Raw genomic sequence first — 1,153,433 nt, 5'->3', positions numbered from 1 at the left:
GTTTAACTACTTAGTTAATTTTGTTGAAGCTATAGATACCTAGATAGGTGCACTTTATTGGCACACCTTGTGTAGTCCAAAATACAGCTTAAAGAAAACAACTGATTATAAATAGAGACTAGAGACAGAAAACAAACCGTCTTATCGCTCTTAAATTATTTTAAGCTACATGGAAAGAACATGTGTAAATTTTTCAAAAATGAGATTTTAATCTCAAAATGTAGAGCTCTCAATGAACTATTTGTTACAGCTTCTGTTACCTCTGTAATTAATAAATATAACTCCTTTTTTCTAATTTTAAAAACACCCAAAACACACAAATTATATAGTTAATTATGTGCATCGTTCCTTTCAAACCGCGATAACTCAAAATGTAGTCAGAGTGACAGTAACACAAAAGTCAGAAATTGTAGTCAAAGCCCGACAGTCGCACTTCACTCACGAAACGCCCTAGATACAAAACGGCCAGAGGCCGTGACGTCATCGCCCATCTTGTAGTATGGACAAAACAAGAAAATTGCGTTTTTGTCGGTGAAATATTGCGTTTATGTATATAGTTGCTATACAATATTTTTTTGGATGAAATGTAAGGAATCGAATGGTACCCTTATTTTTATCGTTTTAGGAAGTTAAAAAAAAACTTAAATTTTGAAACTTTCAGGTCCTGTAATTTTGTAATTTTTCAATATTTTATTTTAATATCCACATTATTGTGATAAATTGCTCGTTTGCTATCTATTTTATACTAGATTTTGTTATAAAATTCAACATGTGTCATCATCCCTATTGGGTCCGACAGAAAATATAAGCAATATCTCGAGACGAGTGCCGATGCAATTCTGCAGGAGCGAATCAGAAACGTGATCTATATCATAATACTCCCGGGATTAGTTTGTTGCGGTTGGTTTTCTTGGTAATGCAATTGTGTTTGGTATTGCTTTGTAGAAAATATGAGGTAGGTATACAGACAACCATAGGGACTTTCATATTCATTTATTTAATGGACATTGCATTACAGCAAGCAGAAAAAAATACAAACATTTAGGTAGGATGACACTCAGTGTAACGTACCATAGAAAATTGGAATACCTATCAGCGGCGGCGTGACAAAATGTTCACTAGGTAAGCCGAAGTTTATTTGGCTTGCTGTTTCTTTGGCATTTCTAGAATAAAGGCTCAGATGTCTCTAAATATGCAAGCTGATGGGAATCGAGTTCTATGGACGCTCCGCCACTGATACCTATAACATTTTAGAAATGCTCAGAAATTCATAAAAATGTACTTTAGACCGTTACATTACATTGTAGTTAAACCTTTTTTAATCAAACAGATTTAGACAGATTTAACACCGAGTAAGCTCGCTCGATAAAAGTAAGGTTAGTTTTAAACGCTTTTCCAGAGTGTACCGTCAAACGAGTATAAACCGTAAACCATTGGCAAGTAACTCGTAAATCCCACACTCACTCGATTAAATCGAACTGCCAATAAATTGTAACCGTCGAACAAACATTATTTAACCATTTTACGATGCTCCCGACACTAATAGACCATAAATTTTAAGTGTTTTCTGAAAGCTGAAGTTTTTAAACCATAATTAGAGCTCCGTACAAAACTTTGTCCACGGACCTCTTATGGGATCACTTCGGTCTTGCAAACTTTTAAATGCGTTTGTATTATTTTATAGATTCGACTTATCTTAATGATGGAAGTTTTTGTACTCTATTTCAAGGAAGTCGTAAATTGAGCAATAAAATCAATTTTTGACTGAAAAAGTCAGTACTCGCAGATTTTAAAAATGTACCTAATATTTCTGTTTTAATAGACAAAAAAATTCAAGCGGATTAATAATTTTCACATTTTTGGTGGATTGTGTCCTTATTTATACTTATGTACGAAACCCGATCACCATTGTTACTATACGGACTATCATGTAAAATTGAAATATTTAATAATAAACAAGAACACAAACTCCAAAAATAAATGGTTTTTTTTTCCAAATTTGGTGCAATAATTATCGCATGTGGTTTTCGATACAATTAATTTAATCGATCGATTCATCGCCGCGAGTGGAGATTTAACAAAAATGTCTTTAAAAAAATGGGACAATCTTACACAAAATAGACCTAATTCCACAGTAAGCTCATCAAGACTTGTGTTGTGGGTACTAGACGATAATATGTGTCATAGAATATAAAATAAAGACTTACTTTAGTTTTATTTTAGAATAGTTTGTATTTAGTTTAATTGTAATTGTTAGTTGTTTTTATTTATTGTTTTTTTACATAGAAAACATCCATAACTCAGGAACAAATATACGTAATGAATACAAATAAATGCCCGCCAGGAATCGAACCCGGGACTTCCCGCTTCGTAATAAGCAGGTTCAATACCGACTAGAGTAGGAGGCCGTTAATACAATGTAACGCCACCGCTGTAGTGTTCACTTCTACCTATTTCTTTTAAAACGCAAGTAAATTCCACCACAAAATAAAGTAAAACTTTACAAGCTTTCAAGGAAAGTCCAAAGTGACAAGCTAAGCGCGTTGTAGCAATAAAAGGAATGTAGTTATAGTACAAAGTTGACGGTAATGGGGTGGGTGCCGAGTGCGAGCGAATACATCACGTAGCGTATTACAGAGTTATTAAAGGCGCGAGGCACAGGCGGGAGCGATTTGACTGGACTTAGTAATCTAAAAGTATAGTTTGTAGCTTTCTAGTAGACCCCGAAGGCTTATCCTATTGTCTATTGTTCAGTAAAACCGCACGTGCTACTTACCTGCAGAAAAGGGTCCTAATTATTCTATTTGGCACCTGAGCGCGGGCTAGTCCAACGCTCAAAAAACCAGTGTAGGTGCGCTCTCCGATAACGCGCCTTTGTTACGCATCTCGATGACACATTTTAGACTGGTTCTGTAGCGTTCGACTCGCCGGCACTCAGTAACCGAAGTACCGATTTTTTATGCAGGTGGTTGTGGCACGTGGCACGAGCGGTTTTTCTTAACAATAGACAATAGGATTAGCCTTCGGGGTCTATTAGAAAGCTACAAACTATAACTCAATTTTGACGTAAGCGTTACAGATAACAATCCTTTACCATCGTACTTTCACGGAAACGCATGAACGTGTTATGCTCATTCAGTCATCAGTTTCGCGGAACAAAAAGTACTCTAGTTGACTGAACTAGCATGACAAATATTACGAACTCTTCCGAGAAAATACGATGGCAAATGATTATTAACTACCTACATCTGTAACGCCAAAATTGCGATAAACATATTTACCTTGATCCTTTCTAACCTTGTTTATTATTTTCTAAGTGAAATCGGCGTATTATGACGAGTGAGGGTACAATCCTTTTGTATAGACTGTTTATCAATAATCGCTTCCCGCTTGCTCCTTAGCCCAACACCGCCATTATTATCGCTAGCAACGGATGTAGTTCCTCGTATAGGGCCATTAAACCGGCGCTTTAGCGTTTTCAATCCCGATAGGGCGAAGTTTAATATAGCGGGCTTATAACTGTTGACACGAGGGATTAGGAATACGGTCGGAAAATATACGGAACACGGAAAATACGTGTTTAATGCACGGACGTCTTATGGGAAAAATTGGAAAAGGGTGAATCGGGTACTGAAAATATGTTTTTTAACACTCAGTCATAAACTGTGCGAAGTGTTTTGGTAGTTCATTCATCATAGAAAAAAACAGAGGTATTACATAACTATAGATTGGTCGTTGGTTAATAATACTTCCATATTTATTTAATTACCTAGGAATTAATCTGTTTTTATTATTGATTATTTTTACACTCGTTGTAAACCAGAAGCTTGTCTCTTTCTCTTTCAGTGAGCTCGTTAGCACATGCACATTTCTCACTTGCCTAGGTGCGACTAAAGACCAACTGTACAATTTGTACAATTTCTACGCGTCAATTCTATTGCTACTTGATTTTTCAATCTTCTTATTTGTGTCTAATTTGGAACTGACCAATCACGGTCGAGTAAACTTTGCGCTTCCATCAAAACCATAACCATTAATCATAAAAACTCAAATATGAATCTTATCTCACGAACATAAGTCTCAAAATACATAATCAACAGCATACACGAATCACGATATTAACGTGATTTGGCGTAGCTTCAACCTGAAAAGTTTAATTTAACTTAGTTTGAATCTTGATGTTCCGTAACAGGGTTGAATTTTGTTAAATTTTGTAACTTAATTAGATTTTGTTTTCCAGTAGCTGTAGCTACCTACTCGTAAGTTTGTGGTTTATTTTGTGTCTTATCAGGGATAAGATATCATTCTGCTAAAAATTAGAAGGTAGAAATGCCTTTAATGGTTGTTGGTAAATCTATAGCTCAAATTTGAGTCTTGCTGTTCAGTTATACGGTCGCTTTTCGCAAAGCATCTTAAGCTGTTTTATTGCGTAGTGATAGCGTCAGATTTCGCTAAACGTTTGTATGGAAGATAATCTCTTTCTGGTCGCTATAGTACTATCCGCTGAATTTGATTCTTCTCCCTTAGTATTAAGGTCTTTTTTCGCTAGATTTGGTAGATAGGCTCTTTCTTATCGGTTTGGCTTTCTATACTGTTCGAATTTGAGTCTTCTCTCTTAGAGATAAGGTCGGTTTCCACTATATAAACATTGTGTGGTGGTTAGGTTAGTTATGTTTGTATGCACGTATTGCACGTGACGATCGATCGATAGAGCATCTGCGCAGTGAGCACTGCAGGTCGGTGCACTCGTTACGCAACGATGCACAGTTCTATAATGACTTATGTCAAAAACTGGGGAGTTATGATTTATGATCCCATAGTTCGTTTCATTATATTTTAAGAGTTCAGGGGGTTGATGACAGTCCGTTTTACATTTTGTAATATGAATTTTTAGTACTTAATTAAGATTTTTACAACCTATTTTATATACCTACGTTAGTTTGTAAGATATTTACTTATCAATGGATCTACCTAGTTGACTAAAAAATAAATGCTATTGCTATAATTTAATTTAATTTTTACCATTTCGAACGCGATTGCTTTCAGTTCCCCAATACGCACTTTATACAGTCGCCATCATATATATCGGAGCGGCCGAGTTGCTGAATAATATCTGAACACGCCTCTATTGTCAAGGCAATAGAGCGCATGTTCAGACATTTGTGAGCACCTCGGCCGTTTCGATATATCTGATGGCATAGCCAATAAAGATCAGTCAGACAGATGACCTACTGATCAATATCTAAGTCTAGACTTTATGAATACACTTATCGTAAAAGCTTAAAATCTCGTCAATCGTTTGCTTTTTAGTGTTCATAAAATGTGCACCACATTCCCTTCTATGTTATCTAATCTCCAGACTCCAGTCCAGTATTAGAAACAGTAAACGAGCTATAACCGCACTGAAGTTCGCAATCTGCGGGCATCTTTCTCTGTCACTCTAATTACGCCCAAATTGGAGTGACAGAGAAAGATGCCCGCAATTTGCGAATTTCGGTGTTCGCGGTAAGCCCTCTGATAGTGATTACCTCCGATTACCAAGGTATTCAGGCCAATTCAAACGTGCTTCTGACTTCAAACCGATATTTGAATATATAGTTCACGGAAGTTTTTTTTTATTATTATTATAAAGAGCTTACTCATGGCCACAGACTAGCCGAGGCGAAGACGTGGCCTACGATCTACGATGGAGCGAGCCTGCCCAGAAGGTGCCTGTTCACCCTTGATTTGAAGGTTGCCGGGTTATATGAGCTCGGAAATATAGACGCCGGCAGGGAATGGAATTCCTTGCCGGCAGTGAAGTGTTTCATAATGAAGTTATTATAGTTCCTTACCTCCTATTGTCGAGATACGCGTCATACTCGTCAGGCATTTTGTCGTCGTGCATATCGTAGAGGTCGCGACGGGTCCAAGTGGTAATTCACTAAAGTGTTTCATAATTAAGTCATTATAGTTAACTAAGGTGTTTCATAATGAAGTTATTATAGTTCCTTACCTCCTATTGTCGAGATACGCGTCATACTCGTCAGGCATTTTGTCGTCGTGCATATCGTAGAGGTCGCGACGGGTCCAAGTGGTAATTCACTAAAGTGTTTCATAATTAAGTCATTATAGTTCACTAAAGTGTTTCATAATGAAGTTATTATAGTTCCTTACCTCCTATTGTCGAGATACGCGTCATACTCGTCCGGCATTTTGTCGTCATGCATATCGTAGAGATCGCTGTACAGCGCCGACTCGAGGCGCGACGGGTCCAAGTGGTAGTTGGGGTTCTCGTACGAGAGCAGACCATTCTCTGTGGACAATGGAGACTAGTTACTGTATGTGTTATTTCTCTGTGAATTAATATATTGGGTAGCTGCATCAAATAGTAGTTAGGTACCTACATAAAATTTGTATGAATATAAAGTTTAACAATTCTCTATGGGGTGATAGATGCGGTTGTCATATTTAACGTTGATCAGTTCGTTGACTACGAGTGGTACAGTCACCAGCAGAAGTACCTAAACAAAATTACCTTGACGCGCTCTTATTCTCTTAACAATAAAGTTGCGTCAAGATCATTTTGAACACCTCGTCCGCTTAGTAACTAATGCTGCTGACTGTATTCGCCATGTCAAGTGTTGTTTTTTTGCGTGTTAGTGTCAAAGAGCCAAGGTAGCTATTTATCTAAATGAATATATCAAAATAAGGAATTCAGTGCAAAGCTGAAAATACTGCGATATCTTTATCTAAATAAAAGTTACTAACCGTGGTATTCGGAAAACAAGATCAGTTCTAGAGAAGAGAACGATATGTACCTACTAATAGATACCAACTAGTTTAGATTTCAACTAGATATCTTTTGCAGCTCAATTCGGGCAACCAATATCACTTTTACGTTAAATTATCATTATAAGATCGTTTCAAAATCGTTTTAAGATCGTTTCAAAATCGTTTTAAGATCGTTTCAAAATCGTTTTGACATCTAAAAATACATAACGAGAGATCTAATAGATGTCTATTTCAAAATCAGAATCGGGCCCTGAATCACGAAACGTAGAAGAAACATACGTATAAGAAAGACCACCATAACAATGATATTTGGTCGATTTCAAATGGGATTCTAATTATTTTGTACAGTAGGTACCTATATTAAAACCAAAACAAGAATTTTCTTCCAAAACTGCGTAACCTAATGTACCTAACATTTCGATAGCTCCAATATTCTGCACCAAACTATGTTTCCTATAATATCCCTGGCCCAAAACATCTCCAAAATTCATTATCGACCATTTCCCCATAACCCCGCCATTACCCGCGCGTGTGGACACGGCTTTATGTCCGCCCTAATTGGGGATTAGGGCGCGTCCACACGGCCGGGAATAATAGTAAACAATACTGTTAAAGCAATTTTGCGGGGAAATCTCGGTTTATTGCTAATCTCGGTTTTCAAGGAAAGAAGGAAAATGTGTGTTTGCTAAGGTGCCTAATTGAATTTAGATATGTAGGTATATTGCAAAAATAATTTTCACCTTAGCAGCTCGAACAAGGGTACTTTGCTACTTAAAAACAGTGAGCAAAATCGCATTTTGCTCACTGAGTGAGACAAAATGAGCAAAATGCGATTTTGCTGACTGTTTTTTAAGTAGCAAAGTACCCTTGTTCGATCTGCTGAGGTGAAAATTTAATTGTTGGCATATCTTAAGAAAACATGAGTGAATAGAGGTAAGTGATGAAGAAGGAATACATTTTTCGGGTTCTCTAATATGTTCTCACTGCTGAGGTGAAAAGTTTTGTGAACTACACGATATCAAAGTGATTTACTTCTCGTGCGCTTTTGAGTCCCTTACTACGCTCAAGATTCTAAATTAGTATAGAATCTTTCGCTTGCACGGGACTCAAAATAAGCACTCGAAGAAATATCAAACTTTGATCTCTTGTTGTACAAAAAACTATTGAGGGTCGAAACGGCAGGCTAAGCGAGTCGATATTGTTTTTCAACAGTGCTTTAAAAAGATGAGTCGAGAATTGTATAACTTTTATTTAACTCACAACTACATTTTAACAATTGTATACCTATTGAATTTGTTTACTAAAGATCTACAGCCCGATTCGAACTTTAAGATACGTCAATTACTTAATAGATCTAATAGAAACGATATGGATTAGATGTGTCAGTGTGAAAAGTGACGTTTTTGTTTGAAGAAACATCACCTTTGACACTGACATATCTAATCCATAGGTATCACAAACAAACAAACAAAATTCTTTTTTCTACTTGTCGACTGCAATACTTGATTAAGACTTCGTATACCAAAGTGAAACTGAAATCGCATACTTTTGTCACTATGGGACCCCAACTATAATATTCATTTCGATAGGTACAGTTTAGTCAACTATAATGAAATTGACCAATCGAAAGCGCGGAGCAAGTACCAGGGCCTCATGAGTTACGAGAAGGTGTCGTTGACCAACCGGCCGGGGGTATCGCGGCTGCTCGCGCATCTTAGCTGTATACTTTTGTTTTTTTTACCTACATATATGATTCTTCTACTAGTTTTAAGTATTTTTTTTGTTGACTCGTAGAAAAAGTATTGTATACAATAGTGATATAATCAAGCTTTTCAATCTCGTACGTTACTTAGGCAACTCAGCAAGCTTCGTTGCCTAAACACGGTACTCGACTGAAAATCTCTCCATTATATCACGATTGAATAAAATACTATATTTCATTCTAAAGCTTTCCCTTCCTAACTGTGAGTTAAGTAGGTACGTATTCAAATACTAGTGCCTGCCCTATGTCGGTCTTTCCAACCAAATACTGGTCTTTTCTAATGCTACCTGAAACTTGTTATTGTGACAAAATTTAATTTAATTCGTTATTGTTTTTGTTTGTTTTGTATAACTTGCGATGTTCACTGATTTACTTTTATTTAAGTATGTATTCTCATGAAGTGAAATGTATAATTTCTTTTGAGAAATAAAGTTCTTTAAACACAACACGAGTATATTATATGCCCGTCTTTTCCACATTGATCTTAATCGTCCACCGAATGTAAACCTGTTATGAGCCAGTTGTACATAGCCCTTGTAGCTTAACGAGTAATGGCACGCCCATAACACTCCCGGTAACGCCTGTTAACATTTATGGGGGGTAGTTGTGGGTCATACGTAGGCGAAAGGTTTAGATTCGAAAAACTGAAATGTTAAGCCCATGTTTGAGATATAGAAAATGCCTTAAGTTAAGACTTTAGGTTCGCCATTTTTAATCTTTTTGTGTTAAATTGTGCCATAAAGTTATAATAAATAAGATAGAATATAATGTTTAAAAGAAAAGGTTGTCTTCAGAGTCGGATGGTTGAGAGTTGGTTGGAGTTGGTTTTGGTTGATTTGAGATGGTTGATAGAACTGGTATGCAGGATTTGAAAGAAAGAAAGAGAAAGAAAGATCACATCAGACAACACAATCGATCGCCATTCATTTATTTTCCTATTGTACCTATTATTTTAAGACATAGGTATTTTTTCTTTCAATGGGTCGCATATAAATTCAGACTTACCTACAATTAGTTTCTTGTTTTGTGACTCGCATTGTATATAAACCTTCGCTACTTTTGCTAAAACTTTAATCATCATTTATCTGGTTTTTCCCCTTGAACTATCTAAAAGTTAATGACAACATCAAAATGCGCAACGCATCGCAAACTCATGTCAAATCCATAACCGAAACTGATTCGAAACAAACTTTTGCTTTAAGTCACCAACATTATCACCGTTTCTTTGACTAACCAGCTTTAGATTGATCTCTGATTACTAAAATTTTTATACATCTCAAGTTTCAATGTATACTGGTTTTTCAAAAGCAGGTAAAGAAATAGCCCGGAGTGCCTTAAAAAGTTGCTTAATTCTGCCCCCGCCGTGACACGAATACGCAGGTACGGTGTTCAATAATTTAAGAGGTTCTTCAATATTCTAAGGGGCCTGAACTCTGAAAATCGACTTTTGATACGGTATTTTTTAAGGTCCAACCGACTGCGCCATTTATGGCCACTTGCGCCGTCCCACTAACCCGAGGTTAACCGGTTAAACCTGGAGTTACCATGGTTACAAGTACAATCTGACACTGGTTTAACGGTTTAACGGGTTAACCTCGGGTTAGCGAAATGGGGGTTAACCTTTTAGGACTCAATCGTTTAGGTACATTTTAAAACATATATGTAGGTACTTACCAATTATAATGTATACAACTAAGTATACACCAATGTTACTGGGCACCGAAGGGAAAATACATGTATAAAATGAATTGGAAATTGGACATATTCGCCTCGACTCTTCGCATCGAAGATTATAATGGTAATAAATTTACAAAAATAAATTTATTTCAATAAAGGTATGAGTAAAATGTGTGTCCCCCACACACATTTTACCACTTTGGAAGTGTCTTTCGCGCAAACTAGTTTAGAAAAAAAGCGGCCAAGTGCGAGTCGGACTCGCCCGTATTTCCGATTTAGGCTTCCGTAGGGCCGAGGGTTCCGTATTTAGGCGATTTATGACGTATAAAAAAAACTACTTACTAGATCTCGTTCAAACCAATTTTCGGTGGAAGTTTACATGGTAATGTACATCATATATTTTTTTTAGTTTTATCATTCTCTTATTTTAGAAGTTACAGGGGGGGGGGACACACATTTTACCACTTTGGAAGTGTATCTCGCGCAAACTATTCAGTTTAGAAAAAAATGATATTAGAAACCTCAATATCATTTTTGAAGACCTATCCATAGATACCCCACACGTATGGGTTTGATGAAAAATTTTTTTTTGAGTTTCAGTTCGAAGTATGGGGAACCCCAAAAATGTATTGTTTTTTTTCTATTTTTGTGTGAAAATCTTAATGCGGTTCACAGAATACATCTACTTACCAAGTTTCAACAGTATAGTTCTTATAGTTTCGGAGAAAAGTGGCTGTGACATACGGACGGACAGACAGACGGACAGACGGACAGACGGACAGACAGACAGACAGACAGACAGACAGACAGACATGACGAATCTATAAGGGTTCCGTTTTTTGCCATTTGGCTACGGAACCCTAAAAATGATATTACACTCTAAAAAATGAAGACCAACTAAGAGCAGTTTTCTCTTAGTTGACGTTAAGTTAATTATAACAATAACGATCTTATATAAATCAAAGAAACCTGATTACTTAAAACAATAAGTGTATCTGTGATTGAACTAATAAAGTAGGTATGTTATTAATCCTAACAATTGTATACTTTGCATCTATCATTAACTTGTTGGCATAATTATGTAACGTAGGTTGATTCAATCCTTAACAAATTAATTAAAACAGATAAATATGTTAATAGTTATGAACATTTTAATAGTTTATGTGATTATTTTCTCTTTGTTGATTTACATAAGACTTGGTATTTTAATCAACTAAACATATAATATTTAGAACAACGAAGATAAAACATTCAATCCCATTATGATCAAGTTATTGTATTAATTACGAAACTAATATTCCATTCTATTAAGAATTATTTGTTAAATCGATTTTCTTCATAATTAAATTAAATAATCAGTTAATCCGTTCAATCAAGAGATAAGTAGCGGGGCGCCGGTGCACCCGCGGTCCTCCCCGCCCGCGCCCCTGCGGCGCCTGTGACCGTGCGAGTGGGGAGTCAGTCTCAGCCTCGACGTTCAACATTCAACTACTTAGTCATTCAAGTACGCGTCAACGAAATAAATTCTACTTGTGCCTTTATTTCACGGCAAGCCTGGAACAGTGAACGTGTTACCTTTGCTTTGTGTACCTAATGTATAATAGTGTATGTGCAACATGGAGCAAGTGATAATCGCGGCGACGGGAATAAAAGGCGCGGGGACGGGCCGGGATGGTTATGTGGGAATCCCTGTTGTGGACTAATGAGACCCCAGGTCTACCCAGTAAAACCCCTGTTGGCCGCCTCAAGGATTTAAGGCGAGGCACGGGAAACGATCGGGACCATGCTTCCGAAACCCCGCCAGCGGCTGTCCGAACTGCGGACTCGACTTCGGAGGAACTGTTTCCCTTTACTTCTCTAAGAGTGCGCCATTTTTTGCGCATTGGCCATCCCAGGGACCCTCGTGTAGGCGACAGACGTCCCCGAGCCTGCCGCCAACGGGTACCCATAAGGGGGAAATCGACGGTTGTACGCCAAACGGTCATTATATTTGTAGCCCGTTTTAAATGGAAATTATAATATATATGTAAGGTATGTAAAAGAAAGTTCGATTTTTAAATGTAAAACGTTTAGTTTTCTAAATGTTTAGATGAATAAATAACATCTTATTATATATATTTTTTGTTTTATTCATTTACCCCCTTTTCATAAAACTTTACTTTGTTAAATTTGAATCTCAATTGTTTAATCAGTTCAACTATGAAGCTTGTTGTTTGTTGTTGTGTTTTATTGTACTAGTACAATTGATGAAGAATGGTATATTGTACTAGACAAGCTTCATAGTTGAACTTTTTTTTTTTTTTAATTTATTGAATAATACAAGTTACATGCATGTTAATATTACAGGACCCATCGTGGGCAAAACCTTGAGGAGGTTTGTGTGCCGATGGGGAGTTCAAGAAAAAGAAATCATGATACATATCTATCTTATAATAACTAAAATTATTATTATATGTAACTAAGGTCGTTAGATTGCAACAAGTGCATTTTAATAACTTTTTTTATATTTTTCCCGTTTACATATTTTGCTCTAGCATCTTCTGGTAAATCATTTAATATTTTAGGCAATATATATGTATACAGCCTAGTGCCATATATGTTATTATATTTGGGTAAACAATATTTGTTTTGGTTCTGTAGGCTTCTTAGTTTTGTACATCTTTTATATTCTTTTAGTTTAGTGACATGGTGATATTCTTCAGTTAGTATGGCTAGTTTACATTTATTTTGAACTGGGAGTACATTACAGTATTTGAAAAGTTGTGCGTAGTCTGTTTCGTGCTTCTTTTTTATATGCTTAGGTACAAGTGTCTTTAATAGTCTTATCTGTAAGTTATATATTTTTTCTATATATGTTTTAAAGGTTCTACCATATGTGCTCAGAGCGTAACCGATCACAGAGTCAGCGAGGGCTAAATACAACATACGTAAGGTTTTGTACGGTAATTTGTACCTTAGTGTTGACATTTTACTTAGAATTGCTCTTAATTTATCGCACACATAATTAATATGAGGCCCCCAGTTGAATCTGTGGTCGATTATGAGCCCAAGATACATGTGTTCTGTGACTACTTCGATTTTATCACAGTTACACGTTGTGATATTAGGTTGGTGCAGGCAGCTATGTTGGTGTGCAACCACAGTAATGTCATGAGTAGTTTTATTCTGAGCCGAACGAATATGCATTATTTTCGTCTTTTGCGCGTTAATTACTAAACCGACGTCATGCGCCCATTTGCAAAGGGTGTTGAAGTTAGATTGCATTGTACGCTCGGCGGCCACTATGTCACGGTCGGCTGTGATAATGCATGTGTCGTCCGCGAACTGATAGACCGAGCCCTCGGTTATTATGTTGCACATATCATTAACATACAGCAAGTACTCAGTTGGGCCGATTATGGATCCCTGCGCTGTGCCTTTTTCGGTTTTTATTTCGTCACTGTATGTGTTGTTTATCTTTACGCGTGTATGTCTATTTGTGTGATAGTTTTTCAGCAAGTTAACTAAAGGGCCCTGTATACCGCTCTGCTCTAGTTTGTAATACAACGTTTGATAATCTAACATTTCAAAAGCTTTGCTGAAATCAATGAAAACAACGAGCACATGCCTTTTTTCATGCATGTGCTCGTTGATTTCATTGTTAAAGTCACAAAGTAGCTGAGAGGTACTTCGGTTTTTTTGGAAACCGTATTGTTTACTGTTTATTATATTGTTTTCAGTCAAAAAGTTACTGATTTCGTTACCGAGGTATCTCTCAACTATCTTATCGATACACGACAATATAGTTATTGGTCTATAGTTGTTATAGTCTTTATGCACTCCTTTTTTGTAAATAGGGCGTATTATACCCGTTTTGAGTTCGTCGGGGTATACAGATGTCGCAAGGCAGGTGTTAATTAAGTGAGTAAGAACTGGTGTAATGTTAATACAATTTTTTTTAATGTCTATGACTCGAATTTGATCATACCCCGGGCTTTTTCTATCATTTAGGGCTTTGATTATTTTCGAAATATTGGCACATGTCGCTTTTTTAATCCTCATTGCCACCTCTGCGGCCCCGGCAAACCCAGTATGGTCGAGAATTTGTGATTTACATTGAACTGATATTTTATTTACATTATTATGAAATTCTCGGGCAAAATTACTAGAAATCTCTCTTTCATTCATTTTAAAATGGTTCATAATTACATCATCAATAGAACAATTTATTTTTCCGCACAGTTCATTAATTATGCGCCATATTTTTCTTGAGTTTTTGAAATTTTTAGTAATTTCTTGTTTAATGTACCTATTTTTAATAAAGTTAATGTATTTATTTGTTTTGTTACGATACTTATTATATAAAATTCTGTTTTCAATGTTTTCCGGCGATTTTTTCCAAATTTTGTACATTTTATCTCTTTGTTTACACATTATTAACATTTTTTTATTTACCCATTTACATTTTGTTTTTATATTTTTACACCTTATAGTCTTTTTACATTCATCGTATGCAGTTTGTATTTTTTCCTTAACGAAGTTAAATATTCTATTCGGGCAATTGTAGGCAAGTGCTTCATCCCATTCAACCTGCTGCAGCGCAATATCGACCTTATCGTTATCTAACACGGTGACTAATCGCGCCGCGGGCGCACGGGCGCTTGCGCCGGCTATCGCTAGCGCACAGCCAGTTATGTAATGATCTGCAATAGATATGTTAATGACCCCGGTATGTACTGAGTGGCAATTGATCGGCCTCAAAAAAATATGATCTATACAGGATCTCGATATAATGTTTCCTTTACTTTCCTCTCGGGTGAATTGACTTATGCCACTCTCTAGTCCTAATTCAGAAAGCCTATTTAAATACGTAGTGTTAATATTATTTTGTTTTTTCAAGTCAATATTCATATCACCAATAATAATCACTTTGTTTTTGTCGGAGATGTGTTTTATAGTTGAACATAACTCGTTTACAAAGTGCGATTTGCATTTATCGGGCGGTCGGTACACCGCACAGATACTGATTTTTTCTTTGTTATTTATGTCTATGCGCCCGCTTAGCGATTCAAAGTGTAAGGACGCATGGGGGATCAGGGTAAATGGGATGGTTTTGCGTACGTATAACATAACTCCACCGCCTTTCCGGTTTTTTCTAAGATTAGTATGCATGTTATAATCCGGTAAATTAAATAATGATTTACATGAATCGGGTATGTTAACTTCCGTGAGTACAATTAAGTCTATTGTGCGATTACTATGTGTAACTATGTATTCTAAATGCGAGAAGTTTAACAAGATCGATCTTATGTTTACATGCAGTGTAATAAGATATCGACATCCTGTTGGAATAGCACTTATATAATCGTTCCAACTGCTGAAAGTACCTTCGTTGATGTTGAGTGAGCTACACATTTAACTATTTATCTTTAGGTAGGCATTTAGATGTCTTTATAGGTGTGTAAGAGTCAATCCGTTTTGGAAGCCCAATATTCAATATCACTCACCGATCTTATAGGATGTGTTTTACCTTGCTCGTCCTTCTTGATAAGTATGCATCCTTTTTTACACCATACAAACTTATACATATTGGTTTCCTTTAGCTCCGACTTGGCTTTCCAGAGTAGATAGGCGGTCGTGGGTGATAAGGCCTCACGCATAAAGATCCTGTAATCTTCCGGTCTCCCGAGGTCGCGCCCTGTGAGGGTGGTGGTTTTGGATTCGTCCAGCCATTTATCCCGCCGTCCTTCGCGAAGTGTGACCACTACTGTGTCTAAATTCCTTTTTTGTCCCTCTGGTGCCTTATTGGCTTTTCTGTATGTTTGTATGATGTCGTCGGGGTCCTGGTTTATTTTTTCAGCGATTTTTTTCACGATCTCCTTCAGGTTTTCACCTTCCGTTTTTTGTATGCCGCATATTTCCAGGTGATTTCCCATTTGGTTTTGTTCCATAGTGTGGACCTTTTGCTCTAGTAGTTCCACTTTGTTTTTCATGTTAGTGAGTTTGTTTTTCAGGTCTATGTTTTCGTTTTCTACCCTCTTTGTTTTTTCCTTAAATGAATCTAGGGATTCTTGATAGTCATCTATCTTATCAGAGTAGAACTGTAGCTGACTCTTTAGTTCTTGCTCGAGCACCAGTCCTAGTTGACGGGTTAATTCGTCTTTCCAAATTTCCTTAATTTGTTGACGTATTTCTTTGACGAGCTGGTCTTTATTGTGACGCTCCGGTACTGGTGTCGTGACGTCGCTGGTGTTGTCGTCCTCAGCTGGGTCTGGTAGTATTATTGAGATTCGTTTGTTTTTGCTAGTCCCCGTGCATTTCCGGCATTTCCATGCTGCGTCAGTTGATACTAGCGCAGCCAGTTGCTCATTAGTTATAGATACACATCTACCGTGCCACCATTTATTGCACGTACTACACTGTAATCCAGAATCCTTCTTGGACACTATTTTTCCGCATTCGAAACACTTCGCCATTACGAAAAATACACTGTTTACGCTTATTTTTAATTGTTATCACTACTAGCAATTAACCGGTTTCGCGGCCAGGTGCAAGGCAGAATGCGCACGACCTACCGCGTCCTGTTGCGCAAGCGAACTGAACTGACTGAACTGATTAAACAATTGAGATTCAAATTTAACAATTTCTTAGTTCTGGCTAATAAGATGCATAAGTCGATGCAATCATGTTCTTAGTTGAACTTATTAGGGTCAAATAGTTGATACAGTAATTCTTCATGTTAACATTGATTTACATCTTAGTTGAAATGATTAAACTATTGAGATTCAAATTTAACAATATCTTAGTTCAGGCTAATAAGGTGCATTAGTCGAGGTAATCATGTTCTTAGTTGAACTTATTTGGGTCAAATAGTTAATACAGTAATTCTTCATGTTAATATTGACCTACATGTTAGTTAAACTGACTTGTTTGTATTAGTTGGTACAGTAACTTATCATGATAATAATTATCAAGCCCTTAGTTGATCTTGCTAGGATCAATTAGTTAGCATAATTATTTTTCGTGTAAATATTGAACAAGATCTTAATTGGTTCAGTTACATAGATATAGTAATAGCAATCAGAATTACCTTATTTGATATGTCTAAGTTCTTGTTAGGCTCGTATGGAATCAAGATGCTTGTTTACGACTATCAAGATATTGATAGGGCCAACCAAATTTTTTTTAGAGTGTAGAAACCTTAATATCATTTTCCCAAACGTATGGGTTTGATGAAAAAAATTTTTTGAGTTTCAGTTCTAATTATGGGGACCCCCCAAAATTAATTGTTTTTTTTTTTCTATTTTTGTGTGAAAATCTTAATGCGGTTCACATAATACATCTACTTACCAAGTTTCAACAGTATAGTTCTTATAGTTTCGGAAAAAATTGGCTGTGACATACGGACAGACAGACAGACAGACATGACGAATCCATAAGGGTTCCGTTTTTTGCCATTTAGCTACGGAACCCTAAAAATGCAGAAACTATACCTAATAGCAAACCCAGTCTGACACCGCAATTATTTTTATTTCCTTTATTTAATGGGCTTCGTCTAGTGCCAACGTCTCTCTGTATATACGATCAGTATCTCTCTCTCTGTATTAGTAGCGTATGAAACGACGCGATATTTCTAATCAGAGACATCTCTTTTTGTAAAGTTATTATTAGAGAATAGATGTTTTCAATGAGTAGTCTGATCCGCTAGTTTTGATGTTCATTATTACTACTTAAATGACTACCTATGAATTCACAATCTTATCCTCCACCTACGCCTATTTTTACCAGCTTATACATTAAGTTTGCTGAATAAATATACAATTTTCAAAATAGCCATAGTTCTCACCAAACAAACAACGCATATAACTAAGCCGGAAGTTTACACGAACCCGTTGGAAACTATTTCTAGCCGGCATTCATAGTGCATGAAAATTTTATCGCGCCCGGATTTTATCGACCACCACACAGGCTAACTTTATTTTTATACACACACGTTGTTGTACGTGCTAGGTACAATAACGTATTTAATTACTAGTGAAATCTGTTTCTTTTTTCGAACTGTCAAAACGATTTGCTACTACTTTTGCTATCTATTTGCTTGTAAACGATTTGCTTTCTATGGAATTTATATGAAACACTAGCATGTGACGTCACGATCAAATTACCTATCCTTTTTAGTTTTATACGGGTTTTAAAATCAAATACCCTATTAAGCACTACAACTGTACAACCTACCAAATGAAAACTATCAGACATTTACAGAAGGAATACTTACAATATACAAATAATGACAACTTCTTTATTACAATTAAAAACAAAGATTGACCAAATATAAGTTCCGTATAAAACGGTTCTGGAAGTTTTTGGGTCGTTCTCGCATTTCGTGCAAATCGGTGTTTTCGGAAATTTACCAAAAATGTGGTGGCGTTTTCAAATATCTGTTAATGCAAGGTTGTAACATAGGGCCTAAAGTATATGTCTCTCCAATTAACAATTCTAAAAAGGTATGTATTTTCTTTATATGTACAATTAACACCCAATTTTTTCATTCATCTCTACATGTAACGCGTGAAGATATAACTTTGACCTACATTTTAACCTTAAGATACTACAAATAGAAAATTCGTTGTTTGTTCAATAAATGACTTATTTAGTTATGTTTTAAATCGTATAATATTAGAAGCTAGAAATAAATAATAAAAACTATACAGCCTTATAAGTGTATGGTTCAAGTAATTTCTTCATTACCGACGCGAGAAATAGATTAGCTATATTTTGCTATATAGCGAGGGTATATGGCGCCTACCGTCGATGCAACACATTGTTCGTCAGTCAGTTGGCCGCGTGATCTCGTAGCGGACGCCCGTGTGCCGCTGTTAGCGAAAATATATACGATCTCTCGGGTCGGGAAGGAGTGTGGTTCTCGTTAGTCTTCATCGCCATCGCATGATTTATACAGTAAGTAGCAAGTGTACATTATTATAATTATACGTAATGAAGTGTTTTAGTGTCGCCTTTCAGATGGTTTATTCTACAAAATTAAGGTCCGATGCCAACTGATGTAGGCGACAAAAACTTCCAAAACTTCATTCATATCGGTTTCATTCACTTCTTTTCCTTCCAATTTTACTGGGGAAGGTAATGAATGACTTAAGAAGGTAATGATAATATATTCGAGGCAATGCATTTAATGGAAAGAGGCTTAGTTATTATAAATATTACGTTGTTATAACATTTAAAACTGTATATGATAATAGGGGAGCCCAACCGGGGAGCCTTTGTAGTCTAAGATGGTCGAGCTTCACCGATATGTCTGACGGATGAAACTTACATATTATGAAAGAAAATATGTTCCTGAACATAAATAAATAGGGTTGCTTAAAGAAATATGGTCAAGACTATTTTTAATTATTTTTTGAAAAAAAAAATTTTTTTCTTCAAATTTCACCGATCTGTCTGACAAACGAAATAAGTTCCAATGGAAAGTATACAACTTGTACAATATAAATCAACTAGTTTGCCTATCTTTTTCCGGTCACTATTATGTGGTTATAGGGTTTCTTGCGAAAATCCGGTCACAAATAAGGGTTGCCAGGCTTTTAAATAAAATAAGAAGGGAAGACTATTAGCGATAACTCATAAACGGCTTAACTTATCAAGTTTGCTTTAATTTTGTTTGAATGAGTTTATTAAGCACTATTTTTATGATTTTTTTCATATTTTTTGGATCGATTTTTCAAAAGTTAGAAGGAATAACCGTTTTTTATTCTTTCTAAATTATTATTTCCGAAATGATTCACTTTATCAAAAAATGTTGTTTGCAAACTCCTATTTATTTTTAAAGACCTATCCAACGACACCCCACACTATAGGGTTAAAACGATAAAAAAAAATTACATAGGTACAAAACGCGAATGATTTAAATATATTTGTCTATGCAAATTTTTGAAAATTTGAAAACTATGTTTTATGTGATATGGTGCGCAGATGATCAAACCGACTTAACAAACACTTGGGGTTAACAATCTCGACTTATAATGATGATAAGTAAATGGTAAATGTACCATCTAGCTTGAACATTATAAGTTGAGATTGTCAACTCCAAGTGTATGTCAAGTCGGTTTGATCATCTCCGCAGTGCTTAAGACACATGTTTTTAATATTGTTGATTTTAATTGGTGTTAATTTTCTTGAAATACAGTTTTTTTATGTTCGATTTCATAAGTTTGTTTCATTACCGTCCACTGATAAAATTACCATCTCGGCCGAATTCATTACCAGCGCGTAGTTCATTACCAGTAGCCTTATTAAATGAAAAGTAATAACGTTACAAAGGTGCCTTTAGCAGAAAAATGTTAATAAATGAATCCACAAATTGACGAAACTCAAAAGTTTACCATTTAAAAGAAAAATTACAAATCGAGAGAATCTCACCGATTTGCACGAAATGAGAGAATGACCCTTTTCTTTATTTTTTCGAGTCCATATCATCCAGTCGTCCAGTGATCAATGAGTTAATATTGGGCACTGGTAGGGCTTCGGTGCCGTCCCCGGAGGCCCCGCAAGCGCGAACGGCCGCGTTATTAATTTATTTGGGCTTACCCAAGGGCTTGCTCAAAGTTAAAATGTATGGGTGATATATTTGATGGGTTAAAGGACTTTGGTAAGTGATATAATAAATGTATCAAATATAAATTGAGGAAATTGAAAGATTTGAAAAAAAAAAAACATTAAGGTCTTGTATTATTAGGGTTCCGTACCCAAAGGGTAAAAACGGGACCCTATTACTAAGACTCCGCTGTCCGTCCGTCCGTCCGTCCGTCTGTCACCAGGCTGTATCTCACGAACCGTGATAGCTAGACAGTTGAAATTTTCACAGATGATGTATTTCTGTTGCCGCTATAACAACAAATACAGAATAAAATAAAGATTTAAGTGGGGCTCCCATACAACAAACGTGATTTTTGACCGAAGTTAAGCAACGTCGGGCGGGGTCAGTACTTGGATGGGTGACCGTTTTTTTGCTTGTTTTGCTCTATTTTTTGTTGATGGTGCGGAACCCTCCGTGCGCGAGTCCGACTCGCACTTGGCCGGTTTTTTATTATTCCCATATATTTTTAAAGAACCAAGAATCACTTGACTCCACCTGATATCGGATCGGACAATGTGAAAACGCTCTTAGTCGTAGTCTTGTACCCTAGTGTAGGTAAATTTCATTCGACAGCGACGTACGCGTTTGCGTTAAGTGTCATTGTATGGTATTTTGAGTTTCCATAACGTCCCGCTTGGCGCGCTATTCAACATCCCATACAAAAATAGACATAACGCAAACGCGAACGTTAAATTAACTTCTTATTGAAAAAAAATAAAATAAAAAAAAAGCTTTATTAAAAACGCGAACGCTCGACTCGCTATCGAATGCAACTTACACAACACTACACTACACTACACTACACTACACTACACTATACTGGTTCTGTTGCACCTCAGGCCGCGTCATCGAACGTAACACTACAAAGTATAAAACAAAGTCGCTTCCCGCTGTCTGTCTGTAAGTATGTATGCTTAGATCTTTTTGAATAGATAGAGTGATTCAAGAGGAAGGTTTATGTATTTGTTCCCCGTGCCGGGGCGGGTCGCTAGTCATCTATATAAAGAGATATAATAGATGAGACGTTTGTTCGACCTACGATCTTGAAAATATAATAAACAAAACAAAAGCTCCATTCACTACTATAAGTGTTACAAGGCGAAGGCATATAATTGCCAGTGAGACACAGTACTTAGTTATAGATAGTAGATATATCATTTGTTTTTCATTCATTCATTCATATCATTTGTATTGCTTCGAGACAGAGACACAGAGACAAGACATCCTCCAGAATGAGCATAGTAGCGCTACCCCCTCTGCCACAAATATACGGTAGTTTTACTCCATTTTCGAGTCAAAGTGCCTTTGTGTGACGTCCGTGTCTTTGAACGGACCAGTCACGGCACGGGACTCGCTCACCTCGTCCCCCGCACCCCAGTATTTTTGGCAGCATCGGTTTCATGAAATAATTGCTCTAAACTCCGTCTAGAGGATTCCTAGTCTATGCAGAGACATGACGTTGGGACAGACGGACCAAATTCGGATGTGTGTGAGAATTGTAATAGAGGTTAGGTTAGGATAGGTCCATTAGATTTTACGTCATAATACTTATACAGTAGATATAAATATAATCCCTGCTTAGTCTTAAGGTTGACTGATAGAGAGTTTTCTGGCAATAATCTCGCCTCTTTTATGACGTTATTATCTTCATCTACCTGGCGTTGTTCCGGCATTATGTCACAGCTTATTTGGCCAGCCTGGGGTCCGCTCGGCAACCTAATCCCAAGAATTGCCACAGGCACTATTCTTTACGAAAGCTGCCATTCTTCCAATGGTTCGGTTTTCTCACTACGTTGATGTATTTTATAACATCAACATAATATAAAATGGGTCAGTCAACTATTTGTTTTTGTTAATATTCTGTCCCATCAGCGAGGATCTTAAATTGAGTCCAAAAAATTTTTTTTTTCATAAACGTTTTAATTTTTTACATATAATTACATTAATTACATATATCAAAAGTACATACAAAAAGCATTTTTTTGATTCATATGGTCAAGCTTAATACCCTCAGGAAAGGTAAATAAAATGAGTAGAAAAACACGGTTGTGACAAAGTGTCCCTCAGCCGTGACATTTCGGAATTTTGGTGGCCAACTCGGCTATTTTGATTTATATAGTTATTTTAACATAGCCTAAGTCACTCCTATGACTACGACAAACCTAATGACAGCTCAGACATTGAAATCCGTCAAACTAGAAAGGCTGTGAGTAGGGTTTGCACGACGGATCCCAAATGTATGGGAAGATTCGCGGATCCGGATCCAGATCCGGATAATTGCATACATTTCGGATCCGGATTGCAAACCCTAGCTGTAAGCGTGACAAAGAATTCGATACACATCATACATACATACAAGCAAAAACATTTTTTTTGCTTTGTCAGTCGGGCAATAATAGCAAATGATCTGAAGCTAACAAAAATGCATTTCTGAAAAGTGCATGTGCCTCTAAATTAATCAAATGAATTAAGAATGACACGACCACGTGTCTATATGTCACGAACGTGGACTCAAAAGTCCGTGGCGGTGACAGAGGCCAGAGGTTTTTGAGGCCACGGTCGTGATAATTTGGAACGTGTTCGATATTACATAAACATTTCCTTTGATTTTGCAAATGTTAAATAATTAGCTTAATCTGCAATGTATGAGGTATGTTACAAACAATAACGTGAAACTGCAACTTACTTTTAAAACTCTAAGACGGCGGTGACGCGTTAAGGTTGACCGTTTTTTAAAATGAACACAAATAAATAATTTTCGACAAAACTTCTCCCTTCAGCCATTTGTAAACCTGACAACCACACAGTATAGCTGTTCTAAAAAAACTTTAATAAGGCTACCAGTAGTAAAGATAATTTTCTACCGAGTACCGCATGTTTATATTACCACGCGCGGTGGTGACGCGAAAACTAATCACAAAATGTATGTTGTTTAAAATTATATAAAATCGTTATAAATCCATACAGTTTTTAAACAGTGTTGTAGAACAAGGATTATTGTTTTATATTTGATATAAATTATTGCAAAAACACTTCATATTTTTTCTAAAAAAAATCAAATATCACAAAATCTGGGGAAGTCACACTACACGGTCCGTGACATTTCGCACTTTTTAGGGTTCCGTAGCCAAATGGCAAAAAACGGAACCCTTATAGATTCGTCATGTCTGTCTGTCTGTCCGTCTGTCCGTCTGTCCGTCTGTCCGTCTGTCTGTCCGTCCGTATGTCACAGCCACTTTTCTCCGAAACTATAAGAACTATACTGTTGAAACTTGGTAAGTAGATGTATTCTGTGAACCGCATTAAGATTTTCACACAAAAATAGAAAAAAAACAATAAATTTTTGGGGTTCCCCGTACTTCGAACTGAAACTCAAAAATTTTTTTTTCATCAAACCCATACGTGTGGGGTATCTATAGATAGGTCTTCAAAAATGATATTGAGGTTTCTAATATCATTTTTTTCTAAACTGAATAGTTTGCGCAAGAGACACGTCCAAAGTGGTAAAATGTGTGTCCCCCCCCCTGTAACTTCTAAAATAAGAGAATGATAAAACTAAAAAAAATATATGATGTACATTACCATGTAAACTTCCACCAAAAATTGGTTTGAACGAGATCTAGTAAGTAGTTTTTTTTTTATACGTCATAAATCGCCTAAATACGGAACCCTTCATGGGCGAGTCCGACTCGCACTTGGCCGCTTTTTTTTTATGTTTCTAATACTCTTAGGACAATACATTTAGGTTGACCTAAAACTAGAGGTAAATTGCTAAGTATATTGATATAGAGTTTACTTATTTTCAAAAAAATACATGCTTTTCTTACGTGTTACACAAAAACTGCATAAGAATAAAAATGACCCAGCAATGTGTGACAAGAAAAAGTTGATTAACCCAAATATCGTTTAAATAGCAATTATATTATAACACATATATTACAAATGTTTATAAACAAACGTTTTAAAAGTCAGGGTTACACAACATAATCCATTACTATAACGCGAATGTCAAGTTCAAAGCGGACTTTTTATACAATTAGTAGCTGCGGGGTGCATTCCATGTGCACTCTGCTTACCTTGTGCATTCCAGTGGAAATTGCACCTATTGGTTACACGAACACATGTTTATGTTATAGTGCTCGAAAATACTATGTTAATTGAAAATGTAGGTACTAATACTGTGTATATACACTCAATTATTTAGTTTTTAAGTTTATTATTAGTTTTAATTATTATGTTCTTAAATGTTTGTTTGAATCTATTTGGGTTAATATAATCACTACATAGTATAAAACAAAGTCGCTTCCCGCTGTCTGTCTGTCCCTATGTATGCTTCGGTTTAAAGAATTTTTATTGTCTAAGAAATTACAGAAATTTCACTTATAAGACAATTTATAAATAGATAACTTACAGTATTTACAAGTTACGCAATAAGCAAGCACTTATGACAGTGCTTAACAATGAACAGATGCATTTGGATTTAAACTGATAATTTCAACCAGGGATGTTGCGAACATCCGCATCCGCATCCGCAACCGCGGAACTTCCGCATTATTTTCAACATCCGCATCCGCATCCGCATCCGCATAAAATCGATGCGGAGCTTATGCGGATGCGGATGTCGAACGTCGTAGGTACAGGAACGTCTTAGCGGCGGCGACAAGAGTGCTCACTCCATACATCAGTTAGACTATTAATTTCAGTGTCTACATCTAGCATCGAGTAGCGGAACTATCAGTACTGCTACTTGACAATACATGTAGCACCGACCGGAAAGTCTTACTTATCTCAACAGCATAAGACTTTCCGGTCGGTGCTACATCTATTATCAAGTAGCAGTACTGAGAGTTCCGCTACTCGATGCTAGATGCTAATAGTCTTTTTGGTACTAAAACTGATGTATGGAGTGAGAAATCTATGTATTTTTCTCTCTGATAGTAGTCTGTTCGGAAAGAGAAGAGTCGTGGAATGTATTGGGCCCCATACATTCCGCGACTCTTCTCTTTCCGCACAGACTCCTCTCTATTCACTCTATTCTATTCTATTCTATTCTGTTTATATAACGCACCTATATTCTTGTTCAAATACTAAACGTTTCGTTTTTTTTAAATAAATAAAAAAACTAAAAATTTAATATTTGACGTTTTCTAAGTACCTAATCTTGACATCCGCATCCGCATCCGCATCCGCGGATGTGAGCCTTTAAAAATCCGCATCCGCATCCGCATCCGCGGATGTCAAAAAATCGGCATCCGCAACATCCCTGATTTCAACACAAGAATAAGACTAAGAATCGAACCTAATGGTCTTAACATAAGGTTTAGATTTTATTTGGTTAGTAATAGGAACATGCGAGGGTATCTTTTTTGTTCGACTCATAACTACCAGACTTGTTTATAGAGCCAGTTAAACGAGACATTTAAGCTGTAGTTAATTATCGGTTATCGAAATGACTTTTTTATTTTGATTTTTATAATATTATTATTTTAAATATACTTAAGTTAATAAAGCTATTTTATCCTATATATTTATTTTTATCTTTTTTATTTTATTTTATTTATTAATATTATTTTATGAACATTCGTTTATTTTACACTTTTGATAAAACCAGTGTACCTCTGTGTATTAATTGGACTGAAGTAAGCATTTTAAGCCTTTTTTTTTCACATACATAGTAATTTTGTATTACGTTGTATTTCTAGGTAGGTATATTTTTTTTTATTTTTTTTAAGTATGTTAATTAGATTTTATTTTGATAGGTGTTTATAATTTCGTTTCATTTATTTCAATATTTTTGTTTAACAGACGTTAGTTTAGATGGTACTTTTTATGTTGTGATATTGTTTATAACATGTAATTTTAATTTGTTTTTAAAAGTTTAAAATGGTTTGATATCTTTCAGAGTTTTGGGTAGATTATTATATAATTTTGCACCATCATGCATCAAATTCAGGGTTCCGTATCTGGTTCTAGGGAAACGTAGTGCTAAGTGGTCCGCGTTTCTGAGTTTCATTCTTTGGTATTTACTTTTGGTGTTAAAGGTAATTTCCGAATGTATAGTACCATCCAGTATTTTACGTATCAAGAGACATGTTTTATATACGTGTATTTGTTTTAAGTTCATGAGACCTGTTTTTTGATATAGTGTTTTTGTAGGTGTTAATGCTTAGATCTTTAAAACTACGCAACGGATTTTGATGCGGTTTCTTTTAATAGATAGAGTGATTCAAGAGGGAGGTTTATGTATAATTTTTTAACCCGTGCGAAGCCGGGGCGGGTCGCTAATATAATATATTATGCATAACTTATATTAAATTTGTTAATTAAGTTCTAAGCCTTAGATAATATGGAAGAGCGGTGTCTTCTGTTACAAGTATTTTATACTTACTAGAAGACTCCAACCTTTACAACTGTACCCTCTTTGTTAACAAATAAACATTTTTCATTTTTTTTTTTCATTTTTTCATAACGAACGAAGCTTGCAAATTAGACCGTATTATTTCTAAGGCTCTTAAAATCAAATCAGTGTGTTGGGTATTTTTGTTTTAATTTCTGCTTATTACTATTTCATTATTTTATTTATTTTTATTATTTTTTCTCTACATTCCATCAGAAAATTTAATGGGAACACGAACTATATTTTCGGTCGCAAAAAAGGTTTGGAACTCCTGACTTAGATGTATAATCCTATTCCTACTAATAATAATGCACATGAAGGAAATATTTAAGTTTATAGTTTTTTTTATAAAACCTTTTTTTATTTCCACATAATACGCCAAGACACTGGCGTACCAGCGAGACGAAATATCGATTGAAGCGACCTTCAGACGATCGCGCCGACGTGGCTGCCCGGCTAATTATTACAAATAGGACCCTATTGCCACAGAGATAAAGAGCACAGTCTAATAGACATGTGTTGTTGACTTGTACGGTCAAGGAATTTAATTTCAGTACCACTTAAGGTACGAACGTTCTTAGGCTGCGTTTCCACCGGAGATGTGCGACGACGTGTAGGGGGTGTTTGTTAAGATAACCAATAGAAGTGTCGCTGACAGGTAAATGAGGGGTAAATGAAGGGATTCTATTGGTTCTCAACAAATACATCCCTCGTTACGCATCCTCGCACATCTCTGGTGGAAACGCAACCTTAAGGCAGATATTCTGCTGTCGTGCTATTCTGCGTTCCTTTGTGCAAAAGATTGGGTTTGTAATCGATCTTAGTCTCGAGAATGGGAAAGAAACTTGAAACCTTTCTTATCTACATAACATTAATTATTTACCTGTGTAAATCTTTTATACATTCTTATACCTAAAACCGCTCCGTTATTTACCTACATATTGACGTAACGTACCTACGCCTCAGGCAGTGAAAAGGGGGTAAGGGGGAAGTATCATATTATACGTAAAAGTTTGTTACACATCGAAATATTTACTTTTAACGACCAAAAACATTGTTAAAATACTGTGTGCAACATTGTGTCTAACTATAATATACTTAAGTAGGTTTTTTTTAATAGACGACATATTCTGGTACCATTGATTTTTCTCATACTCCGTTTAATTAAACAACATAATTATTAGCAAACAAATTTATTTTGCTATTGATATTTGATGATGATTTTTTATCTGTACCTATTGAAATTTGTATGTATAATAAATAGTTGACGATCATAAAATTTAATCATATAAATTAGCTTAAAAGAATATAATATAATTTAATATTATGAAATAAATAAATCTTAATCTAAAACATACACAAATGTCTAATTCACACAGTATTTTGACACTTACAACCTTATGGCACTCTGGTCAACACAACACAATTTTACCTTATATTAAGTACCTAAGTACCTTATGCGGTAAAAGGGTACCTTAATGAAATTGGGAGCAAGGTTAGTAGTATTAAGATTACTGACACGCACTACCCCTTTTAGTAAAGTGGGTTAAATGGAATATATACCAAATAAAGTGGCAAATTTGTGAGGATTTTGTAAAAAGGCGTTAACTAGATTAGATTTTTCTTCAACCAGACACATCACTTATGAAACTGACAGATCATATATATCAAGTCAAGTTGATCTATAACAAATCTAGATCAAATTCATAACCTGTTCTTCCTTACACAAAAAAAAAATAAAGAGATTATTATATTTGTCACATACTAATAATACGTTAATTCCAGAACCAATACATACTACCTATTTATAATATGGAAGCAAGTAAAAAAGCACACTCGTTTGCTACCCCAAAAAGCGCCATGCAGTTTTATTATATAGAGTCTGACTCTATGCGGAAAGAGAAGAGTCCTGGAATGTAAGGGACCCCATACATTCTACGAGTCTTCTCCTTCCGAACAGATTCTACACAATTGAATACTTATATAAGCATTTTTAAATACGTAGAACTATTTCAAATGTAAACACACTTATTTATGTTACTAACCGAAAATGCACATACTTATGTCAACAAAATCATATGTGTTAGTTAAGCTTTCTGTTTGCCCTACACTCGTCAATGTTGTCGATGATTATATGACTTAACGAGTGCGGTAACAACATGACTTGATGATTTTCAACTCGTGCGCATCGCGCAGTTAAGATCATCAACAGTATATTAGCTTAAGTTCGTCAATTGCGGGTATTTTTCTCTGTCACTCTAATTACGTCTTAATAAGAGTAAAAGAGAAAGATCCCCGCAATTTGCAAATTTCGGTTTCCGCGGTACCCCCCCTGGTGCTAGAAAGGATCAAGACTTATATGCTCTCTTGAAAATATCTCTAGATGTTTGTCTTTGATATTATTATTTTTTTAGTCAGACCAACCTAACTCTGCATGGCATTTACAATTATGGTAATGTTATTATTAATGTCAAATCTCTATGAAAATATGGCGTTTATAATGATACTCTCTCCCTTTGTTCTGTTCAAGTCAGTGCACAGATAGCTTAGACGGACTCTAAATATTGTGCTTGGAAAGAAATTAATAAGAGATGTTTTTCTTATGTTTAAATTTTCCTTGTCATAGTATATGCTTTTATTTACGTCAAAACTTCGTACCCATGTAAACAATTTGTGATCTATTTTAAAATGTAGACGAGAGCCGTATATAATGCGCTTTGGAGTGTGAAAGGTCAGTCTACGATCCGATCAAAATAAACAACGAACTTACGAGTACTACGTTCTATATAGCAACAAATAAGTAAAATATGTAATCTACTTGCTTTTTTAAGTAGCGAAATAATTACTTTAGCTATAGTACTTAAAGTTCACTTTATCCCTTTTTATCATTAAATACCTACACGTCGACAATTCAATCACGCAATGAGTTAACGTACTGGATATATCCTTGTCATTGTTGTATAACTCAGTAAAAGGCATGATGATTGGGCGCATTCAATAATCAAGTTTTAAGTTTGTTTTGACGAGTGAACCTGATTTGATTTCAGAATGACTTGTCCAGTTTTATGATGCGTATTATGTCATGACAGGCAGATATAAGCATTTATGTAGGTATGTTTTTCAGGTATGCACGATATAGGTAGGTTCCCATTTTAAACACAAGTGAAGTTACAAGTGTATTGCCATCTTCATTGGGTAAATAAGCAGTGTTAATTATTATGGATCTGGTCTTCAACTAAGAGGTACTTCTCCCGTTCGTCTGTTCTAGATTATAACAACATGACAATCACTGTAAAATACTCGTACTGTAGAATATAGCATAGAGATACATAAACTAACTTAATCTTTCTAGTATAGCCCATTGGTTGACTGGTAGAGAATGCCTTGAGGCATTAAGTCAGCCATTTGTAACTTCAGGTATTGTGCAATAAAGATTAAAATAAATAAATTAAATAAATGAACATACATTACTGGCTCTTGGCTTAAACCAGAGAGGTAGTATACCTACACAGAATAGAAAAAGAAAGAATATACTCACTGTCTCTCTTATGCAGCCCCATGTTGTATGCGATGCGCGGGAGCACTAGTGCGCGCACGCACACATAGTAAAGATCCACAAACACACACACTTCACATCACTAGCTATTACTATTTTAGACAATAGCTGAAGATTGTTTCTACTTATATTGTGATTTATCTGTATGGTAGAGAAAAATTAGGTCTTAGTGTCAAAAAGTAGAACTGAATTCGAACTGCAATGGGGTGTTTTATCAACCCTTAGCTAAATATGGGATAATCGAAAAAAATTGATACATGAAGACAATCCTGAAATCACGAAAAAAATATAGCTACCTAGGTCATACTGAGCAAGAAAAATACGTTGAAAAAATTTTCAGTATGATCCTACATATCTTGCAAAATATGTCTAAGGGTTGAAAATACACCCTGAATAATAGTTGCAGCTCTCATACAGTCCTACTTTTTTTATGGAGGACGAATAGTAGGTTAATAACTACATACTTATTCGTATTTTGGCAACTCGTGGCTTCAAGCTTATCTTAGTCGTTTATCGCGTGATAAATACGACGTGATTCGTAATAAAACATTAACCTTTGTCTAAATCTACGTGACAAATGATGACAGATTATAAGATAGCAACATAATGTCTCAATGGAATAATTTTGAATGAAATATAAAGAACGATACAACGGAAACACACGTAAATGTGTAAACTTTTAACGACGCATATCATAATTATCATAATTTCCTATGTCCTAATAATGGTTAACCTTTTCCACGCCGTCTCAAACCCAAAAGCTGTCACTCAGACGCCACATCATTGAAGTGTCAAAACTGAAGTTGAACTTTATTTATATGCACGTAGGACCGTAGGTCGATGTTGCTCTGTGGTCTGTGATCGATTCGGTCTTTGGCGTTGAACCTACGGTGCGGATATATCGGTCATTGGCGTCCAAAAGGTTAAGGAGCCACTGGTGCTTTGCGACGCGTTGTTTCGTCTCAAGCGTCGTCGCAGCGTAAACGCTGCGTCGTTTTACATTCATTTTTATGACATGCCACATTAAATGCGTTGCATCCACGCGACGCAATAGGGCCTGGCCCTTGGGGCCACTCCACACTAACGTCTCCCGAGCGTCGGCGTCTAGTCAACTCTATGGCTGCTGCTCGACGCAACGATGACGCAACTGCGCAGCGACGCCATTTTCCATAGCGACTAGACGCCGACGCTGAAAAGACGCTAGTGTAGGGTGGCTCTTACTGTGTCCGGTCCCATATTGAAGGGGGATTCAAATCTTCTCGGGCCAGAGGTGTAGGGTTGGAGCCGGTTAGCTTTATTTGACGTTTATAAGCGCATTGTAATATGCCTACTTGAATAAACTATCTTTTATCTTATCTTATCTTTGCATTAAAATATTTAAAATATTAAGCTTCTGTACCCCTAGTGTAAATTATATTCGATATTAGCGTGACGTCACGTACGCGTGTCATTTTGTATGGGATTTAGAGTTTCTAAAAGTCCCGCTTGGCACGCTGTTCAAAATTCCATAAGTACATAAATAGACATAACGCAAACGCGAACGCTCGTCACATTATGGAATGAAAAATACACAAGTACGGCTACCATCAGTTTGTCACTGACATAAACGCCGTCGAGAACGTAATTTACTTTCTATACATCTCGCTCGTACTCGCATATTAGTGCAAACGAGATGTATAGAAAGTAAATTACGTTCTCGATAGCGTAAATGTCAGTTTTGACACTGTCAGTGACTCATGGTACGGGCTCTACTCAGACAATAAGTAAATACAGAAAAGTAAACGTGCCATAATCACGTAGGTATAGTAAAAGTAAAATGTCCAGATAAATTGCAATGCAGCACATGCAAGCATATTTTCACTTTTACCACATCACTATGCAACTTACGTGGCCGCCAGTCCGACCCGTTTTAGGAATACTAAGTGCCATCATATTACCTAGTGCATAATCTAGGTGTTGGAAAACGTGTACTATTAGGTACTTCAACTTGGTAAAACATGTACATGCCCTGGGACCCGTTTCTCAAAAGCTTGTAACTTGTAATACAATTGTGGTAGTCCCTTTCTTACAAAACCTGTCAAAAAGTGACATCCGCTTGTAATACAAGTTACAAGCTTTTGAGAAACGGGCCCCTGAACGTCATTCATTTATTAGCAAATGTGTGTATACTTATGTGTATTATTTTGGATAACCTAAGTAAGGTTAATTCGTTCGCGTCTTTCCGAGTCGTTAACTTTGTTATTTCGTCCACAGAAGGAACCTTTTTCTAAAATGTGTTTGACCCATTAAGATGTTTCACCTAGTAAGAAAGAAAGTACATAACCTAACCTTATATAAGTAATGTTGTAGTATTTTTCTTGTCAAGCCATGCACGCAAAGCCGCAGGGCGACATACTACTCCTGGGAACGGTTTTGAATACCATCATTACGAATGAAAGTTAGGTTTTTACATTAGGGCATTAGTCACTTTCAGGGTACCGTAGGAAATAGTTTAGGTTTTACATTTAGGAGTATTTAACACATACCTATGACAATTATGTATAAAATTGCGGATGATGTGTAAGTCTCTGTAAGCAAAATGTAACTTATAAGATTACAAGATACTGTACTTTACAGCGAGCAGAGCTGCAAAATTGCATTTCATTCAAAAAGTGTCCATGCACTTTTACTGTTGGGTGTATACATTGACGTATAATATCTAAGGACGGGCTAATGGGGCACTAAACATCGTACTAGTTCAGCGGTGCTACCCACGAATTCCAGCCAATCGTGCAGTCTAACGCGAATAGTTGCGATCAATAGCGCGCGTAATGCGAACTCGTCAACCAATCGCGTTGTAGCGATTTCACACCGCTGTACTGGCCCCTGTCATGCCTCATTATTATTGCCCGTAAAACCAGTCCCTAGATATCTATGTCAATGGGTGTATATATGTACGTATATAATGTGAAGGGTACACGGAAAGAACATGTCTCGTCACTCTGACAACATTTTGAGTTAGGTATCGCGATTTGAAAGGAACGATGTAATAATTAAACCGTATTATTTTTGTGTAAGTATCTAGGTGTTTTTAAAGTGAGGAGTTATATTTATGATTACAGAGGTAACAGAAGCTGTAACTAATAGTTCACTGAGAGCTCTATATTTTGAGATTAAAATCTCATTAAAAAAAACTAGACAATCTTTCCGAGTACCCGCCATGTATTGTTCGGTTGCCGGTGCTGGAATTTATTTATTTAAAATTACAGAACCCTACACTTAAGATTACGCTCATACAAAGTTTTTGCCATATTAACACAAAGATGAGCCGATAGCTACGCTCGATGCTTAAAAGCGAAAGGCTCGTTGAGAATAATTATTTTTTAACTCGCGGTAGCATTTTTATGCGATTATAATCGTTTTATCACAACCCGAACCGGTAGTTGTATTCTGTAATGACAGTTTAATTTTTAATTGACTTTATTAAAGTAAACTCGAAAGTAAGTACTTACATATGTTTATTGTCTCGCAAATGGAAACGATTGGGAAATAATTTTATGAACTAAATAAAGGTAGTTTTGAATTCTGTGTTTTAAATATTGGCTTTATTGTCTTCCAAAAACAATATCAATTTAATTGCACACAATTACGTTTATACTCTGTTTATAAAACAAATGACAATTAGTGTTTGGTATTTTTTTGTTTTCTGAAAATAGTGATGTGCTACGCTACAACTATTTTATTTTAATTAGAGCATGTCGCGAACGCACTAAGCGTAAAATATATGTATCAAATTGCAATTAATTACATAGTTGTATTAAGTTTTAGTTTAAAGATTTCTAAAACTTTTTTTTATTATGTTTTATACTGAGGAGTCTTCATTGATGTACTTTGTAGGTAATATATTTTACGGTTAAGAGTATGTAATGTACTTCAAACAATAACAAAATCGACCTTAAACGCTTTACACGCTAGGCTTCGCTTCTCATAAAGGCGTTCTCATTAACTAAATCTTTCAAAACAATCAAACATCGGTATTCGCATTTGCATATATCCGTTTCGCAACGCCAATAATTAGTTCACAGTCCACTGAGCGCGGTAATGGAGGGCCTTGCGCGGCTATTGTTGGCCGCAATGTGGACAAATGTTTGCAACGGGCAGGTATTGCACGTAATTTTTAGTCAGCGACGACGTTTTTACATTAAAACTGGAAGTTTTCAATCTAAATTTTTTACTAGGTATATCTATAACGACGACACGGGGGTCGGAACTGGATGAGTCGGTCTAAGGATCTTCAGGGTGGAAGAAGAGGGGACCAAAAGGCCACCATGATGTGATGATATCTATAACAATCCACCTCAATCCACATTGGGCCAGGAAGACTATACCCAAACTCTGTTTACAATGAGTAGCTGGCTGTCTATTGCTGGCCGCTGGCTGTCCACGCCCACCGGACTGCTCGACAATGGGAAAAAATTACCGATATAGGCCAGAACAAACATTTATTAGAAGGCATTAAGATCACATAGATAGTTAGATATTTTTTGAAAATATTTATTTACATTAATAAATGTTACATAACAAGGTAACAGGTTGGGACTCCCTATTATACCTGTATTAGGAAGCCCCGCTCCTCCGTAGCAACAAGTTGTAGATTTAAGAAATATTTAACTAGCATACAGAAAGAAAACTTAAGCTAATAGTATAATTTATTATAACTTTGTGTGTGTGTGTGTGTGTGTGTGTGTGTGCGTGTGTGTGTGTGTGTCTAGGTATATGACTGTGTGTGAGATCGTGTGAGTGCAAGTGAATATGTTGAACTTTTCGGAACTTCTTATACAATAGGTACTGTAAAGCATAATATCGTATTTTAAAAACTGGTAAGTACTTAAGAATTTAAGTTACTTAATTAAATAATACCAACTTAGTATATCAGAGCCTCTGTCTCGTCAGATAGGATACATATTTAGGTAAAGGTTCAAAATTTAAAATGTTATATTCGTTTAAATAAAACATTTAAGTGATTTGAAAAGTATTTTATTTTCCTAATCATTATTTAGATCAAAATATTGAACGATAAAGTAATTTACACAAAGATGCGTTTGCGTCACGGTTTGGTATTTAGTTCAATTGGTTCAAACATTTGCTGCCAACTACCGAACAAGATCTCTTAACCTGTAATTTTGTGTTTCCGATCATCTATTATATAAGAAGTGTATATTTTATGATGATAAAACCGACAAGATTATCCTTCCGGTTCCGTGGAATACATTATAGTTTAAAATAGTAAATTTGAGTAATTTGGCCGTTCCGGGTATACAATAATTGGTTAATGGATGCAGTTGTGTGTTTTTTTTAAACACCCAATATACTCTAACCCTCTATGGATACTTATATACCAATTCAAACGTACACTGATATCAGAATGACATCTAACTGATGCCATTCAGTTATCATGCATTTAGCTCTTACTTGCTCCTATAATTACATGTATTGGCGTGGGTGAGACGCACGATAACTAAAGAAACATGATTCAAATATCATTCTGATGTCAGTGTACGTCCAAGTTCAAGTTAGCCTGTAAGTCATTTATATGTTTTTAATATACGATTTTTTTTGCTCTTTTTTCTGAAACTTACTATCCTTGCCATTGCCACAAATGAAATCTACTAGGCATATATTTTCCAGAAAAAATACGTCGTATCTTACAAAAAAAATAACAATAGTTTTAGGTCACAGTCTGCGGTTAATATCGGTTTAGCTCAACACTATTTTAAGAATTCAGAAATTGACATTGAACACACCACACTAAACTAATTTTAGTCACTGGGATTTATAAGCAGATAAATAAATAAATAAATATTAGGGGACAACGCATCAACTTAGCCCCAAACTAAGCACATCAGCTATGTACACAGGCGACGATATACATACTTATATACATAGAAAACACCCATGACTCAGGAACAAATATTTGTGTTCAACACACAAATAAACGCCCTTACCGGGATTCGAACCCATCAGGACCATCGGCTTCACATGCAGGGTCACTTCACTACCCACTAGGCCAGACCGGTCGTCAAAGATAGAAAAATAAATATCAAAGTAATGCTTATGTACTTCCGGAAATATGCATAATATTGTATGATTGTATTATATTATGATTTCTAGAAATAGTTTTATTACGCGTACAAACAACACGTAATTTGTCGACAACTACCTACACATTTACAAACATACATTTACGCCCATAAAAAGTGAAAACGACATATTGACCGTGTAATAACATAGTGTGTTGCATTCTCCATGTTGCCTAAAGACAGAAATCTTTATGTACATTGCACATCAGATATATCGGACCGGCCGAAGTGCTCAAAAATATCTGAACACGCACTCTAGCGCCTTGAAAGTAGACGCGTGTTCAGAAATTTTTGAACACCTTGGCCTCTAATGGCGACTGTATACTTAAACAAGTGTCAATTTTCTATGCACGCAATTATTACTACTAATACTTAATTGCTAAAATCATTAAGCCATATACTTATTCGAGCACCTATATTTTATCTTATGAGTATAAAACTACAATATCTGGGTGACCGAGCTTCGCTCGGAAAACATATAAAAACTCGAAAATGCGCGTTTTCCCAGAGATAAGACCTAGCTAGATCGATTTTTCGCCCCCAAAAACCCCCATATAGTAAATTTTATCGAAATCGTTAGAGCCGTTTCCGAGATCCCCGAAATATATATGTATATATATATATATATATATATATATACATATATATATATAAATAAATAAATATAAAAATAAACAAGAATTGCTCGTTTAAAGGTATTAGATATTGCCTAAGACTTACGTAGTGACTATTTGTATGTTTTATGATCATTTTTTTATGTTTTAGTTATAGTGTTAATTGCTCAAATTATCGGTATAAGTTTTAGAGCATGACTTGTTAGAGCTAAATATAAGTGCTATGAAGAATCTAAAAAAAAAGGAAATAGATAACCAGCTAATAAAATTTAACAAATATCAATGGCCTTACAAGTTACTACATCTCATGTGATAATCCAATTAAACATTGACTTCTCAACATACGTTAATCATTATAATTAAAAGCAAGGTGATATTCACATCATCCTTGGCATTATGTTAAAAACAAGTTATCCATCTAACGTTGATGTCATCATCAAAGATGCATTTGAAAACCATCTGTAGATTTAGCTCATTAAAAAAACTCGTTGCGTTCATTTGACATTATGAGTTTTTAAATCGCATCTCTATGATGTATTGATTAGTGATGTAATCAAGGTAATGATTATCGGTTTTTTGACATTAAAAACAGAAACAAGTATTTTTTATCTGTTTAATAGTTTTACACACAAAACTTCTACTCGAGCTATTTTCTTTGTATAACAATTTTGGCTCGATTGTATGGAAGCAGCTTTTAAATGAAAATGGAAGGGTAAAAAATACGAGTGTTTATGTCTGTATGTGACTTGGCATGTAGGTTTGAATGTATATAGGTACATGCTTATGTGTCTATGTTTAAGTACATACTTTTATAGCAAAGACACATTATAAGTAGGTACTTTCATTTTTTGTAAGTTGGGTTTATCTTTAGCAATAAGAAAGATTTTATTTATTTTATCGATCTTGTCTTGTTGCTCGGCTTAGGTATCCATCAAAAGTACGTGACTGTTTGTACTTTATGTATAATTAACCCAAATATGCCCAAAATATTAAGACTAAATATTAGGCTAATATTAAAAACAAGGCAAAGGAAACGAAGATCAAATATTATGCCACGCTGAACCAACCGAGTCCAATCGAACCCACAGAGCGTATATAAAAGGAGGATCGTTTTATAGTCTGTGCCGAGGGTCATTGACCTCCTAATAACAACAGCCAGCCTATTATGGATAGCTTTATCCATCTTTATCCACGTGATAAAATAACTGTCACTGTTTAACACCGTGGGAAAGAAAGTGACGGACACCGTTTTATCACGCTGTCACGTAGACAAGAACGACCATCATATCCGTACAGGAATATTTAGGGCTGCATTAACCTATTTTAGTTATCTATATATATTACGTTTTTACTTTATATGAAGTTCTCATATAAGATAGAACTTAATGTACGGAACATCTTTTGATATGTACAAATTTATTATCAAGTTATAATCGTTACATGTAAATTTCTTCGAACACAATGTACCTAATATTATTATAGAAATAAATTAATTAATTAATCGCTTTTCGGTGAAGGAAAATACCTATCGTGCGGAAACCGGACTAACCTCAATAAGGCCATTTCCCGTCTGGGTTGGAAAGTCAAATGGCAATTGCTTCAGTAAAACTAGTGCCTGTGCCAATTATTAAGATTAGGTTGCCGAGCGGGACAGGGTCCCAAAGTGAGCTGTCTCGAAATTTCACGCTAACGCTAGGAAGATGAAGATGATGATGATATTACACATTGGTGTGAGTGGCAATAAGTTTCTAGTAATTTTGGCGAATAAGCGTGGCATGTTTGGGAATAGTGAATTGTGTTGTGTGAAGACAATTAAATTTTTTCATTCTTACTATGATAGTGTGTTTAGATAGTTTACATATTTTTTATAAAAAAAAATACTTACTTTGGAATTAAACGTATGGTATGTTGTGTATAATTTCACGATTTTAATTTTAGTGATATTTCATTTTAGATTTATATCAGCCATATACAAAAATGCATATTTAGGGTTGGGACGTTAATGTGATAAGACTTATCGATAATTTATGTTGACATACAAAATGTAACATGTATAATATTTCACTAGTTATTACGTGTTAAAATGTATGTCGTATATAAATTGTTATTACTGTATAATTTAACAATGTGCCTACATTAATTAACACTGTGTGAACGCACTCATTAACAGTCATTGTTGATATTTAATGTCCTATACAAATGACAAGTAATTGTACCTAAAGTTGGCTGTTTTGTAATGAAACTAGATCTGTTACAATACTTAATTCTAGACTTTTGTAAATTATACTTAAAAATGGGGTCAGAATTATTTCAAAAAAGCATTCAAAATCTAAATTTAAATCTTGCTTTATTCGTTCTCGTTCCTAATAAATGTATGCAAATACCACTGACTATAATAGTCAGCAAGTGAATCAGTATAGTTTCACGGAATCACGGATGATAAAAGAAATTACGGGTTTACGCCAGTAACATTTTAAATCGCATTACTGCCCATCCTTTATACATAAAATTCACCAACGTTCAGTTAAGAGTGTTGCTGGTATTCTAAGCTACTTATTTTACAGTAACAACGCCATAAACCACTAACAAATTCATTATTACGTCGTCAGTAATGTTTAGCCTAAAAAAGGGGAAATGATGGATCACCGAGGAAATAGAGTGGCCGAAACAGAAATGGGGCTGTTCATGATTGATCGCAATGCTGCGAGTAGTGATGTGCCGCGGGAATGTTTTTGGGTATGTTCCCGTGTGCCCAGAAACATTTACTCAAATTGTTACCGTCTTACAAAGTGTAGAAAGGTAACGGGAATTAAACTTGGGCCACTTTTTCACCTAACTTGTGGTTCCATGATGAATAACTTGAAATTTTCTCAAACCTAAGCCTTTGTTTTTAAAATTATGTATATATAACTATTTAATTACTTGTGAACATTAGGTTGATCATTTCGTACAAACAATTATGTTTTGTTTAATAAATGCTAGTGTTGTATTTGTCACATAATCAAAATTCTCAAATTTTCTTGAATGAGAAATATTTTGGGCACGTTTTCTATAGTATTCCTGCTAAGTCAATGTCCCAAATGGCACAAATCTAGCCAGAAGCACAACACTATTGACCCCGATGCCGGTGCGATGCCCTCCGCCATTGTGGATCAGCACGGAGCCTAATGGCAACAATCGTAAATGATGAGCGAACATTAATGTTGGGACAGTTGTTCAATTGGCTAGTTTGACAGATGGCGCAGTTATCCTAGAAAAAAATTGTAAAGTTAACAGGCGGCCTAGCCAAGATGACAATCGTACATCGACGAACGCCAAATGTAAAGCAAAAATGTATCGGGATGACATGAATAATGAAAAATCACGTGATAAATTTCATCTATAATTTAAGCTTCGATTGGTTATCTATCAACTATGCCCAATGCCCAAGTGGGCAAGATAGCACTTGATTCCTTACACAAATGTGACAAATGGGACCTTAACACTAAACTGGTGTGTTTGCCTGTCTGTGTATCTCATCAAGCGTGATAGGTGTACAATGTAGGTACTAATTCCTCAAGCCTGCTGCAAAGCGGCTTATTCGGCGCCGGCTTGCTTAATCCACCAGCTTAACCCTAATACAATTCATTGAAGACCTATAATGGAACCCTACGTATAGTAAGTTTCGGTCTTTTTTTGGTGGCATATTTTCTGTCTCCCTGACAGCAGGCAAAGGCTGTCTTCCGCCACTCGTGACGGTTTGGTTCTTAAAAGCTAATTTAATCTGTTTATATTGCCTATATGCCCTTTCTAATAACATTTTACGACTTGTCATTTGAAAACGTTGTTCCAAAAACCTCACATTCTGATTCGATATGAATCAAAATTGACTTCCAGGGATGAGGAACAATTACACTAAACAAAGCCAATTAAAAAAAACGTCACGATATTCGCAAGCGATTTGCAATACATTGCGGCATTTGATCGATCGATTGATTTCGTTGGTCCCACTTAGCCAGCTACTATCTAAAATCGCATGCTGTTTGTTGCAAAGTCTGCAGAACCTTTAAAGATGACGAAAATTTGATAGGTTTTACCGGTTTTTACCAAGTGCAATCAATAATCGATTATAGCAAAAACTAAATGCTGAAAATACCTTCGTGGCAAGCAACTGTTTATTATTATCAATTATCAGTTCCACGCAAAGCTTTTAGAGGAAATACCTGGAATACTAATTAACCTCTAGCCGCCCAGAGACCTATAAAATGGCCTCCTGTTCCATTCTAATTTGAACTTTGTGTTGACAAAATAAAATTTCATTTTGCTTGGCAAGGTTTGACGTATGAGCGGCTAGAGGTTAAAATCGTTTTTTGCGAAAAATTGGCTAACGTAGGTGCATGAGATGGGTGAGACAGGCAGGAATGGAATTGCTCTCGCGTTATTTGTACAACTAAATGATCACAATGATTTGGGTTGAGATAGGGACATAGGGTCAGGGGGAAAGGACGACAACTATTCGAAAATGCTTCAGATGCAGCTATATTGTTGTTTATTTGGTCATTTTATTTTAATCTACCTACTCGTGTCGTTATAATACCTACTTAATAGAAATTAGATACCTACTCAAGCTAGTTCCTTGTCGTATGTGTCAAAATTACCATTTTACACAGTAAGTTCAATAAGGCTTGTTTTGTGGGTACTTGACGTCAATTTGTATTAAGTATAGTTTTATATACCTATTTAAAATACTTATATACTATACCTACACTAACGACTACGAGGTAAATCGAACTAAGTTACACTTAATAGGTTTCACTTCAACGATATGTTTTGGTCTAAGCCAATTAGTTTTCATAGCATTTTTTATAAAATCAAATCCAAAAGCTATTATCAGTTTAATTATGTTAGGCACAATAAACCTATTATTCTAACCTATATTTTTAAAGACTTCGTATGACAAAGTACATAAACCTAAGTAGATGTATATAAATAATTATAAGTAGGAGAGAAGGATTTATGTGAGACAATGATTTATAATGATTACCGAATGATAATAAATAAAAGCGAAAAAATCATATTAAAGTTATTTGAAATACGTTTTCAACGATTTATCGCAGTAAGTATTATATCGAATAATTTCAGCAAGCAGCCAATGAGCGCCAAGAATACGAATAGTTGCGTGTTTCAATTATTTTCAAGGCATCACTAATTTAAAGCACGCTCTAGAACTAATCAGAATTAACTTCAACGAATTAACATTTCACAGTCCATCATTATAACCCGAAACAAATTTATATATAAAATAACAACCGATCAAAAACCGATAATATCGATCACCGCACAACACTACGTCAAAATTCAAATTCGGAACACCATAGACAATGAGTCACTTTGTTTTTTTTTCTAAGCAGCGTGCGGCCGCTAGCGAGTTCGCCGTTCGACTGAGGGGCGCCCGCCCTAGTCTGTTTTCAGCCAGTGACGTCTGGTGGCCATTTATTAGTTTTCGGTGCGTTATTAGCTTCAGACACTGTTTAATAGGAATTCAATTGGAAAAGCTGGCAATTTCGAATTGGAAACACGTTAATAGTTGTAATTAAGTAGAATTTGAATACGATTAAACTTGGAGGATATAACCAAACGGAGACGCCTTGTCCGTAATTTTCTGTTCCTACAAAACAGTCTGCCGATTTTTGCGGGGGAGGGGCACGTCAAATGTATACGTAACGTAAAAATAGCCATGTCAGATAAACGTCAGTCCATACATTGTGTATGACCATTGGCCTATTTTCGACAGAGACGCCTGTTAATGGCTACCCCGTTTGGTTATATTCTCTAAGCGATTAAACGAGCTACAATAATATGGAATGGTACATTGGTAGGAAACTTTTACGTAGGTATAAATTATAAAGAGGAGGCAAACAGTGTGGTACCTAAATAAAGATGAGAAATATATAAACATTCATTTTTAGCAAATTACCCCATCCGCCTATGTGAATTTGACTGTTTGATACAATGATTTATAACTCAAGATAGGTTATAGGCGTTCCAAAATTGAAGCGCTTAACTTGTGACAAATTGGACAAGTTGCCTTTAGACGCGGCTGAACAAGCGAGAAATGTGCACGTGCTAACGAGCTCCCGCACACCGAAAGAGAAAGAGACGGCCTTATGTTTAACAACGAGTGTGACAAAGATGGATGGAATGAGAAAATTAAACAAAAATAACAGATTTCTTCGTAGGCACATAAATAAATATGGAAGTATTTTTTGTGCTCCTCAAGTATGAGTATAACCTATCTATGGTTATATAATATCATTGGTTTGATAACAGTAACTGCGTCGAAATATCGGGAGCTCGAAAACAATACAAAAGGTAATCAAGGTCGATATAAGTCTAGTGACTGTTTGATATTTTAAACTTTAGCGCTGGATGTAAAAACGGTGGTTTTACAATACCTACCTATTTTACTTAATATGTACAATGTAGATTAGTCATGTAAGCCTGACCTGTAATTTATATTATTAATAAAATATGAGTATGAGTATGAGTAATATTCCTTTGTCTATACGGATTCTTATGCTTAACAAACGAGATAATCAATAAACACAAAGGCACCTTTGTATTAAAACACAGACAAACTGTAACATGAAAGATAAAATGACTTCACCATGTAAAGTTTTAAAATCCAAGGGCGAGTCTGCATAATTTGACATCGCGACGTATCCGCATTCATTGGCTTGTCAAACGATGAACATAGGTATGTGACTCATCTATAAAGGTGAGTGCACACATTACACAATGTGTGCACAAAGTGTTTATATAGTTTGTCAAAGGACGTCTCATTTCAAACATAGACAGAGTCAATCATACTATCCTTGTCTTACACTAGCACCGAAAAGAAAAGGATGATTATAGGTTGTCTGGAAGAGATCGCTCTTTAGCGATAAGACCGCCTGTTGTCTGCCTCTACATTTAATCGATTGTTCTTTTCTTTTGTATTATTTACTGAGGTGTCCCAAATAAAGAGTATTATATCTACCTATCTATAGTTTTCCTGGTTCTTACTGACTGACAAATTGGTATGACCAACTATAGTAGGTATTTTGTCGATTGACGACCATAACTAAACCACATACCAATTCTCGCATATTCACTACGGAGTGTATCGGAGCAATGGGTATTAGTAGTTGACCGAGCGTTAGCGAAAGTCTCCGTTCTCTTTTGCAGGTCGCATTTCTTAACCGATACTTGTGAAAATCTGTGAGCGGGTTCGGTAGCTAGATTAGTACTATTATTTATTCTGTGGCTAGATGTAATTTTTCTGTGGATTACGGTAGGTAACGTATTGCAATTGTGTAGGTAATCGATTTTTTTTATGTCAATTAATAAATAATTTAATTGTACAACGGCTAGATAATACGTAAGATTATTACAAAAATAGCATAATTTTAAAGAGGTAACGAAATCCCAGTGGCTCTTTTGTTATTTCAAAATTATTTTGAACCTGTATTTACTGTACCTACTAGAATTTAACAAGTATACAAAGGAATTTAAGCTAGAACTCCCATTTATTCTTGAGAACACAATTAAACACTCGTAATAAAGAAGAAAGGCAAATAAATAATTAAAAAGCAAGTGTTTACCATTGACTAGGTATACCTAAATTTATTTGTTATGAATAGGTATGTTATAAGAGTATTTCCCATTTTTCCTACGCATTTTCGACTGAACAAATGGTATTACAGAAAATTACACCCATGAGATATGATTGCTGTGAATAATATAAGACTAATTTTGTATGATATTTGATTATGATTACATTTCTTGATAATTCGGTATAGAAACATGTCTTACTAAACACATAAATTTAATTTAATGACAGGAATTCTGTCGGTAATTCCAAGCAGTAAATATTATACCTACCTATACCAAAACTTTTTCCAAAAAATGTTTTTAGGTGTATTTTATTTATAGACTTATATTTGCACAACTTTCAACTTTCAACTTTCTTTCTATTTCAGTTTATAATGACAAATATTTGGTTAAGATAAGTAAGTAGGTATGTATTTGTTTTGATTATTTTTGTAAGTAAAAAAATCAGAAAACTGGGACCGACAACGAAGAAAAGCTTATAAAAAAACATTTCAACGACATAATTATAGTCATCCACATTTTTTTAACGTCGGTAACGTATTTGACTATTCTCTGTTTAGTCCCTCGTGTATGCAACTATGCATCAACCTTTACAACCATCGACCATTCAAACTTTTAAAAACTCTAATAACTTTTTAAAAACCAAGGCATTCTATATACAGCCAGTTTATGTTCGTAAACTTTTAGGCAAGGTCTAGGCGAAGGTTCAGAGCTTTTGTTAACATTCAGCCGAGTTTCACATAAATTTAGCCGAGTTTCACATAAATTTAATTGAATCCGAATTTGAGAACGATTTACTTTGTAATTTGAATGGATTTGAATTTCGTACTACATTCCGCGATTCATCATCTTCCTCGCGTTGTCCCGGCATTTTGCCACGGCTCATGGGAGCCTGGGGTCCGCTTGGCAACTAATCCCAGTAATTGGCGTGGGCACTAGTTTTTACGAAAGCGACTACCATCTGACCTTCCAACCCAGAGGGTAAACTAGGCCCGTATTGGGATTAGTCCGGTTTCCTCACGATGTTTTCCTTTACCGAAAAGTGACTGGTAAATATCAAATGGTATTTCGTACTGTAGTGCGGAATGAATTCCGCGATTAATGAATGTTATCCCGAAAGTAGGTAGGTAATGTACTAAATTATTATTTTTTAATTTCTCCAAGTCACATGACATTATATTTATTTACTAGCTTAAATCTAAAATAGGCTCTTGAGGCATTGTAGGTACCAAGAATGCTGGCGACATTTCCTCGCTGTATCGCAATGCTGATATGTACTAAAATTATATACTGAAATTGTATTACCTACTGGTAAAAACTTATTATCAAAAAATTTAGGTATAGTACCTACTTGAATCAACTTTGAAATCTAAAGAAACACAGTTACTTATATTTGCCTAAGCGACATAAGTACCTACACCAGAACAATGAGAATCGCGACTGTGTATTGAGACTAACAATCTTTATTATTTACATGTCACTGGTGAAAGTATGCGAACTTTTCATATGTTTAAATATTGTACCTATATTATTTATTTAGAAATTTAATTCAGGCAACAAGGCCCATATTACAAATACCTTACAGACTAACATACATATGTATTTTATAAAATTAAAACTAAACACTAGTTATTAATAGTTACGTTACGTACGTACGTAACTTACGTACTTACGAGATGTTCTCACCAACTATGCAAACAATAACCAGTGACATTCTGTAAAAGTCAATGTTGTGTTTGAAGCTATTTTAGGCCTACGACACGACTACGTCACGATTGATTAAATACATTCTGTTATAAAACAATTTAAATTAATTTTATGAAAAATTTAGTTAAGTAGTACCATGTAGGTATATCTTTTATGCACCTATATCTTTTATGCAAAGATCAAATTGTAGTCAATAATAAACATCTATGACATTTTAAAAAAATATTATAATAATGTGTCTTATTTTCAAGTAGAAACATTAATATATAAATACATTGATTTCGGTTTATAATTTATACACATACAAAGGAAAATGATAATATACAAAGGATACAAAGGATAATTTATACACATAACCAAGGCCTCCAGTGCCCAGTTGGTCACGTTTTCCTTTAGCGTTTCCGACACGTTTTCTTATATTATAACATAAAGTCGTGTGGTGTAAATAACATCGCGGAATAAATTGCAGTCAGAATGGGCGCGACATTTCGTCTAACGGCAGATGACGGACGATTACCATGTCAGAGTACGCAAAAGGGCCCAATTCACAGGTTTTTATGCTAAATTTCCGATCGTTAATACCCATAAAAGCACAATATTTATAATTGAATATAAAGTGTCGTGACGTGAGTCATAATAATTGACATTTAAATTTATTTTACAGTAAGTATACCTACAGTGTATGGGATAAGGGCAAGAGTATGATGAAGTATACAGTCCGTAAATTAAATACGGCATACGTTTAAACAGTCGTTAGCATAGGACTTAAGAAGTGTATTAAGATAACTTTTGCTTACAAATCCAATAAAAAAATATATATCATACCTACAAAATAATTCAGCCCGCAATGTAAAGCAACACACAAGTTACGAGATACGAACTTTTTATATTACCTAACTGTCAACGCTTGTTGACACGAGTGAATTGGGGTGACTTCAAAAACAGGGTAATTTTGAAATGAACAAATTTAATAGGTATCTTTTAAACTAGAAGCAATTGCAACGTCTAATAATAGATAATACCTGGGAGACATATAAAAACTCAAAAATTAGCGTTTTCCCATAGATAAAAGACCTAGCTAGATCTATTTTTCGCCCCCGAAAACCCCCATATATCAAATTTCATTGAAATCGTTAGAGCCGCTTCCGAGATCACCGAAATATACCTATATATAAATAAATAAATAAATAAACAAGTATTGCTCGTTTAAAGGTATAAGATAAGATGGAAACGATATGGATCGGATATGTCAGTGCCAAACATGTGTCAAAAGTGACGTTTTTGATTGAATAAACGCCAATTTAAGTCTGTAAGTCAGGTTTAGTAGATAGAGTCTGTGCGGAAAGAGAAGAATCGTGAAATGTATGGGGCCCAATATATTCCATGAATCTTCTGTTTCCGAACATACTCGAATAGTGATTTACAAAATTACCTCGTTTGCAAAGTAACCCCAATTCACATTATATGATCAGTGTAGTTTTGTTAATCAAACATTAAAACAGTGCAATCCAATGCAAGCAAGTGCAAGTGCAGTGATGCCAATTAAAATGCATGGACACTGATGCAATGTATTGAGTAACCGCGCCGCTCTACTGGGCAACGAGTGCCGCCAGTGTAAAGGTATGGCCATACTGGCCGCGTAGCCAACTTGCCAATCGCTTAGGTACTTACGCTCCGTAGCGAGCGAAACCACAGAATTAAGTCATACAGAACGGACACGCACCGCCCCGCCCCGACTCGGATTACCTCGCCCCGCGACTGGCCGCGACATGAATCACATGAATGTGTGCGTAAGTCGCTCTACTGAGAGCATGCCAGAAGTCCGTCAGATACACAATGACGCGTGTACAGACGTGCCGCGCACACATAATATGTGTGCGCGGACTTCCTGGCATGCTCTCAGTAGAGCGATTATAAACGCAAATCATTTTTGATGTATGGCGTGTCCGCCCTGTGGCGAAACGCAACTGTCACTGTCGCACTAATATGGAAGAGTGATGGAGAGACACAAAGCTATTCGATGGCGAAGCGATATCGATTGTCACCTTGGCTAGGCCGCCTGATTCGGTAAGTAAGTAAATAAATGTCATGGACCTAATACGAGTGTATTATTGAGTGAATAAGCGAGAAGCAGTACGGCTACCACCACTTTGAGACTGACATATCGTGTGCGTAACTTACTTTCTATAGTTGGGCAAACCAATTTGTCAGTCAGTAAGAACCAGGAAAACTATACTCATCCTTTTCTTTTGGGTGCTGGTACTAGTGTAAGACAAAGATAGTATGATTCTCTCTGTCTATGTTTGAAATGAGACAGCCCTTTGACAAACTATATGCATCTCGCTCGTACTCGCATATTACTGCGAGCGAGATGTACCTATAGAAATTATATAGGGGAAACTGGGGAGGGTTGATCACCCCTTTTGTTTTTAGCATACATTTTCTTAACTATTTGTAGTATTGAAAAACTTTATAGACCATACGATTCAGAATTTATCTCTTCATTAATAGTTTGAATTAGAACAGATTTGTGCAATAAATTAGACCATTATTTAATGAAAACCCATACTGTTGACTTTTACCATGTGTCCCCTATGTAAGGGAGACTTGTTTACCCCTGGTCGGGAGCCTTGATCCTAGGGGGATCAAGTGACCCTGGTTCTTGGGACACATGGTAAACAGATTTTTACCATGTCTCCCCATACCAGATTCTCATTGATTATATAACTCGGATAGCTATTAGCAATGCATCTATAATTTGTAAAATACACAGCAAACATATATATATTGCATCTTCCATGCTTTGAAGTTGTATTTCCGGTAATCAGATGTCTAAGCCGAAGGGATCAAGTCTTCCAGATTTGGGGACACTTGATAAAAAGATTTTAAGCGGCAATGTCATATTTCGAGGGTAGTATCTACATTAATTTATTCACTTTATCTACAGAAAATTAATATATGAAGATATCAAACACATATTAATCCATAATCTTATACTTTTAAAAAAGAATGTAATCGTATTATCCATAAAACAACATAAAATAGGGAATCAATTTTTGAACCAAAAAAAAAGTTAAAAAAAAAACCAAAATCTAAGTTATTAACATAAAATTTCTTGTAACAAGCTAAATTTTTTAATGTTATTATGAAGGTATTTTTAGCGTCAGATACCTACAGCAATTTTAAATTTTTTACCCATCTCTGGTCGTTATTGTTTACTATAATAAGTAAATAAGTTTAGAAATTTACTGCTCACGTTTCGAGGACGGTGTTTGAGCTGCATAATCCTAAAATACTTTCTATGGACCGTCAGTTCTATAGTACATAAGGTCGGAAAGCCATTGAAATAGCATTTCATCCATAAAAACAAATATCGCCGGTTGAAAACCAAATATCGTTATAAGTGTTGATTGTCAACCGAGTAACATCCCCTGTGTGTAAAACGTTTAACTTGATAAACAAGATCAAGTGCGGGTAGTTCGTAAAATGTTGATGTCAACTTTAGTTAGTCTTTTCAAAGGCCACGGGGATAATTCCGATTTCGGAGTTCGGAGTCGGTTGTATAATTAAAAACTGAATTATACGCCATTAAATCCCGTTTTCATAAACAATAATGAGTCAAAAACCTTGAAAGTTTAAATCAGTGTTTCTCTGGTCGTACTTTTGCGGCATGATTTACTAAAGAAAATAAAATATTTATGATAGCTCTATGAATCATTTTGTAAGTAAATTTATTACAATGTATACTTGATCGCTTTGGGGGTGACATGATCCCGGAATCATATCTCCCCTGAAGAAAAAGACAAAGTCTCCCCATACATAGTAAGATTATAAAACGTGCCGTACTCGAAACGTGTGTTCGGGTATATCAATGTAATCCAAGTTAATCATCACTTCAATAAACAACAAATAAAATAAGCACACTCACTAACATCATTTCCATCTCATATTATAAAATAAATCCAGTTAAAGCTTACCGAAAATTGAATATAGTACGCAGAAAATCTTTCACCGTCCGCCATTTTTGAACCACTGACTTTTCCGATACAGTGCCATGACAGAACGTGAAGTTAGGAACGAATGAATAAGTGTTACCAGTGCAAAAAAATGTATCTCGTTTGGTTTGATTAAAAATGAAGTTTACCAAGTGTCCCCTAGGGATCGACCCTCCCCACCCTCACCTATTTATATTCAATATCTGGGAGACCGAACTTTGCTCTGAAAACATATAAAAAACTCAAAGATGGCGCGTTTTCCCAGATATAAGACCTAGTTAGAATATCTAGATCGATTTTTACCCCCGAAAACCCCCATACAGCAAACTTCATCGAAATCGTTAGAGCCGTTTCCACGAGATCCCCGAAATATATATAAAAGAATTGGTCGTTTAAGGGTATTAAGTAGAGATGCAACGGATAGTTATTTGGCCGGATACCGGATACCGGATATCCGGCCTGGACACTGGCCTAATATCCGGTATCCGACCGCCGGATATTCGGCCGGCGGAACTATACCTATATTTTGAGTTTTGCAGGTGCGCGTCGTCCTGTTTCGTAGTGAACGTTCGCGCGGACACATTTCTAGGGTCGTAACGAGTTTTACCATGTCATTACGTATCACAATTTGCCTTTGATGGATTTCCAATATTAAAGACAAATAACTCGTTTTTTTAATGATCATCAAACTTAATTAAAATTGTTTTATTAAAGAAAATATTAAGTTAATATTGTTTTAAAAAATAAACTGATTCGATTATGACCGTGACTGTTTTTTAGATTCCATTTTTTACCCCAAAATGTGTTAATTTTACTATCCGGTATCCGGCCAGATAGTAGGTCACTATCCGGTATCCGGCCGGATACTAAAATAACGGACGGATAGGCCGGATACCGGATAGTAACCGGATATCCGGTGCATCTCTAGTATTAAGATTATTTATAACTGTTATGACACACCAAAGAACACTATACAATGCCCATATGGCCGCGCCTTAACCGCCACGGTACACTGGCGAGCATTGTCCAACGCTTCCGCTCGCGTGTGGACGCCCGTTAACATTACAGCACGCTGATATAGGGCAGACAGGATTTATGATACTCATACAGGTAAGCCTTGGTAGCCTAGTGGTATGAGCGTGCGAGGGGTCCCTTTGTTTCCCCAAAAGTTTCAAGTCATAATGTATTGTTTGTCATATTATCATTAGTCATAAAACTGAAACCGTTAACTTTCAGGATTTTCGTAAGGTTATCCTATAAATAGGTTAGGTTTGTTTTATGGCAATCCTGAAAAGTGACGCGTTTCTGAACCAAATGAATTATGACTAACGAAAATGCGGGCAAACAATACATTATATTATGATTTATGACTTACTTAAAACTTTTTGGGAAACAATAGATATCCGTTCCCTTGCACGTGTCTAACCACATAGTCATTGACTAAAGCATGCCCAATATGAAATTAGCTTATAAAGTGACTAAATTCCATAATTTCGAACCTACGGGCATGGTAAACTGTTACACGTAACTTTCGCAACCTCACTTAAAACACATCACTTATATTTAAGTTTCAACTTTAACGACTACTAAATAGAGTTGATATTCTAATAGCCATATTAATTAAGATTCGACTATTAAACAGTAAGCGCCTACAGAAATGTCAAGTATTTGACTGATGAGAAATCAATACCTACGTTAGCGTTAATTTGGGTGGTTATTTATTCAGAACGTAATAAGACAGAGCCATTAAATACAGCGATCAATACCTATATAATATATAGGTATTGATCGCTGTATTTAATATATATTGACGAGCTACATTATAAATAAATAAATAAATAAATAAATATTATAGGACATTTTTTACACTAATTGACTAAGCCCCACAGTAAGCTCAAGAAGGCTTGTGTTGTAGGTACTCAGACAACGATAGATATAATATACAAATACTTAAATACATAGAAAACAACCATGACTCAGGAACAAATATCTGTGCTCATCACACAAATAAATGCCCTTACTGGGATTCGAACCCAGGACCGCGGCTTCACAGGCAGGGTCACTACCCACTAGGCCAGACCGGTCGTCAAAATCAGATCATCAGATTGTTGTATGTTTCATCAGATTGGTGATTAGCCTCGTGCCGCCCAATGTACATTAGGATGTACACTCAGTTTTGATGAAATGTCAACCTTAATAATAACAAAGTAGGTCGCATTTCATTTGTCTCGTAAAATTTTCGAAAAAATGAAATTCATCTCAATTGAAACTACATCAAGATTCAAACTTCCTTGGCTATAATTTTGTATGGTGAGCGGCACGATGGTAAAAAGAATCAATCTTGATAAAATCGCGATTTAGTAAGTGTAACTGTAAATAAATAAATTAGTACCCTACATTACGATTCAAGTGCGAAAAGTAGGAAATTCGTAACGAGTGGCGATAAATTAAAACACGACCGAAGGGAATATTTTAAATCGACACCAGTTCGAATCGTTATATAACCGTTTCTGAGATCCCCGAAATATATATATAAATAAATAAATAAATATATATACAAGAATTGCTCGTTTAAAGGTATAAGTTAAGGAAATTACTCACTCTTTACGACGACCTTGTTTTTCAGAATATACCCCCAGATTCCGGTAAAAACTATGAAACGACACATTTCAAGGTCATTCAATACCATACAAAAGAATACATACAACCATAAGGTCGAATCATCAACCCTGTAGTGAATTTCCACTGCAGTTCCTTGTCAACTTTGAACTCTAAACTATGCAAATGAAACTCTAAAATTAAGAATACAGAGTTGCTTTTTGCTTGTACGTATTGCGGCGCTTAAGCTGTTTTATAAGTAAAGTTACAACAGTTGAGAAAACGCCAGTAGGTATGCAAGAAAACCGCAAAGTGAAAGCTGCCTTATCGGAAGTGAATAGGGTTTTCTTTAGCTTGTCTGTATGGAGCTTGTTTTGATCTTCTGTTTTCAGGGTTGCCAGTTGGGAAACCCAGGAAGTGAGTCATGCTGAAACGGGCCTGAATTTCAGGCTTTCAGGCTTCGTGATTCAGTTACATACGAACTGAATAATAAACAATTATGTACTACCTAATTGAAATAACTTAAAGTGTATTTTTTTATTCGGTAGACTGAAATGACAGTTAATAGTATGAAATGACATTTCATGTTCATACTATTAACTGTCATTTCAGTCTACCGAATTAAAAAATAGAGTTTACATGTAACGGATCAGATTGTAATCAAATCACATTATTTTACAGTAATGAGTGAAATAATACGCAATTGTACACAGAATGAATACAGCTTTTTTTTTACTTTTTCTGACTTTTTATATTAAAAAACATTATGACATGATATAAGTACAGTACATAAACTTATGTCATTTTTAGCTTTAGAAAAAAGGTAAACAATCTTAACGTATCTTTTTATTGAAAAACGCTTTTGAAAAATAAGTCACGGCAAATATGTAACAATTATGAACCATATACGATTATATACATTCCTTTGCTTTCATAAGTAATATAGTTACTGATTATTAAAAAGCGTTTTTCAATTAAAAGACACGTCAAGTTCGCGTAGTCTTTTTCTAATGCTAAAAAGCGGCCAAGTGCGAGTCGGACTCGCCCATGAAGGGTTCCGTATTTAGGCGATTTATGACGTATTAAAAAAAAACTACTTACTAGATCTCGTTCAAACCAATTTTCGGTGGAAGTTTACACGGTAATGTACATCATATATTTTTTTTAGTTTTATCATTCTGTTATTTTAGAAGTTAGAGGGGGGGGGGGGGGGGCACACATTTTACCACTTTGGAAGTGTCTCTCGCGCAAACTATTCAGTTTAGAAAAAAATGATATTAGAAACCTCAATATCATTTTTGAAGACCTATCCATAGATACCCCACACGTATAGGTTTGATGAAAAAAAATTTTTTGAGTTTCAGTTCTAAGTATAGGGAACCCCAAAAATTTATTGTTTTTTTTTTTCTATTTTTGTGTGAAAATCTTAATGCGGTTCACAGAATACATCTACTTACCAAGTTTCAACAGTATAGTTCTTATAGTTTCGGAGAAAAGTGACTGTGACATACACGGACAGACGGACAGACAGACAGACAAACAGACATGACGAATCTATAAGGGTTCCGTTTTCTGCCATTTGGCTACGGAACCCTAAAAACGAACTAAGTATACCTACATATTAGTGACAAAACCTGTCAGAATCTGTATTTTGTCGTTTATTATTTATATAGGTACTTGAATACGACACCGGAACCGTTTTGTTAAGTTTTTTCTTCAATTTATAAAAGTACTAGCGACCCGCCCCGGCTTCGCACGGGTTAACAAATTATACATAAACCTTCCTCTTGAATCACTCTATTAAAAAAAAACCGCATCAAAATCCGTTGTGTAGTTTTCAAGATCTAAGCATACAGACAGACAGACAGCGGGATGCGACTTTGTTTTATACTATGTAGTGATATAGTGATTTTACCATAGAACTAATAACATTAAAATAATTGTTACGCCTGAAGATATTCCAGTTAAATTTGGACCACAGTTGGGAACTTTTGGATAGTTGGCTTTAAGGATGACTCACGTTAGACCGGGCCGGAGCTTCTGGAGCTTCGTTTTCTATCGAAAGCATCACGTGATCACCTGTCATCTGTCATAGAAAAGTAAGCGCCGGAAGCTCCGGCCCGGACACGGCCCGGTCTAACGTGAGTCATCCTTTACGGTACGTAGATCTAATCGTAGGAATTGTTCAAGTAAAGAAATGTGTTGGCCTAAATCGTGAGCTTACGCAACCGCACGATGCGGATCTGATACGCTGCATTGCGGTGGAAAGCAGAGTCGTGAACTCGTGGCCTATCCCAGAGCTGCAACCGTGTTTTTTTGGTGTACCTACCATCGACCTTATGCCTTTTGTACCTAATAAAAGGTCCACCGATGGACAGTTAATAAAGAAGGCATGTTAATTTGAAGTGTAAAGCTGGCCACTCGCCCACGGCGACTTTTAAGAGCATCGCTACTGCATCGCTACAAAAAGTCGCCGTGGGCGAGGGGCCTTAATTTCACATATCTCATGCACACCAGGGATGTTGCGAATATCCGCATCCGCATCCGCAACCGCGGAACTTCCGCATTATTTTTAACATCCGCATCCGCACCCGCATAAAATCGATGCGGATTTAATGCGGATGCGGATATGGAACAGGTCGGTACAGGAACGTCTTAGCATCGGCGTAAGTGCTAGACTGCTAGGTAATTTAGTCATTAACCAAAAAAACCTATTAGAAATGAGCAGTCAAGCGTGAGTGGGACTTAATGTACGGAACCCTTGGAACGCGAGTCTGACTCGCACTTGGCCGGTTTTTTGAAATAAAAATTACTAAAATGTAATATTTGACGTTTTTTATGGTACTATCTTGACATCCGCATCCGCATCCGCATCCGCGGATGTTAGCCTTTAAAAATCGGCATCCGCAACATCCCTGATGCACACTATAGGCATAGGTAGATTTTGTTATGTCTGACCATCCTCTGGCGGTCTAGCATGAGTTGCGTTCTCGCGCGCGACTCCTTACATCTTGCGCGACTTCAAGTATGGAGTCGCGTGCGAGAACGCAACTCATGCTAGACCGCCTGAAGTGCTCTGAAGGGACTCAGGAGGATCAATAGGTAAAAAATTGGTAATTTGGTAGCAACTTTTACAATGAATCTGAAATTGCGAACAAAAACCATCAGTTCCATAGAATACATCAGCATTGATGACAATGATGACTATACATTTCAATGTATGAGAAAAAAAAAAGAATTATGATTATGATTATGAACGTGTGAGATACGTAGTATAAAAACAAAGATCACACTTACATTTTCACGAAATAGTCCACTTTTGCTAAGCTAATACGTATATCGAAATAATAAGTTAGAACTGCTGTTTAATTACACAACTACCCTCCATGTGTATTTCTTGGGGTGCATTACATTTTTTATAATTACTTTTTATATATTATAGTTTGATATAACGTTATTTCGAATAACGTAATGAATGGCATACTACCGTAATACCTAATTAACGGTACACATAATGTTATTATTGGTATAATGGTCATAAGGTATATTTACACTTCGTCTAATATACATTGCCATAATTATTACATACTCTAAAGCATATTATTTGTTATAACAAGTGATATCGTATAATTATTTGTATGGCATAATAGTTGCATGACATAAATGGGTTAGGTTAGGTTGGAACTACGACTCCACAAAAACAAATAAGTACCTAGCAAAAGGAGGGTTAGGTTAGGTTAGAACTTTGACCCTCCGTAAAATGAAATACCTAGCAAAAAAGTGGTTTAGGTTAGGTTTGAACTGCGGCCCCCGCAGAATCGAAATCCATGAAAAAATTGGTTAGGTTAGGTTAGAACTGCGACCCCCCTAGAATAAAATATGTAGCAAAAGTAATATGTAAATTTTTATGTTATTATTAAATGATATATGACAAAAAAATTATACAATATATGTATTTATACTTGATAAAATTGTATAAAGTATTACGTTATACAAAAATATAATATAACAAATGTCATTATAGCACATGTGTATATGTTATTTAAAAATTATATTACAATAGGCATTATTAGGGCTTGCAATTCGAATATTCGACAAATTCGAATATTCGACCTGTTTTGAAATTCGAATATTCGGCCGCTCAGGTTTCGAATATTCGAATATTTTTTATTACTATAAAAAAATCTATGTCATCCGCTGTAGTTACAGTTTCTGTGTGTTTTACGGGTATTTACAGTGAATGAGGAACGGTAGGTACCCAAATACGAAGGATATAATATTTTTACTGTATTCCTCTCGATAGACTTCGTGAATACAGTCAAACCTAACTCAATTTAAAAGAAAACGAAATCAAAAAGTATGTTATTTTTACGGTGCGTAAGTTTTAAGTTAAAGGGTCATTCTGTTTATTCAGTACAAGCGTACGTTAAGCGAATTTTTGAAGTCTAAACCTTGCCATTTATCGCAATTCTCAAAATTAATCATACCAAACCTGCCCAACTTGGTAATCTAACCATGCACCTTTAGCTGACGAATAATCCACCCAGTACTCAACTAACTTTTTCCCTTAAATATTCCAATATTATATAATTAGCCGACCATTAAGAATAATAACTTGCCAAAACAAATAAAGTCAATAAAGATTCAAAATACAATGAAATTAAAGGCCTTTTTACAGGCCTCTGAGTGATTACAAGTTAATTTAAATCGGAAAATAATTACCTACTAAAAAAAATATCTTACATACCTAGGTGTTTGGATGGTTAAAGTTATATTATTTCACGCAACGACGCATTTATAATAAGTTTTATCTAGAAATATTAAATACGTTTAATTTTGGCGTTTCACTTGTTTTTATAAATGTGGGCATCTTATAAATAGTAGGATGATAAAATCTAGTCAATTAAGTGGATTTCTGCCAAATATCGTTAGTTTTAGCAATATGTGAAAAAAGCTTTTGAATAAAACGATAATAAACCGATGTCTCGTTTCTTTTCTTATTTTTTATAATATTCGAATAATTATTCGAATATTCGAATACGTCGTCAGAAAAAGTCGAATATTCGAATATCTGAAAGTTTCGAATATTTGCAAGCCCTATGCATTATATCAATGACAGTTTAGATAAAATTACAATATAACAAAGGAAATGTATAATAAAAATTACATTATAACATATAATAATATATCAAATGGCGTTATAATACATGTATGATAGTTTTTTTATAATTATATTAAGCATTACACACCCATATTTCTTGACCATAACTGTCAGAACATTAGTAACGTAAATAAAGTATTTTATAATAATAAGCCATGATATTAAATTTGTATTAATTTGCGATTAATTATTCTATAATAAATTAAATTAAAATGTAGCAAATACATTTGTTAAATTGAATTATTATGATAACCGGATGTGCAGGAAACATCTTACTTGTTATTCCCACCAAGAAGTGGTGGAAGGGGTGAAGTCTAATCAAATATAAGCGGGTGTCTGACAGTTGTGGCTCACTTCTCAGTTGGAGAGCTAACGACGACAAACGAAGCTAAGTATCCATTTTTATTGTGATTTTATGACTTGTATGTTTTCTTTGTGTTATAGTCTGATGGTATGTACGTTACAACCTTTAATGTGAATATAACGTATATTCCAACTGATTACGGTGCAATTCATCAAGTAGCTTATCGCTAGATCTTTATTACTGTTTTAAATTATGTCAAGTGTGCCAGTACTAACTATAAGCCACCAATATCTATTATGCAGCGTACCTACTTGACTAATTTAGCAATACAGTATTAAGTTTTTTGTGAATTATGTGGTAATAAAGCCGATTAATTGTTCAGTAAATCTACAATATACTTTTACTTACAATCTGCTTATATAAATATATTACTTAAATAATGTTTACCATTTTTATATTCTAAACCTTATAGTTGTCCCTATAATAAATACATTACTTTGACCAATAACTAACTGATCTTAATTAAATACTGCATTACATCTTTATTTCCTATTTTATTAATGATTTTACTGGTGGCAAATCTGACAAACGCCTCATTATTCTTTCGGGTTGGGGTCACGGTCAGCTCTCAGAGCTATAGTCAGTCAGACTTAACAAACTCGCACTCGAATCTTAACTGGTGTGAGACATACTAACATTAAACTAATTTTACGGTTTAAACTCACGAGATTTTAGTCACTCGCGCAACATGTGTCTGAGAGCCTAGGTTCTTAAAATCATACTGTCAAGAGGCAGTTTCCATGGAGATCGTTTCTTTCTCTCTAAGGGTGGCTGCACCGCCTGCACCAAACCAGGGATGTTGCGGATGCCGATTTTTTGACATCCGCGGACGCGGATGCGGATGCGGATTTCTAAAGGCTCACATCCGCGGATGCGGATGTCAAGATAGATACATAAAAAACGTCAAAGATTACATTTTAGTAATTTTCATTTCAAAAAACCGGCCAAGTGCGAGTCGGTCTCGCGTTCCAAGGGTTCCGTACATTAAGTCCCACTCACGCTTGACTGCTCATGTCTAATAGGTTTTTTTGGCTAATGACTAAATTACCTAGCAGTCTAGCACTTACGCCGATGCTAAAACGTTCCTGTAAGTACCGACCTGTTCCACATCCGCATCCGCATTAAACTCCGCATCGATTTTATGCGGATGCGGATGCAGATGCCGATGTTGAAAATAATGCGTAAGTTCCGCGGTTGCGGATGCGGATGCGGATATTCGCAACATCCCTGCACCAAACCGCCTTTCACAGTTTTCTTGGCGTCGATCAGTCCGACACTATGGTTGGTGCAACTGGCCATGTGTTATTAAAACAACGACCCGCCCCGGCTTCGCACGGGTTACACAAAACCTTAACAAATTATACACCTAAATCTTCAAGAATCACTCTATTGATAGGTAAAAACCGCATGAAAATCAGTTCAGTAGTTTTCGAGTTTACTGCGAACATACAAACACTCAAAACAGTCAGACGTGGCGGGGGACTTTGTTTTATAAAGATAGTGATAATGAGAACAACCAAGCTTGCAAAGTACGACAGCATGCAGCAGGTAGATAAAACTATCGCAGGTTGATCAGGGTCGGATCATAAGTACGCTTCCCAGGTAGCATTTATACGTCATTATGACGTCCGTTTACGGTACTGCTCGACGTAAGAGACGTCATTTCTTGACGTCGGGGGGTCCCAGCAGATGACGTCAATTTGTCACAGCCTCAAGACGTCAGTTTACAGACGTAATACTGACGTCATATACTGACTTCATAGGGACGTTACTGGGCCGTACATATTAGGGCAGCCACTGACGTTGGAGTGACGTCATATACTGAATTCATAGGGACGTTACTGGGCCGTACGTATTAGGGCAGCCAAGAAATCCTAGGACCGAATAGCCAACTATCCGGTTCGAAGGACCATGTACGAGGTTCAAAAATAACACTGTATAAAACTACCACTTCATTTACTATTTACACTACTGTACACTGCACAACACTCACTAATGCTTTTGAATTGACGACCTATTGTTCCTCGAACCTTATATATAAGCCCGGAAAAATCTTAACACCGCGTTGTAGAACAGACGCGTTGGGAACAAAGCGCCATCTCTTGACTTATTTGGTAATACATTTTCTATAACAACAAAATTTTACATTTGCTAAATTGTGAATTTTAATGCAAAATATTACAAACATGTTATTCCAAATAATTTTACAAATATTTTAGAGTTAATTGCCAACAAAAATAACCATAATCTATAAATGAATTATGTGAAAGGTACGTCCTGATAGTGACTCCAAATAGACGTCACTGAAACGTCATGTTTGTGACCAAAAATGTACATCCTGACAGTGACCCCAAATAGACGTCAGTGAAACGTCAACTTTAGACTAAAATGGTACGTCCTGATAGTGACCCCAAATAGACGTCAGTGAAACGTCGTATTTGTGACCAAAAAGGTACGTCCTGATAGTGACCCCAAATACACGTAAGTGAAACGTCAACTTTGTGACTAAAATAGTACGCCCTGATAGTGACCCCAAATAGACGTCAGTGATACGTCGTATTTGTGAACAAAAAGGTACGTCCTGATAGTGACCCCAAATAGACGTCACTGAAACGTCTTGTTTGTGACCAAAAAGGTACGTCCTGATAGTGACCCCTAATAGACGTCAGTGAAACGTCAACTTTGTGACTAAAATAGTACGTCCTGATAGTGACCCTAAATAGACGTCATTAAAACGTCAATTTTGTGACAAAAAGGTACGTCCTGATAGTGACCCCAAATGGACGTCAGTAAAACGTCTATTCTCGACGAATAAATGACCGACCTTATTATGACCTATAAATGACGTCGCCTGTGCGTCGCTGACGTCAATTTGCTACCTGGGTTAACGAAGGGCAGATGGTATCTTAGGCCGGTGAAGAAATTTAATAAGGCCCGGGGGCGCTATTTCGGAACGCGCTTTGACGTAACTATAACTACGGGGATTAGAGTTGTGTTTGTGTTGTTTGTGGTTCGGCCTGGCCGCGTAGCCAACATGCCAATCGCTAACGCTCCGTAGCGAACGAAACGCAACTGTCTCTCTCACACTAATATGGAAGAGTGATAGAGAGACACAAAGCGTTTCGTTGTCGATTGTCAGCATGGCTAGGCCAGCTGGGGGCTAAGATGACAATCGTACTTCGACAAGCGCCAAACGAAAAGAAAATATTTATGTATCAGGATGACATGACAGGTGCTACGAAAAAAAAGTCACCGTAACTATGTCCATACATTATTTATTATTTAAGTTTGGTTTGGCGACCCCCTGTTCTGCGATTAGTCTACCAACTGGTACTCAGAATTTAATGAGCAACTAGTATACTCAGAAATTAATAGGAGGAAAGGTACCAGGCGGCCATAAATGAGTAAGCAATAAATCGTCTATATGCAGGCGCCGCGATGTCTGCCGATAGGGCTGTCGCGTGACCTGGGTTTGGGCAGGGTTGTCGGGCGATTCTCGAAACAACTGTTTACTTGAATGAAGTAGGACTGAATTGGGCGGTTTTTATTTTTTTCCCGTTTGTTTTTTTTTTTGGCTGATTTTGATAAATTTGTAGGGTTGTAGAGCTCCTTCATTCTGGTCGAAATAAATACCTCCGAAATCTCAAAATGGGACAAAAAAATCATTTTCCCTTGAGTCACGATAAAAAGTATGATACGTTTTCGTAACTCAAAGTCCGCCGGACGATATTCACGATATCGGCCTGTCAGTTGTTCGGAACTGTCAACTTTTTGTTCTAACTGACAGGCCGATATCGTCCGTCGGACTGGTAATCAGTGGGCCCCTTAAGATTTTATTTATGACATACGACATACGGTGTAATTGCACTTACATTGGTACAGAATAGAAAACTCTATCTATCCACCAAATTTTATCAAAATCTGACAAAGAAAAACAATCAACATTAAAATAAAAATAAGGCCATAAAGGATAACGCATGCTGAGAATGACCCTATCGATTTTTGTGGTAACAGGGGTGTGATTAGGGTAAATATGTTATTGGGGTTAGCTTCTGTTAACTTTAATTTGGATAATGGGATTAGTTCTAAAAATAGATAGTATACCTAGTTCTCTCAATCTATCTCTATCTCCAAAGGAACTAGTAATAAGGATAGTATAGCAAACTATCTATAAAAAGGTCTCCCATTCCATTCAATTTTAAATTTTAATTTTGACAAATCGAAATTTCACGTGTCTGCAAGTTTTGACGTGTTATAGGAGAAGGGTTTCCTTACTCTAAAAATTGTACACTTTTTTCCTAGTAGAGTAAGTAGGTAGTAGTATTTTTTAAGGAAAAATCTAATACAATTAAAAACTCAGTCACGGTATGATCGTAAACAATTTGTACCTAATCATGATTAACGGTCCGATTCGAACTTTAAGATACGTGAATTAATAGATTTAGAAACGATATGGGATATGGATTATATATGTCTGTGTCAAAAGTGACGTTTCTTCAAACAAAAACGTCCCTTTTGACACTGACACATCTAATCCATATCGTTTCTAGATCTAATAATTGACGAATCTTAAGCTTCGAATCGGGCAGTCTGTTGCGAACGCAACTTTTATATTTGTATACAATCTCAATACCTATATTCCTAATGCAGTAGCTAAACGAGGCCGTCGGGCTCGGCTAGTATTTGGAAGCTTTTTCTTAAGCACCAATAGGAGCGCTCCACATACTTTGTATCGCGGCCAATTAGAGGCACCTAAATTTAAACCACCTTTTGTACTATTGAAATTATGCAAATCACTCTCTCATCAGCCTTCATACAACATCCACACCACTTCTACATTTAACCGTTTTGGCAAGAACGCCTTGTAACCACTACATTGGAGAATTATATCAGTTCACTAAGAATTGAAGCTTTTTATTTGAGTCGTCGAGCTCCTGACCTGCACGGCGGCTACACAGTCCATAATCGTTCTTTGAACTTAATCAAATCATAGAGAAATATAGTAAGACAAGAGTGCTCACCCCATACATCAGTTAGACTATTAATTTCAGTGTCTACATCTAGCATCGAGTAGCGGAACTATCAGTACTGCTACTTGACAATAGATGTAGCACCGACCGGAAAGTCTTATCTCAACAGCATAAGACTTTCCGGTCGGTGCTTCATCTATTGTCAAGTAGCAGTACTGATAGTTCCACTACTCGATGCTAGATGCTAATAGTCTTTTTGGTACCTACTAAAACTGATGTATGGAGTGAGCAATCTATGTATTTTTTTCTCTATGACCAAACTCAACTCAGACGGTTTTTAAGACTGATGAATAACAGCTGTTGCACGAAAAACAATAAATTCAACCACTTTAACATGTATTCAAAACGCAACTTTACTTCCTAAACATAAAGCCTCAATTTCACTAACAATAACTGCAAGTCTAAAAAATTGGTACTTGTCGTAAGGTCTTTTTAGGGTTCCGTAGCCAAATGGCAAAAAACGGAACCCTTATAGATTCGTCATGTCTGTCTGTCTGTCCGTCTGTCCGTCTGTCCGTCTGTCTGTCCGTCCGTATGTCACAGCCACTTTTCTCCGAAACTATAAGAACTATACTGTTGAAACTTGGTAAGTAGATGTATTCTGTGAACCGCATTAAGATTTTCACACAAAAATAGAAAAAAAACAATAAATTTTTGGGGTTCCCCATACTTCGAACTGAAACTCAAAAATTTTTTTTTCATCAAACCCATACGTGTGGGGTATCTATGGATAGGTCTTCAAAAATGATATTGAGGTTTCTAATATCATTTTTTTCTAAACTGAATAGTTTGCGCGAGAGACACTTCCAAAGTGGTAAAATGTGTGTCCCCCCCCCTGTAACTTCTAAAATAAGAGACTGATAAAACTAAAAAAAATATATGATGTACATTACCATGTAAACTTCCACCGAAAATTGGTTTGAACGAGATCTAGTAAGTAGTTTTTTTTTATGCGTCATAAATCGCCTACATACGGAACCCTTCATGGGCGAGTCCGACTCGCACTTGGCCGCTTTTTTTTTCTGTGTTATTCCGAACTGCACTCTAAACCAAGGACCTTAAGTTGATTATCGAAGTATGAGACAAACTGTTAGGACCTTTTGACAGTTAGTAGATATTTAAATTTCAGTAACGGGTGCGTTGGCATGAGATGTTCAGATAACTATGTTGACAAGTGACCCTCGCGCATAGATCTCAAAAACTAGTTGGAGCAAAAGCCTCGACCTTATCTGGACTTATGTATGACTAACGACCCGCCTCGGCTTCGCACGGGTTAACAAATTATACACCTAAACCTTCCTCAAGAATCACTCTATTGATAGGTGAAAACCGCATGAAAATCCGTTCAGTAGTATTTGAGTTTATCGCGAACATACAAACAGACAGACGCGGCGGGGGACTTTGTTTTATAAGAGTCGTGGAATGTATTGGATCCCATACATTCTACGACTCTTCTCTTTCCCCACAGACTCTATAATATATGAGGAATAACTTTTAATAAATAGTCGTTGATGCTTAATAAATTTAATAATGCGAGATCTAGGTTAAGGTAATCTATATGCTCTCAACTTGCGAATTCGTCAAGTCGGGGAAGTTTGGGAATGAGGGTTCGTTATGGTAATGTCCGTCTGTTCAATCTTGGATAACTGTCAGTATATACTTAAACTTTGAAGAAAACATTTTGAAACATTGCTTGTTTTAGGTAACTAAGTTATAGTATAAAATCCTAGAGCAGACTGAAACAGACAAAATAGTAACTCTACTTCAATATCTTGACGCTAGACTTTACTAAGGCTAGAGTCACTTTCCAAACGGATCGTCTGGTCCGACTGTAAACTGTAAAGTAACTCTACTCCCATAGCTCGGCATAACACTGACCTATCAAGCTAGAGTAACTCTCCAGGCGTAACCCTTGAACGCTCTGTATACTAACTCCACTCCTATACTTTGAGTTCTAACGCATCTATGAAGCTAGAGTAGCTTTCCTGTCGCGACACGTGAACGGACTGGATAGTAGCTCCACTCCCTTACAACAGTTTTCCACTCACCTATGAAGCTAGAGTCATCATCATGTCGCGCCGCATGCATCGCGAGCGCGGTGAAGGAACGCGCAGCGGGGAACGCCTCCGCTAGACGTAGCGATACGGGCGCCGCGGTCCAGATAGCGCCGCACAGCATCTAGCGAGGCATGGGGATCACGCCGGAACTGGAAGAGACAAATAAAGACGATATTTTTTGTGATTTAATTACAAATGTACCCCCCCTCCCCCTATTGTCCCCTATTGTTTCGACATTATCTTTATTTTTGTTTTAACAGTTTCAAAAGTAAAGATAGGCTCACATAATTTCGTTTGGTGTGCCTGGGTGGAATGGCAACTAAACTAAACTGCAACTGAACTAAATGGCAATAAATGCATGCCCTTACCGGGATTCGAACCCGGGACCATGGGCGTCATAGTCAGTTACTACCCACTAGAATAGACCGGTCGTCAAAAATATTTTCCATAATATTGTATGGAAAAGCGGTCCTCCACTTAAAAACCAGACGAGTTTATTGTTACATACTCGTAGCTACTAAAGTAAAAGACATACCTACATACTACCTACTATCATTAGATGGTTAAATGGAGTACTTACTGTCTAGACGCTTATCTCCTAAAGCTAAGTCTAGATCTTATTTTGTGACAGCCTGATTCAAAGTTTAACCGATTCGGTGCGGACGGCACGACAGGCGTGTCATCACTGTTTTTAATGTGTGGCGTATGACACGATAGGCGTGCCATCATATTCTTTGGGGTAAGGCACACCTGTCGTGTCAAGAATTAATTTTATTGTTCACCGCCACAGCCAAGTCTTCGAAAATGGAACACTCAACGAAACGGTTAAAGGGGCCCACTGATTAACAGTCGGCCGGACGATATCGGCCTGTCAGTTAGAACAAAAAGTTGACAGTTCCGAACAACTGACAGGCCGATACCGTCCGGCGGACTGGTAATCAGTGGGCCCCTTAAGAGTGTGCAACTTGCAAGATCTAAACCAGTAGAAGGTACATCATCATCTAAACCATAGGTAGCACTAGGTACAGAAAAGTGAGAAAAGTTTAATGTTGTTACTAAATGATTAAAACTTACCATCAAACAAACTAGTCCCATATCAAAATATTCCTAATTAAGTATCTAAACACCAACACGAATATCCCAATGACCAGCCACACAGCGCCGACCCGATTTATCCAGAGCCCAGAGTCCGCCACGTCCATTACGGCAAATGGGTGGGTATTAATAGTGGAAATTGTCATTTATCATGGCCTGAAGGGGTACAGTGGAAGTATGGACAGTGTATTGAGTCAACACAAACGTTTAAAAAACCGGCCAAGAGCGAGTCGGACTCGCGCACGGAGGGTTCCGGTACTGCCCCGCCCGACGTTGCTTAATTTCGGTCAAAAATCACGTTTGTTGTATGGGAGCCCCACTTAAATTCTGTTATATTCTGTTTTTAGTATTTGTTGTTATAGCGGCAACAGAAATACATCATCTGTGAAAATTTCAACTGTCTAGCTATCACGGTTCGTGAGATACAGCCTGGTGACAGACGGACGGACGGACGGACAGCGGAGTCTTAGTAATAGGGTCCCATTTTTACCCTTTGGGTACGGAACCCTAAAAAGCCGACATTCATATGAATTATTAATGACATTAACATAAAACATATGAATAAATAGATGCCGTTTTAACTACAGGGTGGCCCAAAAATACGTTGATAACGTTTTTACTAGTGTGCTGATTAGTTACGTAAGTATTTCATAAAACAATAAAATTAGAAAAACTTTGTCAACGTATTTTTGGGCCATCCTGTAGAATGGTACTTGTTAGTTATCAATAAAGGAGCTATGGCTATAATGATGAAAATATAAAACAATCCTATCCACGCCATAGGTATATACTTAATGGGTATTTGTGTATTATAATTTATATTAAAGGCAACACGCTCATATAAGTAAGTCAAACAGAAAACTGTTCTGTTTTTGGGGTCATTCTCTCGCCCAGCCATTATTTATATCAAAATCGTCTTCTAAAGGGCGGGAAATAGACAATATGCAGAGGTATACATATACTTATATACCTCTGAATGTCTGCAGAAAAGTTGTTAGAACCTACTTAGGTTCTAACAACTTTTCTATGTAATATTGGGAGAAAAGGAGTTATTAATTAGGAATTAGATTAGATAAATACTCCTGTTAGGTAGAGTACCAAATATAAGAGTTGTTGCCTCGGACAGCTTTTCTAACAGAGAGTTTTGGGAATACTAAGCAATATAATTAATCTCTATCATACATCAGAGGTAAACCAAAACAAAACGGAGAGACAGACAGACGGACAGAGTCACACCATAAGGGTTCCTCTGGTACCTTTTTAGTACGGAACTCTAATAAAACAGCTAAGCGTTAATTTAAAGTCAATATACTGCATAATTTAAGTTTATTACCAGCTGAGTAGGGTCGCAAGGCTACCGTTAATTGTTTACAGTAAGTACATGTGCTGCGGCTACAGATGACAGGTTTAGTCATAACTTTAGGGCTTAGAAATTGAAGTTCGCATGGAGAACACTTTGTGGCTTTGTAGGGTGCTTTCGTAATAATAACAATACCGAGTGGGCCCAAAAAATATTAGTGTCACCCCACACTAGCAACTCCCGAGCGTCGGCCTCTAGTCAACTCTATGGCTTTTCAAAATTGTCAGTAAGTAAGTCAAAGTCATCCTGAATCGAAACAAATTTCAGATATCTCTTAAGTCAAACTTATCACAGCATCAGTCGAATGTCTTACGATCGATCGTGAAGGTCGTATCAAAACTGATTCAAACCCGTAAAAAATTGGTAAAGCTGAATTGGCCTCTTGTGCTGTGACAACCCTCAAATCGAAACTATTTTTCTCAACTACCCAACTCAGCCTGCAATCCATAAGCGTGCGACATGAAAACGGTTTATCTGATATTTGCAGATAAGGTGTATTCGGGTATTTCCGAATGAACGAATAGTGGCGGATAATTCCGAAAGCTGACTCTTACTACAACGGAATATGAGTGATTTACAATGATTTTCGGAATTATCCGATTTCCGGAATTACCCGAATAAACCTTAAAGCAAATAATATGAGCTGCAATCCATTCCGACTGAGGTCTGCAAACACAGACGAAATAAATCACACTGATATTGGGGTATTCAGTCAGTGGTGAAACATTTAGAGAAAGCCATGAAATTATGTAACGAGACTTAGTTTTAAATTTGTAATATGTTTGAGTGGAAAATGTATGTAAAATCTGCATAAAACTGTAAAGTGTCATTCTATGGAACTTGCTAACTATGTAAACAAACCGCCATATTAAAATTGTCTCTACTAGTGACTTTTGTTTACATAGTTAGCAAGTTCCATAGAAGGACACTTTAGAGGTAAGCACATCCAGTTACTTGGAGTCTGAATCTGGAACTCTTTACCTCTGGACATTAAAAAAAACGCGCCAAATTTCTTGTTTAAAAAAACCCTACAGAACATTATTTATCTCTCCCATAAATAGCACCTACTATTCTTTACTCTGCGGCTGAAATGTTCCTGTTATATTAAGCCATATTCGGGAATAATCGGGATTGTTTGACGTATGTATTTATATTTTTTTTGTTGTATTTTCACGCATTCTTATGTTTATTTACTGTATATTCAAGTAAGCTTCATAAAGCTTTTGCAACACCTACTCAAATCACCTGATTGACGAAATTCTCTGATTCCGTTACCCTTGGGTTTTGAGCATTGCTGTTTTGTGACTTGGAAAACGGACAGTCTCAATATTTCACAAAAAACATTGCCATACCCATACTGTAAACTGTCGGGCGGTGTAGTAAACATACATGATATTGGGTTTGATATTAACATGCATGACACGCGACTGTTAATCATGCACGATAGATTTATTGGTAATTTGGTACATTTCGATGACAGTTTGATAGTTATTTAATGGAATGAGGAGTTAAAAATCAAAATGGCAATTGTATAACAAATCCATTTAAACCGAATTTCAATTATTAAATTGTACAAGGACTAATCGCGTATCTAAGTATCGTATCTGCACACCTTTTAGAACAACAATGACCCTCTTTCAGAGCATGAGAAATGAAAACTATGTTTCTCTTACCCGCTAACCTTAAATATTCAAACAGACCCTAGAACTGAACTAAACCCGTCGACCGCAGAACTACCGACCGCGCATCCGTCTCGCTGACAGATGGCCGCGCTTTAATGGAACTTCCGAACACCCTGTATATTGATGGCTTTCATATTGTTTTAAATAGGTACCATTCGCAATTGTTGAATGAATTGTACCGTTAGGCACAAAGTAATTTTAATAGTCTTTAACATAATTATAACGTAATAAAAATACATCACAAAACAGCCGAAATTATTATCATTCTATACAGGCTGGCCCAAAAATACGTTGGCAAAGTTTTTTCCTGTGCAAATTGTTGATAATTTAATTAAAGATAATAAGTTTTGTTTCTGTTAAATGGTTGTAGTTCTAATTTTTCATTATATTTTGTAACAGACGAGACTTGTAAGTAAATAAGTAAGAAATATATTCCTAAACATTAATGGCAAACAATTATACCTACATGCTGCCTGACACCAGTATATATACATATATATATATACCTACTGCCACTCCTCGTCGTACTTTTAAGGTTCTTCCACGGCCGGCCAAAGTTAAAACGGCCGTTATTGTTTTGAGTTCATAGATTGACGAATCCACAACACACCACAACATACTTTGATACAAGATACAGTACGTAGCGGCCCCCTTTATTAAAATATCTTTCGTTAAATTTAAATTATCACGATTATTTAGCAGTGGCGCTAGTGTGCACGTTGATGGGCTCTTAAAAATGGCCACGAAAATGACAAACCGCTCCCACCTGTATGTACCCCGTCGATAAATTCTAATACAGCCCAATGATTATTGATGGGGCCATTATGTAAATGCTGAATCTCCGCTCTTTTAAATTTATGACCGAATTCGGCCATTTTGAAGTTCTTCTTAATGGGGGGATTTTGTAAGTCAATTAATAAATAGGACTTTTGTAAGGAAGTGTGGTAAATCATGTTTATGTGTGGAGAAACTTTGTTTAAGTTAGATACCACGAGCATTTAAACCATAAGACTCACGCTAGACCGGCTGCCGTATTCGAACTTCAAGATATTCACAAGAGAAGACACGTACTAGATCCATTCTAGATACGTTATAGTTTAGATTTCAATTTTTGACTTTTGCAGCGCAATTCGGGCAACCAATGTCACTTTTACGTTAGATATCTATTAGATGTGAATTGGATCTCTAAGCCATATCTTGTGGAAATCGTTCAAGAGTATCTCCAGAATCGCGGAAATGTCAAATTTGACAGGTTAGATCTTAACCATATCGTTATCGTATCTTGGTGATGTCTAAAAGATATCTAACAGATGTCTATTTCAAAATCCGAATCTTACGGTCGGAGAGGTCAGAGGTCGGAGCTTACGGCGCTTCATTTTCTATGGAAAGCACCACGTGATCACCGATCAGTCGTCATAAAAAATGACGTGTTGGATGCCTCGGCCTGGGCTCGGGCCGGTCTAGTGAGTCATCCTTACCCTTTGGCAACCGAAAAATTGAAATTTGCTAACTTAATAATGAATTCTAGTGACTTGAATGTTAAAGCGCTCTTTGAAATTGTTTATTATGAAAAGACTGACATTATTGAATAAATAAAAAAGCGGCCAAGTGCGAGTCGGACTCGCCCATGAAGGGTTCCGTATTTAGGCGATTTATGACGTATAAAAAAAAACTACTTACTAGATCTTGTTCAAACCAATTTTCGGTGGAAGTTTACATGGTAATGTACATCATATATTTTTTTTTAGTTTTATCATTGTCTTATTTTAGAAGTTACAGGGGGGGGACACACATTTTACCACTTTGGAAGTGTCTCTCGCGCAAACTATTCAGTTTAGAAAAAAATGATATTAGGAACCTCAATATCATTTTTGAAGACCTATCCATAGATACCCCACACGTATGGGTTTGATGAAAAAAAAATTTTTGAGTTTCAGTTCGAAGTATGGGGAACCCCAAAAATTTATTGTTTTTTTTCTATTTTTGTGTAAAGATCTTAATGCGGTTCACAGAATACATCTACTTACCAAGTTTCAACAGTATAGTTCTTATAGTTTCGGAGAAAAGTGGCTGTGACATACGGACGGACAGACAGACGGACAGACGGACAGACAGACAGACAGACAGACATGACGAATCTATAAGGGTTCCGTTTTTTGCCATTTGGCTACGGAACCCTAAAAACGTATCCAGTAGGGCTAAGATGGTCGGCGCTTTATCATTTGTCACCATGCCTGTCACGTTCTAATAAGTATGTAAGTGCGAAAGTGACGCATGACATGACAGGTGATAAAAATGTGGCCATGATATCGCTGCAGGCTATCAATCGTCAAATCAGATCAATACAACAATAGCGAACTTTTTTACATTCCACGACATGCCGAATTATAGTACAATCGATTGGCCAAGCTTCAGCCGAAAACGTATGCAAAAACCGAAGTAATTATCAAAGGAAAATATACTTTATGTGTATAATTATAAGGTGTGTAATTTGGTTTTATGTACCTTGAAAGCATGTGGTCAAGTGGAAAAAGGTCAATTCTTGTGACCCCAAGTTTTGTTGTGAAAAACATGAAGTTTCACAAAGAAAGTGAGATTTATTTTTAGGTACTAACGAAAGCTGAAGACGTGGGTTCAAATCCCGTCTCGGTTACTCAGACTTTTTTAAGGTTCCGTACCCAAAGGGTAAAAACGGGACCCTATTACTAAGACTCATCTGTCCATCTGTCCGTCTGGCTGTCACCAGGCTGTATCTCATGAACCGTGATAGCTGGACAGTTGAAATTTTCACAGATGATCTATTTCTGTTGCCGCTATAACAACAAATACTTAAAAGTTCGAAACCCTCGGTGGGCGAGTCCGACTCGCACTTGTCCGGTGTTTTTTTTGCTTTTTGAGCTTTTTCAATCTATCTTGTTGTTATAGCGGCAACAGAAATACCTACATCATCTGTGAAAATTTCAACTGTCTAGCTATCACGGTTCATAAGATACAGCCTGGTGGCACTGGCAGACAGACGGACAGTGGAGTCTTAATAGTAATAGTATCCCGTTATTACCCTTTGGGACGGAACCCTGAAAAAACATTTCAACTCAAAAATAACCTCTTTTATGACACAATCTCCCTGTATCACCTGTATGCTACTATAGGTCTTCCCTGTCTTTGTCTTCTCCGTGACTCTTAAGTCTTAACCAAGTTTATTTTTATCTAGATACCTAGATTTCTAAAATCCAAGCCACCGTGACCTGGATACACACAATAGGACCAACTACGTCACAATGACGTCATAATTTGTGACGGCACGATTTTTAAGCTTTATGTGGTGTGACACACGCTAATAAACGATTAAGTTTCGTAGAAAAGGTAATTTATGTACAAAAATATCAACAACGGAAGTAACTACTTGGGAAATGTTTTTATATATTATTTTTTTGCCTTGGCGTCAGGTGAATGTGCGCAGTTACATTTTCATACTCATGATTTTGAACTGATTTGGAGTATTAATAGTAGATTGTTAACCAAGGGATGAAAAGCACTCATTAGTCATTTTTGCCAAGGTAGTTTGGCGCTCGAACGCAGTGAGAGGTATTTAATATAATGTACTATATCAGTACCAGCTTGATATATAGTAGACCGAAGAGAATCGGATCACAGGGTGAATCGGGTCAGACCACACAGACTAAAAAAATGTTGATACCTACTGAAAATATTGCTTATGACTGCCGTCTCAGGCTAACAGAAGACATGTACAGCGCTATTTTAGTGCACTCATATCAATGGAATATTTCTATATCAACGGATTTTTCAAGGTGACCAGATACAACCTGTGATCCGACTCGCCTCGTTCTACCCTACTTACCATCCAATCCAAATATTACAGAAATAGACCAATAAGAAAAACTACAGAATAGGTGCTCTGATTATTCCATTCCAATGTAAGTATATATATGTCGTAAGTTTTTCATGTTGTAAGCGGCACAACTTTGCTGGAAGAATGCCAAAGACGTCACTAGTCTAGAACTAGGGTATAATAGTACCTAACTATTCTAATAGACCTAATACGTGTCGGTCAATATGTCGTTGTAATGCGTAGCTAGTTTTAAAGAGTTTCAACATGATTGTATAGATTTATTTTAAGTGACATACTTAATTGGAAGCAGAGATGGGCAAAACTCATTCGAATGACGAATAACGAATGAAAATAACAAAATTTATCGCGAATGACGTATAAAAATGTCGGATGATTATTCTTATTTGAATAAATTATTCGTCGAATAATTCATCCGCGAATAATTTATTCGTCGAATGAATTGCCACGAATAATTTATTTATTGGAATACCTTATAAACTTTTCACGGTTTCGAAAAATTTGGCAACTGTGATGTGCGATACAACTACCTGCAAGTCCTATAACTACCTAAATAGTTACTGTAAATGTAAATACGAATAAATCATCCGCGAATAAATCATTCGCGAATAAATCATCCGCGAATAAAAAAATCGTGAATTATTGTTTATTCGAATGATTATTCCGATAAAAGTTTATTCGAATGATGCCCATCTCTGATTGGAAGCAATGTACCCAACGTTAGACCGATTCTGGTTTGTTTTTATTATGCAATTGGTGATATCACACCTTCGAATACAAAATAAGATAAATTATATGGACCAACTTTCACAATATTAGGTAGCTAATTATATAGTACACCGTACTGAATTGCATGAAGCACGTTAGGACCATGGACCTAGAATATATAACTCTATGGTTAGGACACTAAAGTTGGATTGGACCCCGCTAACTCCGTGTCGCATTACTACGAGTATGAAAATATGACGTTTATAATAACACCCCCTTAATTTGTTCAAATTATGTTTCTAAGAGCTTACCTCGCCTTAAGTTAGCTTAGTTAGAAGGACTCCTTTAGATTTTGTTAAAAATAACAAGTTAAGTATTAACTAAGTTACGTAGTTTTATAGGTATTATTGGACTTTTTAAACAAAAACAAATTTTTATTTAAATCTATAAAATAAGTACTTTTAAATCAACGATTTAACGACTGTCATACCTATATTATTATTTTTCGTAGCAGACTTTACACGGCTCGTAACATTGATTCATAAAATAAAATAACCATATTGGGATCCTGGTACCTACCTAACATTACTTCTCCTTTACTTCCCCTCCATAAACAATACCCTCGTATGTGTAATAGCATATGAAATCGGCTTTCCTTGAGAAATAACTTAATTTGATAAGTACGTTGACATCCCGAGCCAATTACGAAATGACTAAAGTTTACTAGCAAACGTCGTAATTACGCACTACGTATTTTATTTATCCTACTTATCTACATTCTGGGGCAAAAATAGGGGGCACTTTTCAATAGAATTTCTTAGATTTAAGCTGTATTATCGAAATATAAATGGAAGAAGGTAGCGTGAGATTCAAGCTTAAAATACGTAGCAGTCTGCAGTAATTTCATACGTGAAATAATCTTAGAAAGTCGTCAAAAGATTGTGTTAATTTTTTAGTGTACCGCACAAACTTTGTTTTACATACAATATCAATGAATTTGTCTTATAGGTAAGTACTTAAGTAAAAATCGATGGCTATCCACAGTAAATGGGTTAAAGACACACATTATATCTTATTCTTGTTTTTAGTTAACTCTTACCTCACTCCTTAAGCGTCACGAAAAAAATATTACGTAAGATCGCACAGTGTTCTAATAGTTAATAACAGTCAAATGTTCACTTCACTTAGTCTTTTCATTAGTTTATTAATGTCTTTTAGCCGTCCACTGATACAACAGTGGATAAAACAGGAAATAAATGAAAATAAAATGGAGACGACTCACGTATTGGGGTTAGTATCTGGGGGTGGCGCGCATGCGTGGGACAACCCTTGTTTGGAACCCTTAATTGTGGGGGAATGTTACAATACATATTAATTCTTATCTTACACTTATTTTCACTTGTGTATATAACCTAAAATATGCACATAATCCCTAATTTTAAAAATAAAAATTAAGTTAAAAGGTGTGAAATTAGAAATGAAACCATAGATTTTTTCACATGGCAATATTATAACGTAATTTATGTAAATAGTTAATCTGAATCTACATCGCAATATGCCTCGTGTGCTTTCGTTACTGGCTAAGAGGAATATAGATGCAAAAATATCTACACTGACTGACGAAAATATCGTGACACGGACTCTGTTGTGTTGTAAAACCAATTTCGAGATATTTTTGAGGGAGTTGGGATGTATTCGAAACAGTAGACGGTAGTTTCTTGTGCATAGTATTTAGGTCCTGCCATCTTGTGGACTACATCGGAAGCATAAACTTCACATTTACACCTCGCGTCAAAAATCTGACGGCTCCTATTTTTTAAAATTCAATAATACTCATAACCAAGTAGCCTTAGAGCATTTAATAACCGGTCGCCTTTAAGAGCTCACCCTCTGCCGAAATCCTTGCACAATTGCTCATACTTTTGTATGGACTGACGTTTATCTGACATGGCTATTTGTACGTAACGTACATTTGACGTGCCCCTCCCCCGCAAAAATCGGCAGATTGTTTTGTACTTACAGAAAATTACAGATAAGGCGTCTCCAGTTAATACTAAATGCTCTAAGCCCAAACCATGCATGTTGCATGTTCCGCAAAGAACTCTTATTTATTTGAAATATGACACTTTAGCTGTGACTATAAATTTACTTCGAAACGGCGAACAACTAATCGTAGATATAGTTCGTTTTTTTTAGCATTAGAAAAAAGATAAACAATCTTGACGTGTCTTTTTATTAGGTACAACAATTATGAATCATATACGATTATTTACATTCTTTTGCTTTCATTAGTAATAGTTACTGATTTTTATTAAAAAGCGATTTTCAATTAAAATTAAAAGACACGTAAGATCGCGTAGGTAGTCTTTGTCTAATGCTAAAAAAACTATAGACAAGTTTCGTGTTGGAGGGTAGTTGGATGGTGGTTAGCAAAAATGTGTCAACCCCCATTCATTTTGCAATAAAATGTCAACTTTAAGCGTCCATTTTTTGAGTTGACATCTTATTGCAAAATGAATGTGGGTTGACACATTTTTGCTAAACACCATCCAGTTGGTAAGGAGATGAATTAAAACAATAAAAGAAACTATAGGAATAAAATTTGTATTTCACAGTTCTGAAATGTTTAATACACAATAGTATTTTTTAATAAAATAGAACTATTAGCTATTTCATTGCAATAACACTCAAAAATACATTGTCATAACAACGTTGGATAAATTTCTAGTACGAATAACATTAATTTGCCGATGTCATCTAAGCTATATTGTAATCTCTATGTTAATTTAATAATATGTAATGCGGTCATGACGTCCGTCCGCTGTGGACTCTGGAAAGAAAAACATTGATTAGTTATTTAAATCAAAAAAACAATAACCTCAACACAGATGGCGCCACTGAGGCCTATGTTTTAATAAAAGAACGGTTCAGAAATGTTCGGTGGACAGTGAAAAAAAAAAAAACAATTTAAAGCACCTCAAATACTAAATACCCCGATGGCAACAGTGGTAACAAAGACAAACCAATAATAAACTATTTTTTTTATTATAACACGACTAAGATTATTAAAACGGGCTAATTCCAAGACTTGCGTCAATTATTAAAGAGTTTCCGAGGCCATCTTCCGGGTCCATCATCAGATCATCTCTATGCCATAATAGTAACACATTGTCAAGTGTTTACAGTGATTTAAGTTATTATAAAAAATATATGCACACGAACTTTATTGCAAGGTACGTAAAAGCCTGTAGCTACTTCTGCTATTGTAACAATACTTCTCCTATTCATGATTTCAAATCAGTCAGAAACTACAAATTAGCTTAAATTTATGTATAAAGTTAAAATTACAGTTAGACACCGACAGTTGAATTTAACCTTTTTTTTAAATAAAACATCTATATTTACCCCCTTTTTCATAAACATCTGCTAAGTTAATCAGTTGTTGATCGTCGTTTCTCCCTCGATTCATAACGACAGATAGGGACAAACGACAATCATCAACTGATTAAGTCAGCAGCCGTTATGAATAACGCCATTTGGCTTTATCACACGAAAAACGATAAGCTCTGGCATAGAGAAAAAAATACATAGAGTGCTCACTCCATACATCAGTTCAGACTATTAATATCAGTGTCTACATCTAGCATCGAGTAGCGGAACTATCAGTACTGCTACTTGACAATAGATGTAGCACCGAGCGGAAAGTCTTATCTCAACAGCATAAGACTTTCCGGTCGGTGCTACATCTATTGTCAAGTAGCAGTACTGATAGTTCCGCTACTCGATGCTAATAGTCTTTTTGGTACTAAAACTGATGTATGGAGTGAGCACTCTATGTATTTTTTTCTCTATGGCTCTGGTTAATTTACCTTTCAACTAGCACCATTTATTTGGTCATCCCCTGCTTGGCGCGGCGCTCCCACTCGGCGCGCATCTGCAGGATCCCCTTGAACTGCGGCGACGCGTCCGCCTCCCCACCTCCCCCTCCCACTTCCTTCTCTTTCTCACCTTCTCCCTCCTTTTCTATCACAGCACTCTCTCGCTTTTCCTTCTCGACTGATAAATGCCTCTTATCATCATCTTTCCTTTGCCACGGGCGTTTAGTCAAAGTATCCGCTTTATACGCCATGGCTTCTGATTTCGTTATGTTTTTGATGTCTTCCCTATCGTTGGAGGGATCCGGGAATGTTCTATTTCTTAATCTCTTTTCTGGTGTCGAGTCGGATACTTCTTTTTTATATTTGTTTGCTTCGCTTTTGTATACAGGAGCGCTTTCTCTTTTAGCATTCGATACGCTGTTAATGCTGACGCTTCTTTGATAATGTGGGACACCAAACTGGCTGACGCGAGCGGCGATATCTACCATCCTGTTCTCTTCATTGGTTTTCGATGATGTGTCATCGTTTTCTTTATCGCTGTCTCTAGATTTGATGGACGCGTTGAACTCGTTTTTGTGGAGCTTGGATCTGTGCGCATTGTCGTGACCTTCCGCTATTTCTTGGGCAAGAGTTTCGGCTTCGCAATCCTTTAGTTTTAGAGAGCGTCTAGCGAATACTTTCATAAGTTCAGGTTCGTCGTCGTTTCTGCGTTCGCTAGTGCGGAGTTCTTTGGACAAGATGACGGGTTTTTTTCTGTATACGACGGTTTCTTCATTTCTGTCTGGTGTTCTGATGTCGTTGCTGTCTGTGCTTTGAATGGAGCTTTTACTTCCAAAGCTGGAATGTGATTTCCGATCCATAGATATGTTGTCGTAAATTTTCTCCGTACTACCGTCAGTGCTTAATGAATTAGTCCTTGGTTTCTCCGGTCCGTCTTGCATCTCGACGCTCGTTGATTTGCGTTTGAAAAATGCTTTCGGAGTTGAAGGACTTTGCGGTGTAAGAGGCGGTTGGGAAGTAGCCTTTTTAACGACTGTTGGAGAACTCTTTAATTCTGTTTGAGTATTTTCGCTCACGCTCTCGACTTTGCTGACGACTGAATTCCTTTGACTCTTGCTTTCGATTACTTCGAATGATTCAATCTCTTTTTCGACTTGTGGACTATCAATTTTCTTTGGCGTTATATTAGCCGTCAGCACTACATTAGTTGTAGGTTTTACGTCAACTCTGTTTAGTTGTATGTTGAGAAATTCTGGCACTCCAGGTTTAGTGGTACCTGATTGTTGAAGTTTTTCGTCACTTTTCTTCATTTTTGGAGCATCCGTTTTGATCTGGATTGGAGTATTTTCTTTGTTAATCATAGTTACAGATATATAGTTCTCCGCCTCCTGCTTTTCTTTCTGAATCATATTATTACTGATTCTTCCCCCTTGACTCAAAGCGCTTTCTACTGAAATAGTTTTCCTTCTATCCTCTACCTGCTTTTCAGGGCTACTCTTAACACTATCTAAAGAGCTAGATTTGAGTATCGGTGCCAAAATTGGCTTTGGCGAACTTATAATATCATCGATTTTAGCCTCTATCTGAGAAATGTCACTGTCTCTCTTATGGCTGTCCATGCCTATTTGGATGCTGCTCGAGAAGAGCTTCTTGTCATCGTGCATGTCAGTTTTGAGGCTGTCCATATAACTACTGTCCGTGCTGGGTAAACTGTCATAGTTAGCCTCGGCGGTTCCATGGATTATGCTATAGTTCCTAGCGGATACTCTTTTAGTATAATCGTGTCGCTCGCTCACGTTTCTCCTGTAGTTAACCTCCCAACTTTCGAGCAAGGGCTCGGATATACCGACGATAGCCGGTAGACTCGGCATCTGGCTCTCCTGAGAGCTGATCGACGGAGATTCCGAAGCGTAACGGAAGCTGTGCGACTTGCCAATGCTGCTTCTGGTCTCCACGTACTCGTCGCCGAGCGATCGAAGTCCTGAGTTCACGTAGGCCTCTTCAGTCTTAGAGGCGCGGTGAGCTTTCTCGCGTTTCTCGTGCTTATCGCGGAGCTCGCAGACATGGTCGGAAGATCGGTGTATGTGCTTCACGTTTTCGGAACTCTGATGCAGGATGTTCTTAGGAGGCGACACTGATGCCGACATAACTACACTGTGATTAAAATAAGGGATGTTTTTAGGCATGCTTCCGCTGTGGAACATGTAGTCGCTGTGAACGCTCTTCATGCGATGCGCTCTGATCGGGGGTTCTTCGTCCGAGATCTCTAGAGTGGGCGACAAGTTCTCCTCCTGAGCTATGTTAGAGAGCTCGTTATTAATAAATGCTTTTGTCGAGAACGGGTCGACGAGTCTCTGAACGGAGGCGGGTCGCTTAGACTTATCGTGGTTCAAACTGAATGATTCCCTCTTGTCTTCGACGGTTTCTTTGGAGGACGTTCGTTTCGAACGCTCCATTTTCTCATTAAAGTCGTCGCGGCGACTCAGACGAGCTTTCATTTCTTGGTTCAACATTTTGTCGGTTTCTTCAGCGATTTTGAGATCAGTTATATTGTATTCGACGCCCGGTACTTTGACCGCGCTGTAGACGTCTTTGTAGACTCCCTCTTGGACGTACGCCCCTTTATTGTCCATTCTTTTATGCATTTGATTGGCGAAAACCTTCTGTCCGGCAGATTTGTGGGTTCTCTCAGCGGGCACCGGTTTGTGCCCTTGTCCGTGATCAACATAAACAAATCCGCTCCTTTCCGTATCCATAGTTTTATATTGCGCCGTGGACTTTTCAGTTTTAGATTTCTTAGTCTCTCCTTCGCCATCTGTCTGATCTTTCTTCGATTTTTTACCACTCTTTCTTAAAAGTAGCCGACTGAAGAATGACTCCTCCTTCTTTGACGACCTGATCACTTCGTTCTCAATCTTCTTTTCCGATTTAGACTTCTTTTCATGGCAAGATTCTTCGGCATACTTATTATCAGACCTGTATTTTGTAACCCGTTCCTGAGAGTAGCTGATCTGGGTTTCGCTGGTGGTTACATGGTCGTCTCTGAGGTTTTGTCCTTGTGAGCTGGACTTTGATCTTTTGATCGAGGATCTGGGGGTATTTTGTTCGGCAATGGAAAGTTTTGCGGGGGAGTGTCCTATCATCTGGCTTAAGGCCAGGCCAGGGGGCAGAGAGGAGGACTTAAGGCGCGTGTCGGCCGGAGTCTCGAGCACTCGCGTGAGCTCGCGGTTCAACTGCTGATGCTGTGCGTTCACGATCATGTGATGTTTCGTAGTGGTCGATGAAGAGAATGATTCTGGAAATAAAGTACAAAACATTTAGATGTTGTTGCATTTGTTTTAGTAGTTGACGGTTACAAAGATAGTCGCCTGCTTGTTCGGAAATCGTCGTAATCAGCCAATTGTCTCTTTCCAAACATCGATATGCATATTTAATCGCTGAGTAACGGATACTGTAACTTGTGTATAATACTTGTCTAGTTCTAGTTGAATACCTAGTTCTAATTCTTTACGTGATGAGATAACACTCGTACCCAGAATTAGTAGAAAGACTACCTATACCTTTGTGAAAAGATTATGGCTCTAAATTATTTTCCTGAAATGACTACTTATATCATATCACATCAATGGTCTGTATTCAGGTGATTTTATATTTTAGATAACCTGTTGAACACGTACCAGTAACAACTTCTGAGGTTTTATGGGTGACTTCAGGAGTAGTGCTTCGTATCATTTCTTCGTTCAGTTCGGGCGTTATTGGCAAGGCTGATGCGGCTATCTGAAAACAGTTATTATAACAACATTATACACCAAACGAAACACAAAAATTACAGTAATAAGCTTGTTGAATATGGCTAAGAGAGAGGGGCGTCCAATAGGGGCGTGATGTACTGATGTACCTAGGTACATCCCAGTAAAAGATTTCGGTGTATCTACTTATGGCAGTTAGTTGGAAATATTTTCGGGGGCATTTTTTATAACACCTAAAGGCTCAGGCCAGGAACGGGTGACTTGATACCCCGTCTGATGTTAGAAAGCACCTGAAGGTACCTGATTGTGACTTAGGTATATTTATATGTGTACCATAGATAGAAAAATGTCTAACGCCGAAAGCAATTTTCTTTATCTGTGCCATTCTGTGCCTTGAGTACTAAGGGTTTTAAACTTTTCATGAATTTTGTAAGATACCTAGGTATCGCGTCCGCGAAACTCAGACGTACGCGGCATCCCAGGGGTTAAACAAAAATCAACCTACATCCAGTACTAATATGGTTCACTATGGCTATGAACTTGTGGTGGTAATTAGTGAGTTTTGCTTGTCACCTGACGATTTATGCTTACAGGATTAGTTTTCTTCCGCCTGGGCGCGCCGTGTGTCCGCCGCGGCCGCACCGCCATCTTGTGTTTGGCGGCCGAGTGAGACAGCGGCGCGACGCCCAACGCCGGCTCCGACAAGTCTGGAAACGGCGATAGGTGGCGTTAGTTGTCGTGTCTATGTCAGTAGGTAGCAAAAACACAGGCAGCTGAAGTCGTAAGTTCTTTCATAAGGAGCGAGAATGAGCTGTATGAACACAGAAGTCCAGTTTTAAAAACGTGAATTGTCAATGTGAAGTCGTAAATTAAGGGGCTCCCCCACGCCAATGACCTTCGATCTGAATCCCTTAGTTTTCTAATGTTTTTGTAGCTTACCATATTAACAGCAACGGCTTTAAGCAATATACTTAAGCAATATCTCATATTTACTTTACTTCAATGTTCGAGATATTTGGCATCAAAGTTGAACAATTTTAGGCCACAAAACTGGTTTTCTGGTCATAACTTTTGTGTTAATAGTTATGGGCTTTTCGAGACGTCAAAGACGAACCCAAATATGTAGATTTCGTAAATATGTAAGATCCTTTGTAGCAATCTAGTTACAAAAAAGGGTTTTTTTTAGAAAATGTTTAAAAAAATCATAAAAAAATAAGTATTCATTTCTTTCAAAATCCGGTCAACAAAAATGGAGATAAAAGATTGAAGAACCGATAGCCATTTGTCTTATAATTCTATCTGTAGTGCAAAAGTAGGAGACACGATTCAAAACTTGTCAAAAATCGATGAATACCTCGGGTAGCCCCTTAAAGATTTAGGTGCAGATCCGAAAGAGCAACTTACTGTAGTCCGAGTGGTCACTCCTGTTGGAGTGGTCGTGGTGGTAGGAGCTGGAGTCCTCGTCCATCTCGGAGGACCGCACGCTGAGGAGGGAGCCGTCGCTGCAGGATGACTGCGATATGCCCGCACGGTGCCGCTGGAAACACCAACTTACTGTAGTCCGAGTGGTCACTCCTGTTGGAGTGGTCGTGGTGGTAGGAGCTGGAGTCCTCGTCCATCTCGGAGCACACGCTGAGGAGGCAGCCGTCGCTGCAGGACGACTGCGATATGCCCGCATGGTGCCGCTGGAAACACCAACTTACTGTAGTCCGAGTGGTCACTCCTGTTGGAGTGGTCGTGGTGGTAGGAGCTGGAGTCCTCGTCCATTTCGGAGGAGCCCACCCTGAGGAGAGAGCCGTCGCTGCAGGATGACTGCGATATGCCCGCACGGTGCCGCTGGAAACACCAACTTACTGTAGTCCGAGTGGTCACTCCTGTTGGAGTGGTCGTGGTGGTAGGAGCTGGAGTCCTCGTCCATCTCGGAGCACACGCTGAGGAGGCAGCCGTCGCTGCAGGACGACTGCGATATGCCCGCATGGTGCCGCTGGAAAACCAACTCACTGTAGTCCGAGTGGTCACTCCTGTTGGAGTGGTCGTGGTGGTAGGAGCTGGAGTCCTCGTCCATCTCGGAGGAGCCCACGCTGAGGAGGGAGCCGTCGCTGCAGGACGACTGCGATATGCCCGCATGGTGCCGCTGGAAACACCAACTTACTGTAGTCCGAGTGGTCACTCCTGTTGGAGTGGTCGTGGTGGTAGGAGCTGGAGTCCTCGTCCATTTCGGAGGAGCCCACCCTGAGGAGGGAGCCGTCGCTGCAGGACGACTGCGATATGCCCGCATGGTGCCGCTGGAAAACCAACTCACTGTAGTCCGAGTGGTCACTCCTGTTGGAGTGGTCGTGGTGGTAGGAGCTGGAGTCCTCGTCCATTTCGGAGGAGCCCACCCTGAGGAGGGAGCCGTCGCTGCAGGACGACTGCGATATGCCCGCATGGTGCCGCTGGAAAACCAACTCACTGTAGTCCGAGTGGTCACTCCTGTTGGAGTGGTCGTGGTGGTAGGAGCTGGAGTCCTCGTCCATCTCGGAGCACACGCTGAGGAGGCAGCCGTCGCTGCAGGACGACTGCGATATGCCCGCATGGTGCCTCTGGAAAACCAACTCACTGTAGTCCGAGTGGTCACTCCTGTTGGAGTGGTCGTGGTGGTAGGAGCTGGAGTCCTCGTCCATCTCGGAGCACACGCTGAGGAGGCAGCCGTCGCTGCAGGACGACTGCGATATGCCCGCATGGTGCCGCTGGAAAACCAACTCACTGTAGTCCGAGTGGTCACTCCTGTTGGAGTGGTCGTGGTGGTAGGAGCTGGAGTCCTCGTCCATCTCGGAGCACACGCTGAGGAGGCAGCCGTCGCTGCAGGACGACTGCGATATGCCCGCATGGTGCCGCTGGAAAACCAACTCACTGTAGTCCGAGTGGTCACTCCTGTTGGAGTGGTCGTGGTGGTAGGAGCTGGAGTCCTCGTCCATCTCGGAGGAGCCCACGCTGAGGAGGGAGCCGTCGCTGCAGGACGACTGCGATATGCCCGCATGGTGCCGCTGGAAACACCAACTTACTGTAGTCCGAGTGGTCACTCCTGTTGGAGTGGTCGTGGTGGTAGGAGCTGGAGTCCTCGTCCATCTCGGAGCACACGCTGAGGAGGCAGCCGTCGCTGCAGGACGACTGCGATATGCCCGCATGGTGCCGCTGGAAAACCAACTCACTGTAGTCCGAGTGGTCACTCCTGTTGGAGTGGTCGTGGTGGTAGGAGCTGGAGTCCTCGTCCATCTCGGAGCACACGCTGAGGAGGCAGCCGTCGCTGCAGGACGACTGCGATATGCCCGCATGGTGCCGCTGGAAAACCAACTCACTGTAGTCCGAGTGGTCACTCCTGTTGGAGTGGTCGTGGTGGTAGGACCTGGAGTCCTCGTCCATCTCGGAGCACACGCTGAGGAGGCAGCCGTCGCTGCAGGACGACTGCGATATGCCCGCATGGTGCCGCTGGAAAACCAACTCACTGTAGTCCGAGTGGTCACTCCTGTTGGAGTGATCGTGGTGGTAGGAGCTGGAGTCCTCGTCCATCTCGGAGGAGCCCACGCTGAGGAGAGAGCCGTCGCTGCAGGATGACTGCGATATGCCCGCATGGTGCCGCTGGAAATAAACAAAAATATATTTAATTACTTATTCTTAAGAGCCCATCAACGTGCACACTAGCGGGCACGGCCAGGTCTAGCGTGAGTCATCCTTTATCCGAACATTTTCTACGCAAATTTCATTTCCATTGAAGACAATACATTGCACAATGTCAGTAAGTACCGGATGTGCGAATAACTATACGTTTCGTGTGTCAGTCGGCCGGAACGTTTGCATCATTATGAGCATAAGATTGAATGCGTAAAGTATTAGGCTATAGTTTAATTTTACCCAGATAACCATAAAACTAAAAAAATCTTACCCCTGATTTTTTTATGATATTTCGATATAGTATCACTACATTGTACAGTATAATGTAGTGACTGATATTCGATATAGTACAGTAATAGTCCCTACAAAAAACAAAACAATTAGTTTTTGGCAAAAATTTAATTTTTGGTACAAGTTTTTATCGCTGACTGTACTTTTCTTACGACAGACAATTAATACTCATCGAGACAATTCTAAAAACCCCTAACACAATTAGGTTGCGTTGTTTCATCACAGAGTTCCTATGGCCACCTCCTGTCTCCATCATCAGATCAGTTCGACAGTACCATATATTATTGTATTGTCATCAGAACTACATACAGCTGCCAATTTTCATGACGCTACGATCCTTGGAAGATGGTTAAATTAGTTACCTTAGATTCCATTACATAGTTACATACAGGTCGACCTAATAAAAGCTTGTTAAAAATAAAGCGGTTTTATAACACCTGGTCAGGCTAAATGGGTGAATAATACCTACATTGAAATACTGGTACGGCAACTTAAAGATGTGAATAATACTGGCATTACTGCATATCTTATTGAGAAAATAGGGGCCGTGATTGCCAATACCTACCTAGAGTTAGACCAAGATAAGTCTGCAACGATTTTGATAGCACACGCAGTGCAAGTGTTATTTATACGTACTAATTGCATATCAGTTTGACGTTTAAAATGCGGCACTATTTACGTGTGCTATCAAGATCGTTGCAGACTAATCTTGGTCTAACTCTATTATACAAGTTTTTAAGGTGGCAATGGCACATCAACACTTTGTTGCTTGCACAATCGGTGCGGAATTAACTTGGACAGACTTTATCTGTACAGTGTGCGAATGCGAATGTAGATATATTAAATCAACTAAAAATATGTATTTTATCATCATCATTATCAAATATTTCAACAAACGTGATTTCTTCCTAACCAATAACCACAATCATTTACTTCCTGCCACCAAATTAACCTGTCAGCCAAACTAGAATATTGGTTCCTCGTACACACTATTAGCTGCGTATACCTAATTACCTAAGCTTTATTGCATAGATATAAGACCTACAATTGGTCAATTAGTGCTGTTAGTATTTCCCACAAATGGATGTTCAATAAGGATGTAAATCTGCTCATTTCGGTCTATGATTGGAAAGTTAATGGACCATTATTGATTCGATTATAAATCCATTTAGTTTGTACGATTCTGATGGTGGGATCAGAGACTTGTAAATATCATCTTCCTCATCTTCCTCGCGTTGTCCCGGCATTTTGCCACGGCTCATGGGAGCCTGGGGTCCGCTTGGCAACTAATCCCAGTAATTGGCGTGGGCACTAGTTTTTACGAAAGCGACTGCCATCTGACCTTCCAACCCAGAGGGTAAACTAGGCCCGTATTGGGATTAGTCCGGTTTCCTCACGATGTTTTCCTTCACCGAAAAGCGACTGGTAAATATCAAATGATATTTCGTACATAAGTTCCGAAAAACTCATTGGTACGAGCCGGGGTTCGAACCCGCGACCTCCGGATTGCAAGTCGCACGCTCTTACCGCTAGGCCACCAGCGCTTTTTAGGCAGAGACTTGTAAATATATAGACTGTTAATAATTTACTACGCAGCTGGCCAACTTTATTGTCAGTGTCACGATAGACAACGTCCTCAAGGTTTATTTTGACGACCGGTCTGGCCTAGTGGGTATAGTGGCCTTGCCTATGAAGCCGATGGTCCCGGGTTCGAATCCCGGTAAGGGCATTTATTTGTGTGATGACACAGATCTTTGTTCCTGAGTCATGGTTTCATGCATTTAAGTACTAGCTGTTGCCCGCGACTTCGTACGCGTGAATTTGTATATTGGTAGTTATATATTCTACATTAGCTTAGAACATTATGCAGCAAAAGATCGCAGTAGGACGGTTAATCATTTGTTAATTATTAATATTATACAACGCATGAGACTTGTCTTCCACAACCTACGAAGTTTCAAGCCCCTAACTGAGTAAAATTGTTCTCGATATAATTCCTCTCAACCTCTCTCAAGTTTCAAGTTTGTAGCTTTAAATAAAATTTGAACCCTTTACAAACTTTAAACCCCCTTTCGACCCTTTAAGTCTTAAGAGATGAATTTTAAAAACGCTGAATTTACTTTTCTCGTATTTTAATAATATGCCATTTTACAAAGATTCAAGCCCCGCACTCACAAAAATGTTTGATCTCCATACAAACTTTTTACCCTTTTTCACCACCTTGAGGGATGAATTTTCAAAAACGCTGAATTAAGTTTTCTTCTCTTTTAATAATATACCTTTTTACGAAGTCTCGAGTTTCTAGCTTAAAATAAAATTTGAACCCCATACAAACTTTCAACCCCTTTTTAACCCTTTTAAGGATGAATTTTTAAAAACGCTGAAATTCCTTTTCTTCTATTCTAATAATATGCCTTTGTACAAAAATTCTAGCCCCGCACTCACAAAAATGTTTGATCTCCATACAAACTTTCAACCCCCTTTTCACCACCTTGAGATATGAATTTTCAAAAACGCTGAAATTAGTGTTTTACCGTTTTAAAATAATACTTTTTGACGAAGTGTCAAGTTCCTAGCTTAAAATAAAATTTGAACCCCATACAAACTTTCAACCCCTTTTTTACCCTGTTAGAGGATGAATTTTACATAACGCTATAATTACTTTTCCTGTCTTCTAATAATATCCCCAAATCCAAAGATTCCAGTCCCGCGCTCGAAAAAAATGTTTGATATCCATACAAACTTTCAACCCCTTTTTCACCACCTTAGAGGAAGAATTTTCAAAAATACTGAAATCAATTTTCTTGTATTTGAATTTAATATCTTATTACAAAGTTTCAAGTTCCTAGCTTAAAATTAAATTGGAGCCCTATACGAACTTTCTACCCCTTTTTAACCCTGTAGGGGATGAATTTTACAAAACGCTGAAATTACTTTTCCTGTCTTCTAATAATATCCCCAAATACAAAGATTTTAGTCCCGCGCTCGAAAAAAATGTTTGATATCCATACAAACTTTCAACCTCTTTTTCACCACCTTAGGGGATGAATATTCAAAAACGCTGAAATTAGTTTTCTTGTATTTTAATTTAATACCTTTTTGCAAAGTTTCAAGTTCCTAGATTAAAATAAAATTTGCACCCCAAGACGAACTTTTTAACCCTTTTCCCCTTTTTAACCCCCTTAGGGGTAGAATTTCTAAAAACTTTGCAATTACTTTTTTTTGTAATCGGCTATTATGCCTTTCTAAGAAGTTTAAAAGCATCTGTAATGGATTCAAACTTTCAACCCCTTTTAAAACCTGTTAGGGGATGAATTTTCAAAAACGCTGAAATTACTTTTCCTGTCTTATAATAATAGGTGTGTACACGGGGAGTACAAAGTTTCAAGTCCCACACTCGCAAAAATATTTGATCTCCATACAAACTTTCAACCCCTTTTTCACCACCTTGGGGGATGAATTTTCAAAAACGCTGAAATTAGTTTTCTTGTTTTTTAATATAATACATTTTTACAAAGTTTCAAATTCCTAGCTTAAAATAAAACTTGTACCCCATACAACCTTTCATCCCCTTTTTAACCCCCTTAGGGGTTGAATTTTTCAAAATCGCTTCTTATCTCTTGTACACTTTATAAATTCAACCTAGTGTGCAAATTTCAACTTTCTATCTTTTGTAGTTTCGGCTCTGCGTTGATGAATCAGTCAGTCAGTCAGTCAGGACACTTGCATTTATATATATAGATTATATATTACCTATATGTATATATCGTTGTCTGAGTAGGTACCCAACACAAGCTTTCTTGAGCTTACCGTGGGGATTAGTCAATATGATTTGTGTAAAAATGTCCTATAATACTTATTTATATTTATTATTATTTATTTAGGGTCGCCGTCATCGAAAGCGATGAGGAGGACTATGACGTGTATGTCTGTCTGTTTGTACCTACACTCACCTTTATTCTGGCACTGATGTACCTCCTGCGCGGCGGCCTTTTGACGGCCTCCTCAGTAATATTCGTCACGTATAACATCATTCTGACTAACTTCTGTCAATCTCATCACAACATTGTTTATTTATTGCTATCACAGTTTTATTGCACTTTATTTTTGTAAATGTCTATTAAATACCTAGGTAATTATTTATCACTATTCCTTAGACTTAAGGTTCGGTACATCTGCACACAAAAAAAAACGTCCTTATTAGAAGTAAAGCCAAGTTGGTACATATATTTAATTTTTACATTAATTGCATATAAAAAATACGCAAGTAAGTATAACGGGTAAGCATTGACTAGCACGTTATTATTTTCGCAGATGAGAAAAGCAATATTTAAATATGTACAAATTAACGCCTGATTCTATCAATTATCAACTAAGTATTCGATGCTGGTTTCAAAAACATAGTTACTTATAGGTGAACCAGGATCTATTGAGGGTGCGCCATGTTGCGGAATTTCACTGGAACTATTTTCTTCATACTACACTGAAGAATAACAGCGCCCTCTTGACAATTATCATATATTACTGGTCAGGCTATATTTTAAATTAAGTACCTACATTTATGTTCGTATTGTGAACTGGCGACCGCTATTTATTTAAATGAATATAAAAGACACATCTCAATATTATCAAAGACTTATCGTTGTAGATAAAAATGCATTATTCGCTCGATAACGGACTGTTTAACGTCAATGCCAATGTCGCTGATAAGAGAAGAGATTATAGCGATAACTTTCGCGAGATAAATTCGGTACACGGCGGGAAGAAGTTGATAACTCGAGATATTTTATTGAAGAAATTTTAACTTAAAATTAAATTGCATAAGGTTCAAATTTCTTCCATTTTCTCCCGCGAGATATCAACTTCTTCCCGCCGTGTACAGAATTATACAGGTGTAATAAAGTCTCATCCGAACTTCTAATTTTTCAGCAGAAGGTTAAGAGGTGTTTTTTCGTCACGAAAGGCTTGTATTTTTGTCACAAACGGATCTTTGAACCTTTTTCCTTTATCAGAATCAATAGGTACTGGCATAGCTAGGAATCCTCTAGACGGAGTTTAGAGCAATTATTTCATGAAACCGATGCTGCCAAAAATACTGGGGTGCGGGGGACGAGGTGAGCGAGTCCCGTGCCGTGATTGGTCCGTTCAAAGACACGGACGTCACACAAAGGCACTTTGATTCGAAAATGAAGTAAAACCATAGAAGGTAGCATCCTATAGAAGTGGTCTACGCGTGTCTCCGTGAGGGACAAAACATACGCAATGCGACGCTATGATTGGTCGAATTTATTTGTTGCCCACCATAATCCATACTAATTTATGGTGGGGAATAAAAAAAAAGTGAGACTGTGATAAGGACAAACAACAATAGCGCTTTCGCTGCTACTCCTACTGAAAGATACATAAGACTATCCCGTTCTGTCAGTTATCCCCACCACTCATGCCCAATCCAGTTTAATCATTGATATAGTATAAAGAACTGGATACCCAATCAGCCGCCAAAAATGGCCCCACAAAAGTGATGTCAAAACAGATCATGCATTACTTTTTCGTTTAGTCTTGTTTGAAACGCTCAAATGTGAAGTTGTCAACAATTACGAAATGTGTCGTTAAAATATGTAAAAATAACAATGATAAAACAAGGAAAAAGGATGGAATGTATTTCTTTCGGTTAGTTCTTTGGATAGCATTACATAATTTATGTAATCTGGTGGTAATTTTATGGTTTTGAATAAATTAATTTGTTAGTACCAAAGAAGGGATGTTAAGGAACAAAAATCTAATGAGTCGATGTGAGGTCAATATTTTTTTATATTTTTATATGGAATTCATAAGAAATAATATTATGTTTAAATTCAAGATTTCCAAGAAAACCTATGCGACGTGCAAAGTGGACTGCTATTTAATTATAGCAAGAGATAGGGGTGATGCAGTTTTAAACAAGGCAAAACGGCACTTGTGTGTTCGGCCCATTTCCCTGTTTCCGACATATACACCACCAATAAGGGCTTATATCGACTAACTGTAAATGCTAAACATGTCGGAACACAGTGACAACCACAGGATTTTTTTTATAAAGTATAGGTAGACTTTATAAAAAAAATCCAATCAGTATCTAAATGTCCCCGTGCACCTGCGCTATGAGTAAATGTAGATCTTAAATACACAGTTATTTAATAAGTAGAATTTATTTCAAGGAAATTAGTATTTAAAGACGTATACTTACGAATTAAAAATTTAATTTGTTTGAATTTGAACCACGAATAAATTTTATTTGAGCTCCCGATTAAATTAAATTTGTTTTATTTATTACTTCAATTGGTTTTCCTGTACAGTAATACATATTAAAGTGTACCAAAGTGACTCCATTCGTTCATTATTCTCGTTTGACGTTGTTTGACGTAAATACGTTACGTTTAGTGCCATCGGACTAAATTTTTTAACAGTGTTGGTACTTATGTTTGCAAATTTGACACTTAATGCTTACGACATTAAGCTCTTTTCTGTACGAAACATTTATCTCGACTCAAAATTTACGTAAGCGTTTTTATCATCATTGCAAATGGTGCGAAACGTCATTTGGGATCCACATTTCTTGACGTTTTTGTTCTGCTTTGTGTGTCTATTTCTTTTATATTAAGTCAGTGAGTTTAATACTAGATTCATGAGCAAAACTACCGTATATTTGTGGCAGAGTGGGTAGGGCTCTAGGGCTACTGTCTGTGGGTACTGGGTACTGTTTAGTACCATCGCCCACACTGTTAACTGACTGTTCGTAAACCTTATCATAATAGGCACAAGGAATAAAAATCAAATGTAAAAAAAAATTGCGTGTTATCTAGATTGATTTTTTTCTCTCACACCTTTTTTGGCGATCGGATTCATAAAAGGACGGAGTGCCTACATCAACCTCCAACCTACACCTTTTTGTGAACACTCCTACTACTTAGGACGTATATTTAATTATACGTTTAGTTAGTCGTAGGCACTGACTTAATATAAAAGAAATAGACACACAAAGCAGAACAAAAACGTCAAGAAATGTGGATCCCAAATGACGTTTCGCACCATTTGCAATGATGATAAAAACGCTTACGTAAATTTTGAGTCGAGATAAATGTTTCGTACAGAAAAGAGCTTAATGTCGTAAGCATTAAGTGTCAAATTTGCAAACATAAGTACCAACACTGTTAAAAAATTTAGTCCGATGGCACTAAACGTAACGTATTTACGTCAAACAACGTCAAACGAGAATAATGAACGAATGGAGTCACTTTGGTACACTTTAATATGTATTACTGTACAGGAAAACCAATTGAAGTAATAAATAAAACAAATTTAATTTAATCGGGAGCTCAAATAAAATTTATTCGTGGTTCAAATTCAAACAAATTAAATTTTTAATTCGTAAGTATACGTCTTTAAATACTAATTTCCTTGAAATAAATTCTACTTATTAAATAACTGTGTATTTAAGATCTACATTTACTCATAGCGCAGGTGCACGGGGACATTTAGATACTGATTGGATTTTTTTTATAAAGTCTACCTATACTTTATAAAAAAAATCCTGTGGTTGTCACTGTGTTCCGACATGTTTAGCATTTACAGTTAGTCGATATAAGCCCTTATTGGTGGTGTATATGTCGGAAACAGGGAAATGGGCCGAACACACAAGTGCCGTTTTGCCTTGTTTAAAACTGCATCACCCCTATCTCTTGCTATAATTAAATAGCAGTCCACTTTGCACGTCGCATAGGTTTTCTTGGAAATCTTGAATTTAAACATAATATTATTTCTTATGAATTCCATATAAAAATATAAAAAAATATTGACCTCACATCGACTCATTAGATTTTTGTTCCTTAACATCCCTTCTTTGGTACTAACAAATTAATTTATTCAAAACCATAAAATTACCACCAGATTACATAAATTATGTAATGCTATCCAAAGAACTAACCGAAAGAAATACATTCCATCCTTTTTCCTTGTTTTATCATTGTTATTTTTACATATTTTAACGACACATTTCGTAATTGTTGACAACTTCACATTTGAGCGTTTCAAACAAGACTAAACGAAAAAGTAATGCATGATCTGTTTTGACATCACTTTTGTGGGGCCATTTTTGGCGGCTGATTGGGTATCCAGTTCTTTATACTATATCAATGGTCGTAGGTATAAACAATTTTTAAACACTCAGCAAAATCACTGAGTTCTACATTAAATGGCGTCAATCTAATTTCTACGGAACTGCAATTTAAATTTTTCGTCGCAATTACACCGATTAACAATCGTAAACATATTTGTAACAAACTAAGTGCTACCGACAGCGACATGTCGCCTTGAACGCCATACGCCCATTATTTATAAACGATAATGTATTTTGCATAAAACTGTTCTTTTTATATGGTTGTTTGAACATTATAGCATTGCAGTAATATGCATTTTGCAATGCGTTTGGGACTGACACCTCAACGATGAATGCGAATGAAAATGATAGTTGAATAATGAATAAATAATTTTGTGTGATCAACAATACAGTTGATTACACAAAATTATCAGTTGTCAATTGCCTAGGTATACGAAAGCGAAACGGATATAGACTTCCATTCAGCAATGGAAAAGAGTCAATTTGTGCAGGATTTTCTTACAAAGTTGACCGATTTTTTTGCGCTTGAGTACGTTATGCTCGTAGTAAGAAATATTTATTCAATTGATTGGAAGTAGTTGATAATTTTACTAAAATGACAGTTGAGGGTGAAAAAGATTTTTCGCAAAGATCTAAATTGTCAAAAGTGATTAAGCCTGCTCATAATAACCTAATATTATAATCAATGTACAGTCGCCATCAGCAGATATATCGGAGCGGCCAAGATTCAATATCTGAACACGCACTCTAACGCCCTGACAATAGAGGTGTGTTCAGATATTTGTGAGCGCCTTGAACGCTCCGATATATCTGATGGCGACTGTGCCATAAATATTGTACTGAGTATCATTAATTTTGTCCTACAGGTGCGGTGAATCCCAAGTGAGAGACATTGCAAAATGAAATACACATGACGCAACAGGGTGTGAACTGAAATGTATGAATGTTAATACAATTACATTGTGCTTCTTAATTACGTTCACGTAGAGTAATTGGTAAGGTCAAGGTGGGGTCAAGGACTGTTGTTAGTGTGTGAAATTTCAAAATTAATGAATTGACCAGTTTGTTAAAATTAAAAATTTTTCACCTCAGCAGCTCGAACAAGCTGTTGAGTGAAAGGAGTTTGCTACTTAAAAACAGTGAGCAAAATCGCATTCACTGTTTTTAAGTAGCAAAGTACCCTTGTTCGAGCTGCTGAGGTGAAAACTTAATTGTTGGTATATCTTAAGAAAACATGAGTGAATAGAGGTAAGTGATGAAGAAGGAATACATTTTTCGGGTTCTCTAATATGTTCTCACTGCTGAGGTGAAAAGTTTTGTGAACTACACGAGATCAAAGCAAATAACTATTGTTTATGTTTGAAATTCTTGAAAGTTAAAACGGGTCACTAATTTGATTTGTATTTCTCCTTTTTCGACTTACTTGTCTATTTGTCGGTGTACTATACAGTGATATTTTCAAAATAGGATTATGATGTTTGTTTTCAATAGGTACCTAACAAAAATGATTATTTCAATTCTGATTAGTCAAAAATGATATTTCAAATCATATTAAGATTACTGCGGGACTAGGTTTAATATAAGATTCTTATGATGTACCTACAAGCGCTGGTGGCCTAGCGGTAAGAGCGTGCGACTTGCAATCCGGAGGTCGCGGGTTCGAACCCCGGCTCGTACCAATGAGTTTTTCGGAACTTATGTATGATATATCATTTGATATTTACCAGTCGCTTTTCGGTGAAGGAAAACATCGTGAGGAAACCGGACTAATCCCAATACGGGCCTAGTTTACCCTCTGGGTTGGAAGGTCAGATGGCAGTCGCTTTCGTAAAAACTAGTGCCCACGCCAATTACTGGGATTAGTTGCCAAGCGGACCCCAGGCTCCCATGAGCCGTGGCAAAATGCCGGGACAACGCGAGGAAGAAGAAGATATACCTATTTTTGCGGTTAATAAAAAAAATCGAATATTCATTGCCTTTTAATTACATTATCTATTAGTAAAGTAGCAAATTTTCTCAAAATACTAATAGGACCTATTAAATAAAAATAATTATTAAACATATTGAAATGTAGATTTTTGTGTGTGGTTCTCCATAAACATCTCATTATAAATACAAAATAGGTTCCTACTTGATAACTGCAACAGAAATCCGAAACACCACATTAAAAATTCTTTTATAAGCGTTAATGTAAGGCCTGAGTGGACGCTCGAGTTGGGCGTGCAGCGGGGCGGGGCGTGCGGCGTGCATGCTAAACAAATGCAAACGCATAGGAGCGACCTTATTAGTGCACGCTGCTCAAATCACTTGTGAGCCCGACGCCACGCTGCACGCCCCGCCGAACGCTCCGCTTCGAGCGTCCACTCAGGCCTTACACTTAAACACCATTTCCCTATAAACTGTATCACCAAGCTATATGTTTTATCAATTCTCCAAAGCAGGAAGAAGGGGCCTGTCAATCTGTATCACAATATATTTCAAAACCTCGTATAAGCTTAGAAAATACTAACAACATACGCCCTTTTGATTTTAAGCGGTTATGTTGCAACGTACCGGTCCCATAATGGCATGCAATTTATTGATTTGGGAAAGGAACGTGGGATTTTGAGTTTAATGTAGTTGGTGGAGGGTTGAAAATTGAGCAGCTAAAGTAAAGAGCCCGTATGAGGAATATTTTTGCGGTGAGAACGCAAATTTTTAGATTTTTATTCTTTTATTGAATAAATGCATTCGGTCGACCGTACCCATACTTTATGGATAAAGTATAACTTTATCTCAAAAATGTGTATACACATTTTCAAAGGATTAATGTGAAGATATGAATGATCTTGACTGTACAATAATACTATAAAATGCTCTTGGGATTTTGGGATTCTGATGACAGTGCGAAAGTTTAAAATAAAGTCTCTTGGTAAGTACCTAATTCTGATGATGAACACCACTAAAACAACAAGGACTTTAGTCGTCATAAACCGTCGTAACAGACAGACAAACACAGTTTTCTTCGCATTTTTAATGTTATATGTAGAAGGGATAGTAGGATTTTCGCGAGAAAATAACATTTATTTAAACACGTGAAGGAAGTGTGAATGCACTGAATACGTAACTCATAGTGATAGATGACTGATAACAACTCTTTCATCTGAAATGTTATCACTTATCAGCTATCACTATGTCAAGTCATTTTCAGCTTATTTTTACCTGAAATAAATTTTTTACCAAGCCGACCAAGTTATAGAAGAGTCCGTAAAAACTAACAGAAAATGGATATTACATACTTAGGGCAGTAAAGTAAGAAATATCGACAAACATGTCATCTGAGCCTTTCTTATGTACTGGCCTAGCGACGGAGCCAGAAAGCGGCAACTTCTTTAAGCGCAGCGGGCCGAAAATTGACGCTTTCCGACCGGAGAACAGAAAAATATATTAAATTGGTTCGTCATTGATTGTCTCACTTCCGGATTAAAACAGTGAAAGGTCTAAAGGTCCATGCTGGACTGCAAATCATAACCACAGATAACTTTCTTCTGACCTGCTCTATTACCTATTCCGTAATGCCCTGTAATTTGAGTAATTTGACCACTAGAGGTACAGTCAGCATCTGATAGCGACTTGACAGTAAAAGTAGCCAAATATATCAACACTTTGCTAACGAAGGATCAATAGGGTATTTGACTAGTGGTCAAATCAGTTTCTTTTTTCGAACTGTCAAAACGATTTTGCTAATATGGAATTTATATGAAACACTAGCATGTGACGTCACAATCAAATTACCTAGTATAGTTTGATACGGGTTTTAAAATAGAAATTGTGTGTAGAAATAACTGCTGTCTACGATTCTCCATTGATCTTCTGATGCTTTATTTCATGCATGGTGTATAATAATTTATTTTTTCTACTCCAGCACTTAAATGTGTCAATTAAATGACTGACAGTGATATCTAAAGCAATGTCATTTGAACGCTTTGTCTATAGGCTCATAAGATGACTGCTAGCAGTCATCTTATGAGTATAATACAACTGCTTTATTTTTTTTAAAGATACAAGTTCCGATCATCTTGATTGAAAGAAGTATGTTTTCATTTACAATAATAACTCTTTTTTTTTTAAATAATAACTCTTTTTTTTTTAAATAATAACTCTTTTTTTTTAATAATAACTCTTTTTTTTTAATAATAACTCTTTTTTTTTTTTTTTTTTGCTGCAGCTGTCATAGAAAAAGTAATGTATGCAACAGCTCATAATTGGTTCTTAAAATTCTCGGGTCTTTTTTTACAAAACTCGACTACGTCTCGTTTTGTAACTTCGACCCTTGAATTTTAAGAACCCTTATTATATCACTGTTGCATAAACTACTATTAAATACAGTCAAATACCCTATAGGGTTATCCCTATAACACAGGAATTATTTCCTGTGTTTAAAATAGATTATTTCACAATTCAGTACACCACGCACGAAATAAAACACCAGAAAAACATTAGAAAAACCTACGAGGGGTATTCAAAATATTCTCGGTATGAGAATGAAAACAAACAAGTACGAAAAGTTTGATATTTTTATTTTTCAATATACTCCCCCCCTATGTTCATACACTTAAAAGATCGATCAATTATTTTTTTTAATCCCTCGTAAAAATATTTTTTATCTTTCGTGTAAAAATGCTCCTCCACTGCCGCCTTCAATGCTTCATCGTCAGAAAATTTATTTCCACGCAGATCCTTTTTAAGATTGGGGAGCAAAAAGAAGTCGCTGGGGGCTAAGTCCGGACTATACGGTGGGTGAGTAACAGTTTTAAACCCACGTTCAACAATAGCTGCCTTGGCAATATGAGCAGTATGGACGGGGGCGTTGTCATGCAGAAGCAGAATACCTTTGGTTAACTTTCCTCGCCTCTTTTCTTTAATTACATCCTTTAATTGACGTAGAATGTTAGCGTAGTACTGTCCTGTGATATTTACACCTTTTTCTTTATAATCGATTAGTAATACTCCTTCACAATCCCAAAATATCGTGGCCATGACCTTGCCAGCTGAAGGGATGACCTTCAACTTCTTGGGATGAGCTGAACCCTTAATGTGCCACTGCATGGACTCTTGTTTACTCTCTGGGTCATAATGATGAACCCAGGTTTCATCTCCAGTAACTATTCTTTGCAGCACCTCATCAGGATTTTCACCGCACAGGTCAATAAAATCGGAACAACAAGCTACACGCATGTCTTTTTGAAGCCGAGTCAGCATTCGCGGAACCCATCTTGCACTTACTTTTGACATATTAAGATGGTCATGTATAATATCATGTACGGTACCAATAGAGAGATTGGTTACTTGTGCTATAGATTTTACCTTCACTCGACCATCTTCCAATATAAGTTTTTCCACTTTATCAATATTTTCTTGTGAAGTAGCTACTACAGGCCGGCCAGGTCTAGGGTCATCTTCAATACTCTCCCTTCCGCGTTTAAACTCGCTTGACCACTTTTGAATGGTAGATAAAGAAGGAGCAGACTCACGGTAAACACAATCCATTTCCTCTTTTATGGTTTTTTGATTTTTACCCTGTTTTGTCAAGAATTTTATCACGCATCGATGTTCTAATTTAGTTAACATTGTCAATTCGCACAGGATGTTCATGTTTGTTCAGCAATTGCAGAAAAACAAAAGACTATCTCGGTTCGAATTATACTTTTTTTTAATGTCAATGAATAAACCTTAGCGGCCAGTAACGAAAGAAATTTTAGAAGAGGTCGTAAGATATCAATACCGAGAATATTTTGAACGCCCCTCGTATTTCTTTTTACTAAATCCTACAGAACTATAAAGAGTAGGTTACTTGACTGTGACGTCATTGTTCTGTATTTCATAGAGATTCCATAGTGGCTAATCGTTTTGACAGTTCGAAAAAAGAAACTGATTTGACTAAGCAATTAAGCAGTCCATTAAAGTATCATTCTATGGAACTTGCTAAGTATATGTAAACAAACCGCCATATTGAAACTGTCAAAAAATATGAATTTACTAGTGACTTTTGTTTACATAGTTAGCAAGTTACATAGAATGACACGTACTTTACCCTATTCTAAGATATGGCTACGACATATATAAGGTAACAAAGAACTCACTAACACCTACGTAATGACGTTTCCATTAATGAAAGGAGAGCCCTTGAGTAATACACATAATCACTTGAATTGAGCTCAAGAGCAATGATTTATAACTCAAGATAGGTTATAGGTGTTCAAAAATTGAAGCGCTTAACTTGTGACAAATTGGACAAGTTGCCTTTAGACGCGGCTGGACAAGCGATAAATGTGCACGTGTTACGAGCTCCCGCACACTGAAAGAGAAAGAGACGACCTTATTTTTAACAACGAGTGTGAAAAAGATGGATGGAATGAGAAAATTAATCAAAAATAACAGATTTCTTCGTAGGCACAGAAATAAATATGGAAGTATTTTTTTGTGCTCCTCAAGTAGTGTTGAGTCGCTCACTCGTGAGGCACCTCATTTGTACCACTCATTTTGTTAATTTGTCGCAGTACTTCGTACCGCAAAAATGTCTTACTTCACTCCTCTATTCATTTTACTTGATTCTAAAATTATCTTTCTCCTAAAAGTTCTATTCTTAACCTCCAGAATTGCACTCCAATTAAATGTTACTATTTATTTATTTATAAAGGAAGTTATGAATACATAAATATGTATATACATGAAATATTTTTGTCGCCGTTGGAATTAATGGAATAGTCGACGCTGAAAATATGCTAGTACCTCACCTCATTTGAAGTAAGACATTGTAACACCTCATTTTAGAAAATGAGGTACTCATACAAACTCATTTTAAATTGATGTCCTACCCATCACTATCCTCAAGTATGAGTATAACCTATCTATGGTTATATAATATCATTGCTCAAGAGGCATTAATACGAGAGTGACGCACACGCATATTGCGGCGGCTTCAGTCATGTTCGTATATATTATTATGATAACGGATCAATAACGTGTGATTAATATGTTCGCGTGTGAAGTGGGCTTATTCGTATAGCATGTATGGTGCTTTAACGTCGGCTGTCATAAAATGTTATTATTATTTATACATTTAATTTCTTAGATTAGGTTCTTTATAATATGAATATAAAAGTAAAATGTTATTATATTATTAACTAGCGACAGGCCCCGGCTTCGCACGGGTTAACAAATTATACATAAACCTTCCTCTTGAATCACTATCTATTTAAAAAAAACGCATCAAAATCCGTTGCTTAGGTTTAAATATCTAAGCATACATAGGGACAGACAGATAGCGGGAAGCGACTTTGTTTTATAGTATGTAGTGAAGTAGGGATTTTCTGTTCATGTTTAAATGGTCGGTATTGCTAAGTAGTTAACAATTACCTAATGGATATTATATTGATTTGTGCTGGTCATTTAAGCTTCAAGGTTTCGCATTAGTAATGCTACTTTCTAGAGTTTCTAGACAATGCAAGTTTTGTTTTTAATTGACTAAAATGATACGTGTCAAGACCCATTTCGACACAGACAAACCAATGCACAATACATAGTTATGAGTATTATATACAGTAAGCTGTAGAGATAACTGACTGCCCTGCATAGAAATTTGTTTGCAGGGGGGTCAGTTATCACTGCAGTTTACTGTACCTACGTCTTTTCGACTTTCAAAAGCGCAATAATTAGAATTGGTAATTTTTTATTCCGGTGTTTTGACCATTTTGTGGAATAAGTATAAATCAAAAATCTTTTAATTTTTTTTTAATTTACCACGTATTTTTAGTTTCCAGGTACAAGTTTCTAAAAAACCAATATAACAATATTTATGTTTCGTTATAAATAATTATCTACCTAGCTAATTATTTTTAATGATAATTATAATAATTCTAGTTTAGAAATCTATACATACATTGGTTAGGTTTATCGTTAAAGTTATCTTTACAGCAAACTGTTAAACAATTGAACCGTGGAAAGTATAGAAAGCGTGCGCGGGAGTCGAAACGATCTTCATTTTCCAGTGACCTTTCGCTTGTACTAACTAGTATGTGGTTAACGGCCAACTTGAAATGGCCAGGTCACGAAGATTTTCATTCCTACATAATAAAATATTGTATTAGGAAAGGTTTTTTTTTAATATCGGCGGGGTTTTATCTAATTAATAAAATCTATACCTAGTTAATAAAATCTTGAGTATTAAAGATTGTAATGCTGTTATTGTTTGAAATAAACAAATTTAATTTTTAAATATATTTTTTATAAATAAGTCAATGTGGCTAATTTCCGTCCACGAGCGTATATTTCTTTTATTTTCAATAGTAGGAAAAAAACATCTGCTTTTTATTGCTGAAGCTGAACCTAAAAGCTATCGCTGCTTAGTAGATGAAATTATCAATATTGTTCGTTGTTCGAGAAAAACGCTAATAGACGGAATATTCAATATAAATTGCCGGAAAAGATCCCGGAACTGACAACTCAGAATACCGATGCCGTCAGAATACGGACGTAGACGCGGTGCGCGGAATAGACCCTATGACGGAATTAGCCTCATTGAGCCTCAAAAGCTGTCAAAAAGTGACAACCGCTTGTATTACAAGTTTACAAGTTATATACAAGCTTTTGAGAAACGGGCCCCAGTGCCCTGTTTCTCAAAAACTTGTAACTTGTAATACAAGTTGAAGTCCCGTTTTGACAGCTTTTGTTAGTAAGGGACTTCCACTTGTATTACAAGTTACAAGCTTTTGATAAACGGGCGTTTCGAGTTTGATTCTCGGCGCAATCGGAAATGATTATAGGTACAACTAAAAAAATGTATGCTCATAATTTGTTAGCTACAGAAAATTACACTAGTAGATCTTATCGTATGCAACTCGTAGATTCAAATCAATCCATCTCGTAATGCAAATTGATCTATAAAAAACTACATTGTTTGCTTAATGCAAAAGAAACGGTAACCGAGGCGTAAATATAAATCAAAAGATTACCAATAGTTCTGTAATCTACAAGCATTAGGCAGATATGCAATCGTCTGAAAAACGCCTAATTCCACAGTACTGGGCAGCGAAGCGAAGTTTTTTAGGTAAGCTGCACTTAGGAAATGCGTGTAAACCTTTTAGTGCTCAGTTTTTTGAGGATTGTATAAATTTTCTAGAAAAACATAACACATTTATAGTGTTACTTTTTAGGGCTTTGTAAGGATAGTTATATGTAAGTATGTTTTTAATTAACAGGATATCAGGAGTGGAGTGTAAAACTGTGCCCACCAAAACACATGTGATTTTTTCTAATTTTGAACATCTATACCTCAAACCTGTTTAGTGACCTCAAACGTATTTTTTGGTCTAATATTAATTAATAATAATTTTACTTTCTTGAATATCTAAACAAAACGTAGCAGGTTTAAAAGGAACTCATACTTTGTGATATATCTTTTTGTACAATTCACACATTTATTCGGTAACCTTATTTTCACGAGATATATAAGTTCTACAAATAAGAATACAGCTATTCTTCTTATGTAGATACATTTACCTAACAAAGGCAGACTTTTGCAATTTAGCGATAGGTAACGTTCATCAAAGTCTGCGTTTCGGCTGCCATTTTTAACTTGCGCAGCACCGGACGAGCTTCCGACTAGTGTTGTACCATTATCACTTACCGGTTTCGCAACTATCTGTGTCAATCGGTTTTTAAATTGTCACTTATCGCGTAGGCGCGATAAATGCACGCGTAGTCGTAGATTAAATTGTCACAGTGCCGTTAACCTTCGGTTAAATCGGCTCTTAATGAGGTATGACAGCTTTAACGAACGGTTTCTAAAGATTTGGGTGCAGTTTTTGTTGTAAAAAGAAATACGAGTAACCCTGAGTTAAAACCTTATCTAATAGATTCAGGGTGAAGACATCAAACAGGTATTTTAACCTTGTAATCACTTTCCAACGGAGATTACCATTATAATGAAAAGCTGATAGAGTGATTTCTCGATAATTACGGAGCCAGTCAATCAAATCAAATATTTTTACGGCACCAAATTCATTCATTATAAGTACATATTTTGTGGTTAGCAAAAGCCGGTATCGCTAGCATCAGGATTAAATAAGTAAAACTATCGATTTCGCGCAGTAACATGATTTTATGGATCGTAAAAAGTATAATTAAGTATAACTGAAGTTCAACGTACTGCAAAATAAAATATACAATATTATTTTAGCGGATAACACGACCTAGATGGAGTAGGTACAATAATTAGATATACGCGTGTGCGATCACGTGAACGATTTAAACTTGTAAACGTTTCGTGGCATTGTTGGTTGTGCAACACACGATTTTTTTAGCACGATTCTATCAATATACGTACAATAGGCATTAAGGTAATTATTCTCGTTTCGAAATATATAAGTGTTTATGGTGTAGGCCTTGCTGAATCCGGTAGCCCATTGATTTAGCAGCTCAAGGATGCTACTTTGAAACAAAGAAATCCACCGGCAGCGGAATTTGGTAGTACCTGGGACCTACTAGAGTCCATCCAAGCTATCTTTGCACCGACTTGAACACAAAAAAAAATGGGAGTGTCAGAGTTAGCTTAGTCCCTGGTGCTTGGTAAGTGGACTCTACTGGAAACTCTTTTGGATGTATTTATTATTATTCAAATTATATATTTTTTTTGAGAAATTCGAAAAAGAGAGATAATTTTTTTTTTTAAGATCGTATGTATATTTATTTATTATGATTACAAGTACATTAAAAAAAAAATTAAATAAACTAACTTATCTATAAAATAAAACTAAATTAGAACTAAAAACTAATACTAAATTACAAAAAACCTATAAAAGACCCAATCATAAAAGAAATGCCCCTTCCAACAGTTCGGCCTGCGGCATGGACCCCATTACACTGGCGGCGTTACCTCTCTGTACCGCTAGCGCGATACGCTGAGAGAGGTACGCGCCAGCCCTACGGTCCCCTGTGGAATCGACCAGCCGCGCCGACAAAGCCTTCATAATATTGTAAACATCATATGCGTACACTAAATATTTCTGTTTTTTTGGTATGGATAGTCCAGTATGAACATCTTTCGTTTATTTGTTGTGCGTTGTGCAGTAACCATGGGTTCATGGGAGACTAAGGTCAAACTCTTTTGGGTGGATGACCTGGATGTATATAGGCCGGGCCTTGAATAAGTTTTTCAGCGGTAGTAAGAAACATCACATCAATAAATAAGAAAAAGCTTAAAAAATAAAAAAATACAACTGTTTACACGACAACGGTTTCACTCACTTGAATTTTTAGTCGCTATTGGCGACATGTTTCGGGCCCTTCGGGGGTCCTTCTTCAAATTCAAGTGAGTGAAACTGTTGTCGTCTAAACAGTTTAAAATATGTCTTACGAAAGTTTAATATCGAAAAAATACAACTGTTAAAGAGTTCAATGTTTTTCAAAATATTTCTAGGAATTAATCTGAAACTAGTTTCTTAGGCATAGATACTTAAGATAAACTATAAATTACAAACGAGAAATAAAAGGGGTATGATGACATTGATGACGCAGACATACAAATACGGAAACAAATTATGTACATATACGATAGTTTATAAACGTTGGTGACTAGAAAAAAGTAAAAGGGCCGTGCAATGACGCACATATTAAACTTATTAAGTGTCCCGCACGTTTCCGCGTGTGCTCACACGATGAATGTTTATATGTACCGGCGTAAGGAGATTACAATATAAACCAATTTGACACTAGTGAGGCTTCGGCGGTGGACCTAATCAAATGCGGTTGACGGACTCGCTGACACGAAAGCAAAATAAAGGCTGTAGTGCGTTGAGATTATTTACCGGTTTTTTATCGATATGTAGTTTTTATTTTGAGAGCTGTTTGAATGACAATTTTTTATTTGTTTTACAAATTGAACCGAATTTTAGTAAATCCCTACTAATATTATAAGTACTATATTATTTTTAGGTACCTACCCTGTCTGTCTGTTATCACCTCTTTAAGCTAGGCCGATTAAGATGAAATTCGGTGCGGAGATAGTTTGTGACCCCGGGAAAGGAATGTATTAAAAAAATAGGATGGTTTTATCAATCATCATCATCAGCATCATCCAAGTCGCGATCAGAAGCTAGTACCAATTTATATATGTTTGAAGTGCATTATAAGATTTTATATAGTCTGTTTGGATAATAGTGAAGTACATTATAGTGTTCTGATGTCATCTGTCGGGTACGGAAGCCTAAAAACAAAATTACTTTCACATATCCCTAATCAGTCGTGTTATCCAATCCTATAGGGGTGTTCTACTTTCTACGGTAAAGGATTCATTGTTAGTTTCTACCATGCCCATATAAGACCACATTAACATAACGGGTGTATCCTATGAGAATTTTTAAGGCAAGTTGGTAGGATAAATATTCAAGTGCCGTTTAAATTCGAGAATGTATATAGATCCATAGATTAGGCTCTACCTCTATTTCTGCCATCGTCTAATATGTGACTAATATAAAATTTAAAACAAAAGGCTGTTTTGAGGAAGCAAATCAAATTCATTTGTATTAAGAACCTAAGAAAATTATGACTCTAAAGCCACCATATTTACTTTAGGTACATCTGTAGGGATAGGAAATAAAATAAACTTTGAAAGTACATAGATAACCAATTAGAAAACAAACTGTTAGTTCCTCACACAATCGACAAAACGAAGACATGTCAGGTCAAAAGAACAGTAAATCAATAGTAAAAGCAGTGATGTAAACAATTGTCTCTGGAATTATTCAATTATCGATGTTTTCTATAAATCGGTGCGGGTCTCACGTTTTTGCGATTTTCCAACCGCTAGAATTACGGTAACTGTTTAGAAAAGTCGTGATATCTTCGTTTAGCGGTAACATGAGGGAAGAAAGTGAGAAGGCAGTTTTATTTATATTTTTTCTGATATTTGAAACTTGTGAGTTCATGTGTCGTAGCTCAGAATAATTAAATAGCTGATTTGTTACATAATATCACTCTATGATGGTATACAACAAATTATAGTTTTATTTCACAATGAACCTTTGTAAAATCTTATCTAAATACACTCTATCATTTTCGCCCTTTGCCAGGTGTGAAAAACAGACAATATTATATTAACCATGATAACCATTGAGGTAACGCATTATTATGCAAATTAACGAATGAACTGACATAGGTATCTAATATTTAATCACAGCTAAAGAATGACGTCCAATCATAATCAAATTAACGCACTAATGTAAAACACATTAATTACAAAACTTAAAAACCTCAATAATTACTATCGTCAGTTCACAGCCAATTAAATGCTTAAACACTGACGTTATCAAACACTATCCACAAATCAACACGAGGAAACATTAGCAATAACTTTCTTTGTCACTTTTTTCGTAGTTCTATGAAGTGTGAATTTCGCACACGCATGTTGAAACGGCTCTGTGTGTTCGAAATTTAAAAAGGGTGTGAGGTCTAAACTTGACGTCTTAGTGTGAAATTTCAAAATTATGTAAACGTTAAGTAATTTTTTTTTGGGAAACAGCCATGTTATTATGTTATTATGTATATATTTTTTGTGTTCAGAAAGTACCATGTACCTTAGAAGATTTCTTTTTCAGATTACCTATTCTATACGATCCAATAATTATATAGCATCAATTTTAAAACTTTATTCTAAAAAATAACGGAAAACTAAAAACCGTAAAAATATTTACGAAATGGTCCGTCACATCACTAGCACAACACTAAAGTCCTTAATTTTTTAATAAACTCACGAAAATGTCTAAGCGAAAATCGCGTTCCAATTTCAAATATTTCTACCGTTTGAAAGCGCGCGGTGTTTTTTTTTCTAACGCGCGAGCGGAGCTAAAGCCGAGCGAAGACTGGCTGGCATGAACGGCAGTGTATGGAAGCCTTAATAGGGAATGACGTAGGCGATATAGGGTACGTATCTGCTTATATGGTGATACTGTAGATAAATATTTTTATTGCTTATCGGATAATAAGATTGCATGTATATGCAATATGTATTGCATGTAAGATTCGATCTTGGATTTATATGTTTTCCGAGCAAAGCTCGGTCTCCCAGATATTATTGTACTGAACTGACTTAGTATCATACATAATTGGATATATTCTAAAGTATTAAGAACAACGACAAATGAGTCACCAAGCTACACAATCAATACAAACACAGGATATACTATAACTAAACGTATGCCTCTGTCGTAGAAGCCATACATTTGATAAAATATGTATGGCGTTAATATTTAATGCGGCTCTGACAGTGGACAGGGTCGTTCGTGTCACGACTTAGGTCATATGTCATTAGGTATATTACGAGAAATAGACCTTTTAGGTTCTAGATAAGTGCTGGAACCTAACGCGCACGCTGTACGCGTAAGAACCTAATATGGATATATATTAAGTTTTTTTTTCGAATTTCAAAATCTATTTAATAATTAATTATGTTATATCTAGGAAATACAGAAGTCAAATATCCACAACGCAGGCTTCGTCAGGTGGCCGCATATTCATATCGGCAACATGCTTCATCCAAAACAAACCAATGATGATATCCGCAACAGGCTTCGTCATTTTTAAATTATAATGCAAAGTTAAACTAAAATTTAGCATGAGAACGCAACAGCCGATTTCATTTGCAACCACGTTAAAATTAATATTATCAATAAAAACGAGTAGTATTGGCAAATGGTTTGTCCTTCTTTATGCATTTTTTTATAGCCATAAGAAACATTAAAATTTCAGCACCGAAGACCCTCTTTTATTTCACGACTTTCCGTGTTTTGTGTGTACAATTCAAAACGAGTGGTGTATATATGTAATGTAAGTCATAGTTTATTTATAGGCTTGGACATAAGTTTAATATAAACCTGATATGTGTGGCAGATACACGGTACCGTTGAACAACGGTCGGCTGGTTGCAAATTTGCAATGCCAAAGTGCGGTTGCATCGAATACCAAGCGCAACATTCACTGGAAGCGACCCTCATTATATGAGCGCAGTTTATAAAATTGTACAATATTCTTCAATCATCTGAGGGGCTACCGCAAAAATCGAATTTCGCACATTGCGGGCAGTTTTCTCTGTCACTCTAATTACGCCTTCATTGGAGTAAAAGAGAAAGATCCCCGCAATTTGCGAAATTCGGTTTTCGCGGTAGCCCCTCTGGTTCTGGATATGAGGGTCGTTTCTATTTTACTATTTACTAGCGACCCACCCGGCTTCGCACGGGAAGTTCAACCAATTTACGTAAAACCTTAAAAAAACACACCTAAACCATGCTCAAGAATCACTCTGTTTATAGGTGAAAACCGCATGAAATTCCGTTCAGTCGTTTTTGAGTTTATCGCAAACATACAGAGTTACAGACAGACACACGCGGCGCGGGGGACTTTGTTTTATAAGGTGTAATAAAGTGGGATGTGGGATAGACCAGTGAAATGATCGTTTTTAAGACCTCCGGCTTCTAAATTACAACCAAAAAAATTAATCTTGTCATATTTTTGTATCGGATTGAAGGTATATTATGCCACGGACATAAAAATAAATAAAAATCTAGCCAAATGGGAAAAAATAACATATTTTGTCAATGATATGATACCTATGCTCAAAATAGCGCTTGACCCTGAGTAGAAAGAACTCAAAAAAGTTTAGATCTGTCTGTACCTAAAGGCTTTAAATAATATTTTTAAAGCTATCTGATTCAAATAGGTATCTTAGTAATTTTATTAGTTAAAATTACAAATAAAAATAAAAATTGTAAATTTAAAAAAGACTTCGCCTCAAGTCGTCCCTGGTGCGAAGGTGCCCATGATGTTCGCAGCATTGCCACGCTGGATCACCACGGACATCCTTTGTACGAGGAACGACTCGGAGGCCTATGATTCATATTATATTTCGTGGCACTTCCGTCCACCTAAAGCCGCGGTGCATGCAACGCGTGGATGCAACGGTGAAAGTGCAGCGAGGTCGTCGTTACAATATGTATTGTCTTCTCATGTCTTCTCCCATGTTTATATTGTTTATACACGGTTGATAACTTATAGTACCTAATGTACAGTCAGCAGCAGTATTGGATAACAAGGCGATATATAATTTTCTACAACACTAATCGCAATGTCATAACATTGCCCCACTTTGTCATAGCAAATGGCATACAGAATTACCTTGGTCCGACTCTAGAATTCTTGTACAGTCACCAGTAATAATATGTTACTCTTCGAAGGCCGCAAAAATATGTGACACGCTCTGATGGCTCTACAAATATCGTCACAGATTATTTTTCCGGCCTTCGTTGTGTAACATATTATTGCAGGTGACTGTACCTACAAAGTTTTAATTTAAGCGATGTCAACAGTACTGAAAATAAATCCATACAATGTTTGTTAATATTTTCCTTCCTCAAGACATCATATTAATTTTACAGTAACTTATTTAATTTAAAATTTATTTAACTACTAGGTACAGTCGCTCATTGGAGCGGCCGAGGTGCTCAAAAATGTCTGAGCACTCTAATGCCTTGACAATAGAGGCGTGTTCAGATATTTGTGATTTCCTTGGCCGCTCCGATATATCTGATGGCGACTGTAGGTACTTTTACCTATGTAAATCGGAACGAAGCATAATTATCATAGTAGACATGTCAACATATTCTACACATGTATAAGTATTTAAACATAACACTTGAGGTGTTAATTGATAAATGCATTAATATTGAATACTTGACATGAATTATTTACCTAATTATACGTATTATGTATAATGACTGAAGTGATTTATGTGGAACAGCAAACAGCGATTAACTAAGTATTTATTACGAGAATATTTTTGTTGTTGATATTAAAATAAGACTGCATAATATAGATACAATTTTTAATACTAGGCAATCTGTACTGTTTTATCACAAACTATTTGGGTCAACCACGTTTTAGAAACAGGTCCCTTCTGCGTATAAAACAACAAAAGAACGACTCGGTTACAAATTTATCGCGTTTTTCTTACAATAAAAATAAGTAAAAATGGCGGACCTAATGTCTCTAGGAATTCTCTGCCAGACAATCATAAGGCAAAAAAGAAATCATTTTGCGACTTAGAAGTAATTTTATTTATCATTTTCATATCAGGCAAACATACTATCATATCATAAGTACCTATATAATTGAAGTCTTCTAATCAGTATGCACTCGAAAATACATTTAATAACGGATTATGATATGGTAAGTATCACGTCCTTTATTATCGCATTATCTATGCAAATTACTATTTTATAATTTTTCTCAAAAATGGACGGCAAAGTCGACGTTGCCGGTTAAAAAATAGGTCGCGAAGTGCGTAGTTTATGGTCATTCAAAAAATTAAAAAGTTAAAAACATTGCAGTCTCGATTTCGGGACTGCAATGTCGCATACAAATTCCATTATTTAACGAGTTCCAAACTTTTTAAAACTTCAAATGGCCATATCAAATGAAGGCATAGGTCCCTTAAACAGCCAAACAGATGATCAGCACTTATTATTATAAAGCCTATAACAGACTATCGCACCGCACCGCGTCCTTGGAGCGTCGCACCCATAAGTGAGAGCGAGAAACAGATATTTCTTTCTCGCTCTCACTTATGGGTGCGACGCTCCAAGGTCGCGGTGCGGTGCGATAGTCTGTTACAGGCTTAATGTTGGTACCGCGACTATTTAGGTGTCTCAAACAGGTTGGCGTATTTTCAGCAGAAAAATACACTTCTTTTTTTTTTTAAAGGCGGCAAGCTACTTTTTTTAATGGTTGTATTTTTTCTGTGAAAATTAATGGAAAATTAGAACGTTGCTTCTGTAAGTTCTGTAAAATATTTCTATTTCTTGCACCATTTTTGAGAAAAGCACTATATATGACTCGGCTGGAAGGCTACTTGCTGGCTTCGGATTCAATTAAACGGACTCCCAAGGTCGTCCGTTTAAAACGAATCCTCAGCCTGCAAGTAGCTACTTCCGAACCTCGACAATAATGTACTATTAATAATGTTAATGCGTAATTTGGTCGTAATCATAACAGACTGTTGTTTGATAATAAATAGTATTATAGGTATTTAGATAGAAACATTAATATGGATAAGATAAGGTTCAATAGGGTAGTTGACTAAACAAGTCAAATCAGCTCCTTTTTCCAATTTGTCAAAACGATAAGTAACTATATGGTGTTTATATAAAACGCCCACACATTAGCCTACGCCCATAGTTATTTTCGACACATAGATATTGTGTCGAAAATAGCTACGGTTTACGTTGCATGCATGCTGTGAAATATTTTTTTTTATAAGTATATACTACAGTCAACAACCCTATTCCCATGGTACTTGTAGCGCCATCTACGGGTAGCTAGTGGAAACGACAAATGTAGATAGATAGGTTCGCGCGGTTTGCAAGTAATTCGAAAGTTCTGCGTTAGATGTCGCTAGCCGTGCCTTCACTGGCAAAGAGAATTTTCATCACTCTATTCTCTTTGTTCACTGGTTTGCTCTTAACTTTACATTTTTTGACTACAGACAACAATAATTATGAACCAGGCTGACCGGTTGCATAAAATAGTTTGTTAGCGTCATGTGAAAAGTTAGATAGTAAGTTACTTACCTATACGTTACCGCCGCTGAAAGTTTCGAGTCTTATCAGCTACAAATTAAAGTCTATTTTACCTTGTCAGCCTTGTCGGTGGGCGGGGAGGCGGGCGGGCTGCGCGGGAGCCCTAGGTCTTCGTCGTCGTCGCTGCCGTCGCCGCGCCCGCGCCGCCGCACTGCTGCCACTAGCTCCGCCTGGCGAGAAAAAAGAGAACTAAGTTAGTAGATCTATGTGTCATAAACTTTATGGGCCGACACTAGCGTCAAAGAGAATAGATTTTATAGAGATTTACTGTCATACTGGTTAAAAATTCAAGCGACTAAAAATTCAAGTGAGTGAAACCGTTATCGTCTAAACAGTTTTAAATACGTCTCACGAAAGTTTAATATCGATTATTTACTGTCATGGTAATTTATGTAGCCACAGTAAATTTACCACCATCTTTTGACAGAAGATTAAAACTGTTAGTGCCCCATTTGACTTTGATCCTTATTCTTTCACTGATATATAGTCCGTCAACCAAATCTTGTCAGTAGCAATGTAAAGCAAACTGAAGTAGGGCAACACTCAAAGAGCAGTATTGCGCTAAGAAAAGCAGCAATGTACATCGAACCAACAGTTTTTTTTTCCGCTGAGCGCGCCCTGCGTACGTCAATTCAAATTGTCACTCGCGGTTTATTGAAAAAAATTAAAACATGGACGGACAATTTAAAAGCGATGTTAAAACAATGTTAATCAAAATGATGAACAAATTTGAAGATATCAAAAACAACTCTCTATCGTAGTGCTTATATTCTATTTGTTCCCTATCTATGTCTTCTAAGTTTACTAAAATAAAATCATATCAAAATGCAGATAATTAGATAGTGCATATATTTGTTATTTATAATATAATATGCCACTTGATAATGTAAATTAGTGTACTGTTCTGGATGAATATGACATACCTGTGTATTTTTTTTGATTGGTATATATTGTACAATATACATATTAAAAATAAAACAACTGATATTTGGGTGTTTATTTAATTTAAAGGTAAATAAGATAAGGGTCACTTTTCGACTTGGTTGCGTTGTACACGTACATAAACCGCCATAGGTAAGTATTGTCTGAAGAGATACTACCTACTACGAACGCCTTATATTGGGCAAGATTGAATCCTGCAACAAACATGTATGGATTAGGTAGATATTGCGAAAGAACGGCGATATAATCAAGGCTCTTAATACTGTTTAAAAGGTTTACCTTTGTAAATAGTCACAACCGATTGCTGAAAATATTAGACATGTGGGCCTATGGACGGTTTCCAGGACACAATTTATGGTCTTGTTGGATAGATTTAGGCATACGTTTTAATTTTATTTATGCCTTTTAACCCTAAAACAAAAAAACTGAACACAATCTTAAAAGTTCGAAAGAGTTCTTCCAGTACTTGTTTGTTTGTTTCAGTAATGTTTACCATCAACGAGCATGATTGTACATTGTAGGCCCCTTAGCTTTGCTTATTCTTATTGAATGTATTGGTATTTAATGGTGACAGCAGAAATATCTCTTGAAACAGAAACGATTCAGAATGAAAACCAAATGAAAACAAATAAGGTGACGGCTGTCATTCACGATCCACATTCCACAGATAAAACACAGATGACACGCGTTTTGGAATTATTTGAACACAGTGTTGCTAACCCGCGATTTTTCAAATTTGCCGCCTTTTACTACTGACAAGATTTGGTTGACGGACTTTATGTGTTAATTTGTAAATATTGAAATTAACGCCATCTAGCCGAGCATATGCCAAAGGTATGGTGCAATATTTTCGAACGATGGCGCCAAGAGTTCCTCAGTATAATCCCAAAACCTCCCTGGCAACGGGAATATGCACTTATTTTTGGCCACCGTGTATATAGTTTCCAAGAAAATGGACATGCTTCAGTAATACAATAATAAACAAACGAAATAAGTAATTAGTGCAAGCGGAAACTGATAAACATATCAACATTATCAACAACTCGTAATATTTATTATACTTAAATAATAAAAGTCATATTAACAGTCAATAAATCATTACATACGACATTTTTACTCTGAGCCGTTTATTTCCTTTCAGCAATAAAGTATAAAATGATAAAAAGCTTAAATTTGTAGCCATTTCTTGGTAAATATGACGTTTGTTAACTGAACTAAGTGTTTCCTTTGAACGATATCAATTTATGAGTGAATCACACAATACAGAGTAAATTCTTTTTAATAGGTACAGAATGATTTTGAGAGTTTGGGGGTTAATATGTAGGTCATACTGAACAACTTTTACTATAGAGCCAACCCGAAATCACGAATAAAAAATCTGCCGTCTGATACATTCCGGTGAATCAGAGTCAATATTTTGTATAGAACAGCTGATCTTTTTCGCTATTTCGGGGTTGGCCCTATAGTAAAAGTGTTCAGTATAACCTACACATTCAGCCCTTAGAATTTTGTCAGAGATAACAAAATCCCCCTGTATAAGATTAGGTGTAGTACAATATACAAAGAAAAAAAACCTTAAGATTAAGTGCACTATTTAATTAGTGTAGTATTCGAGTTACTCATAAAGTACCTAAGCTAAATGAAAAAATATGCTTCTATTTAATTGTATGTAAAGACCTATTGGAGTTCCAGGAATTGTATATTTAGATGGAGTCATGACGAAGTGCATAATAAGGAAAATATATAAAATAACGGTTGTACAGTCAGGCACATTTCCTCGTATTGCTCTGTCTACTGGATGTAATCCCAGCTTGATTCAATGTATTGTATAAACTTATATAGGCATGTTCACTATATTACTTGTATTATTTTCATAATCAAATTATAGGAAACGCTGTAAGTAATAACATTTGGATACCTTAAAAATCTAACTTTACGGTCTGAATCAAATAATCAGCACTTTTGCATTTTCCTTTGGGCAAAATATGTATACCTTTGACGTCGACTAAACCTACTACAATCGCAAGATTTCACTTACGTTTAAGTTAGTAATATTTCCAAGTTTTATGACAAATCATAATTTAGTTACATTTTTAATAATATTATGTTTAGACAAAACATAATACGTATATGATTAAAAACGTCTGAATGTTTCGTCCATGTAGGCATAAATAATAAACATAAAAAAACAAACCCATAGTTTGTGGATCTTCCCTTCCCTCACCCAACTGAACCGTTGTTTCCATGTTCGACTCATCACTCACTTGTCACCTCACTTATTATCTTAACATCATCACAAAACACAGTCTTAAACACTCCTAATAGCCACTGAAAAAAGTTAGGTATAAAACGGACTGGCCGAATAGAACAAAAAGACTGGCTGAAAAGAATGTATTCGAACCGGCACTTAAAAATATAAAACTGGCAGGAAAGAAATTCGAATTTCGAACGCGTCTCACTGACTAACACTCGGTAACTGGCACTTAAAATATATGTAGAACTGGCCGAAAGGAAAATGATTTCAAAATTTGAAATTATTCCTTTTTAACACGTCTGACTGACTGAACGAACTACCAAGCACTGACTGACTATCCATGACTGTTGACTCACAGGAAACTGTAAGGAATTATTACAATGTACCTAATTGCGTATTTAAACAATGTCCAGGTAGATGCCACAATAACGTTAATGAGGCACCCAAAATACCAAGATTAGGGATTAGGGATCTTATCTGTTGGAATTTTGTTACTTTCGACGCCCATTTTGATAAATGATCTGTATGAAATTAGCCTAGAAAAGCCCGTTTAATGCCACGTTATTTTGTCTTATCTATTATCGTTAACAGCTCTGTCACGTTTTGACAAGTATGCAAGTGCGAAAGAGACGCATATCTTATTCAGGGTGATAAACGATAAAAACGCAACTAAGTACATAGGTACTGCGTACCCACTGATTATCCATTCAGCAACAAAGGATTCAATTAAAAGTGAGTCCCGGTATGACACATATAATTACGCATTGTTACCATGCTAAGGGCAGACACATCGAAACTTAACACATTCATTGCCACCCAGCCAAACAAGACATCCGCGCCAGTGGGCTTAGCACGGTAGCAGTTATCACGCAATATGGTATAAAATATGTGAATAAAACGTTAGTTACCGACGATTATATCATGCATACTATGGTAGCAGACGATATATGGAGTTATCCACATTTGACAGCGGTAGATGACAGAAGACAATTTGCATAACATGGGGGTTGGATAATTTGACATATTATCCCATTTTGACAGTTCAACTTAGTTAATTTTATCTAAGTGCTTCTTAGGTGACGATAAGCCTTGTCGTGAAAGCAAAACTAGTGAATAAACCTATTACAAATACAAATTACAGGTAAATATCCGTTTTTCTATGATTATATTGAGAGTTATTAGTTACAATGTTCCGCTTTATATAATATAGTCAATATTTTATTTGCAGGGAAGTCAAATTTTATTATTCCTACTCGCGGCTGCTGTTGAAGAAACAAAGCGTCGAAAAATCTCGTGCATAGCTTTAAGAAACGCTTGCAACCCGTTTGATATGCCAGACGAAGAGTTTCGGCATATTTACAGAGTGTAAGGAGTGTGCAGTGCATTTATGTGCCGAACTTAACGCAGAGTCTCAAAACGGTGATGGATTACCAAAACACCTTAAAGGTAAAGCTTAATAAAATTGTAGTGTTTCTTTAAAGTTAATATGTATTCCATGTAAGACAGGCGTCTCAATGACAATGCTACTAAACTCTTAAATACTATCTCATATTATAATTGTAAAAATTAGTATGTTAAGATATTCTGTTGCACAATCTTATACTTACTAACAGAGGTTACTTATTTAAGCCACTTTTTACCTCAACATTCATATCCTAACCTAAAGGGGAAAGTCTACTTACCTAGGTACAAATATTACATCTATGTTCTTATTTGTTTTAGGTTTTAACAGTATTAGCTGTAATACTGGTAGCTGATGGCAACTACCAACGCGGGACTAGTCAAGATGATGGCTTGTCCATTGGCCAGACTACTGTAAGTCAATACCTTTCTCGAGCAACTTGCACACAGAAGGTAAGTTCTCTTGAGCACTGAATTAAGTACTTACTAGACATAAAAAACTGTGACGTTCCACTAGGCGTGTCTTAGTAACTTTTTTGAATAAGTATGAGTGTGGCTGTATTGTGCAATGAGATAGGTAACTATTGTTTGATAGTTATGTTAAGTAGTTACTGGGTCTAGGATACATACTGTTATTCTTCATATTCAATTATTCATTATGTGAAAAAAACTGACAATCACAATATAAATTCCTGAAAATCTACCATTTGTAATTTTAAGTGAAATTGTATATTGTGAGATAAATAAATCATATCATATCATATCATAATCTGGGAATGCATTTAAGGTTTAACTAAGGTATCCAGTTCTAGTTCTAATGTGCTGCATTGTTGACAAACATACTTAGTCATATTTTTATTCAAAAAAAATAATACAGGCCTATTGCTTGATGACTAGCGGAATGCGCAGCAAGCAGCAACCTCGAGTCTAGGACAAAACTTAACTTTCATATTTTTGGTGTGCATCAGTAAGCGTTCATATTGCTCTTCACGAGACTCTAATGGATAATACATATATATAAAAACTAGCGGATAATATATATAAAAACCAATGGATATTATTCCCCGAAATGGTCGTTCCCGTCGATTAGTTACTAGTAGCTATATTTTGGGTGCAAATAGCCTGCACTCATGTGAAAATATTTCATTCATAGCTGCCACATGAACCTGCTGTTACTTATTTCCTTATTTTTCTTCCAGAAAACTTCTCGTGGATACAGGGGGAAATTAAGGAAGGCGCTCCCCGAGGACTTCCTAAGCATCATGCACAAAACCGGCTGTTGTTAAGAGCCCATCAACCTGCACACTAGCGCCACTGCTAAGTAATCGTGATTATTTCAATTTAACGAAATATATTTAAAAAAGGGGGCCGCTACGCATTGTATCTTGTATTAAAGTACCTTTTCTCAAAAATGGACGGCAAAGTCGACGTTGCCGGTTAAAAAATAGGTCGCGAAGTGAGTAGTTTATGGTCATTCAAAAAATTAAAAAGTTAAAAACATTGCAGTCTCGATTTCAGGACTGCAATGTCGCATACAAATTCCATTATTTAACGAGTTCCAAACTTTTTAAAATTTTAAATGGCCATATCAAATGAAGGCATAGGTCCCTTAAACAGCCAAACAGATGATCAGCACTTATTATTATAAAGCCTATAACAGACTATCGCACCGCACCGCGACCTTGGAGCGTCGTACCCATAAGTGAGAGCGAGAAAGAGAAATCTGTTTCACCCATAAGTGAGAGCGAGAAAGAGATATCTGTTTCACCCATAAGTGAGAGGGAGAAAGAGATATCTGTTTCTCGCTCTCACTTATGGGTGCGACGCTCCAAGGTCGCGGTGCGGTGCGATAGTCTGTTACAGGCTTAATGTTGGTACCGCGACTATTTAGGTGTCTCAAATAGGTTGGCGTATTTTCAGCAGAAAAATACACTTCTTTTTTTTTTAAAGGCGGCAAGCAAATTTTTTTAATGGTTGTATTTTTCTGTGAAAATTAGAACGTTGCTTCTGTAAGTTCTGTAAAATATTTCTATTTCTTGCACCATTTTTGAGAAAAGCACTATATTTGACTCGGCTGGAAGGCTACTTGCTGGCTTCGGATTCAATTAAACGGACTCCCAAGGTCGTCCGTTTAAAACGAATCCTCAGCCAGCAAGTAGCTACTTCCGAACCTCGACAATAATGTACTATTTGAATACTCGTACATCAAACTAGTTTCTATGTTGCTGGATTCGTCAATCTATGCGTCCAAGTTAAAACGGCCGTTTTTGTTTTGAGTTTATAGATTGACGAATTCAGCAACATAGAAACTAGTTTGATATATTCACAAGGTACTTTAATACAAGATACAGTACGTAGCGGCCCCCCTTTTTTAAATATCTTTCGTTAAATTGAAATAATCATGATTATTTAGCAGTGGCGCTAGTGTGCACGTTGATGGGCTCTTGAGAATGTGCGCGTGCGAGCCAGCTTAATAAATACTTATTTCGCCTATAACCAACTATGTTTTACTATCACACAAATACCTACCTAATCTATTTACCTATTTTTCTATGGTCAATCTTCATACAAAACAGCATTCCCCGCATGTAGGTGTCGCTTATTCTTATTTTTCATTTTAGCGTACAAAATCTGTCACTGTTACTACTTATAGCTTCTAAACGTATTTAATCCGACTTTCATATATATACACTATAGTATAATTAAAGCATTTTAAGCACGTTCTTATTTAAAGACGCATCTAGTTAGTCTGTGGCGGTCAAAAGGTTAAATAAGAATATTCCTAAATGCTCTATTATGCTATAAGTCTACCTACTTTAGTAACTATAACTACGGTCAGACAGAGTTTAATACTCTAATAATTAATGTTAAATTTTAAAAAACTATGTTAAATCCATTAACAACAATGTCAATATTCTCGCGGCGTTGGCACTGTTGTCAGTCTTCTATGTTTACTAGGTAAGTTAAGAGCCCGTCAACGTGCACACTAGCGCCACTGCTAAATAATCGTGATAATTTAAATTTAACGAAAGATTTTTTTAAAGGGGGCCGCTACGTATTGTATCTACATAGTATTAAAGTAACTTTTGAATACATCAAACTAGTTTTATGTTGCTGGATTCGCCGATCTATGAACATAAAACAAAAACGGCCGTTTTAACTTTGGACGCATAGATTGAAGAATCCAGCAACATAAAAACTAGTTTGATGTATTCAAGAGGTACTTAAATGTGACGGAATCTATGAAAAGGGACCTTATTGTCGATGGCGCTTACGTCATTATTAAAGATGCTCCGATATAAATATAATGCCGCGCGATGTAAGCGCCATCGACAATAAGGTCCCTTTTCATAGATAATGCCCCAAATACAAAATACAGTACGTAGCGGCCCCCTTTTTTAAATACCTGACGTTAATTTGAAATAATCACGATTATTTAGCAGTGGCGCTAGTGTGCACGTTGATGGGCTCTTAACAATATCGGCTCTGTGCTACTGGAGAGAATATTATAAATGGGTAAATAACACAACTATTGCCAAAAAGATAAACCAAGTTTATTTTCACATTAAATTATGGTATACAAACAAATCATTAATTGTCGTCCCCGGTGCGAAAGTGCCCATGATGCTAGCAACTTTTCAACGCTGGATTACTATGGGCAGCTTTTGCACCAGGAACGGCTCGGAGCGAGGGCCGTAATGTATAGGTATACATAGTAATGACCTGAAAAGGGAAAAAGTGTTTTGGTCTCAGACACACTCAGAGTACTCAGACAACGATATAACCGGAGAGTTAGCCACGGAAATAGGTACTTATGCAATTTATAGAGCAACGTAATCCCTCTAGTTAGTGTGCCATACTATCATTATTAATTAATCCGGTCGCCTGACAGCAGTTCAGCGGTGGGTGTGAGAGTGGTTGGGCAACAACGGAGTTGTAAAATCAATTGAAGGTGTGCAATTTATAGAGCTCTGTGTTTGGTGTGATATTATAGCTAATTATGTATTTAATTCAAATATAACAATGCCAGGCGTTTTTGCTTTACGTATATAATCCACTCGTACTTTTCGCAATCGTACTTTTTGTACTCTGTCACAGAATAAATAATAGTACTACTCTGTTCGATTACGCCTAGGTATGTGTTAAGAAAAAGTAGAAGACATATACAACTATGCGTGAAGCAATTGTGAGTCAGGTGGAATTTGCTCATGGTCTTCCTGCAGGCGCTCAAGTGGTTTGTGTACTTTCATCACCTGACACTACTATTCCCCCAAATAAAACGCCTGGCATTGTTATATTTGAATTAAATATATAATTAGCTATGATATCATTTTACAACCCCTTTGTTGCCCATCCACTCACACACCCACCGCTGAACTGCTGCCATGCTGGATTAATTAATAATGATAGTATGGCCCACTAACTAGAGGGATTTCGTTGCTCTATAAATTGCATAAGTACCTATTTCCGTGGCTAGCTCTTAGACTAATATATATAATATACAAATACTTAAATACATAGAAAACATCCATGACTCGGGAACAAATATCTGTGCTCATCACACAAATTAATGCCCTTACCGGGATTCGAACCAGGACCGCGGCTTCACAGGCAGGGTGACTACCCATTAGACCAGACCGGTCGTCAAAACATATATATGTACTTACATAAGAGAATTTGGGACGTTAGCCGCGTACCCTGCCTCGTTTCCAGCCTTGGCCACCGGTGGACTTGATCACTTTATCTTTAGTGTATGACATATATTTCAATTTATAAGAACTGAAACAAACTACTAATGATGTCGCGGGGTAAACTATAAAAATACTAACGCGTTGGCCACATTGCGCGACTGGCTCCGGCTAAGGCAGGGAAGGCTAGATGGGAACGAAAGGTCCGATCGCTGTGTCTCGCTACAACCTATGGTTGTCGCCTTAGCCGAAGCCAGTCGAGCAATGTCATGGCCAAGCCGTAAGGCTAAAGGCTTCGTCACACAGGCGCGTTTTCCGGGCGGGGCGTTAGCGGGGCGCGCCGCTTTTACATATAAAACGCTCACGCCCCGCCCGGGAAACGCGCCTGTGTGACGGAAACTTAAGCGTATGCTGAGACGCAGGCGACGTAGGTCACGCAGCGCAGCACAGAGCGATTTTTGTAAAGTATAGAACGTCCTTTAGGTACGCACACTCCAGAGTAAGGACGTTCCATACTTTACAAAATCTGCTCTGTGCTGCGCTGCATGAACTGCGTCGCCTGCGTCTCATAATACGCTTAGCCTAGTGGCATTATTCATAAAAGTGTTACTGCCCTGAATTAGCTATGAATCGTTTGTCTTTATCTGTCATTTTGACTTAGATAAAGATAAGATAAAAGATAGTTTATTCAAGTAGGCATAATTACAATGCGCTTATGAACGTCAAATAAAGCTAGGTAGACCGGCTCCCTTATGTATTTGAAAGAAAGGGATAAAAAATTATTTAACTAAATCAGGTCCGTAAAGTTTTATGAATAAGGTGGTAAGTACATATCTTGTCAAATAAAAATGATATTTTTGATAAAAGTTTTTATTGCCGACTATAAAGGCCCCTGTACACAATGGGCCATCGCCGGCCAAACCAAGGGACGCAGCCATGCGGTAGAATGAGATAGCAATATCACTTGCTCCCTCTAACGCATAAATGCGTCCCCCAGAATGGCGCATTGTGTACTGGGGCCTTAACAGGCAATTAATACCTACTCATAAAAACAATTTCTAAGAAACCCAAACACAAATTAGGTTGCTTTATATATATCAAAGAGTTTCTTTGACCACATCCTGCGTCCATCATCAGATATTCGGTGGTACCATAATATTGCGTTATCAGTTATCACCCAACTTAAATAATGTATATTAAGTTTTAGCTCAATCGAATAAAGAGACGTGGGGTCTAATTTATCTTGTAATATGTACTTACTTGATACATACATTGCAACTTAAAGGTTTGTTAGAAAAAACCTTTTAAATACCATTGTAATAGTTTCACCTACATATGCTTAACAAATAAACACTTTTACTATTGACTTCGAAATGCATGGACGTGCCTGCTGAGAAGTGTGTTCCAGGCAGAAAGTCAGAACTTTTTTTTGGCGCACTCTCTCGTTCTATAGCTAAATATTATGACTATCCCTTTTCTAAATAAGTCATTAAATAATTGAGGCTGCAGATTTTAGTTAATTTCTATCGTGTCCTCGATAACTTGAGTGTCCTCCAATATGTTATGACTGAAACAGAAACAAATAGATTAGATGAGGTCATGATTTTATAGTGGCGCAGGCTAGTACAGAGGTTCATTTGCAAATTATAAGAAATTAATGTCATTTTTAGAAAGCTGTCGTTTTTAAGTCAGGGGGATTTTATAGTTTCATTGGTCCGATTTCGTTTCGACTGAGAATAAATTAAATTTTGTTCCAGTAACTATTAATCCGTTATTTAAAGCATTTTTGTTATTATTATTTTATTAAAGAGTACCTATTATGTATTAAAGTGTAGTCTATGCCACCTGCGGCATAAAAACATACCAATGAACATCTTATTCAACAATATTTGTCTCAGTAGTTAAGCTTTTATGCTAGGGTAATACACGACACAAACATACCCACACACATACATACATACCTACATACATAGGCTGCTAAAATCATAATTCTTCCCATTGTCACGTATACAATCAAACCACTTAGGGTATTGCAAATGAAAACATTTAAAATAAGAGTACCTACTTAAATCTTTCAATTAAACTGCTGGCAATACACACTAGGCTATGCCTGCGCAGTTTAGCATGTACACTGTACAGTTCAACTGCACAGGTAAAGCCGGTTTGGAAACTGCAGTCGAATGCCTTTTTACCTGTGCAGTTAGACTGTACATAAAAATTAAATATTAATAATATTTTATCCTTATGTCTTAGATTCATGGCACAAAGTGTGGTGGTGTTTTTCTTTTGTCAATACACTTGAATTCTTACATACAAAACCAGCTTCTACAATATTCAGACAGGGTAAAAAAACAATTTTGAAAGTGAGGTCTACGGGTTCCAAAGTTTTTAATTGTTGTTACAATCATTATGACCTTTTTCTGCAGTGTGAAAAAAATGTCAATTGGTAGTTTAGTAGTGTATCTTTCAATGTTGTTAACTCTAGTTTACCAAAAACAAGTATAACAAACTAGAACTTTCTAGTTAGGTAATTAATCTACAGTTGGATCAACTTTTACAACATCCATTGTTGCCATGACAACTTCATGCAATTATAGTAGTCATAGAACAGTTTTTAACAAACTTTTGTCACTTAGTAGAACATAGTCATAGTAGAAGATCAGTGTCAATAGTTTTAAATGGCACAATAAACTCTTCATGATTTTAGTTTAAGAAAGGTGTACTTACATCTCCAATCCTTGATTCTTCTGGATCCATTTTAGACAAGCCAGTTCTCCCGGTAATTGGTTGAGTTACCGCTCACTGCTAGCGGAGCCTGGGTTGCTGCCACATTGATTTTTCTAACTTTGCAGCTCAATTAACGACAAGTCTGACAATAAAAATAGAATTTATAGATAATTGACACATTTAACAGCTAAATTGTATTCAGTGATGACTTGATGACCCTACCTGCAACGGTAGTTAGAAACTGGATTTGGGCTAATATCAACAAGATAAACAACAAACATTAACACATTAACTGCCAGCGACTCACTAGGGGAGTTCACTGTTCGTAGGCGCTTTTTGCTACATACGGTTTTTCCCGTGTTATCGGCTACACTCGTAGCGCGTAGCTCGCGCTGGCACTGAATGTTTTAAGTAATGCTAAGTTATGGATGTTTCTTGTGTCCATACTACAAACTTTGCTTAGTTTGAGATGAGGTTGATCTGTATTAATTATTAGCATAGTACTTACCGACTTCCATGCCTGCTGCCACTGATGCCACTGATCTGTACGGATCGTGCTCTCATAGAACTTGTATGCAGCACTGCACTTATCTCTGGCTTCCGAGAGGCTCATGGTCCTCCCTGTACTCCCTGTAGGCGAACAGGGGATGCTGAGTTATATATTTTGCTAGCATTTTCTTCTGGGTCAAAGAATCGACTGAAAAACATATTCATGACAAAATCAGTTATGATCAAACGAATTATAACTTTTTCTGTAAATAAATTATTGGTTTTTAGAGAAACTTACATTATGCGTGGCATTTTCTTTAGATTTCACAGCAAATCAGTATTTTTCTTCAACTTGGTTTGTATTCTGATATTTTCACTGATCACGCGCGTACGCGATGCTTGTCAATGTCAAATTATTGTCAATTGACTCAATTGTCAAACACGATTATCCGTGCATGTTATAATGTAGGTCAATTTGTATAAAGCTGTCACTCATTTAAACACTTTTCAATTTGGAAGTGTAGTAATAAAATTGACTATTCATGTTCAAACTATGTCCGACACACGTCCGACATATGAATAAGGGCAGCCATTGAATAGATTTTTCATAAGCTCTACGCATAGACAGTCGTGGTCACTATCGTATGATAGTCGATAACTTTATTCAATATCGACGTGGTAGGCTTATCGTAGCTCGGGGCCATGCTCAGCGATATGACAAATTTACCAATAACGTTAGAAGACAACGTATCATACCACGTGCAATATGATACGCCCGTGCTAAGCCCGCAGGCCACAAAAAATTCTTCATATAAAGCTGTAGTACCACGATCCCGACTATCGGGTCGTCCGACTCGTCCGGCCTGGGAACAAAATCATAAAATACCCGATAGTCGGCTTTTCGGCACTGAATGTGTTAAAGTCGCGTGTAAGCAGTAGGTATACCTATCCAAACTTCTGACTGACTATATACTATATTTAGTTTAAAATTCTGACGCTTGCGAGTTTTACTGAAAAACGTAGTCAATTCCAATAGGGAGCATCTGCAACCTTACGTAGGCTGTACTAGACTAGGTAGGCTAACCGCTAGAAGATGAAGCATTGATGTCAACTTTAGCCAGTCTTCTCCGAGACCACGGGGACAATGCCGTCCTCGAAACGTCGGATGTAAATCTTAGAATAGAATAATAGAATAATAATATTTATTTAAAAGAAAAAACCTTATTAACTATACATAATGTCCTGTGACCCCACACTAGGCTATGCCTGTCAATTGGTAACCGGAATCGTAAATAGTTAGAGAAATTAAGCAATTCAAAGAAAGAAAAAAAGGAAAAAAAAAGCGGCCAAGTGCGAGTCGGACTCGCCCATGAAGGGTTCCGTATTTAGGCGATTTATGACGTATAAAAAAAAACTACTTATTAGATCTCGTTCAAACCAATTTTCGGTGGAAGTTTACATGGTAATGTACATCATATATTTTTTTTAGTTTTATCATTCTCTTATTTTAGAAGTTACAGGGGGGGGGGACACACATTTTACAACTTTGGAAGTGTCTCTCGCGCAAACTATTCAGTTTAAAAAAAAATGATATTAGAAACCTCAATATCATTTTTGAAGACCTATCCATAGATACCCCACACGTATGGGTTTGATGAAAAAAAAAATTTTGAGTTTCAGTTCGAAGTATGGGGAACCCCAAAAATGTATTGTTTTTTTTCTATTTTTGTGTGAAAATCTTAATGCGGTTCACAGAATACATCTACTTACCAAGTTTCAACAGTATAGTTCTTATAGTTTCGGAGAAAAGTGGCTGTGACATACGGACGGACAGACAGACGGACAGACGGACAGACAGACAGACAGACATGACGAATCTATAAGGGTTCCGTTTTTTGTCATTTGGCTACGGAACCCTAAAAATGTCTGTGTGTGTGCGTGTGTCTGTGTCTTAACAACAAACACGGTGTTATCGGTACCTATATACAAATTAACTGTATAATTCCCGGTAAATTCAGTTGTTTGTGTGGGTTAATTATAAACGGTGACCGAGTGCAGGATAATAAAACCACGTAAAATTAATCAGTACCCTGGTAATGAACCGACCAGTGGATTCATTTTTTTTGTTTTACCAATGTCAAAGTACCTTATTATCGACCTATCCATTGTTTTGAATCACTATAGTAAATTAAAAAATGTTGCTATGATAATTTTTTGAAATACGAGCGAAAGAAATTGCGAATCTAATAGTAAATATTGACCACTCGTTTTCAATTCTATTAGTAGAATTTAAATGCCTATTAGTGGAGACATTATTGAATGATATAGGTACCTACATGAAATCGAGCGGTAGAAATTCAAAAATCGGCCCTCAGATGCCCGTTGCTCAAAAGCTTGTAACTTGTAATACAAGCGGATGTCACTTTTTGACAGCTTTTGTTAGAAAGGGACTTCCACTTGTATTACAAGTTACAAGCTTTTGAGAAACGGGCCCCTGATCGTGTTGTCAATAACAAAATGGAGCATCCATTATTTGAAAAGGAAGGGAGAACGACCTCTATCTAATTTGCAATAAAGTATGTCTGATTTCAAAACTTGGGCGATCAATCGGCACATCAACAGGATACACAATTACATACGCACGTATTGGAATTCAAATCAGTTGAATACTTCGTTTTTTAAATATTCGGAGGAAGCTTATGATTGGAGCAAGAACTGCGAATTACTAGATAAGTACCTACTTTGTTTACCGTATATAGTTTGCCAAAGGACTGTCTCATTACTCTCATTCCAAACATAGACAGAGAGAATCATACTATCTTTGTCTTACACTAGTACTAGGACTCAAAAGAAAAGGATGAGTATAGATTTCCTGATTCTTACTGACTGACAAATTGGTTTGTCCAACTATAGGATGTTAGGGGAAAAAGCGAAGAATTTTAACAATGCATTCCCTGGGTCCCAGGCAATGATTTCGTTTAGCCAATAGCCACTTAATATGTAAGAAATTGTATTATAAGCTGAGATTAAATTAAATTATGGAAGTCGAAGGGCTTGCGCCACCTAGCGGTCATATCTGTCGTCATAGACGCGTTTTGTTAGAGTGAATTTTCTGTACCTAGTACTATTATTTATGTAACGGTGCGTGTAACGAAACGTTACACTACCACCTTTTCGGTAGTGTAACGGTGCGTGTAACGAAACGTTACACTACCACCTTTTCTATTGTTACTGGGTAATCCAAATTCTAAATTCCCTTTTTAAATTCAAATCCTTCTTCAAATTCCCTTCGATGATTTTTATTTTCAGTTCGATCCAAAACTTCGAAAATTTAAAAAGGGAATTTAGAATTTGGATTAGCCAGTAACAATAGAAAAGGTGGTAGTGTAACGTTTCGTTACACGCACCGTTACAATTTATTCTGCGACGGGACAGTATTTATATAAACGGAGAAGTCGTATTATTATAAATTTCATAGCGTATTAGTCCGCTGTAATGCTGTGTAAATTTTATGAATTAATAAAATAAAATAAAATAAATAAATAAAAAGTCAGTGTGCGTATGGCCTTAGCAATATAAAGGAAAAATTTCCTAATCAATTCATCTTAAAGTAGAATTCCTAGGCATTTCTTTCAACACCTAATTTACTAGAATCCAATGAAGCGTTCAGTCCATGCCAGGTAATCAAGAATTCTAGACTTGCACTAAAACATGCAATTTTTTGCGCCGCAGTCGAATAAAAAGAGATGTCTAGTATAATCTTTCATCGCATTTGAACAATGTTGCAATTTGTAATGGAATAGTTAGCCCGATCAATGAAGACTGCATAAATAACGTTATACTTTTTTTATTAACTTACCTTACTTACTGGAACTAAATAAGGATAATTAAATGTGAAAACAAAAATTCCATCGCAATCGGCTACTCTGAAGGAAGTTATAAAGTCTAACGGCGTTATTCATAAACGTCTCCTAAGCTAAGTCAATCAGCTGATGATCGTTGTTTGTCCCTCTCTATGGCATAACGACAGATAGGATCATCAACTGATTAAGGTAGTAGCCGTTTATTAATAACGCCATAAGGGTCTCCTCACTCTCCTAGCTCTCTAGGGTGTTTGGTACTTTATTCATATTAAATTGATTGCTAAATTATTTTTAAGCTCTTAGGGATTTATTAATGCATCACATTTATTTTTCTGTATTTTTGACTTAATAAATTATATTTATAAATAATATCTAAAATTAAATGATATCATTTAGATTTCACACGTACTTGGGTATACGTATGCAAGTGAGACGCATGGGCGAATGAGACATTTGAGAATGACACCCTTAACACATCATTTTGATGTAAAATGTAGGTTTAAATGGGCTCATTTATTGTTCTCTTTGATCGGGCTATGTCGCACATGATTACCTTCCCACTATGGTTAGTAACTATTTATTAATCTGTGCTATGGTTCCGGAGCTCCGCTGCACAGTTTTGAACAAGGGCAATAATAATTAATACACCATCCAGTTTCAGTTAAGAACACTTTTTTATAACTATTATAAGGCACATGTAGCATGTAGGTATGTAAAAGTTGTAAGATGTTAATTAGAAGTAAGACACATAAGTTATAATTATATTTAAGACACATATAAGACACATAAGTACATAATTATGGTGCTACTTTCCCGAACTAGTGCGGGAAGGAGCACTTTCCGTGTGTATGTCGGAAGTTTAAAGTGCCATATGTACTGAAAAACGTTGTACGATACACGTGCGAATAGGTAATTCGCAACTCGTGTCGATTTAAAACACTCCCTTCGGGCGTGCTTTAATTTATCGTCACTCGTTTCGAATTTCCTCTATTCCGCACTTGTATCGTAAATAACTATTTTCCACTTATTAAAACTTATATAATTTAATATCCGTATAAAGTTTGGTTGTCAATCTAAGTACGCGAAAAAAAAACAAATCCTAGTTATGATTATGTGCTAAAAGCGGTTCACGGGCGCTTTTCCGTCTGGGCGGTGGGCGTACGATATGGCAGTTTAGTTCGAGACCGGTTCTTTGGCACATTTGCATCGGGTCAGACTTTATTAAAATCCTAATGTCGCTCGTTATTAAATAACCTAACGGCTAGCTCTATCGGAATAGTGGAAAAAACTAAGTACAAAATAGCAAAAAAAAATATCTCTTTCTACATCACACTACTCAGGATTTGTAGAATATTTTTGGAGGTATTAATTAGCTGAAATTTAATATAACCTCCTGAGACCTAGTTATTCAATGAAAGTTCAAAATAGATTGTCGAATACTTATGTACAAAAAAAATACCTACGCAAGGTCTTAGGAGGATAAGAATGCAAGTAGGTACTTAGTTCATAAGTGTTTTTAGGGTTCCGTAGCCAAGTGGCAAAAAACGGAACCCTTATAGATTCGTCATGTCTGTCTGTCTGTCTGTCTGTCTGTCCGTCTGTCTGTCCGTCCGTCACAGCCACTTTTCTCCGAAACTATAAGAACTATACTGTTGAAACTTGGTAAGTAGATGTATTCTGTGAACCGCATTAAGATATTCACACAAAAATAGAAAAAAAACAATAAATTTTTGGGGTTCAAAACCCAAACTCAAACTGAAACTCAAAAATTTTTTTTTCATCAAACCCATACGTGTGGGGTATCTATGGATAGGTCTTCAAAAATGATATTGAGGTTTCTAATATCATTTTTTTCTAAACTGAATAGTTTGCGCGAGAGACACTTCCAAAGTGGTAAAATGTGTGTCCCCCCCCTGTAACTTCTAAAATAAGAGAATGATAAAACTAAAAAAAAATATATGATGTACATTACCATGTAAACTTCCACCGAAAATTGGTTTGAACGAGATCTAGTAAGTAGTTTTTTTTTATACGTCATAAATCGCCTAAATACGGAACCCTTCATGGGCGAGTCCGACTCGCACTTGGCCGCTTTTTTATAGTTTGTTTTCCTCTTGTTCATATTTTCTGGAGATACGATAAAATAATAAAAGAGGTACAATTTTTAAGACCTTCGGGCGATTATTTTCCAAAAAAAACTGAATTAATAGAAACAATCATATAATAAAGCAGACAATAATCATAAAACAATGAACCCTTAAATGCATGATTTTATGTATTGTTTCCTAATAAATTGAAATAGATGGGTAATGTTGTATAGATTGTGGGAAAAATAAAGAAAAATACCGGCCAAGTGCAAGTCGGACTCGCGCACGGAGGGTTCAGCACCATCAACAAAAAATAGAGCAAAAAAATCGTGTTTGTTGTATGGGGAGCCCCCCTAAAATATTTATTTTATTTTATTTTTAGTATTTGTTGTTATAGCGGCAACAAGATACATCATTTGTGAAAATTTCAACTGTCTAGCTAATTCATGAGATACAGCCTGGTGACAGACGGACGGACGGACAGCGAAGTCTTAGTAATAGGGTCCCGTTTTTTACCCTTTGGGTACGGAACCCTAAAAATCATAGTAATTAAAAAATAATATATGCATTGAGCCACGGCCCATCAAAATATACGAATATGATGTAGATCTACCTACATCATACTACTACTGCTACTGCTGTGGCGCAACGACCCGAAGTGGATCTTGGCCTCCGACACCAAAGACCGCCATCACGCTACTCTGTCCAAAGCCGTTTCTGTCCAGTCGACATCATAATATTCATAATGCATTTAAGGGTTAATTCGTTTTCAATTCATATTATTCCATATTCCAATCCCATTTCCAAAACCGTTATCTATGCTTGAAGCCTGGATTACTAATGGATGACGGCTGGCCTATATCCCTAGGCTTAGGCTCAATAAGCCTAGACTCAAGCCTAGTCTTCTTCATTGACGACCTGTTAAATGGGCTTAATAGCTTAATAGTTTCGAAATTGTTTTCGTCCATTATTATAATCATACGATTTTAGTCTATACGAGCGATATGTTTCGGAAAGCGACTTAATCCACGCAGTCATTTATATGTAAACTCACTTGTGTCCATTTTTTTAGGGACAGAATACAAGAAAAAGAAAATAATTGTGACAGCCACTGAAAGCCATATTTAAAATTACTTTTTTTCATTTACTCTGATTTATGCTCATCTGATCGGTTTATTCTGAATAAAATATGTGCAAAAGAATCACTATATACTATAAAACAAAGTCGCTTCCCGCTGTCTATCCCTATGTAGGTATGCTTAATAGATCTTTAAAAATACGCAACGGATTTTGATGCGGTGTTTTTTAATAGATAGAGCGATTCAAGAGGAAGGCTTACCTATGTATAATTTGTTAACCAGTGCGAAGCCGGGGCGGGTCGCTAGTAAAAAATAAAGTAAAGATTCATGGCCTTGGCCAGAGATGTGATAGCTCGTTTATTTCGAGAGAAGCTGGTCTGTTTTAAAAACTAATTACCAAGTATATTTTAGTAGCAATCAACCACGCCAAATTCCAAATAGTAGCCGCCAATGACGCCATCTTGCCACAGACAATCACAATTTTAAACCACAGACTATCAATCAATTTTTTTTTTTACACACGCACGCACTGCCAGAGCTAAGATGCCACTATTTTAATTGCCAAATTTTTTACATACAGTGGTTTTGGAAAGTATGGGCAAAGACCGAAACGGAGAATCACTGCAATGTTAGATTTACTTTCTACGCGTTGATGGCCGTTTTAAGTAATAAAAGGTACGTAATTTTACTAATTGGATTAAATTGAGACCAGTGAAGAATACAGACTGGTATACAATGATACTGTTTTCTTCGTTGTTAACTCCGACTCATATCTCTACCCATAATTTGCATGTCGTTTTTACTTGCGCTTATGTAATAATGTATTCATCTCCGCTTATGTAGTAATTATCTGTTTGCTAAAGTAAGAATGCTATGCACGAAGAATTTTGTACATTGACCTGTTCGTATTTCTATCGCACGCGCGTAATTATATTGCTGTCCCGCCCATGATGCCGGCGGGCAATGCCACAGTGCGAGCGGGACAGCTATATAATAATGCGCGTGCGATTAATCTGTCAGCTCCCACGGCTCATATATGAGCCAGAACGCTTATGGTGACGTCATATCGTGGGATTTGACAGGTTAAGATAGGAACAGGCCGGTCAATGTACAAGCTCGATAAGGCTTGTGTTGTGGGTACTAGACGACGATATATATATATATATATATATATATATATGTAATATAAATATAGGTACATATAAGTACTTAAATACATAGAAAACATCCATAACTAAGGAACAAATATTTGTGATGAACACACAAATAAATGCCCTTACCGGGATTCGAACCCGGGACCTCCAGCTTCGTAGGCACTACCGACTAGGCTACGGAGGCCGTTGTCAGAAAAGGTACGTTCTGGTCAATGGTCTATCTTACTACATTATAAGGTCTTTACTGTTTAACTGTCTCTGGTTTAACGAACCTTTTGAAACATTCACAGTCCATGAGCACATTGCTCTAACATATTATTAAGAGACGCGTTCAAGTATGTCCGAATTGTAATAAATCTGGAAACTGTTATTAAATAAACCGGTCTAGCCACCGCCGGTTGTCACGCTGATGTGAATTCGCACGGTGCTCTGGTGTGTGAGCGAGACAACGCTTTACATATATAGCGTCCCGCTCGCACACCGGAGCGGCATACAAATCCGCATCCAATGTGAAGTCTACTTTCAAATCTTTCAATTAGGGCCCTTAATGTGAAATTAGAATATTATTTAAAGGTTAATAATATACAATGTTACTATGCAGGATTGTGATATAATAACATTAAGAAATCTTAATTTAGGTTAATTCAAAAATGTTGACCAAACGATATCAGCGCTATTTATGAATTAAAAACTTATATAAGGGTCTCCCCACACCTACCGACGCGCAATTGGAAAAAGTTGATAGAAAATAAGCTTTATGTCTACGCAATAAGAGCGAAAAAGACGTCGTTACGTCGTAAGATAAAGATAGCTTATTTTTCAAGTAGGCATATTACAATTATCCCTCCTCAGTTGAAGGAGGGTATCCCGAATCCCAATATGGGACCGCCATGAAACACGGCGGGACTTTACAAACCATTACATCTTATAATGCAGATAAAGATAAAAGATAGTTTAATCAAGTAGGCATATTACAATGCGCTTATGAACGTTAAATAAAGCTACACCGGCTCCAACCCTACACCTCTGCCTCGAGATTTAAATCCCCCCGCAATTGGAGGAGGGTATCCCGATATGGGACCGACAAAAACAAGCGTCGACAGAACCGATTACTCTTAACTAAATTAAGTTACTCAAATACCAGTATTTTTTAAAAGCTCAGACATATTTCCTCTTACTTGTATCAAAATGTCTCATAACATAAATCTGCATTCATTTCCCGTCTGCCCACATCGAATAAGCTTCAATGTCAAACAGTCATTATTGATCAGAGCCGGCAAATGAGTCACAACTCAATCGAACAGAAATAAACTCAATTTGAACGCAGCATAAACTGAGTTTAAACAGTTGCCATATATATCGGAGCGAAAAAGGTGCTCTAAAATATATAATCAAAGTGTTTAGAGAGCATGTTTATTGTTTAGTTTAATATTTTTGGAAAATCTGTCCAGGGAGCCTAGCCAAGATGACAAAACGTACATCGACGAAGCGAAAAGAAATAAGTTTTTGGCAAAAATTGAATTTTTGGTACACGCTTTTATCACTTGCTGTACTTTTCTTACGACAGACAACTAATACTCATCGAGACAATTCTAAAAACCCCTAACACAATTAGGTTGCGTTGTTTCATCACAGAGTTCCTATGGCCACCTCCTGTCACCATCATCAGATCAGCTCGATGGTACCATAATATTGCATTGTCACCCGACTTACATGTGTATGCAAAATTTCAGCTCAATCGGAAACCGGGAAGTGGATCAAATTTAACTTGCAAGATTCCATTACATGTTAGTTACATACAGGTCGACCTAATAAAAGCGTGTTAAAAAAATATCGAGATGACAGATTTCGAGTGGCGTTTTCTTTCATCTTGGCTAGGTCCCCAGATGTTTTTTTATAACGGTTATTGGATACTTGTACATTTGACACTTCAAAATAATAAAGAAAAACAGTTGGTTTCATTATAATAGTAGTTTATGCAACAGTGATATAATAAGGGTCTTTTTTTACAAAACTCGACTACGTCTCGTTTTGTAACTTCGACCCTTGAATTTTAAGAACCAATTATGAGCTGTTGCATACATTACTTTTTCTATGACAGCTGCAGCAAAAAAAAAAAAAAAAAAAAAGTTATTATTAAAAAAAAAGAGTTATTATTAAAAAAAAAGAGTTATTATTTTAAAAAAATTGAGTTATTATTTAAAAAAAAAAAAAGAGTTATTATTGTAAATGAAAACATACCTCTTTCAATCAAGATGATCGGAACTTGTATCTTTAAAAAAAATAAAGCAGTTGTATTATACTCATAAGATGACTGCTAGCAGTCATCTTATGAGCCTATAGACAAAGCATTCAAATGACATTGCTTTAGATATCACTGTCAGTCATTTAATTGACACATTTAAGTGCTGGAGTAGAAAAATGTTTTTAAGACATCATAAATATTAGATAGGGGCATAGTATGCCATTTAACATTTTCATCATGGTTATACATGTTTTGCCGCCTAGCAGATTGATTCTAGGTCCTATCTTCAGACCTAAATTCAACATTGAGCTTTTTAAAAAACTACTGGGTTCTCCTCATCTGACATAATATTGTTTGTCAGAAATACATTTCGCATAACATGTATCGCAGAAACACTTTTAGTCGAATGATAATTTTGCATAACTATTACTTGGCATTACTATTTACTACGCATACAATACATTTTGCAGCATATCATTAAGCAGAAGATTACTGTTGCCGACTTTCATTTAGCATAATTTTATGTACCATAACCATCCTGCAGCATACTCTTATTATGGCATAATGATTTTTTCTGCTAGCAGAAAAGTGGGTTAAGTTAAGTAAGAACTGCGACCCCAACAAAATTGGACGTGTGCCAGAAAAGAAGGTTAGGTTATGTTAGAATTGCGACCTCCTGCAAAAACGAATGGCTGTCAGAAAAATAGGTTAGGTTCCTACAAAACGAATGGCTGTCAGAAAAATAAGTTAGGTTAGGTTAGAGCTGCGACCTCTTACAAAAACGAACGGCTGTCAGAAAAATGGTTAGGTTAGAGCTGCGACCATAACCATCCTGCAGCATACCCTTATTATGGCATAATGATTTTTTTCTGCTAGCAGAAAAGTGGGTTAAGTTAAGTAAGAACTGCGACCCCAAACAAATTGGACGTGTGCCAGAAAAGAAGGTTCGGTTATGTTAGAATTGCGACCTCCTACAAAAACGAATGGCTGTCAGAAAAATAGGTTAGATTAGGTTAGAGCTGCGACCTCTTACAAAAACAAACGGCTGTCAGAAAAATTGGTTAGGTTAGAGCTGCGACCTCCTACAAAAACGAATGGCTACCAGAAAAGTAAGATCAACTGCCATAAAAACTGATTATGTTAGAGCAGCACTGCAGCACATTGGTAAGTCAATTAAAACCATTTATAACATCACCTTTTATTAAACTTGATAGCTTTATGCCACCAAAATAGTATGCAATATGTATGCAATACATTTATCTGCGCAATCAATATTCGTTTAAAATACTATTATGATCATCAACAGTATGCCAAAATATGGTTCTGGATTATAAAACTCTACGAAGTGAATGTATGCTTTATGATACTATGCGAAAGGTAATTCTGCCAAACGACATTTCTGCCAAGTAACATTATGCAATACAAATTTATGTCAAAAAACTTTCTGCAACACATTAGTAACTCCAATCCAATCCTACACTTTCATGCTCGAAGCTTTAGCTTAGTAATCGTAGTAGGTATCTCCAGCTAACTCATATTCTTTTCAGCCAGTTCTGTCCAGCCAATCTTCAACAGAAAAAAAAACACAAACACCAATATCACTGGCCACAACACTGATTCCAATTTCAAATTTCACAGCGACCACTATGCGCGCGCGATGGTTCGTGACTCATCCCATCTCGAAAAAAAAACACGTCTTGCGTGTGCGCGAATATATTTGAACTGACTGGCGCAGAGAGCGTGAAGCAACGGTGTATAATACCATCCACACGAAACGGTATTAAACTGTATGTAACCAAAAGGTTGATATGTCATTTTTCTTCTAAACGCTTGCGAAATGTAGCGGCAAAACCAAGTAGTAAGTAATAAAATTATATAAAAGCTTAGGGACTTATTGCGTTTTGTAGTTGTGAAGATTTAAGAATGTTTGTAAGGTTGCCGAATTTAAGTTAAGGATGTTTTTTCGAGGTCAGTAACTTTGTGTGAGCTTAAAGGAACCGGAAATTGGGATTATGTCGTTTAAGGACTCTTGATCTGTTTTCTGGTCATCTCTTGATGTGAAGGAATCTTTTTTACATGTAGAAAGTTTAGATGTTTTTGATTTCTAAATGATCGCAGAACTTGCAGACCCATAAGGCAAAAAATAAAGACAGAACAGTTTAATGGTGATTTTAAGAGCAAACTTTGCAATTATTTTCTACGAGCCAATTTCGTAATTTCATGTATCGAGTACTTACAACCACGGCCTTTGAAATATAATGAATATTAACAAAAATTTTTTTAGCTTTACTGTAGTTTTTCTTAACAAACTGCTTAAGTAACATCAATTTCAAGGACATTGGGTGTTGACAACCCCTTAAGATTAGTCTTTATAATATTACGTAATTAAATACACGTAATTTTACAACGATACATGTGCCCATATGTTTTGAAGCCACATGTGATATTCCCTGAAAGGTTAGGATATCTCGTAACTCACATCTGGCGCTGAGTGAATGCCCTAGGTTATCTACAGATTAATACATTTAGATAGTTTAAGATATGAAGCGAATTATAGATACGATTTAACTCGCGTATTTTTAGTCACTCGTGTGTTTCAGAGAGCCTAGGTCTCCATTTGTATGAGTTAAGGATGACTCACGCTAGACCGGCCGGCCGGGGAAGCTCCGGTCCAGACACGGCCCGGTCTAACGTGAGTCATCCTTTAACCCTTTAACCGCCAGTCTGATATATAAGACATTACATATCCAGCTCATTTCGCCACAGTCTGATAAATAAGACAAAGATCTGATTTGGTTTTTACAGCATATTTATAACTCCCGTAACTATGCCAACCTTACTCTGCGTGGTACAATTACTGTCAGTGGCGACACGAGCACGCTCTATCAAAAATTGCTGGCGGTTAAAAGGTTAATTTGCTTGGCCAAACTTCGGAATTTATACGTCAAAAGTGCATAAATAAGCCATTTAATACCCTTATACAGGGTGGCCAAATAAGAGGTATACACTTTATTTTTGAAATTTTATTCTATAAAACATAATAAATATGAAGTATTCCTTGTTAAATATAATATGTAGTGTCAGCAATTACACATGGAAAATAATGTCAGACAAATGTCCACCTCTAGCAGCATGGCAGATGCGAACCCTTTTCATCGCGTTATTCATCACTTTTTCACACATTTCTGGCGTTATCTCAGCGACAGTGTTTCGAATATTTTGTTTTAATTGCTGAAGGTTCGTTGGCCTATTAGCATAGACACTTCCCTTTAGATAGCCCCACAGAAAAAAGTCAGGAGCTGTTAAATCAGGCGATCTTGGGGGCCAGTCAATGTCACCGTTTCTCGAAATTAATCAACCGGGAAACGTTATATTTAATGTTTCTATTGTTTTTAATGATTAAAACACGTTGTTCCGTCGTAAAACGCTCCATAATAAATTTGCCGTATCTACACAAACTAATTTTCATGCAATAACTGTCATATTTACCGCCAAAATAAAATGGCGGCAAAAAAAAGTTGTATACCTCTAAGTTGGCCACCCTGTACCTACTGTCCATTAAAAAGACACTGACCCGTCCCTTTGAACAAAGAAATTAGCATATTAGTGGACTAATTGAACGCCATATTGGATGCAAATGCCTGCATCTGCATTACGCGGGGTTTGAGCTTAAAGCTTTAATGCACTGTTGAAAGTGCAGTGTGAAGTGCTTAATTAAATCCTTAGTTTAGTAGGCAACTACTATAAAAAACCGGCCAAGTGTGAGTCGGACTCGCGCACGAAAAGTTTCGCACCATTACGCAAAATACTGCAAAAATATCGCGTTTGTTGTTTGGGATTAAATATCTATTTTATTTTGTTTTTAGTATTTATTGATATAGCGGAAACAGAAATACATCGTATGTGAACATTTCAACTGTCTAGGTTTATAGTATCACGGTTTATGAGTTACAGCGTGGTGACAGACAGACAGACGGCCGGACAGATGCTCAGCGGTGTCTTAGTAATAGGGTCCCGTTTTTCTCTTTGGGTACGGAACCCTAAAATAATTGATTCTTTAAGAGGTATAAAGTGTAAGAAATCTCCCGAGGCGCCATTTTAATGTATAACTGAACAAACACATATAATACATACCTAGAAAACATCCATAACTCAGGAACAAAATATTCGTGATAAACACAAATAGGCTTTACCAGGATTCGAACCCGGGACCTCTAACTTGGTAGGCAGGGTTACTATTACCGACTAGGCTAGGAGACTGCTACGCCAAATATTTGTATAGAACGGCAAGCAATCTAAAATGTATTATTATCTCATCGCCAATATCATGTTCATATTACGTAACTTACATAACGATTTTCGGCACTCAATGACCGTACACATTCGGACATGTTTACTTTGTGTCCAATAGACCCTCGTGTGTACATAATGTTTCCATCGACATGTTTGCTTTCCCTAGTCAATTTTAATATCTTGTGTGAAAAGGGTAAGTAGGTAGGTATATTATGAACAATATTAACTAATTTTACATTGATAGGTACCAAGTATAAGATATATTATACAGTCAGCATCAAATAGATAGTGACGGCCAAAGTGGCCAAATAATATCGTACCTTTGTTACCGTAGAAATAAGGACGTGTACCGAATGTACCGATATATTTGGGCATTTTAGCCGTCACTAAATATATATTTGATGCTGTATTATTTGTATTTATTGAATTGTACCTATATCAAAATGATAATTATCCGAAAATAACTCTGTCTGTGTGTTACCGCTTTGCGCTTAAACCGCAGAACCAATTTTAATGAAATTTGTTATGAAGATAGTTTGAATTTCAGGAAAGAACAAAGGTTAGTTTTCAAAATTCGGAAATCACCTCAAAGGGGCACCCCCCTTTGTCATTTTCACCAAAATGGGGATGGAATTGACAAATGAAGTGAGTGAATCCTCTCCCATCTCATTTATAATATTACTAGTAATTCTGTAGGTACTTGGGCATAATTTTGTTTATTATGTACTTATGTCGAAACCATTTAGAAACACGAACCTTCGATTACCGCGATAGTAAGAGGGATGACTCATGAAATAAAACAACATTATTATACGCGATATATCACTCTATTTCTAGCTTAAAAGCTAGCTGACAGAAACAAAAACAACAGAAGCAAAATCTGCAGATAAAGTTTGTCAAAGGACTATCTCATTTCAAACATAGACAGAAAGAATCATACTATCTTTGTCTTACACTAGTACTAGCACCAAAAGAAAAGGATGAGTGTAGTTTTCCTGGTTCTTACTGACTGACAAATTGGTTTGATCAACTATAGTATAAAAGTTTGACAAATTATCGAATTAAAACGAAAAGTAATTGTTTCGTCTCGAAAACATTAAATGCAAACGTTTTTGTTTTAATTATCCATCCGCCGTGCTAACTTACTGAGGGGCTACCGCGAAAACCGAATTTCGCAAATTGCGGGGATCTTTCTCTTTTACTCCAATGAAGGCGTAATTAGAGTGACAGAGAAAAATGCCCGCAATTTGCGAAATTCGGTTTTCGCGGTAGCCCCTCTGAACGTCCACAAATAGAATGAATTCAATTAGAGCCGACGATTCGCAGCTCAACTAAGTGCGATGCACTGTAAACATTGACACTTTGCTGTCCATCGGCGGACTTTATGACAACGGAATAAGGTTTATAAACGTTCAATTGACAGTGTCCACGATGGTACATACGAACTGTATTTGTGTGTGGAGGGTATTTTCTATCCAAGGAAGTAAGGGTGCGGGACAGTATTTACGCAGTCTGTAGTTTTAGTGATAGTCAAGACCTAATCTTAATCTGTGCAGCCCTCACCTCCTGTGGCCTATTTTATAAAGCTACAAGTTACAATTTACAAGCGGAAGTTTCTTTCTAACCCTATGCGTTAGAACGAGACTTTCGCTTTAAATTGTAACTTGTAGCTTTATAAAATAGGCCACTGTAGTCTAGATTAGATTTGGTTCTTTACTTTATGATGGTATTCAAACTCAACATAGGAATTCAACTTTCTCAAACTTGTCATAAGCTTGCTTATTATATAGTACCTACTAGCGACCCGTTCCGGCTTCGCACGGGTTAACAAATTATTATACATAAACCTTCCTCTTCAATTACTCTATCTATTAAAAAACCGCATCAAAATCCGTTGCGTGGTTTTAAAGATATAAGCATACAAAGGGACAGACAGACAGCGGGAAGCGACTTTGTTCTATACTATGTAGTGATTATGTAGTGAAAGATATTGCTTTTAATAAATTAAATATTCTTCTCATAAAATATTGACAGTCACGCGTAGACTTCTATTTGTGTAAATGACTATTGGAATTTAAATGAAATGTAATGTTTACTTACGCAGCATTTTGCATTCTCAAGAGTTAATCGAGTATGAAAGTGAAATTTTAAGCTGACTTTAAAATATTTGAAGCACGAATTTCTCAATAGGGGGTATTACTGCGATGTTTTGCCGCCAGAGTGCAGTACTAGCGACGTAAGTATACCATAGAGTAACTTGTACATTTATACATACTGTACATTAAACTGTTTTTTGACAAGTTTTCACAGACAATTGTGATGATTTTTAATTACGAGTAGGTTATTTTAAGAAACTTAAAGCTAGCTGTCACTTATGTTGCATGGTGTAGACCAGTTTTAAGTATTTACTGTAAAACAAATCGTTGTCTATGGTTTATCGTGTAGCATCGTGTAAAGTAGTTCTTATACTTTTAAATATCAGATTTGATGATGGCAACACAGCGACTGCCGTGATTGGTCGGTTGCAAAACCGGCCAATCACGTGCAAGCACGGCTGACCAACCGGTGAGAAAGTTTATCGGTTATCGGCCGGGCCCCAGCCGCTGGGGGGCATAGATGGTAGTATTTCTATAGATGTGGCCTACCGCGTGCCCCCGTAAGGGATAGACATAGATGACGTCACAAACCCGGGGATACCATATAAGTAGTTAAAAATTACCCCAATATTTGATAATATTGGGGTAATTTTAATCATGTTCGCGAGTTGTTCGCCTACGTAAGACGCAGCGATAAATAAAATATCAATGGGCCAATTTTCTTTTTTTTTTATTTATTTAGAAAACAAACAGCCTTTTACAAATAAGTCTTACAAAAATGACTAAAAATAGGCCTAAAGATTCATACGTTACTAAGTTGACTATTACAATGAAAAGTAAATAGGTTACTTAATTATAAATTACCCGTAGGTATAGTTGTGAGTACAACACGCAAATAAAGTAAGAAAACAATGCAAAATATTTACTTGAAACAATTTTTCAATTACTCGTAAACAAAATATGCCGAACTTTGTTCTTGAAAACGGACAAACTATGAACAAAAATGTCTATATCATTAAGCGATTCATTATACATATTACAAGTACGCATAAAGAAAGAATTTTTAGCATACTGTGTGCCACAGGAAGAAATAGAAAAGGTAGGTTTTCGTAATATGCTTTGAGCATATTCGGCAGTTTTGCGTCGGTGCCCAGTTTCTCCTTCCGGTTGCTAAAATCCATTTAGCACGTGTGCCTGCATCTTGTGGAAATCTGGAGGTAATAAACGAAATATTCATTTTGTAATCTGTCACTCTTATTGCAAAATTAAGAATTAGTGCCTGCAGCATATCAATTAGATTCTCTGAGTCGTGGCAAAACCCCCTATAACGTTAGAAAGAATCCGTAATGCTTAAATAAATATAATTTACATTCTAATTTAAACACAGTTCAATTTTATTGTTCGTATATGTCCAGTTCTGCAGCAAAATTATTTATAAAAATGTTATTAAAATACAAAATACCCGAATTTTGGGGTAATTGTATGCATCACGGGCTGGTATCCCTCGAATAAGCTTTTTACCCGAGTTATTATTTACTGGAAATGCGTTTTCTACTCAGATTTTAATTGATATAGATTGTAGGATGCTGTTACTAAGCATGATAATGTGACCGAAGTATAAAATACTGTATTTACCTGTGAAATGTTACGTTGTCCTGTTTTTGCCGGCAGTCACTTGTACAGCGCAAAACTGAGCAATTCACCATATTTGTTGAATTGTTAAGTACCTACTACATGCACACGAAACACTGATTTCAATATTTTTCCTGATTATCTTTGCACTGTTCATATGTTTCACACCAATTTGACGTTTACGCATTGTTTGTATCCCACCATAAACTACGGTGGGGAATAAAAAAATATGAGACTGTGACAAAGACAAACAATAATAGCGCTTTCTCTGCTACTTCTAGTGAAAGATACATAAGACTATCCCGTTCTGTCAGTTATCCCCACCACTCATGCCATGCCCTCGCTGGGGGGGCATTCTGGGTAGAGAATTGAAGGAGAGGAGTTGTTGAGTACGTGGTGTATAAGAATAATTGTGAAAGTTTGTCCATCTACATTTGGATTGTTAATGATTGCAATAAAAAGGATTGAGTACTGCTAAACCGAGTTTGGATTCATTAAACAATCAAATATGACATTGATACATCAAGGCGGTTTGTTTACAAAGGGCCTACCGGGAAACGCGAAATCGAAACTCAGCTATCTGCCTCATTATCGCTCGAATATGCAAGAGTGATAGAGAGGTTAGATAATAAAATTTCGACTCTCTCGTTGGCGGTAGACCCTTAGATTGTGACTTATTGTAGGAGTGGCGCCACCTACGCAGAGATTCGCGTAATATTCCCTATTCATAGGGATCTTTTTTTTTGAAGAAAGTTGGACCGTTTTGGGACCCCTCATTTGGTTTAAAAGGTATAAAAGTATTAAGTTTCAAAGTTGATCCTACTCTACTGTCATCAGGGCAGGATCCGATAATGGGATCCTGGCCAGACGTCTTTATAAAGTCACGCTTAAGAAAGAAAGAAAAAAGAAAATACATTTATACGTCACAATTTAGCACATATAATAATTCTTAATTAATTCTACGTTCGGTCTCCATATAACCAGTGAACATTTGAAAATGAATCATTAGTCATATGGGGACCGACAGGTATCTATTAGCTAACCTTAATCTTCGTGTAAATCAAGTGACTTTTGACCTTAAGTTTTACGACCCGCCTTGACCTTACTTACAGTTTATCGCCCGTAAAGGGATCTTCAATAATGAAAGCTAAATCGAGCGAATAATCGACACCTGGGATATTATTTGTCCGATCGGTGACATGATTCATGTACTCAATAAAAGGTAGCCTATTTACTAGGTATGTAAATTTATATTTGAATAAACACACCCTTAAAACCCCCTTCAGACGGTTCAAGAACTTGCATGCGATTTTCATTACATTGCGGTATTTGATCGATCGACGAAATTCATTATACATATGTACTTTATAGTTAGAAATGATCTTTCTTTGGCCTAAGAACTAGCCGTCTTGTTATACCCCCATCCTGGGTTTCTTTCTACACCATTTTGGGAGGGTGTGAGGGATCTCTTTCGATTTCCTGCAGCGGAGACTGGTTCGGGTCGCGTTTTGGGGTCGGTTGTGCGTCTGGTGTGTGCCAGCTTTATCGCTACCAGCCGTTATTCAACCCCATGACCCCTAGCCTGGTGATACCGTTGAAGTGGGGCCAGGTTTCGGGGGCGCAGTGAAGGCGACTGACAGCTTTAGGCTGGCGTGTGCGTCGTCCCTATATTGGTGGCATCCGAGTGTGTATTGTTATATTGTTAATAGTTTACAGTACCTAAAAGTACTTACCCGATGAGACGTGTGGGAGGTAGTCCCACATAATAGCAGTTTGTGTATGCGTGTGTGTGTGTGTTTGTCAGTGTTGGCCGAAAGTTAATGCAAATTGAAAATGCTGGCCAATAACCATTATAAATTGAATCGTAAACTATAATCGTCCGATATGGTTTAAGGTTCAATTTATAATGGTTAATGGCCAACATTTTCAATTCGCATTAACTTTCGGCCAACACTGGTGTTTGTACACTTACCCGATGAGAAGTGGGGAGCTGGGGGAGGTAGTCCCACATAATAGCAGTTCGTGTATGCGAGTGTGTGTGTGTGTTTGTACACTTACCCGATGAGAAGTGGGGAGGTGTGGGAGGTAGTCCCACATAATAGCATTTCGTGTATGTGTGTGTTTGTACACTTACCCGATGAGAAGTGGGGAGGTGGGGGGTAGGGCGTTCGTCGCTGGATTCGTCGCTGCGCTCGCCGGTGAAGACGGAGTCGTGCGACACCGACAAGCCACTGCCGTAGGCTCCCTCTCTGAAATAAGTTGAGAAACACATCAGTAACGGTTCTAAACTAAGAAATACTCGTACTGTCAACACATCAGTAGCGTTTCTAAACTAAGAAATACTCGTACTGTCAACACATCAGTAGCGTTTGTAAACTAAGAAATAGGTACTCGTACTGTCAACACATCAGTAGCGTTTCTAAACTAAGAAATACTCGTACTGTCAACACATCAGTAGCGTATCTAAACTAAGAAATACTCGTACTGTCAACACATCAGTAGCGTTTCTCAACTAAGAAATACTCGTACTGTCTTCAAGAAATAGGGGTCAAGAGCCTGCTGGTAGGTAGGTAGGGTCTAAAGCCCTGGCTTTACATAGGAACCTATCAGGGGACCTAGCCAAGATGACAATATGCGCAGTAGTGAACGAATCGCTAATGTCTCTCTATCACTCTTTCATATTAGTGCGATAGAAAGTGAGACAGAGAGAGAGACAGGTCAAGCTAGGGAAGGGTTGGAATTTCCTTTGGTTTCAGATTTCCGGTGCTAAACACTTTCCACACCACTGGGTTTTACTGTATGATTCATAGAACTAGTTTAGTCGATTAGAATTAGATTAGTTGCTCGAATTGAGGTGCAAAAGATATCTAGTTGAAATCTAAACTACCAGGTATATAGTACATCTACATATCGTATATCTATATCTTCTCTAGAACGGATCTTGTTTTCCGAATACCGCGGTAGAACATGAAATGAATGGCACTAGGGAATAAGAATGTACTAAGCTGCAAGTTCGATCGATTACTAATTAGGCAACATCAACAAGTTGTGTTATGGGGATTGCTCAGTTAATGCAGACAGGCGCTTGAGTTTCCAAACTTACTTGACAAGAAAATAATTCTTAAGTTAATAATGATGAAACTTGGTTTAGGTTTTATTATTTGCGATCCAATTTTGTATAATTGCCCCAAGACGTACCTACATTTTTGACATATTGGATTCCAAATTGTATTCGATACCCACACCCCTGAAAACCTCGAAAACGAGTAGAGTCTGAGCGGAAAGAGTGCTGAAATGTATATCCAATACATTCTACGACTTTTCTCTTTCCGCACAGACCATGACGAGTTTCAAGAAAAAAGTACATGTCGGCCATCTAGGATTCCAAATTAATCATCCTTTTCAAGAACCGCACCCCCAAAAACCTCAAAACCGAGTACCATGGCAATTTTCACCAGAAAGTACCTACATTTCCGCCATCTTGGAATTAATTATCTTCACTACAACAGCTTATAAAACAAACTCCCCACCGCGTCGGTCGGTATGTATGTATGTATGTTCGCGATTAATTCAAAAACTACTGAACGGATTTTCACACGGTTTTCACCTATCAAAGAGTGATTCTTAGATAAAAGATAAAGATAAAAATAGCTTTATTCAAGTAGGATCCGTTGGATCGCTTTTGCATCGTCAATGTTTGAGGAAGGTTTTAGGTGTATAAACTGTTAAGGTTTAGTGTAACCCTTGCGAAGCCGGGGCGGGTCGCTAGTTTTCAATAAACAACCTCAAACGAGTACTTTCATGACATTGATTGGCAAAGTGGAATTCTTTTTATCACCCGCCATCTACGATGTCCGCCATTTTGTCTACGAGATGAATCTTCATTTTCGAGAGAGAGAGATGGAGTGAGAGAGAGAGGGAGTGTGTGTGTGTGAGAGAGAGAGAGGAATGGAAAATTGAACTCACTTTCTCCTAGCTTGCCGCTCGGCTGCGAGCAGTTCGCCAGTAGAGCTGCTGCGAGGGTCGGGAGAGGCGTTCCTTGTCGCACTCCCTCGCCTCTTGAACATGCGACGCAGTCCCCGCAGGAACCTGCCCGTGCGGCCTTCGCCTGGAATTTGAAAAAGGAATATTTTAGGAAAAATAACGTTAATCTTAAGGGCCACCCCACATCTGGCGTCTTTCGAGCGTCGGCGTCGGTCAGCGCTATGGAAAATCACGTCGCTGCGCAGTTGCGTCGACGTTGCGTCGACGTTGCGTCGAGCAGGGCCATAGAGTTGTAGACGCCGACGAGACGCCGACGCTCGAAAGACGCTAGATGTGGGGTGGCGCTAAGTCGCGTCTAGAAGTAAGTCTGATGGTTTAAAAATCTTAAATTACGTAAATTATTTGTATTCATATCTTGAGCTGGTGGCCTAGCGGTAAGAGCGTGCGACTTACAATCCGGAGGTCACGGGTTCAAACCTCGGCTCGTACCAATGAGTTTTTTGGAACTTGACTAATCCCAATAAGGCCCAGTTTACCCTCTGGCTTGAAAGGTCAGATGGCAGTCGCTTTCGTAAAAACTAGTGCCTATGCCAATTCTTGGGATTAGTTGCCAAGCGGACCCAGGCTCCCATGAGCCGTGGTAAAAATGCCGGGACAACGCGAGGAAGAAGAGGAGAGAGGAGCACGTGCACGTCTACGCACCTGGTGTGCACACGCCTATAAGGCCTGTACACACTGGCTTGCGCGTGCGTGACGTGCACGTGTGCGTGCGCTAAGATCTTGGAGCCACACACGCACACGTCACGCAAGCGGTGTGCCGTCTCTGATAAGGATCTGTATACTACAACGCCGCACGCGCACGTATACGTCACGCACACGCAGTCGGTGTGCACAGGCCTTTAAGCGTGCTAGGATGGTAAATTTTACTGAATAATCTGAGCTATTCCGCTTTTAGTCGTATCGTATGCGGCATATTTCGAACTATTCTTCAGAGTTGTTACTAACTGTCAATCTGAATCTAATGCGAGGGGAAAAGTTTGCGCAATGCTGAATTTTGAGCGCAGCAATGCATTCTATTGTAGAATCTTGGGCATAACGATGGATTCTAGCTTGGAATCTTGAGCTTAACGATATTTTCTAGCGTGGAATATTGAGCGTAGCGATGGATTCTAGCGTGGAACCTTGAGCGTAGCGATGTATTCTAGCGTGGAACCTTGAGCGTAGCGAGGGATCCAAGTGCAATAAAAGACACGTCTTACCATGATTGTGTGTGTCGGTGTGCGGTCGGTAAGGAGGCTCCAGCGAGCCCTCGCGCACGCACGACATCAGCCCCGCGCCGCCGCCCGACATCCGCCTCCCAGCCTGCAGACAAACAAACAAACTAACATGAACACACTGTGACATATCACAAAGTATTCCGTCGTCATATGCCTCCTAGGGGTCTCTATTGTTTCCCAAATAGTTTTAAGTCATAATGTATTGTTTGCCCGATAATTTATTTGGTTCAGAAACGCGTCACTTTTCAGGATTGCCATAAAACAAACCTAACCTAACCCATCTATAGGATAACCTTACGAAAATCCTGAAAAGTTAACGGTTTCAGTTTTATGACTAATGATAATATGACAAACAATACATTATGACTTAAAACTTATGGGAAATGAAGGGACCCCGCCTCCTAGCCAGTCCTAGCCTGCAGACAAACCGACGTATACGTCGCCATGTATTCCGTCGTAAAGTCCTTGCCTACGAGCAAACTCGAAACTGGCTCACTGCTCTAGTAACTGAGTAGTTTCTTTCTAGATAAGATAAGATAAAAGATAGTTTATTCAAGTAGGCATAATTACAATGCGCTTATGAACGTCAAATAAAGTCATCTATTATGGACATGTACTATGTTTTTAGACCGCCTGGCGACATCGGCCGTAAGAATACTAAACTGTCATCTTGGTTACTGCCCCAAGAGTCCCATTCTGGCGAATTCGATTTTTTGGTTTTTTCTTTTATTTTGTAAATGCTCTATCTACAGCAATACGACATTATTTATTTTGAATAGATATTTATTATTATTATTATTTTTACATTCGACTTTGAACACGCGGCTGGCTAGCGGCACGTCTCGGCATTTCGATGTTTTTAAGCTGAACTGTCAGAAGATAGTTTGATACTCAATAACTTAAGTAAATTTGTTCTAATTTAAATGAAATTGGGTAAACGTATAGTCGAGGGCATTATATTTTAGTCATTAAATTATGAGCAGGCCCGATCAAGAGGTTATTGAGCTAGAAGAGCTTAGAAGGCCAAAAAGCTGTTTGTGAGAGGTCTTGCTATTCTGGTCATTTTTTTGCAAGAAACATGGTCGAGTTTAGTATCAAATGAAAGTGCTCGACTTACACTTTTATAATATCGTTTTTAAATTTACCATTTTGAAATAATTAGCAAGATAAAAATAAATTAGAATAAACATAACATATGTATTTGACATTTGACAGGAAATATTTCGGCTTAGCACAGATACAGTTTATTTTAATCTCTATGGTGGTGACTTAAATCCAGGGGAGGGACAGCCGTATACGAAGCCCTTTATTCGAAAAAATAGCGCCATCTATATTACTTAACGCTAAACTTGTAAATGGCGCTTCAAAATTTATGCAAAAAAGCAAATCTTGTCAGTAGAAAAAGGCGCGAAACTCAAATTTTCTATGCGACCATATCCCTTCGCGTCTACATTTTTTCTACTGACAAGATCTGCTTGGCCAACTATATTATACATACTACTCTTTGCTTAAATCAATCAGTTAAGGGCTCCACAGACCTTGCAATAAATCCACGCGATCTTTGATCCATTGCCGCCTATAGAGCGACATAAAATAGTTGAAATTAAATAAAATGGAACTCAAAAATGTCCATAGTAAATTGTTGCCATGTATAAGCATTTTACGTCAAAAATGTGACAGTTACGTAGAAAGTGGCGTCCTCATTTATTTTCTATTATTTTATGTCGCACTATACGAGTATGGTAACGGCACCAGTCATGGGACATTTAAGAGCAAATTTGGAGTATTTGTGATATTTCCCTGATACATGTAAAAGTTCTACCGCTTAGCTTGTTAAAAGATGAATATCCTATCCTTCTTTCATGTTTCAGGCGTGTTGTATCAAAGATACTGCAATTATTTTCCACATAATTAATAAATTAAAAGTATGTTTTTTTTCTCCAGTCATGGACACCAAAGCTCCAGTAATGGAACCCCGGTAATGGACGTGGATCCAGTAATGGGCCCCCTATAATGGACATACCCTATCAGTATAAGATATTGGAATAGGGAATAAGTTTTTGGCAAAAAACTAGTTATTAGTAATTTTTGGTATAAGCTTTTATGTAAGAATGTATTTTTCTTTCGACAGCCAACTAATAATACTTATCGAGACAATTCTAACAAACCCAAACACAATTAGGTTGCGTTTATCACAGAGTTCCTATGGCCACCTCCTGTCTCCACCATGAGATCAATTCCATGTTATCATAATATTGCATTGTCATCCGATTTGCATACGTATCCAAAATTTTAACTCAATCGGAAATCCGAAAGTGGCTCAAATGCCATTTCCAAGATTTGAGCCACACTAACTAACATACAAACTAACAGGGCAAGTTAAATAAAATTTTGTACCTAAAAACGATATTAAATTATCCGAAGTCCGAGGAGACCTCCTGACATAGTTCGTAACTACATTATACTTCTGTATTGTTTAAACATGAAATTACGCCATGGCAAGCATCATTATGTAAATTGTCCCATCATAGGAGGTATACAGTTTTACAGCTCCTATAATGGGATTGGGCAAAATACCACTATTTTTTATACATCTCTAGAGTCACAACATAGTGTGTTGTATACCTTATCTCATGGTAAATGCAATTAACAAAACACATTCTAGTTTACACCAAGTAATAATTAATTACAATTTAATATATGGACTCACCTCTCTTAGCGAAGTTGTTAAGAATTCTTACTGGTTATTTTTTCCAGTGACACGACAACTTTTGGGTTGGCGCCAATTTCTTAAAAAGTAACCGAAATTAATAAAAAGTCAAACTTAAACAGCTCTATGACTTTTATTTATGGTAAAATATTGCCAGTGTTTATAAACTACTTTTACATACTTATTTTAGAGGATTTGTGGTTTTATGTCCCATTACCGGTTCCACGTCCATTATAGGGTCCATTACCATACCTAAGTAGGTGCAACAAAGTCAATCGCTATATAATTTTTGGTTAACCGCGAGTTCTCAGTTCGGGGCGAACTACTAGTAATATATAAAAAAAGCGGCCAAGTGCGAGTCGGACTCGCCCATGAAGGGTTCCGTATTTAGGCGATTTATGACGTATAAAAAAAACTACTTACTAGATCTCGTTCAAACCAATTTTCGGTGGAAGTTTACATGGTAGTGTACATCATATATTTTTTTTAGTTTTATCATTCTCTTATTTTAGAAGTTACAGGGGGGGGGGGGACACACATTTTACCACTTTGGAAGTGTCTCTCGCGCAAACTATTCAGTTTAGAAAAAAATGATATTAGAAACCTCAATATCATTTTTGAAGACCTATCCATAGATACCCCACACGTATGGGTTTAATGAAAAAAAAATTTTTGAGTTTCAGTTCGAAGTATGGGGAACCCCAAAAATTTATTGTTTTTTTCTATTTTTGTGTGAAAATCTTAATGCGGTTCACAGAATACATCTACTTACCAAGTTTCAACAGTATAGTTCTTATAGTTTCGGAGAAAAGTGGCTGTGACATACGGACGGACAGACAGACGGACAGACGGACAGACAGACAGACAGACAGACATGACGAATCTATAAGGGTTCCGTTTTTTGCCATTTGGCTACGGAACCCTAAAAAGGAGCGAAAGGGTTTGCTATTCGGAAGTGTAACTTCGAGAATCCATTGTAAAATAACTGCTGAATTATTGAAAAGTCCTACAACAAGAAATCATAGATAAGCAAAATGGCGGGCTGAAGGCCGGGCCCGACGTGAGCTTATCATAGTATTTAGGAGTTTTTAAAGTCTCACAGATTATATTTACCTTCTTAAACTTATTACAAATTGTTGATAATGACGATACGGATGGAATGAAATAGAATGTACTTAATAACTTCAAAGTTTACAATTTGTCGTCGTACGAATCCTCAGAGGCGGTTGCCAAATCTGATTCAAAATGAAAATGATGTATTTTACAAATATGAGTTAATGACTCAGATAAAGAACATTCCGACAAAGCCTTTGTTCACAGGCTGAGCTGGAGGTGTTTTAAAGTAAACATTGGAAGCAAGAAAAACGTGAAAGGAACCTTGGCATTTAGCTTATGATATGGCTGGGACTCGGTGCGGGCAGATTTAGGTCATTACCGGAACCTGGCCCGTGATAGAAATGCAATTGTAGTCTTTTTTGAAGTGAAAACTTCTTTAGCGGCGCTGTGCATCACTACAGGTCACGTGACCGACAGATTCGACACATTGAAAATTCGTAAGACGTTACGGACATGTGACTTGATCGAAAAACTGTTACAATGTCATTGAGTATTCACATCTCCCGTGTGGGAGTGCCTCCCGGAGTGCAACCCGTTATTTTTTATGATTCCATACATGAACAGTGTTTTACAGACTTCTAGATATGTTAAAATGAACTGCCTTCTGGTTTTGGCCCTGTTCGGGTCATACACATTTCACATTATGCTTAACTCGTTCGTGTCTCTACTGTCTTTACTGTAGATATCGCAAAGTTAAGGGAATCTAAAGCAAAAGTAGGTTATTATTTGATCGTGACGTCACATGCTAGCGTTTCATATAAATTCCATAGTAGCATAATCGTTTTGACAGTTCTATTAAGAAACTGATTTGACTAGTAGTGAAATACCCTATTCAAGTGCTTACTTAAACTTACTAGAGTAATTAATATGAGATGACCGTCATGGAAGTTGCACCGATGTGACCGATCCCTTATTGGAGCCAGGAAAACGAAAATTGGAGGAAGCCTTGGCATTTGGCATATGAATTGGCGGGACGCCGCGGGCTGCATTTGGGTCATTGCCGGGCCGATCCCTGTCGCTGCACTTGACAACCATGCCAAACTTAAACATTTTTCTGCAAGTTACGGAAGACCACAGAACAAGTAGAATGGCGATACGAGCAGGGTACGTGTCGCCGCGGGGTTTTGAGCAAACGCTCGCATGCTACTCGCCCGCGCTGACCGAAAATGAAGTAAACATGCCTTTTTGCGCCACAATAACGTTCAGATTAAGAAGCCAGACGTCAAATCTGTTTAAAGGAGGCGTATCCATTCACCACACACACAAGGCGCTAGCTAGTTTTTACTACCGTTGCGCGTGTGTTAGTAAATGTGGAGAGGAACGAGCGGCGACACCGGTTCCGATATTAAGTGTGCGCGATAGCCTTTCTAACCTCTTTAATATGTTCTGTGCGGAAGACCAAAACAATCGTTTTTTTTTCTCAGGATGAGTGATGATAATTGACAAAGAAAGAAGGTGTCCAAAAAATGTTGATGTTGGATCATAGAGGCGATGAGAGGCGATTACGAGCAGTTGGATAGGATAGGGTATTTGACTGTATTTAGTAGTCAAGTACCCTAATATAATAAGAAACGTTGGATGATGTTAAAAAACCGGAATAGTAAATTGTTGTTCTTATATGCCTAACATTGAATTCGTCTAATCTAACTCTGCACAGAATTTACAAAATTAATGTGCAGAAGCGCCACTATATCCTCCTTGAGACCCAGAGTCATATTATACCTTTACTTTTAAATATTTGTTAGTTCAAAATTCTATTTCGTTTTATCCTTTTAAACGCAACTTGGAACTTAATAAGAGGATGAACGTCATATTTGCACAGAAATTTGACGTTTATGGTGATATTTTCACACTTTGGCGCTGCAAAATCTGTGCAGGGTTAGGTTAGTCAGGTGTTGGTCTGAATCTAGTAAATCCTCCTTGAGACCCAGTCATATTATATCTTTACTTTTAAATATTTGTTAGTTCAAAATTCTATTTCGTTTTATCCTTTTAAACGCAACTTGGAACTTAAGAGGATGAACGTCATATTTGCACAGAAATTTGACATTTATGGTGATATTTTCACACTTTGGCGCTGCAAAATCTGTGCAGGGTTAGGTTAAGCAGGTGTTGGTCTGAATCTAGTAATCCTATACCTTTAAACGAGCAATCTTGTATATATATTTATATATCTCGAGGATCTCGGAAACGGCTCTAACGTTTTCGATGAAATGCTATATGGGGGTTTTCGGGGGCGAAGAATCGATCTAGCTAGATCTTATCTCTGGGAAAACGCGCATTTTTGAGTTTTTATATGTTTTCTGACCAAAACGACTTCAGATATTACCTATTAAACGCGTTTATGACGTCATAGCCACAAAGTCCGGGACCTCGGCACGACATTGCATTTAGGTCATTGTCAGGCCAACCCTCGACCGTGCAATTCACTTCATTAATGACTTTTAAGGTCACATTTGGATGGCGACTGCAACAGAGTTACTGTTGCCATCGTGTTGATGTGACGCAAAAGAGTGACGGTGAAAACATTAATTATTGATACAGCAACGTAATTTAATTTATCTAGGAGAGCGTTTTCTAAAAAAAGATTGAATACTGAACCTAATTCTGACAGATCCTGATCTTTTTGGGTTCTTCCAAGTATCACTAGCATATTCAATCCTGATGTTAAAAAAGAATGTTCCAAAAATTTGTATGCAACATTTTAGTTTCCAATGGAACGGTCGGTAAGTGCTTAAAACTTAAAATACTGAAATGTTTAAACGTACTTAATAGTTAAGTGACTCTCAGTTGGCAACCGAACCCGAACTCATACGGTAACTAAATCAATGTTTTAAGATATCTCAACTTACCAAGGTCTTTTAGCCTTCGAAACTTGATACCTAACCGTTACGGTAAGCCTAAATGTATCTCCGTGTTTTTTCTCAGGCGCGGAGGGGTTTAGATGGGGGGGCTAAGGGGGGGTAAAGGGCGTCGTCCTTGCCAACTCCGCTGTCATTGACTTCCTTATTAGGTAACAGAGTTGTTGTATATTTGGGGAGTTTCACTGTATGTCACGAAAAACAGCTGAGGCTACGTTTTACTGGACACATAAGTAACACTTTTTAAAGCAGTTTTGAGGCTTGAACGCCAAATAACTATTGGCTATTTGGCGTTCAAGCCTAAAACAGGTTTTTAAAGTTTTTAGGAAGAGCCAGTTTTGATTATAGACATTTCTGAGATCAATTGAAGTGAGAAAAAAATGTATTTTCCATGCTAAAACACATGAACAGTTTATTCTTTTAAATTACGAGTAAAACTTAAAAACATTCTTCATTAATAACAAAATTAGTGTAACCTAAAATAAAACTACCTAAAAAACTAAAATTTAGTGTATTTAATTTTTAAAACTACTGGTTAAAACGAATGGTAATATACTCGTAGCTTTAAGTTTATTTTCGTGAAATAATAAATATACCTCATCACTATTAATACTAACATACACCATAGGAAGATGAAAACAGAGTAGTATTTGACGCACCAATATTATCTTGTTTTTTCGCCAAAATTTTTATTATCTACTACGCCGAGGTCTTTACGTTAAATGTAAGTGCATACAACAGGGAAATTGGTAAAATTTTCCCTTGCCAGGAGCAGGGAATTTCCCATGCAAGGTCAGGGTACTGTTTACCCGCTGAAGGCCAAGGTCATTCCTCTAATCGATACGGATGCTGTATCCAGAGCGAACGGGACAGCTATAGTTTTCACCTAATAAAATGTATCCCGAGCGAATGGGCCAGCTATATTTTCCTGTAAATCTACGTTATGCTTTGGGAAATAAGATCCATTTTCGTAGGAACCTATAGCCGAAGGATTTCAGCTATAATTTTCGTAGTAAAATGTATCTTATGCTTCCGAAAATACTGTCCATTTTCCGGAGGAGCCTATAGAAAAAGGAGCTTTTTACATCCTTTAGTGATGCAGATGATTAGATATTCAGAGACAAATGATGTAACCGCCATGTTGAAGGGATGGCGTTTACGCTATTTGAGCGTAGATGTATTTTTACGCTACAGGGCTTATGTATGTTGGAAAATTAGTAGCCTTGTTTTATTTGGTAGTACCACCGCTTTTTGACACCCGCAACACCAGAAGGGCTGTTGCCGGATTTACGATGGGACTACGCTCTTTTCTTGAAGGTTTCAAGGTCGCATCATTATGGAAATACCTTGGGCGCTTATATTGCAGGGTATTATATCGAAATATTCAAATTATAGAAATCATAGAAATAAATTTATTTATTTATTCATAGAAGTTAAAGTTAAGACTTTTCGTGGATAATAAAAAACTATATTGGAACATTTGAAACTTTAAGGGGGCCCACAGTTACCAGTTCGCCAGACGATATCACGATATCAGCCTGTCAATGTCAGTTAAACGCAAAAGGTGACAGAGAATCATACTATCTTTGTCTTACACTAGTACTAGCACCCAAAAGAAAAGGATGAGTATAGTTTTTTTGTTCTGATTTATTGACAATTTGGTTTGACCAACTATTACATATACTTAGTTATTATTACTACTATTAATTCTACTAGGTACTACTACTTCTACTAGATCCACCTACATTCTTCCTTTTTAAAGCACAAGGGGACCGGGAAGTGGATAGCGTAAAAAACAAAAGCTAATTGTCTCAGTGTAAATTCGAGTCCTCGGGGAAATCAGTGACATTACCTTGGTACACGGAATTAAGTAGATTACAGTGAAACCTTGGTAAATCGAACCTCGACAAAACGAAATTTTCGTTAACAAGAAATAAAATGCTCTTAACTTCCCTTTAAAGCCCAAAACCTCCATCTCCAAATATTTAATATCATTAAGACGAAGTGAAACCAAATATTCTCTTCACGGAGATCCAGTACAATTTTAACCTCTGTAATATTAAAATAAATTTGACCACTACTACTAAAAAAATTGCATATTAGTTTTATTATCTGTATATCTCGAAACTATTTACAAATAACCTGCTATAACATGAAATATTTCGTGTCAACCAGTTTTCGTCTTGTATGTACATAGAAGCTATCGACCCTCAAGTCGAAAACTCGTTAACAAGATTTTTTTTGCGTTTCCCTCGATAGCACGAAAAAGTTTTACGAACTTTTTCGTGCTATCGAGGTTCCACTGTATTTAATTGAAAACGTGAAGGTTTGTAAAATCAAGGTATGAAATATCGACACGGACGAAGTGCCAAAAACATGTACACACTATCTCAATGTATAGGCAACAAGGTTGTGAATACATATTTTTGGCACTTTATCCGTGTCCATATTTATTACCTTGATTTTTCAAACCTTCACGTTAGCTTCACGTGCCTTCTCACTCAAACAATTTTTTTTTTAATTTGTTTAGGCAAATGATTGAATTAAATTGAATTAACTTGGCCTAAATTTTGCATGATCTAAACCAGTTCCGACTTCCCGATGTCAGATAAAGCAAGAATTTATAGTTTGTCAAAGGACTGTCTCATTTCAAACATAGAGAGAATCATACTATCTTTGTCTTACTTAGTACCAGCACCCAAAAGAAAAGGATGGGTATAGTTTTTTTTGTTCTTATTTACTGACAAATTTGGTTTGACCAACTACAGTATATAGTATAACTATAGTATATCGTGGTTGGCAGTCCTCAACTGTGTATTGTGTATAATGTGTATTAAATTTCTCGGACAACTAAACTGTGGAATGAACTTTCGCCCGCAGTATGTTCGGGTCGATAAGACTTTTTAGACCGTCAAAAAAAGAGCGTACTCCCATTTATAGGCCTACTACGCACTTGCAACCTTTCTGGTGTTGTGGGTGTCCATGGGCAACGGTAATTGCTTACCGTCAGGCGATTTGTGTGCTCGTTTGCCTCCTCATAAAAAAATTCTAAAGGGTTCAAATTATTATCGTCTTAATGTGTATCTAGCTGAGGAATGTCTAAAGGAAATTAAAGTTTGCGATAAGAATATTAATTAAACAAGATCTTCGTAATGGAATGTTTGTCTTTCGTAAAGGTTACGTATTTTGCTAAAGAGCACTTTCCTCGTTTAATAATTCATTGAGCTAAGTACGTAACGGCCTTCATAAATTAAATACGTAGCCTTTTTCTTTCAAAGATATTAATATTTGATGTGGGTGCTTTAGAAGCACTAAAGTCTATTTTTTTATTCGGTAGACTGAAATGACAGTTAATAGTATGAACATGAAATGTCATTTCATACTATTAACTGTCATTTCAGTCTACCGAATAAAAAAATAGACTTTAGGCTCCTAAATACAAAGTACCTACCTTTTTAAGGCCTAGAAATTCTTTTTTCACCTCAGCAGCTCGAACAAGGGTACTTTGATTCTTAAAAACAGTGAGCAAAATGCGATTTTGCTCACTGAGTGAGACAAAATGACATTCAAGTGACCTTTATAGTCAAATGTCATTTCAACATGCGGGGTCTAATAAAACTTCGAAATACTTGGGTTCTATTATCTCTGTCCCTTTCACACTGTTAGCAAAAAGAAACAGACAAAAAAAAGATAAAACGACATTCAACAGTATATTCACGGTTTATAATAGACCCCCGAAAAACTTCAGACCGCATCGTTCCAAACCACGTACGAGTATGAATTCTTAATAATTAATAAATAAAAATAAAGTTTAAGATTTGATAAAAACTGATAAAATACTATATTTTAGGTATTTTATTGTACAATTAAAATAACGAACTCAAAAAATACACAGATCATCACGCAAAATTAATTATTTTACTTTTAAGAATTTCTACCATAGTTGACAAATAGTACGTATCCGCAATTCGGACCGTATCTTACAAAGATTTTTTTTACAAAAAAAGTTTGAAGTGTCAGTTAATGTTTGTTATTTCTATATTATTTTAATGGAATTTATTATTACGTTTTGTTTTTGTGTTCCATTGCGGTAATTAAACTTAATTGTTTGTATATCTTAAGAAAACATGAGTGCAGGTAAGAAGGATTACATTTTTCAAGTTGTCTAATAGGTATGTTCTCACTGCGCTGAGGTGAAAAATGTTGTGTACTACACGAGATCAAAGTTATTTACATCTCGTGCGCTTTTGAGTCCCTTACTACGCTCAAGATTCTAAATTAGATTATAGAATCTTTCGCTTGCACGGGACTCAAAATAAGCACTCGAAGAAATATCAAACTTTGATCACTTGTTGTACAAATAACTATATTCATACTGAACAACTTTTACTACAGGGCCACCCCGAAAACACAAATAACACAATACATGAAAGTACAAATGGCGAACATAATGCTTTAAGGCATTCTCTACCAGTCAACCAACAAAGATATCTCTATCTTAAATAACTAAGCTACCAGAAACCCGAACAACATCTTTCAATTACGCGTCTCAGGTGTGTCCCGCGATGCCTTAATGCACAAGCCTTGAATTTATGGGCCCCTGGTATAATGTCGCGTTGGAAAAACTTATACTTAACTCGTAATTGGCTATTAAGTCGTTTAGGGAAGTGTAGAATAAGTTACTAGAGTCAGACCAAGACAAGTCTGGAACGATTCTGATTTTTTTGGAAAATACAACATAATTTTCAAACGCTCATCATCTAAAAACTGCTGTCATATTATTCTCCTTAATCAGGTCTCGGGGACCATTTCGCCGGGAAATAAATTAAACAAGCTGAAATGAGCACAAGTGCCATAATGATGTATACACAGGTGTCCAAACGGCATTGCTAGGACGCGCGACGACCTCGCTATCTGGGGCGGACTTATTGTTTATACTGTGCTAGACAATGTATGAGGATATTGGCACAGCTGGTTATGACCTATGACGTGCGGTGGAATTTTAGCTTCAAGAAAATAATGTTTCAATGAAACGTTTAGATGCTTAGTTTCATAGTTATTGGTAAAAAAATATATCGAATTTAATACAATTTTTTGTATCAAATAGCTCTACTATTTAGTTTCCCTAATTACACTTAGTAATTAGGTACCCTTACTAATTAGGTAACCTTGGCTGCAAAAGCAATTACTTGAAATCCACAACATTTTTCGACCCGCAATCGCACAAAGCATTCAGTAGAAGAAAGAAGGAATACAAATTCTTGGTATTGGTAACTGTTTTAGACTTGCGAAGGAATTCTCTCTCTTCAATTTTTACTGTTGCCTGCTTCGTCCGAAATACCGCACAAAGCATTATAAAGTAAGTAAATAGATACCTATTATTTACTACCCAACAAGTAGATTAAAAATTATAAGTAGAACTAACTCATCAGACGGTCTTATCGCTAAGGAGCGATCTCTTACAGATAAACTACATATTGACAAAATATAGTCAGCATCTAAATTAGCAACATAAACGACCTGAAACTGGTTGCTGTCTGGTTAAATATACTTGGTCAAGCAGATCTTGTCAGTAGAAAAAGGCGGCAAATTTGAAAAATGTAGGCGAGAAGGGATATCGTCCCATAGAAAATTTGAATTTCGCGCCATTTTTTACTGACAATGAGTTGCTTGACCAGCTATAGTTCTTCTGAGGGGCTACCGCGAAAACCGAAATTCGCAAATTGCGGGGATCTTTCTCTATAACTCTAATGAAGGCATAATTAGAGAGACTTTCGATTTTCGCGGTTATAGCCCTGACTGTACAAAAAGGTGTCGGTATGTTCAGGGTACTTACCCGCTAGTTCAGGGGTTTGTTTCGCCCCCAGTTGCCATGGTGACGGCCTCGGCGCGACCTGCAAATAAAAAGTACCGTTAATTATCTGAAGCCGAAAAACAGCCCAAACATACAATCGATATACTAAACAACTATTTGACCATCGAGAAGAATTCGTGGACCTTATATCTTTGCAAACATGTTCAAGAGTTAACATACGTACATTATATGTACGTTCTAACACATTTGGCTATTGATATATGGTTTTTGAAAATTCGTATAGGGGTAGGTGAAAAATGGGTGAAACCGTGGGAAAGACGCAAATGCCGTTTCCCCTAAAATAAAATAAAGAAAGGGAAAACAGGGAAAAGGAGTGACAATATGATCCTTAAGCATAAGTTAAAAAAACTATCATCACTACATAGTATAAAACAAAGTCGCTTCCCGCTGTCTGTCTGTCCGTATGTATGCTTAGATCTTTAAAACTACGCAACGGATTTTGATGCGGTTTTTTAAATAGAGTAATTCGAGAGGAAGGTTTATATGTATAATTTGTTAACCCGTGCGAAGCTGGGGCGGGTCGCTAGTAATATATGAACCCAAAAACAGCTGCCTGACGCCTGCGATCAGTAAGAACAGTAGCTAGGTATAGCAAACTAAATGTTTCGTTGCTCTCATTATTATGAACCATTTTTCGAGGCTAGCTCTATGTCTAAGATATATTTTAAACCAAATTGATGTTGAAAATAGTTACAATTAAAAAAATAACCCTTTTTAAGTAAAACCCTCTAAAGGTAGGGGGAGCGATTATCGACCCTGCAGCGGCCGAAGGAATTAAGAAAACAAAATACTTAAATTTTCCGTGTATTTTCATGAATAGGTAGTTTCCTGCCTGCTGTATAACCATTTAATATTCCTACAGTAAAGTAAACACACAGGTCTACTTTGTAAGTTAAATGTCTTGCTAATAAAACGGTTAAAATGTTTCGGGTTCCTTTCTTCGTAAGCACCGTGAATATTATTAAAGCAAAATCAATGCAAAATACATAATGAAAGTGTTTTTAATGAAATAAATAAATTAACAGGTAAATGTACATTAATAAAGAAATAAACTAACTTAACTAAATAAAACTAAATTAAGCTAATAAAACACATGTTAAAATTAAACTACTTCGAAATCTTGATATAATTGATCACAAAACAAAAACAACCTCAGCAATAGATAGATAGATAGCGTTTATTGGTAAAAAGTAATATTTTACATGTCAACAGTTATACAGTTCATCAGTATTTACATATTGCGGTAAATTTAATTTCATTGTAATAATTTAAGTAAGTACTTTAATCAAGGAAAGTCACATACTAGTATACATTCAAGCAAATTAAATTATTAAAATAATATATATGCCATATTTATAGTTTAATTAAGTATCTATTTGTCAGATTACAATTTAGTTTACAGATGTTGGTTGTTCCCTGTGAGGAATTCATCGATAGTGTAGTAAGCTTCTTCTTGGAGCAGCATTTTTAAATTACGTGCAAATATTTGGTCGCTGGTGGAATCAACTATTGCCTTAGGTAGCGAATTATATAATTTGCAATTATGCAATTGTTAATAGAAATTGTCTTTACATTCTAAATCAATTATACGACGAATGCTTGCAATTATAACAGCAAATAGCGTATTCCAATTAGTAAAACCAACTTAAACCGAATATAATTTTGCGAAATAATTTGAATTCTGTGAAATTCTTCAAAACAAAAGCAATGAAATTCAGACTTGGAAATCATTTGTATAAGATTTGGAATATATTTGACTTGTGATCTTAAGGGTCCTCCAAGAGGGACACGATTTTAAAGAGGTTTGGTGGTATATTAATGTAATATTATGGATTTTGAGAGATAATACTAATAGCCCGCGCTAGATACGACACCAGCGCTAGGCCACTCTTTATAGCACTCGGGATCCTAACACTCGGTATTAATTTTCCAAATAGCAGTATTTGCTAGGGAAAACATATCGCGCACGTGGTCGAATGCTGATAGCGACCCTGCGGCACCCCTTCTAGAGCGGAGTCGGCACTCGTTGGTGGTTTTAGAGTCCACTGGTTAGTCCGTCATACCCCCTGGTTCCCCCGGACCAGGTGGCATGCGTAAACGCATTGCCACAACGTTAAAAAAAAGGGAAAACATATCGCAATACGGCAGGCTGGATCTACCTGGGTCACCCGAAACGCGCACTTGTTAAAAACAATTTCCAATAAAATAAAATAAACCGGAAAGACTATGCATGTTGCTGGTCCGGTAGTATATACAACAAGCTGCCAGTCTCTATCACAGAAGCGGCAACGCTTAGTTCCTTCAAAACAAGACTAAAAAAATGGCTAGTCAGCCAAAGTTTTTATACTTTTAAAGAGTTTTTAGATTATAAAGAATTGGTGTAAATAATATAGGTATTTAAGATGTATAGAATAAGTTATAAAATTGTGACCTGTAATACCTAACGAATAAATTATGTTTATGTGTATGTCTATGTCTAATAGGGTACATCGTCCACGAGCCAGATAAGACAAATATAGTTAAGATCGTATTTATCAAAAAGTCTGTTGAAATGAAAGTCGTTGAATTAACAAATTTACCTATAGTTAACATTAACACAATTTGTAAGGTGTAAGCTCAGGAGCTTTTTAACTATCAGTATATAAGATAGCATTTTAGTTTAGTTTTGTATGGAGCATTTACAGTTTATCAATCACAGTGACCCTATTTTAATTCTCTTGAGTGTATCACTTGTTTAGGCTGAAATTTGTTAAGAAATAGGCGCAAAGGAATGCAGATTCCGAGTGAGCCTTTGATTCTCGCTGGAGCGCTCGCGGGGAAACTAGGGCAGTTACGACAAAGACCCAGCCACGTGTCTTTAGTATAGATACTTAAGAAATGTCCATCTGCAATTAAAGTCACAAAAAATAATTATTTTGTATAGGTAGTTTGTCAAAGGAATGTCTCATTTCAAACATACAGAAGTACCACCACAACTTCATAGCCACAGTGAAGCATAATAATATTAGTACGAAAAGAAGGTTGATTTTTGTTTAAATATTTTTTAGTAATAGGATATGATAGAGACAAGGCATATATTCCTTTAAAAAATCACATAAAAATAATTTAGTTTTTACCTTTTTGAAAAAAAAATGGGTCCGATTTCAACGACGTATAAATATACGTATATGTCACAGAAAAGTGCATCAAAAAGGTTAATGAAAGCGTAATCTGTTCAATGCAAAATATGATTAACGCTCATCAGTACGATTGCTATAGCCATTTACTTTTTTTTACCAGCGAAGAGATAGTAATGTTTTTCCAGTGTCATTAGGATATCTATATGTCATGTATGTAGGTAGTTTTCAGTTGCGAATATACCGTGTTATGGAAGCCGTGTTTCATTACCAGCGTCCTTATATTTTCCCAAATATTTTACTGGCGACGACGATTTCCAAAATCCGTGCGTGCTGTGTATAGTAGTAATTAATAATAAACAACAAAAGTGAAAAATACGATGTCGGTCGGCAAAATAAGTGAATTTAAAGTCCATACGGACGATTGGAGGTTATACATTGAGCGGCTCGAACAATACTTTTTAGTTAACAAAATTGTGGACACTTTAAAGGTTCCCACACTAATTACAGTTATGGGAGCCGAAAGTTATGAGCTGTTAGTGAGTTTGTGTACTCCAACGAAACCGAGTGAAAAAACATTTGCGGACTTAACCACCATTATGGAAAAACATTTACAACCGAAACCTAGTGCATTAGCCGAGCGGTATAAATTCCGTCATAGAAAGCAGGCTAACAACGAAAGTATAGCGGAGTATGTAGCTATTTTGAAAAGGATGTCGAAGACATGTGAGTTTAAAACTGCAGATTCGTTGGAAGAGAGCCTTAGGGATCAGCTGGTATGCGGGTTAAGTAGTGAAATGATACGGCAGCGGTTATTCGCTGAGGAAAAGTTAGATTTTGCCAAGGCGTACAGCTTGGCAGTCAGTTTAGCGGCGGCCGAAAAGGATGCGGCCGTGGTCGAGGGATCGTGCAAAAAGCAGGGTGAGGTCAAGGTGGCCGATTGCCAAGCTATGGCGGGAGTATGGCAGCGTAACGCTAGCGCTGCGACAGGCGATAGGGCGCAGGCTAGCAGCGGGCAATCAGGAGTAAACAGGCAGTTTGGACAGCGCGGGCATTTCTCGGCGCGCGGGCATCAAGCGAGCGGGCAGCGCACAGGCGCGGGCGCGAGGCAACCTACAGCGGCAGGACAGCGCGGGCAGCGGCAGTGCTCAGTTTGTGGGGGCTCCCACCCTGAAGCGCCGGCGCAGTGCAAATTCGCGCGATACGTGTGCCGAGTGTGTAATCGCGAGGGGCACCTGCGACGTGTTTGCCCTAACGTGACGGACCACCATAGGGTGGAAGCGATGACAGACATGGACACTGACGACAGCGACGAGGTAATTGTAGTTAGCATGAACATAGAGAAAAAAATACATAGAGTGCTCACTCCATACATCAGTTCAGACTATTAATTTCAGTGTCTACATCTAGCATCGAGTAGCGGAACTATCAGTACTGCTACTTGACAATAGATGTAGCACCGAGCGGAAAGTCTTATCTCAACAGCATAAGACTTTCCGGTCGGTGCTACATCTATTGTCAAGTAGCAGTACTGATAGTTCCGCTACTCGATGCTAGATGCTAATAGTCTTTTTGGTACTAAAACTGATGTATGGAGTGAGCACTCTATGTATTTTTTTCTCTATGGCATGAATCACTTATCTGTATCGGACTGTAAACCAATAATGATCCCAATAAATGTGCACAATAAATCTATTAGTATGGAATTAGATACGGGCTGTGCAGTAAGTTGTATAAGTTCTAAATTATACCAGCGTGAGTTTGTTGATTTAGAGTTAAATAAAAGTAATGTTGTACTAAGATATTACACTGGTGAACTCGTTAAACCGCTAGGAGTAATCAAACCATTAGTTAAATACCGAGATCGAGAGGCATATTTAAATTTATATGTTATCAAAGACGGTATAACGCTTCTGTTAGGGAGACAATGGATAGCAGCCTTAAATATTCTTAACTTACCAGTATACGACGAGTCCATGTTAGGGTATGTCGATAGCGAGGATGAAGGCTTTAATATAACGGAATTTAGTTCCAGATTCTCTAAGGTGTTTGAAGACGGTTTGGGCCGGTTCACGGGCGGCCAAGTGAGCATACACCTGCGGCCCGTGTTCCTGCGCGCGCGACCGCTGGCGTACGCGCTGCGCGAGCCGGTGGAGCGCGCGCTGGAGCAGCTGGTGCGCGACGGCGTGCTCACCCCCGTCGACCGCTCCGACTGGGCCACCCCCATCGTACCCGTGGTGAAGAAAGATGGTAATATTAGAATATGCGCCGACTATAAGTTGACTATAAATAAAGTTCTTGAAGTTGACCGTTATCCATTGCCTAGGGTAGAAGATCTGTTAGTGCGTCTCGACGGCGGAGATCGGTTTAGTAAAATTGACTTATCCCAGGCGTATGCTCAGTTTGAGCTAGACGAGTCCAAGAAATGCACAGTAATAAATACTCATAAGGGTCTTTTCATGTATAACCGACTCGTGTACGGGTTGTCGTCGAGCCCGGGTATTTTTCAACGCCGGTTAGAACAGCTGTTTGCGGACTTGCCTCACGTAGGGGTTTTCCTGGACGATATTATTATCACGGGTACGGATACAAAGAGCCATATCGAGAATTTGCATAAAGTCTTTGATAGATTACAATCTTTTGGTTTGCGGGTAAAAAAGGAAAAGTGCGCGTTCTTTCAAAAATCGGTTAATTACTTAGGCCATGTGATTAGTAAAGACGGCGTACAGACGTGTCCGGACAAGATTACGGCAATAGCAAATACTCCGGCTCCTACAAGCGTAACCGAGTTAAGGGCGTTCATAGGGCTCATTATGTATTATTCAAAATTTGTGGCAAACGTAAGCACAATATTAGCACCTTTATATATGTTACTGAGGGCAGGTGTAAAATTCGAGTGGAATGATGAGTGTCAGGTTGCTTTTGTGATGATTTTTAATTACGAGTAGGTTATTTTAAGAAACATACAGCTAGCTGTCACTTATGTTGCATGGTGTAGACCAGTTTTAAGTATTTACTGTAAAACAAATCGTTGTCTATGGTTTATCATGTAGCATCGTGTAAAGTAGTTCTTATACTTTTAAATATCAGATTTGATGATGACAACACAGCGACTGCCGTGATTGGTCGGTTGCAAAACCGGCCAATCAGGTGCAAGCACGGCTGACCAACCGGTGAGAAAGTTTATCGGTTGTGCGGCCGGGCCCCAGCCGCTGGGGGGGCATTCTGGGTAGAGAATTGAAGGAGAGGAGTTGTTGAGTACGTGGTGTATAAGAATAATTGTGAAAGCTTGTCCATCTACATTTGGATTGTTAATGATTGGAATAAAAAGGATTGAGTACTGCTAAACCGAGTTTGGATTCATTATAACTCAGAAGTTGGACTATCTACGCGCCAATAAGGTACATTACTGAAAAGTTTCATTCAAAATATTTCGTTAAACTGTGAAATGTGATTTTATTGTTCTGTTATTCTTATGATTTACCGGATTGCTACAACCTTTCATATTTATTAATGGTTCTTTGATTTCACCTTAATTACAGGATCGGGTCAATTCGATCCGGTTCAAGTATGAGTAAATACAACGTTAAACCAATTGCCGCAGGCTGTGACAATCCATTAACATCAAAATTGATCAACGAAGGCATAATGTAAACTGAACCCTATATTCATTTAAGTCAAATTTAGTCAGTCTTAGCAATAAAGTAGCCGAACTGGCTTGTGTCAGGCGTGGCTCACTCCGCGATTTCGTCGCGTCGCAACAAGTAGCTACAAGTACATCTGTCCCACATCAGTTTTGGTGACTAGCTATGACCGCGCGTGGCGCCTGCGCCACCTAGCGGTCATATCTGTCCTAATCGTAACAGATGCGTGATAAAAGTAAAAGTAATAAAAATGAGATAAAATAAAACTAAACAAGATTGCATTGCATTTAATTGTATTAAATTATTAAAATAATTATATATTATATGATACCACAGAATAAATAATGGTCCTACTGTGCGGAAAGGACACTTCCTACATGACCGAAGTTTGGCAGCGATTCATTCAGGGATGAATCGTGCTATCCCTTTCTAATGTATGTCACTATCCCTTTCGGCTATTTATGGTTGTCAAAATTCAAGTCATTATCTTATCTGTGGTCGTGCATGCAAAAGGGCGTCAAGTGGTGCCAACCGTAATAATTCCTCGGAGTAATGCTGAGCCGAACGACTTTGTCGAAGTGAGGAGTGTCTGTCTCCTCACCTCACTGATGATACTTAATTTCATTAATAACTTTGGTTGGAGAGTTCTGTCTTAACTTAATTAAACTTAACTAAATTTTACTAAAACTTTACGAAACTAAACTAAAATAACTAAATAACTAAAATCACTAAATTACTAAAATTACTATAATTACTAAAATTACTAAAATTACTAAAATTACTAAAATTACTAAAATTACTAAAATTACTAAAATTACTAAAATTACTAAAATCACCAAAAATCACTAAATAACTAAAATCACTAAATAACTAAAATCACTAGAATTACTAAAATTACTAAAATTACTAAAATTACTAAAATTAATAAAATTACTAAAATTACTAAAATTACTAAAATCACTAAAATCACTAAAATCACTAAATAACTATAATTACTAAAATAAAATAAAGTAACTAAAACTCAACTCGAACTGAACTTAAACTAAATAACTAAATGTTTTTTAGTTCTAATTTTATTCGAAACCTTGATTTAACATTCAAACGATACTTACCTATATAGGGGATTAGCTAAATCGATTCAAATTGTTGCGAAATATTCATTTATAATACAAATAACTTATTGATTGATTGATTCCATAGTTATTACAGGCCATGTGTGTCTGAAGGGAGCTATGTATGTTCCTTTATTATTACAGGCCATGTGTGTCTGAAGGGAGCTATGTATGTTCCTTAATTATTACAGGCCATGTGTGTCTGAAGGGAGCTATGTATGTTCCTTAATTATTACAGGCCATGTGTGTCTGAAGGGAGCTATGTATGTTCCTTAATTATTACAGGCCATGTGTGTCGGGAGCTATGTGTGTTCCATAATTATTACAGGCCATGTGCGTCTGAAGGGAGCTATGTATGTTCCTTAGTTATTACAAGCCATGTATGCCTGCTGGAGCTATGTATGCTCCAAACCTTTATTAATTATTACAGGCCATGTGTGTCTCATCACATCCGTTATCAATTAATTCAATTATGCTATTCGCAATATTATTAACTCCATTTTTCCTTTTCCGAGATAATGGATAATGACGGCGATGACGCGAGGCAAAAGGGACGGAGTCGTAAGCGGAAGGGAGGTTACGGCCGGCCGCCGCTGTCCGCCGCTAAACGGGTTCGCAAAACCGCACATGATGTCGCTGCAACCGCGTGGGTAATTGAAGAGGTCGAACCAAGTAAGATCACAACAGGAGCGCAGGACTTGGCACCGTTCGAGCTGGAGACATCGCTGCCAGGACCGACGACGTCGCAGCCTGAACAGATGACGACACAACTTGTAGGCGAGCCACCGATTGCGGGCTTGACTGTTGACGAGGTACTTAAACTTGTGTCTACCCTTCGCGGAAGTGATAAAGTGAAATTGCATCATCTGAATAATAATCATATGAACAACGTAATACCAGAGTTCGACCCGTCTAGCAAAGCACAAAGTACGGAGAGTTGGCTAAGGAAGGTTAATGAGTGTTCTAGTATATATGAGTGGGATCAGAAGCAGACCATACATTTTGCTCTCCAAAAATTTGCTGGCCTTGCAAAAAAGTGGTTTGAGGCATTGCCTTCGGTTAATTATAGCTGGGATGAGTGGCAAGTGAAACTTCGAAAGGCATTCCCCAATGAGCAAAATTATGGTCGGCTTCTGGAGGAAATGCTTGCACGCACCACTCGATATAACGAGAATTTGCGTGAATATTTCTATGATAAACTTACTCTGTTAAATCGCTGCGAGATTAAAGGCCAAAAAGCAGTAGACTGTGTGATACATGGAATCGTAGACAAATCCGTTAGGAATGGCGCGCAAGCGTTGAACTGTAAAGAACCGGAGGACCTCCTGAACTTTCTTAATTCTCAGAGAGCCACTGAAATGCCATCATATGTCAGGAAACGCAATGATAATTTTCAGCCTAGTCGTGCTTCTAATCATACGTCCAAATCCAGTGAGGTAGGAGTAACCTGTTTTAACTGTCGAGCGAAGGGACATACCTATTATAAGTGCCCAAATCCTTTAGTTAAATGTCAAAAATGTTTTAGGGTGGGACACGATTCCGCAGCATGCAAACTCAATCCCTTAACCCCACCACAGTCGAACGACAATAAAACTATTAGCGGGGAACGAAAAACTTTGACGATATCCACCTCCAACAATCCTAATGACAAATTCTATAGGAAGGTTTTAGTCAACGATAGAACCTTCGTGTCCTACGTCGATTTTGGTAGTGAGAGCACTCTTATGCGCGAAACAGAGGCCCAAACGTTAAATTTGTCGAAATGTTTTAGTGAACTCCCTGCAATTATAGGCTTTGGTGAAGGCTCGGTGATTCCACTATACAAGAGTTTTATTACGTTAAAACTTGATGAAGTCGAAGCTAGGGTTGAAGTACTTGTAGTCCCAGATGGATTCCTACGCGCCCCTCTTCTCGTTGGCCAAGATTTTACTGAGTTGCCCGGCGTGGCTGTATTGAAAGACTGTCGCAAGCTTTTATTTTACAAAAGCCCGTCTACGACGGACTTACCCCGACAAGATAATAGCATTAAGCTTGTGAGTGTAGGCTCCAATGAGATCGAGGTAGTAGGACTGGTTGAAGTATGTACTAACGACGGTGCTTACTCTGGTGATGTTTACATGGAAGGGTATACTTGTACAGAACCGGGCAGAGAGTATCACTTGCATCAGGGAGTTTACCACATCGAACAAGGGAAGGGTCACCTGGTCATAACGAATTGTCGACCCGACAAATTGGTAATTTCTAACGATACCTTATTAGCTCGAGCTGCGCCTTTTGTAGAAAAATCGTTTTGTAGGGTCAATCGAATAATCAAAGACGTGACTACTATGGAGCCCTTAGAACGCGCAGAAATTAAAGTCGGAAAAGGTGTTAGCGATGAAAATGTAGATAGACTTTATAACATGCTCCAATCGTACCGCGACTGCTTCGCTATGAACCTCAGTGAAATAGGGCTCGCAAAAGACGTTGAGATGACCATTGACTTGAACGATGATAGGCCTGTAGTGTATCGACCCTATCGACTGTCTTTTTCTGAAAGGGAGCAAGTGCGTGGTATAATAGATGAGCTGCTACAAAATGATATTATTCAGGAATCCGAATCTGAGTTTGCAAGCCCCATTTTGATGGTAAAGAAAAAGACCGGAGAACAGCGCTTGTGCATAGACTTCAGGGCATTAAATAATAAGACTAGAAAGGACTGTTTTCCCCTCCCTCTTATAGAGGACCAGTTGAACAATCTTAGCGGTAATCGTTTCTTTACCTCGTTAGATCTCGCCTCAGGTTATTATCAGGTTCCTATGGCACAGGAAAGTCGTCGCTACACAGGATTTGTGACCCCAGACGGTCATTTCGAGTTCAAACGGATGCCGTTTGGCCTCGCTAATGCGCCCGCGGTTTTTCAGAGGCTCATAAATAAGATGCTTGGCTCAAAACGTTTTGATACAGCATTAGCGTATTTAGATGACATTCTTGTGCCATCGGAAGATTTTGAACAGGGATTCCAAAGACTAGAGGAGGTTCTGAAACTTTTGCGAGAATATGGATTGACTCTAAAACTGTCGAAATGTACATTTTTTGATGACGTCATAAAATATTTGGGGTATGAGATTTCCTCCAATGGAATACGTCCAGACGAGCATAAAATTATGGCCGTTAAGGAGTTCCCAGTTCCAAAATCTGTCCATGAAGTCCGTCAATTTTTAGGGCTAGCAGGATACTTCAGAAAATTTGTTAAGGGTTTCGGTGAGATAGCGCGACCTCTTACCAATCTATTAAAAAAGGATGTTCCTTTTCAGTGGTCTGAGATAGAATCGAGGGCATTTACATTGTTGCAAGATAAACTAGTTGAGCGTCCGATTTTAGCCCTCTACAACCCTAATTTAGACACCGAACTCCATACAGATGCCAGTTCCTTGGGCGTAGGTGGTATATTATTACAATGGCAGGAGAACCCTCGAGTACTGAAGCCAGTCGCGTACTTCAGTAGACAAACTACGCCCGAGGAACGACACCTGCATTCTTACGAGTTAGAGACCTTAGCCATAGTATGCTCCTTAAAAAAGTTTAGGGTTTATCTTTTAGGGACCAACTTCAAAGTAGTGACCGACTGTCATGCAATTAGGACTACACTAACCAAACGCGATCTCGTACCACGCATTGCCCGTTGGTGGCTTCAGATAAGCGAGTTTACATTTGATATTGAATACAGACCCGGTGCTCAAATGGCACACGTTGACGCATTAAGCCGCAATACTAACTTAACGGACCTTAACGACAACTCGACAATGACAGTTTATCAAATTAACACTGACCAGCATTGGCTTTTAACTCTACAAATGACAGACCCCGATATCGCAAGGATAGTTAAGATTTTAAAACCTGGCAATGACGAGGAGTCGAAGGACATAAAGAAAAACTTTGTCGTGAAGGAGCACAAAGTTTACAGACGGGTAGAAGACAAATTATGTCTTGTAGTTCCTCGTGCCGCCCGGTTTCAGATCTGTCGGGCAAATCATGATGACATCGGACACTTAGGTGAAACAAAAACGATTGAGAGAGTTCAGGCACAGTACTGGTTCCCCAAATTGCGCAAATTTGTAAAAAAGTATGTACGTTCATGTATACAGTGCGCATATAATAAGGATAGTGCTAAGAATCAGAAAGCTGGCCATTTATACCCCATTCAGAAGGTGGACGTCCCCTTCCATACAGTTCACATCGACCATCTGGGGCCGTTTAGTAAAAGTAAAAGGGGGAACGCTTACATTCTGACTGTGGTTGATGGTTATACCAAATATGTATTTGTAAAACCCGTGAAGAATACAAAAACTAAAAGTACGATAAAGGTTCTCGAAAGCATATTTTATGATTTTAGATTGCCTTCCCGAATCATATCTGACCGAGGGACCTCATTCACTTCAAGGACATTTAAAGAGTTTTGTGATCTACATGGGATAAAACACGTATTGAACGCAGTCGCGTGCCCTAGGTCAAACGGTCAGGCGGAACGCTTCAACCAGACCATTTTAAATTCGTTAAAAAAACACAATTCTGGTAAGGATGAGCGTGACTGGGACACGTGGCTGGGTAAAATACAGTGGGGTATAAATAACACTGTTAGTGCGTCTACTCAAAAAACGGCATCGGAGGCTCTATTTGGCTGCAAGCTCCCAGATGGTTTGGCTAATAAACTCGGTATCGGTTTTGACGAGTCAGTAGAAAACATACAATCAATCAGAAATAGTGTCAGCGCTAATATAGAGGCCGCTCAACAAAAACAAAAGTTGCGTCATGACAGTGGTCGAGCACCCGCTGCCGTTTACAAAGAGGGAGATCTAGTTAAGATCACACGTACCAATTATTATAATAAAGGTAATAGTAGTAAGCTATTGTCTAAATTTATTGGACCTTACAAAGTGACAAAAGCTCTTGGTAATGATAGGTACAAGATAAGTAATGTTCCAGGATTCAACAAAAAAAGTAAGTCGTTTGAAACTGTTGTTGCCGCAGATCGAGTCAGACCGTGGATAAACACTATATCCTCCAGTACCACGGCAGAAAAATCAAGTGATTCTTCGATGGAGTCGTCCGATTACGACAGTGACGATAATGTCCCTTTGGCTAAACTGCAACAACAGTGTCAATCGGCCACTGTAAATGAAAAGTAATTATTGACCGAATGTGATGATTATTGTTAAGTGTAATTTTAATTCATAGTAAAGTGGTAAATTGCGATAAATATGTAACAAGTTTTCGGCTTTCTTTGCTAGTAATAAGCTCCATGCACCGGGAGTTGCACTCGAACGGATGGCCGAATGTGATGATTTTTAATTACGAGTAGGTTATTTTAAGAAACATACAGCTAGCTGTCACTTATGTTGCATGGTGTAGACCAGTTTTAAGTATTTACTGTAAAACAAATCGTTGTCTATGGTTTATCATGTAGCATCGTGTAAAGTAGTTCTTATACTTTTAAATATCAGATTTGATGATGACAACACAGCGACTGCCGTGATTGGTCGGTTGCAAAACCGGCCAATCAGGTGCAAGCACGGCTGACCAACCGGTGAGAAAGTTTATCGGTTGTGCGGCCGGGCCCCAGCCGCTGGGGGGGCATTCTGGGTAGAGAATTGAAGGAGAGGAGTTGTTGAGTACGTGGTGTATAAGAATAATTGTGAAAGCTTGTCCATCTACATTTGGATTGTTAATGATTGGAATAAAAAGGATTGAGTACTGCTAAACCGAGTTTGGATTCATTATACTTTCGACAGGGTTAAGACTGCATTATGTTCTAGTAAAGTGTTAGTGCATTACTCGGTAACGCTACCGCTAGTTCTAACTTCAGACGCGAGCAGCGTCGGCGTCGCCGCTGTGATATCGCACCTCACGGCGGAGGGCGAGCGGCCCATTGCTTATGCGTCGCGGACGCTCACCGCGGCAGAGCGCGCGTACGCACAGATCGATCGAGAAGCGCTGGGAATTGTTTTTGGTATTAGGAAATTTCACCAATACCTGTATGGGAGAAAATTCATTTTAAGAACGGATCACAAACCGTTGACTCATATATTTGGTAATAAGGTGGGGATACCAGTTATGGCGGCATCACGAATACAGCGCTGGACCGTTCTCCTGTCCGGATACGACTATGAAATCGAGTACGTCGCGTCGGCTAAAAACTGCGCGGATGCCTTGTCTCGTTTGCCTCAGACCGGCAAAAATAACAAGGCAAGTTCGGAGGTCACTTATGTTAATTTTGTTGAAGATTTTTTACCAGTGACCAACGTAGACGTTAAAAATGCTACAAAAAAAGATATTTTGTTGACTAGAATAATGTCATATGTACAATCGGGTTGGCCGGCAGGGCAATTGGAAGAAAATCTAAAACCGTTTTATGTTAGGCGCAACGAAATGTATATCGATAGGGGTTGCCTAATGTGGGGATATAGGATGATAATACCATGTGATTTAAGACAAGTAATATTACAGCAACTGCATACGAGTCACATGGGCATAGTCAAAACGAAGGCACTAGCTCGCAGCTATGTGTGGTGGCCGGGCATTGACGCCGACGTGGAGGCGCTGTGCCGGCGCTGTGACACGTGCGCGGCGGAGGCGCCGGCGCCCGCACGCGCGCAGACGTCTCCCTGGCCATACCCACCGCGGGCGTGGAGTAGACTACATTGTGATTTTTTGGGACCATTTCAAAGCAAGATTTTTTTTGTCTTACTTGACGCGGGCTCTAAATGGATCGAAATGTTTGAAATGTCACGAACAAACGCGTCATCGGTCATTAAGGTGCTTAGAGAGACGTTCGCGCGTTTCGGCTTACCGGCAGAAATAGTTTCCGATCAAGGGCCACCTTTTACGAGTATAGAATTCGGTGATTTTTTGAAACGTAACGGAATACGACAGTACTTCTCACCTATTCATCATCAATCGTCTAATGGTGCAGCGGAAGCCGCCGTGAAACTTTGTAAACGCGCCCTAAAGAAGGCTTATCGAGACAAGGTAGACGTAGAAGCCGCCTTACAAACTTATTTAATGGCCTATAGGAATAGTACCCAAAGCACGACCGGGGAAAGCCCTGCGATGCTTTTGATGAAACACTCTCTTAGGACACGTTTAGATTTGTTGCGCGGCGATGGTATTGTGGAACAACGGGTTCATGATGCGCAGGAGCGGCAGGTGCGGGCGGCAGGGGGCGCCACGCGCGCTGTTGCTCCAGGCGACCCCGTCTGGTCGCGTAGCTATACTGGCCAAGATAGGTGGGTAAAGGGCACAGTAGTCGATAAAACGGGCTCTAATAGGTACGTAGTGGATAACGGTCAGGGAAGTTTCATACACCGACATATTGACCAGATAAGACGTCGGACGAGATATTCTAATATTACTTGGCCAGATACAAATGAAGGCTGAGATCAATCGGATCAAATGTACGAGGCGGCGGTCGCAGCGGTCGGCGGCACCGAGGACGTAAGTCCAGTGGTAGGTGAGGCGTCGGATGATGTTTCGCGCGAGGTCGGATCGGAGGAAGTGGCCGGATTGCTGGCGAGTTCACCTGAGCAAATTGCAGTTAATCCCACGCCGGCTATTTCACAACATCCAACGCCGCCACCCCCAGTTCCACAGCCAATGGTACTTAGGCCCCTTCCTCATCGCAATAGGGGAATACGTCACTTAGAGATAGATTAAGAAAAATAATTTACTAGTTGTAATGGCAGTCCACAGGTCGGGTATATAAAGTCTTACATTCACATTTAACTTACCAACACTTAGATGCAGACAGACAAGATGAGGCCGACCTTGCATAAATTGTAACTGTAAATATTATAATAAGACATCATACCTAGTACTGTATGCTGCCAAGTTGTTTACTGTAGTTTAGTTATAGGTGTAGTTTATATATGTTTACTAGGAGTTTAAATCTTGTACTCTAATATAAGTCTCAAAAAAATATTATAATATCTGTATAAACATTCAAATTCGGCCGTTTAAAAGTTCTTATAATTAGCTACCTAATTGTTATATATTATAGTGAATTTAGTGATGTTAGCTATTACTGTGGCATGTAGTACTGTATCCTAGTTCTAGTTCATCGTTGATATTAAGTGGGGAGGTGTCATGTATGTAGGTAGTTTTCAGTTGCGAATATACCGTGTTATGGAAGCCGTGTTTCATTACCAGCGTCCTTATATTTTCCCAAATATTTTTTCTGGAAAAACATTACTACATAACGGGTTACAAAAGTAGGAGGTATACCCATTTTTTTTACTTCTACATATTTCAGTTTTTTGGTAAATATTAAGCTACATGCATACTAAGTTTCATGCTTTTCAAACCGGACTTTAGTAGATATAAGTGTCAATTTGTAACCACATCTATTAAGCTTTATTAGGTAACTCAAATGGCTTTATTAGGTACATTTATACCTAAACGACGACATTTAACGTCAAGGAAAAGCCTTAATATCACCCATTTTGCTATTCGCCTCGCCCTTTGCAAAGGACATCCTATTGAAATATGGGATTTTAGCCTTTTAGGGACCTGCGACAGGGATGTTGCGAATATCCGCATCCGCATCCGCAACCGCGGAACTTCCGCATTATTTTCAACATCCGCATCTGCATCCGCATCCGCATAAAATCGATGCGGATTTAAGAGCCAACAGGAGCTAAGATTTAAATATTTTAGGTAAATATACCCGTCTCGCTAACGGAAGCGGCTCCTAAAACTAGTGCGATAAGGACAAGGCGAAAAATCCTGCGTAAAAATCTCAAAAATCGAGGTTTTGTACTCGACTGTTTCCTCCTCCAAAACTTAACCAATCGTAACCAAATTTGGAAATCTAAATGATTATGACATTATCTGTGTCGGACCGTTTTGCTTTTTTGACTAATTGATATCAGTTTTGAATATCACGCCTCTCATTGCGGCATAGTCAATTAGGCCATTTTGGCCATTTTTGAAGGGCTCTAGCGCCTTAAAAAACAAAAATATCAAAAAAAGCAAAACGGTCCAACACAGATATTGACAATATTAATCTGTGTTGAAAAAATCATTGCTCTAGCTTCAAAACCCACGGAGGAAACAGTCGAGTACGTTTGTATGGAGAAATGACCACTCCTGTTGGCTCTTAATGCGGATGCGGATGTGGAACACGTCGGTACAGGAACGTCTTAGCATCGGCGTAAGTGCTAAACTGCTAGGTAATTTCGTCATTAGCCAAAAAACCTATTAGAAATTTGCAGTCAAGCGTGAGTGGGACTTAATGTACGAAACCCTTGGAACGCGAGTCCGACTCGCACTTGGCCGGTTTTTTGAAATAAAAATTACTAAAATGTAATATTTGACGTTTTTTATGTACCTATCTTGACATCCGCATCCGCATCCGCGGATGTGAGCCTTTAAGAATCCGCATCCGCGGATGTCAAAAAATCGGCATCCGCAACATCCCTGACCTGCGACCTTATTAGAAAGGTTGCAAATCATTTACTAGGATAACTATCGTATAATGTAAAACCAGTGTAAAACAGTTCCGTTACTGAGATATGCGTTCACTGACTGAGATATGGATGAACAGACAACGTCAATCGTAAACTACTGAAGCTAGGAGATTGATTTTTGAAACACATTAAAATAATATGTAGTACACCGTGAAACGAGGGGGAGAGCGATATACTGGAAACGAGGGCGTTAATGGCTGGAGTGAATTAAAGACTCGAGTTTGCAATATTATTACCCCCGGAGTTACAATGTTATGTACTTTTAAACGGATTTTATTGCGTATAATGAATTTAAAATACATTTTGACGATTCGAACTCATTTCTGCCATCGTTAAAACCAGGATTATTTGATTAACCCGCTGTGAAACTCTTCAAGCGGTAATTATTTAGACTTTCGGGTTCCCTTTTTGCTGAAACATAGATATTGTCAAACGCATAAATAATGACTATAAAACGTAATTTATTCGCATGATATTCAGATTCAGCTTTTTACTTTAAAATGTTTTTTGTGCTGAATATAAACGAGTTTGGTGCAGATAAATGTTTTTTCTGACGAAAATAAATTGAAGAACTTTGTTAGGATTTACCCATTTCAAGATGCCTACGTCAGATAAGATAATATTAATTCCCATAGCTTACAATAACATTGAACAGTGAATTAAGACCTATTATTTAAAGCAAGAGTTACGACCGCCATTGCGGCATTTGATCACAGCATTTGACATTTAGAATGAAACGTCATCTGGACTGATACCTACTAAAGTCTATTTTTTTATTCGGTAGACTAAATTGACATTTCATGTGTTGCTAATTTTTTACGTCTTATAATAAATAGTGATGTGCTACAACCGGTACTAACCGAAAATAAACTATTGGGAGGTACTTATATTTGTTGATGAAGTATCTGTAACACAATGAATGGATAATCCGTGACGAGCTAAAAGGGGACACTAGGAGAGGTATTAAAATATGAAATAGCGTAGGTAAAAATGCCATAATTTAGAGGTATTTAGAAATGTTGTATCCAGGTCTATAGACAATATTTCTAATATTTTAAAGCGACTTTACTGTAAGATTAACAATCACATAGAAGCTACATATCATATAGCTCATAATGCACCAAGTTACTCATCTTATTTCTCTACAATATACTAAGTTTTATTTAAATAAGAACCTTACTTTGTACTTTTCGTGACCTGTTTTATAAAGGAACCATTTAGATTAAATTTTTTGCTTATTTTGATTCTAAAACTAATTTAATATTTATCGGTTATTCACAAACCGAAATCAAAGATCATCACTGTTTGTTTTAAGCTGGCCACATTATTTCTACGTTTGACATTTGTCTTTGTCATTTTAGTCTACGGAAAGAATAAATAGACTTTAGAAATGAGCTAGGTCAAATCGGACTCCTTTGTTTTTCAGAGGTGTTCGAAGTTTGAATGTCATTATCAAATCGGTATTGATGGTAATATGCAATATTAACATTGTCACACACAAGTAATTTGTTCTAACAAAACAGATTGTTTTTATCACAGAACATATTAAAGAGGTTAGAATAGAACGGCTATCGCGCGCAGTTAGTATCAGAACCGGTGTCGCCGCTCGTTCCTCTCCACATTTACTAACACCCGCGCAACGGTAGTAAAAACTTGTGTGCCTGGTGAATGGATACGCCTCCTTTAGACAGATTTGATGTCTGGCTTCTTAATCTGAACGTTATTGTGGCGCAAAAGGCATGTTTACGTTTTTCGGTCAGCGCGGGCGAGTATTAACATGCGAGCGTTTGCTCATAACCGGCGGCGACACGTACCCTGCTCGCATCGCCATTCTAACTTGTTCTGTGGTTTTTATGCTGACGGCCGTCATTTGTGGTTTTTGAACGCATCATAAAGGGTTTATGATAAATAAATAAATATTATGATAAGGTAGGTATACAAAGTATATAATAATGTAACTATTTCATTTTAAATTAAATATGCCTACTGATTTTACCAAGGATTCACATTAGAAAATGTAACAAGTATTAATTAATTAAACTCAGGCACAGATGCAGCAAAAGGCTTTTAAACGTAATGCAAAACAGTGTTGTCTTTTTACCTGACTACGGCGAAAGCGGGTTATTCCAATTAGCGCATTCGTTATTTTCTAATCGGCTTAGAAAGTAAAAAGAATTGACGTTTTTTGTAAAAGAACGGTGTAAAAAACGCTTGTTAAAACTTAAAATTTCTTTACTTTATTTTTTGGTGAATTCAAAAACATTGATATTTAATTGAAATGCCTAGCCAAGATGACAATCTTAGCTATTCAGCATAAAACAACTCTCAGGTATCAATTTTTGATTTCATTTTATGTGACGGTCATTGCACGGTCACAATGTCTCCAAAGTTTTCCACTAATTATCAACATTAATCTAAAGATCTTTAATTACTATCTTCCACAATTAGTTTAGTAAGCCACTAACGTGTGAGCGAGACAGCGCTATGCATGTCCCGCTCGCACACCGAAAGAGTTAGGCCTCTAGGTCAGCGGTCGGCAACCTTTTAGCAGCCAGGGGCCACATAGTAGTTAACGAAGTTGACGCGGGCCGCACGTTGTTAATATTTATGACTTTATCAGACATTGTCGTTTGTCAATATTACGTACAAAATAGCCAGGGAGGCTCGCGGGCCCAAATGACAGGTTCACGGGCCACATGCGGCCCGCGGGCCGCGGGTTGCCGACCGCTGCTCTAGGTCATAAACCAGGTCTGAACTGACACTACAATGAAGCAATTATACAACGATGTATGGATCGCAACATTGTCTGAGAAACTCGCAGATGTATATCTAAATAGAAGTCACATGTACCTATCGCGATTTGTTTTATTATCGTCACAAAAGTGATGGGGAAAATACGTCAATGTCAATATTATTATGATTCGTATACTTAAACCTTTTTATCATCCTTCATACACATGTTTGCCTGTTGCCTACCGTAGTTTAATTCATATTTATATGTTGTTAATGTTTGTATTTTGTTTTGTTTAGAAAAAATCATTATTACTAAATGTACCTATATTGTATAGGTTCCCTTACATTCCATTACTAGGAGAGTAGACACAGACATATTCGTATATAATTTGAATAAAATACTAAATAGAATAAAAATCTGACGATTACATTAATTAGGTATATAAGCTATTATATAAATATCCCAGGATTTTAATGACGATGTAATACGTCAAGTATTTTGCGCCCCGGTGCGCATGAAACAAATATACATACTTTAGAAAAACTTTATTCTCCTTTTTATACAAGCTGGAATAACAATAAGACTTAATTACAACAGTAAATGAACGGCATGCGCTCTGCTTTATATTAATTAACACGCAAGCAAGTTATCACGTTACGAATGTGTGGTTACCAAAAACATTCATAAGTGTCTCTTAGGGATTTCTAAAATTGCTGATTTCAACTGCCGTCGAAACCAAAATTTGAAAAATGGTCTTTATGAAAAGTTTTCCGACCCATGGGTCCGGGCCGTTTCCCCTTTAATCTGGGGAGTTATCCTATAAGTTAAGATGTCTTTCGGATGTAAGGCATTAATTCGCTATTCGTTCTTGTATTATGTCATAAATAATAAATACCTACATAATATATGTCTACGGCAATATTGCATTGCAGTACAGCAAGGTTCCACGATACACTTTTTGCCGGAGCCAATGAACTTTACGCCACAATAGCGACGCGGCCGTATTGATCCTTACATCATTGTTTCAAGGTCGAGATTCGCGTGATTAGAGCGATTATGTAAAGTTGTAATAACCGAGTTCAAGGTTTGTTTGATCTTGCGTTTCCTTGGTTTTTGCTCGTATTTGATGGGTTAATATTACTCGATAAAAATCTTAGGTATGATTTTAGAAAACCTAGTCGAGTTCATTCGAAGTGTGAAGTATTAAATTATTTCATTTTATCTTTCTGAATCACCTGAATAAAATTTTAAAATAAATAAATGAATGTAGCTTCAGTTGCCATCCGAACATCATCGATCCTTTACGATGGATATACTTATGTAATGTTGCTAACACAAAAGTTCATTGAACGAATTCTATTTCCGACCTAAACCTTGATCAGTCACTACAAATTCGCAATTACGCCAAAATTAAATTAAACTGATCTCGAAGTTTCTGAATTAGGTTCAATGCTGAGCTGGAAACTTTGACTAGAACTTTGGAAATCTACAAATATATTGGGTAGTCTATTTATAGATGTCTGTGCTATCAAGATTTACTCGGCACTCAAAAATCAAAAATACTTAAGTATTTTGCTTCTAGTGTTTTTACGACTACCCTGATGGTAAGGGGACTTAGGGGACACTGACTTATTTTACATCTACCTCGTTTCACTTATCTTATAAAATATTATTCGATAAAATTGTCATGTTACTATGTAACTAATGCAATGTTGTCCTTTACTGTTGACTGCACTCTCATTTCTGCATTGAAATGAAACAAGCGTCGATATCGCGAGCGAGCCATTTCCTCTCAGAAATAGCTGCGTCAGAAGTTTTGAGTAAATGCTATTGGTTACGCGAGTATGGGTGAGAATTTTACCGACTACACGACAAAGGAGGTTGATGTTTTTGTTCACTAAGGAGTCTTTGAAGATTTGAGGAGTTCCCTCAATTCCTCATGGATCCTATCATTAGAACTGGATTTGAAAAAAATGGGACCAATTCGGAACTTTGAATAGAAAAATATACCTTTGAACAGAAAAGGTTTTTTTAAATCTATTCTCACATGATGGAGTACTGAGGTAACAAACGTACAAAAAGGTCAATTTATAACCTCCTTCTTTTTTTGAAGTGGGATAAAAAGTTGAGTAATAGTAAATTTTGTGTTATATCTACCTACATATTATACACATATTTTAATTTTTAACAAGCAGAAACGTCTGCAAGCGATGCTGTTAAGCTTAGAATAAATTTTAAAATTGAAAAATTACTGTCTTGGGTGAGACATGAACTCACGACTTCTGGATCACACAAGACAGTAATTATTCCACTTTTAAAATTCATATTATACGCGTCAACAAATTTTAAAATAATGTTTGCATTAGCCAGGGTTTTAGCGCTGAGCGAGGCATCAACACGCTCAAACGATTGGAATGCCGTTCCAGCATTCCCTGCTCAAATGGGAATTCCAATGCTGGGGCTGATTCACTCTTTAGATTGCAATGTTTGATTTTGCATGTTTTTTGAAAAACGTAGTTCAGAGCACGTTGAGACTGAATCATGAATTGAGCACGTTGAAATTTAAAAATCTTAAGTTTTCAATACAGTTCCGAACAACTGACAGGCTGATATCGTCCGGCTGACTGATAATCAGGGGCCCCTTAAAAAGCGATACAATTTTTCAAAAATTGCTGGCTGAACCGACTGCACAAGTGCAGTGACAAGCACTAGGATGAAGGAGGTTCTTAGTTTGACACGTATGTTTGTATTTTTATGTATGTTTGTCCGCAATTACATATTAGTTTCAAACACTAACCTAAATAAAATAGATTTCTACCTTCACCCTGCACTAGCGCCATGTTCTTGCTGTTGCTCATTTCTGTTTTTTTATGATTTATTATTTTTGATAATTAAACGTTTTAATTTGATTAAAATAAGTATAAACAGTAATTCTGCTAAATTTGCTTTCGTTAACCTTATTAAGTCTGAAGGTCGCGGAACAATGTGAAATTCATTGTTTTTGTAATTTACAAAAACAATGCAGTAATCGTATAGTTGGGTAACGGCGACGCTTGATGCAACTTTTTGTAAGAAAACAATTAATTCTTCGTCTTGGTTGACATTACAGATTTCAAATGATTTATTGACAGGTACTTAAATGTACATCTCATTTACATGTCAAACAAAAATACAAAATATTCAGAATAAAAATTAAATGATAAGTTAATAACACATTACATGTGGTTGCATACATATTCTTATATTATTTTTTATTTACGGGGTGTTAGCATCAATGATCATTTTGCAGAAACTCGTTTACATTGTAGCACGCAAGGTCAATAAGGAATGCCTTTAGTTTTTTTTGTAAGTTATTATTATACTTACATAATTTTGTTTTATTATTATTTTGCTTTATTTAAGAAAATAACAAACACCTTAAACTATCTAAAATTAAAACTAAAATTAAAACCGTAACTACTCTAAATTAAAATAAATCTAAAAAAGGCCCCCGCGGCATTGTGCCAAAGATGCTGGCAGCATTCCCTCGCTGAATGGCAATTATTGGCAAGTATAATACTGATGCGCTGCGAGAGAAAGCTGCCAGCTCTCTGGTCACCGGAGGTATCGACCAGCTTTTTGCACAGTTCTTTGAAAAGAATTTGTGCGTTTGGACCCCACGGCCCCAGTGTCTCGACACCGAATAATGCCACAAAATGGTATTGGGGGCCGCGACTCTTACATAATTATATATATATTATTAGTTTTTTTAATGGTGGAGGCAAACGAGCAGACAAATCGCCTGATGGGCAGCAATTGACGTCGGTCATGGACACCAGCAATGGCTACAATCAAGACGGGTTGTAAGAGCCTATGCCTGCCTTTAAAGATGGGACGCTCTTATCTTGAAGGGTTGAAGGTCGTATCGAGAATACTACCTACATTTGTAATACGAGTATTATCGACACAACATGTTGTATCATAATAAATATTTCTTATTACATAAAGACCTCATCAGGTATCTATATGAAATAAAAAATATAGCATAGGTACAGCTTCTTGAAAAATTCTTTTCTGCGACCGTGTGCATTCTTTCTAGTCTGGAATGTCAATATTTCTGCGGAACTGCATTATGGTAATTAGCACTCTTAGCTCGCTCGCAGTCTCGTGACTAACGAGGTAAAGAATTGCTTTACAGGAGCGACACAATAAATAAAGTAATAATAATTAATGATGCAAAAGAAAAAGACAGCTAGAACACGTTTGTGTCTATTAAGCGCAGAAGTCAGATATACAAGCGTTCGATTTAGATTTTTCATCTAATTTTTTACGCAGCGCTGTTTGCGGTGTGAACTAGTCAACCCTTAAACTATTTGACATTCCTTCCTATTCATTCGATTTCAAACCATAATTATTATTGTAGAGATGCGTTTTTGTTTTAAGTATGATGGCAAGTACATACTTACCTACATGTTGTCGCTAAGGTCAATGTGGCTAATTCCGTCATATCTGTTCCGTCGTTTTGAGAATCGGGCCCCTGGTGTTTTTCCTTCGTAGGTGCGGTGAAAAATTATACGTTTAACTCAGAAGCAAAGTTTGTTTAAGAAGTTGTGCCTTTTAACGCTCATGATTCCACTTTTTCAATATTAGTACGAGGGGTTAAAAAACTTTGCCTCTTTTTATAACCGGCGGCGGAGGCTTTACCCATAACCCATAAGGTCAATGTGGCTAATTCCGTCATACGGGCTTTTCCGTCCATTAGCGTTTTTCTCGAAGGAACAAAATTGATAAATTCATCGGCAAAGCAGCGATTAGTTTCAGCAATCAAAAGCCAATGGGTTTTTTTTTCTACGATTGAAAATCAAAAAAATATATGCCCGTGGACGGAATAGTCCCTATGACGGAACTAACCAATGATGATGATGAATTAATGAAATAATTCACACCTAAAATCATTAAATTACATATAGATACGATCTGCAAACCGTCTCGATGTAGGAAATGGAATCGGTCCCCATTCGATTTCCTCGCCACGTGACTGATGGTCCAGATTGATATGTCACATCAAAGCTGAACTGAAAAGTCATATTTTCAGTAAAATTTCAAATGAATACCAACCCTATCCTGACAGGCGTAGGGTTGGTATTTAAACAGTGTGAAAATGCACGTTAAGTCATTTAGTTTGAAAAATGACGGTATAGTAATATTCGGTGGTGATTGGAGCGACACTGTTTGAGTGTGGTATTTTGATGGAATCGAAGCATGTTGTAACAAATTGGTCAGAGGTTTTGTATAAAATGTTGAGTCGAAACGATGTGCAAGTTGTTGTATATACAGTCAGCAGCAGAAGTTGCTAAGCGGGCGAGGTGTTTAAAATTATCTTGACGCGACTTTATTGTTAAGAGAATAAGAGCGTGTCAAGGCAATTTTTAACACCACGCCCGCTTAGCAACTTCTGCTGATGATTGTACTTAGGTACGTAGTTGTAGTAGGTAACTTACGTAGAATATTAATTTTATACAAATGCAACTAAACAAAGTTATATTGTGAAGTGTAGATTATGTAGGTATTTTTACAATAAATCCGACTGATACATCCTATTAGCTATAGGTAAAATATAAAAGAAAAATGTTCATTTCTGAAGCATTTCGTGAATTCACATGACTGTAAATTATTTAAAGTCGTGTGAAGTAAGGTTCATGTAAAATTTTCGCTACTTCTATTATCAGTAGAGCAGCCTACTGCGAAAACCGAAATTCGCAAATTGCGGGGATCTTTCTCTTTTACTCTCATTAAGACGTAATTAAAGTGACAGAGAAAAATGCCCGCAATAGACGAACTTCGATTTTCGCGGTTATAGCACAGATTGTGTTCGAAAAATGACGTTAACTTGTAAGACACGTTTAAAGTTTGCTGTGAAGTTATCATTTATTTCAGGCTTTTAACCCATAAAACACAGAGACAATACAAAATTATGGTAATTTACAGTAACTTAAATAAGTGAAAAAACAATGGAAAAATTACAAGCTGTAGTCAATTTCGACTGATTAAAATTAATGCCGCGAGAGCTAAACCTGCCCTAGTAGCACGGTCGCATTTTTATCGTTTGTCACCATGCCTGTCACGTTCTAACAAGTATGTAAGTGACGGGCATAGTGATAGTCGATAATAAGTTTTTGGCAAAAATTTCATTTTTGTTACACGCTTTTATCGCTGACTGTACTTTTCTTACGACAGACAACTAATACTCATCGAGACAATTCTAAAAACCCCTAACACAATTAGGTTGCGTTGTTTCATCACAGAGTTCCTATGGCCACCTCCTGTCTCCATCATCAGATTAGCTCGATGGTACCATAATATTGCATTGTCACCCGACCTACATGTGTATGCAAAATTTCAGCTCAATCGGAAACCGGGAAGTGGATCAAAATTAACTTGCAAGATTCCATTACAATTTAGTTACATACAGGTCGAGTTCCTATGGCCACCTCCTGTCTCCATTATCAGATCAGCTCGATGGTACCATAATATTGCATTGTCACCCGACTTACATGTGTATGCAAAATTTCAGCTCAATCGGAAACCGGGAAGTGGATCAAATTTAACTTGCAAGATTCCATTACAATTTAGTTACATACAGGTCGACCTAATAAAAGCGTGTTAAAAATGGAACCGTGCTGAGCCCGTTGGCAGGTTTAGTCGACTATATTGCAATGTATTGCACTATCTACAGCCCAAATATAATTCCTATAACATATTGTTGTTTACACAACGATCAAACTGTCGTCGTAAGGGGTTGTTTATACAACTAGCACTATAATAATACCTAGAATACGTGGCTATAACCAGCACGTGGGGAAGCGCGACCGCAAACTATTTATGGTAGGCGGTGGAATGTGATCGCTGCACACACTCGCTACATGTATGCTTATATTATATGTGTTATTCGTATCGTAAGTAAAATTAAATCCCGGAATGGAGTTACCGTGAGGCGCGAGTAGGGTCCAACCTGAAATAAGTCGAATATATCTGAAAGTCTAACCAATATGCTACCATTGGTTATAATCTCCGCTCCGCTGAATTACAACAATTGGTTGATTCTAAGAGTTAAATAAACAGAAATTTCCTAATAAAGCGATTATGCATTTTAAATATTACGAGAAAACGCGCGCCACTCGACTGAGCTCGTCTCGTTGGCAGAGTAATGGGGTCTGTCTAACAACAAGATTAAACAAACCATAGGATATACCTTATATCTTTGTAATAAGGCCGGTTACGAAAAATCAGTTAACTGTGTGGATGGCAGTAGACGCAGACGTGATGGCATGTGCGCCTTTTTTCGGCGCCACTTTACTATAGGTCCATCGTAGGATCGTAGGCCACGTCTTTGCCTCGGCTATATAGTCTGTGGCCATGAGTAAGCCCATTTATAATTTAAAAAAAAGGTATAGGTACTTACATTCTGATCATTTTAACACCTTGACCTACAACATGCGGCGTAATTTTTTATTATTTATTTTACTTAAAAAAACCGGCCAAGTGCGAGTCGGACTCGCGTTCCAAGGGTTCCGTACATTAAGTTCCACTCACGCTTTGCAGTCGCACATTTCTAATAGGTTTTCCTGTCATCTACTTATAGGTTCAGACAGACAGACAAACAGACACACGAGTGATCACATAAGGATTCCGTTTTTTCCTTTTGAGGTACGGAACCCTAAAAATACAAGAACATTTTGTTAGATCCCAAACAAACATGATCGCTCTTAAGCTATACAATTTCGAGGGTACAGAGGGCTTACCGCGAACCACGTTCGATGTGTTGTCTTTCTGTCACACTTACGTACGAATTTACAAGTGCGACAGAGAGGCAACACGTTGAACGTGGTTCGCGGTAGCCCCTCTGAATAGCCTCCCTAATCGTATTTGGGAATGTTCGCGCCGTGTACCGTGAATATTGCGATGAAGCCTCGCTAAGCATCTTATCTGCTATTCCTATCGTGTCTTAAACGAACCAGTATAAAGCTCACGTTAGACCGGGCCGGGCCCGGGCCGAGGCGTCCGACATGTCATTTTCTATGACGGCTGATCGGTGATCATTATGGTGCTTTCCGCAGAACATATTAAAGAGGTTAGAATGGCTATCGCGCGCAGTTAGTATCGGAACCGGTGTCGCCGCTCGTTCCTCTCCACATTTACTAACACTCGCGCAATGGTAGTAAAAACTTGTGTGCGTGGTAAATGGATACGCCTCCTTTAGACAGATTTGATGTCTGGCTTCTTAATGTGAAGGTTATTGTGGCGCAAAAGGCATGTTTACTTCGTTTTTCAGTCAGCGCGGGCGAGTAGCATGCGAGCGTTTGCTCAAAACCGGCGGCGACACGTACCCTGCTCGCATCGCCATTCTAACTTGTTCTGTGGTGCTTTCCATAGAAAACGAAGCGCTGTAAGCTCCAGTCCGGCCCCGACCCGGTCTAGCGTGAGTCAACCTTAAAGGTGACGTTCGGCGGATGACGTTGATATTGCCGCTGTCTGTCAATTTCCTTGATAACTTGGGTTATGTTCACCGTCGTATTGCTGCCGTGATTATAACATTCAATTCATTAGGAAATTGGCAGACAAAGCGCCCGTGTCAAGACCACAGCATGTCGCAACAGCAATGCAGGCTGCAGCTGCAGTTGTCATCTGGACGTCACCTTGATATAGAGCACGTACCATGAGTCACTGACAGTGCAGTCAAAACTGACATATACGCTATCGAGAACGTAATTTACTTTCTATACATCTCGTTCGAACTAATATGCGAGTACGAGCGAGATGTATAGAAAGTAAATTACGTTCTCGATTGCGTATATGTCAGTTTTGACACTGTCAGTGACTCATGGTACGGGCTCTAGTTCACTGGATAACTTTCACGACGAAAAGTACACTCCACCCACGAATTTTGATTTTTTCTTTTGATTACCACCGATTGACGGAATTTTATTCTGTGATCGTTTGGCACAATCTTTGGCATCAGTACATTTAATTTTAATCGGTACGAGTTTCTTGTACTTACATATATGTAATTAGGACTGAAAAATCATAAGAATCCTGTTCTCTTCTCATCTTACGTTGTATTGGTTAACACGAGGCGAGTATTTAGTAAATGGTGGTAATAATAGCTCTTATCTTAGGCCTTTATTAATGGAAACATAGCCACTATTCAGGCCAAGTCCCCAGAGATCTTTCCATTTGTACCATGGAAATGAGAAATTTTAGGCAGTTAAGTTCATATCTTAAGTAAGTACCTATTCAAAATTTAATTTCTAATAGAAATAACAAATCTTTGTTCGTTGTTATAATATGTACTATCTTTTATAGTAAAACCTAAAGAGTTTTCGTCAATTTAGACATGTTATAATGCACTTCAATTGCCAGAAAACTGTTATTGGTGTACAATTTCTGAATCTTCAAGTTCTGGATAGGTATATTTATCATTTAAAAGTCAATTCTACCAGCAAAGTGCAAACATAAGAAAACAACACCAAAGCATTTGATAACTTTGCCTCATATGTGAATAAAATGCAACTTTGCTATCAGTTTTTGAACAATCAAGAGAGCCTTTACCAGTTGGTGTGGTAAAAAATCGTAAACCCATTGGTCTGCACCAGGCGTGGCTCACTCCGCGATTTCGTCGCTTTGCTACAGGTAGCTAAAAGTACATCCGTTCCACACCAATTTTGGTAGCTAGCCATAAGCCGCGCGTGGCGCTGTCGCCACCTAGCGGCATTGTGCTAATCGTAACAGACGCGTTTTGTTAGAGAGTGAGTCTTCTGTACCTGGTACTATTATTTATTCTGTGTCGGCATCCAGCGAGTCATTGAGCCGGCCTTGACAAATGCCGACCGACGGAGCGTGGAGGAAAGCGGTGTCCGCGTTCGACAGTCACGTTTTTTTGGAGTTTCCACTTGAGATGCGATCAGGCGACGAGGCTTGCAGCTAGAGATGAGTAAAAAACCGGCCAAGTGCGAGTCGGACTCGCGCACGGAGGGTTCCGCACCATCAACAAAAAATAGAGCAAAACAAGCAAAAAAACGGTCACCCATCCAAGTACTGACCCCGCGCGACGTTGCTTAATTTCGGTCAAAAATCACTTCACTTGTATGGGAGCCCCACTTAAGTCTTTATTTTATTCTGTTTTTAGTATTTGTTGTTATAGCGGCAACAGAAATACATCATCTGTGAAAATTTCAACTGTCTAGCTATCACGGTTCGTGAGATACAGCCTGGTGACAGACGGACGGACGGACGGACGGACGGACAGCAGAGTCTTAGTAATAGGGTCCCGTTTTTACCCTTTGGGTACGGAACCCTAAAAATGATTATCGTCTTCATTATAGATACGCATAGTATTAAGAACTAAACCGGACTTAACCGCGTATTTGTTTTAGACTTAGTTATTTATAAATAAGCTACCTTCAGGTAGGTACTTACCTAAAGGCCTGTTCGTGGTCCCGGGGAAATACTCGTACAGTTATTTACAGGCATTTATAGTTTGTCAAAAGACTATCTCATTTCAAACATAGAGAGAAAATCATACTATCTTTGTCTTACACTAGTACTAGCACCCAAAAGAAAAGGATGAGTAAGTATAGTTTACGTGGTTCTTACTGACTGACAAATTGGTTTGACCAACTATAAGTCCTCGTAATCCTATCAGAAATGATTAGGTTACAACGGAGATTATGCAAAGATGGTGAATTCCATCATGGTGGTGGCGTGTGATCAAAACGTGCTAGAGACAAAGGTTTCTATATACATTAAACTGCCACCCACTCATAGTGTACACAAATGTAGATAAAAGCAACTTTAATTGATCATCTACAGATGTTTGAAAACCTTCACATACATTTTATGTACATCTACACAGCGTAGGCTTATGGGGGCGAAGGTCAACGAAAATACAAACACATTGCACATATATCATAGCTCTTTGGAACAGTTGCCGTCAGATATATCGGAGCGGCCGAGGTGCTCACAAATATCTGAACTCGCCTCTATTATCAAGGCGCTAGTGTGTGTTCAGATATTTTGAGCACCTCGGCCACTCCGATATGATGGCAACTGAACAAGCTCATAATCTAAAGTAAAACCCTTTTGTAGGATTATACACTCAGTAAGTGAGCCAGAAGGTTCAACATTTTAAGTTGACTGTTTAATTTACTGCAGTTTATAAATAAACACGTGTTATCACGTATAGCGTTATTTGATTATAAACAAGACGCCTTGTGTTCTTATGAATCATTGATAAGTGAGATGAGTCACATATATGGAGCAGGAATTCTACGAGTATGAGTGATGTATGACTTAATGTATGCGTCCAAATTTAGAACACAACAGTTATGTGAAAAATGGACGTGTTTGTTCTGAACTCTTCAAATAATCTGCCACGACCTAGCTGTTCCTTAACCTTTTGGACGCCAATGACCGATATATCCACACCGTAGGTTCAACGCCAAATACCGATTAATAGGTTACAGACCACAGAGCAACATAGACCTACGTGCATATATGCATAAAGTTCAATTTTAGTTTTGACACTTCGATGACGTGGCGTCAGCGTGACAGCTTTTGTGTTTGACACGGTGTCGATTAGGTTAAGAACATCATAGAAGGAAAAATAGAGAGAAAGAGAAGAAGAGGAAGACCGAGGAAAAATTATATCAAGCAAATAGAAAAGGTTCAGGTCGTGTCATACCAGAAGGTTAAAGAGTTGGCAGAGGACAGGACGAGTTGGAGATTGCTCCACCGACAAGAGCACAGCTCTTAAAAAAGAAGAGAAGACCACTAGTAGGTCAGGCTACGAGTACTCAAAAAAGTTATAGAGTGAAATGCTTGAAACACAATTTGTAACTTCGTAACTAGTCAGGATCAGGAGGTGAACGTATCAAATTCAAAAGGAGGGAGGTTTTAGGGTCCCATTTTTCGGTTTTTCCATTATTAATTAGTCGAATACCTAAGGCTAAGCCTAAACAAACGTGCTGAATCGCCTGAATCACTATTTCCAAGTAGTTTAATTATGTACACGGGTATACGAAGTGCGGTGTTGAGAATGTTAATTAATAAATTAATAAATAATGCTATTACGAACTCCTGCTGATTTTATTCGGTAGTTCTGAAAATTCCGTGTTAAAAGCCATTCCAGGAAACCATTCGTGCTTGTGGAGCACTGATTTTTAATCTGTAGATGGCGACCCCACGGGGGTTCACTTTAATAAATAAAAGAATAAACAAGCAGGTTGGGTCACGATAATTTTTTTTGGGTTTTCCTATTTCGTCTCAATTAAAGACAGGAAAGCAAAACGGTGTTGGGTTTTACTTTCGTTATATATTTTACATAACACAACAACTACACATTAAAAAAGTTGGATCTGGCCATTGGCGCCAACACTGACCATTGGCGCCTGACAGTGACAATTCAACATACTTTGCTGAGCGAACAAAATGACGCTATGTACAGTCGCCATCACATATATCGGAGCGGCTGAGGGCTCACAAATATCTGAACACGCCTTTATTGTCAGGGCGTTAGAGTGCGTGTTTAGATATTGTGAACACTTTGGCCGCTCTGTTGTATCTGATGGCAACTGTACCGTCGTTATTTACCGATACTGAAATGTACAGAATTTTTCATCGCATAAAGAACAAAGGATAAACCCGTTACCCATGTCTCATTCTAACCAACCAGTTAAAACGAGATGGACTGATGTTACGTAGACATAAACACGTTCGTCACTTGTTACTTTGTCAACAACAACACGGCAACACAAAACATGTTGACAAATGCGTCGTAACTACTATTACATGTATGACCATAACTCATTCACTACACTTTTAAAACTACAGGCAATTCCATTCTACACCTTATTAATGGGTACTTAGATTCAATTTAGTTTGCATTAGCCTTATGATCTGTACTGTTTAATACATGTTGCTACGTTACCAAACATTTATATATATACAAAATATACCTACTGATGTGTCGGAAAGTTTACAAAATAACGATTTTTTTTGAGACTGCATGTTTTTGTATTGGCTACGACATCGACACACTTCTAAAAACCACAAACACAATTAGGTTGCGTTGTTTCATCACACAGTTCCTATGGCCAACTCCTGTCTCCATCATCAGATCAGCTCAATAATACCATAATATTGCATTGTCACCCGGCTTACATATGTATGCAAATTTTCAGCTTTATCGGCAACCGGAAAGTGGGTCAAATTTAACTTGCAAGATATGATTACAGTTACAGATAGACAGACAGAGAACGGGCAGGTAAAATGTAATGACGGATTATTGACAAATATTGGTAATACCTACATATTATGTACTTACATATAAATCCGAAAAGTTACTTAAATAGTTCTCATATTTAACCGATTCGTGAAATTCCGCTCAAACATTAATAACGTTAAAATAACTTTACGGTAGAATCCCTCGCCTAAATTATAACTTCCAACTATCAGAAAACAATGTCTACATTGTTATCATAACTGACATGAGAAGGTCAAAGCAAGCTAATTACGATTATTATCAAAATTATTAAGTGATTTTTTTTTAAGTGAAAAAATCTTTAGCGGCGCTGGGCACTTTTTGAGGTGGGGAAAAAATTATAAACTCGAGACAGCGTAAGGCGATCACGTGACCGTAAGGGGCGTAAGGCGATCACGTGACCGTAAGCCCCGTAAGGTGGCCACTCATAATTTAAATGGCATTTAAATGAAAAACTCAATGTTATTTGACATTTATGTTGCGGACCCCTTTTCAAGACTCTTTACCTATGTTCAAATAATTTGTCGTTGTCATGGCAGTATGTAAATAAACATGTCAATGAAAAAAGTGTGATCTTATTTGAGAATGATTATAATATATAATAATTAAAAAGAATACCTCCGCTAAACGTATGTATCGTGTTACCGGGCGTCGGTAACATAGTGAGGTGAGTTTTCACTTCTATCGGCACTCCCGGAGTGCAACCGTTGTTGCTTGTTTTAATTTAAGTACCTAGAGTTACTGTCATGGTAAATTATGTAGCCACAGTACATTTACTGTCATCTTTCGACAGAAGATTAAAACTGTTATAGTTCGTTTTTTTAGCATTAGAAAGAACTTGAAAGAAGGTAAGCGATTTTGACATGTCTTTTAATTGAAAAACACTTTTTATAAATCAATAACTATTACTTATGAAAGCAGAAGACTATAAAAGATCGTATGTATTAGATTCATAATTGTTACATATTTACCGTAACTTATTTTTAAAATGTGTTTTTCAATTAAAAGACACATCTTATTTCTAATGCTAAAAAAACGAAGTATAGAACGCCATTTGACTTTGATCCTTATTCTTTCATTGATAGGTGTAAATTTGTTAAATGTCATAAATTAGCTTTATAATAAATTACCGCCTGCTCTGAGAGGGGCAGGCTCATTCAATGAGTTTAAAGCTAAATTATCGCAGTACATTTTAAACCACTACCCACCTTAAAAAAATAGTTGCGTGTACCTCTCGAGCGACTTTGTATGCTACCGTAGATATAATTACTTTTACTTTATAACTCTGTTCTCGTGTAAGTGACTTTGTATGTCTTTTATGAGAATAAATATATCTTTAAACTTAAACCTAATTAACGCCATCTACTCGACAGTAGGCCAAAGGTAAGGCGCCATCGCTCGAAAAGATTGCACCATACCTTTGGCCTAGTCTTCATTTTGGCTAGGGCCCGTGTAGGAAGTTCCTTTTCCACAGAGGGCAACTTTTTAGGTATCCTGTACCAAATGTCAACACAGTTAACTCACCATTCGTAAACCTTATGCCAACGAGATAAAGTCCACCAATGGTGAGTAATGTTTAAATAATTGTTAACAGAGCGAATTAAAATGAAAAACAAAGTGATCGGCCAAACGACGTACAAGGCTATCTAGTAACGAAGACGCTTGTACCGCGTAATTGTATACGATGTGTGGTGCAAGTGTAAAGAGACATGCCAGCAGATATATGGACATTGTAAATTAATATTCAAAAATGTGCTCTAGATCAGTGTTGGCCGAACGTTAATTGCAATTGACCATTATCCAGTACAAATTGAACCGTAAACCGTAATGGACGGTTAACGTTTCGGCCAAAACTCCTCTAAAGTGTCATTCTATGGAACTTGCTGACTATGTAAACAAAAGTTACTAGTAAATTCATATTTTTTGACAGTTTCAATATGGCGGTTTGTTTACATAGTTAGCAAGTTCTATAGAATGACACTTTAGATACGATACCGTTGACGCAAAACTAAAATGGAAAGAACACATTAACAACTTGTGCGAAAGGCTTAGTAGTGCTATATTTGCGATGCGCAAACTAAAACCAATTATTTCAAAAAACATGCTGCTTCAAATATACTACTCGTACTTTCAATCACTCATGGCGTACGGTATTATTTTATACGGAAATTGCACAGAATCAGATAGGGTGTTCATATCAATCATATGGATCGGATATGTCAGTGTCAAAAGCGACGTTTTACGAAGAAATATCACTTTTGACAGTGACATGTGCGATCCATATCGTATCTAGACTATCTAGAGCTATTTTTGACTTATATTAGAGTTCCAATCAGGACTATAACCGCGAAAATCGAAGTTTGGTTTTAGTAAATTGCGAATTTTGGTTTTCGCGGTAACCGCTCACCTCAGGCCATAATTTTCCGCTTGCCACGCCGCCAGTCGTATGCGTTCTGGCCGACTTGCGGGCGATGATCAATCCGCTATCGCTTCAACTGCTGAATTGCGCCACATGTTGCGACACCGCCCATATACGGCTGTGCCTCGTTCGGGTATTTCGTTACACCCACGACTGCGAGTCACTTTGTTTGTCTTTGGGAACATATTGCAACATGCTGAAATTGATTTTGCTGAATTGGGCATAGATTAAGTAAGTATATTTATATCCATAGAGACTTGCATTTGCACATTTTATGGACTTCAGCGTTAGAGAGACACTAAGCGATTCGATGGCAAAGCGCAAGCGATTGTCACCTTGGCTAGGCCGCCTGGCCCTACAAGTCATAAAACAAGTTCATCATAAACTTTGTCCAGTATTTTATAACGTCTACTTCCATTGGGAAAGTTTTAGACTTACTTGAGTTATTTTGTACGCTGGTCTAGATTCATAACTTGTTTGTAGACAGAGATTAAGAAATATTAGATGCCGCAAGTTTTAACTAGGTCGCTCCCTTTTGGCATCCTTTTATTTTCATTTCCGTTAAAAACTCTCGGGTTTTCAAGCCGCGGTCATTTATAAGGCGTGCGGTGCGTGGGGATATAAATCCGAGACGTAGAGGCCGTTTGGAGAACTTTGATGGCATGTAGATCGCCTCGCCTGTTGGAACCCATTCACGGGTTAGTAACATATCTGTGAATATTACAAAATATGAACATCAGCCAGCCAAAATGTATGTGAGTGTAAATTTTTTCGCGATTTCGAGGTTAGTCTCATAGTAAAAGTTGCTCAGTAGGCCTAAACATTCACCCCATAAATTATTGCAGGTGATATACATCCTGTATAAATACGTGCCGTAGGTATTCTGCGACTGTTTACATTTATAAATTAAAACAACTTATCTGTCGTTAAAAGTAAATACTTATTGTATATTGTATGCAACATTACACAACTAGGTTCTAAAAGTGTTTAGTTTCTAGACTAGAACAAAAATGAAATGAATGAGTAGGTACTTAACATTAAACATCAAAGACTTTGCGTCATCTATTTTCTCAAAGTCTGCGTCAATGCTGCAGCAATTCATCTCCTGTCATAGAACGACAAGTTAGGAAACTAGGTCTAAAGTAATACTCATGGATAAATAATATTCTTATATCTTTTAAAGTCTATTTTTTAATTCGGTAGACTAAAATGACATTTCTTAGTATGAAATGACATTTTATGTTCATACTATGAACTGTCATTTCAGTCTACCGAATAAAAAAATAGATTTTAGTGTAAGGCCTGCGTGGACGCTCGAGTTGGGCGTGCAGCGGGGCGGGGCGTGCGGCGTGCATGTTAAACAAATGCAAGCGTATAGGAGCGGCCTTAGTGCACGCTGCTCAAATTACTTGTGAGCCCGACGCCACGCTGCACGACCCGTCGGACGCTCCGCTTCGAGCGTCCACTCAGGCCTTACACTTACACCTGTTGTTTTGCATGTTTTTTCTAGGTAGACTTGTTTATGTGCAATAAGGAGAAATAGGGCCACCCCACATCTAGCGTCTTTCGAGCGTCGGCGTCTCGTCGGCGTCTACAACTCTATGGCCCTGCTCGACGCAACGTCGACGCGACGTCGACGCAACTGCGCAGCGACGTCATTTTCCATAGCGCTGACCGACGCCGACGCTCGAAAGACGCCAGATGTGGGGTGGCCCTAAAGTGTCATTCTATGGAACTTGCTATGCTAACTATGTTAACAAACCGCCATATTGAAATTATCTCTAAATGATGAATTTACTAGTGACTTTTGTTTACATAGTTAGCAAGTCCCATAGAATGACAGTTTAAAACAATACATTTCACATCAGCTATTTGGAAAAGGGTTTTTCTTCCCTGCTAGGAAGGACCAAAGTGACACTTTTCTGTTCTAAGACACTTATGACACAATATCAATATACTGTCTACGAGTCAGCCTAAAAAATAGAGCAAACTATGTACGTAAGGCTAACCTAACCTACCTTAGAAATCTATTAAAAAGTAAGTAGGTACCTCAAAAACGAAGTGCATCCAAATTTCGATAAAGACGCGTTTATATCTTTTGTTCTATTCTATACCTACAGTACGTATGACTATTAAAGTTCAATGAGTAGGTATATAATTTAATTATATTAATATGTAATTTTTTGTGCATTCACTTTTCAGATGACGGAAGCATACATTTAGGTAAAGTGTCACTCTATGGAATTTGCTAACTACATATTTAAACAAAAGTCACTAGTAAATTGACATTTAGAGACAATTTTAATATGGCGGTTTGTTTACATAGTTAGCAAGTTCCATAGAATGACACTTCACTATTAAGCTATGCAAAGACTCGAAGTAAAAACAGGTTAATATTTTAACTGTGGCTGCTGGCTGAGCGCCAACAAAAATGGTTATAGAATAGTTTTGCAACTGCACTAAAAGCGAAACAACGTGTTAAAAGGTTTTGTTTTCGGGGCAGCTGCAGCTTTCTGTGTCCGCGGGATTAGATGGCATTCGGAATTGAGGCGATAGAATGTGAAATTTAAAATAGGAAACATTTAGGGGGTAATTCTGCCTCCAGAGAGCAGCACTAGTACCCACCGTAAACCATAGAGTAACTCATATACACTATGCCTTAAACTGTTTTTTTGACAAGTTTTCACAGACAAAAATATGACATTGATACATCAAGGCGGTTTGTTTACAAAGGGCCTACCGGGAAACGCGAAAATCGAAACTCCGCTATCTGCCTCTTTATCGATCGAATATGCAAGAGAGTTCTGTGATTAGATAAGAGTTCTGTCACTTAGACAACATTTTGACAATACCTAATAAAACCCGTATTTCAAGCAAATACCACAAACGTAACAGAAATAAGTTAATTAGTCCTAAACCCCCCTGAATCATTAACACCCCTCACTCGCCCGGGTAACCGGATTGCGGTAATCCGGTTAGTTTGATATACATAATGAGATTAGTATGTTACTTCTGATTCGGATGGCTCATTAAAATGTGCAATACTGTTAATCGTATTTGGTCTATTCCCAAGATTAAAAAAAAATCATTTATTTCAGACCTTGAGTCCATACACTTACAACTAACTAACTACAAACTAAATTTAACTTAAAAACAAAGTTTTGTACGGAACACTAATAATATGAGCTAGACTATAAATAGTGTTTGACAGGAGCCAGGCACATACACCGGTAATAACTACATACACTCATGTGTATGTAGCCACCACCGAGTGTACCCCGGCCCAGTGCGCAAGAAGCTGACTGTCCATCCTGTCCGCTATAACAGTCAGGAGACTGTTGCGACTGTCCCGCAGATAATCTTGCTAAGTTTACTCTAAGTATACTTTGTTTTGGATTTCGTCCAACAAGACTCAGAATTGAGTATTTATATTTTATAAAAAAACTTCAAGGGTCCGTTCACACGTCTAGACCTAAAATAATTTCGAGTCGTATAGACTGAGGAGATTTTATTAAACAATCCGTTTTACATTTTGTATTTATTTTTAGGAAAAACTAGAAAAAGAGGCAGCAATTGTCATTTAGGAGTGCTGATAGTACTACAATAACACAATTAATTATTGACCCCCGGTAAACCTTATCTTCATGACAATAAGGCTTAAAAATGGTTATTTTGCGTCGACGAGGCGCCCGCGCCCTGCCGTCCATTTCCTTTGACCACTTGTCGACCTTATTCACTTGCAATAAGGGTTAGAAATGGTCAGCTATTTGTGTGATGCGCCTGCGCCCGTTTCCTGCGGCCTTCGCTCGATTGTTCAAGATCGATGCCAATCAGACCGCGAACGGTGATTAGGAAATATACTGACATACATACATTACGTACGCTTCCTATATGTTCAATCAGTATCAGTAACTGTCTGTGTCTGAGCAAAGTACGTATATTATACGAGAGATTTTGCCCTATCCTCCTAAGGCCCAGCCATACACGTAAAAAATCCAAAATTTGCCACTGCAATTTAAACCTATACTGTAAGAAATAGAGTGCATTTTGCTTTGTATAAAAATTAAACGAAACAAAACAAATGCAACTCTGTTCCAATTGGATATGATTTAAATTTCATCAAACTGAATAAGTACTATAGGAAGGACCTTGGGCCTTACAAGGCTATGACGGTCTTCCCAACCGAATCCATACTAATATAATATTATAAATGCGAAAATGTGTCTGCCTGCTTGTCGCTTAAACCGCTGAACCGATTTTGTTGAAATTTGGTATGGAGATAGTTTGAGTCCCGTGGAAGGACATAGGGTAGATTTTATCACAAAAATCACCCTTTAAAGGGGTGAAAAGGGGACTGGAAGTTTGTATGGGGAATCGTTAAAAAGCAGATTGAGTAAAAATTTATAAGCTACCCAAATTACTAACTCCACGCAGACGAAGTCGCGGGCAAAAGCTAGTAAACTATAACTACTTACGGAGACGCAGCTACCAAGGTGATATGAAAAAACGCCTTACCTGCAACAGGAAAAACGAGTTGTATATTCAATTGCTTCTACAATAAATTCTTATACATAAAAAAACTAAGTACTTAAGTAACATTTGCAATGGTCGTATAACTTATTGATAAACAATCTTTTGTGTAGGCAATTCTTTAATAAATCAAGGACTGACATAATATAACGTGATTTATATTTAACACTTTAAACTCTCGCGTTTTGTACACATAATTAATGTTATTAACGGGGGTGGGGGTAGATTTAATCGCCTTAATCGGGGGTAGAATTTATATTTGTCTTGATTTCAATGTAAGCTAATCAAAATCATTTGTTGTCAGGCAACAAAGGCCCATACACCTAGATAGAATACCTGACAAACTAAAACTAAAAATCTTTTTGACGCCAGGATTTTTGACTTTTCTGGTGTAGGATCAGCGGTATGATGATCGCTTTTTATCAAAAGATTGCTCAATAAACAGGGACGAGTGGAAATCGAAGGGCTTTTGCCCAGGACATTCTATGCTGTTACTAAATATGTGACGTTATCTATGAAAAGGGACCTTATTTTCGATGACGCTTACGGCATTAGTAACGGTTCTCCGATATAAATATAATGCCGCGCGACGCTGTGCGGCGTAAGCGCCATCGACAATAAGGTCCCTTTTCATAGATAATGCCCCATATGTTTACGACTAGTGTCTTAACTGGCTTGAACTACTTACAGACACGTTTCACATTATCACTGCACCAGTACGGTTACCATCAGTTTGTCACTGACATAAACGCCGTCGAGAACGTAATTTACTTTCTATACATCCCGTTTGCACGAATATGCGAGTGCGAGCGAGATGTATAGAAAGTAAATTACGTTCTCGACGGCGTTTATGTCAGTGACAAACTGATGGTAACCGTACTGCACTCTAATGACGACATTTCGGCGCGTGTTAATTTGAGGACGCGAATTTAAGCACCGGCTTGCGAAGTGTTGCGAGATGATGTATTTATTTGTAGATACGTTAACAGCAACAGACTGAACGTCATAATCCCACCAGGTAATGCGGCGTCGAACGTCACTAATTTTATCAAGAAAATTGACAGATTCAGTGGCGTTAACAACGTTTACCGATGTTAACGCTGCATCAGTCAATTTGAATGTTTTTTTGTCCGTTATGTACTTACCTATGTAACATACTGGTAAGTGGTATGCAAATAAATATCTCTATCTCTAACGTTCTAATCGTGACAGCAATGCGGCAACGATAGCAACGCAATTTATTAAGGATCGTAATTACTTTCTCGAGCGATTTTCAACTTAAATCACTTGAGTATTACCAAACCTGCTTTAAGATAATTTTAATACTCAGGTCCTACGAGACGGAAAGGCACAAATAATTTTCCTTCAGTGTATAAAATTAAATTTACTTGGTCCTAATTTGAGCACGTAAATTTATTCCAAAACATTTCCCCGCCAAGAATTCAACAAGAATTAATAATCCTACCCAAACATACAAGCAAAATTAAGTTCAAATCGAGTACTTATACTTACTAAATTCTTGTGCAAAAACAACGACGAATCTACTAAACACAGATTCAAAGTTGCTAAGAAATATACTCAGTACTTTACAAAGAGCTTATAAACCGTCGGGAATTAAAAACACATACGAAAATACACCATATCTGAATGCAATAAGATTCAGGTTTAAGATACCGGCTGATTTAAGAGGCCTTTTGGAATTACTCTAAAAGTGTTGCCCAAAGTTTTAACAAGGAGTTGAAGTGTCTCTAAGGGAAACTGGAAGTATTGTGTAGTTTTGGACGTTTTGCGTTGTAGTGTCACGTACTTGACCGAGTCACATTATTTTGAAAGCGAAACTAAGATAGTTTGCGTCATAGCGACATGTTTAGAAACAGAAAAAAAAATCAAGGCGTATAAATACTTCAATAGATAGGTAAGGAAAAAAAAATAAAAAATATGTGTCTTGCACTGTGAGGGATTGCAATCCCCCATCAGTGTCGTTTTATTTTACAATTTTGCTGTACCTACTAATCCCGTAGTTTGTAAGCTCTACTAAAAAAATTGTGTCCATGTGGTACTATAGAAATAAAATATTCATTAATTCATTCATTACGAACTTCCTTTAAAAAAAACCTTAAAGCGGCTATTGTAGGCACGAAGCCTGAAAACTCACTAAAATTACTAACCTAATTAGTCGGCCTTGGAACTAAAAGACGGTTAAGCCGAAACGGCTAGTTCCCACAGTTTGAATTGTTCGGTCATCGGAACAAAGGAGTAGGTATTACAAATGCCGTGAATTTTCACAATATACGCGGTAGGTATACGCAATATACTTATGTATACTACCATTTTGTTGGTTAATGATAGAAGTCGGTACTGTAATATTCAATACGTAAATAACCTTTTAACTAAAAAAAAATAACTGACTTTAACCACCGTTGAATGGTCTTCCTCGGCTGACGTGAGTAGCACGGCTGCTCTATACTTACTTCAATAGTTGTCCCTTTCCTGGAGAAAATTCATGATAAATAATGGATATCGAAAAGTACATAATTTTTTAGGCAGTTATCTAGCTTTCGCCATGATACTAACTTAATTACAGCTGGAAAGACATGCAATAGCACTCAACTTTTTTTATTTATTTGATAAAAAACAAAAATAGAAAAGCGTGACAGAGTGGTCAGAAACAAGACAATGAAAAGAATTTGGACGCGTTCTGCATAATTTGTAATTTTCCACTGATCCATTAAATCATGTTATTCATTTTTAAATTCCTTCGGAATCACGTAAAGCAATAACCGTATAATGTTTACAAACAAACTGTTACGTAAACAGTAAACTCGACTAAGTTTATGTTTACAAAACTCGTTACATAAAATTGCTATTGCGTTTACGTCGATAACTACTACTTGAACAATAGTGACAATGAGAGGACATTGTATAACAATAAGCCATTGATAAGATTGGACATTTCATCGGTTTTCGTCAGTGGGTGGTCGTTGTAGTAAAACGATAGGTAATCGTTAAAGTATATCTCCAAGGAACGGATGTAGACATAACTTAGTGTAAGGCCCACAGATATACTACTGAGGTAAGGCCTGAGTGGACGCTCGAAGCGAAGCGTTCAGCGGGGCGTGCAGCGTGGCGTCGGGCTCCCAAGTGATTTGAGCAGCGTGCAGCCGTGCACTAAGGCCGCTACTATACGTTTGCATTTGTTTAACATGCACGCCGCACGCCGCACGCCCCGCCCCGCTGCACGCCTAAGTGTAAGGCCTGAGTAGACGCTCGAAGCGGAGCGTTCGGCGGGGCGTGCAGCGTGGTGTCGAGCTCCCAAGTGATTTAAGCAGCGTGCACTAAGGCCGCTCCTATACGCTTGCATTTGTTTAACATGCACGCCGCACGCCACGCCCCGCTGCACGCCCAACTCGAGCGTCCACTCAGGCCTTACACTTAAAGAGTCAATTGTGACTGGAGTATAATGAATTAATGAACGAAAATCTTTATTTACAGGCAAGTGTTGGCCCATAGATGAATACCTTAAAACTAGCATAGGTATATACATATTGCTATAAAATATATATTAAAACTAACAACACGCAATTATGGCTGCGATGCAGACAATTAATGTAATCCTTAAAGTTTAGTGGCAGGATGAAGAATTAACTTAAACGAATAATGTAGCGACCAAAAAATCAAGTACCTATATGTAAGTAACTATTTATCATAAATTCGGCGCTGTACAAAAACAAACTAAATTCGAATATAACTTAAGTACATACATGAGGTAAGTAGGTAAGTAGTAGAATACATACTTAAAAGCACTGTCGGTGTGATTTTCAAGCTGCTGGTAAGCTTTGCTGTATATGAAATTAAAAACAGTTTATTCGTGAAAATGTTAACCCCATCTTTAAGCGCAAAGCGCATCATATTTAAGCCTCTACATTCCCTTTAAAACACGTTCAAATTCATAAAGTCTTAAGCGACAAACATTCTCTAAGGATATAAGCCTTTTTTGCTATAAAACACTTTGTTTCTCCATTCCTAGTCTTCATTCAGTAACAAGCAGAAAATGTGGAAAACACATACGTAATGCCAACTCTTAACCTCGTTCTGAGGGCCTTTTTGTTTCTCTGTCACGCTAATTACATCTCAATTGGAGAAAAAGAGAAAGATGCCCGCAATTTGCGAACTTCGGTGTTCGCGGCAGGTACTTAACTTAATAACCCCTGCCAAAGGAAACTCGCCTTTATCCTGTTATAGATAAGACAGGCTATTCAGAACTGTAATGTCAAGATCCCAGTTCCGAGCGATAATGAGTATGAGGAAGAAAATAGCGGGCACTGTGTCAAGTAGGGTTGCCAGATCGAAAGGCGCTATTATCGGGAATTCATATCCATTTTTCGGGATTTTAAGCAGCAAAAAAAGCAAAAAAAAAGCATTCCAATTAAAGTAATTGTATCAAAAACAACGATATTTTACATTATTGGCAATACGTCAGGCCAGCTGCTCTACCCATAGACGTTTTTATATAAAAATAGTATAAATTATTTGAGATCTTGAACAAACAAAAAAAATGTCTTCTCATTATCTACCTATATTATCATTTATCATACTTATACTTATTAGGTATCAATAATCAAAAAAAGGAACTAATTTATTTCTTAGCTTGCGCTTGCCACATGTATTTTATGTTACTTTTTACCGATTTTACAATTTTTTCGCCTTTTTCACTATTTAACGTGAAGCTGTTTTTCGGGACAATTTTCACTTTGTCGGGAATCGGGAACACATGCTAAAAATCGGAAGAATCCCGCCAAATCCCGACCATCTGGCAATCCCGACCATCTGGCAACCCTACGGATCTCAAATATTCTTAATTATTCCTGCAATTTAGCTCATTCACCTCATTTGGACCTGGACACTTTTGTTCACTCACACAAAAGAGCCATTTTAGAGTTCCGTACCCAAAGAGTACAACGGGACCCTATTACTAAGACTTCGCTGTCCGTCTGTCTGTCTGTCTGTCTGTCCGATTGTCACCAGGCTGTATCTCATGAACCGTGACAGCAGTTGAAATTTTCACAGACGATGCCGCTATAACAACAAGTACCTACTAAAAACATCAGAATAAAATAAATATTAAAGTGGGGCTACCATACAACAAACGTGATTTTTATTGTATTTTTTTGCGTAATAGTACGGAACCCTTCGTGCGCGAGTCCGACTCGCACTTAGCCGGTTTTTAATAGCACAATTACCTTCCATAAAAAATCTCTTAAATGGGTCAAACACATTTTACAAAAAGGTCACTGCTACAAAAGTTACAAAAGTTAGTTAAAGTACTCTGGTACACTCACCTGCAATAATATGTTACTCTTCGAAGGCCGCAAAAATATATGACAAGCTCTTATGGCTCTACAAATAAGATAGTGTCTGATATTTTTGCGGCGTTTGCGTTGTCTAACATACTATTGCAGGTGACTGTACATACCTATATATATCCCGTTTTACTAATATTTGAGTGTCTCGAGTACAGAATCAATGTATCAGGTCTGTAAGGGTGCAGCGTAAAAAGTAGCATTTGATACCTTATTTTTGCGACGTCTACATGACGTCTACAGGAAAGACGCGAACGAGTTAAGTAAACTATAAAATGTGTATGACCCGAATACTCAACCTACTTTTGAGACGAAAAAATATAAAATAATCAAGTTTCAATCGAATCGATGGAATCAATGAAATTCTCTTAAAATAGTTTCCAAATAAAACAATGAAAGAACGGAGAATAAATTCATCAAACTTTTGCCGGGGATCGGAATATCTAGATAGAAATCTTTCTCATTAATACTTGATGGAAAGTTAGAGTTGAGTCGTTCAGATGTCAGATTAATGATTAAATCAGTTTTAATCAATGTGATTTAACCAGGGTTTATTGATTTATGTCCTATTCAAAGCAAAATTACGCAATCTAAGAGCGGTTTCGCACTACGTCCGATCCGAATCCGATCCGAACCCGTGAAAATATGGGTCTAGAAAACTCGGACCGAATTCGGATATTCGCTTACGCACTAGTCCTATCCGAACCCGTGAAAATATGGGTCTAACTCGGACCGAATTCGGATATTCGCTTACGCACTATTCCTATCCGAACCCGTGAAAATATGTCTAACTCGGACCGAATTCGTGTATTGGCTTATGCACTAGTCCTATCCGAATACCCCGCCCGCCCCGCTGCATCTCTGCTCGTACGCAGCTCGGCTTTAACTCGGACACAGTGCGCGAGCGTAAGGCTACTTCGGTCCGTCAAACATCTTCTCCGGAATGGAGATTCTAGAATGACGGAAAGAAATTGGACGACGGAGATCGGATGTAGTGCGTATCTTACCATAGAAATAGTTCTACGGCTACAACGGACCATATTTTCACGGGTTCGGATCTGATTCGGATCGGACGTAGTGCGAAACCGCCCTAAAGGAGGCCTCACGCTAGACCGGGCCGGGGCCGGGCCGGAGCTTCCAGCGTTTCGTTTTCTATGAAAAGCACCACGTGATCACCGATCAGCCGTCATAGAACATGAAGTGTCGGAAGCTGCGGCCGGCCCCGGCCCGGTATAGCGTGAGTCCGTTAAGCTGGTTAGAATCTTGCAAATGTTCCAGCAATGTTTTGTCCAACAACCAGCATTCCACAAATACCTCAATCGTTCTGCAATTCGTAACAAACCGCAAAAGGATGTGATTCAACTGCAAGCGCCGACCTTCGGTTATGTCACGGTTGTTACGAATTAGAACGATTTGTGTGTCTGGCATTGCTTGTATTGTACAACTTGTACAATGTACACAACGAACTATAATAACTATAGAATACTGACTAGAACTCATAAATGACCCCACAGAAATAGGGTATTTGACTGTATTTAAAACAATTTATTTTTCACCTCAGCAGCTCGAACAAGGGTACTTTGCTACTTAAAAACAGTGACCAAAATCAAAATGCGATTTTGCTTACTGTTTTTAATAAAGGACCGACAGATTTATAGATAAACGTAGACAGTAGTTATTTTTAGACACAATTTCTATTTTAAAACTTTAAAACCCGTATTTTTTTTTATTCGTATGGCATTTACAGAGTCGCTAGTTATCAATTACAATACAATATCTAAAACCCGTATAATAGTAGTTTATGCAACAGTGATATAATAAGGGTTCTTAAAATTCAAGGGTCGAAGTTACAAAACGAGACGTAGTCGAGTTTTGTAAAAAAAGACCCGAGAATTTTAAGAACCAATTATGAGCTGTTGCATACATTACTTTTTCTATGACAGCTGCAGCAAATAAAAAAGAGTTATTATTAAAAAAAAGAGTTATTATTTAAAAAAAATTGAGTTATTATTTAAAAAAAAAAGAGTTATTATTGTAAATGAAAACATACCTCTTTCAATCAAGATGATCGGAACTTGTATCTTTAAAAAAAATAAAGCAGTTGTATTATACTCATAAGATGACTGCTAGCAGTCATCTTATGAGCCTATAGACAAATCATTCAAATGACATTGCTTTAGATATCACTGTCAGTCATTTAATTGACACATTTAAGTGCTGGAGTAGAAAAAACTATAAAGAGTAGGCAATTTGATTGTGACGTCACATGCTAGTCTTTTATATAAATTCCATGCTAGCGAAATCGTTTTGACATTTCGAAAAAAGAAACTGATATGACTAGTAGTCAAATACCCTATTGTATTATATTATAACATAGGTAAGGTTTGATGTTTTGCACTGTTCTTTTGATAACTGGTGTAAATGTGTAATAAACTTTTTCATCTCAATAGGGACCGTGCGCCTTAGAGGGTCTGCCATCTTGTGGCCTGAATCGGAAACATATGATGTGCACCATCTACCATTCTCGTCGGTATGTTTCCTTGTGCATAGTAGGTTCTGCCATCTTGTGGGCTACATCGGAAGCATAAACGACACATTTACGCCTCGCGCCAAAAATTTGACGGCTCCTGTGCTGCCCCCTATAGTTCATGCACGGGGCCTATTCCTATCGTAGGCTTTCACGTCCACGTATGTCTTAGAAAAAAATTTCTCGACTTGGAATCTATTTGTAAAATATTCAACTTTGAACTAGAAATTTTCTTTACAATCCGGTCACACACTGAAAAACAAGCAAACGTCCGTAGCGACCATGTAACAGTAGGAAGGTAGGAACTGGCACTAAATTACCTATTTAGGAACGGAAAGCACCTAACCTAGTCAACTTCCTCCGATATGAGAAGTTAGCAATTATAACACTTCGCATTAAAAAAACCGGCCAAGTGCAAGTCGGACTCGCGCTTGGAGGGTTCCGCACCATCAGCAAAAAATAGAGCAAAACAAGCAAAAAAACGGTCACCCATCGAAGTACTGACCCCGCCCGACGTTGCTTAACTTCGGTCAAAAATCACGTTTGTTGTATGGGAGCCCCACTTAAATCTTTAGTTTATTCTGTTGTTTAGTATTTGTTGTTATGGCGGCAACAGAAATACATCATCTGTGAAAATTTCAACTGTCTAGCTATCACGGTTCGTGAGATACAGCCTGGTGACAGACGGACGGACGGACGGATGGACAGACAGCGGAGTCTTAGTAATAGGGTCCCGTTTTCACCCTTTGGGTACGGAACCCTAAAAAGAATCGCGTGCTGATGCGTTTAATGCTATTCTTAATGCATTTAGAAGCTATAGCTCACACATACCAGTATAATATCGTACACATAGTTGGTCAAACCAATTTGTCAGTCAGTAAGAACCAGGAAAACTATACCCATCCTTTTCTTTTGGGTGCTAGTACTAGTGTAAGACAAAGATAGCATTTACTTAGAGCGCACTTACATTACCTATAGTTTGTCAAAGGACTCTCATTGTAAACATAAACAGAGAGAATCCTGTTTATGTTTAAAATGAGAGTCCTTTGACAAACTATAGGTAATGTAAGTGCGCTCTAAGTACCGTAAAATGGGGCGAGTAGGGTCAAAACTGAAATTCAAACCTCGATAACATTTTATTTTTACATATGAAAACTGAATGGTGTATATAATAAGTGTTCCGGACGTTTGTATTTTAGTTTTTATTTTATTTTGGGTAGTTCCATTTCATAACTTTGACGGTAAAGAGGAAAACCCACCTCACCCCGTAGTGCCTCGTATTTGGGGTGAGAGGGGTTTTCATACAAAGGTGATTTTGGAAGATTGTTGGATCGATTTTTTTATTATGCGTATTACTATAGCTCCATTTTAAATTGGAATACATTATTTTTGTAGCAGTTGCCTTAAAATCCCTTCTCACCCCCCTCTCAAACCTTCTCTCCCCATTCATAAGCCACCTCTCCCCGCGAAACCTACTCATCCCGTTTTACGGTAACTAACAAACGAGCAGATATATGTCACCCTCTTACGAGTGAAGTTGTTGAAAAACGCCATATTATCTTATAGGGAAAAGGAGATACATTACATATCTTAGGGGATAGAATAGCTCAGTATATCCCAAACTATGGGTCGCGACCCATCGGTGGGTCTCGAGCGTAATTTGAGTGTACATAATATGTTAACAGCCGATACAAATTATATTTCATGCTCATATTTAAGACGGCCAAGAAGAGGTGGGTCCCGAATATGGCACTTTGCTAGGTGGGTTGGAGTCCAGGCAACTTTGGGAACCACTGGAATAGTTCATTCGACATCCTTCACATACCTAGTTCACTAGTTGGTATAACTATGGATTTTGAGGTCACTTATTAAGATTTAGGCTACTCAATGGCGACCCAACGCGAAGTAGCGTGCTTGAACTGTCATGTAGGAAGCATCTCATGAGCATCTACATATCGGAGTTAAGTGCCATCTGGTATTGGGCCGCATACATTCCACGACTCTTCTCTTTCCGCACAGACTCTACTTGACTTTGAAGTCAAGTATACGTTTTCAATAGTGTCCGACCGAAGATTCGGTTTCGGTTTCGGCCAGTTTCGGTCATAAAATCATGTTTCGGCCGTAGTTTCGGTTTCGGCCATAAAACGGCCAAACCTTTCGGCCGGGCCGATATTATGAAACTAAACTATGTGGCAAATACCAAAAGTTGGGGAGCAAGTAGGACAACAATATTTATGTATAAAGAAATTAATTGGTTTATTAGAGAACACTATTCCCCGAATGGGGGCGCCACTGGACGGTCGACGCAGTCTTAATATGTGTATAAAAGTGGTTTAATAAGATTTTTTCAACTATTTTAATAAATCTGCAAAAGTTTCGGTTTCGGTTTCGGCCGAGACTAGAGCCAAAGCCGAAACTTCGGTTTCGGTTTCGGCAAAAAAACATGTTTCGGTCAGACACTAGTTTTCAATTTAGGCCGCAAGATGGCATTCTCCAATGCTCAATCGAGTCGCCTACGCTCGGTAAGAAAATAGAATAAATACACAACGCGTTTCGTTACGCTCAATGCACAGCCGAGTTCAAGGCGATCCAAGTGATACCAAACGCAACGAGACAGAGATAGAACGAACTGAGGAGGGAAAGAGACGCGTGATAACCTCGTGAAAGTTTGTAATTAGCGTGTTGACTTTAGTTGTCAATATATAAACAGTTGCACGGCGTTATTTGGTTTAGATTAGCTATTATACGATATTTAGTAAATATTGGAGTATGTTGTTTACGAATATGTTTAGGTAGGTATTATTGGAACATTTTAGGGTAGTAGGTACTCCCTCAGGCGGGTGTTGTGCCTGGGGACCGAAGTCCACTGATGGCTCCTCTACACGATGGGCCAACGCCGGCCACTCCTTGGGACGCAGCCATGCGGTAGAAATTTAGAGATGGGTCGTGGGTATTTACCCAATTTACCCACCCAGGTAAATACCCGGTAAATACCCATCTACCCGGTATTTACCCGTATCTACCCAAATGGACGGGTAGATTCATTTCTTATTGCACATGTCGAGTTGTGTTAAAGTGGAGATATAAACCGAGTTAGCGGTTGTAATTAATGTGTGTCATTTAAAATGAAAAGGTTTAGTGAAACCTGCAGTTGTAACTAAGGATTTTTTAGTACACTTTAGATAAATATTAAAAAAAAGACCGTCAAAAGAGTATTTTTTTTAGATGTTAGTAAATTATCATACTTATACGTTGATAATACACATTCGAACTTCAGTCGGCGGGGGGTGTGGTTGGGGGGAGGGGGGTGAAAGTGGACTTTTTCATATATCTTGGAATCTGTCATTAATATGGAAAATTGTTGTATGTACAAACTAAAGTACACAGAATTTCCTACAAAAAAGGTTATATACATTTTTGTCCTAAAACTAACTGTATTTGACTTATGAGCTTCCCAAGTTGTGACACTGCACAATTTTTTTTCTTATCATTCATAAGTAGTCTATATTTTCATCTTTCTAATGTATATTAAAAGCGTTATAAAACATTTCCGGGAGCCAGGGAATGATTTTACACGATATTCATAATTTGACTTATATGTTAAAATCGAACTTCACCTCATAGCAACCTTTTCGTAATTAGTTTGAACATACATTTTATGTAACATTATAAAAAATTACTTAAATTAATCTTATTTATACTCACATACCATTAAACACATCAAATTTAGAAGAAAAACAAAAATACCCGCGTATTTACCCGCGGGTAGGTAAATATCGGGTAAATACCCGCTCTCGGGTATTTACCCGGGTAGTTACCCATCTCTAGGTAGAATGAGATAGCAATATCACTTGCTCCCTGTAACGCATAAATATGCGTCCCTTGGATTGGCCGGCGCTGGCCCATCGTGTAGAGGAGCCATGAGAGTTGTTCAGAAGTAGTATTTATAGAAACTGACTTTCGGAACTCCGTAAGCACGATGTAGAACGTGGTAACGCCATCTGACTATAGTTCGTTTTTTAGCATTAGAAATAAGGTAAACAATCATGACGTTTCTTTTTATTGAAAAACACGTTTTAAAAATAAATAATGGCAAATATGTAACAATTATGAATCTAATATTACGATCATTTATATTCTTCTGCTTTCATAAGTAATAGTTACTAATTTTTAAAAAGCGTTTTTCAATTAAAAGACATTTCAAGATCGCTTACCTTATTTCTAATGCTAAAAAAACGAACTAAATCTTCGACTGATTATATAAATACTATTTTATTGTCGTTGTGACATCGGTAATCGCGTGACGACCCCTGACATGCGCCAGCGCAGATACCGTTAAATCCGCACGGTTCGTTCACGGTTCACTAAGCTTGTTGTCAAGCGGTGTCATAATATAGGGCTCCTCTACACGATGGGCCAGCGCCGGCCACTCCAAGGGACGCATTTATGCGCTAGAGGGAGCAAGTGATATTGCTATCTCATTCTACCGCATGGCTGCGTCCCTTGGAGTGGCCGGCGCTGGCCCATCGTGTAGAGGAGCCATGACGGCCGGGGGCCAAGCCATAGAGAAATATAGTAATAGAGTGCTCAATCCATACATCAGTTTTGGTAACAAAAATACTATTATTGACCGAAGCGTAGCGAAGGTCTACGTTTTGACTCGGGCATTTTGCTTTTGTATGTCCGGATGTTCTCTTCTACAGGTCACAATTCTCAACTGATTCTTGTGAAATTTTGTGACCAGATTCTATGAGTAAATAAAACTTTTTTGTCGATCCCGTTTTTGGAAATTTTCAAAAATGGAGGAGTTGTGATACCTCGCGCTTAAACAAATAGTCGTATCGATATCATAAGAGTATTTTCTTTTTGAGACATATTTACATAGTAAATGGCAAAAAATGCAGAAAAATTGTATTGCTGGTTTAGGCGGTATTTAGATATTTAGTTTGTACTCGAGAATGAGTAGCCGAATTTCGTCAGCTTAGCTAAGAACTATCATGGCGCGTTTTGTAAACAATCGCTTTTTTGTTTGCACACAAAAAGTCTGGGTTCGATCCCCAGTAAGACATAACTTTTTGTATTTTTTTTTTCACTTAAACTTCGTATTTTTTTTTTATAAATTAAAATCTTTGTATTGTTGATTGATCAAACCGCTGTGTGGCGCTGTCATCGTGCACGGTCCCAATAGGCTATGCTCGCGAGGTCTACAGCTCACAGAGCCACTAGTTTACGTAGCATCGAATAGCGGAATTATCAGTATCAGCTACTTGACAAAAGATGTTGCACCGACCCAAAAGTCAACAATTTTTAGCTAATAATATAACCGGATTAGGCGGAACTCTATTTTCAACTGCTTCTGCTTTAATATTAGTTGTAATCTATTGTCATGTTGACTAGTCCCCTAAAGTTGGACAATAAGCTGACACTAGAGATCTTGGTTTGTTGATGCATTGTGTCTTATGGCTCCTCTACACGATGGGCCAGCGCCGGCCACTCCAAGGGACGCACGCAGCCATGCGGTAGAATGAGATAGCAATATCACTTGCTCCCTCTAACGCATAAATGCGTCCCTTGGAGTGGCCGGCGATGGGCCATCGTGTAGAGGAGCCATTAGGCCGTGGTGATTTGATTAGTCCAAGCCATTATTTGTATTTAGTCCAATAAAAATTATGTTGACTATAAGAAAGGGTTGCTATATGCTATCAAACACTAGAACAACAAACGTAAAGATAAATGAAACACTATTTAAAATATTAAAATACAATGATTGAACTACTTAGTACAGGCAAGCGTAAAAATATGGGTGCATATAACATACTCAAATATAATATGACACCATAATTCTTAATTCGCTAACATAAGAGGACATATTTTTGAGTATGATGTGTGCCCCTATATTTTTACCCCTGAATGTACCACAAACATTTTATTTTACCGTATCTATATGAACCATACGTAATAAAGTTTTAAATCCTCTAAAAAGCTAGAGGGACCATAATTTCAGCAGCTTAAAGGATAAACAGGGACTAAAGTCACATTTGCATAAACCGAATATTCAAACAATATGCCGGGGTTCTTAATAAAAACTCCCGAGTTTGGGAAATATCCTACTCAAAAGCCTTGTCATCCGAACTGAATTCATGATAAAAGAACTTTGGAAAAAGTCCACAGAGATGTCCAAGTTTTGTTTTTCTTTTAATCAAGTACATCTTAAGATTCGGCGGAGGGTGAAATGAGTTCTTTAGGAATGGATAAAATATTGTTTGATATTTTATAAAACGGGATCAAGGGTGGTTGAATTTTTATATAGGTCGTTTTGGATACAGTTGCATCATGGACATTACTTTCTTTGAAGGCTTTCCTACAATCATAAAAGGGTTTCCAACATACGCATCGAGTGGAAAATTGGATTCCTATTCGTACTTACGTATATGATATGATAGCTGGAAGATATCCCTATAGATAATTTCGCACTCATTCTGTATAAAGTGACCCACTGATTAACAGTCTGCCGGACGATATCAGCCTGTCAGTTGTTCGGAACTGTCAAATTTTTGTTCTAACTGACAGGCCGATACCGACCGGCGGACTGTTAATCAGTGGGCCCCTTAAGTATGTATATCGTCGCCTAGTACCCAAGTACCCATAGTACAAGCTTTGTTTAGTTTGGGGCTAGGTCGACATGTGTCCCCAACGATTGTTTTTACGAATTGTATTTTTTTGTCATGAACAAAAAAAACAGTACTACGTAAAGTTTATAGTATATACAGTCAAACAAAAAATAACTTAAATATATCTAAAATACCTCCACGACCTGTACCGGGTGCAAAACTGGCTTTTGTCATCATTAACTTATCGTAATAAGTAGACTCCTAATACCTAAACTTACCAATAATGTGACAATAGTCTTCAAGTTTCAGAATATCAGTTTCATTTGTCAGTTCTATTATCTTCTTCATCGTATCATCATTCATCACTATCATCTTCGGATAAACCCTAATGAACTCTTAGTCATCCTAGTGCTAAAGAAGTGGGCGGTGGGCCTAATTAGGCCCTGTGGGGTCAGCGCACCCGATTACTACGTGTGTAATGTTTTGTATAGTTACAATAGTAGGTTGTGCTGTGAGAATACAAAATGGTCCATTTTATTGACACTATTGACAGCAGTTCTTTAAAATGACTACAAATGAACAATTCACATTTTGCAATAAAGTCGCCACCATTTTATCGAAAATCGCATCTTTTCTAACCCAAACAATAGCGGTAGCTACTGTAACCTTGAACTTGCCCTTTAAGTATAAATGAATCATATTTGTATCGGCTTAATAAGTAGCATAACAAACAGCTGCGTATGAATACATTATTAAACACGTGACAACCATTGTCTATAATTGGCGGTTAGGCGTGATCCGCATTAGAATATGCTACGTGAATCGTACTTAGTAGAATGTAATAAATAATATTATTATGGTACTCGTATGATATACATATTTAGTTCAAGGTTTAAGTTGAGCGATTGGCATTTGCAAGTACAAATTAACATTAAATTTCTAATTTTCGATAAATTCATTGAAATTGTATATAACTGTCAAACTGAAACCAATCTTCTCTATCAGTTTTACAATTACCTATTCTTCAAGTTAGCGTTTCCATTAATTATTATAATAAAAATATTTATATCACCCGCACTACAATAACACTCTTATATTAATCCGTAAAAGTAGTTAAACTGCAGTATGATTATAAGATAATTGGATATAACATCTTATATGATCAAGAAAGTCCAGTTCGGTAGTTCGGTTCCCAATTCATGGTCACCGCACTCAGTCAGTTAGAGGTGTCAAATTAATCCTTCAGCGTTTGTGATATGATTTTACGACCACCCATGGTCTAATAAAACATGGTCTTCTCTTCCCAGAGTGTCACTTGCCTACGTCACAATAACATTGCCACTTTATTTCAACATAACATGTTACATGGGTACATTATATCTATGGTTAATAAGTTAATTTATTTCTTTATAATTTAATAATTTTCATTTATATGTATTTTATCTTAAATTTTACAATAACACGTCATTTTTAATTATTCGTTAGCAATATCTTCCGATTCACAAAAGAAATTTCAGACGTTCGGGTAATTCTGTTTACACTACTGGCAACACAGGATAGCGCTGTCACATTTGACAATCCGCCATTTTGTCCCTGACCGACCGTCCTTGTCGAACGCGTGTTAATTGTTATTTCCTTCTCGCTCAGTGTCAGCAGTCGCAGTGTTTTCCAAACTTTTCACGTCGTAAGCTTCGTAATTAATGTTTTGTTACGAAAATGGTTGGCTGCTCTATTCGGAACTGTAAGAGTAGGAGTGAAAAGTGCAGTATAGATTTGTTTTATTTTACTATGTTTCTACATGAATAACTTAAAATTAATGCCGTTAAAATAATTTTCACTGTTGGTTAAAATTCTCCCACATTTTAAAGTTTGAGAACCTGTAAACAGCATGATGACGTAGGCAAGTGCCAGTTAGGTCATTCGCGAATCTCGGAATAGAGTACCAGGCGGAGTATATTATTATACCATGCGACCACCCTTTCATCTTACACCAGCTGTTTAAATAGACTGCCCTTAGCCACTTCACTAGTGACGTCTCTTTGACGAAAATATATCCAAGTAGTTTTATCAAGTTTTTCCAACTTTTTTGACAGCACTAGCCATAAGAGACTTATGGCGTTAATCAGCTGATTATCGTCGTTTGTCCCTCTCGATGGCATAACTACAGATAGGGACAAATGACGATCATCAACTGATTAAGTTAGCAGCCGTTTATGAATAACGCTATTAGTCTTTAAGTCCTATGCACACTAATATACGGGTATTATGAGTTGGATTAGTTTTAGCGAACTGTAATAGAAGCTCATAAGTCTACAAAACAATCTGCCATGAAGCAGTGTTCACATGTCACATGGCGTCTTACGACGGAAGCGGTGCGGTTACAAAATATTATGGATATTGGACGTTTGTTATGGTATTATATTCGGTTAATAAGTTTACTCTGATACACACAGTAGAGTCTTAAAGCAGACTCAAAAGACTCGAGTCTTACTTAACCAACACACATGTAACATTTGTGCCTCCATTGTGTCATAATCTGAACAGAGATCCGTACTGAGCCGGTATTACCAGCGGCCGGGGCCCGAAATAGACAGTCTTTGAGATGCAATGAGTTTACACTGATAACACGGAGTTAGGCGATTGTAGATTTAGTTGCAAGTAGAATAGGCGTATAAGATTCATCAGTGACAGATCCTACCTACGGAAATTTTATGATAGTTTCTTAGATGATTTTTCGGCTCAAACCCTAATTTGTTAAACAAAAGGCATTGTTTTTTTTATGCACCGTGGTAGCGAATTTGACATGAGATAGATCTGACATAAAGAGCTATGGGATATATTTTTGAGTATGATGTGTGCACCCATATTTTTACACAGTACGTACACTGTACATAAAATATAGTGCACCCTTTGAAATCAGGTCACACTTCGTTTATTTTGCCTTTAAAGCATTTTGTTTCGACGTTGCGCTCAGCGATGAAAGCGACCAATTTATTTTAAACCAATCAAAACAGAGTGAATATTCTCCATAATATTTATAAAAGGAGTTTCACAAAACGCGTGGATTGAAAAGAATTTTCATGAAACGAAATACCAAACACAGCCCTTTGATTTTATAGTAAGTATAAAATAATTGGTATCTGTTTACCTACTTGTATAATATTCTATAAAATATTATTCTCCGACATGTTACCTAAGTTGTTTTAGTTTATTTTATTATGTTTTTGTCTCTGGTTGCTCTGAAAACCAGCGCCATGGCATGTATCTTAGTCATCGGCATAATCTGAGTGGCATCCAATATGGTGATAGAATGTACTTATTAGAATAAGATGTATGAAGTATTAAGGTTAAGTTTTATTTTTAAACTATTTTTATTTCAATCGTAACAGATACTTACGTTAATATTGATTCAAGCGAGTCACTCACGAAAATTTTATATCGCTACAAATAATAATATGAACTATAAATTTCCCATGAGACTTTTAAAGCACGAAAATATTTCAACCCGAGTCACTCACGTAATTTTAACACTATTAACATCACGTGAGTGACCCGATTTAAAATAACTCTTATGTGAAAGTAATCGGTAATTTTCTATCAGATGACACCCCGTAGATAATAACAGTCTTTATGTAATAATTGGAGACGATGATTTCAGAACAAGAGCACCGATCAATATTGTCAGTTTGTCGGGCAAGAACATGACAGATGATGTAAACCCTCGAACTAATGATGAATAATGATTTTGACCTCATCATTACGGCAGTTTGCCCTTTACTGATTGCAAGTGATTTTGCAAAATCATTAACCTTTTTTTGACATGCTTTTAACAAGTTTATAATTCTGAATCATATAGTAATTAAGCTGCGAAGTGTGTTAATTCATTACAATAATCAATAATCAAAATATTTTCTCAAGGATCTCTACAACGACCAGCCGTGTGCTGCCTTCTTTAACTTTCCAAAATCGTATGTAAAAGGCATATATTATGTAAATAAGTTGTTTCCTCTTAAAATAAAGACACACTAGGTACGTCATAAGTTTTAATAAATTGTTCATGACATAATGAAAATTCAGAGATGAAAGTTTGGTGAATATTAATAGTGACTTAGTTTCCAACCGAGTCGAGGCAGGCAAGCCTAAACATATTACGGGCATAATGGACATTTCACAGCATAAACGTCGTGCTGAATTTTAAGCTGACAGAATTTTAAAAGACAAGAAAATGATGTTAAGTGCCTGTGAGAGAAAACACCTGCAGCGCTTATAAAGGACGAATAAAAGGCAAAACGTTTTAGAAGCTTTAGAAACAATTAGTAGCGTGTTTCTGTAATCCAGTTGTGGCAGTTGTTGATGTTGTTTGAATTAATTTAAGCTCGGTGTTGTGCGACAGAGTAAGGCAAAACGTTGGAATGTTTGACATCGTAAACAAAAACAATCGTGGACATAAAGTCTTTGTTCAGTAAAAGATATTACGTAAAACGAGAAAATAAATTCCTAGTATTTATTAGTACGATGATACTATTAAAAACGAACTTCCGTGAGATACAGACATAATAAATGTGTAAAACACTCATGTATTTTACGTGCAAGATTGCACGATATTTTTCCGGACCGCCGCAGTCTTTCCGCTGAAGAGCCTCGTTATAGAGCAAAAAATGTCGAGCAATCTTCGATTTAAATTACGTGAGTGACCCGTTTTTATATGTAATAATCAGGGATGTTGCGGATGCCGATTTTTTGACATGTCAAGATAGGTACATAAAAAACGTCAAATATTACATTTTAGTAATTTTTATTTCAAAAAACCGGCCAAGTGCGAGTCGGACTCGCGTTCCTAGGGTTCCGAACATTAAGTCCCACTCACGTTTGACTGCTATTTCTAATAGGTTTTTTTTGGCTAATGACTAAATTACCTAGCAGTCTAGCACTTACGCCCATGCTAAGACGTTCCTGTACCGACCTGTTCCACATCCGCATCCGCATTAAATCCGCATCGATTTTATGCGGATGCGGATGCAGATGCGGATGTTGAAAATAATGCGGAAGTTCCGCGGTTGCGGATGCGGAGGCGGATATTCGCAACATCCCTGATAATAACCCACTCGATGTTTAAAAAAAAATCTTTCCAACAATAATTGACTACTTTCAGCGCCACCCTTCTCATTTCAAGATCTAGGTGAGTCTAGCTCAGAACTAGTTGTAAACCAGCTCAAGTACTAGATCCAATTGAGGTACAAATTAAGAGACGATACGCTCCGTATTCAGCTCGGGTCGGTGATGAATCGACGAATCCTTCGCTGATTGATATTTCGTACAAAGCTCTGATTGTGGTACAAGATATGAGCTTAGCGCTTTTGAATACTCGATGACCCACACGCCTATTCGAACGTGCACTGACATCAGAATTATGGTAATTAATTTAATTACAGAAACGGGTATACCGCGATATAATTTCGTTTTTACCTTAAATTAAAGACGGAAGGTGGTCTTTCCGTGACCATAGCTGGTGCAACTCAGCTGAAACGTCGGAATTTAAGGTAAACGCAATGAAATTATATCACGGTAGACCCGTTTGTGTAATTAAATATGTGAACAAAACGCGAGAGTTTAGATGGTAATTTAGTTATCGTGCATCTCGCTCGCGCCAATACATGAACGGACAAGTACGAGCGAAATTTACGATATCTGAATGACATCATTTAGATGTATGTCGAGAGATAAATATACCCAAGGTACTTACTGATTTAATAATAGTAGTTCTGTATATGTAGAATATTTAAATTAAATTTTGGGACAAAACCGTTTTTGACAGACCAAACGGCTCAACACATCACAATTATTTTATGTGTATAAGCTGGCTTATTTAGTTCTCTTTATTACAATGTTACATTTAGTATACATTACAAGAATTTAATAAATATCGTTCTCATCTAAACCTTGGATCAAACCTGGCTTAACCCAGCTTACACCACCTTGCTGCTCGACGTTCAACCAACCACCCAAACAAATACGGTGCCATTTTCCTTACAAAGAACCCAAAATCAGGGTCAGTAGGAAACTATCTCAGTGTTTATTGCGATTTATACCTCGATCGTGATCTATTTAATAATTACGCGTTTTCGCAAACTCTATGAATAGGGTAGCGGTTGTAAGGAGAAAGTAGGCCGTGTTGATGGTAAATACATATATGAAGACTCGAGGGATCATACATAGTGTTACTTTAATGCTTTCGGGAGGTGAATATGTATGTCAAGTAGGGTAACAATACTAGCAATAAGTAAGCAGGTAGGCAGGTCTCATCGAATATACAACCAACACAACAAAATATTTCAAAGCCGCGGGTCACTCACGTGATGTTAGTAGTGACTAACATTGCGTGAACAACCAATCTTAAAAAAGCGCAAATAAAATTGGATTTCTCTTGTAGTTCGGAAAGTGAAAATGGTAATACCTAAAGTATAAATGGAAAGCCATTTGGTTTATATATATTTTTGTGATTTCAGGGTACAGCTAACTTCACGCTCAACTGGTTCATACCTAAAACAAAGATATTTCCACACATTTTGCATAAAAGCTTTAAGGACTTCTGCAAATATTTTAGCTGCTAGTTCACATTTTACCAGAAGCTGGTGTTAAATAGATATAAGCTTACCTCGAGGCTTAGGCTAACATCTGCAAACCTTTGTTTCCAGCGTTGAACCCGGCGCTAATGCTCTTAGTCGGCAAAATTAATTATCGGCCGACAAAAACCGTAAGCTGCGATATTGCGGACTCGGAGAGTGCGAGATACTTAATCCGGTTAAAGGTAATGCTGAGATATTTACCAGTACACTTTATTTACTGGCAGTTTAGGTATTTAGTAGTAGTAGTAAACTCTTTATAGTACAAAAAGACATTAAAAAATAACATAAAATTAGTAAGAAGTACAAAGGCGAACTTATCCCTTTGAGGGATATCTTCCAGTTAACCTTGGTGTCCAGTATTTAATGTTAGAGGTGAAGTTAGACATAGACATCCTTTATTGGTAATGATAAATTACAGGTCACAACTTACATATTATTCAATTATTATACATAAGACATTATTTACACACAACTTATTTGTTCATTACGGTCACATCACAACTCATTATTTAATTGTTATAATTTAATAATTATTCACACAAATATAAAATATATTTTCATAATTATTCATACACACTATTGAACGTTATTTCTTTATGTTCAATAAATTCACTCCGTTTCTTAATAGTCATAAGACCCTCAAAATGCAGCACCGGTGTAAACTCCATTTGGCCTGTTTGCTCTTCGGAGTTCTGAAGTATAAAACCCCTGCATATCTTTTTAACAAGTTATCTTGTATTAGGCTCCGCGACCGCCGTAAATGTGGGATTCATTTGTTGACGCCACGCCCCGCTTCGGCAGCTTTCCGGGGCAGCTATAGCTATACTGCCTCAAAATGTTGGAATAACGTGCCGCCGCCAATGAGGAACCTGCAAAGTATTTATAGTTTTAAAACGAAGCTTAAACAGTATATGCTTAGCCACCAACTTAGCCAGGAAACCTGCTTACACGATACAAGCTGCCTGTAGTTTCTGCTTGTACTTACCACTTAGATTACGTTCCCTCTGCATTGCCATGGCACATTACTTTAGAAATCGCCATCACTTGTCTGTTTGTACGTAGTTAAATCTGTGAGATCGATAAAATATTGATGTTGCTCATGAAATCGACCTGTCTTCTTCATTTAGTTTTTAGTTTAGTCTGCATAGTTGCCGCATGGCGCTAGCTGTCAGGCGCAATGTACGGCCAAGACGGGTTCGACCCAACATTGTACATAGTAAAGTGTCATTCAATAGAACTTGCGCACTATGTAAACAAAAGTTACTAGTAATTTGACATTCAGTGTCAATTTTAGTATGGCGGTTTGTTTACATAGTTAGCAAGTTCTATTGAATGACACTTTATGTAATTTATTGTAATGTATTTTTATCTTTTTGCTGTCTTTGTCTTTTGTATATTATATATTAATTTTGTTTTGTATTCATGTTACCTGTCGTGATTGTTTCACCGGATGGTCTCATCGGAAGATCAGTGCTGGAAGTCGCCAGCAACATGCTGAGATGAGACCATTTCGTGGCACTTTATCCTTTTATTCTCTGTTATATCTCTTGTCATCTCTTGTTATATCTCTGTTATATCTGTTACATCTGTTTCTATTTTGTGTTTGTGCTCATGAATAAAATTATTTCTATTCTATTATATTCTAAATTCTTTATAACTGTAGAAACATTTTTCAATATGCCATTATTTTAATTTATATTCAAAACTTGGATCGCTTACAGCCTCTGTTATAGATTTTGGCAACTTATTATAGACTACAGGTGCTGTAGTATGGATAGAGTTTGCTGTCTTTTTGAGTGTATGAGGGATGGTCTTTATTTTGTGCGCGTTTCGAGTTACTTACCTAATTAAGGTGCAGTGGGTTCAGCCAGCACTTTTATAATGTCTTGGCGCTTTTTTAGACCATAATACATTAATTTCATTAACATGGCATTTCTTTAGTAACTTCATCAATTCGTAATCTGATTAAATAACTTTTGCTCGATAGAAAAAATCACGAACAAAACGCAAGTTTTGCACAAAAGCCAATTATGGAAATTCGATGGCGGCACGACTACTTGGACGCATCCTACCCCAAATGGTGTGAAAATGCAGATATGACAGGGTCGAGTGGAGGCCTTTGCTCAGCAGTGGGACACCAAATGGGCTAATACATTCAAACAATACCTATCACAAAAACATATACAGCTTCTGCGTAAGGTGCGCCGAATTCACTATTCACTTAACTAAATCGCAGTAAAAACAGCGTGTGTCATACAAGGAGAAGAAACAACCAATTATGTCCCATTTAACTCCTATCGTCTCTCAATCTAAAGGCTAAACTACCAAACAACTTTATACATAAAAGGTCATATAAGCATATGTGGCCGATAGCACAAAAGCCGTTTTAGATAATAAAGACTAGATTAACAAGAAGTGGGTTAATTTGTGTTTATTGGGACGACAAATCGGACCAATTTGTCACATCATTGAACACCGCTCGTTGGGTCTATTTGAGTCGTAATACTGTCATTATTTAAACTGTGTCTTTGTTATATATGTTAAGTCATTGTTAAGTAAAATCGTCTTGTTTTTCCTTTTTTTTTTAATTTTTTATAGAGGCTTCCGTACACTCTTGGTGACGATGCCAGCCTCATAGGGGAGTTCACGTGTTAACTAAAGCCGGGTTCACATTTGTCTGTCGTGTTGTGTTGTGATGCATCAGAACGGTATCGGTTTCATACATTTAATATGGTTGCGTTCACATTTCTCTGATGCCGTGTGTTGTAACGGCTTGTGTTGTGTCGCATCACAAGCGATCCCGGTCCGCGTCAGGACGGGTGAGGTGCGGGGGGCGGTGCAGCGACACGACACAGCGCATCAGACTAGTGTGCACGCGCCAGTGTTGTGTTGTGACGCGTCAGAGCCGCATCAAGTATGGACGAAGAGTGTGAACTCTCCGAGAGCCAAGACGGAACTGATAAAAAATGCGTCATAACACGTCATATAGATGTGAACAGTATGCCATCACGACAGAGAGCATCACAACACAACACGACAGACAAATGTGAACCCGGCTTAACCCTCAGACATAAGTTCAAGATATTTTTAATCTCAGCAACTTCTGATAGCGGTTGAGAAAGTGCTATTCAAGGATAATGCACTGTCCAAAATATTTTCTAAAATGTTTTTTCGCTCGACTTGACCTCTAGCACAGAATAAGTAATAGTATTATCATACAGAACGGACACGCACCGCCCCGCCCCGACTCGGATTACCTCGCCCCGCGACTGGCCGCGACATGAATGTGTGCGTAAGTCGCTCTACTGAGAGCATGACAGAAGTCCGTCAGATACACAATGACGCGACGTACAGACGTGCCGCGCACACATATAAACGAAAATCATTTTTGATGTATGGCGTGTCCGCCCTGTGCCTCTAGCTCTAACTTAGTGCATTCTATATCATTGAACACCTGGGTCTATTTGGGTCGTAATACTGTCATTATTTAAACTTATAAACAATGACACATTGTTATATATGGGCGTTTTTTTTTGTTGTCCCCTACACTTTTTTTTTCAAATTTGGGATTTTTTATGTTATTTCTACTCAGAATCACGAGCTCTTTCTATCCTAATAGGAGAAAAAAAGTGTCCAAAATTTCCATACATTTTCGATCTTTCCATTCCGCGACCGCCATACAAAGTCTATGAAAAATGGTGACGTAATGGAAATAAAAACCTTAGGACACTTTTTTTCTCCTATTAGGATAGAAAGAGCTCGTGATTCTGAGTAGAAATAACATAAAAAATCCCAAATTATAAAAAAAAGTGTAGGGGACAACAAAAAGAAACGTCCATATGTTAAGTAAAATCGTCTTATAATAACTTAATAGGATTAGGCTCATGTACATTATGTAAACCTAAACCTAATGATTGATCGTCCCTGTATTCAATCCAATATTGGTTTAACCAGAATTTTTACGTACAGAAAAACATCTTAAGGAAATAGACACATATTTTTTTGTTAAGAGGGCTAATTATCTTCGTGAGTAAGAAAGGAAAACAAAAATATTGAAGACTGTTTTGCCTGGCGGGCCCTGGGCCCGTTTCTCAAAAGCTTGTAACTTGTAATACAAGTGGAAGTCCCTAAATCTAACAAAAGCTGTCAAAAAGTGACATCCGCTTGTATTACAAGTTACAAGCTTTTGACAAACGGGCCCCTGATCTTTTTTAGGATGCAATGCGAAAACGTTTTAATTTGTTCTAATATCAAATCAAGTTTAATTTAAACGAGTCACTCACATTTTAACTTGAGCATTGTTTAAAATAATCGCCATTATTTTTCTACTTTATAACGTGAGTGACCCGTGATGTATTGAAAATATTAAAATAAAGATAACAATTTTAAAGTATAACTGCATTATATCTGCAACTATCCTTACGCACTGACATCAATTCAAAGGTAGACTTACTAATGTCCCTAACTTCTAAACTCAAGCCAAAGATTAAATGACGTAACTTCAAGAACAATTGATGAAACTTTAGATACTTACACTTGAGAAGTAATTTTAAGTTTGCCCAACTAAGGTATTAATGTTTTCTACCTTGAAATGAAACGATATTAAACGAGAAAGGATGTTCCTAATTGGTTTAGTTTGTTAACTCTAGATATTTAATAAATAAAATAATATTTTGCAAGATCGGAACTTCTTAATGGTCACAGACAAGACATCCTCTAGACTGAGCATTTAGTAACGCTACCCCCTCTGCCACTTATACGGTAGTTTTACTCCATCTTGGAGTCAATCCCGTGCCGTAATTGGTCCGTGTCTTTGAACGGACCAATCACGGCACGGGATTCGCTCACCTCGTCCCCCCGCACCCCCGTATTTTTGGCAGCATCGGTTTCATGAAATAATTGCTTTAAACTCCGTCTAGCGGATTCCTAGTCTATGTTAATGGTTCTTCACCGATCAATAAATGAATAAAGAATCAATGATCTTTTATACAAGATACGTCATACACGTTCCAAAATTGAAGCACTCACCTTGTGACAAATTGGACACTTTGTCTCAGTCTGCCTGACGCAAGCGAGAGGTGTACAACTGTACACTGGCTAATACGTTTCCACAAATAACTTGAAGTATGCACCAAAATGCCGACCTGCATTATGTTAAAATGTTCTAATTATCCGCAAAAGCGCAAATAAAATTACGGCGTCACATAATACTCGTAATTAAAAACTAAAATAATCCGTTTTTCTTCGGTTTATGAAATAAACCGTACGCCATTTTCGGCCGTCTGAAAGAAAGAGACAAGATTATGTTCTTGTCATCAAGAGCGACAAGGACGCATCAACTGCACGTACATAGATTACCATATCAGACATGTCACGGTAAATTGCATTCAGAGTATGGTGCTTGTCGTACAAATAAGATAAATACATAATAGATTTCAACTTAAATATTAAGGTTTTTTACTTGAACAATTTTTTTCTTGTAATTAGTACAACAATTGGGAAATTAGAAATTATTATTGGCATATTATTGCCCGGGTCGCGTCAAATAAGAAAATAGTCTCAATGTGTACAATAATTATTCTATAGGTATTATATTCAGAAAAACAAACTCTTAACTTCGGTAGCGAGTAGGTACATTAAGTACTACATATAACCACAGAATAAGTAATAGTATTATCATACAGAACGGACACGCACCGCCCCGCCCCGATTCGGATTACCTCGCCCGCGACAGGCCGCGACATGAATGTGTGCGTAAGTCGCTCTACTGAGAACATGTCAGGATTCCGTCAGAAACTCAATGACGCGTGTACAGACGTGCCGCGCACACATATAAACGCAAATCATTTTTGATGTATGGCGTGTCCGCCCTGTGATATAAGTGCACTAAAATGATTTGCACCTTCTGTCAAAAATCTTATTCTATGATTTATTTTTCTTAATAAGTTTTACATTTCGCGCCGATTATTGAAGGAGCGTAACCAACCTCTTTCTTTTCGAATTCAACGCGCAAGTGACAAACACTAGTCGTCTTTTTAGGGTTCCGTACCCAAAGGGTAAAAACGGGACCCTATTACTAAGACTCCGCTGTCCGTCCGTCCGTCCGTCCGTCTGTCACCAGGCTGTATCTCACCAACCGTGATAGCTAGACAGTTGAAATTTTCACAGATGATGTATTTCTGTTGCCGCTATAACAACAAATACTAAAAACAGAATAAAATAAAGATTTAAGTGGGGCTCCCATAAACAACAAACGTGATTTTTGACCGAAGTTAAGCAACGTCGGGCGTTGTCAGTACTTGGATGGGTGATTATTATTTTTTGTTGATGGTGCGGAACCCTCCATGCGCGAGTTCGACTCGCACTTGGCCGGTTTTTTTTACTTAGGTAGTCTTTTAATTGTGCCGTCTCTTTTACGCGTTTTGCGTATGAAGTTGTAAACAAATTGTGAGTAATGCTGCAACGTCACGTTGGAAGCATTTTTACGCTTTTTATATTAGGGTATGGCTTATCTTGTATAAAAGATCATTGTAAAGAATGGCACACATTTTATACAATTTACTCCTCCGATCTGAAATCTGATATCGGATCGGTAAATATTAAACATGGAAAAAATTGAGTCAAACCAAATTGTCAGAAAATAAGAACAAAAACTGTTGTTTTGGGTGCTTAGTAAGACAAAGATAGTATGATTCTGATAGATATTCAAAACTGTCAATTTCTCCTCCACAGGACAGGCATTGCCTAGTGTGGAAGTCAGTAAAAACTGTACCCATGTAAATATTCATTTGAAATAAACAATTTTCATTTTCATTCTCTCTGTCTATGTTTGAAATGAGACAGTCCTTTGACAATCTATATTATTTTTTAGTCCGTCAGAAATTTTCCTTTCCTGAAGTCGGTAAAAGAAGTATTAATCTTCATGGATGTACTAACAGCAGGAATGTTGACCAATAAATATTATAAAATGTCAGTAAACAGCATGGATATTAAATATACTTAAACGGGTCACTCACGTAGGTACAACTCGGTTTACTCGTGAAGATTTCTTGACATGCTGTCACGAAAGTTTCGTCATTAAAACAGTATGGACGTTGTTGGGATGATACTTGATTATTGCCTACGTAACAACAACAATATTTAACTGACCAAAGGTGTGCCTTACCTCTTTGTGATAAGGTTTAAAAATGGTCAACGTCGTCTCCGATAGTACATTATTGAGAGAGAGAGAGTTTACTGTGGGAATAGGGGGCGTGAATAAGAGGGCTTAAGATTCTACTGTCAAGATACTAGATAGTATACAATATACTATATAATTATGACTTTATTGGAAGGTAAAAAGATGTATAATGTAGTAAACTCGTTTACTTTCCCTCTGAAATTTTAAAATTAAAGGCTATAATTTATTTCCCGAATATTGAAAAATTGGTAAAAAAAATTCATTATTATGTAATAGGCCAAAACTAGACTGGGACTGGTTTTAGTCGATTATTTTTAAAACTAGAAACCACGCACCAGCAAACCAGTATCCTTAACTTTCAGAGAACAGGGTGTGTAGCCAACATGCCAATCGTTAACGCTCCGTAGCGAACGAAGGAAGAGCGATAGAGAGATACTACGCTACGCTATGCAGCGTTAACGATTGGCACGTTGGCTAAGTACCCTGAAGATCCAACTTTTGTTATTCTGCGATAAGCGAGCTATACAACATTCAAATTAGAGAATAACTAGGTCAAACCAGTTCATCTGTGTTTGAGTATTGCGTGTTAAATCCTCTGAACCTTTGTTGTATAGGTGGTTGCTGCTGGTTGCTATGTGAATAATTACCTGAAACAACAAAAGTATGATATTTAGTTACACATTATTCAAGAAACTTATTCGTTACTTATATAATAATGGAATGATCTCCCTCTTACCTTAAGGCAAGCACAGAGCAAATTTTCTTTTAAAATCAAGTTACGTAAACACCTCACTAACTCGCTTAAAAATAAATGATCCGCATGTTACTTGTATACTTGGGTACATAATATAATATAATATATTTATTTATATATGTATTTAAATTGTATAAATGTAATTTTATATTGATGTTATTGTTATATGTGTAAGTGTATAATTAGAATATTGTTTAGAATACTTACCTTGATTTGTGTTTCATATTTCTTCTCTTAGTCTACAATCCTGCACTAAGTGTAAGTTTTCTGTTTGACCCATTGGTTGACTGGTAGAGAATGCCTTAAGGCATTAAGTCCGCCATTTGTACAATTTTTATCGTGCAATAAAGTTTAAATAAATAAATAAATAAATATTAAACACATTATAACCAGTCACTCACGTCGTCTGAGCTATTTGTGACATGATGACATCCCACGGTCAAAGGTACCTTATGGCGGGTATGGAGTTATGCATATCCCAGTAATCTACAATAAATAAGCTATCGATAACACAAAATATCAACCTTCTAAGTTGTGTATAGCCTGACCAGTAATATATGATAATTGTCAAGAGGGCGCTGTTATTCTCATGTATAGGGTGACAATTCAGTGTAGTATGAAAAAATTTGTTCCAGTGAAATTCCGCAACATGGCGCACCCTCAATAGATCCTGGTTCACCTATAGTTACAGCGATATAATTTTTTTTAAATAATGTTTAAAATGAGCAACTTTACGATATAGACGTTTTAAGTTTAGCCACCTAAAAAACTATGTTCCTGAAGTAAGTTACATAGTTGACTACAAATAATAATACCTTAGACTCCTGAGATTAAAAAAATGTTGCAACTTGCTTTGTACTACAAATAGAAACCTTTGATATCGACTGATTTATGTGTATACTCTGACCAATCTCTTAAAAATAAAGTTTTGTTTCATTTTCACGATTTATTGCAATGAGCCCTCAAGTTTTAAATTTATCTATTAGAAAACGATACTAAGAGAAACTTTAAGCAAAAAAAATACCGATTTAGAGGTGAAAATGTAATTTCTGACATATTCATGTAAAATCACAAAATTGAATATTTTTTACTTTGAATGTGACCCACAATATTTTTTTCTGAGCACATATGAAAGAAATTCTGTCATTTAAATTAAATAAGTCCTAAAACCGCAACTAAATACTATATTTAACCTCTTATGCCACTTTAAACTTACATAACAATAACGGTATTTGCTCCATACATTTAAGAAAAGGTACCTTATGGAAATAAATTTAATAATACATCACTACAAAACATAAATTACATTGAAGTTTATCTTTAATGAATTGAAAATATTAATTTACATTAAACTGCCACCAATTTAATTAGTTCCTCGTCATAATAATCTTAAGAATACCAATAATTTGTATGTAAAGAAAAGGTACCTTTTGGTTAAGTTACATGATAAGGCATTGATGATGATGGAACACTTAGGATAAACTAATAATATTTTCGGGTTAAGATGGTATAAATCGTCTATTTCTTATCAATAATATATTTTGGTTGCCATTGTAGACAAGCGGCTTTGAGGTTCGATGACCTCAGATATTACCTATAGGAAGGAATGCGTCGGGTATTGGCATTTTTCAGCAAACCAATGGCAGATTTATTGCATACGACTGAACCAAATGAAGATTATTCTAGAGATGCCACGAATATTCGGCAGCTATTCGGTATTCGGCCACTTTGCCGAATATTCGGTATTCGGCCGAATGTTTCGTACTATTCGGCCGAATACCGAATATATGTTGCACCTACCTAATAAGTAGAATTACACAATAAAAATAACCAAAAACTAAGTTACATTTAATATTTAAAATGTATTCTTGGAAAGTTGTTAAATACGAAGACGTTTTTTTGAGCATTAGTTGATTACAAAATATTTTATTTTATAATGGGTCTGATTTGATTGACTCTAACAATATTCATTAATTCTGTTCAACAAACAATAAGTATATCTTATCAAACGTTATGCTTTGTTGCCGAAAAGTTTTCATAATATATAATTGTAGCTCAAAATGTTCGCATGTCATGCCGAATATTCGGTATTCGGCCGAGAGAGGGGCCGAATATTCGGTATTCGGCCAAAACCACTATTCGGGGCATCTCTAGATTATTCTAGTTAAGAAAGACTTGACGAGAGTAACTTTGGTATAATAGCAGGCTACTCGGATTTGTAATGTCGGTCGATGTCCGTTTATAATATTGGCTAGACCCCCCGACCAGAACTGAAATTATCAAATTAGTTTTTCTGAATGTAATTACAGTTCTCTACCAAACTTCTTTTCTCGTATTGACTAGTTCTTTTTGGGAATTTTCAACCACTTTTCCATAAGGTACCTTTTCTACTAAACTTTGAAACGACATTACTAGGCTTATAAGTTACTTATAACAAAAATAGAAACAGGCAAACAAACGTTAAGCATTAAGGTTTCAGATCACACAATAAAAAAAAATTGAGCATTTTTTCACCTTTTTACAAAACATTGAATATCTCCGAAACTAGAAACGCCCATAAGGTACCTTTTGCCGTGGGACGTCACATTTGACTTTAAACGTGAGTGACCCGTTTTAATGTCTGAAGTTTTGTAAGTATATTTCCATTTTTATCAATGTCATGAAAATCTACGACATTTATGTCGACAAACTAGTGTGTTTATGAACTTATAGTGTGCTTACAAACTTCGGTCGGAAGTTTCGATTTCGGCATAAAAATCTTGATTCTGCCAAAAGTTCGCTTCGGTCAAAAAACTGCCGAACCTTTCGGCCGCGTAACGCATATTGCGTCTGTTTTATTGCATATAATTTTAATAAACATGCTGAGACAACTTGTGTAAACAAGTATCTGATTCTGATGCATAATCGACCAGCAGTCGGAATAAATCAAATACTTGATTAGTGATTAACCTAATTACTAAGCAAACATCTACAACAAACAATATCTACCTACATGATGTCTACAAACATTATATTCACGTTATATTAAGCTGTAAGTAATTCAATATCCTACGCCAATTGATGTGCAAGGCTAATCAATTGGTTAGATATACCTATATTTGTACGTACCTAACTGCTGCTGACTGTACTAATATATGTACAGTCAACTGCACAGAGGTGATCCCCCTGCATAGATTGATTGTATGCAGGCGGTCACCTCTCTCTGCGTCTGACTGTACATAGAATAGATGCACATTAACAGATGCATGTCAACAAGATGACCTTATCTGTCACCTGTCATGTCCCCACGTCTGCCGTACGTGACTACCTCTGCCTTCATAATTCATAATGAGCATGAGCACGTACCATTAAACATCGTTATGTGACTATAAGTAGTTGCAGGTTTGGATCGAGAGTTGTAGTAGGTGGCGATCACAATAGATCAGCGATGGTCGCAGTGATTGGCTTTGGAGCCTTATATAGCCCCTAACAAGAAGAAGAAGAAGAAGACTATAAGTATATAATCGTGAATCTTATTTACATAGACATAAGGTGTACTAGCCGTCAAATGTGTTGTAAATACACATACACAGACATAAGTGTCGTCCATCGTCTAAACATAAAACTAAGTTATTTTATTTGCAAGGCAAGATCAACCAAAGTTCAGTTGTGTGTCGCTCTTACAAGACAATTCGAGTTTTAGTTATTTCTATATGTTTCCGATATTATACTGAGATCAGTACGGCTACCATCAGTTTGGCACTGACATTAACGCCATCGAGAACGTAATTTACTTTCTATACATCTCGCTCGTACTCGCATATTAGTGCGAACGAAATGCATAGAAAGTAAATTACGTTCTCGGTGGCGTTTATGTCAGTTTTGACACTGTCAGTGACTCATGGTACGGGCTCAGTATGAGGTCAATGTCAAAAGCATAGAAGGTAGCATCCTATAGAAGTGGTCTACGCGTGCCTCCGTGAGGGACAAAACATATAAATTCGACCAATCATCCTCCATACTAATTTATGGTGGGGAATAAAGAAAAATGTGAGACTGTGACAAGGACAAACAGTAATAGCGCTTTCGCTGCTACTCCTACTGAAAGATACATAAGACTATCCCGTTCTGTCAGTTATCCCCACCACTCATGCCCAACCCAGTTTAATACTAGATTCATGGTCAAAAGTGATATTATTTCAACCAAAAACGTCACTTTTGAGTTTTGACACTGACAAATCAATATCATATCGGAAAATCTTTATTATGGTGTCATCATAAGGGCATGAATACCAGAATCCCGGAACACCGGAATATCGGACTGATTTTTACGATATTTCAATACCGGAATTGAAGAAGTAAATATCGGATTTCCGGTATAATCATTTTTTAGTTTAATTTTATAAAGAAATTATGATAACGACGACAACTGTACAAAAAATATAGTCATCTTCAACACCGCTATAAATTCCGAAATTCTAGTATTGTGCGGGCCAATATCGGATTTGAAGAATGGTCCGACATTGCATACCGTAATTCCGTAAATCATATGAACTTAGAAAAAGTCGACAGATAATTCGTATATAATATGTACCTACTACAAACACATAACTATTGGCCAGTGTGGCTACCACCAGTTTGGCACTAACTAAAGTGATTTACTTTCTATGCACCTCGCTCGTACTCACATATTAGTGCAAGCGAGATATGTATAGAAAGTTACTTAGGCACACATTCAGTTTCAGTCAGTGACTCACGGTACGGGTACAGTTCGATGCGTTGCTGATGCTGTTTAGTACTTGCTTACTAAATCTATATATATAAATGCAAGTGTCCTGACTGACTGACTGACTGACTGACTGACTGACTGACTGATTCATCAACGCAGAGCCGAAACTACAAAAACTAGAAAGTTGAAATTTGCACACTAGGTTGAATTTATAAAGTGTACAAGAGATAAGAAGCGATTTTGAAAAATTCAACCCCTAAGGGGGTTAAAAAGGGGATGAAAGGTTGTATGGGGTGCAAGTTTTATTTTGAGCTAGGAATTTGAAACTTTGTAAAAATGTACTATATTAAAAAACAAGAAAACTAATTTCTGCGTTTTCGATAATTCATCCCCCAAGGTGGTGAAAAAGGGGTTGAAAGTTTGTATGGAGATCAAATATTTTTGTGAGTGTTGGACTTTAAACTTTGTATATGGGGATACTATTATAAGACGGGAAAAGTAATTTCAGCGTTTTTGAAAATTCATCCCCTAACAGGGTTAAAAAGGGGTTGAAAGTTTGAATCCATTACAAATGCTTTGAAACTTCTTAGAAAGACATAATAGCCGATGACAAAAAAAAGGAATTGCGACGTTTTAGGTAATTCAACCCGTAAGGGGGTAAAAAAGGGGATGAATCTTTGTCCTGGGGTGCAAATTTTATTTTAAGCTAGGACCTTGAAACTTCGTAAAAAGGTATTAAATTAAAATGTAAGAAAACTATTTTCTGCGATTTTGAAAATTCATCCCCCAAGGTGGTGAAAAAGGGGTTGAATGTTTGTATGGAGATCAAATATTTTTGTGAGTGTTAGGCTTGAAACTTTGTATATGGGGATATTATTATAAGACGGGAAAAGTAATTTCAGCGTTTTTGAAAATTCATCCCCTAACAGGGTTAAAAGGGGTTGAAAGTTTGAATCCATTACAAATGCTTTGAAACTTCTTAGAAAGACATAATAGCCGATGACAAAAAACAGGAATTGCGACGTTTTAGGTAATTCAACCCCTAAGGGGATAAAAAAGGGGATGAAAGTTTGTCCTGGGGTGCAAATTTTATTTTAAGCTAGAACCTTGAATCTTCGTAAAAAGGTATTAAATTAAAAAACAAGAAAACTAATTTCAGCGTTTTTAAAACTTCATCCCCCGAGGTGGTAAAAAAGGGGTTGAAAGTTTGTACGGAGATCAAATATTTTTGAGAGTGCGGGACTTGAATCTTTGTATTTAGGGATATTATTAGAAGACAGGAAAAGTTATTTCAGCGTTTTGTAAAATTCATCCCCTAACAGGGTTAAAAGGGGGTTGAAAGTTTGTATGGAGTTCAAATTTTATTTTAAGTTAGGAACTTGAAACTTCGTAAAAATATATATTATTCAAATACAAGAAAACTAATTTCAGCGTTTTTGAATTATCATCCCCTAAGGTGGTGAAAAAGGGGTTAGAAATTTGTATGGATATCAAACATTTTTTCGAACGCGCGACTTGAATCTTTCTATTTGGGGATATTATTAGAAGACAGGAAAAGTTATTTTAGCGTTTTGTAAAATTCATCCCCCAAGGTGGTGAAAAAGGGGTTGAAAGTTTGTATGGAGATCAAATATTTTTGTAAGTGTTGGACTTGAAACTTTGTATATGGGGATATTATTATAATAAGGGAAAAGTAATTTCAGCGTTTTTGAAAATTCATCCCCTAACAGGGTTAAAAAGGGGTTGAAAGTTTGAATCCATTACAAATGCTTTGAAACTTCTTAGAAAGACAATAGCCGATGACAAAAAACAGGAATTGCGACGTTTTAGGTAATTCAACCCCTAAGGGGGTAAAACAGGGGATGAAAGTTTGTCCTGGGGTGCAAATTTTATTTTAAGCTAGGACCTTGAAACTTCGTAAAAAGGTATTAAATTAAAAAACAAGAAAACTAATTTCAGCGTTTTTAAAACTTCATCCCCCGAGGTGGTAAAAAAGGGGTTGAAAGTTTGTACGGAGATCTAATATTTTTGAGAGTGCGGGACTTGAATCTTTGTATTTAGTGATATTATTAGAAGACAGGAAAAGTTATTTCAGCGTTTTGTAAAATTCATCCCCTAACAGGGTTAAAAGGGGGTTGAAAATTTGTATGGAGTTCAAATTTTATTTTAAGTTAGGAACTTGAAACTTCGTAAAAATATATGTTATTAAAATACAAGAAAACTAATTTCAGCGTTTTTGAATTATCATCCCCTAGGATGGTGAAAAAGGGGTTGGAAGTTTGTATGGATATCAAACATTTTTTCGAACGCGCGACTTGAATCTTTCTATTTGGGGATATTATTAGAAGACAGGAAAAGTTATTTTAGCGTTTTGTAAAATTCATCCCCTAACAGGGTTAAAAAGGGGGTTGAAAGTTTGTATAGGGTTCAAATTTTATTTAAAGCTACAAACTTGAAACTTCGTAAAAATGTATTTTATCAAAAGAGAAGAAAACTAATTTCAGAGATTTTGATAATTCATCCCCCTAGGTGGTGAAAAAGGGGTTGAAAATTTTTATGGAGTCCAAACATTTTTTTGAGTGCGGGACTTGAATGGTTGTACAAAGGCATATTATTAGAATACAAGAAAAATAATTTCAGCTTTTAAAAAAATCATCCCCTAAAATGGTTAAAAAGGGGTTGAAAGTTTGTATAGGGTTCAAATTTTATTTAAAGCTAGGAACTTCAAACTTCGTAAATAGGTAGTTAGGTAGTAGGTTTTATTAAATAGAGGACATGAAAATCTTCTAAGGGGGTTTAGAGGGATTATATCGAGGACAATTTTATTCAGTTAGGGGCTTGAAACTTCGTAGGTTGTGAAAGACAAAGTCTCATGCGTTGCATAATATTAATAATTAACAAATGATTAACCGTCCTACCGCAATCTCTTGCTGCATAATGTTCTAAGCTAATGTAGAATATATAACCACCAATATACAAATCCACGCGTACGAAGTCGCGGGCAACAGCTAGTATGTACATATTATGACGACGGCGACGTTCAAATGTTTGTTCCATGTCTGACTGTCTGTGGTTTGTTTACATTTTGCGTTTGTTAGCAAAGTTTGTATGTTAATATTAACTTCTATAAACATATTTGTATATAAATTCTAAAGGCTATTTCAATTTCAACCCTCAATTGTAAACAATAAGGTCTAATTTTTAACGGACGTATGATATTAGATGAATTGGTTTAGTTTACATTTCAGAGATTGAGTCACGAAGGCGTGTTACCGAGTTACGGATAACAATAGCAAACAATTGTAACTGACCATTTGGTCTTAGGTGGGTCTTATGTCGTTGGAATAAGGTTTAAGATTGGTCAGTTTACTAGGGATGGTATTATGAAGGTACTAGTAGTGTACGGACTACCATTGTAGTGTTACAATAATAGTAGTTGGGCTTTATCCTCTAGGGTAGGGTGTTACAATGTTTGTGTTTTAGTTGTATCGATAACATTATAATATAAAATACATAGTAGTACATATGTGGCTAATTCCGTCATAGGGACTATTTCGTCCACGAGCGTATATTTCTTTGATTTTAAATCGTAGGAAAAAAAACCATTTGCTATTGATTGCTGAAACTAAAAGCAATCGCTGCTTTGTCGATGAATTTATCAATTTTGTCCCTTGTTCGAGAAAAACGCTAATGGACGGAGTAGTCCCTATGACGGAATTAGCCACATTGACCTTATATTGACCAAGAAAAATTAAACTTCATGTTGTATCAGGCGGCCAAAGAGGCAAAGAAAAAACATAAGCACTAGGAAATTACTTCACCGATAAGATTCCAGCTCTTAAGTAGGTACCTAGAGTTTTATCACAATCATTTATTTGACCTCAACCGCGCTTCCTCAATAATATTCTATTAAAATGTCAATTTAAGGTCAAGTAGCGTCATTCATTATTATTTCACATTGAAACCAACTTTTCAATATTACCTAACCAATCTGGGTCATCGCATATTTTTATAATCTGTTACATCTTCAGTGCAAATCGAATCTATAAAGATACCAAGCGTCTTTGAAATATGAAGATATTATCTTTTTAATTGCCCCAATGTATTATAAAATGTCGTCCACTTTATCATCAGTGTCAAACGATAACCGTCTTTATAACTAGGTAATAAGAGCACTATGCTCAGTAGATCACAATTCGCAATGTCATTATGAACGATGCATCATAGTGGCGTAATAGAGGAAGTTGTGTGAACGATCTCTCGTTAGATGCGCGCGAGTCGATCTAGAGGCCAATTCGAACTACATTTCGATATCAAGATGATGTTATCTTGTTAAAATGAGGTAGAAAGTTTTCAAACGTATTTAGGTGTAAGCAGGTGCCTTACACAAGGTATATAAGCACATTTAAAATTCTTAAGTTTAAAATTAGCATGCAGAAATTTCTCAAAACATGTGCAACAATAGAGTGACGTAACCAGCCTTGGGTGCATCAGACCGGATCGTTGCATCTTGTCTGATGCATCTCGGTGAAGAAACCATTTCAAAAACACTGTTTTAGTATCTAGAATTATAGCCTCCTGCTGAGTCCTCTTAGTTCCTTTTTGTGCGTTTTCTAAAATTAAAAACCTGATTCTCACAGATCCTGGTGTTTTTGGGTTCTTTCAACTCAGAATCACTAGCATATTCAATCCTGACGATAAAAAATGTCCCTAAAATTTGTATGCAAATTGTACATTCCACTACGGCACGTACATACAAGTGAAAAATTTACTCATACTAAACATGACGTAATAGAATGGACATTTTGGGACATCTTTTTTTAATGGTAGGATGGAGAATGTTGTCGATTCTGAGTAGAATGAGCCCAAGAATGACCAGATTCGAAAGAATCAGGTTTTCAATATTTATTAAAAAAAACTCCCTTTTACTGTTTGTATCCGTAGGCTAATCTTTACTTTATGGACCGTCGATTTGGAGGAAATGTTGGGTATGGGGGGGTAGAGGGTACAAAGGCCTATCCCCCAGTCCAACCCCCATGGCGCGGAACCCCATGGTTATGGAGATATCCATGGTTAAAGTTTGTATGGAATTACTATGAAATAAAGGAGTAATGTCATAGCAGATGTCGAAAGGTGCCGTTTTGTGTTAATTTATATTACCTTTTATACCACACCACCATCCTCAAGGTCACCAAAATCTCAAGGTCACGAAATTTATGGTCACCAAAATCTCAAGGTCACCAAATTTTTTATCCCCAGAATCTCAAGGTCACCAGAATCTCAAGGTCGCCAAAATCTTTGGTCACCAGAATCTCAAGGTCACTAAAAACCGAATCAGAGCACCCCACTATCCACGTGGGCTTGTCTGTCCTACCCCTAGAGAGCAATTCCAAAAACGGAGGCGCGGAGGGAGGGCAGCCCTCGCCCGCCGTGACGGAGCGCGGGAACGAGCGAGGCGAGCGGCTGAGGCTGGTCGCCGAAGGCGACCAGTAAGCCGAAGCTGCGGAGCCGAGTGCAGTGAGCGTGCTTTGTCACGCGAGGGCGGAAGGGCTGCTCTTCCGCAGCGCCGGAGCTACCCCCAGATCCAACAGCTTCACCTGCGCCCCCCCTCACCCCTCACCCCCTCCCCCTTCAAATTTTGCTGTAATCCCTTATTTCATAGTAATTCCATACAAACTTTGACCATGGATATCTCCATAACCATGGGGTTCCGCGCCATGGGGGTTGGACTGGGGGGTAGCCCTCTCCCCCCCCCTCCCCCCTCCCCCCTCCCCACCCCAAAAATCGACGGTCCATAAAGTAAAGATTAACCGAAGCGGCTCCTAAAACTAGTGCGATAAGGACAAGGCGAAAAATCCTGCGTGAAAATCTCAAAAATCGAGGTTTCGTACTCGACTGTTTCCTCCTCCAAAACTTAACCAATCGTAACCAATTTTGGAAATCTAAATGATTATGAAATTATCTGTGTCGGACCGTTTTGCTTTTTTGGCTAATTGATATCAGTTTTGAATACCACGTCTCTCATTGCGGCATAGTCAATTAGGCCATTTTGGCCATTTTTGAAGGGCTCTAGCGCCTTAAAAAACAAAAGTATCAAAAAAAGCAAAACGGTCCGACACAGATATTGACAATACAAATCTGTGTTGAAAAAAATCATTGCTCTAGCTTCAAAACCCACGGAGGAAACAGTCTAGTACGTTTGTATGAAGAAATGACCACTCCTGTTGGCTCTTAACTAGGCAACCTATTTGCATTGTGCCAATGTGAATATCATCTATCATTTATTTCTTATCACAAATAAATAACAGATGAGGGTATTATTTCTTATAACGTATCTCGTACTAAAACGTGTTAAACGAACATTCAATTCTGCAACGTTCAAAACACATTATAACTTAGACAGCTCATTTTCTGTCGTGCATTATACCTCGAAACCAATTCCCTTGTTTACAGAAATGTCACTAGTATAAACAGTCTGTTCAGGCGGTCTAGGACAACTTGCGTTCTCGCGCGCGAGTCCATACTTGAAGTCGCGCCAGATGTATGGAGTCGCGCGCGTGTCGAATGTCCAGTCAGCAGCAGAAGTTGCTAAGCGGGCGAGGTGTTCAAAATGATCTTGACGCGACTTTATTGTTAAGAGAAAAAGAGCGTGTCAAGGTAATTATGAACACCTCGCCAGCTTAGCAACTTCTGCTGCTGAGCCTGCTGACTGTATGAACAATGTCAATTTCATAACCGAAAGAGAACAATCGCTATCGGTATTGGGATCAAACAGTAAGTAACGTCCGATGACCGGCGTAACTCGCTGAGAGTCGCTTGCGCAACCCGCTTTGTATCCAGAGCCCGTACCATGAGTCACTGACAGTGTCAAAAGTAGTCAAAACTGACATTTACGCTATCGAGAACGTAATTTACTTTCTATACATCTCGTTTGTACTACTATGCGGGTACGAGCGAGATGTATAGAGAGTAAATTACGTTCTCGACCATGGTCCATGTTCTCGACGGCGTTTATGTCAGTGACAAACTGATGGTAGCCGTACAGTACAGTCTCACACTTCGATCAACACGGAAGGGATGCGGCATTCGCACTATTTCCCCTCTGCCTAGGTACAAGATCAACTGATCTAGCGCGGGTAATAAAACTAAAGTCTATTTTTTTATTCGGTAGACTGAAATGACAGTTAATAGTATGAAATGACATTTCATGTTCATACTATTAACTGTCATTTCAGTCTACGGAATAAAAAAATAGACTTTAGTTGCGCTCGGATCTTTAACTAGACCGAGTCCAGACGCGCGAGTGAACACAGCAGCAGAAAAAATGCCTAATTGCTCGGTTTTTTGTTGTAAAAAGAGGTCGGGGACATCAAATTTACAAAAAGAAGTTGTTACATTTCACATGTAATATTTTTTTTACATGTCATACGTTTAATAACATTTAAACACAATTATTATATTTTAGTCGCATGTAATTGCTGGATTTATCGATTTTGCTCGCCCAGTACAAATTGCGGATCGGTCGAGCGACAAATCCGACTTCTCATCTCTCAGAAAACAATAAAATTCTTTGACGAAAATGTGTTAGTGTGCGTGTTGTGACACTTATGATTCGTCCGTACACAAAAACAGATCGAGGTGTGCAAGATTTGTCTGTGTAGGGTGTCATTTTCTATGTATTTGTGTCGTCATTACACATTGGATTTTGTACGTAAGTGTGTGAGAAGTGCGACTGTGTGCACGTTCCCCCCCCGCGAAAAATGGCAGAATGATTTGAATGTCAAGATATCGCTTGGGCCTATCCCTTCCGACCTGTCGGAAGCCCGTGTTGATCGAAGGTCTCACACAACATATTTTATTGAAATAATCATTTATTTACAAACAAGATATATACACTGGTATTACTAAAAGAAATGAAAAACTAGCTTAAATCTAAAATAGGCCCTTGAGGCATTGTACCAAGGATGCTGGCGACATTTCCTCGCTGTATCGCAATGCTGATACGTTGTGCGTGATAGCCGCCAGCTCTTCGGTCTCCTAATATTTTATTTAAGTATAATAAGTATTGTAATATCATCATTGGCCTTAGCGTCTATTGCTGACGATTTATGGTGTAAAACCGGAGAAATATATACACCGCCTGGGACGAAATTAAGGCAACGCAGGGATGCCCAGCACCTGAATTACCCTCTCGGCTTCACTGTCTTATCCCACAGGAAAGCCGAGCCAATACGTGTGGAGACAGGTCAGCTGCAGGAATCTGCCGCTTATTTCAGGTTGGACCCTACTCGCGCCTTACGGAAACTCCATCCCGGGTTTTATTTTGGAGTATCCTTCTCCTAGATGGATTGCAAACCAATGTTAAGAGGACGACCATCTCCCCTGTAACGAAATACTTTCTTGCTTCGTTTGTGGACGTAGTCGCCTCGTACGACACCCTTATCCTATGTGAGGGTTGGCGCTATTCTAAAGCCGGCCACCACACGGCAAATTGAAATATCACTACACCTTATAAAACAAAGTACCCTGCCGCGTCTGTCTGTTTATGTGTTAATGTTCGCGATAAACTCAAAAACTACTAGACGGATTTTCATGCGGCTTTCACTTATAGATAGAGTGATTCTTGAGGAACGTTTGTGTATAATTTGTTAACCCATGCGAAGCCGGGGCGGGTTGCTAGTTGTATGAAAAGGGTACTGACCGAATTTTTAGTCATCTTTTGAGAACGTAATTTTCTGCTCTATATAGTACAACCGAGGTTTAATCCACTATTTTAGACCCCAAAGCCGGGGCGGGTCACTAGTAATAACAATAATTCAGCCTATATTCGTCCCACTGCTGGGCACAGGCCTCCTCTCATGCGCGAGAGGGCTTGAGCTATAGTCCCCACGCTAGCCCAATGCGGCTTGGGGACTTCACATAAACCTTTGAATTTTTTCGCAGATGTCGCAGATGTATGATCACGATGTTTTCCTTCACCGAAAAGCTAATTTGATGAGGCATCAACAGATTTGTGTATACTTTCAAGTGACTTAAAAAAAGTAGGAGGTTCTTACAAAACCTAAACATACATACATATACACGATTATTGCAAATCGGTCCATTTCGATAGCGATCAGTACATTCTGGTGTTACGTCCTATGCTCTGTTCCGCCGTTTCTTTTTATTATTCGATTATGTTAAGCGTGATGCTTTTATAATCAGAGATGTGAAAAATACTTTATAAAAAGTATTTAAATACAAAATGCAAATACTTCCTTGATATACTATTTCAAATGCAAAATACAAAATAGTTTTTGAATTTATATTTAAAATACAAAATACGAAATAGGTATTTTCAAAATACTTTTTTTAAATACAAATACTTTGCGATAAAAGGTACTCTGAATAGTGAGTCTGAATTAAAAAGTATTACTCGGAATTTCCGAGTTGAAAAGACTCTCTTTATTCTTTGAAAACAGTGTGTCAATCAGTCCTCTATCTAAAGTGCAAATTTCTAGTTGTTTGCTCATATTAACCAGAAGGATGGATGATGGATGATGGTTTTTAACGGCCAATTTTTAAAAGCATTAATTTAGATATGTAATGTTTTACTGCTAGTATAGGTAATACGTCTCGTTAGTGTAATGAAAACGTCACGTTTGTGTTTCACCAGGGCAGAAAAGTTTGTTCTCCTCTCGTGCCTTGAAACCCTCGCAACACTCAAGATTCTTCTTTTTTCGCACTCGCTACTCTTGTGGTCATGTGCGACGTTACTAAACATATTCAACAGTTCCATGTTAAAAGAATGAGAGTTTTGCCAGGATTGTAACATCAGAAGAGATTGTAACTCCTACCTAAATTAGCTACTATAAAGTATTTTGTATTTTGAAAATAGAAAATAAGTCCCAAAAACTATTTCAAATAAAATACAAAATAGTTTTCTTCAAAAGGTATTAAAATACAAAATACAAAATAGGTATTTTGCATTTTGTATTTGCATTTTAAATACAAGTATTTCAAATAAGTCACATCTCTGTTTATAATGAAATACAAGGCCCAAGGTGACACCTTGCTCAATTAAAAATATTTCATGAAATGATCAAATTTATGTCCTGGCCACGACATAGGTAGGGATACAATTTTGTAATTTATTAGTTATTATCGCTTGTAAAAATATACATGTATAAGTGCCCCTGTGGCCTATTTGCTGAATAAATGTTTGATGTTGATGTTGACAATACACAAACCTATAGTAATTAATATAAGTAATCTTACAAATGAATATAATGTTAATAAAAAAGTGAACAAGATTTTCGTATGATTCTATTATCGAGCTTATTACTTGGGTCTTAGAAAAAACCCACTAACCTTTCATAAAGAGGTTATCAGTTATCACAAAGTATGTTCTGTACGTACATTTGTTAGCCTTAAAGAAAACAAAAGAATTGTAAGCTGATTACACAAAATTGAACCTTTTGTTACAAAAAATAAGGCCCATTATGAATCACAAGTAGTTTCCATAAATCTCAATTTAAACAAATCGCTGACGCTGAGTGCATGTCGCAACTGTACACAGATAACACAGATATATGCATTTTAGGAGCATAAAGACGCATCTAATATACGATTTGAACTCACATACGTCGTTATTAAACTAAAAGTTAGATTTAATGAACGACAATACACAATTCACTTCACATTCGGACCAGAGAAAAGTATACAATAAAGACTGGCAAACTACAGGTCAAGTACACTCGGACAAACTGAGATGTGTGTTATGCAAAATTATAAAAGGATGTCCAAGGATATGTCCAAGGATGTTCGGTTGATGATACCTAAGATTAAGGCCCGTCCAGACGAGATTCACGAGATGATCAAATTGACAATTTGATCAGAAAATAATTGATGTCAATCTCATCTAGCGGTACATGTACCGGAAAGCAAATAACGTTATTTTGTTTGATTTTAGACTGGAATCAAGATATAACCGATAAACTAAAAATATCAGCTATAATACTTAAATTATTTCCCATTCGCCATACTTCCGGTCCGTAAAATGACTGGAGTATTTGTCTTCTACCTATGCGAAAACTGACACTGTCATGCCAACTGTCAAAAAGTTACGCAATTTAGTATAAGGTAACTTACATTGCAATATACTGTTATTACTATTTTGCATATTCATTCTATCTACTCGAGAATCACGAGTTTCATGAATATTAACCATATAATTACAATATAACTGTACAAATCTGATACTCATACTTGTAATCTGGTGTAAAAATTAACACTTTCGTCTTGCATCTCTTTCTAACACGTGTACATGTCCCCTCTCACTTCGCTCTAATTATTTACTAAAAACCAAGTTGTGTTTGCGGTCGCGTAAGCTGATATTTTACGGACGAGTACTGAATTTACTTGGTAGTTTCGTAGAGGCGATTGTTGTAGCTGTAATTGTAAGTCTGTAGTTTTCGATTGTGCGTATCGGAAGGCTTATTCTAACAGTAGATTATGTTGAGGCGAGATATTTTGTGATTAAGTTATAATTCTGATCGTTTCCAAGCCACATTCATCAAATTTGGAAAACGGAAAAATATCCAATTCGGGTAAGACTCGAACTTGCGACATCTTGAGCGGTGTTTTTTCCATTATTTCTGCGGTTTTCATCGATTTTTGACAAGTTTTGAATCGTATCTTCTACTTTTGCACCACAGATAGAATTATAAGACAAACAGCTATCGGTTCTTCAATCTTATCTCCATTTTTGTCGACCGGGTTTTGAAAGAAATGAATACTTATTTTTTTAAGATTTGTTTAAACATTGTCTAAAAAAAAACACTTTTTTCGTATCTAGTTTGTTGTGAAAGATCTTAGATATAGGTACAAAATCTACATGTTTGGGTTCGTTTTTGACGTAACGAAAAACGTGTCGAGGATTTTAACTTTAAACTAAAATTGTTCAACTTTGATGCCAAATATCTCGAAGGCTACCATAAACTATGAAGTAAATATGGGATACTATATTGCTTAAAGCCGTTGCTGTTAAGAGGCCTACTGATTAACAGTCCGCCGGACGGTATCAGCCTGTCAGTTAAAACAAAAATTGGACAGTTCCGAACAACTGACAGGCCGATACCGTCCGGTGGACTTTTAATCAGTGGGCCCCTTTAATATGATAAGCTACAAAAAACATTAGAAAATTAAAGGGTTCGGATCGAAGGTCATTGGCGTGGGAGAGCCCCTTAATTAAATAACTTAGTTTGCCTCAACAGGCAGATGCAGCCCATACAAGTAATATATCAAGCACACCGCGTGCCAAGGTCATAGACTCTGTAATAGGAGAGGAGCATAAAACGTGTCTGGCCTGTTATTGCTATAGCTCGAACCGCAAACCAGACTTACACCAGATATAGACCGTATCTCATTGGATTAAAGCTTAAGAATGGTCAGCAAATTGTGCCCACCCAAGATGGTATATGTGGCCAAGATTCGTAACAACAAAGCGCCTGCGAACGTACCTATACTGGGGGCCGATTTTTGAATTTCGATCGCACGATTTCGTCACTCGAAAAAGGTGAAATGTAAATTTTTGAAATACGAGTGATAGAAATTTGGAATTAAGTGGTATTGACCACTCGTTTTCAATTCTATTAGTATAATTTATATGCCTAGTACTGGAGATATTACTGAACGAAAAACACGGAATCAAAAATCGGCCCGGGCTGTAAGTGTTGTAACCGCGAAAATTGAAGTTCGTAAATTGGAGCAACTATCTCTGTCACTTTAATTACGCCTTAATTGTAGTAAAAGAGAATAATGCCCGTTTGCGAACTTTGGTGTTCGCGGAAGGCCCTCTGGGCCGATACCGCGATCATACAAAATTGGGCGTCTCTCTAATCTCTACATAGAGATTAGAGAGACGCCAGGATCCGGCGTCAAGAACTCTCTACTAGTTTAACGCTCTGCCGCCGAGAGTCGCAGAGTGGAAAGATTCCGGCGAAAATTACTCGCCATTATACATGCATCATTGCCTGCTAATTTGTACAGTCAACGCCGGTAATTATCTATTCGATGTGCGTCAAAGACATATGGCGTGTCGAAATATTTTTAGTCTGGCCAAAGGTTTGAATTTTGCAAAAAAATTGCGGAAAATGAATCACCATGATATGAACCATTATAAACAGATCAAATGAAGAAGTAAGGGTGTAAATTGGACAGGTGGAACACCACCCTAACTAAATAAGTGCTTCATGTTGTAAAAGATTTAATAGCATAAAGGGGCCCACTGATTACCAGTCCGCCGGACGATATCAGCCTGTCAGTTGTTCGGAACTGTCACCTTTTAAGTTTAGCTGACAGGCTGATTAGATATCGTCCGGCGAACTGGTAATCTGTGGGCCCCTTAAGTAAAATGGATAAAATAGTTTTGGGGACGCGATGACTAGACTCTAGTCTACTCTAGTCACTAGAGTCGATTTACAAAATATTTACACTCCAAGTGCCCGTGAAATATTCATCACCAAACATGATATGACAACAGTACAGTACTTTATTGAGTTATCAAGAGCGTTAGGGTATTCCATTTGTCCAATTTCTTGGTCGAATGTGCATTGCGTCTCACTCTCTCATTAAGCAAGGTGTGAGATGCAAATAAATACACAGTGGACCAAGATATTGGGCGGATGGAATAACAGTACACCCTTATGAATCTATGCAATTGGATATTTTGTTCAGATTTTATGTGTCCGATGGAAAAGTATAATCCTCAAACATGATGAGACAACTGATTTAAACTTTTTACACATTATTAAATTGTACACCTCCCTTGTACCTTGTTGTCCTCGAAACGTCGGAGGTAAATCTTAAAACTTACATAGGTACGCGATTAAGTCCCGTTGTACAATTTAATAATGATGAGACAAGACAAGCAAGAATACTTTATCCACGGCCTTTCGAATCGATGTTGCTGTCGAATTCAGAATTTGTCTTTTCGATTGAAAGAGAAATAATGCGTTACAATCAATTATGCGAGAGGAAACTGTACAAAATGGGCGCTTTCCGAAACGTGAAAAGGCGTGGTAAATGGTTATAGGGCTTTCTAAGTGCGGTTTTCTAAACTTTAGTAAGCCTAGAGTGACCCTGCCTGTGAAGCCGCGGTCCTGGGTTCGAAACCCGGTAAGGTAAGGTCATTTATTTGTGTGATGAGCACAGATAGTTGTTCCTGAGTCATGGGTGTTTACTATGTATTTGTTGTATATTTATATCGTTGTCTGAGTACCCACAACACAAGCCTTCTTGAGCTTACTGTGGGACTTAGTCAATCTAATATATATATTTTTTTATTGCAATCACATGTATATACAGTGTTATTACTTTAAGCAGTTTAAACCACTACAGTTTACATTACTCAACTATCCTAAGCTTTATTTTGTTTACTCTAACCAAAATGTATTAGGTAATATTATTTACATTTTATACAACAAGCAACAAATTTCACCACCATAAAATTCACCTTTCATCGCCCATTTTAAAACTCTTTACCGTCAAAAGATGTTAAAATAAAAAACGTTCTATTTTCCAACGATGTTTACGGCGGTTGAACGGACACTTTATAGTTTCGAAATAAAAGCAAAATCTGTGCAGCGGCTATTAATAATCGAGATTTAGACCTATTTTTAGTCAGGAATTTAGTTATAAAGGTTATTGTCCTCTTGGTTAATAAAATTTTACTATGACATAATATGTACTGTAATATTTATATATTTCTAGTATCAGTCTAGAATGACATTTTTTTGAGTATGGGATCAATGGCGGTCGTAACTTGTGATTCTTAAACACATCATACCATACCATGCTTACATATTAATGTAGATAAAGCAATGTGTGTATGTAGTGAAAAGGACTGAGGTCGTACTGATTTTCGTAATCAAGCTATAGACACCAGCGGGCGCAGCATGGTTCCATTTTTATCCCTTGTCACTATGCCCGTCACATTCGCACTCACATACTTGTCAGAACGTGACAGGCATGGTGACAAGCTATAAAATACGACCGTGCTACCGCCGCAAGTTTCATTCATTAATTTGATGATCACCGCACGCATGCATGCATGAATTTTAGTCGCATAGCATGGCTCGGTGGCTAATAACTGGATAAGTGCATATTCGTCATGCGTAAGTGCCAGCATGCCTTCACGACATGCACAGCGTTATTAGAGGAACTCGATGGAAACTCACAAATATCTCACAATGATGAAAACATCGTAATAATCTGGTAAAAATGACTTTTTTTGTCTTGTTTCTTCTGACCACCCAGTTAGACGGTTATTTAATTTAATATTGCCACACTGTGCCTCAAAAAATTGGCAAATATCTGACGTCATACAAGGAGTAGGGGTCAAAAAACCTTTAAATTATTCGTGTGATAATGGACGACCCCTCTTTGGAGACAGGAAATAAAATAAGACATCAACATTTTGAGATTTTCACCAAGTCAGTCCAAGTCTGAAGCTTTACAATAACTATAAGTACTTAGGTCATTATTATTCAAAAGCAACTGCCATCTGAAATCTGACCTCAAGTCGAAAATGTCTGAAAGCCCATAGTTTTCGACGCTTTAATGACGTTTGAACAGACAGCAGAAGAAAATTAACACTTTATTGTTAAGGGAGTAAGATCGTGCGCAGATCATTTTGAACACCTCGCCCGCTCAGCTATTTCTATTTGAAGTGCCAGTTTATTAATACGCATACCATCACGACAGCGTATCTGTTACAGTTTGTTGCGTTACTATCGAAACTCGAAGAATGTCTCAACGTGCAAGTTATTGATATCATTGCCATGTGAATATGATACCTACATTGGATATATGCGTGTTCTCGAAACAATTATTTGTTGCGTGACAACGAACACACTGTCAGTTGAAAAACTCAATTGGAGATTTGTTACCTGTCTTGGTATTCTGTCGGAAAAAGGAATCGTTTGACCTTTTAATTCTAAATAAATCGTGGCGCTTTTAAACTCTTGTGCTTCACCAACATGACAATTCTAGATCGGTAAATAACGACAGTATATAATTATGTATAGCGTCAATATTTACTGGTTGGACCAGCAACGGATTAACGGGCCGGAGCTTCCGGCGCTTGGTTTTCTATGGAAAGCACCACGTGGAAGTCCCTTTCTAACAAAAGCTGTCAAAAAGTGACATCCGCTTGTATTACAAATTACAAGCTTTTGAAAAACGGGCCCCCGCGCCCGTAGTCATAGAAAATGACATGTCGGTCGCCTCGGCGTAGCGTGAGTCATCCTTTACAGTGAATTGTCAATGTCAGACGACAATAGTCAGCATGGTGAAGCACTGGTCTGGTACCAAAGAGTAAAGTAAGTAGGTATATTGTACGCACTGATCAGTGGAAGAGCAATCAAGTTCCTAGAAATAACTACAGTTTCCATTATTGTGGAATCACATTTTAAATTTAGATAGGTACTTACTATAAAACCTAATCAACAGCTAATATATTTGTCATCAAGTTTCCAATCGAGTTCAAGTAGTACCGTCAGCCAGTCACGGTCGAATGACTCATCCGCTGCTCTGGCGGTGATAGTTGTCTAAAACTGTATCTCCTGCTACTATTGCGTCTGTTTTGGACAATCTAGCACTGGTTTTAGATTATTATAATAAGTTGGTACCTATTACGGCTGTGTATAAATTACGCTTTCTTAGGAGCATCAATCAATCATCAGTACTACTTACCCTAACTTTATTTTACGGTTTATTCAGTTAATTTTACGGTTTGACTCACGTATTTTATAAACTGAAATAGATGTCATATATTAAAGAAAAAATGACGAAGCCCTCCAGTGGTGAAGGCCGGACACTACTACTAGACTAAAGTCTATTTTTTTATTCGGTAGACTAAAATGACATTTCATAGTATGAAATGACACATGATGTTCATACTATGAAATGTCATTTTAGTCTACCGAATAAAAAAAAGACTATCCGTAACCGGCGTAACCGCAAACCAAACTGACGACCGGGGTTGTAAAACTTCTTATTCATACTTGCCTAATAGTAGCAGGAGTGAAAGAGATGGTAATAGGATCTCGGTCATGGTGCAAGCTGTGCACTTACCTGAAACACAAAAAAGACCATTGTAATCACTACATAGTTTACAAAATCATTACCCTCCTTTTGCTTTGCCGTAGTCGGGTAAAAACCAAAGTCGCTTCCCGCTGTCTGTCCCTATATGTATGCTTAGATCTTTAAAACTACGCAACGGATTTTGATGCGGTTTTTTTTTTTATAGATAGAGTGATTCAAGAGGAAGGTTTATGTATAATTTGTTAACCCGTGCGAAGCCGGGCGGGTCGCTAGTGTACTATATTTTAGGAACATAACAATAGAGACCGTATTCTATAAAATAAATACCCAAGCGATGGAGTGTCCAAAATTCGATATCGTCACATCTAAATCAGAAATACAATTATTTTTGATCCAAATATCTGTCTGTCTGTCAATGCGTCATTATCGACGTACCCTTATCTAATTGAATAGGGGAACTTTCGACCCTAACTTTGTCTGCATTGTCCATACTAAAAATTATGTTTCTTATATTTATATTATCCATAGAAACGAAACGCTATAAAAATAGAACCAAGTTGGGGGACACGCTATCTCAAATCGTAAAAACTAGTTCGGTTCGGATTTGGTCGCATTTTTGATATTTGGCAGGCAATCTTGTACATAGGTATTAGATTATGGGAAAACTAGTCAAAGCTGGTAACAGGCTTCACGAGGTAGGAATACGAGAAAGAAAGGCCTTTGTACCTCAAATCAATTGGCCTTTGCGTCTATTGCAGACGATTTATGGTGCAAATCGTGCAAATCGGAGAGACAATGACCTCTCCAGACTTAACACCGCCTGGGACGGAATTAAGGAAACGCAGAGATGCCCAGCACCTGCATTACCCTCTGGCTTCACTGTCTTTGCCTTTGTACCTAAATAAATAAATAGGGCACAAAATGTGTGCCGTACCTTTTTGTCATACCGAACTTATCGCATATTAATTAGTTATTTTATTTCCTACCAGACTAATACCGGAACCAATTACCTTTACCTTATTAGGGAAGACTTATATACTAATCTAACGTAAAATATGAACCCATACAAAACCCGGCCAAATCCCAAGACCGCAAAATACTATTAGGTATCTCAATATCCGTTTCTTTTATTCTGACAACAGGATTCTCCCACGGATATAAGAAAAGAATACATGCAATTTCACCACAATTCCGGATAAAGCTCAAGATAGTGTAAAGCCTTATGAAAAACCAGAATAATCTGGTCTCGTGTTACTTAAGAATTATACGTACGTAAAGAAAGATCTCTTTAAGCTGGTTGTCAAATACTCTCGTAGGCTTATAATTTTCAGGATACGACACGTCATCCAAGGCGGATCCTGGTCTCGGTACGAAAATGACATAAGTCAAATAAACATCTAATCAAGTTAAGCTCTTTTATGATAATAAGATGATAGTCTCGCGCTCGCGTGGGAAAAGGGCGTAAGTCGAAGGGAAATGGTGTTAAGTTGAGGTTTTTTTTATGTATAAGGGTTAGTAATCTTATTACAGGCGAGCTGTGAGTCAGAGCATGTTATTTTCCTGGAGTATTGGGATGTTTTCCCGATGTGACTCACTCGCATGTTTTGTTTTGGCTATAAGGTTCGGAAGTTAGTCAAAGTTACCTATGAGTAGAATGCATGGTCTTTTATAGATCGAAGATACATAAGAGGAGGTCCGTAGGTAATCTTCTGGCTAGGTAGTCAAGATGACATTAATTTGCAGAAAATGAAACGTAACGATCATTCCCATTTATTATTTACGTTACGTACGTTTATCTTAGCGAGTATGTGAGTGTCAAACTCGTGGTAAGGCTACAGTTATGTTAAGTTGCTCTTACTTTAGTAAGTACCTACATTAGTTTAGTTTAGTGCCACGCAAACATTAGGACGACCACCTTATCGCCCTTAATGTCGTTACGTGGTTCCGTAACGTAACAGCAAGTAATTCTGATCCTAGGTCCTAGGTAATCTTTATTCCGTTGAAATAGGGTCTATAATGGGTAACGCTGACGGCACCCATGGGCAAAACGTCCTTGACCCACATTTGAGAACCCTCTTTTGGGACTTCTCATCTTCGTTCTATTTGTAAAGGAAAAAAGGATATCGGATGTGCCTGGTAAAGTAGCCATTAGATATAACATCGTAGTGGTCAATGTGTTCATAAATATCTGAACAAAATCTCTAATGTATAATGAAGACGATACAGTAAACCTCTAACTGCCCACCTTACAGTCAGCAGCAGAAGTTGCTAAGCGGACGAGGTGTTCAAAATTACCTTGACACGCTCTTAGTCGCGTCAAGATCATTTTGAACACCTGGCCTGCGTAGCAACTTCTGCTGCTGACTGTACGAGATAAATTGGCAGTCAAATTTGAATGGAGAAAACAGAATTGCATTTTATTAGGTAATTTAAAAGTCGAACGAAACAAAACAAAAGCGACTCGGAGAGCCTTACAACTTACAAGACTACCGCGAACCACGTTCGACGTGTTGCCTTCGGGTAAGGCCTGAGTGGACGCTTGGAGCGGAGCGTTCGGCGGGGCGTGCAGCGGGGCGTTGGGCTCACAAGTAATTTGAGCAGCGTGCACTAAGGCCGCTCCTATACGCTTGCATTTGTTTAACATGCACGCCCCACGCCCCGCCCCGCTGCACGCCCAACTCGAGCGTCCACTCAGGCCATACACTTACGTACGAATTTATAAGTGAATTTACATTTAGAAAAATAAAATAAGACGATAAAACACAGCCTCTCTGACATCAATGTAACGTTCTAAGCTTAAATAAACCGGGAAATGAAATCATCCAATAAAACCTAACAGCGCTAAAAATACCCTTTACTCAGCTATTACAGCACCGAACTCCTCATATTTTTATGTCCCTTTGCGATAAAAAGCTCCCGACTTCAATCACATTTCAAAACTCTTACCACCATTGTATTCCAACCACAAATATAAACCTTAAGCAGTATACATAAAGTGATTTTTCACAAAGCAAAACTGTAAGTAACGAGCTTTAGAAAGTTATATTTAAGAGCGACCGTTAGGGAATTGAAGCATCGGTATAATTGAGAGAACATGATAAAATATTGGAAAAAGGACTATTCAATGGACAGATAATGTTATTGGGTCTTGAAGTTATTTGGGTTACAGACATGTTAAGGTATTTTCATCACACCAACTGCTGTATAGCAAAGCAAGTAAGCAAGCAAGCTGCTGCAGCTGCTGATAGCAAAGTTGCATTTTATTCACATGTGAGGCAAAGTAATCAAATGCAAATCTTGAGTTGTTTTAAAATTAAAATTTGAAGTGATTCCTGGGTGATTCGCTCGCTCGTTTTTTCTTATCCTTTAGGTAAGGATGCCTGGCTGTAATCAAGTCTTGTTAAACTCTCAGAGAGTTGGTTTCTCGTCTCTGGCCTCATAAACGAACGCTCGCCGTTAATACAGCAGTGAGAATTAGAGATGCCCCGAATAGTGGTTTTGGCCGAATACCGAATATTCGGCCCCTCTCTCGGTCGAATACCGAATATACGGCGACCGAATATTCGGCATGACATGCGATCATTTTTAGTTACAATTATTATGAAAACTGATCGCTAACAAAGCTCACCGTTAGATGACGTTAGCTAAGATATATTTTTGTTGAACAGCAATAATGAATAGAGTCAAACAAAACAGACTCATGATAAAAATATAATGTTTTTTAATCAACAAATGCTCAAAAAAGGGTCTTCGTATTTAACAACTTTCCAAGAACACATTCTAAATATACCTACATAGTTTTTGGTTATTTTTATTGTGCAATTTTTCTTTTTAAGTAGGTGCAACAGATATTCGGTATTCGGCCGAATAGTAGGCAACATTCGGCCGAATACCGAATATTCGGCAAAGTGGCCGCATAGGCCGAATACCGAATAGTTGCCGAATATTCGTGGCATCTCTTGTGTGAATAACGAAAGCCCAGTCGTCATCAGTCGTATTAAAAAAAGATCCGCTGAAATAAGGACACGCCAAAGTTCAGGGTTCGCGGGACGAGTCCCCAATTTATTTTGGATCTGAATAAAATTGACGTTTTCCGCTAAAGGCAAGGGTAATATAACGTAAATAACTGGACACTGCCTCTGGTATTTTAAATTTGGGTACCGTAAAACTTATTAGTAGGAAAGTAGGGGATTATTAAGTATGGATGGATTACCAATGTTCTTTTTGGTTTAGTTCGAGTTTTTTCTCCCATTTTACAATATTCAAAGAAAAGTCTCACCTGAACGAACCTCACTACATAGTATAAAACAAAGTCGCTTCCCGCTGTCTGTCTGTCCCTATGTATGCTTAGATCTTTCAAAATACGCAACGGATATTGATGCGGTTTTTTTTAATAGAGAGGGTGATTCAAGAGGAAGGTTTATGTATAATTTGTTCATCCGTGTGAAGCCGGGGCGGGTCGCGAGTGTATAAAAGTAAATATTCGAGTTAATGTATTAAATAGGAGCATAACCTCGTTTGTATGGCGGCGGCTAAGTTCATATGACTTCAATTCTTAGAACAGCTCCCTTTACCACCCATCTGAACCCATTTTATGACCCTTGTAACCCAATAATCAACATCAATGACATAGTTGTTACGTAATCTGACTATACATGGATAGACCACACCAAACGACGTCATCAGGACTTTTGGGATACGTTCACTGCAAATTAGAACCTAATAGTTGGGGGTAAAGTCGAAATTTCAGTGTTAATGTGTTTATACAAATAATAAAATTGTTGGCTATAAAGTCAGATACAGATCTTAAGACCACCAAGTGTTCAAAATGGCATGGCAGCGTAATGAGAAGTCAGTGACGCATAAGGAAATTCTCTGATATTTATAAAATTCAATGGAATCCAAGAATTGTTTGCAATTGCAATTAAATACAAAGTACCTACCAATTAATAATTGTGCAATCCGCACGTGCTTTCAATCTTTACGTGATATATTAACCCTAAATAAAACTGCCTTTATTCTCGCAAACTACTACTCATACGAATATGTACTTTCTTTCGTACTACTAAGGTTGTATTTAATGTAACGTCCTCAACCGCTAAATGTATTCAAGAACAATGAATTTATTTAAACAGTGCATGTGTTATTGTAACTGCTTACCGATTGAAGGCGAATCCAACGCTATATATAACCAGTATAAGTGCCCTGTTCGACAACTCAATAGTTGGTACGAGTGGAGGTCTTAATTACGCTGGTTGTATTGCAGTCTACTCGCTCGCTCTTGATGATCGATTGGAATACGCTACCAGATGTGAAGCATCGACAGTGTTTTGTTCAAGTATTCGATTCGAACATCAAACACGTGCGGTTAATACAAGCAATAATAAACTGTAAGTCAATAAGTTAAAGCGTTTATAGGCTGCAGAAAATATGGTCAAACCTAACCAATGTATTTGGAGATCGGGTCATGCAATAAAATACCCTTTGTTAAAGGAACAAGGATTTCAACATGTGTATAGATATGTGGTAGGGTGTATTGTGAGTTAGGGCACGCGTAGGATAAAAAAAACGGAGACCTAACTACCTATTAGGTATAAGTACTAAGTACTAACGGAAATAGGGTGCTGGAAATAGTGCAGGAAACGAGTGGTTTAAACAAACGCTATAGTAGCTTCTATAAACTTCCCTATTGTAGGTAATTATAAGAGGAAATGATTAAACGCTTAAGGAGAAATATCTGGGAAACCGAGCTTTGCTCGGAAAACATATAAAATCTCAAAAATTTTGGGGGCACGGCAGTGCCCCCGCCAAGACGAGCAAAGCGAAGCGCAAGGGCACTACCTACCTTTTTCTCGAAGCGCTTCGTCGTTTTTTTGAACCCTCATAACTTGGGTTTGGATTATACCAGATAAACAAAATTCTCGGGATATGATGTCAATAGTGGACTTATTAAACATAAAAAATTTCAATTGCATAGCTCTTATCATATCATATCTATAAAACCCCAATTTCGTCACTGACTCACTCACTGTTGATCATCAAAACCTCTAGGGTACTTCCTGAAGTCCTAGGAAGCTGAAATTTGGTATGTAAGATAGTATTAGTACACAAACAACAAAATAATTCAAAAACTTGAAATTTTTTTCCCCTAAGGGGGGGAAAAGGGGGGTGGAATTTTGTATGGGAAATCAATAACCGCTGAACCGATTTAGTTGAAATTTGGTATGTAGATAGTTTTTGTAATGGGGAATGGCATTGAATAGTTATCAACCCCAAAATCACCCCGTAAGGGTGAAAAGGGGGTGGAAAAGGGCGTTAGGGGAAAAGGAGGGTTGAAGTTTGTATGGGGAATCAGTAAAAAGCAGATTGTATAAAAGATGCCCCGAGGTACGTATTTCAGGATTTTTAATAGTACCTTAAATCACACGCGCAACCCTTTAAATTAGGGGATGGAAGCAACTTACAAAAAGAAGTGAAATCCCACCAAAAACATTTTCATGTAAAATGTTGCCAAGACGAAACCATAAGGCTCGCACTGACAAAAAGTTATCAGATCTCTTGTAGAGCCAAGCTTCTAACTCTACAAGCCCTAACTTCACAAACTCTACACCTTAGTCAAAATATGTGTCTTAGCTTGGCCGTTTCGTTACTCCAAGAACTATTGTTTTATAAAAAATAATGAATAGTGAATACATTTTTCACCTTACGTCCATGTGACAGTAGCGAAACGGTCAAGCCACATATTTTGACTAAGGTGTAGAGTTTGTGAAGTTAGGGCTTGTAGAGTTAGAAGCTTGGCTCTACAAGAGATCTGATAACTTTTTGTCAGTGCGAGCCTTATGGTTTCGTCTTGGCAACATTTTACATGAAAATGTTTTTGGTGGGTGCGTTTTTCCAGAGATAAATAAGACCTAGCTAGATCGATTTATCGCCCCCGAAAACCCCCATATACCAATTTCATCGAAATCGTTAGAGCCGTTTCCGAGATCCCGAAATATATATATATATATATATAAATAAATAAATAAATATGCAAGAATTGCTCGTTTAAAGGTATTAGATAATGAGAACTGAGTACATATTTATTTATCAAGGCGTGCGGTGCGAAACTTGCGAGTTGTGTTGTTTCGAAAGAATTCGACAGAAGTATACTTCTGTTCTGTTTAAAATTTTGTTAAATCCCTCGGCTATATTATTCGCTTTTTTATGCTAAAATTATACTGTTATAGTATGCAGGGTAACTACATGTACCTATACAATTGAAAATAAATGAAAATTAGACGTGTTGTGATTTTTTTTCAGAGGTTTTGCTCAGTTTGCCCTCGCAAATATAGTCTAGTTTACGTATGATTTTTTTATGGCATTTGCCCTAGATAAAACGTGTAAAAATTTAATATAAAACTACAATTTTGCGTTACCCCCTCTTAAAGGGTTAATGCCCTAGGCCCACGAGGTAACGGTGTGAAGAAAGCGTTGCGTTACATGTAAATACATGCGTAGACGCACAATTATCGCGACGCACGCGCATGTAGTGCGTTACTTATGAGTCGGTGTGTAATTTGAAAACGATGATCGAATTTCGAAAAGGTTGTGAACCCCTATTGTTTGGGGTCGACAACTCGACACTATCGACAGTCGATCACTAGAAATAGGGGGTAGTATCGACTATCCCTTAAGGCTTCGTCACACAGGCGCGTTTTCCGGGCGGGGCGTGAGCGGGGCGCGCCGCTTTTACATATAAAACGCTGACGCCGCGCTCAAGCCCCGCCCGGAAAACGCGCCTGTGTGACGAAGCCTTTAGATTGTGACGGATTGTGGAAGTGGCGCCCCCTACGCAGAGTTTTGCCCCTGCCCTGCCCTACTGCCCGCATATCTATTTAGGTTTCTAAATATATGAATTTGGAATTCATTACGAACAATTGACCATACAGCAACAACTAACGCATTACGTAAAAATGTGTAAATTAAAATTCAACAGACAATACCACAGTATGTGCAATTTCTCTGATTACATAAAGGTTTTCACTACGGACATCCTTGAAAAGGTGACTACGGACATTTTTGTTAATGAAATTATCAACTTCGGGCCAATTTGTGTCTAATTGGATTGTGTGTGTGCCGATTTTTACAATTATACCGCAAGACGTAAAAGTAGATTCATTTTGTAATGATTTCTTGTTAATTTTGATGGAAACGGTTTAACTTTGTTTATAAAGACTCATATTCCAGTGGACTATAACCGCGAAAATCGAAGTTCGCAAATCGCGGGCATTTTCTGTTACTCTTATTACGCCTTCATTGGCGTAAAAGAGAAAGATCGCGCAATTTGCGAATTTCGGTATACTTACAACGTTTTACCTCCCATTAGGAAGTACCGGACCCTATGGTCTGTGACTTTTTCGCTCATAACTAATACCTGAAACTCAATTAAACAAAAAACAAAGAAATTTCATAATAACCCAAGGCATTTACAATTACCGGATACCGACACAAAACAATGAAAGAAGACTCCAATAACGCCTCATATGTCACATATCTTCGTGCACAATTAACCACTCACATGATTCCAGCAACTAGAGTTTCAAGATTGCGCACCTCTAAAATGATCGTCGCAACTCGAGTTGCAAAAGGAGTGTATGCGGTTTTTTATTTATTATCTGTGAAGGGCTGCACAGATACGGTATAAACAATTTTTAAAACACATACTACCAACGCGACAATATTTAAAAAATGTTTCAACCATATAGACACAACCACAGTATTTCTTATCTATTTTACTTTGCAAGTTGTTCAGGAAGTGCGATGTGTAAAAAGTTGCTGCGTGTTTTAAAATGCCTCAAGTATTCAAATTTAGATATTTCTATTAGTAATGTATATTAAACTACTCCGCGTTTATTGGTCTATTAGTTTAAAACTATATTTTAGACCTACTTAATATTGATGACCAAATAATATCACTTCAAAACAATAGTTCTGTAGATTCTTGACGTGTTTCTTATTTGAATGCCCTACATTTCTAAGATTACTAAATATATCTTGAGCAACCAATAGACATTAAATAGTTCGATTATTAAGTTACATTAATAAACCATAGAATGTATTAAATCACTGTGTATTACACAGGATTAGCGATCAAAACATGTGACGGTAAATTGTAAGTACAAACCCGGCAACTGTGGTTGCTTAAAGCATTTCTGCATATCGTAAGGCATGTGGTGTACTAGACGCGTTGCATACGCGTTTTGGGATTTTTTTTACTACTTACTTATAATTTGTATTTACTAATATTTCTTTGCTATTTACATTGAATAAACTAAATAATTATACGATTAAATAAATAATTAATTAGGTATTACAATTTTAAAGTTCCTATTTCTGTTGAACATCTGCACCGCGCGCTGTTGTGTCTCCACCCTAAATGGGTAGCCATCTTTATTTTTGAGATGGAAGAAGTCAGTTTACCGGCTTATTTACGTTTGTAATCAGTATAATTTTATGTGTTAATAGTTATTATTGGTTTATTGTGCTTAATATGTTGTGAAGTGTGTGTTATGGTGGATGTATTAAACGTGTTAGTGTAGTTATAAGTTAGTTCGGTTGTTGGTGATCGGCAATTATAAAAACACCAAAATTTAGTAGGTACGTAGATACTCTTTTGTTATTTTAAGTTATATAGCTACTATCATCGTTATAATTGCATAAGTTATGCATTTTATTTCAAGATTATTAGTGTCTTAAACTGTTTTTTACTATATTTTAGTACTTCAGTGTCTAAATTAGCCACAAAAAAATCATGAACATAATATATAGTTTCACAGCAGATTGAGCAATTCGAAAGTTTCTTATCGGAATTTGAATTAGTTTTACTCGGCAATTTCATAGGTGAGCTATCAAGATGTTTAGTACCAATTAAAAGCTTATTAAGTCTTCTTTAAATTGAATACAAAAAAAAAGATACGTTATCGATTTAGATTTTTAATTAAAAATAGTTTTCTACTATAACGCGGACATTATTTCATTGGGTCACCTTTGTGAATTTTTAATAATTATTTTTTTTATAACAGCACAATGCTATAGTAGTAAAATAAATTCTTTGTTTCTTTATCATTAAAAAACCAAAAGAATCGTTGCAAATGCTTTAGCAGAAGTAAAGTTATCGATTTTTGAAAATATCATGACACTGTGCCGTCTTATCTGCGAAATGGCAGAGCAGTTCAGCCAGCCTATTATGGATAGCTTTATCCATCTTTATCCACGTGATAAAATAACTGTCACTGTTTAACACCGTGGGAAAGAAAGTGACGGACACCGTTTTATCACGCTGTCACGTAGACAAGAACGACCATCATATCCGTACAGGGCACCTTTTGTTAAAATCGGAATCATGTGAGTGGTTATCTGACTATTCTTAGACCTTAATACAAAGACATAAAGCACATCTATGAACAACTAAGAGTGTTGCTGTCGTGCTATCATCCACAATGTTAACTGACTTATTGTGAACCTTAATATAAAGACATAAGGTATACCTATGTTCAGTGAAATTGCTAAGGTTTGATAGACATTCCACCGCTGTGACGTCTGTCATTGTGCGTCTTTATGGAACACCTGTTGGAGTTTTCCGATTGCGTGAAATTGTTCTGATAGTGTAGTTACACCTGAATTTTACAGTTATAGCTCTATCGTTTAACTGAGGTGGTTGACTAGTTGTAGAGACGTTATTATAGTCATCAGCTGACAGACGAAAGGCGAATGAACTGGGTGAAGGCTTATTAAGTATGTCAAGAAAGCAAAACTTTAACATAATTATAAAGAATTTTATACAATATAAGAATTTTAGTTCTTTCAAAACTCAGCTAACTACCTTCTACTAGAAAATCACTGAAAATCTTCTTTACCAACAATCGGAGATGAAATAAGTGGTAGACCTTTGGTAGACCTAAAGCTACCATATGCTCAAAACGTTTGAGTGTGTGAGTTGAAAGAAAGCACTGTATCCCTAGGTGATCCCTAGTGACCTAGTGTAAATTGCATTCGATAGCGCGACGTGACGTACTTACGCATTTGCGTTAAGTGTCATTTTGTGTGCGATTTTAATTTTTATGGGAAAACGTCCCGCTTAGCGCGCTGTTCAAAATCTGATACAAAAATAGTATAACGCAAACGAGAACGCTTATCAAACTATCGAATGAAATGTACACTAGGGGTTCTGCGGCTTTAGCATGGTAGGATTTTTATCACTTGTCACTATGCCTGTCACTTTCGCAGTTACATACTTGTTAAAACGTGACAGGGTTGGTGACAGGCGATAAAAATGCGACCATCTGTTTGATTCTAGATGCAGCGAACAAAAACTGTTTTCCTAATCTTCAAGTTCCTAAAATAAATACCCACCCTTTAAAATAACAGACACTCCATAAATTATACTGTAGAACCGTCACACAAGTCTCAAAGTTTTTTTTAATAGCGGAGAAACCAAGCAATCGATCAGACAAGTGACTATCGGATTACTAAACCCCCAACACCCCGCATCCTGTTTTAAACATGTCAATGCCCTGAACTAGCGTTGTTGAAAAACAAAAAACGGTGGTTTAAAAACATCAATTTTGCTAACGGATGTGTGTATGTTGTAGCTATACTTGTTGATGAAATTAAACGCCTTGAAACTTGAGGGAAAGAATACTTTTACTAAAACACATGCGCTAACGGAAGATAGCAAAATAATGTATTTCAAGTACCTGCTTACTGATTTGCTGTCGGAAAGTTTTCAAAATGGCGAAATTTCCATATGAAAAATTGGGAAACAACTCAATTTTTTGTATAGGAATCGAAATTTCCTATTCCCAAAATGAAAAATTACTTTGTTTTCTGTAGGAATTTCCGTTAACTTTTCCAATACCGATTTTGAAAACTTTCACATACTTATGTCATTTCAAGTTCCTGTACCTGTGCTGTAGCTGTACATTTGTGTCGCTAGGCATAGTTATTATTGAATTATTCTAGCTAGACCAAGCCCACTCTGCCCACGCGGCTCACAAAAGTACATATCGATGTGAGCGATAATGTACCTATGTGCCTCATTACTAATTAGTACCTACAGTCGGGCAACGCTTAATTTTCATGCTAAGTATAGAGTTTATAGGGATATGTATGCGTTCTTACTGCCAAGTTTGTGCATAGATAGCATCAGAGTCAGAGTTTACCTAAGAAAAGGAAAAAACAATCCTATGGGACCACATTGGTCTTGTCTCGATGGACTTGAGGTGATATCTATATAAGTTTAAATTAATAAAAAAACTAGGTAGGTTTAGAAAAGGTTTTAATATTAAATAAACCCAATACTAAATCAGGATTGAACATCAAGCTTAAACTAAACTTAAAAATAGCAAGTGTAGTGAAGGAAGTGCTTCTGAATTTTGTAGAAGAGCTAAATCCTGCTGCCGTGACAGACGGAGCCAGACTTAGACAGGTTCGGAAATAGAACAAGGATGGCGAGACCGGGTTATTTGTAAGGAGTTTCTAGATACATAAAATTAAATATAATAGATTACGTACCTATAGGTATGAAATAAAATGTGATCAAGACTTGTGCCCTGGGCAGGAATCGAACCAGCCTAGGCCATCCGGAGTTATTGCGGTACTCCTCGAAATTTCTCAAGTATACATAATATACCTACGTCTTGTAAAACAAATATTCAGAGATGTTAATGATTGACCAAATCAAACTTAGTCAGGAAATCACGATTCGTCTTTTAATAAAATGCAAAGTCAAAAGCTTTTTAGAGTGATTTTCCTACTGGACCTTTACTTCAAAACAACTCGAAAATGCTGAAAGCTTAGTAAAGTGTACCCAAATAATTAACTTGTATTATGTCCAAAGAAAGGACACCTTTTCTGGAACGTTACCTAATAACCGAATTTTCTTGATTTAATAATTATGTAAAAGAAAGTTCCAAATGCAAATACACAAACGGTTCCCCAGAGATGTACAAAGCTTTTGAAACCCCGAAAATAACACTGTTTCAGAAAGAAACATACAATGGTCTGAATAATAAAAACGAAATGTGCCACATCCCTCGGTGTGTACATCACTTAGCAAGTTCGTCGTCCCTTGGGGAAACCATCTCGAGCACATATAGGAACAAGCATTTTGCTCACGATACCTACACTGAGCGACTAGCGAGCGCTTTTAAACTTTTTTTCTAAATAAAATATGGACCTGGATACAAGTCCTTTTAAGCTTTAGCGAAGGTAGAAAGAGGGCAATAGAGAGTACTCTCTCCAGGCGAGTGTTATGCCTGGGGACCGAAGTCCACTGAGAGATAGTCAGAAGGAGTATATATAGTAATTGACATTTGAAACTCCGTAAGTGCGATGTAGGTTTCTACCTCACTAACGCCATCTGTTAGAATCATGTGGCAAGTCGTCGACAGTGACAGCTGGAGGAGACGCCACATCAGCCCCCCTTTGAGCGGAGCGGTCAGCGACGACGTATGAAACGTGGAGCGAAACTGTGTACTCGAGCCAGTGTGGCGAGCGAAGATGCTCAGAGTCACAGGCGAGCGGAGCTGCTCAGAGCCAGTGTGACGAGCGAAGCTGAGGTACCAGGCATGCATATTTACAAGATATTCTACAGGATATATACATATGTACAGGACTGTACAGAGGCATGCTAGGTGGCATACTCAAGGAGAGGAAACGGTTTTTGCTGCGAGGCGGCGTCTTCAGGATCTTGAGGTCTTCATGTCTGTCCAATGTCGGAAGGTCACCAGTTTAGGGGAGAAAGAGAGAGGGCAATAGAGAGTAGGTACTCTCTCCAGGCGAGTGTTATGCCTGGGGACCGAAGTCCACTGAGAGTTAGTCAGAAGGAGTATATAGGTATAGTAATTGACATTTGAAACTCCGTAAGTGCGATGTAGGTTTCTACCTCACTAACGCCATCTGTTAGAATCATGTGGCAAGTCGTCGACAGTGATAGCTGGAGGAGGAAGAGGTGTGTTCAAAAGTTGTCAATGATCAAACATTTCGTCTCTTACAGTTCAAGGTCTAACAAAAAACTGTTTGTTCAGGAAGGTGTTTTTCTATTTCGTTCTTAAATAGAACCATAGAGAAAAAAAAATACATAGATTGCTCACTCCATACATCAGTTTTAGTACCAAAAAGACTATTAGCATCTAGCATCGAGTAGCGGAACTATCAGTACTGCTACTTGACAATAGATGTAGCATCGACCGGAAAGTCTTATGCTGTTGAGATAAGACTTTCCGGTCGGTGCTACATCTATTGTCAAGTAGCAGTACTGATAGTTTCGCTACTCGATGCTAGATGTAGACACTGAAATTAATAGTCTAACTGATGTATGGAGTGAGCTCTCTTGTCTTATTATATTTCTCTATGATAGAACGCACGTTTTTGACTCCAAGTGCGGCGAAGACATCAATCATTCGTTCTAAAACTAGTTTTAAAGTAATGGTTGTCAATGGGTAGGCTATTTCGATAACTGGCTTTTAAAGGCACTTCCAATAATTAGAAAAGTAACTGAGGAAGTCAATAAACCGCTATTAAAAAACAATTAAGCGTTCATTATAACTAAATTAACATAACTTGTGTTAGTGACGCTTTCATGACTGTTATGGTTGTAACAAAATGTTAAACTAAGCTATGAATAGAAATGGTACATTTCTTCTCCATTGTGTTCCGTAGATAACCGTCATAAAACGTTTTGGGGCTATTATCTATGGTCTCGCAATTTGTCATCTATGGACGGGGGGTTTCCCTAAATACATAAATAATTTTTTTAATAGGGCTTAAATCATCTTCTTGTCAGCCACATCCGTTTCTGCTAAGGGTATTTCCCGAAAAACCTTTACCTTTTTCAATTATCTAAGGAATGTTTACGTTTTAATGTCTAACTGTGATAAAGCATTTCCTCAAACGTGCTAATGACTTTTGACGCCTATCTTGGTCATCATTCAGCTTTTTCGGCTGACATAATGCGAAGTCGAGCAGACGTTATGCGTACAAAAACAAACCATTTATTAGTCAATGTCAGTTCAGAAACCTGACATATTTTTTCAGTTTGACCGCCGGCAGTGGGCAAACCGGCTTGGCAGGGAGTCAACAGGTAGGGTACGGGGCACTGACCCACAGTCGCCGGTGCATGGCATGAATGGCACCATAGTTTCAAACGTTCAGCTGTTACCATCGTTAACGATACGGTTTTTGAACGAAAACATTTCGAAAATAGAGCACTAGTTCATTTACGTTCCACATTTAAAATGTAACGACGCGGAATGCTGCGAATGGAAAGTGCATTCGCAGCACGAAATGTTAAATTTGCGAACGCACACGTTAACGTGGCGATTCTGAATTGAGTTGTAAGACTTGTATCATCATACGCGTGTTGCTTATTAAACAGCTATCTACTAAAGAAACGATGCACAGAATGTCAGCACTTCATACGTGTTTGCTTATTTACATGTTGATACCAGAGCCAAACAACGGTATCTCTGTAGGTATTGGAACGTAACAATAAAAACATCCGATAAAAGTTAACTGTAAATTTAAAGCAAAACAACCAAAACGCCACTCACCTCGCAAAATGCAGCGAGCGGTTGCTCTGCGTCCTTATGCACCTAACAAAGGTCTACTTTCACCTCCGAGAATAAACTTTACCATATACGGCCCTCTTGCGATGAACGCGACTTTAACGCGCTTTTTGTATCGAACGAAACAGTAACGTTCAATTGAAACGGTAAAATGTGATCGCAAAAAAAAGTTAACTTCACTCACACAACACTTCAGACTTTTCACTGTATTCACTGCACTGTTTTTGACGTTTGGGACGAGTTTTGTGTCATAAAGGGCCAGGGCAACCGATACTAAAAGTTGTAAAACTTTTTCGGTTGCGAATTTCGTGTTTCGAACGTAGCCGAACGTCCGTTGTGGGGCGAAGTCGCCGCGCGAGTGGTTGGTCGAGGCGAGAGCGGCGGCCGGCGCGGCGCGAGCGTGCGCAAGAGACAGAATGGCACGGAGCATGCGGGGAAGACAGAGACGAACGATCGGGACCGTTTACAAAATGCCCTTCTCTCCCCCCGTGCGAAATTTAAGGGGAAGTTTAAACTTTTGCCCTATTGTAGGTGTCTAAAAAGCTCGTGGTGTTTTTAAACACTGTACGGCCTTGGGAATGTATTTTCCATAACAGTTTTGAGGTCACTGGTTTGTAAAATAAATAAAGTAAGGTATGGTGGCCCAAATTTTAATGGGGACATTTATATTGGTAAAACTGGTAACATTTAGTCAACTGTTCATATATTTAAACAATGCAAGATTTGTAGCAATAAGCAAGGTCGTAATAAAATACATAAAATATGAAATATAAGAATATAAAATACTTACTGGAATTACAAAAATGTACCTATCACTTATGTTTAACTTCATATCTAATGAATTATAATTAACTTCATATCATATGTATTGAAAGAATTCAAAAGAAGCTCGTCAAACATTTAAAGTATAAAAACCTTCGGTCAGCTCAATCGCTTAACCTGGATAAACTAGTGTCGCTCGAAAGCCGGCGCACATTAAAAGATCAAGTATTTTTGTATAAAGTATTAAGAAATTTAATAGACTCCCCTTATTTGTTAAGTAGACTTTGCTTTAAAACTCCCCGCTTGAACACACGACGTCGTGATAAATTATTCCATATTCCTTTTACTAAAAAGAAATACAAATCAAACTCCTTTCTGATAAGAGCTTGTAGATTCAACAATGATATTTTTTCAAAAATTGATATATTTAATGACTCCTTGACTAAATTTAAACATCAAGTACTTTTGGTTTTAAATGAACAAACGAATTAAAGACACTGTAACTTTACACTTTAATTGCGTATTTAATGTATAAAAATAGTTATATCTCATTAATTTAAGCCCTTGTCCTAATTTGACTGTTGTTGTTAATTTTTAAAATCTAGCTATCCCGAATTTTGTTTTTCTTGAATGAGCTAGTAAGTGGTGGCAACTGTATTGGTTTATGAATTATGTATAGACATTAGTTAGAAGAAACATGTACCGTTTGTGCCCAAATAAACATTAAAACAAAACATTAAAATGTGCAGATCTTTTGATTTGTTAACTAAAGGCTTCGACACACAGGCGCGTTTTCCGGGCGCGGCGTGAGCGGGGCGCGCCGCTTTTACATACAAAACGCTCACGTCCCGCCCGGAAAACGCGCCTGTGTGCCGAAGCCTTAAGGTAAGTAGGTACCTATCTACAGCCTCGTGCCGCCCACCATACAAAATTATTGCTAGAGAAATTTGAATCTAGTTGTATTTTAAATTGGGTTCATTTCTTCGAAATTTAGAGACAATAGAAATGCTACTTTGTTTATGTGAACCATATGTGAACATTGAAATTCCATTGAAACGGAATGTACATTGGGCGGCATGAGGATAGTAAACAAATATTTATAAAACCTGGAAAGTCATTCTTGCTAATAAGCTTGACCAATAACATAGATGAAAGGAATAAATTCATATTAAATTTAAATACCTAGGACCACCCTAGAACCTAGGCGCATTACTTACGCGAGGTGCTGAAAAATATCTGAGCACGCTGTCTAAGTGTAAGGCCTGAGTGGACGCTCGAAGCGGAGCGTTCGGCGGGGCGTGCAGCGTGGCGTTGCGTCGGGCTCACGCGTGATGTGAGCAGCGTGCACTAAGGCCGCTCCTATACGCTTACATTTGTTTAACATGCACGCCGCACGCCCCGGCACGCCCAACTCGAGCGTCCACTCAGGCCTTACACTAAAGCCTTGACAATTGAGCGTGTTCAGATATTTATGAGCACCTTGCCCGCTCCGAAATATTTGATGGCGACTGTACAACACTTAGAAACATTCAAGTCAACGCAAAAATTGTAAAAGCTCAGAATACATGTTTGATTTTATACAAATATTCGTATGTATCTTCTTTCGTCAACATGATAAAAAAATCTTACAAACTTATATGCAAAGTTTTTTCACTAGATAAATCAAGTTAAAAGAATTCTCACAATGAAAATGAAAAAATTAATGAACAAATGGGTTTTTATCATTTTATGGTTTTAGCAATTACTCAGTAATCATAAGCATACCCTGATAACAAAGTGGCATGCAAAATCCATTTCAAATCACTTTTTTATGGATTTGAAAATCTGCCCTCCTAAGGTAAAAGGCCGTATTTTCAAAGAACACTATATGAAAATATGGCCTTTTACCTTAGGAGGGCAGAAATGGTGAAAATCTCTTATATATATTTTTGCTTAACGCTTTGGACGCCACGACTGTCGTGTGCGGCGTGTCATTGTGAACCTTGTCAGAATGCACGAAGGTTGATATTGGGCGCGCATCAATTGATGTCTTTGGCGGTCAAAAGGTTAAAGATCAATACTCAAAAATGCATAATTTTTTGACTATATACCCTAATATGCCTATCAGTTTCTTTATTTTTGTATTCTTCAAGAATTGACATTGATTTTGAACTTAACACATTGAATGCCAGGAACCTGCTTGGCTTCAGTCACTTTCCTCTACAAAGCAGGAAAAGGGACGGCTATGAGCATAGCGCTACGAAAACGGTGGCAGTGAATGTGTTAAGAATAAGTTATGTTCAGTGTTGGCCGAAACATCAATGCAATTGAAACTTTTGGCCATTAACCATTGTAAATTGAACCTTAAACCGTAACGGACGATTACAGTTTACGGTTCAATTTATAATGGTTAATGGCCAACATTTTCAATTGCATTAACGTTTCGGTCAACACTGGTTATGTTACATCTGACTTTTACATTAAATAGACAAAAATAATCTCTTATATACAAATTTCAGTTCGTACATAAACTTACATCTAAGAATTTTTTGCTATCATTGCTGCTTCACTATCCCTAAAGGAACATTCAGGTCCGTCTGCATTAGCAACGGATTTAATTGAACTGGTCTTTTTTCCAATGTCGGAGCATGATTTAACACAGATGGCGCTGCTTTCTTAATAAATACATTTTGTACTTTCAATACTACAGCATTAAAGCATCCTACAATAATGTAAATACCACCTATGACAGAGAACAGTCTTAATATAAACTGAAGGAAGTTTTCTCTTTCTTGGTATACATTAATTTTCAATGCCGCCATATCATATTTAAAGAAAATTCCCGGGACTCCGTGGGAGCCCTGTGAATGGCTGATCGGTCTTTCCAACTCTTTGACTGAATACTGATAAGTCTTGATTGATTCAAATGCTGTATCTACATCTGTCGGTACAACTTCAATAAAGTACTGAAACAACATGTTCTCGTCATTAGTAATTTTCTCGTCACCTTCCAGCGGGTATATTATTCCATTTGCAGGACTGCCAAAGCTGAGTCTGTGTATTCTGTGACTGAAGTTCTGCGGTGTGTCGTCAAACAGCATGTTCAAGTGAATATGGCCGCGGGGCAAGTGTAAACTTTTACCGGCAGTTATGTGAAAATTGCCAGCTACTTTGTTCAAAGTAAGTATACCGTGCAGTCTACATGCGTCTGGCCTTCTATTTGGCTTCGTTTTCCTAGCTGGTACAGTAGCTCGAACAGATCCATGGCCCTTTTTCCACAATAACTGCCATATAGAATGGTACTCTTCTCTTAAATATGAATTTAAGTATTTAACTGCTTCAAATGCATCTTGTTGCTCCTGTGTAAGCTCGAACCAAGTGTCTTCTTCAGTCAATTCACCGAAACCGAACACGCTTTGCGACGTGGAGTCCAAAATATCAGCGCCAATGTTTGAACACGGCATTGCGACCGTTATATCAATGTTTATCCTCAATTTCTCGTCCATTTCAGTGTCGGGTGAGAATTGAAAAACTAAATTACTATCCAAATAGTACGTGACTTCACTGTAAATTAACCACAGTATAATAAAAAAAGTGATAACAGAAAACGTTCCGCCGACCGGAGTGCTGTCGACGTACTCCTCCGGAACTTTGGGAAATGCATCGAATTCCTTCACTTTGTCTATAACATTCTTCTTTCCTCTATACCTGAGCATCTTTTTGTTATATCAACTCTAGTTAGGACTGCCTTAATTAAGAAGAATTTATTTTATTAATATTTTCCGGTTTAGATTGAAAGTAACACTCCAACAAGCTACACTTTCTACAAGTTTGACACTTCAGGGAAGTGACATTTCTCTTTACGGAGTTCGCTTGTTTCACTTTGTAAACATGTAAACTTGATGTAAACTGAATTTTTAAATTAATTTACCATTTCTAAAGAATAATACCACATTGTATATAAATCAACAAATATAAATTTTCATATTTCTTTGCTAATATTTAATTCATTACTGCGACGAACTTACGTTAATCAATTGTGAAAAAAATCGAAGCCGAATAAATTCTTACAAAAGCAGCATTCGTAAACATACTAAATATTTCCGAACGAAATCATTGTATTTTTCTGCTTAATAACTTTAATATGAGTCATACCATTATTTAACTTTAGGTATTGTATAATGTAGTAATATTATTGATGACTACGTAATGTACACAATACTGTTGAAAATATTCATCTGATTAATGACTATCATTGCAGTAATGACTTTCAAATTATTATTTTGTTTGAAAAGAAAAATACTTCTAATTAACATTTGACGTTTTATGTCATGATTGTCGGTGCCGTCATTGTGAGCGATTGAACACCGCTACGAAATAGAAGTTTCCTATCTATTTTTAACCACAAAAGTTAGTTGCACAAATATTTATGCAGTCGGACGAAGAGGATTCTCTGCTGCATTCATGCTTCGACTCTCTGAAGAACGCAGTCATGGGTTGTTGTTACAGTTTATGCCACAAAGAGACTGACCCCCAGGTAATGATTGTATGGGTGTTAAATCAGTTAGACGTGCGTAGAATGTTGTGAAAACGTGAAAAATTTCTGTGTTAATAAACATTTTTTTAAAGTAAAAATATCCGTTTGGCATTTTTTGCAGTGTTTGCGCGATTGGCACAAGTATTAACTGTGTCAGTTTTTATCGTTAATTAATAGTTGAGTGACTTATTATCGGCGTAGTTCATTGGATTATGCTGAACGTGGAAGCGGATGGACATACTGTCATTGTTTTGCACCGCAGTAGCATGCTTTTGCATGTTTTCTTTGTGTTTTACTGCTGACAAACAATTTAAAATAATAATTTTTCTTTGTCACAATGAGTTGTGATAGTTGGCTGTCCAAATGGATCTACTGCGTTTCGTTTCCGGAAGTAAAGACCTTTTTAATTTTGCTTTTTAATATGGAATAGTGTATTTTTAATGCCAGCTGTTTCTAAAAATCTTGTTTGTGGCCAGTTTATAAAACTAAATGGATGGAAGAAAGAAAGTGTTCATTGTGAAACCTTATATCAGTGCAATAAAGCATCAAATGCAGTAAATATGTCATCAATGATGTACAAACTGCAATTATGCATGAGGAGGTTTTTCCATGAACTGTGCACAATAGAGGCATTGATGTGTGTGTGGATACCTAAACATGTGTTATAGATAGTAAATGTGCTGTGCAGTAATTGGATCTTAATGTTTGTTAATTCAATACTTATTTTCATATTGGCATAGTTCCTGGCCTGCTTGACAATCAATATTTTTTCACTTATTTGTATTCCACTGTCTTCTAGAAAAACCTTTGGAAGGTTTGATGGGTGCAATTTAGTTTGATATTTGAAAAGTGCAAGGACAAGTGAAACTTATTACAAGTAAATGTTGAGAAAATGATTGGATTATTAATCATATTGTTAGAATAACTAGTCAATGTCTGATTGCAGATATTTACAGTTGTGTTAAAAATAAAGAGGTTTGACAATAGGTAATAAAGGATATAAATAAAACTCTTATAGTCTGTGCGGAAAGAGAAGAGTCGTGGAACATATGGGTCTCTTTCCGCACAGACTATATATTGTTCATTTCAAGGATAAGTCGCATTTTGTTATTATGAATATTACGATTTAGAAATTTCTTGCTATCAATGTTGATAACACTTGATATTGATATCTACTTTTTTTCTCCCCAATTCGGCCTCTAGCTGATAAGACAGAATAAAAACAAGAAATTAATCCACCCCTATGCACCTTTGTTTATGAGGTTAGCTCAACAAGACCGGGACAAGTAGCATACTAGAAGAGAGGCCTATCCTCAGCAGTGGGCGATATTGGCGATAAAGCGCTGATAGGATGATGATGGTCTGATAAGAGGAAACCTCAAACAAGATGAGAGGATGAACTCAAACTCACAGCGGGCCCGAACTGGAGAAGTGTGGCCCACGACATACCCCATTGGAAAGAGCTGGAGAAGGCCTTTGCCAAGCGGCACACCGAGTTAAGAGACATACTCTAACTCAGAATAAAAGGGCTTAATAGATAGATATATAGATGATTCAACTTTACATTAATAATTTTCAGGAAAACACAGTGAACGAACGGACACACCTGCTCGAAGTGAGTGAACAGACGCAGGAGAGCCCCGCGCCGGCGCCGGCCGCGCCGCCGCGCAAGCCCGACGAGCAGAGCGCGCTCAACAGGATACTACACGAGACTGCCACGTGAGTAAAGCCCAGGGTTCCAAATTATCCAGATAATTATCCATCCATACCTGGGATATGTTTTTTTTTTTTTTTTTTTTCCGATGTGGCGCGCGCACAGCTCTTGTGAGCAAGGACCCCGCTAAGGATACGGGCGAGCCTTGCTCATATGCATATCTGTCGCCAGTTTTCCCTTAGTCGCCTTATACGACACCCACGGGACGAGATGGGGTGGTGCTATTCCCTGGGATATGTTGTCACCCTACCTGACACTGTTTCAATAGTCTGTAATAAATAGACTTTAAGGCCAATGATGATGATGATGAGGATACCTGGGATAATTATCCGATACTTATCGGATAATTATCCCAGGTATGGATGGTGCTATATTTATTTTCTTTGAATTCTTTGATGATCGGGGCGTTTTTTTTATATTATAGGTTATTATCAAATTGATAATTATCAGGCATAAAAATCACGAGAAATATCAAGATAACTATCACTGATAATTATCCTTTCGAACCCTGGTAAAGCCTAACTTGCTATAGCCTCTAGCTGTACTAAGGCCTATAAAAAGGTATCCGGTTCCATTCTAATTTGAATCTTAATTTTGACAAATCAAAATTGCATTTATCTTGGCAAGTTTTGATGTCTGTGCGGCTCGAGGATTGCCTAGATAGTTAGATTGTCGAAATGTTGACAGACTCTTAGTGCAATTACCAACGCAATGATGGAAAGTTCAAAAACCATGGTTTCACCGAAATAAAGAATTTGGGTGAATCAACTTTTCCTTGTCACTCGTTGCCATGGTTACGTTCTCCTGGGTCACTCTTTAGGCAACCTGATTTTTAGGCATTTAAATTCACCGAACACGCTTTTTTGTGACACTTATAAACCCTTTCCATTGAGGGTCGTCTACCAAGCGTGTCAGAAGAAGGTAGTGTACAATGTCTTCTAACAAACTATGCTACTATTGTCTCTTGGCTGACCGGACAGAATAACAACAAGAAATAGTTGATCCACCCATTTACACACACATGATTCATAGGTATACAGATATATTTTGCGCACATAGGCACGAAATTATTAAGTTCGTATTTTAACTGTTAATTGAAATCATAGTCTAAAATAACGCAATGTAAAAAAACATCGCTTAACAGTTTCCGTATTTAACAATTTTTATATATGTAGTTATTAATAAACATAATGGCAATGTGCTGGTCGGAGATAAGATTATTTCGTATAGGAGCAGTTGTATTGGACGAAATTGCACCTAAACTCGTAGAGATAGGGTCTAAAATGAAACATTATTTGTTATGAAACTTTAGGCATATAGTAATTTACTAGTAGTTTGGAGTGTGTATGTTTATACTAGATAATAATGTTTTTGTTTAATAATAATTCGTTTTTAAATAGATGCTTGTTGTTTGATAGCTCAAAGGCTTTTAGACTTGACATAAACAGTTAGTTGTTTTAAAAACTTTAACCTGACGCTTTTTTTGGATCGTAACTCTTCGTTTAGAAGTTGATTAAAAATGTAGCTTAATAAAAACGAAACAAAACACAGGAGATAATAGGTTTTTAGTACCTACCTACCTATGACAATACATTTCGCCACAGAAGGCTTGTTACTTGGCTTGGGCTTGTTGTTGTGTGTTTGTTGTTTTGTTGAATGTATTATTACTTATAATATAAAGTGCGTGAAAGTGCGTCCAGATTTCTGCGAGTTTTTCATGACTTTCGTTACTTAGGTGCACAAAAAAATGATTTTAAATTTAATTGTTAAACAATATTGTTTAAGTTTGTATTTATTTAAGTGTCTACCCTCCTAAGTCCCCGCGTACAAATTTTTGTACATATTTCAAAAAATATTTTGAACTCTCATTGAGTAACTAAGAGTTCCAAATTCAAAAACAAAACAAATGCTTCTGGGTCTTAGGAGGCTATCTAGAGGTTGTCTGGAATAGATAGCTCTGTAGCGATAAGACCGCCTGTTGTTTAACTACTTCTTTTTTGTATTATTTATATTGTTTTCTGTAATGAGGTATGCAATAAAGAGTATTTGTATTGTATATTTATGTACCATATTTGTTGATTCCAGTAACGTAATAGACGTGGGCGCGCTCGGGCCGTACGCGCTTGAACCCGGCGCGTACTCGGAGCGCGTGCGCGCGTACACGGCGCGCGTGGCCGCCGCGCCCGCCGCGCCGCCGCCGCCGCCGCGCCTGCTCAAAGACGTGCCCTTAGCGGAGCGGAATGTGTTGCTGTCGAAACCGCCCCTTAGCAACGACGATAAAGACCTAGTAAGTGATACATACTTCACTACGTAGTATAACAAAGTCGCTTCCCGCTGTCTGTCCCTATGTATGCTTAGATCTTTAAAACTACGCAACGGATTTTGATGCAGTTTTTTTAATAGATAGAGTGATTCAAGAGGAAGGTTTATGTATAATTAGTTAACCCGTGTGAAGCCGGGGCGGGTCGCTAGTATATTATAATTATTACTGATCTAGAAAGTAATAACGCACACGTTGAGTCCGCGCCCGCCGAGCCGCCGCCCCGACTGCTGGAAGACGTGCCCTTAGCTGAATGTTTTATTATCTAAACCACCGTTCAACAAGTTGACTTTAAACTAAAAATAAGTTTTTGGCAAAAATTTCATTTTTGGTACAAGCTTTTATTGCTGACTGTACTTTTCTTACGACAGACAACTAATACTCATCGACACAATTCTAAAAACCCCTAACACAATTAGATTGCGTTGTTTCATCTCAGAGTTCCTATGGCCACCTCCTGTCTCCATCATCAGATCAGCTCTATGTCATAATAATATTGCATTGTCATCCGATTTTTACATGCATGCAAAATTTCAGCTCAATCGGAAACCGGGAAGTGGATCAAATTTAACTTGCAAGATTTGATTACAGACCGACAGACAGACAACGGGACAGGTGAAACTAAACAAAAGCTTGTAAATGTGTGGCTTTCCATTAGAAAAGAGTCCTTTTGGGCTGTAGCCGCGCGCATCAGTTGTCGCGCGATGTTTTTTACACTCGCGTTCATGTCTGCCTCTACCACAGATAGCGAACGCCGTGAAGAAGGCTGCGGCAGCGATATCGGAACTGCGAGTGGAACACCATGAGGACCTGGTCGTACCTTTTAGGGTCCCATAGCAACAGCGCCCACAGTCCAGGAGGTCCTTCTGAACCAACACATAACTGATTATCGGGGACCTTATCGGCGTTTCATAAACGTCTCTCACATCTAAGAGGGTGGATCAACTATTTCTTGTTTTATTCTACCGGTCAGCCAAGAGACAATAGTAGCTTAGTATGTTAGAAGACGTACACCACCTTCTTCTGACACGCTTAGTAGACGAAAGGGTTTATAAGTATCACAAAAAAGCGTGTTTGGTGAATTTAAATGCCTTAAAATCGGGTTTTAAAGAGTGACCCAGGAGAACGTAACCATGGCAACGTGTGACAAGAAAAAGTTGATTCACCCAATAAACTAATGATAATCGTTAGTCCTTATTCGCCATTTTGACATGAGACGGAAGTTAATAGAAAGAGACGAAGTTTAACAGAGGTATGCTAAGTTTTATGAATGTCTGCAATCTTTACCAATTGTCAAAACGGTGAAGTTTTCACAGTATAAACTTACTTTAACTATATTTTCTTGCTAGACCATAACTGTCATAAGAACGTTCATACAGTTTTATATTCTTCTATATACGACAGAAATATTTTAATTCCCTGACTAATAAAATTCCACCCTGTATTTGTTTATTTGTAACTAATCTAAATACTTAAATGCACAAAACATTGCAATTATTCTGCGCTTAATAAAATACCACCCTGTATTTAAAATAAAATGCCTTAGGGCGGTTTCAGACTAGCGTTTTATACGTGCGTACAGTCGCCATCAGATATATCGGAGCGGCCAAGGCGCTCAAAAATATCTGAACTCGCCTCTATTGCTAAGGCATTCGATTGCGTGTTCAGATATTTTTGACTCACTGAGTGCCAAAACTGTTCATTATGTTATTTATGTTGATACTCGTAACTGTCATAAGTTTCATTATTATTAAGACTTGCCTTAAATGTCGCTAGCTAAGTGTAACTTTAGGTACGTCATTAGTATACAGGGTGACTCAAAAATAGGGATAACAAAGTCACTATTTTTTTTGTTTGAAAACGAAATTTAAAACTGAATGAATCTTGTTGCTCCTATTTTTGAGATAATTTGCGTTGTTGTTAAATGACAGCCATACTAGAAATGTATAAATGAACAGCTGGCCTTATTTAATTTATAACCTTACAGCTCTCACATAAGCTTTTTAACTTTTAACGTTAACTCAGTCGCATTTAGAGTTTAGACACCAGGGGGCGTAGATTAAAATTGCCAACCGTCAACGCTATTCGAAAAATACCGGTAATAAAAAATTAGCGGTAAATATATACAAAAAATACCGGTTTCTGATACATTTTTAACTTTTCGATTGGTGTAATGTAAAGCCTGGCCAGTAATATATGATCATTGTCAAGAGGGCGCTGTTATTTTCATGTATAATGTGACAGTGTGTGTTCAGTATAGTATGAAAATATTAGTTCCAGTGAAATTCCGCAACATGGCGCGTGATCATATATTCCTGGCCAGGCTTTAAACACTAACGATTGGCATCTTTACGCTCTGATCATTATTACTATTATTTTCAGTGAGTCAAATGAATATAATATTTTGCTTCACTGAAATACAGGCTGGCCCAAAAACACGTTGACAAAGATTTTTACTGCGGGATATTGTTGATAATTTTCACAAACGTTTTTGTATATCAAAGCTGAAGGAGAATATTTTGAAGATAGTACTTTTTGTTTTATTTAATGATTGTAATTTAAATTTTTAATAAAATAAACTAAAAGATGTGTAAGTAGGAAAATTTTTCTTAGTCTTTTGTCGACGTATTTTTGGGCCACTCTGTATAAAACAGGAATCATCTGATTTTAATGTAGATACTTTCGTGCAAGTTAAGTATCTTTTTTTTGACAAAATTCAATTTACCATTTTCTCAGTCAAAATATATATAATATACGTGACTGAATCGGCTTAGGACCAAAAAAAATTCTTTGTAGAAAAATCGGTGCAGGCAGCCCTGTTCCATAGACACATCACTTGAAACAGCTCATGCAAAAATGCGTCTTATGCTTAAGACATAAAGTCCATATTTAATTAATATAATTCTTTAAATTGACCTTATTTAAGCTTAGGGTTGGCACTTCAAATAAAATTGTAATAGTTGTATACTTTGGAATGGGGGTTTTCTTTGCACTGATTTCTAGATAACGTAGCAATAGAATTATTTAATATTTAATTCAGTATTTTATGCCCTCATATTTGATGTTTTGTCTCGATACAGAGTGAGTTTACATTATGGAACAATTCAATGCTGAAACACTTCTAGAGATATACCTATACAAGATCTTAATAATGTGTTCTCGAGGAGGCAAAAATATCTAAACCTAAAGCCAGGGATAGGACTAGTTTTTTAAAGTAAAAAAACATTAAGGTCGGCGGTCTGGATCCGGACCGCGGTCCGCCATTTGTTGACCCCAGGCCTAGTCTATCGTCTATCCCTGGCTTAAGAATAAAGTCGCGTTTACATATTTTTGCCACAAATGCTCTCATATATATTTCTATCTTGTCATATATAACGCACAGGACAACGTTAACATTTAAAATTGAAAGATCGCATTAAAACACGTATAATTTTTATTGATATAATTTTAATTGTTCATTTGCAAATTCTATTAATGTTGATATTATCAAATTGAATAACTGGTAATATAGGATCTTTTGATACTCAAAAGAAAAAAAAAACGGAAAACAATACGGAAAAAAATTACGGCCAAAAATTTATTTCAATATTAATCTATTTTTTGTTCGTACCTTATCGAAACATAGTTTTTGACTATCAAAATAATCCTAAGCGCCACTTGCACCATTCCACTAACCTGGAGTTACCATGGTTACCAGTACACTTTGACACTGAGTAACGGTTTAACCGCTTAACCTCGGGTTAATGGCCCTTGTGCAAGGGCCCTTGCCATTTTTATAATTAATATGGATATTAAATTTGTTGTAAAAAGGATATGCGATGACTGATCGAGACTATGTAGCTTAAATTGTAAATAGATAGCGTATATAGATGCTTACGTATATATAATGTATTGTTATCGTGACATAACACCTGAAAGACACTACCCCTGGAGTTGCAGGCATCCATAGGCTACGGTGACCGCTTACTATGTGGGATCGTAGGCTTGTTTGACACCAACGTGGTATAAAAAATAAAATACGGCAAAAACCTCATTTTTATAGTTGTATGCAAAGAGTAAGTTGTATGAATGACCATTAACTTGAAATTGTATATTATTTCGTTTCCAATACAAAAAATTGCAAAATATCGGAAATTTTAATACTTTCCAACGGCACACAAGTAGTATTTGTGCTATGCCTATGCTTAATTTACAGTTTATTGTGAACAAAATTTCCTTTTTCCATAGTGGAAATTTCAAAAAAAAAATTGCTAAAATTAACAAAAAATTAGTATACCTACTTCGTAAGTTTACATTTGCAGGTACAGTCGCCATCAGATATATCGGAACGACCAAGGCGCTCACAAATATCTGAGCACGCCGCCACTGCACTGTCAAGGCGCTAGTGTGGGTGTTTAGATATTTTTACATGACGCGGTCATATTAGTGTCTTTCAGAAAAAGTAGCTTAATTTATTTAATGTTTTAACATCGATGCCATTTTTCTACACTTGTATTTTGTATGTGTAAAAAAATATTGTAATCATTTTTCACTTAATGTTTTGAAAAACTATTGATAATCGAGTGGGGTAATGATACAAACTTAATTATACCCCGTTTCTGGGGTAAAATAAAAGATGGTATCTGTTTTAGCCACCTTAATTTTGTGTTTTAAATATTATTGGTAGTAATAATGTTTTAAACAATTATTAATTTTAAATCGATCACCGTAAAGAATTAATTTAGAAATCGATCACCGTAAAGAACTATTATGTGAAATAATATTTACGTTTGAGTTGTATTTGAGGCCATAAATACTGAAATTGATCTATAGTTGGTCAAACCAATTTGTCAGTCAGTAAGAACCAGGAAAACTATACTCATCCTTTTCTTTTGGGTGCTAGTACTAGTGTAAGACAAAGATAGTATGATTCTCTCCGTCTATGTTTGAAATGAGACAGTCCTTTGACAAACTATAACTAAAGTCTATTTTTTTATTCGGTAGACTGAAGTGACAGTTAATAGTATGAAATGACATTTCATGTTCATTAACTGTCATTTCAGTCTACCGAATAAATAAATAGACTTTAAATAAAGGTAAAACATATCAACTCACAGGTAGATTTTCCCTTATGTTGACAAGGGAACGAAAATACATAAATTTGGTTTTACTTTGGTCATTTCACAATTTTTGCGCTAATCGCTTCTCAATAATGTTTTAAAAATAAATAATGAATGAATTAATTCCCGTTGACGGAAGGCTGTGCTAAGTTTGTGGTTTTCTTGACGGTTACAGCGAAAATCGAAATTCGAAAATACATTATATTTGGGTCTCTATCGCTCTTGCTTAGTTCGAGTGAGATAGACGAGACACAGATAAACAATTTTCGAATTTCGAAGTTCGCGGCCGCCCTTCTCTCATAGAACGTCAGTTATTTTGTTATGCACACGATTAATGTATAAAATAAATACCTATATTATTTCTATTACTTTTGTTTTTTCTGAAAAAATATTACTAGTCTGTGCGGAAAGAGAAGAGTCGTATAATGTATTGGACGCCATACATTTCACGACTCTTTTCTTTCCGCACAGACTGTAAATGCTTCATAGTTAGTGATGGGCCGTCGATAAGTTTCCAAATTTTTTCCTATGTTAACCTTTTGGACGCCAATGACCTATATATCCGCACCGTAGGTTCAACGCCAAAGACCGATTAATCAGTCACAGACCACAGAGCAACATCGACCTACGTGCTTATGCATAAAGTTCAATTTCAGTTTTGACATTTCGGTGACATGGCGTCAGCGTGACAGCTTTTGTATTTGACACGGCGTCGAAAAGGTTAATCACATGGATTAACATAAGTCTCAAGTGGGATTGGGCGGGACATATTTGTTGGATGCACCCGGACAGATGGGCTAAAATAGCGACCGACTAGGCACCACAGATCACCCGAGGCAGAGGCAGACCAATAATGAGATGGCGAAACGACCTGCACTCATTCTGTGGCGACTGGCGGGAGCATGCACAAAGCCGTGACGAGTGGCGAAGACAGGGGAGGCCTTTGCCCAGCAGTGGGACATAATATAGCTATTAAAAAAAAAAACAACGGGTTGCACTCCGCGAGTGCCGGCAGAAGTGAAAACTCAATGACTAGTGCAAACTGTCTGCAGCACTATGTATAATTGAGGTTAACGCCATCTAGCGTTATTTCGTCGCATTACTTGAAACCCCTAAGCACATCACTGTTAGTACTCTAGTTATATTACTACCAGTTAGAGGGAAACTCACTAGATGGCATTTAAATCAATAAAGAAAAACTCAATGACATTGTAACAGTTTTTCGATCAGGTCACGTGTCCATCACAAAAAGTGCACAGCGCCGCTAAAGAAGTTCTCACTTCAAAAAAACACATGGATATAAACTCAAGAATATTCGGTAACAAAACATTTATTAAAGTAGGTAGGTAAATGTGGCAATAATTTCTCTAGAGGTGATAGTAGGTGTAGTAATGCGGTGTACGCCACAGGCCGTATTTGGGTTCCTTCCTCGGCTTGCCGAACGGATTTTTCTCCAGTATCACTTTTCCGAGAAGGCCGTGGCACGCTTGGTATGTCGACTCGGGTGTGCGTATGCGCAAGATTCGACGGAGCTCCTCTGCGGAATTCAAAGGTTTACGGCCTTAATGAACGTCTGCTAAGTTTATCAGCTGATGATCATCGTTTGTCCCTCTCTATGGCATAACGACAGATAGGGACAAACGACGATCATCAACTGATTAAGTTAGTAGCCGTCACTGACAATCCATCAACCTCTAGACTGAGCTTAGGCCAATTCTTTCATGAAACCGATGCTGCCAAAAATACGGGGGTGCGGGGGGACGAGGTGAGCGAATCCCGTGCCGTGATTGGTCCGTTCAAAGACACGGACCAATCACGGCACGGGATTGACTCGAAGATGGAGTAACGCTACCCTATGTGTGGCAGAGGGGGTAGCGCGACTATGCTATGTCTAGAGGTTGGATTGTCTGTGTAGCCGTTTATGAATGACGCCATTAGTACCTGGGTCAATATTCTTTTCGTTGTCTTGTTTTTTGTCCCCAAAAAATGTTTACGGAGTGGGCTTTTTGTATGAGATGAAATTAAGTTAAAATGTAATATACAGTTTAATAGCACTCGTCTTTTTTTATATAAAATACAGAAATACAAGCGTGACAGAGTGCTCCGAAACAAGACAACGAAAATAATTTTGACTCACCTGTTCAGTATTTAAACTGAAAAAACACAGAGTAAAAATCTTATTATTAACTAAGCTAAAAATTAAAATGATAACGAGGGATATTTGCGTCCATCATCTGCATAAAAATGAATACCTACTGGGTGGGTCCTTGTATTTATCGGGTGCTGGATGTCGAAAGGACCGTATGAGAGTGGTGTCAGGATGTGGACATACGAGTACATATGTCATCGGGTAGCTGTAGGGTCTACACTACAATGCAAACCCTAATTAAGTTGCAGTCATTGGTGGATCAAACTAGACTCACTTTGTAAGGAATCCTCAAACTTCGGTTTCAAGGACAGTGTGCTGGGCGGGTCCTTGTATTTATCGGGTGCGGGTTGTCGGTAGGACCCGGTATGTGTGGTGTCAGGTATGTGGACATCGTCGGGTAGCCGTAAGGTCTGGAGTGCGCGTGCGCGGCGCGCCAGGTTTACGGACATGAACGGGAGGTCTGGGAAGTCAGATTAGGTTTGTGATGAGGATATTTAACACATTCAGTGCCGAAAACCCGACTATCGGGTATTTTATGATTTCGTTCCCAGGCCGGACGACCCGGTATGTAAATTCAATGTTGACGTGTAAAAGTGCCCTTGTGGCCTATTTGCTGAATAAATGTTGAAGTTGAAGTTGATAGTCGGGATCGTGGTAGGTAAGTACTATATATACCTACAGCTTTATATGACGAAATTTTTGTGGTCTGGAGCCAAAGTCTTGTTTGGCTGGGTGGCAATGAATGTGTTAAACAATGACGGGATTGCTAAAATTAAGTAGGTACCCTTGGAAAAAAATCTGGAAACTTATCACATTTTCTCATTATTTTCCATTTCCTAAATGAAAAGTTTTTCTTTGTTTTCTGTGAAGTTTTGCTGAAATTTCCGAGAATTTTTCCTTCTTTTTGGAATCTTTTCGCAACTTGCACATCTTGTACAACGCAAATAGTCTTTAAGACTATAAGATGTAAAACATCATCATTTGCTGTTTATCAATCGCTTTTCGGAAAGGAAAACATCGTGAGGAAACCGCGACGGACTGTGTGGAAGCACAGTTTCTCTTCAGTTGTATGAAAAATATTATCACTTCACTACATAGTATAAAACAAAGTCGCTTCCCTATGTATGCTTAGTCTGTCTGTCCCTATGTATGCTTAGATCTTTAAAACTACGCAACGGATTTTGATGCGGTTTTTTTAATAGATGGAGTGATTCAAGAGGAATGTTTATGTATAATTTGTTAACCCGTGCGAAGCCGGGGCGGGTCGCTAGTTATAAATATGACAAAGGTACCTCGTGAGCAGTATTTTGTGAGGTACTCTGTTCGTTTCAGGTCCTGGATCTCGTGGTCGATGGGCACCGGGTCGATGTCCTTGGACATGTACATGTCTACTAGCTTCGGCTCATCCTCTTTCAACTGTACAAATATATAGTCTGTCAAGCGGGATATGTCAGCGGTTGCCCCTCAGACCAGTCCCAACGTAAAACGTTTAAATGTAGGCTGAATAATTCAAACTATACCCGTTTGACGGCATCCTTGTAGTACTCGTAGTTGATGGGGCACAGGATATCAGGGCTTTTCCTGGGCTCGTCCCGGGCCTTCAGCGAGTGTCGCTCGAGGCCTACAATAAGGCAGTTGTCTTCTACCGCTGGTGGACAAGGGGTCTTTCTGGTATGGGGGATTGAAGTTTAATGCGAAGGAATAAAGTGGAGTCCAGACGAGACAATTTTTCGCCAATCTGATGAAATTGTCCGATCGAATCAGGCCGTGCGGACGCAAACGCCAATTTGATTCCCCGTTCAAATCAGCAGGTGCGGACACAAAAATGCCAATTTACGAATTTAGTATCTATGGAATGCAAATTAGTGATTAAATTGTGTACCTACGTGTGGACGCTAGATGAGATTAGCATTAGCGTCAATTATTTTCCTGATCAAATCGGTCGATTTGCCCAGCTCGTCTGGATACGGCTTTAATTGTAAACATTTAAAATTATAAGGTACTTGAAGAAACAAAGTAGACTTTGTATTAGACTTTACAAATTTCTACCAAACTAGTCTGGCGACCTACGAGCTGGCGCATTTTTTGCCCAAAAACTCAGCCTCACTGTGCAGAGGGGGAACGCGGTGAGTGTCCTGGGAACTGCCTCAGGCTAATTTAGGGTTAGATTTATGATTTATTTATTTATTTTGTTATTTAATCTGTGTTTTAATAAAATTTATAGTAAGTACCTAGACTTTATGACACTATTGGGGAGGCACAATAGGTACATGAAAATTTGGACACTGAAAACTTACGGTTGGTCTTTCTTGGGGTAGTCGACCATGTACACGGACTTGAATTCTATCTCACCATCGAAAACAGACATTTTTATATAATTGAACTAAAAATATTGAAATAAAATAATTTAAAAAGTTTCTTGATTGACACGACGTCCTTCAAATTGATTAAGTACATGTTAAGTAGGTAAGTACTTACCTAAAAGTTTTTTTTTAATTTTTACTCTCCAGATAGGTAGGTACCTACCATGTACCTGCCTACATAAAGTCTAAACTCTATTCTCGCTGCCTACATATGTTATATCCAGGAAAAAAGGTAACATGGATTTGTAAGTTCTGAATGAATCTCCAATATAAATTACACAGTATAAAATAAAAAGCCAAAATTATTTCAGCTTTGATTATGCTTCACATACCTATGTACCCAAAACAGCACAAGAAAGTATATAATTTAATCTTTTTTTTAGTTAGATTTTTTAATTAATACTAAAGACATGAAAAAATCAAAAACTAGACAGCAATGACTGTCAGCAGGTGACACAAAGTAATCAGTAATGACGTGTACATAGTGAAATTTGTAATAAAATGTATAAAAATTTAGCAATAATCTGGAACAAAATACACAACTGGTCGAACGAGAATCAGAAAGCTTGAGCCATGGACCACTATCTGACGACGTATAGGAAGGATTATTTATGGCCAAACTTGCCAAGAGCCGGGCCGGGTGGGGGTCATGGGGGTCATGGCGGTGGAGGGGGGTAAGTAACTAAGTATTTGGCGAAGGTATTGACGTATATCTCAGGTCAGGACGGGCCTTACGGGCGCTAAAAATGGTACTAGTTCAACGGTGTCACTCACGAATTCGAGTCAATCCTGCAATTCGTGCAGTCTAACGCAACTAGTTCAAACTCCAAGGTCGCTTCTGCTGCGCAATGGAAAACAGCCGTTTTTTTTCAGATTTTTGAATTTTATCCATATATAGGTACATAAACCATGGATACATAAACTACTACTAAGGTCGCAGTAGTCGGAATTGTAGCTGCCAACCCTAGAAAAGAGCTTTACACTCAAACTAGATGTTCTGTTGTTGAGGCGCGAAATAAATATGACTTAAACTTACACTGGGTTCAATTTTAGGGTTGCCAAGATGTCAGATCAAGAGCTGGCCTTCTTCCGAGCATGCATGCAGCACAGTAGACCACCTGACTGCCGATGCCCGCAATACAGCGGCGGAGAGATGCCGGAACTACCGCCTGGCAAGGAAGGAGGGTGGAGTCGCAATGAGGTAGCACTTTAACACATTCATTGCCACCCAGCCAAACAAGACATCCGCGCCAGGCCACAAAAATTTCGTCATATAAAGCTGTAGCACGATCCCGACTATCGGCTCGTCCGGCCTGGGAACGAAATCATAAAATACCCGATAGTGGGGTTTTCGGCGCTGAATGTGTTAATTAACAATTAGTTTTTGTCCAAAATTGAATTTTCTCATACACATTTTCTCCTGTCAAATTTCAACTCGTTCATACCTCAGCCATCAAATGTAGGTAAGTTAAGCATTTCAGAGAAATAAGTAGTTATAGTCTGGGTGAAACTAAGATCACCACAAACGTATCAAACTGCCCTGCCTCGAACATTTTTCTACAACACAATAACTTCTAATATTTTGACTAATAGCCACCAATAAAAAAATATTTATTTTTTCATCGCTGCCACCATGTAGTAAATCAAACACCGAGCTCAGATGACAACTGGATTATTAAAATAATAACGGGTAGATATATTCGTTATTGAACTACCTACAACAGAACCAAATAATTTCATAGTAACTTAGTTCCAGACACATCAAGTAAATACTTAAACTTGTTTGTTTCTAGATAATGGGCCCCTTGCTGGACCCGAAGCTATACCCGGTGAAGGTGGGGGCCGCTCCAGAAACACCTACTTCCCGCTACGACCAGCCAAACGCCTTTTTAGACAAGGTGATTTTTACAAATAGATTTTAAATTTTATATTAAAGGAAAAAATTGAAAAAGTTACGCTTCCGGCTGGACTTGAAGCCGCAACCTCCGCAATCCGTGCGTTGCTCTTAACCAATTGAGCTATCGAAGCCTACCAGGACCTCGCAAATCTTTCCATTCCTTCCCAATGATTTATAACTCAAGATAGGTTATAGGCGTTCCAAAATTGAAGCGCTTAACTTGTGACAAATTGGACAAGTTGCCTTTAGACGCGGCTGGACAAGCGAGAAATGTGCACGTGCTAACGACTCTAACGAGCTCCCGCACACCGAAAGAGAAAGAGACGACCTTCTGTTTAACAACGAGTGTGACAAAGATGGATGGAATGAGAAAATTAATCAAAAATAACAGATTTTTTCGTAGGCACATAAATAAATATGGAAGTATTTTTTGTGCTCCTCAAGTATGAGTATAACCTATCTATGGTTTATATAATATCATTGTTCCTTCCCTTATACATACACGCCTTTGGGGTGGCGTAAAATTTGGAGTATCGCTCGCAGACGTAGCAGATACGTCTGCGAGCGATACTCCAATTTTTTTAAGAAATTGATTTAGTTTTTAAATGTTTATCATAGTGTGTCATTAAAAGGGTCCAGAGGATGGACAGATTCAATCAAGGGTGGTTCGCTTACCTGATATAATCTGTATCAGTCAGTGTATTGTCAAAGATCCAGACGGCATGGAAAGTAATTAATTGCATATGGTTACGCTCCACAGACTTATACTTTTATAACTAACAAGGGGCTTAATCGCGTAAGACTTACGTTTATTTATGGCTCAGCGTCTCGAACGTGACGTTACGTTCGTGGTCACAGGCAGACTGGCGAGGAATTCTATCAACATCTTCTTGCTGCGCGGGTTTTGCGAACTACCCGCGCTTGATTTGATTATTCACTTGTACGCTAGGGTTGTCACTTTGCCTATAACACTCACGACATCCGACACACACATGATATCCACAGACTTGATAGCAGTAAAAAATAAAGAACTATGATTCTCAGGAAATATAAATACATATGATATGTACTAAGAAACTCTGGTTTAGTTAAGTAACTTGCTGAATCTATCGCATCGCATTATTGTAAACTTTTTTTGCAGCTACAATCCAAATACCCGATGCTGTACAGCATTCTGCAGAACGAGGCGTCTCCGGAGCTGAAACAGAGAATAGACCGCGACCGAAACAAGACGACATATCAGGTCGACTTCTGCGAATCCGGTATGTGTTCTCTCTTTGAAGTACAGTCGCCATCAGATATATCGGAGCAGCCAAGGTGCTCACAAATATTTGAACATGCCTCTAGTGTCAAGGCGGTAGAGTACGTGTTGAGATATTTTTGAGCACTCCGTTATATGTGATGGCGACTGTGTAGGTTGGAATTTTACCAATCCGTGGATTTTTACTTCTTAAATGAAGTATTAAGATCTATTAATAGTATTAATTTATATGTTCTCATCATCATCATAATTGCTCGGCCTACATTAAGTAGGTAGGTACCTTGTACTCTTAACAAACCATTCAGCCTAAAATTGCCAATAAGGCTATAATAACATAATAATTTTGTTATCATCTCTTTCTTCTCTCTTAAATGCTGTTAAAATTTGTACCTATATCTTTCTATCTTTGCGTTTATTGTCAAAATTAGTTCTATTTTAACTTACGAGTATTTTGCATTGTCATTGTGGCCAAATTCACATCTAGGTTTGTTTCTCTTATAAGGGGTCGTCCAGAAATCATGTGATCATATCTGACCTATTTTTGACCACCTTATACTACTATATATTGTAATCTTTTAGTTATGATGACACTTAGAGACATTTACATCTCTAAATAATTTTAGATTATAAAGTGTCATTCAATAGAACTTGCTAACTATGTAAACAAAAGTTACTAGTAATTTGACATTCAGTGTCAATTTTAGTATGGCGGTTTGTTTACATAGTTAGCAAGTTCTATTGAATGACACTTTAGTTTTGTATCTTTGTGTTCTTTTTTTCAATACTATTGTTATAGCGTTTTTTTTTTGTAATTCGACATTTAGAGACTTTATACATCTCTATGTAATACTTTAGTTTGATTTTATATTTGCGGCTTAGAAAGTTGTATTTTATAATTGTAGATGTGTTTTTTTTGCTGTAGGTATGTAAATTCCATGTTGACGTGTAAAAGTGCCCTTGTGGCCTATTTGCTGAATAAATGTTGATGTTTGATGTTTGATGTTTGATGTATTAAACTAACCTCATGATTTAAGGAACTTATTAATTCTTCCCAACTTGCAGGTCCAGGTGCCCAATTCGAAGGTCTCCAACGAGCGGCAGATGAAAGTGGCACCGGCCCTTGCGCGCAACCAATGAGGTTGCCTGGAGACCCTTGCCGGGTCGCACCCAAGCAGCGGATGGCGACATCCAGAACTATATCTAAACAGGGAGGCGGTGGAGGCAGCGATCCTCGCGCGAAATGCGGTAAGTGTTGGTCTTCAGATAATACAGCTGCTGCGGCCTTTTCACGCACCCTGGAATTGATGCTAGGTTTGAAAGTGGAAGTAGAAAACAACTACACTGGGCTTTGCGTGGAGCCAATGAAACCTGGACACCCGTGCCACGTCGCATCTTGCGGGTGACCACTGCCAAGACCATTTCCAAACAGGAGGGTGGTGGAGTCAGCGATCCTCGCGCGAAATGCGGTAAGTGTTGGTCTTCAGATGAAACAGCTGCTGAGGCCTTTTCACACACCATGGAATGGATGCTGGATGAGTGGAAGTAGAAAACAACTACGGGGCTTTGCGTGGAGCCAGTGAGGTTGCCAGGAGACCCGTGTCGCACCTTGCGGGTGACCAGACCCCGTAGATAACATGCCAATCGCTAACGCTACGTAGCGAACGAAACGCAACGTCACAGTCACACTAATATGGAAGAGTGATAGTGACACAAAGCGATTCGATTGTGAAGCGCAAGCGATTGTCACCTTGGCCGCCAGGTGACCACTGCCAAGACCATTTTCAAACAGGGCAGTAGTGGAGCCAGGTGCGAAATACGGTAAGTCTATTCAGCAGATGATTGAGGCCTTCCCCCGACCCTGGACAGGGTGCTAGATTTCAGGGCCTAACGTACTCGTATAAAAGAAAAGAGGGGGTATTTCCGCAGAGAATGAGACTGCACGGAGACCCGTACCGTGTTGCACCTAAGAAGCGAATGACCGTCTGAAGGTCTGATGTGGAGTACAGCTATTTTTTAACTTAAAGAATGTTTTTTTTCTGTGTCTCTAATAACGTACCTACTTTGGTTAAATAGGTTGGTTTTGGTTAAATAGCTAGCGCGGATTTTATATGAGAATTTTGACAGTTCATTGCAAATATCTCGCCTGCTCTTATGAATTAATTTTCGATAATATTAACATGTCAAATATCAATATTAATAAAAATAACTTCCACAGAGACAACATCGGCCGTTCCGCCGCTGGGCAAGACGGAATACCAAGACGGAGTCTCGAAGCTCGGAGCCATCATTATGAGAGACAAGATACATAGGAGATAATAGTAATTAAACAGGCAATTAAAAAAAATCTGGAATAAAGTATCGTCATTGCTAACTCTTGTTCTTTATTGCCGGCTATATCGTTCCTTAAGATAATTTTTCTAATTTTTCCATGATGAGAATTTCGGAATTTGAGGAAAGTGTCAACATATCAACGTCAGGATTTAACTCTAGCCTTTATTATTTAGTACATGAATCTAGCATTTTAACTGGATCAGGCATGAGGGGGGGGAAATGACCGAACGGGACAGTCTTATGTATCTTTCATTAAGAGTTGCTACTCGCGCATTATTGTTTGTCTTTTTCACTGTCTCACTTTTTAGGGTTCCGTAGCCAAATGGCAAAAAACGGAACCCTTATAGATTCGTCATGTCTGTCTGTCTGTCCGTCTGTCCGTCTGTCCGTCCGTATGTCACAGCCACTTTTCTCCGAAACTATAAGAACTATACTGTTGAAACTCGGTAAGTAGATGTATTCTGTGAACCGCATTAAGATTTTCACACAAAAATAGAAAAAAAACAATACATTTTTGGGGTTCCCCATACTTCGAACTGAAACTCAAAAATTTTTTTTTCATCAAACCCATACGTGTGGGGTATCTATGGATAGGTCTTCAAAAATGATATTGAGGTTTCTAATATCATTTTTTTCTAAACTGAATAGTTTGCGCGAGAGACACTTCCAAAGTGGTAAAATGTGTGTCCCCCCCCCTGTAACTTCTAAAATAAGAGAATGATAAAACTAAAAAAAATATATGATGTACATTACCATGTAAACTTCCACCGAAAATTGGTTTGAACGAGATCTAGTAAGTAGTTTTTTTTTATACGTCATAAATCGCCTAAATACGGAACCCTTCATGGGCGAGTCCGACTCGCACTTGGCCGCTTTTTTTTTTATTTCCCTCCATAAATTAGTATGGATTATGGTGGGCAACAAATAAATTCGACCAATCATAGTGTCGCATTGCCTATGTTTTGTCCCTCATGAACGCATGCGTATACCACATCTATTAGGATTCTACCATCTACGATTTCGATTATTTAGAATAACTATAGCCTTAAGGGGCCCACTGATTAACAGTCCGCCGGACGGTATCGGCCTGTCAGTTAGAACAAAAAGTTGACAGTTCCGAACAACTGACAGGCCCCTTTACGCACTTCAAATCAAATGAAACGAGGTTATGATAAATAGACGTTTATGTATAAAAACACGTATAGAATATGTCATGTAGTCGGCGACCGGGGCGACCGAGCGCTCGAAATTAACTCCCCTCTCTTATAGAGCGTGCCTTCCTTCTTTTCCTGCTTAACTTCTACCCTCCTCTCTTCTCTTCTGTCCTCTGGCCTTCTTTTGCTTTCTTTAGTGTCACTCGGCTCGTGTGAGGACGAGTTTCTGGTTCGGGTGACGGCGTGCTGAGTGGTGGTCTCATCGTGTTGGCGGAGGATGACCGCTCGAGCGTCGGATGTGTTGCGTTCTCTGTAAGCAAATATATATTGTATCATCATCATCATTTTAGCCTTCGGTCGCCCACTGCTGAGCATAGGACTTTCTTCGTGTACGCCACTTGTATAACTAAGCATATATTGTAGGTATACAGACTTTAGACTTCCTCTTTTTCATACAAAATAAATATTGCCTTCAATGTACGCTGACATCCGTGTGTTTGACGTTGCTTGTCACGCTTTAAACATAACAAAATTTGCAATACATTGCGTCTTAGAATAAACTTTAAAGTGTAATAAAAATTAAAACACGAGTTATTTTCAAAAGTTGCTGAACAAATGTTGGTCAGTTTGAGGAGTACAGCCTACAGTTTAATTTATTGTTCCTGTTACAGGAAGCACGCTGTATATTGTAACTAAGTGCAAATCCATTTTTAAGTTGTACTCGCTTTCGGGCTTCAGGGTTTCTCAAGAAATAGGTATGTTGGTTCATATTTGACAGTAAACAGGCTTCGAAACACGTTTAAAGTGTGGATAAGGCCACATTTGCCGCAGGGCATCTAAACTTTTTGATCCGAAATCAAATGGAGGTTAAAATTTGGTATTTAAGGCTGTTGGTAGGTACTGTCGCAGAACGGGTCTTTTTCTCTACTACGGCTTCCAAATACCAGAACTCTCGGAATACCGGTATTAATACCAAAACTCTATTCACCAATCCCGGCATCCAGGGATCGGCCGAATTTGACCATTTAAATGGATATACTTAGGGTTTATACCGTACATTTCGCATGTTTAAAAAAATACTGGGATCTCGGTATTGCATTTAAAAATACCGGTATTGAAAAATCAAAAAAAGACGGGATCCCGGCATTTCGGGATCCCGGTATTGGAAGAGTTTCTACCGCTTCCGTGTAGCTGGATCAAAAAGGAGTTTAGAAATCTCCATTTCATGGGATGAGGCCTAGGTGTACTTCCGTTTCGCCCAAATACATTTCGCCAAATTTCACTTCCCAACAAACTTATCGCAATAGTTTCATTTCCCAAAGGAACCTTTAGCAAAGTTACACTTCGCATATAACTTATTTGGTCAAATTATCATTTGGCATGATTTTACTTTGTCAAATGTTATTAGGACAAAAACTTATTTAGCAAACGTTTTTTATTGGCTAATATTATATTCCAAAAAGATGTTTGCTCAAATTGTCACTTCGCAAATTTGGCAAATAGGCATGCCTCTATTTAAATTTGAACCTAAATTCGTTCTGTTAGAATTTTGAATTTATATAATATTTCTACTCAGAATCAGCTTAGTATAATAATAGCTTTCGCCATTCTTACTGAGAAAAAATGTCTACAAGTTTTTGGTGCATTTGTATGAAATTTTGGGGACACTTTTTTTTCTCATATTAGGGTCGAAAGAGCTCGTGATTCTGACTGGAAATAATACAGAAAATCACAGTTCTGTGTAATGCAGATTGGGGGTAATCTTCATAAATTAAGTTATAGTAGGTACCTACAATGCAGTACCAAAAAATTATTTAATGTTTTTAAAATTTTTAATCATCAAAATGTCAAAATCATAATATAATTTATTTACATCAATTGTCGTATTAGTTCGGCAAACGTGAAACAACCCACACATAAATACGTTTTTCTACTCCAGCACTTAAATGTGTCAATTAAATGACTGACAGTGATATCTAAAGCAATGTCATTTGAATGCTTTGTCTATAGGCTCATAAGATGACTGCTAGCAGTCATCTTATGAGTATAATACAACTGCTTTATTTTTTTTAAAGATACAAGTTCCGATCATCTTGATTGAAAGAGGTATGTTTTCATTTACAATAATAACTCTTTTTTTTTTTTAAATAATAACTCTTTTTTTTTAAATAATAACTCAATTTTTTGTAATAATAACTCTTTTTTTTTAATAATAACTCTTTTTTTTTAATAATAACTTTTTTTTTAATAATAACTTTTTTTTTTTTTTTTTTTTTTTTTTTGCTGCAGCTGTCATAGAAAAAGTAATGTATGCAACAGCTCATAATTGGTTCTTAAAATTCTCGGGTCTTTTTTTACAAAACTCGACTACGTCTCGTTTTGTAACTTCGACCCTTGAATTTTAAGAACCCTTATTATATCACTGTTGCATAAACTACTATTTAAAATTGGAACTTTACGGTTACCATCAGTACCCCGAACCGTGAGTCACTGACAGTGTCAACACTGACATATAAGTACCTACATCTCGCTCGCACTAATATGTCAGTAAGAGCCATAGAATTAAGTAAGTTACGAAGACGTTATTTTATTTTATTTTATTTAAACTTTATTGCACAAAATATATACAACAATGTACAAATGGCGGACTTAATGCCAAATGGCATTCTCTACCAGTCAACCATAGGGCCAAACAGAGATACCTGTAGTATGTGTACTATGCCTCACCCACACACGTACGTAGTGGTAGTATATAATAACATGTACGCGTTAGTTTAACAGAATATATTCGTATTTAGACACCACCAGTTGTATCATTGACGCCACACCTTACATGGCGACCCTGCCAGTGCGGCCTCGCGCTGCACTGGCAGCGCGCTGCTCTTGCCAGTCAAGGACGTGGAGAAATCAAATTTTTAAGCTGAAGGACTATGTTAAACAAAATTGTGTTGGACATTTGTGATTAAAAATGAGCAAAGTGAAAATGGGATAAGTGAATATATTAAAATCGTGCATAATTGGACATTAATTGCCAGGACTAGATACATATTATTTAAAACGAACTTTACAAGGTTATTGTGAAACATTGGTGGATGACTTTATTGCGGATTAGTATCATAAAAACGTAAAAGTGGACAGTTTTAATACCTCAGCGGAAAGACTCCAATAAAAAGTAAAGTGCTGATGGGAGCAAAGCTAGTAATGATGGTTTGCAGCAGGGAGTTGTTGGTGTCCTTGGTCGAGTGTGGCGTCTGGAGGTCCAGGGACTACAAGGAAAGAGTAGGTTGGTGTGTGGAAATACGATAAAGTGATAAGTGTAGTTTAGTGCTGTGCCGTGCAAAAAGGGACATTTAGTTATTTTAATTGTTTATTTTTTATGTTAGCTCCATAGTTCAATTTTTGTTTCACCTCAGCAGCTCGAACAAGGGTACTTTGCTACTTAAAAACAGTGAGCAAAATCGCATTTTGCTCACTGAGTGAGACAAAATGACATTCAAGTGACCTTAATATTCAAATGTCATTTCAACATGCGGGGTCTAATACAAGTTCGAAATACTTGGATTTTATTATCTCTGTCCCTTTCACGTCGTTAGCAAAAAGAAAGAGACAAAAAAATTTCAAACGACATTCAACGGTATATTGACGGTTTATAATAGACCCCCGAAAAACGTCAGAACGCATCGTTCCAAAACACATACAAGTATGAATTCTTAATATGTTATTAATGAAAATAAAGTTTCAGATTTGATAAAAACACTATATTTTACGTAATTTATTGTGCGATTAAAATAATGAACTCAAAAAATACACAGTATATCACGTAAAATAAATAATTATACTTTTAAGAATCTCTACAATAGTTTACATATAGTAAGTATCCGTAATTCGGACCGTATCTTACAATGTTTTTTTTTTTTACAAAAAAAAAGTTGCTGATTCAAATGTCAATCAATTGATGGTCGTTGTTTTCATATATTACCTATTTTTCTAAAATTTACTACGTTTGTTTGTTTGTTTTTGTGTTTGATTATGGTAATTATACTTAATTGTAAGTATATCTTAAGAAACATGACTAAATAGGTAAGTGATGAAGAAGGATTACATGTTTTCGGGTTGTCTAAATGTTCTCACTGCTGAGGTGAAAAGTTTTATGAACTACACGAGATCAAAGTTATTTACATCTCGTGCGCTTTTGAGTCCCTTACTACGCTCAAGATTCTAAATTAGATTCACTCGCTACGCTCGTGAATCTACTATAGAATCTTTCGCTTGCACGGGACTCAAAATAAGCACTCGAAGAAATATCAAACTTTGATCTCTTGTTGTACAAATAACTATTAATAATAGATACCTACATTTTAACGTTTTTGTTGGACTTTATATTAAAGGTCCGTATGTTAGTTTTTTAATGTGACTATTGAATAAAATCCTATTTTAGTAAGTATAACTGTGCCGCTTGATGACAAAACCATAATATATGGGTGGTCTAAAATACATACATGTGATAGTTTCGTTTTATTATATTTCATATATCTTATACTTAGTAAAATGACATGCTTTTATTCCTTATAACTTACAAATATGGCACATAACATAACGGCGGCGCGTGCACTCCTTAAAGGGATCGGTATGCGGCGTCTGTTATTTCATCTCTAATTTCATAGTTCGTACACTGATTTAGATTACTTAAACATTATTGTAATGATATTAAATTGAAAGAATAAGTAGGAAGTAAAAATAAAAATATTTCAAATCTCAGATCTTAAAATATAAAAGTATGTCAGTACCGACTTTTAACCATAAGTACTTTATTTTTAATTAGAATTCGAATTGTGTTTTTTTTTTATGATAGCGAGTTACAATTGTATCGGACAAGACTTTTTTTTAAATTCACGGATCTGACATATTTAACAAACAAGATAATGACAAAGTATTAAAATTATGGATATTATGACTTTTAAAGTAAATAGTGGTATTGCAAAGAAGATCTGTGGTATTGTAGATATGGGCTTGTTAAAGAAAAGATTTAACGTTGGTTTTTAAAAGAGCGCAAGTTTCGTATAAATGTTAGTAAATGAATGTTTGTGGTAAATTTAAGAAAGGTAAGGAATGTGAAATAATGGTTAGCATGGTTGTCGATTGTATTATTAGTAAAATGGAATTTGTATGTTATTGGAAAAGTGATAAAATATTGATGTATGGGAAAACTTAAACACGTAAGTTTTTCAAAGAACGATTAGCCTGATCAACTAAGAGTTGCTGAAATTCTTATATGTTAAAGTTTTCATGGTGTTTGAGTTATTATGTGGTTGCATTTTGAGTGATGGTTTATTTTGAGTGGGAAATGAAAGAAAGTCATTGAAAAAAAAATAATTATGTACCTATCGCATCTTCGGTGGCCCGAGAGGCGGCCTTGAGCGATTAGGTTAGCAAGGGTACGCCAGGATACAAGGCAGGCACGGAATCCTTGGAGGTCTGACCATGATTCGGTCGAGTATCAATCGTGGAGACTCCTTGGACACACGGAATGATATTATGTATGGATGTGTTAAAAGAACTGCCTGTATGAATAAATAAATAGTATGTGTGCGCGCTTAAAAATAAATATCCTTGTATCCTGAGCAAATAAATAAATAATTATAGTAAGGTCGGCCGACCACGTAAGTAAAAGCGTTGCGTACCCCTTTGATTTCAGTGAAGCATAAAATATGCCACTAAAAATGAATAAATTAAATAAAATAAAACAAAGAAAATATATTTAAATGAATGACGTCATAATAAAATAACTTGCAAGGAACTGATAATGTACAATAAAAAATTAGAAATGATATTATAAGGTACCAATGACGAGTAACAAACCTATGTTTGTAACTAAGTAAGACTTAAAAGGACGAGGAAACGAATTGTATTGACGAATACACTACTAAATTTGGAAATAGTTCTTGTAATTTTTGAATTTAGTTCAATAAATATGTCTAGTGTAGTTTTTAAGTGCTTATCTTTTTTTTGTGTTTTCATTTTTATTAGACTTAACATACATATTAGTAGTTTTTTTTTAATAAATTTTGTTTATCATTAATTTTAATATATATTTTATAAATAAGTAAATGAAGTTATTTTTGTGTATTTAAGTAGGTATATTTCATAGAGTAAGTTATATAACGGTAATTAAAATAAAGTGGTTCGATTCGTCATCAAGGCATTCATAAATATTTTCTTATATTATAAATTTTTATGCCATAATTTTGATATCAATTGTACGTTTTGATTGTAAGTTAAATTGTTTTGATTTAATAAGCACATGAATTTCAACTGTGTCTAATTTTCTTTTAAATTTGAATTTATCTACTGCTTTGATTGTTTTCATGTACAATCCTTTTTTTTTGTAATCAATGTTTTACTACAATGTATTCAATGCTTACGTAAAAAAAAATAGATTAAGTTTTATATTTTAATCATTTTTTTTCTTCAAGGGGGGAGGTGTAGTATGTGTACTATGCCTCACCCACACACGTACGTAGTGGTAGTATATAATAACATGTACGCGTTAGTTTAACAGAATATATTCGTATTTAGACACCACCAGTTGTATCATTGACGCCACACCTTACATACCTTCAATTGGTGCAGAGAGAGAAAATATATTGAGTGAGTTAAAAAAAAGCAAACTATACTTATAAATTACATAAATAAATAAAATATATATAAACTACCACATATTTATAAAATACATACTATAAATATAATAATGATGGATATTATTCGAACTCTTGCTTTAGCAAATGCTTACGTAACATCCGCTTGAAAGAAAACTTACTAGTAGCTTGTCTAATATTTAGAGGGAGTGAATTCCAAAGACGGCTAGCCTGGACGGCGAAAGAATGAGTCATGAAACCAGTACGGTGAGAAGGTATGGCCAGTTTGAGAATGCGGGAGGTACGCAGCTCACATCCCTCACATCACACGTTAGCGTATATGTCAGTTTTGACACAGTCAGTAACTCGTGGTATATTATATAGTATGGCTCTTCTGAGGTGAACTTTTCGCTTCGAACCTTAATCTTTCAAACAAAGGCCATTGTCTCTATTATCGCAAAACCGCTTGCTCCCGACTTAGCACGTGCCAGTACAACATTCATATTGAAAAACAACCGGTATCGTCATAGTATTAAGGTTCAAATTTAATCTCACTGATATTCTAGATATTACGTTTTGGTAGTGTAGGACGATAGACCGCCCCGAAGCGATACGGCACTCATATTATTTTGATACTTAGTGTGAAAATGAAACGTGGTTATTTATTATATTGTTTTATTTAAATTATTCGCTTGCGGTGGTAAATGTAATAATTTACAAAGGTGCAGCTGCAAGCATTGTTATTTTTTCTTATCTTTAAAATAACGATACTGTGAAATTACCTACTGATTACGCTTGACGTTTACGTTTGGAACTGCGTAAACTCGATCGCTGTCAACCTCGCTCGCACTGATATGTGTTATCGATCGATTTGATCATCCCGTCTGGATACCGCTTTACCAGTTACACTACACTGAATGGGATTGGCAAGTGTCAATGGTTTGCATAGATGGCACCATCATAGCTTGCCGGGGCTTGCCCCTTCTCTAGTTGAGTTCTATGAGATTTGGCTTAAAGGGCTGGCATCTAGGGCATAAAATTCTATATAAAAAACAAGAATTTGACACAATTCTAGGGATTGACAGAGCAATTTATGCTGGCGCCATCTGCTAAATACTTTGACCGGCCAATCCCATTGATTACCGAATCTTAATTACTTAATTTTTATTTTAGGTCCTTATATAATTCTAAAATATTATTGCAGATATGTTCATGGTTCAACAAATTACATCCGTTTGCGTAAAACATAATGAAAATGATAAAAAACCAAGGTCGGGATAAAGTATTTCAAATGAAAGCAAAAATAAAAATACTGCAGGCCCTCTATTATTGGTATGTAAATTGTATGCCATGTAATATTTTGGGACATGTAAGTTATGCTTAATGATACATTTGACTAAATAATACTTGGTAAAATGAAACTTGACTAAGTAATTATTTGCTAAACAATAACTTGCCAAAATAGACTATTGCTAACTGAAAAATTGCGATAAGTTGTTTTGCCAAACATTTTTTTGGGAAATGATAATTTGGGAAACATAGTTTGGGATGTGATACTTTGGGAAACGTTTTTGGCCCATTCATTAGTAAACCTGAGGCCTAGTCTTACACAATGGAGTATGATAACAACAATAAAGAATGTGCGACGTTGATAATTTCGAGGTCGGCAATGCTAGATAATAAGGCTGTTCTTCCATAAATAATTAATTAAATATTTACAATACTTACATAGATATACATTTTATAATAATAACATTGAAATAATACTTCCTTATCATAAATATTATAGTATGCATTTTTACACACTAACACACACACACACACACACACAGTGTAACTCTCTGTACAATTTGTACCTACCAATATACAGATTAAGAAACTAGTATAAGTAACGAAACTGGGTCCTGTAACACAGGGTTTCCTAGATCAGGACACAGGGACGTGATTTACTGTATGTCTAAATTTATACAATAAACTTTTTTTTTTTTTTTTTTTTTCATAAGATATGAGTACCAACCTTCCTAGCGACATAAGCCGGTCGATATCCGCTGGCCTCCTCAATTCTCCCGTGGACGTCAATGTGACGCGCAGCGCGTACGGCGGCGGCGACGCTGGTGGCGATGACGCGCTTGACGCTGAAGCTGGGGACGAGCCTACCGCTGAATCACGCTTGGCTGTAAACGAAAACATCTGTAAGCGCCACGTGCACCATTTCACTAACCCGGGATTAACCGGTTAAATCAGGAGTTACCATGGTTACTAGTACATTTTGACATTAGGTTAACGGTTTAACTGCTTAACCCTGAGTTAGAGGGGTGGTGCAAGTGGGCCTTAGATTGTTTTTCTTTTTATCTTATGGAGAAAATTGATATGAAAATGATTGATTTAGGCAATGAAAGGAATGGGATTGTACGTAATTGGTAGCCAAGAGATCGTATAAATGACGTTACCAATCTAAGTAAGGGCTTATTTAGACGGCGCGCGAACTCGTATACGATTTTAGTTACATTGCGGACCATTGAGGTTACATCAATTCAGCCGACCGATCAAATGATGCAATGTAATGAAACTTGCATGCGAGTTCTCGCACCGCCTAAATGAGCCGTAAACCTACTATTTACAAGGGTAAAAGACACGTAAAAGACAGGTACAGAAGGCAAGAGTAAAAGAGAAGGGCTGACTGGACGTCGCGAAGGGTGACTTGTATGCTAATGGTTTCACAAAAGAGGATACAGAAAACCGTATGAATAGAAGTAGAGTAGGAAAAGTCGGAAAGCGTTCTGGGCTCCACAGCAGGAGAACCTGTGCGGAAAGAGAAGAGTCGTGAAATGTAAGGGAGGCCATACATTCCACGACTCTTCTCTTTCCGCACATACTCTAGCTGAGGATGTGACGAAAAAGGGAGAAAAGAGACTTTTCTCAAACATGCAATGAAATGTCGTCGCTCCGGGCGTTATATCAGGCTTCGAAGTATCACGTTTAGGGCGGAGCAACTCCAGAGAACTGTAAAGGAATTTCATACGAAATTGAAGGCCTAGGCCGGGAAGTATTTTTTTTTTTTTAATTCTAATGTAAACATGGGGTCTGTGTCCATGAACAGACTAAACAGCCGAATTATATTTTTTGTTTTATATTTTTGGTGAATGAATGGTTATCGGACCAAAATATCCGTGTTAACGCCTGTTATACACGAACGTACTGATATTAAGAATACGAATCTGTATGATTCAATGTGTTGATGAATAAATTTAAAATTTTGTCTACACGTAAGTCACCAGAGACCATAGACAATATTTAAAATCCTCTGCATTTATTTTATTTATAGAAATTGAGATTCTTATTATCAGATTGTGTATAATGGCCCTAATAAGGTCTATTCGAACACTACACACGCGAAATACGGACGACTTCCGTAAAAAAAAAAACAATTATAGCGGGATTGGAAGAAAAATTAAAAAACTTTTGTTGTGAAGTTGGATTTTTATTATAAAGATTATAAATTTGTTTTTTTGAGTGGTGTATTTTTTTATTTCATTGCATGTTTGAGAAAAGCACTATACATGCCTAGCCGTGAAAAGGTCTTGCCGGCTTCGTATCACTATCCGGCCTCCCTACGGTCGGCCGGCTATACCTACTCACCCGGCAAGCCCTTCTTTCCCGGCGTCTGCAGTAATGTACTATACCTGAAGATTCAGAGCCGGAGGTGGAGCGGCGCCGGGGCGGGGCCGCGGGGCGCGGGGAGTGGTGCGAGGTTCCTCCCCCTCCCCCTCCCCCTGCCCCCGCGGGCGCGGGGAACGCGGCCGGGATGTGCAGGGACGCGGTGATCACGTAGTTGTCGTCGTCCGACCCGCCCAGCGTCTGGAAACAAATGACTGCGGGCTCAGCACGGATCCATTTTTTATCCACTATCACTAAGCCCGTCACTTTCGCACTTACATACTTGTTAGAACGTGACAGGCATGGTGGTAAATGATAAAAATGCGACCGTGCTACTAGAGCTGGTGTACCTAATCGACTTGTCAAAGGAAACACTTTTTTTTTTTTTTTTTTATTGGTATTCAGGACAACAGCCGTAAATATAACTAAGACATATTAATGCTTACATAAAAATAAGGCCAATAACAGTCATCCATTGACTTTATCCTACTTTATCGCGACCAAGTTATCGCAAGAGTACGAGTAGATATTTTAAAGAGAGCGATGAAAGTGAATATAGTGCATTATTATACAGGCTGAAATATTTGTTTGATCTGTACAAGAATGACGAATGAAATAGAGTGACGGCCAAATATATCTTTTTTTTATACCACATCGGTGGCAAACAAGCATACGGGCCGCCTGATGGTAAGCAGTCACCGTAGCCTATGGACGCCTGCAACTCCAGAGGTGTTACATGCGCGTTGCCGACCTTTTTAAAAACCTGTACACTACTTTTTTGAAGAACCCCATACTGTAGACCCTCGGGAAAACCTCGGAAGGGAGCTCATTTCACAGCCGGAGCGTCCGCGGGAGGAAATTCCTCTTAAACCGCACATCAGTCTATAGTCTATGGCAGGGATCGGATACCGGTATTTTTTGTATGGGAACGGAAACGGTATTTTTTCGTTCTTTGCTAATTACTTCATTTCTAATTGGGCAATCTAATATTACGAAGTCGTAACCTAAAAACACAACTGAGTCCTACATTTTGAGTATAAAATAATTCGAAAAATATGGTTATTTCTAAGTTTTTGCAAAAAACCGGTTCCGATCCCTGGTCTATGGTAACATAGGTGTGCTACGATGTAATTGGCCGTTTTGGCCGTAGCTATCATTTGATGCTGACTGTACGTACATCTGTAACTGCACCTACCTCGGTATAGTCACTAGCGGAGTCATTAGAATCCGGCGCGGACTCGCTCCGCGCGGTGGAAGGGGGACACACGACGCCGCTGCTGCCGCACTCTTCCGCACTGCTTCTGACCCTGGACAAATGGAAAAAAATGTTAGTATAGTTTGTAGCTTTCTAGTAGACCCCGAAGGCTTATCCTATTGTCTATTGTTCAGTAAAACCGCACGTGCTACTTACCTGCAAAAAAGGGTCCTAATGATTCTATTTGGCACCTGAGCGCGGGCTAGTCCAACGCTCAAAAAACCAGTGTAGGTGCGCTCTCCGATAACGCGCCCTTGTTACGCATCTCGATGACACATTTTAGACTGGTTCTGTAGCGTCCGACTCGCCGGCACTCAGTAACCGAAGTACCGATTTTTTATGCAGGTGGTTGTGGCACGTGGCACGAGCGGTTTTTCTTAACAATAGACAATAGGATTAGCCTTCGGGGTCTATTAGAAAGCTACAAACTATAATAATAATACAGTTAAATGAACGAACTTGACAGAACACAGTTGTCGGCCACTTGTCGATATTAGGGCGTTTTTTTTTTGGTGTCCCAAACACTTTTTTTTCAAATTTGGGATTTTTTATGTTATTTCTACTCAGAATCACGAGCTCTTTCTATCCTAATAGGGGAAAAAAAGGGTCCCAAAATTTCCATACATTTTTCGATCTTTCCATTACGCGACCACCATACAAAGTCTATGAAAAACGAAAAATGGTGACGGAATGGTTCTGATTCTGAGTAGAAATAACATAAAAAATCCCAAATTTGAAAAAAAAGTGTTTGGGACAACAAAAAAAAACGCCCATTATTGCTCAGTGAACATAAAAATTTAAGAAGATTTAAATTTCACCTCAGACCTCAAAATTATCTCATTTACCTCAGATTTACCTAGACACAGTTTTCTCCTTGAAAAAAGAAAAACAAAAACCGCCTTTAACTTGCTAGAACACGGTTGACGATCGCTTGTCGATATTATTGTTCGGTATAATGCACATTACACACCTCAAAATTGTAGTAGGTAGACTGAATAGAAAATTGTAGTAGGTTAGGTGAATTATTTCTTAAGGATTTATTTCACTGAACATTCTTCCTTAACAGACTGTTGAAATTGTAGCATCGTCGGAAGATACACCAAATCGGAAATCAAAGGGAGAGGATAGACCTGCCCAGAATTGGGACACTCAGATAGGGTAGAAAAAAAAATCGTACCTTGTCATAATAGTCATAGCAGACGAGATGGAGCCCGAGGAAGTATCCGACGCATTTTCACGCGTCCTTCGACTGCGCGAATACGTCTTCTCACTGCGGAATAATATTATTTAAATTTTCTCTTGAAAATAGTGTAGGTGCGCTCGAAAGTTATGTTAGGATCGTTTTGAGGACCACACCTGCTTAGCTACTTCTGGTGTAGACTTTACGTGAACTGATATCACAGACAATCCAATCTCTAGACATAGCATAGTCGCGCTACCCCCTCTGCCACACATACGGTAGCGTTACTCCATCTTCGAGTCAATCCCGTGCCGTGATTGGTCCGTGTCTTTGAACGGACCAATCACGGCACGGGATTCGCTCACCTCGTCCCACCGCACCCCCGTATTTTTGGCAGCATCGGTTTCATGAAAGAATTGGCCTGGTTGGATTGTCAGTGACTGATATACATGGTCCCAGGCTACTGTGCTTATTGTGCTATTGGCCTGGGTATTGGCTCTACGCTCTACGGGCGATCTGGTTCTCCCCGTTTTCTCTCTTCTGTCCAGCGTCACCCATCTCATCCGTGGCATTCTTAATATCTATACTTAGTGCACAACTAAGGGACAGTTGCACCAACCACATTTGACAGACTGATCAACGTCAGTCGGCACGCCCCAGCGCTTTACTATGAAACTTTTACCATACATAAAAATTTAGCGAACTCTTTAACGATACGAACAGTTTGGTGCAACCGACCCTAAGTCATCGTTTGACAATAATGCCATAAATGAGGGTAGTTTCTCGCCCCCCCTGCCGCCACCGGCGCCTGCGCCGAGTCATCGGGCGCGGAGAGCTACGGCCCGCAGTCTGCGCCGGTCCGTCACCGTAAACGCAAGCTCCTGATGACACTTCTCGGTACGAGGTGAAACATGTCGAGCGTTTTTCGACTTAAAATACGTGAGTGACCCGTTTTTAATATATTTAATATGTCTTTGTTTCACGGAAGTTTTGTTATTAAAACGACCCTAAGTTTCTGAAAGAGGTCATTACCTGGGCGTTCCAACATTAGGCCCGCCGGTAGCAGCGGCGCCATGCAGGAACTGTTCCCTCGACCACACGCGCCGCGCCGCGCTGTCCGCTAGCGACTCCTTGGCTTCCGCCGCGCATCTATTACACAAACGTTCAACAATACAATTGGGAAGGTGCGAAGTCGGTGGAGGGGAAGTGGCGCTGATCGTCACAAACACAGGTAATCTTATGGAATGTCTGACATTAGTACTAGCGGCAGCCGCTTGAACTATTTTTACTCCATAAGATTTAACGTTTCTACCGCCGACAAAATGAGGGCAGCACCAGTCGTGCACATAGCGAATAGGTATCAAAAGTATTGCAAAAGTTCAACTGTCTTGAAACACGAAGTAATTACCGGTATGGATCTATGGTTACGATAGTGATTGACGGGATTGGTTGAGATTATCAGCTCTTTCATTTCTCAGCGGTGGACAAGTTTTTCTTGTACAGTGAGCCGCTAAATTCTAGGAGCATTAGTCGCAAGGGTCGTCCAAAGCAGATCTATTTAAAATACCTCAGTCCTTACAATAGTTTTTAGACTCATTGTTCTTTTATATAACACTTTAAACTCTCGCGTTTTGTACACATATTTAATTACACAAACGGGTCTAACGCGATATAACCAGCGGATATATCTTCGGTTGTGTGTCGTGCCGTGGACAATAAACATTAAACTTTGACGGGTAGCTGCAATTTCTTTGTCTACCCCGAACATTTTTATTAACTAATTTCGGGTAGTTTAGTGGTGTTTTATTAATATCTCCGTTGACATTTGTTGAGACGTCAGTCTTTCCGTGACCACAGCTGGTGCAACTCAGCTGAAACGTCGGAATTAAAGGTAAAAACAATGAAATTATATCGCGTTAGACCCGTTTGTGTAATTAAATATCATTGTTCTTTTGCTTTTGGCTTTCAATATTCTAATCATAAAATATGCTCATGGTTTTACTGAATGTGTCATGCACGCAAGTCAAATTTTGGGAATCTATTAATACTCCTTCATGCCTCTGAAGCAGGGATGTTGCGGATGCAGATTTTTTGACATCCGCGGATGCGGATGCGGATGCGGATTTTTAAAGGCTCACATCCGCGGAAGCGGATGCGGATGCGGATGTCAAGATTAGGTACTTAGAAAACGTCAAATATTACATTTTTAGTATTTTTTTATTTAAAAAAACCAAACGTTTAGTATTTGAGCAAGAATATAGGTGCGTTATATTTAATAAACAGTAACTTCGCCGACTTTTCTGGATCTAGACGATTTCGTTATAGGTAATGACGAAATTACCTAGCACTTACGCCGCCGCTAAAACGTTCCTGTACCGACTTGTTCGACATCCGCATCCGCATAAGCTCCGCATCGATTTTATGCGGATGCGGATGCGGATGCGGATGTTGAAAATAATGCGGATGTTCCGCCGTTGCGGATGCGGATGCGGATGTTCGCAACATCCCTGCTCTGAAGACCTCTAAAGGAATCCCCACTCAGCACTTACTCTGATCTCCGCAGCAGCAGAGAGTCCAAATGCGCTGGAGCCATATGCGCCAGATGGATGTAGGCTTCGTGTAACAACTCGGCCGGCAACGTCCACAACTCGCCTTGTCGCTCGATCAGTTGCCGGACCACGTTGATCACATCTACCCGCTCCGACAGCTGTTCCGCACTGGAATTGATAGAAAATACATTATGATCAGGCGGCCTAGCCAAGATGACGATCGCTATCGCTTCGCCATCGAATCACTTTGTGTCTCTCTATCACTCTTCCATATTAGTGTGGCAGTGATAGTTGCGTTTCGTTCGCTACGGAGCGTTAGCGATTGGCATGTTGTCTACGGGGCCTGTATCTTCATAACTATATAACTATATAAACTGCACATACAGGATTTATGTAAGTAGCTGATGATTATGATACGTACATTTTCAGTCGCTTCAAGTGAACTAGACAAGATAGAGGTTGATTGCAGTTTCCTTGAAATTTCAGGTCCATTGCGAGACCTCTCAGAACTTTACACATATTGGGATATACCTAACATTTAGGAGGGATTTAAATCTTCTCGGGTCAGAGGTGTAGGGTTAGAGCTGGAGTTGCTCTATTTGACGTTCATAAGCGCATTGTAATATGTCTACTTGGAAAATAAACTATCTTTATCTATCTTCTCTTGAAGAAACTTCGCTTCTATAATACACCTCCTACGTCTAGGAATAGACATTTGTTTGTTTTATAACCATCGTGTTTCTCGGCTTATCGAGGTTTAACAATATGAGTTTTAGTCTTGGAAAGTAACGTTCCTTGCACAAAGTAATAACTTACCTAGCGGCCTCATTGGGCTTATTATTATGCAGTATATTCGGCGCGAAGATAGTGGCCAGGTTCGCGGCATCCATCTTGTTGCCAGGCTGTCTGTCGTCCTCGGAGTGCGTAGCCAGTTGCGACAGGAAAGACAGTAATGCGTTTAAAGTGTCCCTATGCGCTGCAGGCAGCAGCTGGACTATTAGCTTCAGGGCTTCCCATTGGAGCCGACGGTTGCGGATTTCTGGAAATTTAAATTATGATTTCAATGCGGGACTTAAAAACATGCAAAATAGGAACTAAACTTGAAACTACCAGGCAATTGGCATTTCTGTTTTGTGTATAAAGGTACACAAAAAGTAGTATTCTATAATAAATAACGCATTTTAAAATCGTAGCAAAAATTAAGAAGGAGGTAAGATGATCGGACCAATAAACTTTATTAAAGCAGAAAAGTTAAGAACTATATTGCAGCTATCAAAAATCACCGTGTAGGTACAAGCTGTTGCTGAGAATTTACCCGCTGGATTGAACAATTGAACTTCATAAGACAATTAAAGTTAAATTCTTCATAGGATTTAAGAGCTACTGAGCAGGAAAAATGGACTTACTTTGAGTACACAAGAAGCCAGAGTACAGGTCCCTGCAGAGCAGTGGATCCGGCAGGTCCCGGAGGAATTCCTTTAGTAAAGTTGCGACGTCGGGATACACCGCCACGTCTCTCTTCATCCCACTTACAGCTCTGAACACTTCCTCTCTCGTTCACTCGCTGGATTTACTTTGAGTACACAAGAAGGCAGAGTACAGGTCCCTGCAGAGCAGCGGATCCGGCAGATCCCGGAGGAACTCCTTTAGTAAAGTTGCGACGTCGTGCGGACACACCGCCGCGTCTAACGTCGCTTCTTCACTCGCTGGACTTACTTTGAGTGCACAAGAAGGCAGAGTACAGGTCCCTGCAGAGCAGTGGATCCGGCAGGTCCCGGAGGAACTCCTTTAGTAAAGTTGCGACGTCGTGCGGACACACCGCCGCGTCTAACGCCGCTTCTTCACTCGCTGGACTTACTTTGAGTGCACAAGAAGCTAGAGTACAGGTCCCTGCAGAGCAGCGGATCCGGCAGATCCCGGAGGAACTCCTTTAGTAAAGTTGCGACGTCGTGCGGACACACCGCCGCGTCTAACGCCGCTTCTTCACTCGCTGGACTTACTTTGAGTGCACAAGAAGCTAGAGTACAGGTCCCTGCAGAGCAGCGGATCCGGCAGATCCCGGAGGAACTCCTTTAGTAAAGTTGCGACGTCGTGCGGACACACCGCCGCGTCTAACGCCGCTTCTTCACTCGCTGGACTTACTTTGAGTGCACAAGAAGGCAGAGTACAGGTCCCTGCAGAGCAGTGGATCCGGCAGGTCCCGGAGGAACTCCTTTAGTAAAGTTGCGACGTCGTGCGGACACACCGCCGCGTCTAACGCCGCTTCCTGCCCTCTCTCCCACTCTTCACGGAGCTGGAACAATACCAACAAACACTTGAACACTGGAACGTGTATTGGCAGGCGTGGCTCATTCCACGATTTCGTCGTGACGCTACAAGCACCTATAAGTACATGCGGCTCACACCAATTTTGGTGTCTAGCCATAGTAGTTGCCGCGCACCGCTTTGGAACGGACGCCTGCTCGCGCCTGCTCCACCTAGCGGTCATATCTGTCGTAATAGATGCGCTTTATTAGAGAGTGAATCTTCTGTACCTAGTACTATTATTTACTCCGTGGTATTGGGAAAGTCACTTTCATCACTTAAGATCGTCTGTCAAATTACATTATACTTCTGCCCGTGACTTCGCCTTTGGGATGATGATGATAGATAATCCGTTCTCGAACTTCTAAGTTCCTTTCGCGTTCATAATATTATAGGGATTCATGGAAAAACTGCAAACATAGAACTGAAAAAAGTGTAGTACTCGTACATTTACATTCCTGGCGCCAAATGGGAATTGCTACAATTTTTGCAAGGCTAGGTATTCGGGTCATAATACTCGAAGATACCTACTCTTGACGATTTGTTTCTTTTATAATTTTAATTGTGTAGAAGTCGGAAATTTCCTCTAGCATTGTGTTGTTTATTATCTAAAACAATTACACGAATCAAATCGTAAAAACTTTACTATCTTTTGCTGGAATCCTACCAGCATAAAAAAAGTTGCTGGCGAAATTTCGTAAACACACTTTCATTGCAGAAAGCATCAGAATGAATTTTAAGATCCGATGTAATCCATTCTTGGCGATCAGAGTGGTCTGAAGGCTGATTTTATTTTAACAATTTGATATGGTTGTCGTCATATTTCGATACGACCGTGGATCGTGTTTATTAGGTATTTCACGCGCGTAACACAGTGAGAGCGAAATGCGTTTTACTAGTAAAATCAGATCATAACTAGTGTTTAGTCACATTAGTCGTGTCCTTTATTGTGTCTTTTTAAGCGCAACTCAAAAGGAACCTCTGAATAAAGACGCTGTCAAACATTTTATAGGAGTGATCTAAAAAATAAACGTGATTCTGTAATTTGTGTACCTCAAAGACATATTTTAATTTTTGCGTAAGTAAATAAATTAGTTCTCTGAAAAGGGCTCCACGCTCTATAAAAATAAGGAAAAAAGGGATGTTGAAAATAACTGAACATAAATAATTTCGACTAAATTATATGAGTCGGAAACCCGAGTCAAACACTGGACTCGAAAGACTAGCCATATATAGCCAATACTAAACAAAACCTTATCAAAAAGTTGAAGCAAAATCGGCCCCGGACTATTCGCAGCACGTTGCCAGGTCAGAAGCGTCTGAATCTATATCGATCGATACGGGGCCCATTCGATACTTCGGTCGGGAATAAAATCGACGGATTTAGACGTTTCTCGTATACTCTGGATGACCTAATTTTGGAGTTTAAAACGGAATCTGAAGAACAGTTTATGGGATTTGCTATGGAAATATTAAATAAATTGGTAAAACAGTTTTAGACCTGCTTGTTTTTCATAAATTGCATAAGCAGCACGTACTTTAAGAAAGATTCAAAATAAAGTTCAAAGGCATATCGAATATTTTTCCGATTAGAGATTTATTTCGACAGTTCGCGTTCAAAGGCACTTGCGACAGTTTAATTGTTCTATGTCTACATATCTCTTATTGTTAACCTATATCAGAGAATGGTAGAAATTTTTCACGCGTAGTTTGATGTCAACCCCTTTGATGCAGATCATACAAAATACATAAATATTTGGCCTTGTACATAAATATTGGCCTTACCTGTCGAACCCTCTTCTTGGAGGCCGACACTCGGAAGAGACCAATGGTCCTAAGGCCGTGCCGCCGCAGATGCGCCAGGCAGGCCGACACGAGGCCGGGGATCTTCGGCCCCCCGCATCCTGCCTCTTCAAGACCCGACCAACCCCATTCGCCGGAGTCGCAGGATTCACTCTGGAATTAAAAAATATTCTGGTAAGTTTTTTTTAAACCAAGAGTGGTAAAGTTATTGGGTTTGATTGAATGCATTATTTACTTGTAATGCAATGCTTTCTCACTTTTTTTAACCTTTGATGGCTGTTCAATGAAATATTAGAAAATTATGACGCCTGAAAACTCTTTTTGCTTAATAACCAACTCTAGTTATAACATTTGAACTTAAATATTTTTATTCATTTTGAATAATTTTACGGTTTGGACTAACTTGTTTTTAGTCACTCGCGCGACATTTGCTTGAGAAAGGAGACCTAGGCTCTCCGAAACATGTCGCGCGAGTGACGTACTGTCTCACAACACAGTTTAAATTAGATTTTTGTTAAATGTGAAGGTAAATCCGTTTCCTAGCCTAGACTATCATATACCATATACGTGTATATACTCTAATATATACGGATTATATTTAGTGTTTTATGTAAGTAGTGCATATGATAAATTGTTCATCGTCTGCCTTTATGATGATGTCACACATTTTAAAGTCTACCCGTTGAAACCCGAGGTTCGACGGTCAAATACTACATCTTAAAAGACTAGGTATCTATGTTTACTGGTTGAGACGAGATTTACTTAACTAATAAATTCTCTCATAAAGAAAATGAGCTATAATTGTATGATTCAGACAGACGAACAAAACCCCGTCCCAGACTAGCGTAAAATGTAAAATCTGCGAAGATATTAATAAACCAACAGATGTCAGAGAGAAACACTTCATCTGATTTGTAGGTAAACAACTGAAAAAATCGTTTATGGCCTATAAATCTTTTTGGCTGGATATATTTTTGAGATATGATCTATAAAATCGACTCATGATTCAAGGTTAGCTTTCCAGGATCTCACAGAAGTCAAGAGTGTAGTAAAATAGCCACTTTTGAACTATTTATTCATATTGATAAATATTTTTTTGAAACCTTTTTGGTGAGCTTTGTAATTACTAATATAATAACTACCTAATTGATAAGTTAACAAATGAAAATCACAAAATCAAACCAGAGCTAGATAGCTAACAAAACTGTGCCCTTTTCTAGTGGTCTAATAATTTGTAAGTACCTACTCATAATCATAAATAAACAATAAACACTTTATTATTACAAAACTAGTTAATAGATAAGATACAATTAACTATCATTAGGAAAAAAGTACTTTTTTTCATCTGGCAAACGCCAGTGTCCTAGTGGACCATTATTTCAATCAAAAGGCAAACGGACCATCGTCCAAAGACACGAAACACAAAGTTCACGGACGAACTCAGGAATGGGCGTTTCAAACATCTTGTACAGTTATTTTCGTCCGAATAGATATCGGGATAGGCGTAACGTGTGAGACGCGTCATACGATAATTTTATCGCGGCCTTAATGAAAGCGATGGAAGGCCGGCCAGGTAACCGGACACGCGTGACGTCAGTGCGACGTCATTGGATAGGTGTTCGGGATCCTTGGTATTTGAGACGTCATCCTTAACATCTTGTTTGTTTTTGTCATAAACTTTAATTTATGGATCTTGATCAAATTTTAGTCAAATTTTGCATTTTTTTTTTTTGAGAATGATTTTTCTGCTCTATTGCACAACTGATTTTTACCCATTATTGACCTACACACATATGATAGGTTTATTGTAAGGTATTATTGTTTATTACTATTTGAATAAGGGGTTATACACACGATGGATACGATTCTACGTGGATGGATCCTACGTGGTGGGTGGTGATGGGACTTGTCAGAAGAAGCATATATACTTAACCCGTTAGGGGCGTGATACTCTATCAATACCAGAATCAATGCATGGTGAATTTTGCCGAGTGGATTGCTTTTTAAAAAGTGGAGTGGTAGATATTGGCAATAACCAATGGAATGGTACTACCCATTCTTCTCTAGATTCAGGTGAATGGGATTGATTGATAACATCCTTTTTTTGGCACAAAACATTATATGTAACCTATTCATATTCAACCGAGTCAAAACCTGAGGACATTTTGCTTGATTTCTCAAGGACTGTTAAATCTAGTCAGCAAAGCACACCTTGATTCATATTATACCCATCCTCTTCCAACCCACGTGATATATCACGCCCAAGAGCAAGAGCGAAGCATTGACGTCGACTGTTACCTCGAACACTCTAGTCTCTATGTCATAATCGCATTGGCTTTATCGCTTGTTTTTTGGGAGCACGTGAATTTGATCACGTATGCTTCTATAAACATTTTGATTGTGGACCACCTGCGAGACTGCCATGTTTTATGGTATGTTCGCGAATTCTGATTGAAGCAGAGCCGTATTTTTAGCCTTCTGTGAAAAGAAATGCTCCAGAGACGTAAGGTACAACCCAAAACCCAACTAGAGTCCAAAATCTTCCAACTATGGTTCAACTAAAATATTTTGATTTAGGTGAGACTATTATTTGAATTACTTAGTACTTAGTACTATTAGTTCTGAGGTAAGTAACATAGTTTTCATAAATGGCGGACACCCAGAAAAATTCTAAAAATAAAATTTGTCTTGGTACTCAAAATATTAAGTGTTGAATTTGTGGGCCACAGTTGTAGAGGACTGTAGTTGGGTTGTTTTACGCTAACAAAAACATTAACCATTAGACCACTTCCGTCATGTCAATAGAACTCAGTAATGCGAATAGATACATCTCATCTTCTCAGTTAAAGACAGCATTGGACAGCATGTTTAAGCATAGCACATGATTAAGATCACCTGTAGGACTAAGATGGTCGGTGTTTTATCATCTGTCATCATGCCTGTCACATTCTAAGTATGTAAGTGCGAAAGTGACGCATGACATGACGTAAAAATGCGACCATGATACCGCCGCCGAGCTGATGATCCAAATGATGACATAGACATACATTTGCTAAAAACTATCGTGTATTATATTCGGAGTAATCCCAGTACGTATATTTTATTTTATATTTTTACTAACGACCCGCCTTCGCACGGATGGTTCAACGAATTTACACAAAACCTTTACAAATTATACACCAAAACCTTCCTCAAGGATCACTCTATTAATAGGTGAAAACCGTACAGTAGTTTTTGTGTTTATCGCGAACATACAGACAGACAGACGCGGAGGGGACTTCGCTTTATAATATGTATTGATATTGGTATTGATTTATAAAGATAAAGTTTACGCAAGTCTTTTTTAAATAGGTATTGCCTTAACACAAGTTAATTTTTTTTATGGGTTTCCAGGGAAGACCGGCGTTAAGGTATTCATAAGATACCTTGACACCAAGCTGAGTGGAAACCTTTTCAGCGGCGTTTTAAATCGTTTTTGTGACATGTTTTTGTAAAACTTTCTTGTATAAGCGTCCTGAATAAATCTTATTATCACTACATAAGTAGTATAAAACAAAGTCGCTTGCACTGGGGGTAGCGCGGGGAGGCCTCTTTCAGTAGTTTTTATATTCCTTGTTTTATTTTACATATATTTAGGATTGTTAGTTTTAATTTAGTATTATTCATAGTTGTATTTAGTTCATAAGTTATTTATTTGTCTTTTTACTGTATTTTTATGTTTGGATAAATAAAGTTTATATTATAAAGTTCTTTAAGTCGCTTCCCGCTGTCTGTCTGTCTGTATGTATGCTTAGATCTTTAAAAATACGCAACGGATTTTGATGCGGTTTTTTTTAGTAGATAAAGTGATTCAAGAGGAAGGTTTATGTATAATTTGTTAACCCGTGCGAAGTCGGGGCGGGTCGCTAGTATTCTATAAATGCCGAGTACACCGATTAAACCAGCACAAATGAGCCAGGTCATTGATCCGTTTAATTCACAAACCGCATGACATAACCAGGATCGACCCAGACGAGTCGGTAGACGTGACGCAATGTCGATGGACATGACAGCTTCCAGGTCTAGACTGTGTATTGATAGTTTAACGACTCCGGAGCTGATTCTGTGGTAACCATTTTGAAAACATGAAAATTAAAAATATTTATTGGTTTTCGTACAAGTGTTACGAGTGATAGGTTGGGATCTTCTTTTAAGCAACCGATGTGCTTGTGACAGAAAACCCCGCTCTTCCAAAAATTCAAGGGTTTAAACCAATATGTTTGTGTATATGAATCAAATACTTAACACATAGAACTAAAACTAAATACTTCTTTTATACTAAAAAGTAGTACTAGCAGAATCTTCTTCTTCAACCTAGCGTTTTCCCGGCCTAGCGCCAGGGTCCGCTTTCCTGCTTAGTCTTCTCTACTTTGCCCGGTCTTCGGCATCCTCATGTGTGAGATTGTTCTCTTGCATGACCGCTGTCACGACGTCCAGCCAGCGCTTCTTAGGCCTACCGCGGCCGCGTGATCTAGGGCCTTGGACAGTGAGATTCAGGCATCTATTTCCGACGTAGTCTACCGGTCTGCGGCGTATATGGCCATACCATCGGAGGCGACTTTCCTGCAGCTTATCCGCTACGTCACGGATTCCGAGGCTGCCACGGATGTGTTCGTTACAATAATTACAATTTTAACTAATACTTACTTCACTAAGAAATCCTAATTTTATATGGTTTTTCATAAGAAATTTACTATACTTTATAACGAAAGAATCTTGTTTGATAGAACGAGAGGTTTGAATATTATGAATACGTTTTGTTCCCGAACGTGTTTTGTTTTGTGCGTGTTGACGTACTAATTTTGGCTTCTCATCTGAATAGAGCAAATTTCGTTCGGTGATTTTCTCCGATAAAATACATATATGTTCATAAGTTCATATACATATGTGCCATTCTCAACCAAAAGGTTACTTATTGTCGGTTGTCAACAAGGCGCTATTTCCATATAGCTTCAATTTGAAATCAACCTTATCGACAACCGACAATGTGGTACCTTTTGGTTGAAAACGTAAGTATATATTCATTGTCATATCCTTTACGCCCAAAAATGTACTTTTATATCATTTTGATACGTAACGCATTTCCTCAGCACCAATCAGAGTGAGCCGCTAACGCTGATTGGTGTTCATGGTCAAGGGGTGTTCATGGGGGCCGATTCGGATTAAACAATTTGACATGATTATCTTGTTTTGATCAAGATAATCATGTCAAATTGTTTAATCCGAATCGGCCCCCAGCTGTTGATTCACTCGTTTAATGTTCTGGTATGACTGAAGTTTAGTTGATTGCTTTTGGAATTGTGTATTTAATGTGTTTCAGTGGCAAGGTGACGTATCTTAAACGCAGATGAATCGTTTCGTTCATCACTTCAATTTAACTGGATATTAACAACGCACGTCTAGAATTTAAAGATTGATCTCGTGAAAATATCAAAGCAACTGAAAGAGTTTATGCTTAACATATTTAGGGAACGAATTAAATTATTGTATTATATATTTCGGTCAAAGACGCGTCGAAAACCTCTACAATTATTACATTACATTAACAATTGTATATTAACATATACAACATAGGGTGGCCCAAAAATACGTAGGCAAATTTTTAGGAATAATTTTCTTACTTACACATATTTTACAAAAAGGTATTAAAATGAAAACTACAATAATTTGACTGAGACAAAACGTACTTATAATCTTTCAAATTATTTTACTTTGGCTTTGATACACAAACGCAAACCTTTGTTAAAATCAATAGTATGCACTTAAAAAAACTTCAAACTATTTTTGGGCCACCTTGTAATGAGTAGGTAAGCGTACCGAAATGTCTGCGTTAAGTAGAACTAACCCGAAAGTATCCGCTTTGCACTCTAGGACAGAAATGCTGCAGTTACCGCTTAGGTCTCTATTACAGCCGCTTAGTGCCGGCCAATAAATAATAATGGTGCAGTAAAATGTACGAGCCAACAAAGCAATGGATACACCGATCAATGGAGAAGTGGATGTGTAATTAAATACTAATTAAGTAATTACCTTCCCCGTTTAGAAAAAAATAAAACATAATACATTCTTTTTTAAAACAACAAAAACTTAACTAACACGTGTCACGTCATCATCATCATAACTTAAGAGCTTTGCTCTTGTCGGTGGAGTAATCGCCAATCATTTCGTTTTTGTGCCAGTCTTTTGATTTTCTCATACGACGAATTATTTTTTATTTGCCTGAGATAAGTCATTATAGGTTTCCCTTCTTCTTTTGTCTTTTCAATCCTGCCTTCCAAGATGTTTAGGTGTGTATTAGGTGTGTAATGTGACTATTTAAAATTATTTATAACGTCACTGAAATGACCTCCACTTGTTTAACCCTGTTGATAAAGTAACTAGTCTAGTTTTAGTAATACATATTTATAACTGTAATCTGAAATATTTATTAATATACTTAATCCTACTTATTTCTTCTATGAACATGAAGATTTCATGTTAGATTAGAGTCAGTTTTAAAGTCACGCCAATCCCAGACAAACTCCACGAAAGCCAACTCCGATGGTACGGACATGTAATGCGTCGAGAAAAAGATCACTCGGTAAAAATTGCTCTTGAAATTGACATGGCAAACAACTATCAGGACGCCCAAAAGCCACCTGGTGGAGAAACCTGGAGATACAGTCGCTAGAAATACCAGCAACCTACTATGACAGAGCCAAATGGCGGAAGCATATTCAGAGGGCCGACCCCAAATGAAATGGGAAGAGGCACGGAGAAAGAAGAAGAAGACTTATTTAAGTAATGTAATTTTAGCTATTGATCGCAAGTAGAATATTTAATACTTATTATTTGTTGGTGGATAAATTGAGAAATATAATAGTTTAGACAACACCTTCTAAATAACAACTGATGACCTCATTGACTAGACTATGGCCTTTCGGCATCAGGACATTTTCCACAAATTGTCACATAGAAATATTAGAAATAGCAAACTGCATTTTCACGTGAATACCAGAAATATTCTTGCGCTAGAACATTCTTTGCGTGCGTAGGTGGGTAATAAATGTACTAGACAAATAAACTTTAGTAAATCGTTAATACTAATGGAACAACTGTCGCTGACAAAAAGCATTTGCCCTTCATGCTTGGTTGAATGAAATCTCGGATTATGTTAATCTATTTTTGTTTCTTGCCTTTAATTAATCTTCCAATGATATAGGACTTCAACTTTTGAAAACTCTATACATCTCTAAGGTAAAACTATTTACTTATTATTTTAAGGGTTATTAATATTTGTTACTTATTATGAAATTAAAATTCTTTTACTTATTTATTCAAATTCAAATTCAAAATATACTTTATTCATCAACAAGCACTTATGAACTTTAATGTATTACATACATAGGTCTTAATCTAATTATCAGAGCAATTTATTGATGTTAATATAATAACATTGGATTATTATATAGATCAAATCTAATAATTTCACAAAAAGATCGTCAAACATTTATTTTAGTTCTGACTTTTAGAGACAAATCTCAATTTTTTATAATTTTTTTAGTATTTGCCTGTATGTTCGTTATTTTTTACCCAGAAGGGTCGAATTAGGGTCGGTTGCACCAACCCGCCCGTCACCGTTAAAGCGTTCGCTAAATTTTATTGTAATGGAATTTTCATAGTTCTCTGCCGAGTGATGTTGATCAGTCTGTCAAATGTAGTTGGTGCAACTGACCCTTAATGCACAAGGGAGCGTGGGTGACGCGACAGCATCTGCTTACTGGCGTAAAGTATCAATATCATGAAGGATTTTTTCTGCACCAAAAAGCATGCCTAGCTTTTTCATTTATGCCCAAACGCCTTTAAGAATATTGAGAATATTCTTAAAGACCATCCAACCATCTTAAAGCGATTATCATTTATCACCGTGACACGACAAGCCCTTGCTGACGTCACACGCGCGTCACCCGATATTTGTCATTGGTTATTGCCCAATAGGAACGCAAATAACCGGCGCGTGCGACTGCGTGGCGGATTAACGGTTCATCCACACTGATGCAAGGATATTTATTTATTGATGATGATATCGCCATCTTCGGTGTGTTCAAGTACACTTAAGTCGATTATGAGATTCATGAGCTAATCTTATGTGGGTGTGACCAGAACTGACCGAATGTTATCACTCGTCTAGCTTATGGATGACCAGAGTGCCCTGTTTATCAAAAGCTTGTAACTTGTAATACAAGCGGATGTCACTTTTTGACAGCTTTTGTTAGAAAGGGACTTTCGCTTGTATTACAAGTTACAAGCTTTGGAAAAACGGGCACCGGTTGCCTACTTCTTAACACCGCCACCTGAAATTTACCACAATTGATTTCGATAACGAACAAATAACGGGAGATGTTGCCTGGCATAGACACAAACGTTAAATTAATGCTGTGGTTTAACTTATCTACTATGGATATCTAAGAAAGCGGGGGCCTAGCCAAGATGACAATCGGTAAACGTTACCCTTTTTTTGCAAATAAATTATTGTTTGTTTGTTTGTTTGTTTAAAAACGCCAAACGAAACAGGCGGCCTAGCCAAGGTGACGATCGCTATCGCTTCGCCATCGAATCGCTTTGTGTCTCTCTATTACTCTTCCATATTAGTGTGACAGTGACAGTTGCATTTCGTTCGCTTCGGAGCGTTAGCGATTGGCATGTTGGCTACGGGGCCAGTTGTATATGGAAACAGTCACGTGACTTTTCTTACCATCTGTCGCCCCCATATATTTTTCTTTTCGGTCGTCGTTTGTCGACGTAGTTACGCCGAATTATGTTTTGATAAGTACTGCGGGCGCAGCATGGTTCCATTTGTATCGCCTGTCACTATGCTCATCACTTTCGCACTTACATACTTGTTACAACGTGACAGGCATGGTGACAAGCGATAAAAATGCGACCGTGCGACTGGTAACTTTTAAACCAAAATATCATAGAACCTGAATAAGATCCATTTCCTGTTTTATTATAGGTACATTAAAAAATTGTTGTGAAATTAAACATATCCGAAAATAAATCGTGATAAGTCTCATCACGACTATAGATTGTAGCTTACACATGGGAATGCAGACAGAACGCCCATAAAAATGTCTGATAACATCACAAGACATCCACAAATAGAAAAAAATGCTATCAATAGACGACTTTGACGAATTAAAATGATATCAATCGGTATATGCATCTATTTTCTGATCTTACCTCGTCTAGCTGCGACACCATTTTACCAAGACCCGTGCTGTATTATAGTAAAACCCGTGCTAGTTTAAATTTATTTACGATTAGGAGGTGCAGGAGGTCTTGTAAAGCTGGTCGTGTATATGTGACTGCGGTTTGGCATTAGCTTGTGGCAAAAATAGTCAGTGCGTTTGCAGCCAAGACACGTAACTATGACGCGAGGGCACCTGGACCTGTCTTGCATTGCATTGCACATACCGAGTGATTTTGCTAATTCGGCTTTATAAATTAAATTAAAATAATGGGACAATCTTGCACAAATCGATCTAATCATCAGCAGCATGCAGCTGCAGTAAGTTCAAGACGTCTGCAACTCCAGCAGGCTTAGCACAGGAGTGGCGGTGGCGCGATAGTATCTCGCCCGCGAGATACGAGGCGACTACCCGTCTCACTGTATTAAGAGCCCTCTCTTAGACTACACATCCCTATGTGTAGTCTATCTCGGGGACGAGATACCTACTGTCACATCCCTAGCACAGGATGCTAAGCTTTCAGGGGTGTGACTTGCGCAATAGCGACCCTGTAAAAACCTGTATACTCCTTTTTTGAAGAACCCTACACTGTATAACCCCGAGAAAACCTTGCCAGGGAACTTATTTAACAGTCGGAGACCCTGGGAAGGATATCTAATATCTTTAAACGAGCAATTCTTGCATATTTATTTATTTATATATTTATTTGTTTATATGTATATATATTTTGGGGATCTCGGGAACGGCTCTAACGATATCGATGAAATTTGCTAGATGGGGGGTTTTGGGGGCGAAAAATCGATCTAGCTAGGTTTAATCTCTGGGAAAACGCGCATTTTCTAGTTTTTATATGTTTTCCGAGCAAAGCTCGGTCTCCCAGATATTTGCTCTTAAACCGCACAGTGAGCGACCATCTAGGTACTAATCTAGGTGAGTAATATATTCTTGCGCTTACATCGTCCCCCTTTTCCAGGGCTCCTAAGGAAGCCAGCGACGCCCGGGAGCCCCCGTGCTGCTGCCGCCGCAGCGCCCGCTCCGCTTCCACGCACTGCGCTAACGACACGCCGAACACGCTGCCCGTTGACGACTCTGTGGAAGACGTTATCATTAATTATCTAATACTGCTGCACAGAAAAAATATCAAATCCTTGAAACAAGAACCTGATATGTCTAACACTCACTCTCAACTATTTTGATCCGAGGTACCTACATTGAACTAATATACTTAATCTCACTAACGGTTCAAGAATTGAAAGCCACGTGACAAGAATTTTATTACTTGGGTCAAGACAAGATATCCGCATATTTTGCCATAGAAGACTCACGCTGGACCGGACTGGGCCGGAGCTTCCGGCGCTTCGTTTTGTATGGAAAGCACACGTGATCACCGGCGATCAGCGGTCATAGAAAATGACATCGGGCGGACGTCTCGGCACGAGCTCGGTCTAGTGTGAGTCATGCTTAGGACTACGACATTTTAAATTAGTCGGAAGCTTTTAGACTATTAGACCAGGATCTCTAGAAGAGTGTCGTATGCATAATTGTTAGACCGCAGTTTGACTTTTGATCCTTGTAGTAGGGCTCCTAGGCTACAAGAAACCTGATGTTGCCGGGCTGACCGTCAAAAACAGCTCCATCAAACTATTATATATATCACGATATATGTTGTAGCAGCTTATTTGAACACGAATAAGTTATTAAAAATAAATTAAAACCATTAGAATCTCGAAGATTATGAACATTTTATATGGGATTTTTAAGGAGGTGGTGGGGGGAACGGCACCACTTTTCAGCCCGGCAACATCAGGTTTCTTGTAGCCTAGGAGCCCTACTACAAGGATCAAAAGTCAAACTGCGGTCTAACAATTATGCATACGACACTCTTCTAGAGATCCTGGTCTATATAGTAGAGAGTGTACAACGGGGTTTAATCGCGTATCTGTTTCAGATTTACCTCCGATGTTTCGAGGACGGCGTTGTCCCTGTGGTCTCGGAGAAGACTGGCTAAAGTTGACATCAACATCTTCTAACCGCGCGAGTTTTTCGAAATACCAGCACTTGGTCTCGTTTATCAGCTTGAACGTTTTGCGCACTAGAGAAAGCTAATCGTGAAAGTTTAAATCAGTATTTTGTATAGTAGAGTGGTTTTACTACACTAAAGTGCTTTTATTACAATAAAATGATTTGATAGGTTCAGCTTCATTGTCCACTTGCTGCAAATCGCCGACCTTCAAAACTATGAGTTATTCCCTGGATGAGTTCCAAGCTTCGCGAATTAGCCAGAGACACTAAATTTCGCGACACGATACTAAACGATTGCTATTTTACGATTAACGTTGGCCGCGCCAGACAATAATTCCTGTTTTTTGTGGTTATAAGTTAGCATTGTTTATCTATGGATTGTTAATATTTTTGGAGAGAAGTTCATAAACAAAAAATTTATGATTAACATCTTATCTTTGTATGATAAGGGTGCTGAGTGCTGACCGAATTCTTAGTCATATTTTGAGAACATAATAAGACTAATAAGAGAATGATAATTAGACACAATTAAATGAGTTTTCTTATGTCGCTACATCTATTCTATTTTATTCTATTCTAAAAACATCCAACCATAAGTCAGGAACAAATATTACAGGATTTGAACCCATCCGGGCCCAGATATTGTCATCGCTCAGGGTTGTTATTACGGTGGGCAGAGTTATATTATCATCTATACTGTGACGTTGTGACCCAATTGTGACCATTCTCAAAATTAATATCTGATCTGAGGCTTTGTCTTCTTACCATCGTTTTTTTATACGTTTTATTCTCTAAAAAATCACTAGCAACAAAGTGGACCGGCATTGGCCATCAATCGCGTAATATTAGCAACAGGCGATTTTGTACGGGCGGCGGTATTTTGTAAATATCGCGAGTGAGAGGCGAGACAGCAGGTAAACAGGTTATTCATAAATTATTTCTGCCTACTTTACCAAGGGCAGACCAGTATAATTACAACCTTCGATTGCATGTAGTTAAGAACTTAAAATACAAATATACTTTTTGCTCACGTCAATACAGAAAACAATACAAGTAATACAGGCATCCTAGCTTGCGTCCACTCCAGGTCCTTAAGTATCTCTACCTCACAACCAATATATACAATACTTCGCGAATGGTCCAGAGAGTGGAAGGAGCATATGCCAGAAATACATGGACTCGTGCAACTATGACGTCATAGAACGTGGGACCTTGGTTGCTGACTGTTGTATGTTGGTTGGCTGGCTTTGAATCTGGTTACCTGAAACCTAGGCCTGCAACCAGTAGCCTGAAACATAATTTTAGGACAAAATATATCTTCGCTTTGAATCTAGGACATATTATAAAAGTGAAAGTAACTCTGTCGGTTTGTCTGTTATCTTCTTCACGCTTAAACTGTTAAACTGATTTAGATGAAATTTAGTACAAAGTTAGTTTGAAACCGAATGGACATAGGACAGTTTATGTCAATCATCATCATTATTTCACACAGACGAAGACGGTAGAAGCTAGTATACTCAATAGGTATAAGAGCAAAGTACAGAGCTAATAGTTTTGCAAGAAAATAATCCTCTTATACCAGAACTAGCGTCTTTTTGCAAAAGAAAGAAAACATTTATACTACTTTTAGTGTTTGCTATGGATCGTATATCTTAGCTGCTTCTAATGATTAGTTTTCATTGGAGTCGATTGTTTACGATCGCGAGAAATCGTTGGTAGGGGATTTCATCAACTGAGAGAGTCTGTTCGGAAAGAGATGAGTCGTGGAATGTATTGGGCCCCATACATTTCACGACTCTTCTCTTTCCGCACAGATTCTAAAGGTGCGACCACACCGCTGCTTAAAAAACGGTGACGGAACGGAATCGCACTGACGCATCGTTTTTTTTTGCGTGCCACCCACACCGCTACTCAAAATACGCTGACGGTGCGGAATCGCAGTGACGTGCCGTAAACTTTACAACTTTACTAGGGAGACATGTGTCAAAATCGTGACATTCGGCGATTCCGTGTTTTAAGCAGCGGTGAGGAAAGCACGGAATAAAAACGATGCGTCACTGCGATTCCGTACCGTCTCCGTTTTTAAGCAGCGGTGTGATTCATAGATTAATAAGATAGAATATCTGAAGTCCTCCTAGCTCTCACTAGATGTCGCTATCACAAGCACTCGCACCCGGCACCCGGATAAAGATAGTCCGCTAAAGGCCGTCTATTCCTACCCAGCTATTCCCGGCTGGCCACAAATAGACTATAGATTATAAAGGTGTTTGTGGCTTTGTGTGTCTGTTCAATTGTCACCCGGGGCGATACAACTCTTATTATATTATAGCGATGCCGAAAATCTGTATTCGCGGACGGTGAGTCAACGTGAATCGCGAGCGGTAAAATATTTGGGTTTTTGAGAAAAATATGTTGTAGTTTAGTAAATGATGGGTACGGGTAAGATCCTTTGAATTATATTTGTTTACTAAATACCGGCCTATGAATATTGAACTGACACTATTATTCGTGAGCGGAACAATGTTTTACTAAAACGTTTTTCTACTCCAGCACTTAAATGTGTCAATTAAATGACTGACAGTGATATCTAAAGCAATGTCATTTGAATGCTTTGTCTATAGGCTCATAAGATGACTGCTAGCAGTCATCTTATGAGTATAATACAACTGCTTTATTTTTTTTAAAGATACAAGTTCCGATCATCTTGATTGAAAGAGGTATGTTTTCATTTACAATAATAACTCTTTTTTTTTTTTTAATAATAACTCTTTTTTTTTTTTAATAATAACTCAATTTTTTTTAAATAATAACTCTTTTTTTTTAATAATAACTCTTTTTTTTTAATAATAACTCTTTTTTTTTAATAATCTCTTTTTTTTTATAATTTTTTTTTTTTTTTTTTTTTTTTTTTTTTTTTTTTTTTTTTGCTGCAGCTGTCATAGAAAAAGTAATGTATGCAACAGCTCATAATTGGTTCTTAAAATTCTCGGGTCTTTTTTTACAAAACTCGACTACGTCTCGTTTTGTAACTTCGACCCTTGAATTTTAAGAACCCTTATTATATCACTGTTGCATAAACTACTATTATAGTTTCAACAGATGTCATTTGTACAATGAATAGATGATTTTATGGTCTCAATTAATCCATTTTTTATAAGAATCAATCCAAAACAAACAATGTTTAATACAGGACTGCACTGTTTATGAGTGAAAGTAGTTCATTTCAACAGTTCGTTCGACGACGTACTAAATGATGTTAACATATGACGTCACTTAAAAAGAAATAGGCCATAACCATAGAGAAAAAAATACATAGAGTGCTCACTCCATACATCAGTTTTAGTACTAAAAAGCACATAGATGTAGCACCGACCGGAAAGTCTTATGCTGTTGAGATAAGACTTTCCGGTCGGTCCTACATCTATTGTCAAGTAGCAGTACTGATAGTTCCGCTACTCGATGCTAGATGTAGACACTGAAATTAATGTCTGAACTGATGTATGGAGTGAGCACTCTTGTCTTACTATATTTCTCTATGGCCATAATACAAAGAATATCGGTCTCCCAAAAATAAACAAATGAATAAGGTTAAATGATGTCATTAATTTAGGTCCCGGCGTGATCTATTGTTTGAATTAATCTTGACGTTTTTTTATATACTCTTAAGCCTCCTATCCACCGTCGTATCCACACTTCAATGTAGCACGTAAAGTTTTCAAAAATGTACACTTACAGAGTTACAATTTATTTTTTTCTTCGATGGATTTATGATCAAGAATCCATTTAAGCGATTTAAGCTGTTTACAAGTTTAAATCATGTGTCATTGACATTGCGTTTGAAAACAAGAATATAAAACGTGTAAGGTCACCGTACAGTGCACTTTCTGTGTTCACGATACGCTGTACGAAAGCATATTAAAACCAAGGCATAAACAAGATGTATCAATAGTGAATTGAACAAGTTCCGTGGGCGCTTTTATGCGTTCATAATCTGTAGTGGCGTTTATTTAATCAAAATACTCTTTCATCTAATAGTTACAGTAAGTGTTGCGAATGTGTGACGAATATTAAAAGAAGAAAACATGTCATATTGTGAAAATGAGTGTAAAACAACCTATAAAACTATAGGTAAGTACTTAAGTGTTTCTGTTGTAAATTGGGTGAAACTTGTATCAATTTTTCACAGGCATCCTCAAAAGATATGTCTGTGATTCACCTAATTGCCGCGATTCTACACAGAATTTGACAAAACAATGTGTGGAATGGAAGTGTCATTATTAACGTCAATTTTTCGTAAATAATTGTCATTTATTTTGACATTTTTACACTTTGTCATTGCAAAGTCTGTGCAGCGGCGGTAGCACGGTCGCATTTTTATCGCCTGTCGCCATGCCTGCCACGTTCTAACAAGTATGTAAGTGCGAAAGTGACAGGCATAGTGACAGGCGATAAAAATGGAACCATGCTGCGCCCGGTGAGTTCGTTTTGGAACAAGATCTAGTGTAGAGACCGTTTTTAACTAGGGATAGAGTTGACTCTATCGCTACTTTGACGGTGTCTATACTATTACAAAATCACAACAACATTTGTAGCAATGTGTATTCATAACTTGCATTTCATTAATTTTAGTGATTGTATACTATTGTTTTTGTTTGTCATTCATCGTTACTTCTGTTTTGTTTTATTCGTTTCCTCAAAGGTTAACTGGAAGAGATCCCATTCAGGGGTAAGTTCGCCTTTTTTGTATTTAATTTACTCTGTAACTATGTTTCTCGTGTTTTTAGTTTCCATGTGCAATAAAGTATATACATACATACATACCATCCTGAAATATTTAAGGATTCCGTTCGGATATCCGCTCCGGACCGAGGCATCCTTCGTTTTCTATGACGGGTGATCGGTGATCTCGTGCTTCGTATAGAAAACCGAGTTGTCGGACGCGTCGGCCCGGACCCGGACCATTCTATCGTTAGTCATCCAGAATAAATAATAGTACTTGGTACAGAAGATTCACTCACTAACAAAACGCGTTTATTACAACAGATATGACCGCTTGGTGGCGAAAACGGCGAGCAGGCGTCCGTTCCAAGGCTTGACACCAAAATTGGGGTTTGTTCCTGGTTCGTCGTATTCCTGTTTCGTCGTATTCCTGTTTCGTCGGATTCCTGATTCGTCGTATTCTTGTTTCGTGGGAATTATATAAATATAATTAAATATGTCGTGCAGTAAACCAGTATGTACTACCTAAATATGAAGATTTAATGTAATCACCAGTGATCGTACTTTTTCTAGCATTTTTAGCAGATTACGACGAATCAGGAATCCGACGAAACAGGAATACGACGAAACAGGAATACGACGAACCAGGAACAAACCAAAATTGGTGTGGGCCGCATGTACTTGTAGCAACGCGACTCACGCGACGAAATCGCGGAGTGAGCCACGCCTGTCCTTACTGTGTTTGTAATGTAAACTTCTGTTATGTACATATTTTATTTCCTCTTTCGACCATCAAATCTTCAACAACCTTCAACGTAACGGTCCGATAATTACTGTAAATACGCGTGACCCACATATTTGAGGAAAATACTTTCTCCGTGATTTGGCGCCGTTTCAAACCATACACTTTTAAACTAAAATACAAAAACAGGGAGCAAGGTCTTGCGAATATGTTGCCATAAGGAAAATTGGTAAAACTTGGAATTGGTTGCCGAGCGGAGTCTGGGCTGATTTAAGATGGGAGATAAGGAGAAAATGAGCTAAAATAGGAACAAACTAGTTTTTTTGCCGTACTTATAACAATTAACTTAGGCCCATGTAAGAAATAACGTTATAATTTTTTATATGACAGGAAAGAGAGTTCTTATGTGGTTGTTCCAATAAGTTTTGTTTGATAATATAATTTTGCTGAAAAATATGCGACCTTACAATCAAAAAATTACTTTCTATCACTTCGTTTAGGTATGAGATAAGCATCGACAGTTGAGTTTATCGATATAGGAACTTCCTACCTGTTTTTAAATTTTGCACCCTATAATCCAATGCCTGGTCCGTGCAAACAAATTCGGGAAACCCATTTTAGTATATATCCCATTTTTGGGGTCCCGAGAAAACAAACCAACCCAACAAAATTACGGTATACAATTAATACAATACACTATGAACCTAGTTCTGCGGGCGTATTATGGCTCTATCCACGTGATATAACTGTCACTTTTTAACACCGCGGGATAGAAAGTGACGAACACCGTTTTATCACGCTGTCGCGTGTCTACGCGACCATCATATCCGTACTGAATAAAGTATGGGGGCCCGATTCGGATTATGTAATAGACATCTATTAGATATCTTTTAGACATCGCCAAGATACGATAACGATATGTTTAAGATCTAACCTGTCAAATTTGACATTTCCGCGATTCTGGAGATACTCTTGAACGATTTCCACAAGATATTACTTAGAGATCTAATTCACATCTAATAGATATCTAACACGATCTATCGTAAAAGTGACATTGGTTGCCCGAATTGCGCTGCAAAAGAGAACTAGTTGAAATCTAAACTATAACGTATCTAGAATGGATCTAGTACGTGTCGTCTCTGTGAATATCTTGAAATTCGAATACGGCAGTGATGGGTCTCTAACGAAAAACATCGAACGAGGCAAGTGTTATCTTTACATCTAACCGATTATCGCGGCCGTCATACTTGCAGATGTTTACTCTAACCCAGGTGTTAAAAATGAACACCTGGACGCACGCCATCCCAAAATCAACCATACCTATAAGAAGTAGGGTTCAATTTCCGTTGCTAACCTTAAGAACGAGCTGACTTTTTAACACAACCAAAAAGTCTTATGTCACTATGGAAGTGTTGTCGGAATATGACCTTTATTGTTACTAAAACAGGTGGTGAGTGTAATGTTTTCCTTTATAACTATAAATATTGCTCGCCCGATCGCCTATTTCGAGCAATTAAACAATGTTGCTCAAGGTTCCACTAAAAATAATGTTTTTGGGTTATCCAAACACAGGAATTGGCCACATAAATCGTTGGAAGGACAAGGGCGAGTGGTCTCGCCACTTTGTAGAGATTTTGCGAGGAAGTGGTTAAACAAGGTCGTGTGAGAGACCCATTAATGTATTTGATGAGACACCAAAGCTTGCAAAGCACCCAAAATCTTGATTGAAAAGACTATCCTTTTAGAAAAACAAAAACAAATATACTTAAGGGGTTAATTTCACACAAAGTGTTGTATCTAGTCCCATCCTATTAGATCTACAATTTGCTATCAAATTATCAAAAGTGCGACCAAAAGAGCAATGATATTAGAGGCCATGCACTATGAAGCTTAAAAATGGTCACGTTTTTTAGGGTTCCGTACCTATTACTAAGTCTCTGTCTGTCTGTCCGCCTGTCTGTCTGTCTGTCACCAGGCTGTATCTCATGAACCGTGATAGCTACTAGTTGAAATTTTCACAGATGATGTATTTTTGTTGCCGCTATAACAACAAATACCAAAAAGAGGAATAGTTATTTTCGATACAAGTGCGAAAAAGAGGAAATTCTAAACGAGTGGCGATAAATGAAAACACGACCGAAGGGAGTGTTTTAAATCGACACGAGTTGCGAATTACCTATTCGCACGTGTATCGAACAACGTTTTACAGTACATATGGCACTTTAAAGTTTCGACATACGCACGAAAAGTGCTATTTTACGCACTAGTGCGGAAAAGTAGCCCCATATGTACTGTAAAATAATTATTTAAGTGGGGCTCCCATACAAAAAACGTGATTTTTATGCCGTTTTTTGCGTAATGGTAGGTACGGAACCCGGAGATTAGCCGGTTTTTTCTATATTATATACTCAACATAATTTGAAAGATACTTAAGTTACCGTGGAATGGGGTTACTTTGAATCCTGGGTTTACTTTGATAAAAACTTTACTTCGTGTTCAAACTCGAATATTACGCTTTCTGAACGCACCCTGTGGATTGTTTTTTTATACGGTTGGCAAGATTGAACGTCACTGTCAGTTAGTGATTTGTGTCCGTGGGATTAAGCATGTCGACTGATCGGAAAAAAATTAAAAATTAAATATGCAAGTATCAGTTGTGTGTACTTTTAATAGACTGTATAACTTCTAATGTAGGTACTTGACCTTGAAAATTGACCTAAACTCTTTTTTTTTTTTCCTTCTTTAGACCTCAGAAATTCGTGGGTAAAATCTTTCGCATTCCTCGTGAACACCATGTATAGTATTTTTTAGATTATTTAGATATTGAAGGTTTTTTAACTGATTTTTGTATTATTATTTTAGAATAATGCCTGAGCATATAGGAACTACTCTGAAAAAGTTTTAAACCGGGCTGTGACAGAAGTGGTCGAAGGCAGGCCGTCGATACGCCAAGCATCCGTACATCATCGTATTGTTATTACATATTGTTAATAAATTTTGATAGGTTTTTATTGTTCAATTATGCTTATTACCTGTTGATTTTTTCTAAGATATCCTTTTTTCTTTTTGTCAAAGTAACCCCAAAGGCAATAAAATCCTTATAAATCCTAAACCTGCGAACGGATTTTTTTGTAATGTTTTGAAGTTTTAGTCCCTATAGGGGTTACTATCGAATTCCGTCGAAAAAAGGGGGGTATCAAAGTAACCCCAAATTAAGTTTAAAGTTGATCACCACTTTAGAATTTTTTTTCAAAGGACACATTAGTATTTAAAAAAACATTATTGGTGAAATCGATAGAGGAGCAAAAACCGTTACTGTCATTTTTTAATTTATTTTTAGATTCCGTATTCGGGGAGATAAATAAATATTAATTTTGAAATTGATCAAAGTAACCACCCCATTCCACGGTATTAATTTACTGGAACTTGAATTTGGACCATAGTTGCAAGTTGTGGGCTAAAGTTACCTGACTTTACGGTACTAATTTGACCGGCTAAAAACCCGCAAAAAACTAAAATAAAACCCAGTTGGTTATCTTTTTCATCTCTAATATGAATAGTAAAGTGTAGGCGCTCGCATATAAATAGTCCGCGGACCGCCCGCCGCCGATTGTTACCGCATAAACAGCATTTGTGACGTTATCTATGAAAAGGGACCTTATTGTCAATGGCGCTTACGCCATTATTAACGATGCTCCGATATAAATATAATGCCGCGCGACGCTGTGCGGCGTAAGCGCCATCGACAATAAGGTCCCTTTTCATAGATAATGCCCCATTTTTGATGCGGATCTCATGGTTCTTAGGGGTCTGGTTAAAAATTCTCTCACCATCTTCCTTGCGTTGTCTCGGCATTTTGCCACGGCTCATGGGAGCCTGGGGTCCGCTTGGCCACTAATCCCATGAATTGGCGTAGGCACTAGTTTTTACGAAAGCGACTGCCATCTGACCTTCCAACCCAGAGGGTAACCTAGGCCTAATTGGGATTAGTCCGGTTTCCTCACGATGTTTTCCTTCACCGAAAAGAGACTGGTAAATAACGAATGATATTTCGTACATATACGTTCCGTAAATCTCATTGGTACGAGCCGGGGTTTGAACCCGCGACCTCCGGATTGAAACTCGCATGCTCTTACCGCTAGGCCACAGGCGCTTAATTAAATATTCTCTATCCCTAGTAATATTATAAAATATTTCCCTTTAGTTAGAGATTTACACTGTTTGAATGCATTACTCGGTTCAGCTCCAGTGTGACATGTTTGCAAAAGTAGATGCGGTAGTGTGTGCAGTTATGAATGTCTGAGGTCTAGCTAGATGTTACTTACAGCGGGCCAAGCACGGTCGCATTTTTATCCTGTCACGTTCTAACAAGTATGTAAATGCGAAAGTGACAAGCATAGGGACAGGCGATAAATTCGATTTGGATTAGTTATGGATTAGCTTTGTGAGTGTCAGGGATGTTTCTGGTTGAAGAATTTACGATGGTCCGATGTATTGTATGGAATATAGAAAAGCGCCATCTATATCTAAAATGCTATTTTACTCTCCTCCCCCACTATAAAGTAAACCAGCCGTAGCCAACCAGACCTGGCACGAATCCGAAAAAACTTAATTATGTACGCGAAAAAAATGTTAACGGACACAGAGTTATGCCACGTCTTTGATCTTAATTTTATGATGCTGGATGACAAAAAACAGCACGCATCGTAAATTAATTAACAAGATGATATGAGAGAAGTTTAATCTTATGTGGGTTGATAATGGGCAACAGCAACATATTTATTTACTCACTAGTCTTTACCCGCGACTTCGTTAGTTCTCAAGGAATCGAAAAACTGCTCTCTCCCTTTCTCTCCTGTAAGTATTAACCCTCGGCATACCAGCATGTATCATGGTCGTATTTTTATCACCTGTCATGCCATGCGTCACTTTCACACTTACATATTTCTTAGAACGTGACAAGCATGGTGACAAATGATTAAGAGCCGACCATCTTAGCCTTGCGCGAGGTATTTCAGACCGCAGACTCTATTTTGATGAAAGATTGAAAAATAATTATTATTTTATTATCATAAACACTTTTTTATTCATGTATGTTCAAAATAATTATTACATATTACTAAGATTTTTTATTTATAAGATTATTTTAAGTTTTATAATACATGTAAGTAGTTTAGTTTATTTAATTTTATTGTATATCATCGTCAAAGTTTATACTCGTATAAGTATTTGTCATTTTGAGTCATAAATGTACTGAAAGTCTCGTCTATATTACATTGCTGACTGCATAAGATTGACCCAGATAAGCCTAAAAGTAAAAAAATCGTCATGAAAACTGTAAAAAAATCTTATCCCTGGTTTTAGGGTTCCGTACCTAAAGGGCAAAAACGGGACCCTATAACTAAGACTCCGCTGTCCGTCCGTCCGTCCGTCCGTCCGTCTGTCACCAGGCTGTATCTCACGAACCGTGATAGCTAGACAGTTGAAATTTTCACAGATGATGTATTTCTGTTGCCGCTATAACAAAAAATACTAAAAACAGAATAAAATAAAGATTTAAGTGGGGCTCCCATACAACAAACGTGATTTTTGACCGAAGTTAAGCAACGTCGGGCGGGGTCAGTACTTGGATGGGTGACCGTTTTTTTGCTTGTTTTGCTCTATTTTTTGTTGATGGTGCGGAACCCTCCGTGCGCGAGTCCGACTCGCACTTGGCCGGTTTTTTTATGATTTTTTGTCTTAGCCACTACAAACCAAAAAAATCGGTGTTATAAGAGTTATAAGGAGAATGTGGGTCAACATAATCATATTACTACAGTCAAACCTAAAATTGACACCTGGATAAATGCAAAACCTCAATAATTGCAACCAAAGGTCCGGTCCCGGTACCTTGAGACCAAAAGGCCTCTATAATTGAAATTTTAGAACCTCTATAATTGCAATTTAGATTTAATTGCTTTTCGGAATTTTGCCTCTGTAATTGATCACATTGCAACTAAGACCTCTATAATTGACACTGTGCTAAAAAAAATCCATTACTTTAGCTCTTCTCATTACCTCTATTATTGAAACAAGTCTTACTTATTGCCTCTGTAATTGAAAAAATGTAGACTTGTAGAGAGCAGAAACAATATTTTAATAGCAATGATAATTTTATTTTAAATCTTCATCCGGAAGTTAATTTATTTATTGGCTATCTATCACAGAGGTAGAGGTAGGTGAAATAGTTTTGATTAAATCAAAAACATAGTATGCTTTTTACATTCCAATTAAACTTTCTTCTACAATTCAAGGGATTTTTTTTTAAACCCAAATGACTATAATAAAATAAAGTAATGATTAATATAGTGTAAAAGTGCAAGTTACAAAATATATGGACCAGAAACCCAGAATGTAAGCTTGTAAATCTTCTTTCAATTGTTATTTGCACCATAAAAGCAATTTGTCAGAACGCAACCTCTATTAATGAAAACCTCTATAATTGACACAATTATTTTTTGAACCTCGTTAATTGGCACGACCTGCTTAATTGAAAAACCTGATTAATTGACAAAAAATTGCCGGTCCCTTGAGATTGCAATTATCCAGGTTTCACTGTACATAGTATAAAACAAAGTCGTTTCCCGCTGTCTGTCTGTCCCTATGTATGCAAAGATCTTTAAAACTAGGTACGCAACGGATTATAATGCTGATTTTTTTAATAGATAGAGTGATTCAAAAGGAAGGTTTATGTATAATTTGTTTACCCGTACGAAGCCGGGGCGGGTCGCTAGTCATATTATAAAACTGGAACCGACCGACCGAAGGTTACATTTAATTATGTAGTTACATAGAAACTAGTGATGTTATTTAAAATATACAAATAGCTAAGCACATAAAAGGCTAGGAGTATTTCTGCACAATGAGCCATGGATTGGCAGAGCCGCGTCGATGGGCGCGATAAGAGGGAAGGCGCTCCAAGAGAGTGGGTTCCGATGTCAGTCGTAATTTTAGACATGTAATCTAGTTGGTAATTACTGTATGCTCATTACGGGTAAGTGTGGCTGCGGAATAAAGGCGAAAACACACTTGTCCCACGTACGCAACGTATGCAATGCATTATGACATCTGAATCCTGAAATGTATGTATGTATAAACTCTTTATTGTATGCTTAGAACCATACTTGTCATGCGTTGCGTTGCGTACCTACGTGGGATAAGTGTGTTTTCGCCTTATAGTTGGTAATTACTGTATGCTCATTACGGGTAAGTGTGGCTGCGGAAAAAAGGCGAAAACATACTTATCCCACGTACACAACGTATGCAATGCATTATGACATCTGAACCCTGAAATTTGTATGCTTAGAAACATACCTACTTGTCATACGCAACGCAGCGCATGACAAGTATGGTTCTAAGCATACAACTTTCAGGGTTCAGATTGTCATAATTGCATACGTTGCGTACGTGGGATAAGTGTGTTTTCGGCTTAACTGAGGCTGGCCTTCACATTGGGGCCTGTTTACATATTGATTTATTTTTTATTTATTTGTTTATTTATATGAGCTTAGAGTGTCCCACTGCTGGGCAAAGGCATCCACGTATCCCGGTCTTGACCCGTCTCCCACCAGTTCCTGTCAAAGGCGTCGAGGTCATCCCGCCAATATACATATTGATTAGACTTTAAATATTGCGAGTTCTTAACATTTGTCACAAAACTCAAGTAGCAAATGTACGAACTCGTAATAAACAGTAAACTATGTGTAAATAGGAGCCAATGTGAAAGTCAGCCACACTTACGTGTATAGGTATTACACTTACCCGTATTGAACTAACTGTAACCAAGTAATATAAACAAATTACAGTTCTATTTTTAGCATAACAATACAAGATCACAAAAAAGTGTAAGTGTAAGATGTATCTCAGACAAAATACGGCATGAAACCGTGCTAAAATGTAAAAAAAGTTCAATAAATACAGCTCAACCCTGCTCGTGGAATTTAAAATGCATGTTCTCCATCACTCTTCGCTTTTTTAAATATCATTTATATTTCATAAAACGCTTCAAAGCGAACGAGAGTAGGTACTTTAAAAATCAGACACGGCCGATCGATAGTCTCGTTTGATACTTAATTTGTTTAATGTGTTGATAATTTTCTACTAGCACGTAAACATTTTGATCTCGAGTTTTGGCTCGCTGCAGGAATTTCGCCCCCGCATGCGGAGATGCGATGATATGCGCCATCTTGAAATTAAGTTTTTTTTTCGGCGCCCAGGTGGCGTGGAGTCTAGTCGTTTGGCCAACGACAAGTCAAGCATTTTTTTATAAACTTTTATTTAACTTGCAATGTTTGTTCGTTTGTATGTTTGTTGGAGTCAAATTAGACCCACTTCCAATTATCCAATTGAGCTGAAACTTCATAGGTACGTGTGTAAGTCGGGTGACAATACAATATTATGGTACCATCAAGCTGATCAGATGATGGAGACAGCAGGTGGCCATGGGAAGTCTGTGATAAAACAAAAAAATTGTTTCGACGAGTATGAGTTCCCTGTTGAAAGAAAATTATAGTCAGCGATCAGTGATAAAAGCTTGTATCAAATAGTATTTTATGCAACCGTTGTTTAAGAGAGGTCAAAAAAGGCAAGTGGCGTGAGTAACAATTTGAGGCGAAGCCGAAAATTGTTAATAAAGACGCCACGAGTATTTTTTGACTCAGTTAAACAACGTTGCATACAATACTTTTTCTACGACCAAGCACATACTTTTAAATAAAATTGTAAATTTAACAAATATTTTTAATTCAAGAAGTAGCAAAAATGGAGGGTACGGGCGGGAAAAGAATGAATGAACGAATGAATGAAATTAAAAAAAACATGTCTATGGTTCACTTATTTGTCAGAGATGACATTTAAAATAAGGTTGGCAACACTGTATTTCATTCAATATTTTTTAAGTGGTCATTACACGAAGTATTGTAAAATCGCCAAAAAGATACTGCGTGTATGCACACATTCTTTTTTGGGGCATAGACTAAAGACTTGTCTTGACAACTATAAGGTAGGGTTTTAAAGGTGTGTGCACGACCCTTTAAATGACAAATAAAAGTACGGGAGTAGAAAAAATGTTTTTTTTTGTCAAAAAACTTTTTTAAACTAAATTTAATTTCAGATTGTGACTTTATTTCTATGAATTGATTATCCCGTTCTATATTTCTCGGAACCAGATAAATTAACTTATAACCGAGTCTTTTACAGTTTTAATTTATTGCAAAAGAAACACAGCGATACACCCAAACGTCAGGAGGTAGAAAAGCTAAACAAACATCATAAATATCGGTTGCTTTTTTAAAACTACAATAAATCGTCGTCGTTGTAAATTTAATTTCCACGTGGGAATCAATTTTGAATGATACGTTTAAACCGCAATAAAAGTAAACCTGAGACAGATAATTTAGTTTTCGTGGTTGTCGGCGAGATGGATACATCAAAGAGATTTATCGTTTCGGTCTGGCCGGGTAGTTTTATTACTAAACTAGCGCGTATTTCATCGCTAAGGAAAATCCAATCGTTGCCGTTTATAGACAACTAGCGACACGCCCCGGCTTCGCACGGGTTAACACTCCTCCTCTTGAATCACTCTATCTATTTAAAAAAAGCGGCCAAGTGCGAGTCGGACTCGCCCATGAAGGGTTCCGTATTTAGGCGATTTATGACGTATTAAAAAAAACTACTTGCTAGATCTCGTTCAAACCAATTTTAGGTGGAAGTTTACATGGTAATGTACATCATATATTTTTTTAGTTTTATCATTCTCTTATTTTAGAAGTTAGGGGGGGGGGGGGACACACATTTTACCACTTTGGAAGTGTCTCTCGCGCAAACTATTCAGTTTAGAAAAAAATGATATTAGAAACCTCAATATCATTTTTGAAGACCTATCCATAGATACCCCACACGTATGGGTTTGATGAAAAAAAAAATTTTGAGTTTCAGTTCGAAGTATGGGGAACCCCAAAAATTTATTGTTTTTTTTCTATTTTTGTGTGAAAATCTTAATGCGGTTCACAGAATACATCTACTTACCAAGTTTCAACAGTATAGTTCTTAGAGTTTCGGAGAAAAGTGGCTGTGACATACGGACGGACAGACAGACGGACAGACAGACAGACATGACGAATCTATAAGGGTTCCGTTTTTTGCCATTTGGCTACGGAACCCTAAAAACCGCATTAAAATCCGTTGCGTAGTTTTAAACATCTAAGCATACATAGGGACAGACAGCGGGAAGCGACTTTGTTTTATACTATGTAGATATTGCTCTCAATTTATCATGAGCGGTAGGGACGTATGTAACCCTAGCTACTGCTGATGTGTATAACACGTAAACAAGACCTCGAGGACCTTAATGTCCGTATCAATGGGGTTGGCGGAGCCTGCGTAATTATTTTTACCTGCCAATCTTACGAATAGTGATAATGTTTTTTTTTTTTGGAATTTTAGGATGCAAGCGCTGCCATTTAACCCAAATTCTATAGAACAAATCTGTTAACACTAATCTGTTAAAGTGTGGACTGAACGAAGATGTAGTGACAAAAATTGAGAAAGGTATGTTTGTATGTATGTCTCGGTTTGGCTGTATGTATTGAGAAAGAATGAATGAAAGAAGGTTGACAAAGAGAGTGTATAAGGGAGAAGTAGAAGAGGGAATTGGAAGGGGCAGACCTCGGCGGACTTTCTCTGATCAGATCGGGGAAATCCTGAAGAAAGGCCAGGTCAAGAGCACCCTAAACTGGCGAGCGTGTATGAGGAATATTATGAAAGTAACGGAAGCGAAAGAGCCTAGGTATGTCAGGATCGTAGCAAATGGAAATACGTGGTCTCTGCCTACCCCTTGGGGAAATAGGCGTGACAATGTATGTGGGTAAGTATATATGTAAATCTGTTAACGAGTGGTCACTAAAAGTTTTGAATGGCTAAAATAGAATTCTACGAGTATACGTAATATGTCAAACATCTTGCACGGCATTACAATATTTGACGTCGTCAAGCTGCGCGCAGTACAGTGGAGTCTCCCACGGCACAATAGGTATAGTCGGCCAAAAATGTGGTCTACCACCCTACGGTTGAGTTCGTCTGAACGTCATGAGCTCATGAGACAACAAGGTCGATTTAATATTATGTCAGTGACAATTGTCAACCTTAGCGATCGTTAGATCTTAGATCTCGCAGAAACTTTTGTTAAAACTGGTAGACCACTTTCTTGGCCCACTGTACACGTGGGGTCATTTTTGACCTCTAGTCAGATTTCTATATTTATTCTAGTTCGTTGCCTGGGCTACTATAGGTATTTATATTCTAATGTCTAGTTTATCGATGCAGAATACAGACTAGTCAAAATCAATAACAGATGTTTTACTATGCCGTCTGTAGTAGGAATGCGTGACTAACTGCAATACGAGCGGCTGCCAGCGCCCGCGCACTACTGATTGCACTTGTACTAATATTACCTGTTTACTGCCCACTTACTGACATAATACTACTAAATGTCTAAAGACGAATGTGTTCAACACAGCGGCTTCTAAGCTAAATACCATGATCGAAAACTAAGGTACATTCATGTCACCATAAAATTGTAAACACTCGTTAGTTTATAATCTCGCTAGTTATAAACTGACGGTAGGGAGATGATAAACTAAACTAACCTAACCTACGTTAGATTGTAAACTAACGGGTTCACAATTTTACGGTGTCATACATACTGTACGAGCACCCGAAGGCCACGAAGGGATGCGGGGTGCGGGACGCAGCCCACACGATAGAAGAGCGCGGCGATCGGCCGCTCCCACCAGTCGGCGAGTCACCTCTGAAGCACGCGCACGTCGCTTAGAGTCAATTTTTATAATTTTCGTAATTTAACTTTGATATTGTGAACTTAGTAATAAATCTGTAAAAGTATTGCTGGAGTTCTTATTGTCCGCCTGGACACATACCCCATCATGGACGACATGCCTGTACTTTTTTCGCGTGACAGTTTTTCTCACTTTTTCTTTCATAATTATGTCAGTGTCATCAATGATCATATCCTGTTTATTACAATCAGAATACGCCTCCTGGTATTCTAATGTGATAGTTATGTGGTGGGACAGCGTGACTCAATGAATCCACGGCTACGAATCACCAACATAGGTGCTACAGCCAGCTACGAATCACCAACATAGGTGCTACAGCCAGCTACGAATCACCAACATAGGTGCTACAGCCAGGTACGAATCACCAACATAGGTGCTACGGCCAGCTACGAATCACCAACATAGGTGCTACGGCGTAGAGGCCTCTGTGACGAAGCAAGCTACGAGCTACGGCATGTCTCTACAACACAGAGTGAGACTGCCTTTCCACCGAGGCGGAGATGAGGGGAAACGTGTGGGAATCAACTAATAGCATTAGTTGTAATCCAGCGGAGCGTAGAAGAGATTCATCTCTCCTCATCTCCTCCTCAATGTACTTAAAGGAAGTTTATTTTCAAAAGAAAATAAAAATCATATACCAAATTTGTTATAGGTGTGAAATAGTGGATTGTTTGTGTATAACACATAGTCTTCAATATATCAGCCAGAAATTCCCTTCACATTTCAACTACTTTTATTGGCATTTGAGGCAGATCCGATTCGATTTGGGGCCCGATTGGGATTTTGAACTAGATATCTATTTGTTTGAAAAAACGTCACTTTTGACACTTGTTTGACACTGACATATCTCGGTGATGTCTAATAGATATCTATTATTTGACGTATCTTAGAGTTCGAATATGGCTGTAAGTAGTTCTAGCGTGAATCATCCTTAACCTTTTCGACGCCGTGTCAAACACAAAAGCTGTCTCTCAGACGCCACGTCACCAAAGTGTCAAATCTGAAATTGAACTTTATGCATATGCACCTAGGTCTATGTTGGTCTGTGGTCTATGACCGATTAATACGTCTTTGGCGTTGGACCTGCGGTGCATATACAGGGTGCTTCCTGTAACAGGAGCAATAAATTAAACTGTAGGCTGTACTCCTCAAACTGACCAACATTTGTTCAGCAACTTTTGGAAATAACTCACGTTTTGATTTTTATTACACTTTAAAGTTTATTCTAAGACGCAATGTATTGCAAATTTTGTTATGTTTAAAGCGTGACAAGCAACGTCAAACACACTGATGTCTGCGTACATTAAAGGCAATATTTATTTTGTATGAAAAAGAGGAAGCCTAAAGAATTCATAATTTTTAAAAGTTGCTGAACCAATGTTGGTCAGTTTGAGGAGCACAGCCTTTAGTTTAATTTATTGCTCCTGTTACAGGAAGCACCCTGTATATCGGTCATTGGCGTCCAAAAGGTTAAATAATGAATGGACTGACCTTTGTCCTTGTCGGCGTTCTTTTGGTCGAAGAAGCCGGTGGTGAGCGCCTTCCGCTTCAGGAGGTACGCCCTCCGCTTGGGCTTGGTCGTCGTGGCCACTGCATTCTCTGCACAAACAAAAAAAAGTCATAAGTCCAAAATAAAGAATATAGTTTGTCAAAGGACTGTCTCATTTCAAACATAGACCGAGAGAATCATACTATATTTGTCTTATACTCGTACTAGCAACCAAAAGAAAAGGATGAGTATAGTTTTCCTGGTTCTTACTGACTGACTAATTGGTTTGACCAACTATAACAATAACTTTTACAGTCAAGTAAACTTATATTGGTCACCAAATAGTCAATAGCCATATATTTTTTTAATATCGACAATATTGTGATAAATTGCTCATTTGCTATCTATTTTTTTACTAGATTTTGTAATGAAAATCAACATGTGTCATCATCCCTATTATACAGACATTGGGGAGGTGCAGAGCAGGGTGCTTACGCTACTGTGGCGTATCGTAGGCATGTTAAATTAAATCATTTAAAAATGCAATTGTACTTTCCTTACAATAAATCGTTTTATTTATTTTTTTTAGCTTTTTTTTTAATTCAAGTTTGAAATCAGAAATCTGCCGCTAGACACCCTAGTAAAAGTTTATCAATCAAAACATGCCCGTAGTTATGATAAGACCACAACGACATCAGTTTTGAGTGATACAAATTACAACGAACTGAAATAACAGCTTTGATTTTTTGAGTGTTTGTACAGTCAGCAATACTATTAGCTTAGCACCTTTATATACAAACTTCTATGCAGGGGGGGTACCTTTTCTCTGCAGCTCACTGTATTTCTAAATCTAAACTATAACTAACTGCCTATTTTTATACTCATTAACTGATATATGTGGCAGGTCTAAAAAATATTTTCAAGTTCGTTCCACCGGCGGGGCCGCAGATTCCCCCAACCGGGTGTCGCGCGTCAAAAACAAATCATTTTATTTATACCCGGTGAAAAAATGCGAATGTTTCCACAAATAAGCGTGTAATCCGAAGAGGCAATGCGACACTTGTTTTGATAGAGAATTGCGTTAGTCGCACGCGCTCGCAGACGGGGACAGAGGTCGGCAAACTGTGGTTCGCCAGCTTATTAATCGTACATCGACAAATGCCAAACGAAAAAAAATCGAATGACAGATGCTATGAAAGATCACGTGACTTTTTTATATATTATTAGGCCACATTCGCATGAGCGCTTTTCCAACGCGCGTTATAAAAGCGTTTGAATGACACAAATGGATACATGTGTATTTATTCACACGATGGCGTTGGCGCTTTTTACCAAGCGGTGTTGTATTTTCAACTTTAAGCGTTGGCCGTTAAATCGAATTTAGTGTGCGGACGGATTCAAGCGCTATTATAACGCGTGTTAAATAAGTTTGTTGTAATAAGTTTTTGACAAAAATTGAATTTTTGGTACAAGCTGACTGTAGTTTTCTTACGACAGACAACAAATACTCATCGAGACAATTCTAAAACCCCCTAACACAATTAGGTTGCGTTGTTTCATCACAGAGTTCCTATAAATAAAAAATAAAATAAAATAAAATTTGTTTATTTCAGACCATGAGATCCATATTTTTGTTAGTTAACCAGAGAAACTTACATCCTATGTTAGTAATACTTACATAAAAACACTTATAACTATACACATATACTAATATTTACTACCTTAATATTACTGCGTGCAGAGAGGAACACGGGGCAAAATGGGTTATTTAGCCCTGCCTATCACCACCTCTACCCAGTATTTCGTGAGGCGGCAGTCCAGACGTTCGGACAACGTCCTCAGGAGGCTGTTGCCACTGGTACGCACGCGCTTCAGCAGAGACGCTATTCTTTTACGCCTAATTGCGTAAAAGTCATCCACTCGCGCCTCTGCAAACATGCCCGAGGCACTACAGTGCTTTGGCAGTTTCAACAGCATCCTCAGGACGTTGTTGTACTGAACTCTCAGCGAGTTATACGCCCTCTGTGTAAATGTTGCCCACAGACTGCACGTGTGTAAAAATTTTGACAATATGCACTAAAGAGCGTTAACTTTACTTGTGTATTACAATTACCTATGGCCACCTCCTTTCTCCATCATCAGATCAGCTCGATGGTACCATAATATTGCATTGTCACCCGACTTACATGTGTATGCAAAATTTCAGCTCAATCGGAAATCGGGAAGTGGATCAAATTTAACTTGCAAGATTCCATTACATAGTTACATACAGGTCGACCTAATAAAAGCGTGTTAAAATCGCTCGTGCGAATGGGGCCTACCGGGTCCAGAGTCTATCTTCTTTAATCTCTTAATTTAATTGGATTACACCGTCAAACGTAAACACCTAGTTATTTTAAAAGCACATTACGAATGCCCACACAACAAGAGTCATGCTGTGACACATCGCTATCACAATAACGATACTACGAGTGCGATTCTCACTGTTATATACTTAAACTGAAGTCGAAGTCATAAATGAAAGAAAAAGTGACCAAGGCTGGGATTGAACCAGAGTCCTCTGCGCGGCAGTCTTAACCACTCAGCCACCCGAGTCACGGAAGTTATCGATCCAATAATCTCAAGGTATATGCAATCTATTAAAGGCTCAAGGTTTCGTCACACAGGCGCGTTTTCCGGGCGGGGCGTGAGCAGGGCGCGCCGCTTTTACATATAAAACGTTCACGCTCCGCCCGGAAAACGCGCCTGTGTGACGGAACCTTTACGACGCCCTGTGATAAGTTTGGCTTTACATAGTTGTTGCCATTACTTCCGTTTCATTACATTCTGTTCGTTTCGACCTGAGCGCCTACCGTGAACCACGTTCGACGTGTTGCCTCTCTGTCGCACTTGTAAATTCGTACGTAAGTGTGACAGGGAGGTAACACGTCGAACGTGGTTCGCGGTAGACCCTCTGCGCCTGAGCACCAACAGTAGCGTCACGTAGCGCGCGCAGGTAATAGCCGTGGCGAGCGGCGCCGCCACGCTACACCACGCTATACCTATACCACGCCGCCGATTATCAAATTAAATATACCTACCAAGAGCCTACCCCGAAAAACGAACACTGAAATCTTGCGGTTCCAAGTGGCAAGGGACATGCACAAAGCCACAGGGCGGACACGCCATACATCGAAAATCATTGGCGTTTATATCTGTGAATGGCACGTCTATACACGCATCATTGTGTGAGTAAGTCGCTTAGGGCTGAATCTCGTGCGGCGCGCGGGGAAAGCTAAGCCGAAGCCAAGGCCGGCCGAAGTGACACGACGAGCCGCCCGCTGCATTGGATAATTCAACCGAAATATGTTAACTAATGTTTAAGTTTAGTTACGCTCTGATTGATTTGTTACGCCATTATTATATTTTATATTTACTTACATTATTGTTGATACCTATTGATTTTGTATAACATACATACCTCCGGGAAAAATTCAATAGGTATGTATTAATAACAGAGATTGAATAACAAAATAAATCAAAAATCTAACCCTAAATTAACCCTAAGTTGGATCTCCATAATATAAATAAATAAATCAAAAGAACGCGAATATTCCGAGCATAAATTATTTTTTGTGAAAAGAGTGCAAACTAAAAATAAAACATTTACAAGTAATATCTGTGTAGGTATTTACATTAAAATGTTAACTTAACAATGTTCCTAAATTCAACGAACAAAAAATCGGTAGGCGTGTATGTATGTGACGTTCGATATTATTACCTATTATTATACAAAAGTTTAGCCTTATACACATTTCGTGTATTTTAAATTGATAAACTTGATCTTGATTACTTATTTCTAAAATAACACACACACACACACAGGGTACACTCGGTACTCGTACATAGCGCAATAGACCGGCATTTTGAACGTTCCGTCCGTCATCGCGTCGCTAACCGAACTGAGCGCGCGGCTAAAACTCGGCTAACTGCTGTCGAGAGGCTAGGTAATCCGAGTCGGGGCGGGGCGGTGCGTGTCCGTTCTGTATGATAATACTATTCTTATTCTGTGACAAAGCCTTGGGCGGAGGTATTATTTAATGCATAGTTACGAGTAGGAAGAGTTACAGTAGAAAATCAAATCTAACACCATATAACCCAGATGTAACCAAGTGGGTACAATGGGCGCTAATGGGTTAAGTTCTTCGCCCTGGCCACGAATTGCACGACTGGCTTCAGCTAAGGCGACAACCATAGGTGGGAAAGAAAGGTCCGTTCGCTGTGTCTCACTCCAACCTATGGTTGTTGCCTTAGCCGAAGCTAGTCGCGCTATGTCGTGGCCAGCGCGTATGAGGTAAACGAGCTGACGAATCGCCTGATGGTAAGCGATTACCATCGCTCATGGACACCCGCAACACTAGAGAGGTTATACGTGCGTTGCCGGCCTTTGAGATGGGAGTACCTATTTTCCTTAAGGTTTGAAGCAGGGATGTTGCGAACATCCGCATCCGCATCCGCAACCGCGGAACTTCCGCATTATTTTCAACATCCGCATCTGCATCCGCATCCGCATAAAATCGATGCGGAGCTTATGCGGATGCGGATGTCGAACAAGTCGGTACAGGAACGTCTTAGCGGCGGCGTAAGTGCTAGGTAATTTCGTCATTACCTATATCGAAATCGTCTAGATCCAGAAAAGTCGGCCAAGTTACTGTTTACTAAATATAACGCACCTATATTCTTGCTCAAATACTAAACGTTTCGTTTTTTTTTTAATAAAAAAATACTAAAAATGTAGTATTTGACGTTTTCTAAGTACCTAATCTTGACATCCGCATCCGCATCCGCATCCGCGGATGTGAGCCTTTAAATATCCGCATCCGCATCCGCATCCGCGGATGTCAAAAAATCTGCATCCGCAACATCCCTGGTTTGAAGGCCGTATCGGACCGGAAATACCGCAGGCGACAGTTCATTCCACAGTTTAGATGTGCGGGACAGTACGGCTACAATCAGTTTGTCACTGACATAAACGCCGTCGAGAACGTAATTTACTTTGTATACTTACATCTCGCTCGTACTCGTATATTAGTGCAAACGAGATGTATAGAAAGTAAATTACGTTCTCGATAGCGTAAATGTCAGTTTTGACACTGTCAGTGACTCATGGTGCGGGCTCAGGTTTGCAGGTTGAAGACTGCCTACCATCTAAGTCGCCCCAGTGGTTTCCCCATCAGAAACGGGTAAACTAAATACTACAATAGATAGATAACTAGATATACTTATTTAATACAGACACTCGGCACGATTCGGGAAATGAATTAGACATTCACTAGATATGAAATAGTAACGATATGTGACGTTCCACGGAAAAAGGTACCCTATGGCGGTTGGCGCTTACGCTATTATTAACGCCGCTCCAATATTATTGCGGCCATAAGGTACCTTTTGCCGTGGAACGTCACATATCGTTACTATTTCATATCTAGTGAATGTCTAATTCATTTCCCGAATCGCGCCGAGAGTCCCTGTGCCAAGTGTACCTAAGCGTGGGAGAAAGCAGATTAAAGACGGCGATCTGTCATTAGGAATACCGGCGGCGCATGATTCACGTCGATATGCGCGAGATATGACGGATGGTATAGTTGCGTGACAAGTATTTATAGACACCATTTATTTATATTATAAACTTTTTCACGATGTCTCTCTTAATACACAGTTGTAAAAAAAGAAGTTTTTTATAAATTTAATATGGCGCTGTCCGACCCTGCGGCCGGCACAATTTTGATATGGGTAAAAACTGGTTCAATGGTGGATGAATTGATCAATAAATCGTTGATTTTTTTAAATACGCATTGTATTTCACTTTTCAAGTTTTCACATATAGTGTCTAAATTTCCAAATTTTATATAAAGAATGGCAACTTGCGTGTGCAGCCATTTTTGGTAGAGAGAAAAAGCATAGATAATACATATATTTTTGACATTAACCTAAGCCAAGCTGTTTGAGGTATCAAAACAAACTATTTCGACAATGAATGGCAAATTACTTATAAATCTTATAATAATACATATAACGAGCTGTTTAAACAGGCGCTTATGTCATGGAAAGGTTGCGTGTTCAGATGACGTCTAGGTGACCAATGTGGGAATGTCTATGGGCCCGTTTCTCAAAAGCTTGTAACTTGTAATACGGTCAGCAGCAGAAGTTGCTAAGCGGGCGAGGTGTTCAAAATAACCTTGACATGCTCTTATTCTCTTAACAATAAAGTCGCGCCAAGATCATTTTGAACACCTCGTCCGCTTAGCAACTTTTGCCGCTGACTGTACAAGCGGATGTCACTGATGTCAGTTTTTGACAGCTTTTGTTACAAAGACCGTGTATTGCTACACTCACGACAGATAACTAAAGAGCGAGCCATGTGTTGGACGTTCCGTAATAGGCGCGCGGAATGCTGACAGTGCTAAGCTGTCCCAATAGACAGCTACATATCTTTTCTTTCGGGATAGTTACAACCGTAACATGCTTATCTGAATGAAAATAGGTAAGCATACCTAATATGAAATAAAGAATGTTAAAAATGCATCAAAACAGGTCTCCTTGGCTTTACTCACGGAATCGGATTCGTTTGACGCCACCGTAACTCTGTGTAGGTACCTACGATGTACCATCACCCGCACTGTTTATTGACATATCCTAGACCTTACTGCAACGACATAAGACCCACCTCTGCTCGGTCAAGAGTGTTTGTACGTAGGCATACACACCAGCATTGTTTACAACGGACGTGTCACATTTTTGACAAGTTGGCAGCACTGGCAGAGATATCGGCCGTTAGTAAGTACCGTTGACTAACGTAGATTGTGAGGTGAAGAATCTGGAGTTATTGAAGCGATTATTTACACATACCTACCTAAATAAGTACATGTAGTTGCACTGGAAAACTACATGCAACTGTCCCTTTTCGTTTTGACTTAAACCTATTTTATTTAATCATGTAACCGCAATTTCATACTTATTTAATTAGAGTGCCAATATACAGTGACCGCGAGTCATTTAATACATACTAGCGACGCGCCCCGGATTTGTACGGATTAAAAAATTCCTCCCAAAAAGCCTTCCTCAAGAATCACTCTATCGATAGGTGAAAACCGCATGAAAATCCATTCAGTACCTAGTTTTTGAGTTTATTGCGAACATACAAACACACAAACAGACACGCGGCGGGGGACTTTGTTTTATAAGGTGTAGTGATTCCTAGTGTTCCATCTACTAGTAGATCACTGCGATGAACGATCTGTGGAGGAGGATCTGTGGTGTGACAGATAACGCTTAGAATCGCGCATACTAAACATTCTTGCTAAATATAACCAGCTAAAGACTAAAGGAAACAACTACGCGCATGTTTTGTTCTAATTTAAACTTAATTACAATCGGGTGAAGGACCAAATTCCAGTGCGGGTTCGGTGTTGATGTGTTTTCATTTTGTTACTTTGCATACTGGTGACACACTGTAATGTGAAAGTTTGTAATGTCACGTTCGGATACACGTTTTTTTAATGCACCATATTTTCATATGTAACACTCATTATACAGGACATATGCGTTCACTGACAGGACATTATATATTAATATTGAACAAATTGACAGTTTCACAGTAAGCTCAAGGAGGCTTTTATTTTACCTAACTATATGTATGTATTTTTGCCAATGCTTACTTAGCAGACTCTGACGCTAGGCCGGGAAAACGCTAGGTTAAAGAAAAAGAAGTTTATTTTCAATGATAATAATGGGATTTTATGAAAACCGTGTATTTGTTTTGTTTAGCACGCAGATGTATTCTCAACCCTTCATCCAGTTTCCTTTATATTCAGTTATATAAGCGGTTTTTATGTTTAATGTACCTACATAGCGGCATATGCACCTTCCTGCTCCACCATGACATATTCCTCAAAATATACAACTTTTAAAATGACGGGATGATTTCTCAGTCCTCTGATTTAGACAGTTGGGGGCCGATTCTGTTGTTTTGTTTTGTTCTGCTATTTGGATATATTTAACGCTTATGTATTATATCAAATTGTGTAACATATAAATATGTATTATGAGACAATCTTACACAGATTGCCCACAGTAGGCTCAATAAGACTACTTTCCACCCGAGATGTGCAAGATGCGTAGCGAGGGACTTGTTTGTTAAAAACCAATATTTAGCTACGGTCTAGGTACGGTACGGATGTCATCTTGGTTAGGCCTCCCGTAGCCTGTATCACGACTGCCTTAGCAGTGTCAACCTGACATAGGTATTCGATAACGTCTGCGTTAATTGGGTACTTTCCTCTACTTAAAATAAATTATTTCACACTGTGCACGAAATAAAACACCAGATAATTATTAGAAAAACATAGATAGCAGTTATTTTAAATACAATTTCCATTTAATCAATCGGATTGAAATATAAAAAGTAGGTGAGTTGACCGTGACCTCACTATAATACATGTTTTCATATAAATTCCATATTAGAAAATCGTTTTGACAGTTCTAAAAGAAGCTGATTTGACTAGTAGGAAAGTAGACAATTACGTTCATACGTATGTACGTATGAACGTAACGTATGCGAGTACGAGCGAGATGCATAGAATGTAAGTTACGCACACGCTTTCGGAGTCGTTTCATATGGCATTTCGCTCGCAATTATTGGTGCGACTTAAGGTCATATCAAAATATCAAAACCATATCACATTATCAAATCAGAACCAGCCTCCTGATTACATGTTGTTATTAATAGAGAGTTCAGACCAGTTACTAAAGAATTAGCTTTATTTTAAGACTAGCCTTAGCATCGCCTACGCCTGGATTTTTGATATGCTCTAAACGAGTTTTTTGTTTAACGTCAAAAATTGTTATGCACGTCGTTCATAGCAATCAAGAAGTATAATATTTAAAACCTTCGCGTTTTGAACACATATTAACTCACATTTATAGACGGGTCTAACGCGAAATTTATTCAATTACCTTTATATACCTTTCTTACATCTGGCACAAATCACTGGATTGAGTTGCATAGACCAAAAGTTGTCTCCACTGAACGCCATTATTATCCTCGAGTTGTGCGAGAAGCAATTGAAATCAAGAAACACCCCAGGAATTTTAATAGGGAGGATGGATTCAACTTATCGCCAACTTGGGAACCAGTGATACAGAAGTTAAAGCCAAAGGATCTATCTTCGGACGTGTGCGTGGATATTGTGAGTGTTGCGTGTCGGACTATTGACAATAATTAACATTATGAGTAGTGGGTGGTTTGAAAATGTGATGTCTACCCCAAACTTTTTCATACACTTTTCGTCGGGTAGTTGCACAAATCTCTGTTTTGACATTTTGCTGGGACATCAGTTGGCCGCGACCATGACCAGTGAAACCTGTGTCGAAACGTCGGTATATAAAGGTAATTGAATAAATTTCGCGTTAGACCCGTCTATAAATGTGAGTTAATATGTAATCAAGAAGTAGAAAGAAAAACGGTTAAGCAGCAATGTGTCGATCTGCGATTGTAACAAGTCAAATGTGACCCTGAATATGTGTGACCATTGAATTAGAAGTCCGTAACACATTTATTAGACATGACATAAGTAGGTATCATTGTTTTTACATATTTTAACACCCTCGACATTACAAAAATCAAACGTGTCTATATTTGTATCCCTACGTTAATTAGGCAAGTTTCAATTAAAAGTACCTCACAAATATAGGTACCTAATATAAATACCTATACAATTGAATGAAATTTCCTTATCCAAAGATTAAGTAATAAAAACCTTCTAGCAGTTAAGAAATAAGTAATCAGTTTTGTGTTCTCTATTAAAGAGTGCGCAAAAAGCTACAATGTTTTCCGAGAATTAAATCACAGCATTTCTTATAAATGTGTCATGCGTAAACAACGAATTGATTGCGCATTTAATTATAATCAATCAATCAACACTAAACGTGCAAAGTCGACTGAATACTCGTCAACATTCGTAACATAACTTAAAACTTAATACTTGAATAAAAGTCCGAATATTTAAACACAAGTTACCTACAAATAAACTAATCAAAAAGACCTCCGGGAGCTGTACCGGGTGCAAAGGTGCCCATCACACTGGCCGCGTTGCCACGTTGGATAGCGATGGCCAACCTTTGCAACAATTGTCATCTTGACTAGGCCGCCATATGGATATGATGCTCGTATTTGTCGAGGTGATAGCGTGATAAAGACAATGTCAATGACGTGGTGTTAAAAAGCGACTCTTATTCGCCTACCAGTAAGCATAGAAGTACCTATAAATTCAGTTACCTATTTTTTTAACTCTTACCAAGTCTTGGCGATTTAAGGGAATTCCCCATACTCCCACACACGTATTTATAGTTCAGTTATGACACACTCGACACACACTTCGAATTGTTTATAATTAATTGCCACAAAGGCACAGCACCGTACAAAATACTATAATCAATTAAGACACCTACGTGCAGATTCTATCAAAAATAATAAATAACCTGACTATATGAAAAAGCGTTTATACACAAAGATACCTCTTGTAAAGGTCGACTTTTTAATTTGGAAACATAAGAATTGTATATGTCATGTGACTTCTACTATAGACTATCGATGCCAAGTATTTGGATACAGGGTGCTTGTATTAAAGTAGCATAAATCAATCTTATGTAACTGTCCACATACACATGTAGACATCTTAATTCCCAATTTAGAAGTAGAAATGCAATTTAGGGCGTTAGCAGCGTAAGGGCCGATACAGACGGACTGTAACCCAACTGCAATTTGTATGGGAACTGCGCGCCAACTGCAAGCCAACTGCAACCGGCCCTAAGCCGAAAACGCCGGTTCGTTTTCAGCCTAATTTTCTCTAGCATGTACATGACATAATTTAGTTTATAATTTATACATAGTGCTGTGACTACTTAGAAATACAAATCAAAATATTGAATAGGTACAATTATTTTTATTTATTCCCTACTAGCGACCCGCCCCGACTTCGCATGGGTTAACAAATTATACATAAACCTTCCCCTGAATCACTCTATCTATTAAAAAACCGCATTAATATCCGTTGCGTAGTTTTAAAGCTTTAAGCATACATACAGACATACTTACAGATAGACAGCGGGAAGCGACATTATTTACTATGTAGTGAAGTTGAATCAACAGCAATTAGTAATGACAATGCTACTGTATCAACTGCTGTTGAATACCTACACAGTTAAGTCAATGTCCATTCTCGATCGTAAAAAGATAAATGCAGCATCGTAACTATCTTCTATTTTGGGACACCGTGACGTCACAAGCCACGTCACAATCTGCAACTGTAAATAACCTCAATTTTTTTAAAACAATGTATGTTGTATTTACGACGTCTGCAGCCAATTGTCTAATGATAAAAGCAAAAAAAGATGATCAAAATATATTCTAGAGTGCTCTCGTGACGTCACGCGCCGCGTCATCATTGCGTAACATTTATTTGGTAGCCATCTTGGAAAGCTTGTCGTCGTGTCAGCGTATTTATAGAGCATTGTGGACTGGGTCACCTGTGGGATCTGCACGACCTTTTGGTATAGCTAGTGATGAAGCGGTGGTTGCCGAGTAGATTTGACGTCTGACTTTTAATGCGGAGGTAGCGGGTTCAAATCCTGCCTTCTACCTATGAGTTTTTCGGAACTTATGTACGGAAAATCATTTGACATTTACTACTAGCTTTTCAGTGAAGAAAAATGTCGTGACTAAACCTGCATAGTTACGCAAAATTCAATTCAGAGGTGTTTGTGAAATCCCCAACTCGTATTGGGCCAGCGTAGAGTTATAGCCCAAGCCCTCTCGCCCATAAGAGGAGGCCTGTGCTCAGCTGTGGGACGTATTATAGTGCTATACGTTCAGATGTGTCTGGCAGATAAATGTGTCAATATACGGCAGAACTTAAACATGTGTTTGCTGGAGGTCTGTCTGTGACATCAGACAGCTACCTATGTGTTAAAGTGGTGAAGATTAAACACCCAAGTTTTAGTTGTAAAGGCGGTGTTGTACTTTCTAACATTTTAATTTTGGAGAAGGGATATAGTTTAATCAGTTACCGTCTTAAATCGTAATTGTATATATACATTTTGTAGAATAGGTTAGGTTAAGTGTTGTGCGGAATAAAGTTACAAATGATTTTGCCATTCGTTTTGCCAACTATGCTTTGAAATTCTTTATATTTTATCGATCTCTTTGATATCTGTGCTACGTTTGGTAGAAAGCGGCAAAAATATTCACGAAAGAATTACGAGTTGTTTTTGTTTTCATAAATAAGGATGTCATTATGAATGTTTGTGATGATGTAAATGTTTTGGTTGTGTGTAAGTAATTTCCCGGTTATTGCAACAACATACTTCAGCCGCGCCAACGGACTCGGGTTGCGGCGAAGAGGTCGCGCGAAAATAAACTGAGACTCAGCAGGCCGGCGTGTGGTTGATATTGCACTTTACACAGTGTACAGACTGGGAATCGAACGGTGGGTGTCGAGCGGCGGTTAAGGTATCTATAGAAGTACTTCCAGCTATTTGTAGCTATCATTGAATTTTAGAAGCCATATTTGACCCAGTTGCTGATGTCAGCGTCAATAGTAACGTAGGAAAGTATTTGTCACCCACGGATACTTTCCCAAATTGTATATCTCGAAAGTTCGCGTGGTGTCTAATATATTCAGCTGTTGTAACCTCGCTAGAGAGGTTAGATAACAAAATTTCGACTCTACCGTTTGCGGTACACCCTTAGATTGTGACGGATTGTGGAAGTGGCGCCCCCTACGCGTAATATTCCCTATTAAAAAGAAACTCTTACCTTCAGGTATCTTGATATTGGTGCCAATATTGAGCTGCTGAAGCCTCGCTAGGGCTGCCTGCTGCAGTGCCCGCCGCTCGACCTCGCTGAGCGTGAGCAGCGAGGTGTCAGCGAGCCGCACCGAGCGCCCGGCGCCGTCGGCCCACGAACAGCTGCCCTGCACATAACGCGCTACGTCATCACACCATCATCGGGTCCAATCCAAGGAAGATTTAAATGTAAGTTAAGAGCCAACAGGAGTGGTCATTTCTCCATACAAACGTACTCGACTGTTTCCTCCGTGGGTTTTGAAGCTAGAGCAATGATTTTTTCAACACAGATTAATATTGTCAATATCTGTGTCGGACCGTTTTGCTTTTTTTGATATTTTTGTTTTTTAAGGCGCTAGAGCCTTTCAAAAATGGCCAAAATGGCCTAATTGATTATGCCGCAATGAGAGGCGCGCTATTCAAAACTTATATCAATTAGCCAAAAAAGCAAAACGGTCCGACACAGATAATGTCATAATCATTTAGATTTCCAAATTTGGTTACGATTGGTTCAGTTTTGGAGGAGGAAACAGTCGAGTACGAAACCTCGATTTTTGAGATTTTTACGCAGGATTTTTCGCCTTGTCCTTATCGCACTAGTTTTAGGAGCCGCTTCCGTTAGCGAGACGGGTATATTTACCTAAAATATTTAAATCTTAGCTCCGGTTGGCTCTTAAGTGCAAGGCCTGAGTGGACGCTCGAAGCGGAGCGTTCGGCGGGGCGTGCAGCGTGGCGTCGGGAGTAATTTGAGCAGCGTGCACTAAGGCCGTTACTATACGCTTGCATTTGTTTAAGAGCGCTCCAACAAGAAAAGTCAAAATAATGCAAAATTAATGATATTCCTCGATGACATTCAGTACTTTAGGGTCATTATTAGAAACAATGAGTACTTGTTACGGTAAAACTGTCTTCTTATCTTTAGGAATTACTTTTTAAATATTGGAAAAAGGGCTTATTAAATTAGTAATGATTTTTTTTCTGATGGTTGTTTCCGAAAAACCACGTGAAGCACTAAATTGTGAGCTCGTATTTGTAAATGTTGAGAAGTTTACTCTGGTAAAGCTGGCTATTTTGTTTTACTAATACCCTGTACATTAGGAATTACTTTTGACATTTTTCCTAAATACCTTTGAGAAAGAGAAAATCGAAGAAAAACAAACTCAATTTTCTCTCCGAAACAAGTGTCAATTCCTACGAAATTCTACTTAATATCGAAGTCATTTTCATACTCAAGCAATCTACAGCGTTTGCTTATACTGATGGTATACATTAGTGTTTATGAAATTCTACTATAATTTTTTGGCAATTTTTTGAAAACGACTCTAATATTACCGATGACGCGCGGTCGTGAGCTCAGTGCCGCGGCAGAGCTTGTAGAGGTAGGACGTGTGTCGGTCGGCTCCGCACGTTTTCAACGGCGACGACGAGGTTTTTTATCATTGTGTGCGGCAGGCGCCGTGTAAAATGCTATACTGTGTGCGTGACAGTGCGTGTATACGGCGACTGAGAAACTTTGATCCTAGTACTGTGTATTTGGTTTTATAGTATAGTATGTAACTACCGGACAGCATTAAAGATATTTGAAATGATCTGATATTTTATAGGTACTAAATTAAAAAATGGCTGAATACAAATGCTTTTGATGACATGTCAGAATCAGAATATATAGGTCTGATGATGGAGCTGGGAGGTGGTCACCGGTACCAATCAACCATGCAACTAAACCACTTCGTGTTTCGGCTCGTTTGATTCGTCTCAACAAGATCTTTGACACAAGATAGGACTCAGGGTCTGATGATGGAGCTGGAAGGTGGTCACCGGTACCAGTCAACCACGCAACTAAACCACTTCGTGTTTGGGCTCGTTTGATTCCTCTCAACGAGATCTTTGACACAAGATAGAACTCAGGGTCTGATGATGAAGCTGGAAGGTGGTCAACGGTACCAGTCAACCATGCAACTAAACCACTTCGTGTTTCGGCTCGTTTGATTCGTCTCAACAAGATCTTTGACACAAGATAGTACTGAGGGTCCGATGATGGAGCTGGAAGGTTGGCACCGGTAACAGTCAACCACGCAACTCAACCACTTCGTCTTTGGGCTCGTTTTATTCCTCTCAACGAGATCTTTGACACAAGATAGAACTCAGGGTCTTACGATGAAGCTGGAACGTGGTCAACGGTACCAGTCAACCATGCACCTAAACCACTTCGTGTTTGGGCTCGTTTGATTCCTCTCAACGAGATCTTTGACACAAGATAGTACTGAGGGTCTGATGATGGAGCTGGAAGGTGGTCACTGGTACCAGTCAATCATGCAACTAAACCACTTCATGTTTGAGCTCGTTTGATTTGTCTCAACAAGATCTTTGACACAACATAGTACTCACAGGGTCTGATGTGCAGCTGGAAGGTTGTCATCCCAGACACGAAGTGGTTTAGTTGCATGGTTGACTGGTACCGGTGACCACCATTCAGCTCCATCATCAGACCCTGAGTATCACCTAGTGTCCAAGATCTTGTTGAGACGAATCAAACGAGCATAAACACGAAGTGGTTTAGTTGCATGGTTGACTGGTACCGGTGACCACCTTCCAGCTCCATCATCAGACCCTGAGTATCACCTAGTGTCAAAGATCTTGTTGAGACGAATCAAACGAGCTCAAACACGAAGTGGTTTAGTTGCATGGTTGACTGGTACCGGTGACCACCTTCCAGCTTCATCATCAGACCCTGAGTCCTATCTTGTGTCAAAGATCTTGTTGAAATGAATAAAACGAGCCCAAACACGAAGTGGTTTAGTTTCATAGTTTACTGGTACCGGTGACCACCTTCCAGCTCCATCATCAGACCCTGAATATCACCTAGTGTCCAAGATCTTGTTGAAACGAATCAAACGAGCTCAAACACGAAGTGGTTTAGTTGCATGGTTGACTGGTACCGGTGACCACCTTCCAGCTCCATCATCAGACCCTGAGTCATATCTTGTGTCAAAAATCTTGTTGAAATGAATCAAACGAGCCCAAACACGAAGTGGTTTAGTTGCATGGTTGAATGGTACCGGTGACCACCTTCCAGCTCCATCATCAGACCCTGAGTATCACCTAGTGCCAAAGATCTTGTTGAGACGAATCAAACGAGCTCAAACACGAAGTGGTTTAATTGCATAGTTGACTGGTACCAGTGGCCACCTTCCAGCTCCATTATCAGACCCTGAGTGTCACCTAGTGCCAAAGATCTTGTTGAGACGAATCAAACGAGCCTAATCATGTTACTACATGGTTGATCCGTGACCACCTTCATCATCATCATCATCAGGCTTCATCATCAGATGCTTAGTATCAGCTCGTTTCTAAACTTAAGATACAAATTAAAGGTTTTATTATATAGCTAAAATAGTTTCACTATACAACCTATAGGTACCATATGCAATGACGAAAAATGAAAATAAGCGAGTACCTAAGTAAGTACGTATAATTTCTTTCTAGTAATAATGACCTACATAAGTATGTATATTTGCACTGGATTTAGTATTTTCGTACCAAATAACATTTTTAGGACTTTGATATTAAAGTACAGTTAGTGTTGTTATGATTGATTTCAATATGCTTCACGATCGGATCAAGAATGTTTAATCCATCATTGTAGTGCGACCGAGGGAAAATGCGGTGGAAGGGTTCGGCGACCTGAGATCGCGGGGCCTGCCGCAGCGCGTAAAATACCTAAACTCGCTCATCCCCGAAATGTAATAGCACTCTTAACATGCACGCCGCACGCCCCGCCCCGCTGCACGCCCAACTCGAGCGTCCACTCAGGCCTTACACTAGCTAATTGGACAACCGGTCTCGCACGGTTGTCCAATGAAGGATGACTCACGCTAGACCGGGCCCTCCGGCCCTTTGTTTTCTATGGAAAGCACCACCGATCAGCCGTCATAGAATATGTATGCCAATAGGCACGACATAGTGACACTGAAACATTTATTTAACATCTTGTAACTTACCTATGTTGAACAAATAAAATCTTTGAATTTTTGAATCTTTGAATCTTTGAATCTTTGAATCTTAGAATCTTTGAACCTTTAAATCTTTGACATGTCGGACCCCTTTGTCCGGGCCCGGCCCGGCCTGGCGTGAGTCATTCTTTAGCCTTTCCATACTATACGAACGTATTTAGTACACATTTTCCTGTCTGGATATTAAAATTTATAGAAAATATTTTTACACAATTCGATGTAGATAATTAACTACAGCTAATTTAACTTTGTTAGATGTTTTTAAAATGATAAGAATTAGGAGCGAAAAACAAATCCTATAAAAAAAACAACGGGTTGTACTCAGGGAGTGCCGGCAGAAGTGAAAACTCAATGACTAGTGCAGAATGCACTACGTATAATTGAGGTTAACGCCATCTAGCGTTAGCGTTAATTACTTGAAACCCCTAAGCACATCACTGTTAGTACTCGAGTTATATTAATACCAGCGAAAATCATGTAATGTCATTGAGTTTTTCTTTATTGATTTAAATGCCATCTAAATGAGTGGCCATCTAAATCTTACGGTCACGTGATCGTCGTACGCTGTCTCGAGTTTGCCATTTTTCCCCACCTCAAAAAGTGCACAGCGCCGCTAAAGAAGTTTTCACTTCAAAAATGTACTGCTCTCTTATACTTAAGTATTAAAGTAATTAAGTAATTAGTCAAGAATAGCATTTTAAGATTATATTAAGTTATAGGTTATTTCTATTTTTAGCGCTGAACCCTGTATGAAAGAGCGATTACCTCCTAACACAAGTTTTTAACTTAAAATGAGGATTCAGCACCTATATCTGTAAACGTGTGTTAAAAATAAATAATTTTGAATTGAATTAAGTACAATTTTTAAGTATTAAGTAGGTATTAATACTTAAAAATTTAAAAAAAATCACAGGTTACACAAAACTTTAACAAACTATACATCAGTGTGTTAATTTAATTCGATAGCGTGAAGAGCATTTGCGTTTGCATTATGTCTATTTTGTATGGGATTTTGAACAGCGCGCCAAGTGGGATGTTTTGTAAACTCAAAATTCCATAAAAAGGACACTTAACGCAAATGCGTACGTCACGTCACGCTATCGAATAAAATTTACGCGAATTTATTGCGAAATCGCAAGCCATGCTTTATAATCAAAATATCAAGAGATTTCACTAAAAAAATGCAATATTTCTCCAACCAATTAACTAATCTCTCATCACTACATTAACGAAGCCATGAAACGAGCTAACCCACATAACTGTACCACAAACAAACTGTGCCATTTCTCACCTCGTAACGTTTAAATTGATATTAAAGCTAGTGCCCTATCTGTCTGTCACTCGACGATAAAACGTCCGTTAGAGACACGGTTATAGTATTAGCCAGTATTTCGACTTATAATATGATTAAATAAATAAAGAAATACATTCTTACACAGATTGACTAAGTCCCGCAGTAAGCTCAAGAAGGCTTGTGTTGTGGGTACTCAGACAACGATATATATGTATAATATACCAAAACATAAATACATATAAAGGACCCAAGACTCCGGAACAAATATCTGTGCTCATCACACAAATAAATGCCCTTACTGGGATTTGAACCCAGGACCGCGGCTTCACAGGCATGATTTAAGGATGACTCACGTTAGACCAGGCCGGGGCATCTGGCGCATTTAATAAAATATTCAATTATACTTAATTTACTTTAATTATAATTCATTCAATTTATTTATACTGTGTACTCATGCTTCAGTGGTTCAGATTAATGTTGGTGTCTTACGTATTTTATTACTTTTATTATTCAGTCTTCAATAAAATACAAGATCAGCCGTCGCAGAAGGCTAATACATATTTATCATGAATATATAACGATATATTCATGATAAATATGTATTAGCCTACTGCAACGGCCAAGCTTGCATTTTCAGTACTATTTACAGGAGACAACGGACAAGGACAAGAGACAACAACAAACACGGTTGAGTTCTGGTTTCCTAGGATAGCGGTGCTGTCATATAGCTGCCGACTCCATACAAAATACTACTCTATCCATAATATTTAGCAGGGATGTTGCGGATGCCGATTTTTTGACATCCGCGGATGCGGATGCGGATTTTTAAAGGCTCACATCCGCGGATGCGGATGCGGATGCGGATGTCAAGATAGGTACATAAAAAACGTCCAATATTACATTTTAGTAATTTTTATTTCAAAAAACCGGCCAAATGCGAGTCGGACTCGCGTTCCAGGGGTTCCGTACATTAAGTCCCACTCACGCTTGACTGCTCATTTCTAATAGGTTTTTTTGGCTAATGACTAAATTACCTAGCAGTCTAGCACTTAAGCCGATGCTAAGACGTTCCTGTACCGACCTGTTCCACATCCGCATCCGCATTAAACTCCGCATCGATTTTATGCGGTTGCGGATGCGGATGCGGATATTCGCAACATCCCTGATATTTAGCCGTAGAGGAGGTAGGGGACCATTGGGCAGTCGGGAGGCTCGGGCACCCCCTTGTAAATCGTCTTTATTTACTTTGTATGGTCGCTATTGTTTTTCTATGGAGACGGCCGCTATATGATGGCACCACTATCCTAGAAAAACAGAGCTTTATCAGGAAAAACGCATCTGATTTAGAACGCTACGTCCGTTTCCATAATTTCCAGGCTCAGATAAAATACTGGTTGCTTTCCCAAGTTGGATCACGTTAAATATATGCAAAGACATGTAACCCCGTATAAGATGAATAAAGTCTAAGGAAAAAACGTGCCTCGGAAATCAAGAAAAAGTCATTCTCGGATAGATGGCACACACACCTTTGGCCTATGCTCGGCTAGATGGCGTTGACGACACCGTTTGATTAAATATTGTCGCACTTTGTCAAAGAAAATTCAATGAAATGTATTAATACGCGTACCAAAGTCCCTGGTAATAAACCTTGCCTGCACAGTTTAACTTTGCACCGCATATTTGCGATTGCTATTTATAAAGGGCTATTCCTGTCTTCATTAGGGCACGCGTAGGCGCCAGGTAATTCTGTAAGATACTGTGCCCGATTCTGTATTCACGTTTTGATATTTTCATTATCTTGATACGGCCTTCAGTTGTGTCGTTCCACAGATAAAAAAGTTCTTGAACCAGGGAATATTCTGTTTCAAGATCTTTTAGAATTTTTATCTACGGAGACTCTAAAATGTCTTCGTCCAAGAAATAAAAAGTCTTGTATATTTATTATGGGTTTTGGGCCAAGAACCACTTTCCTTGTTACCAAAATATTGAAAAAAAATGGGCAAATCTGATTAAATATGTATAACTTGACCCAAGTCATAAAATTCTTGTAACAAAATTTTAAATTATGTATTTAACATTCTTGAACACAGCGTGGACGCTAAAGCTCGGATCACAATTCAAGATCGTACCAAAATCAAATTATTAAAACTGAATCAGCCCCTGTTTGCGTCTGGGTTGAGACATATGTGAATGTTCACCGACAGTTTATCACACCTGTCCAACGTACGTACGTCAGATGATTAACTACACCTACAACTTTAAACCTTTTAAATTTTCTGCCGTCCACCGCTTAAATGAGGTGGTTGGTAAGGGTGGTATTCCACCAGTCCAATGAGTATTTTGTCTCACATTTTGCTTACGAGAGAGTGAGATGCAATGACATTTGACAAAGATATTGGACAGATGGAATACGGGTGGTATTATGCTTTTATTATGGTGGTATTAAGTTATTATTATTATGCTGGGCTACGGGTTGGTTGAAGGCATGCGCTTGTCTGAATGAAGCTAGTTTTTACCTATGTTAAGCGAAAATGTAATATATAAACGGAGTTGCAGCTCACAAAACAGATTTTAAAGACGAATAAGCTTAGCATTTTCCCAATTGCAGACTAAGGGTCGGTTATACCTACCAAACTGTTTGTTTTCGTTAAAGAGTTCGCAAATTTTTATTGTATGGAGAGTTTCATAGTAAAACGCAGCGGCGCGCCGGGTAACGTTCATCAGTATGTCACGTACGGATGGTGCAACTGGTACTAAGAGAGGAAGGCGCTGGTTGTCCATCAAACCTAAGGAAAAGCTAGACCTTGTCTCTAAGTCTCAAGAACTTAACCGCCGCCTTACAACCGAAGTTACGATCATATTTTAAAAATATGCTGAAGATTTGCCGCCGTTTGAAATCTTCAAAGTTTATTCGAAATAATTATTCAAGAAAACAATATTTTCGCCACTAACAAATACCACATCGGTTCTTCCACAACTGGAAACACCAATTCTGACACGTAGGCCATAAAAATTACAGCAAGCAAATAGTTATACGTTTAACATATTGAAGTAACAAGCTAAATCGCCGGCGGATGATCATCGCGCGCATATTTCATGTTTCTGGCCCGACGTTTGCGTTATAAATTTAAACTATAAGTTTGCGTAAATATTTTGCTGGCCGCCGCTGAGTGTTATGATTTTGTTTGTAAGTGTGTGGAATTTAGTGTTCAATGACTCCTGATTGGCGGAAGATCATTATAGATTGGTTTAAATATAAAACATTTTGCCATTATTTATGTGGTACTTTAGGTGTATTTTCTAAAGCGCTTTTGATTAACTATATACTACTAGCGACCCGCTCCGGCTTTGCACGGGTTATCAAATTATACACCTAAACCTTCCTCAAGAATCACTCTATTGATAGGTGAAAACCGCATGAAAATCTGTCCAGTAGTTTTTGAGTTTATCGCGAACACATAAACAAACACACCAAAGACGCGGCGGGGGACTTTGTTTTATAAGGTGTAGTGATGTACAGTCATCTGCAATAATATGTTACTCTGAGAAGGCCGCAATATGACACCCTCTTATGGCTCTATAAACAAGATCTTGTCAGATAGTTGCGGCCTTCGTTGTGTAACATATTATTGCAGGTGACTGTACTAATAGAGATTTAAAGTCTAAGCAAAGAATATCCTAATTTGACAGGCGAACTAGATGGAGCTGTACTGTACCATCTTTTGTGGTCACCAAACTGTCAAGCGTCAACTTTTAGCTACCCACAAAATGCACAGAGCCGTACAGCGCCATCTAGGTACATCACCTGTCATGAAGCACGCACTTTACACGTGGTATGACTTACAAAAGCTAGTATTTTATTATTGGTCTAAGAAGTCGATTCTAACTTAACAATTTGTTACACTTTTGAACAGCGAGGGTATTCGACAAGCGACGTTTGACGTATCGTGTTGAACTCCCGTTGAATCAGAACAATTCTGTGTCGAAATTTGACATTAGCAAATCCACAGTTAGGTGGCAACCAAACCAAACCATTACAAACCTTAAAGTAGTAATATTAAAGTTGATTTTTGGTGAATTATTCGTTGTACCAAATGATATTATCCGCAGTTGATGAACATGCGATTCAATCAACTGTTGAATTGAAGTGGACGCGAAATCTGACAGTTGTACATCTCGAATAGGGGCCCTAGTTTTGATATGACCTTGACGATTATCTTGTTGATTGGCGCGTATCTCACGTATGTCATTTCGCATGCACCAATCAGCGAGAGAAATCTTCAAGGTCGTATCGAAATGAGATCAAAACTGTAACGAATTGTTAAATCCGAATCGGGCTTCTAGTAAGTTCTTTTCAGAAATGCCGCGTATTATTGTTTTTTTATCTACAAAAGTAACGTTTAATACCTAAGTCAAATACTTTTGTACGAAAATATGTCTGGAATATACATATTTTCCGTAAATGTATGTGCTGTATTAGCAGAGCGATAACTATACATTATCATTTCGCACGTTGCATAGTTGTAATATTTTTATGTAGGTTAATTTATCAATATTTCAAATAATATAGCATGATAAAAAGTTAAAGGCACTTAGAGAGGAAAGAAAAAATTAAATTAAATGATTAGAGTCTGTGCGGAAAAAGAACAATCGTGAAATGTATGGTGTCCAATACATTCTACGACTTTTCTCTTTCCGCACAGACTACTAGAAATTTAATAATGCTTCAATAAATAAAGTTGAAAGCGCTGGTGGCCTAGCGGTAAGAGCGTGCGACTTGCAATCCGGAGGTCGGGGGTTGAAACCCCGGCTCGTACCAATGAGTTTTTCGGAACTTATGTACGAAATACATTTGATATTTACCAGTCGCTTTTCGGTGAAAATATCGTGAGAAAACCGGACTAACCCCAATAAGGCCTAGTTTACCCTCTTGGTTGGAAGGTTAGATGGCAGTAGCTTTCGCAAAGACAAGTGCCTACGCGAAATCTTGGGATTAGTTGCCAAGCGGACCCCATCCAAAATGAAATAAAGGATTTCCAATTTTTTATGTAGTTTGAAGTATTATCACAAAACAATTATTATCTAGCCAGTTTTGTAAATACTTTTAAAGTGAAGTTTATTTATATGTTTTTTAAATATTTTATAGCCAAAAATATAAGGCTACTTTCCGGCTATTTTACTTAAATTTGCCCTACTAAAAATTATAAAGGCTACAGGTAAGATAAACACTTGTTATCTCTTGCCCCGACCAAAATAAACTATGCTTCCCTTACCTCTCCACTTAACCTTATAGGTATGTAATCCTTAGGGCCACTTGTACCATCCCACTAACCCCGGTTAACAGGTTAAACCTGGAGTTACCATGGACAAGAATTTAAAGCAAGTTTCTATTTGGAAAGATTCGTGTAGAAGTTTTCAAAAAAGTATTATAAATGAGATTATATTAAAGTCTATTTTTTTATTCCGTAGACTGAAATGACATTTCATTTCATTTCATCATGTGTCATACTATGAAATGTCATTTCAGTCTACCGAATAAAAAAATAGACTTTAGGTACCTGCCTACACTGTTAACTGTACTTTGGACCTTGTGCCTTTCGTGATAAGGTCCACCGATGATGCTTTTAGAAGTGTTGCTGTTTGATCACATACTATTAGACAGGCAGAAGGAATATGTAATAAAGCCAGTATATACATGTTTTCGTTGATTGATAAATTTAAATTTCTGAGATTTTTCCTATAGATATTTGGCGACTTCGAAAACTTCTCCTTGGTACAGTCGACGCTAAAGTTGTTTCCATTTATCACCTTATTACAAAGGCGTAAGGTGCAAAAGTGTAAAAATCCTTGAAGTCGACTGTACAATGCTAAACCCCAAACAATTTCGGACAGCTTTTTGCAATACAGCAAAATCAAAGAATTTCGATAAAGGACTCTTAACTACTTAATATTTATCAATAGCAGTAAAAGTAACTATTAGTCAGCAGCTATAAAAACTTAGTATGCTGCACAATAACACATTACTAGGTATATAAAGACCTGTCAATGGCAAATAGGCCACTTACCAAAGAGTAAAGAAACTATAATCACTTACACTTTGAAAGAGGAACGAAGAAACCTGCTTTCAAGTTGGCATCATGCATCCTGTAAGTTTCTGCTTCGTGATCATTCTAATCTTGAATTATGCTAGTTGTCAGAATAATAATGTTATTAGAAAACATATAACCCTACCTTTTGACCATTTTGATCCAAATGAAAAGAGAACATTTAATTTTACCTATTTCGCTTCGCGCAATAACGACGATTCGCAACCAAATGCACCAATTTATATAGAAATAGGGGGTTATCTCCCTGACGATACGGAAAAACGTCTTGGTGACGGTTCTTTATTGATATCACAATTGGCAAACGAGACAAATGGATCCGCTTTCCTTATCCTTCAAAGATACGATTCTTATAACTTCATTTATGACATTTTGCCAAGAGACAAAGATTACTTTAAGTTTTTAACCACTGAGCAAACATTGGCTGATTTTGCAAATGTAGTAAAGAGTATCAAGTCTCAATCAGGTTACGAATCATCGAAGGTGGTGGTTGTTGGGGTCGAGGACGCCGGGAGACTGGCGGCCTGGATGCGCATGCTGTACCCTGAGCTCGTAGACGCCGCCGTGGCTAGTGACGCCCCGCTTTTGGCTAAAAAAGAATTCGCAGAATATTTTGACGAAATCCACCACGCATATGAAAAATATGGCACCCATGATTGTCTCACCAAACTTGAAAATGATTACCATTCAATTGATGAGTTATTTAAAACTCGCAAGGGCGTTGACGAGTTGATAAATCGATTCCACCTTTGCGACAACAATGATAAATTTAAAAAGGACATTGATAGAACATGGTTTTGGCAAACAGTTTTATATGATGGTTCTTGTGATGGCCTCACATTTTTTGGAACTCCAGGCCAAATAAAATCCTTCTGCGAAAATATACCAAACGAAATAATTCTAGAGCGTTATTGTTGGGATTGTAATGTAGATCATGTGAAAATTACAAAGCGCTGGGGTTATACAGATTTGTATCTACAATGTTCTGAATATGGTCAGTTCCGTTCCTTGGAGAAAGAACCTTTCGTTCATCAACCTTTGAAGTACAGTCTTGACCTATGTAAAAAGTTTTACGATATCGATGAAAAAAGAATTGACGAAGGAATAGCGAAGACTAATCAGAAGTTTGGTGGAATTACTCCTAACGTAACCAACGTGGTATTCACTTATGGAGAGTTGGATCCTTATCGGCTCTTGGGGGTTCAAAGAAATTTATCAGACACCGTTGTGTCTTTCTTTGTAGAGGGCGCGGGTTCTTATAATATACTTCACCTCAGGGGTAATGAATGGGGTGAGCAAACAAAGCAAGTGAACGAAACAAGGAAAGCAGTCAGTTCACTTATTAAGAAATGGATCGCTCCGTAAAGTGAAACATTTCATGAAGTTTTAACTTACTTCTGTACATCTCTTACAACAAGAGCAACTGTGTGTAAAAAAAATAAAAAAATCTAAAAAAATGTGTTTTAATTATATACTCTCCTCTACATAACTATTCCAAATTTCAAATCGATGCTTATGTAGTTCTCTATATATTTAGCAAAGTGACAGACAGGCAGATGGACAGAGTCGCACAGGGTTCCTTTTGTACCTTTTTGGTACGGAACCATAAAAATGTATACCACCTGTACGCACCCTGCGTAAGAGTTATTTTCGATACAAGTGCGAAAAAGAGGAAATTCGAAACGAGTGGCGATAAATTGTTGTTTACACGTCATAATTTCATAGAAATTATAAATAATACTTGCATTGCGTGCAGACTTATCTTGGTCTAGCTCTAGTGGCTCTTGTGTCAGCTGTAGACACTCGAACTCAATCAAATTATCTTTGTTCTCAATAAATCTATGACTCTGCACTTAAAAAAAAACAGGCCAAGTGCGGATCGGACACGCGCACAAAGGGTTCCGTACCATTACGCAAAAAAACGGCAAAAAAATCACGATATGGCCCCACTTAAATATTTATTTTATTTTGTTTTTATTATTAGTTGTTATAGCGGCAACAGAAATACATCATCTGTGAAAATTTCAACTGTCTAAGTAGCTGTCACGGTTCATGAGTTACAGCCTGGTGACAGACAGACGGACGGACGGACAGACGGAAAGTGGAGTCTTAGTAATAGGCTCCTCTTTTTACCCTTTGGGAACGGAACCCTAAAAATACCAAATATTGAATCATGAAATTATATCGCATCGCGGTAGACCCGTTTGTGTATTAAATATGTGTACAAAATGCGAGAGGTTAAAATGTTGTATGACCCTTTGTTCGTTAACCATACAAATATAAGTCTTTTTTAGGGTTCCGTACCCAAAGGGTAAAAACGGGACCCTATTGCTAAAAGACTCCACTGCTCGTCTTTCTGTCTGTCACCAGGGTATCTCATGAACCGTGATAGACAGTTGAAATGTTCACACATGATGTACTATTTCCGTTGTCGCTATAACAACAAATACTGAACACAGAATAAAATTAATATTTAAGTGGGGCCCCCAAACGACAAACGTGATTTTCTTGCCGTTTTTCGCTCGATATTCCGGAAAGGTATGGAACCCTTCGTACGCGAGTCCGTCTCGCACTTGGCCGGGTTTTATAATCAAACGAGAGCATAGTAACATCGCTCTGTGAAGCGTCTGGATATATTTTTAAGTGTTCGCCCATAACATGTAGAAAGATTTAAAATATTATACGCTGGATTCTGGCGAGCATTGTTCAAATGTAAACAGAGAATTTCACAGACTGGAGATTGATGAAAATGAATAGGTAGTTTGTGTACGGAGAAAAATTCTGGGAAAACTGTCGAATGTCTTAAGATTTATTTTAGGTTTTATTATGTACCTACACGAGATAGATTTATGTAACGGTTTTATAATAACGCTATTTATAAACGACTATGTCAGACCATGCATAGCAGCCGTAAGGGCGGTTTCGCACTACGTCCGATCCGAATCAGATCCGAACCCGTGTAAGCGAATATCCGAATTCGGTCCGAGTTTTCTAGACCCATATTTTCACGGGTTCGGATCGGATTCGGATCGGACGTAGTGCGAAACCGCTCTAAGTGTCAAGGTCATATAGTTGGTCAAACCAATTTCTCATTAAATAGGAACAAACCAAACTATACTCATCCTTTTCTTTTGGGTGCTAGTACTAGTGTAAGACAAAGATAGTATGATTGTCTCTGTCTATTATTGAAATGAGACAGTCCTTTGACAAACTATAGTTTATGGCACTGCTTTACAAATCAGATTAAGGTAAATACAACTTAATTACAGCGTTAGGTACAATTATACTTAAGGCTTTCCATCAGAGAAGGTTCCTTACGTTTTATGTTCACATGGAGCATGTGGGGTGTTACGCACAAAGAGCACCCTTTTCTGATGGAAAAGTCCTTATGTATGTGAAGCATAAGGACCCTTCTCTTATGGAAAGCCACATATGTATGCTGAGCCATAGTGAAATATAGTAAAACAAGAGTGACTCCATACATCAGTTAGACTATTAATTTCAGTGTCTACATCTAGCATCGAGTAGCGGAACTATAACTATCAGTACTGCTACTTGATAATAGATGTAGCACCGACCGGAAAGTTTTATGCTGTTGAGAACTTTCCGGTCGGTGCTACATCTATTGTCAAGTAGCAGTACTGATAGTTCCGCTACTCGATGCTAGATGCTAATAGTCTTTTTGGTACTAAAACTGATGTATGGAGTGAGCAATCTATGTATTTTTTTCTCTATGGCTGAGCTAATAGTTTTGCCATTTTGCTAATACTGTTACTATCTGCCTATAATACAACCATGCACAAACACACGATATTACAAATAATATACAAAGTTAGAGGTTACCACGATCTTTAAAATGTCAAGTGCAATTCAGATGTTCAATCAACATAGGTACAGTCAGCAGCAATAGTTGCTAAGCGGGCGAGGTGTTCAAATTGATCTTGACGCGACTTTATTGTTAAGAGAATATAAAGAGCGCGTCAAGGTAATTTTGAACACCTCGCCCGCTTAGCAACTTCTGCTGCTGACTGTACCTAGCTTCAATGGGGTTGGCAACTGTCAAAGGTTTTTGTAGGTTGCACCAAGATAAGTTTTACCTGTCTCTAGTTCTGTTCTAAGGGATTTGGCTTAGAGCGCTAGCATCCAGGCAATATTAATAAAAAAAGAATTTGACATGATTTGTAGGATTACCAGGTAAAACATATTCTGCCGCCATCTGTACCTGACCAGCCAAATATAACCCCATTCTCAAATATCAAGAGCAATTTAAATGCTCCTTTGACGATAGTGGCTTTGTTCAATTGACGATTGTGATAACACAATACTTACATATATCGAAGCGGCTAAGGTGTTCACAAGAATCCGAACAAAGCCTAGTACGTATACGTATTATCAAGACGTCAAAGTGCATGTTCAGATAATTTTGAGCATCTTAGCCGCTCCATTATGTATGATGGCGACTGTACAAGCAAGCTTCACACAGAATATGATGCGACTGACCTGAGGCGTCCACGCCGCGACGGCGACGCGGCTCGAGGACCGGCTCCGCGTCCGCCACAGCCGCTTGCTCACGCTCTGCACCACGCTGCTGCTCGAGCGCGACTTCTGCATGCCACCTGCGGGACCGGCCACTGTAGGCGCGCTGCGGCCTAGCAGCGTCGACAAGAAACCGTGAGTCGGCGTCGGCGGGGACGTCGGCGTCGACGCGACAGACGCGAATTGCAAATCACGGTACGTTAATATCCAAGCATCCTCCGTTTGACAACCTTTGTGAGGACCGTCATCGTCTACCTCTCCCGGGGACTTAGGTTTAATGTTGCGCAGGTTTTTATCGTAGTTTATACGCTTGAAGCGATCTGCTTTGTCAGAGTCTACGCTCTTTTTCCGAGCCATTTTCAAGTAACGTTTAAGCTTGTCGCTAACCGATTGAGAAACGTCGTCGTGGTCGACGCTGGAGCGACGCCGGGTCTGCTTCCTCTCAGGCGGAGGGCTTGTCGGACTTGTCGGCGTTGTCGCCGCTTCCTGTCGGTCTCTGAAATCACGCTCCAATGCCACCAAAACCTCCTCGGGGATCGGGTACGTCTGCGTACCGCAATCCACCATCTTATCCTCCAATGATTCGCTAAACACTTCGATGAGCGGCGGCGGCGACATAGGCGGAGAACGCACATCGTAATCGCTATCGTAACCCACTTTTCCCAAACGCGACGGAATCTCAGTCCTACCAGTCCCACGCAAAGCACCACGCGCACCATACCCACTCCCGCCGGGCCCGTAGCCGCCGCCACCGTTCCTACCGCCTCTATAAGGCTTAGTTTTACGAAGATCATGATACAGTCTTTTTAACAGATTCCTGTCGGTCAACAGGTCTTGCACTATATGGTCCCTGTTCGGCGACCTGCAGTAGTACCTGCTGAGGTTCTCTAGCAGCGAGCGCTGAGAGGGATCCCCGTCGGAGTCAGCGGGGACGTTCTCCGACTGCCGCTTTAGATATCTCCTCAAAGTCTTAACTAACTCCTCTGAATCCGAGAGCCGCGACGGGCCCTTGTCTTCTTCTAGTTTCAGGTACTTGCGAAGCAAATCAACTAAAGAACTCTCGTCCTCCTCGTCCAGCTTCCTGGGGTCGATCGTCGGAACGACCGGCACGGCCGAAGTCGATGGAGAAGGGGAGGCGAAGAAGTCCCTTCGCAATTTCGCGATATCGAATCGTCCGCCGGAGGTGTGAGGGATGAATAGCTCGGTTGGGCGTGCCGGTGTAGGTAAATCGTCGGATGGAGACCGGCAGCGGACCGAGCCGCCTCGCGGGCGTTTCTTTCGCCGCGGCTTGGGCACCGCTCCTGGATACGAGCTTTTCCTCCATAGGAGAAACCTGGGTTCTTTCGCACACACCTCTTGGAAGTACGCCTCGATTCTCGGCACGTCTTCCGGGCGGTTCTGAGCTCCGTCCGGGACGAGTCTCCGGCCAGCATCGCTCATGTACTTCCATGTTTTCCGGGTTAGCAGCCACCGCTCGCGCGGCTTCTCGCGGCGGCGCACCTTCATGGGGTCGGGCGCGTCGGCGCGCCGGCAGCGGCGCTCCATGCTCAGCGCGCGCGCATGGCGGGACACCTGCGCGAAACTGAACACTAGTGTACTGCGCCGAAATAGCCGGACGGTAATAGAGCGGCCGTGAACTGGATACGCGCGCACGCAGCGTGCGGCTCGGCGCGGACTGCGCCCGCCGTAAACAAACCGCCCGCCCACGCCCCCCGCCCTGGCTTCCTTGACCTATGCGACAGTCCGCCCTAGCGCATGATGGTCAGGGCGACGCCGGTACAGCCTTATCAGACCTATAGATCTATGCGCATACGTGCGAAGTCCTTGGGTAAGGTTTATTACAAATCCGAGGCTATTGACTTTGTCAGTTCGTTTCTTTCTAATTACTGGACTGTTTGTAGGGATTTTGTAATTGGTTCTGATAAATAATAAGTGTATCAGTTATAATCAGAGGTTCTGGGTGGTTCTGTGTCATTGATCGATTATAGAATGAGTCTATAAAATAGTTGCGGATGGCGAGAAAGGATATACAAAGCATATACAATTCGTATAGTGCAGTAAAAAAATTTTTTAGATACATAGATTCCTAGGTAATTTCTTTTAGTAACCATTCGGAAACTAAAAATTGGAAACATCTTAACCTTTAAGGGACATCCGAATAACTATTGGATTTTTTATTTATAGTTTGTAACCAATGCAAATAACGCTCGGGTCAACTACTTAATTTTTAGGGTTCCGTAGCCAAATGGCAAAAAACGGAACCCTTATAGATTCGTCATGTCTGTCTGTCTGTCCGTCTGTCCGTCTGTCCGTCTGTCCGTCTGTCTGTCCGTCCGTATGTCACAGCCACTTTTCTCCGAAACTATAAGAACTATACTGTTGAAACTTGGTAAGTAGATGTATTCTGTGAACCGCATTAAGATTTTCACACAAAAATAGAAAAAAAACAATAAATTTTTGGGGTTCCCCATACTTCGAACTGAAACTCAAAAATTTTTTTTTCATCAAACCCATACGTGTGGGGTATCTATGGATAGGTCTTCAAAAATGATATTGAGGTTTCTAATATCATTTTTTTCTAAACTGAATAGTTTGCGCGAGAGACACTTCCAAAGTGGTAAAATGTGTGTCCCCCCCCCGTAACTTCTAAAATAAGAGAATGATAAAACTAAAAAAAATATATGATGTACATTACCATGTAAACTTCCACCGAAAATTGGTTTGAACGAGATATAGTAAGTAGTTTTTTTTTATACGTCATAAATCGTCTAAATACGGAACCCTTCATGGGCGAGTCCGACTCGCACTTGGCCGCTTTTTTTATAAGTCATTTAATTACACAAATTGACTAAACCCCACAGTATAAGCTCGAGAACGCTTGTGTTGTGAATACTCAGACTACAATTTATGTACACAAAAAACAGCCGGTCATCAAAGAAATAAATGCCCTTACCGGGGTTTGAACCCAGAACAATCAACTTCATAGGCAGGGTCACTACCGACTAGACCAGACCGGGCGATAAAATCAACCATTCATTTACTACCTAATAAGTAGAAAGAGCACGAGCACTCAAAATAAGTACCCAAGTACCGACAGTGGTTTACGGCGTCCCGTGACTCCGTGGCACACTCGCATGACGTACAGCCTCGCCCATAACTCGTCCGTCAGTTGGCCTCTCACCAAGCGTGAACTGCTTTATGGTCCCGAGGAATTCGGTGTGCTATATTGATATTAGGTTATTGCCCGATATAGCGGACATAGCTGGAAGTATGTGATGTATGTTGTTGGCAGATATTTTCTATTTCAGGTTATTATTGTAGACAACGAACTAGAATAACTATAGAAGACTGACTAGAGCTTAAAAATGACCCCACGGGAATAGGGTATTTGACTACTAGTCAAATCAGTTTCATTTTTCGAACTGTCGAAACGATTTTGCTACTATGGAATTTATATGAAACACTAGCATGTGACGTCACAACTCTTTATAGTGTTAAAATACGGGTTTTATAATAGAAATTGTGTCTAAAAATAACTGCTGTCTACGTTTCTCTAATAATCTTCTGGTGCTTTATTTCATGCATGGTGTAAAATAATTTATTTTAAATACAGTCAGATACCCTATTGCGCCGTAAAACCGCTGAGCCGATTAAGATTAAATTTGGTGTGGAGATAGTTTGAGGTCTGATCGTTTTTATTTTACGCAGCAGCATCATTACTGCTCCGACGGGCAGAAGCTATTAGTCAATATCAATACGTATTATAAAACAAAGTCCCCTGCCGCGTCTGTCTGTCTCTATGTTCGCGATAAACTCAATAACTACTGTACGGATTTTCATGCGGTTTTCACCTGTTAATAGAGTGATTCTTGAGGAAGGTTTTAAGTGTATAATTTACAAACGTTTTGTGTTAATTCGTTGAAGTACCCGTGCGAAGCCGGGGCGGGACGCTAGTACTAATTAATTAACGGTTCGTAGTTAGCCAATCAGATAAATAGTACCTAGATCAGATCAGTGAAATTTAATGCATTTTTACATAAGTTACCAAAACAAAATAAGTACTTAAACTTATTGCATCAGCAATTATAAGCAGTGTTGGAAATAGGAGCACGTACCGAATGCACACGCACACAATTACCGCATTTACTAATTTAAACTCCGAAAATATTACTCGACTTTCAACTACTCTAGACCTAACAGCAAACTTACGTTCAAAGTTGCAATTCATTGAAAATCAGGGTTGGCAAAAGTAGATACTTTTTACTAGTAGATACTTTCTACGGTACCTAGATAGAGTCTGTGCGGAAAGAGAAGAGTCGTGGAATGTATGGGGCCCGATACATTCCACGACACTTCTCATTCCGAACAGACTCTACCGTAGGTAATCGTAACTTGCGGCCCAAATTCCCTCAAATAAAATATTAACATTAAAATAAAAAAAAATATTAACACACAGATAATTAAATATCCATTGAATTCACAAGGTTTAATTATAACTCAATTGTTAATTAAACAGAAAGCTTCCGGTACGAGTTTTAGTCGCTTATCCGATCTCGATACCGTTTTTTTATAAGCATTCGACTAGCGTTTGTCGTTAAACGATTGTCATCTTGGCTACGGCCTCGGTTCTACGAACAGACGGTGTTGCGTGTTGGTAATACAATATATTGTGTGAAGCAAGCCCGCTACGGGCTACGTCGTAGTAACTCGTAGCATACGATAGCTAATTACAGATGTACTTAGTGCATAATTAATGAGTATTTTCCTTCGTATTTTCACGGAAACGTACGAACGTGTCTTGGGGCTCGATTCGGATTTTGTAATAGACATCTATTAGATATCTTTTAGACATCGCCAAGATACGATAACGATATGTTTAAGATCTAACCTGTCAAATTTGACATTTCCGCGATTCTGGAGATACTCTTGAACGATTTCCACAAGATATGGCTTAGAGATCCAATTCACATCTAATAGATATCTAACTCTATCTAACGTAAAAGTGACATTTGTTGCCCGAATTGCGCTGCAAAAGAGAACTAGTTGAAATCTAAACTATAACGTATCTAGAATGGATCTAGTACTCGTCTCTTGTGAATATCTTGAAGTTCGAATACGGCAGGTAGTGCATAATTAATCAGTATTTTCCTCCGTATTTTCACGGAAACGTACGAACGTGTCTTGCTATTTCAGTCAGTCTCGGTACAAGAAGTACTGAGGTTGACTGAAGTAGCATGACAAATACGAAGGTTTCCGAGAAAATACGATGGATAATAATTATGCACTACATCTGTAGTTACTACCTATTTAAATAGAGCCGAATCCAATTAAAAAAGCAAGTTTTTTGTAAACATTTGTTTTTACATTTTCTACGCTAGATGGCACTGTTTTAAATAATTAATCGCGCTACAAAGATTTACTTAATAATTTTCTAAAGTTGCGTTGCCTAGTTATCACTACATAGTATAAAACAAAGTCGCTTCCCGCTGTATGTATGCTTAGATCTTTAAAACTACGCAACGGATTTGGATGCGGTTTTTTTAATAGATAGAGTGACTCAAGAGGAAGGTTTATGTATAATTTGTCAACCCGTGCGAAGCCGGGGCGGGTCGCTAGTTAAAGATAAAAACATCGTAATTAACGCACGGCATGCGGCAACTATTTAATTACCAGCAGGCCTTGCCAGCCACTTAATCATACATTTGGCAAAAACACGGCGCTATCAGAGAGGATTAGGAAAATGCCGGGAGATATTAATGATGGAGACACGACGGCATATTCTGATTATTTCAAGGCAATATTGGTACCTTCACCGCAAGGCATAGCAAAATTTTCAGGGCGGCTTACTGAATTTGTGCATCACCAGTATAGGGCCCTGACGGATGCTCATAGCATGCATGGCACGGCTGAGGAGTTACCGGCTTACGACTATACTTAGTCGCTATCGATAAGCTGCCTTTAACATAAGATAATGTATATAAAACCAGCTGTCAATATGTGGCAAAACTTTTGTGGCAGACCGTCTATAGACGGTTTTTTTTTGTATTGGGCTTTACAAGATCACTCATATCAAGCAGTTTCGAAAATAGCGCGATGTCCGTGAAATTGTTAAAGAAGCGAGATACCTACTCAATACTAAAGACAATAATTTAAACTATTGGTTCAGTATAGTATCAAAAAATTTGTTCCGGTGAAATTCCGCAACATGGCGCGTGATCTCTTATATGCTCATGCGCAGAGTCGCGAGATCGGAAGACCCGTGACACGAGATCTCGAGTCTTTTGATTAAAGTGGGGGCAAACGCAAAATTGTAGTCTTTTTATTGAATTTTTACCCATTTTTATTTTATTTTATTATTGTCATGAAAAAATTCACGCGGAATCTAGACTATATCTGTAAGGGCAGACTCAAACCCAAACTTTATAAGGTATACAGCTGAGGGATCTGACGAGCAAAATTTTAAACAGAGCATGACAGAGCTATGTTTTGAGATAATATACGGCCATATCTTCCGTCGCAAGTCTCGCGCAACGTGCCTATACTATCTCTAAGAGCACTTATATACTGGTTTTACTAAGCCCATGACGTCCGGAAGCTATCGGAATGTAAACTAAAAACGCTCCGATTCAAAAATAAACGTCTGCCATAAGGGCCATAACATAAACAACTCCACTTTTACTTCCCAAGCTCGTAACTCTCTATTACCTTGCATTACATTATTAACTTTATTTCTAACAACGTAGAGTTGTTTTTCGATACGCAGTTTACTATTAAATAGGAGTTTCAATGGCATATTCATAAATTAGATTCGTTGAAGCAAACCCCATCTAGCGTTCGTTGGTAAATGAGGAAAAGTTAGAACATTTTAGGTTCATCTTTTGAATATTAACTTAATTTTAAATACCATAAAGTAGCTTTTACAATAACTCGTTGAATTCGTTTTTAGAAGCTACTGCCATCTAGCGCTCGCTTGTTGAATGAGGGAAACTCACTGAAAGCTTGCCAAAGGTTTGTTTGTTTTGATGCGCTCGGAAGTCGGTATACTTTAAGAGTGTTTTCCAAGTTCAAGCGTTTTCCGGTAGGTGGCGGTAGAAATGCGATTTGAAAAATAGTCACTTCAGAAGATTCAAGTTTTTGTATGATAATATTATATTCGAGAGTGTAGGTCCTAAACGACGGCGTTGCGTGAACAAGAGATTTCCTTTGGCAGGATTGGTCCTTAGGACCCTAGGATGGATTTAAAAAGTGGAGCCACCGAGATTTTTGATGTAAAATTTTAGGGGGGGGAGGGGGCTCTCAAATTTATCTTGTTATCTATATTAATTAAGCTAGTATAGTTCGTTTTTTTAGCATTATAAAGAAGGTAAACAATCTTGGCGTGTCCTTTTATTAAAAATATATTTATTACTTTTTCTACTCCAGCACTTAAATGTGTCAATTAAATGACTGACAGTGATATCTAAAGCAATGTCATTTGAATGATTTGTCTATAGGCTCATAAGATGACTGCTAGCAGTCATCTTATGAGTATAATACAACTGCTTTATTTTTTTTAAAGATACAAGTTCCGATCATCTTGATTGAAAGAGGTATGTTTTCATTTACAATAATAACTCTTTTTTTTTTAATTATAACTCAATTTTTTTTAAATAATAACTCTTTTTTTTTAATAATAACTTTTTTTTTTTTTTTTTTGCTGCAGCTGTCATAGAAAAAGTAATGTATGCAACAGCTCATAATTGGTTCTTAAAATTCTCTTAAACTTCGACCCTTGAATTTTAAGAACCCTTATTATATCACTGTTGCATAAACTACTATATGAGAGCAAAAGAATGTAAAAGATCGTTTATGATTTATAATTCTAACATATTTGCTGTGACTTATTTTTCAATGGTGATTTTTAATAAAAAGACATGTCAAGATCGCTTACCTTCTTTCTAATGCTAAAGAAAACGAACTATAGGCCAAGTTTGGTATCTTCTTCATATAAATCGGGGATGCCGAATTCATTTATGGTATCATAATTATACCATTCCGTAGTAAGAACTCATAAAATATGAAAAAAAAAAATATTTTTTTAAATTCCTCTTCACGCTTAAACCGCGGAACAAATTTAGTTGAAATTTGGTGTGGTGATGGTTTGAGTCCCAGGGAAGAACATAGGATACTTTTAATCTCAAAAATAATCCCTTAAGGGTGCGAAAAGGGAGGTGAAAATTTGTATGGGGATACAATAACCGCTGAACCGATTTAGATAAAATTTGGTATAGAGATAATTTGAGTCCCGGGAAAGAACATAGGATAGTTTTTATCCCAAAAAAAATCCCTTGAAAAATGAAAAGTTAAGGTGTAGGATTGTATGGGGAATCAATAAATGCTGAAATGAAATGAAATCTATGTCTACATCTTTTATTTAGTTGAAAATGCTACTAAACTTGACTTAGAACCTAAACTTAAAGAATTATTAACCTCAGAAACACAAAAGAAAAACTTATCGTACAAAAGGCGGACTTAGTGCCAAAAGCATTCTCTACCAACCTACCTATCAAGGTTTCTCTGTATTGATTATTAGTTATGTTAGGTATGTTATTTGACCCGGCTAGCCAAGCCATAAACGCTGTTGGCAGTGCCGCGCGGATTGTTCCCCAAAACCGGCGCACGCGCAACCGCATTGTTGATCGATGATTTGTGCAGGTATTGTATGCAATTAATGTTACTTATGTAGTTGACCTAGTTTTATACAGCGACGGAATAAATATACCTAGACAAAGTAATAAGTGCATTTTTTTTCGGAAACATTTTCGAAAAACTGTTTATGAGGCAAAAAAATTTCCGACACATGATTAAATGTTACCCCTTCTCCATAACATATCATCATCATCATGGTCATCGTCATGGTCATTGTGGACAAATGACCTTTATTCGAGATAGGTACAATCCAATTGTCCACTTGTAATCAAATTACGGAATTATATTCAGCATCCACTTATGCCAATTGCAGGTCGCATAACATGTCATAATCACAGGATATTGACGTCCAAATATCGTTGACTTTTGTCGTACCAGGCCCCGTAGACAACATGCCAATCGCTAACGCTTCGTAGCGAACGAAACGCAACTGTCACTGTCACACTAATATGAAAGAGTGATAGAGAGACACAAAGCGATTCGATGGCGAAGCGAAAGCGAATGTCACCTTGGCTAGGCCGCCTGGGTGACGTACATGTGTCAGTGTTCAAAACAATCGTACCAAATGTGTACCCAATTTCCTGTTGCTTTGGTGAATTCATTGATTTTGCAGGTGATTTACAGAAGAAATGGGGCATGGGTAAGCTTGACGACCACAGAATAAATAATAGTACTGGGTACAGAAGATTCACTCTCTAACAAAGCGCGTCTATTATGATAGATAATATATGACCGCTAGGTGGCGCGAGCAGCATCCGTTCCGTAGCGGTACGCGGCAACTACTATGGCTAGACACCAAAATTGGTGTGGGCCGCATGTACTTGTAGCGACGCGACGAAATCGCGGAGTAAGCCACGCCTGACAAGACTTATAGGGCCCAATTCGGATTTTGAAAGAGACATCTATTATATATCTTTTAGACATCTTGAATATCTTGAAGTTCGAATACGGCAGCTGGTTTACAGTTATGTCAGTTATAGGGAACTAATAGTTTCTACCCTCGGCTTAGTCATTTCCACCCCCATTAAACTATCCCATATGTCTTTTGGGACTCTGACTACCCCTAATATATTTTCTCTCTCTGCACCAATTGAAGGTAAGGCCCTATGGTTAACTGGTAGAGAATGCCATTTGGCATTAAGTCCGCCATTTGGACATTGTTGTATATATTTTGTGCAATAAAGTTTAAATAAATAAATAAAGGTGAAGAGGTAACAAACAGAGAAACAGACAGATTTACTATCGCATTTATAATACATAATTATAATATTAGTACTTATTGATAGATTTCCTCCATCCTCTTTGACTGTTTCAGTGTATGTGTAAAGAATTATACTTAAGTGAGAGTGAAATATGTACGTCTCAATTTATTGCGATATTTGAATCTTTCCTTGAAAATCAAATTTTCTCGTTTTACATTGTTCCTCTATATGGCTGATATTCCTCTTCCCCATGTGAGCTCCGGTGAGATTTGGTTTTACCCCCTTTTCTGGAACGCCGCCTTTTAGAGTTACATTAGCAGACATAGGTACCTAATTACCTATGTATGTAGTCATTTTTACAGCTAAGACGCTGTACCCCTTTCAACTGTTTTACCACATATCATGGCAAAATAACCGTTTTCTGCTTCTTCGGTAGCTACAAAGTGGACTTCAACATCCTCATCATAATTAATTATAATCGCACGACATCAAACGGGATAAACTTCCTCATTAACTATTTAAAAATAGTGTTGTCAGCCATATATCAGAATTCGCACGTCGAATTACCTATGTATGTAGTCATTTTTACAGCTAAGACGCTGTACCCCTTTCAACTGTTTTACCACATATCATGGCAAAATAACCGTTTTCTGCTTCTTCGGTAGCTACAAAGTGGACTTCAACATCCTCATCATAATTAATTATAATCGCACGACATCAAACGGGATAAACTTCCTCATTAACTATTTAAAAATAGTGTTGTCAGCCATATATCAGAATTCGCACGTCGCGGTTCAACGACATCAGTTAAATCCGGTCTTTGAGAACACCAGGGCCAATAAATATCGCCTGTCCCGCGGTTCCCACCGGATCTAATTTCGCGGCTATATGTTAGGTGTCACTGACAAAGTGGGAAAGAAATTCAGTTTCAATTCTTGGCCAATATTCTGTATGAACGTCTCGAAAGTTTTGTTAGAACAGTCGCCATCAGATATATCGAAGCGTGCTCATAAATATATGGAAAATAGAGGCATGTTCAGATATTTGTGAGCACCTTGGCCGCTCCAATATATCTGATGGCGACTGAACAGCGGAAGACTCTCGTTAGTTCGTTACTAAGTTATATTTTCCCGGCAATTTTCAATCCAAAATACGTGTGTACATATTATACATATAACCCAATATAACCTGTTTTTTTTTTTGTAGAACTATATAATGTTTCTCCCTTATTCATAAATTTTACTACTGTATCATAAAACTAAATAATAATATAAACCAGACAGGCTCAAAATCGGGACGAACCAACCGTATGTTTATTGCATACAGCGTCCGTTACAATTTACGTAAAAATAAAAACTAGTTCAAGTGTCGACGTCTGGCCGTATGACCTGACCGTATTAGCGGTTCCTTCGTAACTTCACAGTCACGATTTAACACATTCACTGCCAGCGCGAGCTACGCGCTACAATCGTAGCTGATAATACGGGAAAACGTTTATGTAGCCTCGTAAGGCCCCATGTGCATTACAATGTACATTCTGTTTCAACTTAATTCGAACCTTTCAAAAACTAAACAAAGTAGCATTTATTTTGTAACATTGTTTTTTAAAACAAACAAAAGAAGGTTTAAATTAAAAATAGGGAATTATTGTATGGTGGGTCTTTCGAGGGTAGTGAAAAGACCCTACCGAACAGAGAACCAGAAACCAGCCTAACAGGTCGTAGACATGTATGTGTGTGTGTGTGTGTGAATGTATAAAAAAACTAAGCCATTGGAATACTCCAAAGATGCAGGAGACACTTATGAATGTCTGAAATAAAATTCATTCAAAAAGTGGCCAAGCTATTTTACGGCTGGATGTACTTGAGCTTTCTAACTCAATAATACCTATATTCTATGATTGTAAACCGATATCATATTATTGTAGATTTAACCCACAGGTATATCCTGTTTAATTATGGGGACATGATCATGGATATCTAACAGATGGCGTTAGTAGAGCTACTTCCATACAAAGAGTGCAACCGTCTATGAAACACCATACAATGCGTACATCGCGCTTACGGAGTTCCCAATGTCAGTTGCAATATACACAACTCCAAATCAACTCTCATTGGACATCAGTCCCCAAGCGCGACACTCGCGTGGAGAGAGTACTTTCTATTGATCCTCTCTACATTCCACACCAATCAGATGATCCATCCGGCTTCTCTCTCTCTGATTGAAAGGCAACATATGTATCAGCTAGCCGCCTTAGATTCCATAGAGTCCATAGACAAACGCGCTAGGAAGCTTATTATTGGAGATGCTGGATTGGTAAAGGCTAAACTGCAGAGCCTTGAACACCGTAGAATAGGTAGCCTGTTTATCGGTTTTCTACAGGATACATTTCGGGGAGTGTGCGATGGGATTACATAATCTAATCCCCCATCACCGGTCTGCCACCGTGGGACTAGACGCGGACTTGCGTTTTAGCCTTAAGGCGTTACTCTGCCACTGATTCGTACTAAACGCTATGCATCCAGCTTTATCATGCGAACGGCTAAGGAGTGGAATTCACCTTCTGCAAATATATATAGTGGATTGCTATAGCTAAGATCTTTTTAAATCGAGAGTGAATAGACATCTTTTAGGTAAGCATGTTCCATCCTAGAACTGCATCGGCACTTACCATCAGGTGAGATTGTGGTCAAATGCAAATAAAAATAAATGTTCAACCTTTCCAATACCATGCATCATACATTAAAGTATAAATGGTACTATAGTACTTACATATATTCATGAAAAACAAGAACGTACCCTTCTCGATATTACAAATATTATCTTCAAATCAAAGAGTCTTCCCATTCATCATTTTTCAGCGTCGATTTTATCAGTTTCTCAACATCAAAAGACTTAAAATAGCTGTTTATGGCACTCCGCATTGATGCTCGATGCCATGGATCAAGCTTGTATAATAGGTATCACTGGTTTTTAATGCTCAAACGTTACTTGCTTGCTCATATTCATTTCTTCAAATATTTTTCCATTTAAATTATTCCAAGGTCGAGTGTCAACAGGAATTTGACACATTAAAATTGATGTCTGTCAAAATTGGAGCACGCTAGTCACTCACGCGCAGAAAATTGCGCGCAAATACCTCGATCACGAAGATAACTGTCATAACTTTTCACCATTTAGCATTTGCCCCGAATTTGACGTTTGTTTGTTTTCCTCGTCGCCACTGTCGCGTCGACGCCGTTCGATTTTTGAATTTCAAAATGGCCGATATTCTAAATTCGAATGATCCGTTGCCGACGCTCTAGGCCGCATGCTCGACATTGAACTTACCAAAATAAAAATAAATAGCGTTTTACTGACGTTCTGAAATAGCACTGATTACTGGGGCAGACACATTTCCTATATAATTTGTGTTTTTGATGACGGTGGGTCACAAATCATGATGGATATGCGTTAGACATCCAAAACAAATTATGAAACACAATTTCTGTCTTCATAATAAAGAGAAACATTGAAGTTTTCAAAGGTGACGAGTTAATATTAGTGTTTACAATTGGGAGTATCTTTTCGAAAGGACCTTGATCGTGACGTTTATATTAATTTTCTTTTGAATCAAAGGATTTTTCAAGGTTTATATTTTTATGAAGACATTTACTGGTCTGTAAGATTACGTTGTTACTCAAAAACTGTATAAGCTACAGATACAGATATTACAGGGAAATGTATACCTATTCTATTGCTCTATAGTTAGAGTAGAGTCGGAGCACTCGGATCATGACGTGTATGGCATTTGAAATGGAAAAGTCTACTGAATTACTACGTCTATTGAAATACCACGTATATAATGACACAACCTCACTTTGTTCTATTCAAATCTGAGCAAAGCTAGCTTAGACGCACTTTAGGACATGCATTTCCCTGTATTACTATGGAAGTTTTTATCGTGACACCTGTTATTAAATTTTAAAGCAGCAAAAAATAAAATAAAGAGAAATATAGCTGGTCAACCAAATCTTGTCAGTAAAAAAAGGCGCGAAATTCTAATTTTCTATGGGACGATATCCCTTCGCGCCTACATTTTTCAAATTTGCCGCCTTTTTCTACTGTCAAGAACTGGTTGACCAAGTATATAAATATTGTTTACTTTCTGATTGTATTAAAATAACAGATGTAGAAAAAACTCTGAAATTGGAAATAAGTTTAGAAACGAATAATACTTACATGAATTACTATTATAATTGACACTATTTTCCACTTGTATTCCCATGTTGACTACCTCATCACTGACATGTCACTGATCGGGATTAGAACCTGCGTCCCGTCACTTCCACTATATTTACATATTTCACACACTATACGTTCACTGTCACTATCACTGTTTAAATTCATATTCCAGTAACATACTATTCCATATTTGAAATTGGAACTCAAAAACACTGGCCGGTTTGTCACTTCACGCTTTCCGTTCCATTTGTGAATTGTTTTTTTTTTTTCTTTTTAAATGCCAAAGGCGGTAACGCGACCGCTATAAACAGCCAGCGTGTCGGAGAACTCTTGCGCACTGGATCGGGGCGCTAACCGCGCGCGCCGCTGTCATGGCCGCTACTGAAAAAAAAAAGTTACAGTAAGGACATACATATGTACATATTTGTGGTTCTAGCTTAAAGTTGGAGAGATGTTTTAACGTGTTTGACTCGAGTACCGTTGTGATTTCGAGTCAAGTCGAAAGTATATACAGGGTGGTCCAAACCTTGACGTCCAAATATTTACCAACCCAAACCCGAAATCGCGAAAAAAAAATTTACGGGGTTGGTCCCATAGTAAAATTTGCTCAGTATAATCCCAAAACCTCCCTGGCAACGGGAATGCAGTTATTTTTTAGCCACCCTGTATGGGAACCCCGGAATTTCATAACAAAAGTTAAAAGTTTAAAAAATCATAACTCGAAAACTACGAAAAATCGGGTATAAAACATGGGGTATATTCTGATAGCCCACGACGTGAGGAATCTAAAAAAATTTTTGGACGTCAAGGTTTGGACCACCCTGTATAAATCAGTATAATTTAATTCTTGCAGAAACTTCATATCAATTTCGCGTTACATATACCTACATGTATATATGATTTGTTTAACTGTACGCAGCTTCTTCCAATCATGTCACGCAACAACTAAATATCAAATCGGTATGTGTTAATGTCTTCATACAGTATTATGGTCCTTAAATGTAACAGGACTGATTGTGATTGTGTGTGAAAAATGTGAATTAAATAGGAATGGAAATTGTATGAAATAAAAAAATAGCACGTGAAAAATAAGTTTTAATTTTCATACAAATTGTATGGGAAAAGTTTTTCTCGATTTGTCGCTTTTCTAGCGGGTTTTTTTTTGGTTCCATACAAGCTTTTGATCCTCAATAGGAATGGGATCGATTGGCATAAAAAAAAAGTTTGTCAACCTTTTCCTCACACCCTGTATGTTTTATTCAAAATCTGTAACAGGCAATCTCCATCAATTTGAATATGAGGGAAGGTCTTCTAAGACCAATTTCGCGTAGCTGTACGGAATCTGATAGCTGCCCTCACTGACCCAAAAAGAAAATCCACCCTGTATATACATACCTACATAGAAAACATCCATAACTCAGGAACAAAATATCTGTGATGAACACACCAAAGCCTTGAAGGCCTTTACCAAGATTTGAACCCGGGCCCTCCTTCGTAGGAAGTCACTACCGGCTAGGCCATTAAATAGCCCAATTTTATGCATTTAATCGCACGCTGGCCTACCGCACGCTAGCCTACACGATTTCTGAATGCCAGAGAATGTTGGCACGAATGTCCCAAGACCAAAATAATGTTTTACACCCGCGCGATATCGAGTATTCCTGTTTTAGCATTTGTATACAAGCAGACTACACGATATTCGCATAAGGTCGGAGATTTTCTCTAAAAGCCCGGTAAAATACTACTTACAGTCAGTCTAAAGGCGATTAAGACTAGGGATGTTGCGAACATCCGCATCCGCATCCGCAACCGCGGAACTTCCGCATTATTTTCAACATCCGCATCTGCATCTGCATCCGCATAAAATCGATGCGGAGCTTATGCGGATGCGGATGTCGAACAAGTCAGTACAGGAACGTCTTAGCGGCGACGTAAGTGCTAGGTAATTTCGTCATTACCTATAACGAAATCGTCTAGAATCTAGGGGTTGGTCTCGGACTGTCTAGAACACAAAATGACTAGTGTAATATTTTGCCTATATCCCTTTTAGTCTACATCGCAAACTGTCTAGAACACCTGTTCCTGTGAGCCTTTAAATATCCGCATCCGCGGATGTCAAAAAATCTGCATCCGCAACATCCCTGATTAAGACGATGATGTCGTTTTCGCTCTTATTGCGTCTACGCAACGTCTACGTAGTAGTGGAAGCCGTAACGCATAAAAAAAACAACGGGTTGCACTCAGGGAGTGCCGGCAGAAGTGAAAACTCAATGACTACTGCAAAATGCACTATGTATAATTGAGGTTAACGCCATCTAGCGTTAGCATTAATTACTTGAAACCCCTAAGCACATCACTGTTAGTACTCGAGTTATATTAATACCAGTTAGAGCGAAACTCACTAGATGGCATTTAAATCAATAAAGAAAAACTCAATTACATTTAGGGTTGCCAGATGGTCGGGATTTGGCGGGATTCCCCCGATTTTTAGCATGTGTTCCCGATTCCCGACCAAGTGAAAATTGTCCCCAAAAACAGCTTCACGTTATAAAACAATAATTTCAAGTTCCGAACTGTCGTCGAGCGAGCGAGCGACCCGCGTCGAGCCGTAATGGGCAGAGCAGCTGATGTAGTGTCAATAATGTAAAATATCGTTGTTTTTAATACAATTACTTTAATTTGAATGGTTTTTTTTTCCCGACTTAAGTCCCAAAATCCCGTTTTTTTTTATTGTTTCCCGATAATAGCGCCTTTCCATCTGGCAACCCTAATTACATTACATGTAACAGTTTTTTATGTAATGTCATTGAGTTTTTCTTTATTGATTTAAATGCCATCTAAATGAGTGGCCATCTAAATCTTACGGTGACGCTGACGTGATCGTCTTACGCTGTCTCGAGTTTAACATTTTTTTCCCACCTCAAAAAGTGCACAGCGCCGCTAAAGAAGTTTTCACTTCAAAAACCGCAAATCGATGTACAGTTTAGCCATTTGGCACACGCATAAATACTAGAGGTCAAAACAATTTTTTTGACCCGCAGTTACTAAAAATCTCTTAAGAGGGGAGTGCTCGTCATTCCTGCTCAACAACAAGTAACAAATCGATTAAACAGAGGGCCTACCGCGAACCACGTTCGACGTGTTGCCTCTCTATCGCACTTGTAAATTCGTACGTAAGTGTGACAGGGAGGTAACACGTCGAACGTGGCGTGGTTCGCGGTAGGCCCTCTGTTTAATCGATTTGTTACTTGTTGTTGAGCAGGAATGACAGTCGATTATTTTAAATGATAGCATAGAGTTGCAACTGAGTGATTAAAGTTGGCAATGGATTCGCACTCTTTAAATTGCATTGTCAATTACTTAGGGGTATAATCAATTAGTTATAGTCAGATATCTGACAATAAGTAGGTATCAAAAGTTACAGGAACCTAGCAGCCGTCATACAATCAAAGGCTCTCATTTTTAAAACGACATTCAAGTTTTACATAGAAAACTTCTTTGTTGTTTGTTGCCGGTCCCATATTGGTATACCCTCCTCCAATTGAGGGGGGATTTAAATCTTCTCGAGGCAGAGGTGTAGGGTTGGAGCACAGACAAGACATCCTCTAGACTGTGAGCATAGTAGCGCTACCCCCTCTGCCACAAATATACGGTAGTTTTACTCCATTCTCGAGTCAAAGTGTCTTTGTGTGACGTCCGTGTCTTTGAACGGACCAATCACGGCACGGGACTCGCTCACCTCGTCCCCCGCAAACCAGTATTTTTGGCAGCATCGGTTTCATGAAATAATTGCTCTAAACTCGGTCTAGAGGATTCCTAGTCTATGGGTTGGAGCCGGTGTAGCTTTATTTGACCTTCATAAGCGCATTGTAATATGCCTACTTGAATAAACTATCTTTTATCTTTATCTTATCTTTTTTTTTTGCAACAATTTTTAATTTTGTTAATGTACATTTATACCATGCCAAGTTTCATGTAATTTTAGCAAATAATCCACTTTCTTACCACCATCGTTAGATACGTCGATCTGCTCTTAAAAAGCTTTTTCTTTCAAAAATATTGTATCAAAAATAGCAATTAAAAGTCGATAATCCGGTTAACAATGTAGTTATTTCGCACTGTCAGTAAACAGCAGTGTTTGTTTTCTAGATCTTCACCTACTTCCAGATATTGAGGTCAAACTATTAAATCAAGCTTTACAATCACAGACGTTTCTCCTAGATAGAGCATGTGAGACCAACGCGAGACGATATGCACTATACTTTGGCACTCCCATTATCCATCCATTATACCTAACCTTTTAGCAGGAAAGCGCGTATTCTTGCTAAAATGTATACACGAGCGCGACCACTCGATGGATAAATAAATATTCAATGAAATATTTCGTACATAAGACATAAGTAGACTATAGAATGAACTACCGCCAGCGGCATTTCTTGACCGATGCGACCTTCAAACCTTCAATAAAAGACCGTACCTACTCCCATCTTAAAGGCCAGCAACGCAAAACAACCCCTCTGGGGTTGCGGGTGTCCATGGGCGCAGGTAATCGCTTACCATCATGCTCCATATCAAAATGAACTGTCATAGGGACTACCATACACGGAAGCGGTGTTTAAGGGAGGTAATCGTGCAACCTTTTGATGGACGGACGCCGCATGCATACCAAAATAGAATTCTATTATATACGCGACATGTAAAGAATGAGATGTCCAACCAAAATAGTGCGGATGCATTTGGCAGTTCGATGCCAAGTTGGTCGGTTATCAGATAATGTCAACGTCCATTTTGACTGATCATAAGCCTTATTGTAAAGAAATAAAGTCCACTCATGGCTAGTTAAGAGTGTTGTTGTTAGTAGTTAGTATAGTCACAGAATTTACCGTTTCGTACCTTGTCACAGTGACAATCAATATGAAAGTCGCTAGAGGAAGTCGAAATTCCTTGAGCGTACATACTTCTTTCCAGTGACTTTCCACCATTTTAGCAATTCTGTTTATTAATAACTATGCTGTAATATTTTGAATTGGATCCTAAAACATGTTTTTCGTGCTGCCATTTTCCCTGTAATTGTAACCGACATGACATGAGTGTCAGCGGCAATATAGTTAATGCAAAGAGAATTAAATAACAATGAGTTCATGTTGTCATACATCAATTTAATACATTTCTTGTTTGACCGTTGTCTGTATTGAAAATGTAACCAAACGGACCAACAAAATTGAGAAGATTGAAATAACGAATATGCCCCGCCCTATAGTCGCTAGGCGACATCACTCATAGTCAATGATATTTGTCATTTTAACATGTAACATAGAACACATGGTGATATTTGGTACAAGTGTCATTTTCCATCATATTATACAGGGTGACATTTGAGTCGTGATCAGTAATATGTTTTTCTAACCCCATAAACAACGAGCAATTTAATGCCCCTACTCTTACTAAAATCAGACAAGATTTTATTTTTTTTGTTAATTTTTTGTCATTTATTTTACTTTTATAAGTGGATTTAGGATATTACAACGGCTTATTAAGATATTTAAATTAGTAAATTGAATCGCCTCTTTGAATCGGAACTGTCATTGACATCAATTTTGTCATTTGTCCCGGTTAGAAATAAAATTTACTTAATTTTTCATTTGAAATATCTTACAAAGCTGTTTAAATACCACATTGCCACTTGTAAAAGTAAAATAAATGACAAAAAAATAAACAAAAATATAAAAAAAATCTTGTCTGATTTTAGTAAGAGTAGGGTCATTAAATTGCTCGTTGTTTATGGAGCTAGAAAAACATATTACTGATCACGACTCAAATGTCACCCTGTATATCTGACAGCCTCAATTAGCGCTCTTCGTTATTTTTGTTTATTTCTTATTTTCTACGTCTTATTAAATGAAAACCACTGCTATGAAACAAATCAGTTGAAGCAAAATATCCCTTAGTGATTTGGCTTAAAGTCGCAGTCGACCGAATCTAATGAAGTGCGATATTTAATTATAGAATAGAATAGAATAGAATAGAGAGCGTTTATTCGTGACAAAAAAATAAAATAAAAGAAAACAACAGGTATACCTAACATAATAACATAAAAGTCACGAAATGGTCCCGACTCAGCATGGTGCTAGTCTGGCTAGGTTAGCGCTGGTGTTCCGTCGGGGCCATGATCTGAAGTTATAAAAAGCACACATTATAAAAAATAAAAATTAAAAGACACACCAATATTATAACAAAACACAACAAAACGTGGGTCGTGGTTAACGACTTAACTAAACTACAATAGTAGTTTATGCAACAGTGATATAATAAGGGTTCTTAAAATTCAAAGGTCGAAGTTACAAAACGAGACGTAGTCGAGTTTTGTAAAAAAAGACCCGAGAATTTTAAGAACCAATTATGAGCTGTTGCATACATTACTTTTTCTATGACAGCTGCACCCGACACAAAACAGTTGAGACTAAGAAAATGGGTTACTTTGTATGAATTATTATGCACACAGCAAAATATAGAGACAAAAAAAAAGTTATTATTGTAAATGAAAACATACCTCTTTCAATCAAGTTGATCGGAAGTTGTATCTTTAAAAAAAATAAAGCAGTTGTATTATACTCATAAGATGACTGCTAGCAGTCATCTTATGAGCCTATAGAAAAATCATTCAAATGACATTGCTTTAGATATCACTGTCAGTCATTTAATTGACACATTTAAGTGCTGGAGTAGAAAAAAAACTTAATATCTACAATAATGTTAAACAATAAAAATTAAAGTAAGTGGCGGAAGAGGAAGAGAAAATAGGCAGTAAGTACGTGTCTGGAGTACTTAAATGTAGCTTGTTTCAAGTTTGAGGCATTCTTCGTTTAATTGATGTTTGAGCATAAACTTTTTTAAAGTTGGTTTAATTAGTTGATTTAGTTAGGTATCTACTTAATTTAATTTTGTCTAGCCTGAAAAATAATTTACAATTATTATGTATTTTATTACGCGAGTTCGTCAATTGAGTTTTTTTGTATTATTGTTATTATCACAGCAAGCAGACACAAATATCCAGAAGAATCCAATTAGAATTCTATTGTAATAATTTTTCAGCTTCAGTATCATGAAATACGCTTATTAGAGTTATTAGTGTCTTTATAAATGTTTTCCTTATTTTTATTTGACATTACCACTCTACACTACATAACTCTACTATGAAATATGACGACCATTTCAAACGACGGAAACTAATAATTTGTTTGTCATTTAGGGAATAGGTAAATTAAGATGTAGTCTTACCCAGGTGTTGGCTGCTGCATTTATAAATACCTATTGCTATGTATTTTTCATGTCACTATAGGTATGACGTCACTGTAAATGTTGTATTGACTTGTAAAAGCCCCTTAAGGCTTAATGACAGAATTTTTTATTTTATTTTGAATTTTATTGTAGACATATAGTCCTTTTCCGATGGACTATTTTCACGAAAACCTCTGTATTTGTCGTGCTGTTTCAGTACAAAAAGTAGTTACTGAGGCTGACTGAAGTAGCATAGCAACATACAATAAAATACGATGGGAAATGATTATTCACTACATCTGTACAAATGCTGATCAGATTAAGAAAGAGTAATTATTTAATGACAGTATCCCATTTGGTATGGATCCAGGTTCTACTCCAGTGAACTAGGACACTGTATCCGACTGCCAGCTCACCTCTTCCGCTTTAGTAAAAACTAGTGCCTACGCCAATTCCTGGGATTAGTTGCCAAGTGTACTCCAGGCTCCCATGAGCCGTGGCAAAATGCCGGGACAATGCGAGGAAGATCAACTACTCATTCTCATCGCCTGTCGGATAAGTTTGATGCCTATGCCAATGTAGTAATTTAATAGTACCGCAACGTCCCCACAATGACGTCACAATGACGTCATAAAGAACGAATGAAAATTTTAAAATCGCAACTAACACTGCCGCCTGCCAAGTTGACGCTGCGTGTGCTACCACGATACGGTTTTCTAATTATTGTCGTGTTGCTAATTGCTACCAGTGACCTAGCCTAGCTTGTGTATGTGACCAGTACTTTGAATTTTATGTATGAATAAAAGACGTTAAAACTCGCGTTTTAAACGCTCGGAGAAGATTCGACTGCTAAACGAACTAATTCGTAATTCGCCATATTTGCCCGACTACAGGAAGGGTCATGTTACGACTAAGCAAGCTAAAAGTCATATGTACTTATGTAAGTACCTACATGTAGCCATGTTTGTGGTGTGTTCCACCAAAACTTTGAAACTTGCGAAAGATGCGAGTGATAGTCTAAACTTTAACCGACTTTGAATGAAAACATGTTTTTACGAGAGAAAGTATTGAGTTCAAGTTTTCCAAGCGTTTTGCTTGTGAATTTAAATAAGTAAACTAAAGGTAAAATACTGTTGAATCTGTTTTGTTTGTTCTGTCAGCACTCAACGCTCACAGCATGTAACTCGACATATGACACGATTAGCCGCTTTGATTTTCACATGTGTGGGATGACTGGGAAAAATCCAAATATTTAATTATATGTTCACATTTCATTTCTATTAAATACGAATTGGTTTATGTGGTTTATGTGGGAAGTGTTGATTTTTACTGAGCATACTTAATAGGAAATAAAAAATTTAAAAGTTTTAGGGAGCTTATTTAGGTACCTACTAAATAATACTACTACTACTTCTTATGTAGCTTAGGATGTAGACTGAAGACTGTTATAGTTAAGGATATATTCAAAATTCGGATTCTAAAATCTAGCGATTAAATAGTTTATAAGAGTGAGTGCATGATATCCGAAAATTGTAAGCTAGTATCCATAGTCAAAATGAAAAGAAACTTGAACTATTAACTAAGATGAAAATTACATTCTACCCTCGAACTATTAGCGACATCTCCGTTTGAGCATCATAATATATCGAACGCAATGTCCGCAATAGCCCTTGGTTAACAATCTACTAAATCTACTATTGCTCGTGTTAAGATAGTCGTTAGTCGTATAGTAATAGCATTACATCACGGCATCTTCCTAATACACCCAGACACATTATCTGAAGCTTGAAGTTATGTATGTGTATATGACTAATAGTTCACTAGGTGAAAGCACACATTTTATTATCGAACTATAAGCGCTCTCTTTTCATTCGAGTCATCGGGTCGGCTCATTTTTAACCCTTTGACCAAAGACGTCAACTGACGGATACGGCTATAGCCCAATATCAACCTTATTGCATTCCCACAAGGTTCACGATGACACGCCGCGCTATTTCTCCAATTTAATCGTAAGTCACTACATAGTACCTAATAGTATAAATAAAACAAAGTCGCTTCCCGCTGTCTGTCCCTATGTATGCTAGATCTTTAAAACTACGCAACGGATTTTTATGCGGTTTTTTTAATAGATAGAGTGATTCAAGAGGAAGGTTTATGTATAATTTGTTAACCCGTGCGAAGCCGGAGCGGGTCGCTTATTTTGTAATAAAGACAATCTACATTGCATCACGGTATTTTCCTTCACCCAGACACTTTATGCGCTATAGACCCTGGAAAACACCGGAGGTTATGCAAGCCTAGTCCGTCGGCCAAAATAAATACAAGCGATGACACATTTAATGATCTTGACGCACTTCTACACCATAAATTATGGCCATTTTGAGGTTAATATAAACCGTATTGCTGTGGATTTAGATGTATTGTTGAATGGAGTTTGGTACTCGTATGTACTCGTATTTGCAAACTGTCTTGGATGAGTCTGGATTCAAGTGGCTACAAAACACTGTAACTAGAAGTGCAAAACTACATTGTCACCATTACCAGCCTATACGTTTCCCGCTGCGGGGCATCAAACAACGCCTATTTCTGAACGCCTAGGTATAACAGAATATTATTTTCAGAAGAAAGTGTACTATTTAAATATCATCAACATTTGAGTCTTGGGTGTTTTCTATGAATTTATGTATTTGTAGGTATATATCGTTGTCTGAGTATCCGTAACACAAGCCTTCTTGGGCTTACTGTGGGACTTAGTCAATCTGTGTAAGAATGTCCTATAATATTTATTTATTGAGTCATTTCAAATCAGAATCGCAAGGACTATCGGTTCAAAAAGGAAAAAAACAGTCTTCAAGAAACTGACAACCAGAATTAGTATCAAATACTGGGGTCCCTTTTTTCTTTCCCTTAATCAATAGTTATCGTGATTCAAATACCTCAATAGTTAGGTATATTAGCTTTTTCCAAAAAGTAAATCAAACGCTTTTTCTGAAAACCCCCATAAAAATTAACGCAACAACGACTTGAAAGTGGTTGGGTTTTACCGCCTAGCTAGGACGCAAAAATTAGTACCCTTACCTATATACAATAGAACAGGGTTATGATACAATGCATGTACCGAAATAAATGAACATAAGTCTCACTATCACTACATAGTATAAAACAAAGTCGCTTATTCCCGCTGTCTGTCTGTCCCTGTGTATGCTTAGATCTTTAAGTTGCGTACCTAGACGCAACGGATTTTGATGCTTTTTTTTAATAGAGTGGTTCATGAGGAAGGTTTATATATAATTTGTTAACCCGTGCGAAGCCGGGCGGGTCGCTAGTTTACATATAAATATGTAAAATGCGTGTCTATAAGTAAATATGTTAATGCGTGCATACAAACAATTACAATAACATAACATGCGTGCTTCCCGACATGCAAGAACGAACACACGCACATTACCGTCACGTAACATGTGCACTATTGCCCTCTCGGCCTTGAGTTACTTAATTTGTGGAATTCCTTCAAATCAATAAGTTTGTAATCAGAACCAAGAATTAAGCTTATTACGTTTTTAAAAGTGAATACATGCCTTAAGTTCCTGAGGCCGAAATCGAACTGAATACCTATTAATAACACGTAAATTAGAACTGAATATAAATTTTAGAATAAAGGGTATAGATTACAGTCTTGGGTGAGACTTGAACTCGTTCGCAGACGTTTCTGCTTGTTAAAAATTAAAATTATGAATACAAATTATTTATTTCCTAAATAATGTAGCAATCTAGACAAGAATTAGCTTATAACATACTACGCATCTTAAAAAAGTTAAAAATGGTTACTCGCGACACTTATTAGAATTAAACTGACAGACAGACACAGACAGTGCGTGTTACTGTCAAGCCGATGTTGACTCATAAATGTTACTCTACATCTACAGTCTACGCCAAGCTAATTTCAATAGGTACATAATCTTATGAGTCATTATCTAATGACTCATTTATTTGTGCGTACATACATGCATTGCTACATAGTAGGTTGATGTTTTATATGTTATTGAACTTGTTGAAAAACAGAAAAATATAGAAAAAAGTTTTTGAAGTGAAAACTTCTTTAGCGGCGCTGGGCACTTTTTGAGGTGGGGAAAAAATTATAAACTCGAGAGCGTAAGGACCACTCAATGAGATAATTCAATAAAGCTGCATCTTGATGAAATCTCTAATAAAAGTGAACTCTAGTACTGGTGAATAAAACTCAAAATACCATGACCAAATATATTTAGATGCGAGGTCTGGAAAGTAACTTTACAATTTCTCAAATTTTAAACAAATAAAGCTACATCTTGATGAAAATCGCTAATAAAAGTGAACTCTAGTACTGGTGAATAAAACTCAAAATACCATGACCAAATATATTTAGATACGAGGTCTGCAAGGTAACTTTACAATGTCTAAGATTCGAATTTTAAACAATTAGAGTCTGTGCGGAAAGAGAAGAGTCGTAGAATGTATTGGATCCCATACATTTCACGACTCTTCTCTTTCCGCACAGACTCTAACGCTACGAATTTCGAATTTTAAACAAGCGTAAGCCCTATTCGCATGGCAGCTTTTTCAACGCGCGTTAAAAAAGCGTTTGAATGATAAAAATATATAAGGATACATGTTTATTAATTCACACGACTGCGACTGTGACTGATGATGGCTTGACCGTCTGTGTAAAATAGCGAAAGAAAATGAGTGAGTACTTTATAAATATACTAGATGAAAACCCGGCTTCGCTCGGGTGAAATGTAGATATTTTTGTAGTTATCGGTTCTCAAGGAATATTAAAGGCAAAGCACGGCATAGATTTGTATAGCATCGTTCATTGTGTTTAATAAATATAGGAAATTAAAACTGCAAAAGTCAAGAAAAAATATGTTGACGTAAGACGTAAGACGCTTCGTAAGACGGACACGTGACCTGATCAAAAAACTGTTACAATGTCATTGAGTTTTCACTTCTGCCGGCACTCCCGGAGTGCAACCCGTTGCTTGTTTTTTTAAGCAAACTCACAAATACTTTAGTTAGAGTATGCTGTATCAGACTTTGTCAAAACCCATTTTCGGTAAAATTTGCCTGTTTTCACTAAACTGCCAGTAACTTGAAAATTACAATCCAGAAGTCCCCTTTTGCTCAACTTTGACACAATGAGTTATTTATTTCCTGGGCGAAGTCAAGCTAATTCCAACATGGAAGGGATGTTTTGAATTTGAATTTGAAGTACCAGGAGAGCAGGAACCAACAAGAGTTTTCACAATGCGAGCAACAGGGGGTGGGGGGTTAGAGAGGCTAGACTGCGAGGTATTGGCTACGTGGGAAATAGGGTGGGGGATATAAAACTGATGGTTGCGCTCCCTATTAATGTGAATTTATTTTTATTTTAACAAGCAGAAACGTCTAAATAAATTTTTTCTACTCCAGCACTTAAATGTGTCAATTAAATGACTGACAGTGATATCTAAAGCAATGTCATTTGAATGCTTTGTCTATAGGCTCATAAGATGACTGCTAGCAGTCATCTTATGAGTATAATACAACTGCTTTATTTTTTTTAAAGATACAAGTTCCGATCATCTTGATTGAAAGAGGTATGTTTTCATTTACAATAATAACTCTTTTTTTTTTAAATAATAACTCAATTTTTTTTAAATAATAACTCTTTTTTTTTAATAATAACTCTTTTTTTTTAATAATAATTTTTGCTGCAGCTGTCATAGAAAAAGTAATGTATGCAACAGCTCATAATTGGTTCTTAAAATTCTCGGGTCTTTTTTTACAAAACTCGACTATGTCTCGTTTTGTAACTTCGACCCTTGAATTTTAAGAACCCTTATTATATCACTGTTGCATAAACTACTATAAAAGTAGAATAAATACTGTCTTGGGTGACACTTGAACTCCAGAGGCCGTGAGTTCAAATCTCACCCAAGACAGTAATTTTTCCACTTTAAAATTTATTCTGAGCTTAATGTGAACTTATGTTGTGGACTTCCATACTATAATGTGAAGAAGAGAAAATAAGCTTATTCCATAAAGCACACATAGCATATTTCTGGCGTCGTCCCAACTTTTTACCGCTCATAGAAGCCTAGAATCCGCTTAGCGAATAATCCTAAGAATTGGCGTAGGCACTGATTTTACTAACGTTCGTAGAAAACACCATTCGGAGTATGGAAATAGTTGGGTGACTTTTCGTCGCATATGTGATCTGTCATCACGATACATTATTATTATTACTTTCCTTTTGGCGTTTGTCGTTGTACGATTGTCACCTTGACTAGGCCCCTTCATATAACCCCTTGATCGTTCAACACACCCCTTTAACCGAAGTCACGTGGGGTACAACGCGGAAGGGATGTTTTGAATTTGAAGCTGAATACCAGGGATGCAGAAACAAGCACGAGTTTTCATTTTAAGCGACGGGGGTAGGGGGCAGAAAATGCGAACTTAATTGATGAAATAGTACATTACATACCTAGGGAGGTGAATTCGTAAATGCTCCAGATCGCAGGTGTTTGTGGCCGAACCGAAGGTGAGGGCCATAAATATGCGATCTGGGGCTTTACAAATTGCCGCCCGTGGTTTTACGTCTTGCCTTGGCCAGGAAGTAAGATTTTCTTCTCGCGTAGCGGGAAGAAAATCCCACTTACGGGCCTAGGGTGACGTAAAATAAATAACGTTCGTTCAAATTGGCTAGTGGCTTTCCCGGCGATGGTCGGGTACGTTATACAGGGTGTCTCTTACCATGGGGCTTTAAATCCAGGGCTCGATTCTACTCGCTAAACTGAGCTACTTTTATTATGGCACCAACCCCGAAATCCCGAATTTTCTTTTTACTTTTTCATACATTTTGGCTGATCAGACGTCGACGTTTTCTATGGAAAAGCCAAAAAAAATTCCCCGAATTTAGGGTTGGTCCCATGGTAAAAGTAGCTCAGTTTAGCGAGTAAAATCAAGCCCTGGATTTAAAGCCCCATGGTCAGAGACACCATGTATAATTAAATGAATGAATGACCGGGTAGTAGGCGCAGCCCGGAGCGGTAGTAGGGAGGCACTGGTATGCAACATAGGCATACTAGGTACCTAATACGTGTAGGTCACAGGGGTCGCATACGCGGAAGGGTTGTTTAATATTTGAAGCGGGGTACTGGGACGGTAGAAATTTATGGTGGTGTGAGACTGGTGTGTCGTTTAAAAAATAGAGGTGACTCTTTAGTTTGCTTTAGTTTTTATGGTTTAGATAGTTAGCTTTATTTTGATTGTTGGGCGAAGTAGAAACAATAATTTAACTAAGAGTGGGTAAAATAGTTATTTTCGATACAAGTGCGAAAAAGAGGAAATTCAAAACGAGTGGCGATAAATTAAAACACGACCGAAGGGAGTGTTTTAAATCGCCACGAGTTGCGAATTACCTATTCGCACGTGTATCGAACAACGTTTTACAGTACATATGGCACTTTAAAGTTTCGACATACGCACGAAAAGTGCTATTTTACGCACTAGTACGGAAAAGTAGCCCCATATGTACTGTAAACATAATTGTAGTACGTCCTAACACTGGCGACCTTGCATACAAATCCTCCTGGGTAAAAATGGACCTTAGTTCTCTGAAACTGTTAATTTTAGTAAAATCGTAAAATGATATTATGTTAACAGTGTGTCACGTAAATCATAAACTTGTAGAAAATAATTTAAATAGTTAGTTTTGTATATTGAATTGTAGAAAATAAGTTGAAATTATGTAGTCTTTTGATTGACCCTTTTTCAAACAAACTAAATAATATTTTCAATGTAATTTAAATTCCGTCTAATTGACATTGCCCGTCAGTCTTGTCACCGTACAGGCATAATCAATTTCGTAATACATTGCGTGTTCGATTAAATTTTAAAGTGTTTTAAAATACAAACCACAAGTTATTTTTAAAAGTCGCTGAACAAACATTGTCTAGTTTGAGGAGTAGAATCTACGTTTTAATTTTTCGCCCGTGTTATAGGCCACACACTGTATAGGTAATTATTGTTTTATTACAATTAATTTGGTTTGATTTCTGACGATAATTAACTGGAAACAAGCATTGAGTCAGACATTCCTCACCGTTGGGACTCGCCTGTGTCATGACAAATCTCAAGCGTAAGTACGTGAACAACATTCATCAGACAGACATTTATAAGATTATAAATGACGCATTCCGAACATTAAATTTGGACTTAAAATAGTAGTCAAGCCATTCGGTAATCTTTTGACCGAAATATTTCTAAAAATGTCACACGAATGTGAACGGCGTTGGTGTAAAATCTTACAAATATACAGCATATACATTTTAATTTAATACTTTTATAGTGGGTTACCCCTAAGAAGCATAATAAACCATTAAACTTATTAGCCCTTAGCACTAGGCGCACAAAAAGTCCAAATATACCTATTTTTTATCAGAATATTGTTATTAATTATATTACACTGTCGTAGATTAAATTTATTTGCCTATTAAAATTTACCGTTTTCTATATGATAAATAATTAACAAATTGTAAATACATTTTTCACGAAAACGGTTTAATAATAAGTGGTATAAAACGAAAACTAACTACAGTCAAAATAACTAAAGCTAAAAAATCAAAAATACCTATCAAATTTTTGAGCCCTTGGTAGGGTGCCCATCACGCAGGCAGCGTTCCCGCGCTGGATTGGGCAAGAAAGCTGCGTATTTATATAGTATATGTAGTACCTACATCCTAAAATTATTTTACAATAGTACAATAATTTTTGTAATGTATAACATAATAGGATAAACATTTTTATTTCAAAGTTTTTAGCAGTTTGTAGCAGTAACATTAGCAATCGATTTAAACCACATGCCATCTCAAATTAAAGCTCCGACTCACCAAAAAATTTGATCTTGATCGCGTGACGTCAGAATCGTCCGCGAGCGACATTTGTCATCATACTAGCACTGTAACTGATCATCGATGTACCTTATGTCCTCGCAATAAGGTCCACAAAAGGTCAATGTACAGGTTGGACGATGATACTATAGTCGAGGCAAACCGAACTGACGGCCGAGGTCGTAAAACTTCTCATTCACGCTCGCGTGGTTGAAGGGAGGGTGAGAGAGATAGAGATATAACCCCGGTCGTCAGTTTGGTTTGCATCCACTATAACAAAACCATTTTAACCTGGCCATATGTCGACCTTATGTCTTCGCAATAAGATTCACGGAAGGTCAGTGGACAGTGTGACGATCCGCTTGGAATACTATTATGTCTATCGTTACGGCCCACGCATTTTGAAATGTGTTCGATATTATTCAGTCCCGTGAGACATGAAGTCTCCGCTGTGGAACTTTTTATAATTAAACGGTTTCTTTGGAATATTCCCGATTTAGTTCATTACGATGTTTTTTTTTTAAACTAAAGGCTAATAAAATAGACACGTTATGGTAAAAGTTGGAGTAACCAGTGTGGCTACCACCACTTTTTGCACTGACATAAACGCAACATAAACGCTATCGAGAACTTAACTTACGTAGACGTTAGCGTACCTACATGTCAGTTTTGACACTGTCAGTGACTCACGGACCTCACGGTTATTCGTACCGTTATAAAATGGCCCGTATAATATAAAAAAATGTTAACTTACATTTTCATTCGAGACATCCATTAAGCGCCGCGCATTTAGTATGAAATATGTCCCGGTTGACAATTTATTTTTATTTTTGGGGTGGGACGCTAGTGTGTGTAAAGTACCATACCCAGAGGTATCATACTACATTCATAAAAGGCTGGCTAATAATTAGTTTTTCAAAAAACACAATTTAACCGAATCAAAAACACTACCGTAGAATGGCTGATTGATAAATGATAATACAAGTAAAACAGAAAAATAAATCTATTGAATAAGCTTTAAAGACTATAAAAGCTTTAGCATTACATATACGACATACCTCTAATTATTTTATTTATAGGTAGGTACGCATTTAAATTTTATTTAAAGTATTCGAGGTTATAGCTGCGTTATCTATGAATTAGTCAGATTTAAAATAAACTGTATCGGAATGTGACCGGCTCAATTCGGTGCTGGTGTGGTATGTGGAATTTATGTTATATTGGTGTTGATCGTTTGGTAATTTACACTCGAGAGAAACTAAAATAGGTCACTGAAATATATTCCATTTTTATTGCACGCCGTTTTATTAAATTAGTTCCATTTATAACATTTAATATTATTTTTAGTGTTCCGTAACTCTTTGTTCACGGAACACTTAAGGGATCACTTCGGTCTTGCAAATCAGTTAAATGCGTTTTTCTCACCGACCGTTTGACGTAGATAGGTACCTAAAATTTGGAACAGTTAATTAAATAAGTCAAAACCGTTTATTATTTTTTGCATGAAATTAAACTAGTCAGGTTTGACTTTGCCGCCGCCCTAGCGCCTATAGCCTATTCAAGAGCAAATAGGTAACATACACAAATACACATTTAGTGCTTTGACAAGTAAACCCTGATACGGACCCCCTAGCTAGTGCCCCCTTAACACACCCGTTGAGTTCATAGCTAACTCCTTTTAGCTTCTTCTGCCCTAGTACTCAACTTCAAATATTAAACATCCCTTCCGCGTTGGAACTGTGAAACGATAATATAATATATGATATAATATCCATATATGATTGTTGTACTTTTATTTTATAGTATAGGTTGGTTTAGGTATTGTGTCAGTTCACGTGAGTCGTGACGGTTGATACAGCACGACACGATCATCTCAGACCATAGGTATCGAGAATCGAGTTCAGTCGCCATCAGATATATCCTAGCGGCTAAGGAGCTCACAAATATCTGAACACGCCTCTATTGTCAGGGCGTTAGAGTGCGTGTTCAGATATTGTGAACACCTTGGAAGCTCCGATATATCTGATGGCGACTGTACACTCCAGTGTCTCCAGTCGGGTCCGGGAGTCCACCAACAGATCAGAGCGGAGATGAGGACAGACACGCGGGTGAATCATCAACCAATAGCATTAGTTGTAATTTTGTAATCAAGCGGAGGAGTAGAGCGGTAAAGAGAACCAATGCTATTGGATTCCCACTCGTCTCCTATCATCGCCGCTCATCTTCGCCTCAGTGGAAATACAGGCTTATGATTTGAGACATGACCTTTATACAGATGTAGTCTTTGCACTGTACCGACAACCTATACAAATACCCCACCCCACACAAAACGATCGTTAAAAACGTTGCGGGGGTGCGTAAAGCCTAGGTGTACCTGTTGCACATTACGACCTAGAACTACGTAGGCACTTCCCTAACCCCCTAGCAACGTAGGCAGCTCTTGTAGATTTCTACCGTCCTGGTACTTCGTTTCAAATATTAAACAACTTCCACGTTCGCTGAGCGATGATATCGCTGAAAATGCTGAAAAACCTACAGAAGTAAAGTTTTCGTTCGTTATTTAACAAACATCCTCTATAAGAACAAAGAACAAAAAATAGTTATTAGTTTTAAAAGGGGGCAAAGTTGTTGATTAACCGCTCATGCTAATATGTTGCGAGGGTTTCAAAGCACGAGGGATATAAATAAAGTCAATTCTATCAGCAAAAATACGAAAACAACTCAAAATTTGCATTTGATTACTTTGCCTCACATGTGAATAAAATGCAACTTTGCTATCAGCTTTTGAACAATTAAGAGAGCCTTTACCAGTTGGTGTGGTGAAAAAAAAACATATTCTTTGCTAAAACTTAGATTGTACTTTAACAAGAAAATCAGATAGATATATAGGTATATACATCAATATCATACATGCTGAACAATTTAAAATTAGGAGGTCTGTAACTAAGCTAACTTGAATATTTGGTACCTGAACACTTACATATACCAGTTATAGGTAAGTGTATTATTTTCTATTTCTCACGCTAGTTTCTAGCGTGAGAAAATAATAACACTTAATAATTAGACTAGGTGAGGGTGGGGAGGGTCGATCCCTAGGGGACACTTGGTAAACTTCATTTTTAATCAAACCAAACGAGATACAATTTTTTGCGCTGGTAACACTCATTCATTCGTTCCTAACTTCACGTTCTGTCATGGCACTGTATCGGAAAAGTCAGTGGTTCAAAAATGGCGGACGGTGAAAGATTTTCTGCGTACTATATTAAATTTTCGGTAAGCTTTAACTGGATTTATTTTATAATATGAGATGGAAATGATGTTAGTGAGTGTGCTTATTTTATTTGTTGTTTATTGAAGTGATGATTAACTTGGATTACATTGATATACGCGAACACATGTTTCGAGTACGGCACGTTTTATAATCTTACTATGTATGGGGAGACTTTGTCTTTTTCTTCAGGGGAGATATGATTCCGGGATCATGTCACCCCCAAAGCGATCAAGTATACATTGTAATAAATTTACTTACAAAATGATTCATAGAGCTATCATAAATATTTTCTTTTCTTTAGTAAATCATGCCGCGAAAGTCCGACCAGAGAAACACTGATTTAAACTTTCAAGGTTTTTGACTCATTATTGTTTATTATAACGGAATTTAATGGCGAATAATTCAGTTTTTAATTATACAACCGACTTCGAAAACGGAATTATCCCCGTGGCCTTTGAAAAGACTGACTAAAGTTGACATCAACATTTTACGAACTACCCGTACTTGGTCTTTTTTATCAAGTTAAACGTTTTACACACAGGGGATGTTACTCGGTCGACAAAAAACACTTATAACGATATTTGGTTTTCAACCGACGATATTTGTTTTTATGGATGAAATGCTATTTCAATGGCTTTCCGACCTTATGTACTATATAACCGACGGTCCATAGAAAGGATTTTAGGATTATGCAGCTCAAACACCGTCCTCGAAACGTGAGCAGTAAATTTCTAAACTTATTTATTATAGTAAACAATAACGACCAGTGATGGGTAAAAAAATTAAAATTGCTGTAGGTATCTGACGCTAAAAATACCTTCATAAGAACTTTAAAAAAATTAGCTTGTTACAAGAAATTTTATGTTAATAACTTAGATTTTTGTTTTTTTTTTTGTACAAAAATTGATTCCCTATTTTATGTTGTTTTATGGATAATACGATTACATTGTTTTTTAAAAGTATAAGATTATGAATTAATATGTGTTTGATATCTTCATATATTAATTTTCTGTAGATAAAGTGAATAAATTAATGTAGATACTACCCTCTAAATATGACATTGCCACTTAAAATCTTTTTACCAAGTGTCCCCAAATCTGGAAGACTTGATCCCTTCGGCTTAGACATCTGATTACCGGAAATACAACTTCAAAGCATGGAAGATGCAATATATATATGTTTGCTGTGTATTTTACAAATTATAGATGCATTGCTAATAGCGATCCGAGTTATATAATCAATGAGAATCTGGTATGGGGAGACATGGTAAAAATATGTTTACCATGTGTCCCAAGAACCAGGGTCACTTGATCCCCCTAGGATCAAGGCTCCCGACCAGGGGTAAACAAGTCTCCCTTACATAGGGGACACATGGTAAAAGTCAACAGTATGGGTTTTCATTAAATAATGATCTAATTTATTGCACAAATCTGTTCTAATTCAAACTATTAATGAAGAGATAAATTCTGAGTCGTATGGTCTATAAAGTTTTTCAATACTACAAATAGTTAAGAAAATGTATGCTAAAAACAAAAGGGGTGATCAACCCTCCCCAGTTTCCCCTACAACTTTTCTAACTAGTTTCATTTGTTTTCAAATGAGGTAAAATTCAACAAATAAAACCAAGTCTGCTGTTCGCATTTCCAACACATAATGACCAACAGTATTTTTCCAATACTTCACCGAGCCATATTCCCCTAGTACCCCGCTTCAAATATTAAACAATCCTTCCATAGGGCCTTGACCTCCGCCCTCGCTGACCACCTGTTGCACCCTCGCCCCGCCCTCGTAGGGGTGCACACCCCTAGATGCAACGCACATATAACTCTTGATAACTTATGATCGCCTGGTATTAGGGGTCGCAGCGCGGAGAGATTTTTCCGCGAAAAGCCGTTTTTTTCGTGTGGAAAATCGTACTTATATATATAAGAAAACTGATTTTTTTTTTTAATTAAAGTTTTCAGTCTACTTTTTCAATAATAGTTAGCGTTCATTTTAATGACCGTTTAGTTTAGATTAATTAAAGCCAAACTGTGGTTTCCATTTTTAAATGTACTTAATTAAAATGATAAACAAAACCCTCGTCAGTCCACATAACAAACCGCAAACATTTTTGTGAATATTTAAAAAAGCGTATAACTGTTTCTATGTTCATTGAATTTTCTACTCTATTGCCAACGTTTAGAGACTAATGCTACGCATATATTTCATCGTAAAATAATGGCGATAAAAATATCTGCTTATTTTCTTTGCGTTTTATTGTAAACGAGTAAGACTATTATTCATATGCGGTTTATTTTATTTAGTTATTACAATTTTAATGTTATTATTGAGTACCTTATTTATTCACCGGACTTTTAAGCGTTCTTGGCGTCCAAACAGTAAAAAAGTCAACACTGAAAACATCATGATTCAGTTTTATTTATTTTGTGCAAGAGGGTGCAGTCACTGACGCTTATATTTTCTCTTACTAACCGATGACAGCGATATAAGTGATATAACTATGACTACCAAGTTATATCTAACCGATGACAGCGATATAAGTGATATAACTATAACCACCAAGTTATATTTCGAGACTAAAGTCAGCGTTAGCCGTGATTTCATCGTTGCGTAAGGCTGGAATCACAGACTTGTGGCTGGAATAGATTACACATGACGGTATAAATGACGGGTCAATCACTTCTATCGACGTTCTATTTGTACACTGTAAAGCAATCATAATGGGTACGGTTTGAAATTGGTTTGAGATAATGGGTAGAATGACTATGTTATACCTAAAAGGTCGGCAACACTTATGTAGCTGTAGATTTGATTTTTACCACTATATAAGCAGGTTGTAAGATTTTTACCACTATATAAGCAGGTTGTAAGATTTTTACCACTATATAAGCAGGTTGTAAGATTTTTCCCACTATATAAACAGGTTGTAAGATTTTTACCACTATATAAGCAGGTTGTAAGATTGTTTGCCAATATTTTTTGACTAAAAACGTCATCTTTAAAACATCATGAACGACCCTCGCGATACACAAATCTATAGTAGCCACTATACCGACCGGGATCATAACGCTATCTTCTTTACACTCGCTAAGACCAGTCAAGATTGAAAGAGATGGCTACCTCAGTAACCAGTAGGTAATGGCTACTATAGAACGTCTTACACCACCGCATCGTAAACTGACGATCGCGTTACACACATGTTTTGACGTCATCACACCAACCTTTTACATTTTATTTTTATAGTTGTTTTATTTTTAATTTAAGTAGCAAGACTCGTACTAAAAGATTGCAGCTTACTACGCTGTATGGACGGACTATTTAGTAGTAAACTAGAAGTACTAATTAACGGTAGCAGTTCAAACCAAAAGGAAATAGACAACTGAGAGTAAAATGGCCTTTTGGGACTATTAGTGTAGTTGCCTATCTAGACTAGAATATTGTTAATGTAAGTGTTACGCTAGTGAGAAAACTAGTTTTCCGTCTCGAGCCTAAAATTTTTCGCAATTTTCAAAATCCTTGGCTCTTAACAAAATCTGTTGCGTTAAACTTTCCTAGACCGATTGAAATATAAAATAATAATGTATTTTCAAAGATCCCTTTGAGCGATTCTGGTTTAAGTATTGCATTACTAGAAACTGTTTTGGCTCATGTATTAGTCATAATATCTATATTCTGTATAATTGTAAGCTGTTTGTTTCCCAATAAAATAAATAAATAAATAAAAATAATTCTAGTTAAACTTTGCCCCCTTGCACAACCAACTATTTCAACCTCATTTCTCTCTTGGTTTATTTTTTACGCATTACTAAACGCAGCTCAAGTGATGACGTCACTGCAGCTCTGACGTCATTCAAATTGCTAATGAGAGCTGAAGTATTCGGGATGTGGCAAGATTACTATAAATACGATACTAGCAGTTCTTAAGGCCCCTTTACATGGTACGATTTGGGAGAAAAAACCTTTCTGATCGAATTATTTTTCATTTGCATTACATTTTTTTCATTCCAAGTTTAACCCCCGACGCAAAAACAGGGGTGTTATAAGTTTGAACGCTGTGTGTGTCTGTCTGTGGCAACGTAGCTATTAAGCGGGTGAACCAATAGGTTTTTTTGCGGTGGTTCTGAGACATGTTTCAGTCAGATCGGTAGTGTGTTTTTAAAATTGTATATTCAATTGTATTACTTTTTGATTAGCTTCTTTCAATAAACTTATAAACGGTCATCATCTTGGCTGCACCCCCGGGCACAGACTTATTATAATAACAAAACTTCCGTGAGACACAGACATATTAACCTCCTCGGTACAGAGTGAAACATGTCGAGCGTTTTCGACTTAAAATAGGTACGTGAGTGGCCCGTTTTTAATATATTTAACAATTATTATAGTTACAGTTTTATTGACTCGCGGTAATAGACGATAAAAAGTATAAAAACGCGAACATCTCGAGGTGCGATGTCCTACCTACGTGTAATTTACTTAATGATATCTTTTTTCTTACAGTATGTTCAAGTAGAGGAGCTCGTGCCGTGTAAGCGGGCCTTAACGTGACAACACGGAGGGAAATGAATGGAGACGGTGAAAAGGAATTTTTGGTGATTAATCTTGGTTAAAAAATACGATGTTAAACATTCAGAAAATAGGTTCAGCTACGTTAATTTGTGAGATATTTTTACTGTGATAAATTTTGTTTATTAACAGTAAATATGCAGACGGAAGGAAAATTTTAAAGCTTTTTTAGCCCCAGGCATACAGGCATAGGCATAGGCCTAGTATGCCTGCAACTGCCAATGAACTTATTTTCCTGGGGCTAAAAGAGCGGTATGGAAAATTCATATTTAAATGTTCCCCTTTCAAAAGTAGATAATAAATATGTAAGGTAAGCCATGTCAAATAACTGTTTCTCTAATTTAGCACATCGTTCTCGCATCTGTAGGTTCTTGTTACGACTTAATTAGGTATTTTATAATAACATGTTGAAACTCTATGTAAAAGCGTATATGTTATTATATTGCTTAATTTTTCTGTTTGTTTTCTTTGGTATCCCACTTTTTTATTCGTTCCTGACGATTTTTTTTTGCAACATTTTGTGTACAGTGCTCGTATTACGTCCCTAATTTCTGTTAGCCCTGTGTGGTGTCACGTGAGTCCCACAGTTGGCTACGCGGCCGTAAGTCAATTAATAGTCGATTGTGAGAACCCTCACATCTGAATCACTACATAAGTCCATTTTCACCACACCAGCTCGGAAAGGCTTACTTTGCACTTCAAAAACGGATAGCAAAGTTGCACTTTGCTATTATAGTAATTCACATGTGAGGCAAAGTAGTCAAATACAAATTTTGATTTGATTTTTAGGGTTCCGTACCCAAAGAGTAAAAACGGGACCCTATTACTAAGACTCCGCTGTCCGTCCGTCCGTCTGTCCGTCCGTCCGTCCGTCCGTCCGTCCGTCCGTCTGTCACCAGGCTGTATCTCACGAACCGTGATAGCTAGAAAGTTGAAATTTTCACAGATGATGTATTTCTGTTGCCGCTATAACAACAAATACTAAAAACAGAATAAAATAAAGATTTAAGTGGGGCTCCCATACAACAAACGTGATTTTTGACCGAAGTTAAGCAACGTCGGGCGGGGTCAGTACTTGGATGGGTGACCGTTTTTTGTTTGTTTTTTTTTTGCTTGTTTTGCTCTATTTTTTGTTGATGGTGACGCACTTGGCCGGTTTTTTATGTTTGCTGGTAGAATTGACTTTTAAATGATGATTTTGGATGATAGGTATTTAATAACATTCATTTGAATTTGATTTGGTTTGATTTTGTTTGATATTTTACATTTAATATTTGCTTCGGGTTGGTGTGGTGAAAAATTTTGTGTTTCACTCGGGGGAAAATTTTGTTTAACCCTCGTGCTTTGAAACCCTCGCAACCTTTAAGATTCCATTTTTCCAACCACTCGCTACGCTTGTGGTTCAATTTTGGAATCTTTCGCTTGCTCGGGTATATTAGCACGAGCGGCTAAACAACAACTTTGCCCCCTTGTAAAACAAATAACTATTGACGCCACCGGACGCCCGTATTTATCATAAACAGCTATATTCTGGCGAATGCAAACAATAAATTCTCGGATGGAAGAAAGCGCGCTAAAATTAGCCGCATTAGCGCTTGTTCAAACTTCCTCCGCAGACGTGCTCGCAGATGGTTCACTGATGGGCCTAAAATGGGATCCATTGTCAATCTGGGAACAAATAACCTGACCAATACACGTGAGATGAGACGCGTATGCAGCGCTGCTCCTCTCTCTTTAACTTAAGTTCCTTAAATAATGTGTAAGACAATCTGTGCGGCAATTAATCAATTGAATTTCTAACTCTGTGGGTCAATGTGTAGTGTAAAGTGAAGTTCAAATGAAAAGGAAAATATGTAATTTAAGCAAACCAATTTATTTACATTATTTGCCTTTTCTTTTGAACTCCAAAACCACCACACACAAGTACCACTTCCTCCAGCTAATAATACGGGGGAAAATCCAAGGCAAACGAAAACGTGGAAGAAACGTAACCTCGTGGCTCAAAAACCTCAGGTGCTGGTTCAAGATGAGCACCAGATCGCTGTTTCGAGCTACAGCGCATGATAGCCAACCTCGGGCAGGAGACGGCACCATAAGAAGAAAAAGATTGAACTCCACTATAGTGACTTATACCATGTTATACGTAGTACTATCTCTGTAGTACGTTTGTGGCACTTGAGCCGATTATTAGTTAGTTGTCGAATTTTGTTTTCCATTAGATTTTGATGTTTGAACAGCTCCTCAGTCTGGGCGGAATAAATACGAAGTCACAACTCGTTCCAATAAATATATACCTACCTGATGTAATTTTGTAGGATACAGATACGTACCTAATCTTATACCTTTACTCGTAAACGAGTAATTCTCGTATTTATATTTACAGTTTGTAAGTTACCTAGATTGTACATTGTAGCCAGCGCAGGCGCCCATCGAACAATATTAAACATCTAATGTTGCTCTGGCTAATAACATAATAGCTTTAAGTATACAGGGTAATTCATAAGACGTGAGCAGGACTAAGCCTATACAATCAGTAAATGTAAAATAATCGTTCACCACAATATTTAAGTAAAACAATCACGCTTTTTTCTCGTGTTATACTTTTTGGTAAGGACAAATTTAATTATCTACAATCATGGATATCCTACAATATTTCATTAACAAAGATAAAACCTTTTTAACCGTTATGACAGCACTTTGAGTATGAAGAAAATAAAATATCACACTTGAGTGAGATACGATTTTTCAAAAGTAACCAGACTCCGATGACATTCAATTTGGCACTTGTTATGGATAAAACAAAAAACCATAAATGTCGTAAATAAATTAAAACTTTTTTTTAACCCGTATAAAAAAAAATAAAGTTAATCTCACAAATACTGGCACGAAACAGTTGTTTATAACTTACTGTATGCGTAGGCTTGATACTGCTCACGTCTCCTGAATCACCCTGTATTTGGGACTTCTTCCATGTTATTAAATCGGTGTATTTTGTATACATTGACAATGTAAACGGGCAATATGTGGTAGGTCTTTGTGCGTATACCTACCAAAGATTTAAAGCTAGATGTTTCTGTTCGGCTCTATGAGTGACTGGTAGAGAATACCTAAGGGCGTTAAGTGTTTAGCAGGAAACGTTTTCTAAAGTGCATTATTGAAAATTACTTGCTTGTAATCTGCCTAACTTATGGCTGTAGTAAAATGGGAAAAGGCGTAGAAATTTTACTTTTTAGATTGAAATAGAGTGAATTTGATGGAGATTGGGCTTGCCTTCCTTATCCTAGTATTTTTTTATTTCGCACATATTTATTACAAGTGTTACAAAGATTTACTAATTTCATGTCCAGTCATGCAAGCCAAAAAAACATATCTACTACACGAATCAAAGATAGCCTGCTGCCATTACGAGCCAAGAATAGCCGGTTCGACGGCAGAGCGCGATGGGGTGCTGGCAGAGACTACCAAGATCGATCAACATTCGTTACTATTTACTCTTAACTATAAAATAGACTTAAAAATGAAAGCGGCTCTAAAGTTTGTTTACGCTTAAATCTAAATGTGTCGATTTTTGCACAAAATATTATATCTAAGACAGCAGCAAACAGTTAAAATGAAAAATAATGTCGAAGTAAATGTAAATCTTAGGTACCTATAAAAGAATAGATCAATTGGGTTCGTAAATCGCCGGCTGAGAATACGTTTGTGCCATATCCATTTTTGAGCAAAATCGTTTTTTAATGATTTTTAAAATAACAAAAAATATGTTATAATTGACACTAATCGATTTTTGATAAAACATATTTTTCAAAAATGTTGTGCCATATCCGCATTTTACTATAGGATAATTACACTCTGTTAACAGAAAATTATCACAAAAATGTGACATATCCATAACTTTTGTGTCCTATCATACATTGTACGTTTAACATTTACTCATCAAAAACGGATATGGCAATAATAAAAGTGCTTTTATTTCATGATTACCACTATATTCTTCGTATAATCATATAATCTTAAAATGTAAGATAGTAAGATTCCCAGAAGTAAGCGTTAAAAATACAATAAGTAATTGTAATGTTATTCTATAGAAAAATAAACAGTTTAATTTTTTTTATTCACTATATTTGTTTAGTTTTATAAATAGTAAACATATGTGCGTAAATGATAAATAAGTTCAATACTTCCTAAATGTAAAACTTTCCGAGAAATTATTTTTTTTTGCTTCTTTTCGCTCTCCTGTAAACCAATGTAAGTGGCGTATGGCACAAACGTATTCTCACCCAGCGAAATCTTTGCCCAGAAGTAAGCATTAAAAATACAACAGTTGTACTTATATTGTATGAATATTCATAACAATACTGCTATTATGATCCTGCGCTTGTAGTGCAGTAGATTTTTATAACGTTAACAGTCATTTAATTAACAAATAGAAGTGCTGGAATAGAGAAAGTATATTGTTTCAAATTAATATTACCGTTTATTACGCGTAGCATTGTAAAAGTTTGTGCGATAGATGTGTGCGTTATAATATCGAAACTTGTTTTGAATTCCTATTTGCCTGACCATTAGGTATTCGAAATAACCATAAATATGTTAGGTACGTGAGATATGCAATATTAATGAATATGAAGACTTCTAATTTTTGGCAAAAACATCTTGATATTCTCATCATCTTATATATCAAAACAACACTAAATATAAATCGAAACCGTATCTAGATTAAAGTGCCATGTGCTCGATGTCAGACTGAAGGTCAGTTCTTCTGATACCTGCATGCCAAAATAAATACTTAAATCCTTTTAATGCTAGGTTTAACACAGGTCTGAAGTCTTTGATATGTCAGTTATGAAGGTACTTTAAATTGACGGGTGATTTTCTCGGTACCAGCATCATGTGCCTACATTAGTTCAGAGAGATTTTAAAATATGTATCGTGCATCCAAGCAAAAGTAAAACAAAACGAATGGACATGCAAATTAAAAACTAATTACAACGAGATAAAGTCTACTAATAAACAATGCTCAATGAGGCTACTAAATCAGGCGTTATATACTTTGCGGAAATCCATATCAATTAAAACGAAAATAATTATTTGTTTATCCGCGAAATAATAACGTGCTAGTCAATCAGTGCTCACCCGTTAATACTTATTTTCGTATTTTCTTATACATTAAATGCTTAACATACGCAAGTTAAGTATGTAGGTATTACGGGTTAGCACTGATTGGCTGGCACTTTATTATTTTGCGGATCAGCAAATAAAGTGTATAAGGCAAACTGCCTGGTCCAGAGGCCCAGGAAAGGACATAAGTAGAATAGTTTTCATCAATCACTTTTCTGTTTTTTATATCCTGTTACCCTAAGATTATCTGGAAGAGATCGCTTACAGCGATAAGACCGCCTGTTGCTACCTTTATTTATATTGTAAATCTGTTTTACATTTTGTTTTCTTTGTGGTGCAATAAACAATATTTCTTATTATTATTATCATTCCGCGCAGACGAAGTCGCGGGCAAAAGCTAGTAAATACATAATAGTAAATACCTAGTAATAACAAATGTCAATCCGCAGCTATATTTTTCCGGCCGAATCCGCAGAAGCTAATAAAGTTCAGTTTATAAAGCGCACGGTTTACACGAACAATTTATCGCGCGATAATTCATTTTCGTGTAAACGGCTCTGGAGTGGGCAAATACGATCGCGCACATGCAAATGTTTTATTATATTATTTTTCCAAGGAATAGAGCAAATCGTGACTTCTTTTTAAAATAGAAAATTTCAACTCCTACACATCGTTCAATATGGGTATTCGCAGAAATACTTAAAGATCAAATTAAAAAAAAAACAACGGGTTGCACTCCAGGAGTGCCGACAGAAGTGAAAACTCAATGACTATACTCTCGCGAGTATAACATTTTTTTCCCGTCACAAAAAGTCAATGACATCTTTACGCCAAAAGTGCACAGCGCCGCTAAAGAAGTTTGCACTTCAAAAATATTCATAATGTTAATGACTTCTTATTACATTTCCCCGCGCGAGACAGCACGAGCACCTTCCACACTCACTTCTTGCCTTGCACAGCTAAACCGTGGAATGAACTGTCGCGGTATTTCCGGACCGATACGACCTTCAAGCCTTCAAGAAAAGAGTGTACTCCCATCTTAAAGGCCGGCAACATACATGCAGCCCCTCTGATGTTGCAGGTGTCCATGGGCGAATTATTTACCATTAGGCAATTCGTCTACTCGTTTGCCTCCAATATCATTGAAAAAAAAGCGGCCAAGTGCGAGTCGGACTCGCCCATGAAGGGTTCCGTATTTAGGCGATTTATGACGTATAAAAAAAAAACTACTTACTAGATCTCGTTCAAACCAATTTTCGGTGGAAGTTTACATGGTAATGTACATCATATATTTTTTTTAGTATTATTATTCTCTTATTTTAGAAGTTACAGGGGGGGGGACACACATTTTACCACTTTGGAAGTGTCTCTCGCGCAAACTATTCAGTTTAGAAAAAAATGATATTAGAAACCTCAATATCATTTTTGAAGACCTATCCATAGATACCCCACAGGTATGGGTTTGATGAAAAAAAATTTTTTGAGTTTCAGTTCGAAGTATGTATGGGGAACCCCAAAAATTTATTGTTTTTTTTTCTATTTTTGTGTGAAAATCTTAATACGGTTCACAGAATACATCTACTTACCAAGTGTTGCGAACGCAACCTTTATTTGTATATAATCTCAATACCTATATTCCTAATGCAGTAGCTAAACGCGGCCGTCGGGCTCGGCTAGTATTCGGAAGCTTTTTCTTAAGGCGAGGTATGCCCGGGGAAAATTTTCAGATTCTGTCAAATTACCCCATTTCACACACAAGCACACTTCACGCACACTACCTCACTTTACTGGGACAGGTCAGTGACCCAAGCTGTTTTTTTTTTAAGATGCAGATGAGAGCATTTTGAGTTTAGTGTTAACCATTGGCCTTTTTAGAGGAACATGAACTGTAAAAGCGTTCCATTGAAAGAAGAAAGAGAAACAATACATTTTATCTTGCTTTCCTTGTCTGTTAATGTCAAACGTGACGTACTTAAATGTAAATAATCTAATTCATTTGATTGTTGTTGAGATGCGCATTGCGCATACTAAATAAACCGAATAAATACGGAAGTCTTCAGATGTAGGTAATACGTTATTTAGGTACCAACTGTATTCTGTCCGGCTTTCGATAAGGCGCAAAATCAATTCAATGACAATTTCAATGAACTCATAATTATGTGTATTCCGATGATGTTATTATTATATATGACTTACCTTAGCTTCAAATTGTATATACTATTATTTAGTTATTAATACAGTCACCTGCAATAATATGTTACACAACGAAAGACCTCAATAATATCTGACACGACCTTATTTGTAGAGCCATAAGAGCGTGTCACATATTCTTGCGGCCTTCAAAGAGATAGATATCTACACCTTTGGGTTCAATTGGCGTAAAGGACAGTTTGACGAAAATGAGTTATACAGTTTTTTTCAGAATTCTAAGCGTTCTGCATAGTTAAAATTTCGATACCTCGAGAAAAGTTGCTTTTACGACCCAATTTTTACACTATGAGCTTGCAAAAACAGCTTAGCTCAAGGGGCGTAAATGACCAGTTAGTTATAAATTATAAGTTCAAAGATAGTATCGTAAAGGTTATTAATTACACAATAATCAAATTAATTAACAAAATTATAATAAAAACAATATAAGTAGGTATATTAAAATTAAAATCAATAACAATAAGTAAAAAATATAATATTAAAAATTAAAACTAATAATACATAAAAACAGTCAGTTAGACGCCCTGTGCAGCAAATCCCAGTGTAGCTGGAAAGGGCCGTCTAGGCGCTCTGCCACCGTCTGAAGGAGGCTATTCGGGCTGCCGCGCAGGCGCCTCACCAAGGACGCAACGCGCTTGCGCATTATGGCATGGAAGCCATCCGTACGTCTCTCGCAAAACATCCCCGATGCACTGCAATGGCGCGGCAGCCCCAACAGCATCCTAAAGCTATTATTATATTGGACGCGTAGGGCGCTGAGAGCCCGTTTAGTGTAGTTGATCCATAGGCTGCAGTTAATTTGTGGCTTAGTAGTTTTTAGTACATTACCGTAACTTGACCCCCTAGGAAACTATTGATACTGGATAGGAATGGAATCGATTGGCATCCAAAAATAGCATGTGAAAAATAAAAGTTTTCATTGTCATACAAATTGTCTGGGAAAAGTTTTCCTTGCTTTTTGGGATTTTTCTAGCCGGATTTTTTCTCTGATTGCATACAAGCTTTTGATTCTCAATAGGAATGGGATCGATTGGCATCAAAAAAAGGTTTGTCAAAAAATTCCTTTTTTTCGCACCCTGTATGTTTTTTCCAAAATCTGTAAAAGCCAATCTTCATTAATTTGAAATCGAAGAAAGGTCTTCTAAGACCGTTTCCTCGTAGCAGCACGGGATCTGGTAGCTGCCCTCACTGACCTAAAAAGAAAATCCACCCTGTATAAGGCGGCTAGCATTAAGCACTGGGATATTTAGTTTACCGTCTTCATTAACATGACTACCGTGACTAGTAACTAATACACCCCGAATTTGGAATAAAATAGTCTGAGAATGTCACTTACGACCCCCTACTAAACAAGATACACTAAATTACCAAAAAATGTATGGGTGTAAAAGACATTCATAGTGTTTTTGACCAATTGTAAAGGACATTGAGTAACTTCTTTCGTATTTAATTCATACAATGGCCGCTAATTCAGGGTAAAGTTACTAAAATTTTTAGTACTTTTTTAATACACATCAAAAATGTAGCTTCATAAACAACAAAAATATTATATAAATATCAACATTTAAAAAAAATCGCTGTTTTTCGCATCTTATGAAAACTAAAAGTTTGTCCTTTACGCCAACTGAACCCAAAGGTATCGATACTATTCCAGGTGACTGTACCTAGCTAATAAGAAAAAATTGCATGCTTCTACAAGTGAACTGTACGCATCCAGAATTACTGTTTTTATACCTATCCATCACTACATTTTTGCAAATAAACATTTCTTTATCTTTATTAATAAATAAAGTCCTGGCAGGGTGGAAATTGGTGGGTGGAAAATAGGTATTTTATACATGTAGAAATGTAACCTACCTACTTACTTACTGTATATATTAGGATTGCACATTTTGATATACATAGAATGTTGCACTATGCGGGGACTGATTTAGCTACGGTGTAAGCAGTACGGTACCGCTTTTTACACGACTGCCCAAACAAAAAGAGTGTATTGTTTTCAGCGTTCATGTTTGTATGTATTTATTACTAAAGTAAAAAGTAAACTAATCTGAAATAAAATCTTAAAATTACGCAAACATTGTATATGCATTTATTTGGTACCTACTAAATTTGTATAATACTGTTTATATGTATCCAAACAACCACAAACACAAACCAGACCGCACCGGTATTGGCTTGTAAGCCTCGTAGGTAAGTATATCTCGGTCTCAAAAGCCGCAAAAACTCGCTAGGACTGAGGCTAGACCATAGCCGCTTATTTTTTCTTGGTTAACCGCAACAAAATAGGCCGTAAAAATGTCATCATATAAAGCTGTAGTACCACGTTCCCGACTATCGGGTCGTCCGGCCTGGGAACGAAATCATAAAATACCCGATAGTCGGGTTATCGGCACTGAATGTTAATAGGTAATATTTGAAGAACAAAAGTTCTCTAACATAAATACAAAATCACAAAATTGTCATCTGTCATCACAGTTCATTGACGTACAGAAGTCACGTAGGAACGTTTTTAAAATGACGCTATATTAATACCAGCATAATGAAAATTAATTCCAATCAGTAAAAATGAGTCTTCAAACTTTTTTCATTTTAAGCGGGATTTCAAGGAGCAAATTACTTAAATTATATTGTAATCGTATTGTTTTAAGATAGTTTACTGCGTTTTTCAACCATTATGCCCCGTAAATAACAGCAAATCAAATTTAAAATGAAACTCGAGCTCCACGTGATGATAATTATTTACCCTATTTTTTTTAATGCAAACTGTCTACTGGTATACTTTTTCGTATACGTACATGATTTATTTGTCAAGAGTAAGCTGTCATGGAGCTCCAAAGCGCGATGCGTCCGCCTTCGTCCGAGGCCAGCGGCCATCTGAATCAAAGAAGTTGCGTGCACGGGACCGCTGATATCATGTCATTGAATATATTTATTTAATGTTCATTTAAAAAAAAAGGAATCACTGAGTTCCATCAAGAATAAGATTGCGCGTTATTAGAAGCAAATTTCATATCTTTATCTTTTGTGCCAAAATTGTTACGAATATTTCAAGTCCGTTTTAGACCTATGTTCGCGATTGTTTTCTATCGAGCGAAAGTCAAAAACTTAGGGTTCGAATCGTTGAGTTCCCTAGAAAAAAGCCTCAAGATTGCTTATACAACTCATGGCAGCTGTACGGTGATCCAAAAAAGCGCTACGAATATTTTAAAACTCCGTTTTCTGAACTCACTTCACCTTAAGCACCAATAGGAGCGCTCCACATACTTTGTATCGCGGCCAATTAGAGGCACCTAAATTTAAACCACCTTTTGTACTATTGAAATTATGCAAATCACTCTCTCATCAGCCTTCATACAATATCCACCACTTCTACATTTAACCGTTTAGTCAAGAACCCTTTGTAACCAGTATCTTTGGAAGATTACATCAGTTCACTAAGAATTGAAGCTTTTTATTTGAGTCGTCGAGCTCCTGACCTGCACGGCGGCTACATACGGCTTTCAACAGTATAGTTCTTATAGTTTCGGAGAAAAGTGGCTGTGACATACGGACGGACAGACAGACGGACAGACGGACAGACGGACAGACGGACAGACAGACAGACAGACAGACATGACGAATCTATAAGGGTTCCGTTTTTTGCCATTTGGCTACGGAACCCTAAAAAAACACTTCCTTATACCGTAACCGTAAGCTCATCTCATCGCCTTGCCATAGGAAGCTCTTGACCACTCTGTCGCATTGGCATCGCGCCCGACTTCACTCTCACACATATCCTACCTTGTTACAATATTGTTAAGGTTTAAAGTCCTGTGTATTTGAGGTGTGTTGAGCTACTGTTGATTTATGCGACCCTAGTACCAGGAAGACGTAGGGAATCCCGAATCTTCTGCAGACGTTCTCTGAATTAATTGATGTACTATGTAGTCAAGGATTCGCGTTTTAAATGAGACGTACGAGCGTTAACAAGGTAAGTAGTGTATTCAGAAATATGATATGATATTCATATGATCTTGGAGCGGTCTATTAGGAAGAGCTTACTTGTTTTCACTATAGAAAATTTATAAAACTGGACGTGTAAAAGCGCTATTAGTAAACATGATAAAATGTAGACTGGTGACTGGCGCCTTTCAGAACCTTCCGATTTGTGCATTGACAAGCATTGATAACAGTGATAATATTTTTTAAGTTCGATTCGAACAGAATCGTTTAGTGGACAATATATATAATAACTATTTGCTTCGTATAGCAAACTAGAGAATGTCGTTGAATTTGTGCATTAAATTACTTACTCCGACGGAGTTTGTGACGGTGTAAGTAGCACAAGCATCCAAATGGGATATGGGCATATGAGTAAATAGTACTAGTATAACGATTGTTAAAATACTCGTAAGAGCAAAATAATTTAAATACAGTAGACAGAATCTAGAAATTAAATACCTGGTAGTACGGAAGGATTTACCAAGCACTTTATGCCATGTTTCCGCTGGTGAACGGACAAACTGCATGTTCAATATGTTCATCGTCCGGCAGGTCAGCTGTTATAAGATCCTCTGACTCTCATTATAACAGGTCGGTGGAGAGGGGGGCAATAATCCTGTACTCTCAACTGATACATACTTTACACACTAAAATATTTATTTATAGATAATATTATCATGTTATCACTGACACGTGAAAAAAGTGAATGAATTTGTCAGCGGTGTCATCGAGTTTTAAGTTTTTATTTGCGGCCAACTCTCTGAATATCACGTGAAATGGTGGCTTCTTCAAGTGAATATTTATATGATATGTCTCGGGCTAGGCATATCGTATAATACAAATGGAACTTCACTTACAGGTAAGTTCGTTTAATTTTGTAATAATATTTACCTAAGTACTTAATTGTCAATTTTATTCGTAGGTACACTAAACTTCATTTTGGCTGGTTTCTTTGGGCTAATCTAACTCTGCACACAAACAAACACTTTGTCACTAAAAAGTCAGCTTAGTAAGATGGGCTACAGATCTTGATTTTCGAGTTTTAAAATACTACTTATTTACTAGCATTTAACCAAAGTGCGTTTACCACTCCAGCCTGGGTAACATTAAACACACACAGAGTAATGGGTGTCAGCGTCAGCCGAGCTGCAAGCCGAGCCGAACTTGACGTATGAAGTCTGTGTGGTGACAGTGCCAGCGGGACTGTGTAAGTGGCAAATTAGGAAACTTCTCCTTGGTACAATGCTACGGGCGGTTATAAAATTATTCCTTTATTTCTAAACTGTTTACTTCAGACTTAAATCCCGCTATCCGCTGACAACGGGCCGCAACCGTTCTCCCTCTATAGGGAGCGTGCGTGAACTATAGGGGGCAGCATAGGAGCCGTCACGCCGTCAGATTGTTGGCGCAAGGCGTAAATATGAAGTTTATGCTTCCAATATAGCCCTCAAGATGGCAGAACCTACTATGCACAAGAAAACGTACGAGAACGGTAGATGGTAGCACTTGCTTTGGCAATGTACATGTTTATGTTTCCGATTCAGGCCACAAGATGGTAGACGGTCCCTATCCGCTGACAGTGCCGCCGCACCGCGGTCTGTTTACAGATCTGAGCTCGTAAACCATTTGACGGCCGACGGCGACCTTCGGCGCCCGATTGTTTGTACCAAATTACTCCGTATGCATTTATACTCGACACTCGTACACACGAGTCGCTAATTATTGTTTCACGGTTTTATAGCAGTCAGCGTCAGAGTTTTGAACATTGCACTAACATCGAGCCAATGGGGTTGGCAACTGTCAAAGTGTAAGGCCTGAGTGGACGCTCGAGTTGGGCGTGCAGCGGGGCGGGGCGCGCGGCGTGCATGTTAAACAAATGCAAACGTATAGTAGCAGCCTTAGTGCACGCTGTTCAAATCCCTTGGGAGCTCGACGCCACGCTGCACGCCCCGCCGAACGCTCCGCTTCGAGCGTCCACTCAGGCCTTAGACAAAGGTTTTCATAGATGGCGCCAGCATAAGTCTTTTCTATCTCCAATTTTGTACTATGAGATTTGGCTAAAAGAGCAAAGGGATTGGCATCCTGTCCAATACATAAAAAAAACAAGAATTTGACACAATACTAGGGATTGACAGGAAACCTAATCTGTAAAATACTTCGACAGGGGCATCTGAAGGCCTAGAATAATCTAAAAATCAAGATCTAAAACAAAAGTTGAGGGTATTACAATTTAAATAGATGTCCTCGTATTAGCCCCAAATTTTTGCAACAAATGGACTCTCCTGTATTGTTATTACTAATTATCAAAACTATTCTAAAGAGCTTAGGTACTATGCGTACTACGCGTCTCGTAGAGGCACTACGGGACTCTGCTACGAAATGTCGGTTAAATTATACGAGTCGCTATATAATTTTCGAAGCTGTATTTAAATTACATTACATAAATATCGGTATAAAATAACATTTTCTAATACTCAAATAACAAGATTTGTTGCTTGTTATATACAGAGTGCTTCCTGTAACAGGAGCAATAAATTAAACTGTAGGCTGTACTCCTCAAACTGACCAACATTTGTTCAGCAACTTTTAAAAATAACTCATGTTTTGATTTATATTACACTTTAAAGTTTATTCTAATGATGTCAGCGTACATTGAAGGCAATATTAATTTTGTATGAAAAAGAGGAAGTCTAAAGAATTCATAATTTTTAAAAGTTTCTGAACAAATGTTGGTCAGTTTGAGGAGTACAGTCTTTAGTTTAATTTATTGCTCCTGTTACAGGAAGCACCCTGTATGTCACGAACAGGGGCACGGAGTATGTATTGAAACACCTTATATGTAATGTGTATTAAGAAAGTTTATTCTATTATAAATGCCTGCCTATATATACAGTATACACGTTAGGTTGCGCTGACACAAGCAATATGCGTTTATGTCGCAGTAAACCAAAGCGTTACTGCTAAACACTGAAAGTGGCTAATTGCCATATTACAATACGTAACGTTCTTAGGTATCCAATACTTAGGAATTGATCCAAATTTCACTGGTATTTTTAGGGGTTCCGTACCCAAAGGGTAAAAACGGGACCCTATTACTAAGACTCCGCTGTCCGTCCGTCCATCCGTCCGTCTGTCACCAGGCTGTATCTCACGAACCGTGATAGCTAGACAGTTGAAATTTTCACAGATGATGTATTTCTGTTGCCGCTATAACAACAAATAAGTACCAAAAACAGAATAAACTAAAGATTTAAGTGGGGCTCCCATACAACAAACGTGATTTTTGACCGAAGTTAAGCAACGTCGGGCGGGGTCAGTACTTGGATGGGTGACCGTTTTTTTGCTTGTGTTGCTCTATTTTTTGTTGATGGTGCGGAACCCTCCGTGCGCAAGTCCGACTCGCACTTGGCCGGTTTTATCTTGTATAGTGGGCCGCTAGAGATTGTAAATAATAATGTGTAAAATACAAAAACTCTTGAAAGTATTAAAGACGCCTACCTATCTCCATTTCTACCTTATTAGGACATGTAGTAGAATGTAGATGTTTACACGATATATCATTGAATAGATGACAGAACAATGGCATGAAATCACCTTGTTTTGTATTAGTCTACTGATTTAACAACATTGGAATATCCTTATTATAAACTCTTGTGTAGGGTCGACTCCAAAGAGATGTATCCACTTTTTCACTTTATTACAATGCAGTAAGGTGAAAAAGTGGATACATCTCTTTGGAGTCGACTGTACAAGACCACGAGTAGTGAAAGCAGTGGGGACTTGAGGACTTACTGCGTACATCGACATTTCCCTTGCCTCTCTTTCCCTCGAATATGGCAAAAGAGATAGCAAAATTTTAAATTTTTGCAGTAGGACTTTGCGGTCTAGCATGAGATGCGTTCTCGCGCGCGGCTCCATAGATCTGGCGCGTATTTAACAGATGGCGCCAGCATAGGTTTTATCAGCTAACCCTGCATATAACGTCAAATACTTGTTTTTTTAAGGTGGCCTTGAACCCTTCTAGGATCACTTTGTTGTCCGTCCGTCCATTTGTCTGTCTGTCAAGAGCCTTTATCTTGGGAACGCGTGAAGGTATCAAGTTGAAATCAAAAACCATATAGTCAGTCCTAATGTCTCTTGAAGTGGTGAAAAAAGCGGCCATTTATACCGCAAAAAAGTTATATTTCGACACTCAAGGGAATCAAAATTTATAAGGTACTTCCCGTACCTTACCCGTACCTAGAACTATGTAATTTAGCAAGTAATATCGTCTCATACTATAAGTACAGGGAAAAATCTAAAAACGAAAGATTTGTAAAAAATAAAAGAAGAAAAAATCTTAAATCTGTACGGAACCCTCGGTGTTGGCGAGTCGGACTCGCGCTTGTCCGGTTTTTCATTAATTTTATGGCCTGGATGATAAACACAACTAGAACAAAACTAGAGACAGGTAAAACCTGTACTGGCGCCATCTATAAAAATCTTTGACAGTTGCATTTGTAAGTTAATGTATAGGGTATTGGAGGACTAGTCAAAACAGTTTCTTTTTATTTACGAACTGTAAAAACGATTTGCTATTATGGAATTAATATGAAACCACTAATAACTGACGTCGCGATCAAATTACCTACTCTTTATACGGGTTTTTAAATATAAATTGTGTCTAAAAATAACTGTTGTGTCTACGTGTCTATTAGTCTTCTGGTATTTTATTTCGTGCATGGTGTAAAATATACAGTCAAATACCCTATTCCGCTCCCTTCGCCATCCCTCGGCCATCGGCCCTATGGCCTATGGAGCCTATGCTCTCCGAACCATGCCGCCAGGGGCGTATTTACCCTAGGGCCAAGGGGGCCATGGCCCGGGGCGGCAGGTTTTATAATCAAACTTAGCTATATTTTTTATTATATTTTAATTGACATTTAAATTAATAAACAAACGAACGCTTCAAACCCCACCAATTGCTTAAAATATCTACCAACAAGTACCTAAATTAAGCAACATTTTCGTTCAAGAAGTATTAGTACGGCGTGATCAGTTGTTAGCCGGGTTGAGGAAGCGCAAAACGTCATACGACGTAGTAACGGCCAATTTTGTCTTCTTAGGTAAATTAGACACAATGTCTGAGGCAGAAGTCAGGAGTGCCGTAAACCTTCAAACAGTATATCCGTTAGATCTCGCGGTAGACCTACAAGACGAATGTGTTTTATTAAAACATTTTCTGACCGCCTACGAAAATAAAATCAGCTTAAGGCCTCCTACTAACGAGCGCTTTTTCAACGCGCGTTAAAAAAGCGCTTGAATCCGTTCATACGCTAAATTCGATTTAACGACCAACGCTTAAAGTTGAAAATCCAACAACGCTTGATAAAAAGCGCTACCGCCATTGTGTGAATGTTTCCATTTGTGTCCTTCAAACGCTTTTTTAACGCGCGTTGAAAAAGCGCTCGTGAGGATGAGGCCTAAGGCAAGTAAGCTTACTCATAAAAAGGGCCTTAAAGAAGCATTCCCATATGTAGAAATTGCATTGCGCATTTTTCTTTGCACCGCAGTGACTAATTGCAGTGCAGAACGATCATTTTCTGCACTCAAAAGAATAAAAAAATATCTACGTTCCAGGGCCCGGCCACATATATGTCAGCGGTGCGACGCCGCCGCCGCCTAGGGCTTCCAATACCGTGATCCCGGGATCCCGTCGTTTTAAACGCATTTTTCAATACCGGTATTTTTAAAGGCAATACCGGGATCCCGGTATTTTAAAAAATGAGGGAAATGCGCAGTATAAACCCCTTAAATCCATTATATTCGGCTGTATCAAAAAGCTTACTAAACGACAGACGCATCTAGAGTTAGACCAAGAAAAGTCTGCAACCATTTTGATAACACGCGCAGCGCAAGTGTTATATTAAACGTCAAACTTCTATGAAATTATGACGTACAAATAACACTTGCACTGCGTACTACGTATACTATCAAAATCGTTGCAGACTTTACTTGGTCTAACTCTAACTGGTCTCTAGCCCGCATTTTATTATTGAAACAAGATCGTTGCCTAATGCGTCAGATAAATATTTGGTGGTTGGTGGTGGATGAATCCTGAAGTTATGTGAGTGATGAATATGATGATAGTGACTTTAACATTAACATAATTCGTTCTTATAATTTTATCAAAAAATAAAACGAAAGAGCAAGGATAACTGTAATAATGGCTAACCAATTTTGACGGAAATTTTAAAAATGTTGTCTGGTTGGTTAAGTTGGACTACAAATGTGACTGGTGAGGTGAAGTCAACAACCTGGAGTGTGAAATAAAATTATTGCAGATGGCGGCATTGATTGTTTATTGTTGTAATAGCTTTTAGGACATATCTGGTATTCCAGTGAGCCTTTCTAAGTCCCCTTTTTAATAAAACTATATATTTTAAGCGATTCATATCCAATACCGGGATCCCGGGATCCCGGTATTGCTGAAGACAGTTTCGGTATTAAGAGGCCGGTATCGATTTTAGTCGCAAAAATGTAAAATTGATAGATTGAGTCGATGAAATTGTCCACCTTTTGTTACGTAATAGAAACAACAAGTACTGGTATCTATTAGCACGTCTTCTTATCTTGCATTTGTACAGATCATTTTTTTGAAAACTGACTCACTAAATTAGTAATGATTTTTTTTCTGATGGACGTTTAGGTAAACGCGCGTAAAGCACTGATTTAGTCGATCTTATTTGTAAATTTCGTAAAGTTTGGACTGCTAAAAATGGTAATTTTGTATTACACATATCCTGTACTCCAACTTTCATAGACTACACTTTTGTTATATGATATTGAACAAGAGTAAATGAAAGTTAGACGAAATCAATTTTCACCAGAAATTACTTGAAAACAAGTGAACATTTTTCGTGAAAATCGACTTAATTTCAACGTAATTTTGATACTTAAACAATCTACAACATTTCCTGAAACTGTTCTTATACATCATTTTTTATAATTTATGACTATAATTTTTTGATGAATTTTTAAAAACTGCTCCTTCTCGTCATATATTTCCGGTGACGCACGCATGGGACCTGATTATTAAAAGGCAAGATGAGAAGACGTGTTAATAGAAACCAATACTTGTTATTTAGATATTACGTAACAAAAGGAGTACAATTTCAACGACTAAATCTATCAATTTTACATTTTGGGCCTAAAATAGTTAACGGAGCCTTAATGCCGCGCGGCGTCGCCCGCCGCACCACAATATTTAGCGGTGCGCGGCGCCGCGCGCGGTGCCGCCGAGCGGCGTGCGATGCCGCGCTGCATAGTAAAAAATAAAATTCGACTACCAGTTGTTTGATCACACACGGATACCTTCATAGCGATAGCGGTTCGCCAAAAAACGCTGCAAATGGTGTTAAAGGTATGAAAATCGGTACGATTGATCTTTAGGACATTTGAAACAATTTGACCCGAAGCACCAACAAATAAAAATAAACGAGAGGAGTTATGACGTCATCTTTTTTTTGTATAGAATTAAAAAAACATTTAGAAACCTATCGTGTGTGGTATTACACGAAAGGTCTTTCTGAGCCGATTCCAAAAATGTATCACATCATTACATTTGAGTTTTAAATTATAATAAAACTAATTTTCAAGACGTACCAAGTTTGAGCTTCTCCAGATACAATACCGTTAATTTTTTTTTGGAAAGTATAGCTCAAATTATACCTTTAAATACGAGGCGTTGAAGATGACTGAAAATAAATTTTATAACTGTTTTCGAATGTCTGTGCCGTGTTTTGAAGAACTTTTAAGAAAATATCACCTCGACAACAGCAAGAACAGAACACGTGTGAGGGGATTCATGTCTGATCAAACAACTGGTAGTCGAATTTTTATTCTTTACTATGCAGCGCGGCATCGCACGCGGCGACGCACGCCGCTCGGCGGCAACGCGCGCGGCGCCGCGCACCGCTTTGAGGCGCCGCCAGGCGGCACCGCTAAATTTTGCGGTGCGGCGGGCGACGCCGCAGAGCAGTTTGCGGCGCCGCGCGGCGGCGGCGGTGTCGCACCGCTGACATGTGGCCGGGCCCATCAGCGAAGAGCGCCTGAATAGCTTAGCTCTTCTTAATATGGAAGCTGAGCTGACAAACGTTTTAAATTACGACAGATTCATTGATGATTTTGTCAACCAATTTGTACATAGGAAAACAATGTAAATGCCTATGTGAGTAAATGGTAAATGTTTAGTTTTTTTTATTTCACACCCCAAAGGTACTTGTTGCAGGTGTCCTAAATAAAATACTTTATCGTCACTGATGAAGGGGGGCGGCAAATCAAAATGGCCCGGGGCGCCAAATTTGTAAATACGCCTCTGCATGCCGCGACTAAAATCACGTAAATTAAACCGTAAAACGAGTTTAATAATAAAACACGGTATTGTGTCGAATGCTGTGCCATCAAGGATGTTAGTGTCGGCCCGACGCGACCCGACACCACTGTTGGTGGTAAACATTAAACAACGAACACGACACAGGTTCAAGAATTTGTCAACTAAATGACCAATTTTTTTTTAACAAGCAGTTACGTCTGCGAGGGATATTCCAAATTAAATTCTAAAGAAAGGAATGGAAAGATTTGCGATGTCCAGGTAGGCTTCACGGATTGTGGAGGATGCGGGTTCAAGTCCAGCCGGAAGCGCAACTTTTTCCATTTTTTCCTTTAATATAAAATTTAAAGTAAGGACGCTAAGCACGAAGGATTTCGTACATTGATCCGCCTATCTCTATCTCTATCACCCGTGTGTACCTAAATATATTGCTGTCCTGTCCGTGATGACGGCGGTCAATGCCACCGTACGCAATGTAGTACGCATACGCTCACCCGAACAATGTTAACTTCTAAGTGTAAGGCCTGAGTGGACGCTCGAAGCGGAGCGTTCGGCGGGGCGTGCAGCGTGGCGTCGGGCTCACGCGTGATGTGAGCAGCGTGCACTAAGGCCGCTCCTATAAGTTTGCATTTGTTTAACATGCACGCCGCACGCCCCGCCCCGCTGCATGCTCAACTCGAGCGTCCACTCAGGCCTTACACTTACACTAACTCTCTAATCTAAGTAAATTGTAAAAAATCTTATGAGAAAGAAATTCTTTAAACCCAAATATCAATAAGTACACAAAACATTGGAATATCCCCAAGGTCCGAATTCCCATTGAACAAACGTCGAATAAAACATATTAAAGCCAGAAATAGCCGATAGTAAAACTCAAGTAGATCAAACGGACAGCCTGACCCACATACGGACTGTTTAATTATGCGTTTCTGTCATATTTTTAAATGTCCGCTGTCTGTCAGCGTTATCGTAGTGACAGTCAATATGTTAGGGTGGCATGGAAAGTTGGAAAATTGGTGACAAATGTCGTACTCCATGCAAAGAAATCGAATCTCTCTCGATAGAGTCTATAGAAGTCCAAAACGCCCAATATGTAAACTAGAATAGATAATATGCGTTTTTCCCTACAGGGCCCATGTAGTGTTTTTTATTTATTTATTAAAACGTGTGGATCCTGTTGATACAGAATTATTTTAGCTGAAATGTTGATATTTGAAATAGATGACGCTGTACGGTGTCAAAAGTTATAAGTAGTAGTTAAGTTATAGGGGTTTAGTTTGTCAAAGCAATTACTATATTTTGCTTTTATTTATGCGTCAGTATGTCATTACTATATGTTTAACCCAAGAGTAGGTATATATAGGTATGTATGTATAAGCTTTATACCCATAGAGCTCCTAACCTTATTCCATAATGAAATAAAACCAAATAGGTATAAATATTGCGTACTTGCGGAACCTTACTAGTGCGAGTCCGACTCGCACTTAGCAACTTTTTAATTTACAGCAAACTAAATATTAGTCCTGTCAGCTGTCATCCTAGCACTGCGGATGTCAAAATAAATTTGACAGTGAGATGACAGTTTGACAGCTTGAGGGTTAAAGCTCTAAAGCGGTCTATTCACGGTCGGTCATGCTGGACGTCGGCGCCAGGTTAACCCGTGCGGTGCCGAGGACGCGATATCACGTCGTGGCAACTGAATGGGTTGCGGCAGATAGTTTCCCGCTAACAACACACACTGTCTGTTATTTAGAATAGAAAGTACAAATATTTTTATTCATAAACACAAACGAGACACTTTACCTACATATTTAGAAAAACGTAGAAAGAATATGTCATACTGAAAAACTAAATTATATTTATTGGGAGACAATTCGAATGTATACATATTTAAGCATGATAATTATTGCCACAAATATAGCCATATTTTTTTACATTTATGAGTAGGTATGTTAAAAGGTAAGTATTGCATTTGCTTAATTTAAAATTACAATTAAAATGCTTAAAATCTATATACAGAACGTACAGGGTTGTACGAATAAATGTTTACCACCACGTGTCGACCTGATTTTTTATCGCCAACTGTAGTTTTCTTTCAAGTGCCCACTACCCAACCAGACGATTATAACAAACCTAATCTCAATAAGGTTGGTTGGACGACCGACCGGTCTGGCCTAGTGGGTAGTGACCTGCCTATGAAACCGATGGTCCTGGCCGTCCTGGGTTCGAATTCCTGAGTATTTGTATAATATATGTATCGTTGTCTGAGTACCCACAAAACAATCATTCTTGAGCTTACCGTGGGGCTTAGTCAATTTGTGTAAGAAAGTCCCTTTAATATTAATGTATTTATTGTTTTATGACACAGTTCATGTGGCCACCTCTAGTTTAAATCGTCAGACCAGCTTGCTGACATCATAATATTCCATAGTTACTGGTCTTTTATAAGAATGCTAATTTTCAGATCAATAAAATACCAAAAAGTGGTTAAAAAAATGTTTTGCAAATTTTAAAGACAAGTTTTTAAACAGTTTATATGTGAACATTGCAAATTAAATAAAAGCGTGTAATAAAAAGGTTCCAAATCCCTGCTCTAATAGATACGATATTTAACGCTTTTATCGACAAGGCCCGATATCAAAGCGGTCGTAATGGCTACAAACCGTTTATCTTCCTCCTAACAACCGCCGTCAGGTCGAAAGACCCGGCAACCGCCTTTGATCCCCATCCATGTTTATTTGTCAAAGCAACAAAGAGAATCTATCAATGCGCAATCGCAAATCCTGATCTAAAATCTTAAGAATTAGTAAAGAACATTCACAGGTTTATTTTTAAATATAACATTCACTATGCTGAAACACACACAATTTGTCAGTAGGAAAAGGCGCGAAATTCAAATTTTCTTTAAGAGGACTACCCTCTTTTTTCCGCCTTTTTCTACTGACAAAGGTCGCTGTGCCAGAGTATATTTTTTTTCTCAAAAATGGACGGCAAAGTCGACGTTGCCGGTTAAAAAATAGGTCGCGAAGTGCGTAGTTTATGGTCATTCAAAAAATTAAAAAGTTAAAAACATTGCAGTCTCGATTTCGGGACTGCAATGTCGCATACAAATTCCATTATTTAACGAGTTCCAAACTTTTTAAAACTTCAAATGGCCATATCAAATGAAGGCATAGGTCCCTTAAACAGCCAAACAGATGATCAGTACTTATTATTATAAAGCCTATAACAGACTATCGCACCGCACCGCGACCTTGGAGCGTCGCACCCATAAGTGAGAGCGAGAAAGAGATATCTGTTTCTGTTACAGGCTTAATGTTGGTACCGCGACTATTTAGGTGTCTCAAATAGTTTGGCGTATTTTCAGCAGAAAAATACACTTCTTTTTTTTTAAAGGCGGCAAGCTAATTTTTTTAATGGTTGTACTTTTTTCTGTGAAAATTAATGGAAAATTAGAACGTTGCTTCTGTAAGTTCTGTAAAATATTTCTATTTCTTGCACCATTTTTGAGAAAAGCACTATATATGACTCGGCTGGAAGGCTACTTGCTGGCTTCGGATTCAATTAAACGGACTCCCAAGGTCGTCCGTTTAAAACGAATCCTCAGCCTGCAAGTAGCTACTTCCGAACCTCGACAATAATGTACTATTAAACATGTATAAAAATAAAACAAACCTATTCCGATCTAATCCACTCAATAAGTTCACAGACACTTGAAAACACTGGCAGTTTACACTGTTTTAAAATTAGAACGCAAAACGTATAGAAACTGCGATTTGAATATGGAACACGCGCGCGCGCCGGCCGCGCTCTCGAAACTGGCGATTAGTCGTTAGTCGTTCTGCATCGATATACGTAGATATAAATAAAATTACATCCTGACACGTGACCGGCGAATTTTGGACGATTTCATTCAGGTTTGCTTTGAAATAGTTGAAGACGAAACCAAGTTCAGGCACGTTTTTGAACAATTTGAAACTCCGATCGATAAAGGAAAAAAATATTCTACCTACTCGACACTCGTGTTTCAGAATGCACTAACTGCAGTAAAAGTAGGTATATTTATTGATAGGTCAAATATTTCATATTTTAGGGCTTTTAAAATCCTAGTTTTCATTCGTCTTAGTCTGCTAAGAGTTACAAGTACTGATGGTGGCCTACCTAGCCAAGATCGTTTCTGCTACGAGGCTACGACAACGACACGATTTTTTCCTGAAATTACCGAGAACTTTTACAACTTTCCGCAACTTGCACATCTGTAGTTACGACCTATTCTATCCTATTTGACGGATAGGACATTTCAAATCCGTCAAACTTAAAATACAGTGGCTTTCCATCAGAGAAGGGGTTCTTATGCTCAATGTGCATACGGACATAAGGACACAGGAAAGCCACATAGGTATCTACTTAGTATACACACACAATTCTATACAGTGTGTAAGTCTAATACGGGCAATAAATTAAACCAGATATAGAATTTACCCGTCTTATCATTAATTAAAATGTTTTTTTAAGTTACACTTAATTATGACCCCGTGATTAATTTTTTCCACATGTACCGAGCAGCAATGTACTGCAAACATTAAGAAACAGAAGATGACATGACATTACTAGATACGAGCTTTTTATAGTAACTGCCAACAAGCGTTGACAGTTACTTTAAAAAGCTCGTATCCCGTAACTTGTGTGGTGTATTACATTGCGGGCCGAATTATTTTGTATGGTTAAAATTTTCAATGCATTTCTAAGTAAAATCTATCTCAATATACTTTTTAGGTCCTATGCTAACCACCGTTTAAATATTCGCCCGTATTGGATTTACACACTGTATAATATAAATTACACCAAAATGTCAATCGATCGTCAATGATTGTCTCCTCTCCATTATTGTCCACTTCGTGTCGTGACGTAAATAGTTACGGTTTTGTCTCTTGTTTTGTTTTTATTTATTTATTCAACGTTACAAGTCAAAATGTGGTACAGTCAGACCAAACTAAAATAACACTTCTTGTCTGTCTTGTGATATTGCTCTATAAAATAGTTACAGGTAAAGTCTGCTTGGAAAGAGATGAGTCGTGAAATGTATGGGATCCAATATATTCTACGACTCTTCTTTTTCCGCACAGACTCTAGTCGGTATGACTTGACGCCCGATAGCACACAATTAATCTCTGTAGTGCAAATTAGTATGTGTGTATCTGTAACTGAATTACATGAGTGTATACAGTGTTTGTTGTCACGGCGACCTGTTTACGGCGTATCTTCTGGGAACGGTGACATAACAGCGGTTGCCGCCAAACGGCGCGCCAAACCTTGCACTCGGCATTCCGATGACGACGATACCTCGTCACCTGGGTTAGGGAGTCTATATGTGTGCAAGATCTAAGAATTAGGAATTTTTCGCGCATAGCTTGCACATTATGCACTGCTTCTAAACATGCCTTTTCCATTCCATCATCTATAGTTTGTCAAAGGACTGTCTCATTTCAAACATAGACAGAGAGAATCATATTATCTTTGTCTTGTTCTAGCACCCAAAAGAAAAGGATGAGTATAGTTTTCCTGGTTCTTACTGACTGATAAATTGGTTTGACCAACTATAAGTATCAAGGGTTGTCTCCGGCTATTCACGGCTAGCTGTGGGAGTCTGGTAAGTAAAAAACAAAATATATTTCGATTAAATCAGAAGCTATCGAAGAGCTAAGAGCTTTACGCTAAGCTGGCAGAGCTTTCACATAACATAGGTCTCCTTCTTGTTATTAAACAGGATTCCTACTTCCATTCCATCCACTGCAGAAATTTACTCGAGTACTCGTACAGTGAGAGGAACCATGCCTTATTAATTGCATATTAGTGGGATGTTTAACCTTTTGGACGCCAATGACCGATATATCCGCACCGTAGGTTCAACGCCAAAGACCGATTAATCGGTCACAGACCACAGAGCAACATCGACCTACGTGCATATACATAAAGTTCAACTTCAGTTTTGACACTTCAATGATGTGGCGCTGGCGTCTGAGTGACAGCTTTTGTGTTTGACACGGCGTGGAAAAGTACTTATAAAGTTTGGTGTGCTAGAATTAGCGCCCTATCCATGACAATCGTTAAGGTGGTGGTGGAAAGCTTCATTTGTGAGCTTAAGGCCGTTAATTCGCATACTAAAGTCAAAGACTCCAAGCCGATATCGAAATAATTTGTAACAGAAACAAATGTTTTCCTGTTATTTTGTTTTGATGTCGTTAAACGCGTGTTACGTTGTGAAACTGTGCATGTATCCTAAAGCTTAAAGGTCGTATGTGACTATAAAACTCCTTTGTAGATACGTCGCTTTCCTATCACGTGTGCCAAAGCCAAGCCGATGACGCGTAATCTCATCGTCCATTCGATCCCAGTGAGTCAAAGGCAAATGGCCAATATGTAAAGATAAACTGAACATTTAATTCTATTATCTCACTCACTCTCCTCCATAAAGACTGTCTTTTGAAAGAAATAGAACGAGATAAAACTAAGTGTTGATTTTAAACAGAACTTATGCAACGGAAATTCACAACCACATTTACACGGTGTTAAATTTACATATATATGTAAACGTTATGCATTAAACTATGCATGACCAGGAAACTGATTCCGAAAACAATGCATTGTGCGAGAGCTCTGCCAAGTTATCCCAAATTAGGAGGTACCTACAGTCAAAGAATTTAATTTCCTACCCATTTTGTTGTTTGTAACAGCTTGACTATGACTAGTATGAGGTCTCTAGCGACTTTCATATTGATTGCCACTGTGACTAGGTGCGAAATGGGTTGGAAACTACATGAAGGCACAAGTGGCGGGCGGACTTAATGCCTTAACACATTCTCTTGGCCCGATTCGAACTTTATAATACTTTGACTGTACAATGCGGTGTGACACACGCCTGGGGCCCATTTCTCAAAAGCTTGTAACTTGAAATACAAGCTGATGTTACTTTTTGTCAGCTTTTGTTAAAAGGGACTTCCACTTTTATTACAAATTACAAGCTTTTCAGAATGATAGCTCCTACCTACTTTCTTTTATTCCTCCTAATCAAGTGGAATAACGCCTTTATTTTCGATCTGCCTGGAATTTCGTCTATATTTCGTTCCTCAAAAGTCTCAAAACCATGTGGACAAAGGCCTTTATTCTCAGACAATCGCTAGTAAAGTGATTCGCGGCCAGCTGCGGCGCGTCCTCGCCCGTAAACGTCTTCGCACCCTTTGTTGTTGTCGCTTTGTTGTTCGCCATCGGCCTTCAGACGGTCTTTGCAATCGTAAAACAGTTTCAAGGAATTTTGCAGATCTTTGCGATGTTATCTATGAGTCGCAGAGTGTATTGTCAGCATTAGAAAGCTTTAAAGGCGTTAAAAGAAAGAATCGTTTGAGAAATGCATCCGGTAGACAAGAACAGCCGGACAGATGGACATACGAAAACCTTTTGTCCCAACTGTGACGAAGAAATTTACTCTCGCTCGGTCATTAAACACGCTTAAACATAAATTTTTGCTTGTGCAAGTTGCATTCGGTCTTATTTTTGATGAGTGCTTGCCAATTTAACGTTTAATTTGCGGGCAACAGAGACTTATGTAAAAGAAGACATGCTACGCCGACCCCAAGTGATTGCGATAAGGGCAAGAGAATGGTGATGTGATTTAAATACAACTAAAACACACATATGTTTCATATATCTGTAGAGGTACCTAAGGAATGAAGATCTATTTCCCGACATGACTCCCGGCGGGCCCGCTGATTCCAATTCCTCTGAACGGCGTCTGCGCACGCTTCCAGAAACTTATTAGTGTTATACCTCCGTGCTTTGTCCCCCAGACACATATATCACTTGAACAGTATCTAAATGATTTACACCGCACGTTGACGCGTTTCGGGCGAAAATGCGTTCTGCGAAAGGTGTAAGTAGCTTTACAGGAAAATTAGTTTGAAAATGCAGAGTGTAATTTGAGAGGTGATGAAATTATATAGCGCTTCAAAAATTGTTTTTTATTAGTTAAAGAGTGTTGATGCATTAAATTGGTAAAAATTGAAATGAGTCAAACTCTAAAAACAGTGAAAAATAAAGGTTAAAACATTCAAACGGTGAAACGATATCACATCCATTGCCATGGCAAGTCTTTTCCGTTTCAACAAGATAGCCACAGCTTCATTTAAATGTTAGTATAACTGTTGAGAAATAGTAGTTTATGCAACAGTGATATAATAAGGGTTCTTAAAATTCAAGGGTCGAAGTTACAAAACGAGACGTAGTCGAGTTTTGTAAAAAAAGACCCGAGAATTTTAAGAACCAATTATGAGCTGTTGCATACATTACTTTTTCTATGACAGCTGCAGCAAAAAAAAAAAAAAAAAAAAAAAAAAGATTATTAAAAAAAAAGAGTTATTATTAAAAAAAATAGTTATTATTTAAAAAAAATTGAGTTATTATTAAAAAAAAAAAAGAGTTATTATTTAAAAAAAAAGAGTTATTATTGTAAATGAAAACATACCTCTTTCAATCAAGATGATCGGAACTTGTATCTTTAAAAAAAATAAAGCAGTTGTATTATACTCATAAGATGACTGCTAGCAGTCATCTTATGAGCCTATAGACAAAGCATTCAAATGACATTGCTTTAGATATCACTGTCAGTCATTTAATTGACACATTTAAGTGCTGGAGTAGAAAAATGTAGATTATTATATTTATAATCAATACACAATATTAAAACGACAGCAAAAGCTGTGTACGTTGTACATGTGTATTATGTATTAAAGTCTATGTTAAAAATATATTCTAGTTGTCTATTCTCCACCAGCGACAAGTCAAAGATGACATTTACTGTCACTGATCTGTATCCGGTCTCTTTCAAACATGGCTTCCGCCCACTAGCTGCCCAATTTGTGTCGTCCCTATTTTATTTTATTTTACCTATACAATTTTATTTATACAAGTTTTTAAATCAGTTTTTCATTGTCGATTATTAAAATAAAACAACGTGATATTCAGAAGACATCAGTTTTATTTAATCACAAGATCTTCAACACGTGCCAACCACTGCGCCAGAGTCTGTTTAACAGGTTATTATACCCAGATTATTGAAGATTCTTTGTGAAGTGAGATCAAGACTGGAAATCTTACATAAACATTTCAACGATGTCTTCAGAAAACATGTCGAGATTGGCATCAAATTTGGGCGGACACATAACCTCAATAGAGAAATTGACTGGCATCGATACCTACATTCCGTGGAAGTTTGCGGTGAAAATGGTTTTAACATTGGAAGGTCTGTGGAAGTGCGTAGAAGGCACGGACACCGATGCGGATCGCGACGCGAAGGCGCTGGCGCGCATAAGTTTGTCGCTCCAACCGGCCCTATACCAACACGTGCGTAACTGCACCACATCGAAGGCTGCATGGGACAAACTTGCGGAGTGCTACGAAAATAAAGGATTATACCGAAGGGTTCTCCTACTGCGTAAGCTGCATCGGGTCGAGTACGGCCAATTCGCATCAATGTCGGACTACATCAACAACGTCATGGTCTTAGTACAACAATTAGAAGACATAGACAAAAAGGTGGATGATGAAGAGGTCGCCGAGATCCTGTTGTCTGGTCTGCCTCAAGAATATGACGTATTGGTATCCAGCCTCGAGACTGCGTGTCTGACTAGTACCTTAAGTTCGGATGTGGTCCGCATGAGACTTTTACAAGAGGAGCACCGTAGGAACACCGAGACAGCGTCGTCTGCTTACACCGCGACAAGCAAGAAGAAGAAAAATGTGACCTGCACCTACTGTAAAAGGCAGGGGCACGTGGTGAAACGCTGCTTCAAAAAGAAAAGGGAACAGAATAGCAGCGAGACAGATGGACATACAATGTTTGCCGCTGCATTCTCTGCCGTCACAACTACATCATCAGACTTCATAATTGACAGCGGAGCCTCTCAGCACATGGTGAATGATGGAAGCCTTGCTATGGATATTAAAGAAAACGTCTGCAATATCTCCATAGCCAACGGCCAACACATCCGCAGTGAGTCTATCGGTAAGGTTCCTCTCTCTGAATCAGTTACCTTGCAAAATGTTTTAATCATTCCCAGTCTCTCTAACAATTTAATGTCTGTGAGTCAAATGACTCAAAAAGGTTATGTGGTTGTTTTTTCCAAAGATGTATGCAATATTTATAGAAACTGTAAAACTACAGGCAACCCAGTTTTCTCTGCTACAAAAGTTAATGGGCTTTATAAATATCAAATCGAACAAGGCAGGTCCTTACCCCAGGCAAACTCCAAGCTCCTGCATCCTAGGCAGGAGACAGTGAGTGCCTTCAAGGCTGATTCTTTGCCATTGAGCTTGTGGCATTTTAGGCTCGGACATCTCAATACAGCAAGTATACGCATGCTAGGTGATGGGGATCAGTGTTCTGGTGTTGTTTTACAGGAAAAAGACAATTGCCTGCGCAGTTGCGTCTCTTGCCTGGCGGGCAAGATGCATGAGGCATCTTATCCCGTGGCAAGCTCAAGACGCGCTGCTACTCCACTAGAATTGATCCATTCCGATGTTGCTGGGCCAATGCAAGTCAGCACATGGGGCGGAGCCCGCTTCTTGTTAACATTCACCGACGACTGTACGAGGAAGACTTTTGGCTACCTCATGAAGTCGAAAAATGAGGTGAGTTCACACTTTATTAACTTTAAGAATATGGTTGAGAAGCAAACAGGGTTGCAAATAAAAGTTCTTCGCACTGATAATGGAACTGAATATTGCAACAATGAACTTACAAGTTTCCTAAAGAAGGAAGGTATAGTACACCAAACTTCTGTGCCTTATAGCCCAAGCCAAAATGGTGTATCTGAACGTGTAAATAGGACTCTTTTTGAAAAAGCACGAGCTATGTTGCAGGAATCCGGTCTATCCAATCGCTACTGGGGAGAAAGTGTAATGACGGCAATATACCTGAAAAACAGAAGCCCTACCAGTGCATTGGCGAACAAGGTTCCTGAATGTGAATGGACTGGATCTCCTATAGATCTTAGTCATCTTCGCGTATTTGGCTGCGTTGCATATTCTCTTGTTCCTAAACAGAAACGGCGTAAGCTTGATGCTAAGGCCAAGCCCTACGTTTTTGTAGGCTATGGAGAAACTTGTAAGGGGTATAGACTAAGTGATCCATCTGATCCTAGAGTAGTCATTTATTCAAGCAATGTTTCCTTTATTGAAAATGAGTTCTATGGAAAGAACAAACAAAATAGTGAGTTAGGGCAAGCCAATAAAGAGCATTTTATTTTTTATGATAATACAGTTTTAAATTCAAATGATCATAATATTCATAATGATGAAATTTCAAATAAATTGATCAACTGTGATATTAGCGATAAGTCTGATAATGTCTCTGAAAATGTTTCTAATGCTAGCTCTTCTGATGTTTCAGATCAGGAGATAACACCACCAGCGTGGTCACCACTGACTGATCAGTACTGTACTGGCGAAGACAGTGCTTCCGACAATGGTGAGGGACACACTTCTCTGCCTGAGCCGGAAGTTGGGTGTCAAGGAGGAGGGTCGACTGCATCATCAGATGATGACGCGTCATGCCCTCAACGCCCTGTACGTAGTACCAGAGGCAAATTACCACAGAAAATGGATGACTACGACTTATCAGGTATGCTAGCAGAGGCTAATTCGCCGGACGATCCTGTTTCCTACGAAGAGGCTATGTCCTCACCTGACAAAGAAGAATGGAGCAAAGCAATAAACTGTGAGTATGAAGCTCTTCTCAAAAATGGTGTGTGGGAATTAGTTGATCGGCCTAAGAAAGCTAACGTCATAAAATGCAAATGGGTTTTCAAACGAAAATATGATGCTGCGGGTAAATTTAATAAATATAAAGCGAGACTAGTTGCCCGTGGTTTTACACAGAAGCAGGGAATAGATTACACAGATACCTTTTCACCTGTAGTTAGGCACTCAACATTAAGAATTCTTTTCTCTCTAGCTACAGAACTAGATTTGCAATGTAATCATATTGACGTTACAACAGCTTTTTTAAATGGCGAACTAGAGGAGACTATTTTTATGGAACAGCCGCAAGGCTTTAATTGTACAAATAATAATGATAAAATATGTAAATTAAAGAAAAGCATTTATGGGCTGAAACAAGCTAGTCGTGTATGGAATGCTAAAATTCATAATGTGTTGTGTACTAATGGATATAAACAGAGCAAATGTGAGCCCTGTATTTATGTAAAAAGAACTCAAAGTGAATATGTAATACTTGCTTTATATGTTGATGATTTTTATGTTTTCCATAATAACTGTATAAATAGTGTATTGGAGCTTTTGGAAAAACATTTTGAAATTAGACATTTAGGTCAGCTTAAAAACTGTTTAGGCATAAATGTTACTAGACGGAAGGGTTCTTTAATTTTAGATCAATCAGACTATATTAAACGTTTATTGACTAAGTTTAATATGACAGAGTGTAAGCCGGTATCTACTCCCATGGCTATTAATTCTAAGCTTGATAAGTCGGACAAATGTTTAGATGAAAATATATATAAGTATAGGCAATTACTAGGTTCATTGATGTACTTATCAGTTTGTACCCGTCCTGACATATCATATGCTTGTAGTCAGCTTGGTCAATATAACACTTGCTTTGGTATGGATCATTGGCGTGCTGCTAAGCGTATATTAAGATATCTTGCAGGTACAGTAAATTATGGACTTTATTTTTGTAAAGGGGATAATTTAAATATATGTGCCTACACAGATGCAGACTGGGCCAACGATTTGTATGATCGCAAGTCATACACTGGTTTTGTTGTTAAAATTGGTGGCAACGTTGTTAATTGGGAAGCCAGGAAGCAGCGTTGCATTGCTTTATCGAGTACGGAATCGGAATACTTGGCAATTGGTGATGTATGCAAAGATATATGCTTTGTTCGAAATTTCATGACTGAAATTGTTGACAAACCTATAGATGCAACAGTATACAATGATAACCAAAGTGCACAGAAATTGTTACTTGTAAAGGAATATTCACACAAAAGAACAAAACACATAGACTTGCGCTACCATTTCGTAAAAGATCTAATTCAACAAGGTTTAATTAATGTAAAATACCTACCAACAGAGAAGATGGTAGCAGATGTGCTAACAAAACCCTTGAGTACTGTAAAGCATAAAAGTTGTATATCTGAATTGAGTATTAAAAATGTATAACAAGTGATCTTACAGGGCTATCTATCCATCTTATTTCTTGTTATTGTATGTAAATGATAGGAGACATGCATGGTGAATTCATAATATAGAAATGTTTAAATTGTGATATTAATATGTATGTGTACTCTTGTCGAAGGTAGAGAATAAGGAGGAGTGTTAAAAATATATTCTAGTTGTCTATTCTCCACCAGCGACAAGTCAAAGATGACATTTACTGTCACTGATCTGTATCCGGTCTCTTCCAAACATGGCTTCCGCCCACTAGCTGCCCAATTTGTGTCGTCCCTATTTTATTTTATTTTACCTATACAATTTTATTTATACAAGTTTTTAAATCAGTTTTTCATTGTCGATTATTAAAATAAAACAACGTGATATTCAGAAGACATCAGTTTTATTTAATCACAAGATCTTCAACACGTGCCAACCACTGCGCCAGAGTCTGTTTAACAGTCTAATGCACGAAATCAGTTTACTAATTACTTATCAGTTAAAATTTACTATTGCTATCACATTATACACATACTTACATACCTAACTCCCCTGTTTTCACTTAATAATACTCTACTCTCGAAAGCTCTGCCCAATCTACACCTCTGATCAATTGAAACACATTGCACGTTATAATTACAACTGTAAACACAAACTGATACAAAACACATGAAATATCGCATCTGTATCAACGGTAGACCTGAGGATTTATGCGTTTAATTAAATTTTCGCAATAATTTACGACATCTGATTTCTCTGAGCCTGTCAACTCCCACGCATACGTTGTGCATAGTATCTTATAGTCTGAAGACAAATCGACTTGAAAATTAAGAGTTCCTGTGATATGAACATGTACCTACCTAATTTTGTTCTTTAATCAGTTTTTGAAGTAATAAAATCATAAAATGTTCTACACAAACGTTTATAATTTCATAATATTTATCATAGTTAAAATTAAAACACACGAGTGTTTCACACAATTGTAGGTACTTATTGGCAAAAAAATAAATGAACATTTCACGTTCACATTTACCCAAGTTTTGTCAGAAAAAATATTGAATCGACCAACAGAAACTACTAACTCAAAAACAAAAACCTTATTTCCAATGCTCAAACTATAATATCTATTATAAGAATGAAATCGTAGGCAGGTAAAGGTAACTGAGATGACTATTTTTCACGAACCGTTCGTGACGAACACGATGCGTCACAGAATAAAGGGCCAACGTCTGAGTATAGTGCGTGACGCACTGCACTAGTGCACGAACCGTGCCAACCAAGTTCTGATACTTAATTAATACTACTGAAGCACAATTTCAATGTTTTTAATAAAGCGCTTTCTTTTATACATATAGTTATTAATTGTGGGTGGAAGTATAACTACCGTAGAACCTCCCAACTAACTATATTTAATATCCAATAATTTTTACTATGAGCGTTATTTACGAAAAACTAAAAAAAACCTTTACACCCCTAAATAGTTTCACCCTAACTCATCAGAGCCCGTACCGTGAGTCACAGACAGTGTCAAAACTGACATTTACGCTATCGAGAACGTAATTTACTTTCTATACATCTCGCTCGTACTCGCCTATTAGTGCGAACGAGATGTATAGAAAGTAAATTACGTTCTCGTACTCGCCTCTCTATTAGTGCGAACGAGATGTATAGAAAGTAAATTACGTTCTCGATAGCGTATATGTCAGTTTTGACACTGTCAGTGACTCATGGTACGGGCTCTGTACTTTTAATACTTATGCTCTATAAAACACTTTTCCATACAACCAAAGAGAATTAAGTAGATGCTTTTCCCTTGTCTCTGATACAACACAACTATGCCAAAATTCGCTTAAAATACACGAATGGTTTCTCCTAATAGGCAGTTTTTTGTTTTCGTTTGGTGAGCTACTCTTCTCTTCTAAAGTGTGCCAACCCTGGCTCCAGCTGATTTGGATCTATGTATCATAACTAACAAGCGTTGGCGCCACTATCTGATGGGCTGGGGTGCGCGTGCGCTCATTTTTATTTCCGCCTCTTATGACATCTACCCGTGATGTCATTTCGCGTAGGATATACTAGGCTAGAAGAGATATAGTATTCAAAACATTTCATTTTTTTAAATAGATATTTATCAGTTTAATTAGCAAAGCTACGTCGTAGCTGAAGGATTTTAAAAGGCAGTGGACACGTGGCACCCCTCGAGTTGGAAGTTTCCAAAGGCCTGCTTATCATCAGGTGGGACTCGAAATATACTTTGGTTACTGTCTAGTGGAGATACGAGCGTGATATAGAGTAAATGAATATTAGATTTTTAATTTACTTTTTCGTTGTTACTCAGCCACTGATTCGCAATGAAGGCTATTACTTTGCGAACGGCTAAATAGTGGAACTCAATTCCTGCAAATCTATTCGCAACCCACTATTACTTGGATATTTAAAAATTGTGAGTGAATAGACATTTTTTAGGTAAGCATGTCTAGACCGCATCGGCACTTACCATCAGCTGAGATTGTGCTGAAATGCTAAAGTGCTACGGAGACTATATACGAGGCTTTCATACAGCTACGACGGGGCCTACGGCGTAGCGCTTTTGTACAGCCAAAGGTTATAAACCATCAATAATATAGTATGCTATTGGTATGTTAAACATCAATGGTATGGTATATGGTAAACAAACTGCGGAGATTTAATTAAAGAATCGTTACAAGCAGATGAAGACTAAACAAATGTAATGAAAGTCCATTTTAACACTCCATTCACCACCTGACCTTGTTCCAACACGACAGAACATGTCACCAAAAGGAAACGCACGAGTTAACCTAAATCAGACAATAATACTGAAAACAAAAACGATATAAATGTACTAGCAAATCCATTGGAATTTCGAACTTGATACGTTGGGCATAAGTATTCAATTCGTTTCCAGTTTTTTGGTGGTTATGTTTAATGTTTTAAGTAAGTAAAAGTTGACAATGAACCTGGCAGGAAGCCAAACTCAGAGCTGATGTTTCCAACGCTATTTGAGCGCATTCGCTCAGGGAACTGTGTATACTTGTTACTAGGGATAGACGAGTATAACTTATTATTATGAGCCAGTGTTCAAACACTTCAACCACAAATTAGCTTGAACATTAAATTCAAGAATTCAAGACCGACAGATACGAGTTTTACTTAGGTATATATTTTTTAGATAGTTTTTATTAGATACCGGGTCGTTCTCGCATTTCGTGCAAATCGGTGTTTTCGGAAATTTACCAAAAATGTGGTGGCGTTTTCAAATATCTGTTAATGCAAGGTTGTAACATAGGGCCTAAAGTATATGTCTCTCCAATTAACAATTCTAAAAAGGTATGTATTTTCTTTATATGTACAATTAACACCCAATTTTTTCATTCATCTCTACATGTAACGCGTGAAGATATAACTTTGACCTACATTTTAACCTTAAGATACTACAAATAGAAAATTCGTTGTTTGTTCAATAAATGACTTATTTAGTTATGTTTTAAATCGTATAATATTAGAAGCTAGAAATAAATAATAAAAACTATACAGCCTTATAAGTGTATGGTTCAAGTAATTTCTTCATTACCGACGCGAGAAATAGATTAGCTATATTTTGCTATATAGCGAGGGTATATAGCGCCTACCGTCGATGCAACACATTGTTCGTCAGTCAGTTGGCCGCGTGATCTCGTAGCGGACGCCCGTGTGCCGCTGTTAGCGAAAATATATACGATCTCTCGGGTCGGGAAGGAGTGTGGTTCTCGTTAGTCTTCATCGCCATCGCATGATTTATACAGTAAGTAGCAAGTGTACATTATTATAATTATACGTAATGAAGTGTTTTAGTGTCGCCTTTCAGATGGTTTATTCTACAAAATTAAGGTCCGATGCCAACTGATGTAGGCGACAAAAACTTCCAAAACTTCATTCATATCGGTTTCATTCACTTCTTTTCCTTCCAATTTTACTGGGGAAGGTAATGAATGACTTAAGAAGGTAATGATCATATATTCGAGGCAATGCATTTAATGGAAAGAGGCTTAGTTATTATAAATATTACGTTGTTATAACATTTAAAACTGTATATGATAATAGGGGAGCCCAACCGGGGAGCCTTTGTAGTCTAAGATGGTCGAGCTTCACCGATATGTCTGACGGATGAAACTTACATATTATGAAAGAAAATATGTTCCTGAACATAAATAAATAGGGTTGCTTAAAGAAATATGGTCAAGACTATTTTTAATTATTTTTTGAAAAAAAAAATTTTTTTCTTCAAATTTCACCGATCTGTCTGACAAACGAAATAAGTTCCAATGGAAAGTATACAACTTGTACAATATAAATCAACTAGGTTGCCTATCTTTTTCCGGTCACTATTATGTGGTTATAGGGTTTCTTGCGAAAATCCGGTCACAAATAAGGGTTGCCAGGCTTTTAAATAAAATAAGAAGGGAAGACTATTAGCGATAACTCATAAACGGCTTAACTTATCAAGTTTGCTTTAATTTTGTTTTTATGAGTTTATTAAGCACTATTTTTATGATTTTTTTCATATTTTTTGGATCGATTTTTCAAAAGTTAGAAGGAATAACCGTTTTTTATTCTTTCTAAATTATTATTTCCGAAATGATTCACTTTATCAAAAAATGTTGTTTGCAAACTCCTATTTATTTTTAAAGACCTATCCAACGACACCCCACACTATAGGGTCAAAACGATAAAAAAAAATTACATAGGTACAAAACGCGAATGATTTAAATATATTTGTCTATGCTAATTTTTGAAAATTTGAAAACTATGTTTTATGTGATATGGTGCGCAGATGATCAAACCGACTTAACAAACACTTGGGGTTAACAATCTCGACTTATAATAATGATAAGTAAATGGTAAATGTACCATCTAGCTTGAACATTATAAGTTGAGATTGTCAACTCCAAGTGTATGTCAAGTCGGTTTGATCATCTCCGCAGTGCTTAAGACACATGTTTTTAATATTGTTGATTTTAATTGGTGTTAATTTTCTTGAAATACAGTTTTTTTATGTTCGATTTCATAAGTTTGTTTCATTACCGTTCACTGATAAAATTACCATCTCGGCCGAATTCATTACCAGCGCGTAGTTCATTACCAGTAGCCTTATTAAATGAAAAGTAATAACGTTACAAAGGTGCCTTTAGCAGAAAAATGTTAATAAATGAATCCACAAATTGACGAAACTCAAAAGTTTACCATTTAAAAGAAAAATTACAAATCGAGAGAATCTCACCGATTTGCACGAAATGAGAGAATGACCCTAACCGCTGTTGCCCGCGACGTAATGAAAGTGAAACTCCCTCGGGCCGAAACGTATCAATTTCAAACCGCTTCATTCAGCGTTAACAAAAAATCACCGTTTCTGCTTGGGCAAAAATGCTTTAAATTATAAGTATGTCCGGATGTTCTCCTGTACAGGTCGCATTCTTAACCGATTCGAATCACGTTTAATTATCAAAAATGTAAAATTATAAAAAAAAAAAAAACAGAACTAGCACAACAAAAACATGGCGCTAGTGCAGGGTGGAGTTAGACGGGCTAGATAGGGCTACACCGTCATTGAGACCGACGAAATGTTGGATGGGTTTTAATTTGTGCCGTGTCCCACGGATACACATGCTGGTGGCTCGGATTATCGAAATCATAATTTTGGATCTTAGCCAACCCATTACTACGCTAAGGGATCTGTCCCAACGGTCAGCGATGGCTTCACCGAGATGTTTGATGAAGGTGATGTTTCTTAACCGATTCTGGTGAAATTTTGTAAGCAGGTTTGATAGTTAAGTACCTATGTAGATTTTTTTGTCGTTTCTTTTTGAAAAATATTTATAATAGCGATATTAGTCACAAACGACTTAAATGCCATTAGGGTCCATGGCGCTAAAGACTATTGTGAATTTTCTGTGGTTTTAGGTTTTCAACTTAATTTTAAAATATCTGGGTGACCGAGCTTCGCTCGGAAAACATATAATAACTCGGAAATGCGCGTTTTCCCAAAGATAAGACCTAGCTAGATCGATTTTTCGCCCCCGAAAACCCCTATATACCAAATTTCATCGAAATCGTTAGAGCCGTTTCCGAGATCCCCGAAATATATATATATATATATATATATATAAATAAATAAATAAATAAACAAGAATTGCTCGTTTAAAGGTATTCGATTAATAAACATATCGTGAAGTCTACAGCTCACAGAGCACCTAGTAGATAAACTGATCCACTTTCAAAACATGGGAAATATAAGGTATTTTAAATAACAATTCTGAAAATTTTGTTCTAAACGGTGCATAGATGTATTATTTTTAAAGATGGAGCGTAAGCCACCTGTCACCGTAGCCTCACACACACAGACACATTTTATGTACGATTTACAATGAGGAACCAGAGGCATGTGGCCACGACGATAAAGTCATATCGATAAACTATACGGCCTTTTTACAATTTAAATTTTACTTGAAAGGATCTAAACTATCTAAAATGAACAGATAACTATTATAACATTAATTTAGAAGTTCTTTACTTATAAGTTGCTCTTAATTATGACCCCGTTATAATTATTTGAATTATTGTCTAAAGGAGGCATGGAACGCCACATATATGTATAAATGTTACATTAAAACCAAATAAAATATGTTTTTCGCAATAATAGAGTTTATTATTATATTATAAAATTTATAAAGTATTCATTATCCATTAGCATTTCCGGTTGTTTATTTTTAGTGAAGATATCGAAGCTTCAATTAATCGCTATTACGTTCCGCTGTGTAGAGAGTATCGATATATAACATGATTAAAATCGACAAATCTACATCCCTAGAAACGTGCAATAAACTCACACATACACATTTTAACGCACACATACACAGCTTGCCCACCACCAAAATGGCTACGGCTTGACAGATAAATTTTGTACTGAGAACCGAGAACGTTGGGGCCTTGAAACGGTGGGCAGCTATAATATTTATTGCTACATTTTCTGTAAATTCCATTCTAATCGATAAATGTACTAACTTACTGAATTTCATGAATTATCTGTTTTATTGGCTTATGTGGAATGTCCAAGTATTCAGACTAACGCATATTTATAATTTTACTCACGCAAATGGTTGGTTCCTGGAATTTAACCGATAAACTTTATGACTGAGATTTACAGGCAATAAATATTGATAACACTTAGGTTCCTACATATAAAGGTTTGATATTATTTGCTCTTAAATTTGATGGGCTTTAAATTTTAAATCAATGTTATGTTTCAAATGAATGATAAAATGAGACTCCATAGTCCGTTTTTTTCCAGTTTTTCTCTTAAGGGGCCCACTGATTAACAGTCCGCCGGCCGGTATCGGCCTGTCAGTTAGAACAAAAAGTTGGCAGTTCCGAACAACTGACAGGCCGATACCGTCCGGCGGACTGTTAATCAGTGGGCCCCTTTACACTAAGTATCTGACATTAATTAACTTATTTCAGACGCACCAATTGCAGATCAAAATTACCCCGGTTTTGAAGTTACCAATGCACCTTGCATTATTTTTATGGTTTAGTCGAAAATAAAGTTTAAATCAGATTAAATTAAAGACGTTTTATTCAACTCTCATTCAGCCTCAGTAATATCATGTAGTAGTGTTCTATAAAAAGCCGTATCACTCAGGCAAGTCTGTCATCAGCGCCTGGCTTGTGCGAACTGCCCACTCCTCAACACTTCTGCGCCGCAGGTACATTTGGGGAATCGCATTCATTTTTGTTTACTTTATTGAAATGTTTGCTTGGGCGTTGTATGTATGAATAGGCGTCTTATAAAAATATCAGATTTTTTCTTAATAAATAAGTGGTAATGATGTGGTATCGATAAAGCTAAGCACAATACATCTAAAACCATTAAACGAGCAATTCTTGTATATTTATTTATTTATATGTATATATATTTCGGGGATCTCGGAAACGGTAAGTAATTGAATTTTATTGTCATTGCTTTAGGCCGGTTTTAAAGTTTAATAATAAAACTTGGTTTTTACATTATGAATAAAGGTAAGAAACTTATAGAAACCACATAAATAAATGCCTTTACTTTATCACTTCGCACCTCGGTTTTACATAAATAGTTCACGTTTACAAGTCTAGCCTAGACCTAGACGGGACTAAAATAGATATTATCCGTTTTCAGTTCAATATGTATAATAAAAATCTCAACTAAACAAACGTTATTTATTACATCATACACATTTGAACGTATGTATAACATAAATTACAAGTAGGTCAAATTCAAATAAACAAAACATTTGATTTACATTTAGATGCATAAATAATCTTTTTCATCCATCCATAGTCCAATGCATCGGATGCAGATTGGATGTGCCAAACGTAGAGGGAATATTACCTAAATCAAATGGCGTTGGGGGATAAGTGGTTATGGCCAAGCTAGTGATTGGTTGCAGGTAACCACCTTCAATGAGTTGGTAACACTCAAAGACACTTCTGGCTAATATTATTTAAAACAGAAGTAGGCGGGCTACGCTCAGCAGCACATGATGAAAACCGCTGAATGCGATGCATGTATTTACGAGTATTCAAAGCAGTTTTCATTTCTTGACTTCTCACGTTTAATACAATCGTTCGCCATCAAAAGGCGCTCCATCCAGCTCCGGTTGCCGCACACCTTCCGGGGGGTATCCCCAGCGCGGCCGGCAACCGTTGTGCGCGTGGTAGCGGGGCAGGCGGTTGTCGCGGACCATTTCATACGCTAGCCGCGCTACGCCGTTCTGGTAGTCGCTGATGCCGGTTTTCCAGAGGGAGGGCCGAACGTAGCCTAATACTGGAAGTTAAATATTAATGTTAGAAGCTAACAAAAGTAATTTTTGGAAAGAAAGTATGAGGAGGTACAAAATTGCTTGCAATTTCTGCAAAACTTGGCAGCAATTTCAACACCTGCACTTCTTAGAAGCACCTACTTGATTTTTACAGTTAAGGAAAACACTGTAAATGTGCCTAAATAGCATGTGATTCAATGCTAATTTTGAGTTTATTTTCTCAGCATTTTTAATGATAAATATTTAAAAATAACGTATGTACTTTTGGATTTGTATGTCAGTAGCAAAGCAAACACGTATATGGTCAAACAAGTGTGATAGAAAGGAAAATTAAAGTGTCAAATAGACTACAAAAGAGGTAAAGAAATTGCTACGAACATTATCTTCTCTTATTGTTTTGCATATCCAACGTTACAGTAAAACGAAGGTATAAAAGAGTAATAATACGAATAATGTTTACACGCCTTTGTTTTCTTTATCGATATTATCGCGTCAATATCGCGGATAATTTACATTACGCTCATGAAATTGAGATCACGCGTTGATTTACGTCAAGGAAATCTGGCGTATGTTTATTTTCATTACATTGTAACGATGATTGTTCATCACTCACCTCGTGCCTCGGGCCGCACAACAAATTGATACATCATTTAAATCGTTGACACCATTTCAAATAAATTTAATGGCTTAATAACGAATGCGTTGAGCTTTTTATGACAATTTTCAAGGGATCAGAATAACACTAAATAAGGTTTTCAAAGCTAAACAATGTTTATGTGACAATTTCTTTAGGTACATAAACTTGGTGTGAAGAAAGTTTCAAGTACCTATAACCCAAGACTCATTTGAATCTGCAATTCTATTCGAATTCCAAACCGTATTTAGTTAAATTGTTCTCCTATCTATGCATCGTTGTAAACTTTACTTGCTTAGAAATGTTTAGCTAACTATATGTATCCATAACGTAAATGCGAAAGTGCGAAAATGCGACAAATTCAATTCGAAGAAAGCTTAGCCCTGGGGATGGACAAAGGAAAAGCTAATAGGTAGGTACTTTAATTTTGGGAATCCACCCGCTAGGTGGGAAGAAAGGGAATTGACAACAATGCTGAATCTCACGCGAGCGGATCCACAAGCTAGTTCTATATATCACGCACATGGCCACTTGTCGCTAACTGAAGAATTAAGTGAAGTAGAAGCTTATTTAACCCCTTAAACCCCACGCCTGTCTTGTGCAGTGCGTCATCGTGAACCTTGTCGAAACACGAAGGTTGATACTGGGCTGTAGCTGACGTCTTTGGCGTTAAAAATGTTAAGTAAACCTGAAGTTTAAAAGAGCTACAGTACTTCTCAAATGCGTCGGGAGCGGCTCTAGCGTGGGTTTGTCCATGTCCTGTTCATACAGATCCTTGGCCATCTTCATGACCTCCGTGTCCTTGAGAGCTAGCTTGGCGGCTGGTGGCGGGGGCGCAACTTCCCCCTCCTTCCCCTTCTCAAGCTCGCTGCAGAGGGGGAGCTTCTTTACGCGCGAGACGAACGGCCGCGTGGCGATTTCTGATTGGTTTCAATGACTGATTACCTATTACAGTTTTGAATGATTCACGGTTAGTTTCACTCACTGACAATCCAACCTCTAGACTGAGCTTAGGCCAATTCTTTCATGAAACCGATGCTGCCAAGAATACGGGGGTGCGGGGGGACGAGGTGAGCGAATCCCGTGCCGTGATTGGTCCGTTCAAAGACACGGACCAATCACGGCACGGGATTGACTCGAAGATGGAGTAACGCTACCGTATGTGTGGCAGAGGGGGTAGCGCGACTATGCTATGTCTAGAGGTTGGATTGTCTGTGGTTTCACTAGACTTATATCGACCGGGATATCGGAACATCGAAATATCGGGAGCTCGAAAACAATACAAAGGTAATCACGGTTCATATCCCGGTCTTTATATAAGTCTAGTGATTACCTAGATGCAAATGGTGATAGAAACTTTTCGTCTGCAATGGCGTCTCAGTGGTCGCGCTGAAGGCTAACAAAAGTATAGCTCGAGTCGATTCACTGTTACAGAATCCCGCTCCGTCACGCTCCGTGATTGTTACGCCATTTAAGGTTCTAAGCTATTTGGACATTCCATAGCGTAACTATGGAAGAACTCATTTAGCTAGGGCCCTTAATGGCGTAATAATCCCGTGTGGTGACTGTGCCTACTTAGTATAAGAAAACATACTCTACTTACACGAATGTTTCATAGTTTATTTCTTTGACTCACCCGGGTCAAGATGGCCGCAGTAGTCATTGAAGTAAGTGGACCGTCCTCGTAGACTCTTCATCGTCTCCTTAATGAAAGCCTCGATTTCTTCATCACTCCACACTCTCTGAAATCATGCAGAATTGAAACTAAGTAGGTATTAAAATCGGTAGTTGTGTAACTAATTAGTACCGGGCAATAATTAAGAGCGACTGGTATTTCACCTTCAAAGTTCAAACAGGGCAAGTAATCTAAATGTTCCTGACTCCATTTAATCATCTAATAACTTCAGGTGACTATTGCTATTTTTTAGTCAGTATGCTTACAAAGCTCTTACTTTCTATTTGATATGGTGGGCTTAAGTTAGTTTGTTTAGTTCAAAAACTGGTGTCCATTGCCTACCTCTTCAGACCCGCCCTTTTTAGGATCCAACCATTTTCCTTCGAGCTTCGCCCACCGCGCTTCTGGACGACACCTGTAAATAGTTCAAACTTAATTAGGTACATACTCTTAGGCTTAAGTTTTGGGTACTTACATAATGATACTTAAAGGTTAAAAATATACACCTGTTATTATGTACTTACATTTTAGTCTTTCTGATAGGCTTCGCGCGGTACTCATCGAAATATTCCGTTAGGAAAGACATTTTCACTCACAATTTGACATAAAACATGTAAAAACGAATTAAATTATTGCGTAATTAATCTAACCATTGAATCTAACCGTAAACCAGACGTTCGAAGTCATAATATTATTATGTCTTTTGATTATGTCACTATTCACAAAGGTATACAAAAGAGGCTGAATATTATAACGCAAAAGTTTTTGATCGATATCATATCGGTATTTTACTCGTATCTAAGTAGTTGTTAAGTGTAGCCATAGAGAAATATAGTAAGACAAGAGTGCTCATTCCATACATCAGTTCAGACTATTAAGTAATTTCAGTTTGATTTCAGTGTCTACGTCTAGCATCGAGTAGCGGAACTATCAGTGCTGCTACATCTATTGTCAAGTAGCAGTACTGATAGTTTCGCTACTCGATGCTAGATGCTAATAGTCTTTTTGGTACTAAAACTGATGTATGGAGTGAGCACTCTATGTATTTTTTTCTCTATGGTGAAGCTATTTATTGGGTTGGCTTTACAGTTTATATCTCAGTCACAACACAACTAAAACAAGTCTTCCTTTCTTAAAAGAGTCCAGCAAGTTCGGCCGAATCGTCCGGACGTCCGGAGTTCCAAGTCATATTGGAAATTCACCAGTTACGTTGTACTACCCATACCCTACTAATTTTGACCCGGTAGCCGTTTGAGAAGTGTAATTAACGCTCTTAGGGCCACCCCACATCTAGCGTCTTTCGAGCGTCGGCGTCTACAACTCTATGGCCGCCCGTCGACGCAACGTCGACGCAACGTCTTTTCCATAGCGCTGACCAGACGCCGACGCTCGAAAGACGCTAGATGTGGGGTGGCCCTTACGGTAGATTTCGCTCGGGTCCCCTTGACCCATATGGTGGAAAGATTTGCCGGCTATGGATGAGGTCTTGGTGGCTCAGATGGCAAAGCGCTGGAGTATCGATCCAGAGGCCGTGAGTTCAAGTCTCACCCAAGACAGTAATTTTTCCACTGTTAAATTTATTCTAAGCTTAATAGCATCGTTCGCAGACGTTTCTGCTTGTTAAAAATTAAAACAAGTGATTAATAAAGAGAGAGGCAGACACCAGGCGGTCTTATCGCTAAAGAGCGATCTCTTCCAAACAACCTTTGGGTAGGTAGCGGAAAGACGGAAACAGAGAAATAATCGAAAAAGTAGTGTTGCAAAAACGTTACGTTACGTTAGCATATTTTTATGATTTACGATGCAATTTCTACAGATTGCGATTCCGCAATTCGGATGCGGTCGGTAGCGCGGCGGCCTGCGACAGTAATGGCACGACACGAGTTTTTCTTGAACTTTACCTTCGTAATATAGTTCGTAATAAGCAGCGTTGTCGCGGTTTTGCATGTTGCACGATTATGACACAGGCGTGTTCAACATTTTATTTTTTACGTATACCGATTAGGATTTAGGTAGTATAATTATAGGGTTATATTTGTAATGATTAATTCGTCATTTTTCCAGTCATGTATTAGTACGACTTAATATAGCGAACTATCAAAAGATTCAAGACCATGTCCTATAACCTACATAACACCTATATTTTACCTACATAATAAAAAATACAGAACACGAAGGGTACATATTATATGAAGCAGTTTCTTAAAAGATTATTTAATCCCTATTGTGTTCATGTGGCGATGTGGGGTCACAATTTGACAATAAAAGTATGAAGTTTAGTTATTGAATTTTGCGCTAGATGTCGCTTTACCGTCCGCGTCACATTTGTACATCGCGGTGTTAAGATTTTTCTCGGAAACATGGGGTCGCGCGGATTTCTCTTTTGACGTTACTCTGGTTTCCCTTCAAAACGAATAAATCTTTCGCCTTTTACTAAAGATTTCCGTGGAGGGGAACACTCAAATGAGTCTTACTCAATTTTTGACGCCCTGCGCAAGCGGGGCTTATAAATCCTTTAAATTAGAGAGCCTAATAAAAAATAATTATCTGGTATTGGAAAGGTGCGAAGTCGGTGGAGGGGGAAGTGGCGCTGATCGTCACAAACACAGGTAATCTTATGGAATGGCCGCCATTAGTACTAGCGGCAGCCGCTTGAACTAATTTTACTCCATAAGATTTAACGTAGAAAGTCTGCCAAAATGAGGGCAGCACCAGTCGTGCACCTAGCGAATAAATAAGCCGATTTATTTATACCTGTGGATGTGAATTAGTTTGGGCTGCATCATGCTACAGACGTTCAATAAAGGCAAAGGCTGTGCTATTTTCGGTAAAAAACAATGATCCCATCATTTATCTAACAGTTAAATAATTATTAATTTAATTTATAAATAAAGCATAATTTTTAGGGTTCCGTACCCAAAGGGTAAAAACGGGACCCTATTACTAAGACTCCGCTGTCCGTCCGTCCGTCCATCCGTCCGACCGTCCGTCCGTCTGTCACCAGGCTGTATCTCACGAACCGTGATAGCTATAGACAGTTGAAATTTTCAGATGATGTATTTCTGTTGCCGCTATAACAACAAATACTAAAAACAGAATAAAATAAAGATTTAAGTGGGGCTCTCATACAACAAACGTGATTTTTGACCGAAGTTAAGCAACGTCGGGCGGGGTCAGTGTCAGTACTTGGATGGGTGACCGTTTTTTTGCTTGTTTTGCTCTATTTTTTGTTGATGGTGCGGAACCCTCCGTGCGCGAGTCCGACTCGCACTTGGCCGGTTTTACAGTTCTATTAAGAGAGATGTGACACTCCACACTTTTAGTTGTAGGACTTAATGATTGACCTTTAATGTGAAATGTAGGTAATTTATTTGGTGTTAAATAAAATTCATCTCTCTCACTCTCACAGCTGACTCCTACACATTAAATCGTACCTTTACATTTACAATGTAACACAATGGCTCGTTATTTTAATAAAAAAATGAATGGCAGCCGAAGGTTGTCGACGCCCGCAACTCTTTTCAGCGACCTCTCGTCCCCGTGACGTACCTACCATTTTTATATCGCGGCCCGCGGCTGACAAACCGACCGCAGCATACGTCAGCTCAGCGGGACCTTTTTACAAGCTTTTATTCCTATTTGATGATATGTAAGTCGGTCCAAATCTTGAAAGCTAAAGTAGATAGTAGACCCACTTATTGCCATTATTTGTTTAAGCCAAAACTTCACATACGTAGATACAGTCACGCTCCGTGATTGTTACGCCATTTAGGGTTCTAGCTAAATTGGACATGCCATAGCGTAAGTATGGAACTACCAATTTAGCTGGGACCCTAAATGGCGTAACAATCGCGGAGCGTGATGGTACATATAAGTTGGGTGACAATGCAATATTATGGCTGTGATTATGGTATATACATTCGTTCTCGAACTTTGTGTTAAAACAACGCAATCTCATTGTATTTAAATAATTACTACTTTTTCTACTCCAGCACTTAAATGTGTCAATTAAATGACTGACAGTGATATCTAAAGCAATGTCATTTGAATGCTTTGTCTATAGGCTCATAAGATGACTGCTAGCAGTCATCTTATGAGTATAATACAACTGCTTTATTTTTTTTAAAGATACAAGTTCCGATCATCTTGATTGAAAGAGGCATGTTTTCATTTACAATAATAACTCTTTTTTTTTTAAATAATAACTCAATTTTTTTTAAATAATAACTCTTTTTTTTTAATAATAACTCTTTTTTTTAATAATAACTCTTTTTTTTAATAATAACTCTTTTTTTTTTTTTTTTTTTTTGCCTCAGCTGTCATAGAAAAAGTAATGTATGCAACAGCTCATAATTGGTTCTTAAAATTCTCGGGTCTTTTTTTACAAAACTCGACTACGTCTCGTTTTGTAACTTCGACCCTTGAATTTTAAGAACCCTTATTATATCACTGTTGCATAAACTACTATTTTAGACGAGGTATAATCAGTAATCACACACTGAATACATAACATAACATCCATACTTAGTATTTACATTTCCCGCTAGATGTCGCTGTCCCGTCCGGGTCACATTTGTACATCGCGGAGTTAAGATTTCTCTCAGAACCATGGGGTCGCGCGGATATCTCTTTTAACGTTACTCTGGTTTCCCTTCAAAACGAATAAATCTTTCGCCTTTTACTAAAGATTTCCGTGGAGGGGAACACTCAAATGAGTCTTACTCAATTTTTGACGCCCTGCGCAAGCGGGGCTTATAAATCTATTGACGCTTTCACTGGGGTTGTGCACAAATCACGCGAGCGAGGTGTTTTCGACTACTTTTTGTCACGCTTCTATTTTTGTTTTTTAACAAATAAAAAAAGTTGAGTGCCAGGTATTAGAGTCGGACCAAAAAAAGTCTGCAGCGGATTTGATAGCCCACGCAGTGCAAGTGTTGTTTATAAGTCACAATTTCATAGAAGTTTGACGTTTAAAATAACACTTGCACTGCGTGAGCTATCAAATCCGCTGCAGACTTTTTTTGGTCTGACTCTAGTAAAGAGTAATGTCTTTCTAGCTGTAGATAATAATTCTCTTGAGATTTTTTTTTTACTCAATTTCACCCCATACAAAAAACTACTCGTCACATTTTTGGGGACAACGAAAATTATTTTGACCCAGGTACTAAACCCCCGTGTTTAGGTATTAGGTACAAACTCTTCCCTATTATGATTTACTTAAAAACCTAAAACATTGATTGCATTGATCCTCAAAAGTAGGTAGAATTTGCCGGTGTTGCCACACAAACGTGCACGCTGGCGTGTCGGCCGCGAGTAAATCACAGCGGCTCGTATTTTTAGCCGCTTTCTCGTAAACCGTATCTGCCGAAGGTCATTATCGACCGCTGATGCCGCAGTCAGCTTCCGTGCCTACATTATCGGTTAGGGTGCTATTCCACCTGTCCAATGTGCATTGCGTCTCACTCTCTCATTAAGCAAAATGTGAGACGCAAATGTCGCGAATACACATTGGACCAAGGAGTCGGATAGGTGAAACACCAACCTTATGGAGGGAATTAAACTTAGGCTTAGAAACGCACTGCGATTCATTACTTGCGGTTCAGAACCACGTGACCACATTTTAAGGCCATCTTATCAAAATTTCTCGAAAATCATTTTTTTGTTTTATGTATATGCCATATCGGCACAACCGAGGCTTGAACCCACGACTTTTTGACCCACCCACATACGACAGGTTAATAAAGACACTAACTATTTTTAGTCTGCTGTTAACTATGTTGATACTTGTTGTTATGACATTAGTGATTTTTAATGAAACCCTTATTATTTACTGTTGCTAACATAAACTTATATAATATTTAATTGCTTATTATTTATTTATTTTCTTACTTTATTATGAATTTGCTGTGGTTGTTTGTTGAAACATTTAATGTCATAATAGAATTTATTTATTGAATAATCATGTACCTATATTTTGCATGAATTTTTGTTTTGTTCACTAGGTTAACCTTTTCGACGCCGTGTCAAACACAAAAGCCGTCACGCTGACGCCACGTCACCAAAGTGGCAAAACTGAAATTGAACTTTATGTATATGCACGTAGGTCTATGTTGCTCTGTGGTCTGTGACCGATAATCTGTCTTTGGCGTTGAACCTACGGTGCGGATATATCGGTCATTGGCGTCCAAAAGGTTAATTATATACGAATATATTGAATATTCAAACACGACGTAAATTGTTCTTCAATAAATAAACTGAAACTGACTATACCAAGCTGCCAAGGACGGGACAATGGAACAATGGTACTGAAGTAAAAAACAATAAAAATACAAATATATTGTTTACTTTAGACATATAATTATTAACATTAAAACGAGTGCTTAACTTAACCGAAATTAAAAATAAGTGTACAAGACACAACGTCACTAGTGTGATTCAATTCATCGTCATAAAAGCTATGGCTAAAATAATCTCTTAATTACTTCTTATAGAAAAGGTCAGAGCAGTGACGATTTCAAGCAAAAGGTACTAGTCGGTAGTCAATAAGGAGCTATTTGTCGAAAATTCCATAAGTTGACCTTATTTACTTACGACGTGGTGTACCTTTTTTGGAATACGTCACATTTAATATACAGGGATACAGTATAGTACAGATTTTCTCTAATCAACAATATACAAATTTTGAACAATTATGTAAAACGTAAATCATACTGAATTTACTGAAAGAAATAGAGGTATTTCTGTAAACTTTATTTGAATGATTCCAATTCACAACCCTTAGGGCTTAGGTTAATTTATAGTAAGGATTTATGATATTAAATGCAATATTCTAATTCATACATTCAAATGATTTAAAACTTATAAAATGAAGTAACTAAGTTGAGAATACAATGTACTTGAATTGATGTTAGGGCGTTTCTATTCTAAGTTGTCCTCCAACTTGCATTTTAGATTTTGAATTTTTTATATTATTCCCACTCAGAATCACGAACTCTTTCACTCCTAATACGATAAAAAAACTGTCCCCAAAATTGTATACATTTTTATTTGTCCGTTTTGTTTCGGTCATAAAAGGCTGTATTGAAAATTTAACCGAATGGATCAAAAAATTGGCGACATTTTTTTCCTCTGTAAATATGGAAAGAGCTCGGTAAATAGAATTAATATGAAAATTCCCAATTCTTACACAAAAGTTAGGGTGACATTGGTGACAACTTTGTATATAAATACACACTAGCCTGCACACTAAGGCCACACATGTGACATTCGACTAACCTATTATTATTTATTATTAACTGGATGCACGCATGGGAAACATAATTTTAAAGATTGTTCGGCCGTACATCACTTTTAGGATTGTCAGGGCTTCTTGAGCAGTCATTCCGAATAGTTTAGAAATATTTATAGTAAGTCATACCACAGAATAAATAACAGTACTAGGTACAGAAGGTTCACTCTCCAACAAAACGCGTCTATTACGACAGATATGACCGCTAGGTGGCGCAAGCGCGAGCAGGCGTCCGTTCCGTAGCGGTGCGCGGCAACTACTATGGACATCAAAATTGATGTGGGCCGCATGTACTTGTTGCGACGCGACGAAATCGCGGAGTGAGCCACGCCTGGTCATACATACATTTAAAAATATCTAAGTTTCATTATTTGTGTATTAAATTCTACAATCAATAATTCTTTGAAAAATACTAACGTTAAAGGCCAGAGCGGCCATCGACTGCGTGTGCATAACCGCGCACGCACACGTCACGCAAGCGGTGTGCCGTCTCTCATAAGGATCTGTATATTACAACGCTCACGGCACGTTAAGGCACACGCATTCGGTGTGCACAGCCCTTTCCAATTAAATCCAAAACATATTGAACAATGAGATAAAACACATGAATTTAATGATAGAAGTTAATGTATAGAGCTAACAATATTTATAGTTCATGTAAAACCGACATTCGCTATATGATAAAATAATGTAATACGCAATTGATTTTGATATTTGATTCTAAAACTTTCGGCGGAAGCCTTTACATATGTACAAGAGGAAACCATACGCGAGAGCTAGTTGATACGAGCAGCAGTTCATACGATTCCTTATGTATAAAACTAGTTAAGACATAGCCAACACATTTACATTTATTTTATAGGTCAATAACACGTTGCATTTAGTCAACATACTAATAGCAAAGATTTATTGTATAAGATGTGGTCTAAGAAAAATCGTGCCTCCAAGTTTGACAGCTGAAAAAGATGGCGCTGTATGGCACCATATTTTGTGGCACCTCAATTGTCAATGTCAATTTGTGTCAACCGCAAATTTACAGAGCCGTACAGTAAGTACCATCTAGATAAACTGTCAAATTATAAGTACAATGTCTTGGATTTTATATATATCTAAAAAAACAATGAATCTTTGCTAACTTTAACCGTGGGTAGATCATATTTCGTTGCAAAAAAGATTTGTCATTTATCTGTATCAACTATGCTACATATATTCTTGGCGACTGCCCGTATCGCCACCCTGAAGCCTATTAGACTACGAGATACTTACAAGTCCACGTTTCATTATGAACGACGGACTTAAACAACTGAAGACCACTCATTCTTAAATGATTTATTTAGTAAACAAACTTCTGAACTCATACAGAATCTTATCGAAAAATTAGAATTTCGTTTCCATTCCCAAAAGTTCAAGAAATTTAATTATTTCTATTATTTAATTATTATTATCTTTATTGCACAATACTGGTAAGCTATTAATATAAGCCTCGTTTTTTGTAAAACACTTCTCAGACTTTCTTGGTATTCAGAATAGATTTGTGTTGTATTCAGAAGCAGGTGAATGTTTTCGATGAATTATTTGTATGACTTTAAAGTCATTTCAGCAGCTCATTGACTATATGTTTGTTAACCAAATAAGGCATGTAAGAATAAGGGCTTTGGTCCAAAGCCGGATTAACCGACCGGCAGACTGCGACAACTCCTAACTAAACGAGTCATAGACTAAAGAAATATATAATTAATTGCAATGAGAAAAGTTTACACTCAGTGTGAAGGTGGGATTCCACGGATTCCTTCAATTACCGCCCTCTAGGGAACCGCGCCATTTTGTTTACATAGACGACTTTCTACTGACGTCATTTCGCCGCTGCATAAAGCTTTGGATTCCTCCGAAAACGGTGCCCGTCATATAGCGGCCGCAAAAGACGGCCGTCTTTACGGTGGCGACATGTGGAAAGTACCACGGCGTCATAACACACCGTCATCCACCAAGGTCAAAGCGGCAAATTTCAAAAATGTAGGCGCGTAGGGATAACTTCCCAAAGAAAATTTGAATTTCGCGCATTTTCCTACTGACAAGATTTGCTTGATCATCTATAATTTACTTGGAGGATGAAATATCATCAGAAGAGGAAAATAATCGTAGTACGGAATCATTTATTCAAATCTCGTGTCATTTATTCAAAATGGCGTCACCGCTATCTAATAAAACGTTCACGAAACTATCGACACCGTCATGACGGCCGTCATCTTACGTTACGTTGACAATAGTAGTTAACGAAGTTGTCGCGGGCCGTACTATTGTTAATATTGATGTCTTTATCAGAGATTGTCGTTTGTCAATATTACATACAAAATAGCCAGGAAGACTCGCGGGCCGCGAGTGACAGGTTCACGGGCCGCAAGTTTCCGACCGCTGCTTTAGGTCAGCGGTCGGCAACCTTTTAGCAGCCAAGGGCCACATAGTAGTTAACGAAGTTGTCGCGGGCCGTACTATTGTTAATATTGATGTCTTTATCAGAGATTGTCGTTTGTCAATATTACATAGAAAATAGCCAGGGCGGTTCGCGGGCCGCAAGTGATAGGTTTCCGACCGCTGCTTTAGGGCAGTTTAGGGTATCAAAAATAAACTCTGCATTAAGTCGCAAGCTCCGTGGTGTTGGTAATCATCATTGGCCTTTACATCCTTTTCAGGTGTTTATTACAGCTGTTGTGTATTTGTGTGTGTGTAAAGTGTCATTCAATAGAACTTGCTAACTATGTAAACAAAAGTCACTAGTAATTTGACATTCAGTGTCAATTTTAGTATGGCGATTTGTTTACATAGTTAGCAAGTTCTATTGAATGACACTTTATTTGTGTGTGTGCTGCTGTGGTGTTGATAAAAGTCTACGAATTCCATATTTGTTTAGTCTACACGTAATGCCGGAACCACACTTCGCTATGCGTTATTTGTTATGCGCGTTATTCGGCCGCATACGACGAAGTGTGGAGGGTTCATTCGTCTATATTTGCTATATTTGCCCGCATAACGCATAAGCGCGAATAGCAAATACGCCTATCCGTCCACCTTTCGCTTTTTTGACACACTTTAAAGGACACGAATAAGCCGAATATGCGTCTCGACTGTCCACACTTCGTTCACTCATTCACTCGCTTACGCTGTTCAAAGTCAAAACGCACCACATATGTTTGGCACACCGGCACCAAGTTTGGCACACCGGCACGAAGTTTGGATGCCGTGTTTGTTGTTCGCTCACATAACAAATATTTGAGCGAATACAGCGTAGTCGCATAACAAATAACGCATAGCGAAGTGTGGTTCCGGCATAACGTACGTTAGTTCCCGCCACAGACAATCCAACCTCTAGACATAGCATAGTCGCGCTACCCCGTCTGCCACACGTACGGTAGCGTTACTCCATTTTCGAGTCAATCCCGTGCCGTGATCGGTCCATGTCTTTGAACGGACCAATCACGGCACGGGATTCGCTCACCTCGTCCCCCCGCACCCCCGTATTTTTGGCAGCATCGGTTTCATGAAAGAATTGGCCTAAGCTCAGTCTAAAGGTTGGATAGTCAGTGCTCGAGGTTAACCGGTTAAACCTGGAGTTACCATGGTTACCAGTACAATTTGACACAGGGTTAGTGGTTTAACCGCTTACCCCGGTTTGGTGCAAGTGGCCCTTAGGGTATCAAAAATAAACTCTGCATTAAGTCGCAAGCTCCGTGGTGTTGGTAATCATCATTGGCCTTTACATCCTTTTCAGGTGTTTATTACAGCTGTTGTGTATTTGTGTGTGTGTGTGTGTGTGTAAAGTGTCATTCAATAGAACTAGCTAACTATGTAAACAAAAGTCACTAGTAATTTGACATTCAGGCCCACTTGCACCATTCCACTAACCCGGGGTTAAGCGGTTAGACCGTTAACCTATTGTCAAATTGTACTGGTAACCATGGAAACTCCAGGTTTAATCGATTAACCCCGGGTTAGTAGAATGGTGCAAGTGGGCCTCAGTGTCAATTTTAGTATGGCGGTTTGTCTACATAGTTAGCAAGTTCTATTGAATGACACTTTATTTGTGTGTGTGCTGCTGTGGTGTTGATAAAAGTCTACGAATTCCATATTTGTTTAGTCTACACGTACGTTAGTTGTTGCAGCGGTGTGTGCGTGCGCGGCTAGAAGCGCGCGCGTATGTAGACGGCGGCGACGTCGTGGTTGGCGTAGCCGAGGCGCTTGGCGTGCTTGAAGATCTCGTTGGTGGTGGCGGAGAGGGGCAGCGACTGCTCCAGCGCGTCGCCCAGCGCCAGCGCCAGCTTCAGGTCCTTCTGCATGTGCGAGAGCGGCTGGTGCGTCGAGTACGATGACTCGATCATTGCTGGAAATTATATTTTAATTAGCCTATTGGTGTGTCCCACTGCTGGGCAAAGGCCTCCCCTCTTTCCCGCCACTTGACTCTGTCCAATGCACACTCCCGCCACTCCACACAGAATGCATCAAGGTTGTCCCGCCATCTCCGTTTGGGTCTTCCTTTGCCCCGAGATCCATCCTGTGGGATTTATTTTTCTTACTAATCGAAAAGAAAAGAAAGATTTGCTGGCTATGGATGAGGTCTTGGTGGCTCAGATGGCAGAGCGCTGGAGTATCGATCCAGAGGCCGTGAGTTCAGGTCTCACCCGAGACAGTAATTTCTCCACTTTTAAATTTATTCTAAGCTTAATAGCATCATTTCTGCTAAAAATTAAAATTACTATGTAATCGAACGACGGCAAAATAACAAGAAAAGAATAACTAATTTATTGTAGATTATTCGATTTTTCTCATAGATACAATTGTTCAGATGATATGGTTAAACATCCTTACTTTTAAAGTCAGATCAGCTTTTTCAGCCCAGCTCGATCAGCTAAGACCAAACCTTCCGCTAATACTAATAGTACTTTATCTACCTCTACCCTTAAGGATGAGATGTGGACTAGCCAGCGGAGTCAGAGCGAGTACGTCGAGTAGATCGGCCTGGTTGAGGCCAGCCCGGTCAGCTAAAGCCAAACCTTCTCCTAATGCGCATAGTCTACTATATCTACCTCTGCCCTTGAGGATGAGATGTGGACTAGCCAGCGGAGTCAGAGCGAGTACGTCGAGTAGATCGGCCTGGTTGAGGCCAGCCCGGTCAGCTAAGGCCAGGCCTTCCGCTAGCGCTGCCAGCGACACTCCGCCCACCACTTGTAGCACGGAGTTCATTTTCGCAGCGTTGCCGATATCACCTGGAATGGAGGAGTAGAAATTTACGGTACCGTTTATAATAACCTAGACCATAGCATAGAGAAAAAAATACATAGAGTGCTCACTCCATACATCAGTTTTAGTACCAAAAAGACTATTAGCATCTAGCATCGAGTAGCGGAACTATCAGTACTGCTACTTGACAATAGATGTAGCACCGACCGGAAAGTCTTATGTTGTTGAGAATTAGACTTTCCGGTCGGTGCTACATCTATTGTCAAGTAGCAGTACTGATAATTCCGCTACTCGATGCTAGATGTCGACTATGAAAATAATAGTCTTTTTGGTACCAAAACTGATGTATGGAGTGAGCAATCTATGTATTTTTCTCTCTATGCCTAGACAGTAAGATGATGAGAGAAGATCGGAAGACAAGCAAATATTCGTAATAAATGAAATGAAACTAAAATTCTATAAAATATGAATTGATTATTTACTTTAAAAACGGGTATTTTGTAGAGTTAACACTGTAAAAATAAACGGCGTTATTTATAAACGTCTGCTAAGTTAATCAGCTGATCATCGTTTGTCCCTCTCTATGACATAACGACAGATAGGGACAAACGACGATGATCAACTGATTAAGTTAGCAGCCGTTTATGAATAACGCCAAAAATTGTTATCAACTTGACAGCATGATAGTCTGTTTTGGCAAAGGTGATAAAAGGAGACATTTTATGTATAGCTGGTCAAGCAAATCTTGTCAGAAAAAAAAGGCGCGAAATTAAAATTTTCTATGGGACGATATCCCTTCGCGCCTAATTTTTTCAAATTTGCCATCTTTTTCTACTGACAAGATCTGCTTGACCAGCTATATTATCATGTGGATAAATGGGACCATTATACGCCCCTTATTTATTTTATTTGTCTTGAGCGTATCATGTTTTACATATGTATAAGTGTAACATAATATGGGGCAACATGTCAACATTACTGTTGTTATAACTATACTCAGGATGTCATTGGAGAATTATGAAACTGTTGAATATTATCCCATACGTTTACACTTAACCGAAACATCAAACAATATATAAATTAACATGCACACTTAAAATAAACTTAGAATAGGCTCTCGGCATTGCCCGCTAACAGTGAAAAAGAAAACGAAATTTTATTCTACAACTATGAAATGAAAATGTAAATGAAAATGACTAGAAAAATCTATTTGATACCGCACTGTCGACTAAATTCAATAAAGCGTAATTTCCGGAAAACTTATTAATACTATAACATGTTTAACAGCATTTAATATGCAGCATGTATATGTATTACCTTCGTATGATTATATGCATACATCCTCAGGTCAAGAAATATTTTAACCCTTAAATACATGATTTTTTCGTTTTGCCCGAAATTAATATATATATCACATAATTGTTTGCCGTTTCTAGGAAAAATAGTAAAAAAAATATCATCGATTTTCACTGGGAAATCAGTGTTAAAAGTTGCATAGTCTAAATCATATTTTTGGAAATATATAGCTATTAGTAAGGGGTATAGGAAAAATCTTAACTGCCAACAGAAAGGTACACTATTTGTGATGTTCCTATGATAAAATTTGTAAATATAAAATAATTACAAACCCCGAAAAATGTGCCCAAAATCACATACTAAAAATCATCAACTTCCAGGTTTTTCCAAGTTTTCCGACATTTCGTCTATAAACAAATGTAACTTTTATAAATTAAAGTACTGCGTAAATTTATGTAATAATTCGGAAAATTTATTAGTTTTACTATTGAAATAATATACAAGAACAAATAGAATTTGTTTAATAATGCATAACATTTGATGTTTATGTTGTGTGTATAAATGCATCACTATGCATTTAAGGGTTAAAATGTTCAAAAGTATTTCTTGTGGCGGATGTTGCTACGCGCCCCTAAAGAGCCTCTCTTGCTAAGTATTAGTCGATAATAGACTCATCATTTTCATCTTCCTCGCTTCGTCCCGGCATTTTGCCACGGCTCATGGCAGCCTGGGGTCCGCTTGGCAACTAATCCCAAGAATTGGCGTAGACACTAAATTTTGCGACTGCCATCTGACCTTTCAACCCAGAGGGTAAACTAGGCCTCATTCACGTTTTCCTTCACCGAAAAGCCGCTGGTAAATATCAAATGATATTTTGTACCAGGGATGTTGCGAATATCCGCATCCGCAACCGCGGAACTTCCGCATTATTTTCAACATCCGCATCCGCATCCGCATAAAATCGATGCGGATTTAATGCGGATGTGGAACAGTTCGGTACAGGAACGTCTTAGCATCGGCGTAAGTGCTAGACTGCTAGGTAATTTAGTCATTAGCCAAAAAAACCTATTAGAAATTAGCAGTCAATCGTGAGTGGGACTTAACGTACGGAACCCTTGGAACGCGAGTTCGACTCGCACTTGGTAGGTTTTTTTAAATAATAAAAATTACTAAAATCTAATATTTGACGTTTTTTATGTACCTATCTTGACATCCGCATCCGCATCCGCGGATGTGAGCCTTTAAAAATCCGCATCCGCATCCGCGGATGTCAAAAAATCGGCATCCGCAACATCCCTGTTTTGTACTAAGATCCGAAAAACTCATTGGTACGAGCCGAATTTCGAACGCGCGACCTCCGGATTGCATGTCGCACGCTTGAAATGAATTAAATCTTTGGCAATCGCAACATCCCTGATGTTGCGGATGCAGATTTTTTGACATCCGCGGATGCGGATGCGGATGCGGATATTTAAAGGCTCACATCCGCGGATGCGGATGCGGATGTCAAAATTAGGTACTTAGAAAACGTCAAATATTACATTTTTAGTATTTTTTTATTTAAAAAAAACGAAACGTTTAGTATTTGAGCAAGAATATAGGTGCGTTATATTTAATAAACAGTAACTTGGCCGACTTTTCTGGATCTAGACGATTTCGTTATAGGTAATGACGAAATTACCTAGCACTTACGCCGCCGCTAAGACGTTCCTGTACCGACTTGTTCGACATCCGCATCCGCATAAGCTCCGCATCGATTTTATGCGGATGCGGATGCAGATGCGGATGTTGAAAATAATGCGGAAGTTCCGCGGTTGCGGATGCGGATGTTCGCAACATCCCTGATCGCAACTAAAGTATTCAAAAGGTAAGCGGTGATTGTAAAGCACAGTGCGGCATCAAGCCGGTGAGCGGGCAAGCGCCTGAGCGCGCATCGGAGACGTGGACCACTACCGAGGTAGAAGGAGTTCTTGCTCATGGCCTTGAAGCAGGACTGGCAGTCGTCAAACAGCGGGCGGTCGCCCGCCGCCAGCACGATCAGGGTGCCTTCCTCCGCTTGAGTCTTTGAGCCTTGGATCTGGAATTACAAGAGTTTGAGGGTTAAAAACATTTTATTCACAACGCAGGCTTCGTCCGGTGGCCACAAATGCAAATCAGCAACATGCTTCGTCCCAAACACAACAGGCTTCGTCATTCTAAAATCTAAGTTAAACAATATAACCGTCACGAATCGTACCTGGCTCAAATGTCCCCATTACGCTGGCAGCGTTACCGCGTTTACATTTTATTTAATGTAAAGAAATGTTACATTTCACGTAATGAGTAAGTACAATGTAAACGAGTAGAAGTTATGGCGATTTGTGAGCGTCTACATAAATAGGTACTAGAGATGCAACGGATAGATGTTTGGCCGGATACCGGATACCGGATATCCGGCCTGAACCCTGGCCGAATATCCGGTATCCGGCCGCCGGATATTCGGCCGGCGGAACTATACCTAGATTTTGAGTTTTGCAAGTGCGCGTTGTGCTGTTTTCGACCTGTTTCGTAGAATTCGTAGTGAACGTTCGCGCGGACACATTTATAGGATCGTAACGAGTTTTATCATGTCATTACGTAGTAAGTTCGTTTATAGTTACAAGTGCACGCGCGTATTTTTGTGTAAACAAATAAGTGTATTGTGTGACATTGGTTACGTATTCATTTCTATCTACTGTGTCGTTAGCATTATGACCGTGACTGTTTTTTAGATTCCATTTTTTACCCCAAAATGTGTTAATTTTACTATCCGGTATCCGGCCGGATAATAGGTCACTATCCGGTATCCGGCCGGATACTAAAATAACGGCCGGATAGGCCGGATACCGGATAGTAACCGGATATCCGGTGCATCTCTAATAGGTACATAACATAGTTGTAGCAGAAAAAGCAATAAATTAAAATAAAGTAACTAGAACTTATAAGTACCGAGTGAGAGTTTGTTAAGTATATTAATATCATTTATTTTTTACTAACAGACAATAAAAATCACGAGCCAAAAATCACATTAACGTGTTTTGTTTTGGGGTTAGAAATCGGTATAAGATACGTCTTGAGTGCCTATCGAGAATGTCGATCAAACATTTTGTTATCTGCCTCTTTGTCGTGCGAATATGCAAAAGCAATAGAGGCAGATAACGATATTTTGTTGTCCATCTTTGGTCTCATCATCATCATCATTCTTAAGAGCCTGGCTCTTGTCGGTGGAGTAACCGCCATTCCGTTCTTCTCTCCGTCACTGTTTTAAGCTCCTGATACGTCACTACATCGATTTTCTCTTTGGCCTGGTCCAAAAAACCATCCATCTTTGGTCTACAGCAGAATAATACTTGATAATAATATAACCCTCCGTGGTAACTAGTATCAGTAACAGCTAGTATCAGTACCTGTGCCTCCAGATAACGGCCGCCCTTGCCTCCCACAGTTTCGACGATGTCGGAGCTGGTGTCCGCGTCGATGCTGGTCATCTCCACGTAACCGTCCGTGGTAACTAGTATCAGTAACAGCTAGTATCAGTACCTGTGCCTCCAGATAACGGCCGCCCTTGCCTCCCACAGCTTCCACGATGTCGGAGCTGGTGTCCGCGTCGATGCTGGTCATCTCCACGTGACCCTCCGTGGTAACTAGTATCAGTAACAGCTAGTATCAGTACCTGTGCCTCCAGATAACGGCCGCCCTTGCCTCCCACAGCTTCCACGATGTCGGAGCTGGTGTCCGCGTCGATGCTGGTCATCTCTACGTAACCCTTGCCTTCCAAGGACTGGCAGTGCAGCACACCGCAGTTGCCGAACACCATCTGAAATTAACAAAATGCTATTAGAGAAAAAAATAAATGGAACTGGAGAGTGTATGAAAGTGATTGAGGGCGTTTGTCGGCGAACACAAGACCAGATTCAATCAGTTAATTTATAGTTTATCCCTTTCTTACAAATACTCATTAAGTCAACATAACAGATTAAGACAAACTATTAATAGCTAATTGAGGTTTGTAGCGCGCTTATGAATAACGCCATAAGTGTAAGGCCTGAGTGGACGCTCGCTCGGCAGGGCGTGCAGCGTGGCGTCGGGCTCACATGTGATTTGAGCAGCGTGCACTAAGGCCGCTCCTATACGTTTGCATTCACGCCCCGCCCCGCTGCACGCCCAACTCGAGCGTCCACTCAGGCCTTACACTTAGAAGCGTTCTGAGCGGTAGTGCCCATAGGCATAGGTAGCGGCACTTCGCGATGACTTTCGGCGCTCTAATCGTCCAAAGGTAAGTAAGAAACTAAGAAAAACACGAGACACAACGGTATGTTCTAAAACCTTTGGAGAGGCTTCCTCATAGTCAATAGGGATATTGCATGTATTTCAAATAAATAATTTCACACAGCATTTATTATTAACACAATTTGACTGTGATGTCAGTTATGCTGTTTTCATATAAATTCCATCACTAATCGTTTTTACAGTTCGAAAAAAGTAACTGATTTGACTAGCAGGAAAGTACCCTATTTCCTGCCTGACTTTAACGATGAGAGCACAGGTACTTTACTAACTCACTTGAGACCTACGCTACGCATCAGGTTAAATGGGCAAGTGTAGCTAGACAGAGCACTTAACCTAGATTAACTTAGCCTTTATCACAGACGGCATAAAATATGCACTCTGCCGTATTAACATTATATGCAAATTGACTGTTTTATGATTTCTTTATAACAACACAGGTAACAATTTATGGGTGTGATATAATATACTTTTTACTAAAGGAAGATAAGCATACTAAACTGTGTTTTTATACCTCAAATAAGTACTAAACACAGTACCTAATCTGCTTAAAGGTTAGCGGGGACACACTTTATGAACAGTATTATCTGTGCTATGTACTTACTTGTTTTCTGCAATAGTGTGTTACTTCTATTACTAAGACAGTTCTATCGGTAAATATACTGCTTAATTATACTGTATTTTTTTCAATTTTGTACTGCAGTTAGGTATATAGACACAGAATAAATAATAGTACTAGGTACAGAAGATTCACTCTCTAACAAAACCCATCTATTACGACAGATATGACCGCTAGGTGGCGCAAGCGCGAGTAGGCGTCCGTTCCATAGCGGTGCGCGGCAACTACTATGGCTAGACACCAAACTTGGTGCGGGCCGCATGTATTTGTAGCGACGCGACGAAATCACGGAGTGAGCCTCGCCTGGTATAGATCAGTTGGACAAATTAGTACAATCGAAATGACAATTTTAGTGTCTGAAATACAAAAACAGTGTCCAAGTTGTGTAAAATAGTTATTTGGTTCACCATTCCGGAAATAGGCGGAAAGGTTATTCGGGTACGATAAACGCTAACGTTTTTCTGATGGATAAAGCAGTGCCATTAGCTTTATAGAATAGGGCAAGGCACCCTGCCGGCCCAGCCTTGGGCTTTAGGCACTCCCTGGGGGCGAAACTATTTCTATATCCACGAAAATATACCAATCAGCTACTTCATAAAACGTGGTACGATAAAGTTAGTATGAACAAAGATTCTTTGTATTCTTGTTGTTGCTCATTTCTGTTTTTTTATAATTTTAGATTTTTGATAATTAAACGTTTTATATTAGGCCCTAGATCACGCGGCCTAAGAAGGCCTAAGAAGCGCTGGCTGGACGTAGTGACAGCGGACATGCAAGAGAACAATCTCACACCTAAGGATGCCGAAGACCGGGCAAAGTGGCTGAGCAGGAAAGCGGACCCTGGCGCTAGGCCGGGGAAACGCTAGGTTGAAGAAGAACGTTTTATTCTTAGAAAAAAAAATTTTTTTTTTGTATTATATGTATATAGTTAATAACAAATTCGTGAGAATTTGACAGGTAATGTAGGTAGCTCTAGCGCTGTACGGTTTCGCACTGCACGATAAATCGAGTGATTAAAGTTTGCAAATTCTTTTAGCACAAAACGGTGGGCATTTTCAACTATCAAAACGACCTTCTAATAAGTCTTTGTTGATTTTAAAATCAAATATAAATATACTTAGATATAGTTTTAAAATCAAGTTATGATTTTTTTTTGTGATTTCAGTAAAAAAATCCGTAACCGCTATCAAACAATCTAATTGATCAATAGAAATCAAACCCTATTGGAAAATGGACGCATTAAAATATCGTTAGATATGACTATAAAATTATAAACAAGTTCAGGCAGTTGTGTTCTGGCTCGCAACACAACAATTATACTACAATTAAGAGTGAGCCCCATGTTGTCATGTATATTATACTTTTACAACTGCGGGCGCAGCATGGTTCCATTTTCATCGCTTGGTTATGCCCGTCACTTTCGCACTTAAATACTTGTTAGAACGTGACAAGCATGGTGACAAGCGATAAAAATGCGACCGTGCTACCGCCGCAGCTAAGCCAATCATATTGCGTTGACAACCTGTGTATACTTAAAGGTATTTATAGTAATCGTGTGCGCTTTAACAAATACGAGTACATATAATAGTTGAGGAGTGTATTGTCAAAAGGGCTTATTTTTGTATGGTATTCATAGAAAAATAAGCCCTTTTGAAAATACACTCCTCAGTTACAGTGTCGGTTTGAATTGACGTCAAAGTACTTACACAATAATTGTTGTCTGTGGTACAGTCACCTGCAATAATGTGTTACTCTTCGACGGCCGCAAAAATATGTGACACGCTCTTATGGCTCTACAAATAAGATCGTGTCAGGTACTTTTGCGGCCTTCGGTGTGTAACATATTATTGTAGGTGACTGTATTTAAGATGTTTCAGATTGTTATTTTCACGCCATTCATACTTATGCATATACAGTACGGATTGGAACCTTCTCCAATTCTCCCTCAATTGCTCAAAGGTTAGGTAGGTGTAGGAAGATCCCTTAAATGGATAAGTTCGCCTTTGTACTAATGACGAATATTATTTTTCCTGTTTTGTTCTGATTTTTGTACAATAAAGTGTTTTACTACTACTACTACCTACTTATTTTTACAAGGATCTTTAACTATGTATAAATAAGAGTGTATTTATAAAAGAGCATAGGTTACTCCCGCTCGTCATGAATAAATAGAATTGTATTAATTAAGGCGAGTCATCCCAAATTCTGAAAAGTGTACAAATTTACTGTAGATATGATTAATCAATCGCAAAAAGTGTGTAGGTGGTCATAAATTCCAAGCCCTTTTCGATTTACATTCGTCAAAGTTAGATTGGTTGGATTAGGTGGAATCTAATTTAGTTCCATTCCACTCCAACTCAATGGGGCGCCTTAATAATGTCAACGTGCACACAATAGTTATACGCCGTAACAATAAGCAAATGCTTTATGTAAACGAACCATTAGCTGATGCGAAGGTAAAGGTCGAGCGACCTTACGCCGGTATATAGGTCACTAGGACTTCGGAACTTGAACTGTGACGGTTAAGGGCTAGCCCACAATTTTTCGCACAATCTTATTACATCGAAAATTTAATTGTGTGATGTGGACGCAGTAATGAAACAAAAGAACATTGGCTCGCCGAACCTACTATTAAAAATTGTACATTTGGATGCTAGATGAGATTGACAATCAAACTGCCAATTAAATTTTTAATCAAATTGCCAATTTGATTTTCCCGTCTTTATTGTTGCCGCGTGGGTCGGCGACGGTTATCACAATGAATGCGGATAAAATCCGTCTTAGCTAACTTTGCACCGACTTGAACAAAACAAAGTTGCGGCGTGTCGTGTGTGCGGGACGCCGCTATATTCGTGCACACCGCTGTCCCGCACACACACACCGCATGAGTGTGATCTGCGAAGATGTAGGTACCTCCTTAGCAGCCTGTGGGTCCGCCACACACGAGAAGGTGATGTCGGCCTCCTCGACCACGTCGCATGGCGTCACCGCCACCGTCGCGCCGACTTTCTCGAAGTCCTTGCACTGTAACAACAATAATAAATGAAATGAAATGAAATGAAAAAAAAAAAATAGAAATTATTTATTTCCAGAAGTAGTTTCCATATGTTACAATAAAATTATACTATTAAACTAAAATCTACAATGAATAGTTAAATACTAATTAAAACTTAACATTAACTAGACCTAGGGGCGTGTCACACCGACCTCATGGTGACAGGTAGGTGGTGGTGGTGGTAATAACACCGTATAGCATGTTCAGCAAGACAGTTTATATGCCATTAGTGGCAAATTAAAGTTAGGTTCTCTGGGTTGAGCGTAAATAATTATATATTAGTACCTATGCGTTTCTGAAATATGAATTGAAACAACTTTTATAGAAAAAATCTCTTGTTGTTTTTTCCTTATTAAAAAGTGTTATATTATAGTTTATTTGATAAGCACGCCATCTGTGAACACCCCAGCGATCTCAGTTTCCACAATCCCCCACTAGATGGCGGCGCGCGTTGCCCCGCGGCGCGAATCGATAGGCGAGCCGGCTCACGTCAACGACCGGGCGGCCGCCACGCGAACGTCGCCATCTTGCCAATGCCCGCTTCGTGCGAAACACTAAACCCAACGAGTCATCAAACGTGTACACTCTCAATTCCAAAAGGTCTTAAACTTGTACTATTTATACGTTCTTAGTATCTTTTGGCTCTGGAGTTTAATACAATGCGATAGGATACAAGGTTTGTTGGAAAGCGTGGTAACGGTTTGCATGCGGTACCTACTCGACTCTGAATTCGCGAGGGCTATGAATGATTACGACATATTATGTATCAATGGTCACTGTTATCGTTGTCCGATAATACGGAAATAGAGCGTGCACGAGACAGAGGAATATAATATGTTCCCAGACAGGAATAATGGAGTTATTTGCATTTTGATGACCTGCCAGCGTTATTCACTAATATTAGTGGCGTATAGATAGATATTGTTATTGTACTAGTTATGTTTTGATAACGATTTTAGCCGCTTAGATAAGTACCCAAAATGTCTGTGCAATTAGTTCTTCGGCTACATTTCCCACAATGTATGTAGTTTATTACGGATATGAGGGTTTAAAGGTTATCGTCGTGAAAATTACAGAATAAAGCATCAATTTATATCGAGCACTGTCAGGCTATCATGTCGTTATCACGTCAATGGCTATGATATCGATGACGATGACGCAGGGTCAGGAGGAAATAGGCGGCGACTCATCAACGCGCTGGACAGCCCGTAAAAAAACGACCACATAGCTACTACATAAGTACTCCACAAAGAATAAAGAATAGAAATATAAATACATAAATAAATATCAGGGGACATCTTACACAGATTAACCTAGCCCCAAACTAAGCAAAGCTTGTACTATGGGTGCTAGGCGACGATATACATAGAAAACACCCATGACTCAGGAACAAATATGTATCTGTGCTCATCACACAAATAAATGCCCTTACCGGGATCCGAACCCAGGACCATCGGCTTCACAGGCAGGTTCACTACCCACTAGGCAAGATCGGTCGTCGGTCGAACACAAACCAAAACAGAATACCTACACACAAAAAACGTACAAAGAGGAAAGTTGCTGGAGACTTCCAGCTCCTATCTTCCCACAAGAGTCATGAGTCATGAGACCATCAAGTGAGAAGAATCGCGGCAGGTAACAAGCAAAGCAACAAGCCAAAAGAATGAAACATAAGTAAAATAACTGTATAGTAGTGTGCACTCCCAGACGACGCGACGTCCGCCTAACGACAGTAACGACGTCTGCGGGTAGAGACTGTGTAGCAGCCAGTTAGCCGGTACATTATTAGCTGTAGGTGATCTGGTGGTGAGCAGCACGGTAAACAGCAGTTGCGTTAAGAATGTGAATATATTACAAGTAAAGTACACCGTTAATGATTATCTTGACCCTCGTCCTCAGGAGTCTATGATGCGTCTATCCCTTCTCCTGCCCCTATAGTAGTTTTATATCGTTAATTATCTTGTTTCCGCCGTTAGAGTTGCTGTTCGACAAGACGTGAAGAACGTGCGACTCTAATACGGATTATAATCACGTCTATCATGTACGACATGTACGCGCAACTAATTAGATTCCGAAACGCATGTACAGTGATAAGACTGTACACTATGACAACTACCATAATGTGGATTGTGGTACCAGCATAACAACCACGTACACACCCAAGACCCAAGAATCACGACCCAAGACTGGAGTAGTAACAACTACTTTTCCCAACCAGCAAGTCCCAAGCCTCTGATGGCTCTGATTATATATCCGTAATTTTAGCGTTCGACAAGCACTAACATATCGATTTCCCTGAAAAACGATTACGTAAGTATTTCAAAATATTTACATCACGTTCTATCAGGCCGCTCGTTAACAAGTTGACGATCAACAAAATGGCGTTTACAAGAGTTTGCGTCTGGTGTCAACGAAGGTCAATAATGTTTGCACAGATGCCGCGGAGCGCTCAATGGAATACAAGTGTTTTGCCTTCAAATGTTAGTGTTAGCTTGCCTTCCAAATTTGGAGGAACCTGTTATTTCTTATTTTCCTAATGGTTAGAACTCCGTCTGAAGTACCTACACGTCTACACGTCTGTACGTGTCATATAAATCCGAATGGCATAACTATTAAATTTAAAAACCCAACTTGTGCCATAAATGCCTTAAATCATTTTGGAAAAGAGCTGATACTCTTCAAACTGCTGGATAGATTTCTATATAACATACTTAACATAGCTAAGAACCACCGCAAGGAAACTCGCTTAATACGTAAAAAACCGCACCGAAATCGGCTCATCCGTTGGAGAGCTACGATGTCACACACAGACATTGGCGTCAAACATATAACACCCCTCTTTTTGCGTCGGGGGTAATACAACTCGATGAATTTGCTGGCTTAGACCGTCATTTGTTAAGAGCGCTCCAACAAGAAAAGTCAAAATAATGCAAAATTGATGATATTCCTCGATGACATTCAGTACTTTAGGGTCATTATTAGAAACAATGAGTACTTGTTACGGTAAAAGCGTCTTCTTATCTTTAGGAATTACTTTTTAAATATTGGAAAAAGGGCTTATTAAATTAGTAATGATTTTTTTTCTGATGGTTGTTTCCGAAAAACCACGTGAAGCACTAAATTGTGAGCTCGTATTTGGAAATGTTGAGAAGTTTACTCTGGTAAAGCTGGCTATTTTGTATTACTAATACCCTGTACATTAGGAATTACTTTTGACATTTTTCCTAAATACCTTTGAGAAAGAGAAAATCGAAGAAAAACAAACTCAATTTTCTCTCCGAAACAAGTGTCAATTCCTACGAAATTCTACTTAATATCGAAGTCATTTTCATACTCAAGCAATCTGCAGCGTTTGCTTATACTGATGGTATACATTAGTGTTTATAAAATTCTACTATAATTTTTTGGCAATTTTTTGAAAACGACTCTAATATTACCGATGACGCGCGGTCGTGAGCTCAGTGCCGCGGCAGAGCTTGTAGAGGTAGGACGTGTGTCGGTCGGCTCCGCACGTTTTCAACGGCGACGACGAGGTTTTTTATCATTGTGTGCGGCAGGCGCCGTGTAAAATGCTATACTGTGTGCGTGACAGTGCGTGTAAACGGCGACTGAGAAACTTTGATCCTAGTACTGTGTATTTGGTTTTATAGTACAGTATGTAACTACCGGACAGCATTAAAGATATTTGAAATGATCTGATATTTTATAGGTACTAAATAAAAAAATGGCTGAATACAAATGCTTTTGATGACATGTCAGAATCAGAATATATACCTATATATCTGTCTGATGATGGAGCTGGGAGGTGGTCACCGGTACCAATCAACCATGCAACTAAACCACTTCGTGTTTCGGCTCGTTTGATTCGTCTCAACAAGATCTTTGACACAAGATAGGACTCAGGGTCTGATCATGGAGCTGGAAGGTGGTCACCGGTACCAGTCAACCACGCAACTAAACCACTTCGTGTTTAGGCTCGTTTGATTCGTCTCAACAAGATCTTTGACACAAGATAGGACTCAGGGTCTGATGATGGAGCTGGAAGGTGGTCACCGGTACCAGTCAACCACGCAACTAAACTACTTCGTGTTTGGGCTCGTTTGATTCCTCTTAACGAGATCTTTGACACAAGATAGAACTCAGGGTCTGATGATGAAGCTGGAAGGTGGTCAACGGTACCAGTCAACCATGCAACTAAACCACTTCGTGTTTGGGCTCGTTTGATTCCTCTCAACGAGATGTTTGACACAAGATAGAACTCAGGGTCTGATAATGGAGCTGGAAGGTGGTCAACGGTACCAGTCAACCATGCAACTAAACCACTTCGTGTTTCGGCTCGTTTGATTCGTCTCAACAAGATCTTTGACACAAGATAGGACTCAGGGTCTGACGATGAAGCTGGAACGTGGTCAACGGTACCAGTCAACCATGCACCTAAACCACTTCGTGTTTGGGCTCGTTTGATTCGTCTTAACAAGATCTTTGACACAAGATAGTACTGAGGGTCTGATGATGAAGCTGGAAGGTGGTCAACGGTACCAGTCAACCATGCCACTAAACCACTTCGTGTTTCGGCTCATTTGATTCGTCTCAACAAGATCTTTGACACAAGATAGTACTGAGGGTCTGATGATGGAGCTGGAAGGTTGGCACCGGTACCAGTCAACCACGCAACTAAACCACTTCGTGTTTGGGCTCGTTTGATTCGTCTCAACAAGATCTTTGACACAAGATAGTACTGAGGGTCTGATGATGGAGCTGGAAGGTGGTCACCAGTACCAGTCAACCATGCAACTAAACCACTTCGTGTTTGGGCTCATTTGATTTGTCTCAACAAGATATTTGACACAAGATAGTACTGAGGGTCTGATGATGGAGCTGGAAGGTGGTCACCGGTATCAGTCAACCACGCAACTAAACCACTTCGTGTTTGGGCTCGTTTGATTCCTCTCAACGAGATGTTTGACACAAGATAGAACTCAGGGTCTGATAATGGAGCTGGAAGGTGGTCAACGGTACCAGTCAACCATGCAACTAAACCACTTCGTGTTTCGGCTCGTTTGATTCGTCTCAACAAGATCTTTGACACAAGATAGGACTCAGGGTCTGATGATGGAGCTGGAAGGTGGTCACCGGTACCAGTCAACCACGCAACTAAACCACTTCGTGTTTGGGCTCGTTTGATTCCTCTCAACGAGATCTTTGACACAAGATAGAACTCAGGGTCTGATGATGAAGCTGGAAGGTGGTCAACGGTACCAGTCAACCATGCAACTAAACCACTTCGTGTTTCGGCTCGTTTGATTCGTCTCAACAAGATCTTTGACACAAGATAGTACTGAGGGTCTGATGATCGAGCTGGAAGGTGGTCACCAGTACCAGTCAACCATGCAACAAAACCACTTCGTGTTTGGGCTCGTTTTATTCCTCTCAACGAGATCTTTGACACAAGATTGAACTCAGGGTCTGACGATGAAGCTGGAACGTGGTCAACGGTACCAGTCAACCATGCACCTAAACCACTTCGTGTTTGGGCTCGTTTGATTCGTCTCAACAAGATCTTTGACACAAGATAGTACTGAGGGTCTGATGATGGAGCTGGACGGTGGTCACCAGTACCAGTCAACCATGCAACTAAACCACTTCGTGTTTGGGCTCGTTTGATTCCTCTCAATGAGATCTTTGACACAAGATAGTACTGAGGGTCTGATGATGGAGCTGGAAGGTGGTCACTGGTACCAGTCAATCATGCAACTAAACCACTTCGTGTTTGGGCTCGTTTGATTTGTCTCAACAAGATCTTTGACACAACATAGTACTCACAGGGTCTGATGTGCAGCTGGAAGGTTGTCATCCCAGACACGAAGTGGTTTAGTTGCATGGTTGACTGGTACCGGTGACCACCATTCAGCTCCATCATCAGACCCTGAGTATCACCTAGTGTCCAAGATCTTGTTGAGATGAATCAAACGAGCACAAACACGAAGTGGTTTAGTTGTATGGTTGACTGGTACCGGTGACCACCTTCCAGCTCCATCATCAGACCCTGAGTATCACCTAGTGTCAAAGATCTTGTTGAGACGAATCAAACGAGCTCAAACACGAAGTGGTTTAGTTGCATGGTTGACTGGTACCGGTGACCACCTTCCAGCTTGATCATCAGACCCTGAGTCCTATCTTGTGTCAAAGATCTTGTTGAAATGAATAAAACGAGCCCAAACACGAAGTGGTTTAGTTGCATGGTTTACTGGTACCGCTGACCACCTTCCAGCTCCATCATCAGACCCTGAATATCACCTAGTGTCCAAGATCTTGTTGAGACGAATCAAACGAGCTCAAACACGAAGTGGTTTAGTTGCATGGTTGACTGGTACCGGTGACCACCTTCCAGCTCCATCATCAGACCCTGAGTCATATCTTGTGTCAAAAATCTTGTTGAAATGAATCAAACGAGCCCAAACACGAAGTGGTTTAGTTGCATGGTTGAATGGTACCGGTGACCACCTTCCAGCTCCATCATCAGACCCTGAGTATCACCTAGTGCCAAAGATCTTGTTGAGACGAATCAAACGAGCTCAAACACGAAGTGGTTTAATTGCATAGTTGACTGGTAACAGTGGCCACCTTCCAGCTCCATTATCAGACCCTGAGTGTCACCTAGTGCCAAAGATCTTGTTGAGACGAATCAAACGAGCTCAAACACGAAGTGGTTCAGTTGCATGGTTGACTGGTACCGGTGACCACCTTCCAGCTCCATCATCAGACCCTGAGTCATATCTTGTGTCAAAAATCTTGTTGAAATGAATCAAACGAGCCCAAACACGAAGTGGTTTAGTTGCATGGTTGAATGGTACCGGTGACCACCTTCCAGCTCCATCATCAGACCCTGAGTATCACCTAGTGCCAAAGATCTTGTTGAGACGAATCAAACGAGCTCAAACACGAAGTGGTTTAATTGCATAGTTGACTGGTAACAGTGGCCACCTTCCAGCTCCATTATCAGACCCTGAGTGTCACCTAGTGCCAAAGATCTTGTTGAGACGAATCAAACGAGCCTAATCATGTTACTACATGGTTGATTGGTATCCGTGACCACCTTCATCATCATCATCAGGCTTCATCATCAGATGCTTAGTATCAGCTCGTTTCTAAACTTAAGATACAAATTAAAGGTTTTATTATATAGCTAAAATAGTTTCACTATACAACCTATACCATATGCAATGACGAAAAATGAAAATAAGCGAGTACCTAAGTAAGTACGTATAATTTCTTTCTAGTAATAATGACCTACATAAGTATGTACATATTTGCACTGGATTTAGTATTTTCGTACCAAATAACATTTTTAGGACTTTGATATTAAAGTACAGTTAGTGTTGTTATGATTGATTTCAATGTGCTTCACGATCGGATCAAGAATGTTTAATCCATCATTGTAGTGCGACCGAGGGAAAATGCGGTGGAAGGGTTCGGCGACCTGAGATCGCGGGGCCTGCCGCAGCGCGTAAAATACCTAAACTCGCTCATCCCCGAAATGTAATAGCACTCTTAACAAGTTCATTGTTCTTTTTACGCAGTGCGGTTGGCTAAATGGCTACAGAAAGGACGGCCTTCGTACAGAGTGAAAAAAAAACAAGCCCGATTTTACCGTCATATATATACTTGGTCAAACAGATCTTGACAGTAGAAAAAGGCGGCAAATTTGAAAAATTTAGGCGCGAAGGGATATTGTCGCATAGAAAATTTGAATTTCGCGCCTTTTTTTACTGACAAGATTTGGTTGACCAGCAATATATACTTTAAATTCATATTCGCTCATTCAGAACACTTGGCTTGGCTGGCCGAACCGAACCTAGGAAGTAATGAACCTATATGAATTAACAAAAAGAACGTATTACCAAATATATTTATATCTAATGAGAAACCTGGTTTCTGTTTTTAGAGGATTGCAAGTATAAGCGTGGATTCGGGGCTTTACTCGACAGATTGACCTGGCTTAGGTTAAGGTCGCTGAAATCCGATGAAAGTAGACGAGCGACCATTCGTCTCCGTCTCTAAGGGAAAACGTATGGATAAATGCCGTTGACCGCCAAAGACGTCAACTGACGGGCGCGGCTACAGCCCAATATCAACCTTCGTGCATTCCGACAAGGTTCACGATGACGCGCCGCACACGATAGATTTCAAAGGGTCAACATGTCGTTATTATTAAAATAGGTAGTATCTATTACGTAAGGCGACGCTTACAGTGGACCAAAGACCTGTAAGGTCGCCAAAAACCAGTAGAGACAGGAGACGAGCGAGAGTTCATCGTAAGGAAACAGTCACAAGGCACTATACATTTGCGAAACCTTGTCATGCTGTGAATTGACATTTGTATTTAACCCTCCGTTGTATGGTACGCGTTACGACAATGTATTGAATATACTTAATGTACTTATAGCTGTTTCAAATACCGACCAGCAATGTAGTTGGTAGTATGTAGGTACCTATGTCTCGCGACCTCCTGTAGGATCTTGAACCGAGTTCACAGATGCTTTAGATTGCCATCTCGCTTATTATTATTATAATAATTATCATGTCTGCCAAAATATGTATAACCAAATCCAAAGCCTTTATTGCGAATGAATGAGTACCTAACCTCTTAAAAAGTCATTTCGCAAAACATCAGCATTTACTACATAGGTACAGGTAATTTCAACCAAGTTATTAAGAGCCATAATTGAAATATGATTTACAAATTTAGACACGCATTGATGTTTTGGGTAGTAAATATAGTTCAAGGTACTTATAGAGCAAATAAGCTTACAGCAGTTACAACCTGAAGTAAGCAAGTCATTAAAATTATCTGGAATAATTTTAACGACAAGCAGTATGTGATGTCGTTAACCCACGGTGACGGAAGTTGGCACACCAGGGAAACCATGCAACATCAGTTAACTGATCAATTGTACGCCTTATTGCACTAAAATAAGGTCAAACAGAATGCTTGCGTTACTAATCATACGTCTCATGAGGACGACAGTCGCAATTGTATAGGTGCGCGTGTCGAAACGATGAGTCGATGACATAAGTATAACTGTCTACACTGGCTTATAATATTAAACAAACTGTAAAAATAACAAACAAGACTTCTTTGCAACATGAGAACGAGTTTCAGTCTACATTATTCATGAAATTAGTGTCAGGGTCGTATGTACCTAATGGTAGCCGGCGAATCGATCATCGTACATCGTATATTACTTCCCAAGTAATGATAATGTTTAATAACAGTAATATAGCCTCTGTAAATAAGGAGCTCTGTCTGTGTTTGCTTTTCGGTCACTTCGCTCACCTACATCATCGTGTCTTGAGTGTGTCCTTGTAAACGCATAGCAACAATTCTATAGAGAGAACATTCAAGATATACTTTAATCAATTGGTAGTTGGTACCTAGCATTTGATCAACCTTGGTAACCTACTCTTGGGGTTAGTAATAGCGCTAAGGCAATTTCGGGTGGTAAGTGTCATAACATAATAAAAATGCAAAATTAAAATATAATAACGCTTAGTTCCTTTAAAACAAAGCTTAAAAACTGGCTAGTCAAACAAAGCTTTTATAGTTTTAAAGAATTTTTAGATTATAAAGAATAGTGTAATACTTATCCGAATTAGTGTAAATAATAGATGTAAGATGTACAGAAATATGTTTGAAAGTTGTGACCTGTAATACCTTATTACCAATAAATAATGTCTATGTCTATGTCTAATTATAAACAAATACATATGTAAAAATATTCAGCAAAGAGTAAAGTTGTTCTTCGGTAAATGAAAACATCGTGAGAAAAGCAGACTTATCTCAATAGGAATTAATTATCTCTCGGGATTGGTCATATTAATCACTTTCATAAAAACCAGTTCCATGTAAAGACGTGCAAACGTGCAAGTAAAAATACACACCTTATAGCGACTGAACGGAAGAAAACACTTAAGGGCTCAGGTATCAAGGGCGTAGAACTTGACCCAGTAGACAGATTGTTAAATAATAACCGTCAGTGTTGACTTGAACCACGTGAAGTTGTTTCATAGCTTCGCCGCGCCAATTGTCGTTGGACAATGAAACAAAGCAATTGAATAATGAATAGAATATTATTTCCTAGGCTTGCTTGAGCTGTAAACAGCTATGTTCTGTGGCCTCAATTGTTTTTAGTCTGTTTATCATTGAAGTTTTCGTAATATTATATCCTTCTACGTACGGTCGAAGGTTACGCACGTCGGTAAGGTAATTGAATTGAAATATATTTGAATGTTATTTTTTAAATTTCGGATTAATCATTTTCCACCATATTTTGCAAGCCAGATATTGGTAAATTGTGTGAACCTGTAAAATTGTAAATATCTAATAATTACTTTTATGTACAGTGGTATTATGCAAAATAAAGACATTGATTGAAGAATTGAATATCAGCACCGTTTCGTGCCTTGTCACAGTGACCATAGAATAAGGCCCCTAGCGACTTTCATATTGATTGTCACTGTGGCAAGGTACGATATGGTATGGAAATTAAATTCTTTGACAGTACCTGCTCAGCTATAGGGTGGCAAACCGAAATTAATGTCAGTAAAATTGCTTGTTCGCTTCGCTTGCTCATAATATATATCGTAGCAGTCATAGCTCGATACGAAACGACATGACATAGGTGCCCTTTAGACAAGAATATAACCACAACGCAGTTCGCCGCTTTGTTTTTGACCTTTACAGGTACACTTGAGTAAATGTATAGAATTATGAACCTTCTACCGTTGTAATAAGTGCAGAAATGCGCGGCCCGTGTTAAACAGTAGGTCATGTCGCCCGCAGGACTCCCACACGGACTTTACCGCTTTGCACCTGCTCTTTTTTTTCTATCCTGTGTTCCTCAGCAACGGCTCCACAGTTGTTTTATAGTTTGTAATGCATATCGAATGAGGGATCGACGTCCTTGGATAGAGGCACAACAGCCCTATTCTCAACGATTCTGTATATAATAATTGCAAACACGCTGACAAGTGCGAGTTTATTGTTGTCTATTGTATATTTAAATATACATCTGTAACTTATAGCTAACAAGCCAAAGCGTCACAAATATTAATATGTATATGTCAAGAGAGTTAGACCTTTGATGTACCTATTGTAATGCAGAGGTTATGATGTAAGGTTGTAAGGGATGAGCTTCCAGTCATAAACAAACAAAAAAGTGTCGTTCAAATTCCTAACCAAGCTCAGACTAGTAAAACGCACAGTAGCTTGCTTAATCTAATTTTGCTTGCTTTAGATGGCTAAATAATTTAGTGTAATTATGCTATAATGCTAAATTTAGAAAAGACAGGTTTTTAACCACAGTTAGTAACCCTAAATGTATTGTTATGAGTATTTGGAGGTCCACAACGAACTTATAGGTAAGAGAAGAACCCAATAACAGTGATTCGCCGAAAGAACTCTGCTCGGTAACGGAATGGAATAACATAATGCGACAGGCATATAGTATTGTGTTATGTATGACGCACTGGAATTAATAAGGACCAGCGCAGACGCTCCAAATCTTTCGTCCCCACATTTTTGGCGCCCGTCCACGATCGAATAAAATATCACTAATACATTGAGGCAGCATACACGCTTTTTTACCACGTGTCGGTGACAAACCTTCGGCCTGGTGGCATAGAATATATTAAAAAACCTAAACGGTTAAGCTCTAATTTCGGCTATTAGCGGTGCCGTCATATAGTTTTCACGGTTGGTGCATCACAACCATGACAACTTTATTCCCTGTCAGAAATAAAACACTACATAAATCAGAGCGGCCGAAGTGCTCTAAAATATCTGAACACGCACTCTAGCCTCTTGACAATAGAGGCGTGTTCATATATTTCTTAGCACCTTGGCCGCTCGCTCCGATATATCTGATGGCGACTGATCCAACAGAACGACGAGCTTCTATTTAATCCTTTACCCTTTACCAGGTTGACATTATAAAAATGACAATTGAATGGCAGTCTTACTCATCGAAAATAGAACACGTTAGAAGTATCGTATGTGGGAAATATAATATATCCCTTAGCCTGGTAAAGGGTTTAAGTTATGAAATGTCAAATTATATACGTGTGATTGGTTATAAACAAGCTATAAATAGAAGGATTCGGGCGTGGATGAGTTTCCGAGATGGCAAACGACGCGTGACGTTAATGAGACAGGGATATACTCGTATTTACATTAGGTTATATACCTAATGTAAATACGAGTATATCCCCGATTAATCCCTTCTTCAATCGGTCTATAATTTACTTGATAATTAAGTTTTAATTGAGCATTCTTCAGAATTGATTAATTGATACGTAGAACTATTTGCTCTTGGCAGAGTTCCCGTGTTTCTGCGAGACTGAAAAACTCGAACATTGTAAATAATGCATACTCAGGGTCAGTGATTAGGCGGATACTCGAAGCTATTTACTCACAAAACGTTTTATACATTTACAGTTGCCATTAGAAATTTACAGCGGAAAAAGTGCTCAAAAGTCTCTGAACACGCATTTTAACGTCTTGAGAATTAGAGGCCTTGTTCAGATATTTTTCAACACCATGCATGGTGTGTATTCAGATATGGCCCCATATATTTGATGACGATGGCGACCCTACTGTTTTCTCGGTGACGGCGTAAAGACAAAACATTTTCAACCACATTGTCATCCTATAAGTTTCAATTTAAAAAATCCTTTTTAAATCCTTTTTATAGTGGTGACAAGTGACTTATTAAACTTCGTGAATCACACTGACTTACAAATAGGTGTTGCAGCAAATCGTCAAAATGTACGTGTTGCTGTTGCCATGGCAGCCAACAGTTTAGGAGCGGCATCGTACTTCACACGTGACGTTCATGCTTGCTAAGGTTGCCAATCCACAAGAAGCAATTATGCGGTAGAAAAAGATGGAAATATTTTTTTGAATTTAGAATGCCGCTGATGGTTATCAAGAGGGTTTTATCGGTCGGTATGCGAATAATGAAATCATTTCGCTGGCATTATTAGCTATTTAATACTCATTATTAAATTTAAATTTTTACTACATAATTTGCTTGATTTAGAACATCATGCTCATCTGCGGAATTCTTTCTAATCCTAATGTCAATTTCAAACATTAGATTCCGACTGAAAATAATATGTCATTAGCTGCTGAAGGTATTGTCTTGACCTCGTAGCGTTATTTTTTACGGGTCGTAATCTGCGCTAATTACTTCGAGGTAATGAGGAAAATTAAGAGGAAATAACAGTTTTGCGGTTACCTACTGCATCGTAAACAACAGTTCCATTGCTTTGGGGCTGATGGAAAAATAATTGTCTTAGTCTTTTTTCCCTGCCTGTGAAGAATTTTACCAACATGCCTATGAATTAACCCGTATGCAACTCCATGAAACGTAAATCGCTCTTAATACACGGTTTGAGCACTTTAACGCGACCATCAATTAGAAAAATAGGCTAATCCACTAATACCAGCGACAGAATAAGAGAACTTTCTAGACGCAGGCGGAACGAAGGAATGCGTTTATCCAATCGAAGACTGTAGTAGATACGGGGCAAACAGGATGGTGCTATAAATAGGGCACACCTGAGCGACCCGGTCACTGCGGACGAAGTAGCCCAAGCGAAGTCATTGAAAAGTAGTACACTCCTTTTAGCCTACATTGTAGGCTCCAGTCCTGTAGGCCCTACAGGAGATAGCGATTAGTTACACCAGTTCGCGCTCGGGGTCCGAGAAAGCTCAGAAAGCAATGTAAAGACCTACCTGCCGCTTCCTAACTACAGAAGTCGTGTTTCTACACGAGGGTAGGGTAGGGTATGTCCTGTTTCTTACTTGAAAACTGGTATACAATTACAAGAAGTGAAGTCAGATTAAGAATTAACTTTAAAACACTAGAAATACTAGAATTCATTCGGCCTACTTTTCTAAAATCGCGCACACGTGTAGGTATGAACTTATAAGGAAAACTACTCGTTTTACTCTGCCACAACCGCAACGGGAACAGAACAGAAATGCACTGTAAACTGAATATATACACGCGCACTTAATTCGTAAACAAAATGGAGATGAGCGTCTTTATAAAATGCTATTTGTATACCTACTTTCTATTTTACAGAATAACCCTAATTTAGGTCCAACGCCAGCAAAGCCTAACGTCAATCATGCCTAGAAGCATAATCCTCTGGATCCGTGTCATTTGTGAATGAAAAGCTACTGTTTCCATCTTTGTCGCTCTTCACAAAAATCGAACATGAAAGCAATGTTCCAATATGGATGGGTAAAGTTTAAATTGCTTCGCTACGGGTGTCCGGACGCAGTCTATGTGCCAGATCTGAGATCGCATGTATCGGCCCAATCTATCAACGCAGTGACGTAGAAAGCCACTATTGAAGTAGTCACCACGCGGGATTGTTATGCCATTTAGGGTTCGTGCTAAATTAGAAATTCTCTACTTACCGTAAGTATTGAACAACCAATTTAGCTAGGACCCTAAATGGCGCAGCAATTGCGGAGCGTGATGGTGTGATGGTACCTAAATATCTGTGCAAGGTATCTATCTAGACAACTTTTTCATCAAAATTAAATCTTAAAGGTAGGTCTAATCGTTATGCCTACAAAGAGTACGTAACGGGCCAATTCGAACGTAGATACACTGACTATGATATTTGAATCATGTTATTTACGACTCACGCGCCTATACTCGTACATGTATTACAGACAAGTACGAGCGAAATGTCCGATAACTGAATGACATCAGTTAAATGTTATTCTGATATCAGTGTGTAATATGTTACACAACGAAGGCCTCAAAAATATCTGACACGATCTTATTTGTAGATGCATAAGAGCGTGTCACATATTTTTGCTGCCTTCAAAGAGTAACATATTATTGCTGGAGACTGTACTTTCGAATTAGTCTGTAAGATTGAAATTAGACAGCCTTGTTTTAAATAGATACAACGTTGATTCAGCAACGTTATCTACCGTTATCATAGACATCATGGTGTTATCAGGTTTCACTAGCTGTGCCTATGTTTGCGTCATCACCTAACAATTCAGACTGCGTACGGCGGCTGCGATGAATACTGATCATTTAGATCAAGCACCTGAAGATACTAACGCTTGCTGATAGAATTATGACATTAGCAATGATTACGTAAGTTCTTTCTCGTATTGATCTTACCTAGCTCGAGAGCGAACCGTCGGGCAGCTTACCTAACTTTAATTTGTGTTATGTAACGTGACCAATACCTAGACTAAGATCTAGAATAGATTGTGTCAGTTAAACAGCAATACGTAATTTAGATGAGATGCAGTGTCTTAAATAAAGAACCTATGAAACTCGAATGTCAAACATAGGTTACGTTATTGTCCGGTCTAGGTTGATGTGCGACAAAAAACAGATACTTATACCTATTCAGAAAGCAATAGAGGCACTAGACTTCACTAGAAAGGGTTGAAATTGATGTAGTAACTGGGTACGAGTACTAAGAGCAGCATTATGTCAGTGTTATTCCGCGTAGCAACTTTGGGATCTGAGTGATCTATAAGCCTACAATAACATAGTAATAAAGTAAACGATATGCAACGCACTGCATAAAACAAACACGTTATTGGTAAAAAAGTGCATTGCGTAAAGGTCACAATCTCTGCTGCATTGGCGACAATTCTACAAACATCCGGCTGGGGCCTGTTCACGTTGCTATCCAAAACTTGGCAGTGGTTTGCCTATCTTCTTGGCTATGCGACACATTAAAACGGAAATTGTTTTGATTAGACGAGATGCTTGTGAGCTCGGGATCACCTAACGGTTCTCCAGACACCTGTGTAAGAAGAAATACCTGTTTTCACATAAGCCAATAAAGCTACGTAAAAAGTAGCCCACGCGCGTTGCTACTATGGCGCTGTTAAAGTCCCATCCTGACTGGTGCAGAATTTGTGCAGTATTTCTTCCCCGAAAGCAGGGCGTATCGGTTCCAATCCGGTAGTAGGTACCTACTCGTAACATTTAGGCAGTCATCACATTGGAGGCGACACTATGGTGTGTACTGTGAGCGGCATACGGATCGCCATCAATGTGATAGAGTCTGTGCGGAAAGAGAAGAGTCGTGGAATGTAAGGGGCCCAATACATTCCACGACTCTTCTCTTTCCGCACAAACTATTTAAATTTACGTGCGATGTATATTCTTTACCGTCAAGTCAGGAAAGGGTTTAAACTAAATCGTCTGTTAAAAACGCTTTGGCGTGCAATAACGCCAATAACTGCTGCACTGTATTTCAATTAAATTACTAGTAGGTAGGCAATCCTGACATTGACAGACCTCGATAACACTTGTGCATCGATTAAGATTCTGTTTCTGCGTGTTAATTAAGTATTTTTTCATTACCAACGCTAATCTAAATGCTAATTTTGCTTTGTCTGTTCATAACATTGTAAATGGTTTTCATACGGCACCAAAATCAATACCTAAGAGTGTCGTGTTCTTGGCCGTAACCATCTTTATGATACCGCGAGGATAAAATCCCGATTGATATAGCTACATGAAGACATGACTTTTGTGTTGTTCCGTACAAAAAAGAATCTTAGAGCGAATTTTCACTTCATCGCGGAGCTCGCGGAGCGCCTCGTTTGAATTGGTAAATATGTAACCACAACCCTATAACCTTTTCCATGAGGAAGTATCTATATTTTTCCTAATACCAATATTTACCACATCAAGCATAACGCGGATTTTCCCTTTACAGCTATTGTGCTGTAAACGAAAGCATTGTGTAGGTATTATAATATTCGTACGTACAAATGTCATGAACGCGATTATGGTTAAATTATGATGGCAAACATCTGCTAATTGTTGCCAAAAGATCAGAGGATATATTCATGTTATGAATACACGCGGCGGTATTTATATAAAAATGACCTCCAACACTAACTTTAGAACAGAGTTGATAAATATTATCTAAGTTTTTTTATTATAAAAAATTCATCCCAACATCAACAACTTCTTTTTGTCTCTTGTTATTATTTGTGTCACAAAGCATGTACCTAAGTTGTGGTTGAATAAAGATTGTATCTATCTATCTAACAACATAATTGTTGCTCTTCTGTCATCGTTTTTTTCTTTCTTGTAGAGTTGTAGCATCTCTTTTACGCACAACACGCAGTTTAGTTTTTCTTTTTTGTTCTTGTTTCTGCCTTTTTTTGCGGGTTTTCTCTGTTTCTCATTGCTACGACTTTTATATTTACAGTGGTCTTGTATGTATCCAAACATAACAAGTATAAGATAGTCCCAATATATTTATTTGTATTTATGAATTAGAAAAGAGGTCACGTCTGTTCTTTTCTTCAACTATAGTTAATGAACTAAAGAAGCTAAACGAATTTACTAGAGCAAGGCAAAAGGAAACAATACGCAGCTACAAGAAATCAAAGGTCTAATTAATGACGTAACAGGCGTTGCAAGAAGTATTTCCTCCGAACTGCACACCGGTTGATTAAAACAAACCACTGTTTACGTGTTTACACTCTACTTGATTTCTAGGACGAGGGAATTATAGCATTTACTCGTAAATGATGCTACTAATATTATAGGCCACCTCTGCGATATTCTACTAATATTATGATCTAGTATGAGATTAATAAGTGGGAGTGGACGGGGCAGTTTAACGGTTAGTTAGTATTCATAAGCTTTTGTCAAATCTAAAGTGCCGTTTATAAGTTATTCCCTGACATTTTGATTACTAATATTTTTTTAGCAAAAATGTCATTTTGGTCCATGTTTTTATTGCTGACTGTACTTTTCTTTCTACAGGCTAATACTCATCGAGAAAATTCAAACAACCTCAAAGTTTCAGCTCAATCGGAAATCGGGAAGTAGCTTCCAAGATTTGACCCACATTCATTAACAGGACAAGTAAAGCTAATAAAAAGGGAGGCTTAGTTGTATGAATAAGGGGGTTAAATTAGGGGCTACATCAAAATGATATCCCCGCTATATGCTACGTAAAGTGATAGATTGTGTTGCGACTGGAAATACCATGAATATTCACGATCAGCGGCCGCGACTTCAAACAAAAATAACGCGGTAATGTTTGTGAAGCTAATTTGTTAAAAAACGTGAATCCAACCGGTCTTTAGAGGCACAGGTTACACAAACATAAATCACAAAATAAAATATACATGAGTTATCTCCGGCTTTGTCATATGATACGCGAATTCGTGAGTACACAATTTGTAACTGGGGATTAGAGACTTTGTGGGTCTTCAAGGAATTACCGCAAGGCATTCACAATGCCGGAATAAATAGCACTCGAGTCGAGAACAACGAAATGGGTCATTGTATACATGTTTCTATAAAAAGTGACAAGTTCTTTAGAATATTTCGAGGTGTTCGTCAAAATATACCATTTCGTGTTGTTTTCTTTTGATAAAATCAAGCGTGGTCAATTTTGGTAGCTCGTTGACAAGTTACGGCTGCATATGACCGATACCCATTTCAGAGATTTGTCGTGATACATTGTAAGACGCACAGGTGATTCCCTTCTTCTAAGTACATAACTAAATAACCTAACAAACTCCGGAAATAATGCCTAATTTCTATGTAGACCGGAGATCATGTTTCCGTATGGTTTTACCCTTGAGGGAAAGTGGCATTCTATGGAACTTGTTAACTATGTATGTAAACGAAAGTCACTAGTAAATTGACATTCAGACACGATATAAAATATGGCGGTTTGTTTACATAGTGAACAAGTTCCATAGAATGACACTTTATAATATGTAGATAGGTAACGTAGTAAATCACTAGGAAACACAGTTTTGTACTCGGTTTAAGTATGTATTTTGTGACCTAGTTATGGCCAGCACTGTACCTACCTATTTCAAGGAATTCAAGTGCTCGAGAACAACATAAATTTTCACCCATCCAGCCTTCACTTAGGCAATGGACGGACGCGAAGTTTGGCGCTAACGAGATCAAATGGGTCTGCTAATTTATAATTCACGTTAGTTCGTAATTTCGCACCTTCGCTGTTTTGGCGGGGTTCCAGATGCGAGCGGAACTTAATTTTATTCATTTTTAAGAGCTCCAGATAGCAAATTTAAAATTAACTAAAGTGTATGCGGTTCGGAAAGGAATACCTATACTTAGCTCTAATCAAGTAAACAATCAGTTACCAATAGTTAATTACTTTCAACCCTGTGGGGGAAGTATGCTTTACTTTATTACTGTATTAGTTCAAAGGTCTATGTGAACTTGTGAAGTCCCCGAAGTCGCATTGTACCAGCGAGGGGACTATAGGACTATAGCCCAAACCCTCTCGCGCTGCTCGTGCTAGTCGTGCTTGAGTTTCTAGACTCCTATACCCGAGAGGAAGTTGGTTACATAGTCATTTTAAGAGCTTTCTTTTATAATGAAAGCAACGTTGAAATAACTTTGAGAGTCTGACCTTTCGGAAAGGTACGTGTTAGAATAAATTAGCATGTTGACATTGCTGACGCACCGGAGGCTGTGACGCGCACGTCATAATCTGTTATTCGTTAAACGTTGGTTATCAGCGCATTAAGACTGCTCTTATCGCTGTGTGCTCACGGGTACTCTCTCAAAACATTCATTAGCGTAGTTTTAAAATGTATAAAGGCCGGTGTAACTTGTGACTTGTGAGCCTGTCTTGTTGGTACTTCATTCTCTTTCGTTCAGATTCTGTATTCATAAATTCATGCCTCTTTTGCTTCAATATTTCTGATAGAGAAGTTTCATCACGCCCCGCGATTGCCTTAAATTGGTTGTTTAACACTTATGCTAAGGAATGTCCAAATTAGCTAAAACCATAAATGGCTCAACAATCACGGAGCGTGGCTGTAAAAAATAGGTTTGAAGAACCTTTATGAATAACAGAATAACGATTTAACCATGGTTTTAACTAGCTTTGGAACCGAACCTAAGACTAAGCCAGGACGTTTGTTCTCAGAAATGTGCCACATTTATATTTGGGTCTATCGAAAGGCTCAACCCTTCATTCCCATGTCAGCCTAATAGTGACAAAATTTCTATCAACTGATATTTTACGTTGAGGATTTTACGACTTAATTCTTAAATTCTAAAAGAATGGCGAAATTTTGCAGAAATAAGTGCAGCTACAAGAATAAAACGCTCGAAGAATTACCATTGTGTGCTCATTACAGAAGCCAAGATCACTCAATTGGTCCAATTCTTACGCATTCTTCGCGTGCGGTCTTGTCTTTTAAAATATCCGTTATAATAACTATACATACGATAGTGGTGCAAAGCAACGTCCTTGCGAATTTGCGCCCACGCAGACTTTTGCTTTTAACGCCCCACATGGCCAATGACGCTTAGACGTAGCCTACATTCGGTATCAATATGTGGTACTAGTACTCGGTGTCACAACTCGATGATGTAGTGGCGGCGTGTCGCGTCATCGCGTGCTATGCGCGGATTTGTTCGTAAATATGAATAGCAATGAAAACCCGGTACCAATTCCATTCGCATTATATTTCGAAGTATCCAAGAGGGTTGTTATTGTTACTGACAAACACTAAAAGCAAAGACAAGTGTCGTGTCTTACAGGGACCTAATAAAGAACCTGGCAGAGGACCGCGAAAACTGGCGCATACTCCACCGACAGGAGCCATGCTCTTGAATTATGATGATGACTGACAAACAACTCAGCGCTGCAGCCACCGAGCTGTTGCAATATGCTGAGCCTTTTTTAGAGCATTAATTGTTTGCACTAGATTGTTTAAGTAAATAAATTACTTTTCACCTCAGCAGCTCGAACAAGGGTACTTTGCTACTTAAGAACAGTGAGCAAAATCGCATTTTGCTCACTGAGTGAGACAAAATGAGCAAGATGCGATTTTGCTCACTCAGTGAGCAAAATGCGATTTTGCTCACTGTTTTTAAGTAGCAAAGTACCCTTGTTCGAGCTGCTGAGGTGAAAATTTAATTGTTGGTATATCTTAAGAAAACATGAGTGAATAGAGGTAAGTGATGAAGAAGGAATACATTTTTCGGGTTCTCTAATATGTTCTCACTGCTGAGGTGAAAAATGTTGTGTACTACACGAGATCAAAGTTATTTACATCTCGTGCGCTTTTGAGTCCCTTACTACGCTCAAGATTCTAAATTAGAATCTTTCGCTTGCACGGGACTCAAAATAAGCACTCGAAGAAATATCAAACTTTGATCTCTTGTTGTACAAATAACTATTTCTTTCATCAACTTTCCCTGATTCAGCACCAGTAAAGAAATGTCTAGAAGAGAAGCAGGATTGTTGTAACGTATTTCTTTGACAAATAAAGGTTTAGGTAATGCAAGGAAAGAACCATCAGGGTCAGTGAGAGGATATTATTTATCGTTTGCGCGTCGTGCGTTAGTCACCGTCTACATTTTCGTCCCACCTTTCTGAATGGTCGCTGCAATAAATTTAATAAAGCTATGGAGATGTTGGGTCATTGCCATTCGTCATATATCATTTAGAACACGTCATGTAACTAATTGTAGAACAAATAAAGTCAGTGCCAATAGATTTTGAATGGAATATGTAAATCGGGACGTATCCGAGAAAACTACCAACTCAGTCCTGCATGCTTCGTCTTATTTGCGTTTTCTCGAAAGTTGGTGGCAAAGGCGTCACAAGAGAAATCTTCTTGAGAAAATTCGATGCGAGTTGTGAAGAGAGTTTCTCATGTAAATTGGTTTAAACTGTATAGTGTTAGTTTAAATAGGTACAAGAGCCGTGTTTATAAAGCAATTAGAAAAGTAACTACCAACTTGACAAGGTAGACTTGTTAGCCTTGTTACCTACGTATTTATTAATTCAGCAACAATAGGTACAGAAAACAAGTGACATTCGCGAACTTTGTAGCGATAATCAATATCTACAGTTGTTTTTGCTTACGTCATGCGTTTTGGCAATGGAATGCTGATTCAAGCACTCCGTTAATGTTTTACTTCACCGTTTGTAGATATTACGAGTATAATATAAAGAGTTATACCTAATTATAATTGTGTTTCATATTATGTAGTTTAAGATCTGAATTAGATTTTTTTTTCTAACTGTAATATATTAATAATTTGTATTTACCGTTCAATCGCATTTATTGTTACTGTACGTTTATAAATGTAAGAAGTAATAAAATTGATATTGGAGAGTAGGTTTTACCATATATTATCAACACCCACCCTTAAATATTGCAGACATACAATATATGTATGCCCAATTTCAACTGCATTTCCATGTTTAAAATATCGGGCTTTTAAAAGGATATATCGGTTTCTATTTGCATTCCGAATAAAATGACTGCAATTTTAAAACAAAAAGTCGCATTCACTGCGAGCCTCGTGCCGATATAAACTGAATATTAGTTCCGGTGTCCTTTTCCCGGCAAGAACATAAAAACATAAATTCAGCATTTTGTGCAATTTTAATAACGGCTCAAAGCTACGGTTTTAAAGACAACAAGCATTTATTAGGATTGAAAATGACTGCAGGTTTTTAGAATAAATGGGGCATAATATAATGGGTCAGCTCATCTTGAATGTAGGGCGCCTGCACCTTGGGGGGCTGCAGTTGCAGTTGACTAGCCCTGTCTCGGCAGTAGTTTTTAAAACTGCTTATAACATTCATTAAAATACATCTAAAGAGCAAGAACGCATGCTTTAGACAGGGACAATAAGATTCGCTTGTCAAACATCTGTAAAATACATCTAAAGAGCAAGAACGCATGCTTTAGACAGGGACAATATGATTCGCTTGTCAAAAATCTGGACAATATGATTCGCTTGTCAAAAATCTGGACAATATGATTCGCTTGTCAAAAATCTGTAAAAGAGTCATAATAGTAAGTCTACTGAAGACAAAGTGACCAAGCCCTATTACAGTGTTGGAGGCCGGATTGAAACCGGCGTCTTCCGCTTACGCGGCTAACGCCCTGGACCCTGGCCCTGGACCTTACGCACTGGCCACGACATTGCGCGACTGGCTTGGGCCACAAAACAGATACTGTATCTGTTTTGTGCTTGGGCTAAGGCGACAACCACCTGAAAAGCACGTGATCGTGAATTGTGGGAATCTTTAGGGGAGGCCTATGCTGAGAAGCAAGACCATTAAACAATAAAGTTTACTAGTTTTAAATTTTTACGCAATATTAAATATAATAGTTCAGTTAGTTAATCGTAGATTTATAAGATGCAATGTAACAAACTTACAAGATGGTTAAATAAAGGCTTATTATTATTATTAAGGCGACAACCATAGGTTAGAAAACGAGACACAACGATCGGACCTTTCGATCCCACCTATGGTTGTCGCCTTATGGCTCCTCTACACGATGGGCCAGCGCCGGCCACTCCAAGGGACGCTGCCATGCGGTAGAATGAGATAGCAATATTACTTGCTCCCTCTAACGCACAAATGCGTCCCTTGGAGTGGCCGGCGCTGGCCCATCGTGTAGAGGAGCCATTAGCCGAAGCCAGTCGCGCAATATCGTGGCCAGCGCGTCAGGCTACCCCGCCACGGCGGTACCCGTTCCAAATTCTCGAGTAAGTACATATATGCAATTTTAGAAAGACCAGAGGCCCGTTTCTCAAAAGCTTGTAACTTGTAATACAAGCGGATGTTACTTTTTGACAGCTTTTGTTAGAAAGCGACTTCCACTTGTATTACAAGTTACAAGCTTTTGAGAAACGGGCCCCAGGCGTCTTTGACCAGCTCTAAGGACGAGCAGTACAGTACGTGCTTGTACTTCCTTTCCTTGGAACTATTTTCCGGTCTCTCACTGATTTGTTTATGGCGTATTTCCTAATAAAACACCTTATGTACCGCAGTCGTCTAATAGATTACTATGGCCAACGATGGTCTAGCACAATATAATTAATTGAACCAGTATGATAACCTTAGTCATTACTAGAAGAAAAAGTTGTGCTCAATTTTGAACAGCTCGGCACAATCCCTCTAAGCTAACTTTACACGGACTTGAACAGGGAGTGACATTAAAAACGTCATATTTTCATAGAAACTTGACATGAATGATGACATTGCCAGAGTTAGCATGGTCCGACTACATATAGCTACTTCTTCTGCCGAAAAGTTAGTACTGTCAGTACATACTATTCAATCATTTATTTATTCGGTTACTAAAAGTTATAGTAGGTACTGTAATTAATTAAAATTTCGATGTTCGATTTGTACAGATTAGAGTTTCAGAGATATAAGCTACAAAAATAGATATTATCTACACAAAACATGAAACCTTTTCTAGTAGATAAGATAATAATTTTAATATCTTTCGCAGTATTCGCACTGCCCTATACGAGTTAGCTAATAGTTACTATCAACAAATAGGATTAGATCAGCCATACTCTAAGTGTGTTCCCACCCCTGCAGGGGTTCCGCAAGAATTTAGAACACTATGCTTTAGTCGCCTCGAAAATTTTTACTATGCCGCCACCGTATTGTAGGGTTCCATCAAGTATTTCGCTTTCCGTCAAAAAAAAAAGATTGAGAACCGCTGGATTAGATCACAAAAGATAGCAAAAAGTTTGGTTGAACCAAAATTCGTATTGATCTTTTATTGGCATAAAAAATGCCCTGCATCAACTGGAAAAGAAATGAGTAATAGACCGTCTTCACATTGGATGCGGATCCGCACACCGCTCCGGTGTGCAAGCGGAACATCCAGTGTTGCCAGATGAAATCTGAAATATTCAGTAGAAAAAAAATCGTTTTAGCAGTAGATAGGGGAAAAAAGCAGTAGATTTAAAAAGTGATGTCTGCAATAGGTAAAATTTAAAATATGTAAATAAATGTCATACAAGCATAACAGATCACTACATTGTAATTTTTAGTATGGCGACTAACAGATATAATAATAAAAACAGGAGCCGATACAGGTTAAAAACGGACTTTCGTGCCGTTAACTCGGACCTTCAAGACGTGGACTGGGCCTCAGTAACAAAACATAGTAATCCCGATTTGGCAGCGACTGAACTCCACAAGGTGTTAAACACAGTAATAGAGAAGCACACCACTAAAGTACGTGTAAGTAGGAGAAAATTCACTTTAAAACCCTGGATAACTCCTGGCCTCATTAAATGCCAAAAGCATCGCGACCATTTGCACTTAGAATCAAAAAAACATCCTAATGACCCTGTGCGAAAGTTAATTTACAAGAGGTACAGAAATTTTCTAACAAATTTACAACATAATTTAAAAAATGAGTACGACAAATCACAACTTGATAAAAACAAAAACAACCCCAAAGGCCTCTGGAAGGCTATTAAAAGCATCGCTGAATACCCAAAAACCCAGTCAAAGGCTCTGGAATTAACTAAAATAAAACCTACGCCTAGCGAGTCTTTGGACCACTGCAACGAGTTCTTTGCAAATATAGGAAAGAACCTAGCCAACAATTTACTCCTGCGCATGAATAAAACAGAACCCTCACTCCTGTCCAGTCTGCATCTAACTCCCTCGGTGGCTCACTCATTCTTTTTGCAACCTACAGATGAGCAAGAAGTATGTAAACTCATGGGTCTCTTGCACAATGACAGCGCGCCTGGCTATGACAACTTTAGCCCTTCGTTGCTAAAAGTAATCAAACCTAATATACTCAAACCACTAACTCACGTTTTTAATTTAAGTCTCATGACCGGAATATTCCCGGACGTATGGAAAAGGGCGGTGGTCATTCCGTTGCATAAAAACGGCCCTAAAAATCTCCCCGAAAACTATCGGCCAATCTCGCTCTTGCCGATTTTTTCAAAGCTGTTGGAAAAAATTGTCAACCGTCGCTTAATCAACTACCTAGAGCGTTTTTCTCTGCTCTCAAACTTCCAGTTTGGCTTCCGATGTGGTAAATCGACAGAGGATGCTGTAGATCTCCTAACCAGGAAAGTGACTGAAGCTCTAGACAAAGGCCAGAAGTGCGTGGGCGTATTCCTTGACCTCGCCAAAGCGTTCGACACAGTGTCTTTATCCATACTTCTGAACAAGCTAGAGCACTATGGCATCCGGGGGCTACCGCTTCAATGGTTCCGTAGCTATCTCACAGATAGGTATCAGAGTGTCAGGGTCGGTGACTGCCTAAGTAAAAGCTTGCCAACAGTCTTCGGGGTACCTCAAGGAAGCGTACTGGGCCCAACGTTATTTGTCATTTACATTAATGACATCTTCTCTGTTAGCACTAATAGCCCTATAGATAATCTAATTTGTTACGCAGATGACACAGCTGCCATATTTTGCGGCAACTCATGGGCTGATACTATGCGTAGAGCTAAAGCAGGTGTGAATGCCCTAAAGGTCTGGTTAGACAATAATTTACTATCCCTTAACGTCAAAAAGTCCAAATACATCTGCTTCCACAAAACTAAGGCCTCCGAACCGAATCACGAAATGCCGTTGCGTATTAGATGCTTCCACAACTCAGTCTCTAATAACATAAGTGAATCGATCAGCCGTGCAGACTGCGTACGTTATCTAGGCGTGGACATCGATCAACACTTCTCTTTCAAAGAGCATGTAGCATCTCTATCGCAACGAGTCAGGAAGCTTGCGTATGTGATGCGGCTAATTCGTAATTGTGCCGACGAACGGGTTCGAAGACTAGTATACGTTACATTGTGTCAATCTATATTGGGGTACTGTATATCGGTATGGGGCGGGGCAGGTACTTCTATGATGCTCAGTATAGAAAGGGCACAAAGATCCGTCTTAAAAACATTGTATAAAAAGCCCTTTCAATTTCCAACAGATCAACTACTTACACAATCCAGCTCGCTTTCGGTCCGGCAATTGTTTATCTACAGGATAGGTACGATAATGCATCGAAACACGATAAACTCGCCCAGCTTCGCAACCCTTACCAGCAAAAGGACTTTTCGAGTTCCACGGAACAAAACGCAAACGCCTTATGCACGTCGCTTTCCGCAATTTCTCCACCCATATGTGTACAATCACATAGCAAAAATATTCAGCGTCCAGAACATGACACTCAAGGAATTTCAGAATGTTGTCCGAAGGTGGCTAGGTTCTCTCTCTTACAAGGAAACTGAAGAGGTGCTGAAACCTTTGCAGTAAAACACATGCAGACTCACACTCTCTCACACACACAAACACATACACACACATACAACACACACACACACACACATGGACACGTGCGCACAGAGTAAAGTGCATAACCCACTAATTTTTATAGTTATTAGTCATTATCTGCATGTAAGTTAGCTTAATTAGTTTAGTTGCCCACCTTAACTTAAAGTTTAATATTCATAATTAACTGGTAGTATTGTAAATTTATACTATCTTGTACTCGTATTATAGCACCACCTAGTTGTTAATTCGTTTGGCTATTACTGTCTCACCACAGTCCTCACGACACAGGCTTGACCTAGTGTGAGGGCTACTGTTAATCCTGTAATGTAACGTGTGTATTATACATGTATAATTACCTACTTTTGTCAATCTTGCTAACTCTACTTGGTTAATAAAGAAATTTTGTATTTTGTATTGTATTGTAAATTATGCTCTGACCTGACACCAACCTCCCATAGAAAATTTGTTTTTTTTTTCCTTTTTCTGCTGACAAACTGGGCGTAATGGAGTATAGCTGGCAAATCAAATTGTCAGTAACAGTAAAATGAAGAGTATCATTCTGTCTCTTACGTCTGTTATTATAATTAATGAATGAGCACAAGTTTTTTTTCTACTCATCATTCGCTTGCCCTTATCCCATTCATTTGGGGTCGGCGCAGCATGTTTTTTTTTTCCATACCTCTCTCTCGCCCGTCATCTCATCATTCACTTGCGTTCGTTTCATATCATCTCTCACACAGTCCATCCACCTTTCCTCGGTTTTCCTCTCCCGTTAATTCTCTCCACATTCATTCGTAATACCTTTCTCGTCACATGACTTTTATCCCTTCGCATCACATGCCCATACCACGCTAGGCGATTCGCTCTTACTTTTTCTACTATGGGTGCATCTTTCAGGCTTCCTCTTATACTCGTATACTCATTCCTTATCCTATCCATTCTTGTCACACCACACATCCATCTCTTCTCATCCGTCACCTTTAGGGTCCAACACTCTGATCCATACATGACGACAGGTCTTATGATGGTTTTATAAATTTTACCCCTCGTTTTCTAAAAATCAGTAGCTCACCAGCAAAAAGCAGTAGATCAGTAGATATTTTTAAAATCAGATAGATTTACTGCTTAATCAGTAGATCTGGCAACACTGGGAACATCGCTATATACGTGCATAGCGTTGTCTCGCTCACATACCGGAGCGACGCACCGCAACGGTGTGAAAACCTCATAAGAAACATCTATACGTTCAGACCGTCGTCCGAGGGCGTTTTTTTTTAAGTTGTCCCCTAACACTTTTTTTTTCAAATTTGGGATTTTTTATGTTATTTCTACTCAGAATCACGAGTTCTTTCTATCCTAATAGGAGAAAAAAAGTGTCCCAAAAATTCCATACATTTTTCCGTTCCGCGACCGCCATACAAAGTCTATAAAAATGGTGACGGAATGGAAATAAAAACCTTAGGACACTTTTTTTCTCCTATTAGGATAGAAAGAGCTCGTGATTCTGAGTATAAATAACATAAAAAATCCCAAATTTGAAAAAAAAGTGTAGGGGACAACTTAAAAAAAACGCCCCCGACTAGTAACACAGAAATCACAGAATAAATAATAGTACTAGCTAGGTACAGAAGACTCACTCGCTAACAAAACGCGTCAGTTACGATCAGCACAGATATGGCCGCCAGGTGGCGACAGCGCCACGCGTGGCTTATGGCTAGCCACCAAAATTGGTGTAGAACGGATGTACTTTTAGCTACCTGTAGCAAAGCGACGAAATCGCTGAGTGACTTGAGTGAGCCACGCCTGCTAGTAGGACAAAGCAGTCGGACTACGTGGCCACAGGGGGATCTACTCCGATTCGTCCTTATCAAAGTGCCGCTAGACTCAGCAAACTTGAAGTCAATAAACTGCCGACAGTGATTAGATTATACTCCGAGTATCAACAACACTTTGACCATCGTTGGACCTTATGCCATTGCAATAAGGTATACGAATAGCCAATAAACAGTGTGGCGGAAGATACTGGCCGCACACGAGACATTCGACGATTTATGACTCGTTTTACGTCGTCCGGCTACGTTTATAGCTCAGTGGGATTTGCTAACCTTCCTGCCCTAGCCCTGAACCTATTGAATACGCAAGAGTGATTCGTTTTTAAGATTTTTGGGACGACGTTATACTATACGATTTAAGATTTTAAACTAATATCGGCATTTAAATAGTAACTACTGTTTAAAATGGGGTAAGTATGTGTTTACCATGCAGGTAAGTTAAGTTTAGGTAGACTAATATTTTTTTCTGAATCGCGTCGCTTATCGCTGTAACGAATGTAGCAGATGGAAAAAAAAGTAAGTACCTATAAATGCAACGTAAACAAAGAATTGTTTAAAAAATCTTCATTCACATGCGATGGCCTGTTCACTATTTGTTGACCTTTCGTCGCTGAACTTAATTGCGTTTAGTTGACAAAACAAGTTTAAGTTAACGTTTAATATGTATTTAATCGATCTAGGTTACCTGATTCATTAGTTTTTGTGCTTGTATTAAAATTTGATGATAAACACGTTCAGAAAATACTACTTATTTGACATAAAATCACGCCTGTATCACAACAAAACGGGGTACTTAGACAAAGATCATTACATGCTACATTAACCATGGAATTATGGACACGGACAAGTGCGAGGTGGAATCACCCACCGAGGGTTCCGTACTTTTTAGTTTTTGAGCAGTTTTGCAGCAGAAATACATCATGTGTGAAAATTTCAACTGTCTAGAGTGTCTAGCTATCACGGTTCATGAAATACACAGCCTGGTGACAGACAGACGGGCACTGGAGTCTTAGTAATAGGGTCCCGTTTTTACCCTTTAGGTAGGTACAGAACCCTAAAAACAACTCTCTTATTTAATAAATAAAAATCGGCCTATTTGTTAAATTTGGCCATTGTATTAGAGTACCTATCGTGAAAAAGCACCTATATGATTAAAGTTTGAATACTGTAACGTGTACCTAATTTGTGGATTAAACTGTATAACAACATCGCCATCTAACCCCTACATAGGTATTTTAATGTCCGGGAATACCCAACAGGACAAAATTGGCCAGTTTTACGACAAGTAAGTACACCCGAAATCAATGAAAACTACTATACAACATAGAGTTCCGATTTAGTAGATAATAACGTATTATCTTCCTAGCTTTGTCCCAGATTTTTGCCACGGCTTGAGCCGCCTGGGTTCCGCTTGGCAACTAATCACAAGACTTGATGTACATGTACCTACTTTTTGTACTAGTAGTCCGCTGGATTACAACTTACAACCAATGTTATTTGTTGATTCCCGCACGTCTCCTGTCTAATCTCATCTTCACCTAGTGTTCTTGTTTTTAGTACCAAATGGTAATGCAGTGCAGTAAGTATACATTTATTTCCACTTCATGATAGTCAAGTAGGTAAGGTAAAGTTCAGAGTATAGACAGACAGGCAGTTACAAGTAAAAAATATGACGCCAGACAAGTAGTATAATATTCCGATACGCATGCGGGAGTCTCGGAAAGTTAAAAGTTCAGATGACATTCATAGAAGCCTGCATGGAGCCTATAAATAGCCGTGTATTTATTACTTGCTTATTTTTAGAAAACTGTCGAAGGCGTAAAGTAATGCTAGAGTGGAGATGAGACGCGGATTTTATAATAAGTTGAGTTTTAGACACGCCTACCTGTAGATAAATACCTAAAATAGCCGATATCGTTTGTATGGTGATTGTAAAGTGTAGTTCTAGTTTAAAGAGCGTAGGCGTTTCGCGAAACTTACCGCGATACGGACCGATAGCGATATATGAGTATGATTGTACGTATACATATAGTTACGCTTATATAATAAACAACTAGAGCGCCCGAAGTAAGTAATATCCTTAGAGACTAGTTCAAAATAAACAATGTCAATTTTATACCAAGTTGCGTTCCTTCGGCGTCGTAGACGACATTTACCGAAGTCTCAGACTCATAGGAGTCATTGTTATTAGTGCTCCATACAAAACTTTGCTCACGGGGCACTTATCCGATCAATTCGTTCTTGCAAATCCGTTTAATGCGTTTTTCTCAAAGACCGTTCGTAAATACCTAAAATCTGGAACAGTTGTAGCAACTTCTATCACTATACCAAGAGAATAGACACTCGTAGTTAGATATGTGCTTGCTTATACTTTACGTTTAAAAGTTTGAGCTTAGAATAAAATTTGACTAACAGAGCGTTTCGATGGTTAAAATAGACGGGCACTAAGTAATACGCTTCTAAGTGATCTCTCGTATGTTTAATGTGACGATCTACAACGAAGGGTGGTCTAATCACAATTTTGTATAGCCAAGCCCGCTTAATACGATCACATTTAAGCTTGTGAACCTTCTTAAATTGTAAACTGGCCTTTAGGTACTGGCCCCGTAACCAACATGCCAATCGCTAACGCTACGTAGCGATCGAAACGCAACTGTCACTGTTGCACTTATATGGAACAGTGATAGAGAGACACACAGCGTTTCGTTGTCGAAGCGATAGCGATATTAGCGATTGAGAGCTTGGCTAGGCCGGCTGTACGGATTAACTATCTTTACTATTAACTCGTCTACCTGAGCCAAGAAGCCTAGCGAATGCAGGGCAAGGCTAGCTGTTTCCCAACGTACACGTTATGGGTGGTCGATGCAGTCTCTCCGCGCTGTTCTAACAACGTTATAATCTACGAGTGCAAGAGAGATGCGAGGGTGTATTGTGAACGGATTGCTTTTCAACAAGACTTCAGCAACTACTAGAAAAGGACCAGTGTAAGACGATCTTCATATTGGTTGCGGAATCAAATGCAGAGCGAAAGATGATAATAGGTCATCGACAAATGCCAAAGGAATAGAAAAAATGTACGGGATGAGACAATGGATGGCTGGTGTGAAAGCGAGACGTACATATATACGTGCATGGCACTTTCTTGCTCACACACCGGTAAGGCGTGCGGATCTGCAGCAGTGTCATGACCGCGTATGGCTGAGCGCGCTATACTTCTTTAAGAATCTCTAGTTCATGTTATATTGGAGCTATCAAAGATAAATCTTTGTGAATTATAACGCGAAGGCGGATAAATTTAACTAAGTAGATAATAAAAAGTCTCGTGTCGAGGAAAAGTCACGTGCGTTGCGAATGTATTAATAGCTGACCGCGTAACTATTGAGTGCGGACAATAAAACTCTTGAGCGAACCAGAGCAATGCAACGATTCCTAAAGTAAAGATAGGCCCGTTCATATAATTCCGAACGAACATTCTCGTTTGGTGAGCACCAGTGGAATGGCACAACGCGATTGGTTGATGAGTTCGCATCACGCGCGCGATTGGACGACGATGCGTGTGCGTAAGTGCGTGTTGGGATAACTAAAAGGGATGATTGCGCTCGTAGTGGCTTCATGATAAACTTAGGTAATTAAAGAAACCACATTGAAAGGTTCATTAAAATATACATTTTGGTAACTATTTGCAATAAACTTTCTTTAGTGTCCTCTCTTCGTAACAGAAATTCCGAGACTCAATTTTTTAATGAGAATGAACGGTGGACCAATCAGAGACACAAAATTCGTCTGGGATTTACGAGACTATAGTTAATATTTTAATAACCTAAACTGCCAGCAATTTAAGACTAAGGCCATAAAGCATCGCTTGTTCACTTCATATTTAGCTCGAAACTCAGAGGGCCTACCGCGAACCACGTTCGACGGGTTGCCTCTCTGTCGCGACTTTAAATTTGTACGTAAGTGTGACAGGGAGGCAACACGTCGAACGTGGTTCGCGGTAGGCCCTCAGATCACTTGCCTAATCCCAATGACGTCTATCTCAGGACTGGCCTTACGGGCAATAAGAATATTAAGAATGGGGCATGAATGGGGCCAGTACAGCAATGTGACACCGTTACAATGCGATTGGTTGATGAATTCGCATCACGCGCACGATTGGTCGCAACTAGTTGCGTTACACTGCACGATTGGCTCGAATTTGTGAGTGACACCGATGCAGAACCAGTACCATTTTTAGATTTTTTAGTGCCTGTAAGGCCCGTCCTGAATATACGTCAATGCTTAATCCGTGTTTTTGTATATAGGGATATACAAAAACACGGATTGTCCCAATTTATCCAATCGATCTCTTGTACCATCACGCTCCGCGATTGTTGCGCCATTTAGGGTCCTAGCTAAATTGGTTGTTCAATACTTACACTATAGAATTTCCAATTTAGCAAAAACCCTAAATACCCTAAAAAAAACAAAGAGGCGTAGAAATCAAATTCATTGACGGTAGGCGACTTCGCGATCTTCGTAAACGCTTCATGATGCGTCTATTGATGGTAATCTGAGTCGAACCGAAGCACGAACGAAGTTAACTAATTACAAAAGTTAGACGAACTACCGCAATTATCTAATAACTAGACTTCATAAAGAGTTCGTTAACTAATATCCACTGGCTAATGGTTAGGATTATCTCCGAAACTACTGGGTCTAAAATTTTGAAAAAATACTTAAAATAGTTCTTTAGCTATAGATGACAGGAAACCTATTAGAAATGTGTAGTCAAGCGTGAGTCGGACTTAATGTGCGGAACACTTGGAACGCGAGACGGACTCGCACTTGGCCGGTTTTTTGTATATCGGAGCGGCCTACGGTGACGTTACTAGCTAGGTATAAGACAATATGCTAGTACTATAGTCGCAGAAGCGGGTCTAATCGTGATATCCATCATCCGACAGTATATAAGGGCTCATTTAGACGATGCAAGAACTCGCATGAGAGTTTCATTACATTGCGTCATTTGATCGGTCGGCTGAATTGATGTAACCTCAATGGTCCGCAATGTAACTTAAATCGTATACGAGTTGCGCGCCATCTAAATAAGCCCTTAGCCAATACGTGGAGCCTACGTACCGATCACAATGCCTTGTAATCGCGGATTTCATCAATCATGGCGTCCACCCACTACAAAAGGCCGTATCGCGTTGAGTCCTAAGGTTTCCTCTTGTTAAATGTAATGTACGTATAGTAGGTACAACTAAGAACATAAATATCTAAACACTAGCGGCCATTCACACGAGGCTGAAAATAAAACAATCCAAGACAGAGCCAAGATAGGTATTAAAGTCATTAAAACAGAAATGGTTCTCATTTTTAGGATTCCGATTATATTTAATAGGTATTAGTGCAGCGATATTCATGCGGCCGCCGCGCTTTCTTAGATGGCCCTCAGGTGAATCCTTGCCATCCGATCACCTTCCAAGTCCGAGGCTACAAGACAAACCCGTCTTTGCAGCCCTCACAAAAAAAGGTTTTGTATAGTTGATTTAGACGGTGACATTGTTATTGGATGTAGTGGATTATTAGCCTCGTCTAAACACAATCAAGTATCAAGTTATGAACAGTCAGCAGCAATAGTTGCTAAGCGGGTGAGGTGTTCAATATAATCTTGACGCGACTTTATTGTTAAGAGAATAAGAGCGCATCAAGGTAATTATGAATGAATGAGGCCTCGCCCGCTTAGCTACTTCTTCTGCTGACTGAACTTTGTTTGAAAGTGCTCATTTCTATTCCTACTTGATTACTTGAATAAGACAGGCTATTGAGGGACCAAATCACCAATCGAACTCGAATGAGAAGGCTTCCGTTTAATATAAGCGATAACTGCTAAGCTTTGACAACTATATTTCCTGTTCAGGATCCTAACGACAAATCGCCGGGAACTGTGACTTGACTTATCGCACGAAAATCAGAGAATTCAATATGGAACTGATTTTGCGCGAGATTAGTGAATACAATAAATGTAGCTAATTTAATTATATGAATGGCCGCGACCGTTCGTGGACTTGGTGGTTTGTCGCGCGATAACGACTATCGGCCCGATAACGCGGAACGTGCGATTTGTTGTGCTTGTGTTGTTAATAATACTTAATAATAAAATGACAAATTAGCATATACATATTTGAAGATGTTACCACTTGTAAAATTATTTACTGATCGGAAAGATCATTTAAACACGACTCTTGTGCGGCTTAAATATTTTGTGATATTATAAATAAAAGCAAATAAGGAAAACGTTCGTAAATATCCAACTCTCTTAATTTTCGGTATTTAAAGTTAAGTAAATCCCTATTTGGGTACTTATGTATATGTATGTCGTTTTCCATTCGTCTAGTTTATTAAATCAGTTATTTTAGCTAGGAATTTAGCTGTTTGTCCCGTGTGTTCCACCGCAGCATCGATACTTTCGAATAATCTGAGATTATGATTTAATGCGGCTTTCCATAGAGAAGGGTCCCTAATGCTTTAACTGCAATAAGGACCTTTTTATCAGAATTTCAGATGAAAACGTCCTTTTTCTCTTGAAACATAAGGACCCTTCTTTTATGGAAAGCCACAATCTAAAAGTAGCTATGGTTCCATCCATACTTGTTCACTATTAAGAAAAACCTGTTTGTGTTTAGAAAACGTGATAATGTAATTAATACGACACCGATAGGACACGAGCGTTGCATTACATTACATACGGCTCATATCATATCACATATCAGTTGAAGCATAGGGCCTCAAAAGGGCTTATTTCTCTATGAAAATCATACAAAAATAAGCCCTTTTGAATAGACACTCTTCAGATGCGCTTCTAGATAAAGTCTCTACACATTAGGATGCAACCGCTTTAGTAATTAACGTGATTAACTCAAGGCTAGTACTAATGTAGGTAATATTAATTACTGCTAATGTTTTATTGAGAAACTGGCTGTCGCTTTCTGATTCGTCGAGATAAAGAGTGACAGTACTAGAGTGGTACTAGAGGGTCTAGAGTAGAGGTACATATTTCATTTTAAGTAGGTATTTAAAAATAGCTAAGTATTAGGTACGTCGTCGAAAGATGACTTGCCAGACTTGCAAACCAACACGACGTTTTTTAAACCACAAGCGGGTACAAACATCTGCATAGTTCGTCGTTAGTAGATATTTAAGGTGATAAATATTATAAGTCATATTTTTATGAGTGGCACGTCGTAAATATACGGTAAGTACCTATCGGTAGTAAAACGTAAAAATAAAAGTTTATAAATCGATATGTTAACTAAAATGACTATTAAATTTCAAATCTTCACGATTTAATTCATATGCTGCATTTCACAAGGAAAAACTAGAACAACATAACATTACATTATTTGGTGCATCGCCGTGCCGAGCCAAGAAAATTCTAAGTGCAAGAATGAGCGGCGGTGGACATTACGGCGCGCTTCCGAAAGCACTTTCGCCTACACTCGGGCCGAGTCGGCCATCTTCGCTCCCCACAGCTGACTGGGCCAATGCCAGAGCGAGCGCGCGATAGTGGCGCCGCGCGCGCGAGACAAGGACCGCGCGCCGCGCAACTCCCGACGCCGCCATTAATTTCTTTCTAGTGCCCGCAGCCGTCCTAGTGACAGCGTACTTCAATATCGCGAGAGCTAAAATTCGTTTTACTTGTGAAATTTATATATTAAATAGTATGCAACGGTTATAAAAAGTGTTGTGAGCAAATAACGAGTGTGATTTTACAATGATTACGCGAGTGTTGAATGCGTAAATGCGATTCGTTCGCAGTGAAGTATGTCTGGTTTAACAGTGTTCGTTGTCAACACAAAATAAAGAGGATTATGCAAGTTGGAGTAAAATGTGGACGGTTTTTAGGTAAATGTCGTGTTTTATACACATTTTTATAGCTTAGGTACACATATTCAGTGATATTTGCGTGCTAAGGAATGGGAATTATCTTGTACAAAGGTGAGCAAGTGAGCGAAGCCTAGATACCTGCTATGGGCTGTCTTGTCGTTCCGAAACATGCAGTACAATAAGAATGACAAATACTTTGCCGTTGGCAACGGCCTGCGTTAAGCGCTATGTCTAATTAGTAATTACACAAAAGGAAGTTAACAATCTGTTATTATGTAGGTATATTCGTTTTTATAAGTATTGGTTCGCCGCAGCGTCGCGTAAGTAGGCACCTATGTCATGATTTGGCATGAAAAATAATAAAAATAGAAAACAACGATAAGTTATAATTCTTAGTGGAGTAGTAATTACTGAAAGGGAAAATATAAAGCCAAAGGTTGCACATACCTAACCTACCTTAGTAATGATTTTACTTAAAAGGCGTCTTGTCTGTGTTTTAATTTTAAGCACAAGTCCTATTTAATAAATCGGATAGAAATATAAAAAGTAGGTGAGTTGACCGTGACGTCACTGTGTAATGTTTCATATAAATTCCATATTAGCAAATCGTTTTGACAGTTCTAAAAAAGAACTATACATTTGACTATATATAGTTCGTTTTTTTAGCATTAGAAATAAGGTAAACAATCTTGCTGTGTCTTTTTATAGAAAAACACGTTTTAAAAATAAGCCACGGCAAATATGTAACAATTATGAATCTAATACGATCATTTATATTCTTCTGCTTTCATAAGTAGTAGTTACTGATTTTTAAACAGCGTTTTTCAATTAAAAGACATGTCAAGATCGCTTACCTTCTTTCTAATGCTAAAAAAAACGAACTATAGTAGGAAAATACCCTATTGTTCTGAGCGTCAAGTTTAGTTCAAACAAGGAAATTAACAGTAATTAGTAATGAATATGGACAAGTTGGAAAATATAAACCTGTCACGTGTCACTAATCAGCGTAAATAAGCCTAACGAGCACGTAATAGAGCAAACATTTTTCTTGTTTCAGTAAATAATACTATGCAGGTTGTAATAAAATAATGCAGCGCCTGCTTAGAATATTGGCGCTGGCAATAAGTTGGTCGGTGGGGGCCTCGGCGTGCCGCGCGGGGTGCTCGTGTTCGGCCGCGCGCCTGGCGTGCCGCGCCGCGCCGCTGCCCGACCACCGCCTCGGGCCCGACGCGCTGCCCGCCCAGCCCGACACCCTCCAGAACCTCTCCTGGACCGACTCGCAGCTCCAGAGCGTCAACGGCGAGATCTTCCATCTACTCAAACAGCTAGAGCAAATCGACTTGAGCGGAAACGAACTTAAAAGAACCGAGCATGGCCTCTTCACCGGTCTGACGCGTCTGAGATACCTCAACATATCGAGGAACCGCCTCGAAGACATCCCTCGATTCACGTTCGCAGATCTAGAGAGCCTGGAAGTGCTCGACGTGTCGAGGAATGACCTCCACGTCATACCGTACCAGGTGTTCGGGCCCTGCCATCGCCTGCAGTACCTCGACCTCTCTTACAATAGGCTAGCCACTTTCATAGATTTTTACTTTAGACCTAATCTTCAACTGAAAACACTGTTCCTAAACAATAATAGCCTAGTCAAAATTACATCTAACGCTCTAGTCGACCTCAAGGAATTGGAGACGCTCGATATCTCTAGTAACAAATTAGACTACTTCCCGAAATTCTTTTTCGATAGATTTGTAAGCTTGAGAGGGCTCAATCTGAGTTACAACCACTTCCAAAACATATCACAGGATGCTTTTAAGAATTTGTGGAATCTGAAGTGGCTAAATATGGGCGGCAACCGGATGAGAATGCTGCCGCCGAAGCTCTTCCGCAATAACGAAAACCTGAGAACTCTCTACCTCGACCACACAGAAATATCGGTCATTGAGAACACAAACTTCGAAGGCTTAAGCGGACTACAGCGACTTTACATTAGAAATAACTATTATTTACGAGAAATAGAACCATTCGTGTTTCAGGACACCGAGTCTTTGACACATCTGGATATAAGCTTCAACAGTTTAACTAATTTGCCGTTATCATTGAAGTTGTTAGATAAATTAGAAGATTTTAGAATAGGGGGTAATTTGTGGGCGTGCGATTGTCGGATGGCGTGGTTCGCGAACTGGGCGGACAGGAGGAAAGGGATCGTCAAGTCGGACATGAGCTGTAGAAATACGTATAAGAATGAGATGTTGATTATACTGAACAATACAAACTGCAAGCCGCCGCAGCTAGTCTCCGCTTCACCGCTGATGCTGTACAGGCTGCAAACAGATGCGATGCTGGAATGCAAGTTCCACGGGAACCCGCCACCGTCTATAACCTGGGTGACTCCGACACGAGCAGTCTTCCATTGGAACCCGGATCCGCAGACCCCAGACATATTCCACAAGCATGGAACAGCACACGACAAGCACTACAGAACTATAGACAATACGAAATCTCGAGTGAGAATCCTCGACAACGGTTCCCTAGTGATAGGTGACATACACAGAGAAGACAGCGGGACGTACCTCTGCTTCGCTTCGAACCCGTCTGCGAACGTGTCTGTGGAAGTGGTTTTAAACATAGATCCAGTGACGATGTATGAAATTAAAATCTATAGTTTGATGTGGGGTGCGTTTTGCGCGGCGGCGTTTCTGGCGATCACTCTACTGGTGCAGGCGCTGCGTTACATATTCCGCAGGTTAGTAATAAATGATTTGGATAAAGTTACTCGCTCTTGTAAATTGTTAATTTAGTAAATTTTGACGTTTACTTTATGTTTGTTTATTTACTCGGGCAGCCGCGGAGCAGTATTTGCTCCGGCCGGCTGCCCGTTTGCATTACATTTTAAATCACATGGCAAACAAGCTAAATCAACGATTTCATACATTTTCTATTAAGAAACTTCTGTGATTTATTTTTCATTTCTCTTGTATTTTTGTTGTCCAATGGGAAAACTTGAACTTACACACAAACTAAAATATTAATGCATATGTATTACTCATAGCTCGCCACATCAATCTTAACATGGTGAGAATACAATATCCATTTTCTACAATTCATAATTATTTTACACGCTTTAAAATTAGAATGAAATATTTACTTATTTGGTCTCACAGTAAAAATAAAAAAATGGCCAAACGCAACAAAGGTGCGTTTGGCCATTTTTTTTTACTTTTCGTTTTTAACGATATGACAAATATAAGCCACAAATCAAGAAACTCGTTGTAGAAAAAGATTACTCACTTTATAACACAAACATTACCTATATTATTTATGGCTGTAAGGCTTTTGACAGTTATTGCTCAATACGTTGTTATACAATCCATAAGATAAATGAAAGTAACACCAACGGATAATGATATTGTTAGTCAAAGCGTTATTTAAACTAAAACAATAATATGTGCCTTAAAATGTGCCTACTTTGCTATAAACTATATCACAACCTCATTTAAATAATACAACATGATAGTATTACTCCTCCCATCTTAAATGCCGGCAACGCACTTACATTACAAGTATTACAACCCCTCTGGTGTTGTGGGTGTCTATGGACGGCGGGAATCGCTTACCATCAGGCGTTTCGTCTGATCGTTTGCCTTATATCATAAAAAAGTAGTGATATGATAGGCAATTTTGCCTATCTTAACATACCACAATATATTTTCGAGTAAAGTAGGCAAATTTTACGGTAGTGGAAAATGTTAGCATTGATATTTCATAGGCATATTTCCCCATCGTCTTTCCCCACACACGAGCTTGGTGTTAAGTTGTTAACAAGCAATAATCTCGATTGCAGGTTCCGCCTGATGGAGACATGCTGTAGCTGCTGTACGTGCGTGCGCGTCGACGCGCCGCGCTCGCGGCAGATCTCCAACATGCTCGACAACATCGAGCAATACAAGCGGCAACAGCTCGAGAAGTTACGAGAGAACTATGCGGTGCAGGTAATTATTTCACCCCTTAGGGCTTCAACTTCAACATTTATTCAGCAAATAGGCCACAACGGCACTTTTACACGTCAACATTGAATTTACATACAAGCAAAATAAAAATAATAATACATCAACAATTATTAAATACAACTACAACTACCAAATCAAACTAACGTAATACAATTACTTAGAGATGTATAAGGTCTCTTGATGTCGAATTACATAAAAAAACTATAATAATAATATTAAAATAAACTACATGACATTAAAGCTCTCCAAAGGGCCTCTACGTGTTGGATCTATATCCCCACGCAAGCCTATCAAAAGACCGGGATTTATAGGCCCGTGATCCCAAAAAAGGAGATACAAACAATATTAAAATAAAAACAAAACAGATACACGGAAAAAAAAAATATACTTATTTAGAGGTGTAAATGTCTCTAAGTGTCAGAACTAAAAAATAACATAGTTTATCAAATTATCCTTAGAGATGTATAGCCCCCATTTAACGATGCGAGAACTCGCATGCGAGTTTCATTACATTGCGGATTTTGATCGGTCGGTTGAATTGGACGTAACCAACAATCCGCAATGTAACTAAAATCGTATGCGAGTTCGCGCGCCGTCTAAATCAGCCTTATTCATTCACATTTACAAACCTGAATTAGTTAATTATGTGACATTTCTTACAAATACATAACTCAAAATGAGAGATTAATAGTTAACCAATAATAGCTAATTAGGTTTGTATCCGCATGTGTAACGTCATTGTGATGGCGGGGTCTGCCTTCCCTGTCTTGCACTTTGTCCTGTTTGAAGTGTCGGCTTTCGAGTAAATACTTGATCATAATAGCTATTATTAAAACGGGGCATTTACCGTGTATTTTTGCCGATATTTGGGCACAGTTGCACATGTCATCTCGGTTTAGTAGTTATGTAAATGACCATAGCTTGAAATCGTCTTCATCATGTACTTAAAAACACCTTTTTTCTATTCAATGGAAGCACGCGTCGAGTCATTACGTAGTCTTATTAACGTTCATGGTCCCTAGAGATCACTATTATCGGTCTTACGAGGCGCGCTTTTATCTATCCTGTCCTTGTGACAGGCTATAAATAAATCTACTTCGGTTGGCCTTCATAAGTACATCGCACCCTCGAAGATTGGCTTTTTAATCAGGACAAGGGTTCACTTTGTAAATTCGATACAATCTTTAAATTGCGAATTTTCTCTCTTAAATTTAGAAGAGTCATTAAAAGTGACCGTTTATATCAACAGGTGCATCGAATCAAAGAAAACTGCACACAGCAGATGGATTGGATACAGAATAGTTATTCTTCACAAGCCACACATCTTCGCAATATAAGAGACATCGGCAGTAATCATCTGTCGTCTATGAGGGATCAGTACCATGATCAGGTAAGAAATCTAGCAGTGATTTTAACGTCTTAGAAATATCCCGTGTAGAAGGTGTATTTTTTTATGGAATCGGATGGATGTTGAGTTCGCGTTTGTGTGCAGGTGAAACGGGTCCGCGAATACTCGACCGGGCAGCTCAACTGGGTGCGCGAGAACTACGTGTTCCAACGCAACAAGATCCGCAAGTTCAGCGCGCACCAAGTCCTCCGGCTGCGGCAGAGCTACAAGTACCAGCAGCAGACGCTCAACAAGGTGCTCGAGAACCTTCCCTCGCTGTACTTCGACAACTGCCGGTCCGGGTCCTGCGGGCGGAGCGACTCGACGGCGCTCGACCCCGACATGGAGCACCTGGACACGTATCTGAAGACGAAGCTGGAGGCGCTCGCCCGGCTGCCGCCGCTCGCGCCGGACTCCGAGAGCAAGGTGTCCGTGTACTACACGCCGACGGAGCGGTCGCTGACCTCGCGGCGCGGCTCGCCCGAGCCGGACGTGCACATAAACATGATCGAGCCGGAGGCGACCACGTCGCGCTGCGGGCTGCCGGTGCGCACGCGGGAGTACGCGGGGGCGACGGACGCGAAGCCGGCGAGCGAGCCGCTGCTGGGCCGGGGCGGAGGTTCGGCGGCGCGGCTGACGTCATCGGCCAGCTCGCCGGAGCTGCGCGCGGCGGCGCACGTGCAGGCGCGCGTGCTGCTGGCCGTGCAGGCGGGCCGCGAGGGCCGCTTGTAGTACAGGCTGCTGGCGCGCCTGCTGCCGCCGCCGCCGCGCCTGCAGACCATCGAGCTGCAGCCGAGGGGACTGTCGGGTACTTCTAAGTGAGCTGTGATAGACTGTATTTGAAATTAGCCTTCAAGTTTCTAGTGTAAATAAGTCTCCGTTTCTATTGTTTCCGTTTTGATGTTATTGGGGGGAGTTGCGGCGTGTTGTGTTCGGCCGCTCCGGGTTGCGTTCATATCGACTCTAGTAAATCTCTCGAGAGTGATAAAGTTAAGTGATGATTATATTTTGTGACATTTCGTACATAGTATACAGTGATATGCCAAATACTAAGATCCGGCGACGATTCATATTATATAAGGTTTCTTAATAGAAAATATACAAAATATTGTTGAACATTTTCTAAATATATAAACAGGAGTAGACGGCTAATCGTGAAGAATAAAAAAAATATTTTTCAATGTATTTTTGTGGTTTTATTCGACGATAAACCTACCGAGATACGATGATTTTCTAGAATTAGATCTTCATTATATATTTAAAGTAAATTTTCTGCAATGAAGTACGGCAATAGGTACATAAATTTACCTCTCAATTTAACATAGCTTTGCAATAATATAATTAAATGCATAGCTTTTATAAGTCATTCGATACTTGATGTAGGTATTTGACTTAGATTGTTAGTATTACTTATAAGGCGTTTCACTGGGCTTATGCTAAATCAGCGTAAATAAAACGCTAAGTTAGTAATAATAATTTATTGGCACGATTAGTAACATAAATAAAGTATTCGAGCCATGCACATATTCAACATAATATATTTGTAATGTTAATCCTCCGTCGCTGCAATTTGGTGAAACCTAACATAAAAAGTTAGATTAGTATCGCCAAATGCATATTAGATAAGAGAAGATATGTACATCGATATTAGAACTATTTTAGCGGCACCCGTTCACGATGTGTCGTGACGAGTGGCGACTAGTGCAGTATTTAAAAGAAAAGTAGTTAATTACATAGCTTAAAAGCAAGAACCTAATTTTATTAATTCTTACAATCCAGAAAGTTAAGCATCTAAAACTTGACAGTTGGGATTTCTGTTCGAATATGGTAGGTCCAAAAAAAGTTGCCGAATAACAAATGTCATTAACACATTTGATAAAAAATGTTTTAGACCTTTCCTAGTTTTTAGTATAATTTTAAAGCGACCAACAGGCAAAAATAACGACGAATAAAACTATGATGTCGTGAAGCCATTTTATAATGAACTAGCGACCCGCCCCGGCTTCGCACGGATTAACAAATTATACAAAAACCTTCCTCTTGAATCAATTTTCATATTTCATTTTATTTGCGTTAAGTACATGTACATGCAAATATGCATGCACTCTTTAGTCTTTCTATTAAAAACAAGCCTCAAAATCCGATGCGTAGTTTTAAAGATCTAAGCATACATAGGGACAGACAGACAGCAGGAAGCTATTTTGTTATTTTATACTATGTAGTGAAACGTCAAACTAGCACTAAAAGTGTCAATTGACCGTAAGTGGATTAAGACAAGAGGCCAACCGGCAGCCACCGCGAAGTAGGGAGGGGGAGGGGTTACAATTGACGTTCCTAAGAAGCCATATTCTTTCAGAAGTTACTTATTATCAAATTTATCAAATATCTTTTTGTTTCAGTTAGTAATAGAATAGAGTTAGACCAAGATAAGTCTGCAACGATATTTATACGTCATAATTTCATAGAAGTTTGACGATAAAAATAACACTTGCACTGCGTGTACTATCAAAATCATAGCAAACTTATCTTGGTCTAACTCTAGTAAAATCGAATGAAATCTCAGGTTTTATATTATCATCTACGGAATACAACATATTCCTTCTCTCGTCAAGTTTTCAGATACTTTTCATAGGCTTTTGTGAAATGCAAAGCAGGGAAAAAGAGTGACCTACTCGTCAAGGTATATACAACTCAATATAGGTAATTGACAGAATAAAAAACCTTACATCGTCAAGTTTTAAAATATTAATTCTACCCTACAGCGTAGTCAGAAACAAGACAACGAAAATGACCCATGTCATCTGTAAATACATAAATAAATAGAAATAATTAAATGCCCAAAATTATAACACAGATTGACTAAGTCCCACAGTAAGCTCAAGAAGGCTTGTGTTGTGGTACTCAGACAACGATATATATAATATACAAATACTTAAATACATAGAAAACAACCAAGACTCAGGAACAAATGTCTGTGCTCATCACACAAATAAATGCCCTTACTGGGATTCGAACCCAGGACCGTGGCTTCACAGGCAGGGTCACTACCCACTAGGCCAGACCAGTCATCAAATTAATATAGCTGTATATGCTTGATAATTAAGCGAGTGGTGAAGCAACTGACGCGGCGGTCTGTTGCGGCGAAACTCGATATCAGCGCACATCGCCGATCACAGAACACTTAGCAAACATGACATGTATAACTTTATATTATACCGACTAGTATGGATTACGCTAATATGTATATCTTTATATGTAGCCACATACCCAGAGATGGGCCGAATACTCGGTATTCGACATGTTCGACAAGTTTTTTTATTGCTTGTAAAAATTTGACATGTAAAGGTGGGGCACCTATTTTCTGAACACATTGTTCGCAATGACAACTATGTACTTACATAATATTGAACATTTTATTTCATATAGTCGTCACTGAATAGGATATTGATTGATATATAGAATTAGGGTATTTGACTGTATTTAAAATAAATAATTTCACACCATGCATGAAATAAAGCAATAAATAATTATAAGAAAAACATAGATAGCAGTTATTTTTAAACACAAGTTCTATTTAATAAATCGGATAGAAGTATAATAAGTAGGTGAGTTGACCGTGACGTCTTGTGTAATGTTTCATATAAATTCCACATCCGCAAATCGTTTTTACAGTTCTAAAAAAGAAACTGATTTGACTAGAAGGAGAATACCCTATTTATAACACAGATACAAAGTCCTAATACCGCAACAGTAACATTGGACCGATAACTGACACGACAAACAACCACAGTAAACACAACCTAAAGTTGTAAGCTAACTTTGCACTGTCTTAAACAGAGCTAAGTAAATCCATAGAAATTTTACATTATTGATGCCATGCAGAGTTAATATAGTCCGATTCGACACATCAACGTGTCCTAAAAAACACATACGACTGTCGAAATAGACTACCCATAATAGCTATTGTAATTTGAATCTTCTAGCTTTAGTAATAGAGTAAGTTGTAGGTTTAGTTAAAACCGCCAGTGCGTCTAGCCTAGCATGACTACGAGCGAGATGTCTTTTGTCTGTAGAATTGTCAAACAGTACTAATTAATAAGAGGTTATTAGTTTACCTTGCACACGACTCGATTCACGCTGCTAGATGTGGAATAAGTCACAGATTTATTAACGTCAGAGCACACCTGGGGGCCAACCGGGAAAACCGAAATTCGCAAATTGCGGGGATCTTTTACTCTAATGAAGGCGTAACAAGAGTGACAGAGAAAGATGCTCGAAATTTGCGAACTTTGATTTCCGCGGTTATAGCCCAGCTGCGTACAAGTGCGCGTGCGCTAAAATGTAGGAGCCATGCACGCACAGGTCACGCAAGCGGTGTGCCGTCTCTCATAAGGATTTGTATATTACAACGCGCACGTGGACGTCTACGCACACGCATCCGGTGTGTACAGGCCTTTAATGTGTTTATTGACTTACCTTTTGCTTCAAGGGTATGCTAAAGTAAAACATCTTTAAAATGTCCCAGCCAATGGCAATGGAAATTCAGACGCTTCAGACAATCTATCATTGCCAGAAGTTTAAAAAAACATAAATACGAGAGCGATATGTAAGAGTAGTTTATATCATTCGTCAATCTATTTTTTTTTTTCAAATAGAAAAAAAAATCACATCTACGTTAGCCTTGTGCCACAGTGGGCTTTAGATTTTACTAGCTTCCACTATGCTCGCTTGGCTTAGCTTAGCCACCCTCAACAAATTGTTAGAACTGTCATCTCATATACAGGGTGCTTCCTAACAGGAGCAATAAATTAAACTAAAGGCTGTACTCCACAAACTGACCAACATTTGTTCAGCAACTTTTGAAAATAACTCATGTTTTGATTTTTATTACACTTTAAAGTTTATTCTAAGACGCAATGTATTCCAAATTTTATTATGTTTAAAGCGTGACAGGCAACGTCAAACACAATGTTGTCAGCGTACATTGAAGGCAATATTTATTTTGTATGAAAAAGAGGAAGTCTAAAGGATTTATATTTTTTAAAAGTTGCTGAACAAATGTTGGTCAGTTTGAGGAGTACAGCCTTTAGTTTAATTTATTGCTCCTGTTACAGGAAGCACCCTGTATGTAATATATCTCACAGTATAAGCAAAGGCAAATGTCGCGTCTTTCGAGGACCGCGAAAACTGGCGCATACTCCACCGACAGGAGCCACGCTCTTAAATTATGATGATGATCTCACAGTGGCCTGGCATGATTTAGAATGTGTCCTACATAACGACCGGTCATAGAATGTCCGCAAACTTGATCAGATCGTCGAAACTTAAGTTTCTTCCATAAAACATCTATCGCTTTCAGTTGCCGCAGCCTTTAACATTTGGAAGTCCAGAGGTGTCTTTCAACTGGTTGCAGAATCCCTATAGTAGTCTCTCAAGACCACCTCAGCAGGAATCATGGTATTATAATATACTCCGCCTGGTACTCTCTTCCGAGATTCGCGAATGACCTAACTGTCACTTGCCTACGTCATCATGCTGTTTACAGGTTCTCAAACTTTAAAATGTGGGAGAATTTTAACCAACGGTGAAAATTATTTTAACGGCATTAATTTTAAGTTATTCATGTAGAAACATAGTAAAATAAAACAAATCTATACTGCCCTTTTCACTCCTACTCTTACAGTTCCGAATAGAACAGCCAACCATTTTCGTAACAAAACATTAATTACCAAGCTTACGACGTGAAAAGTTTGGAAAACACTGCGACTGCTGACACTGAGCGAGAAGGAAATAACAATTAACACGCGTTCGACAAGGATGACGGTCAGGGACAACATGGCGGATTGTCAAATGTGACAGCGCTATCCTGTATTGCCAGTAGTGTAAACAGAATTACCCGAACGTCTGAAATTTCTTTCGTGAATCGGAAGATATTGCTAACGAATAATTAAAAATGACGTGTTATTGTAAAATTTAAGATAAAATACATATAAATGAAAATTATAAAATTATAAAGAAATATTTTAACTTATTAACCATAGATATAATGTACCCATGTAACATGTTATGTTGAAATAAAGTGGCAATGTTATTGTGACGTAGGCAAGTGACACTCTGGGAAGAGAAGACCATGTTTTATTAGACCATGTGAAAACCTCCGAACTAAATATCGCCGTACGTAGTGCCATTGTCACACTACGTCAAGATGGTAAAAAAATGAGAGAAATCGCTAGTTGTTGTTTGTTTCCATACTTTTAGCCTGGGGTGTAGTTCATAAGTAAGCGGTCACCGCAGCCTATAGACATTTGGAAGTCCAGAGGTGTCTTTAAACACCAGTTTGCAGAATCCTCAAGACCAGCAGGAAACAGTGCACCTACCTTGGCCGCAGTCCTGTTCCACACGACGACCTTGTGCCCGGAGTTGAGCAGGTTCTTGACAATGCCGCTGCCCATGATGCCGAGGCCGAGGAACCCGAACTTCATCTGACTGGCCTTGATATTTTTCTCCAGGAGTGTGTCGGAGACGTTCTCAAGGTCGAGGGGAGGGGTTTCCTGTGGAGGTGGTGATAATTAGTCTGATATATAGGTCAGTTATAGAAAAGCCCTGGTGGCCTAAACGGTAAGAGCGTGCGACTTGCAATCCGGAGGTTGCGGGTTCATACCCCGGCTCGTACCAATGAGTTTTTGGAACTTATGTACGAAATATCATTTGATATTTACCAGTCGCTTTTCGGTGAAGGAAAACTTCGTGAGGAAACCGGGCCAATCCCAATACGGGTCAGATGGCAGTCGCTTTCGTAAAAACTAGTGCCCACGCCAATTACTGGGATTAGTTGCCAAGCGGACCCCAGGCTCCCATGAGCCGTGGCAAAATGCCGGGACAACGCGAGGAAGATGATGATATAGGTATTAGGTAAGTTATCTTTTTGAGGGCTATAGCTCAATGTAGAGAAGGCGATCTTCTGCCGGGCTAGCATGATTGGCGCGACAGTATCTCGCGGCGAGATAAACTACCCGTCCCTCTTTTATTAACATAGAAAAAGACGGGTATTCTATCTCGCCGCGAAATACTATCGCGCCAATCATGTGCTAGGGGTGCTGGTAAGACAGTCTACATGCTCAGTTTGTACATTTTTCGGTGAAGGAAAACAATGTGAGACCAATTTATTAGGAATAAGGCCTACCATCCCCTCTGGGTTGGAACGTCCGACACTCGTAAAAAAAACTGTTTATTTTAATATAAATGTTAAGAGGTACAGTTACTCTCCGTTACAATTGAGTGTAACTGTACCTCTCGGTAAAAACGAGTGCTTGTGCCAATTCTTAGTATTAAGTTGCTGAACGAACCCCAGGCCAATTGATCCATGGAAAAATGCATGGACAACGCTGATGAGATGATAAAGTCTAAATTGCCTAAGGTATACATTTAATTTGTCGTAAGGGATTCGAATAAAAGTTGCAAGTACGTAAGTATACTGTTCGCCGTGAGACACGGTCTTTCTTAGATGTCATATAGTCGAGAAAATGGGACGGGTACCGCTGTGACGGAGTGGCCTAGATGTCCTAACTCCCTGGATACGATAGATGAAGACACCGGTTCCCATCTGGCCTCCACCGCTGGACGGCTTTGCCACTTTTAGGATTCCGTACCTCAAAAGGAAAAAACGGAACCCTTATAGGATAACTCGTGCGTCTGTCTGTCCGACCATTCCCCACCCCCTTTATCTCCGAAACTACTGGGTCAACATTTTTGAAAAAAATACATAAAATAGTTCCCTACCTATAGATGGCAGGAAAACCTATTAGAAATGTGCAGTCAAGCGTGACTTCGGACTTAATGTACGGACGGAACCCTTGGAAAGCCAGTCCGACTCGCACTTGGCCGGTTTTTCTTTAGTATATGACATCTATTCTAGTTGAATGACAAACATATACTCACAGGTCTCAATATATTCGAGGGGCGATGCAACAAGCTAGACTTCTTCGAGAACGAGTGGTTCAGCATGGACGGTTTCTCGTCTACGTCCGGATCCGTGTATGAGCGAGACAGACTGCTCTTGCTCTTTTTCTTGGCCGGGGCCTTTACGCCGGCGGAGGAGGCCCGCTTGATTGGTTTCACCTTAGAACCCAAACGTATCTATAAATAGTTAGAAAGGTGAGCGGTGGAATAGTGGCCAAGGCTCGGGAAAAACGCCAGTCATTTTGAAAACAACCATAATTTAGGACCCATTTGAGACAAAAATATTCGTTCAGTCTACGGATGTCATTGGGACATATTTAATCGTTGACATTGGTATAAGTAAGTCTCTGTTGTATGTATGTACGGTTATATTTCCAAAATGACGGGCGTTTTTCCGAGCCATGCGCATGAGGTATGCAAATCTAACTACCAGATTGAACTTTATGTTAAACCTAGCTGCCTACGTTAAAGCTCGAGACCCCTGACACAGAATAAATAATAGTACTAGGTGCAGAAGGTTCACTCTCTAACAAAACGCGTCTATTACGACAGATATGACCGGTACGTGTTCCGTAGCGTAGCGGTACGCGGCAACTATGGCTAGACACCAAAATTTGTGTGGACAGCATGTACTTGTAGCGACGCAACGAAATCGCGGAGTGAGCCACGCCTACCCCTGGTCAAAGTTATTTCAAAAAGGCAACGCTACCACTGAATAAGTAATAGTACTACCGTACAGAAAAGGGATCTATATCTGAATCCCTAAAGTCTTTTCTCCTATCTTTGCATTCCCTAATATTGTTTGTTATAATGATCAGTTGTCCTAACACTAAAAACCCTAATTTTGGTTTCCCTAATTATTGATTACTTATCCTAATGTTATTAAGCATATTTTCTTTTTTGCGAGGGTCGCAGTTCTAACCCTAACCTAACCCACTTTTGTGGCAGCAAGTTCTAAAACCTAACCATTTTTCAGAACCTTACATTATGGAAAATAATAGTTATGACAATTGATCGTTAGGGTTATGTGCCCATTAGGACAAACCAGTTAGGGCGTGACTTTAGGACAAACGTTGTTAGGGATTCAGAATGACACCCACAGAAAGGACACTTCCTACAAATGCGAAGTTTGACAGCGATTCAGGGTCGAATCATGATATCCCTTTCTAACTTATGGCACTATCCCTTTCGGCTATTTAGGGTTGTCAAAATTCAAGTAATTATCTTATCTGTTGTCGTGCACGCAAAGGGACGTCAAGTTGTGTCAACCCTAATAATTGCTCGGAGCAATGCTGAGCCGAACGGAGTCGAGTTTGCCCGAAGTCAGGAGTGTCTCCACTGACGCTACATACCTTGGGTGTGGAGGTCTTTTTCTTGACCTCCGGCTCAGGCTCAGCCTCCTCTGTCTGCGAGTCTTGCTCTTCGCTCTCGATGTCTTCTATGAGCTTGTCGAACTCTTCCTCGGGGTTGCGTTGGTGCCCGTCAATGTCGCCGAATTTCTGGACAATAGAGACGGGTCTGAATTTGACAGTGGTTTTAAACCGGTGAGCCTAATAGCAGACTTTATCCAGCGAAAACACTCATTTCCATCCACAATTCTAAAAATTTTAAATTTCAGGTAATATTACTTTTTTTTTGTTAACTTTAGTTTCAAAAATCATATCTAGGTGATCACCTATTTGCGTAATATGCTGCTATCATTCCTATCCATAGTCTCAATGGTTGGATGAGGGACATTGGATGGTAATGAATTAAATTATATAAGCTGTTGTGTAGTGGCTGGTTTCTTTTAGAATGGATTGCAAGAAAATTAAGGTACAGGAAAAGTTTTGCAATACATAATTTGGCTATTAGCTACAGTTAAAATATTACTTTTATAGCTGTCTGCTCATTTCTGTATGATTTATGACATCCGTTTAGTTTTTTTAATGCTGCTAATCAGATTATATGGAAATAAGATGGGCTTGTATAGCCTAGCCAGCCATTATCTCACAAGTGACCTAAGCGATAAGTTATATTGAGAAAGAAGGTAGTTTTGGCGGTTCGAGGGCATAATCTGGCTTGCAGTTTCACACATAGGATAGGAGAAGTATGTAACAGAATGTTGTTCAAGTCCTCTTGCAACTGAGCAACATAACCTTTCCTAATATTCCTATTCACTAATAACCACTACTACTAATAACCATAATATGGTAAACATATTATGTTATAAGTAATCATTGGGGTAGTAATGACAATTAGGGTTGGTAGTTAATACCATCTGGAAGGTAATGATTTTTGCCGGATAATAAATGAAATAAGATTGAAATTAATACTGAGCAATATGATGGCATTTATTTTTCAACATTCATTTCATTCTAATTTCATTTATTATCCGGCGAAACTCATTACCCTCCAGATATCATTACTATACCAACGATTAGTATTAAAATAATTTCATAATATTTTAAATATCAAGTTGCATCAGAAGGCCTTTACCTACTCATAAATTACTGTACGTAACTATATGAGACGTCCGTAATTTATAACAAAAAAGCGTATGTTCGTAGAAAGCTCACGGCACTATGTCCTTTTCTACAAGGAAAAAAGTTTTTAACAATAATTTTCTCTGATATGATATGTGCTCCACAGTGCGGAGCCAGACAGTCGGGCGGATATACAGTGAAACCTGGTTAAGTGGGACCTGGATAAGTGAGAAACCTCTATAGCTGGGACTCATGGTGCGGTCCCGACACTTTAGCACTGAATTACCTCTGTTAGTGAGATAAAACGAACCTCTATAACTGGGATTAGCTGTTGTGATTTTATAGTCACATTTACTTCTATAAGTGAAACAGAGAGTGTATTTTACCTCTTTTACTGAGACTATATTTATAAGATTACATTTTCCTAATTGTTTTTTTAGAATTGTATAGGAATTGACCTCTGTATCTGAGATAACGTCAATCTATGACCTCTCTAACTTGGACTTTATTGATCAATTTCCGTATTCTTACTAACTCTTAGTCTATGCACAAATTCCGCATTTGCTTAATTGTGTCTAAACGACTTCAAGTTTCATTTAGTAACTTTATGTAGTTAAAACTATCGAAACGAAAGCTGAAATATCGATAAGTAACACGAATAAACAGATTTTCATTTAATACATTTCTAAGACGCAATGAAGTCCGTATCAAATTTAATTGAAAAAATCTGTCCTTTGGAGAATCATTCAAAATAAATTCAAATAAATATTTAAACAGACTTAAAAAATATTTAGGGACAAGGATTATTTTACCTTATTTATTTTTAAAGATAATTACAAAATACCTTATTAACCACCTCTATAACTGAAATATATCCTCTATTCTCAGCTCTATTAATGGGACCCTCTGTAAATGAGACAGACATTTATTTGTACCTGGCTAACTGAGAGCCTGGGTAAGTGAAATACCTCTTTAAGTGAGACAAATCTGCTCGTCCCTTGAAGTCTCACTTATCCAGGTTTCACTGTATTAATAAGCGATGAAAAAAAACATTGAACACACATGAATTTTTGTTGTTTTGTTTTTTGCGTTTTGCTTGATATTGTTCGTTATAAACTTTTCATTTTTCGCTCTTATAAAGAACGTGTCCGATCGTCACTAGGGTATACGTCGAGAACGGGCCGGACCCGTGCGTAATTAATATCCGTGGATCCGGACACACGGGACCACTGGTACACGGACTTTAATTACACGGACCCTAATTACCCGTTCCGAACGGGCCAAAAATCCAGTTTCGTGTAACACGAGAACGGGGCCCCGGCGACGGGTACACGGAACCTAGATGCGACCGCGAGCCCTAGTTGTAACTCGATGGTAATGACTAATGATGATGATGTATGTATGTATGAGTCATGTCATGTGACTTGAAATAAATTATGATGTTTGGTTTGATACGCAATATCTAGTCGTTTTTTCCATTACTGAAGACCATGTTCATCTTCGTCACCGGCTATGTACACTCAGCAGCAGAAGTTGCTAAGCGGGCGAGGTGTTCAAAATTTAAGTAGGTTTCGAGAAAATAAAGAAATCACTCGGCCGCGAAGAAAACTATCGCTATTACTCCCAGATGCTGCCGACCGCCGCGAACACATTCATGAATCAATAAAGATAAAGGATAGTTTAATCAAGTAGGCATATTACATTTACAATGCGCTTATGAACGTCAAATAAAGCTACACCGGCTCCAACCCTACACCTCTGCCTCGAGAAGATTTAAATCCCCCCTCAATTGGAAGAGGGTATCCCGATATGGGACCAGCAACAAACAATTAATGACCTACCTCGGGGTTGACGATGTACTCCTCGATCTGGCTGACGGCTTCCTTGAAGGCAGCAGTCTTGCAGGACTTGATGAGTTGCTCCTTGAACACATTCATGAATTAATGACCTACCTCGGGGTTGACGATGTATTCCTCGATCTGGCTGACGGCTTCCTTGAAGGCAGCAGTTTTACAGGACTTGATCAGCTGCTCCTTGAACACATTCATGAATTAATGACCTACCTCGGGGTTGACGATGTACTCCTCGATCTGGCTGACGGCTTCCTTGAAGGCAGCAGTCTTACAGGACTTGATCAGCTGCTCCTTGAACACATTCATGAATTAATGACCTACCTCGGGGTTGACGATGTACTCCTCGATCTGGCTGACGGCTTCCTTGAAGGCAGCAGTCTTGCAGGACTTGATTTTTTTTTTTTTTTTTATAATTTATTGTTTACCGTGTACAATAAGGTGGAATACAATGTTATGCACATACAGTCACAACGGCAACCCATATCGGGTATACAATATTATATTTGCAAGGTACTTAACTAATAATTTAACTAAAACTGCATACTTATTTGTTAACATGCTAATTGGTTTCATACATAAAGTATTCATGCAAATCATAAAAAACACGATCAATCAACCATCCCTTTAGCTGTAGCTTGAATTTTTTCCCACTTAACATTTTTATGCTTGAGGGTAGGTGATTGAAAACTTTAATTGCTGTTATAAATGTGCTCCTACAATAAGCTGCATTTCTGACTGCCGGGAGCAATATGCTGTGTTTGTATTGCGACCTCACATTATCACGTTGTGCTGAGTAAAATGAAAAGTCACATTTATTATTTGACACAAATAAGCAAAGCTCGTAGATATACAGCCCAGTTAATGTAAGAAATTTGTGTTCTTGAAAGACGTGTCTTAGGGACTCATTGTTATAGAAGCGGTATATAATTCGGATGCATTTCTTTTGCAGAATAAAGGTCGTTTCTACATTAACTGAATTGCCCCAATAAATTAAACCATAGCTTAATAAAGGATATACATTTCCATAGTAAGCGTTTTTAACTGTATCTTCTGAACATGTATTTGATGAGCTGATCCTTGAACACATTCATGAATTAATGACCTACCTCGGGGTTGACGATGTATTCCTCGATCTGGCTGACGGCTTCCTTGAAGGCAGCAGTCTTACAGGACTTGATCAGCTGCTCCTTGAACACATTCATGAATTAATGACCTACCTCGGGGTTGACGATGTACTCCTCTATCTGGCTGACGGCTTCCTTGAAGGCAGCAGTCTTGCAGGACTTGATCAGCTGCTCTTTGAACTCCTGGTACGGCTTGATGTTGTTGTCCTCGATCCAAGCACTGTTGACAATGAACCAGATTAGAAAATAATCTTTAATAGAAAAAAACCGACTTCTCTAACTACTAGCCTGGACCCACTTAACGGCGCTTATACTTTATTTGGTAATATGTATACATTTTATGGTAATCATAGTGGTATATTTAGTTTAGGTACCATAGTGATTTTCCGGGTCAAGGTCCGGGTCCGTGTCCGGATCCGAGTCCGAGTCCGAGTACGGGTCCGAGTCCGGAGTCCGGGGCCCAGTCCAAGTCAAAATCGAAATTCAAAATCACAAAACGTGTACTATGCGTCGTTGAAGAGTTCTGTTCTGATCATCATCAGCAGTTCCACTTCATCAAATGCCACAGTTTGTAATGTAAATGCTTGATGTTCTGATGAAAATATATAAAATTCTATACGTATGCCTTTAAGATTTTAGAAGTTCCCTCTATTCCTCATGGATCCCATGTTCAGGACTTGAGATTGACATAAATGTGCCTAAAAACCTAACTTGCTTAACAAACATAACGAAAAGGACAAATCGCCAAATGCGAGCTATGCGTCGTTGAAGAGTTCCGTTATGCTCATCATCAGCAGTTCCACTTCATCAAATGCGACAGTTTTTAATGAAAATGCTCGATTTTCTGATGAAAATACAAAAATCTCTAAATGCATGCCTTTAAGATTTGAGGAGTTCCCTCGATTCCTCATGGATTCCATCATCAGAACTCGAACTTGACAAAAATGTGGCTTAAAAACTTAACTTGCTTAACAAACATAACGAAGAGGACAAATCGTCAAACGTGTACTATGCGTCGTTGAAGAGTTCCGTTCTGATCATCATCAGCAGTTCCACTTCATCAAATGTCACTTTTTTGAATGTACAGTAGAGTCCGATTAGTACGACTTCGCATATAACAACCAACCGCTTATAGCGACGTAAGTATAAGCACTTGTTTGGTTTTAGTATAAGCTACTATGAAAGTACAACCGTTTATTACGACTCCGCTTATAACGACCGACCGCTTTTAACGACGGAAATTGACACAAAATCCGTCCGTCAAGTCCGGTTACAACGACGAGCGACGTAATTTTTACAAATAAATTGTTGCTAAGAAGCTTACTCCGTCCCGCGCACCCAACTCCCCTCCCCCCTTTGCCTATACGCAGCAAGATGAAAAACTGTGACTTTTCGTAATCTTGCAAACTAAATAAAACCCAATTCGCATTATTTAATTGAGCTAAACTTCACATACATAATTATGTAAGTTGGGTGACAATGCAATATTTTGGTACCTTCGAGCTGGAGGTGGCCATAGGAATAGGAACTGTTTGATAAAACAACGCATCCTAATGAGTTTGGGTTTGTAAGAATTGTCTCAATTGAGTATAGGTTGCTTGTTGAAACAAAAGTAAACAGTCCGCGATAAAGGCTTGAGTCAAAATTGAAATGTTTGATAAAAAACTTATTTATTTTTTGATTGTCGATGTACGATTGTCACCTTGATTAGATCCCTAAAAATTACGACTTTTTATTTTACGGGATTCGAGTAATTTGCGGATGATGAGTGAGTACGCGAACCTACAAAAGTGGCTTCTTCTAAACACACAAGCCTCTGCATTTAAGACAAAGTGTTGTCATAATACTAACGTAAATGAATATTTTAATTAAAATGTTTTTTTTTTCGTTGATTGTCGCATAAGTATTAAAAAATACAAAATGATGTCATTATTTTGATTAAAAAAAATATGTTAAAATTGCCAGATCGTTTAGTGCGACGTCCGGTTAGTACGACGTAATATCAGCGGTCCCTTGGGCGTCGTTATAACCGGACTCTACTGTATGTGCTTGATTTGTTGATAAAAATACAAAAATCACTATATGTATGCCTTTAAGATTTGAGGAGTTCCCTCGATTCCTCATGGATCCCATCATCAGAACTGGGCTTTGACAAAAACGGGACCAATCTGTAAGCATATACATGCAATCAAAAAAAAATTTTTCAAAATCGGTCCAGCAATGACGGAGATATGGAGTAACAAACATAAAAAAAAAATAAAAAAAATAAAAAAAACATACAACCGAATTGATAACCTCCTCCTTTTAGATTTGGAAGTCGGTTAAAAAGCGGCCAAGTGCGAGTCGGACTCGCCCATGAAGGGTTCCGTATTTAGGCGATTTATGACGTATAAAAAAAAACTACTTACTAGATCTCGTTCAAACCAATTTTCGGTGGAAGTTTACATGGTAATGTACATCATATATTTTTTTTAGTTTTATCATTCTCTTATTTTAGAAGTTACAGGGGGGGGACACACATTTTACCACTTTGGAAGTGTCTCTCGCGCAAACTGTTCAGTTTGAACTCAAAAACATTCAATTTGAACTTGTAGTTTAAGAATTCTTGTACGCCAAAGTTCCTTAATTTCGACACTGACACACTCACTCACGATCATCATAATTCTAAGGTACTTCTAGAATACCCACAAGCTTCAAATTTTAAACATAAGTAGTGTTGAGCTTATCAAGCCATAGAAAACCTAAAAATATTGCAATATCAGTCACGTTTTAAAGATTTAAAAACTGCATAAGTAAGTTTGTAATCACATATAAATATATGCATAATAATATACATAATGCTTTACTCGTACCGTAATCATATTAAATATGTATAATGTTCAAACTGCATGTGATCAGCGCTAGCGTTATGTTCAATTATTTTTATTAGTTGACGATGATCCTTGGGTCATTATGCAGCCGTGCGATGGCCAAGTCATTATACGTATTAAAAATTAAAGATATCTTATTGATACGGTTTTAACACCCCCTGGCACTGACTAAACCGACTGACTGTATAACCGACTTGGTTTCACATATCATCTCAATACTTTTTTGTAGTAGAAGAATTGCGTTGCAAGTTGCATCTTGCATCTTTTTACATGTAATGTTTTTGGTGGGATAAGTACCACTTAACCGTTCCGTACCTCAAAAGGAAAAAACGGAACCCTTATAGGATCACTCGTGCGTCTGTCTGTCCGACCATTTTGTGAATTTTTTTCAAAATTTTAGACCCAGTAATTTCGGAGATAAAGGGGGGGGGGTCGGACAGACAGACAGCCAGACACCCGCACGAGTGATCCTATAAGGGATCCCTTTTTAGGGTTCCGTAGCGAAATGGCAAAAAACGGAACCCTTATGGATTCGTCATGTCTGTCTGTCTGTCTGTCCGTCCGTATGTCACAGCCACTTTTTCCGAAACTATAAGAACTATACTGTACTGTTGAAACTTGGTAAAAAGATGTATTCTGTGAACCGCATTAAGATTTTCACACAAAAATAGAAAAAAAAAACAATGGGGTTCCCCATACTTAAAACTGAAACTCAAATTTTTTTTTTCATCAAACCCATACGTGTGGGGTATCTATGGATAGGTCTTCAAAAATGATATTGAGGTTTCTAATATCATTTTTTTTTTACTGAATAGTTTGCGCGAGAGACACTTCCAAAGTGGTAAAATGTGTCCCCCCCCCCCCCCCCTGTAACTTCTAAAATAAGAGAATGATAAAACTAAAAAATATATGATGTAGATTACCATGCAAACTTCCACCGAAAATTGGTTCGAATGAGATCAAGTAAGTAGTTTTTTTTAATACGTCATAAATCCCCTAAATACGGAACCCTTCATGGGCGAGTCCGACTCGCACTTGGCCGCTTTTTTCCTTTTGTGGTACGGAACCCTAAAAAGAAGAATTAGGAACCTATCTGCATGTAGGCATGGGTCAATCACGCCGACATCGACAAAGTGGTAAAATACACACTAGAAGAACGGAACGGAACGGAACGGGAGCACGTACGTAATGTGGGGATGTTTTTTTTTTCGCTTTAACTGTAGTGTACGGTATCATTGGATAGGACTTTCAAAAATAATTGCGGTTTTTAAGATCAACTTACTGATAAAGTGTATCTTCGAAAATAATAGCTCCGATATTAAACAAAAACAATAATTCTTCTCTCTTCACTTTTGAACAGTGGGTCCAAAAAATATAATAACTAGAGATGCCCCGAATAGTGGTTTTGGCCGAATACCGAATATTCGGCCCCTCTCTCGGCCGAATACCGAATATTCGGCATGACATGCGAACATTTTGAGTCACAATTATTATGAAAACTGATCGCCAACAAAGCTCAACGTTAGATGACGTTAGCTAAAAGAATTAATGAATAGAGTCAAACAAAACAAATCAGACTCATGAATCTCATGATAAAAATAAAATGTTTTATAACCAATAAATGCTCAAAAAATGGTCTTTATATTTAACAACTTTCCAAAAACACACTCTAAATATAGGTACCTACATAGTTTTTGGTTATTTTTATTGTGCAATTTTTCTTTTTAAGTAGGTGCAACAGATATTCGGTATTCGGCCGAATTGTAGGCAACATTCGGCCGAATACCGAATATTCGGCAATGTGGCCGAATAGGCCGAATACCGAATAGTTGCCGTTAATTCGTGGCATCTCTAATAATAACTATTAAATAGAGTATTTGACACATGTCGAATTTATATTATTATTTATTAAATACATTTACACGGCATAACAGCATGTGCCAATGCACCGAGTAATAAGACTTACAAGAATTACAGGTTAACAAATACAACAAATATATATAAAGTGAAATAGATACTTAGTAATTAACAAGTCAAATGCAAGTACTGGGAAGCCTTTCAGCCATCATCTCACAGAACCTCAGACACTCTCGGCACACATTCGCCCATCTCCACGCAAACAAGTCGCACTCTGGTGCTGATGTCAGGAGTGCATGGAGTAGCGATAACGCGCGGAGAAGTGGCGAGTTTCTGTGCGCGCCGCCGGCGAACTTAATCTAGTTAAATAGATAGAAAATGAGCAATTTATCACAATACATTGTAAATTTAAATATATATGGGAATAATAAAATAAATACAAGGCCAGGTTTCAATAAAAAAAAATTTTAACTTCCAAGTAGGAAAAAATAATGATACCATTCGATTCCTTACATTTTATTTTAAAAAATATTGTATAGCAACCATATACATAAACCATATGAATACCATATAAATATTTCACCGACAAAATCGCAATTTCCTTGTTTTCCATACATTGAAACTGCTTCTAACGTTACAAGGTGACTTCACGATGTATTGCCAATTGCCATTTTCTATGAAGCGTTTCGTCAGTAATGTGCGGGTGCCAGACTTTAACCATCATTTGTGACCTTTGTATTGCTTTAAGACAATGGGTCCCATTCAGACATTTGATCCTCAAAACAAACCTGATCGACTGATACCATTCATAAAAAATTTACAAATACCCTATTAAAAAAGTTTAAAACATACTACATACATACATAATCACGCCTATTTCGCGGAGGGGTAGGCAGAGATCACGGATTTCCACTTGCTACGATCCTGACATAGCTCTTTCGCTTCCGTTACTTTCATAACATTCCTCATACACGCTCGCCGGTTTAGGGTGCTCTTGACCTGGCCTTTCTTCAGGATTTCCCCGATCTGATCGGAAAAAGTCCGCCGAGGTCTGCCCCTTCCAACTCCCTCTTCTACTTCTCCCTTATACACTCTCTTTGCCAATCTTCTTTCACTCGTTCTTTCCACGTGTCCAAAGTTCCAAACCATCTCAACATACCTTTCTCAATTTTTGTCACTACATCTTCGTTCATACCCCACTTTTCCCTTATCACACTGTTCGTAATTCTATCTTATAATCTCACACCACACACACTTCTCAACGCTCTCATTTCTACTGCATTCACTTGGCTCTGATGCCTCTTCTGCCATACCCAACTTTCGCTACCATACATGAGTGTAGGCACCAACACCCCTCTATGCACAGCCAACCGTGCTTTTTGCGACACCTTCTGGCTCCTTATAAAAGCGTTAAGTGCCCCATTCACGCGATTTTCAGCATTCACTCTCCTTACTATATATGCCAAAAAAATCTGTATTATACCAAAAATGCCTTACATGATTTCGGAAAAGAACTGATACTCCTCAAACTGCTGGATCGATTTCCATCAAATAAAGAACCACCGCAAGGAAACTCGCTTTCACGTAAGGTAAAAAACCGCATCGAAATCGGTCCATCTGTTGGAGAGCTACGATGCCACAGACAGACAGACATTCGAGTTAAACACCCCTCTTTTTGCATCAGGGGTTTAAAAAAATCGTGAAAGTATAGGATTAATAAAGACTTACAATCAAAACTATTTTAAACATAAGCCGTTTTTGAGTTTATGCACCTCAAAAACAACCCGACATTCTCTTGGTCGGCTTTTAGGAAACTGGAAAGGGGTAACACGGGGTCTTCATACACTAAGGTGAATACTCCAATGAAGGAATGCCCGCAATTTGCGAACTTCGATTTTCGCGATTATAGCTCTGGTTAACTCGGTCATGGTTGACGCAGACGCTAATGTAAACGTCAAGTGTCAACGGTGGTGCGGCTAGGTACTGGTGTTTATGAGAATCCTCATAGTTTAGGGTAGGTCTGGTCGAGTTTAGTAACAATTAAATAAGTTAAATTTACACTGATATAAAAAAAATTGTGTTGTGTACCAGTGTAATTGTCTAAATAATACCGTAAAGGTTTTTAAATATAGATATAAAAGTATAATAAGTATAAAACACTTACAAAAAATATATAAACACATTATAAAATACCTAACCTAGGGTGCAGCCAGCAGTGGGGCAGGGCCCAAGCTGATATGGGATATCCCAATATAGGATTTTATTTAATTACCTACTATATTATTAATATTAATGGATGCCTCAATCTCACTGTCCAAGGCCCTAGATCACGCGGCCGCGGTAGGCCTAAGAAGCGCTGGCTGGACGTCGTGACAGCGGACATGGGAGAGAACAATCTCACACCTGAGGATGCCGAAGACCGGGCAAAGTGGAGAAGACTGAGCAGGAAAGCGGACCCTGGCGCTAGGCCGGGGAAACGCTAGGTTGAAGATGAAGAAGACTATATTATTAATGGAAATGGGTTTTAGTCAATCAGAACCAGGGCCTCAAATGTTAGATGGTTCAGCCATCTACTGTTTACGACTGTAGCCTTCCCAGCTAGGACTTCTGGAGACTTTACAAGACACGTGAAAAAGCTTCGGTGAGATAACCTGTCTTTCACTCTTCATGATATAGTTATAGGAAATGGTGTACATATGAACTATAATTTTATGCTGATTTTTAACTTCTTCTTTTAATCCTGATACTTTCTGCTGGGTGTAAGGGCTTGAATCATATTCCTCTAGAGTAGTGCATTTAAGCATTCCGCCTAGCCGAGGAACTAGAACAGTTATATCGGACTGGTGGCCAAGGGGCTAAATACAGACTAATCCCTCCACAGTATGCCCGTCTCGCAGCAATGGTGGCGGTGAACACGGGATCGCAGAGCATTCCACCGCGAACACCGCCTGCTGCCGACAGCAGAGGCTGTCCCTTCCTTGAGGATTGACTCCAGTCCTGGGCAGCTTGGGTAACCTCCTCTCACCCCATCCCCATTACACCCAGCTCTTTCACCACAGAACAGCACCAAGTAAATTTAGGGTGATTTTTAACTTACAAAACAGAAAACTATCAAATAAGAGCTAAGTGCATGACAACGTATATTATTTGAAACTAACTTTTATAAGGAGAAGTAGGGTTGTTGAACCTAGCCAGGCCCTGTCTAAATAACACAGTAACAAGTGTAAGCAATAAAATATGTCAACAGGATTTTAATATTAACACCTGCATGTTGTCTGATTTAGGACAGATTTTAGAAGAAAATGTATGAAAAAAAAATTTTAGACATTGAACTTGTAAATTAAAGCCTAGTTTAAATTATATAAGCAGTGGGGTGACACTCCTCCTTTCAGGCATTCTAGGCTCTGTTTGGCTCAGAATTGCTCCGAGCAATTATTAGGGTTGACACAACTTGAGGTCCCTTTGCGTGCACAACCACAGATAAGATAATAACTTTAATTTCGAAACCCTGAATAGCCAAAAGGGATAGTGTCATTCATTGTCCCTGAATCACTGTCAAACTTCGGTTTTGTAGGCAGTGTCCTTTCTGTGTGGTAGTATTTATTTTGCGATATAAGAAAATGAGTTCAAGGTACTTATGTGTTGCCAGCAGGGCTCGGAAACCGGTATTTGCCCCATACGAAAATACCGGTATTATTACGTTCTTATTTGTTCTTTGGTTTATTATTTCATTTTTAATGGGACAATCTAATAATACAAATTTGTAACCTAAATAAATGATTCAGTCTTACGTAAAGAGCATAAAATAGTTCAAAATATTGGGCTATTTCGTTGTGTTTTAAAAATACCGGTTCCGAGCCCTGGTTGCCAGCTTATAAAAAGATGGATTTTTACAGCTCTATATGAATTACTTAAAATATTAAGAAGAGATTTATTTATTAAAAACACAATTGTTTGATGTGGTATGATCTGTTAGGAACTATATTATTAGACTTGAGTTGATACATACATGACAACAGGTATGACCCAAAACACCTGATCTAAATATCAATATGTATAACAACAACATAGCATGTCTAGGGGAAATTTATAAGATACTTACTAGTTATTGGTGCCGAAGAAGAAGATGCATTGCACAGCCGACTTTTTAGGGGGCTTGGACAGCTCAGGAGTCGGGATGGCTACCTGAAACCACCATCATTTCCTGTTAGTTCTGACAGAGGTTAGGCTCATAACCAAAGCATCATAACACGCCGGTTTACAGTTCCCTCGCTTTTACTCGACGACGTTATCAAAACAGAGTCTAGGGGACGCCAACGCCAATCTGAATGGCCAAGCTTACACGTAATAATAGATTTCCCGCCTATACCTCCAACAAAAAAAATCTGGTTCAAGTGATCAACAAACATTGAAAATGCTGTTTACAATCAACAAGTACATAATGTTTTTAATGGGAACGTTATACTATAATATAGGTCTTCAGAAATATCAGGATAACTTACCCGGCCGGGCCACGGGCTGAAACCCTTCATTTTTGCCCTGAAACAAACACATAACCGGTTATATTAGACTGTAGACTTCATGTTAACTTTAATACTTGATTTCAGTCTAGTATTTTGGTACATACCACACTAAATCACCAAGTTTATATTCGATAGACATGGTACACGACTGCTCAAACTGAATTTCCACGACGAACTAAATTAAAAAATTGAAGGAAAGGGGCAAGTTTGCCGTTTTGCGCGTCTCCTGTGTCTATGGTTGCTGTCCAAAAACCGGTAATGTCACGCTTGAGTTACGCGCTGTTTACACGACTTTTGAAAACAAGTTTACACGACCGGACTGCATCTACAAGTGTAAACTCCGCATAAGATTAAAAACTGAGAAAGATTGCTTATGGTTTTAGAAAGCTGTTTAAGTAGTTCTTTAAATCGTTATTTCTTTCAGCATTTTTCTATTTGAACAACTGAGTACAAGCGTTTTTAGCTGTAACATTAACGGGTAAGTCATTTTCAGCTGTTTTGACAACTCCTTGTGCCGCCAAAGTTGAAAGAAAACAATATTATTTATTGTTTAATTGATGTATAAACGATGATTTATAGTTAATTTCAAATAACAATGTCGAAAAGATTTTTTCCTCAGCAGCCTGGTGAAAGAAAGAAGGCTAAGTTAGATATTACCATATCAGATCACAATTTTCCTCTTAGTCAAAATGCAGCTGCGAATGATGGTATGTTATTAGATACATTTTACTACACTCCTGTACTGTACATCACTAGTAACCTAATCTTTTAATACGTTGCCTCAAATAAAAGCGATTTGCTAAATAAATTTGATTTTCTCAAACACTACTAGGTTATAACTACCATTTGTTTTTCAAGATTTCGATAACTGGGGAGACGACAATGACGACGAAATGCTGCTCATGGCGAGCCAGGCTTGCGAGCAGGCCTACGGCAACAACACGACCCTCCCAGACTTCAGCCTTTGTATGCAGCCGGGTGCCACCAGCACCCAAATGTTTCCAGAACCTGGCACTAGTAAAGAATTCACGTTTAAAAAACCAACCGTGAACTCTCCACACCTAGCATCTACCCATTTAAAGGATAAGTGTAGTAGAATTTCCTCGCCACTACCCGGTATGTCATCAAAAGTAATATCAAATGGAGATACAATGAAATACAATGATGATTTAATCTATAATGACAAGGTATATAAAGGGCAAGATCCGGACCATGTTTACCGACAACTTCTCCAGTTACAAGAGGAGAATGCTAAATTGAAATCGGAAAATGGTAAATTAATGGACAAATGTGTGACGAAGGAAGGTGAGGCGTCTATTCTTCGGACGCAGCTCAAGTCTTGCCAGGTGGCTGTAGATAATGCTAGGATGGAGAAGATTAAAGCTCAAGAGAAGGTGCAGATGGAGTGGACGGATAAATTAGCGGCTGTTAATGGACAAATGCATGATTTGAGGACACAGTTGGATTTTAAGGTAAGAATGTTTTACTATAATAAATAAGACTGAGGGAGTAAGGCCTACACTCGAAGAGGGGTCCAAATTAAATAAACTAATAGTAAATACATACATAAACTTAACACTAACTACTAGATATAAGAAACTTACTAACCAATACGCAGAAACTTCTAATGTAAAAATGGGAAAGGCATTTTTATTTATTTAAGGGAGTCTGAGTTCTCTCTGAGGTCACGCTTCCTTGTGTCTTGTGTGTCAGGATTTCTTATAAATCAGTAGTCCTTGTAAAACACAATACTTAATGAAGATGCACCTGAATAAGGTCTAAAATTATGAAAAATAATTCTCAAGTTTCTCAACAGTAATCAAATTATATTTTTTTTACAGAATTTGGAAATAATCAGCATTAAGGAGAGATGCAGGATGCTGGAATCCACCAAAGTGAAATTAACTCAGGTCACTGTTCCAAACAATGAAATATCCTCAAGGTAACATGTTTACTTTTTATTCAGACATCTTTTTTGTCTCTAAAATATAGCCCTTTTTATCTAAAGCATGCTATAATGTGACTTTTTACTTCTTCAGACTAGTGAGATTGAGTTTAGATTTGACTAGTATGATTATAGAAAAACTTGTCATACAAATTAAGTCTCATTTCTTATTACTTTTTTTCACTTAACTTTATGTTTAAATTACATTAAGCCAGTGCCAAATAACTGATAATAGAAATTCTAATCAACACATCAACACACATATTTTTCAGCCACCGACACAATAATATAAGCTCCAATCACAACCTGTCTCTAACCCAGAGGAGGGTTAAGACATCTTCTGCTGCCGCTCAGACTGACAGCAAAGCACACTTCTTGAAGATACACAAATCACATAATTCTGGTATGTTGAAAATAAAGTTTTTTTTTTTGTAAAACTTCTTGAAGAATGCTATGTTAAGTATAGCGCTTCAATTGAATATTATATACATTACTGCCAGTGTCAATGCATGGCTGAAGTCTAGTTGGTTTGCAAACTATTCTGGTATGTAATGTTATGCTATGCTACATTTCCATCCTTGCCGAGAATTGGCTGATGCTGATGCTGTGTGTGATGTGTTGAAAAACCCGACAGTGGCTCGGATCGGCGACAAGCTCATGCAAGCCAAGCCAAACACCCCCGTTCACATGCATGTGATTGTGGACGCTTGTCGAGAGTCGAGACACTTGCCAAGTAAATGTAGCATTGAAGTAGCTGTGGGTAGGACCTGTAGGGTAGGAGCTGTAGGAGAGAAATTATGAAAGATGTTAAATAATACATTGATAAGTACATGGGTAAAAAAACATTAAGTCCGACTCACGCTTGACTGAACATTTCTGGGGATGCGGAAAAACTTACATGTACTGGTTCTGCGTTTTCCTCCTTATAGAGTCTCCAGTCTCCACTGATTCGGCGGCACTTTATTTTGTTGTATGTATACTTAATTATAGGGATCCCTTTGGTTTCATTTTCTTCAACACACAATATATCGAATCGAGTTTTATTTTACATGTATTGATGTGACATGTGACATTTTTTCTCTTTTTATTATCGCCTTGCCGTCTATATTGAAAACCCGACAAGGAGGTCAGAATTCATAGGTTAAGTATTTAATACGTGGCGCAAACATTCCCCCGGCCTTGAAAGGAATAGCTTTCAAAAAGTTATTTAAAATAAATCATTTACTACATAATAGCATCCTTATTGCTCAGAGAAAACTAAATTGACATAAACATATGAAGCCTCCATAACTTGAGAGAGATAACTAAATACTAATAGAAATATGAAATTATATTATTGAGAAGGCAAAGGACATAATTTGACCAAAGGTCTTTTAAGTGTGCCTGATTTTGTTTTAACCAAAGCAACTCTGGCAATACCGTCCTTGCCTGGAAAGAGTTGAGTTATAAGACCTAACGGCCAATGTAGAGGCATAACATTATCTTGAAGGATGACTACAACAGTTCCTTCCTTAATAGGCTGAGAAGGAGTATTCCATTTTTGTCTGGTTTGCAACGTGTGCAAATACTCATCGCGCCACCTCTTCCAAAATGATTGCGTTAAGCGATCTAATAATTGATATCTTTGCAAAAGATGATCAGATGTTACCTCCGCAACAGACGCAGCTGGAAGATATTTCAATGGAGTAACATTAAGAAAATGAGCTGGCGTCAATGCGGAAGGTTCAGCTGGATCAGAGCTTAACACGGATAGCGGTCTAGAATTTAATAAAGCCTCAATTTCACATAGAATTGTCATTAATTCCTGAAATGACAAGATTTGTTTACCTATCGTACGAAACAAATGTGATTTGACGCATTTAACGTTACTTTCCCAACATCCTCCAAAATGTGGAGCACTGGGGGGAATAAATCGCCAAATTATTTTATTGGCTGATAGTTCAGTTTCCCAAGCGTCTCGATACTCATTCGCAAGGAAATTATGAAGTTCTTGCAAATATGTATTGGCTCCCTGGAAGTTGGTTCCGTTATCGCTGTACATATATTTTACAGGACCACGTCTGGATAAAAACCGCTTAAATGCTGACATAAAGCTTGCTGTACTTAAGTCAGTTGCAAGTTCTAAATGAATTGCTCGCGTTGTGAGACATGTGAATAAGCACAAATAAACCTTTTGACTCTTCACGCCTCTTCGTCGAACAGGTGTACAATACAACGGACCAGCGTAATCACAGCCAGTATGTATAAAGGCTTTCTCAACTTGATTTACCCTGCACGCTGGTAAATCTGCCATCATTGGGGAGTTAGCCTTTGGCTTGGTCCGGAAGCAGTAATTGCATAAATGAATGCGATGACGAATAATACATCGAGCTGCTATGATCCAGAATCGATGTCGTATAATAGATATAAGAGTTTCAGGTCCTGCATGTAAATGGTGTCGATGATAATAATCGACCAGTAGGTTAATGATGTGATCACGACGTGGCAATAACAAAGGATGTTTATAATCGTAATCTTCATCAGAATTACTGAGACGTCCTCCGACGCGAAGGATTCCATCTTGAATAAATGGCTTCAGGCTTGCTAAAGCTTTTGTAAACCCTTTTTTCAGGGTCATATCTAAAATATGTTGACTGAAATAAACTCTTTGTAGAGCTCGTACGATTTCTAATTCGGCTGCTGTTAAGTCATCAGCACTAATAGGGCCTTTAGGTAATCGTTTTATAAATTTTAAGATATAGGCAACTGTGCGTACATATTTAACCCATGACGAGAACCGTTTAGACAAATCATAAATTAAGTTGTCGTTCGAATTGTCACAAGTCACTAAAGAAACCGTTTTTTCTTCAGGAACGTTGACTTCGTCTGGTATAAACGCCTGAATCGGCCATTCGTTTTTCGGGAGTTTCATCCATGGAGGGCCTGATAGCCATAGAGGATGGATCACCAGTTGAGCTGGAGTTAAGCCTCTAGACAGGCAGTCGCTTGGATTTTCTGTTCCCTTAATATGATAAAAATGATCGCTTGATAAGTTATCTTGGATCTTGGTAATTCGATTGGCCACAAAAGTTTGCCATCGATGAGGCGACGAATGAATCCAACAAAGTGTCACTGTTGAATCGGAGAAGGCCAACACAGAGTCGATTGGGTATCTGGTTGAGTAGGTATCAACCACCCTTTTTATAAGTTGTGACAATAGCAATGCTGCGCATAATTCCAGTCTTGCTAGGCTGACAACCTTCACGGGCGCTATCTTAGATTTAGCGCAAATTAAATTAATGACACCTCGGTCATCATTAGGAAAAGTGACGTAGGCATAAACCACTCCACCATAAGCTCTTTCACTAGCATCTGAAAAGCCGACTATAGTTAATGAACAGTTTTCAATGACACCAATATGTCTGGGAATGCTAATGTTAGATAGTAGCGGTAGTTCACCTTGGAACTGTTGCCATTGGCGTACAATATGATCAGGCGGCAATTCGTCCCAATCAATTTTCAAAAGCCATAACTCCTTTATTAGAAGCTTAGCGAACACAATTACAGGGGCAACTAGGCCCAGAACATCGAATAGTCGAGCTACCGATGAAAGAATGTTTCTTTTACTACACGGTCGATCGTCGGGACTAACCTGGAACTTGAATACATCTTCACCAGGATACCAACGCAGACCTAAAATCTTCAACGTTGTATCATCGTCGAAGGTGACACTTTGGGATAAATGTAGTCCTTTCGGTATTTCTTTCAGAACAGCTGCAGAATTTGACGACCACCTTGCCAGTTGGAATCCACCTTTCAAGAACAAATCCAGCAGTTGTTTAGTCGCTTGCATAGCTTGGTCTTCATCAATAACGGAACTGGCTACATCATCCATATAAATATCACGAGATGCAATTTCCTTTGCGAGTGGGTATTTATCACCTTCATCAGCTACTAACTGTTTAACAGTTCGCAGTGCCAGAAAAGGACTGCTACGTAGACCGAAGGCTACCCTATTATACTGAAATACCTTTATAGTTTCTTCAGGATTAAACCTATAAAGTATACGCTGATAAGGACGATCCTCCCCCCGTACGTCAATACACAGATACATTTGACGTACATCAGACGTGATAGCAATACCAAACAATCGTAAGTTTAGGAGAATGCAGAACAAGTCAGCTTGAAGACTTGGTCCTGCGTGAAGTATGTCATTTAACGATAAACCGCTTGTGGTCTGTGCACTAGCGTCCAGCACAATTCTAACCTTTGTGGTTATTCTGTCAATTTTGACAATTGCGTGGTGGGGTATGTGATAAGCATCATTTGACTTATCATTTGGAACCTCAGATAAATATTTTTTATCAATATGTTCACGGATAACTTCATCATAAGCTGGTTTTAATTCAGGTTGCTTGACGAATTTTCTTTCAAGCGCTAAAAATCTGCGTTCAGCAGTCTTGTAAGAATCGCCTAAATTGCTTGGGTCCAATTTAAACGGAAGTGCTACTTCATAACGTCCGTCTTCCAAACGATTGATTGTATTCTTGAAAATATCTTCAGCTTTTTTCTCGTCTGGACTATGAATCACTCCTCCATCCAAATCTTCAATTTCCCAGAATTTTTGCATTAAATTTCCGACATCAACCGAAGTAAAATACCCAGCTGCTGAGTAGGAAGCGTTAACTGCGGGAGCATCGCCTAGTATGATGTACCCCAGTGTAGTTTCTAAAGCGTCAGGCAAACCAGGTTCGTTTTCAATTTTATCTGACATTAACAATTTGGTGAATAACTTAACACCAAGAAGTACGTCAATTTCACCTGGAATCGCCCAAGAGTCATCTGCTAGATGTAAATTATCAAACAGATCAGTTGCAGATTGATCAATATGACAGGTCGGTAAATCAGGCGTAATCTCATCTAAAACAAGCGCTTCGATAGTATATTGATGTTTAGGATCATATCTTGACCTAAATGTTAAGTTGACATTTCCTCGGATGGGTTGTGTTATCGTTGTTCCACCTAATCCATTTATTGACGTCACTGGGCTGCTGTGTACAGGAAGACCTAAATTCTTGCAGCACTTCAATGTAACGTAATGTTTCTGTGATCCTGGATCCAGCAGACATCTCAAAACCTTGTCCTTGCCGTTACGCCCACTAGCGAGTACCTGAGCAGTGGCGAGAATTTCCGTCAAGGGTGATGTAGTCTGTCCCGATGCCGAATGAGTACATACAGAGGCACCGTTGTCCTTTACGGATGAACTTGTGCTAGCTTCACTATCATCCTTAGATGAAGACTTGGACTCGTTGTTATTCATTGCAGGTTTTGAGTTTTCGAAGTGTAACGTTGTATGATGTTTGCCTTTACATTTACGACAAGTTTTCTTCGAGGAACATTTCGATGCAGTATGATGCGTGTTCAGACAATTAGTGCACGCGTGAGTTTCCTTAACGAAATTAAATTTTTCGTTAGGCGTGAGTTTCATGAAATTATTGCAATTATAAAGTTGCGAGTGATCATTACTCTTGCACATAGCACATGAACTTCCGTTGTCATGCCCTTGCGTGCTAACATACGCTTGGGGCGTGCGAGGGAGGGGAGCTCGCATGCTGCTAGTGTTGGCAGCGGAGCCGCTTTCAGCCTTAGTTGGCGTTCGTTGCGATGTCCGATATAAAATCTTCACTTGTTCCCTAACGAAACAAATGAATTCGTCATATGTAGGCATTGTAGAAGAATTCCGAATAGACATCTCGAAATTCTTTGTGGTATCTGAATCTAATAACTTAAGACCCAGGTGAATGAAAATAAAGTCACTTAAGTTTTCGAGCTTGAGTTGTCTTATTGCTGAAATAGTAGCAGCAAACGAATCAATTATTTTTTCTAAATTAGATGCCGAAGGACCGTTGATGTTGACAGGTTTCATCGAAAACAGCTGGTTTAAATATGACGTAGCTAATGCGCGTTTATCATCATATTTCGCGATCAATGCTTCCCAAACTGTGTTGTAATTTTCTGCGGCAGGTATAACTCCCGCACAGATCGACTTTGCCTTTCCTGTCAAATGACTAAACAAATAATGAACACGCTCAGAATCCGTAAGTTTTTTATTCTCATGTATGACACGCTTAAATGTTTCATAGAAGAATGGGAAGTTTTGAATATCTCCATCGAAAGAAGGAAGTTCAATCCGAGGGATTTTAATGGAGTCGTCCTTACATGAATGGCTCGAATCCCTGGATGCCGAGAGGCTCGGAACAGGTGCATCAATTTTCGAAATTTGACATTTGATTACGCAGTAGAGATCTTCAAACGCATTCATTGCGCTGTAGTTGACGATGTACTCCGGGTCCAACTCCAAGTTCAGAAGATTGACTTCATCCATCAACTCTATAAATTCTTTTCTCAGTTGATCGACCAATCGAGCTTGCGCGATGAACTGCGAGAAAGCCTTCTTGTCACTGCTTAACTTTGGAATCATGTCATAAATATTTTGTAAACGCATGAAACATTGAGCACGTTTTGCTTCCGCGAGCTTAAGTCGCGTTGCCATGGTTACCTAGTTATTACTATGACAGCACGAAAAAATATGAACAATTTGTGCTAAGATGCACAAATAATTATAAATTATATTCAACTTGTATAATACCTTAATGCAAGTCGAAGGAAAATGAAGTAAATACGAACGTTACGCTTGTATAATACCTTAATACAAGTGTAACCTTCGCAATAGGTTAATTACAGTTTATGAAAAACTGAGGCTTTTAGGAATAATTTACCCGTAGCTTTCAGTTTAGTAGAGTGTATTTAGTAACTTAAAATACACTGAAATTATATACTTAACGAATATGGTGTGCAAAAATGTTCCGTGAAAATTATGTCACAATATGACAGTTACAAAATACGAAATTTATTTGTAACGCATTTATAAGGTAGCGTGATGAATAATCCCACACGCTACGCGTAAATGAAATATGAAATAAAAATAACAGACAATAAAAATAAATTAGTTTACTGACCGTACTTTGAAATAGAATTATGACGGGAACATTTTTTTGAAAATTAAGAAACCGAAAGGAAATCCGAAATTATATTTTGTACCTACGCGATTCAGTGAGCAACAAGGTTATTATGTAATATTTTTAAAGGTAAATTTGGAATCCGGTTCAAAGGCCAAAAAAATGGGGATGCGGAAAAACTTACATGTACTGGTTCTGCGTTTTCCTCCTTATAGAGTCTCCAGTCTCCACTGATTCGGCGGCACTTTATTTTGTTGTATGTATACTTAATTATAGGGATCCCTTTGGTTTCATTTTCTTCAACACACAATATATCGAATCGAGTTTTATTTTACATGTATTGATGTGACATGTGACATTTTTTCTCTTTTTATTATCGCCTTGCCGTCTATATTGAAAACCCGACAAGGAGGTCAGAATTCATAGGTTAAGTATTTAATACGTGGCGCAAACAATTTCTAATAGGTTTTTTCTACTCCAGCACTTAAATGTGTCAATTAAATGACTGACAGTGATATCTAAAGCAATGTCATTTGAATGCTTTGTCTATAGGCTCATAAGATGACTGCTAGCAGTCATCTTATGAGTATAATACAACTGCTTTATTTTTTTTAAAGATACAAGTTCCGATCATCTTGATTGAAAGAGGTATGTTTTCATTTACAATAATAACTTTTTTTTTTAAATAATAACTCTTTTTTTTTTTTTTTTTTTTTTTTTTTTTTTTTTTTTTTTTTTTTTTTGCTGCAGCTGTCATAGAAAAAGTAATGTATGCAACAGCTCATAATTGGTTCTTAAAATTCTCGGGTCTTTTTTTACAAAACTCGACTACGTCTCGTTTTGTAACTTCGACCCTTGAATTTTAAGAACCCTTATTATAATCACTGTTGCATAAACTACTATTCCTGTCATCTATAGGTAAAGAACTATTTTGTGTATTTTTTTTTTAATTTAAGACCCAGTAGTTTCGGCGAAAAGGGGGGGGGGGATGGTCGGTCAGACAGACAGGCGCACAAGTGATCCTATAAGGGTTCCGTTTTTTCCTTTTGAGGTACGGAACCCTAAAAATCAATTGACCTGTCTTATGTACAATAAAGTGTTTACATACATACATACATAGATGTTAGTAAGGTTCTTTTTATATTTTTTCCAGCAACACCAAACCTCACCAGCCTACTCCCAATCCTCGAGCCCACAACGGAACAGCCCTCGCTACTAGACTACAACGAAAAACTCCAGACAGATCTAGACCAGTCACAGCGCCCCTGTCGGGTCTTTAGCACTTTCCATCGGGCACCAGCCAGCAAGGTGTTAAGACCGAAGGATGGAAATATGACTATCGGGTGTATACATGAGGATTTGACTAGTATAACTAATGGCGAAAATGTTGCGGAGAAATTTAAGAAGGTAATTGTTTAATTAATTTATTCTTTATTTAAAAAGTTTTATACAAATTGACCTGGGCCAATCAACCAAGGGTGGAAACCGAAAACCGGTAAATTAATTAACCGGTTTTTAATTTAAGTAACTTGAAGTTTACGTAGGTATTTTTATTTCTTTAAACTATTTTATTAATTTTGATTTATAATGAAAAAAATATGTTTAAATATAATGTCGTGAAGTAGGTACCTACATAAGGAAGGAATTTTTAATAATAGTAAAACCGGTTTCGTGTCCTACCGGTTACTATGATTAAATTCAAGGCAGAGACAGAGACTTTTAGGGTTCTATATCTACCCAAAGGGGATTTGGAAACCGATTGCTAAGCTTACGCTTGGTTTGTCTGTCTGCCTGTCAGTGTGCTTGTCTACCTCAGGACCCGAACATGTTTTTTTTTGTGAGGGTCTACGACAAAGCCATCATAGCTGAATTATTTTAGTAACGTATTTTTTTTCTGTTTTCTTAAACGTTTGTGCCTTACAATTAAAATCAATTGTCCCGCAGATCGTGAAAGCAACATGCGCCGTACTCACACAAGTGCAACTGCAGTTAAAGGAAGTGCAGTCCCGCGCTACGACTGCGTTTCAGCGGGACATGGACCAGCGGTACATCGACGTTTCCGGTACATTTGTACCGGTACCGAGGCGGAGCTTACTCTCTGGCAGGTCAGTCAAGTGGAACACTGGTACCTCTTTCGTGAGTACTTGGTGGGAAATCGCAACTCTAAAGGTTGGTTTAATATCTACAGACCAGGGATGTTGCGAATATCCGCATCCGCAACCGCGGAACTTCCGCATTATTTTCAACATCCGCATCCGCATCCGCATAAAATCGATGCGGATTTAATGCGGATGCGGATGTGGAACAGGTCGGTACAGGAACGTCTTAGCATCGGCGTAAGTGCTAGACTGCTAGGTAATTTAGTCATTAACCAAAAAAACCTATTAGAAATAGCAGTCAAGCGTGAGTGGGACTTAATGTACGGAACCCTTGGAACGCGAGTCCGACTCGCACTTGGCCGGTTTTATGAAATAAAAATTACTAAAATGTAATATTTGACGTTTTTTATGGTATTATCTTGACATCCGCATCCGCGGATGTGAGCCTTTAAAAATCCGCATCCGCGGATGTCAAAAAATTCTCCCATACAGTGTCTATTTAAGTATTATATCTATTGTTACATGGCCGCGCAGACGGTTACAGACTCACTATAGAAAAATTATTATGACACGGCACGTGACTGGCACGCTCAATGTCTGTAGATATAAACCGGCCTTAGCGCAGCACTGATTTATAAAGTTTGTTTTCGTTATTTATTTATCTAGAGGGACCACATTTACGGCGGTATTTACAAATATTCCCTATCTTAACATTGTAGTTTATTAGAAAGACAAAATTTAACAGATTTGTTTATTTTTAGAATATAAGCGGAGTGTTGTATATTTTCAGAGCACTCTACAAAGAAGAGCAAGGCATACTGGCGCGACGTATGGTGGCCACTATAGCGTTCCTACTCGACCGCTCAACCAAGATAGTTCCTAAGGAACAAGTCAAAAAAATAACTCAAAATGTGAACAATGGAATTTTTCATGTTTTAAGTGATGTCTGCTCGTTACTGGACACCACGGTTAGTATTATTAGCAGAGCTCGGCGGGGGTGAGTTATTTAACTTGACATGTCTTACGTCATATTACCGACCGACCGGTCTGGCCTAGTGGGTAGTGACCCTGCCTGTGAAGCCGTGGTCCTGGGTTCGAATCCCAGTAAGGGCATTTATTTGTGTGATGTGCACAGATATTTGTTCCTGAGTCATGGTTTTATATGTATTTAAGTATTTGTATATTATATATATCGTTGTCTGAGTACCCACAACACAAGCTTTCTTGAGCTTACCGTGGGGCTTAGTCAATTTGTGTAATTAATGTCCTATAATAATATTAATATAATATATATATTAATATATATAATATATATTATAAGGAAAATAGCTCACCCCCGCCGAGCTCTGATTAGTAGTAACGCATTTGAGGGCTGAAGTGGATAATATTACATTATATTCAATTCAATTCAATTTTATTTAATTCAGACCATGTATTATAGCTATAGTAATTTATTCGTCAAACCCTAACTTTTGACAATCCAACATTTCAGCGCCATCTACTTCAGCTCTCAAGTTTGCGGTGGCAAAGTTTTACAGTTTTTTACAGGCTTTAGTATTCTTATCTTCTTCAACAGTCAATGAAGGTCACAGAAAAAGATTTCTATACTACTGGCTATAGGCACCTATTACATTTTGTCAACAACACACACAGTGACATATATCTTTTGTTAATGCATGATATTTTGATGGCGATTGTACTATATATCATTATTCATATGACGACTGTATTATATAGATTTTATCTGTAAGTGAATTGCAGTGCCCTCTCAGGGTTGTGTTGAGACATAAATATTATTAATAAGACCTACTGTACACACTAGTGTTGAGTCGCTCACTCGTGAGGCACCTCATTTGTACCACTCATTTTGTTAATTTGTCGCAGTACTTCGTACCGCAAAAATGTCTTACTTCACTCCTCTCTTCATTTTACTTGATTCTAAAATTATCTTTCTCCTAAAAGTTCTATTCTTAACCTCCAGAATTGCACTTCAATTAAATGTTACTATTTATTTATTTATAAAGGAAGTGATGAATACATAAATATGTACATATATATGTACATTAAATTTTTTTGTCGCCGTTGGAATTAATGGAATAGTCGACGCTGAAAATATGCTAGTACCTCACCTCATTTGAAGTAAGACATTGTAACACCTCATTTCAGAAAATGAGGTACTCATACAAACTCATTTTAAATTGATGTCCTACCCATCACTAGTACACACAAAGCAAGGAAATAAATGAAATGAAATGAAACAAATAAAAACTTGACGTTAAATCAATGATCCCAATCAGGGATGTTGCGGATGCAGATTTTTTGACATCCGCGGACGCGGATGCGGATATTTTAAGGCTCACATCCGCGGAAGCGGATGTCAAGATTAGGTACTTAGAAAACGTCAAATATTACATTTTTATTATTTTTTTATTAAAAAAAAAAACGAAACGTTTAGTATTTGAGCAAGAATATAGGTGCGTTATATTTAATAAACAGTAACTTGGCCGACTTTTCTGGATCTAGACAATTTCGTTTTAGGTAATGACGAAATTACCTAGCACTTACGCCGCCGCTAAGACATTCCTGTACCCACTTGTTCGACATCCGCATCCGCATAAGCTCCGCATCGATTTTATGCGGATGCGGATGTTGAAAATAATGCGGAAGCTCCGCGGTTGCGGATGCGGATGCGGATGTTCGCAACATCCCTGATCCCAATTATCACAAAATTGTATCTTCCAGTGTTGCGCCACCCTGTACAACGGGCTCGTCTACTCCGCCACCCTACTACCCCTACTACCCCTCCGCACCCTCCTGAAACCCCTCATCTCGTGCCGCCCCACGCCGGCAGTCTCCTGCCAGATATTGAGGGTGCTGAGGAGGACAAATGAGGAGGTTTGTGGCGGGAGCGGGAATATGAGGATGGATTTGGAGCAGGGAGTGTTGCTTTATAAGAAAGGTAAGATCACAGTACAAGAACAGTAGAGAATCTTCATAGAAATGTGCCGCTGCCGGCTTGAATGTGTGCGTGCGCGCCGGGCGCCGTGTACGCACGCGCTGCCACGCACACATTAGCATAATATACGGGGGAATACGGTGGCGGCAGTGTGGGCCGTACCGCGACTGTGATCGCGCGCATGCGAGTACGCTCGCATTTGCCTGCTCTTACCGGCCTTAATTTATACCTCGTTTATGAATTGATAGAACATTTCATTATATTATATAAATAGAAACCTAGTGCTACTCATAATACGCAAATAATATTTAACTAAAAATAAAAGTGACAACCCTAAGCGCCAACGCAAGAGTAGGTAAATAACTTGCCGAGCGGCCTTAGATTCACTACTGTTCTTAGTGTACTGTGGTAAGATATTGGAGCTAGCTCCTGTTACGACGAAGTTCCGTTTTGAATCCTGAAGGCCTACCGCGAAAACCGAATTTCGCAAATTGCGGGGATCTTTCTCTTTTACTCCAATGAAGGCGTAATTAAAAGATAAAAGATAGTTTATTCAAGTAGGCATAATTACAATGCGCTTATGAACGTCAAATAAAGCTACACCGGCTCCAACCCTACACCTCTGCCCCGAGAAGATTTAAATCCCCCCTCAATTGGAGGAGGGTATCCCAATATGGGACCGGCAACAAACTCGGCGGGACACATCTTTAAAAAAAAATTACATCTTATAATTAACATGCATTACGAGAAAATAAGGAAAAAGAAATACAATTTAAATTACTATAGAATTCATGCAATTATACACATAAGGTGTAATAGAAATTAGATTTAAAAATATATACATATCTACATTGAATCATTAGAGTGACAGAAAAAGCCCGCAATTTGCAAACTTCTATTTTTTGCGGTTATAGCACTGGATACCGAAATAACAGCCTAATTTTGTAATTGCACTACACAATCGTCAGTCACACTCATAGCAGCATCAATTTTGTAGTAAAAGAATATCCCTGGGCTGTCATTTTGTCATTTTCAATGAGATTTCTTCAAAAAAGAAAAGATCAGATTTTTAAACGAACCGACAATGCCCAAGCAACACCCCTGAAGTTAACCGCTTCCTATCAGACAGTCTGTGTGCGTGTTTGCCGCCGACGTGACGACCAAAATCCTTCATCCCGCCATCTCTTTCTCTCACACTACCACGACCATCCAAGGGATGCTACTAGTGCCTAATTTTAATCTGATCGTCATCAACTTCAAGGTTTTTGTATGCAGCCGACAATTACATTAAAAATTAATTCACTTAGTCTATTTATTATAAATTACAAATCTCCAACCCGCCTTTCAGATTCGTGCCACCTACACGTCCTCTTGAAGCAGATCGAAGTGGCGCTGAAGTGTATAGAAAAGCAGAACTTAGTCTCAGAGGCGCTCACTACGGCGCAGGACCTGCTAGGGTTCTATAGCAACTATAACGCTAGGCGTAACACACAGGAAAACAGGTGATTACATTTAAGTCTAACTTAGAATAAATTTAAAAGTGGAAAAATTACTGCCTTGGTTGAGACTTGAACTCACGGCCTCTGGGCGCTCTGCCAACTGAGCTACAAATAGCTAAGCTTGTTCCTTTAAACCAGGAGTCGTAACCGGTTAGCTTATTCAAATTAACCGGTTTGTAATTTTTTTATTGAGGTTACTTTTTGCGTGTTCATAAGGGTAAATCAACTTGTTCTTGTCACATGTTGGTATGGTTACGGTCTCCTGAGTCACTCTTAAAACTCTAGGTTTTTCGTATTTAAATGAACCAAACTTGCATTTTATGGTATGTTATAATAAGACCTTTCCATAATGGGACATCTACTGAGCATGATAGTAGAACATGGTACAGCAGTTCTTCTAACAATCTATGCTACTAGTCTCCTCGCTGATGGGACAGAATAACAAGAAATAGTTGATTGACCCATAAATAAAAGACTAGTAAAAACAAAATTAAGAAATAAATAGTATGAAATATAAAACAAACTTATTCCGACTCCTGGTTAAAAGGAAAAAAGCTGCATTTTATTACAAGCTATTAATTGTATTAAAAATTACAACAAAATAAACAGTGCCTATATTAAATCAGCTGGAAAAGTAATTAATTATTCTAAAGTTTCAGTTTTATGTATTTTCAATTATTTCAGGTGTGATTGTCAACTTGTGCTGATGCAAGTTTTGGTGTACGCCCTGAGGATATGCTCTCTCATGCTGAAGGCTTGTCAGTCATCCAAAGGTCAGTACTATACCAGAAACCGGTTTTAAAAGAGTTTTACATAAAGATTTATTTTATGGGGTTTAGCACCAAATACTACATAATATCTGGAAACCGCATCAGTGTTATATAACCGGTTTTTTACCGGTTTTGCCTCGCCGTAGTATGATTTTTAATGTTTAATTTTATAAAAAAATGTCATTGTCAACAGATAACAATGTGTCGTCATCGCTTGTATCAGTGTGTCGCGGGGGCGTGCTGGTGTTGCACGTGCTAGTGTCGCGCGACGTAGAGCTCACCTCACAACTCGGGGGCTCCGAAGGACCCGCGCTAGAATTCATTGAAACCATGAGGGCTTTCAAACAAACTGAGATGTTTGGTAAGTGGATATATGACACGCTCTAACACATTTACCGCTGAGCTACGGTCGTAGCGCTACCTCGTAGCCGATAACATGGGTTTCCCGGTATGTAGCGAAAATGCTCCGTAGAGGCAAAATGACAACATGTCGTGATTAGCGCTGAACGGGTTAAGGCCACTGTTAAGGCTTTACAAATGAAATAGTATCAGATATTTTTAAGAGCCAACAGGAGTGGTCATTTCTCCATACAAACGTACTCGACTGTTTCCTCCGTGGGTTTTGAAGCTAGAGCAATGATTTTTTCAACACAGATTAATATTGTCAATATCTGTGTCGGACCGTTTTGCTTTTTTTGATATTTTTGTTTTTTAAGGCGCTAGAGGCCTTCAAAAATGGCCAAAATGGCCTAATTGACTATGCCGCAATGAGAGGCGTGCTATTCAAAACTGATATCAATTAGTCAAAAAAGCAAAACGGTCCGACACAGATAATGTCATAATCATTTAGATTTCCAAATTTGGTTACGATTGGTTAAGTTTTGGAGGAGGAAACAGTCGAGTACGAATTAAACCTCGATTTATGAGATTTTTACGCAGGATTTTTGCCTTGTCCTTATCGCACTAGTTTTAGGAGCCGCTTCCGTTAGCGAGACGGGTATATTTACCTAAAATATTTAAATCTTAGCTCCTGTTGGCTCTTAACACATTTACCGCTGAGCTACGGTCGTAGCGCTACGTAGCCGATAACACGGGTTTCCCGGTATGTAGCGAAAATGCTCCGTAGAGGCAAAATGACAACATGTCGTGATTAGCGCTGAATGGGTTAAGGCCACTGTTAAGGCTTTACAAATGAAATCAGATATTTTTAAGACCTTTGTTGTGTAAAATATTAATGCAGGTATGTACTTGACTTGAAAATTTATTAGCTTTTCTAGTGCCCTAACCTAAATTTGTCTCAAAGAAGATATCACATTCTAGACAAAAATGGAATCATTTAGCATCAAAAAAAACCCTAATTAACGATTAGGTACCCATCATAAATAAAATTACTAACAACACGGTAATTTCCTGACTTAACTACGAAACTATATTACTATAACAAAACTTATGTATTGTTACAGAAAACATGTTGATCGAGTTAGCGGGGACATTCCAATGCGCGGCGGAAGATTCGCCGCCATCTTACCACAGACAAGCTTGGATCAAAAGCTTCGACGCCTTCTCTCTGGCCGACTGACTTTTACCAGAAACTGATCAATAGTAGAAACACAGACAAGACATCCTCCAGACTGAGCATAGTAGCGCTACCCTGCCACAAATATACGGTAATTTTACTCCAATCTCGAGTCAAAATGTTGTGTGACGTCCGTGTGTTTGAACGGACCAATCACGGCACGGGACTCGCTCACCTCGTCCCCCGCACCCCAGTATGTTTGGCAGCATCGGTTTCATGAAATAATTGTTTTAAACTCCGTCACAGAATAACTAATAGTACTACCGTACAGAAAATTCACTCCTTCACAAAAGTCAGATTTAGGTATAAAATTACACCTATATCGCTGCCTGCAAGCAAAATTGAAACTTATAACCGCGCACGAACCGTGAATCTCCTTTGCGCGCCGCAGTTTTATGACCGAGCTGTGAGTGTCGGCACGGGGTTATCACTCGACAAGTTTTTATACCTATACCCACTGATTTATTGTTTTTAAGATAAATATGTAGGAATTACAAACGTTGATTATGTAAACATACATTTTTTATCCGAAGATAGCATGTCTGATTCTCGCGGAAGTAAGTTTCGAAGCCATTGTGTATTTTCAATTTTGCGCGAGCGCCACGTGACACGACTATCGTGCGCGCCGAGCGGCAGCCCACTGCCATACGCCTGTCCGATGGGCGCGCCGGCCAAATGTACCTAAACTGCGGAGTGACACACCCCTGACTCCGTCTAGAGGATTCCTAGTCTATGAGTAGAAAAGATACATCTTTTCGTATAGTGTAAGGAGAATTCGTGTGGATCATAGTGAAATAAGGATAGAGTGCTAACTCCATATATCAGTTTTCTTACCACGAGGGTTATCTTCATAGTCGACATCTAGCGTTAAGTAATAGCATAGAGAAAAAAATACATAGAGTGCTCACTTCATACATCAGTTTTAGTACCAAAAAGACTATTAGCATCTAGCATCGAGTAGCGGAACTATCAGTACTGCTACTTGACAATAGATGTAGCCACTGACCGGAAAGTCTTATGCTGTTGAGATAAGGCTTTCCGGTCGGTGCTACATCTATTGTCAAGTAGCAGTACTGATAGTTCCGCTACTCGATGCTAGATGTAGACACTGAAATTAATAGTCTGAACTGATGTATGGAGTGAGCACTCTATGTATTTTTTTTCTCTATGGTAATAGCGAATTTATCAGTACTGCTACTCGACAATAGATGTCGCGACGAACGAAGTCTAATCCTCTACAATTTTCAGCTAATATTATAACCGGAACTTCTGCTTGTAATCTAGTTGTAAATTGTTTTAGCATTACATTTTTCGTCAGTTGCGACATCTGGTGTCAAGTAGCGGTACTGATAAATCCACTACTTGACGCTAGATGTCGACTTCGAAATAACTATAACCCGCGTTTTGGTAAGAAAACTGATGTATTGGAGACAGAACTCTATCCTTACTTATTTCTCTATGGTGTGGACAGCGATGTAGGGATCTGTCAAAAGTTCACGTTTAATAATACAGTTGCCATAAAAGATATGGCACCGTGCAGCGCCATCTACTTTAGCTGTCGATAAGTCTTACTACCATTATTGAAAAGATACTTACCAGAATAAAAACTGATTGAACAGTAATCGATTTTTAAAGTATGGTCGAGAATCAGAAATAATGTCCTACATCGAATGGTCACCGAAAGAATCTGTCACTAAGTATATGGAATATTACGCAAAACTGCGTAGGGGGCGCCACTAGCACAAACAGTAAACAAACCGCCTTGATGCATCCATGGCATATTTATTCGTACCAAATAAGTGTGAAAACTTGTCAAAAAACTGTTTACGGCACATAAAATATAAGTTACTCTATGGTTTACGGTTTGTGCTAGTGCTGCACTCTGGCGGCAGAACAGTGAAGTAAAAGTTTAAATTAACTGCTCGCGTACAAACGTCGATGTACGAAATTTTTATTAGTTCTACTTTGTACTGAATGTAATGAATTTTAGTTGTGTATTTATCTTGTAAATATGTATTGTACATTGAACTGTTTTAGTTGATTAAAAAAATCCATACCAGATAGCGTTCACTATTTTAACACTGGCACCTACTATAATAGGCTACATGACTAATTTTTTTATGGTATCAATCGATCGGGTTTGTTTTTAGGATCAAATGTCTATATGGGACCCATTGCATTAAAGTAACACAAAAGTCAGAAATTGTAATAGTCAAAGTCCGACAGTCGCACTTCACTCGCGAAACGCCCTATACAAAACGGACAGAGGCCGTGACGTCATCGCCCATCTGGACCGCATCGCCCGTATGGACAAAACAAGAAAATTGCGTTTTTGTCGGTGAAATATTGCGTTTATCTATATAGTTGCTATACAATATTTTTTTGGATGACATGTAAGGAATCGAATGGTACCCTTACTTTTATCGTTTTTGGAAGTTAAAAAAAAACTTAAATTTTGAAACTTTCAGGTCCTGTAATTTTGTAATTTTTCAATATTTTATTTTAATATCCACATTATTGTGATAAATTGCTCGTTTGCTGTCTATTTTACTAGATTTTGTTATAAAATTCAACATGTGGCATCGTCCCTATTACGGGTATCATTTAAAAGTAAGATAACTGAATGGCAGACAATAATGAATCCTAAATAAATGAACTAAGGGTTGAAATTTGAATACTTTTGAAAGTTACGGTACGGTATTATCTAGTATTATGGTTGTTAAAGTGATATAAAACATACAGGGTGGGATGGGTCGATTTTTAAATACAAAGAAAATAATCTTCAAGAATTAAATTTATTTTCAATGATAAATAAGTTTCTAGTGAATCATTTTATCTATAAATAGGAATGTAGTCGAAATAGAAAATACTCCAAAACCACCTCATCTAACAATCTAGAATTCTAGATACATTTAAACTCCGAAAGATCAAATTTTATATATTATTTATCTGTAAATACCTTATTTTTGACATTTGATTGTGCAAGCGAATAAAATAAGTCTGTACTTAAATTATTATAAAAACTAATTAGGATTTCAAAATAAACATTGACAACATATTTGATAAGATAAATGCTTAATATTAGCACAGCATTATAATCCGTCTCAATAATACTTTGTAAAGGAAATAAATAACTGTACAGATGTAGTGCATAATTATTTTCCATCGTATTTTCTCGGAAACTTTCGTATTTGTCATGCTACTTCAGTCACAGACAATCCAACCTCTAGACATAGCATAGTCGCGCTACCCCCTCTGCCACACATACGGTAGCGTTACTCCATCTTCGAGTCAATCCCGTGCCGTGATTGGTCCGTGTCTTTGAACGGACCAATCACGGCACGGGATTCGCTCACCTCGTCCCCCCGCACCCCCGTATTTTGGCAGCATCGGTTTCATGAAATAATTGGCCTAAGTTCAGTCTAGAACTCTAGAGGTTGGATTGTCAGTGCTACCAGTCAACCTCAGTACTTTTTGTACCGAGACTGACTGAGATAGACACGTTCAAGCAAAATCGCATTTTGCTCACTGAGTGAGACAAAATGAGCAAAATGCGATTTTGCTCACTCAGTGAGCAAAATGCTATTTTGCTCACTGTTTTTAAGTAGCAAAGTACCCTTGTTCGAGCTGCTGAGGTGAAACCTTAATTGTTGGTATATCTTAAGAAAACATGAGTGAATAGGTAAGTGATGAAGAAGTAATACATTTTTCGGGTTCTCTAATATGTTCTCACTGCTGAGGTGAAAAGTTTTGTGAACTACACGAGATCAAAGTTATTTACATCTCGTGCGCTTTTGAGTCCCTTACTACGCTCAAGATTCTAAATTAGATTCACGAGCGTAGCGAGTAGTATAGAATCTTTCGCTTGCACGGGACTCAAAATAAGCACTCGAAGAAATATCAAACTTTGATCTCTTGTTGTACAAATAACTAATGCACTACATCTGTACCTATTTATTACTTTGACTGCAGACTAACATTATGTTACAAAGCATTTACCCATTAAGGTAAAAGTACGTACCAATGAACACTAAGACCATGTTTGCAACAATATTAGAGCTAACAATATAGCAAGTTAGTACTTTACTTTTACCTATTATACTGACTCAGTGCATTCAATCTAATACACAGTAATTTTGTGGTAAAAATGGGTTAGGCATGGAACGAACTTACTTAACCCTTTTCAAGGCCGCACCAATCTATAAGGTATTCCCAAAAAATTAAAATATATTCCATTTAATCCAGATTTGATGATTAATTTGAATTTGTCCCATTTCCCGAAAGTGTAATCTAATTTGAACCTTAACTTGGAATACTAAAGTTGAAATTCTAGTAGCGCCTATGTGGTCGATTAATCGTACGTACTGTACTATGCATGGACTGGAAAAGGGTTAACTTACTAAAAAGCAAATCAGTACTGGCGACAATCTATCATATTCCATGTCTACTCAACCTGCTTTACCACAAAATCCCACTGCAAATATCACATAATCACGGCGCATGCGTCGACACAGCGACCGTCGGCAAAACATGCGCACTCGGAACATGAAAGAAATACAGCATGAACCCAGTCGCCAACAAAAAATGAAAACCAATAATCGACCCTATCAAAAGGAGGTAATACTTAGATTTCTTCAGCGCAGGCATTAGCCAGAATATGAGTACTGCTCCGGAGACTAAAGCCGCCATTAGTACGAAGAGCCATTGCAGCCAGGAGACTTGGATCGTCCACAGGATAGCCACGGGGATGTAGATGGACAGAGAGTAGCCGTACAGACAGAATAGGGACATCATTGTTGGTATTGTTGAGGTCTGCAAAAGATGTATTTTTATATAAATATCAGAGTTATTACATTTTGTAGATGGCCCTGTACATTATAGGGTATTTTTGGTTGTAAAATTTGATATAGCAGCTCAAAACTTATGTCATCTAGGTCGGCTAATTGTTTTTCTTAGTTAATAGACCTTACTCATCTATGTTGAATAAATAATAAATAAATAAATATTATAGGACATTTTTTTACACAAATTGACTAAGCCCCACAGTAAGCTCAAGAAGGCTTGTGTTGTGGGTACTCAGACAACGGTATATATAATATACAAATACTTAAATACATTGAAAACAACCATGACTCAGGAACAAATATCTGTGCTCATCGGTGTACTTCCGTTTGGCCCAAATACATTTCGCCAAATTTCACTTCCCAACAAACTTATCGCAATAGTTTCATTTCCCAAAGAAACCTTTAGCAAAGTTACACTTCGCATATAACTTATTTGGTCAAATTATCATTTGGCATGATTTTACTTTGTCAAATGTTATTAGGACAAAAACTTATTTAGCAAACGTTTTTTATTGGCTAATATTATATTCCAAAAAGATGTTTGCTCAAATTGTCACTTCGCAAATTTGGCAAATAGGCATCTCTATTTAAAGAACCTAAATTCGTTCTGTTAGAATTTTGAATTTATATAATATTTACTACTCAGAATCAGTAGCTTTCTCCATTCTTAGGCCCTTCTCTCACGAGGCTACTCTCAAGCGATTTGTGTTTCGTACGCGTGTCCTACGCGTCGTTTGTGAGTAGCCGCGTCGCGTCGACGAGACGCGTCGACGACACGTTTGATATCAATCGCACGCTACTAAGACAGTAGTCTGGTCGCACGCGACTCGAGTCGTATACGCGTCGTACACAAAACGACGGCGGAACAAACTTTTATTATTAATTTTGTTCAGGAGGTGGAAACTTATCCATGTTTGTATAATTATAAGCTGCCAGATTATGTCAGAAAAGATGTAACAGAAAAGGCGTGGATTGGGATTGAAAAAAAAAATCAATTTAACAGGTCAGGAATTATATTTTTATTAAATTCCATCCGTTTGCGTAAAACATAAAAAACCAAAATGATAAAAAAAAACCAAGGTCGGGATAAAGTATTTCAAATGAAAGCAAAAATAAAAATACTGCAGGCCCTCTATTGGTATGTAAATTGTATGCCATGTAATATTTTGGGACATGTAAGTTATGCTTAATGATACATTTTACTAAATAATACTTGGTAAAATGAAAATTGACCAAGTAATTATTTGCTAAACAATAACTTGCCAAAAAAGACTATTGCTAACTGAAAAATTGCGATAAGTTGTTTTGCCAAACATTTTTTTGGGAAATGATAATTTGGGAAACATAGTTTGGGATGTGATACTTTGGGAAACGTTTTTGGCCCATTCATTAGTAAACCGTGCTCATCACACAAATAAATGCCCTTACTGGGATTCGAACCCAGGACCGCGGCTTCACAGGCAGGGTCACTACCCACTAGGCCAGACCGGTCGTCAAATACTCTTGTATTTGCTTTGATCTTTTTAAAATAATGACAGTGTCAAGAATAGTAATTCTGGTAAACATGTGAAAAGAGAGACTACCAAGAAAATACCTGAGTCTCAATCTCGTCCTGCCTGTCTGTCACTGTGGTCCACTTGAGAGCGGCCCATAACGCGACTGGCACCAGCCACACGTAGCAGAAGATAGCTGTTGCGGCGTACGACACGAGGTGGAAGTCGTAGCGCCAGTGAACTGCCTTGTTGGCGGATTGGAGGTAGCTGGCTATGTTGCCGCTTACTGCTATTGTGAAGATCTGGTAACATTTTAAATTATCAATTGTTATCATTATTAACGCATTCACTGCCAGGCCAGGCTGCTCTATCCATAGTCGCTTTTCGCTACATACCGTTTTTAGGGTTCCGTACCCAAAGGGTAAAAACGGGACCCTATTACTAAGACTCCGCTGTCCATCCGGCCGTCCGTCCGTCTGTCACCAGGCTGTATCTCACGAACCGTGATAGCTAGACAGTTGAAATTTTCACAGATGATGTATTTCTGTTGCCGCTATAACAACGAATACTAAAAACAGAATAAAATAAAGATTTAAGTGGGGCTCCCATACCAAGGACCGGAAAACCCCTCTTTACGCTTAATCCTATCCATTCGGTAACCCAATCAATTCGGTTACCGTATCATTCGGTAACCCTATCATACTGTTACCTGATTGTAACGGTAAGCTTATTGAAACGGTAACCTTAACCTTTAACCGAGTTAATCTCAAAACCCCATCGCGTTAGGGTTTTTGTTAGGGGTTTTTAACCGGTTTTTATTCAGTTATGGTAACCTTTATTATCGGTTGCTTATTGGTTTGCTACATTCGTATTTAGTGATGTGCCGTCAGTCAAATACCTACTAAAAGAAAAAGTTAATTTATTAATAGAACTAATAGTTTATTTTGTTATTTTTGTATTTTTTTTAATTTTGCTTATTTTAATGTTTTTGTTTATTTTACTTATTTTGTCTATTTTTTTATTTTGTTTATTTTACTTATTTCATTTATTTTATTTGTCATTAATTTTGTTAATTTTATTTATATAATTTATTTTGATTATTTTGATTTTTTTTTTATTTTGTTTATTTTTTTTTATTTTTTATTTTATGTATTTGATTTACTTTATTTACTTTATTTACTTTATTTACTTTATTTACTTTATTTACTTTATTTACTTTATTTACTTTATTTACTTTATTTACTTTATTTACTTTATTTACTTTATTTACTTTATTTACTTTATTTACTTTATTTACTTTATTTACTTTATTTACTTTATTTACTTTATTTACTTTATTTACTTTATTTACTTTATTTACTTTATTTACTTTATTTACTTTATTTACTTTATTTACTTTATTTACTTTATTTACTTTATTTACTTTATTTACTTTATTTACTTTATTTACTTTATTTACTTAATTTACTTTATTTACTTTATTTACTTTATTTACTTTATTTACTTTATTTACTTTATTTACTTTATTTACTTTAATTACTTTATTTACTTTATTTACTTTATTTACTTTATTTACTTTATTTACTTTATTTACTTTATTTACTTTATTTACTTTATTTACTTTATTTACTTTATTTACTTTATTTACTTTATTTACGTTATTTACGTTATTTACGTTATTTACTTTATTTACTTTATTTACTTTATTTACTTTATTTACTTTAGTTACTTTAGTTACTTAATTTACTTTATTTACTTTAGTTACTTTAGTTACTTTATTTACTTTATTTACTTTATTTACTTTATTTACTTTATTTACTTTATTTACTTTATTTACTTTATTTATTTTATTTATTTTGTTTATTTTATATATTTTATTTATTTCGTTTATTTTATTTATCTTATTTATTTTATTAGGATAAAGTTCATTTATTTAACTTAAAAGGTAATAATAAAAAAACATTACAACTAACTATGAATAGTATGAATTAAAAATTTAAAACCTAAACTAAAATTAAAATAAACCTACTTAAAAATTAAACTAATACTTATAATATTATATAAAAACAAAAATGCAATACTAATAAAAGAGATGTAAATAATATAATTTATTTGTTTTTATTTATTTATTTCATTTATTTTATTTGTTTTATCTATTTTATTTATTTTAGAAACTTACAAAATTAAAAGTTAAATTAATTCAGAATAACATTCTAATTGAATAAAACGTTATTTAGTATAATCCTACATCTGGAATAAATATTCCGTTTTGTCTTTTTCATTTAAAATAAAAGTGTCATGATTTATTCACTTTCTATTTATTCTAAAATAACGAGTGCAAGAATTATTCTTATTCAAATCGATTGGAATAAGAATGAAATTTCTGTTTTTATTCTTATTCTTATTCAAGTTATTTTTTGCCCAACTCTGCTCTAGATTACTCTCGTGTTGTTGAAGGTGACTATTGAACAAAATCTGGAAAATATCTTTCATGTATGAAGTCAATTATTTGCACTTCCTAGTACCTAATAACATGAAGATAATAAATATACCTACACAGGCGAAGCAACATGCGTATTTAAATCGAAACGCTGCGCTCCGCTGGCACGCGCTACAACGCAAGTGCACCGAATGTTTAAAGGTCGTGGTATTTTCTATTGTATTAGGATATTTAGGATTAAGCAGAATGCGGTGAGAGTCATAGTGACAACAATAAAGCCTTATTATTGTACTACACTACAGTATTGTTATCAGTACTCTGCCGTGTCATGACTAATTGATGTAATTGTAGATACATGAGTTAGTGGTAACAAGGTTAAATGGCATTTATTTGGTCATATTATACGTCATATTATATGTAGTACAATGTATATAGATAGTAAAATGAATTTCACCCCTCTTTTCAATGGTCGGATTGATTTGAATTTTTTGAAGCCTTCGAAACGGTGATGATAATTTTATAATGAAGCTACATAGAAAGTAAACTGCGAAATTATCATTATGATGGTTCAATGTATATTTCTTTGCGTATTAAGTATGTATTTTGTTTATTATTCCTACCAGCCTTGAGGTCTTACGTATGCTATCTCTTTCACACCTACGGAAAGTGAATGAGATAGTAAATTACTGCAGGTAAGAAAAGAGTCCTACGCTTATCACTATAATTAAATAGATTTGCAGAAAGTTGCAGGCGTGTTTGCACTTGAGACCGTCATTTATTACTCATTGGCAATAACAATAGGATTAAGTCGTGGCGTGGTGAATTCTTTGTCAGCATTTGCTAAACACGTGCGGCAAACGTTGTGTCAAACGATATACCTGTTAATTTCCGTCTAAATAATAAATGCAAATTTTAAATATCAGAAGAGCTTTTAAAAACACCATAAGTCTTGGTAGTAACTCGGATACTGAAACCACATACTATAGTTCGTTTTTTTTAGCATTAGAAATAAGGTAAACAATCTTGATGTCTCTTTTAATTGAAAAGCACATTTTAAAAATAAGTTACGGTAAATATGTAACAATTATGAATCTAATACGATCTTTTATAGTCTTCTGCTTTCATAAGTAATAGTTATGGTTTTTAAAAAGTCGCTTACCTTCTTTCAAGTTCTTTCTAATGCTAAAAAAAAACGAATTATAAACATAATTCGAAAACAGAAAAAAATCATGAGTATTTTCCCCATTTGTTCCTGCCCAACGTGATCGGCGCGATACATGAGGCGGGGACATATGGGAATGATTTAAATGAAGCGCCTATTCCCATCTGTGCCCGGCGGGGAGAAATAGGAATACACCATATCAAGCCATTCCTTATCCTACCTTTAAAAACATCTTTTTTCAGGGTTCCGTACCCAAAGGGTATAAACGGGACCCTATTACTAAGACTCCTCTATCCGTCTGTCTGCCACCAGGCTGTATCTCATGAACCGTGATAGCTAGGCAGTTGAAATTTTCACAAATAATTAATTTCTGTTGCTGCTATTACAACAAATACTAAAAACAGCATATAATAAATATCTAAGTGGGGCTCCCATACAACAAACGTGATTTATTTGCTGGTTTTTGCGTAATGGTGCGGAACCCTTCCTGCGCGAGTTAGACTCGCACTTGGCCGGTTTTTTATTTTTTACATTCATTTAGGCACAGCCATTGAAGAGTTTTGCTATCCACCATCCGTTCAGAGCAGCTGAATTGTACCTGATGATTTAGTTATCACATTAAAATAAATACGGGTATCGTCCAATACCAAGACTATGCGGCAGTAAATTAAATTTGTAAGATTTTTATTGCATAAAATCAGGTATAAATTAGTCAAGAAACATAATAGTTTCTTGTCTAATTTACTTCCATCTATACGTAACGCCTATACGGCATCCATACTACATGTTTAATCCAGGAATATTATTTAGAATATAAAATCATGATTATATTTATTTGATTAAGAATGAGATTATTCTTATTAAATTTTTTCACATACGAATTATTTCCGATCAAAATTATTTGAATAATTTTGACGGGAATAAAATCAACATGATTTTATTCTTAGGAATTTTTATTTAAATAATGATTTTATTCTTGAATGCCCAACACTGCTTACTAAGTATGTATGTAATTATGTATCTATTTAATTTAATCAAAACTATTTCACCTACCAATGTTATAGATACCCAATGAATATGTATAATGAATTCTGCCCTAGTAGCACGGTCGCATTTTTATCGTTTATCACCATGCCTGTCACGTTCTAACAAGTATGTAAGTGCGAAAGTGACGGGCATAGTGATAGTCGATAAAAATGGAACCGTGCTGAGCCCCCTGGTATTAATGAAAGATTTGTAGTATTAAAATAAGTTTATAACTGCTATAGATATTTTCTGATCGCTGCATTAAGCGGTACAAGGTAAATTACGACTTAGCTCATACAACTCACCGCATCTGAAAACATTTTAAACTAAAGTCTATTTTTTATTCGGTAGACTAAAATGACATTTCGTAGTATGAACATCATGTGTCATTTCATTTCATACTATGAAATGTCATTTTAGTCTACCGAATAAAAAAATAGACTTTAATTGCTTATTATAAAATAAGCTCATAATAACTAGTACATATGTCATTTGTTAACAATGGTAAAATATCTACCACAATCCGCTAGCGCATGTATCTTTATCACAAAGTGTTTTTTTTTTTAATCACTTAAGATAAATTATACCTAACTAGGTACCAGTAAAATTACTAGTTAGGTGAAATTTTTTCTTTAAATCAGTCTTTAATCTGTAGGTACATATCAAGTGTGAACCCGAAAATAAAAATAATAATCTAAGTAGCATAAAATTTGATAAAATATATCTAAATAATAGCAGATATTACTAGGATAGGATGTTGTTTACTTGCAACCCCTTTTCTAAAAATTTCTAAACTAGAATTGACAAAAACAATAGGAACACACAGGTATAAAGATAAACAAAGGAATGGCCGCGCTGCGCCGCGGCTGTCGCTCTAAAAATAATACTGTAATTGCTCACTTGTTTTCAATTTTAGCTTAAGGACTCAAAGTGCAATATTGTTTGAATTGTCAATAAGCGAAGTTACCGGCAAAAAAACTTGTTTGTGCTGGAGGCTTCATAGACCGCCCATGCCAACCACGGTTATTCAATAATAAGTTGAATTTAAGTCTGCGTAAAGTTTACAATCGTTTGAACTGGTTCAAAACCTTATTATGAGGTAACAGCATAGACGGGGTTTTTATTTCGGTTACCGGTAACAGGGGTTAACTCGATCTGATACGGTTACCGAATCAAAGTGTTACCTTATCAGACGGTTACCGTTATGGTAGGGGTTTTTATAACCACTTCTAAAATAACCCTATGAAAAACCCCGGTTAAGGTAACCGGTTCCGGTCCTTGTCCCATACAACAAACATGATTCTTGACGAAGTTAAGCAACGTCGGGCGGGGTCAGTACTTGGATGGGTGACCGTTTTTAGGGTTCCGTACCCAAAGGGTAAAAACGGGACCCTATTACTAAGACTCCGCTGTCCGTCTGTCCGTCCGTCCGTCTGTCACCAGGCTGTATCTCACGAACCGTGATAGCTAGACAGTTGAAATTTTCACAGATGATGTATTTATGTTGCTGCTATAACAACAAATACTAAAAACAGAATAAAATAAAGATTTAAGTGGGGCTCCCATACAACAAACGTGATTTTTGACCGAAGTTAAGCAACGTCGGGCGGGGTCAGTACTTGGATGGGTGACCGTTTTTAGGGTTCCATACCCAAAGGGTAAAAACGGGACCCTATTACTAAGACTCCGCTGTCCGTCTGTCCGTCCGTCCGTCTGTCACCAGGCTGTATCTCACGAACCGTGATAGCTAGACAGTTGAAATTTTCACAGACGATGTATTTCTGTTGCCGCTATAAGAACAAATACGAAAAACAGAATAAAATAAAGATTTAAGTGGGGCTCCCATACAACAAACGTGATTTTTGACCGAAGTTAAGCAACGTCGGGCAGGGTCAATACTTGGATGGGTGACCGTTTTTTTGCTTGTTTTGCTCTATTTTTTGTTGATGGTGCGGAACCCTCTGTGCGCGAGTCCGACTCGCACTTGGCCGGTTTTTTCCCATGTTATCAGCTATGCTCGTAGCGCAAAGCAAGCGCTGGCACTGGATGTGTTAAACTGTCTTGCTTAGTCAATAGTGATCCTACCTATTTTACATACAGCAAAAAAAAAACACATCTACAATTATAAAGTTGTATTTTATAATTGTAGATGTGTTTTTTTTTTGCTGTATGTAAATTCCATGTTGACATGTAAAAGTGCCCTTGTGGCCTATTTGCTGAATAAATGTTGATGTTTGATGTTTGATGTTTGACCTAGTTCCAATCCTGGTGAGGCCATGTATTTGTGTGTCCATCACATGGTTTGTTTTATTTTAAGGTATTCTATAAAAGTTTCATTAACTTACCAAAGTAACAGATATCCATATTGGTCCATACAAGTCAGGTTTTCCCTTGATCCTCTCATCGAAGTAGTTGCGGGAGACCTTCTGCGGCACCACCGAGGATATGATCCGCTCCACCACCTCATTGGTGTGGACGTCAAAGTATTTCTGGTAATACTCTATGGTCCAGAAATTGTGATTTGCTTTGGAAAAAAAATCGAATTAACCACATTGGTTAGTCAAAACATCTCTTTACTACACATCAACATTTTTAGTGTTCCGTACAAAACTTTGTTCACAGAACACTTCATCACTTCGGTCTTGCAAATCAGTTAAATTAGTTTTTTTACAAGAATATGCATAGCAAAACCTAAAGTAACTAAGACAATAAAGTGGTAAGTGGTATTTATGTATTAAATAATGAATGAATGAATGAATATATTTTTATTTCGTGTAACACATGGACACAATTTTTATTAGTAGAGCTTACAAGCTAGGGGGCTTATAATAAATTCATCTAGAAAAATGCCATTTTACTTTGTCTGATCAAAATCCAAGGGAATGGCTAGAGCTAACAATATATATTTCTATACACTAATCCTTAATGTAAGTCGCCCAACTTAGGCATACATAATTAAAAAAGGATTGTATGCCGATTTAATGAAGCTAAATTGGTCACAGTCAATAGCATAGATGTTATTACACTAATTACTATATCAAATATACTTTATCGATAGCTATATACCATGTAATGATAGAAGTGTAGAGAAAGAAAAATGAAGGGAACAGTCTTGTTACCAACTTAGATATATGCACAGTTTATATTTAGAGCGTAAAAATATTAATATTTCTTACTTTGTGGCGGTGTTTCAGGCTCCTCGTTGTTAAGATTGGTTAGTTTAGGTTCATCATACGTGTAATTTGGGTTCGACATCGAGCTAGTGTATTGATGCGATTGCACTGCCTCCACTTCTAATCGTGCACTCCTATCATTGTGCTCTGGCGAATAATCTTGAAAGTTTAGTAATTCGCCAGTCTTTATCGACGACATTCTTTAAAATATTAGTCACAGTTTTCGTAAATAAAGTAAAACATACAATACAGACGTATGTTGGAAAAAAAACGTCATAACGCGCATGTCATTAGATTTGATTACATTTCAGTCACAGTGGAAAACGCTAGAATAGTTTGTTTATTATAGTTGGTCAAACCAAATGTTCAGTAAATAAGAACAAAAAAAACTATACTCATCCTTTTCTTTTGGGTGCTAATACTAGTGTAAGACAAAGATAGAATGATTCTCTCTGTCTACGTTTGAAATGAGATAGTCCTTTGACAAACTATATAAATCAAAACCGCCACGTGTAAACAAGCCTTAAATATGACAATTATAAAAAAGAAATAACTTTTTGCTGTACGGCTATGGTTTAAAGTTATCGATATTATAATATAATTCATTTAATGCTTTTATGGGTTTTACAAGATTTTTTTAAATATTTACATGTTCGAGCATAAATAAACCGCGTTGGGGCACAGCAATATAAAGACTTATTCTTGAACCACGTTAGTTCCACAAACGGGGTTGTATTTACACAGATTTGGGTATTGTTACAAGATCGTTAGTGATAATACCTATTCTAATACTTTTATTGGAAAAATATTCATCAAGGTTATAAGAATGGTGATTAAAATTAAGACCTCTACAGAACTTGCAACAAACAACATGCGATTTTAGATAATTGCCGTCTAAAGCTTTGGATTCCTCCGAAAACGGTGCCGTCATAGGTCATATTACGGCCGCTATATGCGCTATATAGCGTTGACTGACGTCACTAGAACGTTGTCTATGTAAACAAGATGGCGCGGTTTCCTAGACGGCGTTACGTTACGTTGATTGTCAACGTAACGTAAAGCCGGCCACACACACTAGGTTATAACCGATGGTTATGCCTGCACAGTTTACTTGTGCAGGCAAAACTGAACGTGTGTATGACATGACTCCTTGCCTGCGCAAGCAAACTCCTTGCCTGCGCAAGCAAAATTGAAAATATCAAAATTTATATTTTTTGCCTGTCGGTTGTGCTTGCGCACTTCGCTTGCGCAGGCATAACCAAAGAGTAGTAGTTGATTGTCAACGTAACGTAAGATGACGGCCGTCATGACCTTGTCGATAGTTTCGTGAACGTTTTATTAGATAGCGGTGACGCCATTTTGAATAGATGACACGAGATTTGAATAAATGATTCCGTACTACGATTATTTTCCTCTTCTGATGATATTTCATCCTCCAAGTAAATTATAGATGATCAAGCAAATCTTGTCAGTAGGAAAAGGCGCGAAATTCAAATTTTCTATGGGACATTATCCCATCGCGCCTACATTTTTCAAATTTGCCGCTTTGACCTTGGTGGATGACGGTGTGTTATGACGCCGTGGTACTTTCCACATGTCGCCACCGTAAAGACGGCCGTCTTTTGCTGCCGTTATATGACGGCCGTCATATGACGGCACCGTTTTCGGAGGAATCCAAAGCTTAAGTAGGTACCAAAGTAAAACCTCGATAGCACGAAGCTCAAGGGTAATGAGGGTATCGACGTAGTGAAGTACTTATAGACCGCGGGCCAGGAGCAAATATCGTCAGTCATCGCCTCCCGCTTGATACTTTGTCAGATCATAGTTTAGATGCTATCATGAATTAAAAAAATAGTCAGCCGGTTGTATCGCGGTGGAAAGACCGTCAATTGATCACATGAATATGTAAAAAAATTTTTAATTTCAATCATCGTCTCTCGATTGATACTTTTCCAGATGATAGTTTAAAACTTTTGATGCTATCATAAATAAAAAAAACCGTCAGCCGGTTGTATAGCGGTGGAAAGACCGTCAGTCACTTGCATAAACATGTAAAAAATACGCGCCTACCATTTATGTCAGCAAATCCGTAATGCGTTTATTGAAATGCCTGATGAAATCCTACATGCAAAGTTTCATGATTTAGTTATTACTATAATAAAAAGGTACAGCGCTTATTTTTTACAAGTTTATGCAAGTAGCTGACGGTCTTTCCACCGCTATACAACCGGCTGACGGTTTTTATTTATAATAACATCTAAACTATCTTCTGACAAAGTATCAAACGGGAGGCGATGACAAAATTTATTTAATTTTTTACATGTTTCGGTGGCTGCTATTCCTCAACCCACCAACGGAGCGGCAGCTGACGTCCATGAGGGATCATCATACATAGCCGTTAACAAATATACGAGTTATCGCCCGGGAGGCGATTGGTCATGGAAATCTGTTCGTGGCTCGCGGTCTATTATAGTATTTTGTTCTTTTTGAAGTTTTTGAAGAGGTTTCGTTTCGAGTTACAGCGATAAAACGAATGAAATACAATAATATTGTTTTCTTCGAGTTAAAAAGGTTAGTTAGTAATAACTTCGAGATACAGTCGATACAGAGGTGATGAAACAATATGCCTAGTTTTTTGAGTTACCTATCCTAGAACTCAACTTCATTTTTACAGTTATGGAGGTAAAAATTGTACTGGATCAACGTGAAGGAAATCGTTGGTTATTTCGTGTCAATGAGGTTGAATGTTTCGAATTTTGGAGGTTTTGGGCTTTGAATAAAAGGGAATAGCATTTTATTTCGATACCGAGGATTTCGCCTTATCGAGGTTCCTTATCCTTCGGAGACGCCATGTCTGTAATTTTCTGTACAAAACAGTCTGCCGATTTTTGCGGGGGAGGGGAACGTCAAATGTATGCGTAACGTAAAAATAGCCATGTCAGATAAACGTCAGTCCATACATTGTGTATGACCGTTGGCCGCCTATTTTCGACAGAGGGGAAAGCCTGTTAATGGCTACTTCGTTTAGTTGTATCCTCCAAGTCCTTATCCAATTGTATAATTAAATGTTCTTAATAATGCCGGCTACACACGTTAACTATAAATCGTAGCGATTAATCTGTGCAGTCCGATTTGCGCAGTTTTATCCACCGTGTGTATGACAAATCGTTATAGGCAAATTAGACTCTCGCGCGAGCCACGAGACGAGGCGCGAGCCACGAGACGAGCCGCGAGCCGCGCCACGAGACGCGAGTGTAAGCGGTGGGCTCGCGGCTCGTCTCGTTGCTCGCAAGCTCATCGAGCTAATATAATTTAAACACTAACGGCACGGCATAAGGTTTATAACCGAATGACAAGCCGAACGCGAGTGTAAGCCACAGATTATTAATATGTAGCTAGCTGTGTAAGCGGTGGACTCGCGTCTCGTGGCGCGGCTCGCGGCTCGTTTCGTGGCTCGCGCGAGAGTCTAAACCGCTTTTTACGATAATCGACAACGATTTGTCATACACACGGTAGATAAAACTGCGCAAATCGCACTGCACACATTAATCGCTACGATTTGTAGTTAACGTGTGTAGCCGGGGTAATATCGATAACGATAATGTCGGTTCGGGAAACACTAGAGGTAGGGTTGCCAGATGGTCGGGATTTGGCGCGATTCTCCCGATTTTTAGCATGTGTTCCCGATTCCCGACCAAGTGAAAATTGTCCCGAAAAACAGCTTCACGTTATAAAACGATAATTTCAAGTTCCGAACTGTCGTCGAGCGAGCGAGTGACTCGCGTCGAGCCGTAATGGACAGAGCAGCTGACGTAGTGCCAATAATGTAAAATATCGTTGTTTTTAATACAATTACTTTAATTTGAATTTTTTTTCCGGCCCGAGTCCCAAAATCCCGAAAAAAATATTTTATTTCCCGATAATAGCGCCTTTTGATCTGGCAACCCTAACTAGAGGTGACGCATGTGCAGTCGAGCGAGTGGGTAGGGGAGAGGAGAATCGTGGTGTCGCCGCCATTTTGTATTTGTACATCGAGCAAGCTTGAGAATCGAACGTCTCGTTAGCAGCTATTTTTATAATATAAAGCACTGATAGTGCTACGTGACCATAGTTTTTCATAAATATGTGCTCGGATTCGTACGTGAGGTGATTGCCTTCAAACTTCAGATTATCATCAACAGTTGCGTGTTATCGGTGTTAATGTAAGTTTGCTACGTGTTGCCTTGTACTATCTCGCCATATTGAAATCTCGCGACCGACGTAATAGCCAGCTAAAAATCAGTATTCTGTGCTTTGCAGTGATGTGCGGTTGAAGATAGTGGTATGCTGAGAGAAGCGACAAGTGTCGTGCAGCAAGATGTCGAAGGAAATCGCGGACGAGTACGCGTCGAGTCTTGCGGACCTCACGGTGAACAGCAAGCCGTTGATCAACATGCTGACTATCCTGGCCGAGGAGAACGTCGACCACGCGGGGGTTATCGTTGATACCGTGGAGAAGCACTTGGAGAAGGTGAATTTGCATTTTTAGTTAGGCGATGGGCATTCGCGGTGTCACGTGACGGGGAAAGTGTCTTGCGTTGACGCACGCCTCTGTGGCGTGCTTTACGTGTTGATGTGACGGCCGACCTCATTTGTACAGGTTCGGTTTGAAAACAGGTATCTCCAATTAGTACTATCAGAACCAAGTATCGTTAAATACAAGTCATTTTGTCCTTTGTATTTGAGCATCCCGTACAATTGTCGCTTATCGTGATAACACAAACCCGCATAGTACTTAAACATGTCGCTAATAGCCAGATAACATCATTACAGTCAGAAGTTGTTTAAAATGAGATAAGATTACCTACCTTAACATGCCTAAAATCCTATGAAAATAGTCTTAACATGAGAATGATGAAATTAAAAGTAATATTTGGCAATGTTTTGTAATTAAATAACCTGTTTTAATCAATTTTGAAAGTTGATTGCTCAACATTACAACGGAGATACCTGTTAAATAGATATTACCATCTGATTTCTGTGCCACTTACAATTACCTTGGCAATTTCATAAACTGATTTTATTTCAGTTGTGTAAAATGTTGAAATAAAGTTTTTTAAAACTGAGTTCGTCCTTATTTATTTTACTACGCGCCGGATATTAAATGGGTTTATGAAGCAAATGTTTTGTATTATTCCTACCCATACTGTTAACTGATAGTAAAATCTACGGTTGAGGACAAGTGGAGGCGGCCTCGGACGAACCACAGGTGGTTTGCCAGGTGGGGCCGGGCCTAGGAGTCTAGATTTTGTTTCCTCCGTACAGGTCCAAGCGGACATCAAGCTGCCCGTGCTCTATTTAGTAGATTCCATCATCAAGAATGTTGGCGGTGCCTACGTGCAGAAGTTCTCTCAGATCATTGTTAACATGTTCACTAGGACTTTTAAGCAGGTAATTATACTGTTCCTTTATATTAAAATCCTGTTCTCAATGTCTTCTTTCATTGTTCTTATTTGTGTCTCTCATAATTATAGCTAGCTCAAAATACTTCTAAAACACCATTCCAAAATGACCACATTTATTAAAAATACCACATTCTTAAAACACATTTCTAAATGCTACAGTTCCTTTGGATTTCAGTAAAACAAATGTAAATTATTTATTATCCAAAAAAATGTTTGCTGCATCATTAAACATTGAGAACTGGGTCTCTGTACTTTTTATATTTATTTATCTTAAACTATTCAACATATTAACACATTTTACTCCGGCAGGTGGATGAGAAAGTCAGATCACAGATGTTCAAGCTGCGTGAGACGTGGCATGATGTCTTCCCGGCCACGAAACTGTACCAGTTAGACGTTAAAGTGAATCTGATCGATCCGGCTTGGCCAATACAAGCACAGCCGCACCAGTCTACCATCCATGTAAATCCCAATTTTCTGAAAAAGGTGTTTTTTAGTTGTTTCTGTTTTGATTTAGATATAGTTACATTAAGTCTTATGCATAGCTTGTAAAGTATGTATGTATTTGAGTATTAAGTCGTCTAATATCATTTATGATAAAAATTCAAGTTCATTTATTCATTTTACACTCACTAATGTAGAAAAGTCTGCAAACAATTTTGTAAACCACAAACACAAAGTTTTATGTATGGTTTTATATTTGCTAGTCTGCTTTGTGCATAAGTTGCATAACATTTTGGATATTAAAAATACAATAAGTGTTTTTAAATGTTCTGTTTGCTGCAAAGTGTATTTCTATAGCACTGAACATGCTGTCCCATTTACATTAACATTCGTCCAAGTCTTATCTTATAATGAAGTAGTGTATTTGTTCTAATAGACATGATCCTAAACCTCGTTTCGGTCCACAGCCCGCTGCTTCCGCTACCACAAGCGGCCCGCCCTCGGCCAAAGAGGAGGAAAAGATGAAGCTGATCCTCGCCAAGAAGGAGCAGGAGCTGCTCATGCTGCAGCAGAAGAAGATTGAGATTGAGCTGGAGAAGACCAGGCGAGCGCTGGAGATCGCCGCGGCTACTAATACTAAGGTATGTTTTATTACACACTAGCGACCCGCCTAGGGTTGCCAGATGGTCGGGATTCGGCGGGATTCTCCCGATTTTTAGGATGTGTTCCCGATTCCCGACAAAGTGAAAATTGTCCCGAAAAACAACATCACGTTATAAAACAATAATTTCAAATTCAATACAATTAAGTTCTGGACTGTCGTCGAGCGAACCAGCGACCTGCGTCGGGCCCGTCAGCGCGCGCGAGGGCGCGCGTGGAGAGATTGGGCAGAGCAGCTGACGTAGTGCCAATAATGTAAAATATCGTTGTTTTTAATACAATTAATTTAATTTGAATGGTTCATTTTCCCGACTTAAGGCCCAAAATCCCGAAAAATTTATATTTTTTCCCGATAATAGCGCCTTTCGATCTGGCAACCCTAGACCCGCCCCCACTTCGCACGGGTTAACAAAACAAATTATACACCTAAACCATCCTCAAAAATCACTCTATTGATAGGTAAAAACCGCATGAAAATCCGTGAGTTGATGAGTTAATCGCGAACATACAAACAGACAGACTTTGTTTTATAAGGTGTATTGATTTTTATTGAGATTCACTGCGTATATTTGTATAGCTATATATATTTGGCGAAATTACTACCAGGTAGGCTTAAGTAAGGGCTCATCTGGACGGTGCGAGAACTCGCATGCGAGTTTCATTACATTGCGTTATTTGATCGGTCGGCTGAATTGATGTATCTCAATGGTCAGCTATGTAACTAAAATCGTACACGAGTTCGCGCGCCGTCTAAATGAGCCCTAAGTCTTGTAAGAGTGTGTTATATACTTATATCGTCGGAATAGTCAACTCACCATTCGTAAACCTAATTGCAAGAACATATCTTTATATATGCGGGTATATCTTTGATCACTTTTTTGATAGCCCGGTATACCAAATTGTTAAGGCCGTGCATCGAAAAATAACAGGATCTTAGAAAGGTGGCAGTGGCTAGCCCCGGAAACAAACAGTAGTGATTTTCGGATATATGTTTCTTGACTATATGATAAGAGATTTCGTAGTAGTCGAAACACGAATGCTTAAAATTTTCTCGATAGATAATAAATCCAAACTTACGTGTTCATTTTTCGGTTTTAGCTTCGTGCAACTAGAAAACACATCCATATCCAGCACAACCCACCTTACAGCAAAGGTTTTCATCTCGTCTTAACTTTCAAAGAACTAAATATTAACTTATTATCCTTTACCGATGGATTTATTATCGATTTTTGATTTTATGAATTCAACAGCAAACGCCCATTTTACGCAGTTCGGTTTCTCTTTCTGTCATGCGTCAAAGTCATAAATGCATCCTTTATGCCAGTAATGTTAGATGGCCGTCGTGCCTCAAAGAGGTAAGACCTATGTCACTTCGCGCAGCGCTCCGAATTACGTAAAATTGTAATATCCAATAAACGTTGAGTCGTAACTCCATTGAGTAGTAACGGAATCGGAGGTAAACCTATGATGGTGCCTTCTTACAGGCCTATACGTTACGCATGTGTGCGTGTTTGCTAGGCTACGTCATGCTACGTCGAAATCTATACTCTTTGTCAGTTACAACGGGTTAGGAAATTTCGACAGATATTGAAATGTATCGGTAGCTGTTTGGTATTTAGCCATCAGAATCTAACCGTAACTTTTTGCTTTATTTTTGTTTGAAAATAAAATATCTATAAGAATATATTTTTTGCTTTTTAGGGTTCCGTAGCCAAATGGCAAAAAACGGAACCCTTATAGATTCGTCATGTCTGTCTGTCTGTCTGTCCGTCTGTCCGTCTGTCTGTCCGTCCGTATGTCACAGCCACTTTTCTCCGAAACTATAAGAACTATACTGTTGAAACTTGGTAAGTAGATGTATTCTGTGAACCGCATTAAGATTTTCACACAAAAATAGAAAAAAAACAATAAATTTTTGGGGTTCCCCATACTTCGAACTGAAACTCAAAAATTTTTTTTTCATCAAACCCATACGTGTGGGGTATCTATGGATAGGTCTTCAAAAATGATGTTGAGGTTTCTAATATCATTTTTTTCTAAACTGAATAGTTTGCGCGAGAGACACTTCCAAAGTGGCAAAATGTGTGTCCCCCCCCCCTGTAACTTCTAAAATAAGAGAATGATAAAACTAAAAAAAATATATGATGTACATTATCATGTAAACTTCCACCGAAAATTGGTTTGAATGAGATCTAGTAAGTAGTTTTTTTTTATACGTCATAAATCGCCTAAATACGGAACCCTTCATAGGCGAGTCCGACTCGCACTTGGCCGCTTTTTTTTTTCTATTGTAATGATAAAAATAAATCTAGTATGTTTCATGCTCAAATAATTTAAAATAATTGAATAAATATTAAAAACTAATTGATATTATTCGTTTTAATTATTATATTATTAAGTTTGTTTGAATAAAATATTTTATTTCAATAATACGAAAAGTTATTATATTTAAGTACCACTAAAAAAAGGTCCCTACTTACAAAAACTCACTTGCACGGGCCGGGGTTCGAACCCGTGACCTCCGGTTTGAAAGTCGCACGCCACTACAATTTCACATAAGTAATTTACAATGACATGATACCGTGGAAAAAGTGAATATTACAATGTACTGTGTTACTATCATTTTATAGTTTATTTTGGCTTGACAAGGAGGAATGAGAAAAACGTGCAAAGCGAGAGGATTAAATTTCTCTGTCCCTTTCTTAAAGTAGCCAATCCTAATTATGACATCTGTTTTGATATTAATTCTTTGAACATAATTTGTCGATGTTCTTTTTTATATCATCGAGAAAGATTTTTATTAAAAAAATGTGTTGAATTTATATGTTTTATTTATGTTTTTTTGGTATAAATTTCATTACTTTTGACAAATTTAGATTGTGATGACAAACGATTTGATGTGATGTGTGAAACGAACCATGTGATCAACGATTTATCTAATAAAACTTCATTTAGTCGAAAAAAATAGTTGTCTACTACCGGGTGGAAAAAAATTATGGGCCCTGGAGGGAAAGTACCTTAAAACCTTAAGTTTGCTCATTTTACTTAAATGAAACATTATTGTTTTTTAAAGAAACAACTGCATTCAAAGATGTTTGAAGTGAAAACTTCTTTAGCGGCGCTAGGCACTTTTTGAGGTGGGGAAAAAATGATAAACTCGAGACAGCGTAAGGCGATCATGTGACCGTAAGGTTTAGATGGCCAATCATTTAGATGGCATTTAAATCAATAAAGAAAAACTCAATGACATTACATGAAAAAGGTTATAATCTTGTACGGGCTGAAATAAGGGTTCCGTTTTTTGCCATTTGGCTACGGAACCCTAAAAATGAGTGTTTCAAAAAGGCACCCTGTATTCATTACATACCTAAATAATCTCTTATTCAATAAAACATATAATTACTAAACACTGTGATTTATTTCAAATAAATGCAAATCGATCGGATAAAAGATATTAATACCTACCTATACAACAATGAATACGAGTACAGTCAGCTGCAATAATATGTTACACACCGAAGGCCGTTTTGCGGTAGATCATGTTAGATCTTATTTGTAGAGCCATAAGAGCGTGTCACATATTTTTGCGGCCGTCGAAGAGTAACATATTATTGCAGGAGACTGTACCTATGAAAAATTCGAGGGTTAAAAAGCATTTCAACCAAAGCATTTATAATAATAACGACTATGGACGCCTGCAACCCCAGGGGTATTGTAACCCCATAACAATAAGGTTGAAATTTGCATTTAGTGACCGCAAACTCAGGTGCGCGTAATCAAGTAAATCTGTTTTCATCATATTTTATCAAAAATAATCTCTTTTCTGTTCTTGTGCTATTTTCTTATTATCAATACTCTTAACTTATATGCTATATACGCTGCTGCTTCTATGCTGTTAACATCTTCCAAAACAACAATAAATATTCAGGTTTATTAATTAATTATTTTATTGTTTGCTATTATGAACAAGTAACAACGCCATCTGTTTCAATTTTTTCCGAATTTAAGTTTCTGGCCGACCGCAGCGACCGCGTATAATGGTAGTTAACTTCTGTAACGTTAGATGGTGTTAAAAGGTCACACAAACTTCACGTGCGGCGCGAAGCGTTTCCATGTGTGCGTGTTAGCGGGGAGGGAAGAACTAGCGGGCGTGGTTTACGAAGCGTCAGACGCGGCTGCAGTAGGCCCTTAATTTGAATTAGTGTTGAGTCGCTCACTCGTGAGGCACCTCATTTGTACCACTCATTTTGTTAATTTGTCGCAGTACTTCGTACCGCAAAAATGTCTTACTTCACTCCTCTATACATTTTACTTGATTCTAAAATTATCTTTCTATTCTTAACCTCCAGAATTGCACTCCAATTAAATGTTACTATTTATTTATTTATAAAGGAAGTGATGAATACATAAATATGTATATACATTAAATATTTTTGTCGCCGTTGGAATTAATGGAATAGTCGACGCTAAAAATATACTAGTACCTCACCTCATTTGAAGTAAGACATTGTAACACCTCATTTTAGAAAATGAGGTACTCATACAAACTCATTTTAAATTTATGTCCTACCCATCACTAATTTGAATTTCATTTTGTTGTTTACTGGTTTATTACTTTGTTAAGCAAACTTCTTCATGTATGTATCAATGTAGTTGATAAAAAGGAACTACGTAGCGTAGGTATTTTACTAATTTAAACGTTAATTACCTACATCACTCTATAAAGGTATTTTGTTAATGAAGTCATCAAACAATTATCAATTATGACATCAACTATTAGTCTGGCTGATGTTTGGTAAACACTGTATAGTCATTACATTGCGCATGCAGAATCAAAATTATATAAAAACATTCAAAACACCACGTATTTCGAAAATCCCAGATTATTGTCTATTGTAGCTTTTGTGTTATTTTTTTGACTACAAAAAGATAAAAGAAGTGTAAAAATAACAGTCCTAATGTTCTCCATGATAAGATGAAAAGAACACCTTTTTTGTATTAGCAAGATTCTAAATATACCTTGTTCTTTATCTATTGGATTAAATCAACAATCTTAAACATTATACATGTACGTTTAGGTATACACTCTTGTAATTATTTATATATTCAAAATAGTAGAATATGAAATATCAGTTTTTTGAGACGACTATATTGTCCTTGAGATAATGAGATTGTTTTGTTAGTAAACGGACAAAATAACTTTGAATACGTTTATCCTTTTGCACTCCAAAGACAAGATAACACAATACAATAGTTTTGGATTTCCAATTATTAAAATACCACGTTCAACTAGACAGTAAACATCTATTGAATAAAATTAACGATTTATAACCGGTATTCTTTATCGGGTGTTTTTATCAATTCGGAGTAATGTAAATACCCGGTATTCAAACACTAAGTTGTTGTTTTCCTGTTATCAACGCCGGGTTTTTACCTACCACCGCTTCTGCTCTTAGAGCTAAATATATAAGACATTACTTGACGTGAGCTATATATCCATGTATAGGGATGTAGACTGTGTTTAAAATAAATAATCATAAAATCAAAAATTAGAATAAATTTTATGAGAATTTTGAATCAATTCGTAAACATGATTTGAAAATTACTCTCACCTCAATCCTTTGGCGATCTGATCTACAAAGCCAACAGTTTAATCATTCGAATGTACTTTTGAGGCCCTTTGCTAAATTTTAATATCGAGTTGACAGGAGACTGTTTAATATGAATAATTATTATACATATTTTGTTTTCAATGCTATTAACTTTACACATATTCCAAGTTTTCCCTGTCTGCGAATGGTATAATTTACAAGAATACAAAACATCCATTATTTTCATGTTAACATAACACAATATTATTATTTTAGTCGTGTTTGGTAATCGTAGTTTATGTGACTGCAACATAATGAGAGGCATTAAAATACGAGTGTGGGTTTAAGAAACGAACGTTAGTGAGTTTCTTAAAAGGATAAAAGGATCACACAAGTGTTTTATGCCTAATTATGTACAGTTACATACACTACTTTATCTAAACACATACATACTTAAAACTAACTAAAAGATAAACTGTACGTCAAATTGCGGCGAATGAAAACTTTTTTCACGCATGTCATACATACGTAGTTTTTTTTTAATTCCTAGACAAAAGAATGAAGTCCCTATTCTCATGTCACTCGAGACCAAATATCGTGCGGTTTATATTAAATAAAAAGCGGCCAAGTGCGAGTCGGACTCGCCCATGAAGGGTTCCGTATTTAGGCGATTTATGACGTATAAAAAAAAACTACTTACTAGATCTCGTTCAAACCAATTTTCGGTGGAAGTTTACATGGTAATGTACATCATATATTTTTTTTAGTTTTATCATTCTCTTATTTTAGAAGTTACAGGGGGGGGGACACACATTTTACCACTTTGGAAGTGTCTCTCGCGCAAACTATTCAGTTTAGAAAAAAATGATATTAGAAACCTCAATATCATTTTTGAAGACCTATCCATAGATACCCCACACGTATGGGTTTGATGAAAAAAAATTTTTTGAGTTTCAGTTCGAAGTATGGGGAACCCCAAAAATTTATTGTTTTTTTTCTATTTTTGTGTGAAAATCTTAATGCGGTTCACAGAATACATCTACTTATCAAGTTTCAACAGTATAGTTCTTATAGTTTCGGAGAAAAGTGGCTGTGACATACGGACGGACAGACAGACGGACAGACAGACAGACAGACATGACGAATCTATAAGGGTTCCGTTTTTTGCCATTTGGCTACGGAACCCTAAAAACATACTAAATTGACGTTTCGTATCGATAACTGTTTTAATATCTATGGATAAATAGAGACCCACTTGAGTTTTGACTGCTGTTCCAAATTTAAACTCATAACCTTACAAAAATCTATAACGTTATAGGTGAACCAGGATCTATTGAGGGTGCGCCATGTTGCGGAATTTTACTGGAACTAATTTTTTCATACTACACTGAATTGTCACCCTATACATGAGAATAACAGCGCCCTCTTGACAATTATCATATATTACTGGTCAGGCTATACCTGTGTACTCGTACATTAAAGTACAAATTTTCCTACTACCACAGATAAGAAAGTTCTCATAGCCTCCTAAGGCCCAAGGTCCTACCCATAGTACTTATTAATTAACTTTCTTATTCAGACCCAGCTCCTACAACAATTGTGTAGTCATAGCGTACCACGGTCCTACCAGTAGGACTTAACAGAAAACCCATCATTTTGTTTTCAAATTTCGAAATTGGCGTGTACGAACTTCTAAAGGACTGTTTTGTTTTGTCTGTGAGCCCTTTAACAAGTTCGTAAAAAAAAATCAAAGTGCTGTACAAAGTGCTGTATATAAGTACAATAACATTAAAAAAAGTCTTTTAAATACTTGGGTCTGAATGAGTATAAAACAATAGTACTACTGGTAGGACTACGGGCCGTACTGACTACATACTCAATTTTTCGTTGGGCCTTAAGAGGATAGTAAAATTGGTTGTAATAAAGCTTGTCATTTCCTACGATTTCTGAACGCATTATAGAGCACTAATGACATGTGTGTAGATAAACATAGTTTCGTCACCTTGACACCTTGGTTATGTAACAATAATGATCTGTCTGTCACTGTTCCAAGCCAATGCTTTCCTATTCTTTCAACATTAGGTACATTATCGTTATGTTTCCACTTTTTTTACGATAACAACGCATGAACCATTTTTCTTATTCTTATTTAATACCTATTTATAAATATGAATAATTTACAGTTTTATTGGAACATGATTTTGAACATCGCGCTATAATTTCTGATTCCTAAATGAATATTTAGAATATAATAATCAACAAAAAAAACCTTGACGTTGAAATATGTTACTAGTAGGCAAGACTGCAGGCGTATTCATATTGATTCGATACTAATACGTAACGTTGTATCCTTCATATTCATACACCAGTGCAGAATGCATATTGCACTGAGATGTATAACAAATCAATATCATATTTTTAAATCTGAACACGCCTTCTGTATAGGTACTTAATGATGATGAATTATTAAGTTTTTTACGTCTATAAACATTCTATAAAGAACGATTATATAAGCGATGTAACGCGTGCATCTGTAATATTTTTTACAGTACATATGAGGCTACTTTTCCGCACTAGTGCGTAAAATAGCACTTTTCGTGCGTATGTCGAAACTTTAAAGTGCCATATGTACTGTAAAACGTTGTTCGATACACGTGCGAATAGGTAATTCGCAACTCGTGTCGATTTAAAACACTCCCTTCGGTCGTGTTTTAATTTATCGCCACTCGTTTCGAATTTCCTCTTTTTCGCACTTGTATCGAAAATAACTAATAGCTTTGGTTAACTGAAGGTTATGAAGCAAGCGTTTCGCTGTTGCTAGGACTGTACAGACTGTACTGGGCGTCTCATTTTTCATAGTAGAAAAAATTATCGCATTTAAAATCATCGGATTTAACGCGATTTACAAGCACTTTTTAACTCTCTTATGTTGACGACATTTCCGGAAAGCAAACATTCGCGATATCTACTTTACCGGAAAGCAAACTAATTCCTGTTAATGTTAACTGCACTATTAATAATACCGAACCACTTTTCATTTACCGGTACTTTGCGTTATATTTATAAGCATATTAAAGTAGACTAAGTATGACATTTCCGGAAAGCAAACATTCGCGATGTCTATTTTACCGGAAAGCAAACTAATTCCTGTTAATGTTAACTGCACTATTAATAATACCGAACCAATTTACCGGTACTTTTGTACTTATAAGCATACTAAAGTAGACTAAGCATTTATAGTCTCCTAAATGAATTATTTTTTATTAAACCAAGCGTAATTGAGTATTTTCGATAGTGCACATAAACTCCTACGTGCATACCTCATTCAATGAGGTTTGTTACTGCCAAGATGTGCAACATTATGTCGGAGGATTTCGCTAACACTAACCTTTCAATAGGTTGGAGTTTGATAGTAGTCCTCTGTACATTAAGAGAAAGTAGTCTTCGACATGTGACACGTTCAACTGTTCATTGATATTGGCATTCCAGAAAAGAGTCGGGTACGTGACGTGACGCTATTTTTTAAGACTTCTGATAAAGCAAAGAAGCCAGTATTTTGCATGATAAACTTTGATAACTTAGCTATAAATTCAACGGTATGTAATACAGATTTCTCCAGGTTATTAAGGTTAAAAATGCTATGCTGCCATAAAAGTAGACTTTTTGTGGAATACCCCGATAGACCTAGCAATAAGGTGTACGAAATGGTCACGAGTCTTGTTATGTTAGCCGTGTCGACGCGACGACGGTGCAGTTACCTGTTCATAAATCTAATAGTTTATTATTCCATCATGTTAAGAGGCTGTTTTGTTATACACAGATGCCAACGATCCCGGCGGCGGTGCCCAACATGCCCGTGGCGCTCGTGAACCCCGTGATGGCGCCCGTCCCCGAGGCTCCGCCGGTCTCCGTCAAGCAGCGCTTGGGCCCGGTGAGTTGAACATTGTCTACTTATTTTAAACATCAAGTGTTAATTATAAGTTTCAGATCACCTATCGGTCCGACGAACTGCATTACGTTTCTTGTTTTTAAACGTATCGAGTGTTTATTTTGAACACAGCTTTTTCGATCGACTATGTTTCGACTGAATAAATTTACAACGCATCATACGAAATGTGTAGGCGCGAATTGTGAAGACACTGGTTTTACGCGCAGTCGCATTTACCTATGTGCGAGTCTTACATTTACCGGTCTTTGCGTTTAGCCGGTTAGTTTTGAGATTTATCAGTCGAACGTCGTAGTTAGCCGGACAGATGGGTGACCCCGATGTTCTGTTGCAGCCCGTCAACAAGCCGGCCTCCGGCGCTCGCATCGCGCCCGTCAGCGCCGCGCTCGCCTCCGCGCGCCGCGACCCCCGCCTCGCGCGACGACAACAACCACAACCACCGCCGTCTGTGGCCGCGCCGGTCATGCCACCGACCCCGGCGGTACCGACTCCCGTGCCCATAGCGCCAAACGTGTTCGACATCAAACCCCTCGAGCGCGCTGTCACTAAACGTAAGAACGTCATCACTATAGATGTGCGTCCAGACGCGGCGCGCCGCGATCCGCGCCTCGATAAACGATCAGAGAGACGCGAGAAACAGCAGAGGCTCGAGGCGCGCCGCGACGAGGAACTCCGGCGCCGCGCCGCGCGCGAGGCTCGCCGCGAGCGCAAAAACGAAATCAAACCCGTCGAGGAAGAGAAAATCGAAGAAAAATACCCAGAAATGGACATAGACAAACTCCAAATCGCCGACGCGAAAAAAATCAGCAAACTACCGCCGATCCCCAAAATCAAAAGGGACGGCAAAGATGAGAAGCGAGAGAAAAACGCGGCGCGCGTCGAGAAAAAGAAAAAGCGGGAAAATAGCGGAAGCAGCAAGGAGAGCTCGGCCAGCTCTTCGCCCGAGAAAAAACCTAAAAATAAGAAGGAGAAAAAGGTGAAACCGGTACCAGAGGAGCAGGAAGTTGTGGCGTTCAAGGAACTGAAGAATTATCACCCGGAGCGGTACCGCAACCGCGCGCGCTCGCCGAGCCCCGAGCCCGCGCCCGCGCCCGAGCCCCGCGACACAAGTAAGATATTCCATGTTAACCGAGTGCGAGTGGACACTGTGATAATAGTTTTAAGCGGGAGAAGTGTGGAAATAAAAGATTTTTCAACTCTTGGAGTATTCATATTACGTGTTTTACGGATCGTGTACCCTTTACTTTAAGTATTAAGTTATAAGTGGTTTATAATCTGTTTCAAAAATCAGCTTTAGGTGTAACATTGAGATGTTTTTATAATGCACTGTTCACACTTGAATTCACGGTTTCAAATGCACAACACTGACACGGGGAAACTAATGGATTTTACTGTAATGTAACTAACAAACTGGAGCGTTCTGTTTCTTGCAACCTCTCTAAATGAACGTAATAAATTAGATGGGATTGGAAAGTTAGTGGCCAATGAAGATCTTTAGGAGTGTGACGAACAAGATGAGCTACTTCGCTTGGAAGACGGGACAACCAGCGTGACGTGGAGGTCGTACTGACTTGGACAATCTTCGCTGGGCTTTAACATCGCCATTGGCTAAGTGGAGTCTACGTAACACTATCGGCATTTGACTAGTAGTTTCCTAACGAGAGTAGGAAAAGTTAATTAGTCTCGATACGGTGCATTACTTGAACAAAATATTTAACACAAATTCATCATAAAATTGTGACATATTTGCTAATGATTTTCAAATCACCACCAAGACGCAACTTACGGGCTTTGTCACTAGGGTGCTGAAATAGAATTCAAACTAGCAATATTGAACACATACCTTAATGTATGTAGTAAGTATGCTATCTGCATTCTATGGAGAGAAAAACCCTTAACCGCATAAGGCTGTGCTTGTATTCATGTGCTTTTAACTTCATCACACTTGATAGTCAAATGAAGGCTGAAAAGCTAAATGCCAAAAGTGAACGATAATAATATAAATTGGATGACTTGTAAGACGAAAGGATGTTTAAGCAAAAATAATTTTCTTTATAGATATCTAAAAACTTAACGAATTTAACCTGCTAGTGTTAGGAAACATTAAAGGTTTAAGAGGCTAGAACATATCGTATGCATGTGCGTAGGCGTGCACGTGCGGGTGTGCGAAAATGGTGGAGCCGTGCACGCACACGTCACGCAAATGGTGCGCTGTCTCATAATCTGTATACATAATTACAACGCGCACGTTCACTTCTACGCACTCGCACTAGTCGCACTGGTGTGCACAGCCTTTAAATGAATCTGAAGAATTCAAGACGTGTGGTCTCAAACCAAGTTGACATCAAGTGGAGTGAAGGCCACAAGTGCATGAATGTAAGCATGATAAAGTCACTCAAGTGAACAGGCATTCTACTGCATCCTTATCTGAAAGTACATTTTCTACTTTTGATGAACCCATGAAAGTTTAACTTTTCAACACAACAGTCATCAATTTTACAAGTTTTTCATTGCAAATATCTGGATTATTCAAATATGCTATACGAGGCACATCATTTTTATGAGCTATCTCTAACAGACTTTATAACCTCTTTCTCAGTATTCGATTTTATATCACCAGTATCATTTATATGTTATTATTAAAATTAAGAAACTGATCGCCATGGGCGGGGGATAAGCAAAGCGTGGTAAGTATATTGCGAAGTGTCTTCGATGCAAGCGGCGCCACTGAAGAAATCACGGATTGTGCCATATTTCCTCTAAATAACATTTGCGCCTTTGAACCACTGCTGGAAAGCAAAATTATCGCGCGCTCGACTTTTTCGGAAAGCATACTTTCACACGGCAAATGCTTTTCGTGAATATTTGCTTTCTTAAAAAGCAAACTCTCTTTAGTCGCACTACCTCGAAATGTCCACTCATGAAAACATTATTTTCACGATATTGTCATTTAAGCAGTTCAGTTCATGTTTGCATTTTTTTTTTTCTAAGCGGTACATTAGAAAAATGCATGCCTATTTCCGATGTACAATCCCGGAAAGTGAAAAAGTAGTTTTCAAATATGTAGTTTTCAAACAGGAACGTTACGAACTAATAATTTATTAATTAATTTTCATTAAGTACTTACCTTTCAGTAGAATGTTAATGAATGTCATAATACTCAAAATAGTTCATATTGATTATGTAAAGATTAAAGATAGTACAATTTCAAATTTAATTATTTAGCTGCGTAGTTGTTGTATGGGACTTATTTGTACGGTGTGTGATTGTGTATCCTAGGAAAATGTAAGGTAAACCTATCAATAGTTGACACCTCAAGTACTGTTTATGAACCTTACTTAAAAGCAATAATGTTGAAAATCCTCTGACTGCAAATTGCGGTGTGGGCGTATAATAAAATTAATAAATAATTTTCCACTCGTAAAAATAATACCGTTGGACGCAATAACTCATCTCTTTTACTTGTTGCCTTTGCAAAAAAACCTGTGGTCTCGTAGGTAGGGTCATTATTGCTACCAATTTGGAAAATAAATAAATATTTGGGGACAATCTTAAACAGATCGATATGAAAAAAGAGACATGATAATTATGGAGAGTTTTTAGAAGGGACATTTGGCGAATGGGACTCGTTTGCGAGTGGAATATTATGCGTCCTAACCGAAATTTCTGGTATTTAGTAAGGCAATGCTATACTTAGGTATTTATTATTTGAAGAAGTTGAACATTTAAAGAAAGTGCTCGTCTATGGAGAGTTCGCTATCGGAAATTTATTTTTTGGCGAATTTAAAACTAAATTTGAACTTTCATCCATGAAATAGGTTCTCATCTACGTTGCTGTTTTATTTCTACATTTTTAGGCTTAGTTAGTTACATTTTTCTGAGAGAGGTTGCAAGTAATTAGAACGAATATCGAACATTACACTATTAAAAAGTAATAATTAAATAAATCCTGTTTTTTGTTTGCCTGCATCAAGCAAATAAACTCAAATTCAGTGTTTAGAGTTAAGAAATGTATAGGTAGGTGAATTGGTGTAAAATGCCATGAAAAATATCAATTCTGGAAAAAGCGACCTTATACGCGGTGTGATAAAGTCTATTTTATCAGAGATCCATATCGAATTGATTAGGCTCGCTTGCTAAAAGCAGAAACAATGATAATCCCGATAATGTTGTTCAATTAACACTTAAGTGTGAAACTGTACTTATGGCACTCGTAACCAATTCCCACGCAGTTTAAATTGTGAAAACTCTAAATTCACAAATTGTAAATCGTTAACATGTACAGTAGCCATCAGATATATCGGAGCGGCTAAGGCGCTCACAAATATCAACACGCCTCTATTGTCAGGGCGTTAAAGTGCGTGCTCAGATATTGTGAACATCTTGGCCGCTCCGATATATCTGATGGCGACTGTACCTACCGTAAGAACACAGTGCCTAAAATAATTTCTACTTTATATTTATTCCTATTTATTTTTAAATGTTTAACTCCTTGTTGTTTTTTAACTTTCTCAAAATAAAAAACAGAATACTGATAATTTTATCCATACCTATTATTATTTATTCAATAGTATTTTGGGATATGATAATAAATAAACGTAATGTTACCACTTAAATAGCTTTTTCCATGTCGTGACTTAAATGGTGGCAGTAATGTGCCTTGAAACTTGCAGCAATTTTATATCAAACAATATAGTACTTAATTTACGATACAAGTGCGGAAAGTAAGAAACTCCCAACGAGTGGTGATAAATTAAAACACGAAGGGCGAGTGTTTTAACTCGACACGAGTTGCGAATTACCTGCTCGCACGTGTATTGTACAAAGTTTTACAGTAGATTATGGCCCTTTAAGTGTTAGACATATGCACGGAAAGTGCTTATTCCCGCACTAGTGCGTATATAGTATATTTTTAGCAGTCACTTTTTCTATTTAAATTATGATACCGATACTAAATAAATGAGCAGAAAGGATACTTTATCTCAGTCAGTGTTACTGTCAGCCGTAATGCCTTTTAAAAACACATGTAACAAATTGATTTAGTTAGAAAAGTTCCTATCGATATACCTACCTTCAATGTACAATAATAAATGAGCACAACAATAAACCAAAATTATGTGACAACTGCCGGGAGCGAACCACCGCGGCACCGGTAAGCAGGCAACAGAATGGCATTCAAAAAGCAACCTTAAAACTGCGTAACAATACAGTCCAATTTGCAGATGAGGCGGCGGAGAGCAAAGACGTGGACCTCCGAGTGTTGCCCACAGTGCAGGCTGAGACTGCGTCGCCCGTGGCCCAGAAACGGTCCTCGACCGAGCTTCTGGAGGGAAAACCGAAGAAGAACAAGATTGATAAGTTTGACAGGTATACATTCATTTATTTATTTTTTTTTAGTAGAAGAGGGAGTTGGAAGGGGCAGACCTCGGCGGACTTTCTCTGATCAGATCGGGGAAATCCTGAAAAAAAAAAATGAAAATGAAATTTTATTGGTAACAATGGTTACAAGTCTGTTTAGTTAAGTCTATTTTTCACCTACATACACAAACATGGTAAGTTAGGATTTTTTACAGACAAATTCACAATTTGAAAATTCATTACGTACCTATATTTAATTATATACATTTATATAATTAAATTACATTCGTTTTACTATATACATATTTAAGATAAAAGAAAGGCCAGGTCAAGAGCACCCTAAACCGGCGAGCGTGTATGAGGAATGTTATGAAAGTAACGGAAGCGAAAGAGGTATGTCAGGATCGTAGCAACTGGAAATCCGTGGTCTCTGCCTACCCCTCCGGGAAATAGGCGTGATTATATGTATGTATGTATGTACATTCATTTTACTTGTAGTGTTCTTGGAAGTCTTGATAGGTTACTTATTCCAGATTTTCTTCTCCGAGTAAGCTCTACTCTCATTTTTCTGAGTCAGAGTCTAAGCTTCATATATGTCAGCTTAGTTTTGAAAAAAGTAGGCTCCCGGATGCGCGAGTTCGAGTCTCGTCTGAGGCGGAAAGATTTTATGTTTTCCTTTTGTTCAACAATTGTTTTGCAGGATTGTTTATTTAGTGACCTTCTTCAGTGTTAATTTAGAGGGAGTGACATTTTATAAACCTTACCCCTACAAATAGCGGTCCATGTTGGGCTATTTCATTCCATTTTTACCACTGTAAGTTTAAAGGGCGGGGCTAAAACAGGAGTCGTCTACAGATACTTCGAAGCGGCCTAGGTGCCCCAAAAGTACTAACTACATTTTATAAGAATTAATTTATAAAAGCTCACTTAATTAATTTGATTAAACTAGGTATCTATTGGGATCCGCCCTGTAATATTTATAGGTACAGTCACCACGCAGGATTGTTACGCCATATAGGGTCCTAGCTAAATTGGTTGACCCATACTTACGCTATGGAATGTTCAATTTAGCTAGAACCCTAAATGGCGTAACAATCACGGATGTTGACTGTACATACAATACAACTTAATAAGCATGTAATTGATACCTTAAAATAACACCTCTGATTAGGGTTACCCGATACAAATTTAGAATTTCCTGACAAAATTCCTGATTTCCGAATATTTTTCCTGACATTCATATTTTTATATTTTTCACGACGACCTATCTATCCGTTAGTGATGGCCATCCGCTTTGAGCCGAGCCGCGCGCGTCATGTACCTATATGTATGCTTGTAAGTTGAGTGGATCTCATTTATTATTTATAATAAAGTCTATCAATTCAAAAAATTCCTGACATTTTCGTGTTCCGTCCCCATTCCTGACAAAAGGCCAAAATTCCTGACATGTCAGGAAAATTCCTGTCATCTGGTAACCCTACCTCTGATCTTTTTCCTTTAACCAGACTATTCGGCAACGAAGATGTCGACCTCCGCCAACTACCCCAAGTGGAGGAAACCGCCGTTTCCCCCAAAGCGGACAGCGGGGTGTTCACCCAGGACTCGCCACACGGGTCCCCTAAGAAAGACTGGCAAGAGGTTAAAGAGAGAGAGGAGACGAAGAAAACTCCTTCTAAATTGGATCTGGTCAGGGCGAAGTTGGCAGAAGCGACTAAAGGAAAAGATAGGCTGGGAAGACCGTTCCTGTTCAGCAAATCTCCAAGTAAGTGCTTAGATACTAAACCAAAAAACTGACTTTTTTTACAATTCTCGGCACACTAGTCGATTTTTATTATGTAATGTTGACGTTGTAATTAGTTCCTCCCAGTAGCGGATTTAGAGGGGCTGAGGGTGCTAAGAGGTTCAAGCCAAAAAGGCATCTGAATACATGAAAAAATGTACGACCCCTACCTAAACCTATCGAATTCAAGCCCTTCCTCAAACCAAAATTCTGGATCCGCTACTATTTTCACCGTACACATTTCACCACCATACCTATTTATTTGGTTTTTTAATTCTAGGTGTGGAAAAAGAGAGGCGACGTACCATCAGCTCAGAAGACGTAGACTTAAGACTTGAAAACCCAGAGGAATTTGACTGCGAAGACAGCAAGAAAACCATTTCCATCATCATGAACCAAGCCAAGGAACAGTTCAGTGATGGACAACTAGACAAGAATCAGTATAACACGCTCATGTTCCAAGTTTTACGGATAAATGAGAAGCTGAAGCTTAAGGAGGCGAAACAGAGAGAATCCCTAGAGATTTCCAAGAGGAAACTACACGCTCATGTAGAAAACAATAAGGTGCCAAGTCCAAAATCGTCTCCGAAAGGAAATAACTTCGGGGATATAGACGAAAGAGTCATACCGGGCCCATTGCCCGAGCCAGACGGACCGCCTGAAATGAACTTCATGCAGGACTCTGATATGAGAATGATGGAGGGACCTTCGAAGGGTCTGCTCCCCCGGCCGCCCATGATGCCTATGTTTGCGGGCCCTGGACCTCAACCCGTCTGGCGCGGGCCTTTCAGACCAAGAGTTGATGAGTTCGCAAGAAGACCTAGAGGCGTAGTCCCGCCGTTTTTCAGAGGAAAGTTCGATAAGCGAGCGCCGCGAGCTCCATTCGAGCCTCGCCTGCCTTTCCCGGCTCCTCAGATGCTTCCGACGCCTCAAATCGGCAACTTCCAGGGCCAATGTCCTTTAGAACCTTACGAACGTTCCGGAACTCCACCACCTCTCGGCGCTCCGGGCATCATCATCCCACCAACCAGCATTCAAGCTTTGGAATACGTCGACCAAGACCCAGTCAAGACTATTCAAATTGATGGAATCCATAGAGTGATCAGATTCTATGGAGAGACTGCTATTATCATGATGGATTGGGACGACCCGCGAGAAATCAAGTTCCTTCCTGGCAGCAGGCGGGTCACGTTCGACAACAAAGATTCTATAGTGCTAAACTTTAATGATGATTACAAGCAGGTTGAGATCGATGATCAAGTGTTTGACATCAGATTCGGAGCTCCGACACGGGAGTTGTACATCAATGGAAGATGGCACGAGTGTTTCTTCGGCGGCGCGCCGCTCGGAGTCATAATCGACGGCAAACCTAGATTAATTCACCTCGAAGGCCCACTACCTCAAGTAGATATAGGAAAATTGAAGCGCACAGACCTTGTAGGGGGAAAAATTAATCTAATAGTAGACGCTACGCAGATATCCCCCGTATTCTTGGACGCTAAAGTGCAAAAGTTCAGTATTAACAACCAATTCTTCACCATACGCTTCGTCGACGCTTTCAGAACAGTTCTGATCAACGAGCAGCCTTTCCAAGTCGAGTTCGGAGGGTTGCCGAGGCCTATTTTTATTGGGAATGAGAAGCATTTCATCAGGTTTTCCGTATTGCCTCGTCATGTGAGGCCGGGGCATAACGCCCCGCCTGGGATGCAGGGGACGGAAGTGGCGGCCAGTGCGGCTGTTGTGCCGGCCAGGGTTGACAAGATGGAGACGGACCCGGAACCGCCGAGGCCCATTAAAACCCCGAGCCCGGAGAATGAAATGTCTAACCAAGGTGAGTCAACTTGTTTTTAGAACTGCATTTAACCTGTCGAATCCCACGATATGACGTCACCATAAGCGTTCTGGCTCATATATGAGCCGTGGGAGCTGACAGATTAAATCTCGGGAGATTAGAATTTGTATGGGAAGGTAAAAAAGGTTTTTAAAAAAAGGTCGGCAACGCGCATGTAACACCTCTGGAGTTGCAGGCGTCCATAGGCTACGGTGACTGCTTACCATCAGGCGGCCCGTATGCTTGTTTGCCACCTATGTGGTATAAAAAAAATCCTATTTTCAGATTTTGCCTGATTATATGCTGAATCTGCTGACTAAACTATTTCTCTCGCTTTTTGCCAATTTTGTCCAGTACCGAACAACAAAGTCATAGAGAATATAACTTATTGGAAGACAGTTTATAACTATAGACTTGTAGAGTACTCGTAAATATAATTGCCAATTTTTGGGTTGTTTTAACCCTGTAGGTAGGTGTTCCGAAATATTTTTTACAGTACATATGGGGCTACTTTTCCGCACTAGTGCGTAAAATAGCACTTTTCGTGCCTATGTCGAAACTTTAAAGTGCCATATGTACTGTAAAACCTTGTTCGATACACGTGCGAATAGGTAATTCGCAACTCGTGTCGATTTAAAACACTCCCTTCGGTCGCGTTTTAATTTATCGCCACTTCTTTCGAATTTCCTCTTTTTCGCACTTGTATCGAAAATAACTATTTCCGACGTATCATTTGCCGATTTTTATTTGTCCGAATTTTTGCACGACCAAATGTTCTGATCATTTAAAGAATTTTTGCTGTTCTAAAAAAAGTCAAATGTAAACTTGGCTTTATAAATAAAAATTTTGGATCATCGGAAATGTTACTTTTCCCATGAAATAGCCCTTACTAATCAAGTTTTTTTCTAGATGGCCTCGACATGCTAGCCAGCCTCATGCCGTCCAACATGGCGCCAGCATCTGCCTCAGACTATACCTCAGCGGAGCCACTATTCCCAACCAACCGGCCCAACAACATCCCCGGCCTGGAAAGCACCACCGAACAGAAACCCACCTTCCCAATCCTTGGGAATATTGAGGATTTGTTCGCTAAACTTGTGGCTACGGGCATCATCAAGACTCAGGAGGTTAAACCTGAGACGAAGGAACGGGAGGAACCGAGGGTTGAAGAGAAAGTTAAGCCGAGGGAAGATAGGAATGTGATTCACCGGGTGGATTTCAGCAGGCCGGAGACGTTGAGACAGTGAGTTGATTTTATTTTAATAAGGGCCACTTGCACCATCCCACTAACCCAGGGTTAACCGGTTAAACCGTTAACCCAGTGTCAAATTGTACTAGTAAACAAGGTAACTCCAGGTTTAACCGGTTAACCCCGGGTTAGTGAATGGTGCAAGTGGCCCTAAGTAGCATGTCTACTTTTAGAGTTTATTGAATCCTTATGAATCCATTTTTCATAAGCCCGGGATATGAAAATTTATGGGGAGGAAAATCAAACGTTAAAATAAATAAAAAAAATGTTTTATTGCCACAAGTACCACAAAAAAAAAATACACGAGAGAAAAACAATCTTCATTTCACAATTATACATAAAAAAAAATGCACAGAATTTTTATATCGGTATAGGTAATGGGTACCAATCTCAGCTTTTGCCAGATATATGTCTAGATATATACCCAGCGCTGATTTTCAGACGGGTCCCTTTATGACAGATCGGTTACGTTATGTTTTGTGGGTAACTTATCTTGCGCGTCCCCTAGGAACGACTGTATGGAAACACTTTATTTATTTAATGTCAACAAATAGTACAGTAATGTCTATTTGCGGAGTTTTGATTCTTATATTTACACTGTATGATTTTTCTTTGGTTCTATGAGAACTAAAATGTGAAATGGTGGCCATGCTATTTTAGAAACTATTACGATTCCAACGGCTACGGCGATTGCTATTGCCGTATTCGAATATCCGTATTCAAATTGAAAGCCACATTTTTAATGCAAGCGGACTAAAAATTTAAGAATTCGCAAAGGCGGCCGCTCTCAAATTAAAGGCTTCATCATACAAACGCGTTTTCCGGGCGGGGCGCGCCGTTTTTAGGGTTCCGTACCCAAAGGGTAAAAACGGGACCCTATTACTAAGACTCCGCTGTCCGTCCGTCCGTCCGTCCGTCCGTCCGTCCGTCTGTCACCAGGCTGTATCTCACGAACCGTGATAGCTAGACAGTTGAAATTTTCACAGATGATGTATTTCTTTTGCCGCTATAACAACAAATACTAAAAACAGACTAAAATAAAGATTTAAGTGGGGCTCCCATACAACAAACGTGATTTTTGACCGAAGTTAAGCAACGTCGGGCGGGGTCAGTACTCGGATGGGTGACCGTTTTTTTGCTTGTTTTGTTCTATTTTTTGTTGATGGTGCGGAACCCTCCGTGCGCGAGTCCGACTCGCACTTGGCCGGTTTTTTTACATATAAAATGCTCCAGCTCCGCAAAACGCGCCTGTGCGACGGAACCTTTAGGCTTTTCGGCGGAGTTTGATTTACCTAAGGTCGAATAGGGATGTTGACAATTTTTTGGAACTGGTTTCATTTTGTAGATAGACACGTAATAATTACAGAAAAAAATATTAAAAAAATATATTCATTAATTTTAAATAAAAAAACATGTATAATAAGTTTCGTGTTTAAATTTCGCGCCTAAACGCTCCAAACTGTCACGTGACCTTGATGACGTAACGGCGTTTTAAACAAACTGCTGTCAGTATTTTTTTTTAATTCTTTATATGGCAACTGACATTTTTTTTAAAGCCTTATCACACTACCGCATCGGACAGCGACCTTCTTTCTCGCTCTAACTTATAGCTGCGTCCTTAACGCACCACCTTACACACTATCGATTCGTGCGCCGCACCGCACCAAGATGGCGTTTCGGTACGATAATCTGTAGACACTTAGGCAGGTTTTATAACTTGTCTTTGGTGATTCCACTGTGATTACGTCACGCGCTCTGATTGGCGTTTGCAGTCACGTGATACTGGGCATTATTTTAAATACTTTTGATTATTTTTAATTAATTTATTACGCATATTTACACTTGCAAAATATGATTTTCCGTTCTAATATTCCCTGCTATGGTAAAAACATAACATATTATATATAGTCCGTCAACCAAATCTTGTCAGTAGCAATGTAAAGCAAACTAAAGTAGGGCAACACTCAAAGAGCAGTATTGCGCTAAGAAAAGCAGCAATGTACATCGAACCAACAGTTTTTTTTTCCGCTGAGCGCGCCCTGCGTACGTCAATTCAAATTGTCACTCGCGGTTTATTGAAAAAAATTGAAACATGGACGGAAAATTTAAAAGCGATGTTAAAACAATGTTAATCAAAATGATGAACAAATTTGAAGATATCAGTGCTTATATTCTCTTTGTTCCCTATCTATGTCTTCTAAGTTTACTAAAATAAAATCATATCAAAATGCAGATAATTAGATAGTGCATATATTTGTTATTTACAATATAATATGCCACTTGTTAATGTAAATTAGTGTACTGTTCTGGATGAATATGACATACCTGTGTAATTTTTTTTATTGGTATATATTGTACAATATACATATTAAAAATAAAACAACTGATATTTGGGTGTTTATTTAATTTAAAGGTAAATAAGATAAGGGTCACTTTTCGACTTGGTTGCGTTGTACACGTACATAAACCGCCATAGGTAAGTATTGTCTGAAAAGATACTACCTACTACGAACGCCTTATATTGGGCAAGATTTAATCCTGCAACAAACATGTATGGATTAGGTAGATATTGCGAAAGAACGGCGATATAATCAAGGCTCTTAATACTGTTTAAAAGGTTTACCTTTGTAAATAGTCACAACTGATTGCTGAAAATATTAGACATGTGGGCCTATGGACGGTTTCCAGGACACAATTTATGGTCTTGTTGGATAGATTTAGGCATACGTTTTAATTTTATTTATGCCTTTTAACCCTAAAACAAAAAAACGGAACATAATCTTAAAAGTTCGAAAGAGTTCTTCCAATACTTGTCATAACCTCAATTTTTAGTAATGTTTACCATCAACGAGCATGATTGTACATTGTAGGCCCCTTAGCTTTGCTTATTCTTATTTAATGTATTGGTATTTAATGGTGACAGCAGAAATATCTCTTGAAACAGAAACGATTCAGAATGAAAACCAAATGAAAACAAATAAGGTGACGGCTGTCATTCACGATCCACATTCCACAGATAAAACACAGATGACACGCGTTTTGGAATTATTTGAACACAGTGTTGCTAACCCGCGATTTTTCAAATTTGCCGCCTTTTACTACTGACAAGATTTGGTTGACGGACTTTATTAGCGATTCATGTCAACATCCCTATTGCAATAAAATTGTTTTTTACTTGTCGTGCAGAAAGCAGCCAGCCCTCGTGGCGAAGTTATACGGCGGCATGCAGTGCAGCGGGTGCGGCGCGCGCTTCCCGCCCGAGCACACGGTGCGCTACTCGCAGCACCTCGACTGGCACTTCAGGCAGAACCGGAGGGAGCGCGACTCGGCGAGGCGAGCGCATTCCCGACACTGGCATTACGATCTCGCGGACTGGGTGCAGTATGAGGAACTTGAAGACCTAGAGGAAAGAGGTACGTCCGTTACTCGCAGCTCGACTGGCACTTCAGGCAGAACAGAAGGGAGCGGGACTCGGCGAGGAGAGCGCATTCCCGACACTGGCATTACGATCTCGCGGACTGGGTGCAGTATGAGGAACTTGAAGACCTAGAGGAAAGAGGTACGTCCGTTACTCGCAGCTCGTCTGACACTTCAGGCAGAACCGGAGGGAGCGCGACTCGGCGAGGCGAGCGCATTCCCGACACTGGCATTACGATCTAGCGGACTGGGTGCAGTATGAGGAACTTGAAGACCTAGAGGAAAGAGGTACGTCCGTTACTCGCAGCTCGTCTGACACTTCAGGCAGAACAGGAGGGAGCGGGACTCGGCGAGGAGAGCGCATTCCCGACACTGGCATTACGATCTCGCGGACTGGGTGCAGTATGAGGAACTTGAAGACCTAGAGGAAAGAGGTACGTCCGTTACTCGCAGCTCGACTGGCACTTCAGGCAGAACCGGAGGGAGCGGGACTCGGCGAGGAGAGCGCATTCCCGACACTGGCATTACGATCTCGCGGACTGGGTGCAGTATGAGGAACTTGAAGACCTAGAGGAAAGAGGTACGTCCGTTACTCGCAGCTCGACTGGCACTTCAGGCAGAACCGGAGGGAGCGGGACTCGGCGAGGAGAGCGCATTCCCGACACTGGCATTACGATCTCGCGGACTGGGTGCAGTATGAGGAACTTGAAGACCTAGAGGAAAGAGGTACGTCCGTTGCAGCTCGACTGACACTTCAGGCAGAACCGGAGGGAGCGCGACTCGGCGAGGAGAGCGCATTCCCGACACTAGCATTACGATCTCGCGGACTGGGTGCAGTATGAGGAACTTGAAGACCTAGAGGAAAGAGGTACGTCCGTTACTCGCAGCTCGTCTGACACTTCAGGCAGAACCGGAGGGAGCGGGACTCGGCGAGGCGAGCGCATTCCCGACACTGGCATTACGATCTCGCGGACTGGGTGCAGTATGAGGAACTTGAAGACCTAGAGGAAAGAGGTACGTCCGTTACTCGCAGCTCGACTGACACTTCAGGCAGAACCGGAGGGAGCGCGACTCGGCGAGGAGAGCGCATTCCCGACACTGGCATTACGATCTCGCGGACTGGGTGCAGTATGAGGAACTTGAAGACCTAGAGGAAAGAGGTACTATACAACTAGAAATAGATACCTATAGAACTAGAAATAGTTTGTTTGTGGCCCAAAAATAGAAGCAGGCAAATGAAACAGATTCCTAAAAAGGAACAAAAAAAGCACAGAAAGTACACAACATATACAGGGTGTAATCTAAAACGTGATACAAGATAATCAAACCTGAATCTTTTCATGATTTTGAACAACTTTTACTATGGGGTCAACTTTGTAAATTAACAATAAAAAAAATCTTTGCCATACATTTTTTGATTTAATTTAATTTCTTTTTAATTTCAATTAATTTAATTTATTTATATTTTGCTACAAAATGACATTGTATAATTTATAGAGCATAATACTAACAATATTTTATAAGGCATAGTCGTAAGTACTAAAAAAAAATGATCCCTAATGGTCCTTAAATAAATGAATTTATTATTATTATTTTTGTCTACCTCTCCTTGACCATTTCTATGGAACAGCTCAATTTCTTTTAATATTACAAAATTGACCCCATAGTAAAAGTTGTTCAAAATCATGAAAAGATTCAGGTTTGATTATCTTGTATCACGTTTTAGATTACACCCTGTATATGTTGTGTACTTTCTGTGCTTTTTTTGTTCCTTTTTAGGAATCTGTTTCATTTGCCTGCTTCTATTTTTGGGCCACGAACAAACTATTTCTAGTTCTATAGGTATCTAATACACCGTCTGTTACTCGCACTTCAGATAGAACAATAGGGGCCGATTGCATGACAACTTGTAACTAATAGCACAGAATAAATAATAGTACTAGGTACAGAAGACTCACTCTAACAAAACGCGTCTGTTACGATCAGCACAGATATGGCCGGCTAGGTGGCGACAGCGCCACGCGCGGCTTATGGCTAGCCACCAAAATTGGTGTGGAACGGATGTACTTTTAGCTACCTGTAGCAAAGCGACGAAATCGCGGAGTGAGCCACGCCTGCTAATAGTATTGGCGAAAGTCTCTTTCTAATCATAGAATTGGAAAGAGACTTTATTTGTTTATTAGGATCAACAACAGAAGATACAATTTACATACTAAGTATAGGTAACATACTAAAAGGGCACATTTATTATTGATTCCCCACTTAAAGGCAATCACAGCATGCATTAAGTATTATAATGTTTAATTTAAACTGTAAGTTAACACTCAGAAAAAGACTTCGGCTAATATTATTAGTTACAAGTTGTTATGCAATCGGCCCCTGATGATTTTACTTATTTGTAATAAAATTACCTATTCTTAACAATTGTGTCGTATTATACACCATTTTATGTTACACAGTCAATGTTACATTTTATGTAACAGTCAATATACCACTCAAATGATTCCAGATTAGGTTAAGCTTTGGATTCCTCCGAAAACGGTGCCGTCATATAGCGGCAGCAAAAGACGGTCGTCTTTACGGTGGCGACATGTGGAAAGTACCACGGCGTCATAACACACCGTCATCCATCAAGGTCAAAGCGGCAAATTTGAAAAATGTAGGCGCGATGGGATAACGTCCCATAGAAAATTTGAATTTCGCGCCTTTTCCTACTGACAAGATTTGCTTGATCATCTATAATTTACTTGGAGGATGAAATATCATCAGAAGAGGAAAATAATCGTAGTACGGAATCATTTATTCAAATCTCGTGTCATTTATTCAAAATGGCGTCACCGCTATCTAATAAAACGTTCACGAAACTATCGACAAGGTCATGACGGCCGTCATCTTACGTTACGTTGACAACCAACGTAACGTAACGCCGTCTAGGAAACCGCGCCATCTTGTTTACATAGACAACGTTCTAGTGACGTCAGTCAACGCTATATAGCGGCTGTAATATGACAGCACCGTTTTCGGAGGAATCCAAAGCTTTATTCATAGTTTTATACGGGTTTTAAAATAGATATTGTGTCTAAAAATAACTGCTGTCTACGTTTCTCTCTTAATCTTCTGGTGCTTTATATCTTGCATAGTGTAAAATAAATTTATTTTAAATACAGTCAAATACCCTAAATTGTGTCGTATTCTACACCATTTTATATCACAACAGTCAATATACCAGTCAAATGATTCCAGCCCTATAGTTCGTTTTTTTTTAGCATTAGAAATAAGGTAAACAATCTTGATGTGTCTTTTAATTGAAAAACTCATTTTAAAAATAAGTTACGGTAAATATGTAACAATTATGAATCTAATACGATCTTTTATAGTCTTCTGCTTTCATAAGTAATAGTTATTGATTTTTAAAAAGTGTTTTTCAATTAAAAGACATGCCAAAATCGCTTACCGTAGCACGGTAGCATTTTTATCGTTTATCACCATGCCTGTCACGTTCTAACAAGTATGTAAGTGCGAAAGTGACGGGCATAGTGATAGTCGATAAAAATGGAACCGTGCTGAGCCCGCAGATTAGGTTAAGATCCTCATAATCTCATTTTCATTAATAAAAGAACATGTATCTTTTAGAAAAGAGTTGGTTCGAGACGGGCGGCGCCGAGTCCGGGCCGGAGCCCCCGGCGGCCGAGCCGGAGGCGCCGTCCGTGGCGGCCGGAGCCCCGGCCAGGGCGGCCTGCGCACTCTGCGGCGACGCCTTCCTGCAGTTCTACAACGAGGACCAGGAGGAGTGGCATCTGAGGAACTCCGTGCGGCATGAGGATAGTAACTACCACCCCCTGTGCTTGGACGATTATAAGGTAATTGTATTTTATTTATTGAGTTTTTTTTTAAATTGTCTTAAATGTGAGAGAAAAGCATTATACAGGGTGCCCAGTAATTAATGGATAACCTTCTAACCACCGACATCGACAGGGCACCTTAGGCTGGTCCAGAAAATGCACTTATAGGTCTAGTAAAAGTTTCGTGGTTTTCGAGATAATCGCACTTTTCTAAATTTGAAGTATGGTATAGCTATTAAAAAAGACTGAAAAGTTCGATTATCTCGAAAACCACGAAACTTTTACTAGACCTATAAGTGCATTTTCTGGACCAGCCTAAGGTGCCCTGTCGGTGGTTAGATGGTTATCCACTGTATATTACTGGGCACCCTGTATATTAGAGGGAAACAGAGATTGTCAGGCCTCGGAAGCCTCGCCCTCTCGCAACCAATTGAGGGGGGATTTAGATCTTCTCGAGGCAGAGGTGTAGGGTTGGAGCCGGTGTAGCTTTATTTGAAGTTCATAAGCGCATTGTAATATGCCTACTTGAATAAACTATCTGTTATCTTTATCTTAACTACCTCGTCAGGCAATCCTTTAGTTTTCGTTTCTCGTTAATAGTCTACTTTAGTGTCTGAATTGTCTTTAGATTTTAATGTTGAATACTCTGACACTTTTAAACTGAAATATTGATTATATAACTATTTACACAACTATAATATTCATAATGCAACGATTTAGTGTACTATAATATTAATTATTTACAGGCGTCGCTCACGAAGGAAGAACCGCCCAAAGAGGAAACCCCACAAGAGGAGAAGATGGAAGAGGCAATCGAGGACGTTGTCGAGACGATCGACAACTCCGACAACGAGTCCGTCGTCGAGGTCGTCGACAACGACAAACCCGTCGAGGTGAGGGATAAGATTTATCTCATCATTATGAAAATTGTACTTGTTAACAACATTCCTTTTCTGCCGAATTTTAGCGATAAAATAATAACATGTACACTAGAGATGCCACGAATATTCGGCAACTATTCGGTATTCGGCCTATTCGGCCACTTTGCCGAATATTCGGTATTCGGCCGAATGTTGCCTACTATTCGGTCGAATAGGTACCGAACCTACCTTAAAAGAAAAATTACACCAAAAAAATACCAAAATTTAGGTATATTTAATATTTAAAATGTATTATTGGAAAGTTGTTAAATAGGAAGAGCCTTTTTGAAGCATTTGTTGATTATGAAATATTTTATTTTTATCTTGGGTCTGATTTGATTGACTCTTAGTTATGTTTTACAAAAAATATATCTTAGCAAACGTTGTGCTTTGTTGGCGAACACTTTTCATAATAATTGTGTGTCACAAGTTTCGCATCTCAAGCCGAATATTCGGCCGAGAGAGTGGCCGAATATTCGGTATTCGGCCAAAACCACTATTCGGAGCATCTCTAATGTACACCCATGATAAAATAGTAACATGTGCCTAGTTGACACTAAAACCTCGCTTGGCTCTGTTGATAATGGCAATGGATTGCTTTTCATTATTTTTATACTAAACTAATGCATTTTTAGAATTTTGTATAAATTAAGAAAGATTCAGTGGAAAATTTTAGTTCAGTGAATATAGATTTTTGGCGCGAGGCGTATGTGAAGTTTATGCTTCCGATGTAGCCCACAAGATGGCAGAACCCACTATGTACAAGTAAACGTACGAGAACGGTAGATGGCAGCACTTGCTTTGGCAATGTACATGTTTATGATTCCGATTCAGGCCACAAGATGGCAGATCCTCCAGTGCGCACGGCACTGACAATCCAACCTCTAGACTGAGCTTAGGCCAATTCTTTCATGAAACCGATGCTGCCAAGAATACGGGGGTGCGGGGGGACGAGGTGAGCGAATCCCGTGCCGTGATTGGTCCGTTCAAAGACACGGACCAATCACGGCACGGGATTGACTCGAAGATGGAGTAACGCTACCGTATGTGTGGCAGAGGGGTAGCGCGACTATGCTATGTCTAGAGGTTGGATTGTCTGTGGCGCACGGTCCGTATTCGTTTGGTAATAAAGGCGTGTTTGTCAACAGATCGAGGACCTGGACGATACGCCCGAGCCCGCTCCGGAACCGGACCTGAACAAAGAGGAGGCACCGGAAGAAATACCAGAAGATGGCGATGAAGACGATGTTGTGTTCAAGGTAGTGGAGTTTTATAATAGATAATATTATCCGCCAATCAAACTGACAAGCGGGCTCGTAAAACATCTTATTCACTTCCACAGACAAGACATCCTCTAGACTGAGCATAGTAACGCAACCCCGTTTGCCACTTATACGGTAGTTTTACTCCATCTTCGAGTCAATCCCGTGCCGTGATTGGTCCGTGTCTTTGAACGGACCAATCACGGCACGGGACTCGCCCACCTCGTCCCCCGCACCCCAGTATTTTTGGCAGCATCGGTTTCATGAAATAATTGCTCTAAACTCCGTCTAGAGGATTCCTAGTCTATGTTCACTTTACACTGTCTTAACAAGATTAAGCTAATGATTGATATGACCCTGGTCCTCAGTTTACTTTGCAGATAGGTACCATACCATTTGTTAGCTTAACATTTAAGGAAAAATGCCAGCTGTAGCAAAAATAACTCATTTTTAGAGTGTCAAATACCCATACATATTTGTTATTGGAGTACTAATTCTATTACTAAAGAGTGGCTCACGATCCGCAGTTTGTGGATCCATGACTTATGATCAATTAAAAAATCAACTTGGTCGATTTTGGCTCACCAATATGATAAATTGATATACTTCTAAATGGGTGAAACTATGTTATGTTAGTGTTACGTTACTTTTGGAGATTAGAAAAAGCGCTTGTATTTTAATAGACCCTATACATCTCTAAGGATAATTTGATAAACTATGTTATTTTTAGGGTTCCGTAGCCAAATGGCAAAAAACGGAACCCTTATAGATTCGTCATGTCTGTCTGTCTGTCTGTCCGTCTGTCCGTCTGTCTGTCCGTCCGTATGTCACAGCCACTTTTCTCCGAAACTATAAGAACTATACTGTTGAAACTTGGTAAGTAGATGTATTCTGTAAACCGCATTAAGATTTTCACACAAAAATAGAAAAAAAACAATACATTTTTGGGGTTCCCCATACTTCGAACTGAAACTCAAAAATTTTTTTTTCATCAAAGCCATACGTGTGGGGTATCTATGGATAGGTCTTCAAAAATGATATTGAGGTTTCTAATATCATTTTTTTCTAAACTGAATAGTTTGCGGGAGAGACACTTCCAAAGTGGTAAAATGTGTGTCCCCCCCCTGTAACTTCTAAAATAAGAGAATGATAAAACGAAAAAAAATATATGATGTACATTACCATGTAAACTTCCACCGAAAATTGGTTTGAACGAGATCTAGTAAGTAGTTTTTTTTTATACGTCATAAATCGCATAAATACGGAACCCTTCATGGGCGAGTCCGACTCGCACTTGGCCGCTTTTTTTAGTTCTGACACTTAAGCTTTGGATTCCTCCGAAAACGGTGCCGTCATATTACGGCCGCTATATAGCGTTGACTGACGTCACTAGAACGTTGTCTATGTAAACAAGATGGCGCGGTTTCCTAGACGGCGTTACGTTACGTTGATTGTCAACGTAACGTAAGATGACGGCCGTCATGACCTTGTCGATAGTTTCGTGAACGTTTTATTAGATAGCGGTGACGCCATTTTGAATAAATGACACGAGATTTGAATAAATGATTCCGTACTACGATTATTTCCCTCTTCTGATGATATTTCATCCTCCAAGTAAATTATAGATGATCAAGCAAATCTTGTCAGTAGGAAAAGGCGCGAAATTCAAATTTTCTATGGGACGTTATCCCATCGCGCCTACATTTTTCAAATTTGCCGCTTTGACCTTGGTGGCTGACGGTGTGTTATGACGCCGTGGTACTTTCCACATGTCGCCACCGTAAAGACGGCCGTCTTTTGCGGCCGCTATATGACGGCCGTCATATGACGGCACCGTTTTCGGAGGAATCCAAAGCTTTAGAGACATTTACACCTCTAAATAAGTTTTTTTTTTTTTTCATGTATCTGTTTTGTTTTTATTTTAATATTATTATTATAGTTTTTTTATGTAATTCGACATTAAGAGACCTTATACATCTCTAAGTAATTGTATTACGTCCGTTTGATTTGGTAGTTGTAGTTGTATTTAATAATTGTTGATGTATTATTATTATTATTTTGCTTGTATGTAAATTCAATGTTGACGTGTAAAAGTGCCCTTGTGGCCTATTTGCTGAATAAATGTTGAAGTTTGAATTTATATTACTTTATGAATTGGTATAACAATAAATATGTTTACAGGCAGAGCCTGTACCAGAAGTGCTGGTGGAAGATTATGACACAGACGACGAGACAAGCGCGGAGCGGAAACAGCGCGACGATCAGGCCAAGATCGACTACGAGAAAATACGGATAAAACAGGAGCCCATCGATCCAGGTACGTCACCCGGTTTAGTTTAATATTTTGGTATCATCTTGGGTCGTCCCATTCGTTTTTCGTCAAGTTCTTAAATTAGTCCTATTCTGCTTTCGTCACTCATTCTACATTCGTCACAATCGTCGGTGGCTTTCAATGTAGAATGAGTGACGAAAGCAGAATAGGACTAATTTAAGAACTTGGCGAAAAACGAATGGGGCGACCCAAGATGATACCAATATTTTATCTACACACATGTCATTAGTGCTCCATAGACTAGGAATCCTCTAGACTGAGTTTAGAGCAATTATTTCATGAAACCGATGCTGCCAAAAATACGGGGGTGCGGGGGGACGAGGTGAGCGAGTCCCGTGCCGTGATTGGTCCGTTCAAAGACACGGACCAATCACGGCACGGGATTGACTCGAAGATGGAGTAAAACTACCGTATAAGTGGCAGAGGGGGTAGCGTTACTATGCTCAGTCTAGAGGATGTCTTGTCTGTGTTAGTGCTCTATAATGCGTTCAGAAACCGTAGGAAATGACAAGTTTTATTACAACCAATTTTACTATGAGAACTTTCTTATCTGTGGTAGTAGGAAAATTTGTACTTTAATGTACGAGTACATAGGTAACGTTATAGATTTTTGTAAGGTTATGAGTTTAAATTTGGAACAGCAGTCAAAACCCAAGTGTGTCTCTATTTTAGTATCCATAGATATTAAAACAGTTATCGATACGAAATGTCAATTTAGTATGTTTTTTTAATTAAAACGCACGATATTTGATTTCGAGTGACATGAGAATAGGGACTTCATTCTTTTGTCTAGGAATTAAAAAATAATTACCCATGTGTGACATGCGTGAAAAAAGTTTTCCTTTCGCCGCCATTTGACGTACAGTTTATCTTTTAGTTCGTTTTAAGTATGTGTTTAGATAAAGTAGTGTATGTGACTGTACATAATTAGGCATTAAAACACTCGTGTGATCTCACTAACGTTCGTTTCTTAAACCCACACTCGTATTTTAATGCCTCTCATTATGTAGCAGTCACATAAACTACTAAACTAGCGACCCGCCCCGGCTTCGCACTCGAATATTTTAATCGAGATCTCGACCAAGATTGCATAAATGGAGATTCCCTATCAACGAGATTGAACATTCGTGCGAGATCTCGAAATTGCGAGATCGATATTGCATTCCCTAGTAACAACCTACGTCAGCTCAAGCTAAGAAACATTTTTCATACTAGCTCATAGTATGTCCAATAGGCTACATGACTAATTTTTTTTTATGGTATCAATCGATCGGGTTTGTTTTTAGGATCAAATGTCTATATGGGACCCATTGCATTAAAGTAACACAAAAGTCAGAAATTGTAGTCAAAGTCCGACAGTCGCACTTCACTCGCGAAACGTCCTATACAAAACGGCCAGAGGCCGTGACGTCATCGCCCATCTTGTAGTATGGACAAAACAAGAAAATTGCGTTTTTGTCGGTGAAATATTGCGTTTATGTAGGTGAGGGTGGGGAGGGTCGATCCCTAGGGGACACTTGGTAAACTTCATTTTTAATCAAACCAAACGAGATAATTTTTTTTGCACTGGTAACACTCATTCATTCGTTCCTAACTTCACGTTCTGTCATGGCACTGTATCGGAAAAGTCAGTGGTTCAAAAATGGCGGACGGTGAAAGATTTTCTGCGTACTATATTAAACTTTCGGTAAGCTTTAACTGGATTTATTTTATAATATGAGATGGAAATGATGTTAGTGAGTGTGCTTATTTTATTTGTTGTTTATTGAAGTGATGATTAACTTGGATTACATTGATATACGCGAACACACGTTTCGAGTACGGCACGTTTTATAATCTTACTATGTATGGGGAGACTTTGTCTTTTTCTTCAGGGGAGATATGATTCCGGGATCATGTCACCCCCAAAGCGATTAAGTATATACATTGTAATAAATTTACTTACAAAATGATTCATAGAGCTATCATAAATATTTTCTTTTCTTTAGTAAATCATGCCGCAAAAGTACGACCAGAGAAACACTGATTTAAACTTTCAAGGGTTTTGACTGATTATTGTTTATTAAAACGGGATTTAATGGCGTATAATTCAGTTTTTAATTATACAACCGACTCCGAACTCCGAAAACGGAATTATCCCCGTGGCCTTTGAAAAGACTAACTAAAGTTGACATCAACATTTTACGAACTACCCGCACTTGGTCTTGTTTATCAAGTTAAACGTTTTACACACAGGGGATGTTACTCGGTCGACAAACAACACTTATAACGATATTTGGTTTTCAACCGGCGATATTTGTTTTTATGGATGAAATGCTATTTCAATGGCTTTCCGACCTTATGTACTATAGAACCGACGGTCCATAGAAAGGATTTTAGGATTATGCAGCTCAAACACCGTCCTCGAAACGTGAGCAGTAAATTTCTAAAATTATTTATTATAGTAAACAATAACGACCAGAGATAGGTAAAAAATTTAAAATTTCTGTAGGTATCTGACGCTAAAAAATACCTTCATAATAACTTTAAAAAATTGAGCTTGTTACAAGAAATGTTATGTTAATAACTTAGATTTTTGTTTTTTTTTTAACTTTTTTTTTTGTTCAAAAATTGATTCCCTATTTTATGTTGTTTTATGGATAATACGATTACATTGTTTTTTAAAAGTATAAGATTATGGATTAATATGTGTTAGATATCTTCATATATTAATTTTCTGTAGATAAAGTGAATAAATTAATGTAGATACTACCCTCGAAATTGCCGCTTAAAATCTTTTTACCAAGTGTCCCCAAATCTGGAAGACTTGATCCCTTCGGCTTAGACATCTGATTACCGGAAATACAACTTCAAAGCATGGAAGATGCAATTTAAATATGTTTGCTGCGTATTTTACAAATTATAGATGCATTGCTAATAGCGATCCTAGTTATATAATCAATGAGAATCTGGTATGGGGAGACATGGTAAAAATCTGTTTACCATGTGTCCCAAGAACGAGGGTCACTTGATCCCCCTAGGATCAAGGCTCCCGACCAGGCGTAAACAAGTCTCCCTTACATAGGGGACACATGGTAAAAGTCAACAGTATGGGTTTTCATTAAATAATGGTCTAATTTATTGCACAAATCTGTTCTAATTCAAACTATTAATGAAGAGATAAATTCTGAATCGTATGGTCTATAAAGTTTTTCAATACTACAAATAGTTAAGAAAATGTATGCTAAAAACAAAAGGGGTGATCAACCCTCCCCAGTTTCCCCTATATAGTTGCTATACAATATTTTTTTGGATGAAATGTAAGGAATCGAATGGTACCCTTACTTTTATCGTTTTTGGAAGTTAAAAAAAACTTAAATTTTGAAACTTTCAGGTCCTGTAATTTTGTAATTTTTCAATATTTTATTTTAATATTCACATTATTCGCGAGATCGATATTGAATTCCTTAGGAACGACCCACGTTAGCTCAAGCTAAGAAACATTTTTCATACTAGCTCATAGTATCTGTAATTAATCTACGCTTCCTACTAATGGTTATAATCAATTGGTTCATTTAAATGTAAATTTAAAAAACACATTTTAACCTTACAAAAAATATAGTTATGGGTATACTCCTGTGCCATATATCCCTACTAGAACGAACGCCTGCTAAATAATTTATTTCACCTTGTAAGCCAGATAAACCAGATTAATGACTGTTTAGGTACCGTAGTTTGTTATTTTAGTTTTTAATTGAATAATAATTATAGCCTTATTAAATTTACTTGCAACTTTTGCACTTATATAAAATTTGTACTTTAGCGTGTAGATGCGCTCTCTCGGAAGGGTTTCCACGGAAGACCAGCGTCGAGATCCTTAGATGGTATCTTGACATTACGCTGAGTGGAGACCTTTTCAGTGACGCTTAATAATAAATTAGTTCTGTTGTCTCATGTAATACCTAAATTTAAGCGTTTTCTGAATAAATTTCTTCTATTCTATTCTATTCTAATTAGAGATGCACCGGATATCCGGTTACTATCCGGTATCCGGCCGTTATTTTAGTATCCGGCCGGATACCGGATAGTAAAATTAACACATTTTGGTGTAAAAAATGGAATCTAAAAAACAGTCACGGGCATAATCGAATCAGTTTACTCTTTTAAAAGTGATAAAACTCGTTACGATCCTAGAAATGTGTCCGCGCGAACGTTCACTACGAAACAGGTCGAAATTTGCACGACGCGCACCTGCAAAACTCAAAATATAGGTACAGTTCCGCCAGCCGAATATCCGGCGACCGGATATTCGGCCAGTGTCCAGGCCGGATATCCGGTATCCGGCCAAACAACTATCCGTTGCATCTCTAATTCTAATATCCAGACGACGAGCCGATAATAACAGCGGAGGAGCAGGCCGTCCGCGCGGCGCCCGACATTTCCCTTGCCGCCGCGCTGTCCGCCATCGACGGCAACGCCGAGCCTCTAGCGCCCACCGCGCCGCCGCCAGCGCCCATCAGGATCAACATCAGCGCGCCCGCACCCAAGGTACGGATATTAAGATCGACGACCGGTCTGGCCTAGTGGGTAGTGACCCTGCCTGTGAAGCCGCGGTCCTGGGTTCGAATCCCAGTAAGGGCATTTGTGTGATGAGCACAGATATTTGTTCCTGAGTCATGGTTGTTTTCTATGTATTTAAGTATTTGTATATTACATATATCGTTGTCTGAGTACCCACAACACAAGCTTTCTTAAGCTTACCGTGGGGCTTAGTCAATTTGTGTAATAATGTCCTATAATATTTATTTATTTATTATTATTTATTTATAAGAGCCAACAGGAGCTAAGATTTAAATATTTTAGGTAAATATACCCGTCTCGCTAACGGAAGCGGCTCCTAAAACTAAGGACAAGGCGAAAAATCCTGCGTAAAAATATCAAAAATCGAGGTTTCGTACTCGACTGTTTCCTCCTCCAAAACTTAACCAATCGTAACCAAATTTGGAAATCTAAAAGATTATGACATTATCTGTGTCGGACCGTTTTGCTTTTTTGACTAATTGATGTCAGTTTTGAATAGCACGCCTCTCATTGCGGCATAGTCAATTAGGCCATTTTGGCCATTTTTGAAGGGCTCCAGCGCCTTAAAAAACAAAAATATCAAAAAAAGCAAAACGGTCCGACACAGATATTGACAATATTAATCTGTGTTGAAAAAATCATTGCTCTAGCTTCAAAACCCACGGAGGAAACAGTCGAGTACGTTTGTATGGAGAAATGACCACTCCTGTTGGCTCTTAACATAATTGAAACCATCAGAACCATTACCCTGGAAAGCATCAGTCTGTCTTTCCCATAAAAAACGCAAATATTACGTCTTCCAGGAATCGAATACCGGTAATTTATTCGATAATTTTTAGAATAGAATATAATAGAATAGAAAATGCTTATCAAAAACGTTTAATTTAAACTTAACTAATAAAAACACTGACATAGATTGGTTATAAAGCGTTCCCGAAATGGTCTCCACTCAGCTTCATGTCAAGGAACCTTTGAAGTCCCGTCTTCCGTGGAAACCCTTTCGAGAGAGCGCAACTATAAGCTATACAATTTAAATTAAATATAATACTACAGCTATACAAATTAAATTAAATATAATTTAGTTAAATTATTAAGACTATTGATTCACAATAAAACTGTAAAAACTATTGACCCGTACAGTAACAGTAAGTCATACTTGTGTTTGTGTTACTTGTAAAATTAGTTTCACAAAAAATAAAGAAACACTTATGCACACAAAAAGAAGAATTAGCACAGACTTCTAACCACGGTATTTCTGTACACTTAAAATGATTTTTTTGTAATTATTTTTTCTTTCTTTGCTAATTCGTTACCAAAACGTCGTTACCTAAAACACGACCGACTCCTACATTTCGAGCATAAAATAATTCGAAATATATCGTTATTTCAAAGTTTTTGCTAAACCCTTCATCGATTCCCATAGATCTTCTATTTCATTCTGTGTTGCTATACAGGGTGCTTCCTGTAACAGGAGCAATAAATTAAACTAAAGGCTGTAATCCTCAAACTGACCAACATTTGTTCAGCAACTTTTGAAAATAACTCAAGTTTTGATTTGTATTACACTTTAAAGTTTATTCTAAGACGCAATGTATTGCAAATTTTGTTATGTTTAAAGCGTGACAAGCAACGTCAAACACACTGATGTCAGCGTACATTGAAGGCAATATTTATTTTGTATGAAAAAGAGGAAGTCTAAAGGATTCATAATTTTTAAAAGTTGCTGAACATATGTTGGTCAGTTTGAGGAGTACAGCCTTTAGTTTAATTTATTGCTCCTGTTACTGAAAGAGCTACGATTTTGTATGATTCCATGTACATATGTATATTTTCTAAATCAAATTTCTATTACACCTTATGTGTATAATTGCATGAATTCTATAGTAATTTAAATTGTATTTTTTCCCTTATTTTCTCGTAATGCATGTTAATTATAAGATGTAATTATTTTTGAAAAGATGTGTCCCGCCGAGTTTGTTGCCGGTCCCATATTGGGATACCCTCCTCCAATTGAGGGGGGATTTAAATCTTCTCGGGGCAGAGGTGTAGGGTTGGAGCCGGTCTACCTAGCTTTATTTGACGTTCATAAGCGCATTGTAATTATGCCTACTTGAATAAACTATCTTTTATCTTATCTTATCTTTATCTGAAGCACCCTGTATATACTGAGCTGAAACTAATAACATGATTGTATCCCCAGCCCGTGGCCACGCCGCCCCGCGTGTCGGCGGACAGCGACGACGAGCCGCCGCCGCCGGGCGAGGAGCCCGAGCTCACGTTTTCGCTGAAACCCGCGCTAGAGGGCGCGCCGCTCAGCCGCCAGCCCCCCCTCAACAAGGGCACCGAACTATCCGGCCTCTGCTCCGTCATGTGATGCGTGTAGTGTTTAATAGACGAGTGGCAATCTAACCTGCCAAACCCCAGCCTAAATACCGACGAGCCGCCGCCGCCGGGCGAGGAGCCCGAGCTCACGTTCTCGCTGAAGCCCGCGCTAGAGGGCGCGCCGCTCAGCCGCCAGCCCCCCCTCAACAAGGGCACCGAACTATCCGGCCTCTGCTCCGTCATGTGATGCGTGTGGCTAGTGTTTAAAACGGGAGACAATTTTACCGTCTACCGAAGATAAATTGTGCTGTGTGTGTGACTTTAAATTACAAAAAGTGAATTTTACCATCTCCGGAAGTGATTGTAACTTTTGTTGTGTGCGGACACTTTAAATGGTGAAGAAGACAACTTTGGTAGTATTTTGTGGCCTGTAGGAACAGTGAAATTGTGTTGTCACAAAGTTTTTTTACAGCGATAATAGACATAATGTATCACACCAAATATATTTGAGAAAGCTAAAATTGAACTTTAAATTCTAGAGTAGGTATTTGATTTGATAGCGTGATTAGGCATGTATAAATTCGGAATTTAAATAATCATAAACCAATTGTTTTATAACAAACATGATATCAATTTGTGAATAAATTTAATCTATACATTGTATACTTTAACATTCTTTTTCTACTCCAGCACTTAAATGTGTCAATTAAATGACTGACAGTGATATCTAAAGCAATGTCATTTGAATGCTTTGTCTATAGGCTCATAAGATGACTGCTAGCAGTCATCTTATGAGTATAATACAACTGCTTTATTTTTTTTAAAGATACAAGTTCCGATCATCTTGATTGAAAGAGGTATGTTTTCATTTACAATAATAACTCTTTTTTTTTTTAAATAATAACTCTTTTTTTTTTTAATAATAACTCAATTTTTTTTAAATAAACACTTTTTTTTTAATAATAACTCTTTTTTTAATAATAACTCTTTTTTTTAATAATCTCTTTTTTTTTTTTTTTTTTTTTTTTTTTTTTTTGGCTGCAGCTGTCATAGAAAAAGTAATGTATGCAACAGCTCATAATTGGTTCTTAAAATTCTCGGGTCTTTTTTTACAAAACTCGACTACGTCTCGTTTTGTAACTTCGACCCTTGAATTTTAAGAACCCTTATTATATCACTGTTGCATAAACTACTATTATGTAATGTTGCTGGTATTATTATAAAATAAGTTCTGTTTTACTTCACACTCCTGATTTGTATATATGCATGTAAAATTTAAATAGGGCCTGGATTGTTTAAAGTTAGAGTCTGACTCTATAGAAGCTGAAATTGAATTTACTTTTATACTAATGTGTGAACGAAAACTAGTAGTGATTGTATAATTTTATTTAAACAAAATGTGATATTAAAATTAAGTTTGTGTGTTCTGTTTGAGAGCTAGATGTGTGCTTCTCGAGTGGTGGGTGTTTATTTTCTGTACATATTGTTAACATTACACCATATACTTACAACTGACTATCTTATTGTTATAAATAGCTTCTATTCTTTTCTTACCTGAATGTAAGCTCCTATTCTAATTATGAAAAAGATTTTGAATCTCTTTTCGTGTAGCCAATTTTACTTTATGTATGTATATTTGTTTGAAGTATGTTTCTGTTTGAAACTACAAGATGTTAGGTTTAACGAAATCGTTACCTGTTCTAGTTAGCTTTTGCTCAAAATATTTTTAATAAAAATTGGAAAATTAAAAAATATGGTTTTCTTTTACTGCACATAAATTTGCTTTTGTTTCTTCTGTTAAATTAAGAATCACATCACATGATTTGTTTCCTTTAGATTTTAAATTAAATTGTAAATAAAGTTCATAATGCTACATTATTGTTTCATTTCATAACAACTTTAGTTCAGATCCCTTTTTTTTACTTGCATGATTAGTAAGTAGCATATTACAATGGATTCAGGATTAGAAAGAGTAAACTGACAGAACATTTTACTTAATTTAATAGGAAATGAAGATGGGCGTTTTTTTTTCTTGTCCCAAACACTTTTTTTTTCAAATTTGGGATTTTTTATGTTATTTCTACTCAGAATCACGAGCTCTTTCTACCCTAATAGGAGAAAAAAAGTGTCCTAAGGTTTTTTTTTCCATTCCGTCACCATCTTTCATAGACTTTGTATGGCGGTCGCGTAATGGAAAGATCGAAAAATGTATGGAAATTTTGGGTCACTTTTTTTCTCCTATTAGATCGAGAGAAAGAGCTCGTGATTCTGAGTAGAAATAACATAAAAAATCCCAAATTTAAAAAAAAAATGTTTGCAACAACAAAAAAAACGCCCAGATATCTTTTGATTAGGAAAAAAACGTATAAGTACGTAGATATCTTAGTGTTCTTGTTTCTCATCATAAAATCTATTTGTAGCAATACATTCAAGAGGATTAAATAAATACAAAAATAGTCAATTGATTACATTTATTAACAAGAAATAAATTATACTTAACAAAATTTACAAGCTACAATTATGTGGCCACCTAGGGAAGGGTAGGGTATCCTTGATATTGGCCACGCCACACAAACTCTGTAGTAGTCTCTCCAGGCCCAGACCGAAGCCCCCGGTGGGGATGTTGCCGAATTTACGCAGTTCCAAGTACCAGCCCAGACTGTCGGATGGCAGCTTGGATTTTAGTTTGTCATAATTATCCTCTCTGAGACTCCCGCCCACCAGCTCACCTGTTATTGATGTTAGGAGATCCAAAGCATCTACCTGCAATAAAAAATGCTTTTTAGCTTACACACAATAGTTGGTATGATAAACAGATACATTATTTTTATCTGTGATTCAATCATAGATCATAAACATACAACATTTATCCCTTTAAGGGATCTCTTCCAGTCAACCTTTGAGCAATTATCTGGTGTGGTAGGATTTTGTACAATTGCTAGTAAACTTGGTACTTGAATTGTTTGCAAATTAATGTATGACAAATTATTCAGAGCATTTCGGTAAAAAAGCAAATATATTTGTTTAAAAATCGGAATATACCTTGTTTGGATCATCTTCACACTCCTTCATGTAGAATGATTTTAAATCCTTTGGCCATTTTACCACAAACACGGGTACACCATTGCAATACTCTACCAATGCCAACTCTTGCTCCTTATTTATACCTTCCTCAGTTACACTCATTCCTTTCTTCTCTAGCAATATTTTTGCCTCATCGTAAGTTACTGTGATAAACTCTTTATCTAACCATGAAGGAGCTTTATTGTCCTTATCTATAGAATACAAATCTGCTTCATTAGTATCTCTTGTCTTCCTAAATACATATTTCAGTAACTCTTCCACATGTGATTGGAGATCTTTAATATTATCACAGAATGCTATCTCTCCCTCTAACATGTAGAATTCTGATAAATGCAGCCGGGAACGGGAGTTCTCTGCTCTAAAAGTCGGCCCAAGTGTATATACATTGCCCATGCCTCGGCATATTGCTTCTAAATGCAACTGTCCTGATACAGTCAAGAATGTCTTAGTGCCAAAATAAACAGTGTCCCTATCTCTACCTTCCTGCATCATGGCTTTGACCGTCTCCTCATTATCCGGCTGAACCTTGAACACTTCACCGGCCCCTTCACAGTCATTTGAAGTTAACATGGGTGTATGTACATGCATGTAGTCTTTAGATGTGTAGAAGTCATGTATGTGCCTGGTAACAGAGTTTCGGACTCGTAAGATCGAGGATATGTAGTTGGTGCGCGCTCGAAGGTGCATGAATTGCCGGATGTATTCAGGAGGATGGGTAGTGCGCGGGTTGAAGGGGTAGCCATCGGCCACTACACACTCCCCAAGGACCTTAACACTGTCGGCGGCGAGCTCGAGCTGCCCCCGCGGGCTGCAGGACAGCTTGCCAGTAATGTGCACCGAGCTACCGTACGTTAACGAGTCTGTTTTTAATTTCTTTGGTATCACGATTTGAAGTCTTTTAGCACTGGAGCCATCGGTTACGTCGGCAAATATTAACTCTTTTTGCACTCGGAGGTTCTTCACCCATCCCTAGAAAGATTAAAATTTAGTATTACACGTAAAAAAGTATATAAATTATAACAATTTTAATATTGTTCTTAACCTTGACTTCGGCAAGTTCTCCAACATTGGCTTTTTCTAAAACGGAGGCAATTGCAGTGTAGTTTCTAGAACTGTTTGAGATTTTAGAGAAGTCTCTGAATTTCAGTAGGTTTTTAAACCACATTTTGTGTTATAATTTTCATAACAAATTAGAGTTTATTAGAGAACCCTGAAATTTGTAGGTTGTGGAATCATCTGTCAATGTCAAGTAAACGTCATTGTCAATCTTTCTCGGGCATAGACATTTTTTAGTTTCTTTACACGATCGTACAGATGAGTTAGATTCAATCGTAAATTGTTTTACGGTTTTTAGTCCCATGGGCAGCATTAATCATAGGGCGGTTCATGTCAGCGTACGTCACGCAGGTAGCTCATTTTTTGCTATCTGTGAATCTGTCATTTGTCGAATCATGTTCAACTTCGTCGCGTTGTGAAAATAATTGTGGTGTTAAAATAGTTTAGAACATTAATTGTTATTAATTTATTATTAGTTTTATAATTTCCGTAAGTATTAAATACTTTTCTTATCATAGTTTCGGGATTGATCTGAAGTTTTTTATCCATTTCATTTTATAACTGTTCTTAAAAAGTAAATTCTTAATTATTAATAATTGGCCGCGGAAACAGGTTTTCCTGCTTATGTAAGTCCTTGGGTCGTTTTATGGTAATGTGGTCATCAGTTGAACCTATGGGAAGGTTGAATAGTGAATTCATAAATTTTTCCTCGCGTACATTACTGTCGTGACCCACTAGACTACATTTCCAATGGTGTTCTGCTCCGTGCTAATTTATTTTTAATTCCACCTTTATTTCCTATTAGCTATGGTACTTTTTTTTTCTTATTATTCATTCAAAACATAAGTTGAGCTCTCACAGTGAGAGCCTGTTTGAGCTGTTATCACTCCTTTATTATAGCCTAATCTCTAGATAACGGGCGTCGTGTTTCACAGTAACGTTCGCGTGAACCCGTACATTGAAATTACTCTGCAATGACCAGCAGCAGTTTTGTACAGTTTGATGGAGCACTTTCCACAGTTTGACCCAGTTCTTTGTAGAAAGTGAAATGAACTTTCATCTCACTATATAATCGCAAAAAATTCATTACGACGCAAGATGTTATTAAAATAAGACAATTTTGAATACCAGTAGTAGTGTACTTTGTCAATTACTGGCCACTGTTTAGTAATTGGCAACCCTAAACTATAAATGAATTCTATTCACCTATAAACATAATGTATTTTAGTGGCTAGTTATTGAAGGGTGGCCAGTAATTGAAACCTTATACTAAAATGAATTCTCATTTATTGGTGAATAGAATTCATTTTTGCGTAACGGTACGGAACCCTTTGTGTGCGAGTGGTCAGTTATTGACGATTTGCCATATTTTGTGTTAGTTTTTAATGTTCTAAATTTAATAACATACCATCAAATAACATTATTTCATTGACTGAGTAAACAACTAGAAAACACCATGTTGCTAATTCAAAGATTACTTTAAAATACAATTCGTAGGTGCCTAATATTCCACCAGTTTATGCCAGCTTACATTGGGAATACTAATGAGCTCATTAAATATATTTAATAGTAATTTGGGTTGTTATTGCTAAACAGATTTTATTCAAAGGATTCTTTGTCTTGTTAAAGTTGCACAACATTTATTTAGTAGCACATTATATTTTAAGAATAATGAATTCTTATAATTATTTTGCTCTCTTAATGAAGCGTTGGTGGCCTAGCGGTAAGAGTGTGCGACTTGCAATCCGGAGGTCGTGGGTTCGAACCCCGGCTCGTACCAATGAGTTTTTCGGAACTTATGTACGAAATATCATTTGATATTTACCAGTCGCTTTTCGGTGAAGGAAAACATCGTGAGGAAACCGGACTAATCCCAATACGGGCCTAGTTTACCCTCTTGAGTTGGAAGGTCAGATGGCAGTCGCCTTCGTAAAAACTAGTGCCCACGCCAATTACTGGGATTAGTTGCCAAGCGGACCCTAGGCTCCCATGAGCTGTGGCAAAATGCCGGGACAACGCGAGGAAGATGATGATTTGGCTCTCTTAATGTAATCTCTATAGGGCCTAATGTCCTCCCAGGGTTGCTTTAGTGGCTATTGCTTATTAAAATCTCCAGTGGCCCACCATACGGAAAAACGGCAGGCAAATTTGAATCAATGGTATAAGAAAATATAATTGAATTTGTAAAAATCATAGGTATTATACAAGTCACCATAAGAAATATAATGAGATAGTTACCCATGGATATAATAATAACACCACATAATTAATTACCTTGCTCAGCAGCCTTTGTGCATAGGTAACTGTAACACAACAGTTAGAACACACTTTTTGCTGTAAGTGAATACCTACATGTAGTGATGTCTTGACTGCTTTTAATATTATATAATAATGTTAAAGAGTCTAAAGATTCATATAAAAAAGTTTATGGAAAACATTTAATTACAATTCATGAATTCAGCATCTATTTAGTTTTAACTGTTTATTGTAATCTTTAATAAACATCATCATCAACATCAACATCAACATTTATTCAGCAAATAGGCCACAAGGGCACTTTTACACGTCAACATGGAATTTACATACAGCAAAAAAAAACACATCTACAATTATAAAATACAACTTTCTAAGCCGCAAATATAAAATCAAACTAAAGTATTACATAGAGATGTATAAAGTCTCTAAATGTCGAATTACAAAAAAAAACGCTATAACAATAGTATTGAAAAAAAAAGAACACAAAGATACAAAACTATAATCTAAAATTATTTAGAGATGTAAATGTCTCTAAGTGTCATCATAACTAAAAGATTACAATATATAGTAGTTAATCAAATTATCCTTAGAGATGTATAGGGTCTCCAAGAGTCAAAATCCTGTATACCTAATTAAAACATTCATTAAGTAAGAAAATGACAATAAAAATAAAATAGCATACGAGAACCGAATGATGTGTGTCTGTGTCCATGTAATTATCCTCAAAAATATAGTAACTAAATATAATAGCTCGTGTTAGCTTAAATAGACCAGTCTCCACAAACATCTTAATTACATACAGGGTAATATTACCCTTTTGACCCTTTAAACGCCACGCCTGTTATGGGCGGCGTGTCATCTTGAACCATGTCGGAATGCGCGAAGGTTGATATTGGGCTGTAGCTGTTCGAAAAAAGAAACTGATTTGACTAGTAGTCAAATACCCTATTGTGGGGCCAGTTCATGATTGGGGTATTATCCTCTAGACGCCCAGAGACTTATAAAAAGGTCTCCTGTTCCATTCTAATTTGAACTTTGTGTTGACAAAATAAAATTTCATTTTGCTTGGCAAGGTTTGAAGGGCGACTAGAGGATATTGAAATGAAATAACCACCTGTTGGACTTCACTTGTTGCCTTCTTGGCACCCAGTCAGAAACTCGACACAGAGGGGGTAAGGGGAACGGGGTATGGTAATACTAAAACAATCAAATTTTATTCATGAAGAAGTTGTTTTATGCAGCCTTAGGTCTGTGACCTAACCATTAGTGTAATACTCGTAGCTGAGTAATTTTCCGTACTCGGCGGGAAGAAGTTGATAACTCGCGGGAAAAAATGGAAGAAATTTGAACCTTATGTAATTTAATTTAAACTTCTAATTTCTTTAATAAAATATCTCGAGTTATCAAGTTCTTCCCGCCGTGTACCGTTTTATGAACACTTCATGTGAATTGTGAAGTGAATTGTTTTGGGTAAAAAAAGTTTGGCAATTGTAGTGTAAAGAATGACCACTAAATATGTATCCAGTGTAACTCGCCAGTAGTGCAAGAGCTTCTGGGTGTTTTTGGAGGTTTCCTAAAGTATCCTCTGTCTGTTGAGGATTTCAGCCTATTGTGCACTTATGGCGTTATTCATAAACGGCTGCTAACTTAATCAGTTGATGATCGTCCTCCTGTCGTTATGCCATAGAGAGGGACAAACGACGATCATCAGCTGATTAACTTAGCACAGGTTTATGAATAACGCCGTTAGTAGAGTAGTCCCACGGCTAATGGGCGCCCCGCGGGACAACTTGGCCACTAATCTCACAGAATAGGCGTAGGCACTAGTTTTACGAAAGCGACTGCCATCTGATCTGACTTTCTGAACCAGAAATAACCCAGAAATATTTGTTGCAGTAAAACATGGCCGACACAACAGGACAAGCCGGAGACCAGGGCCCTCCGAAGGGCATCCCGGCGCTGAAGGCCCACGTCATCGCCAACAAGGTGGACGTGGCGCTCTGGGCCATCCGCATACTCACTGTCTTGTGTACTTTCGGATATGTGCTGCCGCTCTTCTGCAAGTAAGTTTTTTTAGGGTTCCATACTCCAAAATGAAAAAACGGAACCCTTATAGGCGTGCGTCTGTCTGTGTGTCCTACCAGACTACAATTTTGAACTACTACTACTGGGTCTACAATTTTGATAAAAATACACTAAATATTAGTTCTTTACCTATGGATGACAGGAAAAACTATTAGAAATTTGCAGTCAAGCGTGAGTCGGACTTAATGTACGGAACCCTTAGAACGCGAGTCTGACTCGCACTTGGCCGGTTTTTTAAATACCACGTCGGTGGTAAACGAGCATAACGAATAACGATACGGCGTTGCCAACGCTATATTGCTGAAGTGTAAAAATGTGTAACTTTATTCAGAATGTCTGTAAAGTAAAATACCTATCAGGTAAAATAATCGGGCTTGTGTAAAAAACTTGCTTTACTAACAATAAGCCGTTTCATTTATCCGTGACCCCGTGACATTGGATTCGCTCGCTCGTGGACGCTCTTGTTGACAACTCAATCAGTTCGAGTGTATGCCTTTATAGTACACCAAACGAACTCCGTCCGTCCGTCTGTCACCAGGCTGTATCTCACGAACCGTGATAGGTAGACAGTTGAAATTTTTACAGATGATGTATTTCTGTTGCCGCTATAACAACAAATACTAAAAACAGAATAAAATAAAGATTTAAGTGGGGCTCCCATGAACGTGATTTTTGACCGAAGTTTAGCAACGTCGGGCGGGGTCAGTACTTGGATGGGTGACCGTTTTTTTGCTTGTTTTGCTCTATTTTTTGTTGATGGTGCGGAACCCTCCGTGCGCGAGTCCGACTCACACTTGGCCGGTTTTACAAGTTGGGATGGGAGTTAGAATACCTATTCTACATCTATAGTTGACCATACAGAAGTCATCAAAAAACCAGATGGCTCGCAATACTCGAGCAAATTAAATTTATTAAATGCTATGAACGAGCAATTCGTCTCCGCTGCGACGCGGTGCGGGGCCCCGCCTGCTCAGCCCGCGCTTGCCCTTGCCTCGCTCTCGCGCACATGTGCCGCTGCCGATCGCTCACTACGATTTAAATCCTTTTCACCGGCAGAGGTGTATAAAATCATAATAAAATGTATTGCTAATAAACCCACCCAAGATTTGTATGGCATTTCGGTTGAACTCTTGCGATTCTCAGCCACTTCCCTTATTCAGCCTTTGTCTATACTTTTCAATGAATGCCTGAGAATTGGTAAGTATCCGAAATCACTTAAGGAAGTAAAGGTCAGCCCGCTGTACAAAGGGAAGGGGAAGCAGGATGACCCAAGTTGTTATCGTCCCATATGTATCATACCTGCGGTCGCGAAGGTTCTTGAAAATGGGCTAACTACCCGTCTATCCCAGTTCCTTCTAAATAACAACTATTTATCGGAACGCCAGTATGCATACAGACCGGGACGATCAACCACAATGATGGCGCGCGAGGTGGTCCGCCAGGTGCTTGAGGCGCGGGAGAGCAAGCTTGAGGTCGCAGTTCTTTTCTGCGACCTCTCGAAAGCCTTCGACGTGGTCGACCATGAGTTGCTGAGTTCAAAGCTCCATCACTACGGTATTCGAGGACCTGCGCAAGCCCTTATGTCAGATTTTATGTATAAAAGGACTCAGTATGTAACAGGGCAAAGAGGCACCTTGTACTCACATGGGATGTCGGCCACCATCGGCGTCCCCCAGGGATCGTCCCTGTCAAACGTGGTGTTCTCCATCTTACTTAATGACCTACCTATGGCAGTCGGTGAGGGTGAGGTCTATATGTATGCGGACGACGTTGCGGCAATTGTAACCGCCCCAAGCATCGATCAACTAGAATGCAAGTTAAACCAAGTAGCCGGACAACTGTGGAACTGGTTTAAACAAAACGGCCTGATACTAAACCTAACCAAAACGCATTTCATCCAGTTTGATTTATCTGGGCGCAAGCGCCGTCCGTTGCATGTAGGCCTCGCCGGCGGCACCATAGACCAGGTTAAAAGTACCTCCTTTTTGGGCTTCCACATAGACCAATGCCTAACGTGGGAGAGCCATATTAATTCCCTGTGCGGCAAATTGGGTAGTGCCTGTTTCGCCCTTAGCAGGCTGATGACCGTCCTCCCGCTTCAGGCAGTCCGCAGCTGTTACTTCGCAAGTATACAATCCATCCTTCAATACGGGCTTGAGCTATGGGGACGTGCAGCCGATTGGCAGCGTGTCTTCCGGCTCCAAAAACGAGCTGTAAGGGCTATTGCTCGTGTCCCATGGTACGAGTCTGCAAGGCCACACTTCACCACCTTAGGGATTATCACGTTGCCGGGTCTATTGATACTGCAAACAGCTCTATACACGCGAGAGAATTTGGATAAATACCCCAAGCGGGGCGACAACAGCGACCGGATTACACGATACGGACAAAAACTAGCAGCGGTGCCCCGTAGCTTAGCAAAGAGAGCAAAAACTATACACGTCATGGGCCCCTCCGTGTATAATAACCTGCCAGCATCAATAACAGACGCACCTAGTTTGTTACTCTTTAAGAACAAACTTAAAACTTGGCTTGTTGAGCGGTCGTTCTATAATATAGAAGAATTTCTGACTGCGAAATATTAATGTACTTAAATGAATGAAAATATAAAACTACGCAAGTAGCGAATCAACTTGAATATTTAGAATACTTTATATTTTTTGACTTTATTATGTTATTTGTACTAGCTATGTAAGTTGACATGTAATCACCTATTACCAATAAAGAATGAGTATGAGTATGAGTATGAGTATAACACGAGTCTCTACCTAACACCATATCGCGAGAATTTGTTGCAATATTCGCGATTTTTTCCCCCCTAGCCCTGTGTCAGCGTTCTACAAAGCCCTCCTGGGCAACGCAGCGGTCTCGGCGCTCCGACTGCACCAGAGGATCCCGGCGCGCGAGATCCGGCCCTCGCGAGAATTTCTCGCGAGATTCTTCCTCGAGGACTCGGCCCACTATCTGCTCTACTCGCTCATCTTCATGAACGTGGCGCCTAATTTATGTATCCTTTACAAATATTTATATAAGTACCTTTAGTCGAGTACCGTGTTTAGGCCACGAAGCTTGCTGAGTGGCCTAAATAAGGTACAGGTAATAAACCAACTCACAACCCAACGTTCTGACATATTAAGTTCTTTTTAAGGTTCCGTACCAAAAAGGTACAAAAGGAACCCTTTATATGCGTGTCGGAACTTTTTACGCTGACCGTTTAGCTACGTGATAAACTTTAGCACTTGAGAGATTATCTTGTGAGAACATAATTAATAGGTTACATGACTAATTTTCATTTATGGTATCAATCGATCGGGTTTGTTTTTAGAATCAAATGTCTATATGGGACCCATTGCATTAAAGTGACACAAAAGTCAGAAATTGTAGTCAAAGGCCGACAGTCGCACTTCACTCGCGAAACGCCCTTAACAAAACGATAAATGAACGTGACGTCAAGGTCTCTGTGAGCCCATATTGTCGTATGGACAAAACAAGAAAATTGTCGGTGAAATATTGCGTTTATGTATATAGTTGCTATAGAATATTTTTTTGGATAAAATGTAAGGAATCGAATGGTACCCTTACTTTTATCGTTTTAGGGAAGTTAAAAAAAAACTAAAATTTTGAAACTTTCAGGTCCTGTATTTTTGTAACGTCCATATTTTAATTTAATATCCACATTATTGTGATAGATTGCTTGTTTGCTATCTATTTTACTAGATTTTGTTATAAAACCCAACATGTGTCATCATCCCTATTATGATATTCTCTCAATTGTCAAAAATCTATTTTGTCGATGATGTAATTGTAAGGACGTTGCCCGTCGGTTTTGTACTCGTAAACAATAAACGATAAAAACTAAAAACTCATAATGAACACATTACCATGCACGTGCGAAATATACCTGGCGGTTATTCGGACGAATTCGGAGTGAAAGTAGCCCACTAGTAAAGTCGTGACCGTGAACAATTAAGCGAGAATGCATATGTTTACCTTTTAATTAAGACGAAACAGGAGCTGAGATTTAAATATTTTATACCCGTCTCGCTAACGGAAGCGGCTCCTAAAACTAGTGCGATAAGGACAAGGCGAAAAATCCTGCGTAAAAATCTCAAAAATCGAGGTTTCGTACTCGACTGTTTCCTCCTCCAAAACTTAACCAATCGTAACCAGATTTGGAAATCTAAATGATTATGAAATTATCTGTGTCGGACCGTTTTGCTTTTTTGGCTAATTGATATCAGTTTTGAATACCACGCCTCTCATTGCGGCATAGTCAATTAGGCCATTTTGGCCATTTTTGAAGGGCAAAACGGTCCGACACAGATATTGACAATATTAATCTGTGTTGAAAAAATCATTGCTCTAGCTTCAAAACCCACGGAGGAAACAGTCGAGTACGTTTGTATGGAGAAATGACCACTCCTGTTGCCTCTTAAGATGTAAGGAAATGGCGGGCCGTATGCTTGTTTACCACCGACAAAATGGATTAAAATATCTGTTTAATAAACTAAAGTCATCGTCAAAGCTGATATTTTTTTCAAGACAAGGTTTTCTGCTAGATATTATATTACAATTTATACTCTTAATTATAGTAGGTATTTCCTATTCTCCTACCTAACTACCACGGCGACATGTAATTAAATTGACTTCTAGTTAATGACCAGTTAATTCGACATTCGGTCTATGATAATTGATAACAGTCTAGAAAATATTTAATCTATTTTTAATTTACAAGTGGCGTAACTTTACCTAATAGACCTAATACCAATACCACTTCCACCTAACCTATTGTAATGAATAGAGATGATGACACATGTTGAATTTTATAACAAAATCTAGTAAAATAGATAGCAAAGGAGCAATTTATCACAATAACGTGGATATTAAAATAAAATATTGAAAAATTACAAAATTACAGGACCTGAAAGTTTCAAAATTTAAGTTTTTTTTTAACTTCCAAAAACGATAAAAGTAAGGGTACCATTCGATTCCTTTCATTGCATCCAAAAAAATATTGTATAGCAACCATATACATAAACGCAATATTTCACCGACAAAAACGCAATTTTCTTGTTTCGTCCATACTACAAGATGGGCGATGACGTCACGGCCTCTGGCCGTTTTGTATAGGGCGTTTCGCGAGTGAAGTGCGACTGTCGGACTTTGACTACAATTTCTGACTTTTGTGTTACTTTAATGCAATGGGTCCCATATAGACATTTGATCCTAAAAACAAACCCGATCGACTGATACCATAAAAAAAACGTAGTCATGTAGCCTATTATTAATTTTCCTTTGAGTAGACCAGCTTTTTTATGTTATGTTATGATACAGGGCGGACACGCCACACATCAAAAATCATTTGCGTTTATATGTGTGCGCGGCACGTCTGTACACGCGTCATTGTGTATGTGTGGGTAAGTCGCTGTACTGAGAGGACGCCAGAAGTCCGTCAGATTCATGTCGCGGGGCGAGGTAATGCGAGTCGGGGCGGGGCGGTGCGTGGCCGTTCTGTATGATAATACTATTACTTATTCTGTGGTTATGATGTCCACAAAAACGGTTTTGCCTTCTACAGTGGAGTTCATAAATATGTATACCTTTTTTTTCTTATTGCAATGGATTAACAAGGCCGTCGAGCTGCAATATGAGTATTATGTATTCACGACCTTATTGCCCATATATTAAGGTAGTGAATACATATTTTTTGATTGACTTTGCATTCTGATTCAATACTTTAAATCGCGCTATAATCTAAACATCGATTTGTCTATTCGTTATTCTAGTATAATTTTCTAGGTCTTTTTCATTTCATTTCATTTATTTCATATTGTATTGTCATGTACATTAGATGTTACATTGTATATGGTCAGATCATGACACCCTGTTAGGGCACACAATAGTATTATTATTCTATTCTATTCTAAGCTAGTCTATAAGGCAGCATAATAACATTAATACCATTTACTTATTAGTAATAAATTAAATTAAAAATTAAAAATAAATGACGTCAAAGCTTAAAACTAAGTCTAAGTACATAGCGTCCACAATATATTGCCAAATGGTTATTTGTACTAATTTGTCAATTTATTATTAATTCATTGAGGTCGTTTTTTATTGTGTAGGTTGTAATAATAGGCTAATGCTAAAAAATTGTCAACTTGCAATTTAAAATCCTGATTTCAATAATGTTATAAAGCTAAAATATAAATATAATGAATAAATTTATTGTAAATGGAAATTATTATGCGTAGGGCCAGAGGGGCATTACAATGCTGTGAATAGAGGCAGACCGACGTTATTTTGTCATTTTTCTTCGGTATCATCAATGAATTGTTGAAGGCTATAGTAGTTCTTATTTAATAGAAATTGTTTAAGTTTATGTATAAATTTATTTTCAGATGTTTCGTTCTTTAATTTATCTGGGAGCTTGTTATATATCTTTATAGCCATCATGTTTGGACTTGCTTGGTACAATTTTAAATTAGTATTTGTTGTAATTGCCAAATTATTTTTGTATCTCGCGGGGTATCGTCGTGGTTGTTCATCGACTTTTGTGAAAAATTGAGGGTATTTCCGAACAAATTTACATATTTCTAAGATATAGATTGATGTTAAGGTCAGTAGATTGTGTTTTACAAAGAGCGGCTTACAACTCTCTGGGCTTTTGATGTTGGCAAGAATACGTACGCATTTTTTTTGAAGGATGAACAAATCTTCAATGTTTGTAGCATCACCCCAATGTATAATACCGTATTTTAACCACGAGTAGGCATATGCGTAATAAGCATTGAGGGCTGTTCTTAGGTCGGTGCATTTCTTTAGTTCTCTTAAGGCGTATATGAATGTTGACAGTTTGTTTTTAATTTTTATTACATGTGCCTTCCAATTCAGGTGCGAGTCGATGTCTAATCCGAGGAGCGTGAAAGTATCGACACACTCGATTTGGGTTCCCATAAATGAGAATGATATTTGCAAGGGATCTTTTTGTCTGGGTCTAAATTGCATCATCTTAGTTTTTGTGTAGTTTATTTCTAAATTGTGCTCTTTTATCCACTGTGTGAGTTTTGTGAGTATGTTATTTAGGTCAGCGCATAGGTTTTCATTGTCATTACAAGATGTTATAATAGAGATATCATCTGCAAACATTACACACGTTTCATTAAATATTTTAGGCAGGTCATTAATGTATATTAAGAATAATAGACACGAGAGGGCGCCACCTTGTGGTATTGAGCTTAACATTGGCAGTGTGTTGGATTTAATTTTATTAATATTTCCGGATCTTTTGTCAATATGTTGGATTTCGACGTATTGTACGCGGTTTTGCAGATATGATGAAAACCATTTGTGTGCCTCGCCTCTGACACCTATTCCATATAATTTGTCCAAGAGTATGTGATGTTGTACCCTATCGTAGGCTTTGGACATATCGAGAAGAATACCTATTGCGTATTTTTTATCGTTTAATATGTTTGATATTTCTTGCATGTATTTGTAGGTAGCTAAGATGGTGGATCTATTTTTCCTGAAACCATTTTGAGATTCGTGAAATATGTTGTATTTCTCGCAAAATGAGTATAATCGATCAGTACAATCGATCTTTAACACGTTTATGCAAATATCAATAAAGCGAGGTGGCGTACGTTTGAAGCCAAGGCCGAGTCGACCTGCCGTGGGTATATCGATTATTGACCATCAATAATATACCTACTGACCATATTTTAAAGTGTATCAATACTTTAAGTATAAATTCATTGCAATTGTCAATTATTTTGTTTAACCTTTTCGACGCCGTGTCAAATACAAAAGCTGTCACACAGACTTCACATCATTGAAATGTCAAAACTGAAATTGAACTTTAGGTATGCATATGCACGTAGGTCTATGTTACTCTGTGGTCTGTGACCGATTAATCGGTCTTTGGCGATGAACCTATGGTGCGGATATATCGGTCATTGGCGTCCAAAAGGTTAATATTGGAATGTCTATTAATCAGAATTCAATTTAATTACTCTTCATCAGACAAATTGAACGAGAGACGCATTATCGTAATTGAATGTCAAATTTTATCTGCCAAGTCACTGTTGTTGGAAGAGTGATAGAGAAACAAAGCGTTTCGTTGTCGTAGCGCATGCGATCACCTTGGCTAGGCACCCTGCACACAGTCATCATCTTCCTCGCGTTGTCCCGGCATTTTGCCACGGCTCATGGGAGCCTGGGGTCCGCTTGGCAACTAATCCCAGTAATTGGCGTGGGCACTAGTTTCTACGAAAGCGACTGCCATCTGACCTTCCAACCCAGAGGGTAAACTAGGCCCGTATTGGGATTAGTCCGGTTTCCTCACGATGTTTTCCTTCACCGAAAAGCGACTGGTAAATATCAAATTATATTTCGTACATAAGTTCCGAAAAATCATTGGTACGAGCCGGGGTTCGAACACTTCGAACCCGCGACCTGCGGATTGCAAGTCGCACGCTCTTGCCGCTAAGCCACCAGCGCACCCTGCACACAATACTTTAGCCATTGTACTATCGTCAACAGTTAACAAATAACAATTCTATGCTTAATATACTTCGACCTCTGACAAATGTCCACAGTAACTCGTAAACCTTATTGCGAAGACATAAGGTCTACTTTAAAGTATCACTATTGTAGATCTTGATTCCCAATCAACGTGAATCAATTTCTACGATCATTCTACCATCGCGTGCCTTCTATTAAGCATCGATAGTAACGCGGTTAGCACACTGGATCCGCACGTGCGAGCGGTATGTCGCTATAATACGCGCATAGCGTTGTCTCGCTCAAACATCGGATCCAGTGTGTAAATGCCACTCTCATAATAATGCGGTGTGACGCGCGATGACGTCACAGCTTGACATTAGGAACCGGTCTGCGATCATGTTTACGCGTAACAGAATTTGTGAAGGTTGTACGAAGGTTTCTTTTTAGGGTTCCGTACCCAAAGGGTAAAAACGGAACCCTATTACTAAGACTCCACTGTCTGTCTGTCTGTCACCAGGCTGTGTCTCATGAACTGTGATAGCTAGGCAGTTGAAATTTTCACAGATGATGTATTTCTGTTGCCGCTATACTATAACAACAAAAATACTAATAAAAATAATAAAATTGATATTTAAGTGGGGCTCCGATACAAGAAACGTTATTTATTTGCCGATTTTTGCGTAATGGTACGGAACCCTTCGTGCTCGAGTCCGACTTGGCCGGTTTTTTATTTTGCGTCACTTGAATTTGGCATAAGTCGTAATATGTACATATTAATGATCTTTCAAGCAACGGGTATTTAGGGTTCTGACTAAAGGGTCGGACACGGTTATGTAGCTCCTCCGATGTTCCTTATGTCCATGGGCGACGGTGACCGCTTCCCATCAGGCGGCTCGTCGGCTTGTTTGCTGACTATCACATAAAAAAACGCTTTTATAGCTTAATTAGTCAATAAGTAATAATTAGTAAGTAATTAGAATTAGTAAGAAGAGTGCACGCAACGTAGAATTAGACGTGCAACAGGTAATTATCGCCAGGTTTATTAACGTTGCCGCTCCCGCACCGCGTTGCTTTAGCCTCGCGACTGATTTTAATTCATATCATGTCGTCACAGTAACATTACAACTCGTTTTGAGCGTCTTGCTCAAGTAGGTATGCTATATTTTCCGAATCAAGCGTTCACTTATAATCATCAATATCTGGGAGACCGGACTTTGCTCGGAAAACATAAAAACTCAAGAATGCGCGTTTTTCCAGAAATAAGACCTAGCTAGGTCGATTTTTCGCCCCCGAAGACCCCTACATAGCAAATTTCATCCAAATCGTTAGAGCCGTTTCCGAGATCCCCGAAATAAATAAACAAGAATTGCTCGTGTAAAGGTATAAGACTAGCGACCCGACCCGGCTTCGCACGGGTTATCCTTTACAAATTATACACCCAAACCTTCCTCAGGAATCACTCTATTGATAGGTGATACCGGCATGAAAATCTGTTCAGTAGTTTTTGAGTTTATCGCGGACATACAGACGCGGCGGGGGACTTTGTTTCATAAGATGTATCTAAAATCAGGGTTCGAAAGGATAACTATCAATGATAGTTATCTTGATAATTATCGCGATAAGGATCGTGATTTTTATGCCTGATAATTATCGTTAGTATATTTATCGCGATAATTATCAAAAAGACTATAATTATCTGGATAATTTCGAACCTTTTCTACTACTCTCAATACATACACATAAACTGCCAAATTATAACCCTTTCCGTTGTCTGATAAGAATGGCGGATTAAATGTCAGTACCTCGTAAATAAGGTCCGCAACATACAGAGGCTCCTTGACTCTCACAGTGATCCTGACGCCTATCTTCTTGTTCGCTCTGCTGCATGCTGCCTCCTACTCGCTCACCATCCTTGACGTGAGTATACCTACATTTTGTTTTTATATCACCGATACTAAAATTACAGTTATTGCCCCAATTCGTCTGACCGGTAGTCAAAAAAGGTAAAATTTTCCTATTATTTATTTTTTTATTTTTAGGTTTTTATGAGCTATTTCTATTATGTTATTATGGTAAAGTTACTACAGAAAGTAAAGTTGCTATGTTTGACGGTACAGTGGAAATCTAAAACTTTGGATGTTTGTTAAGCTGGGCATTTTCACTTAACTGTGCACTTTAAAGCGCGACACCATAAGCGTTCTGGCTCATATATGAGCCGTGGGAGCGGACAGATTAAGTCGTGTTTCAGTAACGTCTAACCGTTGCACTCCTGACAAAATGAGTCAAAATGAGTAATGGGATTTCGCATTAATCGTCAGTTTTGTAACGATTGCTAACTGGCCGTTAAAGGTGCACAGTTAAGTGAAAATGCCCTACTTAATCACAAAAAAAATCGGATAAACAAGTTTCAATGCAGTTTAGCAAACAAATTTTTATTTTATTTCATTCTGCTACTTCGCAACGAGTCCGTAATACCGACTCTTAAAATTAATATTAAAACTTGTTGTGTTTCAGACATTGGGCCAGAACTCCCTATGGGTGGCGCGCCTCCTCATCTCGCTGGTGGAGTTCCAGTCGCGGAACATCCTGCGCGCCGCCGCGCTCGCCGAGATCGTGCTGTTCCCGCTCGTGGTGTTCATGGCGCTGTTGTGAGTAGTCACATATGGTACAGAACCCCCTGTGGGTGGCGCGCCTCCTCATCTCGCTGGTGGAGTTCCAGTCGCGGAACATCCATGGCGCTGTTGTGAGTAGACACTTATTTAGAATTCCAGTTGAAATCCTTGAAAAAAATCCTAATTATGATGCGTCCATATTAGAAAGCCGCTTGTGTTCTCGCAAATAGTACGACAGCGGCAATTCTGCTACGCATTTGATTTGTCAAATAATATATAAAGCTTTTTATTATATTTTTAGTAAGGGTTTTCCTCTTGTCTTAGACACAATCAGCAACAGAAGTTGCTAAGCGGGCGAGGTGTTCAAAATTACCTTGACACGCTCTTATTCTCCTAACAATAAAGTCGCGTCAAGATCGTTTTGAACACTTGGTCCGCTTAGCAACTTCAGCTGCTGACTGTACAACCTTTGTTCAACTTTCCTTGGGTCGCACTTATGATTTTTAATTTTTTACTAGTTGTAATATTCGTCTTAAAACTTAACTTGAAGTTATATAATATCTGAGTTTCCCGTTTCAGCGGCTACTGCGGCCTCATGACCCCCTTCGTGTACTACTACTTCGTGACCTGGCGCTACGCGTCCCGCCGGAACCCGTACACGCGCAACACGTTCCGGGAGCTGCGCGTGCTGCTGGAGCGCCAGGCCGCCCGGCCCGGCCTCCCGGCGCCGCTCAAGAGCGCCATCAACAGCGCCGTGCAGCTGGTGTGCCGCCTCGCGCCGCCCATGGAACAACAGGCGCAGTAAGCCACTCTCTTAGCGAGTTCTGGACTCCTGGTACCGACTAACTTAAGCGTGGCAGAAATTAGCGTTTTGAAAGGTAAAAAACTGGCCCTTATTATCAAATAGACACAATAACCTTTAGGATTCGTAAAATTGCGAGTCGTGTTCGAGCGCCAGGCCGCCAGGCCAGGCCTCCCGGCGCCGCTCAAGAGCGCCATCAACAGCGGCGTGCAGCTGGTGTGCCGCCTCGCGCCGCCCATGGAACAACAGGCGCAGTAAGTCACTCTCTTAGCGAGTTCTGGACTCCTGGTACCGACTAACTCGAAGCGTGGCAGAAATTAGCGTTTTGAAAGGTAAAAAACTGGCCCTTATTATCAAATAGACACCTTTAGGATATATTCGTAAAATTGCGAGTCGTGTCCGAGCGCCAGGCCAGGCCTGCTGGCGCCGCTGAAGAGCGCCATCAACAGCGGCGTGCAGCTGGTGTGCCGCCTCGCGCCGCCCATGGAACAACAGGCGCAGTAAGTTACTCTCTTAGCGAGCTCTGGGCTCCTGGTACCGACTAACTCGAAGCGTGGCAGAAATAAGCGTTTTGAAAGGTAAAAAACTGGCTCTTATTATCAAATAGACACAATAACCTTTAGGATATATTCGTAAAATTGCGAGTCGTGTTCGAGCGCCAGGCCGCCAGGCCAGGCCTCCCGGCGCCGCTCAAGAGCGCCATCAACAGCGGCGTGCAGCTGGTGTGCCGCCTGGCGCCGCCCATGGAACAACAGGCGCAGTAAGTCACTCTCTTAGCGAGTTCTGAGCTCCTGGTACCAACTAACTCAAAGAATGCCATCAACAGCGGCGTGCAGCTGGTGTGCCGCCTCGCGCCGCCCATGGAACAACAGGCGCAGTAAGTTACTCTCTTAGCGAGTTCTGAGCTCCTGGTACCAACTAACTCAAAGAATGCCATCAACAGCGGCGTGCAGCTGGTGTGCCGCCTCGCGCCACCCATGGAACAACAGGCGCAGTAAGTTACACTCTTAGCGAGTTCTGGGCTCCTGGTACCAACTAACTCGAAGCGTGGCAGAAATAAGCGTTTTGAAAGGTAAAAAACTGGCCCTTATTATCAAATAGACACAACCTTTAGAATATATTCGTAAAATTGCGAGTCGTGTTCGAGCGCCAGGCCGCCCGGCCCGGCCTCCCGGCGCCGCTCAAGAGCGCCATCAACAGCGGCGTGCAGCTGGTGTGCCGCCTCGCGCCGCCTATTGAACAACAGGCGCAGTAAGTTACACTCTCTTAGCGAGTTCTGGACTCCTGGTACCGACTAACTCGAAGCGTGGCAGAAATTAGCGTTTTGAAAGGTAAAAAACTGGCCCTTATTATCAAATAGACACAATAACCTTTAGGATATATTCGTAAAATTGCGAGTCGTGTTCGAGCGCCAGGCCGCCAGGCCAGGCCTGCCGGCGCCTCTGAAGAATGCCATCAACAGCGGCGTGCAGCTGGTGTGCCGTCTGGCGCCACCCATGGAACAACAGGCGCAGTAAGTTACTCTCTCTTTGCGAGTTATGGACTCCTGGTACCAACTAACTCCAAGCGTGGCAGAAATAAGCGTTTTGAAAGGTAAAAAACTGGCCCTTAGTATTAAATACACACAATAAGTGACTCTTTAGGACATATAGCTGGTCAAGTAAATCTTGTCAGTAAAAAAAGACGCGAAATTCAAATTTTCTATGGGTCGATATCGCTTCGCGCCTAAATTTTTCAAACTTGCCGCCTTTTTCTACTGACAAGATCTGCTTGACCAAGTATATTCGTGTAACTGCGAGTAGTGTTCGAGCGCCAGGCGGCCCGCAAGAATGCTATCATCAGCGGGGTGCAGTGAGTTACTCTCTTTGCACGTTATGAACGCCTGGTACCGACTAGCCCAAATTGTAGGTGGAAGTTAGTGTTTTTGAAGTTGAAAACATCAATATGGGAAGAAACGGGAGCCTCTTTTGTCCATTCACGGTAGAAATGTGACTTTAAGCATGAACTAGACACAGTAAAGGGCCCACTGATTAAGAGTCCGCCGGACGGTATCGGCCTGTCTTTTTGTTCTGACAGGTCGATACCGTCCGGCGGACTGTTAATCAGTGGACCCCTTAAGTGACCCTTTAGAATGTATACGTATAACTGCGAGAGCGTAGAACAGCCCTATAACACGGTAGCATTTTTATCGTTTATCACCATGCCTGTCACGTTCTAACAAGTATGTAAGTGCGAAAGTGACGGGCATAGTGATAGTCGATAAAAAAGGAACCGTGCTGAGCCCGCAGTAGTGAGTAGCCACAGTATCAGGGATGGGCTCTTGTACGGTGCAAGCTGAACATTTATAAGTATACAATTGACGAACTACTCTTGTACAATTCATAAATAAAATAGTGAAATGAGATATTTAGAAAAGGAGAGCCCATTAGTGATTTTGCCATTCTGCTAAAACTAAAGTGAATAAGTCCTTCGTAATATCCTCTACATACCCAAGTGTTCGTTTTTAGGGTTCCGTACCCAAAGGGTAAAAACGGGACCCTATTACTAAGACTCCGTTGTCCGTCCGTCCGTCTGTCACCAGGCTGTATCTCACGAACCGTGATAGCTAGACAGTTGAAATTTTCACAGATGATGTATTTCTGTTGCCGGTATAACAACAAATACTAAAAATAAAATAAAATAAAGATTTAAGTGGGGCTCCCATACAACAAACGTGATTTTTGACCGAAGTTAAGCAACGTCGGGCGGGGTCAGTACTTGGATGGGTGACCGTTTTTTTGCTTGTTTTGCTCTATTTTTTGTTGATGGTGCGGAACCCTCCGTGCGCGAGTCCGACTCGCATTTGGCCGGTTTTTTTGTTTTCACCTACGCGATGCGATAATCATCCATTAATTTCCTGTTTACAGATAACGTAGATGGCGCTAGTAGGCCATAAGGACATCTGCGACGCCGTCGCACGCTCACACATTACCTCCGTGTCCGGAACTCAACTAATACAATCTTACTGCAGACATAAACAACTGTCTCTTTCTACAAACCAGCTAGGATATACGCAAGACTGGGACGGCTCTATATGGGCGTATAATGACAGAATGTCACTAGAAAAATGCAGAGAAATTCTATATCTTATGTATTTTTCTAGTGATAGTTAAGGATTGCAAAATGTCGCAATATTGTTTTAAAATGACTGTCCTATCATGTTATATTATCTGTGTTGTCACGTGACATGTGTCAATATCAAATGACGTTTGTGTAAACTCGTATTGTCAGCTTCACTTTGACATATTTATTTAAAACTCTTGGTTTATATTGAATCAAACTGTTGTATTGATAGTATTTTAATGGGACAAACTAAGGTATTATTTTAAGTTTAATCTTACTTAAGTATGAGTCAACGATTTTGGTCACAGTTATTTTAAGCTATTATTTAGCACTTTGTTCTTGTTGTGTTGTTAATCTATTTAAATGGTAAACAAAAGCAGTACAATATCTGTCAAGTGAAATCAGACTGTAGGTTAGCTTTAGGTAGCCTAGAAAAATATCAGAACAGTTTAATAGTGCTCCTAAACTGGCAGTTATAGTGCTACATAAAATAGTAGAAATTAAATAAAAGGAACTAAAAAAAACCCATACAACATTTTTACCACGTTTACGCCAAAAATGTGACTGTTACGTAGGAAGTGGCGCCCTCAATAATTTTCTACTATTTCTTGAAGGACTATACGTAACGTTATATAATATGTAACATCGCGTGACAGGGACAGCATGATAGTGTTGTCCCTGTCACAATGTTATATAACTGCCCGTGTAGGAGCACTATAATTTTCAAATTAGGACCTCTTTTAGTCCCGTCATAGAGAAATATAGTAAGACAAGAGTGCTCACTCCATACATCACTTTTAGTACCAAATTGACTATTAATTTCAGTGTCTACATCTAGCATTGAGTAGCGGAACTATCAGTACTAGCTACTTGACAATAGATGTAGCACCGACCGGAAAGTCTAATGCTCAACAACATAAGACTTTCCGGTCGGTGCTACATCTATTGTCAAGTAGCAGTACTGATAGTTCCGCTACTCGATGCTAGATGTAGACACTGAAATTAATAGTCTTTTTGGTTCAAAACTGATGTATGGAGTGAGCAATCTATGTATTTTTTTCTCTATGGTCCCGTCAAAAATATGAACTTACTACTTTTTAAAAATTGGGTTATTTCCCATCTTTGTTGAACAAATTCCCTATGCATTTTCTTTTATAGTTCCCTTTTGAAACTGATCATTCCATTTGTATAAACATCGATGTTTTCTTTCGTAAAGGCCCCAGTACACAATGGGCCATCGCCGGCCACTCCAAGGGACGCATTTATGCGTTAGAGGGAGCAAGTGATATTGCTATCTCATTCTACCGCATGGCTCTTGGAGTGGCCGGCGATGGCCCATTGTGTACTGGGGCCTTTAGATAGTTGTTTTTTACTTTCAACTACATTTTACTATATGGTATGCACTTGGTTTGGGGTGAATGTAGTCAGGATTTTTAAATAAATGTTAATATAAGACTTGTGTATTTATTTTCCGTCTCGATCAATAGAAGAGGTCTCATTCGCACGAGCGAGCTTCAATCCGTCCGCACTCTAAATTAGAATTAAACGACCAGCGCTTAAAGTCGAAAATCCAACAACGCTTGAAATAGGCTGTAATGTAATGGGATAAGAAAAAGCTGCCTAGTTTAGTTCCTGGATGGCGCTGTACCGCGCAAGGTGCTGTATAGAACCCGGATAGCACTTTTTCTGCTTAAATAAATCTCAGGCTCAACTTGCATTAGCCAGACTCTACATACCTTGAAAAAAAAAAGGGTCTTACTCGTATTTATTCTAATTGGCACCTGAGCGCGGCCTAGTCCAACGCTCAAAAAACCAGTGTAGGTGCGCTCTCCGATAACGCGCCTTTGTTACGCATCTCGATTACACATTTTAGACTGAGGGGCTACCGCGAACCACGTGTTGCATCTCTGTCGCACTTGTAATTTCGTACGTAAGTGTGACAGGGCGGCAACACGTCGAACGTGGTCCGCGGTAGGCCTTCTGGTTCTGTAGCGTTCGACTCGCCGGCACTCATATTTTTCCATTAGTTCATTTTGAACTTTATTGCAATCTCCATAGAGTGGTAATTCAATAACCAGTGAAAACGTCCCAACCAGTTTTTTAGGCAGGTAGAAGCACGTGCGGTTTTACTTAACAATAGACAAAGGATAAGCCGTTCGGGCTCTGCTAGAAATCGACAAACTATACTAATGTGAAATGCGCTCGCACTCCGCCCGTTCTGTGGGAATCGTACTTATAGCGCTGAAAGAATCCCGAGCGTAGCAAGGGATACAAAGTATTTTCGCAAGCCGTTAGGCTGCTTACAGACGAGCGACAGTACGCGACACACTGTCGGCGACGGTCGCTGACGACCGCCTGCGACGGCTATCGGCGACGGTCGGTGACTGTCGGCGACGGTCGGCGACTGTCGGCGACGGTCGGTGATAGCTGTCGCGGCGTCGCTCTTGTGTCACAGCACGCAGTCTTCGATGTGTAGTTCAAGAAAGAGCACGTATTTTCTTTTTCAAAATGAGTAATGACGATTTTGATGCTGATGCATTATTGTTTAAAGAAAATACGTGCTATCTCTTGAACTACACATCGACAACTGCGTGCTGTGACACAAGAGCGACGCCGCGACAGCTATCACCGACCGTCGCCGATAGCCGTCGCAGGCGGTCGTCAGCGACCGTCGCCGACAGTGTGTCGCGTACTGTCGCTCGTCTGTAAGCAGCCTTAGGCAATGTGTGGTTTAAGAGTGAAAAGAGATCAGTTTTTAGTTTTTTTTATTGTATAGCTTAAAGCTAAGCCGTGGCGGGCACGGGGATGGGCAGCGGCGCAGGCGCGAGGCTCCTGACGTCACTGGACGGCTCGAGAGGCGCCGGCTCGTCCTTGGGCTCCGTGACCAGGATGTGGTCGGGCTGGGGTTTCTTCGGGCCGTTCTTGCCTTGTTGGTCCCAAGGCAACATGATTTTGACCTGTGGACGAGAGTTTACGTTAGGAATGTCTAAAATATTCATATTAGTTGAAGAATTTAAAGGCAAGCACAACTGGCGTGAAAAAAATTAACTATGATTTCACAGGTAGAGAGAATAAGTGTCTTGATTAAAGTGTCGTTCTATGGAACTTGCTAACTATGTAAACAAAAGCCACTAGTAAATTTGACATTCAGAGACAATTTTAATATGGCGGTTTGTTTACATAGTAAGTTCCATAGAATGACACTTTAGTTATATAACTTATCATCACCCTTTCGGCCTCCCATGCTATTCTGTATCACAGTCAGTTTTGTATTTAAAGCTCTATCCATCGCGCATAGTCCGAAAATTGCCAAGGCAAATGCAATTTTCGGCGATATTATGTTAATACAAAAAATATAAGGCCTTTTTACAGGATTCTGGGCAGCTAGACGCAATAGTAATCACATTTAGTTAGAGTATAAATGTTCAGCTTGCACCGTACAAGAGCCCATACAGATGAACCCTCCAATAAACAAGCTGGTTGCTCTGCCACAGTAAATTAGACCACCAGCCACAGGGCCGACCATCCCTGATACTGTGGCATCCCTGATACTATAACCAAGCCAAAATGTGACGTTTTCAACTAAAGATACCACATTCTCGGTTGTCAATAAGGTTCAAGTTGAAGCTTTATGGAAATAGCGCCTTATTGACAACCGACAATATGTACCCTGTAGGTTGAAAACGGCACAAATAACTGTACAATTTAACATTAAAATAAATCGCATGACGGGATAACCACGCGTGCGACCGAGAAATATGATGAAACTACCATTTCAATGGTACAACGATTATGGCACTGCATTCAAACTTTACAAGATGATGTGCATAACATGTCACTGCCTTTTTGTAGACATATCCCCAGCTTGACACTAATGGCGTTATTCATAAGCGGTTGCTAACTTAATCAGTTGATGATCGCCGTTTGTTCCTATCTGTCGTTATGCCATAGAGAGGGACAAACGATGATCATCAGCTGATTAACTTTTATAAATAAGGGGGTAGGAATGGCTGTACTATTTAGCACCAAGAAACAAGATCTCATTTCGCTCGCACACTTGACTTTCAGCCACTCAGCATTCAGGTTGTGCAGAGATTAGCAAGGAGATTGGAATAGCAACCCAACCTCCGCCTATTTTTGAACTCTGACAAATACGAACAAATTTTATTTTTTAACAAGCAGAAACGTCTGAACGATGCTATTAAGCTTAGAATAAATTTAAAAGTGGAAAAAATTACTGTCTCGGGTGAGACTTGAACTCACGGCCTCTGGATCGATACTCCAGCGCTCTGCCATCTGAGCCACCAAGACCTCATCCATAGCCAGCAAACGGTAGATGTCGCTACGGTCCCCTTGACCCATAATATGGTGGAAAGATTTGCTGGCTATGGATGAGGTCTTGGTGGCTCAGATGGCAGAGCGCTGGAGTATCGATCCAGAGGCTGTGAGTTCAAGTCTCACTCAAGTAATTTTTCCACTTTTAAATTTATTCTAAGCTAAATACGAACAAGCCCTCACCTTGATACCCAGCACACCCTGTCGCAGCAGCACGTGTCTGGTGGCGGTGTTGACGTAGTCGTTGCACGGGTCTCCGGAGTGGATCATGAGGCCGTCCACGAACTTCATGCTCTTGGCGCGCTGACCACGCAGCTTGCCCGACACCACGACCTCGCAGCCGCGCGCGCCGGACTCCATGATGAAGCGGAGCACACCGTAGCACGCGCGACGGACGGCGAGACCTGGAGGTAGATGTACGTTATTGCTAGCGTTTCTGTTTATCTTGCCAGAAGTGTGCTAGAATCTTGCCTAAGAATTCACATCAAAAACAATGTTTCCATATTTTGGCATGCCAAGAAAGAGCATAGATAAGAGTGTAAGATCACACTTTGTTTTATAGTTCGTTTTGTTTAGCATTGTATGGGAGCCCCACTTAAATCTTTATTTTATTCTATTTTTAGTATTTGTTGTTATAGCGGCAACAGAAATACATCATCTGTGAAAATTTCAACTGTCTAGCTATCATGGTTCGTGAGATACAGCCTGGTGACAGACGGACGGACGGACGGACGGACGGACAGCGAAGTCTTAGTAATAGGGTCCCGTTTTTTACCCTTTGGGTACGGAACCCTAAAAAATCAATAACTATTACTTATGAAAGCAGAAGACTATAGAAGATCGTATTAGATTCATAATTGTTACATATTTGCCGTAACTTATTTTTAAAATGTGTTTTTCAATTAAAAGACACATCAAGATTGTTTACCTTATTTCTAATGCTAAAAAAAACGAAGTATAGGGTGATGAAGGCTTTTTGATTTCAACTGATCTCAGCATTTTTATGGTGCTGAGTTAGGTTTCAGTCTCCAGGTCTATGAAAATGAAGACTAAGTAATAGCCTCACTGTTAAAATTTCTTTCTTGCTGTCATAATGTATGTAAAAATAGAGGTGAATTATTTAGTAGAGTCTGTGCTGAAAGAGACGAGTCATGGAATGTATGGAGCCCAATAGATTCTACGACTCTTCTCATTCCGAACAGACTCTAATTACAGTTACTAATAATAAAAACGTGAATTATTTAGTATTAAGTTAAACTGGCTTCATTGCCATAATATGCTTAGAATAAAACATGCATACACCATAATATTATTACTAGCTTGCAACTCTGTCAACAGCAGCTTTGTCTGCGTTGAATGATGTTGATCATTGATAAAAACTACACTACATCCTTTCCCAGACCTCAAACTATCTGCATACAGAGAGACGGAGTTTTAGGGATTATTTAGTAGGATTGTCATTTCCATTTCATTTCAATTCATATTAATCACTCTCAAAAAAGTAATTAAATTAACTGGGTTTAGGTATTCAATAAAATGTATTAGGTATTTGCATCTATCCAAAAATCTTTGTTTTGACAGATTTTTGTATAAATAGTTAAGTTTTGCAAAAATTACAATGACTATCAGGGTTTACTTGTAACCTTCGTACACTGTGCTTACTTTAATAAAAAGCAAACACAAATTCAAAGGTGTATCATATAACCCCAATGAAAAACAATACCACTATGTAGTAGCAGTGTCAGGTTAATCGGGGTGCAGAAAACGCAATGAAAACAGTTCACTAACACTCTCTACACTACTTTTGAGGCATATCCAATTTTATTAAAAGCCTGGACTTTCATAGGTACACTTATTTTTGTTTAGGTGCTAGTTTATCACCTGTTTTTGACATGTCAGTAAAGATAAAGATAAAGATAAGCAGCAGTTTTCACAAATGAACTAACCTCCGATAAGTTTATATCTGAGAGACTCGGCCTGAGCGATAGCGCAGAGACCGCGGGTGGCGACCTTCTCCGCGTACAGCTCCACCGATTGCTCGGGGATGTTGAAACGCTTCTGCACCACCGAGGTCAGCTCGCGGATGCGGCGCCCCTTCTCGCCCAGCACGCTCTGCGTGCGGGTGGCCATGATGATGATCTCCGACCGGGTCGGCGTGACGCGCACCTCCACGCCGGAGTAGCCATCTTCGGCCAGCTCACGGGTCAGGAACTCGTTCAGTTCAGCCTTGAACACACCATCTCCGACGAACTGAAAATTACCAAGAGGTTATGTTAGTGACACAAATATTGTGTAGCAAAGAAACACTTTTTACACTTATTTGCGGTTCAGACGCCATTAGCAGAAAAGAATCCATGCTTTAGGTTGGAAATTGTATGGAAATATATTGATATGAACACCGAATTTGGCTAAACAGATCCAAAAACATCACAACTTTCACTGAGTAAACTTTGTTTTTACTGCATAATACACGTATAGATGGAACTGCTAAACGTTTTGCTGGATTTATTTTAAAGATTAAGGCAGATTTTTCAACATACTTTTCGCTTTTTGGAAATATTGTTCACCGCCATGATTGCAACGGGGGCTGAGAAAACTTGAAAGGCCGGAAACAGACAAGACAAACGTCAATGTCAGTTTGAGAGTAACATTCTGAAATCATGTAATTGTTTTATTCTGAACATGTTAAATATAAATATATTTGAGTATATTTGTATGACTGTCATTATTAGGAGTAAAAAACACAACTTCTGAAGCTTAATTTAACAATATAAATATATTAAATTATTTATGTAACCCTTAATTTGTGTGTAAATATTTGATAATTCAGACGAAAATTAAAAGGCCTATGCTGCACTCCGAATGTATTCTTCGTGCTATTTGAGTACAGCATATAAACGTTGGACCATCTTAGTATGCATCGAAGATGTGAGAGATAAAACCGGTCAATCAAGTTTGTCAGTGGAAAAAGGCGCGGATTTCAAATTTTCTATAGGACGGTTACCCTTCGCGCTTACATTTTTTTTATTGCCGCTTTTTTCTACTGACGAAACGAAAATGGGTGGGAAATGGCTCAATGACAGACTACACCGTTCACTACTACGTTTTTATTTTTTAATTCTGGAATAGTGGAAATTAGAAATTGTTTCATGTTTAGTTCATCAGTATTTTAAATTTTAAAACTTTGGATTGTGCGCTTCAATCAATCAGAAGAAGATAAAAATAATAATACCACAGAACTACCTACACTTGTACAATGTACATACTGTAGATTGTAGAAATTGTAGAATATTTGGTGCTACGAAGAAACGCTCCGTTGCCATCAGTGCCTTCGCAGTCTAACGCAAGAAGTGGTTATAAAATAAAAACAGGTATATTTAATGCAATTTATTTATTACTCAAGATCCTCTCATTGCATACAAACGCACCATATACTTAGCATAATAATAATAATAATTTCCTAAGAACAATGTGGTAATCGAAATCGAAAATTGAGAAGATCGCTGGTTCGATCGCTACTTTGCATCATTTTGTCCGTCGCGTATAGCACCGATGCGTATTAAAATTATCGTTTGTGTGGACGCAAAAAGTTCGCGATCATGCTTCGCGCCGTATGCGATCGTTCGCGTCCACAGTAACGATTATGAATATTATGATAAGCGTCGGTGCTATATAAAATGCAAAATGATACAAGTGTGGGAAGCGTGGACCAGAGGGCCTACCGCGAACCACGTTCGACGTGTTGCCTCCCTGTCACACTTACGTACGAATTTACAAGTGCGACAGAGAGGCAGCACGTCAAACGTGGTTCGCGGTAGGCCTACTGAACGGTAAGCGGCAACTACCCGCAGTTAGTGAACATTTAGAAATGGTACTACTAGAAGCCAGTGAGTAGTATCGTTAAGCTGGAGCCACACTTCTATCATTTTGCCACTATATGTAGTACGTGCGGAAAGAGAAGAGTCGTTGAATGTATGGGTTCCCTTATATTCCACGACTCTTCTCTTTCCGCACAGACTATAAAGATTAAGATACGCGTCGGTGCGACAGCGACGTAGATACGATACGGCATAATGATACAAGTGTGGACCCTGCATTACATTCAGTGTTGGCCGAAAGTTAATGCAAATTGAAAATGCTGGCCATTAACCATTATAAATTGAATCGTAAACTATAATCGTCCGATACGGTTTAAGGTTCAATTTATAATGGTTAATGGCCAACATTTTCAATTCGCATTAACTTTCGGCCAACACTGATTACATTCGTCAGAATAATATGCACATTAGCGCGTGCCTTCTTGAGATTTCTGATTGCCTACCGCGAACCACGTTCGACGTGTTGCCTCCTGAATTAAAGGAATTAATTGAATTGAATTGAATTTACAAGTGCGACAGAGAGGCAAGACGTCGAACGTGGTTCGCGGTAGGCTCTCTGAAGCTATTTTTAAAATTTCTGTTAAAAATTCTCAAGTTGATATTGACATGCGCCATTTTGACCGATGACAGGTCTTTGCTCTATACTCTATGCTCGACCCACAACTGTGAAAACATTTAAAATCTACTTTAATACACATAAATCATTTAAAAAATATATAACAACGTGTATAACTAACAATGAAATACCTACACAGAAATTAATGACGTTACCTAAACATTGCGTTAACTATTTCTAAAAGGTATTGTGCTAAAACAATTTAGAAATTGGGAACATGAAAAAAATTGTTATAGCAAAAACATGTCACGGGAACTAGACGTTTTGCCTATGAGCCGCCAGCCTCGTTCTATGTCTATAGCGAGTCTACAACCTACTAATTATATGTATTATAACTATAAATAGTAGTACGGTCAACAACAATTGAATGTAATAAAGCCAATAAACTTTTCGAACATCTTAAATGTGTATATATACTAGGGGTCGGTGCGAAAGGCGGAGGCAGTAGCTGTACTAAGGAGACATGGGGGCTTGTTTCGCTATGTTTCTATTATTTATTACTTGTGTTGCTCTACTGCCCGTGGCTACATGCGTGTTCGAGGCATTAAAAAAACATCCAATCGTAACCGTAGATACCTACATTAAATATATTTAGCTTAATATAAAATGGACAGTGATTATTATGTACAAAGTGTACCTTACGACTATTGAAATAAAAACGTTATTCTAATCAACATTCACGAACTATGCTAGGTATCTTATTATAATGGACAGAATTGCGTGTAGCGTCTGGTTAGTGAGGTGCGTGCAGAAGTTTATATCAAGTTTTAATTTGATTCTCCTTTTATGTATTTTGAATTACGAACTTAAACGTGGAAGAATTTGCTTCTCATTTCCACGGAACGTTTTCGCGCGCTTTATGTGTCCATATTGATCTTGATCTAACCAATAGAATGTTGTTTTGTCTATGGTATGGTATGGAAAATGGTGTCCTACCTTGACCAAAACGCGCGAAATATAGCTGGTCAAGCAGATCTTGACAGTAGAAAAAGGCGGCAAATTTGAAAAATGTAGGCGCGAAGGGATATCGTCCCATAGAAAATATGAATTTCGCGCCTTTTTCTACTGTCAAGATCTGGTTGACCAAGTATAGTTCGTTATGTGGTAGGTATAGCTGGTCAACCAAAGATCTGGTTGACCAAGTATAATAATAATAACTGTAACAAGGAAAAGAAAATGCTCTGTCGTATTACTTAAGTGAAGTTATGGGAAAGTTAGAGCTAAGAAGATAATTATGATAGCAAACTAGTGGGAGTAGGGTTGCCAGATCGAAAGGCGCTATTATCGGGAAAAAATATCAATTTTGGGCCTCAAGTCGGGAAAAAAACTATTCAAATTAAATTGATTGTATTAAAAACAACTATATTTTACATTATTGGCACTACGTCAGCTGCTCTGCCCAATCTCGCCACGCGCGTCAGGGCGCGCGCGCTGACGGGCTCGAAGCGGGTCGCCTGGCTCGCTCGACGACAGTTCGTAACTTGAAATTATTGTTTCACGTTATAGTGAAGCTGTTTTTCGGGACAATTTTCACTTAGTCGGGAATCGGGAACACATGCTTAAAATCGGGAGAATCCCGCCGAATCCCGACCATCTGGCAACCCTAAGTGGGAGGGCTCGGAACCGGTTTTTTTGTAAAACCCAAAATAGCCCAATATTTTTAATTATTTTATGCTCTTTACGTAGGACTAAATCATGTATTTAGGTAATAACTTCGTATTATTAGATTGTCCCATTAAAAATGAAATAATAAGCAAAAGAACGAAAAATAACGTAATAATACCGGTATTTTTTGTATGAAGAAAAAACCGGTTCCGAGCCTCACTGGGGCATTACAGAAATGACAGCATTGAATAGCTTTGTTTTTCTACAAGATAACTATTCGTGATAACTAATCGTTCAACAAGAAAAGTCGACTTTCCGACTTTAGTTGCTCAACTGTCTACAGTATAAGTAGCGATTAGCTTAGCTATAGTCTAGGGAGCGAGGAGCTACAGGGGGCCTAGTCAAGATGACAATCGTTTGTAGAAAACGAAAACGAAACCCTATTAATGTCTCTCTATCTTCGATATATTTAGTGCGATAGAGACAGTGTTTCGTTTCATTTCTCTGCGAACGATTATCATCTTTGGCTAAGCCCCCAGCTAGGACAGCTGCTCATACACTACAGTGGGACGTGAGAATAAGGGTTTCAAGTTATTTGTACAATTCTCTAGAAGACCTCTACGTGAAATTAGATTTTAATATAGAATTCTCTAGAACACAATGTAATTTTAGATTTAATATAAGGGCGGTATACGACAGTTTCGAGTCCTATTTCTACTAATTAATTATGTAAATTTGAATAGGTATAGTTATGGACTATAGATAGACGGAGCTTTCTCGTAAGAGTAGGCTCAAAATGGTCGCTGTAAGATTATTTCTATGATAGTCTGAATTAGTTTGCCCGATATTATATTACAGTTAGTTTTGGCACGAGATAGGAAAGTCAGAAGGTAAGTCTACGTGCACGTTTAAGCCTAAATCACAGAACGGAAGGAGCGGTGCGGGTGTTGTGATGCAAAAATATAGTTTTTAAAACTCGATTGTACAATAAATACAACGTCACAAGACGAGTGTTGCGTACAAAACTATTATTTCATACTCAGCCGTAACACAAGTTATACTTAGCCTTAGTTTTCTATCCACTACATGCTTATTGACATAGTATAATTAGCGAAAATGTCTACATGTTGGCACTTTCGCGTCCCTCGTACACTTTATTTGCCGCGCATTTTTCATAATTCTTTATCTGTGGTTTGATGCCACAGATTTGATGAAGATGCCTTTGCATTCATAAAATCCTGGTTCTCAACTTAAAAATAAACCACAAAAAGTACGAGAAAAGGAAAATTGAAATGAAAACGGAAATATTTGTATAACCATTTAATAAAAACCAAAAATCTTAAACAAACAAAATCAATAATTTCCTAAAATAATTAAGTACAAGAAGCCCACCACCAATAAGTATAACAAGAATAGAGAATAAGTAATAATTTAAATAAAAGGAGCTGCAAAAATGATTCTTAAAGACAAGTTAAGTACACTTAGGACAGATTGAATTCTTATTAAAACATAAATTGAAATTGATTCGAAAATCCCCAAGCTAAGTTTATAATAAATACTGCAATAAAATTCAATGAAATAATTTATGTCGATCAATACTGAAATAATACCATACAGTTTATAAATAATTAATACATACAATTAAATAATAATCTAAAAAAAAATTAAAAAAAAATCATAAATATTGCACCAAAATGTATAAATTAAGTACATTATATTTATATTAACTATTATGTCAACCAATTAAATGGACGCCAATCGTTGGAGATCGTACGTTTATAATATTAATAAGTACATATAATACTTTAAGTCAATTATTAAAACATTATCCTATGGCACTACTAAATAATCTTCAATAAATGTTCTGTATGTCAATAAAATCTACTCACAAAAGTAAAAGTACAAATTAAAATAATACATTGAAAATGGAATGTAAATGTTAAAGCAGGTTTTTGCTACGGCTCACGCGAAATATCAAACAGTTTACAACCAGTGACGTCAACGTTACCTTATATTAATTCTATAACACTACACTATTTACACGAAAGCCCTTTAACATTACCTAAATCATTTCAAGCCATTTTAATTCCAGGGCGATTATATCGTTGCGAATAAAATACACCGCTTTGTGTAAATAGTGTTACTTTAAATACCTCGCTTTAGTACCACACATGTATCATAAACGCCGGTACAAACGGACTGCAAGTACCGCAACCCGACTGCAATTTATATAGGAACTGCACACTGACTGCACGCCGACTGCATATACGAATTGCAGTGCGGTTGGAGAACCGGCCGTAAGATGCATCCAAATCTAGCGAATACTCTGCGAATGCGTACCTACGCATTTTGCTTCAGATTGCGCGTCTAATTGCGATAATGCGCAACTCATGCAAGGCTCGCATAAAGTGCGCAATCGCAACAAACTAGACTAGATCGGGACGCACTTTTACATTTGAAATCCCTTTGAGAATTGATGGAGATAATCATCAAATTAGTCAACCAGCTAGTTTTCAAAGTCACATGAGAGGTACTATCGAGGTAAACCTGCCTTAATCGCGTTTGTAATCGCCGCAAGCGACAAACAAAACAACTAACGCGAGTACTAAATTCATTCGTAATATTTAACTAGAGATTTAATTGAATTAATTACACGCACTGCAGTCGGTGACTACTGCAGCCGCAGTTACTGCAGTTTTACTGTAGTTGGTTACTGCAGTTTTACTGTAGTTGGTTACTACAGTTTTACTGTAGTTGGTTACTGCAGTTTTACTGTAGTTGGTTACTACAGTTTTACTGTAGTTGGTTACTGCAGTTTTACTGTAGTTGGTTACTGCAGTTTTACTGTAGTTGGTTACTGCAGTTTTACTGTAGTTGGTTACTGCAGTTTTACTGTAGTTGGTTACTGCAGTTTTACTGTAGTTGGTTACTGCAGTTTTACTGTAGTTGGTTACTGCAGTTTTACTGTAGTTGGTTACTGCAGTTTTACTGTAGTTGGTTACTGCAGTTTTACTGTAGTTGGTTACTGCAGTCAGTAGCGTTGCTGGTATTCGTGGTGCCAGCGGTTGAAGTCGATGTGGAACACCACGAGGGAACCGTTCTCTAGACCCGCGAGCAGGAATCTGCAAATTAAAATTGATTGCATTCAAAAAATATAATTGAAGTAGTATAAAAATGGTCCAATTTACCCACAATGTTTAAAGTTCATCAAACTAAGAAAAGGGGTACTTTTAAGATTTCTTTTATTTTCTAACTCGTCAATTTTCAGAATTAGATTATACATATTTTGTATGAAATCGCAACGGTGGAAGGCACAGGTAGGGATCTCGCCGTTGACCACGCGGAATTGAGGCTTTAAAGAATTTCATTTTATCGATTTGATCCATTTCTCTTTTATTACTATGCCATATTACAGCGGTCGGCAACCTTTTAGCAGCCAAGGGCCACATAGTAGTTAACGAAGTTGACGCGGGCCGCACTTTGTTAATATTTATGACTAGACTAGACATTGTCGTTTGTCAATATTACATACAAAATAGCCAGGGAGCCTCGCGGGCCGCAAGTGACAGGTTCACGGGCCGCATGCGGCCCGCGGGCCGCGGGTTGTCGACCGCTGCCATATTATATAGAGGTATTCAGAGCACACATAGCACAGCAGCAGGGATCGGATACCGGTATATTTTGTATGGGAACGGAAACGGTATTTTTTCGTTCTTTGCTAATTACTTCATTTCTAATTGGGCAATCTAATAATACGAAGTCGGAACCTAAAAACACAACTGAGTCCTACATTTCGAGTATAAAATAATTCGAAAAATATGGTTATTTCTAAGTTTTTGCAAAAAACCGGTTCCGATCCCTGCACAGCAGAGCTGGTGGCTCACTTCTGGTCGTGCGACAGCGCGAGCGAGCAGACGGGCGCGCCGGCGGGCGGGAAGGCGTACAGCGGCGCCAGCGTGGACGCGCGCCACACCTCCACCACGCCCGCGTCGCCGCCGCACACCAGGTATTCGCCGCACCGGGACAGGAGCAGGCACTGAAAAGAGACAGTAATAGTATTTAACAAACTATACATCACCTTAACTACTTTCGTTCTCCATACAAAAAATATGACAGCGTATCCATCCAGTTTGAAAAATACTACAAAAGCTCGCCGAACGTTGTTTGAATCAGGATCGAATAATCTGGGGGTGAGTTTGTGTCTATACAGGGTGGAAAGATAAGTCGGACCCTGGAGGGAAACTACCTTAAATCCTTAAGCTGGCTCATTTTACTTAAAGGAGACATTCCTTTATTTTTAAAAAGAAACAAAACTGCATTCAAAGTATTTTTCTTTTTTTCTTCAATTTGGCTTGTCTAAAAAAATCTTGAGTACTAAATATTAGATTTTATGGATATTTTGTACGACAGACGAGTGTAAGACCTAACGTTTCTTGGAGAAATGTTATCATTAACATTAACTGTATCGACTAGTAGAATAAAATTGCGAGTTTTTATTTTTTGCAATTTTTAGTCGGCTCGAGTCCCGGGCGAGGCAAGCGAGTTTTAGAAAATCTTTGAATGCAGTTTTGTTTCTTTTTGAAAATAAAGGAATGTCTCCTTTAAGTAAAATGAGCCAGCTTAAGGATTTAAGGTAGTTTCCCTCCAGGGCCCGACTTATCTTTCCACCCTGTGTAATGTACCTGGAAGTTGTCGTTGTGCGTCTCGTGCCGGTGGCGGCGGCCGTTGAGCGTGTAGGCGGCGAGGTGGCCTCGCGCGTAGGCCACCACCACCACGCCCTCGCGCGACAGCGCGAGCTGCGCCGGCGCCGACACGCCCTCCGCCGCCGGCAGCGCGCGCAGCAGCTCGCCGAACGTCGTGTGGATCAGGACGGGGCCGTCTACAAATGAAAACAAATGTATATTTAGAGACAAGCTTAAACAAATCGATCTAGCGCACAGATGCTCCACAAGGCGCTCGGGAAACGGCTGAGGGAGGCAACGGGCGACCCCCGCGCGGGCAGCTTTCTCGCGCAGAGAATTGCAATCGCAATCCAGCGCGGGAACGCTGCCTGCCTATTGGGCACCCTCCCGAGGGCACCAAATTTTGATAGGTATTTTTAATTTTTAGTTATTTTAATTGTAGTTAGTTTTAGTTTTATATTCTATGTCTTTTAGTAATTTATATTAATAAAATTTCTAAATTTTGGAGTCATGTCCACATTAATCACATTATTGCGAGCAATGTCGCAAATTTGTCCGATCTCTAGCGTATTGTAGATCTACAAATAATATTCTGACCCACTCTAAACATTTCATTTAACTTAGAAAAGAGGAGAATATGAATATGAAACCACTATTATTTTTAAAAAGCACTCGTAGCGTTCGATTTAGAGTTAGTATTTATATTTACGGAGAGTGTTACAATTTGGTGCCGTGACCAGGATTAAGATTACCATATTAACATATATTAGAATATACACGCAAAGCTTGAGGCAGACGGCGCTTCCACCGTTTAACAAGAACATATCTTTATATATGCTAAATCCAAAGAAAAAACTTCATAACATAAACAACAGACTACAGACTTTTAGTTGATTCAAACATTTCCAACAGTTGCAACTCTGGTTGCAACTAGTATATGTGTACAGGCGTACTATATATGGCTTCATTCACGTGATAAAAAAATATTGTCACTGTCATTGTTATGTGGTGACTGTGTAGAAAACGTTACGCAACGAAAACAATCAAATAAAAATAAAAATCAGCACGTTCGCTAATACTCACTGACAGATGAAGATATAACCAATCCTAGCTCAGCAGACACCAGAACTCCGTTAATGGCAGCGTCGTGGCCCGTCAGCGTTACGCGCGGCGCCGGGGTCTCGCCTTCGCCAACGATGCCGCCGTGGCGTGCGGACCTGGAAGATGATTTATGGTTATGCGCTCCTGGTACTTGTGAGAAGATTTAGAATTATTGTAGCTGCCTTTTAGCTCCAACAAAAACATAAGTGTAAGGCCTGAGTGGACGCTCATGTTGGGCGTGCAGCGGGGCGGGGCGTGCGGCGTGCATATCAAACAAATGCAAACGTATAGGAGCGGCCTTAGTGCACGCTGCTCCAATCCCTTGGGAGCTCGACGCCACGCTGCACGCCCCGCCGAACGCTCCGCTTCGAGCGTCCACTCAGGCCTTACACTAACAGGTAAGGTTAACGCAATATAAAGTGAGCCGATCTCTCGAACAAGTTTAAACAAGATCGGTTCACTTTATATTTCGTCAACTTTACTTAAAACTTAAAAAAATGTTGGATTTACGGATTTTAACCACTGCTGTGGTTCGTGTTTAAACCTCAGAAAGGCAACTAAATCAGCTAAACACAATGGGGCTTCTAATTCTACTGAACAAAACTACAAACAGGTAAATCAGTTAAAACACGACAGGTGAAATAGAGTCAGTTATCAAACGTACCAATGCCAGAGCAGCACGGTGCAGTCCTCCGATCCGGACGCGATGTAGCAGTCGGACGTGATGTTGCACTCCGACCGGCATACGCACGTGACGACGCCGTAGTGGCCGAAGATTATTTGGACGATCTTGGCTGCAAACAGAAGTAATAGTTTTTATAGAACATTGCATAACAGCGCTCCATTTTTTGATTCTTGATGTTCAAATTCAGTTCTACGGAGGGAAAAAACTGGTCTTCTTGTGAACTGGTGATCGACCGCCTGAATCGGCTTTATTTTTCACGCAAATGAAATGCCAAACGAAATTAAATTACAAATACAATCCATCAGGCGATTCGTCTGCTCGTTTGCTTCCTATATCATAAAATAAATAATTAAACAACTGTACCGATATTCGGAACCTAAAGTAATATATTGAGAGTGGCAACACTGTAGTAAGTCGTATTGTCCTTTTCTAGCATATACGTCCATCTCTCTCCCACACCCCCACCACTTCAGGCAGTTGCTTTTGACACTTTTGACAGTTATAAACAAAAGCAAAATTCTAACTCATTAGCTTGCTGTTTTTCCATCTGGAAGGTCGTGAAGCTAAACTGCTGGTGAGTTTTTGAATTTGTACCCCAGTTTAGCTGACTATATTGAAAAACAGTTTCTAACGGCTTTTGCCGTTCGAAATATGTAAATATTTAAATTTAGTTGTCCGTTAAACTATCTAGCAAATAAAAATGATCCGGAATAGTGATGTGCAAGTGTTTTCAAAGGCTGCCTGCGCGCACCGTGGCTATGCCAATGAAAATACTAAAACACATGGTAGAAAACACATCGAGCTGGTAAAGCGTGCACGTGTCACCATTATAATTTAATTTTATTAAGTCTCTTCCGAGTCTTGTTAGTTTAAATCTTTGTGTGTGTATAATAACGGTTGAAATTATATAATACTTAAATGGTGATGTGTGGAGGTATACCCTTCAAGTGATTTGTGTTTTCGAATACGAAAGGATCGGATAGTTAATACGTGTTACGTAGAACCTACGTATTATTAAGGTAGAAGCTTATAGACGTGTAGGTTTTTTTATCTGTCCAAGTATCTATCAGCAATTTATCTTTTTATCCCGTTCCGGGTTAATATCATATTGCAAAATTAAATTTTTGGTAATAAACTTGCTGATAAATAACGTGTACCCAATTAGGAGTCGACGAAGTCCCGCTTCGCGGGGCTTTTATTTCCGCTCTAAGGGACACAAGGTAACGAACAAACCTACATCGCAAACATTGCATTTATTTTTGTGGAAAGTGAGTACTTCGAAAGTTTATTTTTGTGGAAAGTGAGTAATATATTACTTTAGGTTCCGAATATCGGTATAGTTGTTTAATGACAGCGTTTTACACAAAAATAAAACGCTAATTAAATAACTTACCATATTCGGAACCTAAAGTTTTAATCCTGCCTGGTGTAAATATGTATAATTTTGAGACAATGAGTTAGAATTTTGCTTTTGTTTATAACTGTCAAAAGTGTCAAAAGCAACTGCCTGAAGTGGTGGGGGTGTGGGAGAGAGATGGACGTATATGCTAGAAAAGGACAATACGACTTACTACAGTGTTGCCACTCTCAATATATTACTTTAGGTTCCGAATATGGTAAGTTATTTAATTAGCGTTTTATTTTTGTGTAAAACGCTGTCAATAAACACAAAATTGCTGGTAGAAGTTGGTTAGATGAGAAACGTGTAATTGGTGCGCGATGTTAAGAGGTTTATTCAGGTACCTAGCAGTGACCCCTATAGGTAGATGGGATGACTATGAAGGTCGCTACCTGTCTCTGTAGAGAAGACACGGAAAGAATTGTCCCAGAAACCAGCCGCGATGAGGAACCGCGAGTCCACCGTGGTGACGAAACAGTTGGTCCTCGCGCGGACCCGCTGCGAGAAGTTGTCGCCGAGCTGTCGTCGCGCTAACGCAGCCGCGCCGCCGTTTGCTGTGGAGAGTACAGAATATTGTTAAAATATAACAAGCAAAAAGGGGCTAATCCCCTCATTCCAAACGGCTTATTTATAATCGGGAAGAGATATGCCAGTATTCCCTAGACAGGTTCGATCATTAGAGGCGCAGTGCACCACGAAAACACTTAGCTTTAGGTAAGTTTACTCACACTCAGTAACCGTCGAGATATCGCAGATTCCGTCTTACTCTATAAAATTATGCGCAATATGTTAGATGTCCCCTCACTACTACACCAAATACAGCTCAGGGTTCCTCGTAGACGTCAGCGCCACTGTCAGAAGAAAAGGTTATTCTCGATTCCCAACAGTAGAACGTGTTATGCACAAAATATATTCATAAGACGTGCCTGCAAACTATTTAACGAAAATGACAAGCTCTCTAACATAGATATATTTACTTGTTCCACTAATACTTTAAAACGTGCTTTTCTTTAGGTAATAATGCATCTTTTCCTTTCTTTACGCTCTCAAATGTTTAGTTTTGGGTAACATTTAAAATTGTAATCTTAAAAAAAAAAAACAGACTGTTGATTTTATGTAACAAATGAAACTCTAGGTCTAAACTTAAGCAATATTGTATATATAAGTACTGTTTGTAAACGACTGTATGTTTCTAAAATACAATAAATAAATAAATACAGATTAGTTAATAAAGTATCCCTGGCCGGGACGGTTCCACTGGGCCCATCTTCATCCAAGATCGGGAACAGACATATCCGGGGCTACTGGCGAGCCTGACTGTGCAAGCTAAGGGTACCAGGATCACAGAAGGCAGGGGAGCTTACCCCAGACGGGGTCCATGAGGAGAGGCGCGGCGGGCGGCGCGGCGTGGTCGGCGGCGTGGCGCGCGCCCGAGTGCGCGCAGCCCCCGCCCACCCAGCGGTGCGCCGCGAACGCGCGCGCCGCGCTCACCTGCAACCAACACGGTTCAGTTAACCCCTCATTTCCCAGGACCTCTCAAATCCATACAATTCCGACTCATATTGGAGCCACTGGGAACTGAGAGGTTAACACGAGAACTATAAACAAGAAAACTATGATAAATTTTGAACTTAGAGCATAATCTCGTGTCAAGAAGGCTGGCTGTGGCCGCACTCGGTTTGCACGGCACTTTGTTACAATTTATTGAATGCGAGAGAGATAGTCGCGGATACTGGTATCCTAACGAGCCATCCTTCATGCAACCAGATCCAGATCCATGACCGATGCTCGTGGTTCTTTAGGTTCCCTGATAAGTATTGTCATCCTGAAACACAGACAATCCAACCTCTAGACATAGCAGTCGCGCTACTCCCTCTGTCACACATACGGTAGCGTTACTCCATCTTCGAGTCAATCCCGTGCCGTGATTGGTCCGTGTCTTTGAACGGACCAATCACCGCACGGGATTCGCTCACCTCGTCCCCCCGCACCCCCGTAATTTTGGCAGCATCGGTTTCATGAAATAATTGGCCTAAGCTCAGTCTAGAGGTTGGTTTGTCAGTGTCCTGAAACGACATTGATAATATTTTTACAGTACATATGGGGCTACTTTTCCGCACTAGTGCGTAAAATAGCACTTTTCGTGCGTATGTCTAAACTTTAAAGTGCCATATATACTGTAAAACGTTGTTCGATACACGTGCGAATAGGTAATTCGCAACTCGTGTCGATTTAAAACACTCCCTTCGGTCGTGTTTTAATTTATCGTCACTCGTTTCGAATTTTCTCTTTTTCGCACTTGTATCGAAAATAACTATATCTGCATCGGTAATTTTGATACATTCTGTGTCTGTAAGGAGTTGGATCACCTAGATGCTCATGACCGCAGCGGTAGAAAGACAAGGAAAAGGAGAAGGCGAGCAATTTCTCTTCGATATTAAAATTTGGTATATCTAATTACCGTAACAGCAGCAGGCATCGCAAGCTGCGGATACGTGTTCGCGGACACGTGAACAACAGCGGCATTCGACGGCAACTTCAGTCTGAGGCACACGTCATCAGGCGCCGCGGCGAACATCAACGGGGCTAGATGCATAGTAGACGCCCGCGGTGGGTGCGGTTCGCTGAGTAGTTGTGCCGGGGTTTGACCGAAGCTTCGGATCTGGTCTTCGACGGCGGCGCGGGTGACGGGCTCGGTGATCTGGTCGAGACGGACGCCTCCCTCGTACGTTAGGTAGTAGAAAACGTTGGTGGCGCGGACGGCTTCGGGTCCTGAGAAAAGAAAAAAAAAAATTGATACCTAGTAGTGTCAAAAACTATACTACTAAAGACTAAAGACATTATCCTGTGTATAATTTTACGATTATGAAGTCCACATACCTACCTACCTAGACACACCACACCACTTAGAACTAGCATTTGTGGGCTCGGCATATCTTAAAGGATCGAATCGTCAAGGGTATTTTACGCTGACATTGATTTTTGTCCGATATTTCATCTGCCAAAATTTCATTTGCATGCGCGCGTTTTTTCAAAAACTCCGATTTTCGGTGGATTTTCGGGAGGGTCACAAAAAAGCCTGACCTAACTTAATGGCTTCTACACCAGGTATTTTACAAAGTTTAGACAACATAATGGTTAAAAAAACACTTTCGGCTATATGAAAATTTGTCTAATGAAACATCGGAGTTGCGAAATCATTTATCGAAGTTGCGAAAAGTATAGATACCGTAATAGATCGGTCGCGACCGGAACTAGGTAGATACTTTTTATTCTATTCGTAAGGAGTTTCATGGTGAATGAACTCGTTCGTACTTCGTCCTAAGTATTAGTCACATTTATGACTAGTGCTTCCGCTCTACCGACTAGAATTTCCGTAAAAAGACAGTAAGTTGTTTTGTTCCGGTACCTAATTACTGTTTTTGTCTGATTGACTGTTTAGTGTTTAATTACTATTTAGTTCCACGTAAATCGGATCCCATCTTATTTGTGTGTCCTCTTGTAGCTATGACTAACCCAATTTGTCGATAAAACATCATAAAACAGTCGATATGGTTCAATGGCTTGAACTATCTTACTAATTACTAAGCAAAAAGTGTAAACAATAATGTTGCGTAATTTCAGAGGTAAAAAAATGTATTCTATTTTAAGTGTGGATCAAATTGTGCAGCGTTTATACGTTGCATAACTTTAGTCATACTTATCTGATCTAAACAAAAAAGTGTAAGCAACAGAGCGGCATATAATTTTTTGCTTGCATCCAAAGAGTAGGTCAGATTAATTCACTGCTGTAACACGTACGAAATACTGATTGTAATCCTATGCCGTTAATCTACACGAATTTCAGTAGAAGCTCTAAGCAGTTTCCAGATTTACCAAGGTACCATACCTCTCTGCTTGTATCCGAAGATGAGGTCAATCCACTGATGCAGCTGGCAGGACACAAACTCGGACTCAAGAGCCATTCGGTTGATCCGCACAAACTCCTCGGCTGACGACGCCCAGGGTGGCAGGATGACGTCTCCTGACGGTGAGTCGGGCAGGCCGAGCCGGTAGCCTGCGCTGTTTACGAGCATCTCGGGCAGGAAGAACAGCTCTGGGATCAGCTCCTGAAGTAAACAAGGCAGACAATATTACAGACTCCTAACCTAATAACTAAATCTAATAAGACATTTTGTAGCAGGGGTTTGTATTTACGCTTCACAAATCCAAATAAAAAAAAGTTATTCAAGTCTTAAAAAATGTTCGATAGATTTTTATACTGAGTTCAGTATATCGGTGACTGCAGTATGCGTTGTTTATTGGCGCAAAGTGTAAATGTCAAGTTTAAGTTTCTAATTTAGGCCACAAGATAGTAGAACCTAGAACGTGCACGGTCCCTATTCTAGTCAAAATTGGTGTGTGGACATAAGATTGTGGTTAACATCATCAACTGCAAAAGTTTGATCTCTTATTACTTTGCCACACATGTTACAAATACTGAACTATCAAGCACAGATCTGTGCCAAGGTAGCGTAATCAAAGAGTAATTGAAAACAGCACACAGATTAAAATTGCATCTAACAGCGCAGATGTTTGTCTATATTCACCGATTACGCAGTAAATAAGCGTCTTATGTTTAACATAAGAGCATCATTATGTCTTCACTGCACTTGGACTGTGGATCGTCGAGTTACAGCGCTGACTCGAGCCTCGTGTTACTCGTGTAACCCATCCTCACTTGATGGCAGGTTACGCAAACTCGCGCTTCGCTGCGCGCGGTAATCGATGCATTTATTTGATATCCACTTGATACTTTTTATAGAAAATAAGGTAGAGTCTGTGCTATGGGGCCCAATACATTCCACGACTCTTCTCTTTCCGCCCAGACTCTAACCACGGATACACCTCACGATTGGAGAGTTACCATATTTACAAATCAAAATGTAACCATATATTACAGAGTAAAATAGGTGATCATAGGAGACTACCTACAGAAAGCCGCACGAAAGGGAACATATGACCCAAGAACTTTGTCTTAATTTAATATTTACACAAGTTATCATATTGAATTATTGTTGTATTGTTGCAGTAATAATTACGTAAAATCTAGACGGAATTCTGTACAAACTTTTTGGTCGGATCGTAGACTTGTGTATCGTAGCCAGTCCGCTTTGGGAATCGGTACATTCCTGAAGATACCCAAATACAATTACGTAAAGACAACCAAACGCTTGATAAAGCCAAGTCAGTAGAAGCGTAGTGGCATGCAGATATTATAAGGGAAAACTTATTTCATTTCAGCAGCTCACAACTCCGGGTTGTTCTGATTTGTGTGTACCTATAGGTTATTAAAGTAAGGTAGGTATTTACTAACCTTGACATCGGAGGTGTCCCGCTGGCAGTTCTTCCAGGACATGGCGATGGAGGAGAAGAGCCGGTTGGGGTGGTCGAACTTGCCCCCCTGCAGCGCCAGGAACATCGTTGTCATCGGCTCCTGCGAGACAACAATACAAGTTAGTTAGGAACTTGTAGTATTCAATGAAACACCGCGAGTCCTTGACAGCAACTGATTTATTAAAATATAAGAGGGTACTACCCACATCTTACAGATACCTACAACAGAACTTACTCCATGAAAATGGCGCGTGCAACAGTGCCAAATCGCCATTATATCAGGAACTCATTACAAATATTTTTTTTGACAAAATATTTTTTGATACAGCTGTCGCTGACTACTTTTCTTTCAACAGGCAACTACTACTCATCGAGATTGTAACAAACCCAATCACAATTAGGTTGCGTTGTTTTATCACAGAGTTCCATGGCCACATCTTGTGTCCATCATCAGAACAGCTCGATAGTACCATAATATTGCATTGTCACCCAACTTATAACTTATGTGAAGTTTCAGTGGAATCTCTAATCTAATGTAACTTGCAAGATTTGACCCGAAGAAGCTTGTAATAAAATCGTTATAGCTATTATTATTAAAAAAAAAGCTGTTGCACCTTCAGCTACAGTCACAAAACAACATCTCCATCTCCGCTCATTTTATTGTATGTATTTCTATTGCCTTTTTCCGTTCGCCTTTAATCTACTATAAAGTCCATAAATCGACCACTTAACTCACTATATCCTTCACTCTTATTTCGTGAATGGCCTGAGTGAAAGAGACACGTATAAAACGAGAAATCCAAAAATCGACGCACGCGCAGCTGCCTCGACGCGTATCTCTCGCGATCAAAATTATTCCGACATCTCATCACGGCGATGCATTCGTTAATTCACTACGACCACTCTTTGATCCTCGGAATATACACTATTGTTCTTAGAAGATGCATCATATACAACATCAGCTTATTTATCGGCTGGTAAAGCTCTTAATACGTTGTAAAAAGGTTCATATTTGATTGAATGTTAACTCGGTTGTGCTTGTGGGGTTGTGAGCGATTATAACCTTCGTGGTGGGTTTGGAGATGTGCCAGAGTTTGTGAGGTCTTTGTGACTAGAAGTAGGTAGTTAAGTTCCTAAGGCCCAGCCATAAAAGGTAAAAATCCATCCATAATGTGTATAATTAACATCTCCCAAAATATATTCTCGTGTAGGTGGTATATAAATCCTGAATAGGCGACACCGATTAATCGTTGTTTTGTTTGCTTATTGTGTCCACATAATTAACTCCCGCTCTAAATATTTGCTTTATCCGGCCCTTACTTCTTCCTCAAGTATCGTGATACAGCATAGACACACTAATTTATTTATTTTATAAGTAAATAATCAGTAAATACTAAAAATAGTTGTCAAACGGACCCCAGGTTCCCTATGAGCCGTGGCAAAATGCGGGGATAACGCGAGGAAGAAGAAGAAGACTAAAACTGGCGTTAAAACCAACCGATTTCATACATATGCAGGTAATCTAGAATCTAGAATATCTCAATTATACGGCCCAGTGATTATAGTATACATAACATTTCCCAACATAGCACTTATTCTTCTCCACGAACCATACTAATCAATTTCCCGTAATAGGATCCCTATTTGTACAACTCTAACACATTTAACTGACCTATTTTATACCTTACAGCATAGTAATAAGGCTTACGAAAGGTCAATAAGCTATGTTCAACGGAGTATCACGAAGCGATAGATGGCGGACATTATTGCCGGTAATTTTGCTCATAACTGCTACATGATGATTAATACTCATCCATGTTGCATCTAAATGCGCTCGAGCTATTATTATGCAACTAATGCAACACACGTAACATATGAGTCTTGAATCTAGTTCGCAAAAAGGCAATTCGGGCTTCAAAAATTCCGTTGAACGATTAGGAGCCCGTTTCTCTGAAGCTTGTAACTTGTAATACTATTGGAAGTCCCTTTCTAACAAAAGCTGTCAAACAAAAGTGACATCCGCTTGTATTACATTAGCTTTTGAGAAACGGGCCCCAGAATAAGATGCAACATTTGAGTAAAGGTATGGACAACGAAATCTTCCGCATAATGATGGCGTGTTCATCACGAAAGTCACAAAACACCATTGCATTCATCACGGCTTGCCACGCGACGCATTTCAATCCCAACTAAACGCAGGGCGTCGAAGTGTAATGTCGTAAATCAGATCCAAGAGTGTCATTACAATCGTTACTGAAAAGCTAAGTAAGTAAGTAGTATCAAATTGGTCTCCAATTATTAATAGTGGTTATGAATCTCCAGGCCCGCGTTAAAATGGTACGTCAGATGATTCAATGAGCCCGTGCTCGCGTTTTAATGACAATATAGGTACTGCTTTTAATTTTACTGCCGCCCTAATGGCCCTCCAAGTGCTCCTAATGAGTCAATCTGACACTTAATTTGCTGCACGTGCATACAAACAGACTAATAAAGTAAATATAGTCGGGATACGATGGATGTAAGATTCGTGATCATGAGAATAACATGTTGGGTAAATATCACGTTCGTGCAGAGGTATGAAGAGATATATATTTTATATTGTACCTAAGTAAAGATCCGTTAGATATTATTTTTAACCCCCGACGCAAAAAGAGAGCGGTGGTATAAGTTTAACGTGTCTGTCTGTGGTATCGTAGCTCCCAAACGGATGAACCGTTTAGGTTTATTTATGTCATAGATAATTTTATCCCGAATTTTCTTAGCCATGTTTCATGAAAATCTGTTCAGCCGTTTGAAGATCATCAGCTCTTACAATCTTATAGTCGGGGGTTTTTTTAATTTTTAATTTCTAACTCATTATATTGCCAACTTTATGACATATTATTAAAATTGCCATGTCTTATCCACAGCGATATTAATGTTTGAATTAAAGAATAAAGAGAAAAGTCGGAAATTCTGGTGAGACCCGATCTGAGATGTTTGTGCGGCGGCGCTCTATCAACTAAGCTCGGTACATAGAAACTAGGTCCTAGACTTATCCGCACTCCAGTATGTAATGAATATTCCACCAAATTCATAATTATCATACATGCAATAGGGGCTAGTTTAGGTTAAGCGACATCAAAATTTACCTAGTCGGGGGATAAAATTTGGCCATGGCCGATTTTAAGAAAGCGGCTATGTCTTGAGTAATCAGTGCTCATTAAGAATAGTGGAATTTAGTCTGTTATCATGTTTGTCCGATAAGCAAGTTTGTAATAACTGAGTCGTCTGAGTCAAAATCAATTGTTTAATTGTTTGCATTATTAATTACATTATGCATTGTTAATTTGTAGTTCCCATATCAGACGAATAGAGAATGGTAACGTAGACTCGCAGCGTTACAAGTATTCGAAGTACGCGCGCCGACTTGGATTCAATTCAACGTAGTGCCGATGGCTATAACGATAGCCTTCCATAAAAAATACACATGAAGAGGAAATAGCGGTTCACGCTGTTGTAAAGTGTGTTGTACTGGAGAGGCGCCGTGTTTTCAAAATGCCACATGTATTGTAGATTGCAGCGTTCTTCTAACTGCGCAGCACGTCGACTCGAATTCAGCGCGTCGGTTGCTACTTATAATGATGGTCTTTCGTACTAAAATCATAAAGGAGTACCTACTTACAATTCGCACGAGGCAGTTTAGCACGAAAGCGGCGTTAGCGTTAGCGGCGTTAGCGTTAGTGGCGTTCATGCTCCAATGTGTTGTAGGGCTCTTCGAAGTACGCCGACTCGGATTCATTGCTGTAATGATGGTCTGTCGTGAAGGAGTACTTACGATTCGCACGAGCCAGTTGAGCACGAAGGCGGCGGTGGAGTAGTGCGTGCCGTAGTGGAACGGCGGCGTAGATTCGTGCTCCCATGTGTTGTAGCGCTCTTCGAAGTACGCGCGCCGACTCGGATTCAAAGCGCCGATTGGCTGTGATTCACAAAAATACATGTCATTTATTTGATATTTCCTTGATATTGATGTCTCCTTTGGTATAAGTACGTGATTTTAATAAACGAATAGTACTTACGTTAAAATTTAACTATACAGTGTGTAAGTCAAATACGGGCAATAAATTAAACCAGATATAGAATTTACCTGTCTTATCATTAATTAAGATGTTTTTTTAAGTTACACTTAATTATGACCCCGTGATTAATTTTTTCCACATGTACCGAGCAGCAATGTACTGTAAACATTAAGAAACAAGATGATAATGACATTACGAGATACGAGCTTTTCATAGTAACTGCCAACAAGCGTTGACAGTTACTTTAAAAAGCTCGTATCCCGTAACGTGTGTGGTGTATTACATTGCGGGCCGAATTATTTTGTATGGTTATAATTTTCAATGCATTTCTAAGTAAAATCTATCTCAATATACTTTTTAGGTCCTATGCTAACCACCATTTAAATATTCGCCCGTATTGGATTTACACACTGTATAATAGATCGAAGACTGCAGGTTTTGTGACTAAGTCAGCAATGTCAGCAATGTCAGCATGCATGGAATCAATTACTTTCTCCTTTCGTAGATATTTTATTGTCGTTCTTGGGTCAAGTAAAATTAATAAAGCTTATCCCTTTAAAGGATTTCGCAGTAAACATTTTTAAGTAGGCGTTTGAAGTTTAATGTACCAGGAAAGTATACCTTAGACAAGTCTCTGTAGTTTGAGGGCTGACTGAGGTCGAGCTCCTCGCTTTCGTAGTTGGTTAGGACCCACGGGAACACGGGGTACTGGTTCAAATCGTTGTACGTCCGACCTGGGAACAACAGTACAGTCTTTATAATAGTGAAACCTCGATATAATGTGAATGTGTGTCTGCGTTAGTTGTCTGAACAAGAGCGTAGTGAAATTGCACATGCCTACCGTGCAATATTTTCATACAACCTAATGTCCTAATGTAAAAAAAAAGAAAAATGTACATTACCAACTGGGGCCCGTTTCTCAAAAGCTTGTAACTTGTAATACAAGTGGAAGTCCTTTTCTAACAAAAGCAGTCAAAAAGTGACATCCGCTTGTATTACAAGTTACAAGCTCTTGAGAACGTTTTTTGCGGTACCTACAGTTTTAGCTTAGTTGACTTTGACGGTTGACAGAAACTGCTTTGGCAATTATGGCAATATGGCATATCAGAAGGTCACTGACCCAAATTCCAGACGACGAATATTATTCTTAGTTTTCCCATGTATTTAATAAATAAGTTTTCTGATTACGCACGAGTTAGATCCAGTGACATACAATATGACACCCCCAGGAAGTGACTATAGTAACGATGTGTGCACGCGCAATGGCGGAAACTGCAAGATTATCTAAAGGCCTGACTGGCAATATCTCAGTGTCACGAATTATCACGACTAGTTTACCTTTTCAGAGTGTAACATATCTGTTTGATTATCGTAATTAAGTGCTCAGGATCACTATCGCCTAGGTTACTGGCTCGATATTAACAATATATTCGTATAACGGTACCTTTACTTATTTATATGCTGGAATATGCTTAGCCTATAGGGGCCCACTGATTAACAGTCCGCCGGACGATAAAGGCCTGTCAGTTAAAGGGAAAAGGTGACAGTTCCGAACAACTGACAGGCCGAGATCGTCCGGCGGACTGATCATCAGTGGGCCCCTTTAACCGTTGAAAATAAGACTTAAATTTCGAACAAATTCAAATTTTGTAGAGCTGTCTACATGAAGAAGTTGAAATCTACTTCTGAATAAAGTAGAAAATAGTAAACGTGTTAATTCTAAATTCTAAGTAAATGACAATAGGTTACCTACGTAGACGAAATCGTGGACAAAAAGCCGTACCACGAATTGGCATTTGACGTTGCTCCCAGTGCTCCCACTGATATATTGGTGCGATAGAGAGGGAATGCTATCGAGCTAACGCAGTCGCTAACGTAAACATAAAGTGTCAGCTTGTGGCTTATCTAGACGTTATTATAACATATGTCCTCTAAATGTTTGTTCCACCAGAGCTCACAATCCAAAAGGACGAAAGAAAGACGATACTGAGGCGCAGTGGGATTTGAGCGATGTTGTTGCCACTTGTCATCTTGTAATACGAGTAAAAACCAGCCAAGTGCGAGCCGGACTCGCGCACGGAGGGTTCCGCACCATCAACAAAAAATAGGGCAAAAAAATCGTGTTTGTTGTATGGGAGCCCCCTTAAATATTTATTTTATTTTAGTTTTAGTATTTGTTGTTATAGCGGCAACAGAGATACATCATTTGTGAAAATTACAACTGTCTAGCTATCGCGGTTCATGAGATACAGCCTGGTGACAGACGGACGGACGGACAGTGAAGTCTTAGTAATAGGGTCCCGTTTTTTACCCTTTGGGTACGGAACCCGAAAAACAAAAGACTGATGGCAATGAAATTTCATCCTCATGATGAAAACGATCGGATATTGGCTTCTTCCATTTGAATTAAGGAATAAGGACATAAATAATCTACGTTCATATGTAAAAAAGTATGCACTAATCTAAAATACTCTTCGCTTAGTTGGTCAATATATTATGTACCTAGTCTCTTTACTTTGACGTATATTACCTACATTGTATACAGTGATGCTGTAATAGGTAGCACTTAGGCATAATAAAATACGATCGTTGAAATTGTATTCATAATAAATAATTATACAAAGAGATAAATTATAATTCACTGATAATCTACAATAATAAACCTTATTCTAAATCAGCAGATTAAGCAAACTGAATGTAAACATACATATACAGGGTGCCCAGTAATTAATGGATAACCATCTAACCACTGTGTCTAACACACCATCTAACACATCTGACATTTTCCCGCACTAGTGCGTATAATAGCACTTTTCGTGCGATGTCAAATGTTTAAAGGGCCATAAGTACTGTAAAACGTTGTACGATACACATGCTAATAGGTAATTCGCAACTCGTGTCGATTTAAAACACTCCCTTCGGTCGTGTTTTAATTTATCGCCACTCGTTTCGAATTTCCTCTTTTTCGCACTTGTATCGAAAATAACTATTCTGTAACGATTGTAGCTGTAATGGTTAATTATTTAAATATCAATACTTAATAATGTACATAGCTATATTATTAACGTATGAACAGTTAACCAATTGGATTCCTAGACTAGACCACTATAGAACCATGTCATAATGAATCAATTTGTTTATCTTCCACGACAGTGCTTATTGAGTGACGTTACGTCACTTATCTAGTAGTTAAAGTGACAAGGATCTATAGTGACCTAGGAATCAAATTGGTTGACTGCACATATTTATATGTGTATCTGCACACAGTTATGACAATTGCAGTAGGTATATTTTGATATTTTATAAGAATCTTTGCGCCAGTTAGAGTAATGGGCTATAGTGAACTGTTGTCAGGTTGTCACCAATCAATTAGGTACCACTATTGACTGTGAACTGATAAGGGAGGTAAACAAATACTATAATAGACAAGAATTGTGATTTATTGCTGTGTTTGTAACTCGGGCACGCGGACTATAGGAGGTGGTACTGTAGGTTACTCTAATTATATATTACAAGCTTCCTGGACTATTTACTTGATGTATCAACTTCTTATATTCTGCTGCATATTCATTTAAGAGTCAAATTTTACAATTTTTTTAAAAAGGCAGACCTATACCTACCCCAATGGTTCATTTATAAGTAAAGGTATGAAAGTGTATTATTTACCAAATGATGGACTGAAATTTTCAGATTGGACATCGGGTTTTCAGAAATTTGGATTTTTTTTCATATAAAATCATTCTCTTTAGCTTTAATAACTTAAAGGAAATGATTAATGACTAAAATAGGTGTCTTTTAAACACTTTTTAGAAGTATTTTTCGTTTTAGTTTGAAATTTGTAAGAAAACAAGCAACAACGGTTGCACTCCGGGAGTGCCGATAGAAGTGAAAACTCACCTCACTATGTTACCGACGCTCGGTAACACGATACATACGTTTAGCGGAGGTATTCTATTTATTTATTATATATTATTAACATTCTCAAATAAGATCACACTTTTTCATTGACATGTTTATTTACATACTGCCATTATTTGAACTTTAGAGAACTATTAATTATTTGAACAATAGGTAAAGAGTCTTGAAAAGGAGTCCGCAACCTAAATGTCAAATAACATTGAGTTTTTCTTTATTGATTTAAATGCCATTTAAATTATGAGTGGCCACCTTACGGGGCTTACGGTCACGTGATCGCCTTACGCCCCTTACGGTCACGTGATCGCCTTACGCTGTCTCGAGTTTATCATTTTTTCCCCACCTCAAAAAGTGCCCAGCGCCGCTGAAGAAGTTTTCACTTCAAAAACTCAGTCCTGACATAAAGTCTCAATTTTCTTCTAGGTATGGGTCACTCACAGTCACGCCTTCGCGGACACAACTTGCAAACAATTGAATTACGGCTACGCTAAGTAGTCGTTGCATTGTTTTTTTCTTTCCCCACCATCTCGTGTCCAGAAACGTGTCGGAAAAACCTTAAACGTAGGAACAAGAAAAAGAATGGACGGGTCTAAAATAAAAAAAAAAAGGGTTGTCTGTTTTGGATTCTATTTTATGTTTGGAAGTACAAATTGTGCATTTTCTTTACATACAAATAATGACATATTTTGGGAGTAAACAGATCATTATCTAAAATAATCTAAATCGTCGTTAGATGGCGTAAAAATTTGTATCACAGTTTCATCAGGTCTGTTTCTGCTCGGTCGAGTTCGTCACGACCCCATTCACCATTGTCACTACTATAACTCGATCACATTACTAAAACAGCCTTATCCATTATTAGTTTCACTGCGATTTAGATCATTTTCGCACTGACCGGTACCTACAGCTGCCAATTGCGAAACGTTCGCGCAATTCATCCTTCAAGAGTCCCTTGACATGGGGCGCTATGAGCTATGGTAATGACATTTTACAACTGATTTCTCTTAATCGTCTTGACACTGATTTTTCGCTAAAAAAGCAGTTTTATTTTTGGCCTTAAGATCTTAATTATCCGCCTGGTCATGACTTTTAAAATTCGTTGGTTTTATCAAGTTTAAGTTTAAAATGCCGAGACAGTAATACATTCTTAAAACAAAAATTTCCATTCTATTCGACGTCCACATATCTTTCAATTTCATACATGTTAAGATAAAAAAGTACCTATTCAATATATAAAACGTGTATCGTCCAGAGCTAATCGGTTCTTAATACAATCAGGCGTATAATGTGAAGTATGTAACTATTACCTCATCAACTGCAACATATTGACAAAGATAAGCGTTATTCTATTGCATTACTTTACATTTCTTCAGTTTCCTAGCTAAATATTACGACAGCATGAGTTCAGATGCACGTGAATTCAACCACTAACAATATGTTGAAACTGAAGCTGTTGAGTAATGTTAGGTCCAGCAGAGAGTGTACGCTCGACGTTCACGTGGCAACAGTTCCTTGATACAGTCTCGGACACTCGCTATCAAATCGACACGTACTCGTAATACAGAAGAAAATGGGTGTTTGTCGCGCCGTCATGTGACATCTGTTTATTGTTAAAATATCCTGTTTATGACAGGCCGCGATGCGTACACTTTGGCCTCTGATAACGATTAAGCGTAAGGATGGCCGCGCGGTGCATCAACAATAAGTAGCCAATTGTCGTGGCTCCCACGGGCCATTCGTCAACAGCCTGCCAACTTTCGCACACGTTCACAAGACGGGAGATATTTTAATAGAAGTTAAAAGTGAAAGTGAGTTTCAGAATTACCGTGACGGTGTTGCGAAAAATGCGCGAAACTTTGCAAACTCGTATCTCGTTGTGTCTATGTCTAGTGTTGTGTTGTGAGGTTGTGTTGATATGCTGAGGAAGAAACTTATGGAAATATTGAAAAGGTATGATTTGTAAGGTTAGATGTGTATTAGAGTTTTTTTTTGCTTAGGTTACGTGGGTATGTATCGGGCAGTGACGGTGCGTGGGTTTACAGCTAGACAGGAGATGTAAATAATATGAATGCTAAGTAAATAAATACGTCAAATTGATTATGATAGTGATTGGTTGTTCTATTGTTTTAAAATATCCGTCTTCTTATGGTCTGTCTTATTAGTTTCATCAGACGGATTCTGAACCGATTGTTTATTTTTTGAATCCAGTAAGGTAAACGTACTAGAGCTCGACATGCTAATGCCCAATAGATTGCACCCTGCTGTCAACTCTATTGACAATGACTTAAGTTTCAAGATGACATGTACTGGGACCAGTACGTTTACCTTATAGCATTGGTCATGGTCAAAACAAGGATTTGATTGTACCAAGTTTTAACTGCTCTCATAAAGACATAGTAAAACAAGCTCTCTTCAGTCCTATATTAGTTTTCGAGTAATTAAACTATAAAGTGATTGATTGCTTAAATTTTGCGATTTTAGCTCAAAATTAAAGTGTCAATTTACTAATGCAGAATGAGTAGGTTAATCACCTGACGACAATACAGACAGTCATCACATTCCTCGCTTACATAAGACAAGTTGATTCCTAAATTACTCCTTAATCGTCACATCATTACCATTACCACGAATTTACCAACCAGCCTTAAGCCTTACCATCAAGGACTAAATTAGCGTGGCTGGTATGGTTCGTATTGAGAGTTCGCGAGACTTACGTTCGACAAAGCGGTATTAAGGTGCAGTGGGTTCAGCCAGCAGTTTTTGAAACATCGTACCGCCTTTTTATTTAGATCATAATACGGTTGCCAAAAAATATGAATAGCAATCTTCAGGCCTTCTCTAGTAACTTCATCGATTCGAAACCTGACTTTCAAATATAATTTACGATCATAGGTTTAAAACGCACCATTAAAATTTAAAAATGCGTAATTGTTTTTGCACAAAACTATTAATATGAAAATAGCTTCTAAAAATGCGTAATTTTATTTTTGATCGCACTTATCGAATCCTTTTTTAACTAAGTATACAATTCAACAACAATGACATCCACAATCCCGGGCACGCACGGCCGTCCTCTCAGAGGGCCTACCGCGAACCACGTTCGACGTGTTGCCTCCCTGTCACACTTACGTACGAATTTACAAGTGCGACAGAGAGGCAACACGTCGAACGTGGTTCGCGGTAGGCCCTCAGAGCTCAGCGAGCTGCGACCTATCCCACGGGGCCTTAAGCCCTACCCTACCTTGCCATGCTGATAATTGGCTCCTCAATCAGTAATTACGTCATTTGCATTGTTAAGAGACGAACGAGGAATTCCTCAATAACGCTTATCAATCTACAAGTTAGCTCAATAGCCTCAATTTTTTATTTGCGTACGCGACGTATGGCTGCTAGAGTCTGTGCGGAAAGAGAAGAGTCGTGGATTGTATTGGGCCTCATACATTCCACGACTCTTCTCTTTCCGCACAGACTCTAATTGCGAATACGAAGTCATCCCGGGGCCCTCCCGCCAAAAACGAAATCCATATTCAATTACTCTCGTAATCGTATGGAGTAAAACATGTCGAGCGATTTTCAACTTAAAATACGCGAGTGACCCGTTTATATGTAATGTTTATGAGATGTTTTTCGATTGTTCGATAGGTATTCGACCGTCCTGTTTATCAGACCTATTGTTGTGTTGTAAATTGGCTTTAGCGGTTCAACACTTTCACTACTTCTTCAATAAAATAGCTACTTTTATTTGATTCGCACACCTTTGCTTTCTCCTTTTTTTTTATAAAATTTGATGTTTCATTGTGACGTATCGTATCAGAGAAACTTATCAGTTTTATCATTTTCTAAAAACCTTTATGAACAACTGACTGCTTGATGAAGTTCAATCATTTAAAATTATTATAATTAGCGTATTTACTATGCATACTTGTATAGATAGGTACCTATATTTGCTCTACGATGAAATGTGCTGAAATGTCGGGAACTTACCCAAACAAATATCCCCGTTTTCAATATCATTTATAATTATACAGTAATTGTACCACCTTGATCTATGGTTACGTAAAACAATGGTGATGAAATAATTTCAGTAACTGATAGCCATCGGTAACAATCGGAAACTGCATTAATGCAAGATCAATCAACAGCCTGTTGCAATAGTGATCTGTTGTAGTAGGCTAGCTAGATGCCTGTTTATTAGTGTTCATATTCGATTCTACGTTAATAGTTAGGTTAGGTCCTAACAGGCAACACTCTTAAGGCTGCGTTTCGACCAGCCGGGTTAGCACATGATTGATTGGCGCGACAGTATCTCGCGGCGATGTAGTCGTAGTAGACGGGTAGTCTATGTCGCCGCGAGATACTGTCGCGCCAATCATGTGCTAGGCCTACAGAGATGTGCGGAATGCGTTGCGAGGGATGTGTTTTTAAGAACCAATAGAATCACTGCACGCTGAGCGAGGAAAACAAATGAAGTGATTTAATAGTTCTTTACAAACGCATCCATCGCAAGCTCACATCGCTTCGACGAAACGCTGCTTTACTGACCTTCGTGAGACTATATCTTTGCAATAAGGTTTTACGAATTGCCAGGTAATTGGTCGACGGCATGTATATTTAAAAATGACAGAAACTGTTCTCAGTTCGAAAAAGAGCATTAATAAACGACATGACGATTCATGTCTAATTATTGTTGTTGAAAATTACCATCATTTTGAACTGGATGGTTTCAATTTTAACTGGCGATGCTATTCAGTTGAAATACCTTTTCTGACAAAATCAGGCGCCGTCTTTATTTGGCTTCATATTAACATTCAACTGTAACGTCACTAGAGGTGTTAATAAAAGTATCAATATTGTCTCGTGCCAGATTTCCACGTAATCTTACGCGGAAATCTGAGCAGCCTGTGGCTTTACGCCACTACAAGCTATTCATAAATCAATCCAATACTATGTAATATAACTCGATCATTGAAAATCTAGAGAAAGCTCTAGAGATAGTGTGGATAGGCTGCCAGTAGTGTTGGCTAACGTGAAAAATTGTAAAAACACTATATCCGGCTTTATTCAAAAACTTGCTCTTTCATCGTGGAATTTAGAGCCTGGCAGCCAGTGTTGGCCGAAACGTTAATGCAATTGACCATTAGCCCGTACAAATTGAACCTTAAACCGTAACGGACGGTTACAGTTAACGGTTCAATTTATAGTGGTTACTGGTCAATAATGGTCAATTGCATTAACGTTTCGGTAACACTGGCTGCCAGGCTCTAAATTCCACGATGAAAAAGCAAGTTTTGAATAAAACCTAATAATTATTTACCTGGACTGATCGAACAAAGCTGTATGGATCGTATGAGGTCAGGACATTAAGTGAATCTACTCTATTTGATGACTTAGCAAAACCGAATCCTAATCAGGGCTCTGGTCAGCATGGATGGATGAAACCGGAAAAGTAGGTACTAAGATGAGAAAATAGAGTTACGTTACGAATCTAGTAGTACCTTGTCTTTCCTATGCTAGACGTAACTTCGCGAATAGTTACACAGTACCTAACCATTTAGAAAAACATTTCGATCCTACAGTTACACGGTTTGCGCAACGGCGTAATGTCATGCGCCGTATTAACGTTATGTCAGCGGCGCGAAAAATAGCAGAATATCGGCCTGAACACGCGATGAAAGCCATAACACTTCTTGTTAAAAGGTACGTGAAATGCTTCGTATTAATTGCCCTTTCAGCCTACATACAAACATAAAAGTAATTAGTTTTATTCGATGAGATTTTGTAGAAACACGTGACGCGAGAAAATGCTAATATTATTTATATTTTTGCGCTAAACAGGTTTTCAGATTCATAGTTTTCATACTGTAGAGTTTTTTGTCTACAATACAATCTTCTTCATTTAAATTTTAGACAGGTTAGATGTACTTAGTGTCACATTGTAAATGATCATCATCATTCGCGTGCCCCATTCCATTCACGTGGGCTTGGCGCGGCACATCTTTTACTTCCATAATATCTTTGTGTTGACCGTCATCTCATCAATCATCACCAGTGATCGGCACGACCCGTGACGCACCGCGGGATTGCGAGCAGAAATCATAATATGGACATGATTAGATTATAACATAACTCCGTGATTTTGTTAAATAGAATAATTTTATTGTATGATATATATTTGCAAATATACGATAAAGTGTTAAATAAGCTTATAAAATGTATAATTAATTATTAAATAAAAAAATGATATATTACTATGTGATTATATACCTATTTTGAACTTGATGTCGTTTTATTTAATGGTAAAAATCATTCATCTTCCTGTGTGGAATACCTTTATGTACTACAATCGGAAATACTGACTTCCTAAAAAGACCGAAATCTCGGGGCATATCCATGTTCACATAATGATTGAGGTCATTGACACCGTGCGACACGGGTCGTGCCGATCACTGATCATCACAAACATATGTACCTACTTCGTTTTCAAAGCGTTTCTCACACAGGCCACCTAGCCAGATAAGTAGGAATAACTGTAAGTATATTTACATAAATACGCACGCGTTGGTACTTAGGTAAATATTACTTACTTACTACTTACTTGGCTGATGGCCCGATGACCCAAAATGAGTCTTGGTCTCCAACACAAGAGCACGCCACTGCTCGGTCTAGGGCGGTATCACGTGGGTGGTATTGCTTGATTTCTCTCACCTCCAGTCGTCTCCGCCTCTTTGGAAAGGCAGCCTTATTATAGCACCCACAATACATTTCACGAACTTAGGTACTCCATTGCGGCCGAGTCCCAGATACAGCCTAAATAAACGTTACTAAAAGTAAATACGTCCACACCTTTATCTCTTACTCACCAGCGATAGTGTTGAGAAACATGAGGTACTCGAAGTTGGAGATCTCCCGCCGCTGCCACTTCTGCGTCATGTTGGAGTTGCGCATGAGTTGTCTAGGGGACATCATAGACGCGCGCCTGAAACAAAAGACGAGCGAGTTATATACAAACAATCTGCAATATTATTGTGAAAGTTAGCCTATGAAGCCGATGGTACCGGTTTGAATCCCGGTAAGGGCATTCATTTGTGTGATGACACAGATATTTGCTCATGGTTGTTTTCTATGTAAATATAATAATACTATATTTGTATAAATATGTATATATAATAAACAAAGGAGACCTTCGTCATGGAAATTGTCTTGAACGAGTCCATTTTGATCTCGAGCCAGGGAATAAGAGGAATGAAACCAAGAGTCATAAAACTGCTTTACTGTGTTAAAAAGGATAGTCGGTACCAATTACACATTAAAATCATTTTTTTAACAAGCAGATACGTCTGCGAGCGATATTCCAAATTTTATATTAAAGGAAAAAATTTAAAAAGTTGCGCTTCTGGCATCAGGACTCCATTCCATTCAATTATTTCCTTTAATATAAAATTTACACATTTAAAAGCAAATTAATACTTACTTACCAAAACAATACCCAGGTATTGAGTGACTAAGTAGTATGTAGTAAATATTGGACTTTGACCCATCTAAAATCCATTGGCTTTCTAATTGAAGTGGGTTAGTTATATGTAATATTGTAGATCAATTTTCTATGTAAATGATGATTAATGATTTCTATTATTAGTGTGTGGGTGACGATGCGAAACACGTGCATACACACTCTTTTTGTTTTGACACGTATGTATCTAAGTCATATCTAGGTATGTAGGTGTGTACATATCTATATGAAATATGCCACATTTCTGCATCCACTTATACGTCTTGATAAAAGAGCATTTGTTAAGATATTTGCGATCACCTCGGCCACTTCTATATATAGGATAGAATAGAATAACTTTTTATTCGTAAGCACAAACGAGACAATACATAATATAAAAGAAAACACAAAATAAGATTAAAGTTCCACGAAATGGCCTCATCTCAGCATGTTGCTGGTGGCTTCCAGCGCTGGTCTTATCAGCATATATCTTATACATTAGGTTCTGTAGGCGTCGACCTGTATAATATACCTGGGTTCGGGAAGTTACTGAGATGTATTAATTGTATGTTTTTCAACTCTAAGGTTCGCATACTTTTTTAAATAAATTAGCATATACATAATAAATATGATAAGTACTTAATGTTCCTTAGCCGATAGAGTTCCTATACGATATATTTATTATCCCAGCGGCTGCCAACGGCAGTAGGACGCCACTCAAATACCTAATTACACGGTAATTAAACAATGAAACAAGACAAGTCTGACACCGTAAGTTAGTAATTGAGGCTTATGAATAAGTTTGCAATGACGTCGGTGTTCAAATAGATAATTAGAAATCAGTAGAAGTTGAGTGACCCGAATGCCGCTTCGTTAAGCTTATAGTTTGTAGCTTTCTAATAGACCCCGAAGGCTAATCCTATTGTCTATTGTTAAGAAAAACCGCTCGTGCCACGTGCCACAAGCACCTGCATAAAAAATCGGTACTTCGGTTACTGAGTGCCGGCGAGTCGGACGCTACAAAACCAGTCTAAAATGTGTCATCGAGATGCGTAACAAAGGCACGTTATCGGAGAGCGCACCTACACTGGTTTTTTGAGCGTTGGACTAGCCCGCGCTCAGGTGCCAAATAGAATAATGAAGACCCTTTTTTGCAGGTAAGTAGCACGTGCGGTTTTACTGAACAATAGACAATAGGATAAGCCTTCGGGGTCTACTAGAAAGCTACAAACTATAACTTCATTATTAGCTTAGCCCAATTCAAACAATCACAAATGTCACAGCGATACGATACCGATCTGTCAGTGTCTGGCGTTTTTGGTTGAAGATACGTCACTTTTGACACTGACAGATAGGTATCGTATAATTCGTATCGCTGTGACATCTTATAAGTATCGTTCGAATTGGGCCGTCAGTCAGTAAACTGAACAATTTCAGACTATTTCAGGTTAACCTATCGATGTTATGTAAGCTTTTCTAAACATTTGAATAAGGCATAGAGCAGAAGCTATTAAGTACAGTTAGATTAGATTTTGTCACCTTTCTGAAAATTCGAATAAGACGGCGGAATAAGGTGCGTACGCAAAATCTTCGGAAGTATGATATACCTATCCTATTTCAGCGCTCAGAAAGTAATTCTGTACGGCAAATCCTAAGCCAAGTTGGCAGCGATTTTGATAACCCAGACTGTGCAAGTGTTATTTAAACGTCACAATTTCATAGAAATTATCATAACTTATCTTGGTCTAACTCTAGCTCCTGCCCACAAGTGAAAGTGACCTTGACCTCACGCAAACCTGCAACTCTGCACCTTTCGCAGCTACATTTCCGCGCTCAAGTGTGTCAGGGGCGCGCGGGCGTCGACCGCGCCGCGCCGTCTGTGCGCGCGCAGCTTCGCACTATGGCGGACGGCGCATTGACGAAAATCTACGCGTTTTGCATATTTATGTTGGAATAAAACGCGGAAATAGGATAACTTTTTGGAAATCCCCTATTTACAAGTTACCTAATAGTTAAGGAAAATAAACCGGTACCTAGAGGTTGAATTTATTTGTTTGTTTTTTTCTTTGTTGGTTGAAATTTTATCAACTAGAGTCTGTGCGGAAAGAGAGGAGTTGTGGAATGTATGGGCCCAATACATTTCACGACTCTTCTCTTTCCGCACAGACTACCTACTCAATACTCATGAGTATGAAAGCTCTTGTCATCGCGATGCATCGTTTTTTTCTCTACCTGGATTTGTCGTGAGTGAAGAAAGGCAGATCCCGCAGCCGACCTGTCTCCACACATACTCGTATTAGCTAGCCTTTCCTGTGGGATAAGACAGTGAATCCGAGAGGGTAATGCAGGTGCTGGGCATCCCTGCGTTTCCTTAATTCCGTCCCAGGCGGTGTAATGGGATGTCTCTCTGGTTTTACACCATAAATCGTCTGCAATAGACGCTAAGGCCAATGATAAATACTTGTCACGTGACAAAATCACCACGAAGACCATGAGCAAGCTATACACAACAACTAAAAACAAAGGCAAATGTCGTGTCTTACAGGTACCTAAAGAACCTAGCCGAGGACCGCGAAAACTGGCGCATACTCCACCGAAAAAGCCACGCTCTTAAATTATGATGATGATGATGACAAAATCACGAGACTAGCTGTATTAGCCATTGCATTGACCCATTGGGCCAATGTCCCTTATTGCTCTTTGCTCAAAGGGTCAGTCGGTGCTCCGGTCCGGTTAGGACATCGAGTCAGACGGGCCTAACACGACAATGCCTTGTCATTGTCAATGATTGACTAAAATATATAAACCGGTCACCTACTTTACAGTACGAGTGTTTACTTAACCGGAATATAAGCTTGATTGTTTCATTGTACAATGTACAATCGTTTTAGTTTAACCATTGTAAAGGATCCATGAAGACATGCAGACATAATAAAAGAAAATATTTTGGTCGCGCTGAAAATGAGGAAGGCGACAAATAATATTGTCCAATAGTTTCATCGTAAGAGTTGAAACAGAAATAGTTGATAGTATTACGTAAAACTTAAAACGGTTATAATAATAACTATTCCTCTCGCGTCGAATGATGGTCCCTATGATACTTCCTTCAAGGGGTCCTCCTTTGGTTGGGATAACTTTAAAAAATAGTACAAAAAACATGTTTACACCGCATTTTTATTACTGAGATTTTACATTATATAATGTGCTAAACAAATATTTTACGTAACAGCGACTTCATTAAACATGGGGTCATTATTCGATGGGAGACGTACACCTTTAATATCTTATACAGAAATAAATGATTGTAAGTATCTGATCTCTTACGCCTTGACTGTCAAGGCGTTGTAAGACTTGACAACAGAGTCATGTTCAGATATTTGTGATCACCTTGTTCGCATGTCTGACGGCAACTGCACTAGTTAAACAGGAAGTATAAGTATTAGAACCATTATGAACATTCACAGCATGCAGCAGGAAGTTATGATATGTCCACACTTAATCAATCTGTAGCAAAAACGACATTCTTCCCCTAAACGAGCCGTTAATTTATATTTGTCTTAAATTAAAACCGGAACAAGTCGCAAAAGGTCATGAGATCGTGTTAAAATAAGAATAATGACTAGGAACTACCTATGAATCGGTTTTTGTGCTAATCATGAATAATTCAGAGTATGTTTGTTTTACGGAAAATAATGTTATTCGCGTTAATTTGTGGATAAAACCTTTTTTAAGAGTCAAGGTGATGTTCAGTCCACCTTGCGACCCACGCTCGCAGTGCGAAAGGAACTTTGGTTCCGCCAGTACAATTATTATGACCATGATCATCATAACTTCAGAGCTTTGCTCTTGTCGGTGGAATTATCGCCAATCATATCTTTCTTGTACCAGTCTTTTAATTTCCTCATATGATGAGGAAATGAAAAAAAATGACCAATTGTCATATAAGATTGATTGCTTTTTTGATACTTACAGAAGTAACATATTACTTGGTTATAGAATCTATGGGTATAACCTAGGTAAATGTTTTGTTTCTGTACTTTTCTTAAAGATCTTATTTAAGATCATCTTCTTTATCCGTCCCGATAGTTTTTGGCGTATAAGGCAATATGCAAACTAGACATAAACTCATATTTTATTTTTTGCTTCGTACATTTTTGTTTCAACATAACAATTAGGTAGGGTCTCAAAATACCAATTACTTATTTATTTTTAGGGGGTTATCCTATCAACCACAAAATTCGCGTGGGCGTTGACCAAGTGTCAATGCCAAAGGACAAAAGGTATATAAATGTAGCAATCACACTTTTACGACTCTATAAAAAGGCTCGGGCTTCGTGGGAGTCTTGACAATGAAGTAATATTTATGAAACATCAAAAAAATGTAAATGTACAAGAGTGCCTTAAACTACAACATTACAAAGTATCGATACAAAAGTTTAAATATACATTGCATTTTGTAGAACAGCTACGCATAGAAATGTGTTAGTTGTCTAGAAGGATGATTTCAAATGACATCTTTATATCCGCCGGGCTAGCACATGATTGGCGCGACAATATCTCGCCGCGAGATAACTGTCGCGCCAATCATGTGCTAGGACTACTGTAGCGCCTTATGAACATCTAGTTGTATCTACAGGTAACATAGATGTTATCTGTAGCCTGATTACAGCATAATTTTCTGTCAAAACTAAGTAATTACAGTAAAAAGCTATAAAGTATAAAAGTTATTTCACCAGGAATTCCATACCGTTTAATTTTAATTATGAGAAATTATAGGAAATTCGGCCTGTTTCCTGCAATCACGAACTTTGGCCTTATGAATACAAGTACCAATAAGTAATAGTTATTTCTAAAAGAGGTTTGGGCTGTCGGCTGACATTAATGCGCCCTTGGGCAGTAAATACTGGATTAACATTCTAGAAAGCACCTTCTTAATTAAGGCGGAAAGTTAAGAACATTTAATGAATGAAATTTACAACCGGTTATTACAATTATTATTTATGGTCGCTAATTTCTGTCGCATGACAACTATCTGAAGTTGATGCACTTTCTTCGATATAATTTTAGTCCAACAGCGCCCTTAGCACATGATTGGTAGGTATAAGAAATGTAATGACTTAGGCTAGTCCTGTAAAATTGCATTTTGCTTGAATAAAATTGAATTGAATGATTGGCGCGACAGTATCTCGCGGCGACATAGACTACCCGTCTTTTTCTAACTGTGTTAATAAAAGAGGGACGGGTCTATCTCGCCGCGAGATACTGTCGTGTCGCGCCAATCATGTGCTAGCCCGGCTGGAGCTGTGCTATTGCGATAAAAAAAATGAGCACTACAATACATCATGGTTTAGATCGTATGATCTGAAAAAGCAATATGCGATAAGCTCGCAAAACTTGTTAAACATTTTTAATCGAGTGAGTAATAATGGCAAAAACCATTTGCTGTAACGAATAATACTTTTATTGATATATTAATAGCCACATGCGCGTGCACTTCCGGAAAACAAACTGCGACACTTCCGACCACTTCCGCGGGCACTGATAACTCCACTAGATGGAGCAAATCAAATACGACGAATGCCGTTAACATAACACACTTAGACGCTTTCATGAGTCTCATAATTAAGTGTTATTAAACAGTTCAGTTTACAACCCGTGAGTGAAAAATTCACCAAAAGCAAAACGAAGTGAATCCAGGGTTTTTATGTTGTAGATGTAGGTAAAAATTTAGCGGTACATTCAAATTCAACGATTTAACTGAAACATTACCCAAACACAACTCACATCTAAGTCATATCATTAAAAGCACACATACACTACCGCAATATCCAAAGATTACCTATCATATCTGAATTATATGACATATACGAGTATATAAAATAAATATAACAATCAATACCTAATTAGTGGGATGTCTTCAACGTCCGAATACCTATCTCTTGTTTCACTATACTACACGTCACACTTTATGAACGTCCTCTAAATGTTTTACTTTATGGGTGACCTTACGAGCCGTAGATCCCTAGCATTTTAAAATAAGCATGAGTCATTGAGTATGATTCCTAATAAGAATTCTACGGGAGATTATCTATCTACGCATGCGGTAAACGGTAACATTTGTCGCCGCACGCGCAATTCCCGCATGAAAGGATCCTTGTAATGTCAAGCTAAAAAAAATATATCTGACCACTTCACTCTCGCTCTCTGTTATTGTACTACTATAAACAAACATGCTTATATAATATAAATACTTACTTACATGTTACATGTCGTATAAGTTTAGGGTTGCTATACGCCAGGATTTGGCATGTCAGAATGTTTGATCCTTTGTCAGGATTGCGGGGACTTGGCAAGTGTCAGAGTTTGTTAGAAACCTCAACTAATCACTAGAAGCTAGGTAGCTAACAGTATGAAGTTGGGCAGAGTAAAGGAAAAGTTCTGCTGTGGCTGTGTCTACGCATAGATATTTATTTTTCGAGTATGACCTTCCAAGAAATATCAGGATGTTTTTTTTTTTTTTTTTTTTTTTTTTTCCTATCATGGCTTTTACTCCTCGCTAAATTTAGCAAGGTGGATTCTGCCAATGTCGAGGTGTAGACTTTTGACTTGCGCAACGAGAATGTTCGGTTAAATTTTGGTTTTTGTGGAAGGATAGACTGGTAACCTAAAACAAACAAATATTATGGACTACACAGACAAACACATGACATGACACAATTGACATAGTACCAACATTAGTGAAAAAGAGCGGAAGGCGGATGACAGATTGTTAAGGCAAGCAACATAGCGGATGAAATGCAGGAAAAAACGTAGAGGTTTAAGTATAGATAGATAGAAATAAAGTAATAATTAAAGTTTTATATTTTGTTCCTGTACATATTTAATAAGAATAGAAGTTAGGGGCGGGTCCGTTAGAGTGAGAAGTGAGTAAAAATTAATAGGTCGCGGAATATTTGCAGGTAACACATCATACAAAGAGTAATTGGATCTCGGACAAGAGAAAAAAATGTGATCTACGGTGCCCTCGTCTAACCCACATTCGCACAGTGAAGTATCCCGGACATGTATCTTAGCAAGGAATACAGGTGTACAAACTGGCCCTAAGCGTAAACGACAAATTGTAGATATGACCCACTTAGGATGGGCTCGGAATTTAAAAAACCATGGCTTACGGGTAATCTTCGGTTGAATGCGACCATAATGCTTTCCCACCTCCAATCTGGAAGAATTCCAGCGATTTTGCCACGTGTTAAATAAATCAGCCTGTGCATGGCTCAGAATGTCAGAGCTATATACCTTGTCGTAGCCTGGTGATCCCAACTCAATAGCTTTCTTTGCCCATAGGTCTGCAGACTCATTACCAACGATGCCACAATGACCTGGAATCCACGCAAGGATGATTTTTAAACCCTTTAAGTCACACTTTCTTAATAAGGCTTTTATTTGGAGAATTAAAGGGAATTTTGCCTTCATTTTGAACTGATTGCCTATAATAGCCTGCAGGCAACTTCTGCTATCTGTAAAAATAATCAATTTTTCAATGTTATGAGAGTCAGCATACGCTACAGCCTCCAAGATAGCTACAGCCTCGCCTGTAAATATGGATGTTTGTGGAGGGCACTTAAACATCAGAACAATCTTATATTTTGGAATAACCACTGCTGCTCCAACACAATTCGTGGGATCAATCTTTGATGCGTCAGTAAACACCGGTAGGTAGCCTGGCCATTTCTCTAATAGTTTATTAAATTTACTGTCAGCTCCTGGGTCCTTTTTAGATATCCCTAGGTCCAAAATAACATGAGGGGAGTAAATTAAAGTTTCAAATTGTGTCTCATATATAGGGTTTGTTCCTGATTTGTATATTATGGGATTTAAGTTATTTAATTTAGAAAAACTTATGATAATGGTGGGGAAGTCCTTATGTGTCCAATAAGGGTTTTCAGTGACCAGTGAAGCGAGATCTCGTAAGCGTGGAAACAACAAGTGATTGTAGTTGGAGATAGCTCTTATGAGGAACCTGTCAGCAAGATATTGCCTACGTAGTGCGAGTGGAGGCTCCACACCTTCCACCTGCATGGCATTTTTGGGAGACGAAGCCATGGCACCAAGTATGATTCTTAGGCATTTAGCCTGTATTAGATCCAATCTTTCCAAGGGTTTCTTATTACAAGGTTCTAAAATGAATGATCCATAGTCCATGTGGCTGCGAATGATAGCGTTATAAAGCAGTTTTTGGCAATATGGATGTGAACCCCACCAAACTCCCGATAGTGCTCGTAAAATGTTGACGCCTTTCTCACACTTGTCCCTTATATGTTTCAGGTGCAGTTCTCCAGACATTTTCCGGTCCAAGATGATGCCCAGGAATTTGGTTGACTCCTTATTGGGAATGCTTTCTTCACCATAGTGAACGTCTGCAATGGGCATGTTCCTTTTGCGGCTGAAAATCACCGCACAGCTCTTGGAAGGCGACAAAGACAATCCGTGGTCTTCCAGCCAATTCTTCAGATACCTAAGGCCCATATTCAGCCTTGTAGCTGCTGTATTAATTGATTTTGCTGAAGCATAGAGAACAAGATCGTCTGCATATTGTAGAATGTTACAGAAGGGTAATACAGATTGTTCTAGATCGTATGTATAGATGCTATAGAGTAATGGGCTGAGAACAGATCCTTGAGGGAGGCCTCGCCACAACATACGCGGAGAAAGATAAGAGCTGCCACTACGGATTTTGATGAATCTTCCTATGAATAAATTGGAGACAATTTGTACAATCTTCACGGGAATGCTCAGATTTTGCATCTTTGCTCTGAGCACCGGAAGAAGGACATTGTCATAGGCTGCCGAAATATCCAGAAAACACGCCAGTAGATCCTCATTAAATGAAAGTGCTAGTCTGATATCTGTGGTTAGTATATTTAAGCTGTCCATTGTGCTCCTACCTTTACGGAACCCAAATTGAGTATTTGCTAACAGTCCCCTGCTCTCGACATACCATTCCAACCTATTCTTTACTAAGTGTTCTAGAATCTTGCCCATCGTAGCAGAGAGCGCAATCGGTCTGTACGAGCTGGCCTCTTCCGGGTTTTTAGTAGGCTTCAATAGCGGGATGACAATTTGGGTTTTCCAATCTTCTGGGATCTCACCTGTATCAAAAACGTGATTCAAAATGGCAAGGAAGTGTTCCCGTGAGTATGAGCTCAGTTTAGTCACAAAGTAGTATGGGATACCATCTTCCCCCGGCGAAGTATTGCGTAGGCCATCCAGTGCCAACTTTAGCTCCGTGAACGAGAATGGTTCGTCGAAGGTACTTGGTGGGGTGGCGACAGGAGGAAATATTAAGCAGGATACTTCTGGGGCAGTTGGGGGAGCCAATCTGTCAGCAAAGTCTGGGAGCCAAAGCGACTTGTCAGCGCAGGATACAGTGTCAGACTTGCAGGAGCCCCTGAACCGCTTTATATTTCTCCATAATACTGATGGGGGAGTTCTAGGAGACAAGCTCTCACAGAACGCCTTCCATCCCTTTTTTTTTGTTTTAGATAACAGGCGTTTAGTACGGGCCGAGATTTTTTTGAAATTGATAAAATCCTTAATATCGCCAGATTCGTTAAACCTTTGCTCTGCTTCATTCCTTTCCTTCACCGCAGTTGTGCAGTCAGCGTTCCACCATGGTGGCGAGGGAATTTTATCCTTTAAGGGTTTCTTACGGGGGATATATGTGTCAGCCGCCTCTAAAAGTAAGTCTCTGAATTTCGAATATCTTTCACTATTGTCGTTTAAGTTCGAGCCCAATTCTTTAAGTTTTGATTCGACAAATAGAGAAAAATTCGGCCAATCAGCTGATTGTAACCTGTGTTTCAGAAGCGGCTCCGGAGACGGGGATGGGAGAACGGACGAGGGCTTGGAAATGATAATCGGAAAGTGATCGCTCCCGAAGGACTGTCGAAGTACGGTCCAAGATAATAATGACGCCAAATTAGGGGAGCAAGCGGTCAAGTCTGGAACGGATTGCGGGTTTTGGCCTGGATACACTCGATGTGTGGGCGTTCCGTCGTTTATAACGCAAACGTTGATATCGTCGAATATGTCTATCAGGGCTAACGAAAACCCGTCCGAATGGTAAGATCCCCAAGAAATATTGTGCGAATTAAAATCCCCTAAAATTATATGAGGGGGAGGGACAGAGGTTAGGATAGAAGACAGTTCAGGGATAAGGCTGAGGTCAGGATGGGGAATATAGATAGAAATGAAACCAATGCCCATAACCTTAGCGGCTACGACATTAATCTCATCTCCATGTGGAGGGAGTGGGATTTGAGAGAAGGGATAAGATTGCTTAATCAATAGAGCACATCCTGCACGTCCGTCATCACGGTCCTCGCGGAGGCATGAGAAGCCCGGGAGCCTAAACCGAGATCCGGGTCTCAGCCACGTCTCCGAGACGGCCGCGACAGACACAGAATGGTCATTAATCAGCTGGCTAAGTTCTGTTTTTTTTGGGATAATACTGCGGCTATTCCATTGTAGAAAGGTGGCCTGGCGGTCCGTTATTGAAGGAGAGTTTTTCGACAAGGGTCAACATTAAAGGTGCAACGTCGTTCGGTAAGATATCGCTCCATTTGGCGATGATATTCGTCAGTAATTTAAGAAGAAGCTCCATAAGGTCCTCATTCGGAGTAACTCTACTATATGACTCGTTGAGGGCCTGTCCGTTGGGTAACTGAGACGGAGGAGGTCGGACTATATTGTTATGAGCTTGTTGGTCATAACCCGGGGACAGCGAAGGCCTTGATCGGGGTGGCAAAAATACAGTCTTACGGTAAGAGGTTTTGGGTGATGAAGAGGGTGTATCATTTGGGTCAAAGGGAGGTTGTGATAGGGGTGAAGAGTCCCGCGTGGGGCTGAACATTATATTTGCAACGTCTGCATAGGGTCTACGACTTACAACTGGGACTTGCGCGGCTGCTTCAGCATATGATATGTTCCTTTCTGACATTATCATTTTTATAGTTTTTTGACGGTGGTGTTCTGGGCAGTTTCTGTCAGTGGCATAGTGTCGGGCAGTGCAGAAAATACATGAGATGTGTTGAGGTGCTACACTACATCCATCACCCGGGTGCTTCTGGGCACACTTGTAGCAGCGGGCATCAGATCGACATTGAGTTTGTATGTGACCAAACCTAAGGCACTTTCGACATTGGATTGTTGGCAGTTGGTATACTTCCACCACTAAAGATGTGTAATAAGCAAAGATTCTAGATGGCAAGGTTTGGCCTTCAAATGTGATCACTACAGTCTGAGTTGGAATCCAGGACGGGGAACCATCCTCTTTGGTCACCTTCCTCTGCAGGCGGCGGGCTTTCAAGATTTTGCCTTTACCTTCTTCTAAATTTGTGCCTTTAACTAGATCAAGCATGGACCAATCAGTTGGAACTCCTCGAACTAAACCCATACGTGATACATTGTATGATGGAATGTTTGCTGACAATTTGTACTGTTCTAGCATGGGGTGTTTCAAGATTGAATTGGCGTCATTGGCTGTATTAAAACTTACCGAAACCCTATTGCGACCTACTGGTTTTATACCACCTTTCTGTATATTTGTGACCTTTGCCTGTGTTAAAAGCATACCTACATATATGGCTTTAAGTGTAGTATTGTTGTTGATGGAGGCTTCCTTTGAAATATGTACCACAAATGGGCCATCATCGTCTGCACTGTAACCGCGGGCTTCCTTGCTAAGATCAGGGTGACTGTACAAGAGTGGGTTCGTAACGTTCTCATCGGGTTGTGTAACTACTTGGGGGTTGGAGACATTCTCATTTACTGACACTACCTGGTCCGAAATCCCTTTCTCTGTTGTAATTTTTTTAAGAGCTGGCTCCTGTGGGCTACTAAACGGTGATAAGTCTAATGTTTGTAGGTTTCTCTTCCTAGTATTATTATCAATTTCCATGCCGACATTAGAGTTATCACCGGCCTCGTCGGGAGGCTTCTCCTTCTCGTTCCCCTCCATTGGCTAAGGCCAAACGGACCTTACCCTAACTTTATATAAGGACAAATGTGTAATTTATCTAATTTATATGAATAAACCACAACCAAGTTAGTATAAAGGAATGAAGTAATTATTTGTAAAGGATTATAACCTAAAAGTGAACAGACTCACACGGCGCTTCTCAACTAACCCTATCAGGATGTTTAGGGTGACGGCAAGATTTTGTCAGGATATTCCATGTTTAAAATGGCAACCCTACGTCAACGTACGTCATTTCGTTTTGGCTACGACGACGACGCCTTTACTCGTATTGGTAAAGGAATTAGACACAGACAAGACATCCTCTAGACTGAGCATAGTAGCGCTGCCCCCTCTGCCACAAATATACGGTAGTTTTACTCCATTTTCGAGTCAAAGTGTCTTTGTGTGACGTCCGTGTCTTTGGACGGACCAATCACGACACGGGACTCGCTCACCTCGTTGCCCGCACCCCAGTATTTTTGGCAGCATCGGTTTCATGAAATAATTGCTCTAAGCTCCGTCTAGAGGATTCCTAGTCTATGGAATTAGATTTTCCTGTTACTAACACGAAATAGGTAAAAATCCTCTACTAGTAGTAAAAGGGTGATGCAGAACGGAGTCCGGTAAACGTTCCTATTGATCGGTGCGTACATTTTGCAACAACATGTATGTATACATGTATGCAGACTTGCAGAGGTGATAAACTAATGGCTTTTCCGACTGTACATGAATTACTTAATTGTTAGATCATTTTAGTGTTATATTTCAAAGGAAACTTGTCCTAAGTTCCTAATGAAGTTAAATATTTAAACTCCGGCCTACGTCAGCATATATGTTAAACCTATAAGTTCTGTCATGGCATGACGGTGACTAAGATTTCTCAAAAAGATGTCGGAAAAGGAAACTGACGTATTTGTTAAAAAACGGAATATTTAAATATTGGCAGAGAGAGAGGAACAATTTGTTTTATTTACCAACATGTGGTAAACATTATTTGGTAACATGAGCAGTTGAGCACACAGACAACTCAATCAAATGTTGACAGTAGCACGTCCGCACGTGTTTAAAAAAAACAGTGTGGCCGATGGCACTCGAGTGTGCAGATTACCCAGTATAATTTGAGCTATATATATGTAACAATTATCTGTAATAGGAGTCCACACTTAAAGTGGTTTGCTTATGGTGACGTTACGGATTCTTTGTGAATCAGCAGTACGAGTATGGAGTAAATAAGGAGATACATATTTAAATCTTATTGTTAACCTAGCTGTTAACTCTACGAAAATCTCTTCTAAGAATTAAAAACTGTGGTTTTCCTCAGGAAAAAACTGGTTTTTGGCGCGCGTTGTGACATGAATATTGAGAATTATTCCGAATTCACAACAATTGCCTACGCATTTACATTTGAACTACGCTATCTTGTACGTTACGTGGTCATCACATTGGTGTGGATCCCCACGTCGTTCCGGTGTGTGAGACAGCCTTTTTTTTACATGGAAATCAGAGTCGACCGGAAAGTTCCCGGCCCTAAAGACCCTAGTATACAAATTTTTGCAAGTAATCCTGGCGCTACGCCAAACAATGCACATACTTACCTATATAGCGTATAATGAGTAATTGTGTATCGAATGGACACCGCAGGTTAGCCAGGGCAAAGGAAGACAAAAAAGAGATGGCGGGACGACCTCAACTCATTTTACAGCGACTGACTTGGCTGGCGACTTGGGAGCATGCATAATAGGTTGGGGCAAAATAGGTTTTATAAAAAAGTTGTTTCACATCTCTTATTAGCAACGATTTGTCGATAGTTTTTATAGACCTACGTATTAAATAATTTGCACTGATGATACCATTTGCTCTAATTCGCTCCAAACTTCAAAAAATCTTGTTTGCAGTCCACTTTACAACTAACCCGAAGATGGACAGGATCTATTCAAATAATATTTCCAAGTCATATTCTAAGATGACGTTCTTGGTTAAAATGTAATTTTTTTACATTTGTAGCTAATATTTGCGTATGTAACTCTTCCTTACTAGTGTGCGTTTTTAAGATCCCGCGTACTTAAATAAATTAGACCGACTAGAAGTTCTACATACAAAATTTCTACTAGCTCTTCTAATTTCTTTGTTTAAACATTTTTAGCAACGAAAAGCAGTGAGGTCGATGATATATTTCTTTGATTTTCAACCGTAGGAAAAAACCCATTTGCTTTTTATGTCGAAACTTAAAAGCAATCGCTGCTTTGTCGATGAATTTATCAATTATGTTCGTTGTTCGAGAAAAACGCTAGTGGACGGAATAGTCCCTATGACGGAATTAGCCAAATTCCCCTAACTAGACTATTCATTCCCAGTTTCATGTAATCTAAGCATGTCGTATTAAAACGAGAGCGTAACTTGGGAGCGGGTTCGTGGGAGTGTAACTATTAACGCTAAAGAAAGATCTCTTCCAGACAATGACCTTTTATTTATGTAGACGTGTGACGTTCATAGTTGACAAAACTAAAATTAGATCCAACGATTTTGACAACTTGACACGTTGGTGTCACCCATACGACTAACTCAATATAGATTCCGTAACCTATATATATTTAATGGCTCACGATCGTGCGCCTGGTACCATATCTACCTCATTTTACTTACATCTATGCTTCCAGATAAAATATAAAAATATTATTTCCTTATAACAATGAAACACATCTCGCAAATCACGTCCAACATGGTATGACTATAAAACAAAATCAATTTAACAAGTTTAACCTACAAGAGCCACCTGAACAAAACTGCCGGGAAACTGAGGACCCGTAATAATATAGTCCAGAAGCTGACCGGAACAACTTGGGGAGCCAATGCTGCGTGCCTCCGAACAACTGCTCTCGCACTGGTCTACTCTTCGGCAGAGTATTGCTCGCCTGTGTGAATTAACAGTACCCACGTTTCAGCTGTCGACACGCAGCTACACCACAGGCTGTATACGCCCTACACCTACCTACTGGCTACCTGCCCTCAGCAACATCGCCCCACCCCACCTACGCCGGGAACAGTGCCTCCACCGCGAGCTCGATAAAGTACGGAGAGACCCAACTCTACCCATTCACGGCGATGTGCTCGCCAAGATTGATCGTAGGCTTAAGTCCCGTAATCCACCATTAGCTAGGTTAAACGCCATGGATCCCCTGTGGAACGTAGAGAATGCCTGGCTTAGCGAGTGGCAATCCAATAAGGCGCCAACCGACTTCTTCGAACTAAGCCCCCGTACAAGACCTCCAGGTTTTCAGTATTCAGTATTCAGTATTCAGTTCTTTATTTGCGAATATAGACAAAAGCCATGCAAATACAATAATAAAATATCAAATAAATACTTAATCAATCAGTCAACAATAAAAACATTATAACAATAACAAAAACAAACAAAGAAGAAATCCAGAAATAAAACATTACCAACAGTTAACAAATAAAGAAATAAAACATTACCAACAGTTAACAAATAAATTAGATTGCTTAATTAATTGTAAGTATAAATAAAGTGAGATTGTCAAAACAGTTATAATTTGGTCCAGAATTTCATAAAATATTCGTATCAATAAGAAGGATTTAAACTATGTCAAAATATGAAATTAATTAAAATTGGGTAAAATAATTTAATCAAAAAATCGAGTATAATATTCGTTTAGGCTGTAAAAGGGCCTACACACAAGATAGTTTTTAAGTTTTTTACTAAATATTTGGAGATTTTCAGCTGTCTTTATGTCATCATCTAGTTCGTTAAAAATATTTAATGATACTCGACAAATACTATTTTTAAAATGTGTATAATTTGACGTCGGTAGTGCTAGTTGAATTCTGCGCCTTAATGGGTAATTCATTTCTTGACATGTGAGTTTAAATGAGTCAATATTTTTATACACATAAATACAAATGTGATATATGTACAGGGCTATTACTGTGAGGATTCTATACTCTACAAAAAGGTCTCTATGCGTTTCTGGAAAGTAACCAACGATAAGTCTTAAACTTTTTTTCTGTAGTAATAAAATTTCATTTATTTGTGTGCTATTTCCCCAAACTTCTATGCCGTATCTAACTATGCTTTCAAAGTAGGCGTGATATACTGATTTTAGCGCTTCTGAATCGGTAAGTTTTGACAGGGATTTTAATGAAAAGCATGCACTTGCAAGTTTTTTACGCAAAATGTCTATATGGTGATGCCATCTTAAATAGGGGTCTAATTCAATTCCAAGGAATCGTACACTATCAGATTTGGTAATTGGCAGATCAATGAAATAATCAGGCGTATGTACTGCTCGTCTGAAAGTGATGTAGTTACTTTTGTTTAAGTTTAATTGCAAGCCATTAGCCTTAAACCAGTTATCTATACTATCCCAACACAGCTTAGCTTTTTGGCCCAGTTCATCAAAGGTATTGCCTTTTATAATGATACTAGTATCGTCTGCATACAGATACGGGGTCCCGCAAGGCAGACAGTCCGGCAAGTCGTTAATGAAAATAATAAACAGTAGCGGCCCAAGTACTGAGCCTTGAGGGACGCCGCACTTTAATAATCTATGTTCTGATTTGTTGAGTACTTCTCTTCCAGATTCGTTGACATTTTTAATTTCAACATACTGAGTACGACTGCTAAGATATGATGTAAACAAATCTAGTACAGAACCACGAACTCCATAGTAATCTAGTTTACTAATTAATATTCTGTGATCTACACAATCAAAGGCTTTACTCAGATCACAGAATATGCCTGCACATTTATCGCCTTGATTGAGGTTGTCAATCAAGTTTCACTACCCAACGACGTGTCTGGTGCCTGCTGAACCGCTTTAGAACTGACGTGGGTAACTCCGCATACCACAGGAACAAATGGGGATGGTGTGAGTCGCCGGCATGCGGATGTGGAAAACCGGAACAAACAATCCGTCACATGGTGCTAGAATGCCCCAACACCAAATTCGGTGGCAACATTGAAGAGCTCAAGACCTTGACTGGGAAAGCCGTGGATTATTTTAAGAAATCTAGCTTTAAATTTTAAATTTATAACGCAGTGACATGTATATATATGCCATACGATAAATAAATTTAACAAAAAACGATATTTTAACTAGGCAGAATAATTTCAGTGTCTGAAATGCACATATGTACCTACTTACCTACAGACGAATCGGATGTATTTACACAAATGGTATGGACGGTATGGTGGGTAATTGATTCTCTCTCTACACAGACATCGCGTGTCGATAATGAACGCTTTTTATCTATCTATAGGTATCTATCTATCTGTCAATAGGCACGTGCTGACCATAGATACCCGTACTATTGCAGAGAACAAATTTCTAGTTAAATCGAAGTTAAAGTGTAGAATGAACTGCCAGCCGCGGTATTTCTGAACCGATACGTTACCTGTCACTATTTGAACTATTTGAAGTCAAGTTGGCGCGACCGAAAGGGTCAGCAGGTTTTTAACCGAAACCAAACATTCGACCGAAACGTAATTTTTACGGCGAAACCTGCCTAAAACGAAACTTCGTTCGGACACTACTATTTTAGTGTTATTCTGGCTCCCGGCTAAACGATCAGATAATAACAAAACACGTAATCCCGATAGTCCCATCTATATAAATGTCTGCGTCTCAGACAGTAGTTGCAATTTCTACAGACATTTCTCTATTAGTTAAACACAGTTTATCAGTGGGAGATAACACAGATAACGATGTTTATGCGGAGAGATGTTCAGTAGCAGAATAAACATCAGCTGATGACGTTCGTCTCGTTGTGATGAAGGAATTGTGCCGATCACCAGGGGAGAGGTGACTCTTGAGATTTAGGAGTAACGTCGCAATATAAATGTGAGTTTATCTATCTTGATATATTACTTACATACATATGTATTTGAACAATAATGATAGGTACTAAGAACTAAAACATAATATTTAAAACCGAGTCTATCGCGAATTTAGTTTGTTCATTATTTCCGACGTTTCGAGTCGAAACTTTCGACGCAGGTTTCACTGATGAGGTCGCGGATGACACCAGGGCTATAATCGCGAAAATCGAATTTCAGAAATTGGAGAAGATCCCCGCAATTTGTGAATTTCGTTTTTCGCGGTAGCCCCTCAGTAAACCTGCGTCGAAACGTCAGAAATAAACGTAACAAACTAATTCGAGAAACCCCGTTTTTCAAAACGCGAAAGTTTTAAATGTTATAATTAACCATAAAATTAGTTCAATGTTAGTGTAACTAACGAATAACGGCCTAGGTAATATTTCTTATTTTATAATTTCGGGAGCCCTTGCGACACTTCTATCCATCGGGATCTTTTGTGCCTTATGCCATTCCCCCCTTAAGATTTATGTTTTGCATACCCGAAAGCTTTTTCGACCACCTCCATGTGTCAGATGATGGAGCTCAAGGGTAGTGCTATGAATTTCTTTGGTTCCAGATAGCCCGCTCCAAAGTCTTTCATTCTCTGTCTGGCAAAGCGTGACATTCACACATTAGGATCTCTTATTTACTCTTCTTCCTCCTGCTCATATCCCACATTATGTGGGGTCGGCACAACATGTTTTTCTCTTCCATTCTCCTCTATCTTGGGTCACTTCAGCACTCATTCCTTTCTTTCTCATATCCTCTACTGTCTCTTTAATGGACTAAGTGGGAGGGTTAATAATACTGTCTTAATTATGAGAGAGGATTACGCTTAGTTACTTTTTCCCGTTGACATGTATGTGACTTATTCTTAGCGACATCTTTAATCACTCGCAATCAATTATGAGTTTTAATAGTACGCTATTAACGGATGATTACAGATGAGTGTTGTGGAACAAGATATTTACTTAATTGTTGTATTGGAATGAGATGCAGAATGATTCATTACCTATTGTAATGAAATAAGGTGTATGTTTATGGGTCACAAAATAAATTGTTTAGCGATTCATGGATTTTTTTTCAAAGGAGTTCACTTCAGTTCAGTGTAAACTCTTGGAAATCAAATATGTACCGTAAAATGTGCCTACTGAAAGCACAATTACCCAGCGGGGAGCAAAGTTGGCGCATTTTACGGTACCCATAATAGAAATTTCGCCCAGTGACGTCATCACGAAGATGTGCCAAACTAGACAGATTCTCGTTCTTCAAGATGACGTCACTACTGTCATAGACGTTTCCTGTGTAATGACGAGCCGCCCACGAGTTGGGCGTAGTGCAGGAAAAGTTGTCACAACAATAGTATGCGTTTATAAAACAAGCGCCGCCGGCCGAAAGCCGCTTCAGTACCGTGGCGCACGCGCAAGGTCAAGAGCGCTCCCAAACAGACTCAAACAGTCGCGAACTACCGCCTGAGTGGCATGCTCCCTTAGCTATTAAAAAAAATAATTAAAAAATAAAACAACGTTTCTTTTCATCGGCGCGAACGTGTTTGTGTTCCAAATTTAAACGCTTGCGCGGAAAGTGTGTCGAGAAAAGCGTTGTGCGAGTGAAAGATTGTTTTCAGCAAATAAAATTATTTTTGGAAGTAATAAACATCGCACTGCGATTTCAGTTGCCACTGTGTTAAAAAGTAAGTCATAATTATGAACTACACGTACTTATAATTATAGTTATAACCTTCCTCTTAAGTATGCAGTTTCTAAGTAGATACTTACGTAAAATAATATTTCCCCCACGACTACAGTTTCAGTTTTATGATTATATACCCAAAATATACAACAAAATAAACAGATCTTAATTTGATAATAACAGACAAGAAAAAAACATACAGCCTTCCTTCATTGTAAATATATATATACCTATATCATATTTTATTTTATTTCTGTATTAGGGTAACAGAGTGAAATGTAGGTACCTACACGACAATTCTGTTTTAAATTATATAGTAACATACGACCTGCAGGAAGCCCTACAAATTCTTCAACAAAATAGTAAATTTTACCATATTTCTTATATTCTTATATTAAAATGGATACAAAATTCCCTAAACCCGCAAATGTCAGTACACTCCTCGCCGCCGCCCTGCACGCATTTAATTATCGCGATTCTGCACGCGCGTTACACGCCTACGTACCGCAAACCATATCGTACACTCCAGTTCATATATATGTATCCATTTATTCACCTTATTGCAACTGATTAAGGTGCATAAATGTACACTTATTTATGAACTCGACTGTACCGTAACCGTAAGGCGCTATCAGACCCCAGTCGACATCCTTGAGTGGCCGAATCTAATCAGAAATCATTCATTAATTGAACTAAACGGTGGTTTTTTTACTAGCCCATTTTAAGTGTCCCACTAGTGCGCGAAGGCTTCCCCTGTCCATTTAGTCCTATACAATGCATACTCCCGCCATTCTTCACAATATGTATCTATTTGTATCCTTCCTTGGTCTTCCTCTGAAAAATATTTTACTTTATATTTGAAATAAGTTCAAACTCAAATACGGAAGTTATTAGCGAAATAAATTATTCAGTTAAATGTTATGAATAAACCTAAACTCAATGTGATTGCGTTTTTCGCTATTAAGTAAGTTGCAATGGCTACTTCACATTGTATTGGCAAAATTAGGACAGTAAACGAAATTTTCGATTATGTACGAGTAATATTAAGACACCAGGAAGTGTTTAAAATTTAAAGCAGTTAAAATGTATAAACAATTATACCAATACACAATAATAGTGTAGGAGACAATACGTGTAAAAAATGAGCCTTATTGTTCTATTAAAAGTAAGTTATGGTAAATTAGTTTTGATTAATTATTTACTTGCATAACTGCAATCGTTAGAAAAACAATATACCTTGAACATAATTTTCAGTATACATCCATTACTTATATGAGCATTATTGATTATAAATCATATAATCTTACCGCCAACATGTTCGACGTAAGGTCTAGTATTTTATTACCTAGTAACTATAGTAACGTGATTGTAATATACTATTTCAATGTATATAGAATTTGCACTGAAAGAAACATACTTACAAATGAAGACTTACTAATAATTCGCACAAAGCCACGTTAATGTGACAAGCGGATAAATTAATGTAAAAACATAACAGGTATTATTCATGAATGATTCACACCTGTGAATCCTAGAACTTTCTCAACAAAAACATACAGCTGTGTAAACTTACAAATTACTTTTTCTCAAACATGCAATGAAATGTCGTCGCTACGGGCGTTATAACAGGCTTCGAAGTCACGTTTCGGGCGGAGCAACTCGAGAGAACTGTAAAGGAATTGCATACAAAATTGAAGGCCTAGGTCGGGAAGTATTTTTTTTTTAATTTCTATTTCACAGATATTTGTACAGCATAGTGGCATTCAGCCATTAAAAAAAAATAGGCAGTATTTGCTTTATGGTTCGATTTCTTTTTTTTTCATCTTTATAGGGCTGTATCTCCTAAATGCATGCATAGCATAGCATGATAATTTATTAATCTTTACTATTCTCATAAAAGGAGTGACATTTAATACTGCATAAACGTCGATAAAGTATAAAATGATAAATACAGATTTTATTGATATTGATATAAGATGCATGCATATACTTACCTAGACTTAAGAAATATTGAGTGCCCTTACAGGGTGTCATGTACCTACCATACTCAAATCGTAACACCTAATGTAACATGAACATGACTGCAATATAATAAAGAATAAAGAATAAACCGTGCGTCGTAGCGCGAAAATAACAAAATTTTCGTTCCCTTTAAAGAACCCCTAAGTAACATTTAAAAAACACGAAAAATAGATTAAAATGAAAGAAAAATGTTTATAAGGCTGTATCTCCTAAACCGTGCGTCGTAGCGCAAAAATAATAAAATGTTCGTTCCTCTGTAAGAAACCCCTAATTAATATTTAAAAAAAATAACAAAAAAAAACTGTATAAGGCTGTATCTCCTTAACCGTACGTCGTAGCGCAAAAATAATCAAATTTTCGTTCCCCTTTAAGGAACCCCTAAGTAATATTTAAAAAACACAAAAAGGAAAAAGAAATTAAAATGAAAGAAAAATATTTATAGGGCTGTATCTCCTAAACCGTGCGTCGTAGAGCAAATGTAATAAAATTTTCGTTCCCCTTAAGAACCCCGCGCACTGAACAACCTATCACATTAGGACATGAAACAGTCATCATCATCATCATCCATTTTTGCTATTATTTCATTGCATGTTTGAGAAAAACACTATACATGCCTAGCCGTGAAAAGGTCTCCCCACGGTCGGCCGTCTATACCTACTCATCCGGCAAGCCCTTCTTTCCCGGCGTCTGCAGTAATGTACTATTAAAAAAGGCAAATTATAACGAGGGCATCACAAATATTATAAAATCATAAACCAAAACTGTCAGAGATAAAAATGCGTATAATAAAGAGGTCAATATTTAAAAATAAACACAACGAGATCACTGAACAGATTGTGCGTATTATTACTAAACAATAAGTCACAAAGGCGAGAAAATGCGTACATTACTGCAATAGCGATTGCAACCAAGTAGGAAGAAATTATGACATTATTATTTGTGTTATTGTATTTAATTATACATAAATACCTATTTACATTCTTTCTCGGCGCCTAGGCATAACCCTTGTATGTCATTATTGCCTTGTGTTTTAATTGCAGATACATACAGTGTGGAAAGATAAGTCGGGCCCTGGAGGGAAACTACCTTAAATCCTTAAGCTGGCTCATTTTACTTAAAGGAGACATTCCTTTATTTTTAAAAAGAAACAAAACTGCATTCAAAGATTTTCTAAAACTCTCTTGCCTCCCCCGGGACTCGAACCGACTAAAAATTCCAAAAAATAAAAACTCGCAATTTTATTCTACTAGATTTCTCCAAGAAACATTAGGTCTTAAACTCGTCTGTCGTACAAAAAATCCATAAAATGTAATATTTAGTACATAAGATTTTTTTAGACAAGCCAAATTGAAGAAAAAAAGAAAAATACTTTGAATGCAGTTTTGTTTCTTTTAAAAAATAAAGGAATGTTCTCCATTAAGTAAAATGAGCCAGCTTAAGGATTTAAGGTAGTTTCCCTCCAGGGCCCGACTTATCTTTCCACACTGTATATTAAAATCACAATTAAGGTTTGAGAACGAAGTATGAGTGATTTTTTTCTAATTTATCGTAAATTAACATTAAATTTATGTAGGTACAATAAGTATTATCAAATATAGCGAATCTGCGGCAATCTAAAATCATTTTCAAACGTACAATATTTTAGCAATTTGACTTGAAAAACAAAAATAGTTACACACAAGACAAAAATAGTTCATTTTTTGTACCAATTATGTGTTTTTCCATGTATTTTATGTTAATTACACAATGTTTACAATTCGCGATTTAATTTACGAAGAGATAAAGCCGTTACTGTCATTACTCATTAGACTAATCAAAACAGCTGAATTTAAAAGTAAAACTATTCCGTAACTTATCTATTTTGCTATTTCTCATAGCATCCATCGTTATAATGACTACAATATATGACATAAAATTAATGTTCATGCAATTATGTATATGTACATTGTTTCAATGTAATTTAAAAAAGGCGGAAATTATGATGTTTATGTAAACAGAGCAATAGTTATAACGCTTATCAAAATGACTAATAAATATGACATATTGCAGTTTATCTTCTACCACTTGAGATGAAAAAGTTCCGAATAAAAACACTGTATAATCAATATAAACACGACCGATAATATTATAAACATCTAGACTTTTCCCGTTTGTGTTCAATTAAATTTTACACCTTAATGCAATCATTCAAAGTTGAAAAATGTATGCGTTATTTTTTCTTAGCGATAACAATTTTTGTGACACAAATATGTTGACTTATAACTGGAGCATTTATAGTATTTATGACGTGTGATTAATAAAACACAGCAAGTTATTAAATTGTCACAATTCGACATGCTTTTGTTTTGAAAGACGCCGGGGTCTGAAGCGGAACCGTGTCATGCGATACGATCGTCAACGTCTGCTGAGTCGATGTCGAATGAGGACAATCTCTCTAATGATTATTGTCACATCGCGTTGTACGGTCGCCATCAGATATATCGGAGCGGCCAAGGTGCTTACAAATGTAAACACCACTCTAGCGCCTTGACAATAGAGGCGTGTTCAGATATTTGTGAGCAGCTCGGCCGCTCTGATATATCTGATGGCGAACGTACTATCAGCTATCTTAGCTGAACATTTGTAGAACTTGTGACTTCGGCATAAGGTTCATGAATTCTTAGTTCAGTGTGGACAATTTATCTGTGAGTTATTGCTGTCAATCTCAACTGAATGTTACTGGTATTCCTATATGACCTGCTTAAATAAGAAAGGCCCAACATATTGCCGTAACACGATGCGCAGCTTTCTACAGGATACAAATTCGTTTCCGTATCTTACTTATCAATCTTATCATGCAACGGTTTTCAAATGAAAACTTCATTCAAAAAGCTCAAGCTAAAGCGATTTTCTCAGAACTTTGAACTATTTCGGCCATGTGATAAACTTATAGGTACATATATTGCATTAAAGATTTTAATCCAGACCCTAGACTTGGGATAGGTGATAGGTTCGTAAGAAATGTTTCCACCAACATTCATTTTAAAATTAAAATCTTTGTGAACTGACCGTTGGTAACCTAAACACGAAATTGTATTCGAAATTAATTCACGAAATACTTAGCATATTTTAGTAACGGCTTCCACTAGTAGGAAAATCGAATTATCTATTATTCTATTACACATGAAATAAAAGAATTATTGATAAAATCTATTTTAATAAAATAGCTCAGGCAAAAGCTTTCACTTGAGAACATTTTTCACCTGACTGTTATAAATAAAAGTTTGCCTAACTTTGAGTTTAACCATAGATCTCCATTACAGGAGCGCGCGTTTCGCGCGGGGCGCGTGCGGGGCGTGCGGGGCGTGCGGGGCGTGCGGCACGGGGCGCGCGCGCACCATGCTCGCCACTGTCAAGAGCTGCTGGAAGGTGTGGCGGTATGGCGACCTCTACATGGTAAGCAGACTTCTCTGTTGTATGGGTTTCTGTAGAATGCAATGGCCGTTACGTTGCTGAACGCATGGCGTCTACGGGAGACCAACTCTTTAACAGTTAAGCAAGTGTTCAACTTGTGATGTTCAAATACATCTATCTATGTATTTAAACAGATAAAACACGTCAGTTTTCATTACAAAGGGTAATAAATAAGTAACGAATACTGTAACCGCCCATAGCATTCCATCCCAGTACAAAGATTTGGCATCTAACGTAGTCTTACATGTACGTAAAACTCGACGAACCTCTGTTAAATTTTGACTCTTTCTAACACGAATGTCAATTGTCAAAATTAAAGATAGGGACAAAAGTGGACAAACAACAAGATTTGACAGAAGTTTATGAAAAAACACTTAGGTACTTATATTCAATGGCATGGCAAATCTGACAGTGGTAAATGTGTACTACACATTGTGTAGGTAGAGTAAATGCATATCGGAGTAAGTAAACCCAAGGATACTGACGTCAGAAACTTCAGCCATCAGCGAAATGGACTACAATTGGTCGTAATGGTCCTAACGTAGGGTTGTGCAATAGAATGTATCACATGCGAGATCTAATAAGGAGATCAAGGTTGTATAATGCGTTTAGAATCCATCGTCATATTTTCATAGATATTTAACGTTAATGGTGACACGTCCAGTCGACCACACTTTGTCATTAAGAAGTCTAGGTAATTTAATTACTATAAGCAGAATAAGTAATTTCAGAGGTAGCGTCAACCGTTTATAAAGCGTGTTTTATATCATTACGTATTTATTTACAGTACAAAATTTCATTAGATAAAGGGACATTACAAACGCATTATATAGGTACTTACTCGATAAACGATCATCATATGGGTATCTGTTTGGTAACGGCACACCTCGGAGTCTCGGACACTGGCGATCAAATGTATGAAACAAACGCGTTCCTACGCACACAGCCTAAGCTCGTGTAGGTGAACGCGTACCATATATGCTTGTGTGAGTGAGATAAGGCATTGTAGGGTGAGGTAACTGTGAGGTAACCGAGAGCGGGTGGGCGGCACTTTCAACGGGAGGCAGGGAGTGTCCATACTGTACGCTAGTACTCTTTATTATACTGTGGTATAGTTTGTAGCTTTCTAGTAGAGCCCGACGGTTAATCCTATTGTCTATTGTTAAGTAAAACCGCACGTGCTAGAGTAAGACCAAAGAAAGTCTGCAGCGCTAGATTAAAAGTAGTTTTTAAAAATCAGTATGCGACAACACCACAGAAAATGGATTAAATAGTCTTGATACTTGTGAAATTTCTACCATATTTAGCGTCTATGAAAAAATTAAGCTGTATGCACAGCTTAATTTTTATGGTAAAATAAATTTCATTCCAACAATAGATGTCACTATTAATATGTAGACATATACTAATATTGATAAATAATATTGGGAGAATTGGCATTTGGCTTCATCAAAATTAATAAGCTTTTGTAATATCCGCGACGGCGGTAAATAGGTACAGAGGGCCTACCGCGAACACCGAAGTTCTCAATATGCGAGCATCTTTCTCTTTTACTCCCATTAAGGCGTAATTAGATTGACAGAGAAATTGCCCGCAATTTGCGAACTAAAGTTTTCGGAAAAACGAAATAAACCATTAAAACAATAAACATATATTAAAAATTAATTTTAGCTTTAACTAGTAGGTACCCATACCGTGAGCATAAGCATGGAGGTTGTGGGTTCGAGCTCAAAACCCGGCTAGTACCAATGAGTTTCTCGAAATGTTAGAGGAAGTTCATAAGTATGCCTATACCTATTAGGTGTGTTCAATTTGCTGTGAAACCTTAGTCTAAACCAATATTATATTATCTAAGTAGGTACATATGGTGAAGTATTAAGATGTTTCATTCCACTTACCCGTCATCAACTCCAAATTTTGTAAACATTGTCGTTTTTCAGCTTGAATCGCCTCGTGCTGACTTTTTACAATGTAAAATTATTCGTCATGCGGAAAAGTAACTCCCGCACGCCGGTTTTGTAAGGTTTCACCATGTTTATTCCGTTCATCACAAAACACAATGAATATTTAAACGATTTTGACAAACACATACCATAGTGCATGACGTTTACTGACTGCTTAAAAAACATTGCCATATGTAGTTTTTTAATTCGATGTCAAATTATTGCGCTGCAGACTTTCTTTGGTTTGTCTCTACTTACCTGCAAAAAAGGCTCTTAATTATTCTATTTGGCACCTGAGCGCGGGCTAGTCCAACGCTCAAAAAACCAGTGTAGGTGCGCTCTCCGATAACGCGCCTTTGTTACGCATCTCGATGACACATTTTAGACTGGTTCTGTAGCGTTCGACTCGCCGGCACTCAGTAACCGAAGTACTGGACCACACACATCCTAACAAAATACTTATCCATTAGTTCATTTTGAATCTTATTGCAATTTCCATAGGAGTTGTACCTGTTGTACAATTACCTGGGTAAAGTGAACGAACGATTTTTTATGCAGGTGGTTGTGGCACGTGGCACGAGTGGTTATACTTAACAATAGACAATAGGATTCGCCGTCGGGCTCTATTAGAAAGCTACAAACTATAACGGCCCTAACAAGTATAATGAGTTGCGGCCTTCTCACGACCGGCGGTCAACGCGTTCAAGTTGAATGCCGCAATTATATCTACGCAAACGTTATGTGGCCCTGGTCAGTTTTATGGTGAGCAGTTATCCGGTGATCCCACGGAAGAAAGAAAGAGCGCGCCGCGCTCTAGGTGATCCCCTGCACAACAGTAGGTTAGGTTTTTTTTACGTGTCCTAATCAGAAGATTTTTAAAGGCTCACATCCGCGGATGCGGATGCGGATGTCAAGATAGGTACATAAAAAACGTCAAATTGATTAGTAATTACATTTATACATACATTTTAGTAATTTTTATTTCATAAAACCGGCCAAGTGCGAGTCGGACTCGCGTTCCAAGGGTTCCGTACATTTAGTCCCATTCACGCTTGACTGCTCATTTCTAATAGGTTTTTTGGCTAATTACTAAATTACCTAGCAGTCTAGCACTTACGCCGATGCTAAGACGTTCCTAAACCGACCTGTTCCACATCCGCATCCGCATTAAACTCCGCATTGATTTTATGCGGATGCGGATGCAGATGCGGATGTTGAAAATAATGCGGAAGTTCCGCGGTTGCGGATGCGGATGCGAATATTCGCAACATCCCTGGTCCGAATGATAGGAATAGGAAGAGAGGTCTTTAGTAAACATAACATTCGGAAAGGTTAAAAAAATCTAACTACATACCTATATAATGAAGAAGCTCGACCTTCCCCTCGATGAGCGATCATATAGCGTTCAAGTTGAATGCCGCAATTATATCTACGCAAACGTCATGTTGTCCAGCCCTAGTAGCACGGTCGCATTTTTATCATTTATCACTATGCCTGTCACGTTCTAACAAGTATGTAAGTGCGAAAGTGACGGGCTTAGTGATAGTCGATAAAAATGGAACCGTGCTGAGCCCGCTGGTGAGTTTTATGGTGATCTATTATCACTTTTTATGGGATTAGCGCCCTCTGCCTAACAGTGGGACATTTAGGTTTTCATTCACATTGACATGTGATAGAAAGGGCCTTTTAGTGAACATTCAGAAATCAAAAAAAAAATCTAATATATGTACTTATAATAATGAAGCTCGACCTTCCTCGATGGGCGATCATAGCGTTCAAGATCAAGAACATGTTAGTATGTTCAATGAAATAGTTGTGGATTTTTTTAAATAATTTGCATGAATACAGGTCGTAAATTTAAAAGTAACTGAAATAGACTTGACCACTGATCTATAAGCTCGGCGCGCGCGGCATTGTGTTTATATCGGAGCATCGTTAATAATGGGGTAAGCGCCATCGACAATAAGGTCCCTTTTCATAGATAACGTCACAATTAGTACTGGAGCACCTAAGTTCATTGACCGCGAGCTGTTGATAATTGTAATAGGCTTCACCTGCATCCTGTGAGCAGCTTCTGTGAATGATGATTGATGACCTATACCTCATGAGGGGCGGTCATAACACTCATAACGGTCAACTTGAATGCCGTAATTTAAAGTGACCTACGCCGACGTCAATGACCCTGGTTTTGTTTTGCTATTGTAGGAATCGTAAAACTATGAAATTAGGCTTAAAACTAAGACCATAAAGTTGCCTTTAATAAATCACAAGAATTACCGCCAATATTTTTTTTTGTCTTTTTTAAATTAAAAAATAAATGAGAGCAGATTAATAATGTAGTTACATTACGAATGAAGGGCTAGTTATAAGCCGCAGTTGACATGAATATAAAATTATAAGGTGTAGGTACCTAATGTATTATCTTACAACGCTACTAATCGTGTTACTGCTGGTTAATCCCAATTAGTAATTTCGAGAATAAAAACGTCACTTAATTACCAAAACACTAACTAACTACCGAAATATCCGAAATATAATTACAGATATTTGTACTCATAAGGTCAATGCACAAGATAATAAAAATAAAAAATATAGGTACCTATCCTGATTTGTATCTCATTCTCATTATGCGCCAAACCAAAATATGTTCAAATCATTTCCTGTCGCAAGTTTCAAATCATTCAAAATAAACATGTATTTCTGCACTTTCTGCAGCGTAAGAAACTATTGCAGTAGTTATGTAATATTCCACCTCCACCAATTATCACAGGAAGATACTCACATAGATGATAATTAGACACAGACGCACGTTTTTACTTAGGTATTACTGCACAGCAATACCGATCTACGTCGTAAGTGCAGTACCCGACAGGCAGAGTCGCGAAACAACTATATTCCATTTAAATTAAACTTTAGTACGATTGGCCAATTTAATACTTAATATGAAATGCTTTTGTACTCAAATTCAGAGAACTCGAACAGGGACATATTAAAGCACTATCACTTATTGTAGTTATCACTTAATTTCTGGGAATTAAGAACATAGTGTTCAAACAGATAAGTACTCAAAAGGTCTTATTCTTTGGGCTCATAGCAAAATATGGCAAATATGTACCTACAATAAAACAAAGATCATAATTATACCAATTAACATTTGTGACGCGTTTGTTTACGTTTACATCGTGTTGCGTAACTTCTTTTGATTAACATAAAAACATTGTTAACAAAACTGTTTACTTTTGTACTAGTTATATTCGGACCAATGTAATTTTGATCTTCGTCTACTTATAATTACTACTACGCTGATTTTAGAATTGTATTTCTAATATAGTGTTTTAGTGGCTATTTATTTAAAGTTATACCATTAATCTAGTTCCCACATTTCTTCGAGCGAATTTAAAAAGCCGCAACTAGGATTGATAATAAATCGCATTTGTGACTTTCCGATTGTCGTGCAGTTATCGTTCGATCACGGCGGTAAAGTGTGGCGAACATTTATTAATTGGCGAACGGAAGCGGAAACGAGTCACAACAGCGGCCCTTTAAGTGTATGTTATAACATATCAATTTCCGGTACCTGCTAATATGTTAAAGAATTATTTTTGCGTGACGCCACTTATGTATTAAATATAGGGCTATACTATGTATAGTCCTCCTCATCCATTTCCATCGGTTGGCCAGACGCGTTGTAATCTGGCCCGCCAAGACGAGCAAAGCGAAGCGCAAGGGCACTACCTACCTTTTCTCCTATAATTACGTTTACGCGTGAGAGGGCTTCGGTCTCTCTTTACATAGTTGGCGTTTGGCATTTAAGGTATTTAGGCGGTTTTTCTCCTTACCGGTCCTTGACGGTCAAAATATAATACATAAACTAATTATCGAACGAGCGAGCGAAGCGAAGCGAAGTTCTTACATTCAACTTTAAACACGCGGCTGGCTAGCGGCACGTCCCGGCATTTCGATGTTTTTAAGCTGAACTGTCAGAAGATAGTTTGATACACAATAACTTAAGTAAATTTGTTCTAATTTAAATGAAATTGGGTAAACGTGTAGTCGAGGGCATTATATTTTAGTCATTAAATTATGAGCAGGCTCGATCAAGGGGTTACTGAGCTAGAAGAGCTTAGAAGGCCAAAAAGCTGTTTGTGAAGTGTCTTGCTATTCTGGTCATTTTATTTGCAAGAAAGTATGGTCGAGTTTGGTATCAAATGAAAGTGCTCGGTTTACAGTTTTTTAATATCGTTTTTAAATTTACCATTTTGAAATAATTAGCAAGATAAAAATAAAATAAAATAAACATAATATAGGTATTTGACATTTGACAGGAAATATTTCGGCTTACCACAGATACAGTATCAGTTAAGGGCTCCACCAGACCTTTCAATAAATCGTACGCGGTTTTCGATCCTTTGACGACTGCATTCAATTGATATTTTTGGCGAACCGCGAGTTCTCAGTTCGGGGCGAACTACTAGTATTTAGACCTAAAGCTTACGTACCGCACGATTTTACCAACTGCCCTAGATAATTGACAAACCTATAAGTTATTAATTAGTACTAGGTACCCATTTTCGAGCCTAGTCTGACTTGTCTGATAATATTCGTAATCACCTCATGCAAATATCGATTCAGTATTTTGGCGTATAAGTAGGTTGTAACCTATGAGTCACCAAGTCATCATCCACTTAACCCACATTGTAATTATTAAGTAGATATGAAAATACACATGTAACAATAATAAACTACAGCGTAAGTATTTTTAATAATCTTATGTTACATAATCTATGACATAATAATCCATCATTGCTGCACAGATAATAATCATGATATGATAAGCTTAAGTTTTCTTATACTTATGTTCTTACCTATAGAGGAAAATTATTGGTTTTTGAAATGAGAAGTGTTCATACTTTTACTGCATACGTTGTGCAAAATTACTGCAGACTTGGCGTTTAATGGCGTTATTCGATAAACGACTGATGCTAAGTTAATCAGCTGATGATCATCGTTTGTGCCTCTCTATGGCATAACGACAGATAGGGACAAACGACGATCATCAACTGATTAAGTTAGCAACCGTTTATGAATAACCCCATAACTCATAAGTATATATGGAAACATACGGTTTGTGGAAACTGGATTGGAAAACGTCATCTATTTACCGCAAAATGTAAAGGATTAATTATATAATAAGTTATCAGGACGTTAAAGTCTCTGTTCAGATATTTTTGAGCACTTTGGCCGATCCGATATATCTAATGGCGACTACACACCGGGGAAACATATCCTTTTGATTCGCCGTAATCGGGTAATAAACACTACCTAGTGTGTTTTGATAGAAACGACCTTCATCTTAACACAGATCTGTTTATAATGACGCTTCGGTTCAATGACCTCTGCAGTTTTGAGTAATACTTACGATTCAACATCTGTCTAATTTAATGAACTAGTTTCCAATTGACACTGTTTGTTATGACATATATTTAAATTAGTTGTTAAACCCATATAAATATGATGTAATCAACAAGGTCAAACTTATTATATTTATCTTATTAAGTACGCTTTTAACTAGTGTCAAATTAGTAAAAATATTATTAGAATTATTTGGATCAAATCAAAACACGTTGTGAACTAATAGCGTGCGTCTTTCTTAAAAAAAAAACCGGCCAAGTGCGAGTCGGACTCGCGCACGGAGGGTTCCGCACCATCAACAAAAAATAGAGCAAAACAAGCAAAAAAACAAGCAAAAAAACGGTCACCCATCCAAGTACTGACCCCGCCCGACGTTGCTTAACTTCGGTCAAAAATCACGTTTGTTGTATGGGAGCCCCAATTAAATCTTTATTTTATTCTGTTTTTAGTATTTGTTGTTATAGCGGCAACAGAAATACATCATCTGTCTATCACGGTTCGTGAGATACAGCCTGGTGACAGACGGACGGACGGACGGACAGCGGAGTCTTAGTAATAGGGTCCCGTTTTTAGGGTTCCGTAGCCAAATGGCAAAAAACGGAACCCTTATAGATTCGTCATGTCTGTCTGTCTGTCTGTCCGTCTGTCCGTCTGTCCGTCTGTCCGTCTGTCCGTCCGTATGTCACAGCCACTTTTCTCCGAAACTATAAGAACTATACTGTTGAAACTTGGTAAGTAGATGTATTCTGTGAACCGCATTAAGATTTTCACACAAAAATAGAAAAAAAAACAATAAATTTTTGGGGTTCCCCATACTTCGAACTGAAACTCAAAAATTTTTTTTTGATCAAACCCATACGTGTGGGGTATCTATGGATAGGTCTTCAAAAATGATATTGAGGTTTTTAATATTATTTTTTTCTAAACTGAATAGTTTGCGCGAGAGACACTTCCAAAGTGGTAAAATGTGTGTCCCCCCCCCTGTAACTTCTAAAATAAGAGAATGATAAAACTAAAAAAAATATATGATGTACATTACCATGTCAACTTCCACCGAAAATTGGTTTGAACGAGATCTAGTAAGTAGTTTTTTTTTATACGTCATAAATCGCCTAAATACGGAACCCTTCATGGGCGAGTCCGACTCGCACTTGGCCGTTTTTACCCTTTGGGTACGGAACCCTAACAACAGTTAGATACAAATTGTATCTACCTATGGGCAGTATGGGCTTCAGTTGCCTAAAAATACATTTTATTTTATTTTATTTTATACCTTTAAACGAGCAATTCTTGTATATTTATTTATTTATATTTCGGGGATTTAGGAAACGGCTCTAACGATTTCGATGTAATTTGCTACATGGACGTTTTCGGGGGCAAAAAATGGATCTAGCTATTAGGTCTTGTCTCCGGGAAAACGCGCATTTTTGAGTTTTTATATGTTTTCCGAGCAAAGCTCGGTCTCCCAGATATTTAAACATTAAAGTAGACACTGGGAGCTCATTTTAGGAACTTACAGGTAGTCAACCCGTTTGCCCCGGCATGGAACGTTTTAAGTAAAATTGCACCTATGTGTGACCTAGCGCTCTTTGTAATCGCTTCTGCGTAATCCATACGAGTACGTATATAGTCTATGATTGTAACATATAACGATTATTCTAGATGATGTCAATCGATTGTGTGTATGTGGAGCGTGTGAGTTCTCGTAAAGCTTGCTTACAGAGGTGAAGGCGGTGAACGGCACGGTCAAGGTGCGCCGCGGCCACATGTCATATCCTTCCGACTTATGATCGCCTGGTACTTCCAGTCTATTACATTCTAGAAAAAACCGGCCAAGTGCGAGTCGGACTCGCGCACGGAGGGTTCCGCACCATCAACAAAAAATAGAGCAAACCAAGCAAAAAAAACAAGCAAAAAAACGGTCACCCTACCAATTACTTACTGACCCCGCCCGACGTTGCTTAACTTCGGTCAAAAATCACGTTTGTTGTATGGGAGCCCCACTTAAATCTTTATTTTATTCTGTTTTTAGTATTTGTTGTTATAGCGGCAACAGAAATACATCATCTGTGAAAGTTTCAACTGTCTAGCTATCACGGTTCGTGAGATACAGCCTGGTGACAGACGGACGGACGGACGGACGGACGGACAGCGGAGTCTTAGTAATAGGGTTCCGTTTTTACCCTTTGGGTACGGAACCCTAAAAATCATAGATTTTACAAAAAAAAGTAGTATGTATAGGTATAGCAAAGCATAGTGCACGGTACTTATAGGTATAGCAATATATATTATAATTAAATACTAATAGTAAACCTACGATTTAAAAATCGTAACAGACATAAGTCCCTCATTTTGATTTGAACCCAGGACCTCCAGTTTAGCAGCTAGGCTAGGACTATTAGATTAGTACTACCTACTAGGCATAACGGTCGTCTAGAAATTTTCTTAATGTTCTGATCAGGATATGTATTAACTAGATCAAACATTATAAAACCAATTTGGTTTGGTTGGTTGGTAAAAAAAAAAATTTGGTGGCTGATAATTTGAAATGGCATCATTAATTACTGGAAGAGGCCGAATATACGTTTAATCTCAATATAGCTGATGAAATGAAAATTAGCACTTAATCGGTCATATTTGTAACAATCAATAAAAAAAAAACATTCCCAATTAAGGCTGTCTATTCACAGACTAAGTAAATATGAAGTATGTCTGGAATGAAGCATGTCACATTGACTTGTCAATCGGATATGCTGTTGCATTTATATTTTATTTCCGCTTCCGTAGATTTTTCTTCGAACACAATTGATAGAGTCTGTGCGGAAAGAGAAAAGTCGTGGAATGTATGGGGCCCATGTATGGGGATGTCGGATTTTTAAGGAAATTTGTGCATTAACACTTTTTTTAACATCTCACAATAAACGGTTTTAGTTTATCCTCTTATAGTTAAAAACCCATAGTAATAAATCTGTGATCATACTAAAAAACTGATCATACTACAAATAAATTAGACCTACCTGGCGTTAAATTTGCCAGCTGTCATTCCGAAGATTACCGACATACTTTGCGATCAATACCTACAATCGTTTTCTAACTCGCGGGAAAAAATTGAAGGAATTTGAAGCTTATGTAATTTAAAATTTAAAATTATAATTTTTTTAATAAAATATCTCGAGTTATCAACTTCTTCCCGCCGTGTACCGAACTATACTTTGTTTTTTTTAGCATTAGAAAAAAGGTAAACAATCTTGATGTGTCTTTTAATTGAAAAACACGTTTTAAAAATAAGTCACGGCAAATATGTAACAACTATTAATCTAATACGATCATTTATATTCTTCAGCTTTCATAAACAATAGTTACTGATTTTCAAAAAGCGTTTTTCAATTATAAGACATGTCAAGATCACTTACCTTCTTTCTAATGCTAAAAAAACGAACTATACTTGGTCAACCAGATCTTGACAGTAGAAAAAGGCGGCAAATTTGAAAAATGTAGGCGCGAAGGGATATCGTCCCATAGAAAATTTGAATTTCGCGCCTTTTTTTACTGACAAGATTTGGTTGACCAGCTATATGTATAACCTCTGTCTATACGCTGATTTTTGTATATTCGGGATTAACTGTAAAAGTGTAAATTATTCATCATTGGAAATAATTTTAACGGAACGATAACGTTATTAAATTATACAACGGGACTTAATCGCGTATCTAAGTTTTAAGATTTACCTCCGACGTTTCGAGGAGGAGGAACTTAGATACGCGATTAAGTCCCGTTGTATAATTTAATAATGTGTAAAAATCGTGAAAGTTTAAATCAGTGGAACGATAACGGTTTGATACTTTTGATAGACGCCAAATGATTAGTGTTGAGTCGCTCACTCGTGAGGCACCTCATTTGTACCACTCATTTTGTTAATTTGTCGCAGTACTTCGTACCGCAAAAATGTCTTACTTCACTCCTCTATTCATTTTACTTGATTCTAAAATTATCTTTCTCCTAAAAGTTCTATTCTTAACCTCCAGAATTGCACTCCAATTAAATGTTACTATTTATTTATTTATAAAGGAAGTGATGAATACATAAATATGTATATACATTAAATATTTTTGTCGCCGTTGGAATTAATGGAATAGTCGACGCTGAAAATATGCTAGTACCTCACCTCATTTGAAGTAAGACATTGTAACACCTCATTTTAGTAAATGAGGTACTCATACAAACTCATTTTAAATTGATGTCCTACCCATCACTACAAATGATTGACGTTGTTGGCTGCACTGCACTCATTAGCAGTGAGAACGTGTCTCTAATCGGGCCCTTATCGATTGACAGAGTTAATTACATCACGTCCATTTGCTGCGGCTCATTAAATAAAATTCGCGATGCTTTTGTTTCGTAAAATATACACTACCCAGTCATATGTACTACGACCCTGATAAAATTGATAAAACTTAGTAATATACAAGTAATACCAAAATCTTTTCCAGATTATTCAAACATCTGTGATCAATACTGAGACACATAATAATGTTTATTTATATTACTCGTATCCGGAATAATGAAGAGTAAAATGACAGTGAGATATACATTTTATAATATAAAAAGTTTTATTTACGTGGCTTCATACCTTCTAAGTAATCAATATTTTGGTATAATCCGTTTGAATCTATTTAGTTAGAATAGTTAATAGGTACTATTCTTAATTTTGGATATAAGTGTTAGACCATTTTCGATTAGCAGCAGGGGGTACCCTTACAACTAAAACATTATTCCCTGTAATATTGTTGTTACAGACATTTTACGTGAAAATTAAATGTTGTTTCTTCTCGTAATCACTGAACATAAATTGAAACATGAAAGATTTCAACGTCTTCTCGCCCAACCCCGCCATTTTGAAAATTTTCCGCGCATTTACAGTGCATCCGGCAATCAGGCGACATAAACAGTGTTTACAGCACCCGTTCCGCCTGCGCGCGCGCGCGCTTATATACCATTACTCAGCTTTACCACCCACTCGTCAGCGCGGTACCGCTTAATTGCTGCAAACTCATTAAGAAAAACACATGAATGATAATAATATGAAGTGCAAACTGTGGGTTATAATGACATCATCATAACTGAAACTGACACTATCTAGATCCTATTCAGAGTTCCACTTTTAACTTTCAGTAAGTTTCTTCAGCATAAATGCATAGAGTACCTAAACGCAAACTCAAAATTCAAAAAAGCGAATCCTTAAGCGTGATTCTGCGTTGACAGATGACAGTTTTTGTAGGTATTTACAAAAATCGGCTGTTTTTTCCATAGCATTTCTCCATAAATTACCAGAGCCGCAGAAACGCCAGCAGTAAATTTACGCAAACATAACTCACTCAGCATGATTTGCTGACGGGTTGTCAGCGTGGTCAGTACGCACACGTTGTTGGCACGTGCGCGGCCGGCCGCCATCTTCCCATTGTCGCAGCTTCCCATGCGAAGAAATGCTAATAAAATTGTAATTATGCTACAAAAATGTTGTTTCTGCGCGAAACTGTCATCTTAACTCAATTCTTTATGAAAAAGCAGGCTGTAGCTATGAATGGGAGTAGTGAGTAGTTACGTGATAGTTACTTTTAAATTAATAAAAACAAAAGGGGGTAATGGGTATCGGCCGCCTAATTTTTAATATACATATTTAGTAGTGACCAGGCTTATGCTTTTTGTTAATGGCTTTTCAAATATTGAAGAGTTTAATCTTTTATTGCTTATTTCCTCAGTAAAAGTATAAGCTACATATTTTCTTTTAGGCACATCAGTTATTTTTTACACTAGACCAGTGGTTCCTAACCTTTTCAGTCCGGTCACCCCCAAGACTAACTAGGGAACCGGATTTTACCCCTCCTCCCAATGGTAATAAAAAATAAAACGTGTACGTTTGTTGTATTGTTAAATTAGGTTAGCTTATTACCCCCGTAAAACACCAGTTTTACCCCCACAGGGGTAATTAGAATTACCCCCAGGTTAGGAACCACTGCACTAGACTAATACCATGTGTTTTTATGTGACTCTCGCGCGATGTTTCGCGCTCACGTTTCGCGTGGGCGGCCGATTTGTAAAAATAGACAAAAGGAAATCGAAATGATTCTGTTTTCAAACATTCACCTCTGTCGAAAGTGTAGAACGAAACGTCCACTGTGTAATTACATATACTAACGGTGATACAATTGCCCAAACAAATGATTGAAGAAGTAAGTAAAATATTCAAATGATTTTCCAAGATATTTCATTTCAATTTTGTCCCATTCAGAACGCTCGCATTTAATGACAATCATTAGCCAATTGGCCAGGTATTGACCATTAGATTACAAAAAAGATTTCCCACACAATGTTTTTATTGGTTTGTCGCCCTTATGCTATATTTAGCCAAATGTGTGTTGTGAAGAACATAATATTTGGTTACAAATGTTACAAGCGACCTCTACAGCTACGATACTCTACGCCGAACGCTACGAGTACTTATAAAAACAAACAAGCTACGTACTTTAGCGGGAACATAACATAACAAGTCGGTAGTCATGTTGGTTTATTATTAATGATTATCATGATTAGATTAATTAGATGATTACTAGTACAGTAGCTGGCTTGGAGCATATCATGTTACATACTTTACTTTATAAAAAGTTTACTTCTGCATTTTTAAACGGATACCAACAATTTATACACGTTACGTACAATACTAAAAATATAATGTTGTTGAGTTTTTAATTTTTAATAAAATAGAACGATAACGGAATGCTGTACCCCCTACTGTACCTAATTGGTATTTAGGCGCAAAACGGTTGATAGGATAATTTGAAATTTCCATGTAATTCGCGGATGCTCTGCCATTTATCTGTCGTTAGCGACTATTACCGTTTGTCGATGTGCGACAAACTGTGAACGCGATAATTGTATTGTCAGTTTTTCATGAAAAACGGTCTGTTTAGTTTCTTAACCTTTCAATGTCAATGGTATAATGAATTTTCGGTTTTTAGACTAGTCATGTCAATGTTCTAAGTCGAAGGTCAAAGTTTGAATAGGTATCGCTTCACCAAGAAAAAAAAAAGTTGACTTCTGAACATTGATCAGATAAAGCTATAAATTAAACATTTACACCCACAATTTTGCTAGTTCAGAATAATTTAAATTAAATATTGTTCCAAGCTCGAAATAATCAACAATATTGACCATGCGATCATAACGTTTCAGGTACTGGCGGCACTGGCGGCACAGTCCATCAACATATCGGTGGGGTTCTGCCAAGGCTTCTCCGCGGTTCTGCTGCCCCAGTACACACACGAACACCCTAACATCACATATGAGCAAAGCTCATGGATTGGTGAGTCTAGACTAAACATTTTATTTATGGCATTTTACGTCTGAACAGTCATTAGTGTCATTATATTATTTATTAGCTTTTATGTTTGTTTGTTGTATGTTTGTTGTTTTGTGTAAAAAATGTCCTATAATATTTATTTATTTATTATTTATCAATGTGTGATTCGTTCGAAATATCAGAAAACTAATATTTAGGACCTTGTGGACTAGACCTAAAGTCTAGATACACCGCGATAACTGTTATTCAACAAATCTATTTTGATAAGATAATATAGAAACCCAAATAATTTCGACAAAACAGTTTTCAAAACTCCACACAATAATAATCCAAAAAAATAGTGAATGAACTAATTTCCCTTGGATCGCTGGGTTTATTTCGGCGCCGCGCTTTGTGCCAAATTTCCCTCGAGTATACAATAAAATAAACACACACCAAAACACATGCCGTTCCCCGCATACATCGCGTGTGAAACAGATATATGCGTGTCTGTTTTGTATAAATATCTATCTCAATGATCGCATTGTATTCTTTACTATTAATAACTCACACGGTTTTATTTAACCGCGGAAAGTTTATTTCACGGTCAACACCATTGATCCAGTTAAACGATAAACAACACAGATATAAAACTTGCGTTTTATCACTTATCGCCGTGAAAGCCGTTTGCAATTTGCGACAAAAATAACCATAAGTTTCAGCGTGCTAAAAGACATCGCGCCAGATTATAGTAATCAATGACATGCATCTGTCATATTTCGGTTTAGTTTATTTTAGTAAACAATTGAAGATAATATATGCACTTGACTAACCTAATCTTAATCTTACTACTTTCTCACTGTTGTGAAATTCAGAATGGAAAAGTCAACATTAGCGAGTTCTGTGCAAACTGATAGCGGTGTTTGTTTGCTAGCTATATTTTACCGCCAGCTATATAATTTGTTTTGCGCTCTTGGCCTGCCTGATAGTGAGGGGGGAAGGTCGCTAAGCTATGCACTTTAGTGTCAGTCACGTATTTGGGATATAAAAATATCGATTAAAGAGTTTGTAATGTTAACCAGCAATATGTCTAGTATGTAGGTATATCTTAATGCGTTGCGTCGGCCGTGACTGTACATGTCAAATCGCGCGACTTTCGATAAGATAAATATACCAGACGTGCAGACATGACTAAATATCAGAAGGTTCGGAAGTACCAAAAACAACTGCGAAGTCCAAAAAATACTTCCTGATGAAATAATTTTCTTAACATGAGTTTACCTGACCGACTTTAAATTGTTTCGGCATCCAAAGAATATTTCTACGATAACCGGTAAATATATATTAGTTGCGCGACTAAGTCATATTATCACTAGACTTATATCGACCGGGATATGAACCGTGATTACCTTTTGTATTGTTTTCGAGCTCCCGATATTTCGACGCAGTTACATGCACCTTGTTCGCTGCTAATCCAAAATGCAACACAATAGTTACATTTAACAACTGAATTGTTTTAATCGTCTTGCACAACTATTGTCAAGGTGGTGCACGTGATTTCTATCGCAAGAAGTGAAATTATGTTTTACCACAATTTTGTGTTTTTTTTTGTTCTGTGATAAGTATCTCATTTGTATAAGTAAGATTATTTAGTTACCTATGTTTTAAAAAAGATGCCTAATAACCATCTGTGAGACAAGATAACTAATAAGTACCACGAGTCACGAAAATATACCTACCTATTTTGATTAAGATACAATACAAATTTCATCAATCATCGAAGACAAATCTTTTTCATTAAAGTGAGCATCTGCCAAAGATAAGCGAGATTTTTAAAATCCACTAATCAATATCTTGTTCATTTCTGCTCTACGTATGCTCAATTGAATTATGACTGGTGAAAATCCAGGGCGATTATATCTTTACCGACGGATTTCCAGAAGCTAACTTCGGGAACATCGGAATGAATTCTTTTCATTCCATCCATTAGTCTTTTGAATGCATTCGTTGACCCCTTCTTTTCTTCTTCCAGCAAGTTTGGGCGTAATCTCCAACCCGATCGGCGCGCTGCTCGGCGGCATGATGGTGGACGCTGTCGGTCGGCGGTTGCTGCTACAGTCCATAGTTCTACCAAACCTGGTGGGCTGGCTGGTCATCGCTTTCTCTGAGACTTATGTCTTCCTCTGCGTCGGACGGTTTATCACTGGCTTTACCATTGGTGAGTTTATCACTGTCATTACTTGTCTTTATCGTGTAGAAAACGAGCCGACGGAGTTTTTTTTCATTGGTCGTTGGCATTGTCTGAAAGAGATCGCTTTTTAGTGACAAACCTAAAAGTTTACCTGTAGTTGAGTTGCTGTATTCTCTGTAATATTTTATTGTTTTGAGGTGTGCAATAAAGTTTTTCTTTGTATTGTATTGTATTCATATCGATCCTCGTCATTACATAGAGCTTTAAATTTGTCATTTAACATCACTCTTTTAAATTCCGAAGCTATCACGACTAAGCTAGTTTTGTGTCTACCTACTACTATTTTGTTAGCTGCCTAACCTACACCGTTACATTTCCTTTTTATATTTAACGAAAATCTTTCTCATTTTCCAGGTATGTCAACAGCCTCCTACATCTACGTGGCAGAGATCACGACCCCCGAGAAGCGCGGCGTCCTCAGCGCGCTGGGCCCGGGCCTGGTGTCCACCGGCATCTTCGTGATCTACTCCCTCGGATCCTTCGTGCACTGGCGGAAGGTCGCTGCCATATGCGCCGGCGTCTCTTTACTAACTCCCTTTTTGATGTACTTCGTTCCTGAGTCACCGCTCTGGCTGGCTTCCAAGGGACAAATGAAAGAAGCTTACAACTCCATGTTCTGGTTGAGACAGAACAACAGCACAGCGCAGCAGGAGTTAATGGAGTTCACTAAAGACAGAAAAGTCGATAGTATTATGACCTTCAGACAGAAGCTAGCTTTATTCAAGCGAAGAAGCGTGTTGAAGCCATTCTGTCTCCTGATAGTCTTCTTCATGTTCCAAGAGATGTCGGGCATATACGTCATATTATACTATGCTGTTGATTTCTTCCATTCAGTCGATACCAGTGTCAATGCCTTTACGGCGTCGATCATAGTGGGCGGAGTTCGGGTATTCATGGGAGCTGTGGGTGCTTGTTTAATCAACAGCTTTAGAAGAAAAACTTTAGCAGCAACATCAGGGCTGTTATTAGGGGTGACAATGCTTGGGGCCGCTGTGTGTGACACCGTAAATGGTCCTCCGTTATTGAAGCTAGCGTGTGTACTCCTGCACGTATCATTCAGTATGGTTGGTTTTCTCCAACTCCCCTGGATAATGTCTGGAGAACTATACCCTCAGGATATTAGAGGAGTTATGTCAGGGGCAACAGCCTGCTGCGCATATGTCTTAATCTTCTTCAACATAAAAACATACCCTCAGTTGGAGAATGTATTAACCAGTAACGGTACTTTGTACTTGTTTGCGTTTTGCGCGCTGCTGGGAGCGTCATACTGCTTATTGTTCCTCCCGGAGACAAAAGGGAAGTCCTTGACTGAAATTATGAAGCAATTCGACGAGGAAAAGAAAGAGATAGACCCTGAAGTAGGTAAGCACTGTGGGATGGAGGGGCGGCCGGTGCAGAGGCGGCATAGCGCTGGTGCAACAGTATCTTTAGAAAAGAATAAAGAAATCTTTGCCCCGCGATGGATTCACAAAGATGATGAAAAAATCCCGGGCCATCAGGAATAACTCCTCGCGAGCGCTACCCGCCTGGTGCTTTCACCCAAAGTTTAGCAACTATTGTTACCAATTTATGAACAATTTTACCATTATGAATGTTATGTGATCAGTATTATAGGTATTTCGAGTGATTTTAACTATTACATTCCATAGGCTAGGTTTTGTACTCGGTGACGATATTGAAATGTAACCTTAATGTTTGTCTAGTTTTAAGGAAATGTTACCAGTCCAGTTCAGCGCTGGAGCGACTTTATTAATTTTACGAGTATTTTTAAGGAATTATTGAATTTGTACAAAAGATTTTATGAGTCCAGGGTATTTTGTTTCCCCGCTGAGAACAAGGAGGGTAATGGTTTTGTTTGGATACGTAGTAAGTTTTGACTGTGATGAAATTTGTAGACATACGTCCAAATAAAAATGTGTTGTTTTATACTGGCTGTTTAATTTTCTTACTATTCGTTTAAAGTAGTTTTAGTTTTCCCTGCTTCAGATTTTCCATAAGGAATACATAAAGTACACAAACAACCAATTTTTTCTTAAGATCAGTAAATAAAACGAAGTCGAAGTCGCCATCTATCGGCGTAATGAACAAGTAGTTACCTAAGAACCTTGATTCTAAAATACGAATCGAACGAACGAGGCGCAAAAGCCTTTTAGTTCCCGATGTATCGTGTAGATGGCGTTGCAAGCCATATGGATATTTCAGATGATCAAATCGTTAAAATTGCTGATTAGAGTAGGTCAATATTCCTTTAATAGTAATTGCTAGGATGTAGTAAACCAGTTATAATTACAGATACTAAAAAATTGTAACCATTGATTGACAAACAATAGTCGTTGAAAGAGTATCCCATCATCCCATGAGTTGCAATTTGCAGCAATGAAGTGGTATTTAGTGGAATATTGATGCTAGAATGAGATAGAAAGAGGTTTGAGTCCTTTCGAGTTGAGCTTAAAAATGACCAAATAAAGGACTCGACTAATGATTTAATAGACTCAGGTTTTTTTAGCGCAGGGCCCGATTCGGATTTTGAAATAGACATCTGTTAGATATCTTTTACACATCACAAAGATACGATAACCATATGTTTAAGATCTAACCTGTCAAATTTGACATTTGCGCGATTCTGGAGTTACTCTTGAACGATTTCCACAAGATATGGCTTAGAGATTCAATTCACATCTAATAGATCTCTATCTCTATCTAACGTAAAAGTGACATTTGTTGCCCGAATTGCGCTGCAAAAGAGAACTAGGTAGTTGAAATCTAAACTATAACGTATCTAGAATGGATCTAGTAAGTGTCGTCTCTTGTGAATATCTTGAAGTTCGAATACGGCAGGCAGTCTCCTAAAAAATAAAAATATCAAAAGGGACATAAATCAACGTGCACTGACCTGGTCTGCGGGATGCCGTACTTGATGCCGACGCCGACGCGGGGCAAGGCCTTGATCACCTTCTTCACCGTCGCCTGGTCCGGGAACGCGAAGAATATTGATGCTGGAATGAGATAGACATTCTTGTTAGACTACAGAGGAAGATATATGCACACTTAGGGTCGGCTGGTTGGTTGGAGTTGCGAATCAAATCGAAATTACTTAAGAACCTGGGGGGCTACTGCGTACTGGGGATCTTTCTCATTTACTCCAATAAATGCGTAATTAGAGTGACAGAAAAAGATGCCCGCAATTTGCGAACTTCGATTTTTGCGGTTATAGCCCTGTTCATATCGAGAATTAGAAACGAGTAATTAAAAAAAAACAACGGGCTGCACTCAGGGAGTGCCGGCAGAAGTGAAAACTCAATGACTATTGCAAAATGCACTATGTATAATTGAGGTTAACGCCATCTAGCGTTAGCGTTACTTACTTGAAACCCCTAAGCTCATCACTGTTAGTACTCTAGTTATACTAATACCAGTTAGAGCGAAACTCACTAGATGGGATTTAAATCAATAAAGAAAAACTCACTGACATTACATGTAACAGTTTTTCGATCAGGTCACGTGTCCGTCTTACGGTCACGTGATCGTCTTACGCTGTCTCGAGTTTAACATTTTTCCCCACCTCAAAAACTGCACAGCGCCGCTAAAGAAGTTTTTACTTCAAAAAACATAAATATTAATCCGGTACTTAGGCAATATTAAAATATGAGCAAGCGGACCCTGGTCTATGGAGGATACACCCGGGATAAATGGACAGAGATATAATTATAGAGATACAGATTGACTTACTTCTGCTGGCAAGGAACATCTCGATGGCCACATTCTGCAGCAGATAGCGGCGCGAGAAGATGGCGCGGATCTCGCTGAAGTACCATTTTCCGTGGAGGTGCTCGCAGTATTTTAGAACCTGCAACAACAATATAACGAGGTTAGCATTAAGTGTAATTAAACATATTGAAAGTACTCAAATGTAAATAAAGGTCTTATAGACGGTGCGACAACTAGCGTGAAACTTATGTTGCTTTGCCGACTACTGAGGTAGAGTACGTCATATCATAAGCTAATGCACTGACATTGAGGTGATAAAGTGTGGAAGTACTGTAAGAAAAGACAATTTTGCCATTATATTTCTTTCACCTTTATTGTAGCACCTATTTAAGGCAAAAACGACGACAAGTCTCAGTGCCCGTTTCCGGAAATCTCTTTTGTCAGTCCTGTGGTAGACCATGTCGGTCTCGCATCGGTCTATTCAGCCACCAAAAACGGTGTTTCTCCGGCGTTACACCATAAATCGTCTGGAATAGACGCAAAGGCCAATGATGATGATGATGATGATTTACGATGACATGTCCAACCAAACAGCCTAAAATACCTGTCATGAACATGACGGGACAAAACTTGACGTTGTCCAAGCCCGTTATTGCGCACATAAATAACGCTAACGAACTCTTTAAGACACCTTTACGATGACACGACGTCTTGATTAGTACGACCAGTAACTTTTTTAACTGACCATCGGTGGACTTTATACTATTGTAATAAGGCTTATGGATTGTCAATTACAGAATGGACGATACCAGGGAAAGACGGGAATTCTGTGTTTCTGAGAAAATGAGGAGATGTTGAACGTTCTAATACGTTTTATGTCTTTATTTTAGAATAGAATACGACGTTGTAAAGTGTTTCTCGAATTTAAATTGTATTTAACCACAGACAGACAAAACTCGAAGCGCATAAAATCAAAAAACTAATTTGACGTTTCTTACAAAGTCTGAAGTTATGCGCGGATTTAAATATGTTTCATACTCATCGGATCATCGCCACGTCTACGTGTTCCTCTATCTTGTTTTGGTACCAATTAGGCAACCAAACAGCACATCCATTCAAAGTGTAACATGACCATTCTTTTGTAATTCAGCTGACAATTATAAACAAAACATCCCTCCGGCACCCCAGCTCTAATCACGAGGGTAACAACAATGCAAATATGTCCCTAATGCTCTAATAGATGGTACGAGAATTCACATGCGAATTCGATACATTGCGCGCTACTAAGGTACAACTGGTACAAGCAATACAATCGATCGATCAAACGCCGCAATGTAATGAAACTTGTACCTTTCTGTCACCGATGAAATGTGTCCTAAATGCATTAATGCGTCCATTGTATGCATTGTGCAACACATATTGATGGATTGAGTGCGAATGATTCATTGAGTTTTGGCAGTGGTCGTGGGTTCATTCATCGGGTTGTCTTTTAGGAGGCGTGATTGGTTTAAGTGGGTTGGTGATTGAGTGAATTTTTGATGCTATCTAGTTGAAAAATAATTGTTAAATCGTTGCGTAACGCGTATGTGGCAGTACTTTTAACGATCAGTTAGCATTAGCAGGCAAATCTTTCGGCGAGAAACGAGACCTGCAGATTAACGTATTTAATTGGTCTCATTAATCGGCTACGCTTTGGAAATAGACTTCGATGGATGGCTTTCTGGTAAGGTTGGCTTTAACTTTAACAAATTAAAATACCTAAGTCGAAAAGTTTTCCTTATAGCTAAAGAACGAATCAAATTGTTTGATTATTAAACATTTGAATCGCAGTAACACTTCTCAAAAATGGGTCCCAGCAGATCCCTCTCTCCTACCAAGGGCCCATAAAGGGCGTCGGGTGTAAACGTCCGGTCCAATTGTAACGCAATTTGTCAAGCCCACCCTCGGTGTGCTCCGATTGAGGTGCAAGCGCACATTTTGGGTGCTCAGCGCCAGTGTAAGATGATCCTCGAGATTTGAATTTAATAACAAAATTATTTATTTAAATAAATAAAACTTCCGTGAGACTCAAGCATTAAATTAAAACGAGTCACTCACGTCTTTTAAGTCGAAAATTGCTGGATATGTTTTGATTTCATTTACGTAACAACTTAAGGTGAAATACATACAGAGTGAGTTAAAATAGAGGTTTTAAATCCTTCATAAGCTCTTTACCAGAATCGCAAAATAACAGTATCGTGGCATCACAAAGTTTAAAAATATCGGACTCTCGGAAAGTCACAAGAGTCGTAGAACGCCAGAGTTACGAAATACCAGACTTGCAAAATACCTGAATCGCGTAGTCACCATATACCTACCATTTTTTTTTTAAATCCTTTTATACGTATTGAGCTCGTAGCGTATGTCATCATATGCCAGAAATTGCGTATAAGTATGACACAACAGTTAACAATTAAAAAAACAATTATCTTTATGAAATGGTGCCAGTAGCCAGATTTCAGTTCTGTATTTCTTATATGATCAGACAGCGCCCTTACACTGGTTGCTTTCAGCTATTGGAATGACTTAGCATGAACCGCTCATCTCGCGCTGGTGCCCTAATACGAGTGCTGTTTGTTTATGATTCGGCAACTATGAGGGGAAGGGAGGAAAATAAATAAAAATACTACATCAAAATCACAAAAGAGCAGGCAAGCAATGATATTCGTCTTGTTGATTGTGTACGGGTGATTTTTGATGAAAATCTGCAAGTGATTTTACTCTTATAATGAAAGGGTTATTATTACATATCGTGTAAAATCTGTACAGCCACAGAAAAAAAATATAGCACAACAACGTTTCGTACGGAACCCGAAAAGGTGAAAAACTCGATAACGAAGAAGTTGGCCAAATTGGGTTACCTATGCAACATTCTTTAACTTAGGTTCAAAAAGTGCTTGATTTTTACCTTTTATTGAAATTAGTTAGGTATAAAGAATTACGCTGTGTTAAGATCTAACTTAATCGAAACGTGTTAAGCAGTCCACACCATACACCCGCGACTTTAGCCCTTGCCACGTGCCTTCTAATAAGTTCCCATAATTACTGAAGTACAATATTCGCGCTCAGGACCTCACCATGTTAGATAGAGCACGGAGGATTACTGCAGATTATGTTGATATAATACCACGGGGGTTTCGGGTGCGGAAAGGATTTCGTATATATACATATAACTTTCTTTACTGTCAAAAACTTGCCAAACTATGGACTAAATAAGTTTTTGAAAAAAAAAAAACATTTTCCAAACTAAGCGAGTCTATAAGCTACGTTGTACCGACTTGAACAAAACAAAATGAGCGAGTGTCATTATAAAAATCATATTTTCATAGAAAATTTATATGAATGATGACATTGCCACAATTTGTCATTGCCATGCAGAGCACCGTGCTAAACAATTACAGGTTTTGATGTGTTGTTTACATGTAGCGCAAAATGCTGAAACATATCAAACGAGCTTGATTTGAAGCATAATCTCGATGCATGCAAACATGTGCAACATTGTACGCTGCATGCATCACATCAATAACAACAGGAGATAATGAATAGGCACAGTTAGGGAACGCGAATCGGAACAGAGTTGCTAACGGCTGCCGGTCATGCCATCAGCACAGTGTAAATATAAACCGCACACCACTCATAAATAGTTAAACAATCAATCTTTTTGAACCCATTTTAACGCTTCTCTACAAGAGCTATACTTCGTTTTTTAATATGAAAGCAATATAATGTAAATATGTAGTTACATATTTGCCGTGACTTATTTAAAAAAAGTGTTTAAATAACAAAGACACGTCAAGAACCCTTACCTCTAATGCTAAAAAAACGGAGTATAAGTTCAGCTGCGTTTACATACTTATACAAGTGGCATACAGTTTGGTTGCTTAGCTCATAATGAAGAGTGAAATAAATAATAATTGTGATCTTAATTAACGTAACGCTGAGCTGACGGAACTTGCTAACTTGCTCAATGAAGCAAGTTATGTCAGCTCTAGATCATCAGGACATCACGGAAAGTGGTTGCTTCTTTTAAATTTATTTGTTCAAGCCAGAATTCGAATTCATCTCCAGTTAGGAAGCCGCTTGCTTTACTGGTCAGCTACCAACCCTAGCATCAAGTTAAAATACTGTTGATATCTAAACCTTGGTATTTGCGAGAGCATGTGAAGCAGCACGTGCGCGTGCGTGGTTTTTCATACCTGCCTGATTTATCGCGCTTTTCTGGAGATTTGATTAATCGTACTACATTAGCTATCTGAGACGGCTACTCTAATTTATTGTGATTGTTATGGGTATAGATTATAATACAATACTAATGCTCTCAACAATAGAAATACATTTAAAAGTAGAGGGACACTACGGGTGGTAAATATAAACAATAGTTAAAGAGAGGTTTTTAGATTTTTTGGTTTGACAAGTTTTATTTACTGATGTTTTGTAGTTAGTTCGCATACTTATAAGGACATGAAAAGTTTAGACGCGGTTTTACAAACCCAGCACAAAATGAGATTTTCGAGTCTTGAAATGTTCAGTGTTCAGCTGTTTATAAGAGTCCTCAGCCAAGCTATAATAGGGGAAGGTTCCTAAATTTAGCGTTTGCAGACACCAAAAACCAGGTGTAACGAAAAGTGTTATGACCCGGTGTCTTATATCTCTGTAACTACAATGTATAGTTTTGACATCAGTGTATAGAAGAAAGTAGCCATTACTCGGAACTTCATGTGCCGCTGACATAGATGGCGCTGATTCTACGTTTCTGAGGGAGGAGGGCCTAGCTAGGCCGCCTAGCTAAGTGACAATCGTTGGTAGAAAACGCCGATCATAACTTAAATAATGTATGGAAATGATCACGTGACTTTTCGTGGCATCTGTCATCCCGGATACATTTATAATTTTCGTTTGACGTGTGTCGATGTCCGATTGTCATCTTGGCTAGGCTCGACTATCGATAGACTTACAGGCCCCGTAGACAACATGCCAATGACTGACGTTCCGTAGCGAACGAAACGCAACTGTCACTGTCACACTAGGAAGAGTGATAGAGAGACACAAAGCGATTCGATGGCGAAGCGCAAGCGATTGTCACCTTGGCTAGGCCTGGAGACTGAGCAAAAACTATAATACTGGCCAGATCTCCCATTAGGTTTTAAAGCCGGTAGTTAAACAATAGGCTCCCTAAATGTTGTAGCGAACAATCCCTGGCTAACAATCCGCACAACGCCAGGCCCTGGACACCGTCGCAGGCGCAGCGCGATCTTATCTCAGCCGTAAATATATCTACGTTGACGGTGACAAGCACCGCCATTAAAAACCGGCCAAGTGCGAGTCGGACTCGCGCACGGAGGGTTCCGCACCATCAACAAAAAATGGGCAAAACAAGCAAAAAAAAAACAAGCAAAAAAACGGTCACCCTTCCAAGTACTGACCCCGCCCGACGTTGCTTAACTTCGGTCAAAAATCACGCTTGTTGTATGGGAGCCCCACATAAATCTTTATTTTATTCTGTTTTTAGTATTTGTTGTTATAGCGGCAACAGGAATACATCATCTGTGAAAATTTCAACTTTCTAGCTATCACGGTTCGTGAGATACAGCCTGGTGACAGACGGACAGACGGACGGACGGACGGACGGACGGACGGACGGACAGCGGAGTCTTAGTAATAGGGTCCCGTTTTTACCCTTTGGGTACGGAACCCTAAAAACCACTAACTAACTTTTGTAAACCTTATTGTAAAGACGATAAGGTCCACCGATGGTCAGTTATTTTGGTTAGTACTGGCCGCAACGGCAGGTGGTCGCTGGCTTTAGATATGTAGGCGATTAATGAAAAGAAAATATGTTTGCCTTAACAATTGAATTGTATCAATTAGTCTTACCTTTTGAAAATGTCATCGCGGTTATTAGCGGTCTTGGGGTACATAATAAATTGATCAGTTAACTGTTTATTAACGTATTTACTTTGGATAGTAAGTAATGTGTTTTTCATTATATTTTGTTTATGTGCACAAGGACAGACAATCTAATATAGAACTTCTGGTCACAAGTTTCATAAAAACATTTAGCATTAGGGTTAAACACATTTTAGAAAAAGGTCACTTCTGTCCACTTCTGTCTTCTGTTGTTTCTGTCTGTCTGTTGTTGTGTAAAATGTGAATTGTCCACAATTCAATAAAAGTTAACGACTCGAGTACATTACATATATTATATATCATGTTTTTCTTATTTGAGTCTCAAGTACTGAAAAAAATGTGTTTAGCCTGTAAGGGTTCAGCGTAAAAATTACCTTTAGATTCGTAATTTTGCCATGTCTACAGGAAAGACGCGAATGAGTTAATTATATTATAAAATGTGTATACCCTTTAGTAGACTGAACATAGATTTATTATGATAGTTCGGGACATTAATTTATTATGTTGACCTCCTGTCTTTAATAAGGTTTTTCTTTTCAAACATTTTTCGCAATTGTCAGCACTTACAAGTAAACAAGAGTAACTGATGTTACCAATTGCCTTACAGATTACCATTATTACTCAGGTTGGTCTCTCTTTACTCATATGGCAGAAGGGTGACGCAATATTTAAGCCGTATTCTTATCAATACATACAACCACGACTTTATATTAAACACTGTCAACCGTGCAGGGCGTTAAAACCAGTAAAAAAATAAATGAATAAACTTTATGCCATTAATCAGTTTTGCCGACGTTACACAAGGTGTGTACGATAACTACCATCACTGTCAACTGGCCTTTCGTATACCTTATTGCAATGACATAGAGCCCATTGGTGGTTAGCTAATAATTGCTGTTTAGTACGAACCAGCGAATTGTCGTCGAATAGTTTTATGCCACAATAATGCACGTTTACTTTCCAAAACTCGTATCTAACTTTATCGTGCCACATCAAATTCAGTTTACTGTCTTCCAAATAGAGTTTAGAATTTGTTAAGTTGTAGGAAAGCTTTGTGAGGTTTTGAATAATTTCTAATAGATAACAGTTATCGGCGCGTGTAGGAAAGGTGTTGAATTAATTAAACTAATCGTGTCCGTCTCTTTTATGGTCCTAATTAAAGCTAACCTTAGAACAACAGGGGCAAGGGATTTTTTATAAATGCTTATAGTATTTATGGGTTGGGGAGGGCACGTGGCGTTGACAAAATTATAAATGATATCGAAGTTGAGGGACTTGAGGGTCGAACGAGTACCCTTTTACAACTTGTGTAAGTACCAGGCCATGACCTGAGGCCTGACATTAGAATTATATTTGAATCATGTTATTCTATTTATCGTTCGTGCGTGTCGGACAAGAATGAGCTAATTGACCACTGATTAATGATATCAGTTTAGACGACATTCTGATATCTGTGTAGGTACCTGCGTTCGAATTGGCTTGTACGTTATAGCAAGAGAACATGCACTGATTGAGTTCAGATTACAAACTGAAGCTCAATGAGACATGCTCTAACTAAAGGATAAAAAGAGAGGCAGGTATTGTTTATATGATTAAACGTTAGTGCCTCTACTTCCGACATGTAGGTGGGGTAGAGCGGGGTAAGTTGAGCACATTCGAAAACGTGGCTTAAATTAGAAGTCTTAAACATTATTAAAATTAATACAAGATTAAACGTAGCTTGGAATTAGCACTCGCCGCTTGGCCACCCGACCGAATCCGAACATTCCCTGTTCACATATTAAACGTCGCAAAACTAAAACAAATTTAAGCGCTTTCCAGATGAAATTTACGTTTAATTTACACAGAACGACCTAATTTAAAAAATCGTCATTGAAATTGCAACCTTTCTCCCTATAACACACGTCACACATTTCAACGACACATTCTTAGTTCCAGACCCTTTTTGGTGAACTACGTCAAATGAAGACGCAAATGAAGTAACGCTCTGCGCGCGTCTATACCGTGGCGAGAAAATGATTTACATCACACTGGAATACAGCCCTTATGCGGTTGAGTTAAGGTTGATGGTAATGGGTAATGTGGTTGGCAGGGAAGTCTAAATCAGGACAGGACAGAGGAAGATCTAATTAAAAGTCCATACATCACGCGGCGCCCGCTACGCGCAGTTTACTATTTTTTCTCGCGCTGGTTTAGAACGATGTTTTCATTAAGATAACATTCGTGCGTTCTATGTGATCTTTAGGGGATGGATTCTAAAAATCCTATTTAGGTTATTTAGGTTATTTAGGTTAGGTTAGGCTATTTAGGTTAGGTTATCCTAAATGGGAAATTTAAAAAAAATGTTGCAAAACTTGAAAAAGTGTAGGTATGTAACTATAGGTATAATACCGGTGTAAAATAAGGTAATTCGAAAAATAATTAAAACATAGTGATTCTAAGTTTTATGCTAGTCAAACTTATAAACAAGCTAAATTTGGCTTGCTTTTTTAAGACTGCTGGAGTGAGAATCGAGTTCTATGAGTGCCTCGCCAGCTGGCCACTGATACTAATAAGTACCTAGTCAACGATAAAAGACCTTTGGCTTTGGCATTTCCTCTGTCATTGTCAACGTCGTACCACTAGATTCTAACAGATGGCGTTAGCATTTATTTACTACATCGCGCTTACGGAGTGCCGAATATCAGTTTTCAAACACAATTCCTTACCAACTCGCATTGGGCTTCAGTCTCCAGGTATACGCCAAAATTCACAGGAATTCTACTGTGAGACTCGAAGTAGTCGCACTAGAGTCACTGACGTTATCTTTAGAAATCGTATCTCCTAATACTCCTACCTACCTATACATAATAGTTCCATCGGCTTTGCATACCGCACGTGGTACGAGGTAGCGTCCGCCGTTTGTCATTCCGCGGGGCTAATAAATCCCCTGTCATCGCTATTCCAGGACGAGCGTTTCATTCGCCGACTTTTAGGGTTCCTTACGAAACAGAATGATCGCCGCAGCAGAGGATGGGCAGAGGAACATAGGACATGCGCTTATGAGAGGACAGATGAGGTCTAAAATGTTACAATCGAGTGCATCATGCAAAAAGGTCCACCCTCCAGGCACTAGGTAGGCCCTGGCTAAACCTAGAGAGTCCATAAGTAAGGACCTAGAATATAGAACTCAAAAGGCACTACGCAATATACACCTAGCGTGGCTAGGTAGTAGGAGGATCTTCATAAAGAAAAAAAAAAGTAGTTATTGGTTGTTTCTCTTTACTTATACATTTTATGTGACTCACGCAACAAATACAAATTCAGAGCAAAAACACAAACGGAGGATCGTTCGAAGCCCTCGGCGTAAGTCCTACTCACACTTGACCAAATTATTTTCCTATTCACCTTTCATCAATAAATCCTACGTTCCAAAAACCCCCTCATTTTCTACATACCAGCGTTACCGCGATAAAGGAATTCCAGCTATTTTATTTATTACCAATTAGTTTATCAAAGAAATTATTCGAGATCGTAATAGGTAAGTTTAATTTTTTTAGGACACGCGGTTCGACATGACATGTCAGAGAGAGTGTATTCCTATACAAGTGGGTAATAAAAGTGACTAAACGATTGGTATCGTATTTTTTGTGGCGTACTCGCGTACTTCATCGAACTGAATTAAATATGATTAGGCAAAAAGCCGTTAGGTAATCGCACTGATTTAGTTTTCTTTTTATATTTTATTTAGATTTTTGAAATTAAAATTATATATAGATCTTACAGCATTGTTCTTTACCTTAGAGGATATAACCAGACGCCTTGTCTGTAATTTTCTGTACAAAACAGTTTTCTGTGCCGATTTTTGCGGGGGAGGGGCACGTCAAATGTATGCGTAACGTAAAAATAGCCATGTCAGATAAACGTCAGTCCATACATTGTGTATGACCATTGGCTGCCTATTTTCGACAGAGGGGAACGCCTGTTAATGGCTACTCCGTTTGGTTGTATCCTCTAAGTTCTTTACGCTTCTCCGCAAGGCCCCAACGTTGTCATTTCTCAGTACAAAATTTACCCGTCAAACCGTAGCCATTTTGGTGGTGGGCAAGCGTTGTATGTGTGCGTTAAAATGTGTATGTGTGGGTTTATTGCACGTTTTTAGGGATGTGGACTTGTCGATTTTAATCATGTTATATATACCTAGATACTCTCTACACAGCGGAACGGAATAGCGATTAATTGAAGCTTCGATATCTTCACTAAAAATAAACACCCTGGAAATGCTAATGGATAATTAATATTTTATAAAATAATAATAAACTCAATTATTGCGAAAAACATATTTTATTTGGTTTTAATGTAACTTTTATAAATGTGGCGTTCCATGCCTCCTTTAGACAATAATTCAAATAATTTTAACGGGTTCATAATTAAGAATAACTTAAAAAACTTCTAAATTAATGTTTACAAGGATAAATTCTATATCTGGTTTAATTTATCGCCCGTTTTGGATTTACACACTGTATATAGAGTTATGTTATAATGGTTATCTGTTCATTTTAGGTAGTTTAAATCGTTTCAAGTAAAATTTAAATTGTAAAAAGGCCGTATAGTTTATCGATATCACTTTATCGACGTGGCCACATGCCTCTGGTTCCTCATTGTAAATCGTACATATGTGTCTGTGTTTGTGAGGCCACGGTGACAGATGGCTTAGGCTTCATCTTTAAAAATAATACATACATCTATGCTTCTCCGCCACTTAAAAAAGTTGACATGTGTCAAAACTCGCGGATATATCCATTTCCTGCGCACGTGCGTCTCGTTTCACGCTCGCTCGCGAGATAATCGAACGAGACGCGAGTCGTGCTCGTTTTGTGTGGCGGTGGCGTCTGTGCGCGTTTATTAGGAGATAGATTAAAGTACTACATACATGCACAGAACCAGTAAATAGTAGAAAAAAAACAACGGGTTGCACTCCGGGAGTGCCGACAGAAGTGAAAACTCAATGACTAGTCCAAAATGTCTGCAGCACTTTGAAAACTTTACAGCTATTGAAAAACTTTAGTTCCGAAATTGCTGGTCAGTGAGCTTGTTTAAAATTCGAAATTCAAATTTGTAGCGTTAATTGTTTTAAATTCGAATAGAAATTGTAAAGTTAACTTGCACACCTCGCATCTAAATAAAATAAATATTTGGTCATGATATTTTGAGTTTTATTCACCAGTACTAGAGTTCACTTTTATTAGCGATTTCATCAAGATGTAGCTTTATTGAATTCTATTTGAGTGATATAAAGTTAGAATGTAACTGTGAGATCCTCGTACCTATTTCAGCCCGTACAAGATTAGAACCTTTTTCATGTAATGTCATTGAGTTTTTCTTTATTGATTTAAATGCTAAATGAGTGGCCATCTAAATCTTACGGTCACGTGATCGCCTTACGCTGTCTCGAGTTTATAATTTTTTCCCCACCTCAAAAAGTGCCCAGCGCCGCTAAAGAAGTTTTCACTTGAAAAATCTATAAACACGTATAGAATTTTTACTGTCTAATAAACCGAACCATTTATTGCCACACAAAAAATTGGAGGATTTACAAAATATATTAAAATACCTAAAAATTTCCTAGAACAAATGGTTTCACTTCTAACAATGCAGTATTGGGGAACTACTTGTTTGTCCCTCTTGCTGTGGAAACCACTGGCTGTTGGTGCGCTGAGGCAAGGACTTTTATTGGGGAAGTGGGCAGGCGTTTGAGACAGTGGTCATGATCCTCGTTCCGGGTCGTTCCTCATGCAAAGGTTGTCCATCGCGGTTCAACGTGGCAACGCGGCGAGCGTGATGGGCTCCTTTGCGTCTGGAGGGGCGCGGGGCGAGTCTGGTGGATAGGTTTAGTACTAAACCTATATATCTAAACTTTAGATTAATATTTAGTAGTAGTGTTTAGTTTTAAGAGTAGGTACCTATAGTTGATTTTAATGTAATTTTTTTTATTATGAAGTGTAATGGAATGTTGCTTTGTTTGTTATTAAATAAATATCTCCATTTCTTCTAACAATTAGAATGTGTGACAAAAGGAACGGGCTGAGCATATGTCAACCATTTCACTACAATATGACCGCCAGCGCTGCTTTTCATTCCGTCCCCCCTTCACTGAACCACATTGATAGGTATGCGGATTAAAATAATTTTACATAAAAATACTAAGAATGAATAATATATCAGACTGCTACAGGACTAGATTAATTAATCCAATCAATATTTTAAGTCCCAAGTGGACTAAATGTAAAATTTATACTTTGTTTAAGTCCTTATTTCGGTATGATCAAATCTCATTATGTTCATTCATTCGAGTTTGTTATGTAGGTATTTGTGTTACCTGAGGTACCTATTGTAATGCGGGGGTTGTTGAAAACTAGGTATATTGATATTGACTAGTACGTAAGTAAGTTTCGAACATGTAGTGAGTATGAATGACAATGCTTCATTAATCTAAGCACCTGCCACCTACCTACCAGTTTGTACGTTAAGAATTATCTCTCGTGCGATAAAGATTAAATAAAACTGGGACAAAGACAAAAGTAATCAATTTAACGAACTTTTCCATGCGATAAAAATTACCAGGACGACATCATCCCAAAGAGATAAGGCGTGTTCTCAGGTTTATGGCTTATCGGCCGATAACTCAGACACGGCAGTTAACCGGCTCGTTAACGTTAACTAGCCGTAATCTTTTCATTGTAAACACATCGTAAAATTTGTTGCTAATAAAACTTTTTTGGTTTTACTTCTGTGTTTTTATATGAAGGATTCTGAAAGGATGACTCCAATATAACGTTTTTAACAGAAAAGCGAACTAACCGTGAAAAAAGGATGAAAACAAGTTGCAGGGATCAGCGTTAAAAAGGCGTGTTACGAGAAATCGTATTGAACGTGGGGCTTATTAAGCCGGTTTCACTGTATAGGTATTCGGCATTGTTTAAGCGGCGTAACGAAGATATTCGCAATAAATTCCCAAGGGCTTATTAAGATATCCTACTCTTTATGCATCCGTTGGCTAATGAAACAAAAAACTGTAAAAATACGCATTCCGCACGCAGAAACAAAGAGGGCTATCTTATCAGAAATCTTTATAATAATTATTGCGGCGTTCTGAACGTCTCAATCGTGAGCGCAATCCGGGCCCCAATTACCGCGAGCGGCGACCGAAAATATCATTAAAAAAACTATAAATAAAAAAATAAATGATCTGTGCAACCCTAACAATCCTTAGACGCGTTGGCTCCTTCATTCTTCATCCTTAAGGTCCAAAATCGCACGTAATTTAATATGTACTTACGTAGTTTTTCCGAGTTGGAGCTCATGAATGGGCGGAGCTTAACCCCTCCAAAGGCGCGGGTGGGGAGGTAGGGCGGCCAGTCGCACGCCAACGGTGGGGGGTGACAGATGTCCGTCGGCGCACATCGCTCATACGCTCACATTACACGATAGGGAATCCTGTTTGCCATAAATAATACTCGCGACTGCCTGTTGAAATATACGCGCTGTTTTGACCATCTCCTAGTTGACGACGAGTGACGTGTTTCTAAACATCGTGGTGTACGATCGTAAATAACGTGTACGTTATCGTAATAGGCTGTGGAATGCTCGGCGATGCCAGCGCATCTAAATTCTAATGTCTAGTGACAAGCTGTTAACAGATGTGGGCGATGGACGTTTAACTAATTTAATTTATAGTTCAACTACGATAGTGTGATACTGCGTAATGTGTTTGTATAGTAATACTTTCAGGAACAAGTCCAAGTATTAACGGGACAATGTCGTCGCCGTTGACAAAGTGAGGTGAAGACATACGTAAACGTTAAATTTCTATGATTTATAATGGCACCATCACACTTTGTCAGGTCAAAGTCGGTGCAGAGGTAGCTAAGTCCGAGTATTAACAATCTTTTTTAGGAAGAAGTCAAATACATAAAAGGTTGAACGACATAGTTTTGGCAAGAGTCGTTTGTCGTTGGAGCATACGCAGGGACAATGAAACTGTTTATTTTTATGCTAGTAATATATCCCCAAAAAAAGAAGAGTGTAATTTGGTTATTCTACAGTTAGGTTAGTACCTAACAACACAACAAGTACAAGTTTTGTTATTACAAAACTTGTTTGCCAGACTAGCCTAGCATCTATTTTGCATTTGGATCAGCTATGCAAACATTGACAAAAAAAACTGTTACCTCTCGCTTATAAATCTCAGTACTGGTTCGAAAAAGGGCAATATTTACAGTGCGATAAAATCTGAAGGGTTAGAATGGGCGGGCACTTCCGGCGGAAGGGGCGGGGCGCGCGGCCGCCATTTTGCGGCGCGCGTGCGCGCTGGAGACGCGCTGTTGCTCTTTTGGGGATAAAGTGGTGTACGGTTTGAGAACAAATGTGCGGTTAGTTGTTACAGCTACTTAATGTAGGTATGGTTAGAATTTTATAAGGAGTACGAATGTTATTTAGGTGCTCTTCCTACAATTCGGACATTAATAGGAAAGGGAACGACTGCTTCTACATAAAAACGAAGTCGTCATTTTCCTCTCTAGATATTACAGTAAATATTTCTACACAATTTGATAAATAGGTATTTAACCATAGCTATCTAATTAACTTAACTTACTAACTAACTTTAACTGTAACTTTGTTTGATTTGTTTCGATTTTTAAATCATTATAATAGTTAGAAGCTTTAAAAAAAATCACAAGTGTTTTTCTCTCCTACTGCGTACAAATATAAATCCCATAATGACAATATCCAGGGTGAAAAATGGGGACTACCTACGTATGTATGGAGAACTGGTTATCAACTTAGTGGACTGCATCAGTAACCTAGAGACTAAAACCTGCGGCAAAGGATTTTTGAGGCAATGCAAGTGTTATTTATAAGTCATAATTTCATAGAAGTTTGACGTTTAAAATAACACTTGCACTGCGTTTGCTATCAAAATCATCGCAGACTTTTGTTAGTCTAATTCTACCTCATTTCTCGTAAATATTCAAAGTTTATTTGCAGAGATCCCAATGAACACTAGGGATCAAAGGCTTCCCAACGTACGACATGGTGAACATGTCAGCTTCAGTTATCTTAATGCAAAACGGGCCTATTGCCGCTGACGTTTAGCTACAACGTTAATTTATTTTATTTAGGTTTAGTATTATTTATTCTCCACATCTAATTATACTCGTATCTACACTACAGACTACAAGTACCAGAGCCTGTTAAGAGCGGATGTGACAAAATTAGGTATATACCTAACACATGTACGAGTATGTAGATTTTCTTAGGTTACTAGATACAAATAAGAGTGGATAACCGAATGAATGTACTTAGTGATAAAAAACACTATTATTTTAGGGCTAAGGGGAAAAATTAGTCTATTTTCGGTTTATAGATATCAAATCATTTTGTGTGTTAAATACTTATCCTTTTATCGGAGACGCAAAATAAAACATAACGAATATTCAACATGTTTTTGATTTCCGGTCCATTTTTGTCTTTTCCTACTTTTCTAATGCAAAACGACTTCAAAAGTGCCTACTGAAAAGAAATAATTTAAGTAGAGTCAGCATCAAGAGTTGTGTATTCACTATGCGTCAAAACTCTTTGATATAGTTAGGTAATAAAAATAGATATGACTCTATATGTAAAAAAAACAAATATAAAACTGTTCGACATGTAATACCTATATGTATGTAAGTTTTTCTATTTGGAAAAGTATTCGAGAGCGGCACATACAGTACATCTGGCGGTCTAGCATAAGTGGCGTTCTCGCGCGCGAGTCTATACTTGAAGTCGCGCTTGATGTAGGTATGGATGGAGTCGCGCGCGAGAACGCAACTCATGCTAGCAGGCCTGCGGGCTCAGCACGGTTCCATTTTTATCGACTATCACTATGCCCGTCACTTTCGCACTTACATACTTGTTAGAACGTGAGAGGCATGGTGACAAATGATAAAAATGCGTCCGTGCTACTAGGGCTGGTGTGTTGTTTCATATGCTACTAATGACGCTGACTGTAGCTACTTTCACTGCAGTAGACGAGCTGAAACGTTTACTTATTTAATTCCGTTTATTTCCTTTGCATCCTATTAAATACCCGCAAAAAAGAAGATTCACTTATTTATTTCCATTTAGCCCTACCCAATTCCCTTTTGTGTCCTTTGCATACCAAAAAACGAGGAATTAAGTTATTTATATTCCGTTTTCCCGCCGAAAACGACCAGGCGGCCATGAATCGCGGGAGACAGCGGAGTAAATCAGGCGAGCGCGGGGCATCCATCACGCGACGCCGGGCCATCAATCGAGATTGAAATAGGAACACTAAACATGGGACTCACCTATGCGCGGATGTGCTTTTTATGTTTTTTCTTGATGTGGAAATGCGGGATCAATGTGATGATTGACTTTATACTTCGGCAATGAATTATACTTGGTCAACCAAATCTTGTCAGTAAATAGGAACAAAACAAACTATACTCATCCTTTTCTTTTGGGTGCTAGTACTAGTGTAAGACAAAGATAGTATGATTCTCTCTGTCTGTGTTTGAAATTAAACAGACCTTTGACACACTATAATAGTTTTGTGTCCTCAATTTAACAGATTACTGTTGGATTTTCGTAAGGTTATCCTATAGATAGGTTAGGTTAGTTTTATGGCAGTCCTGAAAATTACCTACGCGTTTCTGAACCAAATAAATGATGACTAACGAAAATGCGACAAACAATAAGACTTAAAACTTTTTGGGAAGCAATAGAGACTCGTATGTGTCACATAAGGTAGAGCTAAAATTAACTTTAGCATTTAAATTACACTCTTTTAGTTGAAAGAAGCTCCTAGATTTTGTAAAAACTAACTAACTAACTGACTTGTGAAACGACAGATAGTAATAGAGTGCGTCCTAAACGTTAAATTCCTACGAAATTATGACGTTATCAGCGGGATTTTCACACTGCCGCTGCAAAGTTAGTCCGGAATTAGTAGGTATCAAACTAAAGGGCACAAGTAACGCTCTAAAGAGTCTAAAGATTAGGTATTTAGACAGTCTAGTGAAGTTTAAAAAATGTAAAACAAAAATGTAAAACCTAAGTAGGTACACCTATAGGTATGTAGGTTTAGGTACCTACATTCTATTTTAGGTTGTGTACAGTAATATAGCCTCGTAAGACCTAGGACAATTTTGGCGCTTTTGAATTTGGAACTCTTTATGTTCTAGGTATATGAATTCAAAACTCGAATTTAATTTGTTACTTGTACCTACAAGTATCCGGGGACTTACGAAGGATAGTTCAACTTTAATAATTGCTTATCAAATAATTGTTTTATACTAGTATAAAGGGAAAAAACTAGTAGTCTTTTAATCTTGAGCCTAGGTGTTATATTTCCATAAAAATGATGTTATGGTGCCGTAGGTACAAAGTGTGGTACTTAACAACGAGACAGTATCTCAAGCTTGATTTACTGTGACAACTGGGTTTGGCCAAATTTCCGCTTAAATATATTAAAGATACAAGGCTTATGAATAATTAAAGATAACCTAATCAAAATTTAATTTAAATAACCAGCCTCAAGAGTCAAGACTTATGTGCTCTAGAAATTTATCTAGGCGTTAATAAAATACGCATGTCAAACATGTGTTGAGATTAGATATTCTAAGCAGTTTATAGCTATTTAGACGCACAATTCTCCGAGATTCATTAGGATCACATCAATTAATAAAATATCAAATTAACTACAAGTGCCCAGTATACAGTATCTAATCACGAACAAGATGCCTATTAACTTGATAGATAAAAATGTCGTCATCAGCTTGTTACGGGCTACCGCGTTATTATAACGAGCCGCGCCCGATACCTACCGGCGTGAGGCGGGACGATCAATACCGCACGTTCCCAACCACCCTTACAAACGTATAAATATCTCTCTCTATCAAACGTCCACGCCTCCCGAGTTAGAGCGAGAAAAAGCCCGCCCCATCGTCCCTCCGGACGGGTTTCGAGAAGGCGTACCCAGCCCGCCGGCCGGCTCATCGGTTCAGTCGACAAAAGACTGCGTGCCGCGCGCGTGCGTACACCGCGCTCGTCATGCGCGCGTAGACACCATGCTCGTGCCGCCGGAGATGATGGCCGCGCAATCCAAGCTCGTCTACCAGATGAACAAGTACTACAACGAGCGCGTCGCGAGCAGGAAGGCTCAGATCGCCAAAACTATTCATGAGGTCTGCAGGATTGTCCAGGATGTCCTCAAGGAGGTGGAGCTGCAAGAACCGCGCTTCATCTCCTCGCTCACCGACTATAATGGCCGCTTCGATGGTCTGGAAGTGGTTTCGCCGCACGAGTTCGAGATAGTAATATATTTGAATCAGATGGGAGTGTTAAACTTCGTGGACGACGGCTCTCTGCCCGGATGCGCCGTGCTCAAGCTGAGCGACGGCCGCAAGCGCTCCATGTCGCTCTGGGTGGAATTCATCACCGCCTCCGGATATCTTTCGGCGAGGAAAATCCGCTCGCGCTTCCAAACGCTGGTAGCGCAGGCGTGCGACAAATGCTCCTACCGGGACTGCGTCAAAATGATCGCAGAGACGACTGAAGTCAAGCTTCGAATTCGGGAACGCTATGTGGTTCAAATAACTCCGGCCTTCAAATGCGCTGGCTTGTGGCCGCGCTCCGCTGCGCACTGGCCGCTCCCGGCCATCCCTTGGCCGCACCCAAACATCGTGGCCGAAGTCAAAACGGAAGGATTCGATCTACTATCAAAGGAATGTCTCGCGCTGCAAGGAAAGAACTCGGCCATGGAAGGCGACGCGTGGGTCCTAAGTTTCTTGGAAGCGGAAAACCGTCTACTTCAAGGCGGTTGCCGGCGGAAGTGTCTAAGCACATTGAAGACCATTCGCGATCGGCACTTGGATCTCCCCGGGAACCCAGTGACTTGTTATCACATGAAGACTTTACTGCTGTACGAATGCGAGAAGCACCCTCGCGAACACGAGTGGGACGAGGCCGCGATCGGCGACCGTATAAACGGGATATTTTTGCAGCTGATTTCCTCGCTGCAGTGCCGGCGGTGCCCGCACTATTTCCTGCCTCACGTTGACCTTTTCAAAGGCAAGTCGCCGACGGCGCTCGAAAATGCTGCGAAGCAAGTGTGGCGCTTGACAAGAGAGATGCTCACCAACTCTCGAGCTTTCGATAAGCTCTGAGGCGCAGAGGCCAATTCGGACGATCACATTCGTTAAGTGAGTGTATTAGTGGTATACCGCTAGACATCGAGTCATTTTTAGTAGATTTAGAGGACTGTTAAGAGTGTATCCAATAGGAGTGTATACGGACTAGTGCGGGTGCTTCTCGAATATTCCATTTGGATCAGACTGTAAGTAGAAGTGATACTATCTAGACTAGGCCTTTTCAACTATTATTTGTGATATAATGTAAATAGCTTAGTTGTTGTACAATTTTATTGATATTTAATTTAAAAGATACCGTGTATTTATTTGACTGAAAAACTCTAAGTAGGTAAAAATATATATAATTTACAATAAATAATTTGGAAATATATTTGCTTTTTTAAATTATATCCCAGTGATTAAACAACTTCCTAATAATCGTCAATAAATTGCCTACACTATGACAAAAGGCTATGAATAAATATAAATAATGGCAAACAAAATAAATATAATCTTGTAGAAATACATATAATATTTTATAATTAAAGTACATTTATATTTTCTATATGAATTATATTTTCATATTCTATAAAATGCAGAAAGGGAACTATAGGAACCAACCCAGAAAAGCTTAGTTATATGAAATGTTACCGTGTTTTGCAATCAATTACGCTAATATTAGGTGTTATAACACTGTTTTTTTTTTTAATATTTCGATCGGAACTTCTATTGAGGATGACAAAACCAAAACAAAAGTCAAGTCTAAAGTACACGCTTACACACTCACAAACTCATGATTCAACCGACCTGACCTTACCCAGCAATCAAACCATATACAGATAGTTTTAAGTTGGAAACAAATTATCGGACGCGGCTGACGGACGCGGCTCACAGCCGCGACTTATAGGTATCTAGATAATGAATATACACTGAACTGTGCAAACTATCGGAGGTAAGCCGTGGACGTAACTTTGAGCCTTCGGACATCCGACAGAAATCTGGCGTGCTGGATGTTCCTGACTGTACACACTTTTATGTCGCGCGCGTCAGCCGCGTCCGTCAGCCGCGTCCGATAATTTGTTTCCAGCTTTACCACCGCACCAAATACTGAGAAACAAACCACTCTCCATTCGCGAAGAAAACAACATTGAAGAATTCTCGTACGACATTTGTATGCGGCCTACGGGCTGTATCGGGTTACCTTTATCCACGTTACCTTTAGCTAAAGTATTCTATACTTGCGTGCGCGTAGATAGGTAATACCAGTTCTCAGAGACCAGTGTAAAGTGACTTCTATATCCGTAATGAGTATACGTAACCGGAAAGTGTATTTTATGCTGGTTGTCGGCTGTATGTCAGTTTCAGACGGGTCTGGTTGTATTGGTATTACTCTTCTGGTCGGTTTAGGTTTCATGCAGCCTACAGTCAGGCTTCTATACTTTATGGTGTCCTGGTACGTGGTTGAAAAGTTATTACCACCCACTTTGTAGACAGGATCACTACTATCAACTAAATCAGTTAAAATAGGTAAAAAACAAATATACAATATATGTAATTTATAATTTATTAGCCTACGACTTCGTCTGACTAGAATAATGATGATGATTTATAAGAACTATCCTATGTCCTTCTCCGGAACTTAAACTATCTTCATGACAAATTTCATCTAAATAGGATCAGCGGTTTAAGCGTGAATAGGTAACAAACATACAGAGTTAGTTTCGCATATCATATACATTCGCATACACTTTATAAAACAAAGTCCCCCGCCGCCTCTGTCTGTTTGTGTGTATCTATGTACGTGATAAAATCAGCTGTGATAAAAGCAAAACTACTGGACGGATTTTCATGCGGTTTTCACTTATCAATAGAGTGATTATTGAGGAAGGTTTAGGTATATAATATGTTAAGGTTTTGTGTAACCCGTGCAAAGCCGGGCGGGTCGCTAGTTTTATATGATTATATTTTGCAAAGATTGCAAAGCCAGTCCTAGAATATTCAATAAAACCTGGTCTCCGTTTTAATATTGTTCAATACATTATGAGTTGCTATTTAGTGCGTGGTTAATAGAAAACCTGCAGGTATAATAAACCTTTGTGTTTATGGCATTCATATATGTATGCATGATAATGCGCTATGTCAAAATAGTTTACACAGAATATGGTTATCTTATCTGTTCTATTTATTCATGAATAAAATATACGTCGTAAATTATAATCATTTGGTATTGATGCGCAACTTAATTTCAATTAATTAGGTAAATTATAATAATACCTAGACGGTAATAATTACATTCATGCCTAAGGCTTTTAGTAAATTTACGTGTATAAAATAAACATTAACTTATAAAACATATATGGAAATGGACTTAAAGGTTGCAAGTTGCAATTAACTGTTATATATTATGTAGTATGTACCTAACACTGCCATTTTTCACACATTGTCTATAAATATTAGGTATATCTATGTAAAACACCATGTGTAGGTAGCACAATTTTCTTTCATAATTTAAACTGAATAAGGGTCTTAATCGTACGCACTTCCTGATGTTTCGAACATGACATTATATTCTTGGCCAAAGACAGACTTGCGAGGAACTATATCAACATTATCAACATCCAGCTGGGCTGGTTTTGTGAACTGCCGCAGCAGTAATGTAGCTACAGCTGCCATCCGAATGTCACCATTAGACTTGCTTATCAATGGATGCCAATAAGACGAGATAGTACATAAGTGCTAGTGATTTAGTCCCAATCATATCCATGTGTAAGATCCAAAACCGTCAAATTCGTCTTTTATTTTAATGTCCCACAAATTTTATAAAGTCGTAAAGAAATCCTTGCCGCTCACAAAATCGGGGACATATCAATAAAAGTCTCTCGTCCGTACGGAGCGTGGTCACCTTGCGCCCACGCAGGCGTTTGTCTTACGTTACCTTATTTGAGATTCAGGCCAGTTCTGTTATCACAATTTGTTATGGTTTTCATCTTATGTTGATACGACTTTGAGTTTTGTCATCAGGAAACTCACGCGTATCAATAAGTGTCCGACTGCTAAGCAAAGATCTCTTTCCTGGTTATCCATAACTGCCAATTTTGTGCTTCTTCCGGCCAGTTTTAAAGGATGGTGTCAAAGTCGTCTCGCCAGCTCCACATGGGCCTACCCTGCCCTTACTTCTCTACCGCCATCTTCTAGGTGGCTATGTTAGCTTCCTATCCAAATGGATGCGATAAACGTGACTGTGACTGTTTTAACAATTTGATAAACCATAAATGGATAATAAAAACAGAAGCGGGTATTTAGGGTTCTCATGGGTCGGCAACGCTTAAGGGGACGGTATATGACGTTTTCGATTTAGAGCTCACTTTGTGCAATCAATTTGTTCAAGAAATGTTTAATAACTGCATTAAATTATACGTAAATTTGTTCACGAAGAAGCCGTGTACCGGCTCTTCACGGCATAATATTTTTTATTTGCTGTAATTCTCTACAAATCGACACTAAAAGTATCCAAAAATCAAAATATGGAGTTCCGTTTGAGCAACACGCATTACAGTTTTGCCTTTAACAGTAATTGAGTTGTTGTGTGATTTTGAAAGCTAGATAACTAAACTAACAAATTATTATCTACTTATATTTTTACTCACAAATACAACACAGAAATTCAATCCCAAATGTAAACTTTCGTACAATTTCCATACATTGACGACATCACTCAAAATTCTTCTTCGAGTCAGATGGCCGCTGGCCTTGGATCGAAGCAGACGTGTACTTCGTCGTAGCTCGTTTTTGACATTATTTAGACATTTCATCATATACGCATACGAAAATGTATACCAGTAGATAAATTGTATTTCAAAAAATAGGGTAAATTAATTTATTTAAAATTTGATTTGTTGTTATTTACAGGTCGTAACGATCGAAAACAGCAGTAAACTATCCTAAAACAATACGATTACAATTGAATTTAAGTAACTTGTTCCTTCAAAACCCGCTTAAAATGAAAAAAGTTTAAAGACTCGTTTTACTGATTGGGATTGATTTTCATTATGCTGGTATCAATTTTGCGTCATTAAAAAAAAGTATATGACTTCTGTACGTCAATGACATTTGATGTCAATTGTAATCTTGTATTTACGTTAGAGAATATTATATATTCATTTAAATATTACTTACCTATTAATACGAAGCGTAATTCGTTTAATACCTGAAAGTCTTAGTGTCTACACCTACTTTGTTGCCGTTCGTTCCGTCTATATGTGTGCGATTACGTGCTGTTCTCAATAATCAAGAAACAAGCCATAATCTTCAAGAATAAAATAACAGCAAGACCAGCATTTAGTACTAACTAGTTTTTGCGGATTTGGAGACAAGAGATGAAGCTTACAGGCTAATACCGCTGCGGTCTGGTTATTGTTATGTGTATATATCGAGTATTATATAAATTTACTATAAAATAACAATGTTTTATTTCAATGACATTATGTGCGTAGGTATGTATGTTTCGGTGATTATAAGAATTTTGTCCACACAATAATTGTGCAAAGCAGAGACTGCATCATGCTTTCTTTACGGTATAAGCGGTATGGTACCGTTATTATTTATCAATACCGGTTCGTTTTGAAGGTAAAACTATACCGGTTGAAATACAAAGTACGGTACCGGTATAAAATTACAGCAGGGACAACCATTTTTATAGGTGTACAGTCAGCTGCAGAGAAAAGGTACGACCAGATAGATAATTGTATGCAGGGGTGGTACCTTTTCTCTGCAGCTAGCTCTACCTAAACCATCATTGACCGAGCGTTGGCGAAGGTCTCCGTTTCAACTTGGGCAAAAATGCTTTCGTATGTCCGAATTCTTCTCCTTTGCATATCACATTTCTCAACTGATTCTCGTGAAAATTCGGTAGTCCGATATAATTATTCGGTTTCTTTTTTTTTTTAACAATTTAAAATAGGCAGAAATTGTCATAAAGGACTTAAGCGCCAGTAGGGTCTGTGACACTTAAGATCACTGCGATTATTAGGTACTTACTGGCCCCTATTTCACCACGACCACGGTGACAGGTGCGACAGTTGTCGACATCACTGTTGCTGACGTCACAGGCCTCCATAGGCTACGGTAACCGCTTACCATCGGACGGGCGATGTGCTTGTTTGCCACCAACATTTTAATAAATAAATAAACTCCATTATATTGCCACTAAAAAATTCTTATTTTGCGAAGCTAATGACAATTGTCACAAGAAACACGGCAACTGTATCGAAATTGCGACACAGAACTCATTTCCTGTCAAGACTTACCGAAAATTCTTTGAAAAATCTTGTGACAATTGTCACAAGATTTTTTTGCGAGAGAAATGTCTGTTTTATCCGATATAATAAAGTTTTTTTTTAATAATAGGTACAATGACGGTGGCAAACACGAATACGGCCCGCCCGATGGTAAGCGGTAACTGTATTATTAAATTGTACAACGGGACTTAATCGCGTATCTAAGTTTTAAGATTTACCTCCGACGTTTCGAGGACGGCGTTGTCCCCGTGGTCTCGGAGAAGACTGGCTTAAGTTGACATCAGCATCTTCTAACCGCGCGAGTTTTTCGAACTACCCGCACTTGGTCTTGTTTATCCGCTTGAACGTTTTGCGGTTCCGTTGTACAATTTAATAATGTGTAAAAATCGTGAAAGTTTAAATCAGTGTTAGCGGTAACTGTAGTCCATGGATGCCTATGGCGTCAATAACAGCGATGTTTTGTCGTACCTGTCACCGTGGTGAAATAGGGGCCAGATTACGCCGCGCCGCGTGGAACGTGAGGTGCATTGGGGTAAATGCATACCATTCACTCAAGGAAAATAATCTCCCTTATAAGATCACTCGTGTGTCTGCCATTTTGTTAAAGCCAATTTTCACCGTAACTACTGGACTAGTTCAATTGAAATTTAGTACACATATGTCAAGTAAGGAAGTAGTAAGTCGGTGATCCGAAGATGAGTAACGTAAATAAATGAACTTTTAACTTTGCGGCGATTTTTGGTATCATGTGACATATCAGATATAATACATAATTATAAGTAGGTGAGCAAAAATGTACCATAACCTAACTCAGAATTGTATTACATAAATACATATACAAAAAATAGTTCAACGCCAAAAGATTAATGGAAGACCTATGTCCTATAATAGGTGAGTTGGTCTTAAACAAAAAATATGCAATAAAAATGTGTAACTGTGGAACCCATAGTGAATCCTACTCGTACATGATCGGTTTTTATATTATGTACCTATAAGATATTTTCTACTTTATACTTTATAAGTGTACCTACATAATATTTACTTATAAGCAGTTGTCACGTAAAATATTTGTAGATTTTTTTGGAAGTATGTGTCACATCATCATCATCTTCCTCGCGTTGTCCCGGCATTTTGACACGGCTCATGGAAGCCTGGGGTCCGCTTGGCAATTAATCCCATAAATTGGCGTGGGCACTAATTTTTATGAAAGCGACTGCCATCTGACCTTCCAACCCATAGGGGGTAAACTAGGCTCTTATTGGGATTAGTCCGGTTTTCTCACGATGTTTTCCTTCACCGAAAAGCGACTGGTAAATATCAAATGATATTTCGTACATAAGTTCCGAAAAACTCATTGGTACGAGCCGGAATTGCAATTCGCACGCTCCAGCGATTTTTTTGAAGTATGTATAGCACAAAAAAAATATTTAGAAATGTAACATTTAAGGTAGGTAATTAAAATACGGTATAAACATTATTGGAGAAGACTTGGAGGAAGTGTCATAGGGATCTACATTCGATGCGTGAAAAACAAGTTCTTTTGTCTAATTATAATCCATCGGCAATCACGCGAGCGCATAAAACGAAAATCATTTTTTTTTCACTCCCTAAAACTCCCTTAACCTAATAACAGTAAAACAAAAAATAAAATATAGAGGGTTACCAACCAGCCAAAGAATTATAAGTAGATATGTGCACTTATCCCAACGCACCTCACGTTCTACTCTGCACGGGGTTCATTGCCGCTCCTACCGCCGTAAGTAACTATCAACACCTACATTATCAAGGCTACGATCGAAGATAATCGCTTCAGCACTGAAATAATACCGGTGGAATACCGGTATAATATTTTTTATTTTAATTGTATTATTTTAATAGTGAAACAAAAGGGGTACATTAGCCAACACTGTTTCCATATATTTTCAAATTTTATTTTGTCCGCCTTAATTAAATTTTGCACCCTGCCGGAACTTTATTTATTTAAATTCTCATTTAATTGATTTTGAGCCTTATGAAAAGTCGTATAGAGTAGTAAATAAAATTTTACATCTGACTTAATGACATCTGGTTTTATTCGGTTTAACTTTAGAAAACGCGTATCTCGACAAAGCCATAATGTAGAAAATTGTCAACAACCAAATGAATTATTAGAATTTAAATACGTCACGTGTGACATGAACAGACAAGGAAAGCAAGATTAAATGTATTGTTTCTCTTTCTTCTTTCAATGGAACGCTTTTCCTAAAAGGAGGCCACTAAACTCAAAACGCTATCTTAAAAAAAACTTGATGGGTCAGTGACCTGTCCCAGTAAAGTGAGGTAGTGTGCGTGAAGTGCGCTTGTGTGTGAAATGGGGTAAATTGACAGAATCTGAAAATTTACCCACCTCTACCGTCACCTTAAGTGGCTCCTGTGATGTTGCTTATGTCCCTGGGCGACGGTGACCGCTTCCCATCAGGCGGCTCGTCTCCTCGTTTGCCGACTATCACGTTAAAAAAATACAGAATAGGCCTCATTAAGTGCGTCTGGTCTAATATAAAGCTGCAATTGTTTTGTTGCGTTTGCCTAAAACGAGAGCGGCCGGATTACGTGGGGAGACAAAAACAGAGACGAGAATAAGTTTAATGTTGAAAAAGTCGCTTTTAAAGTGAAGTTGCTGTTTTTTTTTGTGATTGAGACTAACCTTGAGGCTTTAGATTTTAGCGAGCCTAAAAAATTAAGATGAGAGAAAATTATTAGAAATATTTAAATGAATAGCAACATTATTTGTAGTGTAAAAACAGATAACCTTATGTAATAAAACGTATTTTATTCGAGGAATTGTTAACTGAATAAAATAAACTGTAAAAAAAAACGACAACGACAATTCTAATCCAAGTTTTTGCCGATAGATAGAAAGGTAAAGTAAACCATGTTCGGAAATGAGATATGATAAAACACACTTCTATTTCATTCAAGTCTTGAATACGACTATTGTAGTAGTTATGTTTTTTAAGCAAACGTGAAATCCATAGGTAAAAATTGAATATACTATTATTTAATGCCATTACATTTTTGGTTGTCTCTTTGATTATTTATTTCTGTTTACCCTAAAAGTTGACTTATAACATAGGTAAGTAACACTTTTCGGCATTAAGTTTGTATTTTGGAACTGTATTTAGACTGTAAAATATGTTTAACTTTAATAAAAAAAAAACAGCTGTTCTGAAAAAAGTTTAAGAAAATATTCAAGTGCATGTTTTTCTTTGATAAATAAATAGATAATTATAATTAAAAGTTTATTCTTGTAACTTAAAAATAGGGGTATCTATCAGGTACAGGTAGATTACCAGAACAAAATCAATAATGTGTAAGAATTAACAGAGTAATCTAACATAATAAATACATCTATAAAAAAATATTCATTACAGTCATTCCCGCCGTGCTATTTTTAGTAGGTTTATAATTAAATATTACAAAAAAAAACCTGATCATTGGACTTAAACATAATTATAGTTCGTTTTTTTTAGCATTGGAAATAAGGTAAACAATCTTGATGTGTCTTTTAATTGAAAAACACATTTTAAAAATAAGTTACGGCAAATATGTAACAATTATGAATCTAATCTAATACGATCATTTATATTCTTCTGCTTTCATAAGTAATAGTTACTGATTTTTAAAAAGCGTTTTTCAATTAAAAGACATGTCAAGATCGCTTACCTTCTTTCAAGTTCTTTCTAATGCTAAAAAAAAACGAACTATAGCGCATAAACTAGCCTATATTGATTTGACTTATAATGTTGGAGACTCATCATTATAATTTCCATTTAAACTTTATGCGAAACATTAAGACACGAAATGCTGATGTTTCTAGTCACGTAGCTATTTAATAAACGTGTTTTGCTACCAAAGTGATGTACATGTGTCTACCTATTAACCTATAATTAATATAAGTAATTGGTACCAATTGGTAGCACTTACTTATCATTTTCTGTATTCTTTTTATTTAATTTACTCATAACTAATATACCTAATAACAGCATAATTCTTCGGCTAGCTTCCTGTCTAGTATTCTTGGGAAACTGTATATACTTAATAAGTACTTAATAAATTGTTTCGCAACGCTTCTTTACCTAATTTATAATTGGTCAAATATAAGAAAAACGCTCTATGAAATTGCTATCCTTTCACGAAACTTGTCATAAATATGTTCAATTCACATTTCTACAATTTGAACGCGTTCCGAACAACATAACCTAACAGGTTAAAAAAAAACTTGTTTGCTCACTGTCTTTATAACGAGTCGAATATCGCTGTCAGACCACACATAAAACTATTCATAATAACAGTGTTATAACAAACACGGTTACAGCACGTAATTAACCGAGGGCGGGTCGGGCGGAGAGGGGCGGGGCACTAATAAAATATCCAGCACCACACCCTTGTCGAAGGGTTTTATTCATAACACGAGTGTTATAAATTAGGCCTAAAGGTTTTTAGACATCGGCCAACTACATTTATCCAAAAAATATTAAAGTATCAGTAGAAGATAGAAAGAGTGCTAGATCATAAAAAAGGATGTATTTTTTAAATGTTATATGTTAGATTATACACTGAAAAAACCTCATTGTGAAATTAAAAAAATAACTGAACTTAAGTAATCAATTTTTACTCAATATCCTCCAACCATTGTAACAGGCATGGATGGTAACAGGTAACAACACAGTTCCCGAGTAATATTTTTTGTGTAAGCCATAACAAAATATTTTGTTAGGTATTGTTATGCAAACATTTGTTTCAGTGATATTTGACAACAAAGAGATTTTAAAATAATGCGCTGACTATAATTACTACATGATGATGATGATGATGATCAAAACTTATCGTAAAAGTATATTTACACCGTAAATGTATAGCAACACATGAAAATCACAGGGTACATATCTTGACCGGGTTTATTTCCTCGCCGCGTTGGTAGGCCTAGAGTTCCGAACATAATTGCAGGTTCGGTCGCGCCGGCGCGCCTCCTATCGCTTTTATTTATTGTTGGTGTAATTAATTGGCCATAATCGTTTAATATGAATGATTGCTATACAAACATTTAGACTCTACTGTTTTATATGATTTGTACATACATAGGAGTAACAGTAAGTTAATGTTGTAACATTTATTTTATTTTATTGGACATGGATAATCAAATCTCATAAACCGTTTTCAAAAGTAGGTGGTAGGTATATGTATTGAATGCTCGTATGTAACTCAAAATTACCTCACATCCTTGGTAGTCAGTTTTGTTTTTTCATTGTTTTAAATATGTAGAGTTTGTGAAACTAATATTAGTTAAGTATCTACTTATCTACTATTGCAGGAAGTAAATTACAATTTACGTCAGAATGTGGATTCAACGAATATTGATCAAAATACCTATAGACATAGTATATACCTATAGTCACAATAAATATATTATGATCATGATTATGGTTATTATAATTAACACGTAATTAAGGAATATTTTTTTCAATAAAACGAATAGAGTTCGGACTTACACTTAATTGATTTATGTAAAACCCAGCTGTTCTGTACACAAATATTGCCCTTCGTAAGTTTTAGACTAAAAATAGAAAGAAAATGTAAACCTAGCACCGTTACAGCCTAGATAAAACCTAGATATCCGAGGCTGATCTGCTTACGGTCGAGGCAAACACAATAAAACCTCCAATCGAATTGTATTAGATTATTCGATGCAATGCGACGATTAGAATGCATCGATTTTGCCTTGTGCTGTAAGCAACACGATTCATGCGAGTGGGGACCGATGCGGTACGGTATTGGCACAGAATAAGTAGTATTATCATACAGGAGACCTAACCGAGATGACAATCTTGTAACGACAAACTAAACGAAAAAAAATGTATTGGGTTGACAGATGCTTCGAAAAGTCACGATTTTCCATTATTTCAGTTTCGGTTGCCGTTTTTTATCACCGATTGTCGTCTTGGTAAGCTCCAACAGATCTACTGACAAATTTTCAGAAAGCTCAAAATGTAGATGTATTGTCTTATTAATGCCAGTAAATAAACATTTCCCGTCGCATAGGACGCACGCAGAAATAGTGACCGCCACGTAAGGAGTCCTTACGTGGTGGCTGTCACTATTTCTGCGTGCGTCCTAAGGACCATCACTACATAGTATAAAACAAAGTCGCTTCCCGCTGTCTGTCCCTATGTAAATACTATGCTTAGATATTAAAACTACGCAACGGATTATGATGCATTTTTTTAATAGGAAGACACTTTTATAGTATAGGTAGCACTATAGGTATTATTTCAAAATCGAAATCCTCAGCCGACCTAGACATGCAGATATCGATGCGCAACGTTGCGTTAAAACGTTGTGTACGATCAATGTGCGGACTAAAAGTCATAGATAGCTGTGTACCTTTCTTTAAGTCACTTAAAATATTAACACTGGCATCGTTATACATACTAGAAGTAGCTATATTTGTCAAAACCAACCTAAACTTATACAGCAGCGTTTCTGAAGGCCGGAGATTTCCAACACGTCAACAATATAGTCAGAATCTGAAAACTCTGCAGGGTTGCAACACCGCGCTGGTGAAAAATGGCATCTTAGGCATGGCACCGATAATATTTAATAAAATTCCAGACAATTTTAAAGTACTTGACATATATGAATTCAAAAAACAGTTTACTTCGTATCTTATTGACAAATGCTACTATACTATTAGTGAATACATAAATGATGATAATGGCTCAGACTTGTATTAGAATTGTATTGATTATTGACATCTAAATGTATTTTTTTCTATTGACAGTGTATTTAAATTTTATATTATAATTGTAAGACATATATTGATATTGTTAATATTTCAGTCTGTAACTTGTATTTTAAGTGAAATTTGTAGTAGTATTAATGTTAATGTATGACTATGCTTTCAGGTAGGTAGGTTTTTTGGACATAAGCATGCGTTTATTTGATAACCGCACGAGACAATTTTGTACACCTGCATAGAGGGTAAAACATAGAGATCAAATGTATAAATTAATGTATCTACCATCTTTCATGTTACCTATGTTTAACAAAATAAATGAAACTGAAACTGAAACTGAAGCAATTCCCAATGCAGTCGTATAATATTACAATTTGCCGGATGAATAATGCAGCGTCGCTCCCGCCGGTTATTGGACTTATGTGCATAATCATATCGGTAACCTGTTGGTATGGACTACAGGTGACAATGGACGATTAAGTTTTGAACCTAAATTGAAGACTGAGGAATCCTAATCACAATTACTAAATATTTATAACAACGTAGGTATTTTGTTCGAAGAATTCTCCACACTGATAACTGCCAATTCGAAATTTTATTGCGAAGACATAAGTAAGTGAAATACATAAATAAATATCGTAAACTATACTTCGTTTTTTTAGCATTAGAAATAAGGTAAACAATCTTGATGTGTGTTTTAATTGAAAAACACATTTTAAAAATAAGTTACGGTAAATATGTAACAATTATGAATCTAATACGATCTTTTATAGTCTTCTGCTTTCTTAAGTAATAGTTATTGATTTTTAAAAATTGTTTTTCAATTAAAATACATGTCAAAATCACTTACCTTCTTTCAAGTTCTTTCTAATGCTAAAAAAACGAACTATACCAGGTTACTGCAATAACTGCTATTTTTAGATTATATATTTGAATTTTACACTTGAAAACTGGTGCGGTAAAAAGTGTCAAAAATGTTAACCTATGAATAAAACCCGTAAATAATGCCGATAGTTGTAGTTTGTGTAGCAAATGAGTAGCGTCAGCGTAATTCTGACAGTAAAAACATAACTAAATAATTTTATATCATTTACACTAAAACACATAACTAACATAATTTAATAAACTAAAAACGAGTTAATTAGTTTGCCGCACGTAGGGTTAGTTGTTAACCAACTTAATGAGTATAGACTATAGGTCTACCTTTAAATAAATAAATATTATAGGAAATTCTTACACAGATTGACTAAGTCCCACAGTAAGCTCAGGTTTGTTTTGTACTTTTTAACGTTGGTATTTCTAATATATATGTTATTTAATAAGTAAGTAAAAATGTACCTTATATTTGAACTAGCCTTTAGTAATTGGCTATGTTCGATATTAGGCAATTTCTTACCTCTCCATCCATTTGATCGGGTCCATCGGGTCATCCTTTAAGAGCCCATTTAGTAATGCCACTGGCATACCTTTTCGCCAGTGCAGTTTCGAAATAATCTATCCATATATGCAGGTTAATACCTCGGACGATAATCTAGCGATATTATGATGCGATAAAAGTTTAAAATGTAGATTTTGTCCAACATTACGGTAAATTTAATACAGCTATTTTCATTTCATTTCATTACCAAGTAATAAAGATACCCATATTACGAATGAGTTTATTATAACATATGTACAGAATTTTAAAGGAAAATCAGTCAAGAATCCTGTGAATTACTTCATGTATCCGACTTCATGTATTGACGACCGGTCTGGCCTAGTGGGTAGTGACCCTGCCTGTGAAGCCGCGGTTCTGGGTTCGAATCCCAGTAAGGGCATTTATTTGTGTGATCAGCACAGATATTTGTTCCAGTCATGGTTGTTTTCTATGTATTTAAGTATTTGTATATTATATATATTCTGAAGTACCAAAAACACAAGCTTTCTTGAGCTTACCGTGGGGCTTAGTCAATTTGTGTAATAATGTCCTATAATATTTAATATTTATGTATGACATCCTGAATAATGAATATGCACTGACACTAAATAGTTAAGCATTATATGATACCGTCTTATGGGTAGAGTAGTTTTTTTCATTGCAGTAAATTAAATTGACTTTCAAGATATCGACACAAAATGGCTGCTATTGACTAAATAAAAGTTTGTAAAAAAATAGTCACTTTCAGGACTAACAGGAATCCTAACCCTGATGCTGATGTCACGCTGTTTAGCCTTCAGTCATTGTATTACAAGTGTTGAATATAAAGTCGATGTCTAGACAAATCGATCAAATACAGATCTAGGCCGAAACTGTGTCTGGCGAAACTGTAGAGCAGTCTAAAGATCAATGCTAGTTAGGTATAATATATTACCGGTTACTAAGGTATACCTTAGTAACAGTGCAGACAGCATCAAAAGCATCGGATCAGACTACGCGGCTAAAGTATCTATTTTATCATTATCAAAAAAAGATATGTCTCTATATGTAACTTTTGAATGATAACTGTAGATAGGTGTATTATTTTTATTCTAAAGAAAAGAGTAACGGGTTGGCTTAAAGTAATGAGAATTTTTATTTTCAAAAACATCAATAAAAACTCAATTGCTATAGGTTTAAGGATTTTAATATGGTAAACTCAATCGTGTTTTATGTTTTAATTTAATATTATAATATTGCAAAAGGTCCCGCATCTTCGATTTTTCTTAGCTTACTTTTCACCGTTAGCATCATACTTTGGGACCTTTTGCAATATTATAATATTAAATTAAAACATAAAACACGATTGAGTTTACCATATTAAATTCCTTAAACTTATAGCAATTGAGTTTTTATTTATGTTTTTGAAAATAAAAATTCTCATTACTTTAAGCCAACCCGTTATACCGTAGTCGCACATACTTTTGGCGTGTTGTTTTATCCTCTCCTCTACTATTAATGTTAACTATATATACCGTTTCGTCACATGGGCGTTAGGTGAAAAATGTATTCACTATTCATTATTTTTTATTATAAAATAGTTCTTGTAATAATGAAACGGCCAAGCCACATATTTTGACTAAGGTGTAGAGTCTGTGAAGGTAGGGCCTGTAGAGTTAGAAGCTTGGCTCTACAAGAGATCTGATAACTTTTTGTCAGTGCGAGCCTTATGGTTTCGTCTTGGCAACATTTTACATGAAAATGATTTTGGTGGGATTTCACATCTTTTTGTAAGTTGCTTATGACAATCTTCTGATTTAAAGGGTTGCGGGTGATTTACTATTAAAAATCCTGAAATACGTACCTGGGGGCATATTTTATATACAATCTGCTTTTTACTGATTCCCCATACAAACTTCAACCCCCTTTTTCCCCTAACGCCTTTTTCCACCCCTTTTCACCCTTAGGGGGTGATTTTGGGGTTGAAACTATTATATATCCTTCTCCAGAACAATAACTATCTATATACCAAATTTCAACTAAATCGGTTCAGCGGTTATTGATTTCCCATACAAAATTCCACCCCCCTTTTCACCCCCTTAGGGGCTAATAATTTAAAGTTTTTGAATTTTTTTGTTGTTTATGGACTAATACTATCTCACATACCAAATTTCAGCTTCCTAGGACTTCAGGAAGTACCCTAGAGGTTTTGATGATCAACAGTGAGTGAGTGAGTGAGTGAGTGAGTTAGTGACGAAATCGGGGTTTTTTAGACATCATTAAAATCTTAAGTATAAGAGCTATGCAATTGAAAATTTTTATGCTTAATAAGTCCACAATTGACATCATATCCCGAGAGTTTTGTTTATCTGGTATAATCCAAACCCAAGTTAAGAGGGTTAAAAAAAACGACGAAGCGCTTCGAGAAAAGGTAGGTAGTGCCCTTGCGCTTCGCTTTGCTCGTCTTGGCGGGGGCACTACCGTGCCCCCAGATAGTGCCCTTGCGCTTCGCTTTGCTCGTCTTGGCGGGGGCACTACCGTGCCCCCAGATTTCGGTGTCTATATTTTTTTTAATACTTTCTATCCTGTGACTAATGAAACGATATGCCCGATTTCTAATACATATTTCCTATTTAATTAATCAACTGTAATACAATTTGCGTTTGCCCAGTAAGCCACGGCGTAAGGGCGTAACAACTTGAAACTCCTTTCCTATATAACTACTTACATTGTTAAAAAACGAATACCCACTACTTGAAGAAAACCTCAGTAAAATGAGAAAGCGTACCATCTGCTCTTCCATTCCGGAGAAATGAGACCACTTCCGACAGGCTCTATCAAGTGAGTGAACATTTAGACCTCGATCATAAAATCAACAAAAAAACAAATATTATCGTTATTATTTAGGTAACATTAGCCTAGTATAAAAAACAGTGTAACATACTAGGGCCGGTAACAAAACACCGGGCTTAATAATATATAATAGGAGCGCGTCGTGCCCGCTCACGCGGGTAACGCGAGGCGACGTGCGCGCGCGCCGGTGCGAGCGAGCGCGGGAGCGGACGCGGTAGCGATGGCGGAAAACTGGCCATACTTACATTGCTTACCCGAGACCCACGGAACGCACCACAACCACAACACATTGGTTAAAACAAATGTGTCTATGGCGGTCGGCGTTAGCGTCATGTGTGCGTTTCGTGGCCAAACGACGGCGTGTTCTTTTTGATACTTCGCTGCTAAAAAAAACAAGTCTGACACCTACGCAAACATGACAGTCACAAAGGGTTACAATTATAATGTATAGCATTTCAAATGGGTTCATCCCGTGTTGAAGGTAAATAAAACAGAGAAGCAACACTGCGTACGCCTAAACTAGTCTTAAAATCAAGGAACTAATGAAGAAGAATTCAAATAAACTAGCTAATGAATTTATAATTAGTGTCCGTATGTAATTACATTGGGCTCGAAAACTAGATCAGTTAATACATATAATACAAACATAAGAACCGGCCTACAATAGTCGCGATAAGTGGAGCCCCGCCTCAAAGCATCCGCCCGGAAAATATTGAATTTTAGTACAAACGGGCGGCCGCGAGTTATCGCAGCCATTGTTGCCGGCTCATGTTTGATTTGAGAACAATGTCCGCCTTTCCAAGCCTTTATTACCCAACTACGCTTCAAGTCACCTCAAATCACTAACCTCATTTTCTACTACACAAGTACAGTACCTATACATTAGCGCTGGCATCGGCAATTATGCTAAACGGTCAAAGATTGCCAGCAAGATATTTCACTTAAAAACACCCGCGATAAGCAACCAGCTGCATCACCCATTTTTATAATTTAACAGGAATCTTAAAACAAAAATACAGCATCAAAACACTTCGCAAAAACTTTTTTTACTGCGGTTCCCAGCGATAACGGGCGACGGCCAAAAGCATTTCTGTGTCATTCTGCCAGAAATAAGAAAAAAATAAAACAGAGCGACTGTGACGCATACGACGACACATTTTTCAATATCGACGAAAAAAAGATAAATTGGGCAAAATACACATCGCTATCTTCGATCGGGCTTTTATCAGGGTCGATGTTTTGGAATTTAAAAGCGGTAAAAAAAACAAGAAACGGTTTGCATCTGTCTATTAATAATTTTGAAATACGAATTTTAAGATCATGTCTGACCAGTTATCGTCGCTATTGTTTTAAGCAGTTCACGCATGATGTGAGACAAGGACAGCAAAGTGTACACAGGGTTATTTAGTGTGTGTGAGAGGGATAGAGGAAGCTATGATGGACGGTGCGCGTCCAGTGACGTGACAGGGCTCGTAGCTCAGGCCGCGGCGCATACTATCTCATCCCTACACTAAAATAAACTTTCGTTCACTTTTTATGCGTTCCCAGTATATTTAGATTTTGTCGCAGCGTTAAAAAAAGTGTTAAGTGGATGATTTATATTAAGTGCGGCCTGTTATGGGCGGCTTCCTGTGTAATTATTCAGTGAAGGAGTGTCCTGACCCCCATTAGAAGCTGTTCCTTAAGAATAATTCATAACTTTTTTGAGGAACTGTTCGCCGCCAAAGCCTTTTACTGTTATGACGCTCCCAGACTTGATATAGCTATATGAAATTATCACTTGAATTCACTTGAAAATGAGACGTGTTATACATAAATATGAAGAAATACCAGAAGCTATTTACTATTCGTTATTTGTTGGAATATGCACGACCACCTATAAGCAACTGCATTGAATAACAACATGACAAAAATTACATTAAAAGTTATTTGAACAAATAACGCCAATGAAAAAAATACTTAGTATCGTGTTGTTTTTGTTCGATAGAGCTAGTAACTTGTTGAAATGTAGCTTTATAAGCGTGTACGAAATTTATTTCGACCCACCGTTGCGAAAAAAAAACCGTTCTTGTTCACTTTATATCTGCAAGACTACGGATAAAGGTTGGCTTGAGTTAAGGTAAATTCACTGTATCTCGCCAATAATTTGATATTTATAGGTAAACTAATTACCGATTTTAAAAGACGCTTCGAACTTGAAACAGACACCGGTTATCAAGATGATAAGATGACATATGTCTTTAAAAAGGTTAGCTGTGTCTTAAGAAACGTTTTATATAAAACGATGTGTTGATAAACTTTTGCACTACACCTGTCCTAGAATCAAAATGATAAATATTGTAGATATATAAAAACCAGTAAACTTTATTCAGATCTAAAGGTAATAAAGGTAAACATGGAAGCGTGCATCAGAGGTGGTTCTTTCAATAACGATCGATGACAATAACATAAAGAATCCGGGACCCAAAGCTGTACCCTGTGGTAGGCGCGCGGCGGGCGGTAGGCGCCGGCCCACTACGAGCTTTAGACTATAAATATCACAAAAAATAATATGATGAAGTAGCATGGGATAGCTGTCTCAGGGGTAATTAATATATAATTAATATTTGTCGTGCAATCGTAATATTTGTAAATTATTGCCACATAAAAAAGTCAGTAGTGTCAAAAGTTCGACGTAAAACTATAAGCTTACTACGGGAAGACTGAAAACCCTTAGCAAAGATAAAACACTGTCCTATTTTTACACGTTTTAAAAGCTTCCGAAACTCTTCAAGTGCTTAAAAAAAATTTGAAGTTGCTTAACGTGTGCGCTGTTTTTAACTTGTAAAAAACGAGAATATTTTTGACTATTTGTCACGAACATTTTCAAAGATCCTAAGGTCAAAATAGACTAGGGTTTACATATAATTTTAGTGTAGGGTCGTCAAGTGATCTAAGTGCACTCCATATGGGATCATTACGCTATTCAATCGAGGACCACTCAGCGATAATTCGAGGGTCCAGGGCATAATAGTAGTGTGATGTTATTGTTCACGACAACACGACATGTGTTGTGATGAATCACGATTAGTAGTTTATGCGTGTTAAGGCTAGGTTTATTTGATAAGAAGAATTAGATTTAGTTTAGATAAATATATTTGGAGTTCTCTCGCGCGGTGAATTGTAGGCAGTTATAAAATATCGTGTACACTAAAAAAACTATTTAAAAATATATATAAGTACCTATACTTACGTAAAGGTTGTGTTTTACTCGAAATACCATTTGGTACGGGCAAATTATCGAACAGAAATTGTTATGTGCTCGTAATATGCCATCACTAAGGACACTAAGTCTTAATATCACATGTTTTAAGAACTTTTATACATCAACATTTCAAATTTGATGATAGTAATACATTTTCATCTAATTAAAATAAAAAAGGTTTACCGTTGTAAAAATAAAGTTTATTTTTGAACAACCTGGCCTTAAGAAACCGCAAAATTGAGCCAAAATATACTGTGACAAGATGCTATTCGAATTAAAGATGGCAGTTGTATGTTTTAATGAACACATTATTATTATGCGGTCGGACCGGACTTTAATTGTGCCAACGAACTCCAATAAATACTAAAGTGAAGTAGAAAACACAACGATACTCAAATAAAATTGTCATACTGAGAAGTAACAACTTTTTTCTTTGGGGTTCGTTATGAAAACAAATGACAGTGCTACACGCGCGCTCCATAAAAAATCAATTGACGACCGCTCAGAAATAGCATCACGCGTTTTGTTTATTTCACATTTGTACGTGGTTAATAACTTTTTTCCACTGAATTATATGAAGAACTAACTAAATTATTCAGTAATTGCGGAATGGTGTTAGTAAATACGTTTCGCGCCGCCGTTTATAACGCAAGGGGGCTTAAATGTTTTAAAACAATTATTTATTCACTTTCAAGTACCAGGTAGGCACGGCGTCAAAGGAGGTTTTAATTTACGGCTTCAGCTAATGGAAGAAAAGCATTAACCGGGAGCGTTTACATATTAATAGAAGCAGGGTACCAGGTGCACTTAACTAGAGGTAATTCCTTAATAGCCAGAGATCGTTAAGGGCACAGTTGACACGTCATTTAAAAAGAAAATTTCATTCTTAATTGACAGTAATTGATATACGGAAATAAACAGAAAGATCACTGTATTTATTAAATACAATGATGTTGTTGTATTAGAATAGGTGAATCGAGGAAAAAGGATGGACTTTGTGACTTGTGACAGACGATAAGAAACGACCGGTTGTGAAAAGATGTGAACGAACCCCACTGATCCCAAGCAAATGGGATCAAGTGAATGAAGATGATGAGATGGTATGTAGCAATAAATCAGAAGCAAAAACGGAAAAATTAGGACCACGGAGCCAATCTGATTCTAAAGCTTTTTTTGAGGGCCTAAGATGGAGATGGTCGTGTCGTGTTTTTATCGTCTGCCATCAGGACCGTCATTCTCTTGGCGATAGTGTCATGCATAACTCTATCATCTAGACACACGAGGTAATCAGCCCACAGCGCACGCAATGGGCCATAAACAGCTTTGACTCCTTCAAATCTCCAGGAATGGATGGGATCTTCCCTGCGCTTCCAAAATGGGGCGGTAGGCATCTCACTCTGAAGCTGACCACCGTTCTGCGCGCCTGTCTGGCTCACAGGTACGTGCCAAAGCGGTGGAGAGAGGTCAAAGTCATCTTCATACCGAAACCAGGTAAAAGCGACTACTCGGATCCCAAATCCTTTAGGCCCATCAGCCTGACCTCCTTCATGCTTAAAACCTTGGAGAGGTTGTGCGACAGGTATCTGAGGGAGAGGGTGCTGAGTAACGTGCCCCTACATCCCAACCAACATGCCTACAGCCCTGGCAAGTCTACAGAATCGGCACTACATGCAGTGGTAAGCAAAATTGAGGTGGCGATTAAAAGCAGGTCCATGTGCTTAGGAACCTTTATAGATATAGAAGGGGCCTTCGACAGGACTAGGTTCAGCAGCATTGCAGCAGCACTGGTAAGACATGGAGCGAATACAGTTATGACCCAGTGGATAAACAACATGTTGAGCCAGAGGGTCATAAAACTTGGGACAGGCGAGACACAGCAGGCATCAGTGGCAAAGGGATGCCCCCAAGGGGGCGTTCTATCGCCACTTCTATGGAACCTAGTAGTGAACGACCTAATCACGGCACTAAACAACAATCACTACTACACAATCGGCTATGCTGACGATATAGTGATACTAACGAGCGGCAACCACACAGGTACGGTATGCGACGTTACCCGCTCTGCACTAGCCATCGTGGAGCGCTGGTGCATCAACAACGAACTCACAGTCAATCCCCACAAGACGGAGCTGGTAATGTTCACCAACAAACGCAATTTGGGAAACTACCGCCTTCCCAAACTGTTCAATACAGAACTCCAACTATCTACAGAGGTAAAGTATTTAGGGGTAATACTTGACAACAAGCTAAATTGGAGTAATCACTTAAATGGCAAAATTGACAAAGCTACAGTCGCGTTCTGGCAATGTCGTAGAATGGTGGGTAGAACCTGGGGATTAACTCCCAGGCTAACTCTATGGCTTTACCAGGCAGTTATAAGACCAATAATAAGCTACGGAGCGATAGTATGGTGGCCACGCACCAAACTATCCACAGTTGAGGCTAAACTACAACGACTCCAGAGGCTGGCCTGTATGGCGACAACGGGCTGCATGAGGACAACACCAACCGCGGCCCTGGAAGCCTTACTGGGCCTGCCGCCGCTGCACCTCTTTATACAACAGGAAGCGCTAGCTGCGGCGGTACGTCTTAAAAAATCTAATCTCTGGAGACCGCCTAGGGTGCCACACACCGAAATCCTCTACGAGGCCATAGGTAGGGAACCGCTCATAGAAGCGGTGACTGACAGGATACCCAAGCAGTTCGTCTTCGACAAGAAATACAAAATACAATTATATGAAGAACCCCATGAAGGACTCAACCCAAGGGAGCTGAGAATCTTCACGGACGGATCAAAGACAAGGTCAGGCACTGGCGCTGGGGTTTTCTCAGAGGACCTAAACATACACATCTCAACACCACTTGGTGCCCATAACACAGTCTTCCAGGCGGAATGTATGGGCATCATAATGGCAGCACACGCAATCGTCTCAAGGGAAGTATTGGACTACCCCATCCGCATACTCTCTGATAGTCGATCAGTACTGCAAGCTCTACAAAGTTATACTCTCACTTCAGGGCTAATTTACGAATGCCACAAAGCTCTGTCAGAGGTATGTACCACCAATGGCGTAACTCTGCAGTGGATCAAAGGACACAGCAACTCACGAGGTAACGATGCAGCCGACATCCTGGCGAGAGGTGGCTCGGAACTGAAGGTGGCAGGACCTGAGCCAATTATACCTCTGCCATTTGCCTGGCTCCGGAACATGCTGCGTCATAACACCAAGGTAAAACACCAACAATACTGGTCTAACCTAGGCACCTGCAGGCAGGCGAAGGAAGCCCTCCCGACACTCAACCCCAATCTGTCACGGAGGCTGCGACAGCTGAAGAGACCACAGCTCCGGCTTATAGCTGGGGCCATAACCGGCCACGCCTCATTTAACAAACACCTACTAACCCTACGTGTTACAGATAGCCCCCTCTGCAGGGCGTGCATGGAGGCAGAGGAGACAGCCGCCCACGTCATTCTCGAATGCCCAGGGGTGGCAGAATACCGGGCACAACACCTCGGCTCACCGGGGTCGCTCCCAGAAGTCGTCGGCAACGTCAAGGATCTGCTAGGCTTCCTGGTAGAGCTGGGTTGGCAGGAATAGGCCGCCAACCCATCACGCAAAATAGGCGCAATAATATGACGTCGAGTTGCGGAAACCAAGCCCGCGAATACCTATAACCTATAACCTATAACTCTATCATCTCCGCACTTGTAACAATTCTATAAACGTTTCTAACTCACACAATACATCACAATATCGTTAAAACGTTCACAATGTTATCTTCTATCACTACCCCTAAAACAATTCACCCCTCACCCTTTGAATAATTCGCAGCAAAACGAATTAAAAAGCATAAAACACAATTTCTGCCGTGACCCGACCCCCGATGATGGATAGATACAATTTGTTTGACAATTAAATGGGTTGCTCCAAAAGTGCTTGCGTCTGGAGGTGCCTTTTAGTGAAAACATATTAGGGTGGCAGATCACCGTACCTATTTAATGATAGTTTTTTTTGGTTACATTATTCTGTAGTCCTTAAGATATAGCAAAGGATAATCGGCATGCAATAATGCTTTAGATGTCTCCTATTAACTAAACCTTATGCGAATGTAGATTTAAAAAGTTTGTAATGAAATGGGTTGATGCAAAAGGCCTGTCTAAGGGCTAATTTAGACGGCGCGCGAACTCGTATACGATTTTAGTTACATTGCGGACCATTGAGGTTACATCAATTCAGCCGACCGATCAAATGACGCAATGTAATGAAACTCGCATGCGAGTTCTCGCACCGTCTAAATCAGCCCAAAAGGGTGCCTTAAACAGGTTCGGTTGGCTGCTGGCTTGGTGCATGTAATGATAGTTTGTTGCGGTAAGTTGCACAAACGATCTCAAGAGGTGAGAGGAGTAATGTTTACTCCCCTATTGTATCTCCTAAGCTCGCGAGTCGCGGTCTACGCGGCGAAATATTGTTATCTACCTCTCGAACGTGCAAAGAGCTATTAAGGGGCATACGAAGTTTCGAGTTTCGATATTCGCGGTAGGCCCTCGTATCACAACCTACGCAGGTTCAATATGGGTCACCCGGCGGATGCTGGTAAGGTAAGCATCCGTTGTAATTTGGCACAACCCTCGCTTCCCTCGGGAGCAACCCGGCTCTACGTGTAGTCAATTCATAGGAAAGAGTAGGGTTGCCACAAACAGGTATGGTTTACATTTAAATTAGCCGTTTATAACTAACAGTTATAGTTAATTTTAAACAATAGGTAGTAAAATAGAAACGTTTTAACATATACATTTTCTCTATCAGTGGTACACATCATTTTATAAAACCAGTTATGCAGTTTTTGCATAATGATCATACTCATGATATTTCAATCAAACGGTAGCGGCTAAAACTAGAAATAAAAATACGAATGACTAATGAAAGTAATATTTAATACATTGTGCTTGTTTGATTTCCTAACAGATTGTTTCATGTTCCGTATTTAGGGGATTTAAGACGTATTAAAAAAAACTACTTACTAGATCTCGTTCAAACCAATTTTCGGTGGAAGTTTGCATGGTAATGTACATCATATATTTTTTTTAGTTTTATCATTCTCTTATTTTAGAAGTTACAGGGGGGGACACACACATTTTACCACTTTGGAAGTGTCTCTCGCCCAAACTATTCAGTTTAGAAAAAAATGATATTAGAAACCTCAATATCATTTTTGAAGACCTATCCATAGATACCCCACACGTATGGGTTTGATGAAAAAAAAATTTTTGAGTTTCAGTTCGAAGTATGGGGAACCCCAAAAATTTATTGTTTTTTTTTCTATTTTTGTGTGAAAATCTTAATGCGGTTCACAGAATACATCTACTTACCAAGTTTCAACAGTATAGTTCTTATAGTTTCGGAGAAAAGTGGCTGTGACATACGGACGGACAGACAGACGGACAGACGGACAGACGGACAGACAGACAGACAGACAGACATGACGAATCTATAAGGGTTCCGTTTTTTGCCATTTGGCTACGGAACCCTAACAAGATTATAAAGTTGCGTTTTAGACCCGGAAAACTAAAAATAACTCTAAAAAGTAATTTAGCTGACTACTTGTATGGAAAACGCTTTCTTCACGATTTCGGTATTGGTCCCTTAGTGAAAGTTATTCAGTATCAATTATAGAAACTGGAAACTGTCCCTGAGATCACGCTGTGTGGTGTACCTCTAAAAGTAGCTGATAGGGTTAAATATCTTGGTCATATACTCACTAGTGACCTGAGCGATGACCTGGACCTGGAGAGGGAGAGGAGAGGGATGGCTGTACGGGGCAATATGATCGCCCGCAGATTCGCACGCTGTAGTAACGAAGTTAAACTGACACTTTTCAAGGCCTACTGTCAGGCGTTCTACACGTGTAGTTTCGCGTGCAATACAACAACATCCTCAGAATGTTGTTGTGGCTGCCGAGACATTGCAGTGCATCCAAAATGTTTGCAGATGCGCGTACTGATGACGTTTTCGCCATCAGGAGAAAAATAATTGGATCACTCCTGAAACGTATGCGGGGCAGCAGCAACGGCCTTCTGACGGCATTGGCAGAGCGCCTCGACTCTCCCCTCACTCGTTACTGGGTTGAAGTGGCGATTGGCAGGGCCAAGTAGGGCAGATGGTCTGCCAGACTGCCTTGCTTGCTCCTGGCAATGGCTAACCTATATAGCGTGTAGGTAATTTATTTAGTTTTTTATTTAATTTATTTTATATTAGTCTATTTATTTTGTCTTTGTATTGTGCCACTAACATAGTTATTAAGATACCTCTGTAACTAACATATTATGGATCGAACTTGGTCTGAAATAAATGTTTTTATTATTATTATTATAGGTTCATATCACAGAGCTTTGAATAAATAAATATATCAATAATTTTAGAATACGACTAATGTAAAAATAAGTGACAACCCTACCTAGCTTAGGGCGCTTACATCTACCAGCATGTTGTGACTCCGGCGTTTCCCGCGCGTAAATCACCCGCCTAATGTCCCGAGATGACGCACCAGCAAGTGTATACCCACCCTTATGCTTCCCTCACGCAAAAATACACCTTACACCTTTATAACAAAGTTTAAAACTGCTTGATGGTTTAAGTCTGCGGGATTACGCATCTTATAAAATTTACTGTTAATTCAGTTTGAACTGTATTCGCTAGGGTGAAGGTGCATTTTTCTTTGTAACATTAAGAGACAATCGCGGTTTCATAGACTGAGTGCAATGCACATACGCAAATTTAGATATTCCGCTTCTAAACTAGACAGAGCGCTGTAAGGGTAGAACTATAAGGGTGGTTTTTGAATTACATTGAGTTAAATAAACGAATTTTGTATGTTGGTCGATTTGTAATCCACATGAAAGCTTTCGGATTAGTGTTTGATGACATCATTATTTTTTGAATGACGATCGTGTTGCGATGCTGCGCCCTTAAGGGACAAGGGGCGAAAAAAATAAAGCAATTTTTTATTTTGGAAATCGTGATTTATGGTACGAAAGCAATTTGGTAAGTAAAGTTAGCGTTTTGGGGAAAATTGCGACGGTTATGATGATTGACTGTTACATGAGCGTTTATGCGAATAAATAGCTTAAATAATTTAAAGCAAAAAATCACAATAAAGGTAGGTAATCATAATTAACTAAAATTTCACAACATTCCGCAAATCCGCACTACCTATGCGTAGGTAAGTACTGTACATTTTCTTGTTATCTATTACTTTTTAAGATTTTTTTGGAATACTATTTTCCCAAATACTTAAACAATCTTGCGTGTTCTTGAGATTGCGTGTATTTTTTTGTTTGTTAATAACTATTTACTACTGTAAACGCTACTGCGTATTTTCTATATTTATTCATTTTTATATTCATTTTTAAGGTATTTGGTTTTAAGGTACCGAATTAACAAAACCTCCATAAATTTAATAGCGCAGAAATAGGTATACAATAAGTAAATCAACCCTTCCAGTTACTTGAACAAATGATTAGCAACCCCACACCGTCCAATCACATCAAATTATTTCTTAATAAACTTTCAAATCCACCTAATCCTCAAAATCGCATGGGACGACCATGTCAGAACTAATCTCCCTCCCTAGTCAATCACATCCATACAGTCAGCTGCAAAAGTTGCTAAGCGGGCGAGGTGTTCAAAATGACCTTGACACGCTGTTATTCTCTTAACGATAAAGTCGCGTCAAGATCATTTTGAACACCTGGCCCGCTTAGCAACTTCTACTGCTGACTGTACATACAATAAAATGCTTTATGTCGAATATAAGAAATTTATTGGTTTCAGTTTTAATTTCTTTGCATATGTGGTCAAAGTATTTTTTTTAAACTTTATTTCAATGTGTTAAGGTTTAAGTCAAGTGCTAAGGGCCAAGCACAGGGGAGTACAAAACTCTGGAGAACCATTTGCTTTCTGATTGATTGATACAGATCACGTAATAGTATTAAGTAGAGTACCTAATGGGTAGTCGAGTAGTTAAAAAGTTTTTGGCAAAAATTTTATCGCTGACTGTACTTTTCTTTCCACGGGCAACTAATACTCATCGAGACAATATGTACTAACAACCCCAAACACAAGTAGTTCACGTTGTTTTATCACAGAGTTCCCATGGCCACCTCCTGTCTCCATCATCAGATCAGTACTGAATTTCCAGATTATCGGTACTTGGCCAAATTCCATGTCTAAACAGGATCGCTCATTAAATTTGGGACATTTACAAATAGGTATCACTACATAAAACAAAGTCGCTTCCCGCTGTCTGTCCCTATGTATGCTTAGATCTTTAAAACTACGCAACGGTTTTTGATGCAGTTTTTTTAAATAGATAGAGTGATTCAAGAGGAAGGTTTATGTATATTATGTTAACCCGTGTGAAGCGGATTGCTAGTATTTTAAAAATCAAAAATTGTCTGTTTATACGCTAAGCCAAAATAGTGTCTATATATTATAGTAAAATTGGCGACCCTATAATGAAAACCCAGCTATTGTGATCCCTTGTTTCAATTTTCCGGATCAGTGAGCGTAGAGGGCCGTGATTGGACGATGTTAGTACATTCGCAGATGTGACCCCGATGCGTCAAATGTAATGATGTTGTTCGTAAGGAGATTAAGGAGGGACATTCAAAGTAATTGAGATGAGATCACGGGGTGGGCAATGTTATAGTTAAATTAAAAATGTAGTAAGACTAAGGGTCGGTTGCACCAAACTGTTGCCATTGTTAAAAGAGTTCGCAAAATTTTATTGTATGGAAAGATTCATAGTAAATCGCCGCCGCGCGCCGGGTGACGTTGATCAGTCTGTCAAGTTCGGATGGTGCATCTGGCACTTAGTCTAATTAATCGATGTATGTCAAATAACTATGTTTAAATTTTTTAAAGTACTTAAGTCAAAACTTTTTTATTTTCTTTAACTTTCACCAGTTCAGTCAGAAGCAATCAATTTGCACTTGCATTTGAGGTTTGGAGTATAAAAACTAAACAATACTGACAACATCAAAATATTGCTACTTCAACTCCCAGTAGAGTACACAGATGGTAAGTAGCTCCCTCCGCCGGGAGCTATAACACGGACGGACAAACAGATAAATTTGTCCGTACATAACACTAACTCATGAGGGTATCGAGTGTTGCTCGGGTCTGGTTTCCATGTGGTATCGACGTCTTGGAAGATAGGTAAGGTGGACAAGTTTGAATAAGATCGGCTCACTTTATATTTCGTCAACTTTACATGTTTTGTGAGATGCTGAATTTTATTAAGTTTAGAATAAAAAAAGTGGAAAAATTACTGTCTTGGGTGAGACTTGAACTCACGGCCTCTGACACCCAAGACAGTAATTTTTCCACTTTAAAATTTATTCTAAACTTAATAGCATCGATCGCAGACGTTTCTACTTGTTAAAAATTAAAACTGAATTTTATTCTTAGTCATAGTACAGTTTGCTTTGGTTTTGACAAACTGCAATTTCGGAAGAAAAAGTGGGAGAAAGAAGGCAAAAGCAATTGTAAAATATTACAGCCGAAATCCAAATGAAGGCTATTAAATATTTATCATTCATTATGTATTTATCATTCAATGTGAAAACTAAAAATTGTGCACTTTGCCACTCTCGTGGAGAAAATGCAAGTTTCTCATCCGTTTCTGAAGAATAAAGAGAGCCTCTGCTATCTGGTGTGCTGAAAAAACTTTTAACCCCATTTTCGTCTACTTCGGCATTTAATTTCATGTCGCGAGCAGATGCTGGTAAAACTATAAATAAGAAAATATGCGCGTATCTAACTATTAATATCGTTTCAAAATATTGAACGTATGAAACATACCATTAGACTACTCAAAGTATTTAAGTATTATTAGTATTTAAGCTATTCAGTATAAGCTTGTATACTGAATAGCCTAATATAAACCCAGTGATTTTCTAAGAGGGCTAGTGGATAAAAAAACTTTATATGGGCACTCTATTTTATTAGTGACATTCAGTGAACTCCAATAGAAATCGAAGTTAGTGAGTAAGTACCTATTTTTAAGTAGACATTTAATGTATTTTAAGTTAATCTTTATTTTTTAATCAATTTAAAATAACAAACTTTAAAATGTATTTAAATGTCCGTGCGTCAAATAAACAACAGTTTTCGCCGATATTTCTCGAAAACGTTGCCCGTTAAAAAGCTAAGATTGTTATCGTGTAATTAAATACGCGACACTTACCTCGGACTCGGACTCAGGCTGCGCTGCGCAGGCGCATCAGCGCTGTTCCCGTCGCAACGACTGCAGGCGAGCTATCGCCTCAGTAAGGCTATTTTATTTAAATACAGTGTGATTCGGGCTGACCAGGCGGGGCGTAGAAAAAGCGTAATCGCAGTACTATACATAGTTACATTAGTCGAGTTTTTAGGCCTTGCCTCAGTTTTTTCTCTAAATGTTTGTATATGTATTTCAATAATGATAGTTTTGTACTAACTTAATTAGATAGAAACTTCATATAACTAAGTATTTATTAAAGATGAGTCCGATTAAGTAAATCTTTAAAAAAATACTCGAATAGTTTTAGTCATGACACCAAAGATTTTTTTTGCGTTACTATCTCGTAAAGCTGAGTCGAATCTAATTTAGAGTCGTAAGCGCCGAATACTTATAAACTCTATCTTAACTTAAGGGGCCCACAGATTACCATTTCACCGGACGATATCAGCCAGTCAGCTAAACGCAAAAGGTGACAGTTCCGAACAACTGACAGGCCAATATCGTCCGGTGAAATGGCAATCTGTGGGCCACTTTACATGTACTAGTTTACCTGAGGCTCTGTAAGCGATGGCAACAGGACCCGCCAGACCCCAGCAAAGCTTGAGAAGCTCGAGTTTCATCGACTTACCTGGAAAGATAAAACAGATTCATTACAACCCACGCCAATAACACAAGTATCATTCGAGAAGAGGATTTATTTGTGTGTAATTTACAGGGAATAGGTCAGTTCTGGGAAATGTTAGCGAAGGAACTTTTTCTTATTAGTTACTCTTTTATAGATTGCATACTTAAGGAATAAAACCTTGGTCCCTAAAGTATTTGAATCAGACGTAATTTTGCTACCGGGAACCAATCCAAATAATTTTTTGTTTTAAATCGAACCTTAAAATTAAAACATGAGGTAGGCTAAATATTTTAATGGAGATTTAGTGAGAGTTGGTACTTGGTTCCCGTTTACAAAACTACGTGCATTATCAACGTCCAAACCACTATCATTTTCTATGCCGAATTAAAGTAGTAAAATACCGTATTTCACACTCAAATACATGACGTAGCTCGATAAGCGTTCTTTTTTCGTAAACCCGCGACCAGTAGCTTGTCCAGATAAGAGCCAATCAAACTAATTAAGCTATTTATTAGTGTGAAGTGATATAAGGCAGTAAATCTAAACATCGGCCCCGTAGATAAGGAGGCTGTACTAACAGCTATAAACTTAGACGCTGATATCGTGTGGTATGTAGTTAGACATAGCTATGCGTGCGTCGATGGAATGTCGGTTATTATCTCTAGATTATCAGGAACGGAGCATAAATAGATAGAATTTCTACATTTTCTAATGCTTGAGATTTACTTTACATAACAGGGTTTCAAATGGAGAGGCGTTGCACATGTAAATAGAGAAAATAAAGATATATATAATACTCTTTATTGGCACACCTCAGTAAAAGATAAAGCTTGAAAAGCAATGGATTAAAGATAGATGCAGACAACAGGCGGTCTTATTGCTAAAAAACGATCTCTTTCAGACCACTTTTAGATAGAGGAAACAAAGCATTTAGTCAAAGAGAGTTTGTGTTCAAGTATAATTTAAAATAATATTTTAAAATAATAAGGCTACTAATATAATATATTTAATTTATTACCGATTAAAAAGGACACTTGTCCAGTTTCGGCGATCCTACGTCAGAAGCCAGAGAATAGTCCCCCATAAATACAACTAGCGTCCGGTGATTTTAAAGTTGCGACATAAATCAGGGCCCGACTCGATCCGCGAACAATCGTCGGCACGACACCGCGTCACACGACAACAAAAAACACAAGAACACCACTCCCGGGAACACGGCGCATAAATATATCAAATCGAAAACAATAGGAGACATCGAGATATCGCATCACACGCCACGGCCCACGGGCCACGGACATATTTCAAAAACTCGAAGATAAAACGGAAAAGGAAAAAAAGGAAAACCAAAAACTAACATCGAAAAAAATACGTGATGGGCATTAATTAAAACGGACCCACGACCAGGAATCCAGAAAAAACAAAAGGTTAAACAAACGTTCGCAGTGGGAGCCCCCGCAATGATCATCATCTCACATTTTTAATCATCTGACTTAGAGGATTACAGGTAAAGCAAATTATACTTTACTGTTTAGAAAATAGGGGCCTGTGTGTGTAGTTTGGACTGATAAAAAGCTGTTGAAAATTATTTTTTGGTCGGATTGTCACCGTTGTTTTAATGGTATTACGCATTAAGGAAGGGTTATCTGGCCGGGCCGATCTCGGAGCAGGTACGGAGCAAGATTGATTGGACACGACCAGACATTTTTACGGCCACGATCTCGGGTGTCGTCAGTTTCGAGGGATAGGTTATTAAATTAGTAGGTAACGGACAAAAACTTGCATATTAACATTATTAACACGCCACGCTGATCCGTATGGGATCGTTAAAATTGATGGCACATTTAAGTTTTTCTGCGCGTTGATGTTATGAATGACCGGCGAATATTATTTAACATTATTTTATTTAAAGTCAATCGAGGGAATTAGACGTTAATTAATACATTTAGGATTCCCCAGTCTATCGATGCATATATTTATGTAACAAAAATTTATTATTGTCATTCATTAAGATCTTGTTTTGCATTGTTTGTTTGATGTATACCTATGTAGTTTTAAGGCGCCGACCGCATACCCGAAATAGAAACAACGTGATGTAGAAACTCAATAATTCTTTATCATCTTACGCTTTATCCTCACGAAAAGAAGTAAAAAGAAGTGTCTGATGAAGCGAGAGCTAAAAGTGTTAACAGAACAGATCAAATCCTTCCAGAATAAATCATAGAGCCGATGGTATCTGTGAGAAGGATTGTACACGATCACAATGGCTGATAGAACCGTCCCCTATAATGCTTGTCAACACGGGTATGGTGACAACGGCTTGAACGGTAACCACAAGGGAGACGGACACACAGTGGCGTTTGGAAGGATCAATGAAGGACCGTGGCATGACCATATCATTGTGCTTCACGATGTCTGTTCAGATAAGTAGGATACAGTGAATACAAAAGGATAAGAGGTATTATAATCTTTTTAGATGGATCCCTACAAACTTACATATAATTTCTGATGTTTAATGAATGCTGATGGGTACTAGAGTGACAAAATGGAAGTGATGACATGGAATTATACCATCTTAAGATGATGATGGCAGACAAAAGCAACTAGAGCGGCATTGGCATGAGTCAAGATCAAAGGACGAACGTCAGGAGAATTTAGAAAGATAACAACGTTACTGTTGATTATATAAATCTTGTGAGTGATCAAACTATGTTTTGGAGTAGCTGTATTGTTTATACAAATAGACAGTCATTATTTGTTTCGTCTAAACTAAACCAATGTGAAATAAGCGAATAAAATTATGATTTAAGTTTGGTAGCGATGATTTAAATAATTTTCTCGAAGAATTTTATACCTCAATTCGTTTTTTTACTACACGAGTAAATTGTACTTTTTTACTACACGAGTAACTTTCGGAAAAGAAAACACAATTCCAGTTTTGTTCTAAAGAGCATTCGTTATTCGCGATACCAATGTTACAATGAAATGTTCCATTCCATTGTATCCACACAACAGTAACGCACTCATCACAATTGTTGCTGTAATTGTTATTCATATTATTATATCTTCCTATTCCCAAACATTGCAATCCGAAACGTACTTTTTATCATGAAACGGTTTACAAGATCAAAACAGCCAGCTGCGCGTGATTGCATCACAGTATATTATATTCAAAAAGGCTTAAAATTGCTCCAAATCTATGGAAAATAAGTCCTTCTTTCGGGCTTTAGAAAAGAGTACGCGCTTCGTCAGATCATCCGACGCACAATGCGATATTACATTACCACCTTTCTTGTGCGAGGGCCACAATGGGGCTTAGAATGGATTAGGAAGGGCCTTGTTCTTTGTTTCTGCGAGTCCTTTTAAATGTGAAATCTTGAGGGCCTTTTGCAGTTTGGGTGGGGCACCAGTGGCGCAGATAATATACATTTCTATACAGATAATTAAAAGACTCCGAAAGACTGAGGCTACGAAAAAATATGCTTCGATAAGTAAAACAATTAAACTTTGACAAATACTTTTAAAGTCGGACTGTAGAGATATATGTCTCTATTTATATAAGTATGACAAGGTTGCAGATACTTTTGGTGCAATACCTACCTATTCTTTGCGTTTGTGTTGTATCTTTTACGTAGATTGTGTCGAATCCCAATTTATTCTCTGGGCGCTTGACAAGAGATTATCTATGAAGAGGTTAATGGAGTTATTCATAAACGCACTACTAGACTCGATTACCTATTAAGAAAGGGATAAAATATAAATAAATTGAGGCTTTTAATTTATAAATATCCTTTAAAAACAGCATTTTTGCTGATTTTATAGAATGTTAAAATTGTGTCATGAAATATGAATATAAATTTTTTGTTTGAAAGGTTGACCTAGCTCATCAGGACTGTATTTCAGCACTAGGATAAAACGCTTACACACGCACCCTACCTCGTTTGCTTGCAAGGCAGTCGCGGCATCTTTGTTCATACAGTACTGACATACAAGTACCTTCACCATTACGGTGACGGTATCTACCATCGCACCGTTAACTGACGATTCGTAACCCTTATTGCCAACACATAAGGTCGAACGAATGTCAGTCAAGTGTGTTTGTAAAATAGTCCACGTGCAATTGTAACCTTATTGTAAAGAGATAAGGGCGATAATATGTGCAGGATCCTTTGGTTACAAATTAACCTAACATTGTGTATAGGGAGCTAGTAAAAGCTCGACTTTAGACTCCGTTATTTAGAAATAGGTTATATGTACATATTTTTAATGAGTTAGATAGTTAAGTCTTTTGTAGGGACTTAATTCGTTGTGTTTGCAACAAAAACTCGGAATGTTTGCAATAAATATCAAGTTAACTGCACTCTACATTTTCATGGTTTATGTAAACAAAGTAGACCTTAAAAATAATCGACTTAAGACTTGAGGTTTAAATTCTTACTAACTCTCTCGAAATACATAGTTCAAAATCAAAATCCAAAGAATTCTTAAATAATTTATCGAGATATTTATTATAATTTCTTAACTCTTTGGTTTGTGTCTGCGAAAACCACAAAAATTAAGTACTTTAATGACATAGTTTAAAGACGCGCAAGTATTTTTAAAACTCTCAATCCGTACCAACCTACTCGTAAATCACCGTTGGATTCCAACTCGTAAACTAATAGGGCCTAGGTTTCAGTTCGTCTGTATCGGCCCTAAAAAGTGAAACCTACTGCATTTAGCCGTTATGGAGTAATATTCCATTTTAGTCTCTCATCGGCGCCAAGTTTTTGTACAAGCAGGGCATTTTGCGACATTTAGCGCTAAAATGGCGTTTTATCACTTTTTGTTGATCGCTTGCCTTGTTGGTTAAGTTCTTGTTGTCTAAATCTGGAAAGATTGTTTTTGCGAGGTGGCGGTGAAATTTATTGACCATTTTGGCTCGTCGTGGCTCTTCAGCAAAGGTAAGGACTTCTCCGAGTATTTCTGTTTTATTTTAAAATATAGTACATACCTACTATAAAATGAAAATAAAACCATTATTCAGACTAAAGTGAGTTGTCTGGCGAGTTGCTAAATCGAATTTTTATTTTTATTTGTTTTCCTGTTGTTCTGTTCCTATTCCTACCCTGCGTTTTGAATTCTCCACTACAAGTACAAATTTGGCTTCCAAATTTCAATGCGTTTTGAATTCTCCAATACAAGTACACATTTTGTTTCCAAAATTCCAAGTGCTTGGTTGAAAAATGACAAACCACCCAATTTGGCGTTGTCTTGTCCGCCGACAACGATAGTGTTGTTCATCCGCGCGTGGTATCGATAGGCGATAGGCGATAAGCGGAGGTACCTCAGGGCGGAGTGTATCAAGATTCAAGATGGAGGTCGCGGCGCGTGCGATAAAAGTGAGCGGGTGACAAAAGGCATTTAGTAAGTATAGTCCACTAACCATTTCTTTGCAAAAGGTTCACCGATAGTGAGTTAAGTATTTTGCTCTTAGTAGATAGATACCTGTACTGTAACGAAGCGCCCGCGGTACTATACTATCCGCAAACACATGACCACGGTCATATTAATTACTGTTTTCCGCTTCTGCTACGATCATGCAAATGTGACTGAGAAGTTTTACGACCTCGGTCATGAGTTTGGTTGGCGTATTTTATAGAACCAAAAAAATGCCCTAACTTGAAGTTGACACACAGTATCTTGTAAATGCCATGCCAACAACGGCAGCACATGCAGTATTAATAAGGCGCAGTAAAGCACTAGACACAACTTGACATGTCCGTCCTGTTCTCGCTTGTGCCTTGTCCCACAGGCAGGCGCACCGCAGCGTAGCGCCAGTGCCCCAGACCCGACATTATACTCTATTGGCGATAGTCCCGCTTTCGTTTTTGCCTACACATGACAGCGAGAGCACAGTCTAAAGGGGCCCACTGATTAACAGTCCGCCGGACGATATCGGCCTGTCAGTTAGAACAAAAAGTTGACAGTTCTGAGCAACTGACAGGCCGATATCGTCCGGCGGACTGGTAATCAGTGGGCCCCTTAAGTCTGTCTAAGACTGTGCCGCGTTAAAATGCAACGTAGCAAATGTCGGGTCTAGAGACGTGCCAAGCGTGTCGCTTTAGCTCGTGCTTTGGCCCACAACGGCGCCGGCGCAGGCTTAGCGCGGCGCAGCGGAGCGCACGCGCGCACCAGACCCGACGTAATGCGCCCGGCGCCGGCCCTTACCCAACATACGCGATAGGTAAATAGTAACAAAAAGTAGTATACCTCTCGCTATTTAGCAATGATTATAAAAAGTTAGACATAGACATAGAAATATTTTATTCAACATCCCATGAAATGAAGTTATTTGTCAAGAATTTCATTTTTGATACAAAATTTTATCGCTGACTGTACTTTTCTTTCAACAGACAACTAATAACCATCGATAAAATTCTTACAAGCCCAAACACAATTAGGTTGCGTTGTGTTGTCCTGTGGCCTCCTCCCGTGTCACATATATTACGTACATTGCAAATTAAAAGCTTGTAAAAAAGTAGTATACCTCTCGCTTGTTATGGCTCCTCTACACGATGGGCCAACGCCGGCCACTCCAAGGGACGCATTTATGCGTTAGAGGGAGCAAGTGATATTGCTATCTCATTCTAGCGCATGGCTGCGTCCCTTGGAGTGGCCGGCGTTGGCCCATCGTGTAGAGGAGCCATTAGCAATTAAGTATTATAAAATAAAGTTTAATTTTTGTTTCTTTACCTATGACTATTCGGATTTTATTGATTTTGAAGTCATTCCGCCTCATCAGGTCAGATGGTACACTAGTAAATCAAATGTTACGGCTCATTTACCTATAGTTTGGCTACATTACGATATTTGATCGATAGAATTCGTTGTACGCACAGCTGCAATAGTGCACACCCACATTAATATATGAATAAACTGGATATGCATTTTTGCAACTCGCTGTACCTACCTCAGTTAATCTGCAATGGTTCGAAACTCATTCGAGTTTCCGCATTCTTAAGTACTTTAAAACGTAAATTACAAATATCTAATAAAATGACGCTAAAATAACCAGACTGACTTTTGAGACTGATTGTCATTTTGTTGAGAGATAAATACTACTCGTTTTTACTCTGGCTGACGAACACCATACCTTATTAAATTATGTCATTCGATATTTCTGATGGCAAACAAGTATGTGGAAATAATTCGATACTTTTTTGGGACTTAGTGTCTTTGGCGATATCTGTCACATATCGTTTCGGGTATCGTTATTTTATTAGTGATATTTATTATATAAAAATGGGAGTTTTTAAAAAAGGAATAGCGGAAATTTGAATATGGTAATTCGTTAGTCATGTAATCACTAAAATACCTTTCTCGGTTTGTATGAAAATTGCGTACCTATAAGTACTTACGTATTAGTATTAATTCAAGTACTAATTAAAACCAATGCATTTATTCAATTCATGGTCTAATAAAACATGGTCTTCTCTTCCCAGAGTGTCACTTGCCTACGTCACAATAACATTGCCACTTTATTTCAACATAACATGTTACATGGGTACATTATATCTATGGTTAATAAGTTAATTTATAATTTATTATTTTATCTTAAATTTTACAATAACACGTCATTTTTAATTATTCGTTAGCAATATCTTCCGATTCACAAAAGGAATTTCAGACGTTCGGGTAATTCTGTTTACACTACTGGCAACACAGGATAGCGCTGTCACATTTGACAATCCGCCATTTTGTCCCTGACCGACCGTCCTTGTCGAACACGTGTTAATTGTTATTTCCTTCTCGCTCAGTGTCAGCAGTCGCAGTGTTTTCCAAACTTTTCACGTCGTAAGCTTCGTAATTAATGTTTTGTTACGAAAATGGTTGGCTGCTCTATTCGGAACTGTAAGAGTAGGAGTGAAAAGTGCAGTATAGATTTGTTTTATTTTACTATGTTTCTACATGAATAACTTAAAATTAATGCCGTTAAAATAATTTTCACTGTTGGTTAAAATTCTCCCACATTTTAAAGTTTGAGAACCTGTAAACAGCATGATGACGTAGGCAAGTGCCAGTTAGGTCATTCGCGAATCTCGGAATAGAGTACCAGGCGGAGTATATTATTATACCATGATTCAATTTATATATATAGGTATTATAAAAGATACTTTCTGGCAAATGTACTTTAATTAAAAGTACTTATTAATAATATCAGTTATCAGAGTTAAGTCTTACTTCGTGAAGTAACTTAATACTCATTTGCGTTATATTGCCGAATTCTATAAATTATACTCGATAATTTAAATAAAATAGCAGTATTCGAGCATACCCATGAACTAGTTTTAAAGATTAAAATCATCGCATCGTAAAGCCAGCAGTAAAAACTAGTGTAAAACCATCAACAAATCAGTAGACAATTTTAAAATTATCCTCATTTCCTGATTAGATTAAATAATTAAACAGCATAACAGTTCATCGACCTCAAGTGAAGTCATTTAAAGCCGGTTTTACATCGTACAATAAATATCCTACACAGAAACATAAATAATTAAAGTCGTGGGGTCTAATTAAAAGCTTGTTCTATTAAAGAATCTTGTGATTTTGTGCAGTAAAATGCACCCCGCTGCGGTTTTAACGGTCTAGCGCGGCCTTTATCGCACATCGATGTCGATAAACAGACAGAGTTACGAGTGGAGCTGGTATCGACATCGATACATTTTATTTGGCAGCACTACGATACTACGTTAGTGTTGAGAAAAAGTTTTCTTTATTAAGATGCATCCACACCGCAGTTAACTTTTGTGGATATGTGGATCAACTCTGTGCAACAGTAACTAACTATAGGTAAATTAGGGACGTTACCAAATGTCGCACAGTGTTGTTCTACAGAAGTTAACTGCGAGAAGTTAAGATGCAAGACACGGAAATCTTCTTGAAAAAAAATCTCAATTTTTTCTAATTCAGACTCGTAAGAATCAAGTAATTAGCAGAACTTCTCAAACTGTAGCTTACGTTATCATTATCGTTCAAACGCACTTACGACCTTCTCGATTCACGAACACACATAAGCCCAGCCCACTCGCTCGTACGCGATGAAACAGCATGCGTCCCGCTCGCACGACATGGCCGACATCACAATTAATTACCCACACACTCCTTGTAAATTTCATCAAATTTATTTATAAAATTTTAATACCATTCTTCGTAAACCACTATTTGTTAAGCGCAGCTGCGTACGCGGTTCTTTTTTTAGAACATTTAACGCGATGACAGCTGGTGACATTAAATCATAGCGAGCTAAGCCAGGGTTTAGCGGCGCTTACAGTAATCCTGGTGACATGTCAATTTGTGGGCGCGGCGTGCAAGAAAAACGATACGTTACAAATGAGAGGAAGTTAATAAATTGGGTCATAAAGTATGGGAAGATATTGCGGGGATTCAGAGGAATTTCCTCCCACAACTGTGGAATTAGAGCTGGACCACGCTCATTTTTTTTCATGTCAAGTTCACGTAAAGTATGCATTTGTGTGCTGTCAGGTTTGTGCAAAGTTAGCGAGGTCAGAGTCTACCTAGCTCCTTGTAGAGGTTTTCTCGGGGGACTAAAGTTTGTTCAGCAGAGCCTTGGCTCTGGTATTTTTATGGTGTATTCTGACGCGCATGATGTGAGCGTCAATAGGCTGTGGTTAAAGTTACTTTCAGGAGATCCAAATGCTGTTTGCCACAAACATATAAAAAAAAAAATTACGATGCTCATTTATTACGATCCCGACGTTCCCAACGGTTAACTCCAAAGAATTTCTAGTCACTGGTATTTTTTGAAAGGATTAACAATGGAGGTTAACTCATGCAAGCAACCTCCTTGGTCTTATTCGTCCTCATCCAAAAAAAAGGCGGTCCGCTTACCGTTAGAGCGATTTCACATTACTAGAATCCGATCCGATATCAGATCTCAGATAATCTTTGGAGAAAAGCAGCTGCTAGAGAGTGCTAACGGCAATGACAACGTGATAAAGCTCTTAGGATGTTAAAAGTCTGATATTTTTGTTACGGTGTTTCAATTTTATCTGCTCCTCTCTCAGAAAGGTCACATTGAAAACATATTCATAGACAAAAGGCTCCTTTGCAATTCATCTGCCATTAAGGTAGTGTGGAAGAAGTCGTTTTATAGTGATAAGATCACCTGTAGTCTTAGGTTATGGGACTTTCCTGTGGCCATCATAAAATAAATTGTTTTAAAGCCTAATTTTCTTGATAGGGCGTCAAGCGTTAACCGTCACAATCACAACTTCCACAGGAAAGTGGCCAGTTTTCCGGAACGTATTTTGACCCTTAAATATTCATCGTCACCTCTTTGTTTAACTGTCGTTCTCTGTACTATTTACCTTTGTAGGTGTATTTGTGTTTTTTTACTTTTAGTTTCCTGACGGTCTTACTCAGGACTGGATTTCTTTTTGGCGTAGCTGATCTATATTTAATTATTATTCATCTCGCCGCGAGAATATGCGAATCAAAGTGCATTCTGGCGAAAAATATGCCCGGAAAATTTATTCAAGCATTGTCGGAATCTCATTTCACGCACCAGCAGACCAGCGGACCGCGACACTTGCGAATCGCGACGCGTGGCAGTCGCGGCGACACGTGTCGGGGGTCGGCGCGACAATCGCACGGTTTAGTCGCGCTCGACTTTTTGTCGAGCGAGATGAAGCTAGGTCACAGATGAACTATAAAATGGAGCATATAAGACAGCTAGAGTGATGCCAGGCGTACCAAAATTTTAACGCAATAGTCTCTTTCGGTTGTAAGGAGTCGAGTCGCGGGTCATCTCTAGATGGCATTCGCTCAGGACCGGTACAATTTGCGCATTCGAAGAGAAATCTATGATCATCATGAGGGATTAAAAAGTTGAATTGATGAAGAGGGTGATTAATGACAAGTGCACAATGCACACTCCATACATAGGTATTCCCGTACTAATTAACTATTAGAGCTCGAAGCTCGACCGCTTGATTAAGATGTAATTTCTCTATTTTCATGTAAATTAAAACTATCAGAATCAGAATGCTTTGTACAACAAATTGGTTCTAAGGTATGTTTTTGAACATAGGGCGTTGTTGTAGTATAAAATACTCTAGGGTATGTAACTAAATAGTGGCTGCTGACATCGCGCTCTTAGTAAAAGCTTCATACTGGGGTGTCTGTGTAGTGTGTGCGCTAGACGAGATCTGAGTCATCCTGGCCAATAAGATGATTCAATGTGATTATTGTTAGGTTGATACTTGATTTATGTCCAAAAATCCGGAAGTATGTCACACCTTTATGATGGCGATATGACTAATATTAAGAATTAATGAATGATTTATTAATAAGTCGGCAACTATCATGCTATTCGTTAAAAACTCTACGACAAATGTCTCTAGACCTACTTTATTGATGTGTAGAGGCAGCAATACGGGTTGGGTATTCAAAATGATCATAATAACATTGTTTAGGTCACATGTTTACCTCTAACCCGCGCGCTCTAGTTACGTATTACTAGTTACTGACTGTAGCACCTTTTTTTAAGTCTTACATTTTGTCATTATCTAAGTTATAGTACACATTTTGACATGAGCAGGTCTTATTGATCCCCACAGAATTGAATGCATAGGTGCACTGTACCGATAGTAATCTAATAATGACTAATAGAATAAATTGCAAATGAAAATTGATGTCTGAGGGTCTATTTGACCCTGTATTTCCAAAAAGCTGTATCACATTAAATTTGTCTATGCCAGTCTATGGACTTGTGACGTTTTAGTTTTAGGGGTAGTATAGGAATGAAATCTAATTTGCACCCTTGTCTGTTTGTCTGTACTTTATTGTACTGGAATAGGAATCTTGTCAAAGCTGTCATTGCTAGGTTCATGTTATTTCAGTAGAAAAAAAGTTTTGTTAAACCTAGCGACTGCAGTTAGTAGTAGTAGGTAATCGTATGTATGTCCCGTTGTCCACCCACGACTACAGGATTATAAGTTATAAGTAAAGACAGGTTCCGCTATGGTAATACTCGTAGAAGAGAAGATTTTTTTTTTAAGTCAAAATATTACGTAAGAACATTGGATTTATATTCGTGTTTTAACCAAGTAATTATTTTAATTTTTTTCAATGTCTCTGCGATGTCCACCTTTAAATCATGTTCCGACCGTTGGATTTTAATATTCTCTGTTTTTTAAGATTTTAAAAACTAGCGTCACCAGCATTTTAATCTCGACATCTGTCGTTTCAAAACATTTTATGATCAAAAAGTACATATTTTAATACTAAATGTATTATTTACAAAGACAGGCCCGGATCTCTTATCAACTAGGGACTGAATAGGTTCAAATACATATAAGCAGTGAACGCATATATATAAGCAATTTAAATTCAAAATCAAATTATTCCTAGATTGAAACACAACGTCACATTAGCAAAATGGCGTCTGCAAAATGTTCCCAAAAGACACACGCACAAACAAAACAGGGGTGTAGTAGTAATGAAATCCGAATTCGATTACCAGGGCCTAATGAGCCGGGGGAGGTAAGTAGATTACAGTGCACTCCTAAAGTGATTACTCGACGCATCCCGCTGTTTGTTCTTATTGAGTGCGAGCTGGTGAGACTAGTTTTAGAAAGAACCAGCGTAACTAGGTCTTGAGAGTCGGTTTATCTGGAGGTGGCGCTAAATATATTAAAAGTAATGCCAGCTCCCTAGAATAGATTTATGATCATAATAGTGTTCCTAATAAGCTTCAAGAAACCAAATGTTGTCAGGTTGAAGTGGTGGGTTTCCCCAAGCGGACCCTTGAATTTTCCCATTACAGTTTTTATACACTGGTCGTCCAAAAATTTACGAATTCCACTCAGATGATTTTTTAGCTCTGACTCGTAGCGTTATTACTTACAGTATCCCGTTCATTTTGAATCAACTAAAATTAAGTTTAAATTGCAATTAAATAATTAATTAATTAATGTTTTGCTTAGACATTCACAAAAATTTATTTTAGTCGTTTTTATTGACATTTAAATTTTATTCTAGAAATATTCTAACCTTTATTTGAGGATCATATTGTGAAATTCTTTACATTTGACAACATTATAACAATAAAGAATGATCATTTTATCAATAAGTTGCTCTGATAGCTTACGGTGATTTTTATAACGAACTATTCGAAAGTGCTTGGTGTCTAAGAATATTATGACTTTGATTCTTACTTTGAGTTCGAGTCAGTTACAGCGCCGTTAATGCTGGTTCTCGAGAGTCACATAAGCCCGTGCGGGGGATGAAACAGGAATGGCACCCTCTGCCCGAGTAGGGCGATGATTTGTGACCCCCGAGAAATAACACACGATGCCGACCTAACAGTATTAATATTGCAAACAAATTATTGTTCCGGGATCTGTTTTGCCAAATAAATATAACAAATGCTTAGAGCAAGTTGACCAGACCGACTCCAATGAAATTATAAAATGGAGCCACTAATAAAATTAATGGAAAAAGGTAAATATTGGTGTGACAATTATACTAACGTTTGAATTTTCCAATAAGATTCAAGTTAGAATGAAAGTATTCATACCATACGCCAACTTATTAGAGCAAAAGCTTACATATGCTATATCTCATGTCTATGTAAAGCTATAAAGACGTCATATATTCCCCTACATAGATTTTATTGGTACACAAAACATAATTATATCTTTCACCAAGTACTAGGCTTGCATATGTATGCAACACACGAATCATTTAACACAGCGAACACGGTCTTGCGGCGCGCACAAAGCGGCAAATCGGCATGCGTTGATTTATCAATCAATTGCGCGGTCGTTAGTGCGCCGCGGGCTGCGCCGGCGCCGCCCTTTGAGACGTGCCGATACTGACAAAAATAAACAGACAGGTTAGTTCACGTGGATAAGGATCACTGACATGGTGGTTCAAAGATCGATAAATTTGTGTAGAAAGCTATGTAGTTATCATATATCCCTGTTTCTCCTGCCATATTTAAGTGGCAGTGGTCATATTACTGTAGAATCGAAGGCTGTCAAGGCAGAAAGGTTCTTCAGTGTTGCCCGCGATCCAGAAGATTAGTTTAATCCCTTAAAATGTTAGACTGGCGATCTGAGATTGTAAAATTAATATTATAGTAAACGTTTTGTCAGCTGTTCTTTGAGAAGGTATAAAATAAGCAGTTGGTGATGTGACTTCAAATGAGAATCAGGCATCAGTAAAATCAAACGCAGGAGTTAGTATAACGCAGGAGTAAGAGCGATATCATAAAAATATATTTGTCATGTCAAAATACCTTGTCAGAACTGGGTGCATATCATCCCTTGGCTAACAATCTCCTATTATACGAATACACCCTAGGGATTATAAGGGAAAAATAAGATATGTTGTCTCTGACACCATGATGGATAACTATCCGCGTAACTCGCAAGTCGTTCAGTTATCCTCTCACTAACTACTATCACTCAAACTAGACAAGATTACACGATTCGTAGTTCTGCTAATTCAGTTTCAAATACCGAAGCTATCACAATCAATCGTACTTTCCTCTACAAAGTAGCTATTAGCACAGATGTCCTAAAAATATACAACCCGCAACTCTATTGTCAAGGATTTATATCCATCTCTTATGAGCTTGTTGAGTTCTTTTAACCCGTCCACACCACGACTAGGTACTTACTTCAGCTATCTTTCAACTGCATTTTAGACACTGCGATCAGTCAACCTCGGATGCGATTACACGATTCATAATTCCCTAGTTCGGTTCCTGGGTAGTTAGTCTACAAATACAGTTTGTACTGCGGCGGGTGATTCTCACGAGGGATTAACGCCGTTCGCCAGATTTAGATACAAAGCAAAGTGATTTTCCGTAGGGTAGTAACTTGCCTATATATAGATACTTGGGAAAAATACAGATCTCTTCTTTTTTACTGGAAAATCATATTGAGAATTAGACTTCATACGCTTCTCTGTCCTTTGACCCAGACTGAGAATCATCTGTATGCAATTTTAATCCTTAAGCTTTGAATACATTGAAACCAGAATACATAGTAAGTATAGTACTAGTATCCATTTAATGACTCCTAATTTTTTTGCTCTGTTCAGATATCATTTATGTATAAGGATTGTGACGATTACTTTTATGCTGTGCTTTTATGTAAGCAAAAGCATGCTTCATCATCTTACCATCACTCACCCAACTCATCAACTCATCGTCATTTACCATCAGGTGAGATTGTCGTCAAATGCTTAACATTTTCTATTATTAACTGTGTTAAGTATTAGGTATAATAAAAGTTGCTACCTATTTGCTAGCTGATACAGAGAAGTGGACAAGCTCCCAAAACAATCACAAGAATGACCCTGTCTAGCCGCTCGCGCACCTACCTATACTATGATTTATAACCACGCGCTGCCTACTATAAATTACGATCGGTAATGATCACGAATGATTTATCGGTACGATAAACAAATCGATGCGCCGCCGAATAAAATATCGAATAAGACAAAAGGAATGAGATTTAGCGTAGACGGGTTACTGGCCCGAGGTGGTGAGACAATTGAAAGTTCAAGAGATCTAAATGTTGCTGCTCAATATGTTTAAATATTGTCGATTCGATTAACAATATTGTATTTTCGTTAATGACTGATCTTTAGCTTGCACGTACCCTTTAACTGCCCACTTGTCGGGTTTTTGAGTAGCATTCTGCGCCGCTCCCACGCGTATGCGTGTGCGTCGAGCGATGAAGCTATTAACACCTATAGTTTTTCTGGACATAGCAGCCAATGGCATCAAGCTTGCTTCTAATGGGCGATAATTCTATATAGGCGTTATAGGATCGGAGCTAGGTCTAATGAGCGGATTTCTGATAAATTCTCATGACTGCTCTTTCTTATAACGCTGTCTTTATTTGGCTTTGTGACGAGTTTGGTTCTTTTTAGGAATTTAAGGTATGGGTTCATCCACAAATTACATCTCATGAAGCGTCGCTGTGATTTTCTACAGTCGCTTCTACAGTTCCCAAACTTTCACTTTTCAACTTGTATAGGCATCTTTTGCAGACGTTTCTTATTAATACAAATATCAATTTAACTTGTAGGGCTCTTACAATTCTTCTAAATACTTCCAAATTTTTTTAGGTGTTGCATAATTAGCAGTTAGCTATATTCTACTGAGACGAATTTCCAAAAATGTGTAAATTTACTTTAATTTACATTTTAAACATACAAGACTAACTAGCAGAACGCTTGTTAATGTTAACTTCTCACTGTCAGTTCTTACGAGCGTCATTTGTATTCAATTTTATTACACCCATGAACTCCTTGATCTCACTGCAGTCTGACACTCCACATTCCCTCCCTTATCGGCTCAATCGGTTAAGCACTAATCACTCGATGGACGAAACCATTACGCCTCGGCGTAATGGGAGGACTCGCCGCCTCGTCCAATAAATCGTGCCCGCGGGAGATACCATCTCCGTCGAGGAATTCCTCCAGTAAAAATGCAATGTTTTAATTCCAACTCTCGCTGGGAAACTTGCCGATCCACACGATAAACAATTTTCAACTTTTTCTCTTTTTTACTTGGAGTTATGTAGACGCTGCGGCAGTAAAAATTCATTGGCTATTCGGATTCCAAAATGGAAGATTCCAGCTTAATGGCAGAATGAAGCCACTGACTAAATTTATATTTGTTTTGCTGCGTGTCATTATAGGCGTGTTTTGTTTTGGGTATGTGGAAAACTTTGGAAATGTCTGAACAAATGCGTGTACAATTTTATCTGATCAGTAATATAACTATATGTTTGACGGCTGTTACATGCTTAGATGGATAAGATTTTTAAATATTGATGGCTGGACACTGATATTGGAACGCTACAGTAAAGATAATCAATCAGATATGCAATTTTAGAACAGGTACCGAACATATTTATTATCTGGATGTTCTTAATGCTTGACATTGCTTGCTATACCTTTCGCCTCTTTATGGTCCCTATGACAGTTCATTTTACAGTATTTAGGTAGGTACTAAATACCGTAAAAAAATATTTCTTAAAATATATTTTTTGTAGCGTTAATTGTTTTTTTTTTCATCATTTATTTACAAACAAGATATATACAGTGTATTACTAAAATATATTAAAAACTAGCTTAAATCTAAAATAGGCCCTTGAGGCATTGTACCAAGGATGCTGGCGACATTTCCTCGCTGTATCGCAATGCTGATACGTTGTGCGAGGTAGCCGCCAGCTCTTCGGTCACCAGTTACGTCAACCAGACGCTTCGCGATTTCTGCGAACAACTTATGCGCGCTGGGACCCCATGGACCTAGAGTTTCAACTCCAAATGGTACAAAATGGTACTCTCTACCGAGGCTCTTATATTGGTTACGTTTTAAAATTTCGGCGCTTTCCGCCGCCCCGCCCGCTTTTACATTAGTCCGTTGGAGGTGGGACGGTGCCAGTGTGTCTACGCAGGTAGCATCCCACACTAACATCCGTCCCAAGCTCCAAGGAACTAAGGACACCCCATCGGGCCTCTTGCCATCGTCTCTGAAAATGCCAGTCGGCTCAAGAAGAGCAGGCACATTGATGGTGGCAAGAGACCGACGGATTATGTCATTAAGCGACGCATGTCTCGAAAAGCGTCCTGCACTTTTTTGACAAGATAATCCATGGTGTCCCAGTCGGTCCACGTCCGTGCCACAAGAGCATATGTGTGGCGTACACACCGAAACCCCAAGTCGCAAACCAATCGCCAGTCTAAGGGAGGCCGGATCCAAGAAAGTACCAGTATTGGGCGAAGGATGGGCATGTAGCCAGTAACCGGCTTCCCGGGCTCCGACCGCCAAAAGCCTCGCGCGATGTGGACCTGTACAGTTGTTTAGCAGAGTATTGTAAGCTAAATCACAGTAAAATGTAATATTTTTTATATTGACTAAACCAAAAAGAGAGTTGACGGAATAGTTACAGGAACCATCATTCGACGAAGAACTTTGATTAAAGACACATATATGTAGGTATATCGAATTCCAATTCAAAATAAACATTGAAATTGCACGTTTTTGCATTCCATCGTCTTGCATGCTACTAGTCCATTTGTAACCATGCTTGTATTTCCCACGGTCCTGTCCGGTCAGCTGAAAACAGACCATTATCGACCTATCAGAGTCATGTCTGTCCAGACAGCACCAGCAAGTCTTAAATGACCATTTATAGGCCCTATATCTTTGGAATAAGGTTCTGGTATAGTCAATTAACAGTACGGGCAGTACATACTAACAGCAATATTTATACCTGACATTGTATAGGCTTACGAATGCTAAGAAAATTGTGTCGACCGTACAGTCGACGTCAAAGATATGTTTACATTTTTCGCCTTATTACAAAGGTGTAAGGTGCAAAAGTGTAAAGATATTTTTGACGTCGACCGTACAAACATGCTGACGAAATGCTAAACTGATCTGATATCTGACCGACAGAGACGGGAACATGGTTCCAGTTGATATTTATTTGTTTTAACTGTTACATTGCTTGTATTTGTACGCTATGTTTGTTTATTGTCTACTAGCGACCCTACTACTGGTTTCGCACGGCGCACGGGTTAACAAATTATACATGAACGTTCCTCTTGAATCACTCTATCTATTAAAAAAAATCGCATCAAAATCCGTTGCGTAGTTTTAAAGATCTAAGCATACATAGGGACAGACAGAGGGAAGCGACTTTGTTTTATACTATATGTAGTGATAATACTGCTAGGCACAGACCTCCTCTCATGTAATCTAAGAGAAGGCCTGGGTAGTCCCCCCGCTGTCCAAATGCGGGTTGGAAACTAAACATATACTATTGAATTTCTTCACAGCTGTATGCAGGTTTCCTTACTGTGATACTTTTACTCCGGTCAGCATAAGTCATCGTACATAAAAGCAAATCTAGTTGGGTTAAGTTACTTCTTCTTTATTTCTTATTTTATTTTATTTTTATTTGTGTTATACTGTTTTGTATTGTGTTTTTCTGTGCTAAAATTCTTATATTGAATATGAAACACCTACTGACATGACATCAATTTGTTAATTTCAGCTACCTAAAGGTTGTCTGGAAGAGATCGCTTTTTAGCGATAAGACTGCCTGTTGTTTAACCACTTCTTCCTGTATTATCTGTATTGTTTTCTGTAATGAGGTGTGCAATAAAGAATATTTGTATTGTATTGTATTGTACTTAATCATAAAAGTAAATATGTAGTAATAAATGAGTAGGTAGTTTGTAGCGACGACGTGTCAAAAATATTCGCAGGCAGGCCGATGCCAAAATTAGCTATTCATTTCTTCGTGATCTTTATTAGAAAAAGGTACTCAGCTATTTCGAAACAAGCAAGCCTCTGGGAATCGAGTTTTCACATAGTCTAATAAAACTCTAAATTCATAAAACTTGGCAAATTACTGTTAAATTTAGTTTCTTTCTAACAAACACAAACGTTAAAATGAGGGATAGGGACAAACGACTATAAGACTTGACAGACGTTAATGAATAACACCATTACTCTGTAATTAGGATATTAATACAGTAAGAGATGTGTGTAATAAAACCGCTTTCAAGGCAGCTGGTTCATCTTTTAAAGTGTCGTCGTCGAACGAAAAAAATGGTAAGCTTTGATGCAGTCCTTATGAAATATACAGCAGCCCTCGTATATGGTCCACTCGTCCTTTTATTATGACATCTGATAAATCCGAAAATGCTTTTTTCTGCCCTACACGTAGTGTAGGCCACGAACGCAAACACGAAGTATCTGTGGTGTACCTCTCGTTTGTGAATGATATCTCCACCCCCATGGCTCATGGCCTTTGTATAGTCGCCATCAGATATATCGGAGCGGCCAAGGCGCTCACAAACATCTGAACACGTCTCTATTTTCAAGGCGTTAGAGTACCTATTTGTTCAGATATTTTCAGCACCTTAGCAGCTCCGATCTATCTGATGGCGACTGTACCTTTATTTCTGTAAATTTGTGTAAATTTTATGTAAATCTGTGTTGTGTACAATAAAGTGATTACTACTACTACAACTACTATTATATGTTGACCAAAATTTTAGTCAGCTTTTTGTTTTTTTTTATTTTAAACGATTTTCTCTGCTCTGCAGTGCAACCGAGGTTTTTACCCACGATTTTGAACCACTACACTCATGTAAATGGTTAAATAAATTTTCACTTATATCTCATTTAAATGAAAGTTCACTGCATATATAGGTTCACTGCACCCAAGTTATTTAAGTGATTAGATTTTAATTTTCTCGTATTTATTTGTTCCATTGTTTATGATTGTCTGATTTAATTACGACTAAATAAGGACTATTAAGCTGACCACAGATAATACCCTTTTTAGTCACAATATTCTCAAAAATATTTTCTAAATACATATAAGTGTCTTTATCCCTATGCAACTATTATATGTGTTGTAGCAAAACTGGTAGCCCGCTCGTATTTCCAGTAGCGTAATATGCCAAACGACTAGGGGACCAAGAAAAACTACCAAGTGGACACCAAACAAAGTGCAGCGTCATGAGATGACAGATCTAGAAAACACAACCTTCACGTCTTTCAGAAAGGCTGGCTTACTATTGCCATAGACAGAGATGGGTGGAAGAAAAAGAGTGGGACAAAATAGGCTATACGACTAGTTGTTTGTATTAAAAAATAGAGCTGGCTACAGAAATATCCCGTCGTATCCCAGCCTAACCAAAGCAATGTTTAGTGGTGCCGCAAGCGTTAGAACGTTCGCTTGTTTTTGCTTCAAAGCATGTTTAAAACATGACGACATGTGTTGTGGTGATTGGACACGAGCGAAGGGTTTTTACCTCCTGCCACGGGATTCCTAACAGCAAACCTTGTAACTGATTAACGATGTACCTTATGTATTTGCAATAAGGTTTATTTAAGGTAAGATAATATGTGGAAGCTGGTACGCGCCGTAACGCGTTAGTAGAGGTTTTGTGAGCATAACTGAGCGGTGTCCTAATGTCTAAACGGTTGATTATAATTGTAAAGATATACTGTAACACAAGGTTTTGTGTAATGCCTGAAATATAATATATTCGGTAGGGCGCTGCTAAATAAACAAGTATCAAAAGTTGTCAGATTGCGCATTGATATTTAAACTTACATGATTTTAATATACTCGTAAGTTTAGCTACAAATGAATTTTTGACAGGGCAAGAAGTTTACATACAGTGTGGAAAGATAAGTAGGGCCCTGGAGGGAAACTACCTTAAATCCTTAAGCTGGCTCATTTTACTTAATGGAGACATTCCTTTATTTTTTTAAAGAAACAAAACTGCATTCAAAGTATTTTTCATGTTTTTTTCTTTAATTTGGCTTGTCTAAAAAAATCTTGTGTACTAAATATTACATTTTATGGATATTTTGTACGACAGACGAGTTTAAGACCTAATGTTTCTAGGAGAAATGTTATCACTAACATTAACTGTATCGACTAGTAGAATAAAATTGCGAGTTTTTATTTTTTGGAAATTTTAGTCGGTTCGAGTCCCGGGCGAGGCAAGCGAGTTTTAGAAAATCTTTGATTGCAGTTTTGCTTCTTTTTAAAAATAAAGGAATGTCTCCTTTAAGTAAAATGAGCCAGCTTAAAGATTTAACGTAGTTTCCCTCCAGGGCCCGACTTATCTTTCCACACTATATGAATCATATGAGATCATGGTTCAGTCCAGGTAAGCCCGAGGTTGGACGTAGAAATGTATCGAGGGCTATATAAACATAGACACCCTAAAGGTATATATATGTATATATATATCATCGCTAAGCAACTTGTACTCTAGGGCAGCATTTTTCAAACTGTGAGTCGCGAAGCTTCTACCAGCTGTAAGGCAATACATTAGCGAAACATTTTGGACATAGGTACTAAGGGGGTCGCGTCATGAAAAAGATTGAAAAACACTGCACTCGGGAATACTCCCGGTTCCGGTACTGTATTTGTATAGAAAACCAGTACCGGGAGCACTCCCAATTGTACACAAACATCTTCAAAAATAATTTCGAATGTTTTTAAGAAGCTTAGGTACCTACTTTATTATTTCGCGACCATTACAACTTTAAACGATTAAACCGTGTCCCAAAAATACGAGTCAGAAATATTATTGACTCCTAAACCAGTACCAGGTCCTCAGAAGCCAAAGCAGCTAGCAAAAACCCACACAATGGAATATAAATCATACCGCAGTTATGCGCGGCGCGGCCGGGCCAGGGCTCTCGGTCATTTGTCCTATTAATTATATCGTACACTGTTTTCATTCTGTTTCGTTTTAATTATGTTCCAGGGGAAGTTACAAAGGCCAGTAAAAAAGACTGCGTTTTGTTAATATATGGTGACCATTACCAGTTTATTACAATACCGTTTGGTTGTCAAAGGAATTTTGTCAAGTGACAAAAAATGAGATCCCTATTGACTTCCATATTAAACTAATTATACAATTTAAACTCACGTTACGTGTGTTTGGGAGAGCCTAGGTCGGTCTAGGTCCTAGGTAGAGCTTAGGTGCTCGCACTGTTAGTGCTTGAGAAAGGAGACAGGCTCTCCGAAACTGAGTGACTAAAAACACGTAGGTAATTTATAACCGAAAAAATAAGTTTAATGTTAGTATGACTCACGACAGTTTAAATTCGACTTCCGTCACTGTGCTTACAAATATCTCGTCTGTACATAGGTACAGAATCTTATGGCTCCTCTACACGATGGGCCAGCGCCGGCCACTCCAAGGGACGCAGCCATACGGCAGAATGAGATAGCAATATCACTTGCTCCCTCTAACGCATAAATGCGTCCCTTGGAGTGGCCAGGAGAGGCCAAACAGCGTAATTCATGCCAAAAAAAAAAAAAAAACCGGCGCTGGCCCATCGTGTAGAGGAGCCATTAAAGGAAAGGGTTTACGTATGTATAGACTTAAGTACGTTGACCCTTTCCTTTAAGATTGTCTCTCGTCAATTTAGTAGGTATCTACTTAGGTAGGTAGTTAGGTACTCCCCAAAAACATACTAAAGGCTGGTGCTAGTTACTATAATCACAGGTTATATAATAGTTCTTCTACAATCATGTCAATCTTTTTTTCATTAATTATATAAAACATTACATAAACACACTACATTTCTACAAATTACATAACACAAAAAAAAAACACAAGTCAAAAACAAAACAGTCAGCAATTAGTCAAAAATCCCACCCCGCGTCATCCCAGGCGCAAAGGTGCCCAAAACGCTCGCCGCATTACCGCGCTGAATCGCGATGGACAACCTCTGCACCAGGAATGACCCGGAGCGGGGATCCAGGCCTCTTTCTCGCAACCGGTTCCCAACCTCCTTAAAAAACTCTCTAGCCTCTAAGCACCAACAGCCAGCCGTTTCGACCGCCAGAGGCACAAACAAATAGCCGTCCAATTCCGCATACTTCTCCCGTTTTCTCAGCGCCGCCACCTCAGCAGCTGCCCCTGCTGCCGTCACGGTGCGGCCAATGTGCGATGCAGCAAAAGTGCTGACGCATGTAGCGTCCCAAAGCAAGCACTTTCCTCTCTGCCAAGGCACCAGTGTCAGGCCTCTTACCATCCGACCGGCTAAGGCCTGGGGGCTCAAGCATGCATGGGACATTCGCGGAAACAAGCGCTCTCCGGATCAGATCGTTAAGAGCGTGATGGCGTGGGAATCTCCCTGCACATCGACCACACCTCAAAGCGTGGTGGCCGTTGCTCTCCACCATAGTACCGCAGATGCATAAGTGAGGAACACACACATCGCAGCCCAGGCGAAGAGCCACCGCCACCCGCATCGAATCGTTGTCAAGGAGGGTGCCCAAATGCGGAGATGGAAGCGCATGCAACCACGCCCCCGATTCTGATGCGGACCCCGCCAGCAGCCTCGCCCTATCCGGCCCCACTGCGTTCTCTACCAGACCCTCGACAATCCTCTTGACTCCAACATCGTCCCATAGCCGTTGTACATCCGGCTTCTCGGGTCGGGGCGCGTTCGGATTGAGAGCCATCCAAGCCGCCAAAGCATCAGCAGCGTAAGGTATGGATACCCTGTTACCATTAGGAGATAAAATTCGAGTAACAAGATCATCATGTCAATTAGATTTTATTTCCTCAAATTAATGTGGAGCCAGGCGTGTCTCACTCCGCGATTTCGTCGCTTTGCTAGAGGTAGCTAAAAGTACATCCGTTCGGTCCCAATTTTGGGGAAAGCCATAAGCCGTGCGTGGCGCTGTCGCCACCTAGCGGCCATATCTGTGCTGATCGTAACAGACGCGTTTTGTTAGAGAGTGAGTCTTCTGTACTTAGTACTATTATTTATTCTGTGGTGGAGCGTAGGATCGACAGCATGGCTCGAATTTACACACAAAGAGGAATCGATTTCACTTGCCTCTATCGCGCCTAACGATCGTCAATTTTCCCAATTGAAATCGACAGTCGACATGTTCTCCACTAAAGTCAACTAAAGCTCAATTGTAGGCAATTTAATGTTTGTAAACTATAGCGGTAATTAAGTGTCACTGTGTAAGCCTGGCTAACGTTACTTTGTTGGTTTATACAGGATGGCCCAAAAACACGTTGACAGAACATATTTACAAGTAACTAGGTCAATAGATAAGTTTTGCAATAGACAAATATGAAACAAAGAGGAGGCCTATCACAGTATATACTTTTTAAAACTACATATATTACCACAGACAATGTTTGGCGGGAAAAATACATATTACTTTCTTTAAAAAAAATAGATTTAAACTTTAAAAACGTCGGCGTGGGATAGAGATGACTTACGAATGTTTTATATATGTAATACTAACGACCCGCCCCGGCTTCGCACGGGTTAACAAATTATACCTAAACCTTCCTCTTGAATCACTATATCTATTAAAAAATACCGCATCAAAATCCATACATAGGGACAGACAGACAGCGGGAAGCGACTTTGTTTTATACTATGTAGTGATTTTCATTTGCATAATTTATTTATTTTAAAATTTAATTCAGGCAACTGAGGCAAGTGTCGGATTCGGCAGTTATTATGTTCATTGATGGCCAGTTAAGTATTGTTAGTATTTTTACTGTACTATCACATAAAACTTTTTCAGAGCACCACCAATTTGGAGCGGCGGCGCGAAATGGCGGCGGCACAAACAAAAGGTCGCGCCAAGTCTTTTTGCCTACACGTCAACACGGCCCTTAATTTATTTATTTACTCTTTATGTAGGTATATTTTATTTATTTATACATTGTTGTTTATTTATTACTCTTTCGATTAAAGATGAGTGAAAATGATAGACTTCCCCGTAGATTACTCTTATTGTGGTAGAAGGATTTTAAAGAAGTGTCACAATCAAAAATAATTTTGTCAAGCGCGTTGTCTGATGCAGCAGTGTAAAGTACTTATGTGTAAAGTGTCATTCTATGGAACTTTCTAACTATGTCAACAAGTCATTAGTAAATTCATCATTCAGAGACAATTTCAATATGGCGGTTTGTTTACATAGTTAGCAAGTTCCATAGAATGACACTTTAGGTATACATATTAGTGGGCGAATCAACTTTTTGATGGACATTTTGTGTCTCTTGCGTTACTCAAAATGTCTCTGGAGTTACCTAGACTCAGTATCAGTCAACTTTTTGTGTTTTTCTGAACCCGCGAGTTTTGATGTGATGAAACTGAAGAGTTGAGAGATCGATCTTCAGTACTAATTTAATTCCTCGCTGACAGAGTAAAGGGACATCAAGAAAAACAATGACCGCCATATACTTCAGACTTGGCAATGACGCCGTCTCGAAATACAAACAGCGCTCGTCTATCAGTGGCTTTATGTCCGTGTACTAAGATAACGTGCCGGCTTGCGACGACGAATATATTGCATGCACATTTTCATCGACGTTCGGATACGAATTTTACTGTGACTTAAATATCCCTCCTAATGCGGCGGTCCTAGCTATATAGTAGGTACGTATACTTATTCAGCTCAATGAAATTTATTACGTTTTTCACTGGAATACAGTTGCATTTGTTTCGTTTCGTTCAGTTTTCAAACAAAACAAAATTAACTCTAATTCCTAAGACCCAAAATTTGAATTGACCAATTTGTAGGACAATTTTAATGGTTAACGTAATTAATAAAGGTACTATGTACGAGTAAAAAAATAAATTAGCAGTAATGTCATTGTATTGCTTTAAACCTAGTGTTTGCTTTGCGTAATTGCGACTTATTGTTTTTATTTCAGTTTTGTAACGAGAATAAGTTGTTATAAGTTATAATTTGTGAGTAAGGTTACTTAATCGAGTGATAATAAATAGGAATTCATGTAAGCGGATTATAGTGCCTTTTTATGTTGACGAACTTGTGTTAATAACCACGTTTTAATCGACGTTAACATAAATGTCCACAAGTAGCCATAAAAGACTACAACACTAATTACCCCACTTGCTATAAAATATAAAAAATATGCCATAGAAACAATCGAGCAACCTTATATAAAAATGCATATTTTCTTTCTACAAAAATATCAGAAATAAATGTTATCAAATAACATTAACATAAAGTTGACAACGTAATGAGTGCAATAAAAATACTAGAAAATACATTTTAAGTACATATAGGGTTAAGAATCGATTCCATAGCAATAATCGAATAGTAAATCGTAGTTATAATTGCCTGCGCAAACGCAGCGACTCCATAAATCGCGTCGCGTGATCGCCCGGTATTTAACTTAGGGCGCCATGATAATTACAATCAATAATCGCTTACACGATATATAAACCGAATACAACTATTAATCTAACCATTCCAAACGAACACACGTAAAACACTATAAGTTAATAAATCATCAAAAGAAATGGCGCCTTAAATCAATAGGCATAAAATTTAAAGTTGAATGGCAGCTCAGTCCAAGCGAACGTCGTAAGGTATCGAAGTACTGTGATAAAATATAAACTTTAAGTAGCAGGAGAGCGGTAAGTGGGAGCGGGATAGCACGTCGTAAACGTGGGTGGATGGGAAAGGGACGGGGACAGCGTGAAGAGTTAAGGGGTGAACAAAACAAACATTGGGCGGCAATTACAAGCGCCCGCGGCGCGCGCGCCGCCGCCGTGCCGGCTCGCGGTGACGAATTTTGGATACGAAAAATGTTATATTTTTCTGCCCTGCGGCCGGAAAGCGTCAACTTTCGGCCCGTTGCGCTAAACGAATTTGCCGCTTTCCGGTTCCGTTGAAAAAATAGTATACAAACAACCATACGGCAAGTAAATGAGATTTGAAAGCCTCAGATCACAATCACGTCATAATCGGCCGACGACGGCGAAGCCTTTTCTATACCTCTGTAATATATACTAGTATAGGAGCTTGGTTCCTTTCCTGAATAAAAACAATGCTTTTCGGGAAAATATGTATGTACTATTTGTTTACTTCTTTTTGAATAGTATGTAATTAACATGATAATAGTATTAATTTCACGTTTTTGTTTGAAGCATATTACTTAAATTCTGAGTAGGCACTGAGTAGGTAATTTTAATTACCACTAAGAAATTTAAAAAGGAGACGACTTATAATTGTGACATTATCATCTATATCGTTGTGATGTTTTATAAAAAGTAGACGACTTTACTAGTATAATACACCCCTCCATCAGTCTGTTGGTATTATTGAAAAAAAAAATGAATATGCTTATTGAAAAATATGTCGATTCCAAATAGAAGATCATGTCATTGAAATGCTACGAACGAGAGAAGGATACCATTAAACGGAGGAGCATGACAAATGACTGATTAAAACAAAGCGCATTCCGTGTAGGTAAGACTGCATTAGGTGGGCAAGCGGAAGCGATAGCGGAATAAAGTATGCAGCGCTTTTTACCTATGTTATTTTTTAAATTAGATAAAGGAACACAAAACACAATTCACAATCTCACCTGATGGTAAGTGCCGATGTGGTCTAGGTTTTCGATGGAAGCTATACTAACGGAAGCTTAACCACCCTAAATTCAGGTTTCACATCACACACAAGAACACGTAATGTCAGTACTTGGATTTCTTTGTGTCATTTGTTACTTCTGTTGCGGACATTATTTTGTTGTGTATTTACTGATTACTATTTTTATGCCTAGACCTTAAGTACCGTAGGTACCTATCCGTCACTTTGAATTCGTATTTGTTTAAAATATACCTCTATATTTACCATAGCCAATTTTAGCTTAATGAACATCTAAATCCAGGCCTGTGTGATTCTCGGGCGATCTCAATCCTGCTACCGTTATCGACTGAAAAAACGGTCATCAAATCTGACTTTGCTACCGCCTGGCCAGCAATAATAAAGGCTCAGTCAACATCATGAATGGACTTTTATAGGTAAACAATCACTACACCTTATAAAACAAAGTCTCCCGCCGCGTCTGTGTGTTTGTATGTTCGCCAGAAACTCAAAAACTACTGAACGGATTTTCATGCGGTTTTCACCTATCGATAGAGTGATTGTTGAGGAAGGTTTGTATATAATTAGTTAACCCGTACGAAGCCGGGGCCGGTCGCTAGTGGCCACTAAATATCGGGTCGGATCAGAAGGTGCGAGAGGGATAAACGCTCTCCGCATCCGCTTCCGCCTGACCAAGAGTACAGCCTAAAGGCACCATGCATGCCATGTAAAGGTCAAAGGTGCCAAAGGTGGGCATTAAATAACGGATCAGAAGCTGGGTGAGTGATGGCCGCGCTCCCGGTGTTCGACACTGACGTAAGTATGTTTAATGATTGGTCCATCGTGACTGCGAAATCAATTAACTATAATGTATACGAGAAAATACCTAAAAATTTTTTGGAGCCTTAACACACTAGATATTATTCGGAGGTCGTGCAATAAGAAGGATTTGTATTGTTTGTATTGTATTATATATGTAACCTAAGCTAAGCACACATTAAAATTATTATTTTAAAATATTTTCAGAGGATGCAATGCGCAAAAAAAATTGCAAATAGGTAACATGGTAAAACTCAATAGTGGCGCCGCCTGACTGTTTTGACAAGCCAAGTCGTACCTCGTCACAGTGACGATGAATATGAAAACCGCTAAGGACCTGACACTATTGTAAGTGTGACAAGGTACACATTGGCACAGATATTACTCAAAACGAACAAATTTTGCGATTTACTACATTACCTTCTTTTAAAGTCTATCTTAAGCAAAATAAATACATTCCCAATTTTGATTTAAAGGAAATACTTATGCCAAAATATCAGCCTCTCGCTAGGGTTAGATCCCATAAATAAATATAACAGAAACAGACGGCTGTGTTGAGTTCAAAAATATATTTTCAAATCGTTTCCTAATTCTGCGGCCAAGAAAGGTCACTATTATTGATAGAGCATCGTATCGTAAGGGTGACTTGCAAATACAGGTTTAAATGGGACCTCCGACGGAACTCAAGCTGAAGGACTCAGCAGGAAGCGATCGGGAGCCGATATACTTCACTTAATTGATGAAGTCCTGGTCACACAAGAAGTTTACAAAAACTTAATGTTATGAAAACATCATCATTTATATAGGAAATAGGTTATTAAGGAGAAGGATTCATGTGTGAGTTAAGCCTCGAAGTGTTGAAGGCAAGGCTATTAGACTAAAGGGGCCCACTGATTAACAGTCCGCCGGACGGTATCAGCCTGTCAGTTGTTCGGAACTGTCAAAATTTTATTCTAACTGACAGGCCGATTCCGTCCGGCGGACTGTTAATCAGTGGGCCCCTTAACGGTTGCGGACATGACATTATGTAAATCTTATACAAACTCGTACTTAATTTTCGAACTTTTTACTTTTTTCTCTTACTTAGTTATTTCTATGAACGTGCCTGTTCCTTTTGAACCATATTATGGGCGTTTTTTTTTGTTGTCCCCTACACTTTTATTTCAAATTTGTGATTTTTGATGTTATTTCTACTCAGAATCACGAGCTCTTTCTATCCTAATAGGAGAAAAAATGTGTCCCACCATACATTTTTCGATCTTTCCATTCCGCGACCGCCATACAAAGTCTATGAAAAATGGTGACGTAATGGAAATAAAAACCTTAGGACACTTTTTTTCTCCTATTAGGATAGAAAGAGCTCGTGATCCTGAGTAGAAATAACATAAAAAATCCCAAATTTGAAAAACAAGTGTAGGGAACAACAAAAAAAAAACGCCCTTATACGCCACAATAAAAAACATGTTTTGCAAACTGCTTTCAAATTACTGTTCTAATCTGGATGACACGAATTTATAGTCAATTCGGATAAATAAGAAATATTTATAAAAATACAAGATTAATCCAATTGAAGTTCCCAGGGTTCCACTTTTGGATCGAGCCTTCCACTATTAACGTTCAACGTTCATCGATCGAAACTATGAATCGTTTACGAAGCAGTTACGAATCCTTTTTCTACGTTACGTTAATCGGCAACATCGTGTAGCACTTCCCCTTAAAATATAAAAAAAAAATCAGATTTCATAGATAATGAAATCGATGAACGATATTAATCACTTTAGCCCGGTTTGTGCGGACAGGGCGATCTCATCTAATATATTAATATCGATGTTTGGGATTCCAGTTTTTTATAAATATTATAAATTAGGCCAAGAGGGAAATCAGGTTGGTAATGTTTCACGACTTCGTTAAAAAAATATTCATAACCAACATATTTGCTATGCGAAATATAAAGTTAAAGTAAACAATATCTGGGTGACCGAGCTTCGCTCGGAAAACATATAAAAACTCGAAAATGCGCGTTTTCCCAGAGATAAGACCTAGCGAGATCGATTTTTCGCCCCCATATAGCAAATTTCATCGAAATCGTTAGAGCCGTTTCGAGATCCCCGAAATATATATATAAATAAATAAATATATAAATAAACAAGAATTGCTCGTTTAAAGGTATTAGATAGATTAGATTAGATAGATAGATAATAAAATTATGGGAAAGTTCGTGATATACCGGGTGTGTCCTATAACACGAGAAAATAATTAATACATAGATTGTACTTCTCGAACGATTGTTAATTTTTTTAAAAACGTCGTTTTCACCTATTAGGTGTAAAAAGTCTAAAACTCCTTTTTTAGTGGACCTGTGACAGTTTTTACTTAATAAAATGCTATCGAAAAAAGGCATTTTAGCGATGATCAGATAAAGAATCCTCGTTTACCTAATTAAATAAATTTATGCCCTCCTTCATACTTTAATTACCAAAAAACAAACATACCTTATTAAATTACCATAAATTAATGGCCGAAATTGAGTGAAGGTACCAGGGGCGCATAAAACAAAGGGTCCTAGGCATAAATCAAAACGCGACCGTTGGGAGGAGGAAGCGGTCAATCATTCCCCTTTCTTTGGCGAACTTAAACGTGCTTTTATAGTTGACGTACGGACAGGCGGGCCACGAAAACAGAGAGGAGCGGACCTTAAATGACAATTGGGTACTTTCCTCTACTTAAAATAAATTATTTCACACTGTGCACGAAATAAAACACCAGATAATTATTAGAAAAACATAACAACTAACACAATTTCTATTTAATAAATCGGATTGAAATATGAAAAGTAGGTGAGTTGACCGTGACGTCACTACACATGTTTTCATATAAATTCCATATTAGCAAATCGTTTTGACATGTCTAAACAAGAAGCTGATTTGACTAGTAGGAAAATAGCCAATTAATGTTAAATATTAATGCTTTATTCTGAAAATGATAGGAAGTCGGTGTTTAACCTGAATCGGTAATACATATTTCTTAACATCAAACGTGTAGCGTCGAAAAAATTAAGCAGGAACAAGACCCAAGGCATCCTCTCCACGGCCACAAGGTACCACCGTCTCGTCTGAAGAGCCGTAGGAGCTTTATGCGGTGTACTGCAGCCATCCGGATTCCGCCGTCCCAGAATCGACTAGCCCAATGGGAAAGTACCTGCGCCCCCCCTGACGACTACGTTCGCCCCGCTGAAACGCTTCCCGCTGGGCATAGGCAGCCGTGGCCGATCTGGAAAGCCTTGAACCGATTGCGCTCCCGGGTCGGCCGCAGCAAAGAGAACATGCTGAAGTGGGGCGCTCTAAGCGGCTCAGACACCCAATGCCCATGTGGGACGGCCCCACAAACGATGGAGCACATGATATCCTGTCCAGCGTGCCCGCATACCTGCTCTGAGCAGGACCTCCGTGATGCGACAGACAGGGCGATAAGTGTCGCTACCTTCTGGTCCCGCACAGTCTGAAACCATCGACACGAGAAGAAGAAGAACATCAAACCAAAAAAAAATTTTTTTACAGTATTTTGGGACATCAAATTATAGATCCGCAAGCGAAAGATTCTATAATAGATTCACGAGTCGTTAAACGTTATGTAAAAGCTATGGGAGTCTTCAAAGTTCAAGTCTTATGTGCTGTGGTTTGCATGTGTACAGTCACGTGCAATAATATGTTACTTTTCGAAGACCTCAAAAATATGTGACAAGCTCTTATCGCCCTACAAATACGCCCTCGTTGTGTAACATATTATTGCAGGTGACTGACTGTACGCAAACTTATGAGAGTGGAGTGATAACTTCTCGTCTAACCTAGGTGTTTCAAACAGTGATGCGGGAAAAGGATTATGTTCATTATTTATAACATAAATAAGAATACGAAAACCCTTTTGTCTACAAATGTAATTACAATCACGACATCGAATTTACATGACCTTATTAATCGGTTTAAAGATCTTTATTTTTTTAATAAATAAAGCATTTTCGAAACTTTATTAATAAATAAAGCTTCGAGAATGAATTTCAAAATGTTTTATTTCGGAGATCCAATAAAGAAATAAAAGAATGTCACAGCGGTTAGCCCGCCCGCCTCGTGGTCGTGGCCCCACCGCCCGCCTCGTGGCCCCACCGCCCGCTCAATGCACGCCACAAAAACAATGCACACCTTTACTATACAAACAAAAACGCTTTCCGCATCATAAAGAACCTTTTTATAAAATCTTTTATTACCAAATAAATGAATTAACATTTTAAATGACTGAAGAATTCGGTTACACATTTTAAATAGGAAATTAGATATTCAAGAGTATCGAGATAATTCCCGTTGAATATTTATTTAAATGTATGTTATTTGAACGCTAAACGGAATATATATTCGATTTTATAGTCGTATATGAGTTTATCTAGATAAGATAACGGCTGGCCTAAGTTATACAGTGGAACCTCGATAACACGAATCTCAAGGGAAACGCCTACAAAATCCAGTTAGATTTTTGTCTCATAGATTCGCGTTGGACTTAAAGATGTTTATTTTTTTTATAAACGTTGAGTTATAGAAATCCAAAATCGTATTATAGAGTAATCTAGACTGATTACAAATACAAATACAAATACAAATACAAATATTTTATTAATAACAAAAGGTTACAAGTCATCGGGATAGTGGGTACATTCTGTACGTTATGTTTTGTAAATTACTATTATAAAATTACAAATTGTATAGGTAATTATTGATTTTAAATATTAATTCATTACAAGAATTCAAATTATAAAACTAACATTAACAATAATATTATTTATGTCACATTAGTAACCTTTATGTATTTTACCAGGAGTGTCTCACTCCGCGATTTCGTCGCTTTGCTACAGGTAGCTAAAAGTACATCCATTCGGCCCCAATTTTTGGGAAAGCCATAAGCCGCGCGTGGCTCTGTCGCCACCTAGCGGCCATATCTGTGCTGATCGTAACAGACGCGTTTTGTTAGAGAGTGAGTCTTAGCTGTACTTAGACTATTATTTATTGTGATTTTACTTCTAATTACAGCCATATAATTCTTTATAGCAATTTTATATTCTACAAACATTTCTTGCTCATATTACGAAGCGAATATACGAATAGATATGGAGGTGACTTCTATGCGGAGATTTAGGAAAGAATTTACTTATGAATCTTTTAATTATTACTGCATATAAAATCGTCGGTCATTTTGACATATATATGGTTTATATTTTTATTTTGAGAATGGCATTTTATTTTGATACCAGAATCTTGGTTCTATCGTGTTCGATTTATCAGGGTTCTACTGTAAAATGCTAATATAGCGTACTAAGTTGCAAATCGAAGCCTGACCGCGCCGATAATAGGTCAAGGGTGAACGAACATCTTTTATTCATGTGGCTTACCAGAAGGTATGCAATGAATTAGTGACTATTTATACAATGTAAACGGCATTGATATTGCCTTACGGGATAATTTCTCATTCTCACCATACGGAGGTAAGGTACATTGGGGTAACTTCGAAAATTTTAATATACTTAACTAGAAGCGCTACCTACTGTAACAACAACACCTAAGCAAAACACGTAAGCGTTTCAGTTGCGGAATTCTTGTCAAAGTATGAAGTGCTTCTGATTAAAGGGGCCCACTGGTTACCAGTCTCTGGCCTTATTGGGCGGCCTGCCGTCCTAGGCCAGTAACGTCCACACACAAGCGATTATTGCCTGCCGGCAATGGTCTGCTGCCACCTCTGCGACTACAGACTAGCAGTACGGTAGTACTATTAGTTATTCTGTGCTAGCAGTTGAGAGTTGAGAGTCGTCAGTTCTCCGCCGTACGGCCGCCCGCCAGCAACAGTCTGATATAAGTTTGACAGGGCCCTATAAATTGACAGTTCTCCGGACGATAGAGTTTAGTTTAGTGTTTATCCAGATAGTACTAGTATGAAGCTTTCGAAAAATCTGTACAATTGGGAATCGGTTCGTAACCGTACTCATTTTATAAGAATTATTAAATTTTTACACTATTTACGGTATCTTCTTATACAAATGAATGTGGTTAATTTGATGTATACCTGACCAATTCTAGTTTTAGTTATTAGATCTGTTTCCAATATGATTCTGATATACCAGTGACATTTCTTCAACCAAAAACGTCACTTTTGACACTGACATATTTGTCATATTGGAAACAGATGTAATAACTAAAACTAGAATTGGCCTGTAAGTAATTTTACGTATCGTTTGTTTACAAAATGTGAACAAACAAAGAAAGGCGAAGTTTACCGAGGGTACCAGGCGATCATAAGTAAGGAGCTGTTAAAAACGAATCAGGCCCGCTAATTCTAGGGTTGCCCGGCACTTACTTTAATTGGGTTCGGGCAATTTTTACTCTTAACGAGCTTTGTTTGCCTTGTAAGTTTAATCGATATTATGACGTGATTCACGTGATGGTGTTTAAATTAGATTTTTCATTCAAAGATTATTGAATTCTGATTTTGGTTTCTTGTGAAAACGGTTATTAATTTGATTATTATTTATTACCTAGTACCCACGACTGTTTACGCGACGAACTTTTTAATTTCATTCTCACCTCCTGGAATAGCGCAAACTTGGATTACACGCATTTAGGACCAAATAAAGCTAGCTGTGAATTTATTCCTTATAAAACGCTTTTTATGGATCTAATTTGTTTGGTCTAACTAGACGCTATTCCTCGTTATTTGGATAGCAGAACCTACAACGTGACCAAACCCTATACTCTCTATACCTACTAACATATAAATATATACAATAGTTGAATGAAATATTATGCCTTGAATATTCATATCTCATTTAATAAACATTTGATAAGTAGCAAAAAAACTGCAAAGGAGACGTCGCAATATGAATTTAGTGCCACACCTAACAGGCATTGGAAAACTAATTCAATGCTAAACCGTAAGTCCCGGCAATAAAGTCCAAATTCAAGCTGGTTTTTTAATGGTTCTTACGGCTGTTACGACAGGGTATGGTGCATCTCATTAGCAATGTTATCAGAGAGCGGCCGCGGGCGCGGGCGGGGCATATCATTATGGTGGTGCATTAGAGGGCTTGGGTTATATGGAGTCGCGAATTATTAAGCTCAATGAAGAATGAATGATGAATTATTAAGTTAAATGATTAACTATCTTTATCTTATAAAAAATTTAAACAATGATGATGATTAAGCCAACATTGTTAAACTTAAAATGACGCGGCATAAAATGTTTTATTTGGGAGCGTCTACAGCCTTAAGAGTTATGAAAGATTTTGGCCACTCCACGTCAAAACGCCTAGAACTGAAAGAACAATTGTGTCTAATCTCTTCATGTCAGTCATAAAATCACAAATCGAATTCCGGTAGACTGGACCAATTTTGGACCAATTAATTAATAGATGGACGTAGATCTTTGCTGTCCCTATCCCTTGTTCTGTCTCTTCTAAACATTTTGGACCATTCGACCAGCGTTTCACTAAAATGCAAAGTAGGGAACCTTGCATTATCGCCCGCCCGATATATAACCATATTCGAACTTTGAGATACGTCAAATATAAGATATTGAAACCATATGGATCGGATATGTCAGTGTCAAAAGTGAAGTATTTCTTTGAAGAAACTTCACTTTTGACACTTAGCTTGTGTAGGTTTTGAATCGGCATTAGATTTAGATTTAGATTTCTTTATTTCAAGATGAAAATTACACTATAAATTTGCTACATTCGTCAAAATTATGTTTATCTATTTATTATTCCATGTAAACTTGCCCTGGCCCGGTATGGTCGAGTCAGGTCGGGACATATTGGCGCTTTTAGCGTATCGCGGTCAAACGCGCCGCCGCGAATAAACAACGACGCGCGATACCGCATACGAGCACTTACCTCAAACTTACTTTGGGGGCTTGATTCGAATGAGCATTTGTTCACCCATGAAACACTTTTAACTAGGTATCGAAATTTTCAAGTAAAAATTTCATCATGTTACTTTTAGTCCGCTTTTCTGGCATCCCTAATTTCTTTGAAATCATAAGGGGCCCACAGATTACGGACGATATCAGCCTGTCAGTTGTTCGGAACTGTCACCTTTTGCGTTTAACTGACAGGATGATATCGTCCGGCGAACTTGTAATCTGTGGGCCCCATCAAGCCCCATTTAGGTGATTCAAGAACCTGAATTCCTTTTACTCTGTAGTTAGCAATGTATCGAATATTGCATGCGAGTTCTTGAACCGTCTAAATGGGGTTTTTTACCTTTCAACTTATAGAGGACACATTTTTTAAATCGGCAACATTGATTCCTGTTTAGGCCTGTCAAAAGTTTTTGGCAAAAAATTCATTCTTGATGGTACAAGCTTTTATCGGGGACTGTACTTTTCTTTCAAAATGCAACTAATACTCACCGAGACAATTATACCAACCCCAAATAAAATGAAATAGTTGGCGTTGTTTTATCACAGAGTTCCCATGGCCACCTAATCATCAGATCAGCTACGGAACCCTCTTAATAAATAATTCGCGATGTTCTCGCTCTCCGTGCATTTATCAACGTTTTCGGACGTCTACTGATAAGGGGCTTTTAAGGACGAAGTGCACTCCTATACCTGCAGCTGAGGTGCCTGAGGTCAGTGACCTGGGGACTGATCTCTTGTTCGCGTGTGAGGGCTAGCGTTGCCTTTAGCACTAAGTGCAATACCATGTGTAGACTTTATGTCTTTGAAATAAGGTTTAAGAAATGACAGTTAAATTTGTGTGGACGATGGTATACTGTAAGGTGATTCAGTTTGGTCTTCAGCCAATACAAGGTGTTATTACAAAGCTTTAGCTTAGCATGAATATGTATTAGGTCCATGCTGAGTGAGAATTAGGTACTTTGGGATCAAATGACGGCTCGTTCAGGCACAACGACATAATCCTAAAACCAGTGGCTTTGTGAGCCGTAGACCTCTCCAATCCCCATGGCTTCGCAATTAAAAAACTGAATCGACAATAAATCAATTTAATCATCGAACCTGCTCACAAGGAGCTAGGCCTGCTAAGAGGATTGAAAATGCGATATGAAGAGCAGCACAGGCGCACAGACATACGAATGCATTTTTGTCCGAACTGAAACGAAGAGTGCGAAACTCATTCGGTCAAAAATTCTGCCTAAAAATGCTTACCGATATGATATTTGTGAGTTTGGATGTGGCTCTTAAGTCGTTCTTCCTCCGCGGCTCAGCCCGCGCCGGCGGCGGCGGCGCGTACGCACATCTTCACGATTTATAACCTCCTTTTGTTTATTCTGCCGAGGCTGGTAATTAATTATCAATCGTACCTTCGAACGTTCTTTATTTGGTGCAGAGTGACTTCATCTGCAACCCTTGCATTCGGTATTTAAAGTCGCAACTTGATTTGACTTTGCTCTCAATGCATCACGCGAGTACCAATAACTACGAGATAGATATCAATATATAAAAAAATAATATTTTTGAAAGTTCGGATGCTGTTTATGATTTTGGGCGCCAAAAATGGAGTTGAAATCAGTTACTGTAATTGTTTTTGGGATGGAATTCTGGTTGGTATTAGTAAATTTAATGGATTATGAGAGCGTTCGATAAGTATTGACATTCGTTTCATAAAATATATGGTATGCCAAAGGGTAACTGGTACAGAATGCCTTCTGGCATTAAATTCGCCTTTTGTACAACTTTTACTGTGCAATAAAGTTTAGATAAATAAAAATATGTATACGTATAACGTTTCATAGTCTTCTGGTAACCATGCAGCAGAATGTATATGATATCGTATCGTCAGTATCATATACATTAGCTGCCACATTCGAACTACGATTTTTTTTCTTAGGTTTTTTACTCCAGTAATTCTTTTCTATTAGAGATAATTAGAGTCTGTTTTCAAGCCATCTCCATTTCTATAAGGCCTTACCAGGTGAGGCGCCAAGAATAATCCACTAGTAAACTTAAATACGCCATAAACTACCAAGTAAATATACAACGCACTTTTTAAACGCCAAGTCCATCATAAAACCCGCTTCCAAATCCCAATTACTCACATATTTCGTTTTCAATAACCGTGCAAATTTCCAACAGCGAGTGAACAACCTCCACCACAATTACTTAAAACGTTTATCTTGAAAACAAGGATGCAGCGATATATTACGTATAAGTGCATCTCTGTCTTTAAGGTAGGGTTGTCAGCTCATTTTCCCATCAGTCAGCATGTTTATTTTTCAATTTGAGCCGTCAGCAGTGAGTTAGGGCCGCCACACACGGCGCCGACAGCTTACCGCGCGGCCCGGGCCCAGAGCGATCCGCGGCTATAATTTGTATTGTTATTGGTAGTGCGTACTGAGATCTTTGAACCAGAGTAACGTGACCTCTGGCCTACAGGCCTAGTACGAGGTTGTCAACGGTCAACTCTTAATTCTCATTGTAAGTAGCTCAAGCGCTCTGCATAGATCCGTTAAGGTTTCGTCTGTATATTGAGCTCACAATTAACAGGAATAAAGCAACATTTTGAGTTCTTACTGAAGCTTCATTCAGCGTATAGCGTCCAGTGGAAGATCATGGCATCAAGCGTAATCGAAAAGTGCTTCTATATGGATACCTGGTGTCTGAAATAAATATTTTCATTTCATTTCGTATGCTATGCTATAAATAACTATGTTATGCTATTCTACTTTAGTGTTGGCCATATGGCGGCGTAAGTCTTTAAAGATAGAATTTCGACTCATACCGACGCCGTTGGTTCGATCCCAGCTGAACAGTGAACAGTCTGGTCGTCTGTCTTTCGAGAACTGATGTATTTTGTCGTGTCCTTGTCGTATCTAATTTTGAATTTAAATGTCCGTAGTTCCAAATATGTATGTCAATCAGCCAGTCAGTCAGTTGGTCTACGTCAGGTCGCCACGGAGGTTGGAAGCCACACACCAGCTCTTGGCACTGGGGGTCCTTCAGTTTGGAAGAATGCTTCTAGACTGGTTTGAAGTGTTTGAACGTTTAAGACTCGATACGTGACTGTAATAATAGTTCTGAATAATGCCGCGTGGCGCTGCGACTCTGATAATTGCTGGTTGTTTGTAATTGTTTGATTTGTGCACGATTTGATTAAGGTGGGCGTCGGCAGGGATGTTCGGTTACTAGTCTCTATGATATGAATATACTGGCTTGTATCAGACAATAGTGAATTCCAGACGCCAAGGCAGCAAGAGAAACTAAAGTAGGTAGATATGTTAGTTATTTTTTTGAAGACTATAAGTTTTGATTAAGTGCAATACGGACATTTTTCATGAAACAAACCGGGCCGAATAAAGTTGTTTTAATTATAATCTGTGTTTATTTATATCTTAATTTACTCCTTCTTTGTTGGGAAAGCTTTTGTTATAAAATGTCATTCAATAGAACTTGCTAACTATGCAAACAAACCGCCATACTAAAATTGACACTGAATGTCAATTTACTAGTAACTTTTGTTTACATAGTTAGCAAGTTCTATTGAATGACACTTTAAAGGGGAATATTTTATTTAAAGTTTCCACAAGTTTTGTACAACCCTACAAACGAGTGCAGTATTCATACGAGGCGTCGAGAACCTACAATTAGGCAAGTCCAAAAAGACCAGCGCGCTAATACGCACCCAGACAACTAGTTATGCTACGCGAACCCATCTTACACTCCTTCAAGGCAATCTCAACCTTATGCGAATGGAATAGAATATGTGGAAACTGCAAAAAAAAATCAAGAATCTTAGCTTCACTTTGACTTTCAACAATATTACTTACAGCTATTTTTTGCGAATCTACACCTTGTTACAAAGGTTATAAAGGTTTATGTGTTGGTAAAAGTCAAATGTGTAAAAAGGTATGGGAAAATTGTTCTTTATTGTTTATTGGCACAGACGATAGCCATTGAGTTATTGTGCTGAGAATTTACCAAAAACGCGTTAAGTGAAAATTGATTTTTCGTGTTAAATCAGGCCGTGTGGGTAATTTATTCAAATTGATTTCGATATGAAATCATCCGATATTTTTTGTATGAACTCGCGTGAGGTAAAATGACTGGGAAGTAAACCGTAACCTGATAACATTCGAAAGAGTTAACAAGGAAGTAACAACCAAGAAATGTATATTATTGGAAATCGAATAACCTAAAAGTGGCCCAGGACGCTGACTACCTGGATGAGGATAATTTCCAAAAACAACGACGGATTAAAAACTAGAAGTGCTACAGAAATGCTCTGAATGGCGTAAAAGGACTATAATAGGAGGGCAGGCTATAAGAGACATGCGAAAAGAAGAACAGTTAACAAGAAAGTAGGTTAAGTAATTGATTGACTTCAACTATATGATATTGGGATATTGAAAAGATATTGGGACATAGACGACATAGTCACTCAAAGTGGAACTTGAAGAATGGAACTAAAAGTTGACATTCCGTTATAACACAAAGACATATCCATACAAAGACGCGGAAGTTATGAAAACACTGGTCTGACACAATCGTATAAACATTGTTCGTGACAAAAGATCATAAACTAGGAGAGGTGAACTTTTTGCACAGAGCACTCTAAGTGGAAATAAATACCGACGGGTAGTCTTTACAACGTATCCTAATAGTATCTTAATAGCTAGGATCCCAGCAACGCCTAAAAATTAGGAAATTCGTACTGTTACCGTGACTAGATATCGAATGATAATAGCATTAACATCATCTGGGAATACTCACAACATGAGAAATTAAAATACATACTTAAATCTAAATAAAGGTGGGCCAAAATGGTTACCGAGTGGGACCCGCAGAACACCATAGACGATGCAAGCCGGGGTTCAGGCAGACCGAAAAGGAGATGGCGCGTGGCGGGACGACTAAACGTCCTACCCCAAATGGTGGGAAAATGCCGATGACAGGGTCGAGTGGAGAAAACGAGGCGCCTTTGCCCAGCAGTGGGACAGCAAAGTAGGCTAATAAAAAAAAGGCGAAATGGTCAAATTCTCCTGTCCCGAAGCAATGTATTCGGTATATGCTGTCCGCTATAATGTTTAGGCCACCAGGCTATATCTCCCTGCATCACCGAGAGGTGGAGACCACACGCGATGAAGTAGCGCGCGGTCGTTCTCGATGCCCTAAGCCATGTTGAGAGCTATAATCATCTGTAAGGTGTGTTGTCGTTTCGTTCAGTTCGATTCGCGATATATCCATTCCCGAAGAACTATATGGGATTACAGCAGCATGGGCAGGGATGCCGATGCTATAATCTTTACCACCAGACTTTCTTTCTGATACACCACCATGTCTCATGAGAGGTTATAATGGGCAGTACAGACCAGGCTAGAGGAGGAGACCACACGCGATGAGGTAGCGCGGTCGGTCGCGATGCTGAGAGCTATAATCATCTGTAAGGTGTGTTGTCGTTTCGTTCTGTTCGATTCGCGATATATCCCTTCCCGAAGCAATAGGTAAGTATATGGGATTACAGCAGAATGGGCAGGGATGCCGATGCCACCAGACTATCTTTCTGATACCTCACCTTGCCTCATAAGAGGTTATAATGGGGAGTACAGAGCAAGCAAAAGGCCTAGAGTGGAGAGTTGGAGACCACACGCGATGAAGTGTGCGGTCGGTCTCGATGCCTTAAGCGATGCTAAGAGCTATAATCATCTGTGTGATCTGTGTTGTCATATCTTTCTGTTCGTTTGGCGAGCAAAAGTAAAAGACCAAATGTTCGGTCAAAGAGAAGGAAATCATCTCCCCAACTAGGGAACAAATCAAATTATTTTATGAAATATTTTTAACCGGTGGAATCGATAAAGTTTTCTTTAGTGTGTAATATTTATTTCAGTTTAGGAAATCATCTGTTCTCCTGAACATCTGACAGCCAAATCCGTTTCAGATCAACTATCATCAATTATGTAATCTACCTATGTCCAAATAGGGCATTCCAGAAAAAAGCAGGTAAGTGACGTTATTTTATTTAACACTTCTGAGAAAGCTAAGAAACCGATATTTGGCAAGATAACGACGGATATAGATTTATGCAGGTTATTAAGGTCACTGCCATACGCGTCACGTCCCCGAAAGCATTCCACAAAAAGTAAACCTTTTTGTGGAACGCTGCCCCAAGTGTCGAATCGGCAACACAACCGTATTGAGATGAACAGCGTAGCCACTTGATATGATATACGACTTTCCGCATATCGTTAGATTATAGTGATCAGAGCAGGCTAGAGAGCAGCCGGTCGTTACGCTTGCTTTCTGTTAGCAGAAGTGATAGTTACATGTTAAGTTTCGGTTTAAAATAGCAAACACAAAAGTTTCAATATCGTTTTGAGGCATTTCATGGCTTTTAAGACGAAAGTGGAGGCACTGCGCGAAATCGCCTTTTCATACAAACGCAGTCCTCATTTTCCTTTCTGGAATGAACATTATTGAACATAATTTGACACAATTTTATGCGATTTTTTTTTCAGAAAGTATGATGGGGACTCCGTTTGTATGAAGAAGCGGCCGTTCCTTTTCCTCTTAAATGTCATACAATCGTAGATAAATAGCGAATTAAATGTCATTATGCACTTATTCCACTACTATAAATTGACATTACAACTCACCGCATAATTAATGTCACACTTTTTTACGTCAACGCTAAGTGCAATCGCTGTTTCCTTCATCGAGCTAAAGCGGTCTTCAAATTGGACGAGGATTTGCACGCGACTCCGGTGTGCGAGCGGGACATCGCTATACACACGCATAGCGCTATCTCGCTTACACTCCGGCGTGCGGATCCACACCAGTGTGGTAACCGCGTAAAGTGCTGATTTAAATACAATGAGAATTGAGAACTGTCACCGTTTGTCTTCACTAATGGATCCCATTGTCTTCTTTTCATACCTATACGGGAGTATGGTGGTCACTGTTAACTATGTGATAAAGCAGTTGTCACTTTTTAACGCCGCGCGATTGAATGAGACAGACACAGTTATTATTACGCTGTCTGTACACAACTATGACCATCATAACAATACAGTTTTAATTTTCACGCCACTGATGCAGCGATACTCACACAAACACTACGTTGTAACGTGTAGTAATAAACTTTAAGTCGTTTTGAATAAGATTGAGAATGGAATAGCATTATTCAATTGCATTAATTTGCCAAAATAACTTTTACGATAATGGCCTGCGAATATATTTTATTTTGATTTGTTTTGACGCGTATTTTGGGTATAGTAGTCGTTTAAATGTAAACAAACATAAACACTTACCTTTCGTACTCCAAATCGCCTTCTTGTTGTATGGAGCAGTAAAACTTACCTGTAAATAAAATAAATAGTTTGTTTTAGTTATAAATATTTATTCTACATTATTTATTTATTGACATAATAAGTGCAGCGCGTTAGTCTGTGTTATTGCATTTTTAAAAGACTTTGAAATAAAATAAAAGTGCAAAAATTCACTGTCTCCGACGAGACTCGAACTCGCGACACTGAATCACTAGCCCATGTTCTGCCAACTGAGCTACCGAATTATTTCTAAGCTTTTGTTTGCAGACGTTTCAGTTTAATACAAAAACTACTTACTTCTGATAGAAACACGCAAAATAAAGTTTAAAACAATATTTTTTTTGGCCCATCCGGTCCACTATACATTTTAGACAAAAAAAGCAAATTGAAAAGCAACCTGACCTCGCCTCCGGACACTAAACAAACAAGACACGTGTCAGCCACCAATTATAAACAAATTAACAATTCGCCCGTCAAAAACAATCTTCATTATCCACAACTAGGATAGAACCTTTACGTGACACACAACCTAAAACCAACCTTCAATCCTAGTATAAAAGATTTAAAATTGATCGATAAATCGAATCGTGAGCAAGTTCTCATTCTAAATGCATACTGACCACGTGCGAGTTGTAGTTAACCAGTATAAAGCGATCTCCAATATCATACATCAGTCAAAGATCTCGAGGTCTTGTTAAACTATTTAGCTAGAGATATCCACACGTTCGCGCGAGCGCTAGCAAGCGAAACATATGACTAGGACAATACCTTCCCAAAGAAAATGAAACTTAAACAAAAATACACAAGGTCGAAATTTGACTGCCGATAAGAGTCGTGAGTGTATAGAGACGAGCACAGAACCATACAAATTGCGGCAGACACTGGCCACTATGCCTTATTGTTTTTTAATGGCCGCTCCGCCCCGCCGCGCCCGCGCATCCATCATAACCACTTTTAATTTTTTACTTTTTTACGATGGTTGTTCAAATAAAAAAAGGCCGAATTCCCCGCGGCGGTCGGGCATTCCTAAGAAAGTTTAAAACTGTATGTAAATAAATTAATAATTGAGAAGGGTTAATGCTCCGGAACACCTGACTGCGAGCGTGAGGTTTCGAAACACACACGAAAATTGTAGAGAAACGTTTTATAAGAGTTCTATAAACGTTATATAATCATTTTATAAAACGCGTTAGGTAGACAAGTATCTGCAGGATAGGTGCAAGATCCCGCGAGTTTTAGGTTTTTAGGTAGGTATTACAATACCTTAATAATCAACTTAAGAGTCACACCTCCGCCATACAATCGAAGTGACGCTCTTATTTCGGACATGAAACCGTTAGGTATCGAAATTAAGCGAGTAGAGGTTAGGAAGTTGAAAGTGCTAAATAAATAGTGCATAATACAATGTAGAATGCAAACATCAAACATTATAATTATAACAGTACCTTATGTCTAAAGTACCCAATATACAACCTAATGTTTACTTCTGTTTCTGTGAGGTTTTTTAGTGCTAAATATCTACAACTATAACATATGTATGTTTAATGATTGGTAAGATTCTTGTGCAAACGAAGACAAAATTATGCGAAAGTTATAAAATTAACTACGAAAAACTATGCATAATTAAAACTACCTAAGTATATAAAAAGAACTACGTAGATGTAAACACGAAGGTGCTAAATAGTGAATAGTCATACTAATTGAGATTGTTTCATTATCACACCTTATAAAGCACCCCATAAGCATCCTAATGCTTACTTCTGTGGAGTTCTTTTTAGTGCTAAAAACAACAATTATAAGTTTAATGAATCGTAAGATTCTTGTGCAAAAGGATTCGCCAGAAGACAGAGGCTTGCATAGTACCTATATATACTCGTAGTAATTATGTTTATTTAACAGATCGATATGAATATCAGCAGTTTATTAGGGTCTCTTCAGACCGGAACCATCCCTATCAGCACCATAAGCAGATGCACTGTATAATACAGGGCGTCTGGTATAGTCGACATCATAAATACAGTCTAAGCTAACTTTGGATCGACTTGAATAGAACCAAGTGAGGGCGTGTCGTTATAAATGTCATATTTTTATATAAATTTGACTTTAAGACATTGCCAATTTTTCATTGCAAATGCCATAAAGAGTTAGCTAAGTCAGAGTTTTATAAATATGTAATTCAATATTACACGGGGTATTTTTCAACTCTTAGCCAACTTCCGCGAGGTGAATATTTATATAGGTCAACTTAGCAACTTTTACTATGGGACCAATCCTGCGACTGCGAAAAAAAAGGGCTCTACCATGGAGAACATAGATACATAGATATCTGATTATCCAAAATGTACCGATGAACAGGGATTTTTAATATATATTCACCTCATAAAATATGGCTAAGGGCTAACTATAATACCTAATGCTACAATTTAGCGACTTGTAGCGGTTTCATATCAGCGTTTTTTTCTGCGTAGGTTTACGAATACCTATATGGTCGTTTCGGCATACGCGCTAACACGCGCGCTACATTTCACAAAAGGCTCGACTATACTTACGCTAAACTTCAAAAAACGAGCTTTAGCCCTTACTTCTTTGTAAGGCGAAAAACATCTTTGCCTTTGACTGTACAGTCAGTCAGTCAAGTACTTACCGCGACATGGTGCCATGCTCATGTAAGTTTATGCTAATACTGGCACTAATGAGATGCGATATGTCCTCGACCTCGTTTGTGAGGGCCCTCAGGTCAAATTTATGACAATAGGGTTGGGTAACTGATAGTATAATGGGACGGTTATTGAAAAACACGCATATCGTTACTCTTTTTGAGGTAAGTAAAAAAATGTGCTTTCCTACTTGGAAATTAGCAAGTTTTTTACAAACGACGTGTTAGTACATAGGTACAAATTACTCGACTATATTCAGTTCCAATAACAAATACGAGTATGTGTATGCCTGCCTTCTATAGGATTGGCGATCAAAATTAAATAATCACTTTACAAACAATCTGATTACCTACGTTCTACGTTCCATGAAAAGTAAATACTGTGATTGCATAAAAGCAGGAAATGGTTTATCTTTATCCTGGATGTAATTTGTAGTTTTTTAACGCATCGTAGAGGGTACCAAATATGTGTGCAGAGCCCGTACCATGAGTCATTGACTGTGTCAAAACTGACATAAACGCTTTCGAGAACGTAATTTACTTTCTATACATCTCGCTTGCCCTAATATGCCAGTACGAGCGATCTCGCACAGAAATCTGCATAGAAAGTAAATTACGTTCTCTATGGCGTTTATGTCAGTGTCAAACTGGTGGTAGTGGTACAGGTAAATATGTTTAGCGAATAAATATTGTAAGTTTGCGAAATTGTTAACTATTAATCCTATTCCTAACAAACGTTTCTTTACTTCAGACTTATAACGTTATGCGTTACATAATGATAACGACTTATACAAGGTGTTCACGTCTCACATGTTTGTTCATTGACAAATGTTTGTTTGTCCATTTGTCAGTCTGTGTACAGTCAGCATCAATATTAGTGACTCATGATGACGATTGATAAAAACTATCCTAAGTCCTTCCCGGGGTCTCAAACTATCTCTATACCAAATTTTATCTAAATCGGTTCAGCGGTTAAAGCGTGACGAGGTAACAGACAGACAAGCAGAGTTACTATTGCATTTATAATATTAGTAGGGATGAAAGAAGCCGCCATTGCCGCCAAAAGTCTGCTACCTGGAATACTTCCAAATAGAGATCTCATCAGTTCATGATCAAAAGTAGGTATGCTACATTTTAATTGCTTTATATATACCTATATCTCTTTTCGTCTAGCTAATATAATGGTAGATAGTTTTGATGGGTCCCTTTGTTTCCCATAAAGTTTTAAGTCATAGGTAATGTATTGTTTGTCATATTACCTATCATTAGTCATAAAACTGGCCCCGTCAACTTTTCAGGATTTTCGTAAGTTATCCTATAGAATAGGTTCGGTTAGGTTAGGTTTGTTTTATGGCAATCCTGAATGTTACGTGTTTCTGAACCAAATGAATTATGACTAACGAAAATGCGGGCAAACAATGGAAACAATAAAGACCCAGTTTTGACGCGTAGTCTGATCCGTTATTTAAGCTGCTGACTGTACGTCTCCGATAATTTATAACCACGATACCGAGGCATGTGTACTTACATCGACGCATTTTTCTGCAATTTTACGGAACATTAAAATGACAAGGGTGCAATTATATAAACATTCCTTTACGAGTAGTTATTTTGAGTATGCGTGGCGGAGGCAATTTAAAGGAACATCAATTTGGTCTTCAAATGAAGCAGCCAGATCTGTTTTTTTTTATATTACAGATACATACGAAAATGTACAACTCCATTGATCAATTTACTACCCATCTTAGTCTGCTATTGCACAAAGCTTTTACTAAGGTTACTGATCGTCCAGACATATGGGGCATTGGAGTTGGAACTATCATGTTAGTGCCTCGAATATTGTCAATCTTAGAATTGCTGGACATTTACATACATAACTTTTCATTTTCATTTTATTGACCTTGGCAGAAATTTTACGGTCAACGATGATTAAACTAAACTATTTTTTTATTGATACTGAAGCCCACTTTTCAAATATATGTGTAGACGACAACTCACAAGCGGTATTGAACCTTTATGTCTGAGGAGAGATCTTGCCTCCTTATGTGTGTTCTACCGCTTGTACAATGAGCTGTGCTCTGAAGAATTGTTCGACATGATGCCAACGGCCGCTTTCTATCACCGCACCGCTCGCCATCGGCAGGGTGTTCATCCACACACCCTAGAACCTAAATGGTCGCGTACTGTGCGTTTAAGAGGAATTTCCTCCCGCGGACGCTCCGGCTGTGGAATGAGCTCCCTTCCGAGGTTTTCCCGAGGGTCTACAGTATGGGGTTCTTCAAAAAAGGAGTGTACAGGTTTTTAAAAAGGTCGGCAACGCGCATGTAACACCTCTGGAGTTGCAGGCGTCCATAGGCTACGGTGACTGCTTACCATCAGGCGGCCCGTATGCTTGTTTGCCACCGATGTGGTATTTAAAAAAAAAGTTCTAAAATCAACCAAACCACAATATAAGTCACACGCGGTTTAGGAGGCATGTGTTCGTAATCACACTAATAGGGGGGATTCAGGAGGGTATTTTTAGGCGCGAGGCGCCGGCGCCAAGCCTCACCTGCCGTCCTTGCTAACAGGGATATTTTAAAGACCTGCCCTAGTAGCACGGTCGCATTTTTATCGTTTATCACCATGCCTGTCACGTTCTAACAAGTATGTAAGTGCGAAAGTGACGGGCATAGTGATAGTCGATAAAAATGGAACCGTGCTGAGCCCGCTGGTGCCTATTAAGGACATGTATTAATATATGGGGAAAATTTATTTATGGGTGTTAAACTCAGACTGAATGGGTAAACAGATAAATACATAATACTGAGACACATAGAAAATATCCATAACTCAGGAACAAGTATTCATTATAAACATATGTACGAATAAATTCCCTTCGTAATTCATAATAATTCATAATCTGGGGGCACGGCCGTGCCCTCGCCAAGACGAGACAAAGGGCAAAAGGTATTTTCGAACCCCCGTAGTTTAATTTATTTGCAAAAAAAGATCCTCATTAGGGTTTCTATTACAGAACAGAAATGGTCAACCTCGTATTGGCTACATGAGAAGTTGATGGTGGGATAAATACCAGCGCGGACGTGGTGAAAATATGAACTTTCGTGGGACGACATCATCATACTATTTGGCAGTTGCCAAGTGTCAAACAAGCAATACGTCCCACACCCACTAGGGCGGCGCCACAGTCATGCACGGAGCGATATAAGTGATATAACTATTTAAAATGCGTGACGAATTTATCATAAATGAGTACCGTTAGTATTATATATTATCGCACGTTAAAACTGTAATAAAATGGAAACAGCCAGATACTAACAATATTCAATTTATAGTTAGGTACCCGTCAACTGGCGCCTATCATCGCAGTCGAGAGACTGAGAGTAATCTATCGCTGAACACTTAAGGATTCACATTCGACGTCTAATTTATCGGATGCCACGACTGATCGTAAAGTCAGACCAGGAATATATGATCACGCGCCATGTTGCGGAATTTCATTGGAACTAATTTTTTCATACTATACTGAACTGTCACATGAGAATAACAGCGCCCTCTTCACAATGATCATATATTACTGGTCAGGCTTTACCTACCTTCTAACCTTTTTACTTTACGAGAGGAATGGAGTCGGTATCTGTGCATTTAGGATCAGACTCTGTTTGTTATTTTTGTTTGAATGTGTGCTTGTACATAGGTAGGTCAATACACTTTTGACGCGTAGCGTAGTTTGATCCGCTAGTTTTGATACTAGCTGCTCTTTGATTGAAGACGGACTACTCTACATAGTTAATTCTACTCTGACTTTACGACCGCTCGCGTGAACGCCCGTGAATGTAAACTTTACGACCAATTACCGAATAACAATTAGCGATACTGATATATGGGGGCGACCGTAAAGTTTTCAATTTGCCGGGATATACTGCGAGAATCAAGGAACTAACAAATCAAAGGGACATTTAGATGGTAATATAAAACTGGGTGTGTCTCTGCGTATGTGGTTTTTTATAATTTGGTGTTTTATTTGGGACTTTAATACTTTGCCAATAGTACCTTAATGTGTGTGATAGTGCCTGGCCCACAATATAGTATAAGGTAAGTAAGTATATTGTACAGATCTTGGAATTGATTATTTCATGATGTGGCAATCATTCCATGAAATGACTGGTTGGCCACATCATGAATATTTAAAAGCTTCGTCACACAGGCGCGCTTTCCGGGCGCGTCCCGCTCACGCCCCGCCCAGAAAACGTGCCCTTTGTGACGAAGCCTTAACAGCTATTTCAGCCATGGATATAGTTTTATTTCTTTTACAAGTTTTTCTGAGACATCACTGTTTGAGAACAAATATAAAAAAAGTTAATATTGTACCGTCTGATAAGAATAATTCCGGCGTTTAGAACTAAGAAGTTTTTTTGTTTGATTAAAAAATGGGAATGAACTAAAAAATCGTCAGATCAGTGAAACGTCCTAGTATTTAATAAACATACAGTAGGTAGTCGATTTATTATTTATTTGTACGATTAATCGCGCGACAGACGCGCCCGCGCCGCGCCGCCCGCGCAGCGTTTTACATATAAATTACCAATTACAAGCCGCCATGACATACGGACTGACAGAAGTGGCGTTCACCATACGTTATTTATACATTTTATTTAAAAAAGTAGCTATTCATATTCATATTATCTAATATCTTCTTTAAAAAAGTCTATTTTATTCTGTTTTGCTATCAGTCAAACGTACGCTTGATGTTTATGCTATGTAGTACACATTTAATAGAAAACGCAGTGACAATGATGAGCTTTTAAAACAGGGACCAATTTTATTGTAACAAAAATATAAAATAAAGGTATTTTTAATATAAACTAATGTGACTTTGTAATTACTTCTTTAAGGGCCACTTGCGCGTTCAGGGTTAGCAAACTAACTCGGAGTTCACCGTTTATACAGTACAGTTTAACCCTGTATTAAACACGCAATCTACGAGGAAATATTCGATATTGATATAACTTTTAAAATATACATCGTCGTTTACATTTTTATTACAAATGACAGAAAATAACCAACTTTATTTAAGTAGAAGAAATAATCGAGCACTCAAATGAAAAAAGACTTAAAAATTACACCATTCGTTTAGCGCAAAATGTCGTTCGTTGATAATGTTAATGTAAATACTGCATAGGTAAGTATATTGCAGGCGCTTCTTTTAAATGCAGATGAGTATAGAACTACATATAAAGGGGCCGACTGATTAACAGTCCGCCGAACGATATCGGCCTGTCAGTTAGAACAAAAAGTTGACAGCTCCGAACAACTGACAGGCCGATATCGTCCGGTGGACTGCATGGTAATCGGTGGGGCCTTTAAGAGTGAATATAATTCAAATATGGATTGTCATTATTTGAATTAGGTATATTTAAACTAAATACCAACCATGGCAAAATACCGTGAGAGATCGTGGCAGGCACATTGCGAGGGTCGGAACTCAATGGATACATTCATCTTTTAAAAGTGAACGACTGAGGAAGAAGATATTAAAACTATTCATCATCATCATCATACTGTCCTGGCCAGTTACGACCACGGTGACTGTTGTACTGATTAATAAGAGCGACGTTCGTGAGCTCTCACGTAGCTGATATAACCGATTTTAGCAGCAAATGTACGGCCATAGCCACACATAGCACCCCTCCAATAAAATTGTAATTAAACTGGATAGACGTGCTTGTAGAGCACTCGTTTGAAAGTCTTGCTTGGGGCTTGTCGAATCGTCAGAGATCTTCCTGAAATTTTCGATAACTTATCCAACTTTTTGGAAATAATCCGCAAATTGGACATCGTCACTAAGTAAAATGTAATGGAGGAACTTTTCACTTTGTGAGCTAGATTTATAAACGTCTAGATATAAATATTAAACAAACAAAATCGATTAATTTCTATTAAAAATTCAGGCAGACGACAGGGTAGAGTGGAGGAAAGGAGGGGAGGCCTTTGCCCAGCAGTGGGACCCTAAACCAGGCTAACAAAAAAAAATCAGAAACCTATCTAAATCTTCCAAACCCCACCACACAGTAACGGTAGCCACTTTTAATAATGTAATGAGTTAGAATGAGTGCAGGATAACGTCGGACTTTAATAGATAAGCACGTTCTGTACTTCAAAGATGGCCTCATTAAATACATGATTGATTTGTGTAGCGAGCAATACGGTAGTCATTTGGTTTATTTAAAAACAAGTTTCGGTAATATGACCAAGTACAATATTTACTTATGTTTATATATATTTATTCAGCAGCAAAGTATCAAAATATTTCGTTTTTAACCCCTACGCAAAAAGAGGGGTGTTCTCAGTTTGATCGCTATGAGTGTTTGTAATTGGCATCATAGCTCTTAAACGAGTGAATTTTAAATTTAAAGCAGATTTTCTAGCGGTGATCCAGAATATGTGTTTCAGAACTTATTAAGTTTTTATTTTTATTTATTTAATAAATTCTCATTGAATACGAGTAACATGTTCGATTTCGGTTATGATCATTTTACGTTATTAAATTGTGTCCCGTCAGCCAGACGACAATTTGTTAGTATTAGCACAATTTGTTAGAAAAACTTTTGTAAGATTAGTCCATTGTGGAAAGGGCTTATAAGAACCACATAACTGAATGATTGGTTAATTTAAATGCCACAAAACCAGGGTTTCTAGACTGAGCCAGGCGATCGTATTAACCACAGGTATTTAATCATTTCGACAAACGATAAGATAAAGTTGGTTCACCCTCATCCATGCAAAATATTCTCTCAAAATATTTATGCTTACAAGGTTAACAAGTAGGTAGGTACTCGTAGAAACTTGCTCAATAAGATCCGCTTGAGATAAATACCATTACGATTCAAATCAAGCTTAAGATCGCGTTTCAGAAGTCATCGTTACGTTGCGAAGCCTATTTTGCCACTTCAATTGACAATTGGTAAACCTTATTGCAAAGACATAAGGTCCATAGATGATCAGAGAATACTGTTGCTGTTAGTACGCAATTTCGCCATGTACTCTGCCTCTCGACTCGTGGGTGCCGCAGGGCGCGCAGCGGGTGGCCTGGGCCCGCTAACATTCCTAATGACAACGCTTGTCTGTGAATGATTTGTTTGAGGAAAAAGCTAGTGTCAACGTCAACGATGATAGATAATGTAATCAGATTGCAAGGAATAGCGATATTCATTTTACGAATGAATTAAATGCGAAACATACATCAGGGATTGGTCCTTCTTTATCGAGATTTTGAACTCCTTTAAAAATGGACGGGGGAACACTTTCAGACACAGTAGCACTTTTTGACCAAGCGTTAGCGAAGGTCTCGTTTTCAGTTTGGGCAAAAATACCTTCGTGTGTCTGAATATTCTCCTCTGCAGGTCGCATTTCTCAACCGATTCTCTAGAAATTTTGTGAGTAGGTTTAATAGTTAGGTAGAAATTTATCGTCATTCTCATGAGCTCATGACGAGGTCTACAGCTCACAGAACCACTTGATTACTGCAAAGGATACTTCTAATATTCCAGAATTCATCGCATGGAAATGAAATGAGTAATATATTATGTAGTTTGTATAGGAGTGCGTTTAAAACATATGAAGTCGCGGGCCAAAGCCAGTAGTCCACAAACGCTTGACAAGTAGATGCTAATAAAGTTCCAAGTATTACTTTACTTGCAGCCAGTGTACAAAATGGCAAATTGTAAAAGCAAATTCTGTGAGAAATTCATACGGGAATATCTCACACGATTTTCGAAAAGCGATTCCGAGAACATTTAGCATATTTGATGGTTTTCTTATCACGTGTGAGATGACTTTATTTTGATATCGCGCGCGGCAGTTTATCGTCCCATTGTTCGATGGTACGTGACACTATGTCGGCGCCGCGATAAAAAAATGTACGATTTTAACGCGCCTTTTAATGCATCAATATTCGGCGGCGGTCGGCATCTAACTTTCCAAGTATCCACAGAGCGCATCGCTTCAAATTACCAGTCATATTTGACCCCGAGTTCTATATCAGCTGTAATAAATCGAAGACCAGACATAACTAGTTTTCCTGAGGCAAAAATACAACATAAGCATAGCATAAGCCATGAGAATGTGACTGTTTGGTAGCGAGACGGCATTACGATTGTGTCTAATAGTCGTTGTCACTTCGCGTTATGAATATTGTTTCGCTGGTATAACGGACTATAAATAGGATGTTTAACCCTTTGGACGCCAATAACACTCTGTATTTGTTCTTCACCTACATTCCTGTTTAACAAAAATGCGATGACTAACTCACTTAGTATAAAATAAGTTGGGTACCATTTTCTCTGTACGAATGCATGTTAGGTACTTTAGTTTTATATCCTACTGGGTTCTGTAACGCAGGAAATCTTAGCAAAGCACCCATAGGCGTGTATGTATCATGTACGTGTTTTTTGCTAATAAATATTTATATTTCACTGTGCTATAATGACAAGGAATCTTGAAAAACACATTGATATTAAACATGCTAGTTTAATAGCAATTTTTGAATAAAGATGAACCATTGATAACTAACTACAAATAGCACAGCATAATTAAAAGGGTCTGCGTTGGCGGACGGGATCAGAAATCCTGGTCCTGTTTACTGGTCAAACGTCGAACCACTTGAGCCGTATTTTAAGTACCTAACAATTATAATTAGAATAAGAATTTTCCAGTGAAACGCGAATATATTAGATTACTGATAAGTGATAACTGATTCCTGACTTATTTCCGAACCGTTGGGAGGAAATTACGAATTTACCACAGTAGAGGCGAAGTGCAAAGAGAGCTTAGCGAACTCGGCGCTGTCGATTGGACAGGAAGGGCTTTGGACACAGCACAGAAGCATGGCGGTCTTTGGTGTCGGAGGCCAAGATCCACTTCGAATGGTAGCGCCACAGCAGCCAGTAAGTAAGTACATACATATTTAGATATTATACATATTATAAGCAGAAAGCAAACCGGGACTGGAACCTCAGGTGGCTTAGCTTTCTCTGCCAAAAACACCACCACACCAAAACACCACAGTCTCCAAATCCGTTATCTAAACAGCAATGCATAAATCGTCTGCAATAGACGCAAAGGCCTGTGATGATGATGATGATATGATATGAGATATCATATAGATATTTCAGTTAAACAACAATAGCGTGTGTGAGGCATATAATAATATTTCTTAGAACGAAGCAGGTTGCTCGCGTGTGTAAACTTTGCGGTCAGGACTCGACTTCTGGCCTTCGTGTTCTCATTGCTGCGCAAACGCAAACACGATCGGCCATTGTAACGTGACCTCCAGAGTATTAAAATAGGGCTAAAGTTAGGTGAATTTCTCACTTCAGACCCTAAAACTCTTGAACAAAGCCATTGTATGTGGTTTACTACCGAAAGCGTGCCACCCGCACTGAACTGAATAGAAACTCTCTGAATTATGAATTTACTAGTGACTTTTGTTTACATAGTTAGCAAGTTCCATAGAATGACACTTTAGCATAGCACATGCACTGTTACTTGAATTGGTTCGTCTGAACATAATAGTATAGTTATAAATTGTTGTCTTTTAAGTGAAATTTTGTAATTTCTTTAGACAATAAATACTCTTTAAACCGAACATAAAGACTCGCTGGGCGTTAAGAATGATCTGAGATCCCTCAACTGATGAAAACTTTTAAGTTAGTTTTTTGGGTCAAATGTTCATTCGGGAAATAATCAATAATCTATTTTAAGCCGCACGCCAAATCGCCCGGTTTTATAACTAATGTTATCGCCATTAGATACATCCTAGAGGTGCTCAAAAATAACTAAACATGATACAGACAGTGTCCGATTTTTTAAAGCTGATGACTTATTGTTTATTTATTTATTTTCATTTAGAAGAAGACTAACATCCGGCATCCTCGCAGTCCGTGACGTAGCAGAGAAGCTCCAAGAATGTCGCCTCCGGTGGTTCGGCCACGTTTGTCGCAGGCCAGCTGACTACGTAGGAAACATATGCCTTAAACTAGCCCTTGACGGCCCCCGACCCAAGGGCAGACCAAAAAAGCGATGGCTCGATGTCGTGAAAGCAGATATGAGCGTGAACGGGCTCACACGAGACGACGCCCAGGATCGCGCAAAGTGGAGGAAAGCAAGTAGGAAAGCGGACCCTGGCAAAGGCCGGGATAACGCTAGGTAGAAGAAGAAGAGAAGAAGACTAACATAAATATTATGCATTTTATAAACTAAATAATCGGCGATAATCGGTTGGTTTAATCAGCAATAGCAAAAGTTGCTAAACGAGGAGTTCAAAATGACCTAAGCACAACTTTATAACTTTACAGAAAGTAAGTAAGACTACATTATGTAATAGTTATAGTTATATAAAAATTCAATCTAATGCTAAAATGACAGTTCGATTGCCCGAGTTTGACCAGTAAACTGTCAATCAATAGAACTTGCTAACTATGTAAACAAACCGCCATACTAAAATTGACACTGAATGTCAATTTACTAGTAACTTTTGTTTACATATTTAGCAAGTTCTATTGAATGACACTTTACATTTTAGTACATAATTGGTGAAATAAACAAATTGGCTAATTGATTAATTTTACTAGTATCTGTGATGTAAAACACAGCTTAAGTAGATCGATATCTGTGTAAAATTGTCCTCAAATAGGTATCCACAACCCAACAGGTTACATAAAAAAGTCTCTCACACGCCATTAGCATTTTTTATTTTTTCATCTCCCGGGAGCTTCCTTCCTTCCTAACCAGCAACACATGACCGTCTCGGTGGGGCAATTAGGCGGTTCCGCCCCGCTTTTATCCCCGGGGACGAGTTTATTCTGAATAGTTGCGCAAGCGCATTTGTTGTCAAAAAGTAAACTTAATAAGTTTAATTACAAACAATTGGACACAATCACGTGGTATCCTTATAGTGACTTTTCTCTTATTGCTATAAAAATTTGGAAATCGCGAGTGCTGCAAAGGGGTCGAAACGTCATTGGTCATTAATGTAAGTACCTAACTATGAGTTATGAAACTAGACCTAGAAATTTCAGTAATCGTAGTTCACAAAACATAGCTTTGATTAGGTCGTAGCTGATTAGGCTTGATTTTTTCGATACCTAGGTGTTAAGGTAATATTCAACTCCTTCAAAAGCGAGTTGGTGGGAATCGAGAGATGTCCCACCGTTGCTAATCTACTTCAACCTCGATTGCCCACAATGTAATTTTAAGAGCGCACATCATTTTCCTCGTGTTTCGTAGGCAATTGTCATTCAGGATTTTTAACAAAAATGACATACTTTCGCCACGGTATGCGACCCTGGTAATTATCTAACGCGCCCGCCGTGTGTGGTGACTAATTAAGAGGTACCCCTGATTTATAGGCAACAAATATTTCACTTATGTTATGAATGTCAAGTCAAATGGGGCCTGGAGGATGAGGAAATTAGAATGGAGGTAACATCGTGTGGGGCTTTACGGAAGTTTTAGGCAAATTTTGGTATTAACAGAACTACGAATATGAGTTTACCAAGTACATAAGTAGGTAGGTATTTTCTATAATTCTATAGAAAATATCTAGGACGTAATTATTTATTTTACTTATAAATTTTAGTACCTTTTATATATGTCAAGGTGCTCTAAGTATAATTTGTGTGATGTTTGACAAAAAAGAGCTTAGTGACAAATATCACTTCCAATAAGTTGAATAGAATTTTAAATCCGATCAAGAAATGGACTTGATGACAACGATTCTTTCGAAAATAAAATTGACCTTAAAATACGTCATAAAAGTAAACATAACATACGACACTATCATCTACCGCGTTAAGAACTATGTATTTAATTAAATTTAATACCTACCATCCCCTCAATAAGATAAAATATAAAACTGACATAAAAACTTTACGACTGATCGGAACAAGACGTGTCCTAACTATAACGAACCGTAGAATTTACGATCGACATAATACTAACCATTATTGGACCTTATGTCTTTGTAAATAAGGTTGAGGTCTTGTCAGGTAACACAGTGGACGGAATATATCTAGTTAAGTTTAACAGACGCGATAAAAATCTGCATTGGGGAGACAAAAAGCGAACGACACATCGATATAATGTCATTCCTATGGTTGACAAGTCGCAGACTCAAACAACCAGGATAAGGGTGAAGTGAAACCAGACTAGCGTATATTTTTTGAGTTCTGTTGCATTCGGTTTCATACAAAACGCCTGTTCGGTTCACACGTCGACGAAAATTGAGTTGTTTGCCGACATACAATAATAATTTCTGCAGCTGAAAATATAACGCAGTTTACAATTCACAAAATTACGCTCGTCTGGCTTCATTCTGCGTCTGTTTCCATATTCCAAACACACACCGCTTGCACCAGAGGTCCTACCGCGAACCACGTTCGACGTGTTGCCTCCCTGTCACACTTACGTACAAATTTACAAGTGCGACAGAGAGGCGACACGTCCAACGTGGTTCGCGGTAGGCCCTCAGCTTTCATGTCTTGCTCGGCATTTAAAACTACTGCTACCGTCGCTACTGATACCCGTAATGCCGTAAAACTTTTTTTAATATAATCATTTAATTTTTAGGTATTACTAAAACGACGTGACTGCATAAAACTGTCAAATGTTTTAAGTTTAATTCATTGTTCCATATGTTTGGTTGTTATAATATGGTTCTCTAGGAGTTGTGAAAGAGCTCTTGAGGCCTACTCGCAGAAAAAAACTCCATTTTGAGGTCATAGTACAGTGGCGTCCAATAATTCGCCTCGCGTGCGCCCGCGCAGCCTATTGGAATTCGGAATCCGTGGTTGAACTGATGCCTATCGCGCAGCGGGGGTTTATCCGCATCTGGCGCCTAACCTCGGGTGTATCCTCGGGATCGCCTCCAAAGTCTCACTTTTTAGGGTTCCGTACCTCAAAAGGAAAAAACGGAACCCTTATAGGATCACTCGTGCGTCTGTCTGTCCGACCATTCCCCTTTAACTCCGAAACTACTGAGTCTAAAATTTTGAAAAAAATACACAGATAAGATAAGATAAAGGATAGTTTATTCACGTAGGCTATAGTAGGCTATAGTAGGTTATAAAAGATAGTATAATTACAATGCGTTTATGAACGTCAAATAAAGCTAGGTAGACCGGCTCCAACCCTACACCTCTGCTCCGAGAAGATTTAAGTCCCCCCTCAATTGGAGGAGGGTATCCCAATACAGGACAGGAAAACCTATTAGAAATGTGCAGTCAAACGTGAGTCGGACTTAATGTACTGAATACTACTGAACCCTTGGAACGCGAGTCCGACTCGCAGTTGGCCGGTTTTTTTCGAGTGTAATCAGTGTAACAGCACAAAACGTGGGATTGAGATAAACGGAGAACACATCGCATATGTCCAAGAATACCTTTATCTTGGCCAAATAGTCTCTTTCCAGGCGCGACAGGAGAAAGAAGTCCAAAGACGCACCGAAAACGCCTGGAAGAGCTATTGGTCAATGAAACACCTGATGAAGGGAGACCTACCTCTGTCACTCAAGCGTAGGCTCATGGACATGTGCGTACTTCCAGTTCTCACCTACGGTGCTCAGACCTGGTCTTTGATGGAAGCTCAGAAGTCCAAACTCGGGGTTTGCCAGAGAGCTATGGAGCGCAGCATATTAGGTGTAAAATTAAGGGATCGAGTCCGAAACACCACGCTGCGCTCTAAGACTCGAATAATGGACGTAGCTCGGAAAGCGGCTAAGTTAAAATGGGACTGGGCTGGTCATGTCTGCCGAGTGCCGGACGACTTGTGGGCCAAGTTAACCACAGAGTGGGAGCCCCACGAGTCTAACCGGGGAGCCGGCAGGCCTCGTCGGCGATGGCGGGATAACTTGGACTCCTTCTTGAGAGGCTGGCCAGATATTGCACTAAATAGAGACGAGTGGAAGAAGAGGGGGGAGGCCTTTGCCCAGCAGTGGGACACAGTGGGCTCTTTATAATATAATAAAATCAGGGTATCAGAAAATGGTACGTTTTGATCCGGTGTGATTATGTAGAAGACGAGAGCAGAATTAATAAGTATGTACTACTTTAGGGTTCAGACTAAGGCACCAACTTTAACCTGGGGTATATTTGGATCGCTTCTCGAGAATCTCGAGTCATACGTTCTCGTTTGTAGGAGTAAGCAGAATGTCTTGATCCGTTAAATTATGTAAAAGAGGACAATTATGAAATGTATACCTACTAAATATTGCTCAGAGTTTGACTATCCACAGCTTTAATTCTAAAATTGAAACGAATTGTATTTTGGTCGTATTCTACAGACTTTTTACGAAGTTAAGTACTTAGTACGTAATTAAATTTAGTTGGTAATACATTTAAATTTGCATGCAGTGTTTACCTCAATTTTATTGCACACTAAGCTCTTAAAGGATTTAATAAATGTATGTATGCGTCAGTGTAACAGTTACTGGCAAACCAATAAAATAAAATAAAGTTAGTAATGGTTTGTGCATGGCCTTTACAAAATATAATATAGTATAGGTAACTAAGATCATTAAAATAAAACTTAACACATGAATTCGATACCCATACTTAGACATGGAAAGTCAAAATCTAAACAACTTTATCTACAGATCTAACGTAAAATAGACGCACAAACGACAGGTAGACTAAAAAAAAACATTCTTAAAACCAATTGAAACTTAGACCTTATTAAAAAGGTTTGAGGTTGAAATTGGGTTGTTTTGATAGGGGTATTATAAATCGTATGTCAATCGCCTGATGGTAAACTATCACTATCGCCCGTGGACACCAGCAATACCAGAAGCTAGTACAAATTATTAATTTAGTAGGAAAACGCTTAAAAGTGTTTTGAAGCTTACATTCAGTAGGTATATGCTTTTTCAGTTTAAGTATTTCAACGGGGCAAATAAAATGTCAATTTCAATTTATTTCTTTCTTTGAATCAGAGATAATATAGATAAACTGTACGTGCCAATAGGCATTCTATTTTAAGCAGTTTTAATTAAGTAACAATTAGAAAGATATATACCTACATATTTATGTGTGAATATTTATAATGCTATTTGCACTCACTTGTGCAGCAAATTATGTGTATAAATATAACTACTTGAATCCGATTCACATTCAATTCCAGTTTATGCATAATATCACAGGTATTTATATATTATAAGTAAATAAGGTGCATTGAGGTAATTTAGGCTTGGTTAGGTATAGAGAAAACGGATTGGAGACGAAAGTCACAAAACAGGATTTTGTCCTAATACCTTTTGAATTTGTTTGGATACCTATTCAACACATCCAACGCTTCATCAAATATATATGTTACTGTAAAAGTCCGAAGTACGGTAAAACCTAGGATTTACCGGTAGAACCTAGGTTTTACCGATGCCGATCGGTAAAAGCCCGAAATAACAAATCATGTTACGGCGTCGGCGAAAGCTGGCGTGATAGCGAGCAAAGTGGCATGCTCTTGTGTTGGAGGCCAAGACTCATTTTGGGTCATTGTGCCAGCCAAGTAAGTCAGTATAAAATTCGGTGGCGTAGTACACGTTAGTAAAAAAAATGCTATTCTCGAACTTACCCCAACGCACTTAAAGTAAATACCACCGCGATCTCGCCAGTAAAGTGCCCATGATTATTGCAGATTGCCGTCACCAGACGTTTGTTCTACTTTTAATTAGCATTCAATATAGCTAAATACCTGGACCGCAATATTTGCATGACTTGCGTGAGATAGCTAGGTGGCCTATAAGTGTGTTTCTTTATTTAAGTCATTTATTTTTGTGCTGTGCGGTACTGTCAACAACACAAGCGGAGCAGCGAGAATTTATTTCGGTTTTTGCGACAATATCAGATTATAGTAAAACATTAAAAACATAACAAGTAAAACTTTGTAAGTATTGGCGTTTATTTTAAACTGAGTCCCATGTCCTATGCAAGTGTTTAATTTTTATTTTCGTCAGAAAATGTTTGTACTTACTGGCAAATTGAATAAGGCCTTTTTTACATTTCCATAATTATTTTTAAAGAGCTATATAAAATCTATCTTCTTTTCAACGAACTGACTTTCAATACGCCAAGTTGTTAAACGTTGAGTAATTTGCTATCGGCCTAGGCGACTAATTAGCTGGCTAACTTAACCCTTAAATTGGCAAGAGTAAAAATTTGTAAAAACAAGTAATATAGTATCATACCTTTATTTAATACCGTCTGGGGGTCTACAGAAAAATGTTTAAAAAAATCCAGTATTATTAGTTTTTCAGAAAATCTATGTACCTACATCACTATGCACGTTGCCAACTTTATAACAAGGAAAGTAACATTCTTGTATGTACACGCTGGTTACCGCTGCCAAGAAGCCAGTAAAATATTATATAAAAATTAACGTAAATTATTATGAAAAAATATAATTTAGTGTGGATCTGTCAAAAGCAATATAGTTTTTTTGTTTCTCCGACGATGAAACAATGGAGCATATTGCATTTGATGCAATAAAATTTCGTCTTTCCCTCCTTGCAGTATCTGCAGCATACATTTTTCGGTCCACTCTCAGGAAAATGCCCCAAGTTGTTAAACCAAAGACTGTCTGTAGGACTCTATTTCGCAACCTTTTGTATTTTTTTTTGTTATGGCACAGTTTCTCAACTTTCATTTCATCGGTTACCAATCTTCGCCGCTTTTCAATGTCCTTTGAATAGCTCAAACCGGAAGTTCTAAAAGTAGGTAACCTAAAGCTGTATCTAATTGTTTTTTTTTTCAGGCTAGTACATTTCACGTGTTTATATGAAGCTCTTGTTACCCTAGTAGTTAATGGCGATGAGTGTTCAAGTGTTGGTAGATGGCATGGCTACGGATTGTACAGAGTTTAATGTGGGCAAGGCATCATAAATAACTGTAGATGGAGAATGTAGAAGTTCCTCTAATATGGTCGAAAGACAATCAACGTGCTTTCAGAATTAATCCGTGCTTGATTATATTATTTATCGGGGGTCCCTTTGTTTCAAATAAAGTTTTAAGTCATAGTGTATTGTTTGTCATATTTTCATTACTTAGTCATAAAACTTAAATCGGTAATTTTTCAGGACTTTCGTAAGGTTATCCTATAGATAGGTTATGTTAGGTTTGTTTTATAGCAATCCTGAAAAGTAACGCGTGTCTGAACCAAACAAATTATGACTAACGAAAATGCGGACAAACAATACATTATGACTTAATTTTTTTTGGGAAACAATAGAGACCCGCTATCATCAGAATAGAATTGTGTAAATGCGTGTAGGCTCCTCATCGGAATCAGTCAGATTCATCATCAGAACATACATTTTTTACGGGAATTAAAGCCAAAATCTTATGTGATCTACACAGTGTTAAGTACTACAGACAAAGAAAGGAAAGCATACTGCTTAAAATATTTTAAATAAACAAGGACACGCAAAATCGTTAGTTTCAAAACAAAAGTTAAGTACAGATAAGTTGGTAATGTACACTGTGGTTACCTATGTTTATTTACCGTGTAGTTGGCAACGTACACGGTGGTTACCGTGGTTGAATGTAAGTACATCTTTACAAACTTGTCAACGGTAACTGTGGTGTACATTCCTATTTACCAGTGATTATCTTTATTATTATGCCTTATGCACACAAAATGATCAATTATTCATATACTTTACTATTTTCTTATAAAACACAAAACATAATAATCATAACTTGCATACAGAAAAGTTGTTAAAATTTAATCAAACTTATGTGAGGTACTGGCGAGCGTCGCCGCTTTGATCAGATTCTTTGATAGTGACGTTAATTTCAATTTTTTGTCATATCACATATTTTAGTACTATTCATAACATCATTATTAAGCAGTTTCTGATAATAAAAGCTTAGAAAATTCGATATATTTATGACAGGATTTTTTATTAACTAACGTACACGGTGATGCACAATGCCAATTTAAGGGTTAAACCAGATGGCTGCGACGTATTAAATAGTAAGACGTTGTAGGTATACATCGTCATCTTAGGTTAGGTTAGGACACACAACACAAGACTTATTGAGCTAACTGTATGGGACCAGTACGGATATGATGGTCGTTCTTGTCTACGTGACAGCGTGATAAAACGGTGTCCGTCACTTTCTTTCCCACGGTGTTAAACAGTGACAGTTATTTTATCACGTGGATAAAGATGGATAAAGCTATCCATAATAGGCTGGCTGGTCGATTTGTGTAAGATTGTTGCATAATACCATCTCTTTATTTATGCTGCTGCAGACTGTACCTACCTTTCCGCGGCGGTCAGCCAGTTAACTAGATAATTATAGTACAGGCTACAGTAATAATAACTATCTGAGGTTTGTAATAAGAGAAGTGCGGCGAATGGGATCATTCAAGAGCTAGCGGCTATCTAAATTATTATTGTAAAAACATTTTGACGGGTATATTTTTAAGGTTTTTTCGCAATGCCTATAAGAGTACTGCATGTAAGCTTTACAATTATTATTTAAATTTGTCTTATGACGTTCACAGAAATTACGCATAATCGGTAATAAACTTTTTGAACCATTCATATTGAGTCTGCATCATCCTGTATTCAAACCTGGAAGTGTTTGTTCCAAATAAGGTAGGTAGCGATTTTTTGTCAATCTTTCAAAACAAACAAAATTAAAGTCAAAACACGCATGCCACCCAGAGCAACAAAAAAAAAACTCAAGAAAAACTAACAAAACATATTTCAAAGTCCTAATTATGATATATGCTACAATAAATCGACAGACGACACCGGAATGTTTTTTTGTCTCTCTCTACCGCGGTTAATTAAAACGGGACATTAGCATAAACAAATAAAATAGCCCATTACGAATTCAATTTACAATCGTCGAAATCGGTTGGATTAGTCGCAGTAAATAATATCTTGGACATAACTCGGTATCGGGGCGGTGTGAGGTATGAGAGTGAGCGGAAAGCGATTATCAATACCATTTAAAAAAAATGCAAGGAAAAAAATTCCTTTTTACGGAAAATCCTAAAACGGATTTTTATGCTGTATTATGATTTATGAGGAAATACAAAAAAATCTAGATTTTTTAGCCACGCCATGCATGCTGCAGGTACCTTTGATGGCGCCAGCATAGAATTTACCTATCTCTAGTTTTAATCTATGCTATTTGACTTAGAGGGCTAGCCATCCACGCCATAAAAAAAAGGATCTGACATTATTTTTCAGATTGACGGGTAAAAACCTATGCTGCCGCAAGCGCTACCTGTAAAATACTTCGACCGGTCAACCCCATTTCTACATGAAAACTAGTTTTAGAATTTGGAATTTATAGCGCAAATGTTATCCAATGCTGTTTGTTATGGCGTGGTGGGGCGTGGGACATCTACTACATATATGATTATCTACTATACTGCTTCGCACAGGTTTATTATGTGCGAAGTGGGTTTTAAGTCGTTGTGCACTCAATGTACTCGCAAGATTATATACCTACGGCTACGTTCTGTGCTTATTTTACAAATGAGGCAATCCCTACATAAAATCATAAAGAAGACGATTATCTCATTTTACAAAAAATTAATACCAATTTTATATGAAAAAAACAGAGCCTTTGTTTGTGATTGGTTATTGGTTTGCGATTCGGATTAAATAAAATATTTGATGAATCCATTTCTGTAACAAAGAAATCAAGTAATACCAACCCGCTGTCGCTTGTGATTTAGGCCGGTAACTTACTTTAGTGTAGTTATGGGGTCAATTGGATTCATTTGCTATTTATCAAAAATAATAAACATATGTAACATTTTCAACCAAAAGGTACCATTTATCGGTTGTCGACAAGGTTGATTTCAGATTGAAGCTATATGGAAATACCGCCTTATTGACAACTGACAATAAGTAGGTACCCTTTTAGTTGAAAATGACACATAATAAAACTATTATCTCTAAGTTATGATCGCAATAGCGCTAAAACAAAGAAATGGTCTTCGTCGTTTTACGACATGAAGAAATGACTATAGTATATAGGTACATATTTATTTATATTTTTCTTTGTGTACTAGCTATCATTTGGTTTTAATATAGTCTGATATTAAATTGCACGTACAGTCGCCATCAGATATATCGGAGCGGCCAAGGTGTTCACAATATCTGAACACGCACTCTAACGCCCTGACAATAGAGGCGTACCTATTCAGATATTCGTGAGCGCCTTAACCGCTGTACCTATATAGGGTACCTACCTTACCTATAATTATTGAAAAAGTTAAACGACAATCTCATTTTATGACCGTACAGAAATTAATTAACAATCATAATAAAGTAGGTAAACTCGTAAACCGGAATAGCCCCGTTAATCCGGACTCGACAATTACAACCCATTAACAAAACCCACACGATAAAATATTCACTTTAACAAAAGTATAATGTTATAGCTATTAAACAAATATTATAAATTACGAAGACTATCGTATGACACAACTGGACTCGAAGGCGCGACGCCATTGTATGATTATTTATTAACTCTCGTGTATTCAAGAAGTAGTAAAATTGAAAATTATGATAGCCCTTTCCATACTAAACAAGCCTATCAACCATTTCCTTACCACTCAAAAATCAACCATAAACTTAAATGAATAAGATTCAAATTTAAATGGGGTAAAAGAGCCTTGTAGGATGGTGTAGTGTTGGGATGGATGCGTATCGATATGTATAGCGCGAGGCGGGTAACCGAATATGAGGCACTTAGGATTCGAACAATACGGCCCCGCGGCGAGGCGCCATGATAGGGCGGGCCGCAAGATTTGTCGATATGTTAGTTTTCGAGTTTATTGGAGTTTACTCCCTAAGGTTCGATTTTCATATCGCCACTATACTTACTCAACCTTGTATCTGCATCTGCAACACTCATTTGATGACAAAAACACCCGTATTCCGAATGAAAGAAAAGCGACATTTCCATCAAATGATTGTTGCCGATATGAGGTTGAGTAAGTATAGCGACGATATATAAACCCGGGTTTTAAAAATACGTTATGTTTCGTGCGCATATGTTATATTCCCACTGTACAGTCAAGTGTAGAAATATGGTTGCACTCATCATACTCAAAAAATAAATACATATTACCTATGTCCCATCGCTCTTAAGTATGTCAGCGAATTAAGAACTATGGGACATATTTTTGAGTAAGTTGTATACACCCATATTTTTACACTTGATTGTACCTAAAGCCTGACAAGTAATATATGATCACGCGACATGTCGCGGAATCTCACTGGAACTAATTTTTTCATATTATACTGAACTGTCACCCTATACATGAGAAACAGCGCCCTCTTGACAATGATCATAAGATAAGATAAAGATAAGATAAAAAATATTTTATTTCACGGAAAGGATACAACAGTGGTTACAACACGAGTTACTGGTAAGAGTTGTGCATAACTAAATTGACATGCCGAGATTCCAGGAGTTCCCGCACTAGGCTAGGCATGTATCGCGGGAGACCAGATGTACATTGTATGTCATGCAAGTTAACTTAAGAGGAGAAAGATACCTAATTCTAATTTTAACAAATGTGTAAACTATGTACGTCTATCTGTTATTACATTACTACTAATTTCTGTTTCTAGGTTCACCTTTAGTATCAGTTATAATATCTCAGTCTAATCATTTATTTTTATATCTATTAAAGTTTTGAGTTAAACAGTTTTGAGAGTAATACAATTTTAGTCTAGTTTAGTTAGTTTTACATTTATTCGAGAATTGTACTGTATGTAGATTATGCAGCACTTTTGAGTTACTACGTAGTTTGATTAAAAAACAAACTCAAAAAAATACTGAGATTTTTTTTAAATGAAAGAGCTTTTATCGCATTTCTCATAGGTTTCTATTAAATATTATTACTTATTACGTATGACCACCTGAATCTCACAGTGCGTTTATCGACAATGCCCCTCCCTAGCCCGGCGTGTGGGGCATCTCCGCTGTCCCGGACAAAGGCGTCCTGGACGGCGGGACAATGGCGTCCCGTCGCGGCCCGCGGGGCGCCTGTCCGGCCCGGACGGTTCAATCTGACCTACCTAACTGATGCTTCCTAGTACTTATTATACCCTGGTAATTGATATTACGTATGCTTTACTCTGTTTGTGTGTACCCTAAACATTTGTGCCGATATCCTTTATAACTTGTTAGAGACCCCGAGCCTTTTGTAGATGTAGTGATTTGAGTCTTTTTATTTTCAGACTATGTACTCTCATATTTTACCTAAAAATTCAAAATGCATTATGTTCATATTAGCTTAAAATCACTGAGTTCTGCTTAAAAAAACGTCCATATTAACGACTTAGCGACACCTACCGAAATTCACATGAACTAGCTCCTCCAAAGCTCAACAACTTCCGAAAACCACAACGAAACGCACCGACGCGCGACGTAACCAACAAAGTGAAACACCTTATTTCTACTAGATGGCGCTGAGCGATACGGTTTGGCCGAAGCAACTGCCAAAGCAGTTCAAATTTTACTTCAAGTTTTTACGTAAATCATTGAAAAAAGAATAATGATATGATATTATATCCACTTACCTCAGGGTCAATCTTCTTATACTCCGGATCGTCCTCGTCGACCTCGAAATACAGCTCCGTTGACGTCAAAGAAACGGTGCCCGGAGCGACCAACCCTGGAGCCACTAGTCTCGCCTTCGTACTTATGTTCACAGGGCCTGCGAAGAATGATCTCTGTTATGTCCATGTGGTCCTGGTTGTTTGTCACACAATGTTTGTTTATATTGCGAAATTAATAAGTTGGTGGTTTTATAGTGCTCCTTGGTTAGAATAACATATGTTACGTAGGTTTGTTTTTATTGTGTGACCACAGTCCTTTTCGTTGTATTTTTTTTTCAAAACGTTCTTTTCATTAAAGATTGGCAAATTCGTTTCGGTACCTTGTCACATGTCATGTGACATCTCAATAAAGCTTCCTAACTCTCTATACCTATAGGTACTTACTTATATTTATAACAAATAATAATAATTCAGCCTTTATACGTCCCACTGCTGGGCACAGGCCTCCTCCGTATTTATAACAATAAAAACACAATTTGTTATGTTCGCAAAATAAACAAACATTGCGTGACAATCCACCAGGGCACAATGAAAACCATGGAGCTCATAACAGATCTGATGGAAAAAAGAGAACGAATATGTCAATCTTTATTGAAAAGCAAATTTTGAAAACATTACAATGAAAGGACTGCAACTTACAATAAGAACAATCAAACATACATAATACATGACACCAATCGGGATGTCATTCTAAACCAAGGAGCAATGTTGGCCATGAAGCATTGATTTTTTTCTGAAATTGAAGCATAAGCAAACAATGCTAACAAAAACATAAAGGCCCTTCCATATTTATTTAAATAGTTTACTTATTAATAGCAACTATCTGAAGCGATCATTGGTGGACCGTATTTCTTTGCATTAAGGTTTACCAGTTGTCAGTTAACAGGGTCGTTGTATTTTCAAAGGTTCTGCCATGCAACAATCAATGGCCCCTTCTTGGAGATTCATCTTGGCACATTATTTACGAACCTTTTCGAAAAGCTTTGCGGTTTTTATGATTTCCTGGTTGATGTCACACGTCATTTGTTTATTTAGCGAATTTATTGACAAGTATGTTTACTAGCCAGGTGTTTTCAGTAAGTAAGTAAGTACCATTTGCTGTGTGAAAATATTGGTGACATGTTTTGTAGTTTGTAGCACACAATACAACGTTCAAAAGATTACGACCCTTTTGAAATGTATTTTCTATGACATTATCCACATTACACAGCGATAATTTTTAAACCTTATTGCTAATATATAAGGTTCACCGATGTTCAGGTAGTGTTGCTGTTGGCTAACTGTTAGCACCTAATATTCTGCAAAAGGTTCTAATTTGTAAAGATACAATGATTTATGAGCTGAGCCCCTTTGAGCTTCATAGATCTTATGATAGCCTGGTGAATGTCACACAGTTCGTGTTTATCTTGCGAAATATAAATTGTTTGTATATATTTGTCAAACAATGAAATCCTCCCCACTTTTGATCTATGTTCTAACTTTTTATGAATCGGCTGTAAAGCTTTCACCCACTTATAATAAATTAATAGACACTAGGACACAATAGGACAACAATAAATAAGATAAAAAGCCGATATCTTACCGGTAAGATCGGCATCGATTTCCCTGTCATCCACCAGGAGTTCAGCATCATCAAGGAGTTCAGCAGCCGCCGGCGTTGGTAGCTGTGCACCGCGTCCCGCGCCGCCCGCTGCGATACGAGCGTGGAGCTCCTCTGTTGCCTGAAAACACATTGTTTATTCAGAAGAACAGGTAAAGAAAGGGAAGTTTTAAGTTTTTGAGCATCGGTGGACCTTATACAGTTGCAATAAGGTTTAGGTACGAACTGCCAAATAATATAAATGTGAACGGATGCTACGATATTGCACATGAGTAGAGCATGCAACTGCGACAGGTGGGAATTTACTTTTGTAAATAAATGCAAGTATTAAATAGGCTTGTAAATAGGCAGGGTTTTTTTTTGGGTTTTTGAGACCGGGACTAGCTGTAAACCGAAAATGAACTGTATGTGTTAGCGCTAAGGTTTACTTACGGATTGAAAAAGTTGATATGACACTGTGGATGATGTATACGCCCTTTAAGGGCCAGTTGCACCAACCAGATTTGACAGACTGATCAACGTCAGCCGGCGCGCCCCGGCGCGATACTATGAAACTTTCCAAGCATAGAAATTTTGCGAACTCTTTAACGATACTAACAGTTTGGTGCAACCGACCCGAAATCCATCTAATGGGGATGAACTAACAGTGTTTACCTAGTTAACTCTACTCATTCTACTCGTACTACTCGTCACAACCACAACCCTTTCGAAATCACAAAAAACGCGGACAGCATGTGCATTTTGCGCAAACTTCGTGGGAAAAGAGTTAAATATGATCTACATTTGTACTAGGAATGCATAACTTGTCCGTAGTATAATATAAGGGCGCCAAGGCGGGGGCTAGCCTATTATAGCACTTTAAGGGTAGTGGCCTTATTTTTTGTCCTATTTTGAAGGATCAGGTAGGAACCGTTTTTTTTTCTTGCCGCGGGTTATAAGTCTATCGGATTAAACGTTGATTCCCATAAGTACCAAGGCACTATAACCTACTAGTAGTATAACATGATGCTTAATTGTATTGTATTGTTGCTTAACCAAATGACGGAAACCAGAAAAAAAGGAAAAAAAATATGCACAATGCGCAAGTTTAGCGCAAAGTACGCGTGGGAAAAATTTATAAGTTGATCCATACCATACGTACCAGGACAAAATAATGGCGTAGCAAGTATTAAAAGCTCTCATTTCCACATTAGCTATTTACGAAGTGCCCCGTCACTGACCATCCAGCCTCTAGACATAGCATAGTCGCGCTACCCCCTCTGCCACACATACGGTAGCGTTACTCCATCTTCGAGTCACGCCTACACCGCTTACTTCAGTCGGCGGACCGGGCTCGGTCTAGAAACTTCGGTAGCTCGAAGAAGTTTTTGCTATCAAAAATGCATTATTGTTGTGTCAAATTGTGTGGCAAGAACAGTAAAAACTCTGGTGTACAAAAAAATGGCATTTCATTTCACAGGTAAGCCGATTTTTTAGAGATTTGGATAAAAAATATTTTAATTTAAGCGTGTCATCAAATTTGACAGCGCTTGAAACTCGATGACGTCTTTTAAGAAAGTCTCTTTCTATCGCGCTGCATCCGTATACATCCTTTCTTGTCTTTTATTACGTGACATTCCTAAGCCCAAACTAGTGATGTCCATATCCATAGAATGTGATTGTTTACTATTGACAAGGTAATTCAATTCAAATCGCATAGGTATTTGCGAAAAATTCACTATAAAACAAATAAATAATATGAGAATTACACTTACGGTCCCAATTTTCCCTTGAACATAAACGATATTGTCAATTCAGCACTACATAGGTATAGGTGAACCAGGATCTATTGAGGGTGCGCCATGTTGCGGAATTTCACTGGAACTAATTTTTTCATACTACACTGAATTGTCACCCTATACATGAGAATAACAGCGCCCTCATGACAATTATCATATATTACTGGTCAGGCTATACTCGTATTACTTTTAGCGATTATAAAAACATTGCAAATTTAAATTAATCACAAGACCAATTTTATACAAAAACACACGGTTGCAATTTAAAATGCATTATTTTGATTCCATTTTTGTTGAGAATAGTGGGCGTCGGTTTAACTTTTTAATTTTTGCTTTTTTTCTGTGTACGACTGCCAACATGGCAATGATACTTGAACATTCGGCCAAATAATTTAAACTTCATTTAGTTAGATTGTGTTAAATAACATTTCATTTACATAATAACAAATAAATATTTGATTTAAACCATGTAATAACTCTTAATAGAATTATACAGGGTGTTTTTAATGGGTGGGTATAGTAGGATACCGCGAATACAGGGTGGATTTTCTTTTTGGCTCAGTGAGGGCAGCTACCAGATCCCGTACTGCTACGAGAAAACGGTCTTAAGAGACCTTCCCTCGATTTCAAATTAATGAAGATTGGCATTTACAGATTTTGGAAAAAACATACAGGATACGAGAAAAAGGTCATTTTTGACAAACTTTTTTTTTATGCCTATCGATCCCATTCCTATTGAGGATCAAAAGCTTGTATGGAAGCAAAAAAAAATTTCCGGCTAGAAAAGCCACAAATCGAGGAAAACTCTTCCCATAATATTTGGCCAATCAGTCCTGTCCTGTTACATTTAAGAACCATAATACTGTATGAAGACATTGCTGTACGAATGATGGGCGAGGTAGAAAATTGTGAATAAAATTTCACATTTTCTCCATAGTAAATGTATGGAAAAAGTTTTTATTAATTTGTGGCTTTTTAGTACATTACCGTAAGTCGACCCCTAGGAAACTATTGATACTGGATAGGAATGGAATCGATTGGCATACAAAAGTAGCATGTGAAAAATAAAAGTTTTCATTTTCATTCAAATATTATGGGAAAAGTTTTCCTCGATTTGTGGCTTTTCTAGCCGGAATTTTTTTTTGCTTCCATACAAGCTTTTGATCCTCAATAGGAATGGGATCTAATTTGAAATCGAGGGAAGGTCTCCTAAGACCGTTTTCTCGTAGCAGTACGGGATCTGGTAGCTGCCCTCACTGAGCCAAAAAGAAAATCCACCCTGTATATAAAGCCGCAACCCGACTGATTAATTGACATAATTGCTCTCCCAGAAGGGGGTTCCTGGGGTATTTGACTTTGATACGGTCGTATAGAGGGGGTGGTTTGGTGACTTCCAGAAAAATCCGACTTTTGGTCTACCGGATTATCCGACTTTTGGTCACTAAACGGTGACAGATACGTGGGAGATGCTCGACCAAATGTCATAGAGGGACGCTGACAGTTTCTGAAGCCGCCATTATTTTTTCAAAATGGCGGATTCAAAATGGCGATCATTTTTCAAAATGCTCCCAGCGCGCTAAAATTTTGGTCACGAAAACACGGGGTCACCTAGCTGTATTCCTATGGATTTTTTTTTAATAAAACCAATATGGCGGTAAAAATGGCCACTTATTTTTTATGAAAAGCTTCAAAGGTGAGAGATAGGTGGGGGTGCTCGACCAAATGCCATAGAGGGCCCGAGACAACACAAATTGCATTTAAAAAGTTTCAAAATGTACTAACTAACATAAGAACACCTTGTAATACCATGGTTGCAATAAATAATTATGATTATGATTATGATATGATTTTTGTTTTCAAGTTGGTCTGAGCGCGTTGAGATTTGGCATGCGGCGAGCTTGGGGGCCCAAGATTAGTATGTGAATTATTTTTTATTAACACTCAAAATGGCGGCGGACACGGGCAAAGGAAAATTTCCAAGTAGGTTAAGCGAACCCGAAGGGCGAATATCAGGCTGGGAGGCCGAAGGCTGACCCGCCGAAGGCCCGAAGCCTTCACCCCGACTTCCAAGCGTGCAACCCTCAGTAATTTAAAGCGAGGCCGAAGGGCGAGCTGCGTGAATGAAGTTCTTCCAAGCAGGGATGTTGCGAATATCCGCATCCGCATCTCGTCTCGTCTCGCGCTTCTCTAAATCCCATAAGACGCCTTTTTACCAATAGTTTATTTTTAAATTAATTATATAAAGCAGATACACCTGCTAACGAAACCACAACGTTATGGGTTAATGTTTTCGAACGAACGAATCAACATAGCATTCAAAACATGCTTGCATATTATTACTGTTATTACATTATTGACCGTGATTGACAATGTTATTATTCAACGTGTCACATCACTAGCGCCCGGCAGATATTTCTGTCTGACGCCCACGTGTGTTTGAACGGACCAATCACGGCACGGGACTCGCTCACCTCGTCCCCCGCACCCCTGTATTTTTGGCAGCATCGGTTTCATGAAAGAATTGGCCTAAGTTGAGTCTAGAGGCTGGATGGTCAGTGTGCCCCGTTAAGCCATTATATGGCGTGGTCAAATGCACCGTGAGTTTTTCATACCTACTGTTTGACAATAAATCATCTTTTGCCAAAAAAACTAGCAGCCCTATATATCAAGGCAGAAGGTAAAGTGGCGTAGTTAGGTTAGGTTACCTAGTATGAGGGAAACCAAAAAAATAATTCTATGTTCACTAAGTTTTTTGCGTGGGAAAATGGGTTAAATATGGCCCATGTAACTACCAAAGGTTAACACACACTACTACACTTGGTTAACTTGTATGTAAAGATACGTTTTAGTTAAGTCCGTTTATTTTAAGTATGTTTTAGTGAGAGCGTTCAAGGAAGTAAGTGTTCATCTCAATAATATATGTACCTAACAATGTAAGCTATTATCCTGTCGCATACTTCTGTTGTTTCTCCAATAAATAAAATAAAATTAAATAAAGCAGCATAAACCATCTGAAGATGCCATCTTCGCGGATTCGACACACCTCCTTCTGCCTTATGTTCTTTTAAAGGTATGCTTTTTGTCCTCACATATCACGGCTACACATATCCCCGTTTTTCTCCCAAAAGGGTCGTTGTAAGGGATGTTGGTACTAAGATAACATAACCTACTAATAAGAGCAACATGCTTGCCTTTTAATAGATATGACAACAAATCAGCAGTAAGTAAACATCCCGAATAAAATAAAATAAATCACCTATTGCAATGTTATTACGAGTTGTTCTGTAGATTCTGTTGTCTTCTGTCGATCAGAGAAAGGGTTAATCGCTGATCCATTTTGTTACCAAGGAACCATAACTTTCCTATAGTATAGCATCATTGCACGTCGTGAGCGTGCAAAGCACAGGTAAATGTCTGCGTATCTTTATCCTCACAGATCAGGTACCTACCCTACTCTTTCGTAACCTCCAATAAAAGATTCCGACGAATTGGCCAATTTACTAGGTAGGTATTCAATTCTGCTGTTGTGCGATTTTTATTATTATAATGACAGATAGGTAGGTCGGATAAATTGCAACAATTTGACAGTCATTTTAGTATATGTACCTACTCGTAGTTGAACGTACGCCTACGTCTACTCGTGAATCTATTCGTATCAATAAGACTAGTTAAGCTCTCTGTCTTCACAGGTTAAGATAAAAATTATCCGTATTCCTCCGAAAAGGTTTTTACTGAATCATATCATCTTTAGCTTACTGGTAATATGGCGTCGCTCGGCAGCGGCGCAGCGAGCAACCGCCATAAGGTAGGAATGTCTTTTTAACCGACTTCAATTTCATAGAACGAGGAGGTTCTGAATTCAGTTGTGGCTAATTTTTATAAGTCTACCCAATGATTTATAACTCAAGATAGGTTATAGGCGTTCCAAAATTGAAGCGCTTACCTTGTGAGAAATTGGACAAGTTGCCTTTAGACGCGGCTGGACAAGCGACAAATGTGCACGTGCTAACGAGCTCCCGCACACCGAAAGAGAAAAAGACGACCTTATGTTTAACAACGAGTGTGACAAAGATGGATGGAATGAAAAAATTAACCAAAAATAACAGATTTGTTCGTAGGCACAGAAATAAATATGGAAGTATTTTTTGTGCTCCTCAAGTATGAGTATAACCTATCTATGGTTATATAATATCATTGAGTCTACCTCGTAGTAGTCAAGATTTTGCTCTCACAAACCATGTAACCAGCTTCTATGACCTATAACAGTACTAGGAGATTATAACCCACCTGCAGTATGGCGTCGCTCGGCGGCGGCGCGGCGGGCGAGCGCGACAAGGCGGCGGCGGCGTGCCGCTGCCCGCGCGGGTCGGGGACCAACCGTCTTCTGCGCCGAGCGTCGTCCTCCCACGAGTCTAGTTTCCAAAACTGAGTTGTGCTTCTGAAAAAAGAGACAAGGCAAATAAGGCACTAACGACGACATACTCGGTCTCATACTATAGTTCGTTTTTTTAGCATTAGAAAGAACTTGAAAGAAGGTAAGCGATCTTGACATGTCTTTTAATTGAAAAACGCTTTCTAAAAATCAGTAACTATTACTTATGAAAGCAGAAGAATATAAATGATCGTATTAGATTCATTAATTGTTACATATTTGCCGTAACTTATTTTTAAAATGTGTTTTTCAATTAAACATCAAGATCGTTTACCTTATTTCTAATGCTAAAAAAACGAACTATACATGAGTTATCGATGTCATGTTAATAACATGAATACTTTTGATTAATGTTAAAGAATGACTGTTTGTCTGTCAATAAATTTAAAAAGCGGCCAAGTGCGAGTCGGACTCGCCCATGAAGGGTTCCGTATTTAGGCGATTTATGACGTATAAAAAAAAACTACTTACTAGATCTCGTTCAAACCAATTTTCGGTGGAAGTTTACATGGTAATGTACATCATATATTTTTTTTAGTATTATCATTCTCTTATTTTAGAAGTTACAGGGGGGGGGACACACATTTTACCACTTTGGAAGTGTCTCTCGCGCAAACTATTCAGTTTAGAAAAAAATGATATTAGAAACCTCAATATCATTTTTGAAGACCTATCCATAGATACCCCACACGTATGGGTTTGATGAAAAAAAAATTTTTGAGTTTCAGTTCGAAGTATGGGGAACCCCAAAAATTTATTGTTTTTTTTCTATTTTTGTGTGAAAATCTTAATGCGGTTCACAGAATACATCTACTTACCAAGTTTCAACAGTATAGTTCTTATAGTTTCGGAGAAAAGTGGCTGTGACATACGGACGGACAGACGGACAGACGGACAGACAGACAGACATGACGAATCTATAAGGGTTCCGTTTTTTGCCATTTGGCTACGGAACCCTAAAAACCATACCCTCCTCCAATCTATCGTTTTGGTCTGCATTTATCGCAGTGGTATGGTTTTGTTATTGACCACCCCCATCTCATTAGCCCAGTTAGCGTTTTTATTTGCATCTATCGCAGCGATATGTTTTTTAGGGTTCCGTAACCAAAGGATACATACCCAGCCGCGGCACTGCCGGCGCCGGGCGAATGGCGTAACTTGTCGAGTAGTCGCGCGGCGGCGGCGTGGTCGCGGCGGCGCGCGGCGGCGATGAGACGTTCGCAGGTTCGCTCCTCGTCGGCGCGCTCGCTGCTCGTGCGAGCACATATGGACTGGAAATGCAAATAATTGTTACACCTATTTAACAAAACAGTTTCCCTTATTTTATGGCTTTCGTCAGCATTTCACTTCAGTCACTTTCTGACAGAAAATGTACGAGGTACTACAAAAATTACACAAACCAAGAAATTTCCTTTGATTTCTCTAGAATTTCATCATCAGATCCTGACCTGATAATAATGGGAGCATCTGCTCAAGTATCCCTTTCCAAGAGAGAATTTTTCAAATCGGTCCAGTCGTCTTCGAGAAATCGGTAAACCTACATGAATAAAAACAAAGATCCCGATAAATTGCGAACCTGCTCCATCGAAATCTTGCAGTTACATCACTCACCTCAAAATCAGCATGCTTCAAGACATCATCAGCTCTCATCCTGTTCAATATAAACTCCGCCTCATTCGCGACCCTCACGATGTGATCCCTCATAGCGTGAGACAATAATCTTCCTTCATTAATTAATTCTATGAAGGCTAAGCCAGCGTGCTTTTGGAGGGAGTTCTGCCATTCTTGAGAGCAGAGGAGCATGACCAGTTCGACGACTGATGTGCTGGATTTGAAGGTTTGGAGACCTGAAATTGAGAGGAAGAAATTTCAGATAAAAGCAAAAGTAGCGAAATATTAGTTCTTATCAGACTAACACAAAGCAAATACATAATTTAAAAATATTAGAACTGCTTTCTTACAAAAGTAAGCATTAAAGAAATCGTAAAGACAAAAGTCACCATAATAAAACACACTGTTTGTCTTAAGTTGTTTCGACCATAAATATTAGCACCTAATCACCAGGATAGCAGAAATACCAAAGACCCATACATAAAACTTTACCGACTGGTTCCAACCAGAATCTTCATAAAAACAAGTCCAGTAAGATCCGAGTAGGAGCCAGAAAGAGCCCACTGCGGTCTTCAGTTTGATGTGATTACTGATCAAAATAGCAGAAGCACAAAAGAGCCACCATGCTTACACCTTACCTATACCCTCCCCGTGGTTTCCAACCAGCGTCTTCGATAGGAAAGGGGTCAAGTCCAACACAATTTCCCGCAGAGCACAGAAGAAGCCTATTTTTATTTGAACAAGATAGCAGAAGTACTAAAGAGCTACCATGCTTACAACTTAAGCAGCAGCTCCTGGTCGTGGCTTCCAACCAAGGCACAAAGTCCAATATAATTTCCCGCAGTAGGGCACAGAAGCAGACCAAGTTAGCAGAAGCACTAAAGAGCTACCATGCTTACAACTTATACCTTTACCCTCCATAAGCAGCTCCTGTCCATGACTTCCAACTAGTGTCTTCGATAGGAAAGGCGCAAAGTCCAACATAATTTCCCGCAGTAGGGGACAGACGGGTCCTAATGCGGTTTCTAATTTGTGTGTTAGAGACGCTTCCCGCGATACGCCGTCCGCAGACATTGTGGCGTTCATGGCATTCAGGCCAGCTAATGTCTCGTTATCCTGGAAATGTTGGGAATATTTAAAAACGCTTTGCCCCTAGTATTCTAAAGCAATTTCAGGGAATTTACTTGAATGAATAATAAATAAGTGAGAAATCTATAATTATGAGCTCATATTATTGTCCCACTGCTGGGCAAATGCCTCTATTTTTCCACGTGTCCCTACCCTCAGAATTCTTCTACCAGTCTCTTTCAAAGGCATCAAGCTCGTCCCGCCATCTCTGTCAAGGTTTACCGTTACGCCTCACAATTTGTGGGACTCAGAAATGTATATATGTACATATCTGGTAATAAAAGTGTGAAGACAACTGATATTAAGCGAATGCGCTCTATATCAAATCAGTATTTGAGAAAAAAATTGGTAAAGTGATTGGAAACTTTCATGCTGTTGGCTATTTCAAAATAAAGAACGTACCGGATGTAGATGCCTTTGCGCCACCTGCAGACTCCTGTTCTGATGCCGCTGCAAATGATGGTGCTCGTTGTTGCGCGCGTGAAGGGATTTCTCAATGTCTATAATCAATAAATACATCTTAAAATCATAAACGTAGGAACGCAATAAATGTTGAGAAGACGAATCTCGTGTTTCATCTTAGCGTTTATCTTGACCTCGACCTCAGCTTTTACTTCTAAGCCAATAGTTGAATAGGTCCCCTTAAATTCGCCTAGTACAAAAATACCTGCCGACCAAGTACTAAAGCAGTCTTGGTGACATTGGATGTGGATGCGTGACTTGCAGAAAATATTATTGACAACTTTATTATTGACAGAACTATATTTTAAATACCGTAACACGATTCATTGATTTCAAAACCCAAAAAAAGAAAAGAGTCACACCCATTGGCAACCAGCATTCCGTGGTTTCATTTCATATTGGCGGAGTAATAAAATGTACCACAAAATACCAGGCATGCAAAGCTCTTGGGAGTAGTACTTAAGTACACAATGGGCTATTTGAAAAGCGAAGAAAGAAAGTTACGCTACACAAATATTTGGAGACATATACAATAGAAATACAATAGCAGACAATAACAGAAATCAATAAAAGCTACCACGAGGTACCAAGTATACAGAAATAGTTAAGAGTCTCTTAGATATCTCATCGCCTGATTGGTTGATTTTAGGCACACAAAAGAATTATTTGGCGATTATAACCGCGTCCTGTTTGGAGCTATTGAGACAATGGCGGAGAGTATTAAAAGATAACACAAAGAACCATCTTAAGGATACAGAAGTAAGTGAGTCTTACGGGCTTATTCAGAAAATCTAACTTTTAGCCTGATTGGTTGATTTTAGTACAAAAGTAAAAATAAGATACAGAAATATTTGGCGCGCTCTTTGAAACTATTCAGACAATGATAGAGGCACCACAAACTACCAGGTATGTAGAATCATGTGGGAGCACAATACCTTCATGTATATTGCCCTCGTGGTCTCTCGTCCTGCCAGTAATGGTGGCGGGACCTCTCTCCCCATCTTCGTTGAGGTTCACGTCTGTCCACGATTCATCGTTGCTGACCTAAGAAATAAAGAAAAACGTTATATACTCAAACACACCGTAGAAAAAGGCACGAATTTCAAACTTTCTATGGGAAGTCAACTTTTCGCGCCTACATTTTTTAAATTTGCCGCCTTTTCTACTGACAAAGTTGGTGTGACAGAGTATATGATAAATGTTTGACAACCGAAAAATAGACATAAATGTAAGTAAACAATGCAGGTGTGACAAATTATCGCGTGACGGTAGACTAGAAAAACATAAATTGGTAAGAAAAGTCCATAAATAAAGGAAAACGAACCTACCGGAAAATATGACATTATTGACCTTGAAATAAGAGTAAACGACCAGGACGGAAGAATAGCACAAGAGGACGCTACCTACCATTTAAAATTATTGTATAATTACATAGCGCAATGGTTACACCAATGCTGCTGTGCGAGATTTAACTATTAGATAGTTATCTGGTGGATAGTTATCTGATGGTGGACTAGGACGATAGAAATAAGCAAGAAATGAAATAAGAATTAATACTTCAAAAAAAAGACCCCGCCCCCTAACTCTGCCATAAAAAAATGGTTCACTCGAGAACAAAAGAAAACAAAGGATGAAAAAGTTTGCTAAGCATACAATAGAATAGATGGGCGGGAAAGAGATAAGGAATATTAAATAAAAAGCTATTCCTTCCTTAAACATTAAATATGTCCTTGATATAAACTGAAACTTTTGAGAAAAGGAGAAACGAATACGGTCATTACATCATTATTGAAAGACCATGAAATAGAAGCAAATGGAGAGGATTCAAGAACAATTGAACAATTGAATTAATAAAAAAAAACCGTACATCGTAAGACGATCGACTACGATTTTCACACGTTGAAAATCTTACTAGGATGATATAGAGTAGGAAGAAAAATATGATGGTTCGAATACAAAACCAACTCTGGAACAAAATGATCCTGGTATAAAATATAATAGTAAAAAAAAGGATTACTGATATGCACAACTGTAGGTAACCTTTGGGATGGGTACCTTTCGAATACAATAATAGAAATTACAATGCTTCCAAATTCAAAGATTTTGTAGGAGGGATAAAAGAATGGTCGCCTTTATGGCCTTGAAATTGAAGCATATGACCAGGGTCCAAGAATTGTAGAAGAGGATGCAGTATAATGGAGTCCTAGACGGAGTCCTAGTGAACTAGATTTTGTCCGTGGTAGAATATTCCAACCAGTAGGACCGATTGAAAAAAAAAACCTGGAGAACTAGTAAATAAATACTCACCGGATGTTTGTTATCGTCCAAAGCGATCTCACTGGAAGACTCAGGGTCGTTGTTTGTGGTCTCCGTCGAGTTGAGGTGGAAAGATCCGGCGTCCTCGATAGAGTCCACGCTCTGTCGACAGGGGACATCATCATATTAAGGTAATCTAAAACTTGTTCAAACAACTCGTTTTTTTGAGAAAAAAAAATCAATGTCTCGACTTCAACTTATTAACATTCGAATCAATTGATATCGAAATATCGAATTGAATGTTCTGATGTAAACACCATCTAATGGACTTTAAAAATACCTTCGGTATGCCAATTGGTTTATATTAGGGTTTAGGGTTAGGGTATTCTGTCGCAACCTCGATACATTTTTTCCGACTTTTAACTAGCTGTTCATCAAATGAAACATCAGACAAATACTTCGAGTTTGTAATAGGTAGCCAGGATTACGAATTAATACTTACTCAGGTTACTTCATAATATCATTTCCTGGCTTAAGTAGGCTTAGGTAGTACTGTTAATATAATGTACATTATATTAATGTTAGCACACATCTAATTGAGGTAAGGTTTCACTCTTGAAACATAAGGGTGGGAAGTACGATAGATTCTAGACTAGATAGATTTCTAGAGGTGAAAAAACAAGACCATGCAGACAGATAGGTGAAAAAGCAAGCAAAGCACACATGAAAACAAGTCATATAAATTTCATTGTACATATTTCAGGTAGGAAATATTTACTTACATTTATCCACACAATATTAAAAATGTCTAAATCTCTCAGTACTTAAATATTGATCTAATGTTCTTGAGCAATGACAATAGGTTTATGTACTTATTTGACATTTAAATGGGTAAATTATCGATAGTTGACGCTATATAAAACACTAAATACTCTCATGTGTATATAACTAGCTTGTGTATAGTTTGAATACATATGTAGTGCTGGTGCGGTGTGCGGTATTTACTTACAGGTGCGGTATTTACTTACTGGTACCTATTTGTATAATTGTCGCAATGTATTACAAAGGTAAGTATATCTTAAAGATATATGAATAATATATTATTGTAAGTATTTGTAAGCTTTAGCGATAACCTTTTTCTGTGTTGAAACGAAGTTATGTGATACAATTTTATACATAATGTGACAAGCTTGTGTTTTGTTATTTGTGTTTTTTGTATTTACCTACTGGATATTGCAAGCCTGGTTTTTTTGTGTAAGTAATAGTTATTGATTGAATATAATGCATTACTCTTTATTTAGGTATGTTTTTGCAATATGTATTGACCAAAATGTTTATAAAACTACCGGGCTTGCAAGACCAACCAGGAGGTTTGCACTAAAGTTCCATAATAATGTGTACAAACCAAATTGACCACTGACACCGTTATCCCGGATAAAGTTTTGGACCTTGCAGTTGGAGGCTTACAACAGGACAATAACATTCATTTAGTATAAGGAATTATCAACCTAAACACCAAGAAGTTAGAGACCATTTCAGAATGAGAGTAAAATAGGTCAGTAGCTAAAGTAGGATCTTGAGTATAACAGTAAATGTTATGTTGAATGTTAATATAAAAGCAATAAGGTTCATATACCTATAGCCTGCCGGGTATGACAAACAGGCGAGAGTAAACGATGTCGTTTAGTTATACGAGGCAGGCAATCTAAATTCCAGTGAAAATTTTAATAACTCTCGCATGTTTCGCGATGAAATATTAAACATTTCAAAGTTGATTAGATTATGGTCATACTTGATCCTACTCTAGTAAGCTAAAGAACTGTAACCATAGAAGATCCAGGGAACCGTCAAAGGAGACTCAAATTCTAATAGGGAACAACCATCGCCGATTCCTCTAAGTCCAACTAACCTTAATCTTAGGTTGCTTCACCCGAAGGCTGGACTTAAATAGGGGTTCTTCTTTGTCAGAATTTGGAGACTGCGAGGCCCCAGGCGTGGCAGGGGCCTGCAAGCTCGAGGCCGAAGTCTCTGAGGCCGGCTTCTCTCCGTGTGGTTTGACTTCGTCCGTGCTTGTCTCAATTTTCGCAACTCCGTCTGACTCTTCCGTCTCCTTTTTATTTTATTGCAACAGCAAAACAAAACGAATTTAAGAAGCGTTTTCATGAGCGACACCAAACAAGATTCCAGCAAAGAAATTGCCAAAAACAACACGGATGGGTACAAAAATTGTCGTATGGATTCTTAGTAGGACGCTGCATGCATCGAGCTACTTAGTAATCCTACGACTAGGCTATCATGACTAACATGCTACATTACTTTATAACTATCCTTGACATACCTATGGAATCCAGGAGTACATGCTAAGGGTACACTTACTAGGTAGTTTCAATTCAATGTACTAACTAGAAAATTTACGAATTTTAAAGCATCTATAAACCTACGAGAGAAAATGTGCGATGACATGATAAAATTTAGAAATCTACCTCTCAATATGATCTTTCATTTGAAACCTAAGTCACGAATAATCAAACGAAAGGCGACCTTACCTTCATAGACGGAGAGTCCAACTCGTTCATCGTAGAGTTGTTCTCGTCGACAACTATCATGGCGTATTCGACGTCATCACCGTTGTGTTCTGCGGAAGAGGTGACCATCAGTACCAGGACATCATAAGTGGAAAGGCACAACACTGATAAAGCTTGCTTAAAGAAAGCGGATAGGTCGGAGATACCTACTCGGAGCTATGCCTTACTGGGTAAACTATCTTACTAAATATCTGGGACATAAGCCGGTACAAACACAAATATGCGTCACATAATATTTTGAACTTCCCTAAGACCTTGTTTGAAAACTGAGGGTTTTGTATAGATTTGTGTTTCTACCCGTCTAAAAACTTTTCCGATTTTTTAGGGAATTCTGTGCACTCTAACGTAAGTGTTACTGTGTGTGCGTGTGGTGTTGTGTTTTGATATTGTGTACAGAATTCCGTTCTACATTAAGGTTAAGATTATTTAAATAATGGAAGTATTAAACGCATGCATTAGGGACTAATTTCATGATTTCAAATTTTCTACTTCTACACTACCTACATGATGAGGCAACTCAAGAAAAATAAACTTAACTCAAAGCAGTGCCATAGCGGTGCTTATCTTAAAGACACTGTTTTATATTGTAGTGTATTTTCTGATTTTTTTAGTACAATTGTAAGTGAAAATAAAGTAGGTAGGGTCAGTTGTCGAACATTGAAACAATCGTACACAGTGAAACTTTGCGATATCTCGGAAACTAGGTGTTATCAGCTAGTGCCGTCTGTCAAGCAAGGGCATGCTCAAGGACCCCCAGCACCTCCCTAATACGCGAGCGCGCCTCGGAGAAGGAGCACGTTGCTACGAGCGTTATCGTAAATTCGTGTGACAAAAGTAATATTTTTCATTTGTTTCGCAATTTTTTACCAAGATATAGAGTCTAGTTTGGCGTTATTTAATTTTTTGTTGTGTTTTATGTGTATTAAAGTTACTTTGGAGCTAAATATTTTTAAATTTCTTTCACTCTTTGGTGCAGTTTTTTTTAATTGTTTCAAAAAACACCCCCTAGTCTCACAATGAAACATATTTATGTAGTAAACAATGAAACATGATGTTCACTGAACACCAGTATTAGTACACAATAAAACAAACTCATTCTTTTTTTAATTAATTAAAGACTATGTGCGAAATTTGTGAAACTAAAATACCATGAAAATTGATAATAATTTGTCTATCACATGACAAAATATAAGATACTTAACTTTAGAAATGGCTGAGATAGGATAGTTTATATGTTGAATGTTTCATTGATGGCAAGGTTAAGGTCACATGTCTAACATTGAAACAGTCGTTTATAAACACTATGTTGCAAGAAAGTGTATGATATCAAGCATGGAGATGCTTAAAACCCGCGTCCACCTAGTTGGCAATCATGCTCCGTGGACATAAAAGGCGCCTTTCTCGCAGCATGCCGTAAGTGCCGACCAGATTTTCGATTCACAATGAAACTTAGGTGTGCGTACAATGAAACAAGTCTTTCGCTTTTAGATATTTCAGCAATCTTATAACGATTCCATATTTTGGAAACCTTTTAAATAACAAATTTCAGCCTACCACTATTTTCTCCTTTCCTTTCTCGTTAATTGATTGAAAGGATGTATGTATTAATGTAACTTATTTATTACAACGTTTCAATGTTTATTAAGGATGTTTCATGGTAGACTATATATATTACATCTGTTTCACTGTAAAAATTAGAGTGTTTCATTGAAAATATCCACAAGTACACAATGAAACAAAACTCATTTTTCAAAAAAAGCTTTATAATACAGAAACTGTTAAAAATAAGTAGAAACCAAGAACGCCATATGATAACCAAATAAATTGTTTATCTTCATACGAAATATCACACTCATAACTTTAAAAACACCAGAGATAGGAAGGCTTAAACTTTTAGTGTTTCATTGATCAACAACTAACCCTAAGTAAATACAGTAAACAAAATAAAACAATGTTCCCGAACATCGACCACAAAAAAATACCACAATTAACAATTTTGGGTATGTTACATTTTTTCGTCGCAGTGACATACAACGAAAAAATTGGGAAACTGTATGGGAGTTGTATAAATAGGTGAAGTTGTTTCATTGTCGGTTAACCTGTACAACTCTTGACTATTTTATATATTTACTCTTGATCTCCAAAGTGCGAAATGTATAGTAAATGCCATATTGTCTGTATCGCTCAGCTAACGGTTTTGGATCTCGATAAATCTCCCCGTTATTGAGCGAAACTTGTCAAGAATTCTTCGACTTAAATAACGTGCGCGTGACCAGTTTTTGAGTCTCACCAATTTTTGTATTGTAGGTATATTATATTACCGAAAATTTGTTTTACATTTCTCAGATATCGTAGATGTTTTGATATTCTGGAATTTACATCTATCAGACATTTTCGGATTCAACGTGAACGGGAAACGAGCATTTGCGTCTGCAGTGCCGCGCCTATAGCGCGTTACCTGCGTGCGGGCGGTAGCTACCGATGCGTGCGTGCGCGTGACAGTCGAGCTTGCAGTGCGCGTGCGCGGGACGGTGGGCGGGGTGCGCACCGGGCAGGAACTGCGGGTACACGTGGTGCGACCATTGAGGAAACAGCGGGCGGGAGCCTGCCGAGCCCCCACGGAAACCCACGAACGCGCACGCGATGGTACCAGGAGGTTAGGAGTATGGGGGATGTATTGATAGTGCGTCAGAGTGTAAGTAAGGATTTTGAGATTTATTTAGGATGTGCGAGGGGAGGGGAGATACGTAAGGGGAAGGATGTTGCCAAGGTGAAAAGGATTTTGAAGAGTATGTACGTAAGTCATTATTTGGATGATAAAATCACATGAACGTTGATTGTAGTGCGTCAAGTGTTTGAGTTTGAAGAGAATGCGTGTGCGCAAGTTTGGAATGATGATGATATTAGGTAAATGCGCACGTGAGTGTACCAGGAGATAAGAAGTACGGAGATAGATTAAAAGGTTTAGTGCATTGTGTGCAGGGTGCAGGTAAGGAAGGAAGATTTTTAAGATGAGATAATTAGGTGATAGTCATTAAAAATGAATTTTGTGACGCATTATGACGTCGAAACGGACCAGGGGATGAGAAAAGGTGAAGAAGTTATTTAAAGGGCATTAAAAAAAAGGTGCCGCCCAACCCAAACAAGAAATGTTCACAAAAGATGTAGATAGAAAAAAGGAGGCGCGAATGAAAGAGAAAAAAAGGGGACGAAAGGTGTGATTTATGGGTATGATACACGGGAGAAGGACCAGGATGTTAGAAAAGAAAAGAAGTAAAGGGATAAAAAGTGTAAAGATCGGCCGGACGCGTAAGTACATACGATTACAATAAATAGAATTGCCACAAACAATCAAGCAGATACAGAAATCATTTGAACGAGTGTCGAGTGTCGACGGAGTGTCGTAGACAATTTTACCAGTGTCCCCCGAGTGACGCGATATCAAGCGGCGTGAAAAAAAGGAGAAACGACACACTTGAGTACACAGCCTGAACTGCCTTGCGTACCGCCGCGGTCAAATGCACCAATGGATAAAAATTATAACCCGGATATGTCGCTTTTATATTTTATCGTAGACGTCCATGACAACGGCAGGTTTTACCATCGCAATAAAGCAGGGGACTTAAACGTATGAGATTTTATGTAGACTCTTCTATTACTGCGAACGGTTATGGTATGAAGGTACTACCTCTACCCTCCATACCGTAGACGTCAATGTCAACGTTAATGTATAAAACGACATACATTTTGGTCCCTCACTTTATTGTGACGATAAAACATATCGTTGTCGCGGACGTCCGTGGTAAAGTATAATTAAGCGATTATTAACTGAGTAAAATCTTTGAAACAAATAAAAATGTATGATAACAATTTTCAAAACATGTAGGTCAAATTACTGTCATTGAATTACGTCAACTTATCCCAATAACAGAGCTTTGATAGACTCTTTTGTTAGGTTTATGTATATAAGTACGAGGGGTGTTCAATATATTCTCGGTATGAGAATGAAAACAAACAAGTACGAAAAGTTTGATATTTTTATTTTTCAATATACTCCCCCCCTATGTTCATACACTTAAAAGATCGATCAATTATTTTTTTTAATCCTGCATAAAAATATTTTTTATCTTTGGTGTAAAAATGCTCCTCCACTGCCGCCTTCAATGCTTCATCATCGGAAAATTTATTTCCACGCAGATCCTTTTTAAGATTGGGGAACAAAAAGAAGTCGCTGGGGGCTAAGTCCGGACTATACGGTGGGTGAGTAACAGTTTCAAACCCACATTCAACAATAGCTGCCTTGGCAATATGAGCAGCATGGACGGGGGCGTTGTCATGCAGAAGCATAACACCTTTGGTTAACTTTCCTCGCCTCTTTTCTTTGATTGCATCCTTTAATTGACGTAGAATGTTAGCGTAGTACTGTCCTGTGATATTTACACCTTTTTCTTTATAATCGATCAGTAATACTCCTTCACAATCCCAAAATATCGTGGCCATGACCTTGCCAGCTGAAGGGATGACCTTGAACTTCTTGGGATGAGCTGAACCCTTAATGTGCCACTGCATGGACTCTTGTTTACTCTCTGGGTCATAATGATGAACCCAGGTTTCATCTCCAGTAACTATTCTTTGCAGCACCTCATCAGGATTTTCACCGCACAGGTCAATAAAATCGGAACAACAAGCTACACGCATGTCTTTTTGAAGCCGAGTCAGCATTCGCGGAACCCATCTTGCACTTACTTTTGACATATTAAGATGGTCATGGATAATATCATGTACGGTACCAATAGAGAGATTGGTTACTTGTGCTATAGATTTTACCTTCACTCGACCATCTTCCAATATAAGTTTTTCCACTTTATCAATATTTTCTTGTGAAGTAGCTACTACAGGCCGGCCAGGTCTAGGGTCGTCTTCAACACTCTCCCTTCCACGTTTAAACTCGCTTGACCACTTTTGAATGGTAGATAAAGAAGGAGCAGACTCACGGTAAACACAATCCATTTCCTCTTTTATGGTTTTTTGATTTTTACCCTGTTTTGTCAAGAATTTTATCACGCATCGATGTTCTAATTTAGTTAACATTGTCAATTCCCACATGATGTTCATGTTTGTTCAGCAATTGCAAAAAAACAAAAGAACATCTCGGTTCGAATTATACTTTTTTTTAATGTCAATGAATAAACCTTAGTGGCCAGTAACGAAAGAAATTTTAGAAGAGGTTGTAAGATATCAATACCGAGAATATTTTGAACGCCCCTCGTAGGTAGCAATGAAGTCATGGTACACTATATGAAAATTGCAATCACGAAAATGTTATAAGAAGATTATTCCCTATTATTATTCACAACGACGTTGTGAATAATAATGAGTAAGAATCGTGAAAGTTTATATCAGTTATTATTCCCTACACTGTTCCATTAAATTCATCAATTTTGACAGCGACTGTACAAGGTACCTACTGACTGAAATTTCTAACAATTCGAATTTACATAATATGTATATGTAAATACCAATATAAATTTTCTTAAACATTAGTGCGATAAAGCAAATAAAACTTAAAAGGCGAAGGAAATGGCGTAAATACTAAATAAATCGGATACGATACTATGAATGAAGGATAAAGAAGTATAATGAATTAATATGTGTCTTAGATGTAGTATGTACTCTACTACATAACAGGATGCTTACATACATAGTGCACATTACTCGTCTAACTGTAACGTTTAAAATAAATAGAAATATGTACAGGTTCAGTTATAGTCGGATTAGTTGGAATACGAATAAATAGACAAGGTAGGTTTCAGAATCTATGGTAAAATAAAATACATCTATTTTCATAATTCATGCGCAAAGGTATTGAATATTCCTAATACCCAAAGATGTGTCGATGCACTTCCGAAAAAAATCCATAAACATACATCTGCAGTCAGCAGCAGAGGTTACTAAGCGGGCGAGGTGTTCAAAATCACCTTGACACGCTCTTATTCTCTTATCAATAAAGTCACGTCAAGATAATTTTGAACACCTGGCCTGCTTAGTAACTTTTGTGCTGCTGACTGTACCTAAATTGAATCGCAATACGCCGTCGTCGAACAAGCGGTTTCGCATCTTTATACCTAGGTTTAGTGAAATTAATGCACCTTAGCCGCTCTGTCATTTAAAAAGAGTACAAAAAAAAAGAATATTTCTGTTGCACAAACGATCAGCCACCGACGTTGTTTTTATTTACTTTCTGACTTTGATCTGTTGCGATTATACCGTCTTTGTTGTATTTGTTATTTTAAAAAACGTGATGTTACCGAGATTTTTATGACCTACGCAAAGAACACGATAAAACAACGAAACATAATCCATGCCCCAGTACGGATAATAATATGATGATTGACAATAAATCTGCCACGTCACTAAGCCATGTTATTTACTCGTAGCTTATACGAGAAGATCTCTTAATTCATCATGTATCATCTCATTTAGTCGCGATCAAGTTAACAAATGATTTTTTTAAGAAACATTATTTTATTTGTAGACTTGTCGAAATATCCGAAATATATGTCGAAAGGTCTTCCGTTATCCTAAATGGTTTGGTCGTCTGCTGCTCTGTTTTGCTAAATTAATCACAAATAATAACAAAAATCTAACACTACATCTTCAAAACTCGAAGTTTGACATCAAGTCGTGCGCGTGGTGTGGTCAAAGTATGTCGTGGTACTTGGACACCACAACGATTATGTACGCATGTTTGCTTTAGATTGCGCGTCGAAGTGACGCAACTCATGCAACGCTCGCGTAAAGCGCGCAATCTACAGCAAACATACCACTCGCGACAACATCTTCAATACAGAGTTTCCATCATACCGTGATCGTGGCCATGGTGTGGCCTGCGCGCGCACTCCTGCGCCGCATGCGCGGGCGGCTCGAGTATGTCGCGGTACTTGGACACCATGAGCACGGAGATGAAGTACACGATGGCGAGCGAGAGGAACTGCGCCTGTTTCGTCTCTTCCTGGAATAAGGTAAAATCCACAGATTATGAATGGCGCCAAATGTCAGGAGACCAAAAGCAGCGTAGTCTAATATCGTTCTCGAAGTAGGAGAAAATAATTTAGAGATAGGAGATAAGAATTTATAATGTTACTAAGTTTCGTTGTTGGTGTATCGTCGTATTTTTGTATGCTTGGCTTTTTCCTATGGTCCAATAACCTTTAAGCCATGTCAAACTCTCATTTTGATATCAGTATGATGTCATTTTATTATCCTGCAAGAATGTACGGACAAGTACCTACGACGAGCGAAAAGCACGCGCAAATGATAACTAAATGGCATTATTTATATATTCAAATGTTAAATGTACGTTCGAATTGGTCTCCTTGCGTATATCTAATATACACTTAACTATACAAACAGAAACGCATTTAACTGACGACTATTGTATCATTAATTCATTAACATTATCATCCCTATAGATGATAGCGTACATCATTCGTTTCAGCAGGCTAGAGGAAGAATAAATAAAAGGCACCAAAACACCAAACTCCAAATGATCAACACAAACTACGACGTATACGGACGTAATATACGGTACGTAGGACCAGGAGAAAAGAAATAGTTAAGACGTTTAAAACGAATAGATGAAGATTTGAAAAAAAGGACCAACCAAAAAAAGCATAATGGGATTAGAGCCTTTTGTTGTTAATCATTGAACTGGAACATACCACCAGGGTAATATAAATGCAGAAGAGGAATAATATGAGAACCTTTAAGGGCTCGACTTCAAAATGGTGTCCAAGAATCAGACAGAAGTCCGTGCCATAGAACTGTCAAACTAATAGACACAATATAGTCGAGGTAACGTAAATCGATTATGCATTTTGTGAGCGTAATCTGTTGGAATCATCTTAATAAGATGCATTATGGAACCGCACAAGACTAGGAGAAAATAACTAAGAAAGAGAAAAGACGCAAAAGGGCAAACATTGTCAAAAAAATGTTTCCACCCACACACAAAAAAGGGTCGTAAACAGGTAGACGAAAGACAGAAAAGGGAGTTATTATTTAAATTTATGTTCAAAAGGGCATCCTACCAGGATATGAGGACACTCATGGAGCAAAATTAAAAATGATAAACGCTACAAAAAATCTCATCCTTCTACTGAGAACACACATGTAACTCGAACTTGCTTAAAGATCATGGACCTTGGCTACTAGCAATAAGGCTTACAAATTGACAGTTAATAGTGAAGATGATGGTAGGTATACTATTCTATCAGCAAATCAAACTCATGACGTAAAACTTCTCGTTCACACTTGCGTGATCGTAGCAGGAATGAGAGAGATAGTATGACCCCGATCCTCAGTTTCTGCGGCTACTATAACTGGAGACGTTAAAATTTGAACCTTAACACCATTGAAATAAAAATCATATTTAAACTTACCACATCTCGATAGATGACGGCCCGCAGTCGGTTGACGTCCATATCTTGAAGTAGCCTTTCTGGGTCTTTGACAGGACTCGAAGTGTCCGCCAAGCTTGCGACCACGCTCTATAAGCATTCACAAAAAATGTAAATAAAACAAAATAATGGACACTTATTGAAAATCTTGATTACGGTTGTTCTTATGAAGTTAGTGATTAACATGTAAGAGTATTTTGAGGTGCTGTCTTTAGCAATAGTTACCATTTAATTTTTTTCCGCGATATGTTTTTTTTTATTAAATATCTCCTTTCCACAGATCAAAGAGTTACTGATTGTACATATACTGATTGTACAAGAGTTGTAAAATCTAAGAAAGAATCGCGCTCCCGAGTTTCACAGCTGAAGTAGATGGCGTTGTCTTTTGAAACATTGACGTTTGACATTCAGTTACCGTATTGTACGGAGCCGTACGGACGGAGCCTACATAAATTATCCCATTCTAGCATGATCGAAGCACGATTTTGCTTAGAGATTCCAACTCTTGTAAAATTAATTAAGATTTTGATACCTATTGAGGCAATAATGGGACAAAACAGATGATGACATTAAATACTGGTGTGAATTTTAATGACAAATCAAAAAATAATATAAAACAGATATGTCATGCTATGAAGAAGTCTAGATTGTGTCTTGAAACAATGATGTTTTTAATAAGCATAGATAGATGATAGAATAGAATCTTTACCATGCAAAGTGCAGCGTGTGTTGTGTCGATTGCAACAAAAAATTGATGCACCTATCCACTTATCTATATCGTATTTTAAAGCTTGTGCAAGGTGAAAAGCATTATCCACATTGTATCTTAAAAAAGTACCTATTCGAAAGACACCCCACTGTTTAAAGAAGCCCAAAAATGTATTATTAAAGCCAAATTTATGGGTTTGGCGTTACCCCCCACCGTTACTCGAAATTAGCCCGAAAGAAATCAATTAGTGAAACCAAATGTACCAGGCCGACATGAAACTGTAGGAGCTTAACGCTCAAAACTCAGCGGCCATCATAACTTTGAGCCGCGTCGCGTTCTGATTGGCGGTTATAAGTGTTATAACAGGTAGTAACTACCCTGTGAGAGTGAAAAGTCAGTATATTACCTTGGGCGAAGAGTCGCCTTGCCGCGCGGCGCGGGCGGCCGCGTATCGCTGCCGCTCCTTGCACTCGAGGCAATTGCGCACTGCACACGTGCACACCTACGCACACACATACGTCTAGACGACGAGTCTAGTATCGCTAGTCTAACGCTATACGATCAACTAGAAGTGGTAGAAGAATGCCAAAATCAACAGCCACTAGAATATACTCGTAATTGTGAACTCCACAGACCTTGCAATAAATCGCATGCGATTTTCAATAATTGCAACAATTCAATCGATCGATTAAAAGCCGCAAACCGCATGCAAATCGGCTACGTCTTTAGAGCCCATAAGACAATGAATCCATGATTGAATACTAAAGTCTGGGAAACAAATTTGTCACTAGAATAATGCCCAAATATGGAACATTTTGGCGCGTATTATCATGATTCTTATTTTGCTCCTTTTTCTACTGATAAAATTAGCTTGTCTATAATCGGGTATTTCATGAAATGCCGACTTGGAGAAATGAAGTGATAGTTATTAACTTATTACTGTATTCCAGAAAATACACAGGGCAAGGAATATGAGTTTGGCATTCAAAGAAAGTTTCAAACGAAATCTAATAAACAAAACATTTGAAGTACATAAGTATATAGTTTACTACGATAACTTGCTCTATAATTCTATTAATATACTATTAACTCGACTATTTACAAGAGAAGTAAGTTCTGTCTAAACTATTACGTCATTCTTTCTTTAAGAGAGGGAAAATCTTAAATAAATATTTGTCAGCTGTGCCCTATAAAATATAAATATGTTATTATAAAATTCAATGTCAAAGTACTAGGGTAGCAAAGCTAAGAAGGAGTTCTCACCAGTCTAAGGCACTGGCGGAGGATCCCGCCGCTGGACATGTTCTTCTCCGCCTCAAGCTCGGCGAAGTTGAGAGCGCTGGCGAAGATGAGCACATCGGCCATGCTGACTAGTCTTTGTAGGAATGTCACTGCCACTTCTACTGGCATGCCTTGTGTGGGCTCTATCACGTCGAGTTCATTCTGTTGAAGAATTGCGTATGAATCGTATTTTCATAGAAAAACATTTTTGGCTCTAACAAAATCCCATCCGAAATTTTCAGTAAGTACGTTGCAGTGAATTTATTTGACAGAATTGCAACAATTAGTAGAAATATGTGTGTGTGTGTGTGTGTGTTACTTATTTGCTAGAAAGGCGATTTAAAAGCCATATCACGTCTAAATTACGGATTTAAGACAAAAGGCCCCAATAAGAGCCTTGTGGAACGCCACAAAAAATAATAATGAATTATGTAAGTGCAAAAAGTTTAAAACTGCTACATCTAGATACCTATCGGAGAGATTTGTATTTGTATGGAGAACGCTAAAGAACAAAAAACTGAAGGTACCCTGGAAGACCTATGCCAGGAACTAATGCCCCTGATGGTAGGTGCGGAAGACTCTGCCCAAACATCGGAGCAAGCCATGGAGGGAGTGGAGAGCGCCGACACGGTTGAAAGGAGCGATACTTATTGCCCAAACAACCCAACGGAGGCTCCCAACCCTGAAACACGTAAGTCCGTCAAGAAATTGGCGGGCTCTGCGAAGGGCCGCTACAAAGCTCTTAGAGGACTGGGAATTGCGCATGAGGAGGCGCTACAACTGTCCGCAAAGAGCTTCGCGGAGCTTAAAAAGATGGGGCACAAGTTCGGGTCCACACACTCCAGACCTGAACCAAAATCGACCAAACGGCCGCGTTCGGAGGAGAAGTCACCGCAGGGTAACATCTGCAAGAACCCAAGGGTGACTGTGACCCCCCCAACCCAACCCCAACCGCCACAACCCTACAACGAGGTCCTCAGCCAAGTCCGAGTCGGAATCAAGGACTCCAAGCCGATGAGTGTCGCGCAATTGGAGACCCTCTGCAACACCATCTTGCAAAAGATTGTGACTCTGGAGATGGACGAGGGACCAAAGTTCAAGGGTTACGCATACAAGCCAGGCTGGTTACTCATCACCTGTAGTGACCAAAGATCAAAAGCCTGGCTTGAACAAATAACACCTTCCCTAAAACCGTGGCCGGAAGCCAACCTCGGGGTCATCCCTGAAAATGAGCTTCCCAAGCCTAATATAGGGATGGTGTTTATCCCAGAGATAGACGACTCCAAGGTAAGACAGTCGCTATCTCTACTCTATGCACAGAACCAGGGGCTGTACACAGAGTATTGGAAGATTCTCCACACCAAAGTCGAGAAGAGTGGGGTTATGGTAACCCTATCTCTAGACGACATGTCGGTGAAGAGTCTACAAAAAAAGGGCCTAAAGGCAAACTTAGGTTTCCGGGAGGTCCAGTTTCGGCTAAAGGGCCAACCAAAGACCCAACAGCCAGAAACTCAACCGTCCCAAGACCCACCACCGCAAGATGCAAACCCTACTGTACCCACCACCCTATCCCAAAAGCCTGCCCGAAAGGTGCCTACAGGTCCAAAACGGGCGGCTTCCTCAACATCCAATCCCAAACCAGGACCATCGGGCTTGCAGCGGTTTCTCGCCAACCGGGGAGGATCCAGGGGCAACAACCGCCCAAGGGGTAAAGGGGACAGAGGGGGCCACCAAGGGCGCACCAGTGCCCACCGCGGTGGCAAATAAAAACGACGCAATCGAGGGTAGGGGGGTGATGTTCCTCCAGGCCAATCTCCACCACGCCATAGCGGCCACAGCGGTCTTAGAAAAACTTTTTGGCGAAAATGGCCTGGACATCGCCCTCATACAAGAACCATGGATCAACACCAAGTCCATGGCATCAGGACTGAACAGAGCAGGAAAGGTACTAATCTACGAAAAAGGAACCAAACCGAGAGCCTGCATCGTATTTAACAAAAATATTAACTTCTTGCCTGTTACAGAACTATGCAGTGAAGATCAAGTAGCTGCCTACGTCGATCTCAAAGGGAGAGGAGCACTCAAGGTAATAGTCTGCTCCGCCTACCTGCCCGGAGAGAAGCAAGACCCCACAGAAGAACTGACTAAAGTGCTAGAGTACGCTCAGGCACAAAAGGCGGAACTTATTGTGGGATGTGACGCCAACGCCCACCACACCATCTGGGGGAGCACTGGAATCAACAAAAGGGGTGAGTTACTATCCCAATTCATCTTTACCAATTGTCTGCACTTGTTGAATAAGGGCAACACGCCCACCTTCGTAACTAGAGCTAGGCAAGAAGTATTAGATATAACCTTCGCTACTGAAAAGGCGGCAAACTGCCTAGCCGACTGGCGGGTCAGTAGCGAAAACTCAATGTCGGACCACAGACATATTTTGTTCAGTGTTAAAGGCTCTCTAGGTAGGGAACCACTCACACGCAGGAATCCAAAAGAAACGTCATGGGAAGCCTATAAGGCAGACCTCGAAAACCGTCTAAAGGATGTCCCAAAATATGTAAAAACACAAGACTCTCTCAACATGGCAGTTAACTTATTATCTGAAGGCATACGTAGGGCCTACGAACAAGCCTGCCCGCTGAAAGAGGTAAAAACTACTAACAAAACGACGTGGTGGAACAAAAAGTTAGAAAACCTTCGCAGGTCCACACGTCGCATATTCAATCACTCGACCACGCCGAATGGGTGGGAAAGGTATGGTAAAGCGTTGACTGAATATAATAAACAAATCAGGAAAGCAAAAAGAAGGTCATGGAGAAGGTTCTGTGAAGAGATTGCCCAAACTCATAAAGGTGCGAGAATTCACAAAATACTCTCCAAGACACCAACCAACTATCTTGGTCTCCTCAAAAGGCCAGATGGCACATTTACGAACACAGAAGAGGAAACTCTGGACTTGCTCAGAGGCACCCACTTCCCCGGTTCGTACTCAACCAGTAATACACAACTTTGCGCCCAAAGGAACCCTCGAATCCACAGGGTACGCAATATCGACTGGAATTTGGCAACTAACATCTTTAGACCAAACAAAATTAAATGGGCATTGGGAAAATTTAAACCATTTAAATCAGCGGGAGAAGATGGAGTGTTTCCGGCGCTTTTACAGCAGGGACAAGACCTCCTCCTCCCACATCTGGCCAGAATATTCCGAGCAAGCTTCTCGTGGGGAATTATACCAGATAAATGGACTCGGATCAAGGTACGCTTTATACCAAAGGCAGGGAAAAAGGACTACTCACAGCCTAAATCCTTTAGACCGATTAGTCTAACATCGTTCCTACTCAAAACGATGGAAAGAATCATTGATCAGCACATTAGAGCCAAATACCTTGTGGAAAGACCACTAAGCGTAAATCAACATGCTTACCAAAAGGGAAAATCTACGGAGACTGCCCTACTTGACCTGGTTGACAAGGTGCAGAAAACCCTAGAGGACAAGCAAACCGCTCTATGTGCGTTCCTTGATGTCGAGGGTGCTTTCGACAATACGCCCACAGAGACCATACTTAATGGTATGAAATCAAAGGGAGTAGACGAAACCACCACCAGATGGGTACATAGCATGCTCTCCAATAGAGTAGCCACTCTAACCCTCAATACTATAGAGCATGAATTTTATACCACAAAAGGGTGCCCACAAGGAGGCGTTCTATCCCCACTCTTATGGACCCTAGCAGTGGACCAACTTCTTGCAATCATGTCAGGCCAAGACTATGACACACAAGGATATGCCGACGACCTTGTAGTCATCGTCAAAGGCCCTTGCCTCCACACGATATCGAACATAATGCAGGGAGCTCTAAACACCATATTCAAATGGTGTCGAGAAAATGACTTGTCCATTAATCCGAGCAAGACCGTGATAGTACCATTCACAAGAAAACGGAAGCTCGAAAAGCTCACAGAACCAAGACTTAATGGACAAATAATATCATTCTCAGACGAGGTCAAGTACCTAGGGGTCACTTTCGACCAAAAGTTAACTTGGAACCCTCACCTGAGAAACATCACACAAAATGGCCATGTGGTCATGCTGTCGCATGGCAGGAGCAAGATGGGGCATAAGACCCAAAATTGCTATGTGGTTATACACAGCTGTAGTGAGGCCAATTATCACCTACGCTTCCGCAGTCTGGTGTAACAAAACCAGCCAAAAGACAGCAATAGACACATTAAACAGCCTGCAACGCACGGCTTGTTTAACAGCAACAGGCGCCTTCTCCTCGACGCCGGGGGCGGCCCTAGATGCACTGCTGGACATTATACCACTCCACTTGCAGGTGCAAAAGGAGGCCAAGCAGTGCATCTACAGAGTCTGCACGCTAAACAGGCCAAAATGGCGCTCTCAAGCATTAACCAAACTAAAGGCCTGGGTTTTTGCAAATAGAACCCTTAGCATGCCCACAGATGACACGCACACTCAATGTCACTTCACTAAACTGTACACAGTAGAAATACCTCCTAGAGACAAATGGTCTAACGACCAAATGTTCGTCGAAGAGGGAAGCCTCAATTGGTATACGGATGGTTCCAAGAAAGGCAATGATGTAGGATGCGGGATCTATGGTGAGAGACCTAAGCTCAGAGTTAGCGTCAGCATGGGCACACAGGCCTCAATCTTCCAGGCAGAAGTCTTCGCCATCAACAAATGTGCGGAGATCAACCTGGATAGAAACCTGAGACACCAGCATATCTACATCAACTCAGACAGCCAGGCTGCTCTGCTGGCACTAGAATCTCTTGAGTCAAACTCAAAACTAGTCCAGAACTGTAAATCAAACCTAAATGCACTGGCTAACTCCAACAAAGTCATACTTAGATGGGTACCAGGGCACTCCGACATTAACGGAAACGAAGAAGCGGATGAACTTGCTAGGAAGGGCGCAGACACACCCCTGGTCGGCCCAGAACCGTTTTGTGGAATCACAAAACGGGACGCATATTCTCTGCTCAACAACATGGAAAAAGCGAGAGCAATCGATTGGTGGAAGTTCGTCAGAGGACAAGAACACTCGAAAGCTCTAATCAAAGGGTTCAACAGCAAAACTGCTAAGGAGCTTCTAGGGCTCAAAAGACACAAAACTTGCGCGGTGACTAGAATTTTGACTGGACACTGCAAGTTGAACAAACACATGTTCCGAATAGGGAAAAAACAAGATGCGACATGCAGGTTCTGTCAGGAGTCAGAGGAGACTGCTATGCACATTCTCTGTTCCTGCGGACCACTAATGTCCAAAAGAAGTACCTACCTAGGGCGACACATACTGGAACCCTATGAGGTACAGAGCATTACGGCCCAAAGAATCTGGAGCTTCCTGGATTCAACGGGCATCAGTAGTGAACTTTAAAGGGCTGTCACAATAGATCATAGCTTGGTCGAAGCGACACTCAAAGGCCCACAAAACCCCAATAATATCGGAGAGAAACAAAGTAATTCAGTACAAGAAACACTCATTTATCTAAACCGACTTCAATTTCCACAGAAGTAAAAATGTTTATTACTTTATCAAACGCTTTAGAGGAATCCATGATTTTGATATAATATACCTCTATCTCGTATATGTCAAATCCCTATTTATAAATTTTTATTCTCTTTATTTATTTTTGGTCTTAAGTTAGGTTATTTTATAATATGGATATAAAAATAAAATACAAAAACACTTACAAAAACAATACAAAATACTTATAAACATATTATAAAAAACCTAACCTAGGGTGCCGCCAGCAGCGGGGCAAGGCCCAAGCTGCCGGTGGTCAGGGCTGCAGAGAGAGGAACCGGCGGACTATCCGCGCCGTGTCCAAGATCACCGCCTTCTGCATCTGACCCTTGATCCAACCACCTAGCGAGAGTCTCTCAAGATGTTGGTCGAGACTCTTCGCTATTAGACCGTTCACTGAAACGACTATCGGGACAATGATCGTCGAATCAACATCCCACATGGCGGTTATCTCGTGAGCCAAGTCTAGGTACTTGCTGGACTTGTCCTTCTCGGCTTTCACGAGATTCTCATCATGGGGGATGGTGATGTCAACGAGCACGGCCCGGCGTTGCGATCGATCTATTATCACAATGTCAGGCTTATTGGCTACAATAGTCCTGTCAGTGATGACAGATCGATCCCAATAGAGCGTGGCACGACCATTCTCGAGAACTGGCGCAGGTGAATACTTGTAGTACGGTACTTCGCGGTCCACAAGGCCGTATAGAAGAGCAAGCTGCTGGTGTATAATCCTGGCTACGAGATTATGTCTGTGCAAGTACTCGCCGTTAGCAAGATGAGAACAACCGGAAATGATATGCCTGAGTGACTCTCCGGGACGACGGCATGCCCGACAAATGTCGACCGTACCGTCCTTCAGGATATACTTCCGATAGTTGTTCGTCATCATTACTTCGTCCGCAATTGCACAGGCAAAACCCTCGGTTTCTCCGAAGAGGTCCCCGAATCGTAACCAGTTCACCGACGCGAGCAGGTCCACATCGGGTCCCGTGAGGGCCTTGTAGAACCGCCCGTGTAGCACCTTACTCTCCCATGCCGCCCTGCGATCCGCAGTACTTAGTACCACAGGTTTGCGCCAGTTCTCGTTTGCCAAGGAGAGCGGCGTGAGGTTCCTGTCTACTGCCACCATATCACGATGCATCCCACAGTCGTTGTTAAGGAAATAATTCCTGAGATTGTACACCTCGCGGTTGTGGAGATCCTTGGCGTTTAGGAAGCCTCGGCCTCCACATTTCCGTGGGATGTACAATCTCATAACTGACGAGCGTGGGTGTAGCATGCGATGCGCGGTGAGCAGTGATCGGACCCTCCGATCCAGGGCATCCAGCTCGGTCTGAGTCCACCTTAGTATGCCAAAGGAGTATGTGAGCAGGGGCATTACCCAGGCGTTGAAGGCGCGCACTTTGTTGCCTCCTGACAAAAGACTATTAAGGACTTTTGTGAGCCGACTGAAAAAGCGCTCCTTCACCGACCGTCTAATACCCTCGTCCTCAATACCCAACGACTGTGACATACCAAGGTATTTATAGGTTTCTGACTCAGAGATAGATCTGAAAGACATTGTCTCAGAAGGTTGTAAATTTGTTGAATTTACAACCCTCCCCCGCTGTACATGCATAACCGCACATTTATCGACACCAAACTCCATGTTGATGGCACTACTGAAGACGTCGGTGGTTTTCAGTAGCTCCAACAAGTCTCGGCTATTTGGTGCAAATAATTTGAGGTCATCCATGTACAGAAGGTGAGAAATGACTTCACCCCCACTCCGGAGCCGGCAACCTAGTCCCAAATCCTTCAGCAGGGTGCTGAGGGGATTCAAAGCTAGGCAGAACCACAGGGGACTCAGACTGTCGCCCTGAAAGATTCCTCGCTCAATCCTTATAAAATCCTGCGGGCCAGGGCGGTCATCTCCGCCTCCTGGTTGACGAAGGACTGTGGTCCACTGCCTCATACACGCGCTTAGGAAGGCTCTCAAAGCTGCATCAACTTTATAAAGCTCTAAGACCCTCCCCAGCCATGAATGAGGCACCGAATCATAGGCCTTCTTATAGTCAATCCAAGCGACTGAGAAGGCACCCCTGTTCCGCCGGACTTGTTGGCAGATGGTCATGTCTATGAGGAGGAGCTCTTTAGTACCACGGGACCCAACCCTACATCCATTTTGAGCGGAAGCCAGAATATTGTTTGCGACAATGTGCGCGTTGATTTTTGCTCTCAAAATGGATGTAAGGAGCTTGTATAGTGTAGGCAAGCATGTGATGGGTCTGTAGTTCTTCGCTTCCGTGGTACTACCGGACTTATAGAGCAGGAAGGTGACACCAGTTGTTAAGGAAGGTGGGAGAGAACCAAGCTCGAGGGCTTGTTGAAATTGTGCTGCCAAGCGCGAGTGCGAGCATCGGAACCACTTTAGCCAGAAGTTGTGCAATCCATCCGGCCCAGGACTTTTCCAGTTCTGGGCCGTGCGGATGGCACAACTCACGTCATCGGGGCTGATGGTGACTGCCCCCATGGATTCGATGGACTCGCACTCACGCTCGACAACACTCATCCAACCCCCCTCGGTGTGTCCGACAGGCACCGACCAGATGCTACGCCAGAAGTCAGTCATGGCAGTAGCATTCGGTGGCTGCGTGTCGGACGCACGAAGGTTGGTTTCCTCCCACTTTCGGTATACCTTCCTTTGGTCACTTTGAAAACGGCGATTCTGCTGGAATCGATCCACACGCTCTCTGTAGCGGCGAATACGGTTTGCCCATGCATAGACTTTCTGCTTTAGAAAGTCGATGCGCTCTGTGAGATTGGCCATGTAGTCGCGGGGCCTGATATCCGTCCCCGCGAACGCCTGGTTCACAAAGCGCATTACTCGGGGGCGATTGTTGCCCCCCCTGAAGCAGATCAGCTTTGCGATGAGAGTCCTAAACGAGCTGATACGTCGCTCAATCCGCGCTTGCCATGCAGGGACACCTCCGACGGTCCTAGGTGCACGTTCAGCGTCCGGAAACTTGACTCGAGCAACACGGCACGCCGCGATGGCTCCGCAGTACATGATTGAGTGCGTATCATCTAAATCTTTACTAGTCCGTAAATGTGGCTCTAGTAAAGCGTTTAGGGCTCCCATTAGCGCTAGATTGCGTCTATTCATAGGCAGACGTGGTAATCGGGGCCTAGAGTTGGTTGTGGCACGATACTGCGTAATCGCCTCTTCCAAAGTCCTCCTCAGTTGCTCATTAGCAGTTGTACTCACATTCTGACTCGCGAAATCCCCCTCATCGGTGCAAAAATCAACCCGTGGCGCCCCCGGTGCCAGGTCGGGTGCGGGCACCGGATCCGGCGACATGGCGGGCAGATCTCGCACCGAGGTGGAGTCCGCGCGAGCAGAGAGAGCCTCCTGGCGAAGCCGATCAAGTGTCGCGTCATCCAGGCGCTTTAGCCTCTGAATGACGCGCACCTGATCCGATAATCGCTGCTCCGACATTTTTATTATTATTATTACAGCCTTATTTATTTCAGCGAAATGTGTAGTTATATAGCAGTTTTTTTGGTAAAATATAATTTTAGTTTATTTTATATGTTGTTTTATTATTTCATTTCACTGATCCCTATTGTGTAAAAGCCTCCTCGAGTCCCTTCCATTGTTCTCTGTCTGTAGCTAGTTTCTTCCAATTTTTTCCCGTTTTTTCAACTATTTGAACTATGTCGTCTGACCAGCGCTTTTGTGGCCTACCCTTATATCTTTTTCCTGGTGGTCCTGTCCATTCAGTCACAATTTTAGTCCACCTTTTGTCCGTCCGATTTATAAATAGATTTGTGTAATAAATAATGTCTAATCTATAGCTTACGTTGGGTGATGTAGCGGATGCCAGCAAAGGCAGCAAGCCTCCACAGGCAATAATGAGGTTATCCGCCAACTGGCTGATCAAATGCACGGTGTTGACCACGAAGATGGCGTTCTCGCTACTGTTCACGAAGTCGATCACTGATTTGGTTGAGTGGCTGCGCCAGACCTGACGGGAAAGATTAATGATTATAGCATTGTACTACTTAATTTTTACTGTTAATTCGCAGAAACTTGTGTGTGAAACATCTACTTGTAGACTATATGACACACTGTGCGACTTTACGGAGAAAATTTACAAGTTTTATACCTGTATATCGGTCTCTAATGAGAACAGGACATCAGAAAGCAGCCGCTGGTGTATGTATGACCAGCGGAACTCCGGTATACGGAAGGGCGGTCTCGTCGGTCCTGGTGAGAACATCGGCCGAGAACACTTTGATGGCCGCTTCGTTTCTGAAAACACGACGATGTGAATTATGCGACCAACCTTAGGTTATTGACATGTTTGGTTCAAATTCAATTTGAAATTTTTTATTCAAGTAGGCTTAGAATATTCAAAGATGCTAAATCCAATAGGTACAGAATATAAAAGAAACGTTCTTAAAAGCCGTTCGTCACACTAGTTAAATAGCGAGCCTTAAATGGTAGTACTTGGATGTAATTCACAAAACTCCATGATAATGATAAGGTATGGTAAGAGGAATTAAGATTATTACAGATTACATTTTATAAACTTACCAAAGTGATTGGAATCTACTTGAGTGCTTGTAGATGCACTTCGCGGCCTCTTTGGCGACGTGGACGTATTCGTTCCTTGCGAGGACACACCCTCGCTCTTATTACTATCCTGCTTCATCTCGTTATCACCCGGTAAGCTCACTCTTCTCTTGTCCCTTTCGTTCGCTTCACGATTTCTCTCCTCTTCATTCTCTTGTTCCTTCTTATTCACAAGGGAAATATTTTCACTAATCGTCGAAATCGGTGGGATTTCTGGAGTCTTATGCTCCTCCGGTTCGTTGGTTTCCATTCTTTGGCTTTCGTTTTTCGCATTTTCTTTTGTAACTTCGTCTACTTCTTCGGTTTCTATTCTTTCCGCTGGTTCTTTTCGTGGAGAATCGACTAAGAATTCACCGTCTAACGGCAGAACGTTTCCTTCGTGTGGATGGTCGGATGGTATAACTCTATGGTGGCTGTTATCTTCTTCTTCTACTAATTCACTCTGTTTCTGTTCACTCCTAGTTACAACAGATGATAGTATGTCTGTGATAACTTCGTTAGCGATCATTTCAGCTGTTCGCTTCTCATCGATAATTTCTTCGATTTCTTGTTCGAAATCTTCTCGGCCGTTAGGAGTATTGCCTTCAGAATGCAATCCGCCTGAAATGGCCCCAGAATCAGTGTCGTCGTCAGCTTTTAACCTAACAGTTTCAAGCGCTATCGACAACACGTCGTTAACAATGGTAATAGCGATGTTCTTTGGATCATCGCTGTCCATATCATCAGGAATGATTGAGTCAGTCTTATCTTGTGTTTTCTTAGGACTAGTCGCTTCGCTGGGAGTTAAGTACAATTCGGACGGATCTGATAGATCAGATTCTCTCTCATTCGATAAATGTAAGGGATCAGCGACGCGCTCCGGACTCGCCGTTTCGCTCGCTGATAAACTAGAAGGAATACCTTCACTTTTATCCGTGTTATCATCTTTAAGTACATTTTCGCCTACGTCTCTCACTGGAATGTAATCTAAGCTCCCTTGCCTGGACAAAGGTTTCTCCGTTTTCTCTGAATCCGCTTCTATCGTTCCCAATCCGGACTCAGAGCTCTCTAGAAGAATATTTTCATTAATAATAGACTGCACTAGCTCATTCTCCGCGCCGGTCTCGCTGCGTCGTCCGTCTTCATCCACAGCATGCTCACTATCTGTACATTTTACACTATCACAACCGTCGACGCAGGGCACTTCGGTATTTTTAATAGGACTATGGGCTTTACACACTTCACTGTACACAGGTTCTGTAGTCCGCGCGTCATCACTTGTATCTTCTTTATTGGTACAACTACAGGCTTCGACCTCTCTTAGGGAGAGGCCTTTGCCAATTTCCGTTTGAGCGGCATGATGGCTTTTGTGTGTGGGTTCTGGCGGTGTGGGGTCGGGGCGGTCCCAGCCGGAGATGGTGGAGATCGGGCGCTGTTGCCGCTCCGCCGGGTCGGTGATGTTGTCAGCTCGCCGTTGCTCGTAGTGCTCGTACATTTGGGCGAACTGGAGTTTGAACTCTTCGTATGATACCTGGAAAATATTACGGGAAGAATAAATACTCTAGCTATAGTTATACAATTACAAGTTATAACGTGGCTCAAGATATGCTGACATAAGTTGGTCATCCGGTTACTTTGATGTGGCAAAGAGAACTGATAATATAGAAGAATAAAACGTAACGTAAAGTATAAATATGCCCAAATTACTGCAAAGTACTGCAAAGCAACCGCGAGATGATTGATAACTATCAGTCATCTATCTCTTCTCGCGAAGGACTAAAATAGACAAATAAATAAACAATTACTAACCTTAGAATGCACAATAGCAAGCGTATCAACCCACACCCTCCACCCCCCATACTCATGCTTAATCGCATGATGCAACAGCATCCTGAACAAACTATAAACCATGTCCGATATCTTCTGTTCCTCGGCGTTCTTCGGGTGGATATAAGCCAAGGCTATCAGCCATTCCTGCCAGACGGACATTTGGAGGACGGTTCGGCGGTTCTCGCGGTTGTTGCTGCAGAGTAAGGTCATGTCAGAGAGGAAGAGTTTTTTGACTTCGAGGAGCTGTTCTGTTTGTTTGGATTGACGGATGAGCGTGGCGACGACTTTTAGGATCACTGCGGAAGAAAGGTAGATAATGGTGAAAACTTGATTGGCGTTAAATAGGTAAGATTAATTTAGGTACAAATGTATGACAAAATAGTGACTTGAAAGAAAAGGTACATTATAGAGATGGTGTAACCGAATATCAGTAGTTGTTTAGAAGTTTGAAAAAATAACCGGAAACTTGTAATTGGCTCACTGTTTCTATGTTATTACCTAACTTGTTACTCTAGCTGTAAATTTTCCAAACAAATAAAATAAAATAAATAAATACAATTCAACACTTACTAGGGTTCTCGAGTTTAAATTGCGGCTGCGGCTCTGGATGAATCGTGTACAGTATTTGTTGGCCAACATGTTCTGTCAGCAGCTCATAGAGGGCGTTGTACGCGGGTAAGGCTAGCGCCTCACCGACTAAGCCGCCGTTGGCAAGTCACGTAGCTAGGAGCGTGTAGAGGTTGTGTAAGAGTATTTTTTTATATTATAAGGCAACTTACTCGGATTCTCCAGTCTAAAATGTGGTTGCGGCTCCGGATGACTCGTGTACAGTATTTGCTGACCAACATGTTCCGTCAGCAGCTCATAGAGGGCGTTGTACGCGGGTAAGGCTAGCGCCTCACCGCCCGAGCCGCCGCCAGCGAGACGCGTAGCGAGGAGCGTGTAGAGGTTGTGCGGTGACATTACGTCGTATTTTCGCCTGTAAATGTGAACGTATATAAAATTTAATTGGTTGAATATTGTTCCTCCATTGTGTGTTTTGCTAAAATACCCCATACTTAATAGCATGCTGTTATAATTGATTAATTAGGGCACTAAAATCATATCCATCCAGACAATGTTTAGTTTATTTAATTCGATTGATCTGTTTCAAATACCTAATGTAACTTTGGAACTTAAAGTAAATGAAATCCATTTATACAGTGTGGATGCAATTTACGCCTTAAATATACTCCAGTTTTCATATTCCGCGCTAGTTTGCGCGTCTTTGCATTTGCCTTGTATGTAACTAATGATCGTCTGATAAAGCGAAACTTAATTAAAACTCTAAAGTTCCAACTACTTTAATCCTGTCCTGTCAGTAGACGCCAAATTCTGCGCCATCATCCCAGGCTACTACAGTCGCCATCCGATATCGGAGCGGCCAAGGTGTTCACAATATCTGAACACGCACTCTAACGCCCTGACAATAGAGGCGTGTTCAGATATTTATTTTGTTTAGACTGTACTTTATTTTTACTTACTTGTGTGTGCTCCTGCTCAGGAAGAAGCCGAGCAGCTTGAGCGCCTGCAGCCTGATTAATTGGCTTTCAGATGACAACAGCTTGAAGATCGTCCGCACTCCTCCCTGCAAGTTAAATTACTTCACTATAGCACCGTTGAAAACTATATTTGACATAAGTATTAGAACAAACTAAATTATTTTTAGAAATCACCTGAGTTGATTCGGTTAGGAGGTGGTACTGTTCTACCTTAGGGATGGTCAGGGGGCGCCATAAGCCTTCAGTAAGGAATACAATGGAAAAATTCGACCTATGCCGCCATGACCCAGGTGGCCAAATGGCTCAGGCACCTGTCGCGATAGCAGAGGACGCTGGTTCGATTCCAGCCTTGGGCATGGAGGCCTTGGTCACTTTTTATTTGTATATGACATTTATTTCAGTTTATACTTTACAATGTTCATGTGAACAAATTGAAATTATTCATTGATATAACTGACCGACGTGACAATGTTCGTCTACTATTGAAATTCGTCGATAAGCAGAGTACCACAAGTTGCGTCCCTATTTATTTATATTCAGTTACCTACGTTTCCGAGGAGCATAGTCAACCGATTGGATTTCTAGGGTAGTGCCATCAAGGCCATAGTTATAGATACGATAGTAAGTACTTGTCAAAAGTGAATCACTAAGAAAATACATATAATCAATGTAGCATTTTAGTAAAGTTTTTAGTGGGCAAGTATCCATAGAAAAATAAAAATGCAGCATCGACAAACCGCCACAAACATTAAACAAACATAGCAATTTTATTAAAATTATTATTTTTCATAAAACAAGTTATCAAATCAAACAACAAGGCTACCCGCCGCCCGCAGCTAATAAAACAAAATGGTGTCTGTTAATTGTTTAACGTTTCAAAAGCATTACGACATAAAAAGTTGGAAAACACTTGTAGCGAGTTCCTCACTTCCTATTTGCGGAAATGTTCGGACGCAATTATAAACAACTTGCAAACTTTATTATATTAATCGTTAATTGATTGAAATAGGCTTTTTTGGCTTGTGAATATAATTGACCCTTAAACAGAAATACTATCATGAGTGTTTACTTGAAAGTCCGTAATTTCAATCACCTACCAATTAATTACTGAGCAGTTTGATTGATTTACCAAAGCCGTCTGCTAAGTTAATTATATAATAACTAGCTGAGCTACCCGGCTTCGCTCAGAGAGTTGACATGTGGTTGTGCGGTAGTTGTAAAAAATTTTAACTAAAAAAATCAAATGTCTTACAATAGTTACAATATTCCAGAAACATTCGAGAGTGTTCTGGAATATTCCGTAATGTTCTGAAATGTTTTGGAATGCTCTCGAATACTCTCGAATGTTCTGAACTGTTCTAAAAATGGGATGGATCTTGCTTTATATACTATCAATATGTAGCTCCACTCCGACCCTACCAAAAAAGGCTTTGAATGGTCCAGAACACTTTTGAGTGTTCTGGAATGTTCCACAATGATCTGGGATGCTCTCGAACATTCGAAAACATTCCAGAATGTTCTGAAATGCTGTGGAATGCTCTCGAATACGCTCGAATGTTCTGGACTGTTCTAGAAATGTCTAGCCTCCGAGACACCACACCAGATACAAATTTTTGTAGGTATATATTTCACAATCTATTCTGAACTTTCGTTTAATAAGTTAAGGTTCAAAATTCAAAAACAAAACAATTGCTTCTGGGTCTGGGTCTGGGCGAAACTTTCAGCCCTTATATCTTCAAGTGTGCACCCTTCAGGTAAAAACGGGAAACTTCTTCATGGACGGGAGGTAGAGGGCTACCACACCATACAACTTCCTAGATCGTATCGGGACTCATTTCTGAGTTTTAGCGGTACGCACATTGTTATAATATATATTGATTGTTTTTTTTAATAACGGAAAAATGCCAGAACTCTTACAACATGAACTCCCATTTCAAAGCTAGCTAGACCAACTAAGCTACCGAAGCTAACCCGATTAAGACAAAGAATTCTATGACACCATTCTTACTTTTACGTTTCATTTGGAAATTGGTGACTATTAAGTCTAATTTGAATAATTAGTGCCTTAGAAAGTAATATGTACTTACTTTAGCGTCAAAAGCTGGTACCATGGAACTTGGGTGTTCAGACATCAGCGAAATCAGCATTTGTAGAACGTCGTGTAGATTTTCATCCTGAAAAGTTTATCATCACAAATATAAATTAACTTCCTTGTAACCTTTGGTTAAACTAAGTAAATCTCGTCATTATTTTCTGCTTGCATGCTAAAGGCTTTGGCCGGGCTTAGCTTTAGTACTTATAACCTTCAAGAATCAACATTAGTTTTTACAAAAGCGACTGTCATCTGACCTTACAACCCACAACCCAGAAAAACTAGGCATTTTTGGGATTAGTCCGGCTTCTTAGTTCACAGTGGTTCTCCTCCGAAAAGCTACACAGGTAAATATCACTCATTGGTACAAGCCAGGTTCCAAACCCGAGACCATTGGGTTGAATTAAAAGCACACCTTACCTTTACATACGGGCTACTTCAAACGCTTCACATACATTTATTACTATGTGATAGTTTACAAAATGAAGTCTAAGGATAATCCGAGAAATAAGCTTAGATGATGGAGACTTTAGACTAAATAAAAACTTACCTCATGCATGGTAGTAAGGTAGTTCAAGATAGACTGAAGTTCATCCTCTTTAACGCCATTTCCAATCATGATAAGTTGTTTCAGGAACAGTAGAATGTATGCGCGAATCGTGAGGATGTCTTTATGTGCTGGCCGGGGACCGTCTGAAAAGTAGTAAAAATATGTTCAAAGTCAGAATTTAATTCAAACTAGATAAGCATCACAAATTAATTTAACATTTAATAGAATTTTAGAACACCGAAAAGTACAAGCCTTTTGACGAGACCTTGTACGTAACATAAAATTAGTTAACATAATAAAAGTAAACTAAGTGAAAACTTTTCAACGCGCAACAAAGGAATGGAGTTTGTACAACATTTAAATAGAAAACTGTAACTGTGTTATTAATTAACATCTGCTAAGTTAATCAGCTGATAATCATCGTTTGTCCCTCTTTAGTGGCATAGCGGCTGATAGGGACAAACGACGGTTATCAACTGATTAAGTTAGCAGCCGTTTATAAATAACGCCAAAAGTATTTACTGATCAATATTAGCATTCATTTAACAACAAAGAACTCGCCTAATCCTTTGGGCGTGATGCCGCTTTTCGCTCTCGGATTAACCACCCAATAGTAGAACTTGAGCGTGTGTACGGTCTGCAGAACTGTGCTGACTCGCCTCACGCTGCCGTAGATGTGAGCGTCAGCAAGAAAGTCCGTTGCCAAGTAGCAGTACAGTCTAGCCTGGACCGCAGCCGGCGTGTGCACCCACAACGCCGGGTTGAAGAGCACGTGATCCAGCAACTGCCAAGTCAAGAAGGATTGGCAGAAAGACTGCGATTAGCATTGACTTTACACTGTCCGATGGTTGATAGCATTGCTCTCTTGCTTTGTCTAATAAGTTGTAAAATGCTAGGACTGAAGAAGGGCACGTATCAAGCTACGACAACAATCTCGGCACCAAGTATTTCGGGTATGTTTAACATTTTTCGTGACATGGCACGGTAGTTTGGGGAAAAAGCTAAGCCCCGGTGCAATCCACTACACAATGCGGTGGGTGAACCGGACCTGTATACAGTCGTAGCAAAAATGTGTATACTTTTTTCAGCCTTATCTCCATTGGATAAGATAAAAAACAGCATACATATAGCATTTTTTGTGACTGTCCAAGTGACAAGCTAGGTGTCAGAGGTTTCAAGTGTTCGGTGTTGAAAAAATACATTTGTGGAGTGTCGGGGTGAAGCTAATTTCTCAGTAAATTCACAAACCTCATTCTAATGTAAATCCATGAAATAAATTTCAATATTATCAGAGTTTAGAGTGAATTATATTAAAGTTTGTGAATTATCAATCAGTTTAGATTAAACGAACTTCGCTCATTGCGAATATTTGAATTATTCAGCAGGCTTATCTCCAAAATGAGGTGTAATTCAACTTTAGAGACTAAATATGCATAAACTACCTTTGACTTTATAGTTATACTAATTTTAATAAACAAATTGCATAATGACATTATATTACCAAAAACTACTTTTTCAATTCCATAAAAAAACAACAATCAAGAGCAATGAAAATTACTAAGCAAGTCGTTTTATAGAATCTCCATCTTTTCTGCATTTTCTCGAGTGTATTTACTTTAACCTCGATTCAATTGTAAAAGTCTTAATGGGAAACACATTTTACAATGCTAGCGATAAGGTCCTTCAAGTGCTCTAAAAATACTCTTTCTTCTAGAAAATTAATGCTTTATCAGCTGAATTGTAAAAAGAAGTACATTTATATTACGTGTTTTATTTTATATCTCTCTGCATTTCATGTTAAACAAGTACATAGTGACAGATAAAGTGGGCCAAATATCTTGTAACACACCTTTGCTAGCATAGAAATAAAATATATTCAGCAATTTTATCACTATCAATTTAATGCAGATTGTACTCGATCACAAAAACCTATGAAGTTCGTTTAAGCTAGTGTTTTTAAACAAAAAAGTGGGAGTGCAGTATCCGGAGACCAGAGTCGTGAGCAAGCAAGAGGAGCATGCGCTAACAACCATCGACAAACACGGCACCTTAATGTGCGCAGACGCAACGCGACGCAACTTACAAGTTACTCCACATGATGATGATGACAGGTGGAGTCAAATATTGTCGGTGGTCAATAGACTGATGTTGACTACCGACAATACTTTTGTATTTTTTAAGAATCTTAAATACTTAAGCAAGTTCAGATAACCCTTTTTCATTTTCTATATTTGATATAATGTATAGGTATTATATTATTATGCAGTTGTTGTAAGTTGCGTTTCATTGCAGTAAAAAGACAAAATATAAAGGTGGAGACAAAAGGTGTAAAAACATTTACAAATCCATAAATAATAATTCACTTAATACTAAATCTTATATCAATCCAGAATCTCAGTTTTCAGTCACACTCATTTTATATTTAGGTTATACATCATAGTTTCCATACAAAACTTTATAAAATGCACCTTAAATATTCACAACATATTTGACTGCCACAATTTTGTAACAGTTTTATTTACGAACCAGATTCAAAATACTAATAAAATAACAAACATTTCGATATTACGCTTCAATAACCGAGCCTTTACAACAAAATAAATGATTGATTCTGTCTAAACATTCGTAGGTTATTAATAAATGGATTGACCACTAACCCTTACCATGAGTCCATGAGTACAGTAAACGTTAGTCGCTACAGAATTTGTAAACTCACTCGTTCTTTACTCGCACCAACAATAAGTACCAATTCAATTCAATATTTTAGTGGACCAAATGTAGTAGGTACAGATATAAAGAATAATCGTGTCATGTTATTTCAGTCAGCTTAAGTACAAGAAGAAGGTTTGATGAGGCAGCATGGCATGCCATGCTATTACCAATACCATGGTATTACAAGACAATAATAATATGATTTATTTATTTATTTAAACTTTATTGCACAATACACAAAAATAATGTACAAATGGCGGACTTAATGCCTAATGGCATTCTCTACCAGTCAACCATCGGGCCAAACAGAGACATGTAAAATTGGTGCAAGGAGAAAAAGGAATTATGTATTATTATGATGGGACATGATTATTTTCATCTGTACAAATATGCTATTGCGGTCGGGACGCTTCAAAATAGGACACCTTCGTACCGGGACGTAAGGTACCTGAGCTGCGAAATTACATGGAGAAATTATAAATGAGTTCATTGAATAAGTCGCCATGCACTTTTGCGGCGTATGTGCCACGCGGTTATCCCACTGACTCGATATAGCAATGGCGTGCGAATTTGCATCCAATGTGAACACTGTCATACAATGTGGAGATCTGCAACCTTGGTAAGGGCAAACCGACACATTGTAATGCATCAGCGGGTCCTTTGATGTCCGTTTGAGCACTAATTGATTGCTCTGTTAATCCGATCACTCACGCAAACCAATCAATATGTATTCGTTTCGTACATAATTACTGACATTATTACAGGCCTTTACGTATTTGGGTTAATCGTTATTACGTTTTCATTAATTCGTGGTTATTTTACGTTAAACGTAATCTCATTATTTGCTGACTGATCTGAACTGAGTAGCAAAATTGATATACCCGATTCTTGAACTTGAATTAAATTTTATTTGAATGTACCTACCCATGTAAACCATTTTATTTATTATTATTTTACAATCAAGTCTTACACGTCTAAAATTAAATCACCCATTTGCTCAAGGTGCGCTGTAATGTAAGCAAAGCCCCTGGTTTATTTATAAAGGCAATCTCCTGCATGTTTATGGGAGGTACCCTGTACCCTCACATCACAACAGCAGTTTGTGAACTGTGATTTAATGGAACGTAATACAACCCTATGCTGCTAATTATTATTATATTGTATAATGTACATTGGCCATGTCCCATATCGTTGAGGAAATAAGTAAGCTTAGTCTGCACATTTATTTATGGCTTTCCTTACTTAATAAATAATAATATGTTGTAAGTACCTATGTAAGGCCGCGGACCGGACGCAAACGGCGACGCGAGCGGCAAATCAAGGCCATTCATACATTGTGTTCGACCAATAATATGAATGGTTTGTTTTGCCGCTCGCCGCCCCACCGGTCCCGTGCGTACAGGCCGCAGCCTAAGTATGACATTCGAAATAAGGTGCATTCGCGGTGCTTTGACGACACTGGATCAGTACAATTCGAACGTAGATTTTGATATCGAAATGGAGTCATTTAGTTGTCATTCGCACATCCATTTCGCTCGCACTTATGCTCAAGCGAGTTGCACGGACGAATGACAGCAAAACTACATAATTCAGATGTCAAAATGTAAGTTTTAATTGGCATGGACCCACCTCAAAGTACAAACCCCGACATACCTGCTTCAAAAGCAAATCCGAATTAGGTGAGCAGCACGTAACAAGATGCTTCGTCAGATGCAGGAACGAGGCGAGCGTCTCCGGCGTGAGATGGTCCCGACTGCAGCGCTGCAGCATGTGCGAAATGACCAGGAACCCACGGCATTGCAGCATGTGCTGCTGCACTGTGGCGCACGATTCCACGAGGGAGCACACGAAACCGAGCAGTTTGGAGCTGTGGGACGAAATGTTCAGTTCACAAAGATATATTTATAATCTAAGACCTTATTGTCAGTGCCTTATATATATAATCTTTATCCTAAATTTCATCTAAACCAATAAACAGAGAGACATACGACGCGATTCGGAAAATTAATAAGAGATTGACTAGATATGAAATAGTAAAGATATGTGACGTTCCAAGGCAAAAGATACCATTGCCCCGGCTGAATATTGGAGCGGCGTTAATAATAGCGTAAGCTCCAGCCGCCATAAGGTACCTTTTGCCGTGGAACGTCACATATCTTTACTATTTCATATCTAGTGAATCACTAATTCATTTCCCGAATCGCGCCGAGAGATTTTCACATTTATTATATTTTTTTAGTACGGATTTAAAGAATTGCCTGTGATTCGATTCACGATTCGTTTGGCAACCCTTAAGCTCTGAATAAGCTCTTCAAAGGCAATACAGGATTACGAGTAAGCTTATGCACAGTATCTGTGATGTCTGACATGCGACTCATGCTGGCTCCGTTTGGTTCCCTTAGAAAATAAATATAAATACCAAGGGGTCATCTTAGACAGATCAACCTAGCCCCAAACTAAGCAACCGTGGTCTCGGAGAAGATCTTTCTTTTCTTTTTCCTTTTTTCTTCTTTTTTTTTAGAGGAGTTTTCTCCGAGACCACGGGGACAACGCCGTCCTCGAAACGTAGGAGGTAAATCTTAAAACTTAGATACGCGATTAATTAAGTCCCGTTGTACAATTTAATAATAGAGCCTGAGGTAACTTCGGCGGCGGGTTTTTGGCGGCAAGTCGCGTTTAGTTCATTTTAAACAGCTCGCTTAGCATCTTCTGCTGCTGTTTATGTTTTGGACTTAACGCCGAAAGGCACTCTTTATTTGTGAATTATCAATAACGCAAAGACGTATGTATAGGGTATATAAAGCGCTGTAAGGGCGGTTTCGCACTACGTCCGATCCGAATCAGATCCGAACCCGTGAAAATATGGTCCGTTGTAGCCGTATAACTATTTCTATGGTAAGTTACGCACTACATCCGATCTCCATCGTCCGATTTCTTTCCGTCATTCTAGAATCTCCATTCCGGAGAAGATGTTTGACGGACCGAAGTAGGCTTAGTATTATTTGTATGAACGCTCGCGCACTGTGTCCGAGTTAAAGCCGAGCTGCGTACGAGCAGAGAGGCAGCGGGGCGGGCGGGGTATTCGGATAGGACTAGTGCGTAAGCCAATATACGAATTCGGTCCGAGTTAGACATATTTTCACGGGTTCGGATAGGAATAGTGCGTAAGCGAATAACCGAATTCGGTCCGAGTTAGACCCATATTTTCACGGGTTCGGATAGGACTAGTGCGTAAGCGAATATCCGAATTCGGTCCGAGTTTTCTAGACCCATATTTTCACGGGTTCGGATCGGATTCGGATCGGACGTAGTGCGAAACCGCTCTAACAAAATGATACACAACTTCGTATGGCAACCCGTTCACGCTCGGCTGAATTTCTGAATAAACTCTTCAAAGGCAATACCTACGGGATTAAAGTTATGCGCCGTATCTGTGATGTCAGAAGCGAGGTCCGTTTGATTCCCTCGAAAAGGATTCGAATTTCGAAGCAACGTCGAATGTTTGGAAAACATGATTAGCCTTGGCCCACCATACAATATAATAATTATTGGTATTAGAAAATAGAGTTGATTTTGTTTTGTTTTAAATTCCATTCCTGTTCCATTTAACAAGGATTCAAATTTCATTAGAGGTAATTCGTACTAGTATTAGGACATAGAACCCGAATAGGTTATGATGATGATAAAGTTTAGTTTTTGGCGGGTAAATAAGTCGATTTTCTCACAACACAACAGGACTCAAAAACATTAAGAAATAGATGACTCACGTTTCAGAGTCCTCAAATAACAGCAAAAAATCTCCTTACTCAGACTTAGTATGTATGTTCGTATAAGCTATTTGTTTATGTGTATTATGCATAGGTATATTTAATGCAATAACCCTTACAAATACTAATTATTACAGCCATTACCCCAGAAATAATTAACTGCAAAATCAACAGAGATTGAATATCATCTAAACCCCCCATGCAAATGCGTTCCCTCGCAATAACCCCCCATAAATCAAGTCGGTTAAGCGAAGTCGACACCAGGCAATTAGGGATAGCCAGGAGTTTATACGTCTTGAGATGGTCCCTCAGTTTCAGTTGAGAAGCAACTAGTGACGGGCAAATGTAGGGAATTTTGGAAAAATTATGACTTTTCCCTACATATTAAAAATAAAACAAAGTTTTTAACAATGACCCTGTATGAACTTAGAATAAATTTAAAAGTGGAAAAATTACTGTCTTGGGTGAGACTTGAACTCACGGCATCTGGATCTTTGCTGGCTATGGATGAGGTCTTGGTGGCTCAGATGGCAGAGCGCTGGAATATCGATGCAGAGGCCGTGAGTTCAAGTCTCACCGAAGACAGTAATTTTTCCACTTTTAAATTTATTCTAAGCTTAATAGCATCTTTCGCAGACGTTTCTTCTTGTTAAAAATAAAAAATTAAGACCCTGTATGATTTAAATGTTTTAATTAATATAGCATAACTCAGAAAAAGACAAGGGAATCCCTTCTCATAATTAATAATAATGGGAAATTTAGTTTTTTCCGAATTGAATGAATTTAATTTCAAATGTTTCCATTGTAAAATGAAGCAGATGGCTTTTTATCGATTTTCTATATAGTTAATTAAGTGGAGTCGACACAAAGCAATTACTTAGGGATAGCCAGTTGGTTTATGCGTCTACAGATGTTTCCTGAGTTTCAAAAGCCAACTAAGTACATAGTTATATTAGGCGAAAGTAGGGAATACTTGGAAATTACGCTTTTCCCTGCGTTAATCCGTTTGCGTTGCGTTGCGTGCTTCCCAAATATTCCCTGAGAAAGTTTCCTAATATTCCCAGGAAAAGTCCCAAATATTCCCCAGAGTTGGCAACGTCACCTCACTAGAGACAGTGAAAGTGCATTTAGCCGGCTAATGTGGCAGGAGCTACTTGGAATATTAATGAACCCTCGGCAATCGGACCGCGGCGAATTCGCACTAAGTCAGACAATGTGCCGGTGATTTAGGTGCTGAGATAACTGACTACCATTAGAAGGGTCATACTCTAAGAATGTCTGCGGTTGTGTCTCGACTCTTTTCATTCATTTTGTATGAAAATATATGGGTCGCGACAATTTGACCGCAGGCATAGTTTTTGAGGATAACCCAGAAGGCGCTTTTGTTCATATTGAGGTCGAGTTGAGTTGCATCAAACTGTCTATCTCCGCTAAAAGCTCCGATAAATTTTATTGTATAGGACATAGCTCTTTGCTGAGTGACGTTGATCAGTCTGTCAATTAGGTTAGTTTAAGGGTCGGTTGCACCAAACTGTTGCCATCGTTAAAGAGTTCGCTAAATTTTATTGTATGGAAAGTCTCATAGTAAACCGCCGCGGCGCGCCGGGTGACGGTGATCAGTCTGTGAAGTGCGGGTGGTGCAACTGGCACTTAGTGCTTATTTTTTAAGCTTACTATAAATAATTTTAAATTTGAAGTTAGTCTCATTCAACATTTTTGCATATATTTTGTTAAAAAGGAAAGTAACCTTACCTAACCTAAAACTAATTGCACTGCCAAACAGCATTCCGGTTTGCAAATCAGGCTTTTTGACGGTTAAAAATATTTCGTTTCATAAAGCGAATACTAGCGGAGGTAGTCTACGACCAGTGGTGATTTAGTTGGAAACCAACCCAAGTTTAGTTCAGAACTAAAACAACTCGCACTAAATCGTTATACCGAAACTGAGCACAAACCGAATCCGAACTCCGGACCGTTTGAACAATTTCCACACGCTCAGTTTAGACAAGTTACGCTAAAGCGAATAAGTTAGTGAATACGTATAAAAGCGTTTCACGTGTAATTAACTTATGTTAAAGAGAATTTTGGTGTACTTTTGTTCAAGGTTTTCATGGTTTTTCTTGAACCGATGGAGAAACACACTTTTTATTAAATTATTAGATGTCACGTCACGTGTTAGTTTTTTTTCACGCTTACGCAATGAAAACAAGTTAATTTACGATATTATTTGTATGCGGAAGGTGAAAGATAAAAGTACCCGCCGACAAATGGTTCAGCCATGTAATTTTTTGATACCTTGTATATTTAATCGTAAGTGATCGATATACAGAAAATACCCAGCTTGCATGCATATGCTAAAATATCACAAGTACAAGGACAACATACCATAGCATGGGGTCGCGTTTCGGGTCCGCAGCGGGCGCGTCGTGCGGCAAGTCCAGTTGAGCGAATAGCGGAAAGAGAACTTGCACCCCGCCTATCGAGTTCAGCGCGCTGTGTATTGAGTGCGTTACTACTGCTTTTACTTCCTGTGAGGATGGGAATAAAAATTGTTTATTAAACGGTGGCTCTCAAGTCGCATACTTTGTTTGGTTTGGAGGTACAGTCAGCATCAAGAGTTAGTGGATGAAACCACGCAAACGCAACAAAAGTATCTGCCACTCTGGAATACTTTTCCAACTAGAGATAAATCTCTACAGTTCGCGTTCAACAGTATCTTTATGTTAGTCTAATTAATTGATAATAATTCTTATATACAGGGAAAGCTGTCAAAAATTGAGTTGAAAATTGTAAAATAGACAAATCAACAAGAACTTTTGGCTAGAAACAACACAACATATATTATACTTTCGTAATGTCTCATCCGAATTATACGGCCAATTTTCTCCTCAGTATAAAGTATAAAACTTTCCCATATCTACCAGGGCATCATAAAACACGAGCATTACCTGCAGCATCAAAGCGTGCGGCGTGTGCACGAAATACGACACGTTGCCTTTAGGGGCGGACTGCAGACAAAGTTGCCCGTCGGTTGCCACGGGGTTGTACATGAACACTATCGCCGAGGACAGTTTGCCGTCGTAAAGCACCTGGTTACATTATAATATGATTAATAAACACGTAAACATTATTCCATTGATGTACATATATATTTGTCTGTTAAAAAATACATAGTGCTACAGTGCTAGTGTTTGGATAAAAAAGCAAGCGCCATATTTCAGAGCATCCTAAGAGTTAGACGAAGGCACTATGGACGCACAGTTGTCATTTTGGAAGGTTCTCTTTTCATAATCCCTTAAAGGGATAAGTTCGCCTTTGTACTGCCTATCCTGTGCCATAAATTTGTGTTTTGGGTTTTGTACAATAAACAGTTTATACATACATATACATACATAAGTCAATTAAACATAAACAAAGTAAATATACCACACAGTCTGACAATTCGGACTATAAAAATTACAAAATTATTTGATTTTCATTTTATGGCTCTTTCTCACACGTACCAATAAGTTACAAGCAAAATGCGCAATAATTAATATCAAATCAAGTTAATATTCTTAAGTTTGAATGCTTTTCCTGGAACTTATACACTGGTGCCCTCTGTAGAGAGTAAACACATTTAAACCTCATTGAAATTAATAACTCATACTGCGAAAGTTTACCCATAAAATAAGTTTCAAAGTTTGCGATGAGGCACAATAATTTTAATTATTTCTCTACGTAAACAACATTCATTTGAAGTGTATGTTTGAGTTGGGAGGATGTAATGAGTTTGTATATTAATCAAGGTGACTTTGTCAGTATGGAAATTGTTTTAAGTTCTTTCATAATTAAATTAAAGTTGTCTTAATTAATTTTAATTTCACCAACTAGGGAACAAATTAAATTATTTTCAGTGAAATTAGACCTTTACGATGGCACTTCTAAAATCTGTTGTTGGCAAAGTTTATGCAGGGGTAGCTTGACCCGTCCCTAAGTAAAGGTGCCTAATTTTTTTTCCAAGCAAGAATTTGATTAGTACTTGATAAAACAAAGTGTTTACATCGTCCCACTTTTCGCACAGTTAATGAAAACATACAGAATTATTTAACAAAAATATACAGAAAGTTTTGAAGTCCAGTTACTACGAATTTCATTAAGCATGCGATTATTTAAACTACGTACTAACAAAGAAACATAAACATGCAAAAACGTTAACACACAACCAAGACCACAGAGATATTGAATATGTTAATCTGCTACGAGACTACAATGATTATGGATAATTCATGCAAACAACTTATTCCTTTGAGGTTAGGATCCCCCAGGGTGCTATACTTGGACTTACCATATTAAATGCACAACGAAAATCTTGTTTGACAATAAAGTAAGAAGTCATTAATGGTCAAGGTATTTTATTTCTGTGATACTTCGCACCGTGTGACAGTGACAATAATATGTTATGTGTTCCTATTTGTCACTATGGCATGGTACAAACAGCAATACTCCTAACTGTACATCGGTGGACCTTATTACAAAAAGCTTAACGTTCACTGTACAGTTAACAGTGTGGGCGATGGTACTGAATGACAAAGAAATCAAATATGTAGTTAGATTGTACCTACATGACTCTTTTGAAACTATAGGTATACCATAAGGCTACGCTTAAGCCAGTTAGCTGAAGCATGTAGCAGATAAACAATAATATATCAAACAATATTTCAAAACAAAACCGTCACGTAACCCGAGCCAAATGTACCAGGATAATATTACACTCACAAGTCCAGAAATACCTAACACATTTGTAACAATAACAGCTAAAAGGGTGTGAGGGTTGCCACGATTTTTCATCATAACGAATACGAACAATGTCTGCTCTTACATAAAACTTGTTAAATAAAACACGTGATGCCTGGAGCGCCATTACCATTTTATGGTAACTACTTAGTTGAGAATTTCCTGGAGCGCAAGGGAAAGATAAAAACTAGAAAAATACTTAAGAATTAATGAATACGAAACTACTGTAGCTCAGAAGATTCTGCATGAATAAGCACTTTAAGAAGATGTCGTTCAGAATACGGCAAGTTATGGTATCTCCATGTTAGGTAAGAGCCCGTTATCGATTTTAGAGCCAAAATGTAAAATTGATAGATTTAGTCGTTGAAATTGTATTCCTTTTGTTACATAATATCTAAATAACACGTATTGGTTTCTATTAGCACGTCTTCTCACCTTGCCTTTTAATAATGAGGTCCCGAGCGTGCGTCACCGGCAATATATGACGAAAAGGGGCAGTTTTTAAAAATTTATCAAAAAATTATAGTGGTAAATTATAAAAAAAGACGTATAAGAACAGTTTCAGGAAATGTTGTAGATTGTTTAAATATCAAAATTACGTTGAAATTAAGTCGATTTTTACTCTCGTTCAATATCATATAACAAAAATGTAGTCTATGCAAATTGGAGTACAGGATATGTGTAATACAAAATTACCATTTTTAGCAGTCCAAACTTTACGAAATTTACAAAGTTCGTCTAAATCAGTGCTTATTACGCGCGTTTACATAAACGTCCATCAGAAAAAAAATCATTACTAATTTAGCGAGTCAGTTTTCAAAAAAATTATCCGTACAAATGCAAGATAAGAAGACGTGCTAATAGATACCTGTACTTGTTATTTCTATTACGTAACAAAAGGTATACAATTTTATCGACTAAGTTTATAAATTTTACATTTTTGCGACTAAAATCGATACCGGCCTCTTACGCAGCTTGATTTTTGTTACTTATTACGCGTCGTCCGCGGTTCAAATATCAACTCAGATAACTTAGAGGTAGCCCCATGAAAATCCGCTCACATTCCAGAAGGAAAAATCACATTATACATACAGGGAGTATTAAACGTTCAAACAAAAAATATTCTGTAAAACGTTCCTATCCGCCCATTTGTTTACATTAGTTTCACGTAACATAGGAAATATCCTATAGTTATTCCATGAACGAGTATGAGTATCCCCTTACATAGGCAACCCTAATGTCAGGGGCGGTCAGCTTTGACAGCGACCGGGTTAAGAGCAGTATAGTGTTACTATACCACTTTAGCTACGCGTTGGCATATTTATATCCATCAGTATCAATACAGTACCCACATCCTACATGTAAAGGATTAATATTACACAACTTAATTGACCCGACTGAATTAAAACAAAGTGAAATTTTAATATAACGGGATTTGTCTCTATTCTGATGATGCAAAACTGCTCTTCACTAAGTAATAAATTAACCCATTAACCCATTATATACAATTATATATTTATATTAACTGTCATTTGACAACTTATAGAAACCAAGATTTTACTGAAAATTATGATAGTGATGTAAGACGTACGAATAATACCACTTACCCCTGTGTTGAAAGATCATATGGCAGGTGGATTTTAAAAAAAGTTGGTGATTTTTGGGGAGCCGAAGCAAAATATCTAGACAATGCTGGAAAAGTGAGGGCGCTGGAGCTGGCGCGGTTGCACGAAGCGGATGAGCGGGTTTACAAAAAATAGTATGAGCAACGCTAACTGGCGCGGACGCGTGCGACGGATTTTACCTACAATGGCACCCGCATGCGTGCGCTCGCAAGGGCACCCGCGCCAGCTAGCGGATGCCCTGAAGCACGTAAAATAAAGAGCATGAAACTTATTGCACTATCCAGAACATTAGGACAATCTTGACTCGGATTTTAGAATAACGCAGACTGCAGCGCAATATGTAACTTCAACAGAACTATCTAACGCACGTTCCTAAACTTTACGTTACTCAGCGAGAAGACACTAGGTACTTAGAAAGTGTCTGATGTCCCGAAGTTAAGCGATGTAAGCTTTAGTGCTATTCCTATCGCATACAAAGTAGGAGTAGGAGCCGATACCTAACCCGATTTAGCTGCATGGCTGATTTATCCACGTGATAAGTATCAATTTTCAACTGTCATTATCATGCTGTCACGTAGACAAATATGATCACCACATCCGTACGGCGTTGTCTGGCAGAATATGTATATTCGATAAAATTAAATAAAAAAGCACTAAATTATAATGTAGAACGTTTTTGCTGTAACGTTAGCGACCTCGTTAGATAAGTACCTATTTTGAATGAATGAAAAATTTCAAGTTTAAAAACATGAGGAGGATCACTTTCTACTAGGGTTTGCACGACGGATCTGAAATGTATGGGAAGATCCGCGAATCCGGATCCAGATCCAGATAATTTCATACATTTCAGATCCGGATTGCAAACCCTACTTGCTACGCATAGATTCTGGCAGTCGACTCGCCCTCGCATCCGATAGGAATTCACCGTCTTATGTCTTAGTAACGAGACAACTTCTGTCGTATCCGAGACAGACTTCCGAGATACAATATTGCACTTCAAATATGACGGTGCAACTTTTAATTAAGCTAACCTAGACGTAATAGTGTTAGCTTTCGTAGCTAATCTTTGATTAAGGTGATGTATCGCATACCTAATTGGTGGTATGTATTATATACTAGTCGGTGACTTTGTTGCTCTTTTTAAAAAAGCCCATCCTATTATAGCTCAACAAAAATGGAAACGTAAACAAAAAAAAACAAAATTCGCAAGCTTCTGGTTAGCTTTTGTAGCTCAGTTGGTTAAGCGCGATTGGACCGTTGTTCCAACAGGTCGCCAGTTTGAGTCTTGCCCGAAGCGGTAAAATTTTCACTTTTTCCATTTATTTAAAATTGTCGTTTTTCTCAAATCCAAGAACATAAATAATAAGTAATGCCATGTACTTCCTGAGTAATATAAGAGGAATTTGAGCAAGATTAAATTTCGCTGTACCCCAACTTGCCTCTGACTACTTCCTTAATAAGCGTTTCTAGGGATTTAGGGAAGCTGTACATGAAAGCTACTCGTAATGCAAATTGCAACCACGGAATCCTCGGAACCAGATGCAACCCCTTAGTGTCACGCTCTAATTTACTTTGTCACATGACACGAACGGCTTAGCCTGCCTCGTGCAACATAACTTTTACTACTAACTACGGGTTTCGACTCGTACCTAATTTAAATTACATTTGCTCAATCCAATATGAATCTGCTACAAACCTAATATTAGTTTCTTGTTTCCTTTTTTTGTAATTTAGTGTAAGGCTGTAATACTGTATTAGGTTTCCAGTAAATAAAGTTTTTGCTTTTTTTTTTATTAAGCAGAAATATCCGAAAACGATCGATGACAAAAATAAGTTTCTTCAAGACAGACATCACATGTTCGACTCACGAATTACCTACCTAAAATTTTTGGTGTTAAGTTTTAATATAAAATCGTAACAGGTACCTAATTGAATTGAGATTACCAGATATTCTGTCTCGACCACGGTAATATGAAGTAAAATTCACTAAGACAGATGTATTCCCAGCTCGAAGCTCACGGCGGATTAAGATGCAAAGCGATTCCCTAGAGAGCGGTTATCGTTACGTTTGCCTAGCTCGAGCTTTAGTTAATATTAACAGAATGTTGCGAAAACTGAGTAAACGACTTGTTGAGATTAACTTTGTTAAATCTGCATGAGCAGATTAGTACAAGGCACTCTTGAAATGGTCATATACCTACGTGATGGCTTCGGTTTTGCACACTTTAAGCGTAATCGACATTTTATATCTGTGATCTATCCATAATTTAATCACTTATCCTGTATGTTTTTGTAAGATTAGAGGTTTCCAGCCCGTAAAGCAAGTCGATCTACAAAATCCGATTTACCTAGAAATCGGACAATGACAGTAGACTCGCGTTCCTCGCATGCGGTACTTAAGTAAATCTATTTATCCACGTCCGACTTCTGGGACCTAAAGTCTAGACCTAATCCGCCCGTCCCGCGGCTTAAGTGCACTCAAGTAAAGTACTCTAAGATTAGCCTAGTGCTTAGTTCACCAGGCTCACAGTCATTAAGAGTCATTTAAGACGAGATCGGGGAGTAGGGCTTCATAGAAGACAAGAGGTAATTTGGCGCGCGAATTCTTGCGCTATTGATTCCATTAAAGGCGAACTGTTACACACACAGACAAGACATCCTCTAGACTGAGCATAGTAACACTACCCCCTCTGCCACAAATATACGGTAGTTTTACTCCATCTTCGAGTCAAAGTGTCAGAATCTCACGGCACGGGATTCGCTCACCTCGTCCCCCGCACCCCAGTATTTTTGGCAGCATCGGTTTCATGAAATAATTGCTCTAAACTCCGTCTAGAGGATTCCTAGTCTATGGTTACACATAAGTAAGAATCTAATAAAAGTGGGTAAACTGTTTAAAACCCTTCAACAAGGTTTTTTTGTTTCCATAATAGTCACATCTTTTTCTAAGTATTAGTTATATACATACTTAGTTAAGCTATCTTTGGCTAAAAGTAATAAAATAATTAAGCCAGGGAGCTTAATAAATAAGTATCGTAATCCTTTATGCAAGAGATCAATCCGGGATTTAATTTAAAATTAATATTCTAAACTTGGATGTTGTAAGGGCAAGTAAATCCAGCGAGTTCTAAATAAATTCCAACGCTGTCTGGAATTTAATAAAATACAAGAGCACAAGTACCAGGGGAGCAGGAGGGGCGGGGCGATCTCGTTACTGAGATTGTGTTCAGAAAAGTGCACGCAATGCACCAACTGGCCGTGCAGACCCGACGTGCAGTTGACAAATCGAAATAGCACTTTGAAATGATAAAAAAACTTGAATGTACTTTTTGTCAAATGGAACCTTACGTTTTATTCTTATATTGCATCTGGAACACCTACTGACATGGCATAAATTTAATAATTTCCGCTACCTAAAGCTTATCTGGGACAGATCGCTTTTAAGCGAGACCGCATATTGTTTACTTCTTTTTGAATTGCTGTATTCATTAAGTACCTATATTCAGTATTATCGTGTGCAATAAAGAGTATTTGTATTTTTATTTAAAAAGGACATCTTTTAGTATTAAATTATAATGTACATTTTCCTAAGTTTTAATTTAACACAAGTATATAGTTTACTATTAGTTCTACAGTGGCTAAAGTTTCAATAGCTTGACCGTACTTAGAGTAAACTTGCCTATTGCTACTTGCTAGAACCTATCCTTTTCCAACTGTTACTATTGCCACATCAAAGTTTAATTCAAAATAATAGCAAAGGGAGTAAATTTAGGGTGGTAATTGATTTTACTGCACTAAAAATTATGAATTTTTTGGAAGCATATTTTTCCTGTTCAGCACATCATCAAAAATAAAGCGCTGGTGGCCTAGCGGTAAGAGAGTGCGACTTGCAATCCGGAGGTCGCGGGTTCGAACCCCGGCTCGTACCAATGAGTTTTTCGAAACTTATGTACGAAATATCATTTGATATTTACCAGTCGCTTTTCGGTGAAGGAAAACATCGTGAGGAAACCGGACTAATCCCAATACGGGCCTAGTTTACCCACTGGGTTGGAAGGTCAGATGGCAGTCGCTTTCGTAAAAACTAGTGCCCACGCCAATTACTGGGATTAGTTGCCAAGCGGACCCCAGGCTCCTATGAGCCGTGGCAAAATGCCGGGACAACGCGAGGAAGATGATGAGCACATCATCAAAAATAGAGGGAAAGAGAAGAGGAAGAGCGAGAAATATCTATTTCAACCAATTTAAAAAAAAGGTTCAGGAGTTGGCAGAGGACCGGAGTTGGAGATTACTCCACCGATAGGAGCACAGCTCATAAATATTAAAAAGAAGATATTTTTCCTAGCTTTCAGCGAATATTTTACTAAAAAACATGACTTCCTCCGCACAACGTAGTCTCACAGCATTTTAAAGAGTAAAAAATAATCAAAAACTTCTTTGAACTCGGTTCCGGAGCACCAATCAAGGTTGAAAGTTGTGCAAGGCACACGGAATACATAAATATTTCCAGTAACTCCAACATTCATCCGAAAGTCGGATGTTTTCAAAGTTTTAGAACCTCTTAATATTAAGTTTGGTGCAACGGATAGAACGCGACGCCGCACCGGTGCAACGACTAGCTCGGAAAGTTTTTGATTAAACGTAGATCTCCTGTTAGTGCTATTGCCTTAGTTTCATAATTCGGAACTTGTTTAATTTTCGTATAAAACCACCACCCGACTTTCAATCCCGAGGTTGCGGGTTCAAATCCTGGCACACCAATAAGTTTTTCGAGACTTATGTAAGGAAAAACAAGCTCGCAAGTTGCTACTGCTTGACAGCTATGTATGGTGTCCGCAAAATGAAGGCCGCAAGTGTCAGTATTAGATGATAAGGTGAAAACATTTATTTTTTGATTTAAAAAAGTTAAGGGAATCCGCTACCCTTCTATGGACGCCGGGGAAAACTAGTGAGGGAAAATATGGGACAAGTAATTTAAACTCAGTTAACTTAAATAAATTTCACCTTCAAAATTAAAGCACACGAGTAATAGTCAAAACTCGAGCGAAAGTCACGAACAACCAATTTAATTTATGGTCTTTGTCTTTGCTATAACAAAGCTTCATATGTACATTGAAACAGACTCGAAACGCATAAGAACGCTTTATTCTCTACCTTTATATACTTCCTCAAGGCCCTTTTATATTAATATTATTCCTTAATTTAATTTCGGCGCGAATTTCCACAAGTAATATCAACTCGAGTTCATCACATGCCCGAAACCTTGTAGAAGTTTTTGCATCAGAAAGTCGGACTGGAAATCTCGAAAATTATATTAAAAAGTTTGATACGTTGCGGACGACGTGCCCGGAATTAGAAATGTATTCTATTCTTGTCGTAGCAATCTTTGGAGGAAAACTGGAGATCAAAATGTGTTTGCACGACATGGCACGACAAAGAGCGAGCGAATGGTTATCATACTGGCAAGAGCGAGCAACAGATACGGCAACCCGTTTATAACGGGCTTAGAACGGTCACCATACGCGGTTGTAACCCGTATGCTCACCGTTTCGCCGTCTGCATGCACCGTTCTGGCAACGTTGCGTGCCGTGCACGGAGCGTTTCGGCACCGGCAAAATATCTTCGCCGACAAATGTTGACGGTCCGTGCATGGCACGCTACGGGTATGGTCGGTGACGGAACGGGCTAGTGGGCATAGTCTCATACTTTTTCATACAAAGATATATTTTTTGCCTGACACGTTCATAGCACGGTCATGGTATGATACGGTGTAGTGGGCAGAGACCTTTAAGTATTATGTCATTGTAAGTACATACGTGAAAAAAAATGCGAACTTAATACATTAGTAACTATTTAAATCGAATTACAATTTGATTTTGATTAGCTCCAAATTAGAAGCAAGTCTTGACCGATACTACCTGCATGACGCAGTACAATTTGTTCCAAATATCTTTTAAAACATTCCTCCTTCGCTTCCGTAATTAGTATAAAACCGGAATGTCTTTCCGGGGGAGAAAACTTAAAGGTACAGTAATGAAAACCTCGTTCGAAAGTGCCCAGGAGCCGTATAATATTAACATTATTAGAGGTAGATATTGATTTCATATTACTCGGAGTAAGGGTCCGTCTAACTCATAAACTAGGAATCCTCTAGACGTAGTTTAGAGCAATTATTTCACGAAACCGATGCTGCCAAAAATACGGGGGTGCGGGGGGACGAGGTGAGCGAATCCCGTGCCGTGATTGGTCTGTTCAAAGACACGGACCAATCACGGCACGGGATTGACTCGAAGATGGAGTAAAACTACCGTATAAGTGGCAGAGGGGGTAGCGTTACTATGCTCAGTCTAGAGGATGTCTTGTCTGTGGTCTAACTATTCTAAGTAAGCTAATACAGCGCCGCTATAATGGCATGTCCACATTATCCACAGTCTGCCACTTGTGAAACCGGTGCAAAGTTTGCTTTGACGAAGTTGGTGCGATTGTAGATAAAATCCGTCGCATGCGTCCGCGCCAGTTAGCGCTAATCAAGTGCTCATACTAAATATTTTTCATTAACCCACTACTTACAACGCGCCAGATAGCGGACGCCCTAAAAGCAACTTAAATCAAGATCAGATTTTTGAACTTCGAATGCGTTTTAAATGCTCGTGTTTCGGAAGTCATTGAAACAAATATTCCAAAAATTTTTTAAGAATAAACATAAATACGCGATCATCAAAATTACGAGCCCCTCAAGACAGGAAATTAACACTAATTATTTTCAGCAAGCTTGCAGATTAATTCCATAAAGTTATATAAATACCCACATTATTCTGAAGGTATTCGTCGACGAATATTTATGAGCACATGGGTGCGTAGATTAGTCAAATGAAGATCTCGGCTGCCCTCAGTTAATTAATTTTTCCCCAACTTTTAATGACATTCTGAGACTAAATGAAATATAAACAAACCGCCTCCGAGAATTATTCGCTGACAAACTGAATTTCTTACTTCGATTGCGGAAAAAATGGTACGAAAATTGAAATTAGTCGCATCTCGGAACTTCCCTCGGTTTCGCAAATTAAATGGACAAGTTGAGAGAATAGTAACTCGATTAGTCTGAGGGCCTACCGCGAACCACGCTCGACGTGTTGCCTCCCTGTCACACTTACGTACGAATTTACAAGTGCGACAGAGAGACAACACGTCGAACGTGGTTCGCGGTAGGCCCTCTGTACGTCTAGTTCGCAAGTTAATACGTGTTTTCTTAGGGGCGGAGAGCTCCGTATTGCCCTAGTCGTCAGACTTGAGCGACTTCCCCCGCCTTGTAGGCGCCGCAGGCAAAACATTGGTACATTTTCTACAATATTCCCTTTAAATTTTGCATATTACAAGTATGTTATATGTTAAACGTAAACACGATTTAAGAACATTATATTTACTTATTATTCATATATGTACGTACCAAAATAAAACATGAATTTTATACCGGAAAATTGCAAAAGTAAAGATAAATTCTCGTATTCGCTTTGTTATTTAAATGGCCGAAAGTCAATACTAAGTACCGGGAATCGGGATATAAGAAACATGCACATACGAAAGGGGCACGACACGGGGGAGGTGGGGTGTTCAAACTTTGGACGGTGTTCAAACTTTGGACTTCGGTGGGCGTTAAGCGGGAAAGTTTGACAATAACTGCGGTTCCAATTAATATGAGATGTTTTTGTGACAATTATTTTGAGAATGTGTGCATATTATTTAAATTTCATAATTAGTAAATACATACCTAATGGTAAATAACAGAAATTTACAACTCAAGTTATTAGGAGTGGTACTTGTAATTAAGTTATTAATTACTATTTCTTAACTTAACGGGGAACAATGCTAAAGTAACAAATAACTACGATGTTTGCTGTTAAGGTAATTGGGGTAACTGCGAAAGCGGGATAAGTTTGAATATTGCAAATATCTACTAACCTGAGTACTAACCTAGAGAGAGGCACTGCCTACTGTGCCTATTGTCCTATTTATAACGTAAGTTTAACTGACGCCAATGAAATACTCAGTTATTATGTCTTTTCAGGGGTCCATTGAATGAATGAATTCCACGCCGCTTTTCAACCTCTTAAGGGATGATTTTCGGGTTAAAAAGTACCCTATGTTGTTCCCGGGACTCAAACTTCTCTATACTAAATTTCAACTTAGTTAGTTTAGCAGTTTAATAAGTATAGGTACTGATATTTTATCATAGATCCCGACTCCGGAAGGCAAGATTAAATCTCCAAACAATACAGTAACGACTCATTTCGAAACACTCGCTACACGGGATTAACTTCAAAGATCCCTTTGTACGGAGTGGACTCATTATATACCTGCCTGCCCCTCCAAAAGAATTGTGCTTAATGAAATACCGACCTGCTTTTGTTAAACATGCAGGGATTCAAAATAAATATTAGGGGACATCTTACACAGATCAACCTAGCCCCAAACTAAGCAATGCTTGTACTGTGGGTGCTAGGCGACGATATACGTACATATTTATATAGATAAATACATACTTATATACATAGAAAACACCCATGACTCAGGAACAAATATCTGTGCTCATCACACAAATAAATGCCCTTACCGGGATTCGAACCCAGGACCATCGGCTTCACAGGCAGGGTCACTACCCACTAGGCCAGACCGGTCGTCAACCGATTATTACGTTTGTTTACCGAAATGGTTGAAAGTGTTGATAGTCCTATTTCCATCGTGATAAATAAGAAAGTGTTTACTTACTATAAGAATTCATAACATGATTTAACGAAAATACGACAAAAAAGACATCCGCTTGTATTACAAGTTACAAGCTTTTGAGAAACGGGCCCCAGGTTTGGTTTATTTGGTTAATTTTCGTCTTGTGATAGAAAGTGGCGTTACCGGGATACCATGAAATTAGTGACGCACACGTACCTGTTCTTTAAAACGAAGATAGTGAAAGTTGTGGTTACCAAGAAACCATAATATTAGGTGCTGCAACATTATGCCATTGCGTCCATCTGTCCCGGGCAAATATTCATAATCATAAAGTAGGTAAGAAATTGGTTACCAATCAGAATATTAATTAGTGAAAAGTATTAGTGTTAGTTTACTAAGGTTACCAGTCTTTGAACCATCTTACGCCATGTAAAAGTAAGGGAAGTGGCTCAAGAAACCACAACATTGGCGTAGAAAACATAAGTTATCCCATTTCATCCATGCAGATATAAAAAAATTAGTGAAACTTTCAAACTCTTCAAGTTAGACCACCTTCAAGTAAGTATAAGTACCAGGGCCCCATAACATTGCAGACACTTCGCTTACGTCATGAATGTTTTGCGTAGGATCATGGACGAGGTCCCCGTAGCGGTCGATGCGGACCTCGCTTGTCGGCAGCTGCGTTGGGCACTCGGTGTCGAAGCGGAACTGGCCCTACACACAGCTAGACGGTAACACATGTGCAGTGGCGTGGGGTACATTTGCAGTTAGAAAACGATCGGTGGGTTGAGGTCAGGAAAAAAAATATGGCATGCACCTTAGAGCATTACATCCTTAGAGCTTAGCCGTCCCAAAGAAGAGCGTCCTATTTATATTAAGCTCTGGTCTTCGGTTGCATAATATTATACAGCGAAGATCAAGGCCCATGGTCGTGATCTTCCGTTGACGTAATACGCTGCGTTACATTCTTTAAAAATGTGCCAAATTTCGGACGCGTCCAGTGTCACAAAAAATGTGATGCTGGACGCTGCAGTAGACGTCTACGAGAGACCGAGGTCTAAACTCTTAAGGAAGTTGGTGTTAGTATGGTACCTAAATAGCTGAATTTTTAACCTCAATGACAAACCGATCGTTTTCCAAACGAGACAACACAAAAGCGAGACAAACATACGTAAATCAAATAAGGGCGAGCGCGACATGCTTACACGCTTGCATGCTTCAATATCTACGAGCAGCGACGCATGCGCGGCGGCCACTTCGCGCGCCTCATCAGCCATCTTTCTTCCTCGAGGCGTCGAGTCTTCTTTAACAACTACGCATGCTTCTTCATTTTCTGCCGTCTTGGTATCTTCCAGCGAAGCGGGTTGGGGTTCGGGTTCAGGGTCAGGAGGGGGGGTTTCGGGTTCGGGAGGGGGGACTTCTGCGTTCGCAAGCAGGAGAGCGGCTTGTTCGCTCACCCTTTTGTGGTTCTCCGGTAAGCTGATGTTACATTCGTTGTCGAATCGGAACTGACTCTGTATCCATGGGTTAGCATTGGGCAGGATACAAAACATCATTGGTATTGTTAGAAAATTAAATATTGTATACAACCGGCAAATACTTACAACTAAAAGTTGTTAATGCCAAGTAATTACATAATTGTGGAAGAGTTGTAAAGTCTAGTAAAAATAGTTCTCGATTTTGACAGCTGATGTACAGTACAGCGAGCTGCAAAATTACATGTGGGCATGCACTTTTGCAGCTCGCTGTACTTACATGCCGAAGCTATAAGTTTCCTTACGGTATGCGGTAACTTCGGTTGTCAAAAGTTGAGATTTGAAAATCTAGTAATTAAATCTAGTTTTCATTTACACCTCTTCTACAATTAATAAATTTAACTTTTTATAATACTCATTCCTGCGAGGTAACACAAAAAAGTGATTTGCCAAAAGCAAAAAGGATTTGTCACAATTGTTACTTTCGAACTTTAAAAAGCAAAAAAAGTGTAAAAGAGTAAAAAGTCCTTTGTTTTCTCTGAACTACATACCGGACAAGTACATAACGAACACGCGTTGATTAAATAGACACGTCAGCCAATCCGGTCGGCACGCCGATGACACTGAACTGAAATTAGTTCGTGTCCGTACGTTATAGTAACAGCACTCAACAGCGATGAAATGTTGGGAAGTTCGCTCTAACATTGTTAAAACGTGTTGCAATAAGCTTTGGTATTTTAGCTTGTAAATTATGCGAAAAAAACGCTTTGACACGCATTTTGGCTTCACTTTTTTCTGATACCTGCGCCTATCGTGACGTTTTCATCTCTTTCGCTAACTGAATAGTTAGCGAGAGATGAGAAATTGTTTTTAGTTCCTGACAAGACGCAGCAAGGTCGATATAAAAATTGTCTCATAAAAATGGTTTGAGGTTGGTTTGCGATTATGGTTACCATTGCATCTAAAACATACGCACTATGTCTAACCTGCACGTATTAAAAACAAGCCTGCAAATATAAAAACTCTCTTTTGGCTCTAAATATACCGTGTCAGATAATTTTGCGCAAGATATCATTGAAAGTAACTCATGTGTGCCTGGTCTCCAATTTCTTTACATGGCGACCTTGCTGAGCCTTTCTCAAAAGAACAACAGAAGAAAAGGACTAAGGCGGTCTTCAAATTAGATGCGGATCACGCCGCTCTAGTGCGAGAGCAGGACAACGCTATGTTTAAATTTATAGCAACGTCTCGCTTATATTTATCTTCACATGTAGACCTTGCCAAGCCCTTTTCAAAGTCACAGAAATAAAAATATCTCATCTCACCTTATACCCTGGACCGAGCCGGTGCATGGCGCAGATCTGGTGGGTGGTGAGCGCTTCTCCGAACAAGTATATGGCGGCCATCTGTCCGCAGAACACGCGCTCCTCGTCCAGCTCAGCTGTCGCTCCGATGTAGCACTTGTCGAATGGCTGGGGACAAAAAAATGAATAAAAATTATGTTTAATGTAGATGGAAACATTTTTCATATCATACCTGATACACTTATACAAAGATGAATTTAACGATACGCCTAAAGCTGTGGTGGCGTTCGAATATGCCACGTCAAACGGTTAAAAACTCGCGTCAGGAACCAAAAACCTATATAATTTCATACAAAAAAAAATCCAAAGCAACGTTTAGTTCATATACTCATATTTTGCAAATGTTTTCAGTCAACCATGTTTACACAACTAGATTCTACAAAGCAAAGTGCAAAGTGGTAGTTTATTCCGAAGCATTTCAAAATGAAAAATACCCATGAAGTAAGGATATTTAAAATAAACGCCAAACTCGTTACATTACCATCGTTATCATGAGAGGATTTCGCCAACGCCAACATAAGCCCACCTAATTGATTACAAAATACCAAAACCGACAGAAGGGTGCGAGCTTAAGAATCCCTTCCAACCCGGCCGCGGCCCATAGGTTGCTCATTTATAAGAAAAATAAAAAGTAATTTTGTGCAAAGCCTCCGTATAAATCCGACCCGAAAAATCTGTAATTATGGCGGAGTGGTCCCACGAGATGCGGGATTAAATATAAACAACTACGACCAAAGGATATTTAGAAGCCAATAAAACTGAGAAACACTTGACGCACACAATCTGACGAATAACAAAATTTAAGGGAGTTTCGCTGTTGTGTTTTAAAGCGTGTAATATGTTGGATGTAATAAACGTAAGGGAATTAATTGGGGGAATCTCCGCCGATAACGGCCGGGTTTTCATGAAGACTGCATTATACGCGGCCCAAGTCTCCGGCATGCAGATCGCGACGATATTTTACATAATATTTAGCCGCTGCAGCGAAAACCTTGCAGAGTTATTTCTAGCTGGAATATTTGTGAAAGCTTTTAGTATCTGATAAAGTGTAGACGTGAAAAATCTCATATTTCAAGTCGACTTTCAGTAATGTGTATGACTTTGAGTGATGTCGTAGGAATCACTCGCAATATTTTTATCTTCTGGAGTCGCTTTCCTAGACAGAACTTCTGAAGCGCCAATAGATTAATATAATAATCACGGATTGCTTTTGCCAAGTTACAAGACGACTCATGATCTCTCTGTAAGTTTAAATATTAGATTTCGTATACATAACGCTAATTTACAATACAACCTGAACTCTGATTTCACCCGCAAGCCGTAATAGAATAACACAAAGCAAACATCTCTAAATGTTCCGCCCACTGCCAAACAGAGCACAACAATGCCTTTGCCGGCGGGCGTCACATTCCAAAGCCGAAGGATTCCTGAATTCCTGATGATCGGCCGCTCTCTAGCCTCCGATGGAATCAGACTTTAGGTATTGGACTAATAAATAGACAAAATGAAGTGCAAATGAACAGGTTTTGAATACTTAAAGATAATTACTACTACAATATAAAACAACCTTGTGAAGTTAGGTATTTCATGTTGGAATTTACGCGATAGCAACGTTGCAACTTTATTGCAGATAATAAATGATCCATGTAACATATTACATTTTAGCATCTGATATTTTATCAGTGATAAAATATAACAGTTTTGAATAATTCACGGTTACTTTCACTAGACTTATATCGAACCGTGATTACCTTTTGTAGAGTTTTCAAACTCCCGATATTTCGACGCAGTTACATTACATGCATCTTGTTCACGGGTTCGGGTTCGAAAACAATACAAAAGGTGGTAAAATATGTTGTGAAAAATCTCAAATTCCTATGACATCAATCATAAACAATGCCTTTGTCGAGCGCGGGCGTCATATTCCAAAGCCTGGCCTAAGGATTCTTAAATTCCTGATGCTCAGCTGCTTTCTAGCTTCTGACAAATTCGGGTTTTAAGGTATTGTACTAATGAATACAAACCTTGCAATGAAACAAATAAATACTCACTTAGAGCAAAACATAAAATACAATCACGTTTTGCAGTGTAAGAGCTATCGAATAGGACGAATAGGTAATCCTTAATTTTTGTATTTGTAAATAATGATCATTTTCGGAGTAATACCTTACTTAAATATCAGGATTTCTTTAACCCAGGTCTAACCCAGTTACAATGGCCATCTCAGGGAAACTCCATCAAGCGGTGAGAACTACGGGAAAACCAAGTGATCACAATCCACAGTATTCACAGTAATGAGGGACTAGTAAAGAAGAAAATATACTTAATTATATTGATTTATGTCTCAAGACAGGAAGGCGTGGAAGGATCTTGTGGAGGCCCTATGCATCTCCGGGGTGCCCTAGGACAGACAACAACAATTGATTTATGTACTTTTATACAAGCTTGTGTACGAAAGACAATACAGAATTCTCCAACAACGCCGCTCTCTTATCTCCTAAGCCCTTCATTTTGTTCTCAATCCGTTACGCAGTAACGTCATGTAAATTCCCATTTACGGCTAAAACACTCCACTGTGCTGAGGCGACACGTGAGAACGTTTAACGATAAAGGCCCATTGAGTTGGAAAGACGATATTCGGCGTATTTTGTAAAATGTTATACAAATAGAAGGCATGTTAAATGATTGAAGGAAAAAATTAAGAAGCGTTGCGTTAAAGCATGGTTAAAGTAATAAAGAAAAGAATTATCATAATCAGAAAAGACCATCTCTATCAGCTTTATACACAATATAGGAGTATAGTATAGAACATTCTGCTAGGTACAGATGGTTAGGGTATAATCCCCACACCAAATTGGATTGGGGGTTTCAGCGTACATGTTTGAATGACTTTGCAGATGCATGCAGATTTCCTCAGTATATTTTTTTCTCCAAAGTGTAACTGGTTAAGTATTTTTAGAGCCGGAGTTTGGAGTCATGGTCTACGATTTCGAATGTGAACGCCTTTTACTGTTCAGCTTCAAGATCTTGTAAAAGACGTGGAAAAACTGACATTTGAAAGGAATTTAATTTGATACGAACATTTCATTGAAACTATCAAAGAGGGCAAGGAATATTAGAAGTAAATTCAAGTGAACCCAATCGATAAAACATGTAAATTTGAATATTATCAATGATTATGTAAATATGTATCCAATTTGGTGCAATACGGCTTGCAATTGGTGCAAGCGTGATGATCTTTCTCGTATATAATATTACTATACCTAATACGTCAATGGAAATAGTCTGAGAGGCTCCCGCGAAAACCGAAATTCGCAAATTGCGGGGATCTTTCTCTTTTACTCCAATGAAGGCGTAGTTAGAGTGACAGAGAAAAATGCCCGCAATGTGCGATCTTCGACTTTCGCGGTTAGAGCCCTGGTCTGACCAACCCTTTACGATGCGTCTTCTTTGACAACCTCGACCCAAGTGAACGAGGCTGTCCAACTTTCTCGGTGTCCCCACCACTTACTAAACGTCTAAAACTACCGTGTTGGGCGTGTTGCCAGCAATAAAATGATATTTTCCCAGTTACCCCTGTATTCATTCCTGCCTGGGATATATTTACACAGCAGGGGCCTATAATCACGAAGGTGGAAAATCGTGCAGAATCAAGCCTTGGTGCACGAAATAACGATCTTATGTGATCGCAACAATCAGTCATGAGGAATCGAGGAAGAAGAAGAAATAAATCATGAAACAAGCGTGATTGCGATGCACTGTTGTTTAAATTTTAGGCACATATCCGAACACGTGCCTTGGTCACGAGGGCAACAGAGTTGCAAAGGATATCTCAACAATCTCAAGATTGGAAAAGTTTTCAGAGGTTAGGTAAATAAACGGAAATAGCTGCTTGGTTATACGATCAGATATTGTATTGTTGAACGTTTTGGCTGTACATTTCATTTAGGTACTCGTAGTTGGAACCTTTTTACACCAACGAATCGTTCAGAGAACGCGGGCTATTTTGATGATAAATAATGAAAGAAGTGTAGTTAGCTTCTATCCGCATCTCCTAAAATGATTCTAATATATAAATCTAATGTCGTAGTACTTCAGACGCCATGATTTTTGGAACAAAAGAACATATAAGTGAAGATATGTCCATAAAGTGCAAAGGCATCACGAATAAGTATTACCAGAACCGACCTGTATTTTTAGACAAGTTCCCTGAATATTTTTTGCTTGGTTTTGCTTGTTACACCACGTACAGTCGCCATCAGATATATCGGAGCAGCCGAGGCGCTCACAAACATCTGAACACGCTTGTATTGTCAAGGCTTTAGAGTGCGTGTTCAGATACTTTTGAACACCTAGGCCGCTCCGTATAAAGCGATAGCTGTCATCTCTCAAACTTTTCATTCAAGCAAATTTTAACTAATTACGACGATGTTGACAGATGGTTAGGTTAAGTAGATTAGGACGTTTTCAAACCTTAAAGTTTCAAATGAACAATTTCATTTTTTTCCTGTTTTTCGTTTCTTGTAATTACATAGGGCAAGTCAGACATTTGTCATTAAAGTCCTCGTAAAAACGCCAGTTTATATTTTTAGACGTAAACTTAATCAAATTACCCCATCAACCACCCCCGCTATATTATTTAGGACCTACTAATTTAGCCTTTGTCCCCGTAAAAGAAATGCGACATCAAAGGGAATCGCGTACTTATAAAAAATGTGACCTTTATTTTAATTGTAGCTCTGGAATAAATCCAATGTCACATATTTAATTACACAAACGGGTCTACCGCGATATAATTTTATTGTTTTTCATTGTCTTTCCGTGACCACAGCTGGTGCAACTCAGCTCAACGTCGGAATTTAAGGTAAAAACCGGCCAAGTGCGAGTCGGACTCGCGCACGGAGGGTTCCGCACCATCAACAAAAAATAGAGCAAAACAAGCAAAAAAAAGGTCACCCATCCAAGTACTGACCCCGCCCGACGTTGCTTAACTTCGGTCAAAAATCACGTTTGTTGTATGGGAGCCCCACTTAAATCTTTATTTTATTCTGTTTTTAGTATTTGTTGTTATAGCGGCAACATAAATACATCATCTGTGAAAATTTCAACTGTCTAGCTATAACGGTTCGTGAGATACAGCCTGGTGACAGACGGACGGACGGACGGACGGACAGCGGAGTCTTAGTAATAGGGTCCCGTTTTTACCCTTTGGGTACGGAACCCTAAAAACAATGAAATTATATCGCGGTAGACCCGTTTGTGTAATTAAATATGTGTATAAAACGCGAGAGTTTCAAAGTTATTTTATTATTAGCTTTCTATGCCACGCCGATGGAAATGTATGCCAGATTAGTCTGCCTATAAAGCACATACCGCACACTAATCAGCGGGCGCAGTATGGTACCATTTTTATCGCCTGTCACTATTTCCCGTCACTTTCCCGCGCGAGGGGGTAATGTAACGTTGCACGTACATATTTTAATTATAAGCTTTAATTATTTTATTTTTACACCTTAAACTAATATAATTTTAACGAATTAACTTATTTATAATCGATTTTAAATTATTACGGCATGAATTATTATTTTACATTTTAATCTTAATTAATTATTATTTTAAATTTTACTAATTATTTATTTATACACTTTTATTAATGAATTTTATATTTACATAAATTGTCTTATTCTACTTTACTATAGTAAAGTAAGACTAAATAAACATTTTGATGTATAGTTATAATCAAATTATATTAGGTATTGCATGTATACTCGGACGTTCACACTTTATTCGTACCGACTGTACTCGCGACCGGCCTATTGGCTGACGTCATGGAAAGATCTAGAAGCCGGTTGCGCGAGCGCAGCCCTCCCGCCGCTGTCCGCGGAGAGTCAGTCCGCGCCAGCCACCTTTGCATACGCACGTACCGCCGCGCACACGGAGCCTATCCGTGTCGTCTCGCGCGCCGTACGAATTTTAACCTTTTTAATTTAATTGAGGTGTGCGCGGACACCTTATTAATTTATAAATTTGCTCAGCGACGTTTTCGCATATTACGATTCCCGCACCCACGTATTGGTAAGTGCAAAGTGTTGAACGTTTCATTAGAATAAGTAGCTTTAGTGTTAAAGTAGTTTGTTATTCGATTCATATTAATCGCAAAACCTAAATTTAATATTACGTTCCATTCCATCTTTTGCTAAATGCTTTTAGCTCCAGAATGATCTAGCAATTTCCTTTGTTCTCGTAGTGGCGGGTACGAGTAAGTATGTGTACGTACCCTCCTACTTATTTAAATTCACTTCTTTGTTCTTTGTTCTTCTTTCTTTCTTTACTCTGTGCTTTTCCTTCGTTTTTGTAACTCCGCTCTGCTTGTGAACACAAACACGCTTTCTGCTTATGGTGCACCGGCTTCCCCATGGTCCCATCATCATCATCACAGGGTGTTCACAAAAGCAGAGCGAGCAGGAACACCTTACTAAGACATCTGGAAATCCACAGGGTGCGTCGTAACGTTTTAAATCCAAGACCGTCGGCCGACAAACACCATCACCACCTCGACGGCAGGGTTGGAGCCATAGCCGTTCGCCCGCCGTCGCCCCTGCTCCTCTTCAGCGCTGTCGAGTGACACCCACCTGCTGCGGACCCTCGACCAGCCAGGGCAGTACCGGATCTCGGGTGCAAATTTAGACGGGCCTTGACCACCCACGACCCTATTCAAAACTTAGTTTTTTTATTTAAATAAATACTTAATTTGTTAACGAGTTGGTAGTACTTCTTTTACCTCCCCTACCAACAGGGACGTACTTCCCCCTTAACGTTACATTGGCATTTTCACTTTCACACTTGTACATACTTGTCAGAACGTGACAGGCATGGTGACAAGCGATAAAAATGCGACCGTGCTACCGCCGCAGAACGCATTATGAAGCGTTTAAGAAGAGCGTGGGGTCACCACACAGAGACGAGTAGTTTACGTTTATGGACCAAGCGAGAGCGAAAGTCTCCGTTTCAGCTTGCTTGGGCGAAAATAAGTACGTATGTATGTATGTCTGGCTCTTCTCCTCTATAGGTCGCATTTCCTAACAACTTCCCGTGAAATTGTATGAGGTTGATTTAGTTATATAGATATTTTGTTATCGAGTTTTTGGATTTTTTTCAAATTGGTGCATGGAGCCATGAAAGTTCGCGAGGTCTACAGCTCACAGAGCCACTAGTAAAGGCACGGTCTGCCTAAAGGTAAGCAGACACCGCAGCGGCAGCCAATGGATGCTAGGAATAAGATTTCATTAGTCGGAATTTTGTGGTTTTGCAAAAGTTCAGGGGGCCTAGCCAACATGACAATCGTATACCCCATAAACGCATAACGAAAATAAAATATGTAGGTAGGTATCGGGACGACAGATACTACGAAAGTCCCGTGATTATTTCCATACAACTAACTTACATAACATAATAGATGTTCAAGTTTTAATTGGCGATTTCTATACCCGCAGATCTGCAAAATTTCTGGCATTTCAGAGATACTCGGACCCATGTCTAATTCAAGGATGGATTTGCAGAAGCAATATAACTACGATTAGTTGCTTAAGACAATAATTGCAGCGATTATACCACATATGGTCTAATCCATTCATATAATGTCACATAACTGTCATAGTCTAAGTTCCCGCAAACACTTAACGCGCGACCATGAATATTCATGCGTTAATCCTATCGCTATTCGAGCACGAGCAAGCTCAAACTCAGGGAACTCCACTATCAGAGCACTCTAGTAATTAAGCATAGTTATAAATTCTAATAGATGTCATTGTGCTATAGATGCACTGACCAAACCTTCCATTATGATATAGAGACGAATCGCCTGGCTTATAAGATGGAAGTATGGTCTTTTCTTGAAGGTTTAAAGGTCTTATCGGTCTGGAGATACCGCTGGCGATAGTTCATTCAACAATTCAACTGAGCGAGGCAGGAAGTTTCTGAAGAAATCCGAGAAACGTACAGCCAACGATTTTGCCAAGTATATTTCCTATCTGTCTAACTTTACAAGTTTTTATATCCTCCAAATCCTGTCCTACAACTCCGAATGCATCCAGATCAATCTGCATTTACGCAAAGCTTCAAAGTGCCACTATTTTTCCATGCATATAATATGTCACCGGTTATACGAGTACCAGAGCCGCATAAACCGGAGCAGCTAAAGTGACACCTCCAGGGACTGTACGAGTAGATTCACATTGCTTTATCTAGCGGAAGCGGTTCACAAACTCATTCAAACCAGCAAAACTGTGATTGCAAGAGCTTTTCAACTAAAATACGAGTGTATGGGTCAAATCAAAACACATTTCAGAAAAAGGTCTCTTCTGTATATAATACAACTACTTACAGTTAACGACTCAGGCACAAGTACATATATACCACGTTTTTCTTCTTTTTGTATGTATAAAGTACTGAAAAGAAATCTAGTTGCAATGGGAACAGAGTTGATTTTATTCCGCTTTTAACAAAATAAATCTGGGGGCAAAGCGAAGCGCAAGGGCACTACCTACCTTTTCTCGAATCAATTTTTCTTGAATAATTTGGTCTTGTTACATGCACTTCTTCATCAGCCAACGATATATTGTCACTAATCAACCCACAACACTCACCAAACTAAAACATGGACCGCGTCTCCTTCTCACTTTAACGTTCGAAAATGATTAGAATTTGAAATCGGAAATTTGTTTCTGGACGGCGGCGTAGTCGTGTGCTCGTTGAATGTACAGAATAGCATGCCTGTCTGCTCTGACATATTGGACGTAGACAGGAAGCCTTGTGTGAATTTGTTATGAAGGCGGTCGGGGCTAAACGGACCAATCTCGCGGCGGACGACGGCTCGTACCTAATTCACGAGGCATTTTGTTTTGTCTGAGCTTGTGTTTAGAATAACTAGACTAGATGGAAATGACTTTAGACGACACATTATTTTAGATTCGATTTTCTATCCTCACTGAATCGAATAAGCAATAATAATGCAGCCCGAACTCGAACTACACGATTACATAGTTCGTTTGATTAAAAATACATTAATGATTCGCTTAAGGCGACGTGGTTAAACACTACGTCGATAGATGTCGCTTAATTAAAATAAAATATTTTTACGGAGTTTCTTATATATAAGGGTTGGAATTCTTATTATATTTGTTTAAGTATTTGTGACTTTATTGTTCTATGCAGCTAAATACCGAACCCCCTTACGATTTTGACACAAAATCTCAAAATTTACTGCAATATTACTTTAAACTCTCGCATTTTGTACACATATTTAATGTCATTAACGGGTCTAACGCGAATTATTTTCATTATTTTACCTTTGTTAGCCATTTATATTTAATTTTATTAGTAGCTCGATTGATTTCCGATTGTTAGCCAGTTAAGTATATTTTATTTTATTAGTAGCTCGTTTGATTTCCGATTTACTAATTTGGCGGTATTGATATTTTAATATAAGAGGTAGTTTGACATTTGTCATCATGATTACGCTGTTGAATTTTGAAAAGTGAAATTGGAGAAATAAAAGTGTGATTTGTACTTGAGTGTTTTAATTGCAAGTTATCACTAGGCATCGGAGTTTTTGTCGCATGGTAAGACTAATAGCAAGCTATGGAGTCGACATTTGCCATAAATGTAAACTCTTATTCATACTCATACTCATTTATTTAATTTATCTTAAAATGCCTTTAGAGCGGTCAGTCGTGTATATTATCTTAGTCAAATTATATAAAAAAATATTTTTCTATTACATTATGAATTAGTGTTGAGTCGCTCACTCGTGAGGCACCTCATTTGTACCACTCATTTTGTTAATTTGTCGCAGTACTTCGTACCGCAAAAATGTCTTACTTCACTCTATTCATTTTACTTGATTCTAAAATTATCTTTCTCCTAAAAGTTCTATTCTTAACCTTCAGAATTGCACTTCAATTAAATGTTACTATTTATTTATTTATAAAGGAAGTGATGAATACATAAATATGTATATACATTAAATATTTTTGTCGCCGTTGGAATTAATGGAATAGTCGACGCTGAAAATATGCTAGTACCTCACCTCATTTGAAGTAAGACATTGTAACACCTCATTTTAGAAAATGAGGTACTCATACAAACTCATTTTAAATTGATGTCCTACCCATCACTATTATGAATTCATAACTTCAACTATTTTAACATACAACTATACAAACTACATCGCTGCGAAAGACCTAATGTTATGTAGGTACTGACCGCTCATAAAATTGATTCGACCAAATCGCACATCTGATTAATCTTTCCAATTTCTCGTTTAAATAAGTATGAAAGTATAGACGGACACATGTTGAAACGTAAAATATCTTTCAAGTAAACAACTAATCAATGACAATAGTGATAGAATTAATTCATAACTTTTTTAATTGCGGAAGGTTATTTTCTTAGGTGACAGTTCCATTCACTTTCGGCTCTATTGCAACAAATGAGGTTTAATAAATTAAACTCATATACGTAGTAACTATTTAGTAATCTGTTCTCATATTAAATAAAATTAATCATGAGTATGAGTATGAATAAGAGTTTACATTTATGGCAAATGTCGACTCCATAGCTTGCTATTAGTCTTACCATGCGACAAAAACTCCGATGCCTAGTTATCACCTTTTATCCGACGTTTCAGCCAGGATGCACTAGCTGTAGTCACGGGAGACTTCCGGACATTAAAGATGTTACTTCATATTTATTTATTTAAACTTTATTGCACAAATTTGACACAAAAAGAGTACAAATGGCAGACTTAACGCCTTGAGGCATTCTCTACCAGTCAACCAATGGGCTAAACAGAGACAGTTTGTCATATTGTCAAGAAAAGATACATTTTTGTGCAAATCTGCACTATTTCAACTGAATATTCGACTAACTAAATAAGTCACAGGAATACAATGCTCGTTTCCTACGAAGATTAATTTTGGTCCAGTCCGGTAGCACGCAGAATAGGTTTTATCATGTGTGAATGGTACATTATTCAGCTGAGCTCTAAATTGCTCGCCGCGCCGGGGTTGCCTTTGAAATTTTACGCTCCTTTGTATGGGGTTAATGTAAAATGTTATTGTAACTTGCATTCAGGGTTTAGTTCGCCTTGAATTTCAGTTTATGGATGAAAATGCAAAATTAACAATTATCATTACTTCAACTACTTACTTGCGAAATTCCAAAAGCTAAAATTACATAGGTAAAAGAAAAAAACATTTTTACAAGTTAATGCTATCTGCTAACGATATCATTAGGTATGTTAATTTTAAAAGCATAACTAGTGGCTATGTGAGCTGTCGAACTCGCGAACCCCAACGCCATTATGAAAATTTTCTAAAACATTCGACACATAAAATGATATATCTACTTAATTATGGAACTTGCTCACTAAGTTTTACGAGAATCTAAAAACTTTTAAAGTTGTACGAAAATTCGGACATCTTCTTCCTCGCGTTGTCCCGGCATTTTGCCACGGCTCATGGGAGCCTGGGGTCCGCTTGGCAACTAATCCCAGTAATTGGCGTGGGCACTAGTTTTTACGAAAGCGACTGCCATCTGACCTTCCAACCGAGGGTAAACTAGGCCCGTATTGGGATTAGTCCGGTTTCCTCACGATGTTTTCCTTCACCGAAAAGCGACTGGTAAATATCAAATGATATATCGTACATAAGTTCCGAAAAAACTCATTGGTACGAGCCGGGGTTCGAACCCGCGACCTCCGGATTGCAAGTCGCACGCTCTTACCGCTAGGCCACCAGCGCTTTTTTTTCGGACGGAAATTCGGACATACAAAAGAATTTGCCCAAGCTGAAAGGGAAACCTTCGCTTTCGTTCGGTCAATTCAGCTAACCCAACCCTCACCACGTCAAAAGTATCTTACTAGTCACCTCTCTAAAGCGTGTGAACAAGGATTATTTCAACTTGTTCGAGCGGCTGGATAAGTGAGGTTCAATTATTCCTTTAAAACTCAAAAATACGACTAACAGGCGTATTCTGATTTCAATAACAGGTTATGAATTAGATCTGGATTGGATCTGTCGGAGTCAAGTGGCGTTTTTGTTTGAAGAATCACTTTTGACACTGACAGATCGGATCCATAACTAATCCAGATCAGACCCAGACAGAGAATTAGATTCTAATTCATAACCTGTTATTAAAAGCAGGATACGTCTGTAGATTGTTTATGCGTAATCGAACCACAAATGTCGGCTCATAGACTAGGAATCCTCTAGACTGAGTTTAGAGCAATTATTTCATGAAACCGATGCTGCCAAAAATACGGGGGTGCGGGGGGACGAGGTAAGCAAATCCCGTGCCGTGATTGGTCCGTTCAAAGACACAGAACAATCACGGCACGGGATCGACTCGAAGATGGAGTAAAACTACCGTATAAGTGGCAGAGGGGGTAGCGTTACTATGCTCAGTCTAGAGGATATACCTAGTCTATGTGTCGGCTTAAAATAAAATGTAGTACCTAAACAATATTTTTGGTATATTCAGTATAACATTCTACCTAAGTATACAATATTTAGGTATGTTTGTTACTTCCATTTACAACATTATTTATCCATGATTCTAAAGTTAAAATTATTCATCAGCAATCCACCGACGTCACGTTTCCGACTCGTCACGTGCTTATCGTTACAAGCAATTTGTAACGACATAACGAGTAATGCCATGCAAATTCCGAGGCGTGTGAGTCAAAAGTTGACACTCGGAAATCATGTTACGGCGCCGGGTTGGCTTTTGATGGCTTAATCATAACATACCTACGTTATGTGTTTAGATTATGAGACATACATGAGATTTCAGTTTAAGTGGCTGCTTTCGCGTGCTGAGTGTACACATAAAGTATGAAGGTCGGACGCGAATCATTTTTCACCACGATTTTCTAAAGGATTATCGTATTCTTTCCACTTTTCTACTATTTGTCGATATCAAACTTCATCAGCATCACAGCACAAGTCCTACATCATTTAATGGTTCCTTGGCGCTGTTACCACCTTACGACGAATAACGACACCCCAGCGTTCTTGGCGTTAGGGAACAAGTATTAAAGTCTGTTACCTTCCGTGATACTTCTCACTTGATGGTCTCATCGGAAAATCAGCGCTGGAAGCCACCAGCAACATGCTGAGACGAGGCCATTTCGTGGAACTTTAATCTTATTTTCTGTTTTCTTTTATATTATGTATTGTCTCGTTCGTCTGCTTCCAAATAAAAAGGTATTCTATTGTATTCTAAAGTGGACTTACGTCGTTGGTGGAGACGAACCACGCCATCTCGGTGCTGGAGGCGAGCTGCCCGTTGACGAGGCACTTGATCTCGCTCTTGGTCCACCGGTTGTAGATGTAGACAACCGCGATCGCGTACCATCTGTGCAGAGACATAGATACGTTGTTCAAAAATATACCACACAAATTTCTTAAACTCTAAATATTGGCGCCATTACAAATACTTACTTGGGAAAACTATTTTTTTAATATTACACTCAACTCTTACCCACTCTTAGCTGAGGTATCTTTTACTGAGGTGTGCCAATAAAGAGTATTCTATCTACCTATCTTATTCAGACCACAACGGGGAATACTCAACACAGCACATCAGTAGGTATCAGGGATCGGAACCGGTTTTTTGCAAAAACTTCGAAACACGACAGGTAACGACTTCGTATTATAAGCAGTGATCGGTTATTTGGATTCTCCCTCGCGGGATGTCAAGTAGAAATGGGATGTTAATATAGATACGACAGTTTCCCGCGATACTGAACAAACCGAATATTGAAAAAATAATGATTGTTTATTTTAATTTTATACAAACCGAACATTCAATTCATATTGTTTTTCTAAATTTTATTGTAAGAATATCAAAGCTAAAGAGTTCACATTTTTTTAAATTGTTGGAGAGATTAATAGTGGTTATGAAATCGCATGTTAGTACTATTTTTAGTTTAAGTTTATAATGTTAATGTTGTTGCTTTATATTTTTGGTGAGCAATAAAACCATTTGACATTGTGGACATTGTTTTTCTCAAACTACCTCTCAGTTGAAAGAAGTGTAATTCACTTTTTGATAACGAATTCATTTATTCAAACAATTAACCCGTAGTAACCATATATTAGCTGATAGACACGCGTACTTACTCGCCGAACTTTTATCCAAACGGTACAAAATGTGCCGCTTTGGAGGCAGCAAATGAGCTGTCAGTGTAAACACTTATGCTCATTTGTTCGATTTAGACAAAAGAACGGTGAGTTAAGTACTCGTCTATCAGCTACTTAGATGTTTTAAAGTGTAATAAAATAAACACATTGTATTTTTTTGCCTTTTCTAACAACATAAATCCTGGATTCCCGGGGCATATCCATACTAACATAATGATTGAGGTCGTTCACCCCATGTCGAATCCAAAAAACCGATCACTGATTATTAGATTGCCCAATTAGAAATGAAGTAATTAGCAAAGAACGAAAAAATACCGTTTCCGTTCCCATACAAAAAATACCGGTATCCGATCCCTGGTAGGTATATAACACATATACTCGAATCACAATGGAAATCTCCGAAACTGCTCAATTTCAGTGAACGTCGTGAGTCCACTCTGCCGGAAGAAAAAGTTTCCCATTGAATGTTGGCTCAAGTCAAACATCTACTAGGTACTCGGAACTATGCGATCCAAATCAAACTTGTTCCACGGTGAAGCGAAGAATGAAAGGTACGTAAGCTTGAGTTGAAGACATCGCAAGTTTAGTTATTTTTCTTCTTTAGGTAAGGGATTTATATTATGGATATAAAAATATAATCTTCTTGAGTCAGTGTAGCGTGTAGGGTTAGAGGCGGTGTAGCTTTATTTGCCGTTCATAAGCGCATTGTAATAATATGCCTACTTGAATAAAGACGGCGACAGAAGTGAAAACTCAATGACTAGTCCAAAAATGTCTGCAGCACTATTATAATTGACCCATCCTCCTTTCTATTGAAAAACTTTAGTTCCGAAATTGCTGGCCAGTGAGCTTAAATTTGTAGCGTCAATTGTTTAAAATTCGAATAGAAATTGTAAAGTTACCTTGCAGACCTCGCATCTGGTCATGATATTTTGAGTTTTATTCACCAGTACTAGAGTTCACTTTTATTAGCGATTTCATCAAGATGTAGCTTTATTGAATTATATTTGAGTGATATGAAGTTAGAATGTAACTGTGAGATCCTCGTATTTCAGCCCGTACAAGATTAGAACATTGAACTTTATTGCTTAATATAAAAGTCCAGTTTTAAATAATTGACCTGATTATGATACGTTATGACTAAAGTTCTTTGATGAATAAAAACGAAACAGCAGGCTCAGGCATGCATTTTCGCCGCGCGGTAGAAAGAGAGGGTTACACGCCTTACGGTCTTACGCCTTACGGTCACGTGACGTGACACCTGTTACGAGTTTAACATTTTTTCCCCATCACAAAAAGTGCAGCGCCGCTAAAGAAGTTTTCACTTCAAAAAACCTACGAGTAACGTAAGCTGCCCGTGGGTGCCGCCAGCAGCGGGGCAGGGCCAGCTGCCGGCGTCCAGGCCCGCAATTTATTTTTATTAGAGACTATATTATATAGGTATATTCCATTGATGGCAGTATTGAACAGGGTTTACTAATGTATCGCCTAAAGCTGTATCCGAAATTATCAATACCAATACTACGAATCCAGGTAAGGGCATTTCATTTGTATTTTTATCACGAATATTTGCCTTTTATGACAGTAAATCACCTTTATAACTAGGTACAAGTCTCAAAGAAAAGGCAATCAAATTGTGCCTTTTCTCATATGTTTGAACCTATACCACTGCGGGTTATATGTATTATACGTAAAAACATATAATTTTCTTTCCCTTGCCAATTTCGTTTCTGTCAAACTTCTTTGATTGGTGCAATCGATTAGCGCGTGAGTAAGTGAACCAAAAAAAAAATCGACTGATGGAAACAAAACAAGACCTTTCATTTAATTTTTAATGTAACGACCTCTGAATCTAATAATTAACTTTTGTACTAAGGTTATTTGCAAAAATTATAAAATATTAAAATATTGGGTTTGGAGGCGCGGGGTATCGATCCCCGTACCTCTCGCATGCTAAGCGAGCGCTCTACCATCTGAGCTACGCCCCCGGTGAAAGCATTTGCGAATATTACGACCTGAACCGTATCACAAACAACAACTTCATTCGCTAGACACATTCTACTCGATAAAAGACTATTTACAATTATAACTTGAGCTCTAAGGGCGAAACAATTACTTGTTATTAGATAGAAGATATAAACAGGTTTGCCGACAATGTCGCAAGAGAGAGCTTGGAAGTGAGCATTGTTCAATGTCGACATAATTAATTGTCCATTCATAAACCTTATTGTAAAGGAATAAAGTAGGTACATATATCAATGGTCTCGTTATTGCACTTACGCATTCGCATTACGCATATTTAGGGCCCGATTCGGATTTAGACATGGCCAAGATGCGATAACGATATGTTTAAGATCTAACTTAAGAATTACTTAAAAAAGTCATTGATGTTAAAAGCTTATTACAGAGTCGAGGACTACTTGACAGACAAACATGCATGGTCCAAACCAGAAACTAATAAAAAGTAGTAGCAATTAAAAACATTGTATTATGTATAGAGTTATAGGTGACACAGCTCAGGTAAGCAGGAAAACACATCAAATATTATATGTTGGTAATTCATAATAATCAATCAGATTTATATAATATGTTTTCCCATTTCTTTTAATAACTTTATTTTCTTTTCCTTTTGTAAGAATTTGATATGTTTTCTGAAAGAGCTACGAATTTGTATGATTCCATGTACATATGTATATTTTCTAAATCAAATTTCTATTACACCTTATGTGTATAATTGCATGAATTCTATAGTGATTTAAATTGTATTTTTTTTTTCCTTATTTTCTCGTAATGCATGTTAATTATAAGATGTAATTATTTTTGAAAAGATGTGTCCCGCCGAGTTTGTTGCCGGTCCCATAATGGGATACCCTCCTCCAATTGAGGGGGGATTTAAATCTTCTCGGTGCAGAGGTGTAGGGTTGGAGCCGGTCTACCTAGCTTTATTTGACGTTCATAAGCGCATTGTAATTATGCCTACTTGAATAAACTATCTTTTATCTTTATCTTATCTTATCTTTAACCTGTCAAATTTGACATTTCCGCAATTCTGGAGATACTCTTGAACGATTTCCACAAGATATTACTTAGAGATCTAATTCACATCTAATAGATATCTAACACGATCTATCGTAAAAGTGACCTTGGTTGCCCGAATTGCGCTGCAAAAGAGAACTAGTTGAAATCTAAACTATAAGGTATCTAGAATGGATCTAGTACGTGTCATCTCTCGTGAATATCTTGAAGTTCGAATACGGCAGTAACTACGTAGTAGTAAGTACTGTGTATTAGCCTCGGGCAGAACAAGTAATCACTCACTCACTCACATCATACCTATAGACATGATTGTAGTTATATGAGTACGTCTTGGACTGGCCGACATATTTTTATAAAAAAAGTCCCTTGGAGGCGCGGGGTATCGATCCCCGTACCTCTCGCATGCAAAGCGAGCGCTCTACCATCTGAGCTACGCCCCCGGTGATATAGTTGACCAAATTATCGATATATTTGTAGTCAGTCAAGGTGCTTAGGAGCTGATCGACTTACTTTCGCCTGGTCTGGTTAATGTTGACGTATGAGCCACATAATGCCTTTTAATAAACTCATTGTTGGCATTACTCGTATGTATGTGCGCATTTCAGCACAATGAATAATTAATCTTTATTGTTCACCAATTTTAAATGTTAGGTACATACAAGGTACAAGTATAGTGACAAACACGCTTATACAGTAGCCATCAGATATATCGGAGCGGCTAAGGCGCTCTCAAATATCTGAACACGCCTCTATTGTCAGGGCGTTAGAGTGCGTGCTCAGATATTGTGATTGTGAACACCTTGGCCGCTCCGATATACCTGATGGCGACTGTACTTACATACTAATTTAATTACAATAACTGATCGGAAATTGTTCGATCGATATCCAGATTGTCATCTAAAATACTCATATTAGGTAGGTACATAATCCGACAATTCGATATATTTAATCCGTTGTGAAATAATTCGTAATAAACCGAACAAGCGATTGGATTCCGTACAATTAATGGCTCCAGAATGTAAATAATATCGTCAGTCCATAAGTAATTAATTAATTACCACTACTGTAATATAAGTCACCTCAAAAGAATTCTAATGGGTTTGAATTCCAAACAGATCCCAATTGAAAACGAAGTGAAATTTATTTTTGAGTATAATTACATGGACACACTTCATTCGGTTCTCGTATGCTATTTTATTTTTACTATCATTTTCTTTAATTTAATGAATGTTTTGATTAGGTATACAGGATTTTGACTCTTGGAGACCCTATACATCTCTAAATAATTTTAGATTATAGTTTTTGTATCTATGTGTTTTTTTTTCAATACTATTGTTATTGCGTTTTTTGTAATTCGACATTTAGAGGCTTTATACATCTCTATGTTAGTTTGATTTGATATTTACGGCTTAGTTGTATTTTATAATTATTGATGTGTTTTTTTTTGTTGTATGTAAATTCCATATTGACGTGTAAAAGTGCCCTTGTGGCCTATTTGCTGAATAAATGTTGATATTTGATATTTGAGTCGTAAATAGGTTACTTTTGGCAAAAAAAATGTCTATGTTAGTAAACAATTCGACAAAATTTCCAAAAAGAAACCGTTGGAGGCGCGGGGTATCGATCCCCGTACCTCTTACATGCTAAGCGAGCGCTCTACCATCTGAGCTACGCCCCCGGTTATCAGAGTGAACGAATTTATTGATAACAACCAAGTAATTCAAGGTAACTACGAGTATTACGCTTACGTTGCGCCTTTCACTTCGTAAGTCCAGTTGAGCTGGTTTAGTTTCCGATATGTCGTTATCGGGGTCTGCATCGTAAAGATAATTGATATACCTAATGCTTGGATTAAGCTAGACAATGGTAGGCATAAGCAGCCGTTCTCTAATAAGATAATGAAAATTATTTGAACTGTTGTTACGCCTCGGTTTGGAACTAAAATTACGAAAATTTCAATGGACTGGCTTAAGATCAAAAACTATTTTGTGTATTTTCTGATCTTTAAAGATGTGATCAAATTGATCAAACATCTTCTTAAAATATGTATTCTTAATTCTGTACGAATAGTACTAAAGCACGGACGCTAAGCATGAAGAATATTGTACATTGACCCACCTGTTCCTAACTCTATCGCACGCGCGCAGTTATCTTGCCGTTCTGGTAGCACAGTGTCATTGACAGCCGCCATCATGGGCGGGACAGCAATATACTTAATTACGCGCGTGCGATATAGATAGGAACCGGCGTGTCAATGTACAAAATTCCTCGTGGAAAGCGTCCTTCTTTAGTACTAATAGTGGGTACTGTAATACTGTTCTTATCTTACCTCCTGGGCTGGAACTCGTATTTGACGCAGTGCTGGAACCCCTTCCCCCGCACCTTCATAGAGGTCAGCACTAGACAGTTGCCCACGAAGTGCGCGGTGTAACCCACGCCTTTACTCGTCTTGAAGCTGAAACAATCCATCAACGTCGTCATACACAAGTTAAACAAAAGTTACAAAAACAAGCAACAACGGTTGTGCCGATAGAAGTGAAAACTCACCTCACTATGTTACCGACGCCCGGTAACACGATACATATGTTTAGCGGAGGTATTCTATTTATTTATTATATATATATATATATATGTATATATATATTATCATTCTCAAATAAGATCACACTTTTTCATTGACATATTTATTTACATACTGCCATGACAACCTCAAATTATTTGAACATAGGTAAAGAGTCTTGAAAAGGAGTCCGCAACATAAATCTCAAATAACATTGAGTTTTTCTTTATTGATTTAAATGCCTTTTAAATTATGAGTGGCCACCTTACGGGGCTTACGGTCACGTGATCGCCTTACGCTGTCTCGAGTTTATCATTTTTTCCCCACCTCAAAAAGTGCCCAGCGCCGCTAAAGAAGTTTTCACTTCAAAACATTTTTAAAACAGGAGTTTAATGTTAATTAAGTTTTTCTTTGCATCGTCATACTGTGTCAGGAACTCAGTACATAAAGAATTTTCAAATCACAAACTTCCGAGTGTAGGTTCGTTGGAAGAGTTGCATAAGTTCTGAATTGGACCATAAATAAATTGTATATAAGATGACATATAGAATTTTTTGTAAACTTTGTATGTAACCAAAAAAATGAAAGAAAACCTCAACAACCAAAAGAGGTAAACCAGTGACTGGCAGTGACCAACTACACCAGGCTAACATAAACTACACAGAGGAAACGCTTCGCTCAAATGTAATGAAAAAGTTGGGCGCGGACGAGTGCACGCCGATTCGAACACAAAACGGCTTTTAACACTAATTAGCTACAAAGCGAATTGTTGCCATTATTTTCCCGGTTTTGTGGAGTTAGTTTTATATGTTCGTCTTGTGAGGGAAGGGAAAGGACTAATGATTTTGAATAGAGTCATTATGTGATTAAATGCGTTCAAATTGAACAATACTCTAGATTAGGTAGGTACACAATACACATGATTGGTGAAAGCAATGTTCTAAACATATACAGATCGATTTATATGTATATGTAGTAGTAATGGGTATAAACTATAAAGTGTTGCTGGTGTTAAAAAAATCTCGGCCAAGTTCTTATATGGGATCAAAAACAGTTTTAGGTCACGCGTCTTTCCCGTAGACAGACAGACAGACTTTAAAGCCAAATTTTCATAAATTATTCCGACCCCACACTAGCGTCGTCGCGTCTTTTGAGCGTCGGCGTCTAACGTTATGGAAAATGATGTCACTACGCAGTTGCGCCAACGTTGCGTCGATCAGCAGTCTTGGAGTTGCTTAGATGTCAATGCTCGGGAGTCGCTAGTGTGGGGTCTCTCTAGGTCATCCCACACTAGCGTCTTTTGGGCGTCAGCGCCCAGTCAGCGCTAAGAAAAATGGTATAGTATACGAATAGCAGCCACTGAGTTGACTATGCGCCAGTGGCGACGCGTCAAACATATGCATAGGCAAGCCGGGGCTAATTTGGATTACATATTTCCTTTACAACTCTGCTCAAACGTCCAAAAACGCCACTGCTAGACGCCGACGCTCGGGAGACGCTAGTGTGAGGTCACTCTAAGGGTCTGAGCTTACCAGTATAGGTAGGGCTTTTCCCGCTCGATGTTGACAGAGTTGATGGGGTCCAGCCTGAACCAGGTGGTGAAGGTGAAGCCGTTCTCGTGGGGCCACCGCGCCAGCGGGGGGAGCACCACCGCCTGTTGGAAATAAACTTTCATTACTTGTATTATAAGATCTAATACGTATACAAAGTCATGAGACAATCCGCGAACATTTCAAAAACAGGATTCTAACAATTTACTAAATTCTCCAAACGTCAAACCAAATTGCACCCGTAACCCCGGGGTATGCTCTTTTCACCTTAAAAGTATATTATGTCTACGTTACGCCAGGTCGGGAGTAAAAACCAACAGTGTTACGTATAATAAAGGACAATGTGTGACTGTGTCTATGGTTTACAATGTAATTTATTCCCTGCCGATTAGTTCGTACTTGTACAATGTATATTTATTTAAATTACTTGGTAGGTATATAAAGGCCATGTTACCCCTTTAGGGCTCTGTTCCAATTAACTTAAATATGAGAGTAGTAGGCGTAAAATGTTATTACTACTGGGGGCTGAAAATTACTGTTTGATAGTTTGATACTGTGGTTTGATAACACAATTATCGTACGTGTAAAGTACCTACCTAATAAAGATAAAGTTACATGGTTTAGGCTAACAACAAGAAACTAAATTGGTCAAATAAATCATATAACAGACAGAGGCGAGCGCGAAATAACAATGCCGATGTGTGTAATGACCAAAGCACGCGTGTTTCATACGACTTTGAAAAACAAAACAAAACTTTCTAAATGAAATAATACCCTAAGTAAGGACGTAAAACGAATTACTTTTATAATTTAATACGAAAGAAGATAAAAGCGTAATTGTGACATAAATACGTCTAACAGGGCTTCACAAGAGTAGATACCAGGATTACATAATCCCATACAATCATTAAGTTAACATGAGTATCGCAAAGGAATCTCGCGACGCACGTCTCACTCGCGATTGATTCCGCCGTACAAAAATGTTGGATCCGACCCAAAGCGCGGCAAAGGGGCAATAAGACTTATCTAATACCGAGGGGCTCACAGGCTCCTCGAGATATCGTATCAATAAAATCTACATACGAACCGTTTTTACGAACTTTTCCAATCTTTTACATTTTCGAGGGTACGGACAAGTTGAAGGGCCCATTCGGGACCTAATATTGGTGTAATACGGTTGAGAATAGTCAGTTAATCGTGTATTAGATGTAACGAAAATGTAAGTATGTGGTATGTGTTCCTGGTGCGAAAGTAATGATAGTAATGGTAATTTAAATTACCTTCCATGTGCGTGTATATGTAATCAATGCTGAACAAGGTGATGTATAATATAGTTATTAGTAACACGAGCGTTCATCAGGATCGTGTAGAAGCCCCAAGGACTCGGTTACAAGAGAACGAATACTGAACATTAATTAACACCAAAATGTGTAGGTTCACACCTAAGGCGAAAAATGTGTGAAAATAAGGCTAGGTAATACCTTTGAATACATTTTCATGTTGACTTGGTAGGGGTAGCTACCAAGTATACAAGTCTAGCAGCCATATTCGAACTTTAAGATACGTCAAATATAGTTTCTATATCTAATATTTGACGTATCTTAAAGTTCGAATATGGCTGTAGTTTTTGCGTTTCCGTACCTACAAGATTATTGCCCAGTAAAACGTCACTCATAACGGCATCACGGAAAAACTTTTTGAATTACAATTGTATAAAAACTGCACTTAACATTCTTCGTGTAATACCCTGGTTGGCACGCTATATCTCACCCGGCCAGCAATCTTATTTTCCCGGCCTTAACTATAATGTTGCTATTATATTTCGCTGGCACGTGTCCGCTCAAACGTGAGGTAAGGTAAGTTTCGACTTTCAAGATTCGCAATATAAATCACTAGCTCTGAGGATGAGGAAAATATAAGAGAAATCCCGCAAAACTAAAATCCCTCAAATCCTGGTTGGAGTGGCGATTAACTACGGGCAGGTGATTTATATGAATTTATGTTTCAAAGAACTCATCATTTTTTAGGGTTCCGTACCCAAAGGGTAAAAACGGGACCCTATTACAAAGACTCCGCTGTCCGTCCGTCCGTCCGTCTGGCCGTCCGTCCGTTCGTCTGTCACCAGTATGTATCTCACGAACCGTGATAGCCAGTTGAAATTTTCACAGATGATGTATTTCTGTTGCCGCTATAACAACAAATACTAAAAACAGAATAAAATAAAGATTTAAGTGGGGCTCCCATACAACAAACGTGATTTTTGACCGAAGTTAAGCAACGTCGGGCGGGGTCAGTACTTGGATGGGTGACCGTTTTTTTGCTTGTTTTGCTCTATTTTTTGTTGATGATGCGGAACCCTCCGTGCGCAAGTCCGACTCGTAAGTACTTGGCCGGTTTTTCAGTTTTACCACGGCTCGCTACAGGGGTTCGCTTGATAACTTAAATTACTTACAGGTATCTGCTACCGGCACTTCGTTTTTATAAAATCGTTTTAGACTTTGACCAGGCTAACTTTGCATAAACTTGGCAGTAGGAATTTATACATATCCCTATAAGCTATGGAGCTTGACGTAGCATTTGGCATAAGGGGAATCTGGGCCTTCCTTAAATACCGTGTTTTGTCGGGTATCCTCACGATGTTTTTCATCAAATTTCTCTTATCGAGGGTTATAAGTTCAAATCCCAGGCTTATACTTTGCTAACGAGTTTCTCAGAACTTATCTTTAAATTATCAATATCCTATTTGCCACTTGCGTACTGGTCGATCAATGAGAGGAGGCGTGTGCCCAGCGGTGGTACCTACCAATGGCTAATATTTTAGTACAGTCACCAGCAAAAATATATGACTGTGGGCAGCCGTGCAAAAATATCTGATGCTCCATTGGAGGCATAAGTATATGACGACACTACCTCGGTAAAAATATGTGATGCTTTGTGGCCGGCAAAAACATCGTTAATCTGTATCCGCATAAATATCGAATCGGGTCGCTTAAAAATATTTGACGCCTCATAAAAATCAAAATTATGTGATTAATCTCATCTGGCATAAATATCTCTCCACTGTGAATGCAAATACATGGGATGGCAGACGGACCGCCTATATATCTGACACGAAATTATGAAATATGTATGTCATCAATCGGCAAAAACGAACCATACCTGGATAGCATAGAGCCTTAAATTGTATGAAGTGATTTGACAATTCACGAAAAGAGTGCAGACTTGTCATTGCATATGTCTGTCTCACGTATTTTATTTGCAATTTTAAATTGTGACATAATTCAGGTAGACTTTTAATAGAAGATGTGTAATAAAACTAATAAACCTCCTTCTTACATAAAAAAGGATGATAAAGTAGTCAACTTGTGGACTGTGACAAGGACAAACAATAATAGTGCTTTCGCTGCTACTCCTACTGAATGATACATAAGACTATCCCGTTCGGTCATTTCCCCCACCCCTCATGCCAGATCCAGTTATATACTAGATTCATGATATGATTGCAATACGTTCAAATTTACAAAAAAATTATATCCATTTTATTCCGTCAAATCGATGATAGAATATAATGTGAGACAGACATATACAATGACAAGACTGCACTCTTTTCGTGAATTGTCAAATCACTTCATACAATTTACGGCTCTATACCAAACATGTATGGTTCGTTTTTGAAGGTCGATAACATATTTGTGATTTTCCAACGTGTCAGATATTATAATAGGCGGTCCGTCGTCCATCTGATGTATTTGCTTTCACAGTGGAGAGATATTTATGCCAGATGAGAGTAATCAGATAATTTTGATTTTTATAAGTAATCAAATATTTTTAAGCGACCCGATCCGATATTTATGCGGATAAAGACTAACGATATTTTTGCCGGCCACAAAGCATCACATATTTTTACCGAGGTAGTGTCGTCATGTACTTATGCCTCCAATGGAGCATCAGATATTTTTGCACGGCTGCCCACAGTCATATATTTATGCTGGTGACTGTACTTATTTGTTGGTTCGGCTCAAAAAGGCACTATTTTGAATATAAGCGACTGCCATCAGACCTTGCAACCCGAGCGGAAACTAGACTTCCTTTCAATACTTTTCTTCACCAAAAAGCTTATAAATATTGATGTCAAAGGATTCATCTTACATATTATAAATGGGTGTAAGGACTTTGTTCTCTATGTTCACGCCTCAATGGTTTCATGCATATAAATCTCAGCTTTACACGATGCGGATATACGCCGCTGTACATGTTTTGACGTGCAATACACTTTGAAATAAATAAGTAAATAGCGAGGGCTTACCGCGAACCACGTCCGACGTGTTGGCTCTCTGTCGCACTTGTAAATTCGTACGTAAGTGTGACAGGGAGGCAACACGTCGAACGTGGTTCGCGGTAGGCCCTCTGTCCCGTTCGTACACTATAGCTCCGTGGAAATACAGCACTATTTTAGTGCACTTTCATAAATTTTCAATTAAAAAAACCCAACCCACTAAATAGCTAAACTTGTTACTAAATAGCTAATTGTTAATTTGAATGTTAGATTAATTCAATGTGATTGAATACATTTTATACACCCCCAAAAAAAATGCGGTATTCCAAATATCCACAGATTTTCATCATGATCCGATTCACCCTGTGATCCGATTCGCCTCGGTCTACCCTAGATCATTAACTCATTATTCAGTCAAGTACTACCTACAGGGATATCTTTCGTTCATTCATTTTGAATAAACCACCCAATTACTCATATCCATTCAACATGCGTACAGAGTGCATCATTAGTTCCCTCGAGCGAGTCCCTTAAACCTACTCAAACAGATCGATAGCAGCAGGACACCCAGATGTCCGAGATTAATGAGTGATGTACCGCCTCGATACATCGAAAATGTTCCCGGAATGTATAATTATACCTGAAAACTGGGAATATCTCGGAACGCTAAATCTCTTGATAATACTCACAATATTCTGCCTAGCCAGGATGACAAACGTCGATAGAAAACGCCAACCGCTTAAATAACGTATGGAAATAGTCACGTGGCTTTTCGTAGTATATGTCAATCTGTTATTCATTTTGAAATCCCATTACTACGTAATATCTAACTATCAACATGCATATACCTAGAGAGCATACTTTATCATTAGCTCCCTCGAGCGATTCCCTTAAAAGTTCTCGAACAGTTCGATAGCAGCAGGACATCAAGATTAGTTATGTACAGTCACCAGCAAAAATATATGACTGTGGGCAGCCGTGCAAAAATATCTGATGCTCCATTGTAGGCATAAGTATATGACGACACTACCTCGGTAAAAATATGTGATGCTTTGTGGCCGGCAAAAACATCGTTACTATGTATCCGCATAAATATCGGATCGGATCGCTTAGAAATATTTGATTACTCATAAAAATCAAAATTATGTGATTACTCTCATCTGGCATAAATATCTCTCCAATGTGAATGCAAATACATCGGATGGCAGACGGACCGCCTATATATCTGACACGAAATTATGCAATATGTCATCAATCGGCAAAAACGAACCATACATGGATAGCATAGAGCCTTACATTATTTGAAGTGATTTGACAATTCACGAAAAGAGTGCAGACTTGTCATTGCATATGTCTGTCTCACATATTTCATTTGCAATTTTAAATTGTGACATAATTCAGGTAGACTTTTAATAGACAATGTGTAATAAACCTCCTTCTTACATAAAAAAGAATGTTGAAGAGGTCAACCTGTGAGACTGACAAGGACAAACAATAATAGCGCTTTCGCTGCTACTCCTACTGAAAGATACATAAGACTATCCCGTTCTGTCATTTCCCCCACCCCTCATGCCAGATCCAGTTATATACTAGATTCATGATTGCAATACGTTACAATTCAAAATTATATCCAGTTTATTCCGTCAAATCGATGATAGAATATAATGTGAGACAGACATATACAATGACAAGTCGGCACTCTTTTCGTGGATTGTCAAATCACTTTATACAATTTACGGCTCTATACCAAACATGTATGGTTCGTTTTTAAAGGTCGATAACATATTTGTGATTTTCCAACGTGTCAGATAAATAGGCGGTCTGTCGTCCATCCGATGTATTTGCTTTTACAGTGGAGAGATATTTATTCCAGATGAGAGTAATGACATAATTTTGAATTTTATGAGTAATCAAATATTTTTAAGCGACCCGATCCGATATTTATGCGGATACGGACTAACGATATTTTTGCTGGTCACAAAGGATCACATATTTTTACCAAGGTAGTGTCGTCATATACTTATGCCTCCAATGGAGCATCAGATATTTTTGCACGGCTGCCCATAGTCATTTATTTATGCTGGTGACTGTACCGCTCTCGGAAATATTTCCGGAATGTGCCCGTTACGTTTCTGGTTTAAGGGAGTCCATAAATGTCCTGAAACAGATCGATAGCAGCAGGACATCGAGATTAGTGATGTACCGCTCTCGGAAATATTTCCGGAACTTACTCGGGTCGGGACGTTTGTGGTTTAAGGGAGTCCATAAATGTCCTGAAACAGATCCATAGCAACAGGACATCACGATTAGTGAGAGCGGTGTATCTCGGAAATATTTCCGGAACTTACTCGGGACGTTTCTGGTTTAAGGCACTCCCTTAAACGTTCTCTGGCAGCAGGACATCGAGATTAGTGATGTACCGCTTTCGGAAATATTTCCGGAACTTACTCGGGACGTTTCTGGTTTAAGGGAGACCCTTAAACGTACTCAAACAGATCGATAGCAGCAGGCCATCATGATTAGTGAGAGCGGTGTCTCTCGGAAACATTCCCGGAACGTACCCGGGACGTTTGGGAGTCCCTTAAACGCCCTCAAACAGAAACAGAACGTATTGACGTTACATCACTACTCGAGCCCTGCCTGCCCGATGTCCTGCTATCGATCTGTTTGAGGGCGTTTAAGGGACTCCCAAACGTCCCGGGTACGTTCCGGGAATGTTTCCGGAACTTACTCGGGACGTTTCTGGTTTAAGGCACTCCCTTAAACGTTCTCTGGCAGCAGGACATCGAGATTAGTGATGTACCGCAGATGTATCCAGGAAGGAAAAAGGGGACTACGTTCGTATGAAAAGGCGTTCCTCGCGCGTAGTCGTCTACTTTTGTCTTTTTTTTTTTAAATCTTGTTTATTTTATAAGCCATACATTTTATGATTAAGTCGGCAACTTTTGTCTTAAACTGCCATCATTGCCAAAGTAATCTTGTACACAATTGCAACAGCCATCTTTCAACCGGGCTAGCACATGATTGGCGTGAGAGTATCTCGCGGCGAGATAGACTATACCCGTCCCTCTTTTATTAACATAGAAAAAGACGGGTAGTCTATCTCGCCGCGAGAGACTGTCGCGCCAATCATGTGCTAGGCCTACAGGGGATGAATTCTGACATAAAAGTATGCTACGTCCTTTCTCAGGTTACAAACTATCTGTGACAAATAAAAAAAAATATATTAAATCATCCGAAAAGTTAAACTGTTTCGAAAAAAATCCCGAGAGTAATTACATCACTGTTCAAGTTCCTCATCCGCAAAGCGTTCGCCCCTTATTACCAATTCCTATTCTAATACGGGCGTAATCCGAGTGACATACTGCCCTATCTAGGTGTCCGTTTTTTCCTCTTCGCCTTGGGCGGACATGGATTCCCACTCGTAGACTCCGCTTTATATGAGGCACTAGAGTTCTGTCTTCGACTTCGTCTGCGTGGAAGGTTGATGGTGATTGATAAAAACTACCCTATGACCAAGTCCTGTAGGGCTAAGATGGCCGACTCTTTATCATTTGGCACCATGGCTGTCACGTTCTAACAAATATGTAAGTGCAAAAGTGACGCATAGCATGACAGGTGATAAAAATGCGACCATGATAGCTGCGGGCTCAGCACGGTTCCATTTTTATCGACTATCACTAAGCCCGTCACTTTCGCACTTACATACTTGTTAGAACGTGACAGGCATGGTGATAAATGATAAAAATGCGACCGTGCTACTAGGGCTGGTCTGGCCCCTAACTATTTTCATACACAATTTTTAACCGACTTCCAAATCTCAAAGAAGGAGGTTATCAATTCGGTTGTATGTTTTTTTTTATTTTTTTTTTATGTTTGTTACTCCATATCTCCGTCATTACTGGACCGATTTTGAAAATTCTTTTTTTGATTGTATGTATATGCATACAGATTGGTCCCGTTTTTGTCAAAACCCAGTTCTGATGATAGGATCCATGAGGAATCGAGGGAACTCCTCAAATCTTAAAGGCATACATATAGTGATTTTTGTGTTTTTATCAACAAATCAAGCATATACATTCAGAAACGTGACATTTGATGAAGTGGAACTGCTGATGATGATCAGAACGGAACTTTTCAACGACGCATAGTTCACGTTTGGCGATTTGTCCTCTTCGTTATGTTTGTTAAGCAAGTTAAGTTTTTAAGCCACATTTTTGTCAAGCTCGAGTTCTGATGATGGGATCCATGAGGAATCGAGGGAACTCCTCAAATCTTAAAGGCGTGCGTATAGAGATTTTTGTATTTTCATCAGAAAATCAAGCATTTTTATTAAAAACTGTCGCATTTGATGAAGTGGAACTGCTGATGATGATCAGAACAGAACTCTTCAACGACCCATAGTTCACGTTTGGCGATTTGTCCTCTTCGTTATGTTTGTTAAGCAAGTTTAGTTTTTAAGCCACATTTCTGTCAAGCTCGAGTTCTGATGATGAGATCCATAAGGAATCGAGGGAACTCCTCAAATCTAAAAGGCATACATATATAGTGATTGTTGTGTTTTAATCAACAAATCAAGCATTTACATTTAAAAAGTAACATATGAGGAAGTGTAACTGCTGATGATGACCAGAACGAAACTCTTTAACGACGCATAGCTCGCGTTTGGCGATTTTTCCTTTTCGTTATGTTTGTTAAGCAAGTTAGGTTTTTAAGCCATATTTATGTCAAGCTCAAGTTCTGAACATGGGATCCATGAGAAATCGAGGGAACTCCTCAAATCTTAAAGGCACACGTATATAATTTTCTGTATTTTCATCATAAAATAAAGCATTAACATTAAAAACTGTCGCATTTGATGAACTGGAACTGCTGATGATGATCAGAACAGAACTCTTCAACGACGCATAGTACATGTTTGGTGATTTCGAATTTCGACTTTGACTTGGACTGGGACCCGGACTCGGATCCAGATCCGGCCTCGTACCCGGATCCGGTTCGGACCCGGACTCGGACACAGACCCGGACCTTGACCCGGAAAACCACTATGATACCTAAACTAAACAAACTACTATGATTACCTACCATAAAATGTAGGTATAAAGTATGATGAGGCCAAACCCCTCCCGCTCAAACCCCCGTACACCGCACCGCATGCGCCGTTAAGTGGGTTAGGTTAGGTTTGAACTGCTATCCTCACAGAACCGAACAAAAGTGGGTTAGGTTAGGTTAGAACTGCGAGCCTTACAGAAACGAAATGCTACTAGAAAAGTGGGTGGTTTTACCTCCTTTTCTACATAGCGCACCATCTACTCTTTCACCGGGCCGCATAGAAGTCGGTTTTTTTTTCTTAAAAATTATTTTATATTTAAATAATTTCAGCGGTTTAAACGTGAAGAGGTTTATATAGTAGTGTGTCTACTTGAAATAAAAGCAAATTAAAATATTTTCTGAAAATAATTTAATTTGTTCTAATACAGTGAAGAGGCTTGGTGGAAGTAAGCTGAACTTAGTATGAATACCCTCATTGCCCACTTATCAATGAAAATATAGGTTGTATAGAATTTACGCACAAATTTACATTACTGACGAGTGGGTATATTATAGAAACACATGTATGTTGTCTATCTTCAATCCTTCAAGAAATGAGTATTTGAGGAGTGTCTTTCCAGAGGGCTTATTTTTTTATGGTGTTCATGTTCATACAAAAATAAGACTTTTTCAAAACTCCCATCTTAATGGTTCGGAAGGCATAATTTGTATCAGATGCAACCTCTCTGGTGTTAGAGGTGTCCACGGGCGATGGTAATTGCTAACTACCAGGCTACTCGTCTGCTCGTTTACCTCCTATATAATGTTGCAAAAAGAAATTTTGCCCGCGTTGTATATGCTCCGTCTAATTCGCAAGTAATCTCGCAACCGTCCCATTTCTCTCTGTCGCGCTTATCCACCGATCTGACGGCCAACTGACATCTCTTAGCGTCCTCTGCTCGCCTGGTGCGTTAGCAGACGAGCGGAAAACCAAGAAACAGAGCGATGTGATAAAATAGATCCTTGAAGAAAACAGCCTTAAAGTGAGTGAGTTAGGACAGGATTAGAGTAGGGTTTAACTTTTTTTATAAGGATCAAATTTGCCTACAAAAAATCAATCATAACTGTAGTCTAAATGCGATTTCAGCAACTGACCTTTGACATCTTCTGTTCACTACATAGCATAAAACAAAGTCGCTTCCCGCTGTCTGTCTTAGATCTTTAAAACTACGCAACGGATTTTGATGCAGTTTTTTTAATAGATAAAGTGATTCAAGATGAAGGTTTATGTATACATAATTTGTTAACCCGTACGAAGCCGGGGCGGGTCGCTTGTGTATATTAAACAGAAGAACAAGTATACAAGTAACACGTTTTGCAAATCTTTAATCCGACTATGCGGATGTATTTAAGTATGCCCATTGATTGCCCGCCGCGAAATACTCGCTACTCGCAGGTCGAACAGCCTCAAGTCGTAAAAGATACGTCTTACGTACCGTACCCTCATAATTTTTTAATACAGTCCCAAAGGCAAGGGACATGATTTAATTACTGCCATCCAGCAATTTTCCTCAGTTGTTTAATAATTACTCGCGAGGGGTCGCGTTTTTAATATCAAGGCCAAAACTCAAGGCCAGCGAGCGCGGGACGGGATTCGAAATAAAAATGTAATAAATAAATAGCTATCCAGCGCGGGAACGCTGCCTGCGCGATGGGCACCCCACTAAAGGGACAAAATTTTGAAAATTTTGAGTTTATCTTAATTGTAGTTAGTTTTATATTCATGTTTTAACACTAATTATATAATAAACTTATTTTCTTTATTTGTCTTCAAGCTTAGATCTGATCTTGATTAGATAAAGGATCTCGCTCGTGTTTATGTATTTTTGCAAGCCACGCAGATGTATGTAGAACAGAATAGAATAGAATATTTTTAATTCATAAACGCACACGAGACAATTTACACATAACAAAATGTAGTGAGAATACGAGTAAAGTGCCACGAAATGGCCTCATCTCAGCATATTGCTGGCAACTTCCAGCGCTGATCTTCCGATGATGATGATGATGTGATTGATGTGACCATCAAGTGAGTGTTTTGTAAAGTCAGTTTTTTAAGTTACAGTTTTGTTTTTCAGGGGGAAACAAGCAGACGAATCGCCAGATTATAAGCAACTACCGTCGCCCATGGACACCTGCAACACCAGACAAGTGTGTCGCCGGCTTTTAACGTGATGGAAGTTCGCTCTTTTCTTCAAGGTTTACAATATTTTACATGAAGGAAGTTTAGAATTTCTAAGTCATCGCTAAATAAGGTGCATCTCGTTAAAATTAAAAGGTAACAGCGAATGGATGAGCCTAATTAAGATTCCGAAGACGCCATGCCGTTAAAACTCCTCGCTGTATTTGACACTGTCGCAATTAACTTCTTAAGTTAATTATCATTTTAAATAAGCGGTAATCGTCCGTTAATTTCGCTCTAGTTGCGTATGCAGATCTGGTTCGAATAAAAGACAAGTAAATATTAAAGACTGTCACTCTTAGCCTACGATCAGTCACATCAAACCCCTTAAACTTAAAAGTTTTCTCCGAAATATCTTTGTTATTTTTACCGATTGCTCTTTGTTTCAGGAAAATTGTGACACACACATCAGACTAGCGTATTCCCATTTGTGATACATGAGGGGAATGATATGTATGCAGCGCCTATTCCCATCTGTTCCCGGCGGGGACAACTGGGAACACACCATCACACTGTGTGTCATTGTGAAGTTCCCAAAAGACTCTACTTTTACCCATTAAGGAATGGGTAAAAGTCGATCTATAAAACCAAGACGATAATACTTAAAAAGGTTAATCGCTCTGTTTACATGCACTAGACTATTAGGAGGACTGTATTTAATTAGATTATGATAATGTTAGATTGGGCTTAGGGAATTGACTCCTTAATTGGCCTCGTGCAAACACTGGAAGGGTATTTGGTATTATCCTAAGTAACGCCACGCGATTGTAACGAGACTTACCAGTCGTAATAATTTGTATGTCTCTTGTTTCGATTAATTGCGTATGCAAGTGAAAGGCGCACGTGACACGGAACATACAATGCTTTTCGTTCGACCTTACGTCTTCGCCATAAGGTTTATAATTAATCAGTCAATTGTATCTACAGTACCTCATCAAGCCTACTGTCCTTGCAGAAGACCAACTGGTAGAATTGTAACAATAGTGTATGTAAATTTTGTCAACTACAACAACGGGGGCGTAGCTCAGATGGTAGAGCGCTCGCTTAGCATGCGAGAGGTACGGGGATCGATACCCCGCGCCTCCAAATTGTTACTTTTTTGTTTCTTATTTGAATTTAATAAGACAGATAAGATCCAAGATATATATTTCGTTAAATATAACGGTTTATCCACTTCGGGTGGAGTTTGAAAAATCGTCCCTTTTCCTTTTTGGCCGAATTTACATTTTCCGTTAAGTTTTCTTCGGATATTCCATTAGAATATTCAACAACCAGAGATATAATAAGCCTGAGCCCTAATACAGTCTCTCTCTGTCTCTTTTTCTTATCCCATAGCAATTGTTTAGCTTAAAGAAGAAGACGAATTGCATTTAACTCGAGTCTATGCTTATTTTATTTAAAAAAAGGAGTAACGAAAAAGCATACTCAGGTACATAAAAGTTGTATGGCACCTCATATATAAAAAATAATATACGATGACATACAGTTGGGTCTAACCGACCCTAAGTTAATAGGCACCTGCAATAGGGCATTACCAAAAGGCCGAGCGTATTGAGACCGGAATAAAAAAAACACATCAGGATATTTTCTGGTCCATACTTAAAATGAAATTATTGCAAATCTATAACATATGTAATTTTTCTGTCCTCCGGCCGGCAAGCTTCAACTTTCGGCCCGCTGCGCTTTCCCTTGGCCGACAAATATATGTGATCGGAGACTTTTCTTATTTTACTGGCCTATGTAATATATTAATGTCGTGTTTAATAGATTGCGGCAGCGCGCTGCACGCCTCAACGGAGATATCCATTACCAGGACAACATAACGCCTGAGCAGGTAGCAGGTACGAATATTATAGCAGGCTTTACACGAAACCAATAACCGAGAATCCACTAAGGCTAATCCAACATTGCCAATACCTATAGATAGACAATCCTATTTACAGGCCTAAATATAGGATGTTATTACAAGCTCAATCACTCTGATTAGTACATATTATTAGATATCTGAGAGAGATTAATGTAAAGAGCACAACTTTTACTGTAGCCGAGTGTAGCTTGTGCCATCCACGAAGACGCGCCCCACTCTACTTCCTAGTCGCTTGTATAAGTGTGCAATCTTTTAGCCGTGTATAGGGTTTGCACGACGGATCCGAAATGTATGGGAATATCCGCGGATCCGGATCCAGATCCGGATAATTTCATACATTTCGGATCCGGATTGCAAACTCTAGCCGTGTAGTAGTTCTGTCTACACACATTAATTAGCCAATGTGTGTAGACAGACCTAGGGCTATAGGCACTTTCCTGGCCCCGTAGACAACATACAACATGCCAGTCGCTAACGCTCCGTAGCGAGCGAAACGCAACTGTCACTGTCACACTAATATGGAAGAGTGATAGAGAGACACAAAGGGATTCGATGACGAAGCGATAGCGATTGTCACCTTGGCTAGGCCGCCGGGTGTTTTTCTCATAGGCGCCTTCCGAAATCCGTTATCGAAAAACTTCCGATAATTTCAGCCATGTCAGAGCCCCCCTCAGCTATCGGACCGACAATATTTGTTTGTGTGCGTATATGTAAGCATAATGTTTGTTGTAGTGTGCGTGTATATATGTTAAAGAAGGATTCTAAATCCTATAAATATACATATACATCCTATACCGGATCGGACAATGTGAAAACGCTCTAAAGTTTACATTACACGACGGTACGATTTACTCACCGAGCCTTTCCGTCCGGGAAAACTGAAGAACACGTCCGGGCCGTTCCGGTGCGGCATCTGCCGGAGCACGTTTAGCAGCTTCGCCGAGTGCCGGGGCTGAAAAATAATGTTCGCGTTAGTTTTACCGGCCAATTTGTCATTCTTGCCGACGCCTGGACAGGAAACCAGGCTTTTTAAATTTTATATTAAAGGAAAAAATGGAAAAATTACGCTTCCGGCAGGACTTGAACCCGCAACCTCCGCAATCCAATGCTTACACAATTGAGCTACGGAAGCCTACCAGAATATTGCGAATTTTTCCATTCCTTCCCTCATGCACACGCCTTTGGGGTGGCGTATAGCGACATCTACCGAGAGACGATTACATCTCTTTAACGGCAGCGGAGTCTCAAGTTGCATTGAGAATTCACCAGTAACAATGTGCTAACCCGTACTAAATCAATTTTTTAAACATGCAGATTACGTCTGCGAGCGATATTCCAAATTTTATATTAAAGGAAAAAATTGAAAAATTACGCTTCCGGCAGGACTTGAACCCGCAACCTCCGCAATCAATTTGGAATATCGCTCGCAGACGTAATCTGCATGTTTAAAAAATTGATTTAGGAAACCAGGCGTCCAGCAGTATGATGGATGCCGTTAATATCTGTGTGATAAAATAAACATGCTTGCACTGTAAAGAGGCAGACATTGCCATTTCACGCTATCACAAAACTCGAAGCGCTTTTCGTAGCTCCCTTAACCGTCTAATTTCACCACTAACGCAGGAAAAGCGGTGAAAACCGCGAGTTAACCAGTTAAACGTTCAATTACTGACGTGTCCCATTCGTCTCCACTTACAAACCAAAGTGACAGGATCTCTAGACCTTTAACAAGTATTCGTAATCAAAGGATGCACTTATACTGGTATTTCAGAGCCTTGGAAAGAGACGCTCCTTTCAAATTTGCATCCTTACCGTGGAGTTAATTAGAAGGTAGCTACTTTGTGTTTATATGCGCGCCTGGTACTTCAGTGCGTTCACTCCGCTTTTAACGCGAACGGGCAAATTGACAGCCAAACGGGCGAATTACAAGTGACTTTTATTCTACAGTCTGAGTTAGAACTAGTTTTTAGGGTTCCATACTTCCATACCAAAAGAAAGTACAAAAGGAACCCTTATGGTGCGACTCTGTCCGTCTGTCTGTCACATTGTTAATTATTTTCCTTGTACTCTTTTCATTTATATTTATGGAGAAAATATTATGTTGTCACTATAGCGTTCTAAATTAAAATCACTCACTGTAATTCGAAAGGTCTTTCTAAAAGTTATTTCTTGTTATGAAAAGTTCTGGTTCAGCTGACAGATCATATCGAAAGTTCTCCCTCCGCAATTCAAATTAGCACTCGAGATATCGAACTCTTGTTGCCTTAATAACTAGTATAACCAAATAAACTCTGGCACACACTCTTTGTCAGTAGAAAAAGGCGGCAAATAAAAAAAAGTTGGCGCGAAAAGTTGACTTCCCATAGAAAATTTTAACTTCGCGCCTTTTCTACAGACAAAGTGGGCGTGCGTGGTTATATCCTACATATTTAGTTAGTATTCGTACCTATGTGAAAGAGTAAACTCACCCATTTCCCATTGACTGCCTTCATGGCGCCGAATAGTTGCTTCAGCTCTTTGACTGTCACGCTGTAGCTGGCCAGCACCCCCAGCATCTCGATGAGGAGATCTGGAACAAACATACATCATTTTACTTTATATAATTTATCTTTAATGGAGGATTAATATATTGATAATAGAGAGAGAGTTATGTGATGCAAGGCTGCCATTATATATACTTGGTCAACCAGATCTTGACAGTAGAAAAAGGCGGCAAATTTGAAAAATGTAGGCGCGAAGGGATTTCGTCCCATACAAAACTAGAATTTCGCGCCTTTTTTTACTGACAAGATTTGGTTGACCAGCTATACACTTAATTTTTCATATTCAAGTTTCTGAAAAAGTTGTGGCATGGAAAAGCATGGTGCACTATTGTTATGATGAACTCAAAGGCAACAAAATAATGATAATCGATAGAAAAAATTTACGTGGCATAAATATGTTAGTTAAGTATACTTTTAATACAACCTTCACCTTTGACCAGTCAGTCATTTACTTCCAACAGTCATTTATAATTTAATTTGATTTTAGCATTTGTTTCATCAAATTAAGTCGCAGAAATCCGAGAAGATAATGTAACATCCAAAACATGATATTCCTAGTAGAAGCAACCCCGTACAGTGGAACGAGATTCACCAAAGATATTATACACATAACTTTGTACACAATAGAACCAGGTAAACCGATATATCAGACCGCGCATATCCTATGATTTTTTATTTTATTTATTTAAGCCATTTAATTCCTTAATAAAAAATATACATATTTCATTATTAAATTAAATAATAATAAACTATTAAATTAAATTAAATATTATCAAACTAATGTACATGCAAGTTTAAATTGTAAAATTCTATTCAATAATTTAGTTTGTATTATTAAGGACCTCTTGACGAGTAAAGGCCTCCTCCATTTTACTCCACATTTCCCTGTCTTGGGCTATTGTTACCCAGTCGTCGCTGGCAAACTTTTTTAGGTCTTCTGTCCATCTTCCCAGTGGGTGGCCTGACTTTCTTTTACCGGGAGGTCCCGCCCATGTAGTGACTCTCTTAGTCCATCTTTCGTTGCTCATTCGTGCCACGTGGCCCGCCCACTTCCATTTTAGTTTCTTGCAATGTGATAGAGCGTCGATAACTTTAGTCTTTTCCCTTATAGCCGTATGACGTTGTTTGTCTCTAAGTTTTAGGTTCATGATGCTCCGCTCCATGGCTCTTTGACAAGTTGTAATTTTTCTTTTCGTGTATGCATTATATATCCATGTTTGACTTGCGTAGGAAAGACAAGGTAGGAGACATGAGTCCAGAATTTTCTTTTTTAGTCTTAAGGGTATGTTAGACTTTAGGACTTCCTTGTGGCTCCAGAATTTATTCCACGTCATTGTAATGCGTCTTTCTCAGATTTATATAATTAATCTTAGCAGATGGAATAGTCTGATTCTGAGTCAGAATCAGACTATTCCATCTGCTAAGATTAATTATATATTAGCAGATGGAATAGTCTGATTCTGAGTCAGAATCAGACTATTCCATCTGCTAAGATTAATTATATAAATCTGAGATGCTGTCATCAACACAGTTGTTAATAAATAAGGTCTATCAATCAATTACGAGGGCTGTTTGATAAGTACCCGTTTTCCAAATGTATTAATATCACGGGCCGAAAATATGTATACAATCGTTTTAAGCCATTTTTCAGAGGTGGGAAAATTTAAAAAAAAAACAGCATTCTTTTGTTTTTTTCTCACTTGACAGCGATTCAGTGAAAGCGTGAACTTAAAATTGTGAAAATGGAGAAAGAGCAGTATCGGTCTGTAATTAGATTCTTGTTTTTGGAAGGAAAAACATGTGATGAAATAAAAGTAAGAATGCAAGCGGTTTACCATGAATGTGCTCCTTCTATGACAACCGTCAGATACTGGTTTAACGAGTTTAAGCGGGGGAGAACAACCGTCTTTGATGAGGATCGCCCAGGCCGCCCAATTGAGGTGACTACAGACGATATGGTTAAGAAAATTGAAAATATCGTTTTAGCCGACCGCCGAATTGAACTTCGAGAAATCGTTGATGCTGTAAATGTTCCAATCGAGCGGGTACAAAACATATTAGAAGAAAAATTGGGTATGAAGACAGTATCGGCGAGGTGGGTGCCGCGTTTACTCACGGAGGAGCAAAAACGGAACCGACTGACTACTTCGGAGCAGTGTTTGACCGTGTTCAAACGTAACCCGAAGGAGTTTCTGCGTCGTTTCGTGACCGTGGACGAAACGTGGGTCACCACTACCCCCCGGAAATGAAAGGGCAGTCGAAGCAGTGGATTTTATCGGGTGAACCTGCGCGAAAGATAGCAAAAATCGTTCCATCGGCTGGAAAGGTCATGGCGACCGTTTTTTGGGATTCGCAGGGTATTATACATATTGAGTTCTTAGAAAAGGGGAAAACGATAACAGGGCAGTACTATGCCAATTTATTGGATGAATTTGACGCTGGGTTGAAGGACAAACCACCCCATTTAAAAAATAAAAAAGTACTGTCTCATCACGACAACGCACCAGCTCATTCGTCTAGAGTTGTGATGGCTAAATTAACACAATTAGGCTACGCCCTATTGCCTTACCCCCCGTATTCTCCAGATTTGACCCCATGCGATTTATTTTTGTTTCCCAACCTGAAAAAATGGCTCGGTGGTAAGCGATTTGGATCAAATGACGAAGTCATTGCCGCCACAGAGGCCTATTTTAATGACTTTCCGAAATCATACTTTTTGGATGGTTTATTGAAGCTTGAATATAGGTGGAACAAGTGTATAGAGTTAAAAGGAGACTATGAAGAAAAATAAATGCATATAAACAAAAACAACTGATTATTTTTTTCATAAACGGGTACTTATCAAACAGCCCTCGTATATTAGTTACATAGGTCTAATAGACCTATTATTTATCAATAGGTAGTCGTTCATAATTCGTAACATGAAAAAACAAAAAAAAACAATTAGAGACACAAAAAACTTACATAGGTTTGTGTTTCACTAAATAAAAATATAAAGGATAAACGCAGTATTTCTCAAACTAAAAATTGCTTTTACCAAGATTGGTCGTTGTCTCGGCAAAAGCAGACAAATGTGAGGCGAGATGCATTGATGCAATATATCCGCAATGCAATTACTAGCTCTCGGAGATATGTTTTACTATTTTTATACTGAAACAGTGGCAAATAAGCATACAACCATATGTATATTGTGTAAATTGCGTTATATCTTGTTTAGGGTTAGCGTGCGTGGGCTGCGTCCAATGCATTTTTGTACATTGCTGGCCTGATAAAGTAAGAGCAATACACTGCTTCGCATTATATCGCAATAAAAAAAAACCGGCCAAGTGCGAGTCGGACTCGCGCACGAAGGGTTGCGCACCATCAACAAAAAATAGAGCAAAACAAGCAAAAAAACGGTCACCCATCCAAGTACTGACCCCGCCCGACGTTGCTCAACTTCACGTTTGTTGTATGGGAGCCCCACTTAAATCTTTATTTTATTCTGTTTTTAGTATTTGTTGTTATAGCGGCAACAGAAATACATCATCTGTGAATATTTCAACTGTCTAGCTATCACGGTTCGTGAGATACAGCCTGGTGACAGACGGACGGACGGACGGACGGACGGACGGACAGCGGAGTCTTAGTAATAGGGTCCCGTTTTTACCCTTTGGGTACGGAACCCTAAAAAATCATCGATAGATTTTTTACTGATTTTCGTCGTCGTCGCTTAGTTAGACTAAGATAAATCTGCAACGATTTTGATAGCACACGCAGTGGAAGTGCTATTTATACGTCATAATTTCATAGAAGTTTGACGTTTAAAATAACACTTGCACTGCGTGTGCTATCAAAATCGTTGCAGACTTATCTTGGTCTAACACTAGTTATCGTCAAAATAAGATCTCGATAAAAAATAATACATTTTTGATAGACATTACAGGACCGAACGAAAAAAACCGGCCAAGTGCGAGTCGTACTCGCGCACTAAGGGCTCCGTACCATTATCTATAAAAACGGCAAAAATATCACGTTTGTTGTATGGAAGCCCCCTTAAATATTTATTTTATTCTGCTTTTTAGTATTTGTTGTTATAGCGGCAACAAAAATACATCATCTGTGAAAATTTCAACTGCCTAGCTATCACGGTTCATGAGATACAGCCTGGTGACAGACGGAAGGACGGACAGCGAAGTCTTAGTAATAGGGTCCCGTTTTCACCCTTCAGGTACGGAACCTTAAAAAAAGAGGGGAGGCCTTTGCCCACCACAGCACTAAAGCAGTAGTCATTTAAACAGGCCAAAAAAGGATAGCCCTCAAGCGTCGGCGAAAACATACTCATACCGAACAACTTTAACTATGGGATCAAGCTAGACATGGTAAAAAATACATTTTATACGTGAAAACAATCCGTAAGTATTTATTGTACCCCGTAAAGGTAAGCTTTGCTAGAATTGCTTTGTAGGCTTAGTAGTAAGCTCCTTTAGCTCCTTCTACAAATGCATCTCAAAGGAAAACAAATACCCAACATAGGTACTGCAACATTTCTCAAATAAAACGATTTTCAAAAACCTATTACCAGCTGCTTTATCCGCACCCGCATACTCGGAGGCCGGTTCTAATGCAGCAATCTGTTATGATTTTGCGGGCGCAGCATGGTTCATTTTTATCGCCAGTCACTATGCCCGTCACTTTCGCACTTACAAACTTGTTAGAACGTGACAGGCATGGTGACAAGTGATAAAAATGCGACCAGGCGGGCCTCATGATTGCTCGCCACCGACGTAGTATAAAAAAACTTTGACGATCGTCTTGGTGATGATAAGCGCATCTTTTCATCAACGCGCGACTTTCACTTCATTTCGCATGCACCAACTAGCGTGAGCGATCTTCAATATCAAAGATCTTCAGTATCAGTATCAAATTTATATCAAACAACCCGTAACAAGTTGTTCAGTCAGAATCGGTCTCCCGGAATTGTCCTTGTTGCCGAGATTCCGACAATAGCTTTGCGGGCCTAGGCGTCTAAGAGAGCATTACGTAAGTACAATACCTCTACCCAAGGCAGATTTGGTATTTGGAGAAAGCTTTACGAATTCTCGTCTTGATGGAAATCTTTTTATAATATACAGCAATACTAGTTTCTACCCGCGACTTAGTCTGGGTAAAGGTTAGACTTCAAATAAAATAATCAAAATTCGCAACGATCACAATAAAATAATCAAAATTCGCATTGTGTGTTGTGTTCATAAATCTCTCAAGCAGATCTAGTTTTTACTCAAGCTGATAAGAACATTATGTAAACTCGTTTTGCCTAAGGCGCCGCGAAGTCATATGTTCAAGTGTGACGGCGAATTTTAAACGTCGTCTTAACAGGGGGCGTAGCTCAGATGGTAGAGCGCTCGCTTAGCATGCGAGAGGTACGGGGATCGATACCCCGCGCCTCCAAGTTTTTATTTTCATAAAAGTTTTATACCTCAGAATTATTTTTTATTAAATTTTCTTCTTGTCTCATGAAAGTTCTAAAGAGCTACACTTTCCTTAACATTTTTTTTACTAGAAAGCTTTCTTACAGTTTGTTTGCATTTAGTATTTGTGTTATAAATATGTTTGTTTGTGTATACGAAATAAATCCCTATTATCTCCAAAACGGCTGATTTAGTTGCAGTTTTCTGTAAAGGTACCTAAATAAGTACCTATAGGCCAGTGGTTCCTAACCTTTTCAGTCCGGTCACCCCTATGACTAACTAGGGAACCTGATTTTACCCCTCCTCCCAATGGTAATAAAAAATAAAACGTGTACGTTTGTTGTATTGTTATATTAGGTTAGCTTATTACTCCCGTAAAATACGTTTTACCCCCACGGGGGTAATTACCCCCAGGTTAGGAACCACTGCTATAGGCGAAGCTCTTATTATATTTTTAACTTCAAAAAATCATCCACGTGACTGACACTTCATCACATGAATAAGGAACATCTGGTAAATATCAACTAGCATTTCTTATATGATATGTAAACATGTTACCAACTTACCAGCCAGGGTTCGAACCCACGACCGCCATCATAAAAGTGGTCCCAGTACACAACGCAAACATTAAACATTAATTTACGAGGAAATTGGGGGAAACCCGATCCGCTTGGCACCAACTCGGTATTTATTCATCAGCTTTTAAAATGCCTCGAGTAATTAAATACATATTCGGCATTTAGGGCTATGTTTTAAGATTAATAAATGAACAGACCCAGCCGATGGCAAGTTTGATAAAGTAATAAAATATGACAGCATTTGATACAGGCCTCTTGCACCATCCCACTAACCCGGGGTTGAGCAGTTAAACCGTTAACCTAGTGTCAAACTGTACTGGTAGCCATGGTAACTCCAGGTTTAATCGGTTAACCCCGTATTAGTGCAAGTGGGCCTTAATCTAATGCGCGAAGTCAAGCGGAGGGCTGGCGAAGATACGTTTTGTTTCGCAAATCTCACATTCTATGTATATTGAACTATATTGTAATGAATGGCATAACTCATTGCATCCGAGGTTTAAAAAAACGTTGAACGTGACGTCACGAGAGTTCACTAAACGGCCGGTGATATATTACTGTAATTTTACCTGCACTGTATGTATGAAAATACGTACCTACCAAATACACAAAACACAGAGCGAACTTTTAGCAATTCCATCCGCGGTCGGAGCTTCCCGGGACAAAATTTACCGCGTCAAATATTTTAAAAAGGCCATTTAGAGGCCGCGGCTCAAAAGCCCGTGACGGCAGTCATGTAAATTATATGCCGCTATCCTGAAAATACCACGAGTAGGAAGACAAGACTAAAATACGCAAATTCAGGATATTACAAATATAACACTGCAGATTTAAACTTTCGCGATTTCCGTGGTCTCGGAGAAGACTGTCTTAAGTGCCGATGTACAATTTAATAATGTTACAAATATGTACCGTCGTCATAATTGTTATATTGCAAAGTCCTTTGTCATAGTGACAATTACAGAGTCACAATAATGTGAAATATCTCATGGCTTTTCTATAAATTTTCAGTTGGCAAGTATTATCAAGTAACCTAATCATCTAATTGGTTGATTGTACCTGTAGATAGTCATCCTTGCGCCGCATAAGGTGAGCCAGGAACTTTATTAAGAACCAGGAGTTAAGTCAAGACATGGTCACCCTAACCAGGAATAAATTTGGGCCCTCATTCCGTAGTGCATTTGCGAGCGTGCCCCGCCTTCGGGCGTGAGATAATGCGACCATCTCATAGTCCTGCGTGCCTGGTCTTTACGTGGGCTAATGGGCCCGTATTGTTCTAACAAGGCTGTGCCCACCAGAGATGTGCGAGGATAGAATTCACAAACACATCCCTCGCTACTTATCCTTGCACATTTCTGGTGGAAACGTAGCCTATCCCGGGAGAAGTCCTTGATAATTAGAAAAGAACGCTTTAAAGTTTAAAGAAATTACGGAGTCCTCTATTATGAGTTACCAGAAACAGGCAGTTTTTTTGATCTTTGATACTGACGTTACACGTCGACGTATAAAAAGTCGTATGCATATTATCTTTTCATCCTCAGATCAATATCATGTTGGTATCATAATATATTGTTTGCGAATTTACGCGCTTGGGAAGTTGGGACACGTCCTGCGTGGCCCACACGGCTAATGGGCCCGTATTGTTCCCGTAATCCTGGTTAATCCGCGGCTATCCAAGTCCCGGACACTCCGCTTTGATGAGACTGTTGGTAATGTGATGCTGATGTTTTTACGCTGATTATATATTCTTGTTTTAGGTACCTAATGCTCCTGCCGTTGCCATTAGAACGTCACCTTTAGAGGTACTGGCGTTATGAAAAATGAAGACGCCGTTTTAAATCTGGTCTCGGACACTGGAAGTCATTTTTTCTTCAGCTTAAGACGTATTTCAAGTTCAATTTCATTATCAGTCCGAATCCGAAAAGTATTATTTACAGTAGGTACATATGGTCTTATTTTCCCGCACTAGTGCGTAAAATAGCACTTTTCGCTCGAATGTCAAATTTTAAAGGGGCATATGTACTGTAAAACGTTGTACGATACACGTGCGAATAAGTAATTCGCAACTCCATCTTCCTCTTTTCCTCTTGTTCGCACTTGTATCGTAAATAACTATTTTGCAGCAAAGGTATTTTAGTGAAAATATCTTTGACGTGAAAAGTTCCACGTGATTAAAATAATTGTGTAAGACGCGGAAAGTCTAAGTCTAAATGCTTCAAATTTGACAGTTTATGTAAGTAGATGGAGCTGTCCGGCTCCGTACATTTTATTATGCAGTAAAGTTGACGTTTGACAATTCTGTGACCACGAAACATGTGGCGTAGTACAGCGGCATCTGATATGACTGCCAAACTAGGGGGCACGTTTGTTTCAGACTTTAGCTCTCTATTACAATAAACAACTCCTTGCTAACATCAACACACTACAATGTGCATTTGCCAACGGTCCTAATGCACGTCCAATCACGTGTTAACCATCGACCGGGCGTCAAATTGGCCTTCCCCCGGGCGAGGAACACTTAACCAAGCGTTTACCGTCCTCGAGGGACGATCCGGGCTCAGTCTCGAACTGATTGAATTATATAGGGGGACATATCGGGCATTGGAACATGACATGTCAGAAATTTTAACTTTGAAGAGACTACGACATTTACTAAAACCCACAGCTCCTGATCCTAGGTGGAATAAATATTACGAAGTCACAATTTGTCTCGTAAAAAATGTTCATAATTTTCCGTTCAGTTACGAAAATATCATACTTTTTCGTAACCCGGTAGTTGATTTTTATATAGATGGGGAACTCCTATCCTAGATAGATAGATAGATGTAGTGTAGGGACGCCCGGCCGGATGCAGGCGGGCTGTCGATCGCGTGTCGCGTTCATTCAGCCCTGTTCCCTGGAGTTGGAGCTGCAGGTTACTGTCCCGGCGGCATTCCCACACTATTCTCCTCGAATCTTCTTGTTTTCCTGCAGAACAGAAGGACATCTTTGAGTTCGACATCCTTTAGTTCGTGTTCTTTCAGTGTGTCTCTACCGAATGTATTATATCGCGGTGCCGCGTACATAGTACATTCTGCTAGTAAATGTAAGCTAGTCTCCTCCTTACCACAGTGTGGGCAGGAGGCGTCTCTACTAATTTCCATTATCTTAAGGTGTCTGTTGAGAGTATTGTGACCCGTAATGATACCTGTCAGTAGTCTCAGACTGCTCTTACCTAGTTTCAAAAGATACCTGGTTCTCCTGTGGTCTAACCCTTTGATCATCATCTTCGACTGTCTACACCCAGTCTCTTCTTCCCATTCTCTCTGTGCTTCCATCTCTTTTACCTTCTCTATTACTCCCTTCGTGACATCCGCTGACATAGGCAGAGCCGGTTCCGGACCTATATATTCCGTCTCCGCCCCTATCCTCGCCAGCTCGTCCGCTTTCTCATTTCCCATTACTCCCTGGTGTCCTGGCACCCATGCCACCGTGACACTTCTTTGCTTGCCTATCAAGTTGAGCTCCTCTCGACATTCTCTCACGAGAGAGGAGGTGACTGATATTCTCTTTAGTGCCTTTAGTGCTGCCTGGCTGTCTGTGTATATTACGACAGCGCCCTCTTGCTTTACACTCTTCTTGATTATGCTTGCGCAGCGCGCTATTGCACATACCTCTGCTTGGAACACGCTAGCATATCTGCCCAGTGGTACTGATATTTTCTCCCCTAGTTTGGGGATCACTATGCCCGCTCCTGCCAGTTTAGTCGAGCTTCTTCTTGAGCCATCCGTGAAGCAAATGGTCGTCGGGTGACCGACTTCCACCTTCCAGTTGTCTCTGTCTCCTATGTGTATTCTATATTTCTTGTCAAATATCTCCTGCCTCTTTATAAGGTCATTATTGGCCATCAACATCTCAAGTTTTGATAGTGCCTCTCTTTGTATCCGCGCATGTCTCTTGTCCACGCAGCTTCCTCTCCATTCCTTGCATGCTTTCATTCTGTACCACTGTTCTGTGGCTCTTTTCTCAACCTCAATCCAGAGTGGCTTCAAACCTAGCATTACCTCCATTGCGTGTGTCGGGGTCGTTCTCATAGCCCCCGTCATCATGAGGCACGCTAGTCTCTGGACTTTGGTTAGGTCTCTTTGGTTTTCTTTAATATGTGCTCTATGCCACCATGTTACAGCTCCATATAGCACCCTGGGTAGTATTATCGCCTTGTAGATCCAGTGAATCATTCCTGGCTTCAGTCCCCAGTTCTTACCGACTGCCCTTTTGCATTGGAACAGTGTTCTTATAGCTTTTGCCGTCTGCTCCTTGATGTGAGTTTTGTACCTAAGCGTACTGTCTAAAATAACGCCCAGATATTTCAACTCATCTACCATGTCTAGTTCTATACCTTGTACCTTTATAGGTTTCATCTCTTTTACTCTTCTGTTAGTGAATAACACTAGCTTTGTTTTTGATGGATTGAGATCCAACCCTCTCTCTCTACACCACCCCAATACCTGTCTGAGGCCTCTTATCATTATGTCTCTCATCACGGTAAGAACCATTCCTCTCACTAGCAGCACTCCGTCATCAGAGTAAGCCTGCATGTACATACCACCTCTGTTGAGCTCTTTTACCATTGAGTCTAGAAGTAGGCACCACATCAGGGGGGACAGACATCCCCCTTGTGGGAACCCTCTTCTTGGACTAATCGACTTTGTTACTCCTCCCAGCTCCGCCGTAATGGATCTGCCCTTTAACATTCTCCCTATCCATTCCGCTATTGTCGGTCGGATGCCCTCTCTCTTCAGACTTTCCTCTACGGCCTCGAAGGTTGCTTTGTCAAAAGCCCCCTCCACGTCGAAGAAGCAGCCTAATGCATACTGTTTCGTTTCTAGTGCCCTTTCCACCCTTACCGTTAGGTTGTGTAGAGCTGTCTCCGTTGACTTTCCTGCCATGTAAGCATGCTGGTTCCCGTGTAGCGGGTCTCCGCTGCTTTCCACTTTTTCTCTTATATGTTTATCTATCACTTTTTCTAAAGTCTTCAGTACGAAAGACGACAGACTTATGCTCCTGAATGACTTCGCTTCTTGGTATGATTTCTTACCCGGTTTCGGCAGGAAAACCGCCCTCACCTCTCTCCATACCCTTGGAATGTATCTTAGTGCAATACTTGCCCTATATAGTTCCACTAAGTCCTCTTTTATGTATCTATATCCTTTCTGCAGTAGTGCCGGCAGGACTCCGTCAGGGCCCGCGGCCTTGAAGGGCGCAAAGGAGCTGATCGCCCATTCTACCTTCTTCTCCTCAACCACCTCCAATGCCGCCGCCCAGTCAGACTCCTCCCGACCATCCTGTTCCTCCATTTCTGTCACCTCTTTGCAGTCCGGAAAGTGTGATTTCAGCATTCAGCACTCCTATCCTATCCAATCCACCAAATTTTATCGATATCTGACAAAAAAAGCCGGCCAAGTGCGCAGGGCCGGATTAAGCATGTCGGGGCCCCTAGGCAGTGCAATGCTCGGGGCCCCTTTAGGCCCTTGCAGTCAATTCTGCATACATAATGTTCATTTTTCAGTTCAGGGAAGTAAGTTTGTGGTTTTAATTTCAACCTTCAGGTGTCGGTTGAGTCGATCCGAACATGCCAAGCGATGTCTTTTTCGCTCTTATTGCGTGGACATAAAGCTTTTTTCTATCAGTTTTTGCTGATTCCTTTTTGCGTCAAGTGTGGGGAGAGCCCTTTTTTTCTCAATAGTTAGTTAAATATTGTGCGAGGCTGAACAGCGATTGTCCGACCATAATACCATACGCCGATCCACATGATTAAAATTAACGTAATAATAAAGATATTCCATAGGTTTAAATTCCTATTCATTCACCAGTCAAGTTAGCATGTAGGTACAGGGTCAACCAGAAAAGCAGCAAAAAAACGCGAGCGCAGCGAGCGCGAAATTTTTTGTTAAAAAATTGTGAAAGCGTGTTAAAAAGGCCGGGCCGGGCCTAAAAATCCGAAGTTCCACAGTGAGCAGAGCTTTCATGCGAGGTCAAAGCCGTGCTTCAGGATAAGCTCAGCTAGAGTACAGACGCCAACCAATGTCCATTGTATTAAAAAGCGAGGCCGCAGGCCGAGCTTGGCGCAGCGAGGCCAAAGGCTAAGCTGAAGAAGAGGAGATTTGGAAGACAAACCAAAAATGGAGGTAAAAAGTGAGGCTGAAGGTCGAGCTCAGCAATCTCCACATTACTTAACAAGCCCGAAGCATACTTATAACCAGCGAGGTGAGCTTTCATGCGAGGCAAAAGGCCAAGCTTCTTAAATCAATGTTTGTATTTGTTAAAAAACGACGCCGAAGGTCGAACTGTAAGAAAGCAGCGCTCTGACACGAACCAATCGTCAAATGTTAATCGACAATAATATGTGCAAGAGTTACTCGGAGATGAGGTATTAGGCCCTCGGGAGCCTGAAAATCGAGCTCGATATTACAGACTTTAAATCTATAAAATAACATAATTTACATAATCATCTAATGATTGTGTATCTGAGAAACTGATATTGGACATTAAGTAGGTATTAGGTATAAACATTTAGGTACAATAAAAACAATATTTATGAATTTTAGCCATATGAAACAAATATTGTTTTGGGCGCGCGCGGGGCCGCCGGGGCCCCCTAGCCGAGGCGGGGCCCCCTATCCGAGGCGGGGCCCATAGGCAGTTGCCTACTCTGACTTAGGGTTAATCCGGCCCTGCAAGTGCGAGTCGGACTCGCGCACGGAGGGTTCCGCACCATCAACAAAAAATAGAGCAAAACAAGCAAAAAAACGGTCACCCATCCAAGTACTGACCCCGCCCGACGTTGCTTAACTTCGGTCAAAAATCACGTTTGTTGTATGGGAGCCCCACTTAAATCTTTATTTTATTCTGTTTTTAGTATTTGTTGTTATAGCGGCAACAGAAATACATTATCTGTGAAAATTCCAACTGTCTAGCTATCACGGTTCATAAGATACAGCCTGGTGACAGACGGACGGACGGACGGACGGACGGACAGCGGAGTCTTAGTAATAGGGTCCCGTTTTTACCCTTTGGGTACGGAACCCTAAAAATTTACAACAATATAGAAATCCCTAGGCCCTAAATCATTTGAGCTCTCATTATACTTGCAGCTTATGCTGTCTTATGACAGTTTCATTTTTAGGGTTCCGTACCTTTTACTAAGACTCCACTGTCCGTCTGTCTGTCCGTCTGTCTGGCAGTTGTAATTTTCACAGATGATTTATTTCTGTTGTCGTATAAAATAAATATTTTCACCACACCAGCTCGGAAAGGCTTACTTTGCACTTCAAAAACCGATAGCAAAGTTGCATTTTATTCACATGTGAGGCAAAGTAATCAAATGCAAATTTTGAGTTGTTTTCTTGTTTGCTGGTAGAATTGACTTTTAAATGATGATTTTGGATGAAAAATATTTAATAACATTCATTTGGATTTGATTTGCTTTGATATTGTTTGATATTTACATTTAATATTTGCCTCGGGTTGGTGTGGTGAAAAATTTAGTGTTACTCTATAAATTTGTATAGAGGCGTGCGCAAATAGAGCCACAACTTCATTTGCGCCATTGTCACTGTTCTGAGCCTGAAACTTGTTTAATGTTTAACCGTACATACAGATCACTTGTCTATTAGATAAATCAAATGTACCTGCCTACACGAAAACTAGCGGTCACCACGCATTGGCGCTTCGCCTACTTAGTATTAGTATGCAACCGTTTTTGGCATGTATGAATTTCAGGGGTAATACAAAACATTTTCGCAGACTGTAGTTAATATGGGACAATCGTATGCAAGTCGGCCTGGTCCCACAGATCAATTTTAGACTTGTTTTCTGGGTGCTAGACGACGATAAGTTAGTTAGTTCCACAGTTATTACATACCATTTTGTAGAAATGTCAATATCCCATACTTCTTCACTCCTAGATATCATTTTTTGTTAATTGAAATAAATTAATAGCCTAGTTGGCGTTCTGCCAATTTGGATACAACTGAAAGAATGGTGTGGTCGCGCTCTCATACTTAATTAGTATATCGCTTAGGAGTGCTAATAAATGGCGACCGCCAGCTGTATAAGCTGTCACACATGTTTCATCTATTCGTCAAGTCATCAGTGTGTAGAACAATACCTCGTTAACCCGTGTGTTAATATTTTGTTTATCTTCCAGCCAGTTTGTTATTCTTTATTCATGTTGATTGTGTTTGGAGTTTGGATGTTGTTTTATTTCCTTAGATTTATTTCATTGAGCAACTTAATAATCTTAAAATAGCATCTTGTTTACTTCCAGCCGCGGGGGCCATTTCTAAATCTTATACTTACCTTTAAACGAGAAATTCTTATTTATTTATTTATATGTATATATATTTTGGGGATCTCGGAAACGGCTCTAACGATTTCGATGAAATTTGCTATGATGGGGGTTTTCGGGGGCGAAAAAATGATCTTGCTTGGTCTTATCTCTGGGAAAACGCTCATTTTTGAGTTTTTATGTTTTCCGTGCAAAGCTCAGTCTCTCAGATATTAGGTAAGTATCATTAATTTGTCTTGGTTTTAGTCATAACTCATAAGAACATTTTTTCGTATTTTTTTTTAATATCGAAATCGTGTCAATAAATAAATAAACTCAATAATATTTGATATAAATACCATGAACCACCAGGAACTCATAAACACCAAGCGGAAGGAAAGGCAATCTTCCAATTTCGGAAACAACGTTTGAAATTATAGCGATGGCGGCGGAAAGTTTTTCCATCATCGCGGAGTCACGCGTCCCGCATCCGTTTGGGTTGTATTACAATTGCTAGCTGAGCAAACATAATAACCAGACAAGAAATTGTATAAAGTAGAATCCGCTTATAATGACATCGAAGGGAAGTGACAATCACGTCATACTAAGCGGATGTCATATAAAGCATAGTGGATTAATTTCTTATTATTGTAATTTTTCCAAATGAATCTTGAATTTCTTTATAAGAAATGAGTTCTAATAACCTGTACGGATATGATGGTCGTTCTTGTCTACGTGACAGCGTGATAAAACGGTGTCCGTCACTTTCTTTCCCACGGTGTTAAACAGTGACAGTTATTTTATCACGTGGATAAAGATGGATAAAGCTATCCATAATAGGCTGGCTGGAACCAATTATCAACTTGTCACCTAGAGTTAAAACTAAAACAACTTAAACGCCACGCCCGCACTAAACGTCCTCGCAGGGAAAGATGTGGGGACGGCCACGAAAACCAGCGAAGTGTCAGTATAACCGGACATCATTTCATGGAAATAGGATTTTTAGGTCATAGTAAGCGGTTTGTCACTGTAAGCGAAGTCATCTTATCCGACTTGGTCACTAAGAATTTTATATAAAAACCAAACTTCGCACAGTAATTACGTCATAGTAAGCGGTTGGTCAGTATAGGCGGAGTCATAATAAACGGATTCCACTGTAAATTAAATAGTGGCAATATTGTAGTGTCGTCCCGTTTTCTTAGATTGATTTGAAAGAGACGACACTTCACTACAGTGTTGCCACTATTTAATTTCTACATTTTCTTGTCGGACCTGTAAGCTAACGCTAACCTTTTATAAATCATGTGACAGATTGAATGTCATCATCGCTGCAGCAATGCGGCGGCGAAAGTCGCCCATCTTATCTAGGAAAATTTACAGATATAGCGGCCATTTCGAGGCCGCAGCAGTAATATCGCAACAGTAATGCAGCTGCAGTTGTCATCCCAATGTCACCTTAAGGGCTCATGTAGACGGCACGCGAACTCGCATGCGATTTTAGTTACATTGCGGACCATTGAGGTTACATCAATTCAGCCGACCGATCAAATGACGCAACTCGCGTAATGAAACTCGCATGCAAGTTCTCGCACCGTCTATCTAAATTGGCCCTAAAATAAATATATGTCAGTCGGGGTCAGCGCACGCAAGGAATGAGGCCAACCAGTATGGTTATGTGCAAATTGCTAAGGGGAAGATTAAGCATTTATAAGCACGTTTGAAGTAGCAGAACTTCACATCTGATCTCATTTTGTCACATGTACTCAGTACATGTACCGGCAAGCAATGGGAATAACTCCCCAGCAGCAAGCCTTTAGATTGACGAATGGGGTGTTAGCCCGCCCGTCGTGATGAGACATGATTTATACTCTTATTATATTATGACAAACAGAGACTTGAGGATATCTGAGGGCACGGCAGTGCCTCCGCCAAGTCGAGCAAAACAAAGAGGCACGGCCGTACCATCCTTTTCTCGAAGCGATTCAGGCCATTTTCGACGTCCTGTAATTTAGTGCTGGCTGAAGCTAGAACCCTGAATTTTCAGTGACATATAGGGCTTAACATGCTTTAAATATATTCTCAAAAACATTAAATCTGAACAAGTACAAGTACAAGTAGTTTAAGAATTATTGTACGTCAAAGTTCCTTAGTTTCGACACTGACACACTCACTCACTCACTCATTCACTCACCGATCATCATACTCGATCTCATACTTCTATCATACCCACAAGCTTCAAGTTTTAAACATAAGTAGTTTTCAGCTTATCAAGCCATAGAAAACCTAAAAATATTACAATATCAGTCACGTTTTAAACATCTAAGAACTGCATAAGTAAGTTTGTAATCCCATATAAATATAGGTATGCTATTACAAAGTTACTGTTCCTACAAATAGTAGTCATTATACGTATTAAAAATTAAAGATATCTTATTGATACGGTTTTAACACCCCCTGGCACTGATTAAAATAACCGACTTGGTTTCACATTACATCTCAAAACTTTTTTGTAGTAAAAGCGTTGCGAGACTTGCACCTTTTTACATGTAATGTTTTTGATGGGATTGAAAATTTTACAGTAATAAAGGGTGACAAATGTTTAACATTTTCATAGGTAGGAAAAGCTCAATTTTTTGCGAAATATAATATGCATTTACGAATACTGGCAAAGCATAATTCGTGTTCATTTATACATATTACGTTTTGTAATAAATAACCTAGCCTTATGATGGAAAGAGATGATTTATTCCTTTATTCTTGTGTCATGCTCATGGCGTAAGCATATTAAACATTTTGAAAAATGTTGTTTTGCAAGTTAGGACGTATGTCGTATATTTTTCATGATTACCTAAGTGTAGAACAAAATAACTATTCGTATTAATTCACAAAGCATTAATGGGTGAAGAAGTTTAAATTTCTCAGGTTATCTTCTTTCCTGTGCATATAACAAAAAACATGGGCTTTAAAGGCTATTTTATATTTGCACTCAAGAATAGGGTAAACAGTGTCAAGCTGAAACTGAGACCTTCGGTTACGCTCGGTCAATAAACACTTAAGACAAACTTGGACCATATAAATTGTAAATAAGAGCATAAAATAAAGGACATAAGAGCTTAGTTAGATCAAACTCAATTGAACATTTAAGATATTGAAATATTACGAAATTGTAATTTACTTAGTTTATAAATTATAAAGAATGGGAATAAACATTTATTCTAATTTCTATTACCTTCATTTGTAAGTAACAAAAGAAATTGCACCATTAGTGGTAACAGTGTGAGAAACAGAAATTGCCCCATTAGTGGTAACAGTGTGAGAAACATACATTGAAAAAGTTTGTCTTTGTCTCCAAAGTAAGTAAAACTTATTCTGTTTCGTTCAAGTACATGCTTAGAACGAAACGCTCCTCTGAGGGCCATACTTTTAGCGATTATTTTACGACTATCACGCGAAGGAAAAGCCTGACCAGGAATACATGATCATTGTCAAGAGGGTGCTGTTATTCTCACGTATAGGGTGACAGTTCAGTATAGTATGAAAAAAAATAGTTCCAGTGAAATTCCTGATCATATATTCCTGGTCAGGCTTTAACTCTTGTCTGTATGTTTGTCATCTCTTCGCGCTTAAACTGCTGAATCATTATAAATAGATGAAATTTGGTATAGAAATTATCATACTACGCAAACGAAGTGGCGGACAAAAGCTTGTTGCATATAAAATTTAAGCCATAATAACATTAGTACTCTGTAGGTGTTTAGTGATGTGTTTTTCTACTCCAGCACTTAAATGTGTCAATTAAATGACTGACAGTGATATCTAAAGCAATGTCATTTGAATGCTTTGTCTATAGGCTCATAAGATGACTGCTAGCAGTCATCTTATGAGTATAATACAACTGCTTTATTTTTTTTAAAGATACAAGTTCCGATCATCTTGATTGAAAGAGGTATGTTTTCATTTACAATAATAACTCTTTTTTTTTAATAATAATTTTTTTTTTAAATAATAACTCAATTTTTTTTAAATAATAACTCTTTTTTTTAATAATAACTTTTTTTTTAATAATAACTTTTTTTTTAATAATAACTTTTTTTAATAATAACTTTTTTTTTAATAATAACTCTTTTTTTTTTTTTTTTTTTTGCTGCAGCTGTCATAGAAAAAGTAATGTATGCAACAGCTCATAATTGGTTCTTAAAATTCTCGGGTCTTTTTTTACAAAACTCGACTACGTCTCGTTTTGTAACTTCGACCCTTGAATTTTAAGAACCCTTATTATATCACTGTTGCATAAACTACTATTGTTTGGCTGTCCTTTAGGATTTATTGTTACTGTTATACCTACGTACTATAAAAAATATAAATTATGAAAAAAGTCTTGGAGGCGCGGGGTATCGATCCCCGTACCTCTCACATGCTAAGCGAGCGCTCTACCATCTGAGCTACGCCCCCGGTTACGTACAACCGCGAATATCTTGATCATGTTTAGTAAGTACAACAACCGCGAATATCTTGATCATGTTTATACTTCGTTTTTTTTAATATTAGAAATAAGGCAAACTATCTTGATGTGTCTTTTAATTGAAAAACACATTTTAAAAATAAGTTACGATAAATATGTAAAAAGTATGAATGTAATACGATCTTTTATAGTCTTCTGCTTTCATAAGTAATAGTTATTAATTTTTAAAAAGTGTTTTTCAATTAAAAGACATGTCAAAATCGCTTACCTTCTTTCAAGTTCTTTCTAATGCTAAAAAAACGAACTATAGTAAGTACAATGTCATACAACTTATGTCGTATCAAGAGTTTCACTTCATTACAGTAAGTAAGAGGCTAACCCCGAACTTAAGAAGCAAGCAGAGTGGTCATTTCTCCAAATTCTCCATACAAACATTTTTGAAGTAAAAACTTCTTTAGCGACGCTGGGCACTTTTTGACGTGGGGAAAAAATGATAAACTCGAGACAGCGTAAGGCGATCACGTGACCGTAAGGAGCGTAAGGTGGCCACTCATAATTTAGATGGCATTTAAATCAATAAAGAAAAACTCAATGTTATTTGACATTTATGTTGCGGACTCCTTTTCAAGATTATTTACCTATGTTCAAATAATTTGACGTTGTCATGGCAGTATGTAAATAAACATGTCAATGAAAAAGTGTGATCTTATTTGATAATGATAATAATATATAATAAATCCCACCAAAAACATTTTCATGTAAAATGTTGCCAAGACGAAACCATAAGGCTCGCACTGACAAAAAGTTATCAGATCTCTTGTAGAGCCAAGCTTCTAACTCTACAGGCCCTACCTTCACAGACTCTACACCTTAGTCAAAATATGTGGCTTGGCCGTTTCGTCACATGGGCGTAAGGTGAAAAATGTATTCACTATTCATTATTTTTTATTATAAAATAGTTCTTGTAATAATGAAACGGCCAAGCCACATATTTTGACTAAGGTGTAGAGTCTCTGAAGGTAGGGCCTGTAGAGTTAGAAGCTTGGCTCTACAAGAGATCTGATAACTTTTTGTCAGTGCGAGCCTTATGGTTTCGTCTTGGCAACATTTTACATGAAAATGTTTTTGGTGGGATTTCATATCTTTTTGTAAGTTGCTTATGACAATTTTCTGTTTTAAAAGGTTGCGGGTGATTTACTATTAAAAATCCTGAAATACGTATTTTTTATAAATAATTATACAATCTGCTTTTTACTGATTCCCCATACAAACTTAAACTCCCTCTTCCCCTAGCGCCTTTTTCCACCCCTTTTCATCCTTACGGGGTGATTTTGGGGTTGAAACTATTTTATATCCTTCCCCATAACAATAACTATCTACATACCATTCAACTAAATCGGTTCCGCGGTTATTGATTTTCCATACAAAATTCCACCGCCCTTTTCACCCCCTTAGGGCTAATAATTTCAAGTTTTTGAATTATTTTGTTGTTTGTGGACTAATACTATCTCACATACCAAATTTCAGCTTCCTAGGACTTCAGGAAGTACCCTAGAGGTTTTGATGATCAACAGTGAGTGAGTGAGTCAGTGACGAAATCGGGGTTTTTTAGACATTAATAAAATCTAAAGTATAAGCGCTATGCAATTGAAAATTTTTATGCTGAATAAGTCCACTATTGACATCATATCCCGAAAGTTTTGTTTATCTGGTATAATCCAAACCCAAGTTAAGAGGGTTCAAAAAAACGACGAAGCGCTTCAAGAAAAGGTAGGTAGTGCCCTTGCGCTTCGCTTTGCTCGTCTTGGCGGGGGCACTACCGTGCCCCCAGATAAATAGAATACCTCCGCTAAACGTATGTATCGTGTTACCGGGCGTCGGTAACATAGTGAGGTAAGTTTTCACTTCTATCGTCACTCCCGGAGTGCAACCGTTGTTTTCAAGTTTTTCAACACAGAATAATATTATCGATATCACGCAATTCTTTTTCACCACACCCGTCCGGAAATACACTCTGTGTTCTTTGAAATCAGTTAGCATATAAAGTTGCATTTTAGAGAATACCAAGTAATTTAATACAATCATTTTGGAATTTTCTCCCTACAAACATCGTCTCCATTTTCATTTCTGGATATATTAGGTATAAACATAAAAAAATACACAATTTAATTTACCTATATAAACCACAGCTATGCCTCTTAGTTTTTTTAATAAGATTTAGGAGCTTCCAAATTGTTTATCTATTTTTTTCCTCTAGTCTATCCTATCAGTGCGTCGCGCTTTTATATCTATATATATAAATGCAAGTGTCCTGACTGACTGACTGACTGACTGACTGACTGACTGATTCATCAACGCAGAGCCGAAACTACAAAAGCTAGAAAGTTGAAATTTGCACACTAGGTTGCATTTATAAAGTGTACAAGAGATAAGAAGCGATTTTGAAAAATTCAACCCCTAAGGGGGTTAAAAAGGGGATGAAAGGTTGTATGGGGTACAAGTTTTATTTTAAGCTAGGAATTTAAAACTTTGTAAAAATGTATTATATTAAAAAACAAGAAAACTAATTTCAGCGTTTTTGAAAATTCATCCCCCAAGGTGGTGAAAAAGGGGTTGAAAGTTTGTATGGAGATCAAATATTTTTGTGAGTGTGGGACTTGAAACTTTGTATATAGGGATATTATTATAAGACAGGAAAAGTAATTTCAGCGTTTTTGAAAATTCATCCCCTAACAGGGTTAAAAAGGGGTTGAAAGATTGAATCCATTACAAATGCTTTGAAACTTCTTAGAAAGGCATAATAGCCGATTACAAAATAAAGTAATTGCGACGTTTTTGGAAATTCAGCCCCTAAGGGGGTTAAAAAGGGGATGAAAGTTCGTCTTGGGGTGCAAATTTCATTTTAAGCTAGGAACTTGAAACTTTGCAAATAGATATTAAATTTAAATACAAGAAAACTAATTTCAGCGTTTTTGAAAATTCATCCCCTAAGGTGGTGAAAAAAGGGTTGAAAGTTTGTATGGATATCAAACATTTTTTCGAGCGCGGGACTTGAATCTTTGTATTTGGGGATATTATTAAAAGACAAGAAAAGTAATTTCAGCCTTTTGTAAAATTCATCCCCTAACAGGGTTAAAAAGAGATTGAAAGTTTGTATGTGGTTCAAATTTTATTTTAAGCTAGGTACTTGAAAGTTCGTAAAAAGATATATTATTAAAATACAAAAAAAATACATTCAGCGTTTTTGAAAATTCATCCCCTAAGGTGGTGAAAAAAGGGTTGAAAGTTTGTATGGATATCAAAATTTTTTTCGAGCGCGGGACTTGAATCTTTGTATTTGGGGATATTATTAAAAGACAAGAAAAGTAATTTCAGCGTTTTGTAAAATTCATCCCCTAACAGGGTTATAAAGAGGTTGAAAGTTTGTATGTGGTTCAAATTTTATTTTAAGCTAGGTACTTGAAAGTTCGTAAAAGAATATATTATTAAAATGCAAGAAAACTAATTTCAGCGTTTTTGAAAGTTCATCCCCTAATGTGGTGAAAAAAGGGTTGAAAGTTTGTATGGATATCAAACATTTTTTCGAGCGCGGGACTGGAATCTTTGTATTTGGAGATATAATGAAAAGACAGGAAAAGTGATTTCAGCGTTTTGTAAAATTCATCCCCTAACAGGGTTAAAAAGAGGTTGAAAGTTTATATGTGGTTCAAATTTTATTTTAAGCTAGGTACTTGAAAGTTCGTAAAAAGATATATTATTAAAATATAAGAAAACAAATTTCTGCGTTTTTGAAAATTCATCCCGTAAAGTGGTAAAAAAGGGGTTAAAAGTTTGAATCCATAACAAATGCTTTGAAACTTCTTAGAAAGGCATGATAGCCGATTACAAAATAAAGTAATTGCAACGTTTTTGGAAGTTCAAACCCCTAAGGGATTTAAAAAGGGGATGAAAGTTCGTCTTGGGGTGCAAATTTTATTTTAAGGTAGGAACTTGAAAATTTGCAAAAAGATATTAAATTTAAACACAAGAAAACTAATTTCAGTGTTTTTGAAAGTTCATCCCCTAAGGTGACGAAAAAGGGGTTGAAAGTTTGTATGGATATCAAAATTTTTTTCGAGCGCGGGACTTGAATCTTTGTATTTGAGGATATTATTAGAAGATAATACAAGTAATTTCAGCGTTTTGTAAAATTCATCCCCTAACAGGTTTAAAAAGGGGTTGAAAGTTTGTACAGGGTACAAATTTTATTTTAAGCTAGGAACTTGAAACTTCATAAAAAGGTATTATATTAAAACGAAAAAAAAAAAACAAATTCAGCGTTTTTGAAAATTTATATCTCAAGGTGGTGAAAAAGGGGTTGAAATTTTGTATGGAGTTCAAACATTTTTGTGAGAACGGGTTGTTGAATCTTTGTACAGAGGCATATTATTAGAATACAAGAAAAGTAATTTCAGCGTTTTTAAAAATTCATCCCCTAAAATGGTTAAAAAGGGGTTGAAAGTTTATATAGGGTTCAAATTTTATTTACTTCAAACTACGTAAATAGGTAGTTAGGTAGTAGGTCTTATTAAATAGAGGACATGAAAATCTTCTAAGGGGGTTGAGGGGGATTATGTCGAGAACAGTTTTATTTAGTTAGGGGCTAGAAACTTCGTGGGTTGTGAAAGACAAATCTCATGCGTTGTATAATATTAATAATTAACAAATGATTAACCGTCCTACTGCAATATTTTGCTGCATAATGTTCTAAGCTAATGTAGAATATATAACCACCAATATACAAATCCACGCGTACGAACTACGAAGTCGCGGGCAACAGCTATCTATCTATATATATAAATGCACGTGTCCTGACTGATTGACTGACTGACTGACTGACTGACTGACTCATCAACGTAGAGCCGAAACTACAAATGCTAGAAAGTTGAAATTTGGACACTAGGTTGCATTTATAAAATGTATAAGAGCTAAGGAGCGATTTTGAGAAATTCAACCCCTAAGGGGGTTAAAAAGGGGATGAAAGTTTGTATGGGGTTCAAGTTTTATTTTAAGCTAGGAAATTGAAACTTTGTAAAAATGTACTATATTAAAAAACAAGAAAATTAATTTCTGCGTTTTCGAAAATTCATCCCCCAAGGTGGTGAAAAAGGGGTTGAAAGTTTATATGGAGATCAAATATTTTTGTGAGTGTTGGACTTGAAACTTTGTATATGGGGATATTATTATAAGACAGGAAAAGTAATTTCAGCGTTTTTGAAAATTCATCCCCTAACAGGGTTAAAAAGGGGTTGAAAGTTTGAATCCATTACAAATGCTTTGAAACTTCTTAGAAAGGCATAATAGCCGATGACAAAAAAAAGTAATTGCGACGTTTTAGGTAATTCAACCTCTAAGGGGGTAAAAAAGGGGATGAAACTTTTTCCTGGGGTGCAAATTTTATTTTAAGCTAGGACCTTGAAACTTCGTAAAAAGGTATTAAATTAAAAAACAAGAAAATTAATTTCTGCATTTTCGAAAGTTCATCCCCGAAGGTGGTGAAAAAGGGGTTGAAAGTTTGTATGGAGATCAAATATTTTTGTGAGTGTTGGACTTGAAACTTTGTATATGGGGATATTATTATAAGACAGGAAAAGTAATTTCAGCGTTTTTGAAAATTCATCCCCTAACAGGGTTAAAAAGGGGTTGAAAGTTTGAATCCATTACAAATGCTTTGAAACTTCTTAGAAAGGCATAATAGCCGATGACAAAAAAAAGTAATTGCGACGTTTTAGGTAATTCAACCTCTAAGGGGGTAAAAAAGGGGATGAAACTTTGTCCTGGGGTGCAAATTTCATTTTAAGCTAGGACCTTGAAACTTCGTAAAAAGGTATTAAATTAAAAAACAAGAAAACTAATTTCAGCGTTTTTAAAAATTCATCCCCCAAGGTGGTAAAAAAGGGGTTGAAAATTTGTACGGAGATCAAATATTTTTGAGAGTGCGGGACTTGAATCTTTGTATTTGGGGATATTATTAAAATACAGGAAAAGTAATTTCAGCGTTTTGTAAAATTCATCCCCTAACAGGGTTAAACAGGGGTTGAAAGATTGAATCCATTACAAATGCTTTGAAACTTCTTAGAAAGGCATAATAGCCGATGACAAAAAAAAGTAATTGCGACGTTTTATGTAATTCAACCTCTAAGGGGGTAAAAAAGGGGATGAAACTTTGTCCTGGGGTGCAAATTTTATTTTAAGCTAGGACCTTGAAACTTCGTAAAAAGGTATTAAATTAAAAAACAAGAAAACTAATTTCAGCGTTTTTAAAAATTCATCCCCCAAGGTGGTAAAAAAGGGGTTGAAAATTTGTACGGAGATCAAATATTTTTGAGAGTGCGGGACTTGAATCTTTGTATTTGGGGATATTATTAAAATACAGGAAAAGTAATTTCAGCGTTTTGTAAAATTCATCCCCTAACAGGGTTAAACAGGGGTTGAAAGTTTGAATCCATTACAAATGCTTTGAAACTTCTTAGAAAGGCATAATAGCCGATAACAAAAAAAAAGTAATTGCAACGTTTTTGGAAATTCAACCCCTAAGGGGGTTAAAAAGGGGATGAAAGTTCGTCTTAGGGTGCAAATTTTATTTTAAGCTACGAACTTGAAACTTTGCAAATAGGTATTAAATTAAGATACAAGAAAACAAATTTCAGCGTTTTTAAAAATTCATCCCCCAAGGTGGTAAAACATGGGGTTAAAAATTTGTACGGATATCAAATATTTTTGAGAGTGCGGGACTTGAATCGTTGTATTTGGGGATATTATTAGAAGACAGGAAAAGTTATTTCAGCGTTTGGTAAAATTCATCCCCTAACAGGGTTAAAAAGGGGTTGAAAGTTTGTATGGCGTTCAAATTTTATTTTAAGCTAGGAACTTGAAACGTCGTCAAAATATATGTTATTAAAATACAAGAAAACTAATTTCAGCGTTTTTGAATATTCATCCCCTAAAGTGGTGAAAAAGGGGTTGAAAGTTTGTATGGATATCAAACAATTTTTCGAACGCGGGACTTGAATCTTTGCATTTCGGGATATTATTAAAATACAGGAAAAGTAATTTCAGCGTTTTGTAAAATTCATCCCCTAACAGGGTTAAACAGGGGTTGAAAGTTTGAATCCATTACAAATGCTTTGAAACTTCTTAGAAAGGCATAATAGCCGATAACAAAAAAAAAGTAATTGCAACGTTTTTGGAAATTCAACCCCTAAGGGGGTTAAAAAGGGGATTAAAGTTCGTCTTAGGGTGCAAATTTTATTTTAAGCTAGGAACTTGAAACTTTGCAAAAAGGTATTGAATTAAGATACAAGAAAACAAATTTCAGCGTTTTTAAAAATTCATCCCCCAAGGTGGTAAAACATGGGGTTGAAAATTTGTACGGATATCAAATATTTTTGAGAGTGCGGGACTTGAATCTTTGTATTTGGGGATATTATTAGAAGACAGGTTAAGTTATTTCAGCGTTCATCCCCTAACAGGGTTAAAAAGGGGTTGAAAGTTTGTATGGCGTTCAAATTTTATTTTAAGCTAGGAACTTGAAACGTCGTCAAAATATATGTTATTAAAATACAAGAAAACTAATTTCAGCGTTTTTGAATATTCATCCCCTAAAGTGGTGAAAAAGGGGTTGAAAGTTTGTATGGATATCAAACAATTTTTCGAACGCGGGACTTGAATCTTTGCATTTCGGGATATTATTAAAATACAGGAAAAGTAATTTCAGCGTTTTGTAAAATTCATCCCCTAACAGGGTTAAACAGGGGTTGAAAGTTTGAATCCATTACAAATGCTTTGAAACTTCTTAGAAAGGCATAATAGCCGATAACAAAAAAAAAGTAATTGCAACGTTTTTGGAAATTCAACCCCTAAGGGGGTTAAAAAGGGGATTAAAGTTCGTCTTAGGGTGCAAATTTTATTTTAAGCTAGGAACTTGAAACTTTGCAAAAAGGTATTGAATTAAGATACAAGAAAACAAATTTCAGCGTTTTTAAAAATTCATCCCCCAAGGTGGTAAAACATGGGGTTGAAAATTTGTACGGATATCAAATATTTTTGAGAGTGCGGGACTTGAATCTTTGTATTTGGGGATATTATTAGAAGACAGGTTAAGTTATTTCAGCGTTCATCCCCTAACAGGGTTAAAAAGGGTTGAAAGTTTGTATGGAGTTCAAATTTTATTTTAAGCTAGGAACTTGATACTTCGTAAAAATATATGTTATTAAAATACAAGAAAACTAATTTCAGCGATTTGAATATTCATCCCCTAAAGTGGTGAAAAAGGGGTTGAAAGTTTGTATGGATATTAAACATTTTTTCGAACGCGGGACTTGAATCTTTGTATTTCGGGATATTATTAAAATACAGGGAAAGTAATTTCAGCGTTTTGTATAATTCATCCCCTAACAGGGTTAAACAGGGGTTGAATGTTTGAATCCATTACAAATGCTTTGAAACTTCTTAGAAAGGCATAATAGCCGATTACAAAAAAAGTAATTGCAACGTTTTTGGAAATTCAACCCCTAAGGGGGTTAAAAAGGGGATGAAAGTTCGTCTTAGGGTGCAAATTTTATTTAAAGCTAGGAACTTGAAACTTCGTAAATAGGTAGTTAGGTAGTAGGTTTTATTAAATAGAGGACATGAAAATCTTCTAAGGGGGTTTAGAGGGATTACATCGAGGACAATTTTATTCAGTTAGGGGCTTGAAACTTCGTAGGTTGTGAAAGACAAGTCTCATGCGTCGTATAATATTAATAATTAAGAAATGATTAACCGTCCTACCGCAATCTCTTGCTGCATAATGTTCTAAAGCTAATGTAGAATATATAACCACCAATATACAAATCCACGCGTACGAAGTCGCGGGCAACAGCTAGTGTTAGATATTTAGAAACCAATATTTTGCTACTTTAATCCTAACCCAGCTAGTTCTGCGAATTTAACCATACATATCTAATAAACGTTACAACATAATAACAAAATGTCTGCTCGATCTGAACATCGATAACAGTACAATTTCTCAAAGGAACTCGTATCAAATGTCCCAGTTCAATACCTATGTGAAAATATTACATTTTCGTGTGTATTCTTATAGCTACGCGAGTCACCGTCGGCGTCACCGGTGTAAAGAGATCTTTAAAGCTTCAAAAAATGCATGAGGTTATCATCAATTCGATCGTTTTTTAGGGTTCCGTACCTCAAAAGGAAAAAAAAAACGGAACCCTTATAGGATCACTCGTGCGTCTGTCCGTCTGTCTGTCCGACCATTCTCATTCTCTCAATTCTGAAGATGGGCTCGGCTCCTTTTTACTTTTAACAATTTTTTTATGATATAGGAGGCAAACGAGCAGACGAATCGCCTGATGATAAGCAATTGCCGTCGCCCATGGACGTCTGCAACACCGGGGGGGGGGGGGGGGTTGCAAGTCCGTTGCCGGCATTTTTAAGATGGGAGGCCTACGTTTTTTTTTTGAATGTTGGAGAAAACTAATTTTTCTTCGGCTTCGGCCAACACTCGACCTCGAAATACCGTGCCGATCTCTCTTAATCAACTGAGCTACCGAAAACTTACTAGAAACATGCAAATCTTTCCCATTCATTCCTTTTTGTTTACGTGCCTTATTTAGCTACATCTATCGGAAGAATGCTCTATCTTAACAGCGCTGGTTTCTATTTAATATAAAAACCCTTTATACTGGTTTTCTGAGCCATTTCCTCGCAGCTTTTTGACTGAACTCGACACGATAAAATCATAATAAATGTCAGAAAATATTTTATCTCTTGACCGATGAAAGCAAAGGCCATGATATGATGCTTGTTAGACTTTTATGTTTTGAGGTAAGGGTAACTCAAGTGAGGTTTGAGGTTAGTGAGTTTCGCCAGTTTAGAACAAGTTTGAGTTTGGAGTGTGGTTCAAAGTTTTTCCAAGTTTGGGATAACTAAGATCAGGACAGATACACTACTGAGGATTTACCGTGATACAATACAATACTCTTTATTGCACACCTCACCATACGTAGTTTACAATGAATGTACAGCAACATAAACAAAGACAATAGAGGTAACAACAGGCGGCCTATATTCGATATTCCATAGTAGAATTTCTACTTTAACTGTAAAAGCGAGCGAAAGAGCGTCCCAAACTCGAATATGGTAAGTTATAGGTACCTGAAACTCTTGCTAAATAGCAAGGGTCAGTTCATCTTATCACAAGACCAATCAGAACTATTTCTTAATAGCGGAAAAAATTAAGTCGTCCATATATTCCGCCGCTAGCGTCATCGTAGTCGTCTTGGACTAGCTAATATTTATTATAAAAAAATCCCTTGGAGGCGCGGGGTATCGATCCCCGTACCTCTCGCATGCTAAGCGAGCGCTCTACCATCTGAGCTACGCCCCCGTTGATGTGGTTGACGAAATTATCGATGCCATTACAGTGAGTCAAGGTAAATAGGAACTGTGCTCGACTTTCAACTTTCGTCTCGCACCGACTTGGCATTGTTAACGCGCGAGTCATATGTAGCGGCAAGCTAAGACCACTCCGCAGATCTATACTTAATGACGCTTACGCTTAAATATAATTGAACTGTCCAAAAGGGAAACAATCAAAGCTGTGTTTAGAAGATACGGTTGGTTATGTCTTCAAAAGCAAATAATTGCGCAATCACATATTTTTTCTGAATCCAATATGTAGATAGTTCCAAAGACATTTGTCTTCATTAAAGTAGGTGCAGTAAGTAGATGACAACTCAAAAAATCCTAAAGGGTCATCTGTTCCTGAAACTATTACTTTCCTTTCTGATATTTTGCAAAAAATAATTTTACAGGAATTACTCCGTATAAAATCTTGGAGCACAGCAGAAATCCAAAAAGAATCTTATTGGAGGCGCGGGGTATCGATCCCCGTACCTCTCGCATGCTAAGCGAGCGCTCTACCATCTGAGCTACGCCCCCGTTGAAAAAAATCGCGAATATTACGACCTGAACCGTATCACATACTACAAACTTTATTCTCAAGACAATTTCTACTCGGTTAAGGACTAGTTACAATTATAACTTGAGCTCTAAGGGCGAAACAATTACTTGTTATTAGAATACAAGATATAAGCTGGTTTGCCGACAATGTCGCAAGAGAGAGCTTGGTAGTGAGCATTGTTAAATGTTGATATAATTAATTGTCCATTCATAAACCTTATTGTAAAGGAATAAAGTAGGTACCTATATCAATGGTCTCGTTATTGCACTTACGCATTCGCATTATGCATATTTAGCCTCGGGCAGAACAAGTAATCACTAAACTAGTTCAGTGATTTGGTAGTTGCAGTTACATAATAACATATTATTGTTTCATAATAAGATTGAATGAAAGGGTAAGAAATTATTTGCTGTCTACATTCCAACGTCATTTTAGTGTTTACATATTTCTTTGTAAATATTAGGTAACTTGATTTATCTGGGTGAGATAAAAGCGTTTAATGTATTTTTTTCTCTTCGTTGCGCGAGATATTATTGTAGGCGACTGTACATAAATGGGAAACACGCATGAGTATACCTATACAATTATACATATCTACGGCATCCGCATAAGTCCTGTTGTTTAATTGTAGCACAATACGACATAACTTATGAATGAACGCTTAAAATTATTATATTAGTTTGTTTCATGTTTGTTTGCATCAAACGAACGTTTGATCGTTAGTATATGTATGTTCTAAAAATATTTACCTCTCATGTATACATGTGAAAATCAAATATAGAAAAGTTAGGTACTGTCATTTGTTTGTGACTTGCTGACTGTACTTCATCTCATTCGGATGTTCATCTGCTTCTCGAGACCTTTCCAATGAGCCTTAACCGATGTGTTTGTCTTTTTCTATGAGGGAGTTCCTTTGGTTAATATTATAGTCGGCATCTATTTGACAGATATTATACTAGAATTTGTAGGATAATAAAATGTATCTTCTTCAAACAAGTCTTGCCTAGTTTGGGGCCACAGGACAGGACATTGCTAATTGTTAATAAGGTTTTTTCTTTTAAATAAAAATTATTCTTATTGTAATCCTAAAATAAAAAAAAATTGGAGGCGCGATTACAAAATAATTCTAATGGGATTGCATTCCAAACAGACCCCTATTGGAAATGAAGAGAGTCGTAGGTTACTTTTAGCAAAAAAAATGTCTACGTTAGTAAACAATTCGACAAAATTTCCAAAAAGAAACCGTTGGAGGCGCGGGGTATCGATCCCCGTACCTCTCACATGCTAAGCGAGCGCTCTACCATCTGAGCTACGCCCCCGGTAACACAAAGGCCGAAAATACACAACTTATTCAATCTTAATAACTCAACATAGCCGCGAGCATTATTTAATCAAAAGAATTTAATTTGCTACCATAAATAATACCTGATATAACAAAGGTTTATTGTAACAAGATTTAATCTATGATAAAATTAATTCTCATAAACACTGTAGGTACCTGTTCATATTAGAATTTAATTTTCTCGTAATGAAACAACATAAAGGACGTTACTATGCGACGTTTATTAATGGAATTTGTTGTTAAAATGTAATCCTGTATTAATATTTTAATTATTATTATAGTAACATTACGTAACTCAAACGGGGGACGTGTACGTAAATCGCGGCATTCGCGGCAGGTACAATCAGCAGATGAAATATGAGTATTAGTTTAAAAACCTAAATGACTTCAATTTACGTGACTCTTAGGTATAGTTAATAGTCACGTCAAGATATAAATGACTTCATAAAATAGAGGTAAAGTAGGTTTTAAAAGTAATAATTTAACACATTTCATTACTATTTGTTGCTTGCAATTAATGCTACGGCAGCACAGGTAATTAAAAATGTCATATGGCGGCTTATTGCCGCTAAATATACCAATAATTTCTCCTAAAACCCTGATTACTACTTTTTCAAGAGAAAACTACGTTTTGAAATACATTCAGCGAGATGAGGAGATGCATATCGCAGCTTATGACCAAGCAACTTCCATTACTTCCAAGATGTAATTTTTTTTGAAAAGATGTGACACGCCGAGTTTGTTGCGGGTCCCATATTGGGATACCCTCCTCCAACTGAGGGGGGACTTAAATCTTCTCGGGGCAGAGGTGTAGGGTTGGATTGGTGCCGGTCTACCTAACTTTATTTGACGTTCATAAGCGCATTGTAATTATGCCTACTTGAATAAACTATCTTTCATCTTTATCTTTATTAAAAGTGTTCTTACTCTAATTCAGGATTTTCACAACATGCTGATTGTTTTACATAGTATTCTATCGTCTGCTGCTGGCGGTATGAGCACATATGGTGTGTGTATAACATGTTTATGTATAAACATACACCCTCGCAGCCCATCCGGTGTGAAATGACATTATCATATCGCGGCTTATTGCTGCAGCATAAACCAATAACTTCGTCCATATGATTTACATAAAAAATGTCGTATATCGCGACGATAAATCGTATAAATATGATTATCAACGCATGTTTTATGAGGACGATAACAATCTGGAAGGAGAATTGAAACAAGACGAATATTGAAATAGATTTTAATTTGAAATATTTATTGTAGTAGATATGTCATGGACCAAGTGATAAATCGGGCATTTTTCATAGTGCCCGGGCATTATGAAAAATGACCAATATGAGATGGCAATTTGATAATTAATTAAATTGGCCGGGCATTTTACATAATACCTAATATCGCCTATTGGGCAATTTGATAATTACTATTTAAATAATTAAATTGCCCGGGCACTTTACATAATGCCTATCACCTATTGGGCAATTTGATAATTACTATTCAAATATAACACTTTAAACTCTCGCGTTTTGTACACATATTTAATTACACAAACGGGTCTAAAACAATGAAATTATATCGCGTTAGACCCGTTTGTGTAATTAAATACTATTCAAATAATGCTGATGCTATAAAAGTAGGTTTAGGTAGGTATGAAGTGAAACATGTCTTACATGTCGAGCGTTTTTCGACTTAAAATACGTGAGTGACCCGTTTTTAATATATTTAATATAAGTAGGTTTAGGTTAGGTTAGAACTGCAATCCCACACACAAAGGAACTGGTTACAGGAAAGTAGATTTAGGTTAGGTTAGAATTGAATCCCCCCACAGAAAAGAGCTGTGTTTAGAAAAGTAGGTTTAGGTTAGGTTAGAATTGCAACCCCCCCACAGAGATACATTATCACTTTGCCCTAGCTCCTGGGCATAATTCATAATGCCCGGGCATTATTCATACTACCCGGTCATTATTCATACTGCCCGGTCATTATTTATACTGCCCGGTTAATCAATTTGCCCGTTACATATCTTTATTATCAAATTGCCCAATGATCACATAACAATATTCATAATGACCAGACAATGCCCACTATACCCAGTTGGGTATTTTACATAATACCTAATATCGCCGCCTAGTAGTTACCCACTATACCCACTTGGCCCAATATAGCTTGTCATTATTCATAATGCCCGGGCATTATACATAATGCCCTCATTAATCACTTGGTCCATAACAGATATAGTAAATCATACCATCAATAGATATACATTTTTTAGATTTTTATTTAAGTAGGTAATTGTTTTTACATTATATATTCACACCCGACTATTTAGACGGTTCGTGTAAATGTGTGTAATTAATTCTTAATAAGTACCTACACAATAAAAAGAGCTCTCTTCCTCATAGACTTACTTCCAAGCCTGACATCGCCGTAATGTGATTAAAATGTTAAAGTATACAATAATGCATATTCATGAACCAATAGCGAGGATGTGAAGCTAGCACGAGCCAGGCCAATTTGAATACCACTACACGGGCAGGAGTGAAGGAATTAAATACGGACACTTATCCTCTAGCTGCCCAGAGGTCAATAAAGTGGTCGCCCATTCCATTCTATTTTGAATATTTACTATGAGGAATCAAGGCTGCATTTGTCTTGGCAAGTTTTGATGTGTGGGGCGGACGTCGTTTACGTTTACGTCGTATAATATATCATCTAACCTAGGGGATATGCCAGCTAATATAGTTTAAAAAATACCTGTTAATAAAATGTCCATTAATATTTATTTATTTATTTATTTTATTACATAGGTATCATTTTATTAAAAATGTATGTTCAATGATGTTCACTGTAAGTATAGCATGAACTCATTTAGCATTACTTACAAAACGTAAAGTTACAAACATCCTAAAAGACTTTAAACGTAGAATAACCAAAAAGGACACCAGTCCAATACTCCAATACGAAAGAATAACAAACATGCCAAATACCTAAACGACTTAAAACAAATAGAACGCGTTCTTCAAAAAATCTCAACAATGTTTATTTGGAGCACAGCTAAGGCGATTACCGCGGGAAATACGTTCGCTCCTCCAGGAATGTTATCCGATCAAATTACCATTGTTACCGGCCGGGAAATCGCTGATTTCATTTAGGTGCTCTTTATCAAATCTAAAGCATTTAAAGATTCCAATCTGTGAAGAAACTGACATTTAAAATCTTTTGTTAAGAATTCTTGAAAGACCGTAATAAATGGATGGGCTTAATAATCGATTAAATTATTATGAACTATTAAACGACCTCCTAGCTCAGTCGGTAGTGACCCTGCCTACGAAGCAGTAGGTCCCGGGTTCGAATCCCGGTAAGGGCGTTTATTTTTGTGTTTGTTAGTACCCATACCTATAGTACAAGCTTTTCTTAGTTTGGGGCTATGCCGATCTGTGTAAAATTTTTCTGATATTGATTTCATTTATATCGAAAAAAAAAAAAACGATTGAAAAAAGTAAGATTTCACTCAAAGACGATAATTTTTAACGGCAAAATCGACTAGTTCTATTACACAAATCTAGTCATTATTAATCGATTTTTAAATTCAATTCAATTCGTTTATTAACTTTTTAAGACAACAGTGATATCATTTTGGTTAGTAGATGAAATAAGACTTAAAAAAACTATGTTTAAACTTAAAAGTTATATTAGACTTCTGTAGAGATGGCTTTTTAAGTTAAATAACATTCGACTAACATTAAGATTACTAACATTCGAATTTTTAAGTCAGAAATCACACCCGTCGTATTTTTTATCCATTAGTAATAGTCTTCGACCTCTCCTAATCCTGAGAGCCCTCATGTTTTATTGTGTCGTGTTATAAGATGAAGGGTCACTACATTTGGGCTCCACAAAGCCAAATGTGATTAGATTGGTCCTTTGAGTGGCGTCACGTCGTCTTCTAGATTCCATTATGTCACAATTGATCCTAGTCTCGTTTGATGTCAAAGTAACGAGGTTTGATATGTAAACCGACAGTTCTAAAAAAAAAGCTTCTACCACAGAATAAATAATAGTACTAGTTACAGAAGATTCACTCTCTAACAAAACGCGTCTATAACGACAGATAAGACCGCTAGGTGGCGCAAGCGCGAGCGTGGCAATTAGGTACTATGTCTAGACACCAAAAATGGTGTGGGCCGCATGTAGGTACTTATAGCGACGCGACGAAATCGGGGAATGAGCCACGCCTGCTTCTACACAGCTTATTTCATAAACAGGTTGTTTAATGCTGTTCATTTTGTGGCAGTCACATAAACTACTACCTATTAATGCACGACCTCAAAAGAGATATAAATATAATAGCGAATAAACTAAATTGTTTTGGTATTTTTGCTCTTTATGTACGACGCAAAATTTATTTAAGTACATACTTACTTTCTGTTTCGATCCTAAAAGATTAATTGAAAAATTCGAAAACTATTTCATCCAAGTAATTGTCTATTTTGTTACAGAAAACAGAGGTGGTTCCGAGTAGAATAAATGAATTCCGAATTCCTAAAATAAATTGGAGAGAAACGGCACAAAGTGGTGCGCTAAGAAAACCTGCAATTTTTATAATTGGCCCTACCTATTTTTGCTAAAAAGATGCAACGCAAAAAGGAATTCCCGCTTTAAATAGCAACGCTAGAGACGCGAATACACATTTTCTTCTATTGTGAATTTGTAGGAAAATTGTATAACTGATGAAGAACAGAAACACGAAAACAAAAACATCTGCAGGTGTGCTACCTAATGCACACTTGTTCATTTCGCCCCAGGGCACAGTGACCCCGTTTCCGTGCTGCAAAGGCAACAATAAAAGGCAGCGAAATCAAGGGAGCGAGGTACCAGGCGAGCATAAGAACACAATAGGCGCTCGCAGAACGTGAGTAACAGAGGGATGTCCTCGCTTATGTGTTCCTACTGAACGGGAAATATATTTGCATAAAGAACGGAGAGCGGCTTGGGCTACTATAGTAGTTTATGCAACAGTGATATAATAAGGGTTCTTAAAATTTTAAGAACCAATTATGAGCTGTTGCATACATTACTTTTTCTATGACAGCTGCAGCAAAAAAAAAAAAAAAAAAAAAAAAAAAAAAGGTTATTATAAAAAAAAAAGAGTTATTATTTAAAAAAAATTGAGTTATTATTTAAAAAAAAAAAGAGTTATTATTGTAAATGAAAACATACCTCTTTCAATCAAGATGATCGGAACTTGTATCTTTAAAAAAAATAAAGCAGTTGTATTATACTCATAAGATGACTGCTAGCAGTCATCTTATGAGCCTATAGACAAATCATTCAAATGACATTGCTTTAGATATCACTGTCAGTCATTTAATTGACACATTTAAGTGCTGGAGTAGAAAATAGTAGTTTATGCAACAGTGATATAATAATTATTATATCACTGTTGCATAAACTACTATTAAACTGCCCTAACGGACCGTATGTGAAGACTTATGAAGAATCCTAGTGTTCCCAGTAAACTGTAATATATGGAGAAAGGCATAAAACTGATTACTAATATTACGTACGCGGCCAGGCGCGCATCATAGCCATTTCCTTCACAACAAAATAGCATTAAGCGGAAGAGAATTTCATATTTTCTCTTTAGAATATTAATGTTGCCATTCGGTTGGGTATGAGCAATGCGTTGGTATTTTCTTGCATGGTCGGACACATTTAAAACGTGCTTGTTTCGATTTGTTCATACGTGTCGTGTGTTTTTCCATTGTTTAAAAGAGAATTCATTTATACTTGGTCAACCAGATCTTGACAGTAGAAAAAGGCGGCAAATTTGAAAAATGTAGGCGCGAAGGGATATCCACTAGCTATACTTGCCCGGTCTGATGAAACCCATTCCATTTTTTATGTGTTACTTTTTTATATTATATTACAGTTCCCATAAGGCTCACCTACAATGCTTTTGATTTCTTAGTAATTCTCAGGCAAACTAAGTTTACATGCTCCAGGTATAATATTGAATTCTTGGAATGCAATGTTTGAAAAAAAAGGTGTGCGTAACGCCTCTCTTATATAATATATAATACATATATTTACATAGGTAGGTACATACATACCATATACAGACGCAACTGATGATACATTGTGTTTGAATTAAATAAGATACTCGTTATACTCGACTCGATTACTTTGTGTCAAACATAATATTTCCTTTTATTTCTCATGCTTACTGGAGCTACGTCATGTAGACATTAAACGAACTCACAATCCTTTTTGGTTTCTTGCTAATTCTCAGGAATACTAAGGCCACATAAATCGTGGGAGATATAACTTCCCACAAGATTTCTTAAGGTCGGCTCCACATGAAAAAACCGTGGGAAAAAACTCCGTGACTTGGTTTTCAGACTTTTGGTTACTTGGTTATTCTCAGGAATACTAAGGCCACAGAAATCAAGAGAGACATTAGTTCCCACAAGATTTCTTAACGTCATCTCAATACACAAGATTGCGAAAAACGCGATTTCCTAATTTCTCATGTTTACTAGAGCAACATAGATCTAGAGAAATAATATCACCCTTAAAAATCCCTTAACGTCAGTACGGTGTGCCGTAACATTTAACCCCACTAAGTCTGTGTTTAACCCGTTGAATGCCGCGCTTGCATCAGTCCCATGTGCCCCGCGATTTCCTAATTCCTCGTGTTTACTAGAGCAAAACAAATCTACAGAAATAATAATATCACCCCACAACATCCTATTATGTAAGTACGTAAGGGAATTTTATTTAAATAAATTCTCCGTGGGAATAAGTCAACTTTTGATTTCTTGATAATTCTCAGGAATACTTAGGCCACAGAAATCAAGGGAGATATTAGTTCCCACAAGATTTCTTAACGTACACAATTTGTCAAAAATGCGATATCCTAATTTTATTTACTAGAGCAACATAGATCTAGAAAATAATAATAATAATAATAATAATATTACCCTTAAAAATCCCTTAACGTAAGTACGGTGTGCCTTGAACCAAGGGTGTTTGATCCCCCGTGGGAAAAATTAAGCATAAGGCTTTCTTGGTAATTCTCAGGAAGACTAAGGCCACAGAAATCAAGGAAGACATGAATAGTTCTTACGAGATTCTTTCTAGTTCGATTCTTAAGTGGGGTTCCACTTAAGTTTTGGATTGTAGACCTTGGACCCCGAATAATACTTCTCATGATGACCAGAGAATCAGAAGAATAATGGAGGTAAACCAAGTAAAACATATGCTTGTTGGAGAGCAGGTAGATAAGGGCAAATTTCAGCTGAAAAAAAGATAACAATGATGTTAATACTAGAAGTTTACAATGCCACTGACAGAAAGTGAAAGTTATTTTGGACATAAATCGAGGGAGATATTAGTTCCCACAAGATTTCTTAACGTCATCTCAATATACAATTTGTCAAAAATGCGATGTCCTAATTTCTCATGTTTACTAGAGCAACATAAATCTAAAGAATAATATCACCCTTAAAAATCCCTTAAAAACGTAAGTACGGTGTGCCTTGAATCAAGGGTTTTTATACAGGATGCTTCCTGTAACAGGAGCAATAAATTAAACTAAAGGCTGTATTCCTCAAACTGACCAACATTTGCTCAGCGACTTTTAAAAATTATGAATCCTTTAGACTTCCTCTTTTTCATACAAAATAAATATTGCCTTCAACGTATGCTGACATCAGTGTGTTTGACGTTGCTTGTCACGCTTTAAACATAACAAAATTTGCAATACATTGCGTCTTAGAATAAACTTTAAAGTGTAATAAAAATCAAAACATGAGTTATTTTCAAAAGTTGTTAAACAAATGTTGGTCAGTTTGAGGAGTACAGCCTACAGTTTAATTTATTGCTCCTGTTACAGGAAGCACCCTGTATAAGATCCCCCGTGGAAAAAAATAAGCATCAGGCTTTCTTGGCAATTCTCAGCCCACAGAAATCGATGGAGACATTAGTTCCCACAAGATTTCTTAACGTCATCTCAATACACATTTTGTCAAAAATGCGATTTCCTAAATGAATAATTCCCATAAGATTAAATACACTGCCTTGAATCAAGAGTTTTTGTATAAGATCCCCCGTGGGAAAAAGTTGCTTTCTTGGTAATTCTCAGGAACACTAAGGCCACAGAAATCAAGGAAGACATCAGATCCCACGAGATTGCTTAAGTGGGATTCCAGGTAAGTTTTGAATTGTACTATTGTAGAACATACATTGAGGACCCCGAATATTAGGTTATATTTCTCATGATGACCAGATAATCAGAAGAATAATGGAGGTTAACCAAGTAAAACATATACTTGTTGGAAAACAGGTAGATAAGGGCAAATTACAGCTGAAAAAAAACATAACAATGATATTTTTATTAGAAATTTACAATGCCACTGACAGAAAGTGAAAGGACAGAAACACTTAGTTTAAAATCCCGCTTTAGTTAAGGAGATCAAAAAATAAGGCGTGGCGTACTAGATGGGAATTACATTTTTTACATTGATATGAAAAAAGCCATGAATGTAAACTTAAATAACAACAGCTTTTCACCATTGGCCAAAACTTGTGTAGATAAAAGATAGTTTTTTTTTGTATACATGGAGGCCTAAAAGGGTTAAACATTTCACATGAATACCAGGAAATTAGGAGTACGACGGAGACCTATTTCTAATAAGACTTTTTTCATTTCAGTCTAAGTAGTTCCTTGGCACCTTTGAAAGGGACTTGGAAACAGTGGTAGCACCCGTAGAGATTTTTGTTCACGGCACCGAAATCTTATAACGTATCAAAATCGCAGGACATTAAACTGAAACCACATTTTCCATTAATTCGGTCCGGGGTCCTTTTTCTCCACTCCAACACGAAGAGAATAATAATTGTAAAACATTACAAATTAAATCCAAATGAACGCCATTAATTATTTATTATACAAAATCTACATTTAAAAGTTAATTCTACTTATAAAACAAGAAATAGAAGTCGATGCGTAGTTTCAAACTACTAACTGAATTGCAACTCGTTGCTAGGGCCTTTCTACACTTTGAAAGGATATCAGATAACGCAAAGAGCTCTCTCATTTAAGTCATGTTTACTGAGATTACGTGTTTGCAGCAAGATTTGTAATATTTGTTCCTATAAACTGCTAATATAATTCGATAAAAATATATCAAAACAAGAGCATTTCACATTGCTATAGCCCGAATTTCCTAATAAGTAAATGAGTACAATTTCCTGGGTAGTCCAGATCGACACCAGGGCCTCAAAAGACGACAGGATTTCGCAGTGAAACTCGTGAGCCCATGCAAGAATGCCCATCTCTGACTGTCATCTCTTACATTGTTTGATTGAGATTCATTAAAGGTAAAATGGAAATTTACTCAAAAAAAAGGTGAGCACTCATACTTCCAAACCTAATTCGCGTCTGTAACCTAGTGATAGTATAATTTTCTCGTATTTTTAGATCTTCTTAAAAGTTCGTTTTCTTGCTAATGCTGTCAAAAATCAAAATTCTCTTGGAAAAGAATTATAATTTTCTTGGCTTCAAGATACCGTCCAAGGTCAGGCTTAACCCAAACAAATGAATGTCGCAGACTGCTCAGTTATTATGTTGTTAAGCAACCTTGCAATTCGCTGGGACTGCTTAATTCGGTCCAGCGGACAATCCTCGGCACAAGGGAAGCAAATAATGTAAACGCTTCTTCAAATTAGTTTAAGATTTAATGTGTTTAATGGCTCCTCTACACGATGGGCCAACGCCGGCCACTCCAAGGGACGCATTTATGCGTTAGAGGGAGCAAGTGATATTGCTATCTCGTTCTACCGCATGGCTGCGTCCCTTGGAGTGGCCGGCGTTGGCCCATCGTGTAGAGGAGCCATAACATAATTTAATACCTGAAGATGAAGGCAGTTAAGAGCCCATCAACGTGCACACTAGCGCCACTGCTAAATAATTCGTCAATCTATGCGTCCAAAGTTAAAACGGCCTTTTTTGTTTTGAGTTCATAGATTGACGAATCCAGCAACATAGAAACTAGTTTGATGTATTCAAAAGGTACTAAATAATACAAGATACAGTACGTAGCGGCCCCCTTTTTTAAATATCACGATTATTTAGCAGTGGCGCTAGTGTGCACGTTGATGGGCTCTTAATAACGTATAATGTTTTTATATTATCGTATTTTAGGTTACTGACAATTCAAACTTCATATTTATAATAATGTGTCGGTTTTTAACCTGCATATATAGAAGATATATTATAAGGGCGTGCACATACCTGCGACAACAGTCTCGGCGCGCGGCAGTCGCTGCAGCACATGGTGGATGAGCCCCACGTCGGTGCAGGCTTGGAGGTTGCGCACACTCTTGCGCAGGATCGCGATGATATAAGGGCGTGCACATACCTGCGACAACAGTCTCGGCGCGCGGCAGTCGCTGCAGCACATGGTGGATGAGCCCCACGTCGGTGCAGGCTTGGAGGTTGCGCACACTCTTGCGCAGGATCGCGATGATATAAGGGCGTGCACATACCTGCGACAACAGTCTCGGCGCGCGGCAGTCGCTGCAGCACATGGTGGATGAGCCCCACGTCGGTGCAGGCTTGGAGGTTGCGCACACTCTTGCGCAGGATCGCGATGATATAAGGGCGTGCACATACCTGCGACAACAGTCTCGGCGCGCGGCAGTCGCTGCAGCACATGGTGGATGAGCCCCACGTCGGTGCAGGCTTGCAGGTTGCGCACACTCTTGCGCAGGATCGCGATGATATAAGGGCGTGCACATACCTGCGACAACAGTCTCGGCGCGCGGCAGTCGCTGCAGCACATGGTGGATGAGCCCCACGTCGGTGCAGGCTTGGAGGTTGCGCACACTCTTGCGCAGGATCGCGATGAACACCGACCAGATCTCCGCCTGCAATCAAAACATTTATTAGCCATGATTTCTAGTAGTCAAGCGGAACCCAGGCACGCATAAGCCGTGGCAATAAGCTAGGGCAAACGCTAGCATAAGCCGTGGCAATAAGCCAGGGCAAACGCTAGCATAAGCCATGGCAATAAGCCAGGGCAAACGCTAGAAAGAAGAAGATTAGCCATGATTTCTACATGTTTTTATTCACCAGGCGATTGAACAACAACAACAATTGATGTTTAAATATGTCCTCAACAAACAAACAACCGTTGGTTTACGACGATAAAAACGCAAATCTTACGTGACACTGTATTGGCACATAGATAAATATGTACCGTAAAACTAGCATACATTTAATAAAGAATACATACGATAAAGATGCATCTATTAAATTATATAAGATACCTTTATAAACCCGTTTGGAAAAATCGTGGAAAACAACGCAGCGTTAAGCCATAATCCACTAGATTGTACATGGACGGTGCACACAGCTTAATAAAGCAGAAACAGTACCTACACAATTTCTCTCTTAACATTAGATGCAGCGTATTTAGGTAATAAGAACATTCGTTTTAATTAACTTTCCCTAACAGCAACACTTAACTGACAAATCATGACTGGCCTTTGCAATAATGTTTATGAATTTTCAGTAATTAACATTGTAGATTGTAGACGATCGTATTTTACGCTATAAGTGTAATTTTAAGGAACTAGCTATGGGCGCCGCGCCGGCCATCCAAGCTCATCAAATATGGCCTATATTTGACATTCAGAGACAATTTTAATATGGCGGTTTTTTTACATAGTTAGCAAGTTCCATAGAATGACACTTTACACCATTTTCAACTGCAACAGCCGACGTTTGCTTTATTTTTAGGCACACTAAATGATGAAACCGGAGGGCGGAGACTATAATAGGGGCAGCTTGTAGCATGCAACAGGTACCTATGTCCAAACATCAAGACATCATTGGCATTGTATGTATGATTCGTAATGCTAGATCTCGTGCCAGGTAATCTACGAAGCTCCACAAAGCGTGCCAAGCGAAAACAACCAGGAATGCGGAATATTTTTAATGAAATTGTTTTTCCTTTGCACCGTTCGCTGCAACGCTCGTAATTTTAACACGAAGTGTGCGCCAACCTTAATTTCCTCTAATTATGCTAATTTTGAGATGTCATGTTTGTTGATGGCAAAAACGACCTACGACCTGACCTTTTGTCACAACTTTACGACTCTAAACTTCATTAGCATACTAGCATAATTAATTTTAATAATGGAACGAAACGAAAGTCAAGCAGAAATCGAGTTACAATTATTGTAACTCGATTTCTGCTCGACTTTCCTTAGTTTAACTCTAAATTCGCCCCTCATTCAGTGCCTTAAAATGTAAATTCCTGAAATTGGCTAAAAAGTCACACAAGTCTAAATTTATTCCCAAGAAGAACAGGACAACAGGGCCAAGCGGGAGGCCTTATAAGCCGTTTCGACCCTTTTTTTGTCCTATGCCCATATTTCAAAGTCACACATGGTTATTTTAATTCCCAGGAACACGAGGGTAACAGAGCGTATAAAGAGCTTAATACTTTTAAAAATGCTTTGAACAGTTTTTGTCTATAAAAAGGTGCAAGAAAAAAATCCTTTTCATATTTTATTTAATAACAAACGCGTTTCAGAAATGAAGCACCAGGGCACCAGAAGCAAGCAGGAGCATGAAACAAAGCGTTCATTCTCGCCTAACGAGAGCGGTTGTAATTGCATTACATTCTTCTACGGTTAGCGGAACAATCTCGGGGAAATTACAAATACAGCGGGAAATCTCACGATTCAACTTGGAATTCGGAAAATTTCAAACAAACGCTTCTTAAAGGAGTTTAATGGCATTGTTAAGCCACGCATTTAATACATTATCACGTTTCTTACTAAACTTTAACCAAGGCTTAATTCCGTGAATTATTATTAATTTAATTAAGTGAAAATGTAATATATACAAACTAGTTTTAGTCCCAAGATATATCTACTAGAAAATCATCGCGCAACGTCTTACAGTCGCTATCAGATATATCGGAGCGGCCAAGGTGCTCACAAACATCTGACCACGCGTCTATTGTCAAATCATAGGGTGCATGTCCAGATATTTTTGATTACCTCAGCCGCTCCGATACATCCGATAGCGACCATACAACCGCTTGAGATATTCAATTCGTGGAATTCTACCTGACTCTGCGGTTGTATTTTTTTAGTTATAATTTTAAAATGGCCAACCAATGGGAGCCATGCGGCGTATAGTCCCACCCACCTATTTTAACCGTACACCCCTTGGGAATGTAATACCTCCATGGATTTCCTTACAACCTGGTAGCTGGTTTGAATATGACACGTGATTAATTAAAAAATAGGCGACAAAAGAATGTGGGGATAAGTGCAGGGGTGTGGGATACGATATTTTTTTTAAAGCAACTAATTAAATGCAGTCGTTTGAAAACCAGTTAATGCTTAGTTGGAGTTTTTTCAATGTTTAATATTTAAACGAAATTTTCCGCACGGTCAAAGTGATTTAATTTAGTAAACCGCATCATTCAATTCGTACGAATAAATGCATGAATGAACATAAATTACCTCAAATAGAGGCTGAGCGACCTAATTTCGTTTCGATATTAAGGATTCTGCCAACGAGTTGGTCATACAAACCAGGGATGTTGCGAACATCCGCATCCGCATCCGCAACCGCGGAACTTCCGCATTATTTTCAACATCCGCATCTGCATCCACATCCGCATAAAATCGATGCGGAGCTTATGCGGATGCGGATGTCGAACAAGTCGGTAGGTACAGGAATGTCTTAGCGGCGGCGTAAGTGCTAGGTAATTTGTCATTACCTATAATGCCGGCTGTACACTCTCGGCGAGACACCCCGAGACAGACCGAGAACGAGAGTGTACATGATGCTCTCGCCTTGTCTCGCCCGCTCGGGTCTCGCCTCGGTACGTCTTGGTCGCGTGTCGGTTTTTTGCGGCCGAGTCAAAGGGTCTCGTTCGCTCTCGCGAGGCAAACGAGATCAAGCATGTACATTCTCGTTCATTTAGTAATTAATTGTAGTAGCTAACAGCACAAAGAGTTACGGCAGCAGCAGTTTCTAGGTCCATCGTAGACGATATCCGCTGTTCAAATGAGGCAACGAGAGTGTACATGGTGTGCTCTCGTCGAGGACTTCTCCCCCGAGACTCTCGGCGAGGACTTCTCCCCCGAGACTCTCGGCGAGAGGTCTCGACTGAGAGTGTACAGCCGGCATAACGAAATCGTCTAGAATCTAGATCCAGAAAAGTCGGCGAAGTTACTGTTTATTAAATATAACGCACCTATATTCTTGCTCAAATACTAAACTTTTCGTTTTTTTTAATAAAAAAATACTAAAAATGTAATATTTGACGTTTTCTAAGTACCTAATCTTGACATCCGCATCCGCGGATATGAGCCTTTAAGTATCCGCATCCGCGGATGTCAAAAAATCTGTATCCGCAACATCCCTGATACAAACAAAGTATAAGCTTTTAATGCGTGTTTAGCGCCTATGTATCTGTTTTGAACTTGTTTCTCGGGTTCTTGATCTCTCTAATCGCGTGTTCGTGCATGGCTTTACTTTATAGCAGCGGTCGGCAACCTGCGGCCCGTGAACCTATCACTTGCGGCCCGCGAGCCTCACTGGCTATTTTGTATATAATATTGACAAACGACAATGTCTGATAAAGTCATTCAGTATTAACAAAGTACGGCCCGCGTCAACTTCGTTAACTACTATGTGGCCCTTGGCTGCTAAAAGGTTGCCGACCGCTGCTTTATAGATATAGACTAATATAGAGGCTGTACAAATAAGTAGAAGGGAAGGGTAGGGGGGATAAAGAGTATTTGTATTGTATTGTAGAAGGAATTAGGACTCTAGGGTATATAATAATAGTAAAACGTCATCTCGCTCGACTCTGAGGTTGTCCAACAGGGAAAGTACATTAATTTACCGGAAAACACAACTAAAAACTACATATAATAATTGTATATACATATTATGTCATTCCTACATACAAGGATCGATATGAATTGATATCTGTCTACCTTAATTTACCACATCGATAAGATTCGATTCAACTTTGCAATTGCCAACCTATAAACTTAAAACGCCTGTAATATGTAAACTGCAAAATTGTATGCCATGAACGAATTATTTTAGGTAGGTATATGAGTAAAACTAAGTCTCTAAGAGATAGTTCTCTTTAATATTAATTAATTATCTGAACCTTGGAGGATACATCTAAACGGAGTAGCCATTAACAGGCTTTCCCCTCTGTCGAAAATAGGCGGCCAACGGTCATACACAATGTACCTATGGACGGACGTTTATCTGACATGGCTATTTTTACGTTACGCATACATTTGACGTTCCCCTCCCCCGCAAAAATCGGCAGACTGTTTTGTACAGAAAATTACAGACAAGGCGTCTCCGTTTGATTATATCCTCTAAGATCTGAACCCTTAAATTAACACACACGGGAGGTAGTAAATTCACAGTTTACACAACTTCATACCTCCTTGACACTCAAATAGACAAAATGATTCTAGTAAAATGTTTGGTAGAGAACTATCATGGTGAAAACTCTAGGAAATGTTTAGAATTTGCGGTAAAGTCAAGTCTGCAGTGTGTGCACTCCAATTTCTTTCATCATCTGTTACTTTCCATTTATTATGTAATGTCTCGACCGCAGCTCAGCCGGGCTTACCCCGCGCGGCTTAACTCTCACATAATTACTTTCCTCTAGTTTTATTACTTGCTTTTATTATGTCTTTATTTACCGTAAGTTCTTTACCCAGCTTAATAGTTTCAGTGGATTTAGTGTCTTTGTGCTTCGTCTTTTTTAATGGTATTAAGTTAAGGATTTTGTAACGGACCACTTACCAGTACCTATATTTTTTCACATCAACTATTTGAATAAGGGTTTTTTCTTCCCTGCTAGGAGGGATCAAAGTGCCACTTTTCTGTTATACAATACAATATAAACACTCTTTATTGCACAACCTCGATAAAACATTTACAGTTATAGGACACTATTTTTGTTTTTCATAATGATGAAAATGAAAACGTTAACAACATTATTTCCTCATAAGTGATGTGAAAAGCAGTGTCACATGGTAGCAAAATTATTTCCACCTTGGGCGTTAACATTTGAATACATCACTACGCTCGGGATTCTATTTTAGAATGTACGCCCTCGCCGTAAATATGTAATTTTGCTCCCCTGTGACACAATCTATGCCCCAACTAACCTAACCTTCCCTTTTTGTCTACTCAATCGGTTAACAAAAGTTCCCGACGGCTCGGCTGTCCAAATTCCAATTCCGAAACTATTTTCACACCCCCGTATCACTTGACCAGGCTCATAGAAGTCAAACGGAGGCTCCCAAAGCTAATTAAGTGATACATCACGCCCCGCAAGTACCAGGCACGCAGCGCGCTGAAGAGGCGCTTGATGGACGACACGTCACCGTGACGGGCCGGGATTCCGCCCCGTCATCTTATTAAAACGTTTTTCTTTGGCGCGGGACGGGTCGTTTTTACTCGAAAAAGGTAGGAATAACCCTGTCTGACCGCTATTTGAGAAATTTTGCTGTTTGAAATATTTTTTATTCTTATCAATTGTTGGTGTATGCTGAAATGGGTCTTTGCTTTTTTAAGCCTCACCCTAGCACAGCCTAGGTACTAGAACTATCATTTTTACTGTCACTTATTTTCAATTATCAATCAATATTAGGTATTCGGTAAGTATGATGCATATCGTCGACATCACTATCCCCCATGATAGAAGCTCGTGAAAGCCGAGAAGGACAAGTCCAGTACCTAGACTTGGCTCACGAGATAACCGCCATGTAGGATGTTGATTCGACGATCATTGTCCCGATAGTCGTTTCAGTGAACGGTCTAATAGCGGAAGAGTCGCGATCGCGACCAACATCTTGAGAGACTGGTGGTTGGATCAAGGGTCGGTCAAACTGAATATCACCAAATACCACGCGGGGAGAGGGAGGTCTCAGTAAATCTCGCCGCTCGCGTCATCTCAGAGGGGGTGAGGGCGGGAGGAAAAAAAATTAATTCACGCGAACCCCTAATTACCAGTATATCTCTTTTATAATCGACAAATCAATAAAACCAACTTCTTTTCAATTATTTTATCTTGCTATAAAAATACGCAAATTTAAAAAAAAACCTTTAATATAAGTCTTTAAGTAATTAGCGAAGTCGTGACCTTAGACGTTGGACAAAAAATCCCCGAAAAGAGAATCTTCAGAATTTCGGAGCGACGAAATACAATAGCATTGTTCGTTAATAACGCCCGGGCCTAAATTAATTTGATCTTAGCAAAGCGGCCAATTCATTCGGCCCCTCGATGTTTTCAAAAGAGCAGTTTGTACCGTGCTGTGAGATTTTTTACTCGAATTTTCTGTTTATTTTGAGAAGCCTATTCAAACTTAAAACGACAATATAATTTTGGGGCAATTTTTATTTTGCGTTATATGTATTTATATAACATTTGGTTGGTTTGAAGAGCTTCTCATTCTGGGCGGGATACATACATACATACAACCACAACTTTCATACTTTGTCAATAACCCTTTCATACTTTGTCAAGTCAAAGGCCTTATTTAGATTAAAATTTACAAACGAAATCTATATTTCAGAATACGTTATTCTCTCAAAATCTACAGCTACAGAATAAACACGGCGTGCGAAATGAGAAGTTGCCGCAAGTAATGAGTCGCGGCGCGTTTGCGAACTTTCCACTCACTTAGGCAACTTCGCGAACACATCGTTCATTATCTGCACATTATCCCGCAGCCGGGAGCCATTATCTAGCGACGTAAGACGTAAGTGAACATAGTCACATTTGTAAACGAGTACATTGCGTTGCGTTCACTTTTTATAGGCACACTTAAATTTTTTACCTATGGCAAAAATGACCATCCTATATCATCATCATATATTTGTATTTTTTGCAGAAATTTTAAGACTTTAAGGAGGCGAGGGACTTGAATCGTTGAATGTTTTAAAACTTTTAAATCTTCAAAGCACACAAGACCGATTTTAAAATCCCGCATTTTCATGGCACTCTTTCTCTATGCAATTACCTAAAACATTTACAGAATCTTACTTTATCTAACCACCTTATTAGGTGCCTATGTAAACTTATGCACTGCACTTTTTATAAAATTTATTAATATTTTCTACAAGAACTGCTCATTATGTAATTTTAAGGTTTGATGCATAATTATTTTGTAAAAGGGAGTCCATTCGAGTTTCTTGAAGATGTCATGTAAAGCAATATGGTAAATGATTTCACAGAAATACAACTGCACTGTAATTTGTTCTCGTTTTATAACTAGTGCAGCTGTGACCAGCAACCTTCTGGAAAAGCGCTTAATATAAATGAGATTCGAAAATGGTTCTACTGCAGAATTTTCAGATGGTAACATTTAATAAAATATTATAAGTAGTACACCTATCGGATTTTAAGGGTTGCGCAACCAATACACTTGGACATTTTTTGTATCTATTTCTTAAGATAAGAATACAAATTGAATATATTTCTTTTCAACGAAGACTCAAGATGCCTTTGGGTAAACGCGGTACTTTTCTGCCCATGCGTTCAACATATGCACTGTTCTCCAAATTTATGTGATCCCGATAGACGATACGGAAGACGGACGACGACAACAAACTACTCCTTTATCTTCTGAAATCCGCGCACATTTTGTTTTATGTAGAATATCCTGATTTCTCTTTCATATCACGATATTTAAAAAAATCTAAAATTAATTAATACCTTTGACGCCGGTTCCTCATTGCGAAAGGTTGGGATGAGCATTACATTAGCAAGCAAAAACTCCTATCAAAAAGTAAAAGAAAAGTCTCCCATGCAAAGAAGTTCCGATTGACGTTAGGGATTTCATATGGTTGTCTTAATTACGCCCTCAGTGTATCTAAAAGTGCTACAAAAATGCTAATGTTCAGGTTTTTGGTACCCAATTTTTCGTTTGATTACTCGAACACTGTTAGGTTTTTCAGCACGTGACCTGCATTCTGATTATCATAAATTGTGGTTTAACCTTTATTCACCAAAATATAATTCGGGAAAACAGACAAAAAAATCAATAAAGAAAAAACAAACAAACAAAATAGTTTCTGTTTCCGCCCGGGATCGAACCGGGGGCCTTGTGCGTGTGAAGCACACGTGATAACCGCTACACTACGGAAACTTATTTACACTGTCGCAAATTAGCCATCACCTACAGTAGAGCAATGTTCCTTTCTCTTATCGCGCAGACAAGCAATTTGCGTTTGATGTCAATGAATAAGATAATCTATATATATAAATGCAAGTGTCCTGACTGACTGACTGACTGACTGACTGATTCATCAACGCAGAGCCGAAACTACATAAGATAGAAAGTTGAAATTTGCACACTAGGTTGCATTTATAAAGTGTACAAGAGATAAGAAGCGATTTTGAAAAATTCAACCCCTAAGGGGGTTAAAAAGGGGATGAAAGGTTGTATGGGGAACAAGTTTTATTTTAAGCTAAGAATTTGAAACTTTGTAAAAATGTATTATATTAAAAAACAAGAAAACTAATTTCAGCGTTTTTGAAAATTCATCCCCCAAGGGGGTGAAAAAGGGGTTAAAAGTTTGTATGGTGATCAAATATTTTTGTGAGTGTGGGACTTGAAACTTTGTATATGGGGATATTATTATAAGACAGGAAAAGTAATTTCAGCGTTTTTGAAAATTCATCCCCTAACAGGGTTAAAAAGGGGTTGAAAGTTTGAATCCATTACAAATGCTTTGAAACTTCTTAGAAAGGCATAATAGCCGATTACAAAAAAAAAGTAATTGCAGCGTTTTTGGAAATTCAACCCCTAAGGGGGTTAAAAAGGGGATGAAAGTTCGTCTTGGGGTGCAAATTTTATTTTGATCTAGGAACTTGAAACTTTGCAAAAAGGTATTAAATTAAAATACAAGAAAACTAATTTCATCGTTTTTGAAAATTCATCCCCCAAGGTGGTGAAAAAGGGGTTGAAAGTTTGTATGGAGATCAAATATTTTTGTGAGTGTGGGACTTGAAACTTTGTATATGGGGATATTATTATAAGACAGGAAAAGTAATTTCAGCGTTTTTGAAAATTCATCCCCTAACAGGGTTAAAAAGGGGTTGAAAGTTTAAATCCATTACAAATGCTTTGAAACTTCTTAGAAAGGCATAATAGCCGATTACAAAAAAAATTAATTGCAACGTTTTTGGAACTCAACCCCTAAGGGGGTTAAAAAGGGGATGAAAGTTCGTCTTGGGGTGCAAATTTTATTTTGATCTAGGAACTTGAAACTTTGCAATAAGGTGTTAAATTAAAATACAAGAAAACTAATTTCAGCGTTTTTGAAAATTCATCCCCTAAGGTGGTGAAAAAGGGGTTGAAAGTTTGTATGGATATCAAATATTTTTTCGAGCGCGGGACTTTAATCTTTGCATTTGGGGATATTATTAGAAGACAAGAAAAGTAATTTCAGCGTTTTGTAAAATTCATCCCCTAATAGGGTTAAAAAGGGGTTGAAAGTTCGTATAGGGTTCAAATTTTATTTTAAGCTAGGAACTTGAAACTTTGTAAAAAGTTATTAAATTAAAATACAAGAAAACTAATTTCAGCGTTTTTGAAAATTCATCCCCTAAGGTGGTGAAAAAGGGGTTGAAAGTTTGTATGGATATCAAATATTTTTTCGAGCGCGGGACTTGAGTCTTTGTATTTGGGGATATTATTAGAAGACAGGAAAAGTAATTTCAGCGTTTTGTAAAATTCATCCCCTAACAGGGTTAAAAAAGGGTTTAAAATTCGTATAGGTTTCAAATTTTATTTTAAGCTAAGAACTTGAAACTTCGTAAAGAGATATATTTTTAATATGCAAGAAAACTATTTTCTGCGTTTTTGAAAATTCATCCCCTAAGGTGGTGAAAAAGGGGTTGAAAGTTTGTATGGATATCAAATATTTTTTCGAGCGCGGGACTTGAATCTTTGCATTTGGGGATATTATTAGAAGACAAGAAAAGTAATTTCAGCGTTTTGTAAAATTCATCCCCTAATAGGGTTGAAGGTTCGTATAGGGTTCAAATTTTATTTTAAGCTAGGAACTTGTAACTTTGTAAAAAGTTATTAAATTAAAATACAAGAAAACTAATGTCAGCGTTTTTGAAAATTCATCCCCTAAGGTGGTGAAAAAGGGGTTGAAAGTTTGTATGGATATCAAATATTTTTTCGAGCGCGGGACTTGAGTCTTTGTATTTGGGGATATTATTAGAAGACAGGAAAAGTAATTTCAGCGTTTTGTAAAATTCATCCCCTAACAGGGTTAAAAAGGGGTTGAAAGTTTGTACGGGTTTCAAATTTTATTTTAAGCTAGGAACTTGAAACTTCGTAAAAAGGTATTAAATTAAAATACAAGAAAATTAATTTCAGCGTTTTTGAAAATTCATCCTGTAAGGTGGTGAAAAAGGGGTTGAAAGTTTGTATTGATATCAAACATTTTTTCGAGCGCGGGACTTAAATCTTTGGATTTGGGGATATTATTAGAAGACAGGAAAAGTAATTTCAGCGTTTTGTAAAATTCATCCTCTAATAGGGTTTAAAAGGGGTTGAAGTTCGTAAAGCGTTCAAATTTTATTTTAAGCTAGGAACTTGAAACTTTGTTAAAAGTTATTAAATTAAAATACAAGAAAACTAATTTCAGCGTTTTTGAAAATTCATCCTGTAAGGTGGTGAAAAAGGGGTTGAAAGTTTGTATTGATATCAAACATTTTTTCGAGCGCGGGACTTGAATCTTTGGATTTGGGGATATTATTAGAAGACAGGAAAAGTAATTTTAGCGTTTTGTAAAATTCATCCCCTAACAGGGTTAAAAAGAGGTTGAAAGTTTGTACGGGTTTCAAATTTTATTTTAAGCTGATGGTGGTGAAAAAGGGGTTGAAGATTTGTATAGAGGTCAAACATTCATTTGAGTGCGGGACTTTAATCGTTGTAAACTTTGTATATAGGCATATTATTAAAATACAAGAAAAGTAATTTCAGCGTTTGTAAAAATTCATCCCCTAAAATGGTTAAAAAGGGGTTGAAAGTTTGTATAGGGTTCAAATTTTATTTAAAGCTAGGAACTTCAAACTTCGTAAATAGGTAGTTAAGTAGTAGGTTTTATTAAATAGAGGACATGAAAATCTTCTGGTTGAGAGGGATTATATCGAGAACAATTTTATTCAGTTAGGGGCTTGAAGCTTCGTAGGTTGTGAAAGACAAGTATCATGCGTTGTAATATTAATAATTAACAAATGATTAACCGTCTTACTGCGATCTTTTGCTGCATAATGTTCTAAGCTAATGTAGAATATATAACCACCAATATACAAATCCACGCGTACGAAGTCGCGGGCAACAGCTAGTAATTACATATATGTATAACGTATATATCTTTATTACTTTAATATATATAGAGATATAAGAGTATTAAGTAAGAACAATAATGCGAAACTAAAATATCGTTGAAATAAGAGCTGTCGTTGAAAATAATTCGGCCACAAAGGGGCCCACTGATAACCAGTCCGCCGGACGATATTAGCCTGTCAGTTAGAACAAAAAGTTGACAGCTCCGAACAACTGACAGGCTGATATCGTCCGGCGGACTGGTAATCAGTGGGCCCCTTAAAACTCTTAAAAGCAACACACACACACACACACAAACACAATGAGATACGACTTTTTTAAAGTAACTGTAAACGCTTTTTGGTAATGTAAATAATGTATGTAAGTACTTGAATATAAGTTGTTTGGTTAATACTACATAGTACATAGTGATAAGTAATATCGTATCTATCTAATCATTTATGGATCTGTGATGTCCGAAATACCTAGTCTTAATTAAAAATAAGCTCGTAGGTATCTCGTAATGTCATTTCACGATCTCTTAAATACATATAATATAGTTGGCGGATAAGTGTAGGTAAAGGAGACATTTGGTATTTGTCTGCAGCTACTACCTAATTAAAACTTATTAATAATCAATTAATCATGCTTCAATGCCTTTTTTTCATCAGTGACTTCTTGCTTGTTCATTTCACCTTCACGCTTTAATTCCAACTGTATCTATCCGAAGATAACAGTAACAAAATCCCTCCATAAAAAAAGGGCCTTAATTCAGTAGTAATGCAATCTCCAGTACCAGGGCTGCATGTCTGGCAGATCGGGCCTCGTTAAGAGGCGCCGGGGGGACGATGACTGGCTGAATTGCAGATCGTTTCGGGACGGAGCGTTCCGATTGGTGGAGCGTGGGAGAGTTCTGTGCACCACTTTAATGAGACCCCTTTCACAATTAAAAGAGCCGGGAGATGAGAATAACCGTTACAATTTTACAAAGGTCTTAGTCGTACAAAACTGGATATCAAACGTACGTAGCGGAGAAGGAAAATCCGAAAGCTTATCCCGACCTTATCTCCGAGCAATAGTTAAGGAAAAGCAACCGGCATAAACACTAAACAGAGAGAGAGAGAGAGAGAGGAGGAAAGAGAGAGACAGCAGAGCGCTACTCTTATATTGGTTCACCGTTCACCAGAACGCCCAGAAGCTCGCACTGATGAGGACTTATCAAGCAATTGGAATGTGTACTTTTACATGCGCGCCCAAAGAAGTTAAACGACTATTGAAGCATAAAGGCCCAAAAGATGCGAAAAAGGAAATCCTAATCTTTTTGCTAGAAACGCGAGCCGCACTAAAGTACAGAGTGTTTTAAAAAAAAATTAAAGAGAGAGATTCCTTTTGCACTTCATTCGTGGAATTAAGAATGGAATTAAGCACAGATTTGAGAGCGATTACTCGGCATGGTGCTAAATCTTCCGCGGAAATTATGAGACCAAAGCGAGGAAACGCATTTATACTTCACGCTCGAACTGACAGTTCAACATTTGAAAGAATCAAAAGTAATTTATTTGCAAACACACTTTTTTCTACTCCCGTACTTTTATTTGTCATTTAATGGGTCGTGCACAGCACACATCTTTAAAACCCTACCTTATAGTTGTCAAGACAATTCTTTAGTCTATTCCCCAAAAAAGCATTTGTGCATACACGAGTATTTTTCTTACCTCTCTTAAACAACGGTTGCATAAAATACTATCTATAGATGTTTAAACAATAAATTAATTCAACTAACATCAGCAAAAATGTTAAAGCTTGCTTATTTCTTTAAATATAATCAAAGGCAGCATCATAGCTTAATTTATTTTTTCTACTCTCGTACTTTTATTTGTCATTTAAAGGGTCGTGCACACACCTTTAAAACCCTACCTTATAGTTGTTATGACAAGTCTTTAGTCTATTCCCCAAAATAGTTATTTTCGATACAAGTGCGAAAAAGAGGAAATTCGAAACGAGTGGCGATAAATGAAAACACGACCGAAGGGAGTGTTTTAAATCGACACGAGTTGCGAATTACCTATTCGCACGTGTATCGAACAACGTTTTACAGTACATATGGCCCTATAAAATTTGACATTCGCACGAAAAGTGCTATTTTACGCACTAGTGCGGAAAAATAGCCCCATATGTGCTGTAATAGTTATTTTCAATACAAGTGCGAAAAAGAGGAAATTCGAAACGAGTGGCGATAAATTAAAACACGACCGAAGGGAGTGTTTTAAATCGACACGAGTTGCGAATTACCTATTCGCACGTGTATCGAACAACGTTTTACAGTACATATGGCACTTTAAAGTTTCGACATACGCACGAAAAGTGCTATTTTACGCACTAGTGCGGAAAAGTAGCCCCATATGTACTGTAAAAGAATTTGTGCTTACACGCAGTATCTTTTTGGCGATTTTACGATACTTCGTGTAATGACCACCACTTTAAAAATATTGAATGAAATACAGTGTTGCCAACCTTATTTTAAATGTCATCTCTGACAAATAAGTGAACCATAGACATGTTTTTTTTTTTAATTTCATTCATTCATTCATTCTCTTCCCGGCCGTTCCCTCCATTTTTGCTACTTCTCGAATTAAAAATATTTGTTAAATTTACAATTTTATTTCAAAGTAAGTGCTTGGTCGTAGAAAAAGTATTGTATGCAACGTTGTTTAACTGAGTCAAAAAATACTCGTGGCGTCTTTATTAACAATTTTCGGCTATGCCTCAAGTTGTTACTCACGCCACTCGCCTTTTTTGACCTCTTTAAACAACGGTTGCATAAAATACTATTAGGTATATAACAACGCATACATTTTGGGAATTAGTAAATATCAGAATTATAAAGTGACACAATGTTACTTGCTAATTAAGAATATGAGAAGGAATTAATAAAATTACTTCTAGTCACTTGCTTGTATTATAACAATTTTAATTTTATTCCTATCCAAGTACTAACTAACAAAACGCTTTTTATTATTATGTTGATATTACATTTAGTATATTAGTTTATTTATCTTCAAAGTAGAAAAAAGAGGACGCCATTTTAAACATTCATATTAAAAGGGTTAGTCATGATCTACTTAGTAACAGGATCACATAAACCTGGAGTGCTCTAACAGCGTGGGGGGAGGATTGACAGCCCAGGTAAAAAACGAAGGGAGAATGTAAAAAAAAGGATTTTTATGCCAACACCGTTAGTTATTTATTGAACTAAACAAACTTCATTAAAGGGTTAACATTCTATTTTAGAATAAGGATCCCAGAAATGTTGAGGAGATATTTCTAATTTTCTAAACAACACAGCAGGTGCCGTAGGTGGGCGTGGAAGTTATTATTCGACTAAATAACCCGAAAATAAAGAAGCCGGTTTGGATATTGTTAAGATTGTTAATATACGTACTACATAATGTTCAAGTTGATACAATTTATAATCCGGAATTAATAAGGAATCAAATTGATTAAACCCTTATAAAGCGCTAAAGGGTTAGATTGATCTAATTCAACATTAGGACACCAGGAGACTACAGGAGGTATCTTTAACATTCTGGCATCTACAAAAAAAAACAGGAGTTACAGGAGTAGCGACGCCCACGTAGAAAAAAACTATGGGTTCATTGCCTTCATTGGATAACGCTGTCGAAGGAATGGGACCGGTTGTGCTATTCTATGGCGCAGTTATCAGGGATTCTTGTGTCATACATTTAAACTCATGCTTTTTTATGTATTGATACATTTTTGGGCATGTAATATTTGTTTGTTTTCGCCAATAACTATTGAAATATACCTACAACTTTAGTTTGTGTTTCATATACGATTATTGTAATTGTGTTTCATAATATGTGAATTGTACTTTGTTTCAAATATTAACTAATTCAGGTGAAAGCTGTACCCATGTTTTGACCAGCATTTCAACAAAGCTTGTGTCAAACCAGAACAATTGGTAAACAAAATCCTAAGTAAAAAAAATTACAACGATTAGCAACGATTTCTTCAACTTTTCTAAAACAACGCTAGTCAAGTGAAAGAGTTAATAATGATCTACTTTACAACCAGGATCCTATGCGCTACAAGGAGTTATTCTTGGGAGGATTTGGGAGCATCCTTGACAAAAAGCGCATATTATGTGCACGACTAACGGCAACACTAATTGAGCATTAGTGGACCTTACGGCTTTGCAATAAGGTTTACGCATGATAAGTTAGCACGTTAGCAGTGAGAACGGAGACACAAGTAACAAGTACAATTTTGCACGTTACAACTTTGAAATAAGGCTTGGAATGGAATACATCTGTTTGACATTGTACTATTTAGCCCGCCCTTTAAAGGATGAAAAAAACTGTAGAATGGAGAAGGCGTAGTTTGTACTTATTGTTAAAATTAGCACTCAGCACTGAGTGGATTGCAACCCATTTTAGTCTAGCTTATTCTTTAAGCATACAATACCAATGATAGTATATCTTTGGGATCATCAAAATCTAACCATAATTATTATTTTATTTCAATTAGGTAAATACTTTTTTCAAATTGAGTTACCCATTTAGCAAGCAGTGATTTATTCAGAGCGTACAAGTACCAGGCTATCAGAAGCGTTTTCTGATAGCCTGGTAGGTGTAACGTACAGTCAGCTACAAAGTAAAGGTAGAGGCATACCTGTAAGCTGGGCGGGCAGTGGTCCAGCAGCTCCAGCATGTGCTGGATATTCTGCGCGTCCTGGATGACGAAGTTGAGCTCCATATCGAACTCGCCGCCCACCAACTGGAACAATGGAAAAATCACTTAAAACAGCTCTTAAAATACGCATTCTAACAGCCATATTCGAACTTTAAGGGCTCCTCTACACGATGGGCCAGCGCCGGCCACTCCAAGGGACGCAGCCATGCGGTAGAATGAGATAGCAATATCACTTGCTTCCTCTAACGCATAAATGCGTCCCTTGGAGTGGCCTGCGCTGGCCCATCGTGTAGAGGAGCCATAAGATAGGTACCTATATAGATAGTACGTACGTAGTACTTATATAGATAGTAGGTCAAATATAAGATATTGAAACGATATGGATCGGATATGTTAAGGCTATGTGCCTGTTAAGCCGCAGTCCTGGGTTCGAATCCTAGTAAGGGCATTTATTTGTGTGATTAACACGGATATTTGTTCCTGAGTCTTGAGTGTTTTCTACGTATTTATGTATGTATTTGTATATTATATATATCGTTGTCTGAGTACCCACAACACAAGCCTTCTTGAGCTTACTGTGGGATTTAGTCAATCTGTGTAAGAATGTCCTATAATATTTATTTATTTATTTATTTATTTATATGTCCGTGTCAAACAAGTGTCAAAAGTGACGTTTCTTCAAACAAATACGTCTACCACTTCGTCGCAATTTAATTTGAGGACTATAGGTGTACTCTAGTAAAACATAGTCTAATACAACTTCTATGATCGTTTTCAAAAGTTCCGGCTACTCATTTAAATGTGATATTAAATGGTTTCGGTAAAAAAACCAATAACCTCCTGACGACTGGGTTTCAAAAACTGCCAGCTTAATTTTAACTGTCAAATTGACAGTTGAACACGAAACGTCAGGAGGATAGGTAGTATAGGTACCTTTTAGGACATCGGAAATCCGGCTTACACGTCAAAATATCCTCATATTTTAATCACCATACTTTACCATTTACCATTTATTTAAATTAAAAACGCAGGCCATTTTCCTCTCTACCAAAAACAATACCGCAAACAGCAAAACTATTTTTGTTATCATTTAATATGCTAATGTTGCCTGGCACAAATTAACATTACATGCCTTCTGGGAACGTTTCGCTTAGGGTGACCAGACGTCCCGATTTTTCAGGACGTTCCGATTTTCAGCTACTGAATTCGGCCCTGCCCGGAAATTAGGGAAATCCTTGTCACAGATCATTATGCCGAATTTCGATTATTAACAAGTTTTATATTAAAGGAAAAAATGGAAAAAGTTACGCTTCCGGCAGGACTTGAACCCGCATCCTCCACAATCCGTGTGTTGCTCTTAACCAATTGAGCTACGGAAGCCTACCAGGACCTCGCAAATCTTTCCATTCCTTCCCTTATGCATACACGCCTTTGGGATGGCGTATAGCGACATCTACCGTAAGACGACTACATCTTTAATTATTTTTTATCTTTCTTTATTTTTTCCTTTAATATAAAATTTGGAATATCGCTCGCAGACGTATCTGCTAGTTAAAAAATTGATTATTAACAATCCTTAAATTACTAAGGCCCACTTGCAGCATTACACTAACCTGGGGTTAACCGGTTAAACCTGTAGTTACCATGGTTACCAGTACAATTTGTAACTTGGTTAATGGTTTAAACGGCTAACCCCGGGTTAGTGGAATGGTGCAAGTGGGCCTAAGTGGTTTTTTTACTGACTAGCAAATTTTGTCATTGAGATAGATAAACTCTGTTTATTTCTTTCCTTGGTAAGCTCCTAAGTTGTAAAAATATGTATGTATCGTACCTACATAATATACGTTAATATCAAGTAAATAGAACAAAATTTACCGAGCGAGCGCGAAGCGCGTCCGAAGAGGCTCTTTTTCAGCTTGGGGCAGAATTTTTGCTTCAGATTTCCCAACCAATTAGTTTTTACTTAACCTTTAGCTGAGAGGGTAATGCAGGTGCTGGGCATCCCTGCGTTTCCTTAATTCCGTCCCAGGCGGTGTTAAGTCTGGAGAGGTCATTGTCTCTCCGATTTGCACCATAAATCGTCTGCAATAGACGCAAAAGGCCAATGGAGCTGACGAAATACGAATCCGACTACTACGTGACAGACATAGCCTAGTGTGGGGCCACAGGACATTGATAATTGTTAATAAGGTTTATTCCTTTAAATAAATATTATTCTTATTCTAATTCTTGTAAAAGTTTGTGAGCAGGTTCGATAAATATATCATACTTTTTGGCGATTTCGGCGATTCATGACGTTCTTCACGGTGACTAGAGCTCACATAGCTACTCATTATTAGGTACGTGTCCCAAATTTAAACCCTTAAGTCCCGAATTTTGAATGTGTCCCGTAACACAGGACAGACCTGGTACCCCTAGTAGTCCCGCTATTTACATACATCCCCGTTTCCAAGGCTACTAATGGCCGCAGCTGTTGCTAGTTCCACTAATTCCAGTCCGGTTTCACACACGTTTTGTTCAATTCATTTGTATAACGAAAATAAGTTTCCACGGAAACTTTGACTGCAATTTTTACACAGAGTAAGCAACTAAGCACCAACACAAAATAATAAAAAAAAAACACTTTTCCGTTACACGTTACGTTAATTTAGTAGTTTATTACTTAAATTAGTTAGCTCCCTATTACATGAATACCGGGTCTCGTTACACGTTTTTCCACGTTCCCGGGCCATTGTGGCACACAATAGTCCCCGGGAACAGGAGCACGGGGATTGGTCGCGCAAATTGAATGTCCGACACGACGGGCATTGTCCCGATATAGCCAATATTTCACCCCGTCACAGATTCTATCGGTGGGAAGTTTGTAAAAGCTATAAAATATAACTAGAGGTGCCACGAATAGTGGTTATGGCCGAGTGCCGAATATTCGGCCACACTCGGTGGCCGAATATTCGGTAAAACATGATGTGTAGGTATATTTTAAGTCACATTCAATTGTGGAAATTGGTTGCCGACAAAAGGAAAATGTTTGCTAAGATTAAAGTTTTGTTGTTCTTTAGTAGTGTATTGTATGATAACAATAAAATCATTCTATTTTTATCATAGACTAAGACTAGATTTGCTTGACTTTTACATGCAATACATCAATAGTCATATTGTGTCACTCGCTCACTCGGTGTTGTATCCTAGAAGTTGTCAGTCTTATATAACAAGCCTCTCAGTAAATCTCGTCTCTGAATTTCGAGTATAGCCATACTAATGTGTAGGTATAGTTTGTAGCTTTTTAGTAGACCCCGAAGGCTTATCCTATTGTCTATTGTTCAGTAAAACCGCACGTGCTACTTACCTGCAAAAAAGGGTCCTAATTATTCTATTTGGCACCTGAGCGCGGGCTAGTCCAACGCTCAAAAAAACCAGTGTAGGTGCGCTCTCCGATAACGCGCCTTTGTTACGCATCTCGATGACACATTTTAGACTGGTTCTGTAGCGTTCGACTCGCCGGCACTCAGTAACCGAAGTACCGATTTTTTATGCAGGTGGTTGTGGCACGTGGCATGAGCGGTTTTTCTTAACAATAGACAATAGGACTAGCCTTCGGGGTCTATTAGAAAGCTACAAACTATACCTAGTACCTACTTCAGCTACATTAGGCCCAATAGGCCGATATGAGTAAACCCAAATGGCGGTGGTGCTAAAAGCTCGATTATCTCGCTGACACATGGGTGGCTGCTATAAATCTTGTGGTTGCTCTATGGAGCGACTTTATCGGTCATCTGCGTATGTCGTAAATAGGCTACTTATAGCAGTGTTTTTATCACCCTATAGCCGTAACCTGCTGAATATATATACATATTTATATATACGCACAGATGCAAATAGAAAATTGCGGAAAGTAATAAAAAAAGTTCGAAAATATGTCGGAAATTTTAGAATAAGTCGACGGGTTTTTTTTTCGTTCACGTAATTTTTTTGCATAAAGCTTATAAGTAGGTACCTACCTTATTTCATCATCATCTTTTTTCTTCACCCCTTATGGGGTGGGTAAATAAATACACATTGTTGATTATGAATTATGATTATGATCGAACAACTTTTTCACCTCAGCAGCTCGAACCCTTGTTCGAGCTGCGATTTTGCTCACTGTTTTAAAGTAACAAAGTACCCTTGTTCGAGCTGCTGAGGTGAAAACTTAATTATATCTTATACTTAAGTATATCTTAAGAAAACATGAGTGAATAGGGGTAAGTGATGAAGAAGGAATACATTTTTCGGGTTCTCTAATATATGTTCTCACTGCTGAGGTGAAAAGTTTTGTGAACTACACGAGATCAAAGTTATTTACATCTCGTGCGCTTTTGAGTCCCTTACTACGCTCAAGATTAGAATCTTTCGCTTGCACGGGACTCAAAATAAGCACTCGAAGAAACTCAAACTTTGATCTCTTGTTGTACAAATAACTATTTCCATGAAAAAGAACACGAAAACCGCAAAAAAAATTTGGCTGACCCATTGAATAAAATGAAAAAAAAAAGAGACAAATTAGAGAGGAACAATATTATTACATTTACAAAAAGAAGATTAAAATTTGTTCCTTATACTGTGCTTATAAATAATGGTTAATTATAATTAATTATGTAATTTTCTTATCAATAATAAATAGTCAATATTTACTCCTCGCTAAGCGCTTTTGCTACGAGTATAACACTAAGCCGTATTTTCCTTGCTTTGTGGGCAGCAGATCCTCTTAACTTAAGTTGTTATGATTGAAAAGCGCTCCTATATTCATAGCCTCGCGATCAAGTGTTGTCAGTCCTCAGAATAACCACTGTAACTCAAGACCCCTCGTAGCTATTCATAATCTAAGAGGGAAATACTGGTTATTTCAAATCTCCGATAAGCCCAAGCTATGTAAGCGATCATAATGCTAGCTATCCCGAACGGCCCGAACCGGCCCGAGGGACCGTTCCCGAGTTATTGATACGCTCCGTACCAGGATCGCATAGCTCAACCGATATCTATGCAAGTGCATCGATAGTTTTTAGACTTTATCACAACGTCATAAGGTCCTTTATAGGTTTTCGAAAGCCAAAGAGTCACATGTCTTGTAGACCTCTTATTGCGATAAGACTTTTTAGGTCTGCGTTAATAGGCTACGCGTAGACTGCGTTTTAAGTTTGCGCCCATTTTTTTTCGAGTGAGTGAGATGGATGATGTTTTTTCTGTCCTTCGCGATGCATTGTAATTATGAATGGCCTGGTTGGAACGTTGTTTACTTTTTTTTTTTATGGATCTGAGAAAGGGACAATTCTCTTTGTATCAATTGTATGTTTCAGTGCAAAAAAATCAACTGGTAGACACGGTAAATAAGTAGGTACCTACTTAGTACATCTCTCTTCTTTGTCGGTCCCTTATTATTGCAGATCGTGACCACTTGGTTTTGCACAGTAGGTACACATTACACAAACGATACATTATTTATTTCTGATTTTTGCTCATATTGCACTTTTTGAGTAAACATTTTTTTATTGTAACGACAACGACATTTAGCCCGATTCATAGAAATTTGACGTTTAAAAATAACACGTTACCTACTTGCACAATCATAATCGCTCCCAACTCAGCTTGGTCTAACTCTAATCTGGCGGTCTAGCATGAGTTGCGTTCTCGCGCGCGAGTCCATACTTGAAATCGCGCTAGATGTATGGAGTCGCGCGCGAGAACGCAACTCATGCTAGCAGGTCTGATGTTTTCACCCCTCTCGCACATTCAAAAATAAGCTGAATAAGTCGATCAACATGAGGTAGTGTACACTTACACTTACAGTCAAGTGTAAAAATATGGGTGCACACATCATACTCAAAAATATGTCCCATAGCTCCTATGTCAGCGAATTAAGAACTATGGAACATATTTTTTGAGTATGATGTGTGCACCCATATTATTACACTTGACTGTACTAGAAATAAAGATAAATAACAGTACCAATTTCACTAAAATCATGCAACTAACAATAAGTTATACCAATTTTCAATGTAAAGATTAAATACCTAATTGACTTATTCCACTTACGTCAGCTTCCACTTAGGACAGAAAAAAATTGTTCCATTTAGGTCATCTCTGACCTAATTGGAACTACAGATACAGGTTACGGAAAGATTCCAAAAAAATGGAATAGTTTTCGGAAGCTTCATGATAAATCAACAAGAAAAAAACAAAATTCAAATTGTGGAATGGAAATTTTCATCTCCCATACCGAAATTGAAATAAGTTTCCGATATTAGGTATTTAATGTGAAAATTTCGCAATTTCGTAAACTTTCCGAAGGCACATAGCAAACAAATATTATCCGAGGATGTTTATTGTTTACGATTCAACATGTAAAACCATTTTTTCTCTAGCTAGGGTAAAACTAAAATGCGCCATATATACCGGGTGGATTTTCCAACAATCCAAATTGATAACCACCCCATTTAGTGGTGAAAAAATAACAACCCCTATGGTGTTACTGTACTAGGCTATGATAAAAATAGAAGAGGACTTTTATCAATGGGGTGCACTGTAAACCACACACAGCGAAAATGTATCCCCGTTTGCAAATAGACACACAAACACACACACATACAACGTTGGTAAACCGGAATCAATCCCTATGGTGTCGTAGTACCAGGCAATAATAAAAAAAGGATATTTTTAACTATGGGGTTGTTAAAAGTATAATAAACCCCATGCAGCGTTTTATTCGCCTGAGAGTCCTTTTTTTAGAATTGCTGGCCACACATATAAAGATTACACATGTGTACTGCGTAAAGTCACGTGTAAATATGATCCCTTGTACTAGGGTAGCAGAACGTTGCAGGAGGTTGCGTGGTAAATTTTATACAGTTACCGACAGAGGCGACAGAAGTAGGTAGCTGAGCGGGCGAGGTGTTAAATATGATGTTCAAGTCCCATAAAATCTATCATGCGCCTAAATACAATTTCATTTCATATGATGCTTAAATGAAACCAGACTTTATACAGAGTGATTAAAACGAAAAATAGGTGTATAAAAAAACATTCACACCCATCAACCAAGCCAAGTATGCATGCATGTTTAAAATTTTATTAAGTGAATTTTCCACTTTGCCGCGACCGCAGGGGTGTTCGGCACGGGTGGGACCGGGGGTGAGACGGAGTGGCCTCTTCACCCGGGGGACGGGCGTGCGGAATGGAAAAATTACCACAACGCGCAAATTAGCTGAAGATTCGTATTTCCACATTCACATGTTTTTATTTTGACAGTAACTTATAATAATTATGTATGTAAAAAATTTAGTATGAGCATTGAGTATGAGTCCTTTGATGCGGATCTACGAAAAGGTATAAACTAGTTATTCATAATCATATCTAAAAATACTTAATAGCAACTCTCTCTTTAAAAATAACGTTTTCAATATAAATGTCGAATGCTTCTTTTAACACCCAAAACATTTAGCGGCAGCAACAACCCCATATCATTATTTTTCTTTTCTGCACTGGGCAAAATTGAAATATTTAACTTTTTTTCTTAGTTTGTAGCATTTCAGTTTATATAATTTTTACATCGTTCTTACCCAAAGTGTTTCATTTGTTTTGTTTTATGTTTAATGGCGGTAGGCTCATAACTTTCTTCTTTTAATTACGGATTTATCTATTTTATTTATTTTTTTCCTCTACGTGTTAATTTGCATTTATTCCTTAGCCTTAAGTTAGTTATAAGTTAGGTCCCCACTGAAAATCAGCGCTGCGGCTTACCGTAGCATTTACGCTGAGTGGGGGTCCTATTTAACGTCTATCTCTTTTATGTATTTTATGTAATTAACTGGTTTGCTGGTTTGACGTGAATAAATGTATTTTCTTTCTTTTCTTTTTTTCTTTCAATAAACCGATGGGTACTTAATCCCTCAGTCGGTCACCGACCATATTATTGTCCAGCCGATCCATTCACCAAATCACATGTCAATTATAACTTGACCTCAAACTTCATACATATCAATTGTCCTTCATTAATGGCAATTCTTAGACCTTATTAAATTGTAAAACGGGACTTAATCGCGTATCTAAGTTTTAAGATTTACCTCCGACGTTTCGAGGATCTTCCTTTTCTCTTCTTCTTCTTCTTCTTCTTGGTCTTATTCTTAGACCTTATTCCTGAGACATAAGGTAAGGTCCAGGTCCACCGATGGTGACACATCACGCCCGGCGCCGTCATCATCCGTAGTCAGCACGCCGTGCCCGATGTGCGAGCGATAACATCGATATACACGTGCATTACTCTCTCACTCGCACACCGGAGCGGCTTGCGGCATCAGTGTGATGAACGCGTAAATGGAAATAACGACTGCCCGGCGCCGTTCTATAATTTCATTGCGTGCCTCCGGGTATTATTGTCCACCCTGTATCCTGTATCTGTTTCCCTGATAACTCGCCCTGGAATTTGCACCTTATCTCGCTGCTATAAAGTTCATTTTGCAATGACATGAGATTTTGAGTGAGTTAATATCCGGGTTATGTCATAACATAATAAGGTTCTAACTCCCGTTATTTCATTAGATATTATCAAAATAATTATTGCACCCTCTTTGGGCGTGTGTTACTTATTGCCGTTGGGTTAGTTTTGTTCACGGGTACTTCATAAGTAATTATTTTGGATAGGTATTCTCACTATTCTATTAGCTGGCAATGGAAAAGTGGAAAGTAGTTTCGAATATATTATATTTATATAGCCGGTCAAACAAGTTTGTCAGTAGCAAATGGCGCGAAATTCAACTTTTCTATGGAACGATTACCCTTCACGCCTACTTTTTTAAATTTACCGCTCTTTTCTACTGACGGAAATGGCTTGACAGACTATAGTTGGCCTGTTGACTGTTGCAATATTTTTTTTTAATCTATCCTATCAATACTGATCTCAATTTAAAAAGCTCAAATTCTACACGCTGAACAAAAATAGCCGAATTGCTTAAGCGTGGCGTGATGTCGTCACAATGACTCACTGTTGTACCAGGCACACAGAACATCAGAAGAGTGTGCTTCAACAATATGGTTCGTAATTACTAGGAATGTTCACTCGCACAACCCCCATGGAAGCTAACTTCGCGAACGGGATGACATTTGCTTGGAAAAATATTGTTTTACCCATGGTATAATAATATACTCCGCCTGGTACTCTATTCCGAGATTCGCGAATGACCTAACTGGCACTTGCCTACGTCATCATGCTGTTTACAGGTTCTCAAACTTTAAAATGTGGGAGAATTTTAACCAACAGTGAAAATTATTTTAACGGCATTAATTTTAAGTTATTCATGTAGAAACATAGTAAAATAAAACAAATCTATACTGCACTTTTCACTCCTACTCTTACAGTTCCGAATAGAGCAGCCAACCATTTTCGTAACAAAACATTAATTACGAAGCTTACGACGTGAAAAGTTTGGAAAACACTGCGACTGCTGACACTGTGCGAGAAGGGAATAACAATTAACACGCGTTCGACAAGGACGGTCGGTCAGGGACAAAATGGCGGATTGTCAAATGTGAAAGCGCTATCCTGTGTTGCCAGTAGTGTAAACAGAATTACCCGAACGTCTGAAATTTCTTTCGTGAATCGGAAGATATTGCTAATGAATAATTAAAAATGACATGTTATTGTAAAATTTAAGATAAAATACATATAAATGAAAATTATTACATTATAAAGAAATAAATTAACTTATTAACCATAGATATAATGTACCCATGTAACATGTTATGTTGAAATAAAGTGGCAATGTTATTGTGACGTAGGCAAGTGACACTCTGGGAAGAGAAGACCATGTTTTATTAGACCATGGTTTTACCTTAGCTTTTACAGATTAGACATAGAAGTCAATAAACTATGATTTGCGGCCATTTTGAATTGGGTGTTGACCCCACGATGATTTAAATATGGCTACCGATGAATGTGTCGTCATATTGTAACGCTCAAACATACTAGGCAGGCATAGCGCCGCAAGAGCTTATTCGAGCGTGCATGGGGCTTACATGAGCAATCAACACGGCTAGAGTCTGTGTGGAAAGAGAAGAGTCGTGATGGTTCCTCTACACGATGGGCCAGCGCCGGCCACTCCAAGGGACGCAGCCATACGGCAGAATGATATAGCAATATCACTTGCTCCCTCTAACCGCTCTAACGCATAAATGCGTCCCTTGGAGTGGCCGGCGCTGGCCCATCGTGTAGAGGAGCCATGAAATGTATGGGATCCAATACTCTTCTCTTTCCGCACAGACTCTACGGTGGTAGGTTAAGTACTGTAGGTGCATCCATTGGACCTTCCTTAGGGGATGGTCCTTCTTACATACAAATGAAGAATCCGGCTATTATCGTCGGTCGAGAATTTATTAACAGTGTCGTCCTGTTATAACGCACAGGCATACCCGGCGCACATAGCGATACAAGAGTATGTTTAGGTGATTACAAAACGATTATTTGGGGGCACCAAAGCTCTCTTCAGCCTTTAATTTATCATGGGGATGTTTTTAGCTATTCAAAATAATAAATTAAAGTTACTTACTTATACATAATGTTAACCATATCACCTACATGCATCTTAGAACGTTTTGACAATTTGAAACAAAGAAGCATGCCGCCATTTTTAATATGACGGGCAGGAATGGCGTGTCACATAACCGCAGCGGTGTACCAGGCGCACATAGCGCCATAAGAGTTCATTCGGATGAATGGGGTTTATAATTACAACGAGTGGTCGCCGGCGCATCCCTTGAGAGAGGCTTTGCGGGGAACGTGTTGACATTAACAGGAAAATATCAGGAAAATAATATATTTGTTGGCGTGTTTGGGCAAAACGGTTGGTCATATTGCTATTAAGAAAGTACTGGCTGCACGCAATACTTAATCATATTGATTTAGTCTAATGGTTCCAATAAATAAAGACATGCATCAGGAATGTAAGCGTAGTACATATTTGTACAAATTCGTGTGCAATCAAATAAAAAGGAAAGACGCGGAACCATCGTTGTCAGATTAGTACGCAATAGTAAGTAGACGATCTAGATATTACGTGTATTCGTAAACTATTCCGTCCAATTTGCGTATATTTAACATCTGACAAGCAGTTTCAAATAAAATGACTGTTGATCCGCCGCTTCTACCCCATCACTTCAATAGATTCTGTCAAAAAGTGATCGTTTAACATTAAATTTATTACCACGTGGTCTACGAGTATAGTTACCATTTGCGTACGCTTTAGAAGATGATGTACCTATATCGGAACGTGAAACCATCTATCGGGCGGGCGATACTGAGTGGTCCAAGAAAAGGCAGTATACTTACCTAATGGATTCGTAACTAGGCGTACATTGACGAGCCCCCAAGATAGCAACGGTCTTCCAAATAGCATTTAATGCTTTTATTCGTAATTACGCAACGCCAATCCAGTATCCGACCAGATTTAATCCGAACGAGGAAACAGGAAAAAGAGGAAAATCGAGAAAGAGGAAAGTGAGGCCTCGGCTCGTTGCACGGCCATTTAGCCCGGCGGGAAGTGGCCGTAAAATCGCGCGCAGACAACAATGACAAATTGTTGGCCGTCGCGTAAGGGGTATGAAGGACGGGCCAAAACGGTGGCTAGCCTATTTTCACACTTGCTTTGTAAAAAATCATTCTGAGGCCGTATTTATAAGATTTGTTGAGTGTGCTGATAGAGTCAAAATATCACATTTCAAAACAAGTAGTACCTACATCACAATAAACGCTGAGTCTGCCTGCGTTTAGCCGTATATACAATATAATAATGCTTTTATGTTGGTATGTACCACTTTTCTATTCTATGGCATCAAATGTAAGGTATACACATGCAAAAGTAGCAAAGGCATCATAAAAGATGCTGACAAGCTGATGGATTGAGCCAGACAAAAATATTCGTGTTCGTTTGGTACATGGAATCCTAAAAAAAGATCAAGCAATTTTTAAATTAAATAAACCTCGTTTGTCATGTAATAGTTCGCGGGCTGCCGAACAAGAAGAAAATAACGAAAATATACAAACAATATGACACTTTCGCTTTATCACAGGGGAAATAAGGTACAAAGTGCAACTGTACAGCGAGAAAATCTACAACGAATTTTAACTAAACACTTTTTTCACTTTGCAATGTTTACGAGTCCGCAACATCGTTTCGCTGTCGCTAACTTTCGCCGGGCGAAAATAGCTAAAATGAAAACACGAAGCATTCGTACCGCTGTTGACTGACAGTTTGTACACCTTAACGCAACGACATAAGGTTCATGTTCGGCCAAGAGTATTGTTGTTAACGGCCACTGTGAAACGGGATGAGTTACTACGAAAATAAACACTCTTTACAAAATAAATCTCTGTAAGCTCTTTCATGTTTCAGCTTATTTACGAATTTCTACTACTGTGTACTATAAGTAACAAAACAATTAACTGCTGGTATTACAGTCCTTACCTCATTGAAATAAGGATTATAAATTGTCAGTCAACTGATTGATCGTAAATAACTTTAAAATAGTACACCTATTGAATCTCTTTAGTTACGATACAAAAAGGGGTGGCCAGGTATCCGTTAGGGCAGGGTGCAGTATTTCGATCCCTTGCAACATTTTCATCTCGAGTTGAACTTCTGTTCGTCCATGGTATCCTAGTAACACGATTAGAAAATTCAACCCTTTTCTCGCTTAAATATGATTCACTAGTAGGATTAAATATGATTCAAAGGTAGATCCAAAACATACACATGTGAAAAATGTATGAATATAGTGGCAATAACGATCAAAAGTGAAATGAATGGCGCCTAGTCCCTATGGAACATTATGAATTCACACATCCATTAGGGCCTCAGAAGGGAGCAGGATGTTGTGAGCTCGATTTTTCTACTCTTTGACATCGACGAGAAGGGGCGAAGGATTGATTTTTTTACAGGCAGATGAAAGATTAGGGTGCCCGTAAGTATTTTTTTCTATAAATACATGTTTTTTTTTAAATACCTATAGGATGATTTTGGGTTTCAAAGATGGCGCCATGCATTTTTTCCTAAAAGTGTCATTTTTTGCAGCTTGCGAATTCTCAAAACGGTGTCAAAGATTAGATTAATTGCCATTATTTATGAAGCATTCAAGCATAATTTCGTTCGTTTAATCGTCGAAAACAACCCAACATTTTGTTATGTTCTGTGTTTGTGTGCAACAATTTTACTTGTAAAAGACAAATCGAAAACTAAGTTCACTACAAAGGAAAGGGATTTCAAAGCTCCCAAAGGTTTGCGAAAACCAAATCTGCGACGATTATGCAATAAAACTACCAGGGGCGCATGGCACAGAGGATGTGTAAGGGGCAGCATCCCTGCGGTTTGGGGCGGCGACAAATGGGGTGCAGACTTTATCCCGCTTGACGGCCGCTCGTTCAATATTTGCCTACGGACTATTACAAATGGGTGAGCTGAACCAATGAGTCGTTAGGCGTCTTTACACAGGGCAAAAATAAAGTCCTCTAAAAAGTTAATAGCTGAATACATACCTATACATAGCTTTGAGTATATAGCCTAAGGAGATGTGATACACGGGCGAGCCCCTCCGGCAAAGTACGTTGGTCAACTGTTCAAACACGTTATATAAAACTACTTGAAGTCGCTTCACCGCCATTTTGCATCGTTCCGTGTCGCGAGACGTTTCTCTTAAAAAATGGTGACTTGTTCAGTATTATCGTGTAAAAGGTGATCTGATAGCTCAAATTCGCAACAAGATTGCGTTTCCTATCATAAATAAGTATTTATACTAACTATTAAATGTATATTGAAGTACAATCTCCATTTAAAGAAAAAACCGTTGCGATACATAAACGACAGAAAAATGTAAACATGAATACAGTGGTACGGGGACGAATCGGTCTTAAGGGATGTGACAAAGTCAAAAAAGCGACTCAACATTTGAATGATTGAATGAATCATTCATTCATTCAATCACTGCAGTTTGTTTAATATAGCTGATCAAGCAAATAATGTCAGTAAAAAAAAGGCGCGAAATTCAAATCTATATATATATATAAACGTGAAAGACCTGACTGACTGACTTAAATCAACGCCCAGCCCAAACCGCTGGGACTAGAAAGTCCAAATTTGGCAAGTAGGTTCCTTATAAGGTCTAGGGGTCCACTAAGAAAGGATTTTTCAAAATTCATCCCCTAAAGGGATGAAATGGGGGTCCAAAATTAAAAAAAAAAACTCTCCTGCGCGTGCGAAGCCGCGGGCAAAAGCTAGTTTTCTATAAACCCGGAAAACCCGCGGGCGACAGTTCATTCCACAGTTTAGCTGTGCGTGCGGGCTAAGACACAAAGACACATAAATACAGACAACCATACATACAAACAATCATTTTATTGGCTACCTAATATCTTCAATGTACAGAATTTTCACTTTTACAATTTTATAATAAATAGTATAAGACAATTCAGTTCATTCATCAAACTGATTTGACTCATTCTTCAGATGTGACCCATCACTATTATGTTCGTATGTATGCTGCATAGTTATGTGAAAACTCTGTCTGTGTGCGTGTAATTTTTGATGTGTTGAATTTTATTGTAGTGTGCGTTTGTCGCAACAGCAAAATCTGTGTCTGTTGAGTTACTTATCTTTTGGTGGTGTGCTGTAGGTGTTTACCTTGCCCCCCGCTAAAATTGGTGAAAAAATTTGTTCGAAGAGTTTACGTTATCACATCTCCTTAGGCTATATACTCAAAGATACATAGTAGTTTGTTCAAATTATAATTAGCAGAGAACACAAACAACTGCTAGTACTAATGAGGTTTTCAAGTTCCTTCTCGTTTCTCGGTTCGTCTTAGGGACGTTCCGGAACATTTCTAACGTAAATAGACGTGAAAGTTCAGAGTTAACAACGATTTTGTACCGCTTAGAATTAAATATATCCAAACGGGTCACTCACATATTATGTTAAGTCGAAAATCGCTCGGCATGTTTCATTTTCAACTTAAAATACGTGAGTGAACCGTTTTAATTATATTTAATATGACATTTGGATTGGTCAACCGCAGCTGCATTAGGTACGGTTGACAGATGACAAAGTGCCAAAAATATGTATAATACACCTTGTTAACGCACCAGCGGTCAAACCAGTCCCGGAGGGGTGAGGGCTGCGGAGCATGATGACGTCACGACCGCGGCGAGCACTCACCGCGCATACCACACACGGCTCTCGACTACCGTCTCATATGTACATACCTACTCGATACCTAAATTATTGTAAAAAGCGAATTATAATAAGTTAACGTGAAGCAGGAGTTTTCTTGAAGAGTCAAACCCCTCAGCTGAGCTGTTCGTCAATAACAGCTCCGACAAGTGGCGACCGTGACAGGACTTGGTACCAAAGTCCACATTCCAATCTAACGGGACATAGACGGGCGAGCGGAATATTCTATACGGATTGCCACAATTGCACCTGCATCCAGTGTTCGTCATCGCAATTATTCAGGAAAGTAGCCCATCCTATATTTTCCTTAACACCTGTGATCCATCCATTCCCCTTAATTTGTGTGAATATAGTGCTCAGCCCTCCGCTTTGTCTAGACCTTGAAGTGCTCATAATTCGTGATAAAATATTAATTAATCAGTGCTATAGGTATTAAAATCGCTGCTTATTCGTTCCTGTGCATAAAGTTAAGGATAGCCTACTTGCATTCATGAACTACGTAAAATGCTAGCATTAAATAGGTGTATCTACTCAGTGCGATAAGCGGCGTCCATTTTGTGTTGCATCAGCTTTGCATAGCAACAGCATTTATTCTGCTTAATTCTTATGAAATCTAATCTTTCTTCTTCACTACATATCTTGCTTTAAGCTATTTTTATTTAGTTAATAAAATTATAACAAATTGTTCCTTTAATACAATTCCAGTTACTTAAAACCAGAATAACAAGAGCTCCGTTAGGAATTTCGATTCAAACTTTAAGATTAGTCCCTAAATCAGCTGCAAAATAGTGTGTTCTTTAAACTCATACGGTCCTAACCGTGCATTCCAGTGATTACGGGAGTTCTGCCCACATTCCTGTGCCAAGCAGTGCGTGTTGTCGTGCACGTCACGTCACCTACTTCGCTGCAAGTCAACGTGCCGGTGGACCAGTTGTCAAGACTCTTAATTGGGTTTGAGTGCACAAATTATTCTACCTAATTATTTATTTGCCCTTGATTGAATTAGTGTGTTTAGTTTATAAATAATTAACTGAAAATGTCAGAGGAAGCTGTAAAAGAATTAGTAAAACAAAGAGGCACTTATAAGGGCCGTGTAACGAGATATAAGGAGTATCTTTCTAATATACAAAAAATGGATCGTTCAAACATAACTTCATTACAAATTAAAGAATTATCTCTTCGTTTGGCTAGATTGCAAACGTTATTTTCGGAATTTGACTCGATTCAAACACAGATTGAAATGAATAGTGTTAAGTTAGATGAACAGATGGAAGAAAGGGACGCCATAGAAACGCAGTTCATTTCTCTCATCTCAGCCACACAAGAAATAATTGATTCTCATCAGAACAATGATGACCGTGGTTCCGAAGCTGCACGAACAGCCCAATCGACTTTCGAAACGGGCCCTGTTAGTAAAATTCGTTTACCGACCATTTCACTGCCGTCATTTGATGGAAACTACTTAAAATGGTTGGAGTTTCGCGACACCTTCGAAGCCATGATCCATATGAACGAGTCCATTCCTGACATAAATAAATATCATTATTTACGCTCCTCTCTTGAGGGCAGCGCCAGTGTCGTAATAAAATCACTTGAGTTTACAGCTAAAAACTACAAAACGGCATGGGAATTACTATGCGAACGATTTGATAATAAAAATCTACTTATAAATAATCACATGAAGGCATTATTTAACATAGATCAGCAGACTCGAGAGTCTCATAGGTCAATTCGATTTCTTATTGATCACGTGACAAAAAACTTAAGCGCCCTTAAATCTTTAGGCCGCCCGACTGATTCATGGGATGACGTAATCATCTACTTAGTCGCGAGTAAACTCGATCCCACTACGTCAAGAAAGTGGGAAGAACATAAGGCTGATTTAACAGTCTTACCTGCATTATCCGAGTTCTTGAAATTCTTGCGCAGTCGGGCCGATGTACTCGAAACAATGGTAGCTTGCAGGAGCGATAAACCAGCCGAAAATAAATACCTACAGCCTAAGGCTACTAAGGCGTTTGTCGCTGCTGCAACTGCGCCTCGTAAACAACAAACACACTCTAGTAAAGCGCCGCCGACGTGTCCGGTATGCCACGGCGCGCATAGGATCTCGGAGTGTGTCAAGTTCAAGGACATGAACGTCGAAAGTAGGTCAAGCGAAGCCTTGAAGTTACATCTTTGCTTGAACTGCTTGAGGCGTGGACATAACGTCGAACAATGCCGTCTCGGTTCGTGTCAGGTCTGTAAGGAAAAACATAATACATTATTACATAATTATAATAAATCATTATCCCTACAGGCAGATAATAAAACAGCTGGCCCGGCGCCCGTCATTAGCGCGGCCAGCGCGTGCGCTGCGAACGCGACAGCTGATCCGGAGATATTGTTATGCACAGCTTTAGTTAAAATAACGAACGTCAAAAATAACAAATCTCACATTGTTCGAGCTATGTTAGATCCCGGTTCGCAAAGATGTTTCTTAACTGAACGCATGAAAAATAAGTTAGGATTTTCTGACAATAACAAAAGGCCAGCTTGCGTGTACGGCTTAAATAAATTATCATTTACCGTCTCAGATCGATGTGAGCTCAATGTAAGTTCGTTAACGAGTCCTTATGAGGTTAATATACGCTGTTTCGTCGTGGAGCATCTTATAGATAGCCTACCTAACAATTATGTAGATACATCAGAATTAAACATACCTGCGGATATTCAGCTGGCGGATCCTGGGTTTTATCGTCCTTCTGAAGTCGATCTGCTTCTGAGTGCTGAATTTTTCTTCAGTATCACGACGTCGGAGAAAATTGAACTCGGACCAAACAAGCCTATTCTTCAATCTTCAAAACTAGGCTGGTTGGTCGCGGGGCCCACGGGTGACGTTGATTCGGATGAGGACGAGATCGTGCGTTGTTGCTTTACGAAACAAATCTCACAAGATCTCACACGGTTTTGGGAACTTGAAGAAATTTCATTACCGAACGTCACTAATAGGGAGGAGGATAATATTTGCGAAAAACACTTTTTAGATAACACGCGACGTTTAGATAACGGTCGATTCTTAGTTAAAATGCCGTTACGTGAAAATCCGGAAACCGCACTTGGCGATAGTTATAATATGGCAAAAAAACGATTCTTGAACTTAGAAACTAGATTGGATAAAAATCAAGTTCTTAAAAAACAATATTGCGACTTTATCAAGGAGTACGAAGAATTAGGGCACTTGAGTAAAATTGATAAACCCGACTTCGGTTATTATGCTCCCCACCATGCTATTATTCGTGACAGCGAAACTACAAAATTGCGGGTAGTTTTTGACTGTAGTGCTAAATCTAGCACACAAAAATCCCTTAATGATATACAGCATATAGGACCCGTTATACAGGATGAATTATTCGATATTCTCATTAGGTTTCGACAGCATGAATTTGTTTTGTCCGGGGACATACAAAAAATGTACCGGCAGATTGTCTTGGACGAATCGCAGCGCCATCTGCAATTAATCCTTTGGAGGGACGATAAAACCAAACCGCTTGATGTACTTAGGCTAAATACGGTGACTTATGGAACGAGCTCGGCGCCTTTCTTAAGCGCTAGGTGTATTGTACAGTTGGCAAATGAGTGTCCCGACAAAGTAGTGTCCGAAATAATTAAACATGATTTTTATTATGATGATTTCCTGAGTGGCGCTGAAAGTGGAAACGAGCTAAGGCACATTTACGAGTTAGTTAAAGAAACGCTTGCCTCAGCTTGCTTTCCTATTCACAAATTTCGAACAAATTGTCCACAAATTTTCGAAGATGACTGTACTTTAACTCAGTCATTAGATTTAAATAAACAGGCCAGCGTATTGGGCTTAATTTGGTTTCCTGATCATGATAACCTACAATTTTCAGTGAAATTGGACAAAAATACCTGTGGCATAACAAAGCGGGTAATTTTGTCCAATACTTGCAAAATATTTGACCCACTGGGCTTACTCAGCGCATGCACAATAAAGCTAAAAATATTACTTCAAAATTTATGGATTCTTAAATTATCTTGGGAAGATGAAGTACCAATGGACGTAAAAAAAATCTGGCTAAAATTTTTGTCAAATGTGCATGTTCTGGCTGGTCTAAAGGTACCTAGACTCGTTTTGTGTTCCAGCCCAACTTCAATTCAGATGCATTGTTTTGTGGATGCTTCTCAAGCCGCTTATGCGGCGTGTATCTACTTGCGGTCGACAGATGGCGCTGGCAATGTGGCTATTAATCTTTTATGTGCCAAAACGCGCGTGGCACCAATTAGAACATTATTAACGATTCCGAAACTCGAATTGTCAGGAGCTTTATTAGGCGCCCGGCTAGCTGATAAGGTCACCAGTGCATTGCGCTGTTCTGTGGAGCGCAAGGTGTTCTGGACTGACAGTTCCGTGGCGTTGGGCTGGATACGCAACAAATCAAAACTGTTTAAGGCGTTTGTATCGAACCGTGTTAATGATATCCATGAATTAACTAAGAGAGATTCCTGGCGGCATGTGCCTACTGCCTTAAACCCTGCAGACTTGGCCTCCCGAGGAGTCGAACCTGGTCAGTTACCGGAACTGAGTTTTTGGTGGCACGGCCCATCCTTTTTATTGCATGATGAGAGTAACTGGCCACTTAATATAGGTTCGATATATACCAATTTACCTGAAAGGAAAGATCAGAGCGATTGCTCAATATTTGCCATGATTAATATTGAGCAGTCGCCCTTGATAAAATTTGAAAATTATTCCAAGGCAAATAAATTAAAACGAATTGTAGCATATATATTTCGGTTTATTCACAACTGTAAAAACCCTAAAACTAAAACAAACGGAACCTTAAAATTAGAAGAAATAAACAACGCATTGACCTACTTAGTAAAACTATCACAAAAACAAACTTATGCTACAGAATTAGCTACACTTTTACAGGGAAAGAAGCTTAAAACTAAATCATATCTGTTGCAGTTAGCTGTCTTTGTTGACGGTGACAGCGTAATTAGAGTAGGTGGTCGCTTACAAAATGCCGATTGCGATTACGAAAAAAAGCACCCGGTCCTATTGGACGGTAAGCATCACTTGACACGGCTCTTGATGGAAGGCGAACACCTACGTCTACTACATGCTGGCCCTCAGTTGCTCCTTAGCTCCATACGCGAAGAATTCTGGCCAGTAGGCGGTCGGTCTTTAGCGCGTAGCGTCGTTCATAAATGCGTGACATGCGTACGACTTCGAGGTGAGGCTATGAAGCCACTGATGGGCAATCTACCTGCAGATAGGGTTACCTCGTTTTACCCCTTCCAGGTGTGCGGCCTTGATTTTGCGGGACCCTTCATGATTTCCAGCAAAAAGGGAAAGGGTAACCGCATAACAAAATGCTATTTAAACATTTTTGTCTGCTTTGCAACTAAGGCCGTCCACCTGGAAGCAGTCAGCGATCTTAGCACTAATGCCTTCATTCTAAGCTTACGTCGTTTTGTGGCTCGTAGATGTAGACCGCATACAATTTATTGCGATAATGGCACTAACTTTGTTGGGGCAAATAACGAATTAGGTAGAATGCTAAGATCCGCTCAAAATTCAGTTTATGAGTTTGGCAATGAGGAACACATTAAATTCATTTTTTCTCCACCCTACTCTCCTACTTTCGGTGGAATTTGGGAAGCAGCTGTTAAATCGGCCAAATTCCACCTAAAGCGAATTATGGGTAATGCTAGTCTGACGTTTGAGGAGCTGAGCACGTTATTTTCTCAAATTGAGTCGATCCTGAACAGCAGACCCCTCACTCCTTTCTCGTCAGACCCTACTGATCTTTACCCTCTGACTCCAGGGCACTTTCTGGTGGGGAGACCCATGACTTCACTGCCGTCACCCCCCGTTTGTCTTAAAAACCCTGATAGGTACCAGAGGATCGAGCAGCTGCGCCAGCATTTCTGGCAAAGATGGCGGAACGAATACTTAGCCGAGTTGCAGCAACGCACCAAATGGCGTCAGAGGCAGAAGGAGCTCAAGGTTGGAGACCTGGTGGTGTTCAAGGAGGAGAACACCCCACCACTCAAATGGAGACTCGGGAGAGTCCTAGAACTTTATCCAGGAGCTGACGGAGTCTGCAGGGTTGCAGATTTCACCACGCAGAAGGGCGTGGTCAGAAGAGCACTCAACCGAGTGTGCCCCCTCCCCTGCATGAACGATCTTGAAAGCAGCAGCTTTCAAGGGGGGCAGGTTGTTAACGCACCAGCGGTCAAACCAGTCCCGGAGGGGTGAGGGCTGCGGAGCATGATGACGTCACGACCGCGGCGAGCACTCACCGCGCATACCACACACGGCTCTCGACTACCGTCTCATATGTACATACCTACTCGATACCTAAATTATTGTAAAAAGCGAATTATAATAAGTTAACGTGAAGCAGGAGTTTTCTTGAAGAGTCAAACCCCTCAGCTGAGCTGTTCGTCAATAACAGCTCCGACACACCTTAATATATGGGCGATTGGGCGACAAGGTCGTGATACATATTTTTGGGACTTTGTTCGTATCGATATTTTCAGACGTGATTGTACTGTTGCGACACGACACCTCGCTGGCATTTATGTCGTCGTTGTATCTATCAGTGTCAATTTCCTTAATATAGTAACGTTTGCCGGTGTGCAGTGTCAGTGTGTGATGGCAGTAAGTACAAAGTTAATTTAGACCCATTATTATAGTTGATATATATATATAAATGCAAGTGTCCTGACTGACTGACTGACTGATTCATCAACGCAGAGCCGAAACTACAAAAGATAGAAAGTTGAAATTTGCACACTAGGTTGAATTTATAAAGTGTACAAGAGATAAGAAGCGATTTTGAAAAATTCAACCCCTAAGGGGGTTAAAAAGGGGATGAAAGGTTGTATGGGGTGCAAGTTTTATTTTGAGCTAGGAATTTGAAACTTTGTAAAAATGTACTATATTAGAAAACAAGAAAACTAATTTCTGCGTTTTCGAAAATTCATCCCCCAAGGTGGTGAAAAAGGGGTTGAAAGTTTGTATGGAGATCAAATATTTTTGTGAGTGTTGGACTTTAAACTTTGTATATGGGGATACTATTATAAGACGGGAAAAGTAATTTCAGCGTTTTTGAAAATTCATCCCCTAACAGGGTTAAAAAGGGGTTGAAAGTTTGAATCCATTACAAATGCTTTGAAACTTCTTAGAAAGACATAATAGCCGATGACAAAAAAAAGGAATTGCGACGTTTTAGGTAATTCAACCCCTAAGGGGGTAAAAAAGGGGATGAAACTTTGTCCTGGGGTGCAAATTTTATTTTAAGTTAGGAACTTGAAACTTTGTAAAAAGGTATTAAATTAAAATGTAAGAAAACTATTTTCTGCGTTTTCGAAAATTCATCCCCCAAGGTGGTGAAAAAGGGGTTGAAAGTTTGTATGGAGATCAAATATTTTTGTGAGTGTTGGGCTTGAAACTTTGTATATGGGGATATTATTATAAGACGGGAAAAGTAATTTCAGCGTTTTTGAAAATTCATCCCCTAACAGGGTTAAAAAGGGGTTGAAAGTTTGAATCCATCACAAATGCTTTGAAACTTCTTAAAAAGACATAATAGACGTTTTAGGTAATTCAACCCCTAAGGGGGTAAAAAAGGGGATGAAAGTTTGTCCTGGGGTGCAAATTTTATTTTAAGCTAGGACCTTGAATCTTCGTAAAAAGGTATTAAATTAAAAAACAAGAAAACTAATTTCAGCGTTTTTAAAACTTCATCCCCCGAGGTGGTAAAAAAGGGGTTGAAAGTTTGTACGGAGATCAAATATTTTTTAGAGTGCGGGACTTGAATCTTTGTATTTAGGGATATTATTAGAAGACAGGAAAATTTATTTCAGCGTTTTGTAAAATTCATCCCCTAACAGGGTTAAAAGGGGGTTGAAAGTTTGTATGGAGTTCAAATTTTATTTTAAGTTAGGAACTTGAAACTTCGTAAAAATATATGTTATTAAAATACAAGAAAACTAATTTCAGCGTTTTTGAATTATCATCCCCTAAGGTGGTGAAAAAGGGGTTGGAAGTTTGTATGGATATCAAACATTTTTTCGAACGCGCGACTTGAATCTTTCTATTTGGGGATATTATTAGAAGACAGGAAAAGTTATTTTAGCGTTTTGTAAAATTCATCCCCTAACAGGGTTAAAAAGGGGGTTGAAAGTTTGTATAGGGTTCAAATTTTATTTAAAGCTACAAACTTGAAACTTCGTAAAAATGTATTTTATCAAAAGAGAAGAAAACTAATTTCAGAGATTTTGATAATTCATCCCCCGAGGTGGTGAAAAAGGGGTTGAAAATTTGTATGGAGGCCAAACATTCTTTTGAGTGCGGGACTTGAATGGTTGTATAAAGGCATATTATTAGAATACAAGAAAAATAATTTCAGCTTTTAAAAAAATCATCCCCTAAAATGGTTAAAAAGGGGTTGAAAGTTTGTATAGGGTTCAAATTTTATTTAAAGCTAGGAACTTCAAACTTCGTAAATAGGTAGTTAGGTAGTAGGTTTTATTAAATAGAGGACATGAAAATCTTCTAAGGGGGTTTAGAGGGATTATATCGAGGACAATTTTATTCAGTTAGGGGCTTGAAACTTCGTAGGTTGTGAAAGACAAAGTCTCATGCGTTGTATAATATTAATAATTAACAAATGATTAACCGTCCTACCGCAATCTCTTGCTGCATAATGTTCTAAGCTAATGTAGAATATATAACCACCAATATACAAATCCACGCGTACGAAGTCGCGGGCAACAGCTAGTAGTTGATAATCCTATCCCATTCCCCAATCATCCATCGCCTCCCACCACATAGGACGCGTCACATCCATTACCTACTGTTGACAGATCGCCCCTAGATCTCCCAATCGCCCATCTCGAACCGCCACGCACAATCACCCTATAAATGACATAATAAATCAAGTCTCCACGAGATCTGTCTGAAATAATCTGTGTCGGGTCACTGACCTCTTTCGCTGATTGAAAGCGTGAATTTGATGTCGAGCCTGAGTCTTATTGAACTTAAGCATCTTAGTATCGCGAAATTTATCATAACAAATATATAAAGGGTATAAATAATCACACTAAAAACCAAATTAGAATATTAGCAACTTAACGCTAGCAGTCGATGTTGGGTGAATCAACTTTTAGAATACTTCATTTCGTGACTCCCTACAAAAAAAAATTGATTTTTCAAAAACCATGTCGATATTTTTACTTTTTTGTTTACATGGGCGTTATTAGATCCATAATTCCATAAGTATTTAAGAACACATTAAAATTTTAAATAAATGTCATATACTAAGAAAAAGTGACCAAGGCCTTCAGTGCCCCAGGCTGCAGTCGAACCAGCGTCCTCTGCTATCGCGGCAGGTACCTGTGCCATTCGGCCACTGGGCCACACGGCATAGGTCGAATTTCGGCCTGTAGGTTCGGTGGCTGTAGCAGAGGACGCTGGTTCGATTCCAGCCTGGCGCACTGGAGGCCTTGGTCACTTTTTATTAGTATATGACATTTATTTAAAGTTTATAAAATTATAGTAGTGTGTCTACTTGAAATAAAAACAAATTAAAATATTTTCTGAAAATAATTTAATTTGTTCTAATACACATTAAAATTGACGACTTGATCAGATAAAAGTTACATTTTGTACGGTAACGCAGGAGAAAAAAAGTTATCTCCCATACAAAAATCAGGGACACACCATTTTTGCCTTTTTCTACTGCATTATCGTACAAAATGTAACTTTTATCTGATCAAGTTGTTAATTTATTGTGTATATATTAAATATTTATGAATCTAATAATGCCCGCGTAAACAAAAAAGTAAAAAAATCAACATGGTTTTTGAAATAGTTATTTACGATTCAAGTGCGGAAAAGAGGAAATTCGAAACGAGTAGCGATAAATTAAAACACGACCGAAGGGAGTGTTTAAATCGACACGAGTTGCGAATTACCTATTCGCACGCGTATCGTACAACGTTTTGCAGTACATATGTCCCTTTAAATATTTGACATAGCAACGAAAAGTGCTTATTTACGCACTATAAGTATAGCACCATATGTACTGTAAATTTCTTTTCATACCCGACAGATTTTTTTCACATTGCTACAATAGGGTATTTATTTGACTACTAGTCAAATAAGTTTCTTCTTTTCGAACTCTCAAAACGAATTTACTTCTATGGAATTTATATGAAACACTAGCATGTGACGTCACAATCAAATTACCAACTCTTTATTATAGTTGTATACGGGTTTTAAAATAGAAATTATGTCTAAAAATAACTGCTGTCTAGGTTTCTCTATTAATCTTTTGATGGATTGTTCCTGGTGACCCCTTCTGAACACTTTGAATTAAGCGGAAAATGACAGACGATGCGCAAAAAGTCGCGGCCGACGCCCATACAAGCGAGGCGCCCGCTACATTTGGAGAGCCTCTCCCGCTCCCGAGGTATACCGAGTCAGCGTTAAAATTCCAGCCTTTTGGCCCGAGGAGCGCGAGATTTGGTTCGCTCAAATAGAGGGTCAATTTAACCTGTCGAAAATTACAGTTGACGAAACCAAATTTAACTATGTCATCAGTCACCTCTATCAACAACATTGCAAAGAGGTAAAGGACCTAATCATTTCGCCTCCAACCGATAATAAGTATAAAAAACTCTAAGACCTCATTAAGCGAGTGACCGCTTCCAAAGATAAAAAAGTCAAACAACTACTAATGCATGAAAAACTAGGGGAGCGCAAACCGTCCCAGTTTCTACGACATCTAAGGGACCTAGGGGGACCTACATTTTCCGAAGAATTTCATTGCCGCTCATCTGAAGATTATCAATAGTTCATCACTCCCACTTTATTTCATGCGTGGTGTAAAATAATTTATTTTAAATACAGTCAAATACCCTATTACTCCAAGGAAGAGTAACTTGCACTTGACGAAGCTTTAACACACATGCCCGCTCAAATTTAGCAAGTTAAAAATAACTTAGGTCTTGTTGGGGGTTAAGGTCGAATGTAGGCGCGAGGTCGGCGCTCGCTGCCTCGTTTAACTTTGATCTTTCTGATGCTTAATGAATGTTCACAGTGAGAGTTGACAACTCGAGTCTCATGCCGGCTGTAGACACTCGTCGAGACACCCCGAGACAGGCCGAGAACGAGTGTGTACATAGGTACTGCTCCCATCTCGTCTCGCTCTTCCTTGTCTCGTTTCGCGCTTTTCCGATTGGATCGGAGCGGTGCCGAGACTCTCGGCTCGAGGAGTGTGTACAGGATATGAACAATGATATTTTAACTCAGGATCCAAAATTGAAGCGCTTGGATTGTACAAATTGTACAATTGCTCATTAGTCGCGCCTAGGCAAACGAGAGATGTGCACGTGAGCACATCGCAAGAGAAACAGACAACGAGAGTAAGATAAATGTAATGAATTAAATATATAATATTTTTTTCGTGCTCCTTATGTATAACCTATCTACAGTTATATACCTAATATCATTGGATATGAGTCGAAATTAGAAGACAGACTCGTGTTCACGCAGGCGCAGACCTTTGAGTAGGTAGACTCATAATTCGAGATTTTTAGGAATGTGCCTCAAAAGCATTCGAGTCTTATAGGAAAGACTCCGTCAACAAGGAATCAGGTTTTATCTATGCTGGTTAGGTACTTATAATTACAAAAGTAAAAAAAATCAAGATATTAATTGTCTTCATTGTTGGACTTTTTTACGGGGGTACAGGTAAATAATAAGATATATGTATATTATGTATAAACAAGAGTACGAATGTAATTAAAATGCAAAAACATAGCGTCATAAGATGTCGCTTCGATTTATGTACAATTAACTTCCGTATACAAAGAAATAACACGGAATATTCAAATCCTAAACTAGTTTTAATGAAGTCAACGACAAAATGACTCGAGTCCTAAAGATGACCTCCAAAGACTGTTATTCCCAACACTAGTCAGTCAGGCAAATAAACAAAACTTTCCTTTGCCGATCACGTGGAAAATCAAACGCATGTTATGAAACACATTGCTCGAGTTTAGTGATGCGAATACATTTTGAGAAACTAACTGATGAAAGAGATTGTTGTGTTTTATCTATTTGCCCGGTGCTTCGCAATTCTTTCATGAATTGGGGTTTATATGTAACTATGTATTTATAAAATAAATAAACAAATAATATGAATAATACATACATACGCACGCACCCTGGTTCCCCAGAACTTCGTTTAAAATCTCCCGAACTTTAGGGTACGCAGAAGATAATGACAACGACAAATAAGCTAAGCTCCTACTGGGTAGAGCCGCACCCTACTTAAACTAGCCATTAGCAACCCTCTGACAAATATGATCGCCTGGTGTCCGTACTTACAATGTGTGACGTAATGACGTTTTTACACACGCAATGTATCAAACAACTAACCGTGTAAGTGCTTAATCATCAGAAGGATATCAAATAAATAAGTGAGTAACAATGATAAGTGATTTGCCACAATTTTTAACCAAGCGTAGTTAAGAAGCAGTGATTAGTCTTAAGTTAACTGATTCAATTGTGTTACGAAAATTAACCGTGTAGAGTCTATTCGGAAAGTGAACAGTTGTATTGGGCCCCATACATTCCACAACTCTTCTCTTTCCGCACTGACTCTAAATTGTATTGTATTTATTGTACTTCATCACTATCACTAGATAGTATAAAACAAAGTCGCTTCCCGCTGTCTGTCTGTCCCTATTTATGCTTAGATTTTTAAAACTACGCAACGGATTTTGATGCGGTTTTTTTTAATAGATAGAGTCATTCAATAGAAAGGTTTATGTATAATTTGTTACCCGCCCGTGCGAAGCCGGGGTGGGTCGCTAGTAATTCATAAACAGATAAGTGTTGCAGCAGGGGTTTATGGGCGCCGGCAATTGCTTACCATCAGGCGATTCGTCTACTCGTTTGCCTCATACAAAAAACCTCTTGTTTATTACGGTGTGTTTGCAAGGCAGAATTTGCATGCCAGAAAAACAGTTCCAGGAAGTGTTGTCTCCAAGGAGCCTGCTACCAGGCGATCATCACACAAGGAGCCTACGCTCCGATAAACTCATGAATAAGAATATTGCATTACGTATTCGCGGCGCTCGCGGTGCGGCGAACAAATTTAATGATAAGCGGTAGGTAGGACCATGTTGACACGTGCTGGTAATTAAACTACTTAGTTTGTTGTGGTGACGCTTTCAAGCTAGTTAGATACAGCTCCTATAGAATGACGCCAGGTTAGAAACCGTATTTTTTTTATAAAATTGTTTAAGTTCCCCATAGGGGGTATTACTGCAATGTTTTGCCGCCAGTGTGCAGCACTAGCGCCTTTAGTAAACCATAGAGTAACTTATACATACTTTACCTTAAACTGTTTTTGACAAGTTTGCACAGACAATCAAATATGATACTGATACATCAAGGCGGTTTGTTTACAAAGGGTCTACCTGGAAACGCGAATATTCCCGTAATATTCCCTATTCCCTGGTTTCGCGTAATATTTCCTATTGGGTGAGTCTCTCGGATTGAGTGAGTGCCATTAAATTCAAAGATGTAGTTTTTGTAGTGTCATTCACTCAGGGTGTCAAAAAACGTAGAAATGGAAATTTTTCATGGACAAGAGACTAGGTCTCATCACGATAAGGATCTGGCCGATTTTGGTAATAGGTATATAAAGCGTTTGGTCTTTGTAATCCTTGTTAAAGCCAGCGAAGTAAGAAATAAACATAATACATAACTCAAAGTTGCGAGGTTAAAAGGTTTGCGAGGGCAAGTGGAAAAACAATTTCTTAGAGAAGCGTTTTAGAACTTACTGCTGCTTGCCAAAAAGATTTCCTGTCGGTTGTACGTACTCGTATTTATCTGTCCGTTATATCTCTGAACTTGTTTTTAAAACTGTGCTGGAATATATAGTTACAAGGCTAGGTATTATTAAAAAAATGCGTTCGTTCAAAGAATTTGCGTTTTATTTAAGCGCCCAACAAATGTTTTGAGGTTGCGATAGCAAACGTGTGCACTGCCGGCGCATTCCCAGGTCTGAACGCACCTAAACTTACACTTACCTACTTACTACTTGCGTAGTAAGCAGTAACTGATGTGTGTGTACTGGCTGTAGATCTAAATATAACCGTGCCATCCGTGCCCAATTAAATATTTGTGTATCTCCGAGCGTCCCGCGTACCCCGGACAATTGGAACAGTACCCCGGCCCGGCCCAGGGCGTCGTAAGACGTTTGATGTATTTAGCCAGCCCGCCTGAATTTCTAATGGCATTCGACAGGATGCGAAGCGTGTTCTTGAATAATAAGTCCGCATAAGGGCAGAAACACGATACGATACGGGGACGCCGAGTCGTGGAGATAAATCTATGGGCGTAAGGGTTGTTGGCAAAGATATGTTTGCAATTTTAGACTTATTACGACGGTATAAGGTCCCATATGGCTGTTACAATCATGATATGGTGTCATTTCAAACAAGACTCGATGAATCGTATCTCGGATCATTAAAATTATATACGCTGGGCCAAAAAAAGTAAGTTAACAGACTAAACAGACGAATAAAGATCATGCACGACTTATTTGATTATTTATTATTCATTATAAAAGAAAGTTATATAAATTTCCACAATTACGTGTATATGATCAACGTGTCACACTGTGCATATCACGGTGTGGCATACTTTCGTGAATTTTTACGTCACTATGCTATGACACAGCATGTGACACGACACGCGACACTATGTCGCATCATGAGGCGCTATACAGATATTTCAAATATATCACACTGGCGACACACGACACTGCATCGCATAAATCTTTTGTCACGTACGCACACAACGATAACGCACAGCGATAAACCATCCCCTCTATCTCATGGTGGCCTGGTCCTTCAATCATATCCCCAAAAAAAACCGTAAACGCTCTCTCATCTTAAAGCAAAAACTACAGAACCCATTAACAGCTATCTGCGGGAGTTTTTGCCCTATTATTATATGAGGGGGTAAAAGCGGAGGCGGGCCGGCAATACGTATTTTTGTAAGTTTGCTCTGCTGCTTATGAATATTGATGTGGAGAGGCCATTAGTCGTAATTTTTTTCTACTTTACGACGAATGTTTGGATAGATGGGTATTACCTAGGATAAAATATATAAGTAAAGATTCAATATAGCGTATATTTGACGCGCACCCTATTTCTAACCTCATAGTAGTCATAGAGATATTTTCCGGTCGATAGCTATTGACTTTTTAATTAAAAGGACTCTTTATTTAGAACACATTTTAAATCGACTATTTATATTTAATTTACTAATACAAACGTAGCCACAAAACAGCAACCTAAACACAGTGGAGTTACAAAAACATATTAAAGTCAGATTCAATTATCTAAAAACCCCTTTCAAAAATCCCGAATATATTGTCAAAGGAACGGACTGCGATCGTGATAAAAAAGATACGATAACTTGATCCCATTGTCCGGCACAATATGCAGACTTTTGCACCATAACTTTCAACATTTCTATTTGCGAAATAGATTTTGTGGTTCGGTATTTTTCTCCTGAAACAGTATTTGCAAGTAACGGCCAATTCTGTTTCATCAATTTGATAAGGTACTCGTATTAATTTTATTTTTATACAGCCTTCAGTCTTGTTATCAGTCATCTCACGCGCACCAATAACTAGTCGTCCTTCAATCAGGGGACCAATCAGTTTAAGCGTCTTACGCTGATTGGTGGAGCGGCGGACTCTGACTCAAGGTCGTGTCAAAATACGACCAAAACCTTATCAAATTGGGGTAACAGAGTTGGCCCCCTTTACAAATACCGGCCACTTCTAAAAACTGAATCGTCTTAGGTTTATACATTTTCAAAACTTTGAAACGATTGCCTGCAATGAAAGAAGTTAGTCAAGACAGAAAGTTAAAAAAGAAAGAGGATGGGCATCCGGCGCTCTCAAACAAGATTTTTTAATTAATTTCCTCTTAAGCAGGGATTGAATGAAGTTGGGGGGAGTTGAATTTAATCGAAGTTTAGTGTAACTGTCGGCAGGTAATCTGCGCAGATAAGTTTGCGGAGTATATAAGCTAGGATTTTGTGTCAGAGGGGCATCGTTGCTTGCTGGACGGATATTAAACGTTTGGATTATCGGTTTTTATTTATTGTTGATGCTGTTTTAATCTAGACGACTTTTATGTGGTGCTGGTTGTAAATATTTAGATATTACGTTGATCAATAAAAATAAGAAATATGTTCTGAATAAGGGTAAAAGAGGTGTTACGAATTAAAATAAAAGAACGATGTTTGCGATTATTTTTATGAAAGCCATTTAACTACTTACATAGACTAGGAATGTTGCAAATCTTCATAATGTGGAATTGTTGACACTCGATTTTGAAACTCTTTTGCGATTTCGTGTATGTGATGTAAACTCCGTAAACCAGGTTTCGTTGACGAAATATTTTGCTCAAAAATACCTACACATGTACTTCTTCATTGTTATTAGCTTTAACTTGCGACTGACATGTATAAGGCTTGAAGACAGATACATATTTGTAGGCACATACTAATTTTAGTATATCCACACAAGCACAAACAAAACAAGATATGTATAAAAAAAGCGTTCAAAGGTGAAAGTGCTACGAAATGGCCTCATCACAGCATGTTGTTGGCGTCTTCCAGCGCTGATCTTCCGATGAGACCATCAAGTGAGAATCATGGCACACAACAAGCAACTTCGTTCTACTTATATTGTACGGCTAACAATTTTTACGAAAAAAGTCTTGAAAGCAAAATAAAAGCTGAAAAAAACCTAATGTCTGTTCTATGTCCTTCCACCTAACTTAGTTTGAGGCGGCTGCGAGACTTGTGTTTAACAAAAATAAAACGCGAAGGAAGTCCGCGGTCCATTAGCCAACTAAAAGCTTGTTTAACTCTGCTTTCTGTTTACACGCAGTTGCGAGGAAAGAAAAATAAACGTCGGGAAAATGGTACAATGTTGCCTTTTATTATTTCGAAAACTATGGGAATTAAAAATATCGACGACTAGTCGCGACTTACTAAAGATGTTTCAAGAACCGAATTTAAACTGACTGTAAACTTTGTTCTGTAGAAAGCGACCAACTTTTTATTGTTCTCAAAGTTGTGTAAGTCACACCATATCTCGATGGATTAGGTAGCTTTTTGCATTGATAATTGATAAAAAATGGATTTGGTTGTTTTCTGTAAAACTCCGGTCAACTTTCGTGAGTCATACTAACAATATGCTAAAAATACGTGTGTTGAACCGTATAATTCGCTTGTATTAAGAACGCCTGAACCTTAGTTGAATGACCATCAGAGGGTATACAATGGTTCATTGGTGTAAACTGTAAATGAATCCTTTGACTGAATAGAAGTATATTAATGTAGGATACGTCAAAAAAAACTGTCCCATATGGTTTAGCCATGGATGGCACAATAAAGTTCGAATGACACTGACAGTTTCTGACCACACTAACTGGTATTCTTATGCATACATATCCCTATTAATAAGCTCCATACCTAAAACGTATCACTTGGCATGAAAACTTAACATGGTCCGACTCTACCAGCTGTGAATCGTACCTATCTAAAAAATAAACTAAAATACAGTCCACAAAATGAAAGTCCACATCAAACAGACGCCAACTTCCAATATAGTTAATTAACTTTCACGAACTTCGCAATACGAAACTACCATGATTTCAGATCAGCTCTTTAACGAAGCTCCAAAGCGCCACTCACATAACTCGGGACTAGTTAACGAAAAGGGATGTCAATAAAGCAAAGTTACTCAATAAAGGCATTGATCAATCCCGGAGTCGGGAATCCTGCGCCAAAACTCCGCAATCAGTTCTGCGAAACTAGCTCCGGCAAGTTTTAAAAAGTAACTTCGTATTCTGTACAAACTGTATCAGGCTGGGAGTGAATAAGAGTCAATTGTAGGCGGGCCTCGACGTAGTGATGTTCCGTCTGCCAGGTTAAAAAATCCCGGTCAGAATTTATCGAAGCTCGGAAAAATGCCTGTCATTTTGAAAACATAACCATAATTAGGACCCATTTATGTGTCGGAAATGTTCTCACAGTGTACGGACGTGATTGGGACATATTTAATCATTGACATTGCGCGACTTCAAGTATGGGGTGCAAATCGGGGGAATCGGCCTCCACCTCCGACTTTAGACATCCGACTAAATCCACACTCGAATCCAAACCGAAATTGAATTTTCAGGTACATTTCGAATTTTGCTCGTTTCCTTGCCTTGGAAAATTGTCCAATACGAAAAGTATCCCGGAAATACATATCCCGTCCGTCGGAATTATTCCCGGGCAGAAGAATATTTCCGTACATCACTGGGCAGCTTCACCGTAATATCGCTCCGGAGAGAATTAGTTGCCGGCGGCGAACACGTCGCTTTGTTGGAATTTGCCACAATTTGCTGTCACTGCATTACTTCTCTGAACTGTAGAATTCTATGGAAGAGGCGCTTTGGTTCTACCTGGACGCTTTATCTAATTAGCGAAGTCTAAGAAAGCGTATTGAAATATAAATTATATTGCAGCAACATTTGGTATAAAGCTAAATGGGCCGATATTTATTTTGTTGTCGTTTTTTTTCGTCCGATTTCGATGAAATGTGGTGAATACATAGAAATCCGTATTCTAGACGATATATGTCCTAGAAAATCTTCCCCTGAGTGTCGAAAAAGTGTGCATTTTATTGTCCCAAATTACATACATTTTCTTGTCCCAAATTGAGATCTCTTATAATTTATTCCACCCAGAATGAGGCTCTTCAAACTCTTCAAACTTACCAAAATAAAAAACGACAACGAAATAATAATCGGCCCAAAAGCACATTATTAACTGTGGTTTTGATGTAAGCATTGGATCAATGGTCAATTATATTTGAAAATCATAGTACGGCGTGACTTATCGCGGATAGACCATACATTTATGGCTGTTTATTACCCTTTTTTGCATAAACTGCTGGACAGATTTGGATATTGCCAGTGGCGAGTTGCGACTTACCTGTAAATAAAAAATACAATGTTAGTAATTTTGTTGACTTGGATTTTAATGAAATTTGATGTGTAGATAACTTATAAACATACAAAGTAAATACCTAACAAATTTTGTCATTATTAATTATAAATAACACCTTCCCCTTACTCTGGCAGGATTAAATCTTATCTTTCTATCGGAGCGAGTAATCGCCTATTATTTGTCTATTAAGTAGGTACATATCTTACATTGTCCGAAATTTCTTCACACAGAAACTCATTCATCTTTACCTCAACCAATTCCAACGAAACACCTAACAAATCACCCACTTGGCCCCCAAAAAACCTTTCACCGCACTAAATAGGCCCTTCACACACCTGAAGCGAAAGTTATCGATCACTTGTTCACGGCAAACGAATTTGAGAGCTAATGAGCTCCTTGTGATTTTCCCCATATAATGATGCCATACGCTGAAACAAAAAGCTGTAGTGCAAAGTATGCAATAGGCAGTTTTACTTTTATGGTTTAAGATTTGATTTATCTAAAAGAAGATTACAATTCACTGACATATTTTTTACTGCCTAATATTGTGCCGCAGGCAAATCGTAATAAATTAAAATACAAGCTAAAAAAAGCGGCCAAGTGCGAGTCGGACTCGCCCATGAAGGGTTCCGTATTTAGGCGATTTATGACGTATAAAAAAAAACTACTTACTAGATCTCGTTCAAACCAATTTTCGGTGGAAGTTTACATGGTAATGTACATCATATATTTTTTTTAGTTTTATCATTCTCTTATTTTAGAAGTTACAGGGGGGGGGACACACATTTTACCACTTTGGAAGTGTCTCTCGCGCAAACTATTCAGTTTAGAAAAAAATGATATTAGAAACCTCAATATCATTTTTGAAGACCTATCCATAGATACCCCACACGTATGGGTTTGATGAAAAAAAAATTTTTGAGTTTCAGTTCGAAGTATGGGGAACCCCAAAAATTTATTGTTTTTTTTCTATTTTTGTGTGAAAATCTTAATGCGGTTCACAGAATACATCTACTTACCAAGTTTCAACAGTATAGTTCTTATAGTTTCGGAGAAAAGTGGCTGTGACATACGGACGGACAGACGGACAGACGGACAGACGGACAGACGGACAGACAGACAGACATGACGAATCTATAAGGGTTCCGTTTTTTGCCATTTGGCTACGGAACCCTAAAAAGCACAATAAGTTACTCCAATATAACACGCGAATAATTAAATTAATTAATCATTCCAAATTGTGTGTAGCGTGTAGCATAGTTATTATTTGACCCAGCTATTAATTAGGTATATAAGAGAAAAGCTAAATAAGAAAAAAAGGTAAAAGAGAAAAGTTATCCTAAAAGGTAATCTGATTACCTTAACTACTGCTTTACAATAGTTAAACAAAGGGTTCTTAATAAAAACTATTGGTTTTCACAAGGAAAACTTTTCGAAAAATGAAATTTTGGTAAAATATACTTCGGATCTAAATATTTCAATTACCGTATCGCAGTTGGCTGGCTAAAATCTGTTTAAGCGAAGATACGCCTGTGAATTTGGCAACCCTACCATATATGCATGTAGTCTCAACCAATAAAGTGGGATTTACAGTAATTTAATTAAGGACGTCAACGGGGCCGTGCACGTCGCTTGTATCGCGGTTATCACACTAATGTAGATCCGCACGCCGCTCCGTGATGCCTAAAGAGGCTTAGGTAGTTCTTTGTAATTTTTTATTTTTTATTAGGTAGCCAAAGAGTTAATGTCGTGGCTGAGGCATTAGGTCAGCTTAGTATGATCCAAGGAATAATCGTATCAAGCGGCATCGCCCGAAATAAAAGTGCATACTCGCTGCACATACATATATTTCTCCTCCTAAGGGTTAAAAGAAACACCTTAGCGATGTCCGGAGCGGCGTGCAGATGGCATTGTGTATACCGCCTAACTAACTGCGAGATGTTTCTGAGTTCCTGGTGGCTAATTTGCGCCGCAGGCGTCACCTACGCGTTATTTGGGTGCTCCTTTGTTATAGACCGACCGAAGGTACTATGAAAATCGAGCACACGAAACAGTTGATTTTGATGCAAGTGCGCAAGGTAGTACAAATATTATACGTGTATCCTTCCTTTCTAGGATTCGAACGCCGGACCTCCCTTCGTAGGAAGAGTCACTGCCGACAAAGGCGGAGCCGTTAATTTCATTCATATAATAAAAAGAAAATCATAAATAAAACCTTCACAAACGCCATTGTGTTAAAATATGCACCGATAGTACTAGGATCACATACGCAACCAAGAGCTGTTTTTAGAAACGAATTTCGACGAACAATCGAAAAAATAAATACCTATGTACGAACAAAAAAACACGACACTGCTACAAAAACTCAGCATTGCTTATAAACAAAATTAAACAAGCAACCAAGTTTCTCAAGATCCCTTAAGAAACTATGGTAAAACAATAGGAGTAAGATGACATTTCTTGGCAAGTACCAGGGCACGAGAATTTGTGAGGAGTTCCGTCAGGAGGGTCCGATGCAGAAGGGGCCAAAAATCGTACCACCCCTAAAGCACACAAGAGGAACAAGGACAGCAATGTCAGTGCATCTGTGTCACACAAACTTAGCATTCATTTTAAACTTTTAAAACAAGCAGAAAAGACTTTTCCCTATGTAAAAAAGCGGCCAAGTGCGAGTCGGACTCGCCCATGAAGGGTTCCGTATTTAGGCGATTTATGACGTATTAAAAAAACTACTTGCTAGATCTCGTTCAAACCAATTTTCGGTGGAAGTTTACATGGTAATGTACATCATATATTTTTTTAGTTTTATCATTCTCTTATTTTAGAAGTTAGGGGGGGGGGGGACACACATTTTACCACTTTAGAAGTGTCTCTCGCGCAAACTATTCAGTTTAGAAAAAAATGATATTAGGAACCTCAATATCATTTTTGAAGACCTATCCATAGATACCCCACACGTATGGGTTTGATGAAAAAAAAAATTTTGAGTTTCAGTTCGAAGTATGGGGAACCCCAAAAATTAATTGTTTTTTTTTCTATTTTTGTGTGAAAATCTTAATGCGGTTCACAGAATACATCTACTTACCAAGTTTCAACAGTATAGTTCTTATAGTTTCGGAGAAAAGTGGCTGTGACATACGGACGGACAGACAGACGGACAGACAGACGGACAGACAGACATGACGAATCTATAAGGGTTCCGTTTTTTGCCATTTGGCTACGGAACCCTAAAAAACAGCCTTGAATATTAAAAAAAGCGAATAACATCTCAAAAGCAGCTTAAAAGACGAGAAAAGTAGAAACTCTAGGAATTAAAACCTCGGAATAAAATTGAAGGATAATTGCGAGCATCCCGGGCATCCTAGGCACTCTAGGCAGACATTAAATACCGCCTCTTTGCCTGCATTTAAGTAGCCAGAGATGTGCCTAAGCGAGCATGGCTGAGACATCGTGAATAAAATGAATAATGTTTTTTGCAAAACTAGTTCTTTTTTGAGGCCGGTTGTTCGAAAATGGCCCGTATTTGCTATGAACATTAACTACTTTACCCCGATGGCATTAGGGTACATTTTTAGTTTAATTAAAAATATTTTATTTGTTTATATTATTTTTACTTTACCCCGTACCAGCTGAGTAGCGTAATATAAGTACTACTTATAGTCCTAAACGGTTTGAACATTGGACCCTATAACTATGGAACAACCTGTAAATAAACAGTAAAAACAGTATTTTTACGAATGGCGCAAGTTGATTGGTTTCGGCCATTAAACAAAATGGCGACGACCGACGTAAATGTAAATAAGTCCATTTATCGGGCGACATGGAACAATTAACGTGCCGCCACAATGCCGAAATGGGTTTGTGTACAAATTGGCTACTGAAACGAAATAGCGGACATTGATAGTTTTATTTCATGTAGACATATGGCCACAAGTCGGGACTCCTATATGGCACCAATACACGGGCATTTTGAACTTTCCGTCAGGACTAGGGCTTGCAATTCGAATATTCGAATATTCGAATTTGTCGAATATTCGACCTGTTTTGATATTCGAATATTCGGCCGCTCAGGTTTCGAATATTCGAATATTTTTTATTACTATAAAAAAATCTATGTCATCCGCTGTAGTTACAGTTTCTGTGTGTTTTACGGGTATTTACAGTGAATGAGGAAGGGTAGGTACCCAAATACGAAGGAAATAATATTTTTACTGTATTCCTCTCGATAGACTGAATACAGTGAAACCTAACTCAATTTAAAAGAAAACGAAATCAAAAAGTATGTTATTTTTACGGTGCGTAAGTTTTAAGTTAAAGGGTCATTCTGTTTATTCAGTATAAGCGTACGTTAAGCGAATTTTTGAAGTCTATACCTTGCTACTTATCGCAATTCTCAAATTTAATCATACCAAACCTGCCCAACTTGGTAATCTAACCATGCACCTAAAGCTGACGAATAATCCACCCAGTAAGTACTCAACTAACTTTTTGCCTTAAATATTCCAATATTATATAATTAGCCGACCATTAGGAATAATAACTTGCCAAAACAAATAAAGTCAATAAAGATTCAAAATACAATGAAATTAAAGGCCTTTTTACAGGCCTCTGAGTGATTACAAGTTAATTTAAATCGGAAAATAATTACCTACTAAAAAAAAATATCTTACATTCCTAGGTGTTTGGATGGTTAAAGTTATATTATTTCACGCAAAGACGCATTTATAATAAGTTTTATCTAGAAATATTAAATACGTCTAATTTTGGCGTTTTACTTGTTTTTAGAAATGTGGGCATCTTATAAATTTAGGATGATAAAATCTAGTCAATTAAGTGGATTTCTGCTAAATATCCTTAGTTTTAGCAATATGTGAAAAAAGCTTTTGAATAAAACGATAATAAACCGATTTCTCCTTCCTTTTCTTATTTTTTATAATATTCGAATAATTATTCGAATATTCGAATACGTCGTCAGAAAAAGTCGAATATTCGAATATCTGAAAGTTTCGAATATTTGCAAGCCCTAGTCAGGACTGGTTAGATCATTTTCCCAAAATCATAGTTTACCCGTAGCATAATTTCTATTCGCATTTTTTCCTATTCTTAATTTACACCAGACGCATTAATTCCTAACATGATTTTTCCATTCGCATATTTTCCCATTAGACAATTTAGCCACTCACAAATATTCCTTACGGCGTTTATTCTATACTCAAAAAATCGATTACCCCACCCCACTTTCTTTTCAAAAAACATTTAGTTCACAACTTAGCTAGACGGAGCCCCGCTTCCTATTTCTGGGCGGTTTGCCCTTCGGGCATCTGAAACTACCTAACGTACCTAACCTATTAATTTAGTGTGACGTCTATGAAAACATTACACTTTGGGGAAAAAAGTGTAGGTAGGTTAGGTTCGTTAGGTAGCTTCAGATGCCCGAAGGGCAAACCGCCCAGAAATAGAAGCCCCGCGAAGCGGCGCTCCGTCTAGCTAAGTTGTAAACTAAATGTTTTTTTTTTTAAAGAAACAGTGCGGTGGGACCATGGTAATATTATCGCCTAAGAAGTAAAAAGAATGCGAATAAAACGACTTGGAAAGTATTAATTATGAGAAAAATTTAACCTAGGAATTAATGCGTCTGGTATAAATTAAGAATAGGAAAAAATGGGAATGGAAAAATCATGTTAGGAATTAATGCGTCTGGTGTAAATTAAGAATAGGAAAAAATGCGAATAGAAATTATGCTACAGGTAAATTATGATTTTGGGAAAATGATCTAACCAGTCTCCGTTAGGCGTTGTTAATCGAACTAAGATTCTGTCACTCTAAAGTCAAAATACCGCCGTGTGGTAGTGGTAGGTCTCTTCTTGGGTGGGATTATGTTATGCGATTTTGTACCAAACATTTATTTATTATACTTACTCTAAATATCAAATGTAAACTAAAATAAATTAATACATTTATGTCCAATAAAGTTAATAACGACATAAAATAAAACTAGAAAATAAAGTCGACCAGGAGTGAAGAATGGACGAAGAGTTGTGCGGGCGACGTGAAATATTGATGCGACGGACTGCGGCTTGCAATAGAAACGCAAGAGAGGTTGTCATTTCAGTGGCTTTCTGAATTGATTATTGGGGTCGACCAGTATAAGCAGGTCTCTATTATTAAATAGTCAATAGTTACCCAAAAACTCCTTGATGTTAATTATTTTATCCACACATTATCATAAACCTTCTGTTGAATGCGGTGATGCGTTCATAAATTGCTAATTACGGCCAGCATAAATATAAACTGTTTTGTTACAACAAACTACTACTACTATTTGATGAATATCTGATTCCCTAGGACTTAGGTGATCCCATAAAGAATCACCTAAGGAACCATCAAAAAAATAAAAAAGTTCTATACATCCCTATCTGACGATTTTCTAGACTTTCATTTAAAAAAATATTATTCGTTTAAAATTCTGCGCCGCAACTGAGAACTGCAGCAGTGCTCCGAAATGAAACAAGTTGCAAGTGTCTGGAAGAGCGCCAAGAGCACCGACCGGTGCATTTACCCTCATTAAGAGCTAATAAGGAGTTAACGTTATAGTTCCCGTTTCAAGAACTCATCATTGTAGGTCTAATGGTGCTTCCAAACAGAAGTAGAAATGTTTTATGCTCATATGGAGCATAAAACATTTCTACTTCTGTACTACGCACGCGCGTTGGAGGGTCTGCCATCTTGTGGTCTGATTCGGAAACTTAAACTTTACATTGACATTTCACGCCAAAGCAGGTGCGGCCCTTCACAGGTACCTAACGTATGTTTTCTTGTGCATTGTAGGTTCTGACACTTAGTGGCCTACATTGGAAGCTTAAACGAGACAATACTTCGCGCCAATAATCAGGGGGCTCTTGTGCTGCCTACAGTTCATGCACGCTCCCTATAGGTAATTTGTTTCTACCCGTAACTTCGTCTGCGTGGAATGATGGTGATAATTGATAAAAACTTTCGTATTTCCTTCTCCAGGTCTCAAACTAAGTAACATAACATTTAAATCAGTTCAGCGGTTTAAGCGTGAAGAGGTAACAGACAGACGGACCGATTTACTATTGCGTTAGTAGGGATATCAGATTATGAGGTTGCAAAATCAGACCCGATAAGTCGATAAAATGGGTTTTTGAATGCGATGTGAGTTTGACCGCTCATGGTAAGTATGAGTATTGTACTTCTAAAATCACAATATGAAATATCTATCTAATCTTATACCTTTAAACGAGCAATTCTTGCATATTTATTTATTTATATGTATATGTATTTCGGCGATCTCGGAAACGGCTCTAACGAAATCGATTTCGATGAAATTTGGTATATAGGGGTTTTCGGGGGCAAAAAATCGATCTAGCTAGGTCTTATCTCTGGGAAAACGCTAATTTTTGAGTTTTTATATGTTTACCGAGCAAAGCTCGGTCTCCCAGATATTGAATAACAATACGAGTAACCCTTGTTTCTGGCACACGACCAAAACAAGGTTTAACAACCAAGTCATGTTTTGAACGACACCTTTTACTTTATCCTACTTTTTTAAATACTCAGTTCCGCAGTAAAATATGCAGCCAGCGAAATAGCTCAACGCTATACGTAAATAAGCGGATCGAACAAAGGAGGTGCAATATCGATGCAGCGGGACAATGGGACAATGCCTTCCGCCTTCTGCATTCCTAATACCGTGTGAATAATACGCCGCCATTTTATTCGACTGAATATAGTGTACTTAGTTTACAAATTAAACAATAGATGGCGCTGTTCCGTGTTGTTAAAATCCTGAATAGCGCTATTAAGTTTTCTTACGGCATTTATGACAGCAAGCTTCGTGGCTTACGCTACGGCTTACGTAAGCGGACAACGCGCGAACGCGGCGCGGCGCGGCGCGGCGCGGCGCGGCGAGGCGGCGGCGCGGCGGAGGAGCGGCGCGACGCGGCGAGGATGAAACAAACCGTTGATACGTATAGGTATGTCCTACTCGTACATGAGCGATTTAGACGCGAAGCGGCGCGGCGGCCGCGCGGCGTTCGCGCGTTGTTCGCCTACGTAAGACGTAGCGTTAAACATGATGCTCGACTGAGAAGCTATCTACCTATTGTATTACGATTGTATAAAAAAACTATATTATAATCATAGACTAGGAATCCTCTAAACGGAGTTTAGAGCAATTATTTCATGAAACCGATGCTGCCAAAAATACGAGGGTGCGGGGGCACGGGATTCTGACACTTTGACTCGAAGATGGAGTAAAACTACCGTATATAGTGGCAGAGGGGGTAGCGTTACTATGCTCAGTCTAGAGGATGTCTTGTCTGTGATTATAATAGAATCGCACTAAAAATGACCAGTACCAAAACTATCTTTCGTATTTTTATTGTGATGAATTTTCACGAAATTGCGCAAGCTGCCGGACACGTTTTTATGGACAGCATAGCGGCGCAGGCGTTTCCGGTTCCGGCGCGCACGCCGTCCGGCCGTCCGGCCCGGCCACATCCGGATACAGAATAAAAACAAGAGTATTTAAACCTCACTAGCAACTGGGCATTTCGAAAGCTTTTCACTTTATTTTTTTAAAGCTAAGGATATTAATCAGAGACATTAGCTGTTTGGATGACAAACGATTTCATTGCAAGAGTAAGTAACACGAGAGTTATGGTTGACGAAATACGTATTGGCGGTGGGAGCACTACCGTGCCCCCAGATAATCTGCACTTGTGTGGCTACCACCAGTTTGGCACTGACATAAACGCCATCGAGAACGTAATTTACTTTCTATGCATCTCGCTCGTACACGCATCTTAGGGCGAGCTAGATGTATAGAAAGTAAATAACGTTCTCGATAGCATATTATATCAGTTTTGACACTAACTGTGACTCATATGGTACGGGCTTAGATTTCTCGAACAACTTGTAGGTATGTCGAATCTGTGCAAATATAATATTTCAAAAACTATACTATTCTATTGCGGCTTATTTTTCTAAAATGTATGACAGTTCAGTATAATTCTCGAGGCATCTTTTATGAATCCTATAGATTAATGTGGTTTGAGTCGACTGATATGTTTCGAATCAACCCTTTTAACGCCAATAGCCTATCGCGAGCGTCGCGTCATTGTGCACCTTGTCGGAATGCACGAAGGTTGATATTTGGACTGTCAGTTGACATCTTCGGTGCTCAAATGTTTAATAGCAATAAATAAAGCTTCCAAAATGACGGTCCATCCGGCAGTAGGGCGCCATAAACTGTAGATTGGCGTTTAGCCCTCGACCGAGTTTACAGCGAGTCGTTAACTCTTTACGGCTTGATTGCGGTCGTGTGGGGCATAAAATTGAAGTCGTTCTAGATTAATGTCTGAATCGTTTGTTATTTCTGTAGTCCACTCAGAGTAGATAAGTCTTATAAAACTCATATAGGCTGCCTTTCCACTGAGGAGGAGGGACGTGCGGGAATCAACCGATAGTATTACATAGTTCTCTCCGCTCCGCTGGATTACAACCAATGCTACTGGTTGATTCCCACACGTCTGCTCTCATCTCCAGCTCAATGAAAAGGTAGCCTTCGAAAAACTCGAATCATTTTACAAGACTAAGTAAATACTTCTTCGAGAGCGTTTTTTTTAGTATTTTTAGAGCGTAATGTTGTAAAAAGTATAATAGTACATTGTGTAACTTCTCCCACGTAAGCGAGATTTTGTAGACGACGTCTTGTAGAGGAGGAATACAATATTCTTACCCCCGGAGTTACACACTACAAAATAGTCTGCCGATTTTTGAGGAGGAGGGGCAGGGGCACGTCAAATGTATAGCTATTTGTACGTAACGTAAAAATAGCCATGTCAGAAAAAAAAGTTTGCACAATTTTGCAAGGTTTTCAGAATAGGCCGCAGAGGGGTAACCCCTTAGAGGCGACTCCGGTTATTAAAAGGCTCTAAGAACCGACAAGACTAAATGTATAATCGGCCATCCAGATAATTTTACCCATTTCACTGTGCATATGACTTTAATGTTCCCGGACTCGAACCGTGAAATCGTAATAACCCCGACCTGTTTTGTTCTCCTTACTAGAAAGACCTTCCGCCGAAAGGCTGTATTCGCCGTGGTCTCGCGGAAGCGACTGCCTTATTGATGGCAGGAAGCGCCGGAAGCCGCCATTGTGCACCCGCGGGCGTCTGTCGCCGCCGCTGTTACGTCTGTTCTCGCCGAGAACACAGAACTTCTCGGCCACAATACAACTATAGACGAGGTAACTTTGCACCGACTTTGACGACAAAAACATACTCGTAATACGGGTACGGGGTGCTTTTTGAACCATTAGGACCACCCACACTAGCGTCTATCGAGCGTTGGCGTCTAGTCATCTCTATGGCTGCTGCTCGACGCAACGTTGACGCAACTGCGCAGCGATGCCATTTTCCATAGCGCTTACTAGACGCCGACGCTAGAAAGGCGCTAGTGTGGGGTGGAACTTAGTGTACAGGTCCGTGTACATAGATTTACTATGAGACCAACCCCAAATCACGAAAAAAGTGTAGGTACTCTTTCCGCACAAAAGGCAAAATGAAAAAATGTGACTAAAAAGGTTGGGCTTTATTCCAACATTTCCAACGCACCAGCATTCGCAACTATGTACCAGGAGCACATACCCGCAGCGGTGTATCTGACAAGCCAGCAATGCCAGCATTCCTGCGTCAAAGCGTTACACGTATCCGATTTCCGGGCCTTGTATCTCATTGGTTATTCGAACAAAGGCGAGTGGAGTACTCACAGAGACCAGTGTAACACGATCTAGACCTCGCACGCTTCGCAACTTCTGCTGCTGACTGTATGTAAGTGTCTATAATTATTTTAACAACTATACTCGTAATCGAACAGCGGAGTTCTTAACGTGATATCAATATTATATGTATCTTCTTCTATTTATTGCGTTCACACATATATGTATCTACTTAATAAGTCGCTGTGATAAAAAGGCCAGACTGAAGTAAACCTGTGGCCATAACATATAATTACGTCGGAGAAATGCTGACCTGCAGCAAGTGTGGCCGCACATTTGCTGCAAAGACTGGGTATGTCAGTCATCTGAGAGCGCACCAGCGACGCTCTCAGCTGTAGAAAGCAGTCGCTGTGGCCGAAAACGGCTGGTGATGATGATAAAATTTTAAAATCATTATGTCGCCTAGTTCATCCAAGCTACCAACTCGCTCTCTTTAAGCGTTTTACAATAACGCCCCTGTGATTGAGTGGATGAAGGCCCACCGGCAGTGCGCCGGCTGAAAAACTGTTCCAAACATCCAACGAACGCTGCGTACCTGCACGTTGTTCGAATTAACGAATCCGTCACTGTTAGATTGCTTTTTCACTAAGGTATAGCTACGCATCAGTGTTGCAAGTTGAAATGCTCAAAATACGTATATTGACTAGATTTGACATGATGATTACTATCTCTGGAATAAATTACAGCCTGTGACAGATGTGGCGATTTTTTCTTCTTTTTTATAAAATTAAGGCTTTCTTTATTCCTTTATGTACAAACCTCCTTTTATTCCTTTATGGTAGGTACATATACGGTGGAAACGGGATGCATCAAGCATACCTTTGTGCCTCAATAATGATGAGACGACGTATTAATTTTCTTGGATGTTTTGCGAAGAGGCATTTTCAGTTTTCTCTTTGATATTTCTATGTATTTTACTGGGAATTGCTATACGTACCGCAATCATTACACCCGTAATACAATGAAAATATTTATACCAGGTATTTTACACACAATTTATAAATGTCTACCTATTTTATTTAAATACGAATTCGTAGAAACGGTTATTAAAATTTTAAAGAAATATTATAGCATTTTTTGTTCCACATTTGGATATGCTTCTTTTTATTAAAACACATTCATTTTGCTTGTTTCAATTCTCGAAATGTGTTTAAAATACAAAATATATAGTAATAGCAGAAAGACGATAGTGGCAGGATGATGTATAAATACATCTCATACATAAAATATAACAGATGTAATCATCTGGCTTTATTACCCGATTTAGTAAGTAGTATAGCTAATTATTTAGAGGGGGCTAACGCAAAATTGTAGTAAAGCGCTAACGCGCTAGCGCTGCAACCGTTTAAAAAACATGTCGTTTAAGAATATGCAAAATCCAAACAGGGTTTTTGACGTCACTAGTAAAGTGAATGAAAATAAGAATGCAATCTCGATGTCGCGAGATATCAAAATTACGAGATCTCGAGCGATCTTTCTCGAGCGAGATTCTATCTCGTTGGCAGGGAATTTCAATCTCGAAGATTGACACTTGTGTATTACTTTGCATTAGGTAATATTTTTGAGCTTCGGTTGTTAATGGGACCGGCTATAACGGACGATCTTTTAAAAGTTGCTGTTTTATTTTGTAAATATGACAGCAAACACCCTAACCAAACAGGTAGTAAGTATACTGAATTTTTGACTAAAATAACTCATTTTTAATTACTTTGTCATACAAAAATAAGAATAAGAATAAGTATTGTTTATTGCCACATACATGAAAATAAAACAGAGTTAGAATTATATCTCGATCTCGTTAGTCTAACGGTCGAGATCTCGAAACACACAATCTCGATTCAGAAGTTTCGCGCGATATCTTGAATTGCCAATCTTTTGGTTCGAGTTTGCATCCCTAAGTTTCAACCCCGAAGAAAAACCCTTTCTAGATCTAATCAGCCGATATCTAACACTGCCCAATTCACCGCCCTAGTACACGGTGCCTAGTTGATCGCCCGTATCGCACCGATACCACCTGCTTTGCGGTTGCGGCCCGCCACCGCTGGCCAGTTCACACATCGATTCTCTCTGAATTTATGTTGCCCTAATAAACGAGTGTTGTAACGATATTGATATTTTTGTTAATCTGAAAAATTATGTAAGAGATACTTCAGACGCTTGAACTGTACAGATAAATCTCTAGGTGGAAAAGTTATCCAGCGTATCTGCACTTTACTTTTGGCGCATTGTCTCATCCGCTATAGTCGCTATACTATTGATGCTGACTGTACTGTTAACTGTACGCATGACCAACCATCGCATTAACTGATTATCCGTGTACGCACTACGATGCAGTCGGCTCGGTGTGTGGTTACCCGTGTTGTGTCAACACTATCACTAATGCACGCTCAGTGTTCCGGATAACGGAAGCACATTCAAACTTACGTGTTGATATCAATATGAGGTGATTTTGTTATCATTCACGTGCGTGCGTCTCGCTCGCGCCAGGCATGTACGCACAAATACGAGCGGAATTAATACACGCGCGATTGATAACTAAATGACATCATTTAGGTATCGCTTATAAATACGTAAAGAGGATATTATGAGTAAGAAATTATTAACCTTACCGTAAACACAAACACAAAAGATAATATAAATAATAGAAAACAGAAACCACCACAAAATGACCTCAACTTAGCATGATGCTTATGTGTGGTAAGCCTACTACTAGGTATAGTCTCCGTAAATGTTCCTTCCAACAAAGCGGTGTCTGTCGTATTCAGCGCCAAATTGGCCGTTTAGTCTTGTAAATGTAAATGCGACTTGCCGAAAATCTCGTAAACTGTGTCGTAGTTGCTGGTAAACTAGCCGGGACACCGGGCAAGTTGCCGGCGATTGCCAATCTAAAGTTACTGACTGTTGGCCTGGAATGGCAGTGCAGTCGGTTAGCGAATACAGGTTCACAGACACCACATTATGAAGACTTAACCTCTTGTCTGTGTATAAGAAGGATGACCGATATTTTTGTCATATTACAAGCTTTTATTTAAGCAATGTACCTAACTATGCATGTTTTTGTTTGTACGGGTCAAATCTTGCAAGTTGAATTTGACCCACTTCCTAGTTTGAGTGCTTTTTCCACTTTAAGATACGGAAGATTTTTCCTTAACCACTGGTTAACTTTAACTTACAAAATCCTCAAAGCCGCTATCTCTGTCAGATTCCAAAAATACGTACCTGTAACGAAAAACAGTTCCTTAACAAACAAACGAAGCAATTAAGAGTTTGAAATCGACTCTAAAAAGTAAAAGATAAAACGGAATCACGAAAAACCTCAACAGAGAGGGCGCACTAATCCGACCGTACGGGAAACGTTATACACAAAAAATAATTTCGCCTCCCCGTAGAATATTGGCAATTTGGCATACATAGTGAAACACATGGCGGAGTTCGGCGAGATCAAATAACATGGTGTTGCTGGAAGGTTTCCAACCCGAGGTAGTTAACCGATTATGGAATATATCGAACTGCATCGCGTGGCTATTTCATGTACAGTCAACATCGAAATTCAAAATATTTTGTTACTAGCTTTTGTCCGCGACTTCGTCTGCGTAGAGTTTAGTCTTACTGGTTATGAAGCTTTTTTGCCCGAAAGCTGCATTTTGAGAGGAAAGCAAGCCGCTTTGCACGATGATAGTGGAGGCTCAATAAAACGATTTTTTTCGAAGAACCGGTAATTTCGTCCCTTAGGAGCCGAGGTGAAGCGAGGTCTGTTATAAACAGAAAAAAAATCCTACAAATTTTACAGATCATCCGATTTCGTTAAATTTGGTATCAATTGTAAGAAAATGACTTTCTTTATCGTAAAAAAAAATTAAAACAAAATATGTCAATACAAAAATAATGTATAAAAAATTGAAAACTTATTTTTTCCTCTTACACTTTATTTTTGCAAATAGTGTGTTTCGTATAGAAAAAAGTCTACAAAAAGCACTAAATAATAAAATCAAACATATTTCTTATCGTATATTGAAAACCGCATCAAAATCGGTTAAGCCGTTTATGAGATTCAAGTTTTAAAATTTGGCTAAGTTTTATTTACATGGCGATTTTTAGTACTGTCATATTCTTGAGTTGGGACTATTATTGGGCTTCTGTTAATGACCAAGTTTATACGCTGTAGGTTGTTAGGATAAGCAAGGATACACATGTTGAAGTGTTTGTGTTTTGATGCCAGTGGAAGATGGCCCTTCGTGGACCAGAAGGTCTTCCAGGCGTTTTCGATGCGTCGATCGATTTCCTTGGACTGCATATTATCGAATGATTCTATCTGGCCCATGCAGGTGTATTCGTCAACAAAATTGTATATCCTGCCCATCTACCGTGACCCTACGTTTCACTCCATTGACCATTAACTGGGTTTTTGTCCTGTTCATTTCGAATCCGACTTCAAGACTTGCTGGTCTAAGGTCTAACATTTTCTCTAAATGAGGTGCAGTGTGGGAAAACAAGACTATGCCGTCGGAAGAACGCAGGTTTTTCAACCTTATTTCGCCGACGTCAATGCCCATTGTTTCCCATTTAGCCACCAGCTTCTGGACGATTTCCTGTAGGCAAGAGGTAAACAGCTTTGGAGATAGCGGGTCGATCATCCTGTTCGACTCCTTTTTGGATGCAGAATTAGGGCCGGGAACTTGCAGTACTTTTGCGGTAGATGGTTCCGATGAGCTTGTGCCTATAACGCTGCTCGCGTTGCTTCGCTGTGTGGCTAACGACGTGTCTTACACTAAATATGCGCCGGACCTGGGGTCGCCCCTTTTTCACGTAGGCATCATTGTCCTAACTTATTGATAGTTTTTTTTTCCTCAGCACACTAAGAGCCGCTTGTCTCTACGGCTACTGGTACCTACAAATGGTACAAATTCGTAGGCAGGCTCCAAATTAGAATTATTAGAATATTTCGCTCGTTTAAGTTTTGCTGTATTTTCGGCGGCTGCTCCGACGCGCCCTGTGGTAGGTGTGAAGGGGCAAGTGTGCTTACACACGTCGCATCCCAAACGGGGCTGCGTTTTCAGCAGTGTCAAACAATCTGGCCTTTTTCCGTCAGCCCTATTTAGGCCCTGAGACTCCAACACGTCCAGCGTCCAGTAGCATTCTGAAGTACCTCCTGCCTTTATACCTAAGTAAGCTTATTTGGTTCCCTAGAAACCATTTTATTAAATTGTATTATGCACATGCAGAGCACAGAACGGTTTTTTACAGTACTTAAAGAACAAACTTGTAACTAACCTTCCCTCAACTCAAGCTGCACTTCACAAACATACGTTGCGTGCAGCATACCATGTGAGCTAAGTACGAATGAAGGCGAATAGACCTTTTCAGGGTTCCGTACTCAAAGGGTAAAAACGGGACCCTATTACTAAGACTCCGCTGTCCGTCTGTCCGTCCGTCTGTCCAAACGGAACATAACTGGTAAACATCCGACTGTATCTCATGAACCGTGATAGCTAGGCAGTTGAAATTTTCACAGATGATGTATTTCTGTTGCCGCTATAACAACTACTAAAAATAGAATAAAATAAATATTTAAGTGGGGCTCCCATACAACAAACGTACATTTTTTGCCGTTTTTTGCGTAGTGGTACGGAACCTATCGTGCGCGAGTCCGACTCGCACTTGTCCAGTTTTTTGTGAATATATACACATATTTTAAAAATAGATAAAGTAAGGGTATTTAATACTTAAAATTTACTATGATTTACATGCTTCTTGGTCTATAAAATAAATAAATAAAACTAAGCCAACTTCTGAAACATGGATCTCATAAACTGCTTAACCGATTTTGATGCGGTTTTCAGTGTATGATGAAAAATGTGTTTAATTTTATGGTACAGTACTTTTTTCTAAACATTATTCAATGTGGAAGACACTGTTTGCACAAATAAACCGTAAAAAGAAAAAATAGGTTTTCAATCTTTTCACACTATTTTTCTTTAATAATATATTTTTTTTATTTTTTTTATACTTAAGAATGTAATTTTCTTTCAATTGGCACCAAATTTAACGAAATTGGATGATCCGTGAAACTTGTAGGATTTTTTTTTGTTTTTAACAGACCTCGCTTCACCTCGGCCTCTAAGGGACGAAATTACGGGTTCCTCGAAAAAAAATGTTTTAATGGGCCTCCACTATCATCGTGCAAAGCGGCTTGCTTTCCTCCAAAAGTGCAGCTTTTTTTTCATAACAAGCATGACTAGTTAGTAATTTGGGTAGTTTGTTTTTTATCCAATCTGCTTTTTATCGATTTCCCGTATAACTTCCACCCCTCTTTTCACTCCCTTGAAGGATGACTTCTGGGATAAAATTAAACTACCCTATGTCCTTCCCCGGAACTCAAACTATCTGCATACCAAATTACAACTAAATCGGTTCAGCGGTTTAAGCGTGAAGAGGTAACAGACAGACATAAGTACACACTTTCGCATTTATAATATTAGTATGGATTTTTTCAATGGACTAATCAGTTAAGTAAACAAGCATGTCGTCAGAATAGATGACAACCAAAACTCACTAACTAACCACCACAAGTTCATAACCGTAATACACCGTATTAGTACCTGATAAGGTTGATTTTTGTTTAGTATTTTTTTAGTAATTAATGAGTTTTGGTTGTCATCTGACGATGTGTATTTTATAAATTGATTTGTTATGTCTGAATAAACTCTGAGGGGTGAATATGTGGATCATACTGACTGAACTTTCACTATGAAGCCAACCCCGAAATCTCAAAAAAATATTACATGTTCCATAGAAAATATTGACATAACAAACGCCGAAATGTATTAGACAACCAGTTATTTTTTCCCGGGTCGGCCCCATAGTTAAAGTTGACCCATAGTAAATCCTACATAGTTATTCATCCCCCCAGTATAGTCAGACATAACAAAATCACTCTGTAAAAACTCCTACGTAATATGGCAAAATGGTATTTTCTGGAGGGTTTCCAATGCTCGAGGCAATAAACCGATTACATAATCGAGCTGCACTCGCATAGTTCATGTGCATTGTGCATCCAATATTGAAAAAAGCGGCCAAGTGCGAGTCGGACTCGCCCATGAAGGGTTCCGTATTTAGGCGATTTATGACGTATAAAAAAAAAAACTACTTACTAGATCTCGCTCAAACCAATTTTCGGTGGAAGTTTACATGGTAATCTACATCATATATTTTTTTTAGTTTTATCATTCTCTTATTTTAGAAGTTACAGGGGGGGGGGGGGACACACATTTTACCACTTTGGAAGTGTCTCTCGCGCAAACTATTCAGTTTAGAAAAAAATGATATTAGAAACCTCAATATCATTTTTGAAGACCTATCCATAGATACCCCACACGTATGGATTAGATGAAAAAAAAAATTTGAGTTTCAGTTCGAAGTATGGGGAACCCCAAAAATTTATTGTTTTTTTTCTATTTTTGTGTGAAAATCTTAATGCGGTTCACAGAATACATCTACTTACCAAGTTTCAACAGTATAGTTCTTATAGTTTCGGAGAAAAGTGGCTGTGACATACGGACGGACAGACAGACGGACAGACAGACGGACAGACAGACGGACAGACAGACAGACATGACGAATCTATAAGGGTTCCGTTTTTTGCCATTTGGCTACGGAACCCTAATAAAGGGGAGGGCTCGCCTCGCTAATGTTAAGACACACGATGACATATTTACACACGTTCTACTTACACAGTTATAATGCCCTGGTAGCTGCATACATTGTAAAATGGCGACAAATGCATAAAAGGTTGAATTTAGAACTGAATTCGATACAATGCGAGCAGTAGACTTCACCTCTGATTCTGAAAAATGTCCAAAAACTGAATCTACAAAAAAATCTATAATAGGCTAGATGACAAATTTTCATTTATGGTATCAATCAATCAGGTTTGTTTTTAGGATCAAATGTGTATATTCGCATTAAAGCAATACAAAAGTCAGAAATGATAGTCAAAGTCCGACGGCCGACCGTCGTACTTCACCCGCGAAACGCCCCGAACAAAACGCTATATGAACGTGACGTCAAGGTCATTGAGATCGCATCTTGAAGTATGAACATAACAAGAAAATTGCATTTTTGTCGGTGAAATATTGCGTTTATGTATATAGTTGCAGTACAATCTTTTTTTGGATAAAATGTGAGGAATCGAATGGTATCCTTACTTATTTCGTTTTTGAAAGTTAAAAAAAAAAACTTACGTTTTGAAACTTTCAGGTTTCAGGTGCTGTATTTTTGTATTATTTCCATATATTTTTATAATAACCACAATAGAGTTAGAGTCCTGAGTTGTGTCCCGTGTTGGCGCGTCTTTTCACACTCTCTAGCGACAAACGGCATGTTCCATCTTCGTGGAAGACGGCCCTTGTGCACCCTGTGCCTAAAAAGGGCGATAGATCGGACCCATCGAATTACAGGCCTATCGCTATTACCTCCCTTCTCTCCAAGGTCATGGAGCGTATAATTAACGCAAAGCTCCTGAGATACCTAGAAGAACACGATCTGATCAGCGACCGCCAGTATGGTTTTCGCCACGGTCGCTCGACTGGTGATCTTCTAGTGTATCTCACACACCGCTGGGCTTCGGCCATTGAGAGTCAAGGCGAGGCATTGGCAGTCAGCCTAGATATAGCGAAGGCATTCGATCGGGTCTGGCATCGGGGTCTCCTGTCGAAGTTACCATGTTATGGATTGCCGGAGGGACTGTGCAAGTGGATCGCTAGCTTTTTGTCCGGCAGACGCATACGAGCTGTAGTAGACGGAAGCTGCTCCGATAGCATGTTATATAGCCTGTTCTTGCTGCACATCAATGACATGTTGTCTATCGACGACATTTTTTTTTTTTTTTTTTAAATATATTTTATTGCACGGAAAGGATACAACAGTGGTTACAACACGAGTTACTGGTAAGAGTTGTGCATAACTAAATTGACATGCCGAGATTCCAGGAGTCCCCGCACTAGGCTAGGCCTGTATCGCGGGAGACCAGATGTACATTGTATGTCATGCAAGTTAACTTAAGAGGAGAAAGATACCTAATTCTAATTTTAACGATTGTGTACACTATGTAAGTCTATCTGTTATTACATTACTACTAATTTTTGTTTCTAGGTTCACCTTTAGTATCAGTTATAATATCTCAGTCTAATCAGTACGGATATGATGGTCGTTCTTGTCTACGTGACAGCGTGATAAAACGGTGTCCGTCACTTTCTTTCCCACGGTGTTAAACAGTGACAGTTATTTTATCACGTGGATAAAGATGGATAAAGCTATCCATAATAGGCTGGCAGTTATTTTTATATCTATTAAAGTTTTCAGTTAAACAGTTTTTAGAGTTATACAATTTTAGTCTAGTTTAGTTAGTTTTACATTTATTCGAGAATTGTGTTAAACAATTTTTAGAAGTAATGTCTCAGTCTCATTATAATCAAGTGACATTCATTGCTATGCGGACGACAGTACTGGGGATGCCTTTTACACAGGCCGTGCCAACATCCCTCGTTCTGTGGTGCTTGAGAGTCGTGAAAAGCTTGTGTCGGACATTGAGAACACTCTATCCAGAGTTTCGGTGTGGGGTCGGGACAATTTAGTCCGATTCAACCCCACCAAGACACAAGTTTGCGCCTTCACCGCTAAGAAAACCCCATTTACTGTGGTCCCACAGTTCCAAGGCACAGCCCTTACCATGTCAGGGAGTATTGGGATCCTTGGTGTCGACATCTCCAGTGACGTCCAATTCCGTAGCCACCTGGAAGGTAAGGCTAAGCTGGCATCGAAAAAACTCGGTGTGCTAGCGAGGCGATACTTTACTCCGGGGCAAAGACTGCTGCTTTATAAATCGCAAGTCAGACCCCATATGGAGTACTGCGGTCACCTTTGGGCAGGAGCACCTGGATGCCGGCTTGGACCCTTCGACTCAATCCAAAGGCGCGCTGTACGAATCGTCGATGATCCCAAACTCACAAGCGGTATTGAACCTTTAAGTCTGAGGAGAGACTTTGCCTCCTTATGTGTGTTCTACCGCTTGTACAATGGGCTGTGCTCTGAAGAATTGTTTGACATGATGCCAACGGCAGCTTTCTATCACCGCACCGCTCGCCATCGGCAGGGTGTTCATCCACACACCCTAGAACCTAAATGGTCGCGTACTGTGCGGTTTAAGAGGAATTTCCTCCCGCGGACGCTCCGGCTGTGGAATGAGCTCCCTTCCGAGGTTTTCCCGAGGGTCTACGATATGGGGTTCTTCAAAAAAGGAGTGTACAGGTTTTTAAAAAAAGGTCGGCAACGCGCATGTAACACCTCTGGAGTTGCAGGCGTCCATAGGCTACGGTGACTGCTTACCATCAGGCGGCCCTTATGCTTGTTTGCCACCTATGTGGTATTAAAAAAAAAAAAAAAAAAACAATATTGTAATAAATTGCTCATTTGCTATCTATTTTACTAGATTTTGCTATAAAATTCAACATGTGTCATCATTCCTATTATTGAAGTTCTCCCACCAAATTTCTAATCATCGAAACTGTTCACCAAATATCACGAAAATGGGTTGAAAAATGCGTCCTGTAGTAAACGAGAACATCCGGACATACAAAGTAATTTTTACCCAAACTGAAACGAAGATCTTCGCTTTCGCTCGGTCAGTAACAGTCACTAAAATCATTTCTTCCTTCACTCCACTGAGTTGCAGTTGCATATTCTAAGATGAAACTTCCCAATGCCATTAACTATACCAGCAGCCGCTAAACACTAACTTTGGACAAACCAGACAAAAGACGAGCCTCCATAAATAATAATGAGGCCTATTCTGTTTCCAAACATTGAGATGGTTTTCATCTGATTTTGATATGAGCTTGAAGCCAATTTGAAATGCACATTTTGATATACTGATGCCACTTTGCTATCATTCGCGCACGCGTTTCGTTCGCACTTGTTCGTACATGTATTGGCACGAGTTAGATGCACGGGCGAATGATAACAAAATAACATTTTGATGAAAAAAAATGGAGTCGGAGATGGCGGTAAGAGCTTTACGCCTTTCACAGAGACTGGTGGGAGCTAGGGAATTAGAGATAGGGACAATATGGGCTCATAATAAATAAATAATAACAATGGGACAATGTAAACATTAATTGCATGCAAAACAACACTGATTGACTACGCTGTCGAGCGTAGACTGTAGCTTTTTTCTTTATATTTGTTCTCCGAAGTGAAGAAACGCAGTCAGGAACGCGCCGGCCGCTATGTTGCCCAGAAGTCCGCTTTTACCTCCAATTTACCACCAATTACCGGGATGTGTTTATGTGAAATAAAAACACATATTTAAGTTTATTAATACTGGATAGTGTTCAAGCTAAGTGCTTGGGTGGGTGAGTAAAACTCTCTGAATAAGCAACCAAGATCGGGGTTTATATAGGCAAATATCCAGTCGTAGGTACTTTTCCAGCAACTAGTGGGTGTTACATGGAGAGTCAGTTTTATTTATTTCGACCAATCACCTTAATCTATTACATTTTATTAAATACAGTGATACAAGACTTAAAACTAGGCACATAACATTCCACGCAATACATTAACATGATATAAACAGTAATAAACACATAAAAGTAAAATTACACGAAATTACACGTAAAATCAAGATTACACTAAAACATGCATGATTAAGAGCTATTCACGACAAGCGCTTTATTATTTCGCAAACTAAATAGAAAAGTAACATTTTTGTTTCAATATTTTTTTTGTCAATTAATTAAAACAGAATCAGCCACAATGTTCCTGAATGTCTGTAGTCCGTTGGAAAGTTTGAATTTCCCCGGGCATGCTTTAATCGGATCTTGCAACAAAGAAGTGCAGTATTTCAAAACTATTGCAGTTCTGTCTGAAGTTGAGTAAAGAAAGCCTGGAAGGCGGACGGACCAACTTTTTCCGTGGAATACTGTGCTACGTAGACAAAATTATGTAGAAAATGTTACTAAATTTATATTTGTAGTGTATGTATTTTATTTTATTTTTATTACTTGTTTTATTTTCGCGACACCCGTTAACTTGAATCTGTTTCGCCGTCTCACTATCTGAAGGTTGTCTGGAAGAGATCGCTATTTAGCGATAAGACCGCCTGTTGTTACCTACATTTTTAGGGTTCCGTAGCCAAATGGCAAAAAACGGAACCCTTATAGATTCGTCATGTCTGTCTGTCTGTCCGTCTGTCTGTCCGTCCGTATGTCACAGCCACTTTTCTCCGAAACTATAAGAACTATACTGTTGAAACTTGGTAAGTAGATGTATTCTGTGAACCGCATTAAGATTTTTTTTTTATACGTCATAAATCGCCTAAATACGGAACCCTTCATGGGCGAGTCCGACTCGCACTTGGCCGCTTTTGTACCTGTTCATACTTTTGTACTATTTCTTTTGTAGTGTGAAATAAAGCATTTTATTATTATTATTATCTGGTTTTTCATATTTTCTCGGCTTTCACCGGATTATACTGCTATGCACGGGCCTAGGCCAAGTGCATCTCAGGTAAGTGTAATATCTATTATCTCTTCATAAGGTACAGCAGATTGAGCGTTCCTGACCGTTGTGTGAGTCTCCAAGTTTGCGGTAAGTGGTTCAGTAGTTGGCGCTATGGAAAGGTTTAAGGTTGCATGGGTAGTTGATAGTAATGTTGGTCTGATTGCAGCAGCAAGCGTTTCTTGGTCAGTTTGTAAGAATTTTCTTACAATATTATTACATTTCAGACTGGTCTGCAGCAATTTTAATACTAGGGGCCCGATTCGGATTTTGTAATAGACATCTTTTAGACATCGCCAAGATACGATAACGATATGTCAAATTTGACATTTCCGCGATTCTGGAGATACTCTTGAACGATTTCCACAAGATATTACTTAGAGATCTAATTCACATCTAATAGATATCTAAGTAACACGATCTATAGTAAAAGTGACATTGGTTGCCCGAATTGCGCTGCAAAAGAGAACTAGTTGAAATCTAAACTATAACGTATCTAGAATGGATCTAGTACGTGTCGTCTCTTGTGAGCTGTAGAACTCGCGATAAGCTTTATAAGCTTAATTTTTTTTTAATAAAATAATTATTTCTTTTTTGAGTCATTATCATCGCAAACTCACAATGGTCTTAAGTGCCATAAACCCTACTCGCACTTAAATCCTTTATGCCAATGACTACCATATCACAAAAAAATCAAAAAACGATACGACAGAAGAATTATATCTAACTACCAAACCTGCTCACAAAATCTCGCTATCGGTTCGGAAAAGCAACCGGCAGAGGTGAACATCGAGACATACGAAAGCGTTTTGGCTCAAGCTGAACAGGAGACTTTCGCTAACGCTCGGTCAATAATACTATAATATGATTGTTAGCTAATAATAAGGCTCTTTAATTATTGACTTACAAACGGAAGCCGGAAACTCACCAATTTCCTCCTCCTAAATTATTTACGCGCTTGTAAGGTAACCTCGAAACAAAAAGTTTAATTTTATGACCCGATTTTTCATGTTAAATTATTTTTCTACTCCAGCACTTAAATGTGTCAATTAAATGACTGACAGTGATATCTAAAGCAATGTCATTTGAATGATTTGTCTATAGGCTCATAAGATGACTGCTAGCAGTCATCTTATGAGTATAATACAACTGCTTTATTTTTTTTAAAGATACAAGTTCCGATCATCTTGATTGAAAGAGGTATGTTTTCATTTACAATAATAACTCTTTTTTTTTTTAAATAATAACTCAATTTTTTTTAAATAATAACTCTTTTTTTTAATAATAACTCTTTTTTTTTAATAATAACTCTTTTTTTTAATAATAACTCTTTTTTTTTAATAATAACTCTTTTTTTTAATATATATATATATTTTTTTTTTTTTTTTTTTTTTTTTTTTTTTTTTTTTTTTTTTTTTTTTGCTGCAGCTGTCATAGAAAAAGTAATGTATGCAACAGCTCATAATTGGTTCTTAAAATTCTCGGGTCTTTTTTTACAAAACTCGACTACGTCTCGTTTTGTAACTTCGACCCTTGAATTTTAAGAACCCTTATTATATCACTGTTGCATAAACTACTATTAAAGTAACTTTAAGCGGCGAATTAATTAAAACTTTTGGCGGAGTCATTAAAATTCGTGAAAGTCGCCGGTGAAAAAACGGCAGTCTTCGTACTTTTAATCCGTTTAGCTGACTCAACTGCTTGGGCCTTGTTTTAAGGGTAAGTAATGAATGGATAGGATGAAAATTAAGCCTTGCATGCATAAGTATAGGTCTCGAGATGAATATGCAGTGCAGTAAATCCATACTATAAGATAGATACTACTATAGTTATTTATGTGACTGCTACATAATGAATGGCATTCAAATTCGAGTGTGGGTTTATGAAACGAACGAAGTGAGTTTCATAATAGAACCACACGAGTGTTTTAATACCTAATTATTATGTACAGTTACATACACTCATTTATCTACACACATATTATAAATATTCTATGTATGCATATATATCATTAAAAAAACATCATCTTCCTTGCGTTTTCCCGGCGTTTTGCCACGGCACATGGGAGCCTTAAATAGTATTTATAATGATTATTACATGTTCTTGAGGAGTGTGACAGAGTAGCATGATTAATTGAACGAATATAACATAGGCTACGCATACAAACATACGCCCAAATAATGGCCCCTCTGCAGTATCCTTCCCAAATATGTACGCAAGCTTTGCACCTAGTTTCACCCGGCATACATAAACATTGAGGAGATTATATTTTAATTATTACCTTGCAAAATTACTCTGTAATAGCGTGCTTTAAAATTTAAATAATTTCCACGGGTAGGTGCTTTCGACGGGCTCGGAGGTAATGCCGCGAATTAAATTAACATGAACACACAACTGGTGTCTGCTGTTTACCGACAGGTTTATGAAAACACAGAGGAGCTCATGGTCCTGGTCAATTTGGTGTCGGTCGTGTTTAAAATACCTTACGTTTCAATTTTATAGGTTGTGTGTGTAGTGTGTGTGTGTGTATCGTTTGTTCGCCTCCCTCTAAATTTAAATAAATACTTACCCACTTATCTCAAAAGTAGACAAGTTCATATATTTGAAATATGTCAAAACTTTTAGGATAAGCGTGGCCACTTAGAAATTATACAACTAAACAGACCCCCAAAGTAGCCGCCGTTTAAAAATGCGAAGTGAGTCAGACCGAAAATTTTCCTCCTCTTAAAAGGATCTTTTTACGCAAAGAAAATTACTATTAGAAAAAATGGCTTTAATAATTCAATCTTTGCGTCCTCCAGGCAGCGTAACGGCATCATTTACAATGGTAATGCGTTTTACATACCTACTGCATTATTATGCTGCGGCATACATTAGGGCGCATAGCCGGAGTATTATCATTAGTTTACATTTAGGTTTGGGAATGCTTTCAGGAGAGGTCTGTGACCTTTGTTATAAAATATTATATTTTAGCACTTTCCTCTTAGCAAGCGTATACGTACAGCGTATTCATATATAAAAGTCATGGAGATGATACTTATTCTAGTAAAACAATTTATTTTTAATCAAATATAATAAGGTTTTATAGGTACATTAGGTACCCCACAGGTACCGTATCTACCTATAAAAATTTATTAACCCTTAAATGCATAATGATGTATATATGCATCGTATATTTGATGGTCCGTGGCTCAATATGCAGCTATCCAAAATAAATGACAATGAGTGATATCATAAGAAAAACTAATCCGGTTTCCGATTTTTTATATAAATTTACGCAATATTTTAATTTATAAAAATTACATTCGTTTTAAGACGATATGTCAGAAAATTTGAAAAAATTAATAATTTGATGATTTTTAGTATGTGATATTGTATGTTTTTTTGGGTTTAGTAATTATTTTATATTTAAAAACTCTATCATAGGTGTATCACAAATAGTGTACCTTTCTGATGATAGTAGTATTTATCATATATCTCTTACTGAAAATTATATATTTACATAAATATGATTTAGCCTATGCAACTTCTAACACTGATTTCGCAGTGAAAATCGATGTTATATTTTTTTTACCATTTTTCCCATAATCAGCAAACAATTACGTAACACATATATTAATTTCGGGCAAACAGAAAAAATCATGCATTTAAGGGTTAAGTTCGATTAAAAATCATTTAAATAGGAACAGAGTTGCACCTTATTATGTTCCGTTCAATTTCCAAACAAAACAAAATCAACTCTCTTTCTTACACTGTAAAATCAAATTTCACGGACAACTGTTAAATTTTTTCTTTGTACGGCCTGCCATACAAGGAACCCTGGCCCTAGCACAATGACAAAAGAGAGACAGGTTCATACTATGTTACTACAGGTATTATACTTTGTCGCTTACGATAACGACGCTCAGACAGGTTATTCGCATAAAGATACAAGCAATTTTCGTCTTTATGGTAAGCGAGAAAGTGGCACCTTTTGATTGAGAATATCACCTATTATACAGATATAGTGGCAATACTGCAAATATTGGAAACAAGTGCGGTCTCATCACTGTTAGAGGGACGCTGGTTAATTAATTAAGTTTTAATAAGCTTTAATAAGCCGCTGCCGGCCGAAGCTTACTGCGGCTGCATTTGAGATTAAAATGCATTTAAAACTTATTAATGATAATGAGCATGCAATAAAATCACTGGAAGCGCTGGTGGCTTAGCGCCCTAGCGGTAAGAGCGTGCCACTTTCAATCCGGAGGTCGCGGGTTTAAACCCCGGCTCGTACCAATGAGTTTTTCGGAACTTATGTACGAAATATAATTTGATATTTACCAGTAGACTCGCTTTCCGGTGAAGGAAAACATCGTGAGGAAACCGGACTAATCCCAATAAGGTCTAGTTTCCCCTCTCGGTTGGAAGGTCAGATGGCAGTCGCTTTCGTAAAAACTAGAGCCTACGTCAATTCTTGGGATTAGTTGCCAAGCGGACCCCACAGGCTCCCATGAGCCGTGGCAAATGCCGGGATAACGCGAGGAAGAAGAGAATGCAATAAAATACAAGATTAAATGTACTTTTATTTAAACAATGGCAAAAATAAGAGTTTATCTATTACCTACAGCGATTAGGGGCCCGATTCGGATTTTGAACTAGATATCTATTAGATATCTATTAGACATCACCAAGATACGACAACGATATTTTTAAGATCTGTCAAATTTGACATTTCTGCGATCCTGGAGATACTCTTGAACGATTTTCACAATGTCTAAAACGTCTCGTTATGTATTTTTAGATCTCAGGGCCCGATTCGGATTTTGTAATAGACATCTATTAGATATCTTGTAGACATCGCCAAGATACGATAACGATATGTTTAAGATCTAACCTGTCAATTTGACATTTCCGCGTTTCTGGAGATACTCTTGAACGATTTCCACAAGATATTACTTAGAGATCGAATTCGCATCTAATAGATATCTAACACGATCTATCGTAAAAGTGACATTGGTTGCCCGAATTGCGCTGCAAAAGAGAACTAGTTGAAATCTAAACTATAACGTATCTAGTACGTGTCGTCTCTTGTGAATATCTTGAAGTTCGAATACGGCAGTTGATCTAGATTTGGAAACGATCTTAAAACGATAATTTAACGTAAAAGTGACATGGTTGCCCGAATTGAGCTGCAAAAGATATCTAGTTGAAATCTAAACTAGTTGGTATCTAGTACAATATCGTATCGTTCTCTTCTCTAGAACGGATCTTGTTTACCGAATACCGTGGTAGAGGGCAAAAAAATAAAGTTTGATGTAAGTGTTTGGTTTCCATAACACAGATTGTATAATGTTATATTTATCTTCAATTTCTTATCACACCTCCACTTCCAAGCTTCTAAACAAATTGATACTGTAAGACCACCGAACTATATATACAGTTCAGTATACTTGTACAGTCCAACTATAGATGGGTGGTTTACGATAGGTTTTAGTAAAATAATATATTTTTGGAAATTGAATTACCTATGTCAGTTCCGGTGTCCCCGGTATAGTTAGTCCGAATTATAGAAAAAGCTCCTAATACGTAACATTCGAAAACCTTAAAAACTGGCAACCTTAAGTACTACAATTTCTCCAAACAAGGGTACCTATGCCAAATCTGTCATCTGTCAATCTGTCATCCTCTTGTCAGGGCGCCGACAAGGGTGATTGCACTTTTGTGAACCCACGGACTAGGGGGGCAAGAGTAATCAGGAGGTCCCAGGATTTGCGAGTTGAAGGGATTTTCTTTAAGCGAAAAAGTTGCGAGTTCGAAGCTAGGCTGATATCGGAAGTCGCAAGATATTATATTCATGGATTTGAAACGGTAATTTAAACTTGAGAATTTTAAGATACCAATATTAGTGTACATTCGCCATCAGATATATCGGAGCGGCCAAGGTGCTCACAAATATCTGAGCACGCCTCTATTGTCAAGGCGTTAGAGTGCTTGTTCAGATATTGTGAATACCTACGCCGCTCCGATATATCTGATGGCGACTATATCGCAATGCACTTTGGGCGGCACGAGGCTAATATTTGTCTCAGCAATTACGAAAATTGAATTCATAACTTTGCCCATTCCAAACTCAACGGGCGTTATTGGATGGCTTGTATTGCTGCGTTGTGATTGGTCGACGAAGTTCTAGATTGAGAAAAGTCGTTAGTTGTTTATTTCTGTCGTTATTAGTTGTTTACCTACTTGTATACTTGTACTGTTTTTATGTAACATACAAGAACAAAATGTTGTGTCTCCCAGCTATACGTTATTACAATTTAAATATTAATATGGCAGCTTGAATATGTCATGCTCGCTTAAAAGTCTTTGCTTACGGTGGCGTTGTTGATCGGGTCGCCACTTTCCCGAATCAAGGTTGAGAGAGGCGATGGCTGAGATACGCGTCATACTCGTGAACGGGTGCTGTTTGTGGAGACTGGTCTATTTAAGCTAACACGAGCTATTATATTTAGTAACTTTATTTTTGAGTATAATTACACGGACACACCTCATTCGGTTCTCGTATGCTATTTTATTTTTACTATCATTTTCTTTAATTTAATGAATGTTTTAATTAGGTATACAGGATTTTGACTCTTGGAGACCCTATACATCTCTAAGGATAATTTGATTAACTACTATATATTGTAATCTTTTAGTTATGATGACACTTAGAGACATTTACATCTCTAAATAATTTTAGATTATAGTTTTTGTATCTTTGAGTTTTTTTTTTCAATACTATTGTTATTGCGTTTTTCGTAATTCGACATTTAGAGGCTTTATACATCTCTATGTTAGTTTGATTTGATATTTACGGCTTAGTTGTATTTTATAATTATTGATGTGTTTTTTTTGCTGTATGTAAATTCCATATTGACGTGTAAAATTGCCCTTGTGGCCTATTTGCTGAATAAATGTTGATATTTGATATTTGATGTATATTTATTACTGGTTTAGATGGTTATTTGTTTCTATTCACCAAACAAATGAAACCTCCATTTTATTAATTATCCCACCTTTTTTATGTAGTACATCAATATCTAATTTACCAAAGACGCCTGGTGGTAATGTAAGCGGTCATACGTTCATAGGTTTTCGATGACATCGACCTTTGAGAACCCTGGATACTCATTTGTTGAAGAATCCCTTTTCCTATTGAGAAGAAACACCTCTGAGGGTAAGTCATGTACTTACCTACTTTTTACAATCTTTGAATCAGGATTTATGTATTTTAGAAATGTTGCCTACAGTTACCCCATCTGTTCAACTGAGAATGTAACCACACTTGACGGTACCATTCTTTTATTTCATATTTTAGCGATGTTTATACCTACATATACTCATTCTTATACCTACCTAGTTTTATGCATGTAATGTTAACAAAACCTATTTGTCTGGTTGCGTGTAAACGACGTAAAAAAGCAAAAAAGCAAAATACCGCACAATCCTGCCCCGGGGGGTTGATAGACGAGAAATTTATTTTATTCGCCGTAAATCTTCCTAACTTTATCCCACGGACATATATTTAAAATAGATGTCGCATACTCAGACAGATGAATGAGAATTTGAAGTCAATAATAGCGCCCGGTATTTGGCCGAAACTACTTAGATTTTTACACATTAAAACAATATTTTAGTGAATGCCAAAATACATCGATAATAGTTCGGATTTATTTCTTAAACTACTTCACTTTAGCGTGTTTACACCACATGCGTGTTAAATGTAGATGTACCTACCACAAATGTCTCAAGTCACCTCTGCAAATCATGGTCGCTGGCACGAATGAAAATCATCATTATTGCAAAGAAACAGAGAAAAAGGTAAGCTTAATTATTACTCTCTGACAGAAAGTTAAACAAATAAGACACCGGATCATTGCCACAAATGAGCGATCTTGCTCTGGGCACATTCAACGAGTTCTTGATTGACTTTTCACGTTCTAACTGTTCACCCTGTGAGATGAATTATTGCGTGGTCTATTAAAATTGATATCTGTGGCGTCCTTTTCATGCATTACAGGGGTCCATAAAGCGAAAGTTTTGGACACACTGCGGTCGGATAGCGGGCAAGGACAGTAAAATTTAAATTTAATCGGAATGGCCCTGGTTGGTTAACTTTGGGTTAACTTCCACATGCTATAGTGACTACACACACTAGGGGCCGATTCGGTACTATACGACCTGTAAAGTGGTAAAATATATCTTATTTTTATAGTAACAAAGGTGTGTGACGATAAATTCCGTCACTATCTATTTGATGCTGGCCGTACACAAAAAATATTTGACTCATTCGAACATCTCACCCTGTATGTCACTTTGCTCATGCATACAGATGGTCAGCCATTTCGGCCCTAATTATCAACGCACATTAGGTACCGGGCCGAATAAATAGCCTTCAGTACCTAGTTATTATAGTCTTTATTGCCTATGCAATAGAGTTGAAAACAAGCGGTTAGGGCACAGTTTCCTCTCGACTCAGAATTCCTTTGATAACCACATTTGCAGCGGCCGACAAAGGTAATATTAATTCGACCACTTTAGCTTTTTTTTTTATACCACATAGGTGGCAAACAAGCATGAAGCCTGATGGTAAGCAGTCACCGTAGCCTATGGACGCCTGCAACTCCAGAGGTGTTACATGCGCGTTGCCGACCTTTTTTTTAAAAACCTGTACACTCCTTTTTTGAAGAACCCCATATCGTAGACCCTCGGGAAAACCTCGGAAGGGAGCTCATTCCACAGCCGGAGCGTCCGCGGGAGGAAATTCCTCTTAAACCGCACAGTACGCGACCATTTAGGTTCTAGGGCGTGTGGATGAACACCCTGCCGATGGCGAGCGGTGCGGTGATAGAAAGCTTACTTTTATTATTTGGCCTGACGTTTCGAACGTGACGTTACGTCCGTGGTCACTGGCAGACCACGGACCTAATTGACTGATGGAGTGGACGGACTGAGTATCAAGAAAAATATGATGTAAATTATTAGTGAAAATTGTGTTAGTTTAAATTTCAATAAACACAACGTGCAATGAGTTTTCATTCCAAATCGCTTGGGGAGTTGATTGCTTGGATATAGGTATGTATACGTGCGCTCCCCGGATACAGATTCTTGATACGGACCTTGAGATCACGTTACACTGGCGTCTAAAACTCAATCGTGCTTGCGCAAGCAATTGGAAGTATTGGAACACAGGGTGTAGGGGTCGGCACTCGGCAACCTTTTAGAAAAATAAAGTTCTTCAAAGAGTGTATGTTTTTTTGGAGAGCTGAATACGCCGCATGCAATGCAGCTCGCCAGCCACGATTTGTCAACGGCCTAGGCCAGTAAAAGCAGTCATTGACGACCGCGATCCCTGGCCTGTGCAAATAATGGCGGCCATTGACGGCCGACGCGAGTATTTACGGCCGCGGCGAAACGGCAGGCTTGCATTTCCGTGAGGAGCATTCGTATTTTAAAAATATAATACCAATGTCATACCAATATCTGCATCCCGCTCTCACTGATCTATTGTTGCTGAGAGATAAGTCTAATATTGGTATCGTATCCAAAAATTCTGAATAGTAGGTATCGCAACGTTTACACGTAATATATTGTTGGTCTAAATGTTTGGACAGACTATTGAGCATTGATGTTAGTGGCTTTCATTAAGGTACCTATAATAACAATTTGAATGCACATTTTGCTACACTTCATTGAACAGGGGGCCTAGCCAAGTGAAAATTGTTGATAGAAAACGACAATCGAAACCGTAAGTAATGTATGGAAATGATCACGTCACGTGACATGAAAAGAACTCTCTGTCCCCTGCATGCTGTAGATATGGTGAACTCCTTGGCTGCTCCGATATATACTCGTATATCTGATGGCGAATCGTTTCGATGTGCGATTGTCATCTTGTATTACCTATGCATAAATGTCTAGAAACGATACCACAATGCTTAAAGGAAAAGAGAAAAACTCTCTGACCCCTGCAAGACAGGAACTCGCGACTCCGGGATACCGGGATAGCCTCGGCCAGCATTTTCTATTTTGCTTTCATTTCAAATGTAAAATTATCTTAATCTACGCTGAGGGCAGACGGTTGCAGGCAATAAAAACAATTGTATAAAATAAATACACCAGGGCGGCAGAGAAGTAACAGAGTAATGTCGCCTGTCACAGATAAACGTCTAAGCACCGGGGGGTCAGGGGGGGAAGGGGTTGAGGGAGGGGCTCCTGTTTCAATCAGATATTGTAAATAATCGCGAAGCTCTTCTTCTTCAGAACAATTTACATGGAGCGTAATTGATCACCTCGAAGATACGATTGTCGTAATACCTATAAGTATACTGTCATTCTATGGAACTCGCTAACTATGTAAACAAACCGCCATATTTGTTTACATAGTTAGGAAGTGCCGTAGAATGACACTTTAAACATGTAGTAGGTAGTTAAATATTATTTATTTATTTATTTACAACTACACAATACATATACGTATATAGGTTGCCGCGATCTGAAGATTAGGGTTTCCGGATTTTCTAACGAAACCTTTGATTTTGATTTTAATAGCTTTCAATGACATTAATATTTCCGTTCGATATTTCGCGGTAAACTTGCTCCATATAAATAGGGCTTTACAGGCCCCCAAAATATCGTCACCCGGGTATTGTCCACAAGAAGGGAAAGCCCAATGCTATAAAACAAGATAATCCATAACTTAATAGATGAGCACGAAATCGATTCGCTAACGCTAAAGGCCTGTGCACACCGGCTGCGTGTGCGTGACGTGCACTGTTGGATGTTGGAGCCGCACACGCACACGTCACGCAAGCGGTGTGCCGTCTCTCATAAGGATCTGTATACTACAACGCCACACGTGCACGTGCACAAGCAGCCGATGTGCAGAGGCCTTAAGACCTTATTTGTATTTGATTCATAGCGCTTTTACAATCCGCTACATGTACTCCGTTTGAATTGTACGCCAAAGTTTTCATGAATAATCATTCCTCAAATAACTCCATCTGTCAACTCAGTTTGTGTTCACCCTCATACATGTCGCACTCACATTTGCACTCTCACTTGTCAAAACGCCACCGCGATTAAAAGGCCCTTCGTACGCTTAAACACGGATCCGTGCGTGAGAATTCAAATCTATTGTTTTAAATGTCAAGGTCACTTTTTCAATTATCAAATTTGACAGGCCGCATACGAGGGGTTAACTTGCGCTCTCCGTCACCAAACCATTTATACCGTCGTCCACACCGTGAACTGACCATTTGTAATCCCTATTGCAAAGACATAAGGTCCATTGATGGTCAGTCAGTGGGTAAATCTAGGAAATTAGAAAAACAAAAGATACCGCGAGTCACGCGAAACTTGCGACGGAAGATACGATAGTATGGCCCTTGCGTGGCTTTTTTAAATATTTTAAGTAGGAATGTACCGACTAGTCGTCTACTAGTCGGGAAAGCCGACTATCCGGCCTCATTTGTAGTTAAAATTTTTAACTCAATTACTCTGAAAATATACGTCTATTTAAATAGGTATTTTCTCGTAAGATTCCTGGTGATAGCACGACGATAGGACCGCAATGCAATATCGGGTGTTGAAGGGAAACAACTTAATTCGAGTATAGATGTCTTATTTAACACGTACATGGCTTTATATATACTATGGATGCCATGTGGGTAAGGCATTTAGCATAGTTTTTCATCTCATACAAAGTAAGAGACTTTAGTTTTAGAGGATACCCCAAAAGTTTATGTTTTTAGTAATTCTGTAGAGCGATCACGGCGACACAGGCCTAATAGCCTAGTGGGACCACTGAGCTAGTTATGTCATTTTATCTTTTTTAATTTAATAAACGAATTTTTATTTTATAACGACGATAAAAACGGAGGCATCTTAGGCCCGCTGGGTTGCATGATCACAAATATACTGCATGCACACACACAAATAACACACACTAATATACTACATACTTACATATAGTTTCCTCGATCGCAACATAAACCATAGTACTTATAGCCTAACCTGCCATGCGATGTTTTTATTTTTATATGACTTATACTTTTTGGCCACCCCTGGGGCCAGTTACAGTTTGAGGTGTGAGTGGGACTAGAGAGAGAGAAAGAGAAAAAAGATAGAAGTAAAGATGACAGAGAGAAGAATAGATGCGACACACCACAGCCACTGTATAACAAGACCAGATGTACATCATATTCAACCTTATCACAAAGGAGTAAAGGACAAAATCATATAGGAATCAGGTCAACCCTGCCCCCTGCAAGGTCGGCAGATAAATGACACCCGCTATCAACAAACAAATGCTGACCATCCCTTTGATGGACTTAGATAATGTATAGCCGTTATTCAGAACACTTACGGACCATTTTCCCTTGACCTACATTTACTCATAGATTTTAAGGGTTTAGGGGTCATGCTATATTAGGACCCCGGTGTTTGAATGAAGCTGAATAGGCTTTACGCCTTTGAATGAGATGTCAGTTTAATGCGAAAGTCTCCAAGCATTGGATTCACTCAATTCTTCATGTTAAATCATTTAGAAATAGAAGTATTAAACACACGAACGACACAATACATATATAAGAAACGTAGAAAGATAAAAGTACCATGAAATCTAGCCTCATTGCACGTGATATTATACTTTTGAGCGCTAAAAAAAACATGTTTTTATTAATCTAATCTTTCTGCCACTATTTAAATTCTTGAATTTTAAGAATTATAATGGTGGCAATGTGCGTTGTTTTCAATAAAAAGGTATCAATATTCAAGCCGCTTCTGGTTTAAAAATGCAATTAAAAACCGACATTTAGATAACATTCCAAACAGATCGTGACCGGAATTGGCTCCAAATCAGATTTTTTAATGTGCCTTTGGTAGCTCAATGTAATTATTGAATTTGATTACTATGAGGCCAAAATTTTTTTTTTTGTGCTATTTCAAGTACAAACACTACTATATAAATTATAAGCTATAGGTACTATAGGCATCCAGTGCCCAATGCTGGAATCGAACCAGCGTCCTATCTGAATCAGGGATGTTGCGGATGCCGATTTTTTGACATCCGCGGATGCGGATTTTTAAAGGCTCACATCCGCGGATGCGGATGCGGATGCGGATGTCAACATAGGTACATAAAAAACGTCAAATATTACATTTTAGTAATTTTTATTTAAAAAAACCGGCCAAGTGCGAGTCGGACTCGCGTTCCAAGGGTTCCGTACATTAAGTCCCACTCACGCTTGACTGCTAATTTCTAATAGGTTTTTTTGGCTAATGACTAAATTACCTAGCAGTCTAGCACTTACGCCGATGCTAAGACGTTCCTGTACCGACCTGTTCCACATCCGCATCCGCATTAAATCTGCATCGATTTTATGCGGATGCGGATCGGATGCGGATGTTAAAAATAATGCGGAAGTTTCGCGGTTGCGGATGCGGATGCGGATATTCGCAACATCCCTGGTCTGAATCGCAGCAAATGACTAAACCGCTCGGCAGTGTTGGGTAAAAAGTAATCAAATTATAAATTAACAATTACAATTACAAAATGTAATTTCAACAAATAATTTCCATTACATGTAGAAAGTAATCGCGCATTCGATTAACGATTACAATTACAAAATGTAATTATTAATTACTTTTTTACATTTTGAAATTAAAATTTTAAATTAATTACTTTTCTCAATTACAATTACTTTTATTGAATGTAATTTTTCAATCATCTTTAATATAGTCTATTTAACAAAAATAGAAAAATAACAAAGTTACAAAGTAGCCGATAATACCTCGCGTGATTTGTGCACAACCCCTATCTTAGGTAAGATGCAACTAGGTAAGAGTGGATTTTTAAAAAGTTTTTCTTTATAATACTCCAAGTAAATCTGTGCTTCTTTGCAAATGAATAAAAAGGTTAAGGAAAAGTAATCGAATAATTAAATTACGTATTAATGTAATCGAAATTGCAGATTACACGGCAAATTGAATTACATGTAATCAAATTTCCATGTAATTAAATTACAATAAAAATAATTACATGTAATTCGATTACTAATTAAATTACACAAGTAATTAATTACGTCCAACACTGCCGCTCGGCCACCCGGGTCACGGCGGCATGGGCATATAAGTATGTCAGTTTATTGAATTTTGTTCAAATTTCGATTTAACGGTCCCCCAGTTTACGTCAGATCAGACTGTCTAACCACCCATGTAAAATTCAACACGCCTTATGTCGCAATGTTCGACTTGAAAATCACCTCAAATTTATATCCAACCCCAGGGTGGAAGGGTAAGGTAAATCAATTTGGGTAGCTCGGGGTCCTAAATTCGATTCCCGGGCGGCGCTCTTCGGAAACCGTTATATAAATATATAGCCATTGACACCGACGTCACTGACACAAATTTGATTCATTGTGGTGGATATCTTTTTTAGAATTTTGCAGGCAGTGATTGAAACGAATGTGGATTTAGGTTGGAAAACGCAAAATCCGTAAAATGATAACAGATATATTTTATGCTATTGTTCTATTAGTGCTGTGTTCTATTAGTGTTTTTTGCATGGACAAAAACAAACTATAGGATAGCTCCAATAGAACAAGAAACTTTATTATTTTAAGTTGATTTCATAAATTTCAAATTTCCAGAGATTCGTCCATAACTCAAGAACTAATATCTGTTACGAACACATAAATATGTAAATGCTTTACCAGGATTTTGATTGCTCCTGCTTCGTAGGTCAGTCAGGTCAGGGTGCGTAGCCAACATGCTAATCGTTTACGCTCCGCAGCGGACGAAACGCAAACGATTGTCATCTTGGCCAGGCACCCTACAGACGAGGATAGGAGGCCGTCGAATATATAAACAGCTCTCTTTTTGTTATGATATTACAGTATGGAAGATATTATTAAGGTACTAGTATAAATTATAAATTGTATTTAATGTGATTTCTGACACAATGATTGTATTGTTTAAGAATAATAAATAAAGAATAAAGAGTCTCTAAATATAAATAGGATTGAAAGTTAACTCCTATTGCGGCTGAAGTCAGAGCGTACGCTAGTGAACAGAGCCCGTACCATGAGTCATTGACAGTGTCAAAACTGACATAAACGCTTTCGAGAACGTAATTTACTTTCTATACATCTCGCTTGCCCTAATATACGAGTACGAGCGAGATGCATAGAAAGTAAATTACGTTCTCGATGGCGTTTATGTCAGTGACAAACTGATGGTAGCCGTACAGTATTTGACTTGTCAAACTACTAATACCCTGTATAAACAGATCAAGGATTAACAGAACTATCCCCTCTAAGACTGGTCGAAGGGCGAATATTAATATAATAAAATTATTTGACCACAAGCAAGGTCCAAGGGACGGACCGAGACACGGAACCCTATTCAAATTAAATGATTCGCAAGACGGAGACTAATGGTCGCTTAGTGATGGGACTGATGGGATTTTGCGAATATTCCTTATCGATAAAACTGTTTTGGGAAAATTCCTGTGCGCACAGGAATTTTCCCACACTCTCCAAATATTCTATATATTCTTTCTCTCCTGTGTGCTGTCATTACAAATCCAATGTGTATTTTGCGGCAACTAACATACACTTACTTAATATGTAGTAGAAGTTAGGCTATTAAAAACCATTTTTTTAAACATTAATTTGTTGTGTTTTTTAATTAAAAGAAAATCGTGATATTGGCTAACAAATTGTTTAAAGAAAACCCCGTAAGTAACAAGTTCAAATGTTTCCCATGTACCCTCGAGTCGAGAATATTCCCGGGCAAATTATAAGAAAAGTAACATGCTTTACATATTACCTGCCTTAGGAATATTATGGTTAACAAAATATAATTTCCACTGATTTCTGGAACAACTTGTGTGTCGAATCGGTGCAAATTATATTAAGTCATCAACTATATGAGCACATCACTAGCACTGCTGCATCCCTAATGAACGCCGCGCCGCTGAAAGAATACAAATTGTATTCGGATGCAGACCCGCTGTCCTGTTTTATTTGTCCCACAATCTCCTGTCCTATTGTGCACGTGGAATTAAGTATTGTACTGATACAACTGACCAATTGTAGACCGTATGTCGTCGCAATAAGATTCACGAGTGATCAATCATTGTGAACGATTGTACGGAATTAAGCATCATTCGATATATTTATGTTCTCATCTCCGGTAAAGACTTCCGTTATGGGACCACTAAAGAAAATAAGGAAGGACATGTTTCCTCAATAATGATTGGAAATAAGATACGTGTTTTCAGGAAGAACAAGGCGACAGAACCTTTTTCGGAAATTGTCGTGTTTATTTATACTGATCTAAAGTGTATTCTGGTCCTGGTAAAAGGAAGATATGTTTTGATGAATTACTTTTAATTTTAACGAACTATCAAAAAGTTCTTATGGCTAAACTTCAGTTTTAGCGCAGGATCGTGTTTGTTATTGTAAAATAGTGAAGTTTTTGCTATTATTTTTTTGTTGCGGAGAGATAAGTTGCTATGTTTAGTAGAGTTGGTAAAAAACTAGAGTTTCATCACTTAACAATAAATCAAAACGCTGCGGCAGAGGCGTAGAGTGCGATTTCAATAATTTGACAAACGACATGCGACAGGCTAGCGACGTAAATAATCCGTCTCACTCTAACCTATACTTTTTAGGGCAAATTCGGCAAAAACGCCATCCAGTCTGAAGGGGCTTGACAGGTGCTTTTTACCACGCATATGTGCGCTCCGTAAGCTACTTACGCGTTAACACCTGGGGACGGGTATTATGTGTAATGGTTGCTTCAGTTTATAGCGAGGAGAAATTCCTTAAAATGCTTTGCGTGAAGAGAAGCTTCAAGCTTTTTAAATGCTCTTAACTGACACCATCTAAAATTAAACACATATTTATAACATTATAACGTATTTCATACACGTCTGTCAAGTCTAAAAGAGCATGAGGTGTAATTTTACTTGTAAAATGCTAAGATTTTAGCAGCACAATCGAGTTGTATATTTCACCATTTTATAATATACCAAGCTACACCCCAGATTATTGTTGATATTTTTAATTTACACGAGTAATAGTCGTAAGTGTCGTAACTGTCGGCGCACCTGAAATAAGAACTAGCGCTCCCATACAACATTTTTGCTTATACGTCGTAACCTTGATTGTTTTATGTGCTCCGTATAGTAGTTGAGCTCTATGACGTAAATACATCACAGCTGCGTAATATTCAAAAGAGAATCTCCAAAGCGTCTCAGCGATTTGCAGCACAGTATGAAAGGCGAATAATAAACAAGAGTTCGGATCGGGGTCCAAGGTAGTTAGCATATGTACACAGCCACACGTGCGTGCCGTAATGGCGTTTCTATTAGCCCCAGTTGTGTTCGCGTTGGACGAGTGCGGGTGAGTCGCATTGTAGTACCAACCGGTGTAGTGTGACCTTTACCTTAGCCATGAAGGGGCCTATTGATTACCACTCCGCCGGGCGATATCGGCCTGTCGGTTGTACGGAGCTGTCAACTTTTTGTTCTTACTGACAGGCCCAGGCGGACTGTTAATCAGTGGGCCCCTTGAGTTTTACGTGGTTTGAAACAGTTTAAATGCTAGCGACTGCGTCATCTTAAACGCAGTGCATTTCGCTGGCACCATTGTCAGTAAGAGAGAGATACATTGTGAGTTAGTTTACGCAGTCGCTAGCGAATATGTCAGTGTCAAACTTGAGACCAACTCACTACATTTCCATACACAATACACAGCATTCAGACGCCGCTTTTAAGGGACCCACTAATAATCAGTCCGCCGGACGACATGAGCATGTCAGTTAGAACAAAAAGTTGACAGTTCCGAACAACTGACAGGCCGTTATCGTCCGGCGGACTGATAATCAGTGTGCCCCTTTATGACGTGCCCCTGGAGACCAAGGATTTATACTGCTTAATCTGAGCCTTCGACTCGCCATAGCGATTGAAATCACACCTTTTGTTCTTCGAAAAGCGGGGAGAGTTCGGAAAACACTTACCCCCGCGAAATGTGTAAACATTTTTGTGAGGCGCCATCGAGGCTGCCGCTTGTCAGATTGAAAACACTTGTGTTGGTGATTGTTATGGGGGTGAGATGTAAATACATCCTTCTACGTTTTACACGTTTGTGGTCTTTATACAAAGTTTAAGGATCTATTTAAAACTTGTGCAATTTCTAGAGAGTAATTCCCTAATTAGGATCCCAGACGGCATATTAGGCAGTGTTGGCCGAACGTTAATTGCATTGACCATTAACCAGTACAAATTGAACCGTAATCCTTAACGGACGGTTACACTTTACAGTTAAATGTTACAGGTTACACTTTACAGATGGTCGTTCTTGTCTACGTAACAGCGTGATAAAACGGTATCCGTCACTTTCTATCCGGCGGTGTTAAAATGTGACAGTTTTTTTATCACGTGGATAAACCCATCCACAATACGCCTGCAGGGCATTAGAACGGGTTACATTGTATAAAAATTGCTTTGCTTTTTAAGAGCCAGCACTTACAACGCGTTAAAAGTTAATACGCTTAGAGATAAACCATTTTTACAAAGCGTTCCAGCAGAGAGCACCGACGACAACATCTAATGTAAGTAATCTTATAGACGCACGCACACAAATAGAACGAAATTCGGTACTTCTTCCGTATCTGTGTGCATTGCGTCTGATAAGCTTACTTTAGATATGAGCGTTATTCAAAAAATATTTTTGCCACGGCTCATGGGAGGCACTAAATAGTATTACGAAGGCGACTGCCATCTTACCCACAAACCCAGAACAACAAGAAACCAGACAACGAAGGCCTTATTGGGGTTAGCCCGGTTTACTCAAGACACCAAAAAGTGACATCACAAAATAAATATATGTTACTAGAGCTCATCAGCTAGAAGCTCATCAGCTCACACCAGGGCCCCAAGGGACCGCAACCAACATATTTTCGCGGCATATTTGCTTAGGACGGGGGTCGGTGAATTAAGTAAGTTGGTCAGGATAAATATGAGAATTCGATTAGCAGGCGGAATGGGGAAGATGCTTATGGAATATTTATATTGTTTTGATACTATAATCAAATGCAACTAAACGTGAAAAGAATGGACCAGTCTTGAATGAGGTATTTATCTATGGGCCACTAGTTGCCTCAAAATCTGGGAGCACGGCAGTGCCCCCGCCAAATCGATAAAGTTTTTCATTAATTAATTCATTAAATCAAATAGCTGAAGAAATAAGCAAACAAGATTTGATTTCTGTCAAATAAACATCGAAATAGGTTAAAGTAAAAATGGTACATAGTGGGACGTGGGACTTTAATTCATTTAACATAATGTCAGCTTATGATGTTGCCTAGTTTTACATACCTATAACTCTGAATCAAAAATGCTCACAATCACATTATAGCTCATTTGCGACTAAGGCGTCGCGCATATGCGCTTGTAGACCAGCAGGGGATGCTATATCGAAAACTAAAGTTGCCTATTATGGTCAAATCCAGACATTCACTTTCAAGGTGCTACATTTCCAAACAACTAAACTAAAAACAGACAGTTAGGGCCGTATTCGGATTTTGAACTGGTTATCTAATATTAGACGTATCTTAAAGTTCGAATATGGCTGTTACTTGCGCACTTATACAACTAGTATTCAATTTTATTCATAAGAGCATATTCCCCAAACGCGGACCCTAATACTCGAAAGTTGTTCAAAATTATATAATTAGCATTTAAGGGTTGGGAAAAGTCAGATTTGCATAAACACGATCTTGGCCGCACTCTAGCCTTCCATAACTTCCGTTAACTCGCAATTTATTATCGCAAAAAATATGCGCTCCGCTTTACGTCGTTCATAATTACGGTATTTGTCATTTTTTATGGCTTAAGTTAGATAAAAGACCATTTAATATTGGTAGTTTCTAGTCATAGAACTGGTACAAGGGACGGCTATTTTTCGAGAATTAAGTATCAGTCAAATGTAGTAGAAATCACCAGTTTTTAGAATCTCAAAGAGCCACAATCGTAAGTACAGTTTTTTAGTGTTAATCTCTTTGGAAAATCTGTTGTATTAGAAACTGCAAACTGGAGACGTCATAAAAAAGTTCAGAGCGCTATAATATATACTTACTGAATTTGTATAACGAGAACCGGGAATACACTCTACCCACAACGCATTCCACATAATATGTCGCTACTAATTAAGTGCGGCGTAACTTACGCCTAAGCCCTAACTGCCCTAAACTTAGATAATGTGGCCTTGTTTTGCGGGACTTGCGAAATGCGAACATTTGGGCTAATACGGAAATCGGGGTATTTCCAGTACAATGCTAACTTAGATTGGTATTTTAGTTTTGGCTGCATTTAGCACGAACTATTTTTAGGCGACTGGAGTATTTTTATTGGTTAATTTTTAAAGTGAATGAAATTACCTACTTCTTTTTATGTTTAAATGTATTATTTGCTAGAACAACACATTTAATTAAAAAGCAACATTTTCTTTGGTAAAGTTTATTATATACCTATTCATAATGCGCCCGCGCAACGTTGTACTACTATTAATCGTGGCCTTCTTAATAAACGGTTCGAAGGTGACTAACTTGCCAGTTTTAATAACAGCAGGGCCGACTTACCTGTAAAGACACAAAATAATACATTAGTAATTTACACAAAACAAAGAATAGTATATAAAGACAAGACACAGATACACGCAAACAAGACACAAATACACGCAAACAAGACACAGATACAGATAGCATAAAAAGTAGCGTATTAGACTACGCGTAGAGGTAGGTAGAACAATTTGATTAGACTATAACAGATACTTTTGAACGCGAACTGTAGAGAACTAGCACTATTTGGAAAAGTTATCCACATCCGGGTGACAGATACTTAGGCGCGTTGTTTCTTCCGCTACTAATTGATGCAGACTGTACCTAGGTTTCTCTTTTCTGTTGTAATTTTACTACATAAATACCATAATCTAAAAATAATTTCGTCTTTGTTCAAAATCATATATCATTTTATTAAACTAGGACAAGGCAGTAGCTTATAAAGACAGCATACTAGGCCAACATAATATGCTAGGAACTGTTCCAGGTGTCGTAAACTTCTGGCACATCCGCATTCCTCGGCACGTTGCCACCAAGTTGCTTACATTGTTCGCTAACTTGGCTTGCACTAGGAACATTTTTGTAAGGTTATTCAAACGTCGCAAGTTTGTAACATACACAACTATTGTTGCTATACTTAAAATAAGTTCAAAGCGCATGTTGTCTATATCTGCAATTCTCTGTGTACAACATAATATCTGACTTCATAAATTCGATAAAACTCCTCATGCATTTTGCTCCGAACGCAATATTTGGTGAAGTGGAACTACTTATGAAGATCATATAAATAAATAAATATTATAGGACAATTTTACACAGATCGATCTAGTCCCACAAAGCTCTACAGCGGCCAGAAAGCTGGGCGTCCTAAATAAGGTGAAGCGATACTTCACACCTGGACAGCTTCTAACACTTTATAAAGCTCAAGTCCGATCGTGTATGGAGTATTGCAGCCACCTGTGGGACGGCTCAGCTAAATACCAACTCGCTGCTTTAGACTCAGTGGAGCGCAGAGCCAGGAGGATGATTGGTGACAAGAAGCTAACGGGTAAGCTTCAGTCTTTGGCCCATCGGCGGAAAGTCGCCAGTCTGTCGGTGTTCTACAGATTGCACTTCGGGGAGTGTGCTCAAGAGCTACACGAGCTTATTCCACCGTCCCCATTCTACCATCGGACTTTTAGACGCACGGCCGGTTTCCATCCTTACCTGGTAGATATTCCACGAATCCGCACGAAGCGCTTTGCTTCCTCTTTCCTTATGCGCACTGCCAAGGAATGGAATTCCTTGCCGGCGTCTATATTTCCGAGCTCATATAACCCGGCAACCTTCAAATCAAGGGTGAACAGGCACCTTCTGGGCAGACTCGCTCCATCGTAGGCCACGTCTTCGCCCCGGCTAGTCTGTGGCCATGAGTAAGCCCATTTTTAATAAAAAAAAAAAAAAAAAAAAAAAACAAGGCTTGTGTTGTGGGTACTAGTCTACGATCTGTGGCTTTCCGTCACAGAAGGGTCCTTATGCTTCAAGTGCAATAAATAAATAATAATAAAAAAATAATAAAAAAATAAAAAAATAATAAAAAAGCCTTTATTTCTAGTCATTGGAAAAAAATGTAAAAATCAATTTTATAATCTTAGCTAGTTATTTTTAATATTACATTGCATTGTTTCTAGAGCCAAACCAAAGAAAGTCTGCAGCGCAATAATTTGACAGCGAATTAAAAAACTACATATGGCAATGTTTTTTAGCAGTCAGTAAACGTCATGCACTATGGTATGTGTTTGTCAAAATCGTTTAAATATTCGTTGTGTTTTGTGATAAACGGAATAAACATGGTGAAACCTTACAAAACCGGCGTGCGGGAGTTACTTTTCCGCATGACGAATAATTTTACACTTATAAAAAGTCAGCACTAGGCGATTCAAGCTGAAAAACGACAATGTTTACAAAATTTGGAGTTGATGACGGGTAAGTGGAATGAAACATCTTAATACTTCACCATATGTACCTACTTAGATAATATAATATTGGTTTAGACTAAGGTTTCACAGCAAATTGAACACACCTAATAGGTATAGGCATACTTATGAACTTCCTCTAACATTTCGAGAAACTCATTGGTACTAGCCGAGTTTTGAGCTCGAACCCACAACCTCCATGCTTATGCTCACGGCATGGGTACCTACTAGTTAAAGCTAAAATTTATTTTTAATATATGTTTATTGTTTTAATGGTTTATTTCGTTTTTCCGAAAACTTTCGTTCGCAAATTGCGGGCAATTTCTCTGTCAATCTAATTACGCCTTAATGGGAGTAAAAGAGAAAGATGCCCGCATATTGAGAACTTCGGTGTTCGCGGTAGGCCCTCTGTTCTGTACCTATTTACCGCCGTCGCGGATATTACAAAAGCTTATTAATTTTGATGAAGCCAAATGTCACATTCTCCGAATATTATTTATCAATATTAGTATATGTCTACATATTAATAGTGACATCTATTGTTGAAATGAAATTTATTTTACCATAAAAATTAAGCTGTGCATACAGCTTAATTTTTTCATAGACGGTAAATATGGTAGAAATTTCACAAGTATCAAGACTATTTAATCCATTTTCTGTGGTGTTGTCACATACTGATTTTTAAAAACTACTTTTAATCTAGCGCTGCAGACTTTCTTTGGTCTTACTCTATGTCAAAATTATGATTAGGTATGTCGAAAAAGCTTACATTTTATTTAGGTATTTACACTGATATAGTTAAGTAGTCTCTTTTTTTCGTGACGGACCAGAACCCCTCATCGGGTGAAGGCCTCCTCCAAAGACTTCCAAGTTTCCCTATTTAATGCAGTATATTTCCAGTTGATACCGGCTATTTTCTTAAGGCGAGGTATGCCCGGGGAAAATTTCCAGATTCTGTCAAATTACCCCATTTCACACACAAGCACACTTCACGCACACTACCTCACTTTACTGGGACAGGTCAGTGACCCAAGCTGTTTTTTTTAAGATGCAGATGAGAGCATTTTGAGTTTAGTGTTAACCATTGGCCTTTTTAGAGGAACAGGAACTGTAAAAGCGTTCCATTGAAAGAAGAAAGAGAAACAATACATTTTATCTTGCTTTCCTTGTCTGTTAATGTCAAACGTGACGTACTTAAATGTAAATAATCTAATTCATTTGATTGTTGTTGAGATGCGCATTGCGCATACTAAATAAACCGAATAAATACAGAAGTCTTCAGATGTAGGTAATACGTTATTTAGGTACCAACTGTATTCTGTCCGGCTTTCGATAAGGCGCAAAATCAATTCAATGACAATTTCAATGAACTCATATGTGTATTCCGATGATGTTATTAGTATATAACTTACCTTAGCTTCAAATTGTATATAATTATTATTTAGTTATTAATACAATCACCTGCAATAATATGTTACACAACGAAAGGCCTCAATAATATCTGACACGACCTTATTTGTAGAGCCATAAGAGCGTGTCACATATTCTTGCGGCCTTCAAAGAGATAGATATCTATATATATATATATATATATATATATATATATATATATACCTTTGGGTTCAATTGGCGCAAAGGACAGTTTGACGAAAATAAGTTATGTATACATTTTTTTTTCAGAATTCTAAGCGTTCTGCATAGTTAAAATTTCGATACCTCGAGAAAAGTTGCTTTTACGACCCAATTTTTACACTATGAGCTTGCAAAAACAGCTTAGCTCAAGGGGCGTAAATGACCAGTTAGTTATAAATTATAAGTTCAAAGATAGTATCGTAAAGGTTATTACTAGTGATGTACCGACTATGGTTTTGGCCGACTAGCCGACTGCTAGTCGGCCAAATTCATAATCGTTAGTTCCCGATAAAGATTATATATGTATGGCAACTGTAGTAGATTTATTTATTCAAGTTCGGATGCATTATAAAAACATTTTTTTTGTCCTTGCGTCGTCGCGCTTTCAATATCAACTGAAAGATGTTCTGTGCTACTGCGACGATACACCTACATAATTACCTATACATGAATTTAATATGAACACAAGCTCATTTTGTAACCTAAATACGTATTTGAGTAAAATGGGCATGTAACATTTGATTAATATTGGCTTTTTATTTTATTTATGTCCTGCTTTCTATAATTAATAATAGACCGACTAATCGGCCTTTTTCGCCGACTAGTCGGCGACTAATCGCCGACTACTAAATAATAATACTGTTGTAAAGGACTTACAAGTCTTTTGTCGTCCTTTAAGCCCGTCATTTGTCATGATAATAAAATTTTCCATGTCGTATCGTCAAGATGGTCGTAAAGGACATATTTTCCTATTGATATTATTTTACTTGCCCTTTACGACCCGCCCTAAAAATGATTTAACCATAAGTATACGAGGTGAACCAGGTTGTAAAGGAATTTTCTAATATTTCTGTCGTTTACTACCACAAATCAGTTTCTTAACTCTATATTGAAAACAAATAACATGGGCGTAGCGGTGTATAATATCAAATAAGTCGTTTTCTGTGACCTTTATTACTATAATGTAATCTTTGCCCTTAAATTTGAAAGCATTTACGCTAAGAGTTTTTTCCGCAGTTATTTATTTATTTAATACCACAAGAACGGTTACAGTATACCAATTACACCAATACCAATTACACTTGCTACTATACAATTATATCAACAGAATTATAGTTTATCAACCACATCAAGACATCATTAAAAATTATACAAATATAACAACTATAACAATAAACTCTGGCATATTACAACTATTACAAGTATTACATTCATCATCTATTTTATCACACGTTCATTCACTCTCACAATAAACGAGGCACCTGGACATTAGTTTAGGCCACTTATCCATGAAAATATCCACTTGTGGATTCGTGCGCAGGAGCCCGTTGAGTGAGTTGATCATGTCGCACAGCGGCGAGTTGCGACGCGCAGCGGTCGCGCGCGGTCCTGTACCGTCCCACAGCTGTAGGTATGGTCGCCGGCGAGAGTTATTCGGAGGCACAACTATACAGTTGAGGACATTGTGCAGCTCCATACTGTTAGTTTTGTTGCTAAGCACCTTACACACTGTTACCAACTGCTCGCATCCTCTACGAACCTCCAAAGAGTTAAGACCTAGAACGCCAAGTAAAAACTTAGTCGGATACATAAATGGATAATATCCATAGAGCTTTTTGTATATAAAACGCAGGAACGCTTTTTGGACCTTTTCTAAACTAAGCTTATACTTGGCCTCACTAGGACTCCAGACACAGGCGCTAGCCTCCAGTTTGCACCGGACTAGAGCCGTATAGAGGAGTTTGATGACGCTGCCATTGTGAAAGTCCTTAACGTTCCTCATCACGAAACCTAACCTCCGATAGGACTCTTTGGCGAGGCTATTAATGTGCTCATGGAATGTGAGCTCGCGGTCAAACTTGACTCCAAGGTCTTTAACTGAAACTACACGATTTATCGCCTGAGCGTTTATCTCATAGTTAAAGCTAACTGGACGTTGACGACGTGTAAATGTCATTATTTGGCACTTGTTGTTATTGAAGCGAAGTTTGTTCGCGACGCTCCAGCGATATACCCGATCGAGATCCTCCTGAAGCTTTAAGCAATCCGACTCCTGCTCGATGCCCATTACCAGCTTGAGGTCATCCGCGTATAGTAAGCATTTGGCGTACTTCAGGTCACTCACAAGGTCGTTCACCATGATTAAGAAAAGCAGAGGTCCGAGGCTTGATCCCTGACTTACTCCCGATCGAGTATGGTACGGAGATGAAATATAGGGTCCATATTTGACAAATTGTGTCCTGTCTTTTAGATAGTCAGCAAAAAAAACGAGCAGTTCGTGGTTGAACCCTATACCCCATAGTTTAGTTAGAAGTACGTCATTATCTTTGATTATAATGATTATGGACGTAAAGGTCTATAATGCCAAATTAATAAATAGTTTTATGAGTCCTTTGTTACCAAAATATAATGTTTGCCATTCAAATGTTTTTCCCCCAACTATTATTGTTTTACTCGCAGTGTAATCTCTTATAGTCTTGCGACAGCATACTAGCCTGTGCATAATACACTCTGAACCTTTCCGGCTCGCATTTCTTGTTGGTTAGGAGAACGAAATATGTGTATCACCGACTGCCCATTGCGTCGCTTTCCTGATTCTCATCGGATACGCAGCTTGACTGGCGTAGGGTTATGTTATGACTGTTTATTATCCGTCTCTGAGCGGTGGAAGTTGTTGTTGTTTGTGCGTAATTTAATTATTTGTGTCATTGGTTGAGCTTGGCTACAATAACTAGTTGAAATAAAGAACAATGCTTCGTTTCAAACACACTCACAAAGTTTGGAACGTATCAGGACGAACTGGTAATTAATACTTAATGACTAAAGACCGAATCGGTTTTAATTAATTCGTTTACTTAATTGTTTCACAATGAGTCCTGTTACATTTAAGGACCATAATTGAAATAGGCAGAGTGCCGGGATGGGAGAAGACACTAAACTCGGGTTCCTGTATTATAGTTTATATCATGTCACTTTACAAGTCACCACCAATCTCCCCAGTAATTCTAATGATCAACTATATATATTATTAAACTACGTGTCTTGAAGAGGAAATCCCTTATCGGATGGAGAGGTGTTTTGTCTGTTTATTAATTCGCTTAGCATCTACTACGTGGTTTACGTGTACTACGTGAGCTACGTGTAGATACGCGCATCTGCCTATCACACCTCCCCTGAAAAGGTAAGGGGTTCCCTCCCTCTGAAAATGACTCTATACAATTTTTTTTTATTTTCGTGTAGGTACATTCGTCCTTAATTAACACTAAATCTCCTATCTTAAGATTAACAATGCTTTATTTACAATTTATTTTTATAATTAAATTATTTTTAACACACCATTGCATTTCACAAGTAATATTTCACATTTCAAAGTTATAACATACTTTATATCGTGTTTTATCCAAGTCCAACTAATCTAAAAATTCCTCCTCAAAAGATGCTGTAGCTGTGATAAGTAGTCATAAATTATAACCATAATTATGTTATTATTAACCATAATCACTACTGCTAAACTTCTGCTCCTGACAATCTTTATATCGTTTTACATAATCCCGTTTTCCCACCAATACTCGTACCTCTTCTGGATACCGTTAATCATTCTAGTTCTACCAGCATATCCACTAGTTAGTAACAGTCATAATCCTTTAAATCATTTCCCGATCGGTAAGTCCGTTTATAAGTAAAAACTAAATAGTTCCTACATAACCTAGGTAATTCATCATGTCCCGCGCGAAAGACATTAATTAGTTAACATTGTAACATACTTTTTACTTGAGCTCATTTCAATATATAACAACTCTACTATATTTAAACTTTTCCACAAAGAGCCATAAGTAATCCTAATGTCTACTTTGGGACCTTCCCATACCATAATCAAGTCTCGTAACGATACGTCTAAGCGTGCCTTCGTTCATGGAGAATCTTGATTCATATAAATTGTAGAGTTCACACAACAACATTATCAGTATCATTTTTTTTTTAAACTTCTGCACAGTATACCCAAGTCTCGTAACGATACGTCTTAAGCGTGCCTTCGTTAATAGAGAATCTTGGTTTATGCAAATTGCAGAGTTTACACAAACAACATCATTAGTATCATTTTTACCAGTTCGCTTCGGATCTCCCATCAATCTCGTCAGTGCCCTAAATTATTTACTTTAGCAAACTATTAATCCCGTATATTCCTGTTTCCTTTTCATGATATCTACTACTCTAGGCTGGTCAAGCTCCAAAGACCTAGTATCAGAGTGTCATATCCAGTTTATTTGTTTAAGTATAATCCGTCAGAATCCTCAACCAGTAATCCTAAATCCTTTAACATATATTATTTATTTATTTACAATCCGTACAGAAAACTAAACTTGATAACTTCCTTTCTAAACAAGTTATATCTATGTACGTGATAACTAGTATTATAAGATCAAATAATTACCTAATCTTCGTTAGACACGAAAAAAAAACAAATTCATTACATACGTATGTCATCTACCTAAATCACGTGCTGAATAACATTGACATTACACTATCCGTCTGACCTACAGAAACTACATGATTTCTGCCTACTCGCGAAAACACCCGTCCTCGACCTTGCTGACTCGCACTAATACCGCGATTATAGTTTGAGTGTGCAGAAATAAATTCGATACAATCATTTTTAGAATGCAAATAAAGAAGCGTCTTTAAATAAAAATCGGTAATTATCCGACCATACTATTACCCTGAATCTCCAAAAGTAAATCTTTCTACCGTTTTAAACGCGACTTTTAAAATCCACAGCTGCAACTTCTTTTTTACAATTATTTTTAACTAATAAATACACAAAACCATTATCTCCTGCCAATAACTTATTTCTACTTTTAAACACGCAATGCTTCTAATAATTCCTTAAAGTTAACTAAGTAGAAAAATAATTCACACACATTAAAAATAAAAATAATCACTCAAAATACCCTTAATAATTTCCACCTCGCTCGACGCGACGCGACGCTCCACTCCCAGCACCCGGCAGCAATGCGTACCTCGACGCGTAGCCGACGACATCCCGGACCTCCGACCAATCCAAACCCGCCGAAGCCAATAAACCGATGTTGATACTGGCCGCGGTCACCATAACATTGTCCTTCGTTTATCATTATAATCTCATTCTCCGTTTTAGACCACTCATCTTGGTACGTTGATTACCCACATTAACAAAACAATAAATCACTGGGTAAGCTCGACGCCGCCGACTCGTCCTCAAAGTCCTCTTCACTGTCGTCGTCCATGATGATTTTATACTCGCAGTATCCTCACGCAGAATTCACGTCCACGGCCGCCATGAAATAGGCAGAGTGCCGGGATGGGAGAAGACACTAAACTCGGGTTCCTGTATTATAGTTTATATCATGTCACTTTACAAGTCACCACCAATCTCCCCAGTAATTCTAATGATCAACTATATATATTATTAAACTACGTGTCTTGAAGAGGAAATCCCTTATCGGATGGAGAGGTGTTTTGTCTGTTTATTAATTCGCTTAGCATCTACTACGTGGTTTACGTGTACTACGTGAGCTACGTGTAGATACGCGCATCTGCCTATCACATAATACTGTACGAAGACATTGCTGTAGGACTGATGGGCGAGATAGAAAATAGTGAATAATTATTTCACGTTTTCTCCATAGAGTCTGGCTACTGAAATATTACCTAAGGTACCTAAGAATATAAGTTAAATATACGTTGACGTGCACTCAAAGTCAGGTCACATAATTTCTACACATATGTTAACACTTTCTCACCATATACCATTGTAACAAGTCGAAAAATTAAATGTAGTGTAAATAAGACCTAGCTCGATGATACCGTATTATTATTCCATCACCAAAAAATACATAAGTACTATGCCAAATTTGCTTAAATGCTAAGTATCAAAATATTTATATAGCACCAACCTCCTAATTTGTTTACATTTGCTTACGACTTGTAAACATTGCAGTTTTTCGTCATACAACGCTACACGTCGACTTCGCACATTGTCGTAATTATTTACGAGCTTAAATAATAGTTTGCGGACCTCACTCAGTATAGACATTATTAATATTATTTAAAATAAACCCATTATAAACCCCAAACAATTTGAATGAATGACATAAATTGACAACTGACTTTTAGTTTTTTTTCTATCATAGGCAATTGGTGATACAACAATGAAATATCTCTCAACAAAGCTATCTCTCTTTTGGCTAGCCAGACGCCGGGCCGTGCTCGTTGACATCACCATCCCCCATGATGAGAATCTCGTGAAACCCGAGAAGGACAAGTCTAGTAAGTACCTAGACTTGGCTCACGAGATAACCGCCATGTGGGATGTTGATTCGACAATCATTGTCCCGATAGTTGTTTCAGCGAACGGTCTAATAGCGAAGAGTCTCGACCAACATCTTGAGAGACTCTCGCTAGGTGGTTGGATCAAGGGTCAGATGCAGAAGGCGGTGATCTTGGACACGGTGCGGATAGTCCGCCGGTTCCTCTCTCTGCAGCCCTGACCACCGGCAGCTTGGGTCTTGCCCCGCTGCTGGCGGCACCCTAGGTTAGGTTTTTTTTATAATATGTTTATAAGTATTTTGTATTGTTTTTGTAAGTGTTTTTGTATTTTATTTTTATATCCATATTGTAAAAAACCAACGTAAGAGAAATAAATAAAAGAATAATAATAAATTCATTTATTTCAGATAAGTGATCCATAATTACACAATAATCAAATTAATTAACAAAATTAGAATAAAAACAATATAAGTAGGTACATTAAAATTAAAATCAATAACAATAAGTAAATAATATAATATTAAAATTAAAACTAATAATACATAAAAACAGTCAGATAGACGCCCTGTGCAGCTTATCCCAGTGAAGCTGGAAAGGGCCGTCTAGGCGCTCTGCCACCGTCTGAAGGAGGCTATTCGGGCTGCCGCGCAGGCGCCTCACGGCCTCACCAAGGACGCAACGCGCTTGCGCATTATGGCATGGAAGCCATCCGTACGTCTCTCGCAAAACATTCCCGATGCACTGCAATGGCGCGGCAGCCCCAACAGCATCCTAAAGCTATTATTATATTGGACGCGTAGGGCGCTGAGAGCCCGTTTAGTGTAGTTGATCCATAGGCTGCAGTTAATTTGTGGCTTAGTAGTTTTTAGTACATTACCGTAACTTGACCCCCTAGGAAACTATTGATACTGGATAGGAATGGAATCGATTGGCATCCAAAAATAGCATGTGAAAAATAAAAGTTTTCATTGTCATACAAATTGTCTGGGAAAAGTTTTCCTCGCTTTTTGGGATTTTTCTAGCCGGATTTTTTCTCTGATTGCATACAAGCTTTTGATTCTCAATAGGAATGGGATCAATTCGCATAAAAAAAAGGTTTGTCAAAAATTTCCTTTTTCTCGCACCCTGTATGTTTTTTCCAAAATCTGTAAAGCCAATCTTCATTCATTTGAAATCGAAGTCTTCTAAGACCGTTTTCTCGTAGCAGCACGGGATCTGGTAGCTGCCCTCACTGACCTAAAAAGAAAATCCACCCTGTATAAGGCGGCTAGCATTAAGCACTGGGATATTTAGTTTACCGTCTTCATTAACATGACTACCGTGACTGGTAACTAATACACCCCGAATTTAGAATAAAATAGTCTGAGAATGTCACTTACGACCCCCTACTAAACAAGATACACTAAATTACCAAAAAATGTATGGGTGTAAAAGACATTCATAGTGTTTTTGACCAATTGTAAAGGACATTGAGTAACTTCTTTCGTATTTAATTCATACAATGACTGCTAATTCAGGGTAAAGTTACTAAAATTTTGAGTACTTTTCTAATACACATCAAAAATGTAGCTTCATAAACAATGATCGGAATAGGTAGTGCCATTTGGGGTCAATGACCTCAAACATTGTACTTAACATGGATAAGACTCGGGATTCCAAGACTCTTATTTTTTCACGAAAATATTTCTTGGCATGTCTTTAATAGGCTACATGATTAATTTTCATTTATGGTCAATCGATCGGGTTTGTTTTTAGGATCAAATGTCTGATTATGGGACCCATTACATTAAAGCAACACAAAAGTCCGAAATTATAGTCAAAGTCCGACAGTCGCACTTCACTCGCGAAACGCCCCTCACAAAAGGAAAACTGAACGTGACGTCAAGGTCATTGAGATCCCATCTTGAAGTATGGACAAAACAAGAAAATTGCGTTTTTGTCCGTGAAATATTGCGTTTATGTATATAATAGTTGCTATAATTTTAATTTAATTTTTTTTTAATGTAAGGAATCGAATGGTACCCTTACTTTTATCGTTTTTGGAAGTTGTAAAAAAACTTAAGGTTTGAAACTTTCAGGTCCTGTATTTTTGTAACATTTCCGTATTTTATTTTAATATTCACATTATTATGATAAATTACTCATTTGCTATATATTTTACTAGATTTTGTTATAAAATTCAACATGTGTCATCATCCCTATTGAAGTAGGTAATATGAAAACCCGGGGTGAAAAGGTATATCCATACTAAGCTAACGCACCGAAGTCCCGTGAAATGGCACTACCAATTCCGATCACTGTTCATAAACAACAAAAATATTATATAAATATCAACATAAAAAAAATCGCTGTTTTTCGCGTCTTATGAAAACTAAAATTTTGCCCTTTACGCCAACTGAACCCAAAGCTATCGATACTATTCCAGGTGACTGTACCTAGCTAGAGTAGCTAATAAGAAAAAATTGCATGCTTCTACAAGTGAACTGTACGCATCCAGAATTACTGTCCACCTATCCATCACTACATTTTTGCAAATAAACATTTCTTTATCTTTATCAATAAGTAAAGTCCTGGCAGGGTGAAAATTGGTGGGTGGAAAATAGGTACTATTATCAAAATTTTAATGTAGCTAAATTGTATTTTATACATGTAGAAATGTAACCTACCTACTTACTTACTGTATACACATAAATTTGATATACATAGAATGTTGCACTATGCGGGGACTGATTTAGCTACGGTGTAAGCAGTACGGTACCGCTTTTTACACGATTGCCGAAACAAAAAGAGTGTATTGTTTTCAGCGTTCATGTTTGTATGTATTTATTACTAAAGTAAAAAGTAAACTAATCTGAAAAAAAATCTTAAAATTACGCAAACATTGTATATGCATTTACATATATAGATTATCTTATACCTTTAAATTATATTTGGGTGCTTTAGGATAATTATTCTATTTTGTTTTCAAATACTTAAGGTATATGGACAGGGGGTATGTCCTTGAACTACGTCCAAAAGAGAGGTATGGGTACTGTGAATACCATCATCTGCGTGGTAGGGCACAGCACAGCGGATGTCATTCCAGATCTAGAGCAGAGCTCAACCTTACAGTAAACCGCAGCTCAATAACACTAGACCCTACCCCACTCATAGTGTTATGTTCCTGCCGGTGAGTAAGGTGGCCAGTTATCAACGAGGGTACGGAGTGATAGGCTCGGCAACGCGCATGTAACAACTCTGGGAGTTGCAGGCGTCCATAGGCTGCGGAGACTGCTTACCATCAGACGTATGCTTGTTTGTCATCGACGTGGTATAAAAATTAAATATGCTCAGGATGTCATTGAACTTGAACTTTGTTTATTTGGTACCTAGTAAATTTGTATATGTAGGAACCACAGAGGTTCCAACCCGCACTGGCCGTTTCTTTGCCATACTTATGTCGACAGCGACACGTCAGTTAGAAAATTCATTTATGTTCAATGCAAATTATTTACGTTTATCCTATTAGTTATAGTTATTTAAATACAGTTTATGAACCATACTCGGTGGTTTGATTGTGAAACCACATTGGTGACCACGACTAAAAGCACAAAAACGATGTCGGACGATAACGACAACAATAGTGATGTGACGGTACCTCCGGCAGTGCAAGCAGAGAATCCACCATCAACCAGTGCAATTCCAACGACCGGCGTTTTCCGGGTCGGCATACGTGTTCCTCCATTTTGGCCCGAAGAGCCGGCGGTATGGTTCGCGCAACTCGAAAGTCAGTTTACTTTATCCGGAATCACCAGCGATACAACAAAATTCTATCATGTCATTGGAAAACTCGACCCACAGTTTGCGATTGAAGTAAAGGATATAATCTTATCACCACCTGAATCAAATAAGTATGATAAACTGAAGACAGAATTAATTAGACGATTATCAGTCTCTCAGGAGCAAAAAATTAGACAACTGATGCTACACGAAGAACTCGGCGATCGCAAGCCCACACAATTTCTGAGGCATTTACGAAGTTTAGCTGGACCATCAGTTCCTGATGACTTCTTACGTCAAGTTTGGTCCGGCCGTTTACCCAATAATGTACAAACTATTGTGGCGTCGCAACCAAGACTTCCACTCGATGATATAGCAGAGTTAGCCGACCGAATCCAAGAACTGGCACCAAGTTCGAGGCACGTAGCCAGCACATCAGCCGAACCGACGGGTGCCGTCTCAGAATTAAGTCGACGCGTTGATCAGCTAGCCCAACAAGTGGAAGCTTTACTCAGTGAGGACATTATGCAACGCCGAGGTAGACAACAGACTCGACTCTATCAATCTCAGAACCGAAACGCGTCTCGATCGAAATCTCGCCAACGCTCTACATACACTCGCCGTGACGTTCCTGAAGGATTCACTGTTTGCTGGTACCACTATAATTTTGGTTCTAAGGCAACAAATTGCGTGGAGCCATGTACATTCAAGTCGGGAAACATTCAGGGCAGGCAATAGTGGCCGAGAACGTCTGCCCCATTTCGTCAGGCCGTCTATTCATGACAGATCGTACAACAAAGACCCAATATCTAATCGACACGGGTTCAGACCTGTGCGTATTTCCACGGTTACTTGTCAACGAACGACGAAAGAAAACTGATTATGAATTATACGCCGCCAACAGTACGGTAATCGCAACGTATGGTTATATTACTTTACACCTCGATTTCGGCCTGCGACGAATTTTTGAATGGCGATTTACAGTAGCTGATGTCTCGAAGCCTATTATTGGCGTTGATTTTTTGATCTTTTACAATTTGCTCGTCGACTGCCGCAATCAAAAGCTTATCGACAAAACTACTTCTCTCTTTACTGACGCACAGCAAGTCAGCGCGGCTGAAACTATATCATCGATTCGCACGACCTCGACTAACGACTCCATGTATACGCTGCTTCTGCGCGACTTCCCGGATATCACTCGCCCCGCCGGTAAACTAGGTGCCCCTAAGCACGATACAGTGCATCATATAAGGACAACACCTGGACCCCCGGTCTCCAGCCGCCCTCGACGTCTGGATCCTGAGCGCTTAAAGATTGCTAAAAAAGAATTCGATGACATGCTGCAGAACGGCACAGCTCGCAGATCAGAGAGTCCATGGTCGTCACCTTTACATCTGGTGCGCAAGAAAAACAATGAGTGGAGACCTTGTGGAGACTATAGGGCGCTTAATGCTCGAACTATACCCGACCAGTACCCTGTTCGTCACATACAAGATTTCGCTTATATATAGCAGGCAAAAACATATTTTCCACCATAGACCTAATCAAAGCCTACAATCAAATACGCGTATATGGACCGGATATTCCCAAAACATCGATAACGACACCATTCGGAATGTTCGAATTTCCCTTTATGACTTTTGGATTGCGTAACGCAGCCCAAACATTCCAAAGGTTCATGGATGAACTCCTTCGTGGATTCGACTTTGCCTACGGTTACCTAGACGACATTTTGATCTCCTCATCCTCAGAAATCGAACATAAAGAGCATCTGAGTCAGGTCTTCAGACGACTTCAAGACTACGGTGTTTTGATCAACACTTCGAAGTGTGTCTTTGGACAATCTGAGGTAACCTTCCTAGGATATCGCGTCTCAGCACAGGGCATAAGTCCATTGGAGTCGAAGGTGCAAGCTATTAACGACTTCCCAGCACCGCAAACCGTTAAGGAATTACGAAGGTATTTGGGTATGCTTAATTTCTATAGGCGGTTTGTTCCAGGAGCAGCTAAAATATTGGCACCACTTACCGCCTTGCTCGCTGGAGATCCGAAAGCATCAACACCTATTGTTTGGACCCCAGCGCTGCGTGAGACATTCCAACTGAGTAAGTCACATCTGTCAAAGGCTACTTTATTGGCCCACCCAGACTCTGACGCAGAGCTGGCTTTACAAACGGATGCATCAGATGTCGCCATTGGAGCTGTACTTCAACAACGCAAAAACGGATTGTGGGAACCATTGGCTTTCTTCTCCAAGAAGCTAAATTCAGCTCAACAAAAATATAGCCCATACGATCGAGAGTTACTCGCGATATATGAAGCCATCAAGTATTTCCGATATATGGTAGAAGCCCGCTCATTCACAATCCTAACTGATCACAAACCACTAACGTTTGCCTTCATGACAAACCGCGACAAGTGCTCACCGAGACAATTCAGGTATTTGGATTTTATATCCCAATTTTCGACAGATATCCGATTTGTGTCTGGGAAGGATAACATAGTGGCTGACGCTCTCTCCAGAATCGAGGAGCTTACTACATTCTTAGATTATCAAGCCCTCGCGGAAGCCCAGACAAGCGACACTGAACTGTCGGAGCTTCTACAAGGCGGATCTTCACTTCAGCTGCAAAAGATTACATCCTCAGTCTCAGGTGCACAAATTTACTGTGATGTTTCTACATCGAAACCAAGACCATTTCTTACATTAGCATTTCGTCGACAAATCTTCGATTCACTTCATAACCTTAGCCATCCTGGAGCAAAGGCAACTAGTCGCTTACTGACCCAAAGGTTTGTGTGGCCTGGCATTAAAAAAGATTGTATGCAGTGGGCAAAAGAATGTCAACAATGTCAGCGTAGCAAGGTCACAAGACACACTAATGCGCCCTTGGCAGAATTTAGCCTTCCGTCAGCACGCTTTCGCCACGTACATATCGACATAGTGGGCCCTTTACCACTGTCATCAGGTTTCAGGTATTGTCTAACAATCGTTGATCGCTTCACTCGTTGGCCTGAGGCTTACCCATTACAAGACATCACAGCAGACACCTGCGCCGCGGCCTTCGTTGGAGGCTGGATCGCACGATTCGGCTGCCCAGAACGAATAACTACCGACCGCGGACGTCAATTTGAGTCACAACTGTTCAAAAAGATCTCCGCACTCATGGGTTCGACTCATTTAACCACCACAGCTTATCATCCGGCTGCTAACGGTCTCGTGGAAAGGCTCCATAGACAACTTAAGGCCGCCATTATGTGTCACGCTACAACTCAGTGGACAGAAGCGCTTCCCTTAGTGCTACTGGGCATTAGAAGCGCATGGAAAGAAGATCTAAATAGCTCTCCTGCTGAACTGCTATATGGCGAACCACTTACATTACCAGGTCAGTTCTTCTCTTCCTCTTCTTCGGAGTCAGTAGTAGACATCTGCGATTTTGCCAGTCGCCTTCGAAAGCACATGAGCCAACTTTCTCCGCTGCCAACATCATGGCACACGAGCTCCAACCGTCCCTTTTACATTCCGAAAGACTTGAAGGATTCTGCATATGTATTTTTGCGTCAAGGTCCAGAACGACGATCTCTGGAAGCACCATACCAAGGACCGTTCAAGGTATTGCGCCATGGAGTTAAAACCTTCGATATTGAAGTCAACGGAAAAGCAATCAAGGTTACAATCGACCGATTGAAACCAGCATATTTAGCTAGAGATGATTTCGCACCTTTCTCATCACCTGTGCGTACAGGCGACGAAACAGCTTCAGATAGCTCTGATTCAAATCATGGTGCAGATGCAGATGATCAAACGTCACCAGATCAGGGCTTAGCGCAAAGGACACGGAGTGGTCGGCATGTACGATTCCCTGCTCACCTGCAAGAATATTATCGACCGTAGCCACGGTCTAGGGGGGGAGTATTGTAGGAACCACAGAGGTTCCAACCCGCACTGGCCGTTTCTTTGCCATACTTATGTCGACAGCGACACGTCAGTTAGAAAATTCATTTATGTTCAATGCAAATTATTTACGTTTATCCTATTAGTTATAGTTATTTAAATACAGTTTATGAACCATACTCGGTGGTTTGATTGTGAAACCACAGTATAATACTGTTTATATGTATCCAAACAACCACAAACACAAACCTGTCTGTAAGCCTCGTAGGTAAGTATATCTCGGTCTCAAAAGCCGCAAAAACTCGCTAGGACTGAGGCTAGACCCTATAGCCGCTTAATTTTTCTTGATTTCATGAAGGTTTGCAGAACAGCATGTAACCGCAACAAAATAAGCCGCAAAAATGTCGTCATATAAAGCTGTAGTACCACGTTCCCGACTATCGGTTCGTCCGGCCTGGGAACGAAATCATAAAATACCCGATAGTCGGGTTATCGGCACTGAATGTTAATAGGTAATATTTGAAGAACAAAAGTTCTCTAACATAAATACAAAATCACAAAATTGTCATCTGTCATCACAGTTCATTGACGTACAGAAGTCACGTAGGAACGTTTTTAAAATGACGCTATATTAATACCAGCATAATGAAAATTAATTCCAATCAGTAAAAATGAGTCTTCAAACTTTTTTCATTTTAAGCGGGATTTCAAGGAGCAAATTACTTAAATGATATTGTAATCGTATTGTTTTAACATAGTTTACTGCGTTTTTCAACCATTATGCCCCGTAAATAACAGCAAATCAAATTTAAAATGAAACTCGAGCTCTACGTGATGATAATTATTTACCCTATTTCTTTTAATACAAACTGTCTACTGGTATACTTTTTCGTATACGTACATGATTTATTTGTCAAGAGTAAGCTGTCATGGAGCTCCAAAGCGCGATGCGTCCGCCTTCGTCCGAGGCCAGCGGCCATCTGAATCAAAGAAGTTGCGTGCACGGGACCGCTGATATCATGTCTTTGAATATATTTATTTAATGTTCAATTTAAAAAAAAAAGGAATCACTGAGTTCCATCAAGAATAAGATTGCGCGTTATTAGAAGCAAATTTCATATCTTTCTCTTTTGTGCCAAAATTGTTACGAATATTTCAAGTCCGTTTTAGACCTATGTTCGTGATTGTTTTCTATCGAGCGAAAGTCAAAAACTTAGGATTCGAATCGTTGAGTTCCGTAGAAAAAGGCCTCAAGATTGCTTATACCATTCATGGCAGCCGTACGGTGATCCAAAAAAGCGCTACGAATATTTTAAAACTCCGTTTTCTGAACTCACTTCACCTTAATGTCATCCGCCCAGCGACTATTTGGTTTGCCTTTACGGCGTTTTCCTGTGGGTCCCTTCCAGGTAGTAACTGTTAAGGTCCATCGAGAGTCGGAAAGCCTGGCAACGTGTCCAGTCCATCTCCATTTTTGCGTTTTGGCATGCTGTAAAGCGTGTATTAATTTTGTTATTGCTCTTATATTTATGTGCGGTATTTTTTGCACTCTTCTAATGTTTGTTAGGCTTCTCTCCATTGCTCTTCAAGTGCAATAAGGAACTTTTAATCTGAAACTCCAATAGAAATTCTGAATTGAACACGAAGCATTTTAAACATTTACATTATCTCTAACCTTTTACAAATCCATATTTCCATTTCACTAATTCTATTAGTAAAAACACATCCGCTGTAAATTCCTTCAACAGCTTTTTTCATTCGTAATCTCGCCCAGTCCCATGCGAGTTCTGTTTTCTGCACACGCGCCGCATTTCGCACAACTTTTAATTAAGAGACCCGTGCACGTGCACAACTCCAAACTTGTTTGCATCCGTACATCTTCTGTGCAGGTGGCATTCGCTCCCAACTTGGTTATTGGAAAACTGATTTCAGGTACTTGGAAGTTTGGAAAGCTGGCTGTTCAATGTTCATTTTACGTGTTTGTAAATAGAGCGATGAACGCAAAAATATCGTACGCACTGAAACTACTTGACGGATTTAAGAAGGATATTATTATTCGACTTATTAATACACTTTAATTTTGTTATTCAAATATATTTAGACCCAAGATATAAAAAATCGCATGTCTGAAAATTGCGGAATAAGTAAATCGGCGTACGAAGGTAAATCCATGCGATAACTAACTACGAAATGAATTTCTGAGCTGTAAATTGTTTATTTGACATGTAAATTGGCTTTATGAATAAACGAGTATTAGAGTATGAGTATGAGTATTCTAGAATATTCACCCGTGAGTTATTAAGTCAAGCTGACATTTGCGACTCACAAAACGGGTGTCCCTAAAATGACGAAATGAAAAACCCAGGTTGACAGTATTGACAGTGATACCCTGCGCTCTCGATTCCAAAGTCTTTAAAAGAATGTTCAAAGTTCATTGTTCAAGTCTTTAAGAAAAATCTGAAAGATTTCCGAATTTCCGAAAATTTTTACTTAATCACGCGCCTAATCCGTTTAAAAACTTTCGATAAAACTTTTCTCCTCCGTTTTCCCAAAACCTATAGCTTTACTTTTTAGGTCACAAGCAGTTTACTTCTACAAATAGCACACATTACATGTGCACACATGTGTCATTGCCATCCAGCCAAACAAGACATCCGCGCCAGGCCACAAAAATTTCGTTATATAAAGCTGTAAATACCACGATCCCGTCCCGACTATCGCGTCGTCCAGCCTGGGAACGAAATCATAAAATACCCGATAGTCGGGTTTTCGGCACTGAATGTGTTAAGTATATAACAGTAGTTCCCAAAGTGTGCCGGCTCGCACACTGCTGCTGTCTTTGAGCACGAAGTCACCGCGTGGGCATGCAAAATGCTCTCGAATGAATTGTCAAAGTGACCCCGGTTCCCAAAGTGCACTGATCAGGGCTTCTGCAAGAGGCAAACCTTTTATCGAGTGAGCGAAAGCCCCTGACACAGACTGCCCACCGTAGACTCTGCATCAAGAATTTACGAAGACCACACAATCACCAAACAGGCCTACATTTTTAATTAAAACGCTGGCGGTTCGCATTTTCCTATGTTAGTGTTCTGCGCCATTTGGTACAACAATAGTCTTTATTTACTATTAGAAGTAACGACTCTTTTTTAGGGTTCCGTACCCAAAGGGTAAAAACGGGGCCCTATTAATAAGACTCCGCTGTCTGTCCGTCCGTCTGTCCATCTGTCTGTCACCAGACTGTAACTCATGAACCGTGACAGTTGAAATTTTCACAGATGTATTTCTGTTGCCGCTATGACAACAAATACTAAATACAAAATAAAATAAATATTTAAGTGGGGTTCCCATACAACAAACGTGACTCTCATTAAATTAAGAAAGAACCAGTGCAATGAGCTAACACGATTTACGCCGACAGTTAGTGTTACTTGGTGTCAACTGTCCCTAAGTTAAGAAGAGAAAATGTTTTAAGGGTCGGCAACGCCCATGTAAAACCCCTGGAATTGCAGACGACCATAGGTTACACGGTGATGTCGGTGATCGCTAACCATCAGGCTGACCGTATGCTTGTTTATTATGATATAGGTGGCAAACACGTGGCAAACGACCAGATGCACCGCCTGATGGTAAGCGGATTACGTCGCCCGTGGACACCTGCAACACCAGCGCTACCAACGTGGTATAGATAGATAGATTTATTTATAAAAAAGTTACGTAAAATCGAATGCAGTGATATCTTTAAATGCTCAATCTAGTGGCTAAATCCACGTCCCCTGAAACCCGTTTAGCCATCGTCAACGCAATCGCGTCCTTTCGATATCGACTCCGGAATTGCAGTCGTTGAGACGTGAAATGGGACGCCCGAGGCGCCCCGCCACATTGGATCCGCACGCCGCTCCGGTGTGCGAGCGGGACGTCGCTATATACGCGTGGCGTTGTCTCGCTCACGCTGGAATCAGCGTGATAACCGAGTAACACTGCCTATTAGATTAGCTAAACTATGATTAGTTTGATTCAAATGGGATTGGTAGTGCGTTTAGGTTGCCCGATAAGTTGAGATTTTGACTGGAGGGTCTTGAAGACGTGACTCGCATTTACGACTAAATTATGAGTAATTCTTGGTAGAGGTACACAGAATTTTAATAATGGTATACAGAGGTATATTGTGGGTACAATATATAATTAATAATTATAATACCTACTTTGGCGCAAAATTCAAATTGTCTATGGGAGGACAACCCTTTTTCCACTGACGGAAATGGCTTTCCAAACTATAATTACAGACTTTTTTTATGCCATAATGCAAGATTCAATAGATCCTGTCAGTCAGATTAGCGGGTAGACTTTTTAGGGTTCCGTACCCAAAGGGTAAAAACGGGACCCTATTACTAAGACTCCGCTGTCCGTCCGTCCGTCCGTCCGTCCGCTGTCCGTCCGTCCGTCCGTCCGTCCGTCCGTCCGTCCGTCCGTCCGTCCGTCCGTCCGTCCGTCTGTCACCAGGCTGTATCTCACGAACCGTGATAGCTAGACAGTTGAAATTTTCACAGATGATGTATTTCTGTTGCCGCTATAACTAAAAAGAGAATAAAATAAAGATTTAAGTGGGGCTCCCATACAACAAACGTGATTTTTGACCGAAGTTAAGCAACGTCGGGCGGGGTCAGTACTTGGATGGGTGACCGTTTTTTGCTTGTTTTGCTCTATTTCTTGTTGATGGTGCGGAACCCTCCGTGCGCGAGTCCGACTCGCACTCGGCCGGTTTTTTATTTTTTAATATATCGTTTTAGGCAGAGGTACACTGGTTACTTTTAAAGGTACACTGAGGTATGTACTGCAGTAATAATTTGCTTATGAATTCTTTTTTGAAATTCTTGAACCCACCTGACTCTCACGCTTAGTTATTTCTTCTGCTATACGAACGACCTTGGTGACTTCCCTTAAGGGCCTACTGCAGCCGCGTCTGGCGCTTCGTAAACCACGCCCGCTAGTTCTTCCCTCCCCGCTAACACTCACACATGGAAACGCTTCGCGCCGCACGTGAAGTTTGTGTGACCTTTTAGCACCATCTAACGTTACAGAAGTTAACTACCATTATACGCGGTCGCTGCGGTCGGCCAGAAACTTAAATTCGGAAAAAATTGAAACAGATGGCGTTGTTACTTGTTCATAATAGCAAACAATAAAATAATTAATTCATAAACCTGCATATTTATTGTTGTTTTGGAAGATGTTAACAGCATAGAAGCAGCAGCGTATATAGCATATAAGTTAAGAGTATTGATAATAAGAAAATAGCACAAGAACAGAAAAGATATTATTTTTGATAAAATATGATGAAAACAGATTTACTTGATTACGCTCACCTGACTTTGCGGTCACTAAATGCAAATTTCAACCTTATTGTTATGGGGTTACAATACCCCTGGGGTTGCAGGCGTCCATAGTCGTTATTATTATAAATGCTTTGGTTGAAATGCTTTTTAACCCTCGAATTTTTCATAGGTACAGTCACCTGCAATAATATGTTACTCTTCGACGGCCGCAAAAATATGTGACACGCTCTTATGGCTCTACAAATAAGATCTAACATGATCTACCGCAAAACGGCCTTCGGTGTGTAACATATTATTGCAGCTGACTGTACTGGTATTCATTGTTGTATAGATAGGTATTAATATCTTTTATCCGATCGATTTGCATTTATTTGAAATAAATCACAGTGTTTAGTAATTATATGTTTTATTGAATAAGAGATTATTTAGGTATGTAAGGAATACAGGGTGCCTTTTTGAAACACTCATTTTTAGGGTTCCGTAGCCAAATGGCAAAAAACGGAACCCTTATAGATTCGTCATGTCTGTCTGACCGTCTGTCTGTCCGTATGTCTGTCCGTCTGTCTGTCCGTCTGTCTGTCCGTCTGTCTGTCCGTCCGTATGTCACAGCCACTTTTCTCCGAAACTATAAGAACTATACTGTTGAAACTTGGTAAGTAGATGTATTCTGTGAACCGCATTAAGATTTTCACACAAAAATAGAAAAAAAACAATAAATTTTTGGGGTTCCCCATACTTCGAACTGAAACTCAAAATTTTTTTTTTCATCAAACCCATACGTGTGGGGTATCTATGGATAGGTCTTCAAAAATGATATTGAGGTTCCTAATATCATTTTTGTCTAAACTGAATAGTTTGCGCGAGAGACACTTCCAAAGTGGTAAAATGTGTGTCCCCCCCCCCCGTAACTTCTAAAATAAGAGAATGATAAAACTAAAAAAAATATATGATGTACATTACCATGTAAACTTCCACCGAAAATTGGTTTGAACGAGATCTAGTAAGTAGTTTTTTTTTTATACGTCATAAATCGCCTAAATACGGAACCCTTCATGGGCGAGTCCGACTCGCACTTGGCCGCTTTTTTTAAGTCTCCTGACTTACCAAACATATCGCAACGAAGGCAAGGGTACAACGCGGCATCGTGAACCTAATAACGTAAGGTTTCAGTTACTTTTTTAGTCGCCGACCATTTTATCCGGGGTACGAAAAGAGGTATTAGATCTATCCTGGGTCTAATATGTTATAAAAACATAGTTTTTTGAAAAATGTTCGTAGGTAGTACACAAAATTTACATTTTCTTTTAAATGTGATTTGGGTCATCGTTCTCCCTGGTGACTTTTCTGGTGACCCAAGAGACATCAATTTTATTATGACTCAGGAGACTTTTTTTCTATGCACTTTGATTTTTTTGATGCGCTAATTTTGTAATCTAAAATAACTTTAAACTGCTGATATACTTATATCACTTTGCTGATGAGTGGAAGTGGAATTTAAACTTAATTTATTGTTCTCTCCCTTGACATTTTGGCATACATTTGACATGCTGCAGTGCACTCCTAACGTTAATAAAGACATAATTTTTAGAAAAAGCTTTAGGAAAACTCACTCTTGAGCTTAAAACGATTAAGTCCTTATCATATTATGTTAGATTTTTAGTACAGACCCCAAATCAGTAAAAATGTGTCTTAGCCAACTAAATTTGTCTCTGGGAAAAGTACGATATCCCTAAAAATTGTACGTACATTTCGCATTTTTCTGAAGGAACGGAATTCATAAATTGGGTTATTATTATTTTTTCAGATTATTTAATTGCATTGACATATCACCAAGATAGATAGAACATTTAAGTTACCAGAAGAAAAGCATTTGTGTTCTTTTATACAGTGTGGAAAAAGTAGGTTCGATTCCCGGGCGCGACTAAGCGAATTTAAAAAAAAAACAACGTGTTGCATTCCGGGAGTGCCGACAGAAGTGAAAACTCAATGACTAGTCCAAAATGTCTGCAGCACTATGTATAATTGACCCATCCTCCTTTCTATTGAAAACTTTTGGTTCCGAAATTGCTGGTCAGTGAGCTTGTTTAAAATTCTAAATTCAAATTTATAGCGTTAATTGTTTAAAATTCGAATAGAAATTGTAAAGTTACCTTGCAGACCTCGCATCTAAATATATTTGGTCATGATATTTTGAGTTTTATTCACCAGTATTAGAGTTCACTTTTATTAGCGATTTCATCAAGATGTAGCTTTATTGAATTATATTTGAGTGATATAAAGTTATAATACTGTGAGATCCTCGTATTTCAGCCCGTACAAGATTATAACCTTTTTCATGTAATGTCATTGAGTTTTTCTTTATTGATTTAAATGCCATCTAAATGATTGGCCATCTAAACCTTACGGTCACATGATCGCCTTACGCTGTCTCGAGTTTATCATTTTTTCCCCACCTCAAAAAGGACAAAAAGTGCCTAGCGCCGCTAAAGAAGTTTTCACTTCAAAAATCTTTGAATGCAGTTGTTTCTTTAAAAAACAATAATGTTTCATTTAAGTAAAATGAGCAAACTTAAGGTTTTAAAGCACTTTCCCTCCAGGGCCCATAATTTTTTTCCACCCGGTAGTAGACAACTATTTTTTTCGACTAAATGAAGTTTTATTAGATAAATCGTTGATCACATAGTTCGTTTCACACATCACATCAAATCGTTTGTCATCACAATCAAAATTTGTCAAAAGTAATGAAATTTATGCCAAAAAAACATAAATAAAACATATAAATTCAACACATTTTTTTAATAAAAATCTTTCTCGGTGATATAAAAAAGAACATCGACAAATTATGTTCAAAGAATTAATATCAAAACAGATGTCATAATTAGGATTGGCTACTTTAAGAAAGGGACAGAGAGATTTAATCCTCTCGCTCTGCACGTTTTTCTCATTCCTCCTTGTCAAGCCAAAATAAACTATAAAATGATAGTAACACAGTACATTGTAATATTCACTTTTTCCACGGTATCATGTCATTGTAAATTACTTATGTGAAATTGTAGTGGCGTGCGACTTTCAAACCGGAGGTCACGGGTTCGAACCCCGGCCCGTGCAAGTGAGTTTTTGTAAGTATACTTGGTCAAGCAGATCTTGTCAGTAGAAAAAGGCGGCAAATTTGAAAAATGTAGGCGCGAATGGATATCGTCTCAGAGAAAATTTGAATTGCGCGCCTTTTTTTACTGACAAGATTTTCTTGACAAGCTATAGGGACATTTTTTTAGTGGTACTTAAATATAATAACTTTTCGTATTATTGAAATAAAATATTTTATTCAAACAAACTTAATAATATAATAATTAAAACGAATAATATCAATTAGTTTTTTATATTTATTCAATTATTTTAAATTATTTGAGCATGAAACATACTAGATTTATTTTTATCATTACAATAGAAAAAAAGCAAAAAATATATTCTTATACATATTTTATTTTCAAACAAAAATAAAGCAAAAAGTTACGGTTAGATTCTGATGGCTAAATACCAAACAGCTACCGATACATTTCAATATCTGTCGAAATTTCCTAACCCGTTGTAACTGACAAAGAGTATAGATTTCGACGTAGCATGACGTAGCCTAGCAAACACGCACACATGCGTAACGTATAGGCCTGTAAGAAGGCACCATCATAGGTTTATCTCCAATTCCGTTACTACTCAATGGAGTTACGACTCAACGTTTATTGGATATTAAAATTTTACGTAATTCGGAGCGCTGCGCGAAGTGACATAGGTCTTACCTCTTTGAGGCACGACGGCCATCTAACATTACTGGCATAAAGGATGCATTTATGACTTTGACGCATGACAGAAAGAGAAACCGAACTGCGTAAAATGGGCGTTTGCTGTTGAATTCATAAAATCAAAAATCGATAATAAATCCATCGGTAAAGGATAATAAGTTAATATTTAGTTCTTTGAAAGTTAAGACGAGATGAAAACCTTTGCTGTAAGGTGGGTTGTGCTGGATATGGATGTGTTTTCTAGTTGCACGAAGCTAAAACCGAAAAATGAACACGTAAGTTTGGATTTATTTTCTATCGAGAAAATTTTAAGCATTCGTGTTTCGACTACTACGAAATCTCTTATCATATAGTCAAGAAACATATATCCAAAAATCACTACTGTTTGTTTCCGGGGCTAGCCACTGCCACCTTTCTAAGATCCTGTTATTTTTCGATGCACGGCCTTAATATTCAAACATTATACAGATTACTTTAATATCCTTAATGGCGAGTTCACACACACTACTGCGTCGCTAAGGCACTTATCAACCACTTCTCTCCACCTGACGATCGCATTACGCATCCTTACGCAAAAAGGGCCTAAGTCACACAACAATCATCATCATATCAGCTTTTATCGCCCACTGCTGAGCATAGGTCTCTCTTCGAGTAGGTACGCCACTTATCCCGGTCCTGAGCCAATCTCATCCAGAACTATTGTTGAGTTAAACACAAGCTGCATGCGAAGCTATTAAGAAAGAGACAAGATGCCACCCGCCGCAGGTGTGACAGAGCTAGGAGTCCCTTTGTTTCACATAAAGTTTTAAGTCATAATGTATTGTTTGTCATATTAGTCCTTAAACTGAAACCGTTAACTTTTCAGGATTTTCGTAAGGTTATCGTATAGATAGGTTAGGTTAGGTTTGTTTTATGGCAATCCTGAAAAGTGACGCGTTGCTAAACCAAACAAATTATGACTAACGAAAATGCGGACAAAAAATACATTATGACTTAAGACTTTTTGAGAAACAATAGAGACCCGTGACAGAGAGCACACTACCTATTTACATATTCGCGTGCAGCAAGTGTTTGACACATTTCTATAACGCATATACTCTTCCATCGTTACGCTCAACAACATACTAAAAACATTCATGTCGTTATAAAACTTTATATTAAAAGCGTTAAGGCACATAATCGAGTAAGTTTTGTCCAATAATGGAAACCATTTTTCTAGTGTCGGAAAAGAGTGCTCGAGAAAGCTTTCGGTTTGAAGCGATTTTCAAAGTATAGACAAACGTTTGGAATAAACAGCGAGTCTTTTGACAATTTTCATATTTGTTTAACGCTTTTGCGGAAATTTTAAAAGAAATTCCAGGGAAAAAAGCAACTTGAGATGTATTTTAGAACTTTGAAGATACGAAGCGATTGTAAGATAGGGTTGGGAACGATGGAATCTTAGGGAAAATATTGTAATTTGGATACGTTTTTTGTAATAACTCGTTTATTTCCTCTCGGAATTCATTAAGGATTAAAATGGAATTGCGGATGAATCCCATAAAATGAGATTAATTTACTGTCATAATGTAAATACTTTTCTGGGTTCTGACTTGGATTAGTTTGGACTGACCGCACCAAATTATCATACGTATAATTATGTACGACAAACATTTTTTTGAAATCGTTCTTTTATTGTGATAAAGATTTTTAGGCATTTTCCTACTCAGCTAAATTCAGCAAAATCACGTTCCTTCAATCAATAAAAAAGAAAATGTCTACCCATTTTCGTACTGTCTACTCCTATACGTTAATTCAAGTAAGAAAAGGTAACGGAATGGAAATACCTCCACACGTTTTTGTAGATGACTTTTCAAAATGTCAAAGGTGAGCTCGTTACGGGTCCCGGGAGAGCAATCGCTATTCATCGGGACTAATTGAAGGCAACTCGAAGGCAACAAACATTTTACCACTTTGGAAGTGTCTCTCGCGCAAACTATTCAGTTTAGAAAAAAATGATATTAGGAACCTCAATATCATTTTTGAAGACCTATCCATAGATACCCCACACGTATGGGTTTGATGAAAAAAAAAATTTTGAGTTTCAGTTCGAAGTATGGGGAACCCCAAAAATTAATTGTTTTTTTTCTATTTTTGTGTGAAAATCTTAATGCTGTTCACAGAATACATCTACTTACCAAGTTTCAACAGTATAGTTCTTATAGTTTCGGAGAAAAGTGGCTGTGACATACGGACGGACAGACAGACGGACAGACAGACGGACAGACAGACATGACGAATCTATAAGGGTTCCGTTTTTTGCCATTTGGCTACGGAACCCTAATAAAAAGAAAGTACAATGTACAAAGGCGAACTTAGCCCTATAAGGGATCTCTTCCAGTCAACCTTTGAGCAATTGAGAGTAGACAAATAATAGATGTTAATGGATAACCAGGGATAACCGGTCCAAAACAATGCAAATTGAAAACACAAATCAAACAAGTAATACATCGGTTTTGAAATAAAAGCTATACAATTACTATATAATTTTTATATTCTGGATTTTTTTAATATGTACTTGCAAATCTTAAATTGTGTATTAGTTAAATTACACACACTTGCACTTATTCTATTGAGCTGTAACTTCATATAGGTACTTAGTACATACATAAGTAAGTTGGGTGACAATGCAATATTTTGAAGATGGGTGACAATGCAATATTATGTATGGATCTGATGGTGATGATGATGGACACAAAACATCAGTTTTGTTAGACAGCGGGCCTTCAGTACAAAGTATTATTTATCTATACCACACCTCGGACACTGGCGATCAAATGTATGAAACAAACGCGTTCCTACGCACACAGCCTAAGCTCGTGTAGGTGAACGCGTACCATGCTTGTGTGAGTGAGATAGGACATTGTAGGGTAACTGTGAGGTAACCGAGAGCGGGTCTCAGCGGGTGGGCGGTACTTTCAACGGGAGGCAGGGAGCGTCCATACTGTATGCTAGTACTCTTTATTATACTGTGTCTATACCCACTGTTGGTATGTTTAAAGTTGGCGACGAGCAAAAATAACCTCCCCTCCCCTCCCTTAGCGCTACTGCTGCTACTGAACTGCTTAAGAGTTAATTTGAGTAGTTTTGGTTCTTTTAAGTCAGAGAAACTACGTTGCTGCATAGTATTTTCAATCAATACGGCAATTTCGCGTGGATCCCCTATCTCGGTAAAGCGTGGCAATCAATCTCTGCCGCAGGGCGGCGCTGGCCAATCGCCGCAGATCGTTTATCCATCAGAAATGTTGAACCAAGTATTTACCTACTACTAATGTGCTTAATAGTATGTAGATGGCCAATGGGCCAGCAATGACTGAAAGAGCTTATAGCTACCAGAAAATGCATAGTTATTTGTATAATACATACCATAAAACCTAAGTGTTAATAGTGACCCAGTGGAACGTAACCATGGCAACGAGTGATATGAAGAAGTTGATTCACCCATAAGTAGTCAAGTGTGCGTGTAAAGGCGTCGTAACTCACGCGCCGCGTTTATCCCACGCGCCATAAACCAGGGCAAATAAAATGATATAACAATGGAACTTGTTAAGAAAACCGTAAATCCGCGTTGATATACCCCGGACATTAAATAAAGAGCAAGAAGGTTATGAGTCCCGTGAACCGGTTATAAAAATGGTGATTTTATTGGGGTCACACACTACCAGGGTTCACGAAAGAAAGCGCACATGCTCAGGTGGAATTTCTTCGATAAATAATACCTGCCCTTTGCCCTCGGTACGTGCTCGGATTTCTGCAAGCCTAGTGGATTCCCTAACCGATGTTTCTTATCTTATTGCGATGTGATTTTCTTTTATAGTTCTTTCGATAAAAACGGAGCTCCAAATTTTAAGAGAATTCGTTCTGCTTACGGAGGTGTTTTTTTAAAGAAAACTAGTAGTTTAAGCGTCTATGTCGCCCCTAATTGCGCCAATGTTCGAAACGGAGAGGACGTGTCGACGTCGACAAAAACGTCTTCGGAACTTTCATTTCGCTTGGAAACAATTTGCGGAACGATGATTTACCGAATCGCTATTTGTCGTTCGTATCCCGCCTCGCCGATCGCTGACTCAAATATTCGGAGATATTGTTAACCGAGAGAAAATTCCTTAATCTTGGTAATAAAGGTCCCTCGGGTGTGAGTTATCTCCATAAATAGTGTCAGAGAATGATTAATATAGCGTCAGGGTTCGAGGCGGCAGTGTGACAAATGAACTCTCGAGATAGCCGAGCGTTCATCACAATTTTAAACTTCTCCGGGTAATCTTATGAACAAACAGCTTTATTAAGTGCTCTTATTTACTGCTTGCGATATTAGATAATATCTCAGATGTAAACTCCGTTAAATGCAGTAAATATGAGCCAGCTGTCTACTGGTACAAGAGGGGAGGCGTGTTCACTCGACTGTCAAAATTACGTGCACACGTACTGAAGCCGACTCGCTTTCGAGTTGAATATGTTTTTTCCCTTATTTCGCGCTACGGGGAAATGTGTGAGCAAACTTGAGGATCGTTTTTCAAATAAGTTTGTGCTCGTAATGTATACCTACATTGGGAACAGTATTAGTAATAGTTTAGGATCATTGTAAACATCTATGTTTTTTGAATGAATGATTTAGTTAATGAAATAGTAGTCGTAAAAGGGTTGTTTATAAAGAAAATAAGAAATTTAGAAGAGATACTTTTGATTTGACTTGAGATACTTTAGTGCAGGTACTAAACCAGCATACTGAGGATCTAAGTTGAAGTCCAGAATTACGAAGGGTCCAATTTTTCATACCAATTTTATACATTCATTTTTTTATACAATAAAATACCTCACTAGTGTCACGCCTACAAATAATTCTGGATCGATCATTGGCCCGGCCTAACAAATGATACTATCTATGGTCATTTGCCGTAATGTGATATCCGTTCATGTTACCAGGGTGACATGAGCCGGCAGGTGTTATGGATGTTAGACGGGTCGGATACTAACAGCACCTACACCCATAGATGGACCTTATATATTTGTATTAAGGTCCACGAATGATCAGTTCACGAACAGGGATGCGGGGCGTCAGCGAGCAATCGGCGGCACCTGCCCCGTTGATAAATGGTGTGAAAAGGGTGTATCGACTGCGAAGGGCCTTAATATTGGAACTTTGTCACATTTCAGGGACATTAGCTACGAAAACTTTAAGAATAATCTTTAATAAAAAGAACCGCTCTCCCAAAATATTTTTCACCACATCAACGCGAGGCAAATAGAATATGTAAATCATTACAAATCAAATCTTCATTTCTAGTATCTGTAGACTGTGATCAAATGCCGCAACAGCTGTCGTAATATGTGCTTCCTGAACACATCATAGACAGCTTAAAATATGGGTGTAGCTATAGGTGTAAATAAAGCGGTGTATGCTACTGTAAGTATATAAGTATCACTATTATCAGTCACATAAAGAGTTCCGTCGATTTCATGATTACATAATCATATCCTGGCGTGATAATAATGTGACCAACTAATAACATACCTATGTACATAAAAAAAACAACGGGTTGCACTCCGGGAGTGCCGACAGAAGTGAAAACTCAATGACTAGTCCAAAATGTCTGCAGCACTATGTATAATTGACCCATCCTCCTTTCTATTGAAAAACTTTAATTCCGAAATTGCTGGTCAGTGAGCTTGTTTAAAATTCGAAATTCTGTAGCGTTAATTGTTTAAAACTCGAATAGATATTGTAAAGTTACCTTGCAGACCTCGCATCTAAATATATTTGGTCATGATATTTTGAGTTTTATTCACCAGTACTAGAGTTCACTTTTATTAGCGATTTCATCAAGATGTAGCTTTATTGAATTATATTTGAGAGATATAAAGTTAGAATGTAACTGTGAGATCCTCGTATTTCAGCCCGTACAAGATTAGAACCTTTTTCATGTAATGTCATTGAGTTTTTCTTTATGGATTTAAATGCCATCTAAATGAGTGGCCATCTAAACCTTACGGTCACGTGATCGCCTTACGCTGTCTGAGTTTATCATTTTTTCCGCCACTAAAGAAGTTTTCACTTCAAAAAACATTCCAAGATTAATAGCGAATGATTCTCCCGAGACTCGTTAAATTAAAACTTGCCCTCTGACATTTCATAAAATAAAGCCATATATATATATATATGCGGATAAAAGTCATGTGAATGTCGGTATTAATTATGTACCGTGTCTCATGTTTGTAATAATTATAATTAATTCACTAGGGGATCATGGCTCGCTGGGGTAATAGAGTATTACATATTGATTATAATACGGGCGTAATTGGGATTGGTTTACGGAGAAACTAATCGAAACATTATTCTCTATTTAAGGCCGTGCATCGAAAAATAACAGGATCTTAGAAAGGTGGCAGTGGCTAGCCCCGGAAACAAACAGTAGTGATTTTCGGATATATGTTTCTTGACTATATGATAAGAGATTTCGTAGTAGTCGAAACACGAATGCTTAAAATTTTCTCGATAGAAAATAAATCCAAACTTACGTGCTCATTTTTCGGTTTTAGCTTCGTGCAACTAGAAAACACATCCATATCCAGCACAACCCACCTTACAGCAAAGGTTTTCATCTCGTCTTAACTTTCAAAGAACTAAATATTAACTTATTATCCTTTACCGATGGATTTATTATCGATTTTTGATTTTATGAATTCAACAGCAAACGCCCATTTTACGCAGTTCCGTTTCTCTTTCTGTCATGCGTCAAAGTCATAAATGCATCCTTTATGCCAGTAATGTTAGATGGCCGTCGTGCCTCAAAGAGGTAAGACCTATGTCACTTCGCGCAGCGCTCCGAATTACGTAAAATTTTAATATCCAATAAACGTTGAGTCGTAACTCCATTGAGTAGTAACGGAATCGGAAGTAAACCTATGATGGTGCCTTCTTACAGGGCTATACGTTACGCATGTGTGCGTGTTTGCTTAGCTACGTCATGCTACGTCGAAATCTATACTCTTTGTCAGTTACAACGGGTTAGGAAATTTCGACAGATATTGAAATGTATCGGTAGCTGTTTGGTATTTAGCCATCAGAATCTAAGCGTAACTTTTTGCTTTATTTTTGTTTGAAAATAAAATATCTATAAGAATATATTTTTTGCTTTTTTTCTATTGTAATGATAAAAATAAATCTAGTATGTTTCATGCTCAAATAATTTAAAATAATTGAATAAATATTAAAAACTAATTGATATTATTCGTTTTAATTATTATATTATTAAGTTTGTTTGAATAAAATATTTTATTTCAATAATACGAAAAGTTATTATATTTAAGTACCACTAAAAAAAGGTCCTACTTACAAAAACTCACTTGCACGGGCCGGGGTTCGAACCCGTGACCTCCGGTTTGAAAGTCTCACGCCACTACAATTTCACATAAGTAATTTACAATGACATGATACCGTAGAAAAAGTGAATATTACAATGTACTGTGTTACTATCATTTTATAGTTTATTTTGGCTTGACAAGGAGGAATGAGAAAAACGTGCAGAGCGAGAGGATTAAATCTCTCTGTCCCTTTCTTAAAGTAGCCAATCCTAATTATGACATCTGTTTTGATATTAATTCTTTGAACATCATTTGTCGATGTTCTTTTTTATATAATCGAGAAAGATTTTTATTTAAAAAATGTGTTGAATTTATATGTTTTATTTATGTTTTTTGGCATAAATTTCATTACTTTTGACAAATTTTGATTGTGATGACAAACGATTTGATGTGATGTGTGAAACGAACCATGTGATCAACGATTTATCTAATAAAACTTCATTTAGTCGAAAAAAATAGTTGTCTACTACCGGGTGGAAAAAAATTATGGGCCCTGGAGGGAAAGTGCCTTAAAACCTTAAGTTTGCTCATTTTACTTAAATGAAACATTATTGTTTTTTAAAGAAACAACTGCATTCAAAGATTTTTGAAGTGAAAACTTCTTTAGCGGCGCTAGGCACTTTTTGAGGTGGGGAAAAAATGATAAACTCGAGACAGCGTAAGGCGATCATGTGACCGTAAGGTTTAGATGGCCAATCATTTAGATGGCATTTAAATCAATAAAGAAAACTCAATGACATTACATGAAAAAAGTTATAATCTTGTACGGGCTGAAATACGAGGATCTCACAGTATTATAACTTTATATCACTCAAATATAATTCAATAAAGCTACATCTTGATGAAATCGCCTATAAAAGTGAACTCTAGTACTGGTGAATAAAACTCAAAATATCATGACCAAATATATTTAGATGCGAGGTCTGCAAGGTAACTACAATTTCTATTCGAATTTTAAACAATTAACGCTATAAATTTGAATTTCTAATTTTAAACAAGCTCACTGACCAGCAATTTCGGAACCAAAAGTTTTCAATAGAAAGGAGGATGGGTCAATTATACATAGTGCTGCAGACATTTTGGACTAGTCATTGAGTTTTCACTTCTGTCGGCACTCCCGGAATGCAACACGTTGTTTTTTTTTTTAAATTCGCTTAGTCGCGCCCGGGAATCGAACCTACTTTTTCCACACTGTATAAAAGAACACAAATGCTTTTCTTCTGGTAACTTAAATGTTCTATCTATCTTGGTGATATGTCAATGCAATCAAATAATCTGAAAAAATAATAATAACCCAATTTATGAATTCCGTTCCTTCAGAAAAATGCGAAATGTACGTACAATTTTTAGGGATATCGTACTTTTCCCAGAGACAAATTTAGTTGGCTAAGAGACATTTTCACTGATTTGGGGTCTGGGCTCTAAAAATCTAGCATAATATGATAAGGACTTAATCGTTTTAACCTCAAGAGTGAGTTTTCCTAAAGCTTTTTCTAAAAATTATGTCTTTATTAACGTTAGGAGTGCACTGCAGCATGTCAAATGTATGCCAAATTGTCAAGGGAGAGAACAATAAATTAAGTTTCAATTCCACTTCCACTCATCAGCAAAGTGATATAAGTATATCAGCAGTTTAAAGTTATTTTAGATTACAAAATTAGCGCATCAAAAAAATCAAAGTGCAAAGAAAAAAAGTCTCCTGAGTCATAATAAAATTGATGTCTCTTGGGTCACCAGAAAAGTCACCAGGGAGAACGATGACCCAAATCACATTTAAAAGAAAATGTAAATTTTGTGTACTACCTACGAACATTTTTCAAAAAACTATATTTTTATAACATATTAGACCCAGGATAGATCTAATACCTCTTTTCGTACCCCGGATAAAATGGTCGGCGACTAAAAAAGTAACTGAAACGTTACGTTATTAGGTTCACGATGCCGCGTTGTACCCTTGCCTTCGTTGCGATATGTTTGGTAAGTCAGGAAACTTAAAAAATGAGCCATGATTTTGGGACATATTAACAAATATTTTTTTGAATATATATTAATTTTAGCTGACTTTAATAATTTACCAGTTAAATTAGACGTAAATACCTTTTTAGTTAATCGTTAATATGATATATTAGTAGCAGTAAAACACTTTATTGTACAAAAAGACACATAAAACATGAAAAAACACACGTCCTTCGTATATGGTACAATATATTTTTCACACTTATAAGTAAAAACCAAAACCGATACGCGATTGGGATACGCTCTTTTTGTATGGGATACAAAAAAAAATCTCCAGGGTCACCAAGAAAAATCGACATTAAAATAATTCAGTTCGTTTTTAAGTTCTAGTCAGATTGACTTTTTGGTTATTTGAGATAAATTACAATAACGCTTAGATTTGAAAAACATGATTTTCTATTTTACTATTTCTATTAATACGGCGAATTTGAACTTTTGTTTGTTGTCGTTGTAAAATGTATTAAAAAATAATGTAGGCACCCTTGACAATTGAAATTCAAAATTATCCAGAAAAAGCGGCCAAGTGCGAGTCGGACTCGTCCATGAAGGGTTCCGTATTTAGGGGATTTATGACGTATTAAAAAAAAACTACTTACTAGATCTTGTTCAAACTAATTTTCGGTGGAAGTTTGCATGGTAATGTACATCATATATTTTTTTTAGTTTTATCATTCTCTTATTTTAGAAGTTACAGGGGGGGGGGGGGACACACATTTTACCACTTTGGAAGTGTCTCTCGCGCAAACTATTCAGTTTAGAAAAAAATGATGTTAGAAACCTCAATATCATTTTTGAAGACCTATCTATAGATACCCCACACGTATGGGTTTGATGAAAAAAATTTTTTTGAGTTCTAAGTATGGGGAACCCCCAAAAAAATTTTTTTTTCTATTTTTGTGTGAAAATCTTAATGCGGTTCACAGAATACATCTACTTACCAAGTTTCAACAGTATAGTTCTTATAGTTTCGGAAAAAAGTGGCTGTGACATACGGACGGGCAGACGGACAGACAGACAGACAGACATGACGAATCTATAAGGGTTCCGTTTTTTTGCCATTTGGCTACGGAACCCTAAAAATGAGTGTTTCAAAAAGGCACCCTGTATTCCTTACATACCTAAATAATCTCTTATTCAATAAAACATATAATTACTAAACACTGTGATTTATTTCAAATAAATGCAAATCGATCGGATAAAAGATATTAATACCTACCTATACAACAATGAGTACGAGTACAGTCAGCTGCAATAATATGTTACACACCGAAGGCCGTTTTGCGGTAGATCATGTTAGATCTTATTTGTAGAGCCATAAGAGCGTGTCACATATTTTTGCGGCCGTCGAAGAGTAACATATTATTGCAGGTGACTGTACCTATGAAAAATTCGAGGGTTAAAAAGCATTTCAACCAAAGCATTTATAATAATAACGACTATGGACGCCTGCAACCCCAGGGGTATTGTAACCCCATAACAATAAGGTTGAAATTTGCATTTAGTGACCGCAAAGTCAGGTGAGCGTAATCAAGTAAATCTGTTTTCATCATATTTTATCAAAAATAATCTCTTTTCTGTTCTTGTGCTATTTTCTTATTATCAGTACTCTTAACTTATATGCTATATACGCTGCTGCTTCTATGCTGTTAACATCTTCCAAAACAACAATAAATATTCAGGTTTATTAATTAATTATTTTATTGTTTGCTATTATGAACAAGTAACAACGCCATCTGGTTAAATTTTTTCCGAATTTAAGTTTCTGGCCGACTGCAGCGACCGCGTATAATGGTAGTTACCTTTTGTAACGTTAGATGGTGCTAAAAGGTCACACAAACTTCACGTGCGGCGCGAAGCGTTTCCATGTGTGCGTGTTAGCGGGGAGGGAAGAACTAGCGGGCGTGGTTTACGAAGCGCCAGACGCGGCTGCAGTAGGCCCTTAAGGACCTACATCCTATAGATGCGAAAGCAAGTTACGTAATTTCCAAACATTATTTAAGTTTCGATTATGGTGTTGTACCTACTTATTGTAGGTAATTAGGTATGTAATGACTGACACTTCTTTAGGCCTTTTAGGGTGGAATCACATCTATCATCTATCAGAATCCAACCGCATTTTATATATGAAAAATCACTCGTGTCAGAGAATGATTGAAGATGCGTACGAATCGGAAAGCTGGAAGCTAATAGATGTGATTACAGCCTTAAAAAGTATTCCTAGTAAGTACGCGTTTGATCTATCCAAGCAATAAAAGACTCGAGTCGTCATTTAATTATCTAAAATACAGAAACAACCTATAAAGTATCGGATCTACTAATTGACCTAGTAACAGAAGTTCGAACCCATTTATTTCCAAGAGCCGGCAAGCCGCTCTACGAAACAGTTTCCAACTTGTATCCTTCGCGATCGAACTTCAGTGGACTCGGGAAAGTTAAATCCTCGCCGCTGCTGCTTTCCTGGTACTAATTAACTGGCAGGGATAACGTTTGACAAATTTTATTTGACAGTTTTCCGCAAAGTTGGGTTTTGGAGCCTTCTGGCCCCTGTTTCACATGCTGACAATTGGCGCATGACAAAAAGAAGGAAAGGAAAAATCGCAGGGACACTGAATGAATTTGAATATCAATATTAAAAAAAAAATATTGTCATTGTCAAACGACAATTGTCAAGTTGGTAAAATAGACAGGCTTCTGACCCGTATAGTTTGGAATATAAAGTGTCATTCAATAGAACTTGCTAACTATGTAAACAAAAGTTACTACTAAATTGACATTCAGTGTCAATTTTAGTATGGCGGTTACTACTAAAGTTACTAAAACTTACTAAAAGTTACTACTAAATTGACATTCAGTGTCAATTTTAGTATGGCGGTTGGTTTACATAGTTAGCAAGTTCTATTGAATGACACTTTACTATTACCGATGACTGACTAAAAACAAATGAATACCTATATCAGCCTGAAAACAAGCAAATTTTAACCGTTCAGTGCATTAAACATTTATACGTAAAGGCACATCATATATCACCAGGCGACGTCCCATTTACATACAATGAAATTAACACGACTTAACTAAGACAGATTTGAGATGCTGTTCGCAATCCTTACATGCGAACCCATTTCGGAAATTAATATCCCATTATTGAATGGTTTGCACCCGGGTTTGCGCACCCCTAAGATCGAATTGAAATTAAATATGGATTTGATTGGCGAGATACGCTCACGGCTACCCAACACGCATAACAGTCGTAACCGCCATGGCGCGCCATTGGAAAACGCATTCAATTATTTACCGTATTCCTGCGCTATAAAGTCCAAATTCCAACTGGTTTTCCAGTGGCTGTTATGACAAAGTTTAGTAGGGCAGGTTCCACAGAGGGGTAACCAATTATGTACGCACTACAAGCGCACGTTACCAATTCGACTCGTGTTTCATTTCTGTTCGATTGTAGCGATGCAAAAATGGAGTTTGCCAATTTTATATGTATTGGTTTTACAGTCGTAAGTGGCGTCCAATGTACTCATATTTTAATACGATTTGTTAAATAAATAGTTAGTTCAATGGTTAGTAGTACTTTAGAACAAAACGAAGAATCTAAATTGCGAATAAATATTCGGCATAGTTTCGCAAGAGTCGCTTGTCAGTGGAGCCCAAATATATCATACTGTCATGTCATTTTCTTACGCTAAGGCATTTTCACTTAACTGTGCACCTTTAAAGGCCGGTTAGCAATCGTTACAAAACTGACGGTCAATGTCAAATCCCATACATTTTGTCAGGAATGTAACGGTTAGACGTTACTGAAACCAATGATATTATATAACCATAGATAGGTTATACTCATACTTGAGGAGCACAAAAAATACTTCCATATTTATTTATGTGCCTACGAAGAAATCTGTTATTTTTGATTAATTTTCTCATTCCATCCATCTTTGTCACACTCGTTGTTAAACATAAGGTCGTCTCTTTCTCTTTCGGTGTGCGGGAGCTCGTTAACACGTGCACATTTATCGCTTGTCCAGCCGCGTCTAAAGGCAACTTGTCCAATTTGTCACAAGTTAAGCGCTTCAACTTTGGAACGCCTATAACCTATCTTGAGTTATAAATCATTGACTGAAACACGACTTAAGTCGCGCTTTAAGGTGCAAGTTAAAATGAAAATGCCTAGCGGGTATTGTAACCCAAAATAATTTTTAAGAAAAAAAAACCGACTTCTATGCGGCCCGGTGAAAGATTATTGTAGATGGTGCGCTATGTAGAAAAGGAGGTAAAACCACCCACTTTTCTAGTAGCATTTCGTTTCTGTAAGGCTCGCAGTTCTAACCTAACCTAACCCACTTTTGTTCGGTTCTGTGAGGATAGCAGTTCTAACCTAACCTAACCCACTTAACAGCGCATATGCGGTGCGGTGTACGGGGGTTTGAGCGGGAGGGGTTTGGCCTCATCATACTTTATACCTACATTTTATGGTAGGTAATCATAGTGGTTTATTTAGTTTAGGTATCATAGTGGTTTTCCGGGTCAAGGTCCGGGTCTGTGTCCGAGTCCGGGTCTAGTCCAGGTCCGGGTCCGAGTCCGAGTCCAGGTCCGGGTCCGGGTCCGAACCGGATCCGGATACGAGTCCGGATCTGGATCCGAGTCCGAGTCCCAGTCCAAGTCAAAGTCGAAATTCGAAATCACCAAACGTGTACTATGCGTCGTTGAAGAGTTCTGTTCTGATCATCATCAGCAGTTCCAGTTCATCAAATGCGACAGTTTTTAATGTTAATGCTTTATTTTATGATGAAAATACAGAAAATTCTATACGTGTGCCTTTAAGATTTGAGGAGTTCCCTCGATTCCTCATGGATCCCATGTTCAGAACTTGAGCTTGACATAAATATGGCTTAAAAACCTAACTTGCTTAACAAACATAACGAAGAGGAAAAATCGCCAAACGCAAGCTATGCGTCGTTAAAGAGTTTCGTTCTGGTCATCATCAGCAGTTACATTTCCTCAAATGTTACTTTTTTGAATGTATATGCTTGATTTGTTGATAAAAACACAACAATCACTATATGTATGCCTTTAAAATTTGAGGAGTTCCCTCGATTCCTTATGGATCCCATCATCAGTACTCGAGCTTGACAGAAATGTGGCTTAAAAACTAAGCTTGCTTAACCAACATAACGAAGAGGACAAATCGCCAAACGTGAACTATGGGTCGTTGAAGAGTTCTGTTCTGATCATCATCAGCAGTTCCACTTCATCAAATACGACAGTTTTTAATAAAAATGCTTGATTTTCTGATGAAAATACAAAAATCTCTATATGCATGCCTTTAAGATTTGAGGAGTTCCCTCGATTCCTCATGGATTCCATCATCAGAACTCGAGCTTGACAAAAATGTGTCTTAAAAACTTAACTTGCTTAACAAACATAACGAAGAGGACAAATCGTCAAACGTGTACTATGCGTCGTTGAAGAGTTCCGTTCTGATCATCATCAGCAGTTCCACTTCATCAAATGCCACGTTTTTGAATGTATATGCTTGATTTGTTGATAAAAACACAAAAATCACTATATGTATGCCTTTAAGATTTGAGGAGTTCCCTCGATTCCTCATGGATCCCATCATCAGAACTGGGTTTTGACAAAAACGGGACCAATCTGTATGCATATACATACAATCAAAAAAAGAATTTTCAAAATCGGTCCAGTAATGACGGAGATATTGAGTAACAAACATAAAAATAAAATAAAACATACAACCGAATTGATAACCTCCTTCTTTGAGATTTGGAAGTCGGTTAAAAAGGACGAGTTTCGTTTTTTTTAACTGTTAATATTGCTGACAAAATTGGTTTGCCAGAGTTTCTCCGTCGGACCATTAATATTCTCGCAAACTTTTAACCCCGTTCATGTTATGTTAACCTGGTGAATGAGAATGCTAATCCGATCCGACGCTCCTGGTACCCTGGTCTAGATGCATGCTAAACAGCTCATGTCCTGACTCTCGTACATTATACATCCGTTCATTTGTATGTAAATCTACGCAAACTAATTTTAAACCATTATTCTGAAATTTAAAATTGCAAATTATGCTTTGACCTAATTTTTAGCTATGATTATTCATTATCATCTAATCGATAAAGTATACTGATATTTCAACAGGCGTATATCGTAGTACTAGTATGGTTATAGCGTTATCCACGCGATATAAAATAAGTTTATTTTAAACACCGCGCAATTGTAAGCGACAGACACTGTCTGTAGACGACAGAACCTGAAAAAGAAACTTAAAACTAATACTTACCTATGCTTACATCTATATATACCTCTTTTACTTACCTACTATGTATGATGATATACTTCTTATATAAATAAATCTATACTTACGCATTGAATGGTGAGCGCGAGCGACATGCTATACTATATATATACATACCTAGATGCATAGATGCATACGTACCTGTATCGAACCCAATTCAGTTGCTAACTGACCACTGTCACACACAGACGCTGTCCCTCGCGGCCGCTATACCTATCTTTCATTTATCATACTTACTTGTTTTTCTCCTGCTACTCTTCTTCCCTGCACCCCTTTCACCGTCTACAGTCTACAAAGTGGTCTTCGAGCCGGATCTGGAAATTACCTGACCGCCGCGCAAGATGGTGAACACCCGCAGAAATGTAAAAAAAGAACGTGAAAAGCAGGAACTTGATATGAAACGGGCGGAGAAGGAGGAAAGTGATGTGAAGCAACTCACTAAGGAGTCTACCGATGAAAACTCAAAGAAAAACGTTAAGGAATTCGACAAGACTTACGTAGCACCCGATCCAGGAGAGGGTACTTCAAAAATGTTTTTGAACCCGGCTGATAAAGAGCCCCAACACCCATCCGGTTCACGCTGTAGCAATCGCTCGAAGTCGAAGAATTCTCCGTCGTTTAAGAGTACATTATTGGATGAACGCAAAAATTTTAAAATAAAAGCTGCTGAAGAGTTAGCTCGCATACAGTCGGAATTGGTTCAAAAGAAACTAGCGGCAGATCTAGCAGCCTTCGAAGAAAAATACAGTCACATATCGTCGTCGAAGTCAAGTGAAAAGAAGAGTAATGGAAGTGAAATTGTGAAGTGGATCGACCAAGGTCAACAAGTGCTTCAACAGGCTCGCGAGGAGGGTGACGTCACTAGCCGCCCGCCGGCGCCTGCCGCCAACGACCCAGAAGCCACCGTGTCTATGCTGGCACAGGCCCTCAAGGATCTCACAGCTTCCACCTGCAAACAAAACAATAATTTAATTAGTCGTTTGAGTACACCGCGAGAACTACCTACCTTCTCCGGTGATGCTATGGAGTGGCTAAACTTCAAACAATCCTTTGATGAATCTACGGAACTCTGCAATTACAGCACTAAAGAAAACATGTGGCGTTTGAGGAAATGCCTCGTCGGCGCGGCACGAGAAGCAGTAGCCGCATTACTTACCAGCGGTTCGTCGCCCGACACCATCATAGCAACCCTCCAACTGCAATTTGGAAACCCAGAATTAATTATAAATAAAATCATGAATGATATCAAGAAGATACCTGCATTACCTCAAGATTATATTGGGGACCTCGTGAAATTCTCAATAAAAATTAAAAACTTCATGGCAGCAGTGAAAACGCTCAACCGAGATGAGTACCTAAAAGGCGTCAGTATTTGTACAATCGTCTTATCAAAGTTACCGACTGCCTTACTCACTAAGTGGTCTGATTATTATTATAAACAAAAAGAAATTAAAGGCGACATCAAGCTGAACAAGTTGGAATTATTATCACAGTTCCTCTCAGAAGAAGCTACAAAAATTACTGAATCTGGTATCAGTTTACTAAACATGAAGCAAATAAATTACAGTGCTGATAAAAGTGGATTTAAACAACATGCAGTTTGTACGACAAGTCAACAAACAGAAAAATGCAAGTTTTGCAAGTTATCCCCTCACAGCCTACTTAATTGTAGGCTATTTAAAAAGTCGTTACGCAAAGAGCGATGGAACTTTGTGAGAAATAACGGGATTTGCTTTAAATGCTTATCAGCTGATCATGATAAGGACACCTGCCAAGCGCCGATGTGCGACAAGGACGGCTGCGCATAGCCACACCATGCACTACTTCATTACCCTATCAACAAACAAGCCCCGAAGCAAGTTAACGCCGTGGATGTTATCGCTGAAGATAAGGAGGTGGAGCCTGAGGAAGACTCACAATCCTCACAGCCCGAAAGTGAAACCGCGTCTGAGAACAGTATTGTGGCGAACGTTAGTGATAATAACAACAAAGTATTTTTAAAAGTTGTTCGTGTCAATGTTCACGGTCCTAAGGGTGTGATCACAACGCACGCCTTTTTAGACGACGGGTCGGCAATTTCATTGATTTCGGAAAACGTTGTAAATCGAGTGGGGTTGACTGGAAAAACTCAAACTTTGCATTTACGTGGTGCCTGGAACTCTGGAGAAATCTTGTGCAAATCGGAACTAGTGGACTTAAAAATATCGAACGTGGACAATGAATGTTTTGAATTACGTGCTCGAAAAATGTCGGAACTGAATATACCGGTGCAAAAGTTATCTAAAATAAACATTAAAAACTACGAACACTTAAGTGAATTAAATAACTACTATTATCAAAATACGGATGTGAAACCGGAACTATTGATCGGACAAGATTATTATCACCTAATTAAGCCTCTAAAAATAATTTCGCGTGAACGGAACGAACCTTGTGCTACGTTGACTGTTTTGGGATGGTGTGTGCACGGCCCTATAAATCAAGCCTCGCCAAAACAGCGCACTGCAAGCGACATCCTTCTCGTGTCTCACTCTCCCGCGTGCGCGCATCGTTCTCTCTCGCTCGCTCCTGGCAAGTTAGGCGCATCACCTGTTGTCAATGAAGCCGGCCGCCTTACCTACGATAACAGCGGCCTGCCCGGCGCCGGCGCGCACGCCGCCCCTGCAAGTACATGTGCATCAGCCGTGTTGCCACCGGCCGAGCAAACTTGTTTTGATGAATCTGCAGTTTTATTTATTGATGCCAGCGAGCCCGCTGATAATTACAACGCAGATGTGTTATTACACGAAACAGCGAGACATTATTTTAACTTAGAAAGTGCCGGAGTAACTTCAAAGAAGAGGGAAAATAAAGAAGAACAACATGCAATTTCTATTTTAAATAACACGGCGAAGTTAAAGAATGGCAGATGGGAAGTGGGACTTCCCCGGAAAACAGAAGTAAAACCGGAAGAAAGTGGGAATAGAATTTGGGTAATTTCCCACTTTGGAGTAGATAATCCGAGAAAGAAGAAACTGAGATTAGTTTTTGACTGTGCTAGTATTTCTCATGGAAAATGCCTAAATGATTATTTGCTTCAAGGTCCTGATTTATTAAACTCACTTTATGGGATTATGTTACGATTCAGAGAAAACCCCATAGGAATAACGGGTGACATTCGTGACATATTTCTGAGAATTAAAATAAGAGAAGATCAACACGCCTTGAGATTTTTATGGCGCGACAGTCAAGATCAACCAATAAAACAATATGTTATGACGTCACTTTTATTTGGAGAAAATTGCAGCCCATTTATTGCACAATTTATAAAAGATAAGAATGCTCAACAGTTCATCGAAACAAAGCCTAACGCCTTCCGAGCTATTATGCATAGTCATTACGTAAACGATTTCATAGACTCGCTGCCCACAGAAAGCGAAGCGATAAATATTATTGATGATGTTTCTACGGTGCATAAATTCGGAGGATTTGAGATACGTGGCTGGACAAGTAACAACAAAAATGTTTTGTCACACTTACCTAAAGATCAATTAAGTACTAACGGAGAAAGTTTGCTGGTAGATGGCAAAAATAAAACTCAACGAACTTTGGGATTATTATGGGATCCATCGCAAGATACTTTGGCAGTCGATGTGTCTCTCAATAACATACCCGAAGACATCCTGGAATTCAAGAAAACGCCGACAGAACGAGAAAATTTACGCATCACGTCAATTTATGATATATTTGGTGTATTGGCACCTGTAATAATAAAAGGAAAAATATTACTAAAGTCCATCTTTATTGAATTTAAACACTGGATCACTGACCTAAAGAGTTTTGTGCACCTCAACATACCAAGATGGTATTTTACTACGTCTGCAAATTTCATAACGAGTGCGAAAGAGACAACTAGCATTCTGGTACTTCATATGTTTTGTGATGCAGCGACGACCGCCTTCGCAGCTGTTGCATACTGGAGGTTGGTGAATGCTAATCGGAAATGTAAAAACAAAATCCCGAGTGTTAGTGAGACCAGCAGCTCGCATAGTCCGCCTACCAGTGTGAGTACTGCCGAAGCAGTACTGGGCGGGAGATTGTAGACGACAGAACCTGGAAAAGAAACTTAAAACTAATACTTACCTATGCTTACATCTATATATACCTCTTTTACTTACCTACTATGTATGATGATATACTTCTTATATAAATAAATCTATACTTACGCATTGAATGGTGAGCGCGAGCGACATGCTATACTATATATATACATACCTAGATGCATAGATGCATACGTACCTGTATCGAACCCAATTCAGTTGCTAACTGACCACTGTCACACACAGACGCTGTCCCTCGCGGCCGCTATACCTATCTTTCATTTATCATACTTACTTGTTTTTCTCCTGCTACTCTTCTTCCCTGCACCCCTTTCACCGTCTACAGTCTACACTGTCATTGTTAAATTAAATTCAGTTCAATTAATACTGAATTTAATTGACTTTTAATTTTAATCAAATTTTATTGAAGTGAAATTAATTTATTGAATATTTTAATTTTATTTATTTATACAATATAGTTTTTAAGCGCAGTGTAAACTAACAGAATAGGTCCGCTTGTAAATCATTGTAGAACCACTTTTAGCACGCTCTATCGTCTGACATTATTAATATAAGGTGCTTATTGCTAGCTTAATAATTAATGATTTGCTTGTGAAACAATTTTACCAGTGTTTAAAGTTAGAAATAAATGAAGTGTCACATGAACTAACATTTCATTTGATATCCTTTTACCCTGAATAGCTGATGGAAATAAGTTTTAGCACCTGTTTGAAGTTTTAATTTGGTAAGTTTAAGTATTAAATATTGTCCGTGGGTTTCCTTTGGGTAAAGCCCACAGCCGGGCTGGGGAATCTACGTGACAATTTGGCACTTGGTATATTCAATTTCAATTTCAATTGTCACGCTGTCACGTAGACAACTGCGATCATAATCGACATTATCAATATTTTCAATAACATGACAATTGTCATCTGATAAAACCAATTTTCCATAAATTTCTCAACCGAAAAATAGGATTGCTTGCAGACGTTACCCATTAGCATTTTACCCATTGTAAGAATTGTCATTTTGGTGAAATAGAAAGCTCATTTTCTATTGTTCTACAACAACTTAAGTATTATTAATCAAATGAAGCCAAGCGTAAAGACAAAGGTAACATAGTATTTGTAAGAAAACTATCAAGGCTAGTGTGGAACAAAAGACATGAATCATTTCTGGGAGCGCTCAGAGCAGAGCGCGCCATCCGGCGATAATTAAAAAACTTTCAAGATTATTTTCATTACCTTCCTCGCATTACCTGCTCTCCTGGTATTTCTTCCCATAAGTTGGGCCGTTTGGGGAACAGCGGAAAAAGGTATAAAAATCTTCAAAATGTCCCATCCCCACACAAATATATAGAGTCGGACCAATAAAAGTCTGCAGCGGATTTGATAGCCCACGCAGTGCAAGTGTTATGTATACGTCATAATTTTATAGAAGTTTGACGTTTAAAATAACACTTGCACTGCGTGGGCTATCAAATCCGCTGCAGACTTTTCTTGGTCTGACTCTATATGAAATGAGATGTTTCTGAATAGTTTCCATGTGGCAATTTCATAATATCGGATACTTTCCAGCGCCACATTCATAGACCACACTGACGCTGATCCACATCCTCTATATACACGCCACCCCTCCGGTGTGGGATCAAGAGAGAGCGTATAGAAAAGGGCGTCTTTTTCTTTACTAGTGTTATGAACTTAGTTATTCTTTACCTTGTTAGAGCAAGCCAAAGGTATAAAGAATAGTGTATTTCGTTATTTTAAGGCTTAAAGTTTTTTTACTTCATACTAAATTGACACCATCCTAGTACGGATCCGCATGAGTGTGATAACCGCGTATGTGCTCTTTTGGAACTTAAAAGTTGGCCCATTTGGAGAAATAGTAACGCTGTCTTTTATTGCACAACAGGGCATTATATCTTCGGTTTTATTGAATCAAGTGTCCTCGGTTTGCGAGTTGTTTGTTTAGTTTATGTTCTCTTGCCAGTTTTATTGTAGATAGAATTCGAAGTCTCATTATTTACAAAACTTTTGTGTGTTTTCGTCCAAAATACTTTTGAGATTAATACGAATAGTGGTTTCTACGTACGTGGATGTAATGTAACTCATTGTACGAGCCGTCAGCGTTCTCTATTTTATATTTTTTTAAATTAAATAGTACAAAAACAATTATAGTAGCATCAAACGCTCTGCTCGCGTTTAGCTTTGGCAGGCTTCCAATCTAGGCTATCTAACTCTGGCAGTTTCTTTCACCCAACGACGCTATAAACGATCGGCCGGCGTGAATAGCCTGCTTAACTTCCCGCGGCTTTTTACAGAACAAACACAACGTGAATAGCTGCCTCTATACTTACTGCTTACCTGTCCTTTATGCCTATAAGCCGTAATAGAAACGCCTTCGCTCTATGCGGTCCTGGTAGTTGTGGTTCAAAATGATAACCCTTTACGGAGTGATGGGATTTTGGTATATGAAAAACTCTTAACACCACGTTAGAAAGGCGTTTTTTTTTAAATATCAAACGTACATTTTGATTAATTAAAGAAAGCCTATTGAATCTAATCCGCTTCAATGCACACGTGACCAGGATAACATAAATGCTTAAGACGTATAAAACTAACGCACCATGGTGAAGGATCCCATTTTAGAACCACACCCCATAAGTGTAACTCAAGAAAAAATATGCCGTGGCAAAGGCGTTCCCTTCGCTCCAGACTAGTCCAGACGAAAGAGCGAGACGATTATATTTGTATTTAACGATATATTTATGTTTATTGAATTTATTGAACAAATATCTACTTTACTACATGCCTATGAATGTTTTTCTTTAAGATTTGTATTTCACATATCCTTTCGCCGACAAGATTGATGGGTTCTGTCTTCGAATTCGCCCACAGTACCAGGGCCACAGAAGTCCTAGGCGGTATTAGGATAAGCTGTAACAGTGACGTCGCGCCAGTTTACCAAGCTTAGGGGCTGTATAACAGCAACACCAACTGACCACAGGTAGACCTTATGCCATTGCAATAAGGTTCAAAAATTGACAATTAACAGTGTGGACGATGGAGAGAATCGTCGGACGCAGTAATCCCTTTGAGCACTGTACCACGTTGCACTGTCTGCTTTAATTGCATTTAAGCATCCATTCAAAGTGCGATTCGTAATTACATATTTGAATTTATTATTAAAAAGCTCTACATTTAATCCATTGCCAAAACTCGTTGGGTTTTGTGAAATGCTCAATTTGAATCTAACTCTCAATACCACTGGGTTAAGAACATTTTTGATGTGAAAACTTCTTTAGCGGCGCTGAGCACTTTTTGAGGTGGGGAAAAAATAATAAACTCGAGACAGCGTAAAGCGATCACGTGACCGTAAGGGGCGTAAGGCGATCACGTGACCGTAAGCGCCGTAAGGTGGCCACTCATAATTTAAATGGCATTTAAATCAATAAAGAAAACTGAATGTTATTTGACATTTATGTTGCGGACTCCTTTTCAAGACTCTTTACCTATGTTCAAATAATTTGACGTTGTCATGGCAGTATGTAAATGAAAAAGTGTGATCTTATTTGAGAATGATAATAATATATAATAAATAAATAGAATACCTCCGCTAAACGTATGTATCGTGTTACCGGGCATCGGTAACATAGTGAGGTGAGTTTTCACTTCTATCGGCACTCCCGGAGTGCAGCCGTTGTTGCTTGTTTTATTTGCTCCGAGCATGACTGTGGCAGCGCCCTAGTGGGTGTGGGACATATTGTTTATTTGACAGTTGGCAACTGCCAAAATAGTATGAAGATGTCGTCGACTGTCGATGTGTGAGATGAAGACTTTTGTGGGAACAAAAGTTCATATTTTCATCAAGTAGTGCGTTGGCATCGCTTGTATTTTCCCCATTAACTTCGCACATAGCTAATAAAGTTACTATTCTCGATTCTATCAAGATCTAAGTTTACTTATGTTTCAGCTGAAACATAAGTAAACTTTCAGCAGATCATTATCGTATGGCCATCTTAATTTATCTATCTTTAATATAAAAGGTAATATGGCTGTGCTTTTTGTAGTTCATTTAACATAGCAGCGATTCTCTATGGATTAAATTCGACTCTATGGATTAAATACGTTTTACTCTGATCTGGGGGCACGACAGTGCCTCCGCCAAGTCGAGCAAAACAAAGAGGCATGGCCGTACCATCCTTTTCTCGAAGCGATTCAGGCCATTTTCGACGTCCTGTAATTTTGTGCTAGCTGAAGCTAGAACCCTGAATTTTCAGTGACATATAGGGCTTAACATGCTTTAGATATATTCTCAAAAACATTAAATCTGAACTAGTAGTTTAAGAATTATTGTACGTCAAAGTTCCTTAGTTTCGACACTGACACACTCATTCACTCACTCACCGATCATCATACTCGATCTCATATCTATCATTATACGTATTACAAATTAAAGATATCTTATTGATACGGTTTTAACACCCCCTGGCACTGATTAAAATAACCGACTTGGTTTCATCTCAAAACATTTTTCTAGTAAAAGCGTTGCGAGACTTGCACCTTTTTACATGTAATGTTTTTGATGGTAATAATTAACGAGTATGGGCCGAGTGCGTGAATGAGCTGAACAGAGTATCTCATTAAAAGTTTTAATTGGAAGTTATAGTGAAACGAAAGAAACGAGAACATAATTATAAAGCCAACTGAAACCAATTTAATTATTTACTCACTCGTAGGCAGTATTATTCAACTCTTATAGTCTGGCAAACCAATACGTCAGTAGAGGAAGGCTCGAAATTCAATATGTCCATGGGAGATTGACCCTTCACGTCTACATTTTGTGTATGTTACGTATAGCCTACTGACAAAATGGTTTTCCAAAATACAGTACGACGAAAAACAAAATACAGTATTTCCAAAGCACAGACGCTGCTTTAGCCAATTGTCAAGACGTACAGCAAGCTACAAACTTGCATGGACATATTATGAATATATTAATTCATCTACCACTACATGAATTCATTCATAAAGCGGTCATGTAATTTTGCGGCTGAGTATACAAAAAATGATGATAAGTAAGAACAAGCAGTCTTTGTGTCTTAGAAAATGATTTGAAGAAAACTCTTAAACAGCCGAAGATAGGCTACTGTCTTGTCATAAACTGTAACAATGGCGTCGCGACGGCGCGGCGTCGTGTGACGTCACAATGGAATCTTCTTTTCGAGTTCGTGACTATGGCGTTCAATACTTAATACAAGTGTACTTTGCGCATTTCCACTCTCTAATGGCATAAGGATAACTATTCTGGGGAAATTGAACGATTGAAAATTAGGTGTTAATTGACCACATGCTGAGGAAACACACCAAGCCCGATATCTTCTATGGAAACAACCAGAATAACATTAGGGCTCCTCTACACGATGGGCCAGCGCCGGCCACTCCAAGGGACGCAGCCATGCGGTAGAATGAGATAGCAATATCACTTGCTCCCTCTAACGCATAAATGCGTCCCTTGGAGTGGCCGGCGCTGGCCCATCGTGTAGAGGAGCCATTAGGAGAACGACAGTAAAACTGGTAACACTCAAATTAGACACTGCTGTGAAACGGTTATTGATTTTTTTAAATTATTGACGCGATAACGTCTTATAAATCGATGAACACCGGTAGCATGCACGAAAAAGTGTCACGTTGTGGATAGATCTCCATGGTAACGTTGTGGACAGATCTCCATGGTAACGTATAAAGGTATGCAATTTTTCATCAATGTTTTCTTATGACGTTATCACGCAAAATTATCGTCCGTAAACCGACTTTACAGACAACCATTTTTTTTTTCATAGTAATTTCAGTTATTCAGTTAACAGTTTAACAAATTTTTCAAAGACCCCGAGATTATGCTGTCGGGTTCCGTTTTTCCCTCCACAACCCGCGCACGCTGTGTCCGCCTCAATTATGTTCCCCGCTCTGTGAATAAATAATGTGTGCGTGGACGTGACACAACACGTCAAGCGAACCACGTCCGACGAGTTGCCTCTCTGTCGCACTTGTAAATTCGTACGTAAGTGTGACAGGGAGGCAACACGTCGAACGTGGTTCGCGGTAAGGCCTCAGGCTCCCAAGTTTTATGATCTTACGGGAATTAACGTATACAGGTTTTAAATGGCGGTGGTTTCTTTTGTACTATATGCCCAAGTTAACATATTAACAGTAACTATACGTTACTGCCTGCGACATAAATATGCGACGCACGTAATTGTATAAATAGCATGTAAGCAATAATAGCCTATAAATATATGTGTTAAGTTTAGATTTAGGCTCTCTATACTTGGATACCGAGAATACAACACAACTTCGGTAATGTTTGGTTTTACTTAAACTCCATTTCGACCCTCCGACTACCAAGTCATCTCATGGCGACCCATACCAGAAGAGAACCAGGAAAGTGAAGAATACCACGGCGCACCGCATACGAGAATGAAGATAGAAGTCAAGGCAAGAAGATCACCCTAATGAAGATTCAAGTTGAAGAACCTATTTTTCAAGAAAGAAACTTCCTGCGCATTTTCAAGAAAGAACCTTCCTATTAGAACAGAACCCTCCCACGCATTTTGAAAACGAAAGAGAAGAAAGAAAAAGATGACCAAGAAACAAAACTCAAATTAAGAAGAGACGAAGAAGGAAGAAAGGAGAGCGTTGTCCAGGGTTATCCCGGCTCGCAATTCAAGAGGTGTCCAGGGTTATCCCGGCCCACATCAAGAGGTGTCCAGGGTTATCCCGGCCCATGCTCGAGGGAGTCCAGGGTTAGCCCGGCCCGTCATCGTCGTCGGAGCAGAGGCAGCCACATGCAGCGTCAGCGAGTGCCACATGGAGGTGCCAGCTCGCCAGCAGCGTCACGCGACCGCCCGCCCGTGCCAGCGCGGAATGCAGCGTCGACATAACCTACTTACGGGAGTACATTGCCCGCTACTAATGTAAGTTAGATATAACTTTATTATTATGTTTTATTATTTCGTCACGATATTTAGCGAATGATAGGTATCCTAATTTTAGCCATTGTATGTAATTAATTGTAGCCGCGAATTTATTATGCTAGCCGAATTACAGTCCATACGCGACAGATTAAATAAATTAAGAGAAGATATTGTAAAGTTAGGTCCAGAGAGGCGACGGAAAGAAATAGGTAGGAAGAAATTAGACGAATCGAACGAACTGCATAACCGTGCGGCGGATATTGTGTCTCAGTTACAGGAGCAAAAGGCAAACTTTGTGCCTTCGGAAATAGAGTTAGCTAATAAGCATATAAACGATATTATCGAGACTTACAGTAGGATAAAAATAGCATTACAATTTTTCGATACGGAATCTCAAACAGAGGTAAAAATGGCTAAGCCCAGTTTTGATGTCAAGACGGCCATCGCCTTGTTGCCCGTCATGACGGGGCAGGAGGATACCACTAAGCAGTTGATAGACGGCATTATAATGTACAGTTCCATTATTAATAGCGAAACTCAACAGGTTTTAATAGAGTTCGTCCTGAAAACAAGACTCTCGTCTAGCGCTAAGCTCAGATTAAAGACGTCATATACTAGCGTAGAATTACTTATCGCGGATATGCGTACATTCTTACTACCTAAAAAATCGTCCGAATCGATTCAGGCTCAACTGTACAGAGCTAGGCAAGGTAGGAGAACTATAGAGGCATTCGGAGCCGAGATCGAGGATCTTTTTGTCAATCTGACCATATCCCAGGCCGACGGTAACGATAGCAGGTACGATATACTTCGTCCACTGAACGAGAGATCAGCCATTAAACGGTTTGCAGACGGTTTAGCGGATCCCAAGTTAAGTACCATAATATCATCTAGGCAATTTACGTCATTGCCCGAAGCGATAAGGACGGCCATCGACGAGCACAGCTCATCACCACAGCAGGAGCAGATCCTACATTACGGGCGCAACCATTATCGTAATAATTACGGGAACCGGAACGCCCACTCCGCACGTTATAATAGGGGCCAACCTTTTAACACGCAAAGAAATACATTCGGGACACGATATTATTCTAGGAATAACCGTAGCGTAGGTATTTCGCAACACGTCCCGACAAATAGAGGCAAACGCCCTGACAATTTCGCTGACCGTGCACCTACAGTTCGCCGACCCGCGCACACGCCGGCTCGCCCGAATACGCGTGCGCAGCACATACAACCGTCACACGATGATGAAAAACCTAACAGGCAGTTTTTTCGTGACTAATATGAATAGCGCAATATTTAGTTATAATAAAGATAATTATAGCACAGTAACTTGTAGTGTAGGTAATGGATATAAGTTAAAGCTCCTGGCCGACAGCGGAGCAGCCCTAGGTGCTATTAGATACGAATATTTACAAAACAAACCCGATCTTTTTAAACAAATACAAGGATATAGCATTACCATTAATGGAGTATGTGGAGATTTAACTTCAGAGGGATATATATATTTAGAATTAGACTTTAACGGTTTCATTTGCGAAGAAAAGTTTCATGTTTTTAAGAATTTGCAATGCTCAGCCCAAGCAATTTTAGGAGAAGAATTTTTCAAACGTTACGATGCAGACATAAGTTATAAACGCAACGCATTAATTTTAGAGGACCGAGGTCAGTCCGTATCGATACCTATGCAAGTACATTCAAAGAATACGTATGTCCATAATATACCTCCGCGATGCGAAGTTATGACTCACATTACGTCACAACTAGACGATGATTGCGTAGTACTAGCCGAGGAAATGCAAGAAGGCGTTTTTGTAGCAGGTGTTATTTCAAGACCAGACAAAGGTCAAATACCCGTACGGATATTGAATACGACTGATAAGCCAGTTACTTTAGATTTATCAAAGTTAAAAGTAAACAGATTATGTAATTTTGATATTTGCAATTTTGACTCAAGGAGAATTAGCGTCAATAGAGTAAAAACCTTATTAGATCTTTTAAATTTACACACTTATTTAAACACAGAGGAACAGTTAAGTATAGAACAAATTTGCGCAAAATACGCAGATGTTTTCCATCTGCCAGGCGACAAGCTTACTACAACAAACTTGCTGGAGCACAAAATTAACTTAAAAGAAAATGCCAGCCCAGTATACGTAAAACCTTACAGGATACCACATGCCTTACGCAAAGAACTCCAAACTCAGATCCAAGATATGCTAGACAACGACATAATTGAAGAGACTACTTCCGAGTGGTCCAGTCCAGTTTTGCTTGTTCCCAAAAAGAGTGATAAGTTAGGAGAAAAGAAATGGAGATTGGTTGTCGACTATAGGCAACTAAATAATAAAATACAGGATGATAAATTCCCATTGCCCAACATAACAGAAATATTAGATTCCCTAGCAGGTAGCATATATTTTTCAAAGCTCGATCTTTCCCAAGGTTATTACCAACTAGCTTTAGACAAGGAATCCCGGAAATACACCGCGTTTACGACCGATAAAATGTATTCAATGAAGAGATGTCCCATGGGGCTCCGAACAAGCGGTAGTGTTTTCTCAAGGCTTATGACCATAGCCATGTCCGGATTAAATTACAAACAATGTTTTATATACTTAGACGATTGTATTGTCATAGGAAAATCCATGACGTCACATAACCATAACCTTACTCAAGTTTTAGAACGTTTGAGGAGCGCGAATCTTAAACTAAATCCATTAAAATGCGAATTTTTACGTAAAGAGATAATGTATTTAGGACACAAAATAACTTCAAAAGGAGTAGAGCCCGACCCAGCGAAAGTAGATGCATTAACCAAATACCCAAGACCAACGAATACAGACGAGGTCAAAAGATTCGTAGCATTTGCCAATTACTATAGACGGTTTATTCCAAATTTCGCGAACATAGCTTATCCCTTAAATCAACTTTCCAAGAAAAACGCAGTTTTTAATTGGTCTACAGAGTGTGAAGCAGCATTTTTAAAATTAAAAAATATTCTTACTAGTCCACAAGTCTTAGATTATCCAGATTTTTCGGAAAATAACACATTTACGTTACATACAGATGCATCAAAAATAGGATTAGGGGCAGTATTATCGAATGCTAGCGGGAAGGTAGTCGCGTACGCAAGTCGAAATCTTAAGCCAGCCGAAACGCGATACCCATAGATACCGATACCGATAGATTTGGAATTACTTGCCATAGTTTGGTCGACAAGACATTTTAGACCCTATCTCTTCGGAAAAAAGTTTAAAATTGTCACCGACCATAAACCATTGATTTATCTTTTTGGAATGACTGATCCTTCGAGTAGATTAACCAAATTTAGGTTGTATTTAGAAGAATTTAATTTTGATATTGAGTACATTCCGGGGCGAAACAATGCAGCTGCAGACGCATTGAGTCGTTTACCGATGAATAGTGAAGATTTAAAAAATATTAGAACAAACGTTGTATCAGTCATGACCAGAGCCCAATCACGGAAACAGCGCGCACAACAAACTTGCGATCAAGGTGACTTAGCGACAGATGTACCCGCAAACGATAGGCTTGATCAACCTAGAGTTGTGGAAATCATCAAAGCACCAAAAAATTGTATTGAACTCATATTAAGTTCCAATTATAAGTTAAGTAAGACATGTCAAAATAAAATAATGAGTAGTAAAGGAAATTTTGAGTACGTACCAAGCAAATCATGCATATATCTAACATCCCGATCGTTATCTACCGTAGGCGTGTTAGCGAGGGAATTAGAAGAATTTTGCAAGAAGCAATGCATAAATGAAGTTATAATAATAAAAGATAAACGAAATGCGCAAGAAATAAATGAATTTTTAGCTAGCTACAAATGTGATATTCCTAGGATCCTTGTAACAAAAGGTGTTACGAAAGTATACGATAAAGAGGAAATAAAAGTTATTTTGAACGATTTCCATCTATTACCCACGAGTGGCCACGCGGGGGTTAATAGAATGTTAAACAATATAAGACGTCATTACTTCTGGCCAAGAATGAGCCACGATGTATACGAATACGTAAAGAAATGTGCACATTGTCAACACAACAAACACACTAATAAATACACTAAGGAACCAATGATGATAACTACAACACCAAGCTCATCCTTCGAAAGAGTTTCTTTAGATATTCTAGGACCTTTAGAAGTAGATAATTATAACTATAAGTACGTATTAACAATTCAGTGTGAACTGACTAAGTTCGTCGAAGCATACCCTTTAGAGAGGAAAGACACCGAGTCTGTAAGCAAAGCATTTGTAAATAATTTTATTTTAAGATATGGCGTACCAAGCGACATCATAACGGATCAAGGTACCGAATTTATGTCCAGTGTATTTAGCGATATTTGTAGATTATTAGGTATAAATAAGCTACACTCGACTGCTTATCACCACGAAACTATAGGAGCACTCGAGAACACGCACAAAAACCTAGGAGCTTACCTTAGGATACAATGTAGTAATAACCGCACAGACTGGAGTACCTGGTTAAGCTATTGGTGTTTTTCGTATAATACCACCGTACATACCGAGACGCAATATACGCCATTCGAATTAGTTTTCGGCAAACACTGTCGTTTACCGAATAATTTAATTTCTTCTGTCGACCCTCTTTATAATTATGATAGTTATACTAAAGAATTTAAGTATAGGTTACAAAGAGCTCAGTCAGAAGCTAGAAATAATTTAATGTCTAGTAAAGTAAATAGAAAATTAATGTATGATAAGAAAATGAATTCTGTACAATATAAACCAGGAGACTTAATACTTTTAAAAAATCAAGTAGGCGATAAATTAGACTCCATTTATAACGGACCTTACAAGGTCATAGAAGATATGTCACCGAATGTTAAGATATTAAAAAATAATCAGGTTTATATAACTCATAAAAATAACACTAAGATGTATTTTGAAACAAAGTAATAACTAGTTTATTATTATATTCAATTTATAATTAGAAAAAAAAATGTAAATGCAACTGCGTGTGTCACATTTTTTTTCTCCTTTGTGGGGGTGAAGAGTAACTTTCCAGGGAGGTGTACTATATGCCCAAGTTAACATATTAACAGTAACTATACGTTACTGCCTGCGACATAAATATGCGACGCACGTAATTGTATAAATAGCATGTAAGCAATAATAGCCTATAAATATATGTGTTAAGTTTAGATTTAGGCTCTCTATACTTGGATACCGAGAATACAACACAACTTCGGTAATGTTTGGTTTTACTTAAACTCCATTTCGACCCTCCGACTACCAAGTCATCTCACTTTAATATTTTATTTGGTTTTCTGAGTAAGTAAGTGTAAAGAGAAGAGGATGATACTAAACACAATCAACAACAGACGGGGAAAAATTATTTGACATTTGTTACGGCACGACTTCTTTAAAACCATCATAGAAGGGAAGATAAAAGGAAAGAGAGGCAGGGACAGACCAAGACGTATATAGACCAAATAAAAAAAAGCTGGTGTCATACGAGAGGGAGATATGGAAAATACTCCACCGACAAGAGGAAACTTCTTTAATTGAAGAAGAAGAGTAAGTAGTGCAGCCAGTCCATAAGCCAGCCAGCTTGTAAGTAAACTAACCCTTAGTAAATCAAAACATTATCAAACTCATAGCATCTAAGTACTTAATGCCTATAATATTTGAAGAATTCCCGCAATTTCTGCAATTACTGACCTCGTTAAATCTTGACTTAATGATAAAGGAATCAATTGTAAGGAAACATTCAAACAAAACAAAACCTAACACAAGTTCAGAGAAACCCATTGGCACGAGTCGGGATTTGAACCCACGTCCTCTACTTGAAAAGGCCTTACTGCCCTATGTTTAAGCAATAAAAGCACTTGTAAGTAATTAAATGTATTCCACTTCTCTATATTACACGTAAGTTAAAAGAAGTAGGTATAAATATTTTCCGCAGAAAGGTATATAGTTAAAGCACTAAAAAGTAATTAAATAAAACAATGCGCGTATTCAGTCTCAAACTGAAACCTTAAAATAAAAGTGAAAGGATATTAGGATAGATTACCAGCGCAAAAAGCCATACAGTTTCTGAATATCTTCAGTAAGGCATAAACGCCAGGATTTCAATTCGCCCGGTGGAATATTTCAAAAATGTAATTCCATTTGTAATCCTTAGATTATTTGTCTGGATTTCGTCAGACGGGCAATTTCTTTGTCTGTGGCTGATAAGGATCGCGCGAATTTGCTCAGAGTTTAGAGCCTTTACACATTATCCTATTTGACAGAAAAAGGTGGATCTGTGTAGAGCGAAAGCGGTGTTTCACGCGGTAAAGAGACTGCTTAATTTAGAATTATCCACATACTCGTATTAGCACACATGCTGTAAAGTTTTTGCTTTTGATATTATGTCGTCTTCCTAGGGATGATTTCCGTGTTTAAAAACTAATTATATGTCCTTTCCCGGGACTCAATCTATCTCCATACTAAATCTATTCTACATGAATTTGATCTAGATTAGATATGAATCGGATCAGTCAGTTCCAAAAGTGACGTTTTTGGTTGAATAAATATCCTGTAATTAAAATAAAATTAGAATACGCCTGTTATTATAGAAACCTGCGCGTAACACTGATATTACGTAATTCTGCACCTGATTGAAGGGCACTGATATGAGTGAGCGAAGTGTGAAAGGGTTCTTAAAGGGACAATCCTTCCTACTATTTAATTCAGGATTAAAGTCACGGATAATAGATTAGTTTGACAGTTCGGCCGGTTTGTCAACGTGACGTGAGCGAGGTCGGCTTTCCAAATGAAGGGTTAACTTTAAAGTTTGAGTTAACCACATTCGGAATTAGGGTATTTGTCACTTATTGGCTTTTATCTACTCTACCAAGAGCATGGTAGATGGAGTTATCCACGTGATAAAGTAGGTAATATCACCTTAAAGTTTCAACCATTTAACTAGGATCGACCCCACGTGTATTGTGCTGTATATGTGTTCTCGTATATGTGTGCCCCACGTGTATATGTGTGCGTTTTTGGACCAAGCCAAAGAGAAAATCAACGTAGTGACGTATCAGGAGTTCAAAACAGTGGCAGAGAGAAGAAGAGAATGGCGATTACTCCACCGACAAGAGCCAGGCTCTTAAATTTGTGATGATGATGATGATGTATTATGCTGCGAGCGACTCCACTGTTCTGCGCGCAGCTTGACATTGTCATTTTAATTCCGCGTACCTAAGATGTTTGACATATATGAGACGTAAAGGAGTACCACAATTTGTATTTTCTATATACCGAATCTCGAATTAAAAGTCTAAAATAATATTTATTGGAATCTATTTACGCCTACGCGCTTGTGAGATCATAGAGATTTGGGTAATTGAGATAGGTACCTCAAGTACACAAATCTCAATGGTCTCACAAGTAAATAGCATAGTCTAGCTAGAGGGACCATCATGGGACCATAAAGGAAAACCACTAGGAATATTCTCACCGGCTAAACTAACTCAATAGATACCAGGGGCGGCGAAGCGAGAGGCGGCGAAGATACGGCAATTCAATCACGCGCCCATTACGGGGTTCTGTTCCTATCGCATACCGAGCACGGAAAAATTTGAAGGGTAGTGTGATCAGGCGGTATTTAGTTTTGATATGGATAATTATGATCCTGATGGACTAGAATACATCTTACGAGCAACAAGTGAGAGCCAGATTCGTTATGACCGAACCCCGTTATCAGTATTGTAGTTCATTGAACATTAAACAGAGAGGCTATTATGAAATATTTTTTTACTTAAAAAAAATTACGCAGCTCTTTTTATTGTTAGTTCAACGATGGATTATGGATACCTTAACAAAAACTTATCATCCAGCTAGGCTACTGTTTTGGATCTCACGTCCTATGGCCACAAGAAGAGACTCGCTACCCTAACGTAACGAATAAAAACACCCCCCGCGGGGGTTCGGATCGCTTGCGAAATAATACATGCAATTCCTTGCGCCTCTGCTCTCCTGGTACATTTATTGCATATTTGGGACTTGCCAATTCGACACGAGAGTGCCTTACAATTCAGAATAGGTCCACCACACGTACCTGCAAAGAAAAAAAATATATATTAGTAATTTTGTTATAAACCGCGTGTTCTTTGATGGTCACATACAAAGTTTATACCTTTTTGTATATAGACATATAAACAAAAAACCATCATAAAACTTCTTCGACCAATGACAATATTCAATAGATACACTGTGTTGTAATTACAATATTGCATATTTGTATGCAGGGGTGCTAAGCTGTTTTGCTGACTGTTGTGGGTTGACCGAGTCATTATATTTTTTATCTGCTGCATTGTTAAATTACGCTTTTTAAAAAGACAATGTTGCGACAAAAACATTGTAAGAAAAAAAAGCTATACCTCCTCTAGTGTCTGAAATTATATGTAAAAGGTGCAAGAAAATACTGGCACAAAATACACCGCATTTTACAAATTCTCCGCAGGTAGCACCGTCACCTAAAACCGCTGCTGCAATGCGGCCTGTCCGGGCCAAATTATTCCACACGTTTTTTTTCTTTTGTAGGCGTCCGTCTAAGCTAACTGCACTGACTTTGCTGCGACAAGATTTCAAAGTGACACTGTAAAAAAGGTAATGAAAATCTGTCCGATATTCCGGAATACCGGTATGTATGTCCTAGTTCATTCATAAAGAAATAAGAATAAGAATAATTTATTGAGAAAACCTTATTGCTAATGTTACATTATTTATTCTACTGTGATATTACGTACATTTTTACGTGCACCTGAACTAGGAATATAATCCTGAACTCCAAGAGATAATATACTAATTCAAAGAACAATATAACAAATTAAAATCATGAACATAGAGGGGCGTTTTTTTTGTTGTCCCCAACACTTATTTTTCAAATTTGGTATTTTTTATGTTATTTCTACTCAGAATCACGAGCTCTTTCTATCCTAATAGGAGAAAAATAGTGTCCCAAAATTTCCATACATTCTTCGATCTTTCCATTCCGCGACCGCCATACAAAGTCTATGAAAAGTGGTGACGTAATGGAAATAAAAACCTTAGGACACTTTTTTTCTCCTATTAGGATAGAAAGAGCTCGTGATTCTGAGTAGAAATAACATAAAAAATCCCAAATTTGAAAATAAAGTGTAGGGGACAACAAAAAAAAAGCGGCCAAGTGCGAGTCGGACTCGCCCATGAAGGGTTCCGTATTTAGGCGATTTATGACGTATTAAAAAAAACTACTTACTAGATCTCGTTCAAACCAATTTTCGGTGGAAGTTTACACGGTAATGTACATCATATATTTTTTTTAGTTTTATCATTCTGTTATTTTAGAAGTTACAGAGGGGGGGGGGGGGGGACACACATTTTACCACTTTGGAAGTGTCTCTCGCGCAAACTATTCAGTTTAGAAAAAAATGATATTAGAAACCTCAATATCATTTTTGAAGACCTATCCATAGATACCCCACACGTATAGGTTTGATGAAAAAAAAAAATTTGAGTTTCAGTTCTAAGTATAGGGAACCCCAAAAATTTATTGTTTTTTTTCTATTTTTGTGTGAAAATCTTAATGCGGTTCACAGAATACGAGGGGCGTTCAAAATATTCTCGGTATTGATATCTTACGACCTCTTCTAAAATTTCTTTCGTTACTGGCCGCTAAGGTTTATTCATTGACATTAAAAAAAAGTATAATTCGAACCGAGATGGTCTTTTGTTTTTCTGCAATTGCTGAACAAACATGAACATCATGTGCGAATTGACAATGTTAACTAAATTAGAACATCGATGCGTGATAAAATTCTTGACGAAACAGGGTAAAAATCAAAAAACCATAAAAGAGGAAATGGATTGTGTTTACCGTGAGTCTGCTCCTTCTTTATCTACCATTCAAAAGTGGTCAAGCGAGTTTAAACGCGGAAGGGAGAGTATTGAAGATGACCCTAGACCTGGCCGGCCTGTAGTAGCTACTTCACAAGAAAATATTGATAAAGTGGAAAAACTTATATTGGAAGATGGTCGAGTGAAGGTAAAATCTATAGCACAAGTAACCAATCTCTCTATTGGTACCGTACATGATATTATACATGACCATCTTAATATGTCAAAAGTAAGTGCAAGATGGGTTCCGCGAATGCTGACTCGGCTTCAAAAAGACATGCGTGTAGCTTGTTGTTCCGATTTTATTGACCTGTGCGGTGAAAATCCTGATGAGGTGCTGCAAAGAATAGTTACTGGAGATGAAACCTGGGTTCATCATTATGACCCAGAGAGTAAACAAGAGTCCATGCAGTGGCACATTAAGGGTTCAGCTCATCCCAAGAAGTTCAAGGTCATCCCTTCTGCTGGCAAGGTCATGGCCACGATATTTTGGGATTGTGAAGGAGTATTACTAATCGATTATAAAGAAAAAGGTGTAAATATCACAGGACAGTACTACGCTAACATTCTACGTCAATTAAAGGATGTAATTAAAGAAAAGAGGCGAGGAAAGTTAACCAAAGGTATTCTGCTTCTGCATGACAACGCCCCCGTCCATACTGCTCATATTGCCAAGGCAGCTATTGTTGAATGTGGGTTTAAAACTGTTACTCACCCACCGTATAGTCCGGACTTAGCCCTCAGCGACTTCTTTTTGCTCCCCAATCTTAAAAAGGATCTGCGTGGAAATAAATTTTCTGACGATGAAGCATTGAAGGCGGCAGTGGAGGAGCATTTTTACACGAAAGATAAAAAATATTTTTACGAGGGATTAAAAAAAATAATTGATCGATCTTTTAAGTGTATGAACATAGGGGGGGAGTATATTGAAAAATAAAAATATCAAACTTTTCGTACTTGTTTGTTTTCATTCTCATACCGAGAATATTTTGAATACCCCTCGTACATCTACTTACCAAGTTTCAACAGTATAGTTCGTATAGTTTCGGAGAAAAGTGACTGTGACATACACGGACAGACGGACAGACAGACAGACAGACAGACAGACATGACGAATCTATAAGGGTTCCGTTTTTTGCCATTTGGCTACGGAACCCTAAAAACGCCCAGAGACACAAATAGGTATAATAATTATCTTAATATTAAATGATGCTTAGCTTTACACAAGAATTTCGTACACTGATCCACCTGTTCCTACCTCTATCGCACACCTCACATTCAAACTGGATCTTTCATTTGGGTAGGCTATCTACTGACTCATGTGCCATTGGAAATTTTCCATTGGAATTTTCTAAAACTTCTTATATATTCATATGGAAATAAAATTTTCCATTTCTTGTGCAATTTCAGGAAACCTTTTAAAAATTGCTGTCCCGGCACTGTGCAAACGGGGCAGCAATATAATTATGCACGTGCGATAGAGATAGGAACGGGCACCAACGTACGAAATTCCTCGTCCTTTCTGTACTACATTTTCAATGGCCGTTACCTACCTCTTTAAATGTTTATTGTAAGGTGTTTTGGTCGCCTTTTGTATGTTACGAGGTTTGAAATATGATACGACATCATTTTCATCATCAGTCATCTTTTTTTTAAATAGGTAGTAAACGCGGGGATGCAACACAATGCAACAGGGTACGAGTATGAGTACCAATTATTGCACTTCTGCGAATGATAACACCTGATATACATTGAACTTGAAATCAGTCATGTATTATGTAGCCTACATTTTCAAAAATATTAAAATTATTTTGAATACTAGGCAGATACCGATTTAAAAGCATAAATAAAAGTGGCATCGATGCGTTAGAAACACATCCAAAGCGCACATGCCTCTATTCATAGGTTTTGTTCATATTTGATAGCATTTTCATATTTCAGTCGAAATTCCAATAGAAAGTAGAACACGCAACGAAAAGGCCGATTTTTATGACATTTTAACAAGGTTTGGTTTTGAGCTTGTTTTGATAAGACCTTGAAGATCACTCACGCTGATTAATGCGTGCAAAATGCAATCATAATCACGTCATTAGACATCTCGCTCGCACTTGTTGGCGAGCGCGAGATGCCTAGAGACGGTTTTGAACGTCTTATCAAAACTTTAACAAAATATTAAAATAAGAATCAGCCGCATAGTACCTATGTCAAACGTGTCCGCAATTTCAGCGCCCATCAAATTTAGTAAAAAGTCTTCCACTGGCATTGATGCGTCAAAAACAAATTTCCAACGCACGGGCTTCATTCACTAGAGGTTGTTAATATTTTAGCTATGACGGGATATGAATATGAAATGCCACATTCAGCTGAAATTCCCACAAAAGCTTTAACAATTTTCAAAGCTTTTTGCACCATACAGTGAGGCCTTTTGATTTAAAGTTGTAAACTTTTTTTTTAATTTGGGAATTTTCATGTTATTTCACTTATTTCTACTCAAAATCACGAGCTCTTTCTATCATTGTAGTAGAAAAAATAATGTCCCAAGGTTTTTATATCCATTCCGTTACCATTTTTCGTAGACTGACGGTAACGAAATGGAAGGAATGGCAAAACGTTTTTCTCCTATTAGGATCGGAAGAGCTCGTGTTTAATCTAACATCTAAATTTGTAAAATAAAATAGCCCAGATATGATTTTTTTATACCACATCATTTGCAAATGCAAGCGCCTGAAGGCAAGCAGTGACCATAACCATTCATTGCCGATATCAAAATCAAATATAAAAAAAAACAACATTTTAAACTCGAATTTGCCTCTAAAATGTACCTACAGTCGAGTTTATATAGTATTTTATGCAACCGTTGTTTAAGAGAGGTCAAAAAAGGCGAGTGGCGTGAGTAACAATTTGAGGCGAAGCCGAAAATTGTTAATAAAGACGCCACGAGTATTTTTTGACCTCTATTAAACAACGTTGCATACAATACTTTTTCTACGACCAAGCACTTACTCTGAAATAAAATTGTAAATTTAACAAATATTTTTAATTCAAGAAGTAGCAAAAATGGAGGGTACGGGCGGGAAAAGAATGAATGAATGAATGAAATTAAAAAAAACATGTCTATGGTTCACTTATTTGTCAGAGATGACATTTAAAATAAGGTTGGCAACACTGTATTTCATTCAATATTTTTAAAGTGGTCATTACACGAAGTATCGTAAAATCGCCAAAAAGATACTGCGTGTATGCACAAATACTTTTTTGGGGCATAGACTAAAGACTTGTCTTGACAACTATAAGGTACGGTTTT

General features: G+C 38.3%; 21 protein-coding genes, 1 long non-coding RNA gene and 11 other non-coding genes across 36 annotated transcripts in view; 15 read left to right on the top strand and 18 right to left on the bottom strand.

Annotated features, from left to right (window-relative positions):
- The window catches only part of LOC134654447 (protein Fe65 homolog), a 98,905-nt gene extending 22,783 nt beyond the window's left edge, over positions 1-76,122 (bottom strand). The window contains exons 1-3 of the mRNA XM_063509892.1: positions 75,886-76,122; positions 66,065-66,222; positions 6,157-6,295 (exon numbers count right to left, since the gene is read on the bottom strand). Coding sequence (XP_063365962.1) covers positions 6,157-6,295; positions 66,065-66,194 — 269 coding nt within the window. The 5' untranslated portion in view covers positions 66,195-66,222; positions 75,886-76,122. The remainder of the gene's footprint in view (positions 1-6,156; positions 6,296-66,064; positions 66,223-75,885) is intronic.
- A 1,247-nt stretch (positions 76,123-77,369) lies between these two features.
- LOC134654442 (uncharacterized) lies at positions 77,370-269,138 on the bottom strand. The gene is made up of 11 exons (XM_063509888.1): positions 268,748-269,138; positions 161,910-161,967; positions 149,369-149,471; positions 148,092-148,233; positions 146,260-146,374; positions 113,229-113,345; positions 85,899-86,031; positions 83,005-83,120; positions 82,342-82,441; positions 78,656-81,959; positions 77,370-77,616 (listed from the first exon to the last, which is right to left on the bottom strand). The coding sequence occupies exons 3-10, from the start codon at positions 149,457-149,459 to the stop codon at positions 78,673-78,675; spliced, it is 4,101 nt and encodes a 1,366-aa protein (XP_063365958.1). The 5' UTR covers positions 149,460-149,471; positions 161,910-161,967; positions 268,748-269,138; the 3' UTR covers positions 77,370-77,616; positions 78,656-78,672.
- Positions 269,139-271,958: 2,820 nt separating this feature from the next.
- On the bottom strand, positions 271,959-273,316 carry LOC134654432 (endoplasmic reticulum-Golgi intermediate compartment protein 2). Its single transcript, XM_063509872.1, has one exon. It carries the CDS (start codon positions 273,217-273,219, stop codon positions 272,059-272,061), a length of 1,161 nt encoding a protein of 386 aa, XP_063365942.1. The 5' UTR covers positions 273,220-273,316; the 3' UTR covers positions 271,959-272,058.
- Positions 273,317-273,849: 533 nt separating this feature from the next.
- LOC134654698 (ragulator complex protein LAMTOR1) lies at positions 273,850-278,977 on the top strand. 2 transcript variants are annotated; one of them, XM_063510173.1, is made up of 4 exons: positions 273,850-274,040; positions 275,620-275,759; positions 277,840-278,041; positions 278,819-278,977. In XM_063510173.1, the coding sequence occupies exons 1-4, from the start codon at positions 273,933-273,935 to the stop codon at positions 278,909-278,911; spliced, it is 543 nt and encodes a 180-aa protein (XP_063366243.1). In that variant the 5' UTR covers positions 273,850-273,932; the 3' UTR covers positions 278,912-278,977. The 2 variants fall into 2 exon arrangements, with proteins under 2 accessions (XP_063366243.1, XP_063366244.1); XM_063510174.1 differs by lacking the exon at positions 273,850-274,040 and adding an exon at positions 274,047-274,431.
- A 5,548-nt stretch (positions 278,978-284,525) lies between these two features.
- Positions 284,526-287,750, bottom strand: LOC134654697 (uncharacterized). The gene is made up of 5 exons (XM_063510172.1): positions 287,620-287,750; positions 286,843-286,990; positions 286,615-286,738; positions 285,597-285,782; positions 284,526-284,710 (listed from the first exon to the last, which is right to left on the bottom strand). Exons 1-5 carry the CDS (start codon positions 287,688-287,690, stop codon positions 284,541-284,543), a joined length of 699 nt encoding a protein of 232 aa, XP_063366242.1. The 5' UTR covers positions 287,691-287,750; the 3' UTR covers positions 284,526-284,540.
- A 368-nt stretch (positions 287,751-288,118) lies between these two features.
- Positions 288,119-293,214, top strand: LOC134654695 (uncharacterized). The gene is made up of 6 exons (XM_063510171.1): positions 288,119-288,359; positions 288,739-288,886; positions 289,479-289,583; positions 290,724-290,844; positions 291,906-292,088; positions 293,059-293,214. The coding sequence occupies exons 1-6, from the start codon at positions 288,259-288,261 to the stop codon at positions 293,157-293,159; spliced, it is 759 nt and encodes a 252-aa protein (XP_063366241.1). The 5' UTR covers positions 288,119-288,258; the 3' UTR covers positions 293,160-293,214.
- Positions 293,215-294,340: 1,126 nt separating this feature from the next.
- Positions 294,341-374,377, bottom strand: LOC134654443 (uncharacterized). The gene is made up of 14 exons (XM_063509889.1): positions 372,637-374,377; positions 356,697-356,853; positions 343,846-343,953; positions 323,936-324,069; positions 313,694-313,864; positions 311,747-311,897; positions 310,421-310,643; positions 309,605-309,772; positions 308,088-308,204; positions 307,053-307,145; positions 305,816-305,927; positions 304,647-304,821; positions 302,981-303,137; positions 294,341-294,638 (listed from the first exon to the last, which is right to left on the bottom strand). Exons 1-14 carry the CDS (start codon positions 374,215-374,217, stop codon positions 294,386-294,388), a joined length of 3,600 nt encoding a protein of 1,199 aa, XP_063365959.1. The 5' UTR covers positions 374,218-374,377; the 3' UTR covers positions 294,341-294,385.
- LOC134654450 (uncharacterized) lies at positions 318,058-318,365 on the top strand. Its single transcript, XR_010097333.1, has 2 exons — positions 318,058-318,144; positions 318,188-318,365. It is a non-coding gene; the product is annotated as an uncharacterized LOC134654450 (long non-coding RNA).
- Positions 374,378-452,372: 77,995 nt separating the features above from the next.
- On the bottom strand, positions 452,373-455,532 carry LOC134654694 (uncharacterized). The gene is made up of 5 exons (XM_063510170.1): positions 455,413-455,532; positions 455,231-455,303; positions 454,850-454,955; positions 453,927-454,133; positions 452,373-452,584 (listed from the first exon to the last, which is right to left on the bottom strand). Exons 1-5 carry the CDS (start codon positions 455,472-455,474, stop codon positions 452,373-452,375), a joined length of 660 nt encoding a protein of 219 aa, XP_063366240.1. The 5' UTR covers positions 455,475-455,532.
- A 1,745-nt stretch (positions 455,533-457,277) lies between these two features.
- On the top strand, positions 457,278-457,393 carry LOC134654912 (U5 spliceosomal RNA). Its single transcript, XR_010097392.1, has one exon. It is a non-coding gene; the product is annotated as a U5 spliceosomal RNA (small nuclear RNA).
- Positions 457,394-459,525: 2,132 nt separating this feature from the next.
- On the top strand, positions 459,526-459,641 carry LOC134654911 (U5 spliceosomal RNA). The gene has a single exon (XR_010097391.1). It is a non-coding gene; the product is annotated as a U5 spliceosomal RNA (small nuclear RNA).
- A 6,708-nt stretch (positions 459,642-466,349) lies between these two features.
- Positions 466,350-541,899, bottom strand: LOC134654439 (cytokine-like nuclear factor N-PAC). Of its 3 annotated transcripts, none has more exons than XM_063509884.1 (12): positions 541,690-541,899; positions 541,565-541,601; positions 541,165-541,247; positions 532,429-532,555; positions 528,246-528,392; positions 526,873-527,052; positions 525,312-525,485; positions 476,542-476,652; positions 472,396-472,539; positions 470,655-470,781; positions 467,255-467,434; positions 466,350-466,551 (listed from the first exon to the last, which is right to left on the bottom strand). In XM_063509884.1, exons 1-12 carry the CDS (start codon positions 541,722-541,724, stop codon positions 466,352-466,354), a joined length of 1,545 nt encoding a protein of 514 aa, XP_063365954.1. In that variant the 5' UTR covers positions 541,725-541,899; the 3' UTR covers positions 466,350-466,351. The 3 variants fall into 3 exon arrangements, with proteins under 3 accessions (XP_063365954.1, XP_063365952.1, XP_063365953.1); XM_063509882.1 differs by having other exon boundaries at positions 526,873-527,070; positions 541,690-541,896; XM_063509883.1 differs by having other exon boundaries at positions 470,658-470,781; positions 526,873-527,070; positions 541,690-541,896.
- LOC134654431 (leucine-rich repeat and immunoglobulin-like domain-containing nogo receptor-interacting protein 2) lies at positions 513,270-519,688 on the top strand. The gene is made up of 5 exons (XM_063509871.1): positions 513,270-513,555; positions 514,595-516,283; positions 517,382-517,529; positions 518,797-518,937; positions 519,040-519,688. Exons 2-5 carry the CDS (start codon positions 514,626-514,628, stop codon positions 519,664-519,666), a joined length of 2,574 nt encoding a protein of 857 aa, XP_063365941.1. The 5' UTR covers positions 513,270-513,555; positions 514,595-514,625; the 3' UTR covers positions 519,667-519,688.
- A 187-nt stretch (positions 541,900-542,086) lies between the features above and the next one.
- LOC134654760 (uncharacterized) lies at positions 542,087-559,431 on the top strand. Its single transcript, XM_063510231.1, has 12 exons — positions 542,087-542,292; positions 542,444-543,057; positions 543,427-543,527; positions 543,803-543,933; positions 551,682-551,935; positions 552,473-552,633; positions 553,418-553,595; positions 555,370-555,586; positions 556,932-557,085; positions 557,767-557,855; positions 558,046-558,213; positions 559,316-559,431. Exons 1-12 carry the CDS (start codon positions 542,181-542,183, stop codon positions 559,429-559,431), a joined length of 2,295 nt encoding a protein of 764 aa, XP_063366301.1. The 5' UTR covers positions 542,087-542,180.
- A 4,449-nt stretch (positions 559,432-563,880) lies between these two features.
- Positions 563,881-573,847, bottom strand: LOC134654430 (protein YIPF2). Its single transcript, XM_063509870.1, has 4 exons — positions 573,570-573,847; positions 572,739-572,917; positions 565,867-566,067; positions 563,881-564,240 (listed from the first exon to the last, which is right to left on the bottom strand). The coding sequence occupies exons 1-4, from the start codon at positions 573,763-573,765 to the stop codon at positions 563,920-563,922; spliced, it is 897 nt and encodes a 298-aa protein (XP_063365940.1). The 5' UTR covers positions 573,766-573,847; the 3' UTR covers positions 563,881-563,919.
- A 3,715-nt stretch (positions 573,848-577,562) lies between these two features.
- Positions 577,563-618,771, top strand: LOC134654759 (pre-mRNA cleavage complex 2 protein Pcf11). The gene is made up of 19 exons (XM_063510229.1): positions 577,563-577,768; positions 577,866-578,076; positions 578,871-578,996; positions 579,320-579,496; positions 579,922-580,095; positions 589,526-589,636; positions 589,986-590,760; positions 594,862-595,018; positions 596,515-596,771; positions 597,070-598,620; positions 599,530-599,863; positions 603,056-603,282; positions 606,920-607,146; positions 607,875-608,021; positions 609,197-609,307; positions 611,492-611,627; positions 616,006-616,169; positions 618,403-618,572; positions 618,627-618,771. The coding sequence occupies exons 2-19, from the start codon at positions 577,924-577,926 to the stop codon at positions 618,769-618,771; spliced, it is 5,142 nt and encodes a 1,713-aa protein (XP_063366299.1). The 5' UTR covers positions 577,563-577,768; positions 577,866-577,923.
- A 2,209-nt stretch (positions 618,772-620,980) lies between these two features.
- Positions 620,981-622,823, bottom strand: LOC134654422 (asparaginyl-tRNA synthetase). The gene is made up of 3 exons (XM_063509863.1): positions 622,651-622,823; positions 621,567-622,577; positions 620,981-621,287 (listed from the first exon to the last, which is right to left on the bottom strand). The coding sequence occupies exons 1-3, from the start codon at positions 622,771-622,773 to the stop codon at positions 621,030-621,032; spliced, it is 1,392 nt and encodes a 463-aa protein (XP_063365933.1). The 5' UTR covers positions 622,774-622,823; the 3' UTR covers positions 620,981-621,029.
- A 172-nt stretch (positions 622,824-622,995) lies between these two features.
- LOC134654425 (Krueppel homolog 2) lies at positions 622,996-638,930 on the top strand. The gene is made up of 6 exons (XM_063509866.1): positions 622,996-623,153; positions 626,817-626,983; positions 629,828-630,012; positions 637,363-637,430; positions 638,028-638,161; positions 638,705-638,930. The coding sequence occupies exons 2-6, from the start codon at positions 626,823-626,825 to the stop codon at positions 638,928-638,930; spliced, it is 774 nt and encodes a 257-aa protein (XP_063365936.1). The 5' UTR covers positions 622,996-623,153; positions 626,817-626,822.
- Positions 638,931-644,777: 5,847 nt separating this feature from the next.
- Positions 644,778-649,034, bottom strand: LOC134654421 (small ribosomal subunit protein uS3). The gene is made up of 4 exons (XM_063509862.1): positions 648,905-649,034; positions 648,311-648,614; positions 646,548-646,768; positions 644,778-644,986 (listed from the first exon to the last, which is right to left on the bottom strand). The coding sequence occupies exons 1-4, from the start codon at positions 648,935-648,937 to the stop codon at positions 644,813-644,815; spliced, it is 732 nt and encodes a 243-aa protein (XP_063365932.1). The 5' UTR covers positions 648,938-649,034; the 3' UTR covers positions 644,778-644,812.
- A 5,945-nt stretch (positions 649,035-654,979) lies between these two features.
- On the bottom strand, positions 654,980-991,644 carry LOC134654758 (neurobeachin-like). Its single transcript, XM_063510228.1, has 53 exons — positions 991,543-991,644; positions 950,023-950,123; positions 948,411-948,506; positions 934,121-934,242; positions 932,358-932,483; positions 926,084-926,204; positions 912,750-912,896; positions 911,155-911,463; positions 897,773-897,913; positions 897,210-897,352; positions 892,711-892,924; positions 888,907-889,129; positions 888,346-888,488; positions 887,791-887,877; positions 885,686-885,789; positions 884,942-885,141; positions 884,142-884,458; positions 882,315-883,863; positions 881,884-882,029; positions 881,578-881,742; positions 872,157-872,336; positions 871,300-871,395; positions 870,167-870,274; positions 868,590-868,737; positions 864,184-864,381; positions 861,687-861,775; positions 861,050-861,250; positions 860,546-860,602; positions 859,192-859,302; positions 857,820-857,928; positions 856,825-856,922; positions 856,203-856,410; positions 855,295-855,530; positions 854,803-854,954; positions 853,539-853,689; positions 847,456-847,594; positions 845,835-845,971; positions 726,901-727,018; positions 726,065-726,167; positions 680,540-680,655; positions 670,386-670,498; positions 669,524-669,664; positions 665,687-665,806; positions 664,220-664,439; positions 662,792-663,102; positions 661,695-661,821; positions 660,723-660,884; positions 658,911-659,040; positions 658,229-658,362; positions 657,146-657,342; positions 656,348-656,499; positions 655,466-655,585; positions 654,980-655,152 (listed from the first exon to the last, which is right to left on the bottom strand). The coding sequence occupies exons 2-52, from the start codon at positions 950,107-950,109 to the stop codon at positions 655,495-655,497; spliced, it is 9,093 nt and encodes a 3,030-aa protein (XP_063366298.1). The 5' UTR covers positions 950,110-950,123; positions 991,543-991,644; the 3' UTR covers positions 654,980-655,152; positions 655,466-655,494.
- Positions 700,458-725,097, top strand: LOC134654424 (facilitated trehalose transporter Tret1-2 homolog). Its single transcript, XM_063509865.1, has 5 exons — positions 700,458-700,755; positions 706,079-706,211; positions 720,815-720,944; positions 722,953-723,138; positions 723,526-725,097. Exons 2-5 carry the CDS (start codon positions 706,155-706,157, stop codon positions 724,674-724,676), a joined length of 1,524 nt encoding a protein of 507 aa, XP_063365935.1. The 5' UTR covers positions 700,458-700,755; positions 706,079-706,154; the 3' UTR covers positions 724,677-725,097.
- Positions 744,571-746,391, top strand: LOC134654420 (protein mab-21). The gene has a single exon (XM_063509861.1). It carries the CDS (start codon positions 744,939-744,941, stop codon positions 746,034-746,036), a length of 1,098 nt encoding a protein of 365 aa, XP_063365931.1. The 5' UTR covers positions 744,571-744,938; the 3' UTR covers positions 746,037-746,391.
- Positions 928,908-928,980, bottom strand: Trnaa-agc (transfer RNA alanine (anticodon AGC)). The gene has a single exon. It is a non-coding gene; the product is annotated as a tRNA-Ala (tRNA).
- Trnaa-ugc (transfer RNA alanine (anticodon UGC)) lies at positions 930,396-930,468 on the bottom strand. The gene has a single exon. It is a non-coding gene; the product is annotated as a tRNA-Ala (tRNA).
- Positions 946,701-946,773, top strand: Trnaa-agc (transfer RNA alanine (anticodon AGC)). Its single transcript has one exon. It is a non-coding gene; the product is annotated as a tRNA-Ala (tRNA).
- Trnaa-agc (transfer RNA alanine (anticodon AGC)) lies at positions 955,455-955,527 on the top strand. The gene has a single exon. It is a non-coding gene; the product is annotated as a tRNA-Ala (tRNA).
- Positions 968,810-968,882, bottom strand: Trnaa-agc (transfer RNA alanine (anticodon AGC)). The gene has a single exon. It is a non-coding gene; the product is annotated as a tRNA-Ala (tRNA).
- Trnaa-agc (transfer RNA alanine (anticodon AGC)) lies at positions 979,249-979,321 on the bottom strand. The gene has a single exon. It is a non-coding gene; the product is annotated as a tRNA-Ala (tRNA).
- Positions 979,803-979,875, bottom strand: Trnaa-agc (transfer RNA alanine (anticodon AGC)). The gene has a single exon. It is a non-coding gene; the product is annotated as a tRNA-Ala (tRNA).
- Positions 981,144-981,216, bottom strand: Trnaa-agc (transfer RNA alanine (anticodon AGC)). Its single transcript has one exon. It is a non-coding gene; the product is annotated as a tRNA-Ala (tRNA).
- Positions 991,645-1,000,399: 8,755 nt separating the features above from the next.
- Positions 1,000,400-1,000,472, bottom strand: Trnav-cac (transfer RNA valine (anticodon CAC)). Its single transcript has one exon. It is a non-coding gene; the product is annotated as a tRNA-Val (tRNA).
- Positions 1,000,473-1,024,346: 23,874 nt separating this feature from the next.
- On the top strand, positions 1,024,347-1,029,896 carry LOC134654709 (uncharacterized). The gene is made up of 3 exons (XM_063510184.1): positions 1,024,347-1,024,579; positions 1,025,928-1,028,196; positions 1,029,463-1,029,896. The coding sequence occupies exons 2-3, from the start codon at positions 1,026,078-1,026,080 to the stop codon at positions 1,029,894-1,029,896; spliced, it is 2,553 nt and encodes an 850-aa protein (XP_063366254.1). The 5' UTR covers positions 1,024,347-1,024,579; positions 1,025,928-1,026,077.
- A 110,725-nt stretch (positions 1,029,897-1,140,621) lies between these two features.
- On the top strand, positions 1,140,622-1,148,731 carry LOC134654641 (uncharacterized). The gene is made up of 3 exons (XM_063510109.1): positions 1,140,622-1,141,207; positions 1,142,301-1,142,624; positions 1,148,715-1,148,731. The coding sequence occupies exons 1-3, from the start codon at positions 1,140,622-1,140,624 to the stop codon at positions 1,148,729-1,148,731; spliced, it is 927 nt and encodes a 308-aa protein (XP_063366179.1).
- Positions 1,148,732-1,153,433: the final 4,702 nt, after the last annotated feature.

This window comes from Cydia amplana, chromosome 15, assembly GCF_948474715.1.
Source record: "Cydia amplana chromosome 15, ilCydAmpl1.1, whole genome shotgun sequence".
Taxonomy (NCBI): domain Eukaryota; kingdom Metazoa; phylum Arthropoda; class Insecta; order Lepidoptera; family Tortricidae; genus Cydia; species Cydia amplana.
This window is presented reverse-complemented; position numbering and strand designations above follow the sequence as displayed.

What these genes read in the sequence shown, in the direction of transcription:
- LOC134654442 (XM_063509888.1), bottom strand. Translation starts at nt 149,459, where the DNA reads ATGTCGGGCGGCGGCGCGGGGCTGATGTCGTGCGTGCGCGAGGGCTCG. An exon ending in GAGTGACCACTCGGACTACA is followed by an intron (nt 83,121 to 85,898) that starts GTGAGTTGGTTT and finishes CGCCGTTTCCAG; the next exon opens with ACTTGTCGGAGCCGGCGTTG. An exon ending in GGCGGAAGAAAACTAATCCT is followed by an intron (nt 82,442 to 83,004) that starts GTAAGCATAAAT and finishes AACTGTTTTCAG; the next exon opens with ATAGCCGCATCAGCCTTGCC.
- LOC134654432 (XM_063509872.1), bottom strand. Translation starts at nt 273,219, where the DNA reads ATGCTCAGGTATAGAGGAAAGAAGAATGTTATAGACAAAGTGAAGGAA.
- LOC134654698 (XM_063510173.1), top strand. Translation starts at nt 273,933, where the DNA reads ATGCAGTCGGACGAAGAGGATTCTCTGCTGCATTCATGCTTCGACTCT. An exon ending in ACAAAGAGACTGACCCCCAG is followed by an intron (nt 274,041 to 275,619) that starts GTAATGATTGTA and finishes AATAATTTTCAG; the next exon opens with GAAAACACAGTGAACGAACG. An exon ending in GCAACGACGATAAAGACCTA is followed by an intron (nt 278,042 to 278,818) that starts GTAAGTGATACA and finishes CCTCTACCACAG; the next exon opens with ATAGCGAACGCCGTGAAGAA.
- LOC134654697 (XM_063510172.1), bottom strand. Translation starts at nt 287,690, where the DNA reads ATGTCTGTTTTCGATGGTGAGATAGAATTCAAGTCCGTGTACATGGTC. An exon ending in TACCCCAAGAAAGACCAACC is followed by an intron (nt 286,991 to 287,619) that starts GTAAGTTTTCAG and finishes CCCCCATACCAG; the next exon opens with AAAGACCCCTTGTCCACCAG. An exon ending in ACAAGGATGCCGTCAAACGG is followed by an intron (nt 286,739 to 286,842) that starts GTATAGTTTGAA and finishes ATATTTGTACAG; the next exon opens with TTGAAAGAGGATGAGCCGAA.
- LOC134654695 (XM_063510171.1), top strand. Translation starts at nt 288,259, where the DNA reads ATGGACCACTATCTGACGACGTATAGGAAGGATTATTTATGGCCAAAC. An exon ending in GAGGGTGGAGTCGCAATGAG is followed by an intron (nt 288,887 to 289,478) that starts GTAGCACTTTAA and finishes GTTTGTTTCTAG; the next exon opens with ATAATGGGCCCCTTGCTGGA. An exon ending in CAAACGCCTTTTTAGACAAG is followed by an intron (nt 289,584 to 290,723) that starts GTGATTTTTACA and finishes CTTTTTTTGCAG; the next exon opens with CTACAATCCAAATACCCGAT.
- LOC134654443 (XM_063509889.1), bottom strand. Translation starts at nt 374,217, where the DNA reads ATGGAGCGCCGCTGCCGGCGCGCCGACGCGCCCGACCCCATGAAGGTG. An exon ending in CTGCTGCTGCGGAGATCAGA is followed by an intron (nt 308,205 to 309,604) that starts GTAAGTGCTGAG and finishes TTTGTGTAATAG; the next exon opens with ATGCGCGGCGGAAGCCAAGG. An exon ending in CCGCTAGTGACTATACCGAG is followed by an intron (nt 304,822 to 305,815) that starts GTAGGTGCAGTT and finishes ATTTGTTTCCAG; the next exon opens with ACGCTGGGCGGGTCGGACGA.
- LOC134654694 (XM_063510170.1), bottom strand. Translation starts at nt 455,474, where the DNA reads ATGTCTTTCCTAACGGAATATTTCGATGAGTACCGCGCGAAGCCTATC. An exon ending in AAAAGGGCGGGTCTGAAGAG is followed by an intron (nt 454,956 to 455,230) that starts GTAGGCAATGGA and finishes GCATGATTTCAG; the next exon opens with AGAGTGTGGAGTGATGAAGA. An exon ending in GCTCCCGACGCATTTGAGAA is followed by an intron (nt 452,585 to 453,926) that starts GTACTGTAGCTC and finishes TTTAACTTCCAG; the next exon opens with TATTAGGCTACGTTCGGCCC.
- LOC134654431 (XM_063509871.1), top strand. Translation starts at nt 514,626, where the DNA reads ATGCAGCGCCTGCTTAGAATATTGGCGCTGGCAATAAGTTGGTCGGTG. An exon ending in CTGCGTTACATATTCCGCAG is followed by an intron (nt 516,284 to 517,381) that starts GTTAGTAATAAA and finishes TCTCGATTGCAG; the next exon opens with GTTCCGCCTGATGGAGACAT. An exon ending in GAGAGAACTATGCGGTGCAG is followed by an intron (nt 517,530 to 518,796) that starts GTAATTATTTCA and finishes TTATATCAACAG; the next exon opens with GTGCATCGAATCAAAGAAAA.
- LOC134654439 (XM_063509882.1), bottom strand. Translation starts at nt 541,724, where the DNA reads ATGTCTATCGAATATAAACTTGGTGATTTAGTGTG. An exon ending in ACCCACAGGCTGCTAAGGAG is followed by an intron (nt 472,540 to 476,541) that starts GTACCTACATCT and finishes TGTTAATTTCAG; the next exon opens with ATGGTGTTCGGCAACTGCGG. An exon ending in GCCGTTATCTGGAGGCACAG is followed by an intron (nt 470,782 to 472,395) that starts GTACTGATACTA and finishes TTGTAATTCCAG; the next exon opens with ATCCAAGGCTCAAAGACTCA.
- LOC134654760 (XM_063510231.1), top strand. Translation starts at nt 542,181, where the DNA reads ATGTCGAAAAGATTTTTTCCTCAGCAGCCTGGTGAAAGAAAGAAGGCT. An exon ending in AAATGCAGCTGCGAATGATG is followed by an intron (nt 542,293 to 542,443) that starts GTATGTTATTAG and finishes TTGTTTTTCAAG; the next exon opens with ATTTCGATAACTGGGGAGAC. An exon ending in ACACAAATCACATAATTCTG is followed by an intron (nt 543,934 to 551,681) that starts GTATGTTGAAAA and finishes TATTTTTTCCAG; the next exon opens with CAACACCAAACCTCACCAGC.
- LOC134654430 (XM_063509870.1), bottom strand. Translation starts at nt 573,765, where the DNA reads ATGTCGTCGATAAAGACTGGCGAATTACTAAACTTTCAAGATTATTCG. An exon ending in GCCTGAAACACCGCCACAAA is followed by an intron (nt 572,918 to 573,569) that starts GTAAGAAATATT and finishes TTTTTTCCAAAG; the next exon opens with CAAATCACAATTTCTGGACC. An exon ending in TATGGATATCTGTTACTTTG is followed by an intron (nt 566,068 to 572,738) that starts GTAAGTTAATGA and finishes AAATGTTACCAG; the next exon opens with ATCTTCACAATAGCAGTAAG.
- LOC134654759 (XM_063510229.1), top strand. Translation starts at nt 577,924, where the DNA reads ATGTCGAAGGAAATCGCGGACGAGTACGCGTCGAGTCTTGCGGACCTC. An exon ending in TGGAGAAGCACTTGGAGAAG is followed by an intron (nt 578,077 to 578,870) that starts GTGAATTTGCAT and finishes TCCTCCGTACAG; the next exon opens with GTCCAAGCGGACATCAAGCT. An exon ending in GCCCGAGCCCCGCGACACAA is followed by an intron (nt 590,761 to 594,861) that starts GTAAGATATTCC and finishes GTAACAATACAG; the next exon opens with TCCAATTTGCAGATGAGGCG.
- LOC134654422 (XM_063509863.1), bottom strand. Translation starts at nt 622,773, where the DNA reads ATGTGGTTTAAAAACCTACTGAAATTCAGAGACTTCTCTAAAATCTCA. An exon ending in GAGAACTTGCCGAAGTCAAG is followed by an intron (nt 622,578 to 622,650) that starts GTTAAGAACAAT and finishes TAATCTTTCTAG; the next exon opens with GGATGGGTGAAGAACCTCCG. An exon ending in GTGAAGATGATCCAAACAAG is followed by an intron (nt 621,288 to 621,566) that starts GTATATTCCGAT and finishes TTTTTATTGCAG; the next exon opens with GTAGATGCTTTGGATCTCCT.
- LOC134654425 (XM_063509866.1), top strand. Translation starts at nt 626,823, where the DNA reads ATGGCCGACACAACAGGACAAGCCGGAGACCAGGGCCCTCCGAAGGGC. An exon ending in GTGCTGCCGCTCTTCTGCAA is followed by an intron (nt 626,984 to 629,827) that starts GTAAGTTTTTTT and finishes TTTCCCCCCTAG; the next exon opens with CCCTGTGTCAGCGTTCTACA. An exon ending in ACTCGCTCACCATCCTTGAC is followed by an intron (nt 637,431 to 638,027) that starts GTGAGTATACCT and finishes GTTGTGTTTCAG; the next exon opens with ACATTGGGCCAGAACTCCCT.
- LOC134654421 (XM_063509862.1), bottom strand. Translation starts at nt 648,937, where the DNA reads ATGGCGGTGAACAATATTTCCAAAAAGCGAAAA. An exon ending in ATATTTCCAAAAAGCGAAAA is followed by an intron (nt 648,615 to 648,904) that starts GTATGTTGAAAA and finishes GGTAATTTTCAG; the next exon opens with TTCGTCGGAGATGGTGTGTT. An exon ending in CAGATATAAACTTATCGGAG is followed by an intron (nt 646,769 to 648,310) that starts GTTAGTTCATTT and finishes ATCTACCTCCAG; the next exon opens with GTCTCGCCGTCCGTCGCGCG.
- LOC134654424 (XM_063509865.1), top strand. Translation starts at nt 706,155, where the DNA reads ATGCTCGCCACTGTCAAGAGCTGCTGGAAGGTGTGGCGGTATGGCGAC. An exon ending in GGTATGGCGACCTCTACATG is followed by an intron (nt 706,212 to 720,814) that starts GTAAGCAGACTT and finishes ATAACGTTTCAG; the next exon opens with GTACTGGCGGCACTGGCGGC. An exon ending in TGAGCAAAGCTCATGGATTG is followed by an intron (nt 720,945 to 722,952) that starts GTGAGTCTAGAC and finishes TTCTTCTTCCAG; the next exon opens with CAAGTTTGGGCGTAATCTCC.
- LOC134654420 (XM_063509861.1), top strand. Translation starts at nt 744,939, where the DNA reads ATGCTCGTGCCGCCGGAGATGATGGCCGCGCAATCCAAGCTCGTCTAC.
- LOC134654758 (XM_063510228.1), bottom strand. Translation starts at nt 950,109, where the DNA reads ATGCTGGGGGTGCTGGCCAGCTACAGCGTGACAGTCAAAGAGCTGAAG. An exon ending in CGAGGGCAATATACATGAAG is followed by an intron (nt 856,923 to 857,819) that starts GTATTGTGCTCC and finishes TATTGATTATAG; the next exon opens with ACATTGAGAAATCCCTTCAC. An exon ending in CTTCGGATACAAGCAGAGAG is followed by an intron (nt 663,103 to 664,219) that starts GTATGGTACCTT and finishes TTCTTTTCTCAG; the next exon opens with GACCCGAAGCCGTCCGCGCC.
- LOC134654709 (XM_063510184.1), top strand. Translation starts at nt 1,026,078, where the DNA reads ATGTTAGATCCCGGTTCGCAAAGATGTTTCTTAACTGAACGCATGAAA. An exon ending in CTCCCGAGGAGTCGAACCTG is followed by an intron (nt 1,028,197 to 1,029,462) that starts GTCAGTTACCGG and finishes CTCTGACTCCAG; the next exon opens with GGCACTTTCTGGTGGGGAGA.
- LOC134654641 (XM_063510109.1), top strand. Translation starts at nt 1,140,622, where the DNA reads ATGGCTAAGCCCAGTTTTGATGTCAAGACGGCCATCGCCTTGTTGCCC. An exon ending in TTACGGGCGCAACCATTATC is followed by an intron (nt 1,141,208 to 1,142,300) that starts GTAATAATTACG and finishes TCCATCTGCCAG; the next exon opens with GCGACAAGCTTACTACAACA.